Source organism: Purpureocillium takamizusanense, chromosome 3 (genome assembly GCF_022605165.1).
Source record: "Purpureocillium takamizusanense chromosome 3, complete sequence".
In the NCBI taxonomy this organism is placed as follows: domain Eukaryota; kingdom Fungi; phylum Ascomycota; class Sordariomycetes; order Hypocreales; family Ophiocordycipitaceae; genus Purpureocillium; species Purpureocillium takamizusanense.
The window spans coordinates 467,913-1,280,850 of record NC_063070.1 but is presented as its reverse complement, the minus strand read 5'-3'; the positions used below and the strand labels follow the sequence as shown (position 1 = coordinate 1,280,850).

The window sequence follows — 812,938 nt, the reverse complement described above, 5'->3', positions numbered from 1 at the left end:
CGGCGAGCGACGGGTGGCACCAAGAACAGCGGATGGACGAGACAGGACGAGACGACGGGAGGAGCTGGAGACCTGGCGGGACCGGGTTCCTGCTGGCCGGGGTTTCGTTTTCAAGGAAAAGGAACCTAACGAGCGAGACCCCTGGCGGGCGGGCGGGCGGGCGGGCGATGGTTTGCAACGGCTCTCCTGCTAGGGGCGTTTGTGCTGTTGCTTGTGTTGGTGGTGGTGCTTGCTGGCGTCGCTCGTGGATGGGATGGGCTGGGCTGGTGGGAGCGGCGCGCATCAAACTGGGAAGCTGCGTGCGCGTGGTTTTATCCATGCGCGCGGTCTGGATCCCATGGGGCCACGAAGCGAGATGCCTCTCTGGCCCTTTGAGATAAAGTACCTGCTCTTTCCTCGTTTCCCTCGCACCGCACCGCACCGCACCGCCTGCACGCCTGGACTGGGTCCCAGCGTCTCCAGCTCCCGTCTTCAGGCTCCATCGCTGGCTTCCCGGCCCTCACTGGCCCAAAGGCGGCGCCTGCCCTGCCCTGCCCCTCGGGGTGCTTAAGTTCATGCTAATTCCCCTCGCATTCGCGGTGTCGCTCCAGTAGCTCAGCTCCAGTGTCTGATGGACGACACGGGACGGCACAGGATAGGACAGGGAAGGTGCGAGTGGGCGGGCAAAGTGGACAGCAAAGTGGGCGGGCAGGAGGCGAGCGTGGGCGAGCGCAACGGCCACGCAGTCGCCAGGAAAGAGCAGATCAGACCAGCCAGCCAGCCAGCCAGCCAGCCAGCCAGCCAGCAAGCGGGTGCTAGGTGCGACTGGGCCAAGGCGACACGCGTACACCAGTCGACGGTGCGTGCGCCGCGACTCGACCCTCCTGGCTCCACGATTCAGGGGCTTGACCGAGGCGGGCGGCCAACAAACGAAATCCCGTCGGGTTCCTGGAACAGAAAATCTCCTTTGCGCACCCGCAGGTCAAGCCACACACTCACACACACGCACACCACCCACCACCAGACGGGCGGGCGGGCATCCCAGCATGCGCCAACAAACGAACCACTGTGGGGTCGCATCCGCCGCTGTCAAAGGGGGCGACAGACAGATCAACGATACGGGCGCCTCATGCGGACGCTGGAAACCCACAGTATGCCCGCTTTGAGGACGCCACGCGCTCGCAATGGCACGCAAGGTACGAAGTACGTCGAATGGATGCGCGTTGCGCGGCGGGCGGGCGCAGTCGCTCGACGCTTGGCGCGCAGAAAAAACAGGGCATGGACGTCGATGCAGCAAGAGGCGCCGCGGGACGGGGTGCGAAGGAGCGGGCTGATGCTGGAAAAGGGCACAGCGCGCTGCGTGCGTGCGTGCCACCCGCGAACGGGATGAGATGGCGGGATGCTCTTTTGCAATTGAAATGAAAGCTGCCTTGCCTGCGCCGAGAGAGGTCTGGCCAGCAACGCCTGGAACCTCGCGTGGCGGCCCGTCCAACGGCTACATATCCATCTGCAGCCGAAACCATCGAACAGACCGCGCGGCGGGGGGCCCACGGGACCCTGCATCTGCGCTTCCCCAGAATGGCCCAATTAATGGCGCAAAATGTCATTCTGGATTTGCGCGTTGCACTGGCGAGTCGTGCGGCCAGCCATGCCAACGCCAATCCTGGGATGGCTAGGCCCCCATGGCCCCCCAGGCACGCGGCCCTTTTTTCGCTCAGCCACGATTCTGGAAAATCAGCGGATCCGCCCACTCGCACCTCGCAGCGTCCCTTCCCTCCTTGCACATTAGCATCTTGTCCCGCAGGCCTCGTCGACCCAATCAATCAGCCACCTGGTCAGCGGCGGCGGGCGGCCTCTGTGCGTGTCTCTCCTTTCCGTCCCTTGTCCGACTGCCGGGGCGGTGTCTGTGGGAGAGTGGCAGATGATGCCGTCAGAATCAATGCGTACCGCGACGGAGACGTGCAAGACATCAGCTGTCGTGCGCGGGCATGGGCATGGCTGTCGCGGGGGCGAGCAATCCCCTCACGTCTGCAAGGCACCAACAAAAACGACCAGTTTCGTCAACCTTTTCGTCTGCAGCGCCAAGAGCGCACACGTGCGGCGTGGATGGCGGGCGGCGCCCTGGCCCGCAAATGAAGACTCTCGTGTCCCGTAAACAGGGAAGTGCGCAGGAATGACTTGATGCGGCGTCGCGCATCGTGCAGTCCAGACCCCCACACAGACAGATGGCTCGACCACGGGCAGGCAGCGTTTTGCCACTCTCCTCGGTGAATTGGACGATTGCTTGACAGGGCACGATTGCGCGCGGTTGACTCCGGGGAACAGGAGATGCACGGCATCATGGCCAGATCCTTCCAACCCCTCCCTGCTCATGTGCCCGCCCCGGCCTCGGGCCCGTGTCCCAATTCAAGCCACCGCCCCTTGATGGCTGTGCTGGAGCACCTACCTCTACCGGTATACGGAGTACGTACCACGGCCGGAGAGAGCCGCCCCTTTCGGCGTCTCCGCTCGATAAGGTACTCACCTTGTCGCCCCACGAATTCTGGGCGCGCTGGGCTGAGGGTTGGGTCGCGGCCACCGTCAACAGACAGCGGGCAAGTTTACTCAAAGCGTTGATGCTTGACACTCGCGTCGTCGGCACGAAACACGAAACACGCAGGCGCGGCAATCGTTGCAGGTGGCCAAGATACGAGGCCCACCTCATCATCATCATTGTGTTCGTTCATGTGCTGCGCTGCGCTACAGGTTCAACTTGACAGAATACACCCCGCGCTCGATGCTGTTCACCACGACGTGGCCGCTCTTGAAATAGGGATAGACGGACCAGGCCCCGTTAAACGTCACCTCGCCGCCCTTGTCGTCGTCCTCGGGCCGCACGTCGAAAAAGGCAATCTCCTTGAACTGGGCGCCCGTGTCGTCCTCGGCAATGGACGTGACGTTGACCACGCGCAGGCCGGAGCCGTAGTTGCTCTGGTACGAGATGCCGTCGATGACGTACTGGTTGTGGTCGATGGACTTGACGGGGCTCTTGTACACGCCGGTGAAGACGGGGTTGCGCAGGTCCGACGCGTCGACAATGTAGGTGGCCGTGTGGCCGTCGGCGGCTGGGCCCGAGCCCTTTTCCTCGTCGAGCTCGTCGTCGAGCAGCAGGTAGCGCATGTCCTTGGTCGCCAGCCACCCCTGGTGCGTGTAGGTCGCGCCGTTGTACGTGGTGCGCGACAGCTGCACCGGCTGCGCGCGCCGCGTCACGTCCACCACGGTCAGGCTGTCCTCATTATAGCAGTAGCAGATCTCGCGGCCCTGAAAGTCCCTCTGCGGGCCGCGGTAGACGACGCACTGCGCGTCGTGGACGTAGCCGTCCTGCGCCACGCACCCGTTGTCCTGCGGCCGCCGCGGGTTCGACACGTCAATCATCCACAGCCCGCCCCGGCACTTTTCGTTGCGCGCCGTCCCCACGGCGAAGATGGTGTCCGTCTCCTCGTTGGCCACGATGTTGTGGCTGCTGCCGAACCCGCTGAAGTGCGCCGCCAGGTCGCTGCGCGTGCTGTAGCTCGGCGGGTTCTTGGGGTCCGCCTTGAGCAGCTTGCTGAGGTCGAAGATTTGCAGCCCGTGGTCCGGCGCCTCGGACCCGATGTAGGCGTGGTTCTTGATCACCTTGATGTCGCGCCACGTCGACGCCTCCGTCTGCGTCGGCAGGCGGCCCACGTACTGCAGGCTCCCGTCCTTGAGCACCTCGACAAACGCCGTCCCGTCGGCCTGGCCCACGATGGCGAACTCGCGGCCGTTGGGGGCGGTCCAGCCTGAATATCACGGTCAGCGTGTCTCCCCTACCCCCGACGCCCTTACCGCACAAGACAGAAAGCGCTCACCCCAGATGTCGTTGCCGCGGCGCGAACGGCTCTGCAGGTCCTGGTGACGCAGGAAGCCCTTGAGGTCGACCTTGTTGCACGAGTACTCGCCCGCCTTGCCGCCGGCGCACGACGTGGCGCCCTGCAGCGTGTACTTGTCCTTGGCAAAGACGCCCGCCTGCTCGTCCTTGGCGAGCTGGTCGAGCTTCTTCTGCTTGAGCACCTCCATCGAGACGGCGTTGGGGGCGTTGTACGCCTTGAGCTCGGCCGGCCCGAAGGCGGCCTTGGCCCGGGGCGCCTTGACGCCACCGTCGCCTCCGGGCCGGGCCATGGCGGCGCCGGCCAACGCCGTAACGAGCAGCGATGCAACGGGGGCCTTCATCTTGTCTCGCGGGCGTGAGGAGAGGTTTGTCTGGATGGATGGTGGTGCAACGTCTGCCACCTCGTGAGCTCACTCGGCGTCTATCCCGCCATGGCCTCCTCTTTATACCCGTCGGCGACAAGCCAGAGCCAGCCAGGCCTTGGCAGACGGCGCCGTGTTGACAAAAGGACACCAGTCGGCGCACCTGGACAGGCCATGAAGCAGAGTCGCTTGCATGCTTTGGGTAGGTCGATAAGCATCGTGGAGAGCGCCGGCACGTCCGCAAGGTCGCATCCCAGCCGGGGCGGTGCACAAGAGGCCTGGGCGAGCGATCCCGGTGTTGGCTAGGAAGGGCATGATCGGCGTGTCTGTTTGCTCGAGTCCAGGCATGGCGAGGGCTCTCGCAGGGTGACATTCGACGGCTGCTTCCCACACTACGTCACGGAGGACACAGTCCGATGCCTCGGCGGCCGTCGTGATGCCGTGCGAGTCTAGCTTGCCGAAAGGCTCGGTGACAAGAAACACTGCGATGAGTTCATGGCGAAAGCGCCGTGACGATGACGGCTCGCAAGCGGAAAGCGAGTTCGTCGGCGCCGCCGGGCACTGAGGATACTACTTCGCCAGGGACTGAATCCAGCCGTCTGGTACAAAGCACCGTCCGTCCCCGACGCGGCGCAGCATCGCGATAGAGCGTGGGCCAAAGACGCGGTGCCAACCCCAACGGCGCCCCGGTCTGACGTGCTCCGTCGTCGTCTGCACATCACCGCGGAGTCAGTGACCGGACCGTTGCAAACATTGGTACGTGCGTAGTCGTGGAGGACTTACTGCGTATCGTGCCAGTCCGCAATGTCTTGACGCCTTCCTCTTCCCGCTAGGCGTCCCCGCACTGGGCGGGACTTGCGAGGAGCCACCCGGCAACCTTAAGAGTAAGCTTGCAAATCAGAGACAAGGGAGAGGAAGGGAGAGAGGACGCTCGGACAAGCGTCCGGCACAGACTGGACTACCAAGACTACCTAGGTAGGTAGGTAGGTCGTGCGGCTCACGCTCCCTGTCTAGAGTCAGACGAGCCTATCGAGGTCAATCGCAGATTGAGCCCCGGCACTCAGTCCCACACACGCTGGGGTTCCCCGCCCGGGGGGGGGGGCCGGGGTCATCCATCCACGAACGGCCCCAAACACGGCAACACGGGGAAACGTGAGTGCGGCTTTTGTGCGTAGCCTTTCTAGCGCGGCACGACATTCTTGGCACGATGGTCAAGCTTACCGCAATGCCACCGTCTGGAGCAGCAATTGAGAAAAGTTGGCCGGCCGGCCGGCCGCGCAGTGCGCTTGGATGGATGAGGCTGTGGCCTCGAGCAGCCCGTCGGGGGAACTTTTTGAACGCGGGTACGTGTCCCGACGTCGGAAATGATGGCGAGGGGGGGACCGAAATTCGGTGCCCGTGACCAGATGCTGCGGCTTGCGGCCGGCAATGAAACGCCATGTGCCGTGTCGTGCCCATGCCGGGTGCCGCCGCACGAGTCGTGTTGTCGTGAAGGTATGATTCTGCTTATCAGCGAGGCTTGCAACGGTCCCAAACCGAGTCGCGTTTTCGTCGAGCTGCAGGCGATGCTGTGCTCGACTGTGCTTGAGGACGCAGTGTGTTGTCTTTGTGCGTGTCAATGTCGAGGGCGCACAACCTCGGCAGGGGTATGAGCGCGATGCGACACGGGTCCGGGAAAGGCAATGGCGTCAACACTTGAGCTGTGTGGTGCTTTGCCAGGTTATCGCTGGTGTGGTCGCGACCGCGGCCCTTACACATTCAGCGTCCGTCTACATCAACACCGCCAGCTGCCATGTGTCACCACAGTCAGGATCGGCCAGCTATTGCAGATCAGCAGATCACTACCTGTCATTGGCACATCACGTCATGAGCCGCGGCGACTCAAATCAAGACTCATCCGCCAGTTCGCTACAAACGTCGCACTCAGTACACATACACAAAATTGGGGTTCTCCTTGTCGGTAATGTCCCGAAAGGCCGTCGCGTTGAGCTCGTCGGCCAGCAGCTCGCCGCGCTCGCGCATCTCCTCGCGCCGGCGCTCCTTGAGGCGGTTCTCGCGGATAAAGGCGAGGCGAAAGACGAAGAAGAGGGCCAGCTCGACGCAGTTGGCCACGAGCAGCGACCCGATGCCCAGCTTGTACGACGGGGCCTGGTCGGCCTTGTAGAAAAAGGGCCCCGCGATGTTGCCGATGCAGGCGCCGAACCAAATCATGCCCGAGACGATCATCTTCTTGGACTGGCCGCCCGTGTTGGACGTGATGAGCGAGAGGGAGATGACGAAGGAGGCCTGGTACGATCCGGTGAGGTAGCTGGTGAAGTTAGCCGCGGTCCTGACAATGATGCACCAGACGACGTGCCAGTACGCGAGGGTGGCGCGGCAAGCGGCGGTGAGGGGCAGTGGGAATCACATACAAGCAGATGAGCCGCCCGACGTACGCATCGGCCGGGGCGAGCAGGAAGCCCAGCGCGCCGGCAATGGTCGGCAGCATAAACATGGCGCACACCAGGGTCCTGCAGTTGCTGGGCATGAACGCGTTGGCCACGGCGCCGAGGCCGATCCAGATGACGACGAGGACGCCCTGCGGGATGCCCAGCAGGGCCGTCTCGAAGGTGTCGAAGCCGAGCCCCTTGATGACGAGGGTGGAGAAGTTGGAGATGCCGCCGTTGGGGATGTTGGCGACGAAGCCCAGCAGCGTAAACAGCCACGTCTTGTAGTCGAGGTAGGCCTCGCGGATCTGGCCCCAGTCGATGCGGCGCTGCTCGATGCCCGTCTGGTTGCGCCGCATGCGCGCAATCATGAGCAGCCGGTCGTCGCGCGAGAAGCCCCAGATGGTGCGCGGCGAGTTGGGCAGGAAGAGGCAGAGCACGATGCCCCAGAAGGCGCAGACGGCGCCGACGACGATGAACTCGTAGCGCCACGAGGCGAGGCTGCCCTTGATGTGCCCGATGGCGTATCCTGGGGGTGCGTCAGTGCCTTTCTTTCATTCTCGGTGGTGTAGCGACGCTGCCTGTCTGCATCGCGACCCAGCATCCGCACATCGCACATCAAAGAGTACGGCATAGTGCTATTCGTGATAATCAAAAGGCCACCCACCGAGCAGGCCGCCGCCCGCGACGCCGATGCCGTTCCACGCATACCACGCCGAGATGCGCGACGGCTGCTCCTCGCGCGTGTAGTACATGGAGGTGATGAGCATAAACGCCGGGTCGGCAATGGCCTCGAAGGCGCCCGACAGCACGCGCAGGGCCAGCAGGCCGGCGAAGCTGCCCACGGCGGCCTGGCACATGAGCAGGGCGCCCCACATGAAGATGTTGACGGCCAGGTAGTAGGCGGGCGGGCTGCGCTGCATGAGCAGGTTGGACGGGATGGCCCAGACGAGCCAGCCAAAGTAAAAGGCGCTCGAGAGCCACGAGTACTGCTCGCCCTGCAGGCCCAGGCTGTCCTTGAGGCCGAAGATGGCCGCGTACGAGAGCGTCGTCTTGTCGACGTACTGGAGGCGTGTCGTGTCAGTCGACGGGCATGCTGGCGGCACGACGATGCGAGGTCAACCAAGGGCGAGACGGAAACGCACGTAGAAAAAGTAGCAAATGCCCAGCAGTGGCAGGATGCGGCAGTCGAGCCGGCGCACCAGGCGCTTCTCCTCGGCCCGGTCGATGGCCTCGTCGCTGGGATACTTGGCCAGCGCCTCGGCGTACAGCTCCGGGTCGGGGTGCCGGATGGCGTCGACCATGGCCCCCTTGACATGCCCGTCCACCTCGACATGCTCGGCGTCGGCGTCGGCGTCGGCGTCGGCGTCGAACCCCTTGGCGGGGCCAGGCTCTGGCGGGCCTGCCATGGTGGATCGCCGAGTGCTGGAGATCTAGTGGGAGACGGTCGGAAGCTGTGCTTTATTCGAATTCCCTGTACCGCTCGGGGAGACTATCGAGTGTACTGAGACGGGGCGCAAGGGAGACGAGGGAGAATCATAGGCCACACGGCGTAAACAGCCGGCCTGGATCAACACTCGTCACTTAAGTAAATGGATGGCCGCCCTCCGGGCCGGTTTGACAGGTGGTCGGCGGACAGAAGACCGGTGGGGAAGTCTGCTTCCCCGCGATCTGCGCCTCGGGTCTGGGGTACGAAGCAGGGCGCCGATGTCGTCGCATCAACGTATTGTGTCACCAGCTGGCCGAGGGCGTCAGTGGAGGGCGCGCTCGCGACCCAGCCTCCCCCGGCGGGACACGCCCCAAGTGGTGGAAATTCGCCCGTCGGCCCTCGATCCGGCTGGCTTCGCGCCAAATCGCCGTGGGGGGAGGCCATCCATCATCTTCGTGTTTGGGTTCGGGTTGGCGGTCATGGCCGTCGCGTGGCGGCGTGGGCTGGCAATGCCGGGATATGTCCATCAGCCACGGCGGAGGGACGAATGCGGGGGTCGCGCCGTGGCAGATTCGGGTAATGAAAGCAAATGCCGTCGGGGGACTCGCGTCGCGTATTACGGGGGGTGCCTGGCCTTTATTGCGTGGCAGTGGAAAAGCTACGGGCCGCAGCCAAACGACCCTCGGTCGACGACCGCAGAAGTAGTACAAAGTACAGTATACGAAGGATTCATACAAGTGCCCTGTGTCATCTACCCTAGCCCCTCTCAAATGTCACGTCTGGGAACCGCGGGCTCGGCCCCTCGAGCAGGCCCTCGTCCTCGCCCAGAAGCGTAAAGGCGACAAAGTCGAGCAGGTACCCCTTGAGCACCTCCATGACGCGCGCGCCCGTCGCCTTGCCGAGAAAGGGCAGCAGCGCCTCGTTGTTCCGCAGCCCGGCAATGTCGCCCACGAGCGACATGTCCCAGAAGCTGTTGTGCACCGTGTCGCGCACGTTGAGCAGCTTGGAGAAGACGCGCGGGTGCTGCGCGTCCATGGCCTTGAAGAAGCCGGTCCAGCCCGGCGTCATGGTGGCGTTGTGGCCCTCGGCGCCGACGACGAGGATGGCGCGCGGCACGCCCGTCGCCGTGACGGGCCCCCAGAACTCGCCGTCGATGTTGACGCCGCTCGCCAGGCGCGGCTCCCGCACGAGGGCGTGGGCGGCGGTCGCGCCCCCAAACGAGTGGCCGAGGTACGTCGTCTTGCGGATGCCGAGCCGGTCCAGGACAAAGGCCAGGTCCCGCGTGCGCGCGTCGAGGCCCTTGACGAGGTTGGCCGTGTCGTTGAAGTCGCGGCCCACGCGCCCGCCAAAGACGATGTCGCCGTTGGGGAACTGCACCACGTCCGTCTCGTACGGGTGGTCCATGACGATGACCTCGTAGCCCCTGCTGGCGAGGTGCTGCGCCGTCGCCGAGTAGAAGAGGCGCGTCGTGTTGACGCCCGACCCGAGGAGGATCCTGGGGAACCTGTTGCTGCTGCTGCCGCTGCCGCCGCCGCTGCCGGCGCCACCCTTGTCGCACTTGTCGCAGCACAGCTCGAGCTCGAGCGTGGAGAGTATGTTCTTGGGCCAGCCCACGCCGCCGAGGTAGGCGTTGATGATTTCGTCCTCGATGGCCGCCACGGCCGCCGGCATGTAGGGCACGCGGCACGTCTTGCGGCAGCGGGGCGCGGGCGTGAAGCGCGAGATCATGATGCGCCGCGCGTGCGTCGAGTTCCACGGATCGACGCGGCTCTTGTCGACGAGCTCCGACGACTCCCACCGGACCTTGTATCCGTCGGGCGGGACGAAGACGGTGGCCGCCACGGCCGCCGCCGGGAGCAGCGAGGCCGCGATAAGACGATTGGCCTTCATGACGGGCAGCCGAGCGTGACAACAGTCGGTATGTCCGCTTCATCCCCCAGGACGGACAGCGGCCCGCCCTTTTTAACCATGATTCAAGCTTAAATGCCCCTCGTCGGGGTCCCGGAGAGATGTACGGTTGCTGGTCTGATGCTCGGGGGATAAGCAGGCGTCAGACCTTCCGGATCGGGCCAGCGCCGACGTCAAGAGTTCCTCCTGCTTGACGGGTCGTTGAAGACGTTGCTGCAACTCTGCGGAGCTGCTGGTCTTTGTTCTGTCTTGGCGGCTTATGAGTGACGGACGCCGATCAGGGTTCGCTGGGTGCGCTACCCGCTCGGGGGACCTCGACTCTCAACTCGGAGTACTCACCCCGCCGATTGAGCTGCGGCTGGCGACGACGCGACGACGATGTTCATCAATTTGGTAGCGAGACAGCAAGACGGGTCTTGGCATGTCGCCTGTCCCTTGGGTCATTGGCCATCCCGGCGCCTCCAAGGAGGTCGTGCGGCCACGCCAACGCAGGCACGGGTCGGGGTTGCAGTCGTCCGTGCTCGTCCGGACACGTGGAGTCGTCGCCAATCGAGTGACCATGTCTGCATGTTACTGTGGGCGAGGCTTGCACGAAAACGGCGTCATTCTCCCAGCAGCCTCGGAGGCCCGGCAGAGTGGACGGGGGGGACGAGGTGGTGGCAGCAACAAAGGCATTGACGCAGCGATCCGTGTTAGCTAAGCACCCTCCACAGGCTTGATGCTGCCGTCGCATTCGGGCCCTCTGCCGACATCTTTGCGCCGGCAGTACCAGGCGTGCACGGCGTGTAATGGGGCTCCGCCGTCGCCAGCGCAGTGCAGCCCTCCACTGGCGGGTGCTGCGAGGAGGCGGCGGGACGGACCCTGAGTGCCCTGAGCTCCAGAGCCCAGGCGCCCCAAGCTCCCCCGCGGAATTTCCAACGTGCCCGTGCTGCAGCCGCCCGTGCCCAGACGCTGGAGGCCCGACGGACGACGGCGGGGGCCCCCAGAGCTTCCCCACGGCTCCCGCCCCGAGGGCCTCTCCCCCGCCATCTCGAGCGGCCGCGCATGACGACGGCGATGCCACCAGGTCCTGGACGCGGTCGGCAGCCGATGTGCCGTGGCTCTGGAGCTCGACGCGACGGGGCGCACCCGCAAGCGCGGCACGGATCCTCCACGAAACTTATAACGACGCTCGCCGACCAACGAGCTGTGGACAACGAGCCGGCGTCTGCCTCTTCTGGTTGATCCGACTAGTGCGTCAGGTTGCTCCTCCATCGTGCCCGCACCTCGCTCCGTCGAGTCCGCCGTGTCCTATTCAGGTATATCTCACATCAAGACCATAGCCCGCTCGACCGTCCAGACGACACCGACACCGACACCGACACCGACGCCCCCGCCACCGACGACAACGTCGCGACCTTGGCCGCAATGGCTTCCTCCAACACCGCCCACGAGGCCCTCCAGCCCATCCACCCGTCCATGGCCGGCAAGCTGGACCCCGTCTTCGAGAAGCTCTACAACGACAACGTCGCCAACACGCCGCTCAAGCCCATCGACCTCGCGTTCCTCCGGTCCAAGTACTCGGTGCTGTACAGCTACGGCACGGGCCCGGCGCCCGAGGTCGGCCGCGTCTACGACGACCGCATCGAGACGGCCGACGGCGTGACCCTCGACGTGCGCGTCTACGAGCCCGCCTCGCCGGGGCCCTGGCCCGTCCACCTCGACTTCCACGGCGGCGGCTGGGGCCTCGGCGACCTCGACACCGAGGCGCACATCTGCCGGCACATCTGCGCCAAGGCCAACGTGGTGGTCATCGACGTGGCCTACCGCCTCGTGCCCGAGGTGCCGTTCCCCGCGGGCATCACCGACAGCTTCGCCGCGCTGCGCCACGTCCACGAGCACGGCGCGGCCCGCTTCAACGTCCGCCCGGACAGCATCTCGCTCGGCGGCGTGTCGGCGGGCGGCTGCATCGCCCTGGCCCTCGCGCACCTGGCGCGCGACCACCGGCCCGCGCCCATCCCGCTGCGGCTCGTCGCCGTCGGCACGCCCGTCGTCGACGACCTCGCCCAGTACGCCTCGGCCGCCGACTCGCCGTTCCCCTCGATGCAGGAGAACGAGTTCGCCCCGACGCTCAACTGGGGCCGCCTCGCCTGGTTCGACAAGCTCAAGTGGTCGTCGCTGCCCGCCGACCCGGCCGAGCGCGAGGCCTGGCGCGCCAACGAGGTCGGCTGGTTCGCCAACCTGCTGCGCGCGCCGCGCTTCGACGGGCTCGCCCGCACCGTCATCTACACGGCCGGCGCGGACCCCCTGCGCGACGAGGGCGAGCGCTACGCCCAGCTGCTCGTCGCCGCCGGCGTCGAGGTCGCCCTGCGCCGCTTCCCCGGCGTGCCGCACCCCTTTATGCACATGGACAAGGACCTGTGGCAGGCGCGCGAGTTTATCGACAAGACGGCCCGCGAGATTCGGCTGGCGCATTGGGAGTAGGGACACGACCGGCTGGTTGGGGGGGGCGGGGGGAGGAGGGGGAGGAGGAGGAAGAGGACAGGCGCAAGACCTGTACTGTACATGTTCAAGCGGGTTCGCCTGCGAATGAACACTGCGAATGAAACAACGCGTCACAAAGACCTCTGATCCCGTCACCCGCGTTCCATGTCGTGTCCTCTCCGCCGCTGCCACGACTGGTGGCCGCGCCCAGGTGGGAGCCGAACGCGACCCTGACGATGACACGCAGCCCGAAAGCGAGGCTCATATCCGACGACGTTGGACGAACCACAGACAGACATGCCACACGTAACATGGCGAGTATCAAGTTATTCATATCCAAGACACGGGTGTCTGATTCACCTCAGCCCTTGCCTCCCGTCCGAGGGAGCACGGGCTCAACCTCGCGCTCCAGACGGTGCCAGCGGTCATCGAGTCCATGCCGCCCCGACAAGGCGATGCTCACGTCACCTCTCGTCACCCGCGATCCCTGACAATGTCCGCGAGCCCCGCCGACCCACGTTTCCGGTTTACTACCCTTGTTGCCATGCCATGCCATGCCATGCCATGCCATGCCTGCCGTGGCTTTGCTCCGGCGGCCGCCCCCAGCTGGCAAGGCCCGCGAGCGATCAGCCAGACGCGCCTCTTGCCGTCTCACAGCGAGACACAGGTAATACGGCACGCCTCCGGCTTGCACACGCGCGCCCGTGGCGGGCAGATAGACGGGCAGACAAGCCACTGGATCCTTCAGTGCCCGACCGGCGCCGCCAGCAGATCTCGCGCGGGGTTTTCCTTCATCCTGGGTCGGTGTGTGTGAGTGTCTTTGACGCCACCAGGGCCCAGCAATGACGCCTCGTCTTGCCGTTGTCGACGAACAAACAGCTTCTGTTGCCGCTGCAGATGCATCCTCCCCCCCCCCTGCACCATGTGGAGCAGCGCGGCCAGGTGGTGGTGGATGCTCGTCGACCCGCCTACACGGCCAACCACATGGCCGGCCGTGTCTCTGCCGGGTGGTGCCCGCCCTCCATCATGCCTCTTGAGCGCAGACGAGCGCTGGACGACGGCATGGACGGATGGCATGATGAGGGGAGCTTGTCGGGCGTGGTTCCAGGGGTCGAACCACGCAAGGGGGCGGGCGGCCGGTTGCTTTTTGCTGCCCCCCAGATGCGGCAAGCAAACGCCATCATCCAAGGCGGGCGCCGCGCGCTCCAGTCGACTGCCGCCATCTTTCGTTCGGGCTCGCCGTGATACCGGGTGATGTTGCCTCCATGCATGCATGCGTGTGGATGGCCCGGCCCACGCAACATCAAGGGCGATGGATGGTGAGTTAGTAATCGTGCTGCTTGGTGCTTCATGCGAGCGCCCAGCACGGCACGCACCCACGCCTGGCTGGGCTGGATAATATTATTAGCGTTTGTGTGTGTGTGTGTGTGTGCCTCTGCGACGTGTTGGCAGATTGGTATTAGGTGAGGTGCCTCTTTCGGGCTGGCGCGCGTGGTCGGACAAGGGACGGCGCAGGCAAGGACAAGGATGCGCAGGTGGCACGAGGAATTGGCGGACTGGCGACCAGCCCCCATCATGCGCAGCCGGCCACGGGCGGAACACGCAAGACGCAGGCACGTTCGCTTCGATCTTGAACGCTGCGCGCTGCAAAGGGGCGAGCCCGGTCCCCGTCCGTCATGCCGTCCAGGCCGCCGCGAGCCCTCTCGTTGGGCCGATGACGGTGCGACCTCGCGTGGTTCCCGCCGCGGCGTGCCAGCCGAATCGTGAGGCACCGATCGTCGACAGATGCGTCCCACGTGTGGTATTTGGCTTCGAGCCATTTGCGTCTGTACGAGTCGAGCGCTCACGTCTCAATTTCTCCATCGGGGCAGGGCAGTACAAGGGGGGTAGTGGTCGGCGCGCACGGACGGACGCCTTGTGTGGCGGCGGGCTGCCGATGCTTGTGGTCTGTCGTTTGCTGCAGCCACTTGTTGTTGGCGTGTGCCGTTCATCGACGACAGGAAAGAAACGGAGCCACTTTTTTTCTTCTTCTTCTTTAATCTCTTATGCCGAGCAGCGACGCCATGACGTCTCTCGCAGCAGTGCTCGACGTGGACGCGGACAGCCAGCCCCCGGCCCGTGGCTGCGGCACCGCCAAACTGGCAGAGTGAAGCCCGGGCTCGACGGCCCTGCGCCGGGGCGTGGTCTCGACAGCCCGACCGGGTCTCTCGTCCGTCTCTGGAACTGTCGCGACACTACGTAGCGAGGGATCGCGATGATGGAGGGCGTGGGATCTCGTGGCATGGCAGCGGCAGTTGGCGCCTGCGTTTGGCATCCATTGCTCGAGACGAACACGCACACTGGACAAGGTTCCTCCCGTGCGGTGCGGTGCGGTGTGGTGTGGTGGTGAGCTTGTTCGTCAAGGGTTCCGTGCCATGCGTTGTCCAGGCAGGGCAGGGCAGGGCAGCCATCCATGCATCCATCCATCCGGGAGGGATCAGGCCTCCCGCCCGCTGGCCAGGGGCCAATCTCTGCTCTGGCTCGCACCACCACCTGGGCACAGGCGGCCACCCTACCAAGAATAGACGCCGGGTCGACGAACGGACATCCGCAGCTGCCCAGGTGAGTGGGTGCGTCTGTGTGTCCGTTACCTGCAGCCTTCCCCGAGGCACGAGTCGTCGACACGGAGCAATCCATGCCCCGCGGCGTGACCCTGCGACAAGAATCCCGTCCCACGCAGGGAGGCGCGACAGCACGCTGCCGTGGGCGCCACGGTGCTACCTGGGCGCGCGCGCAAGGCAAGGTTGCTGCCCCGTAGGAGATACTGATGGGCAGGGCCACTGCTGCGCTCGCACCAGATTGCCGTCGTGCGAGCGTACGTGCGTGCTGGGCCGTTTAGCCGCCGGCGTGCAGAGACGTGACGCTTCAAGGTTTCGTGCCATCCATCGACCCAAGCTTGCCTGGCTGGGCTGTCCACTGCCCTCATGCGGACGTGGAGAGGCCAAGCCGCATGCCAAGGTACGGGTACATTGGAGGGAGGGGCCCCATTGCACCCACCTCCCGAGTCCACTGGTGAGATGCAGCGAGTGGGCAGTCCCGATCGCTCCAGTAGGCGGGGGGCTGAGCTCCTGTCGCCTCGGGCGCGGCAGTCAGTGCGGCGGCGGTGTCTTGCTGCTGGGCACGCATCCGACAGTGCCTCATGGACGACTGCGGAGCGGGATACAGTACTACTTAGGTACTAACGTAAGATAGGTACGAAGTACGTGTGCGCGCCCAGACTGGAGGACCGGCCGAGCTCGAGCACCCGACGAACCTCGACTCTTGGCTGCGCAGGTGCCCAGCCAGATAGACCAGCATCCCAGGCCATGGCCCGGCGACGCCCTCCCCAACCCCCAGCGATCCGCGATCCCTCCCTCCCTCCAGCCACGACATGGATGCCCGCCATCCTGTTCCGATACCTGGAGCCTCGAGGGGGGTCGGGAAGGGGTGGGCGCGCCACCGTCGACCAATCGCCGCCCGCCACTGGCCGCGCCTGCATGTACCGCTACCGGGATCTCGACGCCCCGCCCTCCCCTGGGCTGCACTCCCCCGGGCCAAGAGCCCCCCCCTCTCTCCCTTTTCTCCAGCTGCGCTGTCGGGTGCGTGCTGTTTGGCGGGCTGTCCTTCGCCGAAGATTCCTAGCCGACAGGTGATGCCTTGCCTAGCAAGCGTTCCACGGTTCCCCGAAAGGCCCCCAAAACCACCGGGACCGCCGTCCACTCTCACTCCCGCCGCCGGTTCGTTTGTGCCATCGAGCGTCGTCCATTGTCGGAGGCAGGCGCGCAGCGTTACCACGACACAACACCAACACCAAGACGACACGACACGACGACACCATTTAGTCAGCGTCTTCGCCCTCGAGCCACCGAGCACGCCGCACCCTACCCAGCAGTCGGCTTTGCGTCCTCGATCGCCGACGGCAGCGGCAGCGGCGCCGCACGTCCCCCCCCGCCGCGGCGACCGGACCGACGCACATCAGAGGTGCGTGTCGACGACCAACAGACCCGACCAACACGCTCGGCGCCGCCACCCGTCGTCGTCCGAGACGAGCCACCACCGACGGGCAGGGTCGAGATTCCCTCGATCTGCAAGGACCACGTACGGCAACTACGTGCAGGCCCGTATCTGCTACGTGCACGAGCTCATCGCCAGCACCGCGCTGCCCCAGCAGACAGACCGCCCGCCCTTAACACGCACGCACGCACGCACGCACGCACGCACCACGAGAACCAGCCAAGCCAGCCCGGCAGCACCGCCAAATGGGCTCCGACAGCCGCCCCGTCTGCCATCGCTGCGCCCAGATCAAGCAGGCCTGCGATGGCAGCTTGCCCTGCGCCCGCTGCGTCCGCCTGAGCCTGCCGTGCCGCCCGCGCAACTCGGTCGGCGCCGGCGGCGACGGCCTCGAGCCGCACGACGCCGACGTGCCCAAGGCGCGCATCCGCCGCGTCCAGACAGGATGCCTCATGTGCAAGCGCCGCAAGAAGAAGTGCGACGAGATCAAGCCGCGCTGCGGGGACTGCCGTCGCTTATGCCTGGATTGCGCGTGGCCGCCCGAGCGGCACAGTAGAAGCAAGGTCGCCGCCGCCGCCGCCGCCGCCGCCGTTGCCGCCCCGTCGAAATCGACATCGTCGTCGTCGTCCTCGGCAAGCTCGACGACGGCGGCCGCCGCGTCCCAGCACAACGGCATCGATGCGGCGATCCCGCCCTCTGCGGCCGCCGACGGCCCCTTGATGGAGATGCCGATCCGAAACAGCCCCAGCCCCGTCTCTACGCCTGCGAGCGGGCGGCACGGGAGCTACGACAGCAGCAGTCACGGCAGCAGCCACGGCAGCCACGCGAGCAGCCACGGCAGCAGCCATCCCAGCCAAGGGAGCTTCAGCCAGCCGGAGCAGACGCCGCCCGGCATGGCCATCTCGGCGGCGGCGGCGGCAGCAGCAGCAGCAGCCATGCCGATGCCCGTTGCGACGACGGCGGCCGGCATGATCAACGGCCTGGCGCTCGACATGAGCCCCCCCGGCGGCGGCGGCAAGGTCTCGTGGGACGTGGGCAACTCGTCGCCGCACGGCTGGATCGAGGCCTTTACGCCCGTCAGCAACGGCAGCCCGGCCGAGGAGTCGTTTGACTCGACGCCCATGTCGTCGCTGTCCGTGTACGTGCCGCAGCTCCTGCCGCAGCTGAGCGCGCCCCAGGACAAGGCCCTGCTCAACCACTACTCGACGATTGTGTCGTCGATACTGTCGCGGCGGGCGTCGAGCACCAACCCGTACAACAACTACCTGCTGCCCATGGCGCAGAGCAACGACCTCGTGCTGCACTGCATCCTCGCGCTGTCGGCGAACCACTGGCGCAAGCTGCAGCCCGGCATGGGCGACCGCGGCCTCCTCCACAAGAGCAAGGCCACGCAGGCGCTCGCCCGCCTGCTGCCCGACGTGGACCGCACCAGCGCCGACATCGCGCTGGTGAGCAGCCTACTGCTGTGCATGACGGAGCTCTTCGACGGCACCAGCGAGGGCTGGAAGCTGCACCTCAAGGGCGCCAAGCGCCTGCTCATGACGCTGCGCGAGCAGCAGGGCGACATGATGACGGGCCACTACAAGTTCCTGCTGCGGCTGGCCCGCTTCCTCGACTCGGCCGCCACCACGTCCACCTGCCGCCCGCCCCTCATCGGCGAGGAGGAGGCCGAGGCGGCCGCCCTCGACCGCATGACGGCCATGCCCGACGAGGAGGACTCGGCCGTCTACGGCATCCCCAAGGAGCTGTTCCACCTCGTCGACCGCGTCAACACCCTGGCCGACCTGCGGAGCACGCGCGTCGACCGCGCCTCCGAGGCCGCCTTCCGCGAGCGCGCCAAGGAGATCGAGGGCCGCATCAACCACTGGTCCTACGAGTACGGCGGCATGTCGCGCGCCGTGTGGTCGCTGACGCCCGCCAACGACGACGTCCTCCACGCCACCATGGCCTTTGAGTACGCCATCCGCCTGCGCCTGCACCAGATCGTCGAGGGCTACGACCTCGGCGACCCCAAGGTCGGCCAGTTCGTCGACGGCATCCTCGAGTGCGTCCAGAAGATCCGCTACGGCAGCCCGCTCGAGACGTGCCTGCTCTACCCGCTCGTCATGGCCGGCGGCTCATGCTGGAAGCTCGAGCACCGCGTCGTCATCCAGGACCGCCTGCTCGTCATGGAGCGCACGTGCGGCTTCGGCTACATCTACAACGCGAGGGACCTGGTCGAGCGCGTCTGGACCAAGCGCGACCAGGTCGAGGGCACGGGCGCCATTGTCAACTGGGCGCGCATCCGCTACTATGAGATGAACGGCCTCGTGGTATTCTGAACACGGTGGTACCTGAAGACAAACGTGGTGTGGTATCTTGCAATGCTCACTTCGAGCCGCCAACCGTCCGTGCTACCCCTCCAGCTTCCTCGCGAGTTCCGCGACGTGCGCGTGCATGTCGTAGCCGCACACCTCCTCAATGGTCAGCTTGCCCGGCCGGTCGTTGGCGCTGCTCCAGCCGATGCGCTCCGTCAGGTCCGTCCGCGCGCGCCTGCTGCTCTCCTGCAGGCGGGTCGCGCGCGGCTTGCGCTCCTCCTCGTACAGGCGCAGCCTCTGCGCCACCGACAGGGCCGCGTACCGCGGCGAGAAGAGGATGCCCAGGGCGCCGGCGTCCTCGATGGCCATGCACGCGCCCTGGGACTGGTCGGGCATCATGGGGTGCGCGGCGTCGCCCAGCAGGCAGCACCGGCCCTTGACCCAGTACGGGTACGGGTCGTGGTTGTACAGCCGCCACATCTTGATGTCCTCGGCGTTGCGGAAGAGCGTCTTGAGGCGCTCGTCGAGCCCCGGGAACGTGCTGGCGAGGGTCTCGCCCGTGGTCGAAATGCTCCACCCGTCCTCGCGGATGTCGTTTTTGTCCGCCGGGTAGAAGCAGTAGCAGCTGACGACGTCGTGGTCCGAGCAGGCGCTCATGACGATCTTGTCGATGCCGTCGCCGCCCCAAAACTCGATGGCGCTGCGCTCGCAAAACTCCTGCAGGCCCAGCTCGCGCAGCTTGTCGGCGCTGATGATGCACCGGTAGCAGCACGACGTGGAGCGCGAGACGTTGGGCACGACGCCGAGCCGCTCGCGCATCTGGCTGCGGATGCCGTCGGCGCAGACGACGACGTCGTGCGTCGCCTCGGCGCCGTTTTCAAACGAGATGCGGCCCTCGGCGGGGTCCAGGCCGGTGGCCTTGTGCCAGACCTTGAGGGTGGCGGGGACGCCGCCGCCCTCGTCCGACGTGGCGACGCGCTTGAGGTGCTGGTGGAGGTCGATGCGGTGGAAGTTGTTGTAGTCGGTGCCGAAGCGCTCGCGGTAGTCGCCCAGGGGGTAGACGCCGAAGACGTCGCCGGTGGACCACTCGTGGCGGATGAGGTCGCGCAGGACGACGGGCCTGGCCTTGGCGACGTCGACGCCCCATTCCTCGAGGAAGCGGGAGCCGTTGGAGGCGCACGACAGCGAGGCGCCGACCTCGCCGCCAAAGTCGTAGCGCTCGTAGATGGTGACGCGGTGGCCGGCGCGGCGGAGGGCGATGGCGGCGGAGAGGCCGCCCAGGCCAGAGCCGACGACGGCCATGTCCAGGGGGGCCTGGGGGTCGACGATGCCAGGCATGGTGCGGTGTGTTGTGGTATGGGGGTATATCTTTGTCTCTGTCTCCTTGTTGCAGCGATCGAGCGCGGGTTCTCTCTTCTTATGCGTCTTGGGGGGCATTGGGCGGAACGGGTCAAAAGAAGAGACTTTTATTTCATCTCGACGTCGGATCGTTTGATGCCTGCGGTGCTGCGTGCCTGCGTGCCTGGCTGTGATGCGCTACTCCCGTCTGCTGCGATGCGATGCGATGCGATGGCTCCGCCGAGAGCGTCGGCGGCGGATCCCAGGACCAACAGCCGACGCCGTCGACTGACTGTAAGCGGCGGCAGGAAGGGCAGTGGCGGAGGACCAGCCCGCTAACACGGAGGAGGCGTAGGTATGCGCCCACGGCTCGTTGGGGGGTGATGCCGTTGGTCCTATGCCTATGCCTTGCCTTTTCGCGCGGGGTTGCGAGGCGCCCGGGATTCTCCAAGTCGATGGGGGTGCTGGCGTTTCGGGGGTAAGGGGACTAGATTCCTGATCGTGCGGGGGGGAGACTGTCGTGGAGGAACTTAGATATGGGGAGCGCGCGCTTCGTCGCTTAGGAAAAGGACCGCGGAGGGGGGGTAGGAGAGGAGGCGCGGGGCCAAGATATGGCACGTATACTGTAGTGCGGTGTAAGCCGGCCGGATGATGGGATGGCTGGGCTGGGCGGGTAATAAGCTCACGGGATGGGATGGGATGGGGGTGGTGCCAGGTGGAGGAGGGGCAGATAGATGGGCTGCGAGTTTGAAGTGGAGGCGGCGAGGGGGACGGGACGAAGAGAGGGAAAAGGCACATGGCAGCGCTGCACGTTGATGATGTACGTACTGAATATGCTTCGTACTAACGTATAGATAGGGTTCAGGTTTCCAGCATCGGAGCGGTACGGCGTGTCAGAGCGAGTATGACGACAGCTGGCCGCCCGCGGGGTCACTCAGCCCTGGAAGCAGCACTGTCGCATGTTGATCGCTCACCATGCAGGTGGGTGGTGGTGGTTGCGAACCGTCCGGCTGGGATCCGCGGCGCGCGGCGGCGGCTGTCGGGAACCGAACCGGGTTGCTGGACGCCCAACAAGCGAGTGCCGTGATTTGCGACGGCGACATTATCACCGCCGACCGACGACGATTCGGATGGATGGGACGGCAAGACATACGCACGCACGCATGCATGTTGCACGACGAGGGGCACATTGGGAAGCGAATGAATGCAGTTTGGGCGTAAAGTGTCACGGCCGCCCGTCAAGGTTCGCTCCAGGGCGATTCCAGCGTGGTGAGGGCAGGGAGCCCGACGTCCTCTGCCCTGCTCTGCTTGAGCTGGTGGTGCTGCACCCTCTGGAACGAACGATGCGTGAGGACGGGAGGCCTGGAGATGCGCGGGCGGGACGCTGGAGTGCTGCGCCGGGCTGACTTACACGGCGGGCGGCGCACAGTGAATTCAGTGCACCGCCTGCCGTCGATCCAGGCCCCCGAAACGCGGGGACGGCTGGCTGCGCGTGTCAAACAAACCAACCCACATCAACACGGGCAGCCGCTCGATCGCGGAGAAGCAGGCTGCCACGCGGCGTGGCCGCCACGAGGAGCCCGTCCGACTGCTGCTGCCCCGAATACTGCACCTATCTGCCGTCCGCGGGCTGCATCCGATTCCATTCTTCCATTCGCGACGGCCCCCCGGCCCGCGCGGATCGTGGAGTCGTCGCTGAGCTTCGTGCGATGGCCTGGTTGGGGACAGGCGCGCATGGGGAGTCGACAAGCAAAGACAGCGACGAATACCATCCGGGCGGTCTATCCGGGCGATGCGTGCTTGCGTGCCTCGCGTCTCGAGATGGCGCAGCGTGACGGTGGCGCCGGCGCGGACCGAGAGGGCTCCACGGCAGAAGCGTTGGACGGCGTTGCGACGCGCCCCCTATCGTTGGCCCGGCGGCGACACCCTCCCTTGACACCTCCGCAGCGGCGAGTGTCTTGTCTGGTGCACCAGACGAACCCTGGCTCCAGTGCCGTCGAGCTCAAGCTCAAGCTCCAGCTTCCCCCAGATATCGGCGCGGAGGCTCCGCCCGCGGACCGTTTCCCCAGATACGTCGGTACGTCCACCCCGGGCACGATACGGGGGACTTCCCTGGACATGGATGCCGGTTGTGCGGCAGAGGCAGCTGCGGCGCCAGAGAGACAATAACCGTGCGGTCCGTCGAGCGTGAGTGCTCGTGCTGTGCGACGCTCATACGGGGTGATGAATGTTGGGGGGAAGCGTCACGTACCGGGTGGCTAAATCGACTAGCAGGCAGGCTTGTCATCGCCGCTCGCAAACCAGACGCCTCTTTTTGCCGATGACTGAGGCAGTACGGCGCAACGGTGAGGCGCTAGCCGTCGTCGGGACTACAACTCCTGAGACTGCTGGCTCTTGGCTGCGGTTGGCAGGGAACCTGGCGACGACACATATATCTGTCGTTGGGAGCCAGACGACGCTCTGAGTGCATATGCGCAACAGCAACGGCATCCTGGCAGCCGCTTCGGAGACCTTGTAGCATCTTCTCAGGGCGGGCGCCCCTCGACTATTTGTACCTTGGCACCACGCGTCCATTTGTCTGCCCGGCCTTCCTCCACCTCGATAGATGAAGACGACGCTCTGTCGTTGAGCGCGTCACCCTGAGAACTTGAGACGTTTGCGCCGGCGCAGACGCTCCGGCCAAGTAGCCAGCGTGCCCAAACCCGGCCTCGAGGACCGATGCCCTCGGACACCATGTTGGAAAAGAGCAACCAAGACGACGGCCACGTGGTAGTGGCGTCGACGACGACGACGACGACGGGCGCGTTGGGTGCCATCGGCGGCACGCGCAAGGACAGCAGCAACGGCAGCGCCAGCCACGACGACGGCGGCGGCGGCGATGATGTCCAGAGACACCAAGACAGAGAGGCGCGGCTGCGCGCGATCCGGCGCAAGATTGACTGGGCCATCATGCCGCTCATGTTCCTGTGCTACTTCTTGCAGTTCCTCGACAAGGTGCTCGTCAACTACGCCAACATCATGGGCATGTCGGAGAGCCTGCACTTCCGGGGCGACGACTTCTCGTGGATGGCGACGGCCTTCTTCATCGGCTACGCCGTGGCCGAGCTGCCGCAGGGGTTCCTGATCCAGCGGTTCCCCGTGGCCCGGGTGCTGGGCGTCAACGTGGTGCTCTGGGGCGTCACCATCTGCTGCACCGCGGCGACGCAGAGCTTCCCCGGGGCGGCGGCCGTGCGCACCCTGCTGGGCATGTTCGAGGCCGTCATCACGCCCGCCCTCATCATGATCACGTCGCAGTGGTACACGCGCCGGCAGGCGACGCCGCGCACCGGCGTGTGGTACTGCGGGCTGGGCGTCGGGCAGGTCGTGGGCGGCTTCATCTCGTGGGCGGCGCAGACGGGCAGCAGGCGGCATGCCTCGTCGTCCTCGACGCTCGAGGGCTGGCGCGTCATGTTCCTCGCCGTGGGTGTCTTCAACCTGCTCGTCGGCGTCGCGGTGCTGCTGCGCATGCCGTCGGGCGTGCGGGCGGCGCGCTTCCTCGCCGACGCGGACAAGGCGCTGCACGAGGAGGCGCTGGCGCGCGACCACGGCGGCGGCGATGGCGACGGCAACGGGCCCAAGGTGTTTGTCGCGTCGGGCATCGTCGAGGCGCTGCGCGACGTGCAGGTGTGGCTGCTGTGCCTGGCCACGGTCCTCATCGTCATCCCCTCGGGCATCATCACCACCTTTTCCGCGACGCTCATCCGCGGCTTCGGCTACCCGCCCGACGTGGCCGCCCTGCTCAACATGCCGTCGGGCGTCGTCTCGGTGCTCGCCACCCTGCTCGGCACCTTTGCCATCCTCTACGACCTGCCCCGCTGGCTGGCCATGTGCCTGCTGCTGGTCCCGACCATGGTCGGCGCCGGGCTCATCTCCTTTTACGCCGAGCGCTCCCAGGCCGGCGCCCTCGCCGGCATCTACCTCATCAACTTTGCCGTCGCGCCCCTCGCCCTCGTCTACGCCCTCGTCGGCGCCAACACCCGCGGCTACACCAAAAAGGTCACCACCAACGCCGCCGTCGCCGTCTCCTTTTCCGTCGCCAACATCATCGGGCCCCAGACCTTTCGCGCCGCCGACGCCCCCGGCTACCTGCCCGCCAAGATCACCGTCTTTGCCGTCTGCGGCGGCTCCATTGTCGTCGCCGTCCTGCTGCGCCTGCTCTACGGCTGGCGCAACAAGCGGACCGCTGCCGGCGGCGGGGGGCTCGACGCCGTGGACCAGAGCCAGAACCAGAACCAGACGGACAGGGCGAGCCCGGCGTTTTATTACGTGTACTGAGTGAGCGAATCTACTGCTGTTGCTGGTGCTGCAGGGCACGCCGGGGAGTGTAGCGTGTACTCGAGACCACATAGGATTGTACATGTAAGCGTGCCTGTCGAGCTGCAGACTGCAAGTGAGCAAATCGCCTGCCAGGCGACCCATTGTGCGCCCACATGATATCACGTCGTTGGCAATAGGCATCACGTCGTTGGAGGCTTCCCACCCGCACTAAACGTGGGGGAACGTACCGTATTGTCGCACAACGGACGACGTCCGTCAGTCTCAGACCCCGACAAGTCGACCACGCACGCAGACACCGCAATGACATCACAAATGGCGTCGGAGAGGACTGACAAGCCAATGCTGCTTAGCACTCGACAATGCCATGTCCGTTGCGTCGCCTCCTGCACGGCGCTGTGCGCCCTCTTTCAGAGGGGTGGCCGGGCGATCATCCCCGCAGACTTACACGGACGTGCCCAGACAAGAAGACCCTGGCCAGAGCGGCCTCGCTTGCTTGGCAGGGAGGGATCAGGGTACTGTACGTAGTGGGCTCAGGTGGAATCAATGACCGGGAAGAGTGTGGATGGCCGTAGGCACTAGAGCCGCCGGGCCACAAAGATAGATGTTAAACATTAAAATGAAATGCATAGTACGTTGGCTACGTCGGGGGTAGTGGATGGTGGCGGCGATGCTTTGCGACGGAGCACGCTGGCGCCCCGTTGGACGAACCGCCGCGCTGCACGGGAACAGAGCGGGCCTGCCGTCCGACATAGGTAGACTTGCCAGCGCTTTCTTTTGCGCGCGCTGGGCGTCTGTCTTGGCGCACCGACAACGCCGACGTTTGCGATCCGCCAGCGCGCCATCAACGAGCCAAGCGGGCTGCCGTCCGAACAAATACCTCCGCGGTCACCTATGATGCGATGCTACACCCACTGTAGATACCTCATGCCCAGTGATCTTTTGCAGGGCATGCCGTCGTTCCAGAGGCGGTCTATGTGCGCGATCGACAGCGGGGCCACTGCCGGCCGGCCAGCCAGTTCAGGCATGCAGGCAGGCCCCGTCTGTCGTCTCAGATCCGGTCCGCGGGACTCGGCCGAGGCATGGAGGCGATGCGCGGTTCCGACGCAAGCGCTCGTCGCATCGAGGCGGTCGCGCAGCAGCAGCAGCAGCAGCAGCAGCAGCAGCGCCGCAGACTCATCAAGCCGGCCACGCACGCCAGCGCGGACAGATGCACCAGCGGCAACCGGCATGATCTGATACCGGGGCCTCCCCGGCTGGTACGTGTCTCAGAGCATGCGGAGGGCAGCTCTTGGACCGCCGCTGCGTACATGTATTTCTTCCTACTCGTACGGCACGACGTGTGAGCGTTTCGAGGTGCTGGGCGCAAGACCACCGCGGGGTTCTCGATCCCGTCCTAAAGCCCGCTGCCGATGAGGGTCTCGGACGGGCATCGACGCTGTGTCGTCGCTCCGTCCGTCTCTTTGTCTCGTGAACCCGTGTGCGACGCGCCCACCCTCCGCCACGCGAGACGTCTGTCGGCCTCCATTGGACAATGCATGCTGCGGCGGCACCCAGACACCAGATGGGGCTGAGACATTGGCGATCGGCTGTCACCTGTCATGGGCCGCGCATCTGGATATCGGGACCTTGAAACGACGACACGACACCCTGACGGCCGCCGCAGACCCTACAGTGCATGAGTGCCTACAGTACAGGTACCCTACCTTAGTAATACGTACCTACGAAGGTAGCGGGAGGCGGAGGCACACATCCCAGGCGATGCCCAGTGGTGGCCCCCGCGCTCCACCGCAAGCAAGCCCACGGCAGGATGCCTGTCCGGGCAGCCCCCCGCGCCCCGATTCGCCTGCTGATGCCGTCCAGCTGGGTCGCCAATAATAACAGAGATGGGTGGACTGGCGGCGGCTCTCGGGGGCGATCGAGCTGGCGCCCAGCGATTGGCAGCGTCGCAAAAAAAAAAGAGAGAGAGAGATTCATGCCCCCAGGGTCCCTAACCTAGTACTAACCTAAGCGATGGGGGTCTCGGCGAGCTGCCAGGACGACCCTCGTTGCGTTCGCTGCGCCGGATTCATGCGTGCGTTTGCGCTGCCGCGAGCGTGTCTCCACGGAGACGACATTGCATCGCCATGCCACGGAACGTCTAGCAGTGTTCAGTTCGGCGGTCTCCGCGCACACGCATAGGGTAGCCCGTCGCGTCGCGGGGTCCGGTGGGAGGGGGAGCATGGAGAATCGAATTGCGACGCAGAGCCTCCCGTCCCGTCCACAAGCTCAGCCCCCCCCACAACGGGCAGAGTGGCGCCGCTAACCACCTACACTGTAGGCGACGTGCTGCACTTTCGCACTTTGCACGCACTGAATAACCTAAGCCCCGTCCGTCTCCGATCCGACGCGGCGCATCGACGCTTGCCAGCCAGCCCGCCGGCCAGGCCAGGCCAGGCCCCGTAGACCGGGAACCCTGGATCACGGGCCCCGGCTGCACCAAAAAGATTGGAAAATGCCCACCGGGAGGAATCGTGTCCGCAGCGTCGCACCGCGTTGCGTCTTCTTGCGTCGCCCGCCCGCGGTTCCGATTTGCCTGTCGACTCGCACCCGCGTCCACTACCTTGGCCATGGCATGCCGGGCTGGCTGGCACCTGAGCCTCCCCCGTGCCGTGGGCGCTGCTCGGAATGGAAGCGTGGACCCCCCACGCCGCCCTACACGAATTGGTGCATAGGGCAGTACAGTAGGCCGCCCCAGACGCAGCCGCCACACACTGCGGTGCGGCGGCGGCCGACTGCTTCGAGAAGCCTTGCGCGACCTGCTGCCCACGGCACACGCACACGCACACGACAAAAACGACACGAGGGGGCACGAGCACGGAAGAGGGGAAGCCCGGCCATCGCGTCCTCAGCCCCTTTTGCGACGGCTGCAGTCGGCCGTTGGCCGTCGTCGAAGCACACGGGGCACGCACGGCGCTCTCGGGGCACTGACGGGGAAAGGGCAGGTCAAGAGAGACGGACGGACGGACCATGTTCGGATTGGATGCGATGCGATGCGATGCGATGCCATGATGCCGCTGTGATGTGTGTGGCCGGAGACTCGACGGCCGCCGCCGCTCTGGGAAGTCGCCTGCGCTCGCTGGCGGACGGGCCGCGCGATGCCTGGCGGGTCGGGTCTATCTTGGGAAGTATAGGTGGTGCTGGTGGACGTGGACGGCCCGCGGGCTGCCCCAGCGGGCGGCGCGAGACGGCGGCGGCGCGGATGCCCATTAGTTGGCATAATGGACCGCTCTACGACGACAAACGAACGAGGCGAGCAGCCCACCCGACGGGGCCTGCTCCCCGGCTCGTTGCAAAGTTCCCCTTGTCTTGCCCGTCCGGTCGACTAGTCGCAAATCGCAATGGGCTCCCTGGGGTGGGTGTCTATGCGATCAAGCTCTCCCCCGGGGAGTGAGTAGTGTAGTAGATGCCGCCCGCGGATGAGAGAATCCGGGCGGCCAGGCAGGCAGACGCATTTGCGCCGGGCTCGCCTCGCGCTCCGTGTGCCCCCTTTTTCAACGGCCGCCGCCCTCCTCCGCGCGTCCTGTCCGATCGAGTCTCCTCATCCTGTCCTACTTCCGGCCGGCTGGGTGCAATACAGGACATCTGAAGCGGCGCATCGTGTGAGACGCCTTGGGGATCCTGGCCGCAGGGAACTCGTACAAAGGCACGCCAACCCGCCACGTGTGACCGACGACACACACACACACACAGACGGAGGAAACACACAGCCGACCGACCAACTACTCACCATGCCGTCCAAGATTGCATCGCCCATCGAGCCGCCGGCCACGGTCGTCGTCACCGGCGCCAACGGCTTCATCGCGCAGCACTGCGTCGCCGCCCTCCTCGCCGCCGGCTACCGCGTCGTCGGCACCGTCCGGTCCGCCTCCAAGGGCCGCGCCGTCGCCGAGACGCACGGCGCGCACCCCAACCTGTCCACGGTGGTCGTCGAGGACATCACCTCGGCGCAGAGCTACCTCGCGGCCCTGGGCTCGCTCTCGCCGAGCGCCGTCCTGCACCTGGCCGCGCCCTTCCACTACAACGCCACCGACTTTGAGCACGACCTCATGGTGCCCTCGGTGCGCGGCGCCACGGCCGTCCTCGAGGCCGCCGCCCAGATCAAGAGCGTGGCCCGCGTCGTCCACACCAACAGCTTCGCCTGCATCTACGACGCCGCCGCGGGGCCCTCGCCGGGCAGGACGTACACGGCGCGCGACTGGAGCCCCCTGACGTACGAGGACGGCGTGCGGGCGGCCAACGCGCCCACGGCGTACCGGGCCAGCAAGACGGCGGCCGAGAAGGCGGCGTGGCGCTTCGTCGACGAGGACCGCCCGGGCTTCGACCTCGTCAGCCTGTGCCCCGGCATGGTGTTCGGGGCCTTCCTGCCCGGCGCGCGCCCGCGCTCCATCGACGGGCTCAACACGAGCAACCTCCTCGTGTGGGCCGCCGTGTCGCCCGGCAGGGACGCGCCCGTGCCGCCGACCAAGGCGCCCGTGTGGGTCGACGTCCGCGACGTGGCCGACGCGCACGTCCGGGCCCTGCGGGTGCCCGAGGCCGGCGGCGCGCGCTTCCTGCTGGGCCAGGGCGTCTACTGCAACCAGGAGCTGGCCGACGTCGGCCGCCGCGTCGCCACCAAGTTTGCCGACCGCATCCCCGTGGGCGAGCCCGGCCGCCGCGAGAGCCACACGCACTTTGGCGTCGACGCCAGCGACACGGAGCGCGTCCTCGGCATCCGCTGGCGGGGGCTGGACGACTGCCTGGGCGAGCTGCTGCCGCAGCTGTTTGAGATGGAGCGGAGCCAGCAGCAGGCGTGAGCCATCGGGACCGCGTCCCATGTACATACATACTTGCCTATCCCCACCGCGTGGCCGGCAGCGGGTGCATCTGTAACTTTGTAGCGATAATGACTTTATGATCGGACCGTGGTGGCGAAACCGATGGCGGTGAAGGCGGCTGATGCCGGGTGTCACGGCAACTGCAATGAAGCGGCGGCGACGTGATGAATGACCAAGGAGCGAGTGAGGGTGCGTGTGAAGGTGAGAGGAGTGCGTGCGTGGCTGGTTGTGAGCCCGAGAGATTGGACGTGACATGCGCATGAGACAGGAGCTGAAGAGCCACCGCCCCCGTTGGTGGACCGTTGACAGCCGCATCTGTCAAACTCGGCGTCCCGATCGGAGGAGGGCCCAAAGAGTCTCAGAGTAGGGGCCGTGCGTGCACTGTGGCCGCGCCGTGTTCGCCCCGCACCCGCCGCGCGCGCCGCACAGTGCCAACCCCGTCCACGTCTTGCGTGCGCGCGCGAATCCTTCTTCCCAAACCTTGGCCGACCCCGAATGCGACCCTGGCGGTACGCAGCCAACAAAGCGAAGAGGGCAGCTGTCAAGGACCCCCCCCCCCCTTTCCCCCCTCTCCGCATCTGTCGCCGGTCACGAGTCTCCAGGACCAAAAAGGGCCCAGGGTCCGTCCCCTCCGCCGCCGGCCGCCGCCCACACCCAAGCTACGGGGGCCAGACTGTGCCCTCGACTCGTCGTCGCCTAAACGGCAGAGAACCCGCAGCAGCAGCGTCCCGCCCTCTTGGCCCTGGATGAATGCGTGAATGACCGGGCAGCATCCCTGGACCGGACCGGCAGACTGAGCTCGATCGACAGGACGATACCATGGACACGGGCGGCGCAGCGGCACCGCCGCCGGGGCGGTCGACGACTGCCGCGGCAACGGCGGGCCCGCGGGTCGCCGGCATCGCCATCACCAACGACGGCACCGAGAGCGGCGCGACCAACGTCAACGGCCACGGCACCGGCGCGGGTGCCGGCGCGGCGGCGGGCCACCACTCGGCCGTCTCGCCCGTCGCCTCGTCCAAGCCCAAGCAGCGGCGCGTCACCCAGGCCTGCGACTACTGCCACCAGCGCAGCATCCGCTGCCGGCCCTCGGGCGACGGCGTCTCGTGCGCCAACTGCCGCGACTTTGAGCAGCCCTGCACCTATCACCGGAAGCCTCGCCGGCGGGGCGTCCAGCCTCGATCGTCGACGGCGTCCTCGAGCGGCCCCGGCGGCGGCCCGGCGCGTGGAGGCGGAGGCGGAGGAGGCGGAGGAGGAATGGGAGGCTCAGGAGGAGGCGGCCCCGACGAGCCGATCCCCCGTCCCGCCTCCGGGCCGACGCCGCCCTCGACGACGCCCAACTCGGTCGGCTCCGCGGCGGGCGGCGGCTCGCGTCCCGTCTCGGTCCCCTACCGCGGGCCCAACCACCACGCGGCCGCGGCGGCCTTTGCCCGTCCGCAGCAGCACGACGTCTGGGAGGCGCCGCGCATCGCCTCCCAGGCCGTCATCGTCGACCTCGTCGAGCTCTACTTTGAGCTCGTCTACCCCATCTTCTGCTTCTTCCACCAGCCCTCGTTCACGCGGCGCATCTCCCGCGCCGACTACCTCACCAGCCGCCCGCTCTTCGCCAACACCATGGCCGTCTGCGCCCTCGTCAGCAGCCGCATCCGCGACGGCTCCGTCACCAACCCGCGCTGGGACCTCGACTCGCTGCGCGACCCGCCCCCGGACGTCTTCTACGCCGAGGCCAAGCGCCAGCTCATCGACATCAGCCCGGACTCGAGCCTCAACGTCCTGCGCGCCCACGCCATCCTCGCCATCACCGCCATCCAGAACAGCCGCATACGGGACATGCACCAGCACCTCGGCACCTACCACACCCTCGTCGCCATGGACGCCCTGCACGACGAGTCCAACTGGCCGGCCGGCATCGGCGTCATCGAAAAGGAGGAGCGGAGGCGGCTGGTGCGTACTCTGATCCGTGCTCTTCCCCAACATGAGTGCTAACCGCGGTCCAGTTTTGGTCCATCTACACGCTCGACATCTACACGTCGGTCGTGTGGGGAGGCATCATCCGGTCGCGCGAGCAGCTGTCCAACGTGGCGTACCCGATGGAGGTCGACGACGAGCTCATCGAGGACGGCAGCGTGCCCGACGCCGACCACAGCCCCAACTCGGTCAGCTCCACGTCGACGCGCCGGGCCCTGACGGTGCGTTCCGACTGCTGGCTGTCCGGGTGGAACTTCATCACGGACCTCTACCGGGTGCTGGAGCACGCCCTGACGCGCTTCCGGTACCACAGCAACCGCTCGCGGCGCCAGTCGTTTCTGCACGAGATCTTCGAGGACAAGTCGACGAGCGTGACCGAGGCGTCGGTCCGCGACAGCGTCCTGCAAATGTACCTCAACCTGCCGGCGTGCTTCAAGGAGACGCCGCAGCTCACGTACAATGTCAAAAAGGACCTCTTCGGGTACCAGGCCGCCAACATCACCGGCAGCCTGCAGCTGGTGCGCATGGTGCTGTTCGCGGCCGGCGGGGCCAGCATCGGCGAGCGGTGCCAGATCGTCAGGGAGGTGGTCGACGCCTTCGTCTCCGTGCCCGTCAGCTACCTCGTCGCCATCAGCACACCGCTGCTGCACCACCTCGGCGGCATCGGCGCCTTCCTGGGGTCCGTCTTCGAGGAGCCGCTCAGCGAGGCCGACTACAGCCAGGTGCGCGACATCATGCTGTCGCTGGCGCAGCTGCTCGAGAGCCTCGAGGCGGTCCACCACTCGGCCAGCGCGAGCGAGCGGCTGCGCTCCCAGGTCGCGCGCATCGACGAGTTTATGGTCTCGCAGCGCCAGGCCGCCGCCGCCAACGCCGCCGCCAACGCCTCCGCCGCCGGCCCCGTGGCCATGCCGCCCAACCGCCGGCCGCTGGCCCCGCCCCAGGCCGTGGCCGCGGGCTCGTACCCGCACATGGGCGGGCCCGAAATGGCCGACGGCTGGTCCTTTCAGGTGCCTGCGGAGATGCTGGGCGAGCTGAACTGGAGTTTTGAGTTTGGGCAGACGTGGAACGCGCAGGTCTAGGGGGGTTGCCCGGCGTGGTTTGCGTGACGTGGTTTGCCTGACGTGTGGTTTGGACGGCGCGGTCTTTTTAACGGTTGGTCACGGGTTGGACGGGGTTGGACGGTAAACGAAGCAATGTTTCATCCTTGGTCCACGGTTGTACAAGGTTTAAAAAAAAGGAAAGCACTTTTTATGCTTGGTTACATTACAGGGTTCGGACGGTAAAAGAAGCACTCTTTCAAGTTGATCACGGGGTCGGACGTTGAAACAGAGCACTCTTTTTCCATTCAACAGGCAACGGCGGGATGTACGTAACGGATACCCTGCTCATGAGTGAACGAGCTCCTCGTCGACGTGTCCCCCCCGCTTGCCCACGCTCTCGTTGGAGGCGGTGCTGCCCGTGGCGTGGGCGCGGCCGTCGACCTCGTCGAGCAGGCGGCGGGCGGCGACGGCGACGTTCCCGCCGGCCTCGTCGATGCGGCGGCGGTACTCGGCCATGTTCTTGCCGACGAGGGGGCTGTCGCTGGTGAAGAGCAGCGAGACCTCCTCGAGGGAGCGACCGGCGACCTCGGGGTAGAAGAGCCAGATGATGGGGAGGACGACGAAGTTGACGGCGCCGAAGAAGAGGTAGGTGCCGTAGCCGAGCCTGTCGAGCATGATGGGGATGAGGAACTGCGTCATGCCGCAGCCCGTGGCCCAGCCGAAGATGGTGAAGCTGTAGCCCTTGGCGCGGATCTCCTGCGGCCAGATTTCGGTGCCGTAGATCCACACGGGGATGATGTTGAACATGGTGAAGAACCTGAGAGTCTGTCAGTACGACATTGCATGATGTTGTGCGTCACGGGCTGTTCGGACGCACCATGTGTAGATGAAGACAAACGAGGCGGCGGCGGTGCCGAGGCGCGACGACTTGTCCGGGTCCGTGGCGGCGGCGTCCTCGCTCGTCTTGATGAGGGCGGCGACGAGGAAGAGGCAGACGGCCTGGATGATGAAGGAGGTGAGGAGGCTCTTGACGCGGCCCATGCGGTCGATGACGAGGGCGGCGGCGGCGGTGCCGGGGACGCCGACGGTGTTGACGAGGCCCGACAGCCAGAGCGACTTGAAGGCGTCGAAGCCGGCGAGCTTGAAGAGCACGCCGGCCCAGCCGACGATGGCGAGGATGCCGGACCACTGCTGGATCCACTGCAGCGCGAAGCCCATGAGGGCGCGCCGGCCCAGGTGCAGCTTGCCCGAGTAGCGGCCGCCGAGCGTGATGTTGACGAGGTTGTTGCGGCGCTGGTGCGTGGCCTCGACCATGGCGTCGATCTCGTCCACCTCGCGCTTGACGAGCGGGTCCTCGGGCGACACGTCGCCGCGGAGCTTGCACAGGATGTCGATGGCGTCGCCGCGGCGGCCGTTGGCGATGAGCCAGCTGGTGCCGTCAGATGTGTTCGCATGACGGTGACCACGTGAGGTGCGCATGAATTGCGCGTGGGGAGGGGAGGGAGACTCACCGTGGCGACTCGGGCAGAAACGGAATGGCGGCGTCGACAATGAGCAGCGGAATGACCATCCAGCCGAGGGGGAAGCGCCAGCGAAACTCGAAGCCCGTGTCGCGGATGCCAAAGTTGATCCAGTACGAGATGACGATGCCGAGGTAGTTTGCGACGAAGACGAGCGAGAAGCTGGAGCCGCGGTCGTGGGAGCGCGACAGCTCGCTGACCCAGGGCAGGATGATGGCGTTCATGAAGCCGATGCCGATGCCGGCGATGACGCGCGCGCAGATGAACATGTTGGCGTTTTGGCTCGCGGCCTGGAGGGCGGCGCCGAGGATGCCGAAGAGGGTGCCGATGAGGGTGCCGCGCTTGCGGCCGATTTTGTCGCCGACCCAGCCTGAGGCGGATGAGCACGAGGAAACCGAGCGTGGGAACCATTAGAGCGGAGGGAAGAATACTCACCGCCGACAAAGCACGCCCACATGGCGCCAAAGTAGTAGGCAGCGGCGAGGCCGCCCTGCTTGGTCGAGTCGGTGACGACGTCGTCGTGGCCTATGCCGGCCATGGCGATGAAGCCGGGCGTGGCGCTGACGGTGCCGTAGACGCCCTGGTTGTAGCCTGCGCGGCGTGAGCATCGGCCGCGTCAACGGTCTGGGTCTGGGGAACGCGCCGTCGACGTACCCTCAAAGATGAGCGCCGTGGCGGCGACGAGGTTGATGATGAAGAGCAGCGCCCTGCCGGGCAGGTGCCGCCAGATGGTGAGGCCGGCCATGGCGGCGGACGACGGACGATGCGGACGATGCGGACGATGCGATGAGGAGGTACAGAGATGGACGGATGAGGAGGAGGAGGCGGAGGAGGAGAGCGGCGGGAGACGGCCGCGGCAGAGGTAGATGGACGGACGGACGACGGTCGCACCGCTGGGGCAAAACACGAGGCGAGGCGACGCCAGATAGAACGGCTCTCGAAGCGAGGAAACCCCCAAGGCAACGCCAGTAATAAATCACGTTGCGACCCTGACCTGCGTTAGCTGCCGGGCGGCCCAATGGACGCGGCCGTTGCAACAAGGTAGTGGAGCGGGAAATGCACTTGGGCAGAGGCAGCGGGAACGGCACGAACGATGAGATGGGCCTGCGCGGCCGGAAGTGCGCCGAGCAGCGGCTGCAGGGTCTTGTGTGTGTGTCTCTTTTTTTTTCTCTCTCGCGTTCGTCTTGCCGGTCGTTTGCACACGGCGGAGGGGAGGCGGCCGTGCACACAGCTATATACCACACATACATACAACATTCTTTTTTTTTTTGTATAGCATGGATGCTTACAAACTACGTACAAGATTCATTGCACGTCTGCGCAGGCCAGGGCATGGCGGCAATGGCATGGCATGTGTGGAATGGGTACGGCAGACACGGCATGGCCTGGCAGGGCTGGCTGGCTGGCCGAGGCCATGTTTGGAACCAACGCTCCGCTCCCTCCCCGCTGCCCGTGGGGAACGGCGACGAACTCTGGCGCAGCGAGGCCGGACCGGCTGCGCGTGCGGTGGGCAGCGGTGGGCTGCGGTGGGCAGCGCCGGGGCATTGTCGCTCGCTCGAAGGGTGCGCGCTGGAGGCGACCTCGGCGGGTGAGGAGGGATGAGGAACGGGAGATTCCGCGGAGGAGGGACAGGGAGCGGCGTGTCGTGTGTTGTTGGGCCTGGGGGCTGCCGCATGAGGACGTCGTTGTTTGTCTTGTTGGTCTGTCTGTCTCTGTCTGTCTGTCAGTCAGTTGACGGGCGGGACCACCTCTGCCCGCCTGTCTGTCATGTCTGCAGGAGCAGGGCAGGCAGGCAGCCAGTCATCCGGTGCAGGAGCGGGAACGGGAGCAGACCCGTGTGGGCGGCGCGAACTGGCCCGGGCACGGCTCACGCATGATGATGGGTCAGAGATCATGGATCATGCAAGTGTGAAATGTGGGACGTGCAGGGCAGGCAGCGCAGGCAGGGCAGGCAGCGCAGGGCAGACACAGCAGGGGTCGCGGGGCGGTGGATCTCGCATCATCTGCCAGCATCGACCCTAGCCCAGGCCATGGGTTGGGCGCTGGGGTACCACAGGCGGGGCAGCGCAACGGCCAACGTTGGCCCTGCAGCCCACAGTGGTGTTTTCCAGCTGGAGGGGCAGAGGCTGATGCACAGAGCAGAATTGCCTGCAGAAACGTTCAGTGGCGCCCAGCGTGCGCTCCGTGCGTGCGCTGTGGCACGCCGGTGGGCCAGCTGCTGGGCGCCGCGGTCCACTGGCGCTGGGCATTGGCTGGGCACTGGCTGGGCACTGGCTGGGCGCTGGCTGGGCACACCGACACCAGATGCGTGCGCTGCAAATCCAAGACGTCTGTTGGTGGCGCCCGTCGTCGTTGGTGGCACCCGCTGTTGGTCGTCGGCCCCCAACCTTGAAGACGGGATGTGGACTGCCGCTGGATCCCATCCCGGCATGGTTGCAGCTGGCAGCATGCATGCCGCGTGTGTGTGTGGCACATCGTCCCCGGCCGATGGATTGACGTGTCTGGGGCACCGCTGCCGTGCCGCATCCCGTGGGGGGGACGCGGCGATCCCGCATGGCGATTGAACGCATGGCGACAGATCACTGGTGGCAGTCCGTCCTCTCACCGCAGCAAATCGGCCTCGCTGCTGAGCGGCCAAGTGCCCGAGACTTGGGGGCGGCTAAAGGGGTTCAGTTGTGCGGCGCGCAATGGCACCGCTTATGCGTTTTCCCGACCGGCCGCTTACACGACGTGTCCGCAGAGCGCTCCAGCCTACAGCCTATACTAGGCTACTGGCAGCGCAATGAGCGCCGTACAGCGCCGTGCACGCAGCTAGCCGGCTGCTGTGCATGCCTCGCCAGCGGTCGCTGGCTCTGTGTCTGGGCAGTGGCAGTGGCGAGCACGCTCCCGTGACCTGCCCGAGCGCAGTACTGCGTTCGCCGTGCCACTCAGGCGTTTAGGCGTTGATGCCCAAGCTGCTTCGTCTTGTCCTCCCATTGCCAGCCGGACCGAAACTACCGGTCTTTGTGGCGACGATGCTCAACCACGAAACGCATTTGGGTTTTTTCCTTTGCGACGGCAAGAAAAAAGGACGCTGGCCGCAGAGAACAGCCGCGGGCCCTCCACAGGAATTGATTGATCACGCGGGCGATCCCAATGGCTCTGGATTGAGTCGCCCTTGGCCCCTTGTCTCGCCCTTATATCTGACGCCAGGCTCGTAGCTCGCTCCTTTCGCTCCTTCCTGGCGCGAGCACCTCGGCGGAAAACACCACACAGGATTCTGGCCTCTCCGCCTTTGTACAAATCTTGCCTCTCGTCACCTCCTTGACCGCGCGAGCACCAATCCCCTCCCACCTCGCGCGTGAGCAACCGCCCTGCAGCGACGACGCCCTCGCCGCCATGGGCTCCATCGACCACGACCCAGCGGCCGCGGCGGCGCAGGCACCCCCTGACGGCGACTCCGGCGGCGGCGCGGCGCTCGACCTCACGGTGCTCGGCCTCAACTCGGGCACCTCCATGGACGGCATCGACTGCGCGCTGTGCCGGTTCCGGCAGGCGTCGCCCGAGGCGCCGATGCACTTTGAGCTGCTCGCGTACGACGAGGTGCCGCTCGAGCAGACCATCAAGCGGCGCGTCATGAAGATGATCTTGCACAACTCGACGACGCCCGAGGAGCTGTCCGAGGTCAACGTGCTGCTGGGCCACACGTTTGCCGATGCCGTCGACGCCTTCTGCGCCAAGCACGGCGTCGACCGCGCGTCCATCGACGCCATCGGCTCCCACGGCCAGACCATCTGGCTGCTCAGCCTGCCCGAGCCCGGCCAGGTGCGCTCCGCCCTGACCATGGCCGAGGGCTGCTTCATCGCCGCCCGCACCGGCATCACCACCGTCACCGACTTCCGCGTCTCGGACCAGGCCGCCGGCCGCCAGGGCGCGCCCCTCATCGCCTTCTTCGACTCCCTCGTCCTGCACCACCCCACCCGCCTGCGCGCCTGCCAGAACATTGGCGGCATCGCCAACGTCTGCTTCATCCCCCCCGACGGGCCCGACGGCGCCCTCAGCGACGCCTTTTTCGACTTTGACACGGGGCCCGGCAACGTCTTCATCGACGCCGCCGTCCGCCACTTCACCGGCGGCGAGCGCGAGTTCGACCGCGACGGCGCCATGGGCCGCGCCGGCACCGTCGACCAGGCCATGGTCGACGAGTTCCTCGCCACCCACCCCTACTTCGCCCGCGACCCCCCCAAGACGACGGGCCGCGAGGTCTTCCGCGACACCGTGGCCCACGAGCTCATCGCCCGCGGCGAGCAGCGCGGCCTGTCGCCCGACGACGTCGTCGCCACCATCACCCGCATCACCGCCCAGGCCATCGTCGAGCACTACCGCCGCTACATGCCCACGCAGTACGGCCCGCTCGCCGAGATCTTCATGTGCGGCGGCGGCGCCAAGAACCCAAACATCACCGACTACCTGGCGCGCGCCTTTCCCGACGCGCGCATCGTCATGCTCGACGAGGCCGGCGTGCCCGCCGACGCCAAGGAGGCCATCACGTTCGCCTGGCAGGGCATGGAGGCCATTGTCGGCCGCAGCATCCCCGTGCCCGACCGCGTCGAGACGCGCCGCGGCTACGTGCTCGGCAAGGTGAGCCCGGGCCGCAACTACCGCCGCGTCATGCGCAAGGGCATGGACTTTGGCGCCGGCCGCGACCACCTCGAGCCGGTGCGCGAGCTGGTCAACCACGTCAACGGCAAGGTCTTTGAGGGCAAGGCGTGAGGCCTTTTTCCATTCTCCACCAGCCTTTTTTCCTTTCATTTGCTTCTCCACAGCCCGGGCCTGCATGTACGATGCATACGAGACATGAGCATCTCGAGTACTCTAATGATAGCGTTGCGCCGTCGTGCGTATCAATCAAGACTGTGATGTGAGCACCGAGACTGATGTTGAGTAGAACCAAGACTGGATTGTGTAGAACCAAGACTGTGATGTTGTTGTCCTGCGCATCATGCATGCGTGACCTGCAAGCGAATGCGGTCGGCGCACGTGGCCGTCCCTTGGCATCGACCTGGGGGAGCCTCACGCGCAGGCCGGGTACGAGAGCCGCGGCTTGTACCGCCTAGGCTTGGTCGGTCCCGCTGCGGCTGCGGTTCAGAGGGCGTCGTGATCCATGCAGAACAAACGACACGCGGCAGGCAGCTCTGCAACGCAATCCTCTGCGGATGGGATGCTGCCGTGCCATAAAGAGCGCGGCCGGTGCTCGGCTTCGGATTCTCGACGGCACGGCTCGAGGCTGGAGAGTGAAGACTGCGAGAGCCAGGGCAACAACAGCAGCGCGCAATCGCATTCATTAGACAGCCAAGCGCCCTCGCATCTACGTCGTCTTGCCTCGGCATGGACGAGAAGCATCAGCCCCCGCGACGGCCCGCTCGGCCCCCATGGCCCGCTCGACTGGCGGCGAGGAGGCTCGTCCAGGCCGGCGCCGTCGCCCTCGCCGTCTGCTGGCTCGCGTTCCACCTCGTCTCGGGCGTCGTGCCGCAATGCCTCGCGAAGCGGCACGACGGCGGCGGCGACGGCGGCCTGCTGCTCTCGTACCCGGGCGAGCGCATCAAGTGGCGGCCGTGCGGGACGGTGCGCGGGCGCGGCCTCGAGTGCAGCGCCATCGACGTGCCCATGGACCAGTTCAACAGCAGCAACAACGAGGGCGGCAAGAGCTTCCACATCCCGCTGGTGCGGCTGCGCGGGCGCAACAACGCGACGCGCAACCTCGTCATGAACCCGGGGGGGCCCGGCGGGTCCGGGTTCGCGCTCATGTACGGGGACGGGCCGGAGCTCAGCGCGCTCGTCGACGAGCGCTTCCACATCCTGTCGTTTGACCCGCGGGGGGTCAACTCGTCGCGCCCGCTCGCCAGCTGCTACCCGGACCAGGCGACGCGCGAGGCCATGGCCAACCCCAACGACGGCGACGACGCGGCGCGCGAGAGCCCCCGGCGCTACGCCTGGACGACAAACTACGTGCGCGCGTGCGCCGACGCCATGGGCGAGCACGGCCGCTACGTCAACACGCCGCAGACGGCCGCCGACATGAACTCGATCCTCGACGCCGTGGGCCAGCGCGACATGGTCTACTGGGGGCTGAGCTACGGCAGCCTGCTGGGGCAGACGTACGCGCAGCTGTTCCCCGAGCGGTGCGCGCGCGTCATCGTCGACGGCGTGGCCGATTTGTTTGAGTGGTACGAGGCGCCGCTGCTGCTGGCCGACTTTACCGACTCGCAGCGCGTGCTCGACGGCTTCTTTGACGAGTGCGTCAAGGCGGGCGCCCGGTGCGCGCTGTCGCCGCTGGCCGGCGGTAGCGGCGGGGGCTCCGGGTCCGGGTCCGGGTCCGGGTCCGGGTCCGGGTCCGGGTCCAACCCCCACTCCGGGTTCGAATCCGGGCCTGCCCCCGCAGCCGTCGCGCTCCGGGCCAAGGTCATGGCCTTCCTCGAGCGCCTCAGGACCGACCCCCTCCCCGTCTACGTCAACGCCTCCACGTACGGCGTGCTCGACCACAAGGCCATGTGGCTGTCGGGCGTGTGGCGGCACATGTACGCGCCGAGCGGGTGGGCGCAGCTGGCGGACCGGCTCGCGGCCATGATGACGTCGCCGACGACGCCGGCCGACAACGCGACCGAGGCGTTCCTCGCCTACGGGCGCGGCGAGCCGCCGGCGTTCCGGCCCGTGGGCGAGGCCACCGACCTGGTCGAGCTCAACGACGGGCGCGTCGGGCCCGCGCACTTTGGCGCCGTGCGCGGGCGCGAGGCCCTCAACGCCGTACTGCTGCCCTTTTACGCGACGCACGCCTTTGCCGTCTCGCACAACCGCATCAACCACGCGCGCCAGCAGTGGCCGCTGCCGCGCACGCACGCCTTCCGCCCGCAACGCCGCACCCGCATCCGCACCGCCCACCCGCTGCTCGTGCTGTCCACCACGTACGACCCCGTCTGCCCGCTGCGCTCCGCCCGGGTCGCGCGCGACGCCTTTGACGGCGCCCGCCTCGTCGAGGTCCGCGCCTACGGCCACTGCTCGCTGGCCATGCCGTCGCGCTGCGCCGTGAACCACGTGCGCGCGTACCTCTTCGACGGCACGCTGCCCGCCGAGGACGTGCGCTGCGACCCCGACGGACGGTACTTTGAGCGGCCCGAGGAGGTGGTGGCCGGGGGGGTTCATGCGAGGAGAGGCGGCGGCGGCGGCGGCGGGGAGGCGGATGTGCGAGCGGCGCAGCTGGCGCTCGCGAGGAGCTCGACGTGGGCTCGCTGGCGGTGGTGATAAACCCCGATGCGGGGCGCGCTGAAGAATCCATAGACGGAGGTGTCTATCGTCGGCTTCGGCATTTCTGCAGGTCGAGATGGTATGGCACCATGATGCATGGCGACGGGCGCGTATCCATGACGTGTTCCGGGCTGCCGCTCTAAACAGACACACGGGGACGGACAGGAAGGAATGAAGCGAGGGCGTAGTATGACTATTGGATAACTATATCCCGATTACCAAGATTAGTCTTCCAACTCTATACAAGCACGCACTCTCTTAGTCATAGGCATGCTTTGCGTCGCGGATAAACTTGGGTGTCGACATCTAAACACTAGGCCAGTAAGTTAGCTCGCAAGGTTCCCCGTCAAGACCGGTAGAAAACTCCCGCACCATTTCCGAACCGTACGCCGTCACGTACACGGCTCTCACGGGTACTCAGGTAAGAGTGCAGTCAGTCTTGGTCAATTGATCTAAACGCAAGGTCTTGTTCATTCAACCCTGAAGCTTGCAGGTCCGAGCTTCTGAGTCGCCTGCGCAGCAGCACCAGACCTTGTACCCCGCCACACGGGAAAGTTACGTGCAGTCTCATTGCCGCCTTGACATGACACTTGCGACCGTGACATTTTGGTTATATCATACTGCGACGCATCTAGCATCATATGGCTCAACACTTTCGATCGTAGATTTAGAGTAGCTTAATAAGGAATACAGCTATTATACAGCATTCCTTGCGCTCGAGAGCTTTGGGAATGGGCTTTCGGGGTCAGTTCCCTCGGACCGGACCGGGTATATCACTCAGTTCCTATGGTCAAGGCTAGCCATAAAAGGGGACCGTCTCCCCCGTTATATCATACAACGAACCTAGGGATAAATACTGTTTGCAAACTCGAATACACGAGCATCCATCAGACGTAAGATACTACAGCTCCAAGTCGGCAGGGGAGCCTCGAAGCTGATTGATTTTGCACAGGCACATCACTCACCGAATCAATGGCCAAAGTCGTCACTGCTCTCGCTCTTTTCGCCTTGGCTGTATCGGCTTCACCACAAGACCCCCACCCACGTCCTCCGGGGCTGTGTGCGTCTAAACTCTGCAATCATTGTCGGGACCTTTGCAGCCAGGGTAGTTCCCATTGCATAGAAGGATGCTACGAAAAGTTCACCAATACAGCCTGCATTGACGCCCAATATGCGGCTCACGATATTACACAGTGTGACGCCAGATCTACCAACGACAAAGCCAGAAAGCTTTGTCGTGATTGTCGTAACTGCGTACAGAATTCCTGTATCTGCTGGCGCGACAAGTGTTACGAGGAATGCTTGCATTATAGCTAATTCGGTTCCGGTTCCGGATTGATTGGCAGTGCTTTTCGACGATGGGATGGGGGAAAGGATTCTAGATATCTGCCGGGAGAAAAGTTTTGCAATAAATTTTTTCTTCTTCACATATTCGGAATGAGTATTGTCCGGACGAGACAGGAATGTTTTGGCCGCACAAACGATGCTCTCATCTTGAAACTAGAATGGAACCACAGTTTCAACGCGGCTGCTGCGCTCAATGGCAGGGCTCAATCTGCTCGAGAGACATGGGTCCGCACGATGCCATGACATGGAACCCACCCATCGTTATAGTGACGAAGATGCTCGCAGAGCAGTGCCGGTGAATAAATCAGATGATGGGGGAAAATGGAGAGCTGCAGTGCTGATGATGCCTTTCGTGTCTCGCGTCGGGCCCTTGTCCCGTCTTACGCGGCGACTCGCCGACTGAGTCAACAGGCGCTGCGCAGCAGGCAGGCAGGCAGGCAGACGGTGCAACGCTGGACTATTTAACCTTGCGGTGCTGCCAGAGCGCTGGGCAAGACGTAAACGCAAATCGCCCACATCCCGGGGTCGGGTCCTCACCATGTCCGACCAGCTGCGCGTCTCCGACGCCGACGCGGCGCGGCTGCTCGCATCGCTCCCCGTGTCGCAGCCCGCGCGCGCGCGCCGCAGCACCGAGGGCAGCGAGCACATCGTCTGGTTCGTCAACGACGACATGGTTCTGCGCGTCCCGGTGGTACACGACGGCGACGACGACGACGACGACGACGGACTGGAGGCGCTGCGTCGGGAAAAGGCGCTGCTCGACGTGCTGCGCGCCGAGGCCGAAGCAGCGCACGCGCCCCCCCAAGTGCGGGACGCCATCCCGGAGATTCTTGCCCTCGGCACCTCCATCACGACGACGGCGACGCATCAGGGCAGCGGCGGGCAGAGGCGGTGGGCGTACGCGCTGTGTCGCAGGGCGGCGGGCGTGTCGGTGGAGGAGGCGCCGCCGGGCGCGGTCACGGCGGAGACGGAGCGCGGGCTCGCGGCGCTGCTGGCCGTGCTGGGGCGCCGGCCGGTGCGGGACGCGGCGGAGCGGCTCGGGTACCCGCCCGCGGACGAGCGGCGCGACCGCGAGCTCACGGGCACCGCGGCGCAGGCGTGGCGCAGGCTGCGGGACAGGAACCAGCTCGGCGCGCTCGCCGGCGTCGACTTTGAGGGGTACCTCGCGGCGGCGGATGCGGACATGGAACCGCCCGCGGGAATGTCATTGTCGGGGGATACGGAGGGAGTGGAGGAGGAGGAGGAGGAGGAGGAGGTGCTGTCGCACGCAGACCTCAAGGGCGAGCACATCTTCATCGACGCCGCCACGGGCCGGCTCGGCGGCGTCATCGACTGGAGCGACGCGCGCGCGGCGGCGCACCCGGGGACCGACGTCGGCGGGCTGGCCATCTCCCTCGGGGCGGCGGCGGCGGCGCGGGTCGGCGCCGGGGCGGGGCGCAACCCGGCGGCCGTGCGGAGGGGGCTGCGGGTCGCGCGGTGCGAGGCCGTGGAGCGGCTGGACGCGGTGCTCAACGCGGGGGACGACTCGCCCGAGGGGCTGGTGCGGCGGCAGCTGGCCCGGGCGCTGGAGGGGGTGGGCCCGCTGGAGCTAGATGCCGCGGGGGTGGGCCGGCTCGGAGGTGGTGTCTGAAGCCACCCGACGGGAGGTAGTCAGACGCTGAGGATGATGCCCGTACACTTCGTACTCGCAGCAGGTACCAACGCAGATCAGCACGGCCGAGTGCCTATGACGAGGCTGACCGCGTGTCCGTGGCGGCGATTGAAAATCAGCGATGCTGGTGAGCGTATGATGCATTCCGCTCAATTGGTAATCAGCCACGGCCGGAGCTTACAAGTCCGCTAAAGCCGGTGGTGCCTCCGGGGGTCTTCCACTGGAAGACGTCCACAGGTGGCCCAGCGCCTCAACTGCCGCGTTCACTCAGAGGCCTGTCTCGATGACTTCATGGCCTCGCTGCCAACGCGCCTCATCCAACCTCACCTGCCCGATCACATCCATAAAGCCAGGCTGCTCATTGTAATCCTGCCAGTGAGCTCGACGACCACGACATCTCCCCTCCCCGCGATCCATCATGGCCACCCTCGCAAAGACAATCGTCGCCACCGGCGTCTCCTCTGGACTGGTAGCCCCCCCCCCCCGCCTTTCAAATGCTTCACCACCAACTCAGCACCGAGCTAACCGGCTCCCCAGGGCTTCGAGGCCGTCAAGCAGCTCCTCGAGCAGGCCCAGCCGTACCGCATCGTCCTCGGCGCGCGCGACACCGCCGCCACCGCCGCCGCCTTTGACCGCCTCGTCTTTGACCGCGCCGCCAACCCCCTCACCGTGCTGCCCCTCGACCTCGCCGACCTGCGCGCCGTCCGCGCCTTTGCCGGCCGCGCGCTCGAGAGCGTCGACGCCATCGACTGCCTCTTGCTCAACGCGGGCGTGAGCAAGGGCGCCGAGGGGCCCGGCCCGCACGGCTCGCGCTGGTGCGAGGCCGCCGTCGTCAACCACTTTTGTGCGCCGCCGCCGCCCACCCGCCCGCCCGGCTTCCGCCTCTGATGAGCTGTGCTGACGCTTCAAAGCCCAACACTACCTCGTGCACCTCCTGCGGGAGAAGCTCGTGGCGTCGCGCGCGCGCATCGTCGTCGTCTCCTCGGGCGCCGTCCGCAACGTCCCCGATCCAAGTAAGCGGCACCTGAACTCGCCCGGATCATTGCAGTGGGCAGCGCGCTGACACCCCCAGGCAAGCTGGAGCAGGACCTCGCCGCCGGGTCGGGCGCGCACTTCCGCGCCATCTACTCGGAGAGCAAGTTTGCGCAGCTGCTCGGCGCGCACTGGTGGCGCCGCCAGCTCGAGGGCCGGTGCCGCGTCGTCGCCGTCTCGCCCGGCCTCATCCCCGGCACGGGCCTCGGGCGCTCCACCGGCCTCAAGCCGTCCATGGACATGCCCGACGCCAAGACGGTCCCCGAAGGTATGTCCCCTCATGCGTCCCGCGGGCCCGGCTTGCGTGATGAACTTGGTGTGCTGACGACGGACAGGCGCGGCGAGCATCCTGGCGGCGCTCACGCGAGACGACTTCCCCGAGGACCCGGAGCGCATCTTCCTGACGAGCTGGGGCGAGTGGTGGAGCAAGGACGTGTACGGCAACAGCCTGGACAGGGCGCTGCAGGACAAGTGGTGCCCGAGCAGGGAGGAGCTGGAGAAGGAGGCGGGCATTTCTTCCTAGACCGGGGATGACAGTATACAGTGGGTGGGCGTACAAGAGTGGTCTCGTGTCACAAAGCACATTACGCATATCACGAGAGTCACATGGCAGCTCCGCTAGGGTGCCCCCTCGATGCAAGAACAACGCCTTTGGACGGGCCCCGTCATCAGAAAGTAGCAACCTCGTTTCTGTCAAAAGATGGCAACGCCGTTGGGCGGACTGGCCACTCCTCCCGGAACCTCGTGACGTGTCAGCAAGCGCCGCCACTGCATGCTCGCGGCAGAAACTTACATTCAGCGGCACGCTGCTAAAGAAGAAGGTGTACCGCCTCCGCCTGGCGCACTCTTCGCTCAGCCGCTCGAGGTCAAACAGCTCGCCGATGGGCATGCCCCAGCCCGCCAGCAGCCACTCGTGCAGCCGGTGCTCGGGGTCCTGGCACGGCCACGCCTCCATGGCCGGCTGGTCGCCGGCGACGGCCGCGAACGACTCGTCCCAGAGCCAGCGCAGCGTCGCCTCGGACGACTCGACGCCCACGGCCGGCGGCACCTCGTGCGCCGCGAGGGCCCGCCGCGCGGCGTCGTCGAGCGCCCGGTACGCGCGGTTCCAGCCCGTGCGCAGGAACAGGATGTCGCCGGGCCGGAACGCCGCGACGCCCTGGCTGGCGGCCACCTGCCGCAGCGTCGACACGGGGATCGAGACGGTCGAGAAGGGCTCGATGGCGATGCCCCGCGCGTCGGCCCACGCCGCGTAGTCGAGCAGGACGCCGCGGCCCACGATGCCGCCCTTGTCCACCCACGCTGGGCGCGCCAGACGTCAGTCGGCCGCGTCGCGACCAGAGAAGGGATGGGGAAGGAAGCGACGCGAGGTGAGAAGACGCACCGTGGATGCCATTGACCGTCGTGGTGCTCAGCTCGCGCTGCGTCGCGCCGTTGAAGAACAGGCGCTCGCGCTGGAAGCCAAAGTGGCGGAAGCCGTCCCACTGGGAGCTGCTCTGCGTGTTGAGGGTGAGCTCGTCGTCGTTGACGCAGCGCGGCGCCTTCTCCACGAGGGCGTGCGCCAGCGGCCGCCGGCCGAAGCACGGCGGCGCCATGCTGTCGAGCGGCCAGTCGGTGGGCACGCGCGTCCCGTCGACGATCTCGGCCGCCGCCGCGCGCGTCGTCTCGGGCGTCAGCAGGTTGAGCATGCCGCACTCGTCGCCGGCGCCGAAGAGGCCCCAGGCGTTGCCGCGCGGGCCGTCGCGGCGGAGCGGGAGGGCGTCGAACGGCGGTCTGGCCATGCTGCGCGTCTTGATGAGGGGAAGCTGCTGAGCAGTGAGCACTAGGCCGACGTCGATGGTCCAAGACCCCGCTGGCAGCAACGGGCTGCAGTCTAGTTACTGTCTATCCACGTCGCTCATCACCGATGATGTAAACATCTGCTCAGCTGTACGTTGTATCGAAGTGACAGCTCTGCGTCTGCGCACCGCCGACGGCAAGTCTGTACCAAGCTAGGGCATCTCAATACAGCTAAAATACCGTAGACTGACGCTCGGGGATACGGCCTGGCCGTGAAGCATCAGCATCACGCCGTACCGAATCAGTTGCTTCAATCGAATTATTGTATATACGGGCACGTATAATCCGACCACGGTAGACGGACATGCCACGCTCAGAGGCAGGGCCGGCAGCACCTCTGGCCCACGCACCACCAAGGTCCAGATATGCAAGTCGAGCACCAACGTGAAGGACACACCGGCAACCTCGTGCACTGGGAGCAAGTCGTCGTGACGACGATTCTGGTGGCTGCATGGAGCTTAGGTGCTGGAGGAGGTGGCCCGCAGCACCGTCAGCGTGACGGTATCCGAAACGGATCGACACTGTGCCCCCGCACGCTGTCGCGGCTTCGCTACTCCAGTCAGCATTATGTGATGTGCGATAAGCAGCAGTGACTCGAGCTCTGACACGACCCGTTCGATCACGGAGTTGTTGTCGATGCATCGACGCAGCTAAACGCAGGATTCGTCGCGAGGTGCCAGCTGCGAGACTGAGAAATTGAAAAATCCTGATGGTGAAAAACAGAGAGTATCTGCCACGCGGGGGGTGGCTGTCGGATGCGCGGCCGTGAATGCCGTCGCCCACGCCACCACGCGCGACGGTGCGACGCCAGGCGCGGAAGCAGGGTGTGGTCAGCGTCGGATGATTCGGATCTGACCTGCAGTGCAGGCACCGGCGACGCACCCGCGGGGCAGCATCTGGGCGGGTTGCTGGCGACGTTGGCGTGCGGGGAAGCGACCTCTGCGCTGCAGCAACGCCCACGGGCGGGGGACCGCTGACATGGAATTCAGGCGCCAGGCGGGGCAGCCGGGGGGTGGGCGGAAACGCGGGGAAGCGCTGAAGCAGCACGCCATGGAGGTTGAAACTCGACCGTCACGGCAGCTCGTTCGTGCTGTGTAATCCGCTGTCCTGGGCCCGGGTGCAACGCGACAGCCCTGCCCGCAGCTGCAGCTGGCCTGGAGGGATTATTAGGCGACGGGGCCCCTCCCGTCCTGGGCGGCAATCGTAACCTGGTCAATGCTCAGGGCAGAACCCGACCCGACCCATGCCACCACGCCCGCCTGTTCACGGCTCACCTCGCCTCACTCGCGCCCCTGCTGCCGTCCTTCCCCTTGTCCATTGCGCCGCCCACCGCGGGTAGCAAGCAGTCGCCCGTCGCTACTGTCGCCGTTGCCCGTCGCCACTGTTGCCGTTGCCCCCCCACGCCCCCGCCCACGGCCATGCCGCGCCCTCGCCTGCTCCCCAGCCAGCGCCGCCGCACCGCCGAGGCCTGCAACTTTTGCCGCGAGGCCAAGAAGAAGTGCAGCGGCTCCGTCCCCTGCGCGCACTGCCTGCGCCGCGGCATCGCCGGCCAGTGCGTCATCTCGTTCCGGCCCCGCGGTTCGCGCCCGCCGCCGCCGGTGCCATCATCGCGTCGCACGTCGACGACCGCCGCCGGCGCCGTAGCTCGGCCCGCTGCCGCTGCCGCTGCCGCGCTCTCCCGGCCGAGCCTCGCTATCCCCTCCACCCCCGCCCCGGTCTCCGTTTCGGCCCCGGTCCCGGTCCCAGGCCCACCGCCGGCGGTCCCATCCACGGTCTCGGCCTCGACTGCGGTCCGGCGCCTGGATGCGCCCTCACCGCTCGTGTCGTCCAGCCCCGCGACGAGGACAGCCGCCGCGCGAGGCTGCGACGCGTTGCAGCTGCCGCCGTCGCCCGCGTCGGGATCCCGCCCGGGTGTCTCCGCGGCCGGTGATGCGCGCGTCGTCCCGACGGAGCAGGGCCGTCCCGCGACCGCATCCATCGCCGCCAACCCCCACTCCCGCATGCTGCTGAACCTGCGAGGCGAGCGAGGTGCGCGCCCTTCCTTGCCCTTGTTCCTCCGTCCCAGCGGCTGCGTGCTGACATGGATCCAGTCTACTTTGGCGGCGCGGCCTCCCTCTCCTTCCTACAGGTCGTCCGGGGCATGGTGGCCGACCAGATCGGGCCCTCGCAGTTCTCCCACAATGCCCAGAGCGAAACCATGCTCGAAAAAGAGTCCCCGAGCTCCAGCATGAGCCTGCCGGCGCCGTCGACCGTGGCCGAGCTCGACCCGGCGTCCAAGCTCGAGTTTTCCCGCTGCTACCGCGCCGTGGTCCGTCTCCCGCCGTCTTTTCCCCCTTGGCCATGGCACGAGCGCTGACTCTCTTTTGCCACCAGACCGAGGGCTTCATCGACGTGTTTGCGCCCGGGGAGCTCGAGGAGGCCTTTGCGGCTTCAGACGGCCGAGGCGCCGCCGCCGGCAGCCCGCAGCGACGGGCGGCGCTGGACCTCGTCGTCGCCATCGGCGCGCAGGTCCAGTCGGCGGCCACGGCGCGCGACGTCGGGCCCCAGTACTTTCGCCGGGCGCAGCGCCTCGCCTTTGAGGGCATGCTCGAGGACCCAGACGTCGACATGGTGCGCTGCTTCCTGCTCATGGCGTACTACCTGCTGGGCGAGTGCCGCCGCAACGCCGCCTTCATGTACCTGGGCATCGCGACGCGGGCCGGCGTGGCCCTGGGCCTGCACAGCCGCGAGTCGTATGCCGGCATGGACAATGCGAGGGACAATCTCAGGTATGGCTCACGGGCGTGGTGTGGTCTCCCCCCCCTCCTGACGCTCACGCGTGTGCAGGATGCGCGTCTGGCTCAGCCTCCGCATCGTCGACATGCTCGCCAACGCCATCCTCGGGCGGCCGGCGGCCACGGCGGGCCTCCCCTCGGACATTGTGGCCATCATCGACGCGCAGCAGGGCGACGACGACATGCGGCGCCTCGTCGCGTCGCACCGCATCGTGTGCATCATCAACGGCATCGTCGACACCCTCTACGACAAGAAGGAGCTGTCGACGCCCGTCGTCGAGCAGTTCCTCGAGGAGATTGAGGCGTGGGCGCGGACCATACCGGAGTGCGTCCGCCGCACGTCTCTCCGCCGCGGCGACGCGGAACCCCCGGGGTCCGGCGGCGGCAGCGGTGGCGGTCACGGAGGAGGCGCCATCGGCAGCGTCCACGTCTCGTGCCTGTACTACTTTGCCGTCACGCTGGCCACGCGCCCGATCCTCATCTCGACCCTCACGGCGCCGCCCTCGAGCGGCGGGCTGGCGCAGTCCAACCTGGCGTCTGCGTGCCTCGACGCGGCCGTCTTTCTGAGCCAGACGTGCGTCGAGGCGCGCCAGGCCAACCTGCTGTACGGCAACATGTGCATCATGAAGTAGTCCCCCTCTCCCCGCTCCCCAACTCTCTTCCACCCTGACAACGACGTTTGCACCGCAGCCCTCGCTAATGATGAAATAGGGCGCTCGTCTTCGCGGCCGGCCTGGTGCTCGGCTTCGAAATCTTCGCCAAGCGGTCCGTCGACTACGACATCGAGTCGGCGTTTGGCGGCGCGCGCGACGTGCTCGACCTGTTGGCGACGCAGAGCCCGCAGGCGGCGCACTACCACGAGATCCTGACGCTGCTGGCCAACGCCATTGCCAAGCAGCGCGAGACGATTGCCTCCAAGGGGCGCAGCCGCTACGTGTCACGGCTGTTTGTGCTGGACGGCGGGGACGCGGGGGGAGAGGCGGCGGATGGCGGCGGCGTCGGCGGTGAGGGAGGGGTCGAATGGGTGCCGGCAGACTGCGCCCCCGGGCTGGTGGACGAGGGCTTGAGCTGGATGAGCGGGAGCCGCACGCCGGGGGAGGGCGACGAGGTGTTTCTGGGCTGGGACAGCCTGGAGATTTCGCAGTGGGACAGCTTTCCGTTTATTTCGTAGCGGGCTGCCACTGTAGCTCTGCTGCTCATCGGCGGCAGCTGGCTGTACTCGAAGTTGCCAGTCACCGGCGGTGTACTGATAAGTATTTACAGCGCACGCTGTAGCGAGGCGTTGGGGATGCCCTGGGCACGCGCACGCGCACTAAAGTGTCACTCTAGGGCTTGGATTGGGACAGAGTCACAGCACCATGAATTCATACGCCATCTTCTTGTTGTTGACTTGATGTCGACTTGAGGCTTGCGCACGCTGCATCCCAGGCCATGTCCGGACCCCTGTGCACACACTTAATTCCCAACGATACGATGCGCAGCAGTCGTAGGCCGGCACAGTGTCTGTCGTCTGCCGGGCGTTGCCCCGCGTCCCCAATTCGGACCTCCACGCGGATGTCGGATCCTATCCTCGAGTCTGCTCCCGAAGTCCCGACGCGCATCTCTGCCAGCTTCCGCCCACGCTCCAGCCCCGACGACACGATCCTTTTGGCCGCATAGCTTCGGTTCTCCAATGCCACTCTCCAGATCCAGCCATCCATCTGGGGGGCGGAGCCGACGTCACTGGCGTGGCGGGAACGTAGCCGCCGTCGGCTAGTGCACCCCGGCTCGGTCTGGAGGGCATCGACGAGATGCGCAACGGACAGCGCGCCGCGTGACACGGATGGGTGTGAAGGCTCGCGGTGAGGCGATGCCGTCGTGGCTATATAGAAGGTTTGCGGGACGCAGCGGCAGGTCCAGGCGGCCGGACACGCATTTATGCCCCATGCGTTGACGACTCGCCGACAAGACAAACGAGCACATCACCCACCCGTCTCCAACGCATTCGTCACGGCACGCACAACACACAGCCAGGCAGAAGAAGCATGGGCTCCAACGAAACACCCGGCTGGCGGCGCCTCAGCGTGGGCGTCGTGGGCGGCGGCATCGGCGGGCTGGCGGCGGCCATCGCGCTGCGGCGGGCGGGCCACGAGGTGACCGTGTACGAGAGGTCCGACTTTGCGGGCGAGGTGGGCGCGTCGGTGTCGTGCGCGGCCAACGGCACGCGGTGGCTGCACGAGTGGTCGGTGGACGTGGCCCGGGGCGACCCCGTGGTGCTGCGCAAGCTCATCAACCGCGACTGGAAGACGGGCGAGCCGGTGAGCGTGTACGACCTGGGCGACTACGAGGAGCGCTGGGGGCACGTCTACAACATGTTTCACCGCCAGGACATGCACCGGATGCTCAAGGAGTGCGCGCTGGGGGAGGAGGGGGAGGGGACGCCGGCGCGGCTGGTGGTGAAGCACAAGGTGTGTTTGCGATGCCCTCACTGAAGCACTCACGATGCCCTCACCACCAAGCGCGGTGGTTGGCGTTTTTGAACCACCCTAACTCCCACACCATCGCTCGAGGATGAGACACGCTGACACGGCAGCAGTGCCAGAGCATCGACGTCGAGGCCGGCGTCGTCTCCTTCGCCAACGGCGCCACGGCGCAGCACGACGTCATCGTCGGCGCCGACGGCATCGGGTCCGTCGTGCGCGGCGAGCTGGGCATCCGGCCGGCCAAGCGGCCCGCCGAGCAGAGCTGCCTGCACACCAACGTGACGACCGAGGAGGCGGTGCGGGCGGGGCTCGTCGACTACTCGCGCGACGCGGCGCTCGAGTACTGGGGCGGGCAGGAGGGCAAGTGGGACAAGATTGTGCTCTCGCCGTGCAACGACGGCCGCCTGCTGTCCTACTACTGCTTCTTCCCGCGCGCCGTGGGCGACTACGCCACGCAGGCGTGGGCCGGCGCCGAGGACCGCCCCGTCGAGGAGCTGCTGGCGCCGTACCCGGAGCTCGACGAGCGCGTGCGCGCCCACCTCGCCATCGGCAAGGAGATTCGCCCCTGGCGCCTGTGGCTGCACGACCCGTACCCGTACCTGGGCCGCGGCCGCGTGTGCCTGCTCGGCGACGCGGGCCACCCCATGATGCCGCACCAGAGCCAGGGCGCCTGCATGGCCATCGAGGACGCCGCCGCCCTCGGCATCCTGCTGGGCCGCGAGCGCTTCCGCGGCGACGTCGCCGAGGTCCTGGCCGTCTACGACGAGGTGCGCCTGCCGCGGGTGACGCGGGTGCAGGCCGCCGCGGCCAAGGCGGCGTACAACATAAACGAGCGCATCGGTAGGCCTCTGTCTCTCTCGTGATCCGCCGCTGTGACCTGGGCTGACTGGCTGACTCGTGTCGTTGTCTTGTCTGGCAGGCTTCTCCGTCAACAAGGACACCCCGACGTACAAGGTCGAGGACCCCAAGAAGATCCTGACCATTGAAGAGATGAACGCGTGAGTACCCCCGGCGCACGACGTGGGTGGCCCGCTCGCTGACTGACACACGCAGGTACGACATGTTCAAGGACGTCGACGAGCGGCTCGCGGCGCGGCGCGGCGTCGCCTTTACGGAAAAGTACGTCAGGGGGCTGCCGATGGGGCTGAAGCTGCCGAGCGGCATCACGGTGGGGGAGTCGGAGTAGGAGTGGACGGCGGCAGTGGCAGTGGCAGTGGCAGTAGCCTTTGAATGTTATCATGTCGAGGAGGCAAATGTCCGTGAGCGTGTACTATTGGCTTGCGGAAACATATTTAGGATGGTGGTCGGTAGGGCGTGTAAGCTTGGCAGATGTAGTGCACAGCAAGAGCCGTTATTCAGTCTCATCATTCTCGGCCAATAGCTGCAAACAGAACCAATTCGTTACATTCTCGGCGTACGTTGTAAAGGCTCAACGGTTCACAAGTTCTCACGTCTGCATCCGGCCGTCGAATCCAAATACATGTTGTCCGTCCCAGCCAAACACGCTCCAAAGACACACACTCACTCACTCACTCCGCCTTGGCCAGATTTATGTTGTACTCGAGCTCCAGCGACGCCCGCTCGTCGCCCGCGCGCGGCTCGAACCGCACCCGCAGGTCGTCCTTGACGGCGAAGACGGAGTCGTTGGCCAGGTACTTGCAGTCCTCGTCGAAGATTTGCGTCACCAGCGAGCGGTAGCCGTCGGCCACGACCATGAAGTGGATGTGCGCCGGCCGGAACACGTGCCGGTCCATGAGGCCGAGCAGCTTGCCGGCGGGGCCGTCCTGGGGGACCTACGCAGGCAGCACGCGTGAGCTTTCAGTTCCCGTTGTCTCCTGCTGTTACTCGTCACATCTGACCATCAGGAATCAAGCTTACCGGGTAGGGCGTCGGGCGCAGGCAGTACAGCGAGTACGCGCCCTGGGCGTCCGTCTTGAAGACGCCGCGCAGGTTGTGCTCGACCTGCTCGTCGTCTTGCTGCTCGTAGAGGCCTGGCGGGGGCGCGTCAGACTAATCACAAGCACAACATCCGGCACGCATCGATATGTGAAGAGGGCTTCTCAGAGAGTCAATGCTCACGCACCGTTGGTCGACGCCTGCCACACCTCGACGGTCGCGTCGGCCAGCGGCGCGCCCGTCGCCACGTCGGCGACCCTGCCGTGCATGAAGACGACCTGCGCGTCGGCGGGCGTGTCGAAGCTGATGGAGCTGCCGTTTTCGCGGAGCGGCGTGTCGTGCCGCCAAAAGGGGCCCAGGATGGCCGACGCCGTGAGGCCCTTTGTGCTCTTGGTCGCGGCGCTAAAGGTGATGTGGTCGACGAGGCTGTCCGCGGTGACATGGTCAGCATGCGCGTTCGCTCCTCCGTCTGCTGCATCCCACGCCTCGAGGAACCAAGGGGCCAAGGACTCACGACTCGAGGCCAATCACGTCGCACAGCAGCTGCCCCTCGTTGCGCTTCTCGTTGCTCATCTGCCCGGCCGCGTTGATGAGCTGCACGCCCGCCATCCACTCGTCCGTCGTGAGCTGCACCTCGCGCGCAAAGTCGTGCACGTGCCGGATGAGCGCCGACATGACCTCGCGCAGCCGCGGCGACGTCGCCGGGCCCATGGCCTCGACCACGGTGCGCGTGAACTCGGCGCCCATGCCGTCGTCGTCGTCGCCGCCCTGTCCGTTGGGCTGCTGCTGCAGCTGCGTTGCAGAGGTCATGGCGGGCTGGGGTGGATGTATCGCTAGGTTTACGCAGAGACTGTATCGCCGTTTGTCACGAGAGGTGCGCTGGTGGTGTATCGTCGACGGGGGCTTATACACGTAGGCGAGCGTGAGAGACTGTACCAAGGGGAGCCGTCAGGCTGGGCTTTGCGCGACACGCAGGTGACCAATATATCCGCAGCCATTGATAAGCGAGCGCCTCCAGCCCGCACAACGCAGGCAGCCCAACGCGCGCGACGTCAAGTACCAAGCTCGCTGGACCGAGCTGTCGAATGGCCTGACTCTCCTGGGCTCCCCGTGCGTGCGTCCGTATCCCCGCTGCGACCCCGCGGAAGAGCCCCGACGGCCGCCCCTAGCCCGTCGCTTCGGAACTGGGAAGCTCCCGTCTGGGCAACCCCCGGGACGCCTGGGTGCGCCGCCTGTGACCTCCATCACCCCGCGCGGGGGCTTCGCGCTTGCGGGGGGCACACAGTGGGTGTAAGACTTGGGTAGAGAGGGGGCGTCGGATAATGCACCAGCGTCCGTATCCGACGCCCGCCGCCCTCCCACCCCGTCATCCCGCGCGGGGTGCCCAGCTCGAATGCCGGCGGCCGGCAGTTCGGCGACATCCCACATCGGTGTCTGTGACCAACAATCAGCTAATGCTGACCGTCGAAGCTCAGACCGCGCGGCGTGGGCCCCGCGTCACCAACGTCCCGCCGGCCTAGCCTCACGCGACTTATACGTCTGCAGAATGTTTAGCCGTCGACGGGTTGTTGCACGACGACCAACATGCTGCGGTTGGAGAGCCAGAGCCGGCAAGCAATGATGATGTTGGGTGGGCCAAACACCGATCCATGATATTCTCGCCCAGCAGCGGAAATCCAACGAGCCGTGGCATGATGTCTGATCAGATGCACTTGTTCAGGGTCACCCGCAGCTCATATTCAGGGGCAGCGTGTACGGATACACTGCATTGTTCTCGAGTCTCGGTATACCGCGGGTAGATTCTTTGTCACGCTTCAGGCCATCTCCGAGCCGCCGTCTATAGGCCCCTTCAGGCCTCCAGTCTTCAGCGGTCCAGGCCTCTGCAAGCCTTCAGGCGTCAGGCTCCGGCTTCCGGTAGTCGTCGCCGCCCGCAAAGTCCCACGACGCCTCGTCGGTGCCGTTGGGCCGGCTCGCGCGCGCAAAGGAAATGTCCACGCCCTCCATCTGCACCACCGGCAGCACCGCCGACACCTCGGCGCCGTAGCCCGCGGCGTGCCACCGGTCCAGGTACCGCGGGTCGTCCACGAGGCCCGGGTGCAGGCGGCGCATCTGGCGCAGCGCCGTGCCCGAGATGCGGTCCACGCTGTGCGCGTGCCGCAGCGCCAGGAAGGCCTCGCCCGCCTCGTCGCGCAGGCGCGCCCGCACCGCCTCGGGCAGCAGGCCGGCCTTGAAGAGCAGCAGGTCGTAGTGCAGCAGCGACGCCTTGCCGTGCCACGAGCCCCCGCGCGTCGCCCGGTGGTGCAGCCCCGTCAGCGCCGCGATGGCCCCCATGCACCCCGTGCCGTAGTCGGAGATGGGGAACGGCGGCACCACCGGCTCGTCGAGGCCCATGAACCGGCCCTGCTCCCACGCGATGCCGCTCACCTGCGTCGTCGTCGTCAGTAAAGAAATGTCATACCATCGCAAAGGGGCACATACGCAGTCGGCAATCTGCTGCCACCCCGGCCGCCCCGCCCACTCGCCCTCGTAGCCGAAGCAGTTCTCGTTGACGTACACGACGCCCCGGCCCCGGCGCGCCGCCCGCTCCGCCAGCGCCCGCGGCCCGTAGCCGAGCCTCTCCAGCGCGCCCGGCCGGTAGCCGTCGACGACCACGTCCGCCTCGTCCAGCAGCCCCTCAAACACCCGCCGCCCCTCGGGCGTCTTGAGGTCGACGTCGGCCGCCCGCTTCCCCATGTTGCCGTCGACCTGGAAGAAGGGCACGTCGCTGAGGTTGGGGCTCGTGACCTTGAGCACGTCGGCCCCGTACTCGCCCAGGATGCGCGCCACCACGGGGCCCGCGATGATGCGGCACAGCTCGAGCACCCGGACCCCCGACAGGATGCGCCCGTCGCCCCGGTCCGGCAGCCCGCACGGCGGCGTCGTGGCCTCGAGCGGCTCGACGGTCCACGGCGGCAGCTCCCAGTTGACCTTGCCCTGCGCTTGTCAGACAGATTCCACAACTCATCGTTTTGGGGGAAGCGTACGTGAGGCGTGCGCAAAAAGTCCTCGTGCTTGTACGCCTTGACGCCGGCCTGGCGGTGCTCGGCGTTGAGCGCCTCGAGCTCGTCGACCGTCAGCTTCTGCACCGCCGGCTCGATGACGCCCACAATGTCCTCGTGCGTCTGGAGGTCCGGACGGTGCGGCGCGAGCCCAATCATGCGCAGCGTCGTCGACGCCTCGAGCGAGCCGTGGATGTGGTAGTACTCGCCCTCGTCCGCCGTCGCGTACAGGTTGGCCGCCATGCGGCGATACGGGTCCGACTGCGCCTGCAGCAGGTCCGTATCTGACGAGAGCGTGTCAGTCGGATGCTCACACAGCTTCCTCACCCAAGCGATGGGACTGACTCACCCTTGAGCAGCGACCGCACCTCCTTGTCCAGCTTGCCGAGGCCGCCGACGCGCGCGAGGTACGCCTGGAACAAAAACGCCGTCGTCCTCTCCTGGTCGACGGTGATGCGGCGGCGCGCCTCGCCCCCGCCGCTCTTGACGTCGGCCAGCAGCGACGCGACGCAGCCCTCGACGGCCTTGAGCGCGGCGGCCGTCTCCGTCTCCTTGAAGGGGATGAAAAAGTACGGCTGGTCGCGCGCCCCGGTGAAGACGACGTCGGCCCTCTTGGCCCGCGTGCCGGCCGGGAGCGACAGGGGGTCCACGAGCGACAGGACGAGGTCGAAGATGCGAGACGTCTCCGCGATGGAGCTGTACGGCTGCGTCGGCGTCATGGCATTCACTCTTGCTGTAAATCTACGCTCTGTAGTGAAAGCGTCCGATGCAGCTGGGAGGTTGGGCTGGCCGCTGGACAACTTGACAGTAGTGGACGGGAGGGACCATCTAGGGGGCGTCGGTGCCTGAGCGCCGCGCGGGTGAGACCGGGCGCTGGACGGATCCGCGGGCAGCGGCACGTAGGGCGCTAGGTAGATGCCTGCAATCCACCTGTGGACACCCGCCCGGGCGGCCTGCACAGCGCGATCCGCCAGCATGAATCCGAGGCTTCAAAGAGCCCACTGTGCAGCGGGGGCTCCACCCCCGGCTGCCACGGTCTCGCCGACACCGATGCCCTGCACTGTCCGCCACGAACGGTCGCTTACATGACTGACCCGGACGCTCCAACGGTCTCCTCACTTGACGATACCCAGATACTTTGCCAGGCAGCCTCTCGTACGCCTTGCAGGACGGTTGAACACCTCGGCATCAACCTCCGCAGCCATGCCGTCCCTCCGCGTGCAAGACCAAGACCTCTTCTACACCTGGCATGCCGCCGGCGACCCCGTCCTGCTCTTCATCCACGGCCTCGGCTCCTCCAACTCCTTTTACGCCCCCATCATCCCGTCGCTCGTCCAACAGGGCATCTCATGCCTGGCCTTTGACACGCCGGGTGAGTCCCTGTCGCTTCCTTCCCTACGGCCTCTGCATAGATGGCTGACCGGCTCGCAGGCAGCGCCCTGTCGCCCTACCGCGGCCAGGACAGCGACCCGGCCATGCTCTGCGGGGCCGCCAGCGCCCTCCTCACCGCACTGAAGATTGACGCCCGGCGCGTCGTGGCCGTGGGTCACTCCATGGGCGCCATCGTCGCCAGCGAGCTCGCCCGCAGCCTCGACGTCGCGGGCGCCGTCCTGGTCGGCCCCGTCAACCCCAACGAGGCGCTGGTCGGGGTCTTTGAGGCCCGCGTCAAGCTGGTCGACGCAGGTAGGTCCAGGTCCGATGCCGAGTCGTCTCCCCTGCTGATCCGGCCAAGAGGGCATGGAGGGCGTCGCTGCCGTGGTGCCGTTTGCCGCCACGGGCCCCAGGGCCACGCCGACGCAGCAGGCTTTTATCCGGACGCTCCTCCTCGCGCAGTCGCCCGAGGGATACAAGTCGCTGTGCCGTACGATACAAAGGGCGACCCGGCCGCGGTACGAGGACATCAAGTGCCCGTTGCTCATCATCGCAGGGTCGCACGACAAGACGAGCCCGATGGGCGGGTCCGAGCACATCTTGCAGAGGTGAGTCGAACACGCCCTGTCCCAGGGTGGTGCTGACAGCGACAACAGCTGGGGCGTCGACGCGGGCCGGAAGCGCCTCGAGGTGCTCCAGGGCGTGGGGCATTGGCATTGCATAGAGGCCGCGGACGGGGTGCTGGCGCTGGTGAGCGGCTTCGTGGCCGAGGTCACGCCCACGAGTTGATGTGCGGTGACGGAGCCATGACGAATGCTTGAATCTACTAGGTACTCTATAGCGCTACAAGATGCTCCGTGTGCAGGCGAGGCCGCAGTGTTACTTGTTGGCCGCCGCAATCGCTCCCGTGTCCTACGTGTGTTAGTGTTTGGGAGCACTGATGAACGGAAACACTGGTAAATGGAGGGGACGCACCAGGTACACTTGATAGTACTTCATCCTCCACCTGCCGTCGGCGGACTTCTCCAGCTCGGCCCGGGCGGCCCAGTCGACGTCGACGCCGGCGCCGTTCTTGAGCCCCAGCGCGACGGAGCCGTAGATCATGAACTCGTCGGCCCCGGCGAACGGAAACACCTTGAAGACGGTGTGCCTGCGCGACGAGACGACGGTCCACATGCCCTTGCGCACGGCCAGGATTTCTATGTCGGCGCACCGGCAGTGGTCAGCATATAGCAGCGTACGAAGCATCGTCTCGGCTCATACCGTCCCGTCCTCGCGCCCTCTTGGAGGCCATGATGAACGTGGCGTCCTCGGTGAGCATGTCGACATAGCGGTCGTGCTCGCCCGGCACGTCGGAGACGGCGTAAAAGTCCTGCAGGAACTGGACGATGCCGGGGTCGACGGACGCGCCGGCCGGGTACTCTGCCTTGTAGGAATGCGACATGCTGGGCGTGCGTGAGCTTGTCGTCGGGAGGATTGTCAATGGCTGTGCCGCGAAGTTTAATTCGGGAGCCCTGGGTGCCGGGTAGGCAGCTTGGACGGAACTTACACGACGGGAACTCTGTGCTCGGGATGCGGGCGGCTGTCCGGATGTTGACGGTTGACAAGTACGGAGTGTCATCCAGCCGCCGTCGCTCTGGGCACGCTCGGTCGCTCGTGTGCGACGGAACGCCCTGCTGATACTGGTAGTGGACAGCAGGGACGGCTGGCGACGGCGCTACCCATCTACAGTGCCGGCCTTTGCAGCATCAACTGTGTTTCCCTGCCGGATGGCCACCACTGGACCCCGCACTACGGAGCGGATACTGTGCTGAGCAAGTAGCCCGACCAGCTCCAGGTGCGCGGCTCCGTCTCCCCGTCGAGCATCATGCTGCAGCTCGTCAGCAACGCTGGCCAGACAAAGGCCGCGTGCCAGCGCGCCCGATATAAAGCTCATCCGCGGATGCCTGGGCAGACTCATCCAGATTCAGTGAACCCCACATCTCTATCCATCTGAGTGAGTGACGGCCTCACACGCGTAGCTCGCCCTGCACGTTCACCCCTACAGTCGGCCTGCGTTCATCCCTCTCACGCCGTCGTCCCGAGTGACCTCTTACTGCTCAGGTCCCATCCAACCGCCACCATGCTGGGCAAAGTCGCGCTGGAAGAGGCCTTTGCCTTGCCTCGCATGCACGACAAGACGCGCTGGTGGGCGTCGCTCTTCGCCGTCGACCCGGACAAGCACGCCGCCGAGATCAGCGACCTCGTCGGCCAGCGCATCAAGTACATGGACGAGCACGGCGTCGGGTACACGGTGCTGTCGTACACGGCGCCCGGCGTGCAGGACGTCTGGGACCCCGAGGCGGCGCAGAGCCTGGCCGTCGAGGTCAACGACTACGTGGCTGGCGAGATCAAGGCGCACCCGGACCGCCTCGGCGCGTTTGCGTATGCTCTGTCTTTACCCTCCGCTTCACGAGGGCCTCGCTGACAGCTCCGCAGCACCCTCTCCATGCACGACCCCGAGCAGGCCGCCGCCGAGCTGAGGCGGTGCGTCACGCAGTACGGCTTCAAGGGCGCGCTGGTCAACGACACGCAGCGCGCGGGCGCCGAGGGCGACGACATGATCTTCTACGACGGGCCCGAGTGGGACGTCTTCTGGGCGGCCGTGACGGAGCTCGACGTGCCCTTTTACCTGCACCCGCGCAACCCGACGGGCACGGTGCACGAGCGCCTCTGGGCCAAGCGCAGCTGGCTCATCGGCCCGCCGCTGAGCTTCGCGCACGGCGTCAGCCTGCACGTCCTCGGCATGGTGACCAACGGCGTCTTCGACCGCCACCCGCGCCTGCAGGTCGTCCTGGGCCACCTGGGCGAGCACATCCCCTTTGACATGTGGCGCATCAACCACTGGTTCGAGGACGTCAAGAAGCCCCTCGGCCTGGCCTGCCAGCGCACCATCCGCGAGTACTTTCGCGACAACATCTGGATCACCACCAGCGGCCACTTTTCCACCACGACGCTGCAGTTTTGCATGGCCGAGGTCGGCGCCGACCGCATTCTGTTTTCCATCGACTACCCCTTTGAGAACTTTGCCGACGCCTGCGTCTGGTACGACGGCGTCCCCCTGAACCTCGACGACAAGCTCAAGATGGGCCGCGAGAACGCAAAGAGGCTGCTCAAGCTGCCGGCGTTCAAGGACAGCGAGGCCCGGATAGCGTAGCCGTTTGCCGGGGTGGTCGTGCAGCAAGGTATTATGATTATGTAGAGCCAATCTGAGCTGTCCACAGTCCTACACGGTACAAAGTATATACTATCCAATCGTGTCTATCCGCACGTAGTTTGTTAAACACACAACGCCCATGCCACCGTCAACGTGCTCGTGCGCACCTCTCTCCCTCTGTCTGAAAAAAAAAATAACCAAAAAAGGCGTCTACGGCGGACGCGACTCGTTACGTGCCACTACTTTTCCACATCCGACGAGCTGGTCGAGGGGTGCATTGTCGCCTCGGAGCCAAAGAACAAGCCCGGATGGCCGATGCACAGGGCAAACACGGCAATGACAATGAGCCTATCGACGGTCAGCAAGCAAGCAAGCGCACGCAGGGTCAACGGCATGCTCACACTCCCTCGAGCCCGATAAACAGGCCCTCGTCCGTAATCAGGTCCGAGTTCTGGTAGCCCTTGCTCAGCTCGTAGCAGCGGTAGATGGACCGCGCGAGGATCAAGACGATGGCGACGCTCAGGCCGCCAAAGAAGAGGCGAAGCCTCGTGCCCAGGGGCGGCGTGGCCGCGTCGCGCGTGTAGCGGAACATGTAGTCGGCAAAGAGCAGCGAGAAGATGGCGAGCACGGCGACCTGCAGGGCGAGCCCGGCCATGGCAACGTTGACGCCCGTGTCGCTCGACCCGGAGCTCGTCGTGGACAGGGCGCCGCCCGCGGCCTGCAGCGCGAGGCACACCATGTCGGTGGGGATGAAGATCCAGTAGAAGAGCTGGGGCCTGAAGCGGGAGAGCCGCGGCGCGAGGTGCTCGATGCTGGGGAAGGGGAGAGGAGTCAGCTTGCTCGCTGGCATCGGGGGGATAAAGAACCCACGTCTTGGATAGGGTGACGTAGATGGACGCCGTGTAAAAGACGGGCCCTGTCGTGATGAGGACAATCTGCATGAGGAAGCCGCCAAAGTCAAACGGATTGTTGTAGAGGAGGATGCGGCCGACGTAGCCAATGATCTCCGTCAGGCACCCGAGGATGATGCCGGCCATGAACCCCCAGCTCCGCCACCTGACGCCGAGGAAGATGTGGACGGCGGCGGCGAGGGCGAAGAGGGCGAGGAAGACAATGTTGGCCGGCAGGGAGGGGCGGTACTGGTAGACGCTCCACTCGACCGGGCAGAGGGCGAGGGTGCAGTTGGCATCGGGGCCAAAGGCGATGAGGCCGTTGGGGAGCGCGGGCGGCGCCATGACGGTCACTGTGTGTATGTACCTGTTGTGGGCGGCGTGTACTTCGTAGCTGCAGTCGCGATCGCGTCGAAATGGCCTTGGGTCAATGCCTTGGGTCAACGGATTTGGTCAATGCTTTGGGTCAATGTCCTTGGGTCGAGAGAGCTGCCGCTATATCATCAAGGCGATGCTGTCACGACTTTATACGGCGCAGCCCACGACGGGAGCACCAGAGCTAGCATCGCGGCGTCGCCCAGGTCCAACGGCCAACGTCGACCTCGAAAGGCCATCCCAATCCCGGACATCATATCGGCGCTGCGCCTCCACAGGGCTGACGGGCGAAAAAGGACGATTTTGCTCGCTCTCGCATTCCGGGACGCGGTGGCAGTGGTCGTGGACGTTTCCATGACGCCAACGATGCCCGATGGGGATGGCTGCGGCAGGTCGAGCGAGGGCTCCGCCCGCCGTCCGACGGCATCGCTTTCGCTTGACATTTTCAAAGGGGCAACGCGTTCGAGGTGAGACGGAATGCGAGTGCGAGGTCCGCGTGGCGGCGAATCACCGGGGGCCGATTGCCGGCGCGACAGCACAAGCGCAACGGCCCTGGCGTCAGCGCGAGCGGGCACTAGCAGGACGGGGACACGCTTGGCCTAGCACCATAACGAGCTGGCAGTTGGTGCAGTGGAGCGAGCCCCCCTGCTCCGACCTGAATAGACATATTGCTGATGCTTAACGTTGCCTGTCGGGGTAGCTGCCATGACGCCACGATTCGGCACCAGGCTGCGATTCGAGAGGCGTTGGCGGTCATGGACACCGTTGGGGCCATGGGCGAGATCCATGGATGGCCAAACCGAGATGACTTTGTCACGTCGCGGCGGGACTGGCACATTAGCTCGACCCGGACTCGCCGTTGGGAGCGTGGTCGGTTTCCGAGGGCATTGACCAGCTCTCAACGTGCCCTGTTCACCGCGACCAGGGCGCTGAAACGGACGCAGAGCCGGCCTGCAAGAAAACCTGGAACGTGAGAGGTGGCTCCCTTACGATTACCAGGCAACCAGGTACCCCGTAGGCAACGTGCCCTATGTCGACATTCGGAGATGGTTTTGGCCTCGTGCGCACTCGGGTACGCCACCACCACGCTTGAGAGAGCCGCTCGCGGGCGTCCTGGGCGTCAGCCTCCATACATTGTGACAACGACCTGCTCGGTGTGGCCTCGGATGTGACGAGTGGGCATGCCCTGTTCCGTGTGGATGCAGTCAAGGCCAGGCTGTCTCACCTGGCACCCATTATGGCCAGCGGGTCCAGTGCTGTCGCAGCCCCTGTCAGGGACCGAGATGACTGAGGGGCGGCGCACGTGGCTCGCCCAGCCAACGTCACCGCCTCAAACGCGTCGCCGCCAGCGTGTTTGACCACATTCATCCGCCTCGCCATGCCAGCCCGCCACCCGCCATGTAAGCTCTCCCTGCCTGCCCACGGGGCGTGCCTCATCAGACTGACCCCCGCAGGATCGATCCCTCGATTCGGGTGCGGCGCGCCATCCACGCCGGCGACGCGCTGCTCGTCGGGCGCATCCTCAAGTCCAACCCGTCGGTCCTCCACAACCCCGACACGTCGCTCATGGGCCTCGCCAACTCCAACCTGCACCTCGCCGCGTCGCTCGGCCACCGCGACGTCTGCGAGGTGCTCCTCCGCGCCGGCCACGAGCGGCCCTGCCCCGCGCTCAACGACAACCACCAGACGGCGCTCATGCTCGCCGCCGCCGCCGGCCACACCGACGTGGTCCACCTGCTGTGCGAGCGCGACCCCGCCAGCATCCTGCGCCGCGACGCCCGCGGCCGCGACGCCGTCATGGAGGCCAGCGCCGGCGGCCACGACACCATCCTGCAGCTGCTGCTCACCTACGTCCCCGGCGGGCCCCTCGACGCCGTCCGCCGCGCCGACAACGAGGGCAACACCGCCCTGCACTTTGCCAGCGCCAGCGGCAACCTCATGGGCCTGCGCACCCTGCTGGCCGCCGGCGCCGACGTCGACCGCCGCAACCTCTGGAACTGGACCCCCGCCGCCTACAGCGCCACCGTCCAGGCCGAGGTCTACCTCAAGGGGCTCGTCGGCGAGGTGGAGAGGCGGCACCAGCTCAGGAAGGAGGCCGACGCCACCAAGAAGGCCGGCCTCGTGCGCGTCGTGCCCGACGACAGCGACGACGACTGACGAGCGTCTGCACTAGATTCTAGCAAACATGATTCAAGCCTCTATTCCTCGTCAGTTGGCGCACGTGATGAGATGTCCACCGCCACCCAACGCACCTGATCGCCCATCCTCGTCACTCTTCTTGTGCCGTCGATGCGTTGGGCTGGCTCGCTTCCATGACACCACTCCCCGTGGCGTGTTGGCGCCATTTACAAGACGAGAGGCCGGTCATGTCACGCTGGGCCCCCGCCGGTCGTGTGGCGGGCTCGTCTCAACCCGGTGCGTGGCGGTGATGGATCAGACCAATCTGTCCAAGGGTCACACGCTCACCTCCCGATTGTCCGATGTGCTGCCTCGTGATGGCCGTCGGCGGTGAACGTATGCCTGCGGTCGGCTCACGCACGTCCTTGGGACTAAACGGCGACGCATCTCCAACACGCCATGGACCGTCGCCGCCGTCTGGCCTGGCCCGGCCATGCAAATCGTCTCTCCGACCGACACGGCGCGTCGCCCTACCCGCTCCTCTTCCCCCGCAGCTTGCATCCTCGAGCTGCCACATCGTCTGCCGCCTCGCAGTTCTCCATGCCTCCCCTGCCTCCCGTTCACACCAGAACGATCGAGGTTGGACAAGACTTCCTGCCCGCCCCGGCCACGCGCCTCGTCGTCACGCAGTACCTGGAGACGAGCCAGGACCCGCTCTACTGGGCTCTGATTGTCGTGGGGGCCTTTTTCGACGACGAGGACCGGATCGTCTGGAGCAGCGAGGTGTTCGTCGGCCACCTCGACGTCCAGCTCGAGTCCGACGATTCCAGCGAGGGCAGCGAGGAAGCCTCCTGGACAACGGAGCAGTTTGTGCGCACGCCGAGCCCCGCGCCCTCCCTGCGTCTTGAGCGTGACGCGCGCGATATCGGTGGCGAGGCTGCGTCCATCACGTCAGGTGTGTGTGTCCTCGTCAGTCATCCGGGCGGCCTGCATCACCGTCCCGCTGTCCAACGTCAGGCTTGAGTCACGGTGCTGACTATAAGAAGCCGGGCTCTCTGGGACGCCGCCCATTGCTCAACCTCGCTTTCCCCAAGCTTCCCACGGCCCAGCATCGTTCCAACCCGCAGAGATTCCACCGACGCCCCTCTTCTGGCCGGCTCCCGTCCGGTACATTGAGCCCCCGACGTCGTGGGATCCGACACGCCAGGGACCCGTCCCCGGCCACTGGCAGGCGTCCTACGACTACGCTGCCGACCGCTGGGTGCACACCTGGCAGCCGTTTCCGCTTGATTCCTCGACCGACCGTGCCCCTGGCAGGCGTTTTCTTTAGTCCTCAATTCGACCCGAGTGCACCTGGCAGCCGTCTCCTTAGCCCGACATGACCGGCGGCTGGAACCCGCTCACGGGCCGCGACGCCGCCCCCGCCGGCAGCGGCACCGGCGCCGCCCGGCCCCCCCTCGCCCCGTACGGCGCCCCGATGCCCGCCCAGGGCGAGCCCTACATCTTCCACTCGGGCGGCCCCGGCTTCCCCGGTATGATGCCTTTGTACAACCAGTGGGCGAACATGGCTTACGGCTTTTGCCACCTAGGCGGCGGCGGTGCCGCTGTGGCGCCTCCGGGCGTATATCCGGCGCCGGGCATGTACGGCGCGCAGCCGGCGCCGGCCCCCCCATTCCCGCTGCCCTGGGCGCAGCAGCCCAACGGCGCCGGCAGCCTGCACCCGCGACAGGCGCAGCCGTGGCCGCGCGTCGACCCGGCCATGCCGGCGTCCCAGATGACCAACTCGACGGGCGGCGTGGGCTGCGAGCCCGGCTACAACTACTTCTTCCCCGCCGAGCACACAAAGGCCCACGTCTTCAAGTCGGCGACGCCCCCGTGGCAGCTGCCGGCCAACACGCAGATCCCCTTCATGGCGACGCACATCCCGTGCAACACCACCTTTACCGACCTGATGCAGGGCTTTGGCTGCACGAACCCATCGGCCAAGAAGAACCGCGTCTTCGAGATTGTCGGCGGCGGCGGCGGCAAGTGGTACAAGGGCATGGAGATCAACGGCGGCGACAAGGGCGCCATGAAGAAGACGATTGGCGAGGTGGGCTGGGACTCGACGCGGAGCGGCCGCGCGGGCGAGAAGCCGGTGGTGTGCCTGTGGTTTTGCAAGGACTAGCATGGGCATCTGATTGCAAGGAAGTGGTATGCATTTGATTGCAAGGAAGCATGGCGCGCCTCGTTTGGAGGACTGAGCATGGTGTGCATTTGCATTGGAGGAAGCATGGCGTTCCTCGTTTGGAGGACTGGGCATGCTGGGGTCGATTTGCTATCGTCGGAGACGTGATAATCAATCGTTTGCTTTGCAGTTTCCTCGTGCTCGGGCCCGCTCGCATCGCACATTACACGCCGGGCGCGCAAGGCCGATGCCGGGCAGTCCGCGGCGACGGCTTGCATGAGGGATCAAGAGCATCGTCGTTGACTGCGCCAGGCAGGCAGCCGCCATTGGGCCTGCGTCCAAGAGCGGGCGGATTGGTCATGATATATACATCCCGCCAGTGAGCAGCCTGGCCCGCGACGACGCTCAGCGCAGCCTCATCGGACGCTTGGACACGCCGCGCTGCCCCAAGAGCAGTGCGCACCCAGGAGGCAAGGTTCTAGAACAAACGGAGTCGCCTGGCCAGTCCGCCTCGTCGGGTGGCTATGCTGCGGTGCACGGGCGTGGCCTCTTCAGCGACGCCCGCAGAGGCTCCCGCCGACCAACGTCGGTTGCACGACATGCCTCAGGAAGCGAGGTGAGGATCGCGTGACTCTTGCATCTCGGCCGTGATGATGTCATCGCACTGCTGTCGTGAGCGAAGACGCTGTCGGTTAAGGGGATGCTGCGGCTGCAGACATGGCGGAGCGGCCAGCTGGCGACAGCCTGCAGCATCCAGAGATTGCTAAGTCTGCATCTTGCAGCCACGTGCGACACAGTGGCAATCGTGGTCGCAGCGCGAGCTAGGCTACCACCGCGGTGTCCCGTACAGCCGGCTTAGGCACTGTCGACAGTCAATGCGCCATTTCCCTATTTTACGGGCATTTTCCACCTCTTGTCACTGTGCGTGATATGCACCCGCGCGACACGGCACCGACGTGCCGAATGCCGGAGCGGCAGGTGCGACCTCCATCGCGAGCACGTGCCGTCTTCATCCAGGCATCAGGAAGGCACGGACAGGCTGGCCTTGCTCCACCGCCTCGCTCGTCCAGCTTCGTGTCCTCTTCGTCCACGATGCACCCCCCTCGCGCTCTGTCGAAATTGCATCCCACGGTTTCTCGACAAAAGGTCGCCGCCTGTCGTCTCACAACCGCGAACCGACAAACGCTGACGGAGCAGCCGCATCGGCACGTCTGCCTAAATTTCGCAGCGGCAGCATCGCCCAAGTGCCGGTGACAGCGGCAGGTACGCATCTGCAGGCCCACCTGGTTGCGTGACGCATGCACTGACAGGGGCAGGTCCATGTGAGCATGACGCAGCACGTTTCGCAGTTGCAGAGCAGGCAACAAGATAGCCGGGCTGCGCAGCCGAAGCAGCCGTGGGCTGACCTCGCAGAGAGCAGAGTGAAGCGTCGGGCAGCGGCGCTCGGCCGATACGCGTCCAGGTCGGAGCAACAGACGTGCATTTGCGCGAAAGGTTGGTGTCCGCATGCGTGCGTCTGGACAAGCTCATCGCTCGTCAATGACGGGCTCGGTGGCTTGGCAGCGTGGGCGCACCGCGGTGAGCCACTCTAGCAGCAGACGTCGGGGCAAGCCGAACCAGCCTGCCAGGGCGGGCCGACCACGAGCGACACTCGTGTACCATGTCTCACTCTCGCCGCGCCCATTCGTCCGAGCCCGTCCCCCCCGCACGCAGCTCGGTGAGACAATTGCGCACCAGTTCAGAGACTCTTGGCACGTGGGCAATCTGGAGAAGTTGGCGTCGCCGGTTGTGTCGCTGGGCTATTCTCCAGCCGGATCCGTCAGCGGGTAGGTCCGGCGCCAGCCACGCAACAATCGCCAGCAGCTTCGCTAACGGTTTGCGGACACGGTTGGGTCGCACAACAACGCTTTGAGTTGTTGCGTGCGAAAGCAGCATCGGTGAGCCATTGTCCGTTTGCTAGGTGGCAGCCTAGCTGCGGATAAGCGATCCCCCGGCAGTTCACCGCTCGTATCGCAGATCGGCCCGAAGCCGGATGCTTATGACAGCACTATATCCTGCTGAGCGGCTCGGGCAGACACAGACACTCGGTATGCGAACCAATGCTCTCACGGCAAGCAGGGCAGGGCAGGGCAGGGCAGGGTGAGTGGGTGGGTGACCCACGGATGCGGGCCCACATGCAGCATCCTGGCAGACTGGAATTGCCGCTTTCGTTGGCCACCTGCTCGCTCACTGGCCACCTTGCGCCGTGGCGTTTGGGGCCGTGCCGGGGTGTGGGGTCCGGGGACTGGGGAGTGCGACTCCGTTTGGCTCCAATCCGCTCAGGCTCGCGACCAAGGCATCCGCTACGCATCCGGACGAAAGCTCGCATCGGCTGAATTTTTGCGGCCGTGATCCCACCCAGGGCGACACGACCAGCGCGAGGGGTCCCGCGCTGGCCCTTCCTTTGCGTGCATTGTTGGCCGCCGTTCTGGGCGTGGTGCGGCGACGGGTTCGGGGGTAGATTCACGGCTCGGCCTCACACATATAGTCACACTCGGTCCTCTGTCCACCTGGAAGCTCGCCTTCTCTCGCTCCGACTCTTTGGCCTGACTCTCGTTGTCTCCCACCCGCCGTCTTTGACATTTCACCTCAATCACTTTGGCACTCACAGTGGGCACCCACTTTGGCACATCGCGAAACGCAGACGGCTGCCGACGCAGCAGTTCCCACCATGCCCGATATTTCGTGAGTCGGAAGCGACCCGGCGTCGGATCGCGCTAACCCTTCACAGCCGCGCCCACGGCCACCATGGCGACGCGCACGAGGAAAAGGGCGTCGGCCACACCGAGCAGATTGAGTCCAAGACGGAGCTCGAGGCCAGGTACGTGGGCGCAACGCTTTAACCAAGGACCACGGCTGACGTGCCCAGGGTCCGCAACCCGCTCGCGGGCATCCCCCGCGACCAGCTGATGCGCGACGTCGACGCGTTTGCCGTCGCCAACAACCTCCAGGAGCACATCCAGGTCCTCCGCAAGGGCGCGCTCGTCGCGCAGAACCCCAACGAGGTCGAGTCCATTGACGGCCCCGAGCGGCTGACCAGCGAGGAGCTCGCGTGCCTCGAGAGGGAGAGGACGCACAAGTGGCACATGCCCAGGCGCCTCTTCCTCACCATCGCCACCTGCTCCATCGGCGCCGCCTGCCAGGGCTGGGACCAGACCGGCAGCAACGGCGCGACCATTTTCTTCCCCGCCGCGTACGGCCTTGACGAGGCCAAGAGCGACCGCGACGCCATCATCGTCGGCCTCCTCAACGCCGGCCCGTACATTGGCAGCGCGTGAGTGACACCCTGGGAGTGTGCGCTTTCGTGCGTTCAGGTGCTGACCGGATAGTCTTATCGGCTGCTGGCTGGCGGACCCCCTCAACAACCGTCTCGGCCGCCGCGGCGCCATCTTCTTTGCCGGCAACTTTCTCATCTGGCCCGTCATCGGCTCCGCCTTCTGCCGTACCTGGCCCCAGCAAATGGTCTGCCGTCTCCTCATGGGTGTGGGCATGGGCGCCAAGGCCTCGACCGTGCCCATCTACGCCGCCGAGAACGCGCCCGCGGCCATTCGCGGCGCTCTGGTCATGTCGTGGCGTACGTGTTCCCCTGACCCGTCCGCCGGCTTGTCGCTGACCGTTGGCAGAAATGTGGACGGCCTTTGGCATCATGATGGGCACCGCCTTCAACCTGGCCGTCTACGCCGTCCCCCACATCAACTGGCGCCTCATGCTGGGCGCGCCGTTCCTGCCGGCCGTGCCCCTGCTGTCGCTCATCTTCTTCTGCCCCGAGTCGCCCCGCTGGTACATGAAAAAGGGCCGCTACTTTGACGCGTGGCAGTCGATGATGGTCCTGCGCCACCACCCGATCCAGGTCGCCCGCGACATCTACTACATCAGCGCCCAGCTCGAGCTCGAGAAGCAAATCGTCGGCCGCACCAACTACGCCACGCGCTTCGGCCAGCTCTTCACCATTCCGCGCGTGCGCCGCGCCAACCTGGCCGCCTTCACCGTCATGATTGCGCAGCAGATGTGCGGCATCAACATCATTGCCTTTTACTCGACGAGCATCTTTACGCAGTCGGGCCTCGACGCGCGCAAGGCCATGATAGGCTCCTTTGGCTTTGGCGTCGTCAACTGGCTCTTTGCCTTTCCTGCGTTTTGGACCATTGACACGGTAGGTCGCCCGACGCTGGTGTGCGCGCGCGGTTGCAGGCGCTGACACGCAACAGTTTGGCCGACGCAGCCTCCTCCTCTTTACGTTTCCGCAAATGTTCTGGACCCTCCTCGCGGCGGGCCTCTGCACGCTGCTTCCGGCGGGCACCAAGGAGCACCCCAACGAGGTCCGGACGGGCCTCGTGTGCCTCTTTGTCTACCTGTTTGGCGGTGAGTCCCGACGCATCCCCAGTCGCGTGCGTTCCGAGTTCTGACCCTCGCAGCCTTCTACTCCCCCGGCGAAGGACCGGTCCCCTACACCTACAGCGCCGAGGTGTACCCCCTGTCTCACCGCGAGACGGGCATGGGCTTTGCCGTCGCCAACTGCTTGTTTTGGGTAAGAGGCGAGAGACGCCCTGATTGATGCACACGCTGACGGACACCACCCCAGGCCGCCGTTCTCGGAACCACGTTCCCCTTTTTGCTGCGGCAGCTCCAGACCGTCGGCGCGTTTGGCCTCTACGCCGGCTTCAACCTCGTCGCCTTTGTCATGATCCTCTTCTTCGTGCCCGAGACCATGCAGCGCACCCTCGAGGAGCTCGACTGGGTCTTTGCCGTGCCGGTCCGCAAGTTCGCCGCCTACCAGATCACCGACACCATCCCCTGGTTCTTCAAGCGCTACGTCTTCTTCCAGCGCAACGCCGTGCTGCGCCCGCTGTACGACTTTGAGAAGAAGGCCGCCGCGAATACGTCCTCGGACAGCGACACCGGCGTCAAGCGTCGCCGCTGAGGCACACGCGTCGGCTGGCATCGTCCGGGGTTCAGGGCGTTGGGATCGAGGCATCAGCATGGCGTTGCCGATTGATAGCAAGGTAGACTGGCTGACTGGGTGCATAGTTCTAGGTGCATGGTTCTGGAGTGCCACGCTGTGATTGTGGCGTTGCATGTCACTATTCAGTCGTGGAATGGATTGCGTTTCGTGCTATGCTCGTTGCATGTCACTGTTCAGTCATGGAACGGATTGCGTTTCGTGCTATGACATCGTGCCTTTAACGTGCAACAACTTTTTATCCCGTGACATCGCCTACAAGACATGTGCAATCACCGCCCTCACACACTGAGCGTGCTTATACGCAAGCTACCTTCCTGAATCTGGGGTGCAGCCTCAGAGCCGGTTATAGCGACAGCGCCTGCATGCCACGATGTGGCACTGTCGGCATTCGTAGATGTAGTCCGGTAGGTGATGATGGCACTCATCGCAGGCAAAGGCACCGTTGCGACGAAACCACCGGCCATGGGCGCATTCGTGATTGACACGTAGGTTCGCTGCGGCAGCATTCACCACTTCGACTCGACGCGCCGCTCCGAGAGCATGGTTGCGGACATCGCGGTCGACAATCTCTGCGGCTCTTCGGTAGAGGCGCTGCTCATCCCACTGCGCACACACGCAGGTCTTCCACTCCTCGCCACAGAGATAACAGAACTCTGCGCCGCAAAGGCAAGCTACAAGACGAGTCTCAGTAATAAAACCGTCCATAGAAGGGACGAGAAGAGGTACTGACTCATGTGGTTACAGCCATGGTCGAGTTCCACTAGGCGGCGGCAAGACTTGCACTGCTGCCAGCCATTCTCCTTGGCGACTCGAAGGAGCTCCTGCGTGGACGTATCCTCGGGGCAATCGCTATTCTCATGCGCGGGCCCCTTGCAGATGGCGCACGTCCTCGCGCCGCATTCGCCACACGTTGCCGAGCCGCCCCGGACCGACTGTGGGGGCAAGAAGGCCGAGCACTTGGGGCGGTGGCAGTATACCCTGTTCGGGGTCGAGAACTCGACCTCCTTGGCCCGGAAAATGGTGACAGTCTCGGTCGAGAGATGGTCGATGTGCTCGTCGACCGGGATGGGCTGTTTGCAGCATCGGGGAGGGAACAGTGTCTCGTCGACCGACGCGCCCAGGAACAGCTCGTTGAGGCACCGGCGGCAGTATAGGTGCGAACATGGGGCCTTTGCCGTGACTGAGGGCGCGTACGTGTCGTAGCAGCCAGTGCACGTCTCCCTCGCCGTGTCCTGCGCGTCTGGGTCGAACGCCGGACGCCGGGTAGCAGCCCAGCTCGAAGACGACTCGCCGCCGGTGCTTGCGTCATTGCTCTCAGAAAACGCGTTGAAGCCCTCGAGTTTCTTTAAGAGCTCGGCGTCTAGACCGTCGAGCTCGTCGTTGTCGTTGGCAGCGCCGGCAGCTGTCGCACGCACACCAGCTGATGCGGTGCTGCCCCGGCGACTGAGCGAGTGGGCCATGGCGCGGTCGGTCGTCGCCTGCTGCTCTTCAGTCGTGCAGGCCTGGATGGCGGGAGCGTCGGAGAAGACAGCCCGGGCGATGCTGATGCACATCTGGCGGTCGCCGTGCTCGATGATGGCGATTTCCAGGTTCTCCTTCGCCAGGCCGAGCGCCACGTCCGTGTCCGAAACCTCGCCTTCGCGTTGCTTGCCCTTTTTCTTTTCATCTAGGGCCACGAGGTCCTCCATCTGCAGCTGGAGAATGAGCTGGAGGCTCGCGTCGTCGATCTGGTCGGCACTTTGTCTGTGCTCGACACTCTCATTCTGCTCCTTGTCCACAATTTGCTCGATACCCTCGGCCTGTTCATCTTCTTCTTCGGTCTGCTCGGTCTGCTCGACATCCTCAATCTGCCCCTTGACCACAATTTGCTCAATGCTCGCGGCCTGCTCGTCTTCTCCGGTCTGCTCAATGTCGGTGTGCTCATTGGTTCGCTCCTCATCGCGCGTTTGCTCGCCAGCCGTTTGTTCGACCTTGGTCTTATTGGTGCCCTCGGTCTGCTCGCCGTCCACTGTTCCAGGGGGCTGCTCATCCATGTCAGTCATCACAACGCCCTGCTCCGCTTCACGGAGCACGCCAGAATTGAAGGGGCTCATGATGCAGCAGATGTCGCGACAGCACGTGGGGTGGCGCTCGATGGTGAGCGTAGAGGGAAAACAAGTGCATAACGCTGAATAGGGACGAGGCGGGCAGCCGACAACAATCCGTCGAGGGGACATGCACAGGTGGCCGTCTTGAGCACAGGCACGAACGACTCCACCCGCTCCGTGGCAAAGCACAGAGGCAGTCGATCGCTGAATGGAGAGGTCATCATGCCGTAATCATTCTGCAGCGCTCGGCGCTCCGTGGGTATCATACTATCTACAGCCCGTCGCCCTTCCTCTTGGCCTTGGCCACCGCCGCGTGGCGCTTCGCGTGGTACTTGACGTCGTCCGGGTACAGCGGGTTCCACACCGTGTCGCACACCTTGCACTCTGCAAAGGCCGCCTGCGCCGAGATGTTGAGCGTCGTCTGCACCGTCGGCGGCCGGGCCCTGGCGCCAACCTTGGCCGCGACGTCCTCCGGCCGGGCCTGGTTGACGAGGTTCTCGCCCCCGTCGTGCAGCGGGCCTCTGCCCGGGCTGTGCTCGTCGGCGCCGTCCGCTGTCCTGCCGCGTCCGTCGCCGTGTCCGTCACCACTGCTATCGATTGCTGGCGGGCGCGCTTCTGCATCGACGGCGTCACTCAGCGGCGAGGACGTGGCCCGGATCCGGAGCAGCCGTGTCCTCCTCTTTGGTCTGGCCTGCGCGGGTTCTGCATCTGCGCTTTCCGCCCGTTGCCTCGGCGGCGACGCTTCCTGGGGTCGAGGCACCGGCTTGAAGTAGTTTAGGATCGACGGGGCCCTCCTCGCGGCCACCTCCTTGTGCGGCCTGGAGTCATTGCCGGCGGAGCTTTCTGGCGTTTCCGCCGGTGACTCCGATGCCTTTGTTTCCGGTTCCTTGTCCTCAGTCCGCGCCCGCTTGGTCGGTGGCTCGCCGCGCGGCTCAGGCGTCGCGGTCGACCGCTTGCCGTAGGTCCGCAACGGCCTGTCCCGCTTGCGCGACAGGTGGTGCGCCATCCCCGGGGGCTTCGTTCTGCGACGCGTGAGCGAGCTGTCGTCACCTCGGCGCGGCACACCTACATGGCGTATTCTGGCGATGCGCTGATCATTATGCCGTTGGTCGCGGGCGGAGGGGCGAGGGTGGAAATGTGTCCATGGGCGCACGGCAAAGCAGCTGCGCAGGCGACGGGTCTGGTGCGCGTTGGCGAATGCTGCGATGGAGACGGCAATCGTCGACGTGCGGTGTGCGGTGTGGTGCGGCGTCGTGGTGGTCGAGGTTCACCCCACGTCGGGCGACGCGACGCGACGCGGCTGGGCACTTTGACGCGAGGTCACATGTCTCCACCACGAACGCTAGCGGGGCCAGTGAGCACTGGTCCAAATCAGACAGACTGCGCATGCTCCAAAACGGCTGACCAGTTCAGGCAATCTTCTAGGCAAGCCACATTGACACGTTCATTCGTCGGTCTCGACGCGATGCTCGGCCGGCGCTCGCAAACGGGCTGACAGCGGATGGCGGGCGCCTCGAGATGCTGCTAAATTCTCACCCGGCCTCGACGACCCCGACATCCCAGGACCAAGGTGCGGCTGGCAACCCTGGTCAGGCTGGCATCGACACCATGCAGCCAGGCCCCCGCGCAGATGAATGCCTCGTCACCGCCGCCTGCGACCTCGGCAGACTCAACTCCAGCATCGCGTTGAGACGGTGCGGTGACCGATAGCGCGACCATCACACCATGGAGTCTGCGCTCCCCGTCGACGGGGCCTCGCCCTCCATGCCTGGCGCGTCCCCTCGCATCTCGACGCTCCTCGCCGCGACCGTCCTCGGCGCCGGCCTCGCCGTGTGGCTCCTCGGCTGGCTCCTCACGCCCGCGCTCGACCCGCGCGAGCCGCCGCTCATCAAGCCCGGCATCCCCTTGGTCGGGCACATCATCAACCTCATCCGGCTGCAGGGCGAGTTCCACACGGCGCTGCGCCGGACCAGCCCCGACGTGCCGCTCGCGACGGTGCCCATGCTCAACGGCAAGCTGTACGCCATCTTCGACCCGGACCTGATCCAGGCCACGCTGCGCCAGCGCGCCGCCAGCTTCGAGCCCTTTGTCGTCGGCTTCGCGCAAAAGTCGTTTGGCCTGTCCGACGCCACCTTTGCCAAGATCACCGACCAGCCGCAGCTCGTGCCCGACTTTACCGACGCCATCCACCGCAGCTTCCACCCCAAGGCGCTGGCGCAGATGAACCTGCACTTTTTGCGCGCCGTCTCGACAAGGCTGGACGCTGTCGTCGACGCAGCCGCCGTCGACGCCCTCAACGCCGGCTGCGAGCGCAGGGCTGCCGACGGGGCCCTCGAGGTGGGCAACCTGTTCCTCTGGTGCAGGGACGTCATGAGCATGGCGACGACCCGGGCGCTGTACGGCGACAGCGACCCCTTTAGCGCGGACCCGTCCCTGATCCAGGCCATCTGGTGAGTGTCCGACAGCCTTGCTGGTGCCCGCCTGCTGGCGCCGCGCTGACTCCACGACGCAGGACCTTTGAGACGGCCGTCCCGCTGTTCCTGCTGTCGCTGTTCCCGTCCATCACGATGCCCAGGGGCCACCGGGCGCGCGAGGTGCTGCAGCGGACCATGGGGGCCTACTACGAGGCGGAGCGCGACGCCCGCGACCCGACCACCTCGGCGCTGACGGCCAACCGCGCCGCCACGCTGCGCCGCTACGGCTTCGCCGCCCACGAGATTGCCAAGCTCGAGTGCATCCTGCCCGTCGTCGCGACCACCAACGCCGTGCCCACCTTTTTCTGGATGCTCGTCTTTGTCCTCGCCCGGCCGGAGCTGGCCGCGCGGCTCCGCGCCGAGGTCGCCGCCGCCGCCTCGTTGGGCCCCGACACACCCGCCCCCGCGACCGTCACGCTCGACATTGCCGGCTTCGACCGGCAGCTGCCCCTCATGGTCAGCTGCTACCGCGAGACGATGCGCGTCATCAATCACTCGGTCAGCATGCGGCGCGCCATGTCCGACATGTCGCTCACCGCCGCCGACGGCAGGACGTACCTCTTGAAGGAGGGCGTCGACATCCAGATGTCGGCGGGCGTCACGCACGGCGAGCGCGGCATCTGGGGCGACAACGCGGCCGACTTTGACCCGGAGCGCTTCCTCGTCCTCCCCGGCGCCGGCCCGGCCCGCACCTCCGACGCGGAGCGCAGGAAGAAGACGGCCTACTTTCCCTTTGGCGGCGGCCGCCACCTGTGTCCGGGGCGCAACCTCGCCTTTTGCGAGATCCTCGGCTTCGCGGCCATGGTGCTGCTGCGCTTCGAGGTGGAGCCCGTCGGCATGGGGTTCGCGGCGCTGCGCATGGACGGCGCGAAGCTGTCGGCGCCGTCGTGCAAGCCCGTCGGCGGCGGCGAGGGCCTGGGCGCGCGGATCCGGGCGAGGAGGGGGTGGGAGGGCACGCGGTTTGCGTTCAAGTGCTAGCGGGGGGGGGGGGCACGAGGTCTGCTTTCGAGTGCTGGCGGCGGGGGTCAGCGGGAGGGCCTACGAGGTTTGCTTTCGAGTGCTGGCGGTGAGGGCACGCGGTTTTCTTCCAGAAGCCAAGACGGTGACCAGGCTGGAATCGCTGCGTGGTATTGCTATGTATCCGACCGGGCCGGCGCTCGTCTCCGCACGCCGTCGGCGTCGTCTCCCTTGCCGTCTATGCGCAGCGGCTCCTCGTCCTTTGCCACGACCCACGTCTGCACCACCTCCTTGACCTCGCGGACGGCCTTTTGCCTCGTCTTGGCCTGCCCCATCCGCCACACGTAGCCCTGGTAGACGCCGACCTCGGCGACGGCGACGACGATGCTGCCGCCGAGCGTCAGGAAGATGCGCGCCGGCAGGCTCCACCAGCGCGCCGTGACCCAGAGCGTGGCCGCGACGCCGAGGATGCTGGCGAGGAAGTTGACGATGAGCATCACCTGCCGGTGCACCTCGCTGTACGTGACGTCGTCGTCGCCCAGGTCCGCGGCGCGGGCCACGCGGTTGGCCTCGGCAAAGCTGCTCGCGGCGTGCGGGAAGCGCTGGTCGAACGTCTCGTGCCGCGGCGGCGGGTTGACCATGCGCTCGTACGCGCGGGCCGCCTCGTCGCGGCGGAGACGCGCCATGAGGGCCTTGTATTCGTCGGACTGACTGGTCAGCCTCGATACGGGAGCACGAGGGAGCGAGCGGGGAGAGAGAACGAAGCAGGCGAGAGAACGAAGCAGGCGAGAGAACGAAGCAGGCGAGAGAACGAAGCAGGCGAGAGAACGAAGCAGGCGAGAGAACGAAGCAGGCGAGAGAACGAAGCAGGCGAGAGAACGAAGCAGGCGAGAGAACGAAGCAGGCGAGAGAACGAAGCAGGCGAGAGAACGAAGCAGGCGAGAGGCATACCGGTTCGGGCTTGGGCGGCGGAGGGGGCACGTAGACGCGGGCGCCTAGGAGGAGTTGTTCGAGGCTCGACGACGGCCGCCGCCGCCAGAGGTCGACGATCTGGCCGTGGGAGATGGGCTTGCCGACAGCAGGGTTCGCGAGGGAGGGCTCGCCTGCGTCTGCGGGCTCTGCAGGGTGATGCTCGGCGCCCGCTTCGAGCTTGTGCAGGCCGTCGACGATGGACGGCGTCATTGTGAGGAGCACCATGGCGTGCGCGTTCGTAGACTGGATCGGAGGTGTGAATGACAGTCGGGTCAGGCAATGCAATCCGGTCGAGGTCGCTGATGGCTGCCTTGCCGGAGTCGACGCAGGCGGCTTCACGCGCCCGGTGGTTGAGGTGGTCTCGTAGGCAGACCGCAGGTCACAGCCCACGCGGCTCGCATCCCCGGGCCTCCAGCTGTTGGTGCAGCTCGTCTGCAGAGGAGACAGGCAGGGCTCAGTGGCGAAACCTGCCGGCCTGAGGCTGCCGCGGCCAATCAGCGTTCGCGTCCAGCCCGGCGAAGCTCCCTAGCTGTCGGCACGCCTAGTGGACTGCAGTGGATCACCCAATCCGTGCTGCCGCTTTTTGACGCTTCCCGTGCTGCGGGTCGAAAAGTTCGGCATCGATCATCTCCAAGAACACAAATCACCCCGTCGCCAATTGAGCCACGTCAACGGCCACGGCTCCTCAACATCGCGCACGACCATTCTCCAGGCCAGGCGCTCCCATCCTCGACACCCCTCGCTCGCCCTCGCGCGTCGCGAGGTCTGCCGCCCGCCATGCCGCTCCGTCCGGGAGCCACGGCACTCTGCGACGCCTCCCGAAGAATCACTACGACAGCGACGACGACGCCGGCATGCGTGCTGTGTCGACGGCCGGGCGCCGGCACGACCCGCCGCGCGGCCATGCACACCTCGCAACGACGTGACTCGGCGTGGGCGGCGGCCGTCCAGGTCGCGTCCAACGTGGTGGGCAACGTGGTCAAGAAGGCGGCCAAGGACGGCATGTCGGTCGACCCGCTGCGCGCCGTGGCCAAGGAGATGCAGTTCCTCACGGGCAACATCCGCAAGCTGCTGGGCTCCGGGCACCCGTCGCTGGACCGCGTCGCCAAGTACTACACGCAGGCCGAGGGCAAGCACGTGCGGCCGCTCATCGTGCTGCTCATGAGCCGGGCCACGCACCTCTGCCCCAAGGACCCGCGGCCCGCCGAGCAGGGCGCGAGGGTCCCCATCGACTCGTCGATATCCCCCGCGCAGATCCTCGCCGACGTCAACCCGTCGGCGACGCAGCAGCCCCTGACGGCGCGGGAGCCCGAGATGACGCCCGAGGACGCCCGCCTCGACATCCTGCCGAGCCAGCGGCGGCTGGCGGAGATTACGGAGCTGATCCACACGGCCTCGCTGCTGCACGACGACGTGATTGACCACTCGGTGTCGCGGCGCGGCTCGCCGTCGGCCAACCTCGAGTTCGGCAACAAGATGGCGGTGCTGGCGGGCGACTTCCTCCTCGGGCGGGCGTCGGTGGCGCTGGCGCGGCTGCGGCACGTCGAGGTCGTGGAGCTGCTGGCGACGGTCATTGCCAACCTGGTCGAGGGCGAGTTCATGCAGCTCAAGAACACGGAGCGCGACGAGCGCTGCCCGCGCTACTCGGAGGAGACGCTCAGCTACTACCTGCAGAAGACGTACCTCAAGACGGCCAGCCTCATCTCCAAGTCGTGCCGCGCCGCCGCCCTGCTCGGCCACGCCGACGCCACCACCGTCGACGCCGCCTACGCCTACGGCCGCAACCTCGGGCTGGCCTTCCAGCTCGTCGACGACATGCTCGACTACACGCGCACCGGCAAGGACCTCGGCAAGCCCGCCGGCGCCGACCTCGAGCTGGGGCTCGCCACGGCCCCGCTGCTGTTTGCCTGGAGGCAGAACCCGGAGCTGGGCGCGCTCGTCGGCCGCAAGTTTGAGCGCGACGGCGACGTCGAAAAGGTACGTCACTCTGCGTCTCCCCGGCGTGTCTTGTCGACGGCCCTGTGCTAACGGACGTCAGGCGCGCGAGCTGGTGCTCCGGAGCGACGGCATCGAGCAGACGCGGGCCCTCGCGCACGACTACTCGGAGCGCGCCATCGCCGCGATCGCTGCCTTTCCCGACAGCGAGGCCAAGGACGGCCTGGTGGAGATGGCGCAGAAGACGATTCAGCGACAAAAGTGAAGAGCAGCCGCGGGGCACGTGTATGATTATGTACTTGACGGACAAGGCTGCGGGGGTCCGGGCATCCTGATTTAGGCACATAGAGGCGCACGGTTCTTGCGTGGGTGTACATTCAGCTCAGTGGGTTTGGTGGCTGCCGAGGGTGACGGTCCGCCGTACGGCAACGGACAGAGGGCATATGGAATGTAGACATGTACAAAATAACAAAGATGCAGTACCAATCCATGCGCCCCCTCATGCACTTGAATTCACGATCCTCGGGACGATGAGACGCTGTACAGTCAGAGCTGGCGGCATTACCCTAGACGCGGCGGGTTGGTGGAATTTCCGTCGCCGCCCGCGCTCTTCTCAGCGTCTTCGGCCAGGTCCGACAGCGGGCAGCGAGCCGTGCCCCGCTGGGGTGCTGGCCCCGCTGGGGTCGGGTGCCTGAGCCCCGCCATCGACCACCATCAGCGTGCTGGACGTGCGGGCGACGCGCGAGGGCCCGGCGCGTGGGGCGCTGCGTCCATGGATCAAATTGATGTCGCAATGGGCCCTGGATGGAGCGTAGGACCTGGCCGGCTGCGTGCCTGCGCCTGTGCCTGCGGGCGGGAGGCTGCACGGGGTCGGGCCCGCGTGCAACTCGCACCAGCCCCTGGGCCTCCGCCCGCAGGTCCCCCGAGCCGTGGGTGTTTGCCCCCGAAGGGGCGGGGCGATGCAGGCCCGGCGCCGGCCGACAACGACCTGCCCAGCGGCAAAACGCCATCTCGGCAGTCCTCGCGGTGAGGTGCTCGCTCGCCTGCTGGCACACCTTGGCCCGTTGCCGAGCGCCATCCCGTCCCGCCCGTTGGTATTTAGACGTCGCCCTCCGTTGGCGTCCAGCGCACCGTTCGTCACCTGCATCTCGCCGTGCCTCACGCAGCCCGCCCCTCCCCTCTGCCACGCCGTCCGCCCACCATGGCACTCACCGGCGTCAATGGCATCGACGGCATCGACGACGCCGCCCACCCCCTCGCCGTGCTCGTCTCGTCGCGCGCCGTCCTCACCCTGCCCGACGGCTCGCTCGTCGTCTCGCCCGCCACCGTGGCCGTGTCCCCCGCGACGGGCAAGATCGTGTCCGTGACGCCCGAGGTGCTCCCCGCGAGCCGCTTCCCCGCGGGCACCGCCTACGCGGACCACTCGCCGCGGCTGCTGCTGCCGGGCCTCGTCGACGCGCACGTCCACCTCAACGAGCCGGGCCGCACCGAGTGGGAGGGCTTCTGGACGGGCACGCGCGCGGCGGCCAGCGGCGGCGTCACCACCGTCGTCGACATGCCCCTCAACGCCATCCCCCCGACCACCACCGTCGCCAACCTGCGCGAGAAGCTGCGCGCCAGCCGCGGCCAGTGCTGGGTCGACGTCGGCTTCTACGGCGGCGTCATCCCGGGCAACGCCGACGACCTGCGGCCCCTGGTCGACGCCGGCGTGCGCGGCTTCAAGGGCTTCCTGATTGAGTCTGGGGTATGTACACAAGCTGCGTGAGCCGACGACGTGCTGGGGCGATGACAGCGCGCTGACGAGACAGGTCGACGAGTTCCCCGCCGTGTCGCCCAAGGACGTGGCCCTCGCCATGGAGGCGCTCAAGGACAGCGCCACGACGCTCATGTTTCACGCGGAAATGGTGCCCGCCGAGACCGGCGCCAGCAGCAGCAGCAGCAGCACCACCACCACCACCACCACCGCAGACCAGACCGCGTACCAGACGTTCCTCGACTCGCGGCCGCCCTCGTACGAGACCACGGCCGTCGAGCAGATCCTGGCGCTGGCGCACCTCGCGCCCTCGCTGCCGCTGCACATTGTGCACCTGTCGGCGACGCAGTGCATCCCGCTGCTGCGGGCGGCGCGCGCGCGCGGCGTCAACATCACCGCCGAGACGTGCTTCCACTACCTGGGGCTGTCGGCCGAGGAGATTGCCCGCGGCGACACGCGCCACAAGTGCTGCCCGCCCATCCGCGAGGGCCGCAACCGCGACGGCCTGTGGGACGAGCTCGTCGCCAAGGACTCGTGCATCCGCACCGTCGTGTCGGACCACTCGCCCTGCACGCCCGAGCTGAAGCTGCTGCCGGAGCATCTCGATTCGACGCGCAAAGACGCCGACCTGACCAACGGCACCGCCCCGCCGCCGCAGCAGAACGGAGGCAAGGGCGGCGACTTCATGGCCGCGTGGGGCGGCATCTCGTCCGTCGGCCTGGGCCTGCCGATCCTGCACACGGCGTCGCGGGAGCGCATCGAGGCGGCGGGCGGCGACGAGGGCCGCGCGCCGTCGCTCACGGACATTGTGCGGCTGTGCTGCCAGGCGACGGCGGAGCAGGTCGGGCTGGCGCACCGCAAGGGCGCGCTGCGGGCGGGCATGGACGCCGACGTGTGCGTCTTCGACGACGCCGAGGCGTGGACGTTTTCGCAGGGCGACATGCGCTGGAAGAACCGCTGCTCGCCGTGGGAGGGGCGCCGCTTCGTCGGCCGCGTGCGCGAGACGTGGCTGCGCGGCCGCAAGGTCTTTGAGCTGGGGGCGGGGCGCGACGGGTTCGTCGCCGACGCGCCCTTTGGCGAGAGCATCACGGAGCGGAGGACGTGAGTGCGGGTTGGTCGCCGACACGCCGTTTGGCAAGGGCATCACGGAGCGGAAGGCGTGAGCGCCGCGGGGCATAGAGTAGACGGCATAGACGTTACGCAATGCATAGCCATCATTTCCATCATGATTCCATCTTCGTGATGCGACGTGCCCTCACTGACCCAACCAGCCAGCATGTCGGCCTAAACATCCAGTTGAGTGGTGCATCGAATTTGGACTGGGGGAGGGACATGGCCCATATAGTGTGTAATAAAGCGCTTCGGAGTATCTGCGGCCATAGATTAGCTGGGAGATCGTCAGACTGAAGTTAAACTTCAATCCTACGGATGCCTATCTGAAGGTCGTGTGTTCGAGTCACACTGGCCGCATTTTTTTGCCTTTTTTTTTTCTGCCCGTGTCGCGCCGCTGCCCCGCCTTGCCTCGTCCATTGACCGTCCTTGTGTTTTTTCCCTTGTCAGTTCAACCCCACCACCCCGCCAGCCCGCTTCGCGCCGCATACTTTTCGGCGACGGCCCTCTTTTTGCCCTGCAACGTACGCCCCTCGCTCTGACAGACAACGGGACCGACGGCAGAGGCGGCGCCCTTATGGGCATCGTTAGGTCGCTCCTCGGGACATCTGCGGCCATAGATTAGCTGGGAGATCGTCAGACTGAAGCCAAACCTCAATCCTACGGATGCCTATCTGAAGGTCGTGTGTTCGAGTCACACTGGCCGCAATTTTTTTGCAGCCTGCCACTGCATGGGTCACTGCAGCATGGATCATTGTGTACCTTTTTGCCGAGGTTGCACTGTCTTTGCTTCGTTCGTCGTCGTCCGTGTGCTATGGCTGGCCTGCGGGTGCTGGGTTGAATCGTCTTGAGGGCATCGATGCCGCAGACAGCACAAGTCGGGACGGACACTTTGGTTGGCCGTGCTTGCTACAAAGTACAAAGTGACGTGCTACATTTGGTGACAATCTTGCATGCTACGAAATCAACGCCAGCACTCAATGAGTCAACGCAGGCACTCCAGGTACAGTGGGAATGTATCAGCCAGTTCAAGTCCATTACAGTGTATTACTCTAAATGTACACTACTCCTCCAGCTTGCTCTCCGGAACCTGGTGCGTGGCCTGGACCTCCTCCTCGACGGTGGTGCTCTTGGTGACGGTCCAGACGGTGGGCAGGACGACAATGAGCGAGCCGATGCACAGCCCCCAGTTCATGCCGAGCTGCGACATGGGGCTCACCTTGAGGGCGTTGATGCGCCAGGCCATGGCGCCGCCGGCGGCCTGCAGGCTCTTGTAGGCGCCGACGAGGACGGCGGCGCGGCCGGCGCTGTTGGACTCGGTGCCGATGAGCCAGTAGGCGAAGCCCTGCCAGAGGGCGTCGTAGGCGCCGTAGAAGATGTAGAGGAAGATGGGCCCCGTGGACAGGCCGCCCTCCTTGTAGTCAATGTCCTGCTTGTGGCCCTGGGCGTGGCGCACGTCCTGCCACTTCTGGAACTGGTAGCCGCCGCCCCAGATGACCATGCCGGTGACGAAGACGGTGGCCCAGCCCAGGCGGGCGCGGTTGGGGCGCGACAGCCACGGCACGTCGAGGATGAGGCCGATGAGCAGCCCGCCGAGCATCTGGGCCAGCCAGTACAGCGCGCCGTTGAGCGAGCGCGTGCGGATGTTGAACGTCTCGCCGTTGACGTTGTTCTGCTGGTACGAGTAGAAGACGTTGGCCGAGAAGAAGAGGGGCAGCATGCAGGCGACGCGCCACTTGCAGACGGTGCGCACGGCCGTCATGGCGGCGCCCTTGATGGTGTGCTTCTCCGTCTCGACGGCGCGGTGCAGCTGCGCCAGGCGGATGCGCGACGGGTTGCAGATGAAGACGCCGAGGCACCAGCCGAAGAGCATCACCACCATGAGCGCAACGTAGGTGGAGCTCGACACGGTGCCCGACTTGGAGTCGTAGTTGAGCCCAAACGACGCCAGCGACCCGATGCCGCCGCCCAGGTTGAAGATGACCCAGAAGACGGCGATGGCGCGGCCCTTTTGCGACTCGGACACGTACGTCGTCATGATGGCGCCCTGCACGATCCAGATAAACGACGCGCCCACGCCCAGGATGGCGCCCGACGCGATGACAAAGGCGCCGTTGCCGTTGTGGTTGAAGCTGAGCAGCGACCCCGAGTACAGCGCGTACGTCCACCCGCCGATGAGGAAGCAGATGCGCGGGCCGACCCACGAGAAGATGGGGCCCACGATGAAGAGCGCCGTCGCCGCCGTCGTCGACAGCAGCGCCACCGTCGCGTTGGCCGCCACCGTCGAGTCGACCTGGCCGGAGCCGCCGAGCCCGGTGAGGGCGTTGTACATCTGCGTCGGTCAGCGTCTTCCATTCTAATCTGAGGCATCCCTGCGAGGAACCGGGGGACCTACGCCAGGCAGGCAGAAGCAGATGAAGCTGATGAGCAGAATCTGCGTCCACGGGTGCGCGTAGAAGCGCACCAGCTTCGACGAGCTCTGCTCCACGGCCTCGTCGGCGCCCGTCTCGCGGTGGGCATCGGCGGCGGCGTCGACGTGCATGTCGTCTCCCGCGTGCGCAGCGACGGGCTTGTCGCCCGAGGCCGCGGCCGCGAGTTCATGCGTTTCCTGAGCCATTGTGCTTGCGTCCGTCCTGGCTGTCTCGACGCGGGGGAGGGAAGTGGTCGGGTGAGAGACGGCGGGCAGAGGCTGCAGAAAAGTCTAAAAGGAAACCCGGAGCCCCGGACTGGAGAAGGGGAGACGCGGAGAAGAGGCCGGGGCGGGCGGTTGATATACCAGAAACCTGGTCCCGAGCGACCGGGCGGGCAACCACAACAGACGATACCAAGCCAGCAGGCTAAATGCTGGCAGGCAATCGACGAGGCTGGCCCCCTTGTTGCAACGGGTCGTCGTCGTCGAGGTCGTCGCATCCTCGGCCGCAGAGAGCCGGGGTGGTCGAGGTGGTGTGGGCGTCCACACCCGGCGCATGCGAGCGCGGGAGGCACGCGCGCACACGCCAAACGAAACCAGACCTTGGCTGCGGAATCGAAGAATGGAAGCATTGGGGCACTTGCCACGTTACATGGTGGCGGCCGGCCACTCCACCTCGTGTGTGAAGAGGTGGCAGACGGACTGGGTCTGCCCGGCTGCGATGTGGAGGATGGACGGATGAGGTGGAGGAACTGGCGCTACAGGCTGATGGCAGCGGCGATTTCGTCGGGGCCCCAGGGCATGCAACATGGATCTCTCCACTGCCCACGCGCCACGGCGGCGTGATCTCAGCGGCCTTTGGCTGTTGCAGTGGCCTGAGAGCCCCAGCCTGGGGCTTGACTCGCGGCAGCCGGCTGGGGCGCTGGTGGCTGAAGCCGCTGGGCGGGCCTCCAGGCTCCGTTGGTACCGCACCGCACAACACCAATCGGTGGTGGTGCCAGGACGCTGCAGGCCAAGCCCGCCGCAATCTCTGTATGCCGGCGCTGGCTGCTTGGCACGGGGCTGCAGCGCAGTGTCTCGCCCATGCCGCCTGATGTCATGTGCTCTCACTATGATTGTATCAACGATGAAACCTCTTGCACAGCACCTGCAAAGCCAACATTGAAATCGAGCGCGAGTTGGCCGACAAGTGCAGGCTGCTGCCGCCCACATGGCTCCCCGGGATAAAGAGCCCCGGGCCTCTGTGCCTAAAAGTAGAGGCTCCAGGCCAGGGCTCCCCACAGCGAGGCGGCGAAAAGATGACACCCGCTGGAGACGCGGAGGCTGATTACCGTCCCCCTCTCGGGCCACGGGCGAATGGGCCCCGTTGGGCGCACACAATTGATGGAATTCTGCACCGTTTCGGGACGCCGGCGCTGAAGACGCTGAAGCGAGACGTCAGGCTGGCCGGCAACTTTGGTGAAAGCAGCCACATGGCGCGCTGGCTGCGTTAGCGCGGTGTAGTGGCTGCAGGTCGCTGCCAAGGGTCCCCGACGACACTCGACGCCGCGGAGCCGATGCGGCATCGGAGTGCATCGTCCGTCTGATCCCTGGCCGCGACGATGCGGATGCCCAGGCCGTCGAGCGCCGGCCTGTCTACTTGAAGAACGCACACGCACAGCTCGCGCGCCGGTCGAGAGCTTGATTGATTTGGTTTGAATCCGGAACCGCAGGTGCCAATTTCGCCGCCGCAAGACACGCCTGGGGGTATCCGCCGTCGACGGGACACTACAGGCAGTCGACGACCGGTCAGACTGACCCGAATAGGTACGAAGTACGAAGTACGCTTCCTACTGTACGCATCGTTCGCATCTCCGCCCCGGCCATGTCGCCCTCGCAGCCCGTCGTCCAGCTCGCCGGCCTCCAGACCGAGACGAGGAACCCGCGCACCACGGCCATCGACACCGTCTCGACGCTCGAGCTGTGCCGCATCCTCCAGCGTGAGGACGCGCGCGTGCCCGCGGCCGTCGAGCCCTGCGTCCCCGCCATCGCCGCCGCCATCGACGTGCTGACGGACCGCGTGCGCCGCGGCGGCAGGGTGTTTTACATTGGCGCCGGCACCAGCGGGAGGTGAGCTCTGCCCTCGTCCGTCGTGACTGCCCTGCATCCCTTGCCCTTGGCTCTCGTCTCTCCGTTCTGCCCAGTGCGGCATGCACGCCGAGGGGCTGCATTGCATGGCAGTAGAGCCGTGGCTGACACCACCACCTCCTCCTCCAGGCTAGGGGTCCTGGACGCGTCGGAAATCCCGCCCACCTACTCGGCACCAGCCGACAGGTTCATCGCCCTCATCGCGGGCGGCGACTACGCGCTCCGCAACGCCAAGGAGGGTGCCGAGGACAGCCGATCTGGTGCCGAGGAGGACCTCCGCCCGTACGGCTTCGACCCGGCCGTCGACTCGCTCATCGGCGTCGCCTCGTCCGGCCGCACGCCCTACGTCCTCGGCGGCCTCGAGCACGTGCGCCGCATCGGCGGTGCCACCGTCGCCGTCGTCTGCGTCCGGCCGTCGGCCGTCGAGGACGAGGGCAACGCCGACCATGTCATTGCCGCCGTCACCGGGCCCGAGTCGGTCACCGGCAGCACCCGCATGAAGGCCGGCACCGCCACCAAGCTGGTCCTCAACATGATGAGCACCGGCATCATGATTAAGCTGGGCAAGACCTATGGCAATTTGGTAAGCCGAGGTCGTTCCAGGGTGGTGGCCCCCAATCGGGCAGACCGAGATGCGCCACGGCTGACAATCTTGGTTGCGCCCAGATGATCGACCTCAAGGCCACCAACATCAAGCTAAGGCAGCGCGCCAAGAACATGCTCCGGCTCATTGGCGGCGCCGCGTGCACGCAGACCGATGAGGAGCTCGACGCCGTGCTGGCCGCCTGCCACGGCAGCGTCAAGCTCGCCGCCGTCACCATCGTGCTGGGCGTGTCCGTCGCCGACGCCGAGGCGCGCCTGGAGCGCAGCAACGGCGTGCTGGCCCGCGTGTTTGAGGAGGCGCAGAGGCAGGCCGTCGAGGAGGCGCACCGCGACGAGGGCCTCGTCCTGTGCGTCGACGCCGGCGGCTCCAGCTGCCGGGCCGTCATCATGGGGCCGGACGGGACGGCCGCGTGCGGCGCCGCAGGCCCGTGCAACGTGTACGTGATGCCCGCGTCGGACGATGGGAAGATCCACTGCTGACTGACACATGCAGCTCCACTATCGGTATCGACGCGGCCATGGCGGTCATGGCCACGGCCATCCAGGAGGCGACGGACAAGTGCGAGGCCACGCGCGGGCGGCAGTTCCAGGCCGTGAGCTTCGCCGCCGCCTGGGTCGGCATGGCGGGCTACGAGCGCCCGGCGCTGTCGCCGCTCATCGACGCGGCGTTGGCGGAGCTGCTCAGGCTGCGCGTCGGCGAGGGCCTCCGGGTCACGGCCGACATCGACCTGCTGCCCGCGGCCGTCGCCGAGGACCCGAGCCTCGACGCGGCCGTCGTGGTCGTCGCCGGCACGGGCTCCGTGGCCATGAGCTACGCGCGGGCGTCCGACGGCGGGGGCTTCGTCCGGTGCGGGCGCGCCGGCGGGTGGGGCCCCCTGCTGGGCGACGACGGCGGCGGCTACGGCCTGGGGCGCGAGGCTCTGCGGCGGGCGCTGCACCAGGCGGACCTGCGGCCGGCACACGGTGCTGCAGGGGGCAGCGACGCGCCGCTCTCGCCGCTGGCCGGCGCCGTGTCGGCGCACTTTGACGCGCAGCACCCCCGGGACCTGCTCAGCGCTGTGCTGATGCCGCACCAGCCGTCGGGCCCCGACGACACCGCCGCAGCGCAGGGCGCGACCAAGCGCATCGCGTCGGCGGCGCGCGTGGTGCTGGACCTGGCGCGGGCGGGCGACGCCGAGGCGCGGGCCGTTGTCGAGGCCGGCACGGCGAGCCTCGCGGAGCTGGTGGCGGCGCTGGTGGACGGACAGGCGCAGGCGCACGAGGGGCGGCGGTGCGGCCTCGTGCTCGCGGGCGGGCTGCTGCAGGACGACGACTACAGAGGCCGCCTGGTGGACGCGCTGGCCGGGCGGCATTTCGCGCGCGTCGAGACTGTCGGGCAGCCGGCGGTGGACGGCGCGCGGTGCCTGCAGCGGGAGCTGCGGCGGTAACAGACGCGCACGCATGCTACGAAGTACACTATAGATTTAGACAGGAGCGCCACCGTTGGACCTCGAAAACACACATTTTCGAACCGAGCCCATGCCCGGCCTGTCGCACCACTTGGAACGTACAAAGCGCACGAGGTGTCTCGTTTGTTCGTGGACAACATCCAGCATGACACCCGCGGAGATGCACGCCGCCCTGCAGCCAATCGTCTCACCGCGCATCTGGTCGGCACAGGACTCGTATGAGCGAGGCAGAACGGGCGTCCTGCTGCCGCCAAGGTGAGGTAAGGGCAGCATCGATCGCCTGACGACTCGCACCAGCGGCTGTAACGTTTTCATCGGCCCAGGCGGGTGGGTTTCAGACACGAGCGTCACCAGTCCAGTCCAGCCCAGCCCAGCCCAGCCCAGCGCTGGTGTCTGGCGCTGGCGCAGGTTGGCGCGGCACTGGCCCCGGCTTGGCTGCCGCATGACGTGCATACTTTTCTGCCCTCGTCGTCTGCTGGGGCACAGTCACGCCCACGCCCAGGTTGACCGAGGTGACCGTAATCAAGTCGGCCGTGTCATATTTTCCCCTGATTTGTGTTTTTTTTTTCTTCTTTCTTTGCGTATGGGGCGGGTGCCCCAGACGAGTCTAGCCCCAGGTCCGGCCCCAAGCCTGTTCGACCAGACACGGGCGGCTGTGGTTGCCCTAGCGCGGGTTCTCGCCAGCGCCCACACTCCACCGCCGACCCGTCATCCCACGCTCCGGCGGGGCCTGCAGTGCCGTGGCCCAGCGAACGGCAGCCGCAAATGCGCGGCCCCCACGCGCGAGCGACCAGCCTACCGAACATGTCGAGCACCCTCAGGATGTGATAAGCGGGCTTGGCCCTGCGGCGGGCGGGCAATGGATGCTACGGCGGAGAACTTGTGCCTCTGGGGCGCGACGAGGAGAATTTACGCGGTGGCGAGGTTCCGCTCCCCCGGTTTCCCACAGAGTTTCCCACAGACAGCCGCTTTGCTTGGAGAACCAAGGCGAGGCGGAGGCGGAGGCGGAGGTCCCCAACGTGCGGTGGGCATGGAGGCCTGGGGCCTGCCCCGTGTCGCGGTGCTGGGCAGCCAGCCGGGACAAGACGCCCGGGCTGCGAAGTACGGCCGCGATGCAACGACCACCATGCCGTGACAACGTCATACGCACAAAGGGAACGGTAGAAGAAGAGCCGGTGCCGCTAGTCTGGGCGCTCTGCCGTGACGTGCACTGCCGTCAGTACGTAATGGCGGCCATCCGCCAAGAGCAGAGGTTGGTTGACCCTGCACGTGAAATCGACTGGCGGGCGCTGCACTGGTGCGCGTTGGGGCTTCTAGAACGTCATGTGCCGGCGGCTCTGCACCTCCATGCCGTGGTGCACAGAGCACGCACCGCGTCGGCTCGACCTCACTTCAACATGCCCGCAGCAGCCATCACCCAAGTTCCGATGCCCCGCCACCTCGGTCTCGTCCACTGCCGCACGCAGCATCGAGGGGGCTTCATGTCTCGCAGCATGACAAACGGGCATCGACATTGGTCGCCAGGCGATGGGGACAGCGCTGGATTGGTCGGTCGCCGCGTGCAGCGCGGACGCGCCATGGATGACTGCACCGCTGGCAGCTCAGCTCAAGGGCCTTCTTTCGAGCCCGACAAATCACCGCATCCCCTCCATCTCATCCGTTCAGGCTTGGCCAACACAATGGGGGCTCCTCGCGGCCTCCTCATCCTCGGTGGCGGCCAACGGCTACAGGGTCGCCGTCACGTCGCGCTCGCCGTGGCCGCAGAGCGATGTCGGCGCCGGCCTGCACATCCTGTCGGACCCGTGCCCTGTGCCGTCCATGTTGCAGAGGGCGCTCGGAACGCCCAGCGTGGTCGTGTACAACGGTAGCACTCCAGCAACTCCAGTGATGCTTTTGACCCAGGTGAGCCGCTCCAACAGCACGACGTAGCTGCCGCGGGGTATCGGTGAGTGCGCTGGCGTGGCGTTGCGCGTGCAGCTGGCCTGTGCTGTGCTGGTCCCCGCGCTGCTTCCACTACGCCGACGAGCGGCAGCGGACGGGTTCCCGTGTACCAGCACGTTAGCGGCCGGCGCACGCCGAGTTTACACGCGGCTTGCCGAGGCGGGGACGGCGTTCCGTGGGACGCGACGTTTGTCGGCGGCAAGGGATGTCGATTCTCAGTGAGCGTGTTTGAACGTCTTTCATGGACATGTGGTTCTCAATGGAGGCTTCCCGGCTGTCAGCGTTGATATGTGTTGGTGCTGTCGTGCAGCTGCAGGCGCCTCAGGCTGCGGTGTCGCGCGCCGGCAGTGCCAAGCCCCGCCGTCAGGCCTGTACGGCTACGTCCGCGCGCCTAGTAACCAACCTCAGGCCTGCCCGCGCAGCGGCCCCTTTCCCCTGGATGAAAATGTGAAATTTCCCATCCCACGATCTCGCAGTTCTGTGAGCCAGCCTCGCGTCGCCGAGGCATCATCAGCGAGCCCCCATCACCAAGGCATCACCAAGGCATCACCAAGGCATAGCAAGACATCGCCCAGGCTCATCATCGCAATGGACGCCCCCGCCATGGCCAGCCACCCCTTCTACCCGCTCGGCGCGCCCGTCAAAAACTACGTCGCCAACACCATCGGCCCCGTCACGCTCGTCGCCATCTTCGCGGCCGCGTGCGGCGCCCTCTTCGTGCCCACGGCCCTCGTCGCCGCGCGCGTGCGCCCCGGCCTGCCCCTGACGGAGCTGCTCATTGCCTTCTGGTTTGTGCTGTGCGGCTGCATCCACCTCTTCTTCGAGGGTACGTCCATCTTGTCACACCCAGGTTCCCGTAGACTAATGACCCCAGGCTACTTTGCGTACAACTTCCTCGACATGGCCAGCCGGACGGACCTCTTCGGCCAGCTGTGGAAGGAGTACTCGCTCTCCGACTCGCGCTACATGACGCAGGACCCCTTCGTCGTGTGCATGGAGACCGTCACCGCCGTCTTCTGGGGCCCGCTGTCCTTTTTCTGCGCCTACGCCGTCCTCACGCGCAGCCCCCTCCGCCACCCCGTGCAGCTCGTCGTCAGCCTGGGCCAGCTGTACGGCGACGTCCTCTACTACTGCATCTGCTGGTTCAACGAGCTGCTCAACGGCCTCGCCTACTCGCGCCCCGAGCGCTTCTACTACTGGGCCTACTTTGTGCTCTGCAACGCCTTTTGGATCGTCATCCCGTTGCTCCTCATGGCCCAGAGCGTGCGCGAGTCGGCGGCGGCGTTTGCCCGCGGCCACGGCCTGGCCAACGGCGCGGTCAAGAAGGCCCAGTAGGGGAGATTATACTGCAGCATAGCGTACTACATAGAAGAATGAATGAGACTGCGGTGATGAACCAGCAATTGAGTTTTGACCTGCCAGCCCATCACCCACAATGTGGATGAGCGTTGAGCAGCGCCCTACCCTATGGCCGATGCCAACACGCGAACGCAGCATTGCAGCTCAGTCGTCAAAGGCATACCGTGGCACAGCTCGAAGCACGCAGTGACACATTATTCTTCAATCGCTGTCGTGTACATGTCCTTATGGAGATCTCGGCCGTTGTTTCCGTGCATTACCGTGACACGGCGTCCAGCTGTCAATCCATATCCATCACCCAAATGAGGGACGTGGAACGCCTGCACCTTGCCCGCTGCCGCGACAGTGCACCCGGCCACCTGTCAACGAGCCTCACAGCGTCACCACATTGACGACACGCAGCAAAACAATCACGGGAAAGAAAATTACAAAAAGAAAAAAAGACAAAAAAATAGGTAGCTTCTCTTTGATTGAGCGTGTCATCCTTAGTGCAGGGGCCATGCTAATCTTCTCTGTCTGTGTACGGGTCAGGATTCGAACTCGCGCGGTGTCCGGCGAGCGGTGTGCTTACATCGTTTCAAATTGACCAAATGCCCGAAGGCAAATAATTTGAGCGAAATTGTAGTCTATATACCTATGCTCGTGTTAGTCATCGACACCAACCCCACCATCGACATGAGCCCCACTGATCATGTCCGCGCTGGGGATTCACTGTGTACTTGATGCGGCTACAGCGTGAGCGTGCACGACACGGACATGCCACACGCCGCCGTTTTGGCAGCAGAAAGATGACTTCATTCAAAGTCTACTGTGCATCCGCGCTGAATTGGGATTCACTTTGTCCTTGATCCGGCTACAGCGGGAGCGTGCACGACACGATAGCATCGATGCCATACGCCGCCATTTTAGCAGTGGAATTGGCAGTAGAAAGACTTTATCCCAGCTTATGTACACCCCAACGCCGTGCTGTGCGCTCACTCCAGGCCCTCGATCCCCTTCCTGATGCCGTCAATCACGCCGCTCCACGGGCCGCCGCCCTTGACCCGGCTCACGTCCGCAAACCGGTCGCACGCAATCATGCGCATCAGCAGCGTGTCCTTGGCCCGGCGCAGGTTCCGGCCCTCGCCCCGGGTCAGGTACTCCTCGAACCACGCCTCCTCGGTCGCGTCAAACGGCATCAGGGCCAGTTGCGTCACGTGGGCCGCCTTGTCGCCCTTGCCGGCGTCGAGCACGCCGCCCATCCACCGCCGGAACAGCTGCTCGCGCGTGTGCCCCGGGTGCGTGCGCGAGAAGAGCAGCGCCTCGGTCGCGTCTGTCCGCACCATGGCGTCGAAGAGCAGCTCCAGCGCCTCCGACGTCTTGAGGATCGGTCGCACCGTGTGGTAGTACGCCAGCGCCAGGCTGTAGTCGTTTGCCTCGGCGTGGCGGACGAGGGCGACCACGATGTCGTCGGCAAAGTCGGGCGTCAGCGACGGGTGCGCCACGTATTCCAGCGCGCGCTGCTCCCCCCGGTCCGACGTCAGCTCGTCTCCTGCTCCGCGGGCGGCGGCGGCGGCGGGCGTACCTGGTAGTCTTGCCGGTCCATGTACCACAGGCCCTTCATAAAGACCTGGTACGTGCCGGGCATGCCCGTGCCCATGGCAAACGCCTCGGACACGGCGTCGCGGCCGCTCGCGCCGTCAAAGTCGAGCAGGATGTAGTACAGCAGCGACTGCTTGTGGTGCATCGACATGCCGGCGTCGCAGATTTGCTGGTGCACCTGCCGCAGGGCGCTCTCGGACTTGGGAGGGTACGTTTTGGCTGCGTCGAGTCAGAGGGGCGCGACCACGTCAAACGTCGGGCGCACCTTTGGCGATGCCGAGCGCCTTCATGACGCGGTCGATGAAGAGCGTCCCATCGAGGCTCTTGCGACGGTCGTCGATCTCGTGCTGCAGCCTGCGGTCGTACGGAATCTGCAGGTCCGCCGGGAAGACGTCCTGGAACCGGGTGTAGTCGAGCATGGCGCAGATGAGCTTGACGGTTCGAGATTGGGTCACGGTACGAAGTCCGAGGTACAAAGTACAAAGTACAGGTGTCGCGCTGTCACGTGGGCGGGCGCTACGCAGCGGGGCTTGTTTACACACGACGGTTTGGGGCATTTCCAAACACCAACGCCCCGGCGACGCGAGCGCAGGCAATCAACGCGCATCTCGCAGCGCAGCCATCGTGCGCAGCCGTCATTTGCACTCTCCGACCACACCCATCACTGCACTCATTCGAGAATCGACCGTACACACCATCGCACTCATCCCATCAACTGCCGCCATGTCGGCGACACCCCCGCGGCCCTCGCGACGCGCCGCGTCGAGGCGCACCGCCATTGTCGACTCGGACGACTCGGACGACCTCGCCAACACCACCAAGACGCCGCTCGACGACGAGGAGGACTTTACCCCAGAGCCCAGCAAGAGCCCGAGGCGGCAGACGAGGAGTCGGCGCTCCATCGCTCCCGCCGCGGCACCGCGCCCGCGCGGACGGCCAATGAAGACATCCATGCCGGCTCCTGCTGCGGCTCCGGCTGCGGCCGCGGCCACGGAACCCAGCGAGGTTTGGGATGCGGACCAGACACAGCTGCAGCAGGGCGACCCCGAAAAGAAGCCCCCCCCGCGCAAGCGCCAGAGCACGGCGTCTCGGGCGTCGACGGCGACGACGCTCGACGTGCCGCCGACGCCCAAGGCCCCCGCGTCGCCCGACGTCACGATGCACGGCTCGCCCCTGGCCGACATCACCGCCTCCAGCGTCAACACGCAGAACCCCGACGACACCATCAGGCCGCTCAAGTCGGACGTCGCGGACAAGCCGCCGGACGTGATGGACAAGCCGCTGGACATTGTGCTCAAGCAGCGGACAATCACGATCCCGATGGTCGAGGACACGACGCCCAAGTCGCGCATCGTGCTCACGTACCTGATCCTCAACAACTTCAAGAGCTACGCCGGCCGCCAAGAGGTCGGCCCGTTCCACGCGTCCTTTTCGTCCGTCGTCGGGCCCAACGGCTCCGGCAAGTCCAACGTCATCGACTCGCTGCTGTTTGTGTTTGGCTTCCGCGCGAGCAAGATGCGGCAGGGCAAGATTTCCGCGCTCATCCACAACTCGGCGCAGCACCCGAACCTCGAGTTTTGCGAGGTCGAAGTGCACTTTCAAGAAGTGATTGACCTGGTACGTCCTGCATCTGCCCTGTCATGCATCTCCTGTCATGCATCACCTGTCATGCATCTGCCGTGTCCGTGCATCGTGCTAACTGGCGCAGCCCGGCGGCGGCCACGAGGTCGTCCCCGACTCGGCGCTCGTCATATCCCGCAAGGCGTTCCGCAACAACTCGAGCAAGTACTACATCAACGCCAAGGAGTCCAACTTCACGACGGTCACGACGCTGCTGCGCGAGCGCGGCGTGGACCTGGACCACAAGCGGTTCCTGATCCTGCAGGGCGAGGTGGAGTCGATTGCGCAGATGAAGGCCAAGGCCGGCAACGAGCACGAGGACGGGCTGCTCGAGTACCTCGAGGACATTATTGGCACGTCCAAGTACAAGACGCCGATCGAGGAGGCGGCGGCCGAGGTGGAGACGCTCAACGACGTGTGCGTGGAAAAGAGCGGCCGCGTGCAGCACGTGGAAAAGGAAAAGCACAGCCTCGAGGACAAAAAGGAAAAGGCGCTGGCGTACGTGCGCGACGAGAACGAGCTGGCCATGAAGCAGTCGGCGCTGTACCAGCTCTTCATCCACGAGTGCAGCGGCAACGTGGCCGTGACGCAGGAGGCCATCAACCAGATGCAGGCGCAGCTCGACGAGGAGCTCGAGAAGCACCACGGCAGCGAGCAGGTCATCCGGGACCTCGAGGCGCAGTACGCCAAGGGCAGCAAGGAGTTTGAGGCCCGGGACAAGCAGACGCAGGCGCTCGTCAAGGACATGGCCAAGTTTGAGCAGGAGCGCGTCAAGTTTGACGAGAAGCGCAAGTTCCTCGACGACAAGCGCGGCAAGCTGGAGAGGACGATTGGCAACGCCGAGGGCGCGACGGCCGACGCCGACGAGACGGTCGAGGCGTGCACCCGCGACATGGAGACGCGCGCGCGGCAGGTGGCGGAGCTCGAGGAGCAGGTCCGCGCCGAGGAGGCCGAGCTGGCCCGGATCCGCGACGGCCTCAAGGGCAAGACGCAGGCCTTTTCCGACCAGATCGCGGCCAAGCAGCGCTCGCTCGAGCCGTGGGTCGAGAAGATCAACCAGAAGCAGTCGGCCATTGCCGTCGCCGAGAGCGAGACGGGCATCCTCCGCGAAAAGGCAAACGCCGGCGCCGTCGCGCTCGAGGAGCTGCGGGCCAAGGTCGCCGCCATCGAGCAGGCCAAGGCCGCCAAGGCCAAGGAGCTCAAGGCGTGCGAGGCCGAGAGGCAGGCGCTCGTCGACGAGGCCGCCAAGATGGACGAGGAGCTGGCCGTGCTCGCCGGGCAGGAGCCCAAGTTCCGGTCCAAAATCTCAAACGCCCGGCAAAAGGCCGACGAGGCGCGCTCGAGCCTCGCCAGCACGCAGACGCGCGGCAACGTCCTGACGGCCCTCATGCGCATGCGCGAGTCGGGCCGCATCGACGGCTTCCACGGCCGCCTCGGCAACCTCGGCACCATCGACCCCAAGTACGACGTGGCCGTGTCGACGGCCTGCGCCGCCCTCGACAACTTTGTCACCGAGACGGTCGACGCCGGCCAGCAGTGCATCGAGTACCTGCGCAAGAACAACCTCGGCCGCGGCAACTTTATCTGCCTCGACAAGCTGCGCGCGCGCGACCTGGCGCCGATACAGACGCCCGAGGACGCGCCGCGCCTGTTCGACCTGGTCACGGCCGCCGACAAGTTCCGCCCGGCGTTTTACCACGCCATGCAGGACACGCTCGTCGCCGCGGACCTGGCGCAGGCGAACCGCATCGCCTACGGCGCCCGGCGGTGGCGCGTCGTCACCCTCGCCGGCGAGCTCATCGACAAGTCGGGCACCATGTCGGGCGGCGGCACCACCGTGAAAAAGGGCCTCATGTCGGCCAAGCTCGTCGCCGACACCACCAAGGAGCACGTGGCCAAGCTCGAGGAGGACCGCGACACGTGGGAGGCCAAGTTCCAGGAGTTCCAAGAGTACCAGCGCGAGTGCGAGGGCAAGCTCAAGGAGCTCAGGGTCCAGATCCCCCAGCTCGAGACCAAGATGCAGAAGCTGAGCCTCGAGATGGAGAGCGCCGCGCGCAACCAGGCCGACGTCGAGCGGCGCATCGGCGAGGTCAGCAAGGCGCACCAGCCCTCGGCGTCGGACGACCGCCGCCTCTCGGCGCTGCAGGAGGAGATTGCCAGGCTCAACGCCGAGATTGACGACATCCGCGGCGAGACGGCCAGCGTCGAGGAGGAGATCCAGCGCCTGCAGGACAAGATCATGGAGGCCGGCGGCGAGCGGCTGCGGGCGCAGCGGTCCAAGGTGGACGCGCTCAAGGAGGAGATTTCGACGCACAACGAGGAGGTGTCCAACGCCGAGGTGCGGAGGGCCAAGGCGGAGAAGCAAAAGGTCAAGCTCGCCAAGGACCTGGCCAAGGCCGCAAAGGAGCGCGACGCGGCCGCCCGCGACCTCGAGCGCCTCGAGGACGACATTAGCAACCAGGGCGAAAAGGCCGAGGCGCTGCAGGCGCGCGTGCGCGAGGCCGAGGAGGGGCTCGCGGCCAAGAAAAAGGAGCTCGTCGCGTTCAAGAAGGAGCTCGACGACAAGGCGGCGGAGCTCAACGAGAGCCGCGCCGTCGAGATTGAGATGCGCAACAAGCTCGAGGAGAACCAAAAGGCGCTGGCCGAGAACACGAAGCGGCTGCGCTACTGGGACGACAAGCTGTCGAAGCTGGTCCTGCAGAACGTCCAAGACTTGGGGGGGAAGCCGACGGAGCCGAAGCGGAAGACGACGGAGACGAAGCGGGAGACGCCGAGCGACGAGGACGCGGAGGACGCGGAGGACGCGGAGGACGTAGAGGAAGACGTGGAAATGGCCGACGCGTCGGATGGGCCGCAGGGGGAGGTAGAGGGCGAGGCAGAGGAAGAGGCAGAGGGCGAGGCAGGTGACGAGGCAGACGGCGACGCCCCCCAGGAACTCCCCAGGTACACGCCCGACGAGCTCGCCGACATGAGCAAGGAGGCGCTCAAGGGCGAGATTGCGGCGCTCGAGGAAAAGACGCAAAACGTCAGCGTGGACCTGGGCGTGCTGGCCGAGTACCGGCGCCGGGTCGAGGAGCACGCGGCGCGGTCGTCGGACCTGCAGTCGGCCATTGCGCAGCGCGACGCGGCCAAGAAGCGGTGCGACGACCTGCGGCGGCTGCGGCTCGAGGGCTTCATGGACGGCTTCAGCGCCATCTCGCTGCGCCTCAAGGAAATGTACCAGATGATCACCATGGGCGGCAACGCCGAGCTCGAGCTCGTCGACAGCCTCGACCCCTTTAGCGAGGGCATCCTCTTCAGCGTCATGCCGCCCAAGAAGAGCTGGAAGAACATTGGCAACCTGTCGGGCGGCGAGAAGACGCTGAGCAGCCTCGCGCTCGTCTTTGCCCTGCACCACTACAAGCCGACGCCGCTGTACGTCATGGACGAGATTGACGCGGCCCTCGACTTTCGAAACGTGAGTCCGCGCCCCATTGTCTGTCGCTCTTGATGTGCGTGCGCCCCCGCTGACAAGCCCAGGTCTCGATTGTCGCCAACTACATCAAGGAGCGCACCAAAAACGCCCAGTTCATCGTCATCTCGCTCCGCAACAACATGTTTGAGCTCGCCGCGCGCCTCGTCGGCGTCTACAAGGTCAACCACATGACCAAGAGCGTCACCATGGAGAACCGCGACTTTATCGAGCGCCCCCGCCCGCCGCCGCGCCAACCGGGCCCCGGGCAGACGACGACGTTGGCGCTGAGGTGATGCGTTACGCGGGATGATAATGAACATGTATAAATGACGTGCGTTTGAGCATCGACGTGTCTAGCTAGGCCAAGGAAAGGGTTGTACACCGCCGCGTCGTCCACAGCCGTGAGGCCTACACGGGCAGCTGGAGCGCCTCCACGACCGCGCCGGACTCGTTGACAATCTCGGCACTGTGCTCGTTAGCGACGTCGTCGTTCGGTGTCAGGGGAGCGAGCCCCGCACGTACTGCTCAAAGTCGTGCACGAATCTCGTGCGCGACGTGTAGCGCGACTTGGTGTCAAAGTCGCGGCGCGCCGTCTCCAGGTCGTCGTAGGCGATCCACCACAGGCCGTTGCCCTTGTCCTCGATGCCCTTCATGGCGTGATGGCCGTGCCACCAGATGTCCTGCATGAGGTGCCGGATGTAGTTGGGGTCCCCGGCGTGGCGGTCGGCAAACTCTTTTTTGACCTGGACGGCGATGTAATACTTGGGCATGGCGATGGATGGAAGGGTGTTTCTGTACTGAGCAGCGACATGAGATACAAGGGCGGGAGCAGTCGAATGAGTCCAAGGGCCGATGGGGCCAGCTTGTTTATACCTGTCGGCGCGGCGTCGCCTGTGCATCGTTTTCGTCGCCGATTGTTGCGTGATTGCCGGGCGTGCCATCTGGCGTTCAGTTTGCATGCCGTAATGCTTGGTGCGTCCTCGACGCCGGGCCAGAGGGCGCCGCGCGTGCACGGCGATGCTCTGCACAGGCGTTGAAGGACGGAGTCGCCGAACTGAGCCTGTGCGCGACGCCCGATGAAGCGGTGCCGTCGGGTGCGTCGCGCTCTACTGTCGGCTGCGTGCAAGGCGGAGCAGCGTCGATTACGAAATGGCACGGCCGGCGTGCGCACGGCAAGAACATAGCAACATGCATCACACAATCACAACACAGCGTGGCAGACCAAGTCCCTGAATGATTCGTCATGATTGTTCATGTCTATCCCTGCGAGACCCCAACTCCATCCCCCTAGGCCTTGGCCACCGTGGGCGTAATCTTCTTGCCGTCCTTGTTGTAGCGGACGCGGGGCGGGGGCGCGCGGTTGCGGCGGCCGACGCGCGAGCGGACACTGCATCCCGGTCAGCACACGGTCCTGGGGACGTACCGCTTCGACGATCGAGATTGTGGCATGGGGGCGTCCATGGCACGACCAAGGCTCATCTGAAGCACATGCGCCGGGGGCGCAGTTGTCGCGGGGGACAACGTACCGGACAATCTTGCCGTGGATGGCGCAAGAGACGCAGTACTGCAGCTTCAGGTACATCTTGGGGACGGTGTACTCCGAGAAGACGGAGGCATCCGAGATGTCACCTGGGCGGTGGTCAGCAGGGTCGGCATCGACAGACAGAAGGGGGACGTACGAATGGCAGCAGACTCGACCATGTTGCGGATGGTGAAGCGCTTGATGGCCTTGTCCTTGGGCGTGCATCGCGAGCAGTTGCTGCAGCGGATGGGCTTGACGTGGCCGCGGCCCTTCTTGTTGCGGCCGCTGGGACATGTCAGCGCTGGTGCACGCGGGTTGCGGGATCGGGCACGTACTTGTTCTTTCTCTTCTTGACCATTTTGGCGGTGTCTGTTGCGTTGTCGATGCGAGGCACGTCGGGGGAAAAAAGGTCGAGGGGCTGCGACGATTGACGCTGAAAAAGAGGCAGCGTGTGGAGGCCGGCGGAGCGCGCTCGTTGGCTCGCGGGCGCCCCACGGCACGCGAATTTCGACAGGGCAGGGCCGACGCGGAACCCTAGGTCACGTGGACCCGCCCGAGAGAAGGCGAAATTTCTAGGCCGCCCGCCACCAAGGCCGAAGCCTCTCTCACCACCCGCAACATCTGAGGATTGCTTAGGACGGCAATAGTCTATTGTCGAGGTATGTCTGAAGATGCGATTTTTCCACGACGTCGTCTGCCATGACCTCGTCTGCCATGACCCGGCGCCGTTGCCTTGATTCTAACACCGCGCAGGCAAGATGCAGATTTTCGTAAAGACCCTCACGGGCAAGACCATCACCCTCGAGGTGGAGTCGTCCGATACCATCGACAACGTCAAGTCCAAGATCCAGGACAAGGAGGGCATCCCCCCGGACCAGCAGCGCCTCATCTTCGCCGGCAAGCAGCTCGAGGATGGCCGCACCCTGAGCGACTACAACATCCAGAAGGAGAGCACCCTCCACCTGGTGCTGCGCCTGCGCGGCGGCGGCAAGAAGCGCAAGAAGAAGGTCTACACCACGCCCAAGAAGATCAAGCACAAGCGCAAGAAGACCAAGCTGGCCGTCCTCAAGTACTACAAGGTCGACAAGGACGGCAACATTGAGCGCCTGCGCCGCGAGTGCCCGAGCGATACCGTGAGCCCGTCCCGATGCCCTGAAATTTCACAAGCTGACGTTGTCCAGTGCGGCGCCGGTGTCTTCATGGCCTCGATGCCCGACCGCCAGTACTGCGGCCGGTGCCACCTCACCTACGTCTTTGACAAGCAATAAGCTGGAGGACGGATGGGAGTTGGGTCTTGGGTGGCGTTGTAGCATAGGCAATGCAAGGATGCTGGGCCATTTTGATGAATGTGACTATCTGCACGTCTGCCGTGTGATTGCACGATTTGGTGAACGCCAGTGAAGTGATGCAGATTGATGCAGTGTCTGAATGTACACGCGCCCATGCCAAAGTATGCCAAACCCAAGCAGCGCAAACCCACGCACGTTTGCATGCGTCGGCACGATGCCGTAGACACGTGGGACTGAAGTGAGCAGATTCATGCAGTATCGGAACGTACACGTGCCCATGACATGACGCAGCCAGACCAGCTCCAGACCCGGTCAGCGCAGACCCAGGCATGTTTGCATGGACACTACGGGGACAGTGAAATGGTGCAGACTGACGCAGTGTCTGAATGTACACGCGCCCATTGCCAAATTATGCCAAACCCAAGCAGCGCAGACCCAGGCACGTTTGCATGCGTCACGATACCGTAGAGACGCGGACAGTGATGCAGATTGATGCGGTATCTGAATGTACACGTGATGCCATGGCTGGCCCAAAACATGCCATAACGCCAGCCAGACCAACTCCAAACCCAATCAGCGCAGACCCAAGCACGTTTGCAGGCGCGTCGCCGTGACCTCGGCCTACTCGTCCGCGGCCTTGGACTTGCGCTTCTTCTTTTCGGACTTGACGGGCGACGCCGCCTCTTCGCGCTTGCGCTTCTTGTCCTTCTTGTCTTTCTTGTCCTTCTTGTCCTTCTTGTCCTTGCCCTTGCTCTCGGCGGCCGGCTCGGCGTCGGCGTCGAGGGCGTCGGCCATGTCCTCGTCCTGGCCGAGCGACGCCATGGTGGCCTTCTGCGAGGGGTTAGCGGCGTGTCAACGAGGAAAAGAGCGTGATGCGAGGAGCATACCATGACGTCTGCGTTCTTGAGCGGCTTCTTGCCGGTGGCGTAAAACTCGAGGCGGTCGTTGACCTGCTCCTTAAAGGCCTCGCCGAAGCGGGTCGAGGGCTCCATGGAAAAGTTGTCGATGCGGCAGGCCATGCTGCACTTGTTGGCGACGTAGCGCGAGATGCGGCCCTTGTCGCGGGGCGAGGCCTTGCCGATGAAGCTGCTGTGGTAGATGATGCCGTACTTGGGGGTGTTGCTCTTGCTCTTGAGGGCGCGGAAGAGGGCCTTTTCGGCGCCCATGATCTGCAGGGTCGAGGCGGGGGCCTTGGCCAGGTTGTTGAGCGAGCCGGCCTGCGAGATGAGGCGGGCGCCGACGGTGGTGCCGATGAGGGCCTGCAGGTTGGGCGCGACGCTGCTCATCTTTTGCTGCAGGTAGGCCGACGTCTGGCCGCGGGCGTCGGCCTGGCGCACCACGTTGCGCGTCAGGCCGAGCATGATTTGCATGTCCTCGTCGGACACGTCGGTGCCCATGGACACCTTGGCCGCGTCGATGATGGCCTGCGCCTTGTTGCCGTCCTCGCCGCCCACAATGGCCGCCAGGTCGTGCAGCCGCTCGTCCGTCAGCGTCTTCTTGTTGCCAATCGCCAGCACCAGCTTGGCGTACGTCAGGTTGTCCGACACAATCTTGACCAGCTCGGGGAAGTGCCAGCCGTACCACTCGCGCACCCGCATCAGGAACTGGTTGAGGCTCTTGTCCTGCGTGTCGATGATGGCGCTCGCCTGGATGATGTGGTTGTCGTTGCGCGTCGCGCTGAACTTGACCTTGGCCCGCGAGTACGCGTGCGCCATGCCCAGGCACGCCTTCTCAATGTCCCCCGCGTTGAGGCCCTCGATGAGCTTCTCCGCGTGCAGCCGGATCCCCCGCATCACGTCCGCCACCACCTGGTTCGTGTCGCCCGTCTCGCACTCGAGCCCCGGGAACTCGCCCTTGATGGCCCCCGCCAGGTTGCGGTCCGTCACCCCCAGCACCACCTTGCTCTTCTTGCCGCTCGTCTTGGGCAGGTTGAGCTCCAGCACCGACCTGAGGAAGTCGGTGCACATGCCCTCGGACACCTCGTTGATGTTGTGGATCGCGTCCGCGTGGCCACTGCCTGGTCAGCCGTCATCTCCTCGGGGCAGCCGTCCATTCCACTTACTCAAACGGCGTAAAGTTGACCAGCTTGAGCATCTTGCCGAACCGCGCCAGGTCCGTCGCGGCCTCCTGCACCTCCTTCAACTTGAGGCCGACCGCGTCCGCCTGGTGCACCACCTTGAAGACGGCATAGCCGACGGGGGCCTCGAAGAGGGCGTAGTCGATGTGCGACATGGTGCCTGAGCAGGTATGTCGGTCGGGCGTGTCGGTCGAGTGCTCGAGGCTCAATTCGCATTCGCTCGAGATTCCTCTGGCTCGAAATTTCGCCTGCTGAATTTTTTTGCGGGCTCTGCGTGCAGCCATTGGAGTCACGTGGGGTCCACTGAATCATTGCACGACTAGACTGTGCAGCGTACTTTTGTGCACCAATTGCCAAATCAGGCATTCCCAGTGCCATTCGGCCCTCAATGGAAAGGTTGTAGTTACTTTGTGCTCGCAAGTTAGCACTCAACCCCCCTCAGGTTGTCGTACTTGCTGTCCGGGTACGTGATGCAATTGTCCCGCCGCTGCAGCCCCCCCAGGCACTGCACCGCCGTGCCGATGAGGCTCTCGTCCGCCTTGTCCGCGCTGCTCTCCCACCACATGGCCCCGCCGAGCCCCCGCTGCTTGATGAAGTCGGCCTTGGCCCGCGTCGCCCGCGGCGTGTCGTAGCTGACGAGCGTCCGCCCGCCGTAGCAGTAGCTCGCCGCCGCCGCCTCGTCGTAGGCCTCGCTCGCCCCCTCGAGCGGCAGCGCCTTGTAGTCGTAGACGCCGCGCTCCCACGTGCCGTCGCCGACCCCCTGGTACGGCCGCCCCGGCCCGTCCGTGTCCTCAAACGCCCGCCCGTACAGCGGCATGCCGAGCACAATCTTGTCCGCCGCGACGCCCCGCCCCGTGTAGAAGTCGACGGCCGCCGCGGTCGAAAAGGGCGTGCACCCCGGGTTGCCCGCGTCCGCGTACAGGTTCGCCTGGTGCCCGCTCACCTGGTCCCACGAGCCCGCGTAGTCGTACGCCATGAGGTTCCAGAAGTCGAGGTGCCGGTCCATGCCCGGCACGTCGAGGCGCTCGTAGTTTTGCGGGCCCGCGGGGCACGCCACCGTCAGCTCGAAGCGCGCATCGCCGCCCAGCCGCTGCGCGTACGCGTCGAGCTCCCCGCGGACGGCGGCCAGCAGCTCGACAAAGTCGCGCGCCTCGTCGGCGTTCTGCGGGTACTCCCAGTCAATGTCGAGCCCGTCGAAGCCGAGGTCCTTGAGCAGCGCGACGCTCGAGCTGGCAAACGCGGCGCGGCCCTCGGCGCGGCCCGCGGGGCCCTTGAAGTTGGCGCTGTACGTCCAGCCGCCGATGGACAGCAGCACCTTGAGGTTGCGGTTGCGCCGCTTGAGCAGGTTCAGCTGCTTGAGGCACCCGTACAGGTTGGTGCCGGGGTCGTTCCACGAGTCGCCCTCCCAGTGGATGTCGGTGTCGGCCCACGTGTCGGTGAGGAACCTGCACCGTCAGCGACTCGTCGTCGGGTCGTGGGGGGCCGTACGGGCCGTACACTTCGCCGCTCTCGCGCACATTGGCAAACGCGTAGAGCACATGCGTCAGGTTCTCGACGGGCAGGTCCTGCGGGCGGTGCTTGCGAGCGTAGATGGCCCTGCCGGTCAGCCGACGTCGAGTGTCTGGACAGGTGCTTTACCAGTTGACAAAGTAGGCAACCGATCGGAAGCCTTCACCCATTGTCACAGATTGATGCGTCCGACGTGCTTGATGCTATAGGAGGTCGCTAGACGCTGCGTGGTTGACGTGGGAGATGAGGGGCAGGTCAACAAGCTGCGTCGTCGAGAGGCGGTGCAGCTAGACGCGGGGTGCTGCTGCGCTGGCCGTGCGCGGACTTCGACATCTGCCCTGTAGTCACTAGTAATTTACAGTCTACTTGTGCTGCGTCTGCAGCGCCTACGTCTGCCGCCGTCTGCGCCTTGGTGGACGTCGAGCAGTTCTACTGCACACACGTGCTCAATACACAAACACAAAGTCTTCATTCTCCAGGTCCGTCGCGTCCGCAAACGCCTTGGCCCCCTTGGGCCCGCCCATGCGCTCCGCGTCCGCGGCCGTCTCGAGGCTCGGGTCCGCCACGTCGGCGCTCTTGCCCAGCGCCACCCGCCGGCGGCCGTGCGCGCGGTTGAGCCGCCGCAGGTGCAGCGACGTGAGGCCGACCAGGGCCACGACGGCGGCGAAGAGGGCCAGGTTGGCGCGGATGCCGCGCGAGTACGCCGGCGCCTCGTCGGGCGTGAAGAGCAGCGGGCCGACAATGTTGCCCGCCGACGAGCCGATGAAGACGAGCGCCGACGTCGTCTTGCGCTTGGTGTCGCCGGCCGTGTTCTGGGCCGACCACGAGTATATCAGGGGCGCTGGGCCGTCAGCAGAGACAAGGCAGGCAGGCAGGCGACGGGACGGCTCACTGATCCCGGTAAACGTCGACAGGCAAAAGTAGCCCGCCAGCAGGACGCCGCGGTGCGCCGCGTCGTGGGGGTAGCGCAGCAGTACGGCCAGCCCGACCATCGGCGGCACGCACAGCAGCGCGATGACGGGCCCCTTGCGCTTCCACCTCATGGCCACGTACGCGCTCGCGGAGACGGCGACGACGTGCGACACGCCGACGGGCACGTTGAAGAGCATGGTGCGGAAGGGGTCCGACACAAACGACTGGATGATGAGCGGGCCAAACGTCGAGATGCCGTTGGACGGCACCGAGATGCAAAAGACGGTGGCGAACCACAGCCACGTCTTGGCGTCGCGCAGCGCCTCGACAAAGTGCGCGCGCCGCCATTCCCGCGACATGACGCCCATCTGGTTGTCGCGCAGGCGTTCGATCGCGAGCACCTTGTCGTCGTCGCTGAGGAACCGCGCCTCGGTCGGCGAGTCGGGCATCCACAGGAACATGGCCCCGGCGACGGCGACGGTGACGACGCCGAAGAAGAGGAAGATGATCTGCTGGTCAGCCAGAGACAGGGGATTGCAGGCAGAGGAGGACGCACCTGGTACGGCCGCATGTGCGACTCGATGCTCGCGAGCCCGTACGTCAAGAGGCTGCCGACCTGGGCCCGTCAGCACTGCCCGCCGCTCGGTGCGACGCACTCACGACCCAGGTAAGCCCGTTCATGCAGTACCACGAGCCGATCCGCAGCGTCTGCTCCCTGCTCGAGTCAGTGTGCCGTCCGTAGCAGAAGGGGGGGCAGACGGGTACCTCCTCCTCCACCACATCTGCGTAATGGCCACGAAGCTCGGCCCGACGCTCGCCTCGAAGGCGCCGAGCAGGAAGCGCGCGGCCATGAGCTGGCCAAAGTCGCGCGCCCACGCCATGCCCGCCAGCGTGAGCCCCCACAGCAGCACCATGGCGCTCGTGAACTTGCCGATGGGCAGCTTGACGAGGGCGAGCGCGATGGGCAGCTGCATGGCCAGCTGCGCCACCGACACGATGCTGCCGAGCCACGAGAACTGGTCGCCCACGAGGTGCGTGTCGTCGATGAGGCCAAAGATGGACGCGTACGACAGCGTCGCCTTGTCGAGCGCCTGGAGGAAGTAGACGGACAGCATGAGCGGCAGCAGCGCCACGTCGATGCGCCGGAGGATGCGCGCGTCGTCGGCCGCCGACACGGTGACGCGCTCGTCCGGCGAGCGGCCCAGCCTGATGAGCATCAGCGCCGCCGCATCGCGCCTGTCTCGCCCGTCGTGCCCGCCGTCCGTAGGCCTGCCGTGTCTGTCGCACTGCATGTCGTGTGGTGTGTGGTGCGGCCCGTCAGGGTCCTGGGCAGCCTGGGCAGCCTGGGAAGCGTCCTGTTCAGCATCCTGGGCAGCGTCCTGGGGCAGCAGTCGGTACGACGCGCCCGTCGAAAACAGGTTCCGGAGCGCCATGCCCGCGCCTGACAGTGTGGTGACGAGTCTCGACATTGAAGGTTTGACGCTGCGTTGCGTTGCGGCAGACGTGCAGACATGCGGGGTGCTGGCAGGTTACACTCGGCAGCGTCCTCGGCAGCGTCCGCGGATCGCCCTCGGGTGTAACTCGTCGCAGTCAGATCCGGGGCATCACGCAGTTGCATGCCACCTTGAAGCTTGAGCTTGAGCGTGAGCTTTTGAGGCGATGGCACGCTGCCCGATGCTCGGACATGAAGCGTCGACCCAGCTCTGCAATTGGTGGACCCGCTGGTACAAGTACGCCGCTGTGGCTGCGACTCCGCCCTGACTTTGCATCTCCGGCCCGTCCCTCAGCCACAACACCACAATGTCCAGGCACGTCGCGTTCGACAATGCGTTTTTGGCTCCGTGCCGTCCTTGCTCAGCGACTGCCCAGCGTCCGAAAGGCCGGCCCGCCACGTGGCCGCAAACGCAATCTGCGACGGCGTCAGTCACGTCACGCACGTGGGCGTCAACCGCGCACGATCTGATCTGGTGTCTGACTCGGCCGACGGGTCGGCTCGCCTGAGACGGGCACTCAGTTGGCGGTCAGTACCTGGCCATGCGTTGCCGTCTGGATCGACGCTAACTCGGCGGTCGGCAGGCGTCCCGGCAGGCGTCCCGGCAGGCGTCCCGGCACGGCGCCGAACCGACATTCCTTGCTCCATGGGCAGCTGGCCCGTCTGGAGTCCTTGACATCGTCTGCGGTCCTCACGAGTGCCGTCACCGCATCACGGCCATGTCAGCTCGGTATGGCATTGGTCCGTCGTGGCGTCGCACAATGTCCGCCGCAGCTGCGTGTCCTCGCCGTCCTCACCGAGCAGAGATCTGACAGCCGCTGCTTGACCTCTGCGTTCACCAACCCGAGCCTGCGTTGAGCGGCCAGTCACAGACGACGGCCGTCCCGGCCCTGCCCCCGTTGGCCGTGACGGGCTGTTGGTCAGACTCTGTTGGTCAGCGCCACGCTGCATTTGCCGAGCCCGTCACGACCTCATCGCCGTCGAGCGTGCGACGGACACGCGGCATCTCGACGCCGGCCGCGTCGGCGATAGAGTCGCTGCGGCCGACCAGCACAATGCCATGCGGGCTATTGACAGCATCATTGACTTGCATGCGTTGGTCCCGGTTGCACCGCGCACTTGTCTCGCTACACAACGCGACCAACACCGGGCCAACACACGGACCAGCCCGATTCTGCACGCACGCATCCGCTTGTCTGACAATGATGCTTGGACCCTGCGTGGAGTGCCCCGGGGCTGGACGTCGCCGGGGCTGGACGCCGCCGGACAATGCGTCGCACGGCATCGTATCGGCGCCATCGCCGCGACACGGCGCACAAGACTCGATCGGACCGCGTCGGTTGCGTGTGCGACCATGCCCGCGATTGTCTGTGCTTTCTGCGCTCCCGCCGCATCGGTGCGACCACGCCGTGGTTGGTGCTGATTATGCGCTCCCACTGCATCAGCCCTCGCAGATCTGAAGCGCACCCGCACGCCGAGATCCATTGTCCTAATGCCCGCAGAGCAATGACTGGCGGGCGGCCCCGTGGCTGCCAGGCTGCGGGCCGCCAGCTCCATCGCAACCCGCGACGCGGCACATCATCGTGGGGGCCACCAGTCTGGTCGGCGACTCACGCCTGGCGAGCGATGCGGGCCGTGTATCTGTGGCACACATGTGCGATATATACCCCTCGCGGGCATCGCGTCCCTCCGGGCGTCTGCCCTCCAACGCCGACGACATGGCCGTGACCGCCCTGGCCTGCCTCTGCGTGCTGGCATCGGCCCTCGTCGCCCTCGCCGTCTACCGCGCCGCCCTCCCGAGGCCCCTGCCCGGCATCCCGTACAATGCCGCGGCGGCCCGGCGCGTCCTGGGCGACCTCGGGGCCATGCGCTCCGCCCGATACCGCCGCCAGTGGATCTGGAGCCAGCCGCGCGAGCACGGCGCGCCCCTGTCGCAGGCCTTTCTGTTCCCCTTTCGCCGGCCGGCCGTCATCGTGTCCGACTACCGCACCGCCGTCGACATTTGCGCCCGCCGCGCCCGCGAGTTCGACCGCGGCTCCCGCAACCGCGAGTGCGTCGGCCTCACCGCGCCCGCCTTTCACTTCACCATGGAGTCGCGCGACCCGCGCTTCCGCCTGCACCGCGAGATTCTGCGCGACCTCATGTCGCCGTGGTTCCTGCAAGAGGTATGCCGTGTCGCGCCTTGGCCGCTGGCTGCCGGCCGCTGACGTCCACAGGTCGCCGCCCCCCGCGTCTACGAAAAGGCCGCCCTGCTCGTCGAGCTGTGGCGGACCAAGCGCCACAAGGCCGCCGGCCGCCCCTTTGCCGCCGGCCGCGACCTGCACCTCGCCACCCTCGACATGATCTCGAGCGTCGCCTTTGGCATGGAGGAGTCCAGGTCGTCGCTCAGGGCCGAGCTCGCCGCCGCCCGCCGCTCCGCCCCGGCCGACGCGGAGCCCGCCCGCTTCCCCCCCGCCCCCGAGGACCCCGAGGCCGAGGCCCTCCTCGACATCCCCGACATGATTGCCGTCGCCCAGGCCAGCCCGTTTCCCGCCCTCGCCCAGCGCCTGGCCCTGCTCAAGCCCAGGCACGCCCGCGCCCACTGGCACCGCCGCCGGCTCCTCAGGCGCCAGACGGAGCGCTGCCTCGACACCCTCGCCGCCGACAAGCACGTCCCCGACTGCGCCCTCCACCAGCTGCTCTGGCGCGAGAAGATGGCCGCCCGCCGGGCAGGACGCCCTCCGGATTTCTACTCTCCAGCCATCCGCGACGAGGCAAGTCTCGTGCACCAAACTACCCCTGCACTGACCCAGCTGATCGGCCCTCGTGCGTGTCTTGCTGACCGGCCCAGGTCCTCGGATACCTCCTCGCCGGCCACGACACCACCGCCGCCGTCCTCGCCTGGTGGATCAAGCACATGACGCGCCACCAGCACGTCCAGGCCCGCCTCCGCCGCGCCCTGCGAGACGCCCACCCCGCCGCCCGCCGCGACCGCCGCCCCCCGACCCTCGCCGAGCTCTCCTCCGCCCCCGTCCCCTACCTCGACGCCGTCCTCGAGGAGACGCTGCGCTGCGCTTCCGTCGCCACCCTCATCGTCCGCACCGCCACCTGCGACACCCACATCCACGGCTACCCCATCCCCCGCGGCACCGACGTCGTCATCCCCCTCACCGGCCCCTCCCTCACCGAGCCCGCCCTCGGATCCGCCCTCGACGCCGCCCCCGCCGCCTCCTGGCCCGACCACGACATCGAGCTCTACCTCCCCGACCGCTGGCTGCGCCCCGACGGCTCCTTTGACCCCCACGCCGGCCCGACCCTCGCCTTTTCCGTCGGCCCCAGGCGCTGCTTTGGCAAGAAGCAGGCTCTCCTCCAGTTGAAGACGACCGCCGCCCTGCTGCTGTGGGAGTTTTGCTTCCTGCCCCTGGACCCCGCCCTCGACGGCTGGGACATTCACGAGAGGCTCGTCAATCTGCCAAAGTGCTGCTTCGTCAAGCTCGCCCACGACTCTTTGTTCGACGGCGAGGCGCCCTTGGACGGTGGCGGCGGGAGCGTGTCATGGTAGTCTAGTCGTTGCATCACATCCTTCAAGTGCATCTCACGTCGCGTCTGTGTCTGTCCCCGCTGCCGTCGCCCGTGTCCGCTGTGCCCCGTGTCCGCTATGTCCGTCATGCCCCTCATGCCCCCTGCGGCCCCATGTCCTCTGTGTCCTTCGTTCCCCCGTTCCCCTCGTGTCTCCCGTGTCTCCCGTGCCCCCCGTGCCCCCCGTGCCCCTAGTGTCCCCTGTTGCCCCCCTCTCTGACGTTGCTGTTGTTGCTGTCGTTCATTTTTGCCGGTCGTTCATTGGACGTTTACTTTGATCAGTTTTGCGCCCCTGACGGATACAGTCGACATGCTAAGTGCCAATTCATCTATTTGCAGGCTGTGAACATATAGCGGAAAGGATGGTCTATCGTAAGTCATGCTACTGCGGCTACCTGTGCCTCCATCTTTGCCTCTGCCTCCGTCTTTGCCCGTGCACCCTCCCGCAGCTCCGCCTGCCGGTTAAGGTAACTCAGGTACGTCTGCCAGCCCACGGCGACGCAGCCCGAGAAGATGGCGCGGAACTCGAATGGCAGCCACGTAAACGCGATAGCCATGGTCGCCGGCCACACCTTGAACGAGTTGACGAGGCTCGGCGGCAGCGTATCGCGCAGCCTCTGGCCCGTCGCCGCCAGGTCCTCGCCCGACAGCAGCGCCTGCGCCCCGAAAAAGTATGTGTTGAACGTTGGCGCGAACACGGCCTGGTTCACGAGCACCTTGGTCGCAATGGATCCCGCTCGCGACGTGTAGTTGAAGTTGCGCGACAGGAACACGAACCTAGGACGTCAGCCGCAGTCGGCACATGAATCGGGGAACCTACCATTTGAAGTGCGGAATGGCAGCAACAAGCCCGATTAGAACTGTCCGTCCCGTCCGTACCGGATCATGCTCGCGCCCGCCGATGCGCTGCGCGCTCAGGTCTGCAATGAGGTAGATAAAGAAGGCGCCGATGAGCTGCGTCGTGTAGGGTCGCCTCCGCTGCGAGTTGGCATACCCATCGACGGCGCGCGTGATGAGTCCGAGGCGCCGCCAGAGGGGTGTCGTAGAGGCACCCTTGACGGTACTCGCAGTGGCCGTCGTGGGGGCCGAGGGATCAGCCGGCGTGGGTTTCGGGGCGGCAGCAGGCGGGGCCGACGTCTTGGCTGACGATGCCGACGATGCCGACGACGATTGCATCCGCAACTGCGGCGTCCGCGGGCGCAGCGCCATCCGACCGCGGGCGGCGCCGACCAGGCGAAGCGACAGCGGCGACATGGCGAGGTTGTTCTCTGCCGCTACGATGATTGTGCGTCGTCACGGACCAAACGGTCACAGGTCGTCGGGCGTTGAAAAGTGGGATGTGTCAGACCGCGCCAATGGCGTCTCCGTCATTCGGCGTTGGATCGGACGTCCGGCTCCTTGTCTCAATGTCCAAGTGGAGAACCACGACTCCACATCACTTGATGTCTCGAATGCGGCGTTGTATTGCCGTTTCCCCACTGGCCGACGACGGACGCGCGTTAGTTCCATTCCACTGCCAAGACGAAGCTTATTGCAACGTCCGTCAGGCCTGACTCGCGGGCGAGAACGACTGGCACGAAACGTTCATGTCTGTAGGACGAGTGGGACAAGTATAACGAGTTGGGAGCGTATCATTTGATTTTCTACCCTTCCAAAATGAATCCGGTCCTCACTTCACCCTTCCAAAAATGAATTCGGTCCTTCCTTCTCCCCACCATCCGGATTCGCCCACGATGCGTCCCATCCCTCTACCCTGATTCAGGTGCGGTTGTTATTCTCCGAGGCGTCTGCGCAAGCTTTGCCAATGCGCCGCAGGGAAAAACCGACGGATGCCGTGCGCCAAGCAACCGCGAGGGTCCTCGTCAAGGGGTCGACAGGAAGTATGGCGCGCTCGCCAAAGCGGTAGAACCTGTCTATAATGGCCCGCTTCATGTTGTTCGAATCGATGTCGCTGATCCATTTGATGGTGAAGTCCCTAGTCCAGGGAAGAAACTCGGGCGCCGGCAGGGGCCCAGAGGCCTGGGCATCGTATCTGGCGACGGTCCGGGTCCAGCGTTCGTCGACATCGAGTGGCGGCATGCGTCCGCGGCCCAGGACGACGAGGTTATACTGGGCCTCCGGGCTCAAGGCCAGGTAGTCAGGACAGTTCCCCATGGGGTGAATTTCATTGCACACAGCACAGCCGTGGATGAAGCCCGTCTGCTTGTCTGCCTTCATGCAAAGACGGAGTGGATGGGTGGTCTCGTGGCAGAATGCGCACTTCTCGTGACTCTGGTTGTTCATGTTGTTGTTCATGTTGTGCGTACTTGAAGTAAAGCTGAATGCTGGCTTGCTTGAAGAAGGCGAGAGACAGAGACACGGGGAGGAGTGTGTGTGTGTGTGCACGAGTGGGTGTAGTGCAGAGAAAATGGGAGTTGAGCCTGGAGGCATTCGAGGTCAATTTATAGTTAAAATTTGCAGCCTCACGTGCAGGTTAGTCAGCGGCACCCAGAGAGACTGTCGACCTGTGAATGAATCGGTAGTGCTATAGCGTCCTCGGACAGTTAGTAGGGCACCTGCCAGCTGCAGACAGCTGCTGGCTACAGCGGTGAGCGCAACGCTCTCTGGGCGCTTATAGACCGGGATTCCGCCGTTTTACGTAGACCACTCAAAAGAGCTCCTGGCAGACGAACCCCTTTACAATAAGGTGAGTGCTTAACGGGTCTGCTCGTCGGGGGTGTTGAGCGCAAGGGCAGCTGAAGTTTGACACTGCAACGCTTCGCATGACGCCATAGCGTGACGCTACCCTGATCAAGAACTCGCCAGTGTCAATGGTCGGCTATCCTCTGTCGTGCTTCGAACAGTCTCGCGCTTCACCCCGGATCATAAAGACCAAATGGGTTGTGATACATCTTCTGCCATCGGCTTCCGTCAACATGTCGATTTAGACACGAGACATGCCTCCTCGGCGCTGCCGAATCATGGATGCAGTCTTGGAGCTCCACATGCCGAAGAAGGCAATTTCATTCCGGGAACGCACTAACTAGTGGGCGGGCTGGATCAAGCAGGCGGTGGGGCTTAACATCCCAGATGGCCGGCTCATTTACTAGTCTCTCGCTCCGCCGCCAATATATAAACACAACTGCAACACGAGCAACGAGACGCAAAACGCACGACCAAGATATGATTAAAGTGACTAGTAATATACAGCACGGCCCAATAGTCAGGCCGCAAACTGCCCCCAGTCGCCCCAGTTCAGGGGCAGGCCAATGTCGAGATTTGCCTCGAGGGCGTCCTCGACGGCATCGAGATCGAAGCTGGGGTCGATGTGGCCAAAGACGTCCTGGCCGGAGACGGCGTCGATGAGGGAAAAGTCGACGGAGTTGTCCATGGCGAGGGCCGAGTTCATGGCGAGGGTAGGGGGCGTGGGGTCGTCGGGGGGGCGGGCGGGGGGCGGGCTGGCGTCGCGGGCGAGGGTGGTGGCGGCGCGCTCCATCTCCTTGAGGACGCGCTCGCCGAGGCCCGCGACGACGCGGGCGCTCCAGAAGTGGGTGCCGAAGCGGCGGAGGAGCTCGCAGTTGCGGCGAAAGGCGTTCATGGCGCGGGCGCGGAACATGGGGAGGCGGCTGTGGCGCATCTTGCGGTACTCGACGCTGAGGGCGAGGGAGACGGCGTAGGGGACAAAGGGGACGGAGGAGAGGTGGTCGCGGGGGACGGCGCAGGCGATGCGCTCGGCGGCGAGGGAGCGGCGGGCGTTGGCGGAGGGGGGCGGGAGGGTGGAGGCGGCGGGGACGGTGCCGGGGCGGGGGAGGCGGCAGGAGAGGATGATGACGGCGTGGTAAAAGGTTTCGATGGTGGCTGGAGGTCAGGGGAAGGTCAGCGGGTCGAGATGAAGCGTGGAGGAGGAGGGAGGGGAGGCAGAGATGGGTCGAGATGGGTCGAGATGGGAGCGGGAGGAGGAGGGAGGGGAGGCAGAGATGGGTCGAGATAAAGCGGGAGGAGGGGAGGCAGAGATGGGGGCGGCTACCGATGAGGGGCGAGGGCACGGCGAGGGCGTCGGCGTGGACAATCATGGCCTCGAGGACGGGCAGGTCAATGTAGGAAATCTTTTCGAGGCCGGCCTCGGCGCTGGGGCCGGGGCGGTAGAGCTCGACGACCTGGTCGAGCCACTGGACGACAGATAGAAAAAGGCGGAAGCAGGGGGGCCGCTTGCGGATGCAGGCGTCGAGGTCCGCGCCAATGTCGCGCTCGTGGATGAGGCAGGGGCGGGCGTAGACGGCGGCGTTGAGGCGGTCGAGGGCCCAGACGGCGCAAAAGAGGTTGTTGAGGTCGTCGCAGTTGGGGGCGTCGTAGCGCAGGAGGTGGAGGCCGAGGGTCTGGATGTGGTGGATGGCGCGGCCGCCGAGCTGGGCGGGCAGGTCGGCCTCCTCGGGGCAGGTGGGCTGGGTGAAGAGGGAGAGCATGACGAGGGCCTGGATGTGGAGGACGCGGTCGGTGATGATGCTGGTCTCGAGGATGGCGCGGACGGCCGACGAGAGGGCCTGGGAGAAGTCGTGGGGCGAGAGGAGGGCGGCGCCGCGGTTCTGGAGGCGCAGGTGGGGGGCCATGTCGGGGTCGGCGCCGGCGGCGAGGCAGACGAGCTGGCGCAGGACGACGTGGCACGGGTTGAGGAAGCGGCCGTTGAGGACGGCCTCGGGGACCACGGGGAAGATGGGGTGGATCTTTTGCGCAAAGACGTCGCGGAAGCGCCAGAAGGCGTCGTCGGGCGGCAGCGCCGACAGGCAGTGCTCGCGCACAAACGGCAGCAGGAAGCGGTCCATGACGGCGGGCGGGCGCGCCGTGATGAACTGCGACGGCTGGCCCGAGGCGGCCGAGAGCCAGATGCCGACGTCGCCCTTTTGGGGGGCCGTGGTGGTGGTGGCCTCGAGGAACATGCCCTCGGGGTTGAGGTCGCCGACGAAGCGATGCGTGGGCTTGGGGGGTGGTTCGGGCCCGTCCAAGGGCGTGATGTCGGATACTGGTCTGTCGCCAAAGGGGTGCGAGGCGTCGGACGCCGGCCCGTCGCCCAGGGGACGCGTGTCAGACGCATCTTTGGAGGCGTCGGCGCGCCGCGGCGTCGACGTGGAGGAAGCATTCGCCCTGCTCGGTCAGCGGGGAGCTGGGTTGGCAGCATCGCTCACGGGTCGACTCACAGCGGCGGAGCGTCGTCGTCGGCCTCGGGCTCCCCCTCGGCGTGGATGCAGCGCCTCTGCGACGGTCAGCTCGAGTCTCGGGGCGGCGCACAGGACTTGCCTTTTTGCGGCGGCACGACGCGCACGCCTGCTGCACCTGCTTGCGCTTGACGGGCAGGCCGCCGCGCGCGGGATCCGACGCCACAAACTTGACCTTGCGGGCGGACATTAGGACATGGTGGTGTCGTGGCGATGTATCGTGAGTGGTGGGTGATGTCGTGGGTCGTGATGCGGTGGTGATGTGAGCCGTGATGAGGTGTGCGGTGAGCCGTGATTGAGTGATGAATGCCAAGGTCGTGACCGGTTTTCGCCGTGAGTGATGAATGAGTCAAGGTCGATCGGTGGTGATGCGCGCCGCGAGTGATGAATGCCAAGGTCGTGATCGGTTTCGCCGCGAGTGATGAATGAGCTACGGTCGTGATGCGGTGGCGTCAGCTCGTGGAAGCAAGCCGACTGCCGTTTCCGTCTGCGGACGGTCTTGACCTGGATGAGTCATCCGATCCACCGCCCAGCCCACGACTGGCGATGCCCTCACTTGCACGTCTCCATGCCGTCGCAGGAGGCCGCGGTGCCCTTTCCTCCATTGGCGCGCAAATGGCCGCAAATGGCCGGAAATGGCCGGACGGTAATAAATTCACTAGCATGCCGTCCCATTGTCAGACGAACGGCAGTGACCACATGGCGCGGCTCGGACCACGCGGACAAAGGGCGTCGAGGCGTCGAGGTGTCGAGTGCACTTCCTGCGCTCGCAAGCATCACCCCATGCATCGCCTCCATGTACGAAGCAGAGGACGCGAGCGTTGCCGCGCTGAGACGGGCCGTCTGCGACGCCATCGTGTGCGGCGCCCTCAACACGCCAGTCTCGAAGCCGTCGAAGCAGGCCCTTTCGCAGCAATCAGGGCGGCTCCCCAATCCTCTTCCGCTTTACAACCCCCCTCAACGCAAGCCGCTTTCGAAACGCAATCCACTTCCATGCAAGCCACTGCCGTTGTACGCGCCCACTCCACGGCCGCCCCCCTCGGCCCTCTCGCAGCCGCGGTCCGTCTGGGAGGCCGACGGCTCGGACGAGTCGACCAACGGGCCGCGTGGCTGCGCGCGGCGGCTCAAGAGCAAGCTGCTGCTGGGCTGTCTCGCCGCGGCCGTGCTGGTCATTGCCGGCGCCGTCGTCGGGGCGGTCCTCGGGCTCCGGGCCACGCGCAAGACGGCACGGGCGCGCGACACGGGGGCGCTCGCGCACGCGGCGTCGCAGCTCGGCGCGTGGAGCCAGACGGCCGCCGACGGGACGCTCGACCATGCCGTGGCGTTCCAGGACACGACGGGGGCCCTCGTCGTCGTCGAGTGCCACGGGAACGTCTCGGAGGCCTTTGCGCTCGCCAGCCGGGTGCCGCGCCTGCCGAGCCCGCTGCTGGGCACGCCGATCCGGATCCAGCCGTTTGGCGAGGCGCCGGACCTGCACGTGTTTTACCTCGACGAGCGGCGGCTCATACAGCACGTCGTGCGCGCGGGCGACGGGCGCGGCGCGTGGATCCTCGACGACGCCTTTTCGACCGACGGCCCCGGCGACGGCGCGCAGGCGTACGTGGCGGACGGCCGGGCGCTCGCCGTCATGACGACGCCGGCCGAGGCGCACGAGCAGCACCCGGCCATGGCGGTGCTGTACTGGGACGAGCAAAAGAACAACACGCTGGGGCTGCTGCGACGCGAGGCGCCCTTTGACCAGACGAGGTGGACGTTTCAGCGGGTGCAGCTGGAGAACGGCGCAAAGAGCATGGGCTCGCCCGGACTGCTGGCGGGCCTGGCGCTGGGGACGTATGAGGAGATGGCGGCCAACGCCTCGACGTACGTGAGCGCGGGCAACGCGGTGGTGGCGACGATCCGGATCCTGTGGGACGCGGACGGCGTGGCGCTCGAAACCTGCGTCCCGTCGGGCACGCCGTACGCGCAGCAGTGCTGGAGCCGGGCGGTTACATATTCGGGTACGGAATCTCGCTGCCTCCCATCACCCATCGCCCATCACCCACCGCTGACGCTGACCTGACGCTGACCTGACCCGCAGACGAACACCTGCGGGACCGGGTGCGCGACGCGCCCAAGCCGCTGCAGATGGCGGAGCTGGTGCTCGACAACGAGCCGGACCGGCGCGCGTCGGTGACGGGGTTCCTCGGCGGCGGGCGGTACTGGGAGGCATACTGGCGGGACGACAACTGCACGGCGGCCATGGATCTGCACCTGGCCGACGGGCTGGGGGACCTGGCGGGCTTCGCCTTTATGCAGTCGCGCATCGTGTTGGCGCTGCGCAACGGCACGCTGGTGCAGCTGCGGCGGTGCCCGTGGTGGACGGGCGCGTGCGGGGACGAGGTGTTTACGGTGATGGGCGCGATGAACACGTCGCTGATGTCATGACGGTGCGGCGTGCGGCGTGCGGCGTGGTGAGGGCGTGGCGTTGTGGACGTAGTCTACATGTGCTGCCTGTTGGTGTTGACGCGATATCGACGAAAGACGTCGGCACTGTGACTCGGTCACACAGGCTCTCACGAGGTCGTGCCGCGGGATCTGGCAAACGTTAGCAGCAATGATGAGCAACGTAACGCGGGCAGCGCATGTATAAATCCACAGGCAGAGCTACAACCTCGAGACGTCAGATACTCCAAACGTACTCTGTAAGCGCACTCCGTGAACATCGTAAACGCACATGAACGCACACGAACGCGCTCGCACCCTGCCGTGGACAGCCGAGATGCCCAAGCCCGGCATGCCCGCCGCCCCGGACCCGCGCGTGTCCGAGTGCGTCAACCACTACTACTTTGCGGACCAGCAGCCGCGGTGGTACCAGCGCCGGCGCTGCTTCTGGACGGCCGTCGCGGCGGCGGCGTTTGTGGTGGTGGCCGCGGCCGTGGTGCTGGGCGTGGTGCTGAGCCGCGACGGGCATGTGAGGCAGTCGAGTGCGGCGCCGTTGCCGTCGTCGTCGGCGGCGGCGGCGGAGACGAGTCTGTCGATACACACGCCGGCCTCGAGCCAGGATCTGGGCGCGCTTCTGTCCTCGCTCCTCGAGACGCATAGTGCGCCGTCAAGCTCGGGATCCAGCACAATCTCCACGTCTGCCATCACATCCACCACATCCATCAACACCTCATCGACCAGCACCTCCACATCGACAACCTCCACGTCTACCTCCACGTCTACCTCCACGTCTACTTCCACCTCCACACCCACGCCGACGTACCCCCCCTCCGGCACATCCAAGGTGGCCGCCGCGTTCGCCGGCAACCGCCGCGTCGTCCTCTGGCAGGACGACCAGGGCGGGCTCGTCGTCACCGAGTGGCACGCCGGCGGCCGGTCGCAGTACCGCCTCGCCGACACGCTGGGCGCCTCGCCCCCGCCCCGGCACGGCACGCCCCTCGCCGCGGCGGCCAGCAACGAGGGCGTCGTGCACGTCGTCTACTTTGACGCCCACGGCGCCGTGGCGCACGTCTTCGAGGCCGCGCCGGGCCAGTGGACGGCGGGCTCGTCGGCGGCCGTCACCGCGTCCGCCGGCTCCCCGCTGTCGGCCGCCTGGCACGGCGGGGAGCAGGGCGCCGCGTCGCTGGTCGTCGCGTACGTCACGGCCGAGGGCAGCGTCCGGCTCGCGCTGGCGGGCGACCCCGACGACGGCGACGCCAGGTGGGAGACGTTTGCCGCGGCGCCCCTCGCCCGCGCCGTGACGGGGCAGACGGCGTCGACGTGCCTGGCCGTGGCGGGCGACTGGAGGTCCAACGCGTCGACCATCTACCTGGCGCTCGAGGACGACGGGGGGCGCCTGGGGTACGAGTGCGTGACGGGGGAGAGGTCGCAGGCCAAGCTGCGGTGCGCGCAGACGGAAAGAGGTGAGGACTCAGGACTCAGGACTCAGGACACTGAGGAGTTTCAAGGACGTGCATATGCAGTGCTGACTACCCTAGACACCGCACATACCGCGCAGTCGCCGCGACAAATCAGCCTGGTCCGGTTCGACGACGGCTACATGCTGCTCACGCTGGACGCAGACGGCATCCTCGAGAGACGCATCGGGTCGGGAAGCGGACAGGGGCGGATCCGCGGCGGGTTCCAGGCCATGGGGGCGACGGATGAGGGGTACGTGTTTGCGGCGGGCAAGGACAACGTGTACGCATTCAAGCGCGGCCCGGCGGGCTGGATCGCGCAGGGGAAGCTGGTAGGGGTTGAGCATCTATAAACACCTGGACTGTCCAGCAATGTGACTGTTACGTTGAAGCATCCGTCGGCCGCTGCCATATGACAGATTGTGCAATGTCAATGCGGAACCAGGCCGTTCAGTGTAACATGCGTCTGCCTCACGATGTAGAGGCAGTGGCTGCGGCGTCGCGTTTGCCTAGCGCTCCGCAAGGCATTCGTTTCGCCGAGCAGTGGCTAATTCTCCTGACGCGAGGGCACGCTCAATCACCATTGCAGCCAGCCGCCGTTGCTGTAATGTGCGACGGTCCAGATCATGTCGGCATTGGCGCTGAGCCGCAAAAAGCAACAAACGCAAAGCAGGCGGCGAGACCATCCCATCGAATCATGCATCCCTGCGGGCTTGTGCGTCGACAGTCAACAGTGACACCGTGAATCGTCCCCGCCGATTCACTGCGCCGCATTCACGGCTCGGCCCACTCGACCCGCACAGCGGTTGGCTGCGCCGAGCGGACACGGGCCGCGGGCCGGCCGCTATACCCGGCTAGGCAATAAGTAAACAAGGACCGACCGGGGTCTGCCTCACGACGCTGCACGACGCGCCGGCCGCGACGTCGCCTGTTTACCTCGCTCGTACGTACGCACACGTCGACCTGTTTGCGACCTGCAGCTGTTTGCGGCTGCTCTGCTTCGACCTCGCACCACAAGGACACCTTAACATGGCCGACCTCGACGTGCCGATTGCGCTGCGGCGGCCGCGTCGCAGCATCAAGACGGAGCCCGCCGCTGCGCCTGCGCTTACACCCGCACCCAAGACGCCCAGGCGCAGGGTGCGCTTCTCCGACCCGGGACCGCTGGGCGAGGCATCGGGCGCGCCGTCCGGCCTCACGCCGTTTATCCGCCGCACTTCACTCACCACACCGAAACGCCGTTCATCCACCACATCGCGCGGCGGCGGCACGCAAGCACCCCCGCTGCACCAGACGGCCGACGGCCGCGTCGAGCGCCGCATCCGCCGCGGCAACCTGCGCGACCTGCTCAACAAGCTGGAGCAGCAGAAGCGGCACGACGAGCGGCGCGTGCGGGCGCACGTGGACCGCCTGCGCGCCGAGGTGGCGGCCCGCGACCGCGAAATCTACGAGCTGCAGAACGCGACCGTCGTCATCGACACGGAGCGCATCTGGGGGCTGGAGCGACAGATTGACGACCTCCGGGACGAGCTGCGCAGGCGGGAGGCGGTCACGCCGCCGGGTGCGGTGACGCCCGACCGCGCGCGCCGCGACTGGACCCCGGGCGACGACCCGTTTTCCGACGACTTGACGGATGCCATGGACGACGACCACTTTGGCGACGCGACCATGGCGCAGTTTGTGGCGAGCACGCCGTCGAGGGCGCGGTCTTCGTTTCCGACGCCGCCGGCCACGAGCCCCAACGTGCCGACGCCGTGCGCGCGTGGCAAGTCGCTCCGGTCCCGCACGCCGCAGGGCTCACCGGGCTTTGCGTACGTCGGCGTGGAGACCGGCGTGCAGGCTTGCCTCCCTGACCCCGCCAGGCAGCAGCTCGACGAGGAGCTCGCGTCGCTCAACCTCGAAGTGTCCAAGCTGACGGCGACGCTCGACTCGTACCGCGGCCTCTACGCGCGCGTCTCCGGGCACGTCGCGTCGGCCATGACGCCCACGCCCGAGGACGCCGCGGGACCACCCCTCGAGGCGCTGGAGCAGCGGGTGCAGCGCCTCGCGCGGGCCATGTCGGACCGCACGGCGGCGCTCGCGCAGCTCAGCGCGGGCATCAACGAGCTCGGGTTCCCCGGGTCCGACGCGGGGGAGATGGTGGCGGCGCTGGCGTCGGGGCTCCGGGCGGCGCGGCTGGAGCTCGAGTACCTGACGCCGGGGGAGATTGCGCTGCCGCTGACGTCGCGCGGGGCCGAGGTGCTGGACCTGCTGCTGACGCGGCTGCGGGCGCTGGCGGCGCGGGCGCGCGAGGACGAGGCCTCCATCGACGAGTACCACGAGATCGAGCAGTCGCTGCGCAAGCAGCTGGACGCGCGCGTGTCGGCCATGGACGGGCTCAGGGCGGGCATGGAGGCGGCGGAGCGGGCCGTCGAGGAGCAGCGGGAGCGCGTCCGGGAGCTCGAGGTGGGCAACGAGCGGCTCAAGGGCGCCGTGGACGGGTACGCGCGCGACATGGCGGAGCTGGAGCGGCTGGTGGAGCGCGTCGAGGGCGAGGCGCGGGACGCGGCGGCGGCGCACGACGAGGCGCTGTCGACGAGCCGGGCGGACGCGGCGGCGCTGGAGCAGCGGCTCGAGGAGGCGGCGCGGCAGACGGCGGGCCTGCGGCGGGAGCTGAGCGACGTGCAGGACGCCACGACGCGGCACGTCGTCGCGCTGAACCGGCGGCACGGCGCGGCGCTGGCGCTGCGGGACGCGCGGGTGCTGGAGCTGCGCGGCGAGGTGGACCGCGTCAACGAGGCGCTGCGGGCGGCGCACGAGACGATGCGCGCGCGGCGGCTCGAGGAGCGGGCGGGCATGGAGGCCCGGATGGCGGAGGAGCGGACGGGCATGGAGTCGCGCATGGCGGAGGAGCGGGCGCGGGCCAAGGAGGCCATGGACGCCATGCGGGCGGAGCTGCGGCGCGTGCTGGAGATGAGCCAGGCGTTTGTCGTGGGCCAGGACGCAGGCCAGGACGGAGGCGAGGTCGCGGGCCCGGACAAGCCCGTCGTCGTCGCGCGGCCGGGGACATTCTTCGCGGGCAAGCTGGCGCGGCGGTCGAGCACGCGGCTTAAGGGGCGCGACAGCGGCATGGGGCTGTTGGAGGAGGACGAGGACGCTTAATTTCATTTGTAGTAGCTTGCCAAGGATTGTTGAGATGTCTACGTACGAGTGACCCGGGCTGTGCATGGCCTCGATGCGCAACCGACAAAGGCGCGGTGGTTGCCTGAGACGTCAGACTGGACTGCCAACTGCTGAGCAAGGCTCACGGGCTGACAGAAGACGACTGTCCGCTGTGACCTGCACCTCACTGTAAAGACGAGTCCGACTGTGACCTCCCCCACGCGTAGAAGCGCCAGCGCGCCTCGTATTCCTCGTCCAGCTCCGTCCCCATGACCGCCGCCCTCGCCAGCTCCGGGGGCACCGCGCCGCACCGCAGCAGCGTGTCGTTGAGGTCGCGCTCGGCCATCCCCCCCTCGAGGGCCTCGCGGCGCAGCGCGTGCAGCTGCAGCGCGCCCACCAGGTAGCCGCACTGGTACAGCGGCGGGTAGTCGCCGTTGAGCCAGCGGCGGACCTCGCCCTCGGCCGTCGCGCGCTCGTGGCCGACCCACGAGACCAGGCGGTCGACGCACTCCTGCGGCTGCACGTCGCCGAGGTGGAAGCCCAGCGACAGCACGATGCGCGCGCACCGGTGCATGCGCCAAAACAGCGTCCCGATGCGGTCCTCGGGCGACGTGAAGAAATCGCCGCGCTCCCACAGCACCAGCTCCCAGTACGTGGCCCAGCCCTCGACGAAAAAGGGCGTCTGGAACAGCTGGCGGTGGCTGCGGTGCCGCGCGGCCATGAAGAGCTGCAGGCGGTGGCCCGGGATCAGCTCGTGAAAGGCCGTCGCCTTGGAAAAGTGGCGGTTGTTGCCGCGCATCACCATCTGCTTGAGCCCGTAGCCCATGTCGGCCGTCGGGTACGACACGATGATGGCGGGCCCGCCGAGGAAGAAGGGGTTGACGCGCTGCGCCGTGGGGCTCATCATGAACATGCGGATCGTCTCCTCGGCCACGGGCGGCACCGTGACGAGGTCGTGCGCGCGCACGTAGTCGGCGGCCTCGCGCGCGAGCTTCCGCACCAGCTGCGTCTGCCCGCCGGGGGGCGCCGACCGCGTCTTGACGTGCTCGTCCATGGCGCGCTTCCAGTCGTCGCCGAAGCCGAGCTCGCGCGCCGCGCGCCGCATCTCGGCCTCGCACCAGGCAAAGTGCTCGCGGGCGATGCGCACCAGCTCCTCGGGCGAGTACGCCAGCACCTCGGCCTCGAGCTCGCGCAGCAGCGCCGCGCGGCCGATGGGCTCGCCGATGATGTCGCCGGTGCCGTCGTCGCGCAGGCCCGCGAGCGCCGTCTCGACCAGCGGCAGGTAGTCGGCGAGGGCGGCGTCGGCGGCGCGCCAGGGCGTCGCGCACCACCAGTCGAAGAGGGGGTCGTAGGACGCGTAGAAGCCGTGGAGCTCCTCGAGGTGGCCGCGGAGCTCGCGAATCACCTTGGACGCCCGGTACGCGTCCGTCTTGCTGACGCGGACCTCGTGGGCGCGCACCCGCTTCGCCACGGCCGCCACCGACGCCGCGATGCCGTCGAGCTGCCGGGCCGTCGTTTCGGCGTCCATGGGCTCGACGTGCTCCCTGCGCTCGCAGAGGGCGACGACGGCGTCGGCAAACGGGAGCAGCACCCGGAAGCCGTCGAGCGCCTCCCGCGCCGCGCGCAGCTGCCGGGCGCCGCGCTGCAGGTGCTTCTTGAGCAGGATGTAGTCGACGCGCTCCTGCTGGTCGAGGGCGCCAAACTCGACGGCCGCCAGCGACGCGAGCTCGTCGGCGTAGAAGCGCTGCAGGCGCGCGTGCCTCGACGGGGCCACCGAGACGCGGTAAAAGTCGTCGAGGTCGCCCAGGTCGGCCCGCACCCTGCGGATGCGGTCCGCGAGGCCGCCGTGCGGTTTGGAGAGCGCCACCCAGTCGTCCATGATGGTCAATGATGGTGTTTATGCGGCGTCGTGAGGGGTTGACGAGGCGTAAGACGTGTAAGCTGGCCCGGGTACGGTATCCGGGCGGCAGAATGCCGTTGCGCTACTGCACATCATTACCCGATCGGCCTGACGCAGCGCCTCGACCTTGCACGAGTGATGGCCACATCGATGCCAAAGTGCAAACTTCTCGTGGCGGCTTGGACGCTCCAAGGCATGCGTTGCTCGCCACGTACAAATGGATTCCAATGTCGTTGGCCCACGACCTGCCTGATCAAGCAGCTCGCGCCTACAAGCAATTCCCGTATAAGCCGCCTGTCGCGCGTCGCTCACTCATCGCACTCGCATCCAGCTTCCTGCTTGCGAGCCATGCGTTGCGCGACCTGCGTCTGGCCGGAGGCGTCGTGAGTAAGCCAGATGGCAAGTGCCGATGGCGTGAACACCTGAAGCTCCTGCTGCATTTGACAGCACGCCGTGCGAATTGGCGGCATAAAGAGCGGCGCCCGTCCAGCCTGAGCGGCACAGTGCCACAGCTCTCGCTGGTGTTACATTGTGATATACGTCCAACCCGATTGTCCACGGTTTTGTCCACCTGCAACGTCCGCCATGAGGACTCTTGCTCTGCTCGCTGCGCTGGCCGGCGTCAACGCTGCCCCGGGTTCCGGCCCCGGCTCCGGCCCCGGCTCCGGCTCCGGCGCCGTCATCCGCACAACGCACAACCCCACCCACGTGCCCGACGGCCCGCGGGCGCTCGCCAGGGCCTACCTCAAGTACGGGCAGCCGCTCCCGGAGCCGCTCGCGGCGGCGCTCGGCGCGCTGGACAAGCGGGACACCGGCGGGACCGGGACCGGGACCGTGGTCGCGACGCCCGTCAAGTACGACGTCGAGTACGTGGCCGAGGTGCTCATCGGCACGCCGCCGCAGAGGGTCGTCATGAACATCGACACGGGCTCGAGCGACTTTTGGGTGTTTAGCTCCGAGACGCCGCCCGAGATCCTCCACGGCCAGGCCATCTACAGCCCGGAAAAGAGCCGCTCCGCCGAGCGACTGGTCGGGGCCAACTGGTCGGTGACGTACAGCGACCACACGACGTCGTGGGGCAACGTCTGGATCGACACGGTCAGCGTCGGCGGGCTGCGCGTCGCGGGCCAGGCGGTGGAGACGGCGCTCAACGCCAGCGACGTCTTCACGTCGGACCCGGCGTCGGGGCTGCTCGGGCTGGGCTTCAGCGACCACAACTCGGTCAGGCCCAAGCCGCAGCTCACGTTCATGGACACGGCCAGGCCGCACCTGCGCGAGCCGCTCTTCACGGCCAACCTCAACTACCACGCGAGTGAGTGTTCCGTTGCACGTCTCGTCTCGCGCTCCGCGGCGGCTGACACGCGCAGACGGCACGTACCGGTTCGGCAAGATTGCCAAGTGCGAGCACAAGGGCCCCGTCACGTACACGCCCGTCGTCGACACCAGCCGCGGGTGGTGGGTGTTCAACTCGTCGGGGTACGCCGTGGGCGACGGGCCGTTCAACCACACGACGACGACGGCCGTCGCCGACACGGGCACCACGCTGCTGCTGGTGCCGGTGGCGCAGGTGCACGCCTACTACGGCCGCGTCCCGGGCGCCGAGTTCAGGTGGGGTCCGTTTGGATACGTCTTTGACTGCAACCTGACGCTGCCCGACTGGACGTACGGCATCGAAGGCGCCACGATTACCATCCCGGGCAGGTTCCTCAACTATGCAAACTGGAACGGCACGCACTGCTACGGGGGGATCCAGAACAGCTTCTCGACGTGGTCCATCTTTGGCGACGTGGCCCTCAAGGCGGCGCTGGTGGTGTTTGACCTGGGCAACCAGCAGATCGGGTGGGCGTCCAAGTAGGGTGCAGTGCTGTGCAGTGCCGTGTTGCTGTTGGAATCGTTCTACTGTTCCGCCGCTGTCCTGTTGCCGCCGTTGCTGCGTTGACATCGTTCTACTGTTTCATTCTGTCGCTGTGCCAGTCTGTCTTCGTCTGTCTTCGTCTGTCTCCGTCGCCTGTCTCCGTCTGCGTCATACCACACCACCCGCGTCAATACAATCAAGTCTCCGCTGCTCGACACCCATTGTGACGCGTCTGCCCTGGAGGACACTGCATGAGGTCTCGTGACGCATAGGTTGTGGCGGCGCATCAGCAGCCAGCAGCGTAGCCAAGACTTGCACGGTGAAGCACCGGACCCGGTGGCGACAGGCTCAGAGCCGTCAAGGATGGTCGAGGCAAGCGATTCGAGCTGAGGCTGAGTGTGCCAACCTGCCAACGTGGCGTGGAGCAAGGCGGGGCCGTGCTGGGTGGGTCGCATGTTCCCGATTAGGAAAAACGATTGCAGGCGCATGTGGCTGACGACCGTGTGCGTGCCGGTCATGACGAGATGCCGCCGTGTCTGTCTATTTATTAGAAACGGCCCCGAATGAAGCAGCATGTGGGAAGCAGCATGTAGTCGTACCCAATCTACTCTCACATCTAGTGTCATCAGCGCACCAACGTCAACCGCGTTGCCCCGCAAACGAAATCTCAGCATCGATGGGCGTCCCGATGGCGCCGCCGCCCAGCATCCAGGCCCGGTTCGAGGGCGTCTTTCACCAGCACTGCGAGGGGAAGCCGTACCTGACGGCCATCGAGGCGGCCGCCGTGTTTATGCAGGCGGGCCAGCAGACCGGCCTGACCAAGGCGGACCTGTCGAGCATCTGGGAGCAGGCCGACGCGGACCGGGACGGGCGCTTCACCATGGGCGAGTTTGTGCACGCCATGTGGCTGATGGAGCTCCAGGGGGCGAGCCCGTGCCCGCCGTACCAAGCATCGCCTCAGGCCTCGGCCCCTGTTTCGCCATTCCTTCCTCGGGCGTTTCCTCCGCGGGCCGCCCTCCCGCCCTTTCTTCCACAGACGTTTCCCCCGCAGCCTCCGCAGGCAGCGCCGATGAAAATGAGCAAGGCCATGATCTGCGCAGGCTGCGAGGCGGGCATCCTCCCCGACGACATCATCTTCCACTGCGCCGAGTGCAGCAAGCCGCAGGGCCTCGGGTACTGCGAGCGGTGCGTCTCGGGCGGCGCCCGCTGTCCGCACGGGCTCGGGCGCGTCAAGCTCGAGGAGCACGAGCTGCCGATCCGCGACAAGGACGGCAGCTGGCTGATGGGGGTCAAGTGCATCAAGTGCAAGACCAAGATGCGGAAAAAGGACCTGTGCTTCAAGTGCAGCCACTGCTGGGACCCCGACTTTTGCCCGAGCTGCTGGCGGGACAAGGACAAGCGGTGCAAGCACGCGGCCCGGGGCAAGGTCAAGATGTGCAGGGTAGGGCGCAAGGACGATGGGATCGAGGACATGATTGACGGCGTGGTGTCTGTGCTGGGGGGGTAGCAGCGGTGCCTGAGCGAATGCACGTTTTTTTTTCCTGGTGCGCGTGGCCTCATCCGTGGGCCCCAGTCAAAGGTCGTGATACCGGCATCCGCCCGGCCGCGTGCGTCACCTCGGCGGCTTGTTCCCCGGCAGGTCTGTCGGCCGGCCGAGGAACTGGTTCTTGAGCTCCTGCCAAAAGTGTCGCAGAAACGTGTGGTGGCGGCCGGTCGAGGCGGGGTCGGCCGTGGCCTCGCCCGGGGCGAGCGGCTCGTGGGGGTTGCGGCCGTGGCGGCGCTCGTGGATGGTGCGGTGGATGCGGCCGACGGCGCGGTGGAAGCCGGGCTGGCGGAGGATCTGTACGCGTGAGCGGCGTGCACCTATCGTGACGCCGGATCATGGAGGGCCTACCACGGCGATGATTCTGTCCTGCGGGCGGTCAGCGTGCGACGATGGGCGGTGGAGGGCAGTCACGTGCCTCAAAGGCCTGGATGACGCGGAGAGCCCACCAGTGAGGGGCCATGATGCGGCGATGGTGATGATGATGCCGTGGAGTGCGGGTTGAGGATGGTGGAGGATGGAGGAGGATGGAGGGTGGGTCTGGAGATGAACCACGCGACACTGACAGCTGGTGTTGAGGCCCACAGTGTGTGCCCACAGTGGTTGTTTATTCTACGTACTTGGGAAATTCTGGCGACACTGCCACTGCACATGCACATCAACACCAGCCGGATCGGCCCATTCGTCCTGAGACGGCAGATTCATGAATATTTCCATCTAGCTCTTCGCTCGCGACCCCACCCCGTGCATCATCTACCGCGACACGTGCTTGCCAACAAAGGCCACCAGGTAGTCCGTCTTGCCCAGGGGCACGCCCTCCTTGCGCAGGATGCCGTAGGCCGTCGTCAGGTGGAAGAAGATGTTGGGCAGGGCGTAGCCGTTGACGTAGGCGGAGCAGGCCATGGGGGCCGACTTGCCGGGGCCGAGGCCGATGGTGACGACCTCGGCGGCGCGGGCGTTGACGGTGGCCTGGTCGGCCTTGGCCACGATGGCCTCGACCTGGGCGATGCGGGCGTGGAAGTCGGCAAACGTCTTGAGGTTGTTTTCGAGCACCGCGGGCTCCTCGCCCGACAGGCGCGCGCACATCTTGGACGCCGTGTCGGTCATCATGTACACCTGAAAGGCCAGCGGCAGCATGTCCGGGTAGAGGCGCGCCTCGGGCAGGCTGTCGGCGGCGGCGTGGGCCTCGCCCTTTTTGAGGACCGAGGTGAGGGAGGCGAGGGCGTCGCGGGCGAGGACGACGGAGGCGTCGTAGAGGGAGTAGGACATGGTGGGCGGGCGGATGTGATGTCGTGCTTGCTGCTAACTGGACTGGGAAGGGAATGTTGCTCTGGATGTTCGAGGAAGGGCTGCGGACGAGGGTATACCTATAGGGGTCGAGGGGCGCCGGCTATATAGGGGTCGTCGTATCCTGCCATCGTACCCCGTCCCATCGTCAAGTCCGCCCGCCAGTCCGTCCGCCCGCCCGCCCGCCCGTCCGTCACGCCGTGGGGCCGCATCTCCTCCACTTGGTCCAGCGCGGCCCGACATGGGACACATCTCCCACGTCAGTGTTTACTAATGAGTTTGGCGACGAGACACTTGACGCAGCGGGCAGGCGGGCTACGGGATTAGCGCGCCGTCTACCACGTCCGACCCACGACGACGACAGGCATCCGCGGGGCTTCAGTGGATCAGATGGCCGGCGGCGGCTGATTAATTGCATGGAATCGCGAGGGAATGCGACGGCGTGGGCTGCGTCTGCGTGGCAGGGGCGCACCAGCCGGGTCGTGTCCGTGGCATTGCGTCGACGACGAATGCGAGCGTGCGGGCGGCAGGGCGACAGGGCGGATGGTCGGTGTGTGGCGGCACGTCACGTCGTGATTAGAAAATGATGGACGCGGGCCGTAGGCGTGGGTGCGTGGTGGCGGCTGGCGGGTGAGGGCGGCGGATGCGTTGCGCCGACTGTACGGGATACAGCGACTGGTTTGGCGGAAACGGTCGCATTGTGTGTGGCGGAGACGGTCAAGATTGGAAACGGGATTCGCAACGTGTTGTGTGGCTGGTCCGGTGTCAACTGTCAACCACCACCACACCACCACCATCGTGAGGTGAACCCTGCTCGGCCCGTCGGGCTGTCGACCGCCCGCGACCCACCGCTTGACGTCGAGCGGGGGTGAAGTGTGCCTCAAGGAGTCAAGAACCCACCACGTTCTTCACGCTGCACGCTGCACGCACGATCAACGCCGCGACGCGGGCCACGTCGAAGCTGCGACGATCTCGCTCGGACGCAGGCGCGCAATCTCCGTGGATGCGCTGAGCGTGCGCTTACAAATGATTGCAGATGGCAGACGGCAGCGTGGGCGCGTCTCAGATTGCATGGGCCGCGAGTCGTCCGTGGACATGGGACGGACGCACCCAATGCACGCGAGGCAGACAGGATGTGACGCAGGGCATCGAACACGACAGAGGAATTGAATGTGGCAGAGGGCTCGATGCGACGTAAGAAATGAATGGCCCTCAGGGTACAGCATACAGCATCGACACGGCGCGCGGGCCCATGACCAGCGACAATGCCTGGCGCGATGCCTGCTTGCCTGCCTGCCTGCCAACCGGCCAAAAAAAAAAAAAAAAAAAAAAAACCATGAGACCAGCCAGACCAGAGCCGCTGAGCTCACGCAAACCCCAGCATGGCATTCGCCCGCGCCACCGCCTCCCGCTCGCCGGCCTGCGTGCCCGCGCCCGCGCCCGCGCCCGCGCCCGCGCCCGCGTCTGTGCCCTCGCCCTCGCCCGCCTCCAGCCTCTCCAGCCCAAACGCCTGCCGCCCCCCCGCGCCGGCCCACCCCCGCAGCGCCGCCTCGGACGGCCGGCCCGCGTGCCGGCTCTCGCCCTCGCCGCCGGGAAAGTCGGGCGCCGGGGTCCCCGCCCGGAACGCCGCCCGCTGCCGCGCCACGTACGCCGCGTTGGCCTCGGTCGTCGGGCACACGGGGATGTACAGCACGCTCGAGTCGGACGCGCCGGCGTGCACGCGGTCCACGGCGTGGATGGCTGCGGGCGGTCGGTCAGCGAATGCATGGAGTCGCCCACGACAGAAGGCGAGGACTGTGGGAAGAGACAGAGACTCACTGTCGCAGTGCCAGGCGACGAAATCGCCCGGCCGAATCTCGGGCACGTGCACCATGGTCCGCCCCAGCTCCAGGTGCGGATGCAGCGCCTCGCTGAGCTCCTGGCCGTGCCCCGGGGACGCGCCCTGCAGGTCGCTCGTCATGTCCTCGTCGCCGGCCAGCACCCAGTTGTCCTCGTCGAGCAGCGCCGCGCCCGTCCTCGCCGGGTCCACGGCGCGGAAGAAGGGCCGCAGCAGCACGTACGCCGTCGCCAGGTGCATCAGCGGGTTCACCAGCAGCGTGCCCTCGCCCGGCGCCGCGCGGCTCATGCTCAGCCAGCCCTGCCAGGCGCGGAAGACGGAGCACGCGCCCAGCCCGTCGTATAGATTGCTCGCCGCCGCCACGCGCCCGCCCGCCTCCCACGGGTCGTGCGCCTCCCAGTCGCCCGCCAGCACCCGCTCGTACACGCCGCCCAGCCCGTACCCGCGCGGCTCCCACCGCTCGACGCTGCCGCCGTCCATGTGCGGGCCCAGCGCGAACCGGCCGTCCCCGGGCTGCCGGATCCGCAGCCGGTCCGCGTACGTGAGCGGGTGCGCGAGCGAGACCGGCGCAGACGCAGACGCAGCGTGCCACAGCGACGTCATGAGGTGCCGCTGCACGCGCAGCAGCGACGGGTGCGCGCGCGCCTTGAGCTGCGGGGCGGACCAGTACAGCTCAAAGACCTGCGGGTCGTCGGGCGGGAACGCTTCGCCGTCGGTTGTCAGTCAACACCATCACTTCACATGAGAGTCGCATCAGTGCAAAGCATATCGAGGAGACGTGCACTCACCCCGGGTGTGCGGGTTCGCCGCCACGTACGCCTCCACCTCGTCCTTGTACGCGCGCGCCTCGGCCTCGGGAATCACACCCCGCACCACCACGGCGCCGCGCTTCCGTATCTCGTCCCGGAGCCGCGCGCACCCGCCCTCGAGGTCCGCGAGCTCGACCTGCGGGATCACGGCCGACCCCCGCGCCGCGACCACGTCGTTTTCCGCGCGCAGCCGCCCCAGCAGCCGCCTCCATCCCGCCGCCACCGCCGCCTCCCTGCCGCGCACGAGGTCGCGCTTGAGCAGGCGGAACCGGTCCGGCAGCGGCTCGCGCGGGGCCCCGGACAGCGAGACGAAGGCGTCGGAGATGTCGCCCTCCTTTTTGTCTTTGGGGGGGCTCTCTTTGGCGGAGGCGGAGGCCACGCTCGCCGACCGGGTGAGCGCGGGCACCACGCTCATGGCCACGCGAGGGGGCAACATCCTGGCCGCGTCCGGTCGCATCAGCATCGTCATCTACGCACAGATGGCAAACAGATTGTAAGACGGCAAGACTGAATGCCCTCGCGGAGATGGACAAACGAGGGGGCGGGCGGGCGCCGCTCCGGACATATCTAATATAGCCGGCCTGGGTAGCCCTCGCTGTCGTGTAAGTGCACGGGGCTTCCGCTTCGGGAACTCCGCAGACGACGGGACACCCTCGACGGGCCACTGGCAATGGACCACGGCACACCATCGCAACTGGCTCACGGTCTTGGCTCGTAGCGTCGCGCCGCGTTTGTACCACGTACTTGTTACCGTAGACACTGTGCCGTCTCGTCTTGCTTGTCTGCCCACATCTCATCCCGTCGTCTTGCTCCCGTCCCCCGCACATCTCATCCCGTCGCCTTGCTCCCCGCCACATCCACTCCCCGCTGCCGTCACCGTAGCCGCTGGATACGTCGAGCACGAGATCGACGCGCTGAACCGCCCCGTCGTCGGCGTCGGGCCACCCCAATGTCACCTTGGAAATACTGCCTCCGTGACGAGCACATTGCGCGGCTCTGCGAAGCCTACGGCGAGGGCATTGATAACTGCGGCCAGCATGGGGACGCTTCATACGTAGATAAACCACAGCAAGTAATGTACAGTGACAGCAAGAGATCCCATGCCCCGTCCGCAACACCAAGCAACTGAACCAGACCACCCAGACCCATGATGGCAAAGCAACCGTAGACGTCCACCACGTCCACCACCTCCCCTATTCCTCGCTGCGCCGCATGCGATCCCGCAGGTCGCGGTTCTCCAGCTCCAGCCCCCCCAGCCGCTGGCGCGCCGCCTGACGATCCTGGTTGCGCCCCTCGCGCTCCATCTTGAGCTTGTACTCCATGTCGCGCAGCCGGAACAGCCAGCGGTTGTCGTTGTTGTTGTTGTTGCCGCTGCCGGCCCCACCCTCGGCGTCCCCGGCGAGCGCCACGTCCATGGCCCCGTAGGTGGTCGACGGGGCCGCCGGGCGCGGGATGCCGCTCGCCGTCGAGCCCGCAGACCTACTGCTCCGCTCCTGGCGCGACGACCGGCTCCTGTCGCGGTCGTTGGGCCCGCGCGGCACGGCCGGCGACGGGGAGCCGCCACCGCTGCCACCGCTGCCGCCCGCGTAGGCCAGGGCGCCGTCGGCGTGCGAGGCGCGGCTGCGGACGTCGTGGGCGGTGCGCAGCGTGGCGTTTTCGACCTTGAGCTGGCGGTAGGCGTCCTCGAGGCGCTGCATGCGGCCCTGCACGTCGTGGGCGAGGGGTCCCGCGGCGATCGAGTTGCGCACCATGGCCTCGAGGCGGTCGAGCTTCTTGACGCGCACGTCGAGGTTGTTCTCGAGGGCCTGGTACTCGCGGTGCAGGTCGCGCTCGACGGCGCGGATCTTGGCCTGCAGCGACGCAAACATGGCCTCGACGGCCTTGACGGCGGCGAGCAGGTTCTTGGAGAAGCCGGGCAGGCGGCTGGCGATGACCTCGACCGAGGGCACGACCTGGCGGTCGACGAGGGCGTTGTTGTTGAGCCACTCGCGGCCGCAGAGGGCGCTGAGGTGCTGCCACAGGGCCAGCAGCAGCTCGTTGCGCTCGCGCAGCTGGTCGCGGGCCGTCTGCTCGAGCTGGGCGAGGCGGCGGCGGTCCTGGCCGCGGGTGGTCTCGAGCTCGGCGATGCGCACGTCCTGGGTGCTGGCCGTCTGCGTCAGGTGGCTGTGCGTCTTCTGGAACGTGTCGAACTGCGACTTGGTGTTGCGGTGGGCGACGCGCTCCTTGTCGAGCAGCTCGGCGACGCGGCGGCTCTCGAGCGCGTGCGACTCGAGCAGGGCGTCGCGCTGCTTGATGAGGCGGTCCTTTTCGTTGACGGCGGCCCGGGAGCCGTCGAGCTCGCGCACCGTGTTCTCGAGCTCGCGCTGCATCTTGGCGATGGACTGGGGGGAGCGCCTGCTGTCAGTAAACGTGCCTCGGGGGATCAGTCTGCGGAGGAGCGGGCGCAGCCGTACCTTGAGGAGCGACGACCGGGTGCCGTTGAGGTCGCCCAGCGCCTCCCGGAGGTTGTTCTCCAGCTCAATCAGCCTCTCCTTCCACTCGGTGGCCTCGACCTCGCGCGACGACAGGCTCTTGCGCAGCCGGCGCACCTCGTCCTTGGCCGCCGACGCCTCGCGGTTGAGCTCGTTGACGATCTGCTGCACCTCCTCCTTTTCGCGGCCGGCCACCACCTCGCGCTGCACGCGCTCCTGCTGCAGGCGGCCGTCGAGCTCGCGGGCGCGCTCGCGCTCGTCGCGCAGCCCTTGTTCGGTGTGCGCCAGCGCCGCCTCGACGTCGCCGATGCGGATCTTGTCCGCCTCCTGCTCCTCGCGCAGAAACGCCACCTCGCCCTGCGACGACTCGAGCTGCACCGCGAGCCGCTGGTTCTTGTCGTTGGCCTCGATGAGCTTGCGCTCCAGCTCCTCGAGCTCCCGGTTGGACGCCTCGAGCTCCTCCTCGAGCTGCGCCACCCGCCGCATCTTGTCGTCCTGGTCGTCCTCGAGCCCGACGAGGGCCTCGCTCATCTTGCGCATCTCTTCCTGCAAGGCGTCAAAGTTTTCGGTCCGGTCCCTCAGGTCGGCCTGCAGCCGCTCCACGTCCTCGTTGCGCTGGTCCGCCTCGGCCTCGAGCGCGTCGATCTCGTCCTGCGCCTCGCGGCGGAGCGCCTCGAACTCGCCCTCCATGTCGCCCTGCTCGCGCAGCGCCTCGTCGCGCTCGGCCTGGATCGCCACCAGGTCGCCGACGGCCGTCTCGAGGTCCTCCTGCAGCGTCAGCGCCGTCTCCTCGGCCCGCCGCTTGTCCTCGACGGCCGTCTCGAAGTCGTGCATGCACGCCTCGAGCTCGCGCTGCAGCTCCTGGTTCTGCAGCTTGGCCTCGCTGAGCCGGTCGCGCGCCTCGGCCAGCCTGTTCTCGAGCTCCTCCCGCTCCGCCTCGTCGTCCTCGGCCAGCGTCTGCCGGGTCCTGGCGCTGCCCCGCGAGCCGGGCCGCTCGGGTCCTCCGGCGCGCGACGCGGACCGCTCGAGGATGCTGTCGACGGTCGACGCCGCGACGCCCCCGCCGACACCCCCGCCGATCCCGACGCCCCCGCCCGCCGCCCGCCGCTGCGCCATCTTGAGCTCCTCAATCTCCGAGTACAGGCGGTCCTTTTCGCGGTTCCGCGACACCAGCATCGACGTCTGGGCGCCGACCTCGCGGCGCAGCTCGGCGTTTTCGTGGCGCAGCTGCTCGCTCTCCCGGCGCAGGTCCTCGACGAGCGTCGTGGCCGCGCTCAGGCCGGCGTGCGACTCCTCGACGTCGCCCGACAGGCCCGACACGGGGCGGGACGGCGACGCGTTGGGGTCCCTGTGCTTCTTGGTGATGTTGTAGATGTTGGTCGTGTGGTGCATCGGCGCGACGCCCTGGCCCCCGGTCGCGGTCGCTGCCGCCGCCGACAGCTCGCGCTTGAGCCGAAACACGTCGTCGCGCAGCCTGGCGTTGTCCTCGTCGGCCTGCTCCCGGCGCGCCGTCTCCTGCTCCAGCAGGTCCTTCCAGACGTCGGCCTCCTCCTGGCGCCCGAGGCTCTCGCCCGCGCGGTCGCCCATGGTCTTGACCAGGTCGGCCATCTTGCGCTTTTCGTTTTCGCGGTGCACGCCCTCGTTGCGCAGCCGCTCAATCTCGGACGCGTACTCCTCGACGCGCTCCCGCAGGTACAGCAGCTCCACCTCGCGCTCCTGGGCCTCGTCGTCGTCCATCCGCGGCGCGTGCTGCTGGTCCGCCGAGTCGGCGCCGCTGCGCGCCGTGCCGGGGCGGGCGTTGTCGTCGTCCTCCCTGGCCTGGCGCTCCAGCTCCTTGACCCGCTTCCGCAGCATCTTGTTGTCGCGCTGCAGCACAGCGTAGTTGGTCTTGAGGTTGACGTTTTCCGAAATCATCTCCTTGATGCCCTCCTCGGACAGCTTGTCGAGGCGGTCGCTGAGGAACATGACCTTGAGCTTGAGGTCAAAGTTCTCCTTGGACAGGCGCTCGATGGTGCTGCTCTGCTCCTTGAGCGTCAGGTTCTTGCCCGGGCGCCCGGCCGCGGTGGTCCCGATGCTCGCCGTCAGGGCTGATGGCCGCCGCGGCGTCTGGAGCCCGTTCTTGGACTTGTATTCCTTGGCCAGCGACGGCGGCACGTGCACGTTCCTGACGTGCTGCGCGATGACGGTGTCGGTCGGCGCGGCGGCGGCGTCGAGGCGCTCCCTCGACGGCTTGGGCGTGCTCATCGGGTCCGTGCCGTCGCGGCGCCTCTGCGGCGGGCTGTCGATTTCCGCGAGCGGCTCGAGCTGGTGGCCGGGGGACGCGTCGTAGTCGTCGGCGCCCACGCCCGAGGCGACGCTGCCGAAGCTGATGGCCCGGGGGAGCCCGACGCTCGGCCCGCGCGGCATGCCCGAGGCCGGCACCGCGCCGCCCGAGTGCAGGGCGTAGTCGAGGCCGTGGCCGACGGTCGCCTCGCTGCCGTCGTGGGACTCGGGGTTGGTGACAAACGACGACGTCGACGAGCGCTGGCTGCCGAAGCGGCTGCGGAGGTATCGCGGGCGCTTGCCGACGCGCAGCGAGTTGCCCGGCGTGCTGCCCGCGTCTAGTCTTTCGGAGACGGACTGCGACGTGGAGGCGGCGGCGGCGTCCTCGTCGGCGATGCTGTCCTCGCCAGGACCGTAGATGCTGTCTCCCCGAGCGTTGATGCTGTCCCCCCCGGGATTCGTCGCCATGCTGACGGCGCGGGAAATGGTCCTCGCGGCGGCCGCGGCGGTCGGCGACGAGTCGAGCGTCTCGAGGTTGGATGTGGTGTTGCTGACGGCCGTGGCGTCGTCGTCGTTGTCGTCGTCGCGCTGCGGCAGGGGGCGAGCCGCGGCCTTGTCGGGCGAGTCAAACACGTACGAGTCGTCGACGCCGCCCTCGCCGTTGGTCGAGCCCGTGGCGATGGGCGACAGCGTGGGCAGGAAGCTCGACTCGACGTCTTGCAGGTGCCGGCGGACGGCCTCTTCGGTCATGGTCTCGTCGGGGGCGCGCGTCTGGTCGACGGCCGTCGTCTCGATGAGGCTGCTCTCGGGACGGCCTGGCGATGCGGCCTGGGGTGGTGGAGGGGCGATTGTTGGTAGAGGGTGAGGATCGAGAAGGGAATCGTCTGCGGCGTCGGCGCCGTCGTGGGGCGCGGCATCGTGCAATTCGTGCTCGGTGTCGTGCGGCTCAGTGTCCGTCGCAGAACCGTCCTCGACGCGCATCGCCGTCGAGGGCCGTGATTGATCGAGGCTCGGCTGGTGGCCGCTGCGAGTCTCATCGTGGGCCATGGCGCATCTTGCCCACGACAGTCGACGCGGCACGTCAGGGCAGGGTGCTCGGGGACGCGTTTCGTCGTCGCTGGAACTCGGCTGCCGTGATGGGGACGCGTCGGTTGTCGGTAGAGAGGGCAGCGCGTGCGATCGGAATTGTTGTGCGGATGCAGGTTCTCGGAGCGCCTCGGATTATGAAAGGCGTGGGTTGAGGTCGAGCATGCACTGGAACAGACGCCGTGGCAAGGGGCAGCGTGATGCACGAACGGACCCGACCCGATCTGGCTGAAGCTGCCAGCTGCCCGTTTGGCGCAGGCCCCGCGCTCACAGCTGCCTGGTGCAGGGGCCAGCGACCGGGAGCCCTGGAGGAATCCACCCGACAGCCCTAGAGTGGAGTGCCAGGCCTCGGCGCGGCCCCTGCAGCCATGCAGTGGGCGGGCAAGGGGGCGGCAGGGTTGCCCGGGCAGCACCTCGCAGCGCGCCAGACGCGCCAGGTGCCAGGCGCCAGACGCGCAGCCTGGAAATCAATTGACGGAGCCTGTTCTGAGCCGCCACCGGTGAGCAGGGTCTGCTAGGGAGCGCTCGACCGTCAATGCAAGCACGGCGACCAGCGTGTCAACGCCTGCGAGGGGGCGTCAACATGCAGCGCACGGTGCCGCCTACCGTCGCACGAGCCGCTTCTACGACACCACCAGGGTCACCACCCGTTGTTCACTGTCAAGCATCTCACTGCCAAGCATCATTCCGAGCATCATGTCGAGCATCGTACCAGCATCATGTCGCGCATTCACCGTGATGCACCGTTGACTCATGAATCTGTTAGAAATTGAACTGACGTGGTATCTATCCGGGCGTTCCCGACCCGACTCCGCATTCCTCCCATGACGTCGCCTAGTTGGAGATTTTGGGGTCGACCTTGTTTCTGCACGCTGTCAGTCCCGGCACGCGCATACTGGGCTGTACACCTGCGCCAGCGACGCGATGCAATGGCACTCACCCGGTGGCCTTTTCGTAGGCGCTGCGGCCGCCGTCGGTAATCTTCTCCTGCTGCTCGCGGCTGAGGCTGTGGCCGGTCTTGGAGGCGCCAAACGCGAACGCTACCGTGTGTCAGCCATGGACGCAAGCACGGGGGGGCACGAGCATGCTGGGCAGTGGACGACGTGAAATGTTACAGGAGGCGTCACGTACCCTTGTCGACGTAGTCTTCCTTTTGGCCGTCGCCGCCCTGGGCCTGGGCCTGCTGGTCCTTGTTCGAGGAGGAGCCCTTGATGCCCTCGGCGGCCTTTTTGACGAAATCCATGGCGATGTAGGTGTAGTGGATGTCTTGATTCTTGATTGGAGTGATGCGGCTGGTCGATCGTTTGGCGGCGGCAGATCACCGATGGGAGACGGACGGACGGTTTATATACCCGTCGCCGTCGCCCGCCACGGTTCCCCTCTTCCTCGACTTGAGCTTCCGCAACGGGTTGACCATGGCATCATGCACGCCAGCCAACGAACGTGCAAAGACCCGTTCCCAGCGACGAGCTTGTGCTACCCCTCCCCCACCGGCCAGCGCCCAAATCGGCGACGCCGCCTCCACCGCGCGCGGCCATCATCGTCTGTCCAAGCTGAAGGAAGCACCGCGCTACGTCATGCAGCCAGGCACTCGCTGTGCGTCGATGCGCCGCCTCCACAGGCTCATTGGCTTTTGCGGGCGCGAAGCTTATCGGTCGGCCGCGCATCGCCGACCCGCCGCAGGTTGGCGCGAGCCTGCCGATATTCCCGGGCGATTCGACGAGACCCAGTTGTATGAGCTCACAGGGAGCCATGTTGCATCACCGATCGACGCGAGATCAACCTGGCGCTGCGCCGTCCACCTGCCTGCGTTGCGTTTGCTGCCAGCCCTGACGCATGCACCGTGAGGGAGCTGGACGGCATCGAGCAGCACCAAGCCGAGTCAACGACAAGACCTCACTCAAGCCCCTCACCCATGACCCCTCATCGCAAGAGAAGCTACTAGCCTACCTAGTAGCCTCATCGCAAGAGGGGCTGGCTTGGCCTCGTCAGGGACGCAGCCGAGCGCCAAACTCAACTGGCCTGCCCAGCTGAACCACCGCCCACCTGCCAACGCCAGCGTGCCTGGTTGGGCGCCGCGGCTGCACTAACACGGCCAGCCCGCGGTGTTGGCCCAGCCCACCGGAGCTCCAGTCGCCGCAGCGCACGACGGCGCCAGCAGCTGGTGCGAGCTCCACGGCGACAATCAGACGCACCCTGGACAGACGGTGAGGCCTCCACGCTTTGCGTGCGAGGGCGCTCATGGCCGTTGCGCTCGTATGATGGACAGCCAATGTCCAGATCTATGTGCTCAATTCAAATGCCAACGCTGCTCGCGTACAATACAGTTGAAGCGCTCGCTGTCCTGTAGACCAGGTGCCCCCAAACGCCGCATATGCCCCAGCCGAACTCGTCGCCTCCCACGTCGCGCACATGGTCGGTGATGCCACATCCAAAAGGGAAACAAAGAAAAAGTATACAGGCAGCGGGAAAATATCTCGGAGTGCCGTGCGCGATTTCGCATCAGCTCGGTGCGGTCCAGGCAGCCGCTGCGACCTTGCCGAGCCAACGGCGATGACCACGGCCTAGACGAAGATGGCCTGCCAACGGCACCCAGGAAGACTCGAAAACCAATGTAATGGCCGACCCAGACACGCACCGGGGTAAAGACCAACGCGACAATCGACCCAAACACGCACCGCAGTCAAAGACGATGCATCACGAGTTGACAAAGACCTGGTACGCCATGATCATGACCCAGACGAGGAATATCGAGCCCGTCAGCGCCATGGCAAACACCAGATGCCACGACTGGCCTGGACGGCGTCAGCACCGCATCCGACACGCACACGCGCACCGACTCACATATGTTGCGCTGCTGCATCCACGCCAGCGTCTCGATGCTCAGGCCGCGCGGGTCCTGGTTAAACACCTGCAGGTTGCAGTTGCTCTGCACGGAGCCGTTGGGCCCCCAGAGCTGCATCGACACCACGACGAGGCCGACGAGCCACATGACGAAGAGCATAAACGCCCCGATCATGACAATGGCCGGCAGCAGGCGCCGGTTGGCGATGAGCCAAAAGATGCCCGCGATGAAGAGGATGGCGAGGCCGCCGACGGTGATGTAGTAGGGAAAGTACCTGCGGAAGTTAGTTGAGTGTCTCGTTCCGGCGTCTGACTGAGCGTGTCTACCATGGCACGGGCAGCTCCAGCTGCACCTGCATCTGGATAAACGTGGAGAAGACGCCGACGATGCTCGCCGACGCCAGCAGCATGACAAAGATCCAAAAGTTGAGCTGCCACGGCGGCCAGCTGTACGTGCGGATGTGGCTGACGACGCGGCGGTTGTAGCCGACGGAGCTGCCGCTGAGGTACGACGAGACGGCCATTGTGCCCGGTCCTGGCCGCTGCTGGGCCGCGGGCGCTGCTCAGGCGGGTGGCGGTTGTTGTCGTCGTTGCGATTCTGTCGTCGGCCGTCGGTCGTCGGTCGTCAGTCGTTGGTCGTCGATCGTCAGTCGTAAACAGTGTGTCTCGACCTGCGTCGGCAGCTTCTTTGTCGTTCGTTGCTCTTCAGTGCAGACAGACGCACGTCTTGCGCGTGCCTCGTCAGTCGCCTGCCTCGTCAGTCGCGTCGACAACGCCCCGCCTCCGTGATCGTGACGGCGCCAAAGCGTCGCAGGCGGAGAGTCCAAGGTTTTAAAGCAGACGACCCGAGGGCGCCCGTGCGATTGGCCCGCGCTGCGGGAGCAGGGGTTCAATGGGAGGTTTCGAACAGACAGAGACCCGACGGCTCGCGCCCGGCAACGCAAGTGCCCAATGCACGGGTCGCTGTGCTTGCGACAGTGTGCGTGCTCGCCGGTGCAGCGTCGCGGCGCGGCCAGCCAGCACGTCGGGCGGAGAGCGGATCGTGGCGCGCGTGGGGCCGCGGGCGGGCTGGCCGGCGCGGGATTGGACGGCGGCGATGGCACTGCACCAGACGCTGCGCTGCACGGGGTGGCTGGCTGCTGGGCCGCACCTCAGGCAGATGAGCGCCCAAGGTCGGGTGCCGTCTCACGCCCAAGGCCCCACTGCTGGTGCGCTGTCCGTCTCCCCGGTGGAACCACCAGCTGCCAGACGGGCAGGCCAGGCACCGTACCCAAATGCCAAAACACCTCCGACGAATGGGATCCGGTCCCAGCGGTACATTGTCCGGCGGCGAGGCTTCGTCTGGCGTCGCTGGTCATTGCCGTGCCCCGTCGTCGGTTGCAGCACGATGGGCGCGCGAACCGCCTGCGCTGGCCGCGTGGCCCAGCCTCGGGTGCGGGAGCCAACACGCCAGGTTGGGCCGCCGTCGCGCGTCAGGTGCTTGCCTGCTGTGGCCGTCCGTCCCCGTGGAGACGGGACGCAGCGGGACGCAGCGGCTCACGCTGAGATGGGGCGGCTCCGTGTCTCGCCTCGAATGTCGAGGCCATGTGCACGATTCGGCAGGTCGGTTTTCGTGCTGGTGCCGGGATGCAGCTGCGGGCGCGCCGCCGAGCTCCAGCCACCTACAGTGTACCTAGGCACTACCGCCTCCCGTGGGCCGCTGACCGGCCCGGCCGACAGATTGCACTAGCTTCCGCCGCCAGGCTAGCCAGGTACCGCAGTGGAGGGCATCGTCAGATTCCGTCGTCCTCCGCTTACCTCAGTCTCATCAGCCTCATCAGTCTCGTCACCATATATATCAAGACTCTTGCACGACGCGCAACGGTCCATCAGTCAGCGGAAATGAACTATATGCTTGCCACGAAGACGCCCGAGCCGTCCGGCGGCCACGAGAATGGCAGTCTTTGGAGAGCCGCCGCTATTTAACGCGGTCCATGGCGCCCGTGGCCGGCATCGAGACATCGCTCGACATCGCAGTCTATCCCAACTACTACTTCAACCGCGTCCAAGCCTCCCGACGACACCATGAGACCCTGCGTGGCGATCCTGGCGGCGTGCAGCATGGTGCTGGCAGTCTCGGCCGTCGAGACCATGCCCACCGTGGCAGAGGACGTCTTCCCCATGGAGGAGACCTCGGCCGTCGAGACAATGCCCACCATGACAGAGGACGACGACGTCCCCGTGGAGGAGACCTCGGCCGTCGAGACCATGCCCACCGCGACAGAGGACGAAGACGTCCCCACCGAGGCGACCCCGATGCCGACGCCCACCGACAGCATCTTGGACAAGCGCAAGGGGTCGGCAATCGCGAGGAGGTGACGAGTGCGGAGGAAACTTTCTCGCCAAGACGAACTCGGGCCACAACTGGTGCGTCCTAACCTCCCCGACCCGGGCGACACGTACAGAGAGTTTTTGTGTGCTGACCCTGCAACAGCCGCAAGAGAAAGTCGGGCCACTGCTGTGCCACGGCGAGCGACGGCGGCATCGATGCCCGCAATGCCGGCGAGAGGTGCGGTTACTGCTCCAGCGGATATTGCAGTCACCGGAATGGGCCTTGAACTGTCACCCAAGGCCGCCGTGCACTTTTTTCCATTCTTTCTGCATCTTGACCTATCAACTAGGTATTATAGACAAATCATGAAGCCTCGCGAGTTGCCCTAGCAAACTGTCCGATGCCCGCAAAGTTGAAGAGCTTGTCTCACACACGCATGTCCATTCACCTGCGATGCTCGCACCCTGATCCAATATACAGCATAGCGTACCCGCCCAAGTCCCAGTCAGTGAGTCGTGCGGCCTGGCTACGAAGCCCCGTGGTGAGACGGGACCGACTGCCGCCCTTGGTGCTGGGCCGTGCGGTGCCGCGCCCCACTCGGAGCCGGCCCGCTGACGGTGCACCAACGTTGGCGCTGGGGCTCCGCATGCTCCGCATCGTCCGACAGCCCCCGGTCGTGCCGAGCGCTCCGTCGATCGCCAAGTCGGGTGTCAATTCCTTTGAACGCGTCCAACGGCGAACCCGCGGAACTTCCACGTGACGGCTCCGGGGCTGTGCTGCGTCCGTCGACGGGGACGCGGGCGAGGCCGGCCCACTACAACTCTGGCAGGGTTCCAGCCTGTCCAACAGCTGTTGTGCACAAGAGCGGGGCCATCAGCGGCCGTGTGCACAGGCCAGCCTGCATCGTGCAGCGTCCTCACCGCATGTTCAATACCGGCTTCATCAAGCGTAAAGACAATTCTAGGATATCTGAGCTGCACTGCCATGCCATGACATTCTATTCCGACCAATCACGCCGCTCGACCCCGATCCGCGTCAACCCCCAGCCCACTACAAGCCTACAACAGCGTGTCGCCGAGGGCGCACCGCACCAGCGAGCAGCCGGCGCGGACCGTCTCCTGGGCGCCGGCCTCGGTGGCGGCCAGGGCCGGGTTCACCTCGACCAGGTCGATGGCGACCAGCTGGCCCGTCTGGTGGACGCACTCGCAAATGTAGTCGCCCTCGCGCAGCGTCAGGCCGCCGCGGACGGGGGTGCCGGTGCTGGGCGCCCACATGGGGTCGAGGGCGTCGACGTCAAACGACAGGTGGACGGGCGTGTCGCTGCCAATGTGGGCGAGGGCCATTTCCATGACGCGGCCGATGCCGTGCCTGGACGCAATCGTTAGCCAGGTGAAAGGTCTCGCATAATCGGCACCAGCTTACCGGTCGACGTCAAACATGGAAAAAGCCTTGATGCCGTTCTCGCGCAGGATGCGCTTCTCGGCGGCGTCGACGTCGCGCAGGCCAATGTAGACGAGCTTCTTGACGCTCAGGCGCATGTCGTCGGTGATCCAGCCAAAGTACTCCTCCTTGTCGTCGCGGGCCAGCCCCGTGGCAAAGGCCAGCGGCATGCCGTGGATGTTGCCGCTGTCGCTGTCCTCGGGGCGGTTGATGTCGGCGTGGGCGTCGACCCAGATGACGGCGATCTCGCGGTTGAGGCGCTCGCGGATGGCCTTGGCCGAGCCGGCAATGGTGCCGATGGCCACGCTGTGGTCGCCGCCCAGCGTCAGCACCAGCCGGCCCTCGCGCGCGTGCTCGTACACCTGCGTCTGCAGCTTGCGGTTGACGGCCGACACGTTGAGCGGGTTCTTCATGCCGCGGTAGTCGGGGTCCTGCTCGGGCGCCAGGTCCTTGTACACGTTGACCTGCGTGTCGCCGTGGATCTTGTACCCGAGCTCGTTGCTGATTTCGCCCAGGAGGCCCGACTCGATGAGCGCCGCGGGGCCGGCGTCGACACCGGCCTTGGGCTGTGGTGCATCGTCAGCATTGCTCTTTGCAGCTTCGTGGGCAAGGAGGGCCGACGGAGGGATGGAGGGGCACGTCAGAGGCAGGGGCCAGCAGCTGCAGGGGGGTGATCGGCGCGGCGTCCGCCACGGCGTCGCGGCTTGCTCACCTGACCTCCGGAGAAGCCCACGGCGACGATGCCGAGCTCGTCCGGCCTGGCGAGGAACTTGCTCTCGACGGCGCTGGTGTTCATGGCGGCGGATGCGGGTTGTGCGATGGGGGACGAGGTGTGTTTTCGAGTTTTTCTCCTGCTCAGGTTGCGCGACCGTCGGCGTTTTCGACAGCGGGATGACGCAGGGCCCTTGGGTTCTGGAAGACGGATGCCGAGGGACGCTAGCAGAGGCCACGGACAGCCTATCACGCTCGGTGGGGTGGGGTGGTACAGGCGGTAGAAACTGGCACGGCGCGACGACCGAAAACTCAAGGTGTGCGGATGGGAGCGAGGGCGAGGTCTGGGCGGGCAGGTATATATAATCACGGCGGCGGGAAATGCAAGAGCGGGGAGGCCCGTCAAGAAACAGCGAACAGGACGACGACAAGCAAAATGACTCGGGAGGGCGACGGCGGCTCCCCCATCGCCAGAGCGAGCACGAGACTTGGGGGGGGGGGGCCTCGGGTTCGTGGGAACGAGACGCCCTGGCAACATGCCTGGTACGAAGGGGGCACGGCAGGGCGGGCTATACTCCTAAGTGCAGGTACGGGAGAAGATCGTGGCTAGTGCCAAGGCGTTGCAAAGCGCGCAAAACAGACGCACCGCGCCGGAGAGGGGGGGAGAGTGGAGGAGGGGAGCTCGGAGGCCCGTATGACCGAATTTTTGGTTTTTTTTTCTCCCCGGAGTGTCACTTAACGGTCGCTTTCTCTCCGGAGTGTCACTTAACGGCAAGGCCTCGGCCGCCGCATTCCACGTTTGCAGTCCACCTGAACCCCCCACCGCGCCAACGAGAGCCGCCGCCGGGCCCGCGGGGCGCTGCGAGGGGCAAGGGGGGGCGTTCGCAGTCCACCTCGCTTGAGCTCACAGGCATCTCACGTATGCCCATATGGCTGCGCGGGCGTGGGCGCTCGTGGTGGTGTTGCTGCTGACGGCGGGCAGGGCAGGGAGGAAGCACTGCAGGATTCGTCTCGTGAACAGCCATGGCGCGCAGCCGAGGTGGTACATGACGACGGCGATGATGCTGTCGTGCATGCGTTTCGTCCGCCCAGCGCCGGCGTCTGCCACGGTGCGGCCAGGTCACGGCTCCCCTCCCGACGTGCGCAGGGCCTACGTTAGTTAGGCGTTTGCCCTTCCGGGGTAGCATCCATGGCCCGACAGACGCGGCCGGGGGCTGGATCAGCGACACGCCCGCAGCGCCGAGACGGACGGGCCTGGGGTGCGAACGCAGCATACTGCCGTTCACCGTGGCCCTCGTCAGCGTTGGCGTTCCATTAGGTACCTGTATTTACCTGCCAAGGTTCCTGCCTGTACCTCCTGAAGCGATGCCCCAGGCCGCAGCCCGCCGTCCTGATGTCCTGGACTCCGGACAGGGCAGCTCCAACACACAGACACCCCCGGATGGAATCGCCTTCAGGGGAACGAGCAGCGCCAAAGCCCCTGGCCGTCGCCCGTCGCGACGCAGCGCCCGTACCCTCGTCATCGCGCCCGGCGGCTGCACCCCCGAAAGCCGGCGCTACCCACCGCACCACCCGGCATCCGGCCAAGCCCAGCCATGCTGTGGCGGCCCTCTTTCGGGGACTGTTAGGTAATGGTGCAGTGGCGCGGCCTCCACGGTACGGTACCTACAGTGGTGTACCTCCACTACCTGAATTGAGTTGCAGCGAGACGAACCCTTTGACTCGGCAGTGCAGGCGGTTGTCCCACAGTGGGCACCGTTGGCACGGCTGGAGGTTCATGCCGCCGCTCGTTGCGCGTCGCTCGTCCACGGATCATGTCAAGAGGCCCGGCGCATCCTCACCGAGACGTAGAATCGCATCGTAAATTCTTCCAAGCCTTCGGCGGACACGGCAGAGCCTCGAAGCCAAGCATCGGCAAGAATACTAAGTGAATAAGGCAAGCTTCTTCAAGCCAGGCCAGCACCACCCCCCGCACCGTAACGCTGCACGCACACGTCCAGATGCAACACCGCAAGCCGGGCTCCGAAACGCCCGGTTTCTGTCACCGGACGCTGCGTCGCCACCGTCCCTCGCTGACACATACATACATCCCGCCGCCCATCGACTTGGTACAATTTGCGTAAAAACTACAACCTCCCAGCCTGCTCTCCAAGCCGGGGGCGCAACATCGGCCACGCCCCTCGTGACGTTGCCCGTGTCACGTCGCGCGCGCACGACGGCCCTCGACGCACGTTCGCAGCACCGACGCGGGGCCTCTCGGAGCCGAAGAGCGCCAGTCGACGGGCGGGTTGTACTTTACTGTACGTACGCGGCGCTGCTTGGTCGCATGGACGCTCTTGGGGCGGGCCCTGTGGATCGAGACCAAGGGCTGTTCGTCTGTGGTGTGGAGCTCCGATGAGAGGACCAGGATCTGATAAGACGAATTGAAGCGCCGGCACTGTTCGTAGTGCCTGGCAACAGGCATCTTCCTGGCTGCTCTGCTCATCGAGACGGCAGTATCACTCAGCATGCACCCCGTCAAGCACAGCCAACAGCGGTGCACAACGAAACCCGGCCATCACGCAGCAGCAGGAGCTCGTTCGCACGCACGCACAAAGCAACGTTCTATGTCGACCGGTCTATCGCGATGCAAAGCAGGCAAGCAGGATGTCGTCCCACGCGTCCGTCGCAGCACGGCGCATGGCCTCCCTCCCCGCAGCCATCCAAAAGAGAACAAGAAAAGAAAACTATGTGCAACGTCGAACAAAAAAGCAGTGGTCTATCAGGTATCGTAACGAAAGAGACTGCTGCCCCCTCGCACCGTGCCGGCGTGTCTATGCGGTGCCGCCGGAAACGCTTTTCATGCTCGTGTCGTGGTCATTGTCGCTCTCACACCGCTCATCGATGCTCCTTCATGCTCATGTCGTGATCATCATGGCTCTCGCCAACCCGTCCAGCTCCCTCGTCCTTCCGATGCAGTCATGTCATTGGCGTGCATTCGTCCATCGTCATCGTCGTCCTCGCCTCATCTCGGACGACTCGCTCAGCTCGACTCAACCTCCATAATCTCCATGGTATAGTACGGCAGCTCCCGCGCCAGCGAGTTGACCGTCACGTACTCGTCCTCGCTCGAGTCGGGCTCGTCGAGCTCGTCGATGCGCGGCTCGGGCGGGTCCTGGAACAGCAGGCTCCCGCGGTGCAGCCGCTTGCGCATGCGCCGCGCGCTGGAGCCCACGTCGTTTGCGTCGTCGAGCGCGCCCTCGCCGTCGTTGTCCGAGTCGTCGCCGCTCAGCTCGCTGTGCGTCCGCTTGCCGAAGCTGCTCGACATGCTCACGCGCCGGAACCGCCGCAGCTCCTGCCGCCGCTGGTAAAAGGCCTCTTCGTCGTCCTCGGGCGCGCTGGCCTCCTCCTCCTCCTCCTCCTCCTCCTCCTCCTCCTCCTCCTCCTCCTCCTCCTCCTCCTCCTCCTCCTCCTCGTCCGACGCCTCGTTGCTGCAGTGCAGGTTGCGCAGGTTGTGCATCATGCCCCTGTCGAGGTCCTTGTGGCGGGACCGCGACCGGCTGCGGCTCGACTCGACCTCGGTCGGGCGCAGCACGTCGAGCCCCTCGCAGCCGCTGTCCATGGGGTCAATGTCCTCGATGGTGAAGTCGCACTCGACCGTGATGCGCGAGACGTGCACCGTCCCGCGGGCGTGCGCATCGGTGGCCGAGCTTGACGAGGCCGACGCCGAGTGCGAGTGCGCCCTGCCGCCCGACCGCCGCCGCGCCGGCTCGTCCGAGTCGTCGCCGTCGGCATCGTCCGCATCCGAGCCGTCCGGGGACGCGGCATCGGCGTCGACGGGCATGCCCCGCTCAGCCAACCCCACGACCGAGTCCCCGTCCCCATCCTCATCCTCATCCTCGTCCGACGTCGACGACGAGGCCGACGACCGGGGGCTCAGCTGCGGCGGGCCGACCCTGGGCCGGTAGCTAAACTGGTGGCCGTTGCCGACGGGCTTGATGTTGGGGTCCTGGGCCAGCGGCCGCGAGAAGCGGTAAAAGGCGGCCTGCTGGAGCGGGCTCTTGCGGGCCAGCCCTGGCGACGCCATGGGCGTGTCGGGCGGCGACGTCGGGTCGGCGGCGGCGGCAGCGGCGGCGTGAGGGCGGTGACCGTCCCGGCCCAGCTGGAGGTCCGCCGGCGTGGACGGACCGCGCCGGCCTGGGCCGCTTTTGAGTTTGGCCATGACGGCCGGTCGAGTCGCCAATGGACGGACGCTACAGGGAGGGTTTCGAGAAACGGCTAGGGCGACTCGCCGTAAACGTATGTGTACTTTGTACTTTGTATGTATGTGTCTGTCTGTCTGCGTACGTGCGTGTGCGTGCGTGCAAGTGGAGTCAGAGCGCTCCCCTTGCCGGTGCTCGACTCGTCGTCACCCGTCTCTGCCCGGCAGACTGGCCAGGGCCGAGGACCAAGGGGACGAGTCGCAAGAAACGTATTGGAGTCCGACGCTCAGCAGCAGGCAGGTCTGTCTGCAAGCAATCGGCGGTGATCCTATCAGGGATGAAGCCGCCTGCAGCTGTGGGGTCAAGAGCAGGGCGAGCAAAAAAAAGAGCACCGATGCGGTGCGGGGGAATTGGGCTGGATGGGTGGATGGATGGATGGACGGACGGAAGCGTGGTCTGTCTGCTGGTGGTGTGTGCTGGCACAATGCAGACGGACGCGGCAGGGCATCGGGCGATGCGACGCACGCCGGGCCTTTTGGTCGATCTTCCCGGGTCGTCAACCAGACCAGAGAGGACAAGGACACGGAGAGGTGATGAGCCGCGCTGCTGCTGCGGGCTGCCAGCGGAAAAGGGGGCGTTCGTTGGAGGCGGTCAGGGAGTCAGGACCCAAAGGAGGAACCTCCAGCAAGGAGAAGAGGATATTCTGCCGGCGTGGGGGGTCATGATAGACTGCGCGGAGCGGTGCTGTGGAAACGCGGCCGTGATCGCCAGCGACTTTGTTGCCGTGCCGTGCCGTGACGTGCCGTGACGTGCCGTGTTGTATCGTGTTGTATCGTGGAACGTCTGGTCCGTTGGGAGGCGCTGGTCGTGACGGGCCCGAGACGTCGCGACGAGAGTCTCTCGCGGAGGGGAGAGAGTGTGTAGGAAAGAGAGAGAGAGAGGGAGGCGAGAGGAGCGCCGGCGATGGGAGGGCGAGGTGGTGGGAGACGGCGGCTGACTTGCAGACCCGGGGGTGGAGGGGGATGGCAGGCAATATGCGAGAATAGACAGACGGACGGTGGTTTGTCAGAGATCTGCGGCCCGCGGCGCTGCGCTCCGGGCAGGTTCGCTGGACGGCTGGTGTGCGTCGCCGTGGGCTGGGCGCTCGGGCAGGGAAGAAGAAAGGGTGGTGATGATGGTGATGATGATGATGACGACGGGGGGGGGCGCGGATCCGGTGCCCTGGCCTGCGTTGCGTTGCGATGCGTGCGGCGGCGGCGGCGGCGGGACGGCGCGCGCGTTGTGGTAATATAATCAGGTCAAGGGAACAACGGTCAATGCTGAGACGTCGATGCGTCGAGCGGCCTCAACGGTGCGGCAGCGGCGAGCAGGGGAATCGCGGCCAGCAACAATGCGACTCGGCCTCGGGCGTCTAGACTGTTTCAGACGGTCTGCCGGATCGCTCAATGCGCAGACGCACGCACGCACGCACGCACGCACGTCCGAGACGGGGGGGGCTCGCCGTCAGCAGGCACAAAGAAGCAAGCCAGCGAGCGAGCGTGCGGAGGGAGGCCCAGGCCTGCAACAGCCGAGGCAGCAGCAGTCAGTGGACGGCGGCGGTGCCTCAGTGCTGTCGAGCGTGCTTGGGTCGTGGGGATGGGTTGTGGCGCTGCTCTGCCCCGTGTACGTTGTGGCTCGGGATATGGCACAGCGATGCAGCAACAAGCAACGTACAGAACGTAGGGGGAAAGCGTGTGGTGGTGATGCCCAGAATCCAGATCGACCGACCGACGGATCGCACTGCTGGGCCGGAAGGGTGGATGGTGGTGTGCTCGGCTGTCCGTCAGACAAATACGTACGTAGCTGCAACAACGGCGTCGCTCCGGGCAGGCAAATGGCGTAGCGGGGATTTGATGCATCCATCCGTCCATCATCCTTTGAGCGCGGCGGCCTCTGCGGCACCTCCGTCTTATACCTCTCCGGCCGCCACGCACAGCGATAAGCCCAGGACAGTAACCACCATCAGTCACCCGTCGCGCTGCCACCCACGGCCGCCGCCACCAACGACCCAAGGTTAGTACGCCTCTACGCCCCAGTCCAAGGGCACGCCATGGGCAGGGACCCAGCTCTCGCAACGACGGCACTCCCTGCGGGCGTCTGATGTGCTCCGCTCCGTCCATGTTGGGCATCAACGCTCCGGCCCGGCCCACGAGCCTCCATGCAGTGCCCCCAACCCGCCCTCAGAGCCGGCCCCGTCCGCCAGTCACGACGCGCTGCGAGCAAGAGTCATCCGCAATCTGCGCCCGGAAAAATTTTCGACGTCGTGTCGTTGCTGCTCAGACGCGCGAGCTGGGGAATGTGCGTATGGATGGACACTGCGACGGGCTCGACGCGTCGTGGTGTCTATGCCATGCCGTCTCCAGTCGTCCATCGGCACTGCAGCCACAACGGCCCTGACGCTGCATGTGCCAACCCGACGACGCGGTCCTTGCTGCTAGCTCAGTTTGCCCATTTGTAAGAACAAGGGCAGCAACACGTGTCAGCCAGTGGCTGCGGCTAGAGGTCATGTCTGCGCTGTTTCGAGCTGGATGCCCAAGTGCTTCATGCCTTGAAACGCACCCTCGACAGCAAGTGCTGTACAGGATACAAAGTACAGTCTAGGCGACGGGCCGTCCACGACCAGCAGGCGTGCCGCGCAACGGGCCTCGCAGCAGACGGGCCGCTTGTGCGAGGTCGATGGGGACGACGGCAGGGTCGAGCCGCCTCCATCGCGGACCCCTGGGATGCACATCAAACGTGGCTCAGCCGTCCAGATGCCGTGCATGCCAGCCAGATGTGTCATGTGTCATGCAGCGGCTCGGCTTCGATTTGTCTTCTAGACGCGGGGCGGCGGCCGAGGCTGTCCGTCTCTGGCACCGCGACCGAGGGGATGGCCGTGTCCACAAGCACTCTGCGCCGGCAGACGGTTCATCCCGCGTGGTGAAGCGGCTGCGTGGAGGAGCTGCGACTCCACGCCTCGTCCATCGGACCGCAACAGCCGCCCTGACTGAAAGTATATACAGCAAATTGCGCAATGGCCTAAATAATATGCAGCAAACTGCGCAATGACCTATCCGACCATCGAGCGTCACCAGGCCACGCGTCCTGGGAAGACAGGATGAACCCAGCATAGGGTAAGGTGAGCCGGTGAGGAAGCTGTCAATGCATTGTTGTATGTTAGTCATCAAGTAATGCCACCAGGCGGTGTGGGGAACCACCAGTGCCGTAGATTTTCCGTGCCCGTGCGCGGACCCGCCCGTCGACGGCGGAGTCAACGACGTCGACGAACCCGTCCGCGCCGTCAACACCAGGACGCCAACACCATCACGCAGCCGCTCCTTCCCATCTCGCGCGACAGACTGCGCATCGCATCTCATACCAATACCGCCCAGTCAGAGCTCGCCCGTCTGTCCTCGATCTCATTCCTCGACCCTCGGCCCGCCGCCCGCCCGCCCGCCCGGGCTCAACGCGCGTCATGAATCCCGCCCAGGGCCAGCAGGGCCAGCCGGGCCAGGCAGCCCAGCCGGGCCAGTCCGGGGCGGCTCCGCAGCCGCAGCAGCGGCCTCCCATGTACCAGCCGCAGCAGATCCGCAACCTGCCCATGCTGAGCGAGGACGAGAAGAACAAGTACGAGGCCGGCCTCCGCGGGCTGTGGAACAAGGCCAACAGCTCGCCGGCCGGGAGCAACGACCAGAACGCCGCCAGGATGAAGATCATCGAGTTCTCCCGGATGCTCATCACCAAGATCCAGCAGCGCCGCAGCCAGATCCAGCAGCACCAGCAACAACACGTCGCCCAGCAGCCGGGCCAGCAGCAACAACAGCAGCCGGCCCAGACACCGGTCCGGCCGCCGTCGGCGCCGCAGCCGCCGCAAAAACGTCCCCAGCCGCCGCAGACGCAGCCAGCCCAGCCGGCACAGACACCGGCGCAGACGCAGGCGCAAGCGCAGGCACAAGCCCAGCAGCAGCAGCAGCAGCAGCAACAACAACAACAAAACAAGGAGCAGGCGAGTGCCGGCGCGCCCCAGGGCGAAGGCTCCGCGGCCGCAGCCCCGACGCCCGCGCAGACCGCCACCGCTGCCGCCGCCACCGCTCCCCCCGCGCAGCGGCTCAAGTTCCCCGACCACATCATGCAGCACATGAACCGGCTCAACATCCGGCCGCCGCCGAGCATGGCGGGCAAGACGCCGGCCGAGGTCGCCAAGTGGACCGAGGACATGAGGGACCGCTATGGACGGGCCCTGTGGACCATGGAAAACGGCAAGACCAAGATCGCGTCCATCGAGAAGCACATCAAGGACAGAGCCGCCGCGGGCAACCCGCTCAAGGAGGACGAGGCGCGCCAGCTGCAGCAGCGCAAGGAGCAGCAGGCCAAGCTGTACACGGACGCGCACAAGTGGGTGGAAACGTTCAGGAAGACCCAGGAGAGCCTCCAGCCAAACACCCAAGGAGGCCAGAGCGGCGCCGCGGGAGCTGCTGCCGCGGGTCCCGCCGCCGCCGCCGCGCAGCAGGCCACGCCGGTTCCGGCTCCGACCAGGCCGCAGCCGCCGAACCAGGGCGGCGCGGCGACGCCCGCAAAGGCGGCGCTCGAGGCGGCCAAGCATCAGCAGCAGATGGCCGCGGCGAGTCGGGCCTCCCCGGCCAACGGAGCCCTCGCGCCGGCCCAGGCACAGGGGCAGCCCCGACCTACGCCCCCAAACGCCGCCGCCGCCGCCGCTGCCCAGCAGCCCACGCAGGCGCCGCCGCCCACGCAGGCTCAACCGCAGGCTCAACCGCAGGCGCAAAAGACGGAGCAGGCGCACCCGCCGCCGGTCAACACGGCCCTCGCATCGACCATGGCCGCGCAGGCGCAGGCGCAGGCGCAGCAGGCGCAGACGCAAGCGCAGACGCCCGGGTCGCAGGCACAGGGCGCCGCGCGGGTGCAGACGCCGCAGTCGTCGACGCCCGCCACGGCCGCCGGGCCAACGCGCGCACTCAGTCACTCGGCCGCCATGTCACTCGCGAACCAGAGAGCCGCCGGAAGCACCCCGGGCAGCGCACCCGTTCAGCAGCAGCAGCCTGGCGTCGGCACCCCAACGTCGGCGACGGGACCTATGAATGCCAGCGCCGTGCAGCAGCAGCAGCAGCAGGGTCACCCCCACGCACACCCGACACAGCAGACAGGCATCCAAGCAAAGATGCCCATCTCCAAGCAGCTCCCGGAAAAGGCCACGGCCGTGCCGCAGGGCGTGACGCTGGGAGGCGGCGTCAGCGCCGGCCGACCGACCATGTCGCAGGGCACGGGCACGCTCGGCGGCGTTATGAACCAGCCGCCCGTGGCCCGCATCCCGGCCTACAACCACGACGCCGAGGGCGACCACGTGCTCAGCAAGAAGAAGCTCGACGAGCTCGTCCGGCAGGTGTGCGGCGGCACGGGCGAGGGCCAGGAGGGCAACCTCTTGTCGCCCGACGTGGAAGAGGTATGTCGCGTTTTGACGATTTCCTGGCAGCTGGCTGACCCCTTGGCAGAACATCCTCAACATGGCCGACTCGTTTGTGGACAACGTGCTGCACTCGGCGTGCCGCAACGCCAAGGAGCGCGGCTCCAAGGTGCTCGAGATTCGCGACATCCAGCTGATCCTGGAGCGCACGTACAACATCCGCGTCCCGGGCTACTCGTCGGACGAGCTGCGGACGGTGCGCAAGGTGCAGCCGTCGCCGGGCTGGATCGCCAAGATGAGCGCCGTGCAGGCGGCCAAGGTGATGCCGGGCAAGGGGGAGCTCTGAGCACGACGTGCGTGGACGGTTTGCGACTGGGGCTGGACACTGGCGTTTTGGAGCGGGACGGCTGGACTGGGCTACGGCTCTACTTTACGAGGGCGATGGCGTTGACCGTTTAGATTGCAGAGGCGATCAGGAGTCCGAAGCTGATTTTGGCATGCCCCGTCTGGCCATGCGATGCGGGTGATGTTGTCTCACGTGAATCAAGGCGTAGCCACTGCTGTAGTTGCAGTCAGGCCTCGTGACGGGGCGCGCACCTGACGATGCCTGACGGCCGCGGGCTGGCGATTGGCGGGCTCCGCTCCCATGCTCACCACGCTCGACGTCGCGGGATGCAGTGGATGATAAAGCGCAGGCGTGCCCGGTGAAAGACGTCAATGTTTGCCAGGCACCCGAGCAACCCAGAGCCCCAAACTGGAGCCCTTGCAACCGCAGCTGTCGCGCAGTGGAGGCTCACTCCAGGGCTTCCAGGTTTGCACCAGGCCCAACAGCCTAAACGTGGTGTCGCCAGGGCTGTCCACGCTGTCCAGGGTGCTGTCAGCGCAGTGGAGGCATTGTCTGCTGTGAACAGCGTGCTGCAGGATGTGCTGGGGCAGGCAGGCAACAGGGTCGACAACGTCACTCTGTCGTGGGCCCACCCTCGCCTCGCCCAGCGGCCGGCCACTGGCTGAGCCCGCGTCGCCGCCCACGTCGCCTCCCGGGGCTCCGTTGGGACGCGGTACGTGGCAGGTACCTGGGCGCGCGGGCAGCCCGAGGCGCGGCGCCAGGTACCTCGCCCGTGCAGCGGCGTGCAGGCTGCTGGTGCTGGCCCGTGCTCCGCGACGCCAAGGTGCATCCGGTTCTCGTCCTGAGCTCGAACCTTCCCTGCACCTCTTCCTCGCAGCATCGCCATCGCCATCACCACCACCGCCATCGCCATCACCGCCAGGCCATCACCACCACCACCACCCCGAGACGCATCATCCGCGACGCCACGACGACGCACCGCCGCGGCTCCCGTCACCGAGCCCTCGCCGCACCCGGCACCCGCCGTCCCCATCCTGCCGAGCGGGCTGCCCCTGGAGCGAGCGGGCCACGCAGCACCAGCACGAGCAAGAGCACCAGCACCAGCACGGGGACACACGCGCGACCGGATCGCACCATTGCCACGGTAGCCTCCCCTGCCATCACCATCCCCATCATTCGCAGCCTCATCACCCATCACCACCCCCATCGCCTCCGCACCAGGGACCCTCTGCCGTCGTCCACCCGGCCGCCGCCATGCCCGGCAAAACGCCCCAGAGCAACGGCAACGAGCCCGTCGAAAACGGCGTCAGGAACAACGGAGATGTCGAGATGAAGGACGCCAAGAACAAGGGCAAGAAGGGCGCCAAGGACGCCACCGCCGACGACGAGATGACGGTGGTCGTGCCGCCGTCCAAGGCGGCCAAGCAGCCGCACAAGCCCCAGGACGGCGACGGCGACGTGTCCATGGGCGACGACGCGGCCGACGGCGGCGAGGTCAAGGCCGACCCGGCGCTGCAGACGGTCACAGGTACGTGCCCTTCTCTTCTTTCCCTTGCCCCCATTCGGACATGTCCTCGGTGCAGGCGAGACGCTGACGCGCCCCAGACATCAAGAGCAACTTTGCCCTGCTAGACCGCGCCGTGGCCCTCTTCGACGCCAGGTTTTCGCTGCGGGCCCTGCGGTCCATCTCCGTCATCCGCAAGCGGCTGACGCCCGACATCATCGGCCAGGCCATTGTCGACACGTTCCCCGCCACCGTCACGTCCGGCAACATTGCCAAGAACCTGCTGGTGGCCGTTGGGCGCGAGGGCATGCCGCTGGGCCGCCAGGCGGGCGGGCCCGAGATGGAGGTGGACGGGGGCGAGGGCAAGGTCAGCGCCGCCGCCAAGAACGGCTCCAAGAAGGAGGCCAAGGACATCATCCCCGAGATCGACATCTTCCTCGGCATCCTGGTGCAGGTGTACCTGTTCGACGGCAAGGAGTACGCCAAGGGCGCCGAGTTCTCGCGGTACCTGTCGGAGCGGATCCAGGCGCTCAACCGCCGCACGCTGGACTCGCTGTCGGCCAAGGTGTACTTTTACTACTCGCTCTTCTGCGAGCACATGGCGCCGCAGCCGCCGTCGCCCGAGTCGCCGATTGTGGAGCTGCGGCCGACGCTGCTGGCGGCGCTGCGGACGGCGGTGCTGCGCAAGGACATTGACACGCAGGCGTCGGTGATTGTGCTGCTGCTGCGCAGCTACCTGCTGACGTCGCACATTGGGCAGGCGGACCTGCTGGTGTCGCACACGCAGTTCCCGGAGAACGCCGTCAACAACCAGGTGGCGCGGTTCCTGTACTACCTGGGGCGCATCCGGGCGATCCAGCTGCGCTACACGGAGGCGCACGAGCACCTGACGGCGGCGACGCGCAAGGCGCCGTCGAGCGGGTGCGCCGTGGGCTTCTCGCAGACGGCGACCAAGCTGCTCATGGTGGTGGAGCTGCTCATGGGCGACATCCCCGACCGCGCCACGTTCCGGCTGCCGTCGCTCGAGGACGCGCTGCACCCCTACCTGCTGCTGGTGCAGGCGGTCCGCGTCGGCAACCTCGAGGACTTTGAGACGGCCATTGCCGACCACGCCGACACGTTCCGCCGCGACGGCACCTACTCGCTCATCCTGCGCCTGCGCCAAAACGTCATCAAGACGGGCATCCGCATGATGTCGCTGTCCTACTCGCGCATCTCGCTGCGCGACATTTGCATCCGCCTCCACCTCGGCAGCGAGGAGTCGGCCGAGTACATTGTCGCCAAGGCCATTAGGGATGGCGTCATCGAGGCCACCCTCGACCGCGAGCGCGGCTTCATGAAGAGCAAGGAGGTCGGCGACGTCTACGCCACCCGCGAGCCCGGCGAGGCCTTTCACGACCGCATCCGCGCCTGCCTCGCGCTGCACGACGAGAGCGTCAAGGTGAGTTTCCCCCCCAGACGCTGTTTACACGTACGCCCGGTGCTGACGACCCAGGCCATGCGCTTCCCGATGAACCAGCACCGCCTCGAGCTCAAGAACGCGCAGGAGGCGCGCGAGCGCGAGCGCGAAATGGCAAAGGAGATCCAGGAGGGCGACCTGGACGAGGACGACCTCGGGGGCGACTTTGAGGGCATGTAGGTCTAGTCTGTACTATCCGCTACGTTTCCATGGACGGCATTGGACGCCTCGTGGGCACTTGTGTATACATGCCACCGGTGCGGCCAGGCGCTCGCGTGGGCGGCTGGGAGAGGTGCTATAGAGGTCGTGCGGCGGCGTAATGGGCTGCCGTTGTGTATTAGATACTGGCGGGAACGGATGCACTTTCTTTACTGCGTTTGAGTCTGACCGTGAGATGCCATGAGCGTGACGAGAAATCTGGATCAGCCCTGTCAAGACGAGCGCTGGATGTTTGCTGGCCAGGTGGCATCTGCTGGGCGTGCAGGGCTGCGACGCGGGCGAGTGAGTCAGCCGGCCGTCGTGTCGTGGGCGCCCTTGGATCCGGTCCCTGCATTTCCTCTGCAGTCCAGTCAACTTGCACAGCACCTACGCCGCACGCCACTCCACAGCACGCCCGCGCGAGCCGCATCGTGCCGGGATGCATCGACCGCGCTGCCGCAGGGCGCCTGCCTGCTTGAGTCACAGCGCGTGTGCGCCTCGTGGGGTTGCTCCTCATGTCCAGCCCTGAGCCTGCCCGTCTCCCGGGCTGGGCCGTGCCGACGACAGCAAAGCAAGTGCCGTGCGCGCCCTTTGCCCTGCAGCTTGTCCATGTTGCGTGCGGCTGCGTGTGCTAATCTGGCTGGGCTGGGCTGGTGATCAGCTGGGCCTGTGACTGTGCCTGGACGCCGTATGCGCAGGGAAGAGTATAAGAAGCGTGGGAGGGTATGGGACTGACAGACGGAACGAGCAGACTACACGTTGACCAGAGACGCGGGTTCGAGGACATGACACGGCACCATTCACTTTCAAATACGACGTAACGACATCTCACCGTCTGCCTCATGTCAGACACGCAGTCAGACACGCTCGAGGCCACCCGGCTCGCCGGCCTCGTCCGCCGTGCCCTCGCCGCCCTCGACAGCGCCCTCCCCGGCTTCGACCCGTCGCGGCCGCTGACCGCCGACGAGATGCTCGCGCTGCCCCTGGCCACGCACCGCGTCGACGACGAGCTGCACGGCCTCCCCCGACGGCGGTCCCCCCGCGCCGCCCTCGCGCAGCTCATCGCACCGCTGCTCTACCCGGTCCACGACGGCTCCCTCGCGGCTCTCATCCGCTACGAGGCCGACCGCGTGCGCGTCCGCGGCTGGGTCGTCGTCCAGCGCAAGTTTGACCTCTTGCGGGCCACCCGGCGCAACGGCCGCCACGCCCTGGGCCTGTCGGGCGGCGCGGGGCCCGGCGTGCGGGCGCCCGTGTGGTCGAGCCGCGTCGTCGACCAGGGCCCCTGGGACGAGCAGAGGATGCCCGTGTCCCGCGCCGGCGTCCCCGCGGTGCCCATGCCCGTCCGGGTCGCGCGAGAGGAGCACCTGGCGCCGTTCTTTGCTCACCTGCGCGGCCAGGGCACGCACGTGCTCGAGGACGACGAGGCCGACGGCAGCGGCGGGACGGCGCTCGACGGCGGCAAGGGGGAGCCGTACTACGGCGTGCCGGGCGCCGAGTTTGCGCGCGGCGTCGTGTACGCGGACGGGCGGATGGACCTGTGCAAAATGGTGGTCGGGCCGGACCACATCGGGCGGCTCATGGACAGCCTCCGCGGCAACGCCTTTGTGCGGCACTTTCTGCTCGGCAACAACATCGTCGGCCCGGCGGGGGCGCGCGCCATCGCCGCCTTCATCGAGGAGCTGCCGCGGCGCATGGAGACGTGGTACCTCGCGGGCAACTGCATCGACGGCGCGGGCTTCACGGCCCTCGTCGACGCCATGACGCGGTCCCCGGCCGTCACCAACGTATGGCTCAAGCGCAACCCGCTGGGCGCGCACGCCGCCGACGATGTGTTCCGGCTCGTCACGCAGACGCCCAACCTGCGCACGCTGGACCTGGACCAGACGGAGCTGGGCGACGCGGGCGTGGCGCGCCTCTTTGCCCGCCTGGCCGCGCACCCGGGGCCGCCGCTGCCCCTGCGCAACCTGTACCTCAACGGCAACGGCATCGCCGCCGACGGGGCGCGCGCCCTGGCCGGGTTCCTCGCCAGCCCGTGCTGCCCCCTCTCGTCGCTGTACCTATCGTGCAACCCGCTCGGCGACGCGGGCGTCGAGGCCCTCGCGGCGGCGCTGCCCGCGGCAAGGCACCTGACACGCCTGCTCCTGCAGTCGGTCGGCGTTGGCACGCGGGGGGCCGTGGCGCTCTGCCGCGCCGTGACGGCGTGCCCCGGACTCCGGACCCTCGACCTCGGCCAGGCGTACGCGACCGAGGACCTGGCGCAGGCGTACAACTACATCGACGACGGCGCCGTGCCCGCCATCAGGGCCATGCTCATCACGGGCGCCGGGCTCGAGTACTTTAGCCTCGGCCACTGCGCCGTCTCGCACGCTGCCCTCGACGAGCTGTCATGCGCCATCGCCGCGTGCCCGTCCCCGCTGCTCTACTACGCCGCGTCCTCCGTCCTGCCCCGTCCACGCCGCCCCGATGCCGTCTTCGTGCCCGCACGCGACACCCCGCTGCCGCACCCGGACGCCCCGCCGCGCGCCGCCGTCGACGCCGAGAAGCGGCTGCGCGCGCGCCTCGAGGCCAATGTTCGCGCGCGCTTTGCCGACCCGGGCATGACGTACACGCGCTTCCTTGCCGAGGAGAGGCGCTGGCTCGTCAGCGACAGGGACGACGTGCGCAAAATCGACAGCGTGTACCGCAACCGCGAGGCGGCCGCGGCGCGCAGGGGGGCCGGAGCGCTGGCCAAGCGGTGGGACGAGGGGGATGATACCCTCCAGAGGGTGGGGGAGCTGGGCGTCGTGCCAGTGTTGCGGACCGCGATCGCTGCGTAAACGGCGGCTTGATTTCAGTTGCGTGCAGGGCTCGAAGCGAGTTGCCGTCTTGATGTTTGCAAGCACAATGCCATTTCGTATCTGACTAAATGCATCCACCGTCCGCGTTCGTGACCACCACATTGTCCTTTCTGCGCTGCGCCCGCTCGACTATCGTACAGCTGCGCCCGACGAGGCGAATCCGTCTTGGCCAGCGGCGGCCAACGTCTTCCGGAGTCGAGCGCCTGGCTGACAGCTGGCGATCTTCGGCACCCGAGACCCGCTGCTGGAGGAATGGCCCGCGCTGTGGGATGCCCGTTTGGGACATGCGGTCCGAGGTGCGGAACTAGATGGGGCCGGGCCGGTACCGACGTCGAGGCTCGGTGCTCCGCTGCCGTGGGCGAGATGGACGGCCCCAAAGACGGTGATATACTCGCACCTCGCGCTGGCCTACATGAATCTGTCGAGCTCGGCTCGTCCAAGTGGCTGGAGCACATCCGCGGCGTCTCGACTCTTGTGAGTGCGGCGGTCCTTGAGTGTGTGCTGACACCCTAGACCCATGCGCTCAGCCGCGTGCCTTTCAGAGCCCCTCGGCCAACACGATTCCGTCCTGTAACAGACCCTTCATGTACGTCGTCTGGGATGCAGAGCTGTGCGTAGGCGCGATGCGTTGTGGTGCAATGCCTGTTTGAATGACAGTCGCGATGCGGCGTCGGTCAGTCAACAACAGTCAACACCACCGCCGCCTCACGTGACCGCCGCCCTCGTGCGCTCCTCTGGCCGCCCGTGTGCATTACATTACGGCGCGTTCCTGCCGAGATGCTTCCAGTGGCAAACCGCTCTCCGACACCAACAGCTGAAGCCAGCCCTCTGCCTCTCCCCGACGAGCCCACGCGCGCATGCGCCACGTCCCCCGGCGACAGGCTCGGCTTCCGTGCACCCAACAGCACAGCGCAGCGCAGCGCAGCACGGCACGGCAGGGTGGCGCATCCATGTCCTCGGCGAGGCCCCGTCCACTGCTCCGGCGGCCCAGCCCAGCGCCCGTCGGACAGACGCCCGCGACGGCAAAAGCAACCTGACCCGAACCGAGCCGACGACGGCCCCTCCCCGTTGCCCTCCTCTCAAGAGAGCCATGGCGCCGAAGCGCAAACGAGCGACGGATCCAGCGCCCGGGGCCGCCGGCGCAACGCGTCGTGCGACGCGTCAAACGCCCGTCGTGCCCCCGCTGCCCGCGCCCGCCGCAGCGCCCGCCAGTGCGAGGGCGGCTCCAGCTCCAGCTCCCGCAGGGGGGGCCTCGGGGGCTCCAGCGGCACCGCAACCGCAACCACGTCCACCACATCCACCACCAAAACCACAACCACCACAACCACCACCACAACCAATGGCGCCTGCACCGCCCGCGGCCCACGAAACACCTGTCCCGATCCCCACGCCGCTGGCCGTCGAGCACAAGGCCGCCGCACCGAGACGCGCCATCCGCGGACGCGTCCAGCAGCATCAGCATCAGCAGCAGCAGCAGCAGCCGCCCAGCGACAGGCCGTCGACGCAGGCACACGAAACCCCCGTGCCGGTGCCGTTTCCAGCAGCCGCCGTCGCCATCACCGCGAGCCCGGCTGCTTCGAAAACGCGCATCCCGCCGCCGACGCGCCCGCTCGCCCCCGCTGCCACCCCTCGAGACAACATGATTGCGTCCGCGAGCGCCGCGAGCGCCGCCATCAAGGACGCCGTCCGGCCGTCGGACCTCGTGGCGCCCGAAATCACATACCACGTCCCGCAGCCGCACCAGCCCGGCCGCCTGCAGTCGTCGCTCGTCCGCCCTCACGGCCCCTCGGCCGCCCTGCCGCCGCCGCCGCCGCGCCTCGACAGGCCGCCGCCACCCGTCGTGACGCCGGTCCCGCCGCCCAAGCCGCCGACGCTGCCCGTCTCGGACCGGGGCCCCCCGCGGGCGGACCGCAACATCGATAAGGTCGTGTTGGGGAACCTCTGCTTCCGGACCTGGTACCCCAGCTACTACGGCAAGGAGGTGCTCGGCGACGCGTCGGGCAACGCCTCCAAGGGCGTCGGCAGCAAGGACAAGGACGTTGCCGGCGCCAAGGACCAGGTGGCGCCCGGTGGCAAGACGTCGTCGTCGTCGTCCAAGAAGGAAAAGGACCAGCAGCCCATGCTGGAGCGACTCTACGTCTGCCCAAGCTGCTTCAAGTACGCCCGCGAGCTGGTGGCCTGGCGGGGTCACGTCCGCCTGTGCGAGCGACGCGGCCACGTGCCCGGCGAAAAGGTCTACGTCCACCCCAAGGGCCGTCGGCGGATCCTCGTCGCCCACGACGGCAAGACGCCGGGGCCGGGCCCAAAGCGGAGGCGCGGCGACGGGGGCGTACGCTACGTCGAGGAGATTGTGCAGGACGAGGGCGAATGGAGCATATGGGAGGTGGACGGCGAAAAGGACGGGGTGCGTCTTCCGATGCGACTGCCGTGAAAGTGTACTGACTGACGCGCCGCAGCTCTTTTGCCAGAACCTGTCGCTCTTCGCCAAGCTCTTTCTCGACAACAAGTCCGTCTTCTTTGACGTGACGGGCTTCAACTACTTTCTGCTCGTGTACACGCCGCCGGCCAAGCCCACGCCGCCGCCCGGGACGGAGCCCGCGCCGAGGGCCCCCCCGCAGGTGACGGGCTTCTTCTCCAAGGAAAAGATGTCGTGGGACAACAACAACCTGGCCTGCATCCTGGTGTTCCCGCCGTGGCAGCGCAAGGGCCTGGGGGCGCTGCTGATGGGCGCGTCGTACGAGATCTCGCGGCGCGAGGGCATCCTGGGCGGGCCCGAGAAGCCCATCTCGGACCTGGGCCGCAAGGGGTACCGGCGGTTCTGGTCCGGCGAGGTGGCCCGGTGGCTGCTGGGCCTCGACGTGGGTGGCCAGCACGAGACGCTCGTCGACGTCGACGACGTGAGCCGCGGCACGTGGATCTCGCCCGAGGACTGCCTCGCGGTGCTGCGCGACATGGGCGTCGTCGAGGACGCGGGCGTGGGGCCCGGCAAGGCGGACGCGACGGAGCCCGAGGCGCGGCACGGCAGCGACGACGACGGGGACGCGGGCGGTGGCGGCAGGGCACCGCTGGAGTCGGCGGCGGCGGCCAGGAGCGACGAGGCCAGGCCGGCGGTGCCGCGCGTGCGCCTCGACAAGGAGGCGGTGCGGCGGTTCGTGGCGACGCACCGCATCAGCCTCGAGCGGACGTGCGACCCGGACGGCTTCGTCGCGGGCTACGCCATCAAGGCGCGGGGGGTGGCGGCGGACGCGGACGCGGACGGGGGGGCCGAGGCGTGAGCCTGATCTGACGCCCTCTACGATGGAAACGACATGATACCCGGATTGCTACAGTGTTTTGTTTGACAGCGCGGCCTGCTTGTCTGTATTTTGCACGCGCTGCCGTGCTTAGGTAGTGATTTGATGTCATGGCATGTGGCTAGGTGATGCCGCCGAGGACCTGCATGGCTCTCGTCACGGGGCCGCTCAAGTTTGTGATGCTATCCGCGGCAGATGGCAGACGCCGACCTCGGGCCATGGCGGGTGCACCGAGGCGGGACGCCGGGAGCTCGCCCAAACAGGCAATCAGCTTGGTGCCTCAGTCCGCCACTCGACTTGAGCTTCTGCTGCACTGCACCCCCTTTGCAGTGGTACGTACCTGTACTCCCAAGTTTGCTGCCTGGCGCGCCCGAGCTGCTGGTCTCTGCGCGGACACCCCTGCGGATACCTACAGCACCGTAGCACCCGGCCCGGCTTTCACACAGGGCAGCATGGGCGGACGCCCGGGAAATTCTCGTCCCAGACACGGACAGCTTGGAATTGGCACCGCACCCCTGCGCTGCTGGCGGGAAGAAGCCTTCTGGCGCTTCCACCGCCGGCCCCCCCCCCCCCCCCTGCCGCCGCGAGCGCCGCTGGGCCGCATGCCGCCGCCGCCTGCATTCCAACTTCCCTGCAGCCACAGCGGCCGGCACCCGGGATGGTGCAGCAGCGCGTGCTGTTGGCCCGGCTCGGTGGCGCAGGTGGTGTGCTGCAGCGCACCTCAGTCCCGAGGTGCCGGGTGTCAGAGTGCCGCCGCAGCCTCAAGGCTGAGGCAACGTCGCTGCATCCGGCCTGCGACCGCGGCAGAGCAATTCGCGATTGCGCCGCGCCGGCAGGTTACGCGCATCCAGGTGATGCCCGTCGGCTACGGTGTACCGCACCGCACGATATCGCACGTCTGCGCCGCCGTGACCGCGGACACGTCGCCGCCGCCCGCCCGCCCGAGCAGCGCGGCCTGCGTCATTTACGACAAATCGTCGACAGCAGCATTCAAGGGTCATTAAAAAATTTTCGCTGCCGTCGACCGCGAGCTGCGCACCCTGTCGCACCGCTGGGCCCACTCATAGCCTCGCAACCTCGATCCGCCCTGCCATTGGCAGATTGGGTGGCTTGCGCTGATGACGCCAGGGTGTTAAAAAAAGGCCTGTCTCGCCTGCCTGCCTCTGCCGTGCAACGCACCGGCCACGGGCGCCGGGAGACGCCCGTGCCCTCTCCGATGTGCGTCGCCTATACCCGAGGGGCGGCCCTTGGTCGGGTCTTGGCCTGCCGTGCGTCGCGTCACCGCGAGGCCGGACAAACGTTGCGATGCTGTGAAGAGGTTGCAAGATGCCGTCAAGATGCTGTCAAGATGCTGCAAAGCTGCTGCAAAGTCGCTGTGAAGATGCTGCCAAGATGCTGCAGAGCTGCTGTACCATGCCGTTGGGCGGACGCAGCGCAGGGTGCTGAACCGCAGCCTCCGGGGCACGGTGTCGGTAGCACGGCTTGCGGCCACGCTCGGCGCCTTGGCCTAGAGGCGGACAACGGACAAAGACAACTGACAAAGACAGCGGACAAAGACAACGGACATCGGGGCGACCTCCTCTTATAGCCGTCGCAGCCTTTCCTCGTGCCACAGGCTCTTCCTCCAGCCAGCAGACACGTCCCATTGTTTTCGTCTCGTCCGCTGCTCGCTCGCCCGCGTCCGTCGACCCCTTTCGCCGCGGCCAGAGTCCTCGCGCACTCGAGCTCACGTCCTGCCCATCCATGCCCATGCCCGAGCCCACCGGCATCCACCCACGTGTCAGGGCGTAGGCACTCGCAGTCTCACTTGCGCGGCGCCATTGGCGCTCGTCGTCCTCGTGCCCGTCGTGAGCCGCCAAGTGGGGCGCGCACCCTGGTCCGGCCTCGACGACCGTGGAGCCTCACAGCCTGTTCCGGCAATCTGCGCTGCGAACCTTATCAGTCGATATCGCTGGGTTTTCTTCATGCCTCAGACAACAACACCAAACCTCCGGCCCCCGTGCCCGCCCCATGAGCTGGCTCCCGGGGCACCAGACAGACTCCAAGAATCGTAGACCCGTAGCCGGAGGAATTCGTCGTCCAGGATACCGTCGTTTTTGCAATATGACTCTGTGCCGTCGTCGCCGTTGCCTCGCTGGCGCAACGCTCGCCGCCACCGCCCGTTTTTTCGCAACCATGATTCATGGCCCGCCCACCCACCAAAGCACGCAAGCAACCGTGTAAACGCCTCAGGCAGTCCAACGGTCAACCTGGCGTATTCCTTTGTCCGCAGCCCCAACCATGGCCCTCCCCCCCCAGCCCACCCGAGTCCCCCCGACGGGTTACCAGCCCGTGCGAGTCTCTGTCCACGCCCGGATTCGCACCCGCCGTCCCGTACGTAGCCCGTCGCCGCCTCGCCTGGCCTCGCGTGAAAAATCTCTCGCCCTCGATATCCACCTCCTGTGCGTGCTTCATCCTCGTCGTTGCCCCGGCTGGCCACTCCTCGAACCCCCTGACCCCATCTCCGAGTGGAACCCTCTTCTCGTTTCCTCCCCCCCCCCCCTTCTCCCCAGATCCAGTCTCCTCCCTCTTCCCTTTTCTTCCCACAGCTCTGCTCTTCCCATCCCACACTCCCAGTTCCTCTTCACCCTCTGCTTCAAACCTTGCGAGTCGACCACAACACTCTCCCCTCACACAACCGTCACAATGGCCGCCACCCGTGTCTTCGCCTCCCGTCTGGCCACCCAGATGGCCACCAAGGCTGCTCGCCCTGCCATCCGAGCCCCCGTCGCTGCCGCCTCCAAGCGCACCATCTCTGGTAAGAAAAAAAACTTTTTCCCCACGGCCCGGCTCCGGGCTTGCTCGACGACGACGACCACGGCGAGCCATTGAAGGGCCAATTGGTCGGATCGACGGCTGATGACGACTCCTCCAGGCTCTGCCAGCCCTCTCCAGACCCTCAAGCGCCAGCAGGCCGCCACCCTGCTCCAGGCCACCACCCGGAATGCCTTCCAGGTCCAGCGCCGCGCCTACTCTTCCGAGATCGCCCAGGCCATGGTCGAGGTCTCCAAGAACATCGGCATGGGCTCTGCTGCCATCGGCCTGACGGGTGCCGGTATCGGTATCGGTCTCGTCTTCGCCGCCCTGCTGCACGCCGTCGCCCGCAACCCTGCCCTCCGCGGCCAGCTCTTCTCGTACGCCATTCTGGGCTTTGCCTTCGTCGAGGCCATTGGTCTCTTCGACCTCATGGTTGCCCTCATGGCCAAGTTTGTAAGTCGCCTCGGCCGGTGCATCCGCGTGATGCTCCAAGACGCGCATCGGGGGGCTAACTTCGCATCGCAGACCTAAATTGTTGTTTTCTTCTCCATTCATCACTGGGGCAAGGCCTTGCCGCGTGACGGGGCTGTACTATCGAGGGGAATGCTGGGCGGGTGCCTCGCGCGGCGTCTTGGCGGCTTGCCACCGAGGACTCACCTGCCGGCACGCGTGGGACGGAGGGGGACTGCATCATAGACGGCATAGAAACGGGAGCGGCGTCCAAAAGTGACGTCGCGGAGACGATCTGGGCGAGCTCGGGCGTCGTCCTCAAAAACGACTTGTAAAATAAAAAGCCTCATTCATCTCGATCCTCGGACCATGAAGAGACTTTTTCTCCTTTGTACCCAATACATCAATCACAATGCCAGCTTGACGTGGTGACAATGACCCGGTATCGAGCTATGGAACGCGGTAGCGACCACGCATCACTTGCAGGTGCCCGGCATTGCGGCGTGAAGCACCGCTCGTCCGTAAGACCCGGGCAAGCTGGCCATTTGCCTGGAATTGCGGACCTGCTCTGCTTAGCCGAGGGCACCCGAGCGTCGACGAGCCGCCGCCAGAGGCATCGACACCACATGACCAAGCCCTGGTGAGGTGCCTGCAAATCCAGGCAGTCGGATCGTTGCCCTGGTGCGCACCCGGACGACACGGCTCCACACGGTGCCAAAGTGTGCCCGATGGTCGTGGGGCCGCGCCGCGAGCTCGCTCGAAACCACGCCCGGCGGCAGGTGCTGGCTACCGTTTGGGGGTGGACCTGTTCGGGACGCGGAGGAGGCCAGGGCGCCACGGTCTGGGCAACAAGTATAAGTGCCCGGCCGGGCCCTCGAGTTCAGGGCGTCGCGCAGCCAGGCAGACAGGCTGCCGTCTGCTCTCAGCACGCCGTTGAAGCAACCGCCGCTCCGTGATGCATGCACTCCGGGGGGCGTTGTATCGCCGAGGTCTCCGACGGGCATCGGGCGAGCCGAGTGCCCTGGGTGACCCGTTTCGTCCATGTACAGACATCTGGACGACGTTTCTGGGTTCCTGACCGATGCTCAACAGCAATGCCGCGAGACGCGTCGCCGGCGGTCCATCAGTGCGTACGACGGGACGAGACGGCGGCCAGTCCATACACGTCAAGCGAGTGCTTGCATGTCGCCTGTGGCCATCCGGGCCTGCGCACCGCATGGGGGGTCCTCGGCTGGAGCATGCCGGCACCCACGACCGCCACCGCCGACCGCGTCATCGCTCATCGCGCATCCGTCATCGAGGAAGCTGCAACCAGAGTCAGCGTGATGCAAACCAGGCAGCAAGGTCCTCGCACTCCGGCCCACACTCGGGGTCGACGACGATGCCCAAACGACATGACGATGCATCACCACCCTCGCGCGACATTGGGCCTGCGCGGCGGCGGCCTCGGTCTCGCCGTCGCAAGACAAGCACCGAGCAGTCAAAAAGGAGGAAATGAGATGAGGAGAGGAGAGGAGATGCCGTGTTGGCACAACGGACGGCCTGCTCGCTCTTTCCCCTCACGGCTTCCCCTCACGCAGGGTCATGTGACCTCGCGTGCTGGGACAAAGGCCGCCAACATACGAAGTATAAGCGGACGAACGGGCCGTGCAACGTCGACTCCGCAACAGGGACGTGTGCACGACGGGCGTGGAGCGACGAGCTGCAGGAATCGAGCCATGCCGCGGCAGTGCGACGACGCGGCGCGCGAGACGCGGTCCAGGTGGTGGTGTCGAGGCGCCGCCGCGCAGCCAGCGCCACGGCCGTAAACTCTGTGGTGACGCTACGAACGAGAGCAGACGCCAGGCACGGGGCGTGTGGCTCGCACTCACTCGGACGCACCGTGTACTGCATTCGTGCTTGAATGAGCGCCGCCTCCGCAGCGCGCTTGAACATTTGACATACACCAAGTAGCCAACTCATAAAGTACAAAAGTAGCGACCCGCCAGTCGGCCAGCCTTTCAGCCCGTAGACACCCTTGGATCCGGAATCTTCTTTCTCTAATAATCAAAATCAAGCCAATGTGCCCACACCGGGTTTTCCTCAGCAATCCGTATTGGTTCCGCCTCGTCCGTCGGCACCGGCATCCGCGGCCGCGAACAATCCGCGAGCGCACGCCGAGCCGTCGCAGCTTCAACAAAGCAGCCTCCGCCGCTTGCCAGGCACTACGGCCGTAGCTGCCGTTAGTCGCAACGTCACTCGATACATTGGCCAGGCTGGTTGGTGTCGCCACGTACCGGCTTGCAGGCTTGACATTTCCTTTTCGTCCGATAGGGGATGACGTCCCAGCCCAAGTCTTCAAAGTATGTAACCGCGACCAAGCTATATGTGCACCAACCAAATGGATATTTGCGGTCATTCTTGGGCAAGAAACAGACCTTGAGGATATGCTTCTATTACTATGAACGTTTTTGAGTTGTAAGGCGAGGCACCTACCCCAGGTATGTCTCGATGAAACCGGTTCCTAACTCGCTCCGCCTCCTTCCTGGTATCGTAATACACGTGGTCATTGACGGCCGGCATTGCAGCTCGAATAGGGTCTGGCAGTGAGGTCCGGCAGTGAGAGATGCGTGTTGCAGGCCGGAGCTCCGTGAGCTTCTGGGACGTTGGCCTCTTATACCCCGACAGCGCAAGCTCGGGCCGCCGTCACCAAACCGCTTAGCAAACATATTACGAGTACAGAGCTCTAAATGACAGTTTGGCGTTACGTATGCATCAAGTCAGTCCTCGTGCACGCCAGGGCGCTGAGCGCGACAAGGGACGCACCGTGATATTCTTCTAATAAAGTGCTACTATGGTTGGGACCCACACAGAGGTCGCATGGGGTGGCTTCCTCGAAAGCCCTCCACAGCATGTACAGTATACGATTAGCCTAGCCTAGCCTCTCCATCATCATCACATCATTGCACACACAGACGAGCTGTTTGATCTGTGCTATGAGCCCTGTGTCACGTCTCTCTCGCTTTCTCTCGATGCACGCAAGACCTCACAACCATATTGGCCTGAAGGAGCTAGCAAATAGGAGATTCAGTTGATTACCCCCCCCCCCCCAAAAGAAACAGCCTGCCCAGAATAGACCTTTCGAAACTCATATTCCTCAAGGCGGAAAAGGGTTTGCGCCAGGGACCCTTACTCTAGTTGTCCGATAGAGTTCTTCCATTCCCTCTTTACTCGTCGGCTCCGGCAGCTTCGGCAGCGTACAATCCGCGGGTTCCTGAGAAGCCAGTCGACTTAAAAGTTTGCAGCCTCCGCCGTCTTTAGGGCACTACGACCGTGGCTGCCGTTAGTCTCAACGTCATGCCCAGGCTGGCAGTCGTTAATGTCGCCACGTACCGGAAAGATGGAATGACACGGTCTGAACGTCCAGCTGAACTCTACGCTCACCTGGCCGTTGCTACCTCGTTGACGAGGCTTAACCAACATGAACCTGCACAGGCCGAAAGGATTCTCCTCTATATCCCCCTCAAAATAGGAACAGATCTTCCGGATATCAGGACTTCTGTTGGTAGATATAACGCTTTAGTTTTGAAAGAGAGGTGCTTACTCCGGGTGTATGCTTGCGAAAGTGGGCTATGGCTTCTCGCGCCTCCTCTATAGTTTGGTAATGAACAACGAAAACGTCGTTCTTTGTGGTTCTCGGCATTGTAGCTCGACTAGGGTCTAGCAGTGAGGTCCGATTGTGAAACGTGTGTTGATTGTTCTGTGAGCATCCAGGCTGCTCGTTGGCCTTTTATACCTCGACAGCGGAAGCTCGGGCCTCCGTCGTCACCAAAGCACACTTGGCAAACAGACTACGAATACAGAGCTCTAGAGGGCAGCCTGGCGTCACGTATGCATCGAGTCCTCGTGCACCCCCACGCCGGGCCGCTGAGCGCCGCGTGGGCCGGAGAGGCCGTGTTTCAGCTCGACGGCCCGTAGCGTTGCTACGCCGTCGCCGGGCGAGCGTTGGTGCCGAGACGGCTCCAGCCCGCCCGGTGGTGGTGGTGCCTGACGAGGAACACCCCGCGCAACGCACGGCAGCGGGCTGCGAGTCGAGAGCGCCCGAGGTAGGTCGCCGGGCTCGACTGCTGGCGTCATCGGGCGGGAGACCAAGAAAAGGCCCAAGGCGTGGCCGGCATTAATGTGGCGTTGTTGACGACCCTTGATAAGTACCCCTGCAACGGCACACAGTCCCTTTCGACAGCAGTCATCGCCGCCGGCCTTACTCTACCACTACACGTATTGGAGCCGCAGGAAACAAAAAAAAGAAAAAAAAAGAAAACCGATGCACAGCCCTTTTACTCCGCAGCGCTACTTCTTGAACGTGGCGCTCCTCTCGCCGCGCACGGGCGGTGCCCTGCGTGCCCCCTTGAGGGCGTCGTCCCCGGTCTTGGCGTACGGGTCAAACACCTTCTTGGGCTCGCGCGACGGCGTGCTTGCGCCGTCCTGCTTCGCGTGCAGGACCGACCGCGCCTGGCTGTAGTCAAAGGGCTCCTCGTCGGCCTGCGCTGGCCCGCCGCCCTGCTCTCTCTGCTGTCTCTCCTGTCGCCTCTGCGCCTTTCGCGCCTCGCGCTCCGCCCGTCTCGTGGCGTGCGATTTCTTGCGAGACCCGGGCGCCTCCTCGTCTTCGATGCTGATGACGACGTCCGCTTCCTCCGCGGGCGCCGCCGGCTGCTCCGCCTCGTCGTCGACGGCCGCCGACTTGCGCTTCCTCCCCTTTTTGAGCGTGAACTCTTCTTGGTCAACGTCCTCGTCCATGGCGTCCGCGGCGGCCGTCGCGGCCTCTATCGGGACGGCGGCGGCTGCAGCCTCCACGACGGCTTCGTCTGGTGCGTCCTGCACGAAGCGCTGCCACGGAAACGGGACGTGGCCCTCGTCTTGCTGCGGCGCACGCCTGCTCTCCCACAGGGTGCTGATGGGCATGCTCCCAAACAGCTGCGACTGCGGCAGGCTCCGAACGGCCACCTGCACGTCCGGGCCGGGCATCTGGGTCGCCGCGACGGCCGCCTTGGGAGCGGAGCCGCCGCCGCCGGGCTCCTGCGGATGCGCGCCCGCCGTGTAGAAGCCGAGGGCCGTGGGGCCGCCCCTGGCCTTGGCCTCCTGCATCAGCTCCCAAATCTCCTTGAACCGGGGCCTCGCCAGCGGCGCCGTGACCGGGAGCAGGCTGTGCAGGGCCTTGAGGTCCGGCGGGTTGACGCGGGCGATGCCGACGAGGTTGTTGGTGCCCAGCACGAAGTTGGGGCTCTCGTCCTCCTGGCGCGCCAGCGTGTCCCGCCACTTCCACAGGGCGCGGAACATGGCAAACTGCTCGCCGTCGAGGCCGAGGTGCGATTGCTTGAGCAAGAAGTTGAACCAGCCCCGGGGCCCGAGCCCGGTGCCCTCGTCGTAGTCGGGGTTCTCGTGCCGCGACAGGGCCAGGTCGCGGGAGCGCTGCAGCGCCCTGGCGATGAGGTCCGTCTCGGGGTGCCTGCGGTCGGACGTGGCGACGAGCTCGTTTCGCAGCCGGTCGAATATGTACAAGAGGTAGTGCGTGTCGGACCGAGCGTAGTACATCATTTCGTCGGGGATCGGCCTGGGGGGGGGGAGCAGCAGTGTCAGCAGGCGCGTCTGGGTGCGAGGGCGAGGGCGAGAGAGAGGACGGCGTACCGTATTCGCCAGTCGGCGAGCTGGTACTGCTTGTCGGCGTCAAAGTCGACAAACTTGGACAGCAGAAACGCCAGGCTCTTGCCGGGGTACGCAAGCAGGTCGCACGCGAAAAAGGTGTCAAACAGGCCGTTGACGTAGAGGCCGAGATCGCGCTGCAGCCAGACCATGTCCATGTAGGCGCCGTGGAAGACCTGCACAGCCGGGTCAGCAGGGCGTGCACGCGAGTGGGCGCGGGTGGCCATCGCACGTACCTTGACGATGCTGGGGTCGGCAAAGACCTCGTTCAGGACCTCGAGCTTGCGGCGCCACGGCTGCAGCGTGTCGACGATCCAGTCCTGCTCCCGGGTGCTGATTTGCATCAGGCAGACCAGTCCGGTGTACGTGCGGAAGTCGTGGTGCTCCAGGTCGACGGCAATCTCCTCTGCCCCCTTGAGCGCCTCCAGCATGTCCAGGACGCCTTGGTACGTGTCGACCCACGTCGCCGTCGTCGACTCGGCGGGCTGGGGCGGGATGGGGTCCTGCCTCGTGAACACGCGGTCGGGATACGTCATTTGCTTAATCTCGGACTCGTACGGGTGCTTGTACCTGCAGACAGCGTCAACGGATGTTGGGCCGGAGAAGGAGGGGGGTTCGACGAACTGGGGCGTGCCGTTTTCGTTCGGGGCGAGCACCAGGCTCTCGCCCAGGGGGACCGCCGCGTGAGGCTTGCTGGTGAGGATGGGCTTCCAGGGGCCCGTGGGGAAGTTGTCGGGCTTGTCCTCGAAGAGGAGCTGTGGCTTGGAGACGTTGGCGTTGCGGACGACCTTGGTGGTCGGCTTGGCCCTCTTTGCGCCCGGAGCCTGCGGCATGGGTTAGCAAGCGAGCGCCGGGCTCGGGCGACGGGCGACGCCGCGGTGTGGTGCGGCGCAGGGCGGCGCAGAGACGTACCGGGTCGGAGCCGGCGGGCGGCTCCTTTCGCTTGACCAGGCCGGTGTACTCGTCGAGGGCCGTGTCGGCCTTTTCCAGGGCCGAGTCGACGACGTCGACCAGGGACTGCCACTTCAGGTCAATGTCCTCGACATCCTCGAGGGCGGGGGGCTTGACGCCGCACGCCTTGCCGGCGGCCGCGAGCAGGCGCGTGGACAGGGCGAGGACGCGGGCGGTGCTCTCGTCGAGCTGCTCGGCGACGTCTGGGTCGACGGCGCGCTGGAAGCCCAGGTCCTCGGCGGCGATGCGGTTGACCGTCTTGACGGCGGACACGAGGGACTTTTGGATGCCGTCCTGCAGGGACTTGAAGTCCTGTGGTGTCTCCATCGGGCGGTCCATCGGGCGGTCGCGAGGGCAGGGCGCCGGGTGTTGTGGGCAGCAGATTCGATGCGGCGCCGATGCGAGGCGAGACGGGGAGGCAGAAATTTGGGCTTTGAGCGTCGCGGGCTTATCGATAAGAGTGTGAGCGCTGCCGCGCCGGTGGGGCCCGGGTGGCCGTGGCGTTTCCAGTTTGGAACCGACCCGTCTGCGCAGGCACAGTATACCCTGAGCTCGGGGCCTGGGACTCGTGCAACGCCAATTTGGCAGCTTGGCTGTCGCCCCGGGCTCAGTCACACAAGTGCTCCGAGTGCGTTGTTCGCGCAAGCGAGGCCGTTGGCTGGTGCCCCGGCGCATGGCGGGCATCAGGCATCCCCCAGCGGGCCCAGGGCCGGCAGGCCAGGCGGCGGGCGGTTTGGTCCGGCGCGGGCAGCCCCAGACGCCTCCGGCACATGCGCCGTCCATTGGCCCTGCGTGCGATTGCTCCGACGCATGACGCGGTTGTTGCGACACGACGATGCAACGGGCAGGGGATCGAACCCAGGTACGGAGGCGAGCCTGACGTTGCCCTGACGGTGGCGTCGAGCGCCGTCTGCTGAGGCGCGACACTGCCACGTTCCCGGTTCGCAGGATTGACGCACTGGATGGCTGGGCAAAGAACAGTGGAGTGCCTGCCAGCCTGAAAGTACAGGGCTCGCCGCCTGACGTCGGTGCCCCTCGCTGCCCCTCCGCACTCAGCCAACGTACGTTGCTATTACGCCGATCTGCGCTCGACCTCATCTGCGCTCGACCTCGCCGCCCATTCCTCCCAGCTTGCGTAGCTCCATTTGCTACATACCTACCTAGTACTTCGTACGCCCTGTCTGCTTCTCGAGCGAAGCGCACGGCTCTGGTGGAGACGTGCCGTCAAACTCAAGCTGTCCGCTAGCAACGCCTCCGATCCATACCCAGGCAGCGTGACGTCGACTCGCCCCACGCAGCTCCTCCAGCTCGCGGCCGACTCGCCTCGAGCGTCACCATCACCTCCTCTGCCGGCCTGCATGCTCGCCGACCGGACACCACGGACATCACCCGGAACAGACACAGAGGCCCTGCCGCCCCCGTGACCGCCGCCGCCGCCGCCATCATGCCCGCGGCCGTCGACAACGCGCAGGCCCCGCCGGGCCGCCTGCTGCTGCTCTCCAACCGGCTGCCCATCACCATCAAGCGCGACGACGACGGCAGCTACACCTTGTCCATGTCCTCGGGCGGGCTCGTCACGGGCCTCAGCGGCCTGAGCAAGACGACGAGCTTCCAGTGGTACGGCTGGCCGGGGCTCGAGGTGCCGGAGAACGAGGTCGACCACATGAAGAAGCGCCTCAAGGACGAGTACGGCGCGCACCCCGTCTTCATCGACGACGAGCTGGCGGACCGCCACTACAACGGGTTTTCGAGTGCGTCGGCTCCTTTTGCATTGTGCTCCGCTTGCTTGACGGCTGACGTCCTTTGGCAGACTCGATCCTCTGGCCGCTCTTCCACTACCACCCGGGCGAAATCACGTTTGACGAGTCGGCGTGGATCGCGTACCAAGAGGTCAACCGGCTCTTCGCCAAGACGGTCATCAAGGACGTGCAGGACGGCGACCTCATCTGGGTGCACGACTACCACCTGATGCTGCTGCCGCAGATGCTGCGCGAGGAGATTGGCGACGCCAAGAAGAACGTCAAGATCGGCTTCTTCCTGCACACGCCGTTCCCCAGCAGCGAAATCTACCGCATCCTGCCCGTGCGCCGCGAGCTGCTCGCGGGCCTGCTCGACTGCGACCTGATTGGGTTCCACACCTTCGACTACGCGCGCCACTTTCTGAGCAGCTGCTCGCGCATCCTCGGGTGCTCGACCACGCCCAACGGCGTCGACTGGAACGGCCGCTTCGTCACCATCGGCGCGTTCCCCATCGGCATCGACCCGGACAAGTTTGTCGAGGGGCTCAAGAAGCCCAAGGTGCAGGAGCGCATCGCCGCGCTCAGCCGCAAGTTTGAGGGCGTCAAGCTCATCGTCGGCGTGGACCGGCTCGACTACATCAAGGGCGTGCCGCAGAAGCTGCACGCGCTCGAGGTGTTTCTGACGGAGCACCCCGAGTGGATCGGCAAGATTGTGCTGGTGCAGGTGGCGGTGCCGTCGCGGCAGGACGTCGAGGAGTACCAGAACCTGCGGGCCGTGGTCAACGAGCTCGTCGGGCGCATCAACGGCCGCTTCGGCACCATCGAGTTCATGCCCATCCACTTCCTGCACCAGTCGGTCAGCTTCGACGAGCTCACGGCCCTCTACGCCGTGTCCGACGTGTGCCTCGTGTCGTCGACGCGCGACGGCATGAACCTCGTCTCGTACGAGTACATTGCCACGCAGCAGCACAACCACGGCGTCATGATCCTCAGCGAGTTCACCGGCGCCGCCCAGTCCCTCAACGGCAGCCTCATCGTCAACCCCTGGAACACCGAGGAGCTCGCCAACGCCATCCACGACGCCGTCACCATGAGCCCCGAGCAGCGCGCCGCAAACTACCGCAAGCTCCAGCGCTACGTCTTCAAGTACACGAGCGCCTGGTGGGGCGCCAGCTTCGTCAGCGAGATGGTCCGCCTCAGCGCCGACACCGCCAAGCCCAAGACGCTGCGCAACGTCTCGGGCGCCCTCGTCGGCGCCGCCCACCGGGTCCAGCAGGCCGCCGACGCCGTCGCCAAGGCCGTCGCGGGGGATGCCGAGGGCGAGGGCGAGGGCGAGGGTGGCGAGTCTGCGGCCAAGTGACCCGCTGCCGACCTCTGCGGCGGCGTTGGCGGCGACGGGAAGGACGGGTTCAGTCGTTTCAATATTGGGCGTCTGCGGCCGTCCTTGGGCACTTGAGGATTTACTGGCCCTGCGGCGTCTGGGAGCGCGTCATGTACTTATTCGGGTTTCACCAAAAACGAAGTTTACCTAGGACCAGGTGCCCGTGTCGTGATCATATCCCATGCGGCGTCTGGGAGCGCGTCATGTAGTTCTTGTGTTCACCAAAAACAAAGTGTACCTACGAGCCATGCCCGTGTCTTGATCATGTCCCAGTGTTATTATCACATCTACATAGACTAGCTAAGCCGGATTCGCAGCCGAGAATGGACAAACATCGCATGCAGTGGCAGACCAGGCGGAGACATCGGGGGGGTTGTGGGGGTTGCGGTCTGCTGCAACAGAAAGGAGGCATCTCAAATGCGTAAGAGAAAGGGCGAGGCGACCCGCCCGCGGCAGAAACACGGTGGCGGCGAGCTAGTACGGCGAGTCCACAATGTCGTCCTTGCCGAGCTTGTAGCGGCCGCTGTCGAGGGTGCCGATGCGCGCCGAGCTCCTCCGGCCGCCGCCGCCGCCGCCGCTCAGACGCACGTCGCCAATGATGCTCTCGCGCGTGGGCCGCCGCAGGCTCTGCTTGGCCACCATGTTGACCTCGTTGGGCAGGGCGACGATGACGTTCTTGTCGGAGCCAAACTTGAAGTCGTCGGCCTTGACCTCCTCGACGTAGCGCTTGATCTTGTACGCGCCCTTGACGCCGCGCAGCACGCGCTTCAGGTTCCACTCGATAATGTACGGGCCCGTGGCGGTGATGATGCTCGTCTCCTCGGCGCCGGCGCCCGTGTTGAACTTTGCGGGCGTAAAGGAAATGGGCTTGCCCGTCTCGTGGTAGAACTGCGCCACGTGCTCGGGCGTGAGGGCGAGGCGCTTGGGCTGCGGCTTGGCGTCGGCGGCGAAGGGCTTCTCGAAGCCCAGCTTGCCCTCGTTCTTGCCGCCGCGCTGCTGCGCGTCGACGAGCAGCAGGTAGTTCTTGGTGGTGCCGAGGATCCAGCGGCCGTCGGCCGACACGTCCATGCCGGTGATGGGGTCGCCGAGCGCCGGCAGCTGCGCCTTGGCCCGGATGCCGAGGCGGTCGAAGAGCCGGATGTCGCCCTTGTTGCTGGCGACGGCGATGTAGCCCTTTTCCGTCGTCGCCAGCGCCGAAAAGTCGTTTTTGGACGCGTACTGCTTCATGTCGGCGTCGACGAGCTTGTTGCCGGCCAGCCGCGGGTCCACGCGGTACAGCGCGTTGTGCGACACGCCCAGGAACGTCTGCTCGCCCGTCATCTGCGCAAACTTGTTCTCGGGCGCAAAGTTGACGACGGGCACGTCGTCGTGCACGTTCCACTCGTCCACCACCTTGCCGTACTCGAGGTCCATGCGGTACAGCTTGTTGGGGTCGACGCTGTTCTGGATGATCATGTCGCGGTCCTCGCTGTGCAGCATCACCTTTTTCGGGCTCATGAGCTTGCCCTTGGGCGTCATGACCTTGGAGATGTTGGTCGAGAACTTGAGCCGGTTGTCGGGCGTGTGCGAGAAGACGCCAATCTTGGACCCGCGCACCACAAACGACCGGTCGTGCTTGTACCCGACGGCCAGCTGCGAGTTGACCTCGCCGTCCCGCCTGTCCTCGTCGGCCTCTTCGTCCTTGGAGTCGTACTCTTCGCTGCGGATGCCCTCGTCCTCGTCCTCGTCGGCCTCTTCCTCCTCCTCCTCCTCCTCCTCCTCTTCCTCAATGGGCGGCGCGTCCTCCATGTTGAGGTCGCCAAACGAGTCGAGCACGTACTCGCGCTCCTTTTCCTGAATCTTGGCCCACTTGGTCTCGTTGAGCCGCTCCCAGATGGCCTGCATGACCGCCTCCTGGAACCGCTCCAGCGTCGGCTGGTCCTTGAACCGGAGCAGCCACGACCGCGCCGACCCGTCGCTGCCAAAGTGGTTGAAGACGAACGAGAGGTACTCGAAGTCGAAGACGGGGTTGAACTCGGCGACGACGGGGGTGCCCAGCCACGACTTTTCGCTGCCGTCAATCTGCAGCCAGTACTCCCACTTGCCGACCTCGGACACGGTCGCCACGACGGACTCGTCCATCATGACAAAGTGGCCGGGCTGCGGGTCGAAGAGGTGCAGCTCCGCGGTGACGGCGGCGTACATTTCGATGGGCTTGGGCGGCGCCTGCGGGCTGGCGGGTGCCGGCGTTGCCGCCGTGGCCGCAGGCTTCTCGGGCGTGACGGGGTCGGCGGCGGCGGCGGCGGCGGCGGCGTCGATGCGCTTCGCCGACGCGTTGGCGGGCGTCCGCTGCTTGTACATGTCGTCGACCGACTCGATGGACCGGGCGAGGGTCGGGCTGTGGATGGGGCTCGCGGGCGGGATGGGGTTCTCCTGGTGAAACTCAAACTGCTCAAAGTCGTCGTCGGCGGCCGTGGCGTGGGGCTTGCGGTACTTGCGCTCGTACTGGCACTCCTGGGCGGCGCGCACAAACTGCCGGACCTGCGCCTCGGAGACCTGCGCGTCGCAGACAAACTCGTAGACGTCGCCCGTGTCGCCGCTCAGGTCCCGCCAGGCCAGCACCTTTTCCTCGCCCTCGCGGAACTCGGCGCGGAGGCGCAGCTCCTCGCCCAGCAGAAACGTCTTTTCGTCGCGCTCGGCGGCGAGGGCGTCGAGCTCGGCGTCGTCGCCCTCCTCCTCGGCCAGCAGCTCGGCCTCGCCCTCCTCGAAGACGCGCTGCACGACGAGCTGGTAGTGGAAGTCTTGGTTGGTGCGGCGGATGCGGATGGCCGCGTCCTTGAAGATGAGCTCCGAGTAGCCCTTGGGCGAGAGCGGGCGGACCAGGTACAGCTGGCCCTGGGGGAGCTCGATGAGCGACTCTTGGGCGCTGGAGCCGAAGATGAGCTTGCCGACTGTGGTTGTTAGCCGTCGATCGGGCGGGCGATGCTCGACGTGCAAATGCAACGTGCAAGGTGCAGCGTGCGAGACTGCGACTGGCGGTAGTGCAGGGAACAAGGGCGGCTCACCATTGCGCAGGACAAACATGGTCGCAGCGGCGGGCACACGTGTCGTGCCAGGCAAACTCGCGGGACCCCTCACTCGCGGCAGTCAGCTGCTGGTGTCAACAAGGCTCGGTCGGCCGGGCGCCGCAGCAGTCGGTGTCGACGAGGGCTCCGCGCTGGCAACGACGGCAGCGGTTGGTGAGGGACGACGAAGCAGCAGCAGCAGCGACGGCTGTGGACAGGTGGTGTTTGTTGCATGCAAGAGGCAGGCGAAAGTACAAGGCTGCCCCTCTCAACGCGGCAGATGCGTCATACGCAGTCACGCAGCGGCCGGTGGGAAGCAAACAAGAAAGTTGGAGGGCGGCGTCTGCCTGTGAAGCGAAGTGGGTGGAGGGGCAGATTGTGGTGGGTGGGATGGCGTTGGGACTTTGCCACAGTGGCGGTGCGCTCTAGTCGCCACGGGTGTCGCAACTCCACTCACTTCACTCACTCGTCACTCTCACTCGGTCATTCACTTGGCCATTCATTCATATTCAACCGCAGCCACTCACTCATCTTCGCTTTCACTCACTCGCGCTCACTCACTCGTCCACTGGCACTGACTGGCCGGACCGTCCACAGCTTCACTCCTTCGCTCACCTGTCACCTTCGTTACAGCTTCGCAGCCCTCTGCCTGCGAATCTCGCCCACCAGCTCCACGACGCCCGCCGCGTACCCGTACGACGACTGGTATCCGAACCCGCCGTGCCCGTAGTTGTGCACCACCGTCGTCGCCCCGTCCAGCGCCTCCCTCTCGAGCCGCACGCCGCCCCTGCGCGCCGGCCGCAGCCCGACGGCGTGGCGTATGACGCTCAGCCCGGCCACCCCCCTTCCGCCCGCCATCCCCGGCCGGGCCCTCACCGCGCGGGCCATGATGCGCGACGCCACGTTGGGGTCCGGCTCCGTGTCCCAGTTGCCGACGTCGTACGTGCCGCCCAGCACGGTGCCGCCGCCTCCCGCGCGCTGCATCACGTACAGCTCCTCGCCCGGGCCGTCGCTGGAGCCCGAGCACAGCACCATGGGCGTCGTCTCGTTGCGCACGAGGACCGTCTGCCCGCGCACCGGGTAGAGGGCCGGGTCGCGCACGCCGCCCAGCTTGTGCGAGCCCAGGCCCGTCGCGTTGACAATGACGGACGCGGGCCGCCCCGTGTGGCCGAGCGCCTTGGCCTCTACAATGTCCGCGAGGATGCCGCGCTTCACCACGACGCCGTTGCGGAGGAGCTGCCCCACGAGCCACGGCAGGTACACGGCCGTGTTGATGCAGACGCCCGTATACTCGGACGCCGAGTCGTAGCCGTCCAGCACGTCGGCCGGCGGGAGGTCGCGGTAGTCGTCAAACAGGCCGCGGTACCACGGCGCGCTGCTAAAGGTCTGCGCCGGGAACCCCGCGTCCGTGGCCAGGTCGCGGCTCCGACGGTGGATCTGACACTCTTCAGCCGTGTAGGCGGAGGTGTTGCGGACAGCGACGTGACGGTGGCGACGTGCTCTGGAAGTGAATGCCGGCCTCGGGCACCTCTTGGGCGAGGCGCTTCAGCTCGTGCCACGTCTCCGACTCCCATCGTTTGCCGGCCTCGTCGGCCATGCTAGGCAGCTGGTGAGGACGCTTTCGCACTCGCCACGGCCACAGGGGGAACGCTCACGGGACGATGTTGGCCCCCGCAAACGGCGACGCGTACTCGCCGTGGTAGTCGCCCGGCATGTGCTTTGCCACCACCGTGATGCTGTAGCCCTTGTTCTTGGACAGCAAGAGAGCCGACGTGAGGCCCGAGACACCGGCTCTGTTCCCGTCAGTCTGCTCTGTTGCAGGGGGGTAAACTCACCCGACGACGACGACGACGACGGTATCCGCCATGTCTGCGCGTGCAAGACACCGATCGAGCTGCGAGCCGTAGCACGGGCGTGATATAGAGTGGCGATGTGCAAATGGTCAAGACAAATGGTCAAGACGCTACGCTTGGATCACACTGAACTGGTTGGGCTCACGAGCCGTGCTTGACCAGCGCGGCAGCGGGGTATTCAAACCAGTCACGACTGAACAAAGCGGCCATCTGCTACACAAACACTGTAAGCGCATGCATCCGTCGCCCGATCGGTGCCGCGGCGTGTAAGTGACGGCCGCCCAAACGGGAAGGCCTCCCCGATTCCCACCGCCGCCGTGCTGGCCAAACTCGTCGAGTACAACCTGTCGAGTATATCACGGCGCCTGGTGCCCAAACCTTGAAGGCGCGTCGAGTGTTCCTCAACCACACCCGAAATGAGATCGCGGCGCACCATCTCGCTCGTGTGCTGCCACGCAGAGGGCGAGGCCGGCGACGTCGTCATCGGCGGCGTCCTCGACGTGCCCGCGGCGACGATGCACGAGAAGCTCGTCAAGTTCATGGCCCGGCACGACGGGCTGCGCCGGCTGCTGCTCCACGAGCCGCGGGGCCGGCTGGAGTCGAGCGCCATGATCGTGCTGCCGCCGTGCGACCCGCGCGCCGACGCGGGCTTCCTCATCATGGCCCCCGGCGACTGGGTGCCCATGTCCGGGTCCAACGCCATCTGCACGACGACGGTGCTGCTCGAGACGGGCATGGTGCCCATGACGGAGCCCTCGACGACCGTCAGGCTGGACACGGCGGCGGGCCTCGTCACCGCCACGGCCGAGTGCGCCGACGGGGCGTGCCGGTCCGTCTCGCTCGACAACGTGCCCGCGTTCGTGCACGCGCTGGACTTGGAGGTGGCCGTGCCGGGCGTCGGGCGCGTCCTCGTCGACGTGGCCTACGGCGGGCAGTGGTACGCCGTGGCCGAGGCCGAGGCGCTGGGCGTCGACGTCGCGCCGGCCTGCGGGAACCGCCTCGTCGAGCTCGGCGCGCTGGTCAGGGCGGCGGTGCTCGACCTCTGCACGCCCACGCACCCCGAGAACCCGGCCATCCGAGGCATCCACAACGTCATCATCACCGCGCCCCTCGAGGCGGGCCCCGACGGGCGGCTGTCCGTCAAGCACGCCGTCGTCGTCACCCCCGGCAGGCTGGATCGGAGCCCGTGCGGGACCGGGAGCTCGGCGCGGCTGGCGATTCTGCATGCGAGGAAGCGGATTGGGGTGGATCAGCCGGTCGAGTTTCGGAGCGTCATTGAGACGCGGTTCCTGGGACGGGTCAGGGCGACGCTCACGGTGGGGGGGCTTGCGGCCGTCGTTCCCAGCATCAAAGGCAGGGCGTGGATCACGGGCGAGAAGCAGATATACGTCGACCCTGACGATCCATTCCAGGAAGGCTTTCAGCTGTAGTTTTCAGACGTAGTACGTAGTCAAGTTTCACCTCAGCGGCAGCCCTTGCGGCCGTTGTCTCATTGCATCAGTGTGACGCCAATCTCCTGCTCAGACACGCGCAGGTCTCCCTAGGAATGTGGTGCTTTGGTGAAGCGGTGAGGCGGCGACAGGCACATCTCGACGTCCCCTGCAGCGAGACGGGCAGGTTTCCGCGCCGCGAGAGCCCGCCGGCGTGGGCGAATGAATCATGTAGATGAGGGGCCATTGGCTGCGCCGGCGCCCAGTCCGTGTCAGGTCTCGCCCGGAGGCAAGTGACGACGATCGTCGGGTGTGTCTGTGCGCTCGCAACGACCGACTGCAGGAGAATCCGGGGAAGCCACCCCAACGGCCGACTGCGTAATGTTCATCAATGCTACGCCAGCCGAGCTTCTGATCCAAGCTCTTCCACCCATCCTTCTCCTCGGTCAAACGCCCCCATGGAAAGCAAGCTCAAGCCGTCGTCTGCTCACGTCCAGACCCCCGACGTGAGCGCCGGCGAGGTGGACGACGCGCGACACGATGCCGTGTTTGGGAAACTCAAGCAAGACGGCCCCAACTTCCGCAACGTACGTCTCCCGGGCGGCAGCCCTCCGTGACAGCAGCTCACAGACGACAAACTCTAGGTCGGCTGGCTCGGCACGGCGTGCTTGATGATGAAGGCCCAGATCGGGCTGGGCGTCTTGTCGTTCCCGTCCGTGTTCGACACCCTCGGCATGATCCCGGGCGTGGTCCTGCTCTGCACCGTCGCCGGCATCACCACGTGGTCAGACTACATGGTCGGCGTCTTCAAGCTCCGGCACCGCCACGTCTACGGCGTCGACGATGCCGGCCAGCTCATGTTTGGGCGCGTCGGGCGGGAGCTGTTTGCCGTCGCCTTCATGGGCCGTACGTATTCCGCATCGCCGTCGGGGCGTCGTCTGCTCACCGTGGCTAGAGTACGTCATGACGGCCGGGTCGGCCATGCTGAGCATCTCGATCTGTCTCAACGCGCTGTCCGACCACGGCGCGTGCACGGCCGTCTTCGTCGCCGTCGCCTTCATCATGGTGTTTGTGCTCTCCAGCATCCGCACCCTCGGACGCATGACCTGGCTTGCCATAGCCGGTGTCGTGGCCATCATCATCGCCGGTGCGCACTCCGTGGCCCCCCCCTGCCGTGGCCGTCGCTGACACGCCCAGTGCTCACCGTGACAATCGCGACGGGCGTCCAGGACCGCCCTCCGACGGCCCCTCGCGACGGCCCCTGGCAGTCCGACTACAAGCTGTTTGGGAGCCCGACCTTTGCGCAGGCCAGCTCGGCCGTGTCGACGCTCATCTTTGCCTACGCCGGCACGGGCGCCTTCTTCCCCATCGTGTCCGAGATGCGGGATCCGCGCCTGTATCCGCGGGCCCTGGCGCTCTGCCAGACCGTCATCACCGTCGTCTTCTTGATTGTGGGCATCGTGGTGTACTACAATTGCGGGTCGTACGTTGCCTCGCCTGCGCTCGGGTCCGCGGGCACCACCATCAAAAAGGTCTCGTACGGCATCGCCCTGCCGGGGCTGCTCGTCAGCGGCATCCTCCTCGCCCACGTGAGTCGCCCGTCTCGATGGACGTATCGAGCTGATCGCTGCAGGTATCAAACAAGTACGTCTTTGTGCGGATCCTGCGCGGGTCGGACCACCTCACGTCCAACACGCTTACGCACTGGGCGACGTGGCTGGGCTGCAGCTTCGGCGTCTGCATCGTGGCGTACATGCTCGCCAGCGCCATACCCGTCTTCAACGGCATCGTGTCGCTGGCCGGGGCGCTGTTCGGCACCCTCCTGTCGTTCCAGCCCATGGGGTGCATGTGGCTCTACGACAACTGGAGCGGCGGCAAGGGCAAGGCGAGCCCGGGCTGGCGCTGGCGGCTGATGGTGTGCTGGAGCCTGTTTGTCATTGCCTCGGGCACGTTCCTCATGGTGGCGGGCACGTACGGCAGCATCGTGGGCATCGTCGATTCGTACAGGGCCAAGGGCGGGACGTCTGCGTGGTCGTGCGCGGACAACTCCAACTCGAGCTGACCTGGTCTGGTGGCCGGGGCTGGGGGGGTGTTCGTGATAGAAGAATGAAGGAGCAGCATTCGTCTGGCGATGGCTAGCTCACATGGTGACACTGTGCAGCCAATTTGATTGTGATTTTGTGTTAGTCAGCCCTGGTGGCTTTTCATTTCACCGCCCCGCCCAGCTTCCTCTACCATCGTCGCTTCGTCTCCGAATGGAATTCAGCACTCTCTTTGAATCCTCTGCAGACCCCGCGTGAGCTTGTTCGTCTTGAGACCATGGTCCTGAGTCCTGAGTCCGGCCCGCGACGCCGCCATACTAACTTACTCCACAGACGAAAGGCGTCGTTGGCGATGGGTCCGGGGATGCGGGGAAGTCTCCATTTCCCCAGACAGACAGGGGTCGTCGACATGGATGGATGCTGCAGATTGACAGGGATCGTGGCCGAGCCGTCGGGGAAACTTGCCTTGAACGGCGTCGGCCCCTGTCTGTCGGCCGTTGATCCGGGCACTCTGAGTCGAACACCGAGACGGCTCGACTGGAGACGTGCCGCCCGCTTCGGAGGCCATTCGCATATCCTGCGCCAACGACAGCCTCTGAACCAAGACGACGATTGATCCCGGCAAGCACATTGCCCAGCTGCGGAATAGCTTCAGCAACGTCATTTCGGTCCGCCCATGAAGCCTGCAGCATCCGCGCGAGACCAGCCGCGGTCGAGGACCTTTACCGGCTGCGGGACCTGCCGGAACCGCCACCTCAAGTGCGACGAGGCGAAGCCGACCTGCTCGACCTGCCGCCGCCTCGACCTGCCCTGCCGGGGATATGCCCCGCGGCTGCTGTGGATCGCCTCGCCGGCGTCGAGCGCGGATCCCGAGGGCGGCGCGTTCCGATACCCCCTCTTCACCGAGGCGCACAGGTCCTCGATGAGCGCCGACATGGTGCGGAGCCTCGGGCGACGGGCGGCCGGAGAGATTCTGCTCGACCTCGACGCCGAGTCCGTGTCCGGCGACGGGCTGCACGCGGTCGGCCCCTTTGGTGTTTTCAAGGCGTGCGAGGGCACGGGACAGCGCCCGGACAGCCCGTCGAGCGATGGCGAGGACCCGTCGAGCGATGGCCGCGAGGAACACGTCTCTCTCGACCTCCCACGGGACGATGCTCTATCGCCGCCGGCCGACGTGTTTGCAGACCTCGACCAGCCGTCGCTCTTTGGTGCTGAACTTGCGGGATCTGAAGAGTGGATGGGCCTGGGCCTGCCGTGGGACGAAAGCCTCTCCGAAGGCTTTGACGTGCCGCCGTCGCCGAGCGTGATCGAGGCGCTCGTGACGCACAAGCCGACTCTCTCTCGGCAACCCGCCACCGTTCACGGCTCGCCTGGCTTCCGCTCCGTCGTCGACGTCTTCCCCCTGAATCGTGCTCCGAGCAGCGGCACGTCGCTACCGCAGCATGCCGCCGCCCTGCTCCGCCACCTCAAGGCCCGTGTGCTGAATGACACGGCCTCGGCCGCGCGCGGCATGTCCCCGTGGAAGCTGCTGCTGCTGCCCTGTGCGCTCGAGACGTTTGCCGAGGTCCAGCTCTGGGACTCGACGACGCAGGCCCGCCGCAGCGTCCTCTCGGTCCTCTTGGCAAAGAGCGCGTTCCATCTCGGCGAGTCGGCGGCGCACGACGAGTCGGCCGCCTCGTTCTGGCTCCGCGTCGGCGCCGACCACCAGCGCGACGCGCAGAGGCACCTCGGGGCTGCCCTGCAGACGGAGCCGGGGACCTCCCAGTACACCGAGACGCTCATGGCAATCTTGGGCGTCGCTGTCATCTCCGTACGTGCAACGTCGGGTCACCCAGGCGCCAGCTGACCAGCCCGCAGGTGCATCGTCACGGCCCGCGCGTCGTCAAGAGGCTGCTGCTGGAGGCGGAGCGCCTCATTCGCGCCCGGGGGCTGCCCGCCACCAAGACCTTTGCGCATCGCGTCCTGCACCACCTGTACACGCATCTGCGAATCATCATGGAGAGCACCAGCATCGTGCCCTCGGAAGGGCAACGAGAGAGGCACGCGTCCCGGCTCGCGGGAGCGGCGGCGGGCCAGTTCCGCGTCGACGCGCAGCAACTCGGCAAGCTGGACGCCACGCATCCGAAGCCCGACGACGTCGGCTACAATGACATCCACCTGGACGTGTCGGGCGTATGGCGGGCCACGCTGTACCCGGACATCTTTGGCGTGCCCGAGGCGCTCATGACGCTCCTGTCGCAGACCATCAGCTTCGTCAACGAGAGGCCCCGCTTGCACGCCGCCAGCCTGCGCGACGCGACCGTGTCTGCGGCCGTGGCCCGGCACGTCAAGACGCTGGAGCGAGATATTTGGTCGTGGAACCTACAACGAACGAGCGCGCCCTTTGGGCCCGTGCCGCCGTGTCTGCCGGGAGAGGCCGACGCTCCGCGCAGGCAGCACGTGGAGTCGATGGTCCTCTCGATGCACCAGGCCCTCATCATCTTCTTCTACCGCCGCGTCCACAACCTCAGCGCCATGGTCGTGCAGGACCAGGTCAGGAAGGCCCTCGAGCTCGCGCAGCCGTGCCTGGAGATGCCGTGGGTCGACGCCGACTTTTCCGTCACCATCGGCTGGTCGACGTTTATCGCGGCCTCGGAGGCGGCCACCCCCGACCTGCAGGCGATGGGGCTGCGGTGCCTCGAGGCCGTCGACGACAGCGGCATGTTTGTCGACGGCAGGAAGCCGAGCGCGGTGGCGCAGGCCGTCTGGGAGCACAGGCGCAGGACGTGCGACTATGCGTACGGATGGCCCGACGTGATGCAGATGGAGCCATGACCGCATAGCAGATTGAACCGTGACCGCGATGGAAGATCGAGCCGTGACCGCATGGCAGATCGAGCCGTGGACCGCAGTTGGCGTGCGTCTACTCATGTTTCCGCATCGTGAGTTGACCCACGATATGATAAACATGTCGGGCGGCCTCAGGGAACGGCGCAGTCGAACTGGTTCGTCGCGCATGGCCACCAAACACACTGCAGGTAGAGCGAGCAACGTGGGCATGCGTCATGACCATCACAGGCATGCAGTTGGCGAGGCAGAGCTACACTGTATTACGCCCGGGTCGTGCCCAGTATAGGCCTGCCATGCTCAGTCTGGACTACGCTCCCCCGCTCCGTCTGTGCCCACGCCCGCGGCCGCGAGGGCTGCGGCGAGCCTCCGTCGCGCGTCGCCCCCCGTCATGGCAAAGGGCTTGCGCACGCCGCCCGTCTTCCAGCCCCGCAGCTCCATGGCCGTCTTGACGGCGGCCGCGTAGTTTCCCGACTCGAGCAGCTTGCATATGGGAAAGATCTTCTTCCACACCTCGCGCCCCTCGCGCAGGTCGCCGCGGACGGCCACGGCGTCCCACAGCTGCACGCACAGCTCGGGGACGATGTTGGCGGCGCCCCAAACGGAGCCCTTGGCGCCGGCGGCGAGGCCGTAAAAGGTCAGCGTGTCCCAGCCGTTGAAGACGGTGATTCTGGACGCAAGCTCGTCGCTCAGGATCATGTCCGTCAGGGCGGCGGCGTTGCCGGACGTGTCCTTGAGGTAGCGCACGCCGACGTCGCCGAGCGAGGCCATCTCAGCGGGCGTGAGGGCCAGCCCCGTGGCCGAGGGGATGTTGTAGTAGACGATGGGCAGGCCGGACGCCCTGTGGACCTCGGCGAGGTGCTCCTTGAGCTCCGCCAGGGTCGGGGCGTCGTAGAAAGGAGGCACCACCAGGAGCGAGTCGGCGCCCGCCCGCGCAGCGTGCTCGGCGAGCTCGACCGTCTTGGCCGTGGATAGGTCGCCGACGCCGGCCATGACGCCCACGCGGCCCCTGGCAGACTTGACGACGGCCTCGACGAGCCGCTTGCGCTCCTCGGTGGTGAGCGCCGTGAACTCGCCGGTGCTGCCGCCGGGCACCAGGCCGTGGATGCCGGCGTCGACGAGGCGGTTGATGTGCTCGTCGAGGGCGTCAAAGTCGATGGGCCCCTGGTCGTGCGTAAAGGGGGTGACGAGAGCGGCGTAGACGCCCTTGATCTCGTGCGCCATGGTGCGATGTGACCGGGGGGCAGAGGTGGATGGGCACAATGGAGAGCGTGAGGTGGTGAGCCGCGGCGTTGGTGCGGCGTATCGGGTGCTTATGAGCGTGTGCCCCCAGCGAGCGCGGTTTCGTCCCGATTCGCTTCGTGTGCGTTCGGCTGGTGTCGCCGAGGCCTTCCATGCACATTGTCAAGGAGATCCGTCTCCACCAGAAGCACATGATACAAACAGATGCTCGGGAGGGTCCTCTAGCAAGTGCTGCCGACGACGCCAAGCGACCCCGCGTCGTGTTGGTGGCATGCTCGCGGATACCTTCCTCGGCTGCGACCCGGCGTCGCACACGGGCCGCCCCACCGCGGGTTTACCTGCCGCGTCGGCTTCCGGAAGTACGTTGGGGGTCCGCCTCGCTGCAACGCTCCGGCCCGTCCCAATGCGGTTGGCCGGTCTGAGGCGTCATTGCTGTACGAACGGCATCAGTTGGAACCGCCAACAGGCATGCCCCATCGACCCCGCAACGTCAGGTACAGCTAGCCAGCAAGTTCAGGATGATGATTCTACACGGCCAAAGAGCCTTCAGAGAGTGGAATTTAGAAATGATTGTTACCAAGATGAGCCACCATCATTTCATTCCCGGTCCAGCCCCTGGCCCCATTGCTCATGTCGGTATGGTTCACTGATCCTCGTTGGCCGGGGGGTCTCGCGAGTTGAGACATTCCTCCAGGCTCGAGCAGCGTGCGTTGGTGCCATCGTAAAATCTGTTGCGCCCCGTATCTCCTCGGCATCCATCTCACGGAGCGAGCCCGTGGACCCACAGCCCCGACCCGGGCCGGGTGACCCACCGACCCCGGCGACCCTCGACTCCTCGTCGGCGTCCAGACAGTGGCTTTCCTTGGCCATCGAGACGCGAGAGCACGGGGCGCGGACGGACTTGGGCCTGGTGCCATGGACAGACGCTGGCCCTGCTGTCGTGGACTTGGAGTAGAAGAGCGCTCGATCAGCACATTTGGTCTGTCCGTGATCACCATGCCCGTCGGCGGCGACAGCACACCGACGCGGTTCGTGCGATTTGGATATTCGTTCAGTCTGCGGGTATAAGTCGATTTGCTCGAGCATTCAAGCACATACGACCATAGCCACAAGAATATTCGGGATCCCGTCCGCTCTCCCATAGACAAGCTTGTGAGCGGCAGATTAGTAGTTGGGTCGGTGACGACCAGCGAACACCGGCTGTTGTATGTTTTTTTGTTTTTGCTCTTGATATCCGTTTTGCGGCTCTTAGGCCGATTTGTCTGGTGTGTCAAGCACATACGACCATACCTACCAGAAAGCACGGGATCCCGTCCGCTCTCCCATAGTTAAGCTGGTAAGGGGCAGATTAGTAGTTGGGTCGGTGACGACCAGCGAACACCGGCTGTTGTATGTAATTTTTTGCCGTTTTGCTCTTCTTCTTTTTGACGTCTACGGCGTTGAAGTCGTGATTTTGCGATTGTGGTTGCGGATGCGCCAATCTGTTATGCGGCCGGTTATGCGGCCAGGTGCGGTGCGTGCGTGCGTGCAGGGGTAGGGGCAGGGACAGGGTCACCACGGCATCAAATCACTTATCACTTATGCCGACCGGCTTGGACCAACAGGTGAGCTCAACGAGCACCGTACTTGAAACGACGCGTCCCGTCCTTGTTGACGTCTGCCGCGCGTAGCTCCAAGGACGTGACGATGCAGCCGCGGTTGAGGTGTTTGGTGTACCAAGATTGCACCGGTGGCCTCATGCGATGACCCCAGGGACGTCCAGTGTCGTACGAGACAGGACGTTGCATCGCGGTATGCACATCACGCCGCCGGGAGATACGCCATCGGACCGACACGCCATGTCGAGGTATCCGCACTAGGCGTCGATCTGCCGAGTCCGTCTTGCCGTCTGTGGTTTGGAGTGCTTGATGATGACATCGTCAGTGACGCAGCCCAACCGCCATCTCCGCCCACGGCAACGCATGAGCTCACGACTGCACGTACCGGTCGTACCGTATTTTCCACATAGTATCCGGCCATGCGCGTGATCTGGCTTTCATACCTACCTACCATAACAACGTGGCCGGCCAAGCAACCGAGGGCCAGCGCTCGACGTCACGCGCTGCGCATCCGGAGCCACCGGGGACGAGACCGCGGCAGGGTGGCACCAGGCGCGCGCCGCGCAATGTGATGGACGCTGGAATCGCCGCCGCAACCCATCTAGCGGGCATCAGGCCACCGCGGCCTTGGCTGCTGCGTTGTCGTTGGCTGGGCGCATGACATGCGTGAGCCAGAGGGCGCGAGCAGGCCCGTCGCGGGATGACGGCCTATGCGAGGACGGGTTATGCGAGGACGGGTTATGCGAGGACGGGTTATGCGAGGACGGGTTGTGCGCGGCAACTGATCCTCGACCCGGGCGTTTTGCTAGAAACTTGCTAATTGTGGCTCATGCTCTTCCCTTTGGTGGTTTTGATATTCAATTGGCTATACCAACACGAAGACAGAAAGGGTACATGCCAGGCCAGCCCTGACTCCAACCCTAAGCAGTATAAAACCTATCCCTGAAGCCTAAAACCTAAAGTGCTAGATGTGGATTTATGCAGCGTTTTGCATCTTAGCAACTGTTATAGAGTACGTGGTAAAAACGGGCCACGAGTCCACGTCGTGAGTGCCACACTTTGGGGACCTTTTATTGAAACGTGGGGGTCGAGGGAATAAGTCCCGTTATGGGCAGGTCATGAGCCTCGGATAACGCTTTGTGATGGACTTGCAGCGGTGTAGAGACTCGCCAAGGTGAGCCGGAAACCGCCTCCAAGCTCGCATCATGTGTCCGATGGCGATGCCAGCGCCTAGCAGCAGACAGTTTCACATGCCCGACGACAAGGCCGCTCTACTTGGCCAAAGCTACGTGCATGCAGCTTCAAGACTCTCCTTGGCCAAAGCTACGTGCATCACCTTCATCTGCCCGACGAGAAATTCTCCTTGGCCAAAAGCATGCGACACGACAGGGGCGCAAACCCGACCAGTATAAGAAGCCAGCAGCGGCAGCACGACGACAGCAGCACACAAACCACCGCATCCGAGACATCACAGCATCATCACAGCACCACAGTCAACCCAAACATCGCCAGATTCACACAGCTCGTCAAGATGAAGACGTTTGCCGCTGCCGTTGCGTCCCTCTGCGCCCTCATGAGCTTTGCCGCCGCGGATGCCAACGAAACGGCGCTCCCGTTCCACAAGATCACCAACGACAAGTTGCTCGCGCTCAAGGGCAAGGGCGCCATCTACTGCCGAGCGGCAAGTGTCCCGTCGTCGTCGTGTCGTGTCGTCGTTGGGAGACGCGCAGATGGTGCGTCATATCAGCCAGCTGACAGAAGAGACAGCCCCAGGCCCCCGACACGGCTTACACCATCTGCGCCAGGCTTCCAGGCTCTCCGGTAAGTGTCCTTCGGCTTTCCTGTCGCTTGCTTCTGGATGGCTTCATGTGCTGACATGCGCAATAGGACAACGTATGGACTTGACACCGCTTCGTTCCTCCTGCTATAAGATCTGACCCCGCGGACGCAGAATCTCTTCGAGGTGGCCACCTGGTGCGGCGCGGACTTGAAGGGCGTACGTCTGATAGTTTCCCATGCCCCCTTTTGCTATGCCGTGCCCGCTGACTCGATGCGTTCGTTGGGTGCAGTGCGACGATTGCTACGAGGCCGACGACGAGGACGCCACGAGCAAGATGGTGAGTGCCCCCATTCCTCCGGATATACGTGCGTTGGCCGTTGCTGTTGCTGTCGTCGTCGTCGTCGAGTCCAGTCTGACATACCGCAGCGCGAGTACATCTGCCACATCATCCCTAAGACGAAGCAGTAAGTCGGCTTGCCAGGCCGGCGTCTTCGGCCATAAGGCAGCACGACGCCGGGGACCGGTCGGGACGGGATCCCGAGGATATACATGCAGACGGCAAGGTCGGGCACCAGGCTGCCTCTAGCGCCATAAGACAAGACATGCCGGCTATAATAGCCGCTAGCATCGCCCGCAACGGGTTTTTCGCAGAGAATAAGACCTCTTTTCCCCACTAGCCGTAACGTAATGGTAATAGCGGACGTCCGTTATAAACCGAGTGGAAGCCGTGTGCCTTTACTGCAATTGTAAATTTACAGTCAAGGGTTTCTATTCGCACATGGTCTACTAACTAATGGCCGAGTATTATGCAAATAGTAATTTTGCATTTTGCATTTTGCAAACATTGCAGAGTCTAACCTGTCAAATCGCTGGCTCGAAACATGGCATGCACATCACTCGTCACAGCTCGTCCTGCGCGTCGGTCTTCTCGCCCTCCGCCTCGGGCCGCCGCTTGCCTGCCACGTCGTCGGCGATGAGGCGCGCCACGTTCATGCCCATGAGCGCGCTCGTCTCCATGGTCGAGATGAAGCTCTCGACGCCCGAGGTGTAGTACAGGCCGCGCCCGACGACGGGGTCCTGGAACGTCACCCGCGGCAGCTCGACGGGGTACGAGTGGAACCAGTGCGGGCGGAACCACGAGATGGCCTCGACGGCGGCCTCGGACGACGGCCCGACGAACGTGTCGGGGACCCGGGCGCCGAGGATGCTCGACAGGAACGCGGGCGTCACGGCCGAGGCGGAAAAGATTTTGTAGACGTACTCGCGCCGGCGCGTCTTGGGGTTGACGACGCGGCGGAGGGTGCTGATGGAGTAGAAGCCCGTCCTGCCGACGCCGTCCGGGCCCTGCCCCGCGTCCTCGCCCGGCGCGAGCGTCGTGTAGACGTTGCTGGGCGCCCTGCTGCCGGGCTTGAGCTTGAAGTGCTCGGCGCGCAGCTTGAACGGCGACGCGAACAGCGTCACGTGGAGCTTCATGTAGGGAATCTCGTCGATGCGGTGCTTGAGGACGCCCTTGGCCGCATCAATGCTGCTAAACTGCCAGGGCGAGGCGATGATGACGTTGTCAAACGCCGTGGGCAGCTCCCGCGCCTCGGCCGACGGCTCGCCCGTGTCCCTGGTGGAAACGACGTACTTTTGGGCGTCGTCGTCGTCGCCGCCGCCCTTGGCAAAGGCGATGGAGGCGACCGTCGCGTTGCGGAGCACGGCGGCGCCGCTGGCGAGCACCATCTTGTCAAAGATGCGCCAGTTGCCGCCCGCCACGGACATGGCGCCCTCGGCGGCAAACGAGACCATGGCCTCGAGGCCGTGGATGTGCGCTAGGTTCGAGGCGTAGTTGACGCGGGTCGCCGCCTGCATGATGTTGGAGGCGAAGCCGCCCCCGACCTGCCCGCCGTCCGTCAGCTTCTCGTTCCTGGTCTACTGCTGTAAAGGGGACCGACATTCTTCTCGGCCAGAAACTGCTCGCCCGTCACGGCCGTCACCTTGTGCAGGCCGAGCTCAAAGGCCCGCTGCGTCAGCGAGCGGAACGGAAAGTGCGGCTCCTCGTAGAGGCGCAGGAACGTGGCGACGACGTCGTTGACGAGCCGGACGGCGCGGTAGGGCGCCAGGCCGTAGCGCCACCACATGCGCGCCGCGTCCCACCACCACGACGAGCCCGCCGCCGACTGCCAGACGATGTCGTCGCCGTCCCAGATGGCGGTGATGTCGTCGGGCTCGTCGTCGCGCAGGCTGCTCCGCGGCAGGCCGAAGCGCTCGGTGGCGTTGTAGAGGATGTGGTTGACGGCGACGAAGATGGACGCGCCCTGCTCGACGGGCAGGGCCGGGTCGTCGTAGATGTTGACGGTGACGGAGCGGCCGCCGACGTGCTCCGTCTTCTCCAGGATGGTGATGTTGACGGGCACGCCCTCGAGCGCGGCGTACCGCTGCAGGTGGTAGGCGGCCGAGGCCCCCGCGGCGCCGGCGCCTGCGTTTGTTGCCCGCGTGGCAAGGCGTCAGCCGTGGTCATTGTCTGCGGGCATTGTGCTCACCGATGATGGCGACATTGTTCACGCGGTCCGCGCGGCTCCCAACAGCCGGCTGGTGCGTGGCGGCCGCTGCCAAGGCAGCCACCCCCGCGAAACCCGCGCAGGACAAGCGCATCGTGCTGAAGCTTGGTGAAGCTGCGTTAGGCCGTGGGGATAGTGTCTGGCAGTGGTGATGTCGCGTTCAGGTCGTGGCGATGCCGCGTCTGGCAGTGGTGATGCTGTTCGGCCTGCGGATGCGGTGGGATGACGGAATGGAGGCGATGAAGCGTGCCAGGCCGGGCCTCGTACTTACGTATTCGATGCTGGCGAGCAGGCAGCTCCCGCAGCGTACAGGGAGCCTGGGGCCCCCGGCGCGAGGATCACAGGGAGCTCGGGTTGCAGCCAGGGCCCGTCTCAGGCGGGCTCCACTGCCAGGCCTACCTACCCACCCACCCCCCCCGGCAGTCGGTGCTCAGCGCTAGAGGGCGGCACTGGTATCTCGGGACATCACGTGACGAAAGCGCAATGTCTGCAATTACGTCGTGTGTTCAATCAACGACACCACCAGTTCTGCAGCAGCAGTGCGACATGACATCTGGCATGACATCTGGCACACCAGGCCGCGGATGCCAACCGTAGTATTCCGCACCGCGCGCGTAGCTGGATGGTTCATTCATCCAGCCCTGCAAGCCAGATGATACTTTACTGTAATCTGGTGGAGCAGCCCGAAATAGCGTCGGCTTCCCGCCTGGGACCCACAACCCGCAGCTCGTGTAAGTTAACCCCGGCACATCATCATAAAGCGGCTCGCAACTAGACCCGGTGTCAGCGTTTCCAGCGACGTGCAGCGGGACATGGAGATGCGTACAGACTCATCCGCGACGACGGGATCAAGACGCTGCAACCGAGGACACACTCAGCGCAGCCCGCGTCTCATCTATTTGGGGACCAAGGATGATGCCAGCGGCACGGGCCGTCTGCTGCCACGGGCGAGCCTCCGCCGTCGAGGTTACGTGAAGAATAGAGTGGCGCGGGCTACAGAATGAAGGCTCGGGTCGCGGCACGGCCACTGAGGGCTGGAATCCTGCCGCTCGATGCTGCATCGTTGCTGCCGCACGGTTGCACTGGCAGCTGGTCCGCGCGCTGCGGCATAGCAGATTCGAGCGGACTCTTCCTTGCCGACGCTACATATAGACGTTTCTCGTGCTTCGCCCCAGCGCCTCGCCCCGGCGTCGGCTGTCGCAGCATGCGTGATGGTAGATGGCATTGTGCTCCAGTGGAGTTGCCGTCGCGGCTACGCTGAGCGACACCGCAGGATCGTGACATGACAGAACGCACACCCTCTGCGTTTCAAATTGACATGGCGCTCGAGAGCGTCACCGACACATGCGGCGTCATGGCGCATCATCATGGGCCTGTGCTCTCAGCCCGGACTTGTCGAGTCTTAATCGTTACAACCATCCAGGCAAGGCCGGGGCGGCGGGGCTGCCACTAGACCCAACGGTCTTCCCGCTCCGTCCAGTGTCCAGCGCTCAGGACTTGAGCATAGCTAGAGCTTGCGTTCATGAAGACTGCATTCATAAAGAGGAACAGATTCGACTTCTAGTATCCGAAATCACCCGGGGTCTCATTGCGTGCTCTCGTCTATTACTGACTCTACTACATATGTAATCGTTATATTTTAGAGCTCTAGCGTACGTCCGGCAGAGCGCGCTATACCGGCACAGTCTGGCGTAAAGCATTCCTCATTTATATGTTTAAGGTGTCTAAAGCAGTCGATAGTAGCTGCTTGTCGATTTCCATCTTTCCCGGCTTCTTATATCGATCCGTGATGCGGCAAGCTTAGCAGGCTGTAAACTCGAGACGTCTGCGGCGAGACGTTTCGTTGTGCGAATAGCATTCCTTACTGTAAACCGTGACCCCTTTCCATAGAACGCCTTATTTCATACCACCATAACAGCCCTGACTACGTCACCCCACACATCACGCTTGCACGGCATCACATTTCAACATGTTAAGCCTAGGGTTTCATTCAACTGCACGCTAATCTCAACCGCTGCTGCCGGCTCATCCAAGATGCCTTTTCTCGGCGCGACGGGCGGCGGCGGCTGCCATCATGCCGCGCTGCCCCGGCCTGTACAAACTCAAAATGGAAAAGCATTTGGGTATCTCTCGGGCCATTCAGCCCCATACAACATAATAAAACAGTTCTCCAAACCGCACAAATGCCAGACGGGCGGTAGAGGATACATGGTAAGAGCTGAGGGGATACAGGGGATAAGTGTAACCCAACGGGAAATAGTTGAAAAGTTATTGGACGAGGTGGAGCTAGCTGCTCTCGTCGCTGCTGTAGCCGCTCTCCACGCCGGCCGTGGCGGCCGAGCTGCCGCCGGTCCGGGCGAGGGCCTCGCTGGCGCTCTTGCTCCGGCCGCGCACCGACGGCGGGGCGACCTCGGCGCTGCTCAGCGACTGCTGCCTGGGCTCCTTGCGGACCATGTCCAGCGGCCGCGCCTGCATGTCGACGTCGTACATGCGCTGCGTCTCGGGCTCGTCGTCGTCGGGGTCCTCGCCGTCCTCGTCGCCGCTGCTCAGGTCCACGCCGTCGGGATACCCGTCCGAGTGGTGCGGGTTCGCGCGGCGGCTCATCAGCTCCTCCGACGACTCCAGCTCCGAGCCGTCGGCCTCCGACTCGAGGTCGTCATCGGTGTCGCTCGAGCCGTCGGAGCTAAAGGGGGGGAAGAAGATGGCGGGCGGTGGGAGCGGGACCGGGGGCAGACGCTTGATGCGGCCCGAGACGTAGTCGATCTCGACCGTCGGCTCACTGGGCGGCTTCGTCGTGGCCATCATGGGGCCCGGCGACGACGTGGACATGGTGGCGAGCCGGCAGATGATGCCCTCGGTCGCCTCGTCCGTCCTCGCGCGGACGAGAGGGGGGCGCGTCAGCTGCTTGACGTCCTTGGGCCGCTGCGTGGTGACCAACACCATGAAGTGGTCCTCGGGCACGACGCCGCCCAGGCCGCAGGGCTCCAGGGGGACCATCTCCATGTACTGCTGGTCGCCCGACCACGTGGGCTCGAGCTCGACGTCGGTCATGTCGTTACCCGAGTCGCCGCTGAGGCCGGGGGGCTCGCCCTCGCTGTCAATGTCCATCTTGGCGTCGTCGTCGTCGTCGTCGTCGCGACCGCGACCCAGCTGCTTCCGTAGCCCGTCGGACAAAGGCCTGTAGTGGAGCGACGAGCCCGAGTAGGACCTCTGCAGCGAGGGGCGCGCGCGGTCGGACTCGGCGTCGTCGTCGTCGTCGTCGCGGGCCTGGCCGCTGGACAGCATGTAGGTGGTGGGCGAGACGTCGCCGGGGTCGCCGGACAGGTCGGTGCAAAAGGGCGCGCCGCTGTAGTAGATGATGGCGCCGTCGTGGCGGCGCTTCCTGCGGCCGGTGGTGCCGGAGCCGCTCAGGCCCCAGCGCGACTCGCCGAGGTTGCTGTCCTCGACGGGCCCAAACGAGGACAGGGTGTCGTCGGGCGAGGTGCCGCCGTTGGGCGACTCCTGCTGGGCGAACATGGGCTTGTAGTGGAACGTGTCAGAGGAGCCGGACGCGTGCAGCTCGGGCTTGTGGAAGTGGTTGTTCTTGCTCGAGTGGCCCGAGTGGTAGCCCTCGCCGGTCGAGTGGCCCGTCTTCTGCCGCTTGCGCGACGAGGACACGTGCTTCCTCGACACGTCGGAGCCGCCGTCGGAATCGTCGGGGCTGCGCTGCGAGTTGTCGCCGGAGCTGTCGCTGGAGAACTTGGTGCCCTCGCTGCCGCCGCGCCAGCGGATCTTGCGGCCGTCGGGCGACAGCTGGAACTTGGTGCTGATGCCGGACACGGCGGAGCGCACGAAGCCCGGCGTCACGTTGATCATGTGCAGCTGCGCCAGGCTGCACAGCAGGTTCAGGTACACCCAGCCCTCGGCGTCGGCGTGCACGTCGGGCGTGAACTGCGGCTCCTCGGCGAGCAGCTCCGGGGGCACCAGGCCGAGGTGCCGGATGTACTCCATGTTCTCCGAGGGCACCTGCACGCGGTCGGGGTCGAGGTCCTTGGGATGCGTCGGCCGCTGCTCCGGGGGCGGCGGCATGTTGGTCGGCGAGATGTTGGCGCCGGAGCTGCCGGCGGCGGTGGTCGTGGTGGTGCCGCCGTTGCCGCCCGACTCGGTCTGGTCGCCGTTGGAGTTGGACGCGGAGCCGTTGTCGCCGCGGGACCTGCTCTTCTTGCCGCCGGCCCCGTGGCCCGCCGGCGGGTGTGGCTGGTCCGCGGGATGGATCCGCGCCTCGCGCGAGGGCTCGACCGTGGCCAGGCTCGGCGGCTGGTGCGACAGCTGCGTGTTTTGCGCGCGGTCCCCGGTGACGACGGGGGCGAGGCCGGGGTTGTTGGCCACGTCCGCGGCAGCGGCAGGGGCGGCGGCGCCTCGCGGCTTGTTCGCCGCGTGCCGCCCGCCCATCTTGCCCGTAAAGAGCTGCTCGAGCCGCCGGACGACCAGCTTCTTCCTCTCCTTGACCGTCATGGCCATGTGGCGCGGGTACAGGCCCTCGGGGATGTCCTTGAGGTAGTTTTCGACCTTTTGCTCCGACGTCTTGGCGCGCGAGTTGTTGGGCGGGCGGCTCAGCGACGTGCCCGACGAGTTGGCGCCCGTCGACATGGACGCGTACGCCGAGTCGGCCGGGCGCGCGTTGGAGCCCGACGACGACGACGCGTGCTTGGAGGCGGAGCCGGAGCCCGCGTAGGCGTGGTCGCCGCGATTGTCGCCGCGGTTGCCGCCGCCGCCGCTGCCGCTGTTGCGCTTCGACGACTTCTTGCGCTGCGACGACGAGGCGTCGGGCGACTGCTCCAGGCCGGCGGTGAAGTCGCGCAGCGTGGCCTCGAGCTCGCGCCGCTTCCGCTTGGGCAGGCCGTGGATCTTGATCTCGAACAGCTTCTCCTTGCGCAGCATGTCGGGGCCCATCTGCTTGTACCGCTTGAGCTCGTCCTTGAGCTTCTGGATCTCGACGGTCAGGTCGTCGATGACGCTGCGGTACTCGTCGGCGCTGCTGCTCTGGGCGCCCGTGAGCCTGGGCGGCGCGGCGAGGTACTGCTGGTGGCGGTATACCTTTTCCTCGTTGGACGAGTCGGACTCTTTTTGGAAAAAGGGCGGATCGACTGCGCGTGTCAGCTGGCTGCCCTGGCCCGAGGAAGTAGGATAGCCTGGGGCACATACCATCCATGGTGTTGTTGTCAAACGTCGCCGTCGGGTTCTCGTTGGACTGGTCGAACCACTTCTTGGGGTCGCTCTGGCCCGTCTCGTGGCTCTCGCCCGACGAGTTGCGTCGCGGCGACGACGTGGTCTGGCTGGTCACGGCCGGGCCGGAGCCGGGGCTCGCGCGGAGGGAGGCATCGCGGGCCAGGCGGTGGTGCCGCAGGGTCACCGAGTTGGCGGGGGAGGCGCGGCGCGGGAGGGGGTGGCCGGTGGGCGAGGCTGGAGGGGGTTGCGTGCCGTGTGACTTGTTTGCGGTCGATTGCATCGTCGTCGTGTCATGGGCGTGTTGCTGAGGGTGGGCTATAGGAGCATGTTTCGTCGCCGTCGTGGTCGTGGTCGTGGTCGTGGTCGAGGGACTTGTGGTGGTGGACGGAGCCAGCGTGGTGGTTGTGCCGGGGGTGGTGCCGAGTGTATATTCAGCCGCGGGAGCGTGACGTAGCCCGCTGGGCCCTGCTGGGGCAGCCGTTTTGGCAACCTCTTACAAGAATATTAGCCGGGTGCTCGGGGGGCCGTCAACAGGCCACACGGCGGTGGAGGATATGCGAGTAAGGGATTGGTGCGCGGACGGGGTTCCACGCGCCGTGATTGGCCGGCCGCGACCATCTTCGATCGATGGCGGCCCTAATTGGCGTATGACGAGCAGAGCGGGGGGGAGGGCTGTCACTCACCAGGAACGCCTCGCTGCTGAGGGGCTGCTTCTTTGAGTTTCTGCCGCAGGGCCTCTGGCGATCGAGGTCTGGCCCTGGGATCTAGCCGCGGGAAGGGGTCTCGGATGGTACGACTCTGTCTTGATTCGACGGGGTCGGGGGGGCTTGGTGATGATCCTGCTGCCGCTGATGCTTTGGCTGGTGATGATGGAGATGCCGGCGATGGGCCAGGTGAATGCGAGATGGCCGTCGACGTCTGTTTTCTCGCGACGAGCCAGTCAACGCCGGGTGCAATGCCGCAAGGTTGCTGTTGTCTCGGTGGCTGCCTGTCGGTCGAGAGCCAGATGACGGACGCGCAGCGTCTTGGGCAATGTGTGACGCGTTCGTTCTGACGGCCCTTGATCAAGTCTCGGCGGCGATGAACGTCGCAATCCACGTCAGGCGTGAGATCTGGGCGTGCGAACGTGCGGGAGCGTCAAAGCGAGGGCGTAGCGAGAGGCGTCTGGGTCAAACTGGCAAAACGGCGGCCGACGCGGGCTTTCCGAAAGTGACGCGAATTGACCTGCACGGCAATGACAGTCAGAGTCGTGGTTCCAATCGACGCGCGACGAAACGGGCTCGATGAGATGGACGGCCACCACTTGCACCCGTTGGCGGCGAGCGAACGCCCGAGCGACTGCAGCCACGGCAGCACCAGCACCGGCACCACGCAGGCTGGCGTATGCCCGACGATTGCAGCGCTCACCAGACGCCAGCGACGGCGACGATCGCGGCAGGGACGTGAGGGGGGTATGAGGGGACGCCGCGGCGTGCAGGCGAGACGAGGCGCGCGCGGGTTGGTGTTGTACTCACGATGATCGCTAGCCGGTGGCAGCAGTAGGAGGACACTGGGGGCGCAAGGATCGTCTGCGCAAGATGGGGAAAATACAAGGCCACGGGCAGACGATTCAACAAGCCGAATTCTTTGAAATGGGAAATTGTGCTCGGGAGGCAAGATGGCGAGAAACCGGAAGAGGGCAGGGCAGGCTTTGCGGAGGGCGGAGGAGGAGCAGGAGGAGTCTGTCGTCCGTGGTGGGCTGGGCTGGGCCGGAGACAAAACTGGGCACGCCCGCCGTCAAATCACTGACAGCGACCGATGCCCCGAAGCAGGCATCGTGAGACCGCTGGGCAGGCGGCCGGCGTGGGTAAGTTGGTAGCTTGGTACATGCTGCTGCGGTGCGGCGCCGTGCTGGGCGCGTGGTCGTGGCGACGGCGGCGGCGGCGGTGGTGGGCGGGTGCTGGAGCCCACCATCGATGGGGGGGCCAGGGCCGCCAGATCCTGCGCTCATTGCCCCGATGTCCACGCCCTATGGGGGCGCGGCGCGATCACCAGTCATCGGGGGGCCAGGCTGCACGCCCAGAGCCAGAGCCAAGGCTGGGCAGATCCAGGGTCCAACAGCAGCGGCGCGGCGCAGTGCATCCATTCACCTCAGCTGCTGCTGCTGCTGCTGGCCACCCCTCCCAGCGACACAGAGGGGCGTGTCTCTACGAGGGCAGTCATCAGCATCCCCACATCTGCGAATGCCCTCACTTTTTTCGCCCGGCGGCCAGTGGCAAAAAAAAAAACAAAAAAAAAACTTGACAGCGCGCCTCTTGCCCCTTTTCCATCCCCGACGCAGCCGCGTTTGCGCTGCGGATCAGGCACCGCGGCGCCTGGCATCCTGGATGCCTGGGTGAGCAGGGCGAGTCCGGGGTCACGTTGGGGGATTCTAGAATGACGATCGGACGGACGGACAAGACGTTGCATCGTCTCCGCGTCCCTGACAAATGCCACGGTTTCGAGGCCACCGGCGATTTGACTTGTCGTGCTCGCGATGCATGAACACGACACCACGGCTTGTTTGCTTCCTGGGTGCAGCCAAACCGCCCTCACCGAGCGCTCTGGATGTCCAGCTACGCTATGCAGTTCGTACTGGCCGCGAACCGGCGTATTCGGCGCACACCCCACGACCATCATATCGTCGTCGTCCGTCGTCGCCGGGTTGCACAGAACCTGAGCGGACTGACGACGACAACCAGGCCCAGGGACCGCGGGTGGGTGGCCCCCTGCGTCTCCCCGTGATCTGGCTTTTGGCTGGTCATCGAGGCGGGTGCTCCAGCGCGAGTCTTGCACTGGGAAGGCTGGAGGGTACAGGGGCGGAAACCCCTGGGGCCAGCCAGCCATCGCTGTGGACGGCGGCGGCAGCAGCAGCACCACGGCAGCAATGCAGGCAGTGAGTGCGCCAGCACCGTCCGTTCGTTCCTCCAAGCCCGTATTATGACTCTGGTGTCTCGTCGGCCGCGGTGATGCCTCGATCGATGTGCACCCGCGCACCGATGCGGCCGTCCGTTCTCACCTTATCACAAACACGCATCGGCTCCCGTTGGCGCTTCACGCATAGTGCTTCGCTCCCTACGACACCACAATCGACCACCCGCCCGCCGCCGCCGCCGCCGCCGCCCTCCCCCAGCCATCATCAGGTGAGGGTGCCCGGCCCATGTCGGCTGCGCTGCTGTTGCAAGGTTTCCCTCGACATGAATGGCCTGAGCTCGACTCCGGCAGGTGGCCTCCATTCCACAGCCTTTCCTCCCCCATCCCCCTTGTGCGACCCCCTCCCCCTGGGTGTCAGCGAACAAGACACCAAACGAGCTCACGGTTGCCAGCGCCGCAGGGCTGCCGCGGCGGCGGTCTAGACCAGCCCAGGCCACGGGACCGACCACACCCACCTGAGGAGATACGAAGGGGAGGGGGCGGTCCGGACGGGCACCGTGCCGCGCTCCTCGTCACGCTTCTTGCCGCCTGGCAGTTGTGTGAATCTCGTCGCTCATCAGCCGAGGGCACCACCCACAAACATTCTTGTCGTGCCGTTGTCAGCGACGACTGCGTTCGACGCCCCCAGCCGCGATGGAGTCCCCGACGTCATTTAGCAGACAAAACAGTGGACTCGCTCCGTGCGCTGCATCCATGGCTGCATGTGCTGTAGAGGATTAGCCAGCCAGTCATGGAACCCCGGCCCCCCCTTGCAGCGCCCACAAACGCTGCGAGACATGCCACACCACTCACACACACACACACACACTCAGTGACCCCCCCGTTATGTACATAATAGTGCAGCTCGTCGACCTCCCACCCTCACGCACGCTCGCGTCCTCGCTCTCTCTCTCTCTCTTTCCGTCTCGAGACTCGACTCCCCCTCTCCGCACGCCGGCGATCCCTGCCCTGGTCGGGCACCCGCTGACGTAGCCCGAGGCAGTCAGGGTCCCGTATCTCAGAGGGTCCCGAGCCCCCCCTCCCGTGACGCAAGCGGGCCTGAAGATATTCAGGGTCCTCGCCTTCGATTCGATTCGATTGCGCGTGTGGCCGTCCGTCAGCGATGCTCTCTCTGCGGAAAGCCGAGCCGGTGACGCAGGCGGTCAGCCAGAGCGGGACACCACAGAGGAGAGAGGCTGGGCGCCGCGACGCCGCCGTGTCATGGCCCGGCGCGGGCCCACACGCCCCGCCCCGGTCTGTGGATCCTGCCGCCTGCACCTCACTGCTCAGTCCCGGGCCTCCGATGCCGCGGCGACCACCAAGCGTGCTGGCTGCCTGCCTGTCCTTTGGAGACGTCGTCGACCAGCTCCAGCCCCACCACCGCGTCCCCGTCCCACGACGTGCGTGTTGGAGCAGGGCAACACCCCGTCAGGGCAGATGGAGGTGGCAAAAGTGTGGGGGGACTCGGCTCCCGAGATGGTGGCTGGCACAATGAATCAAGAATCCTACAAAGTATATACTGTAGATGTACAATCAATCTTGCATCTCCCCTCCCGCGCTCCGGCGCGATGCCGACGCCACAGGGGTCCCCCCTCGAGGCACGGCCCGCCGTGATTGGGCGCGCGCCGCGAACGCGTGCGAGATAACCTTTTGCCTCGATCGCGGAGGCACGCAGCCGTAGCCCGGATCATGGGAGCCGCTCGCCGTGCTCGTGTGCGTGTGTTCCACCAGAGCGAAGGGAAGGCGCCAGAGATCACGCCTCTGCCGGCGCGATGGGCGATCCGGGCGCTTCGTGCCGGCTCGGGGGGGGGCAGATCTGTCTTTGCCATCCGACCTTGCTTTTCCCCTTTTGTTTCGTTTCCGTCCATCTTGCCCATCAGGATTAGGTAGTGAAGAGAAGGGATTGCCATGTTTCCTGGCTTGCCGCTCTCTGGGACACGCCCCTCCCTCCCCTTGGCCAGACTCCCTTTGGATCTGGTTCTGCCACCCCAGACACATCTCGGCAGACTCACCCTGGGCAGCTGAACCGGGTGCCTGACTACCTGTCGCGGAGCTCGCAGCTGCACGTAGGACCCTGAAGCGTCGATCACGACGCCCCCCGACCCTAGACGGCATCGTGAGCCCGTCTGCAAGCCCCGGGGCCCGGCCTGCAGCATGAGCCTCTGGTCAGCGGCCACTACTGCCGTCTTATTCATACCTGTTGCCCCCACCCCTTGGGTGCCATCTCTTGCAGCTTCCGGTCGCAAACCAATGACCCCCCTCTCTCCGACTGTCGCGTGCCTCCTTTACCCCCGGCCTGCGTAGGCGTCTGCGCAGCGGGTCCCAGCGGACATGCTGGTCCTGGGCTCCGGCGGCTCCAACCGTGTACTACGCAAGGTGGGAGTACGGCTCGGTACCTGTCCTGGCATATCTGCTGGATGTGTAGCCCCAGAGGGTTTGCGATTCCAGCGAGACACATCGCGACTGACATGTCCTATCCGCATGTGATTCCATCAGCTCCTTGGCGTGACATGACGGCTCGCAGCCGGAACAATATACGGTGCTGCTACCACGGGCCGCACACGAGCTACTAGGTAATACAGTCTGAAGAACGCTGCTGAGCCATAGTGTATTCTGCCTGTATATCTGCTTTTGTATCGCGCACTGCGTTTGCCGTCTATCAACCCATGTCATCAACCCTTGTCACCGCGAACCGCATTCTATCCCTACATCCTCAACTCCTCGACACCGTGCAACCCTCGCATCTCCGGTCGTCGTCGTCGTCGTCGTCATCATCATCATCATCAACATCCCTACTCGGCACTCCTCTTGAGGTCCTTGGCCAGCAGCGATTCGCCCGTCATCTCCTCGGGCTGCGGCAGGCCCATGGCGGCGAGGACCGTCGGGGCCACGTCGCCCAGGACGCCGCCCGTCTTGCGGAGGCTCCAGCCGTCGGGCGCGTTGGCCATGAGGAGCGGCACCTTGTTGGTGGTGTGGCTGGTCTTGGGGTTGCCGTCGGCAAACTTCATCTCCTCGGCGTTGCCGTGGTCGGCCGTGACGAAGAGGATGTAGCCGTCCTTCTTGCAGCCCTCGAGCACCTTGCCAATGGCCTTGTCCGTGGCCTCGCAGCCGACGACGGCGGCCTCGTAGACGCCCGTGTGGCCGACCATGTCGGGGGGCGCAAAGTTGTTCATGACAAAGGGGAACTTTTGCTCGGCCATGCGCTTGCACACCTGGTCGGCGACGCCGTCGGCCGACATCTCGGGCGCCTTGTCGTAGGTGGCGACCGACTTGTTGGAGGGCACGAGGTCCTGGTCCTGGTCGCGCGTCTCCAGCGGAAACACCTTTTCGACGCCGCCGTTGAAGAAGAAGGTGACGTGGGCGTACTTTTCCGTCTCGGCAATGTGCACCTGCTCGACGCTCTGCTTGCCGAGCCACTCGGCCAGCACGTTGTCCATGCGCTGCGGCTCAAACGCCACCTCGAACGGGTAGTCGGTCTTGTACATGGTCATGGTGACGAGCTTGCTGATCTTGGGGTACTGGAAGTCGGGCAGCACCGAGCGGTCCACGTCGCCGAGGAGCTGCGTGATTTGGCGCACGCGGTCCGAGCGGTAGTTGAAGAAGAAGACGGTGTCGTCGTCTGGGGGGGGGGGTCAGCGCCTGTCGCTGTAATCACAAAGAATGAGACGTGTCAAGCGGACATACCCTTGATGCGGGACTCGTCGCCGCCGACAATGATGGGCGTCAGGAACTCGTCCTTGTCCTTGCTGCCGCCGCGCTCGTATCGCTCGCGGACGGTGGCGACGGGGTCCTCGCTCGCCTCGCCGTCGCCGTGGCACAGGCCCTTGAGGGCAATCTCGACGCGCTCCCAGCGCTTGTCGCGGTCCATGGCGTAGTAGCGGCCGACGACGGTGGCGATTTGGCCGACGCCAATCTCGGCCAGGTTCTCGACGAGCTCCTGCATGTAGTCGGCGCCCGACTTGGGGTCGGTGTCCCGGCCGTCGCCGAAGAAGTGGATGAAGACCTTGGGCACCTTGTACTCCTTGGCGGCCTTGAGCAGCGCGTACAGGTGCGTCTGCTTGGAGTGCTGCGTCGGGTCAGCATCGTGAACCGGCCGCCGGGAGGCCCAGAAGGGCCCTGCGGAGACTACTCACCACGCCGCCGTGGGAGACGAGGCCGCAGAGGTGCAGGCGGCCGTTGCCGGCGGCGGCGCCCTCAAACGTCTTCTTGATGACGGGGTTGCCGGTGAGCTCGCCCTTCTTGATGGTCTGGTCGATGCGGACCACGTCCTGCCAGACGACGCGGCCGGCGCCAATGTTGAGGTGGCCGACCTCGGAGTTGCCCATCAGGCCCTCGGGCAGGCCGACGGCGAGGGACGAGGCCTCGAGCTCCGTGTAGCCGTCGGCGTCGGCGTACAGCCCGTCCATGACGGGCGTCTTGGCGTTGGTGATGGCGTCGCCATCCTTGGGGCTCTGCTCCGAGGGGATGCCCCAGCCATCAATGACGACTGTGCGAGCGCAGGACCAAGAGGATTAGCCATCCGAGCTCCAGGTAGACCAGGACAAAGCAGACGACGAGCATGTAGTCGGGGCGGCGCCGGGCCGCCGACGACGCCACCGCCGGGCCGCCCCCGTGCCCCGTCTCCGTCCCCACCTTCGGGTGCTGCAGCGCCGTCACCTCCTGATCTCGCCTCCTCCCGGGCACGCGGCGTTGCGACGGCGACGATGACGGCGACGGTGACGGCGTGGAAGGGGTCGCGGGCTGGTGCGCGTCGCGGGATACGGCGCCCCCTTGGCGGGGCCACGGTTGGGGCGACAATGACGACGAGGAGGAGCACGAGGAGGGGCACACGGAAGAGGAAGCAGACGTACTGAGGCAGACCTTGTGCTCGGTCTTGGACATGGTCGACGGGCGGTGGACGCTTCGAGAGCGACGGTAAGAGACGGGATTGAAGTGATTTGCCAATTGGCCTGTGTGAGATGAGGGAAGAGGGAGGACAGAGGGAGACGACGAGCGAAGTAAAAAGACCTGCCTGCGCTATTTGGGGAACGGAGCTGCAACGGAGCAGAAACAGGAGGTGGTGGGGTGTTTTTTTTCTCCCGCCCGCATACGGGCCGATGTCATGGCTGCAGGTGCCGATAGCCCGTCGTTTGGGGGCAGCCCACTGACTAATCGCCCACTGATATGGTCGGGTGCTAAAGGAAATGGAACGCGGTACGCCTCAGCGCGCCTCACTACCGGCAGTGGCAGTGGCAGCTCCGCTCTCGCAGCTTCCAAGGCTGCCCTGTCCACTCCAGCCCGTCGACCTCCAGCTCGCACGCGCCGACCGTCCTGAACAGTTCCAATTGCGCCCACGACCGCCGCGGCACATCTCGCGCACACAACCACACAGTCAAGCACGCATGCTCGCTCGCTTGCACCATGGCCGCCCAGCCCTCATCGCGGCACGCCCTCGCCCTCCCCGCCACGCTCTCGCCCGACGACCTCGACACCCTCTCCGAGCTGTCCACCGTCCTCGCCAAGGTCCGCGCCGGCATCCAGTCCGCCTCGGGGCTCACCGGCACGGGCACCACCCCGGGGGCGGCGAACCACCAAAACAGCAACAATAACAACAACGCCGGCAGCGGAGGAGCCAGCGGTGCTGCAGCTTCTTCTTCCAATACTGGTGGTGCGGGCAGCGGTAGCAGCGGCGGCGGCAGCAACGGCGCCCAGCAGCTCTCCTTCAAGGACGTGCCCGGCGCGACCGACGGCATCAAGCACAAGCTGCAGCACGCGCGGGCGCAGATCCGCGCGCTGCCCGACATGGACCGGTCCGTCGACGACCAGCGGCGCGAGATTGAAGAGCTCGAGGCGCGCATCGAGCGGCAGCGCGGGCTGCTGGAGCGGCTGCGCGAGAGGGGCGTGCGGTTTGGCAAGGGGGACGAGGGCGCGGGCGGCGACGACGTCAAGATGGACATGTGAGGTGACGGGCGTGCACTGGGCATGCATCGGGCATGCATCGGGCATGAATTGGGGCACGCATCGCGAGCACGGAGCGTCGCGGAGGAAACGGATGGCATCATTTTCTTTTTTGGCACGGCGTTGGGGCGTTGGGGCATATTCATCAGACGGCACGCTTGTAACGGCACGCTTGTAACGTGTAACACAGCTTCGTACGGACACTGATACACGAGTCTCCCTTGCTACCTCCGCGGGATGCCAACCTTGCGCAGCGTCTCCGCGACGCTCGCCCCTGGCTGTCCCGGCACCACGCGCGTCCAGACGTCGTCGGGCAGCACCTGGTGCTGCGACAGCGTCGTCCAGTTGGGGCTGTGGCCGGCCTTGAGCCACTTGAAGTCGTCGACCTGGTCCCACTGGTTCTCGACGGCCGCGTCGGCCTCGGTCATCTGCCCGCGCGTCAGTCTCTGCACTCTCACGGCTCGGGAACAACAAGGCGCGCACGCACGTAGCAGCTCGGCAGCGGCGCAAAGCGCATGCCCGTGCAGTCCTCGATGATGGGGTGGCTGCCGCAATGCAGGTACACGTCGACGTGCCTGCACTCGTGGATGCGCACCTGGCGCGCCGCCACCACCAGGATGCTGTCGGTGACGCCCGTGATGTGCACCGGCCCGCTGACCCGGCCGGCGACGACGAGGCTGTTGCTGATGTCGCGGAGCGCGAGCCCCGGGAACGGCCGGCCCTGGCTCGTCGGGACCGACATGTCGACGATGCAGTCCCTGAGGTCCGTCAGGCTGCCCGACGACGTCGCGCGCGCCGCCGACTCGGGCAGGATGATGTGCAGGCCCGCCTGGTTCGCGATGCCAATGTTCTTGGCCATGGAGAAGCTGGGCTTGCGGATGCCCGACGCCGGGCCCGGCTGCGACGACAGCTCGCGGTTGTAGTCCTTGAGGCTGGTGCTGGTGCTGGTGCTGGTGCTGGTGCTGCTGGCCGGCAGGTCGCTGACCTTGTCGTCGTTGTCGTCAGCCACCCCCGCGTTGAAGGGCTCGGGATGGGCCGCGTGCGGGTTGCGCGAGAAGCTGCCCGGATTCAGGCGGGGATCGTTTTCGGGCGCGCCCATGTCGACGTGCCTGGCGCCCGCGGCCGAGCGCTTGAACTGGAAGCGAGCCTTGGGCGTGACCTTGGCGATGGTCTCGCGGAGGCTGTCCTGCAGGCTCTTGACTGTCTGGGGTCAAGGCCACCACCGCGTTAGACTGTACGATGCGATGGAGGAGGAGGGACGGTCAGTCGGTTCGCATCCTGGACAGACAAACCTCGGCATACTGCCTCCTGTCGTACGACGGCGTCTCATCCGCAGCGTCGGCCACCTCGTTCTGCAGCTTGGCGATGCCGGCGAGGACATGGTCGATGGCCTCCTGGCGCTCGCCCGGGATCGCGCCCACAGACTCGAGCTGATCGATCTGGTCCTGTAGGACTGAACAAGGAGAGAGGGCACGCGCATGTCAGCCGTCTGTCGTGCAAACGCATGGCTCGTCGTCGTCGTCCAAACTCACCCGCGACGCTGTCCTGAAAGTGCCGGTAGAAGCGCTGCTTGGGATCCATGGCGGGGCGGCCCGCGGGCACAGGCGTCCGATGCTGGGTTCGACGATGCCGGCCCGTCGTCGACTGGCACGAGACAGCAGCTGCCGGGTTATGGCGATGCTGTTGTAGCGGCGGGAGCAAGCTGTCGGGCCGAGCTGTGAAGGGTGTCGCGCGCACGACTGTCGCAAACGTTGTTGGGTCGTCGGTCGAGTGAGCAGCGCCGAGCGACAAACAAGACTGGACTGTCAAGGTCGAATGTCAAGGTGCATGCAGGTCTCATGATGAGGCGACGGCGAGCTTGGGATAAGTGGCCCGTCTCCCCACACAGCTCTGGGCAGCTACAGCACCGACTCACACCACCACTTCACTTCACCCGGGCGCTGAATGACCGCCATCAATCGCAGACCAGAGAGGGGCTGACCCCACACAAGGTCCCGCCACACCACCTGCACTGCTGCGACCTCACGCTTCGCCGACGTCATCGGGCATGCACCACCAGAGCCAGTCGTGGTGCCACGCAGATGCACAACATCGCTGCGCGCTGTGTCTACATTATTTTGCTACTCGCTACTCGGTACAAGGGTATATGACAGCTCTCAGTGGTACGACCTCGTCCGCCCGGCCGCGCCCCTCCGTCCGTTGGGCAGCGGCGGGATGGCGGGCAGCGGGAATGCCTTCTTTTGCGGCAGCTCCACGTTGAGCGCCCGCCACATCTCCCACACCGTCGCCCTCCGCGCGGGCAGCATGCTGTACTGCAGGCTGTACAGGTTCTTGCGGTTGATGGGCGGCACGAACTGGCCCGTGAGCAGGCACAGCAGCACCCGCGGCGACAGGTAGTGCTTGCGTATGCGGTGGGCCATCTGCGAGTACTGGTGGAACATGGCCCCGAAGCTCAGCGGGATGGACTGGGCCGGCGTTAGCAATGACACCGATTTGCTCCCTGCGGCGACAACCTACCTTGAGGTAAATGACAGACGTCGGCGGCGGCGGCAGCGGTGGCTCGTTGGACTCGTCGGCGTCGACGGCCGCCCGCGCGCAGTCGTGGGTGTCGCGTAGTTCGAAGCGGATGCCGCCCGGCAGCCGCCTCGGGTCTTTGATCCGCAGCATCAGCGCGAACAGCGGAAAGTGGTTCAGGCACGACAGCATCGTGTCGAAGCCGGCCTTCATGGAGATGATGATCATCCGGGCAATGGCAAAGTTGAGGTAAAAGACGCCGACCGTGGGCAGCAGAAAGAAGAGCAGGGTGAAGAGGATGGTGCCGACGAGCAGCTGGTCCAGGTCGTAGTCGCACGAGTCGATGCGGTTGCGCAGGACGTTGTGCTTCTTGCCGCGGAACAGGTGGAACAGCGACTGCAGGATCGTGAGCTGCCAGTGGTAGATGCGCGCCGAGGCCAGGTAGAACGAGTAGATGTGCACCGTCAGCACCGACAGCAGGTCGGAGAAGACGGCAATGGGCATGCTGGCGCCGGCGAATGACGAAAAGCCTATGAACCACACAAGCCGCGGCAGCAGCGGGCTCAGCATGTCGATGCAGCCTGCGCAGTCAGCGTCTCAAAGCCCTTCCTAAGTTCACGCGAAGCCGGGCACTCACTCGACCAGTAGTCAATGACCCACAGGAACAGGTCCCCCAGAAACGCCGCCAGCTCGCCGTTGAGCTTGAGGCCGGCGGGCCATCCCATCAGCCACTCGATGCTGCTCCGCAGCGCCTCGACCGTGTACTCGCGCAGCAGGTCCCCTATGCGCGCCGCGACCCAGTCCGCGTGCTCGATGATGTACGACCCGAGCGCCATGCCGATGATGACGTCGTTGGCCACCAGCCACAGGCTGTTGTAGAAGCGAATGTAGTCTGGGTGGCTCGTCGTCACGCTGGCCCAGTTCATCTTGCGCTGCCGCAGCGTCGAGTACTGCATGGGCCAGTAGCAAAACTGCTGCAGCCGAATCTCAATCTGCTGCGCCGTCGCCGAGATGTCCTTGAGCGCGGCGCCGCCCGGCTTGGGCCGAAACTCGAACATGACGAGCAGCACCTCGGCCACCATGCGATGGCCGAGCAAAAAGACGCAGAAGCCGCGGCGGATGGTGGGAAAGAGGTAGACGGTGAAGAAGGCCCACAGCTGCCGCAGGACGTAGTTGCGCATCGTCGTGGCCGACTCGACGACGCGCTCTGAGACGCTCTGGGTCCGCCGGGGCCGCGGGCCGAGCCGCCCGACGTTCTTTTGCAGCGTGCGGTCCACCTCCCACGACCAGTTGACCTGGTTGACAATCTTGGGAAGCGCCCGGTCGCGCGCCGACGGGGCCCGGTGGGTGATGGTGTGCTGCTTGAGCTTCTCGACGAGCCTGCGCCGCGTCTCCTTGGCCTCGCGCTCCTGCTTCTCCATCTCGCCCTCGGGCCCGTCGACGGGCGGGTCCTCGAGCCGGGAGCTCTTGTCCCCGAGCGCCAGCGCGATGGGGTCGAGGGAGATGTACTGCATGCGCCGCGGCTCGGGCCGGTCGTAGAGGATGAGCTGGATGCTCGACGCCCGCGCGCAGTCAATCGTCGGCCGCCTCGACGACGCCGTCATGGCCGCGCAGACCCACGAGGCATCGACCTCGTCCGCCTTGGCCCTGTTGGACACGCCCAGGACGTGCATCGACGAGTGGCCGCACGTGTCGAAGATGCGGTTGGGGCTATGGGGACAGCTGCGGAAAAAGGTGCCCAGCTTGAGGTGAAACTCGACGTCGCGGGCCTGGTCTGTCAGACGGCGCTGCGCACGCACAATGTCAAGGTAAGAAGGGGGGGACGTACATCCACATCCTCGAGGATGGCGACGACGAGCACGTCGAGCGTCGAGTTCCTCCATCCCACCACCACGCCAGGCCGATCGGAGCTGCAGGCGTCCGTCGGCCAAAACACTCTCATCAAGCCATCATGTTCTACCATGACAAGCGACTGTTATGGGGAGGGCGCTCGAGCGCTCAAAAGGAGCCGCGCCGTCGGAGCTGCTCTCGCGCCGAGAGGCCGAATCCGGGCGCGCGGGGGTGCTGCCGAGGCTCAGCGACGAACAAGGTCGAGGGGGCCGGGCTCGGGATGCTCACCAGATGGGTCTCCTTGCGCGCGAGAAACACGACGGGGAGGAATATGGTGAGAAACAGAGCGGTCAAGCCGACGACGCCCCTGGCAACGCGAATCTATCATTGTCTGGCGTTATCAACTGTCGCGATCGAGGGGGGGCCGGCCGCACCGGGGACGCATGCATACCACTACTCCGTATTCCGCCGCAAAGATGGCGAGCTCGTACAGGCGGGTGACGAGGTCCCAGCGGGCGGTGATGTAGCCAGCTACAAAGATGCCGAGCGTCAGGATGGAGAACGGATGCATAGATTGTTATGCTCGGTAACGCATGCCGTCGACGGCGTATCTGATGCCAAGTCGCTTGCGTCGGGGGATGCCTGGGAGCGAGGATGGGCGAACAGCCTCGGGCAGACTTTCAGCGGTCGCCACGGGATCGCGCGCTGGTCGGGCCTGCTTGCGGGGAGCTGTCGGACGGCGCGTCGTTGAGGGCGGGTGCGAGGCGAGGGGGACGCTGGCAGCCGACAGTCGATCGAGGCCAAACGGAGGCTACGACCGGCGAGGCTGAGGATCAATGGCGGCGCGCGGAAGCGGCTCGGAACGTTGGGGCAATCGGGCCCCTGGTCTCGAGGGATCGTGGAAGCTGGAGCTTGGTGTCTCCACCCGTCCGCCAGGGCGACGAGCGACGACGAGCCACCAAGCCAAGGGGGGCGATTGTGGGTGTGGCGCTGGGCGTCCAGATCACGTGGCGCAGTCGACACCTCAGTCCTCGGCGCTGTTGCGACTCGACGGCGTCCCGATCCCGACGATGGCATGCAGCGTGGGCGTCAAACACGGCAAGCAGTCGCAGCATGCACTCAAGGCAGCTCCCGTGGACGCAGTTCCTATGCAAGGTATATTCAGGCAATGCTGCAAGTGGCGATCTACAGCGTACAGTATATATCGTGTCCCCAACGCCGAACCATGAACCGCAACCGCTCAACCCATTTACTCTGCGCCGCTGTCAGCTGCTGCGGGACAAATCACCCGTCGCGGAGGCGGGACTCACTTTTCGGCGTCGTGAGCCTCGCGTCGTTTTCCTTGTTGTCCTCGCGGGCCTCGTCGAGGAGCTTGTCGATGCCCCTGTCCTTGAGCGCAACCTGCCCTGCGGTCAGCGTCTCCATATCCCGGCGGCAACATGGGCTGGCTCTGCCGTACAGCGAGGCACTTTTGGTAGTCCTTGAACAGGCCGGCGCACTCCTTGTTGTCCTTTTCGGCGCCGCGGAGGTACTCTGGGTCTGTGAGAATCTGGACGGCGCGGTGGCGAGGGGGCGACTCACTCTCGCTGTACCACTTCAAGAAGCACGTATCGTAGCGCCTGGGGATGGTCAGCGGATGGCCACGGGCGCGGAGGGGGGGGGGGGGGGGGGGAACGTGCTCCTTGACCTCGTTGCACTCTGGGGCCAGTGACGCCGACATGATGACGGCCGCGGGTGACGCTGGCGATGTGTTGGTGATGGCAGGCTGTTGCGGGCGGTGGGATTGTAGGTACGTTAGAGTGCCGACGTCAGTTGCGCTGCCGCTGAAAACAGTGGGCCGCGGGCTCCACGGCGGGCGGGCGGGCGGGCGGGCGGGCGGCTCGTTTGTTACACGGCACGGAGTCGACTGCAATCGCGGCGCATCGAGATGAACAGGAGTGCTTGACTCGCAGGCTTTGAATCTTGGCCCGCGTGCTTGTCCTCTATGTGACGTTCTTCGACCAAAGCACTTGCCGGCCTCTTGCCGAGCGTCCACTGTTGCACGGTACGTCAAGTTACAGCACTGTAGTGTACCCACCTACAGGTATCGCTGCAGCCCGACCAGCACCCGCCGCCAGACTGTAGCGTCTACAATGGCCGTCGCATCCGGCAGACGCCGCCGCCTTGATTGGCCGCAGCCCGGCACCGACATGGATCCACCCGCTCGCAGCTGCGGGCATGGGTCTGCCTGCGACTCCAGCTTCATCGCAGCGCGTCACGACGCGGTCAGCTACCCGACGCACCGTGATACGCCTCGCAGCAGCACCCGCCCGGACCCCAGGCGCTGCCGTCCCGTCGATCGCACTGCCGCAATGGCGCCCCCGCCCAAGGAAGAACTCGAGAAAGCGCTCGTCGCCGGCACGCACCGCGTCTTCACCGCGGACCCAGATGCGACCACGGTCAACAAGGTCCGCCACCACGTCGAGGAGCAGCTCGGCCTCGGGGAGGGCTTCTTTGCCAGCGACGAGTGGAAGCAACGGAGCAAGGCGCTCATCAAGGAATGCGTTGTGCGGACCCCTCCCCCTGCCCACCGCGGAATTGATGCTCACCAAGCGAACAGGGCAAGCTGCTTGATGGGTGGGTGCCGGAGACGGACAAGGACAAGGAGCCAAGCAAGCCAAAGAATGGCGCCAAGCGACAGTCGCAGGCGCCCCGGGAACACGACAACAAGCGCCAGAGACGCGCCTCGCAACCGAAGCCGGCCGAGGGCGGCCACGAGAGGGACCACGACGAGCCAAAGCATGCGCCCAAGCCTGCGCCGCGGCGCAAAGCCAAAGCCGCCGCGTCGGACGAGGATGACGACCTGAGCAGTCCGCCGGAAGAAGAGAGCGAGAGCAAGGACCATGCCGGGCGCGACAAGGAAGCCTCGGGGCGAAGCAGCGCCAACGCGGCCGCGCCAAAGGACGAGTCGGACGACGCCGAGTCGTCCATCAACGTCGAGGAAGCCAAGCCCTCCGTAGCTGAGGAGGAGGAATACTCAGACGTGATTGACGAGCGGCCGCGGCCGCCGAAACGCAAAAAAAAGGACCACAAAGAGGCGCCGCCGCGGCCCAGAGCGGCGACGAAAAAGTCTGCCGCCGCCAAGGCATCGTCGCCCGACGACCCCGACGACGCGGAAATCAAGAAGCTCCAAGGACAGCTGGTCAAGTGCGGGGTGCGCAAGCTCTGGCACAACGAGCTCAAAAAGTACGGCGACGACGCGCGCGCCAAGATCCGGCACCTCAAGCGGATGCTCGCCGACTTGGGCATGGACGGGCGCTTCTCCGAGGCCAAGGCGCGGGAGATTCGGGAGACGCGGGAGCTCATGGCCGAGGCCGAGGCGGCGCAGGAGATGAACCGGCTGTGGGGCATGGGCGGCGGCGGGCGGGCGAGCCGGAGCAAGAGCAAGTCGACCAAGCTGGAGGAGACGCCAGAGAGCGACGGCGGTGGCGGGGGCGGCGGAGACGGGGGCGACGAAGAGGATGACGAAGAGGACGACGATGAGCGGGACACGTTTGCTGCGAGGAGACGGCGGGCGCAGGCGGACCTGGCGTTTTTGGGCGACGACAGCGACTCCGACTGACGCGACGGCGACGAGGACAACGACGACGAGCGGGACACATTTGCTGCGAGGAGACGGCGGGCGCAGGCGGACCTGGCGTTTTGGGCAATGGCAGCGACTCCGGCTAATGCGACGGACGCGGGTGGGCGTCGAGGTGCCGTCAATGCACGGTGTACGGATGCTGGCGATATCTGGCGAGGCGTTGGACGGGGCACCATGGAAGTTGGAGTCGGTGAAGCTGCAGCTTAATACAGTCTCGACATGTGCTGCATATGACCTCTACCCACCCGGCCGGCGAGCCTCGCGGCGAAATGTCGATGCGCGCCGCATGCCGCATACTGCATGCTGCATCTGCATTCGAAATGATCCTATCCTATTTTCCTGACCGCACGACAGTCATCCAGCGGTCACTCCACCCACGCCCGGTACACGATCCTGGCGCCGTACGTCTCGCCCTTCTTCAGCACCGTCATGCCGCGCCACTCGGGCACGTTGACGGCGTTGACGAAGCGGCCCGGCTCGCAGCAAAAGGCGCTCCGCGGGCCGCGGGCGGGCGCGCCGTCGACGGCCGGCACGTCGGTGAAGTCGCCCGTGTAGAACTGGAACGAGGGCTCGGTGCTGAGGACCTCGAGGTGGATGCCCGTCCCGGGGTGGTGCGCCGCGAGGTTGAGGGCGAGGGGGCGGGCGCGCGTGTCGATGGGCACGGCCGCCGGGTCGGTCCCCGGCAGGGCGAAGCAGTAGTCGAACCGGGGCTCCGTGGCGCCGAGGGCAAACGGCGCGGTGGTGTCGACGGACGGGTACGGGACGGGCGCGCCGGTGGGGATGGAGGTGGCGTCGACGGGGAGGTGGTCGCGCGCGCCGAGCGTGACGACGGTGCCGTCAATGGTCGCCGCGCCCTCGCCGCCGGTGCCTGAGAGGTTAAAGTAGGAGTGGTTGGTCATGTTGACGACGGTCTCCTCAGCGCCGCCAACAAGGCGGGCCTCGTACTCGATGCCCAGCACCGTAGCCGTCTTGCCCTCCACCACCTGCGTGCCCGCCGTGTACGTCACGGTCGCCTCCACATCGCCGGGGAAGCCCTCGTCGCCGTCGTCGCTCCGCAGCGAAAAGACGACGGTCTCGCCGCCCTCGACGCCCTCGACGCCGGGGACGCGCCGCACGCCGACGGGCACGGGGCCGTCCCACACGCGCTTGCCCCAGCCGACGACGCCGCCGTGCAGGCAGTTGGGGCCGTTGTTGGCGGCGAGGGCGCGCGGGCGGCCGTCGAGGTCGTCGATGCGCGCGCCGCGGATGCGGTTGGCGACGCGCCCGATGGTCTCGCCAAAGTAGGGCGTGTTGTGCCGCGCGTACTGCTCCTGCGTGGGGAAGCCCTGCACGATGTCGACGCCGTTGACCTTGAAGGACTGGATGATGGCCCCGAGGGGGAGGAGCTGGACGGGGGCGTCGTCGCTCATTGTAGATGGATGTGCCTCAATGCCGACTCTGCTCTGTCAATACCAACCAACGCTGCGATTTCAGTCGTTTCCGGACGGTGGTGCATCTTTTGCCACGTCGTGAGCCGACATCGTCGAGGTGCGCTGGCGGGGTATTTAATGCACGTCACTGCACCCAAGCTCCATCCCTGCTGGTGAGATCGGACTCCTTTATTAGCCTGTTGTCGGTGGACGTCGCAGCTGCACGTCCCCGTCGTCTGGTGGCGGACCTGGCATTGGAGCGCTTGCGTGTCGAGAGGGGAACGTGGGGACGAAATCAGGCGCCGGTGTGGCGGCTTCAGAGAAATGCACAAACCGTGCCGGACGCACAGTCGATTGCAGCTCACGACCATCGGTTGCTGCACGCATGGCGCAACGCACGGAGCGCACTAACATGCGGTGCAATCGACGTGCGGTGCAATTGAAGTGTCGGCGGCAACGGCTGGGCAGCTATGCGAGTTATACTGTAATGTTAAAATTCATACTGTAACTTTACTGACTTTTTATTTACTACCGGGTAAGGCAAGAAATAGCGGAAACAGACTAAATATACTTATACTATAGCGCGATATATATCCGGAGTAGCTTTATTATTTAAAATTAAAAAGTAAAGTTTAATATATAAGAGAGCTATCTATAATATAATCGAAGCCGTCTATAGCCTGTGTGCGAGTGACTGCGTCTTGCCGGATGGTGTACGTGTATAGTAGTGACTTATACGGCGACGACGGCAATACCGACTAGATCCCTTCTTACCTGCCTACTTCCCGTGTCGTGTCCAGCTTGAAACTGGCCCCCGACTGCCCTCCCAATCTTGGCAGCGCTGTCACTGCGTGACTCATGTCCCGAATCGCATTCACGGAGCCGTAATGTCGGTCCGCCGCGTTTCGACAGCACTTATAACACGTCTGACATGTAGCCAGCAGCTCATTGACTACCTACCATCGTGACCAAATGCCACTTTGCACAAGCACGCCGCCCATGCCCACCCGACTCCCGTTGGAGCTTCTGCTTAAGATCGCAGGCTACCTCGGCTAGCATGACCTCAACAGCCTAGGACGGACGAGCCGCCGGCTCTGCGCACTCCTGGAGCCATGCCGATACCGCAGGGCGCGCGACAGACGCATCGGCTTTCACAGGAGCCTCCTGCACTGGGCGGCGCTCAACCACCAGCCGAACACGGCCAGAACGGCCATCGCGTCGGGGGCCGACGTGAATCCGAGGGACCACCGCGAGTCCACGCCCCTGCACATGGCTGCCGAGAGCAACTGCCTGGCCGTCGCGGAGGTGCTCATCGACGCGGGCAGGGCCGACATGGAGGCGGTCAACGTGGACGGCTTCACGCCGCCGCAGCTCGCCGTGGTCGTGGACGCCGTCCCCTTTGCCAGGCTGCTGATCGAGCGCGGGGCGAACACGGACGTCAAGTTCCTGAGACGGTGCAACCTGGCATCCCTGGCCGTCACCTTCTCCAGCTTGGGCTGCATCAAGTTCCTCGTCGAAGCCGCGAGGGTCGAGCCTAGGGTGCAGAGGCTGCTGGTCAGGCCTTTGCTGTTACTGTTCGCCATTGAAAGGGGCGAGACGGCCATTGCCAACTATCTGCTGCTGGCTGGGGCCGCGACCTACGAGTCTGTCCTCGAGAGGATGCCGCAGCTGCCTCACCGGCGACAGCAAGTCCTCGTGGCCTTTCTGCTCCGCTACTTCGACGCCACGTGCATTGGACCGGCGGGGCCTGGCGATGCGCTACATGTACGCGGTAGAGTTGCTGGGATGTAAACGGACGAGTCACGGGTTGACGAAGACGCTCAACGAGCATAACGAAGTTTAAACAGGTGTAGCACAGCTGGGGCAGCGGGTTTAGAAACGTGGAAAGATGGCAACGGCTGTATTAAGCGCAAGCGCATGTTTCTAGCGAGATGGTTTATGCCTGCAATATCACAATATCCTACAAGCATTCTTTCTATACGCTATAAACTATATCACGCCGCCATCTTACAGCTTGGCTAATTTAACTTTAAGATCGCCTGCGATAATAATCTCTTATATATTAACCGGCTGTTTCTTAATGTTTTTATTTATATCTCGCTAGATGTCATCTAGGTATATAAATACTCGGGGTAAATAGTCCATGCTAAGGATATCGACAAGTAGTAGACAGTCTCGCCGCCGGGCTTCTTAGGATACTCTAGGAGTATATCGGTAGAAATAGTATTAATGATTAATAATTATAGCGGCTGTCTCGCTCCTCTTAAAGAGCGTCTCGAGCTGCTACACCGCGCTAAACAGTTCCGTCTTAGCGATTCGGCCGGGCCCGTACTATATCTAGTCGACGCCGGGCCAGTAACGACGTTATAGAGAGCACGGACGGATATAACATCGGGCTCGCTAGGTCCACCTTATATACGACCCTAACATACCTCGCCGAGCTATAGTGTTTTATACGTATAGTATATACTTACGCCGATATACTTAATATAAGTATAGAAAGTACGCCCGTTAGCCTCTGCTCTAGTATCGGGTTTAGAGTCCATGTCTGATACTCCTGAGCAGCGTATAGATCTGGGCTACAGTAAATGTCTGTCTACTCGTGACTCGCCCCTCTGTGTGAGAGCGTCTCTGCCTCGACTGAATTTTAAAGCAGGTGCGTCTGGCAGCATCTGTAACCGCGTCACCGTTGGGAGGCCTCCGCTCGCTCTGTGATTTCGGAAGCCGGCTAGAGCTCCCCGGATACTGCACATCTGTCAGTGAGGCGAGCGACAGATGGGGGCTGGAAGATTCTGGCGAGAAAATAAACCGACCCGTACCGGCCACTCCGCCGGCTGCAGGGGCCCCGGTCGGTGTTAGTCGCCTCGCTCTATCATGCCGCCCGCCCTGCGGTTAGTCACGGTGCTAGAGAATACGACTTTATGTTGGTCGCGAGTCCTCGTTCTGCACAAATAACGTAACTGAAATTACTTCTGCCCCCCTGGAGAGCTCGTATAGCGTGGGTGCAAATCACTGAGAGCGCCAACAAGGGCTGGCAGCCGTGACACCGGCAGGGGCAGCTGATGGTAAAGCGGCCTTGGTAAAGCGGCCATGGGCTCAAAGCTCAGCCTGGCATCCGGATGGACTCTGCTGTTGGATCCCCGCGTTTGCGTCACTTGTCTTGGAGCGGACACGGCCCGGTGCCGGGAGCAGCCGTGTCTGGCGGCCGCTCGCTCGCCGCTTGCTTAGGGGTCAAGCCAAGCCGACGGCGAGAAAGGGGCGCCGATGTTGTCGACGACAGGGGATGAAGCAGAGATTGACGACGAGAAACGAGACATTCCAGGTCAGGTCGGCTGCGTTAGATATTCCTCCGTTGGTGCAAGAATCTTCATCAATGATGTTCCCGCGCCCGTTACGCTGTTACTATACATCGTCAATGTCTGGTGGAATAAGCAGACATCACACGCATATAACATCGGGACAGTATATTGCATGCAGCTCGTCTACGCTATGTCATCGATATCCGTAAACGCCTCAACAACCAGACTGTAAACGAGAACCTCGTCCGCGGGCGCCCCTGTCGACCTGTAGCGCTGCGCTGCGAGGCGGGCACATCTCTGTATCCTCTTCTTGAGGGTCGCGAACGTCTCGGGGACCCCGTGGAACTGCAGAAAAGGGGGTGCCTGCTCGTCCGGAATGCCCGGCCCCTCCACCCTGAAGGAGATGCCCTCGGTGCCAGTCCCGTCAAGGTCAACCTTTGTCTTTGCTATAATCTCCGCCGTGAGCTGAGATAGCGTCAGCTCCTCAAAGGCGCAGCCGGGTAGCCACACAACCTCGCCAACGGTGCGTCTCTTGACGATGTATTCCCATTCGTATCCCGTTTGGGCAGCAGGATGCCCTGCAGTCTTGTGTTGGCGAGAGTCGGCAGCGGGTTTCGGGGGGACGCTCTGCTGCTCGGCCTGGGCACTTGACTGTGACGCCGTTGCATCTTTGGGTCGACCCGGGGTCGAACCAACTGAGACGTCCTCGGCCGGGGTCGCCATGGCTGCGCGAGGCGTAGGCGGCGGCGGCGGAGCTTGTGCGGCAGCTGGTCTTTGCGATGGTAGGGGTGATGGTGCACTCTTGACGGGCCCCTGCTGCCAAGGAGGCTCCGTCTGCGCCCGTACACGCCTCGTGGCCGACGGTATAGCAGCCGGAGGGGGCATTCTCTCCGCGTCGGGTGCCGTGTCTTGCTGCGACGGTGTGTTACACATCTCAGGGCCAGCCCGCGGCGCCTGCGCCTTCTCTTGACTTGGCATAGGATGCGGCTCGTGTGGCGCTTGGCCTTGCGGGCTTGTCAGCTTCGATGGTTGCACCGCAGCGACCTGCTCGGTGACTGCAGGGATGGAGGCAGACGACGTCCCGGGGTCGGCGAGGGCTGTGGACGGTGCCAGGGGCCGTTGATGCTTTTCGTGCCGTGCGTTCTTTCCCTGATGTGCGTTCTTTCCGTGCTGTGCCGTCTCTGCCCCCGTGCCACGAGCAGCGTCATCAGATGGCAAGACCTTTGGTGGCTCAAGATCCTTGTCCGCTCCAGTCTCGGTGTCGTGGCGTCTCGGTGACGTGCGCTCGGGGGCACTCTGTCGGTGTGCGCTCCGGACCTGGTCACCGCTAGCAAGTTCCGCACGGGACTCGCAAGGGCTGGCGACAGACTTGTCGCCAGACTGTTCTTGACGTGTAGGGGGCGAAGCGCCGGTGGCAACCGCGGGGGCGTCGACGTTCTTTGCTGCACGATCCGTGTCGGCATGGCGGTGCGGAGTTGGTTGGAACTGGAGCGTGCTATACGCACACTTGCCCGACGGTTCCCGCCCGTGTCGCCCAGGGCTTGTCGTGGTCGGCGTCAGGGGTCTCGCTTCTTCAGGGACAGGTCTCGCGGCGTCTGTCGGCTGCGAGCGTTGCGGTGCCTCGGGGGCCTTGGGCCTGGCACGCGCCGGGTCGAGCTCGGCACGGCCTCCGTTGCCTCGACGCGGTGTACAATGAGACCCCTGGCCCGTCTTCTTCTTCTTTCGGGGAGGCTCTTCGTCGGACGCCTCATAGGCGCCTTCTGTCGGGTAGTACTCGCTCCCGCCGTCCGTGTCATCTCGGTGAGCTTCATCTGCACCCCCAGAAGCAGACGCAGAAGGTGTGCGAGGCAGTCCGGGCGAGGACTGGTCCCCGGGACTGGGACGGTGAGCGGCCGCATCTGAGCGTCCCTATGCACAATCAGCCATCCGTGACAGCGGTCGAGGGTTTTGACCACGGAGCACGTACATGTTCAGCATCTCCCGACGGCGTTGTAACCCGCGAGCCCTCGTGGGAACTCTCCGGTCCGTCATCTATGGGCGTCAGCAGTCGCCCAAGGCAAAGAGGCCGTATTCCTACCTGACTCCGACCCGATATAGTCGTATATGCGTGAATCGACACTGGAGGTCGACGGCTTGTTGTCCTCCCCCCCGTCCGCACGTGGTGGGTGAGCCATGCCCGCAATGTCCGACGTCACCGGGCCGGCCCGTCGTCTCCCACGCCTTCTTGGCAAGACCGAATAGTCCCCGCGGGCGTGGCTCTTCTTCATATCGTAGTAGTGCTTCCAGTAGTTCCTCGCGTAGATGAGCTGATGGAGCATGCCCGCGATGCTGGAGGGCGCGCACGTGGTCAGCACGATACGCACACAGAACATGGTGCAAGTGTCTTTCCCTACCGACTGCGCTCCCTCGGCGCTTGCACTCTTGCGGGCCAGAACCGCTCTCCATGTTCTTCGAGGAACGCCGCCGTCGACTCTCTGAGGCCCTCTTGGTGGAACTCGTCGCGCCAGTCGTTGAGTTTGCTGCAGGGGCATCCTTTGAACACGAATGATTCTCTAAACGACTTGACTTGGTCGTTGAAGAGCACGTCGGCACCCTTGGGGAATCCAAGGCTCTTTTTCAGCTTGCCGATGTTGGGAGCCCGGGGAAGCCTCGGAGGGACCGCGTAGAGCAGAGTCTCTGGCATGCTGGTTCAGTGTTGGCAGGAACCGTTGGTCTCTAGAACCGCAACGACCAGACACTGAGGGCATGGAGTCGAGTGATGGAGGGAGTCACTGCTGCACCGGAACGGCCGAGGAGCAGCACAGCACAGCACAGCGCAGTAAAGCAAGGCAGACGCAGTAAAGAGGAAACCAAGGCTGACGAAAGCCAGTGCAACTCATGTCTGCTGCGGATGCCTGTGCGGATGCCGGTCATACGAGCTGGCACTTGACGACATGGGGCAAAAATCCCGTGCCGCCCTGACCGGTGCGGTTCTGCGTGCATAGCCCCCAAATCACGTCGAGACATTTTCCAGTCTCCGCGGGATGTCATGACTCGTTGAACCCCCTGTTTACTTGTTTTCTTTTATCTTTTCATTTGCTACGTAAGGCCCGTGCTTAGGTAGTAGGTCTGCTCTGTATAGTTACTGGATATAACTTCTATAGTATTCCATCTAGTCTACCTTAGGATACCAGACCTAACAGAATATCGAGACCGGTCAGTTTCAGGAGGTCTAAGCTTCAGGACTGCTTATACCAAGTACTGACGGAAGAAATCCGATTGGTAACCAGGAACTATTAATGAGGGGCATAATCCCAAATGTGCAGGTTTGGGCGTTTTGCGGAAGAGAACCGGACAGTTTCCGAACACATCAGGCTGCCTCTACGCATATATAGACAGAGCGTGTATTAAATAGACATTTCGACTGCCTCACATGACGTTTCTCGTCAGAGCGTATGGCACCGATCCCTCGGGCTTCCCACACTATGTCTCGTGCTGACGGAGTGTATGACTTGGAGGCACAGTTGGGATTCGGTGTCGGCACGGCACAGCACTTTACCAGGCTACTCAGAGGCTTCATAACGCTCTTCACCACACGGCAGACGAGGATACCGGGACGCGGGCTGAATGACTGGAACTCGGACGACCACCAGCAGGGTCTAACCGAGGCGGCAACAGCGTTTCTCGAGGATCATGGACGGCAGCTGTGGCCCGACGAACATGAACCGGTGGCGGCAGACGCCACGCGGAGACTTCACCACACGAGGGATCACGACCGGTAAGTGCGGCATGTTTTGTGTCCCCTGCTCCGCTCCGGGTTTGTTACTGCGTTGACTGAGCGTTCTGTTTCCAGGATCGTCGTGTTGCTTCGCCACATCATCTTCAAGAAGAACAAGTACTGGCACAAGAACCACATGAACAGGACGGGGCGAGGAAGCACAACGTCGTCGGGCAGCCCAGCCCAGCCCTCGACCCGCGAGCCCGAGCCCGAGCCCGAGCCCGAGCCGGCCACGACATGGACGTTTCCTAGCCCTGAAGCCCCTGCATCCCGTCCGCCCCTTGAGGGCTCGGGGTCGAGAGCTCCCGAGACTCACACCTCCAGCCGCTTCGACTCACGAGCATTCGCCTTGTCTGCCGAAGGAAGCGGTGGGCCGCGGGTCCCCTACGCTTCGATGCGGGCTGACTCCGTGGTGACAGACGGCGGCTCACGGGGTGCGGGCGAGGGCCCCGGGGGCGCAACACCAATGTCATATGCGAGGAGGGGTGGCCAAAGTCCGCGTAGGTCCGCCCGCAAATCCAGGCCCCCTTATCGCGGGGACCAGGCGGACGAGGAGTTTGTTGAGCGCCTCATCGCTTCAGATCTCCCCGAGGAGCCACCAACCCCAGCCCCCAGACGTCGGAAGCGCAGGCGTGATGGAGGCAGCGGCAGGTATACCCATAGAGCCAAGAGACAGGCACGAGCCCATGTGGACAGCACCAGCGCCGGTGAAGCTGCCTCTGCTCTACCCCCTCGGCGGTCCCTTGCAGAAGCGGTGGGCCAAGCATCAGCGACTCGGCCAGCCAGTACTGATGGCTTGCACGAAGCCGGCCGGGTGACACGCGAGGCCCGAGTCGTCACCCTCAGGCTTCCAACGTCCTATCCATCCGTCGCGGCGGCATACCAGACTGGCATAGCTACGGGCGCAACCCAGCCGCCACGAGGACAGCCCACCGTCGCGCGGCCCAGTACCGAAGAAGCTTCAGGGTTTCGCACGGAGCTGGCACCATCCTCCGTTGGCTCGGGTAGAGATGCGCAAGGCGGCTCCGAGGGCATGGAGTATGGGCTTAGCCCCCGCTTTGACAGAATGATGGAGGAATTCGTCAATGACTTCTCGGCACAGTCCAAGACTCCATCCTTGGCTGGCGGTGTCCACGACAGGGAGACAGAAGGCCCCTCGATACGGCCCAGCACTCATGGAGACGAGACGGTGCAGAGAGACGTGCAGACCGAGCAGGTCGAAGAGACGCGTACGCTGCCGGACCAGGAGCGTCGCAGTGTCGGCGAGAGATCACCCACGCTCGAGCAAGAAGACGACAGGGCAGAGGTGCCACAGCCAGCCGCAGACCCGTCGCTTCCAGCAGGGTCCTCGGATGCTGCCGGCATGGGCCCTCCTCCCGTTCCCAGTTGGCCGGTAGACGACGAGGTGTCGTCGTCGTCATCGCGTGGACGTGGGTTCCGGGCCCAGACTGCGCCTCCCTGGCTGTACAGACCGGGCCAACAGACCTCGGCTCACCCTTCGCCGCCACCGTCACCGACACGCGAGACTCCATCGACGTCTTCACCGACACCTTCTGGAGGATCCGGCACGGCAAGTGCGGTGGCGATGGAGCCGGCGCCGCCTGTTGAGACTACATGTAGCAATGCTTCGCCGACGCAACCCGCAGCCGCCGCCACGCATGTGCATCAACCAGGCACAGGCCTCGAGGAGGGGCCTACATTGGCGTTCGATGACACGGTCCGTGCCCCCGGCGACGCCCCCGAGGAGCCGTATATATATCAGCTCAGAAACCACACTCACACGGCGATGTGGTTCCCCGGTCGCCGCTTTGAAGAGCTGAAGCTGTCGGATTTCAACGAGGGCATCGCGGAGCTCACGGGACTTGATTTCAACAACAGCGGCGCGAAGGGCGTTTCCATCACCATGAAGGCTCCGGGCGGGGAGGAGATATGCCACTGGATACGGTATGGAGGGGATAGGGAGATGGAGAATTTTAGAAAGACTTTCCGGGAATTCATGATCCTCGTCACCGGGTCTCGAAGGGACGGGGGTCACGGGGCGGCATCGACCAACACGGAGGTGTTCAGGCTGACCATTGAGCCGCTTACAGAAGAGGTCAAGAAGACGATGAAACGGCAGCACCAGAGGTGGGTGCACGAGGGTGGTGCGGTGCCGTCTTGAAGACCTGCTGGTAGTTGCATATGAGCTCTGGGACAACACATGCAGGCGGCTTCGGTGAGGGGTGGAACGACATGTGAAAAACGGCGATGAGATTCAGAGTCATGATACCTGTTTTGAAATACGTATAATCATTCTTTACTGCGGAGTACTCGATTCCTAGTTCTATTACGTGCTGTGTTATTTCTAATTTATAGCAAATGTATTGCGAATGTACGGCTTCCCAGGAAGCCGGTAAGCAGGTCTCCACTAAGTGTTTATCTAGCTCACTACAGTGAATGACCCAACCACTCCACGGGCTGCTTACGCATCTGGCTGACTGTAGCAGCGGGGCCAGTCGATGCTGTAAGCACACTATAAGCAGCAAGACGCCTGGACGACTTCAATTGAGAACATCAAGTTCATCTCACATTCACCAGCACATGCTGCGCGCGACACGGCATATGCGGCGAGGCGCATAAGGCGCGCCATGGCCGATTCTAGAGGCCCAGCGCATTGGCAACGTGGAACAGTTCGTCGGGGGAGCTGTTGGCACGTCTTGCAGGTCCGGCGGCGAGTAGGTGGTTTGGCTGCTGTTACAGTATTTGCAACGCGACGGTGGACTTGTAGCGACGAAAGAATTCTGCTCCCGATATAGTGTCTGTTCCGTTGCAAGTGGAACGTGACCTGGGCTTCCACGTGGTGTCGGTCACCACTAATGCGCTTGGCTGCGAGACTCGGCCCTTGCCGTCTCCAAAGTTGCAACGCCTCTCACACACCACCCTTCTTAACACCACGCCCGCCGCGAGCCGCACGCGCAATGCGACTCCGCTTCCTCCTGCAATAGCAAGCTACCTGCGGCTCGCTCCCTTGGCTGTCGGCCACCTGGCAGTCTCGCTGCCAAACGTTCCGAAAACGACACGGCATCGCATTCCGTCCTCGCCGATACCCACAAAGTACAGTACACCTACCCCGATACGAAACGTCAGCCAGCGAGGTCGCACGCCGAGCTCCAGTGGCTGCAGCTGCCCCAGCTCGGCTCTTCAGCGGGCCACCGCACCGCTCAAAGCCACCCGACACACGGCCAGCCCGCCCGCAACGGCCGCCACCACGGATCCCGATCCCTCTCGAGGCCACGCACCGCAACCATGGCCGAGCCGTCGCCCAAGGCCACGCCGAAGCGGAAGCGCGGCCAGGAGCTGCCCATCACGCCCATCAAGTTCTCCTTTGACCCAGCCAAGACGCAGCCGGCCGAGGATGGCGACAGCAGCCCGGCCTCGCGGGTCGCCCACAGGTTCCGCGGCCTAGCGCTCGGAGGCGCTGGTGGGGGCGGGGTCGTTGACGACGACGACGATAACGACAAGGACAACGACGGACCCCCCGGCGACAACAGCCACCGGGACGGCAGCGACGGAGACGACGACGATGCCGCCATGACAGCCAAGAGCAAGCGCAGGCGGCCCGACGAGGACATGGCGGGTGTCGCCGAGGCGGAGACGACGTCTAGCAAGCCGCCGTCATCCCAGAGCACCCCAACGTCGGCAGCCTCGTCCCAGAATGCCCAAGCGTCAGCATCCTCGCCCCAGACGGCCGCCTGTTTGAACCCTTCCGCGGCTCGCGCGTCGTCGCCTCGGCCCGACGTCGCCTTTGCGTCCACCGAGGCCCCCGACCGTCCCCTGCAGCTGCCCGTCGTCGACGACCACCCCAAGCCCCCGGGCAGACGCCGCGCCGGCACCCCGCCGCTCCGGCTGAAGAGGTCGCCGTCCGCCAAGGGCAAGGCCGCGAGCGCCGCCGCCGACGAGCCGTCCGTCGTGGACCCAGTGCGCGCCGCCCTCACGTGGCACGAGGACGAAATCACAATCTACGACCCAGACGACGAGGACGACGACGGGACCGGCATCAACGGCGTCGGGTTCAAGCCCACGCCGGCGCTGGCGCAGGTCCGCGCCATGAAGCGCCGCCAGCAGATGGCCGAGTACCGCAGACGCGAGGAGAGCGAGGCGCGGGCCCGGCGGAGCCAACGACGACGAGGCACCACTCCCACGCCAACGTCGGGCAGCGGCGGCGGCGTGGTCAAGAAGAAGTCGCCGACGCGACGGGTCCGGTTCATCGACGTCGAGAGCCAAAAGATTGCCGTGACGACCATCTAAGGACGCGACGGGGCTGGGCACGGGCATGAACATTACGATGAATGATAACAACACATGATTTGCAGGCAGGCGTTTGGGCGGCCGGTTGCTCGACGGACGGACGGACGGGCTTGCTGGGCTTTGGCTTCTGGCGTTGCGCGCTGGACATGGGCATGGGCATGGACATGGATTCGATTTCCGGAAAATCCAAGAGTAATCCTCATAGCGCCGCTCCATGAATACATGAATACATGATGCAATTTCATTCCCGCACCCTTCATGAATACATGAATACATGATGGAATCTCGTTCTCGCACCGCTCCATGAATACACGATGGAATCCCATTCCTGCCTCGCGTGCATGTCTTTTTAGGCATGTCTTTTTACATGATCGTACACGGCACCGGAATCCTACCAAAACCTGTACCATGGCTTCGGCGCGGCCTTGGCCTCTTCTGTCCTCTGCTTCTCCCGTCTCTCCTCGGCCAGCTTGCGCGCCTGCTCTCTCCTGTTCTCGGAGACAATCTCAATGTGCCTCTTCATCTGTATCTTCTCGACGCGCCGCTGATACTGGCAGTACTCGTACGACAGGGTGCTGCCGAGGACGAATATCCCCACGGCCCAGTTGGCGGCCTTGATTGCGTTTCCTGTGGGCGTGTCAGAAAACTGTAGCAGCAGCCGCTGGGCGGCGGGGTGTGCGCGCGGGCCGACGGACCTTGGAGCACAAACTTGAGCCCTCCGACGCCGGCGCCCGAGGCGATGCCCGTGAGGAAGCCGTTTCTCGCGCACGGCGTGCTGGCCACGGTGGCGAAGTCCTCTGTCTTGATCGTGGCGACGGCGTCTGACAGCGTCGGCCGGCTCTGGGGGCTCGGCGTCCCGGACCCGTCCTGGCCCTGCGCGTCCTTGTGCTCTATCGGCTTCGACCACACGTGCAGGGTCTTCTGGTCCGGGCCGGGTGTCGTCGGCTCGCGGGGGGTGTCTGGCGCCATGGCCGACTGGCTACCTCTGCGGCGGCGCAGCGTGTGGCATGCAAGGCGCCGGGGGGCGAGTGAGACGAGGTCTGCGTCCCGAGTGCGCGGGGTCGGGCGCGGGAACGGGCTCGGGGGGCGTTTTGGAACGGTTGGGAGGTTTTGGAGGAAGCCCGGCGATGACGCCGAAATGTTCGGCGGCGGCCCACAGCCGTCGGTCGGTGGCTTGTGCAGGGCAGGCCGGACGCGGGCCCGCTGTGGCTGAGGCGGGCCCACCAGAATCCATTAAACTGCCAGTCGCGGGGCGGAAAAGATGCGTGTCGTAGCGCGGTGGACGCGTCGAAGCGCGTCTCCCTTGAGCCACAGACTGCGTTTGAGACACCCTCATCGCCAAGAGCATCCTGGCGCCGTACCACAACCTGGCGTCTGCGGCATCGATTGTAGGTTCATCTACACCCAGCGTCTGCGAATCCATTGCAGGTTCATCTACACCCAGCGTCTGCGGCATCCAACCCAATCCACAACACCCATGACGCCCGCCACACACCAAGGAGCCACCGTCACATAGCTCGAGCTCCGCCATGCCCAACACAAGCCTCCGGCGGCCGCAAAAGGGCTTCCGCCGCGGCGGCAAGGCGGCATACCATGGCGGACGGGGCGGACGGACCTTTGCGGCCTCGTCGCGGGCCGAGGGCACGTCTGCCGACGAGAAGTGGGAGCGCACGCGGCTGGCGCACACCATCGACGAGAACATGGGCTTCGGCCGGTACGAGAGCGGCAAGAAAAAGGAGGGCTGGCTCGTCAACGTGCAGTCGACGGCCATCGAGGACGAGAGGATACCCGGCGGGCGGGCGGCGCTCGACTGCTACTTTATCGAGCTCGACGGGTCGACGTTCAAGGCGACGGTCGAGTACGATCCGTATTTCCTCATCGCCGTCAAGAGGGGCCACGAGTCCGAGGTCGAGGAGTGGATCAAGCGCGTGCCCGGCGGCGGCGGCCTCGTCAAGGGCGTCCGGCGCATCGAAAAGGACGACCTGAAGCTGCCGAACCACCTGCTCGGCCACCGCCGGACGTTTCTCGAGCTCAAGTTTGCCAACGTCGGCGACCTCATGGCGGCGAGGCGGGACATAATGCCCGTCGCGGAGAAGAACAAGAAGAACATGAATGCCATGGACGCCTACGCCGAGGTGGTGTCGTATGTGCCCATGGCCACCCGTCCTGCAGCTCGCTCCTCGACTGACCCGTGACAGAGCCAGCGGCAACTTTGATCTCTTCGACGACGACCTGCGCGACAACGACCGGGCCAACGGCTCGTTTGCGGACGCGAGCGACTACATTGTCGACATTCGCGAATACGATGTGCCGTACCACGTGCGAGTCATGATCGACTTGGGTGAGTCGGACCCGGCTATCTGTCCCCGACGTCTGCCGGGTTGGCCAGCTGACCGTTGCAGACATACGAGTGGGAAAATGGTACTTTGTCGAGGCCAAGCACGGCGTGACCAAGGTGTGGCTCAACGAGGAGCGCTCGCTGCCCGCGGACCCGGTGGTGCTGGCGTTTGACATTGAGACGACCAAGCTGCCGCTCAAGTTCCCCGACGCGGCGATTGACCAGATCATGATGATTTCGTACATGATTGACGGCCAGGGGTTCCTCATCACCAACCGCGAAATCATCTCCGAGGACATTGGCGACTTTGACTACACGCCCAAGCCCGAGTACCCGGGGCCATTCATGATCTTCAACGAGCCCAACGAAAAGGCCCTCATCGAGCGCTTCTTCCTGCACGTCAAGGAGGCGCGGCCGACGGTGATTGCCACGTACAACGGCGACTTCTTCGACTGGCCGTTTGTGGAGGCGCGGGCGAGCGTCAACGGCATCGACATGTACCAGGAGATTGGGTGGAAAAAGGACGGCGAGGACCAGTTCAAGTGCAGCTACGGCGTGCACATGGACTGCTTCCACTGGGTCAACCGCGACTCGTATCTGCCGCAGGGCTCGCGCGGCCTCAAGGCCGTCACCGTCGCCAAGCTGGGCTACGACCCGGACGAGCTGGACCCGGAGCTGATGACGCCGTACGCGAGCGAGCGCCCGCAGACGCTGGCCGAGTACTCGGTGTCGGACGCCGTCGCGACCTACTACCTGTACATGAAGTACGTGCACCCCTTTATCTTCTCGCTGTGCACCATCCTGCCGCTGGGCGGCGACGACACGCTGAGAAAGGGCACGGGCACGCTGTGCGAGATGCTCCTCATGGTGCAGGCCTACCAAAAGGAGATTGTGCTGCCCAACAAGCACCAGTCGCCCAAGGAGGCCTTCTGGGACGGGCACCTGCTCGACTCGGAGACGTACGTGGGCGGCCACGTCGAGAGCATCGAGGCGGGCGTGTTCCGCTCCGACATCCCCGTCGACTTCGCCGTGGACCCGGGCGCCGTCGACGAGCTGCTGCGCGACCTCGACTCGGCGCTGCGCTTCGTCATCACGGTCGAGGAGAAGAAGAGCCTCGACGAGGTGGAAAACTACGACGAGGTCCGGCGGCAAATCGTCGACGCGCTGGCCAAGCTCAAGGAGGTGCCGAACCGCCACGAGCGGCCGCTCATCTACCACCTGGACGTGGCGTCCATGTACCCCAACATCATGACGACGAACCGGCTGCAGCCGGACTCGATGATCTCCGAGTCGGACTGCGCGGCCTGCGACTTCAACCGGCCCGGCAAGACGTGCGACCGGCGGATGCCCTGGGCGTGGCGCGGCGAGTACATGCCGGCCAAGCGCGACGAGTACAACATGATCCGCAACGCGCTCGAGAACGAGCGGTTCCCGGGCAAGACGCCGCAGGCGCCGATGCGGACGTTCCAGGACCTGGGCGCCGACGAGCAGGCCGGCCTCGTGCGCAAGCGCCTGCAGCTGTTTTCGCAAAAGGTGTACCACAAGATCCACGACTCGACGACGATTGTGCGCGAGGCCATCATCTGCCAGCGCGAGAACCCCTTCTACATCAACACGGTGCGCGACTTCCGCGACCGCCGCTACGACTACAAGGGCAAGGCCAAGGTGTGGAAGGGCAAGACGGAGGCGCTCAAGTCGTCGGGCGCCTCGGCGGGCGACGTGGACGCGGCCAAGAAGATGATTATCCTGTACGACTCGCTGCAGCTGGCGCACAAGGTCATCCTCAACTCGTTTTACGGCTACGTCATGCGCAAGGGCTCGCGCTGGTACTCGATGGAGATGGCCGGCGTGACGTGCCTGACGGGCGCCACCATCATCCAGATGGCGCGCCAGCTCGTCGAGCGCCTCGGCCGCCCGCTCGAGCTCGACACGGACGGCATCTGGTGCATGCTGCCGGCCACGTTCCCCGAGAACTTTGCCTTTCGGCTCAAGAACGGCAAGAAGCTCAACATCTCGTACCCGTGCGTGATGCTGAACCACCTGGTGCACGACCGGTTCACCAACCACCAGTACCAGACGCTCGCGGACCCCAAGACGTTCCGGTACGAGACGCACAGCGACAACTCCATCTTCTTCGAGGTCGACGGGCCGTACCGGGCCATGATCCTGCCGACGTCCAAGGAGGAGGACAAGAACCTCAAGAAGCGCTACGCCGTCTTCAACGACGACGGCAGCCTCGCGGAGCTCAAGGGCTTCGAGGTCAAGCGACGCGGCGAGCTCAAGCTCATCAAGATCTTCCAGCAGCAAATCTTCAAGTTCTTCCTCGAGGGCGAGGACCTGGCGCAGTGCTACGCGGCCGTCGCCAAGGTGGCGAACCGGTGGCTCGACGTGCTGCACAGCAAGGGGTCCACGCTCGCCGACGAGGAGCTCATGGAGCTCATCTCGGAGAACCGCAGCATGTCCAAGACGCTCGAGGAGTACGGCAGCCAAAAGTCGACGAGCATCACGACGGCGCGGCGCCTGGCCGACTTCCTCGGCGAGCAAATGGTCAAGGACAAGGGGCTCAACTGCAAGTTCATCATCTGCTCGCGGCCGCGCAGCGCGCCCGTCACGGAGCGCGCCGTCCCCGTGGCCATCTTCTCCGCCGACGAGACGGTCAAGCGGACGTACCTGAGGAAGTGGCTCAAGGAGGAGCCCGCCGACACGGACCCGCGGGCCCTGCTCGACTGGGACTACTACCTCGAGCGCCTGGGCTCCGTCATCCAGAAGCTCATCACCATCCCGGCGGCCCTGCAAAAGGTCCGCAACCCGGTGCCGCGCGTGCCGCACCCCGACTGGCTGCAGCGGCGCATCAACATCAAGGACGACAAGATGAAGCAGAAGAAGCTCACGGACCTGTTTAGCAAGGAGCCGCTGGGGGAGATTACCAACCTGAGTGGGACGCGCGTGGAGGACATGGAGGACTTTGGGGACAGGCTGCTGAAGCCGAGGACGGTGAGCGCGGCGATTGCGTCCTCGCAGGCAGCGACGGCGGCCACGGCGGCCACGGCGCAGAAGCGCAAGTCTCCCGAACCGGCCGAGGGCGCGGACCCCCTGGCGGCGGCGCTGCCCAAGGAGATGCCCGGGCCGTCGGACGACTACCCGGCCTTTCTGCAGTACCAGAAGAAAAAGTGGAAGCTGCAGAAGCAGGCGCGGATTCGCCGGCGGCAGCTGTTTGGCGAGCGCAAAGGCGTCGTCGGCGGCAGCGGCGGCAACAGCAACATCGAGCAGACGTTCCGCAAGCAGGCCCATCTGACGTTCATGAGCACGTGGCAGCTGCTTCACCTCAAGGCGACGGACAGCCCCGGCATCGTCACGGCGCACATGCTCATCGACGGCAAGATCCACACCGTCAAGATCAAGGTGCCCCGGCAGGTGTTTCTCAACCTCAAGAGCAAGGAGCTGCCCGACATTGAGATTGACGGCTGCCACGTCGAGCAGGTCAACCACACGCTGCCCAACGGGCACCCGTCGAGCCACCTCTTCAAGCTGACGGTGCCCGAGGACGTCTACTTTAGCCAGGCGGACAAGTTCTCGCTGCTCTTCAACCACCCGAGCGTCGAGGGCGTGTACGAGAAGCAGGTGCCGCTCAACGTCCGGGCCGTGCTGCAGCTGGGCAACCTGTGCACCATCGACGAGGAGCAGCAGGGCGTCCTCGGCCGCGGCCTGGAGACGGGCTTCGACCTGGGTGGCCTCCGGCGCCCGCTCAAGCCGCGGACGTACCTGGAGTCGTCGCCGCTGGCGTACATTTACATGTCGCACATCACCGCCGGCGAGCGGCAGGTCTTTGGCATCTTCTCCACGACCAGCGACCAGGCGCACGTGGTGATCCTGCAGAAGAGCAGAGACTCGGGGCAGGACCTGCCCAACGTGACGCGACTGTACGCCGAGATGCTGGCGGCGCGGGCGCGGGAGGCGGCCGGCACCAACTGGCAGGACTGCTTCACGTACCAGGAGCGGGTGACGTTTCGGATCACGCAGGTGACGACGCGGCGCAAGGCCCACCTCGAGATCGGCGACATCGTCAAGAAGATGCGCAAGGACGAGGCCGCCGCCCGGCCGCAGATGATGGTGATCCAGTCGCCGCAGCGCAACCTCCTCGTGCACGACGTGCCGGTCCTGGGCGAGTTCCCGGTGCTGCCGCTCAAGTACGACGCCTCGGACAGCTCGCTGCCGCCGCTGGGATGGCAGTCGGTGGTGGCGCGCCGCCTGGTCGGGCACTACCTGGGGCTCGGGTCGTGGATCCTGCACCTGACGGCGCTCGCGCGGCACGGCGACGTGCCCCTGTGCAACCTGGAGCGCGAGGACCCGCGCTTCCTCATCGACATCGCCTACGCGCGGCGGCTGCAGGCCAACGGGGTGGTGCTGTGGTGGTCGGCGGGCGCGCGTCCCGACCACGCGGGCTACGAGAACGACGACGTCGTCGGCCCCCTCCTGGACGCGGTCAAGATGCCCAGCGTTAACAACCCCGGCACCTACTCGTCCGTGTGCATCGACCTGGACGTGCGCAACCTGGCCATCAACACGGTGCTGACGTCGTCGCTCATCAACGAGCTCGAGGGCGCCGACGCCGTCTCCCTCAACCCGACGGCGGACGGCTCCGAGGCCCTGGCGTCGGACAACGCCTTTTCCAACGCGGGCGTGCTGGTGCTGCGGGAGATGGTCAAGGCGTGGTGGGCAGAGGCGTGCAAGGGCAGCACCATGGCCGACGTGCTGGTGCAGCACCTGGTGCGCTGGGTCGAGAGCCCCGACTCCTTCATGTACGACCGCGCGCTGCACCACTACGTGCAGATGATGTCGCGCAAGGCGTTCCAGCAGCTCATGGCCGACTTCCGCCGCGTCGGCTCGCAGGTCGTCTTCGCCAGCGCCAACCGCCTGATCCTGCAGACGACCAAGGCCGAGGTCGGCAACGCCTTTGCCTACAGCCAGTACGTCATCAAGTCCATCAAGAGCAAGCCGCTGTTCCACTTCATCGACCTCGAGATCACCGAGTACTGGGACTACCTGGTGTGGTACGACGAGTTCAACTACGGCGGCAAGGCGTGCCAGGAGGTGGTCGAGGCCGAGGAGCAGCGCCTCGAGACCGTCATGCACTGGCAGATGGCCACGTTTCTGCCCGCGCGCCTGCAGCCCGTCTTCCAGGAGTGGGTGATTGAGTTTATCCAGCTCATGCACTCGCTCAAGCGGCCGGCGCCGGGGGCGGATCCGAACTCGACGCCGCGCCTCACGCAGCTGCCGGCGGACAAGCTCGGCGACGGAGAGGGGCAGCAGCAGCACATCATCCTGGGCAAGGCATTCGAGAAGCCGCTCAAAAAGGCCATCGTGGGCCTCGTCAACCAGCAGAAGCGCGAGCTCCTGCACCCGGAGCTGGCCGAGGACTACTCGTTCCCCACGCTGCCGGGCTCGCACCTGCAGCACCGCGGCGGGCCGGTGCTGGAGCTGGTCAAGTCGCTCATGCAGGTGCTGTCGCTCGACAAGAACATCACGCTCGAGGCGCGGCTGCTGCGCAAGGAGCTGCTGGCGCTGTTTGAGGTGCGCGAGTTCTCCCGCGACGGCACCTTTGCCAACCCGTCGGAGAGCCTGCGGCTGGCGCAGGTGTCGTGCGACAGCTGCACCATGGCGCGGGACCTGGACCTGTGCCGGGACGAAGACCTGCTGCGGGGGGGCGGCCGCGAGCCCGACGCGCAGGCGTGGCGGTGCGCGCTGTGCGGGAGCGAGTACGACCGCGTCGCCGTCGAGGAGCGCCTCGTGGCCATGGTGCAGGCGTGGCTCGTCGAGTGGGCGACGCAGGACCTCAAGTGCGCGCGCTGCGGCGCCCTGCGCGTCAACGACCTCATGGAGCACTGCACCTGCAGCGGCGAGTGGACCGAGGTGGTGGCCCGCGACGACGTGACGCGCCGCCTGGCCGTCATGAGGCGCGTGGCCCGGTACTACCAGCTGCGCATGCTGGGGGACGTCGTCGACGGCGTGTACGCGGGGCTGTGAGTCCTTTGACGAGTTGCTAGTTGCTGGAGTTTGGAGTCACGGAGGTTTGCTGACATTGGGCCTGTTGCATTATGTCTTGACTGGGAAGGGCTGAGACGTGTATATGAACGAATCACGCATGTTGATACTGCATCGCCGTTGTGTCTTGCTGTAATGGTGTATAAAGTACAGTATGATGGAAACATGATCCTGCCGAAGCGAGGTGGTGTCTGCGGCGGTGACATATCCTGCCGAGACAAACGGGCCGTGATGCTCTTTACGCGGAAACGATTAATGTTAGACTGTAGACCGCAATATTATATCTGTCCAAGTACTAACGTATGTTGAATACTGTACCTCAAGGACAGCGGCTGAGAGCAAGCAATATCCAGTCGCCTGTCCTCTGCTGCTACTGCGTCGAGGCTTGTTTACTTCTTCCTCTTCTTCTTTTTATTCTTCTCCCTCGTCCGACATAGGAGGCAGCGAATCAATCTTTTCTGTAAACTCTTTCGTTATAGCGTCGTCCTAGCGACTGGAGTTAAATTAACCTCATCCACCTCTAATATTATTTCTCGAGACTTAGTAAAAATAAATACGCGGAGTAATTAACTATAAAACTGCTAGATTTTAAACAGGGAAAAAAAAACTAGACGGACGGCTAATTAGCACGCTGCTTTTTCTGACTTATATAGATTGCAGTTATAATTCTAGCATATAGGATATTGACTCTATATGTTAATAAGCCTAAGCTCTAGTCCGAGTAGACTCCGCTAAAACACGAATGAAATAAAACTCAAGCAATAAAAAGTATAGGTTTTAGCAGTAGCGTACCTGGTTATAGGCGCCGTCTTTTTAGTCACTTGGAGCAGACTAGGTGGGAGCGCTCAGAGAAATCCACGCTTGGAGCATAACAACACAGACCTAACAGATATCATGCAATAAGCACGTTTACTTCTCAAGGCGCATCCCGCGTCAAAACTCCGTGCATGGCATACGCAACCGCAAAAGAGAGCAGAGAGCGCCATCATTTCGACACTCCCTCTTTCTACGGTCGGCGCACAACCAGACAGCATCCGCAACCCTTGTCCCCGCCCGTCCCGAATGTGCAGCTTTGGGGGCCGGGTGAGCACGAGCGCGCTTGGGGGCCGGAAAGCGACCCGGCTGCCGGGTTTGCCGCAGCCAGCACCGCATGCACAGTGGGAAGAGAGGAAACCAAGCATTGTCAGCCCTGGCCGGGTCGTCCTAGTCAGCCCGCCGACCCCGTTGGTTCGCCATGGGAGGCCGCGCGAGGCAACCCGCCCAGCGGCTGGGCTGCATAACCCCCCCGGTCCTGCGTGGAGTTGCCTCGTTTTATTGTTCATATGGCCGTCTCTCCGGAATGACTGAGGGGTAGAGTGCGTGTCCAGTCTGGTAAAGACGGTGGCTGCTGGTAGCGACCCTTCGGTTGCCTTTTTCTCTTTGCCTCTCTAACCGCCACTGAGCTTGTTGCTGTTGCTGTTGCTGTTGAGACGTTGGGGCCGACACCGCCGTTGCAGCCGTTGCAGCCTGTTGGGACGTTGTACGCATCGATCGACACACTGTCTCTACCCCCCTCGAGCCTCGAGTCCAACCCGGTTGCATCAGCTGTTCATTGCCCTCGAGTACGCCTCAGACACGCCTCAGAGTACGTCAGAGTACGCTCCAGAGTACGCCCAGAGCACGACGTGGCCATGTCGCGGCCGGACCTGCTCCAGCCGCCAGAGCTGCACGTCGTCCGTCCCACGCCCTCGCCGACGCCCTCGCCGCGCGCCTCGCCGGTGCCCGGCTACCGCCCGCCGTCGAGCGGCCGCAGCGCCGCGAGCAGCCGTCGCTCCACCGTCTCGTCGCAGGTCCCGCTGCTGGCCGACGACTGCCTCAAGCCGCCCGCCAACTCGCCGTACCCGAACAGCAGCGCGTCACCCGTCTCGCCGGCGGGCACGTACGGCGCCTCCGCGGGCGCCTCGCCCGTGTCCTTTATCCAGTTGACCCCCGACCCGTGCCCGAGCCTGGGCCTGCCCGGCTTCGCCGTCGTCGACGACGCCGGCAGCTTCTACGGCCATGATGTTGCCGCCTCGCACCCGTTCCCGCCGTACGTCGACGTCAAGTATGACATCGGCGACAGCTTCGACTTCGCCCTGCCCGGGTACTGCGACATACCGCCGCCGCACCCCGCGTGGAAGACGGGCCCCTGGACCCCCGATGCGGAATGCTCATCCTCGCCAGACGACGTGAAGCCGCTCCGGGTCGACCGTCCCCCGCGAATGCGCGCCGTGCGGCGACGTTACAAGGCCTTGAGCAGCCCCAGCGTCGACGCACCCTCGTCCTCCGGCTCGACCATGTCGTCCGTGGAGACGGACCACAGCGCCACCGTCACGTCCGTGAGAGAAATGTCACGCTGCGCGAGCCCGCTGTCCATCGACGACAAGAGGATGGCGGCCCCGGACGATGCCCTCATGTGCCTTGGCCCGCAGTGCCTCCGGTCCTTTGCGTCCCAGACCGACCTCACGGAGCATGTCAGGGAGAAGCACGTCCACGACTGCTACTGGCAGGGCTGCCGCACCCCGAGCCATGCCTCTCGCGACGCCCTGGCCTGGCACGTCAAGGAGCAGCACCTGCTCGTTTGTCCTGTGCCGGGCTGCGCCGAGGCCGAGTTTGGCGACGTTCGCATGGTGCGGTCGCACGTCGTCGTGGCGCATCCACGATCCGGCAAGGGCGACGTCAGAGACTGGCAGCTCCCGAAGCCAAACCAGAACCCCGCCGAAGCCATGGCCCGATCCGCGTCCGATGGGAGCAACAAGTCGACGACACCTCTCCCCGGCCCGAAAGAGGTGGCCCTCAAGGACGAACTGCGGGCCGTCGCCCTCGCCAAGCGCAAGTGTCACGACCAGCTCCGCTACATCGTTGAGAAAAAGCTCAAGAGGAGCCACGCGGGGACGCCTCGAAACGCCGACTCGCCAACCGACATGGTCCGCGCCCGCGCATCCAGAATCATTGACAATGCGTCGTTCCCGCTCGTCTTTGAGCATGCAATCCTGCCGTTCCTCGCCGAGTTTCTGCCCAGATGGACTGGTCCGCGGCACGTTGTGAGTGTGGCCAGGGGCCGTAAGGCGCATACCAGGCGCCTGTGCATCATGACGCCCGGCAAACTCTCACGCGCTCGCAAGTACATCATCGCCGCCCACGTCTTCGACCTGCTGCCCGAACAGTTCAAGTACCACGTGTCGTACGTCTTTACCGTCGGCAAGATTGTCCGCTCCAGGAGGTGGCCCAGGGGCCTCGCGCCGACTCACAGGGACGACGTGTGCTCGCCCAAGAACCCCTTCCACTTCGCCCATCCGTGCATGGGCGACAGCATCGGCATACGCGGGAGCGGCGACGTCCTCGACAGCACGGCGACTCTCGGGCCCTGCATCCACTTTGGCGAAGCGTACTTTTGGCTGGCCAACTTTCATCCGTTTATGGAGGCGTACCACGACTTTGTCGATGTCGTGGTCCAACACCCGTCTCCCGAGGACCGGGCCCTGTGCACCAGGGAGAGCCACGATGCCCTGGACGCCGTCGGCGATTTCTCGCTCGGCCGCATCCGCGCCACGTCGGGCATCGACCTCAAGACGACACGCGTCTCGCACGACCCGTACTGGGACGACTGTCTGGTGGACCGCCCCCTCGTCATGACGGACTGGGCCTTGATCTCGGCCGCCAAGCCACCCCGCGGGGCCAACATGCTGCGTCACTTCCCCTCGGACACGCAGCCGTCTGCGCAGGAGCCGCTGGTCAACGCGACGTCGGCAGACGGCGGGCCGGGGGGCGTCGTCCCCGGCAGCGTGGTCGTCTCCAGCGGCCGGACGTCTGGCTACCAGCACGGCTTGATAGGTGAATGTCCGGCGTACGTCAGCCCCGAGTACTACGGCACGGGCAAGCTCACGCGAGAGTGGTACATCGAGGAGCCGTCCGGAGACAACGAGGACGAGTGGATCCGCTCCGGCATTGGCGTCGAGGGCGACAGCGGGGGCGTCATCGTCGACGCTGACACCAACAGCCTCGTCGGTCAGCTCTGGGGCCGGAACGAGTATTGGGGCAAGGGCCCGCGTCATACGTATTTCACGCCGATGGCGGACATCTTCGACGACGTCCAGGAAAAGTGTGGGCTGGGCAGCCGGCCGCAGCTCCCGCGGCACCTCGACGAGGCCGACCGGTACGCCGTGTACCCCTCGTGCCGACAGTGCTACGACCTGCGGGCGTACCTGGACACGCGCAGGAGCTCGAGGGCCTCGTTCCAGAGCGTGGTCATGTGCGTGGCCGAGGGGGATGCGGATCTGACGTCTGTTGAGGCCGAGGAGCTAGCTACGCCGCGCGAGTACCGCGGCACCGGCGTCGAGGAGATCGGGGCATCGTTCCGCAACATCGCGTCCATCATGTCCCCGCCCGAGGCGCGCCCCGGGCCGAGCACCCCCTTCATCGCCAGCGACATCAGGAGCCCATACCCCCAGTCCATAGACCTCGAGGATGGCTTGGACGTCGGCGCGGGCGACTCCAAGAAACGCTCCGGCCCCATGCCGGGCCCCTTTCCGCCTACCGTAGCAGCAGGGGCAGATTCCTCGAAACGGCGCAAGACGGGGTGACCGCGGCTCGCTCCTCAGCCAGGGAACCCGCCGCGGGCCATCTTCTTGGCTCGGGCATCCCTGCGGTTGTGGTTGGCCCGCGCTCCCTTGTGTGCCTCCTTGTTCCTCCTCGCTGCCTCCGTCTCCCGCTCGCCGGTGGGGCCCGCGACGCTCCCTCCTCTGCCCCCGCCACGGCCACGGCCACGGCCCCGACCGCCGCCCCGCCCTCCTCCCCTGGCCCCTCTTCCTCCCCGGCCCGCGCCGGCGTCGGCATCGCTGTCCTCGGTTCCGGACCCCGCCGGACTGCTCCTCCACGCCGTGCGCTCCAGCTGCGCCTGCTGCCCGCTAAAGGCGTACTTGAGCTCCAGCCGCTTCTTCTGCTGGGCATTCCTCGTCAGCATCAGCGCCCAGCCCTCAATCGCCTCGTCGGCCATGTCCGTGGCCTGGCGCAGGCCCGCGCGTGCGGCGCCCCTCCTCGTGGCGGCATCCCTGTCAAACACCTTGGGGTCCGTCTGGTACGCCCGGAATAGCGTTTCCTCGTTGCGGTCATTCACGCTCTCCTCTTCCTGGTTCGTCGAGTCAACGGTGCCGCCAACGTCGGCGGCGTCATACGTGTCGTCGCGCTCGTCGTCATCCGAGTCGAACGTCGCCAGCGCAGACAGGATGGCGGCCTTGTTTGGCGCGGTGGATCTATCCTTTAAGACATCGTCGGCTGTCTTGCCCGGCTTCTTGCCGAATGATATCTGAGACACGTCTGCGGCCAGGCGATCGAACTCATCGTCATCAAAAACGTTGCGTCTGGTTGGTACCAGCGGTGGTGTCGGGCGCGGGGCCATGTCGGGGACCGGCGCCTCCTGGTGGGCAAATCTAGGATATGTTAGTATAGTCACGGTAGGAATAATGAATGGAAAAACGCACAGCGGCTCGCTTCGATCCGCAGTGGCTAGATGCGGCGGCAACGTCTCGCTGAGCAGGTTCGCAACCACCTGCTCCACATCGTCGTGATACTCGTCCAGGCACTTTGACACGAAGCCCGCGCCGAGATCGGGAAACAGGTCTTGGACCTGCGTAATCTGGCTCATGCGGTGGATGTGCATTTCCGCATGCGCATCGTCGTGCGTGGCCTTGCCCTTGCCCTTGTCCAGCCGTCTCTTGGCGAGGCGCTTCGGGCGAACCATGGCGCCCTTCTTGAACGGCTCCAGCGCCGTGATGCGTTTCTTGAGCGAGTCGGAGGCGGCGCTCGAGTCCTGCGCCCTCCGCATGAGGACCTTGAGCAGCGGCGTCGCCGTGACGAGTTCGGCGACCAGGGAGTCGTTGACGTTGAGGGGGCCCAGCTTGTGAGCGTCCGCCGCGCTCTTGAGCGAGAAGAGCTCGTCGCTCAGCATGGCCCATTTGGGTGGCTCCGCCTCTGTCAGCCCGACGAGGCATAGGTATGTGGTTGTGACGATGACCTTGCGCAGCGGCGGGTTCATCACCTTGAAGCAGGTGACGAGGCCGTCGAAAAAGTCCGATCCGGCGAGGAAGAGTGCGCAGGCATGGGGCGACGCATGCAGAAGCGGGTTGACCGTGCTGAGATGTGACTCGACCAGCTTCAGGTCTCCCTTGATGCCCGAGTCCAGGTGGAGGATGAGGAGCTTCTTGAGCGCGGCAAGCGACGCCTCGGCGGGCGCGGCGTGGCGGGCAAAGACGTTGGCGACGAGGGGCGCCACTCGTTTCCTCTGGTACAGCTTGGCCAGCCCGCAGAGGAAGCTGTACTGTAGCAATTGGTGTGGGGGCGGCTCCAAGGTGAGCAGGCGGCTCGTGAGTTGAAAGACGAGTCGGGACAGCTGCGTCGACGTCGGGCTGGGCGGGGACGTGGCCGTTTCAATGACATATGTCGCCGCGAAAGCCGCAACAGACTCATCGGAGGCTGCTGACCGAAACTCATCGTCCGGAAGCGCAAGATACGCCTGACAGAGCAGCGTCCACGTCTCGAGGAGCGTCTCCCATTCTTGGGGGCTCAGGCGTTGCTGCCACGACGCCTTGGGATACGGCGCCAGCGGGGGTAAGCTGGGCATCGCGGCGCTGAAGGGAACGGCGGGGTGAGATGTGCTGCTGAGGCGCCGCGAAAGGTGGTTTGGGAGTTGAATCGTCAAGGATAACTCGCCATTCTTTTGATCGTCGAGTGACGGGAGTGGTGGTCGCCCTCAGCAGCTGGTCTATATCATCGCCGGATGATTCACACCAAAGAGGCGGAGGCTCATCCCGCCAAGGCAGTCATCAGTGAGGGCCCGCCAGTGGTGGAGGTACGTACCTTGCAGGCTGACCGCGCTGCCCGACCCACGAGCCCGCGAAGCCAATCAGCGTGCCTCGTTACGGCCGGGCCGCCATAAGCGGCTAGCGCGCACAAAAGCCCTACGCAGCGAAAACACCCCGCCAAAAAGTTCGCGCAGACTTCGCACGCTCCTCTTGCATCCCGTCAACCGTCAAATCGCGCCTTCATCACTTTGCCGAAACGTCGCTGTTTCCCCGCGTTCGAGTCGTGAAGGACAACCCCCCAACCATTTTCAAAATGTCGTACCAGAAGCCCGAGAAGGATCACGGCGAGGCCCCCGTACGTACCCTCCAGCATCGCGCGCCGCTCCCCCGGCCCAGTCGGGGCAGCCGTTGCCAAAGACAAGGACTGACAACCGCAACAGAAGGCCCACAAGATCCGCATCACCCTGTCCTCGCGCAAGGTCAACATCCTCGAGAAGGTCTGCTCCGAGATCATCGAGCGCGCCAAGAGCAAGGACCTGCGCGTCAAGGGCCCCGTCCGCCTGCCCACCCAGACCCTCAAGATCACCACCCGCAAGACCCCTTGCGGTGAGGGCTCCAAGACCTGGGACTGCTACGAGATGCGCATCCACAAGCGTCTCATCGAGTGCGTTGCCCCGTCGGTGTCCCCTCCCGGTTCGAAGAGTGCTAACCGGTCGTTGCAGCCTCAACGCCCCCACCGAGGTCGTCAAGCAGATCATTGTCAACATCGACGCCGGTGTCGAGGTCGAGGTTACCATTGCTGCTTAAGCGGTGGTGACTGCGGACGCCGCGGCCGGGCGCAAGCTGGCCGCGGAAGGGTGGAGGCCTGGACCAGACAGTCAATACAACTGGTTACGCTTCTGAAGGAGAGCCGTCGCTGAGTAATGTGCCATCACCGTCGTCTTGCCGTAGTTTGCCACGGAGCATGTTGGTCCGGGGCCGTCCCGGCAGCCATTGGAGCGGGTCATCGGACGCAGCCAACGGAGGAGGCTGCGGGGGGTTCGGACCTCGGGCCCGACTACCCTGTCGATTGGCTCGCCGCCGGCCCCGTCCTCCGTAACGGCGCTTGCCAAAGCATGCGGCCATTGTGGTCGCTGCATTTTGTAGATGGGCGATGGAATTGCCCTTTCCGCGAATTCCGCAAGACGATCATGCCGACCAACCCAGAGCCGCGGACGTTGGGCGTTGTGCAACTTGGGCCAGGACCAGGCTCATGATCTGCAGACCGAAGCCCCTGCTAGAACGCACAACAGGTTGACATTGTTTCACGCGAGATGTCAGGCACATCCGGCATGCGTCCTGCCTCGGTACAGAGGACGAGCTATCTTGGACAAGAGCCAATGCCAAAGCCTGTTCATACGACCGTGAGGTGCACCACGAGCCGACGCATGGGCAGCGGATATGAGGCCGTATCTGTGCTACGTTCCGCAATCGTACAGTACTTCGTATACTGTACTTCGTATTGTTGCCATCTCTCTGGCGGACAGAGAGATGCGAGTTTTCTCGGCGACGTCGGAGCCCGTGCTCGTCCCGCTTCGCTACAATGAACGCCGAAGGCTGTGTTTCAGAACAACGACTTGCTAATCCTATATAAAGAGCCGCCAACAACCAACCCACTCGAATCTCTGTTCCACTTCGGGCAGTCGGCGAACTCAGGTCGTCACCAACACATGGGGGCCAACAGCTCAGTCTACATGCAGCGCATCGGATGAGTACGACGACCTCAGCCCATGCCTCAGCAAAGGGAGAGAGCCCGGACGAGCAAAGGCAGTGCGTGCGCCCGGTCACAACGCGCTGCTTCGTCCCGGGCGGGCTGACAGGGGTATGTATAGTTGACCATTGATGGTGGGACGGTCACAGGTCACAGCCCTGGAGGACTTTGGAGGAGACCCGCCCGCCGACGTGTGGGGAAGGCAAAGTTGGAGAAAAAGCGGCAGTCGACGGGTGATGCCCCGAGACCTTCTCCACAAATTGGCTCCGGCCCCTCAGCGGAACGGAGGCGGAAACATTCCAACGGCGGCTAAGGACGGACGAGGGAGGGAGAAGGGGCATTTGGCTGTTTGTTGTTGGTGTCACGCGCGGGTGTGCGTACGTGCGTGCGTGCGGAAGGCAGGGAAATAGGCTGATATGGTGGGCAGGCAGTCAGCGTTACGAGGTTACAGGGCGAGACAGGAGGAAGCGCCGGAGCGAACGAACGAGAAAAGAGGCGAGAACGAGAACAAGACGGGCGGTGGACGGGCGGCGTTTGGCCCCCAGGTTGCAAAAGCACCAACACCTGCCTGCTAAGCCCAGGGACATGGGCGACGAGGGAGAGAGGGGAGGGAGGGAGGTTGGTGGCATTGCAGTGCAGGTCGCTGACGTGCGCATGAAACGCGCCGGGCATGGCGGCACGAACGCATGGCGTGGCGGCGGCGGCAGTGGCCGAAAGAGGCAGCCACAGGTTGCTCGGGTTCACGGCAGAATCGGCGACGGCGGTGCGGCTGGTCCTGCGTCGACGGGACGTACGAAGCAGAGCTCGACACCCCATGTGAACCGCTCCCTTTGCTCCCAGGTCCTTGGTGCTCTTGGCTTCGTTTCCAATAGATGCCCGCTGGAGGCTGGCTAGTAAGGTAGCGGGCGTTCCCGATCTCAGCGCTGAAAACTCAGGTACGTAGGTGCCTCTGCTGCAACCCCCCTCAGGCTCCAGGTTGCAGCGCTGCTGCCCCGCCCCGTGTCTGCTGTTCCAGCGCTGCCCGCGGGCGGGTCCACCAGCTCCGGGGGGTCCGGAGCCCCGCACAGGAATTGTCCGCCCTGGAGCGCAGCCGAGCGGGCTCCATCCGGGGGAGCTAAGAGAGCAAAGGGGCAGCGACAGGGAGAGAGAAAAAAGACCGCCTAGCAGGCGGCACGACTCAGCGAGCACAAAACAAAAAAAAAATGGGAACGGACTCGAGCCCGCCAAAGAAGCCGCCGAGCCTAACCGTCCGCGGTTCGTGGCTAACACGGCCCTTTGCTCAGTAGACGTCATGTGCCGCGTCCAGCCGACGTATCACCAATCGGCGTGCTCTCACTCGTTGGGCAGGTCTCGCTTGATTACACACAGACACGCCCGCACGCCTGGGGGAGGGGCGCAGCTATGAGCTGTGTGCCGTGTTCTGCGGGTTTTGGCCTCTGTACTTGCAAGGTAGCTCCAGCGCAGCGCAAAGTGAGGTACTGGGGGAGGGGCGTGCTGCTACTACTACAGCACTGCTGCTGCTGCTGCTGGCGGTCGGCACTCGGGCGCCGGGCGGGCGACGGTGCGTGTCCCAAGTGCGAAAGTGCGTGCGTGCGTACGTGTGCGGCGGCGGCGGCGGCGGCACACGGACAGGACCGGATTTGGCGTTCTTAATGTGCCTGTGCTCCCGCGAGCTGTGCCCTCGCATTTCCCTCTTCTCTCCCATACCCCTTCGCCCTCGCTGCTTCGTGCTCCCCCCTCCCTCGCCTTCTCCCATTCGCATTGACCGGCAGCCGAGAGCGAGCGTCTCGTCACGATGGAGCTCGATTTGCAGCACCTGTGGGTGTACCTGGGGCTGCTGGTGGGCGGCGGCGTCGTCTACGTGAGTTTTCTTTTGCCCTTCCCTTGGGACTGACTCCCTATTGCCGCGATGTGCCTGTGGCCGTGGTGACGGCGTTGAGGCGTCGTCGTGGTGGTGGTGGTGGTGGTGCTGCTGCTGCTGCTGCTGCTGCTGGTGACGATGGCGATGGCGACAACTTCAAACCTACTCAAGCTAACCACCACCCGCAGGTCGCTGGCCTCGTCGTCTACCGAATCTTCTTCCACCCGCTCGCCAAGTACCCGGGCCCCCTCCTGGCCAAGGTCACGGATGCGTACCAGCTCTACCACGCCTACAAGGGCGACCGGCACCTCGAGTTCTGGCGCATGCACCAGCGCTACGGCAAGGTGGTGCGCTTCGGCCCCAACTCGCTGTCCTTCAACTCGAGCCAGGCGCTCAAGGAGATTTACGGCTTCCGGTCCAACGTGCGCAAGGCCGAGTTCTACAACGCCTTTGTGCACCCGGCCGCCAACACGCACAACACGCGCGACAAGGAGGTGCACGCCCGCAAGCGCCGCGTCCTGTCGCACGCCTTTTCCGACAGCGCCATGAAGGAGATGCAGCGCTACATCCTGGGCAACGTGCGCACCTTTTGCGAGCAGCTCGGCCTCGTCGACGGCGGCGCCGTGGCCGAGAACAAGGGCTGGACCAAGCCGCGCGACATGAGCCACTGGTGCAACTACCTGGCCATGGACATTCTCGGCGACCTGAGCTTCGGCAAGGCCTTTCACATGCTGGAGAAGCCCGACAACCGCTTCGCCCTGGAGCTGGTCGAGGCGGCCACCACGCGCCACCTGATTGTGCGTCCATGAGTCCCCCTTTCCGCGAGTCGAGTGAAAAGGAGCAGAGAGCTGACCCGTGCGTGACAGTGCGGCACCATGCCCGTCGTCGACCGGCTCAAAATCGACAAGTTCCTCTTCCCCAAGCTCGCCGCCGGCCGCGCCCGCTACATGGCCTACAGCAAGGGCCAGCTGACGGAGCGCACCAAGCTCGGCGAGGAGACGGACCGCCGCGACTTCTTCTACTACCTGCTCAAGGCCCGCGACCCCGAGACGGGCCAGGGCTTCAGCACCCCGGAGCTCTGGGGCGAGTCGAACCTGTTGTGAGTCTCTCCTTCCCTCCTCTATATCTCGTCATGTGAATCGTGGCTCACGTGTGCTTGGCCAGAATCATCGCCGGCTCCGACACCACGTCCACGGCCATGGCGGCGACGCTCTTCTACCTGGTGCGCAACGCGCGCGCGCTCGAGCGGGCGACCAAGGAGATCCGCGGCAAGTTCAGCGACGTCGAGGAGATTGTGCACGGCGCGACGCTCGGCGGCTGCAGCTACCTGCGCGCTTGCATCGACGAGGCGATGCGCATGTCGCCGTCGGTGGGCGGCATCCTCCCGCGCGAGGTGCTGCCCGGCGGCATCACCATCGAGGGCCAGACGCTGCCCCCCGGCACCGTGGTCGGCACGCCGCACTACACCATCCACCACAACGACGACTACTACCCGACGCCGTACAGCTACACGCCCGAGCGGTGGATGGCGGGCGAGGCCAACCCGGTGACGGGCCGCGCGACGACCGAGGACGACGTGGCGCGCGCCCAGAGCGCCTTTTGCCCCTTTAGCGTCGGCCCGCGCGGCTGCATCGGCAAGGGCCTCGCCTACGTCGAGATGACCACGACGCTGGCCCGCACCCTGTACCTGTACGACCTGCGCAAGGCCGTCGGCGTCGCGGACCCGGGCGAGGGCCGGCCGGACCTCGAGTGGGGACGGCACCGCGTCGACGAGTTCCAGCTGGTCGACACCTTTACCAGCGCCAAGAAGGGGCCCATGATTGAGTTTCGCCCCGCGCAAAAGGCCTGATTACGTGCTGTGATATGGGGATGACTGTGTGACGGGGTGTGGTGTGACTCTGGCGTGGGAGACAGACGGCTCCGCGGCCGCCGGCTGGGATGATAATGCAGGACATTAGGCTAGGGGCACGTGGATCAAAGAGGCAGACTCACGATGGCATGACGGACGACCGGTCTCTGAGGAGAGGTGTGTATGGATGGTACAAGGGCGGGAAACGGAATATCACCACCATCAAAATAAGGAAGCCGAGACAGTGACACGCACGCATGCTGACATGCCATGCGCCTGGGTTTCACCCAGCAAAGCGTTGCGCTGGCCATGTCTGAGTCTGCGTTTCGACGCAGGCGTGTACGTAGCGTATAGATGTGCAGCCTGGACTGCAGATTTTGTTGGATCACTCCCGGGTGTAAAGACGCAAATTTCCGTCGCATTATCCTATTCATCGACGTCTCTTGTCGTCGCCGTCAGCCATGCAGCGATCGGCCGCTAGAGACGCTCGGCGGTTGATCTGCCGCGATGCCGACGCCGCCTCTGGCCCAACCGGCATCCCGGCATGCAAGCCACCAAAATGCGGGGTTGCTCCGTCGCCTCACCTCGACCAACTTCGTACTCCAGACATGCTCAGAGCAGTGACACACCGAGCTCGCTCAACCTCCGCCTCCACGGCCCATCGAGTCTCGGCACAGCTCGCAACCATGGTCGGCCCGCCTGCCTCCTTTTAATGCCGTCTCATCGCAGCGACGCCAGCCAAGGCCAGCAGCCGCGCAAGGCGAGGCGGACTGCCAATGCGTACGTACGGCCCTTGCCCCCCCGCTCACCAACCTCTCCATGTTCCCCTTCGACCCGACTGACTCTCGCTGCGTCGCAAAAGATGCATCGCCTGCCGCCAGAGCAAAATCAAGTGCTCCGGCGCGGAGCCGTGCGGCAACTGCCAGCGCCGTCTCGTGAGGTGCCGCTTCGAGGAGGGCTGCAACCGCGTCACCGTGTCCGAGAGGTGCGCCGCGCATCGCCCTGTTCTACCCTCGCACCTTCAGCTTGACCAATAGAACAGTGCTGACACTTAGGCAGATACCTGCTTGAGCTGCGCAAGCAGGCCGGGCATCAGCAGCCCAAGCGTCCGTACGATGTCGCGTTCGGCTACCCCAGTGAGGCTGAAGGTAACATGGCAGGTCCTCGCCACGCAACGTCGACGCTGACCCTCGAGCAGCCGGGTCGGCGAGTCCGCAGTCAGAAGAGCTGCCGCCGCTGCGCACGGTAGACGACGGCCGCAGCATCTGGACAAGTCCGTTTTCAAGGCCCTCGACGACAATCAAGAGCACGTACAAGAACAAGGCCAACTGGGGTGTGCTCGCTCTGCCCATATGATGCATGACACAAAGTACAGTTAGTCACTGACACGCGTTCAGTCTGGCTGGCTCCGTCGTCGCCGTGGTCCTTCACCGCGCGGCTGACGCTCCTCATGACGGAGAAGCTCAACCTGGCGTACAGCGCGCCGGACTTCTTTGGCGAGGACGTCTACCCGCTGCAATGGAGCCCGGCCACGGCCTCGGCCACGCCCGACATTGGCGGGCTGCCGTCCATCGACCACGCCCTCTACCTCTTCGAGACGGTCAAGTTCCACCTCGGCCAAAACTATCGCTTCTTTGACCAGGACGCCTTCGTCAAGCACATGCGCGAGTTTTACTCTGGCAGCCCCGTCAGAAAGGCGGCCGAGTCGCGCCTGTGGTTTGTGCAGTTTCTGCTGGTGCTGGCCTTTGGCAAGGCCTTCCTGTCGCGGTCCAACGCGAGGGACCCGCCGGGGTCCAAGTATTTCGTCCGCGCCATGTCGCTGATGCCCGAGATCACGTCCCTGTGGAAGGACAGCATCATGGCGATTGAGGTGCTGGCCCTGGCCGGCTTGTACCTGTACTCGATCGACCAGAGGGAGTCGGCGCACGTCTACGTACGTTGCCCGAGGCCGCCTCTTGCCGTCTGTCCAAGCTGACGCAGTTTGCAGGTCGGTCAGGCGATACGCATCGCGCAGCTGGAGGGGCTGCACACGCAGCTGCCCGAGGACGAGCTCGGCGTCGACATTGTCATGCGGTGCCGCAATCTGTGGTGGACGCTGTACGTCATGGACAGGCACTTTTCGTCGTCGCTGGGCCTGCCCATGTCGACGCAGGACAGCGACATTACGGCGCTGGTCAACACGCCCGGGACCTCGTCGCAGCAGGGCTCGCTCCTCGGGCTCCAGGTGAGGCTGTCGCGGCTGCTCTCTTTCATCATCAGGAGTACGTTGCCCCCTCAGTCGCATCGTCATGGCCTCGCTGACTCGTCGCAAGCCATCTACAAGACGGAGCAGACGCAGCTGGGGGAGTTTCTCGAGGCGACCCGGTCCATCCTGCACAGCATGGTGGCGCATGCCCGAGAGATGGAACGGACGACGTATATCAATTTCCAGAGCTCGGTGGACGCCATCTCCAAAGAGGCACGCCACATCACGCTGCTGTACCACCAGGTGGGTTGCACACGCTTGCGAGCGACGGGCGTTGGCTGACAGTGCAGTGCGTGATTGTCGCCACGAGGCCGCTGCTCTTGTCGGTGCTCAAGGAGCGCCTGGAAAAGATTGACCGTGGCGAAGAGGACTGGCGGAGCTTCATCGAGACTACGCAGCCGCTGATATCCACGGGCATCAAGTCGGCCGTGATGACGCTCCAGATACTGTCCACGGACGACGGTCTTTTGGGTATGTGCGAAACGAGATGCGACTCGGAGTGGCGGGCGCTGACAGGCGTTGAAGAGCTCTTCCTGCCGTTTGACCTAGAGTTTGCCTACGCGGCAGCGGTGCATCTGGCCATGGCCAACGCGCTGTTCCCGAACCTCGACGACGGGCCGACGTCGAGCCAGGAGGCGCACGCGATCCTCGACGAGATGGTCTTCAAGGGCAACCGGGTGGCGGCGATGCGCAAGTCGGAGCTCGCGCACCTCGAGACGCTCTTTGGCGAGCTGGCCAAGCGGGCCGAGCGGCGCGGCCTGCAGACGCTGACGCTTTCCTCGCTGCAGGCGGGCTCAGACGCGGGGCCCGACGTGGACGGCAGCACGAGCCACGACAACGACGTCGCCGCCGCCGCCGCCGAGGACGACTCGCGAGACGGATACCACGCTCACTCGGACCGCACGGCGGTCTCGACGGCGGGCGCAGAAGGGCAGTCGCTGGCGCCGCAGCTGGCGCCCGAGGCCGTGAGCAACGAGTACCTGGGCAACATTGGCATCTCGTCGTACGAGTTTCTGTCGATTGTGGACCAGATGGGCGACCCGGAGGGCTGCTACGACGCGTTGGACCTCGCGCAGTAGATGCGGTAATTCATTCACACGACGGTATGATGTCCGATGGGCTGCAGTCCGTGGCGTGCAAACGTGGGACACGGGCATGGTGAGGCTTCGGCAGGAGGTTGAGGGCATGTTTGACACGGGCCACGGGGGTTGACTCTTCCAGTCTTGGCCACAGGGCAGCGGTGGTTCCATATATGGGCGCACTTGATATGGATCATGCAGTACTATACAATACCGTGCTGTGTCAGCACATCGAGGCGCTATTTCCGTGCCTTGTAACATTTCAAGTTGAGGCAAACGCCCTGATCACAGCATCGTCAACCGGCGATGGATATTTTGTGCCCTCTGCTATGCTGCGGCCACAACCCGGGCTGGCACTGTTAGTCACGTCCCACTGTGGGTGGCCTTTACCCAGAATCTTTTGGTTTTATTCAAGGGGCATAGAGCGTTGCGAGAAATCCTCCTCAGCAGGTCCTCGGATTAAGACACGGAAGCTCACAAGAGCACCTGCTCTTATCCCTACAGGGCGGCCAGGGCACATCATACTGTATATAGCCTTCCCTGGTGCAGCGAAAGTGGTACGGGGCGCCCCTGCATTTGTTGGCGAGGTCGTTGTCGCCGCACACAAAGACGGGCAGAGCGGCAGCCAGCGGCGCGTTGGTCTCCCCTCCTCTTCCTCGGATCGTACCTGTAGACGGTGGCACAGCTGTCGATACCAAGTCGCCGGCCGTCAAGCAGAGTAGAAGAGCTGTATGGCCGTGAGCTATGATGGTGCACGGCCGACGGGGGTCATGTACAGATATGACACAAGTCGATTGATTACCTTTGGTGGAAGACGCTTTCATGATTTCGATTGATAGTTTTTTGAGTTTGGCTATACTGAGAATGTCGAGACTGGACGAGAGGGAGATTGCTTTGCTACATCTGTGGAAAGGGTCATGCTAGCGGCGAGATACGCTCTGTATAATAAAAGGAGTCAGGACGTCCGGGTGAAGTTACTACATACAAACTTCAATGCCCGGTCGGCTACAGTCCACGCAATTTTCCAGACTGGGGCCTGCGGTCAGCGTCTCGCTGCGACGCAGTCAATAGTACCAAGCACGCAAGCACGCATCGATTCATGTTTTGAGGACATGATCAACGCTGACCAACTGCATGAATGCAATGCGAAACGGCTCGACGCCAGCATGTATATAGGCCAACTGCATGTACGCGGAGCCAATTGCGTGGCATGGCAGGCCGCTTCCCATGCCACCATGGCCAATGTCAATCTTGGCCCCGCCGCTAGCTCTCCAGTTGCAAGGAGGAGCGGTGGTTGTGGCAATGGGTTCTGTCATGCTGTATGCTCACCATGTTGTCCGCCGCGTAGTTGAGCAGACATGCGCCGCTCGCGGGGTGGACGCGGCGATGGATGCCTGCGCCGGTTGATGGTCGTGGCAGCCTCTTATTCACGTCACGGATCATTAGGCGCTCAGAGAATTCGCTAGAGTATCACGCGTGTAGAAAACAAGACCAGTCCCCACGATACGGCTTCTGACACTGGGGCCATCATCGCAAGCCCGTCTCCCCATCAGACATGGGACCACTCAAGTCACCAGAGCTCAGTTCATCATCTATTTCAACACCACCTCGGGCTGCGGATCGGCCTCGCTGTCCCACGGAAACCCATTCTTCCACATGAGCGCCTCCCTCGACTTCTCCGTCGACATGACCACGACGCAGGAATACTCGCTCGCGTTCAAGCTGACGACGCGGTAGAGACCCCGCGCAACGTGCTTGGCCACCTGCATGATGGCGTGATGGACGTGCTCGTTGGTGCCGGTGCGGAGCATGTTGAAGTCGGAGGCGCCGTCGACGTTGACGTAGATGACGTCCACCTTGCTGATGTCGACGTGACCGGACGTCGGGACGGGACCGGGCCATGTGGCAGGGTTGGTCGACGGGTCGACGGTGTAGTTGATTTGAGGTCGGTCAGACATGGTGATGCAGTTCTGATATTGACAGTAGTAGGTATGCCTGCCCAAAACCGCAGCTCATAAAAGGGCTTGAGGTCCTCGGCTGAGTCGTTGCCGATGGTGCAATATTCACGTTTGAATTTGATGGGATGAATGATGTGCCGGAAGAAAGATGGCGTCTTCAATGTTGCGGGCAAAAGCCCCAAGACCAGACGTTTCCAGTCTGCTTACGGTACATATATAAGTCGCCACTATACACGAATCGATTGCGTACGCGCGCGGGGTCGGGCAGCCAACAGTGGTTCGCCCAGATGGCATGCCTCACCTAAATACATCAACATATAGGCAGTACTGACACCTGCCTTTTCGGGCGAGTCGTGCTATTTACGCGGCGCGGGGGACTCTATTCGCGAATACCCAGGAACGAGTTGAGACTCCAGTCCTCAGTTCCCTATACGCTTCGGCTGTTCTAGGAGTAAGACTTTCTAGTTCCCAAGTACTAGGCAGCCAACGTATAGGGGCCAAGATAGGATGGCATTACGCGACTATAGGGGGAGGTTGTAATATAATCAGCAGGCGGATGCGCTACCTGCAATATGCATCACAGTACAAGACCTATATTAAATGCACGCGACGGCCATGTTCCCAGGATCCAGCTGGGCCGACACCAGACATCCGACCGACCCTACAAGCGGCTACGGCGTCGTGTCGTGTCCATATGACCTTTGCGTATGGTGTAAGTTTGCCAGCCGTCAACTACTAACGTTAGTACTGCACACCGCGTTCCTGTCAGGAACTGTCGACGACCTAGCTGGCCGTCGTGGAGCTGTGCGAATCGTGTAAGCCATTTCGGATGTCGAAGCCGAGATGCGTGCGCACGCGGGGGGCTGGAACCACCCGTTCGACGCCACCAGACGCCGCCGCCGCCGCCGCCACGGCATGTGTTCCCGACAGAGGGGCAGCACGGGCAGCAGCTCGGACGCGGTCAGTGCTACACACTCCAGTCGGGCTCGACGGCTGCTGCTGCTGCTGCTGCTGCTGCTGCTGTGTCTCAGCTCTGCGAACCCCAGCTGACTACAGACTTGAGTCAGCTGAATGAAGCACACATCATCGTTATCACGCCCCTTTCGACGGACGTTGAGCTCCGGCAAGGCGGGACGTTGGGCTGGCTGGGGCAGGGCGTCGGATGTGCTTCGGGGGGGTACCGAGTGTCGTGCAGGTGGTGGTGGTGGTTGATGGTAGTTGGAGGCTGGTGGTGTTGATAGCATGCCGGCTATGGTTGGCATCTCGACTGGATCCTCGATAAGGGGAAAGTCAACGGCGCAGTATCTCAAGGCAGCTCATGGACGGCATATGGCACAGGGCCAACGGGTCAACGCAGTAGACTGTCAGTGCACATTGTGAACCCACCATCCATTACGCTCATCTACAGCAGCTACCCTTCATGTTGCTAGAGAGCCCATCATGTCACATCATGGCATCATCGTCATCGTCATCGTCACCACCACCGCCCTCACTCGTCAACCATCTCCGCCAGCATCGCCTCGAGGTAGCCCATCTGCTCTACCAGCCAGGCCCGCGCGCCGGGCACGTCAAACGGCCTCGCCGCGCGCTCCCGCAGGCGCTCGGCGCGCAGCCTCGCGCGGACGCGCTCCTCGAGCGCCTCGAGGCGGTACTCGGTGTACTGCGCGTACAGGTCCGACCGGTGGCTGATGGCGCGCACGCCCGTCAGCACCGTCTCGTCGCGCGCGTGCGGGCTGCGCGGCCGGAAGCACGTCACCATGGCGATGCGCTCGCGCCCGCCCAGCGCCTTGAGCGCCTGGTGCTCGATGTACCGGCCCTGCAGCACCACTGCGGTGCCCTGGGAAGTGTGAGATTAGCCTCTGAAGATGTGTCGTCGGGTACGGACGTGGCAGGGTTTCATCTTGTCTCCATGTGTATATAAGTGGTGACGGATGGATAGAGCTGGTGGTGATGAAGCTGAGACCGTGACGTCGACAAGCCAGAAAACAGACCCGTGACAGACAAAAGAAGACAACTCACCATGGCCGGCCCGCGCACCTTGAGAACCTCGCCCGACGCCGTCCGCAGCGCCGTCTCCCCGCCCACCATGTCGCTGCAGTCCGAGAGCATCACCACGCACACAAACGGGAAGCTGTCGTAGTGCCACGCCACGGCCGACAGCCCGTCGCCCAGCGGGTCCCCCCCCTTCTCGTTCTGCCCATCGGCGCAGCTCCGCTCCACGGACATGGGCTGCTGATGCTGCTCCTCGTCGTCGGCTGAAATGTTGACCGTGGCGATCTCGTAGTCTATCGACGGCACCAGGTCCACGCCCGCGACCTGGGAGATGCTGGCGACGAGCTCGGGCGACTTCCACGCCGAGTAGACAAACGGGGCGCGCCTATCACGGATCAGACTCTTTTCTGTTCATCGTCATCGCCAGAGTGTGGACCAGTGTAGACGTACGCAGGCCCCATGCCCCGAATCATATTCTTGTTAAACGTCGACGCAAACTGGCACTCCCGCAGCACCTCATCACTAAAAATCTCAGCGCGCATCTGCCGCACCGCCTCGTGTGTAAAGAGCGGAAACGGGTCCGACACGGCGTTGGGCGAGATGCCGTGGCCCTCGAGCCCAATCTCCCTCATGGTGACGACGCGGGCTGGCGGCTGGAAGGCGAGGTGCCGCCGCGCGTCAAAGGCTTCACGCGGCGTCCGCCGAGCCTCGTCGTTGAGGTACTGCGGGAGCGGGTTCGTGGGCCGCGTCGCCGTCCTGGTCGTCGGGCCGACGACGTGCGGCGCCTTGGGGGCGGTGGTGGCGGCGGCCTGCCCGTTGACGACTAGGCCGGGCATGGTGCTTGCTCTTGTCGAGGAGGCTGCCTGGATATCACAGAAGGTTGTCGTGAGAGGATGGAGTAAGTCAAGGGCGAGTGCGGCACGACGAGCCTGCCATCCGCCCGTCTTCATCGTCGTCAAGGCGTGCCATGGCATATTTTATAAGTCGTCTCCCCCCTTTCCTCTTCCCCCTCCTCCCCTCCCCCTCTCTCCGCCTCCCACCAACAGCTTCACCAACGGAAGTCAAAACTGCCGAGCGTGGCTGGCCCATGCTCCTCCGTGCCGGAGCTCCCCCCATGCCATAGCTGTCCTCCCCTCCCTTGGGCGAACGGGCCATATGCTTCGCGTGTCGAGTGTGGACTGCATCGGGTTAACTCCATGTCTGTCCGACGCGCACATACCATGCCCTACCGGCACGGCACTGTATCATATCGTACTGTGCTGTGCTGCAGAGTGTTGTTGTGTTCAGCCATGACACCGCGCGTCGTCGGGCTCCCGTGGCAATGCTTATCGTGGTGGTGGTGGTGGTGGTGGTGGTGGTGGTCACACGTATGCCATGTAGTTGCTCGGGTTCTCTCCCTCGGGATATCCGATCCCTGCTCCCTCCCTCCCTCGGCGGCGACAAATGCCGGCGCCACACCGCGGGGGAGCAGATGGCGGGGCCGTTGCCCGACGGCAGACAGACCCTCGCTCTTGATAAGTCTGACACCTGGCCTTCGTCTCCGTATCTGGCAGGCCCGGGACACGCGCCGCATGCTTCCCCGGCGGCACGGGGAGGTCGTTACAGATCCGTCGTGGATAGGGGCACGTGGTGCGCTGTCCGCCACGTGTAATGCGTCTCAGCTGCGGTGCCGGCGAGAGCATCCATTTCTTGACAGAAGCGGCAGCAGCAGTACCATCATCCCGTTACTTTGTGTGGTGGTCGTCGTCCCGTCGTGTCCGAGGCCGGGGCACTTACACCGGCTTCGGAGGGCCCGGACCGCGATACCGAAGCCACCGCATGACCCCGACAAGGGCGGTCGCGGAGCAGACTAAACTGTACCGTACAGTTCAGCACTGTGCCGCGCGTGTCTCCATGGTCCGCGATGCTTCATGTTTAGGCCCCCGATAAGGACCACTTTGTTCGGTGGTGCTCGGCCCCGGCCACCCGTGGGGTGGGCGAAGCATGAATCCATCACGGCCGCCCCAAGCCTCCGGCAGCCCTCCCGCCGCCAAATTCCTACCCTAGCCCAGGGGAGACGGTCACGAATATCATGCGGGCTTAACATCGGGTCACGTAGTCGACGACCCCACCATACTGTTTCGTCTCTTTCAAACATTCAAGTTGCTGTTGTCGTGCTTGACCGTCGCAACACGGCAAGAAAGACAGGCCAGGCCGGCGTTCATGATGCTCGACGGCTACATCGCACGGCTCAGATCCGTCTGCAGTGCCGACTTGCTCAAGGCTGTGGTATTCGCCGCGGCAGCTCTATCACTGCTGCTCGCATATTCAAAGGTATCATCAGATCCGGGTTGTGGGCGTCGTTGCCCTGGGATCTACTCTTCTGACGCGGATTCAACTCGCAGACGCGGAGATGGAAGCGCGCTTCGACGGCAACGCCACGGGCACCAGCTCACACGACGAGCGACAAGGCGGCCTTGATCGAGCCGCTGGACCGGTTTGAGTGGCAGTCGGCGGACCGGCGGACGATGCGCGTCTTTCGGCCCATCTACAACATCTCCATGGGTAAGCAGCAGCAGCAGCAAGCACACACGAGAGAGCCCAAGGGACGACCCTGAACTGACCTGACTGACGCCACGCAGGGATCAAGGCCGACACCCCCTCGGAGCTCATCACCATGGACAAGGGCTACCTCGACCGCGTCGAGCACCGGCGACAGCTCCTGCGCGACTTCCCCAACACGGTCCTGGGCTACGTGCCGGGCAGCGGAGAGGCCCCCGTGCGGGAGCTCTACCGCTACCTCCTCGCCGCGTACCTCCCTGTGCGCTTCCCGGCCATGTTCCGCCTCCACGACGACGGCGCCCTCTTCGAGAACCTCGTCACCGGCAGGACCTCCCCGGCCGAGCCCCCCGCCGACACCCAAGACGCGCTGCGCACGCTCGGCGAGACGGTCGAGGAGGAGCTCTTCCTGCTGCGGCCCACGCCCGAGGGCCACCGCCTCGTCGCGTACGCGTGCTGCTTCCCGTCGAGCTTCGACCCGGCGGAGAAGTTGGGCAAGCTGCTGAGGGACATTCATGCGACGGTGCCGGGGTACGACAAGATTGGGCCGAGCATGGAGCGGTACTTTGCGAAGCTCGCGGTGGGGAGGCCGGTGAAGAGGGCCAACGTGAGGGGTCCTGTTCTTTCTTCCCGTCCCCGTGACGATTTCTTTCTGACGTTTCTCCATGGTTGGCGGCGCTGACGGCTGGACTTTTGAGCAGTGGTCCGTACAGACTCATGCAGAGCTGTTTGCCTGCCGAGCGAATCCCCGCGTGAAAGAGCACGAGGACGCGCCCGAGCAAGAGGTCGATATGGACAAGGTGCGTTTCTTCCCCACTGCCGATGCCAGTTCTCTCCGAGATGCGTACGCGCATGAATCAACGCCCTCGCCCGCTAACGGATGCGACCCTTTAGACCTTTCTGCGCTCCGAGCTGCAGACGCTGACCCGTCTGCCCGAGACGCAGGCCATCCTCTTCAGCTTCAAGACGTACCTGTACGGCGTCACCGAGGTCAAGGCCGAGGGCCGGGGCGCCGAGTTTGCCGACGCCATCGCCGGGCTGCGCCAGGGAAACGTGCCCGACATGTGGGACTACAAGGGGGCGCCGCGATGGGCGGCGGCGGTGTGCAGCTACCTGCGGTCGTGAGACTAGAAATCCAACAGTCGCCGTACTGTGATTGATGGGTTGTGCCTTGGCGTGAGGAGACAAATGGTCTTTGTCCGTCTGCAATGGTGCGTCAACGTCGGCGAGCGTCATGACGCATCAACACCATGTCACCAACGCCAGGCCGTGTAAGTGACCGGAGTCAAGAGCTGACAACACAGCTCCGACCATTGCCAGTACAGTAACTACCGTAGTACATCACAATTCCGTACACTTTACATGCCTACTTCGTACACATGGCAGTGAGAATCTCGATGTGGCTCGTCACGTCCACACGCACGCCCCCTTATTGTCCAGCACGCGTCAGGGCCACAATCCCGAACGCCGACGTCTCAAATGGGTGTGTGCGGGCGTCGTGGTGTGTGGGGTGCGTGCGTGCGTGTGGGACAAGTCGGCTTGGGCTCCCGTAGTCTCCCATCCCCCATGGTCCCATCGCGGGGGGTTGGCCACTAGACCAAATACGGGATCCGTATCGTGGCCAACAGCATGTGGCTGCCCTCTCACTCCATCTCTCTCCGGTGGTTGACTAGATTAGGCGGCTGGAGGGAGAAGGCCGTGGCTTCCACGAGACAGCGGTCATGTGCTCGACCGGCAAGTGGCACAGGGATGATCAGGGAACACTTCTTCATGTCTCGTAGCATGGGAGCCAGGAGGCGACCCCGGCGGCCGGAGGGAGGTCCGCGATCGGGGAGCAACGACACTTGCAGATAGTAGCCCGGGGCTATCGTACGTGTTCGGTGTGAATGGGTGTTGTCGTCGGCCATGCCATATCGTGACTGCGGGGAACCAACTCCTCGTGGTCCGATTAGAGTTGACCGGGCCAGTCAGGGCGGGCTGGAGGCTCAAGCCCTCCCCCTCCCCCTCTATCAACGTCGTGTACGATGCTCGGGGCTGTTGCAAGCCTAGTCCAAGCATCCTGCGTGGTGTACGCTCTTCGTCCTTTCATGTCCGCGTCTCGCCACGGCTAAACCACACTCACTGTGCTCAACGTCATTGCAATGTCTCTTGATACCCAGCATGGCCCGTTCTTTCAGTCCATTGCGTCCCTGCCTTTGACGCTTCGCTTCGGCAGCGTCCTCCTGCTCTTTGGCATCATCGTGCAGTGTCTGAGGGCCGCATACAAGAGGTTCGGGCCTGATCAGGATGCGGCCAGGGGAAAGCGCCCAGAGACGGGGCATGAGCATTCACAGACGTTTCCTCCTTCGCAGCGCCGGCTGCTCGCTCGCGTCGACCCGCGGTTCCCCCCAGACAAGAACGACATCGACCCGTCGAAGCTGGCCAAGTCGGTGCTCGCAATGGACGAAGACTATCGGCGTGCGGACCCCAACAGCTTCGTCTTCAGCGGCTTCCGGGTCGGCGAGGTGCTGCGCCTGGGAGACTTTCCCAACTACGCAGAGCTGTCAGGGGTTCCTCTGCCAGAGCCTCTCGAGGACTTTGGCATCAACGCCACTCTGCCCAGGCCATACAGGCCGTTCAGGTGGCCTTACCACCAGACAATGGGTGAGCCGGTTCCCCGCCCTTGAGAAGCCCGCAACGGGGACTGACTGCGCTGCCAGCAATCTCGAGAATGGAGCACGACTATTGGATCGAGCTCGAGAGCACGTACCTGGAGATGGTCCAGCGGCGGCTCGACATCTTTGCCGAGTACGGCAAGGGCGTGTTGCAGGCCCTCCCCGGCTCTGAGCTCGCCTGCAAGGAGCTCATGGAGATGGCGATCCAGTTCCTCTGCGCGAGATATCCGCGCCAGTTTTCGCTCGAGGGCAACAGGACGTTTGTCAACGGCATCCGCGGCAAGAGGTTCGACCTCGACGGCACCGACCCGCTCATGTTCCTGCTCGAGAACGTGCCCGAAGACTTTGCCCTCATGCTGCGCGACCCGGAGACGGGCAGCTACCGGTTCCGCGCGGGCGTCATCTGCGCGTCCACGGGCTGGAGTCTGGGGTCCAAGATCGGTCTCGGGCTGCCGGGCATCCACGGCCCGGTGCCGGACTACAAGGAGAAGATGGCGATGAGCATGGATCGGTGAGTCCTCGTGCCGACCGGCGCGCTCCCATAACCAACGGATCCCCCGCCCGCCCGCCCCCCTCCCCCCTTCCATCCCCGGGGCTGGACTGACTCGAGGCCACGCGACAGCTTCTTCACCAAGATGCCGACGGACAAGCCGGTGCAGCGCGGGGCGTGGGGGTTCGAGGTCGGACAGCACGTCCACGTGCCCCCAGGCCACCCCGAGCTGAGCCGCGACGTGGCCGGCGACCCGTCGGTGCGGCCCGAGGACATCTTCTTCCGCGTCGACTGGCAGACGCTGCGCCGGCTGCCGCTGTCGGGGGCCGTCGCCTTCAACTTCAAGCTCTTCTTCTACCCGCTGGCGGAGCTCCGCGACGAGCCGTACGTGCCGTCGCTGGCGCTCAAGGTGGTGAGCGACAGCAAGAGCAACCTGCTGCGGTACAAGAAGACGCTGGCACTGGCGCCCATGCTGAACCCGCTGCTGGAAGAGTACGAGCGCCATCAGGTCGCGACGGGCATGGTGGAGGCGGGCTGGGAGCCCCGGACGCTCGAGGAGAACCCCTTCTTCCCGGGCTGGCAGGGGAAGTGGACGCGCCAGCAGGCGCAGCTGAAGCAGTAAAATGTGACGATGGTTTTTTGTCCTTGGTGATGATGCATTATTAATGAATGGATCAAGGGACGCCTTGGCAGCCCATGCATGACGTGAGCCGAAGTGGCCCTGGCGCGGCACGCTCGGATGACGCCCACGTGTTGTCGGAGAGGGGACGGCAATCCTTCCGAGGTGACACGGCCGCAGGGCTTTCCAAGGTCAGGAAAATGCCACGATCGAGTTGTTTCATCGTTGTCATCATCCTCAGGACACTGATCCAAGCAAGGAGACATCACCAGCGGCCCATCTTCACTCGTCTAGCGTCTTGGGGCTCCAGTGGGTCTCGTAGCACATCACTGCCGAAAACGCGCTACCAGGTACCTAACGATTGGGAGTACCATATTCGAGCTCGCGTAGGCACTGCACTGCCGGAGCTCAGGGCACCAGGGCAGCCAGAGCACCCGTGGACAGGGGCTGCCCGGCCGCTGGAGGGCACCCGACCTCAACTGAAGCACAGCGCAGCGCAGCACAGCACAGCACAGCACGCCAGCAGCCCCAAGGCGGGTTCGAGGCTGCACGAGGCTGAGCCGAGCCCTGGAGGTACCCAGAATTTGATGGACGCCGCAAAGGTCTAGCAATGGTCGTTTTCGCGTTCCATCCTCACCTTCGATCCCGCTTCTCGACCTCAACCTCGCCCCCTCCCCCTCGCGCCCTCGACCGTCCATTGCCGCCTTTCCTCCTTCGCTTCCGCCGCCGCGACCGGAGCACTACCATCGGCCGCCCCATTGTCGCGTCCGCCGCCGCGCCGACCTCGTTCTTCTCCCGACATGACGTGACCGCGGCCGCCGCCCTCATCCAGACACCCAGCGTCGCAGCAAGGACCAGGACCTTTGCCGCGCCCGTCCTCGGGAGGAGGCCGCTGCCGCCGCTGCCTGTCATGGCCCTCTGCAGGTTTTACCAGCAGGGCAATTGCAAGTATAGCAGTACGTGGTCCCCCACCGTCCATCCGCTGCGCGCCGGCGCCTTCTGTCTTGCCGGCCGCGGCGGAGCAGACAGAGCCTTGACTTGAACGCGAACAGAGACTGACTCTGAGCTCCCATTCACAGATAACTGCCGATTCGAGCACCCAAAGCCCCAGAATCAGAACCGCTTCGGCGCCCTAGGCGGGGGAGCCGCTGGCGGGACCCAGAATGCCCCAGGTAAGCAACACTCTCGTGTCGTCCGCGGCGAAGAGAAAAGAAGCTGACCCCGGCGGCCAGCCAAGTACAGCGTCTCAAGCGACACCATCGAAAAGGACCTAACACTCGAGAAGCCCCAATGGATCTTGTCCGCCTACGGCCCCGGAAGGGATGCCCCCGACCAGCTCTTTGGGGGATACCCGCGCGAGCAGAGCTTCGAGGAGCTGCGGCTGCATTACCTGGCGGGCAAGGCATCGGGCAACGAACAGCAGGCGGTATGTGTTCCCAGGCAGCGTTCCATTGAAACGAGTCGTACGGACTAACCCTGGCGCAGCTCAACGAGGCTCAGCAGCTCTATCAGAATGCGCAGCAGCAGATCGACACTGCCCTCCGAGACGTCGAGGGCGCCGCGCGCTTCATCGTTGAACGAGAGTCGCAGCACCCAAACCGACACGACGTCTGCCGCGAAGGCACGCAGGGCGCTCCGTTCGGGGAGTTTGAGGTGGCGAAGCGGGCGAGGCAGACGGGTGCCGCCCCGGCGCAGGCGAACCCCTTTTCCACCGGAGCCGGCAACGCCCCGTCGGCCTTTGGCGCGCCTTCGCAGCCCGCGGCCGGTGCTTTCGGCCAGCCTTCAGCTCTGGGTCAGAAGCCCAACCCATTCGGAACTCCCGCGTTTGGCCAGCCCGCTCAGCCGGCGTCTGCGTTTGGGCAACCGTCCCAGCCAGCGGCCGCCTTTGGCCAGCCCTCACAGCCCTCATCCTCGTCGTCACCATTCGGACAGGCAGCGCAGGGAGGAGGCCCGCCCCCCTTCGGCCAGGCCGCTCAACCTGCCTCTGCCTTTGGCCAACCGACAACCCTCGGCGCAAAACCCAACCCCTTCGGGACCCCAGCCTTCGGCCAGCCCGCGCAACCCAGCACCCAAGGCAGCGCTTTTGGACAGGCCGGACAGCTCGGCCAGAAGCCAAACCCTTTCGGGTCCAATGCCAACACCAACGCGGCGCCGGCCGCCAGCCCCTTTGCGAACATGGGCGCTGGTGCGGGCGACAATGCTGCGACGACGAGTCCTTTTGGCGCGCAGGGCTCCGGTCCTGCCAATGCGGCGCCGAATCCCTTCTCGTCTGCGGCGCCAACCCAGAACACGACGAGTCCCTTTGCCCAGGCGGGCGGCCAAGCCGGGGCCAGTCCCTTTGGTCAGGCGGCTACGCCGGCGGCGAATCCATTCGGAGGCACACATCAGCAGCAACAGCAGCAGCAGCAGCCTCCAGCCGCCAACAATCCGTTCGGGCAACCCTCGCAGCCTCAGATGAACGGAACCCTGGGACAGGCAGCCAGCAACCCCTTTGGACAGAACGCGCCGCAAAACACGCAAGCCGCACCGAATCCCTTTGGTCAGCAGCAGCCCGCGGCATCGCGGCCCAACCCCTTTGGCGCGGCCCCTCAGCAGGAACAGCGGCCCGCCGCCGCAGCCGCCTCCGCTGGCAACCCGTACCCGCCGGGCAGCACGAGGCAGCACCCGCCCATCGAGAGCTACACCGCCCGGGGCATGGACGGCAGCCTGTCGGCGTTCAAGGGCAAGCCCGTCTCGTACAAGGGCGGCGAGCCGGGCCTCCGCGCCTTTGACGGCACGTGGACGCGAATCTGGTTCCCCAACGGCCCGCCCGGCTACTACAAGGACACGGAGCTGCCACCCGAGGCGTACGACCAGACGGCCCGGGCGCAGTGGGAGGCATTTGTCCGGAACGGCGGGGCGTTTGAGGGCGGCGTCATGCCGGAGCTGCCCCCGCCGAGGGAGTGCACGCAGTGGGACTTTTAGCCAGCACGGTCAGGAAATGACCATATCCTTTCACGGTCTCGCCAGGCCTGGCGGGAGGGACGTATACTAGAACGCGTGCAGGGGCACGTTGTTTAGGGCGGCAACGGCGACGACGGTGGGGGCATTAGACGGCGTTGAGGGGGTTGTTTGCATCGCAGGGAGACGGCACCTTTTAGCAAAAGACTGCCTCGGAAAAGGAAGGGGGAAGGGAGGCTGCGTTTTGTCGTTTTTGGACATTTGTTACGAGCTGGCCACGGGAAAGCCGGCCTACGCAAGATTATATACCATCCCGTCACATAGGTTGTCTGGACCGAATTCACTACTGTCTGATCAAGACCGCGCGCCAAGTGACTTGATGCACAGGAATTCGGTGTGCGTCCGGGTGCAGGTTTGGTTTACCTGCGTTGACGTATCGTACACATTTATTACTACTATGCTAGGTCGTCTGTATGTCCCCTCTCACGCGTCACGGGATACATCACACAACATAGTGTATACCCCCCCCCCCCGGCGCGGACAGTGCTTCTTGCCTAGTTAAAGTACCGCGGCTCGTCAAAGACGTGGTAGCGGTGGTCGCGGACGCCGTTGCCGCGGAACATGGCGGGGAACCTCCAGCCGGCGGGCACCTCGTGCTCCTGGGCGCGGCGGTCGCGCTCGTCGGCGGGGCGGGCCTCGAGCTGGGCGGCCTCGGCGGCGGAGCGGGGGACGACAAACTTGCCGACCTGCAGCTCCGTGTCGGTGATGGTGCTGCGGCTGACGCGGGCGTAGCCGACGCGGCGGAGGCCCTTGTAGAGGATGTACTCGCACCAGCGGTCCCAGTCGGTGCGGTCGACGTCGTGCATGCCCGACGTAGCGCTCACGTACGTGTTGTAGTTGCCCTCGAGCGGCTTGGTCACGAGGTAGCTGAGGAGGACGGCCGGGCGGGGCGTCGAGCCCATGAGCCGGGCCAGGTACTCGGACTGCAGGCGGCGGTCCTCGGGGTCCTCCTCCTGGCCCGAGTGGAAGACGAAGACGTCGACGAGCTCGCCGTACACGTCGAGCGTCGCGTGGATGGCCGGCGCCAGCTCGCCCACGGGGCTGGGCAGCAGGTGGTGCCTGGACTCGACGATGGGGAACTTGGACAGCAGCGCGGCGCCCCACGTGTGCTTGTTGGGGCCCGGCCCGTAGTCGACGTACATGCCCAGGTCCTCGGCGAGGAACTGCGTCGTGTCCCGGTTGCCCATGATGATGCGCTGCAGGTCCGACTCGAGGAGGCCCACCACGTCGAGCTCCATCTCCTTGATCAGGTCGCGCATGCGGTACTCGGACGACCACATGTCGTTGTCGAGCGAGAAGTGGATGGTCCAGATGCCCGCCGTCAGCACGCGGTCCTCGCCGTGGTACGGCTTGTAGTCGTTGGTCGGGAACCGCCTAAACGCCGCGCACAGGAAGAGCACGTTGACGACGAGCGTCGACACGGCAAAGTACTTGCGGTGCTGCGAGGGGGACGACCGCCGCGGCTTCTGCTGCTGCTGGCGCTTCGGCGGCTGCGACGCGTTGTAGTTGAAGACGCCGGCGCCGAGCAGGCCCATGGTGACGTACATGATCCAGTCCGTGTGCTCGCGCACGAGCGGGCCGCCGGGGACGAAGGCGTACGCAACGACCCAGACGTGGAAGAGGACCAGGAAGATGTAGATGCCGAATCCGAGGCCAAACGTCGTCGCCGGGCTCTTCTTGCACGCCGTCGAGATCAACGGCACGGCCACGGCCATCAGGTAGAAGGCGAGGGCGAGGCCGCCATAGTACCCGGTCCAGTGGCTGAAGAAGGTGAGCAGCATGGCGCCCGCGGTGCCCATGGCGTAGTGCGTCCAGCTGCCGGCCAGGGAGGGCTTCGAGATGCCGGCGAACAGGCCCAGGGACATGGCCGCCAGGGTGCACCAGCCGTGGGTGGAAAAGTAGGGTCCCCGGATGGGGAATCCTTCCCAGACCCAGAGGATCATGGTGCTGGTGTCGGAGAGGAGCGAGTGGAGGCCAAAGAACAAGCCGCCGACACCAAAGGCCGCCAGCAGAGCGGACCCTCCCAGCTTGCCATCCGGAGCGGAACCGCTGGTGAGCGGTGCCTTGCGGGTGAAGCGCAGCGCGGCGAAGAGGCCGAGGACAAGGCCCGTCGCGTTGCAGCCGCCGTTGGCACCGTGCATGATGGGCCAGATGGGGTTGTTGGTCTGCCACGCAAACTTGGCCGTCGACGAAAGGATCAGGCCCACCATCAGGCCCAGCAGCTTCGACTCGAAGCGCGTCTCGTGCATCGACTCGGCGTACAGCGTGCCCACCCAGCCCAACGTGGCTAGGGCCACGCCGAATCCAACCGTGAAGAGGCGGTAGACTGGGTCAATCACCAGGTACGCCGCGACGCCCGCCAGCGACAGGACGTGGATGACGCGCAGATTACTGATGATGACGGGGCGAAGGGGCCCCGCCAGGAGCACCGGCGAGATCGAAACCAAGACAAAGGCCTCGTAGCCGGAAATGCCCATGTGCCAGAGGGGAAAGACTGGGTGGTGTTAGCAGCGGACCACGAACAGCCAGCGTTTGTTTGCACTTACACCAGACGAGCAGGCCCAGGCTGGTCAACATGGACCAGAATACAAACTGCAGTCGGTCAGATTCGTCGTTGTGCAGAGCAAGCGTGCACATCTCTTACGCCGTGATAGACATCCGCGGCAGTGTCGAGCGCCTCTATCCAGGTGAAGCGCAACGAAAAGACGCCGGCAGTGACCTTGTCCTGTCTGCGAGTCGGTCAGCGGCGCACGGGCGATGCTCCCGGGGAGGGGGCGACTCACTCCTTTTCCAGCACGGCAGACGGGACCGAGGAGAGGTTCTCACTATAACCATCTTAGACAACGGCTCACGTTTCAAGGATCAAGTCTATTTGGGAGTGACTGCACGCCAAGCCAGCACTACCTTATCTCGGAAGCCATTGGACGTACCCCTTGCTGGTTCCCTTGACATCCTTGACCAGAACCTCAAATGTTGAAAAGTCAAGAGCCGTGACCGCATCAAACCCAACATCAAGGATGATCAACGCCCACTCGAAAAAGGCATACGTCGTGTAGGCTGTCTCGGTCAGCCCGTGCTCCAGATCAGGCGCCCGTGAGGGGGCAACTCACCGCCAGCAACGCGGTGGACCTTGTGCTGAATGAAAAAGTAAATCAGGGGCACCAGGGTCCCGAAGAAGGCGCCAGCAAGATACTTGCGGTACTTGATGGCGGTCGGGTTCGCCGGGCTCAGGGCGATGCACCCCGTCGTCCACGGCAGGGTCGCGACGATGTAGGAGATCATGAGAATGTCGTGCCAGTCGTGGTCGTCGGTCGACGTGATGTAGGTCCAGCCGCCGCACGTCAGGGTGCGCAGAAGCCCCATGGACGCGACGAAGCCGGGGAGCTTGGAGCCGGGCCTCCGCGTGAGGAGATACCAGAGGCCGACGAGGGCAAAGCGAGGGCCTGGGGTAGCTGTTAGCACGCATCTCGTTGGCGCAAGCCGGTGGTCGTACCAGAGGTGATGGCGATGAAGATCATGAAGAAGGATCGCTCCGGGTATCGATCGCCAATCGTCGCGGAGACGGACGGGAACCACTCGTCAGGGTAGCCGTAGAACTCATTCTGGACAATCTTGCGGTAGTGCAACGCGACGCCGATGATGAGCGCGCTGAGAAAGGCCGCTGCGGCATCAATCAGCACCAGCGAGCCAGCTCCACGTCGCCGCGGCGGCGGCGGCGGCGAGACTTACTGTACGCGACGGCCGTGTGCGCCCAGCTCACCCACTGGCCGCCGAAGCTCAGGACGACGCCGCCGTCCTTGTCCTTGTATTTCGATCCCATGGCGGCAGGCAAGGAGAAACGAACGTGAGTGAAGAAGGGAAGGTCAGGGTGCCACCATCCGGAAGATCCGAGGGGACGGCTCGGGGGTGGAGGACAAGTGGAGGGTGAGGAAGTGGAGGCACAGTCTTGGAGTCGTGGAATTGGTAAGATTCGGGCCAGCAACGCCTCGGGCCAGTCCAGTGAGACTCGGCGCGTGCTGCAAGCCATCCATCCATCCCCTGACCAGCGCGCGCTGCGCCTGTGCCCCTGCCCAAGGCTGGCCCACCTCGCGGCAGCGTGCCGAGACTCAATTGCTACCTAGTAGTAGCGGACCCCTGGAGCTGCCCGTCTCAATTGGAGGGCGCAGACGCTGTCAGCGGCTTACGAGCTTCCCTCGTCTCCACGCTGGAGGCTCCGGCCAGTCACAGCGCCACGCCCGAGCAAGGCTGAGCCTGGAAAGCAGCCCCGCTAAAATTTCCAGCAGCCTTGCGAAAACTTCCAGCGCCCGGGATGAAGAGTCGCCGCTGCGTCTCGCCTGACCCCGACTCCCCGCGCGCAACGCAGTCGATCTCTTTTCCCCCCTCACGCCGCGCACATCCAACACCATGGCAGGCGTCGCCGAAAAGGCGAGGTTCTACCTCGAGCGGTCCGTCCCGCAACTGCGCGAATGGGAAGACAAGGGCGTCTTCTCCAAGGTACGAACAGCTTTGCTCCCCCCCTCCCCTCGCCGGCCTGGCCGCAGGCAGCTAGCTGACTGGGCGTCGCAGGACGAGATTCGCAACATTGTCCAGAAGCGCAACGACTACGAGCACAGGGTCCTCTCGCCCGGCAACAAGCCCGCTGAATGGTCCTCGTACGCCAAGTGGGAGCAGTCGCTCGAGGCGCTCAAGTCGAAGCGCTGCAAGCGGCTCAAGATCCGGCACCTCAACTCGGCGCACGCCGGGCAGGGCCGCGTCCTCGCCATCTACGAGCGGTCGGTCAACAGACACCCCGCCAGCGGCGAGCTGTGGCGCGAGTACCTGGCCTACACGGCCGGCGTCAAGGCAACGAAGCGGTGGCGCAAGACCATGACCAACGCCCTCCGCATGAACCCGACCGACCCTGAGCTGTGGGTCATGGCCGGCCGGCGCGCCGCCCGCAACGGAGACATGGCCTCGTCGCGCGGCTTCTTCATGCGCGGCTGCCGCTTCTGCAACAAGGAGTGCGGGTTGTGGATGGAGTATGCCCGGTCTGAGATGGAGTGGCTGGCCAAGGTCGACAAGCGCAAGGCCAAGCCAGGCAAAGCCGCCAAAGATCCGCTGCGGCCGGATCGAACTGACGCCGATGACGAGCTACGGATCGAAGACAGCGACGCCGAGGACGACGACGACGATGGCGACAACGAGCTGCCCGTGCCGTCGCGCGCCCAGGCCAAGGCCATCAACGAGCAGGAATCGGCGCAGCTCAGGTCGAATCCGGCCATGGACGGGGCGATACCAATCGCCATCTTCGACATATCGCGGAAGCAGCCCTTCTTCAAGGCCGACGTCGCCGAGGCATTCTATGTCATGCTCGGGGCCTTCCGCAGCGTCTCGGTGCAGCCCAAGGTGGCTCAGCATGTGCTGCACGTCATAGAAGAGCAGTTCCCCGAGGACCCCGCCACCTGCAGCTGCTACATCAGACAGCCCATCCTGGGTCTGAGCCCGCATACGGCAGACTTTGCCGCGAACCTACGGACGGTGCTGGGCCGGTTGACGGAGAAGCTCGAGTCCACGACTGATCGGGCGAGACTCGCACAAAAGACGATTGCGTGGATGGATGAGTACCTGGCGCTGGACGGGCTCGACGACAGCATACGGGCTGTGCTGAAACTTTCGAGGGAAAGGGTGGCGGGTGATGTACTGTAGATGCTCAGATGAATACTCGGGGTCTATGCGGACCGTTGTGCCACACTGCGACTGGTATGGCGAGATAAACCGCGGTGCCTTTCTTAGCCGCAGCTCACTGCAAGCGCTGGCGTCATTCGCAGGGCTTTGGTAAAGCCGCTACTTCGTGCAGCAACAACGAGTACGTTGCGTAAAGACGAAACCCAACAGCGCTAGGAATGTCAATAGCAGCAAAAACGAGTTCCTAACACAGCGACCTGCCTCATGAGGCAATGCACCTGCTTGTGCTTGCTTTTGCAGGGCGACAGCATCTGGGCTCCAGGCTCCAGGCCATACAGGGTAAGTAACGACAAAGTGCAGTGTGAAGCGTAGGTGCATGTCACGCTTTGCGCTTTGGTGTTGGCCGCCAAAGGATGAATGAGGGACCCCACACCACCCAGGTTGACATGCGGGGGCGCAATGCTTAATCGGGATATTCTCGAGCCAGCAGGCCAGGGCGCTCCCGAAAGCTGCAGCACACCATTGTGAAGAAAAAGGACGAGGTGCGAAGCGGGCGGCGTGAACGGTGCGACCTCCCGGCCCAAACGCAGGATAAGACGTCCGTCCAACGACATCCCCGAAAGATCTGGCTGCGCCGCGCCCTGCATGATGCATGAAGCCAGAATCCGTCCAGGTGAAAACGAGCAGGAAGACGATGTGCGTGTGATTTCCTGCGGCTGGGCATGTGCGTGCGGAGAGCCGAGCACATTGTAATACCTCGACACCTCGGATAGGGCAGGCTACCATGTACCTCCGACGCTGCGGACAGAGCGCGCGCAAAAGAGTCTGGCCGTTTACGAAGCTGCCTTTTAGCAGGGGCCCTCCCTCCCTGGCAGCGGGATAAATGCATCAATCATGCCAATTCATCTCGGCAGCTGGGTTGGACTTTTGGTGTGCAAGACTACTATCAACATGGGGCCAGCATACAAGCCTCGTTAGTGCAGCCGTGGGGACGCCGAGTTATCTCAGACATTGATTGCCTTCTCGACGACGGCCTCCGAGCTCCTGCCGGGGGGAATCAAGCGGCATTCGATCAAAAAACCAAGTCACCAGCGAAGAGAAAAGAACGTGGTCGAGTATTTGGCAGAGTCAAGACGGTTCTTGGCCCTGCCCTGTCCTGGGGAGCGAAACCGCGGGGGCCCGTCCTGGGGCCGTGAAACAGATCTGCAGCTGCTACGGCTGTCTGCTGCAGCACCGGCCGACCCGGGTTGATTGAGCCCTCGTTTGCAACTGCATCTTCCGTGCAGCCTGTCTCGCCGACGGCGAGTCATTTGACGGTTCCGTCGCCGAGAGGTCAGCGCGTCTGCGGCATCGAGGCGGGCTGACACGCCGCAGAGTCGGAGGAGGCCACGCTGGTGGTGGGAGCGAGGGGTTTGACGAGGGCTAATAACAAAATGTCGCCACCCCAAGACGCCTCGATGTGGGGTGAGGGATGCAGAGATGCCTACACGCAGGGCCGGGAGCACATTGAGTCGAGCAGGCTGTTTCGGGTGCGCGGGACACTTGGGCTTGGGCGCTGCCTGGGATTGACAGGAAGGAAGACAGACAGACGGACTGATTGACGGATAGATGGCCGGGCAATCAGGAGGAGGGGGGGGGGACGCCTCGTCCGTGCCGGGAGAGGGAGGCCTTGTTGTGTGTCTAGCGTTTGCCGGACATGGAACAGCACCACCACGACTACCAGCACCACGATAACAACGAAAGACGGCTGCCACCCAACCGCACGCAGCCTGCCGACGGCCGCCGTGCTCGTGGCAGATGGGCCGTACGCTGGCGAGCATGGTGACTCCGTCTCGTCTTCCGTTGGCTTTCGCGGAATTGCCCATCTGTCGGTCCGTCTGGGGGGGTTGCCTGGGCGGCCCGGCGCGTGAGGTGTGGTCTGGGCTGTGCGGACGGATCGAGGGACGAGTGAGTGTGCGAGGCCCACGCGCGGGTGGGCAGGGGCGGGGGACCCGACGCCGCGACGCTGCCCGCCGCAGCGCAGCGCAGCCTGCCCGCGTGCGAGTGGGAAGAAGAAAAGGATGACGACGGGAGGAGGGATTTGCGGGAAAAAGCCTCCTTTGCAGACGGCCAAGGGATCGGACGATATGCGTCTTCGATGATGGCCTCGTCGACGCGATGTTTTCGTCTGGCCGACGTAGGTAGACGTGGGTGGTGAAGGTTTTTCCCGTCTCTCGCCAGGTCTCTCTTAGGCACTGGGTTCACTGCCGACCACTGGGTGCGGGCTGGGTGACGGGAGGGCTGGGCGCTGGCCAGTGAACCTACAGGGAGCGTGGACCGCACTGGAAATGGCTGGGCAGTGCGGGCACACAGCGCACACACAGCGCGGGCAGCTCAGCCCAGCCCAGCCCAGGCCACGCCATGGAGGGCCGGCCAGGCCAGGCCCGGCCAGGCCACGTACCCGACGTACCTTGCGTAAGGTACCTGGCAAGGCAGTCGTCCGCTGGCTCGCTCGCTCACATAACTGACCCCCCTTCCCCCGACCTTTGTCTTCGCGACCGCTCTCGCTCCTCCCGTTTCCAAACACCCTTTTTTCCCCTCTGCTTCCCTCGCGGTCTCCTCCCCATTTCTACGTTTTCCGGCTCCTTCTGCGTTGGTTTCTGCGGCGTTGTGCTGTCCCGCGCCGCGCTCGTCCGTCCGCCGGGTCTACCTCGCACTTACATCCATGGCCGCCAGCCCGCCGCCGACACAGCGCGCCCTGCTGTTAGTGGCCGCTATGGCGGCCGTGTCCCTCCAGTGGACGGCGCCCGCGCTCGCTGGCTGCCGAATGGAAGACGGATGAGCGCCAGTCGCCGGCAGGTTCGCAAAACCAAGAGGAAAAAAAACGCACCGGCAAAAACCGACAGTCTCAATCGCGACGACGGACTCTTTCGGCCAGGGAGAAATGACTCCCCTCCACCCCCAACCCCAACGGGGGCAGCGGAAGGCTTGACGGACGGACAGCCAGACAGCACGGGTTTGGCCACGCGGGCGTGCGTGACAGGGGTTGCTCGACCGCCCGGCATACCCTTGTGGAGAGCGGCATCAAACGGCGTCACCAGGCGACCCCAGGATCCATCTACGGCGGATATGCTTCCAGCCACTTCGCAAGCACGACGCTGTCGAGGGTCCTCCCCCCCCCCGGCCTGCCAGTCATCATTGACGACAGGGACGTCCGCAAGCTCAGCCCGGGCCACAACCTTTGCGCCATGGCAGGCGGCGCTTCAGCAGCGATGGCACGGAAACACAAGGAAGAAAAAAACAACAACAACCAAAACATTTGCGGCCATTCTCGCCTGCCCGCCCACCCCACCCCATCCCATCCCATCCCATCCGATTCATCGCGCCATCGCTCCGAGACGATCTGCCGCCGCAAATGCGGATGAGGGTGGGTGGTCCTGGCCGTCCACCCGCCTGGGCTTGTGGTGGCATGCCGCCCCATTCGCCGTGTGCCTGTGGTGGGGCTGCCGTGGAGCGCCATCCTGTTGCCCATGCAGGCGGGAGGACGTGTCAGGCCGACACCCAAATCTTGTTCGATGAAAGGGATGGATGGATGGATGGATGGAGGGAAATCAGGAAAGCGACGAGGCGGCGTCTGGTGCGATGCGGGCATCCGGCCATTGCCTCGTCGGCGAGCTTCCACGACGTGCCTCGGACGCCCCGTACCTGCTTGGAGCGACGGCCGGGCGGGATGCGGTGCTGCGACTCCGCCCTGGCGAACGGGGCTCGTGTCGAGGACGAAATCGGGCGCGACGATTGCCTTGGGCCTGGGGTTGCAACACCTCCGAATCACGACGAGGCCGTCGGGGCGATGACGAGACTGCAGTAAGTCGAGCCGGTCAGTGCGGTACTGTCGACCTCCCCGCCCTTGGCCGTTTGTCGCCGTCCGAGATCTGCAATCGTCACCACGTCGCACGGGCTGGCATTTTGCACGCCGGGCGGGCGTCACATGAAGCCAGCCCATGGTCGACATCATCTTTTTCGGCCAGGTGGTGGTCACAACGCGCCGAGCTCTGTGTCGTGTCCAAACCTGGCCGGATATGCGTCGAACGGGTCTGTGTGCGCCCGACCCCGACGTATGTGAACGACGCCGCTTCTCTGTTCAAAGGATCAACGAGTCTAAGCGACGACGAAGCAAACGACGACGACGATGCGATGGCCTCATGATTCGCTCACATTCCGCCAAAAGATACCGCCGACGCTATTACTTCGAAGCAGATGCTGGCCGGGCCACCGAACGGCGGTCAGCACCGGTCTCACCATTCGACAGCACCATCCGGCAAAGACGACGCAACTCGGCGCTGCGGCATCCTCGTGCCGTCCAAGGGACATGCGTCATTGTCCAACATGCGGCGTTCTCGCTCCGTCAAGGCCGCGCTGTTGCTGGCGGGCGACAAGCTGCTCAGTGGCTGCTGTCGCGGCTCAGCCCAGTGGCTTGGAGGTGTGAGAAGGACGGTCGCGACGAGCCGTCCTGACGCGCATGGCCAGGTCTCGTTAGGCGGATGGTAGTCATGGTGCTAACTCTGCTAGGCTTTCGCTGTTGTGGGAGGCACCCTCCTAACGCGAGTCCCTCTGCCACTATCTGGCCCCTATTCGCCTCGCTGATTGGACGCGGCACGGGTCGCCAAGCGGAGCTATTCTCGGAGGTAAGCCGAAACAGGCTTAGTGCATCGCATGGGGCGCATTTCAGGAGCATCGCACGCGGCGTGGCCTTGGGTAAGACCACCCGCCAGGCTGGCGTCGCCATTCCCTCCCTCCGCCTCGCTTCCACGCACCGCAACTCGCCCGCAGCCGAACCGCACCCCGTTGCCGGTACCCCCTGGCCGCAGAACCGAGAGTTATTTCTTGCTCAGGCGTCACGAGGCGACCCGCGACCCCCATCCGTTGTGGCTCTCCAACGTCTTGGGCATTGTTGCGGCTGGCGAGGTGGCCTGGACGCTGCCGGCCCGGTACGTACGAAAATTTTCTCCCTCCACGCCATCCCGCCCGCCCGCCCGCCCGCCGTTGCTTCAGCGCGCCTGCGGGTTTTCGCGCCGCACCGCCCTGTCCAGTTGGCATCACGGCCTGGCCGCTTCCGACTCCACCCCCTGCCCGAGCCTCCCTCGCTCGCCTGCCCGCCGGCTTGCTTGTGAGCGCGCCTGGCGGACCAGCTGGCCGTCCATGACTGGTGTCGCGAGTCCTCACAAGTCCTGCCTACCTACCTTGCCTCGACGCGGCTCACCTGTCCCGGAACCGCACCGTCTCGCACCGGCCCTGACGCTGCCGTTCCGCACGGTACGTCGCTGTCTCTGTCTTTTGCTCGTCTTCGCATGTACCTACCTCCGTCCTGCCTTGCCTAGGTGCTTGGCTTGCCCTCTGCCTATTGTCTACTCTGTCTGCCCGTCTCGCCGCTCCACCACCCCAGCCCCAGCCTGCTCGCCCGCCCACCTGCCCTACCTGTCCGAGGTGCCTGTCGCCCCTGTGTGAGGTGCCTGTGCACTCAGTGGTGCACTACAGCCGCCGGGCCCAGTGGCTCGCCCACCGTCCGGCCCCCCCGTTCTGGGTTCTGGGTCGACCCCCCCAGCCGCGTACTGCTGCTCCCAGCGACACCGCGCGCGCTGGCGGCAGTGGCCCCTCCCTCGCCGACGTTGCCTCCACCCCCGCCCCCCCCCCCCCCTTGTGCTGCTGGGCCCAGCACCTTTCGTCCCGGCCCAGGCCTGCGCCGGCTCCCTCGTCGCCCGCCTGGTCGCCCGTTTTCCCACCCAGACCACCCAGCACACACCCAAACGCACACACTCCTCCACCAACCCGCGACGCGACTCGGCTCTCTCTCTTGTCGTTCTGTCCATCCATCACCACCACTTCGCGCCGTGTCACGGCCCCATCATCCTTCCATCCCTGCGCCCTTCAATGGGACGTCGGCTCTTTGACTGCCGCTTGCTGACCCTCCGTCGCGCACAGCCTGCTGGCTCGTCGCCATGAGCGCCTGGATGAACGACGCCGCCCCCAACCACAATGGCAACAACGGCTTCCCGCACGTCAACGACCCAAACGCCGCGGGTGCCATGATGGATCCGTCCGCCTTCATGGCCAACCAGGCCCAATTCAACCCTAACCAATTCGCGAACCAGCAGCAGATGGCGGCGATGCAAAACGGTCCGATGCGCCACGCCTCCCCGACCGGCGCCTACCCGGGCCAAGCTCAGCAGCCGCAGGGCCAGCCGAACCCGAATCACGTTTATCAATCAAACTCGGTCATTCCATCCAAGCGACCCCGACCGCGCGAAGACAGCATCACGGGCTCTCCCCGGCAGAACCCTGGGATGCAGCCGCCGTCGCGTTCCGAAACGCCTCAGCAGCAGACCTTTCCTGGCTTCCAGGCCGGCGTCTCCATGGCGCCGCAGCAGACTGCGGGACAGTTTCCTCACCTCCAACCCAACGGCTCCGCGAACGCGAGCCCTTCGCCCATCATGGGAAACCAAATGCGACCGGGCAATGTGCCCCAGCGCGTAGCGACCGCGTCTCCCCACCCGTTCTCGCCCGGCGCCCAGCAGTTTCCCGGCGGCGGTGGCGGCGGCGGCGGCTCTCAGGCGTCGCCCATACCCTCGGAGCATGGCACTCCGCAGCCGAACGCGTACATGCAGAACATGCCGCCGGGTTACAATCCTGCCTTTGCGCCGTCGCCGTCGAACGCGCGTCCGTCGCCCAACCCCAACGTGATGCCCGCCGAAATGATGGTGCAGATGGGCCAGCAGGTTGGCCCGCACATGGCCCAGCAGATGGGTCGGCCGATGCCCCAGATGCCCCAGCATATGGGCCAAATGACCCCCCAGATGTATCAGCAGATGCAGCAGCAGATGCAGCATCAGCAACATCAGCAACACCCGCAACACCCGCAACATCAGCAACAACAACAACAACAACAGCAGCAGCAGCAGCAGCAGCAGCAGCAGCACCCTCAACACGGCCAGCAACCACAGCAGGGCCAGGTGCCACCGCAACATCGGCCGCCAAACATGTCGGAGCAGCAGAAGATGGCCGCGTATCAAATGCGCCTTCAGCAGCAGCTCCAGGGCAATATGCAGATGCAGGCGCAGATGCAGGCACAAAACATGGGTCGAGGAATGATGCCGAAGCAGCAGCAGCAACAGCAGCAGCCGATGCAGGGCGTGCCTAATGGCCAGGCGCCTCAGGGCGGCATGCGACAGCAGCCTCGGCCCATGGCCAACATCAACCCCGAGCACTTCATGAAGAACCTGACCACGTTGATGAGTGCCAAGGGCCTGCCGCTCGACACGAACCCGATTGTCGCTGATCGGCCCGTCAACCTCGTCATGCTGTTCCAGGTCGTCCAGTCCAAGGGCGGCTTCAAGAACGTGACGGCGGCGAACGGCTGGGTTCATATCGCACATGCGATCGGGCTGCCGGCGCAGATCCCGACCGTTGCCCCGACGTTGAAACAGGTCTACGAGAGGAATCTGTCAAAGTTTGAGGAAGTGTGGGTGGCACAGCAGAAGCAGCGGATGATGCAGCAGCAAAACGTCGGCATGGCGAAACCAGGCACGCCGCAGAAGCAGCAGATGCAACCCGGCCAGCAGCAGATGAGCCCCGGTCCGATGCAGCCCGGTCAACAACCGCCTCCAGCACAGGCACAGACGCCAGTCAAGCCGGGACAGCCTCCCGTCAATGGTTTCTCCACGCCTCAGGCGCAGCAGCAGCAGCCGCCACCGAATGCTCCCGGCCACAACCGGAATAGCCTGTCGCACGCCTCTGCCCAAAACGACTTCGCGATGCAGTCCCCTGCTCACCAGCGGCCGGGCAGCATGTCCATGGGCCCGGGCGACGCGCGACATCCTGTTCCCATGACGGCAACGGCCGCCGATCCGACCATGCCGCGACTACCGCCCAAGTCTGACGAGTACAGCCCCTGCGCGCGGGAGCTATCAACATACGGCGGTGTCGACCTGCATGCCGCGAGCTCGCTCGGGGCTGAACTGGAGAGGTGGGAGCCCTCGGTGCCCTCGGTCAACGACCTCGGCAACATCGACATCCACGCCCTGACCAGGAGCCTCCAGAGCGGCATACACGGCGAAGTGCGCTTGGCTCTCGACACGCTCGCCACGGTGTCGGCGTCGCCAGGACAGATGCACTTCATGCAGCTGCGGTACTGCGAGGACCTAGTCGATGCCCTGGTTGACTGCGCGGAAGAGCAGCTGGACCTGCTGGCTGAGCACACGGTCGAGGTCTGCGACGAGATCCTGCTCACCCCGTACGAGGAAGTGGTCAGAGCTTGCAGGGTGGAGCGGTGGGCAGTCAGAGACGTCCCGGTGTTTGGTTCGACCGACTACCAGTTGGACCGCGCCGTGGACAGGCTCATCTGCATCACCACCATCCTGCGCAACGTCTCCTTCCCGGGCGAACAAAACGACAACCACAACTTCCTCGCGGACGAATCGGTCATCAAGATGCTCTGCGTCGTCATTCGGTATCTCGGCACCCGCACCATGCTGCTTCGCACGCACAGCAACACCCTGGACTTTATGAAGGACGTAGTCGTCTTGCTCTCCAACATTGGCGGCTCGACAGAGATACCCGGGCGGGAACAGGCGCTCTGCCTGCTCCAGTTCCTGCTCTCGTTTGCACCGTCGCCCGGCCCTACCACGACCAGCAAGGGCCTCCACTTCCCGGCTTACGAACCGAGCCTCCACTCCTACGCCCCTCACGCCGTCGATGCGCTCGCGAAGCTGCTGGCGCGCGATGAGCCGAACCGGGGCTACTACAAGCAGCTCTTCTCGACAGACGCCAACAATGCCGGGGCGTACGAGCTGCTGACCCGAACGTTTGCCCTGGCCATCTCGCCGTTGCCCGACAAGACCAAGGAGCACACCCGGAACCCCGTCCTTCCCTCGCTCATCGAGACCCGCAAGCCGTTCCTGATGCAGGGGTTGCTGTCCGCAGAGATCCTGGCCTCCTTGGCGCCCGGCTCCGAGGCTGGCGTCGCGCGGAGCTGGCTCATGTCGGAGAATCAGCTGGCTCAGAACATCTACCGGCTGGTGCAGGACCTCGGCATGCTGTACGAAAAGCCGCCGCCGCCGCCGCCACCAGCCGCAAGGGGTGCGAGCCGCGCTGCGCCTCCCAGAAAAGACCCCGAGCTCGTGTACATCGTCGTCGTCGCGGTCGCCCTGCTCAGAAGACTAGTGGAGAAGGCGCGGGACCCTCAGAACCGCTCGTCGCCTGTCCCGAGCGACCTGTTGCCGGAGTCGCAGTTGCTCATGAACGCCTTGACGATGCAGGCTCCGGAGTGGACCAAGGAGGGCATGCTCCCGCAGCTGACGGCCATCTACAACATGTAACATCAAGGGGGGGCTCGGCGGGGAAAAATGATTAGGCGTCTATTGATAGTTTCCTGGAGCGGTATATTGTCTTGGATACGGCGATCGAGGCGACTGCGAAAGCGCGGAGTGGGTGCCACCGGGCGCATCCGGCTGTTTCCAACTTGGGTTTTGGCACATCAGACGACGGCGCACAGTTAGAGTTGCATGGAAATTCCAGCTCGTTTGTATTGGAGATGGGACACGGTGGGGGGTCCCCGTGGCGCACTCAAGCAGGTGTAAATAGGTGCAGGAATGTGAGATATACTGATACCACGAGTAATGGTGAGAGCTCCTGCTTCACGTCCCTCTCCTTGCACAATGCCCGCTTGATTGTTGTCGTCAACATGATTCACGCTGTACTATACACGCATGCCTCGCAGGCACTGCAAATTGTACAATGGCGGTCGCTTCAGACGGCCCTGTCCGTGCCTCAAAATCCCTGCTCTAGCAGCCACGCCCGCGTCTTATCAAAGTGGACGCCCTTGAGAGGCGCGTTAGCAACGTGATTGCGCAGCGAAGCATACGAGAGTCTCACCTTCAATTCTATGTGTTGTGTTGTAGGATTGATTCGGATTTCCCCCTTGGGGATCTGCAGTGCCGCCACCATGTCGTCGAGCAGCTTCCTCCGGTTGCCGTCCACCTTCTTTATCAGCACGACGTGTCGCGTGCCACCCGACATTGTGCGCTTATAGAGAGGGAGCTGGGCGGATGGCGTTCGCCTGACAATGTAGGGAAGAGTCGCGAGTTCCGCTGGTGACTTAGACGGTGGGGGGACGGGGGGCTGGCTGTGTGTTCGGCTTGGCCTGGCTGCGGCCTGTGCCGGCGCGGCGGCTTGTGTGGTCGCGGATGAGAGGAGCCGGGAGGAGATCGGCTGGATGCGCTGGGGGCAGGTGGTGCGGAGGGCAATCGCGTGCCCTCGCAAGGCGACGCGCGGGAGGAATTGGTGCATCATGCCGTCCCGTGTGGTTGCTGGTGGTTATGCGTCGCAAAGTTGCAAGCGCAGATAGCTCTGGCCGGCCCGGTCTTGTCTCTGTGTATTTGTGCGGAAGCCGCCGGAAAAAAGAATAAGACAAGCAGTATTTCGACCGGTCCAAAGGCCGACGTATTTCATCGGTACAGTGGCTGCAGAAAATCGTCTTCAACCTTGCACGTCCGCGTCGCGAGCTCTTCGCCGTCGGCAGCGCATCTGGAGGAGCTTCCTCAGAAAAACCAAAGATCACATGACCGCCCGCCGTGCCTGGTGCCGGCAAATCCCCGGCGCGTCGCCAAACCCCCCACACCACTTTGTGGCATTGGCGAAATTCACCAAAAATCTGCCCCTCCATTCGCAACGGTACGGTTTTGCAGCGTCCTTTGCACCTCTGCGACGACGAGCGAACCACCCTCCTCGGCACGCACCCCCCGTTCGACTCGGCGAGACCACGCGCATCCCATCGAATCCCGTCGATACCTCTCCAGCCTCAAACACCCATCATGGAGGATGTTCTCAAGGCCGTGTCGGCCGATGGCTCGTCAATCATGCCCCTGCTGGCGCCGCACCTCAGCCGTCACCTGCTGTTCCCGCTGATCCAGTTCGAGGGCGACAAGGCGGAGGAAAAGGGCGAGGACGAAAAGGCAAAGAAGATTGTGTCGGGCAAGATCAAGCTGCTCGAGGACACCAACATGACCGACTACGTCGCGACCCTGTACTGCGACCTCCACGGCGTTGCCGACCCGCCGGCCGAGTACACCAAGAAGCGGCAAGAGGTGCTCGCGCAGCTGGAAAAGTACGAGCAGGCGACGGCCAAGATTGCCGATCTCCTGACGCAGGACGAGGTCGTCAACGGGCTCCGGAGCGACAAGGTTGCCAACTTGGAGTTCTTGAAGAACCAGCATGGGGTAAGTGTGGGGACGCGCCGAAAGGACGCGCCAAGGGGTTGTTGAGCCGCCCTCCCGAGTGAGTGAGTGCTGACGGGAACCGCGACGACAGGTCACCATGGAAATGGTCAACGCGCTGTACGACTTTGGGCAGTTCCAGTTCCGATGCGGGCAGTACGGCCCGGCCGCCGACATGCTGTACCAGTTCCGTGTCCTGTCGACCGACAACGACAAGGTCTCGGCCTCGACGTGGGGCAAGCTCGCGTCCGAGATCCTGTCGACCAACTGGGAGTCGGCCGTGGACGAGCTCAAGAACGTCAGGGAGGGCATCGACACCAAGCTCTTCAACAACCCGCGCGCGCAGCTCGACCACCGGACCATGCTCATCCACTGGTCGCTCTTCCCCCTGTTCAACTGGGACGGCGCCCGCGAGCCCATCCTGGACATGTTCTTCTCCGCCGCCTACATCAACACCATCCAGACCTCGTGCCCCTGGGTCCTGCGGTACCTGATCGCCGCCGTCATCACCGGCCGCACGCGTGCCCGCAACAGCTCCATCCAGCAGAAGCAGCTCAAGGACGTGGTCCGCTACGTCCGCCAGGAGGCGTACGAGTACGTCGACCCCATCACGCAGTTCATCCACGCGCTGTACATCGCCCACGACTTTGACGCCGCCCGCGACGCCCTCCGCGAGGCCGAGGAGGTCTGCCGCAGCGACTTCTTCCTCGCGTCCTCGGCCGACGCCTTTGTCTCGGCCGCCCGTCACCTCATCTGCGAGAGCTACTGCAAGATCTTTAGCCGCATGAATATCCGCGACCTGAGCGGCAAGCTCGGCCTGAACCCCGACGAGGGCGAGAAGTGGATCGTCAACCTGATCCGCGAGACGAGGCTGGACGCCAAGATCGACAGCAAGGACGGCACCGTCATCATGAACCACCCGCCCAACAACGTCTACCAGCAGGTCATTGAGAAGACCAAGGGCGGCTTCTTCAGGACACAGGTCCTCAACGCCGCCGTGTCCAAGTAAGGCTGCCCTCGTCAGCCAGCCGCTGCGAGGACACGACGATATGACGCGCCCCCCGCGGGTGCCGCCCGTGGCCTGATGGAGGCTCAGCGGCTGCCGTTGTGGGGAGGATGATATGACTCTCGCCCGCCCGCTCTTCTCTGGAGCGGACGGGCTGCAGAGCGTCGCCGGCGACTTCCGGTGTGTCGCTAAAAGCGAAGCGCCTTGCTAGACGGAACGAGATACAAGACTTTTGTCGTTGGGTTGTCGAACACCCCGAGACGGGTGATAGAAAAACACGCCGTCTGACCAGGGGCTAGATATCTGGTGGATGCCACTGTCATGCCTCGCCCCTCTCCCCCCTTCCCTCCTCCCCTCCCGTCCCTGTTTTTTGGGTCTCTGGTGATGCGGTTTGCATTGCATGGCGTTATTTAAAGTCTCTGTTTCGGAAGGAAATCCGGGAGGGGAGGAGCTTGGTCTGCGTTGCGTTGCGTTGCGTTGGGTGGGGAGGCAGGTAGGCGGGGGGAAGAAAAAGGTTAGGTGTAGGGGGGAGACGGGGGCATAGACGTCGCGGAATACGTATTTCTGCTGCCTCCTGGCGTTTGTGGAGGTAGCGGATGAATCGATGATCTCATTAAGATGATTCCCTACCTTGTTCCTTAAAACACGCTGAAGTGAAATAAGCCTTTGGCGAGTGCGGTGCTTGAGGGTCACCGGCGGCGAAACGAAACGAAGCTATGAATGATTATCGCGCATGAGCACGGGTCTTTTCCGTGGTATATCTATGTCTTGCCTCGTAACTTTACATCATGATTGTCTGGTATTTTCCACAGACCACACGGCCATCATCCCCCATGCACACAACATCACCTCCCTCCCTTTACCCCGGCAATTCGGCCCTGACGGGAGACGTAGACGTACTACTCTGCATCCTCCTGCGCCGCCAGCCACACCTTGCCCTTGAGGGCATCGATGGCGCTGTCCCGCATCCACCAGACATCCTCACCCGCTCGCGGCGTTGGGGGCGTGTCGGGGGGCGACGAACTGCCCCCGGGCGGCGGCGGCGGCCTTATGGTAGACTGGCTGTCGGCGGTGTCAAAGGATTGCGAATGAGCCGCGTCCTGTGATGTTGGCGGCGGCGGCGGCGACGGCGGCTGTTGGGACTTCAAGAGGCGATCGCGGGTGGCGCCCCATTCGAAGAGGAGCCTCGCGCCTTCGAGGCGCTCCCTGTCGCCGCCGTCGGCGATGCCGCGCTCGAGCTCCAGCCGAGCGTCCAGCGCGGAGCCAACCTCGGCCGGGCGTTTGGTGGCTTCGAGGAGGGACGCCTTCTCGGCGTGCGTCACGTCCTGCAGCGGCTCCAGGCTGAAGAGCCACTCGAACGGATTTTCGCCCCTGCTGTCCTTGCCCAGCTCGCGTAGGGTGGACGAGAACTCGCCCTCGCGAGGGGGCCGACGCTGGAGGTACAGACTCTGCGTCTCGGTAAAGGCGCGCTTGACATCCTCGTTGGAAAAGTCAAGTTGGACGTCCCAGTACTGGGGTCCGCAGGAGGTCGACAGACAGGCGATTTCATCGAGTGGCGGTAGCAGGCAAGGCGTCGTCTTTTGCAGCAATGGCTCGCACGAGGAGCCGTCCTTCATCTTGATCTGCACCGACACGGACACGGGCTGTCCCGTGATGCTGTCCTTGGCGACGAGGCAGCGCTGCTCTGCCGCCAGCACCCAAAAGTACCGGAACGCTTGGAGGTGAGCGCGGTTGTCCATGACGGTCGTGGGAAAGACGGGGTAAAAGGCGATGAGAAGGGCTGCGATTGCCTTGTTGCTGGAGCCAAAGGTGGCCGTTCCGCACCCGAGGAACAGGGAGCCGATAGCAAGATGAGCCGCTAGATGCGAGCCGTATGGCGTGTCGGGATCGTCTCGCCCATGCAGTGCGCGTAGTCGGCGAAGAACTGGCACATCGCCGGTGCCCGCCATGACTATCGAACAGGACAGCGCAACAATGTCCTGACACATGCGGGCATTGGACCGCGCGAGTTCCTCATCATAACGCGGCGCGGCGTCGGGATGGTCGCGAGGCGTAGCGGGTATCCTCGAGATGCGCATGAACTGGTCAAGGTAGTGCAGCAGGAGGTCCCGCACCTTGGTCGACGCACTGCCCGAAAAGCGCAGAGCAATCGAAAGGCACAGGCCCGTCAGGATGCTGTAAAAAGACAGGTCGATGGACCGCAGCTTCGAGATGCCCATGAGCTTGTGCCGTGGACGGTACGCGGTGGGCAGGCTGTTGTGAATCCAGGCAAACGTCGGCTCAACCTTGGACCACAGGATGAGATTCTTGGTCACGGTCCGCAGCAGCAGGATGTCTGGGCGGATGTAGTCGAACTGGAGGACGGAATCGGGCACGTCAATCTTGCGAGCCACTATCTGGTCCTCCGACTTCATGAAGATGAGAGCAATCGCCATGACGGCACCGGCGGCGGCCCGGTCGAGGATGTGAACAATGTCGACGTTCTTTGTCGCGGTGGCATGCGCGACCAGTATTTCGGTCAGTCTCATGTCGTGCAGCCCCTTGAGATCGTTGCCCCTGCCCAGGTTGATGAGGCCCAGCGCAAAGCCTGCGGCCAGGCGGTAGCACTCGCTCCGCAGCGGCTCCTCCTCGTCCTCGTCGTCGACGTGCTCGATCTCGGATAGCATGATTTCGCTCATGCGTCGGTGCTGGCTGTTGCAGTACAGCAGCCCGATGCCCATGATGCCCGACGTCTGCGTGAGGGGCGAAAGATTGAGCTCCGCCGCGCCGCGGGGAAGCATGCGCGTGGCGTGCACGGAGAGCAGACGTGTGATGAGAGAGTCCATGGTCCCCATGTACGAAGCCGCGAGGCCCAGGAGCAGCCCGATCGAGGTCATGGTGTGCTTGGGCGTCAGGTACTTGAAGGCAACCCACTTGGCGACGCCCTTGAGATGCCCGTTGAGACCGAGGGCCAGCAGGAAGCCTGCGTGGCGGTTGCTCAGCTCCTGACCCGGCTTGTTGTACAGGATCCACGACGTGTCGATGCCCTTGGCCTGCGGAGAAATGGCCAGTCCCGCCGAGACGCCCTGGTGGAAGAAGCCCCAGCAGACCTTTTCTTCGGTGAACAAGGCCTTGTCGACGCCGACGGTGACGTTGGCCGGCTTGACAACGCAGTTGAGATTGAAGCCACCAATGTGGAACTTTTGCGTGATGAGCGGGTATCGCAGGCTAAAGTAGAGCAACGCACGCCCGGCCGGAATCGCCAGCGTGCCCGTAGCGATCCGTGAGACGAGCTCCTTTTGCTTCTCAAGGTACTCGCTTTCGGGCCAGCTTGGGTTCGGATCCAGGCGCACGACCCTCGCCTTGTGCGTCGCCAGCAGGTCCTGGGCCTCGTTGAGACGACGATCTTCCTTGAACAGTGCCCGGATGACGGCCTGGCGTTCGGTGCCTCCGCCTTCCTCGTATCCCAGGGTGTTCATCTCCTCCACGCTGCGGCAAAGGAGCCGAAAGTCTCGAGAAGCCACATGTGTGGGGGCCTATTCGGAAGGTCAGTGCTGTTCTTCATCGACGTGCGGATCGTCCTTACCAGGATGCTCGATGTCGCCAGGCGCGGCCGCTTGTCCGCAGCTAGGATAAGGCTGATGTCGCTGCGATTGATCAGTTCGAGAAGCTCATGCGACCATTGCGAGGGCGGATGCGGCTGGCAGAGGGATATGGCGTCCAGGAGAGGCGCCAGGACGGCCTCTGGCAGGGTTTCCAAGACGAGCTTTGTGATCCCGCAGTCTCGCATCGCCTCCACCATTTGTATGGCGGTCGACTTTGGCTTGATGACTTTGAAGAAACGCTTCAGCATGAGAGTACGAGGGGTAATCAGATCCCACCTCCGGTCCTCCAGCTTTTCCGTCTCGGAAAGACGCGAGCTGGCAAAGTAGATGTCGGCAGGCGTCAGGCACGGCTTCCCACGCAATCCAACAAGCCGCGACTGGATCCAGCCGAGCACGTCTGGCATGACGGGAGGCTGTGGAATGGGAGATTTGAGACTAAGCTCTGCTGAGGGTCAGAGGGGATGTATTACGAGGGGTGCGGGCGTGGGTGGACCTACCAGCATCGTGCCGCGAATCGACATCCTCCTGGATGCCCAGCTCATACATGGACCAGAACCCGTGCCACTTGAGCCATCTCGCAATCTGACACAGCAATACTCTCAGGTCCGCTCTCCCGGGCGAAATGTACTCTGGCGTGGTTACGTCCAGCTTCTGTTCCTCGAGAAGAAGGTGCAGCGCCATGAAGATGTCCACGGCAACCTTGCGGCGTGCATCCGTGTTGCGACCAAGCGCGGTAGGCAGGTATCCAGAAGCACCGAGAGCTGCCTCGCCCAGCTGCGAAGCCATGTACTCCCTCGCCAAGGCAATGTGCTTCGAGACAAACCTGGGGCTTTCGCTCTGGAGGGACAGTGACGTGGGCTCTTCGTCCTCGTCGAGCGCCCACTGCCACCCCTTGTTCAGCATCCAGACTGGACAGCCAAGCGCATTGGTGGTTTCAGACATTTCCATCGCCCGCCAGTCCTCGGATTCCTTTATGGATCCGAACGAGCCCGAAGGCGGCCTTTTCCGGCGCACTGGCAGGCGTGCTGCAGGCGCCGGCTTGACGTCTGATCTGCCTAGGTTGAGGAACGACGCAAAGAGCAGGATGGTGAATGCGGACCACTCCACGTTGACGACAGATTCGTCCTGAGAGCCCAACCACTGCATGGCGTGTAGCCACCCGGCATGGACTCGCCCGCCTAGTGAGTCCGGTAGCACGCTCCTGCAGATCTCCAAGGCCCTTCGGACTTGGGGGCAGTGAGGCTGCAGCTGGATCTTGAGTTGGTGTAGGCGGCCGTTCGCGTCCGCGACGTCAACGACGCCGTTCTTACGCGGAAAGCGAATACCGGTCACGCCACCATTGCTTAGATCAATGACCTCTGACTTTCTGTGCTTGACATCTCGATCAGGCGCCCGGCCCCGGTATTGCAAGTCTCTCGTGTCGTCCACGAAGAGCAGCGACAGGGAGACCTTGGTCAGCTCTATCCACGGCGCCTGGGTGCTCAGCTCGTGGCGCCCATCCATGGCTTCGGAAAGGACCAGGATGACCGACAGGTCGCCATCGACAAGCTTGGACGAGTCCACCACGTTTTGGACTTTCCACTGCTCACGCGGGACAATGGACGTGGCTGCCTGGCCGAACTTGTCCTGCACCTTGACATGCAGCGTGATCAGTTGCAGCCGTCTCTCAAACGAGTCTTGAATAGCGATGAGCAGCTGGGTGCGCTGCTGGTCGTCAATGGCAAATGCCGGGGCTGTGAGAATAAAGACCTTGGACTGGTCACGGGCCGGCCTCGTCGAAGTTGAGTATCGGAGGTGGGTGTTGTCCAGCGATATTGTGTGGATTCGGGTGAAGAGGATCTCGCGCTGCAGACCGTCGAAATCGTGGTCGTCCAGTGCCATGTTGTGCAGACCCTCGCCGAGCCCGGCATCGATGGGTGCCTCGAGCAGGCTCCCGAGACTCGGGCGCACCGGATGATGAAAGCTGGAGCTTGAGCGCCCGTGCTCGTGCCGTTTGGAAACCCCGACGTTGGGCGCGAGCGGCTGGTCGGCAAAGACGGATCGCTCGTGAGATGCCGACAGATCTGCTCGTGCGAGCATCGAGCTCAGCCGGCGAGAGCTCCGCCGGGCCACCCCAGGGCCTTCCGCATCTTGCTGCTCGAGTGACGATACCAGGTCAAGCGGCTTCTCGACCTTGTCACTCTTCCGCTGTCGCTTTCCTGGTAGCGGCACACCAAAGCTTTCTCGGAAATTTTGCTGGACTGGAGTCGACGCGCCGCTCGCGAAGCCGGGCTGCATAGAGCTTCGGCGGCGATTGCCTTGCTTCCTGGCCGTTTTGCTGTGACCGATGAAGTGGTCCTCGTGCCGAAGATACGTCATGCGCCATACGCTGTACGAGCTGGTTTCCCGGTTGATGGAGACGCCGAGGACGACGGGGTCGCGTAGCTTCTTGGCCGACGCCACAGGCAGGTCAATCTGCTCTATGTGCAGTATCTCTTCCGCCGGATCTAGGAACGCGGGCTTCCCCGCAGTGGTCCGTCTCGTTCGAGGACCCTGAGATTCGGCCTCTGCGACCACCAGGCCAATCTCCGCCAGGGGATCGGTCAACGATAGGAGCCGCGGCCAGTGTGACTCCGGTTGCTCCATAGGAGCGTCCCACATGTTCTCCAGCGTCGAACGTAGACTGAGGTGGAGGGCCTTTGGATTGCCAAGCCCCTCGACGGAAAAGGTCGTCCGCTGCGAGCTGTCGAATGCCGTCATCTGCGACGACACAAAGGAGCTCGGCGGCGCTCGGGGAAACTTGAGAGAGACCGGGGCCGTGCTTTCGGCCTTTGCCCTTCGCTGTATGACGACGCCTACCGGCCCGGCAACGGCGGACTCGACCTCGAACGGCATGTGGACGATGTGACTGGTGCCGGACAGGAAGAAGATGTGAGCCTGCGTCTTGAGGAAGACGACCAGAGCCTTTTCGAGAGCGGGCGGAGCGTGTTGTGCTTTCTTGGTCGCATCGTGTTCGGTCTTGTCCGCTTCGGACGAGGGAAAGTAGGCGAGGAGAGCCTGCGTGACGGGTTCCTTTTCGAGGTTAAAGTTGAAGGCCTTGCGGAAGATGCGCCCCCGACACCAGACGACCGAGGTTTGCGTCGTCAGCAACTCGTCCTCGTTGTCGTCATCGCCCACCGTGACGTCCCAGACGTAGGACGACGCCGGCGCGTCCGCGGGGATCAGGTTTTCCTGGACCGCATGGTGGAGGCCGGCCGGCTTGTGCAGCCCCAGGGACTTGACCGTCGCCATTGCGTGGGCGGCGCCATGGGCCGGTGGTGTTATCGATGACGGCCTGCTCAGTTCGTACTTGGCACCAATGTTGTGGGAGACGGCGACGAGCCACTTGTGGAATCGCTAACCGGTCGTGGCGGCGAGAGGGGCGGAGGCCTAGACGACTGGCAGCACCAAAGTCGCGTGTCGACGCGCCTGTGTTAGCGGACGTTGGGAGTTGCTCGTAGCCCAGAAGCTGGAAATACCTACTAGTAGTGGCGGCAGTGGAGGAGGTGCGCTGTGGTGGGGTTGCAGGTGGTTGCTTCTTTCGGAATAGGGTGTGCCCAGCGACCTAAGCTCCCCTCAGCTTAGCACGGGCCGCCCGTGACGTACTGGGCCGGAGCTGCGCTGCAAGGTACGGCCGGCCGGGCGACTAACAGCGCTTGCTGCCTTCAGGTTCCCGCCAGATGAAGCCGGGCTTCCTCCACCCTTTGCATCCTCAACCCGCGCGGCTCGACGACGACGACGACCGCCCGGCGGCCCGCAAGCTATCCATGCGTTGTGAAGACGACCGCACCGCCGTATCTTGAGTCTACTTGCATGCCGAGGGCCCCGCATTGCCCCAGCATGAGCTCGAGCGGCTGCCGCAATGACGGACCAGCCGCCCCAGCCGAGGCAAGACGACGATGCGCAGCGAGGCAGCAGCAACGGTCACCATGAGGCGCGCAAGGCAGAGGATCCGGCCGCCAGGTCGTCGACGGAGATAAAAAAGGACGAGGCAACCACCCGTATGCGTCGCAAGTCGAATTCGCAGTCCTCGGACGAGGACGAGGGCGAGGACATAAGCAATGAGGAAGAGGACGACGACGAGGATGATGACGATGGCATGGAGCAAGAGGATGATGACGAGGAAGAAGAAGAGGAAGAGGAGGAGGAGGAGCCGCGGCTCAAGTACGCGCCGCTCACCCAGCATCTGCGGCCCGTGTACCGCAACGGCGATGCGACAAGCGCCTTTCTCGTCGCAGGCGACAAAATGGTAGCCAGACCACACCTAGATGTCGCCCACGTCATGCTAACCGCCCCCTGACCAGATCATCGGCACGCACAACGGCAACATTGTGAGTTGGACGCTCACGTTTGACCGGCCCAGCTAACAGCCATGCAGCACGTCCTCCAGCTGCCCATCTTTCAGCCGCTTCGGGTCTACCACGCGCACTCGGCCTCGGTCACCAGCATATCCATCTCTCCATACCCGCCGCCGCTGTCCAGCGACAAGACCGAGTCCGCCCCCCGACCGCCCGCCCCTCAAGGACGACCCCCTTCGCGGCAATCGGATGCGACAGCGTCCCCGGCTGCGGCGTCGCGTCGACCAAAGGAACCCGCGCCGCTGCCACGGATTCCATCCAATGACATATACGTGGCCACCTCGTCGATGGATGGCAATGTCTGCATTCAGTCTCTATTGGACCTCAAGGACGTCCAGCTACGCAACTTTGCCCGGCCGGTCCAAGCCGTGGCGCTCTCTCCCGACTACAAGACGGACCGTACCTATCTCTCCGGAGGCCTGGCGGGCCAGCTCATTCTCACCGTCGGCGGGGGACCTGGCCGGAGCACGTCGACGACCACGGGCACCGCTGCGGCCACGGCGTCTGGCTGGCTCGGCAGCATGGGACTCAGCAGCAACAGCGGCAAAGACACGGTTCTTCATTCGGGCGAAGGAACCGTCAGCTGCATCAAGTGGTCCCTCTCAGGCAAATACGTTACTTGGCTGACGGAGCACGGCATCAAAATCATGCGGTCCAAGTCTCATCTGGAGAGCGCAGACTCGGACCATGCGTGGAAACGCATCGGCCACTTGGACCGACCCCAGACGGCCGAGTGGGAGACGATGGCCGGTGTTTGGCGCGGCCGTGTGGAGTGGATAGATGAAAAGGCCGTTGAGACGGACGAGACTACTCAGCTTCATCAATCTGACGCTGCCAACAGGCTACGCACGCAGGCCGCCAACGGCAACAAGAGCATAGAGCGTCTTCTCGTCGGCTGGGGCAGCTCCATCTGGTTTATCCATGTCCATCCAGGGGGCCTGGGGACTGGTAAGCACGCCGGCGAGAGGACCGCAGGACGAGCTGAGATTGCCAAAATGTGAGGGCTCTGCAGATGAGGGACGGCATTGAATTTCTGCTGACACTGCTACAGTCTCCGAATGGATTGCATCATTTCCGGAATTTCCTTATATACCCACAGTCTATTGCTTGTGCTTGCATTTTGCAAACCGGACGAGCAGGATGAGGATGACGAGCATTCGCACTCGCCCGCTCGTGGCCACAAGGCGAAGTCGTCGGTCGGATCGACAGGCAGCGGGCCTTCTGGTGGGATTCGCCGACGGCAGAACAACCTGCCACCGGAGCTGCGCTTAATCGATCTCAATTCGCAGGCAGAGGTGGACAGGAACAGCCTCAGCATCAGTCGCTTCGAACGACTCTCGGCCGCCGACTACCACCTAGGGGTGCTGCCAGCGCATACCGCCGCGTCGGCCAATGCCTCGCGAGGCGCCTTGGAGGCACTCGCCGGGTTTGGCTCGGAGGTATGGAACGCGGCCATCAACCCGAGGTCGCTCTTCAGTTCCGGCGCAAGCGTACGAAGCAGGGACAGTGGTGAAGATGGCGCCTCCGGAACGAAGACGGTAAGCACCGGCGGGATCGTTCGACCCATTACCGACACAGTTCCGTCGGTCCATCCAAACCTCGCAAAACCCGGTGCGAAAATCTTCGTCCACAGCCCGTACGAATGCATCCTCGGGACCAAGAGAGACCTGGCGGACCACTTGTCGTGGCTGGTGGAGCATAAGCATTATCCGCGGGCGTGGGAGCTCCTCGACGAGAACCCAGACATCCTGACGACACCTTTGGAGAAGCCGGGGGACGCGGCACCGCCCACACCATCGAAGCGGCGCATCGGGACCGACGACTTTTTCGACGACGACTCTGTCGCGGATTCCAACCAGAGAAACGTATGGTCCACCACCGAAAAGGAGAAACGAAGGATAGGGGAGCTCTGGATCCAGGAGCTCGTCGAAGAGGGCGACTGGGCAGAAGCGGGACGGGTGTGCGGCAGAGTCCTCACGACACCCGACCGCTGGGAGAAATGGGTGTGGACGTTTGCCGGCGCCAAGAAGTTTGACGACATTATCAACTCGATCCCCTGCGAGCCCATGCACCCGCCGCTGCCGTCGACGATATACGAAGTGCTGTTGGGCCATTACATGCAGAGTGACAAGCCAAGGTTTAGGGAGCTGCTCGACCGTTGGACGACCGAGCTATTCGACGTCAACACGGTCAGCACGACGCTTGAGAATCAGCTCAAGTACCGTGATGTTCGCGAAGACAGCGTCGAAGACGGCGAAAAGGGCCGAGACTGGCGCATCGTCACGGAGAGCCTGGCGCGGCTTTACGAGGCCAGCGGGCGGAACCGCGATGCTCTGCGATGCTATATCAAGCTGCACGATGCCGACTCGGCGTTTCGCCTCATTCGAGAAGGCCACCTCGCCGAGGCGGTCGCGGACGACATCCCGAGCTTCATTGGCCTGAGGGTCTCGCCGGAGCGCGTGGACCGCATGTCCGAGCAGGAGCTCGTGGACGCCACGTCGGAGGCGGTCACGCTGCTGGTGGACGAGGCACAGCACGGGCTCGTGCGCCCAGAGGTGGTGGTGGAGCAGCTGCAAGCGAAGCACATGGATCGGTACCTGTACTTTTACCTCAAGGGGCTGTGGCGAGGCGAGGGCATCAAGGAGCACAGCGGCGAGAACATGGACCGGCTGGTCCTGGACAGCCAGTCCTTGGTGGACGGCTTTGCCGACCTGGCGGTGCATCTCTTTGCCACGTACGAGCGGGCGCTGCTGATGGGGTTCCTGAAGACGTCGACATCGTACACATTCGAAAAGGTAAGGCTCTTGCGACGTGGCGTGCGACCAAGGCGTGGCGTGCTAACCCGACATGTCCCAGGCCGTACACGAGTGCGAGGCGTTTGAGTACTACGACGAATTGGTGTATCTGTATTCCAAGACGGGTCAGATGAAGCGAGCCCTGTTCCTCATCATCGACCGGCTCAACAACGTGCAGAAAGCCATCGAGTTCGCCAAGGAACAGGACGACCCGGATCTGTGGGAGGACCTGCTGAGGTACAGCATGGACAAGCCGAGCTTCATCCGCGCCCTCCTCGAGCAAGTAGGCACCGCCATCAACCCCATCACGCTGGTGCGGCGCATACCCGAGGGGCTTGAGATTAAGGGTCTCAGGGAGGGTCTGACACACATGATGAAGGAGCACGAGCTCCAGCACAGCATCAGCTCCGGAGCCGCGCGAATACTGAGGAGCGAGCTTGCGTCTGCCCAGAACGAACTTCGCGCGGGGCAGCGGCGGGGCATCAAGTTTGAGGTTGTGCTGCCCGATCCCAAGGTGCTAGACGGCAAGGCGGCCGCCAGTGCGGGCGGAGGCTCGGGGCAGCAAGGTGCCGACGAGGGCAAAGCGCAACCCGACGCCCAAGCGCCGCAGCCCGGACGCTGCGCAAGCTGCCACGAGCTGTTTACCGAGTATGAGATGGAGACGTTGCTGGGCTTTGCCTGTGGCCACGGGTTCCACGTGAGCCACCTGCTGGAGATGCTTCACAAGGGCAAGAGGAAGCCGGACGTGGACCTAGGCCCGGACGAGGGGGAGAGGAGCCGATACGCGATCGGGATGAAGGTGATGAGGGCACGGCTGCTCAAGGATAAGGTGCAGGGCGGCTGCCCCATCTGCCACGACAAGGCGGCGTAGACGTCGGCGGGCGAGGCACGTACGTACATACACGGCATGACGACGACGGCGTTGCGTGGCAGAGAGCGTGTGCTTGTTCAACCTCTTCATCAGCTTTGCGTGCGGTGCGAATTAGATACCACGATACAATCACCAAGGGCGTGGCGCGACGGACTGCATTTTGAATCATTACCATTTCGTGTATTGCGTGCCGAAGACGGCACCTAGCTACAAAGGGGTATTAAAACGCCGATGCCTTGGCGCTCTCATGCAAGATGCCGCGATGCAAATCATGTACGGGTGTTTCTTCGTGATGCCTTCCTCCATCCGATCCCATGCCTGACGAAAGAGAGAGAAAGTCCCCAGCCATTCCGTCGTCCACAAACGATGAGCCCCGAGTGTCCATTAAAAGCCCATCATCGCCGAACGAGAAGAGACTGGTGGTTCTAGACCACAAAGACCATGGCTACAACCGCGGCGCCGATGACGCCCTTGGCGAGACCAACGGCGTTGCTAGCAGCACCGCCAGTCGGGGTGGGCGGCACGCCGGAGCCAGAAGCAGTGCCGGAAGCGCCGCCAGACGACTGCGTGGCCTCGGCACCGGTCGACGACTGGACGACGCCCGAGCCCGAGCCCGAGCCCGAGCCCGAGGCCGAGGAGAGCGTGCGGCTGCCGGCGAGGGCCGAGGAGTCGGCGGCGGGAGCGGCGGGGGTCTGGGTCACGACGACGGGACTGCCGCCGGCGTTGGTGGTGGTGAAGACGGTGGGCGAGGCGGGCTTGGCCGAGGCGCTGTCGACGCCGCCGCCGTTGCCGCCGTTGCCACCGCCAGCGGCGCTGCTGCCGGAGCCGGAACCGGGGGCGGCGGGACCGCCGGTCGACATGGAGACTTGACAGTTGGTGGAGTGGACGATGGTGCACATGTTGAGGGAGTAGACGAGCGAGCCTGATGTCCGAAAGTCAGAGACCGTGAAACCAGTGTGAGAGGCGGAGACATGGAGAGAGAGAGAGAGAGAGAGAAAGAGAGAGTGTGTGTGAAAGAGGAAGTGGGGCTTACCGCCGATGGTGACGGATCCGAGCTCCTGGGGAGCAGCAGTCTCGGTGGCCTGGGCGTTCGCTGTAGAATTCACATGATTAGGCACTGCGTTCACGACGAAGGCATCTCGAAGACCTTTGCCGGGGGGGGGGGGGGGATCCGCACAGTAAGGAGCGTTGGCGGCGCCCAAGACGCCGGCGGCGAGCATGGTGACGAGCACCATGACGCAGTTGACCATGGCCATCTTAGCCGCAAACATGTCGTCTCAGTCTCGGTGTGGTGGTGTCTTGACACGAGTCGATTCAATTAAACGAGTTGTTCGTATCCTCTCAGACTGGAGAGAGGCGTCGGGTGACAGAAGGGCAAACGAACGTTGGCCTGCGACACAGAGATTTTGATTGTCAGAAACGAAAATGGCACATTGATGGGCGAGACAGAAGGGGAAAGAGGGAGAGAAAATAAGACAGGGAGATGTGATGATGATGATGCAACACAGCACAGCCGTCTTTTTCTCAAGATTGAAAACGAAACACAATCAAAGCCCCAACATGAAGGGGAGAAAAAAAAAGCCGTGTTCCCGACCTCGGGTTAAGAACCCAAGTCAAAAGGGAGAGAGAAGGGAGGCGAGTCCCTTGGTGGTGGTGGGTGGGTTTCGCGAGGGATGGCGTTGCAGGAACGCGATACCGCAGAATCTGCGATACTTCGTTCCAGAAACACGGTAGCAGGCTGCAAAAATAGACGGCTTGATGGAATGACGAAATCGAACATACCTGTTTGATGGACGCGAGCGCGTGTATTGGCGTTGTGGAGAGTTTAAGTGTGTGTGTGCTTAGGAGCGTGGTGGTGCGTAGAAAGGGAGGAGGACGAGGGAGTGAGTGAGGGAGGGAAGAGGAAAAAGTTGGGCAAGCTGGCGCGCGATGACAGAAAACTAAATACGTGGGCGGCGGACACTGAGTCACTGAGAAAAAGAGAGAGGTGCCTTGGTATTGCGTGGCCTGAGGAAGAGAGAGAGGGTTGTGCGCGGCTGCTGAACAGACGAGCGTGTTGCTGGGGGAGGACGAGCGGCGGCGGTGGTCCTGTGTGCCGTGAATCATTCATTCGGTTGCCCGGGCGGGACAATACGTGAAGCGGTTCCACCGTGCGCAGCAGGATTTATCCTCAGTCTGTTGGGTCAACTGGGTGGTGGCTGTGTTGCCCATGTCGTGATGTAATTACTCCTCTCGTCATGTGGTCTTGGTGGACGATGGGACGGAAGGGGTTGATGCGGTGACATGGCGGTTGAGTGTCAGCGCCACCAGCAGACCAGGTTCACCGGTGGTAGAGTAACTAGTTAGTTAAAAAACAGGACAGATTTGGACCGCCAAGCAAGGGAGAAGCCGTTGTCCCCGTTTTGACCAGAGGGAGTCGTTTCGATAGTTATAGGATTCCACGGGAGCAATAAGGTTTTAGCATTGACCAACCCCCGCGCGAACGCCAAGGGAAGAGAAGAGGGGGGCCTTTTTGAATGCATTATACTACTAACGTACTACGCATGTGCATTTATAGGTGGCCTCGAGATCCGCCCGTTGACAGGGCAGCGGCATTGTGCGCATGGTGCTATTTGTGTATGTGGGTTCGCGATCACCCATGGCCAGCTGAGCCCGAGTCCTTTCAGGTCCTGAGGATCCACGGGTCAAAACGCTTTCGCGGAGAGGATGTCATCAGAGAGGGATGACATGACAGGGTGGGTGTTTTTACCCTGTCTATGCAGGAATTCCATGCGTGGCAGTGTCTCGTGTCGACGCATTGATAGACTCATCGACAGGCAGAGAGGGCCGTGGCTCCCATCATCCGCAATGCGGCCAGGAGGAGCAGACAAGGGAGGGAAACGTGGCAAACCTTGTGTAACTCTTGGTGGTACGTCGTCCTCGAGGGCGTGCTAGCCTCAGGACGCCAGGCATCGGACTGTCGAGGCGCCGCCTTCGTGTTCACGATATGTACTTGTACATGGCATCGTCCAACGCAGGCAGCCGAACGACCCACGAGTCGTGCATCACAGCCCTCGTCGCCCGACCGCGTCCTCACGTGTCGTCTGCACCACCGTGGGATTTCGCTTGCGGTGGTGTTGCTTGCGGCTCCCTGCGATACCAGACATGTGCTCTGCGTGACGCGAGGTTGAGCGTCGTGCTGTCTCGGCTGCTGTCCCGCCCGACGTCGAGTGGTTGGGAGGACTGGCTACAGTATAACGCTCCTCAAAGCCAAGTACAACGGTGGACATGCGCGGCCTTGTTCGCGCAACGAATCGAGGCGGGAAAAATGTGCCCAGTCTCTCCATCTTCAATTGGAGGAGCGCTGGCCGCGTTGCTCATATTGTGGGTGGGCTTCTTATTATCAAACGCAGCAACATGAAGTCGGGATGACCAGGAGGGCGTTCTACATGTAGGTTCCATGTATGTGGCAGTCGCATCCTCGCCGGCCACGCCAAAAAAAAAAGAGGAGAGAAACAGTCCGTCTCGCTCTTCTACCGGCCCATCCATTCCTCTAAAGACTGCCCCCGTCAACATCTCTGTGAGTCGTGCGTGTGGTTGTCTGGTGCAACGCGAGCTTGATCAATTGAAAGATGCCTACGATTGCCCATGAGCCTGGAGCGTGAGGATCAAGTCCCGTGTTAATGTGCGTGGTCCGGTACATGTTTGCCAGTCGTCCGTCTGATGTGCGACTGTCTATGTGGTGTTTGAGGTTACGTCTTTTCTTCAAACCGCGCAATCCCGCAAAACCCACGACGAGACTCTGCCCGAAACTATATGTAAGGTCTCACGCTCGTGTCATGTAGTTGGTCCAGCGTTTATATCAACTTTCCATGACAGCATTGACGACGCGGGTCTATTGGTGAATGTTGACTCTGCTTGATACGGAGAAACCCTTGATTTCAATTCATTGTCTAGATTGATTGGACAAGAAAAAAAAAACGAAAACAAAAGCAAAGTAACATGGAGCACTAAACGAATGACCGTAATGAGCGCTGCAACAAACTCGTTCCAACATGATGTTCTCTAAATCAACACATGCAGCTTCAACACCTCCGACCCGGCCCGTACGTCGCCAAGGTACATGTTTGGTAGGACGACGTGGCCCCATCAAAGTAGCAGACCAAAACGGTGGCTACATTGGCGACGGCGACGCTGTCGGCCTTGCCGATGCCATGTTCAGTGGCGTCAACGTACTTTCGAAGTTTATGAGCTTATTAATGATTGGCTGCATAGTCCTTCGGCCCGATGTATGATAGATACTCGATTCTTTCGAGCCGAACGTGCCAACGCTAATGTCTTTAACGTGGAGAGCATTGACGCTCTTTTCTGAGTTAGATTTAGCACTATAGCTAGGTAAAACACCACAGGGACGAAGAGTGGTAATAGTATTACCCCATATTAGGGCCTGCTCGAGTTCCTTGAGCAAGTCAATCGCCTTGGTCCTCTTCGGACCGGGCCGTGCTAAGAGTGGTTGCAAGCCAACGGCCCGCCATGGTCCAAGTATATTATATGGCGCTGGGGCGCTCCCGATAAGTAGCGTGAAGAAGCCGAAGGCTTCCCTATACCCCTCAAAGGCTTCGCGGCGCGTCGGATGGAGGTTGGAGATCTCTAAGTACTCCCCAAAGAGGCATATACATTCCTCGGTCAGGGCCTTGATCTCGTCTGTGGCAGCAGTAGGTTGAGGTTGGGACGTAGGTTGAGGTCGGCGCGTAGGTTGAGGGCGGCGCCTAGGCATTTTAAGAGAGGGACAGGGAGAAAACAGGAAAGGATTGCGAGGGTGAATCAGGCCGAGAGACAAGAAGCGTAACGGAGACTGGAGCACACTTGGATTCAAGGTACGACAGTTATGTGTGAGCATGGCTGGAGGAAACGACGGATATATAGCAAGTGGCAAAGAGGGGCGAGCCCATCAAGGGCTCTCATGTGCACGCTCAACTCAAATCAAGGGCAACAAACGACATGAGCGATTATAGTCGAGTTCTGAGACACACGCACCGACGGGCGCCACTATGCTGTGCTTGAAACCAGACTAAACTCCCCCATCTGCTGGTGCTCTCGGCCCGATCAAATGGTCATATCGCCAGCTGCATTGTCGTTACATCACGCTGCTGGCCGGCGGGTGCGTCGAGCACTGAAACTCGGGTGTCATGTTGGTCCCAGCCGTCAACATGGAAACAGTCGAGTATTCCATTGATGTTCTGCGCCTCAATATCAATCCAACAGGCTTTCCCCCTTCCCCGTCGAATGAGGTCCGGACCGGACTACCGGACTACATACAGTGCGTTGATTTTCGACATGACGGCATCTACGTTGACGTCAATAGGCAGCCGCCCAGCCGCCTAACGCTCGTATTGACCCCTCAGCTCGCCGTGTGGTCTGCGGGTTTAGCATAGAATCTATGTAGTCGCCGGCCATTAAGTCAAGCTGATATGCGCTACTTCATGTTAGCATTGAAATATAAACCGCGTCTATATCTAGTCCTCGAGCGCGCCGTGCCTCTTAGTAAGCATATACATAACATAGGGGAATGCACGGTACATGTAGGGATGCCTTGCACACCGAGCCTTGAGGAACGAAGTCCTTAGCGGTCTTGACATCAGTATGGGTCTCTGGCCATTAAGCTAGCTTAGGGACCGGCAGCAGCTCCGGCCTCTGGCCTTGAGAGAAGGGAAAGGAGGAAACGGTAGTTTATCTTTACGTAGTAATCATAATAATAGGAAAAACGCCAGTGGATTGTGAGATGAAGATGAGAACTAGACTAATAGGAATAAAGCTTCAATTAGAAAATACTCTCTTAACTACCTCAAGAATGCAAAAACCGGGCTATAGAAATCCTTTCGGAACTCCGTTCCTCAAGGAATTCTCTAAATTAACCTGAGGAAGAGCTATAAGGACATGAGGAAGAGACTGTAAGGACATGAGGAAGAGAACATAAGGAAACAATCCGCGCTGACTCCAGTCCCGGTCATCAAAGAGCTTCAACACGCCCGGCCCGGCCCGTACGTTGCCAAGGTACATGTTTAGTAGGACGGCGTGGCCCCATCAAAGTACATAGCAGACCAAACGGTCGCTACATGTACCTTTGCATTGACGCCGCCAATTTTCTTATAAGCAACTGATCGAGAATCGACCCAGCCGCATAACCGGACTTGGGTTGTAAATTATCCACAATTTGGTCAAGACGGTCTTGGGCTGATGTATCCGGGTGGTGAGGATGGCTGCCGGTGGGAGTGGCCACCGCCTGAACACCATCATCCAGGCAGGCGATTTCTAAGTTAGAGTCAGCAACATGGACAGGTCTGGTAAAATACCACAAGGATAGAGAGTAAATAGTGAATATTACCCGAAGATAGGAACTCCTCGAGTTGCGTAAGTAAAGCAATCACATTACTCCTATGCGGACCGGGCTGTGCTAACTTGGGGTGCACTCGCCCCACCGGCCACTTCACCCCTACATCTACCCCTGGAAGGGCCCCTGCATAAATCGCCCATATGATAAAAGATTTCTCTTTCTTAAGAGTATGTTCGCGGCGACTCTCCCCGAGGTTAGGTAGCGTTGCGTAGCGCTGAAAGAGGTCTTTGCATCTTGTTGCCCGAGTTATGATCTCGTCTTCATGTTGATTGCCAGGTTGAGGCTGGGTCCCAGACATCTTGAGAGAGGGAGAGGGAGGAAGCAGGAAAGGATTGCAAGGGCGGATCAGGCCGAGAGACAAGAAGCGTATTAGAGAGCACGCTATGAGTCAGGTACGACGGTTGTCGAGGGTGGAGGAAACGACGAAATATATAGCAGACGGCAAAGAGGGATGAGCGTTATTATGTGCTCAACTCACATCAAGGGCAGCAACATGACCCGTGTGGTTGGGTTCTGACACACGCACCGACGGACGCGACTGCGCTGTGCCTGGAACCCCCCATCTGCTCTCGGTCCGATCAAATGGTCACATCGCCAACTGCATTGATGTCTCGCCGCTAGCCGGCGGGTGCGTTGAGCACTGAAACTCGGTTCATGTTGGTCCGTCAAATAGCCGAGTATACTCCATTGATGTTCTGCGCCCGACCGACGAGGCCCTCCCCCGGGCAATGCTAGGCAGCCGCCGCGCGTTCTCGTGCATTGACCCCTCGCCGTCTACGAGTTGAGCATGGACTCTATGTAGTCGGGCGGACCATTAGGTCGAGGTGATTGTCGCTACTTAGCATTGAAACATAAACCGCGTCTATATCTAGTCCTCAAGCGCGCCATGACTCTTAGTAAGTATGTATATGATATTCTCTAAGCTAAAGGAAGGGACTATATATCAATGTAAGGATACAATTCGCCCTGACTCCAGTCCCTATCATCAAAGAGCTTCAACACGCCCGGCCCGGCCTTTACGTCTCCAAGGTACATGTTTAGTAGTTTATTGGGGCGAGAAAGACACCAAACCACGGAGTGCATCTCCTTCGTCGTTCTCTTCTTCCATCTCTGCTTAACGCGTCGTAACGTAAGGATTCCTAAATCTAAAGTCCTTCTATAGTCAAGAGGTCCGTTATAAGCTGATTAAATGGTCTCTAACGTCGAATGCTCGTATTTACGCTCCTCGGCAAAACTATACGGCTTTTCGCGCTTAGGCAAGATACTTATATTATTAAGGCATGCTTATATCTGAAGCATTAAGAAGGGGGCAAAAGAGTGAGTATGGTCGGCTATGACTAAAGAGGCGTGACGTCCTCGTTCCTCTAGGGTGGTCTCTCTCCTTTTATAGCTATCCTTATAGTCTTATCCTTGCTGTCTCTTTTACCCCTAGCCATTCCTTTAGCCGTTTTTCACCTGGGCTACCTCCTACCGCAGTCATCTTCCGCGCCTTCTCTCACCAACACAGTAGGAAGACGTGGCCTATCGAAGCAGCAGACTAAACAGTCGCTATATTGGCGACGGCGACGCCGTCGGCCTTGACGACGCCGTCAGCCGTAACTCCTGCATTCGCCTCGACTCCATCGATGCGACCAACTGTGGTAGCAACCTAGTGTGTGTTTCTATAAGTTCTGTAATAATTGGCTCAATAAGGGCTTGGCCTGATGAATGAATGTGGGCAGGATATTTGCCGGTCGGCGGAATGTTCACCCCCTTAACACTAATATCCTGCCGGTGGAGAAGCCAGCAGGAGACTTCTAATTTTGGAGTCAGCACCATGCCCACAGGGACGGGAGTAAGTAGTAGTATTACCCGTATGTAGGGACGCCTCGAGTTCCGTGAGTAACTCAATCGTATGAGTCCTCATCCGGCCAGGCTGTGCCAAGTCTGGGTGCATGACACCCTCCGGCCATATTCCCGCTAATTCCTCCGTTGGAAGGGCCCCTGCAACCGTCGCCCAGGCGACTAGGCCTCTCTCGTACGCCAAAAAGTGTAAGCGGCGACTCGGGTGGAGGTTGGGCTGCGCTACGTAGCGAGCAAAGAGAGCTCTGCATCTAGCTACCCGGCTTTTGATCTCGTCTTCATGTTGGCCACCAGATCGAGGCCCGGGCCGAGACATTATAAGAGGGAGAGAGAGAGAGACGGGAAACAGGAAATAGTTTCTAGGGTGAATCAGGCCGAGAGACAAAAAAGCGTATTGGAAAGCACTCTTGGAGTCAGGTACGACGGTTGTGTGAGCGTGGAGGGAACGACGAAATATGTAGCAAGCGGCACAGAGGAGTGATATGGAGCGTTATTACGTACTCGGGTCAACTGGTGCTGTGCTTGCACCCCCATCTGCTCTCGGTGCGATCAAATGCTCACATCGCTATCTGCATTAACGTCACGCCGCTGGCCGGTGGGTGCGTCGAGCACTGAAGCTCGTGTGTCATATTAGTCCGTCACTATCGAAACAGTCGAGTAATTGATTGATGTTCTGCGCCCGCCAGTCCGATAAACTCCCTCCATGTCCCTCACCGTCAATGAGGTCGATCTAGACCAGTGCGTTGATTTCCGACATCATATAATCTAGGCAGCCGCTGCACGTTCTCATTGACCCCTCGCCGTCTACGACTTGAGCATGGACTCCAGCTGGGGGACCAACAAGTTAAGGTGATGTGTGCTGCTTAGCATTGGAGCAGAAACCGCGTCAATGCGTGTCCCCGAGCGCGCCGTGCCTCCCAGTGACATAATGTATCGAACATTGAACACCCGTGGACTTGAGTCGAACATGAACTGCTCTGAACATGAAGATCGGGCCCAGTCTGTTCATGTTTCTGGCCCGCCTTAAGTATACTACATATACCTCTCTGTGTCAGGTTGAAACGCATAATGACTACTTGTTTACGTTGGTCAGAAAGCGGAGGAGGGACGGGGCCTCTGCCTCACGCCCCATCAATGTCCAGTTGCGATAAGACCAAGTGTCAAGAGTCCTACATATCATAATCTCAACGTAACAGAATCTATGGCCTGACATGCGTCGCTCTCTGGAAAAATCAGTGCTCGACGATTTCGACTAACCAATCACTCGAAGCACGGTCTCTCTCGTTACCAACGGCTACATGCATATATTGCACGCCCGACTGGACTGGTCTGATCTGGTGGCCCCCCGATCTCCTTGTCGACACGACTGCATCTTCGTCTTCACCCCTCGCCGCCCTTTCTTTTCCTGTTTCCCTACCCTGTTCAGAAGCCCGACTCTATTGCCCAGCGCCAGTCACCGACGTCCAGCCTCCCCCTCCAAGCTTGGCGACGATGCGGGTCGCTGGCCTCATCGCGTTGGCACTTGTTGCGCAACACGCGGCCGCCCTTGATGCCGAGTTTGTGGAAAAGCACGGCACCATCTCAAAGCATCGGGGTCGTCCTGCCCCCAAGAAGAATAAAAATGCGGCGAAAGCTCAGGCGAGGAGGCACAACGTAAGGAGGAACGGAAAGGTGTGTGTGGCTGAGCCAGTGCTACATATCTCAATGACGACGCCTGGCCTTTTGCTCCCGAAACCAGGCGGTCGCTGATTGCGAATCTGCATACTCTCTATACAGTGCGACCCGGCCACTAACCAGTGCGAGACCGTCGCCTGGTACCTTAGTGAGGAGACGGACCGGGACGGCTACTGGAAGTATGATTCGAAAACGACCCATCACAATTGCTTTCCGAGAGATGTAAGTTTTGCAGATTGTCTGGATCCAGTCCACCACGTCAACTCTTTGTTTGTTTTTTCGAGTCATCTTCTAACCATGGTTCGTCTACCCACATCAATTGCAGTGTCCTGAGGATCCCGAGGACCAACTTTGCGTGGTCGATGCCAATACTTGTGCACAGGATGTCATTGGGTATGCGATAAGGTCTGAGTGCTAGAGCGCGACTGGAGTATTCCCGTCCCGTCAACAAGGATAGACCGTCCCGTGTTTGGCAGTCGTGTCTGAAGGAGAGCCTTGGTTCAATCAACGAATGCAGTTTGCAAATCATGAGGAGCCTCCGCCCGAGATTGGTGCCATGCCAGGCCTCACGCTTAGCCAGTCCAGTCGAGTCGTTGTGTGAACTTGAACACATTGAGGCAGACTCTACGTGGTCTATCGGTCAATTTCGCTCCTCTGGAACACTGAACCCCTTGACTTGTACTACTTTAACCTCGGCCGAAGGAATTGATTGCCCAAGAGAGAAAAACACAAAAAAAAGAAGAAAGGAAACATACTTGTTCAACGAAGCGTCATCACGCCGGCCGGTACATTGATGATGTCAGACGTCGTAACTCGTACATTGATGTCTGGTTGAACGACGCGGCCCAGATGATCGACGACATGACCGACGCCATGAACGACGTAATCGATCAAATCAGGTGGCCCTTGGTAGGTTCATGCACATGCGCGTGTCCATTCATCGCGATTGACGTGCGTGATTCATTTCGTCGGCCATCCTATCCAACCCTTCACGGATCGGCTGAAAAGCATACTGGCCCTGTGGGAGTTCCACCCCTGCCGGAATCCAATGTCGATCGAGGGGCAGGCTGGCAAGCCTGGGGTGAAACATGTTGATTTCTGAGTCATGTTGGAGTCAGCCCTATCATCAATGTGCCGAGTATAACCACCAGCGACCGCTGAGACGGAGTAGGTAGGGGGCAGAATTACATACCCAGGCGTAGAACAGCCTCGAGCCTGAACAGCAACCACTGCGCTTCGACCCTCCTCGGGCCGCCGCATGCCACGAGTGGGTTCAAGGTGCTCCGTGGGAGCACTGCATGTACAGGGATCCCGGCCCAAAACCTCCAGTTGCAGAAGGATCCCACATATTGCGCAGCGGCTTGACGGCGTGTGTCATGGAGATCAGGCAAGGCCATGTATTCCACAAAGAGTTCCCAGCAGAGTGTTGCCCGGAAAACGATGTCGTCTTCATCTTCGTCACGTCGGAACATGAACATGTTGGGGTAGTCGCGGGGGGGAGAAGAGAGGGAAACTGGAAAGGCGAAAAGCTGCTTGTGTTTTATTGTACGTGCAGGTCGAGAGGCAAAAAGTGAAAGGAACACACCAGAAGAAAAGTCCCTGTTGGTGGTGTCAAGGGATTGAAAACGACGAATATATAGTGAGCGGGCAAAAGCAGTAGAGAGCCGTTCATGTTCTTCCTAAAGGGGCAACCATCAAAATGTAGCTGCGTGCACGTGGACTCATCTCTCGCCCCGTGGTCATTAGAATGTATCAGGTCACGCCGCTGGCTGGCAGGAGCGTGCACCTAAAACTCTTGTTGGTCTCGACTGTTCAACAGTGTTATTCGATTGATCAATGTCGCTCCTGCGTTCATGTTGACGCTAAGCCCAGCCGTCAACCGAGCTCCCATATCAAATTACGCTGACAATGTTTCAATATCACCTATATAGGCAGCCGTCGTTACGCCCGTCGGGTACACAAAGGGAAAAAGATTAATAAAAAAAATCAAGTCCGCCCGTTTCGCGCCGCTGCGAGCTCCGACGTTAGCTCCTCGCGCAACGCGCCGCTCTGCAGGATGTCCAGCCCAGTCGCCGCCATGACCTTTGCGAACTCGAGAGCAATCGCAAACGAGGCTCTCGTCCCCGCCGTCGCGGCAAACTTGCGGTGGTGCGGGCCGATGGAAGGGTCCTCTACGTCGAGGAGGAAGATTGGATGGATGCTTGGAATCTCGTAACTGACGTTTCCTGGGTGTGTCAAGAAGTTGTCAGTCTTGTGTGTGTCTATACAGTCTTATCAATGCATTGATGTTGGAATGGAGGCTTATTGACTTGCCCTGGTCGGTCGAGGCTCCGCTTCCGGTGGGCGCCTTTGCCATGTACGTGCGGCCCTGCATGGCGGCGTTCTTCGCAAAGGCGCTCTCGATGAGGCCGCTGCATTGGAGATCTTTGTAATGATGGTCCCTGTGGTCATGTTAACATCAGCTCTTTCTTCTCATGTGTCCGAGGCAAGGCCGCTTCCGCAAAGTAAGGCGACGACGTACCATCTCAAGTCCACGGTACAGCCCGTAGCATCTGCGGCCCCTTGGCTGCACGACGCGATCCGCGGACGCGTTGCCTCCAAGTCGGCGTTTGTCGAGGCGCGGATCAGAATCCTCATCTCCGTCCTGTGAGGGATGACATTGGCGCGATCGCCGCCGTGGGTTATCACCGCATGCACCCTCTGCTCCGGGGACATTTGCTGCCTCAGCATCGAGATGTTGTTGTAAGCGCCAACGGCTGCGTCGAGGGCGTTCTTGCCCAGCCAAGGCGCGTTGCCGGCGTGGGCGTTGACGCCGTTGAACGTGACCGTGACCCCGACGACCGCCATGAACGGCACGTGTACGACCCCGTCGACGGGAGCGAGGAGGGGCCCGGGGTGTCCCATGAGACAGGCGTCGACGCCTCGGTACGCTCCGGCGCTCAGCAGGGCGACCTTGCCGCCGCCCTCCTCCTCCCCCGGGGTGCCGAGGAGCCGCACCCGGCCGCTGATGTTGTTCGCCTTGAGGGCATCTGCGGTAGCCAGGAACGCCGCGATGGACGACGTGGCGATGAGGTTGTGTCCGCAGGCGCGGCCGATGCCCGGCAGGGCATCGTACTCGGCGTTGTACACCACGACACCGCCATCGGAGCCGGCTTCGACCTCGAATGCCGTCCATGTCTTGAGGCCGTGGGCGTGGCGGGTGACGCTGTAGCCGAGGGATTCAAGCAGTCCGCAGACTGTGTCGTGTGCGTGCGTTTCCTTAAACGCCAGCTCTGGGTGGCTGTGAATCTGCTCTCTCACGTTAGCCTTTATGTTGAGTTGTGTCGTGTTGATTTGGGATGAGAACACTGTAAGTACCAACGGACCTCTTGGTTTACCCTCCATAGCTCCTCCGTGTGCTTGGCCACGATTTCGGCCTGCTGCGTGGCAATTGTTTCCTGTGTCGAGGTCATTATGTTGTCAACTTCACGGGCAATGGCCGAGCTGTTTCGTTGTCTTGTTCTCAACTCTCAGTTGACCCATGTGCTCTCTTGCTCAAACTGCGAACCAGATGGCTTGTATTTGAACAGTCCATCAGGGGACTTACACGGGATGAGTTGCCCCAGCGGCTCCAGAATTCCGATACAATAACCCCTACCCAAAGGTTGGCAGAGGTGGAGACGCTATGCTGTTGTCCACATGCAAGTTTCTAGCGTTGGCGCTGCAGCCAATTGTGAGGCCAACGTCGCTACGATCAAGCCAATGGAAGCATAAGAAGCGGCCTTGGTCCGGAGACCCTTTTTATTATCCGTCCTGTCCATCCATTCCCCTCCCCTCTCTTTGTTGTCCTGCAACTGGGAGCTCGAGGGGGTTGACAACACGACGAAGGGACTGGACCTGTGGGGAAGCACACACTCGACGGCAAGAACAAAAACCATGTGTCATACGATACCAGCAGGCTCGCCGTCGTCTGATAACCGGCCGGATGAAAGCTCCATGTCGACTCCATTGACAGTTTCGCCGCTTTCGGAGCCCCTGTCCGATGCTTGCTCCGAGGCCAAGAGGACGCGGACGCGGTCCAAGACAGGTTCGTATCGCCACACTGTACATGTATTTTCCATTTCTGCCCGCCGTCTCATGATGATACACAAGGTTGCTCGACCTGTCGGACGCGCAAAGTCAAATGCGACGAGGCGCGGCCCGTCTGCAACCGGTGTCATGGCGCACGGTTGCCATGTGAGTGGTTCGCCGTGGCTCGACGTCATCAGCCACGCAGACAAGCACCCAAAAGAAGCCCGAGCGATGGCGATGCCCCCGCGGTGTCTCATCGCCTCTTACTGCCGAGGGATCGCGGGGCCCCGGCAGCTCCGGCCCCCCAGCTCGCTAGTACTACTAGCAGCAGCAGCATCCCTGATCTGAGGCTGCTCTGCTCCACGGGGGGGGGGGCTCCTCTCGTCCAAGGACCTCGAGTATCTTGCCTTCTTCCCCCACACGCTGCTGATCCGGGTGCTGGGCAAGTCGTGGAGATGGTCCTCGCTGCACTATCGTCGTGGCCGCGTGGCATCGAGCTCCCCCGCCGCCATGGGCATGATCCTGGCCATCTCGGCGAGCGAGCTCGAGACGATGCGCCGCGCACAGCAGCTGAAGCCGAGGCCCCCGGCGCGTGATGGTGGTGCCCTGCCTCGGCACGACGGCGTTGCGTACTACCGCCGGGCGCTCGAGGACTTTGGGGCCATGCTGCGCGGGCTCGACTATCGGTCGGCCCAGTGCCTCAACGAGGCGCTGGCCACATTCTTCCTCATGGTCGTGTACGAGCAGCAGTTTGGCCGGCACACGTCCGGGATGGAGGCGCACCTGCGAGGGCTGTATGCGTTCCTGGCGACGCTGTTTGCGACAAAGGGGGACTCGTCGTGGGCGGCACGGGTTCCGCTGCTCGGCCAGCAGCTGCTTCTCTTTACCATGTTGGTGGAACCCCCTTTTGATATCACGGCACTGCATCCAGGCGGCGTTGGTTCTCTTTCTGACCACGATGGAGCCAGGTACATCAACTTGAACCTCAGCGTGCCCGACTCCCTGCCCAGGCTGTGGCGCGAGGCCGGGCACAAGACGTCGTGCGTCGCGGTCATGGACCAGCTGTTCCACAACACCAGGGACGCGCTGCGCAACATGTGGACGCCGGGGTATCCCACCGAGGAGCTAGTCGACGACATTTCCGTGTCCCGACCGCTGCAGTTCTATCACGAGTGCTGCGTACTAAAGACAAAGCTGCTTCTTGCTCAGCACGACCAGTCTGCTGGCGCGGGGGACGAGGCTGCTTGGCAGCGTGAGCTAGATCAGATCGGCAGAGTAGGTCCCCTCCCCCCCCTCCCACTCCCTCTCCCTCTGAACCAATTTAGCGCCCTGAAGCCTATCCATGTGGCTGACCACGCGGTCCCGTTTGTCAGCGCTTCCAAGACCTCCTAGCGGTGGGCCGGCGGCCGGACGTCGACATGCGCGAGCACGAGCTCCAGGCGATACAGTTTGCCGTGGCCGAATACCGCAGCTTGGCCGTGTACACCCACCGCCTGTTCTGCTCGTCGAGGAGGAGCCACTCGTGCCGGGACACATGCTGCCGGCGCGAGCTCCTCGCCGAGACGCTGACGACGCTGCGCCGGGTCATACGCGACGACAGGGAGATGGCCGTGCGGGTGCAGTGGCCTCTGCTCGTGTTGCGGCGGTACATGGAGTCGGAGGCGCATCAGCTGCTGAGAGGAGAGAACATCGACCAGGTGCTGGGCTCGCGAGGCCTGTTCCACCACCTGGGTCCCCTTTGGGATTCACGCGTTGCATGAATTGGACGGACGTGCATGAAGAGTCAAGACTCAAAACTCTCAGTTTCAACCTCGGTCTCAACTCTCAACCTGGCCCCGCCGCTTCGTGAGTGGCAACATGGCGTGGTAACCCCTCATCACCTCTTGCTGAAGATTCCCTGGCGATGCTCATGAGGCAGGCCGAGGCTTGGCAGCGAGGTTAACGCGGGGGAACGAAGCCATGTGAACTCTGGGCACTAGCGATGCTCCATCTGGCATTTTGCGGGGGGTTGCGTTGTTAGCTTCACTTTTAACTCTGTAACCATCCGGGCCGGCCGGGGATGGCTGGATGCATGTGGGATGGCTTGCCGAGACAGCCAATCATGCACGTCGATTTGCCGGCAGAGCCAATCATGGGTTTCTCGCAGAAGGAGGCGAGTCCGGAGTTCGGGGTCGACCCGTCGATGGACAAGGGTTGATCGTGGGGGGGGGCCTTGGACCGTGCGATATGTTGTAGAGTCTCAATCTAAGTGTGGTGTTGTGGGTTGCTGCAACTCCAACGGTGGTTCCAAACCTAGTATACGCACGTTCCCCTCGATCGGCGGTGTCTCTGCATTGACTGACGTGGGAAAATGATATATAAGACGGCCCCATGTCTTGACGTGACCAAAGTCGTACGTAGTTGATGTACAGTGACCTAGTCAATGAACGCCTCAGCCAACGTTCACGATGCATATAGAGAAGCCCCCAAGCACCACCGCGGAGCACCACCAGCACGCCGATGAATCCACCTTGCACGGCGCCGATGACAAGCCAGATGGGGCGGGGGGTTCGTCGCGCGACGGCGATGTCGCGCTTCAGCTCGTGGACACGCTCATCGCCGGCGGCTTCACCGAGGCGGAGCAGCGGCAGACGCTCCGGCGCATCGACTGCGTCCTCATGCCCATCATGTTCGTGACCAACGCGCTGCAGTTCATGGACAAGGCCTGCCTGACGGGGGCCGCGATGTTTGGCGTCCTCACGGACCTGCACCTGATTACACTGTGCGCATCCCCTGAGTCAAACATGCTGTGACGTCTCCTTGGGGGGGGGAAGGGTTGCTTATACTGATTTCCGGCCTAGCGGTTATAAGGGAGGCAAGGTCGTCGTCGACTCGTCCAGGTATTCCTACGTGTCCCTCATCTTCTACTGGGGATACCTTCTCGGGCGTAAGTGACGTCCAAAACATGAACATGAAACACACTCACTCCGCCACCGTGATGGTCTAACGAGGCATTCATCGCAGTCCTCCCCGGCGTCTATCTGAGTCAAAAGTTCCCCCTCGGAAAATACGCCTCCATCATTGTCAGTATCCGCCCACCACTGGCTTCTGTAGCCGGCCCGGCAACGTTGGGAAGCTGACCCTCCGCACACAGGCAGTCCTATGGGGCGGCGTCACCGTCTGCACCGTCGCCGTGCACTCCTACCAAGGCCTGCTCGTGCAGCGCTTCTTCCTCGGGGTCACCGAGGCGGGCATGGCACCCGCCTTTTCTCTCATCACCGTCATGTGGTACAAGCGCCGCGAGCAGCCCCTGAGATACGCGATATGGTATTCGGCCACGGGCATGGGCGTGCTCATCGGCACGCTCCTCCTGTACGCCATCGGGCAGATCAAGGGCCCCCTGGCCGCCTGGAGATACCAATTCATGATCATCGGATGCATCACCGCCGTCTGGGGCATCCTGCTCTGGTTCGTCCTCCCCGACAGTCCGCTCACCGCGCGCTTCCTCTCCCAGAGGCTCAAGATCGTGGCCGTCGAGAGGCTGCGCTACGAGCAGATTGGCATCGAGAACAAGACCATCAAGCGCGAGCAGGTCCGCGAGGCGTTTACCGACCCCAAGACGTACCTCTACATGGTCATGGTCTTTGCCGTCAGCCTGACCAACGGGGCCACGTCTGGGTTCGGCTCCATCATTGTCCAGTCGTTTGGCGTAAGAGCTCTCCCCTTCTGTGCTGTCGTCGTCGTCGTCGTCGTCGTCATCTTCCGAGCTGCTCACTAACTCTTGGACGTATAGTATCCCCCTCTCAAGACCGTGCTCCTCCTCGGCGGAGCCGGCGCCACGCTCTTCGTGTCCCTCATCGTGTGCGGCACAGGCGCCGTGTACATCCACCACAGCCGGTCCGTCTTCGGCATGGTCAGCTGCCTCCCCGTCATCGCCGGCGCCGTCATGGTGTGGAAGTCGGACTGGAGCACCAAGACCACGCCCCTCTGGGGCTTCTACCTGAGCTCCATCTTTGCGACGACCCTGGTCATGGTCCTCACGCTCATGGCGGCCAACACGGCCGGCCACACCAAAAAGGCCGTCACCTCCGGCCTCGTCTGGGCGGCCTTTTGCGCCTCCAACGGCATAGCTCCGTTGACCGTGCGCACCCAGGAGCAGGACGACCATTACCCGACGGCTTGGGCCATTATCCTCTCCATGATGTCGCTGACGTTTGTGCTCATGGCTTTCCTCCGCTTCTACCTGCTTCGTCTGAACAAGAAGAAGGACCAGGTGAAGCTCGTGAACCACGAAGAGGCCGCGCGGACTGCGTTTATGGACATGACGGACCGCGAGAACGAAAACTTTCGGTACGAGGCTTGATGAATGCGTGGAGATGTCAAACTTCAACAGTCAATGGGAACACGAAACCCACAGGCGGGGAGCGGCCGTTTTAGCGTGTATATAAGCAATTGACACTGCAAAATGTGCAACATGCGGTGTCGGTGCTCGTATCGAAACTTGTGAACCGTATATGTAGTCGCAGTATGAAGAATCATGCCAACTCTGCTAAACAGCGACACCCAGGCTTGCTGATGTGCTCCCCTTTTCATGTCCATCAAACACTCTTCTTACATCTAGCAGCCCCCGAGTCATGCACCGCCACGACTGTCGCCCAAAAAAGAAGCCGCCACCTCCACGGAACAGGGATTGCGGCTCTAGCACATTGGGCCATCTCTTGCAGATTGTGTTTGCGTGCGTGGCGCCAAGACGATCGCCGCATCACCGCTTCATCAACGTGAGGCCGCCAAGCTACGCGCTGCGTACACCAGACGGAACTGCGCGGCAGCTCCTTGACTCGGACATGTCCATCACACACTGTCGTTTTGTTCCAAGGATCTTGGCGTCGGAGCACGGGGTTTGCGTTTTGTTCATCTACTACACAAGTTTGCCGTACGTCTGGTCGTATTGTCGCGTTCATCTTCTATAAATGAAAGACGCACCCTTGCGTATTTCTCCAGCCCTCGGCGACCCCTAAAACGCGCGTCATACGACTTGACGAGACATTCTCGCGTTTTGCAAAACCGCTTCCACAGAAAGCCATGAAGCCATCCGCCGCCGCCGTCCTCGCCGCCATCTTGGCCCCCATGGTGGCTGCCCAGTCACGCAGCGACATACCCAAGTGCGCCCTACCGTGCATTGACGCGTCCATCAAGAAGAACACCAAGTGCGCCACGGATGACTTTGCTTGCATCTGCCGGAGTGTCGACGCCATCCGGCGCGACTCTGACAATGTAGGATGCGTCCTCAGGGAATGCGGCCAGAGTGTCGCGCTGAGTACGTGCCCGAGGCTCCGTTGACTCCCCAATGTGCAAGCGCTTCGCAACATTGAAGCAGTGACTAACACGTACTGCAGACGAGGTCATTCCCGCTACGCAGAGGCTTTGCTCGCAAAGCGGAAGCGGCGGCGGAACGAGCAGCCCTTCTGGTACGCGGGGGACCGCTTCGCCTTCCGCGACTGCCACGGCGGGAGCTGCCAGCCTTGGATTTCATGTTGTCAGCGGGCCCATCGTGGTGGCTCTCGGGGCACTCGTACTCTGAGCTATTAGGTCGCAGAGGGATGGCGCCACTTGTACATGTAGGCAAGCAGAATAGCAGCACATACAATCGATTTGGGTCCCATCGTACTGCTGCGAGTCTTCATGTTGGGCCTCGCAAGTGCCTATCTGGGCATCTATGGCCGAAAGAACGAAATCGAGCAGGCCTCTCAGGTCATGTTTTCTTATTCAATTCCACAAGACTGTATCAGATATTCAGAAAAGAGAAAAAAAGAAGGAAAACAATGCTTGACCGCGACGTCAATCAACGCAATGATGCAAGCGACGAAGAGAAAAAACGATCGCCGTGGTCAGCGACAAAAGAGAAGGTTCCGAAGAACCGAACACTGGACGAACGGGGAATCGAACCCCGGACCTCTCCCAGATGTGGCGCTTCATTAGGAATGAAGATGCTAAGGGAGAATTATACCACTAAACCATCCGCCCTGTGATTGTTGAAACGTGTTGCGTTATTTTTCTTTATTCGCTGTGTCAAGCAAGTCTGGCTCCACAACCTCGCCTCCACCAACCACGTCCCACTTGACGCTCTCAAATCTTCCACTCACTCGCCCAAAACGGGGATGGGAACGTTTGGATTCAAAGGAGAAGAGAAACGAAGGCTTCTTAGGATAAGCTGTCACCAGCCTCGTTGGCGTTAGAGTCATGCTCCCCAGGACCTTCAGGCTCCTCCATATCGTCACCATTCTCGTCCCCATCGGCGCCATCGGCACCATCGGCACTGGTCATGCTGTTCGCGCCTCTTTCCACAGCTGTTGAGATTGAAGCCTCAGAAGGTGCGATTGTCTCATCAACGTTTTTCCCGGCTAGGATCTGGTACTCTCTGTCCTCTCTCTCCAATTACGCAATGGCATTGTCTTCCAATACTTGCAGCTCCTTGCGCTGTGCGGCTAAACCCTTGAGCGTGTCCTCGAACCTCGAGCGAAAAAACTGTCTGTTTCTTTGCAGCCCCTCAGTAGCGGCTTGTATCTCGCGCCGAAGCTTGTTTATCGATGTCATGTTCCCGAATCAGGTCTGCGACGTCTTCCTGTTTGTTGTGCTTCTTGCATGTGACGAGTTTGCGTATGGCCCTGTTCTGGCGACTCTCGGCATTCTGTCCCATGCAAAAATAATTTTCAGGGCCAGATACACTACTCTTTCGTCCGGAGGCTGGTCTCTGCTCACCATGACGGCTTTTCATGAACGACACTCCGAGAGGTGGGCCTCGCATATCTCCCTGGCACCTTCCGTTCCATGTGCGTAGTTGCCGCCGTTGGCCAACGCGCATATTTGAAGAAAAAAGCAAACGTGGAAGGAACGTATATGCGGCCAGCACTACTCTTTGAATTCACAAGGAAGGCACACTCGCATAACAATGTCGGTGAGCCATATCGGGCAATATAGCATGTGTCAAAAGCCGTCGGGCGGCGGCAGCAGTGGCATGACTTTACAGTATACGTACTTGTAATAATACAGACAGTAAAACTCGAGAGCGGCACGGGACGAGGCACCTGGAACACACCTCGACATTGAAACCGGCAGAGCCCTGGCCCTTATTCCGTTTGTCCTCAACTTCCGTCCGATACCATGTCCAATCCCAAGCAAACACTCACGAGGGTTGGCCTGAGGCCCTCCGAAGGTGCACTGGAACTCGAGTCAAAACACCATCTGCCTCTATCAAATCTCGCATCTGTCATTCTGTCGAGGTTTGACGGTGGTCAATACCAACAGCGACGCACACCAACTGACATCGACAACTGGCTCAGCCGCACATCTTCCTTCTTCATCTTGGCTCCCCTAGCCCTTCATATTCGCATTTGATCGACGTTCTCTGAGGTTTAGCCGGACCAAGGCGCTTTGCTGAATCCTCTTTGACAGCACCTACCAACGAACTCAGGAAATTCGATACGCCATGTCGTGATGGCACCTGTATCGCGCATCACAAGGTCCATGCTGCAAAGCATCGTCCATCATGTTTTCCTTCCGCCAAAGCTGCCCTCCGGCGAAGACGACGGCTGCTGGGTGCCGGCTTTGATCGAACTGATACTGTCGGCCCTGAGCACGTTCCGGGATCATCGAACCGACACGGATGATTTTGATTGCATAAAGGCGGCAATTGGTAGCATACGCAACTTCCAGGAGACTCGGACGGAGACGGGTGAAATCTTGGAGCCGGCTTTAGAAAAGTGTTTACATGAAGCGGCTCAAGCCCTCAAAGGTAAGCACAGCATCATTCCCTTGCGTCGACACAGGTCTAATCAGTGTCCAGTCGCAGGTGTGACTATTCCCGTACACGTTGTCGCCCAAAACGCGGGTGTGATTATTCGATCAACTTCGTCTGGTATTCGTTTCGAGGTTTTTGAACTATCACCTCCAAACGAGGCTGTCTACAGCACGTCCGGCCGGCTGCGGAGATACTTTCCAGAAGATGTGGTCACCGTTCCTCAAGATGTGTTCAATCGCGGAGACTTTCAGAAAACCATGGCCACCACGTTGACGACAATGAGCCGTGAGATCGTCAGCGAGATGCAGCCCCGGATAACCAAAGCAAACGCCAGGCAGGTGGAGGAGCGAGACACGGCCGAGCCCTTCATCGTCAAGAGCCTGCTGGTAGCCATCCTAATCAGTCTTGGCGGCTCACAAGACGAGGCCTCCTCGGGCTTTTGGAAAAATACCCGGGAAGAAGTCATGTGGAGCGATGGCAATAAGCTGCCATGGCGCCGCTCTCCGGTCTGGCTGCTTCTCAGGGTTGTTCTGCAGCAGGCTCTCTCTCCGGCCCAAGACCCCGGATGCCATGGCCTATACAAACGATTCATGATCTTCTTCATGTCACGAGTCCTGGAGCGATGTCTCGATTCGGCGATGCAGTCCGACGAGCTCGCTGTCATCAACGCCAAGATCGGCCGACGCCTGCTGAAGCTCGACACCCAGAAAGAGCCCTGGCTGGTCGCCGTGGCCGTGGCGGTTGGACGCGCGAACGAGACTCTCCATCAGCGCTGGCGAGACACGATTTTACGGAATAAAAAAGTCCTCGACATTCCCAAATTTGACCTGCCAAGGACGATTTCGGATCTCACCTCCCAGATTCCCCCGCTGGATGACTATCTAGAGAGCATCGCGACCAGAGCATCCAGAGCTGCAACAACATTTGTTCCTCCGTCTCCAGACATGTGGTCACTAAGGGGGGACACGCTCCCCCGTCTCTCTCGCTTCAGTGAGGTACAATCGGGACCGTACGCCCTGTACAACATAGCTTCTTTCGAAGATTGGGTCGAAGCACACCTCGACTCTTGGCTTGCCAAGCATGGAGGCCACAGCAGCACCAGCGCTGATCTCCGTGACACAATCGAGGCATACCATGCCGTGGCTTTGGACGCATACAAGGGACGCCCAGAGGCCCTTTCACGAATGTTTTTGACCATCGTGGAGCTCTGGGTTGCATGCGACAAGGCTGCTATCAAGCTCTGCCCTTTAATCAAGGACTACGAACCCGAGATCCCCTTTCAGCCATTCGGATCGCTCTTACTGAAGCTGGCTCGCGACATGAAGAGGCTGTTAGCAGCGGAAAGGTATCTATACGAGCGAAAGCGACGTGCGACATTCCGTCGCTCCATTCTGTTCGACCATGGTGGATGTGATGACTTTGGTGTCCGGTTCTTCTCTTCGTCACCAAGTCACCAAGACCTACTGCGACGGATTGAGGAAGCCGCCCAGAACGCGAGAGAAGCCAAGTGTGAAGAGTTGCAGCGCCTCCAGGCCAAATATAAGCAGATGATGGACGACGTCAGGCGCTCAGCCTGCACATATCGGGCCACCACCGACACGCTTGGTGATGAGCGACTTGTTCACGACCGGTTTTGCTCCAGGTGTGTTCTCGAACGGGAGGCCAGGGCATTGAAGATACGGGCACACGAGTGGCCTTTGCCTCGTGAGAAATCGTTGGCCCAAGCCGTGGTATTTGAGCTTAGGGTCCCACGGTCGTTGGGCGCGTGGAGGGACTGCACACTCTTCGTGTTGCAGACGGTTTTGCAGTTTGAATCTTGCGACCAGACGCCGGAATATACCTGCCGGCTGCAAAATTACAGCGAGTTGAGGCAACATTTCCAGCCACATTCATCAAGCGTCATGGTGAAACTGTTTTCCGAGGCAAAACCTCACGCAAACACTCACCGCAAGCAACAATTTGTCCGCACCGCCGACGAGAGTAACGTCTGCCTAGACACGGGCCCAAGGTGGATGTTGCTGAACGGTTCGACTGGAAGATCTTTATCACGGCCCAAGCCGTCGCGGTACATCTCCGACGTCTGCACGATACAGCTGCGTGGCCCGTCTCGGTCCCTGCAATGCTTCCTGTCGAGACCGTGGGACAACCCCGATGGAGCCTTGCCCAATCGTGTCATCTCTGCCCAGAACACATGCCCTTTGCACCTGACGATCGACGAGTTCAAAGCTCTAGCCACACTGCCCCAGGGGAGACTCATTGTGTGGCTCAACATCTTGACGCAGTTGGCCATGCCCTCTATCGATCTTAACAAAGTTGAGACCCTGGCGTACGTGTGGCAAGTCATTGAGCAGTGCGGGCCGGTGTCCGCCACCTGGAGAAGAGCGACACATGGACGGCTTGGAGACGCGCAATTTGTTCGCCAATGCCTTGCCAACTTGAACAACTCCCTGAAAAGAATCAAGGAAAGCTGGGAATCGCGCCTCGGTCTCGCCACGCTGACTCTACTGGCCGCTCGGCTGTTGTCACTCGGCTGCAGCAGCCTGTCTGGCGGGTTCCTGGACTTCCTCGCCCGAAGCCGCGAAGTGGGCTGCGGATGGCAACGTACGCTGCGACAAAAAGCTATCACCTCTCAGGACTCTAAGACGCGCCTCGATCTATTTCAGCGGACTCACGAAGCTGCCCTCGTCTGCATGCTATCGTTTGATGTTGAGGAGGAGTACCTGGTATCACTCTTGCGCAACCCGGATACAGCGCGATACTATTGGGAAAGCCTCATCACTTTACGCGAGACCAAGTTTACCGTCGATGACAACAACCTGGCCCAGTTTCATCTCGGCTTCCGGTGTCAATATCTGGTCTGGCGATGTCACCGGCTCACACAAATCGCCGTCCCTATGGAGAGCAGCGCCACAGGGTTTGATCGAGCCATCAGAGCGTCTTGGAACAATTTCCAACGTGCGAGAGAATGTCCATGGCGAACCGTCAATACTGTCTGGATTGACACCCAAGCTGCGGACATTGACGGAAGTGACGCAAAGGTTTGTGTTCATCTCAATTTGGTGACAGGCGAGTTACTGGTCAATGGGTCGCCCAGAGGTCGACTTCCCGCCGAGTATGAACGCCACGCAATGTACACGGAGCTCTTTGGTCACGCCGCGTTCGAGGCGATGCCGAGCGTAAACCCAAAAATGTCGTTCACAGCCAGCAAGTTGTTTCACGGGTTTGAGCTCCATTTCAGAATGGCTGAAACGGGAAGTGACCTCATCGTTCATGCTGTCAAGGATGGACAAGCGTGGGAGCTGGTACCACGACGAATCTTTCGCGGGAGTCTTCCTTCGCAGCTCGTGGACGGGTTTTTCCACTGGTATGACGTCGCCAATTCAAGCATTTCACTATGGCCTCATGGTCACCTTTGGGACGAGCATGAATCGAGCTGGACAATGTTGCGCACCGACTCTAAATGGAGGGTTCGTGACAACGCCAATGTCCGGCTGGTTTTCCCCGACAGCGGCACGGGCAGAGTGCTGGCAAATATTCTGGAACCGATCGAGAAGAGTTGGGGCCTGACCATTCTGTTCAATGAGCAGTCCGAGGTCCTGAATGTTCATGTTCCACGATTGAACCTAGATTTCTCTGTGGCTCCCCAGTCCGATAGCATTCAGTCGCGCCAATATCACGGAATGCGCATCGACCGGAACCAAGGCATCGACGCGCTTATTGGGCTTGAGAGCAAACTCGTACTCTGTCGCACCGATGGGCCCCTGCACTCACGCTTAGTTCTGATCCCGGACGGCAGACCGAGCATGTCCTTGGCCACACTCGACGACAAGATACAGTCACACCCAGTGGTCACCATCGGCTGCGACACCACGTCTGTCCAGTCGTACTACTTGGACCAACATCTTGGAGCGCTCCGGGGAAACGGCAGCCTCAAATCGCTGCTTTTCATTGCGGAACTTCACGCCCTGACATCTGGCTTCCTTCCGGACCCCTTCACCGGCACCATGGGAACTTCTCAGGCTTTGAGCATCCTGAGCTCCGCCGGGGTGGCGTCTTTGGACATCGGAAAAGCGGAAGCTGCGCTCCTAGAGCGAATCGCTCGCCTCTCCCCGTCGCGCTCTTTCTATCCCGAGCATGCGCGCCTGATGCACGTTGCAGCCTGGAACAATGTGATGTCTCCTATCGCCCAGGCGGAAGAATTCGCAATAACGTGCCAGAAGCTTTATGATGATGCCAAAGTAATGCAATGTTTTCAGCAAACCCCAGTTCCTAAAGCGGATCTTAGGAGGGGAGACGACGACCTCGTGCTGAGAAGCTGCTCCCGCTCTTTATTCGTCCGGGGACAGAAAAGGGACGGGATGCATACTCTTCCGGATCGCAATTACGAAAGGAAACCGCAAGAGCCACAAAAGATGCACCAGAGAATGCGGCGTGCCATTCGCTTTGGATCCGCAATGCGTCGAGGTCGCGGCGTCCTGCTTCCAAATGGGTCACCTTACACAGAAACAGCCTTCTACAAGTTTCTTACGCTCCGCTCTGAGCCTACGCTCGGAGCTCAACCACTGCCAACAGCCGAGATTCAATATCGCGCGGGTTTGCTCGAACCACGCTCATCCTTTATTCCGCCATTGTGGTGCAGCCTCCACCACATGCTGGCGAAAACTCAGCATGGGTGCGGATCAACCCAGCTGACGTGTTGGCTTACCACGCTTGCCTTTGCCAGAGATGCGGATTCGTCGTGCCTTCAAGCTCTACTGGCATTCGCTGCGCTCCCTGCAATGCGTCATGTTAATATTCCATCGGAACGGTCCTACTCTCTCGCGAAAGGCTACAAATACCAAGCTGCCCTAATCAACGAATCCATCAGGCAGGCAGAGCGAGGTTTCATGTCCAGTGCAGAAGCAACCGCTGCCCCCGAACCTTCCGAAAGCAAGCAAGCCGCTGTACGTCGGCATCGCAAAAAATACGAAGCAAGAGTAAAGAGGGAAGCGAACGAAGCAGAGGCGTCCATTCAGCATCAGTGGCCCTGCGAGACGCCAGAAACGACGGCTATCAACACGACCTCCTTCCGAGTGGCGGACGCCAACACCGCCATAATTCGGCATACCCAAGCATGGTTCCACAACTTGAGCTTCTTTCAATATCTTGGCTGTGTGTGCAGGATACTCAACGAAGCCGACGTCATTGAAGTGGATGTTTCGCTTCAGAGCCCGAGTCGGGCATCTCTCGCGCCTCCTGCGGCTTGCTTTCACATCGACCTACCAAGCATTATGGAGAGTGTGGCTCCATGTCCCATCCCATTGTCCGAGGATGTTTTGTTCGACCGCGAACCCCCAACCTCCGTGGCGCGGGAGGCCTCACAGAACGGTGGACTTGAGCGACTCAGCAAATGTCTAAGGGCCAAGGCAACTTATCGACACGAAATGCAGTATCTTGACCGGCTCGATGAGAGCGTCTCATGCCTGCAGACCCGCAACATGAGCATGGAGCAGAAAGTCATTTACGACAACCTGGACAGTTCAAAACTCGAGGACCTTGTTGAGCTGCATCGCAAGCGATGTGCAGATCTCCTGCGCCAGCTTCGTGCCACCTTACTCCTGGGCAACCAAAGCCCGTCTCCCAAAACACAAGCGCATACGTCCTGGGAGGTGGCTGCTCAGACTCAAGTCTGGCCTGATTTATCGAGGAGAGGCCTGTTAGCGTTATTGGGCCGGCTGCACTGGCGAGCGATACCCGCCGAGTGGAAGACGGCGATCGTTTCACTTGGTGCAAACATCTGCGACCTGCAAGCAGTCGAGCGTCTTTATACGGCAAAGAACAACAGACTGGACTTTGACAAGGAGCTCACCGGGCTCCAACCGCGAGGCTGGGACCCCGAAGAGTATCCTGACTCGTTGCTTCTCGAGATCGAAGGGAACATCAGAATTCGGAGAACCCAAGCGGGAATCGCAGCAGCTATGCGAGAACCACCACGAGGCCGTAGTGCCGTCATGCAACTCAACATGGGGGAGGGAAAATCCTCCGTCATTGTGCCTATCATCGCCGCAGCCCTTGCCAATGGCTCACAGCTCGTTAGGGTCGTCGTTGCAAAACCGCAGTCACGCCAGATGCTGGATGTCTTGGTGTCCAAACTCGGGGGCCTCATGAACAGGCGCATATATCGGATGCCATTCTCCCGGTCCGTCAAGCTTGACGTGCTGCAGGTACATGCTCTCACCAAGATGTATCAGCGTTGCGTATCCGACGGTGGTGTCATGGTCGTGCAGCCCGAGCATGTGCTGTCATTTCAACTCCTCGCCGTGGAGACGGCAATTCGGGGAGAAAAAGGTTTGGCCAGAACGTTGTGGCATCTGCTCAAATTGCTCAACCTTGGAGCACGAGACATTGTCGACGAGAGCGACGAGAACTTCTCAACAAAATTTGAGCTCGTCTACACCATCGGCGACCAACGCACGGTCGAACACGGCCCAGAGCGATGGGCGGTCATTCAGCTGGTTCTGGGCATCATCGTCAAGTACGCGCGTCGGGCCAAGGCTGAGTCTGCGCAAGGACTGGAGTTTGATGAGGAATCGCGAGCTTCCTTCCCGCTTACACGATTCCTCAGCAGCGCAGCTGGTGATGGCATCCTTCTCCGGAGCGTTGCCGAAATCTGCGAACTAGGCTTCCAGAACTTTCCAATTGCACGACAGAGCGAGGACATGAGATCCAGGATCCAAGACTACATCATGAATCCCAACCCCCCAGTCAAGACTACTACGGAAGTGGAAAGCGGTCCATTTTGGACGCGATTCAAGAACAACGTCCTTTTTCTCCGCGGGCTCTTCGCTGGAGGGATCCTGAGATTTGTATTCGGCCAAAAGCGATGGCGTGTCAACTACGGGCTTGATCCGGCACGGAAGCCCAGCACAAGACTGGCGGTTCCCTACCGTGCCAAAGACAGTCCGAGCCTTCGCTCCGAGTTCAGCCACCCGGATGTCGTCGTCTGCCTGACTTGCCTGTCGTACTATTACGGCGGCTTGGGCGACGAAGACCTGACCATGTCCCTGGATCTTCTCCTCCGATCAGACCAGGTGGACTTGGAGTACAAGGCATGGGTCGCGACTAGTGACGGCCTTCGTGAGTCGTTCCATCACCCCAGGAGCATCAATCTTCGCGACCGGGAGCAGTGCTTCAGGGATGTATTCCCTTCCTTCAGGCGCTCAAAAGGTGCCGTCGATTACTTTCTCTCCCATTTCGTTTTCCCGCTGGAGATGAAAGAATTCCCTCACAAACTGTCGGCCAGCGGCTGGGACCTCGCGACTCCTCGACAGCAGCCCCTGACCGGCTTCAGTGGGACCAACGATTCCCAGCATGTCCTCCCCACGCCGATCGTACAACTCGAACTACCCAGCCAAAAGCATACCAACGCTTTGGTTCTGGAGCACCTTTTACGTCCGGAAAATTCCGTGGCGTCTCTGTGCGAAGAAGGCCTACCGGGCATCTGCAGAGGGCAAGCACTGTTGCAGCTCATAGTGAAGATGAGCCCCGAGGTTCGGGTCGTCTTAGACGTTGGTGCTCTGGTGCTCGACATGACAAACGAGCAGTTTGCGCACGAATGGTTGAAGGCTACGGATGGCCGCGACGACATTGAAGCCGTCGTCTACTGCAATAACGATGACCATATTTGTGTCTTGGATCGCCGTGGGCAGGTGGAGCTGCTGGCCGTCTCGCCGTTTGGGGGACGCTTGGGTCGCTGCGTCGTCTTCCTCGACGAGGCGCACACAAGGGGAATCGACCTCCGCCTACCCTCTGACTACCGAGCTGCGGTCACTCTAGGTGCGGACCTGACAAAGGACCGTCTTATTCAAGGTTAGTCGCTGATGCCTGCGCGTCTTTGAACCTTGTTGACTGACTGGTAACAGCCTGCATGCGCATGCGCAAACTTGGCTTCGGCCAATCCGTCGTGTTCTGTGTACCGGAAGAGATCGAGACCAAGATGAGGGACATGGCCGCCGCCGCCGCCAAAGACGGACCGATCACCGTGGGAAACGTACTGGAATGGGCCATCCAAGGCACCTGGGCCGACACCAGCCGGTCAATACCCTTATGGGCGACTCAAGGCAAAACCTTTGCGCGAAACAAAAGTCTCTGGGAGACTATTGAGCGCGAGGATGGGGGGCTCCTGGTTCATGGTGACACGGCGAAGGATTTCCTGGAGGACGAGGCTCAGAGTCTTGAAGTACGGTATCGCCCAAATCACGCGGACCGTAGCCGCATATCAGAAGCCACCGAGGCCCCCACCGACCAAGCCATTCTCGACCAAGTCGTACAAAGATGCGAGCTTTACGGAGAAACGGAGATTTCCTCGAGCAGACTGCAGGAGGAGCAGGAGCGCGAGCTCGCGCCAGAGATTGAACAGGAGCGACAACTCGAACGGCCTCGTCCTGCTAACCCCGCAAAGCATGCTGTCCATAACGCCGTGCGCAAGTTCGTCCAGACCGGTATTATCGATGAAGGAACAAGAGACGAGGCCTTTGCATTGGCTTTTGATGTCTTCAGGCGAACAAGTGCATCGGCGCACCTAGATCTCGACCACTTCCCTCAAGCACTGCTGGTCACCAAAGACTTTGAGAGAACCGTCATTCCAACACCAGCTGCCGGATTCTGCATGGACAGCTACGTCCGGCCCGTGCAATGGGTTCTCAGCGACCGCAAGACGACCTTTGTCATTCTCAGCCCATTCGAGGCCAACGAGCTGATGACGGAGATTGGGGCGTCGAAAGCAGTGACGCTGCACCTTTTCGCCCCACGGACGAACCAGGTACTCAGACCACTCGACAACTTGGATTTGTACACGATACCGTCCGCCCCCGTGCCCTTTCACCCAATCCCGGTGCGTATCAGGATTGAACTCATGCTGTTTTCCGGACAACACTACTTCGACTCCTACGACCAGTATGTGAGTGTCTGCGACTTTTTGTGCTTGGCACACGAGGCAACGTCCGGGGGGCGGCGGGTCGGACCAGACGGGTTCATCGAGCCAGAGGATCACCCTCCAGGTCGCGACGCGTCTAGCATATTCAGGGAAAGTCCCGTTCGGTTCTTGAAGGTATTGATGACGCAGGTCCTGCGATCGGGTCGGGATATAGAGAAGACCCATTTGGGCAGGCTGTTGGAAGGAGTGCTTCTCACCAGCCAAGACCTTGATTCGTAGAGGTCAATGGTCAAGGGGCCGCGGGAAGCCAATGTTGAATACAAGTCAGTGTTTGGATTAATGAGCGCGTTTAGCTTTGCCCCTTCCCGCCTGGTGTTTGCTTGCCACCTTGCAATTTGTAATCTTGGGCTCCGTGATATTGCGATCGCGACCCGACGCCGTCCACAGAGGGAGGTGTCTGTGGCAAAGTTGGGCGTCAGGCTTCAGTGGTGGAGTTGTGAGTTGATTAAAGGATACGGTTTAATACAGCCCAGAACGGTCTAAATAACATGCCCCTTGACCTGCTTCGTGTCCCGAACGTCGGTGTTCCTCCAGATGGCCACTGCAGCAAAACCCACAACCCAGATAGCCGTGCCGGCAGTCAACATCATTGCCTGTGCATCAGAGTAGGCACGTTGAATCGCAATCCGGGCGGGTGTTCCAACAGGGTAGCTGAGCTGGACCTCGAGCATGCCGACAATGCTGAGAAGGTTCGCCTGCTCTTCTACCGGCAGGTATTCGACAAGCTTGGCCGGGAAGACGGACTGCCAGATTGCACCGGCAACCGTTGCACCTATTGCGCCGCCGATAGACGAGAACATGGACAGAATGGCCATGACGGCAGCAATGTGCTGATGAGTCACGGCGGACATGGCCGCAATTTGGGGGGTGATCATAATGACCCCTGACGCGAAAGAGAGGAAGATCTGGCACATGATGATGTAGCCGATGCTCATGTCTGAATGACGAAAGTAAATCATGAGGCCCATGAAGAGGACATAGATTGGTATAGCTCCAAGCGTGACGGTCTTGTAACGCCCGGTATATCGTATAGCGACGCCAGTAGCGATGGCAGATAGGCTGCCGCCGAGGCCGTAGATCTGCACAACGTAACTGGCCTCGGTGACGGTCAGGTCATTGACAACCTGGAGAAAGGAGCTAAAGAGGCTGAACCAGCAGAAGTAGCTGATGAAGAGAACGGTTCCGAGGATGCACGCGCCGACCATGTTGCGATCGACTAGCAGAGAGAAAGGGATAAACGTGACAGGCGCAAAAAATTGTTCCCACAGGGCGAACGCGATAATGAGGGCGATGCCAAGGACCAGGAGAGAGATGATGAGCGGGGACTTCCAACCCAGGGGCTGTAGCGTATAGAGGTTGAACGGTAAGAGGAACAGAGCAAGGCCGGCGGACAGCAGAAGGAGGCCGACGGCGTCAAACTCGCGGGCGTAGTAGAGGACTGTTTCTCCAATGCCCTTGGAGCTCTTTTCGGCCCTGACGATGCCCTGCTCCTTGGCCTTGCGGTAGTTCCACATGAGGAGGACAAACAGGGGGGAGCATAGGACGGGGACAATGATTGACAGGGTTCCAAAGCACCACTGCCAGCCAGGGCCTTTGAGGAAAGCTTCCGAGATGGGACCCCCCAGCCACGTAGTGATGATGTTCGGCGAGGCTGTCAACGCCGTCATCAGCCCACGGTTGCGCAGGCCAGTCGTATCCGCGACCAAGATGTTGACGCTGTAGAGAAGGGCGTTGTTGCCGACCTGCCAGAACACCTGTGCGGCGGCGTACATTTCCACTTTCGTCGTCGCCGCCATCATGACAAGCCCGATCGTCGTGATGAAGAGGCTGAGCGCGTAACCTTGCGGGCGTCCGGAGATGTCGAGGATCTTGGCGACGGTAAGATTACACACCCCGCCGAAGACGCTGCTGAGGATGGTAACCGTCGGCGTCAGAGAATGAGACTGAAAGGCCGATGTCACGAAGGGAATGAGTGCGTTGGAGGAGGCCTGCGTCATGAGCATGACAAAGTAGACGATCCAGATGAGGATGTAGGCGGCTATCAGAGAGGCAAGGGACCAGACGGTAGCGATGGCTTCGACTCTTTGGACGCCGGGTTGGACTTGGATGTCGTCCGGAGATCCGAGCTCGCTTGTCAGGTCGTGGACTGCTTTTTCCTGGTCCTTCTCGACGTCTCCGCCGGGCGGCCCTGGTGCCGCTGTGTGCTGGACCGGGTCCATGATGCGGTGAGGAGCTTGAACCTGGGCAAGAGAGAAGACACCAAGGCGAAACTCGGAGTTGGGAGCGAAAAGAACATGAAGGTATGGGATGGATGCATGTGAAGGGACAAAGGTGACTGGAAATCGGCCAGGTCATGGTACCGAGACATCTTTGGACTCTTGAAGCCTTTTGTGTCGTGTATCTGACTATCTGACTAGAGAGCAACGAGGGACTGAGCAAGTAATCAGGTAATCAACTTGCTCGACAACGCCTGCGCCCACCCCACCACACCCCTGCAGGACCGGCGTTCCCCAGAAAGATCCTAGCAAGCCAAATTAGTTGTTCTTGCGACATTTTACTGTCATCTCATGGGTGGGACCTGGGATCCGGTGAGATATCGACGAAACTGGATGTCAAGATCAAGTCGCTCACTCATAAACAGTAGCTGGCAGCAACTAGTAGTTATATGGTCTCATCACGTGCAGCGTTCACTCCATGAGATAGACCGAGATAGTTTCTTTGCCCGATTTAGAGGGCATCTTTCGCCCGGTCATAAGCGAGCTCCGCATTCGTGTCGTGCGACACTGGATTTGATGCTGGGATGGGCTTAGAGACTGGAAGCGGATTCTGGGCTATCTTTACATTGTCAAGTAATGGCAATCTCACGTTGAATCAATGGGTTCCGATCCCCGATCCACCCAATAATTACCCTTGAATGTCCGATATCAATGACAAGTGGCACCGTCTGATGCAGCGAAGAGCACAAGTGGAAACGGAATTGGCGGCACTAGTAGCAAAGCGGAAGCAGCCGCGAGAGGGGACGTCAAAACAGAGGACAGGGCCTAGAACAGCACGCGACTGAGAAGGAACAAGGAGCAAAGGAGGGAGAGCTCGGGCTAATGGGGACGCCGAGAGGGAGGCACTCACACGAAGGGCCTTCCGGAGGCGGAATGGGGGAAAGGGCAGCAGCGGCGAGGCGCAGAGGAGGCAAGACACGAACTTCGTCCTCTCAGAATGCTCCTCTTGGAACTTTGACCTCGAGCCATTGATCACAACCAATGGTGCGCACGGAAAAGAGAGCTTGAAGAAAGTGTGACGGTCTCGACTGAGTGTGTTGAAAACTAGCTGAGGAACTGCAACGAGTATCCCAACAGTGGAGAAGGAAGGAAGAAATGACGCCAAACCCAGGAAAGGGACGAGAGCGCCTGATTGAGCGAGCTCCATGTTCGTGGACTTCATGTTTGGTCGAGACCCGAGAGCCACCGTCGAGACCCACACGAGCCAAGCTAGTTATATATAGCATACGCGCAGGTATGATCCATGCCACCGAGTTCGTGATCCAATTCAATCGCAAATGTCATTACTATTGAATCAATGACTAGAGCTCACTATGGGCATACTCGTCTTTCGGAAAGCGGGCAAGTCCTCCGTTCGCCTCCCCACTGTTCCAAGCTGCAAATGGGCAAAGGAACCGCTCTTGATCGGGGTCGATGTAACCGCTGTCGTAGACCATCTGAGGATCTTGGTTGCTAGTATGGTCGTTTGCATTTCGGGGTATGGGCTCCCACTCCTTCGGGCTGGGACCTTTGTACCGAGGGCCGAGCTGACCGTTGGCCAACTGCGCGCGAATAAAGTTCTTTGCCTCGCTATAAATCGTCGCATACGTTGGCATGCCCCGTTTGCGGCGTACGTGGTTCTTGATGCAGGTTGTTATACCAATTATCCACGGGTCCATGCCCTTCAACGCTTTGACGTTAAACTGGGTCTCATGACAGCCAGCGAGGAGGATCCCTGGCGTCTTTCTGTGTGTGTCGAGCATTCCGCCGCCCATGCAAGATGATGTCAGGATCGTGAGATTGGCTCCCTTGGCAAGATTCTATTGAAATCTTTGATCAGCAATTCGTCTTCCAAGATGGGTGCTCGACCAGTCGAAATGTACTTCACGGATGGCTTGTCCCAACCAGTCGTCTGAGAGTATTGCCTTCCGAGTGCCATCATCGTTTTCTGCAAGAACCCAACCCTCGTCGTTGTCATCCACTTCTCCAGAGTTTTCAGCATCGGGAAAGGTAGTCCCGTGCGCGTCTATATAGACGAATCGAACGTCGCCAGGGCGTGCGCTTTTGCAGAGCTCGGTGAATCGTGCCTTGAAATTCGCCACCGTCGGAGGTTCCTGCCACAACGTGGCCTTTCTAGGCCCATTAGGCGGGTCTATGTCAAAGTAAGAGATTTGGATGTCCTTGTCGGCGAAGCCCAGGTGCTTGAGTAGCATATCTTTGATCTTGAATATGCCGGTATCCATGCCCGTGTTGAAGCGCACGATCAAAGCCTTATCCATGTAAGCAGCAGATAGGAAGCACAGTAGATGGGGCTTTTGTACCTTCTTGATACCAAGATCCCTGCTGTCAGTCTGCCAAAGCTGATGCTGCCCGGTTGGTGCGGCTACCCCAGATGGATCCGTCATACTAAGCCATACCTCTGGTGTGCCGAGTCGAAAGTCGTACTTGTAATAACCATCGTCAAACTTACCGCTTATGCTATTGCCGATGCCGGGAACGACGTCTCTCATGGTACCCTTGACGACGTGTTTGACTTTTGGATTCCCCGAGCCGTCCTTGGTCCACTGATGGCTCAGGATAATCGGCTCGCCGTTGCCTATCTCACCAGGCACAATAAGACTGGCCATCTCATTGACGCTAAATTCGGACCAGGCGATCTTTCCCGTGAAAACCTGCGCTGATGGAATTCGGCTGAGGTCCGCGTACTCCAGAGAGAGCCTGGCTTTTGACGTGGTTCCTTTGGGATCCGACATCGTGAGAGTAATAAAAGCAAAATCGGATGAAATTGTTGCCTCAAAGCTGTAGTAGGTGGCGAATCGTATAACGTAGTCGCTGGTTGCCTTGGATACGGTGGTAATCAAGGCATGCTCTATGTGGTTCTTCTTCACAACGTCCTGACCATCGATTGTCCACTGCCAGTAAAGGGAAACGGGATCCAGGAGGGCAACACCCGAATGAAAGACGAGCGTTATACATTCATTCTGTGCGTACTTCTGCCAGTCAAGCTTTCCGACGTAGACGTACATTGTCACAAGAGGCTTTCAACGAGAATTCTAGTATGCCTGCGGTAGTTTGGAAGGAGTAATGGTAGGAAAAGTGGTTTCGTTAGTAATTTCAATCACCGACTTGATATGAAGGGACTTGAGCTCGGAGAGCCGATCCCTTATATGTGTTTGGAACAAACTGGTACTTTACCAGTATCGCCGGAGCTGCCTCAGCACGAGCAGTGTTCGTGCTGGCGTGTAATAGCCGATAAATCCCGACATCACCCGATCGTGTTGCAAGGCCATCTTCCGTGCAGCAGCCGTACAGTGACTGTCCTCATGGGAAGTTTGAGTCGTGTGTCTAAGCGCCGTTACATGTAGGTATCTGGATGGCTGGCACCGTCCGCCGCGACGTTCACGGTGACCATGACTCGCTTCAGAGCCTCGAGCTATTGCGTCGATCACTTCGGATTGAAGACAGGGAGGCAATGAGAAGGTTCCGGTAACTCTTCGCGTCAAGGATCAGGGCTGGTGCTGCTGCAGATATTAGCACAATATTACAGTACCTATGTACTGTAAAACTGCAGCACGGCTACTTCCAAGCAAGCGTCTGCATAGTTGGTGCTTGCATAGTTGGTCAAATGTGTACCGCATTGCAACAGAGTCTGCCAACTTATCCTTAGCAGTGCTCCGTGAGGTGCAAGGGCGGTCTCGGCTTTTCAGTGCTGTTCTTGAAAGTGTGGCAATATAAAGCGTTGCCTGGTTTCTCACGTCACCCAACCTTTCACTCCTTTATAAAGATGCAATGATGTTCCAGGCCAGAGTGTCTCACAAGGGTGCGGGCTAAAGACCGCCAAGGTATGCAACGGAGAAATTCGGTCCAATGGACTTTGTTGTTATTGGCGAACTTGGGGGGCATACCATGATTTCGGTATAATACACAGGTTATTTTTGTCCGAAACGCTTTGATGCGTAAGTCACACGTATCATGCATGTCGGCGGCGGGTGATTAGGCAGTTTGGCTTGATTGGGACACAGAACAGAGGGTGGGGTGTGGCGGCTTGATATTTGGTTCGACTTGACTCGTGATCATCCTGCGTACATCCCTGGGGCAGTCTCTGATCTTTCTATCCTGAGGAAACTTGGTGCGAAAGCTGCACGTGTGCAAGACGTCGCTTCCAGTCCTGGACCCCTAGCGGTCCCCCAATGACTAGTCTATATATGTGCTCACAATCCTGGTACATGTAATGGACAGTGACGTGGCGGGCAGTGTCGTAAGACGAGGCGTTTTTCATCCTTCTCGTCGTTGATGTCTTCTTGTCGATACGGACCCCACGCTGTGTCGCGCCTCGCGCGTCAAGCGGCCCCAAAACCTTCGTTTCGTTCCGATGAATGTTAAGACCGAGTACAGGGTTTGTTAGACCCGCGATTGGGCTCATGAAGGCAGTTGTGCATCTTCTGTCATCAAGGCTGAAGTTATCATTAGTACCTTTCTGAATCTCTTGATGATTCGTAGGATTGTACAGTTTTCCTTGCCGTGACGCTGATGTTATGCATGAAATGGCGGTGTGTCTATATGTCAGATTCACGATGCAGCGCTCGAATCACGGGGGGATATGTCTATAATGACCATGAGGCACAACTACTTTCTGCTACGTATATATCCTATCCTGTAAAATAAAACTCCCTAGTTAGTCCAGTAGCATATAGGTATACTTGATTGTTGCAGTCTTCGAAAGGGCGCCCGAATACGAATGTCTCTGGCCCACTTGGAGAGCCAGGGGGCCGGAGGACGCGCGGCGGCCGAGAACAAAGCACGGTTGGTTACGGGCTTAAAATTCGTAGCCACATCCACATCGACATAGATTAAAGTCGATGTGGAGGGGTACAGCGTTTCTGCGTGCAAGTCATGTACAAGAACTGGAGGGCATAGGACCGAAGATGGTGTGATGCGATACCTCACCGCTGACTTTCCAGCGTAAGTGGGCAGAACACAGCCAAGGCTCATGTCCCACGGGCGATCAGGCCAGGATCACAATCGTCGGCAGGGCTATAAACGTCACTCGGAAGCATAAAACAAGCCAAATGTTCCGCAACGTGCTCACAATGTCGCAATGTTTTCTAACGCTTGGTCTATAATACAGTTCCCGACCATATCTAACCACACCAACGGGCCAAGGCAGGCCCCCACCAGACTGCACCCGGCAACATGAAGACACGTCATGCCCATGACTGCTCACCGTTTAGTTGCCGAGGTTGGCCATGAGGTTCGGTGATCCGCGTAGGGGTCCCTTGACAACATTCTGGCCCGCATTCTTGAGCAGATGCTCAGAAACGGCTTTGGCGCCCTGGACGCCGTTCACGGACATGGCATACAAAGCCATACCGGTGACATGAGGACAGGCCATCGAGGTACCGGAGTCAAGCCTACTCTCGGAGTCACCGACGTTGCTGGCCGACATAATATTATCGCCGGGGGCAAAGAGATCCAGAACCTGGCCGTAGTTGGAACCCTGACCGCGAGGCCAGTTGGTAACAACCTCCCAGTTGCTGTCGACGGCTCCAACAGTGACGGCGTTCGGCGCAGAGGCTGGGGAGACGTCGGACGCGTCTACCTTATCGTTGCCGGCTGCGACGATGCTTAATACACCCTGGTTAAAGGCCGTCTCGATGGCATCGTTCCAAGCCTGCGACTTGGGACCGCCGAGGGATAGGTTGATGGCGGCCTTATTCTGGCGGCCTTTTGATGTGATATCGTTGACGGCCCAGTCGAAACCAGCTATCATGATAGAAGTAGAGGCAGATTTTCCCTGGAAGACCTTGACGCCGATGAGTGACGTCTTCTTGGCCACGCCAAAGGTCACGCCGCCAACAGTGCCAGCAACATGAGTGCCGTGGCCGACCGTGTCCGACTCGTCCCCTGGATAGCCGGTCCAGCCAGTTGAGGCGCGGCCCTGGAATTCTTGATGCGTGGTCCGGATGCCACTATCGACAATGTAGGCGAAGGTGCCCTCGCCAGCCGCTTCGTCGTACACGTACTTGGTAGCGCCCGGCTCACGGTGGGAAATAGCCGCCAGACCCCATGGTGGCTCGTTCTGCGTGGTGAGCGTCCGCTCCACCAAGGGGTCCTCGAGGTACCAGATCTGGTCCTGCTCAACATAAGCAACCTGCGAGGTTCTAACGTCAGTCTCGCTCGCTATTCAGCGCAACACAATACTGGAAGTGTACCTCGGCGCTATTGTTGATTTTGGTAATAGTATCTTGATCGAAGTGGCCGCAGTAGCCACGGAACGCCTGGCTGTTATACTCGCGTTGAATGCCAGGGAAGATGTCCCTTCCCGCGCTGCGAGCATGGATGCTGCTCACCCACTGTAGGTGGGAGTCGGCGGTGGCGTTCTTCTTGAGCTTAATGATGTAACTCCCATCGATGACCCTAGATGAAGTGGCACGATCGACGGGCGTGGCGGAAGACAGCGGGGCGATAGCTATCGCGGTGGCGATGACGGCCTTGAGAAACATGATGACGAAAAGAAGTTGATAGTCAAGTGTGTGAGTTGTAATTGAGTTGCAGAATTATTGTGAGCTTCATCACGGATGACTACGGTATTTAAGCCTTCTGGCCAAGTCGTCACGACGCGTGGAAGTTGTCCACAGCCTCACCTTCGGTCATGTATTTGGACGATCATTACATGTAACGGCCGCAACTTTGACACCGCTCCGGAGTCGCTGCCCCGAATAGACAAGTCTGTAAATCAAGCTTAGATTAACAAGGCTGGAGGCCTTGAAGATCCCGTATGCGCAGAGGCTGTGTGACCTCAATGCTAAAGCCATCCAAGTGCATAACTTCTAGGCAGCTCTAGGACTCAGGCCCAAATGACCGTAGACTCTAAACTGTTTTAGTGGCGTGGCAATTTATAAGATATTGAAGGACCGACGGACGAGACCAGGACCGGCCTTGAACGAGGTCGATCTTCAGTAGCTCTATCAAGTGCAAGCCTGGTTAGTAGGACGTACCGAAGAACCGCTCCCTGTCATGTCTGGACCTGCGAGGGGGCGCGATGCCGCGTCGCATAGTTCAACTTCATATTACGTTGAAATTGAGCTGTTACAAAATGTCGGGCAAATATGAGGTTCTATGTTGGCATCGCCCAATCCATGGCTCGAATCTCGACATCCACACTCCCCCTTTTCAAAGGTTGCTGCCCTATCCTCACGGTATCTCCTATGTCGCCTGGACCCGGCCTCATGGATGTTCTCAGCCGACCATAAGGCTACTCAACGCCACAGCCTCGTCACCGAACCACGCCATGACGCGGCGATGGCCCAAGCACAAGCGGATGCTGAGGCTGCCTACAGACTCGTGCGCCTTGATCCCTGCAACGATTACCTCTTGAGTCAGTCTTGTTATAACCCATAGCATTGTGCCTGATTATGATGAGGTTTGGCTATAACAGGTTATCCCGACCCGATGTAGTCCGTGGTACAAGTTTCAGGTTGGTGGCCGTTCTCGAAAGGGACGCAGTATATGAGAGCATTGTGGGATATCACGGGTGCTACCGAAAGGAGCAGCCGCTAGGTATACAGCCTCACCATGGGAAATCATCAGGGCTTAGGGAGGGATGTAGAGCCAGTACCAATAAGATGTGATTCTCGGCTAGTAAACGTCTGGTGCCTGTATGTCATCCCATGCTGCATGCAACGTCAGAAAGACCCTTGTGCCTGCCGTTTCTGAAGGCATCATACAGCCACGCTCGAGCGTAAGGATTGACCTGGGAATATTGGGCTCGAGCTCGGCCTACTTGAACAAACTGGTTGTGGCCGGCCGTAGGGGCATTCTGCACGAAGACCCGCTGCAGCAGTGCCTTCAAGCGGTTTCGGATGAGCCTAGGATCAGGCAATATCACGAGAAGGCCACATTTGATTCCAGCTTTTTATATAGCGGTATGCATTCTTTTCAAGGCCATGCATCAGACCATGCGCATATGGCCCTGGCACCGCCGTCCCTGACACCCCTTTTCTCGTTATTGTCTGCTATACCTAAGCTTGACTTGACCATCTTTGGACACTCTATTTACGTGCACGTTAGGCCACGGCGACTGGATACATGACAGCGACCGCCAAGCAGCTCTCGAAGGCATGACGAAATGTTGCCTGCAAATGTATTGCTCTTGATAGGTTATGTTGGAGCACGCTAGTTGGCCAAGTTCGCTGGTACCGGCACGCCTGTGTGTGATGGGTCTTAGGCTAGCTGAGAGTTATATGGTTTTGATCAACGCCATGTTATCGTCAATCAAGGTCGAAACGGCGAAGCTTTGGGATATGTGGCGGTTTGCCCGGCGGTGAACTAGCCTAACACTCGGATGTCCTCCTTTCGGCGGCGCGGCTGACTGCTGTCGCCCTTGTGACGCAGGGCTGTCTGTTGCTGAGCAGCGCTAACATGGTCCCTCCTGGTCCTTGTCAGATTGCTTGGTCCAGCCAATGTCTTCGATGCGGAGTAATATTATTTATCGGATAATTCACATGGCATCTCGGGCTAATCCAACTCAAGCGTACGCTAGCGCGGACTAGACACAATGTTAAACCGCGCATCACTTGTCACTTATGTTTGGTCCATTGCCTGGCACTCGATCCAAGTCTAAAATTAGGAGAGACTCTTTGCTACGATGCCCGTGTCAGCTCGGCCGGGCACGTAAGAGGCGGTGAAAAGGGAGGCCGTGCGAGGCCGTGCGGGCCGGGAAACTCAAACAACAACTCTTCTCATCATGTTACTCGCAAGAGGCAATATCGCCGAACCTTGCGGACAGCCGGCCTAGACCCCATGGCATTGTGGCGCATGTGAGGGAGATTACTAGCCTCATGCGACGAAGTGATTATTAGGCGTTGAGTCAAGGCCTACATGTAGGAGACTGCTACTACAGTACATTGACGATGATGGCAAACGTAGACTTCCCATCGAGTCCCTCGTTACATGTAGGTCTGCGGCTCTCTCCTCCTCAACTCATGGCTCACTGCCTCTGATGCAGGATCGCCAGCCGAGTTTAGTGCAAGCAGCTTAGGAACCACCGCATTAGACGTACCGCAGGAGCTCGCCTAGGAAATGCTACAACCGTAGATCCGTCACGGTAATCCACTCGGAGGCCTGCCGGGACTCACTGTGGGAAAACATCAGACCAGACCACAACTCATCAACGCTATGTCGAAGAAAATCCTAGCGTCTGATATGCACCTCCGCCACGACACGATGCCCCCACCCCCGCCATAAATATGTCCCAGCACCTCCTCCAGCTCGAGCTGCTCCTGAGCAGCAACGGAACCTCCACCTCGGACAAGCTGCAAAAGAACCGCATGGGCTCTTTGGATGACCCAGACCGCCTCGTGAGCATCTCCATGGAGCGGCATATCATAAAGTCGCGCGTCTGGGCCCATCTCGATACCTTCCAAGAAGCAGACAGTGCCCAAAGCTCAGCGGAGTCGCTCCATACCGGATCACGAATGGAAATGGGCCTATGCGGGCTATCGTCTCTCGCACGACCACACCGATGACGAATGGCGGGCAGTCACCGCCAACTTCATGTTGAGGCAGACATGTCGAACTAGGCCGCGGACCTCACGGGCCTCAACGAGAAAAGGCAGCTCTCCAAGGTTGAGCGGCAAGACGCGAGGGACTAGACATCCCGGGAGGCGATGTCTCTACTGCTAGAAAGCACGTTGCTTCCATAATGCATTTCCTGTCACGTACGCTCAGGCTAACGGCTTCCAGGCTGTTCCAATCTCTGAGAGGTTCCGACGCTGCCAAACACGCCCGTGACGACATTCTGCTGGCGGCAAACAAGGCCGTTATTGACTCCTCCCTTGATCCCATGCCCGACAAAGCAGGGTGTGTAGTCGCCATTGGTGTTGCAATATTGCAGACGCAGACGCAGCATCCGGTAGACCTGTGATTGCTGGCCATGAACGACAAGCGCCAGGTCTATCAGGGCCCGCTGCCTTGGGCTATTGGATGATGGCCTCTGGAGGCGTGTATTTAATAGTAAATCTATCGGCTCTTGTATGATTACGTATCGGCGCCCAATTCGCCCGCACCCGTCAAAACTCCGTTGCTCCATGTAATAGCGCAGCGCCTATAATGTAACGATTTCCAATGAATCCCGAAAAATTCACGAGCGCATGCTGTTCGCCGTGCAAGAGATCCACTCCGGCAGCATGTAATGTCAGGAGCACCCGCTCAAGGTTCTTCACGACTTGTCCACGCCGGCCGCTCCAGTCGTTTGATGTGGCCTGCAAAACCTTGACCCTAACCCCAAGTCTCTAACTTGGAGGCGCATTCCTCCGGCTAACGAAAGTCCCCAACTCGGGCTAGCTGGAGGCATCGCGCTTCCTTCTGACAGAGAACTTATAATGGATAGTTGTAAGTGGATTGTCGTTTGGAATTGGGAGCGGAGCGTCGCTGGAACTGGGGCCGTGGACCGCATCGACGGGCAGCGGGACCACGTTGTCGTTGAAGGTGGTGCTGGGCGCCTCAGGCGGCGGCGACGGGAGAGCGACGGCGAGAGCCGCAAGAAACGCCGGGAAAAGAAAAGCGGTTTGCATGGTGGCAGTTGTGGTGGAGTGAATAGCAAAGTGTAACGAGAGTGTGGTCGCGAATTAAGCGAGTATATGTAAATGAGTGAAGATTTAGCCAGTTTCCTCCAACAAAGCAGTCCAAAGTCCAAAGTCTAAAGTGAGGTTCCAGCCATGTATTTACGTCAGAAATTTCATCTAGGTGACTGGAGCCGGGTTGGCAAGCCGTTGGCTTGACTTGGGAGACTGCATCAACCCCAAAGTCAAACGTCGCTGCATTCAAGCACAGACGGAGGACCGTGATCCTGATACCTGAAACGTACTGGTTTTCCGACACGAGCCGTCACGTACTTTCCCACTAAGCCCAATCATATTCCCCTGACGTAGGTGTTGTCGTCGCGAGACCGCCGCGTGGGGTTCGGATGCAGGCCGTCAGCTTGAGCCGCGTGACGGTCGGTGCGGGCGCAGCGGCCATCTGTGGTGAGTGCAGCGGCACAGACGGATCTGGTGAGGCAAGGCGATGTGTTTGCAAGGAGAAAAACCTGTCACCGTGTCTATTGGTAAGATTCGGGCTTGTTATGCTGTTTGAAGCGTCTCGCTTGGAGCACTTGAATTAACCGTTACAAGCCCAAGTAACACGACGATCTTGGCCGTCAGTTCGTGTCCTCTGGCTCAAGTCTCATGCAGCTCGTTGAGCCGCATATCTGTCTTAATCTGTGCTCCGTGCATGTTCGGCCCCTATAATAACGCAGAATCGCAACGCCGGACTGCACGAGTCAGGTTTCATTTCTTTACCCCATGCAGGAGTGGCGCCATGAGCTCTAGGATATTATTTATAAATGAAAGCACATGCATCAATGTTCACCGCAGCTCCTTTTGACCTCTAATGATACGCGCGTGCTGGTACATGCAGGCGGTGGCCGAGTGGCTGAAGATGCGTGATGATGAGGTCGGAGGAGTATGCCATGCTCTACTCAGTCTCATCAACACGTCTTGATGATGAATTGACGCAGGTGTTTCGTCAGTTGGCTAGCCTAGCCGGGGTAGGGATGGCAGCCCGTGCGGCGACGCTATCCTACAAAGGCAGCAATGTAGTTAACACAAGACAGACCACGTCGAATTGGTTCGAACAAGCGATGCAGTCAGCCGGATCTGTGATCCATTTAGTTTGCGTCTCTGAGAAACATAGACGCCAGTGACTTGCCAGTGTGAACGTGGAGCACAGCCGAGTCCAGTATACCCACGTTGGTCGGCACGGAAAGGATAGAATCCCTCCCGCATACTGTCCAGCCCCTGCTTTTGACTCAACCGGCCACGTGACTAGACTGACGCTTCCTTTTCATGAGAGGCGGCGCTGATGTTGCGTCAATTGAGCAAAAGTGTACCGGCACGCTAGTGCCCAAGTTATCATGCCTTTTATGTTGCAACAGCTGACTGGGCCATCCCAGTTGAACACATGCACTTTCTGGTGCTCCACTCCCCATCACCATGTCCCGAAAAATCGCACTGAACAATACATTACGCTCGCTGGAGTCAGCCGCTGAGGACGAGAGTAATCTACTACTTTCCGTGCGACACCAAGCTGCCGCCGAGATCCTGCGCGATCGGCGGTGGGACCAGAGGGAGCTGATCGAAGCCGTGGTCCGTCATCACCTTGGCCTACGCGCAGACGATGTCTGCATCGTCCTTCCTACAGACACGTGGATACGGGGTGGTTTCAATCTTTGCATTCTCGTTGACGTGGATTCTCGCGACCTAAGTGGACGTCTTGTGTTTCGATGTCCTATGCCTCATAAGCTTGCTGAAGAGCAGTACCCTGGAACGGTTGATGAGAAAGTCGGTTGCGAAGTAGCCGCATATACGTGGATGCAGGAATACTGCACTGATATCGGGATTCCAAGGCTGCATGGTTTCGGTCTCAATGATGGCAGCCGCGTTCGTCCTCCATGCTACTATGCTTCGTTGCTTCATTGAAGGAGACTGACCTTGCTCAGTTCACCCATATCAGCAAGCAATCCCCCTACGTTAGAGTCTACCATACCTTGCAGCGGTGGATCCATCGATTCATTCGGCTTCCCTTGCTGTCCAACTATCGCCGCGACGCATCTGGACCTGCCATTGGTACCGCTTACATGCTCTTGGAATACATCGGTCCCGAGACTGGGCAGATGCTGTCACGCACTTGGACATTACATATGAGCGATTTCGATCGAAGAGCTCGCTTGTTCCGGGGCTCTCGCTATGCGGTACTCATTTTCTACATGACCCTCATGCCGTTCGCGACGAGGACGATGCCCGCGAACGAATGGCAATTGGGACACTGCTACGAACCGACATGCACTACTTCATGTCAGCAGATACACAGAACGGGCCATACCTCCTACAGCTAACGGATCTCCATCAAAGAAATGTATTCGTAGACGACGACTGGAACGTCACGTGCTTGATCGACCTGGAGTGGATTTCTGCTCTTCCTGTCGAGATGGTATCGGTACCGTACTGGATCACAACCTGCAGCATCGATGGTATCATTGACGATGAGTACGACACCTTTGACAAGGCACGACGGGCGTTTCTGGCCATCATGGACGAGGAGGCCGCAAATATCCCCGCACAACAACAACACAATGTCAAGATCACGAGCGCAATGCGATGTGCTTGGGAATCGAAAGGGGTGTGGTTCTGGGCATGTCTGCGCTCCATCAATGCCTGGCTATTTGTGTTTGAAGACCACATTCTTCCAAAGTTTTCCACCGACAGAGGGTTAATTGCCGATGTAAGGCAAGTCTCGACGTTTTGGCAAGAAAACATAAAGGTAGACACAATTGTGGAGGCCAAGGTGGATGACGAAGAACGGTATCAGGCGGAGTTCCGGTCTCTTTTTGATAGCGAGAAAGCTTGAGGGGACTTTAATGTTGTTGTGGAGAGGTCGCGCCTCAGGTGCCTCGAGGACTGCCATCGCAAATCTGCCTCCGCTCCCCCTGGTCTTCCGGCGTTGTGGGGGCGTCGGATCCGACGTAACGGAGGTGGTGGAGCCCCCGACCCGACCGGAGCTTCACAATACAAGGCAAGCTCCTACCTATGGCGTCAACAAAACCAGACCGCTATAGTGCTAAACGTGAGTAGTGTGAGCCAGCCGAAGACGAGCCGGGGACTGGACGAGCTATATTCATGTTCTTACGTTGGTGTATTGAGCCGTCCAGCCGATGCCGCTCAGTCCGTAACTCAAAGGCCAGCCCCTCGCCCCCCCTTCCAGTCTCTGGTAAGTCTGGTCATGGTCTGTCAAAGACCCACAAATCTCGCCAAAAGTTGCCGATACCAGAGACCTCAGCTCTTGCGGAGTCCGGACGGCGATCGCCGCGGAGGATGCTTGCGTTGTCATCCACCAGACCGCCGTCAACGGTCTCTTCAACCGGCCGGCCCACGAATGGCAACTTCTGCCGAGAGCGCATATCCCGCCAGATGCCGTTTTGACTAAAAGACAATTCATTGATTTGCCACGACCAAACGACACCGCCGTCGTCCTGCTGAGCAATGAAGCCGACCCGGAGCTGCGGGACATGTCGAGGTGCGGCCACAGCCCGCCTTTAGCCGTTTCGAGCTCGACTCACGAATGAGTTTAGATCGCAGGGTTCTCTGCGACAGGACCGTCCCCGTCTGTCAACGATGTGTCCAGTCGCGCCGTAGATGCGCGGGCTACGGCCTGCAGCTGTCCTGGCCGGGCAGCAAGAGGCGGACGCGCAGCAAGCCCGAGTCCGCTCCATGGCGCGGCGGTGCTTCAGGACCGCTCGCCCGGGTCCAGTGGCTGCACACTTCGTTTGCCGACTTGGCGATGCACTATCACCTCGCTGATGCCGGCCCATATGGCACGTACCGGGTGCATATGCAGGCGTTCCATGACTTTGGGCTGATTTAACGACAGGTGCCAAAGTACGGTGGAAGTCGAGCTTCGTCCACGCGGTCCCGCTGCCAACTGCGAGCCGTGCGTTGTGGACGCCTTTTAAGCTTGATGACGAGCAAACGACGTTGTTCCAGTATTGTGAGCCGTGATGGTTCCCCTCCGCGCGGAAGAAGCAATAGTGTTTACTTACGTGTCGATAGTTGAGGCAGTGACCTCCCGTTCGCTTCCAACTTTCGGCTACGAGCCAGGTGTCCTTTGCAGTGTCATCATGCCAATGGCCATGTCTGACAATTCGCCTTCGTCAACAGCCGTTCTGCTGTCCTTGCTTGCGCTGGCCGCCCTGGATCGCGATGGGCTTCAACGCAGGTCGATCAGTCTAAAACTCCAGGCGCTGAGTGCCCTGAGGGTTTCCGTTCTGAGCCCTAGCAGCACCATGGACCTCGTGAGGCACGTGGCCGCCGGCATGCTGCTATGCTCTTACGAGGTGAGAGATGACGCAAGGCTCTGTTTGTGTTGTGTCGTATGACATCACTGATTTGTATGCGTAGATTCATAGCAAGACGCGGGCTTCTGGCCACTGGCTGTGGTACCTCTGCGGTGCCCAGACTATCATCAAAGCGGGCCGCCTCGATCGCCCGAATCGGGACGGCAGTGTCACTCTTCTCCTGGGATGGACGCAATACTACACGACCATGGCGCGATTCAGCCTGCGCCACTGGGTGCGCAGCGAGACCAGGGAATTCGCATTTGCTAGAGATGTTGGCTACCACGATACCATGCCCCCAGTCTGCAAAACATTGCCGGTATGTGTGGCCATCCATCACCGAATTTAGACATTGATTGAGACTAAGAGACATTAGGTCGGGGATCTAGAGGACACACCGCACAAGTTACTCGATTTGCTTGGAAGGGCAATTGATACGGTCGTAGAGCCGACGAAGCCGCACCATCACTCCCAAGGCTACCGACAGGACGTGGAGCTTCTTGGATCGGCCCTCACGAGCGGCCGATTTGCGGACAGCAGCGGGAAAGCCGACGACATGGAACTATTCAGGCTGGCCATCTTGGTATATCTGCACCGTGCCGCGGAGCCCATCTTGGGTCATCCAGAGAAGCTCGCGGACTGTATCGCCCGTGCGTTCGAGGCCTTGGCTCACATAGACGGATACCGGTATCCATTTGCTTTGCTTATCTTCGGACACGAGGCGCGGACCGATGAGCAGAGGATGACAGTCCTAAGACTCATCGGAAAGACGCGGGAGACGTCTCCAGCGGACTCCCTGGCAAGCGTCGGAAGGATTGTTCGGTTCTTGTGGGTGCACGATGACCTCATGGACGGGGGACAAGACTATCTCGGCAAGCTAAGTGCTGCCATCAGCTCTGCTTCAGCTTTGCCGTTTCTTGTCTAAGGAGCTGTGTGCGGATGGCACGGAGCAAGTATTGGCGAAAAAAACATAGGCTGTCAGGGACACTGCGGCGCGCAGTTACTGGGATTTTACATGTATGATCATGACCTAATGCGGCGTCGTGCCGCTCCAGTTGTGGCATACACGAAGCAGGACCCGGCTACATGTGTTTAGAGCCGTCACGAGCTCGTCCGGGCCTGTCAGCAGTGCGCCAGGTTGCTTTATTCTTGAACGTCCCTAGCGCTTCCTGGATTTGGCTAGCGAAAGAATCGTGGCGTCCCACCTGCGTGGGCTAAGACATGTAGTTGGGAGTGCCGCTAGCTACTTCGTAGTAGATCTAAGCTCGCCAAAAGTTGCCCTCGGCAATACGGCACACCCAGCATCGCAAGCAGACTCACGACACAAAACTCTCTATGAGCCCATTATTAATATGTATATTACAAATTCACCCGCTTGCCCTTTATGCTCGTGCCGCTGGCTGTTAAAATGCTGCCAATAAATATTGCGCGATAGCCTCACTGCTCTGCGTGTCAACATCCACCGCTTATCCTTCATCGCAACTGCAAAGTAGTTTCACGATGGCTACTTACCTCGTCACGGGAGCCAACCGCGGACTCGGGGTAGGTCTGGTATTCAATGCCACGCACACACACTAATATTGATTATGATGCACAGCTGGAGTTTGTTCGCCAGTTTTCCAACGAACTTGGAAACACGGTCGTGGCATTGGTGCGAAACAAGGCCGCCAGCGAGAAGGCCGAGCCAGAACACCTCACCAAGCCCAACGTTCACGTGTTGGAGGCGGACCTTGCCAGCTTTGCGTCGCTGCAGGTATGTGCGTCCCTGCGTGTATGTTTATTAGGCGTCAATGGCGCAGCTCGCTCATCTTGCCCTCCTTCGGCGTGACAGAGAGCGGCGGACGAGACCAAGCGCATCACCAACAACAAGCTCGACTACATGATTGCGAATGCCGCATTTCTATCGGAGTGGTCTGCCTACGATGACATGGAGACGCTGTACGATCTGCCCAGCCTGCTCATCGGGCATTCAGTAGCGGAAGCCTGATGGATATATACTGACACCTTGAAAGCGGTCAAGACCCCGAGGCACTCGAAAAAGACCTCCTGCAGTCATTCCAGATCAACGTCGCGGGCAACATCCACCTCTTCAACGCTTTCCTCCCACTCATCCGCAACGGGCACGCCAAAAAGGTCGTTTCCATCTCGACCGGCATGGCGGACATTGACCTCATAGCCGGGTACGACATCGCCATGGCCGGCCCGTACAGCATCAGCAAGGCAGCACTCAACGCCGCCGTGGCAAAGTACAGCGCGCAGTGCAAGCAGGAGGGCATTCTCTTCATGTCCATCAGCCCAGGGCTGGTGGAAACCGGCCAGGCTGCCCACGGTCAGTGTGACTTTGCCTTGGGGACGTGAGTAGACGGCAGTGGAGCAGAGCAATGGGTGACTGACACGGTGCTCCGAAAACACTAGCTACGGACGAGCAACTCGAGAAAGTGGCTGTCATGGGACGGAAATTTGCGACGTACGCGCCGCACTTTACGGGGCCCATCTCGCCGGCGGAGTCGGTCGCCTCGATTAACCGGGTTATTGTGAGTTCTAGCATCGAGGGGGGGAGTGGAGGTTCGTTTGTGTCGCATCTGGGAACGCGGCAGTGGCTGTAGCGGCATCGCAGCATCGCGGCATCGCAGCATCGCATGTATCGTGGGCATCATGGGTCGCCATAGTAACTGACGCCGTCGAGACATTTGGCATTTGCCTCTTTCGCCGGCCTTGGCATCAACCACGGTGGCTAAATGGAGGGTGGACGGTGTCCAGGTAGCTTCTTTCTTTCAGAAATGAGAACGATGGATTTCGCCCAGTCAACCTTGTCGAAGGGCAGCCGCATACACAAATGGGACACGATCGGTAACCCGGGGCATTAGTGTAACCTGATCGACTCGGCAGCTTTTTAGCGACTTAAGTGACTTAGAGAATTAAGCCATAACAGCGCGCTATCGCGGGCGTTATATTATAACAATATAGGTTTAATTAAAGTTTAATTCTTAATAAAGACATCAGCATGCGTTATAGCGCATTAGTCTCGTTCTATGCCTATATATTAATAATAATAATAATAATATTTATTTAACTAGCGTAGTATTAGGTTAGGGTATAGACCTAGAAAAATATAAAATACTTTATATTAAGAGTTCTCTCCCTTTATAAATAGTATTTCTCTATATATTTACCTATATATGATGCCTCTATTATTGCCGTTTGTTACCACGTACTTCGTAGCATATATACACAGAATAGGGGTCGGGCCCCGGCTCAACCACTATTCCGGGCGCGGCTAGACCCCCTCGTCTCAATTGAATCCATGCACCAGCGCGGCATCGTTCGTGGACCATCGCAATCCGACCAGACAACAGCAGGAAAATAGCGACATGGCTAGAGGCTTGCACCGTTGCCGCGTCGCTGTCGACGGGTCCTTGAAGCAGCATCTCTGTTAATGACTTTCCCGCACAGCTCCCCAAAGAGCCTTCGTCCTCTCATTCCCTGATGGGACAAGCCGTAACGATTCTCGCTTCGTATGTGGCGGCCGGGCGCAATGGACATTGCACGCGACATAGCGGTTCGTCAAGTTCATGCCGGCGACGGCGACGGCGCCGACATCGTCTTCGACTTCAACGGTTAGCGAATGGACGTTTCGATTTTCCCTTCTCTCTCAAGATCCGATCAGGAGCACCAATCTATCGAGGATCGCCTAATTGACCTCCTAAGCCATGCCGCTTCATCAGACGATGATGACGAATTCGAAGACATCATCGATGAAGTGCTTGAGACAATTCTCAGTGTAGGGCCACATATCTTGAGCGAAGCTGCACCGACGCCCTCGACCGACGGCATCGATTTACACTCTCTTATCTTCATGTTCCCGCCAACTCACGTGTTCAGATTAGCAACAGTGGATGGAAACGCCACTATTACGCGAATTAATCCCGTAGAAAAGTATACGTCATCCTTCCTTGACCGCAACGAAGATGACTGTTTTGAAGAGGACTCCCATATTGATGATACCCTCCCGGTGCATTCGACCAGGAGAATAGTGGTCCAGGACCTATATGTGCAAGGCGCAGGTTACACCGCCGCCTTGGTCCAAGTTGACAGCACAAAATGGTTCTGCAAGGTCCACATAGGCGCCACCAGGTTTATGGAATCCAGTGTTGGCCGAGAACTTGCATCCTTGCAGACCATTCGAAGCATCTGGCCGCCAGCCCTCAGCAACCAGATTCGTGTTCCTCAGCTTATGGGCTACGTACGAGAACATAACACCGGCCGCATTGCCGGGTTCCTCGGGCAATGGGTGCCTGGAGAACATCTCAGGGGCTGCGACATCGCAAACTTATCGAGGGAAAGGAGGCTGAAATGGGCATCGCAAGTCTGTGAGGCAGTCGGACTGCTGCATTCGAACGCGCTCATCTGGGGCGATGGGAAAGCAAGTAATGTCATTATCGATGAAGAAGACGATTCTTGGCTGATTGACTTTGGTGGTGGCTTTACCGAGGGCTGGATAGATGCAGACTAGGAAAACTCTGTGGAGGGAGACGAGCAAGCAGTGAGAAGCATCCTTGCCTTCTTAGGTCTGGCTGGGTTAGGCAAATAGCGATTCTTGCGACTCATTTGAACCACGAGATCAGTCCCGATCTAATGCTTGGCACCGGCCAATACACGATGGATGGGCGTGTCCAGCGGGTTAGAGGGCTGGGCCAATTGATCGAACATTTTCACGGTAGCAGCGTTGGCGACATGAATGGCCTCGCAATACAATCGGGCATGAGAAGATGCCCTTTTTTTTCTCTTTGACTGCGGCCCCCGCCCGTGGTATTGACGGCGGCATTTCAATATTGAGTCCTGTCGCGACAACTCATGCAACCAGAGGCACATATTTGCTGCGTTGGGTTGGCTGTCAACTAGGTCAATACTTTTGGAGCCCCATACTTCGTCGTCGGGCACCGTTCGGAATATTTGCTGGGTTGACATGCAGTGTTGGGCCGGAGCCGAACCCTCGGAGACGACGGGGCGGGTGACTGAGACATTGTGGTGCAGCAACATTGTCGTCACCAACATGGCCTTGAAAAACTTCCAAAGTGTTCCTGCTGCAGATGATGACGTCGCATCAACCTCTGGCAGGCTGCATCAACAGCACATGAACACCACGGCATGTGACCGAGCCGCCCTGGACAGACATCGACGACCGCCTCATCGGCCAAAAATTCTATGTTAGTCTCTGCATATACCGTACTACCATGGTTGCATTTTCTTCAATGCTAGCCGAGGCCCCCTTGTCCATGTAGGGCAGACGCACAACCCCACCGCTTCCTCGATCAGTCGGTGGCGATCTCGCTGCTACATGCTCCTAATTTGTATGTACGTATTGACGCTACTAACTACGCACTACGTACACTACCTCCATTACCTACTGCTGCAAGGGTCGTCGTCGGCATTGCGTTTGGCGGAGATCGATCTCTTTCGTCGGTCCGTCAGCACTTCAAAGCTTGGCGCGCCCGCAGGCGGACCACCACCATTTCTGCTTCTTCGCCTGCCTTCCTCTTTTTTTTCTTTCCCTGTCCTCTTTTCTCCCCCTCTTCACCCACCCTCCCCTCCTCCCCGCTTCTGTGCCCTTGCTCGTCAGGCACCGCCTGGCTGTTCGTTTGTTTGTGCGTTTGTTGGTGGGGGTTTGCCCGTGCTGTCGAACTCTTCGTAGCATTCGAAGCGGCGAGAAGTAAAGGGGACGGACGAATACGGACCATCATCGTCTGCTGCCCCGCCTGACGAGAATGCATCGACGCCGCAGCTCGTTGTTGACCTTGCCGCCCCCGAAGCCATCCCCGACCCCTCGCTGTGCTGCCCCGCCGCACCGGCCGCTGCTCTTCCGGCCGCCCGTGTTGTCGCCGCCGCCGCCGCCGCCGCCGCCGCCGCCACCCAGCAGTCGGGGCTTACCGCCGACGCACGGCCGCGCATTGTGAGGCCGGTTCCCCGCCCTCGGCCGGGATGATCATGTCCGTCAGCGGCAGCGGCAGCGGCAACAGCATCGGCAGCATCTTTCTGGCTTGGGCGGCTCTCAGCGGTACCCTCGCTGCGGCGGCAGCCGGGTCTTCCTCGTCTGCCTTCACGTCCACCTCCTCGGCGCCGCCGCCGGCCCTCACCGTCAGCTTCCTCTCGCCCGAGATCGGCGGCGCGTCGCGCTTCTACCCGTTCCACGACCTGGAGCTCCTCGCCAGCGGGGAGGACACGACGCTGTCCAAGGCGCGGCTTATCCAGACGGGGCTCGACGGCGACCAAAACGTGCTGCTCTTCCCGACGGGCTGCCAGGTGGACGTCGACGACCCGGGCAACGACGCCGTCGACTGCACGCGCGCGTGCCGCAACGCCTCGTCCCTCTTCAGCTCGCTCGATACCTTTTACAACTGTGCCGCCCTCGCAAGCGTCGCCTACTGGAGCCGGTCAGGCAACGGCAGCAGCAGCAGCGGCAGCAGCAGCAGCGCCGGCGGCGGCGGCAATGGCGACCACCACCGCGCCCGCTTCTACATCCCCGCGCAGGCCGAGCGCAACGCCAGCGTCCTCATGGGCCCCGGGGGCTCGCTCGCCGCCTTTGACGAGCGGCCGGTGCTCTCGGCCTTTGTCACCTGCGCCCAGGCCGCGTGCGGCGAGGACGGCATCCGCACGCCCTGCAACGACTCGATCAAGGCCCTGACGCAGCAGTCGCCTCCGGGCGACGTCTTTGACGCCATCAACACCTTTTGCCCGGACATTGCCGCCGAGATCAACCCGGACATTTTTGGGCCCGGTGTACGTCGAAACCCACAAGCCCTGCTGCCTCTACCCCTGAGCAGTGAACAGGAGACAAAGACGTCGTGTGCTTGCTGACAAGGGGTCCGACTCCCGAGCAGGTCCTCATCTCGTACGTCCTGCAGGTCTGCTTCTCCAGCCTCCTGTACCTCGCGACCCGGTTCTTCACCATGTACGTCTCCTTTTCGGAGCGCGGCCGGCTCAAGGAGGAGGAGCAGCGGCGGCAGCTCGAGGACGACCAACGGCAACGGCAAGAACAGCAGCAGCAGCAGCAGTCGCAGAAGCAGCAGCAGGGCCAAAGCCAGAGCCTAGCGGCGGCGGGCCCGACTTCGTCGTCGTCGCTGCGGCTCCAGAGGCGGCTCACGCGCATCGAGAGGGTCATCTGGCGCGACTCGTCGGCGCTGTCGCGGACCAGCATCGCCATCGCGACGACGCTCGTCGAGTTCCAGGAGGCGCAGTGCTGGTTCGTCTTCGCCATCCAGATCGCGTCCATCCTGGCCATTGTCGTCAACTCGCAGGAGGGCACTTTTTGGGGCGAGATCATGGTCAACGCCGCCGTTGCCTTCCACGTCAGCCAGAACGGCGTCCTGCCCATGTTCCTCGTGCAGATCTGCCTGCACCACGAGGGCGTCCGCAACTGGCACACCTTTCTCGGCTTCGTCGTCGAGTACCTGCTCGCCATCGTCGCCACCACCCAAAAGGTCTACTTCCGCGACGCCTTCGCCCTCTTCCGCAGCGAGTCCCGCATCGACGCCTGCGGCGGGAACCCCAGCCCCCGCAGCTACTGCGCCGCCATGCACGGCGTCGACGGCATCAACCTCGGCTTCTTCCCGCGCCCGCGCCTCTACAAGATGGTCTTCCTCGTCCTCGACACCTTTGCCATGGTCGTCCTCGTCGTCGACCAGATGAGCTGGACCCTGCGCACCCACCGCTGGACAAGCCACCTCCGCATCGGCCGCTACCGCGTCGGCCGCGGGCCCGCCGGCCGCTACAAGGTCGCCTGGCTACGAGCCAAGCGCTGGGTCTGGCTCCTCCTCGAGCTGGCCTACCTCATCATCAACATCCTCTACATGATCTCCCTCATCAAGGTGTTCAACACGGACAGCTTCGAGGCGAGCAAGTGGTCCTATGGCCAGATTATCGCCATGACGGTCTGGGGGCCCGTCATCGTAAAGCTCTTTGACCTGGTTGTGTGTACGTTCACACAGACTCACTGTCCCTCCCCATGCCACTCCTCTGTGTTGCTGATCAAAAGACAGCCGGCCCGCCCAAGAACGGCACGAGCCTCAACTCGGGCCCCCCGCGCCTGCGCATCGACAACGTCATCAACCGCCGCCTCGGCACGTCGGCCGACGAGGAGCTCGAGGCGACCGGCTACGTGCCAGGTCTCGGCAGAAAGATCCCTGGGCCGCCGCCCGAGCTGGACCTCAGCCAGGCCCGCAGCCGCACGCGAGACACGGGGGATATGACCGACGACGGGCTAAGCACGGGGGTCAAGAGCGTGTAGACCGGCGGGCAAACGGACGGGACGGCAGCAAACATTCTTGGATCACGACACTCATGATGTTATGTCTTACGAAACGATGAAACGAATGACTGCACATGTAGATGCATATAGATGGAAATGCGCAAGTTGAATCTACAAGGGGCATTTGCTTATGCTGGAAACAAGGAACAAAAAGAGTAGAGCGTGTGTCGTGCATCGCGTCATGTGTCATCGGTGAGCCTCCTCGTGCTGCGCGTCCGACTCGTCGAACCTGCTGGGCACGTAGTCGTACGATACGTTCTCCCTTTCGCGGAGGAACGTGTCGACGCGCTCGTCCTTTGACCGCCCCGCCGCGGCCATGCTCTCCTTCATCATCTGCCGCCCAATGGCCGCGTTGCGCTCCTGCGTGAATTCGACAAACTGCGCGCCCGACGCCTCGGCGCGGTTCGCCTGCGCCATGGCGCCGACCATGCACATGATGACGACGAGCGTCGCGAACAGCCCGTTGCTCATGTACAGGGGCTCGCGTCGGTGGCCCTGGCGGGCCTCGTGCCAGCGCTCCCAGTCCTCCCAGGTGGCGTTGTTGGCGGCGTTGCCAGGCTGGTGCCGCCAGGCGCGGTCGGCGTCGCGCAGGGTCGGGGCCGCGTCGGGGGTGGTGGTCCAGCCGATGCCGTGGATGTCGTAGAGGCGGCGCTTGGTCGGGTCGCTGAGGAGGAGGTTAGCAGCGACGACGAGGCGGTAGCGCTCGAGGCGGGTGGCGCTGGAGAGGCTGCTGCTGCCCTCCTCCGCCGCCGCGCACGCCGACGACGTGCCGCGGTGGTGGTTGTGATGATGGTTGTCATGGTGGTGGTGGTGATCGTGGGTGTCGGGGTGGTACAGCTTGACGAGCTGGTAGAAGCGTCGCTTCGTGTACGGCGAGGAACGGGGAATGTCGAAGATCTCGTAGGGCGTGGGGTTCGGGGAGCGCGGCCAGGCAGGTGGGATGTCATGGTCCGCTGCGCCATTTTGCGTCGCGTACGACCTCCTCAGACACCTCACGCCGGGCCATGAAGAGGTTGGAGGTCGCAGCGTCGTGGACACGTGGTGGCGCCGGCGCTGTGTGCGGCCGGTCGTCGGTGTCGCGGTCCATGTCGCCGACGTCGAGATCGATGACGATGTAGCGGCTAGCGAGGGAGCCGCCGCGCACGTGGTGACGCACAGCGCGGCGGCAGAGGAGCTGGATTTCAACATGATGCGGGTGGTGAGATTGACGGCGGGTGCCTGGCGTTGAGGGGACAATCACATGGTTGTCGATATGGGTGGGGGGGAAGATGTCGCGTGTGTGTGCAGGCGAGTGCGTGAGTGAGATGAGGCTGACTGGAGATGACGGGAGACGTTGGAGTGGACAATGGGCGTGCGGCGCTGCGGGGCGGCGAGTTCGGCTGTGTGGGCGGCGCGGAACAAGAGCGGGGCGCTCGGGTCCGAGGTGGATGGCGTCGGATGGACGCAGCGGCGGGCTGTGGGGCGGCTCACGGCCTCTGTCGCCTCCCTCACCACTACCTGCCAGGTGAGGACCCGGCCTCTACTGTAGGCTCTGCAGTGGGTGCTTTGGGGGCTCGCTCAAGCCAGTGCAGTGCAGGCAGTGGACTGCCGCGGCCGGGGGCTCACCAGCACCCGACGATGCTGGATCCATCTCTGAATCGCCCGTGCCCTGGCGTGCAGTGAGCTACTTATGGTCAGCCCTGTCGCCGACGCTTCAGGGAGTATCTCGTCCTCATCGCCACCATCAACAGCTGCCATGCTGAACAGCGAGAACCTCCTCGCATACCGGCACTGGACCCCGCCACTCGCGTGCGCTTTGACATTCCGCCGGCCGTTCCCCGTGTCGGCTGGGAGGAATGCGGTCGGGGCCCGGCTGCCGGCACACACCTGGGATGGATGGTGGTGCCGCTTCAGGTCTGGGCTCGAGAAGCGCCACGTTGGAAACTTGGTCCTACTGACCCTCTACTTTGGGGAAACCTGTGTAGAGAAACTGTCTCGAGAGGGGACATTTTATTCGCGAGTCTTGTTGCCTGGGGATTTCCGCACGGGACACCACTGAGATTCAGGTGCCAGCGCTGGCGCCGTTGCCTGGCCGCCTCCCGTGTGCGAGACGAACAGAAGGGAAGGAGCAACATCTATATCCAGTCAAGGAAGGAACACACAAAGGGAGGCATCATGCCCGCGTCCCGTGATCTGAATTTTTTTCGTCCGTCCGTCTCGGCCGGATCATGTCGCTCGCTTCGCGCAAACCTCCACCACGATCCTGATTCTTGTCTGCGACATGTGTTGAGCGTCTCGATCCCTTGCCTCGATCTGCCAACAAAAACTCTCCCGCGCGGCTTCCACGCTTTTCAAAGCCTGCATGTCTCGTGCCGTCTCGCGCAGTGGGGTTGCACAAATTGGCCTGTCTCATCCGCCCGCCCGTCTCGGACACCTGCTGCGCCGCCCACGTTTGCGCGCACGACCTCAGCCGACGAGCGTGACGAGGATGGACGAGCGGCCACCGCAACGACAACGGCAATGGCAACACATACACTGTCGCCCAGCAGCAGCGGCGCCATGGGGCCCTAGACCGCGCAGCGTAGCAGACAGAGCCTCCATCCCCCGCACGTATGGGGGGTGGGGGGTGGCAAGTCTCCAAAGTCCCGTCCGACTAGAATCCGCCCGTCGACATTATCATCAACACATCATGCCGACTCGCTGCACGTTGTCGAATGGCGGGGTCCGCCCCCCGCGTCATTGGCGTGCGCCGTTGACGCCGGCACTTGATGCAAAAAAACCGGGGAGCTTGCCAGAGCTGTTCCCGGCAGTGGCTTGTGCCAGAAACGACATGCAAAGCTTCGTGGGTGGCATCGGGGGCATCACTGCATCGAATCACGAAGCTACGCACGCTGCCACCCGCACGCCCCCGTCCCTCCATGCACATCCGCCGGACCCCTCGGAGTCACACACCTTCCCCCCGCAATCATGACATGGTCCCAACTTGGCTTTTGTGTGCCGTCTGCCCACACCAAGTGCGGTGGCCAAGTAGCGTCGCCCGAGTGCTACACTGCGGCAAGGGAGACCAGAAAGCCAATGGCCCGTCTGGGCAACGGGGTGACAAGTCACTGGCTCTCATCGCTTTGAAGGGACCGACGGGAGGGGAGGACTTGTTGATGCCCGCTCGAGCGGCGCTGTTTTCCGGGCCCTCACGTATAAGAGACGCTCGCCTCGTCTCGTCTCTGGCTCCCGGTGCCCACCCAGGCTCTGGCACCCGTCCCCTCGTCGCACAACATTCCTCTCTGCGAGCCCTCCGTGTATCATCTCGGCCAACACACCACCTACTGCTCCAGCCCCGCAAACCAAGTAGTTAGAAATGGCTTCAACCACGGTTCCTGCCGCCACGACAGACCAACAGGCCTACCAAAACGGCCATGCGCCCCAGGAACATGACCATGCCAGCCACCACGCCCCTGGTGTTCGGCCTCGACAGGCGACCGTGTCGCAGGTATACGACCCGCAGTTCTTCAGCATTGCCAATCCTGGTCCCCTCGGCCTCATCAGCTTCGCCTTGACCACCTTTGTCCTCGGCTTATACCAATGCGGTGCAGGGTGAGTGAAGCCCCACGGCCCTCCTTGACAGTCGTGCGTGCTACTAACGGAGATCATCTAGTCTCCCCGGCTCGAATCCCTTTGGCAGCGTCGGCCCCGACCAGGCCGTTTTTGGCCTTGCCATCTTCTTTGGCGGCGCTGCCCAGTCCATCGCCGGCATCATGCAGTTCCGTGTCGGCAACACCTTTGGCACCACCGTCCACTGCTCTTACGGCGCCTTTTGGCTCGCCTTTGCCATGTTCCTCGTGCCCTCGCTCGGCATCAAGGATGCCTACGCCGGCAACGAGCGCGCCTACACGTTTGCGCTCGGAATCTTTCTTATTCTGTGGTGCTTCCTGACGCTCATCTTCTTCATCGCGGCGCTGCGCACCAACATTGCCATCCTCGTCGTGCTCGGCTTCCTTACCCTGTCCTTTTTCTTCCTCAGCATCGCCCAGTTCATTGCCACCTCGCACCCCACCAACGCCGTGCGCGTGAACCGCGCCGGGGGAGCGTTTGCCGTCTTCAGCGCGCTGGCGGCCTTTTACGCGGGCAGCTCGGGCCTCATGACGCCGGCCACGACCTGGGTTCGCTTCCCGCTCGGCGAGTTTGACCACAAGCCCGCGGCGGTGTCGGCGAACGACAAGGCGGCGCACCAGGCATAGGTCGCGTCTGGAACATGTGGAGGAAATGATCTTGCGGATGATGATTTTGGACGGTGGACGTCACTGAGGCAGCGGAGTTGCCGCTCACTTGATACCCAACTTGCTGCTTTGTCGACACTTGCGACTACTGGGCGCGTGCGTAATGGGAGGTGGCGCGGAATGGGCCTGATAGGTCACTGCATGCGTCGAAGAGAGTAGCTTAATAGCAACGCGAAGGGAATAGGACCCATCAATAATATTTGAATGTAATACATTGCTCCATACTCCTTTGAATGCGTACTTTAACATGCGACGATGAGTTATTCATACAGCCAGCTGGGCCGTCAAACACGCGCCTCTAATCCGCCGGCATCATCCTCCTCCAATGCACTTCATCACAGCTTCCGCTTCACCTCCTCGGCGGCGCCCCTGGCCTTGCCGGCCGCCTCGTGCGCGGCGCCCTTGGCCTGGCCCTTGATCTCCTGCGCCTCACCCTTGGCCTGGCCGGCGAGCTCCTCGGCCTTGCCCTTGGCCTGGTCCTTGGTCATGTTTTGCGCAGCGTCCTTTGCCTTGGCTGCATGGGTAGGTAGGTCAGCGAAACGTGAAATCTCTTTTTATCTTCTTTTTCCTTCGTTGCAAAAAACGCGCGGAGCTTGCTGCCAAAGGAGGGGACACGACTAAACACACACACACAATGTTGGAGAGGGGGAACAGAGGGGGGAGAGAAAGGTAAGTAGTTAAAAAAAACACGTACCGGCAGCGTCCAGCCCGGGGACGAGAATGTTGTCGCTCACAGCGCGGTCGGCCTTTTTGAGACCCTCCTTGGCGGCCTCGGTGGGCGTTTTGCTCGCGGGCGAGGTGGTGGAGAAGAGGGCGGCCGCTCGCGGCGTCGTGATCGTCGTCGTCGTTCTTGACGTGGTGGTGACGACGGCCGCGACGCGCGAGGCGGCGGGCGTGGCGAGGCGGAGGACGCGCTCGGTGAGGAAGGACATTGTTGCGAAGATAGGAAGAAAGAAGGGACGGTGGATAGTTTCTTTTTCGACTGGGATGGGTGAGCGTTGATTGTATTGCGTGGTGGTCGACCGGTGTATTGTGTGGTGGACTGTAGTGTAGTGAAGTGTAGCGGTGATGGTGTTTGCCTTCTTTATCACGGATGATGATGCCGTTTAAATTGGGAGGGAGGGCAGAGCCGCAACAGGTAAACCAGCTCGACGGACGAACCCCAAAGCTTGCCGGTTTTATCTGCACGGGAGAGGGAGCCGGCGGGGGTTGGGCAGCACCTCCCACCCGCCGCGCTGTAGTACGTTAGCTAGTGTCATGAAAGTGAGAGGTGTAAGTGAGGTGACGCTACTGCGACCTCATGATGTCATGCCCACGACATGGGGATTGGGTGGGTGGCGGCGCCGGGGAGAATGCTCCTAGCCCCCGGGCATCCCTCAAAACGCAGGGCAAGTAAGTTAGTGAGGGGCCCCCGCGGGCGCGCGGGCGTTAACGACGACGACGCAGACGCATTACACGCCGCCCGTTTATTTCTCCAAGGTAAGGTAATAAATGGTATGACGACGATGACGCCGGCACCCCGATCGGGGTCCCTGGCGGGGCAATCGAGATCGAAAGCCCTACAAACCACCTAAAGCCGACAGGCGCTAGCTTTCATCATCATCCATAATCTTCCCCCTGCTACTCTACTTCGCCTTGTGCTTCGGCTCGTGCGTGAACATACATGGTTGAGGCTCGGATGTGCGGCGGCGCGGTGTCGGGCGCCTACTAGTATAGGACGTGACGGTTTCATTCAAGCAATGTCGATTCGTGAATCAACTTAGCTTACCTAGCAGGCCGGATGGCTGCGACTCGTCAACTCTCCAAGTGGGAATGAATGCATGCGTGTGAGGAGGTCTGGCTGGGTGGCCGAGGATGGCCGACCGTACCCGCCTGCAACGTATTTGGGTCCAGATACCAAGTGTATAAAGGGCAGTTCAGTAGGTAGGTAGGTAGTAGCAGAGAGTACTACGCTATATGCCCCTTTTCACAGGCAAAGGTACTAATCAATAGCATCGCAGAGGGACGTCGCAAGAAATGCAACCACAGCAAGTAATCAAAATCACCCAGCCGTCGCTCTGCCAATTCTCTCTCGCGCAAGCCCGTGACCTTATTAATGGTACCGCTACACCTCAGCACCATAGTCAGAGCGAGCGAAAAAAAGGAAAGGAAACTCGATTCTTTACTCATTGCCTAGGTATCTACGCACATAACCTAATACGGCGAAGCATACAGCCGTCCATGGACATGCTGACATTGCAAAATTGTGTTGTGTGGAAAGGGAGCCAGCTCTCTGGTTCTGCTTATATCCGTCCGTCCGCGTCCATGGGGCGCGTTTCTACTTGCCTAAATAGGCAATCGCAGGAGGGGGCGAGCCGCCTCGCTCGGGCCATGGCCTGAGCAACGACCAAGCACCCCCCCGCCGGTTGAGGAATGACGGGATGGGCGACCGCGGCGCACAGCCATGAATACAGGCTGGATGCAAAGCAAGCACAGGACGCGGACGGAGGTCCTTGGTCAACCCCCATTGCTCAGAGTGGCTTGGATAGTATCAATGCTGAGAACATCCCAGTGCCCGCGTGGTGCGCTCGCTCTATGAGAAAAGAAGGAACAATATTCGTACAGACAGACACCTTGCATCCATCGACGACTAGAGACATGTACAGAGGCCAGTCGCAAACGGCACGCTACATGATAACAAATAATGTACAAGACGGCACCTCCCATCTACGCCTGTGAGCAAGCGCGCGCAGTCGGAGGAGACGTGGCCCGCCACGACCCTGACAGGACGCCCTTGGGCCTCCTTGGCCTAAGGCTTGCGGTGCCCGACTTCCCAACAGGCAGCCGCGCGCAGGAGAGATTCACGCCCGATCGCCCGCCCTGCTTTCATCCAACGCATGCCCCTAGGAGGCGCAAAAGCAACAACATTCATGTCGCAAGACACGCCCTATGTTGCACGCAGTCGCGCCACGCGAGCCCTCATGGCACTCTCGGCCGTCGCCGGGTCGATGCGCTCCGTCGGCCCGAGGCGCATCATCTTGCCCACCAGCCACATCAGCTTGCCCTCGGGGAAGCGCTTGTAGTCGACAAACTCCCGCAGCACCTTGTCCTCCCCCGCGATGGCTTCCTCCACGAGAGCAGCGTACTCGTCCTGCGATATCTCCTTGAACCAGAGGTCGTTGGCGTCGATCGCCTCGAGAACGCCGCCCTCCAGGTCGCCGAGATAGATGGCCAAAAGCAGCTCCTTGGCCACCTTGCCCGTGATGTGCTTGCAGTAGAGGTGGTAGAGCAGCTGCGACAGCGCCGCGCCCGGGACCTGCGCGCACTCGCCGTCCGCCGTGAAAGAAAGCTCCCCGGACGCCAGCGGCCCCGCCTTGTACGTCGTCAGGCGGCCCAGCTCGTGGATGATCCAGTTCCCGGCGAGCGTCGAGTAGCTCTTGAAGTCGGGCATCGTGCCTGCGGCGAACTCGGCCGCAATCATCTTCTGGATGCTGTCCAAGACCTTGTAGTAATACTGGACGCGAGCTCCGTTGTCCAGCGTGATGAGGGACAGGGCATCCTTTGCCGTCAGGCCAAAGTCGTCAATGAGCTTGTCGAGCTCCGTGTCGGGCAAGACGGCCAATGACTTTCGCAGCTGTTGCACGAGGTCATCGCCGAGTACTAGCGGGCCAATGTCTGGGTCCGGCATGTAGCGATAGTCGACCTCGCCCTCCTTGCCACGGAGCCGCCGCGTCTCCTTGGAGCCCAGCGTCCAGCCTCGTGTCTCGCCTACGACGACACCGCCGGCCTCGATTTCGCGGATCTGGCGGTCCCTTTCGGCAATGATGGCATCCTCCACGGCCTTGATGGTGCTTAGATTCTTGATCTCGGTCCTCGTCCCCAGCCGTTTCGTTAGGTCGTCCGTCCGTCGCACCGAGACATTGACGTCGGCGCGGAGTCCACCCGTCTCCATGCCTGAGACGCAGGCGTCCACCGTGTTGAGCAGAAGTTGAATCTTGCGGACAAGGACGGCGGCCGTGCGCGGATGATGCATGTGCGGCTCCGTAATGACTTCAATCAGAGGCACGCCGACGCGGTTAAAGTCAAGCCACGACACATTCCCCGCCTGTGCCAACGTCTTCGCCGTGTCTTGCTCCAGCTGGACCTGCTTGATGCCAACGATGACGCTCTCGCCATCCTCTGGCGCGATGCCGTCTCTCGCATACAAAGTCATGTGTCCATTCTTGGCAAGCGGTTCGTAGTATTGGGTGATTTGATAGCCAGAGGGTTGGTCCCACCAAAAGTAGTGCTTCCTGTCGAACCGGCTGACCCGCTGGATTTCACAGTTCAAGGCGAGGGCCGCTCGGAGGGCAGGGGGCAAGACGTCTTTCTGTACCAGTGGTTGGCTGCCGGGCATCGCCACGTCAAAGAGGGCGACATGGCTGTTGGGCTCATCGTTGAATGAGGTGGTGGCGGGCGAGAAGAGCTTGCGCGACGTGTTGAGCTGGGCATGGATTTCGATGCCGACGGTGAGTTCCCAGCCGTCGACGGTCTGTGAGCCGCTCTTGGACTTGTTCTTGCCCTGCTTCTTGGCCAGCTTGGCCTCTTCTTTCAATTGCTTGCGGAAAGGCACAGCTGGAGTTTGCGAGCCCGGGTGGGCGCTGCTGGCGGCGGCGTGGAGGGCTCGAGCTGCACCAGCCCTTGGTCGAGGATGCCCGACCGGGGTAGGCCGTACCAGGGCGAATCGAGCTCCGAGGCACCCTCGATGCGACAGGCGTCCGTCGAGCAGGTATTTGCTCAGGGCTACCACCGATATGCGGGCCATCTTTGCTTGGGACACACGCGACGCAGGGGCGCGCAGGCGACTGCATGCACGAATAGGACCGACCCGAACAGTTTCGTCGTTTCGAGTTGATAATCGCTCTCACGGGGCGGCGGCGGCGGCGGCGGCACTGGCTCGGCTGCGAATGAGGGCTTGGCCTATGCCAGAGTCTAGTCGCGTGAAGATCTCCTATGTCTGTGATGCGATGCGCGTTGAAATATGGAGTGGTTGCTTCGGGCACTCTACCCGAACTTGTAGGAGGAGAGAGGGCAATGTGCTTATCGCAGCTTGGCATTTGAAGATCACAGTGCCATCATGTCGCCGGGCGAAAAGAAAAACCCCTGGGGAGGGACGGTCAGCCTCACTGGTTGATATTGCAGCTTCACGGGGCCTCGGAAAAGATCAAGGGTCTCGCGAGGTCAAGGTGCCGCGACTCGCGGAAACCGGTTTGGCGCGCCGGCCCGCCAAAAACCCCGAGACCAGCTAGGCACACCCTCAGCGCCCGCGCCCGCCCCAGGGTAATTACGAAGTAGGCAGGTGCCCTTTTGCCTTTAAGGCAAGCGCAGTTCGCGGATCACCGTCCCTCCACCAGCGCAAAACACCACCGCCGCGATGCATCACCTCGCACACGCATGCCTCACCCATGGACCTCGGCGGCCTTCGCTCCGAACACCACACGACCGCGGCAAGAAAGAAAGGACCCTGGACGCAGGATGCGCGCTGCACACCCCTTCGCGCCCGCTGTTGGACTCGACTTGGTCGCCCATGCCGTCATGCCGCCACGCGCGTCGGGCACCAACGTCAACCTACCACGTCGCTCGCCCGTGCCACTCGTCCGTCATCAGCCTGTTTCGACGGCATGCAGCTCGCCGCAGCCCCCAGCGTCACCCTTCGCAGGCCATCAGGCGCGCGTAGCCAATGGGGCCTGGCGCGGACGTGGCATGCATCATGTATCAGAGACGCCTGTGACGCCTGTGACGCCTGTGCTCGGGTCTGACAACGAATCTCGGGTGCCTGCCTGCCTGACTTTTTGTGATGATGATGCCTGTTCTGGCTTGTGCCACTTCGTACTCTCTTGACGCCTGTAGCTCGCTCGCATGCATGTAGGCGACAGGCAACAGCAGTCTGTCTGCCTCACTCCGCTATATTCGTACGTATAGTACAACCATGTCGCAGGGTAAGTCTACGTCTCGCGTCTGAGCTCTTGTCCGAACCGCCACGTTCTCCTGCCTCGGCATTTGCGCGCATTGCAAAGGGCGCACGCTGTTCGTGGTCGACATGTCAAGCAACGTCGACCAGGCTGGGCCAGACGCTGTGCCATTGCCAGCGGAAGGGAGGCAAACCCCCGAGCAGTCCCCAGCACCGGATGAGCACGTTACCCACACGGAGGCAAACACAAGTGAAGTCGACACCGCCGCGCCCGAGGGCGCTGGAGCTGCAGCCGATACGCATCCAGATGAGGAGGCACCGGCCAGCCAGGACGAGAATCCTGGAGCAGGAGGCGTCCCCATATCGCCCAGTTTGTCTCCATGGCCGCCGTCTGGCGAGCGAGACCCGGCCCAGGGGTCGGCTGTCGAGGACGTTCCCGAGGAGAGTGACGGCTTGACAGGTCAGGCCGATCCATCGTCTTCGCCGCCTACATCGTCCTGGGTATCGACCCTCACGCCAACGACGTCACAAGGCGGCAGACGACCAGCCAAAGGCGGTGCCGCCAACTCGGCACCAATCAAGCATACAACGAACGGCCGCGGCGACATTCCGAGCTTCAGACGCAGGGACGACGAGCAGAGCGCCATCTTCCATGCTCCTCGCCCGCGCCGACGACCGAGTGCGCTCGACTACCTCGTTGCCGACTCGCCGACGGGCATACCGAGGGCGGCTCTCGAGACCAAGTATCGCAGACTCGAGATGTTGGCACATGACACGCCGGCATCAACCAAGAGCGCCCCCGCGCCGTCTGTCTTTCACGGACGCAGTGAAAGCCTGCCACCGGCAGACCCGCCTTTGCAGGACTATGGACAGACTTTCTCGCCTCACGGAGAGCCTCCAACACCCCCAGGAGTGTATCGCCAGCCCGTGCAGGGACTCCCTCCCGTGTTCGGGTCGCCAACCATGACGCACGGAACGACCGCCATGCCAGATGGCCCGCTGCAGCATGCACGGCCCAACATGCTCCAGCCAAGTTACAGCAGCGAAAAGACTCCCATGAGCGGCTACGAGCTCCTTGCGGCCAAGCTTGTCGGGGGCCTCGGCGGGCCGCCGGTGACGCCCATTTACCGCCGGTTCGAGGCGCTCAACCACCGGCTGTTGCTGTACCTGCAAGCCGACCTGACCGATCTCGAGGCCGAGCTGCGCTCCCTCGACAGAAAGGATACCGTGGACCGCGGGTGCGGGCTCATCCCCGCGTCGCGCCGACACGAGCGCTGGTCCAACACGGCTGTGTCGCAGCAGAGGACGGAGATTCTTGGCCAGATTGGGTACAAGCTGAGCCAGTATAGTAAGTGGCAGCCCCTTGCCGAGATCTCGGTTGGCTAGTTTGCTGATAAGCGGTTTGTCAAGACAAGCTCATCACGTCTTTCCGGCGCGTGCAGGACCTTCCCGGCGCTACGCTGGACGAGGCGCAGAGCTACAGATCCTGGCTGAGCCGCAGCAGGCTGATTGTCGAGGACGAGACCAAGTTTCTCGACCTCGGCGAGGACCTCGTGTGCTTGACACGAGACGGCGATGCCGGGGACGAGTGCGCGCCAAACGACGGCGTGACGCCCATGCCTCGAACGGCGGACGAGGTCGCCTTTCCGCCCGCCGCCGAGCGCAAGCCTCCCGTGTCCGACACGGGCAGCTTCGTCTGCGACGCCAAGAGCGATCGGGAACCTCTGCAGGAGGTGATACGATCAAGCGTGACGCAGCTCGTGCTGTCCATGTTCGTGGCGCTCTTCGTGCCCATCGCCACCTTCACCGTGATACCCACGTTCGCCGGGCGCGTCGTCGTCGTGGCCCTGACGGGGACGACGGTCGCGACGGTGGCAGGGCAGTCGGTGGCGCCGCTGCTGGACGTAGCGGTGTCGGACTGGGTGCTTTGTGGCGGCATCTATTGCGGTGCCATGATGCTGGCAGCGGCGGCGTTGGGATGAGGACGACGAGCTTGTTGGAGGCTGATGTGTCGTGTATCACGGATCTAGTGTAGGACTGTGTCTAAGCGGATGCTGCCGTATGTTTCGGTTTCACGCGCTGTCGAGCCATCTTATAAAATCAGTTGCGTATGTGCGATTATAACATGACGCCGTACCTTACCATTCTACGATACTCGGCTTCCCCTCCTGGTAACAGACAGCTCGCTATGCGGCCGCCTTCTCAAGTGCCTATCCGGCCAAGTGTAAAACGTAGGACATACCGCATTCGTCCAACACGTTGCCCGCAACGAGTTCGCAACGACAAACAGCATCCACCGCCCAGTAGACATTCATAGCCAGCAGCAGAGCGCATCACCAACCCACCACACACACCGTCACGCCCGCCACGAAACCCATCACCCTCACCACCCCCGGCCTCCTCCCCCCCGCCGCCGCCGCACCCTCCACCCTCCTCCCCACCTCATCGTCAAACTCGCCGACGACGTTCCCGCGCGGCCAGTACTCACAAACGAGAAACCACCCCTTCTCGCCGCACAGCCTGCGCCCGCACCCCACGGCCGTCGTGTTCCTCCACACCAGCTGCGTGAAGTGTCCCGTCGCCTCGCCGAACCCCTGCTCGCCAAAGTCGTACCTCTCGCGCTCGTCGCCCCACGCCGCGACGCTCGCCGTCGCGTTGGGGTACCCCATGGCGAGGTTCTCGCCGTACGGCCCCCCCGAGTGCGCAAACTGGCGACAGCCACCATCGCCGCTGGATGAGTCTGCGTCTGATGATGCCGATGAAGAGGATGAAGAAGAAGAAGAAGAAGATAGGTAGTCGGAGGCAAAGTCTGCGAGGGTGTCGTTCCACGAGACGGCGCTGGCGTTGTGCTGCGCGCGGTAAACGTTTGTGCTGTTGAGGATGGCCGAGGTGAAGAGGTGCGTCGTCTTGAACTGCGGCTCGTCGGAGGGGATGGCGGGCGCGGCGGTGACGGTGATGGTCTTGGCCGCGGAGGAGCCGACGAGGGGGAGCAGGGTAACGGCGTGGACAACCGAAAACTGCATCTTGTACACCTTGTACGTCTTGTTTAGTTTGCTGCTGGGGGTTGCCGCGATCAAGCACTTGACGCCGGGTCGTGAGTTATTATCACAACGCTTCACGAAACAGCATGCAAAGCCATCGCGAGCGGGACGCGCGAGGAAGTCTTGTCCAATATTCCACGTCTTTTCCAGGACAAGCAAAGAATTGCGTTCGAACAAGAAGGAATCATGGCATTTCACAGCCAGTGAGTGACCGACGGCCTGCTTTGGCCCCTTGGCCCTTGGACAACACGCATGTCGTTGACAGTCGTCCAGGCGCGCACGCAGTCAACAAAGCAGGATTCATTGCCATGCATAGGCGCTTATACAAATGACGTATGTGGTGCCATGCCCTATCGCGGGCGGAAGCGCGCGCAGGGGGGGAGTCAGGGTCAATAGGCGTTTCGCATGGAGGGCAGGGGCATCGCGACAGTGGCTGCCAGGCAGAGCAAGGTAAAGCAGCGGGCGTCTGCTGCGTTGCTACGTCGTCGATAGATGGGCGCTTTTCTGAAGGTAGCATTATTTCTTCTTCGTTACCTATAGTACTTTGAAGCCCAATGTCGTGCTGCAAGAGTTGAATGCTAACGCTTTCCCAATCGAGCTCAATATGATGCAAGAATTGAAATGCGAATGCTTTCCCAATCGGGAAATCGCTGCAAAAGAAAAAGAATGGAGACCAAAACCCGGGGTGGACCGACTTAAGCCGAGATGGCCCCCCCGGACGTCACTCTTGCGCATCAATTGAGCCGAGCGCTGCTGCTCCGGCGCCAACAACACCGAACCGACAACGACGACCGTCCTGCGCCGTCCTCTACACGCACATCCGGCGCAAACCTCCCCCAACCTAACTTTTGTCTTTCAACCCTCCATCACCTAATCCTCCTCACGAACAAATCCTTCCATCACCTGTCCGCCCACCCACACACATCATGGCCGCCGCCGCGTCCCCCCGCGCCGCGCTCCTCCTCCTCTCCCCCTCCCGCTCCCGCGCCGCCGCCACGCGCTCCCTCTTCCTCCTCCGCCGCTCCTACTCCGCCTCTACTTCCTCCTCCTCCTCCACGGAGCCGCTCATCCGCGTCACCAACCTCCCCGCCGCCGGCTCCGGCCACATCCGCGTCCTCGAGCTCAACCGCCCCTCGGCCCGCAACGCCATCTCCAAGGCCCTGCTCGCCTCCCTGCGCGCCGAGGTTGACGACATCCATGCCCAGTACGACGCCGCCTCCGGGCGCGAACTGAAACACGGCGGCGGTGACGCGCAGCAGTTGGGTCCCACGCGCGCCCTCGTCCTCGCCAGCGCCGTCGACAATTGCTTCTGCGCTGGCGCGGACCTCAAGGAGCGCCGGGGCTTTACGCCGCAAGAGTGAGTTGCCAACAGACAAACAAACACCACCAGTCCCCAATCCCAAGTTATCGCCTCCTTTCTCTCTCTCTAGTGTCCCTTCTCCCATCTCGACTTGCCATGAGACTTCGCGCGACTCCATCGTAGGTACTGACAAAAACACCCGCAGGACCGCCGACTTCCTCACCAACCTCAACGCCACCTTCACCTCCCTCGCCGACCTCCCCGTCCCCTCCATCTCCGCCATCTCCTCCCTCGCCCTCGGCGGCGGCCTCGAGCTCGCCCTCGCCACGCACTTCCGCGTCCTCACCTCCAACGCCACCGTCGGCCTCCCCGAGACCCGCCTCGCCATCCTCCCCGGCGCCGGCGGCACCTACCGCCTCCCCGCCGTCGTAGGCCTCGCCCGCGCCCGCGACCTCGTCCTCACCGGCCGCCGCGTCGCCGCCCCAGAGGCCTACTTCATCGGCATCGCGGACCGCCTCGTCGAGGTTGTGCCCCCCGAGGACGAGCGGGACGCCGCCGGGGCCGCGGCCCCCGACGCGGGTGCCAAGATCCTCCAGGTCGCGCGCAGGGCCGCTCTGTCCGAGGCCGTGCGCCTCGCCCAGGAGATTTGCGAGGGCGGGCCCGTCGCCGTCAGGGCTGCCCTGCAGGCCGTCGCGTGGGCGCGCCCCGAGAAGGAGGCCGAGATGTACCAGCGCGTTGTCGACACCGAGGACCGGAACGAGGCCCTCAAGGCCTTCCAGGAGAAGCGGAAGCCCGTCTTCAAGGGTAGGTAGACACACGAGGAGGTAGAACAATAAACATAATGGCATGAGATCACGGGCCCCCATTCGCATCAGAGGTTCAAGGCGTGGGATCGTAATAACAGGCCGTCTACTTGCAAACCTCTACTCGGCTGACTCTAAACGCCGACTCGCCTCATCGTATCCGTGCATGCTGTCCGTGTTTAACGCCCAACGAGCCCGCTCGCTCAAAAGTCCCTGATGCGATACCAAACGCGCATGCGTGCAAACGCTCTCCGCCGCAACCCTCCGGTTGCGACCCCGTAAACCGCCCCGACTCCCTATGCAACGACTCGTCTTTACTCGATCCTGTACTTTGGCGACGTCGGACGCTCAATCTCGCCGTCTTCTTGCTCAAGCGCCTTTTCCGCGCCGTTAATGTCCACATCGCCGTCTCTGTCGGTGGCCGCCAGCCCGGACTGAGGTGTGTCTTCCTCGACCGATGTGGGCGTCTGCACGTGTCGTTTGGGCACGTCGACGTATTCTTCCTTGTCTTGGTCGCGGACGTAGCAGAGGTAGTAGGGCTCGCCGCTCGTGCTCAGCTTATGCAGCACGTCGGCCGTGTCCCTGTTTTCCTGGACAGACTCGTCATTGTAGAACCGCCACACACGCTCCTCAAAGTCGCAGATCCACACCCAGTAGTGTCCGGACATGAGCTGGCCCCGATGACAGATGACGGCATGCAGGCGATACGGAATGCTTCGCATGCTGTCCAGCCTCTTGGCCAACATCTTTTCAAGGTGTGCCAGCTCCGACTCCATCATCTGCCGCAAGGCGCCGTCTGTTGCTCGGGCGTCGAATGGAGCGACCTGCTCTTTCTGGGCCGTTGCTGCAGGCGGCTCGGTACTGTGGGCGTTGGTGGGCGACACGAGGAGGAAGCCATCCTCGACCGGGCCGTCAAAGTCCCACGTCTCCTCGGGTTTGGCGACGTGCACGTCCTCCTTGATGTTCTCTTTCTCTGATACGGCATCTCCTTTCACCGCATCTTCTCCGTTGACAATGCTGTTTAGAAAGTTTAGGTATGTCGGGTTGGCATCAATACCCTCGATTTGCGTCCTCAAATCCGCGATGCGATCCGTGATGGCCCAGTCCTCAACCCTACGCCGAAACGTGGGCGAGTCGTGCGGTGCATCCATGTAGCGATCCAGATAGAGGGTTTCGGGAATCACGACGGGGTTCCCGTTTTTTCTACCCGTCGACTGCGTTCGTTGTATCAGCACGTGCAGCACAGGCGGCAGCGTCTTGATGGCGGTATATCGTGACAGCTTGCTCTCCTCAAGGATCTGCTGGTCAAAGTTGCGGCCCAGGGCATCGTACAACGAACACGGGCCGTCGGGGGCCGGGAAAGCGGTGATGGATCGGTCGAAGCTAATTTCGTGCTGGTAAGACTTGTCGTCAAACTTCTTGGTATAGTTGACCGTGGTGACGAAAAATGTCTCCATAATCTTCTCCAGCTGGATGCCCGTCTTTGCATCTATCGAGCTGGGTCGGATGGCTGCTTGAAGCCGGTTGATGATGCTGCCCATGACCTCCTCAACGTCCTGCTGGTCGGTGCCGGATGATCGCGACTGATGCTCCAAGGCGTTGAGAACCTTTTGATCGACCGTCTCGGGCTCGCTGGCATCGACCATGACGATGTCGCTGTTTGGAGCAGGAGTATCGCCATCCTGTTGCGAAACTTGACGTGGCTGCTCCTCGGCCTGTTCGCTGTCGTCGACCATATGAACGTCCTCACTCACTGTAACCGCGACGGTATCACCAGCATGCCTGCTTTCCTCGGCGGCGGCTACCGGCTGCACCCTCTCAAAGGAACGGTCTGATCGGGCATCTTCTTGATCGACCAACGTTCGTGAACTCGAGATGCTAGCCGTTTCCGTCGCGTCTGGCACGGCCTTGACCGTGCAAGTGACCATGTCGACATCAGATGCCTTGCTGGCGGGAGCAGCCGGCGAGGGGCGAGCGGGGAGAGGTGGCGGCTGAGTTCCAACCTCTGTCTTCGTGGTAGATTTGTCGCTGTGCAGCAAGGTGTGCGTCGACAGGAGCACCGCGTTGGCAAGGCGTTGAGACGGCCGCGTGGCAGCCTGGTCCGAGGATTGTAGATTCTGGAATAAAGTGGCGAGCTCCTGCGCGACTAGAACATGTAAGCAATCGAAGCACGACCGAGCTCTCTGCAACTCACAAGCTTGGGCGACGACTGCCTCCCCGCGGTCCATCTGCATCTTGTTTCCGCCAAGCAGACGAGACTTGATGCTCTCATCCGTCAGGTCAAGCCGTAACTGGTCGTAGTTGAGCACCACATCCCGTATGGGCTTGACGGTAAAGAGGTATTGCAAAAGACTGTTGAGGTAGCAAGTGTTTCCAATGTTGTGGAGGCCGACAGGCAGGGACAGGTCGGCGGGCTCTTTCGACGAGCCGCCGTAGTTCATGATGCCGCTCGAGTTGCGCATTTCCAGGACTGCCTGTTTCAAGGTCGGAGAGTTGGTATGGTCTGCAACCGCCTCCAGGGCGTCGAGCAATACCTCCTTCTCCTCTGAACTCTTGCTGTCTTCCAGCTGCGAGCGGGGTCAGCGTGAGCAAGGTGGATTCGGGGGGAAGGGGACTCCTTACCTTTTTCTTGGCCGCTTCAGCAGCTGTCTGCCACGGTACGTCCGAGGTGCCCAAGCCCAGGATCGCCCGGGCGGTGTCGAGCGACATTTTTGCGTCAGACTCCATAAGCAATGACGCTTGGTACATGTCGTCGTTGGACGCGCGTGCGATGATCATCAACATGGATCGCGCGTTGACAGCCTCTGCGGGGTCTTTGGCAAGTTTCTGCCGGAAAGCTTCGATGATGGAGTCGGCCGAGTAGTTGTTCGGCGGCTGCAGGCCGAGGAATTCGAGCGCTTGCGTAAGTACGCCGTCCTCGTCGCTCGTGCCCTGTCGCTGCAGCTGGCTCTCGAACACAGACGACTGAGTCATGGCGTAGTCTGAGAGCATCTCGTCACCCGTGTCGTTGGCCACCGCCGTCAGGCCATCCACCAGAGCGCGGCGGCGGCTGGATAACAGCTCCCACTGGCGCTTGTAGGCGTTGACAATCACCTCGCGGGACTGGCCCGGCAGGATGCCCAGCAGCCTGTAACGATCCAAGTTGACCAAGGCGCTGCCCTGGACGTTGGGTACCTCGGCGCACTGAAGGTCCTGGTGCAGCACAGGCGCGCAGTACGTCGGCTTCTCAGCAGCCTGTCCCGCCTTATGAATGAGGCACTGCACCTCGGCTCTGACGTCCTCCAGGTACGCGCGGTACGTGCCGATTTCCGTCGTCCCAGAAGGTCCGCCTGACGGTGCCGGCGCTATGGGCGTGAACGAGCCTTCGTCCATCCCGTCGCGCTCTACCACCTGCTCCGTGAACTCCAGGTGTCGGAAAATGGAGAAGCAGCGGGGTCCAAAAAGCACTGCGAATCTCTTATTGCGCTTCGAAATGCTTCTGACATCCTCTGGAGTCGACTCGAGTAGGTTCTTGAGGTACGTGTTAAGATTCAACGGTGCCTGGGTCGCCCACTCGTCTGTAGCGCCCTCGTAACGGCTTGGTTCATGCTCTTTCGCCACCCTTAGCTGCTCACGGACAGCGCCGCGATCCATCAAGAGTTTCAACCACCATGTGCCCATGCGAGGCATCGAGATCTCCAGCGTCATCTGGAAGGTGCACGGCGGAGCTGAGCACACAAAGTACTCGCGCGCAAGGAGGGGTTGGTACTTGTTGTGATCGCTCGTGACCTCGACGTCCGAGGAAGAGCCAGCCCACGTGAGATGGTGCCAGGGGAAGTCGTTATCTCGCAGAGGCCATCGTGACTGGGAGCTGTGGCACAGTGAGTCGACGTGGGCAATGTCCCAAACCATCTTGAAGACGAAATGGAAATGGCAATCTAGGCAGATGGCCGACAAGACTCGCGTCGACGATGTAGCGAAGCTCTGGTTTCCGTTTATGACGAGCTTGTGGGGGTGATCCCACGCATAGGGGGTCTCCAAACCGGCACTTCTAGCTCTATTGAAAAGGTCGCAGAAGGTAAAGTCGTTGTTGGTGAGCTCGTATACCCAACGGCTCGGGTGGCAGCCTGCATCGAAGCCGTCAGTACGGACCGCGATTCCGTGGTTTGTCGAGGGATCAAAACGTACCGCCAACTTCCTTGCCGGGGGTGAGGCGAGACTTCATCGGCGTCATGTTATGTTGAACGAACTCGGTCTGCGCGGTGCCGGGCAGGGCGGCGTAGGAGCCCGTGTCCTGGTCCTGCCCCCGCAAATCATATCGAGCAGTCATGTTGGAGGCCAGCGGTGAGCAGCCGCGGTTCTGCTCGCTGTGTTAGCCGCGCAAGGCTGATGCCTGCGTCCCAGCGCTGGCCAGTTGAAGCCTAGGGCCTTGACGGAAGAGCAGGCGACGCTGCGTCAGCTCGCGGGCCGCTCAACAATGTTCCCGTTTGATGCGGCCGAAGGAAAGACGTCTTTAGGGTATTTCGTTTCGTGTGTTCGATGCTCGGTCTAGCCGATGACGGGATGCTCGAGTGTCGACAGCGGTCACAAAGTCGTATGGAGGGAAACGCGCATGCCAAGTTCCAACGGTCCAGTAACAGCTGCTGGTGTGTTTGTCGTTTCGCCGTCTATTTGCATGCTCAGGTCGCGGGCGGCGGGGTGTAAGGCGATTGCGTAAGAGAGGCTGCCGCGGCGAGGTCGAGGGCGTGGATGTTGTCGTCGTGTGCTTTCGGTGGCGATGTTGCCTCGAGGGTGACGCAGCCTCGTCAGAGCTTCGCCATCTGTGCCGAGTCAGCGTCTGGGGAGCTACCTTGCAGTTGGTACCCTGTTTGCCTGGGGTCCTGCCAGCTGCTGGCAACCTAGGCAGGTCCACCCCACTCAACTGTATTACCGTCCGGCGCTAAGGCGTGGCCACCGATGGGCCGACGGTGCCACCACTGACACAACGCCTGCTGCACAGGTCATCTAAGCAGGGCGCCTTGTGTGCTGTGCTTGCTTTGTTACAGTGGCTTGGGCGCCGGGCCCCGCTGCGCGCCCAGGCTGACTCAGCCATCTTCCGCCTGTAAATCAATGGAGTTATTACTTGGCCGCGACCTATGGAACTGGTCAAGGCACTGTCTATATAATTTTGATTTCATCTGGTATTTTCTCATGGTCACATTGCCCCCCTGGGCGTATTGCATTGAAAGCATGGCGCGGGCATCCTCCTTCGCGCGTTTTGCGCCTACGTTTTCAGTCAACCTCATGGGCTGGCATGCCCACGATTGACCGTCCTTTGTCAACGAACAATGACGCGCAGAGGTCAAGTTCGTCGCTTTTGACGCTCGTATGATTTTGCTTGCCATCCGACGCAGGGACGCTTATGCTGAAAATCGGCGAAATATGAGCAACCGAAATGGAACAGACCCTCGGGGGCATCAGCGGGACATCCGATGATGGGCGGCTCGGACACCGAGATCATCACCCCGCTTCCTCTCCGCGTATCCAGGCCTAGCCAAGAGACGTTTCAACTTGCATCTGCATCCACCCCACCATTCAACGCCTCCAAGGTCCGGTTGATAATACTGCATAAATTATCAGGATGTGTGCTCTCGAGGACAGGAGACGTCTTCGTATAGGTGTCGATGTCGGCGGCACCAACACGGACGGCGTCATTCTCGATCCAGAGGCATCGTCGTCTCCGGACAAGGGCATCCTCGCATGGCACAAGGCCCCGACGACCGCGAATCCCAGCGTCGGCATCAACAATGCCATCATGGCCATGTTTGAGTCGGCTGACATCAAGCCGGAGCACGTCGCCAGCGTGACCATCGGCACGACGCACTTTGTCAACGCCGTCGTCGAGAGGGACGCGTCCCGCCTGTCTCCCGTAGCCGTCATACGCCTCTGCGGTCCGTTTTCCAAGCATGCGCCTCCGTGTGTGGACTGGCCAGACGATATGAGGAATCTGATCTTGGCCCATTCCGCTCTGCTCAAGGGTGGCTTGGAGGTAGATGGCACGCTCATCTCAGACATTGACGAGACGGAGATCAAGACAGAATGTGCCACGATTCGAGAAAAGGGTATCCGGAGCATCGTTGTGAACGGCGTCTTTAGCCCTATTGATACGATTGAGCGTCAGGAGGAGCGGGCGGCGGACATCATCAGAGCCGAGCTCCCCGGCTGTGACGTGGTCTGCTCCAAGGACATCGCGAACCTCGGCTTCCTTGAGCGCGAGAATGCATCAATCCTCAACGCCTCCATTCTCTCTTTTGCGAGAAAGACCATCAAGTCCTTCCAGGAACCGGTCAAAAGTCTGGGCTTGGATTGCCCTGTATTCGTGACGCAAAATGATGGAACGGTGCTTTCGGGAGAGACGGCCGCACGTCTTCCCATTCGGACCTTCTCGAGCGGCCCGACAAACAGCATGAGGGGTGCGGCATTCTTGGCCCGGGGCGAGCTGTCCGAAGCCATCATGGTGGTGGATATCGGCGGCACAACGACGGACGTCGGCCTCCTCCAGGCCAATGGGTTCCCACGGCAACAGGCTGCGTACAGCGAGCTTGCGGGCATTCGTATGAACTTTTCATGTCCCGACGTCAAGAGCATCGGCCTGGGCGGAGGTTCTATCGTCAGAACTGACAATGGCCTCGCCGTCGGACCGGACAGCGTGGGCTATAAGCTGCCCGAGGATGCACTCGTGTTTGGAGGAAAGATCCTCACTGCTACGGACTGTACCGTCCTCTCCGACCCCAGCTTGGATATTGGAAACGCGAAGCTCGTGCAAGGGGCTCTGCCGCAGGACCAGCTCAGCGTGTTCAGGGATACTGTCCGAGCCAAGCTCGAAAAGATCATCGACAGGATGAAGACGTCGCCAGGAAACGTGCCTGTGCTCCTGGTTGGAGGGGGTGCTATCATTGCTCCAGACGAGCTCACCGGCGCCAGCAGAGTACTAAAGCCTAGATGGTCCCAGGTCGCCAACGCCATTGGGGCCGCCATTGCCAGGGTCAGCGCCGTTGTCGACATTGTCAAGTCTACGGAGAATAAGTCTACGAGCGAGCTGCTCGAGGAAATAAGCCAGCAAGCTATAGAAAAGACCATTGCCGCTGGCGCATTGCCGTCCTCGGTCGAGGTTGTTGAGCAGGATACACTTCCGTTACAGGTAAGCCGACGAGGAAACCAGCACATGCCGAGAGAGTCCTGACACGGTGAAAAGTATATCGCCCACAAGACTAGATTTATAGTTCGCGCAGCCGGTGATTTCGATCTGTCACAGACCGGGATTGTCGCTGCGCCGTCAGACGGCCCGTCCTATGACGCCCAGGACATGAACGAATATGGCAGACAGTCAAGAAATCGACAACCGAAACAGAGCACAAGACCAGGTACAGAAATAGACATTGCAGCATACAGGCCCAAAGTCACGGACCGTGTGTGGTACATATCCGAAACTGACCTCGATTGGATCACCATCGGTTGCTACATCCTCGGCACTGGAGGAGGCGGATCGCCTTATTCTCACATGGTGCGGCTTCGGTCTGACCTTCGCAGAGGCGCTATTGTCCGCGTCGTGAACCCTCACGATTTGAAGGACGATGACCAAGTCGGATGTGGCGGCGGCGTCGGCAGCCCAACGGTAGGTATAGAAAAGCTCGCCGCGGACGAGCTGATGGAGGCACAGACGGAGCTATACAAGATTTGCAATCGCCCGGCAACGCACATAATTGCCATCGAAATAGGCGGCGGCAACGGCCTCCAGGGCATGCAACTTGGGGCGAGCAACTACATGAATGTCCCGGCCGTCGACGGAGACTGGATGGGGCGCGCATACCCGACCAAGTGGCAGACCACGCCCGTCGTGTTCAACGAGCGAAGCCCAATTTGGTCCCCGATTGCCATGTCCGATGGCAACGGCAACGTGGTGTTGATGCCAAAGGCCAGCTCCGACCTGCAGGTAGAGCGAATCCTGCGCGCCGCACTCAGCCAGATGGGCTCGCACACAGGCTGCGCCGAGTCTCCCGTTTCGGGAGCAGAGACGAAACGATGGGTTGTCGAGCACACGATATCGCAGGCGTGGAGGATCGGCCGCGGCGTCGCCCGCGCACGCAAGGAAAACCGCGTCGACAACGTGGCGGAGACGATTATCGAGGAGTGCGGCGGCAAGAGCGCAGGCAAGGTTCTCTGGAAGGGCAAGATTGTCGGCATCGAGCGTCGGCTTAGAGGCGGCTACGTCTACGGCGAGTGCGTCATCGAGGGCGCCAACGTCCGCGACGAAGGCGACGTCGTGCCTGACAATAACCAGGCGGCCGAGACTGCGTTTCGAGGCACCATCAAGATCCCGTTCAAGAACGAGAACATCGCCGCACTCCGGGTACGCGACGACGGGGCGGAGGAGAGGCAAGAAGATGTGCTGGCCATCGTGCCGGACCTCATCACCGTCATCGACGCCCAGAGTGGCGAGGCTATCGGGACTCCAGAATATCGCTACGGGCTGTTTGTCATCGTGCTCGGGCTGGCTGCGAGCGACAAATGGACCGGCAGCGAACGAGGCATCAAGATAGGGGGGCCGCAGGGCTTTGGCTTCGACCATCTTACCTATACCCCGTTAGGGAAGTTTGTTAAGCCGCAGAGCGTGATCGATGAGTTTGATCGAGGGCCAGGAGCGGTCTGATGGTTGGAAACACCCACCACGCTGCAGCATTCAGGACCAAGAACACGAGTCTGTTGCTGCGGCTAGAGGCGCACGCTGCAGCTCTCCTCGTCCGGGCAACGATGATTCACAGCACTCGCGTCATGACTTGACTCCATCTGCACGCGCGAACACTATTGTCGCTCCTCACTTTTCCTTATCTTCATAGCAGCGTTTGCGTTTCGTATCTTGATTTCACAACTGCAAAATCACGCATTGAGAACCGCCCGGACCCCGACTTGTTCCCACAACGATCTCGACACAGCACCCGTCACGGTAGCTTCTGGCTTCCGCTTCTACGGTTCAATCCACACTCGGTCGCACATTCTCTGCCATACTCTCGTTTCCGTAAAGTAATCGCCATGACCATGTCTCGGCACCCAATACGCAGCAGGCCCCCGCCGTCGCCGCTCATCACCGTCCCCGCCGAAGTCAAGCTGCTCATCATGTCCGACCTGACGCCGAAAGAACTGGGCTCGGTTTGCCTCGTCCATTCATCCTGGCGCGAGATCTCCCAGTACGAGATGTTCAATAAAGACATAGCGAGCGATGCACCGTCCGCGATACTCTGGGCCGCGCTCGGTGGCCAGGACGACCCGACCGGACGCTACGAGATGCAGTGCTCGGTGCTCCGGCGGTTCATGGAGCAGGGCCAAGAGCCGTACCACAGCGATGCCGAAAGGAATGCGTTTGCAAAACAAAAGGTGAATGCCAGGTACTACAATGTGGACGGGTCGTTTGCCACGGCCCTGCATTTCGCCGCGGCCAAAGGGCGGCTGCCGGTAGTGATGAGGCTGTTGCGATACCATGCAAGCCTCGATGCCATGAGCATTGGAATCCACGCATTCCGAAGCAGGGGTATCAGAATCACGGACGCGGTGCAGTATGCCGGCGATGAGGCCCGCCGCCTTGGAAGCAGGGTGTTCGGTGCGATCCGGGGCGCACAATGGCTACCGCTCATGGCGCCGCTCTTGCTCAAGCACTACGACGTGGTCGAAGCCCTCGTCCACTGCAAGGCGCCGGCGATCCTCAGCCATCCACCTATTACCGTCTTCCATGTTATATCGGCCTTGTCGTCCGAGGAATTCAACGCCGAGAGCGTCAAGCCAGTCACGAAAGTCAGAGGGAGGCGCAAAGCGCCAGTCAGTAACCAAGAACAGGCCTTCACGACTCCCATGAAGCTGCATCTCCGCCTCTTCAAAGCGTATCCGAACCATCTGGAAATCGGGCTGGGCACAAATTACTGGACGCCCCTCCACATCGCAATCCAGCGGGACAATGAGGCGGGGTTCAACCAGCTCCTGGACCACGGGGCCAACGTAAACGCCGCGACGATCCTGGGGTGCACGCCGCTGCATGAGGCCATAAGGCGACGTTGTCAGTCCTTCATGCCGAACACGCGAATCCCAAAGCGCTCCTATATCACCCATCTCCTCGAGGCCGGCGCGGATCCCAACGCCGTCTCACGCGCAGGGCACGCCGACACGCCCCTCATGTGCACGCTGCGCGTCGACCATTACTCCTGGGACAACCGCCACATCAAGGACGTGGAGGCGGTCATGGAGATGCTGATCAAGCATGGCGCGCGCATCAACGACCGCGGATTTTCAGGCAGGACCATCATCCACCGCCTGGACGAGAAGATTAGCAGCTCGATGCTGAGTCCGATACCCAGCTTTGACTCGTCGTCCGAGAGGCTTCTCGCCTTCCTCGTCAACCTGGGCGGGGACGTCAACGAGCGGACCTACACCAGCAGCACGATCCTAAGCGATCTAGTGTTGCGCACTTACGGCACCAGCCTTCACACGACACAGATCTGGCCATCCATCAAGGGCTACTTCAAGACCCTCCTCGAGCTGGGCGCCCGCGTGCCCCCCAACGATGCCGAGAACGTCTTCCAGGCCTGGCTCGACTACCAGCCCCTGCGCACCGTCGACATCGACGTATTCGCCCAGTGCGGCGAGTTCCTCTCCCAGGACTTCATCGACGCGACGTACCTGCGCATCGTGCAGCGGGCCGACACCAAGCTGTGGTACGCCATAAGCGGACGCCTCCGTCCCCCTACCAACGCGTCCGTCCTCGTCGCCACCATCTTCCAGCAGGAGGAACAGCAGGGCACCCACCCCCTCTGGCACCCCATCCGCGACACCCTATCCTTTGACCCGGCGTACGTGACCGAGGAGACCCGCGAGACGTACCTCCACCTGCTCGTCCGCAAGCTCAGGTGCGGCGGCTACACGCGCCCGTCGCTCGCTCTCAAGGACGCGCGCCTCTTCGCCGAGCGCGGCGTGCCCCTCTCGGCGCGCGACTCGGACGGCAAGACGGTCGTGCAGCGCCTCCGCGACGAGGGGCTCGACTTCCACAAGGACCTGCGCCTGTACCTCATGGACGAGAGGGACAGGCAAAATGGCGAGTACTAAGTTGACTTATCAAACTTGTAATTAACCAGGGGGGTAAATTGAAGTGCCTGCCTGCGCCTGCGCCTGCGCCCTGTTTGCTGCGCTCGCAGATTAGAAAAGGGGCAGGACAGGGCCGGGATGGGCTTGTCGTTTGCTGCGCGCCCGCGCCCCATGCATCAGAAAGAGCTCGGCTGGCTGTCTGGCTGTCTGGCTCGGGGCCTATCGATGTTTACAGCGAGGTGGCGTGATCCAAGGAAAGCTTTCCGTCACATGCTCCAGATTGGCTGGAAATGGAGAGCAGGTCTAGTATTCATTGACAGAGAGAGAATGGGGAATGGGAGAGGGGCATAGTGTAACACCGTCGGTCATGAGGACAGGGACAGCGGGCAAAAAGCAGGGGCGTATCGTGAGGGATAAATAACCTTGACGTGAGGGAGGGAGTGTGGCTTCACGCGGGAGCTCCTTACTACAAAAGAAGGAAGAGATATCTAAAGCATTCCTTTATGCGAACTTTACATGTTCCATGACCCTACTTCGGCCCTGCTGCGTCAATGCTTGAAACAGTGTATGCGGAAGCACGTCGCCCAAAACTCCGTGCCTCAAAGAGTCCCACCGGCGGAGAAACCCTCGCAAAAAAACAACGCTGGCAAAAGAACCATACATCCACCTCCTTCCGGCAGAGACATGGGGGCATGGGAACAACGAGACGAGACAAGACGAGGCGAGACAAAGCGGGGCAGGCAGTGCCTCACATGACGGAGCAGCTCCCAAAGTTGAACCCGTACCCCTCCTGGCACTGCTCCAGGTACCCGGCCTCCTCGGCCGAGCCTTCGGGGACGTTGTGCTTCCTAACCACGCCGCGCACGTTGAGCGTGTGCTCGCCCTCCGGGTGCCACCAGCGCAGCCACTGCAGCAGCGGGCCCTCGTCCTCGTCGGCGCTGAGCTCCCACTTGCCCGCCGAGACGGTCACCTCGGCCTGGTCCTTGGGGAAGTGGAATTCGGGCAGGAACACCACCGTCGGCGCGTCGTTGTCGGCGGGCTTGGCGGCCTTAACTTTGAGGCTGTAGGTGCACTTGCGCAGGTCAAAGCCCGTGGCGAGGACGTCGCCGGAGACGACCGTGGGGGTGGGCCGGATGAATGCCTCGGCGGCGCGGTAACCGGGAGCGTTGGTCAGCTCGGGGTCCTTGAGCGAGGGCGTGGAGCTGATGGATGGATTGGTGAGCGTCCGCTGGAGATTGCCTGGGGTGACGGCCTCATCGTCGCCGCCGCCTTCCCTATTCATGGCGGAGAGCTTCAAGAGGCTCGTGGCCGACTGGTTTGGCAGGGAGGTCTTGGGGAGGAACGACAGCGGCGGGAGCTTATCGTCGAGGGACAAGATGGACAGGTCTTCGCCGTTCCACTGGTCGCCGCGCTCGTGGTCGTTGTTGGTGTTGTACACCCACAGGCAGTGTCCTTCTATTTGCGAGCCCTCGACGCCAAAGTAGTTGGCATCGAGTGCCGCCGACTGACTCGTGTAGTCGCCCGTCTTGTATGCCTTCTTGTCATCCATGTCGTACGGGATGCCAAACTCGGTCAGTATGCAGGGGTGTTTGCCGGTCCGGTCGATGCCTTCCTGTCGCAGCGTGGCCAGCTGGTCCTTGAGACAATTGCGAATGGCAGTCTCGCCAATTTTGATGGCAAAGGCAGGATGCAGGTACTTTCCCCGGAGCACACCAACAACGTCGACGTTCCATGTGCTGTTCCAATGCTTCGTCATGAGAGTGATGCCGTCGTAAAAGTGCGGCGTAAACGCCATCAGCGGCTCGTCATCTGCGGTGCCCTTGATCTGAGGCGGCAGCTCCAGCGTCGGGTACTGCAAGAGCATGATGCAATCCTTGTGGTGCTTGCGACACGTGTCGCGGTACCTCCTGTAAAAGTCCATAAAGTACGTGTTGTTGAACTCGGGGTAGTCGATGGCCTTTCCGGTTTGCGGGTTCTTTTGAAAATAGTCCTTTCTCAGCAACGTATCCGTCTCGGGATCCCATACACCGTGCTGCGCCCATACGCACTCGCCGAGCCTCCAGGCGGGGTCACGCTTCCAGCCGTACTTGGAGTCGTCGTAGCCCTCGGGAAGCCATGCAATCTCGCCGTGGGGGTCGATGAGCGTGGTGCCCGTCTTGTACGGGCCCAAGCCGCCCATTTCCCAAGTGTCGATCTCGCAGGCCCTGCCCATGCCGGTGAGGAACGTCTGCCACATGGTGGGGCATGTGCCCTTCTTCAGCGGGTGTTCCTTGGGGATGACGCTCAGGTCGACATAGCCGATCATGCCGCGGTTCGGCTCGTTCATGCTCTCCCACCCCATGACGACAGTGCCCTCGAGGTCGCCGGCCTCGTGTATGCGCTTGGCGAGCTGGCCGCATGCGTCGACGAAGTGGCTCTGGAGGTAGTCCTGGATGTTGACGCCGTCGATGACGCAATTGGGCGCAAAGTCCTTGCCGGCAAAGAACATTGTGAACATGGTACCGGCGGCGAGGCGGAAGTAGTTTGTAGACCAAATCATCTTGGGGAACGTGTCGGGGTCGGGATACGTGTTCTGGACAAGGGCGGCCTCGGTGGCGGCAAAGCTCTGGGGGTTCATGCCGCAGGCGTAGATGGTCCACATGGGGGCGCCGGAGCCGCCGGTGAAGCGCGACCAGACGTCCTGGTGCGGATCCATGAAGACGTAGAAGCCGTACGACTTTGCGACGCGCAGGACGTCGATGGTGTGCTGGATCCACGCCTCGTCGTAGATGCCAGGGCCCGCCGCCTCGATGGCCTCCCAGGTGAAGACGTAGCGGATGGTGTTGAAGCCGTAGCGGCGCAGCCTGGCAAAGTGCGTGGGCGCATCGTCTTTGGAAAACGGCCGCTTATGAAAGGTGACGTTGTCGCCGTCGAAGAAGTCGTCGCCGACGTGCGAGGGCTGGTCGGGCTCGCTGGGCAGCTTGGCGTCGCCGGCGACGTTGATGCCACGCAGGACGACCTGGCGGCCGTGGCTGTCGCGGAACTGGCCGTCCTCGATGGTCAGGCGGAAGGACGCCATGATGTTCGTCTGTGGGCCGGCCCAGCGACGTGGCAGCGGGGGAAAGGGGGCCGGAGGTGTCGAGGGTGATGGACACGCCGTAGCTCTGGAGTTGGAGTTGGAGGTTGAAGGTTGGATGTTGGAGGTTGGAGGTTGAGGGGCGGTCGTCGTCTAAATTGGCGGTGGGAGCTTTGGCGAACCCCTGGTAACTCGAATGGGCACTGCAGGCGGCTCCAGCCCGTTAATTAGTGGTGACGTAGGGGCGGGCGGGTTCCCTTCCAAGGTGTATCTCCAATGACGCAGTGGGCAACAACAGGTAGGAGCCGCCACTGAAAGAGAACAACGACAGAAGCGCCGTCCAGCGTTCCAGTCTACTAAGGCTCTCTGCTCCCCAATCTGGATGAATGATGATGCTTTCCATCCATCCTCTACCCACCCTTTTATACTTACCCAGGTGACACCGCTCGCCCCGTTACCCGCTTACACTGGCCGCCGCGCCAGCCAGCGACAGCACACACGTCTCGGACTCGGGTTGCTGCTACCGCAAATCACGGGGACCTCATGCAGCCATCCATTCATCATCGTCCACCGATCACCTGGGGTAGGTAGGATTGATCAAAAGCCTCGCTGCGCTGTGCCTCCCCCCCACGGCACGCAGGCTGAGTCGGAGTTGGTGTGCGTGTAGGAGCCCACCAGACTCCACCTCGCCCTTTTCGCCCAGAAAGGAAGCATCATGCGTCGCGGCGCGCGGGATTGGCCGCCTAGACGTTGGACCGCACTTTCGATCTACGATGCGCGTGCATGGCAAGGATATATACGTCTCAGGTTTACGTAGTACAAAGAAGGGGCTCGACCCCATCAATCCACCGATTACGACTTATGCCCCCCATCAACCTCAACCTCTGCTATCCCATCTCCGTCCCCGTCCCCCGCCGTCGTCGCTCTCCCTTCACTTCACTGTTCCTTGCGATACTCGCACTTCAAATCGTTTTCGTAAGCCGCGCCGGGGCTGTCCGACGACGCGTTGTTGGCCGCATCCTCGTTCTGGTAGCTGGGCGGGTGGCTTCCGAGCGGCGAGTCCAACTTGGCCAGCGCGGGCCTGCTGTCTCCAATCTCCACGGCGTTGGGGTTCCGTCCGAACAGCCCCCCGACGTCTACGGTCGACGCGGGCGTGATGGGGCTCATGGCGAAGGCAATGTGCGAGGGGCCGCCCTCGCTCCAGGGCGACTGCGCGACCGAGTAGGACCGCACCGTCTCCACGCCGTCCAGCTCGTCCATGATGCGCGACCGCGTATCGCCCTCGCCCGCGTATGAGCCCCAGATCAGGTCCTTGTATAGCTGCGGCCGCTTCGTCTTGTTGCGCAGCAGCACCTTGCCCAGGAACCACGGCAGGATCTCCGTCACCTGGAAGCGCATAAAGTCCCGCTTCGACACCGCAAAGATGTGGTCCAGGTCTTCCAGGCTGCGCCGCTTCGTCTCCTCCACCAGCAGGAACACGAGCACCAGTGCCAGGACGTTGAGCGCGGCGAACAGCCCCAGGGAGCCTGCCTGGCCGATGGCAGAGTTGACGCTGTCGCCCTGTCAGTCTGACGCGAACCCCCTTACCCTCTAACGCTGGTGAGGATGGATGGGTGAGGTGCTCACCTTGGGAAGAACAAGGAGAGAATAGCTGCAAAGAAGAAATTGATGGAAATGGCCCACGAGGTTCCCTGCCATCGTCAGCGACGTTCCATCCATCTCATTCGAAGCAAAGCCACCTACCGCTTCTCGATGCGATAGTGGGAAGCTCTCCGAGGCCAGCGTAAACGGAATGGGACCTAGACCCGGCGAGTACGCCATGGCAAACACTATCCTGTCAGCACCGCATCCTGGGCACCGGCCCAAGGTCTATCAACCCACAGAATAAGAAGAGAGCAGTGATTCCAACGCGCAGCTTCTCGTCCGCAATAAACCCGGCCAGTCCGGCCCCGAGCATGGTTATGGCCATGCACGGCAGCGTCATCAATAGCCACTTCCTTCGGCCGAGCGTATCGATACTCTTAATCGCAGGGAGCGCAAAAAGCCAGTTGATCGCGCCTTGGACATCTCAGTCAGCTATTTGTGCGGCATTGGCACGGCATCGCGTCTACTGACCAAATCCAAGGCTGTACGCCATCTCAATCAGGATGGACTGTTTGCCGACACGGCTGAACAGAGTGCCTGCTACCTGTCAGCGATCGAGGTGCTTGCCTTTTTCAACTGGGCTGCAACGAACCAGAGTAGAATGCGCACACGTTGACTATCAGTCGTTAGCTTGTCTGCGGTCTGCGAGTCTTGCATGGGCCTGCCGTTCTGCTCACCTCCACAGAGCTGCTGTGCCAGATTGACCGTTCCCGTCGAAATCACCGCATTGTACAACCGGCGCTGCTGGAAAAGCTGCTTGTACTGCGTGAAAAAGTCTCGGATCACCCAGAAGAAGCCCGGTGACAGCGCGGCGTTGTCGTCCAAATCGCCGAAGCCGACGTTCTCGAGGTCGAGCGCCTTATGCACGACATACAGGTCGCGCAGCGCTTGCAGCTGCAGCAGAATGTCAGTGCCCAATGCTCGCGGTCACATCAAAGGCACAGACGCAGGTTCATCTCGGGGCCCACCTCTGTGTTTCGGACGCGCTGCAGGATGCGGTATGCCTTCTCGACGTTGTAGTTGGGCCCTCGCATGAGGTGGTAGCGGGGTGACTCGGGGCAGACCCAGACGGCCATGATGAAGAGGGCTAGGCTGGGCACCATGGGCGCCCCGTTAATAAGGCCAAAGACGATGCGAGGGCTCGATGCGGTTGTGAAGATCATGTTGAAGCCGAAGCTCGTCATGATGCCGAATGCGACCCTACGCGATCCGAACATCGTCAGCTTCGTGTAAGCCATCGCCGGTCGTCACACATATCTGGTACTCACCAGAGCTGCCACGCGAGGATCGCAGAGCCACGCCAGAAGCCGACAGCAGTCTCCGAGGCCAGAATCGGGGTGCTCACAGCCTTGATACCCATCCCTATGCCGGTCAGTGGCTGAAGCACTTCCAACAAGCAGCCCTTTTCGCCAGTGTTGTCTCACCAAGCCCGTTGATGATGCGCACGCACATCAAGTCGATCCACGTCCTCGCAAACACGGCTCCAATCGAGCTACAGAAGATCAGGGCCGCCGCGATGCTGATCCCACCTCTCCTGCCGAACCAGTAATTTATGGGCAGGGATAGGGGACAGCCGACGAGGGCAGCGACAAACCATGGAGATGCACTCGCTGCCCCGAGGCGCCAGTCATCAGATTCGCTACGGTTGTCGGCCTCGGTCGTCGTGAGCCCCCACTCGTTGTCATACAACGCGGCGCCGTTCCATGAAGACTGCACAAAGCCTATATATATATGATGGTTCCGCTCGGTCAGAATCGGGTCTGTTCGATGTGATGCCGCTTCAACGCAATAACACAAAAACCTACCCTGCAACAATGCTGCCAGAGAAACCGTAGCAATGACGGTCCACATTCCTCGTTCGCTAAAGGTGACGTCTCGTTCTCGTCGTAGCGCAGTCTTCTCCTCGTCGGTGAGGATGACGGGGAGCCTGTTGCGTGTGTCGAAGCCCGGCCGTCGCGCGATTTCGTCGTACATGCGTATGTCCTTGGCCACCCTCGCGGCCCGCAAGATCTGCTCGTAGGGAACCATCGGCAGCTTCCTCTCGGCGAATTCCTTGACATCCTCTTCCAGCTCCTGGTCCGTCATGTACGCTGCGCGCCGTGTCAGTATAACGGATCAAACCACCCTCCCGCGCCGTACGCGCCGTCTCTGGACAAAGAAAGCTCGCCATACCCAGTGGGTTCTCGATGACGGCGCCATCGTTGGTCTTTCTGGTCTGGACCTGGGCGGCGAGCCGATCCTGGAACCTGCGCTGCATGGCTGGCATGATGGGCTGGCTCTACGGTCGCGCAGAGTGAGGAGACATAAGCGGCCGTCGCACGACATGAACACCACAACGGGGCCAGCGACGAGAGGGACAAAGGGGGGGCACGGGTTTTGAGGCGCGACAACAGGTCTGTGTATATTTCTCCACAAGCATGGGGTTGGCAGCAGTGTTATAGCCTCTCTCCGCAGGAAACGTTACTGCACGCATGCTGCGTATACAGTATGGCTGGCGAGGCAGGTCACCCCCCCAAGGAGCCTTTGTGGATTCGAGCCAACATCAGCACGGGACTCTTTCAACGCCACCGCCCTCGACGAGGCGGCTTGGTTGGACCGCTTCCATCCCATGGATAGATGCCATCTTGCCTGGGAAGCCAAAGAAAGTGGCTACCTGGGCAAGGCAGTCGCCAAGTGCTGCCAACGTCAGCCGGGCGCCGGGCGATTCCTGCGATGCAGCCGGCCATACATGCACACTTGTCGAACTCGAGGATAGGAGGCGACGCCCGGAGACGGTGACCAGCCGAGCCGCACGACGTTGCACAGCAGGCGGGCAATATGTCGCACATGGGAGCACGACACGAATACGGTAGGTAGCCAACTGTGTACGCATGTAGTTATGGTTACGATGATCCCAAGTTGGACGCGACAGGCGCCATGGTGTTGGGCGGTGGTTCGTCGTAGGCCGGGGAGCCGTGGAGGGCTTTCAAGCCACACCAGCAACACGCCATGCCCGGAACTCATTGGCGCTTGCCGCCAATCCCTGTGTTATTGTCGTGAGGAACCAACAAAGTTGGGCCGATATTCATTCGCCTTTGAACTGCCGGCGAGGACCATCGACGGAAGCAGCCGGCCGCCAAGTCCACCGGGCGTAAGCGGCCGTCTGGGGAAGAAAGGGGGCGGGCGGGCGGGCGGCCAGCATGACGACGAGTGCAGCGCCATGCAGCTGATAGCCTTGTCGGTATTGAACCCGTGCAGGCCAGGCCAGCCCAACCCAACCGTCGGCGCGCTGCAGAGCTGACAGCTGCGTAACCGGCCAAGGGTGCTTCATCACGCCCCAGGGAGCTTGCAGCTGAGACCAGACGGTAGGCCTGACCGAAGGCGCTGTCCGGTGCGGACAATGCGATGCGGTGGACTATTGAGTCATTGACGAGCAGCCAGCGTCGCTTTGTTGGTCCGTGTGGCGACGCCCGCCACGAGGCATGCAGGCCGTGGCGACGAAAGCCGAGCGCCAGCGATGCGTGTGGCGCTGGCAACGCCCACGCCTCCACGGCGTGTCTGCGGTCGTGGGCGTGCGTGGCTGTTGGCTTTCCGATGATCCTCGTGGCCGCGGTCCGTCGAGTCTGGAAGCCCGGCCGTCCCGTCGTCGAGCTGCCAAGTATCCTTCAGCGCCTTGTCGATCTCCGCTGCAGAACGAACCATCATATGACCGGGACAATCAGTCCATCAACCGAGCTGCCCAGGGCCGTCAAAGGGTGCCCCAATGCTGTGGCCCGCATCGAGGGCAAACATTGTTGGCGGCGCAAGGGGGGAGAGGGAGGGGATCAAGCCCGATGAGTGCGAGCTATCGAGGAGGCGCCCATCTTGGACGCGGCGGCAAGCTGAAAAGACAGTCGACGACGAAGATTGATCGAGAACAACGAGAGGCGCGAGCGGGCGTCTGTTGTCTGGTACCAACGTATGTATGTAAATACTGCGATGCCGAGAGCACATCACTAGACCCCGTTGTCGGTATACCGCGATCGGCATTTATTGGGATGGATGGGGAAAATTGGAGGGGATTTCCAGGGAGATGGGAGCCCCCGCCCAACCACGTTTGCTCCCCACTGCACTGCTGCTTATTACCGAGCTAGTGGCAGGCCAAGGCCCATGAGGAAGGAGCTGCTTTGGTGCGCAACCTCAGTGCAACCCTCCGTCCGGCCAATCCTCGGCTCAAGCCCCCCACCTGGGATGGCGCTGTGGATGGAGCGAGCCCTGGAAGTCGCTGCAGTGTGTTGGTGAGATGAGCCCCAGCGCTCCTTCGCGGTCATTGGTGCATGACGCTGGAGGCTTCAACGACGTAACACAGCCCGTCAGTGACGCAGCAAACTTTCGCCCGCTACTGTATCGCGAGACTCTCAAGCCCAACGCCAAACCAACCAGGTCCTGTCTCGGTATTGGCCATGACAGCGACCTTGACAGCTCCACGAACCCTCGCAACTCCCATTCACCTGCCTGTCGGATTGGTTGCCTCCACCTGAGCCCGGGCCCTCGCTCTATCCGTTGAGCAGTCATGTCGGGGTCCAAGGCGCTGCTCAAGTCCATCAACGATGCGATTCGGCAGCAAAACTTTGACGATGCCATCGAGCAGGCCCAGGGCTACCTGAAAAAGGACCCCAAAAACTACCAGGCGTGCGTGACTTGCCCCCCTTTCTCCCATGTCGGTTGACGGAACTGACCCGGCTGACCGCGCCCAGGCTCATCTTTCTGGCCTTTGCCTTGGACAAGACAAACCGGCTTGACGAGGCCGAGACAGTCTACCAGAATGCCACCGCCCTGCGTCCACAGGACGCGCAGGCCTACCAGGGCCTCATCAAAATCTATGAGAAGCAAGGCGCCAAGAAGCTGCCCGAGTATCAGCGGGCCGTCGTCAGCCTGGCCCACGTGTTTCGCGATGCCGACGACATGTTTAAGTGCCAAGATGTCGTTGACAAGTTTGTCGACTTTGCTAGGGCGCAGGGCGACAAGCTTCAGTATGCCGATGCCTTGTGGATCCAGCTCCCGGACAGCCCCCTCTACCAGGTACTTGAAGGGCGCTTTCCACATCCCGCAAGGACCTATGAAACCATTGCCCTCATCCTTGAAGAGTTTGAAAAGAAGCGCATCAACACGCTCATTGGGGAACGACGGACGCGTCTAGGTGCCACATTGACCGATGTCACCGTCGAGGTCAAGCGGGAGGTATTTTCGCTCAGCAAGCTGGAGCACATCTATCGACAGTTGATCAACTGGACCAGCGATGATGATGTGAGGAGAACGTACGAGGAAAAGCTCCTCCAGCACTGCCATGACCGCCTGCTGGTCGCCCCCGCCGCTGGAAAAGCGGACGAGCAGGCCAAAGTACGTGGCCTCGCAAGCGACATGGTCATCATCAAGCACCCCTTCAAGCTGGCGTGGGACATTGCCATCAACTGGCAAGACCACAAAGACATCAAGGACTGGGATGTCAACGTCTTGCGAGAGTACTGCGGCTTCTTTCCCGACAGCGATCTTTACAAGGTCATCACGGGCTACCTGACGAGCGCCATATCGCCGTTCCCCGCACCCGCCGAGACAGAGAAGAAGGCCGCGTCAATGGCCGGGTCAGATGACAGCGAAGATGACGATGAGGACGGCGGTGTTCCCACGTCATTCGTCCCGCTGACAGACGACGATCGCCTCATCATGATCACCGAGGGCATCACAGGCACCGAGTCCACCTTTGCGTATCGTTTAGTCGGCCATTACTTTCTTCACCTTGGCGAGTACGAGAGCACGGTCGAGCTCATGCGCAAGGCCCAGCAGTTCGCTGCCAAGGAGCGCACAAGAACAGGCCTCTCCTTTCGCAACACTTGTGACGCGTACTCGCTTTCCCTGGGCACAGCGCTGGTCTACTACCAGTCGCCTAGGCATCACCAAGAAGCCAAAGCCCTATTTGACAAGGTGCTTGAGCATGACGAGACTTCGACGCCGGCCATGATCGGCGTGGGGCTCATCTTTGAGGAAGAGGAGGAGTACGATGAGGCCGTTGACTACCTAACTCGTGCGCTCGGGCGCGACCCCTCGAATATCCGCGTCAGGTCTGAGGCGGCCTGGGTCAAGGCCTTGAAAGGGGACTGGCAGACCGCCAAGGCCGAGCTCTTGGACTGCGTCCAGCAGCTGGAGCAAAAGAAAGCCGACGACAAGGATTTGCTCGCTGACACTCAATACCGTATCGGCTCCTGCATTTGGAACCTGGACTCGAGTCGGCAGGCGAGAAAACAGCGAAAGGGCGATAGTGCATATGCATACTGGCTGGCCGCTCTCAACAGTAACCTCAACCACGCTCCGACATACACCAGCCTTGGCATATTCTACAACGACTACGCCAAAGATCGGAAGAGAGCGCGTCGGTGCTTCCAGAAGGCGCTCGAGCTGTCGTCGGCAGAGGTTGTCGCCGCGGAGCGATTGGCCCGGTCGTTTGCAGAAGACGGCGACTGGGATCGGGTAGAGCTTGTTGCCCAGCGCGTGGTAGACTCGGGCAAGGTCAAACCACCGCCTGGGTCGAAGAGGAAGGGAATCAGCTGGCCGTTTGCCGCGCTAGGCGTGGCCGAGCTCAACAAGCAGGACGTTCACAAAGCGATTGTGTCGTTTCAGGCCGCACTCAGGCTCTCGCCTGGAGACTACCATTCGTGGGTCGGCTTGGGCGAGAGTTACCACAGCTCCGGGCGATACATTGCCGCCACAAAGGCCATAATGAATGCACAGAGCCTGGAGACGGAGAGCACCGTCGACATATCCGGCGACACGTGGTTCACCAAGTACATGCTCGCCAATATCAAGCGAGAACTGGGCGACTATGACGAGTCAATTGCCCTATATCAAGCCGTGCTACAGACTCATGCTGGAGAAGAGGGAGTCATCATTGCGCTAATGCAGACTCTCGTGGACAACGCTCTGGCATGTGTGGAAAAGGGTTTGTTTGGAAAGGCTGTCCAGCTTGCCATGGACACCATCGACTTTGCAGCCACCACGAGTGGGAGTGTGCGAGACACATTCAACTTTTGGAAGAGCCTTGCGGACGCTTGCTCCGTGTTCTCGTCTGTTCAGAGTCGTGCTGCTGATTTTCCATCCCAGGCCACCAAGGGGCTTTTGGAGAGCGGGAATCAACAAGCTTTTGACACGCTCAGTGCAGTGGACAAGGTTGCAACAGACGTCGTCTATGCCCCCAGCACCAACGGAGATGGAGACGTCATGGGCGGCAGCATTACACGGTGCCTTCACGCAACCATTCTGTGCCACAAGCTGGCCATTCACGTTTCCTCAGGCGACATCCATGCGCAAGCCGTCGCACACTACAACTTGGGCTGGGCCGAGTTTCGCGCGCACTCATGCTTGCCGGTCCCGCAGCGGAAGAAGTCGGGCAACTACGTCAGGGCCGCGGTGAGGGCGTTCAAGCGAGCCATCGAGCTGGAGAGTGGCAATTCCGAGTTTTGGAACGCGCTTGGAGTGGTGACAAGCGACATCAACCCGCCCGTTGCGCAACACGCGTTCGTCAGGAGCCTGCACTTGAACGAGCGCAGCCCGGTGGCTTGGACCAATCTGGGGGTCTTGGCCTTGCTGTCTGGTGACATGAGGGTGGCAAACGAGGCATTCACTCGAGCACAGTCGGCAGACCCGGACTACGCACACGCCTGGCTGGGACAGGGATTCGTTGCGCTGCTTGTCGGCAACGCAAAGGAGGCCCGGGGACTCTTCACACATGCCATGGAGATTTCCGAGGCCTCGTCAGTTCCCACACGGCGGCACTACTCGGCATCTACCTTCGACCACATCCTCACGGCTCCGCCTAACATGACTGTGGCTTCTCTCATACAGCCGCTATTTGCACTAAATCAGTTGCAAAGCCTGCGCCCTCAAGACATGGCATTTGGCCATTTGTCAACCATGCTCCAGGAGCGGACGAGGGAGCATGCCCCTGCAGTGCAGACGCTGGAAAAGATTTGCGACCTTATCGAGGCTGACTATGAGGCCACCGAGTCTGCGGACAGTCTTGCGCGGTTCACATTAGCAAAGACCGACTTGGCGAGGGCGTACCTCGCCGCCGGGTCGTACGGCCAAGCCGTGGAGTGCGGCGACATGGCTCTCGGCCTGAGCGGTGACGAGAGCGAGAGCGAGTTGACGGGCGAGCAACGGAAGAAGGCTAGGTTATCAGCGCACCTGACCGTCGGTTTAGGGCAATACTACTTGGAGCAGTACGACGAGGCGCAAAAGTGCTTCGAGGCCGCGCTGGGAGAGTCGGACAACAGCCCTGACGCGACGTGTCTTCTTGCCCAGGTTCTTTGGGCGCAAGGCTCGGAGGAGTCGCGGGATAAGGCCCGCTCAGCCCTGTTCGAAGTGATTGAGAGGCGGCCGGATCATGTCCAGAGTGTTGTTCTGCTTGGCGTCATCGCGCTGCTAGACCAGGACGAAGATAGCCTGGAAGCTGTCGTGGAGGAACTCCAGAAGCTTCGTACCAACGAACGCGTCACGACGACGGAACAGTCGCACATTGGCGAGGTGCTCCGGGCCATTGCCGGCCTGGGTGACGGCCGCACAGAGCAGGACATGTTGACGCAGATCCAGCAGGACGTGATGCTGTATCCGCATCTCCCGCACGGGTGGTCGTCCCTCGCGGAAACGACGGGCGATCCGTACGCGTCCCAGATGGCCCTCGAGGTGGCCGTCAGGGGCATACCGCCGCGGGGCGTGCTGGAGGCTCAGGACCTTGCCAGCGCCTATGCCGGCACGGGCAAGGCCGCGGACGCGCAGAGAGCTACCATGCTTGCGCCATGGGAGAAACCTGGATGGGTGGCCCTAGAGGTGGCCACGGCAGGCATGTAGACGGGCATTTGCAGAGGTGTTGTTGGCATTCAGGGGGAGGGGCATGGTTGAGAATATGCATCCAGTATCATGGTCATGGCTGGGGGTATCTTGATAGAACTGCAAAAGTACATCGACGCGCTGTCGACGGAGAAACAGAAACGTATGCACATATGCACGTATGCATGACATGATGCATCAGCGCGGCCCGTCGCCGCCGCCCACCGCCTCCTTCAACCTCGCCAGACGGCCCTGCAGCCACGCCTCGTGCCACGCCTCGACCCTGCCGCCCAGAACCGTGCACGTCTCGGGCGTGAGCAACACGCTGCCGCGCGAAATCACGGTGCCCGCCCGCAGAACCATCTTCTCCCCGATGCCCGTCCTGCCCACGGCGATGCGGTCCACGCGCCGCAGCTCCACGGCGTAGATGCGGTTGCCCTGGTGGTCTTGCAGCACGAGGCGGTGCGTCGCGTTCGGTCCCGCGGGGACTGCGGCTGTTGCTGTTGGAATACCACTTCCCGCAGCACCTCTGGCCTGTGAGGTGGTGGTGGTGGTAGTGGTGCTCGTCGTTGTCTGCGTCTGCGTCTGCGTCTGGCTCGCGTCGGTGGTCCCATCATCGTCGTCGGCGGGCACCACGCGCACGACCTGCCTCCCGCGGGTGCGCTCGCCCCTGGCCACGGCCTCGAGCTCCTCGACCTGCTCCCAGCGGCTGGCGCTGAGGTTCTCGACGTCGAGGACCTGGACGTGGACGTCGCGCTGGATCCTGATTTCCTTTGCCGCCGCTGCTGCTGATGCTACCGGTGCGTTATTGTTGTTTGTGATGGCGCTGTTTCTGTTGGCGTGATTATTGTTGTTGTTGCTAGAGGACGAGGAGGATGATGACGACGAGGCGGTGGTGGTGGAGGGCAGCGCGGCGAGCATCGCGCGGTCGACAGAGGTGCTGGTGGTGAGGTCGCAGGCGAGGAGGCGGGCCTTTGCGGTGGCGAGCAGGGAAGGGAGCGGTGGAGGGGGGGAGCGCGTGGCGAGGAGGGAGGTGAGGAAGGTTGTGGAGGGAGGGGGGAAGGACTGCGCGAGGAGGGAGGCGCGGAACTGGGCGGTGAGGTCCATGATGATGGACGCTCGGGAAAGGAGGGGGGGTGGCTATGTGGATGGGACGGTGAGTTGGTGCGTGGGTTGTTGAGCAGTAGTAAGTTGTACGTGGGTGAGTGAGTAGGTCAGTGTGCGAGTGACGGCTGCGTGAGGCTATCACGACGTGCAGCAGTTGTCGTCGGGTGCGTCCTGCTGGCTGCCTGTCTGGACACGGCTGGCTCGACTAGGTGCGACTCGCTGGCTTTCTTTTCGAGATTTGGCATAGATGTGCGATTGTGTAGTGCGCCGCCTCTTCTCACTCGGCGCGCCAGGAGCCCGTGGGGTAGACGTGTCGAACAGTTTGGACTTTGACGTGACGTAGGACGTTGAAGTTGTCGTGAAAGTGTGGCGCTCCCTCCATTCATGCTCCATCAGTTCCGGTCGATGTAGTGGTGGTAGCACCCGTCTAGAATATTTCCAGGCCCGGCTTAGTGCATCCATGGATCTAAAGGTTACCTAGGAGGTTGGAACCTGGGAAGTCCGCCAGTGGCCTGTCGCAGCCCCTGGAGCTCCCCGCAATAACTCTCACCTCAGCTCCAGCGCTACCTACCTAACCTCCAGCACAGCACAGGTGACATCCGTCCATCCATCCACGTCAACCTCATCGCTCAAGGCGAGACGCACATCCAGGCCCGCCTCCGGCCCCTCGGGCACAACCCCCCGAAGCCATGTCGACCATCGCCTCACCGCGCGAATCCTCCGTCGCCCCCCTCCGCCGCCTCCCCTCCTCCGGCACGCCCACCTCCTCGGGCCGGCCATCTCTCGAAGCCGCCCGCTCCGCCGTCACCTCGCCCGTCAACAACGCCAACCCAACAGCATCATCGGCCGCCGCCACCGGTACCGCAGCAGCGGCATCATCATCATCATCCGCGGCCGCCGCCAAGCGCTCCAATCGCGCCGCCCTCCGCGAGTACTACAACCTCCGCGCTGCTGCTGCCGCCGCTGCCGCCACCGCGGGTGCGACGACGACGCCGACGCTACCGCGCATCGAGGTCCCCGACTCGGAGGTGCCAGCCAGTGACCTCGACGCCGCCGACTTCAACGCCGACGAGTACGTCGACAAGGTGGTCGCGGAGAGCGGGCTCGAGGACCTGCTGCGGCTGTACGCGCAGGTGGTGGGCGAGGTGCGCGCGCTGGACGCGGAGAAGAAGGCGCTCGTCTACGACAACTACAGCAAGCTCATCACGGCGACGGAGACGATACGAAAAGTACAATCTTCCCCCTCCTAGCATGGCAAAAGCTCATGTGTGTGGGATAAGCTAAGCTGACGGGAATACAGATGCGTGCCAACATGGATCCCCTGAACCCAATGGCCTCGACGCTCGACCCGGCCATTGCCCAAATCTACAGCCAGGCCTCGTCCATACGAGAGGCCGCGCGCGCCTCGGTGCCGGCGCCCGACACGGAGCAGGGCCAGAGGAGGGAGGCCGAGGCGCGCCGGAGACGTACCAAGGAGCTCGCGGCCGAGGCGCTGGCCGTGCCCCCGCGTTTGCGGGCCCTGGCGAAGGAGGGCAAGATGGAGGAGGCGAGGCGACAGTGGGAGCTGCCGCGGAAGCTGCTGGTGTCGTGGAAAGAGCAGGGCGTCGGGGGCGATAATGTGCAGGCGCTCATCGACGAGGGTGACGCCATCGTGAGGCCAACGAGAGAGCCGCCGTCGGCCAGGACATCCACGGCCAGCCGATAGGAAACGAGGGAAGCCACGACAATCAAGGCCTGTTCGCAACTCTCTACTTTACAGCAACGCCGTTCAACGCCGCGCTCCTCGACACGTCTTAGGACAACTCGCTGACATCCAAAATCCTAAATGGGTCCTTGTCATTGTGACTCAGCACCACCTGCGCCTCGGGCACTGTCCTCCGCAACTCTGTCTCGAGCTGCGGTCGCAAGACCTCGTTGAGGTAGCCTCGCTCCGAGTTGCTGTGGAACACCTGCACCAACGTTCTGCCCTGCTGGATCGCCCGGAGCGCCGAGTGGTGGCTCGTCTCGCCCGTCACGAGCAGGTCCACGTCGGCGCTTTTCAGCACGTCGTATCCGCTGCCCGCGCACACGCCGAAGCTCCGTACCTCGGTGGTCTTGACATCAGCGCCAACGGGGCTCGCGATCATGATGTGCCGCAGGCCGCCCAGCTTTTCGGCTAGGCGCTTCAGAATCTCTGCCAAGGGCACGGGCTTCTTCGGGTCGAAGCGGCCGATGGCTCCGTACCCCGCCGGTGAGTGCGACTCGGGAGCCGCGGCGCAAGGGATGGCCACGGAACGGTCACTCTGGTGCGGGCCCGAGACGATGTCGGCGAGCCACGTGTTGAGGCCCTTGGGCGCCGCGTCGATGGCTGTGTGGGGACAATAGACGGCGATGCCGGCCTGGACGAGGCGCAGGAGGGTGGTCTGCTGCGGATCCTTGTGGGTGATGGACTTGAGGCCGGAGAAGATGAAGGGGTCTGGGTCTGTCAGAATGAATCACACATTTACATGAGAGAAAAGTGAGTCGGCGACGCACGATAGCTGACTATGACGGCAACGCCTTGCTCAATGGCATCCATGGCAACTTGGTACGTGAGGTCATTGGTGACGAGAACCTTGGTGCTCGAGTTTGCACCGTCGGCGCTGCCAACGAGCAGGCCGACGTTGTCCCACGAGCGATCCGCGAGCTCCTCGGGATACCTGTAGAATCCGCTGCGTCAGACGCTGCTCCCCAGTGTTGTTTTATCCTAAACCAGAGCTCTCGATGGTCTCACGAGTGACGGCGAAGAGGGGCGTACTTACAGCCTCTTCATGGCGTCGACGACGCGCTGCGTGAACCGCGACGGCTGGACCTGCCACGCGCCCCAGGCGCCGCCCGATTCCGCGTCACTGGCCATGATGCTGGAGCTGCTGCTGCTGCTGCTGCCGTCGTCGCCGTCTGCGGGCTGATGCCGTCCTTGCCGCTGGGGTGAGCTCGTGCGAAAGGCCCGCTGCTGCTGTGCGCGGATGAGCGACGCGGCGGAGGAGTTTGGACGAGCGACGACGAGCTGGGCCGCGTGGTGATGCCGGGAGGCGAGCACGCGGCGCGGCAAAGGTGCGTAGGGACGGAGAGGCGGGATGCGGCGGAGGAGGAGGCCAATGGACCTCATGTCAGGGCGGACGGCTCTCCAAAATCACGGGCGCGAAGGGAAAGCTTGAACTCTGTGCACAAAGAGGAGCGTGGCGGTGGAATGAGCGGCTCCGTACGAGCGATGGAGGTGAGGTTGAAGCTTTAGTAGGCTGTCGATATGGGCAAGTGAAATTGTAGGACGAGTATGGAGCTGAGGTGGAGCTTGTTGCGCTTCACTAAGTTGCTGCTCTCTCTCTCCCCACAGTGAGCTCATACCGTGTCCTGTCGCACTGGGCTGTGGTATTAGTTACTAGAGTCTAGTGGTAACAAAAGGCAGCTTCTCTCCTCCACTTCCCTCGTACAAACTAAGTTACAGTATATTAATTCTTGACGCTATTCTGTTCGCCAACACAGCTAACCCGAGACCCTGCGCCAGACGGCGTGCAGGAAAGACAAACACACACACACACACACACACACACACACACACACACACACACACACACACACACACACACACACAAACAAAAAGCACCCGTCAACAGACAGAATCTTGCGAAGCAATTGCCATCCGTAGCAGCATCATCATCATCATCATCATTCCGAAGCCCCTACTTCCAAGCTAGCAACTCACATAAACTGTCCAGTCCGGCCATCCCCACCCGCCGACCCCCCTCACCCGCCTCGGTAACTTGATGATGGCGATGGATGGTGATGGTGATGATGTCGATGATGATGCCCACCGCACCCCGTTGCCCTAGCCCCCACGCGCAGAGACGCGCAGGGACAAGCCTCATCAACCTCTTCAGCTGCAATGAGCAAACATTTCGTTGTTCCACCTGTAGCATCCGGCGCCATCTGCCAGGCACTTTGTTTTAACCCGCGGTACTTCTGTCAGCATCTACACGTCGTAGGGATATGTTTCCATCTTGCATGGGACAGTAGTGGTAGCCTCGTGATATGTATGACTCTATATGCACGAAGTATAGAGGGAGGGCTACAGGTAGGCGAGATGCCTCTGGGCCACGTACCGGACTTTCGTCGCTGCACCATGCATATCTCCATTGAAAAGTGTCGTAGTTTTCTTTTCCATCTCTTGAGGGCACCCACGTCAAGACCTGGAATCTGCATTGGGTACCGCAGCAGAAGCCATAGGTACGGAATCGTGGGCGCCATTCGCTTGCCTCAGCTTTCTTAGGGGTATCCTGATTCTTCTCCTCGTCTTCTTTCTTACTGCCACCAGCAGAGGCGGCAGCCAGGGAGGCTAGACAGGCCCTGGGTCGGACCGGAGTTGTTGGCCGGGGAAGAGCAAATTACGTCAAACAACTTACTTTGCTGCCGAGCGTGCCCTGCCTGGTAAGGTGCTGAAACAGACGCGTGCTGCCTGTGTGGCTTTTGCGTCGCGAGAATCCATCATGTAAGGATGGACAAAACGATTGATGACCCTGATGTCGGTGGCTCCGCCCTCCGGGACGGCTGTTGGCTAACGGTCTTTACATAATGTCACGTTTTCCTGGACTTGAGGCCGCGTATCGGTAACGCCCAAGGGGTATACGCGCGCTGTCACTAATAAACTTTCAATGGCCACAGCGGGAGACTTGACTACTAACATTAGTAGGCAGCCTGTCCGGCATTATGTTGGCTTGACGCCGAGAAAAACGCTGACGCACCTGCTTGGCAGGAGACATAGGTAGGACCTGGGTTTGTCGGGCCGTTTCAGTTCTTTTTTTCTTCTTTGCAAGCTGCAGGAGGAACTGGACTATCTATACTCTGGCAGCCGCGTAAGGTAGGGACCGACGTGGCGGATATTGACCCGTCCTCCCCTCCGCGTGCCGTGCACTGTCTGGACGTTCCACACTGATGACGCCGCAGTTGAGTCCAGCACAGTACGAGCTACGTATAGTTGGTCAGGTTAGTAGTTCGTGGTCCTTCCCCACCCCACTGTCGTGTCCCTTCTTTCCCCCGCCCCCACCATGGGATTCCCGTCCCGTCTTATCAATCAATCATCAATCCATCCCACCACCCACCACCATCACGCACTCGCCGTCGCCGCTATCCCAACGCCAAAATCCCATTCTCAGCGCGCGTGCAAAAGAGAGGGACAGAGATATCCTTCGCCCGCCCCTCGTGTCGCCTCCTCCGTCCCTCCTCTCTCCCGTCCCTCCGGCCATGGCGCAAATCACAGACGACACCCTGCGCGCGGCCATCACGGAGCGCCTCAAGGCCGAGCACGTCGAGGTGACGGACATGTCTGGTACGTCAAGCAATCGAAAGGAGAGAGAAACAGAAGAAAGAGAAGAAAAAAAAAGGAGAAATTGTAGAAAAGGGAGTCACCTCGCTGACAACTGGCGCAACAAACAACAGGCGGCTGCGGCCAAGCCTTCACCACGCTCATCGTCTCCCCCCAGTTCCAGGGCCTCACGTCGCTCAAGCGCCACCGCCTCGTCAACGCCGCCCTCAAGGACGAGATCGCCGCCATCCACGCCTGGACCGCCCGCTGCCAGACACCCGACGAGTGGCGGCGCGACAGGGCAAAGGCCGACGCCGCCAAGGAGGAGGGAACGACGACGACGACGACGACGGGGCCCTCGCTCGCCGGCACCGTGGGCGGCCACGTCGAGGGCACAACGCAGTGACGCGGACGTGCTGTGCCGTATGCGGGTGTGTATATACGACAAAGGGAGAGAGAGAGAGAGAATGGGCGCCGCAGGGAGCAGCGAGCGGACTATATATAGCACTGGACAAGCTCGCTGGTGACAAGAACCCCCGTGCAATGGATAGATGGTCGTGGGCGCACAGCGATCCGGCAATAGGCTGTGCTGGAACATGCTGGAGCGGGACGGGGCCGGCGGCCCGAATCGATACGATACCACAAGGCGCAGAGATGCTACGAGCGCCATACTTTCGACACATGAACAAGGAAGACTTCATTATACTTGCACCGCCACTGGCGCCTTGTTCCATGTCCCTTCAATCACTCCGTTGCAGCGGACACTTGCGTGTCCATTTAGGCCAACGCTACGCCAACAGTTTCAAGCGCCGAGGACTCCGTGTCTCTACAGCAAACCCAACAAATCGTCGCTGTCCTTTTTCGGGCCCTGCCCCTCGCCGCCCTGCGCGTTGTGCAGCTGCATTGCCGCGGGCAGCGGCTGGTGTGACGGCTCGCCTCCAAAGTTCATGCCCTCGAACCCGCTCATCAAGTCGTTCAACCCACCACCACCTCCTCCTCCACTCGGCGCGGGCGTCCCGTTGCTGCTGCTGTTGCTGGCGGCCGGCGCGTCAAACATGCTCATCATATCGGCCATGCCACCCGAAGGTGCGCCGCCAGCGGGACTGGCCATGCGATCCGGGGTTGCCGTGGCGCTTTGCTGTTCATGCGACGCCGGGGCCGCGCCGTCGAAGTCGATGTCGAGGAGGTTCTCGATGTTGCTCTGCGACGCACCGCTGCCAGTGCCATTGGCTGCAGCAGCAGCCGCCACAGAGGCCGCAATCGGATTGTCGGCAAGGTTCTGGCGCTGCTCTTGGATGGCTGCCCGCTGAATCTCGTCCGCGCCGAAGCGGCCCTTGCCGACAAACGATTCGGGAGGCTTGTGGTAGACCGACGCCAGCGTGGACAGCTCGGTCAGAAGCTGCTCGAGCAGTGCCGGCGGCAGACTGGTCATGGTTGTAGAGATGGTGGGCTTTTGTGAGAGGATAATGCTCTACCGGCAGGTCAATATAAGCTAGACTTGAGACTGAGGGGCCAGACTTGCCTTGGCAACGTCCAGGTCGCCAGAAAGCAACCGCCAATATACGTAAGCCCTGTCACGGATATCGGGGTTGTCGTTTTCGGCCGTTGCCGCCTGCAGCACCTTTTGGACGAGGCCCTGCGTGTTCGCGGGCTTCTTCAGGAACAACTTGACGACGGCTGTAAGGATTTGTAGTTGAGTCTGTTCACGTCAGCAGCGCCCTCCGAAGCGGATAGCCGTTCATAACGCACCTGGGTAAACTCCTCCATAAAGCCTTCCACAAAGCCTTCCAGGATCTGGTCGGCGTTGCTAATCTTCTCGGCGTACTCGCCGACGATCCAGATCAAGGCGCCACGGGCTTCGGGCTCGTCCAGGTCCTCAATGTGCTGGCAGAGCGTTGGAATGACACCCTCGTACCCTGGGTATTTTCGCAGGATGTCCTTGATGACGACCACGCATTCCTGGACAACGTAGTTGACCTTTGTAGAAATGAGATCCTCCAGGGCCTGCACACACTTTGCGCTGGCGCTTTCGATCTTGATGGCCACCTGGCCGATGGCCTTGACGGCCCTCCGGACAAAGTCCATATCGACTTCCAGCGCGTACTCCTTGAGCTCAGCCAGTAGCTGCTCGTAGTTTTTCTCGTTTGCTATCCTGACCATGATTTCAAGCTTCTGCAGCTTGACGTAGGGCGGGTCGTTGTACTTGCAAAAGAAAACTCGAAGCTCTTTGCTGAGGATGTCGGGTTTGGCCTGGAGCAGGAGATCAATGTTTCGCAGCGCGACGTACTGCACCTCGGGGGCGGAAGCAACCAGCGTCACTGGACAAGCGTCAGTATGAGGCGCATTATGTCCTGAAGAAATACTAACCTAGCGGCGGAGCCATCTTCTTGAGGTATGATCGCACCAACTCCGGGTTGACAGCCTTCATGTGGGTAAAGACGACCTTGATCGCAGCCAGGACGACGCTCGGGTTGACGTGCTGGAACTGAGGCGTGACTCGCTCGCAAATGTGCTCCGACTCCTTGGCGTCGCCGGACTGGTAGTCCGCCAATGTGCTGAGGATCGTGATCCTGCCCCATTCCGTGCATTCGTTGAGAGCCATGAGAAGCTTCTTGAGCGTCGCGGGAGTGATGACGAGGGCTCTCGTCTCGGGTGCGGTCTCGCTGATTTCCGCCAGGGCCTGCACCGAGTTTGCGACGACCATGGGGTTGGGGTCTCCAATCATCTCTTGCAACGTCTCCAGAAATCCGTTCTCGATGCACATGGAAGGGTTGAGGTCGAAGAGTTTGGCGACGCAAATGGCGGCCGTCTTGCGCACGTACGGCGACTCGTCCCGCAGCGTCTTCCGTAACGGTTCTTCCATGTAGTCCACCATCTTGTCCACACGGATGCAGCCCATGGTGCGGATGGCCAGTGCTCTTATCAGCGGGTTCGGGTCTTCCGAGTCTTGTACAAACGTATTGACGGCGAGGATACACAGATCGGGATGTGATTTGGCGTAGTTCCTGCCATGCGTCAGCCATAGATACTCCGCGGCCCCTCCCGAGGGACCTTGCGACCGCGGTGCTCGTCCTGCGTGCATGCATGCATTGCTTGTGAACAGACGGGGTAACTAGCAGGGGGGCTCACATTAGGTAGAGGTAGACGAGCTTCTTCTGGTCAAGGTCGGCCGTGGCAATGTTCTTGAGCACGTCGGGGAACAGTGCCGAGACGTCCTTGCCCAGAGTCATGGCCATGATGGTCTTTTGGATCGACTCCTTGCGCTCGTATGCGTACTGCGAGACCAGGCCGGCTCGTAGCTCAAAGGTCTCGCCCTTGCGCGGCGCGGCAAAGGCGCCGCGGATGCGGTTTACCGCCATGGTCGTCGGGCCCAAGGGGGATGGAGGGGCAGCAGGTGCTCTGACGGCGGCGGCGTAGGGGCCCAGGAGTCTACGACTCGGCTGGGCAGATTGAGATGTCGTCGACGCAGTCGCTGTCCCGGGTATGCGTCGGAGCGCCCGTGGCGGGGGAGTTGAAGCGGCGTGTCTCTGCTGAATGGGGTCCGGGTGATGCGATGCTCGTCGCCAGATATGCCAAGAGCTCGCGCGAGATGGCCAGGGGAACGCTTTGGTGGTGAATCGTTAGTGCCATCACCACTGAACCGGACGAAACCCCCGGGGGCGGCAGCCAGTCAGGTGACTGCTCCACCGAGCTCCATAAGCTCCTCCGTACTTGACGCTGTGGATCCACAGCGTCAGGGAGCACGCACCAGTCTCCAGCTTCATGCCGGGACGGACCAGCCATCGTTGCAGTGCAGTGCAGTTCTCGATGATTCCCTGACTGTGCTTAGCTGAGACTCACGGCCGATTGTCGGTCTGTCAGACGCCAAAATGGTATGCAGCGCTTCGTGCCATTTTTTTTCTTATTGTTACGCGCTAAAACCTGCCTTACCAGGCCAACTTTCCCAACCTCAGGAGGCTCTTCATCGAGTCCAGGACCGACGACGAGGAGAGAGAGGTATCCAGAAAGGCCGTAGGTCTCTATCTCACGTCCAAAAAGGTCCCTCGCTTACCATTTTTAGTTCTACAACGCCGTCCTCTTCATGGGATCCGTGGCCGTAGTCAGCTTGATAGCTCAGAAACTCAATGCAGGCAAATGAGATGACGGCTGATGATCTCGAGTCCTCGACCAGATGGGGTCATGTTTGTTCATTGATTCATATGTCCCGTGAGGGCAAGTGCGACAGCCCAAGCAGCAGTGTACTGCCCCGTTGCCTCACACCTCGTCTTCCTCTTCCTCACCAGCTGCCTTGGTATCTCGCTCGCTTACAGCCTTTGCCTCCTGCTTTCTCCAAAGCCCAGCCAGGAACTCGTTGGTGCTGGCCTCTTCAATGCCCTTGTCCTCTCTCTTCTTCAAAAACCGTGGAAATCGCAGGCTCAGCCCTCTCTCGTCGCTCACCAGGCCAATCGCCGCCGTATACGTCGGACTGAGAGTAATATCTGCAAATGCCATCTCCCAGACCTCTTGCGGCTCAAACCACACATCGGGACTTGGACCGCTGTACTCTATGAAACTTGGCTTCTGGAACCGAACGTTCTTCGGCTCGCCGCTCTCATCGCCGTTGTCGTAAAACAGCTTGTTCGCTTTGTAAAATGCGTCGGTGAAGCCAGACATGCACTTGCACACCGCCTCAAACATTCCCGTCTCCTCGTTGCGCACCGCAAGCAGCATCGGCGACCACCACTTGGCCTTGCGGCCCTGCCCATGCCAGCCGGCTACAGGGATCAAGTCCAGGGTATCAAAGCTCGAGTTGTAGTCCTTCTTGACCTTGAGCCATGAGTCCAGTCGCTTGTCCGGCTCGTACGTGGCCAAGAGCGGTTTCCTCCGAGACTTGGGTTTCCCCTCTTCGCCATCCGCGGCCGCGGCGTTCTTCGCCTTCTGCTTCGATTTTGACTTGGACTTTGGGGTCGAGAGTTTCTCGGACGCTTCAAGACCTTGGGGTTGCTCTGATGCGCTGTCGATGTATGGTACGTCGGTCAAATTGTCCATGATCTTGACCATGATCCCTTCGCACTTGCTCTCAGTGGCGGACTTGAAAAAGTCCAGAACGGCTTCAGAGTCTCCGGACGTTGCGTCAAGGCTCTTGACCCAGGTGAAGTGGTGGGGGACCTCTGTAAAGAGCGATCGCAGAAGCTCCCGTCGCTCTCGAAACGGTCGGTCCAGAAGCGGCTGCCCATTCAGGTACATCAGATCAAACGAAAAGAGGCAGACGTCGACGGTGATGCTCCCAATTTCCACATCCTTCCTCGCGCGGTTCGTCAGTGCCTGGAAGTTCTTGAGCTCTCCCGTAGCCCGGTCGACGGCCACAACCTCCCCCTCCATGATGAAGCTGCCCACCCCCTCCCCGCGGATCTTGGGTACCAGCTCCACAAGATCGGGGTACTTGTCCGTCATGAGTTCCAGATGCCGCGAGAAGATGGACACTTTGCCTTTTTCATCGCAGTGTACTTGCGCTCTTTGGCCGTCGTACTTGAACTCGCAGGCAAAGTCCCGTCCTTGTAGCTTGGTCAACATCTCTGACAGATCACGGGTGATGCTGCCCAGCATAGGTCGCAATGGGATGTGCAAAGTCAAGCCGCAACGGACCAATAGCTCTTCCGTAACGCCAATCTCGAGAAGCACCGGTATCAGGTCATTGTAGTTAGGCCGTCTTGCAAAGCATGCCTTGACGATCTCTTCAGCTTTGCCCCATACTTCAGCCAACTCCTCCTTCTTAAGTGTGGATAAGTCAGGCACCGACTTCAGGGCAAAGTCTGCCTCTAGAGGGCGGGACAACAAGAAGGCTCGAGAGAGGGCAATGAGCATGGTCGTCTTGACGGCGCCTATCCTGAGCTGTAAGAGTGTCAGCCCATGTCCCACATATACGCTCGAGCACTACTGACATGCTGGCAAAGGGTTCGCACGATGAAGCGACTCTCTTCGCCTCCCCGGGCATCTTGCAGTAGTCGATCGACGATACGCTGCTTTGCTTCGTTGCTGCCCTGACCTTGACTGGTGGCAATCTTGACCAGCGATTGGTAAACGCCCTTGATGGTCAAGGGCTTGGGCTTTCGAAGGGTGAAGCTTTGTTTCTTCTTTGCCTCAAACGCGACATCACCAGCATCTCCATACTTGTCGTAGATGGCCTTGAGCGATCGGTTGTCCAGGCCGCAGACGTTTCTTAGGGCTTTCGATATCGCCGATCCGCCTAATCCCAACTCAAGGGAAATGTAGGACGGCGATATCGAGTTGGTGGCGAGCCAGACCTGGGGCGCGTTAGGCCCATCCCAATACGACTTGCATTCGACTTACAGCAGGGAGAAGGCTTGATGGATCTCCTTCAATCAAAACCCGCAAGCAGTTGACCAGGGTGTCCACGATCTTTATGCGACTTGTTGTCGCGCTAACAAGGACAAAACACCTGGTGAGCAGTCCGTATGAGGCGTTCCCTCCATCTGCTGCCCAGTGTTGCCGGAGCTGAGTCACATATTGTGACGGGTCAAAGACAAGGGGCGATTCATCGAGTGGGATTGAAGATGTTACGGCGTCTTCGGCTGTGCCAGTCGATTGGAGCGTGAGGGTTTTCCCAGGCTGCTCCGGTGCGCCGTTCGACACCCCAGCCAGATTCGACACGTCCTTTTTGGGTGACGACGTCAGGGCTTCGGTATTTTGTTCATACTGCTCAGTGATTCCCGAAACCTCTTTATCTCTTTCGGTCTTTTCAGTCCCGCCATCTTCAGCTGGCCCATTGGAAGCTTCGAGGTCGTACTCGGCTTGCAGTCTCCGTGCTAGCTCCTCGTCTGAGAGCTTGCTAGAGCCATCGCCAGAGACTTGAGTCTCCGCGGGTGCTGACACAGAAGTTTCAACCTGCCTTTGCTTGGAGAAAAAGTACTCCAGGCCTTTTGGCTGGGCTGCCGCGGTCTTGCTGCTATTGTTGAGCTTCCGCTTCTTCGCCGGGCTGGACATGGTTCAACACCGGCAGTCCGAGGAATGGCAAGGCCGCTGATCCAATGATCAAGCTAAGACTAAAAGTCGAAATTCATGAGAGGCCTTCAGAAGACCCCTGAAGCACCCATACTATTCGTGAACGACGGGACCGAAAGTGCGCCACAGATATGTCCTCCGCACCGCTGTGAGACGCGGCTCTATGACGATGTAAACGCGGGAGCACGTGACCTGGCCGGTGCCACTCACCGTCTCCCGGTACGGAAGAATGGCTAGCCCCGGACCGCGCTATGCCCCTCCGGGACGCGCACAAGCGACACCACACAATCGTGAAAACTTGCCGCAACCCCACCATCGGCAACTTCACCTCGACATCCCACGCGCCCCCGCCCCCCTTTCGGACCCTCTACTCGGCATATTCGTGCCCTCCGGAACCGACAAGATGAACGGCGAAGACCCGCCCGAGCGGCCCGAGTACATCACCAACATCATCAATGGCCTCGAGCGCTACAATCCCGAGGCGGTGGGCTCCCTCGAGGGGTACCTGACGGAGCAATGCGAACAGAAGACGTGCGACATGAACGCCAACCGGACGCTGTTGAAGCTGTGAGTGGCCTCGAGCGCCTCGCGTGTGTGGGATTTATATATGCTTTTAGCGATTTGTGTGATGATCAGATGTCAACGTTTCCTATTACCTGACTCTCTTCATGAAGTCATCTCTCTTCATCTGTCTGACACAGGCCCCCATGCCACTTTATTGCCTCGTTCATGCCCTGTCAGCTGAGGGATCGCCGTTGACTGACACTGCAGCGCCCACACAGGTACCAGCTGAACCCCGACCGGACAAAGGACGAGGTCGTCACCAACATCCTCGTCAAGGCCATGACGCTCTTCCCCTCGACACAGTTCTCCCTCGCGCTGCACCTCATCAACCCGTCCGCGGCGGCCACCGGCGAGCTGCACGAGGCCCTGACCAAGCTGCGCGCGCTCAACTCACAGCTCGAGGGCGCGCAGTACGCGCAGTTCTGGGCCACGGTGGACGGCGACGACCTGTGCGCCGACCTCATCGCCGACATCTCGGGCTTCGAGGACATGATCCGACACCGCATCGCGCAGCTCGTCTCGCAGGCCTTCCGCGAGATCAAGCTCACGCACCTCGAGTCGTGGCTCGGCCTCGGCGAGGACGCCACCAAGAAGTTCGTCATGGAGGTCTGCGGCTGGGGCGTCGACGGCGACGGCAACGTCAAGATCCCCTCGAACCCGGACAACGAGGCCAAGAAGGCCGAGATTCGTGAGGACGTCAACGTCGACCAGTTTGCGAGGGTGATTCGGCGGTCCTGGGAGGAGACTGTATGAGCGGAGTGGTTGCAGCGGCGCGGGGGCCGGAAGAACGACCGACGCGGCAACGGGCGGGGCAAGAAGCAAGCGCCTTTGTTTACGACGGCAAAATGGTTATGTCTCATGGGATGTGGAAAAGGAAACCTATTGCCTATCAAGCATGATGGCGTGAACGTGGCTTGCCAGGGAACTAGCATCCAGTGTACTGGCGTTATATAGGAACATGTCGTTGAAACCACGCACAAGCGACGCCGAGATCTAGACGCCGCGTTAAACGCAATATCTTGAAGATCGTCATGGCTCAGAGACTAATCACCGCCATTTGTCTATTCTGCACCGAGTCTCAGTTTCACTTTTGCTTCGTCAACTCCTCCCACTGCACGCCCACCCACTCCTCGAGGTACCCCGCCTCGCCCTTTTCCGTCTGTCGCGGCACGCAGTCCCTCTCACACACGCCCACGATGATGGTCCCCCACTCCATGCCCTCGAGGCTCAGGTCATCCGCCTCGAGCTCGGCGATGGCATTGGGCGTCAGCTGCACCTCGAACGTCCTCCTGGCGCCGCAGTTGGCGCACCCGGGGATGCCAGCGCCACCACCGCCACCGCCGCCGAGGATCCTCCGTCCCACGGCGTCCGTCTTCGAGTACAGCAGCGGCGCGCCGCCAAACTCGTACCGGATGACCTGGTCCGGGTTCTGCGCGAGGCGGTCCGCAAACTTCTGGAAGGTGGCGTCCATGGTGGACTCGAAGGCCTCGCGGTCGAGGATGGAGGGCTCGGGCGCGTCGGCATCCTCGACGCGCACGTTGGCGGGGGCCTGCTCGGGCGTGGGGTCGAGCGTCTCGTAGTCGGCGTCCGACAGGAAGAGCGTCGGGTAGGGCTTCGGGTGGGATGGGGAGGGGGAGGAGGAGGCTTCGGGCCAGGGCTCGGCTGGGGGAGGGGGCTGCGGCGGCGGTGGGGCGTCGAGGGAGAGGGTTTCGGCAAAGGTCTTGGAGAGGGATGAGGTAGCTTGCTGCTGCTGCTGCTGTTGTTGCTGCTGCTGTTCTTCTTGTTGATGTTCTGACGGCGCGGCGGGGGCCTTGCTCGGCTGCGAGGCAAAGGGGTTGTTGGCAGAGGGAGCGGCGGCTGCGCTGAACGGATTCGACGACCCGGACGCACCGAACGGGTTCGCGCCGGAGGGGAAGGGATTCCCCGCGCCGGCGCCTCCACCAAAAGTCTTTGCGCCGAAGAGCGCCTCACCCAGTCCAGGGCCGTCATTCTTCTTCTTCGCCTTGGCCTCCTCTTCCTTTCTCGCCTGCTCTTCAGCTTGCGCCGCGGCGGCAGCAGCAGCAGCAGCCTCGTCCTCCCAAACCCTCACGCCTCGGACAACCCTGACGCTGCCATCCTTGCGCCTGCAGGACCCGCGCCTGCACGCAAACACGTACAGCCTCCGCTCGTGGCCGGGGAAGCGCTCTGGGAGTTCGCCGTTGAGCTGCAGGAGCAGCACCATGAGGTCCTGGCACGCCTTGCACCGCGCGTACGCCGCCGTCGGGGGCTTCTCGGCGTCGAGCCAGTCCTAGACGGATTGGAGTTTCAGCATTTACGCACAAGAGAGCGGAGATGGAGTGCGACCACAAAAGGGACAGGCAAAGAGCCCGGGCAACATTGGGTAAAGAGGCCGGAAATGCGCCTGCAACAAAGGTACCAGCAAAGAAAAGAGAGATAGAGCGGTTGTTTGTTTGCGTACCGGAAGCCCGCCCAGCTTGCTTATTGTGTCTTCGTCGGCATCTTTGGAGGCATACCCCAGGAGGACGTTTGTCTCGGTGTAGTCGCCCTCCGTGGAGTCGGAGTCGTAGTCCATGACCATGTTGGCGACGGCCCTGGGCGCGAGTTGAAGATGATGCTTGTGATTGATGGTGGGGTCAAGATTTTTTTTGGGCAGAAAGATGGCGGCCAGAACTTCAACGCGGGGCTTAGCGCGTCAACCCGCCAAGCGACCACCGCAGGGTGCAAGGTATAGGTACTGGTTATTCATCTCGTTACCTCTCCGCGCAATGTTGCATACACATGTTCAAAACAAGTCACTTATTCACACATATTAAACCGGACTTTTGGTTCTAATGTAAATCTATGCAACATTTACCCTTTACATGTGATCGTCAGGTCCGTCCATGCCCGGCCCAGGCCCGCCTTGCCTACCCATCTGCCGCGCCTTGAGCAGCTCGTCGCACAGCAACAGGTTGGACGCGATGCCCGCGCTGGACGCGATCGAGTTTCGCAGCACACGGAACGAGTCGAACACGCCCTCCAGCTCGGGATCCATCGGCTCGCCCGTCTCCAGGTTCAAGCCAACAATGTCGCCCTCGGCGTGCTCGTCCTGCATCGCCGCAACTATCGACGCGGGTTAGCTTGGGGTCAGTGTTGTCGGATGAGTGGCACTTACGAGCGTCTTGAACATCGTGTCCGGCGTTGGCAGCCAGGGTCTTGGGAATGACGAGAAGAGCGTCGGCAAACGCTTCGACACCCCACTTGGCCTTGCCCTTGACCGTCTTGGAAAAGGCATCGCTCTTGAGGTGAGCGGCGCAGGCGACCTGGAACGCTCCGGCGCCTGGGACGACGCTCTTGTCCACAATCATGTTGTACACGCTCCTCAGGCCGTCCCGGACGGCATCCGTGACCTGTGCAATGGTGTGCTGGTTGGGGCCCTTGATCAGGAGCGTTACCGACTTGGGGTCCTTGACTTCCTCCACGAACGTGTACTTCTCCTCGCCCAGGGTCTGCTCGTAGACGAGACCAGCCCAGCCGAGAGCGTCAGCCGTGAGGTCGTCGACGCTGTTCTGGGCGATGCCACCGCAAATCAGCTGCAGCCGCTCCATGTTTCTCCGCTTGGCGCGGCGGAGCGCCAGGATGCCGTTCTTAGCAAACACGTCGAGTGACAAGGGATCGATGCCCTTCTGGTTGATGACGACAAAGTTCTTCTTGCCGTCGGTGCCGCACAGCTCCTTCTTCAGCTCCACAATCTTCTTGAGCTTGGCGTCGATGAAGCGGCGCTCGCTCTCGACGAGCTTGTCGCGCTGCTCGGCGCTCGAGTAGAAGAAGCCCGAGTTGATCTCCGTCTTCTCGTACTCGAGGCTGACGTTGAGGGTCAGGATGTAGCAGTTCTCGAGGCGCTTCGGCATGTCTGGGTGTCGGGCGCCGTGGTCCAGGGCCAGGCCACGGATCAGCTGCGTGTCGGACGCGGTGCGGTGTTGCATCTTCATGATCTCCACCATGTGCAGGTCGGGCTTGGCCGGCGCCTGGTAGATGGAGAGGACGGCGTCGACAATGTCGGGCGTCAGCTTGGCGGCGAGGCTGGCATTGAGCTTGGTGGCCAGGGACGTCCGGGCGACGTTGAGGAGCAGCTCGCGGTCCACCTCCTTGGGCAGCTTGAACGAGTCGAGGAACTTGAGTGCCTCGACCTTGGCGATCTCGAAGCCGTCGGTGATGATGCGCGGGTGCAGGCCCTCCGAGATGTACCGGTCGGCCTGCTTCAGCAGCTCACCGACGAGCAGCACCACCGACGTGGTGCCATCGCCGCAGATGTCGTCTTGAGCGGTCGCGGCGCGAGCAATCATGACGGCCGTCGGGTTCTGGATCTGCATCTCGCGCAGCAGCACGTTTCCATCCTTGGTGAGCTTGATCTGTCGAGGTGGTCAGTCGAGGGTGCGCCCCCTGAGGGGTAGCTTCGAGGGGGCCTGTACCTGTCCGGCACCGTCCACCAGCCTGGGTGCCCGTCAGCGACTGATCACGAACGGAGAATATGTCTGAGTGCTCACATCTTGATGGTGCCCAGCGGGCCGAGGTTGGACCTGAGGACATCCTGCAAGCCCACACCAGCGTTGATGTTGACCTTGAGAGCTTCGCCCCTCCTCTGCAATACAGGTCAGCACCCAGCGACGGCCAGGGGTGGGTTATAAAACTAGGGCTGCGTACTCGGGACTCGGCCTTGGGGTTGAGGAGCTGCGCGGCCGACATGGTGACGATGGTTGGCTCGCGGAGGGGGGGGGGACGTGTTGCGGTGGTTCAGCGTTGGTTCGCTGAGGTTCGTGTGAATTCGCAAGCTTGGGTCCGTGACGGCGACCCGCACGAGCGATGGTGGGCTGCGCTGGCGCCTCGGGGGCACTTTTTTCTGCCTCGCGCGCACAGGGCGGTGTGGTGCGGGCCGGGGGTCGGTGTGTCGGTGAGGGACCAATCAGCGGCCACGTTACGCCGCTGTAACACGAAGCCTCACCAGGGCACTCTGTACGAAGTACATCGTATACTTCAGATCCGCGCAGCTATAATCGGGTCCGGAGAGGTTAATGCTTTTCCAGGCAAGAATGGCCATTCAATTTCTAGTATAACACTACTTATACATCAAAGGCAACACCATGGTCATCAAAGAAGCAGCACGGATGACAACGGCTGTAAGTCCTGTCCTTGCCATGTCTAGCCCAGCAGCAGGGATAACGACCAAGTTCGTTTTCTCTACATGCAGGCAGTTACAGTACCCTACCATACAGATCTCATTATACAGCATGTGCTGTCCATTAGCCACTCAACTCTTTGCACTCCATACGATGCTTCTTCCAGTCCTTCTTCTGGCACTCGGCTGAGCAGTACTTGGCGTCCTGGCACCGCATGCACTTTTTCAAAGCGCCACCGTCTCTGCCCTCGGTCCTACCACAGCTGCGACAGCGCTCCTTCTCGGCCGTTGGGGCCGTCGCTGCGCCCATCGCCGCCGCGTCCACGATATCCTCCACAAACGGCACGCAAAATGTCGGGCTGATTGCGACCCGTACCGCATTGGGGGCAGCAGTGTCCCAGTCCGGCAGCGAGAGGAAGCCATCTGGTAACTTGCCGTTGCCGCACGAGCAGAGAAATTTCTCGGCCGGTTTGACGCTGAGAGGCACTGTTGCTCCGGCCTTTTTATATTCGCAGCTCGGCAAATGGACCCAGGTCCGGCACCTCTCGACGAGCGACGGAAGAACTCTCTTCCACAGGACCAGTTCTGCGTCGTTGACGGTAATCGTGCCACATTCCAAGGTTCTGAGGAGCAGAAGAAAGTCGTCCATCTTGCCCGATGTAATCATCTCTGTTGTGAAGGGTATGACAGCGGCGTCCAGCACAACCGAGGCCGTGTCGCCGTCCAATCGCATCGCGGACACGAAGATCAGCATGTGTATGCCACCTCTCTCGGGATGGTTTATGGCAAACATGCCAGTCTGGTCACCCTGGAGACCCGACGCCAGCATGAACATGGTGAAGACGGACTCCTTGAAGTTGACCCGCGGGTTCTCGGAAATGCCGCTCTTTCCAAACGTCAACTCGCGGAGACGCTTTTCTCGAGCAGAGAAATGCATCGACGTTAACGTAGTAAGCCATCCCATTTCCTCTTTCTCGTTCACATCCAGGATTGGCAGCCCGTCCAGGTTGATATGGGGCGTGTTCAATGCCACGGGCAATCTTGACGCGGACAGCAGTGTCGGGAAGATGAAGCCTGCCAGGATATCCGCATCGACGGGGTTTGCCAGAGGCGCAATCACTTCCAAGTAACCCGACGTGCGAGCGACGCGACTCCTGCACCCTTCCCTCACAACTGGCACAGGGAATCGCAGGGGGCAGACCAGATCTGAGTCTCCAAATACTGCACGGATCACGAAGGGGTCATCCTGTAACAGCTCGATATGGATCTTGTCTCGTAAGAGACTTTTCCCCTTGGCGGACGTGATGTCAACATGGCCGGTGATGGTGGAAATCCGTGATTCGGATGCGGGAATCTCTGCAATCATCTTGACCGTGTGATGCTCGGGCTCTTCTTCCGTGAGCACCAACGGCTTGACGCCAGCGCCCGTCACCCGATCTGATTCTTGGTTAGGCATGAACCTCGAGATAAAGACTCTATTCGAGTCTCCAAGGGTCGTGTCAAAGACCGACATGGACAAGCCTAGTTTGGGGCCGTAAAGTCCCACAGCCTGGCCCGATGGCCGGATAGCAAGACCGATGTCCGCTGTTGTTGGCTCCACTTGAAGTACTGCCGTTGGCACCATGAAAGAAGCAATCAACGGCGAGGAGCCTGCGAACCCAAGATCATCCTGCTCAACGATAAGGGGAGAGTCCTCGCTCATGGAGCTGGTCGTGACGCTCCCAAAGGTGATATGGACGTCAGCGTACATGTTGTGCCACTGATTGGCGGATGCAGGTCCAGCTCGTAGTGAGGCGACGAGCGTAGGCGACGCCATCTTGTCCTCTGGAGGCAGGTCGAACAGCCTCGTGAATGCCTGCCTGGGCACCACCAGTGTGACGGCAACGGCAAGTGGGATGTTCTTCCACCCACGTAGGGGGCCCGTGCTTGGCAGAGTGCTGGCTTCGTTGAGCAGCCAGGATTCGGTACTGACACCTTGGATGTACATCTGCACACCCAACTCTTGCATATAATTGCTTGACATGCTGAGGGTGCGGTCCTGGGCGATGGTGTCGAGCAGCGTAGAACACACCGCGGACCAGTCCGTCTTGACGCGATGCATCACCACTTTCAGCAGGGCGGCAAAGCTCCCACGATGGACACTGGGATAGACTGCGTTTCTCGTGTTCGCGTTCTTGTGGACACCCGCATACTCCTCGACATTAAACATGTCCAGGTAAATATGAAAAAGCAGCCTCGAGAGAGTCTTTGCCTCCATGTGCAGCGGACCGCGGCCATGCGTCTGGCCAGAGAACTGATCATCTCGCTTCCACGAAAGCCGGCTGTGAAGCTGGGTTTCGCCTCGATCCCTCTGGGACGGTTCAGTCATGAGTCCGAGAAAGACCTCGTCCACGTGCGACTCGCACTTGGCGTTTGTCCAATACTGAACAGGGCTGATACCCAGCAGCAGAGACATTGTAGGTGCGTGCCCACCAAGGATGCCGGTCAAGGCCTCCTTTAGAGACTTGTGCTTGCTCAGCATGAGCTCGGTATTGAGCGTTGCCCATGGCGTGGCTTTCAGCAAAGGTGCGGTGGAAACCAGGAGGTTGAGTGGCCCAACATGGTCGGATAGGTTAGAAGTATCGATCACGTCAAAGATCGTCGGGCCGTCGCCGGTAGCTCCGTATACGCTGTCATCAAGTCGGAGCCGCTTGAGATCCCACTGTCGTCGATACCAGTTTGCCAAGGGCTGCCCGGATGCAGCCACGTTTTGGAGAGTGTGGCAGAAGGCGTAGACCTCTGCCACCACAAATCTAAACACGACGCCGTGTTCCACCATCAAACGTAGAGCAGACAACCATTCGCGGAATTGGGCCTTTGCTGCCGCTGCCGCCTTGAATGCGGTGTATGTGGCCTCAGGTCTTAGCGGCGAGCCTGCGGCCAGTGGCGCATAGGCCGTGGCAAGATGGTATCCCAGGGCAGGGTCCGTTCCGTAGTGGAGTATCTCCGTGTCCGAGAGCAGTCCGGCAAACATTGGGTTCGGGATGTCTACACCGTCGGATCTCGGCGTCACCGTGCCATCTCTGGCGTACTGCATGCTCGCCCGGGAGATGCTGTCCACGGCCTTGAGCGATAAGGGAGCTGCAGAGCGGAGGCCCGTAATGCTATGGCCACCAGCCCCTACAACTTGATCGCGGATGCCCTTTGTGGCCTGCAAGCACTTGACAAACGCCTTGCGATGGGCGACTCCATGGCGAGCCTCCGAGGCCGCGAGGACGCGATGGCAGACGCGCCGGACGTCATCGAGCGTGTCCTTGTCGCAGAACCGCAAAATGCGGTGGTAAGGACCCTTCTTCCACGTATCGAGAGACTCGAGGAGCGGAGTGAGTTTTTGCGTCTGTTGGAGCACGAGCTCCGAAGTGGCGTCGTCCAGGAAGAGGTGGTAGTAAATGTCCCAAAGCGAGTCATCCGTGGCCTTTTCGTTTCGATCCACAACAAATGTCAAGAAGATGATGTTTCTCCCTGGCAACGGTCAGCTTGTCCGCTATGCCACGTCATGAAGTTGGCGTACCAATGACTTTCTCGTCAAAATCGCAGCACGTAAAGTCGAGCTTCCGAGGGGCTTCGCAGAGCGTCAGAATGAAATTCGAAATCGTCCATCAGCAGCGCTCATTCGCCATACCAAGGCCTTTCTCAACATAGGCAGTGTACAGGATGTTCCTGAGGTCGCCGCAGCCGAGAGTCAAGATGTCCGCGTCTTCGCCGTGAGGAATGCTACGGGCAAGGTTGGTGGCCGGCGTGTTGCCCACGGCGTACAGCCATCTGAACCGGTTGGCGATTGTCGGCGTGAGCATGGCGGCGACCGAGCAGCACGTCAAACTTGCGGTTCTGGTGCGGTCATGCCGAGTCCGGATCCGGGTCTTTGTCGCGTTGGTGATATTCGTTGTGGTGAGTCGGGGCCTGAAGTTGGGGCGGGAGGGCAAGTGAGACAGTGGAGGGCAGTTGCTGAGGGGCAGCAGTCAGTGCGCTACTACCTTATGGCGCCTTGCAAACCCCATCAGCGGTTTGCACCATCGTCAAGGCACAAACAAAGCAAGGCGCCGACAACTCGACACATTCACCGCCACAAAAGCAATGCAGTGGAACGGCACGTCAGAGGTTCGTCTCCACCCAAGGTCGATTCATATTCTAGATACCAAAGCAATATCAACTCCGCGCGGCGCAAGGATCCGGCGGCGACGGCCAGCCCCCATCCGTGGTGGCGCGCCGTCAATCTGCCAGCCCTCCTTTCGCCCGCGCCTTGGCTCCAGAAATCATAAACCCGTGCGCCCTCGGGTCGAAACAAAAACCATTTCCCAGTTTGTCTACCCTTTGCTTATTTTCCCGTATCCTATAGTACAGAAAGGTCGAATCATGGAGCGCCATCCCCCATTGCCGGCGTCAAGTATCCGCATGGTCGTCATTACATTTTCCCGGGGGAGACCGAAGGAGAAGAAGTAAAGAAAAGACATCAGACGTTGCAGGGTGTCCGGCCTCGAGCCGGACTCGAATCCGAAAAGCGTTGTTGGCCGAAAACAAAGAGACGTGAGGAAGGTGAATAGCGTGACAGGAAAGAGGGCCGGGGGTGCGGAGCGACGGCAGCCCGCGATACACGAGACGTAACATCATGCTGAGAGTACATACAGGGGACATATATGACGGGAGGAAAGCGCAGAAAGTCGCGACGGGACTGACCTCATGAGCTGCCAAAGAACATGTCTTCGTTGCTGAACATGCCGACATTGTCAAAGTCGTCATCGAACTTGCCCATCATCAGCATGTCAGCCCCGCGGTCGAGCTGGACGAGGCCCTCGTCGTTGGCGAACTGGAGCAGCAGGTCGTCGTCGTGGTCGCTGATACCAATGGTCAGGGACTCAGCCATGGCGGCCGTTGTGCAGGGAGCCGACATGACAGCCAGGTCGCAGGCGTCGGTGCTCGCGCTCGTGTTGGGGTCCACATCGAAGAAATGCGCGGGCGGCGGAGGCGACGACGACTGCGACAGGTCCGGTGGCGTCGTGTACAGACTCGCAACGCTCCGGGCGGGCGTGGCTGGCTTCGACAATGTCCTCTCCATGATGGCGTCGGGCGACACGTACGAGTGGACGCTCTCGGCCTCGGGCGACATGGCCATGTCAGCCATGTCGACCGACGAGGAAATAGGGGGCGCCGCCGCCGCATGCATGAGCGGCATGGGCGCCGACGATGATGCCGACAGGCCGCGGGCCATGTCGGCCAGATCCACATCGTCGAGCATGTTGTACTCGGGCGAGTTGGGCGCCGAGCTGTCCGAGTAGCCCGACGCCGACGACACGGAGCTGACCGACATGTTCTTCTTGCGCTGACGGGCCGCCTTGTCGAGGCGCGTCTCCATGTCGGGGCGATTGTTCTTCCTCGGCCTGCCGCGCTTCACCACCTTGCGCACGATGCCGTCAAAGGCGCCGATGCACATGCCGCGCTGGCGGTGCCTCGTCAAAGCATCGTGCCGCGCGAAGCTGTTGCCGCAGTCGCATGGGTAAGGTTTAATGCCCGTGTGGATCTTGGCGTGCCGCTTGAGGTCGTGCTGACGCACGAAGCACTTCTTGCACGTCGGACACTGGTACTGCCGGTCGTTGAGGTGCGTCTGCACGTGCGACTTGATGTTCTCCTTGCGACCAAACTTCTTGCCGCAGTCGTCGAACAGGCACGTCCACTTGCCGTCTGTCGTCTCCGGGCTGCGGATGTACTGCGAAATCTCCTCCATCGTCACCCCCGTCTCCGTCTTGGTCTCCTCGATGTTGATGCTAGCGATGCTGGCCGCGCTCGTGATGCTGGCGATGGACTCGGTGCGGCGATGCGGCGACTTGCGCCGCGACGGCGACCCCGATGTTGACGCCTCCTCCTCGTGTGTGAGGTGCTGGAAGCCAGGCGTCTCGTCGAAGCTGCTCATGTAGTGGCCCATGTCGGCCGGCGTCGAGTGATGCGATGCGTCTGACGCGCCCGAGTGCATCGACTCGGGCTCCTCGTACTGCACCTGCTCGAAGCCTCCGTCCATCTTGGCAAACTCGTTCCTCAGCGAGCTCATGGCCATGAAGCTGGCGTCCTGCATTGGCATGCCGGCAAACGTCTTGCTGGCGGGCAGCGCGCCCGACCTTGGCGGGCTGGGCACTGCCGGGGAGCGTCTCTCTGCTTGTTGTCGCATTTCCTGGAAGATGTCTTGCGTCCGCTGGCTTGATTGCGCACGGCGCGGCTTGATGGTCTCCTCCATTGACTCATCGTAGTCGTCGCTGAATCGGTCGGGCCTCGACTCCTGCTTGACGAGGCGGTCATGTGGCGTCTCCATGGGGGTAGGGGGAAACTGGTCTGAACTGGCTTCAGCATCGCGTAAACTAGGCGCACCATCGCCGAACTTACGTTGTCCATTCTGGTTCGGCGGCGTCATTGGCCTCTGCAACTCCTCCATGCTCAGGTTCTCAAACTTGGTCACGCGGTCCACGATGCCGTTGCTGATGCGCCGCGAACCTCTCCGGGAGGCTCCATCCGATGACCAGCCTTGCGCGGAGGGGCTGTCGGGGAAATGCATGAATGTGGGCGTGGAGAGGGCGCTGTCGTTGGTGTACAGGTCAAACTCCTTGCCGTCAGTCATGTTGCTGTTGAAGCTCTCCTGGTTTTTCTGCAACATGAGGTTCAGCTGAGCATCGTAGGCGCTGAACGGACCGGCACCCCCGTCGAAGCAGGATGCCGGGTCGAACCTGTGAGATTGAGGGGTATCATGGGGAGAGATGAGGTAGTTTTCACTGTCAGACGACGCCAGTGCGGAGGCGTAGTGCTGTTGTGATGAGAGCTGTTGTTGTTGTTGTTGTTGTTGTTGTTGTTGCTGCTGCTGCTGCTGCTGCTGCAGTTGTGTGCCCGGGCGTGCTTGTGTGCGTTGCTGCTGCGCTTCTCGCAAAACATGATGCTGCGAGGTCTGTGCTAGTCCTGTGTTGTTAGTGCTTACCTTGTAGTCCTGCTGGTGGTGTTGTCGTCGGGTGTCCAGGCTGAGGCCGCGGCGATGGTGGTGATGGCCGGCGGCCGGCCGTTGGCTGCTGGGGCTGGGCAGGGCTGGCATCTTCACGCCCTCAAAGGCAGAGGGGGTCGAGTTCTGGCGGCGGTGTTGCCTCTGCCGGGCGTGAAGCCTATTTGTCGGGTGGGACAGCATTTCTTCTGTCGCGAGGGGAGTCCGGAAAGGGTGGGAGGGCCTAAGTTGTCGTCGGTTGTCGTTGTCAAAAGGGAACCGTTCTTGGTCCGAAACTGTCGTGCAACGTCGTCAGTTCTCGCGAGCTCAAGCGTCTTGCCGCCGCATGGTCCTGGCTGCACACGCGCGCGGCTTTCCGTCGATTGGGTTCCGGCCGGCCGAGCACAGCAGCAGAAGCAGAAGCGGCAGTGGCAGGAAGACTGGACTCACCTCACGCAGCGCAAGCACAGAGCGCCGGGCTAGGGTGTTGTTGCGGTCGTGCTCAGTCGGGGGCGACTTTGACGACCACTAGTTATACTGATGTATATATGATGAGATGAAGAGGTGGGTGTAAGCGGTGATGTGTAAAGGGGTTCTCGCCGCCTTTGTTTGTACGGTAGTTTATGTGTGTATGTGTGTGTGATCCCCTCCGTCGAAGACGGGAGCGTAGAGGCGCAGATGGAAAAAAATCAGTTCGTTCTCTCTGCGATGCGATAAAGAGACTGGACGGAGGATTTAGGATGAGTGGATGCGAGACGCACGCATGGGCGGTCGGGATGTGACAGGGCATCTCAAGGTGGTCATGGAATTGGTGGTTGTTGTCGCCGTTGCCAGGGCAACCTCCGATGCGCCGACCAGGGAGGCCCAGGCTGGGCCAACAGCCCTCTCTCATCACGTCACCACGGTGCCCGCGGCTGAGCACGCTGAGACACGGCGCGAAACCTTGCTCAGGCTCATTTGCGGATCGCGAGGGGCGCTTGGCCGGCCATTCACCGGTCGCCATGGCGGGAGACTCGAAATCTCGTGATGCGTGTGCGCGGCGTCTTGGGCTGCGGCTCCTGGCGACGCCTGGTCCCGGTGGCTTGGGGTTTGTTGTTGCTCTGAGCCTACCTTGTGAGATACCTATTGAGCTTCTGCCAGTTATCGCTGGTGACCTTTCGAGCAAGCGAATCATGCGGATGCCGCCTACCATGAAGCATCTGAAAATGCCCGGCTTCATTCATAGCCCCGGCTGTTTGACGCAGGGTCGACGCTAGAGCCGCTGGTCCGGCATCCCTCGAAAAAAGGCCCACGACTTCACTGCACGAACTGATGAGTGTAAGACCGGCTCCTCCCTTTAGTCGCGATGCCTGTCTATCCTTGGAACAATGCCTTGTTGTTGATGCCCTCGAGTCGGTAAAGCGCCGAAGCTCGTGTAAAGTATAAGACCCGATCCAAGGGGCCCCAGGTACAGATGATCCACACAAAGTAAACAACTTAAACAACTGCCCGCCTCCCTCTCCTCGTATCGGATGCATGAGCAGAAGTGGCTTGAAGGCCCAATTATCAGGGTGCGGCTGCATCGGCGGCGCCGCGCTGGAGATGAAAGGAACCTTTGCTGCAGCTTGAGAGATCGAAAACATGCATTGCCATGTCTGATCGAGGAGAAACTCCAAGTGCAGGGTAGCCGACCGGCAACGAAACGGGGAACTGGAACAGCCGCCCGCCGGTCCGTGTGGGCAATCTCGTCAACGATGCGATGAAGAAAGACGGTTCGTTCACGGGGGACAGGGTACGTAGCAGCGCGTCTGCACGAACATCTCGATCGAGGAGCGTGGATCTTGCCTAGCGCGGCATATACTCGGGAGCGGCGAATGGGACGTTGCAGCTCCGCAAGGACCGTCTCGTGATGCATTCCGGGGTGGGTTGTCTGAGGAGTGAGAACACGCCATGCTTGCTGACAAGTTCGGCACACCGACCGACGGACCTCGCTCACACGACGACACACAAGGTTGTCGCTGCCGATACGTACTTCATGCGTACGTACTTCGTAAATAGTAGTGTCAACGGCCCGTGGCCAACAGTCGGCGGCGTGGAATGAAGTCGCGGCAAAAGAAGCGGGCGCGCGAGATGCTGATTGATGGGGAGCCACAGGCACCAGTCACCTCGACAACGTGGTCGCGCGTCGGAACAACAGGCCGTTCGTTGGCTGTGAGTCGTGACGAAATGCACCCTAAAGCGGACAAGCAGAGTCGGGCTCCGTCCCCGCGGCCGCCAGCCTCCAGGTGACCGCCGCTGCTGCCTGGGCTCCCGTCGTCCCCTGGGCCGCCCAGGCGCCGCCCGCCGACCCGCCAAAGATGCCCCGAGCACCTCAGCTGCCCAGGTGGTTCCCACCAGACAGCGCTGAGGTCGGGTCCACCCGACACCGCCTTCAGTGGGCAGGGCAGCTCAGCAGCCAGGGGCTATAACGCGCAGCCTAGGTGGTCTGGCCTCCGCTGTGGCTCTGCTGGTCAGCGCCGAAGCCTCGCTGGAACGCCACCTACTACAGCACTTGAGGAGCCAACCTGGAACCCAGGCACCGTCATCCGCAACCTCCCGCACGGCTGCCCCTCGGACCAGAATCCGACCCTGGTCAACAGCCGGGGCCTCGTGGACACGATAATTTGCGGAAGCGAAGCCAAATCTTTCCATTCACCTCCAACCCCGAATTCTGCGAGAGTCTCTTGGGTTGCCTCCTCGGAAGCACCTCTCCCCTCCTGCCCGGTGGCACTGGCTGCTTGCACCCGCTTGCTCCATCCTGCTGCACGTCCCGTGCGCCGAAACTCAGACGCGACTCGTTTCCTGCGCGTCGCACCGATTGACTTTGACACCCGCAAGCTTCCCTCAACGGCCGCCCGTCGTTGAAAACACCGCCCGTCATGTCTGGCACAATGAGGGGGACGCCCAACCGTAACCAGAACCGGGGGGCGATTCCATTTGCCAACAGCCCTGCTGGCGGCTCGAACATCCCTCGCCCCGTTTTGGACAGCCAGCCGAGTGAGACGAGCTCCTCGGTCAGCGCGAGTCGGCAGAAGCAGTCCAAGCGCGATGAGGTACGAGATGCCATCCCATGCCTCTCCGAGTCCGAGAAAGAAGACTGACCGCAGGCGTCCATCTAGGCCATTCGCAGAAAGATGGAGAACGACCTCTCCAAGAAGAAGCACCTTACGAACCGCGCCCGCCATACCCGCAAGGCGCCCCCTGGCACTGTCCTGGCCCTTAAGCCGAGTCCAGCCCTGCAGATCAAGCCCGCGACGACCGTCTCCGAGGCCGCCCAGCTCATGGCCGCGAAGCGAGAGGACTGTGTCCTCGTCACCGACGACGATGAGAGAATTGCTGGCATCTTCACGGCCAAGGACCTCGCCTTCCGTGTCGTCGGCGCCGGCCAGAAAGCTGCCAACGTGACCATTGCCGAGATCATGACCAAGAATCCGCTGTGCGCCCGAACCGACACCAGTGCCACTGACGCTTTGGACCTCATGGTCCGCAAGGGCTTCCGCCACCTCCCCGTCATGGACGAGAACCAGGACATTTCCGGCGTTCTCGACATTACCAAGTGCTTCTACGACGCCATGGAGAAGCTCGAGCGCGCGTACTCGTCGTCGAGGAAGCTTTACGATGCGCTCGAGGGCGTTCACTCGGAGCTGGGCTCCACTCAGCCCCAGCAGATCATCCAGTACGTCGAGGCTCTCCGCAGCAAGATGTCTGGGCCTACCCTCGAGTCTGTCCTGAACGGCGTCCCTCCCACGACCGTCAGCGTTCGCACGTCGGTCAAGGAGGCGGCGGCTTTGATGAAGGAGAACCACACCACAGCCGTCCTCGTCCAGGATCAGGGCGCCATCACGGGCATCTTCACAAGCAAGGATGTTGTGCTGCGGGTTATCGCCCCTGGTCTGGATCCTGCCAATTGCAGTGTTGTGCGTGTCATGACGCCGCATCCCGACTTTGCGCCGATGGACATGACCATCCAGGCAGCCTTGCGCAAGATGCACGGTAAGAAGCCCTTCTACTAAATGTAGTTGTTTACCTCTGGCTGACTGGTGCTGCAGATGGGCACTATCTCAACCTCCCGGTTATGAACGACGGCGGTGAAATCGTGGGCATGGTCGACGTGCTCAAGCTGACGTATGCGACTCTGGAGCAGATCAACACCATGTCCAGTGGCGACGGAGAGGGTCCTGCTTGGAACAAGTTTTGGCTTTCGATTGACCAGGAGACCGAGTCTATGATGTCTGGCGACGGCAGCCAGAGCCATCACCATACGAACCTCGGCTCGCGCGTCATGTCACCCGACGTCACGCGCGACCGCCTCGGCGACAGCGTTGCCCCTGGTGACTCTGCCTCCCACGCCGGTGTAGAGTCTCCCCCACGATCGATTGCGCCGGAGACGCCCGAGGTCATCAGCCCAGCGGAGACCCCGTTCCCGTTCAAGTTCAAGGCGCCGTCCGGCCGTGTTCATCGCCTGCAAGTCACGGCGGCGCAGGGCATGGAGGCGTTCGTCGTGGCCGTTGCCGCCAAGCTTGGCAACGAGGTGGACGGGATCGGTGGGGTCCCTGTTGTCGAGGATGGCAAGATGGGCGGCGCCGGGTTTGCCCTCAGCTACATGGATGACGAGGGTGATACTGTCTCCATCACGACCGACAATGATCTGCTCGAGGCCATTGTGCTCGCTCGTCAGCGCCATCGCGAAAAGGTCGACTTGTTCGTGCACGATCCTGAGAAGCCGCCCGTTGCTCCCGCGCCTGTGCCCGAGCCCGTGGCGCTCCCCACTCCGCCTACCTCTACGGTCCCTGGCCTGCGCGAGCGCCGGAGAGCTCGCGACGACGAGGACGAGGAAGACGAGGATGAGGAGGAAGAGGAGCTGTCTACTGGCCGTCGCACGCGGAGGTCACGGACCTCTCATGCGCAAGAACAGCTCATTGCTGGCGTTCCCAACGACTTGCTGCTCCCTGGCGCCATTGTTACCCTGGCCGTGGTCATTGTTGGCGTCTTCACCATTGCAAGAGCAACCAGCCGATAAGCAGGCCGCTGGACCCGCTGTAGCTCGTGTAATGACATTACGAAGTCTGCTGTAGGCGATTGTAAATATAGTATGCTGTCTTGATAGATTCTCGTTTGTCATTCATGCCAATTTATTTCTACTTCGGCCGTCTTGACGTGCAAGAAGTGCAATGCAATGGGATGCCCGATTCGAGACGTCGATAGTGCAAAGTCCATATTTATTGTGCAGTAGGACGCGCGGGCGGTGGTGGACTGCGGGTCGGAAAAACGCCTGGTCCGTGGTGGTCAAGCACCAGGCCGCCGGGTGACCTGGTGCTCCGTCCGACCTGATCTAAAATTTGGAGACCGGCCGACCAGCGACAACGGGCTGCCGCAAGCTGGCATTGAACGCCGCAATGATAATCGGAAGTGTCGCTGTGCGGCATGGTAGGTTCTTTACTTTCGCGCAATGTATTCGGTCGGTTGCTTATTCTTCCTTAGGCCGCCGTGCCCTGACACCGACTGTCACGCGATGCGCTCTCCGACAGCTCTCTACCGATGTCAAGACCGACAACAGCGCCACTCCCGCCGCCCTGGCCTGGTCGATGCCGCAGTCCACCGCAGACCAGCCTAAGCCGTTGAGATCATCGAAGAAGAAGAAGCAAAGGGCTGTGCAGGAGGTCATTATGAGTCTGGGCGCCGACTCGTCCCGCGAGCACCGGGAGGCGGCGTGGACGACGCCTCATCAGATCGGCTCCGAGCTCATGACGCCGGCGCAGCAATTTGCCGAGTTTCAACGCATCCAGAAAAATACGCGCAGTCTGGGCTCGCAAATCGAGCGGCGATACGCCCCGACGCAGCTCATGAGCAACCCGCCGGCGCCCGAGGATGTGACCCTGGAGCTGCTCATGGCGTCGCAGACGCACATGGGGCACAACACGTCGCTGTGGAACCCGGCCAACTCGCGGTACATCTATGGTGTGCGCCAGGGCATCCACATCATCTCGCTGGAGACGACAGCGGCGCATCTGCGGCGGGCGGCTCGCGTGGTCGAGGAGGTCGCGTACCGAGGCGGCGTTATCCTCTTTGTCGGCACGCGAAAGGGTCAGATGGAGATCGTGACCAAGGCGGCTGCGATGGCCGGCGCGTGCCACCTGTTTACTAAGTGGACGCCCGGCGCCATCACGAACCGCGACGTCATTCTCGCATCGCACAGCACCAAGGTCGTGGACCACCTGGACGGCGAGCTCGACGGGTTCGACATGTACATGGCCACGGCGAGACCGCTGCTGCCGGACTTGGTGGTGTGCCTGAACCCACTCGAGAACTACACGTTGCTGTACGAGTGTGGTCTCAAGAACATTCCCACGATTGGCGTCATCGACACCAACGCTGACCCGTCGTGGGTTACGTATACCATTCCTGCCAACGATGACAGGTGAGCCAGAAGAATACCTCGTTGGAAGAACCACTTGGCGCTGACAGCTTTCATAGTCTACGAAGCATGGCCGTCGTTGCTGGAGTCCTCGGCAGGGCTGGAGAAAAGGGCCAGAAGAGGAGGCAGGCCGATGCTGCCCAAGGCAGTGTCTCGTGGCACACGCCACCTGAGCTGTCGCGTCACATGATGAGGGAGGCGAGGGCGGCGGTGCAGAAGCAAAAGGAGGTCATGGGTCGGCTACAGTCCGGTATCCAGGGGTTCACGGAGGAAGAGCAAAACATACTGCGATCGCAGTATGGAGCGGTCGAGCTGGAAGTAAGCGAGGACGACATGGTGCAGATGATGGGCAAGGCGGTGGACGCGACGCCAGCTGAACCCGAAACCGACTTGGGCCTGGACCCGATTGAACATGAACTGGAGGACGAAATCGCGCAGATGATGGGCGAGATCGATGCGGTGGAGGACGCGGCGCCAGCTGATACCGAACTCGACATGGGCCTGGACCAGATTGAACGTGAACTGGAAGGCGTTCGGTTGAAGACGGCCGACATCGAGACGGCAGTAAAGGGGGACGAGGAATAGTGGTGGAGATTGGGGGAACCACGGATGTACAAATAGCAGATATAGTCTAGAGCGAACAACTGTACCATTTTACAGGATAAATTACGGCATTGAACAAGGTTCCATTGATAGAGGACATGTGGTGGTAGACGAACCATTGAAAAGAGCCTGTTGCCTGAATCAATAAATAACATGAATTGGATGGAGGACGTGGTTTGGCGCACCGGCTGATCGGAACGGATAAATGCCCTCGCCGACCAGCCCCAGACGGGGTTGGGTTGGGTTGGGGGCGGGCGGCAGGCGTTGGCTGGCCGGTCGCGCCAGATCAACAGGGCGGCCCGACAGGCCGGGCTGGAAACTTCGCCCTGCTGCGAATTTCCCCTCACCACGCACAACACCTCACGACCGAACATTTCAGCACAGCAGGCCCCCCGGAGCACACGCACCACCCCCGCCGCCCGCCCGTTCTTTTAGCACGCATATAGCGAGCCAGCGCAAGTGGATGCCCGTCGTTGTCTGGCTTCGGCTTTTTAGTCGGCGAGCCCGGGCTCGTGCCGCCGGCAGGTGCAGCAGGCCTGGCCCCTCTCGGGCGGCCGCAACCGTGGCCCGTGGCCGCTGTGGGACACTGGACCATCAAGGGCTCGGTCAGGGTACGTGGACTTTGTTCTTACTCGGCCCGTCTCCTCGCGGCATTGCGCTGCAGTGTGTGTTTTTATGCTTTGCATACCAGAGACGGGAGGATTTGGGCTTTGCCCAGCCTCAATTCCTGCATGGTGATGACGGCTCATGATGCTGGTCACGCGTGGGAGCGGTTGCCGGGGCATGTGCAGGGTCAGGGGCTGACAGATATGAATAACAGAAAGCTCGACGGGACCGTCGCTCGCCTGATCTGACGCCTGGTGTCGCGCAGGGCAACTTGACCTGAGCGCGGGCGTTACGGCCCGGAGTCGTCGGCCGAGATGCCCGCCGTTATGGAGGACCCGAGCGGCCCCACCCTCTACCGGGTCTCGGGCCAGGCGCCATTCCCGGACCCCGGGGACCCGGGGCTGCCACCAGACATTGTCCCGCGGCAGGTCACGCTGCGGGATCGCCAGACGGTCGCGACCATTGTGCCCTTTGCATCGCGGCACCGTGTCCCGCCCTCGCTGCTGGCGTACCTGAGCGACCAGCTCAACCGCGAGATCGACGGCGGCGACACCTACCCCATGACGGAGCCCCTCGCGGCCGACGCCTTCGCCGACTACTGGTTCCAGACGTTCGGGGCCGTCATGCTGCTGGGGAGCATCGACTCTGCTGAAGAGGTGGTGGAGGGCCGCGACTGGGCGGCTGAGTGCCTGGGCAGCTTCTTCATCAAGCCCAACTATCCGGGCCGCAGCAGCCACGTCTGCAACGGCAGCTTCATCGTCACCGACGGGTCGCGTAACCGCGGCGTGGGCCGCCTCATGGGCGAGGCGTACATAGACTGGGCGCCGCGGCTGGGCTACACCTACAGCGTCTTCAACCTCGTGTACGAGACCAACGTCGCGTCGTGCCGCATCTGGGACGCGCTGGGTTTCAAGCGCATCGGCCGGGTCAAGGCGTGCGGCAGCCTACGCAGCCACCCCGACCGGCTCATCGACGCCATCATCTACGGCCGCGACCTACCCCAGGGCGGCCTCGGCAACGGGAGCGGCGGCGGCGGCGGCAACGGCAATGGCGACGAGCTCATCAGCGAAGAGCGCTTCGACAAGATCCGCTACTACCTCAAGACGGGCAAGTACCCCAACGGGGCGGACCGCGCCGAGAAGAGCCGCCTGCGCAGCGCGGCCACGCACTACAAGCTGCTGGCCGGGGACAAGCTGATGCTCAAGGACAAGGAGGTCATCTCGGACCCGGTGCGGCAGTACGAGATTGCGCGCGGCGTGCACGCGCTGCACCACGGCGGCATCAACAAGACGACGGCGACCATTGCCGAGCGCTACCACTGGAGCAGGATCAAGGAGACGGTCAGCGACGTGATCCGCGCCTGCAGCGAGTGCAAGGAGCTGGGCAAGTCTTCTGCTGTTGGCCCCGGCGGCGGTGGCGGCAACAACACCAACAACAACGGAGGCGGCCTGTCCGCGAGCGGGAGCAGGAGGGCGGGGAGCGGCAGCAGCGCGGCCACGACGCCGGTTGCGACGACGACGGCGGCGACGGTAACGGATGCCACAACCACGGCCACGACTCCGACCCTCGTGGATGGCGCTCCGGGCGGCAGCACCTTGACAGACGCCCATCACCACCACATGGCCCACGACCACCACGACCACCAAGGTCAGCAGCCCCTGGACGCGGCCGAGAGGGTCCTCGCGCTGCAGCAGAATCAGAGCCACCACCACAACAGCCACAACCACGGCCTCATGTCTGCCTTCTCGCCGCCCAGTCCAACAGCCGGTCCCAGCAGCGCCTACGCCAACCCAAGCGACATCTCCGTCCTGCCCTCGCACGCGACCTCCGACCAAGCGCTGCACCACGCGCATCACCACCACCACCACCACCATCACAACCCTCACCACCATCATCACAGCCCTCATCACCACCACAACCCCATGCTGCAGGACCAGCCGACGGGCCATCACCATGCCTCCTCCCCCGACGTATACCAGCCCATCGACCCGCAGATCATCAACCACCATCACCACCACCACGACCCCCTCCATCATCATACCAACCCCCTCCACCATCACCATAGCGTCGGCGGCGGCGGCGAGTCTCATACTGACGACGGTTCCGCGCCCGCCCACACGCACGCCGACGCCCACCCCACGCCCGACGACAGCCCCTTTGACCACTACCACCAGCACGCCGACTTCCAAGCCCTCCTCAACGCGACCGAGGACGACGACGATGACGTGCACGTGGGCGTGGGCGTGGAGGACGTTGTTACCGGCGGCGGCATCGTCGTCGTCCCCGGCCAGACGGACGCGGACGCCGACCCCTCGTCTGTCGATCGCGACCTCGATATGCTCATCGAGCAGGACGACGACGTAGACGTAGACGTGGACGTGGACGTGGGCGTAGATGTCGACGTCGGTGTGGGAGTCGTCGTTGACGATGCTGCGCACCTCCCCAGCGAAGCAGCACCAGCGTCAGCACCACCGGGCGAGCCATCCCACACACAAGGCATCGTCGGAGGCGGCGGAGGAGAAGAAGACGCGGACATGCCCGATGGCCTAGACGATGACATGGTCAGCGGCGGCGATGACGGTGTCGATGTGGACGTGGATGTGGACGTGGACGTTGATGGCCACGGGGACGGCCTCCATGGCGGGAGGAGAGGCGGCGAGGCGGCAGCGGCAGATAGGGGACTGTACGACGTCAACTTCGACGGCGCGGGAGGGTAACTGACGGCCACTGACATGAGGACCAAACGTAATGTTTCTTCGTCTTTAGGTGGCTAGCCCGGCGGCTTTCTTGTTTCGTTTTGTTCTTGTATTCCCCATCACGGAGAGCTTGGCGCATTTGATTACAGGACAGAGCGGTCTGACACATCAAGAGGGGGATGGGATGCCTCAGCGGCGTCTGAAACTACGCATGCATGCTTTCCACAATCCGCGTCCTAGCCGAGTCGGTCTCGGGGTGGCAATCATTGCCAGAGACGGGCCGGCAGGACAGTTGAAACAGAGGGAGCGACTCGTGTCCAGTCTAGAAGTGGTCGTCTTGTTTTTCTCCCCCTTCTCTTCTTCTCATATCTAAGGTATCATACAGATCCATTCCCGTATTAAAGAAGAAGAAAATGTAAAAAACCAGACCATTTCAACCACTCCGGTCCTTTTTCCTTTTTGCTTCCGGGCCCGCTTTACCTGCGCGGCATGCCTCGTCCCCGGCCGCGGACCGCTCTCTGCGCCGCGCCGGGAGGCAGCTGCCCGGGTGCCTGGGGCTTGGCGCTCTCCTCGTTGCGAATGGTCTCATCGACGCCGAGGATCAAGCAGCTGGCCTCGGTGGCTGCCTGAAGGGCGTTGACCTTGATGAGAGCGGGCTCCCAAACGAAGCGCTCCATCATGTCGGCGACGCCCTCGTGCCTAAAGTCGACGCCAGCCCAGGTGCTGCCCTTGCGGTGCTCGACGCGCAGCTTGTTGAGAATGTCGGTGGCGTCGAAGCCGGCGTTGTCGCACAGCTGGCGGGGAATGACCTCGAGGGCCTTGGCGAAGGACTTGATGATGGCCTGCTGCTTGTGGGTGATTTTATTGTCCGCAAAGCGGTGCAGGTAAGCCGAGACCTCCATCTCGACAGCGCCGCCGCCGCCGACGATGAGGTGGTTCTTGATGGCCCGCTTGACAATCATGATGGCGTCGTGCAGCGAGCGCTCCACCTCGGCTATGAACTGCTCGGCGCCACCGCGCAGCACCAGTGTGCACGTCTTGGCCTCGGGGCACTCCTCGAAGAAGTTGAAGCGCTCACCGCCAATCTGCCGCTCCTCAAAGGTGCCGCACGTGCCGAGGTGCTCGGGGAGGATGTCGGAACACGTCGACTGAATGGTGGCGCCGGTGGCCTGCACCACGCGCTCCATGTCCTCGGACGCGACGCGACCGGCGCAGAAGACGTCGCGGTCGGCAAAGTACTGCGTCGCCAGGTCGCCGATGGGCAGCTTGCTCAGCACCACCTTGGCGCCCGTCTTGGAGATGGCCTCGAGCTTCTTGAAAATGATTTGCCACTCCGCGTCGACGATGGCCTGGTACTCGGATACCTGCTCGACGCGCACCTCGGCGTTGTCCTTTTCGGCCTTGAGCTCGAGCTCGACGTTGAGGCAGACAATCTTGGGCTTCTTGAACGACTTGGGCTGTTGCTCGAAGCCGGCATAGGAGAACGTCTTCTTGAAGGCGACGCCGTTGACGTAGCGCGACTCGGTGAGGGAACCGCCGGGAATCTTCTTGATACCGATGAGCTTCTCGTTGAGGTCGTCTTGGTCGAGTGACAGGACGGCGTCGACAACCACTGCAGGCGGGGGTCAGCATCGGGCACGGCAGCCAAGGCTTGCTTTGCTTCAAGGGGACGCACTCTTTGTGAAGAATTCGGTGTTTCGCTTAATCAGCTTGCTCGTCATGGCGGTGGCGGCCAGCTTGGATAGGGTCTCGCGGCGGTTGCCCTCGTTGGTGCTGATGGCAATCTCCTTGATCTTGTTGACGGCCATTTGGGAGGCTTTCCGCAGGCCCTTGATGATGATCTGGGGGCTGACACCCTGCTCGACGTGGTCCTTGACCTCCTTGAGGATCTCGCCGGCGAGGACGACGACCGAGGTGGTTCCGTCGCCTACCTCGGCGTCTTGGGATCGCGCGATGTCGACGAGGATGCGGGCGGCGGGGTGGACAATGTCGAGGAGCTGCCTTGGGGTTAGCACTTGGGCCTTGCTTTGCCTTGACTACCTGAGTCGCTGCAGCACGGGGGTGAGCGGGAGGGGCTCGAACCTTCATGACGGTGGCACCGTCGTTGGTAATGGTCTGCTTGCCATTCTCGTCCACCATCAGCAGGTCGCCGCCATAGGGGCCCAGCGTGGGCTTTATCGTGGCCTGGACCGCCAGGCAGGCGTTGATGTTGGAGATGATCTGGCCCTTGCCCTGGGAGGTGTCGGTCCCTGGCGGGCGTCAGTATGCGTGCGTGGCTCAAGCAGCTTCGCTTCGCGATGCTCAGGGGGTGCGCGCGGGCGGTGGGGTAGCTCGCTTACCTTCCTTGAGGACGATGATGGTGGGCGTCTGCCCGCCGAACGACATGATGGGCGGGTTCTGCGTGCTGCTGCCGTGACGCGTCGGCGAGATGCTGTATGTGGGCGGGGAAGGGGGAGGAGGGAGACGACGACGACGAGGGCCGGGGGCGTGCGAGGGCGGGTTGAAAGGGTGGTGGTGATGGGCGTGTGTCGCAGTGTTGGTGTCGTCGGAGCTCCAGCGTCCAGGCAGTTCGAGGGCCAAAAAATGTTGCAGCCTCTGGCTCTGCCCGGCGGCGTGCACGGACCAATCACTGTGTGGGCGGGAGCACACGAGTACGTACCTTTCTATACTGTGCTTGATGAGCCTGTCTGCCCCTCCATTTGATTCGAAGCTGCCCCACCATGTCTTCAACCGACGTCCATTCTTCATTTTCATCCGTGGGAGGGCATCGTTTTGTCCGTCATCAGGGTCAACCTCCGTCCTGTTCCCTAGGTACCTATCCTAACGGCAATGGCAAAGTATGATTACATATAGCAAACAAAGACGGCATCGCGACATGTGGCATCAGGGTTTGCGGTGCTCACGGATCCTGCACTCGGACACTCACAACGAAGCATAGAACGGATCACGTCGCTCTCAATCCAGTCTTGACGCTCTCTCAACGCCGTGCTAAAGATAAAAGAAAACAAAAGGGGTCAAGGAAACGAAACCAAAAACGCTTGCCAGAGTCCGCCGCGAACGCCATCCCTGTCTATTCCACCGAAGCTTGCCAAGTAGTCGGCGCAGGCGGCCCTTGTGCAATATACACTGCACTCAATAACACCTCCAGCTGGACTTTGAGCGTCATGAGCTTGTACCACTCCTCATCCGCCTCAGTGAAGGTCGGATCCTCGGCCTGCCCCTTTATCTGACAAAGCACCATTGTCGGTCGCCTCATGACAATACTAATGACGGCGCTGATACGCGCGTCCACCTTCCGCTCAGTGACGCCTCCGCCGATGTCGCTCCCCCCGGTGTCCCGCTGACAGACGGCTCTCAGATGGCCGAGCAACACCGCCACGTTCCTGCCCTCTGTGAAGAACGGGAGTGCTGCATCTCTGTAGTTCGAGCGCTTCGCGAGGTGCTCGTCCAGGACCTTGACTAGGGGGCTGACGTGCCGTGGCTCGCTGTGGCATTCGTCGGGAAGAAAACTGTCCAGCTCCTTGCCTATCGGCTGGGGCTGGTCCAGCATCCGCTGGAACTCGGGCAGAAGACGCCGGAACTCTGGCAGCGTAATCTCGGGCGTGGGTGGGGTGGCCATTGTTCGGGCGACGGGCCTGTCTGTTTCGCGAGCGGCCGGGGTCCCTGAGCGAGGCTGTCAGCGGGTTGTGCTCCCAGTCGATCCCGAGATGTTGGTGTATACCCTCGGTGAACTCGAGTGACAGTGGCTCGGGGATGTTGGGACAAGAGGGGGCCTGCTCGTCGGTCATGGCGCTGTCCGGGGACTCTTGTTCCCCCGGCTGGTATTGCTGGGTCCACCGTTCCTGCCTCCTCTCTGTGATAGTCGCTTGATGATGGCGGTTGCCTTGTTGGCCATGGCGATGGTTGGTCGGGTGACTGCCGATTGCTGTTGCTTCAGGGCGTCTGTTCGGATGTTGTGAGGGCATGCCCTCTGCGAAGTTCTGGCGGCGACGGCCCTGACTCTGTTGGGTATGATCGTCCTCAGTGTCGCCATCATAGCCCTGGTCAGAGACCTGATCATGGCATTGACCCTGGAAATCGGCCTGGCCAGGGCCAAAGTTGTCGGCCTGGTCATCAGCCTGATCATTGGTCTCACCAGAGTACATGTCGTTGGCCTGGGCATCGCTCTGCTCAGAGTACATGTTGTCGGCCTGACCATAGGCTTGAACACTGTCGGCCTGGTCAGAGTCCATATTGTCAGTCTGATCATAACCCTGGTCGTCGGTCTGATCGTAACCCTGGTCGTCGGTCTCGCCATAACTCTGGTCGTTGATCTCGCTATAACTCTGGTCGTTGGTCTGGCTATAACTCGGGTCGCCATTCTGATCATAACCCCGGTCGTCGATCTGATCAAAGCCCTGGTGGTCGTCGGTCTGATCATAGTCATAGGCCGGGTCATCGTTCTGAACGTAGTCAAAGGCCTGTTCATGGCATGGGGCCTGGCCATAGTCTTGGTCGCGCCCACGGTCATGATCGTCGTCGTAGGATGTCGTAACCAAGGTGTCCGGGTCATAATTCCCATAGCACTCCGACCCCGTCTCCTCTGCGATGCCCCGGCAAGGACGGCCATACTCATCGTACCCGTCGTCATGATAGCCAGGGCGATTGACGGTCGTCGCCGCACGACGGCTCCCATGGGGTTGCAAAGGCGGGGGGATGCACGATTCGACTGCCAGGTGAGAGTTACCAGGACACCGCTGGCCGTGACCATAGCCTCCTCCCAGCTCCTCCGCGTTGGTCCTTGCAGAGCGCCGCGTTAGATACGAGTGTCCGCTCTCTACGACGCCCGAGCGGGCACGATGGCGGTTCTCGTTGTAGTGACGGTCGTCTTCGTAAGCGGTGGGACCATCCGTTGCCGCAGGCCCCGACCAAGCATCCCGCCGGCGGCTCGATTCGTGTCCGCGACGCGACGACCGTTTAGCGGGATAGCGCACGAAGACGATCTCATCACGATAGCTCCTCTTCTTGCGGCGCCCGAAAACCATTGTGTCTGATGGTGGGTATCGATTGGGATGAAAACGTCTGTCTCCTGAGAGAGGATCTGAGGCCTAGCAATGATGGTATTGAAGGTCTTGATGGAGGGGGAGAAATACTGGTGGGCAAGGGAGAGAGTTGGGAAGATGAAAAAGGTCGAATAATGAAGGCGTCGGGGGAGCGTAGTTATATACATTGGGCTCAAAGAATCAGAGGTCTCATTGTGTAGATCATGTTCAAGAGTTGGCGGCAATGGCTATGCTATTTGCTCTTCCGGATGAGTGGCTCGTCTTCATGTCCTTTGGCTGAACGGCGTCGTGTGTTCTGTTTCGGCGCTCTTTGGTACTCTGCACGACGCACAGACTGCTCGGGGTGCCTTTTGATAGACTTTGATATGCTTCTTGCCGTACTGGGGGGACGGAAGAAGAGTGAACGCGACGAGCCACCCACTACAACAAGCCATGGCAACTCGCACGTTTCGCTGAAACTGTGCCTGCACAAGGACATGCCGAGCCGTTCATTGATCAACGAGACGAGAGGACGACTAATGCCGCGGCACAGTGTGTACGAGGCCTGGACGTTCAGAAGCAGGTGGTCCATGTCCCGCAGAGCAGCCAGTCCTTTGACGTTGAGACTTGTAAAGCGACAGCGCGTCGAACGAAAACGCAGTGCACGGAGAGTCACCTTCCAAGACCCCCTCTCACTGTGCGCGCATGGTACACTGTACAATAGATGTTCACTCAACGTACTACACCTCAATGCCATGAATCCACCTCGACGAGAGTGTAGCCCCGTCCATCATCCTTGGGCGCGTTGCCAGGCACACCGCACCGCGCCGCTTCCACACCTGGGTATCTTGCCCCGTGCGCCCTAGCCTCTTCTCCTTTGAGTCTTCAACGTCGCGCCTACCTAACTACCTACGCCTTGGGCGCGGGGGCATCCGGCGGCTGGGCCTTGCCCCGTCCCGGCGCGCCCTCAAACTTGGCCTGCCAGCGTTCCTCCTGCTTGAACATGGCGACGCACTGCAGCGCGCTGGGGTTGCCGTAGTCGGGGTCAGCGCCGCCTTGCAGCAGAGCCTGCGAAGAAGCCATAGGCTCTCTCTCTCAGCAAACCGTTTCTCTCACACTCTCTCTCGCGACGCGAACGACAGGCAGCATCAGAGCACCCGCGGGGGGGCGGGGAGCCGATGATGATGGTGGGCGGAGGAGCCCTCTGTGATTGACTTACCTCGATAACTTCGTCTTCCTTCTTGAAGACGGCGCCGGCCAAGGGGCTCTGGCCGCGGTCGTTGAGGCGGTTCGGGTCCGCGCCGTGCTGGACGAGGAGGCGGACGAGGGCCGCGTGGCCGTGGTAGGCGGCAAGCATGAGCTGCACGGAGAGTGAAGAAGCAAGGTAAGCAATTTGATCTCTTCACTCTTACCCGGTACGAAGTAGGTAAAGAAGGGGGGAGGATGAGAGGCCAGGCGGGCGATATCGTACCAGGGTGTCGCCCTTGTCGTTGGTCATGTTGGGCGGCAGGCCGGCGGGCAGGGCCTGCTGGAAGATGGGCATGTCGCCGGTGCGCGCCGAGTCGAACATGCGGGCGGCGAGGGCGATGGCCTCGGGGGAGAGGGAGCTGCTGGTGCTGGTGCTGCCGGGGCCGTCCATGGCGGGCGTGGGGTGGTGATGGTGTCTGGAGGGTGAGAGAGTGACGGTGATGTATGTGTGAGATGCTTGGGCGTCGACGTCAGAAACGAACGGGTGGGAATCGGGATGTCATTCTCCATGCGGTTTGTGGTTGTGGATTCCAGCATGCGGGCTGGTGTGGGGGTGGAGCAGGCCGGCACGACGGCAGCGTACAGAGGTAGTTGGTGAATGAGTGAGTGAGTGAGAGAGTGAGTTTCGTAATAATAGAGTAATGAGAGCGAAAGCCGTGAATACCTACCGTCAATGCGACGGAGAACAGTTTGAGTATTGCTTATTAGACATTGAGCAGCGTCGAGCACGGCGACCAAAAAATTGTCAAATTAAATTCTTGCGTCCCCAAACTCGGAAGACGAAAGGTCGGAGGCGAGATGTAACGCCATGCAGCATGCCCATGTGAAGTTCGCCCTCCGCTGGTCACGAACTCACGAGATGGCAGTTGCACGAGGGGCAATGGCGGCCCTGCAGGCAGGACACCCTTGTTGGATGCAGAGATGAGCCATCCATGGTGGCTATAGTATGCGCATTCTAATCTCATGGTGAATACGTTGTACACGACGCGGGAGCCGGCCGCGTCCGTCTTTTGCCATCGTTGCCCCCCATTGTTTCCTGCCCATAATCGTCGTCGTCGTCGTCGTCGTCGTCGTCGTCATCATCATCATCCTCCCACTCCCATGTCCATAGAGGCCTGCCCCCAAGCCCATCGCCTCAATCTACCCGATTCTGTCGCCGTCTCACCCCGAACGGTCAAGCACTGGAAACGAACAGTTGCCTCTACAACTACAGACATAAAAAATACAGGAGAAGGAGTATCAGAGTAGAGTAGGCATCCTCAGCGCACGCACCGTCAATAGTCGGCCGGCCCGTCCTGGCCGCCCGCGCCGCCGCCGCCGCCGCCGCCTCCTCCGGACCCAGAGCCGGGCCCGGATGCTCCCCCGGCGCCTGTCCCCGGCAACGAGGGCACCGTGGGCGGATCCGGCATCTGGGGCGTCTCGGGCCTGTGCGCGTGGTAGTAGTCCATCTGGTGCAATCGTTACCGCGACGATGTCGTCAACTATTTTTACGGCTGACTGCTTGCAGGTGCCGTAGTGCGAGTGGTGGTAGTAGTAGTAAGTAGTCTTGCGGTGTCTCAGATGCTTCCGCTAACAGAGCCCGGCTAGGAGCTGCCTGGGCCGGAGACACGGCAGGGGAGGGTTTGCTAGCTTCGGTGCCGCTGCGGGTCGCTTTTTTCGTCTCGTATGCGAACCTGGACGGGTGGTGGGACTAGTATTTCATCCGTGTGTATGTGTGTGTATATGTGTGTGTGTGTGTGTTTGTTCCGGGTGCCTTGCCGGGACATGGAGAACAAGAAAACGAAGAATGGCAGACAACAGGAAAAACAAAGAAGGCTGCTGTTAGTTGTCAGACAGGGGCCGCCCCGCCTTGGGGCGAGAGAGCTTGAGAGTGCTTGAGAGGGGAGGGAGGGGTGGAAGATTTGTGGTGGCACTGCCCGGGCGCCCACCCGCCGAGTCTCGTCACTTTGACGTCAGATGGAGAGACCAGCCAGAGCAGACAGCACAGCAGTGACAGCACCCTCGGGAGCAACTGCTCTGTGAGGCACATCATCCCACCCGTCGGGACGGAGCGCGTGGATTTGGTCGGGCCTGGACGCGAATTTTGCATCACATCGCATCACACTTGCATTGGTTGTTGTGTCTTTTCGCCTCCCCCTTGGGCCCTTTTGGACGAATTCAGCCCGAGGAGGGGGAGAAAGAGCTGATGAGAAGCTGCCACGAGCAAGCGGGCACCGGCGCATCCCTGGTAAAGGTACAAGTACAGTATACAGGTACAGGTATTGGTCTAGGCCGACGGCTCGGGGATGCATGCAGGCTGCCCACTCGACTCGACTGACTGACGGACGGACGGACAGACAATCAGGACTGGACAAGATACGTTCCGAGATAGATGCCATCACAAACAGTGGTTAGACAATAGCTGCCAGAAGGAAAAAGACCACCCCACATACCAAGTTTCTACCAAGCCCGTTCCGGTCCGCGCCAAGCTCGCACGCGCCCGGGGGCTCGGGGCTGCCCATCATCATCATCATTCATCAATTCACCACCCGGCCTACCCGACTGCCGTGCAGGCCAAGCAACAATGATTAACTTTGGAGGTTTGCCCGCCCGGTCAGCAGCTGCAGGAGGTGGCACCATGGTGGTCAATAGGTGGCGCCCAAATATGGGCCGACTTGACCTGCGTTGGGGTTGGTCCCGTCACTAGCAGCACCTCGCAACGGGTGACCGGCCGGCGAGCATCTGTTAGCCGTTACCTCGCCGTTGGCGCGTCCCGCCCTGCACCCGGCAGGTCGCTCCCGATCTAAGACGGTCGAAGTCGACGACGTCAACCACTGGTGGTTCCACCACCACCGCCACCACTAACTAACGTTACCTTACCACTCCTGACACGCCCTCAAATCAATCTTCTTTTTTTTATCCTTGGATGCTTTCGACGCCGCCGGGCTGCTGCTGCTGCGAGCAATTGCCCGTGGCCTGATCCGCCAATGCTAGCACGCAGTACAGTACAGCCTACGAAGTACATTGTACCCCATGCTTCCATGCCAAGGGGGAGGAGGAGGCCCGATTGCCCCCGGGCGGCAGCCACACCCGGCAGCTTCCCGCCGCGAAGCTCCATCTCATGTCGACGCCCGTGGATCATGCATGATCCCGAGTCTTCCGCGTCCACACACCTCCCTTCCTTGCCGTCCATCTTTCCACTCTCTGTCTGCCTCTCGTTCTACTTATCCATCCGCCCAATTATGCCACGGCCTGCCAATGGCTCCAATCCACACAAGCTCTCGCTCGCACACCCCTCCCTCCCCTTGGAGGGGTTGGCTGCATGCATTCGGCTGAGTGTAAGTGACGTGTTGAGTGCGAGGAGCTGGTCCACGACTTCGCCCCGGCCTTGAAATAAGCTTCGACGGAAGGCCGTGGGCCGAATCGGCGATGCTGCGACTCTCCTGCTATATATCGTGCCGTTGCGAGTGCAACCTCGCCTCGCCCGCCTCGCCCGCCTCGTCCCCTCTCGTCCCCTTTCTCTCGTCCCCGTCTTCTTGCCTTGCAGCATCGCATTAATCTCTGTCCCACCCCCTTCATCTCGAGGCCTCTCCACCTTCACTGTAGCATCACCAGATCCTCGCTTTGCCTCGTCCAGGTTCCTATAGCTCGAGACGACACGAGACGACAAGATGAGCGGCGACGACGACAAGTCTCTCTCGGCCTTTGGCCCGGCCCGCTCGACCATCAAGGGCAACCCCCTCTCCAAGGAGGAGATCGAGGTCTACAATGACTTCTTCCACGCCAGCTGCTACCTCGCCCTGGGCATGATCTACCTCAAGGAGAACCCGCTGCTGCGAGAGCCCCTCAAGAAGGAGCACCTCAAGGCCCGCCTGCTGGGCCACTTTGGCTCCGCCCCCGGCCAGATCTTCACTTATATGCACATGAACCGGCTCATCAAAAAGTACGACATCGATGCCTTTTACGTGTCCGGCCCGGGCCACGGCGCGCCTGCCGTCCTCGCCCAGTCCTACCTCGAGGGCGTCTACTCCGAGGTCTACCCCGACAAGTCGCTCGACGTCGAGGGCATGCAGCGCTTCTTCAAGTGGTTCTCCTTCCCTGGGGGCATCGGCTCGCACGCGACGCCCGAGACGCCCGGGTCCATCCACGAGGGCGGCGAGCTCGGCTACTCCATCTCGCACGCCTTTGGCGCCGTCTACGACCACCCGGAGCTCATCGCCCTCACCTCGGTGGGCGACGGCGAGGCCGAGACGGGCCCCCTGGCCACGGCGTGGCACAGCACAAAGTTCCTCAACCCCATCACCGACGGCGCCGTGCTGCCCGTCATCAACCTCAACGGCTACAAGATCAACAACCCGACCATCCTCGCCCGCATCACCCACGACGAGATCCGCGACCTCTTCGTCGGCTACGGCTGGGAGCCGCTCTTCGTCGAGGGCGACGACCTCGACACCATGCACCAGGCCATGGCCGCCACCATGGAGTACGCCGTCGGCAAGATCCGCAAGTACCAGAGGGACGCCCGCGAGAGCGGCAGGGCCACGCCGCGCCCACGCTGGCCCATGATCGTCCTGCGCTCGCCCAAGGGCTGGAGCGCCCCGCGCAAGGTCGACGGCGAGTACCTCGAGGGCTTCTGGCGCGCCCACCAGGTGCCCATCACGAGCGCCGCCTCCAACCCGGACCACCTCAAGACGCTCGAGAAGTGGATGCGCAGCTACGGCCCGGACCGCCTCTTCGACAAGGACGGCGCGCCCCAGCGGGCGCTGCGGGAGCTCACGCCCAAGGGCAACCGCCGCATGAGCGCCAACCCCGTGGCCAACGGCGGCGTCGTCAGGAAGCCGCTCAAGATGCCCGACTTCCGCGACTACGCCATCGCCTTCGACCGCCCGGCCACGCACATGAGCAGCAGCATGAAGAACATGGCGCTGTTCCTGCGCGACGTCATGGCCAAGAACCCGACCAACTTTCGCCTCTTCGGCCCGGACGAGACCGAGTCCAACAAGCTCGGCGCCGTCTACGAGGTGACCAAGAAGGTCTGGATGGGCGAGTACTTTGACGAGGACAAGGACGGCGGCAACCTCGCGCCCGCCGGCCGCGTCATGGAGATGCTGTCGGAGCACACGGTCGAGGGCTGGCTCGAGGGCTACATCCTGAGCGGCCGCCACGGCCTGCTCAACAGCTACGAGCCCTTCATCCACGTCATCGACTCCATGGTCGGCCAGCACTGCAAGTGGATCGAAAAGTCGCTCGAGGTCGGGTGGCGCGACAAGGTGGCGTCGCTTAACATCCTCCTCACGTCGGTGGTCTGGCGGCAGGACCACAACGGCTTCTCGCACCAGGACCCGGGCTTCCTCGACATCGTGGCCAACAAGAGCCCCGAGGTGGTGCGCGTCTACCTGCCGCCCGACGGCAACTGCCTGCTGTCCGTCATGGACCACTGCCTCAAGTCGGTCAACTACGTCAACGTCATCGTCTCGGACAAGCAGGACCACCTGCAGTACCTGACCATGGAGGAGGCCGTCGCCCACTGCACAAAGGGCATCAGCATGTGGCCCAAGTTCAGCACCGACGCGGGCGAGAACCCCGACGTGGTCATGGCGTCGTGCGGCGACATCAGCACCCACGAGACGCTGGCGGCCATCGACCTGCTGCTGCGGCACTTCCCCGACCTCAGGATCCGCTACGTCAACGTCGTCGACCTCTTCGTGCTCATCCACCCGTCGGAGCACCCGCACGGCCTCTCGGATCGCGAATGGGTCAGCCTCTTCACCGAAGACACCCCCATCGTCTTCAACTTCCACAGCTACCCCTGGATGGTCCACCGCCTGACCTACAAGCGGCCCGGCAGCTCCAACGTCCACGTCCGCGGCTACACGGAAAAGGGCAACATCGACACCCCCCTCGAGCTCGCCATCCGCAACCGCACCGACCGCTTCAGCCTCGCCATCGACGCCATCGACCGCATGTCCCACCTGCGCAACCGCGGCGCCACCGCCCGCCAGGCCTTCCTCGACGAGCAGATCAAGGCCGCCAACGACGCCTTTGAGACGGGCGTCGACCCGGAATACCTGTCCAAGTGGACGTGGCCCCGCAACGGCCTGTGGCAAAAGGCCGCCGAGAAGCTGCCTCTGCGGTCGTAGATGAAGGGATACCTGGTAGCTGTAGTTGCTGTATTGGGAGTGGCATATTCTTGGGTGTATTTAGTGAATTAATGTCGATTACTACAAACAAAGTACCTAGGGGGGGCCGTCCGAGGCTCCAGTCAGCTGAAAAGGCGCCGCGCCGTGTCTCGCACTAAACCATCGTGATTCGTTTACGCACTTCAAGTTCCCAACGTCTCAACTACACACGCGTCCTCTCAGCAGGCACCCGCGTTCGCAACACCAAGAAAAAATAAAATAAAAATCCTGAAGCAACTAGATGCTGCCATGCTTCCACCATCAAAGCATCCGCGTTGACAAGCGCTCCGCGACACTCTTCGAACCCTAGCGGCGAGCGAGAGACGATTGCGCCGCCAGGGTCAGTCACTGTCTGTCATGTCACGGCAAGCGCCGCCCGCGCCGGGAACCAGACGACGGACTGTCGTGCGGCCTCCCGAGGCGCGCAGCACGCATGACACAGTCACCGCCGTTGACGGCAGGGTCTTCTCCCGTCCGTGTGCGCACCTGGGCCTGCAGTCGCCGTGCTGCTGCGTGCTGTGCCGGCACGACATTCTGCGCGGCGAGATGGCCGCTGCCGGTACGCTTCATGTTCTCCCTTGGGGGCTCAGTGGCTTAGATGGAGGGGAATCCAGAAATCAGTATCGTGTCGTACATAAGCTAACGAATCCGGTCGTCGCCGCGCCGAAACACGACGATAGTTCTTGGCCACGGAGAAGATCGGCGCCTCGCGGGCTACACGCTGGGCTTCCGGCTCCCGGCCCTGGACTGCAGGTTCGCGCACCAGACCGTCTACGAGCGCCGGCGCACGAGCCTATGGCGGCTGTGCCGCGGGTGTGTCGGCGCGGGTAACGACGACGACGCCTGCTTCTTCTTCTATCACGTGGACTGCTTCCATGCGATTGAGAGGCATCGCGGGAGGCGGCTGGGTCTGGAGGACTTGCTGGCGCTGGGCATGTGGACGCGGGGCGTGCCGCGGAGTATCATGGCCGTGAGCGCCTCGCCGTCCCGAGCGTTCGTGCGCCTTGGGGTTGACGATGCCATCGATACAGACGTCGTCTGGCTCAAAAGGCTGCGGGCTTTCCCCCAAGAGCTCTTGGACCAGATATACGGCATGTGTCACGAGTCGTGTCTCTGGCGCTACTTCTCCGCGCTGGGTAGGTTCCCGCTCATGGAGCCGCTCCTGGACCGGGATAGGGAGGCAACGTTGCTGTCGCTCGGGGAGCTGGGCTCGTGGAATCGCTGGGATGGCATGACAACATCCCCGTCAAAGGCCTCAGAGCTTCTCGTACGACTGTGTCTGGATGAGCTTGGAGTCGTGTCCGTGGAGCGCGTGTCCGCCGACGACGACGACACGGCGAGTCCACAGCACGGGGGCACCGGATATATTGTCGAGCGTGTCGACACCATGAAAGGCTATACATGTGCGGTCAAGGTACTTACTACTGTTCCTCCGTGCGTATTCGGACGAGTACTTATTCCTAAAACAGGGCCCCTTTATGAGGCTCATACCGTCAGACGGGAGCGCACCCCTAAACACGCGCATAAAGATATGGGACAGCCCGCACCCCCCGCCGGCTCAACACATTACGTGGTTCTCAGAGCGCTTCAGCACTCCTCGAGTCCGCTGCGTCAGCCTCCACGGGCTCCGCGGCCTGACAGTCTTTTGCTCCCAGGGCGCCGTCTATGCCATCCACCCTCACTACACCTGGGGCATAAGTGCCGCTCCCGCGCCCTCGCAGGCGAACTTGCATCCGTCTGAGCGCAAGAAGCTCACTGCGCTGTTTCTGCCTCTGAGTGACAACGAGAGTATTGCCGAGGTCTGGGTCCGAGACTGTACCTGCGCCGCCACGAGCGTGTGTCGGAAAACAACACATAACGAGGCCCTGGCTGTATGCGTCCCCCCCCCCGGTCTCCGTCTCATCCTGCTTCAGGCAAAAGCCGGCCAACAAAGGCGCTGTGTGCGCGCTGACACATGATGCAAAGATTATCACGAGCACAGGCAGGTTCCAGCTCTTTGGACGGTACATCAGCCCGCGCTCTGCGGTCGGCAATCCGCACAGGGGCCTCCGGTGGAAGCAGATCGGCGACGCCACGACGACGCACCTGCTCTACACCGACACCAGGTTCCAATCATCACCGCCGCGCGCGGATCTCGGTGCCGCTTCTGCGATGGGGCAAGCCCAAGGCTCGTGGAAGAAGAAGCAGCAGCAGCAGCAGCCGTCGACCACCCCGCTGCCCCCCGCCGCCCTCGTCAAGTGCCGCGGCTGGGCCATTGCCGCGCACTTTGGCTACATGTCGGTGGCGTCGCTGCGCGGCGTCAACCAGCTAAAGCTCTTGCACATGAGGGCATCGACGACGCCTTACGTGCAGAATAATAATAGGCCGTGCCGGGGGATGGTGCTGGGCTACGAAGACGGGTCACTGGCTGCGCTGGGGGACTGCTCGGAGGAGAGGGGAACGGGGGATGTGGAGGGGGATATCTACCACGACCCTCTCGCGCTGTACCACAGGATCGACAAGGCCGGGGGTTACGAGGTTGTGCGGTCTTGGTCGCTGACGGATAGCAAGGAGCCGGATTTGGACTACGAGTACGAGTGGGACGAGATTCCCATGGAGGGCGAGCTGTATTGGTGGTTTGACGACCATCGGACGCTTTATATCCGCCATCAGCCCTGAGGGACGCGTACATACCCAATGAGACGTTTACACTGGAGTGTATTCTGAGACTACTCGGTGCCTTTCTCGGCAGATCAATACGCACGTGTATAGTGAGTTCGTACTATTGAAGCAAGGTCTATGCTATGTACCTAGCGTCCTGGACCTGGACCAGGGAAGCCAAGGTTCTCCGCGCATGATGCCTGGTTTTCCGCCTGACTAATAGTCATGGTAGAGTACGATTATGCAGGGTATTGTACTTCATATATGAAATCTATTTACGTTTGTAAGTCACGAGAATCTTCTATCGGTCCAGTGACCTGGCGCGCGCCCGTCGTGCTTGTTCGCACAGCGGCCCCGACATGAGTCGATGACGAGCTGCACCTCGAATCTTTCTGGCTGGTGATGTCTGCCTCTCTGGGACTGAACAGGAAAAGTTGATGAATCAGGTCAGTGCGCTTGGGGTGCGTGACCGAGGCATTATCGGGGAAAGGGGGGGCTGGTACGTGCCATGCCAAGTCGTTACGTCGATGGATCAAGTTACATGTAATCTCTTGGGGGAAGATTATCATCGAGTGAATCTCGTGGTCCCATAGCCTGTATAGACTCCGTCTAGCTACATGTGTTCAAACTGTCCATTGTGCGGGCATGATCTAGCTTTGAGAGGCGGGCGACAGAACGTCACGCCTTCGAAGACGCACGAGGTAATAATCGCTCACCCCATGCTGAAACCCAACTCCCGCAGCCCCGACCATTCGCAGGGGTGCCGCCTGGCACTGTGTATCCATGCTATATTTCGAACCTGGACCCAGCGCGAACGCATACGGCAGTAGGCGTCCTGGGCCCTCGGAGACCAGAATGTCCAGACCGAGGCTTTACGCGTAATTTGCGACCAAACGTCGCTCTGCCATCGATAATTGTAGAGTACTATGGTCGGCGGCTCCCGCTGTTCTATTTATCCTCTGGGCCTGTTTCGCGAAACATCTTGAATCGATCGAACTCGTGCACAAAACTCCAGTGTCGTCGATACGACCAAGATATCGAACAGTGTTTCGCCAGCATTGAACCAACGTCCTCGACCCCCAGCAAAGCACACAGCGAGCCAAGGTGCAGCCATCATTCGCACCGCCTGTCCTTGGTGCCGTGGTCATCGCTCTCGGTCGAAGCCACTTCCAGTTGCACCCCTTGTCAACCCTCCGTGAAAATGGTGGCGAAGCTCGTCCTTGCGCTCGCCACTCTTTGGAGCGTCGTGACCCCCGGCCTGGCCTCGGTCGTCGGGAACGGGGTCCCTCACACTCACGGATCGGCTCCAAGACCAGGCGAGCCTTACACCGTGTACACAGGCGTAAGTGCACGACCTCGACGATGAACACTGTCTCTCACGGCTGGGACGCAGCACAGCGTGCTGGTGGGGGGGGGCGAGAGAGAGTGTGGCACAGGTCAATGTACTGACACCCTGAGGAACTCGCCCACGCGCAGATGTGCGAGCCGTGTTACAAAATGTGTGTCCTAGACAGCAAGGAGCGCTATCAAAAAGGTGTCTTGATCGAAACAGCCGCGCTGCACGACAGGTTGATCAGACACTGCAGCAAGGAAGAGATCAATGGAGTCAGAATGTTCGAGGTAAGTCACCACCAACATGGTCCGCCTGCCGTCTTGAATCCGCCCGCGCTATGTTTCATAGTTGGGGTCGATGTCGACGTCAATGGCTGGCGGTCGGTCGATTTTTCGGTGGTGGTGATGCTTACTCGTGGCTTTTTCTGCAGTGCATGGACTCGAGAAACGCGTGTCGTTGGTTTGAGTGGGAGGAAACGGCCCTATGTTCGTGAGCCTATTGCGCCGTGCAGGCTGTTATGTTAGCCTTTGTCCCCGAGCCTGGAATCTGCTCCGGGGAGCCTGAGGCAATGGAAAGGGACGATGGGGGAGGAGGGTTGGGGACATCGTGGCTTACCCCACGGATGATGAAGGTGCATCGTGAGACATAGAGACCAATCTATGAATTGTTGCCCCATTCAGGTCATGTTGTCAGACACCGTCTACTCTTATAGATAGTTACACGAAGCAGAGTTCTGGGAGCCCACCCTCGTGTGTATTTCCAAACCTGTATAAACGCAGAAGCACATCATCCCATCCTGGCGTCTCTCGAAGCATACACGACTTCTCAGCTTTTGCCCTCAGGCTCCCGCAGCATGTGGTGCTCGACAATGTCCCCAAACTCGGACCGCTCCACCGTCGCGAAGCCGTTCTTGTCGTACAGCGGCTTCCCCTCCGACGAGGCGTTGACGTAGGCCGCCCAGCCGTCGCGGTCGGCGCGCTCCAGCCCGTAGCGCAGCAGCGCGGTGCCGACGCCGCGGCGCTGATGCTCGCGCGGCACCACGAGCATGGAGAGGAACCAGGCGTCCCGGCCCGAGGTGGCCTGCATGAGCGCGTCGTAGTTGGCCTGGAACACGCGCGCCGCGAGCGTTGCGTCGCCGCCGGCCGGGTACATGTCGGGCGTAAAGACCATGCGCGGCTCAGGAGCTGCCGGTGGCGGCGGAGGCGGCGATGAGTCCCGGGCCGGGGCCGGGGCCGGGGCCGGGGCGGTACTCGGGGTGGGTCGCCGAACCCACCGGGCGAAGCCGGCAACAGGCGGCGGAGGAGCGTCGGCGTCGGCTACTGTGCCCGCAGGCGGTGCGGAGCGTAGAGGATGTGCTGGTGAGATGTCGCGCTCGGCAATGATCATGTGCGACGCCGGGTCCGCGAGGTTCTTGTCCACCCAGCGCACGAGCGACTCACGCGACGCCGGATCCGAGGTCGGAAAGCAGCGCTGATGGAAGAGGCTGTCCCGGAAGGCATCGAGCATGGCGGCAACAACGGCGGGGGCGTCGCTGGCGAGCGCTGGGCGTAGCCGAATAGCTAGAGCGGTCATGTTGTTAGTGGTGGTGGTCTCGTCAGGTGGTCACATGTAGGCCGGTACGCTATGGCGTCGCTCGGGGAAGGTGTCTCATGCAGTCAATCTGGACAAATTGGTATGACTTATATCATTCTCGTGCTGAGAAGACAAGAATCGGGGACGTAAATGGTGAGTCAAGCGCGGGCCGTAAGCAGCACGCGCCCTGGGTCGACGTTGCGCCGACTCGTGGCTCCTCTCGGCAAAACAATGCCGAGTTTGTTGGCAGCCAAACAATGTCTCGTTTCGCCTTAACTGTGAAAGGGCAGAATTGGCGCGAACCAGCCACCGGTGGCGTCGAATGCCCCATCGGAGATGTCGTTTTCAATGCTAAACGGACTCTTTGCTCCAAGCCTAAGATGACGCAGAACGAGTGAAGTCGCCTTAAAAGTTGGGTATTATGTGTATATACGTACAGGTATATTCTATGCATTACATTTTTCTTCCGTTGGCCGGGCATCATGGGTCATCATGTACCCACGTATATATATGAACGCAAGTCCAGCTCCAACGGCAGCGTCGTTCAACCTTTCCACGAGCGCCGCATCTCAATCCTTCATTAGAGACCTACACCTTGACCAGCCTCAGGCCGGCCTGCGCGAACCGCGCGCCAAGCAAGACAATCGACCCGGCCAGCATGGAGAAGCCGCAAAACAGCTGCAGGCCCAGATAGCTGCCGTGCTGCGCCTGGACGATGGCGCCGGCGATGGGGCTGCCCGTCAGGGCGCCAAAGGACTGGATGGCGAAGGCGGTGCCGACGCGGGTGCCGATCTCGCGAATGTCGGAGATTTGGGCGATGCACGTCGGGCCCAGCGAGATGAAGCCGCCCGACGAGAAGCCGAAGATGACCATGAAGACGAGGATGCCCGCCGTGTTCGTGACGGGCGTCCACACGGCCAGGCAGAAGAGCGCCGAGACGAAGGTGATGATGACCATGACGTTGTAGCGGCCCAGCTTGTCGGCGACGATGCCGGGGATGATGCGCCCAAAGATGCTGCCACACGACATGGGTCAGTGAAAATCCGCCTAGGGAGGGAGCTAGGAGTGCCGCTACAACGTACCTCACGGCGTTGAGAATGGGCAGCAGGTAGGGAATCAGGCTCGGCGACGTGCCCGCCGCCTCGGCCTGCAGCAGGACGTAGTTGAAGGGCAGGAACATGCCCCACATGAAGAGGAAGAAGCCGATGATGGTGACGAGCAGGCGCACGTCCCTCAGGTTGTTGACGTACTCGACCAACTTGAACGGGCGCGGCGTCGGCGCAAGGCGCGGCTTGACCGTCAGACAGGCAAGGACGAGCAAGCCGAGGAACATGAAGGCCACGGCGCGCATCGCCCAGGGGAAGCCGACGCGCTCGATGAGCTTGGTCATCATGATGGGGAGGACGACGCCCCCGACCGACGAGCCCGAGACCATGACGCCGAACGCGGCCGAGCGGTTGCGGGAGAACCAGCTGACGAGCGAGGACATGCACGAGGTGAAGACGGCGCTGGAGCCGAGGGAGGCGACGACGGCCTGCGCGAGGAAGAAGTGGTAGTACTCGCGCGACAGCGACACCATCATGAGGCCGAAGACGTAGGCCGCGGTGCCGCCCCAGAGAAGCCACCGCGGGCCGTAGTTGTCGAAGAGACGCCCGAAGACGGTCCCGCTGAAGATCATGGTCCACACCTGCACCGACAGGATCCAGCTGACCGTCGAGCTCGAGTACTGCCGCAGCGGGCCGTGGACGTAGTACTGCTCGAAGACGCCCACGCAGTTGATGAGCCCGAACGTGCAGAAGAGCGCGCACCACCCACCCAGCACCACCAGCCACGCCTCGACCCCGCCGTCCGGGAAGTCGCCCGGTCCGGGGGGGCCGCCGCCGGCCGGAGCTGGAGCCGGTAGTGGTGGGTCCTGCCCGGGCTTGGCATCGCCGGACCGCACCGCCGCGCCGGCCGGGTGCTTTTCGGAGGAGCTGTAGCCGTCGTCGTCATCCCCAACAGCGGCGACGGGGCCGCGCTCAAGGTCCCGCTCCGAGCCGGGATTCAAGGTCGAGGCGTCGGCCGTGGCCTTGTAGCTCTGCGAGGGGCTGTGGGAAGGCGGCCGGTATTGGTTCTTCTCGTCGGCGCCTGCTACCAAAGGCGTGGGTGCCTTTTCGTGCACGGTTGACGAGGAGACGGAGTGTGTTGAGCTAGGCATCGTCGGTTACTGCTCGCTCCTACCCGCCCGCAGGTTTTGTCTAGAAATAGAGAGTCTAGGTTGGAGGAGAGGCGACCCGAAGCCGGTATGCCGGACGAGGGCACAAGAGTTCAAGGTCGCAACCAGTGCTTTGTGTCGTATTCTGCGTCTCAAGTTCTGTCACCATGCGTCGAACACGGGATATTCGCGAATTCGTTCAGCAGGGTGACTGGACAGTGAATATAGACGCCAGGGGTGGCACCTTGCGTAGTTTCCCAGGAGACAGATATTGCAATTCGTGCCGGCAGGTCCCCAGGTCCAGTAAACACCTTAAACTCTGGTACAATACCTAGGGTCGATGATGGAGATGCTAGGCCGTAGGCTTCGATTTTGTCAGAGCAAGGTAGAGCAACGCCGTATAGCAGAGCATGGCACATCAAGTGGAGGGGCCGCGATGTATTTATCTTGTCGGGCTCGTTTTCGATACCAAAGGCCCAAAACCACCACCAGCAGGGGGGGGGGGGGCGTGAACAAAGTCCCTTGAGTCGTCCGGGCAGATCGTCAACCCACTAGCTTCCGACTATTTCACTGTTCTTACACCGGAGCCATCCGCGTTTCGCGCCAGGCATCATGCGGTGTGAAAGCAAGCAGGCGTCCAGATTGACAGACGGGCACGCTGGCAGAAGAGAAAAGAGAACAACCCAAAAAAAAAAAAAAAATACCCCCCATCCCACGCATCCCACATTCGCACACCCTCTCGCGGCACGAAGCGCCGGCCATTACCGCACAACGTCACAAGGACTGGAGGGGGGGCCCGCGCTTTGGGCGGCTTGGAGCTTCGGTCTCCGACTCCAGCTTCGGGGCCGCGCGAAGCAGGAGGGAGGAGGAGGAGGATGAGCCATTCTCCCACACCCACCCCGGCCCTGGGCCCCCCGGCAAGGCTAGGTACAGTAACTAGGTTGCTCGGACGCCTGGCGCGACGCGGCGCGGGCAGGCAAGCGGGGGGATCCCCCATCTCAAAATGGAAAGGGAGGCGTGCTTCATCAACGTTGCTGGCTCTCGCGCGGCGTCGCGCAGCATGTGCTTTTTTGGGACGGAGTCAGAGAGAGGTGGGGGGAGGGGGGGAAGGACGACTTCGGGCTTTGCGTCTTCGGGTTGTCGGATTTAACTGGGGAAAGGAAGACATCGCCAAACAAACCCCAGACGTCAAAATGCAGTGCCGCAACCCAACAACGACAACAAATATCTTCAGCGGGATCGCGACGCGGCAAGGTTCCTCCTCCCTGCCCATCATCAATCAACTGGGTAGTTAGTGCGTGCATGCATGCATCCAACTACATACATACGTACATCCAACAAGCCAACCCGATAGGGCCGGGCCGTTCGTCCGAATGAGCATGCTCGTGAACAAGATAAAAAAAATTATGTACCTGCACCCTGCGATTATTTCGGCTTTCTCGCGCCCCCGACTTGTTCCTACTGCGTCTACCACCCATGACTTTTCACTCTCAAAGCTAGCATGTATTGCTGAATCTCGTCACTACGTATTCGCACTTTGTACCAAGTAGACACTCGGCCCAAGCCGGCGCTGGTTTTCCAAGACAACCAAACTCCCCAGTGACCGCCTTCCGCAGCGCAGCGCAGCCCAGCTCCATGAAGCTCACTCAGGCATGGCGTGGCCGGCCCATCACGAACGAAATACTCAAAGGTACGCATACGCATCCCCTTGCCCTGCCCTGCCAGGTCTCAGCTAGCTAGCTAGCTGGTACGTACCCTCCATCTACGGAGTAGTACGAACGTAGCCGCCACCCTCGCGTCTACGACTTTTGCGCGAGCCACGAACCTCCCCTCCCCCCCCCCCCATGCATCAATGGCCCCACCCCCCCATGTCGTCCCCAGTGACAACGACAAGCAAGCTTCTGCGAAGGCGCGAAGACGCGAGCCACCACGTGTGAAAGCGTGCCCAGCAGATTCAAAGACCAGGAGGAGGGGGAGGGGGGTTGCGGGGAGCACAAACGGTTTAGTAAGGTGTCAGCGGTCGTAAAGTCCGTGCAGCTCGCTTCCACGACACACTGCTGACTGAATTTTTGATACTGCCGTCTCGCCGCCTGGCGTACAGCCTCCCGACACGGCATGACGCCTCGCCGGTAGATGCAGAAGCGAGATGATGATGAACGATCGGACGCACATGTTCACGTGTTGAGGATGCACGCGCCGCGCACCCGACCTGGTCAGCACGAGTGACGGAGCAGCCAACGGAGACCGATGTAGGCTGATCGGGCCAAGTGGCGCGCCAGTGCTTGTCCCTTCGGATCCGAATTTCTAGTTGCTGCTATACTGTACAAATCGGCGTGTGTCTTTGCTTCTCTACTCAGACGGGCAATTCATCACCGCTCGTCTTCGGTCTTTTGCCGCCCCACGCGCGCCGGTTGTCGCAGCGCGGCTGGCTCTCGCCCACAGCCGCCGTGCCCACAAAACATTGAAGTTGTAGGTACTACTCTCATGTCTCATGCCGCGCCGCTGGCAACGAACTCGGTCACCGCACAAATTCCTTGAGGTCCTTGACGTCCTCAAACGTCACCTTGCCGTCGCGCCGCACCGACGCCACGTGGATTGCGGTCGCCGACTGCTCCGTCGTAGTCGGCGTCGACGCCGCCGCGCCGTCGGAAATCTCCTTCGTCTTGTCCTTGCCTTGCAGCTCCAGAGCCTGCGGCAAAACACCCGCGGGCGCGTCGGCAATCTCATTGACCTGCTCGCTCGACAGCACGTCAGCAACGCGCACGCCACGGCTCGACATCAACAGCGTGGCTGGGCCCTTGAACTGCAGAAAGAGCCGGTCGCCCCAGATGGTGCGACGCGCCGTCGTGCGCAGTCTGAAGAGCGTGCGCGCCACAAACTTGTACGTGTCCGTTTTGCGCATGTTCTTAATGAAGGTGGACTCGGGAATCCATGACGTGAGCGACGGCACCTGGAGTCGCAGGCTCGAGCTCTTGAACCGGAATGGTTGCGGCGCGTTCCGCGACACCGCATACGCAACCACACTGCCCGGATGGGCAACGAATTCCTCGCCCTCCGCCAGCGTCAGCTGGTAGATTTGGCCCGGCGCAGACAACGCCGCCAATCCGCGTCCCGTCAAGTGTGTGCTGCCCCAATGCGCCACGGAGAGGCTGCGCTGGATCCTTGAGGAAAGAGAAAGGGTATGTCCCGTCCACGCAAGCAGTGCGTTTCGCTGCGATACCATCCAGTCCGTCGTTCCGTCGAGGTGCAGCACCGTAAATGTCGTCGTCGGCGACTTGGTCGAGATGAGCGCTGTTATGGGCGTCGTGGCAGAGATGCGCTGATACAAAAAGGGAACGCCGAACAAGGCGCGCGTGACGGGGTTGAGTAGTGAGAGCGTCGATTGCGCCTGGTATAACAATCAGCCTTGTTTTCGACCCTATTGCAGGTAGTCATCAGGTCGTACATTATCAGGCTTTCCCGCCATGGCCACGAGTGTGCCCCGCCTGGTGTAGAGCTTTTGAGATGCCGAGAGCGTGACCGAGAGCATCGAGTACGGCGCGCCGAGAACTTCAAACCGCGCGTCTAATCCCAATTGGTCGTCAGCGTCACCGGCCTTGCGTTTCCGCATGCGGGCGTTCCCTTGTACGCACCTGCCATGTCTCTGGCCGCCTCAACGGGAGCTCCAAAGGCATCCCCGCCGACCAGGGGGCTGTCGGTGCTCGGCGCGGCGCTGATCTGAATGGCCCTGCACTGCCGGCACACAAATGTCGTCGGATGCCGGAGGCGGACGCGCCGGGCGGTGCCCAGCAGCGGCGAGGGACCTCGCATCGTGGGTGTGGGTGACGTGACGGTCGGTGGTGAGGTTGCTCGGTTTCCGGAGTCGAGCTTCTGACGTCGCAGTGGCTCAAAAAGACGGGCAGGGCAGCCTTGAAAGGGCGATGCGGGCCGTCCGTCCGGCGGCTTTTTCCGGTCCCGAGTCGGGAAGCAGTGGAGGTCCCCCCGTCCAGAGCCCTGTGCCCAGCACCCAAGCCACTGAAGGGCGGCGGCGCGTGGCGCCATCTCCGCTGTACTACCAAGCATGTCCCCGTTGCTGGGCCGACGCCAGCAAGTCTCCAGCACTGTTGTGAACATGCGCCACACAGCCCGTTCCAGCACGGAACCCGTTGCAAATCCACGATCCTGGTCCATAGGTAAGCTTTAGTGCCAACCGCCAAACCTACCAACCTTGCAATTGACTTCCTTGTCGCCCGCAGAGCACAGATGCATCCCTAGCATCGCCTTAATCCCTTCAGGTCGCGTTCGAGCAGGCGGGGTATCTCGTTTCCTTTGTGCGTCGCGTGCGTTCGATTCCTTGGTTCGCCCTTCTCTGGTTTCCGTTCGCTGCCAGTTGCAGCAATGTCGGTTCGCGTCGTCGCGAGGATACGTCCGCTCCTGGAAAAGGAGCTCGACAAGGACGTGATTGTGCGTGCCGATGGCGTGGAGCCTGGCAAGCACAGCACAGTCGTCAAGATCCCGAACCCGAAGAACGAGGCCGAGGAGTTTTCCTTTGCCTTCAACGGCGTCTACGATCAGGCCACGTCCCAGGAGGCCCTGTTCACCGCCGAAGGTAGCCCGGCTCCGTTCCATGGTACAGCTCTGTCGAGCTTCTTCCCGAGGCTAATCACGCGTCGCTCAGTTCAACCGCTTCTGAAGCCGCTGTTCCAGGGCTACGATGTCACCATATTCGCGTACGGCGTCACCGGCACCGGCAAGACGCACACGATGCGCGGCGGCCTGAAGCTAGCGGACCGAGGGGTGATACCCCGGCTGCTAAGCGGCGTCTTCCGCCGGGGCAAGAAGATCATGAAGGATACCGAGGGCGACACGACGGTCCGCGTCACCCTGTCGTACTACGAGATCTACAACGACAAGGTGTACGACCTCCTCGAGCCCCCCGAGAAGCGAACGCCGTCGGGACTACCCCTGCGCGCCGAGGCCAACGGCAGGACCGTCGTCGCCGGCCTGTCGGAGCGAGCATGCGGGGACCTCAAGGACTTCGAAAAGATGTACATTGAGGCGAACAACAACCGCGTCACGGCCGCGACCAAGCTCAACGCACACAGCAGCCGCAGCCACGCCATCCTACGCGTCAAGCTCACCCAGACGACGGGCGCGACGGTGCGCGAGAGCACCGCGTCCGCCATCGATCTGGCGGGCTCCGAAGACAACCGCCGCACTGACAATGATAAGGAGAGGCTGGTCGAGTCGGCTGCCATCAACAAGAGCCTCTTTGTCCTCAGCCAGTGCATCGATGCCATTGGGAGGGGCGACAAGCGCATACCCTACCGCGAGTCCAAGATGACGCGCATCCTCTCGCTCGGCCAGAACAAGGGCATCACCGTCATGATCCTAAACCTAGCGCCACTGCGCAGCTACCACCTGGACACCCTGAGCAGCCTCAACGTCAGCTCCCGGGCGAAGCGCATCGAGGTGCGCGAGATTGAGAACGAGGTCGTGTTCAAGCAAGTTCCTAGGACGAACTCGGGCTCCGGCACGACCACGGCACGGCAACCTCTGCGGCCCCTCGCGAATGCGCACAACGTGCACAGCGGCAACGTTGCTGCCAAGGCTGCTGCTGTCGACTCGTCAAAGCCCGTCAAGGCGTTCAGCGTGTACACGGACAAGGTGAAGCCGTCGGCCATAGCGCGGCCCACGGTCGCCACGAGCCTCGTGCCGCGTCGAAGCTCGCACAAGCGCCCGTCTGACCACGAGGTCGTTGCGCGGCCGACCAAGATTGCCAAGCCGGCAGGCGAAGAATCGGTCACAGTGTCCGCCGCGCAGATCGAAGCCATGGTCGAGAAGAAGGTCAGCGAGATCCTGGCGGCGAGGACGGCCGCCGAAAAAGCCAACGCGCCGCCACCCGCCCCCGTCCAGGCCGACCTCAGCGACGCCGTGCAAAGACGCCTCGACGCTCTCGAAAGGCGCATCGAGAGCGAGGACTGGCGCGAGGACTCCAAGTCGGACGGCCTGCGCTACCTATTGGCGGCCAGGCAGCACAAGGAGAGGGGCGAGGAGGCGGCCGCGCTCAAGGCGTACGAGATGGCGCTCCCGTACTTTCCCGGCCAGGCCAAGCTGCTGGGCAAGATTGAGCGCCTTCGAGTCCGCCTGGGAGTATCAGGCGCCCCGGCGCTCGACCACCGAAGCCCGCCCAATTCGGCGAAGAAGAGGCAGAGACGCCGCGTTCTCGCCGACGACGATGGCGACTACCACGACGCCGACGCTGACGTCGAGGAGGGGGCCCTCACAGGCGCGGCCAAGAGCAAGCCACGCAGGAGTCGGGTCGCGTCGTCCAAGCCCGCCATGTATCACGACGACGAGCACTCGGGGCCCCCGTCGCCGCGCACGTCGCAGCTGCTGGAGGTGGTCAACTCGCGCGACCTGACGCAGATACGAGGCCTCGTCGGCTTCGGGGCCAAGAGGGCGCGCGACTTGGTCGACTACCTGGAGCTGGCGGCCATGGAGGACGAGGCGGGCGCGCGCATCGAAAGCCTGACGCAGCTGCGGGCTCTTCCCGGCATGGGCGGACGGACCGTAGAGCGGGCCTACGAGGGCCTCATGATGGCGTAGAAGCATTCATGTCTTTGATGTTTGTCTTTGCATCGCATCGCATGATAGACCCGGCATGGGAAGGGGAGAAACTGCATGAGGCGGATGGGGAGGAGGAGGAGGTGCATATCTTTTTGTTTTCTTCTGGCTCTTGGGTGGTGCCGATGCGGGAGCGGAGAGTGAGGCGTCTTGGGCGTTCTGGAGGTGTCGCAGCGCCGAGGTCCACGGCGCGCGGCGGCATGCTCGTTTTTTTTCTTCATCCCGGCTGTAAGCTTCAAGGTAGGGCATGACGCTGTTTCGTGCACCGTCGACACGGGTGGGTGGGGAGGTTTGGGTTTGGGGGTTGCGCGTTGGATTCTTTGTCGTATCGTTGTTCCATACCCTGTTGAGACTTGACTTTTCCCGTCCTGCGTCCGCTCTGTGAAATACGGCGAAATGTATGCTCTCACTCGAACGTCGCGTTAGATGCATACTTTTCGTCTTTTTCCAGATTAGTAGTACTTCGTACCTTTTACCTTTACGTGGCATTGTCATAGCCTTGCGTGCATCGTCAGGCCGGGTCGGTCACTGCATGCAATTGGTACTTACCCGGGACGCAGTGGTCGATATCTGGCTCAGACATTTTACAGAGTATAGTACCTACTGAACAGTACTTCGTACGCATGCGCAAAGTGCGTACATATTATGAAGCACACTCCGCATTTCTTTACTACCGAAGGTGGTGTTAGCAGGCACGTGGACAGGCTACCTCTGTAAGTACCAAGGTAATGAGGCCTGAAACGTCTTTCATCACGCCCCCTCGAGCGCAAAAAAGGCAGAGAAGGAGAAAGAGAGCCGCACGACGCCCATCAGAAATCATCAGGGACGCGCTCACGCATACAAGTTCATGCCTACGCTTCCCAACGTACTTCGTGCTAAAATACTTATTTATTACCAATTTACCTCCCATCTTACCATCCTAGCTTGTGGTGCCTTGCCATCCTACACGTACAAATACATACCTACTGATGTAGTTATACCAGTTCCCTATCCCGTGCATTATCAACTAGGATCCTCCCCTCCCCCCAAAACATCCCCAGTCACAGCTTCAGGCCCGCCGCCTCCTCCACTCCATCCGCTCCCTCCCTCCACGTCCACGTCCACGTCCAACAACGTCACCATACAACAACAACAAGGACAGACGCACTCACGCGGTAGTAGTAATAGTTCCGCCTTTTTCCTCCTGCCGCTGCACGAAAAGTATCATGGCAATAAAACAAAATTACAAAAACAAAAGAAGCGAAAAAATAATAATTCTAAATTTCAGCTGCGCGCCGGGGGTCGTGCGCATAATACCTATCTACAGTATGCGCGCACGCGCGTGGGGGTGGGTGGGACAGGGCAGTTAACAATAAGCGGGCTGGCTGGCTGGCTGGTGGTATGTATGTTGGTCAGCGACCTACAACTCACTGTACTAGAGTGGGACAGGATGGTGGTGGTGGGAGGAGCAGGAGCAGGAGCAGCAGCGGGAGGACGGAAGACAGACGGATGAAGACGGAGGAGGAATGGAATGGAGGGGAGGGGAGGGGACCTAGGGGAGGGGCAACGGCAGGCGAGACATGGCATGCGTCCATCCGTTCGAACGGCGGGGAAATGCAAAACACTGCTACACAGAAAAAGACGGAGCCCAAAAAAGGAAAAACGGCCGGATTTAAACTTGATATGCAAAGGGACCAAGTTCACCCATACGTACGCAGGCAACCCGAGGGGCAAGCAAGCCAGCTCCAACGCCAGACAGATAAACCAATGTGCTGTGCTCGATGCCAGGCAGACTCGCCGGCCTAATAAATGACTGATGACAGCAGTCACAGTGCACAGCATGTGCACAGCAGGACAAATTGCGTTCCTACCGCACGCAGGTACTCCGTGCTACATGACACAAAGCGAACGGGGACCCCACGTTACACGAGACGTTAGCCGTCAAGGACCTTGTCGGCCATGCATTGCATCCTATATGTACAGTGCTCCTGCGCCTCATGCCGTGCTCCGCCAGCATAGACGGTAGCGTCTCGGCAGGCCGGCCGAGGCGTTCAGTTCAGGCCCTCCTCCCGCCTTGCGCCTCCTCCACGTTCCCTCGCTCGGATCGCGGGCTGCGCTACTTCCCCAAAAGCTCTGCTGCGGCGGTCCCAAAGCAAGGGCCGGCCCAAAGCAGAACGTCATGTCGTCCCTCGTGAGCATGTCCAAATGCCTATGCCGAACCCCGTCCCCATTGTCCAGAGCAGGAAGGGTGACGACGATTGCACCAGAGAGAGACCAAAACACCCCCAAGTAAAAATTGAACCCCGCATTAAAAGGAAAGCGAATGGCAATGTTCGTAAAAGAAGGACTCCGAATCGTTATGTACGCGGTCGGGCAAAAAAAGAAGGGAAAGAGAAAAGTCATGACGCCGACGACATCTGTTTTAGTTTGTAGGCCCGGGCTTAGCTCGCCGGGGGCTGCCGGACCGTTGTCGCGATGCAGTTGTTGTTGTTGCCCAGCGAGGGGGTGGATTTTGTTCGCCGTTCTGTATCCTCTGGGTGCAACCTGTCCGTCTATCTGATCATGCTGGTGCGACGCTCCACAACCTTTGGCCTGTCCTTGTTGCCGCCGCCAAAGGCGCCGCCGAAGCTGGGAATGGAGCTGAACCGGTTTAGTCGCTTGCGCTCGGCGGTAGGGATCTCGGTGGTGACAGTCGTGGTGGTGGCAGCCATCTGGGCCGTGTGCTTGGCGGCGGAGACGGCAATGGCCCTCTCGCCGTGCAGGGCGTCAACGCGGGTAGCGCTCGAGTCGGTCGAGGAGCCGGTGCTGTTGGGCGTCTGGTAGATGTACTCGCCGTCGACGTAGATGGCGTTGGAGACGAAGGTGGAGCGGCGATGACGGCGGCGCGTGTAGCGCTGCTCAAGGCGGAAGAGCTCCAGCTTGGCCTGGATACGGTCGATGATGCTTTGGCCCATGGCGGCGGAGTAGCAGCTTCTTGTCGTGCGCGGTGGACGGCGTGGTCGTGGGCGAAGCTGGACGGCGAAGCAAGTGAGCGGCCGATGGCGACAAGGGATGGACCGATAGTAAATCGATGGAGGTACTGCTTCCGTAATTTTTTTTCTTCGACGGCCTGAGACTGGTATTGAAAAGGGTGGCCACAACGGCGGCGGTCGAATTGGAGCGGTGATTGTGTCTGCGTCGGGGCTGGTTCGAGGATACGGGATGAGTGATGAGGGGACAAGACGCAGGCAAGGAAGATAGTTGGGCGGGATGGCTAGCCGGCTGGCGGTTAAAAACGAAAGTATTTGGCAAGGTTGACTGAAAGTCGCCGGGAATTTCGCCTCGATGCCGAAAATGGGGGGACGACGCTTTGGAGGGGCGAGTAAAAGGAGTGACGGGCGCCGTGACGGTTTGGGGGTTGAGGGGGTTGGAAAAGGAGGAAAGGGTTCGATAACGCACCCGCTGGGAGAGTGAGGAACCCTAGTAGTAGTACTGCAACGAAGGTAGGGGAGGAAGAGGAGCGGGGAGGAGCGGCAGCGGCAGCGGCAGCAACACCACCGGGACCAGCATCAGCAGCAACAGCGAGCAGCAAGCAGCATTGGCAGGATAGTGGTGGAGATGGGAGGTGGAGGTGGAGTTGGAGGTTGAGGCCAGGGCCATTGGATCACTGATGCTTGCAGCGAAATGGAGGATGGAAGCCACCGCCACCAGCATCACCACGGACCAGCCAGCCAGCCCGCTGGAGCCGTCCGGGCATCACCCATCCAATGCATGACAGCCCGACAGGGGGCCCAGCAGACAGGGGGGAGGGGACAGGGGGGAGCAGGGGGGCGGAGAGAATGGATGGATGGGGAGGGGAGGGCTTCCACGAACTGCTCACAGGCGGCGGCGGCCCGGCATCCTGGCCACACCTGCCAGTGGCCAGCCACGAAATGGATGCTGTGGCAGGTTGCTTCAAATGGCTCCATGGGATGGTACGCTGTCGGCGGGGGACGACGAGGTTCTCCAGGTAAGGTACTGAACGTCCCTGCTTGCCCGGCGGGCCCCTGTGCTGTGATGTGCTTTTGCTTTCAAACTGTTACCTTACTGCCCATGGAGGCGCTGTGCCTGATCAACAGGCACCGCTGCCACCGTTGGTTCGGGTGGGCGGGGTGCCCCAAGTCGCGTGGGAGTAGCGGCCGCGGCAGGCGCTAACGGACAAGGGGCGAGGATTAGGAGGCACCTTAGGGTTTTCTGCATTGGCATCACCACCACCACCACCACCACCACCACCACCCTCACCCACCTCTTCAGGGGGTCCGAAACACCTCAATGACCAAGCATGCAGCGTCGAGGCGCCGGGGACGTGAGAAGCAACAACAGTCTTGCTGCAGAGGCAGCGTTATTCTGGGGGCCAGCGGGAAGCATCCCTCCCGGTCGGCAAGACCTTTGTTGGCTGTGTTGTCGCCCTGTTCGTCCGTCGTCGATTCGGTTCATGAGGCCGGCGCCGCGCGCTGACTCGGGGCAGAGGAGAGCGATCCAGCAGCATCCATGCTATGCCCGGGCCAGGGGTTGCTTGCTGCTGCTGTTGTAGGTGTCCAACCAACCTGCAGTCCCCATCATCCCATTCGATCCATCCATCCATCGACCGACCGTCCATCCGTCCGTCCATCCATGTTCCTCCACCCACCTTGCCACCTGCCACTTCTTTGCAAAGGACCCAGGCCCGGCGAGACGCGCGTGGGTGTCGCGTGCATTGGGGCGTGCATTGGCGCACACACGCAGCCACTCCATCAACGGGCCTGGAACGCCCCCCCCGACGACGACGAACGGGTGGAAAAAATGGAAAAGAAGCGGGCGAAGAATCTTTGACGGGGAACTGCACACTGTCTGTCCCTTCCAACACACCTTGTCCGCGGTTGCAGGGCAGAAGCAGCGACAGCAGCAGCGGCATGAATCCTCATCTGCGGCGCCTCAAATAAATCTCGACAGCAAGCAAAACAGTCTGTGCGCCGCGTCAGAACTGCAACCAACGACCGTCCTAACTTGCCTGTCACAGAGACGTCCGTCAATTGTCCTGCGCGTGCGTCCGTCTGTCCCGTGAACGTACAGTACAGTATCCGTATATTGCTTTTCCCCCCCTTCTCTTGCATCGTGTTCCCGGGTGCTTCCGCCTCGCCGGATCTGCGCTGCAGCCAGCACGCCACCATCTACCGCAGAGAAGAAAAACGAGACACCATCGCCACTCGATGAGCAGCAGCGGCTCGGCGAGAAAAGAAGGAATACGAAGCGCCGTGCTGCTGGTGTGGAGCAGGCCGTGGAGGCGCAGGCGCTCGACTGGCAGCGGCCACCTGCGAAATATACATAACTACTGTATGCGGTCAGTTCGGTTGGGGGCGGGCCGCCCGCATTCTTCGAACGCAGGAGGCGGCGGCCAAGGAAGCGGCGAGCATTCTTCTGTCGTCCAATCCATCCCATCTCACCTCATCAGCCCGTCCATTCGTCGTCGATCGATCGTCGTCGTCGGTTCTGCTGTTGGCCGCCCTGGCACAAAGTGTAGTGATTGTTTTGCGTCGGGCCAATTTCACGACCGCCTCAAATGGAGACCAAGGGTACGTCTGTACCTGCAGCACAGCACGCACGCAAACCGGCCAAGGCGCGCGCGTCGTCGTGCAATCATCCCCGAGCTCCTGATTCAAGCTCCTCACTCTGCGCGACCAACAATCGACGATTCCGTCAGAACCCCTCGCTGGCAACCAGCCATTTCTGGGCAGACGCCGACGATTCCACGGCTCCAATTCAACCACCCAGCCCACTCAGTTACTAACGTTACTAGCCGTAATGCACAGATGGCAAAACGACGGCGCGAATGCCCCCCTGCATCGTCACCCGGCTGGCTTGCTGCGCCTTGAACCGACTGCACAACAACCCACGAGCAGACCCAGCCGAGAGGAGACCCATCGAGGTGCTTCAATTCCAGGCACCGGCCCTCCCCGCGGTTAAAATTCATACGTACATCCGTTCGAGCCCCAGCACCGCGCGGATAAACCACGTGGAAGAGCGGCAAAACCCACCCACTCACGCATCTGCTGCAGCATCACCATTGTCTTCACGCCTTACACCCTCTCTTCCTTTTTTCCCCCGCAATGCCATGACAAAAGGTCGTGTAAGCCAGGCAATCCACTGCCTACTAGATACTTGAGACGCTGCCCTACGGAATCGTGTCCTCTTAATGCCCATAAATACGAAGTAGACTGCCCCCAGAAAGGCTGCCGCCTCCCGCACCCTCAATGCAGCCACTCGCCCCCACGTTGGCGGACAAATCGATTTTCGAGACAAGATGTCACATTCTTTCATTGGGCGCACACACCTCACGCTCGCAGAGAATATGGCCATGTTCTGTTCTGGCACGGGACCTACCCATGGCTCCATGATGATAACACACAAGGTTGACGAAAACATGAGTGCCTCGAATGACATGTTACGCCTTACGGGCGGCTGCATGCCTTATGCTCAGAACTTTTTAGTGTTCTCGGATCCGAATGTATCACTGACAGGGCACCATGGACTCACTTTGCCATTGGTCATGGGGTCCAACAGCCCGTCGTGTAGAGCCCCATCTCACGCAACACTATCCTCCACAAGGTGACCTGATGACCACAACGCCTGCACTGTTAGGTCTTATGCTACGGCAACTTGGCGAGGTGTGCAAAATGTTGTCATGTTTCCTCATGCCAAGGCTTAAACCACCTGTGATTGGGATTGCCCATGTTGTCGTTGCCGTCGACGAGGACACGGCCACTCGCCATTGATCAGCTCGCCAGAGATTAAAAGGGGACTATCCTGGCCTTCACCCAAGCAGTTTGCAGCCTTGCTCACGGTCAAACACTTGCCATGGCCATGAGTTGGCTCTGAAGGTTTCTCCGAGACCTCTATCTCAATAGCATCTGCTCTATCGTCAGTATGAAGACCATCTACACCCAGCTCCTGGCTATCCCTACCTTCGGCACCGCAGCCTCCCTCTGCCCGCCGCCGACAAGGTGGCTATCATCAAAACATTGCGACAAACTCGGCGTCACGGAAGACGCCAACATGACACTCCCCTCATATGTCGACTCCCGCAGGCTTCGTCCATGTGTAGAGCACCCACTGTTGCAGACGCAAGAAGGCCCAATTCGCCATTCGGGTACAGTAACACCCACGCGCCTCATGGCTGTAGCCCTGCCAAATCATGTACCACAGTCGGTGTGTGCGATCCATTCGCTAATGCAGCGCCAGTCTATTGAGGAGCGAACTTGAAAAACATACATATAATTTTGGTGACAAGTTCTGTTATATACCGCCAACGTCGAAATATGTAAGAGATCTCAGCGAGGTCGCGCACTGCTCCATGGCGAGATCACGGCCGGTGGCTCCTTGACGCTGGTCCTTGTCCCAAGACGTTTCGTAAAGCCTCGACTTGGCAGCTTCTGTGCCACGTATATGTGCGATGGTATTGCTTTCAAGAGCACATTGGACCCAAAACACATGCTCAGCTGGAGACAGGCGCTCTGTCGAGCTTAAAGTGACCGGGCTGCAGGGTCTGGAAAACGGCCTTGGGGTCGTACTGCCTGGCAATGTCGCGGAGCTTGTTGACATTGTCCGCGCCATAGCCGGCAATGACGTTTTGGAACCTGCTCCCGTAGTTCATGTAGATGTAGTCGCTCTGCACGCCGAGCGCCGTCGCCTCGGCGGCGATGCGGTCCATGACCTTGCGGGCAAAGGCGTAGATGGCCTCGTCGTCGGCCGCGTTCTTCCACCAGCACGCAATCTGGATCAGGTACAGCGGCCCGTCGCGGTGGTCGAGGCCCAGCGCGTTGCCGCCGTTCCTGCTCATCTTCTGCATCTGCCCGACGGTGATGCCCTGGAAGATGAGCACGGGGCCGGCCCCCTCGATGTTGGCGACCGCCGGCCGCTCCTGGTAGTAGATGTCGCGGGCGACGCGGGCGATCCTGGCGTCCGCCTTGACCGTCATGCACCAGTACACCTCGCGGAGGCCGTACGGGTTCGTCGACTGCTGCGCCTCCGAGTACTCGCTCACGTTGCGGCTCTTGGTGGTGTCGGCGATGGGCGTCATGGCCTTGAAGTCGTTGAAGATGGTGGCGTTGGCGGCGCCGTCGGGCTTCGCGTAGTACAGCTCCGTCGCGGCCAGCTTGAGCCCGTACTTGAGGATCCAGGCGACCCAGATGCCGGCGTTGGGGTCCGACGGCGAGTTGGCGATGACACCGGCGAAGGCGTCGACCACACCCTCAAAGTTGGACTCGAGATAGGTCCTGGTCCCGCCCCACATCTGTCCCTTGGGGAGGGGAATCGTCTCGAACGTGAAGGACGTCACGATGCCAAAGTTGTTGCCGCCGCCCCTGAGCGCCCAGTACAGCTTCGGGAACGCCGTGGGGGTCGCGTGGACGACGCGTCCCGAAGCAGTGACGACCTAGAGAACAGTTCAGTCGGCTAATTAAAGCTCAAAGCGGTCGAACCATGTCCAAGCAACGGCCGAATCTGGGTACGCACCTCGTAAGAAACAACATTGTCGCATGCCCAACCGTAAATGTTTGAGAAGTAGGAAATGCCACCTTGAGTTTAACACGTTAGCCAGCCCAGGAACTTTGGTCTCGAAACATCATGATGCGCCACAAGTATCTTTTATACAAAGACGTCCCGCTTACCCCCGAGCGTCAGGCCACCAGTGCCCACGCGTGCGACGCGGCCACCGGTGACGGTGAGGTCTTGCGGATCCAGCACCTTGTACACGTCCACCCAGTTGTTCCCGGGCTGGATCTTGACCGTCTTCCTGTCCCGCGACACGGTGACGTCCTTGAAGTTCTCAAACGACACGGTGATGCCGCCCTCGACGCTCGACGCGCCGGCAAAGGCAGCGTGGCCGCCGCTCTTGAACGCAAACGGACACTGCGTCAGGCGGGAGAGGAGCACCAGCACGGAAACGTCGGCGACCTTGGCCGGCTTGAAGATGCAGAGCGGGTCGACCTCGGACTGGATCGACGACCAGTAGGCACTCGTGAAGGCACCGTATCCCGTCGTATTTTGGGCGTAGACGGCGTTGTCGCCGTACAGGGCGGAGAGCGACTTGCACTACAACATGTAAAAGGCGACAATAACGTCAGTCAGCAACATGTAATGCCGACACACTGCGTACGTGAAAACTTTTGACATGTCCATGCTTGCAACGTATCGACTGCCTGCTCTCACTCGAGGTGCCAAAACGACTCTTTGGGGGTTGCCACGGGTGGCGGCTGGGGGAAAGCAAACGAGTTACTACTACTCACAGCCGCGGTGCAAGGGGCGGAAACGTCACGCCCACCAAGTCCTGAGAGCCCAGGGAGTTTGGAGACGTCGACGCCGAGCTTCAGCAGCTCACTGGTGACATTGAAGTCGGCAGGCTCAAAGTCCTCCGCGGCGGCGGTGCCGCACAGGCCCCCGAGGGCGAAAGCGGAAAGCAGCAAGCCGGCGATCATGGCGAAAGAGTCAAGACGCGATTCCAAGTTCCAGGTGTGTGGTACTTGGTGGCGGACACCAGACGCAGGACGAAACCCAACCAAGAGCCGTAACACAGTAAGAAAAAAAAATCCCTTATCAATGCTACGGAAGACAAATAAATTCCTCGATGAGCAAACAAAGGAGGGAGCGATGTGCCTCAGGCACATGCAATGGCCAGAAAAATGATTGTGGCAATTCGCTTCGGCCTCGCTTCAATCGAAGAGGGCATTCCCGGATTTATGATCGACAATCTGACATATGACTCTCCTGGCTAAGACCCCTGAGATTGAAGACGAGGCGCCCGCACCAGCTGTGTGAATGAGTGTGTTAGTAACTAAGCTAGTCAGATCTACTAGTCTCTTTGTCTTGCCCGACGCGGCACGGAATTTGCGGCTAGCCCGTGCGTACACCGTTGGCAGAAGACATGCTTTGTTCATCAGGCACATCAGCGAGCTGGACAAGCTCGCCCGGGTTGGTACAGGTTCAGTTGCGCGGAAACCATTCAGAAGGAGCGCAAACGTCACTAGCGAGCCCCGAGAGGGGGGCGCATGCGCATGGCCCGCGTACCCCAGTAGCTCAATACCCGGGTTTCTGGGATTCTGGACGTGGCGGCTCATTCAGTTCGCCACGACCAGTGCTCTGCGCTGGACCGATCGTGCCTGAACAAGACAGCTCGACGCCCTGGCTTCTTCAACAACTGACGTCCTTCACAGCGCGAAGTCTCTTTACTGAAGCCATCCACTCTAGAACCTACCTGTCACCTCGCTCAGGAACGGAAAAAAAAACGCGCAGACACGACTGAACAATATCGGATATCAAGACCAACGACGCCAGTCGCTTGACTGGCTCTCACGTTGGTGGAAAAATTGCTCTTCTTACAAAGCAACATCAAGTCCGCAGCTCTGTCAGCTCTTCCGCTGCGCACTCCGCCTTTATGCTCCCACACGTCAATTGTTCTGTAACAGCAACGTACGTGGCGTCGCTGAGAATGTCGTTGCCGCGCCTCCCAGGGGCCTCTTGTGCCGCCCTCGTGCACGGTCGCGACAAATGCCCCATGGGGTAGGTAAGGTAATTGATTGGCCCAGTCCGTTGGGAGGTCAGCTTTTCTCTTTGTCTGCTTCACACATCCTTGATATGAGAATATACTCGTAACATTCGTTGGCAACGGCTAACTACTGGAAGCCAACTAACTGACTGACCTGGCTTGCCTGCCTACCATGTAGTTGGTTGCCAATGGAAGGCTTCCACCAACCATCAAGTACACTACTATTCAAGCCGAGCAACAGAAAGTACATACTGCACTGCATTAGTGCTCTTTAGTACTTGCTCAATACACGGCGCTGGTTCCTGGAAATTTCCCCTCGCTCGCCTGCTTATATCAGTTCTCATTGCCACAAGGCTGCCACCAACATGAACCCGTCAGATCCAGTCCAGGCCGGACTCTCCGAAACCCCTGTTGACGCTCGGTTCAATCAATGACGTACGCACCCGCCTTCCCGGTTCTTGTATTCGAGGTGGGCTGGCTGCATCTGCCCATGGACAGTCGGGATGCTCGGGCCGTCATCCATGCCGCCCCTTCCTGTTGGCAATTGAACCGCAGCGTGCCTGCTGGGCCAGTCTTTGGAATACCGCACCAACGAGAACCCGCCACTGCAGTTGGTCTTACACAAAAAAGAATAATATCGCTGACTTTACTGTACGCCATTGACTTACAGTACGGGCCAAGGCCAAAAGCTGCTATTAACTGCGAGCTCTGCTCTATTGTCGTCGACCAGACTTCTTGTGCGCGGGCCGCATCTGTACCACCACCCTGCTTCAACCTCTCCCTCCATGTCGCTAAGCGGATCCGCACGCATATGTATCTCGTACGGTGTACACTGTACATGTTCGCCTATCGCGATACCCCAAATGTACGACACTACACTGCTGGCTGCCAAGGAAACTCGGATCAGTGTCAAAACCACCAGGGTGCACGATGGGGGTGCCGCACATCAGGCACTTACGCCCAGGTCCCGCACCTTGATGACCGACCATCGCTTCTTGTGTGTGTGTGTTTCCCAATGTCGGCTCACGGTCATGTCCGCCCATCAGCCAAAGGCGTTGTTGGTGTCAGGACCAACACGCCACGATTCTTGGTGACATGCACCGCCGTGAGGGATGCAAAGCTTGTCTTGCTTGTTTTGCGCTGGAACGGATGAAGCCGCACTCGACTAACCTCCGGCTCAGATCGATTAGAAAATGCAGTCTTGTCACTACAGCGCAACATCGTCCTTTACAATTGAGCAACGGGCCAGTGCGAAATGGTGCACAAAGTACATGGTCATGGTTGATCCGAACTCGTTCCTTCTCCTATGAAAATCACATCCGGTGTATATAAACCGTGCCTGCTAAATACTGCTAATGCTGACCAGAGTATCAAACGTTTGCTATCCTGCCCGCGTGGCCGCTCTCCGTGACCACAACTTCCTGCCCGTCCCATGCGTATCGCCAAAATGGGTATCAATCAACTGTCAAGCTCAACAACGGCTCATGTTTTCTAGCCAGTCCCCCCAGCCGCTCTATGCCCATTTCCCGAGTAGACTCATCAGCGCCATGCCGGCGACGAGGGCAACGCCAGCGAGGCCGACCGTCAGGAGGTTCGCGTCGGCGAGCTCGGGCCTCTTGCCGTGAGCGCCTGTCATCCAGTCAGCGGCCCACATCTCGACGAGGCCGACCCAGACGAGGATGCCGGCGGAGAGAGCGTCGAGGGTGCCGATGGCAAGCAGGGTAGAGCGGTCGTTGCCGTTGAACTTGTGCAGGACGCCGATGCCAATGGCCATGCCGATCGGGGTGATGAACGCGAAGAGGGAGGCGAGGCCGAGCTTTTTCTTCATGGAGAGACCCGCCGGAGCAGTGGCGCCCTCGGGAGCCGGGGAAAGGCGCATCGTGTCCGCCGTGGGGGAGTTGGCTGACTTGTCGGTGTCCCGGGCCGCAGTCCCGTTATTAAAGACGCCGTGGCCGTGTGTGACGCTGGTGTCTGTCGAGGTGCCAATCGTGGCGATGCGAGATCCTAGAGCAAGACCCTCGAATATTTGGTGGAAGAGGATAACGACGAAGAGGGTGAGGAAGAAGGAATCGCCAGCAACCACGAGTGTGAGGCCGATAACTAGAGGACGCAAGTCAGCACAACATGTAGCTCATGAAAGGGCACGCAGTCGAGGTGCTTACGAAGAGAGTGGAAGAGAATGCCGGCTTCCATAACGAGGATGGAGACCACCTCGTTTGAAAGCATGGCGCGGGCGCGCTCCTCGAAAGAGAGTGACGCAGCGCGGCGCGTCTTGGCGAGCACGATTCGGTGACCGATGAATTCGACAACGAAGGAGAGGAAAATGCCGGCCATGACAATGGCAGACGTCACGCCCTCGTACCCCAAGTCGCCGATGCACTTGTTACCGAACATGAGGGACGCATGGGTGTAGAGCTGCCAACAAGGTCAGCATACAACAGGGCCAAAGGGGCAGGGCATCGGAAAGTCTTTACGTGGACAAAAGCGGTAGAGATGATGATGCCAGTGCCGAATTGCTTCAGGACCGTAAAGGTAACGTTGAGCTTGTTCGGAAGCAGCTTCGTGAGGAGGATGGGACCAAAGACACCTATCGCGGAAGCCGTCAGTTACGGCGACGATATAGCTCGCTAAGCATCAGCGAAAGGCGGGAGAGGGCATACCAAGAGCGCTCGTGGCGAGGATCACAAACAAGAGACCGACTCGGAGAGGCACGTTGTAGTCTCGCGCCACCTTGCCGCATTGGGCTCCGCTACCGCCGCTCTCGCTTTCGCCCTCGCCGACGCAGTGCCTGTGAAGCATGTCATCAGCCTTTGCTTCGCGATGGTGCCTCGTGTGGGGGTGACGTGGGGCCACACGCTGTGAGTACCCAAAGGGTGTCGCGAGGTAGGGAAGGGGCGCTTACTCGACACCTGCGTGGAAGTGGCAGTGCTTGTTTCCTGAAGAGCCGCTACCGCTGTCGTGGTCGTGATCGTGGTCGTGGTTACCGCCTTCCGTGCCTTCATCTGTTTGGGGGTCCACCTCGACGTCGTCGCCGTTGGGAGCTACACAGTACCTGAGTAGTCGTTCGCGTCAGCCTGCATCCCAGCACCCAGCACTATACTTGGACTCTGCAAATTAGTACCAACTCACATTTCGGCGCCATGGCTGTGGCAGTCTGTGAACTGGGCAGGAATGTCGGTCGTCTGAGTGGGCGTCGTCTTGACCTGAAACTCTGTCGTTCCGGCCATGCAGAACCTGCCGTTGCTAGTCAGTCGCCGATCAGGACCGCCGTCAGAGGCACCACGCACATTTGTGATCCATGAAAATGGCAGCTGGAGATGGCGGTGACTTGGGGGGCACTGCTCGCTGTTGTGGACGGCGCGGCTGTCTGTCGCGGGAAGACGCCACTACGTGAGGCGACAGCCACGCCGACAAAAGCGAGGCTCACCGTGTATAGTCTGGCATGCATGATGATGGTTGTCGTACAGTACTCAGCTCAACGACACCAACGGATGGATAGTTGACACGTTGGCCACACGGATACTAAGTTAATGTCTGTGTGCGGCGGTACGGAGTGCCGTGATAGCCGTCGTGTTGCAGCGCCAGCGCTTAAAATAAGCTTAAATCAGACTCTGGCGGCGTTCGTCGGTCTGTGCAGCTCGGCTTGCGACTTGGCCCCACGGTCTAGCGTTTCTCTCTTGGCCAAAGGAAGAAATGTCGAGCAGGACAACAGGCAGTATCCGGGCAGACGGAGGACGAGTTGTTGACAATGTCAAGAAGGGACACGGGCATGTCCGTTCCTGGCACCGCACACTATATTATAGTCTCACCCGTCGCCCACGGACCGGAGGACCGCCTCCTTCGCACAATTTTCAGGCGCCCGCCACGGCGACCCCTCTCCATGTTGACGGTCTAAAGACTGGGCCCAGAGGTGAGGGCGCTGCGCAGAGTCGGTCTTGGCGAACGGTCAGCATCGCCGTGGGAGAACCCGGATGGCCATGCGTTGATGTGGGCTTCAACCTTGATGGGCGCCCGGCCCCACGATGGGCGCATGCAGCCAAGGGCGCGACGCCCTCTTTCGCACAAAGTACGTACCAAATAGTTAATCGGGTACTAACTTGCTTGCGCTGCCCTCGCGTCTAGCCGTGTATTGCATGTACATGCGAAGGGGATGCGCGAGGAGAGGCATTTCCAACTCCCTGCCCGAGGGGGCTGCACCGTAGATCGTCCTGTGCTCTCGAACGTGCGGCCACCGTCTCTCAGGGTTCATATCAAGAGAATGAATGGTCGCACGCCGAGGCTGCGCTTCGTCCGGTCTGGCCATTCCGCCGAGTAAAAAGGTCTTCCATGGAAGAGCAGCGATTCGCCTCGTTGGTCGCTTCGGGCGGATCCTCGCGCGGTGCTGCCGATCTGTGCATACTCGAGCACTCTGCTACTACTTTCGTACATCGAAGTAAGCATGAAACAGGGTTGCACGGCATATGCATGAGCGTTTGCCGTCATCCCACGAGCGCCTTCGCCTACGCACACATCCACACCGGCGAGGCGAAGAGCTGAGGAGCGGGTGGCGTCCACGGGACGAGCCGGCCCAAGAACCAGCAGCGTGGCGAACGCAGCAGGTGACTTTGCTACCGGTCGAGGAAAGACGGCGCGGCTCCAAGCCCCTGATTCGGAACGCATGAACCGGTCCAGCAGGGTGTCGGGGATTTTCTCACGCATGTCTATTGCCGCAAATACTGTTGGTTCGCTTGCTGGGTCGAGCACTCGGGTCACATCCGACTGCTTCGTCCCCCCTGCTCACAACGGCCCGCGACGCACGGCTCGACGTCCAAGCTCGTCTGCATGCCCTTGTCGAGGACAAAATCCACTATGGCCTCCAGGTCATAGGGCCGAAAGGGGCCTTTCATCGTCTTAGATGTCCGTCAAAAGGTCCTTGCTGAGAAGCTGCTGCCGCTGACACTCCGGCTGTGGGACGGAGCAGCGTCCACTGCGACGCTGTACGGGCCTCACAATCACGAGGCGGCGAATCTGCAACATTGACCAGACGGCAACCGGGATGTGGCGGCGTTGGGTGCCGGTGCCGCTCTGAGATATTGGTGATGACGGTACCCGGCGCGTCAGAGTCGTTTCTTTGACACACTTGGTCGATGCCATTGGCTAGGGGATCCCCAGACCAGCAAGAATTGATGCGACTTCTGCCCGTGTTGTGTGCTGCGTGCTGTGCACAATAGCAAACAGTCTGGCTCTGGTGGCATGATTCGCAAACAAGGCCGGCTTCTTTATCCCGAAATCGACTGTTGCCTGATCGGCTCCACGCCGACCACATTCGTTTCGGGCGGCCGGGATGGAAATGGTAGGCCAGAGACTCACGTAGCGACTGACCTCAGCGGCCATCCACACCGGTTGCGCGACGTGAGGATTGAGCGGGCCTTTGAGTGAAGTTCGATATCAATGCCAATGATGGTCTCGAAGTGGTCAATAGGACGCGGCAGTGGAGGGACTTTACGACGGAGGTAGGAGACGAAGCCGCTGTGTGCCCCCAACTGCAGCCTTCCGCAGCGCTCATTTCAGCCACTGACCTCAGTGTGCCTGGGGCCTGAGCCACAGCTCTGGGCACGTGCTGCTAGTGGGACTGCAATCCTGTGAGACTCGACGCGGCAGTTTCGTGGCGTCACTTTAATTGATTGACCGCTAAAAACGCGTGGCGAAGGCTTGGTCGCGTCTCCCCAGCTTCACCTTCCGTTGCCACCGCACGTTGCGCAACAGCCAACATCTCTCGAGATTGATTGCCAGCGCAGCTCTCAATCACACTCGACACAATGGCATCGCGACCAGAGCTCAAGGTATGCGCGAGCTGCATCCGTCATTACCCTGCACAGCTGACGTTCGTCTGGCGCAGCTCGACGACGAGGGCGGCTTCATCCGCTTCTTCAAGTCGCTCCCCGCCGTTGGCGGCGACGACACCATCCGCATCTTCGACCGAGGCGACTGGTACACATCCCACGGCCAGGATGCCATGTTCATTGCCAAAACTGTAGGCCGTCTTCCACAGATTGGGACCGTATTGAAATAGCAGCAAGCCTGACTGTCGCGTAGGTCTACAAGACAACCTCCGTCGTTCGGCAGCTCGGCCGCAACGACCACACCGGCCTCCCCTCCGTCACAATGACCATCACCGTTTTCCGACAGTTCCTGCGCGAAGCTTTGTTTAAGCTTGGCAAGCGCATCGAGATCTGGGAGAGCGCTAGCGGACGCATGAACTGGAAGTGCGTGAAGCAGGCCTCGCCGGGAAACCTTCAGGATGTCGAGGACGATCTCGGCGGCCAGATTGATTCCGCTCCCATGATCATGGCCGTCAAGATCTCGGCCAAGGCATCCGAGGCGCGCAATGTTGGTGTTTGCTTCGCCGACGCCAGCGTTCGAGAGCTTGGCGTCAGCGAGTTTCTCGACAACGACCTCTACTCCAACTTCGAGTCTCTCCTCATTCAGCTTGGCGTCCGCGAGTGCATCATCCAGCTCGATAAAGGAGAAAAAGAGAAGGATCCTGAACTGGCCAAGCTGAGGCAAATCATCGACAACTGTGGCGTAGCCATTGCCGAGCGACCTGCTGGAGACTTTGGCACCAGAGACATTGAACAAGACCTGGCCCGGCTGCTTAAAGATGAAAAATCGGCAACCCTTCTTCCGCAGACAGACTTGAAGCTCGCCATGGGCTCTGCCGCGTCCCTCATCAAATACCTTGGGGCTTTGCAGGATCCCTCCAACTTTGGTCAATACCAGCTGTATCAGCACGATCTAGCCCATTTCATGAAGCTCGACGCCGCGGCCCTCAAGGCTCTGAATCTCATGCCCGGCCCTCGCGACGGCTCCAAGACGATGAGCATCTTTGGCGTGTTGAACCACTGCAAGACCCCTGTCGGCAGTCGATTGCTCGCCCAGTGGCTCAAGCAACCGCTCATGAGCAAGCAGGAGATAGAAAAGAGACAACAGCTTGTCGAGGCCTTCTTCAACGACACCGAGCTGCGTCAGACCATGCAGGAGGAGCACCTGCGCTCCGTCCCCGACCTTTATCGTCTGTCCAAGCGCTTTCAGCGGGGCAAGGCGAACCTTGAAGACGTCGTGCGGGCCTACCAGGTGGTCATCCGCCTGCCCGGCTTCATCGGCACTTTTGAAGGGGTCATGGACGAGGCGTACCGGGACCCCTTGGATGAGGCCTACACATCAAAGCTACGCGACCTCTCGGACAGCCTCGGCAAGCTGCAGGACATGGTCGAGCAGACAGTCGACCTCGATGCCCTCGACCGGCACGAGTACATCATCAAATCCGAGTACGATCAGAGCCTGCGAATCATCCGGCGTAAGCTCGACAAGCTCGACCGCGATATCAGAGAAGAGTTCCACGAGGCTGCGAATGATTTGCGCCAGGAGGCGGACAAGAAGATCTTCCTCGAGACGAATCACAAAGTCCACGGCGTCTGCATGCGGCTGACAAGGCAGGAGGCCGGCTGCATCAGGAACAAGTCCAAGTACCAGGAATGCTCAACGCAAAAGAACGGCGTCTACTTCACGACCAAGACGATGCAAGGCTACCGCCGCGAGTACGACCAGCTATCGCAAAACTACAACCGCACCCAGAGCAGCCTGGTCAACGAGGTCGTTCAAGTGGCGTCATCTTACTGCCCCGTTTTAGAGAGGCTAGCGGGCGTCCTGGCGCACCTCGATGTTATTGTCTCTTTGGCGCATTGCTCTGTCCATGCACCCGAGGCCTACGTCCGTCCCAAGATTCACCCTCGTGGCGAGGGCCAGACCAAGCTGATCGGGGCTCGACATCCGTGCATGGAGCTTCAAGACGACGTCCAGTTCATTACAAACGACGTGGATCTGACGCGGGACCGTTCCTCGTTCCTCATCATCACAGGTCCCAACATGGGCGGCAAGTCGACGTACATTAGGCAAGCCGGTGTAATTGCGCTCATGGCCCAGGTCGGCTGCTTTGTCCCCTGCCAGGAAGCCGAGCTCACCATTTTCGACTCCATTCTCGCCCGTGTTGGCGCCAGCGACTCTCAGCTCAAGGGCGTGTCGACATTCATGGCCGAGATGCTGGAGACGGCAAACATTCTCAAGTCAGCCACGGCCGAGTCGCTCATCATCATCGACGAGCTGGGGCGTGGAACATCGACATATGACGGCTTCGGCCTGGCGTGGGCCATCTCAGAGCACATTGTCAAGGAAATCGGCTGCTTCGCCATGTTCGCCACGCACTTCCACGAGCTCACCGCCCTGGCCGACCAATATCCCCAGGTCCGCAACCTGCACGTCACGGCGCACATTGGCGGCGTCGGCGGCGGCGGCGGCGATGCCAATGCCAATGCGAAGCGCGAGGTGACGCTGCTGTACAAGGTCGAGCCGGGCATCTGCGACCAGAGCTTCGGCATCCACGTCGCCGAGCTGGTGCGCTTCCCGGACAAGGTGGTGCGCATGGCCAAGCGCAAGGCCGACGAGCTCGAGGACTTCACCACCAAGCACGAGGACGCGGCGCTGCGCTACAGCAAGGAGGACGTCGAGGAGGGCAGCGCCATGCTCAAGCAGCTGCTCGTCCAGTGGAAGGACCAGGTCCGCGCCACCAGCAACATGACCAAGGAGGAGCAAGTGGCCAAGCTCAAGGAGCTGGTGGCCGCGGACGCGAAGCTGCAGGCGAACCCCTTTTTCCAGTCGGTCAAGGCGCTGTGAGAGGGGGGCCGGGGGGGCTAGGCATCGAAAAGGTTTCTTTCATCAGAGGGTCTGGACCAAGTGTTGGGATGTATACTGGATTGTAAGCGGGCGTTTCTTGCCATTCCACAGGCATTATTCATCGATCAAACTAGCAACCTGCCATATTCAAGCTTTCCCTACCACGGACCGGCTGCTTATATAGCACGCAAGTTTCGCGCAGAGTAAAACCACGTGTGAGGACCGGTGTTCAAGCAAAGAAACTCCATTCTCTAGTGGTGGCATGCCGCTCCCCTCGACCCCCGGGAAGGGCTTGGTGATTGTAGTAATATGTACACGCATCCGACTCGGTATAAATCGGACAGCTTTCCCCCTCCCATCGCAGCCTTTCCAGCTTCATTGGCTGCCCTCGACGGTGGCGCTGACCGGGTCGACCTCGAATCCGTACTTTTCCTTGACGAGCTCCCTCCTCCGCTCTTCGTAGCCGGGGGCACGGATGCCTGTTTATAAACACGTTAGTTCGCCACCTCGCTGCCACATAGGAAACAAGCAATAGACAAGGAGGAATAGGGTGTGTGGCCGACGCACCTCGTCCCTCGCCGACCTCGGAAATCGTCTGCTCAATGGGCACCCGCGTTGTCCGTCGGATCGTCTCCTTGCGCGCAAACTCGTCGTCCTCCTTCTTAAAGCTGTCGATGCGGCCGCCGAACAGGTGCAGGACGCCCTGGACGCTACCGAGGAAGGCACCGAGGCCAACGACGACGGGCATGCGGCGCGCTGGAAAGGAGCGTCAGCCTTGATAAACGCGCGGCGGCGTACGGGCGGGAAGCAGGGGTGGGGGGCGGTGTTCTAGAGGGGGATTGGCGCGTGAAAACATACAGGGCAGGCCGAGGACAGCACCGCCCATGAAGCCACCAAAGGCCGCGGCCCAGGCGTCGTCCTTTTCGCGCAGGTTCATCATCGTCCGGGAGAAGAAGGCGTAGGCACCGGGGCCGGCAGCTGGGACGACATGTTAGCACAGGTTTCCACTGCATCCATCCTCCGACATAGACTCGGCGAGGCGCGCGCTGGGGGGGAGCACGCCGGGGAACCACCCGCGTCCCCCCAATTGGGTGCACTGTTCCTCGTCGAGATCAAGTTGGAGTGAAGGTTGGGGTGTGTCGCCGCACCGCAGATGCCGATGATGGGGGCTCCCCGAGTAAAGACGCTCAGGGCGCCGACGTTGCGCTTCGCCATGGCGTTCCGGATGGCGGCGAGGAAGAAGCCGCTGCCGAGGCCGACGAGCGCCGTCTTGGCCGTCTCGTCGAGGACATCGTGGGGCTTGTACGGCAGCTCGGGCTCCAGGAGCGCCTTGGGGCTGATGGTCGCTTCGCGTTCCATGGCGTCGCGGGAGGAGAAGTAGGGACGGTCGTTGATGGGAGGGAGGAAGGGCGGGCGGAGAGGAGAGAGCTGTTTTGTGATGCCCGTACGCTCGAGCGGCCGTCGGTCGTGGAGTCTCTCAATTCGAAGCTGCGAGTGGCCGGCCCGCCGCAGACGTGAGGACGGCCCTTCACGTGACTAAGCTCCAATTGGGGCCTGTGGATTGGCTGCGTGCCTGGGGCTCCACCTTGAACCTCGAGTGGCACTAACAATTAATTTCTGGCGCAGCTGCGAGGTGCGTCAATCCTCGAGCCTTGACTGACATCTCATCGTCACTTACATACACCCAATTCAGCGTTTTCGTCGTGGCTTTGCCCCAAAAGCTCTTTATAAGCTACTGGGTGTCTCTTTGATAATTCCGGGCCCCAATTTGCGCCCCAAGAAGCCAATTCTCTCTCTCTTCTCACAATTTCAGACCCCAGTCCTCGGGCTCTTCTGAGACTGAGCCATCGGGAACGTTCACCACCGCCGACTCCTTGCTTCACCGGCACTCATTTAGCGGGCAGTGGCAGTTTATAGAGCTCATACGGGCGCATCAACATGAGCTCCGGGGAGGGAGCCGACTTGGTTGCGCAGGCTGCTCCAAGTGAGCCTGAGCCGCCGCAAGCTAAGGGTACACCCTCAAACACTACCACGGCGCAAGCAACACATCACGCACCCACAGGTGAAGCTGCAAGTACTGTCGAAGACGCGCCATCTGTCTCCTCCGCCACCGCCGCCACCGCACCTCCCGTCACGGAGCCCGCCGCCGCCGCCACCCCTCCCATGTCCAAAAACGCCCTCAAGCGCCTCCGCCGCGCGCAAGAGTGGGAGGACGGCAAGGACGACCGCCGCAAGCGCCGCAAGGAGAAGCGGCAGACGCGGCGCGAGCGGCAGCGCGAGGAGCGCGCGGCCCTCGTCGCGCAGGGCGTGGACCCCAGGTCGCTGGCGCCGCCGCCGCGGCCGCCACCGACGCTCGTGCCCGTGGCGCTCATCGTCGACTGCGACTTCGAGCGCTACATGACGGACAAGGAGCGCGTGTCGCTGTCCAGCCAGGTGACGCGCTGCTACGCCGACAACCGCGCCGCGCGGTACCGCTCGCACCTCTGGCTCGCGGGCTGGGGCGGCGCCATCGAGCGCCGCTTCAACGACGTGCTCGGCCGCCAGCAGGACCACTGGAAGGGCGTGGGCTTCGCGGCGGGCGACTTCCTCGCCTGCGCGGAGCTGGCGCGCGAGAAGATGCGGGGGAGCGAAGGAGGAGGCGAGATGATCCCCGCGCTGCAGCGCAGCCTCGACGAGCCCGTGTCGTGGGACGTGGCCGAGCGCGAGCCCTTCCCGCTACCAGACGAGCCCGCCCTGCCGCCCCTAGACGAGCGCTACCGCGACGTCGTGTACCTGACGTCCGAGTCGCCCTACACGCTGCAGCGCCTGGAGCCGCACACGAGCTACGTCATCGGCGGGCTCGTGGACAAGAACCGCGAGAAGGGGCTGTGCTACCGGCGGGCGCGCGAGCGGGGGATCCGCACGGCGCGCCTGCCCATCGGCGAGTTCATGGTGCTCAAGAGCCGCCAGATCCTCGCCACCAACCACGTCGTCGAGATCATGCTCAAGTGGCTCGAGTGTGAGGACTGGGGCGAGGCGTTCATGGCGGTGATTCCGAAGCGCAAGGGCGGGAAGCTCATCGGCGAGGGGGAGGGGGGGGAGGGCGGTGAAGAGGGCGCGGAGGAGCGTGTTGAGGGCGGCGACGACGAAGACGGAGAAGCGGGCCATGATGGAAAGGAAGAAGAGGTGGGCGGCGAAGCGGCGGAATCTGCAGAGGTGGCCAACGCGGAAGTAATCACTGGCGTAGGAGCGGAGGGAGCAACACAGGACACTCAATGACGACCCGTCGTGATAGACTACCATACGCCAGCCGGGATATCCTTTCCAGAGCGCGACGAACCAAAAAAATCATCCATGTACACATCATGTGCGGCACCTACTCCGAGGGCCCCGCGAGGGAGGAAAGTCCTCTGCCCGTTCGACGCTCTAAAACTCCATCGATTCGTCATCTCGTTCCCTCTTGACGCGCGTGTCCTTTTCGTCCTTGAGGATGCCTGCGACAAAGGTCCTAAAGTAATCCACGTACGGCCTCAGGCTCGTCTTCTCCCAGTCCGCCAGCGCCTTGCCCTTGTCGTCTCCCTCGCCGTCGCCGTCGTCCCTCCAGGCATCAATCTCGGCGAGCAGGCCCTGCACCGTGGGCACGCCAAGGGGGTCAAACGCCTCGAGGTGGCGCGTGTCGATGGGCACGCAGACGCGGCCGGTGCCGGGGTGCACGACAAAGGGGCTCTTGAGCAAGTGGTTGAGCTTCTTGCTGACCTCAATGTCGAGGCGCGGGTACGTGTACTCGAGGACAATGTCCTGCTTGGCTTCGAGGAGGGCCTTGGCGTCGAGGTGCTTGCTCGCGCCCGTCTTGGCCAAGGCGTCGATGTCGGCCCATTTGGACGTGGACGCACGTCCCGGGGCCGCGTCCCATTTGCGCCGCAGGGAGTCGTTGAGCGTCTTGTCCGGTAGCAGCTGAAGCAGCTTTTCGGCGCGCTCGGCCGTGCCCCAGGGGTCCTGGCCCTCAAGGACATCGTCCTGGAAGTGTGACTTGAGAATGTCTAGACTGCGGCTACAATTCGGTCAGCATCACAATCTCCGGAGGCAGTCGGAAGAGCGCGGTACTTACGAGAGATGCGGGTGCAGCGGCCGCCGCACATTCACCTTCTTGCCGCCCTGCGCGCCACCTTTTACAACTTCGAGGTAGCCTGCAATGGCCCTTCTCTTTTGGTCGTCCAAGCTGCGGACCTTTTTGTCGCAGACCCAGGCGTGGGCACCTCGACGACCCGAGTACACCCACATGATGTGCTTGAAGCCAAGATCATCGCGCAGGGAGGCGTCGATGACCTTGATGGCCATGGTCATGAAGGTCCAGCACTTGTTGCAGATGTTGGCCTTGTCGCAGCAGGTACGGATATCGTCGTAGTCTGTCAAGTCGATATCGAAGCAGAGCTCCTTGGCGAGGGGCTTAAAAGCGGACGAGTTGCGGAGCGTCTTGCGGTCGCGCGGGTTGGTGGTGTAGACGGGGCCGATTTCGAAACGCGAGGGCATGAGGCGGAGGACGTCTTTGCGCAGACTAGCCGTGGGCACACATTAGCAAAAGATGGTCCTGGAAGCGTGCCGCCTTGAGGACTCGGGCGCGTACAGGTCTGCCGTGGCAAAGGACTGGTATCGCAGATAGGCGTCGTTCTGCAGGGTAAAGGCAAACTCTCGGTTGCCAAAGTCGTTTGTGGGCGTGGGGCTGTGGTTGAGCCATTGGAACAGCTGCCGCCAGGGGAAGAGTCGCTGGTAGAAGCTGCGCATGACCTCGGGGTCGGATGCCTTGAGCGAGGCGACGTCTCTGCAGGGTTCAGTGTGGTGTTAATTACTGTTGAACGGCTTCTCGCGGAGAGTGAGTGCATGCGCGGGGGGGTCGAGGATGACGAACACTGGGGATGCGGGCGCCCTCGCGGGCGGGCTCGAGGGTTGCTCCTTGACGGGGGCGGAGCTGGGAAACTCGTCGTCGTCGGAATCGTCGTCGAACATGTTTTCCAGCGGAACCTCCTTCTTAACGGGTTGGGGCGCGGCATCGGCGGCGTCGGACGGCTGCATGTCGACGTCGCCGTCGCCGTCGGCAACCGGGGCGCTGCTGGGGATGCCCGCATCGTCCATGGGCTCGTCCTTGACCGCGCCCTGGGGCGAGCCGGGCCCTCCTCCCTCGACCGAGTGCGGCATGGCTGTATCGGAGTCGATGAGTTGGGTTTACGCAGTCTGAATGGCAGACGACGCTCTATCGACGGAGTGACTGGATGGCTGAATTGGTGGTGGTGTGCGGCGCCGGCGTTGCGGTCGGGTGTGTGGTGGGTTGAGGGCGACGAGATTGACGCGTCGGGCGAGGGTGAGACGCGTCTTGCGGCGGGCGAGCGTGTAAAGCCGTTTCCAGTGTGCGGCCCATGTGGGGGCCAGAGTGCACCCAAGTTCCAACAGGGCTCTCCGCAAGTGGCACGCAGAGTTGGTGGGTGCCTGCTGAACAATGGAGGGGAGATGGGGAGCTCCACGGGCGGTTCCTCCGCTGCACAGACTGCCTGAGGTGGGCTCCATGGGTCTTGCTGGAGGTGGTGCGCTGCGCTGCGCTGCCTGGTCGTTGCCCTCCAGTGCCTACCTAGTACCTGTACCAACCTTGAAGGTGCTAATGGATGGAGGTCGACCGCCTGTGCTGCAAACACCCATTGAAAGCGCTCCCCCAAAAAGCTCGAACGAACTTACATCTCCCGAGTCAGCAGCTTCCATGCCGTGGGTTGAACCTCGTCCCACCTCGCCATCAGCCAGCCCCCATCCGTACAAAGTACAGTATACGTACTCGAATGCAGATGGCAGCGGCAGCTCGTCTCGTCGCCGCCGATGGTCTCAGCGTTGCAGGTCAGCCAACGGGAAAGCGTCCAACTGCGTGTCGGACCTCGGGCCAAAACTCGAGACATGCATCGCCCGCCGTCGCCGTTGCAGCTATCCGTCCGGTGCAGGCAGGCACCCTTGCTACAAGTTATCTGTAGTCAAAACGTCGTACCCACGGCACAGCGTGTCGACAAGCCGCTGACCATGATGCTTGTCTTAGCATAGCACATGCAACGGGCCATAATCGCCCCCTCTCTCCCTTTCCGCTGCTGGACTCGGTCGGCCGCTCTGCCGTGATGACGGGTGATGATGAGACGCGCAAGGAGCAAGCAATGCCTGTCTGTCGCTCTCTGCCAGCATGAAGACCAAGGACCCTGCGAGTGCTGGCATCCTACCTACTCATGGATCTCCCTCTCAGCTGGTGACACTGGCAAGCACACCGCTACAAGAACGAAGAAGCAGCAGCTCAGCACCTCATGCAGCCAGACAATGTAATGAGTCGTTGACGCACAACCGTTACACGCACGTAGTCCCGCACCGTTCCGCATCACACAAAGGACATGTCCCCATCCATTCCCGCCCCTCCCGGCGGAAGACCCTGCGAAGCGGGAGAGGGACATGTCCGTTATGGCCGGCCTTACATGCGGCGTGCCGTATTACGTAGATTCTAAGCGGGAAGCTATCTACAAAGTACCTAATCTTTCACACCGCCCTCTTCCTCGCACGATGCCAAGGCCCGGCGCACGGGCCCAGCGTTCAATTGTGGTTGTCGTCGTCAATGGTGAGTTCTCCTCCTCCTTCTCCTGCTTCTCCTCCCTCCCCCGTGGTGGCTGCTTGCACCTTGGCTTCCCGATTCGAGACCATTCCCCTTCCCCCCCGGGTTCGGAAATCCCGGAAATGCCTTTCTGCCGTGAGCCGCAGCCGGGGAGGTCCGCGCGCTTGTCCAGATACCATGAGATGGGCAAGCAGGGCATGCTGCAGGGCCGTTGGCAGGCAGCGATTGAAGGGCGGCAGGGCGGACCAACTGGCCTGGACCAGGCTCGGCCAGGCTGGGCTCATGTTGCTCCGGTCTTGAGGCTGGCCTGATGTCGGTCTCGCCCCTGAGGCTGGGGCGCAAGGCTGGAGGGGGGTGGGCCTGGACTAGCCTGGGCTGGGCTGGGCCGGGCCGGGCCCTATGTATGTATGCCTCTCTGTCTTCTTGTTGGAATCGATCGGATGAGAGGAGGGGACGAGCAATCCCCTTCACCCCCGGGACTGGTGGTGTTCCAGATGCGGCAATCCTAATACTGCTTCCGGGTTGTGCCCGAGAAGCGAGCGAGCGAGCGAGGACACACCCGGAGGCACAGGAGGCACGGAAGAACCTAGGTCACAAAGTACGGAGTACAGTATACTTGGAGGGGGTTATAACAGAGCAGACAAGGCGTGCATGTGCTGCAACATCTTGTGCTTCATTCATGCCTTACACCTACGTCCTACCCAGCTAGGTACAATGCCTGGAAACGCAAGCAAATAAGCCAACGACGGACGGCATGTAGAGTATGGGCGGGTTTACACGCAGCCGTAGCGTCCAGCTCGTACTCGCTTGCACGTTTTTTCGATGAGCACAAACGTCGTGGCACCACGCGAGTCTCGCCCTTGTCCGCCAGCCAGCCAGCCAGCCAGCCAGCCAACAACGCCCGCACGTTGCATCATCGTCCATCCGGCCCGTCTTGCAATCCACTTGCCCCCAAGGCTTCCCAGTACGTAGTACATACTCATCTTACACGGCGGTAGTACCTGTCTGGCCCTGCCCTGCATACCTACGTCTGATAAGTACTTAGGTAGACGACGACGACTACTTCGTACGTATAATATACTTGCCACCTGCGGCACGCCCCATCATCCGGTGCAGGGACCCGCTTCAGCGGCATCCCGTCCGTCCCCCAACGTCCTGTCAAGGCAACCCAGGCCAGCCAGGAGACAAAGTTCGTGTGGTAGCCGTAACTCGCTTTTCGTAACTGCCGAGAGACATGCAGGCACACACACACACTCACACACACATACGCACATTCACATCAGTACGCCGTGGCTGCCGCCGTCTCATGTACGTATGCATAGCCCCCATACATATGAATACTATACTTCACACCTACCTACCTACCAACTTTGGCTGCGTGCGACTTCATGTCTGCCTGCCTCACCGCAAAAGAGCCCGCCCGTTCTGACACACACACAAAACCAACGACGCCGCCATCGCAGGCGGGCATCATGTTCGGTAAGGAAGGGGAGGGAGGTCGGGCCTGCGCAACGCCACCCCCGCGCGCATGCGCTCAACATGTACAGTACTGTCCCGTCGGCCGACCCTTTCCATATCTTCACGTAACATCTTCTCAGCCGGAGGCCTGGGTACCTACTACTCAGGTGGGTATGTATGTACATACCATGTAGTACGACCACCCCACGTATATATTCGGGAGGCCCCAGCGCTTTGTTGCTCTGCCGCGGGCGCGCAGCATATGAGTCGACTCATTCGCTCGGCCGGCCCAAGAGAGAGCCAAGGCCAAGGACGGCGGCCCCCAGTTTGTTGGCAGCTGCCCGCGTCTTGCTTGCTGCCTGCCTGCCTGCCTGCTTGCCTGCTTGCTTGCCTGCTTGCTTGCCCGGCGCCAAGGGGGGTTTCGCGGCTCTCTCGCCCCCCCCACGAATTCAGAACGCGACCTCCTCCGGATATAATACAGCGGGCGTCCTGTCCGTTTGGCCGTCCAGGCATTCATTGCATTGCTCCCTCTGCCGTCCCCATCCTGGTCACATGAAGCCCTTCATCACCTACTTTACTCCTTCATACGTACGTCTCCATTCACTTTATTCGATACTCATACATACTCCAAGCATCACGAACGGTTTCACATTTCCCTCCCATCAAGCGCATCCTTGCCCGCATATCCCGTAGGGACAGACAATCATCCATCATCCCACAACTTTCCCGCCCAATATACAGTACACGACGCCTTGTCCTACGTACCTGCGTACTTACCTACTACTACCCGTTAAACCCCCCCTTCCCCCACCTCTCTCCCCACCACCACGTTCGGCCGCACGGCGAAGCTCCGATGCTCCAGAACCCCCCGCCCGAAAAGCCCGGTCGAGACCTCAATGGACCTCAGCCCGGGGCCGGGGTCCGGGCCCCAGGAGGCGCGCGCCACGTCAAAAGGGCACTCCCGCAACCCCAACCGCTGTTATTGCCGGGACCACCAAAGAAAGACGGCCTTGCCTCTTATATGCGCCGTTTTCCCGCCCTCCGACACGGCCCTGTGCTCGACTGCGTCGTCTCGTCCGGCCGCGTCGCCGCCGGCTCAGTCCACGAAGCTCTTGCATTCACCCATCTTCACGTATGCACACTCTCGACGCCCGTCGAAGGCCCGCCCCCCCTCGTCGTCACGGGTAGTCACATCTTCTTACTGCGCTTTTCTGCTTTGAAGATTGCGTGCCTCCGTAAAGGCCCGTACAGTCTGACCGCCTGACCCTTTAGCCTTGATCGCAATGCGCCAGCCTCCAATTTCTCGCTCCGCTCGTTGGTAACGGCGCCCGACTATTATCCAAAAACCTCCCCCATCGCCCGTTGTGCGATTCGACCCTCGAATGGGAACAGGGCATTACCACCTGCCCTGATACCTTCCGCCTCGAAGAAGCCGCTTCCTTCTGTGGAAATCCTGGCTGGCTAGTACCGAAGCCGATTTCCGGGAACCAGCTGCGCGCTTCCCTCACGCAGCCCATGGCCGCCCTGCATCGCAGGAGCGCGTCCCTCCCGAGAAGAAACCGTCGCCAACAAGCCGCCACCGGCCGCGGCTTGCCGCTCGTCGCTCGCTCGATCCGTCCGTCGACCGATATCGCACGCCCTTTGCCCGTCCTGGCCCGCTCTCACTCAGCCATAGTTTCCTTGATTCAGCCGCTGTCGCTTTTCGGGCGGGCTGTCATGGTCCGACATGCGCCCTGACGTCGAGTCCATGGCCGTACCGTAGCCATGACGGCCCATACCGTACTGATTTCCACCGTTCATGAAGCCGCCCCATTGGTCTGTGCCACCTTGTGCCATGTGACCCGGGGACCAGCCCGAGCCCGAAGCCCCGGGCGGGGGCGGCGTCGATGTCTCGAACTTCATCGAGTTACCCATAAAGGGGACTCCACCCATCATATACCCCGATCCGTCTGTCTCGTTCTGTGGCGGCGGCGGGTTCTTCAGCAGATGGGCCATGTGAGTCTTGATCGACTTGAGCATGCCTTCCTTGGTGAAAGGTTTGGCCAGCACACCATTCATGCCTAACCACCATTAGCACTCCAGCTCTTCGGTCGCGAGGCAACAACGTTTACTTACCGTGCTCGAAATAGCTGTTGACCTCGTCGGGTCTGATGTTGGAGGTCATGGCGATGATCGGTGTGGACGGACAATGTTGACGAATGTACATTGTCGCCGAAACACCATCAAGTCGAGGCATGATGATATCCATGAACATCATGTCGAAATGGTCGCGCCCAACTGTGCTGACTCTGTTGAAAGCATCCGCGCCGTTTTGCTACGATGACATCAGCGCCAGCCGTCATGAGACGCACTGGGCGGAGGGGGGGGGCCACAACATACCGCGTGCTCGACCTCGCATCCCATCGATTTGAGGAACTTGATTCCTATCTTGGCGCAAGTCGAATCATCCTCCACCAGGAACACCAATGGCTTCTTCGGCCCCCACAGGGACGTGGACTTGTCAGCGGCAGGCGCGGGCGCAGTCGCAGGTGCTGCCGGTGCCGGTGCCGTGGCTTGCGCCGAGGTCGTCGGCGGCTCGGAGACGCCCATGGATGCGCCTTCGTTCGGCATGGCGTATGGGATCTTGTGGATGTGATCGGACGAGAACGGGTCAATTCCAACCGTCTGGCCCACCGGATAAACGGGATACCGGCTCAGGTCGGTCATTGGATCGTGCATCATCGGCATCGACACGGGCGTGATGATGGTGGCCGAGTCCGTGGGAGACCCGTACATGCCTTGAAGGCGCTCCAACTCCCGGTCGGCAACAGAATCCGTCGTCACACTAGAGAGCAGCTCGCGGGCGCGGCGAAGCTCCGGAACCGAGTCGTCCACGTCCGCCGTACCGTTCGAGCCGATCTGTTGGTTGACAAGTGTCCGGTTGCGGCTGTCGTTGTACGGTGAGAGGTAGTTCAGGAGCTCATACTGTGCCTGTTTCTGAGCGTTGAGCATCTTTTGTAGGGTCAGCACCTCGTTGACGAGCAATCTGTTAGTCTGCGACACGTCGGCGTATAACTCCTGAAGTTGCTGGACTTGTTGCTGCGTGGCTGTGAGTTGCTCCGAAATAACGCTCACGTGCTGGCTGGTGGTAAAATCCTCGGCAGCGGGCTGTTTTCTGGGCGCGGGCGCCTTGCGACGTATGTTGTCGAGGCCATCCTTACTATCAGCCCTAAAATAGGGATGTTTGAACTCAAGGATCTAGGTGGCATATACGTCAGTTGGCGCGACCCAAGAACGCGGCTGCAGCAGCGCCGAGCCGATGGGGGCGAGCATACATTGCCATTGGGATTCGAGGATTCGCTATCAGTCGATGGCTTGACTTTATGAAAGTCGTATTTGTTCAGTTGTCGAATGAAACTCGACATGTTACTGTGCTTGAAGTGCTTTGGCAAGATCGATCTTGTGAACTTTTCGCCCTGGATGCAAGTCAGCACGACACGCGACGTTCGCCTTGAATGGTGTTGATGCCGTACCTCTACCACGACGAAACTGTCGCCGTCTTTTCCCCACCTCGCGACATCTTGATGCGACGGATCCTCGAGCATCCTATTCAAGACGCGTTAGTCGTCGCAATTCAGGTCGGCAGCCATCGCGTAGCATTACCGAAACAATTTGCGAACCTGGCCGCACGGTTAGCTACCTCGCGCCCCTGACAGAAGCGGCAGGCCGCACAAGTGAAGAGGGGACTTACAAATTCGCTCGCATTGTTGCCCCCGCCTGGGGCGGCGGCCAGTTCTGTCCCCGACATGATGTCTCGAGGGCTGTTGTCGCCGCCGCGCGCGGGCAACGGGAGGGGTCGATGTTCGGGCTCGAGACCGGTTCAGCCAAGGTCTGCCTGGCGAACTAGCAACGGGCAAAACCCCAGCGGTGACTGCCTCGCGGGGCCGGCGGCGTGTCCAATGGCGCCGGGTAAGCGTACGTAGGTTCTGTTTCTCGGACGGAAGGCAGCGAATGGCAGCGTCGAGTGGGCTCGTACAGACAGCGGGAATCTGGCGAGGGAAGCGGACACAGATCGGTGCTGCAGATTTTGTCGTCGACAGTGGCACAGATGGAGTGATCGAGGCTCGCGTTGACGACGGCGTCGATGGCGCAAACAATTGAGGCGGGAGCGATCGGGTTGGAGAGACGGTCTGACTTGCAAGTTCTGGGTTGGACGGCTGGGCGGATGGTGGATGAATGGATGGATGGGAAGACAAGGCAAGGCAAGGCAAGGTATGGAACGCCAGCCGGGGGGTGGACCGGGGTGGGAGCGAGCGATCAGGTGAATGACGGCGAGCGTGCACTCCTGGGCCAGGGGAGGGGGAGTGCTGGCGGGGATGGAAGAGTGGAGGGCAGGCCCGGGTGGGCATGGATGGACGGGAGCCTTGCTGGGCTGGGTTCAGTGGAGTTGAGGGCCGAGGGAGGACCTCGTGTAGCGCTGGGGACTGCCTCACTGGCTAAATGCCTATGCCTGGCCTGCCCACTGCTCCAGCTCTAACTCTGGAGTCTGCACTCCGCGTCCGCGTCCATGCAAGGTTGGCTCGATCGCGGCGCCGTGCCGCCCTCTGTCCTTTTGCCATAGCCGGTGTCGCCGTGTACGTATGTGGAAGTTTCTTCATATCCTGTGTCTGCTGATTTCCCTCTTTTGGAGCGTCCGCCACTCTGCCGAACCTGGCCGCTGCTACCCTCGGGGCCAGACGGGCAGACGTGGGCACAACCAGCGCTCTGCCTCGAGTGTCTCTCAGACGGTCGTCCACGCCCCCAGAGAAACACTTTTCGTGCCAAGGGATTCCCGTTGGAAGAAAAGGGGCCTCAGGCGTCAGGCAGCAGGGCGGCGAGAGAGCTGGTAGCGCCCCGTCACGATCTGCTTCTCCAAAAAAACTCACGCGCGTCGCACCGTCGTCCGCAGGCACGGCATAGGTCCCCCCGACTCTTTATGATGAGGCCACCACCACCACCACCCACTTTCTTGTCATGGTGTGCAGTAGGTAGATCACGGCTCGCTGGCGCAAGGTCATAGGCGGCTGCTGGCGGCGCATTAGTGACTTGGGCCGGCCAACTGCGGGGCTCTCAGTGAGCAGGTGCTCACCAACCCCGTACCTACCTACCTTATGTTACTAGTTCAGCAGGTCGTGGTCGATGGGACGGGGGGCCACCTGGACGTTAGTACCGACAACTGGAGTGCCACAATGCCTCGCAAAATCGGGGAGCGGGCGGGCCCTGCAGCGGAAGCACGGCGGGGCGGACAATTGATTGACTTAAGCTACGAAGTAAGGTAAGAACCTACCAGCGGATACGGTGCAAGGTCACTGGGCAATCCGCGGTCGCTGCCATGGTACGAAGGGGGCCGGCCTCTCGCCTCAGTGGGCACGTCGCCCATGCCTTGCTTCATTCAGCAATTTTCCCGGGCCGTGTGGCGCATTCCGCTGCGCACAGTGGGGCTCCGGGCTAAGGTAGGGCGACTGGTGAGTACCTTAGCTGGGGTTGCTGGCTTGGCCCTACCTAGTGGCCGCGCTGCAGCGGTAGCAAGCACTAACGCACCACCAAGAAAGAAGAACGCTGGTTGGGGAGCGGCCCCTGACGATGCCCGCCGTGCTTGGAGCCAGTGACGTCCTGTCCACCTCACTTATTAGCACTCTCACGCACAAACGCACGCTGATCCGCCCTGAGATTCTTGGCCGTCGCGCTGGTACCTCCATCGAGGTACGTACCCCCGCTGTAAAAGGACCATAATAAGCTCGAACGAGTTGCGATGCGCGGGGTTCTGGCCCGGCCCTCCAACACGCCAACCGCGGCGCCCCACGAACCGATGGACGGCTTCCTGCATACATCGGATCTGATGTGGACGCAACCTTCTTTGTCGCCGTTGATGAGCGGCCAGGACGCTCCATCGCGCCTCGGCCGCCTGCCCACCTCCCGTTGTTCTGGTCGTCGTCCCACGGGGCGTCGAATGGCGTGCAAGAAATCGCGTCCAAGAGAGACCGGCCCCCATCCAACGAAGCCGCAGCTGGGCGCCACCTGAGCCAATGTCATCCGACGCCCGCCTCCGATGGTGCCCTACTGCAGCCGATGCCCCTGCCTCGACGCCGGATGTGCCGTCCGTCTATATGGAGACGGCCTCCTTTGGTGCGCGACGGGTGGCCTCGATTTGCGTGGGCGGGCATTGCTTCTTCGAAGCGACCAATGACCCTTGTCGCGGGATCCTGTCCAGCTGAGCAGTCGCAGCCCAGGTCGCTCGGACGGCGGATAGGCTGCATCCCAAACCGCTAATAACGATAGTCCGTTGGGAAGGCATCGACAAGAGCAATTGTCAAGTGCTGGCAGCATCGTCGGCGGAATCCCCAGATCTTCCTCTGTTCCCGATGAGATGCCCACGCGGCGATCTTCGACTTGGTCCAGGTCAAATCTAAGAGAAAGGGCGGGAAAGTTTTCACGGCTCCAAGCCACGGCCCGCTGGGCGCTCAGGGGGCTTTTCGGAACTCATCGGATCGCATGCCACATTCCGCACCCTTGATAGGGCAGGTGCCTTTCACTCTACGCAATCCGGTTTCTCGGTCTCGCAACGATGCTCAGGGAGGAGCAAGGCGTGTTGGTCCCCGTGTGCAGCCGAGTTGCGGGACCGGACCGAGCAGTCCTGTCAAGCCAAGACTTCTGCATCATCCGCCCATGGATGAAGTCCCATACCTTTGGCAGAGGCACACCTGCCTGGATCTGGTCGGGGCATGCCAACTGCCGACCAGACCCTTGGCGAGGCTGATACACCCTGCCACCAACAGCAGCACCAGAGCGTGGACAGTGGCACGCATTAGGTCTGAGTGCCTCTCATTTGTCGAGCCCGGATTGCAGGTGTTTGTGGCATCTGCAAGGACGCCATGCCACACGGATGGGGGCCGCGAATCGGACGACGATTCTCGTGAGGAACGTGGCGAGTGAGACCTCTGCAGGTGAGTGGTAAGACGACTGAGAAAAGACAGGGAGGAATGCATGGCACTCAAGCGCTCCATGGCGGTCGCCTGCGCAAGTGAGCCAACGGATCTAACCGTAAAGGGGGTCGCTGAAAGAGATACTAAGGGCCAAGCCACCGCTGGCTGTCAGAAAGACGGAGTGTCTCTCAGCCTCACGGGAGATGGCAGTGGCCCTGTCGTGGCATACATACTTATGTGCTTCCACCACATATGATATTAAACGCTGTCGCTCTTTTCTTCTTGGCACAGCTAGCCACGCGGCTCAGAGGAACCCTCTGAAATTTGCAAAGGGCCGACCCATGGATAAATGGACACGGACATCCCACGACTCCACGCCGCTTTACGTGTGTTGATATGGTGATGAAGCGACAGGCTTTCAAGCGGTCGCCATCCTCTTCGGAACAATCAACTAGACACTGTGCATGCCGCGCTGCACTATACGACTACTTCTTCAGCGACGTCCCGGACGGAATGCGCTCGAGCCGAAACATGGACGCCCCAGAAAACACGCACGCCAGTCCGATGTTTTCGAAAGCCCAGTCCGCCTACGTCCAGTTTTCTAATTTTAACAACAAAAGGGACCAAACCGTCTGAAAGCGTCTGGAGGCTGTCAAGATTCTCCGGGAACAAACTCCCTCAACGAGTTAACAGGCGCTTGATGGCCTGCTCGAACGGGCTTGGGCTTGGCAGCCGTCGCCATCGATCCTCATTTTACCGCGGCAGCCGGACGCTAGATGATCTGCGCTTCTTTCGTACATTCGTACAGCATAAACTTGCTAGCCAATGATTATTACCAATGGAGGTTCATGGATCGTCAGCAATGCAATACTTTAGTCGCTCGCAGCCCAAGCGAACTGGGCGCCGAGCCAACCAAATACCCGGATCGTGTCTGCAGCCCTTGAAACTATCTGGTTTTGTAGAAAATCCACGCAAGCTATTCAATGCCCAGATGGTCGTTTCCGTCCCGGGCTATGTGTAGCCTGCATCAACTCCAAATAGCCACTTGCTTTTGGCCGGCCACTTCTGAAGGAGGGTCATTTATTGATGCAAGTTCGGGACCGCATGACTCCGCATGGAATATCGCACTTAAAGGGTGCGGACGTGACCGAGCGGGACTTGGTTCAAAAGCTTCATTGGCCCGTCTGGCTTTGCAATGTGACCAGGTGCATACCTCTATTCAATGTCGTATCCGTCGTCGTCATCGAAGAGCGGGAGGGTACGAAGTATAGGGTAGCCAAATACCACTCGACGGGCGAGACACCGATCGGTGAGCCTCGGTGAGAAATTTAGACTTGAGTCACCTTTAGCTTTCGGGCTCAGGGCCCGTGTCCCACCTCTATCTGCCCTTTTTGCACCAACAAAGCACCTCGACGCACCGTTCTTCCCGCGCCTGACGAAATGTCGCACAAGGGGAAGAACAGCGCTGGCTCGTCCAAGGGCAGGAAACCCACCAAGGTTGGCGGCGGCGAGAGCAAGACCGAGGAGGTTCTGCAGGCTGTGGTAGGTGTCATGGCGGGGCATCGTCACCAAGCTCGGCCTTCACCTTGCTGACCGCGCGCGCGACAGGTCCTCGCCGACTCGTTCCAAGATCGATTCAAGCCCTTTACCGTCGAGAAGCCAAGAGTATGCAATCGCTCGTCTCATGCCTCCACGCCGCTTCGACCCTGTTTTGCTGACTCGCCCCGATTCCGCAGTGTCTTCTGCCCCTCGCCAACACGCCCCTCATCGATTACACGCTCGAGTTTCTGGCCATGAATGGCGTTGACGAGGTGTACATCTACTGCGGTGCCCACACGGATCAGGTCGAAGATTACATCAACCGGTCTCGCTGGTCGCCGTCCTCGCGATCGTGTCCCTTTTCGGTCGTGCAGTTCGTTAGGGTGTCCGATGCGCGGTCCGTCGGCGACGTCCTGCGCGACATGGACAAGCGTTCCCTTGTAGACGGCGACTTTATCCTTGTGCATGGAGACCTCGTGTCAAACATCATTCTGGATCGTGCCCTCGCGGCGCACCGAAAGCGGAGGGAGGCCAGCGCCGCCAACATCATGACGACGGTCCTCCGCAGCGGCGGCCCCGGCGAACACCGGACCAAGACCAACGGCATCACGCCAATCTTCGTCGTCGACACCAAGACGCAGCGGCTGTTGCATTACGACGAGATGAACCCACTACAGAGCGACCATTACCTGGCCCTGGACCCCGCAATCGCCGACGAGCTGTCCACCGAGTTCGAGGTGCGGTCAGATCTGATCGACGCGCAGGTCGACATCTGCACGCCCGAGGTGCTGGCCTTGTGGTCCGAAAGCTTTGATTACGAGCTGCCGCGAAGAAACTTCCTGCACGGAGTTCTGAAAGACTGGGAGCTGAACGGCAAGATGATCTACGCCGAGATCCTGGAGGACGGCTACGCGGCCCGGGCCAGCAACCTCCAGCAGTACGACGCCATCAGCCGCGACGTTCTCGGCCGGTGGGCGGCTCCGTTTATCCCGGAAGACAATCTGGTGCCCAGGCAGACCTACCAGCGACACGCCAATGGCCTCGTGATGGAGGAGAGCGTGTCGCACGCGCACGACACCCGCCTGACCGACACCATCATTGGACGGGACACGACCATTGGATCCGGGAGCAGTATCTCACATAGCGTCATTGGCAAGGGCTGCAAGATTGGCGCGGACGTGGTGATCAAGAACTCGTACATCTGGGACAATGCCATAATCGAGGACGGCGCCAGGATATCATCGTCCATCCTGGCAGACTCCGTGTCCATCGGCAAGAAGTGCAACATCCCCAGCGGATCCCTCATCTCCCACAGGGTGCGGATAAGCGACGGCACCTCACTCGACAAGACTGCCGTGCTTTCCACAATCACTGCCGATGGGGCGGCCGTCGCAAAGGACACGAATCTCCTCGGCCCGGACACCAACGCCGCCCCCTTCTTCGACCCAGAAGACGACGACCTGGACGAGGAGGACCCAGCTCGCCTTCAAAAGTCTCTGATCTACTCGCTCGCCGAGTTCAACCTCTCCACATCCTCCATCTCGACGCTGTCGTCGGCCGTGCTCACCGATGACGAGGACGACCCCAACTTCCTGGGCGCCTCCGCCGCCGCCGGGTCGTCGCGCTCGCGCCTGTCGTCGTTTGCCTCGGACGACTCAGGCGGGAGGCTCTCGTTCCACGCCGACGCCGTGCACGGGCTCGTCGACGCGCTGCGCGCCGACTCGGGCGACTTTGACTCGGCCAAGCTCGAGTTCATGGGCCTGCGCCTCGCCAACGACGCCTCCGACGCCATGATGCGCAAGGCCGTCGCCACGGCGTTTGCCCGCCGCGCCGCCGAGCTGCTCGCCCCGGAGCACGGCGGCCTCGAGCCCAGCAAGGCTGCCGAGCGCGCCCTCACCGCCCGCCCCGGCGCCGCAAAGTTCGTCGCCGAGGTCGGCGTCGGTGGCGGCGGCGAGTTCGAGCAAGTAGAGTTTGCTCTCGCCCTCCAGCGCGCCCTGCAGAGCTACAACGTCAAGAGTGGTGGCAGCAGTGCGGATCAGGGAAGCAGCAGCAGCAGCAGCAGCAGCATCAGCAGGACGGGCACGCTCCTCGCGGCGCTCCTCCAGCAGCTCTACTCGCTCGACATCCTCGAGGAGGAGGGCATCCTCGGCTGGTGGGAGGACGAGCGGGCCGTCGACGGCGAGGGCATGGCCGCGCTCAAGGACAAGTGCAAGGTGCTGGTCGAGTGGCTGGAGAACGCCGAGGAAGAGGACGAGGACGACAGCGACGAGGAGGAGGAGAGCGACAACGAGTAAGTAGCAGTCGACCTCGAGCGTACGTAGACACATAATGGTCCAGCAAGCAGCAAGCTGGACGACAACAATGCAAAACAAATAAAGGTCAAACTTGACCGTGCCGAGACGCAACAATGTGATGCAGTTTACGTTGGTACTTTGTATGGTATCTACACAGACGTATTTGCCGCCCTGGGCTGCCCCAATGAATGCACTCATTATCCCTGCCGGGATGCGCCTTGTCCGCGTCCTTTGCTGTCCCTGCCGTGCAAGGTCACTACATCCGCCTTTCAAAGGCACCACGCATGTTCGATTGCAGCCCCCCAAATTGTTCAAACCCATACACTGGAGCAGCCCGAAAAAAAAAAGAGCAGCCCCCTCCCCCCTTTCCCAACTCCATAGCGCCATACGCTCCCCTCAAGCATTTGCATTTGCTGTACATCAGTAAACGGCGTCAGAGCCTGCAGCGTCGACCAAGAATCACTCTTCCTAGTAGTAATTCTGCAGATCGGCGGCATTTCCGGCCTGTCCGCCCGAGGCGGCAGCCTGCTGCGCGGCGACGTAGCCGCGCGGACCCGTCGGAACGTTGCTCAGCGGTGGGTAGGCATCGTCATAATCAACCTGAGGACCGTAGCCGCCTTGATCGTTCTTGGGTTCGACGTCGTCGAGCGACCGGTAGTTGTGGAAGCCGCCTCGACCACGTCCACCTCTGCCGCCCCCTCTAGGGTTGTTTCGATTGCCGCGGTTAGGGGCACCGCCTCTGCCGCGGCCGCCTCCCCGACCCGTGTGATAGCCTCTGGACTCGTTGCGGCCGCCGTATTGGCCGTGCGTGTGGCGCGGAGCCCAGTCGTCGTCGCCGGCATGCTTGCGCTTCGGGGCCTTGTTGGCAAACAGACTCTCGTACTCATCCTCCTTGGGATCGTCACGTTCGACCCGGAGGATAATCTTCTCCCCAACAGTACTCTCGAAGACGAAGGAGCTGTTGGCCGGAATCGGGTCCCACTTGGTGATTCGGCCGGCATCCATCGGTCTCGCGCCCTTTCGGAGTGCCAGGACAACGAGCGGCACGGGGTTGTCAGTGTGGTAGACAGCGGTGGCTGGGACCGGGCGAACCCGGGCGGCCCAGAGACTGTTGTCGAGACACGCAGTCCCCGTCACCTCCCACAACATCTTGCTGCCCATGCCACCGACTTTCTCGAGGATACTCGCCGGACACGGACGCGGGCAGATGAGAATGCTGTTCCCGAGATGCCTCAGGTCCTGAACGCCGGGAGGGTACTGAACGACATCCTCAAGTTTCTTGGCATCTTCAGGGTTGATCATGTAGCTCGTGAAGAAGACAGTCTTTTTGATGCGCAAGCGCTTGTGTCGCAAGTCATTGGGCTTCTTGGCCAGCGCTTGGTTGTGGAGATTGATCATGTTTTGCACTTCGGCCACCTCGATGACGGGGTCCAACGTCGTCGACTGGTCAGCGACCTGAATGACCTCGGAATCGATCTCGCCACGGGTGCGTGAATAGCCCTGGCGCCTGTTGAACTCGGCGAAGAACTCGCGGAAGCCTTTTGTGTGCTTTGGGCGGTCCTCGTAGACCTTGATGACGCTCGCGTGCTTGTACGTCTCCATGAGCGCATTCAGAAACAGCTGCTTGAAATGCATGGTGCTCTGGAACTTTTGGTTCGTGGGGCTGACCTGCGGCTTCAGGCCGACGATGTCGAAGTCGAGGCCCTTGGCCGCCACCATTCTCTTGACGAGCTCGGCGAAGCCGCTCTCGGAGCGGCCCGTCAGCAAGACGCACAGCGCATCGGGCTGCTTTATGGTGAGCCTGACCAGGTCCACAACGGTTTCGTTCCACCATCCTTGCCACGCGCGCGGCTCTTCTATCTCGAGGCCTTGGCCAGTGGCGGCGAGGATTTTGTTGTCGTGCCACCATCCGCCGTTGACGAAGACGTCCTGGCTCGCGAGGGTCCCTAGGGTCTGGCCGTTCCAGATGGCAGGGTTTGGCAGCGGCGTCTTGAACACTAAAGAGCAGACGTTGCGTCAGCTTTGTCCGGACAATCTTGCACAGGGGACAGGGCAAGGAGGAACGCACAGGTGTTGTCAAAGTCGTAGACGTGCAGAGCCTTGATCTTGTCCACCGCTGTTTATCATCGCGTCGGGTAAGCGCTGTGCCACAGCAGCGGGGTGTGGCACGATTGCACTCACGCGGCAGCTGCTTGGAGATGCTGGACCAGCGGCCCAAGGCCGTGATGGTGAACTGGGAGGCGTTGGCGGCGCCATGGTACGCGCTGTACGCCGATGCCATGGCGCTCGGGGAGAGGGGGGAGCGGAGGCGTCGGGTAGCGAGCATGCAGGTGGGAGACTGCAGCGGCGGCGCGGTGCGGGTTTGAGAAGGTCGGAGCGGCGACGGCGATGATGTCGATGTCAATGTCGACGTCGCAGTAGGGCGGCGGATGAAGTTTGAGCTTGGGCGGCTGCAAGGATTGTGTTGGAGCCAATAGTGGCGGGTGCCAGCACCGTTGGCGGCAGGAGGGGCTCTAGCTGCTGGCGCTGCTGGTACCTCTAGGCGCGATGTGTTTTTTAGGGGCAGCACTGGGGCTAGTCGCAGGCGCCGGGGGTGGCGGGGCAGCGGCAGGTCGCGCCCGCAAGGCTCCAGCTCCAGCAGGGCCTGAACGGCAGCACTGGGGGGCTCGACGGCTGTTGAACAGAACCTGACCCGCTCAACCGCTCGAGGAGCTGCTGCCGATGCTCTTCTTGGATGCTGCCGGGCGGAATAGTTGGCAAAGGTGAGGCGGAGAGCACACGCGACGTCAAGCCCGCGACGAGGGACACCGGAGACGAGGAAGCCCATGGCGCGCGACTCCCGTCCATGGAGCTCCCCGCTTCTGAGGGCAGTCCAGGTGTCACGTCAGGTTGCCTCTCGATGGAGGCGTCGCTTCAGCTTAAATAGTACGAACTTCGGTGGGCTTTGAACCACCACCGCCGCCGCCGCCTCCACCATTTGCGTCCAACAGCAGCAACTGACATACATACTACGACCGCGGCCGTGCCTAGGTTTGAGACTATTGCATGCCCTCGCTCGCATGTGAGCGCCACAACGGCTCGCTTGTGTCTGCGCCTTCTCCGATCGACGTTATTCTTGCCCGCAAGGAGACCAGCAAACAAATGGCATCCTCCTCCGCCTCCTCTGGCGCTGCTGCCGCCGTGCGCTTCGTCGCCAGCGCCGGCAACAACAAGTCGATCCCCCGCATCGGCTCTCTGTACCTGCAGCTGCGCGTCAAGCCCGGGACCAGCAGGCAGCGCGAGGGCATCTCGTCCGTCACCGGCGACCGCATTGAGCTCTGCGTCGCCGCCCCGGCCCGAGATGGCGCCGCCAACGAGGCCGTCGTGCGGCTGCTCGGCGACGCCATCCGTCTGCCCAAGACGCGACTGCTCCTGGTCCAGGGGGCCAAATGCAGGGACAAGACGGTTGTGGTGCGCGACGTCGCCGAAGACGGGGCCGGCGCGTATGCGGCGACGGTGCTTGACTTGTTGCGAAAGGCAAGTCGAAACCCTTAGCTTGGGGCCTACCTTGAAGTGCTGCGAAGTAGACTGCACGTTAAGTTTGTTCATCCGCCTGCCCGCCCACGCGCCGTCGAGATGGCACAACGCTCCCACCTCCCACGAAGTATCTAGCGCGCAGTCCGGCGTCAGTCAGCGCTGCCGGGTGACTCAGTACGCCGACGGTCCCTATAAAGGCGATTGAAATTGCCCTTCATTCAAACAAGAGGCGCTCCTCCAAACCACATCCCAGGTATCTACGACACGCCCCGCTGGCGCCAGACACGCACTGGAATCGCAGCAGCGCCATGGCAAAGCCGCGCCACAGAATCCAGGCCCTCGTCCTCGACGACGTGCCCGCCGTGGCCCGGCTGTGCGCCGATGCCTTCGAGACGGACCGGCAGACCGAGATGAAGGCGCTCGGCAAGGAGCCCTTTGACATGAACGAGTACACCCTCGAGAGCCTGCCCGGCCTGCTCAAGAACCCGCGCATCGTCGTCCTCAAGGTCATCGACGAGGACACGGGCGACATCATGGGCTACTGCACCTGGGGGTTCCGCGGCTTCCTACCGGACGAAATGCCCGTCGTCGAGGGCCGCCGATCGCAGCCGCCGCAGCCGCCGCCGCAAGCCAGCGCTCCCGCACCGGCAGCCAAAAGCGGCGATAACGACAACGACAACGACGACGGCCAGCAGCAGCCGCCGCCGCAGCAAGAGGGCAAGGCGGCACAGCCCGAGACGGACCCCATCAAGCGGCTCGAGGCTCTCACGAGCGCCGACATGGACGCCTGGATGGAGGAGGTCATGCCCGAAGGCACGCGCTGCACCTTCGTCGTCGGCCTGTCGGTGTCGCCCGGCTACCAGGGCCGCGGCGTCGGCTCGGCCCTCCTGGGCTGGGGCACCGCCTTCTGCGACCAAAAGGGCGTCTTCGCTTGGGTGCATTCGTCGGAGCCGGCGTGGAAAATGTACGAGAAGTCGGGCTTCCGCGTGATCCGGTCCCTCGACGTGGACTTGGACGAGTACGCGCCCGTGCCGCCGCCCGGCGAGGGGCCCGACGCGAAATGGGGGCACTACGTGTTTCGGTACATGAAGTATTTTCCCAAAGAGTTGAATGTACAATCATGAGTAGCGGCCTCAGGCTCTCTCCCATATCTACAGTCGCTGTGGTGCCCACAAAACTACGCAGCCGTGGCACACTTCATGTTGTTTCCGGCCCCGTCTGGTCAAAGTGGTCAAGGGCCCAGCTCACCCCGTGGTAAAGCGACGCTTTCATTGTTCCTCGCGCATATGTATGTGTCAACGCGCCCCTTCTGGCCTGCCGGCCCGCGATACTCGTTGCGATACTTGGCGAGACTGTTCCAACCATCTCTAAAAGAAGGCCGTTATGGGGGCATCCTTTCCTAAAGAGTAAAAATATCAGTCCTAATGAACCGAGGTTCCTACCTAACCTCATGAGCAGCGCTTGCTTCTTATTAGTCTCGACTGCGTACGACTGGCTAAGTTCAAAACCCCAAGCGAGCAGCCGCAGACCGGGGTCTGTTCACGACCGCCCCGCTAGGGCTCCATTCCCACAGCTTCGGCCTCATATCCCACATTTGATCGCGTCCCACCTCAACAATCGCACGAGATGCCTTCTTGGCTCAGTGGTAGAGCGTGTCACTAGTAATGACAAGGTCATAGGTTCGACTCCTGTAGAAGGCATTGTGGTCTCAGATCATCGCCATGATTTTCTTCTTTTTGCCGTTCATGGCGATGTTGCAGTGGGGAGGGCCGTCGTGGGTGGGAATGAGAAGCCGCAGTGGGGATTATTCGAGTAATTTTGTTGATACCCTACCTAATAACCGCGAGGAAACGCGGGCCTGGACAATGGCACAGATAGTGCTAGAACGTGGGAAACCAAGCAGAGGCGACAGTATCTTGCTAGCGGGGCGTTGGGGCATTCCCTTGAAGCGACTTCACACATTCTTTCGGACCGGGCCTCGGGGGGCGGAGCACAGGACGCTGCCGGCCCGGGCCGCCGCCGGGCTCGGGCGCTGACTAAGGGTCCGGAATCGCGCACGCGGCCGGGTCGTCCGGTTGCCTGTTCGGGCAGCCCGGTGAAAATGTTTGAGACGATCACTCTGCCCTTGTCGTTGCAACGCAGATGGACGAGTCCCCTGATTGACGCAGGATGGCACCGTACTTTGTACCGACCCTTTGGTCACCATGTTTTTTATTCATTTCATGTTTCCAATCCCTGCAGGGCTCAGACCTGTTCCACCGTCAAAAGTCCATATCCAGCGACAGGCACTATGTACATTTTATATTTGCGTGTGCGGCAGCATAGTATGACTCGGACCAGACATTGCGCAAAGATGTCACGATGATTATGTGCAATAGTCCGTCCCGTACTTGGACTTGCCTTGCACGACGTCAATAAAATTGGATGCGAAAATCTCCTCCATTCTTTGCGACGGGTGCAGCTCGTCATACCTGCGTACATGTCTTTATCAGCCGCTCTGCTCTGTTCGGGGTCTACAAACACATATCTACACACGAAAACTAGAGAGAGAGAGAGGGAGAGAGAGAAAGCAAAAGAGAAAAAGAACGAGATGCAACCAGCAGGGGGGCGAGGTATCGTTTACGTACCACATAAAGCTGGTCCGTGGGTTCTGCGAGTATACGCAGTCGTTTACGCAGTTGCGATACGCGCCGTCAATGTCCGCCGGCGCGTCCAGGTACTTGTCTGGATCCGCGCGGACGTCGAGCCACAGCTGGTGCACGTTGAAGATGGACAGCGTCGCGTCCTGCCAGCGGCCGCCGTCGTTGTTGTGCTGGTACTTGTCGGCGCCGGACCTGAACGCCTCGTTGACGTGCTTGATGGAGCCGGCCAGCCTGTCGAGGTACGCCTTGACGTCGTAGGCCGACGGGTCGGCCCAGTAGCGGTCGTTGCCGTGGCCGTAGCCCGCGGGCCTGGCGTACATGGGCGCCGTCTCGAGGGGCAGCTCCGTCATGAGGACGAAGCGGCGGCCGCCCGTCTCGTAGATGCGGTCGAAGACGTCCCACACGCAGTCGACGAAGGAGTCGAGCGTCTGCCCCGCGTTCTCCCGGTCGCCCAGGAAGCCGTCGATGCCGAGGTCGTTGGTCCCGATCCACAGCGCGTAGACGGTGTTGTCGTCGCGCCGGTCCGGGTACAGCTTGTCGTACTGCAGGCCCTGGTCGAAGGCGGAGAGCTCGTAGTCCCGGACGCTGGGGAACGGCGCGTCGATCTCGTTGAGCCGCCGCGGGACGAGCGCGTCGGCGCACATGGCCCCCGCGACGGCGTAGTCGTAGTATCTCGCCCCCGTGCGGTTGGCGACGAGGCGGCCCCAGGCATACCCGCCGCTCCACGTGTGGTCGCTCGCGGGCAGCATCGAGTCGGTGGGGGGCAGCTTGTGGTTTGCCTTCATGTACGTGAGGCGGGCCTCGTCGGTGTAGCTGTCCCCGAACGTGACCAGGTTTTCAATTGCGAAGGAGGCCGGCAGGGCGGCTGTCCTCTGCAACGGGATGGAAGCGGCCAAGGCCGCCGCCGGGGCAAGCAGCAGCGCCAACGATGCGAGAACCATTGCGTGTGGCTTTCTGTCGCGAAGAAGGAGACGATGCAAACCGACAGAGCAGCCCAGACGAAGCCTTCACAAAGGTGCAGCAGGGCGTTCTCCCGTTATAAGCTGTATGAGCAGTGCTGCGGCCCGTGTCTAGCTCGACGACGGGGGCCCGACTTGCAGCTCTATGTGCGCTTTATACGAGATGGAGGCGGCGAACCGGATGCTCAGATGCCACGACAGTAACAATACGATACCCGTCCATGCATACAGTACACCATGATGCACCGGCGCACGCTTAGTCGGCATCTAAGGAGGGAGAAGAAAATAAAAATACAATAGAATAAGCGAATGGCCCTCCCCCCTCGGAGTTATGCGTCACAAGACATGACGGTCTAGTTCGCCTTCCGTTCATGCGAGCGACTCCGCAGGGGACACCGCCAGACAGCATGGCGCCGGCGGGGGAGGGGAGGGCGCCGAGATGCTCGTTTCCTTTCTCCGACGCCTCGGCCGCGCCTCGACTTTTCCATGGTTGAACAAAGGCCGGCGACTGGCACGCGTGTAAGACTATACGACACGACCGCCCGCGCTACCGCGCCTATCTGAGGCCGGCAAAACGGCCTCGATGAGCAGGAGCGGGTACGCTCAGACTGACAAGTCGAGCCGGAGCGGGGGGATGCATGTTGTGGTGGTGGTGGTGGTGGTGTGCCTCGTCACATGGACGGGGGCGGGCTGTAAGCGGGCGAATGCGAAGAAGAAGCCAGCCAGCCCGTCAGACAGATTGGCGGTCGCTCTAGACGCATTGTACGTACGTCGTACCGAGTCATAGCTGTAAGGGAGGGCGCAGAGAGAGAGTGTGTGTGTGAGAGATAGAGAGAGAGAGGGAGAGAAAAAGAGTAAAAGCCGGCGGTGGTGTATCGGCACTAAGCCAACGCAGATCTGCGGGGGCAACACACGTTTGGGCCGGGACTGGACGCGGCCCGTGCATGATGAAGTGCCGGGTTATCCACCCGTTCGTGCTCGTTATGTGAGACCTGGCGAAACTCTCGCTGATGCCGTGCAATTGCCCAGGTTTATTTTATACGCGGCGCGGTGTTGGTGAAAAATGGATCCAGATCCAGGATTCCAGCTTCTACTTCGTACCCGTTGCTGTCCTCAACGCGTGAGAGCGGCCCATGCATGCGCACTCAGGGGGTCCACAATGCGCGAGGCAACCCCAAGCGGACGCAAAGTCAAAGAGAGACAGAGAGGGCGAGACCGCGAGAGAGAGAGAGAGCGAGGAAGGCGCTTCGTCCCCCCCGCATTCTTGCTGTCAGTCATCATCCGTGTTCCAGACCCCTTCTCTCAAACCTAGGCCCGTTCGCCGCCATCCTTCTGTTGTTGGACGGGCAAACAATCGTCTTGAGACGGTTCGAAAAAAAAAAAGGGAAAAAAGCCAGACGCCAGGACCTGATGTTTGTCTCGGCGAGATACCAAAACCGATTCCTGGCGGCCGCCGACTCATCGGTCTGCAAGGACCATGGCCTCCGCGTCGGTCGTCGGGCCGGTACGGAAACTGCAACTGTGGCGACACTCCAACTGCGAGTCTAATTCGAGCGGCAATGCTCCGGTCATTAATTAAGCCTCGTGTTGGACGGATGGGCGGAGGGCGGCGGGCGGCCTGTGCTGTGGGGGGAGGACGGGGCGGAAGAGAGGGGGGGGGGGGGGGGGGAGGGGAAGGCGGGGGGACAGCATCATTATCCCCGATGAGGCCGCTGCTAGTAGCAAATAAGATGGGTATTGTTACGCACCGTCTTCCCGGTCAAAGGCGTTGTCGTCCTCGTCGGCGGCCTTCTGCATGACGGCCTTGGAGGCCGTGAAGAAGACGCTCAAGAGCTGGCCCAGGGCGATGACAAAGGGCATGAACTGGCCGGGGCTGTTGAGCGAGTGCACGCCCTGGATGTCGTTCCACCGGAGCGACACCTCGACGTAGACGATGGCGCTGACGTTGACGAAGACGTCGAGCGAGGCCGTCTGCGGGTTCCACGCGTCTCGTTGCCCGTTGCTGTTGTCGTCGTCCGTCTTCTCCGACGGCGATGACGAAGACGACGGCCCGTTTCCCTGCTGCTGCTGCCGCCGCGCGAAGAAGAACAGAAAGACGGATCGGCATACGCTGACAATCACGACTGAGAGGGGCGGACCAAGACGCCGGCTCGGGTCAGCTGCCCGTGCATCGATGCAAGGTCTCGACGAGGTTCATGCGCCGCCCGAATGACTCGCCCACAGAGGGTGGAAGAAGAAGAAGAACAAGTACAGTAACCGCAGGAGTAAGTAGGACTCACCTCCGCCGTACATGACAATGGTAATCCCCGTGCCCACGGCCGCGAGCACCGAACCCACCTTGTTAAAGGTGCGGAACCAGTTCCAGATGCTCACCTTGGCGAAGAAGAAGGCCTTGTCGTCCGGGCACGACCGCGGGAGGAGGTCCATGCCGTGCCACCAGAACCAGCCGAACAGCACCGTCAGGCCGACGAGCTCGGCCATCCAGATGAGCATGACCGTCTTGCTCTTGGCCGGCGACACCCTGCAGACCTGCATCTGGAGCAGCAGCAGCGTCAGCACGGGGAACACCTCGACGGGCTGCAGCGGCCGGTCCAAGAGGTTGTTGTTGTTCGCGTCGTGCTGCCCGCTGACGGTCGCGTTGAGCAGCCGCACCAGCACAATGGCCGCCGACATGACAAAGACAATGGTGCCCTGGCCGATGTGGTCCTCGACCGAGGGGTACATGTCGCTGAGCACGCCCGACAGCTGCACCGTCAGCATCTGGATGTAGATGCCGATCCGGATGCCCAGCCCGTAGAGGTCCGCGTTGCCCTCGACGGGGCACGTGAGGTTGGCGACCGTCTCGTTGAACATGATGGCGGCCCAGGAGTGCGTCTTTGTTCCTGTCGTGGGTTGGAGAATGGCGGACCGGGTGCTGGATCTCGTCTTGAAAGAAAGTGTGGTCCCACGAACTCAGGGACGGGGAGGGAGCGGAGAGTGAGAGCGAGGCGTGCCCTCTTGTGGACAGGACAGGCCTCTTTTGCGGCGGTGCACAGCGGACGTACACACAGCAAATGCCTGCCGCCGCTGGTTATCATACGATAGAACATAAAGTCCGAATCTGGGCTGCCATAGTGGTTTTGAACGATCCGGCCCGCACCGCCGCCGCGGCTCTTGTCGATGGCCCGAGTGCCGGCGGGAAGGCCGAATCCGCCCCGATATCATCACATACACCAGTGACCACCATCGTGGCTGTGGTAGTCGCCTCGCCAAAGGAAAAAGCTCCAGGGGGCCATGGCACAGCCGCCCGGGGAGCCAGCCAGCGGTTCTGAAGAAAAGCAGCCATTGGATGGCGCCCCCCTCCCCCCCCCCTCCCGGAGCTGAAAGCTGATGTGCGGCTCAGCCCAGCCCGGGCAACCGGACAGCAGGGGATCGTCAGAGGCTCTCACCACTGTCTAGCACTCAATCGATAGTTTGGTTCCGGGTTGTGGTCTGGGCTGCCATGGACCTTGCCCTCTCACCTCCAGTTGGTTCCGCGATGGTGTTGCAGAACAGCGACTATTGTCGCGCATCGCGCGCCCATCCATGGATGGATGCTCTGCAGTCTGCACGCAAAACACGGTGAGAGCGGCCTGCGAGGGAGGCTCCTGTTGAGTTGCGCGCGCCCTGCGCCACGATCGGCTCCAGACGGGCGCTCCCGCAGCCTTCCCCATTCCCGCCCGGAACCTTATTATTTACCCTTCTCCTGGTGCTAAAACGCCCACCCGTTGTTGACCTGTAGTGAAGCGGCCCAGCGTCGTGACACACACCGGGCCGCAACCGACGTTGAAACGACCTCTCAAAACAGGGACGGAGAAATCATACGCGTAGTATACTATACGCTCCTCCGCTTCATCACGTCTCCGTCCTCTTTTCTGTTTCCCCCGCCATCCGCCAAAATCAAATCAAGCCGCTGTTCAGCAATCAGCATGGTCGTCCCTCCCGAGTGCGCCTTCGACGGCAACACCGACTTATACGGCCTCGGCGTGCGGCTCGGCGTCTACGGGCAATGGATCGCCACGCTCATCACCACCGTCCTCGACCCCGACAACGAGGCCGCCTTTCGCCTCCTCAACCTCATCGTCCAGGCCTCCATCTTTCTCGGCCTCTGCACCGAGTCCTCCCGCCCCGTCACAGCCTCCCCCGTCGCCGCCGGGTCCGTCATCACCCAGTTCCTGCTGTGCGGCTCCCTGTCGAGCGTCACCGGCGACGGCATCAGCCACTTCGGCCACGCGTCCGGCATCCTGCGCACCCTCTTCTACACGGCCTTTTCGGCGTACGGCGTCTGGTTCTGGTTCGTCGGCGTCGACGCCATGGAGAGCTGCGCCGGCCGGTCCGTCGCCTTCTTCGGGCCCTCGTCCGTGACCGGGTGGTTCCGCTCGCTCGGCAAGGCCCTCTCCGTCATGGGGCTCGTCGGGTGCCTCGGCCTCGCGGCCTTTAGCATACACGCCGCTAGACGCCGGTTCCGTAGCGGCTTCCGGCAGGGCTTCGCGCGCCAGGGCAAGTGGTATCCGCAGGTGGAGTTGTCGCTCGTGGCAGCTTCCATGGGACTCATCGCGCTGTCCATCACCGTCGTTGAGTACCTGATTACGCAAAACAGGGTCGGCGCCGTCGGTGCCGACAGGATCGACAGCGTTGCCCAGCTCATCCCGTTTCTGGCCGGCGCCGTCGCTTGCTTCCTGTCGCTCTGGAAGGTGATGACAAAAGGGCTGCTTTTCAAGAGACGATGCTGGTTGCTGTTTGGGTGGCATTTGTGACGAGGCTATACTGTACATATAGCGCAGAAAACAACAAAACGCTTCTTTCGCCGTGCCATGAAACTCTGAAAAAGGCATATTCCCCAACTTTCATGCGCTCTCGAACAATCCGACGCATATGTGCCTCGACCCCATGATTTTGTTTTGCATCAACTAAAAAGGTCAACCGTCAATCGCTGGCCCGGCTTCGTTCAAGGTGGCGCCTGCGTTCTCCTCGTTGCGCAACTTCGCCGTCGCCTTCTTCTTCTTCGCTCGTTGCTTTCTCTTGCCTGATTTCTTTGACGGGCCTATTTTAGCAGGATCGCCTCCTCCGTCTACATAAGCAACAGGAGGAGGAGTCGCCCAACGCGAAGCGGACAAGTCAGAAATGTGCATGTCCGAAACAGCCGGGGCAAGAGTCGTGTCGTTGTCTTCCGGCGGCACTGCAGTCCGTCAAGTCAACAAAGGGGACCCTCTACACGCAGGCGGGCAGCGTGTCAGGTGCTTGCTAGGTACTCACCACTTTCAGAGGCCGGCGTCGCAGCCACCGCAGATCCCGTGGTAGGCCCTGGTGATGATGCCTTGCGCGGCTGCTTCTTGTACGTCGAAGCGTCAGATTGCTGGACGGCGAGGTCCGAGGCGAGATTCACCTCGTCCGCCCATTCCCGCGTCGTCCTCTCCTGGATGGGGGGCGACGCGCCCTTGGCTTGGTTGCAGTACACAAAGTTCTCCGCGATGCTGCTCAGCAGCATCTTGCTCACCGTGAGAGGCTGCCCGATCTCCTCGAGGGCATCCGCCGCGCCGGCCATGGTCAGGCCGTCGTGGAACGCCTCCATCTGCGAGCGCAGGTACTCGGGGAACCACTCGTCCTCGGGGGGCACGGCCGGGTACCCCTCCTCTATGGCATCGACCATGCGCGGGATGGTGATCTTGCCGCCCAGCCACTTGATCTCGTTCTTGGCGAGGTCTCGCAGCGACTTCATGTCGTGCTGCCGGCAGACGGCGTAGACGCGCAGAGCCGTGGTGAAGTCCTGGGCCGTGGACTCGTCCGGCGACACGCCCTCGGCCTTGAGGCAGTCGTAGCTCCCCGTGACGAGGTAGTGCACGAGCACATGGCCGACGTGGTGGGAAATGTGCTTGAGGTTCAGCTCGGGGGACTTGCGGGAGCGGGACGCTTGTTGTTGGTCCTCGTCTGTCAATTTCTTCACGAGCCACGGCTCTTTTGCTAGAAATTGCTCATGAATCCTCAACGTCGTGCCATCGAAAGCAAGGCTGATCACGCGGCTCGCATACGGCCTTGAGCGAGGTAAGAAACGTCGATCAGCAGTTACCATCATGATGCTCGGCAGCTTGCAGGACAAAACTCACGACGGAGGCAGCGTCGCCGCCGCGCCGGCTCCTTGCGGCTTCATTGCGAACGAAAAGACGAATGAATACACGAAAAAGGCTGACAGCAGTAAATCAGTTTTTTTCGAATCAAAATGTCGCCTTCAGGAACAATTCGGAGCAAGTTGAGCCTCAAGCACTGATCGAGCACAGCGCAGAGTTTGGACACCCCTGTAAAGAGTCTTATTCTCGCGTCTCTCCAGCCGCGCGCGCGCCCCCAAAAGAGTGGGGGCTTTTTAGATGAAATGGGTGCCTGTCCTGTCAACGGGCATTTGAGCGTGTGCGTGCGTGCTTGCTTGCTGCTGCCTGTGGAATATGTTGGTGTGTACTACGTCAAGACGATGCGCAAGGGAAGGAGAGAGTCTGCAGAACTCGCCTGCCAGAGTCTCGGAGCACAATGACGATTGACCTCCCAGCCGGTGACCGATCAAAAGCTGCCTCACGAGAGCACCAACTAATGAGTGGCTTACATCGCGTCGGTAATGTTTGTGGTTAATTGTTAGAGACGTCGCTCAACTGCTGGGGGAGCTGAGCCATTAGCAAGCTCACGTCTTTTTGCACACAACTGTCTGGTCCCAAGTACGGAAGCACGGCACGCAGATGCCTTTTCCACCCGTAAGTGCCCCCATCGGTAAGTTAATTGAATGGCCAGTAAAGCTGGGGTCAGTCTTTGCTGAAGACAAAAAGACAAATGCACTTCCCCATCTACAATGACAACATCCAACAACTGGCGCCGACGGCGAACAATGTAGTCCGACTGCCCCGACGCACGCCCGCTTTCCAGGAATGGCATCGCAGGCTCTGGTCTCATATCGTAGACCGCACGCCACTCGCGACGGAGGCGGGCGACAAAAAAAAAGGATGAATGCCGCCCGAACCCCTAGCCCCCGCGGCATGCCCACGCGGGAGTACCCGAGATTCCCTTAGCCGCTCAGCAGCAGCACATTACGCCTTCGGCAAGGGCAGATGCAACTCAAGGGCATTGCGCAGTTCAGTCGATGAGGTCTGACGGGACTCCTCGAATCAACTGCGGGACCAGCCCCAGAGCTTCAGCCCCCCAGTCTCGAGTCATGGCCACGCTCATACTATACAATAGAGGGCAGCAAGACGACCAAATGCACCCATGGTGCTTCAGCTACTCTCTCCATTGAGAGCGTCGAGGAAGGGGTGGGAATCAGCGCCGGGTTGAGGGGTCGACGTATCACACCGGACACCCCAACTCCTGCAAGTTAGAGGTTGGGACCCTGAATTCGCATGAAGCTTCGGCCAGAGCTGCCGAGGCTTGCCTTTAGGTCCTCCTCTGGCCCTCAGGTACTCCTCGCTTGACTACTGTGACGCGATGGACTTGCGGTGATTCCTTGACCCATGGAACGCCCAACCCAGGCACCGGGCGCGCCGTCTCATTGGCCTCGCCTGCGGCAATACGATACGTGAGAGAGGGGATGTCTGGCTTCTGCTGCAGCCTCCCCTCCCCTGGCAGGCCTATTTCCTGGGCGTGCTCATATGAACTGACGCGTATATATATCTTGGAGCCCCCCTCCCCAGAGTTGAGGTCAGCCAGACCCCTTCATCGACTCGAATATATCCACCTTCTGACACACATCGCAATGGGCTGGTTCGACAGTACGCCAAGCTGCCAACCCTACCCTCCCAAGACCTGACGGACTGACGGACTGACACGGGAACCCCAGACGACTCCGATCAGGCGCAGGCCTACGACCAGGTCGTCAACCGACCCCACGAGGCCAAGTGGTCGCACGAACTCATCGGCGGCGCCGCTGCCTTTGAGGCGGCCAAGGCATACGAAGATCACGTCGCTCGCAACGGTCAGTCCTCCTTTTCAAGCCCGGTGTCCAGCATCCATGCCCCCGAACAACACCTCAAAGAAAGCTACTGGTTGCTGACGAGAAGACTTCTTTCGACCAGGCCACCCCGACGAGCACGCCACGGCCAAGGAGATCCTCGCGGGCGTCATCGGCGCCTTTGTCGATCGTGAGGTCGAGACCAAGGGCCTCGACTTCATTGACCGCGAGGAGGCCAAGCGCCACGCCCAGCGGCAGGCCGAAGAGCAGCTGTCCCAGGAGGGTCGTTGGTGAAGGAATGGGGCGTGAATGAGGACTCTCCCGATGCTAGGATCGCTAGAAAAGCTTCATAGAAGGGCAAAATTGACGACTCCCGTCTTGTCCGTCACTGTTGCGTCGCGTCGCGACGCTGATGAGGCGTGCGTCATGTGTGAATGCGGTCCGGTGTCTGCAAGCCACCAGACATCATCCCCTGCACTCGCACACGCGTTTCTGCGTCTCTCGACAAGGCGCTGCTGCTCCATTGCGTGCGTCAGTCCCCGGTCCACCACAAGATCGACCCCCCCTCCCCCCCCCTATCCTGTTGCTGGCAGCTGAGGGTGACACCCAGCGCTGGAAGCACGAGAAATGGAGAGAATGGAGGGGCAGCTTTTCACGACCACATCACGACAGAGAGAGACGACGACCGGTCGTTGGCTGAGCCCGGAAGTTGGATGCCGATTTAGTGTGTCAGAGATGGACCCAGTTCCTGGCAGCTGTTGCCGTGTAGCCGATCCCCGCCCCCCGAGGGGAGGGGTGTGCGTGCGGTAAATAGGCAAGGGGAAAGCAAGCAAGCTCCCAAAGGGTCAAAGTCCGTCCACGCTGGCGTGCACTGCCACCTTTGAAGGTTGTGCTGCTGGTCCTGTAGAGCGACCTTAGGTGCCCGTGCGAAGTCTGGACCTGACGTTGACCGTGATGACGCGAATCGACTGGCGAGTGTATATTTTGTACTGGGAGGGGGGCTGCATAGACTGGAGTGGCAGTTGTCTTGTCAAGTTGAGTACAGCAGCGAGGACATGGAGCTGAGCTCCCAAGCGCCCGAGCACCGATCTGGTGTCTGATCTCTTGTGTGCTCTTATATCTAGTCTCGCCGTGCTCATGTTGCGTGCCATAAAATTAGAGCGCTTACAACCACAACTCTAGCCGTTCCTTCCATCAGATACCCCCATCCTCATCCTGCGGAGATCCTTTCTTTGACCTCGTAAACGCGCCCGTCCACCGCTTTCGCTTCGAAGCTGGCTGTCGACTCGTCGTAATAATATAAGGCACTTCTTCCCGACGTCGACCCTCACCAGCCAGCGTCCACCATCAACCCCCGCCTAGCAGCACCTGATGGATTCGACGCGACAAAAGTCCAGAACAAGCCCGCAGACGTTCTCGCGGTGTGGACCCTAGACAGATAGAGATTAGAGATAATTACCTTTCAGCTCAGCTCCTCGCGACGCCTTGGGCTACTAGACGACGGGGTCAGGCCCCGTTGGTTGATGACTTACATCTCCCTCACCACCACCACCGCCGCCCCGAAGCTTTGGACTCGCCTCCATCGGTTGAGCGGGGAGCTGGATGGGTTAATAACGTGGGCCTTTGTTAGCTGATGTGCGCTGCACTGGGCCTTCCGCTGCGCTGCCGTGGCTCAAACCGTTCCCCCCCCCCCGCCGCCGCCGCCGCCAGAATCTATCACCCCGCCCGGGGCGGCGGGGCGGACGCGCGACGCTGCGAGAACCATGACGTACCGGCTCCTGAGTTATGTGGGAATCGGATACGCTCCGGGCGTCCGCCGCCGCCACCGCCGGCGTGTCACCGGACGGGGGTTGCGACAGCGCGGGCATTTGATGATGCTGAAAGACTGGGAGACGGGCGCACGTCAAGTACGCGAAAATTGTCAAATCGCAAGAGAGAGAGAGATAGAGGTGAAAAGGCGGCCGTCACGGGAAGAGTAAGACGATACGTACGAAATAGATGATCAAGCTACAAATCCAGTGCCTCGGCGAACGTGGCTGTGCGTGCGACATCATCCCGGCTCAGCCGGCGCCATCGGGCTCTGGTCGCACGCACAGCCACCCAGAGGGTTTGTTGAATGAGGGAAGATCGGCAATTGCCTGATTGAGCGAGCAGATCTCAATGTGAAATATCGTGGTTGCGTGTGAAGATTGTTCTAGAAAGTTCAATTTTCATCTCTCCCTGCCATGCACACACGTACCCTTTGCATATCCTTATTGATCAATTAATATTCCATCTGTAAAGGCCGAGGAGAGCCTCAATGATTAAACTGGCCGCATCGTGAGCTCTCGCTGCCTCTGTGACAGAGTGCGGACTTGAAGATGGGAACTTAATGTCGTTCTCTTGTGTACTTTTCGAGACAAGTTGACATGCAACAATGAATAATTCGCATATGTATCATTACCAGTGTGACGCCTTCATACGCCCTCTATCACCCCCAGACGCCCTCTATCATTAGGCAATTCACTACATTACACCCGAGGGATGTCTGTCGTACACCGATACCCGTCACATCAAGCCCTCGCCTCCTCGCACTTCTTCTTCACGTCCGCGTTCAGCGTGTTCATCGCCCTCACAATGGGATACAGCTCCCTCCTGCCCCGCGAGATGGAGCACACGAGCGACGAGAACCTGTCCAGCGCCTCCATGTCGTGGGCGTGGTCATGGTGGTGGTCATGGTGGTGGTGGCGGTGGTTGTGCGCCCGCGACGACGACGACGGCGCGTCCAGCTCGGCCCGCAGCACCTCGCGGTACAGGCACGCCGCGGGAATGTACGCGCCGTACGCGCCGAGCACCGCCGACAGCGTCTCCGGGTTCGAGTACGTGGCCAGGATGTGGTTCGCGACGCGGATGATGTGCCGCGCCGCCACCAGCACCACCGGGTGCGACGGCAGGTCGGCGTCGCGGCCGATGGTGGTGGTGGTGGAATCGGTGCCCAGGACGTCGACCTTGCGGAGCATGAAGATGATGCACGTGTATCCGGTGATGAGGCAGTCGGCGACGACCCACGTGTCGTCCTCCTTCTCCGAGGTCGAGGTAGAAAAGTCGTGCTGCGAAAGTTGTCAGTTTTCTTGTTGGTCCTCGGGGCGACAAGTCGCCAGCCAGTCACTGGATATGTCTCATCATCGTCATCATACATACCGCTTGCCAATCAACATACAACTGCTCAATCTCCTCGCACAAGCTCTCCGTCTCCCGGCGCAGCTCACTTTTCGTCCGCCGCGCCGTGTCGTCGATGAGTGCGAAAAAGCGCATCAGTATCATGGTGATGCGCGACAAGATGAGGAAGGCGATGGCCTGGAAGCCTTCCGGCGGGGCCTGCGAGTTGTCCAGCCACGGCAAGTTGACGTTCCACGCGTCGTTGGTGATGACGGGCGGTTTGTCCATGAGGAGGCGGATGTACAGGTCGACCTGGATGAGCTGCCAGAACCCCCTGCGGTCGTCGTCCGACCGTCCGCTGTCGTTGATGCCCGCGTAGTCGCCGCCGTCGAGGTTGTGCAGGTTCAGCGCCCGGGCAAACTCGCTCGCGAGCTGGTGCATCTTCCAAGCGAGGTCATAGTCGAAGCACTCGGCGGCTACGCGTGTCTGGCGGCAGGGTAAGCCTCGCTTCAAGAAGAGGGTGATGGGCCAAGCCCGCTCGTGGGGGTTGACGACGATATAAAACGCACCATGAGGATACCGGCAACAAAGTCCGTCGCCGATCCCGTAGCCTCCCTCTTCCAGTGTGGAAGAGCCCGAAGGGCCCCCAGAAAGCAGGACTTGGGGTAGTCGAACCCCCATGTCTGATCTGTGCTGCTGACGTTGAGTGTCGCTCCGTGGAAGAGAATGGCGTAGTACAGCACTTGGATCGAGAAGTCGAGGTGAACATGCGGCAGGTCTAGTATGTCGGGGATCAGTTCAATCAGCCGTCGGTTGACAAGGCTCAGAAACATGTCGGTTGCCATGTGCGTGAAATAGTCTATCGAGGGACCGTGCTGTTAGCGGCCCATTCATCAATGGCCGCGAGGACCAGACAAAACATAAAGGCGAGGTGGGCAAACAAACTCTCTATCCATGCTTTGGCGAGGTTCCTAGGAATCTCAACCTTGTCGGTGATGACCGACCGAGCATAGTCCTCGAGTTTCAGCTTTTGGACTTGGTCAATGGCATGCTTGAGCGTCGCCGTGGAATCAACCTCGGACGGCTGCAGGCCGGCGCCGCCATGCGGAGACACGGACACGGACACGGACACGGGCGACAGCTCCGTGAGAGCACCACCACCACCACCACTCGGATAAGGCGTCGCGAGCGCCGGCGAAGACGACGCCGACGGACGAAACACGGCGTGATGAGCAGCGTCTCTGACGGTATACGGCGGCGAGATGAGGCTCTGCTGCTCAAGCCGGTGGAGCCGGTCAAGGATGGTGTTGAGTGCCGGCGTCGATTCATCGCCCGCGGGGTGAGACCTGCAGTCGCGCCACCACCACCATAAGCTTTTACGCGATCGTCGGAAGGGCGGAAGAGGGCGACAGACAGGGTCGGAAACATGAAGCGAGTTCCGGCCTCGGACGGACAAAACTTACGTGGGGTGATGGTGCTCCGGAGGGGGCCGTTGGGGCCGCCGCTTGGCCCGCTCGGGGAATACGCACTCGGCATCGTGAGTGATGCAGCGTTCGCATCGAGGCAGGACGCGGTTGCAGCGGACCTGCAGAGATGACAGCGGTGTGACCAAGATGAATTAGCCTTGCCGAGCCGAAACACCGGGCATGCATGCATACGCGAGACAGGGGTTTGTTTTGTCTGGACACATCAGAGATATATAGTACCTTGCGTTCTTTACACCGGGTGCACTATACATACCATCCATCTCGTTGTCAGCAGGGGTTGAATGAAGGTCGTGACGACGACGCCAGCTTCGGACAAGGCGGTCAGATACGGACGGACTTACTGAAAGACGATGCAGCTGCACAGCTTCCGCCATGGCAGTCGAGAACTCGCCGTCTCTTCCCCAACGCTGGAGCTGTTATGAAGTCCTCCCCTTTTGGGCAATTCGTATTGAAGCGTTGGTTGGAAACCTAGGAACGACGCTATACGTTAAGTGTGATGCTCTTTTGCGCACATCAGCTCACTCCGTCGTCAGGCCAGAAAGTCCGAGATGTCGGACGTTCGGGAGGATCAGTGTCCGCTCTTTAGAGGCCAGGGCAAAAAAAAAAAATTACAGAGACAGACAACTGGCCCCCGCCAAGACCATAGTCGCACTTGAACGCTGGTTCGGAGGCCGCGGACTCTTTGTCGTCGCGACATGGGCGCGTACGTACGAGTATGACGACGGGGCTGGGGGAGGCGCAGCTGCTTGCAGAATGGCCTAGAGTCAAAATGCCGAGACCAACAAATGGACTGCCCACTCCTCCCCGCCGGTGCCTGCGGTGATTGAGGCGAAAGGCGGGCATCTGGGGCTGGTCTGCTGTGGAGCCTCATCAACCGTCTGACCACGAGATCCCCCAGAACCAAAAAAACAAAAAAGCCCGAAAGGCCGAAAGACCGAAGGGCTCTCACTCACGCCAGGGTAAGGGTTGCGTCTCTCTAGCTGTGCTCCAGCAGCTCGGACAAGGCCGGAATCGCCAAGACTCCACTGCCCGAAACTCAATCGGACCCCCAGGCACGGCATTATCACGACAGGGTCACTCCATTGCTCTCACACGAAAAAGGCTCTTCTAGCGCCGGCTGTTTGTCACAATGTTGCATGTAATGAATAAAACGTACGTACTTGCTTACATCGTCGTGGCTTGGCGCAACGTTGGCATGCCATCAATGTCGTTGTGCGACTTTTAACTTTAAAACGACCACCGCCGCCTTTTACGTATACTTGACCAGCTTGTCATTCAAGATCGCTGGACAACAACTCCCGACTTGACCAAAGCATGCTGGCTATATAAACATTTTTGCCATTTTGAATACACATGCAACGAACAAGCACCAACGCGGGGGCCACGGGGCTCGGGGGTGGCTGGACGGCCCCCCTGGACCTCGGACGCTTCTTGCCGGCCTCAGAGGCCACCGACACGGATGAGTACATGTCCGAGGACCCTGCGGAGCGGGAGGAGCGCATCAACGAGGACGTTCACCAGCTTGCCCGTCGGCTCACATCACAATCCCATGGCGCCGCCGTCGGCGCCCTCTTCCCCGTCCCCGCCGACGGCCCCTTAAACCCCGAGAGCCCAGACTTCAACGCGAGAAAGTGGGCAAGGGCCTTTTACAACCTCAGGAAGGACGCCCTGGAGGGGAATCCGCCCAAAACGACGGGCGTCGCCTTCAAGAACCTCAGCGCGTACGGGTTCGGCACCGAGACCGACTTCCAAAAGAGCGTCGGCAACATCTTCCTCGAGGCCGGCACCATTCTCAAAAGGTTGATCCGCGGCAACACCCGGCGCATAGACATCCTGAGAGACCTCGAAGGCGTGGTCAACGACGGAGAGATGGTCGCCGTCCTCGGCCCTCCCGGCTCCGGCTGCTCGACCTTTCTCAAGACGATTGCCGGAGAGACCCATGGCTTCCACATCTCCGACGACGCGACCGTCAACTACCAGGGCATCCACCCCAAGCAGATGAAGTCTGCCTTCCGCGGCGAGGCCATCTACGCCGCCGAGGTCGACGAGCACTTTCCCTATCTCACCGTCGGCGACACCCTCGCGTTTGCCGCCTGGGCCCGCTGTCCCAAGACCATCCCGGACGGCGTCACGCAGAGGGAGTACATTGAGCACGTGCGCGACGTCACCATGAACATCCTGGGGATATCGCACACCAAGAACACGCGCGTCGGCAACGACTTTGTCCGCGGCGTGAGCGGCGGCGAGAGGAAGCGCGTCACCATCGCCGAGGCGGCGCTCAGCTACTCGCCCCTCCAGTGCTGGGACAACAGCACGCGAGGTCTGGATAGTGCCAACGCCATCGAGTTCTGCAAGACGCTGCGGACACAGGCCGACGTGATGGGCACCACGTCTTTTGTTGCCATCTATCAAGCGCCCCAAGCCGCCTATGACGTGCGTAACATGAAGCCTCCCCGCCCCCTCTTTCTAAACGCCACCCCAGACAAAGGTCGCTAATAATTATTCCCATACATGTAGCTCTTCGACAAAGTCTTGGTTCTTTACCAAGGAAGGCAAATCTTCTTTGGCAAAGCCGCAGACGCCAGGGCCTACTTCGAGGACCTCGGCTTCGAGTGCCCCGAGCAGCAGACAACTGCGGATTTCTTGACCTCCATGACCAGCTCCGCAGAGCGCGTCATCCGACCCGGCTGGGAGGGAAGGACGCCTCGATCTCCCGACGAGTTCGCGAGGGCCTGGAAGGACAGCAAGTCGCGGGCGCGCATCCTTTCCGAATGCGACGACTACGCCGCCGCCCACCCGTTCAACAGCGGGGATCTCCACGACTTCTCTGCGACCCGGGCCATGGTCAAGTCCCCCTCGCAGCGCCTCAAGTCGCCATACACCCTCTCCTATCTCAAGCAGCTCAAGATCAACATGTGGCGAGGCCTCGTCATGTTGAAGACGGACCCGAGCATGACCTTGACCATGCTCATCACCAACTTCTTCGAGGCTCTCATCATCAGCAGCATCTTCTACAACCTCCCCGCCAACACGAGCAGCTTCGACAAGCGCGGCCTGCTCATCTTCTTCATCATTCTCATGAACGCATTCAGTAGCATACTCGAGATCCTAACCCTCTACTCGAAGCGAAAGATTGTCGAGAAACACAGCCGCTACGCCCTCTACCACCCCAGCGCAGAGGCACTGGCCTCCATCATCGTCGATTTGCCTTATAAAATCACCAACGCTATCCTCATGAACACGACCCTGTATTTCATGTGCAACTTGCGCAGAGAGCCAGGGCCGTTCTTCTTTTTCCTCCTCTTCAGCTTCACCACGACCCTCACCATGTCCATGTTCTTCCGTCTTATCGGATCTACTACAAAGTCCATCGCTCAGGCACTGGCGCCTGCATCCATCATGTTGCTCGGTCTGGTGCTCTACACGGGCTTCACGATCCCAGTGCAGTACATGCGTGGCTGGATTGGTTGGTGTCGATGGGCAAATCCAATCTACTACAGCCTCGAGTCCGCAACGCTCAATGAGTTCGTCGGTCGCGACTTTCCTTGTTCGAGCTTTGTGCCACAGGGGCCGGGATACGACGACGCTCCTCTCAGTTCTCGTGCGTGCTCGGTTCAGGGCGCCGTCCCCGGTCAGCAGACCGTCTCCGGTGCGGCCTATCTCGCTGCGGCATTCCAGTATGACAACTCGCATCGATGGCGCAACTACGGCATACTCCTCGCTTTCTTGGTTGGCTACCTGGCTCTTCACCTGCTCGCCACGGAGTATATTGCCTCTGAGAGATCCAAGGGCGAGGTTCTAGTCTTCAGCCACAGGGCAATGAAGCGCCGCCCGAGACAAGCTGCGACCGGAGAAAAGACTGACATGGAGAACGGCACGGCAGCCAGCGTCTACCAGGGCGCTGTTTCAACCGATGAAGAAGTGGCAAACGTCGAGAAACAGACTTCCATCTTTCACTGGAAGAACGTGTGCTATGACGTCAAGATCAAGGGCCACCCTCGACGGATTCTTGACCATGTGGATGGTTGGGTCAAACCGGGCACACTGACGGCTCTTATGGTAAGCCGAAACATACCCTCACCAAACTTATTAGAACAGGCTGCTAACAATTCATATCAGGGAGCCTCGGGAGCTGGCAAGACGACCCTCCTGGATGTCCTCGCAAGCCGCGTCACCATGGGCGTGGTGACGGGAGAGATGCTCGTAGACGGAAAGCTACGAGACGAGTCTTTCCAGAGAAAGACGGGATACGTCCAGCAGCAAGATCTCCACCTAGAGACGTCGACTGTACGAGAGGCACTCACCTTCAGCGCGCTGCTTCGCCAACCCCCAAAGTACACCCGTCAGGAGAAGATTGACTACGTGGACACTGTGATCAGCCTGTTGAACATGGAGGAATACGCCGAAGCAATCATCGGCGTACCAGGCGAGGGCCTCAACGTCGAGCAGCGAAAGCGTCTGACCATTGGCGTCGAGCTTGCCGCGCGGCCGCAGCTGCTGCTCTTCCTCGACGAGCCGACCTCGGGTCTCGACAGCCAGACATCCTGGTCTATCCTCGACCTCTTGGAGAAGCTGACCAACAACGGGCAAGCAATTCTCTGCACGATCCACCAGCCCTCCGCCATGCTCTTCCAACGCTTCAACCGCCTTCTCCTGCTTTCCAAGGGCCGCACGATTTACTTTGGCGACGTCGGCAAAAACTCCCATATTCTCGTCGACTACTTCACCCGCAACGGCGCATCGCCGCTTCCGCAGGGCGCAAACCCGGCCGAGCACATGCTCGAGGTCATTGGAGCCGCTCCCGGTGCGCACACTGACATTGACTGGCCCGAGGTCTGGCAAAATAGCCCCGAACGGAGCAGCGTGCAAGCGGAGCTGGAGAGGCTGGCGTCCTCGCAGAAACCGACAACCGCGGGCGAGGAGGAGCCATCCACCTACGGCGAGTTTGCGGCATCGCGCAAGGAGCAATTTCTGCAGGTCACCATCAGGGTGTTCCAGCAATACTGGCGAAGCCCGTCTTACATTTATTCCAAGGCCCTACTCGCAATCGGCTCGGTATGTATACACTCATAGTCGTCGCGTGACAACTTTGACGCTGACTGCGATATCACAGACGCTCTTCATTGGACTGTCGTTCATCAACGGCGGAAATACGCAGCGAGGCCTTCGGAATCAGATGTTTGGCGTATACATCCTCCTCAGCATTTTCCCCCAGCTGGTCAACCAGATCATGCCACTCTTCGTATCGCAGCGTACCATGTACGAGGCGCGCGAGAGACCCTCCAAAGCATACTCGTGGAAGGCCTTTTTACTTGCCAACATTGTCGTCGAGATTGTTTGGAACTCTGTACGTACCCTTGATTGACTCTCACCAATTTTCCTCTCACTCGCTAACATCAATGGCGTCATCAGCTCATGGGTGTCTTCTGCTTCGTTTGCTGGTACTTTCCCATCGGGCTCTACCGAAACGCGGAGTGGACTGATCAGGTCGACTCTCGGGGCATCACCATGTTTCTGCAGATCTGGATCTTCTTCATCTTCACCAGCACCTTTGCAAACATGATCATCGCGGCAATCCAAACTGCAGAAGTAGCGGGAGGCATCGTCAACTTGTTGATGATCATGATGTTTGCGTTTTGCGGGTACGTACGCCTGCAACCCTTTGAGAAAAAAAAGAAACATGTCTGACAGGCTTCTAGTGTTCTTGCAGGACCAAAGGACCTCCCCGGGTTCTGGATCTTCATGTACCGGGTCAACCCATTCACCTATATACTGGAAGCTTTTCTCGGAACAAGCCTTGCAAACGCTCCTATGTACTGCGAGAACAACGAATACATCCCCTTCGATGCCCCCAACGGCCTTACATGCGGCGACTACATGTCCGGCTTCATCTCTGCGGCGGGTGGCTCCCTGAGAGATTCGAACGCCTCCTCCTGCGAATATTGCGCCATGACCAACACCAACGAGTTTTTGGCCAGCATCAACATCTCTTGGAGCCATAGGTGGAGGAATTTCGGCTTCATATGGGTCTATTGTGCTTTTAACATAGCGGCAGCGGTCCTGCTTTACTGGCTCTTCCGGGTGCCCAAGGGAAAGAAGTCGAAGAATCTGTAGCGAGATCAATCATAGAATAGACATGGGCCTGAGCCCTCGGACATGGATAATTGTTTTGTTTAGAGATAGAACCAATAGATGAGCGCTTGAACAGATGTTCAAGTGCAGGAAGTAGGGTAAAGGTATTTCACACGATAATACTGACAGCAACAGATTTGTACTCCCATCTGTTAAACACGCAATCGAATTGCTCAGTGATATGGGGATATTATGTCCCGCACATGGTACGTCTTTGGCTCTCAGTAATCTTTGACTACTCGACATGTGCGCCTTGAATTGTATATTGTATGAGGGTTTACCAGGCTTGACGCTCTTGTCGTCTATTGCGCTCTTCTAAGTCTTCCCCGAAGCTCATGCCTTGATGCGTACATGTAGTGAACGTTCTATGTCTATGTCTATATAAAGTATACGCCCATCTCTAGTTGCTTTTCCAAATGTCTTATCAAACATGGTACAAGCCTCTAGGCCAAGAAGTCGTCGCGTTCATGCGAGTTTGACAGCTACGCGCAGAATCCGCCGTCCACTCCGATGACCGAACCCGTCATGTAAGGAGACTCCAGGATGTAGCTCACAGTTCGAGCGATATCCTCGGGATCTCCCATGCGCTTCTCAGGGAACATGGCAGCGATGCTCTCCTCGTCGTACTTGCCCGCCTTGATCGCGTCGTTGAGGATCTTTGTCTTAATAGCACCCGGAGCAATGGCGTTGACTGTAATACCCTTGGTGGCATACTCGATTGCGGCTGTTTCAGTCATTCCAATGACCTATGCCGGCAATGATCAGCTCACTGCAACGGTTTGAGCGCATGTATAAGAATGAAAAGGCCTTACTGCATGCTTAGTGGCGACATATGACCCCTGGTAGAGGATTCCGCGCCGCCCGGCAATGGAAGCCAAGTTGATGATGCGCCCGAAGCCTCGGGATTCCATATGCCTCAGCTGGTGCTGCATCGACCAAAAGACGCCCATGACATTGAGCTCCAGCATTTGGCGGAAGTTCTCCGTCTTCAGATCAGCAAACAAAGCAGCATCATTGGAGATGCCAGCATTGTTGACCGCGGCATCGAGGCGGCCCCAGGCTGCAATGGCCTTTTCGTGAAGCTCCTTGACAGACTCTTCGTCTGCCACATCGCCATGGATGTAGATGGCCTCTCCACCCGCGGCTGTAATCTCCCGGGCTTGCTGTCGAGCTGTTAATCGTCATTTCTTCGGAGATCTTTGGTGATTGAACAACTGCGTACCATCTCGCCGTCCTCATCGCGGCGCCCTGAAAGGATTACACGCCATCCTTGCCGACCCAGCATGCGTGCCGTCTCCAAACCAATGCCGGAAGTGGCACCGGTAATAAGAATGACTTTCTTGCCAGACTCCTCCATGTTTTTTGTATTCGTTGAGCAAAAGTCCGGTCAAGTGGCTGTCAAAAGTCTTTAACCCTAGAAAAAGTATGCTGGCGAAAAGTGACAATGTGAAAGGGGTGATGTCGTTTTGCGAATCTACTTTGAGCTTTGAAGATACTGGTGCGTCGTGTTGTGCAGAAAGAATCCCGACATTGGCATGTCGCGTGCTTTTATCATACTTTCGCGGTCCCCCATTGTGTATGTTCTCAATTCGTGGGTTAATTCGTATGACGCAATTAGTCGAGTTCACATGATGCTCTGTCCGCGCTACGATGCTGTAGCTCAAGTCCTAAGCCCGAGTGTTGGCAGCTTCATGCATTGCAGAACGGTTTCTTCTTGTTCCAAGCTGCGATTGCGGCTGAAGCGGTTGCGGAGATCCATGCAGGTTCCTGGATGTAAGAAAAGCCTCCGACCCGAGACCATGGGGCTTAGTCCTTTCTGGGACGCAGCCAAGCAGGTGTGTGGAATCCGCCCATGCCCTGAGATGCTGACTTGGTGCGGAGTTGCCAGCCGCTGGGGTTAATAAGCCTTGCCGGCCGGCACCGTCAAGTGCTTGTGGCGCTTATGTCCGGGGCAATCACATCGTGTCACTGGCAGACGAGGCCTTTAGAAAGTAAGTAGGTAGACTGGCACCGTTCTTGAAAAGAGAACAGCGCAAGCAAGTACCTAGTAATTCTCTAAAAAAAAAAATAAAAAAAATTTCCCAATGGTGTCGTTGGGATAGCTGGCTAGGGCCGCTTCCACCGCTTTTGCACGTCGGCCAGCTATGGCGCTGACCGTCGAATCGCTGTAGTCTGGCAGCCTTGCGCTACTTTCACTTCGCGTAAATAACGTGGCGTCGGTCTGGGTTTGGCAAGGGAGTTGTCGTCAGCAGAACCGCTGTTAGCTGGTTCAGTCAAGGAAGCTGCCGCCTCGAAGGGCACCGCAGGGGTTCCATAGGCAAAAAAGAAATGGGTTCCTGCAACCATGGCCAGTAAAAATAGACATGCTGCCGCTTCGCTGACCATGGGCCCATGCTTACCGCCAAACGGGGCAAGGGTCGCAGCGGCACACCATCAAGCTCCCTCAGCAAAAGCAGACGGGCCATAAGGGCTATACACGATTTTCAAAGCCAAAACTTTAGCCACGACATTTCTTGAAGGCAATTTGGGTTGAGCAACCTGAGAAAAAAAAGTATTGGGAGCTTACTTAGATGGCGGTCAAGAATATGTAAGAAGCAGCACGTCCCGAGCTGGGAACATAAGGATCGCGCACAACCCTGCGGCCGGCATGCACCTTCGCTCCTTCCGGAATCAACATGCATGATCGATATGTTCTCTTTCCCATGTCGTCACCAGACATTCTCAGTCGCTCCCGACACAGAGAAGATACGTGCTTAGCCCCCTCGCTAATCGCAATAAATGCTGTCGGTCCGGATGCGAGACTCAAAGCCTTGTTCTACACGTAGTTCTCAATAGGAGGCGGGGAGGCGAATTGAAACATGGAAGTCCAGAATGATCAGTTAATATGTAGCAGCACGGCTAGGCAGGGTCTCTGATTGTGCGTTCCTGTGGTTCAGAGCTTGAACAGGATACGAAAGGACTCAACCATCGCAGCCCTAGTGATTTAGAACGATTAATCAAGGCCCTTCAGTTGTTCAGGCTTCAAAACCACGCAAGACACCACAAACAACTGACTTTGAGTAACTCGTTACAGTAGCGTACCATCATCAGTTATAAAGTCTTTGAGATGAGCTTTTGTATGAGTCTAAATCTTCATAAGTCAGACACTGCAGCCATTCAATCACACCGAGGGAGGCGGCGGCAGATGTGGAGGACTTCAGTTGTCAAATAAGAATGATTGAGGGGCTTTCTTCGTGTTGGTTAGCAGCTGCTCAGAGGAATTAGGCCCTTGAATCCCAGTTCGCTTGTTTCACTAGGTGGGCTGGTTGTTGCTGCCTGGAGCATTTTAGCACCAGGAGAGACATGATGCGTGTGTGGCGCGGCGATCCATTGCTTGACCGCCAATATTATCGGAGGATTGAACTTTGCATTAGCTAGCTTCTATAACTGGGCTCAGTCGATGTCAAGGCCTCACTAGGACCTGGTTTGAAGCATTCTTAGGACACCGCCTTTTCCGAGAACAGACTCACCCTGGTCCTTGAGCGACCACAGCAAAGCGAGGACACGTCCATCATGCAAACTTCAGCGGCTTCTTAAGCACTTTCTTGTTTGCCTTATGACTGGATCCCTGAAACAACCTGATATCATCGAGATCGAAGAGGCCTTTTAGACAAGGCGTAGGTGTTCCTGAGAGAGCTCGCAACGTGGCGGCAAAGTTCCTCGTCAATTAGTTATTGAACTTCAACTATCATTAAATCACTGGAGATACTAACCAGATTGCGTCATGGTCGTTGATAGCAAGAACGAGCAAAGATGCTGCTTGGTAGAAGTCAGATCAACACACGACAATACTAGTTCGCAACCTGAAGCTTGTTCATAAAGTAGCCCTTACCGTCTGTAGATTACTTGCACTGCTTTTTGGAACAGCCGAAGACCTAAGCAAACGCTGGACATAAGTCACATCATGGGCGACCCCAGAGCGGTCGCCAATATATTTCACCCAAAAGAGCGATATCTGATCTTCGCATTGCTTCAAAGCGCCAGCGCATTTGGATTACTATTGATTATCACGCAAGATAACAAGACCTGACAGTCATGAGTTGCGGGTGTTTGAGGTAGAACCCTCCAGGCTTGTAAGCTCGACGTCGCCCAGCTTGAACCCTTGCTGAAGCGATCGAAAGAGCCACCTGAAGGCTGGTACCGAGACAGACAGCAAAGAGAAAGTCAGAGCTGCTTCGGTGATTATTATGCTAGCCGTACTTTGTCTTGGCTTGTCGATGTCTGATGATAGGTAGTGGAGGCGGCCAACGATGAGCGGAATAAGCCTGGAGGCGGTTCATGTCAATACAGAATCCTTGCATTTGAGCACACGTTTGGAGCTGTGAGTGGGAGGCATGGACCTACAAGAGACGTAGTGAAAAGGTAGCGACACTTAAGACACGGTGTCTCATCCGCATTTGGAGACGCACGACAAGTCTGACTGCTAGCGACCATTGACACACATCGAGTGCCAAGCCAGACGCCTCCACCCCAAGCCAACATCGATACTATTGCCTGTCAGCCTGCAGCCAACACATTTCCATAGACTTGTGAGCCCTACCATGTTTTCAGTCTCGCTGCGCTGGTGCCATTCGAACCTGGTACTATCCCTCACGGCAATTACAAGGAGTGATATCGTTGCCCAGATGGTCACTACAAAAACAAAATATTGTGTGGCCCAGAATCGGCTCGGGTAAGAGAGGTGTGCCACAAAGATTGACAAGGAGGCTCGACAAAGCCCGCTTGACAAAACATATAGCACCTGGCTCGCGTAGAGTAACTATAGCATGTTTTCATTAGGAGGTCGTTCGCTCGAATCAGTTGAGCTCGCTGTAGTCTCACCTTCCCTATCGTGGTGTGATCTTGCATGGACTTCTCCCTCTCGGGGATGGGATATCCAAGCGCCACAGCACGAAAAATGAGAACGTTCTGTGCCAAGATACTGGCCTTGGCTTATGGTCAGCGCGCTGCGTTTGGTTGAGAAACTGCCACTTACCGCCGCAATATAGACGATATAATCGTCTAAGCCTAAACGTCCACTCTTATACTTGCTCCAAGTGCGGATCACGATGGAAAGGAACATCCAGGCGAGAAGAATACCCATCACAGATACTATCCAACAAGTCGCGTCCTCTTCCATCGTGAGAAGGGATGCAGTGAGGACCCGAAATCAGTGTGCAGCGAAAACGTACGGATGAATAACAAAAGTTGATAATACATTTATTGAACAAAGTGGTGAAATCAGAAATGCGACCCTCGAGACGCCAAATTAGTCGAGGGAAGAAACGTGGGGCGAGAATGATCTTAAATCCGGAGGCTCACTTGCCCAGGGGAAAGTGGCTGCACACAGCATTTTTATCGCGTCTTGCCTGCCTCCCTGCCTGACCTACATGATCAGCAACGTGATTGAAGTGCTGGGCAGCACGGGTGGTATTTTAGAGTTAGAGCATCGTGATAGTGTTGCGTTGCAGGGTTGCATCCTGACATGTAATTTGTCATTGAGAGTGCCGAAGTCGAGCATCCAACGCAGCACAGGTCGAAGAGGTTAGATCACACCGTGTGTGAGACAGGGGCGAAGCACAAGTGCTAGGAAACGTCCCATTGAGACGTCCTGAGATCTGCCGAGGCTTGTCGTCGAAGCGGAAGCTGGAAATGTTGGTTGTTGCCTACCGTTGATTTTCGGCACGCAGCCAACAGAGCTTCCAATTCCGTCAGTCTCAAAACGTGAGTGAGACACGCGTGAAATCCTAGGACAACGCCGTGTCCGAATTCGCCACAGACACGCCGCGGCCTAGGAAACATGAACTCAATTTTGTGACAATTCTCAACATGGGCAGCCACGAACATTTTTAAACCATCTCGCAAGAGGTTCTATAGTAGGCAAGCTTGGATCTTTAACTTTAGTCGAGCCAGAATGTATCCCAAATTTGAGATGCGTCATAAAGTCGCGTTCTGTGGCGTTCCTCATCATATCCCATACTCGATTTGTTGCATGTGGTGTAAATCTTGACTAACCTTCTCGTGCGTATCTTACTATTTGCGGCTAGATTACTGTGAGCATCCGGTCGGCTGGGCATCGGACCCTGCTCGGGCTTGACCAACAGTCACAGCTAACGGGTTGTGCCGCACGGCTTTGGGAAGGCGCTAGTGTTGCGCCGCCGGCCACACAGTGAGACTGCTGCTGGGGAGCCGGACTTAAGGATTGGGGGAATCCAAGTCTCCGTCTACACAATGTGGTCTGGCGGAAACCGCTTCCCCTGGTTGACCAAAGCACTGATCTTCGACAACATCGGGATATCTCCCCAAAATCACTACCACAATGGCTAGCGAATGAAGCCTCCTGAAGCAAGGGCGTCAAAAAGTAAAGATCTGCGGGCGTTCGGTCATGCCTTGTCACTTCGAAAACCCTTGCAGCCCATCGTGATTTCAATAACAGAGCAGCAGCGCAAAAAGAACACATCAACGTAATCTTACTACCATCACGAAGTATAAATAATCTTGTATGGCAGGCAAGACTCAGGAAGGAAAGGGCGGAAAACAAATAAAGCCAGTCTCTCAGCGTTATCACGCGACTTGACGTTATCCGCGGATGATTGCTGTGAATAGGTAGAGCTGTCAAGCAGATGAGGCAATGGCGCTGATTTCGCGTCAGCACTGGCCGTTCACCTGCTTGTGCAAGAAAATTGTCTTATGGTGGTTATGTCCGTCTTGAGGCTGGGCGTCGGTGCCGCGCCCAAAGAGGGCTGTCGTCAAGTTCAAGAAAGCTGATTCGTCGAAGTCTCACACGGGATCATCGACAAGTGCCGACTTCCCCACTCATCTCCGCAATCGACGAAGCGGAATAATATTTCGGCAAGCGCCCCCTTGACAACATGAAAGCTACCGCTTCAAAAGAAGCTAACCCTTGTACTCGTCCGTGAGGCACCGCACTATAAATGCTCAGAAGAGCTAGGCATCTGGGAAGTGTTACTTGATGATCCGCACATTGATACCATCAGATTCGGAGAAAGGGTGGGCGGACGGCATAAGCCGCGATCCCGTTCGCCCTGGTCGTTGGCCCGTCATCGCGGTGTTGGTCGAAACGAATCGTCCACGGAAGCAGCCAGTGGCTTGGGCTAGCGACCGGCGTTGGGCATTCCGATCGCCGACTGTAGTCACACAAGCGGAGGATCCAGTCCGCTGCTTGCTGGGCATCTTGCTCAGCTCCTCCGGTCCCGCAGAGGTCTCCTCACCCCAGCCGCCATCAGCGTCCTTGTGACAGCCAAACAAGCCCTGAGGCCGTGAATTACAGGCCGCATTATTGCTACAAGCTGAACTTTCACCCCCGGCCGCAAAGAATCCAGCGTTGCGATTGTGACAAAGCAAACGAAACCCATGTCGGTCCTGCGCGGGTACCGTGAGGCGGCTCATTCTACAATACTGTACCCTCGTGAGACTGAAAGCCCAGCACGTCTGCATTTCCATTTACACGGCGATTGCGTGAGGCGATCGATGTGAGGGAAAGGTGGCAGACAAAAGATTGGAAAGAATCCTGTAGTTTACGGGATGGGAACACGGATGGGGCCTTTCCTTCTTTCATGAGACTGTATGTTGCGCAGGGAGTTTTCTGACAGTGCGAGGAGCATAGTGGTTGAACCTGGCACAGTACAAGTGTTACACAGGACGCTCCACAGTCTCATTTGTTTTGGTGCCAGCCTTCGCACGTCGTACATGATCACGCATGAGGATAGACAGCGCCCTCGAAATGGAATGGCGCTGTCGCACCGGGGACTGTGCCTTGGGCAGGGGCAGGCAACAGCGCGGAGGATGGATGTAATGACGCATGCTTTGAGCTCGACCCGTCGCAGAGGTTGGCCCTCCTGGATGCTCGAATAAAAGCAGAAAACGCCCACACATCCTTGTCTATGTGTGGCTTTGCGTGGTACTGTCTGTATGCCCAAACGCCATCGCACCACACTTCAATGCCATCACGATGGAGACTTTCGATATCGCACCCAATACTGCTTCGAAACAGGACGTCAGCGTCGATTACCATGCCGAGATCAGAGGTCTATCAGAAGGACAAGCGAACGGAACCGCCAGCGATCATCATGATATGCAGCGCATGGGACGCAAGCAAGAGCTTGTCAGACATTTTCGGCTGACCTCTGTGGCTTCGTTTGTTGCAAACGTAGTCACACTTTGGGAAATCAACATGCTCGCCATCAATCCAGCACTTTTAAACGGAGGCCTCCCGGTCCTTATATACTCGTCTTTCTGGAACTTCGTTGGCTTCACTCCAATCTATCTCAGCATGGCGGAAATGGCCAGCATGTGCCCAATTGCCGGAGCTCAGTATCATTGGGTCAGCGAATTCTCTCCCATGCGCTTTCAAAAGATACTAAGCTACGTGACGGGGTAAGTTGATATTCGATGAGCACTGGCTTACCAGATGATTTCTGACTCTTGCAGTTGGACGTCGACATTGGCCTGGCAGTCAGGCTACGCGGGAGCCGTACTCCTCAATGCCACGCTGATACAGGCAATAATCTCCATCAATTACCCGACGTACACGTCACCTCCGTGGCAGGCATCAATAATGGCCGCTGCGATCTCCTGCGTGGGGCTCCTCGTTAATATCCTCGGTCCCAAGCTTTTGCCGCGCTGGCAGACTGAAGCTCTCACACTTCAACTTTTCATCTATTTCGCGGTTGTTATTCCGATCTGGGTCAATGGCCCTCGAGCGACTTCGGAGCAGGTCTGGGTATTGTTCGAAAATCGGGGAGGATGGCCTAGCATGCCCTTGGCTTTGATGGTAGGGCAAACATGTACAAGAATCTTTGGCGCCGACTCTGTAAGTTTTTTTTTTTTTTCATTTCGCACGAGGAATTTTACACTAACGGTCTCTGCCCAGGCAGCAAATATGTCCGAGGAGGTCAGGGCCGCTTCTGTTTCTATACCAAAAGCTATCATCGCCATATTCGTCGCTGGCTTCTGCCTCACGCAACCATTATTCATTACGTTATGCTACCATATGCCAAACCTCGACGAAGCTCTTGGCGACCCTACTACAATTCCAGCCATTCACGTACTACGGAACTCGATGCCTAAAACGTGGCTGACAGTTCTATTGAGTTTCATGGCTTTCTCGCTAATGAGCTCAACGACAACATGCTTGACAACTACTAGTCGAGATCTCTTTGCATTTTCTCGGGATAATGGGTTGCCTATGTCCAAGTGGATATCGAAAGTCCATAGTACGCGTCGCATTCCCCAGAATGCCTGCATTCTTACTGCCTCTATCAGTATCTTGCTGGCCATGATCTATATCGGTAGCCCGGTCGCATACTACGCCATTAACTCGCTTAATGCAGTTGCGTTACTGCAGTGTTATGGGCTAAGCATTGGTTGTTTGCTGTGGCGAAGGATTTGGCATCCAACCACTTTGCCACCTAGCCGTTTCTCGCTCGGGAGGTTCGCAATTCCAATCAATGCTGCAGGCGTCGGGTACGCTACGTGGAGCTTTTTCTGGGCATTCTGGCCTCTGACTAGACCGGTGACCCTCGCAAATTTCAACTGGTCATCCGTCATGTTTACTTCGGTGCTTACCATTGCACTCATATTTTTTACTATTTCAGGTCGGCGAGTGTACACAGGACCCGTGGCACTGGTGGATGGGCGCAAAAGCTGTTGAAGGGGCTACTAATAGCAGAGCATTTCATATGGCGGCTCACCAAGATCTTTACAAGATTCATCAAGTGTATGCGACACGCACACTGAAGTAGGCAAACATAGAGCGAAGGAAAGATGCTGTACGAGACAACTATCGCTATTCCCAGTACAACACTGTGCGTTAAACGATGGCAAAATCAGCTCTCGATACTTGCACATGGTGAGAGCTTCGGCCATCGGGGCTGAATAATTAGCCGTCTAGCTCCGCTCTGGAGTCGGGCTCCAATTGGTGACAGAATGTCTATGCTTGTGCTCATGAATTGTTCTGACGAATGACCTTCTGACGTGATGCTTCGGATACCTCAGCTCCCGGTGTACATTCTAGGCTCCAGATGTCGCAGCTGGCGAGACAAACGGGTCGGGCGTATTTACCGTTATCTCCGACGTGCGGCTGAGGAGAAAGTTGTATGGCTGTGCGAGCTCATTCCAAGGGTTGGCGCTCGTGCCACCTTGAACGAAGCAGGTACGTAACTTAGTTACTCTTCCTCCAAAGAGAAGCGGTCGCGGTGGCCCCATCGGCTCACGCGGAAAAAGGCGCGCATGTCTCATCCTCGAGCAAGGGGCGCGACGCAAGGCACAACCGAGCAAGCGCTCACGCTCGAGGAGCTGGGGGATAACTAATCTTGGTGACCAATGTCTTTGCTAGTGACTGAAAGGTGCCAAATGCAGACAGATGACAATCGAGGGTGGTGACGGCTCGGGCCTGGCGGGAGAAAGCGCGTGGGGAGAAAGCTGGCGGCGTGGGGCGTTAATAACTGGATCTGGGCCCTACCTTCCCTTTTGGGCCGTCGCCTGTCCAGCCATTGGAGAGCTTGTTAAGCCGTGCAGCTTCACTTGCCCGGACTGCACCCAGACCAGCCCTTGATCGAGATGAGTGCACGATCTCGAGGTCGCGATCCCGAGACTAGCGTTCCCGAGACTGGCGAAGCGCCGACGAAACGGATGATTGCACGTGTCAGGGCATACATATCCGGAAAAAGGTTGTTTGGTTGCAGCTTTCGTTGCTCTCCCACGGTTCGGTATGGTCGCCCCCTTCAGCACGCACTATATTCGTAATCAGCATGGGGCATCGTCGGCAATGGGGGTATGATAACTGTCCTGACGGCAATTAGAGGCTTTGGAAGTAGCTACGGAGTAGGATTGACGGTGGAGGAATGCGAACCCAGCTTATAAGCGGAAAATGCTCTCCCAGTGCTCCGTAGTGATCATTCTCACGGCACATGAAAGACCAGTAAGGAAGTGAACCGCAGAACCCCGAGATACTCTAGCCTCCTGACCTACTCAACTCAAAATCTTCCGGCTCGTCGTTACAGTGAGATCGTGCTCACGATGGCGTTCCTGTCGCCAGCCTGCTGACGGAAGGCATTTCTTTTTTATGAAAAAAAAAATAAAAAAAATACTGCGTCCTGCCATCTTCAACAGCATCAACAAGCCATCGCATCAACGCTGCCCTCTTCTGGCTAGTGCTCCAGCCGTCATGCCCGATCAACCCCTCGTAGACTTGGTCGTCCTCTATACCCCTTCTCCATGTCCCTTCGTCGCCACCTCCCTCGACGCCACCGATGCGGAATACCGTCCAGTCGAGGTCCCCCGCCTGCTTTTCAAATACACGTCCGATGCCTCGCGAAGTACGCCAGCCAGAATAAGCCACCACGAGCAGCAGCGCGACGAAGAGCCAGCAAATTGCCGAGAAGCTATCGCTTGCTTGCGCGTATGATAACGTGCTCATGATGAGAATGCGGCGCATACCATGCGCCCGCATTATCTCGAACAGAGGCTCGTAAAAGGCGACGTATACTGTTGGCTCTATGTGACGCAGTGTGTTGCGTCCGAGAAAGGCAATTACGGCGTTGCTCTCCGAGACTGCAGTCTCTAGAGCATCTCTATCGGACAATTCACTCTTTAGTGCCTAGGACAGCTCTAAGTGTCAACATCTGCGATGACTTGACGATCATTCATTGTCCGTTTGTGTATCGTAGCGTAGAGGCGCATACCTGCCTTCAGAAGCGGATTGGACAATATTGAACCTGTTCGGTATCTTGCTAGGCTCCCTCGTGAATGTCACCACGGCATCCTTGCGCCAGAGGAGTTCCCTCAGAAGGCATATACCGCCAGGTCCTGTACCTCCCAGGACTAAGACTGAAGATCCGTCTATCGTGTGCTGTATCGCGCAGATCAGAACCGAATCAGCAGTCCTGGGTCGACATGAGATATCGTGACACACCTCAGCGTCGCATACGCCAAGGCGCGGGGGGGTGTGACCTCGACATCAAGATTTAGAACCAAAAAGCCGTCGAATATAATAACTCAGAGCTGTGCTGTGCAATGGCGCCGAAACTCTGCAGAGCCCAGAGCGATGTCGTTTGATAGCTCGTATTCTATGGGCCTGCTGTCCACCGTGAGCGGATGCGGTGTGGTTGTAGTAGGCTTGACAGTAGTTGTTGTTGTTGCTAAAAGGTGATTGGCAAGGCTCGCATATGTTGTTCCATGTACGTGACAGTGTAAGCCCAGCCGAAACGTAGATTTCGAGTCTCGCTACATTTCCAGTCATACCGCATATCTGCTGCCTCTCATACACAGACATGTTACTACGCAGCACTTTACCAGTCGCTGATTCTGCGTTCTCGACTGCCCGTATTGTTCGAAATTCTTTGTTGTGGTTATTACATGAGCAATTTCACGACCGTAGTTTGTCCGGATTGCCTTGTTCAGTGTCCGGGGGCGTAGGGCTTACCTTCAAAGACTTGTGACGCTACGTTGTCCCGTCCACATCTGTCTGCGCAAAGTTTCACTTGTCCAAGTCCAAAACCTCACGAAAACATTCTGCTACTGCCGCTTTCGTAGACGCAGGTCTGTCACGTCGACGTTGGCGAGTTGAGATCATGGGTTATAAGTTCTATCATGACCCCCCGAGACAACTTGGCCCACACGGTGAGAAAGTCAGTCGTGTGCCAGCAAATCGGATGCTCACAATGCGTTTGCCGCAGCTGAATGCAATTTTTAGATCGGACGATTATGCACTGTTTTACCTGTGGATCTCGTACCTGTCGCATGAGCTCGTTGATGAGTGGCGCATGGAGCATGTGCAGGAACGCACGCCTGCCTTCACCCCCCTTGACTCCGAGATAATCTGGAATCCCCGTCAGGATCTACAGCCCACTCAACGGTCGCGTTTGAAAGTTATTGATGATCGACGAGGCGGAATTGGTGGGGATGTGGGGGTTCATTGTATATTGTCGTCTGGTCGGGCGGCGATACAGATCCGCCGAGCTACTGGGTAGCAACGTACTTCGGGTCACCACAAGAAGGTCGACCATCGTGACCATCGAGAATATTCTAGAACACAGTCTGTTAATAGAGTCCTTTGTTCTTATTGCTGAAAACGCTGGGACGTATGATGTTCAGAGAAGATGATACTGTCCCTGTTAGTCAATAAACACCTTTGTTGATATAAAATCTTTGAGGCAAGCGGGCTGGGTCGACGAGTCGGACCGCTGATGCTTAATTGGCCACACTGTTTGGATGGGATTGGGGTAAAGATTGGGCACCCAGTGGCAGACCGGCGGCGACCATGCATTAGAGTCGCCGGCGCGAGCTCAAAACATAGGGACCCTCGCGTGTCCTGCCGCGGATAGAGAGGAACCTATGAGGTCTAGTCGAGGCCCTCATCCGAAAGGGAGTTAAGACGGGTTGATTTGATGTGTCAGGCAGGAATCCAACATGACGCATGTTCAGCTGAAGCCGTGCTCATGTATATTTACTAGTAGGTAATCTGGGGCTGTCTCTTCAATTGCCTCAATCCATGGAATGCAACGGGGTCGGACGACGTGGCAGTACAGGCTGTAAGATCTATCGCCAAGGCATCGGGTGCGTGAAGTAGAGTAAAGCCGGCGCTGTTCTGCCTAGGTTCTTGTCTCATTGAAATCGTGGAGAGCTGCGTTGCCGGGCATGACCAGGTAGCTGGCTGCTCCGCAGAGTCTGACAGCCGCACGAGGGCTCAAGCAGCGATTGTGCCTCGATGCTGCTGCACCACGGCCTCGACGTCGAGAAGTTTAACGAGCTTTTTGGGGTCATTGATCCGTGCAAAGCTGTGGTGCTAGCTACCATATACTAACGTTCTGTGATTGTGGCCGGGAGCGCTGAGGTGGCGTGATGGGCAGAATGGTGGCCTTGGAATCGCGGAGAGGGGAGTCGGTTGGTCAATCCTCAGCGACTCCTGTTAGGCAGTTGCTACCGACAGAGTCAGTGCGTCTGTCAGTTGGTTGTACAGGGATCTAGGTAAGTATAGGTACCTGTAAAGTGCTAGAGGTAGGCACTAATCTAGGTACCTACCTAATATTATCCTTACAAAAGGCAACGGTGACCGAGGGAGCTGCCGAAACAAGCCCCTCGCACCTTCTCAAAGGTACGCACACACATATCATGTCATTACCTTCCTCGCGACACCAGGCCGCCTGCCGGTGATACGTATTAGGGCCGACTTCTCGTGCAAAAGTCGAGCCGCCCGTGAAGCCAGCTCCCAACTTCTTGCGGCAATTGCCTGCAAGACTTACTCAACTCCACGGCTCCAGCTGAAAAGAAAAAAACCCCCCGCAAGGCTCGCGAAACACGGACGGCTCGGCGTCAACCCCAAAGCTTCCTTCGCCCGTCAGCGAGCGTCTAGTTGGTGTCTCACCGCCTTTGCCCAGCCAGCGGCGGCCACGCGTTCCGACCACGGCATTGCAGGGTCTTGGAGGCAGGTGACTCGCCGCGCATGGAACCGCTAGATGCATCAAGGGCGCGGCGCTCTGATGCGCAGCACGACATGCACATGACGCGTTGTCGTGCAGCAGATCGGCACATCTGCAAGCCGCTCAGAGGCGCGAGATGCTGACAGGCGAGCTGGGCAGGGCAAGTACTAACTGAACAGCGGTGTCACGCGTTACTCATACGCGTCTTCTTTTGCTGCCAACGGCATGCTGCATCCGACGCCGGGCATATACAATGTTTGCAACACGGCAGGCCGTGCGTGGCTCACCACCACAGTCGACTCGGGACCGACGGCTCGACGGATGGAATCCGCGCCACCCGCAGCCCTCCCCCCACTCTCTGCTCCCGGTTCAACTACAGCAGGCAGACATGGCAGACAGCCCACGTCCAATGGGTGCGCGGCCATGGGCAGCATGCGCATGTCGGCTCTGGGATGCGTGAGTCCCCGCCCGCCCTAGCGAATCCCATGGTCGACACATGGGTATTTCCCCTCTCCCTCTGACACTCGCGCATTGGCAGCCGTGCCTGATTCGGCCCGCCAGTGCGTTGGCTGCTGCTACGTACCTACTGACACCCGGGACAGTGCTCCGTCCGGCGGGCCGTGGTCAGTCGTGCCACGGGGGTTGTTGTGTCGTTTCAGTACTAGTACTACCGTTACGTACTGTACTGCCGCTGTTGCTCCCGCTGCCGATGGCTTGTCTTGTCGTTCGAACTTCGCACACACCACTGCGCGATCCCTGCAAATGTCTCACACGCACGGCCCTCAAATCCCCAGTGCTGCCCGGCTCATATCCGGTGAGCCACACATTGACTCACAAGCCACAAGAAATGCACGCATTTTGCGCAAAGTACCTCTGGAACAGCGCGGGAACGCGCAAGCACTCGCCACACTTCAAACGCTGATCGGATCCCAGTGGACCGCTATCCGCACCCCCTCCCTGCGTGTGGCCTCTGGGCGCTCACAAGTGCGCGCTGGTGCTCCGGAGGCCCATTTGGGACCATGAGGTTTACGCCGCCGCCGCCGCTGCTCTTGCTGTGGCTGGTGGCTGGTGACTGGTGACTGCCAGATCTGCCTGCATCTGCCTGCCGGGGCGTGTGCTCGCAGTTCGGCCAACGCTGAAGGGGACACGTCCAGCCCCAGCCTGGAAACGGCTCCCCCGGTCAAAAAAAGCTCTTGAGACCCGAACCGAGCCTGTGCATCCAAGCCACAGGTGGCGAGTGGAGGGTAATGGACACGACACGACGACCGCCATGAGCAAATGGGGGGTTGTCTCGGGCGAACCGCCGGCAGATGAAAGGACTGAGGGCATCCAGTCTTTGCTGTCCATGTACGCCGCTGGTTACCGCCCGAACAGACTCGCGCCGACTCTAAACCCCGAGCGGCACCGTCCAGTGAGCTACGTGAGGAAATAGGACGATGGCACGGCACTGGGCGGCGGTGATCTCCCGTCAGACGCTGAGGCCAACGTCGTGAGTCCCCCCTCCCTTCTTGACTCTACCATGCTGCGCCGTGCCGTACGCAGTAAGCACTGCATATTCGTACATAGGTACGAAATACGTGGGAGGAGAGTCGGCGCCTATACTACGCAGCAAAGTCTCCGGGTTGCCTAGTAACTTGAGTAGCAATATCCTAGGTGTCCGGCTCATCTCCGCCTTCCAGCGCTAGGTAGCAATGCCGCCCAATCCACCAAGCGTATGCCTCGCTCCAAACACGCTGCGCTGCTGCGCGCCGCTTCGTTCGTTCCCTTCGTTTCCGCTACGGTTGTGGCACGACAGAAGTGCATGGCACCCACGACAACAAATTTCCCGCTTTGGACGTTTCGAAACCCGCGCTCCACCCCAGCAGGACGGCAAGCCACAACCCTCAAATCAAACTCTGACTCAGCTCCATAATCCCAGAGCCACAAACATCCACACACGCCATCCCACTCGCTCCCACGAGGCGCCCCGAGGGACGGACCAGGATACCAGGGTTCGCCGCGCCCGCGTCCCGCATGGCACCGGGGCGAGTCTCCACAACGCGCAGAACAGAACCCCCTGTCCCCAGCCCATCGACTGGTCCGATTTCAGCGCCTGGGCTGCCACGCTGTCGGGCCGGGGGTCAGGGGGGTGGGGAGGAAGGCGGGCTTGGGGGGGCCACTTCTCTGGTACGCCGCCGTGTGTGTGCTGTGCGTTTTGCTCTTGGCCGCTCGTGATGCGCTTTTCTCTTCCTCATCACCCCCGTCTCATCTGGTGTCTTCTGGCGACTCCACCTCACCTCTAAATCCCCACCCCGAAATCCATGACTATCTCGATCCAGCTCGCACTGCGTCGACGCCTGGCCGCCATGACCAAAGTTGCGACTACTCTACTACTACTGACTTAGTTTGGCAAGCCATCGATCGAGCCTACGTACGTACGTGTTTCTCAACTTTCCCCCTCCCCCTCATCCCCTCTCTCCGGAAAGCCGGTGCCGAGCGCATGATTGTCCATGATTTAGATTTTCCCTTGGTCCGCCCACCCCTCCTCCTCCTCCTCCTCTTCCTCCTCGCCACTCCCATGGTCAAACCGCGATGCGCGCGTGCATGTACACACTTTTGCCGTACCATCACATTTGCTGTTCCAGGCCCAATCGCTCCAGTCACGCCCCTCTAGTACGTAGTGTCCCCCATCCCCAGCATCGTCCCATAGTACTTACTACTAGGTACGTACGTAGGTAGCAAGCTCCCACTCCTTACTCAAGTTAGTAACTAACTTAGTAGGTCCCATCCTACTACTTTCAATGCTCAACCTTCGGCTCTCCATGTGCCGTGAAGCGCTTCAATGGCTCCTCCTCCTCCTCCCCCAAATGGCCCCAATGGGTCGACAGTGACCTCTTGTCCCTCCCTCCTAGCTACATCCCGACCTGCCTGCCTACCCTGGCTCCCTAGCTCCAGCAGCATCCGAAAATGCGCGGGCGGGCCGTTGGGGATTGGGCTGCCCGGGGGGGGTGACAGTCTCTTCGTAAAGTGACCCTCCAATGGCGCGCCAAGCAAAACCGGTTGGACGGAGGCTTGGCCGTGGCCGCCATTTTTCTGTCCCCGCTACCTACCCTTGGTGTAAAACATGAATAATTCCGCAATGGGTTGCTGCCATCGAGCAAGCCTCTACCCGGAAAACCTTCAATGTCCGGGCGTGCCGATGCCGATGGCCTTGTCTTCCTCGGGTTGCGACTGGCAGACGCGCCCTCGATGAAATTGCCCCCGTCACATCGCCTTATTTTTCTAGTGATGCTCATGTTCTTCATTGCTCAAACCGTGGTTGCTTGCAAAGTGGGCCCTCGCAACTATATCGTGTAGATTATCAACGTCACATTTCACCTCGTGCGCGACGAAAACCTGGCCGTCGTCTCCAAAGAGACAAGTTTAGCTCTTGAGAGCATTTTCAGGCTTTCATATGTGTGTGTGTGTGTGTTTGTGTGTGTGTATGTATGTAAACGTAACTTACACGTCCCTAGCCGCCGCCCGACTCGCGGGCTGCCAATCCACTCAGCCTCGCAACACAAATATACACACAGAAACAACTGGGGATACCAATTAGTTACACTGCAACGCCAAATGGCGGGCGTCTCGCGCCCCCAAGACCTCTGCAGCTAAGACACCCCTGGATATTTCCTATTCTCTCCCCAATTGTTGCCTTGCCGATGAAATAAGTAAAGAGCCAGCATTGGTATCTTTGAATGAAAAGCAAAAAAAAAAACCAGTCGGTACCCAACGCCAGGGTATCCTTCCCTCGTGCATGTATACGGTAGCATCGGCGACATCCTATCCGTCGCCAGACAGAACGATACCAGCCACTTCCCTCATCTGGCTCCTCTCCTCGGGCATGGAGCTTGTACGATTCTCTCGGCCGTGAATTCGTGTCGTCGGATTAAATCAAAATTTGAGTCGAAGAACAAGCCCACCAGTGCTTGTGGAATTCGCATCACCCTCTCCGACCAGTCCGTCAACAGACATTTCCCATTCACGCTTTGGGGGAGCTTGTTGGTTCATGGTTTCCACGTCGAGCCTCATGTCCTGTCCCTCCTTAAGCTCGCGGACCACGTCATCATCGACTTCCACTTCCAGGCCATCCTGGATGACGTGTAGCGTCCGAACGATTTTCGACGCGTCCAGGCCCCATTTGTTGGCTATGCGGCCGTTAAATTCTTCCAGTGTGCGCTTCATGAGGTAGATGGCCCTATGATAGGCCGGTTCCATCGGTGTCTCCCGGAGGATATAAAAGCATGCTACTGGCTTCTCGCCTCGCTCTGTCGGAGGTCGATATGTCGTATCGACCCCCAATGCTTCAATCCATCCGCTCAAGGTCCCATCGTCGTCTGTCTTCGCAATCTTGTGTGGCTGTTCGGGCCCCTTGCGCAAAACTTCTCCGGTGGTGGCCGAATCCATGTTTTGCCAGACCCCACCGGGTCCTAATGCCGAAGCTTGTGATGCAAGAGATAAGGAGCTCGGCGACGGTGAGACCATTGAGCCCGTGACAGAACTCTGTGTGCTTCGGGGCTGCCAGTTGGACCCGTCTTTTGCTCCGTCGGTCCTGTTCGGTGGTGACATGTCGCCGGGGAGTGCCACTGGATGCATGTCTGGGTCGTCCAGCTCGTCGCCTCGGAGATAAAGGACGCTAACCGGTCGAGTGCTTGTAAACATATCTTGAAGAGTTTGCAACTTGAAATGTAAGTCCTCTTCCATGGTCATGCGCGCCCCACCACCCCCAGCCGAGCTCGCAGAGGACATGGACCATGTTCTCTTGTGCTTGGGAACCTTTCCGGGACGTTGAGGATCAGCCCCTTTAGCCGGCCCACTATGTCTCTTTCTCTTGCCAAAGTCCTTCATGCCACTCTCGAGCTGAGAAAGCTGCTGCTTCAACTTGTCGATTGACTTCTTCACGTGCGCAACGTCGTTTGACAGCTTTCTCTCGGCTCCATGATCGCGGAAAAGCTTGACTTTGCAGAAACAAATCTCGGGGGAGGTTTCGGGAGCGGGACTGGGGGAGACGAGAGTAGTTTTGGCGCAAAGCCTAACTGGAATCCCCTTGACGCCCTTGGAGTGGCTGAAGTCGGTCGAGAGGAAATTGAATCGTACAGCAATATTAGCCTCGGGAGCCCCGTTGATGCCAGGGGTCCAAGTGACCGAGAAACCGTCGAAGGAGGATGTTTCGAGCTCGATGCGAGTTCTCTTGTCGTCTCCATCAGCGGGCTGGCCCGCTTCAACAAATTCAACGGCTTGAAGCTTGCCGCCTCTTTGGTGAGCCTCATTTGTGCCACGTCCCTCTTTCCACAACCCCCAGCACACACTTGGTTTCTGCCGCTGTTCCTCATCCTCGAAGGATATGCGCACAAACGTACGGTACTTGGTGCCAGGTTGAACAGGGATGGTGCCGCTCGTATCCGCGATGGATAGCGAATACGCCTGCCCCTTATTCAAATATGTCACCGGTATCTCGTCTGCATGTTTAACCATGGCGGTAGGCGCGTTCAAGGTAGAGTGGAAACGAAATTTCTCGGCTGAGGCTGGTAGCGGCTGGCCCATAGGAACCGTCGAAAACTTCTGCGGGTTGACTACCGTCGCCATAGACTGCATCCTACTGTCAGAAGGGTCAGATTTAGGAGAAGCATCCTGTTCCATCGTCTCGTAGCCCGTATCCTGATGGACGAAGGACGAAGGGGCGAAGCCTGGTTGTGGCGGAGGTGCCTGGATGAACGGATTAAAGTGGTGGAACTGATGTGGCTGGAGATTTTGGAAGCCCGACATGTCCATAGTAGTGACACCAGACTGGAGGCCGTCTCCCGATGTCGGCATGGATAAGGGTGTCCCGAGGCCTTGAGCCATGACTAGCGTTGGGGTGTGCAGGTCACCAGCTTGAGGATGGAACAAGGTGTTGTTGCCCCCGGGGGTTGGCGTGTAGTAGCCCGGAGGCGCGTTGGCGAAGGAGTTGAAGGCGTACGAAATTGGGTCAAGCAGCGACGGCGTAAATCGCCACGGCTCGTGGGAGGCACGTGGTGTCGGGTCTTGATCCCTGAAGGGCTCATGGTCAACATTTTGGGCAGCGCTATGGCGTTTGTCAGTCAAGAACTGCCCTGGCGTACAGTGATTGCGATCCGCTAGGCGTGTCGGACAAAGCGTCCCGCAAAGACACTTTGTAAACGATCCAAAAGCGCTGTCCACGTACCTGTCGACGTGATCTGGAGCGGTGATGAGTATGGGCTGGTCCGCTACGCTCGTTTGGGAGATACTCGGCGCAGGGGCCTCAGTGCTAACAGGGCCAACCTGAGGGAACTGCTGTCGGAAGTCGGCCAGGAGGCCATCAGCTGGCTTCTGTGAGCTTGTCCTACAGCGAGAAGGAGAGTCAGCAGGCGGAAAGGAGCGAGAGACGGAACAGGGACGTTGCGGCGACACTGCAGTGAATGTACTGGGCTCGGCTCAGAGCTGCACTTATACACTGGCAGACGGGAGGGCGCTCAGGCCGTTCCTTACCGTTGACGAAACATGGTAGCACCAGACGAGGGCGAGGCCGTCGAGACGGCAGGTCTGTTCGGGTCTTGCAAGCGGTTGGCGAACCCGTCGCCGTCACGTGTAGGTCTCAGTGCAGAGGCGGAAGTGCTGCTTCTGCAGTCGCGATGACTTGTTTAGGCGGTGTCGAAGAGTCCCATGGACAAGGCCGTGGTTGGCAGGAGGCAGGCGGGCGCAAGAGTTTGGGGCGGTCCACGGCAGTTACGAGGGAAATCAGGAAGAAGAAAAGGCCAGCAACAGTCGAGACGACGGAAGGAAGAAACGAGCGACGGTTGTTGATGAAAGGAGGAAGCTAGAGGAAGGTAGAAAAGAAGCTGAGGCTTGGCGGTGGGAGAGGATGTCGGAGGTCGAGCAAGTGGGGGCTGCTTGTAAGGTTGAAGCGAAGGACAGACGGACCAGGGCGGGTGGACGGGGGTGGGCGATGGTGCCGATTTGAAGGTTGCACCAGGAGGCCTGGGTCTCCAGTGGACCTGGACCTGGTGGCTCGCCGTGGCTCGGGTGCTAGGTATGGTATGGTCGATTCGATGCGACGAGCGGGAGCCCAGGGTAAGGGATCAGACGAGGCCCGGGGGGGTGTGAACGCGTCGAGCCGCGGCGGAAAATGTCGAGGGTGAGAGAGAGGGCGTCCGTCGCGATGGCTTGCGGCTGGTCGTATCGCACACGACACAATGCGCTGTAATCGACCTCTTGGGCCCTGGGCGAGGTAAGGCAGGCAGGCAGGCAGGCTGGTTAAGATGCCTTAGGTATGGTGAGGCTAGGTAGGTAGTGAATAAGTAGTGTCGAGGGCTGAATCTGGGCAACGGCACGCCGCACTGCACGACTAATCTGGCGGCCGGACAGGTCGTCGTAGCTGCAGCCAGGCACTCAGCACCCACTCGCGGACAGCTCACGGTCTGCAGGTCAAAACGAAGGCGTCTTGGTCCGCAGATGTTTTGTCGAGGCTGGGGCGTAGAGAGCTTTACGCAAGGCCGGGGTGAGCAGGGCTCTATCCACGTCGCTTCTTTGCTGTACTCCAAGGGCTGGGAATCGGGGGGCGGCGAGCGCACCAAGGTAGGCAGTACTATAGGGCGTGACCTACAAGGGCCAAGAGCGGAGCGGGCGCTGTGGGGAGTGGGGAGAAGGATGGCCGACGACGACGGGACGGCTCTTAAAAAGGCAACGAACGATTGCTAAGGAGCGACGACTGTGGCGAAGAGGCGTGTCGTGGGGAGCCGGGGTGCGGCACACGCTCAACCTCTGAAAAGCGCACCGAACCGTAATTCAACAGTGGGTATGTACATAGGTAGGTGCCTTGAGGGAGGCCGGGATGAAGACCAAGCGCCGTGCACGTCTTTGCAGTGCAAGCGGCGTCCGGACGTTGCGCCCGGTGGCTTGAAGGGCATGGGATGGGATGGGATGGGATGGGCTGGGCTGGGCAGAGGGGCGGCAACGGATGTGTGTGGACGATGGAGTTGAGGGTGGTGGAGGTCATCTACCAACAATACATGCGATGAGAGAGAGAGAGAGCTGCCAGTGGCACGCAGACGTCTATGCCTTTGCCTTCGTGCATCCATCTGGCACCATGCGAAAGACCACAGTCGCCGCCGAAAAGGGCAAAAGTAAATAAGCCAGGGGATGGGGGATGCTGCCCGTGTGAATTATCATTACCCTCAGGTACCACCTTATGCTGCAAATTATGAGGACAGCCCGGTGGAGAGCATGAGGAGGCAGAGGTCAGCAGTAGCCCGGAGGTACTCCGCTGCGAAGCGACTAAATAGGGTTGGCCTGGGCTTGGGAGGATTCGGCGTCTTGCCGCCCCTCCAACAAGTCCCCAAGGTAAGGAAGGCAGGCAAGGTACAAATGCTAAGGTACTACTAAGGTAGGTAGGTAGCTCCGTACCTGCCTCGCCCTTGCTTGAGACGAAGACTTCTGGCAAGGCCACGCGAGTACTTGTTCGACGTAAAATGAACAGTCTGCGGCCGTCTTGGGACCAGGGGGGGTGTGGCGGTTGGCGAGTCCAGCGCGCGCGATAGAGAAGGAACGACGAGGAGCCCAGCGAGACCGACTTTTGGCGCCGTCTGCTAGGGAATTGCCTGCCTTTGGCTGCTTGGGCAGGGCAGGTACGATGGGGAAGACTTGCCGTCAATTGAGGTATGTACAATGCCAGCGCGGGTACATCGGGACAATGACAGCACATACCTCCTGATGTCCACGTCGTTCCTTGTGTTTTTTTCTCTGGCATCGCAGCGCCCGCGCCGACTCAGCCCCCTCATTTATCTGTCTAGCCACTCAGTGCGTGCTCGGCGAACTGGTTCTTTGTCCAGGGCAAGGCAGGTATACTGTAGATACCTTAGTACTAAGCTTAACAGCCGCCAATGCCTGGGCGATTCACATACAAGCCCTTTTTTTTTTTGTAGGGGTAGGTAGTAGTAAGTATGACGCGATCCAGGGGCTCCTGCTGTCCAACGATTCCACCGCAGCAGCTGCACGCTTCAGCGCACACCATAACCACCGTCCTCAAGATTCAGAATTAGAGGTACGAAGTACGAAGTACCTGCGGAGTGCAGACTCCAGTCAGAGCGGTGCCTCACTAAACAGGTACTTGCTAACTTGTACTCGTGCTCGTACGAGGCCCCTCTGCCTCGCCTCGCTTCGTCTCGCCTCAGCAAGTGCACCACGACCTTCCCCTTGCAACTCCCAACTCATCACACGCGCGCGCTCAGCGTCCACTTCCGCAGGCCATGGCCGAGCCGGACGTTGCTCGCACCTGCGGCCTGAATGGGGCAGGCAGGCGCAATGCCCAGCGACTTGCAGCGAGGGCTGGCATGGAAGATGGAGCCCGGGAGGGCCAGGACGCTCTCGAACACAACCCCTGTCGGCGCTAGCACGTCGTCCGCCAAGGGGGGGGGGGGGCAAAACGCCCATAGCTTAATTTAATTGTTAGTGCGCGACACGAGACGCATCTGGCCTTGACACTGAGGTGGCCGAGGTGGGCACCCCGCCAGAGATGGTGCCACGAGAGCCACTGAATTGGGAGCCACGGGGCGTGTCTCCTTACCCGGGGCGTTTGAGCCAGTGAATGAGAATGGGGGTGCTATGCCCACCCCGCCATCTCGCCCGACAGGGCACCAGAGTGAACTTTTTTTTTGGTGGTCGATACCTCACGTTGGTACCTACCTCCTTCGTACGGCGCCCAGCTGCGACAAGGGTCGCGGAAGACAGTGGCGACACTTGCGCTGGATACCAGGAGACGTCGACGTCTTCTCGTCGCCCGAGAGGAACTGTGTGTGGATGGGACAATCTCTGCCCTACCTGCAGTGTTCGGGAGTGCAATACGAGCTCCCCATGGCCGGCCTCTCACGGGTTTCCATCGGACATCTGCCGCAGAGCCACGACCTACCCCTGTTGTACGTCGACGCGACAAGTACATCTCCGGGCATCTTCCCTGTCAATTAGAAAAGTACTAGGCAGTGTAGGCATGCAGGTAGATACGCATACCTACAAGCCATAAGCTCTTCGCAGGTCGTCTAATGAATGAGGTTAGATGTGCGTCTATCGTACAAGCCGTGCCACTGTGGCTGGTGCCTCCCCCCTCCCCCTCCCCCGGTGCACGTCGTTCATCCTAGCTTGCACGCGAGAGAGCCAATCCGCCGCCGCCACCAACCACCATCCACACCCGCCATCCACACCCGCCACCACTTCCATCACTTCTACCACCACCAAAGCAGCATCAGAGCATGTCCGTCGCCGACAGCTGGCAACCACACAATTCTTCCGGCAACTATGTCGGCGACTCTACTCACAGCAGACCTTTTTGAGGTGCGCCAGAGCTGATGCCGCCCAGTGCCCGCCTAGATGAACCCTCAGCTGTCAAGCCTCTCGTTTCCTTGTCTCGACTGACGCGTTGCCAGACCAGGCCCCTCGACGTGACCAACGCCTCGTCAGCTTGCTCGTCCGTCCATACGACAGGTCTGGTGCCTTCTCTCAAATGCATGCCCAAAAGCAGAGCTCTCGCCACAGTCGCAGAGATCCATGGCCCGGGGCTCATGTACGACAATGCACGGTGACACGAGCGAACCATCGCCCATCCGTCTGTTACGTCGCCTGCAGCCACGGACCGAAGAGGCGTCGGTGACACCCAAGCCCATGTGGGCGGCGTGCCACTGACCGGCCCGTCTCATCCACCAAAACAGCCTGGCTCGCTGAGCGGCGGCGACAAAGTCTTTGCTAACTTTTTTTTTATCTCTCTAACCGGTGCAGATGGCCCAAATCGCAACGTCCCTTTGACATCATATTGACCTGGGTACGCGGCGTGCTCCTGCAGTGCGAATTGATCGCGCCCGCCAAACACGATGCGCAGCCATTGAGTTGGTTGGAACAACTGACTCCGTGTGGCTGTGCTGGTGGACTTTCTGTCCAAGTCCAGCATTAGTGGCGCGGTCCCTGGCCTCGATGGGCGCCGTTGCACGACCTCTGACACGCTATTGGAGTCCAACGACAAGCGCAACGTTCGTCGCTTCCCACTCGTCACTGTCCGTGTTTGCGGATCTGCACCGTCGGCGCACATTGTTTTGCACAACCCTTTGGGTCCAGCCTTGTCGATCTCCGGGCTGTGCGTCCGGCCAGTCCGATGAGCAGCCCGCAACATCTGCCGTCGGCTATGGGCGCGCCAGATGTCAAGATTGCTTTGTCGCTGGGTTTCGTCCTCCGCGCCGCCGTGCCGTACGAAGTACAGATGCGCGTCTAATGCGGGCCAGGCCGACCGAGACGGGCTGCTGGCTCATTGACGATAAAACACGGCTGACGACGGCCCGTGGTGGACATGGACATCGGCTGGTCCTGACGAGCTTACCACGGGCACTACAGAGTCGCTACCAACAAGCATAACATCTACCACAGGACGGTGCCCGTGCAATGCTTTTAGTGGTCGGTTACTACTGCTGCACGTACGGTCCGGGAAGTGACGATTCGACCATGTTGCCGCTGCACATCAGCCGGCGCCACGAGTCGCAAGGCCACAGCACAGCGGTGAAGGGCGAATGATGTTGGTCTGGGGTGACTACTGTGACAGTGGTGAGGACTGGGGTTGACGCCCCTCACAGTCGTCCTTGTTGTCAGTGAGTGGTCCGAGGACATACAGCATACACGACAACACCACCTGACGACCAGGAGCTGGCTGGTGGCCGGTGTGGCTCAGCGCCTGCTGTCCGAGATTTCTCCCCACCTTCGAAGTGTGGCAAATTGGTGACGAAAGCCACACCTGATCGACATATTTGCGACTCTTCCCGGCAAGGTCGCGTCAACCCACATGAGCCCCTCTGATGATCTTTTGCGTGTCGCAGCGCTTCCATCCACTCGATGGACCTGTCCAGACCCTCTAGTGTGGCTAGTGACGTGGCGGTTCGCCTCCACGGCCGTCGTCGTGGCTTTTCCGCCTTTCCTCCCCTCCCAGGCGGCCGTGTCTTGGCTTGGTCCCGCGATTCCGCCGCCGCCTCCGCCGCCTCCGTGACTCCGCCGCCGTGACTCTCCCCTCCCCTGTCTCCTAGCGAGAGCAGCAGCAGCAGCAGCAGCAGCAGCAGCAGCAGCAGCAGCAATTCATCAGGGGCGCAAAGGGCAGTCCGACAGAGACGCATACGTGGTACCGAGGCCAGCACCGTGAGCAGCCTGTCCAGCTGCGCTCGGGCAACGTGCCATCGCTCTCACATGCCGCCGCGATAGCATTGGCACTCCCCTGCCGACGCCGGTGTAATCTCCGCGCCTCATGCCACCACGCCCCCGGGATGTGGCAAGTTAGGCCGCCCAACGCCCGATTCGGACGAGGTCGCCGTGGCACCACGCACGGGTGCTGGGCGGTCGCGGCCTGCCAATCCAACCTCATGGTGGGAGGAGGGACAGCTTCGACCGCGTCTTGCTCAAAGGACAGAAGGGCGAGCGAGACAGAAATAGCATGCCCCATTCACTCACTGTATGCACCAGGCAACCAGGCTGTCGTATCTCGGCTCGTGGGTTTCGGCATGACGAGATGGGCACGCGGAACCTTGCGGCGTCAAGAAAAGTCACTCACCATTGCCCGTTTAATGTCGGGAGACGAATCGAGCGAACGGGCAGAGCCAGCCGGACCGTACAATTCGATCCGGCCAAGGTATCCGCCATCGTCACGGTCAATCATCTCGATCTAGGTGACAGCCAACGGTTCCAGCCCACTGCCAAGAGGGGCAGTCTCCGTCTTAGGCTGTACTCTGGAGCTTCCTGGAGATTACTCGTTTGGGCGACTTCGCAGTCAGGCTGGGTTGGGGTTCATTTCTGCTGTCCGGCGCGAGTGAAGGCGGCTTGTCACGCCTCTCGTCGCTGCACGAGAGAGCCGCCTGTGTCTGACAGCCTGTCATGACTTGCATCGCGCTTCGGGAAGGCTGAAACGCTCCACATCCCAGCAAGTCGCCAACGTGACCCGCAGGTGCCGCCGTCCCCGCGCCACCTCTGAGGCAATAGCTTCATCGAGATGCAGCCCTAGCCGTATCTTTCGCGGTCTTCGGCACGCCCAGCGAGAAGACGCTCGATGCGCGCTTCCTTAGTTCGCGACGGGCAAATTCAACCGGGCAACGTGCTTGAGTCGGACGGCCACAGGATGGGCCCTGGTGACATGCCGTCCGACGGGTCAGCGACACGAACCTCGACTGCGCCTCTGCTGGTTATCTGTCAAAGCCCTCTGCCCGTTGTGGGTGTACTTGTACTTCAGCGTTCCACAACACATGCGGGAGCGGTTCCACGTCACAACGCGGTCTGTTGCGGGAAGTCAATCGGAACCGGCGCTCGTTCCCGGCGGGGAGCCGAACGCATTGTTCCATCGAGTTCAGCATCCTGTCAACAAAATCTCCAGGGAGCGGTGGACCGCTTCCTTTACCAGAATGATAAGCAGAAGGGAAACACATCAAGAGAGTGATTTGCTGCCAGTGACAAGCTGACAATTCCCCGTCAAGTGCATCCCTCGGCCTCGTTTCTGGGGTACGAGCCCTGCGAGTTGACGCGATGATCCGTCATGGGTGAATGGTGGAAGTCACCGAGCGGCGGCGCGCGACTAGGTGCGCCTTCGTTCAGCGTGTTTCGGGCCATGCCAGCGGACAAAGCGCACTCAGTCCGTCCTGCATTACCACTTCTTTTGGCGCGCGTGTGCTGTGGGCGTCCAGCAGCCACGGCATTTGCGGCATCTCAACGCGACGGCGCGCATGCAACACTGTTTCGCGCAGAGCCGGTCGACATGCAGGCAGCCAGGGTCGTTCCGTGAGCCGCGCCCCGGTAACTTGAGTATGATGGTCCGTAGACATGAGGGACCTCCCAGACCGCCTTCACTTACCGTAGCTCGGGTGGTTTTCGCTTATCATGCATCAACACCTAGCGTCTGCACGTACTTCGTACATACGACACACTCTTGTCTCACCGAAGCAAGCCGCGGCCACTACTACATCTTGCAGTCGGGAGCTGACGGCGGTGAGATCGTGGTGTGCAGACGCCAAAGAAAAGGAAGCAGAGGCGTAAACAAGAGCAACCAGGTGTAAGACGTGTGGCACGGGACTCGTAGCGTGCGTTGCTGACCATAGGAGGCACGTTGCCGTGCTCTGCCCACGGGACCGACACCACATCTGCGGTGGCGTTTCTCTCCGATGTCGACGTGCGTCGATTCATCTAGGCCCGTTGCTTTGGTGCCGTGACGGCCATCATCATGCCCTCCGCGCCCTTGACAGCCCACCCGCAAGGCTGCAACTCTTCAGCGGTGTCCGACAGCGTGTCCCCCCATGAAATAGACATGCTACTATCGAGCAGGACGTTCCCGCTGTCTATCACCAGACGGGCCTTTGCTTCGATCACACCCTTCCATGTTTCTCTCTTCTATCCTAAAGTAGCAAGTCTTGGGACTGTAAATCTCGCCCAGAAAGGGTGGTGCATGCCGTTTCGTACAGTCTTTAGAAGCACCAAACACTCTACTAGCAGCCATCTGCGACTAGTGTCCGTCAAACAGAAGGCATCCGAGCCAACACGCATTCACAGCGGCATTATGGCGCACACAGTTCATGCTTGCGCGGATAGATGAGGCTTCCGTCACTGCCAACGTTTCTGCCGAGCTCCGAGAAACCGCTGCCAATTGTATATATGGAAAGGGCACACACCGAGATCTACAACTCTTCTAGCCCCAAGCGAAGAGACGCGTCGAAAGATTGGCGTCGGTGCTGGGGGGCCTGTTCAAGTTTGTGAACGGGCAGCCGGGTCGGCAGATCATTTCGCGACGACGGGGCCGCGGAGAATGACTAGCTAGGCTGGTCGGAGCTGATCATTTCGATGCTGCCTCTGCCCGTGCCGCTGTGCCTCCACCTCGCGTTTGACAGCGCGCACTGCATGATATTCGCATGCCTTTCAAAGCACGTCAACCGACGTGAAGGCTCTTGAGAGTGCGTCCGGCCCCCGTTTTCGAATCGACCGGCCAGTCTCGGCATGCGTGACTGACCCAGCAGGGCTGACCTTCTCTGGCGGTATCGTTGGCATCTGCTTCTTCGTGGACACGCCGTTGGGCTGCGTCTGCTCGGGTGCGTCGATGCCTGTCGCTTGTTTACGACGAACGGGATTCCGCTTTGGCCCCGGTGAGGATAGCTCTGCTGCCCTGGTATTAAACTCTATGTTAGTAAAGAGGTGGTTGACGAAAGCAAGACGCTCGGCTACATGCGCACAGGACTCGTCCAGCTTGAGTGTATGTACCATGGAGGGCTCTTATACGCACAGGTCACGAATCTTACCCGTCGCCGCCGAAAGCCTTGCTCAGCGGCGTCCTTGTGGAAAAAAGGGTGGCCTTGTCACTGAGTACGTATGCGCGCTTCCTATGTAACACGCCGAGTCCGGCCGGGCCTGTCTGCGTCGGCCCCCTTTCCTCTTGTAAAGCACAAAGCCTTTGAAACGAAAAGTCGATTTCGGTTAAGATAAGTACCTAAGCTTGCGGAGAGAGTCCTACATAACGAAAAATGGTCATCGCGGTCTCACTGTGGTCATTGACCTTGCCCATTCATTGCTCAATGTCGGGGCCACGAACTTGGCCGATGCTGAGCGCGATGCGCATGGCTCTCTCATTTTCTCGTTTCCCCCCTCTCGAAAAAGGCTTCCACGCCATATAGCTTGTAGCTTTCCTCCAAACAGCTGTATGGAAGCCACGAGGGACTTCCCCTTGTGCTCAGTTGCGTCCTGTGCAGACTTACCCTACACCATTGCGACCTCCACAAACGATACTGACCCCAGCAGTCTCACAGGCTGTAGAGAAAGCGATAGTCGACCCACGCTGGTCCTTCTTTCAAGGGGCATGTATGCTTTCGTATGGATGGAAACAGCAGGATAGCCATCCTGTCTCATCTGTTCTGTCAAACCGTCATCGCATCCGGAAGGCCGGCAGCACAAGCAGGCAGTGACCTCACACATTCGAACCCCGCCTCGGCTTTCCAGCGTGGACGGCGCATCGCAGCACGACTGAATTACATATCAATTGGACCCAATGCACCCATTGGCTCTTGATTAAACGGGCTCGGAATGCTCTACGCCGAGTCCCGTGTCAACACAACACCTCCGTGCAACCCAGAACCCGTGGCCGGTGCCGGTGCCGGTGCCAGATCCGAATTCCCCGGGAGGTGGGGTTCAAGGCCCACATCCGAGCCCGGACCTCCGCTCCGCGCCTCAAATGAAAATGTAAATGAGGCTCGCCTTGTCCGACCCCGCTTACGAGTCATCAGCGGGTCTCTCTCGTGGGGGCGCGCGTGGCAGCGGGGCGAAAATCGATATTTTCTTCCTTTCTTTTTCTTTATTTTTTCTTTGCGCCCTCTGGCGACGTCGCTAGTCTCTCGGAAGCAGAGATTGCGTTTGCGCATGGATCAGCATTGCGAAAAGACGGCATCAACTTCGTAAGCGCCTTCTGCAAAAGAGTATATCGGCCAGGGTGACCCCCTCGTTTCCTGGGTCAGGCATTGGTCGCATTAGTACTTTTATTATTAACCTGAAGCCTCGGCACAGGGGCTGCGCAGCCCCGCCCAAGTGCCTGCGGCTCGCTCGCCCCCGCTTCACATCGTTGAGGCCGTGGCCGGACGTGAGGGCAGACCCAATCGTACCTATTTCGTACGTAAGTATGTAGGTGTCGAAGGCCCATCGACCGCGGACTGTGTGCACTTGCCGGTGTAAAATCCGCCAGCAGCATTTCGGGCAAATGAGGCCCAGGCCAATCCACCTGAGCCCGAATCATTTGTCCGCCTCCCCGTGAAGACTGGCTTGCTATTGTAACAGAAACCGCAACTGGCCAAGTGAGGAGACAAATAAATCTCCTTGTAATTACTCACAATGTAGCCGTATGCCCCCGGGTACGACGCCCGTCCTCTTGTCCGCGGACATGGAGCCACTCGGACCAACCCTTGCGGCTCAGGCTCCGTGTCGGCAGCCAACATGGATCGCTCTCCACCTGGTGCTGGTGCCGCGCTATGTCCGGTTTCGAGCCGACGCCGGTTACGGGGCCCAAGATGCTAGATTATCGGGAGGGGGCGCCTTGGACCTCGCAAGGGGTCATTAATCAGCTGTTCCCTTGGTTCTTTCCCTCGTCGGTCGGCCTTGTGCCTTGCTGCCTCGTTCTCAGTCTCGTAGATTGTGCCCCCAGCTCACCACTTCAGTCGCCCGACTGTCCTGCATCGCGATCGATTCATCTCACCCGGAAGAGTCGTCCCATTGGCCCGATGCAGACCCGACTTCGTCCTCGACATGCCTCCAGACCCTGAGAAAGCACTCTCTCCGACCAGCTCTGGGGGTGAGACGTACGCCTCGTCTTCCGATGGCGACTCGGTTCACTTCGAGGCCATCAGAACCCGTACTAATCACAGCCGTCGGTCCGTCGACACCCAGCGCCTCGACAATGAGGACTTGTACGAGACACTTGGCCGCGCCCTGACGCCTGATGTCGCGACCGAGGCGGAACGCCAAGCACGGGAACCCATCACCTACACCAAGACGGGCACCAGCGTCGTCAGCACCGGCAGCGCAGCTTCTCGCCCCCCCGAGTTCGAGGTCATCTTCGAGGAGAATGACGCGGAAAACCCAAAGTACTGGCCGCTGTGGTATAGGTGTTGGACCATTTTCGTGGTGTCGTTTGCGACTTGGGTTGCGACCATGTACAGCACCAGCTATACGTCCTCCACACCTGGCTTGATCGCCGAATTCGGTACCAGCACGACCATTGTGACCCTGGGCATGACGACGTATCTGCTAGGTCTGGCGGCGGGCAGTTTAGTCGTTGCGCCTTTGAGTGAGCTGTATGGCCGTCAGCCGGTGTACCTGATCTGCTTGAGCCTTTGGGCAATCCTCATCATTCCCTGCGGCGTCGCGCAGTCGTTGACCACCATCATTGTGACGCGCTTCTTCGGGTATGTACTACCTTGTGCGAAAGCTCCGAGGGACTCGATGCACTGACCAGGACATCAGCGCCTTCTTCGGTGCCGTCATGATCTCCAACGCTCCTGGCAGCGTTGTCGACGTGTCCAACCCGGACTATCTTGCGCGGAGCATGTCGCTTTTCGGTGTAGCGCCTCTCAACGGGCCGGTGACTGGCCCAATTATCGGTGGTTTCGTCTTCCAGTATTTGGGATGGAGGTGGGCCAACTGGATCGTCCTCATCATGGCCGGTCTGACCATTGCGCTCATGTTGACGCTCAAGGAGACATATGCACCGGCTATTCTGAAGCGCAAAGCGGCACGAATGCGTAAGGAGATGGACGACCCCAGATATTGGTGTCAGTATGACCAGCGTGTCTCGACAGTGCACTTGCTCAAGGTCAACCTGAGCCGGCCCTTCGTCTTGTTCGCCAACGAACCGATCCTGTGGTGCATGAATGCCTGGATCTCCATCGTGTACGGCATTCTGTACCTCTGCTTTGTGGCATACCCTATCGTCTTCTCCGAGCATCGTGGCTGGGGGCCGGGCACGTCCGGGCTGGCCTTTATTGGAATCGGTATCGGTACTTTGACGGCCATCGTGGCGGAGCCGCTTCTGCGACGGCTCATCAACTCGCAGCCGCGCGACCCGGATACGGGCAAGGTCCAGCCCGAGGCGCAGGCGCTCGTCATGGCCATTGGTGCGGTATCGGCGAGTGTCGGGCAGCTCGGCTTCTCGTGGACTTGCCTTCCCACTAGCATCCACTGGTCGGGTCCCATCGCCTTTGGCATCCCCTTCGGCTTCGGTAACACACTTAGCTTTATATACGGCTCCAACTATCTTGCCGGGGCGTACGGCATCTACGCTGCCAGTGCCCTAGCTGGCAACGCTGTCATCCGAAGCGTCTTTGGTGGCACGCTACCATTAGCAGGGCCGCAGATGTACGAGAAGTTGACACCACAGTGGGCGGGGACGCTCCTTGGTCTTCTCGAAGTCATCACCATTCCCATCCCCTTCATGTTTTGGAAATACGGAGGAAGGATTCGAGCAAAGAGTAAGGTGATTCAGCAACTGCGCGAAGATCAGGAGAGACTAGATGCCAAGAGGGCACGGGGCCTGGCCAAGCTAGAGAAACGACGCGCAAGATTGGCCGCGTTGCACTCACAAGCAGAGGAAGGAGATGATAATGGGTGCGAGGAGCAGGCAGTTGGGGTCGGGTGCAAGCCAGACAAGAATAAGGGAGCGGAAACATCTGTCATAACGACTGAGCCGGCGACGTAAACTGATGGATATAATGACATGAGAATTCCGGACAGTAATACCGTATCACGTGTTATTTCGCTTGTACTAAGCAAAAGGGCAAGACAGAACTATTCATAGAAAAGAGAAGATGCAGGGAACTCATTGTGCCATCTGTATTTCCACTGCGAGCAGGTGCGAGTTGAGCAAATTATGGCGACCAACTGTGTCATGGCATGGCTTGGGAGAGTCGAGGCGGCAAAAGATGAGGGGTAATAATAAAAAAAGGGAGTAAGAAAGCTCATCAGCTGGGGAAAGAACCAGACAAGAGCGTAACATCGGAACAAAAAGAATTGCGAAAAGAAGCAAAAATTTGATGCCAATCGAAGAATGGAACTATAGGAAAAGCCCGATGCGGGGGTCGAACCCGCAACCTTGAGATTTCGTGTACTCTTGAGTAAGAGTCTCACGCTCTACCGATTGAGCTAACCGGGCACCGAATCCTGGTGCTGGATTGTTGAAAGGGGCAGCGCTATTTTTACCTATACGGAGTAAACTTAAGGCAGCGAGAGGAGCGTCCTTGAGCCGCTTGCTGTGCCCCCGGCCCACTTGAGCATTGGACTTTTCCACCCTGGGCTTTCGCTCTCGGCTCTCGTCTCGTCCTGGTCAACGTGGGCTGCGGGCCGGGTGGTGGATGCAGCAGCTTGTCATTGCGACGGAGGCGCCCCTTCAAATTTGTCTGGCTGCTGACTCGCCTGTTGCCGGGCATTGCTCTTCTCGGCGATCAGCGGCAGTGGACGCAAAAGACGTAGCAGGATGGACCCGGCTTGTGATTGAAGCCAGCGATTGCGACGGCGAGCAGCCAAATGCACGCCTTGCAAAACGTGGGATGATAGGTAAGGAGTCAGAATCATTTTCGACTCGTCCCAGATCAAGGAAGTGGCCAAGGCCAGGTCCCGATGGCTGCCCAAGGCAGGTGCGACAGCAACCACCTTCCCAACCTTGTGTACTGTACGAAGTAAGTCACTTTGTGCTACACCAGAAGAACCTCGCCCCTCCCGCGGCGAGCTTCTCCTCCCTCTACTACTCCGTACTGAGCAAGACAGTTTCGTCACCTGTGACCAACCCGCTGCGCCTCCGTGGCTGTCTCGTTCCACAGTCTCACCCGCTCACTGTGCGCTTGCAAGTTATACAAGGTTACAGGCATCCAGGGCCGTCCCGTTGCTCACTTCACACTTCGGGAGTCGCATTCGAGCACCACCGCCAAATCACGTCCTCTGCCGACGACGATCCCACGCCAGGAAGCGCTGTCACGAAGCGTAGGGACGTCGCCAGGGAAAGGAGATCGACAATCAGCTCGCACGTTAGCACGCGCTAAAATCCGTCGCTGCTGACACTGCTAGAGAGAGACTCAGCCGCCAGGCCCCTCCCGTCCAATTGCACGGCACCCGGCAGTGGCAGGGCTGAAACCTTGGGCGGACATTCCGCGCGAAACACAGGCGGGACCTGGCGCGCCATGGATAAATAATAATACTGAGCGATGCCGTGCTCGGCTCTGCGACCATGCCAGTGGTCATCGTTACCCTCTCGTCTCTCCCGCACCTCCGTTCAGAGCAGTCGCCAAGATGGAGGCGTCTGGCCACAAGCAAGGATGTGAGCTCGTAGGCGAAAGCATGCCTGACATTGCCGGCATTGGAGTGAGTCTACCGAGAGCATTCGCGCCCCTCACTCTTGACTTACTTACGCCGCCGTGTAGATCATTGTCGGCTTCGTCGGACAAGCCTTGCTCTCCCTGCTCCTCGCCGGCTGGGTTTTCCTCCTCTCCAAGCAGGGAAACCTCGACCTGCACCATCAGGAAGGCACCATAGAGCATAAAATCGAGCGCAAGCGCCTGAAAGCCGTCTCCGAGATTCTCATGGTCGGCAACGACATTCAGATGCTGCTTGGCATCTCTTATATGATCAACACGTTTGTGTACGGTGACAGCCTTGATGTGTATCACTTGCATCTCGTGTTCGACGTTGTTAGCTTTGTCGGGTGCGCCTCTACTTCGCCCGATGTCTCCAATCGTGTACTGACCAGTAGCCTTCAGTGTCTCTAACGCGGCAGCCATGGTCTGTTGGACATTCTGCGCCTTCAAGCTCGACGGCATGGGCACCAAGCAGGGCAAACCTCGGCCGCTCAAGTCCTACTTGTCAACGCGTCACCGCGGCACGTACCTCTTTGCCGTCATGTTCCTCGCTTTGACGATACTGCTGTGCATCCGTCTCGACGACTGGGCACCGGACAAGGAACCTGGGCAGTGCTACCATGCGCAGCTCATTACCGCCGCCGACGCCCACCACCCCGTCGCCGATAAGACGTATGTTGCCGTCACCGCGATATGGATGCTCGTTTCCATGGCCAGCGCCGTTGTCTTCAACGCCCGCCGACGGCGCTGGGTCCTCGTCACCGCGTTCCTGCAGTTCCCCGTGCACCTGTACATGGCTATCGCCCTCCGATCCGCCAACCAGGGCTACCTGAAGGGCGAGTCGCCCAACGAGAACAGCTGGGACTTTGGGCAGACGACGGCTGTTGTCCTCCTCGGGCTCGCCGTCACCGAATTGTTCCGCAAGGGGCGCGAGTACCTCGTATTTGAGCGCCATCTCCTCAAAAACGGGCTGTCAGGACAGAATTCGCATGTTTCCAAGGCGCGCTCGCAAGAGGCAGGCGACAGGGACCCAGAGGATGCCAGAGGCAGCTCCCAGCTACAAGGCGAGCATGAACGGCAGAATTTGCCCCGCGAAAGATCAATATCACGATGACGAGGCCCTGACATGTCTGTCCCGAAGAGCTCATATAGCTGTCATGATGGCGTGTACCCAAGTACAAATGTCCTTACGAAGAAGAGACTGTCCAGGCTGGCCAACGTAATTAGGGGTTTGGAACAAGGCGACCGTGGACGTTGTATCTGAAAAATAATGGAGCGCAAGTCAGGATAGCACAGTCAAATCTCTTCAAGTTATTCGATTCTCAGTGTTGCCGCCCCGTCAAGGGAACGGGTGCGCCTCGTCACCAACTTTTGTCATAGACCAGACAAATCTTTTGGTTTTTAACTCTGCCCATGCCTGGGGCTGAGCGCTATACCTAACTCTACCGCTCGGCAATCTCGACGCTGCCGGTTTTAGTCCTTTTCGTTACACGATGTGCCCCCACGCTCCGTCCCGGCACTCGGATTCAATTTGATGTCCAAGAAGCCACAGGAGCGTGCACCGTCATGATGTTGGTGTGTCGTAGTAGTGATAATGATGGCCAGGGGCGATGGCGACCTGACCTCTGCTCATGTGATATGCAGCAAGATATAGAGACCGCATGCTGCCCCGGGCCTCCCAAGTCCTAATGACCGCCATGTTGCTTGCAAACACATATTGACGGTAAGGGCTTCTTCACTCCCTCCCTCACGTCCCTTCACTCCCTCTCCAACACCTCCAGCTCCTTCAGCACCGTCGACTTGGTCTGAATCTTCTTTAGCTGCGTATCCTCCAGCTTCTCGCCGCCCGCGAGGCGCATCTCAAGGTCCTCAATGGCGCGAATCTTCTTCTGGAGGCTCCGAACCTTTTTGGCGTTGGGGTTTTGCGAGGCGTCGGCACCTGCGGCGTTGGCGCCCTGAGCTGCAGGCGGCGGGGTCGCGTTGCCTTGGGCCTGAAACCCAGAATTTCCACGAGGACCTTGCTGTGTGTTGCTGCGGCTGCGGTTGCCGTTGTTTCTGGACCGACTACGGAGGTCGCGCCCGTTGCCATTAGCCGCGCCGCGCCGCTCCGGGCTACGGCCCTCGGCCCCGGACCCGGGACCGCGCTCGTGAGGAGGAGGGGCGAGGCTAGCACCGCCGTTGGGTTCCGCCTCAGGCTTGCCCTCCTGATTGCCCTTCTTGCCTCGCTTCTTCTTGTTTCGCTTGGACGCGCCATCATTATCGACAGGCTCAGCTCCAGGAACGCTTCTCCCCTGCGCGGACCCCTCAACCGGCTCCGCGCCCGGCACTGTTCGGCGAGGCCGGCCAAAGCCGTTGGGACCGACATTTTGCGTCCCGTTGCTCACGACGTGGGCAGCGCCGCCCTCATCCTCTCGCTTGAAGTGCAGAGGCGTGGCGAGACCACGAGCACCAGGGGGCCGGTAAGCGCCAGCGGGCTTGCTGGGGGTCTTGACCGTTCCGAGGTATGCCGTGGCCGACTCGTGGGGAGTGGGCACAGGCGTGAGCGGGTCCCCACCGGCCACGTTCTCAGGGGCGGCGGGTCGCCAGACGACATTGTACAACTCGACCATATCCTCGTTGTACATGATGGTACCACCGACATGCCACAGCTTCACACCATTGTCCACGCGAAGGCGGGGCGAGGTGGTCGCGGTCATGATATAACGGCTGTCAGGGCTCCACTCACACACGCTGGGATTGCCACTCTCAATCGTACAGACTTTGCGGTAGTCCTTTTCCAAGTCGTACACGTCAATTTGCCCAGCCAAGTTACCGAAGCCGGCGACAAGAACAAAGCGGCTGCTGGGCGAGAAGGTGATGGTGTTGCGCGGGCTGAGCGGGAACGAATGCTTGGCGACGGCACGGTCGTTGAAGATGGTCGCCTTGGCCGGCATGTAACCGTACACGACGCCAAACTCGCGAGAGTTGGGTGACCAGGAGACGTCGTGGATAGGCCCTTCCTTATCGAGCGTCACGCGAGCGTCGAAGGCGCCGTTGGTGCTGAGCAGATAGAGAGTCGTTTCTCCGTAATAGCTTTTGCCAGACCTGTCGACGTCGGTCTGGGCCAGCACCAAGATGCCGGAGCCACGCTTGTTCCATTTAAGCTGAACCTTGTCCCCCTTGAAGAACGTCTTCTGGGAAATGGGATTCTGGAACAAGGGGACATTATAAACCTTCACAACAGCCGGTTGGCCCTGCGGCGGGTTGTTAGCATCGTGATGGTAGCGTCACAGGGCGCTGGTGGACGTAGAGAGGCGTTACCTTGCGCTCAGGCACAAAGACGGCCACAGCATGGTTCTGGGTCCCGGGCGCGAGGGCAAAGTTTGCGGCTCCCTCGACGCGGAGCTTGTTCCAGACGGTGACGAGGTCGTGGCTCTCGTAGAACTGCACCTCGTTGGTGACGAGGCGGGCGCAGTACCTTTCGTCGGCGGTGTACTGGAGGTTCCAGCCCCCCTGCTGCTTCTGAACGAAGCGGCCGATTGGCTGCTTGTCAGAAGCCGCAACGCCCTCCTCCACCGTGCGCCAGACCTTCAGATTCTTGGTGGCATCGCCAGCTTCGTCCTTGGCGGGCCGCTCCCAGGTGATGACAAATGTGCCCAGAGGGGAGAAGCCGAGTTCATAGACGTTGACAATGGGGAGATTCAAGACCTGATGGCCGGTGGAGGTGTCGACAACGGTCACCGACTCGGGCGAGGCCCAACCGAAGAAGCGGCCGCAGGGCGAGTACGCGCTGCACCGCAGGTTTCCCTCGGGCTTGGTGAACCCAGCGAGGGGTGTGTAGACCGGAGCGGCGTCGAAGACGCCAATGGTCTTCTGGGTCCGGTAAGCGAACTGCAGCGGAGATGCCATGGCTAGTCAAAGTCACAGAATCTCGGTAGGTGGGTTTGCGTTGCAGTTGGCCTGGGTGGCTCGAAGGAATAGGGGAGATGATGGCAATGCTCTTGTAATGTCGTGGACGCGTGTTCTCCGGGTCTCGGTCTATCCGCACGCGCGACGGTCGGACAGGCACGCGTCGAGGCGGCAGTGCAGCGAGGAAGAGCGCACGGGACAAACAGGACGGCCCTGAGTATCGAGCGGTTGTCGACGTGACACTCGGCGCGAGGGCTGGAGCGTCGAGTGAGTGCCTCTCGCGGGTGAGGCGAGATGATGATGCGGCGCCAAACGAGAGCCCCGAAACTCTTTCTCTTGGGCTGACTGCGAGACCGTGATGAGCAGTCTCTGAACGCAGTGGCTTCCGATGAATCAGGCTGCGACGTGTGGAGACAACGACGGTTGACGACACGCGCGCGCAAACAAGGGGAAGAGAAAGGCGGCGGGAGAGGAACAAGCTGCAGAGCAAAGAGGGGCGAGGGGAAGCGGCGGCGAGCACCCAGGAGGGGGAAGGGGGGGAATTGGCGGCTTCGGCGGCGATGCCGTTGTGCGTTGTCGGGCTGGGATGAAGAAGAGAGACGGGAAGGGGAGGAGAGGAAGGGCGGCAGAGGGATTGAAAAGTCGGGGCGGATCCCGGTGGTGCATGGTTTTTTTTCTGCCAGGCCAATACCAGCCCAGTCCAGTTTCGGGCGCTGGCCTTTTTCCCCCCCCAACTCGCTTGCTACCTGGAAAGTACCTTGTTGCATGTGCCGCCTGCACGCCCGCCCGTTCTACGTAGCGTGTACCTTGACACAACCGGAGGCTCAGGGCCACCTTCACCGCCCGCCTCCAGTCAGTTCCAGCGCCTCGATCGCCTGAGAGAGTTCCTGTGCAATCCAATATACGTTCCAGGTTGCTTCGTTGGCTACGGGTCCGCCAAATCGATCAGCAACAGCCGTCCCAGACGGATGGATGGACGGACGACCGACCGTTTGGTGGCTGCAGGACAACACCTAGCCACAGCGACGAGGGCTACCTAGAGAGGGAGGCTCCAGCACCAGGTTCGTTCATTGATGCCGGTGTGGCTTGCGGTGGAGTCGAGGCAAGCTTCGTCACCCCTTGCCTTGTTGGAACCGACTCTGGCATGCACCTGCAGAGTATGTACTTCGTACGTGTGCATCTTGGCGCCCACCGATGCGCGCTCGGGCGGCAATCCAACCCCGGAAGGTAGTAGCAACTTGGATGGATGCCGCCAATACAAGCGACTGCTGCGCGTCGGCATCTCGACCCTTCATGTCACTTCCCGAGCTGAGAGAGGCTGGTGCAGATCGCGCGTCCATCTAGGCACATGGCGGCTACCGCGACAAGTCCAGGAGTGCAAAATATATGTGCCCCGTTGCGCCCGACCGGCTGGTTGCCTAGCTTCTCAGCCCAAGGACCCTGCTGGTCCACCATGGATGGACAAAGACCGTTTAGCCTTTGCTTCGCCCGAATATAACAAGACGCATTAGCTGTTAGATCAGCTGCTCGGTTGTATGTGTCACCAGCACAGATATTTTAGTACTTTACTGGCTGCCTCTCAAGGCTCTTCTCCAGAATTGAGAGCCTCGAGCCACCCGTGGGCTCGGCCCCAGACACGGCTCGACTGGTCTTTGATGCAGTGGCTCACCGTCCCTTGTGCGTCTCTTTCCAACCCCCCTTTTCAAACAACCATAATGCCTCCGTTGCATATGCTCGGCTACCACGGTGGCCCCCTTCGCCCGACGCCGCCTCCATTAAGCTCTCCAATACGCGACCCTTCTTGACCGCGACCCAGACCCCCGTTGCAATGGGGTCATCTTCTGTCTTGCCCCATTCGCCCCTCCCGAGCCGGTATAGTATCCTGCCCAAGGTGTGATAGGCCATGCACCGCTGGGCCGGGACTGCGCTTCTCGCTAGGCGGGCCAATTCCGCGATCGTGTACCCGGCTGCCTCTGGAGCCTCACCATGGTGATGCAGGCCTTTTGTAGACGGTATTGACCGGCTGACTCGGGGCGACAAAAATCGTCCTCTGAAGTCAAACCTCAACGCAGATACGCCGATCTCGGGATGCGGGTAGTACGGCGACTCCTTGTCTGCCTGACTGTCTTTAGTTGGTACCGGCGCCATCCACGCCAGCTTGCTCGGGTCCGAGGGAAGGCTCGGAAAGTATTTCTCGTGAAGAGTTTGTAAGAAATTGGGATCGGACGGATCGAGATCGGGTACGTTGGGAACCGGAAAGTGTGTCGAGCTAGGCTGATCGGTGATGGGAAACAAGTCAGATGGTATTTGCGCCGGCGCCTGATCCTCGTCGTAATCTGGCGCAATCTTCTTGGATGAGCGCGCCGACGAGCTTGTGAACGTTGTCTCGGGAGGAGCTGACGTCGCCGCAGGTTTCGACGGAGTTTCGATCTGGATTTTCGAAGGTGGTGACAGAGCTCGTTGCGGTTGGGGAGGAACAGGATCAAAAGGTGATGAGGCATTCTGGTCGTCGATATTGGCGCGCTGTAGAAGGCGCTGGATGAGTGCAGGATTAAGGCCGGTTATGATGTCCTCCTGGGCTTGGGCGATTTCCTGGGGCGACATGCTCGAAAGCCTCTGCTGGTTTTCCTGATCGATCCGCCTCCGTTCTGCCTCCTCGAACGCTTGCTTCTGAGTCAAAGTCTGGTCCGAGGCCCCGTGAGGGACGGCGCTAGGGCCGGGTCCCGGGCTGCGCTCATCGGCGGGCTGGGCGCCGGCTTTTGGCGGTTTGGACGTTGACGGCTTCCATCGTCGCCTGTGCTGCGGGAAGCCGGTGGGCGATGGCTTGGGAGCCGGGAACTCGACTGGTTTCCTCGACTCGGAGTCACGTTCAATGATGTCGCCGATGAGAAGCGTCGGATCCATGCTGCAAGCTTGTTGACGAGCCTGGAGGGGGCGTTGGCGGTCGGGCAAGGTTGAGGTTGGGAAGTCTGCAGTGACGACGGCTGACAAAGACGAGCGTTTCATTCTGCCCGTGGGCGGGGTGGCGGCGGCGGCGAGCTGTCGGGCTGGCGGCCCCACTCTATTTAGTGGCGACGATGCTCAGCTGGGACTGGCGGCAGGAGCCGGAGCCCACGTGAGACGGAGACATGGTGAGTCGTTTTGTTTCTAAGATATGGGAGGGGTCAAACATCATGACAATACGTAATTACTTCTATTGAGCGAGGCTTAAAACTGATGCAGAGCGCGACGACAGATACATGCGCAAGGACAAGCGGTGGTGCATAGTGATGCGGCGGTCGGTTGTCGGGAGCCATCGATCGGCGCTTACAGTATATCTACACCCACTGCCCAGAAGGTACCTCGGGCTGGGCGGTTCGCCGGTTCGTCCCATGTACCTGCTATCAATAGTGCAATCAAGCACCGACCCAATGCTGACAAGCCACCCAGGAGAAGAGGGGGGTCGCAGCTTGCCATCCCGATCGGAATACTGCGTGCGCACTGTCTTTCTTGTAGTTCTCAGTTGCACAGATGGAGGGCAATACACGGTTCGGAAGGCCGGAAATTTTACGGGCGCGACCGCAATGCCGCAGCGAGCGTTTTCAATACAAGCAAGGTTGCGATGGGGCGGGAGGGGTTGAGGGTTGATGGATGGTGTGCACCGCCACACCTGCATTAGCGCCGATCTGAGTCTTCACCTTGCTTCCAGAAAAGCCCCGGCCGGGGCCCCGGCTGCCACTCGTCTGCGGCGCATCAAGGTACGTATTGCCGAGAACGGGACACGAGCGAATTGCGGCAGCACGGAAAGGGGGGGACTTGCGAAGAATTGGCTAATGAATCAAGCATAGACGGCGGAAATCACGACTGATTTTATTTGGGAGCATGTCGGGCGGCCGCAAAAGTTTGCAGGTGCCGCAGGCCCTACGTCGGTCGGTCGGTCGGTACCTGAGCAGGATTGCATTCGTCCGTGGATGCACGGGTTGCGTCTCAGATCCGGCGGTTCATGCGGTGGCTGCATCCGCGGGCACAGGGCTCGTGAATCGCACCGCGGGCAGAACGCTGTGCTACCGAGAGAACGATAACGACTCGCATGCGAGGGGAGCGCCATGGATGCTGAGGGCGGTCGCGCGCACGCGCACACAGCGCCCGGCGCAGGGGAATGGATCGCGCAGCCGGGCGAACAGCAACGGGCGGGCTCTGCATGCTGCAAGCACCCTGCGGTAGAGAAGTACTAAGTTACTATGTATACTCTTCACGTGACAGTCTTGTCTCGGCGCCGACGAGAAATCAGGCTTACCGGACTGCCAACTCAGGTATATCTTGGTTGATAGTAGAGCGACAGTACCAACCTGTAACCTAAGATACATAGGTAGTGCATTGTATAAGTTACCAAAGGATTTGCATGTGTGCTATCAAAAGCTGCCGTGCGAGCGACCAGCTTTGCCATCCAACTGTAACTGTAATGCAGTAGCTCTCTACCTACAGTACTAGGATCTTTATATGTGTGTATGGATGCCTTGTTCCAAAGAGCACTGTGCGTCACATGGTGGTGGTGGTGACCTTTGCAAATGGCTTGATGGACGCGGTGACTGGGGACCCCAAAAAAAGAGACAGACAGGGATTCCGGGCGGGACCCGCTGGAGCGCAGGTGGCCAACCCCCTTGTTCGATAGGGCTCAAGGCAAAAGCGGAGGCTCTGGTTGGTGGGCGGGCCAGCCAGAGACACACCCGCGCAGCCTCTGCGGCGGCATGTGCGGTGCGGGTACCGGGTGTGTGTGTGTGATTGCGCGCGTGTGTGTGTGAAAGACCGCGCCGCGCCCGCGTGCAGGCGGGTGTGGGTGGGTGTGGGTGACGGGTTGGGGTGTTAGGTTGGAGGGGTGGGCGTTTTGGGCCCGTGGGAGGGCGGTGCCTGGCTCGAGCTTTTTTCGCATCCATCACTCCATCTTGCATAGCAGGTAGGTACGCCGTTTGTTGCCTGTCGCTTTGTGCAGCGCAGCTTATTACCTGCACTGAGCTTACCTGCAGTGCAGGTAGGTAGCACTGGCCAACGTGACCAAGACCCCACGACCGCGAGCGCCGACGTACTGGAGCAGCGGCAAGATACAGTACACGCACCCCCTGTAAATGCACCCTGTGACCCGCGGCGACGTGCTGTTCGGCATGAAAGCTGCAGTGGTACAAGGCATGATATGACTGCTCGAAGAGACGAGGCAACCTGATCTTGAAGGTGATGATGTACGAAGTACTCCCTACGGACTACGACTGAAGGTAATAATTCACCACCGAAACCCCACTGGAAGGGGGAGGGGGGGGCAGCGGTGCGCCCCCCCTCCCTCTCCCCCAATCCCCGTGTACCAATTCGAGTCGCTGATACCTTGCCTGCCTTCCATTACCTGCTTGTCGATATATCCATGTCCCCTTTCTTTGGAGTTTTGGCTTATGCCGGTCGCCGCCCCCGTGAAAGGCGAGGGCGCGGTCGCTTTGATTCATGACCCCTCCTGTGCCCCCATTCTGATCCCCCCCGTCTTTTCGGGTGTCCGCCGCCCTCCCCCCTTCTCGCTACTGGTGCTGCTTTCGAGGTCATCCGTGCCCCCCCGTTCCCTTTGACTCGCTCGTTTGTCTGGCGGTCGGTCTCTCTCGTCTCGTCCGGTCCGTCTGTTGCATGCCGCCTGATCCAAGCCAGGCCCTTCCTTTGCCCCCCTTCGTCTTGAGTCGCCTTGCCTGGCTGGCCTCGCCTCGCCTTGCCTTGCCTTGCCTTGCCTTGCTTTGCCGCGCTGGTGCCCTTGGGCTCGGGCTTGCTTGCCTGCGTGCCCCGTTTTTTCCCTTCCCATTTCCCCTTTGCAGAGAGAAGAAGAAATGTTGTTGTCCGTCTTGCCCAAGAGCTGTAGCCATCCCCATCCCCCAGAGTCACAAATTCCCGCCCCATCCATCCTCGTCGGTCGGTCCCCCTTCTCCTCCCACCCGCCTCCCAAAACCCTCTCCTCTTCACCTTCTTGCAACAACCATCACGCCCAAATCCGCCCGCGGCCACGACTTGCTGCATCGATTTCACATTGTCGCGGCCCCTGCGGCATCGCCAAAGCACATTCATCTTGTGCGCCCGTTGCCGCTGCACCCGCCGCTGCCTCCAGATCAGCTGCAGCGCCACGCGACGAGCCTTCGCACCCCGTGCAAGCGACGCGACCGCTGCGGCGAACGTCGCCCGACGGCTCTCCCGCAGCGACAGAGTAGTTCGTGAGGCTATTCGCGACGAGCTGACACCGGCCCCACACGCTGGCCCCTTCTGGCCACTCACGTCACACACTTGCGCGCCAACCCCGATACGGCCAGCAATTCCCACGTCCCGCCTCTGCGCGGCAATAATCCATTTCCAGGTCCCATTTGATCTCCAACGAAACCAAGCCGCACGCTGCAGCGCCCACCACACGCCCCGCGCCCCTTTGGAAGAGCCGCGAACCCGCTGTACCCCGTACCTACAGCACTGCGCGGCACCGCGCTGCACCAGCACAGCAGTTGAGGTACCTGTAGTACCTACAGCAGAACAAGTACAGCACGCCACACGGTCACCTACAGCAACCGCAGCCGAGTAATTGCCATTGCAGTCAATCCGCCCGTCGTCTCTTCAACCCTCTCCTCGGCCACGCACGCTCGCCTTTGCCTCCGCCATCCGATACCAGACGGACACCGAGGCTTGATTCACTTACTATCGCGACGCGGCAATCACTCTACCCCCTCATCTTTGGCCGTGCAGACCCTTTCAATAGTCGTTTGGCCGCAGGAAATTGCCCGTGGTCTCCCATTGGCCGCACCACAAACCATCATTGCATGGTGCCGGACACGACGTACGAGTAACATTCGAAACAAACGTGGAGCCTCCCTGCACCTGCACCTGCACAGCACGCGTGCGCAACGAACCGAGCCCCAACACAACGACACCAAAGCGTCTGCCCGCCGACACCCTCCACCAGAGAGTCCCCTCGTCGTCTTCTCACTGCGAAGACGGAGGGAGAGAGGGTTGAGCTAGCTTCGGGGCCAGCCAAACATGGCTGATGCTGGCGACACGTCACGATACGAATCGTCAGCTGGGGATCTTTCGTCGCCTCCTTCAGGCTCCCTATCCGAACCCGGCTCCCCGCCGCGTTCCAAATCAGCGCTCAACATGGAGCGTGGAGAGATTGTCGTTGGCGACGACTCGCGCCAGTCAGCGTCGTCGTCGTCGGCGCAACCGCCTGCCCAGCGCCAAATTACCTTCCAACAGTACCAGCAGCCCTCGGGCTCCAGCAGCACCACCAGCGGCCGACAGCCGGCCCCGAAACGCTACGAGCTCATCGACGGTCAGTGGGTTCAGCTCACGGCCGCCGGCGTCCCGCGGAAGAAGCCTGGACGCAAGCCGGGCTCCGTCGTGAAGCCCAAGACGGCCGGCGATGGCACCGACCAGCCCAAAGTTCGCAAGCCCCGGAAGCCTCGAGATCCCAACGCCCCGCCAGTCCAGCGCAAGCGCAAGACGGCTCCTACTTCGGATGTCGACACCGATGGCGACTCGTCTCGGCTCGTCGCCGTCTCCCCGCCCACGTCAGGCACCACAATACATGCCTCGTCTCAGCATCATGGTCAGCATCAGCAACAATCTACTGAACATCGCTATTCCCCCAAGATGCCCAAGCGCGAGGGTTATCCCAGTTCGATGCAGAGCATCCTTAATGCCGACCCGCCTGCCAATACAGCGACCACCAGCACCGTCCCCGTCCGTAGCAGCGGCCTCAGCTATGACCCCATTCGTGGCAACTACGATCCGGTGCGCGAGACAATCACTTCGCATAACACGAACACGCACCCGTCTGCCTCAGGCTCTCCGCGTGGACCCACCCAACTTGCCCACCGGTCACCCTCTATCGCGAGCATGCTGGAGCCTCAAGCTCCAGCCATGACCTCGCCTAGTCAGTCGCATCAGGGCTTCCAGTCGAGTGCGGCGCAGTCCCGACTGCACGGCCACGAGTCCGGATCGATGCCTCCCTCGCCCTCGTATAGGCCTACGTCGACACCCACCCCTGCTTCGCGCCAGGGGCCGTCCGAGACGAAGCGAGATGCCCCGGCTCGACCGGCGCCTGTCTCCCGCCCCGTTGTGAACCAAGCCAACTTCACTACCATTTCCAATGGCCCAGTGCGCAAAGCTGACAAGACCCAAACGGGAGTCTCGACCCCGAAGACGGACAACTTGGACGATTTGGCGCAAGATAGCGAGGGACGGTCGATACTCGATTTTGGCAAGGCCAAGCCTGGCGAGGAATTCGAGGCCCCAAGTATCGTGCTTCATATCCCCATTAAGACTGGTGAGACGAACAAGTACGTCAATTTCATGCGTATGGCCGAGGACCGCTACGGTTGGGACGCCCTGCATCCTCGACTTGCTGCCAACCGAGATCGAAAGGCGCGCATCGCCGCCGCCGCCGCGTCGCTGGAGAAGGCCGAGTCGGGGCGTGAATCGGGTGACGAGATGTCGGTTGATCTTTCTGATGGAGAGGCTAGCAACCCGGAAAATGGCGGCACGAGTGGACCTGATGCGCAGGCGAAACCTAAGAAGAAGCGAAATTTCAAGGAGGACCAGTATGACGTCGACGACGATTTTGTGGACGACTCGGAGCTCCTCTGGGAGGCCCAGGCTGCTGCGAGCAGGGATGGCTTCTTCGTCTACTCGGGCCCCTTGGTCCCTGAGGTAGAAAAGCCTCCGGCAGGGTATGTATTGTTTCAATCCTGGGGCGTGTACTCTTACACTAACATGCGCAAAAGACACGACGGACCTCCTAAGCGTGGTCGCGGTAGCCGCGGCGGTCGTGGTAGCCGAGGAGGCTCAACGAGAGGCGGCGGCACTGGCCGCGGGGGTGGCCCTGGTTCTCGCGGCGGCTCCATTACTCGAAAACCACGAATCACCAAATCCGAGAAGCTCCAGCGTGAGAAGGAGAAGGCGGAGCGTGAGACCATGGCGCAGCTGTCGAAGACCCCTACCAACGGTTACGTGTTGCAGCCGACAACTCCGTCCTTCACAGTCAGCGAACTTGGTGCTTAGGAAGACACGCACCGCCCTCTCTATCCCGAACTTCAGGACCTGCGTCCTGTTGTCGCAGCATGGGGGAGGAGCAATATCGCGAGCCCACCAATGAAGCGCAACCGCCACGGTTCCCGTGCCTCAGCCAGTGTTTTTTAGGCTGTCCCACGGGGCTATTATGTTCTATGTTGATCTTATCATGCACTTTTCACCACGGTCACAGGCCGAAGCATACGCATGGCATGGCCTTTGTTAGGTTTCACACGGTCCAAGCGGGATGGCCCTAACATCAAGAGTCCCGACCATCTTTGGTGCTTTCCTCTGTTGAGAAATAAGCACAGCGAAGGTCTCACATAGCCATGGGGACTTGGCTCTCTGCTGTCTGGGCGTGTGCACACAACGACTGCTCAGATGCGGCAGGGTGGGTGTTTCCAATCATGGCGTTTGGTTGTTATTTTTTTTCTTCCCTATTTTCTTGTTCCTTGTTCCCTCGCATGGGTCTTATTGTTTTGTTCCTGGCATGGTGTACAGGACTGGGAGAAACGGTTCGTCGGGCGAATGATTCGGGAAGGACACGCGGAACGGAAGGGGCGGGGACGGTTTGTGCTTGGGTCAGAACGGTGCAAAGATATCCTCGGGTACTAGAAGTCGTCGCGAGTTGTTGTTGCTGCTGTCGGAAGCAGGCGGGCGCGCAAGGTGGGCAAAGGAAGCGCGGGCCCGACTTGCTCAGGACGCCATTGTTTTTCTTGTTTTTGGCATTCGGGCCACCCCGGGTTGGGCGGCCGACTGGGCGGTGAAAGAAGGGAGAACGGGGGCCGGGCTGGCTATAGACTGCCGTTGTGAACGCCTGAAGCGTATACATGCGTAATTCGGGGGGGCCGCGATGAACAACGTGTACGAGTCAAGGTTCCCCTCACGTAGCGAACCCGCAGAAAAATGATGCCTCTGAACGAAACCAAGTGTTGGTCCAATTCCTCCTTCTGTCTCACCGAGAACGTCAAAATGCCGTCCAAGTAGCCGTGTTACTCGGTTTGACTTCCAACGTCCCGATCCCCGCATCAACACCATCATCATTGGCTGCCTGTCTGCTTGTCTCTTTCTCTACCTACAACCACGTTTTCCCCCCTCCCAAGCCATACACCAAAAAAAAAAAAAAAAGACAAATGCAATGCGTCTCTACATGGGAAGCACATATGCCGCTTCGTCCCGCCCGGCTAGTAGCCTGCGAGCCAGTATTGGGGAAGGGGAGGGGGAGCGGAGAAGAAACTGAGGCGAGAAGACGGCCATCCCATCCATCCATCCTTCCTCTCTATCGGGCCGGCCGCCTTGCTTGCACCCATCGTTTCGTCAACGCCTCGTGAGAAAGGAAAAAAGAAGACTCAATCGACTGCTCTGTAATCGTCGCTTCAAAGGCAACTCCCACAAGACATAAATTGGATGGCTTTCCCTCGCCTCCTGTCTCACACACGCAAATATGCCCCGACATAGGCACACCCAGTCATGCTCACACCCGCAAGTAGAAAGTACGTTGGCCATCTTTCATTCACCTCTTTCCTCATGCGATGCTAAACTCGGGAATTTCGCCCATCTCGCTCTTCTGCTCGGCGCCGACCTTGTACGCAGCGCGCCATCTGAGCTTCACTGACTCGACCTTTTGCGCGCGATTGCCCGAGTGCCACACGTCCACCTCCTGCGTGACGCCGCGGCTCTGCTTGGGTGCGAGCTCCCGACCGGATTGGGGCTTGAGCTGCAGCTCGTATCCCTGCGAGTCATGCGTTAGTCAAACGGGGCAAGCATGGCGTGTGGAAGAATCGGGGACTCACCTTCGTGACGGCTAGTTGGAAGTGCAGCTCAGAGATGGGTTGAGCCGTGTTATTCGTGAAGGCAAAGAGAATGTTGATGGAGTTGCTGGCTCCAGCTCGCTTGGCCAAGAATTCTGTCTTAAGGTTGCTGTCGCTAACGACAGACTTGTGCTCTCTCGGCTTCAACGGGGCCTCAGGTGGCAATGACGACGTAAAGTTCCATTCGTCGTCATCGTTTGACACGGTTGGTTTCGGCGGCGGCGGCGTGTTGGAGGCGGCGAGTGAAGCAAACGGGTCCATGGCCGGTACGGGCGCCGGCGGCTTCGGTTGCTGCTGAGCAGCAGGCTGCGGCGTCGTTGACTGAGAGGCAAGAGGGGTCGAGAAGGAGGCGAACTGCGAGAATGGCGGTGTCTGGTTGGTCAGGTTGCCCTTTGCGCTGCTGTCTTCAGTCATGGAGGAGAGCAGGGCCGGGCCTGGGATATCTGAACGTCTAGCGTCAGCGGATGATCTGAAGGGCATCAAAGGTTGAGGACAGCTCACTTTGGTTGGCGCCAAATCCGAGGGCAATAGTTCCGCCCTGCCCGTACGTGCTGGACTCGCCGCCAATGTCGAGGCCCAAAAGGTCGTTCTCCAGTCCACCGGCTTGAGATGTGCTTTGCGAGGCGCCATTGCTTCCATTGGTTCCCGCGGCTTCGGCATCGAAATCTATCAGCGACAGCTCGTTGGCCGCGGCACCTACGGAGGCGGTTTGCGACGGCGCAGGACCCCCAGCTGCTACCTTGGCGGCACCTTCCATGTCTCCCTTCTTCATCAGCTTGTATCGCTCAACGGTGCGGTGTATGCTGTCGTTGATTTCGAATAGCTTCGCCACAGCCTCGTGGTCCTCCGACTCCTCCTCACACATCTTTTGGATCTTGGGGTGCGCGCTCTGCAGTGCCGAGGCGAGCTCGCTGAATACGTCGCCGTCAGTCATCTTGTCGCCCGGCTTGAAGGCCTCGAGGCGCTCCTCGAGTAACCGGGCCTTGGCCTGGATCTTCCCAATTTCCTCGGCAGCCTTGGCGCGGTAATCCGTTTTGGATCGGGTGTCGTAGCCGGCCATGATCTTCATGAGGCGGTTGGCTTCGCGAAGGTCTTCCGGGGCGCCGCGCCGGATGAGCTCCTGGAGCTTGGCTGAGTGGGCCTCCTTCTCCTCCTCTTCCATCTCCTCGGCGGACTTGAGGTTCTGTTGGAGTGTCAGCGCAACATCAACCCCGCGGGCCGCAGGAACACCATCTCACATCACTAGGATTCAGCACAGCGGCATCTTCACGCCGAACCTCGGGGAACATGTAGCCCTTGTAGCTCAGTAGTCGGTGCATGTCGCGAATAAAGCCCAAGTCCTCTTTGTAGCGGCTCGTGTCGCAAATGGTGACGCGCCATTCCTCGATGGCCTCGAGGATCTTTGCCTGGACGCGAGTGGCCCGGATCGGAGGCCGCTCGGGAAACCTGCGGACGAGCTCATTGAGGAACTCTTTGGTGCTGATCTGTAGGTGGAAAGGATATCCGCAGTTTTTGACGCAATTGTCGAGTAGATGGAGGGCGAGGAGAGCCACGTTGGGGTTCCGATGGTTGATGTAGCCGACAATGGCGGTGGCAGCCTCGCGCGGGGCGCTCCCCTTCTTGCTGTTTATCAGGTCGCATATCTCAAGATTAAGGGCGAGATTGGGCTCGTAGTTGTCGGGGCTGCACGCGCTCGAGATGTAGCGCTGGAGCTGCGAAGGCGCGCGGCCAAACTCGGTCCAGCGGTCGCGGGCAGCCGCGCGAGCAGATGCGGCCTCCATGGCGGGTCAGGACGAAGGCGGCTTGGTCTGGGCGGCGGCGGCGCGATGACTCGAGGCAGGTATAGGGATATAAAGTAGGGACTGAGGGCGGGCGTTGGGGGCCCGATGAAGGGGCTATCGAGGAGGGAGGTTCGGGATGGGGCGGCGGCAGAGGAACAGGTGGTCAGCGGGGAAACGTCACGAGCTAGGAGACCCTCATGGTCGCCCGCAGGAGCTGGAGCCGGTAGAGAAAGGACCGTGGAAGAATGTGACGGGGGCAATGGACGAGCTCAGCGCGATGCTGATGGAGGTTTGGGGGGTGGTCGTTTGGGGTGATGGATGGCGGCCAGGAGAGGGACACCTCAGCCAAGTCAGATCAACAACCTGTCAGGCAGACGGATGGCTTGACGAACCAGAAGAACCAAAGGGAAGTGAGGAGCAGCAGCAGCAGCAACAGCAACACCAGCAGCAACTAGTTGGGTGGAGGCAGCCGAGTGGGGTGGGGTGGGGTTGGGGATTTTTCGACGCCACGGCTGCTTCCAGCAGGCCAGCGCGCTGAACCGCCTCCCTAGGTGGAGTGCGGGCAGGCAGACACAGCTGCCACACGCCCGGCAGAGTGCTGGAGACACCTGTGGCGCGGCCGGGCTGTTGCTGCTGTAAGCGGCGACGTCAGGGCAGCGGAAGTGATTTGATGGACCCCGCCACTGATGGAGGGGAGGCAACATCGGATGGATGGAAATAAATTTGCGACTGCAACCATCAACCACCACCACTCTCACGACAGTCACGACCATCCGCCGCGCCGTTGCACACGCTTTCCGTCTACCTCCTCATTTAAAAGCAGAAACGGGCAGCCTGTTCCACTCAGCTCAGATCACAGGCGCAAGACATGGTCCGGCACAAAAAAGACTTTGCCGGGCGTGGCAAGAAGTCCGGATATCGCGGCGGCGGTGCCAGCAGAGGGCCTCCCCGCCAACATCAACACCAACACGACGACGACAACGACAACCATGCCTCCTCCTCCTCCTCCTCCTCCCAACCGGTCTTCAAGGCCGCCTGCTGGGATCTCGGCCACTGCGACCCCAAGCGCTGCTCCGGCAAGAAGCTCATGAAGCTGGGCCTCATGCGCGACCTGCACCTGGGCCAGCGCCACAACGGCGTCATCATCACGCCCAACGGCAAGCAGGTCGTCTCGCCCGCCGACCGCGACCTCATGGACCAGTACGGCGCCGCCGTCGTCGAGTGCTCGTGGGCCCGCACCGGCGAGATCCAGTGGAGCAAGGTCGGCGGCAAGTGCGAGCGCCTGCTGCCCTACCTCGTCGCCGCCAACACGGTCAACTACGGCAAGCCCTGGCGCCTCAACTGCGTCGAAGCCCTCGCCGCTGCCTTCTGCATCTGCGGCCATACGGACTGGGCCGAGCAGATCCTCGCGCCCTTCTCCTACGGCAGGTCCTTCCTCGACATTAACGCCAGCGTCCTGAGGCGCTACGCCGCCTGCGCCGACGCCGCCGAGGTCAAAAAGACGGAGGCGGAGTGGATGGAACGCCTGGAGAAGGAGTACACCGAGAGCAGGGAGCAGGGCGCCGGTGACGACATGTGGACGAGCGGGAATACCAACCACATGCCGCAGCTGTCATCATCTGACGACGGCGAGGATGATGACGATGATGATGATGATGATGATGATGAAGAAGGCGATGACGACCAGGATGCCCGCTCCAACGCCAGCGTAGACGGCATATACCTAGGCAAGCGGCCTCTCGATCCAAAACCGGGAGAGGCTCCAGCCGCGCAGAACGAGGAGAGCCAAAGGCCTAGGGACCCCTTCGACATCTCCGACGACAGCGACGATGAAGCCGCCATGGCCGAGATCCGCCGCAAGGTCCTCGCCTCCAAGACTTTTTCCAACCCCAACCCCGACCGCGACGAGCTCCGTGACCCCGAGGCGGGCGATGGCCGCGACAGGAAGCCGGCGACGATACCGCGCCCCCAGCAGCGGCACCAGTACAAGGCCGACCTCGAGATCCGGCCCGACTCGGACAACAGCGATCACAGCGACGGGAGCGGCCTCGGCGGCGGGGATGGCCATGACGACGATGGTGGCGACGACGATGATGACGACGAGTTTGACCACATCATCGAGGCTACGCCCGTGACGGACAAAATTGGGCTGGCCAAGCTGGAAAAGGAGCGGAGGCAGGCGACCACCACCAGCAGGACGTACTCGTCCAACGTGGTGTCTGCGCCGAACAGGTGGTAGCAGCGCACCCACAAAATGCCAACAACGCGAACATGCAGCCGCTAGCCGCTCCACGGCGGTCAGCCTCGTACAATTTCACACTCTCACCACGGGCTGAAGGGAACGTTCCCGTAGCCCACGCTCCTAAGTGGTGTTGATACTGTTGTACATGACCCAGTCTATCCCGCCCCTGCGGCGACCCTGCAAGCGCTCCGCTCAAGTCTTGTGCGTGTATGATACATGATGTTCATAGTGTACAGCATCTATGTCCTCTACCCGTCTCTTACAGTGTCCGCTTCTCCCGGACTTCCTCGTACGTCTGGATCTGGTCGTCGACCTGGAAGTCGTCAAAGCCCTCGACACCAATGCCGCACTCGGTGCCCTTGCCCATCTCCATGACGTCCTTTTGGACGTGCCTGAGCGTGTCAATCAGACCTGCGGATGTGTGAACATAGAAGGATTAGCGCACAAAGCTCTGACTCGCTGCGCCTTGGAGCGCGCCTGACATTGAAAGAAGAAAAGGGGGGGGGACGCACCGTCAAATACAACCTCGCCTTTGCGAAGCACCTTGACGCGCGACGACTTCTTGATGGCGCCGTTTCGTACTTTGCAACCGGCAATGTTCCTAAAGGTCCGCTTCTTCGTGTTGATGGAGAAGATCTGTATAATGCTCGCCTCGCCGCTGACGCGATACGTGACCGTATCCGGCAGCAGGTTCGAGAGCGTTGCCTTGATGTCGTCGACGATGTGGTAGATGACCGTGCGGTTCAGGATCTGGACCTTGGCCTCCTCGGCGCGCTGCTTGATGTGCGGGAGGATCGGCACGTTGAAGTTAACAATGACGCTGTTGGACGCGGCCGCGTGGTCGATGTCGTATTCGGAGATCTGGCCGGCCGACGACCGGAGGATCTTGGGGCGCACCTCATTGTTACCGAGCTCGAGGACGCTGCCGCACACTGCCTCGACCGAGCCCGCCACGTCGGCCTTGACGGTAAAGTTTTGGTACAGGATTCCCGGCTCTTTGGGCTCGGTCTGTTCATCCGCCGCCGCGCCGTCTGCGTTCGCGGAAGCTTCCTTGGCCGCCTCGGCAGCCGCCTTGTCGCGCTGCCGCTGCTCCTGTTCGGCGAGCTGTTTGGAGCTCTCTAGGCGCTCTGCCATCTCCAGACGATACTCGACCGCTGTTTTGGCCTTCCCCTCATCCGGCGCCTGGAGCACTTGCTCCCCGGCAACGGGGAGTTCGCGCCACCCAAGAATCTCGACTGGCGTCCCGGGAGGCGCCTCCGACAGCTCGGCCCCGGCCTCGTTCCGCAGCAGGCGGATCTTAGCCCAAGTCTTGCCGGCCACAATGAGATCGCCCAGCCTCAGAGTGCCTCGCTTGACGAGGACAGTCGCCGTCCTACCATCCTTCTTGACGCTTGACTCCAGAATCCAGCCCTCCGCCATCCCATCAGTCTCGGCGCGCACATCGAGGACCTCGGACAGCGTGATGATATTCTCCTCAAGGTCGTTCATGCCCTGACCGGTCTTGCCGCTGACACACACGACCTGCACGTCGCCTCCGAAATCTTCAATCTGGACGCCGTGGCGGGCAAGATCCGCCTTGACCTGGTCGACGCGAGCATCCTCCTTGTCAACTTTATTGATGGCAACGATAATGGGGACCTTGGCGGCAGTGGCGTGCTTCAGGGCCTCCAGCGTCTGCGGCATGACGCTGTCGTCGGCAGCGACCACCAGCACGACAATGTCGGTGACACTGGCCCCGCGCTGCCGCATGGAGAGGAATGCCGCATGGCCAGGCGTGTCCAAGAAGGTGATGGCCTTGCCTGATGACATCTTGACGACGAATGCGCCGATGTGCTGCGTGATTCCGCCGTGCTCCTGCGCCGCAATGGAGGACTTCCTCAACCAGTCCAGCAGCGTCGTCTTGCCGTGGTCAACGTGGCCCATGATGGTCACGACCGGAGGACGGCCGGGTAGTGCTGCGACGTCTTCTGGAGGCGGCCGCGGCCGCAGGTCTCGTTGGGAGCCGGTATCTACGGTCGGCTCGAAGCCGTACTCCATGGCAATCAGGGCCGCCGTCTCGCCCGTCATGATGGTATCCGACGTAACGTTCTCGAATCCCATGTCCTCCATGTCCTTCATGAATCTGTTAGACCACAGTTCCATGGCCCGAGCCAGTTGGTTAAAACTGATGTACTCGGGCAGAAAGATGGGCCCGGGTGTTGCCGGCTCTTCTTCCCGGCGATCTTGCTTGAAAGGCTCCCTCTCAGCTCGGCGCTGCTTTCTCCGCTCCCAGCGATCAATGGCCTCGTCGTCCCAGTCGTCGTCATCGTCCTTGCGCATATCACGTCGCGCCCTCTTTGGTTTCTTGGACTCTCGGGCCCCTGCCTGACTCTCGTCCCCCAATTCAAACCTCGATTTGCGACGCTCCTTTTCTGGCCGTCGCCGTGCCGGGGCTTGATGACTGGCCGCCTTTACCGGCGCGTTCCCATGGCTCAGCTTGGGGTCGGTGACATCCCGTGCCGTTGTAGTTGCCCTGCCATTGGAGCGCTTCGTCGTCTCTTCTGCAACGGCGGCACTCCGCTTATCCTTGAAACTGGCAACGCGAGACTCCAGTTCACCCCAAAAATCTTGATCTGCCGCGGTGTCTGCTGGCGTTGGCTGTTCACCTGATTGCCCGGTGGCGCCCGCCCGCGATCTGTGACGCGGTACGGCTATGGACCGTCTAGACCGAGTAATCTCACTCCATACCGTAGAATCGTTCCCGTGCGACTGCCCCTGTGCCGGCGTCTGGGCTTTGCGGTTGCTGAATGCCCCCCAGGCTTTATGTTTTTGACCCGTGCCCGAATTCGGTGCCTCTTGTACGGCGGCTTTGAGGCTGGAGGAGAGATCGTCGCTGGCAGGCGAGTCGCCGACTGGCGTCGCGGAGGTAGCTGAGGGTTGGGCGCTGTCTGCGGTCCATGGTGCTGCGGATCTAGACTTGGTGGTCGACGGAGGTAGGGGCTCGCGGCTAGCGTTGAAGACATCTGCAAGCACAGAGCGAGATTTCTTTGCCTGAGCCTCATCCAGCCCACGCCAGCTCCCTCCCCGTCCGGATTGCGCGGTTTGCGGCCTCGCACTCGGCGTCCCCGAGGGGCTCTCACCGGACGTGTCTCCTGACGTCGCGGTGCGTTGTCGCGCTTGCCTCTCGTGGGGCAGAAGACCATCGATGGACGAGGTCCGGTTAGCGAAAGAGCCGAAAGAGCCTGCGGGTTTGCCTCCCAACGCCCCGGGGAAGGCCCCTGGTTTCGGGGTTCCATCGCCTTGGGCATCATCGCGGCGCAACGTGGTCGTCGAGAAGTGTCGCGGAGAGAGAGATTCTAGCTGTGGCAAACGGCTGGGCCGTGGTCGAGCCGCGAATGCCGCCGCCTCGCGATGTGTCGTTTGCCGTATCGACGCTGAGAGCTGTTGCCGACATGACGCGCAGACGAATGTCCGGCCGCGTGCCTGCTGAGCCGATTTGTTAGCGAATGGCGCTCCTGACGGTGACATGCACTTTTCGAGGCACGTACCTGTAGTACACGGGCCTTCAACATCACCGCGAATCGTGTCGCAAAGGCTTCCAAGAAGTCTCTGTCGACATTGCGCGATGCTCTGCGTGAAGGGCATCGGCAGCAGTGCAAGTCAACGACGTGTGGGGGCTTTTTTTTTCTGGAGACTAAGGTGGTCGTCTCCGCTATGCTGGTCGCTGAGGCGGGCTGTTGGTCAGCGGGAGTGGGGCCAGGAGCTTCGGCCTGTGGCACGGGCATCTCAGGCACTGAACGGACCACCGAGACGGCGGGCATCAGGCCCGGGCGGCCCGCTCCATCCTAGTCCACTGGGACACAGGGTCGGGTGCTGGCAGACAATAAAATCGAGCACAGCGCCGCAGTCTAGATGTAGATACGCATAGTCACTCTCAACCAAAACGACAAGGTTGCAGGCATGCTGTGTTGCTAGATAAGACCATAATAGTATGATCTTCTTCTTGCGCTTGCACAGATATTGAGTCAAAACGCGCAAGGCGTTGTGCTCAGTTCTTCGTGCCGGCTCCCACTGCATGCCCGACAGCCCCTCTGTAGGTATTTTGTCGGGTCGCCCGGAGCTTCCACCCGCACAGGGGGCCCTGATGAACCAAAATTCATCCCTCAACCCATGACATCTCGCGACAACCACCACCACCACCACCCGTCAGGACGAACCTCGCGGCCATGGCTCCCACAAAACGAAACGTCAGGTCAAAACCCGTGAGCTCTTCCTCGTCAAATGGATCGCCACCCGTGCCCTTCAAGCGGCCGCCCGAGGTCCTCGAGTCCTTCGCCAGCGCTCTCAACGAGAAGCATGTCTACGTGACGCACATCGACTCCAGGCCGGCGGCCTTCAAGCGCAAGATCTTCCTCGTCCCGGTGGCCATGAATCTCTGCGTCTCACTGCTCTTCGCGTGGCGCATGTACGCCATCCTCCCCTGGTACTGGCAGCTCGTCGTCTCGGCCTTTGGCTACCAGAGCGACGCCACGTTCCCGGCCTCGCAATCGACCTGGGGTCAGCTAGCGTGGGAGATTGCGAGGCGCGGCGTCACCATGTTCATTGACTTTATGCTCTTTGTCTTCGTCTGGCCCTGGCCTGTTGAGTTCACCGCCGGCCAGCGTCACGGCAACCCGGTGCTCTGGCGGCGCACCGTGGGCTTCCGCGACCAGGAGATTTACGTACGCCGTAGCCGCGACTGGGACCGCCTGCTACGCGACATCTTCAAGGACGCCGACTCGCGCAAAATCCTGACGGCGTACATCCAGCAGGCCACGTCGCCGCTGCTGCAGGAGCAGAAGACGGGCTACCTGCTCATGAACAGCCAATGGGACCTCGATTGGGAGGCCATGGTCTACGCACACCAGCTCGTCGACACCAAGGCCATCGCCCTCGAGGCCTTCAAGAACGTGGTCCTGGTGCACCACAAGGACTACGGATGGCTGTGCTACGACCTCAAGGCGGGCTCCGCCGTCGAAGAAGACGACAAGAGGCGCCAGGTCTTTGCCTTCAGGGACGCGCTCACGGGCCTGGGCAAGGAGGACCTGTTCTACCGCTGGGTGGAGATTGTGCAGTTTGAGGCCACGCAGCCCGGCGGCTTCGGCCCGGAGAAGCAGGAGGAGGCGGCCAAGAAGATTCGCAACATGTTTGAGAAGGAAAACATTAACTTTGACGAGCTCTGGAAGGAGTCAGTCGGGGGTTAGAAGGGCCAGACAACAGATGGAGGTCGCGGCTGTATCCTGTCGAATATAGAGAGAGATGTACGATTTGAGGCCCGAAAGGGGATAGATAGATGGATGCGTTGTGCTTCGGCTCACGACGCAACGCATCGCATAGCGATACACGTCACATTGAAATCACACCTTGACAAATCATCTTCTCGCATTGAGCGCCATCACCTCGCTTTATTATGCTTGCATTTGCTGCTGTTGAACGCCGCTTAGTCATGGTGCGATGGTGACGGCCAAGGTTGTCCCGCTGTCCGCTACGGTTCCCGGGAGGCTCACGGGTCACGATGCCCTTTTGCCCACTCACTCTGTCGTTGACTGCCAATGACAGCCCAGGCAGTCGGCGTGCTGGTGGTCTGCAGAGACACTTGAATGAGCTGGTGGCACGCGCCGTCTGTGTGGCCACGCGACCACCCTGCAGCTCCCCAGGCGCCGGCTTGCACGCCCAGATGCGGTCAACGAATTCCTTTCTCCAGGCACCTACTCCGTACAGTAAGTACACCTTGCTTCTTGCCAAGGTGGTTTCTACCAGGCACGTGCGTCAACGTCGGCGGATGCCGCGATGGGCGTGACACACGCGCTATCGTAGTGGGTGTCGTCAGGCTTTTGGCATCTTGTTGCGATCCTTTGCATCGCCGCCAGGACCACCCGGTCCGCCGAGCGAAGGGCTCAACGTTGCCCATCGTCGGGACTGCAGTGTTTGGCGGTACCGACGCATTGAACACTGGATTCATGCATGAAAGGCGCACCAAAAAGCCATCATGCACGTTCGTTCCGGCAGTTACGCTTCAGTCTGGTAGGGACTTGCCTGCGTGGTGGCTACAGGGCACAGTACCAGAGAGTACTACCAGAGGTATCTAGTACTACCTAGGTAGTTTTCAGTCGCCCCTGATGAATGTCCGAGGCCCCACAGGCGCGCCTACCTACCTTACAGGTAACGTTAAGGTACGAAGTAGCGGGACACCTCCAACTGTCTACCTACTAAGGCACTAAGTTACTAGACACCCACTGTACAAACCTTGTGTTTGCCTTGCACAGGGCGTCCATTGGCATGGAGTTCAGCGACGCCAGCGAAGCTCCCTAAAAATGGAAGAGGCGGCACCAGCATGGGCACCGGACGTGTGTCTTCGCCGCGAGGAGTCGCGGTTGGGTATATTAGACGGGCAAGCTTTGATACGGGGTAACTACTAACTAAAACCCATAGTGCTACTATGTAGTAGGTAAGTACTACCTTGCCTGCTACCTTAGTACCAAGGTATTGGCTTTGCAACAGGTCATACCTAGGTACGGCAACCTACTAAGGTAAGGTTAGTACTGTAAATACCGTCCTGTAATGCCGCCACAGGAGAGCTGGTGGGAAATCCTGCAAATTGCGCTGCACTAAGTTCCCGTCAGCCCTGCCTGGGGCGCAACGGGGGACCCTCAATCTCTCCTTGGCCAGGGCCGAGTGGATCTCCCGCGAATTTCCCACGACACCCAGACGGGACCCAACAACCAGCCTTCTGGTTGATCGTGGCTCCGGCTTTTGTGCATCATCATCCTCGTCTCGCCCGACAGCGACAGCGGCAATTCCTCACTGAAACGGCCCGCCGCCATCTCGACCCGCCCGCTGCCCTGCGCGCCGCCGCTGCCGCTGCAGCATCGTCTCCTCCCGCCCCGCGTCCGTCGCCCCCTCGAGCCGTCGGCGCTCGCCTCACGCCCCTCCCCCCCTTGTTCGCTTCGACTCCCTCCATCTTTGCCCGACGCTGTCACGCGCGGCGCGACACCACCGAACCCCATCCGACCCGGCGCGGGCAAATACACCACACACTTCCACCGCCCAACCGAGCATCGCCCTCATTCTCGACATGTCCTCGTCGGGACTGACGCGGCGCCGCGGCGCCGGTGGAGGAGGCGCCCTGGGCAACGCCGACGGCGAGGGCAGCCATGCCGCCTCCCGATCCAATTCTACCAACAACGTCCGGGACAGCGCCCCCGAGACGAGCTACGAGAACAGTGAAAACGGTCACAAGATTGCCTTCGACCCGCGAGACATTAGCGAGAGCGCCGAGAGGAGCAAACAGCCCAAACTGACCATGATGGAGGAGGTGCTGCTCCTCGGCCTTAAGGACAAGCAGGTAAGCACGCGCACGCCGCTCAACCTCAGCATCTGTCCGCCTAACGCCGTTGCTGCGTTGGATGCGGCTTCTCTCGGGTGTCCACGCCTGCGACATACAAGCTAATCCAACACACGTGACAGGGATACCTTTCTTTCTGGAACGACAACATCTCGTACGCCCTCCGCGGGTGCATTGTGCTGGAGCTGGCCTTCCGTGGCCGCATCAGCATGGAGAAGGATCCCTCCAGGCGGCGATTTCCCCCGGCGGATCGCAACATCGAAGTTATAGACGATACCTTAACCGGCGAGGTTCTGCTCGACGAGGCCCTGAAGATGATGAAGCAGAGCGAAAAGATGAGCGTTAGTTCCTGGATCGACCTGATGAGCGGTCAGTTCCCTTCTCCTCGCTCCACCCAGCGTTCCAACTGCGGTGAATGATGGTAGCGGCCCCCGAGGCCAGGAAAAGGCTGACGCGGAATCCGAACAGGCGAGACGTGGAATCTGATGAAGATTGGATACCAGCTGAAGCAGGTCCGCGAGCGCCTCGCCAAGGGTCTCGTCGACAAGGGCATCTTGCGCACCGAGAAGCGCAACTTCCTCCTCTTCGACATGGCCACCCACCCCGTTGCTGATGGAGGTGCGAAGGAGGAGATTCGCCGTCGCGTGCGAAACGTCCTAACCCAGCGAACCGTCGTCCTCAACAGCAGCCAGTTCCTGCCCGAGTCGCTAGAGTTCCGTTACCTGCGCACTGTCTCCATGGTCTGCGCTGCCTACGCCGCCAACGTTCTAGAGAACGCGCTGTCTTCGCTCGGCCACGAGGCCAGGGAGCGTGCCTTTGCCCAAACCGATGAGCTCCTGGCCGACTACAGCCAGTGGCCCTTCGGCAAGAAGGCTACCGGCAACGGCATCGGCGCCAACCTGCCCCAAGTAATCGGAGAGGTATGCCGTGGCATCGCAACTTTAGCACGGACGAGCCGCTAACGACTATCACAGGAGGTGAGCAAGGCCAAGGACAAGGAGCTCCAACTCGAAGTTGTGGCGGCCTGCCTGAGCGTTTTTACCCGCCTCGACTCCCTGCTATAAGAATTCTTTCGCCAGAACACCGCGACAGTCGGCGCGCAACACGGCTTATCAATGTACGAAATGACTCCCAGCAGAAAAAAAGAGAGAATCACATCGTCGGCAGTCGTCAAGCCGGCACAACACTTCACAACTGCCAGTCGACCGATGGATGACCCAATTGTCCCACCACTTTTCCCCCGTGACGTGGCACTCCACCACCAAACGTACCAAACATTGTCGCACTGGGAACCAGACCATTCTTTCTTTTATACACACGCCGGCGGTTCGGAGGGAGATCTGGAAAATACGGCAGGCTTGCAGTTTACCGGCGTAGGAGGCGGCGGGCGAGCGATGGAGGGAAAGAAGCGAAGGATGCAGAGAAGGGATCAGGCGAGGGATAGGGGGAAAGCGAAGAGGTCACTCTACCTTTTTATTTGACTGACTTTGGCGCGCATGATGTCCTCGCCTGGTTAGCTTGTTGTCCTCTCTCTCACGCACGCACACGCACGCACGCACTCTAAAAGGGGGAACTGGGCCAGTAACTGGTTGTGCTCGTGGCAGGAGAGTGGACAGGGGAAGACAAAGGGGATGGATGGAGGTGTCTATTGCCACACGGAGAGTGTTAGGGGCCAGGAAGGACGATACTTTTAGATGCAACGTTTTTATGTTTTCCTGCTATCCTACGCGCGCGCGCGAGGGGAAACCCCGGGCTGTTCTCCCCGTCTCCGTCTCCGTCTCCGCCACCGCCACCGCCTTCTTCCTCCTTGTGCTACCCGACCGAGCCGACATAGTAGACGATGATGTCTCGGGAGATTTTCGTCGCCGGGCGGTTGAGACGGCGGGGGGATTGCCATCTCGCGTTGTGTGGACGGACAGCGACAAGACTGCTCACCTGCGAACGACAAGGACAATGATACTCGGTGCATATATGTCTGTCTATCCATCACGAATCGCCAGACTTTGTCGCAACAGTACCTGCTTGCTCGATTGGTCTCTAAACGCTCACTCCGTTCATCTTGTACTACAGCGTGCTGCCGCTAAGCTTTCACCCGTTTTCGTTGTCAACGGCCTAGACGCCGCCGCAACCTGGATGAGCCAGAGCCAAACCCCCTTTCCACCCCCCTTTTTACATGAGAATCGAACAATGCATCATCCCTACCCTCCAACGCCAGCGCCAATGTTCCATCCCAGCAAATGTGCGATATAATGCCTCTGTGTGAATGTGCCAACAGCAGAGGAAGAAGAACGACGATTCATGGTAGCCCGGGCGATGACCACAAGGCTGCCTTGCCTACCCCTTGATTTACCCCCAAGTTTACTTCCTGCGCCCAGCGACGCCGAGACTGCCCTCGAAGCCCGGCCGGCCGACCTTCTTCTTCTTGGCGCCTCCCTTCTTCTTGCCGGCCTTGCCCATGAGCTTCTCGTCGCGGCGCTTCTGGAGGTTCTCCTCGCGCTTCTTTTGCCGCTCCTTCTGGGCTTGGCCGACACCCCTCGCGCGCTCTTTCCAGGCCTTCTCGCTCTTCTTCTTGGCTGTTTCCTTGCGCTTCACCGCCTTCTTCAGCATGGCCTCGTCGTCGCGTATCTTCTCGCCCTCGATGCGGCGACGCGCCGTCAGCCAGGCCTCCTTCTCTGCGATCTCACCACGTTTCTCGCTGTCGAGCTCCTGCATGCGCTTCTTCTGGTTCTGCACCTTGAGCAGTGCCGTCTTGGGGTCTGACGGGCCCTTCTTCTTTCCTTGGTTCAGGACGTAGCTAAGGTCGTGCGACATCTGCGAGCCGTCACCGAACGCCACTCGTCCGAATGAGAAACTGCCGTTCTCGTCCAGCTCGACGGCAGGGCTCATGACCCCGGGGGAGTTGGATGCAAGGGCCTCCTCGCGCTTCCGATCCTCCTCCAGCTTTGCCTGCTGCCTCAGCTCCTTCTTATGCGCCTTGCGCTGCGCCTGCTTCGCCCGCCTCGATTCGATGAGCTCCTGTCGAGTGCGTATGGGCTTTCCATCGGGGCCGTCGGCTTTCCTGGCTGCTCGCAGGGCCGCAATCTTCGCAGCGAGCCGGGCTTTTAGCGCCGTAGTGTCGGCTGGGATCTTGATCTGCTTCGGCTTTTCGGAAGGAGGAACGGTGGAGGAAATTGAGGTCGTGGTGCTGGCCGGGCCGTTGAGAGACTCCTCGGGCTCGCCCATGTCGAACATTGGCGACTGGTGATCGGATTCCGGTGTCGACTCTTCGTCCTCGTGATTCTTGGGCTTCTGCTCCATCGTCATGTCCAGTGACAGGGCTGGCGCATCTGGCTTTGGCGTTTCGTCGATACCCGTCTCGTCGACTTGTTGAGACGCATCAAGTCGGGGTTCTGACGGCGTCGCATCAATATTGGTCTTCTTGCCCTTTTGTTTTCTGCTGCTGGCGGGTGTGCCATTGGTGTCCTTTGAAGCAGCCGGTTCTTTCTTTGCGGGCGTAGGCGGCTCGTCTGCGCGGTTCGCTTTCTGTTCGGCTTTTCTCTCGGCCTTCTTTTCCTTCTTGGCCGCCTTCTTCTGCTCTTTCTTGGAGAGCTTGATCGCCAGTTCACTAGATTCCGCAGCATCCTCATGCTCTTCGGTGTCGAGCTTTTGCTTCTTATTGCTCTCCTCGGCCTTCCTCTTCAGACCTTCGCCCGGCTTCTCGGCCTCGACCCCCCCAGGGACGTCAAACGATTCGTCGGCATTAGCGTCTTCGTTTTCGTCGTTTTGCTGCTCCTGCTCCATTTCGCGAAGCTTTCTCTTGTTCTTGGCGCGTTCATCCATGACCTCCTTGGCGTTGCGGTTGAGCTCACTGTCGGGATCCAGCTTGCCTCTCCGGGCGGCGGCGGCCTCTTGCTTCGTCTGCTTCTTCCGCTGCCATTGGTCCTATTTCCCGCACAAGTTAGAAAATTGATCGCATGGGCTTTTAATTTCCCGATAGCCCAACAACAAAGCCTGAAGCAAGTCCGTGTGGCTGGGAGGCCTATGCTCTGAGACTGAAGAGCAAGGGAAGCGGGTAAGGACATACGCTGTTGTCTTCTCCGTAATACATCTTGGCCGGTATCAGGCTGAGGAGGCCATCAAAGGCCTTTGCGTGATCGCGAAGGCGATCCTGGAGGACGAGGTCAGAACTCTAGCCGTGAAAGCAAGCGCCCGTTTCGCAGCGGGGTACGACTGTGTGCACGACGAACCTGCAGCGAGGCCTCGGCCATGTCTGAAGGGTCACAGCTTTCGCGCTGCCCGCTTTCCTGGGAGATTCGTCCGTGAAGTGAGTCGTAGGGCAGGCCGTGAGGCGGAGCGGGGGAGAAGCGAGCTGGAGCTGAGTTGGAGCGTTGGTGATGGCGAAAGGCGGTCGGTGAACGGACGATTGGCGCCGGTTTTTTTTTTCTCTGGCCTCGGGGGATTTTTTTTCGCAGCACCCTGGCTTTCTGCTGGCGATGACAAAATGTGGGGGTGCACGGCTGCCCGTTCTGGACGGCTCCAGCGTGCCGCATCGACCAGCCACTGCCAGCCCGGCCCTGGCAAATAAACGGTCAGCGTCTTCCGGCCGCCTGCGAGGGTACCTTCAGGTCCATTGAAAGCACTGCATGGATCCATCTCGCGTACCTACCTAGGCACTCCTGGGTTGTTCAGCAGCACGCGCACTTCTCTGCAGCAACTCGCGCCGCCTTGCATGCTGGGCAAATGTACAATGTAGATGACATGTACGAAGTACGAGTTACATGCAACTCTATGACTTATCTTGATGGGCCAGTTGCTATACAACCGCCAATACACCTGCTTGCTGTTGTCGCAAATGCAATGGTTGCGGCTCAAGCTGCAATCGCGGCTCGAATATCCAAAAGCAGGACCGCAACAACTACGCGCCTCTACTGCGGCGTCCTTATTTCTTCTTGCTAGACTTCTTGGGCCCGGCCGCAGCCTCGCGCTTCTTAGCCTCCTTGGCCTCAATCTCAGCCCGGCGGGTCTTTTCCTGTTCCTCCTTCTCTTCCTTTTCCGCCTGCGCGTCGAGTTTCGTCAGTAACGCCACCTTGTCTATGCGTGCAAGTGCGCGGAAGTGAGTGCGAGGGGTGAGAGCTCATCTTACCTGTCTTCGGGCAGCCTCCGCTGCTCGCTGCTCGCGAATCACCTTCAGTCTGGCCAGGTCGGCCTTGGCCTCGTCCGTCTTGCCCGCGGCGTGCAGCCGCATGTACTTCTCCTTCGCCTCGGCGGCCGCGAGGGCCTCCCGCTCGCGCCGACTCGCCGGAGCCTTCATGTCCTGCACGCCCTTGGTGATGTCGTCGACGCCGTCGCCGTCGCCGTCGCCGCTGCTGGGGGCCTTGGTCATGTTACGCGACGCCTTGGAGTGGTTCGGGTTCGCGGGCATATCGTCGTCGCTCTCCTCGTCGTCGTCGTCGCTCGAGGGCATGTCGCCCACCTCGACGTTGCGGGCGCGCTGCTTGGCAAGGGCGGCCTCCTTGCGCGCCTTCTTCTGGGCTTTTCGGTCTTCGCGGTTGGCTTCGGCGGCCGCGGCGGCCGCGGCGTTGGAGGGGCCGACATCGTCCTCGCTCTCCTCCTCCTCGGAAGACTCTTCCTCAGAGTCGTCCTCGTCGTCCTCTTCCCGCTTCTGGGAGTCGGCACTCCACATGCTCACCTGGTTGCCATCAGCGTCGACGGGCTGGAGGCCACGCGAGTAGTGCTTGCCACCTTGAGGTGCGTCTGTCAGCCAACACACTCTTGTAATGTCATATCGCTGGAGGGGAGGTTGTGGCTCGCGTACCTCCACGAGATGGCTTGTTGAACTTGCCACCGCGGCGGGCAGCCGTTGTGCTGGGACCACCGGCCATGTTTGAGGACAGAAAGTAAACAGACTGGGCATCCAAGAGTGTGCAAGAGAAGACCCAAGTGAGCAATGCCACCTGCTAGTACCCAACTGTGGGAAGGCAAAGATGTCTTGGGAGTCTGGAGATTGGGCGTGGAAAGAAGGAAATGTCTGGCCGTGGGCGAGGCGGGGTAGCGGGGTAGTACTGCCAAATGGCCAGCGAGCGGCCTGGACAGGCAGATCGGCAAAGTTGTCGCTACTCAGGCCACTGCACGGACAAAGGTGGCCAACGGGTCGGTCGGTGGTTTGCAACAGACAGCGGGGTCTAAATCGCCCGCGAGGCACTCACGAAAAAAGGTAATGTCGAAGACTGATGGATCAATACGAATACTACTCAGTGATTCATGGGTCAGACCGACAAAGAGAGGGGAGGGGGGCAACGGTGAGTCAGGCACGGGATTGACGTCGCTTCTGCGCTCCCTCACACGACCTGTGGCGGCAGCCGGGTTGGATTTCAGGGTCAGTCTCTTGGCCATGCATACCTTATTACGCACGGAGCGGTCATCAGGTGGGGAACGGATGCAAGGCCAGGCCTTGAGCACCAACGGCCCAAGCGGTCCTCATTCACCGCTCCATTATTAGGCCTCCATTGATGTCAATAGCGCACGATGCCCTTGCTACCTGCCTTGTGCTTCTCCTGCCCTCTCGCAAGCGCGGGAGTGACAGGACGCGAGGTGAATGGCGGAGGAGGCGCCCAGAGGCCGCCGCCCTGTTTTCGGGTTGCAATTCCCACCCAGGCAAACCTACAGCGGGAACAGCCGCCCACAGTTGCCTCCTCGGACCAGTGGCAGCCTCGCAAATGCAAACCACCGCCCAGCGCCTCAAATCCCTAGGTACGTACCCAGCGCCGCCATGGAACTTGTGGGAGGCTGGCTGGGGTGGGTGGGTGTTTTCTTTCAGTGGAGAGCGTCAGGGTCACCTCGCCACGGACCAAGGCGCATCATTGTTCCGCCCACAAGCGCCAGGTCGCCTTTTAATCTCGCGGCGCGTCAAGCCTACTTTGGCTTTTTCTCTTCTTTTCCTTCTTCAACCTACTAGAAAATACATTAATCCTTCAAATTCACTCTGGCTTTCCACTTTGCTTCAATGGATGCCTCGGAGGGGAAACTGGAGGAGAGAAGGAATTTGCCGTCGATCTTACCATCTGCGCTGCTCGCATCTCGGTGCCCGTGGCCTAGATAAAATTTTGTCCGGCGGCACATGCCCCCAACCCGCTCCCGTCCGTGATGTCCCGTCGTACTGGCCTCTTGCCTGGCGAGAGTACCAAGTACCCATAGCACTCCCATGTCCACGGTGGTCCATTCACGGAAGCTTACGACGGACCTCGTCGTCTCCGTCTCGTTGGTGGCGTTGGCAAGGAACTTGCCCTCGTAATGTCTTCAGCTCTGGCTACAGGCCCTTCGCTTACTTTGTCTGCAACCCCCGCTGCTGTGTGCCGAGCTGTTTGAGTCAGAGATGCGACCTTCCTTTCTCGGGTTGCGGATGCAGCTTGCGTCACGGTGCTATGAGCTTCTTCATATGCGCGTCAAAGTGCGTCCTTGCTCCCGGACAAGCCTGACATCCGATACTTGGCATAAGCCCCTGTTTGCGCTGCTTCGAGATGGCCGTCCGATGTTGCAAGGTCTACGCATCTACGAAGTCCTGACCATCGAGTGGCTGACTGACGATGCTACCGGTGAACTGAAAGAGCTTCGAAAGATGGGTTTAGTGATGAAAAGGATGCTCCCTGCCTCCAATTCAATCTATCTGTTGGGTATCACAATTTCAGTCCACTGTAGCCGCTGTGCCGAAACCCCAGACAACCAAGTCCCTGACCAGATCCATTCTATCCCAAAAAAGGGCATCGACGGTTCAAGAGCCACTTAAATCGAGTCATGGCATGCGTCCCGTCCCCGTTCCCGGCCACGATGAGCCGAATAATCTTTCCAGAAGATGCCCGTCCGTTCGGACTCCACAAGAGCTCCCAGGGGTGGCATTCAGGAAGGCAGCAGTCGGGCTTGTGAGCTGGCTTTCTGGCATCCGTTGTGGCTGGTAGACGACGGTGTCTCCTCGCTTTGATACAACAAAGCTACAGGCAGTGAGCCTACAATAATTGAAGCTGTAATAGAGCTGCTTGAACAGCCGAAACGGATATGAGGAGACGTTCGACCGCAATAGTTCGAAGTCGACGTCCGAGGCAATGTCTATGTCGAGAGTGACTCCAAGACGTCGTCCAGTCTTTGTCTCTTCTGCCGTCGCAAATTTGGCTCTAAGCGCTCGTGCTCCATTTTGTCTGTCTGGTCGCATTGCGCGACGTGAATTTTGGCATCTCGCGGTCCGTATATCACGCTTGGCCTCGTAAACGTTTGCCGTGTCGTAGAGAAGAGACCCCGACTAACATACGATGGCTTTGAAGCGATGCCTCCTCGTCCACTATGCCCGAGAAACAGGCAAGCCATGGGCTTGGACGGTAGGACAAAGGGGCCCACGACTGCCTGCAGATCTGGGCAAACGTCCCGCCCCTTCAGATCCCTATCTTGGCCTAGCTGTCCGATGAGTGAATAGAGCCAGAAGGCCCAGGGCTCAAAAGCCACATCATGGCAGGATCTCGAGTCCCTGGAAGCGGCGTCCGGGTCCCAGACTGGTGTACCAACTTTGGCTGCGTCGGTGAGATAGTCGAGAAGGGCGGGCGCTTGCCGATCGGGCACGAACTTGACCACGCAGAGCGAGTCGCTACACAGAGAAACAAGGTCGGAGTCGACACTGCGGGCTAGTTCGCGCAGTTTGACGTTGCGTGTGTCCTCGATTGGCGCGAGCAGCATGAGGTATCGTAGCAGAGCGTCTTCCATCCCAGACGCTGGCTGGGCCAAATCCCAGCCTTGCATATGTGCTTGCTCGTCCGGACTCGGCCAGTCTTCCCTTGACCCCAGTATGTCGTACATGGCGAGGGCAGGGAACTTGGACACGAGTCGAAGTGACTTTTGTGTGATGCCGTGATCACCCCAAATGCGAAGGATCCGTAGCAACGGGAATGGATCGTCCATCTCGGTCCAGCCACGGATAAGTCGGTCGTTCACCTGTGAGAAGACAGCGCAGACTTCATCGGCAGGTTGGATAAGCTCTAGAACGCCGAGGTTTTTGATACTGGTGAGGCAGAGCAGCTCATTGGTACTGAACTCGCAGCCGCCGGCAATAACGAGGTGAGTGATGAAGTCGGTGGTGAGAGATGTCAGCGGCTGCGTGTAGCAGCCAAGGCCCTCTACTGGTCTGCAGATGTGCTGTCTGAATCTGTAAAGACCGAGGGTCCTCTCATCGTCTTCCCGCAACAAGAGTTTGCAAAACAGCTTCCATGCGTGCAGGCAAACCCCCCTGAGAGGTGTTAGGGCACTGTCAGCAGGTCTTGAATATCTGAATGAGGAGCAACGTACCTCGCCTCAAGAAAGCGCCAAATGTGCCACTGCAGGCGGTCAGGTATGCCCTCAAGGTGCTCTGCGGTGATGTCTCCGATGTTATTGGCGATGACGTTGATGGCGGTGTCGAGGAGCGACCGCGGCCCCCGGGAGCCTCGTGGTGTGAAGAGAGGATACGGTCGTCGCCGAGACCAGTCGAGGCCGTCAACGCTAGGCGATATTGCATGCCGCGGCAGGGTCCATTCTTTGAAGACTTGGCCGTTCGACTGGTCAAACATGGCTGCCCAAGTCGGCGACGGCACCAGGGCTTGGTGGCGATCAAGGAAGTGGCGGAACGACCCAGTCCGGCCACAGTTGCCTGCTTTCCCTTGGCTAATTGCACTCTCGGTCGCTTCCACGGCACAGCACAGAAGCAGCAGTCATGAGGATGTCACGAGGGATCCGATGTTGATGAGAAATACAGTAGGCGGCTTGGAAGACGGCTGCAAGGGTTGTAGGCCGCAGCTCCGGGCGTGGTGGGCTGTGCGGATTGGCAGGAACCAAGGTCGGGTCCGTCCGCAGCGCTACTTCCGTTTCGAACCCAACTTTTATTATGAGGGCACGGCAGTGGGCAGGCAGTTCACGTCAGCAGCGCTGCTTCATCAACACCACGCAGAAGCAGCCAGCGCCGCATCACACCTCGCCCACGGGTCCGTCACGGCACCACTTGGCAGCTTTTTCTGCGTATAGTGAATCCATCATTCATTGCTTTCATGATGTGGAAAATATATTGGTAATTCCAGCCATTCGGCGACACCTCGCGTGCCGTTCGCAACAGGGCTGGCATGCCGGTAGAAACGCCTGTGACGTATCGACATTGGACATCAACGGGACTCGAAAGCCAGACAGCCCAAAAAGTCCGGTAACAGTCTGGCCTTTTCTCTTTTTGGCCACTTTCATGAAACGCGCAGTCACGCCCAACTCCCTTACCAAATTCAGATATTCTACAGCATCGGCTTCAGGTCCTTGGCCACGGCAAATGGCGCCTCCGTCTTGCTCTTGATCTCGTCGACCGTCACACCGTCGGCAATCTCAACAAGGGTAAGTCCGTGGGCAAAGTCGACGTCAAAAACGCCCTTTTCATCGGTTAGTCGTGGTCGGCCGTCTGAGCACGGCAACGCGGGCAGACTTACCAGCTCGGTGATGATCCTCGACACGCAGGCTCGACCCGTCAGAGGGAACGCGCACTGCCTAACGATCTTTGGGTTGCCCTTCTTGTCCGTGTGCTCCATTGTCACTACTACCTTGGTCTTGGACGGGTTGCTCACGAGGTCCATGGCTCCACCGAAGCCCTTGACCTTGCCGGGCAGCATCCAGTTGGCCAAGTCGCCGGTTCCGCTGACTTGCATGGCACCGAGAATGGTGAGGTTGATGCGGCCGCTGCGGATCATGCCGAAGCTCTCTTCACTGCCAAAGATGGCGGCGCCGGGATTGAGCGTTACCGTCTCCTTGCCAGCATTGATCAGGTCGGCATCCTCCTCGCCCTTCTTGGGGTACGGGCCGAGGCCGAGTATGCCGTTCTCGGACTGCAGCTGCACCTCGACATCGGCGCCGACAAAGCCAGGCGCCAGCATAGGCATGCCGATGCCGAGATTCGCGTACATGCCGTTCTTGAACTCCTTGGCGGCACGCTTGACTATGCGCTCGCGCTTGGCAGCCGTGTCGCCGGTACCCAGCGCCGCCTTGGCGTCGGCATCCGTCTCGTCCTTGGCCCACGTGTACTTCTCAATCTGCTTGTCGGCGGTGCTCTTGATGACGCGCTTGACGTAGATGCCAGGCAGGTGAACGGCCTCGGGGGGTATCTCGCCCGGCTCAACGATGTGCTCGGCCTCAACGATGGTCATCTTGGCATTGCGCCCCATGGCGCCGTTGAAATTGTTGGCAGCCAGGCGGAACTGGCAGTTGCCGAGCTTGTCGGCCTTGTAGGCCTTGACGAAGGCGTAGTCGCCGGCGATGCTGTGTTCCAACAGGTAAGACTTGCCGTCAAAGACCTTGACGTCCTTGGGGTACGAGTAGACTTCGGGCGTGCCATCGGCCTTGTTCTTGAGGGGCAGGTCGCCGGTTTGGACGACGGTGCCAAAGGCCGCGGGCGTGTAGAAGGCCGGGACGCCCTTGCCGCCAGCGGCGCAGCGCTCGGCGAGCGTGCCCTGGGGCGTCAGCTCGAGCTCCACCTCGCCCGTCAGGTACATGGTCTCGAAGGTCTTATTCTCGCCGATGTAGCTGGCAATCATCTTCTTGACCTGCTTTGTCTTGAGCAGCTTGCCCAGACCCGAGTTGTCGGTGCCAGCGTTGTTGGAGACGGCGGTAAGGCCCTTGATGTCGGGTTTCTCGAGCACCTCGTCGATGAGAGTATCGGGGACACCGCAGAGGCCGAAGCCGCCGCACAGCAGGGTCGTGTTGGGCTTCATGTCCTTGAGGGCCTCGGCGGCAGAGGGGTAGACCTTGTTGATCTCAGCCCGTCGCACAGAGGCTGAGAAGGACCTGGAGAAGGCGGCCGAGGGCTGGCGGGTCGCGGGTCGCGTCAGTATCAGAGTTCCCCACCGCAGGGACGAGGAGTGGGATACTCACGTTGGTGCCATGTCGGGCAAAGGCCCGCAGGGTTCGCATTCGCAGGGCTGTGGAGGGCATCGTCGGAATCGGGATCGTGGTGGAGGGAGGCAGTGGCGGTCGTGCCGTAGACGTTCAAGCGACCCACTGCAAGAGTGCTTGTCGCTGGATGTGTGCTCCAACGACCACCTAGGAGGCTGGAATATCGAAATCAAGGGACGCGCACGCAGGCGGAAGCTGAAGCAAACGTTGGTACAATTTACGGCAAAGCAGAGGGCTCCCCGCGTACAGGGCCGCGAGCTCCCAGGCAGGGCGGCTTTATAAGTGACGGAAGTTTAAACCGCGGGAGGCCGAAGCCGACGGGCGGCAGGCCTGGCAACGCCGCTACGCCCTTGTCGGATGCGTGTGTCGGCTAAGGGGACCAACGCCTATACCAAGCTGGGGGCGGGCAAGTTCCGCCCGTTGGCTTCAGGCACCCAGCCCTGGATCTTCCCCGTTATGAGCGCGTGCCGCTGCCCGCCAGGCCCTGCACCGGGGCGCTCGCTGGCAACCCGCATTGGCGCTCTCCAGGCTGTTAGTTGCTACGTTGTACAGTGGAGGCCCTGAAAGCAGCGGGGGTGCGTTCCCCCGCAAATCCATCCAGGATGGAACGGGCGCCTCCGCTGGCCTGCAGGCTGCTGCTGCTTCTGCTTCGAAGTTCGGAGCACCACTTGCCCCTCCATCTCTCCACCGGGTGGCCGGCCCTCCACCAACACTGGATCCATTGACTTGGTTGATACCTTGGATGCTTGGGTACAAAGGTAGGCTGCTGTACCACTTGTAAGGTCTGTACCACTTCAAAAGGTCTGTACGAAGTACGTATAGTACCCAATGCCCAACGGTTACAGCACACTATCACGAATTTGGTAGATATTTCGCAGTACAAAGAGCGAGGGGGGAGGGGGCGCCGCTGTGCTCCGTTCTCAAGGCGCGCATCGGATCCGATCACCCGCGGCTCTCGATGCGCAGGCGTCGGAGTCGGACCTCCGTCGCTTTCGCGCCACGCACCACTCGGCAGCACGCCAGGTTGTTGATGAGGCTGGTCAACATCAGCCCGGTCAATTGGACTACTATGCATGACTGACGGTACCGTACGACGAGGCGCACGGCCATGCCCGTTCATTGAGGGGGTAAATTGTCTTCCGGATGTGCGATTATCGGAGCCCCTTTGTTTTGCACATCTTCTGCAGTCAAACCTGCTCCGTGTAATCCTCGTAACTAAGACCTAAGAAGCAGTCCCGCGCGGCTCGTCGCAAATACCGCCTTGTGGAATAAAGATTACAATTATTGGACACACGACCCAAGCCATCCTCGTGCAGCGCTTCGAGCTCGCTCATCCATATCTTTTCTCCCGATGCTAGTCGCCGCACGTTGCTCGCACCATTAGCCCGCGGCAAAATCCTTACCCGGCCATCATTAGGTGTGTCGATGTCCTCGTTTAGCAGGCCTCCACACCACGAAACGATCATGAGGGTGCACATATAGTTCCACTTCAATGAAAACTTGTACAGTAATCTGCTCCATAGGTAATTGACTGTAGAGAGGTCATTTGGTACCAGGGCGACCAGAGCCTCGGGCAACGAAGTAATGTATAGGGTAGCTCACTTGAAGTGACCGGGGCTTTCAGCAAGCGCGCCACCGAGTCACACCGCACACCGGCTTATCGGCTTATCGCCCCGCTGTGTCCAAATGCCTGGCAAAAAAATTCCAGAGCCTCGACCGCACGCGAGCTCTTGGTGTGAGAAGCACGCACATCGCTCTGTCTGGTATCGTGACGGCGCAACTCCAAATCGCCAGCGCCATGGAGTCCAGCTCGAAACGCCGCAAGATAGAGCACGCCGGCTCTGGTCTGCGACACGATGCCATAATCGACTTCGAAGCTCGGAGCTCGGCGCAAGTGTCGACCGCGAGCACCTTCATCCTCCAGACGGACGAGCTCCTGAACGAGGTGAAGTTGAACTACGGCAAGGCCTTCGGCGACGCCAATGGCCATCTATTCAAGATCAAAGAGATTGTGGAGTCCATCGAACCTCACGACGCCCTTCCAGTCAGTCGCTGGCACGCACTTCCGACCTCAACTTGTTCGCTGATGTGTTTTAGATCACCGAAGCCACGGCCGCCTTCGAGAAGAAGCATCGCATCATCGTTCCCTATCCAACCCCCAAGCCGGCAACAGACTCTCCCTACAAAGTAGCGTACGCGAAGCCCTCGCAGTGCAATGTCGTCGGAAGCTACGTTTCAAAGACCATGGTCAAGTCGCAATCTTCAGCCTCGATCGACATGGTGGTCCAGATGCCCAAATCGCTGTTCCAGGACAAGGACTTTATGAACATGCGATACTTCTACCGACGAGCCTACTATATTGCGTACATCGCTGCGCACGTGCGCCAGCAATATTCTGCCGACTCAATGGGCCTGGCCTTCGAATATTTGAATGAGAACCCGCTATTACCCGTGCTCCTCCTCCGTCCCCTGCCCACCGACGCCAAGGGGGGTGGGACTGCTCAGGACGACAAGTCCGCCAAGAAGGGCCACAAGACGTCGATGGAATACAGCGTCAGGCTGATTCCCTGTGCGCCCGATGGGATGTTCCCATGGAACAAGCTGACGCCTGCTTCGTCCTGCAACCGAGCCGCAGGGGGAGAGGAGCAGAAAGCTAGCAGCACTAGTACACCGTTCTACAACTCCACGATCAATGCCGAGAGGACCTTCATTCAGTACCTGCGTGTTCTCGAGGACTGCAAGACGAAATGTCCGGCCTTCACCGATGCTTGCGTCTTGGGTAGGATCTGGTTGCAGCAACGGGGCTTCGGCGGAGAAATCTCCAAGGGCGGCTTCGGAAACTTTGAGTGGTCCACCATGATCGCACTGTTGCTACAGATGGGTGGGAAGAAGGGGCAAGCCGCACTCTCAAATTCTCTGAGCAGCACCGAGCTTTTCAAGGCGGCGATCCAGTTCCTCTCTACTACCGACTTTACGAAGAAGCCCTTTGCGTTTGGCGCATCCAAGATTGACACAAAAGCTATTCGAGACGTCGGACCAGTCATTTTTGACCCGGTCAGGGAGTTGAACATACTGTTCAAGATGACGCCCTGGTCGGCTGGCCTCCTGCAGCTCTACGCCAAGTCAACTGCAGATTTGCTTGCTGATGACGCTGTGGACAAGTTCGATCCCACCTTCATCATGAAGGCGGATGTGGCGCCAGAGGTCTTCGATACCTGTTTTAGAATCGCCAGCCTCGACGTGGCCGAAAAGTTTACTGGTTCCGCTGATCGGAGCAGGGCGTCATGGAAGTTCAGCTTGGAAGCCCACAAGGTCTTGAAACGAGCATATGGAGACCGCGTGCAGCTGGTACATATCCTTCAGCCTCCCGTCGCGTCTTGGTCTTTAAGCCGCGGTGCCCCTACCGAGAGCTCCGAGGTCCTCGTTGGCGTCATATTCCAGCCCGCGAACATGTCTCGCCAGATGGAATATGGCCCTTCGGCCGAGGAGCAACAGGAGGCGGCAGTATTCCGCCAGTTCTGGGGAGAGAAGGCCGAGCTGAGACGTTTCAAGGACGGTAGTATCTTGGAATGCGTGGAATGGAGCAGCAAGCTGCCGGGCCAAATTTGCGAAGAGATTGCTCGGTATGCTCTCAAACGGCATCTCAAGATCATGAAAGATGAGCTCGTGGCCTGTGATAGTGGCCTCTCATCCGTCATTGGTCTGTCCCATCTCGACAAAGAGGCGTTTGATGCTTCGAGACGGGCATTTACCACATTTGAGCGCGACATCCGCAATCTTGAGGAGCTCCCGCTTCAGATCAGACAGTTGTCGCCGATCTCGCCGATCGCGAGGTATTCGTCTGTGGCCCCCCCCATGATGGGGTTCCACAAGGGTTTCATTGAGCCCATGGATGTCAATCTTTACTTTGAGGCTTCCAGCAAGTGGCCAGAGAACCTCACCGCTATTCAGGAAGCCAAGATTGAGTTTCTTCTCGACATTGACAGACGTCTCACCACAGCACACGAAAACATCACGACGTACCTTGGCCGCGAGAACAGAGAGGTTGGCATTGAAGGCTTGGCCTATCTGGATGCCATCTACGACTCCGGAGCGACCTTTCGACTGCGGATACACTGCGATCTGGAGGAGACGCTCCTGGAGAGGCAGGTCGACAATAAGACGCTCGATGTTCGCGCCCGCGAAGACGCCGTTGAAGCTTTGCAAAAGTCTCACTGGCTATACGACACCCTGCCGCTGCACACACAGACGGTTGCCACATTTTGCACGAGGCTGCACCCGCTCTCCCAGACGATCCGGCTGGTCAAGCACTGGTTTGGCTCTCACAAATTCACCGGCCACATTAGCGAGGAGCTCATGGAGCTCATCGTGCTTCACGTCTTCCTGCAACCGTACCCCTGGGTTGTGCCCTCCTCGCCGAGCACCGGCTTCCTGCGCACCCTGTTCTTCTTGTCCCGCTGGGACTGGCGCGACGAGCCGCTGATTGTCGACTCCGCCGAGACGCTCACCAACGACGATCGCCTGTCCATCCGCAGAGAGCTCGAGTCGTGGAGGAAGCGCGACCCGCATATGAACAAGCTGGTCTTGTGCGTGGCGACGTCAAGCGACCAGTCCGGCCTGGCCTACACCCGCGACGGCCCGTCCAAGCTCATCGCCTCGCGCATGACTCGCCTCGCCAAGGCCGCGTGCAAGCTCGTTCGCGAGCGGCCCCTCGGCTTCGACCCGGCGGCCCTGTTCGAGACGTCCCTACGCGACTACGACGTTCTCCTGCGTCTCTCCCCCAAGGCCGTCAGGGCCATCGTCGGCGACGCTGCCTCCGACTCTGGCGCCAAGAAGAACTCGCACTTCAAGAACCTCGACGAGCGAACTGGCAAGATGCCCCTGCCCGTGCGCGCCCACCCCATCGACGTGCTCGCCGAGGAGCTCCAGCGCGTGTACGCTGACACGCTCGTCTTCTTCCGCGGCGGCGGCGGCGACGATGATGACTACGCCCTCGCTGCTATCTGGAACCCCAGGCTCCAGCAGCGGCAAAAGTTCAGGGCCGGCCTGCCGTACAACTTTCGGGTCGCGAGCGCAGATGGCGAGGACGGCGCGGACGTGGTCGAGGTCAATCAGGAGGCAGTGCTGTTGGAGATTGCGCGGGCGGGCGGCAGCATGATCAAGAAGATCGAGGTCGTCGAGGGATAAGACGGGAGCCGCTCCATGGGCAACGAAGTGGGACTTTGATACCTCATGACCACCGGCCTCTCCTAAAAGGTCAAAAACATCTCACAGGTGCAATGTTCAGACATATAGAGCGGTTGTATATAGCCCACGGGCGGCTCGCATCAATCGATACCATTCACGAGAACATTTCATCTAAACTGCGTGAAACATGGAAGCAAGGGCAGAAATCCTCGTTACAACATCGTTCTGCAGACCACCCTGATTGACCCCTACTCAAAAAACGCCGTGCCGTGCCATGGTATAGATGCATATGTACAAGACCTCTTTCGGGTCAGTCACCCATCCCATCTCATCCCGCAGCAGCTCGCCGGCTGCCCTGCCTTTCCGTCTCGTAGCGCTAGATGCCTAAATGTCGACGGCTCTACAGTCGAGCATCTCTTTTCTCCACCTGCTGTGTTGAGAAGGAACAGAACTTGTCCTTGATCGCCACCACCTCGTACGTGCCCTCCTGGCTGGCCTTGACGACCTTGCTGCGCTCGTACGAGACGTCGTGTCGCGTCTCGAGAACGACGCTGCGTTGGCCCTTTCTGGCGTTGGTACTCCTCGTGTAGGTAAATTCGAAGGGTGGCGTGCCCCAGAACTCGAACAAGATATTCACCTCGTTGCCTTCGTGAATGTCCACGCGAGCCACCTTTCCGCGGCTGATTTGGACGCTGGGCAGCGGATGGATCGTCTTGCGCAGGTTGACTGCAGCGCGACACTCGCTGGCCTTGTCGGAGATGCTCGTGATGGTAAAGACGCCCGCCTTCTCCGCGATGCGTCGGAAGTTGGTCGTTTGAGACTTGGCGTTCCAACGACCATTGAATTCGTATGCGATGTCAAACGGCGGTGTCCCCGAGAGGGTGTACGCAATACGTTCACCGACGCAAAAGTCCTCCCTCGATTCGAGCGCATAAATTGACGGTGCGTCGTATAGCTGGATCTGGATCGATGGAGCGCCAATTTCGTACTTCTGTTGGCAGCCTCGGGCGTCCCGAACCCTTCGAATGCGAAGTTGCTGGGTGCCGAGACGGAGATGCTCTCGCGGGATCGGCATGCGGTACGAATTGGAGTTGATGGACGAGACACGATACGTCTCAGGCGGAGATCCGGCCTGGTGCTTGATTTCGACCTCGATGTAAAACGGCGCAACACCGGTGAGCGTGATGGGAATCTTATCTTCCTGCTCTTGCTCCTGCACGCAGTATTTGAAGGACTGGCCGGGCTTGGTGAAAGATGCAGATGGCTTGGCATTGACCCGCTGCTCAACGATGAGCTCGTTGAAACTCTTGTCGTTGTTGTAGAGGTTGTCCGCCAGGCCGAAGAACCGGTACTTGTATAAGCCTGCCTTGCTTGTGTCCATGGAGATGCCCGCCTTGGGTAGTGCAGCGTCGAACCTTTTCTGGAGCGTTGCGCTGGATCCTGAGACAGACTTGTGGATAACTTCATACTCGACATGGTAAGGGGGAGAACCTTGCGATTGGTCAGCATCTTTCCTTTGCAACTGACTTGAACTGCTTACCTTGAAGCTGCACCTCGAAGCCATCTATGTCACCTTCACAGACCTCCTGCTTGACAAAGACATCTCTTGATCCGGAGGTACTCTCGGTCTGAACGAGGGACATTTGGGGGCGAGGGAACCAGTCGACCTTGAACTTCGAGGCGGCCTCGTCAACAATGCCGGGACATTGCTTGTCCCTGACATTGACAATTTCGTAAATGCCTCGGGACTTGACCATCAGGTAGTCGTTGGCACCCGTGGCCGTCTTCGTGAGGACCTGCCCGCTCTCGTTGAGATTGCGGTATGAAATGATCCAGGGAGCTTCACCCTGAAGTCGCAGCGGCAGCCGAAGCGGAGTGTCGGACTCGACTGCCATGATGCTGTTCTTCTGCTCAACAAGCCCGAAGCCACCCCGCGGCCGTTGCCTGCGGACCGAAAGCTTGAGCTGATCTTGCAAGAACGTACGACAACCCCGCTGGTCTTGAACACTGCTTAGGGCAAGTATGTACTCGCCACCCTTGTTCAGGCTGGAGGTCTTGATCCTGTAGCGTCTGTCGTGAATGTCGTTGGCGCGCTCGGCCTTGCGCTTGCCGTCGTGAACCATTTCCCATTCGAGATTGAACGGCGGGTCCCCGTGAAGCTCAACATCAACCTCAACCTGAGAGTCCAGGCAAGCGCTGATTTCCTTGTCCCGGCTCGCAATTAGCGCCGAGGCGGCAGGCTTGACAACCTGTTCCAGAACCTTGTCGGGCCCGTCGAGTGGCAACCCGGTATACACGGCGTCGTCGATGGACTTGAACACGTACTTGTGGCGACCCGCCGTCTTTGGCACCAGTTCGAGTTGGCTTCTGAGGCCGTTGACGCGATGAACCTGCTTTTCGTTCCGACCATCTGTGATGATCTCATATTTGACTGCGAACGGCGGCGTGCCAACCAGATCGAGGTCGACCCGGAGACCGATCGAGTTCCCAGCGCACTTGTCGGGGATATCTTCCGTCTTGATGGAGAGATGAGGCTCAAGTGGGTTCAAGAGGAGGCAGGAAGAGGGCTCCGCCACTTCGCCCTCGCATGAGCCGCTGGTGACGGAATCAAGGGTATACAGGCCGGGTTCGGACACGACGGGTTTGTCGCGAGAGCTCTTGGCCGAGTGCTCTCCTAGGGAAACTTGCTCGCCGTGATCTCCATTGTTGGTGAGAGAATCGATTGGAGAAAACTTCCAGGTAACCTTGTACGACGTGTCCGTAACGGCCCCTGAGACGCCAAAGTTGACAGGCAGCTTCGCAGGCTTGCCCTTTGCAACCTTGATGGGGTTTCTAAGGTCGCAGTTTGCGAGGCGAACCTTGGGCCGCTCCATGACCGCGAATCGCTGGGTCAGCCCCCGAGAAACTGCATGATCGGCTTCAGCCCCTGGTTCCGCGTATTTGACAATGTTGCCGAAAGCGTCGTGAACTTCTTCCACCGAGTACTCCCACTCTCCTGCCGTGGTCATGGACTCGTTAAGCCCAACAGTGACCTTGGAGGGACGGACCCAAGAGAAGTCGTCCTCGTTGCTAATAATGGCATCTGATGTGCCCTGGAGGAGGGGCGAGATGAAGCCGTCCGGCTGCAGACTCTGGAAATGAAATCCGTCGTTTTTGCCGTTGATCGTTCGGCGGTAGACAATCTTGAGCGGCGGCGTGCCAAACACGTCAAGGGACAGGTCGGACAAGTCGCGGATGCACCGCTGCGTCGAGTCGGCGGTCTTGATCCGGGCTTGGGGACAGGGGACAACATAAGTGTCTTTGTTTGTTCTCTGAACCTCGAGCTTGTAATCGTCGAGGACCTTTGCGAGTCGATAGACGCCGGGCTTCTTGACCTGGAATTGCCAGTTGAAGCCGGCCGAGTTGGGATCCCCCATCTGATCGCGGATCGACTTGGCGACCTTGTTGACCTCACGACTGGGCACCTTGATTGTCTCCTGCTTGTTGGTCTCGAGGTCGATGCGGATTAGTTCGATCTCGGCGGGGACGCTAGAGTTGAAGTAGATGGGCAAGGCAACGCCGCCCTTGGACTTGGGTCCCAAGCAGTAGGGAATATGCTCGGGGTTGAGGACGGCGGAGCCTTCGGGGAGGATGTTGATGATTTGCTTGCCCATGATGAGAGAGTGGTTATTGAGGATGTTGGCGACCTTGACATTGTGTTCGGATATGGAGAGTTCGCGGTCGTAGAGAATCTTGACGAGCCCGACGAGCCATGACTGCCAGGGGAGCTGATTGAAGGTAAGCACGGGGCGCTGATGGTATGGAGCAGGGGAAGACGGCATACGGGAATATTGAACATGAGCATGTAGTTGAGGACGAGGTGCGACATGAAGACGCCGGTGACGAGGGCCTGGGAGAGCTCGAGCCAGGGTATACGGAGCTCGGGCAGGCCATAGAGAAAGGCGAAGTCGATGAAGATCCATTTTAGGAAGAGCCACCACGAGGAGTCGCCATCCTCGACGACCTGCAGCCAGTCGTAGAGCTTCCAAGCCCACAAGAGCACGTAGACGCCGAATGCGTAGAGGCGCTGCTGGGGCGCGTCGAGGAAGGTGAGAGGGATGACGGGCCGGCTGGTGGCATTGTGCGTCGACTGGTTCTCGGGCGCTAGGGGCAGGGTCGGCGACTTGGTGGTTGAGCCGGCGTTGGACGAGGCAACGGAGCCCACGGTCGAGGGAGTCTGCTGCTGCAGGTTTTGACGGCGCGCAGCGGTGGCCGGGGTCGCTGGGAAGCCAGACCGCAGGCGAGGCGTTGAAGTCATCGCATTCCGTGTCTATTGCGAAGCGCTGCGTGTAGCGGGCATTAGGGTGCGGTGCGCCAGCACGGTGCGGTCAGGTGGTGGTGGTGGTGGTGGTGGTGGTAGTAGACGTGTTGATGATGGACATCAAGTTTGGAGGTAGTAGAGCTCGCGTTTGGCGAGCGTGTGGTGGTGGTGGTGGGTTGGGAGGGCCCAAGGTTGTTTGGCATGGAAAACGCGACTCCAAACTTTTTGGCGCTTGCTGCTGCTCCCTCTGCTACTAAGGTTCCATTTGCTACCGGGACAGCGCGTGACGGGGCCTGGTTGCTCGTCTGGCCGCCTCCTAGTCTAGGCCGCAGCCGCGAGCTCTAGGGCCACTCCTTTTGCTGTTTGTGCTGTACGAAGCAGGAGGCGGGCTGATTGGAACTGCTTGTGATTGGGCGACAGGGTCTTGCGCTGCTGGGAGCCCACGGGTGCAGGGGGCCACAATGGGCAGGCCTGCCGCTGAGCACGGGTTACATCAACAGCTTTTATTAGTCATCGGCAAGGCGGTCGGTCTGGACAGGCAAGCAATCCGATATTCAGCCAGACCCTGCCATCTGCCCACCGTGCGGCCACTGCGTTGGCGTCGCATCAGTTGAGGCTGGGGGGCTCTGCTGTCTCTTGCAGGGCCAGGCTCTCGGTACATCGGCCCACCTGCCTGTCATTACCTTGGACAGCCCTATTAGGGAATAAACATGCCTGCGTTAGTAACTAGCACACACACCCAGCCAATGGATGGAACCACGCATGGGCCACCTTTTTGTCTTTGTTAGACCGCAGCCGCAAGCCTACCTCACTGGACGGACATATGCAAACGAGTGACAGCGGCCATCGTCACCTGCCTCCCTACGGCGAACAGAACACTTTTGTTGTTAAGCTCCGACTCGCAGCAAACAGCACATCCCTGTAAAGAGCTCCTTCCAATGTGCTGGAACTGCTAGGTAGGTAGATGCCAGCTGTTCTTGGGCTGGACCGGCTCTGCTGTTCGGTATCGTCGTCTTATCAGGCCCCGGATGATGGCACTGCTGCTCTACGCAACGCTCTTGCCTCTCTGACCGACGCCTGCCCTCCCCAACAGGTACGCCCATCTGCTCATCTATAGGGCCGTTTTGCGGCCTTTCCCTGCGCACATTTGCTCGCGTGCAATGCCATTGTCCTCCATAAGAATGCTCGCTGCCCAGCGGCGCCGGCGCCGGGCCCATGGCTCAACGCCGGAGCGACAACAAGGCCGTAATGCTTATTATACCTTATGAGTTGCCATTGTGCCTCGCCTTTGGTCTATCCTACTATTGTTCTTCGGCCGGCGTATATAATAGCTGTCGTGGCCCCCTTCCCTTTTCCGTCTCAAGCTTTCCTCCTTCAGACTCGTTTCTGCACAGGCTCCTCAACGGATTAGGACTATATCACCAGCTCTCTCAACTTCCTGTTCACCACCATCTTGTCTATGCAGATTCGTACTCTGTCTCTACAGATTCGTTCTTTGTCTCTGCGAATTTGTTCAAATTTCCCAACGCCACCTCTTGTCTCTACATATTCGCCCTCTGCACCTGCTCTCAGCGGAATCAAATCTCATCACCGATTCTGAAAACACAAAACCTCTTCTATCATTTAAACGGCTGTTCCAGTCGTCAAAACAAAAAGTCAAGATGAAGCCTGTTCCAAACGCTGACTCCGGCGGAAGTACCGACACCTACAGCACCACTATTAACTTTTGGGAGACGCCCGAGGCTGTCCAACACGTCGGCAACAGAGCGGCGGTGAAGGTCCTGGAGAAGATTGCCGACCTGGTCGCGGACGAGATTGTCGCGACGATCTCTCCTCAGTACATCACCGACGTTGCAGCAACAGTGAAGGAGTCGCTTGCGCTGCAGTTTGCCAGCTCAGGCGCAGACGGAGGAGGCTCCGAGGTAGGGGAAGATCTTGATGCAGAGGAGGGCCTCGAGACAGACGAGAGCTCCGACGCAGAAGAGAAAGTCTCTCATGTAGAGGAAAGCCCCGAAGCAGACAAAAGTTTCAAATCGGAGAAAAGTTTCGACGCAGACGAAAATCTTGACGTAGAAGAGACGTTGGAAGCAGACGCAAGCTTCGACGCGGACGAAACCTTGGAAGCAGATAGAACCTTCGGAGACGAAGCCTTCCAACCAGACCAATACACCTCCCCCGCTACGCCGCCGGACAGCTCTCCGAACAGAGCACCACTCGGCCGCAAGCGCGAGAATCCCGGCCGCTGCTGCGACGACGAGCCAACCTTGCCCAACAACAAGGCCAAAGCCATGGGCAAGGCCGAGGTCCGCCGCAACCCCAAGCGTAAACCCACGGAGACGGAGCCCAGCCGGGAGCCGGTGCTGCCCGAGAAGCCCCTCGAGGAGGCCCTGCGCCCCTTGACCGACGAGGAGAAGGCAGAATGGAAAGGATGGGCCGAAGTCGAGTCAGAGCCGGTAAGTCCTTGTTGGCTGCCTTCTAATGCAACCATCAGACATCAGACACAAATGCCATCATATCAATTCTTCCTGACACTACCCGCCCAGGCCATGTTCAACGCGATCCTTGGCAAGCTGGGAGTTCAAGATGTTCGGGCCAGAGAACTCTTTAGCTGCGACCACTGGGGTCTGCACGACTTGCCGTGAGTTTTCTAGCAGCCATCCTCCCCATTCCCTCCCCTTTCCCCATCTTCCGTTCTGACCGGTCATGACCCTCCAGAAAGCCCGTTCTTGGAATGGTATTCCTATTCCAGTATGCGCCTCACCTGGAGGATGACGAGGACGACGACGGCGACCCAGAGCTTGACAACGTCTGGTTTGCCAACCAGGTATGTTTCGCATCTCATCCCCAATAATCTAGCCCTTGCGGAATGACTGATCAACTGACCGAATTCACCACCTTGCAGACCACCAGCAACTCGTGCGCGTCCGTCGCTCTTCTCAACATCGTCATGAACGCCGACAACGTCGACTTCGGCCCCGAGCTCCGAGAGTTCAAGGCGTCCACCGAGGGACTCGACTCTGCCCATCGCGGCCATCGGATAGGATCCAATGGCTTCATCAGAGCGGCCCACAACTCCTTCGCCCGCCGCATGGACCAGCTCAACGCCGACCTGTACCTCGCCAATGAAGCGGCCGCGGCCAAGCCCAGGGTGTACAAGAAGCGCGCCACCAGAGCCACCAAGCAGCAGCAGCATGCATTGGCTGAGCAGGTAGACTATGGCTACCACTTCATAGCATACGTGTATGCCGCCGGATTCGTCTGGGAGCTGGATGGAATGCGAAGCAAGCCGCGCAAAGTCGGTACGTTAACGCCCAAACCCCTTCCATCCCACCCTGCCGCCCCCCCCCCTTTTTCTCTTTCGTGGCAGCCGCATATCTTACCATGTCGATCCAGGACCCTGTGATGAACCGAGCATCTGGACTTTTGTCGCCGGCCCCCGCATCCAAGAGCGCATCCAGCAGTACGGCACGGGGCAAAACGCCTTCAGCCTGCTCGCCATCTGCCAGCAGCCGGAGAAGGACCTCAGGGCCAGCATGGCGTCCACGCTGGCGGAGATGAACTCGGTCCGCGCCGTCATGGACGGCAACAAGGCGTTCGCCGAGCGCGCCGCGAAAGTGGACGAGGCAAACGGCTTCGCCGCCGAGATAAACCTCTCCGAATTTCAACTGTCACAACGGGACATCGACAACGCCGCCGTGTCGGGCTCTTTCAAGGCCCAGTTGTCGGAGCCGAATGCCGACGTCGACATCACCACAAAGGTGTACGAGAGCCTTGTGGGTAAGCTGAGCACCACCATGTTCAGTTATCGCCAGGAGAACGCGGCACGCCAGGAGGAGGCGCAGATTGTAGAGCGCCACACCAGAGACTACTCCCAAGGAATGCACTTGTGGCTGTCCAAGCTTGCTGAGAAGGGGGTCCTGGAGCAGCTGGCTGAGGAGTCAAGAAAGTAGCACAGCGGCGTTGATTGTTACCCGAAGCTACATGGCAGCTTGGGAAGGGACCAGGGCAGTGTGTACTACGCAGTTGGAGAGAAAACAGGGCATCAATGGGAGGCAAGGGCGTGCTACATTGCCAGATACGCTCCCACGACGCTGATGAATAGAGATGCAACTCCCCGAGGGCGGGATCCACGCCTTGTTTTTCAATGCCGAACAGACAGCCGCTCGAATCTACACACATGCCAAGTCCCGCGTTGCCTTGCCGGCCCTCCCACTTGCCACGCCCCTTAAAGGGAAAGCGAGTCGCATATGTCTGGTTGCCTACCAGTTCCTCCCTCTTGTTGAGTCCAACGCCAACCATGCTTCTTGCTGTATGTTCCCACCTATATCGAGAGGGCGTGCGGGTATGTATCATTGCCAGCCCCCCCTGTCGTTCACGGTCATTAGTCGTGGTGATACTACTCCTTGATGTTCGACACAAAAGTACACGTCGCTCGGTCGAATCTCTTGAAGAACTTTCCCGCAAGGGGGAACATGTCGTCGTCAATCTGACTTGCGTCGTGTATGAGTTCAATATTATGGGCGGCAACCACGTGGGGCTCCGACCCAGTGCTTGGACTGCCAGGGCCACGCAGGCGTCAATATGGGCATCACGTCGCAGGTGGCATGCCAATACTCACAAGCACATGAAATAAAACTGATTGGGTGGCCGCACGGGGATCGCCGACGGCTCATTGCCGTGCTCGTCGTCGGGCTCGGCCACGGCCCTGGAATGCGCTACCGACAAGTGTCGAGTGCCTTGATCAGCCCATTCGGTGATGACGCCAACCCAGCCATATCTTCGGTGTCGAAAGACCTGGCCAATCTTGAACGGGATCGACTGGTTGGCAGAAAGGGTCCCTCTCACGGCGTGAGGCTTAAGGTCGTCCTGGTCGCGCACGCGCTGCAGCTCCATCCACGGATCGCTCATGCCGCGGTTAGCAGGGCGCGCAAAGCCGCCGCGTCGCTGTGCTACACCGTTGTACATTGGCAATAAATACTCTTCCACCAGCCATGCGTCCTCTGGCCAGGAGCCGGCAAATCTGCGCAGAAAGTTTGCGAGGCGATCATCCCATTCAAATGTGTTGGGTGTGGAGAGCAGCAGCTGAGCCCACATGGACGCGTAGAGTGCCGCCTCCATGTTCATCGAGCTGTTTCCCCTGAGCAACTGGATCAGCTGGGGTGGCACATCGTCCTGCAGCTCAAGCATCCTGGCAAACGTGGCATTGACGTTTTGAGACGTCCTTTGGACCACGGCTATTGTCGAGACAGGGGCTAAGAGAGCGTCGGCGCTCGTTTGCCAGCCAACATGCGCCAACAAAGCCTGCAGAGCTGCGGCTGGTACCTCCTCGTCGAACCCGTATGGGTCGAGAAACATGCGTTCGCGGGGGGTGTCCTCTCCCTCCTGTTGCGCGCCATCCAGTGTCTGTCCCGGTGGGGCGGATACGATGGCATGGGCGTGGCTGGGAAAGGCACAACATTGGGCAGTTAACCCAAGACGAGCGGCAAGACAGCAGAATATGGCGCTTGAGATGATGGGAATGGAATCATGGTCTTCGTGACGGAGGGCCTGGCCGATCAAGAGGTTGCGCAGGTTCCGGTAGTTTCGCTCAGGGTCGTGCAATCCTGTGAGGCCGTTGGCGCGCAACCATCGGTTCAGCGCAAGTGCCTTTTGGCGGGTGGTGAGCTGATCGAGGTCTGGCTGGCTGGCGCGGAACTGAGCAGCCCTACTGTCGAGCATCTGAGAGATCTAGTCGCAAGGAGTCAGCACCACATCCCCAGCGACGCCGCCAATGGGGGAGAAAGGAGAGAGGTACGTCATCAAGGTCACCGAACTGATCGTGTAACACGAACATGTCGAATGCGCCGAGGGCTCGCTCGAGCCGCACGCCGGCAATGTGGGCGTCGAGCGAATCACGATCGAGCCGAAGTCTGTGCCACTCCTCAATGGCTATGCCCCTGTGAATGCTGTCAAGGAGAGCATTGCTGTAATACCTGGGCACATGTCAGCTGCCGCAGGAATTTCTGGAGCGAGGGCTGTTCGCTTTTGGGACGTAACTTTACCTCCTAGCCAGGTAGTCGTCGGTTGAGTCGTCGATGCGGCATTGCCTCAGGAGGTAGTCCTTGGCGTCGTAGCCGAGACGTGCCACGGCTTCGAAGCGCTTTAAGCGGCCGGATTTTGCGGCGATGATCTCCCCGAGCAGCCTCGCGACGACGCATTCCTGGCGTGCTCGCAGAAGGAAGAGACGCTTCCAGTCCACCTCGGCCACCCTCAGTCGCAGCTTGCGGGCCAGGGCATGGCGGGGGTGCCAGTACCTAAAGGAGCCGGCGCAGTGACTTCTCCAGAGAAGTGGCTCGTTGGCGAGGCTGTGGAGGCGGCGGTCGAGGAGCTGGACGCTCCGGAGGTTGTCGACGGGGGAGACGTAGTAGAGAAGGTGCTGGATGATCTCGTCCGGGACCCTGTCCAGAGACATTGCCGCCACCCATGTGACTTGGGGCAAGGACGTGCTGGCGCAGGACGGGCCTGGGTCTTTGGCCGGAGGACGGGATGTGTGATGGGAGGCGTCAATGGACGGACGAGAGGGGCGACGCGGACCCGGACGAGCCACGGCAGGACACAGCGCAGCGCCGGCGGGCGGCGGGCGACGGCGACGGCGACGGTGACGGCGACGGGCGACGAGGGTGGGACGCACGCGGAGCTGGCGGCGGCGGCGGCGGCGGCGGCGGCGACGGACAGGCAAACTCAGGCCGGGCCACGGGGCCTTGTTATGCGAGGAGAGGCGGCGGCGGCGGTCGCCCGGGGTGAAGGCCAGATAAGATCAGATGCGGCGACCCGATCGCGGACCTGCATGATGAGACGAGGCAAGGTGAGGCAAGGCGAGGCGGGACGGGACGAGAGCTGAATGAAGGAGATTGATCGGGAAGATGGATGGATGGCTAACGATGGTCCAGTCGGTCTGCTAGGTTGCCAGCCTGCCTTGCCTCAGTACCTCCCTACCTTCCCATTGCCCGCCTGCTTGCTTGCCTGCTTTTGCACGGCTGCCAGCGCTGCTGGGCTGGGCTGGCCTGCCTTGTCGCCTCGACTCGCCATGCCTTGCCCTCCACTGCCTTAGGTATCGTTCGGTCCCCTGGGACGAGGCGCGGGACGCTTCCCTTGATCCATCCATAGGCGCTGGCCCAGTGGATGGAGTGCCGCCAGCCCGCCAATCCGCCCGCTGTGCACCACCCCAGGGCCCCTGCCGCCGCCCGCTGTGATTGGGGGCACCAGCCCGTGCCCCAGCTGTCCGCGCAAGCCACCGCCCACTCAAGCCACTGGACCGGGCCTCACCCACTCACTCACTACAAGGTGAGGTGAGTGAGTTGATGGCTGCCGTCGATGCAGCCCCGCTCCACTCCCGCTGCGTAATTGCCTGTGTGAGGTGCTGCTGTGATTTCCATCCAGATCCAGCCCAGCCTAGCCCAGGTCAGGTCACCCTTGCCACCTCACCTCGCCTTAGGGCCCCCCGCGGTTGCGTGCAGCCCATTGGCTGCCACCAGCCGCTCTGACGCTAGTCCCAATGTGGAAACCAAGTAAACATTGACAAAGTGCTTCTGCTCTGCCGCCAGACGCGCCTGCCTGCCTGTTTAATGGAATTGAACTCCCAACCTCGTTGCGATCTGCGTCTTGTCATCAATTTCACATTTGTCCTTCTCTCTGCCTCTGTTGCCGCGTTGCTGCTGCCACGCGCATGCTGCGACAACAGTTCTCATTCTGGCCCGACGCGCTTTTTCCGCTCCCCTCCTATGCCGCCGACGTGCGGCATTGCCGACCGACCGGTAATCACACCTGCGAGCGACACAAGTAACCGACACGCACCCACGAACGTCGCGATCGAAAACATCATCATTACCACCACCACTACCCGCCCGCAAGACCCCGCCACGCACTCGCTCTTCCTTTTCGTCTCCGACTATTAATATACCAGCGCGTCTGGCTCGCGCTCTCCACAGCCGGCATCGTCGCGTCCGTCGCCATGGGTCAACCAGGCTTCGGCGGCGCGCTCGACACCCCGCGAACCAACATTGGCGACGCGACCTATCTCAGCCGCGCCCCCGACTTCGCCGACATCTCACAGGAAGCTTCCTTTCAATCGCCCGGCAAAGACGGCAACCTGCTACAGCAGCTCCGCAATGGCCGATCTAACGGTGTAAACCTCAGGACCCCGCGACAGAAAGGCCCACTCGCCGATCGACGAAATCTGCCCGCCTCTGTAGGCGGCGCCGAGTTCACGCCTCTTCTCAAGTCGGCCACGAGAAACAGCACAAGAAGGCATGGCAAAGAGAATGGTGCCCTGGTCCCGAACACGCCTGCGCTCGATAGGATTGACGAGGACGACATGACTCCCGTTCCACGCATTGACACTTCCGTGTACCTCAGCTCCCGCAACCAGTCCTACCTGGACCACACGCTACCTCAGGTCGACAGCAGTAGTGTTGCGTCGACTCCGATGGCTCTGCAACCACGCCGCGGTGGCGACAAAGGCCCCTTGCAAGACGGCAACCAGTTGTCTCTGCGCGAACAGGAGAACGTCATCGATAGGATAGAAAAGGAGAATTTTGGCCTCAAGCTCAAGATTCATTTCCTCGAAGATGCTCTGCGCAAGGCAGGACCCGGCTTTAGCGAGGCCGCGCTCAAGGAAAACACGGAGCTGAAGGTGGACAAGGTCACGATGCAGAGAGAATTGCACCGCTACAAAAAACACTTGACCACCGCTGAGCGCGACCTCGAGACATATCGACAGCAAATGACGGAGCTTCAGGAAAGATCCAAGAGGAAGCATGTCGACGAGAACCAGCGCGCCGAACTGGAGCAGCTTCAGAAGGCACTTGAAGAGCGAGAAGCAGACATCGACGTCCTTCAGTGCCAACTGGACCAAAGTCAGCATGGCCAGGATGAGATGGAGAAACTCAGAGACAACATCGAGGACCTGGAGGCTGATGTGCGTGAAAAGGATCGGCTACTCACTGAAAGAGATGACGAGCTTGAAGAGCTCAAGGAGAAGCTCGAGGAGGCCGAAGACAAAGCACAGGATGCCGAACGCAAAGCGATGGAGGCCGAGGGGGCGGAACGGCATAACGAAGAACTGGACGAAGCCAAGGAGATGATTCAGGAGCTGGGGACCAACATACGCCGGCTGGAAGAGCAGTTGGATGGCATGAGGGAGAAAATGGATGAGGCTACCGAAGAGAGAGCACGAGCGGAGCAAGACCTGGAAGAACTCCAGGAAGAAATGGCAAACAAGTCTGTCGTTACCAAGGGATTGTCCCGGCAGATCGAGGAAAAGGTTGCCAGACTCCAGGAGGAGTTGGACAAGTCGGGAAAAGACTATTCTGCACTTGAGAAGCAACTCGCCCGATCAAATGAGGAAAACGCAGAGCTCAGAGCTACGGTCAGTGACCTTCATCAACAGCGGAAGGCTTTCAATCACGGCAGAGAGTCCGAGGCGACACGGATTCAAGAGCTCGAAGCCGAACTTTTAACGGTGGCCGACGAGAGGGACTTGCTGCAGTCTCGTTACGACACAATTGTTGATCGGTGTACCTCTCTTGAGCAGGACGTTGAACGACTGGAAGAGGAAGTCGCAGATCTGGAGAAGAGTCTGTCTCAAGAACGAGAGCTGGCGCACGAGACCGAAAAAGACCTGCGAAGCCAGTACCAGGACGAGATCGAGCGGCTCAACGATGAGGTCTCAGATCTGCAGGCTGAGGTTCGGGAGAAGGACAACCTATATGATAATGACTGCGAGAAATGGGAGAATGAAAAGCAAACTTTGGAGGCCGAGCGCGAGCGGATCGAGGAGAGAGCGGCTGGCCTCCAAAGGACTATCGACCGGTTACGGGAAGCTGAAGGCGACCTGTCGAGTAAGGAGTCGAAGCTCAAGGACGCTATCGAAAGCGAGACAGAACGCCACAAGAGCGAAGAGGCTGTTCTAACAAAGCAGATCGATGACCTCCAGGGCGCCTTGGAAACCCGCCAAACACTGCTAACAACATTGCGTAATGAGCTTTCGGCAGTCCGCGACGAGCTCCGCCAGACACAAATCAACTATCAAACACAGGTGAACAAAGCTGTCGCTCTGGAGGATGAGGTGGAGCTCTTGCGGATAAAGTCGCCCGCGAAAACATCTCCACAGCTGGAGGCTGCTCAGCGCGATTGCGAACGGCTCCGCGCCCAGCTAGAAGAGGTCCAGGCCACCGAGCGCTCTACAGATGCGTCGGCCCGGCTGAAGTGGCAGCTGTCTGACGCTACGTCTCAGCTGGAGAAGGTTACTAAAGACAAACATGCCCTCCAAGAGCAGCTGGCAACCCTCAACACCGAATTGCGCTCGGCCAGGACATCACTCGCTGAAGCCCGCGCAGAGCGTGACGAGCTTGACGACCAACTTCGACAAACGAATTCTCACGACCACGATACCCTGCAGATTGATCAGGAGCGGTTGGATCTGCGGACTGCAAAGACGAAGCTTGACAGCGAGGTCCGACGTCTGAAAGATGAGAACAAGTCACTCGCTGAGCAGCGCGCTGCTGTTGAAAAGACCCTGGACGACGAGATTGAGAAGGCAGCTGCGGAGGAGGACCGACTCGGCCAGGAAATCCTGGAGCTTCAGGCCAAACTCCGGCAGTCGTCGTCGTCTGGGAGCCAGGAAGTTGTGGCGTCCCGACGGACCATTCGCGAGCTTCAGCGACAAATCGCCGATTACGAGGGACAGCTAGCCAGCGCCAGAGTTTCCGATCATAACAGCAGCGGAGGAGACCTTTCGATGGTTCGGAAAGACCTGTATGCGTCGCGTCAGAAAGAGCTCGAGTTTTCCCAACGAGAAGCTGCGCATCGGGATGTCGTCAAGGGCCTCAAGCGACAAATTGCCGATTTGGAAAGTCAGATGCATGATCACGAGCTGACTCGGTTGGGACGATCGCCGGTGCCTTCGCCCACGAAATCTGACGGGTCGCTACACGGCAGTACCGAAGTAACAACGGCGCGGGCTATGCAGGACTTGCGTGAACAGCTTAGCGATCTCGAGGACCAAAAGATTGTGCTCGAAGAAGTATTAGAAGACGCCAGGCAGCAAGCGGAGGAGACATCCGAGCATTACGAGAAAGCCATGCAGCGGTTGAAGCTCAAACTCGACAAGGCATGTCGGGAACGGGATGCTGCAGCCGTCGCGTCGCAGGCTGCCGGCGGCAAGCAAAGCAGGCACCTGCGTAAGACTCAGGCAGAGGTCGAGAACCTGGAGCATGACGTCTGCCAGCAGCAAGAGCTTATTGACGGTCTCGTCGCCTCGGAAGCGTGCCTGCGGCGCAAGCTGGAGCGCGCCCGCAGCGAACGAGCCGCGTACAGGATGACGGCCGAAAAGCTGCAGAGGGATATTCAGCGGCTTAAGGGAACGACGACAGGGCCTTTGGCCAAGGACCAGCGCGCTCTCGTCAAGCACCGCGGCACGGACGAGGCTTTGGACACGGTCGTCCGCGCCGCTGAGAGCGCCGAGGAGCGCCACAAGAAGGAGCTTCGCGGCGTGGTGATGCAGATGGAGTGGATGCAGGCTCGGTGGGAGCGCGAGGCGCTGCTACGCTCCGATGCGGCTTACGCGAAGAGGTTCCTACAGCTGCAGCTTGATGTGGCAAATGCCTGGTATGTATTCGACCTCTGCACCCTCACTTCTCCTCCGCCTACGGCGAGGCACAAGCAATCCGCTAACGTCGATGCCACAGCAACAAAGCGCAGCTCCGCGAGCTCGAGCACATCCGCACCAACCTCCTGCACAGCCGCAAGCCCCTCGCCCTCCCCGGACCAGGCCGTGCCGGGTCGCCGACGTCGCCCAAGCCGACGTCGATACGCCCGTTCCTCGTCGCCGCGCGCTTCATCGCGCGCATGCGCATCTCTGCCCGTGGCTGGGCTGAGCAGGAGGCTGTTTGGCGCAGGCTCGTCGCCGCGACAGAGGAACAGCGCCGCGTCAAGCGCTCCCGGCAGTTCAAGGTGGTTCGTGTGGTGGAGGAGAAGAGCTGAGGAGGATGGGGAGGGGGCGTACGCGACGCCATGGCGCCATTGCTTGCAAGTCCGCGTTCAATGTGGGTTGTTGTTGTCGTCCGAGCGAGGACGGCATGTCGAATCATGGCTTCTTCGTGGTTTTGTACTTTCGCTTGCGTGGCATCAAGATTGATGGAAACGCGGGAGGGCTTTCAGACGGGCATAAGGCACAGGCGTTTGGGGACCGGGACAAGGGGGGGATGTTTTACGGCTTCACGATTGTCGTTTGGAGCGCAGCTTTGCAAGGAAGCGACCAGGAACGTGTTAAAACCAAACGCTTTTATGTTCCACAACGCGTTTCGCCTGATACCCCAATTTCGTATGACACATTCGCATACGATTCGTCCGAGTCCCCCTTCATGAATACGCATTGTAGTGTTACCGGGATGCCATTACGCAGCTCCCATCAAGCTTTCGAAACGTATGCAACGACGCCATATTCTCATTATGACCTTCCAGTGGCCGCATGAGCACCATTCAACCCTATCTCCTAGCCGTGATCCACAAGCTGCTACGTCCAGCTCCGGGATATCCAACACCTTACTCCACGTCATATACGCCAACCCGTGTAAGAAAATTACATCTCGATGGGAGACGTATCGCCGGCGTCCACTACGTCACTGTGCTAAATACGTACGTGCCCATAGCTACCGATGCTACTGCTCAGCGAGCTTGTGGCTCACATTACGAATAGCAGGTTCGTATCTAATCCAGGGTTAGAAAAACATTTCGACGAGGACGACACTGTGGCCGACGTTCGGTCCAGACTTACTGAGAGGATGGCTGCAAGATAGCTGCGGCTTCTGAGTGTATTTGGTGGCCAGCTCGTCGCGAATGCTGTTGAGTAGCTGGACGTAGCTTTGCTGAGGGTTCTTCTTCAAAGCGGTAACGAATGCCCAGGACATGGCACCAGTGGCTTGCGAGGCAATAGTAGCATCGGCACTGTAACATTTGGTCAGCACAATCCATGCACAGTTGAGGGTTCGTGGCAATGGCGGTGAGGGGTAGGTAGAGAGCAGCATTGCTCCTAAAACGCAAGGTGTCCCAACGTAACCCGTCGCCTTGAGTGCCAAGCTACAACTGAGAAGTTGTACTTGACACCCAAGGCGCACCAACTAAGTACAAAGAAGGGATAAAGAAGGGGGCATAGACGTCATGATTCAACCAGGCCCAGCCTGTGGGCCGCCTCTCAGTCCAGTATGGACCCGGCGCACTTGCACCAATCGCCGTGAACGTCTTGCGCCGCGGTAGAGACACAATTCCACGACTCATAACCAGACAGGCAACATGTACCCCTGAAGCGATGCAGCTTGTTGTGATATGATTTGCTGTGCAGGAAAACAAGGATAGTATGGGGAGCGGTAGACGTACGATGTTTGATCGTCCTTGCTGCCAGAAAGCATGATGACATCGGCGGGGGATGTCTTAGTTGCCAGAGCACGACTGTGGGCCTCTTCGCCGCTGGTTGCCTTCTTGAAGAAGCTCATGATGTTGTTGGCGACGCCGCCAAGATCGCCCTGGCTGTAAGAAGAAATAACGCCAAGCAGCCCCTGGCCTGCTTCTTTGGCGAGGTTGGGCTCTTTGAGGATACCTTGTGTCGAGTAAATGTATGGGAGATCCAGGGCGGTACCCGAGTGGCAGGAATCAAAGATGGCTGTCAGTCTCACGCCCCCTTGCAAGGGCCGTACCATGATCCTATGCATCTCGTCATCGGTGATGTGTCCGGTTTGCCGGAAATCCACAGGGTAAATGACTTCATCGTAGCCGTCTGGTTCATCGCCATCCAGGTCTTTAGTCTGCCCGCCGTGCCCTGATATTCACGGTCAGCAGTGCGTATAAATAAGGGCCCGCGTTGGGAGACGGTACCGGAGTAGTGGAAGAATAGGGAATCGTTCGGCCGGGCATCTTTGACCAGCCAATGCATAGCGCGCAAAATGTTTTGCTTGGTAGGTTGACTCATGGGGTTCTGTTGATCGTCGGTCAAGATGACCATGTCCTCCCGCTTATAGCCAAAATGCTCAACGAGATATGCAGTCATATTCCGCACATCGTTGATGCAGCCTCGAAGCTGGCCGCGCTGGCCAAAGTAGTTGATGCCAATCAACAGCGCTTTCCTGCGACCTGTGCAGTTGGAATAGCGGAACGCGTAGCCCTGCGGCGCGCCGTGGCCGAAGTGCTGGGGTTCGGCGGGGGGTGGTGGCGGTCCAACCAGTCGCCCTTGCGGATACGGACTATGTTGCGGGGCAGGCATGCCTGAGGAGCAGCAAATCAGCACACCTCGGACTGGACATATCTTTTCCAACGATGTATCTCACCGGAGGTCGGCCTGGAGTTGAAACTGGGCTGCGGAGGCGGTGGGTGGCTGAACGGGGCATGCCCGCTGTACTGCTGCTGAGGAGATTGCTAAAGTTGGGCGTGTCAGCTATACAGGGCTGCCGGTAGAGTCACATGCAGAGCTGCAATCTGGGCTGGCTCCTTCCTGGGACGGATCAGTCATACCTGATATGTGTAGTGTTGCTGAGGAGGATGTTGGTGATAGTTGTAGGTGGGCTGAGGAGATGTATGGCCTTGGGCGGGATAACCGTTGTAACCCTGCTGGGGCGGCTGTCTGGATATGAGAGATGGCAGTTAGATGTTGTTCGTCACCATGGCATGGCATGGCAAGGTACTGCTCTTGGGTCGGGAAGGTCGAGCTCACTGGTAGTAGTTGCCCTGATACTGCTGGTGCTGCTGTTGCTGCTGCGGGGGCGCGTAACCTCCACTTCCGCCACCACCGCCGCCATAGCCAGGGTAGGCTGACATGTCAGGCTCGGTCGGTTGAAAAACCGATGTTGACGTTGTTCAAGGCCCGTCGTGGCAAGCCAGTCCACCGGATGGCGGGACGAATGAGACGCGACGAAGACGTAGACGCGTGGGCTCGTAGACAAGTACCTCGTTGCGAGTGGGCACGTCCGGGACAGCGGGCAGGCGCACTTGACCTGTCTGGGCCAGTGGGAACGATACGGCGCGGTGAAGAGATACTTTATAGAGGCGTCGCGAACCGGAGGCCTGTGTGGAAGTGTTGATGATGTCGACTGTTGATGAAGGCCCGAGCTCGGCTAGGAAGGGACAGCAGCCTCAAGCGCGGTTGATGCAGGTGGAGCAAATGTTGCAAGTGCAAGAGCGCTTGCGACAGACAATGAGACGACCAACCCGTCCAGCCCAGTCCAGCCCAGCCTTATTAGGCTTCGGGATGCCACGCGCGAAAGCGGTCAGCCGGAGCTATCGGGGAGGGCTTGCTGGCAAGAGAAAGCCGAGATGGACGGAACACCCTTGCACCAAAGCAGGGGAGGGGGGTGTGGGTAAAGTGACGTCTGCAGGGCGCCAGGCGACGGGGAAGGCGAGAAGACGGCCGCTCCAGGAACTCATGCGTGGGTGCGATGCTGCGATATGCCCCGGAGGGTGTGTGTGTTGCGTCGTGGTGGTGGTGGTGGTGGAGGAAGCGGTTCGGAGGCAGCGAGGGGAGGAGGAGAAGATTTGCTGTGGTGTGCTGCAGCTCTGGAATTGGGCCGTTGAGATGGAGGGGGAGCGCGACCCAGATGTGGTAAGGGTCGGGTAATGACGAAGGCTGGCGCGAGGGGTCGTGGCTTCCATTCTGGATCGGGCGGGCTGGCGGTCCCGCCTTGGGGGGAGGGGGGGGGGGCGTGGGGCGCTTGACCGAGCGTCGGGGCCCTCCTGTGTTGTGCTGTGCTGAGCCTCTGGCGCCTGGGGCGTGCTGGGCGTGCGGATGAGGTGATGGAAGTTTGGTGCTTCCAGTAGAGGTTGTTCGCTGGCCGTATTGCTGGCGAGGTTGGGTTCTGGCAGTACCAAGGTAGTAACGTTAGTACCTGGTGTGGTGCTGCTCCTGCTGCTGGTGCCCTGGGTTGGGATATGGGATGGAAGAGTGTGCCGCCGGTGCAGGGGTCCGGCCGTCTAGGTCGGGGGGGTTCAATATCATGTCTCACCCGATGCACCTCGATTCTTGCGGGCGGGAGCAGCAACACAGACAGGCAAGCCTGTCCGGCCGGTTGGAGGGGAGGGGTGTGCCATGCAAGCATAGAAGAAAGGCCAGCCCGCGATCGATGCGCCGTTGAACAAATGCTGCCAATTCGGGACGCCTTTGCGTATGCTCTCATGTACAAGCAATGGAGAGCAAGCGACCAGAACAAGTAAAAACGCGAGAGTAGAAGAAAGAAGATTTACTAGAGGCTGCCGCCGCGCGAGGATAGTTGCGTTGCGTTGCACGCACTGCACGGCCGGCCGGTTTACTCTGGCATGTTGTAGTGAGCGCCAAATACCGACAAGGCCGTCCAGCCTCTGCAGCCAGAAGGTAGATACGTAGGTACTTACTTTCCCATACCCAAACAGTGTACCTAAAACACAAACACACACACACCTTTCCTGACCTCCGGTCAAGTCAGTCAGGCATCGGGCACCGTGCAGTCAGTCACGCGGCAGTGGCAGGATGCCCGCGTTGTCTCTGCTTCCCCAGCTCCTCCGGCATGTGACGCATTTCGACATTCGCAAGGTAGGCGTCATTACAGCCACCCGCTCGGCCCCCCCCTCGCGTACATTATTGCAGCTGCAAGTGTTCGCAATGGCCTCACTCTCCTTCTTTGCTACTAGTAGTTGCTAGCCAAGACTTATTTTTATCCATCTTAACGGTCGCGCGTCCCATCGCAAGGCATTGCGCCTCCGTCGTCGAGCTGGACGCCATGGCTTCCCGTCCGCTCGCTAACGCATGCACGATGCTGCACGCATCGGCTCTCAGTCCGATCGTCTGGTGTCTCTAAGCCACAGTAGGGGACCAGGCCCCGTGCCAACGAATGTGTATGGAGAGGCTCCGGGGTCCCGAGGCCACGACCAGAGATAGGCCAGAGACGAATCGGTGCCAGTTTCTGCGTGGCTTGGGTTCCATGGATGCCATGCTTCCGCGAGCTGGGCGTCCGTGGATTGGGGATCCATCTGTGCCCTCTGTAGGGACCTAGCTGGTTCCATTAGTACTAAGGCTGCCGAGGATCCGCCACAGTGGGCGCTCCCCGCCAGCGCGTTCAGGTTGACAGGGGCCTTGGCCGGGCACCCCGAGCGCGCCGTGTCGTGGCGGTGCGCAGCCACCCGCCCCCAAGGTTTGGCCTGCGCCTCAGGGCTCTCTCCCTTCACTCTCTTTCACGTCTCTCTCCACCCTTTCGACCTCTGCCGTCATTGTCGTCGAGTACCTACGTAGTATGATCCCGTCACCTTGCATCCGCATGGGGACCCAGCCGGTCGTGCCCGCCCGGCGCGGCCACGAGGCATGCATGTCAGTCGCGGAACGGACGAGCACCGCTTTGTCTTTGTCTCGACGGTGGAGCGCAACGGAGAGACCTGCATGCATGCAGCAGCAGCAGCGGCCCTGAAGAGTTTTCTTGCCATGCCATGCCCGTGGCCCAACCTCGAGGAGCACGCGATATGCGGGCGAAATACACTCTACACTCTACGTGCGTACATACATCATGTCACGTCACATCGTCATTGCCGTCGGCCGAGCCCTCCCTGTCTCGGTAGACATGGAGCGGAGATGACCCCGCGTCGCGCAGACTCCGCTGCTCGCGCTGTGTGACCTCCAGAGGACGTACGTGTAGCGTAGGTACACGCATCGACCGAGGTTGACCTGACCTCGACGCTCACACAAACTGTTGTCTCTGCAACGAATACCGCTGCTGGTGCCATCGACAGCGGGTGAAGTCGTAGAGCGGCGGCACAACATCCATGCCTCTGCCGCCGTTGCAGCTCGGCTGTTTGTCCGTCTGTCTTTTAGTAGGTACGCATTAGTACTACTGGCAGGCACTAACCTTATTTACCAGAGGTACTAACGTACGCACGACAGGTACTAGCCTTGCCGACATGCTTGCCTTTAGTAGTTAGTACTTCGTACGTACAGTACGTACGCAGGCTGGCGTGCATCCAGAAAGGTGTCTGACACAGCGCCAGGCCCTGCCCAGCGCAAACTGAACCAGTTCGTCGGTCGAGTCGTTGGCCCGAGGCGAGGCGCGCTACTTGCCGAGAAAAGACGTTGACGGCCGCGAGACTAGCGCGTCCAACACACGCCCGCCTCCATTGCCAGCCAAACCAAACCAAAACCTGACAACACTCACTTTCCACTGCCACCACTCATGCAAGCCCAATTGCTTTCTGCTGCTGGGAAAGGGCAGGGCGGCAAGGCCGAAGCTGAAAGTCTCCACAGCGGCCAAGCCAATCGTCATGCACTGCGGTCCACGCGCCCCCAGGAACCCCCTGATGAACGACCATCGCCAGACCGTGGCACAGCAGCGTAGTACCGATCCGTGCCTTTGCCGCTCTTGGCAACGGGGGGCGCCGGCAAGGCTTCAGCTATGACGATGTTGGTGCCGATGCTGGCTACACGGCGGCAGCCTCGTCGACGATTCGGGCCCGACTTCTTGTTGGGGGAATTTCGGCCGGCAGAATTATTGGCCAGCCGCATGCTCACGACGTATATTTCCGTAGGAGGCGCGAGCAGTGCCACGCTTGGTACAATAGACGTGACCGTCTATCGCACGCCGCGCTCCGTCGGCGGCGCCTCGGTGGTGATGGCGGTGGCGGCGTCTGGCAACATATACTTTGTAGACATGTCTCGAAGGGGGGGGAATAAGCAAGGAAAGGCAGAGAGGTTCGTGAACGTCGAGCACATGGAAAAAGTAAGTGGATCAATTGCCCTTGCTACGGAGTGCCCGGCGTCAGGTCCTTCTCGAATATCTTGTAGTCGGCCGGCCCAGTCAGAAGCGGCGCCAACGCCGGGTATTCGTCCTGGAAGCTGCCTAACTTGACGATGCGATAGCCCATGCGCAGATACCAAGCTTGCATTCGCGTCTTGAGAGCGTGCTCGAAAGTGGTTGGCACGAGCAACTCAAGCTGCATCTTGGTGCAACCGATGCGGCGGCAGTGGCCCTCGGCGAAGCGCACCAGGTCTCGCCCCAGCCCACCCCCGCGATACGTCTCGTCCAGGGCCAGCATGCCGAAGTCGCCGAGCGTGGGCGACAATGTCTTGACGTAGACGCACCCAATGACGTCTCCAGCCCCGGCCGAAGGTGAAGCGCCATGATGATTGAGCCGCGCGAGGACGAGGTGTTGGTCCTGGATAAACTGCGCAATCTCGGCGCTGCTGGTCCTGTGGTAGCCGTCGTGGAAGATGCCGGCCTCGGCGTCGAAGTAGACCTTGTTTACGAGGGCCGCCACGCGCGCGGTCAAGTCGACGTCCCGGGAGGCCGGCGGCGGCGCGAAGCCTATGGTGATGTCGTCGGGCTTGGGCGCCGCGGTGTGAGGGGTGGTGGAACGGTCCGGCGTGAGCGTCGAGTCGGGCACTGTCACCTCGGACACGAGTCTGTCGACGTCTGGCGGCATGGTTGGCAGGGAGGGCAACAAGGCGTGTTGCGTCCTCCGTTGTCGATGCGCTTCGCAGCAGAATGCAGTGGCACATTCTTGAATAGCGTCAGCAATGTCTTGCGCTTGTCGTCGCGCGCCCTTTTGCTATTATCTAATACTGCGACGTTTGAGCCCCTACCCGGTAAAGGCCGCTTACGGCGTAAGGCTTTGCCTTTATGCCTAGGTTAGTAGCTTTTACACGCCCGCCTTGTTAGACTACTACCTTTGTCACTACGTTTCGCTCGCTCGCCGTTTCCCACGCGCGCCGCGATAATCAGCATCGCGACTGAGGCACCTCCGACGACGACGTCGGACGCGGACGAGCTGTCGCCGCCGTCGCCGCCGGCCGCTACCCCAGAACCCTGAGAGGGACTGTTGCATGCGTATTGATCGCAACGGCACGCAGGCACACGATGATAATCTACAGTATACCGACTGCCCACCCTTGTGGTGCATGAGTCCGTACCGTACATGGATGGATGCGTTGCACGCCCGCGTACACCGCAAAAAAGTACTTGGCAAGAGTACTTCGTACTGGGTAGGTAACACGGCACGCCCGCAAAACGACCTTACCTACGTGGCATCACCCTGCAGCGTGTGCATTAGGCGCGGGCGCGGCACAAGGTTTTTTTTCTTTCTCTTGGGTGCTTTCTTCTTTCTTTTCCGAAGCCATCCTGCGCCGCTGCTGGGTGCCTCGGCTTGCTCAATTTCTCCTGCCGATTGACTGGCCTTGCATTGACACAGCATCTCGTACTTCGTAGCATAGCATAGCATAGCATTGCGTCGCGTCGCGTCGCATTGCATCGCATCGTATCAAATTGCATCTCGTCGCATCTCGTCGTCGCATCAACGGGCCCGACGAGTGTCGTCGTCGAGAGCTGCGCTGGGGGCCGGTGGAAGGTTGGGGCAAGGCTGGTTGGCAGGCTGGGCTGGTGCATCCTATCTCGGGGCCGCCACACATCGAAAATTGCCCACACTTTCCATCCTCCTCGTGTAGTCGCACGGCAGGGCAGCTGGCAGGCGGTTCGCTCGCACCTGCCACCCATTAGTTAGGTACTTACCTACCTCGGGGTATCGCACGCCTCGCCTCGCGCCTGCGCCTCAGGCCGCAAACCTTCCAAATCGCACTTCTCCATCGCAGGCTCTCGACCCTCTACGTATTCTCCACCATCAACCCCGCCACATGACACCGTCGATATTTCTTTCGGCATACGCTGCACTTGCTAGGCTCGCCACCGCCCAGTAATATTGTCACGTTGCTCGAGACGTCGCCGCCCGAGGTAGGCAGGTAGTCTCACTTCAACGGAACCCGCCATGTCCGGGCACGAGCCCAGCACTGCTGTCCGCCCGTCGCACACCCTGGGCCCGCTCGCAACAACCATGCACACGGAACCGGAGCAAGGCCCGCTTGCCTTCTCGCAAGACTACGAGCAGCGCCTACGCCAGCTGGTCCATAGCCCAGATCAGTTGGCCAAGGCGGGCTACGTAGTTCACCAGCTCTCGCCACAGGAGCTGGCAAAGAAGAAGCGCTGCGTGTCCTGCTCCAAGGGTAACGGTGCTATCCCCACTTCCTCATGTCTCAGTCTTGACTGATGTTGGTCTCGCGGCAGTTCTCAAAGGCCGGGACAGGTTGCAGGCCACAAGACAGGTTGCCTCGTTTGCTGGCCGTGATGGTCCAGTGGCCCAGCATGCGAAGAATGGCGCAAAGAATTTCAGCACGCACGCCTCAGCTCGCCGCTCTGACACTCATTACGACAGCAGCAAGAACGCGACCAGCCAAGATGCGTTGCCAGAGGAGGACAAAATGACGAGCGCCCGCTGCACGTTCCATCCTGGCAAGGTCGCTTACAGGGTAACGCGTCCATAACGTCGCCTGCTCTTGATAGTCTCTATGGGATAGCTGACTCGGCCCATGGTAGAAATGGACTTGCTGTAACCAGGCCATCATGGCGAAACCCTGCACTAGCCATGAGAACCACACGCCACGTGCCTACCGTGGCGGCGAGCTGGAGGAGAACTGGGAGTTCTTCGCTACCCCTGCAGCTTCACGTGCTACACGCCCGGCGACTGCCGTCGTCATTGACTGCGAGATGGGCAATGCGGCCTCGGGTGAGTCGGAACTGATACGCGTCTCGGTCATCGACTTCTTCACTCGTGAAGTGCTCCTCGACAAGCTCGTGTCGCCGAACGTCCCGATGGCCCATTATAACACGCGCTACTCTGGCATCACTCGGCAAATGATGGAAAACGCCCGCCGGCGCCGCACCTGTCTTGACGGTCGTCAAGCGGCCAGAGAGGCGATATGGCGATTTGTCGACCCAAAGACTATTGTAGTTGGCCATGGCGCCCAGTCGGACTTGACTTCCCTGCGCTGGATTCACACGGTGATAATAGACACATTGATGGTCGAAATGAAAAGGCGGCGGATGGAACGAGAGATGGCAGAGGCCACCAAGGCAATGCAGGCAACGCAAGTCAACCATGGTGAGCGCGATAGTGAAGATGGTGGCGTTTCTCTTGAGGCAAGCAATGACAACGAAGGGAAGACGGCGCCGCAAGCTGAAGGAGGGCTTTCGCTCAAGGCCTTGACCCTTGATCGGCTTAACAGAATCATCCAGGTAAAGGGCCAAGGTCATGATAGCGTCGAGGATGCCATTGCGACCAGAGACTTGCTGTGCTGGCAAGTTTCGCATTATACCCAGTTGGCGGACTGAGTTCGGCCAGGAGACATGGGGGGTAGGCTGAGAGAAGATGCGAACATATGGAGGCAGGACATGGCTAAAACCGATGCACGGTCGCCTACTTGCTCGTTCGGCGATCGACGGATATTGGGTCTCAAGGACGGTCTCCGATGTAGATCCGCGACGGCAACCTTGGTGGGCGGACTGGGGCCTCTGGCGCGCAGCTCGCGAGCCGGCGCATAGTGTGATCGCACGAGGCAATGCGGCAACGGGCGTTCCGGCATCGATAGATTGAGAAGACGGGCACACTTGCTGTCGGTGGCAGAGGCGTAGCGAAGGTCGTGCCTTGACGCAGCTAGTCAGAGCAGGGAGTCCGAGATGCGCGCTGGCGATGGCGTAGCGAAACTATTTCCCCAAGCGCCCGTGGCTTTCGTTTATCGTGCCAGATCAGACCGTGGTTCGCCTGTGCAACCCCGGGTGCCTGCCCCTCTTGATGCGACGAGGCCCGCGCAACGAGGCATCGCCTTGTCTTGGGGGTGCGGCTGACCATCGGATGGGGTGCTTTGCATGGCATGTGCGACTTATGTAGGCTGGCGAGGTACTTGGGTATATATGCAGCTCCGCCGGGCTTGCACCCTGACATCTGATAGTAAGGACTCGAACCATCTCTTTCCGGTCGCAGTCACATCAGCCTTCTGCCCTCCCGGCATCTTTGTTGCCTGCCGCGCGGTGATTCAGGACACACACCTCCGTTTTCGCGCTTAGTATATACCTTTTTACCTACAAACAGAGGAACAGCAGCCTTGCACGGCGCATCGCCATCACCACCACCACCACCACCACCACATCATCATCATTATCACCATCAATCATGTCGATGCCCGCCACGGTGGCAGTCGTTGGCCTCGGTGAGCAACACCAACAGCGGGCGGCGGTTCCCCCTGCCGTCACAGCCCCCCCCCGTGTCTCATCATGGTTCGCGTAAATCTGATCCCCCAAGCGCGGGATCACACACAGGAGCGCTGGGTCTCGTCACGCTCAAGAATCTGGCCGAGAAGGGCCTCGACGCGACGGGCTTCGAACGGGCTCATGTCGTGGGCGGGTTGTGGAACTTTAAGGGCGAGGGCGATGAGACGACGGTGCTCGAGAGTGAGACGGCCCTTGCTCTTCTTTTTTTCCCGGTCTTTCTCTCTCTCTGCCTTGTTCTTTGCGCGTGGCAATGGCAGCAGAAACCCCGTTGTCTGTGCGGAAGAAGAAGAAGAACGGGCGGCTTACAACGTACCAGGCACCGTGTCGAACATCTCCAAGGAGCGCGTAAGTGACGAACGACGAGGGTCATCATTATCTTCCCAGCAGCGCGGGCGCGGGTGCGGGTGCGGCTTTGCGTAGTATTCATTGGGGAAATGGACCTCATTCATATCTGATCTGATAAGCCGCGGGAGACTGACGCAACGACGTCTACGCAGGGTTGCTTTACCGACTTTCCCTTTTCCAAAGGCGAGTACCCCCCCCCCCCCTTTTCCTGCTTCCCCCAGCTCCGCTCGTACGGCAGTTCGTCGCCTTTCTTTTTGTATCTCTCTCTCCCTCTTTCTCTTCTGTGGTGACGAGCAACGACGACAGGCGACGGCGATGTGGACAAAGACAAATACGGTGATCTTGACGAGATGGCTTCGTTGACAGAAGACTGACTAACTAACATGCGTCGCGGCACGTTCACGGACACGAGGAGACAGGCACGCCCACGCATCCCGAAGCACGCCACGTTCAGCAGTACCTGTGGGACTACGCGGCGCACTTTGGCCTCGGCCCGCGCATGCGCCTGGGAACCGAGGTCCTGGCCGTTGAGCGCGACGAGGCGTCCGGGAAGTGGAGGGTCGAGACGGCGACGGCGACGGGAGGAGGAGGATGCGCCGCTGCGAGCGGTGTCAAGACTACTAGTAAGGAGACGACGACGGAGGAGTGGTGGTTCGACAAGGTCGTATTCGCCACGGGCATCAACAAGATGCCCGTCATGCCGTACGTCGAGGGCATGGAGCATTTCGAAGGCGAGGTGCTGCACAGTAGTGGTTATAAGAGGCGAGTTTCTTAAATCACACCCACCCCCCCTTTTCATCAGTCTCTCACCTCCTCCTCCTCGTCTTCCCTTCCTTTCCAGATATTCACATTCTCCCCCTCTTCCATTACGTTTACCCCCCGTATGCCCCCTTTGCCCGTCCGTCCCTTCCCCCATGTACCCCTGTGTGTGTATCTATCTGCGTCTGCACTCTATGTGGTGCTCGCAACGTGAGTGAAGACTTACTGACTTTCGTCCGCCTCGCCTCCTCGCGCGCGGCTGGGCACGGCGACGGAACTTCAGACCCGCCTCGTTCCAGGGCAAGACGGTCCTCATCGTCGGCTTCTCCAACTCCGCCGTCGACACGGCCACTACGCTCGCCGGCCACGCCAAGCATGTCTACGTCGCGCGCCGCCACGATGCCTTTATCGTGAGTGCCTTTTGACGAGCGCCTCCGTCTGCTCCCCCTTCCCACCTTGTTGAGTTTTCCCCTTCCGCAAAAAGGGGCCGTTGGCTGAACTGAACCCTTCCCTCTGCGCGTGTAGCTCCCGCGAGTCGTCGACGGTAAGCCCCTCGACCACGGCTTCAACCACCGCAAGGCGCTCGTCCTGCGCGCCGCCAAGGCTTTTCTGCCCGTCGCCGCCTCCGACGCCATGATGCGTCGCTCCCTCACCGCCATCCACCTCAGGGGCTTGCCCAACAAGGACGACGGCATCGACACAGACTCGCAACGACCTCGGATTCCGAGCGCCGTCGCCCTCGACCTCGCCAACGCGCCGCTGCCCACCCGCGCCCCGCCCCTCGTCTCCGACTCCATCTTCCACGAGGTCCTCGCCGGTCGTGCCAGCCTGGTCCGCGCCCTTCGACAAGTCGAGGGACCCCGCGCCGTGCTCCTGGCCGACGGCCGACGCATCGACGACCTCGACGCCATCGTCTTCTGCACCGGCTACCAGGCCGACTACGCCCTCGCCGGCGAGCACGACCCGACGCGCGAGCAGCCAGCGGGCTGGGCCGCCGCCGCGGGTTCCAACGGCCGCCGCCTGCCCCGCCTCTACCGCAACCTCTTCTCGCTCGACCTGCCGCACAGCCTGGCCTTCATGGGCTGCATCGCCTTCACCAACCCGGCCTTCCTGGTCTACGACCTGGCGTCCATGGCCCTGGCCAGGGTCTGGGCCGGCGAGGCCGCCCTGCCCCCCCGCGCCGTCATGGCCGCCAGCGTGGACGCCCAGCAGGCCCGTCTCGTGCGCCTCGCCCAGGACGGCGCCGGGTCCGTCATCCCCGGCTGGATCGACGGCGACGAGTGGACCGCGTGGGCCGACGAGGTCGCTGGCACGGGCGTGCTGCCGCGCCTCGGCTACGGCCCCGCGGGCTGGTCCTTTTGGCTGCGCGATAGACGCCTGTGCGGCCTCCTCATGGATGGCATATCCAGTCCACACATGTACAGGTTGTTCGAGACGGGCAAGAGGAGGGCTTGGGAAGGGGCTAGAGAGGAGATATTTCGCATCAACGGAAAGTCGCCGTAATATTGACAAGGTGGCCCCAGAATTAGGCGCAATGGTTGCTCTTATGGCTCGAATATCTTGAACGATCATGGCTTGCAACGCGGGAAATCACCCTATAGATTTTTTTCGAGGGTGCCTGAGCATCTGCAGCCGCTATTGTACGCCAATGTAGCACTGTCTCGAACTCCCGTGTCCTGTGCCTACGCACACCCGTCTGCCTCAAGAGGTGGCATGCGAGCCTTTACAGACTACGGTTCGTGATCGACACGGGTACCTTGTAGATGGGACAATAAAATCTCGTAAATAGGTATTGCTCCACGGAGTGAGTGCTTTGATAGTCTACTTCACATGCGCAGGGATAACCAAACGCCACGTCGACATCATTATTTCCATTTCGTCATGTTCTGAGCATGTGATATAGCACGATGTCGACGATAAGTCCCGTCCCAGCTCACCCACTACCATAACCCCAGCTGTGAAGCACCGTATCGTACTTAGAATCTGCAAAATGGTTTTACAACGCCTGACCCACGGTCATACCGGGAGAGGTAACCTCGGGCTGCTGTACTCCTGGCCGGCGTGTCCTGGCTCTCGGGGGTGGAGGTGGCGGCATATCTGCGAGCGTCGGGCTGTCGGCACTTCTGCGTCCCGGCTCGATGCCCACGGTGCCGGCATCATACATGTCGCTGGCGCTCACTCCGCTCGTGTATTGTGACGACGGCGGGCTTTCATGGGGCGTCTGCGTACTGTACAAGGAGCTGGCGGCTGTGTAGCGTGGCATCTGTGCTACCGCCGTTGCTGATGGCATTATGCCACCCTGCAGCTCCAGATCGAACGGGTCAGACCGAAACTTGTTGCGCCGTTCGGAAAACGACTCCGCGCTCTGGGTAGACCCTCGATGTGTGGAGTGTGGACGAGATGTTGGGGGAGGGGGAGGGGGATGCTGGGAGCCCCCCGCTGCAGCGTTGAGCGAACGACCGCCTGCGCGCGGTGGGATTGTGGGTGCATATGTAACTGATCCTTTCCTGCTCTTGCTTCGACGATGCACCGACGGCCCCAGAATCGCAGCAGAGTCAGAAAACGGGTTGTCTGACGGTCCCGCCTGAGGAGGCTGCGTTGATGCGTAGGCCTGCGTTGCAGCGGCCTCGTGGGCATCAGAAAACGGATCAAAGCTTGCGGAGCCTTGGAGGTCGAAGTCCAGATTGGCACCGACATCTAGATGGTTGTTTGTTGTCATCAGCCGGTCGTTGCCCTCCCCCGGCAGTGTTTGGGCACTCGAATTGTTGACAGGACGTGCCGGCCACGGCCACGAATCCGGGCCCGCGAACAGGCCCAACATCGAATGGCGGCCTTCGGGCTGGAAGTTTTGAGCTGGCGCGCGCGCCGCCGCAGTGAGCGACTGGCCAGGTTGTGGCAACCGCGCGGCTGGTGATCCGAAGCCCCGACCTCGCGCCGCCGTCTTCTCTCTGGCGTCCCGATAGGGGTGGTCGGCTATCTGTACGTTCTCACTTTGCCTACGCTTCTTAGCTGCCCTCTTCCGCCATGCCCATATCAGGAGAGCAACGAGTACTAGAGCCGCGAAGCCACCGACGGATATGCCAATGATGCTAGGTTTTGACAGTCCTCCGGATGAAGAGGTGGAATTGTTGGCAGGAGGTACTATGCCTGAGTCGCCGCCTCTATGGTTGCCGGTCCCTCCAGGACGGTCGCCTGATGGGTTGTTATTGTCGTGGGGTCGATTATCGGAGAAAGGATCTACTGTTGTAGAGGGGCCAGGACTGACCCTGCCCGTCGAAATTGGTGCTGCCGCTCCGTCAGCTGCGCTTCCTGAAGTTGAAGAAGGACCGCTCGAGGTCTGCAATGTTGTCGGTGTTTGTGTTGAGCTGCTCGAGGGAACGGCGGCAGGCGCTCCAGCTTCTGTGGTGGAAAGGGCTGGATTTTGCGCAGGAGGTTCAGGTTGTGTGCCAAGGTCAGTTCCTTGGGTGGGCCGGGGTTGTGTCGATACGGCTGGGGACGACTCGTTCGTGGGGCGCCGCGAAGGCCTTTGCGTCTGGGTTTCTGGCTGTGGCTGCGAGGGTTGATTCCTTTGCGTGGCCTCAATGTCAGGGAGCCGGCTCGGCTGCTGTATCGGTGGCTCTGGAGAAGGGGCCGATTGTCCGTTGTCGCTAACGGTGGCAGTCTGTCTAGGGGGAGGAGGCCCGGGTTCTGGCTTAGGCGGCTCGGGCAACGCTGATGTAGGCGACATAGGTGGTGAGTCGGGGGTTTCTGGTTCCTCCGTTTCTGCTGGTTCTTGAGATGGTGATTGAGTGCTCTTCGCGCTCGATGTTGAAACGGACGTGTCGACTCGGCTAGTAACAGTTGTTGACGACGGCTGCCCCTGAGTGGAGGGGGTCGATCCCCCCATGGTGTGAGACAAACTCGGTGTGGTCGATGATGCCGACGAATGGGTCGCCGCTTCCGTGACAGAGGTCGTTGCCGAGTTTGAGGCACTGCTTGTCGAGTTGCTCACGGAGAAATTGCCCGTTGGGGTCTCGGATAGTGCCTTTGATAGAGGGGTGATTGATGCATTCGTAGGCAGAGGACGCGGGATCCCCTCAACAGCAACAGGCTCCGTCACCAGTGAATGTACCGGCGGAGAAGACAATGCATCTCCGGCAGCAACATGCGTCGTTGCCGATACCTTCTGAGATGGTGAAAGTGGTATGTCTGCGGAGGCGTGAGTAACCGGGGTTGACGCGTTGGCAGGAGGTGTCTTATTTGCGGTATGGTTCGACGTTGTCGTTGCTGTGCTTGATGTTTGCCGTAGCATACCTTCTTCGAAGCCAGCATAAGGTCCGGATGGTGCATTCCCAGGAAGTGATTTCACATCTGAGTTTCCGGGTGCTTTTCCCGGCTTCCCTCCTTGGGGGTTCGCAGATTCCCTCTCAGGTGCACTCGTTGGTAGTTGGGCTGCTCCATATTCAATGCGAACAGTATTGATGGTTGGTGTTTTCACTGGAGCCTTAACAGAGGTATTGCTGGGAGTATTGGCTGGTAGCCCATGCGTTGCATCTAGAAGGCCGGTAGGAGACACAGCGGGCAAGTTGGCGGGTGTATTCGCTGATGGCCTAAGAGTCCCATCGTTACTTGCAGTAGACGTGGTGGGCGGCGGCACTGCAGGTGCCCTGGCGGGTGTGTTAATAGATGAGTTCGAGGGCCGCGTTGGTGCCTCATCTCTCTGAGGTGCTTCCACAGACCTGTTCGACGGTGATTGAGCTGTCTCCTCCCCGTTGAGAGACGTCTTGGTTGGGGATTCCATATGTCGCGCGGTTCCATTCGACGGCGCATTCGCTGGTCTTCTCTCTGGCGCTGTCTGCGGTTCAGCTGCCGGCCTGTTCGCAGGACTGTCCGCCGGAATATTCGCAGGAGTGTTCACCAGCTCAGTTGCTGGTGCATGCGCCGGCGCATTGACCGACGTTTTCGGGGGCGCATTGCTCGGATCTTTCTGGGGCGCATTCGCTTGCCGTCCGGACTTCCCATCCTCGGCGACAATGGGCATCGTGCCCGGTACCTTCGCGCAGTCCGCCGGCTTTGTGCCTCTACCAGGGACGGGCGGTGCAGGAGGGCCTGCGTCGAGCTGCCGGTCCACGACTGGAGGTAGCGCGTTTCTTGTTGTGACCAGCTTGAATGGCGCAGAGCTTGGGGCTTTTGAAGAAGTGTCTGAAGATGTTGACAGGGTGGGCGCTGGGGCCGGGGCCGTGGCTTTGAAGAGAGCGGGCATGGACGTCGGGCTTGACGAGGACGTGCGCGGTCCGGCATGGATCGAAGAAGACGTTGGGTTGTCGTGTGAAGACCAAGCCATCACAGAGAGGAGTGCCTCGCGGCCATCCAGTGGCGAATAAATTCCCAGCTACAAGACCAGAGCGAGCAACCAAGTGGCGGCTCAGTCAGATTGAGTGAGGCACCCTTAACCTCGTTCAAGTCATAAAGATGTCAGGATATGGACCACTGAACCAACAAACATTTGTTGGTTGGTCAAAAGTGAGAAATCATGAGGGTTGCCAGCATCCTCGAACGGCAAGGCTGCCTCTGACAGAGCACGTCGAAACGAGGGTTCCGTGAAACCGTCGGCAGAGGAACATAGCCTTCAAAGCCAAGACGTGTGCGCCGGGTGGCAAGGCGTGCGTGGATCCGAGCGAAACGCGGACTCGGAGGCCCAGACTTTGTAACTCACGGAGTTGACAACGTGAGTGTCGTAGCGGATGCCGGGTGAGGGTGATGGAACAGGGGTCGTCACACCCCTGAAATGTGACACATCTGAGGCAACGGTTGGTACAAACTACGAAGTACCAACAACGTTGTTGCAGCATGTACGGAGTACAGTAGTACTGCAATGCGGTGCGCAGCGCGGTATGGCGAGGAGGCATAGCCCTGTTGTAGAGCCCGAGGGGGCAACGGACCGTGAGCGCGTGGCTCCAAAGAAGGCTTTGTGTGAGTGAGGTGCCCCTTGCGCTCATCCTCCGTGCGATCTTATCGCTTGGTGTGTTGCAGGCTGCGCGCGACGCCAGGGCCCCGTTTCAAACCACGGTCCCCTCAAGTGACGAGTCGACGGTGAAGATAAAGACATGCGCGCCGAAAAGATTATGCTCCCGGTTGAGCAGCCGGGTGCTGGACGGGCGCAGCACTCTTTGCTACCCTTGGGCAGTTGACGGTGGCTGACGATATCGTCCTCGTCGGGGGTCAAAGCTTCCTGCCGATGCGTGCCAAGGTTACACATACACAGCCTTGGTTGGGTTTGCGTTCGCTGCGTGTGGGATGCCGCGACCTCCCTCGAGTCTATCTATCGAAAGCATGCGGGGCCGTGCTGTGAATCATTCGTCATGTGAGCCTGGAAGTGACGACGCTCCATCAAGCGCTCAACAAGAGGTGTCGGCCAGTTGCGGGCTGGCACCGGGGGGGGGGCCATAACTTAGTTGGCGTCCTCGGCGACCGCCTGAGCGCATTAAGCGAACCACGGGCGAGAGTTTCAAATGGAGGAGGCCGTGTTTCGAAACATGATGGGGCGGGTGCCGCTGAAACAGCCGGTACGCTAGGTTGAAGACTTGCGTCGCAGTTGATCTGCCACGGGAGAAGTGGAGGGAGGGGGCAGAAAGTTTCCAATGTGATGCACCGGCGACGTTGTCCGCGCGCGAACCGAGGCACCTCTGAGGGTGCTTTTCGCGCAGGTGCAGGTGCAGGCGCAGGCGGAAGCAACGACGACGGTGATGGCGATGCCGATGGCGCGGGGCTTGATGGTTTTAAGACGGACGCCAGCGAGACGAGGCGGGGGGTCAAAACGCTCATCAGTGATCAAGGACAGAACGGTGGTGTCGCGCAGGTGCAATTCGGGCAGGCGCGGCATTGAACGTACCTTCTTCACTGACCTGTCAGACCACCGGGCAGGCAAAAGGCGTGCCATTTCTCCTGGGCCTGTTAGCGATAAAAAGCAACTCAAGGGGTACGCGGCTTGGAGGGCAGAGGTTGGCTGGAGAGCACCGCGGTGGGGTTCAAACGTGGCAGGAGCGACTGATGAAAGACGTGCACTCGGCCCCGTGCTTTGTTCCCTACATGAACTAGGAAGGTACGGGCCGGGATGCCATCAATCCATTGCTTTCCTGTTGGTGAGCAGCACCACTTCTTGGTACGGATTACTGAGGTACCGCAGGCACTTGATACCCCATGTAGTTCGACGTGGGCAAATTTTCATACGGAAGTGCTACTGTTCCTAAGTATTTAGCATCTGAGACAATGGCGGATGCAGTGCGGTACGTTCCACAACGAAAGAAGAGGCTGCACGGAGGACACGACGGAATCCAGTGCGTTGTTAAAAAGGCTCCGCTGCAAGGCGCTGCGCCGTCGAATCTGGTGCCGTCGGCTGTCTGACAGTCAAGCTACCCGACGCCACGGTCCCCGATGCTGCTTCTCTCTCAACGTGCCAGACAAGCCAGAGCTTCCTGGTTGCTGCCGGCCGTCCTGCGTCATCAGGGGTATCTGGTGCAGCTTGTGCGCCCATCCCATTGTGACCCTCTGCTGCACCCACTTCTGCCGCCACTACCGGGCCCAACAGGTTCGAAGCGCGAACGAGACCCCAGTTGGTACTTCGTACATTGCCCATGCTTTGCCTTAGCTCATGTACCCACACCCGTCCCGCGCCTCTCGCGTGCAGCAAGCCCGCCCGAGTGCCGTTGTCGCTGCTTTGCCTAAGCGCCGCCTCCTTTCCTCCTCCGCTCGTCCAGCAGCCAGAGTGCTAGACGCCGGTCGGGCCCCGTGCTCTGCTCTTGTGCTCTCGACAGCCAGCGTTCGGTACCCCAGCAGCTTTGCGCACGCCACCCGACCTCGATCTCGACGGCAACACCCCAAGTCTTGCCCTTGCCTGCCCTGCCCTGCCCTGCCCTGCCCTGCCCTGCCGTCGGAGCTCCGCCCGCAACCCCCGCTCCCGGCTGCTCGGCGCGCCGGTCCACGTCTATCAACAAGTCCGTCGACGTCGGTCACACGGAGCCATTGACGGCTGTGTTGACTGACCGCCTTCGAGGCCTTCACCTCTGGTTCCCCAACATCGGCCCTGCGTTCAGGATCCGCCGCCACGCCTTCGCCTTCCAGAGCTGGAGTGAAATCCGTAGGCTTGGCTGCTCGTGCTGCCTTGTCTCGGCTGTATCTTCGTCCTCGTCGAAAGCACACTGATGCTGCCATCGCCCTCCCAGGTCCCCGAACTCGTTGCCTCGCTGATCGACAGGGCTACTCACTCTGTGTCTTCTTCGCCCTCGCATAGTAGAGCACGTGCCTCTTGCTGCTCTCCTCTCCCCTCCTCTCCTCACCTACCTACCCTACCTCGCCCTTAGTCCGTCATGTTTGGGTCTTTCCCCACCTTGGGTATGTCTATGCGAAGCTTTTTCCTCTTGTACAAAGTACCGACCGCTACATCAAACTCATAAGCCTCATCCGTTTCCTTTCCTGTATATGCTAGACCCCTTACCATGTCTCACTTGCCTGGTTCCTTGCCAACTTCCGTCACTGGATGTTTCTGTTCTCCACGCCGCCCAGTCACCTACTCTTGAGTCCTTGTGTATTGCCATTTCGGCTGCTGCTCTCCCTTGACCGCTCCGCTAATCAGCCGCGTCCGGCAGCCAACCTGCCACCCCAGGCCAACAAGGTTGATCCGAAAGACATACCACCACCCACCCCGATCAACATCCCGCGCTATCAACCTTTCGCCCAGGATGATCAGCCGCTGGACCCTTCCTTGGCTCTCCCCAATTTGCTCAAGCAGACTGGTCGATCCACAGCCGTCTTGGGCCCCGTCGGCTTCTCCGCAATTGGACTCGATCTGAAGCCAGATGCTCCAGTCCAGGACATAGTCCCCGATTCTTCCTTCGTCCCCGACTTTCGTCGATGGGACACGCTCACTGCAGATGAGTCTCGTGAAGAGAACCAAGCCAGCCGGTGGCCATTAAGAATGGGAACTCAATCCCCCGGCTGCCAAGTCTATCTGGAACGCAAGAAAGAGCTCTCCAACAGCAACACGGATGCATTTCGGACTGTGAGGCGGATCTCGCCGCCAAAGGGAAGACAACAGGCCCGTTTGGGGAATGCATATGAGTTCTTCCGCTGTCTCGAGCTGTTGACGGTGTATTGGGATGACCCAACGAGCCCTCCTGACCTCCCTCCGTCACCAGAGATGTCAGCCGCTGAGGCAGCGGCCGCCAACGTGGCTCACGAGTCGCCGGCTGATGGTTCCAATGAAGCTGAAACGCCTGCTGTTACTCGCACATCGTCCGGTCAGTCCATGCCGCCCGAGTTTCGTCAGACTCTCATCACGGCATTCATCAAATTGGTTGCCTACGACTTTGGCTGCAACGTCTCCATGTCTCGAGTTGAGCCTCGCCTCCATCTCAACTCATCCCCAGGACCCCAGACGCGAAAGTCATACACACCGTGCCACTGCCATTTCGTCTTCCAGAGCCCAAGGACCCGCGAATCCGCACGCGCTGGCATAGTTTACGGCCCCGTGGCAGCCGTGAGCATTCGGCCAACAGTCAACTTTACCATACCGGACGTCGAGACGGCCCAGTCGCTGGACCTCGCCCGAGAAATCACGGCGGCGCTCATCGCGGCGCAGCACCGGGCACGCGAGGGCCGGACAGAGGAGCGTTTCGGGCAGGGCCAATGGTGGACTTCGAAACCACGTTGGGGTGGGGGTTCCGGCGGCCCCATCGGCCGTGAAGTCGACAAAGATGCGGTTCAAGGAGACAAGGACGCCCGCCCAAATGATGGCGACGGCACCTCGGCGCCACTCAGCAAGAGACCACGCAAGAACATGTCCATCTACGACAACTACCGCATGGTGCGACCACCGTCATCCGCGTGGGACCGCAAAGCCAAGTACGAAGCAATTGGCAAAGCTCACGGAACTGACTACGATGACATATTCGTGATTAGCTCTCTCTTCCATCACATTTCCATCCTGCGTGTCCGGGTGCCGCTTAGGCTGCTCGAAGTCCTGGACGGCTCGCCCGAGCTGGACGCGTCAAAACGGAGCTGGGGAAAGGTCCAGGCGTGGAGGAGCGCTTGGTACGACTTATTCGACACGGACCAAAGGGTAGCGGCAATGCAGTTGGTATGGGCAGTCATGTCATACCAGATGAGACAGGAAACCACAGAGCAGGATGTAACAATGGCCAGTGCCTGAATATCCGACCGAAAGCCTCGCTGCGCGGACCGACAGGTGTCGAAGGTGGCGAACAACAGGACAGGTGACGTAGCTGGACGAGCCGAACGGGCTCTCTGCAAATGCAAGCAAGTGGCTGGAAGAGCTATGCTTCCGCTGAGGGGTATGAAACACCGTACATACGGAGGAAAGGGTATATCATGAGGCTACAGGTGGTGGTCATGTACGGCATGGGGGGGGACATTTATGCGGGCGCTGGCACGACTGCAAGAAGGGAAGAGATGAGCGACACCCAGAACGATGGATGCAAAATAGATGTGTGCACGAAGAGGCGGGGCTCGTGCAGCACTGGATGTCATTTCCCCCCCAAATTTCATACATAGACACATGGGGAAAACCTAACGAACCCGGCTCCCAATTGAATACTTTATATGGCACAAAACTTTGCTGGATGTTCTGGTTTTGAGCGTACTCGGACCGGCAATGAACATGTTGCTGCAGCAGAATTCGTTGTCGCAGGGTAGAAGGACGCATCCAGCCAGTGACCACTATGCGACGCAAGGGTTATTTATAGCTACGCAAATTCTAGCTGTGTACATCTCTGTACGTATCCGCTACGTAACTCGTGCGCTGTACGTTCTAGAAGTGCTCGAAGACTAGTTCTAAGTTACTAAGATACTTCGTAGAACTGGGCATGATGGGGCGGAACGCACAGGCCGACCAGCTTATAACTGTCCTCGAAGACAGACAGACAAAAAAAAAGGACGTTCTATGCTGCGCCGCGCCGTGCTGTGCCGTGCTGCGCTGCATTGATCCCAATTGATTACCTTAGGACTTCGAGGTGCTATGTACTACGACTGACCACGCGCAACGACTTCCCGCGTGTCGCTCCCCCCTCTTCCCCTCCCCCCCCGTTAAAGCCCGAAATGACATCATGTGCATACATACATACAGTACTTCGTACGTACGGGCTCTACCTCTACTACAGGCGCGGCGGCATGGACAACGTGCTTTGATACGTACTGCTGCGACCGGAGGACAGAGCGGTCCGACCGTACGTACCGCCTCATGCAAGCTGAGAAGCCGCCCCCCCCCCACTCCGGAGGCCAAAGGAGTGGGTCTGGTGCCGCTGCTGATTGGCCGTTGTTGCGGCAGCCCGGACTGGAACGCGACTAGCACGCGTCACCCCGCCAGAGACGCGTAAATGGGAAGGGCACTCAACGCGTCCGCCGGCGCATCCATCCTCGCAAGCCACCAAAAAAAAAAGACACTGCCAACCAACCCTGTCTGATCTCATCACTTTAGTGGCGCCACGATCCGCACTTGACAAACAGTGAAGAAAAAACCCGTGTTGACAAGGCAGTTGGACCATTGCGGTGAATTGGCTAGCTTCATATCGGCATGGAGATGAGAAAAGTATCAACGTGACTCAACATGAATTCGGTTGCTAAAGGATCCTTTCCTAGCTAGTCTCCGCTATCCTCCCCCCGTCCTTCCTTTCCAGCCACCTCGGTGTCCCCGAACAATGCCGTCTTTGGTCCCCGCGCAGCATTCTCATCGCGCGCTAGAATTCCACCCATTGCCAGCGCCTGATTCCATGGCTCTCCAACTGCTCATCGTACAACAGTATAACCTTGTGATAATCAAAAACAGATATTGTGCGCATCATACTTGAGTGATACGGCCAATCCGTGTCACCGCTCTCGTAGGATCCCAATGCCCCGATATCCTACCCACAGCTTGAGCATGTCGAAATAAGAGAATAGTGCAGCGGATGCGTGGTGCAGTATGTGCGGTCGTGGTATCATGTACATAGGAAATGTAGCGCCGCTGGTGGTGCTGAGGTGGAGTGATAATGTGGTATGGCTTTACTGCGCTGTGACGACATCATGGCAGCGGTTGATCCTCGAATGTCAGGCGTCTTCTTGCAACACTGAGCGGGGTGCGAGCGATGGCACGTCCTGGGGTTCTCCATTGCTTCTGTGCTGGACTCGGCGAGATATTGACAAAGTCGGCAAAGTCGAAACCCTGTCCGGGTGTGTTGGGGAACAAGTTGCCTCCGCCTGGGGTGGTCATCATGGACGAGGGGAGATCCAGCTTGCTGGTCTTTGGGGGCGGCGTGGAGAGGCCCTCCATGCGTCCCCTGTTTGTCTTGACCGCCGGGGACGGCGACGCGGCCAGATACAGCAAAAGGTCAGCACCTTCCTCGCCCGTCTTGCCCTGATTTCCGCCATCCAGGTGGTCCTTGCTGCGTTTGCTCGCAACGCTCCGAGGCTGCATCGGCGGTGTGCGAGGGGGCGAGGACCGGAGGTTATTGACACTGAACGAGTGTGCAGGAAGATCATCGTCATCGTCGGATGGTACGGCAAAGTTGGGCGATCGTAGTGCATCGGTCATGCGGCGTTGTTGGAAAAAGGACACGTCGGGGCCGGCAGATGTGGTGAAGTGCGGGAGCCTGCGCGGCTTGATGGGCGAGGACTGGGCTAGCTGATGGTTGTCCTTCCAAGTGGCGTGGCCAGAGAAAGACTTGTGCGCCGTCGGCGATGCACGATATCGTTTGCTAGGGCTAGACGTGTTGTGCTCGAACGACGCAAAGTAGGTGCGCTTGCGGTGGCCGGTGCTCCCGTTGCTCGAGCCAACGGCATCGGAAAAGAGCGGCGCCTTGAGCGGCGAGCTCATGAGTGTTCTCGTGGGATATGGGAGATCGGATGCGCTCGATGAGGAGTCGGAGAGGATGTCGCCGTCACACAGGCGCTTCCGTCTCATTTCCTCCTCTAGCTTCGGCTCGATCGAGTCGAGCGTGAGGTCTTCCCAGCCATGCTTTGTCTTGAACTGGGCCAGTGCGAGGCGATTTTGCAGTCGACGGGCAATCTGCAAAGAAGAGGGTAAGCTTCCAAAGTCCTAGCGGGCACTCAGAGCCAAAGGCCACAGGCAGAGTGAACATGATGGCCTTTGCAGCATCCCTTGACGCACCTTGCTGACCTCTGCACGCTTGAGCACGCAGTCTACCACCTCCTCCGGCTGCTTCTTCCACGGTGAAGACATGGCTGCTGGGAGAGGGGAGAAATTGGAAGTGGGAACAGTACGACGGCAACTCATGCAACGGTTGGGGTTGCTTCCCAGATCGATCACAGCTGTCGTTGATGCTGTCGTTGTGGAGGGAAGAGAACTTGCTGGATGTGGAGGCCAGCGAGAACTGCGAGGGATGGCAAGGGAGGGATGAGTGGGAGGAGCAGCCCGGCGAGGTGTGGTGCACAGCGAGCCCGTGCAGAGCTGACCCAGTGATGGCTGCCACAGGCAGTTAGACGGGTGGGTGAGACGGGTCTAGTGGATGGAGCCAGGGGCCGGGAGAAAAAAAAAGCCAGCCCAGCCCGGCGGCTACAGCCAAAAACGAGGTGTAAGCTGCTGGCGGGAAGGGACAGCCAGCCGCGCAGTGCGTTACAGTCGCTGAAGCTGCAGGCGCTTGGCCCGTGAATTAGGTTGGATGGAAGCCAGGCCAGTGGACGGGCACTCCAGCCTCTGCTACTAAGTTACTGGACGGTGTGAGCATGCACACGCATGACCTCGGGTGCTGTGCTAATGGCCAATTATGCCTTGATCTGTTTCCCTGTTGATGAGGCGCACTGTTTGGCTGCAAGCCTGCAGATAGCTTCGCCGATATGGAGCAGATGCTCTCGCTTGGTCCGAGGGCAGGCTGGCTGGCGGAGGCCAGTGGGTTAGTAAGTCAGGTAAAGGCAGGTAGCCAGTGGCAGGATAGGCAATGGATGAGGTGGGCTCCTCCGCCGACGAGGTTCAGGCAAGTAAAGGCAGGACGAGGTTGAAAAATTACCTACTCGAGCGCCGCCGCCGCGGTTCCCAGGCAGGCGGGCGAGCCATTGGGGGGCAGCCGGCGGAACTTTAGAGGACGACGAGGTCTGTGGGACCCCGAACGCTCTCCCACGTTCGTCCCTGTCCGCTGCACGAAAGGCGCTCCCATCAGCCAGCCTCGGCCGCACTGGTCGTGCCGCGCAGGGGACCCAGGCCTCACGATGATTTGATCTCGCAGTAGTATCTATCCGCCTAACTTGGGCTAGGCGTCGGTCGGCCAGGGACGGAAGGCATTGCAGAGAGATATCGGGTCGCAGAATAGCCTTTGAGGGGGTCGGCAGGGAGACTCGCCGCATTCCTCGGCATTCGCCCATGGTATGTACCATTGCACCACGCACGGGTCGATGGGAACTCGCAGGGCAACGGAACGGCAACCGTAGAGATCCACACGACCTGTCCCAAGCATCCAAGCACGAAAAGGGCGAGTGAATCGGGCAGGCTTCTTTGGAGCTTTCGAGGTGCCCAGGTAGGCTGCATAGTGCTGACAATATTGCGTGCTTCTCTGGGCCCCCGAGGGAACAGCGTAATAAGCCTCGTCCCCCAGATGACATGGTGTTCTGGCGCCCCCCGGATTTCAGCCCTGCCTGTGCCCCAGCTGGAGAGTCGTGGCGGCGCTGGACCTGCATCCTGCGCGTCGGCTGGACAAATCAAGTGCTCTCACTAGGCAGGGTTGGTATGAATCAGGAATAAGGAGCTTCGTCAAACACCATCTACGTCACGGTCATGTGGGAACGAGAGGCAGGAGCAGCTATCCCTGATGGCATAAAGTCGGTCCGAGCGCACCAGCCGGCCTGGTAAGGGCAACGCACAGCTTGGGCAACTTGGCCAGATGGCGTTGCAGTCGAAGCGCGCGTGTGCTTCTCGAATCCTCCCAAGGCGTTGCCCCCCCTGCGTTCTTCCGCAGAGCAGGGTTCAAAAGCAAGGCCATCGAAAGCATGGCGAATCAAGAGAGTTGAGCAGGCAATGGAGTGCGTTACGCTTCTTATAAAGCGATTCGAGCGCCGGCGCAATTAATGGCGAGTTAAATGTACGACTCAGTCCGGTTAGATCCAGGGTACCGCCGATGCTTGTAAGTTCAATATATCCGCCACCTCGCCTCTACCCCCGGTCCGTAGTCATGCCAGAAGCCTTGCAAGTCCAATGAAGGGCACCGGGCATAGGGAATTGGGTTATGGGTTCAATATCCATCCCACCCGCCTCCACGAACGCCAAGGCGGCCGATCTATTGAGCCTCCGATGGGACTCCAGGAGAACCACAGGACTGTCGCGGGAGCCCGTACCTATGGGCCGGAAGGCTTTGAGCTGTCCTGTGTGGCTCCCGAGGTTCCGTCCGCCCCGTGGCGCCTATGAGCCTGGGGCATCAGCTAACCTCCCCCGCATCAAAGCATCTTGGCATTTCAAGAGGGCTACGGAGGATGCATCGACAAAGGGAGGTAGCAAGTCGCACTCAGCCTGGACTGGTTGGACTGTGGCTACAGACTTTGACGGTGCCTGGCAGGACGGACGTCGCCGCAGGCAGCGGCACAAAGCTCCTAGAATCCTCCACTTTGCCCAGGGAACCCAACAGGGAGGTTACGGAGAGTGGGTGTAGTGCTGGTCCGTTGTAGGGACGATGGCGTGAGATACGGGGCACAGGTGCATATTATCCGGCCGGCACGAAAGAATGGCGATCGAGATCGGGAAAGCCTAGTGACGGTTCGATTCCTTGAGTCGTGGAGAATGGCCAATTTGGTGTCTCCATTCCTCACCCGATTCCCGCGCAGACACACGACCCACGACAATGCTTCTCGGCCAGCAGCGTTGGTTGGTTTGCCGATGCCGATCTAGGGTCCGTCTGTGAACCACGTACGCATAAGTCAATGGTGAGCTCCAATGGATTGATCGCTGGCCTCTTTGTTTAAAGTCACTATGCCACCAAAGTAAAAGCCGAGCAAGACTGAATGAAGCACTGCACTCTGGCGCGGGAATGTGAGAGATGGCGAGCGGTTTTGAGGAGTTGCAACTCCGCACCCGACCCGAGATTGAGTGGCGCCAACGATGGGCGGCAACGCGGCAGATGGACCTTCGTGTTGCTGCATGCGGCGGCAGGTTGGACGGCCGGAAGGCCCAGTGGTGGAGGCCATGGAGGCGATCCTGCACAAGGTGCGCCCGTCTGTGTCTGCTGACCCACCGCTCGTAACGGGAGAGGGCACGAAACGTCAGTCAATCAAGCATCGCCATGTAGACGCAGTACTGTACTGGCACCTGTGGTAAGATGATTCGTACATACGAAGTAGCCCTTTGGTAGCCGTAAGCAGAAACGACGCGCACCATCAGCGGAACGGCGAAGCGTCGTTGGGCGGCGGCAGTGCTGTCTGTGGAAGCAGGCCAACACCAACCACCGCCTATCATCCGCCACTCAGCAACTCGCTTTGATGTCCATCATGTGCCTACACGAGGGTTGGCACCGCCGGATTACACATTGGGAGCGAAAATAGCACGCTGGTTCCCGAGGGGGCGACAACGGTGACGACGACGACAACGTGACCTGGCCAGTGCTGCAATTGCATGTGCACGAGGAAGCAATCGAGCGCGGTGCACCGCACAGCCCGTCAGGTCCTGGTCTGGTCTGGCGCGCTCAGGCTGCAAACGTCACCTGGTTGCATGCCCGTGTCTGCGCAGCGGTGCGTGAGGAGGGTGGGTGTCCTTGATGTCGCCGTCCGTCCCTAGACGTACTGTACTTCGTATGTACGTACCTACATTCTGGTCAATCAGCACCTCCCCACGGCCTCTGCTGGAATTTAGTGGGCGGTTGATGCCCGGGTGACAGGCGCAAATGTCCGCTCCCTGGCGAACTGTGCACATCTCGTGGCCCTCACCACCCACCACTGACCGGTGAATGAGCCGCGGCGACGAGCCCACTGACGAGTCCAAACGTGTGATTTAGGAAGCCGTCGGATTGCGACGAGGCCGAAGGGCCAGCGAGGGGGAACCCCAGCGTCCATTGGAGAGGACTATTTGAACGGAGGGCGGGATCAAGCAGGTAATTAACTAATAAGCATCATCTCGATGCATGCATGGGATTGTCTGTCTGAGCTGCAACAGATACCCGTTTGCGACATGCATTTTCTTCGCCAAAGGCGGGCCCCGCTCAACCCGACAAAGGAGCTGGGAAGCCCCCCAAGCCCCCTTTGCTGGGCCACGACGAAGTGGCCCCCCCACCACCTTCAGTCCGACGACGAGAGGTTGGAGAGCACCACCACCGCCTCTGCCACAGACAGAGTCGCGCGGGCGACGTCATATATGGATCCAGCCGCTGCGCCGTAGCTGCCCGCAAGCGACCGCTGGGCCAGCTGCCAGGATCTGCTGCGGGCTGGGCGGGCATGGATCATGTTGCACCTTGGAACTTGCCACGCTAGCAGCGGCTCCAACCCCGGGAACGCCGTTTCGGAGGTTCCAGCTGCCCAGCGCTAGCACGGTTGCCGGGGGCGGTGCCTGCGTCTGGGGTCAGCCTGCGGCTCGAATATTGAAAGCAGGCGGGCAAGGCAGGGCCGTTCCATGACGAATACGCCGTGCGCCCGCCGTTAGAACGAACGGATGGACCGACGGACGGACTGACGCCCAAGTCGCTGTGGTGCGCGAGCGCGATATCCTGCAACGATGCTCGACATGATGACGAGGCGAGTCATGTTCGGAGGTGGTCTTGTCCTAGATAGGTACCTACTACTATGTGTGAAATACGGGATTGAGGTGGCATCAATCTCAGCCCGCAACCGAGCCTGCCGTGGTCGGACAGGTGCAGAATCGCAACGTTCCCAGGCGCCATCGTCACCCTCCAGGCAATGCACGTTTACCTTGTGCGCCCGCACCGATCTTGTTACTGATAAGGTACCTCGGTGGAGTACTAATCTATTAGGTATCTCATCAGCTCACCGGAAATCGCTAGATATCACCTCTCGAATTGAAACGCCGCGCGACGAGCGGCGCTTGGTGAGGGACTAATTACGATTCATGAGGGAGCAGGACCGGCCCGACAGCCCACCATCACTTAGTAGCTCGCCCGGGATGGCACTGCTGGTAGCTTGTGCACCGTCAACGTCGGTCATCGTGTCGGGTCAATCAAGATTAGTAGAAGCCGTCCAGCAGCAGCCTCTTCACACCACGATTGCTACCTACCTAGTAGTACTGTACTACCTTAGTAGGTACCTCTCCCTACAGATGCCGTAGGTATACCTTGGCACTTGGTAAGTGCCTTTGCCTGCGCCTACGCCTACCGTACATGGTACACAGTACCTAAGCCGACTGATCGTCCAGTGCCCACACCCCCACCAGCAGCAGTTCTCCGTGCCTTCCAGGGAGTTTGAAGACGTCGCCCGACCAGGAATTCCAGCTGGTGAAGATTGGCAACCTGTTCCACTAAGCGAACCCATGCCGTACTTTCCTCGTAGCTCGGGCAGGTCCCCCACTGTTGCCGAGCCATCTTTGTGCCGTGATGACGCCCGGCCCCGCCTAAGCCTGCCGTCCCAGCACTGTCCGGTGGCAGTTGCGCCTGCTAAAGTGCACGCAATCGGCCGCCCGCCCGCACACGTACAACTAACTGAATGACCCATGAAACCGCCAACTGACTGCCCAAGCTCTAAGACCAGGGTGGGTAGCAGCTCGCCTTGACCTTGCTTCACGCTCGTATTCTCAGTTTCCCCAACACCCCCCCGACACCGCCGCTCTTCTTCTCCTTCCCTCCACGATCGTTACTGTCCTCTCTCGTTTGCTCCTCACCTTGGGTTGTGTCCCCGTCGCAGGAGCGCGCCTCTGATGCCCGAATGTTAGTTCGCATCCCCGTCCGGGCCCCTCCCGCACACTCGCCCCTCCGCTGACGACAACAACAAAACAGCCTAACTCTCCCCTGCGACCGCAAACGGCACCCGCCTCGCTGGCCTTTGACAACCCGTCGGCGAGCCTGCCAACGCCACGGCCATTTTCTTCCCTTCCATTCGCAATAACCTCAAATTTCAGGCCTCTTACAATAGGGCACTGAGGTCGCCAACCGACACTCGTTCCCCGTAATATCATCCCCGGACGCCAGTCAACAAGCGGCCACGGCACCGGGCAGCCGCGCCGCCACGGCATTCGCGACGCCAGCTCCCTCGAAGTCAGCAACGCCGGCCATGGCTCCGAGCTTTCTGAGTCTCAGGGAGCTTCGCCGCCGCTCCAAAGCCAGCTTCCGCACCGACAACTCTACCGATGGATCCAGCGATGGCGTCGTGAGCCAGCAGACGTCGCCCTCGAGCGGCTCCGTCACCCCTCCGTCCATTGCGCAGCAGTCGGATCCCTCTCTTGATCTTTTGGTCAAGAATAACAGCCCCAACCCACAGCTACAGCCGCAGCAACCGCCGTTGACCCGTCCCATGCTTGTGCCTGGTGCCAATGGAAGCCGATACAGCGTTTCGGGCATGTCTGGCCTCGGGTCGCCCTCCATCAATGGCAAGAACAGCATACCACTATCAAAGTATGCCCCGCGGGTGCATAATGTAGCGGAAAACTCGTGGGTATGGCTTCCTTATGCCTGAGGATACAACGTTCACCGCTCGTGCCCCTAGGAGTAGGACAAGAAGGTTGACATTGCTCCAGGTGTATCAAAAGACGCTCCTGATATACGGTACAATTGGAGAGCCAGACTCGCCGCCGATCAATGGCAATGTTGTCGTCAGCCGGTATGACGACGCGTTCCCGCCTATTAGCTGGCCCGTATGCGAGTCGAATTTCAAGGCTCTAATTTACCTCCAACCCGGTCCAAACAAGTTTCGTCTTGACTTCTCAAGCCCCAAGCTGGTCAACAGCTCGTCCTCGAACCCCATCCACGCCTCCTACATTACCTTGCATATGCTTCCGACAATGAACGCACCGCCGCTGCAACTAGCAATTCTTTTGGGCAAGGACTCGCCGGCAACTTTCGATGCTGCCCCAGCAAGGGCGGAACGGGAGGGCAACGGTCTAGAGACTGCCATAAGGAAGTTTCGCATGGCAGCATATCTGTGGCAGGCCTTCACTGCCGAGCAGATGTGGCGCCACCGATTGGGCCGGCGAGCGTTCCGGTTTGAGGAGGAGTGGACGCTGGGATCCTCCAACTACCGCGACAGGGAGCACGGCATCATGCGATCCGAGGCGCGCGTTCACGTCATCCGCTCTGACAAGACGGTAGCCGAGTTGCGGGACTTGAACAGGGCACAGCAAAACTCCAAGGCCACCGATAAGGATGCCCTCTTCGGCATCGCCGCCGATGCCGTCAAAAACTACTTCAACCCGCTTCCTGGACAGAAGCACTACGTCTCCGTCTTGCTGCTCGACTCGCACTGGGACGCGGACGCGCAGACCATCACGGGTCATGCCGCCCTCGGCGGCAATTCGGGAGACTTACAGCTCGCGATTTTTGGCTCGCATTGCCTGCAGAGTTACCCGACCAGCTTCGAAGAGGTGGTGCCCGCATTCACCGACTGCACGCCAACTGACACCAATTACGTTGCCAACGATTGCAACGATGCGGGAAGCTCGTGGGAAGCCGCCAACATCGGCATTGGCGCGCACCTGCACGAGACGGGCCATTTATTCGGCTGTCCGCATCAGGAATCTGGCATCATGCTCCGAGATTATGTTGTTTTCAACAGGACGTTTGTTCCGCGCGAGGCGTACTCGACAAGGACCAAGTCGAAGGGTGGCCTTGCCCTGCAAGAGGATGAGTGCGGCTGGCATCGCCTGGACGTACTCCGATTTCGCGCTCACCCGGCCTTCCGCCTGCCAAGCGATCCGCCCACGAATCCAGACGAGAGTGTGCAAGCGTTTGCAACAGAGGGTGGCGGCATTCTGGCCACGGCAGCAACAGGCATCACCTTTGTGGAACTGTTTGCTGAGGGGGAGGATGTCTGTCACGCGTGGATCGAGTTCCCAACAGACAGCTCACCGATTCAGCGGCAAGTCTCGCTTCATGAGCAGGACTTGAAGGCAAGACTACCGGAAGCCAAGCGAAAAGGGCGCCTTAGCATATCGATCAAGTCTCACGGCGGTGGTTCACTGACGATAGACGACGTCCAGGCCTTTACGAGTAAAAAGGCCTTCGTCAAGCTTGGAAATGGGAAGCTGGCTTCCAGGAGCCTCAAGCTGGGCCAGTCTAAGATGGAAGGCAGTAAGGAAGGTGAAGTGATCTTTACAAGCGCCATCAAGCAGGAAAGGGTCATGTCTCGAGTTATCGTCTACCACGGCTCAGCCCTTGACGGCCTGGAGTTTATTTACGATGACGACTCGAGGCAGCTCTTTGGAAATCGTGGCGGAAAGGAGGGCGGCGATGTTGTCGATTTCGGTAAGGGCGTGCATCGGTGCCATTCAGACGAAGCGTCACGGGCTAACTAACTGATTGGTAATAGACCTTCGGCGTGGTGAATACCTGAGCGGCTTCATCGTCCGAGCGGGCTTCTGGGTCGACGGCATACAAATTTTGACGAGCCTTGGACGAAAGTCAGTCATGTTTGGCAATGCTCATGGTGGTTCTGCGTAAGTTTCGGGCAATCTCCATCAGGTGACTGAGGTCACTTGGCTGACGGCTCACAGCCACACCTTGATACCCCCCCGTGGATATTCCATATGTGGCGTTTCCGGCTCATGCGGGCCGTGGGTGGACGGCTTCTCCGCCCTGATTAAACGCTGAGACGAAGCACTCACGGCACAACGAGCCGTCTTTTTTGTGTGACTTAATTCAGCCTCCACCATGGCACGCGCATCATGAGTAAGTGCGAGAGGCGGATGTACAATACCGCAACCGATCACGGATAAGAATCAATTGGAGCCTGCGAGGGAAGCAGTCCCCGACGACGGACAACGACATGATGGCCTCGGCATTCGAGCAAGGAATGTGGGTGGGAGATAAATGCATAGTCAGAAAGGGAGAGTCTTGTTCACTTGGCACAACGCTCAATCATCAGGAAATGCGCAGTCCCGGCTGCAACACAGGTTTATATCATGTCATGGACAGGGTAATCATGAAGGCATCAGCTCGGCTTGGACTCTTGATCAGCATACATTGTCGCACAAAACGCGGCCCGGATCGTGTCCTGGAGTTTGGGCCTGGGAGCCTAGCCGCGTAGCGTGGCGAAAGCTATAATGCAAATACTACGACAACACACGACGATGCATGTGACGTTGCTGCGAGTGTCGTGTGGTGGTGGTGGTGGTGGCGGCGGCGGCGTCACGCGACACGCAGGCGGCGGAAATAGTCGGCTGGACAGCTTGACTTTACTGTCCTTTGTACAAGCAGTGTCGGAGTAACTTACTACCACGATGAGCCCCGAGCTTGGGATGACTATTGAGCATGCGTCAAGCAGTGTCTATCAATTGCTGCAGCCACTGCTGGCCACGACGCCGTCGATTCTGTTCTGGTAAACAAAACGGTCAGTCAGCTGGACGGCAAGTTGTCAGTTGTAACTTGTCGTCCAGCCATTTTCGCCTCAGACGTGCCTCTCACGTGATCACACCCCTCCACACAACCCTTCCGCCACAGGCCCAACGGGCAGGCGCGCAATGGCTCTGCTGAATCGATCCCTGTTTTGGCGAACGATGACTTCATCCCCACACGTTGAGGCTGCTGCGACTTAATGCACAGTCCACCAACGTTGAGAGACCTCGCACAACCTCCACCGCCAGGGACCGTCTCACTCCTACCGCTCGCGCTCGCTTCTCCTCCCCACCACGACAGCGGCCTCATACTTTCAATTCTGTCGAACGCGCCATCCCTGCATTGACGACGTCCTTTTGTGTCACCTCCCTCCCCAACGCGACTCCTGTCCACCTCTGCCCAAATACCGCATTTACGCTGCAGCCCTTGTCCCTATTGCCTTTACCCCCATCGCGTCCCCGACCCAGCATACAGAACAACAAGGACCAATGTCGAAGAGAAGCGGCGCTATGGTGACGAGCTCCAACGGCGGCGTTGGCAAGGATGTCGGCGGCGGCGGCGGCAACCAGCCTGGTACGGTTTTCCACCCTTCCTCGTCTCCTGTCCGTTACTGCGCAGCGCTGCGTTCTTGGCTCCGCAGCGCGTCTAGACTCTAGGGTTTCTTTGCTAACAAGCGCCTGGGGGGGGGGGGGGAATTGCATCAGCTATCGACAAGCAAAAGACGCTCTTGTCCGCCGATGTGGGACATTTTTCCCTCGTCCGGGCGATGCACCTCGCGGATCTCATCACGCTCATGAACGGTACGTCCACGCAAGGATGGAACTTGCTCTCTTTCCCCTCCCCTCTCTGCAGACTCAAAATCCCGAGAGTGATGACGACTCACTGACGACCTCCTCGCGGCTAGGCTTCTGCGGCGTCATGTCCATCTTCTCGTCCCTGCGATACTGCCTTGGCGACCCGACCGCCCTCGACAACGTGTGGTTGGCCCTCATATTCCTGCCCTTTGGCCTCTTCTTCGACTTCTTCGACGGGCGTGTCGCGCGGTGGAGGCATAAGAGCAGCCTCATGGGCCAGGAGCTTGACTCCCTGGCCGACCTGGTACGGCTGCCAACCCCCCCAACCCCCACTGTGAAAGAAGCAACAAACAACAAATCCTCTCATCACGGTGACGTCGCAGTGCGCTGACACAGAAGCTCATCTTGCAGATCTCCTTTGGCGTCGCCCCGGCCATGGTGGCCTTTACAATCGGCATGCGCTCCGTCCTCGACACCGTGGGCCTCACCTTCTTCGTTCTCTGCGGCCTCACCCGTCTGGCGCGGTTCAACGTGACCGTCTCGGTCCTCCCCAAGGACGCGTCGGGCAAGATGGCCTACTTCGAGGGCACCCCGATCCCCACGTCGCTCGCCGTCGATGCCGTCATGGCGTACTGGGTCCACAACCGCTGGATCCTCGAGGACCTGCCCCTCGGCTCCTGGTTCCAGGGCGGCGCGCTCGAGTTCCACCCAGTCGTGCTCATCTTCATGGTTCACGGCTGCCTCATGACCAGCCGTACCATTCGCATACCCAAGCCCTAATTGGCCACGGCGTGGACGTGGTGCATTGCGGCGCGGCGCTTTGGCGGCAAGCTTAGACGTGGCGTGTGAAAGGCACAAAACTGGTGAGGCGGGCGCGGGCTGGCGGCGGTGAGTCGGCGGCTTGGCGAATTCGCCGTCGGCGCGCTCTCAGGCGCAGTCGAGTCGACGGGCTGAGTGGATGTAGATATTGGTGGAGAGGGCAGAGCGCCACCCGCTTGGAACTGGTACTCGAAATGGCTGTGGGTGTCATTCTATAAGCATCCCCTGTGATGGCAGGATGGCGCAGCTTGGTCGTCGACGGCGGGCATCCCCAATCTCTCCGTAGCTACAGATGATACACGATACCCCTTCATAGCTTGTTCAGCGCACTCTCCGTTGACATAACTCCCTTGGGAGTGCATCCTCTTAGCTCAGGTGTCGGTGACGAACCATGTATATGATTTGACTATAGGACTGACTGTATGCAAGGCACCTCCTCGCACGCTCCCCCGAAACGTCCCTTGCCCACCTCATCGTCCGGCCAAAGCCGAACAGTTTTGTTTCTTACTACCAGGTATCTCTCGAAAGTTCCCGCATAAGCCTACCTCACTGCCCCGGGGAAGACTTGTGCCCCCCTTTCCCCTACTTATATACTAAAACTAGGAACAGCAAGGAAACCATGAATCAAACACAGAACGACGGACCGTACAAGAAGGAACATTGTGCTACTCGTACACAAGGGGAAAACGTCAAGGGACTCGGCAAGTGACGTGGTCAGGCCAGATCAGCGACAGGGTAGTAAAGCAAGCACGAAAATCATACAAGCGGTGTTCGGTGACCGTCAAAACAAAGTGTCGACGGCCCAGCCTCGAGGGAAATGCTGCGCGGCTCAAGGTGAGGTAACCCCGCTCCCCTTAGGATATTGTCCGGGCATCGGAAGGTTTGAAATAGTTGCTAAGCTCTCAGTCCTGACCTCTCCGGGGCGGTTCAAGCTCGCTTTGGCGTTGTCCGTCAGCGGCGCCGAGGGAAGCGACTTGAGGTCGGCCGCCTCCGCCTCCGGCACAGACTGTAGCGCCAGCTCGTGTTGCGTCTCGGACCTTGGAATGCTTCCCGCCGTCATGCCGACGACCTGGTCGTTCTCGCTGGCGATTCCGCCGTTGACGTGGTTGGCACCGTTGACTTGTGTCGACTCAAGTTTCTTGGCGCTTCCATTCTGGTGTTGATCGAGCGCATCTGCGTGAACGCCGCTCGTCTCCAGCTCTCGGTCATTCTGCAGCTGCTCATAATGGGTGCCGGACGCGATAATGGGCGCCGCGAAGTACCCATCGTGATGCGCTGAGTGAGGTTGTTGTGCTGGCGAGCTGGTGTAGGGATTCACACCGTCATGGTGTCCCACCTGGCAGGCGATGACCGCTTGCGACGGCATCTGTTCCATAGGGGTCTGCTCCGTGCCACCGTAGCCCATGTGGTCGTCTGGCCCGTGGTCATGGTGCCCCGCTGCGTACGCCGCCATGGGAAGAGCCCCTGCAGCTGCAATGGCTTGACCGTCCGAAGGGAACTCATGTCGGCCTGAGCTCACACTAGATGGCGATTGAGGCGCCTGTAAGCCTCGCTGTGCGTTGACTTGTATATCTGATGGGAACCGCCCACCTGGTTGAGGTCGTCGGGACGCCGAGTCAGGTCGGGGTTCCGGGTTGACATCCTCGTGAGTGGCTGAGAACGGCTCGTCATCGTCCTCGTCGACGATACCATCGCTGCTGACGGAGCGGCGCGACGATCGGCTAAGGCTTCGAGAATGCGTGCGAACGAACTGGGAGCGCTCCTCCGGCGTCTTCTCTGTCAAAGCCTTAATGTCCTCGTACCAGGCCATCATCGTGTCATGGCTCTCGGCGCGGAAAACCCAGGTGTGACCTCGGTGCATGGTGCCCGTCTGGCGACCCTTTAGGATGAACTTGTTTGAAGATCCTCCCTCCGAAGAGTGCGAGCCAAGCTTCTGCTCCGGCAGGTACAAGGACATGACCGGGGCTTGCGCCTTGTCGGCGGACTTGAATTCGTGCAGGTGCGTCGTCGACAGAACATACCTAGTTCTTGTTAGCTCAGTGAATTGGGGTGGTGCAGTATAAACACGCAATGTGGCCATGGATATGCGACGCGGCGAGGGCATCATGCGCTTACCATCCCGCGGTGTAGCTCTTGAGATATTTGCTCTTGCGTTCCAGCAAGCCGGCTCGAATCTCCTGTGCAGCCACGTGGTCCTGGCCTGGATAGTGAATTTGATCGGCCGTGCGCATGGGAATGGTCGGGTCGACAATCTGATTGTCGTGCGTCACGAAGTGTATCCACTCCTGATCCTTGGGCATGGAGATGGGCCCGTCGCGCAGCTCCTCGACAACAGCATAGGCGTTGTCGGCTTCGCGCTTCAAGATGCCAGCATAGGCGTTGTATGCCTTTTGAATTTCGCCGACAACAATAGACTCGAGCTCACGTCCGGAACCCTCAAGGTTGAGATAAGCCTGAAGCGGAGATGAAAGTCAGAAACCACCACGAACGACCAAAACAACGGGAAAACTCAAGACTCACCTGGTGGAGGTAGTTTTCTTCGTCAATCTGCCGTTCGACCTGGTGATCCACGGCCAGGCGCAGCAAATAAGGGTCCTGCTTGCCCGTCGTAGATGACGCATCGACGTCATTTTTGTCGAGGACGTCGGCGAGGGAACTGACGGCTTTACGGGTGTGGTCCATCTCCTTGTCCACTGAGTTCTTGAAGTCACCCGAAAGGTGCTTGATCTCTTTGATTTTTTGCTGAAGATCGCTCCTGAGGCCGGTGAGGGCCAAAATGACGTCCTCCTCAATGTCCCTGGCCTTGTTGGCCTCTTGTATCGCAGCTTTGTTATAGTTGCGGAGGAACTGGAGCGCATCATCGATGCCAGCGGACTTGAGAAAGCTAGGAGGTGTGGAGATGTTGTTGGCGACATTAGCGAGCTTAACGAGGTTCTTGGAACGGTGTTCATAGTGCGATTGGATCTCGCGGAAATAGGCGATGAGATCCTTGAGAACCTTGCGCCAGGCTGTGCGCGTCGGCTGTTAGCTTAGACACATCGAGGACGCAGCAGTGCGGGGTGAGCGACGAAGGCCACGCCTCATTCAGGATACTTACTCTGGAAGCGGTTGACGAGAATGTCGGTAGGGTTGCCCGAGGTCGGGACGGGGCAATAGAAGGCGCTCGAAGCGTCGTCTGGCTCCGAAGAAGAGTGGAGGGCAAGGCTCCTGACGCTGCCGGCCCTGTTGCTACGGCGGCTGCTGCTCCGTCGCAAACTGCTGTTGCGACGCATGGAGCTCTTCTTCTTGAGGGTGTTGTTTCGGATGGGCAGCTGCTGGTCGTCGCCAGCGGAGAAGCTGCGGACCGAATTGGCGCGCTCCATTGCGGCGACGTCGTTGATGCGCCTGCTGACCGGGCCGTCGATGATGGAGCTGCCTCGCCGGCTTGCGTCCCACTCCTCGGTGAACCTACCTCGGCCAGCGGCGCCTGAGAGCGAGGGCGAAGGCGAAGCGCTGGAAGCCCGGGCAGTGGCGGCAGTGACGGCGGCTGCTGCTGCTGCTGCTGGCTGCGACTGCGGAGGGCTCGGGTTCGCGTGAGAGTACGAGGCGTAAGGGCTGTTTGAGTGGTGATAATGGCGACGGCGTTGCTGTTCAATGACGAGTGAGCTCCGGTGAGATTCGGGCCCGTTGCTATGATGCGACAGCGACGACACCAGGGACGGTGGACGGCGATCCATGACGGCGGCGCCGGCAGGTAATAAATGCAGGGCACTGGCCGCCACGGCCCTGCTCAGGTCGGCAATCTAGGGGGGGTAGGAAGGGTGGATGGATGGGGATTGGGATCAGACGGTCGCAGCGCAGTGACGATGGAGGGTGGTACGTTCGGCGAAGCGTGTGTTGGGCGCAGAGGAGGGCGGGTGGAGGCATCAACCATGTACCTTGTCGTCGTCGTCGTCGTCGTCGTTGTCGAGTTACTGTATGGTGCTCGAGTGACAGCGCTGGGTTGCGCTGCGGGGCCTCACGACTTGCCGCCAACGGCCTGGGGCTTCGTCCACTGTGCCTACAGTATACCTTAGTACCAACTGTAGGTAGGTACCTCACAAACAGGCAAGCGGCCTGTGATGGCAAGGATCTAGCAAGTGCGTTGTAACCGCACGAGCTGGAGAAACAGCGCCACCACGGCGTCGTGCCGGGCGAATGGGGGCTCTAAATTGCTCAACAAGGTTTCGGGCCTGACGGAGAGGTGACTGATGACCTGCGATAATAAACTGGGGATGGGCGGCGATGGATGGATGGGGGTGGTGGGTGGACGGACGGCCTTGGATCGAGAGCGGAGCGGCGCGAGAGAGAGAGAGGGAGGGAGGGAGGGAAGGAGGCAAGGGGAGAGCTGGATGGAGAGATGGACAACAGTTGCCGGAGTGGACAGACAGCCCGGCTGAGATGGCACCGGTGAGACGACGGCAGCCGGACGGGGGATGCGGCTGTCGTTGACGACGACAGTGACGATGACGCAGGTATTGTGGCTCCGTTCAATGCGTGGCACGCACACGGGAGATGAGGGTGATTGCGCTTGTGGAAGGCGAGGCAGCCAGACAGTTCCTTACCAGGCTTGGCACGACACAGCAGCACCTCACAGCTGGGAGCGGAGCCACGGAGGGGGAAGGTACCTTAGTAGTAGGTTAGTTAGTACTACCTGGTAATAATGGTGGAGGCAACTGGAACTTACAGCGCCTGCGGCCATGGAGGCGCGGGCTGCGGCCCCTCTACCTCTGCATCAACCCATGACTGGTGTTAGTGGAGGCCGCTGGCTCCTGGTTGACGCAATCGCTCGGGTTCCATCATTGGCACGGGCCTTGGCTGCAACAACATCTCCAGCACATCACCTTTTCTTGCTCGCTCTTCTGCGCGACAGCACGGTACTGTCCCGCGGGTGGGTTGTTAGACGATAGTACCGTGCCGGGCGCAGCGCCGCCGGTCCAGCCAAGCAAGTGGGTGCTTCCGCTAACCTGTAACTTTGGTGCCACTGGAGTGCGGGAGGGAGCTTTCCATCCTAGCCCCCTGGTAGTTTCTCCGTCACAGCAAGTCCTCGTCGCCGCAAGACACCGACGACGACGACGACGACGACGGGAGGGGGGGCGAATGAGGTGAGAAAGACTGACGGCGGGCTCGTGATCACTAAACGGACCCTGCCGGACGGCGGCCTCACCTCGTTAGTAGGCGGCGAAACACATAGCACTTCAGGAAAGCAGCCAAGGCAGCGATGCACGTCGCTTCCTCCTCCTAGTCACGCTATCTCGGCTCCAATGGGCGCCGAGGGTGATTCGACTCTCGCGTTTTACCATGGCAAGAGTTGTGTGCCAAAATGCTTCTACCACCCACTGGGGCTCGTTCAGACAAATACGTAGGTAGGTTATACGTTGCTCCGTAGGTAAAACCCGCGGACAGCTCGTTGGACGGCCTGCAAGGCTTGTCTGTGGGGAGGAGCTTGAAGTTGTTGGTGGCCGGCCGCTCATTGCAACGGGCTGATATCATACGTCGCCGCGCAAGGCACCATTTCATCAACTCGCCAACAAGCTCGTCGCCGGCTTACTTAGTGCCATGTTTGCCTGCGGCGGGCAAAATGCGTGACGGGAAGCCGCACCGGCTGGTTACCTGCCCGCAAACTTCCGCAAGCCCAAGAGTCTTCTTCTCCTTCTCCCTTCCCTTCCTCTCCCGTGAGGTGAATCGCACGCATGGGCATCTTGTACATCACCTGTATGGTTGTTGAGTCCACCGCAAATGCAATGCCAACTTATTACTGCTTTCAAGAGCGCCGCCCTCGTCGTGCCAAGCAAGGCGAGCGATGCGCCGTCGCCGACCGCGCCGAATCGCCGTTGGACCCATGACGTCAAGCGCCAAGCGCCAATCTCTTGGGGCTCAGCCACCCCGCGTCCCAAGCCCCCCCCCCCACCTTCCTCCTCCTCCTCCTCCCCTCCCTTTCTCCCCATCCAGGATGCCAGGTTGGCCCCAGAGAAAAAGAGCAATGCCAATTGGGACCCGACACTGGACCGGCTAGATGCCCCGGCCGCCGGGATGATCGAGAGCCGGCGCCACGGGACAGCAATGCACAAGCGGCACGCACCTAGGCCCTCTCATCAACCACCATGCCATGCCACCCTGCCCTGTGCGCGCGCAGGCCCAGGTGGTTCGCAGCAGGGGCAGGCACGGGATGAATAGCCAGCCGGCCGGCCCTCGGGAGGTTGCTCGCTCGCCCGCTCGGTGTCGGCAACTGCCAGTCGTCCATCCATCGTCATCGTGCAGGTAGATGGCAACGCGCCGCCCAGAAACGTCGTCTCCCGTCTCGCCTCGTCTCGTCATCACGTCCGGTGCCGTGGTGCCGACCCCACTCAACAGCGTCGGCTCATTTGAACGCGCACACAGCTTGTAAGTGCGGCTTCGTTCGTCCATTCGTCTCAGCAAAAAACAAACAATAAGTACAGGATGCGGGCTAGGTGTTCGCAACGGCATTGGCAGCCCGTGGCTCGGCTGTCTCCCGCTTCACAGAGCGAGCTACCCCCATCCATGTGCGCGAAACTGGCGACGTTCACGCGCGCATGACACACCCAGCGCCCGCGGCAAATTAATTCAGCTCGCCACGACACGGCACACACGTCATTCATCTCCTTCGCTGGTCATCGAGAAACGACCCGGCCGGCCGCCAAGGCCCCGGCCGCCCAACTTTGTAAATTTGTCTTTGACCCGGCAACTGCCGGCCGTCAGACCACTCCACCAACATCCAGCGCCGGATCTGGGTCCAACCCTACCTCCGGGGCAACTATATCGACTTATCGGCGAGCATCGAGCAGAGCCTATCCAATTCAATATCGTGATCCAAATCTTCATGTCAAGGTTATGGCTTTCCAATTGCATTGCAAGAATACCGATGAGACTGTCGTTGCAGTATATGACTTCCACCTCATGCCCCAAACTCCATAGCGCCAAACTTGCAAATGCCCTGCAACAGCCGCTCTGTACATGTTACCGCTCTTCCCATGCCTTCATTCGGCAAGCTACCTTATGCACCAGTGTAAATGACACGAAAGACCCGTCAGACTGTCTACTCAATGCTCAAGGAAGCCCAAAGTCTCCTCATCGAACCAGCCATAGTAAGCCGCAAAACGAACTACAATTCGTGTCGTAACCGTGTCATTCTGGTATAGTAGGCTCGGCCGGTGGCGGTTCTGACGTCGATTTTAGCCTGCCGGCACGGCGCGGCGGCGGCGCTTTCGGCGGTATCTTCTTGCCGCTGCCGTTGACTTGGATTTGCGGTATTTGCACAAAGGGCGTTCCGTGTTTATGTTTCGGCACTGCGGGAAGAGGCTTCTTTGTTTTGACCGCCTTGATGATATCCTCATGGGAGCGCGCTTCCGTCGCAGCGCCAGGACCCGTTCCCAGGGCGTGCCGACTCGGTGTCTGTACGCCTGGCCGCTCCCTCACACCGGCGACATCGCCAACGCTGACGCTACTGGCGTACTGCGATGGTGACAAGCTAATGCCGAGATACTTGGGAGTCTCCTCGCTCTGTGGTGGTGTCGCCCGTTCCTCCATCGACTCCTCGAGCCACTTTACCTTTGTGACTCTGTCGACTAGACGCAGCGTCGTTTCGTCGGTAGGCGCAAAATGCGCGTTCTGCGACCCCCGCAGAATCTTCAGCACACGCACAATCTCCTCGCTCTTGTAGTGTGGTGGTTGGTTGAGTTGTGTGTGCGCGAGGAGGGGATACATGACGCGAAGATACGTGTGTCTGAGAGAGATCTTCTCGTCCGGCAAATCCATGAGGTTCCGAATGATCACGTCTAGAAGGACGCGCAGGTCGTTCGTGTAGAAGTATTCATAAGTGGCCTTGGTCGTGAAAAGGAGGTAGAGGAGTTTCAAAATTAGCAGCTGCAACGAAGTCTCCGTCTCGCGGTTTAGGAGGAGAATAATATTCTCTCCAAATGTGCGAAACTGCGGGCCGTGTAGGCTTAAGCACTTGACGATACGGTTCGTGAGGGGCACCTGCGCACCCGTCGGGTCGGTGACGGCGTCCGTGGACGCCAGCATATATTGCTCGTTAAGGACAAGCTGGCGCGTGTCTTGGGTCAGAATGGTGGGGTCAGGAGGGGGGTACGGCATACCACGTACCAGGACTCGAATGGTTGGATAATGATATGGATCTTGGACATCGTCGGACACGCCCTCGATTATGCGAAATAGATAGTGAATAAAGGCGTCGTCAACGAGCATCAGGTCGTCCAGCTTGAGGCGCTCGACGCGAGACATTTCGTACATGAGCTGCAACAAGAGGCGGTGGAGACGAGGGTCCTTGTCATCCTGCCCGGATATTATGAGCTCCAAAAGTCGCGGGAAGCAGTCTTCGGAGATCATTCGGGGAAAGGTAGATTCGTCAAGTCGCCCGTCGAGGAACAGTAGGGAAGCAATGGCGTGCAGGGGCGCGGGCTCGTCCTCCTGCAGAAGACTGTGGATGATCTGTGTGCGGACGTAGTCGTTGTTTTGCTTGAAGAGCGGGCTCTCCAACAGGGAGTGGGCGCAGACGAGCACGTCATCTTGCGAGTCGCTGTCACGATCGCGAAACCTGGATGTGACGTCCAGCCATGTCCGGAGGGCATTGTCGATGGTCTCGTACGTGCTGTCGCACTCGGTCGACACGCATTCGTTGAGCTCTGTCACATCATCAGCTTCCGGAACTCGCAGCCTCTAGGGTCTGCACTGCGCACCGCTCCAGAGCCGCTCCTCGCCGACCGGGGAGGTCGACGCCTCATCGAAGTCGGCCATGGCTGCCCGGGTCGTCGTCCAGCACTGGCGACGACTGCATCGGGATCACAGGAGATGAAGCGATCAAGGGCGGACGGATGTTGCGGGGGCCGACCGAGAGAGCGGTCTGGCGGCTGACGACGCGAAACGGTGACGTTTAGATTGCGCGACGAGGAGATGGGATGGTGGCTATTTGACGATGTCTGCTGTTGCTGCTGCTACGAGACGGGAGCGGTGCTGGTGGGGTAATGGAACTATTCTAGGTCGAGCGATGCTGGCCACTGGCCCACTGCCTGCCAGCCCGCCCGCCCGCCTGGAGCATCAGGCCGTTTAGGCCGCCGCTGATGGAAGCCATAATAATCGAGTCGCCAACACGCCGTACGAAGTAGGCGGCATACGAGGTGTGTCCATCGCGGCCCTCGCGGCGTGGCCTCATCCCCTCTTATTATCATATCATACGTATACTGTACATGCATTGTTAACCGTAGTCTCGTTTCTCGACGCCTTTCCACTCGCGGCTCTTCAGCACGTCGTCCCACGGGAGGCCAGACCGTACCCATCCAATTCTTCGTACAGACATCACTCACCAGCCCGGCCTCTCTGGCCCCCTCCAACTCCAAGGCTTGGATGCTTCTATCGGTGGTCTGTCCGGCCAACACACCTTGGGTATTGTATCGGCTATGAAACACACAAGACAGCCGCCGCCACCGCTCAAACGCCAAACGCCCAAAAAGATCAGATCTCCCCACCGTCGACACTGCCACCAGGGGCCTCGGGTGAGCGAAGTCATGGCCTTTCCCCCTCTTCATAAATATTCACTTTGTCGGCGTACTCACGAATGTTGCTCACGACGTAGTCAGTGATCGTGTCCCCTTTGCCCGCAGCTACCCTCAGGACGAGCTCGTTGAGATTCTGTCTCCCGAGAATGTCGACATGGTCGGCCGTGTTGGGCCCTCCTCTTGGGTTGAAACGCTCCGGTTCATGGGGCATCTCCACGACCGTGATCCGGGACCCGCCAGGGTTGTACCGCTTCATCTTCCAGCCACGATTGCACATGTACCCGGTACTCAGGAGGTTCACCGTGCCGTCCCCTTCGCCCATCACCACACCGTGGTCGACTTCGCCCTCAATGAGCCCGGTATCAATGGTAATGTTCAAATTCGTCGTAAGCGGTTGGTCGGGCGCGCGGTAGTAATACGCCCGCTCCGTCGGTTTCCCAACGCCGTAGAAACAGTATATCTTGAGGCTCGGCGCGTTGGGGAGGCTGGTTTCCAGCGGGTTGATCCACTTGCGCGGGTCATCACGGTTTGCCTTGACTTCAGCAGCCGTGTGCGCTACACCGTGCGAGTAACTCCCCTTGACATGGTCCTGGTACCAGTCTTCCGTTGTATTGAAGAGGTACGCCAAGGAGTCGTCAACGGTCAAATTTCTCTCAGGCGTCGTCCAGTTGGCAGCGACTTTGAAGTTCAGCAGGGACCCGTACGAGAAGGACTGCCCTTCTTGGTCGTCCGGAGCCCCGCCCTTGTCGCCCCAAACGGCATTGCCGCCGATGGGGAGCATCGACGAGATCCCGGGCATTGCGCGGAATATCTCGGCTCGCTCCTCCTTGCTCAAAAATTTCTCGAGCCCATAGATGGCAAACGCGTTCAGCTGCGCCGTATCTCGCATCTCGCCCGACAGGACTGCCGTCAGGCCCTTGACGGCACCGAGCAAGCAGCCGCTGATATTGATCCACGAGTCTACGTGGCGCTCGACCCAGTCGCTGCCACCGCGGCCGCCCTTTTCGGACTGCACCCAGTTGAAGAAGTAGAAGATGACCTGGCTGCCCATGCTGTGGGACGCAAGGACAACCTTGCGGCCCTCGAAAGCCACGGCAGTCTCAATGTAGGACTTGAGACGGGTAAAGTACTGGTCGCGGACTTCGAGGTTGGGGTACGACAGACGCCAGTCGTAGGCAGCGGTGAAGGAGTTTGTAGGATCGTAGCCGATGGTGGCCAGGTTCTCAAAGATCTTGTTCCAGATCCAGTAGCCCGTAATGAAGAAGTCGGTGGCATCAAAGCCCTGGGCGGCGCGCAGCTTGACCAAGGGCGGATCGAGGCCTGTGCGCTTGTCGAGCATGATGTGCTTCTTCCACACCTCCTTATCGAGCACCAATGCCCTCATCATGGTCCAGCTACCCCACAGACGCTTGCGAAAGTATTGCCTCGAGATGTTGGCGGTGCCCCAAGACTCGAGTCCCGTGGAGATGACGCCGGGGACCATGATCATGGGATGATGCGCATCTAGGCCTTCTGCACGAGCCTTGAGCCCGACGGAGAAGGAATCGTACGAGTCGGTGACCTCGCGCTCGCCCTGGACGAGGTCGCGCACATCCCGGACCAAGCCAGCGGGGAGGACGTCGAACAAGCCGTCCATGGACAGGTCGCCGAACTCGGGAAAGTCGATTAGGTCGTTTGTTTTGGCGAAGAAGCCGGCGGCCACGAGGCCAAAGAGACTGCCGAGCAAAAAGATGAAGGTGTTGCGGCGCTTCCGGGTCTTGGGGGGCCGCTCGACGACATGCACGTGAGGTGCCGGCTGGACAGCCGGACTGTCCTCGCGCAACTCGGCGCCATCGTCGTCGATGACCTTGGTCTCATGCGGGATGCGGCGACGCAAAGTGGTGGCCATTGCGCGGCACGAGTACAAGACCACGTCGAGCAGGCGCGCGTAGGATGGGAAAAGCTGGGTGAGGCAGTGCGGATGCAGAGGTCGGGAAGCGATACGGTCCGCTTCCCGGGCGCTGGATTGGTGGACGCGCGAGGTCAAGGGATGCTGTTGCGGCACCGAGGTGGTTGGTGGTTTGTTCCAAGTTTTGGCGGGGCAAGGGGGCGTTGCAGCTCGCCACAGCTTGCTGCAAAGGTGGTCGTCGCAGGGCTGAAGGAATGAGGAACCAAATGTGACCGAACTGGGAAGGACCACCTCATGTGGGTGGGAGAAATCACGGCGAAGTAGGCCTGGAGACGGAAACCCTCTACAACGCGCTCGCGGCTGATGCAAAAACTGGACGGCAACAAGTACTACTAAATAGTATACGACTTGGGTAAGGTGACTTGCACTGCACGCAACGACGATGACATTCAGTCAATCAGTTACAGGGGTACCCTTTCAGGTGCCGAACCGACGCGATCAAGTACATAAAAAAAAAAGCTAAGTTGAGAGCAATTCGTACGCCAAGATTTGAACCCTTTCTCCAAACTATCAATTCGCTGCCTGCTCCCTTTTTTATTATGTTTCTTTTTGTCCCCTTTGTCAGTGCAGCTGTTGTCGTGCATCAAACGCAGGGCAGGTCTCAGGAGCTTAGGCACATGCATAAGGTGCTAAGGTACCTTCTCAAGCCTCCTCTGTACCTACCTGAGGCACAGTATACTGAGGTGAGGTTCAACAGGTTCCATCGGAGGCAGAAATGGTTCCGCTCCGCTGCCCCTCTGCCTACCCCTCCATCCATCGACTCTCCCCTCCATGCTCACAAACGCATCCACAGACTACGTCCGTCCAATACCAACTTCACTCCAAACGGCAGCCCGCCGCCCGGCCGCCACGGCATTGGATCAGCATTGCGGTAAGACCCCCAAGTATTGACTACTAAGGGAGGGGCATGCGGGGACCAGGCTGTGTCGTCGGCCAGCCCTGCCCAGTCAACCAGTCATCTTCGCCAACCCGTCCAGACCGTCCCGAAGCTCCCAGGCGCTCCAACCCGCCTTGTTACCCACGTGCGATTCGGGTAGCAACGCGGGACTGAAACCAGGCAACAACGCCTGCTTCATACCAAGGCTGTTGGCGACCCCGGAGGACCATCGCAGGCGCCTCCGGCACAAGCTCTGCTGCGTGACCACCCTGCCGACCCGGAGCTTGCTTGACCATACCTCAAGTCACCAACTCCCACGTGAGGGGCCACTGCCGAAACCGGCGTCTCATCAACTGTCGTCAGCCGCATCTCACTTGTCTGATATTCGGACCTGGCCCGCCGCGTACAGCTCACCTCGTCTTGCTTCCAGCATTATCTTCATTCCTCATCCACGCCGCGCGGTGCCCTCCCAGATTGGCGCACGACCAGGCACCATGGTCCAGCCCCCCGGGCTGGAGTATGTCCAGTACCAGCACGGATTGGAGTCTCAATACCTCCTGGCCATCAGGTCACTCATATCCAAAGATCTCAGCGAACCGTACAGCATCTATGTATACCGCTACTTTCTTTGCCAATGGGCACACCTCTGCTTCATGGTCAGTCCCACTCTCATGGACTTTCACATTCATGCGCTGACATCGCCTCTTCATTCCACTCAGGCTCTAAACCCTGCCGACTCTTCGCTCATCGGAGTCATTGTCTGCAAGCTCGAGGTTCACTCCTCGCACTCTCCGCCAACCCGTCGCGGCTACATCGCCATGCTCGCGGTATCGTCGCCCTTTCGCGGCCATGGTGTCGCAACTGCCTTGGTAAAACGAGCAATAGAAGCCATGGTCAGCCGGAATGCCGATGAGATCGTGCTCGAGACAGAGGAGACAAACATCCCAGCCATGAGGCTATATGAGCGGCTAGGCTTCATAAGATCCAAGAAATTGCATCGGTACTACCTCAACGGCAACAGCGCCTACCGACTCGTCCTCCCGCTTCGAGCTGTAGACTCGGGCGGCACTCCCAACTTTTACGGGGACGACGTTACCTGATGGCTGGTAGAGCCGAATGGTTACTTTCAGCATATGCCGCGCGAGTAGGCCCCTACACGAAATAGACGGAGCATAGCAAGCAGCGTAAGGTCGGTGGCGTTGGATAGCGGAGCGAGAATCGCCTTGTATTTCAATCAAACACTCATATTGTGAGCCTCAATCTTGTTCAGTTCCTTTCTTCACGTTGTCCGTCCCGGAGGTCACCTCATACACCAGCGCGCTCTGCTCTAGAACACGTCTCTGGAGCTATATATTGATGCGCCCAGACCCCATGGGTTGCCATGAGCGATGCCAACGTACGTGTAAATATCTGATGCCGTCAGTCAGCTAGCAAGACGTCCCCGCACCTGCAGCACGTCGTTATGACTCACCGGGCTTGTAGTACAGCACGCGTCCTTTTGATTCGACCAATCTCAGCTCCCGCAGCCGTTTAAGGACTCGGCCGACATCAGCCTTGTCATGAAAGTCGGCCGTGTAGACGCAAATCAGGCGCTCCTTCCTCTCGTCCCCAGAAGCCGGTCGCGGGGCAACTTTGGCAGCAATGCCGAGCTCATTGTTGGCCGTGGCGTTGGCAAGCATGGCCCAGGTCTCGTTTACCTCTGCAGGTGGGCAGAACAATAGCCACTGCAACATGGCAAGATACGACAGTCAGCCAGCGAGGCCTTAGCCACGGTAGAGTAGCGAACAAACAAGCCTGACTCACCTTGCCTGTGCGAACCTTGCCCGCGTGTGCCAAGTGCAATATGTCTAAGCCAGCTTTCTTGCGCTGCTTATACATCTCTTGCCGGATAAAAGATTCCGACTTGCCTGCCTCTTGCAGCATCCGGTGCACGTCTTCCAGTATTCCGAGTCTCTCCATGCCGCCCTGGACGACCCACTGGACCTTGCTTCCTTCCTCCGTCGGTGCCTCATCTTCGTTCCCTTTGATAAGGCCGCTGTCGCCGTTGCGTTTCTCCTCTCTGGGTATGTACGGGTTGCATATGAAAATCCACGGGACCTGCCCGCTCTGTTCTGTAGTCAAAGGCGGGAGACGAGCAAGAAAGTCGTCAACCGTTTCTGTCAACTGCCAGGCGTACGGCACCCCAGCATAGGGGTTGTGAAAACGAGAAGGTTCCTCAGCGAAGTTTGTCTGCTGCGGCGGGCGGGCTGTGCTGGCATTTTGGTTGCGAAACCCTTCGCTGGGGTCGAACTCTGCCACGCGGCGTTGGAGACTCTGGGTGGTGTCCTCGTCACCTGGGGGGTCGAATCAGCGTGGTCCATCTACAAGTCTGAGTTCGACGTCATTAAATCGCAGAATACCGTAAAAGTCTGAGTCGTCTAAATCCATAGGGTCCCAGGTGTCTGTGCAGTAGGGAACTGAAGCCATGGTTGTAGTCGCCAAGTGAAGGGCTATGGGACAGTGCCTATGGCGATGGCAAAATCGGACGCTCGCTGCTGAGGTCAGTCAGCACGAGCAAACAAACACAGGTCCGCGACACTTGCCCTTCGCCACAAATAGAACCTCTTATTGCAAGCCGGTCCGTCTGGGCTGCTTCACGATGAGGTCGGTAGTAGTTGTTTGCCTGCTAAGAGTGGAGCTCTCTCAAGAATCTTAGATCGATGAGCTGGGAAACTGTGATGTCGAAACAAAAAGCTTTCCAAACGTCTTCACTAGGAAATCGCAGCCTCGTGAAGGTGTTACAAAGAGGGGAAGGACGCGCTGAATGGAATCCTGCAGTCGATTGGATGGCCGTCCAAGCTGAGGGCGAACGGATGCTCACTGCGGCAGTCAGAGAGAGACTGGCCTTCGCCCGGCCGGTCTGTCCAAGGTTGTTGACAGGTCCTGCTGCTAGCTCCCGCTGCTACTGAGCCTTTTCTCGATCCCAAGTGCGACCCCTGGTTACAGTCAATTTGCAGTGCAGTGCATGCAGCGAGGAATACGGTATGCAGTGGTACAACCGGGCAGTCGCTGAAGAGGGGTCCCCGCTGGCCTTGAGGTACTTTTCCATACTTACTACTGGGTAAGGTACCTTACCTTATTACAGGTACCGGGCGAGGTCCCGCCCTGATGGAGGCAAGCTCAGCAGTGTCAGCGCCCCCAGCTGAGACGCCCGACGGCCCCGTCTTCAGTGGGTCATCTGCTGGGAAGACATCCCATCTCATCGACCACTTCCAGCTGTTCCGTTCCAATCTGTACCTACCAGCATGCAGCAACGCCTGCCCATGAACGCTCGAGTAGCAGGACCGCTGGTCACGTTGACGAATCGCTCACATGGATTCCATGTTACCAATAAAATCCAAGGCAACGCGGATTCTTGATCTGCCCCCGAGCTGCATGCTCTTCAGTCCTGCCTATCCAGACTTCTTCGTTGTCGGCACCTACAATCTGCAAAAGGACGACGCATCATCAGGCCACCCAGATGAAGGTCAACATGCAGAAGGCTTGAAGAAGCCTCAAAGTCGTCATGGCAGCCTTGTCGTGTTCCGGCTAGAAGGCGGTGAAATGTTTGTCAATGTTTGCCTCATGGGATCCATGTTGCTGACATTGATCAGCATGAAGTTACAAACAACACTGCAGCCGTCTGCTTTGCTAGATATACGGTTCCATCCCGACACGGTCGGGCACCAAGATATCTTGGCCGCGGTGTCAAGCACAGGTACACTGGCCATATTCAGGTTCGACCCGGCCAGAGACGCACAAGAGCCCCTGCAGCATGTGGCAACGAGCCGATGCGCCGACCTTGACGACGGCACTCTCTTCTTACAATGCGCATGGCATCCCAGTCTGACCAATGCTATCGCCGTCACAACATCATCCGGCCTTGCTAGACTCTTGTACCTGGATTGCGATTGGAAGATCAAGGGCCAGACCGACTTGGACATACCCAACTCTCTCGAGGCCTGGTCGATAGCGTTCTCCCCAACAGCTGGCCAGGGTCGGCAAGCCGTCACCGCATACTGCGGCGGGGATGACTCCATGCTGCGGTACACCTCATACGCTTTGGGGGATGAAGGCCGGCCTCAAGGCTATGAGGCCTTGTTTCCTCCAGTAACAATAAAGGGTCAACATGACGCCGGGGTCACGGCAATCCTACCGCTGCCGATTTTCACAGAGGACGGCGGCCGGGTCGTCGTTACCGGGAGCTACGATGACAGCATGCGTGTTTTCTCCATCCACGATCTTGATGCATCGTACGGCATGAAGAGAGCACACCTCTTGATGGAGACGAATGTCGGTGGCGGAGTCTGGCGTCTGAATCTGGTGGACATCAAGCCGTCGCGGACGATACGTGTATTGGCCTCTTGCATGCACGCGGGTGCCCGGCTGTTGGAGATAACAAGTGACTGCTCGAGCTGGGGCTGCAGGGTCCTTGCGCGGTTTGAGGAACACGAGAGCATGAACTACGCGTCGCATTTCGTCCCCTTGCCAGGGAGCAAGGATGGGCTGCGCTGCGTCTCGACGAGCTTTTATGACAAGCTTCTTTGCTTGTGGGAGTATCATGGTGGGATCATCTCAGAAGATGCACCGCCTCTCCCGTAGTGAGTAAATCTCGCTCGGCCACGAGTGCTGTATGCTGCCCAAATATTATCTAGTGTGTCACTTTGAAGCACAATAAGAGCATAAATAGGCTGCCAGCGAGGCGTGTGCCGAGGGCGAACCATTCTGTTTTGTTAGGATGCGCGGATACGCTGGCATGCAATAGCCTCTGCCGTTTTGCAGACTTTCGGGTCAAACACAACGTCTCTTCACACGAGCTGCTTGCGCGATGAGCGTTTTGTAGGTATTGATGTATCCTGTGCACGCTGCTTCACGTGGCTTCTCTTATAGCAGGCGAGGTGCCTACCTAATAATAAAGCTTCGGTGTCGGGCGTTGGCCACATGCTGTTGTTCGGAACACAGTCCCTTTTATTAGACTGGCCGGCCGCCTTGCCTCGGTGCGGTCATGGAACGCCCTGGCTTAATTAGGTACCCAGGTAGCCTGCAGACGGTGAGTGGAACAAACAGCTGGCGCCTCCTTCAAGGTCCCGCGGCAATGAGTGGAGGCTTCTGCAAAGTCACTAAAGAAATGTCGATGGCAGCTGGAGGCCGCATCCACATCAGCAGCTGCCGGCTGGCGGGTGCCTCGCCCAGGCCCCACCTCCACCGAACCGCCCACCACTCACCGGATCACCACCACCAGCTAAAGTTATCCACCACAGAACAGACCCCAGCTGCCTCTTCCCTCGCCGCGCGACCTCCAGCTTGCCCACGCCGTCTTTCGCTACCGGAGTCTTCGCCATATTTGTCCCCTCTGTTTAAATCCGTCTTCCCTCGCACGAATAACCTGTCTTCATCTCTTTCTAGGCAGCTTTTCGACAACTGGGCCCGCTCTAATTTCTGCGACGGCGGCGTCTCGCGATCGACTCGGCATTCGCGTGCACGCTCACTCCCTATCTCTCAACGAGTCCACTGCTTCGATCGCCAGACGACTCCCGACTGCTGCGATACACCTCCGACTCCGACGAGTCTCGTTAAATCTCGCTCTACAGGCCCTACATCTTTGCCAATTACAGCGGGAGCATTGGGCCAGCGTCCGAAGGGCAAGCCTAAAGGGTCCTTAACACCAACCGCTCGGCACGCGCCGCTTCCACCGCAGACGTCATGTCTGCCAACGGCGGCGTCTTGGCCCCCGGCGGCGATCAGACCAACGGCAGCGGCGCGGACACCTTGGCTAAGATACACGGCGCCCTCGAAGTTGTCCACAGCCCCTACTCCGCCAACGACGCCCGCCGAGAAGCGCAGTCGTTCCTCGAGGAAGTCAAAGATCTCCCCGAGGCGCCTCTCCAGGGATACAGGCTTGCTGCAGACAGGTCGCAATCGCCAGTGGTCCGTCACTACGCCCTTTCTCTACTTGAGCACGCAATACGGTACAGGTGGTCTACATATAGCGAGGAGCAAGCGACGGCCCTTCGGAACTGGGTTCTTGAGCTCAGTCAGGCCATTTCAAGAGAAGATCCGACGTATCTCCGCAACAAGACGGCTCAATTATGGGTCGAAGTGGCCAAGCGGTGCTGGGGTGCCAGCTGGATGGACATGGATGCCATGCTCGTTCACCTGTGGCAGGTCCCAGACTCGGCCGTCCATAAAGAGCTCGTCATGTTCATCCTCGAAACACTCTCCGACGAGGTCTTCTCTGGCGACGATCCGGTAGTGGCGATGCGAGAAGGAGTCCTTAGCAAGGCTTGTGTCGAGGTCTTCACGCCGACAGCCGTCTTGGTGGAGGCATTTCCGAACCGACAGCCTGGTCCCGACGTACGCCATGGGCATGAGGGATGGCTCAGTCGCATCACGGAATTTCTTAGCTACTGCATCAACTCCGCATCGAAGGACAACAGTGAAGTCACCCATTGTACTCTCAGAGCTTTTTCCGTCCTGTTGTCCCTCATGCCCTGGGCGATTCCAAGGGCAGTCTCCGCCGCACAATGCGTCAAGGTCATAACGGCGGGCTTGGCCTCACCGCATGTTGAGGTTCAAAAGGCAGGTGGCGCATCTATGCGGTGAGAACACGATGCATGTTTGCTGACACAAATGTTCACTAGGCCGCATTGGATGCCTTACATGCTCTCTACGGTCGGACAAACTTCACCGACGAGGAGTTCCAGCAGCTCGTGGCCCCCATGTACACCCACGCCTCCGTCGCCTTATGCAGAGGCTTATTTGAGTGGGCAACCGTTGACGCTGAAGATATTGATGACGACAAGTACCAGATTTCGAAAAAGCTTTCAGAGGTACATTTCCAGTTCGTAACCAATACATGGGATGCGTCTAATGCTCATTTTAGATGCTATCGTCAGTCGGCGAGTATTTTGAGCGCAAGTTTGCAAAGCTGCCATCCGACGCTGCGCAGTCCGATTTCCTTGCTCTGCTTGTTCTCGTCGTCCAAAGTCAAAGTCTCATGGTTTCTATTCCCATACTCGTGACTTGGACCAGGATCCTGAGTCATAGGGCTCTAGGCCACAGTGACCTGGTTACGCCGCTGATCGGGCCGCTGCTTGAACTTTGCAGCTCGCGACTTGTACGATACGAGAATTTACCGGAGGATTCCACAGACGCAACTTATCTCTTTCTCATGGAGGACACCGACACTATGCCAGAACGGCACGCTTTCCTGGGCAACTATCGTCGATATAGCTGTCAGATTGTGGAGCTGATCGTTCAGCTCCGGCTTGAGGAGGCCATTTCCCACATACTATCCAGCACAGAGTACTTCCTTCAGCATCTGTACGACGGTCAACCGACCTTTAGCAGTACGCTATTGCAACCTTCTGGACTAAGTTTCGTTCTGGTGCTGATGAAAGCAGAGCAAACCTACTCCAAACATTCCATGCCCGCACTTCGTGTTGACTCGCAATTCACGCTGGTCGAAGCGGCGCTGAAGGGTTATGTCAAGTGGAAGAGATATCATGCCAAGGACGAGGTAAGCGGCAGCAGGCGATGCAGTGTTCAATAGGCTGATCCAGTCTATGCAGGTGCAAAGAGCTGCTGATGTGGACGCCATCTTGGCGTCCTGGTGCGACAAGCTCCTCCCGCTGAACTTTGAGGTAAGGGAGCCCTTCGAGTGCCACTGGGTGATGATAACATGCTAAACTCGAGGTGCTATCCAGGACCCCTTAATTCGCAAGAGAAAGCTTCAGTTGCTTGTCTACTTCTCCACCACTGCCCTGAACAAAAATACCGACGTCATGCTCAAGGTCCTCGAGCACATTCTTGTGACTTGGCCTAACCTGGAGCCCGAATTCCGAGCCTTCAACGACGCGGTTAAAGACCTTCAAGGGGAGAGTATGATAGAACTGCAACGTCTGGCAGCAGAGATGCCTGACCACCTACTTGTAAGGTCTTTCCTGCCTATGCATCCACTTGCATCGACTCTAACATGACTGTTCCTCCAAGAATGTATACGAGCAGATTGAGGCTCGCGTGAACGAGATGATGTCGTCAGGAGCCTTGGACGAGAAGCGATCACTTGCATACAAAAGCTTCCTCTTCCTCATCGTGTGGGTACCCCTTCATCCAAAACATGAACTGGCTAGAATGCTGACGTCTTCAGGCATCGCGCTCGTGGGATTGAGATAACGGCAAAGATTAACAAGTTGTCCGAGTTCGTCGAGCCGGTCAAAGCGCAGTGGCGGACCGAGAATATCAGAGCATCGCTCAGCTCCTACTCCAGCTTCTGCGAGTTTCTCGGTCTGGACAAGGCCCAGAAATACCTTGTGAGCCGCAAGGCACATGAAATCAAGGATTGGGGCTCCGCAGAGCTCGATGCGGAAGGCCTGGCACTCCAAAACGAACTAGAGGAGAGACTCAAGGTAAACACAGTCGAATGCATAGACGTATGCTTCAACTCGCTAACAGCGCCATCAAGGCTTTGCCGTTGCGGCCAACAAAATCGTTCCTGGCGTTTTCAGTAGAGAGACTGGACAAGTCGTCTACAGCGTTTCAAACCTCGTACGCACTGTGGCGGGACGGCTACTCGAACATCCTTGCCGACCTGCTCGAGTATCTGAGGTACGCAATGCCGCCATGTGACAAAACTGCTGGCTCTGGCCCTTGATTATATGCTGACATCCCGAGGCAGATTTGCTCATGCGACGCACAACCCGGACAACTGGTTGCTTCTGCCTCACGAAATGCGGCCTTCCGTGCACAAAATCTTGAGTGACCGTTTCTGGCAGGCTGGCATATCTGACGGCAGCAAAGATGATTTCTATGCCCGCGTTATAGATAAGAAGAACACTGTCGAGGGCCTGGCATCGACCATTCGAGGCTCAGTGCGGTTCGTTAGAGAGACTGCCTATGCCATCATATACTGCATGAGCCGGTTGGATCTTCAGTTCTACTCAGTCGAGGGACTGTCCGGGCCTCTCTCCAGTGCTTTGTTTGCCGACTCCATTTGGCTCTCAACACATCAGCAGACGAACCTGCTGAACTTGGTTCGATATCTTGTGGATGATTGTCCCGTGGACCATCGGGAACAGTTTCTACCACAGCTGATCTCGGCTTGCTTTCGCCAAATGGACTCCAAGATCAACGGCGAGTGGGAGAAGATGGAGCAACAGCAGAGCACTAGCGTTGATGGAGAGGCAGGGTTGAAGGAAGAGATGAAGACGGAGAGCATTTTGCGTCAGGTCACGTATACGGCCGTGATGATGGTGGCGGATTTCCTCGACCCCACAAAATCAAGTACGACAGCGGTTTCCCATGTTTACATTCGTTTGTTGCTGACCGCCTACGACTAGATTCCTCGACGATGGCGTCTCGGACCCGGAATGACGATAATGAGGACGAAGCAAAGGGCCGGTTTCCGTCCTTGCGGAAGTTTTGCCTCTCACGCCAGGAAATTGTCGAGCCGCTGCTCGTGTTCTGCACTCACGGTGTACGCATGAGAGATACTCGGTGCTGTGGCATGATTCTGCGGCTCTTCATCTCGCTGGTGCCGGAGTTCCACGTCACGCAGGGACAGGAGCAAGCACGCGGCGGCCAAGAGTCGCGGATGGCGGGGAACTCGTCGCCCGTGCCGCCGGACCTAGCATCGGTGATTCGGGAGTACATCTCTTCAGACGTCCTGAAAGCATGCGTTACGTCGTTTCACGAGCCGTACTTTGTGGAGGTACAGAAGGAGCTGGCATCGCTGATTGCCACCATCGTCGTCCACTACGGGCAGTCGACGGCAACGCCTCGCAACGTGCTCCTGTCGCTGCCAAATGTCAATCCGGCAGAGCTGGACCGTCTGAACGAGTACATGGCAAGACCTGGGTCGCATACGCGACAGCAGCGGGCCGTTGTGATGGAATTACTCAAAGACCTCAAGGGAGTAAGCGTGTCCGAGATGGGGAAGCTGGCCAAGAGCGCAGGGTTCGGGGGCACGCCGCGGGGCAAGCGGCACAACCGAAGCAAGATGGCTCAGGGCTTCATGAACGAAGGGCCAGCAGCGGAATCGGGAGCGACGCGGGGGAGCGGGATGGCGGGAGGACGCAGAGGCACGCCCGACGCGCTCGAAGGGGTGTCAAACCTGTTTGAGGGCTAGGGGCCCTCATTCCGTCGCTAGTACCGGGAGATGCGCTGACGCCTCCGTTCCCCTGAGTCGCTCGCTTTGACATCTGGGGGGAAGGGCTGTCGAATGGCCGCGGCTCGGGGCGCCGTGGTGGTGTTCATGGCCGCCATGTGGCAGCCGAGACGTCGTGCATCACCCCATGGGGACGGCTGACACGCGCGCCGACTGGGGAAAGGCGCAGCAGGGCATGTCTCTGGACCCCGGGACGGGACGAGTGGGAACGAGTGTACCGGCAAGATAGAGGAGGGACAGGCACGAGTATGCCCAGGGCGTTTTGGGTGGACGAGTGCTTGGGCACGTGTCTTTGCTATGTTTGCTGTGCAGTACAGTACGGTACGCGACGTAGAAATGCGTACGAGACGACGAGCAGTCCGTGTGGTATACATTGGTGACGACGACGATGATGATGATGATGATGATGATGAACAACGGGGTACAAAGTACATCCACTAACCGTTACTGACTGAAGTGACAAGCGACGGAGACGCGGGGCGACTCCACCTCTCCTGTCCCCTCGGGAGTTGTCAGGTGTGAGAGCGTCTTCAAGTGACGGCGCCACCGTCGTCAACACAGCATGGGGGAGCAACGAGCAACAGGCATGACCTCGGCCCCAGGGATCCCCGGATCCCCCCCCCCCCCCCCAAGGTATTCCCTCAGGGGTTCCACCCACGAGGGATAGACAACAGTACCTACCTAGGCGTCTGAAGTGCGTACAATTACATACACACATGATGAGGTGGGTCGAGACATGGTGCCTCCTCGACAACACACCCACCCGCGGACGAGCGGAAACGTGCGTGCGTATCATGGCAGATGAGGAAACGCCCGGGTTCGCGATCGGCCGAAAGTTAGGGGGGGGCGGACTGGGGTGGAAAGGGTTGAAGGGGGTCAGGGTCAGGGTTGGGGTTAGAGTGTGGTGGTGGTGGCGGTTGTTGGTGGTGGTAGTAGTGGTGGCGCTTTTTGAGACATCTTCGTTTTTGTCATTCATTCAAGAGTCTTTCTTTGGTCTGTTTCCGGGGATGGGATGGGGGGGGTGATTGCGCGATGAGGCGTCTGGGGTACATGTGAACATGAGGTACTACACGGCATGGGCAATGTACGTACAGTCGGTACGTGGATACCTACCTAGGTATAGTATGTGAAGAGTAGGTAGTACTAACGTGGAAATCAAATCAACAGGTACTACTAGCCTTAGCTTCACCTGCAGAGCACACGATTGCTCATACATAAATACAAAGTACGTACACTGTTAGCAGAAAAGTGAGGCGGGCGTGCGTGCGTGCCTTCTGGAAGTATGTTCGGAACCAACACGCATGGTTTCTGCATTGGTGGTGGTGATGCCCCCCCCTCCCTGTCGTCGCTCACTCGCTCGCCGCGTTTCCGTCACCGGCAGCTCTGGAAGATGATGAGGCGGCGCCCCCCGCAAACTGATACTTGGGGTTGCGGTGGCGTTTATCCCGGTTTGGAGACGACGACGATTTGATGCGTGCAAAGGACTTTACGCACGTGCCGAGGCATGTCCTGTCACACGCAAAGGGGGGGGCGGGCACGACGACTCTCGTGCATACCTCTTATGTTACGTGTATCTTGGGCTTGGGGGATGCACATATGTACTAGGTCGCTCATCATACATCAGTAGGTTAGTACAAGTAACTACAGTACGTGGGGAAAGCATCCTGCATGCATGCGCGCAGGGAGCTAGGGAGGTACGTAGTGTGTATGTATGTACGTATATATGTATGTACTAACGTACTACTACCGGGCTGCAAGGCAAAGGGACCGCGGAGCACTGCTGGGACAGGGCAAGGTAGGATGCGATTGATGATTCGGCAACGCTGCCGGAACGGATACCGCTTCTGGGTATATTCGGCGGATACGCGGCGGCGGCGGCGGCGGCGGCGGCGGACACGATACGGACAACAACGACGACGACGACGACGACGACGACTTCGACGCTGTGTGGACGGAGAAAAGAGAAGACGGCGGCGGCGGCGTGGCGGCCGCCGCATGGCATGGGTGGGCGGATTTCCGTAAACTGCCACCCGGTTCGGAGGTATTACTAGTGACTACGTATCAACAAAGTGAGGCGCCCAACTGCACGGTTTCGAACTAACTTAGTTTATTAGATGTCATCCATCCCGGCGCGGCATTTGGGTCCTTGGGCAGCCAGCCATCCATGCTATTACATACTAGTACTAATGAAATCCATCATCATCATCATCATCACCACCATCGAGCGCAAGCATGGCACACGCCATCTTACTAACTAAGCGGCCGAGACATGTCCCGCCGCTCATCTGCGCTGGGCGCCTGTTTTGAAACCCTAGCCCAGCCAGGCCACGAAATCGCGTGGAACAAAACAGCTGGCAGCGGGTCGCTGCGCGAACGTCAAAGCGCGCGCGCCCCCAGTCGCCGCGCGACTGCGAACCACGTATTATTACTACTGCGGACTACTATTAACTTCTCAACAACTATTTCCGCTGGGCACCACGCTCGCCCACCAGCAAGTGGCGCGACGAAGCCAAGCCCCGACCGATAGATTCCATCGCGTCGGTCGCCGCCCGTCCACCCGTGCTGCCTGCCTGCCTGCCGGCTGACCAGCAAATAACATGTAAGTTGTACCGAGTGGATGCACTGCTAGGCTAGGTATTCGTGCTCATGAACCAACATGGGCTTCGCCGGTCGCCCAAGACAGGGTCTCTCGCGCTGCGCCTGCCCTGGCCATCACAGACGCGGAGCTCAAGGCGAAGCGGCGGCTGTGGTAGCGTTCCAACCTAATAAGGTCCTTGTCGTTTATTAGTGCATGCGGAGCAATGATCAGACCGCAGTACGTACGTTGGTACTCGTGGGTGGGTGGTTGGGTGATTTGCTGCCGAAACGAGACTCCAGACAACCCCCGTCCACATGCCGCCAAGACGGCTCTTCTCACGGCTGGATGAGGGGATTTGGAGATGGCGCGGCGATGGCACAAACGGTTCATCGCCGGGCAGCAACAAGCAACTGGACTGCCAGGGATGGCAATGGTACATACTACTAGTGAGTAAGTAGTACATGGCAGTTGAGCACGCAGCAGTGCAAAGCCGCCCTGGTACCTGTTGCGTCGGCCTGCTCTAGATAGCCGGGATCATGCTTGGTGTTAGTGATGCTGGTGTTTCGACTGTCGTCTGGCAGCGCCACGCGTAAATACCCTTGGTACATTAGTAGATGCACCGTCAATACGTAAAAGTAGGTAGGTAGTTATGGGCACGCAGAGTCTTCGCTACGTGTGTCGGCGATGAGCGACTGCGTTCATGGCCGGTCGCAATGGCGAATCGGAATGGGACCTCGACAACTGCTCGGCGGCCGGCCGGATGGAGGGGGCCACGCATGGTTGCTTCTTCCATCAGCCCGCACGTTCAGCTGGGCGCTTCGCTTGCGCGCCCCGGATGCATCGGCGCGAAACACGCGCCGATGCGACGACACAAAGGAAGCGAGCGGGCGGGAGGGCGGCAGATTGTCAGGGGATTGCGGTCAGAGAGATTCGACGGCGCCACAAGGGTGTCGTACCCGTTCCAGCCTCAGGGGCCTGCCTTTTGTGCGAGGCACATTCGTCCGCTGAAAGAGGGGGGGGGGGGGCTCGGCAGTTGCATGGCCCCAAGACTGTGCGGAGCGACGGCGGCGCGTGGCACGATGTGGTGCGGATGGCTGTCTGCCTTCCGATAGAGGCACCGGTTGCATCGCGTGTGGGTGATGAACATGGGGCAATCTCAGTCGGAACAGATGGAGTTTCCTCGCGGCGGGAGTGGGTTGGCCGAATGACGGCTGGCTGGTCCCCGGGTTGCCAGGATGGGCGTCGATCGTCGGCAGGGGGACGGGGGTCGCTATCAAGTTTCGTGTCTGCGGCATCAGCCAAGCCTCTCTCGCTCTCTTCGCGTCAAACAACTTGTACATACAGTTCGTGGTCGGGATGGATGCGAGGATGGTTTGGGGCAAAGGGGCATGAGGGGCTTCAGCAAGGACTCGAGGAGGGTTTTCAACAACAACAAGAAGGAAGGCATCGGCAGGACTGGGCGATAGTACCTTCCTTACGTATCAGTGGCGTCCCGCCAAGTAAATCACACAAGGCAGACTATAAATAAGCCACGGCACTGCACACATCCAAGGTGAATGAATGTATACCTACTACCTTAGGTACCTTGGCGAGGTAGTAGTCGCAACATGCACAGCACCGTGGCTCACTTGCAGACGGCGATACGCGCCAACCGCCCTGCTGTACGCAGGTTAACATATGGAGCCGGCTCATCAGATGGGCAAAGAGGACTAACTGCCTGGTTGGTCGATCCACACCGACCGGCAAGGACCAGCGCCGCTGTCAATGCGACGCAACGCGTGTCGAAACAGGGGATCTTGGGTGTGCATGGATGATGGCCTCACGGTACTTTGGGATGGTGGTGCCCGTGCTGTGCGTCTGCCCGGTCTGGCGGGCGGCATGGCGTGTGGGCTCGGCGCCGGCCGGTGCTGGCGCGCACGACGAACCGAGTCTTTTAGACGAGGGACTGACTGCTGAGGTTGCTGGGTTAGATTATTAGTCACTTCGAAGCCGCCACCAGCCCAGCCCAGCCAGCCAGAGACGAGAGAGGCTGTGATGGAACCTTGCGGGGCGCACATGGGGATTGATGGCCCCAGCTAACCTCGGGCCTACTACCGGTCGGTACGTAGTAACTACGTAGTAACTCATTAGTACCTTGTCCTTGTCTACTAGTTAATTGCCAGCGAGTTTGTCAGGAACGCGCTCGACAACGGCACGGCAGCGCCGCCGCCCGGCTTCCGGGAACTGGCGGTGCGCCACAACGGGGCGCTTGGATCTGCCTCTGCAAAGAGAAATGTCCGACGCAAACGAACGACAAACCAACTGTGTCCAACCGGCGATGATCATTTTCTCGGCCGGATCGCGGCCTGCGCGCCATCGCGGTCGCTCTGAAGTTGGGTGCTTTGCCTTTGCCTTGGCCAGCATCTATCGGCACGTCCAAGGTTGCAGTTGCAGCGGCAACAGGAGCACTCGGACTCGTAACCAGCTGGCCTTGGCTAGGATTCGGTTTCCTTCCTTCACTTATTAAACCTGGAAAACTATTCGCACGTGCACAGCTCCTCCACATTCCACCTGACGCACGCCCACCCTCACCTCAGCTCAGCTCATGCTTTACCTTGGCTACCTACGCACGTCGTGCGGACGTGCTTGTAGTGTATATAGCTCCTGCTGCTGCTGCTGCTGCTGCTGCTGCGGCTGTGCCACTACCAAGTCTCGTGGGCACGCGGCGCTAGTCTGCTTTGGGCATCGTACAACTGTGCTCCGTCGCTAGATTGCCAACTCGGACAAGAACGTGGACGGCGAGGTGCAGGTTCGAGGCCACACGATAGTGCCGTCGCGGGGGAAGCGGGGAGGGGGAGGAGGCAACCTAGCTTGAGACTCGCTGGCATAACCCCCCTTTTGGAGACGACACAAGGCACCGAGGTCGGTCAGGCTGCATTCGGTGCATGTCTTGACGATCGTTGACCTGACGTCCTCGTCACGGCGCAGCGGCATTGCGTCGGCGGCGAGCTGAGTCCACTCACGCACCCTCTCCCTCTCCGTCTCTCCTTCTCCGTGTCCAGACCGGCCGTGGCGTGTGTGTTACACTTGTTGTAGCTTGCCCTGTGAGGGATGAGGTGGGCTGCAGCAAGCAAGCGACAGGCATGGAGCGGAGCCCAGCCCTGGAGAAAATGGTGGAGTGGATGCAGACAGCCCGCTGCAGCCTACCTACCTACCTACCTAGTACCTAACCCGCGCCCACTGTACCGTACCCGGATCCACCCCACCGGGGCAACTACCTACCTTACTGACCTCCTAACCCCTCCATCCCTCCCACGCGGACCCAAACTCAAAACCTTGCCCAGGCTCTTGTCCACCTCTCTCCACTCGCCCGCGCTCGTGCGTCGCGCGTCCTGTTTGGCTCCTGCTTGGACGAATTAGTACAGTATTACAGCATGTCCGCACAGACGTGGTGGCCCGCGCACGACCTGGTGTCGATGTGGGCAGCAGCTTCCTTGTCACCGGCGGCAGCTCTCGGGGGCTGGAGTCCTCGGCAGTGGAGGTCAGTGACAGACTCAGCTCCATTAGTACCTTAGGTACATACCTTACGGGGCCGCTTCACTTATACTTCGGTTTCTCTCTCTTCATACGCAAGCCAGATCCAGGCTGCCGGGAGTGGAAACCCGAGTGCGCGTGTTGGTCGATTGCTTCGGGAAAGAGGTCCCCGAACAGAATTATCTTTCAGTGTGCAAAGTAAAGCATCCAAATGCCAAACCTACCTTGCCAGTAAGTGCGGACTACAGTGCCGCGGACGGCCATGGGGTTGCGGCCTCCGCGACATGACACTGTGGAGTGCCCGTCGTCTTGCAGCAATACAGGTTGGGATGGAGGGGACTGAGGAAGAGACAGACGGGGTGGAGGCCAGGAGCACGAAATGGCCGGCGTGTCATGGAAGGTTAGCAGAGGCAAGTAGCCAGCCAACGTCGCTCAACGATGCGCACTGCTTGCAGCATTCATTCCATATATCCATATACCTTGAGTACCTGCCGGAGCGTGTTCCCATTCACGTTACCTCATGTACCAGGTGACGGGCACTTGCAGCGCCGCAATAGTCCCCGTCTCAGTGAGGTGGGCAACCCGCCCGGCTCCAGGGGCGTGTGGGCACTGGAGGCGGGCACGCAGACACCCGACCTCAGTGACAGCCCAGCCCAGCCCAGCCCAGCCCAGCCAGGCGCAGCCCAGGCAAGGCAGCTGGGAGGCCCCGTCGGCAAAGTCAACCGCCAGGTCCCCCCGACTCCGTTCCAGGCCGACGCCCTCGCCTCTCAGTGGTCCGTCGACAGCTGTTGCAACGGGCCCGGAGGCGTCCTATGGAATACCTCACTGGTTACTAGGAGTAGCCAAGTAACTTAGTACTTACAGATACAGACGCTCCCCATGCGCTGCCGCCGCGTCTGCCACCAAAGTGCCGCCGTCTCATGTCTCGTCTGGACTGTGCTGTATACCGTACCTACCGTACCCATCGACCTCGTCCTGTCTGCTTGCTCGTCCTCGCCATCACGCATTGCTTTGCGCCTCTCGCTGCCTCGCGCTCCTCCACACAGGGACACTGATTGCCCTTGTCACCCGACAGCTCGTCGACTCGTGGCGCAGGATCCTGCAACGAAACCGGCGTCAACTCTCACTCGCAACTCATCAAGCAAAGCCACCATCACCTTTACCACCACCTACATACATCGTCCAATCCGTTCTCGCCTTCCCTCCCTTCCTGCGCCGCCAGCCATCATCCTTCAGACTCTGACCTTGGCATCGTCTCATGCACACGTCTCGACTCCTCGTTCCCGCGGTCCAACACTCAAAACCCACATCTTTGTTCCTGCAGCCCGTACGGTAGCACCGCCGACGTTTAAGTGGCCGCATGTCCAGCACGCCTTGACGCGGCACCACCGTGAGCACCCCCTTCATCGATATTCCCGTCCCGTGGCATAGGGATCAAAATCCATCTCGCCGCTGCTTCCGTCTTCATTGTTGCCCTCTTCGTCGTCACTTGTACCCCGAACCCGGTCGCGTAGCTATCACAGGAAGCAGTCCACTGCCAGTCTCAGTTGCGCTGCCGTGCCCTTGTTTAGCGCACGCGCCTTCGGTGCGACAGAAGCCGCCCTTTTCACCTCGCCGGCATCGTCGCCGGTTGCTGTCACCGACCCGGAGACGGCATTGGGCCCCGGTTACGCTCGTCTCATCCTGCTCGTTTACCGAGGCTGACACGCCTTCCCTTGAAATCCAGAAGTCGGCGGCCTGCTACTCTCGATACGCGTCCCGCCAACCGCCTGCGTGCAGCCACCACCATCTTGGGCGACGTCACACATCCTCAGCTTTCCGCACCCGGTCCAAGCATCTGTCGTCCTTGCTCGATTTCATTTGGAGTCATAGCGCCTGTCTCTAGCCCTTTGGCTCTCATAGCATTACAGGTTATTAGTCCCAAGCATCAATACCCTCACCTCGTACCCGCTTTGGGCCATTTCTTCACCTTGAGTCCCTGCCACCATGGTGTACTGCGGCAAACCCTCCCGGGGCTGTCAGATGTGCAGAACCCGCAGGATAAAGGTAAGATAGCCCTCCTCGACTTTGGAAACACCTGCTCACTTTTCTCTACCCAGTGCGATGAAACCAAGCCCACCTGTAACCAGTGTGCCAAGAGCCGAAGGATATGTCCCGGCTACAAGGACGAGTTCGACTTGGTCTTCCGAAACGAGACGCAGGCGACGGAGAGGAGGGCGAGAAAGGCCAACAAGAAGGCCCTCGAGCAAAAGTACGGCAAGGACGGCGAGTCGAGCGAAAGCTCCGCGTCCTCTTCTTCTCCAGCTTCCTCCACCGACACCTGGATCATTCCTGCATCGCCACAAGTGCCTCTTGAGGACCAAGCAGCCTGTCACTTCGTCTCAAACTATGTACTTGTGCCTCCCCAAGGGAGCGTCAGGGGCTACATGGAGTTTCTCATCCCTTTGATGAAGCTAGGAAACGTGCCCCCGCACTTCAGATATGCCTTTGATGCCTGTGCCTTGGCCTCTCTCAACAACCGCGTCGGTACGGGGAACGATTTCGAAAAGGAAGCACTGGGAAAATACACAAAGGCTCTATCGGCCACATTCGCCGCCATTCAGAATCCAGAAGTAGCCAGGCAAGACACGACACTGGCATCGGTGCTGCTGTTAGGCTTGTTCGAGAACATCACGGCCAGACAGTTGGGTATGCTCGCCTGGGGATCGCACATTGAAGGCGCGATCCAGCTCGCGAGGGCCAGGGGCCGCAAGCAACTGCGGACCAAGGTTGGCTTGGCGATGTTCATCGCGGTGCGAACCCAAATGGTCAGTAACGTCCCCTCCCTGTCGTGGGCCGACCTCGCTAACCACTTCAACCCGAAATAGATTATCCACAGTCTTTCCACTTCCAAGAGCCCCGTCATGGGTGCAGATTGGTGGATGAACGACACTGTTCGAGACGAGCATGCATCTGACTGCCAGCGGCTGAACATCGTCATCGGAGAGCTTCGGGCGGAGACCAACCGACTGCTAACGACGCCTACCCGATCTCCCGACCACGTCGAGAAAGTGATGGACATGATCAAGCGGTGTCAGGCTCATGATTTGGCATGCGCGAACTGGTCAAAGAATCTCCCGGACCATTTTCAGGCGAAGACGGTCGCCTGGGAAGATAATGTCCCTTACGGCGACTACACAAAAGCCGAGGTGTACCCAGGGCGCGTCGATGCGTACCAAGACCTGTGGGTGTGCAGCGTATGGAACATGATGCGATGCTCTCGCCTTGTTTTGGCATCAATAATAGTTCGGTGCGCGGCTTGGATCTCGTCTCCTGTGGACTATCGGACGACACCTGAGTACGCCACAGCCGCTCGCACGTGCGTCGACACCATCACCGACATCATCGCGTCCGTACCGTATCAGCTTGGCTGGTTCTCAAAGCGAAAAGATCTTCTCGAGCGGGCCAATTTCTCGTCGGGCTTTGGATGCGGCGAGGAGGACGCGCAGAAGGGGCTGGGCGGCTACTTCATGACCTGGCCGCTAGCTCTCATCCATGGGCAGGACTACATCACGGACTCCCAGCGAGCGTGGGTGCAGGGCCGCCTCGAATACATTGGGAACCAGTTGGGCGTTCGATATGCGCACATGCTCACCCAGGTAAGGAAGACATCTAGATACTCTTTGTCGCTCGCTGCGATGCAAACTGACGCGTATTCCCAGCTTAACGTCCGGGTCCCATCTATGCTCATTCGTCGAGACGGACTGGTAGCCAACCCCTTCCCGCAGGCGCATGACTTCCAAAAGCTGCTTTCGGGCAGGCTCTCACCCGCGGCAGCGGGGGCTGGGGCGAATGATCCCCTGCATCAGCGCGAGGCGATGCAGCGGGAGACGATACAGCGTCAGACCGCCGAGCTGGTGAGCAAGGCAATGGGCACGTCGGGCAAGATCGACGAGTGGACGGCAAAGACATGGCTGCAGCTACAGAACTTCACGACAACAACGATTTGAGAAGCATGGGAGGCGTGTGAGGAGGATCATCAATCCGTTTGGTTTCGATTTGCGATCTTCAGGCAGGCGAGCTTTCCATACCCCCGGTTTGGCATGGCGAGTGGTGTGTGTGAACTACGTATACTAGTTTCTTCGGACTGCAGGCTCGCTGCGTACACAGTCGTTTGTGTGCCCGCGGACTGGGTTGCGAACTGGGTTTGGCGTCTCTTGTTGGGTCTCTACTCTTGGGTGATATGCTACAACGCTCATCGTACGTGAATGTCTACTGAGGAGAAAATCGCAACATGAACCATGGTGGAGTGGCTCTCGGTGAATGTTGCAATATCGCGGCGCCATACATGGTAAGCCTGCCACCTGTTTGACAATGAAACGCACGAGGCATACTGGCAGCACCACCAACGCACCGCACTAATAACTAAGGCTCTTCGCCTCCTCGGCTCGTCACTTTTTTCTTCTATGTACATGAAGTGACAGAGCATGACCGCACGAATGACAGGCCTTGCATCCCCTGCAGAGGCCCGCCGCTTAGAGCCTCAAACGAGGTTTCAGCTTTCGACGCCCCGATCACGTCCCATCGCGCAGCCGCCTGCGACGCGACGCGAATGGGGAACGTGTGACGGTAACGGTCTCCCAAAACACTAATGTTGTCATCATTCGTTATATCACGCCGCAGCGGCAGCGCGACTCGTGCTTTGCAGTGGCATGAGCAGGTGCGATCCGCGGCGATCGTCATGAGGGCATTGAGGGGTGGGGGGGTTTGCCGGTCGCGTGTCGCAAAACATGGCACCGCCGCCCACAGCCACCATCGCCGTCGCCGCCTACGCTACCTGCGCTAGAAGCGGGCTCGCCTCATTTCTTCCTCTTCTTGCTGGACGAAAGTATCAGACCTCATGTCTTCGTAGCCGCAGGCGCAGCAGCGGTCCCGTATCATAGAGGGAAAGATGGCAGGGCAAGAAAGCAAGACTTACAGCTCCTCGTCCTTGGGCGCGTTGCCGAGGTTCCAGGCCTTGACGACCCAGCTCTGGGTTGCGTCGACGTACTTTTCGTTCTGGACCTGCTTGACGCCGACGCGCACGCCGTCTTTGGTGAAGACGACGTTCTTCTTGCCCATGCGCTCCGACGCCGTGTCGCGGATCTTGGTGGCGGAGATGTAGACCTGGTAGACGACCCAGGCGATGGCGGACAGGACGGCGATGGCGATGATGAGGGGGATGATTTGCCTGCGTGTCGCGATGAGGGGAGAATATCAGCCCATGTATGCTCTGCGCCTCCGGGTGTTGCGCGGAGGGCGGGCGAAGAAGCATGCTCTTCTTGCACCGCATTTCGCCCGTGTGTCGTGTGCGCGCGCGCGCGGTGAGGATGGAGGAGGAAAGGCATTTGGCGGCTTACCAAACGGCAGACTTGGAACCACGCGCCATTGCTGCGTAGAAGTGTGATGTCGTGGAGGCGATGCGGACGCGCGACGGAAGACGATGGCTCGTCGCCAGGGACACTATTATATATGTAGGTTTGCGAGCGAGGGTGCAGAAGGTCGCGGATAGCCGTGTTACGAAGTAGGCGGGGTTACGTATGCAGGAGTGGTGTTCGGCGCATGAGGCTGCTGCTATAGATGCAGGACGAGCAAAACAGAAAGACGTCGCGATGCAGCGGAAAGGAACATGAGGAGAAGGGGGGGGGAAAGGAGGCAGAGAATGATGGCCGAGCGACGACCCAAGTTCGGCGCGCCCGTGGGGACCCCCTTCCCCCCTCCGTCCCAGGGGTTTTTTTGGTGAAGGCGGCGGTGCTTGTTGCTTGCGTTTTCGCAACGGTGGAGAGGCAGCACAGCTGGCCCGGAGCCCATGTGGGATCGATTTTCAGCTTCCAATGGCGCGCAGCAGCGGCCTTTGCATAATAGGTGCATGCAGGTGGGCACCAAACAGTGGGAGGGAGCCCGGCTTGCTCCTCATGGGACGGGCAGTAATGAGCACACCTGCCGCCCAATTTTTACTTTCGACGTACATGCCATGGCTTGCATGGCTGGTAATGGAATGTACGTAGTTTTTCATGGTCCAAGAAGATGGCTGAGGCCCAGGTCAAGGGGCTCCAGCAGGTCCTTTGTCCCCATCGACAGTGCGTGCCCCCCCCCCCGGCATGGCTGGGGGTGGACATCACCGGGTGCCGATGCTGGCAAGCCTACGTAGTGGTCCTGCGTCGTCGCGTCTCCGGGTCCGATCTGGGGTAAGGCGAACGGCGTCTCGGTGCGACTCACTCACTCTCCCAGCTTGGTTGCGCACATGTGTCAGACGCTCGGCTGTAACTCTTCTAGGTGAGATGCTGTACGAAATACATGTCGCGGCCCATCACTATCGCTCAGTATCGGAGGTGGGAGAAGCACCCGATGGCTCGGCTCGACGGTACCATCACCAAGGACATGCATACCTATGAAGCATAGTGATGGTCTTTAATAGACATGCAGCTCTATGCATCCAATGTCTAGTGTGTTGGAATATTGTTCAAGTCCTGCGAGCTGGTGCGTCCACCTCGCGGAGCAACTCATGCTCACTACCTAGTGACATATGTCAAGCGCAACCATCTGGCAAGTCATGCATGCCGTTGCACACCGTTGTTGTATCCTGTCCTTGGCAGCCTGGTCGACTCGCACAGCCTCGTAGAGGAAAAACAGAAGCCGGCAAAGTCACTCGGTAGTCTGCCGCAAAGTTGGCAACCTCCGTAAAGACACGATGCAAGCTGTGGCGGCCTACCCTAGAGCCGCCGTGTGGAGATGACCTACGTTAGTACTTCGTAGGCCTAGTTGTCAACGTAGGTTGGTCTGGAAAAGGACACACAAGCAAGACTGGGCCGTGCGGATTAGCCACCCAGCAGCCTCTCCACAGCTCAACGAACTAACCACCTAGGGGGGCCAGCCAGCTTCGCACCACCACACGTCAACTCCTGCTCACCTGCTCCTCTCCTCCTCCCTCCTCTTCGCCAACCTCAACGCTCTGCGTCAATCCCAGGACCAGCACGCCACGCGTCCTCCCTCCCTCCCTCCGTCAGAGGCCGCCGACTTCTGGCTCCGAACCGACCTCCTGGCCAGCGCCTGCAGTCGCTGCAGAGCTGTTCCTGACCGCTGTCCACCGCCGCCGCCCACAAATCGTCCCCGACAACCCTCGTCTCCGCGGTTGCGCCGCCGCCTCGTGTCATGTCGGCTTCCCCCAACGATGGCTACGCCCAGGTCCCGGGCCAGCAGATGCAGCCCGAGCAGCCTGCATCAGTCGGCAGCCCGCCTCCCGACGCCGCCCAGGCCCACGCCGCTGGCAAGAAGAAGAAGCGAGGCTACGCCGCCGGCGCCTTCGACGTGGGCTCCGGCGCGAATGCTGCCGTCGGCGGCCAGGCCCAAGGCGGAGCGCCGCAATATGGAATCCCCCCCGGTCAGCAGCAGCCTGTCGGCTACGGCGGTTACCCCCAACCCGATGCTCAGCAGGCCACGCCCCCGGGATACCAGTATCCCCAAGGCTACGGAGCTCCCCAGCCCGGCGTTCAACCCCAGCAGGGAGGATATGGCGGTTATCAGGCTCCCGATCAAGGGTACCCGGCTCCTGTCGCCGCCGGTCAGCCCGGCGCTCCGGGCGTCGCTGGCATCACGCAAGGAATGGGCGGCATGCAGCTGGGCGGCCAGCCCCAACAGCAGCAACCCGTGGCGCCCGCGCCGGCCGCTCAGCCCGCCCGAGCAGGACCTCTCAACCATCTGTATCCCACCGACTTGATGAACCAACCCTTCTCCGTCTCGGAGCTTGAGCTGCCTCCTCCGCCAATTGTCCTCCCCCCAAACGTAGGTTGCCCTGTCCGGCTTTTCGTGATGGCGCGGCACAAGATAACCTGCTGACCCGTATACCCCACAGACGAGCGTGACGCCGTCGCCAGATGCCAATTGCCCTCCCCGATACGTTCGCTCGACGCTCAACGCCGTACCGACTACCAATTCGCTGCTCAAGAAATCCAAGCTCCCATTTGCGCTCGTTATTCAGCCGTATGGCGCGCTCCATGACGACGAGGACCCTATTCCTATTGTTCAGGACCAGGTCATTTCGCGTTGCCGCCGCTGCCGCACCTACATCAACCCCTTTGTCACATTCCTCGACCACGGCCACCGGTGGAGGTGCAACATGTGCAACCTCAGCAATGACGTCCCGCAGGCCTTCGACTGGGATGCGGCCGCGCAGCAAACTGTCGATCGATGGCAGCGCCACGAGCTCAATCACTCCGTCGTCGAGTTCGTTGCCCCTCAGGAATATATGGTCCGGCCACCCCAGCCTCTGGTCTACCTGTTCCTGTTTGATGTGAGCTATGCCGCCGTTTCCAACGGTCTACTGGCCACGAGTGCTCGTACGATCCTCGACAGCCTCAACCGGATACCCAACGCGGACAGGCGCACGCGTCTCGGGTTCCTGGCCGTCGATACCAGCCTGCACTACTTCTCGATCCCCAAGGACGATGACGAGAATGCTGAGACCAATATGCTCGTCGTCAGTGACCTGGAGGAGCCCTTCCTCCCCGTCCCGCACGACCTTTTGGTGCCGTTGACGGAGAGCCGCCAAAGTATCGAAAAGTTCCTGCAGAAGCTTCCCGATATGTTCCAGAACAACCAGAGCAACGGTTCCTGCATGGGCTCGGCCCTGCGTGCCGGACACAAGCTCATCTCCGCCCTGGGTGGTAAGATCGTCGTCCTCACCGCGTCCCTGCCGAATGTGGGTGCCGGAAAGCTCGATATGAGGGAGGATAAGAAGCTGCTGGGAACCTCCAAGGAGGGAGGCCTCCTGCAGACCGGCAACAGCTTCTATAAGAGCTTTGCCGTTGAATGCTCCAAGAACCAGGTGTCGATCGACATGTTCTTGTTCTCGTCTCAGTACCAAGATGTGGCCTCTCTGAGCAACCTGCCAAGATACACTGGCGGCCAGACCTGGTTCTACCCCGGCTGGCACGCATCTCGCCCAGAGGACGCTCTCAAGTTCGCCTCGGAGTTCAGCGATTATCTTTCCTCGGAAATTGGCCTGGAGGCTGTGCTTCGCGTGCGGGCTACGACAGGCTTGCGCATGAACACATTTTACGGCAACTTCTTCAATCGCAGTTCCGATCTGTGCGCGTTCCCGGCATTCCCGCGGGATCAGTGCTACGTCGTTGAGGTCGCCATCGACGAGAATATTACCAAGAACTTTGTCTGCCTGCAGGCCGCTGTCCTTCACACAACATGCAACGGCGAGCGACGGATCAGGGTCCTCACGCTGGCGCTCCCGACCACGACGAACCTGTCCGATGTCTATGCGTCGGCAGACCAGTGCGCTATCACCACGTACTTCAGCCACAAGGCTGTCGAGAGGACACTTGGCAGCGGCCTCGAGGCTGCCCGGGACGCCCTCCAGGCGAAGCTCACCGAGCTCCTGCAGACATTCAAGAAGGAGCTTGCGGGTGGCAGCATGGGAGGCGGTGGTCTCCAGTTCCCGGCCAACCTGCGTGGCCTGCCCGTCTTGTTTCTGGGATTGATCAAGAATGTGGGCTTGCGGAAGTCGACGCAGATCCCTTCGGATATCCGCTCTGCTGCTTTGTGCCTCCTGTCAACGTTGCCTGTCCCACTTCTGATGCGGTACATTTACCCGCGTCTGTATTCGTTGCATGACATGCCCGACAACGCAGGCATGCCTGACGAGGAGACGGGACAGATTGTTCTGCCGCCGGCCCTAAACTTGACGTCGGAGCGACTCGTGTCGTACGGCCTGTATCTCATCGATGACGGACAGACACAGTTCCTCTGGGTCGGTCGCGATGCGGTGCCTCAGCTCATCGCCGACGTGTTCGGCGTCGAGGATCGCTCGCAGGTGCACGTCGGCAAGGGCAGGGTGCCGGAGCTGGACAGCGACTTTAATGAGAGGGTGAGGGCCGTTGTGCAGAAGAGCAAGGACCATAGGTCCCTTGGTGTGGGAAGCATCACCGTGCCACATCTCTACATTGTGCGGGAAGACGGCGAACCCAGCCTGAAGCTGTGGGCGCAGACGCTTCTTGTGGAGGACCGGGCGGACCAAGGTGTCAGCGCAGCGCAGTGGCTGGGCGTGTTGAGAGAAAAGGTGAGTTGACCCCCCCCCGGGGTCCTAGTGGTAGAAAGTTCGGTAGCTGACGGTGGACATGACAGGTGGTGCAGTGATGAGTGACAAAAAGGAGCACTCGTTATCTTCCTTGCATAGACGGACGGGGAGAGGAGTTGTGCATTGGCGACGTGTACGGAGGCGGCTCTGCGCCAATCAGGCGGGAAAATGAAACGACCATCGGGATATCTTAGCTCAGCAATTGCTAATAATTCACTCTTGGAAACGGTGCTGCCATGCGCCAGGTCCCCCTGTGGAAGGGGAGACGTGTGGACACGCCGCGTCGGGAGGATGGCCGGGCTGTGCGTCACGATACGGGCCATGGGTCGGTGCGGCTCCCCACGAGATGCGATGCGATGCGATGCGATGCTGCAAGGCACAGCCGAGTGTTCCCGACAAGGGGTGGGATGAGCTTTGGAGCTCTATTTTTGGACCCTGGTCCGACATGCGATACAAGGCACAGTGCTCAGTTCCTGCGTGTCATTCACTGCTGCGTGCGTGCAACCTGGCGGCGGTTCAAGCCCCTGTTGCTCGCGCCTTGGCCTTTTGGAGTTGAATTCTCGCGCGCCTGAGTTGAGATTGACCTATTTGTGCACCAGCGGAGGGGAGCGAGTTAGTAGCACGTACAAAGTACGTTACTACCTTACGTACTTGGCACTGCCACCGGTCGTTCGTGGTGAAGTAGAGAGAGGTAGACAACAACGGCACCAACCGGCATGACGTCCCTCGGTGCTTTGTCTGAAGGTTGGCCTGGGTCACGCAACCGGGCCTTTTTGTGCAGGCGTGAAACGCGCGCTCAGGTACGCCGCGGTTTCGCGGGCTGGGCCGCCGCAGGTCCCAGCCGGTCTCGTCATGCATTCCATCCTCCTTGACGCGTGGCGAGGGCCAATGGGCAGATGGGGCCTGGCGCGCCGCCGCATCGAGCCCGGTTGCTTCCTGCGAGGCGGCGGCTCTCTCGTGAAGCCCCTCTCGTGGTCCGTCCGGGGAGACTGGCTGGTTTGAAAGGTCACCACCACTGGTCCATTGACGAGCGAGCCATCGGCGAGTCCCGGCGCCGTCTTCACGCTTGTTTCTGAGGCTCCACCTCCAAAGTCATTGGGCGAGCTGGGGGGTAACTGACTACTTCTCTCGTAAGGTCGCATTGCTGCTGCATGGCGCAGTTCCTCGATGATAGCAACGGTTGGTGGGATGCGGCGGCGCAAATATATGGGGTCGGCGACTGTGGCATTGCTACCTCGAACTACTAGCTCAGGTACGGCGGCGGCGACGACGACGACTTGGACGCCATGCAAGGGAGTGGCGGCAGATGGTTTAGTTAGCCAGGGGCAGCCAGCCAGCCAAAGGGGTGGTGCCGGCGCGACGTGAAACTCTGGCGGCTAACCTGAGGTGAGATGGTGAGGGATGTTTGGCCCATCGACGCCCATGGGCCCCCCGGGCACCTTACAATGCTTACCTAGGCAGACTCTACGTGGGCACACGTGTATTGGAAGGTTTCCTTCGCTGGGTGCCTCGCCAGTACGCATAGACTACTACTGGGTCGAGCTTCGTAGACACGCCGGAGCTCCCAGCCTGTCGCGGCCAAGTGGGGAACAGCGATGCTATCTGAGGGGCAAGCAGGGAGAGGAGGATGCTGCAAATTGTGTTGCGCAACACTTTCGTAACTAACAGCAATGCGAATCAACCGTTTGTGTTGGCGCGCACCATATCACCGGCTTTCCTCCTATTCAGTCGCTCGCCGCAAACATCCATCCATCCATCCATCCATCCATTCATTCATCCGTACCTTTTGCGTAGAAACGTGCCAACGCGGGCTAGTACCTTAAATCCTCGGACGAAACGAAAGACCAGTACAGGCCAAGCAAGCACACCACCGCCGGACGTCTTTCTTCTCGGCAACACTGCGAGGACTTGGTGGACCGGCGCAAGTCCTGCCCCCTTCCGTACATTGCACATCTTGCGTGCGTCCTAACTTCTCATGGCGGCTCATGTCGCTTGACTCGGCGCAGCGGGTCCCAGTTATTAGAACAGCAAGGTGAGTGAGTCGGCGATGTCGGCCGAGTAACTTGTCAAGGCTTCGTTCCCATGCTCTCTACCTAGGCGACGAACTTGCAAGAGAATGAGAGATGGGTTGTTCTCCTGGTCAGAGCACAAAGAAACTGCAGGTCCCCCGCGCAGCTGCTGGCTGGGCTACGTTACCTACCTGCTTCATTAGCAACTCGGGCCAACGACCGGCCACCACCACCTTAAGCCGTCCTCCATTCAATTCCAATTCAACTCAGCTGAGCACCCGTCTGGCAGCCAAAGTCCAGGCCACCTGGCCAGGGAGTGGATGGTGAGGGGCGGGACGGGCCTCTTGGGAGGGGGGACCACCCTGAAAGCGCTGGCCACTGAGGTGACGAGGCTCGGCGCTGGGAGCCCAGTCGTCGAAGCCCCGGCCCCCAGCACAGGCCCAGTACGGGCAGGCCGGCGGCCACTGAGGTGGACGGGCGCGCTCTCGTCAGTCCCGTCGGCTGGCGAGGGGCACTCGGACCCCTCATTTCCAGACCCGCCAGTGCCTGATCCCCCCTCCGGCCATGGAGGTGGAGGTGGTACCAGTGATGGATGGGATTGCTACCTTAGTAGGTACCTACTAGGTAGGTGTTGCCCCTCCCCCGATGGATCGCCTAGCTCAGGTCAGGGCTCGCTGCAACACCAAGCCTGGCGCCACCCGGAACCTCACACGAGGAACCTTGAAGCTTGCAGGCTCCTGCGCCAGCATATGATGTTCTGTCCAGTAGGTACCCAAGGTACTTCGTAGGTGCTGCCCCTTTCCTTTCCCGTCTGCTCGCGTTTTTTTATATGCATCTTCTGCACCTGCATCCGCTTCTTCTGCCTCTGCATTCGCGCGCCACCCGTCTTTGACTTGCTTGATCCCTCAGCGACGTCACATGCCGGAGCGAGCCCCGCCTGCCGTACCGCTTCCAACCCCAGCCCCATCCCTCCCATCCCCTCCCATCCATCCAGCAAGCCAGCGTTGCGTCTTGCGGCACTAACTCAGTGCTTGCCTGCTGCGCCCACGCTTTGTCCCAGGCGTCCGTCCTCCCGTCCCATTGACCTCGCTGGGCTATTTGACTGAGCCGGACCCCGCCTCGCCTCTGCCGACCGCCGCCGCCCGCCATCTGCTTGCGCGAAACCAGGTTCGAATCGACAGCAACCTGCTTCCATCGCGGCGCGTCGACACCACTCGGCACCTCGCCTGCCTGCCTGCTGCTCCTCCTTGCCGCCCGCTGCCCTCGAATCTGAGACGTGCCGACTCTAACAAGGGCTCCTTCGGCCGACTGCCTGTGGCCCCCCCCCGTAAATCCACCTACGCGCCGCAGCTTGTGTCTCTCAACCACCAGGCACGACGAGGTCCGAGCGGGGCATCAGGCCAAGCGTCACCGCTGTCACCTCGCTGAACCGTCCGTCTCCTTTCCGCCCACCACGAGGCTCGGCTGTCGATATTCTCAAGACGCTTTGCGCGCTTCATCCGTCGTTCGTCTGGATTGCGCCAGATCTCGTGCGCCCTCGAATCGTCGCGCCTGGCTCGCACCATCACGCACTGTCCCTGTATCTTGATCCAGACCTGCCCCCGCGCGGCTAGCCGTTCATCTCCTGCTGCGCGAAATCCCCCCTCATTCACCGTCAACGCGACAGATTCCAAAGACTTACATCGCCACGAGTCCGGCTTTTGAAAGACTGCTCCGACCGACTCTTAATACTGCCTGCTTCCTGCTGCTGGGCAGCGTAATCACAAAGCAGCTGGACTTGCACGACACTTGGCAATTCATTTTGGCTCACATCCAACCAACAACGCCGGCCTCAAGCACCAACAGTCAGCCATGTCTCGTTCGAACGCCCCGAGCGGCGGCGCCGCGTCTCGTAAAATTTCCTTCAATGTGAGCGAACAGTACGATATTCAGGACGTTGTCGGCGAGGGCGCCTATGGTGTAGTTTGGTAAGCTGGAGACCCCCCCCCCCCCCGTGGCTCGCCTTGTGCCTTGAATATCGCTAATGAGACCCGCGCCGACTACAGCTCCGCGATTCACAAGCCATCGGGCCAGAAAGTGGCAATCAAGAAGATCACTCCATTCGACCACTCCATGTTTTGTCTCCGGACCTTGCGAGAAATGAAACTCCTTCGTTACTTCAACCACGAGAACATCATTTCCATTCTCGACATCCAAAAGCCACGAGGCTATGATTCGTTCAACGAGGTTTACCTCATCCAGGTACGTGATACCCCCAGCCAAATGTCTCTCTGGGGAGCCCAGTCGCTATTGCCATGCTGACGACCCAACAGGAGCTGATGGAGACGGACATGCACCGCGTCATCCGCACCCAAGATTTATCCGACGATCATTGTCAGTACTTTATTTACCAGACGCTGCGGGCTTTGAAGGCCATGCACTCGGCCAACGTGCTGCACCGCGATCTCAAGCCTTCGAACCTGCTGCTCAACGCCAATTGTGACCTCAAGGTGTGCGACTTTGGCCTCGCCCGCTCGGCCGCGTCACAGGAGGACAACTCTGGCTTCATGACCGAATATGTTGCGACCAGGTGGTACCGCGCACCGGAGATCATGTTGACTTTCAAGGAATACACCAAGGCTATCGATGTCTGGTCGGTGGGCTGCATCCTCGCCGAGATGCTTAGCGGGAAACCGCTGTTCCCGGGCAAAGACTGTGAGTGCCTCTACGGCCAGTCAGCGAGCAACGCGTGCGGGACGAGTTGCGGATGACTTACTGACTGCGATGCAGACCACCATCAGCTCACGCTCATCTTGGACGTTCTGGGTACGCCCACCATGGAGGACTACTACGGCATCAAGTCCCGCCGGGCCCGCGAGTACATTCGGTCGCTACCCTTCAAGAAGAAGGTGCCATTCCGAACGCTATTCCCCAAGACGTCCGACCTAGCGCTCGATCTCCTGGAGAAACTCCTGGCGTTCAACCCCGTGAAGCGCATCACCGTGGAGGAGGCTCTCAAACACCCGTACCTGGAGCCGTACCATGACCCCGAAGACGAGCCTACGGCGCCGCCAATTCCAGAGGAGTTCTTTGACTTTGACAAGCACAAGGATAACCTGAGCAAAGAACAGCTGAAGCAACTCATCTACGAGGAGATAATGCGGTAAGGGCTTCCAAGAGATGGGCTAAAGGATGGGAATAGGCCGAAGCATGCGACGCTGTGTGCGGACGACTCCTACGACCCAGGGCAGGCGTCAAGCCGCCACAAGAATGCTCTGAAATAGACCGACGGTTGCTTGCGAGCAAGTCGCTTGTGTCAGGATATAAAGGACATGGTGGAATTGAAATGATGAAAACGCAGCCTTGCTCAGCCCTGGCGGAAGCCAGGCTGGCCACGATAACGTACGTAACTTGTGTGCTTGCAGCGGCGGAAGGCGAGAGGTATTGATGGGAGAGCGGATGAATATGCGGGCTACATCTCACATCTCCTCCCTTTCTCTTTATCAGTTCATCCCTTGGTTATCTTGTCTGGTCTTGTCGCACATCTCGCGTGCCTTGGACCGTTTACGCTATTGCTTGTCGTGAGTGACTGTTGTGTAGACGGCATTGGCGCATCACCGCCGGAGGCTGCGATAGATGTGTCGTGGCGGCGACCCAGCCGGCCACACCCTGCGTGCTGACGGAGTGCAACGGCGCGCGGAGGCTTGCAACGGCTAGCCTGTGCCGTTCTCCATGCTATCGTCTGCGCCACCCGGCGCCAATCGACGGCGAGAATGCTAGGGAGACGCACGGAATCGTGTGCAAACCAAGGGCAACTGCCAGCCCAGCTTTGGACGGGAAACATCCAGTTTGACCGAGTGAATACGACAGATAGGTAAGTTGATACCTCTTGTAGGCCGGCTTGTCGGCACTCGTGACCGACAAACGGTTTCCGCAACCCAACGCCGTCCTCCGGCCCGGGACGCGGCTGTGGGAAGGTTGTTCGGCTTTTGGGTACAGCAAGACAGCTGGTGTGCGATGGTGGCGGCGGATGCGGCCTGGCAGTGGGCCAGCGATCCACAAACAAGGCTACCTACCTGGGATATCCGCGACCCCCCCGGGCTGCATCGACGTCAACCCAGCGGCAAAGACCACCTCAGCCAAAAGTACAAACAGGTGGCACTGAACCGAGCTGCCACCCCGGGTACATACTTTGTCTTGCTCCCTTGCTGGCCCACGCCAGGCCATCGCCTCCGACCTCTAGAAAATCTACTGGCTTCCCTACACGTCTACGCCTCTCTTCCCATCGCCGGCCCCGTCAACTTTTACAGCGAGCGAGCCCTCTTGCAAATACCGTGTACGCCGCCTCGGTGCCGAAACCTGGCCCTCGCGCTGGCTACGAGCTACCTCTCCTGGGCCTGCCGTTCGCTTCCTACCTTAGGTAGCCAGGCTGCCACGCCGCCGAAGCCCCCCATGAGCGATTCACCCTCTCCGCCGGCGCCACCTCATCCTCCCTCCCTGTCGTCCAACAAGCCAGCCGACGAGGCAGTCCCGACGTCCGGGCCTTCGTCCGCCGCCAGGACCCCGGCCATCCTCCACTCGTCCGCGACTTTCCCCATTCCTGAGCACGACAGCATCACGACGTCGCCCGCGCCCTCGTCGCCCTCCTCCTCGTCGTACCTGGGCAGCATGTGGACGGGCCTGATACGCCGCTTCTCCTCCGAGGACGGCCAATTCGGCAGCCAGGTCGATGGTTCCCTTCACCACTCTCACCACAGCCAGGCGGAGCAGCACCACCACTACAAGGACGGCGTGAACGGCGTCTTCCAGCCTGCGGTGCGGCGAGCCACCCCGTTTCGCCCCCCGCCTCTCGAGCCACTCGTTCTGCACGGCTACCGCGACAGCACGCCAACCTCCGCTCGGCTATTGACAAACGCCGTAGCCGAGGAGATACGAGCCATGGTACCGGAACGGCTGCGCATCGTGGAAGACTGGCATCTCGTCTACAGCCTCGAGCAGGACGGCGCTAGCCTGGCGACACTCTATCAGAAGTGTAGGCAGTACGAGCGGCGGAGGGTTGGGTTCGTCCTCGTCGTCAAGGACCAAGAAGGAGGGGTAAGTGCATCCGATGCGCTGTGCCATTGTACGCGCAGGACTGACTAGAGGTTTTGTCTTTAGGCCTTCGGCGCGTACCTCTCCGAGTACCCCCACCCGGCGCCATCATACTTTGGCAACGGCGAGTGCTTCCTTTGGCGGGCTTCGACCCTTGCTTCCTTGCCACCACCTCCCTCGGCGGACACGACCAACCTCACCCGGCACACGACCCTGGCCCCGCCCCCCAGGCCGGAATCCGCAGCCGGAAGCGGCGCTTCGACACCCAGCGAGTCGATACGCTTCAAGGCGTTCCCATACAGCGGCCTCAACGACTGCTACATCAACTGTGAGGCGGGCTACCTCAGCGTAGGCTCGGGCGGCGGCCACTACGGCTTATGGCTCGACGACTCGCTGGATATCGGCCACAGCTCCCAGTGTGAGACATTTGGCAATGAGCCACTCAGCGATGCTGGCGAAAAGTTTGGAGTATTGGGCGTCGAGCTATGGGTTCTGGGAGCTTGAAGTGCCCGATATTGTCGGGCCTGGCTCGAGGCTATTGGACTCGACGCCGCCGACTCTCAAGCCTCTTGGGAAGCTTTGAATGATACGATCCTTGACCGTGGCTTGTGGATTTGATTTCCGGCGTCACGGCAACGGCAAAATCGCGTTTAAATCATTTGGTAAACGCAAGCCATATTGGCATCAGTGGCTTGCGGCCGTGGCTGCGCGTCGGGGAATTCGAGGAACATGGCATCCGCGCAGATGTGATGCCGAGCTAATTTCCACTCCTCTCACTCCAAGTAACAGTGGGCAACAGAAACAAAAGAAACGACGTCATCATGTCTAGGAGCAGTCAACCGGCAGACTGCTGCCTTCTTGATTCAAACTCTACTATTCCCTGGAGCACACCCTCTGGAGACGGGGTTTCGGCGCAGACATGCGGCTCAAAGCCGAACGATTCAATGAGATGTGTCCTAGTCGTCGGACCAATGGTCGCAATGTAGGTGCCCGTGTCTTCTCGGACGTGCCTAGCCTTGCCGGTTGCCTCGTCGAGCATGCCGAGGCATCGGAGCATGCTGTCGCATCCCGTCGGAGAGAAGACGACGACCCATCTCGACGGCGCGTCGTGTGTGGCGCTCAGCATGCGAGCAAAATCTTCCGGGAACGACTCCATGACCCCGGTCCCATATACAACTTCCTCATCGACACGTATTCTGTCGGCGGCTGGGAGGGATGGGTCCATGAGAGTTCGGGCTATGATGTCGCGACGTTGTTCTCCGACGAGGAACAGCAGAGGGGGGCGCGTCGGACGGTCGCGATACCATTCACCGTAATGCTGCATCATGAAATGGGCTAGAGCTTCGCCATTGCCCGTGTGTTCGCCGAATATTTGCAGGCGGGGCTCTTGTACGACGGCTCTCAGGGCGCGGGTCGTGGCCGGGCCAACGCTGTATATGGGAACATCCTGCAGATGTGGCCAGCTGGAATCTCTACCTGCAAAATTCAAGAACAGTCCGTTAGCACGTAGAATGAAAGATGATGGGGGTGAGTTTGAGTCGTCAATGCAAGCACGCACCTCTCCCATCCTGAACCACCTGCGCAAAGGCCTCAACAGCCCGCTGCGACGTGAAGATGAGTCCGCCGTAGTCGCATCCAGGAGAAGACCCTATACTCCTTCGCTCGAGCAGGCCTTGGAGTCTGCCGGTGCCGTTGTCGTCGAAGCGATGCAGCAACACGGGCACGAAGTGCGGCTCGAAGGCAAGGTCGTGTGTTGCCCCGCGGTGCGCCGTCGACAAGAGCTCCTGGTAGGAGTCGCCGGGTGTGGACTTGGTCTTGAGAAGTAGCACGGGGATCGTCCGATGACTGCCCGTGTCGGAGGACTGCATGGTGGCTCGAAGGGCAAGTAAGTCCGGGCGAGTGCCGAGGTGCAGTCGCTCACTCTGGTGGTTGTCGCTGTGTGCCGTTGACGCGGGGCGGAGCTTCGTCGCACCAACAGGCATGGGCGTTAGCACGGCACAGTACCGCCTATCGATAAGGTGCCGCTGGTGCATTGTGCATGCAGTCTAGCGAGCAAGCGCGGCTCTTCACTGACTTTCGTCTGACAAATGGCTGCTCGTCTTTCTTTTCTCACATCACATCTTGCATCGCATCGCATCGCATCGCATCGCATCGCATAGGCGTTCCTTGTTCATCGGCGCTTCACTTCTCCTCTATTTGGCGCCGACACACGTACCTTTCGAAAAGCTGTCTGGACACGCGCGGTGAACCGGAACTCGCGCGCCGACTTCCCGCGGGCGGCCGCGGTGGCGTTGGAGATGGCGGACGATACGAAGGAGGCCGATGCGCCTACGGCGGCGGCGGGCTTAGCCGCCGAACAGTCCAGAAAGTATGCTCCGGGAGTCGTGCTCGGCAAGGATGGCAAGCCGTAAGTACATTCTTATTGCCCCCGGAGCCGCCGCCGCTGCCCCTTGCGTCGGCACTTGCTGGATAGCACGCCGAGGCTGATACACCGAGGCTATGCGTTACAGATGTCGGAGTTGCACGTCCTTCACCGCTTGGACGGCGCAGGCCAAGGCATGGGCCAAGCATGATGAGAACAGTAGCAGCAGCGGGGGCAGCAACACGGCAGCGGCGACCGCTCCCACAACGAGGCCGGCCAGGCCAACAGCAGCAGGGGCAGGCGCAGGATCAGCGGCGTCAGCCCCGTCCGGCCCGCCGGCCGACTGTCCTCCGGACGTCGAGGTGCTCGGGCGCAGCTCGTGGACGTTGCTACACTCCATCGCAGCGACGTACCCGGAGAGGCCGTCGCGTGGGCAGCAGTCGGACCTGCTGAGCTTTGTCAAGCTCTTCTCGAAGCTGTACCCGTGCTGGGTCTGCGCCGAGGACTTTCAGACGTATATGGGCCGTGAGGCGCCGCGCGTGGGCAGCCGTGGCGAGTTTGGCATGTGGCTGTGCGGCGCGCACAACGAGGTCAACCGCAAGCTCAGCAAGCCCGAGTTTGACTGCTCCAAGTGGGAGGAGCGGTGGCGCACGGGCTGGAAGGACGGGAGCTGCGACTGACGAGGCTGGCCTCTTTCGTTGGTGTTGTCAGGTACGCCGAGGCGGCGGCGGCGGCGGCGGCGGTGTGCGCCTGTGCCTGTTGCCATTTCCTGGGTCCCCGGCCGTAGGCTATCAAGCCTGACGATAAGTGACGGCCCGGCATGAGTGGATAGGGAGTGGCGTCTGGCTGCCGGCTCTTTTGGCTCATGGGTAGGTATTTCACGTGCCGGAGCGAGTGGGGGGAGAGGCGGACGGATATCGGAACCATCTCCTGTCAATGACATTTACGGTCGAAACCTGGATTTTTTTTTTCTATGCCCATTCTCCTCCTGTTGCTATCGAACTAGCTAGCTACTCTGAAGGGAGGAGCTATATGGCAAGGTACGCATGTATGAATATGTACGATGAGTGGCACATGGATGGACAAGGAATATAGAATAAGAACAGATTAAACGTACAAAAGTATTCCCTCAGTCAAGGTTGTTCGCCGAAGGGCCGGGGAAGGGCCGGGCGAGGGCCGGGCGAGGTTCGGCGACGACGGCGCTGGGCAACATGAATTGGAAGATAAGAGGAGGCTTGTTCATTGACCCAGACCCGAGAGACACACCGGCGCCGGGCCCCGCCACGGCGGGCACATCACCCCATCGCGCATTGCGCAAAGAGGACGCGGCGAGAAATGGACGAGTCGAATCCAGTCAAGTCGAGTCGAGTCGAGTCGAGTGAGTCGTCTCGTCACCTCATGCATGCGTGGAGCGTGGAGCGTGGCGGCCCGGGTTGGCCCGTAACGTGATCAGTCCACCACGCGCTGTAACAGCGTTCAAGCCGGCTGATCCGGGGCCACCGGGCGGGGCGGGGGCGCCTGACGAGGTGCCAAGTGCCAAGTGCCTTCCCTTCCTTGCCCGCGCAGCGCACCTCAGGGCGGGCTCCTCGGCCACAGGGGGTGGGTCCGCCCGAGCCGGATGCGCCCCCACCCGTCCGTCAAGCGGCTTTCTTTGCCCACTCAGCACTGCATCCCATCAATTACATCACTGGCGCGGAACGTTAATCGGGGGGGGGGGGGCTCTCCCTCACCGACCGACGGACCGATCGATAGATGCGAGAGGAGTAGGCCGACGAGGAGAGGAGGATGGATGCCAGAGCTACTGGAGCTGCTGGAGCCGGAGCTGGTGCTGGCGGTGGTGCCGGTGGTGTGGGTTGCCTGCCGGCCCTGTATACCTACCTACTGCTTTGCACGTATTTTACCGTTAGCTATCCCTCGCAACTTTTGGCGGACGTATACACACCTCCATCGATCGTCCCTCATCATCATCATCCTCCTCCTCCTCCTCATCGTCCGAACTGCAACGGCCCGGGCGCGCACTTGCTGTCGTGAGCTTCAGCTTCTTCCCAGCTGCCAACCGGACAAAGTACTTGTTCGTTATAGCATCGAGCAGCTCGTCGTCAAACCCTCAATCAACCTCCTCCAAACACCATAAACAAAAGACGCCTCCTTCTCACCATGACGGATCTGCGCGTGCAGGGCCTCCGGCAGCCCGTCGCCGTCGCCGAGTACGTCTTTCGCCGCCTGCACCAGGTCGGCGTCCGCTCCGTCCACGGCGTGCCCGGCGACTACAACCTCGTCGCCCTCGACTACCTGCCGGGCTGCGACCTGCGGTGGGTGGGCAGCGTCAACGAGCTCAATGCCGGTACGTCAGCGTCGTCGTCATCGTGAATCTCTCCTCCCCTTCTTTTCCTGCTTCTCGTGCGATTCGCGTGGTGTGTGGTTCTCCTCCTTACGTCTCCATCTCTACCAAGCCTACGCCGCCGACGGCTATGCCCGCGTCAACAACCGCATGGCCGCCCTCGTCACCACCTTTGGCGTCGGTGAGCTTTCGGCCATCAACGGCTTGGCTGGCGCCTTCTCCGAGCACATCCCCGTCGTTCACATCGTCGGCTGCCCCTCCACCATCTCCCAGCGCAACGGCATGCTCCTGCACCACACCCTCGGTAACGGTGACTTCAACGTCTTCGCCAACATGAGCGCCAACATATCGTGCAACGTCGCCCGCCTCACCAACCCCTCCGATATCGCCGCCCAAATCGACCAGGCCCTGCGCGAGTGTTGGGTTCACTCCCGCCCTGTCTACGTCATGCTGCCCACCGACATGATCGAGGCCAAGGTCGAGGGCGAGAGGCTTCAGACCCCCCTCGACCTGACTGAGCCTGCCAACGAGCCCGAGCGTGAAGACTATGTCGTCGACGTCGTCCTCAAGTATCTCCACGCTGCCGAGCGCCCCGTCATCCTCGTCGACGCCTGCGCCATCCGCCACCGCGTCCTCGAGGAGGTGCACGACCTCATCGAGAAGACGAACCTTCCCGTCTTCGTCACCCCCATGGGCAAGGGTGCCGTCAATGAGCAGCACCCCAACTACGGTGGCGTCTACGCCGGAGAGGGCTCCAAGCCTGAGGTCAAGAAAACGCTCGAGGCATCGGACCTCATTCTTAGTATTGGCGCGCTCAAGGTAAGCCGCACCCTGCAACCGCTCATCCCCGGGCTCCGACGCTTGTTCTCCACAGAAATACCTTTCATTGCCCCCTACTGCAGGCTGGCTGACCATTTCTCATTCCCAGAGCGACTTCAATACGGCCGGCTTCTCCTATCGGACGTCGCAGATGCAGACAATCGACTTCCACAGCGACCACTGCATCGTCCGGTACTCGACGTACCCGGGAGTTCGCATGAAGGGCGTCCTACGCAAAGTCATCGACCGCCTCGACGTGAAGCAGCTCTCCGTGCAGCCGTCGCCCAAGGTGGACAATGAGGTTCGCAAGAATGTCGACAAGACCGATGTCATCTCGCAGGCGTGGCTCTGGCCTCGGGTCGGCGAGTTCCTCGCTGAGAACGACATTGTGGTCACGGAGACTGGCACCGCCAACTTCGGCATCTGGGATACCAAGTTCCCCAAGGGCGTTACAGCGCTCAGCCAGGTCCTTTGGGGCAGCATCGGCTGGTCCGTCGGAGCCTGCCAGGGCGCCGCCCTTGCCGCGCAGGACATGGGTGCCAAGCGCCGGACCGTCCTCTTCGTGGGTGACGGCTCCTTCCAACTCACGGCCCAGGAGCTGAGCACCATGGTCCGTCACGGGCTAAAACCCTTCCTGTACGTGCCTGTGTGACTAGACCTGCTCACCACACGCATTCATAACTGACTTGACAACCTCGCAGTTTCATCCTCTGCAACGAGGGATACACCATCGAGCGTTTCATCCACGGCATGGAGGCCGGGTACAATGATATTCAGCCCTGGGACCACCAGGCCCTCGTTGACGTCTTTGGCGGGGCCAAGACGTCCAAGAAGTATGCCGTCCGGACAAAGGACGAGCTGAACAAGCTGCTCACCGACGCCGAGTTCAACGCAGGCAAGTGCCTGCAGCTCATCGAGGTGCACATGCCCAAGGAAGATGCCCCGCGGGCGCTGATCATGACGGCTGAGGCGAGCGCAAGAAATAACGCGAAGACGGCGTAAGGTATTAGTGGCTTGTTCATTGGGATCCTCGGAATGATAGAACGGGCGGGTTGGATGGCGCAAATGCATGGTGTTTATTGTTCTTCGAGCAGAGTAATGAGGGGCAGAATAGAAACACGACAGGGAGGCAAGCGGGGTCTCGAAAAGTAAACCGGGAGACTAACAGCATGAGCTTATTCTAAAGGAGGCAGGCATAGAAGTGAATGACATTGACATTTGATCGCGTGAGGCATATACGTAGTCCAAACCGCCTAGACATAAAGTAACGTCCTGCCCTACAATATCGCAGCTACCCTAAATAAAAAGTCGCAATAGGGATATATGAATTATATTTATATTAAGCATTAACCCTTCAAGTAGGTCACTGAGCTACTACTGACGCCGATGCCTAATATAAGAAAGTCCCGGTTCGCCTGTTACGGAGCCTATCGGCGTTCACCAACGTCAATAATAAAGGTGCGCGGCCTGGCGCTGCCAACCTGACCGAGCCCTGTCCTCCCGTTGTTCAGGCAAGCCTCCTTGAAGCGATCCGACTTGGTGAAGGCGTCCAAAGGGTCATAAACGTTTCCCTCCTTGACACCCACCACTCGAACGTTCTCCCTTTTCGCATTTTGCAAGCACTTGAGGCCGGAGGCTGGCTCATTAATAGCCAATTCGCAGAGCTTATCAAGGCATTGATTGCTGACGCCAAGCCCGGGCTTCGGTCGCCCGCTGCCGTCGGATACGCGCAGTTCGAATGGCAGGCCTATCATTTTGACGGAGTTGGTGGCAGCACCAAAAGCGCCATCACCATGATTCTGGTTGAACTCGATGAAGTCGTAATGAGCCAGCGTATTGGGGTCGTTGTCGTCGGCATAGTTTGGACCGACTATGGAATCCATGTCGGTTGCCGGGTTGTGCACGACGGAGAATAAGAGCTTTCTGTCCGAAAAGTATACGCGGCCCCCTTCAAGACGCGGAACAGAAACACAAACCCCCTGCGTATTTGCAGGTACGCGGATTGCCGGCGTGTCGTCGATAGGACGGGGCGTGCTGGATTTCTTAGAGCTGGGCGTCACCACGATGCCGTCTGCTCCGACGAGTACAGCATGACCACTGCTGTCTCTACCCTCGATGTAAGCGTAGAAATCCTTGTTCTTGTTGTTTCTGAGCTTGAAGGCCATGATCTGCGCGGCCGCAGTGTTGTCGCGTACAGAGAGTTTGCTTTTAAGCACGTTGACGGTGGTGTCGGGGCCAACATAAGTACCGTTGACTGTGTTGTCGGCGGTCACAATCACTTCTTCGACGGGTTTGGGTTGGCCGATGACTGTAGAATTGCCATCTGCATCTCTGGCCGCACTCGCAGAGGAGGCGGCCCAGAGTAGAGCAAGGGCGGAGTTGATGAAGAGCATGGCGTGTGGGCACTTGCGATTGAAACGAGAGACAGGTGCTTTTCCGAGCGAGGCAAACGAGGGTGAATAGGGACGGAAAACAGGTACTCGGTGCTTGACATCTCCTACGGCGAAAGGACGGAAGTAATCTTCTGAACTTATATATGCGTCGCTTGGGAGCCCCGTGGTCAGCAGGCAAGGCTCACGCGGCGCCGCGGCACGACAGTTGGGTCCATACCCATGTCGTCGTATGATAGAAGATGAGCTGCATGAACAAGGTTCGAACACTACCGTACTATTGATGGACCATCGTATGAGACGACGTGCATGAACTTTATGCGCAGGCTGGGGCATCCCTATAAAACGTGATGGGACAAGCGTCGGCGGCATATCCGTGTGCAGGCAAGCCTTGCTCCCAAAAAGGATACTGATTGATAAGGCATCTACATACTCGTATACTTTACTGGTTGCGTCCAGCCCAGTGTTCAACCCTACGACCGGGCAGCTACTTGCTTCTGCATATCCTATCCCCGAGCTCTGCCAATAGCTCGTGGCAGCCAATACAATGTCCATGCTTTACTGGCTTGGCCACCGGCCTATTGCGTTGATGCCGTTAGTTCCCATGCTCAAATCGAGTTATTGCGGTATTCGGAGTCATCTCCGGCCGCCGGGTTCCGGATGATTCGGGCATTGATTGATTGATGAATGCGACCTTTGCTGGTCGGTCCGGTATATGGCTAGCTAACCAAAGGCCTCATGCGTGATGCGCTTCTCCACGCGTGCATGCATGGAGGAAGGGCTTGGCGTGGGCCATTTCATGCGATGAAGTAACGCAGGCGTGAGAACCGCACCTTCGCTGCCCTCTCATTGGCATCGCGTCTCCTATAGTTTGCAAGGAACAAAAATTCAGGTAATGTCTGCATGACATGACATGTAGTCGCGTTGGGACTGTGGATATAAATAGGAGTACGTAGTAATATTGAAGTTACTTCGTATTCACAAAGGAAGGAAACTCTCGCCGCAAAGGTGTCCCAACTTTTTTCTGGGTCCGCACCCCACTCCCAGACCGCGCCAGCCATTTCTAGTGTGCGCAAGCATGAATAGCTAATAAGAAGCTTTCAGAATTATAATAGTTACGCTAATTTATATAGTAGCTAAGTAAAGGCACGATAAATATAAAAGCTAAAGAAGAGTATATTTTAGTTAGCTATTTAAATTATAAGATATAAGCTTAAAAATCTAAGCTTATATAGTACTTATAGAATAAGCTTTAATAGTATATTAATAGGAGAAGGCATAGAGGAAGGAGTAGAAGAAGGAGTAAAAGAGGGAAGATAGCCTAAGGAAGACGAAAAATAGCTAAAGGAACGGCTAGGAGTAAAAAGGGGCTATAAGGATAAGACTATAAGGATAACTATAAAGGGGGGAAGCTTTCTTAGTTAAAAGGAGTATACTATGCCTCCTTAGTTATAGCCGATAATACTTACTCTTTTTACCTTATTTTTAATACTTTAGATATAAGTATGCCTTAATAATATAAGTACTTTACTTAAGGCATAGATTACTATATAGTTTTATAACTAAGTATAAATATAAGTATCTAACGTTAAAGACTATTTAATTAGCCTATAACTAACCTTTTAGCTATAAAGATAGCTTAGAATTCGGTATCCTTATATAGTAATATATCGGGTAGAGATAAGAAGAAATAAAAAATAAATAGGATTATATCCTATAGGTTTAATATCTTTCTCGCCTTAATATAATAGCCTCTTATATAAGGGTATTATATATTTTAACCTTATAGCTTTAATGCCCTATTATATAAATTCTTTATTAATATAAGTCTTAATATTATTAAAGATTAATAAATATTAAAGAGAGGTAATTTATAAATATTATTTAAAATATAAAAATTTCTTTAAATTAATAAAAAAAGACATTATTATATCTTTTAATGCTTATTATATTACTTTTAATATAGGTTTAAATATACTTAAAGCCCGATTAATCTAGTTAATTTTTCCTTTATTTTTAAGGTCTTTAAGTATATTTTATATTATAGCTTTATTTATAGCCTTTAATTAGATTATTATAAAAATTTAGGTTTATTTAATTAAAAATAATAATAAAGAAGTTTTAAGAAAGCATTATTAATTAGCTTAGTCGGGCGCGTTAGGAAATTGAGGTGCGACCTTAGGGTAGCCACGGTATTATAGGGCAGGACGTTACTTCGTACCTCATGGCCGCAAAAATATTACATTTTGGTGGAACGGTGGAGACGACATTTATGAGCTTGCATGTTTACCAGCGTCGCGGCTCCCTCATCGCAATCGACGTGCAAGCAACACCCAATCACTCTATAGGCTTCGTGATCATACCCAGGAGACTCGCTGTAGCGATGGGTGGGAAGCGGAAGCAACTACCTGGCGGTGCCGATGGCGGCCGCACTTCGTACAAGCGAAGCAAAGTAGGCCACACACCCATCGTCGGGTGAACGTCGTCTCAACCCAGCCGCGAGACAGCATGCTACCACTCGGAGACGATCATTGGCTGACGAAGTATAATGTCCAGGGCGGCAATTCGGGCAGGTGGAAAACGCCGCATCAGAACGCCAAGATGGCCGAAAAGGTTGACGGGGGCGTCGCGCTGGATGTGGGAGATGAGGGCATCTGGGTCACGTTCGCCCGGGGCATGAGGGCCAAGGCAATGCGGGAGTTCAAGCAGCTTTGTGAAGAGGTGAGAACAACCCTCCTCCCTCTCTTCCCTTTCCCCATCGGTTCCTCAAGAATGGCTTCCGCCACATGGCTATTCTCCCGACAGGGCTGACCAGGCGGTGGCGCCCAGTACGGCGAGACGCTGTACGACATAAAGCCGCAGAGCGCGGCAGAAGTGGACGAGGAGGAGGACGCTGAGGAGGACATCGAGGCATCCATCAAGAGAGAGCTCGACGCAATCAAGGGCGATGACAGCAAAAAGCCCAAGGTGCGACAAATCTTCTCGCCCGTGTCGTCGGGTATTGAGTGCCTCTTCTTCATGAAGACGATGGCGCCGATAAAGCCAGGCGAGTTCGTGCTCAAGATCTGCCGGGATGCCAGAGACTGTCCAGACCCAAGGCAACGAAAGGTCAAATACATCAACCGTCTCACGCCCGTGTTCAACACAGATAAGGCGACAGAAAAGGGCATCATCAGGGTAGCAAGGTCGGTCTTGTCGCCGTTCTTCACCCTCATTCCAGAGGAAGGGGTGGAAGCAGCGGAAGCGCCCCAAGCTGTGAGCAATGGGCAGGCTTGCACGGTAGGTCCCCTTTCCCTCCCTGATGGGCACCGTGTTGTGCGGTGACTAAAATTGACCCGGCAAAAGTACGCTATTCGGCATAACGTTCGAAATCATGTCACGTTCAAGTCAGACGAGGTCATCAAGAGCATCGCGGGCCTTGTCGATGTGCGGCACAAAGTCAATCTTGGGAACCCGGACAAGGTCATCTTGGTAGAGATTTTCCAGGTATGTTGGCGGTGCTTAGGGTGACCGGCCGGTTGGCTGACTGAGATGGCCAGCTCTTCTGCGGTATATCGGTCGTGGACGGGAAGGAGTGGGAGGCTCTCAAACGCTACAACATGAACGCACTCTATGGCATGACGGCCGACGAGAAGGCTGCCTCGGGAGGGCCGACTGGGGATACGACGACAGAGCCTCCGCAGACATCGTCGTAAAGGCCGACCGCCATTTTGGCGGAGCCGTCGTCATACGTACCAGGCGGCTGCAAAGAGCAGTTCTTGGCCAAATTCACTTTGCATCAGAATAAGCAGGCGGGAACCGGACCAGTCATGGCCAAGCGCGGCAGTAAGATACGAAACAGCAAAGTCTCCGATGATGTGACGTATGCATATGTCGGCGCCACAGTGGCACAAGCAAGACCAGGGAGAGTTGCTGCTCGTCACGACAGCGAGCGCCCGATGACGACTTTGGCGAAAACAAAACAGGGTCCGGCCTGGTACGGGAGGTGGAAGAGCGGCAGTGTGCGACACACTGGGAGTAGGAATAGGGGGTTCAGGCAGTGGCGGTGAGAGCCTTGGATCTTGCTCCGATTTCGAAAACAGGCGCAGCTTGGCAGGGTGGAACGATAGACACGGGGCGCAGCGAAGCGCTCTCGTGTCGTGGACGATGTGTCGCGTCCAGGTACGTATGTGAGGATGGATGGAGTAGGGCAAGCAAGGCAAGGCAAGGCAAGGCAAGGCAAGGCAAGGCAAGGCACGGCACGGCACGGTACGGCACGGCACGACGCATACCGACTGCCGGGGCCGCGACGTCGCTGGTAGACCATTGGATGGGCATGGGCTGAGATGCTCTGCTGGCAGACTCGACTTTGGAGGAACGGGCAGCTGTGCGTAGGATGCCTTGCGCTCAATGAGCCACGCAATGACTGGAGAGAAAGGAACCGCCGCTATGCACAGTCATTGCGCCTTCAGCGTCGTCGTCTCGGATGGCCGACTACCTTGGACGCAGCTACAATATAGACACAACTCGATTGCTCGAGCTGATGATGCTTGGTGCCGCTCCATACTTGTTCCTTATTGGCATGTGCAAGGCAAGGTGAGGTTAGCCGGGCGGTGAGCGTAGTAGTAAGACGGGGAACAAAAGAGCAGCAGGAGCAGGATGGAATTAGCCGTCGTCTTCTTGGTCCCAGGAGACTCTTCACTGCTCGTCCTCCTCTTCTTCTCACGGCGGCGACGCCCCTCGCTGGCCCATCCTCGGCCCCCAACCTCCTGTGGCAGTACGAAGCGCAGTGGCCGTGCGCTGGCAGTATTTCGTACTCGTAAACTCGCAGTAACTGTAGTACGTAAGGTACTTCGTACTTGGTAGTCAGAATGGACTCACTCGGCCGGCCGTGGGGGGGGTGAACCCCAATCTTTTCTTTCCCTTCCTCCCTTGTTCCATTTCATTCATTCATTCTCCATGATGGTCGTTGTTTCCCAAGTCAGAAGAAGCGGGGGCTCCACCGGTTTGCATTGCAGGAGGACGCGGAATGCAGCCGCCGCATGCTCGCTTATGGAGGCCAATCACGACCGAGCCCAAGCAACGCCTCAATCTTAACGACGATGACGACGAGCGAGTAAAAGTGCCGCCGGCCGAAACGAAAAGGCAAGTCCCCGAAAAGAGGAGGCAAGGTAAGGCAAGGTAGGAAGGAAGGGGCATACGTACCACTTGCTGGACGACGACCTTTACCTTCCTGGCAGGACTATTCTGTACCTGTATGTTGTATGTTAGAGGTACAGTACTTACTGTACCGGACGGACTTTTGAATGAATGCAGACAACACGTCTCAGAGCCTCCGCCCCTCTCCTTTCTTTGCGTCATGCTCGCCCTCCTGAGACTCTGACCAGCCGAGAATCGACTCGGCCGATCCCCAACTTCGTACTCTTTTCCTTTCTCTCACTTCCTGGCCAAGAGGTGGTGGCCTGTGTCCCGTCAGACCCCCCACGACAAGGCAAGGTATCGGGGTTGCCGGCCGGCGAGGGCATGGCAGCACCACTGTTGCTTTTCTGCCTGCTCATCTGCTTGCGTGTACGCACCAAGCATGTACGCACGTCTCATCTGCTCGTCGTTGGCTACCCTGTGGCCTGCTTTCCTTGCTGCTTGAGTGTTGATCACCTCCGTCGCCGCCGCCGCCGCCATGACACGCCTGGTTGCCGTGCCTCTGTCCCCTTGGCCACCCCCAGCATCAGCCCTCGCCTATCTCGACGAACCGCATGGCGGTGTGCAAATAAAAAGGAGGGGTGGGGGGGGGGGGGCTTGCCCACGATGAGACGCCGGCCGCGGAGCGAGCGAGGAGACCGGTCAGCTTTGCACTGGCGCCATGGCTCTGTATTAAAAGTACGACTACTATCGAGAAGGGGTCAGGTCAGGTCAGGTCAGGCATGGCCAGCTGACACATTGTCCGGCGACTGCTCGATACGACTAAGTAGCTCTGCCCAACCTGTGACGGGATCCGGGATGCAGCTCCGCGAACATGTCAAGCCCATGCAAACGGCCATCGGAACTAATGCCAATGCCGTGCCATGTTATGCCATGCCATGCCATGCCATGTAACGAAATGTGTACGTGCGGTGCTGCTGTGAAGCATCAACCGTTATCACCAAGACGCCGGGGCCTCGACATGCGCCGCTGACATGTCGCTGCCGTCGCGCCCGCCGCCCTTGTTTCTCGTTGCGTTGCTTGATCTGCATGCATGGTCTAAGCTTCCTCTCAGCCCTGCCACGGCTCCAACATCTCCCACACCCACGCCTACACCCACAGAGCAGGACAGGCATGACGAAACTCGCTTGCCACGGCCCAATTGCCAGCATGGCCCGACTTGGCCAGCGCGCCGGGACGAGGTGACAGATCAGTCAAGAGGCGTCTAGTAAGTAGGCCCACCTCACCTTAGTACTATCCTGATTCCTCCTCACCTTTATGAGCCCGCCCCCACAGGTAAAATGTACTTTGCGCGAGCAGAGCAAGACATGTGTACATTCTTAGGTGCTATTGTGCCTGTGCCTGTGCCTGTGCCTGTGCCTGGCCTGGCTTGGCTTGATATCACCTTGCGCGCCCACTTTGCGATATTTCCTTCTCTGAGTTGGACAGTCGGGATGCTGGCCCAGCACCATGTTAGTAGTCTGTCGCTAAATTATAAGGCGCCTGTGATCTCTTGGCGTGCTCCGAAGACCTGGCTGTTGCGGGCCGAAGCCAGCCTCACGAGACACCGCCCCGTAGGTTTTTTGACGTGTAAGCCACATGAAGCAGACTCACCCCCTCCTCCCAGGGCGTGCCTCCGTCATCATCGTCATCGTCGCCGCCGTCATTGTCAAGCCAGCAAAAAGGGCGCACACTCGCTTCTGCTCCTCCTCACCGGCACGCATGCAGGCACGCCTGCTTCCCTCCACCGAGCGGGCGCCATCTCGATCATGTCGCCGCGTGAGCTGGCCTTGTTTCGCCCTCCGGTCAAGTAGTACGGACACACCCCTCTCCTGCGACGGCGTTTGCCCGCTATCTGGGGGCAGGTCTTCGCCTCTCCCGCTCCTCGTCGGCTCGCCGGTTTCGTTGCCGGCTCAGCGCCGCCGAGCCAGCCAGCCTTCTTCGTCCGCCTCTTCTTCGTCGTTGCTCGCTTGGCTCCTCCGACCATCGACCGGGGCCATCCTGCTCATAGATAACGCGGCCCAGCAGCGGCAAATACCCGCTCGCGAGCATTGCTCGCCACGCGTCTCATCCTGCAACCAGAGGCGGAAGAGGGGGGGGGGACCCTTGGCCGGGCCGGCGCTGCTGAGCATCCACCCCAAGGCCACCCCTCGCCCTTCTGCACCGCCTTCTGTCGCCTCCCTGGCAGCGTCGGGTTTCCAACCCCTTGGCAGCCTATGCGGGCTGCTGGCAGATAGCAAGGAAGCGTTCGTGACAAGTCGCCCGCTCTCGCTGGCCGTCGTTTCCGGTCGAGGTACAGCACCATCCAAGTTCCGTCGTCAACATCCTGCCCAACCGACCAACGCCACCCTTGTAGTGGCCCAGACGACACCTTACCAGGACCACAATCTCCGTGGCACTTTGTTCAGACGGCTCTTCCCGACCCTGTGAAGAGGCGGTAAGCTCCCTTGATACCGCTGTCTGGCCACGCATCTGGCCGTGGCCGTACTACTACTTATAGTTGAACGTGACCAACGCTTTCGGGCTCGTCCCGCCTCCTCCATGACGCTCCATCGTCTGTATATTATTCATCTTCGAAGAACGCGATTCTCTAGTGTCATAGGAGCAGCTCGCTTGTCTATCTCTCAAGGTTCGTTGCTCAAGCAGGCCTCGGCCACCGGCCTTCTTCAGCTATGGTGGACTGTTTGGGCCCTTCAGCTGCCCTTCTCCAACTCGAGAGCCGCCGCCGCAACGTCGCACACCGCGCGCTTCTGTTGGCATCCACCGCCAGTGCCGCCATGCCGATAGACGGGCAGCCGCCGCTGATCGAAGGCGTCCGAAACCTTCTCGTCTCCGTGATCCCCGAAGCAGCGCCCAAAGGCCTCGACCTCGTCCCAGCCATAGGGCCCCACCTGAATTACCACGCGGAAGCCGCACTTGATGGAGCCGATTTGACGCTGTCCTTTTCTCTCCGGGCGTCGAGGCTCTTGCGCTCTGAGCGTTCTGCCATGAGGTCAGAGGTTGCCCTCTTACAATGGCTGGCCAAACCTGGCGAGGGCCTCCTGTCCCCGTCACTCGCCAGCAGATCGGGCCAGTTGAAGCAAGACGGGGTTTATTGTAGCCACTGCGGCGGACATCATCAGACATGCGATGGCGCCACAGGCACGCTGCTGCCCTTCCTACCTCGGCTGATCAAGTATGGGACTGCAAGAGACATTGGCCAGGGCGAATACACCATCACAAGGCCGGCTCCGGGTACGAGTAGAGCGGCGCTGGCGGCGCCACCCTACGCCGCCCAGGAAGACGACCTCGATCTCCAGACTGGGCGCCTGCTGCGATGCATATCATCTCAAGTCTCCCCCAATGGCAAGTTCGGCACCGCATTCGCCGTTTTGTCGCCCCAATCAGGCGGCGATGATAGCGTTGGCCACATGGGAGAGAGGCCGTCGACGCCAGATCGAGATGCGCGCTACGAGACATGGTCCGACGCATTCATTTCTCTCCTGGAGTCGGCTCTTCGCGATGCCGAGGACTTCAAGGTCGCCATTCGATACGAGGCAATCAGGGACCACGTGAGTCGATTCAAGCATTTCCTAGATGCCGTATCGGTGCCGCGTTTGGTTGTAGTCGATGCCGGTGAAGAACACCATACCCTTGTCTCTGCGCTTGGAAGCAAAGCGCACGCTGCCGATTGGCAGTGCGACATGCATGGACCCGATGAGCCTTTGCTCACAGCCAGGCACCCGACGGATTCCATGGCAGAGACGAACGGTGAAGCGGCCACTGGTTCCGACACCGCAGCCAGCCAACCTAGGGTCGGCCAAAGGAGGGCGTCTGTGCCATTGATGGTGACAGGCATCCGAGGGCTGGGAAACAGCGTCTTCGGGGACCCCCTATTCGCTTCAGTTCTTAGCAGGAATGACGCTGCAAAAATTCGTTTTGGTTTCATGCCCGCAATGGCTGACCGACTCGATGATGCAGCCGCGTGCACTCACCACAGCAACCTTTTAGAGGATGCAGGGCACGCCGAAGTCCGTCGCCTTCTCTACGAATGCCACCATGCGGTCATTGCCATAGTGAGGGAGTACTGCCGGAGGCAGAGTGATAGTGATGATAGGGAAATGCCTGCCAGGAAGAGGCTGACTCAGGCTCTTCGGAGGCTTGATAGCATGGACGATGCGGGAGTCGTATGGTGTCACCATTCTGATGACGATGTCTATCCGGTCAAGCGGCGGAGATCGGACAACCATGGGAGTGGCGACGGGTGAAACGTGAATAGGCCGGGGTGAAGACGTCGCAGAGCCAAAGGGAACAGCGGCCCAGACAAACGGCACGCAGCATGAAGTGGAAGCGAGCATGTTCGTCCTGGAATCTCGTTCAAGTCCTAAGCGTCGTCGTCTTCGTCCCGGGGAAGTTGCAGGCCCATCAAACCCAGAATATTGCCGGTTGGTCCGGATGCTCCAGCCTGACTTTTGAAGCTCTCCAGCAGATTTCGTGCCAGATTGTAGTCCACATCGACCTCTCCATCGCTGCCCTCGCTCGCTTCCTGGTCGGGATCCTGGCTGTCGCCGCCGCCGACGCCTTTGCCTCTGCCGCCAGAAGTGATGCGTTTTTCGGCATTGCTGTCCAGTCTTAGCGCCCCGTGTCCCCTGAGCTCGGCCTCCATCTGCGACGACAGCTCTTCAATGCCGAGGTCGCTTTCGCGAGCACCTGCCATCGAGCCAGGAGGAAGCTGACTCGCTGATGTTGAGGACTTGGCTGTATTGGCGGCCGGCTGAGGATCATGAACGGGCATTCCCATCATTTCCCGCATGATGTTCGAAAATGCATCCTCATCAAAACCAACTTCCTTGTCTTCAAACTCACTGTCCTCATCACTGAGCTCGTTTTCATCGTCGTCTTCTTCCTTGTCGTCCAAGTCATCGACCTCTGCGCCATCCAACCCAGCGCGCTCGTCATTCAGAAAAGCCTCGAACCGCGAAACAATCTTTCTCAGATCCGCCTTGGTCTGAGCACTGCCAAACCCCGTGCCTCCAGCCCCTGATTTTGCATCTTGCCGCTGGCCGCTTAGTTCGCGGTCAAAATCATCGTAGTTAATATCCATCCAGGAGTCATCATCGTCCCTTTCGTTGCCGTGCCACGAATTTATTTCCGGGTCTGCGGGTAGCGTGGAGTCGCCATCCTCGTCAAGATCGTCGAGGATGAGCCCCACCTCGCGGACAATGCGACTGTTGTTCTTTGCCGCATCGCGAGCGAGAATCTCAAAGCCACAGGTAAGCTTCATGCCCATGTCTAGCCTGGCTATACTCTTGTCGTTGCCCGACACGGCTCTAACGGCATCTTGCCAACCAGGTGGGGGCTCGAAACGCTGCGATTTGAGTTGCGCGAAGAGAACTCTGCTGAACCTCGCGCTGAACGTGACCATGTCCTCTGGTTTGAAGCGCCGGCTTGCCGTAGCTGTGATGATCGACTGCATGTCAATGGCGTCGCGGAGATAGAAGGCTTCCACGGCGGGCGCGATCGATCTTGGTATTTCGTGGAGGATGTAAGCAACCTTGCGCGGGACGGTAACCATGGAATGATGAACGGATTCGGAAATCTGCGTTGGGTATCTTTCCAGTCGATAGAACGCCTCGGCCTCGATAAAAGCAGAATGTACCAGGGAATCGGCCTGGCTGGTGATGTAGTCAACGGCTGCGGAGAGAGAAAGTCTAGAAGATGACGAGCCACTGCGTCTGTCTTCATCCGGGATAATCATGAGATTTGATTTGTGTATCCACACCCGATTTTGGTCCGTTTCTGGGCTGAGCCACTGTGGCAATACGTTGGCAGCCTCAATCAGAAGGAACTCGCCGTCAGTGTCGGCGGCTCGAACCCATAGGCTTGGGTGAAGCTTGGTCAGCTCTCGCAGGATATAGACTACTAGCCATTCATCTTCGACGGCATCGCCATATTCTGTGAGCCCGTGAAGGTAGCGCAAACCTTGATCACATGTTAGTCCGGGTGAAGCTGTCTTCATATGAAGGGGTGCGCTTGTGATAACGCACCATCCGCTACCTTGAGCTCAAGATTAAAGTCATCGCGCTGCCAAATATAGTCCGCAGTTAAGGTCTGGGCGAGGCCGAGGGCACTCTTGCGTAAAGACTCCAGAGCGTTCAGGGTTCTGCGTGCGTCTACCTGTTCTTCGAGTAGGAACAGGCAGTATTCGACCGAATTGTCAGGCAGATGGCATTGTGGCTTATCACTGCCAGATTTCTCATCACCGCTGTCAGGTACGGCGTGTTCAGTCCCGTCTGCCATCTCCAATCCTGGGACGGCTAAGAACGATAGGTGACACAGGTGCGAATGGTAGACTGCAGTGATGGCCTTTCAATGACTCGAGAAGCATGCAGTCTCGAAGGATTGGGTTCCAACCACAGTTCGGATGGGTGAGCAGGTAGAGGCGGATAGGTGAGGTGAAGTTACAATCCCAAGCTCCAGACTGGCCAAAAAGCGTCCGTTGTAGTTAGTTACTGCACTTCGTGCACAGCAGACAGAAGGGGCCCCACTATATCCGCCAGCCGTGAACAAGGCACAAAGGTGCCTATAATCTAGGTACCTGGGCAAGTTGGGGCACCACCCCCCTTACTAAGAGTGTATAAGGTACCTCGTACCTGTACGACGGATACTAGCGGGGCAGGCCTCATCAACGCGCGCGCCGACTACCCTCTCCGCGACGCGTCCCTCCGTGTCTTGAACCTGCATCACGGCACTTGCAGCAGATTGCCCATAAAACACTAACCGAACCCCGCACCATTCTCGATGACACGATTTCTGGCCAGATATAGGGCTCTACCGACCGGCGCGTTACAATCACATTAATACGTACGTGAAGCCATCGGTGCGGCTCGTGCTGTCGCCCGGGGGCAGCTGCCGTTGCCTCCGCGACAATGGCACCCATGAAACGAACTCGTCGTATTGCGGCGGATGACGATACCGAAGGCGTCGATGAAACGGGTCCGGCGCGCACATCTCTCGTCCGTGATGTACAGTCGGTAAGTGTTGCTTTGGTCACCGGGAAAGCTCTGTCTGACTAGGAACGCACACAGCGCAAGCGGGCTCGACTGTCCCTGGAGGAACCGACACGGGGGGTCTCTTCGATACCAGAGGGCGACGATGTGTCAAGCTCCGAGGATCAGGACGATGATGCCTCCGATGTCGGAAACGCGCCGCCCCAAACTCAGTACGAAATGATGCGAGATGCCGGTTTCCGACATTTGCAAAATCTCGAACAAGATGACTGGCAAGCGACACAGAAGCTCAAAAAACGCCCAGCCAATGTCGGCGAGAACATGGTAGCGGAAAGTGGAATCATCGAGAGCATCACTTGTTGCAACTTCATGTGCCATGTCCGCCTACACGTCGAGCTTGGACCCTTGATCAATTTCATTGTTGGTGAAAATGGAAGCGGAAAGAGCGCTGTCCTGACGGCCTTAACCCTTTGCCTTGGTGGTAAGGCGAGCGATACCAACAGAGGCGGAAGCTTAAAGTCCTTTGTGAAAGAGGGCGAAGAGCAAGGCAGTCTCACCGTCAGGATCAAGAATGCTGGCACCGACGCCTATCAACACGATATTTACGGCGACACCATCATCGTCGAACGCCACTTCTCAAGGTCCGGCAGCAGTGGCTTCAAGATCAAAGGCCAAAACAACCGAATCATCTCGACCAAGAAACAGGAGGTGGACGAAATCTCTGAGTGGTATGGCCTGCAAATGGGCAATCCTCTGACGGTACTTTCTCAAGATAATGCACGCCAATTCCTAAACTCTGCCACTCCCGCGCAAAAGTACAAGTACTTTGTGTCCGGAGTCCAGCTTGAGCAGCTCGACAATGACTATAGGATGTCCCAAGATACACTAGACAAGACGCTGATCCTCCGAGACGACCTCAATGAGAAGATAGAATACGTCAGGAAGGAGATGGAGGACGCGCAGCGCCTAGCCGAAACGGTGGAGAAGAACAATACCCTTCGTGAGAAGGCGAGATTGTACCGGACACAGCTTGTTTGGTCTCAGGTTGTAGAACAGGAACAGGAACTGCAGCGCCGCGCCAGAGACATAGAGACCCACGAGCATCGGATACATCAGGCCGAAGCCGACTGCGAACAGATGACCAAGGCCCTCCATGAAATCGAAGGGAAGCTGGAGCGAGCGAAAGCAGACCGTGAGGCCCTCAACGACGAGCAGGGAGCGTTTGAAGAGAGGACAGCTACGGCCGAGTCCGCCTTTCATGCAGCAAAAAAAGAATTGACTGAGCTTCATCGAGAGGAAAGAGACGCTTATGGACGCCTCAAGACGGCAAAGGCCGAAATCGAAGCCTGCGAAGCTAAGATTCGGGAGGAGGAGCAGCGTCTGGATGAATCCACTGGCTCTGCTCGTGTCCAGAAGGAGACGGAGCTGGCCCGAGAGTTGGCCCAGGAAACGAACCTGAAGGACCTGAGACTGGGGAGCAATGATCAATTGCCCGTCTTGAGGAGCAAGCTTGCCGGGGCTGAGCAGGTCCTAAAGAAGCAACAACAGCTTCGCGAGGCTAAGAAACGAGACATCTTGACCGCAGAGTCCGGGGTACGGGAACTTGAGAGGAGCACCGGCTCCGTCTACGACGGTTACGACCGGGACATTACCAATCTCGTCAAAGCTATCGAGTCCGACCCGGGCTTTGATAACAAGCCTCTTGGGCCTCTAGGCGCGCACATCAAACTTCTCAAGCCGGAGTGGTCAGGGGTTCTTGAGAAGACTCTCGGTGATGGCTTGAACGCTTTTGTCGTCAGGAGCAAGCGTGACCAGAGCCGCCTTTCAAGCATAATCCGGCAGATGGGCATGAGGAAACCGCCCCCTATTTACATTGCCTACGGCGGCCACATCGACACGACAGGACAAGAGCCGGACCTTGAGTTCGACACAATCTTACGGGTCCTTGAGTTCGACGACCAGTTGATACGTTCGCAACTGGTGATCAACAACCAAATCGAGAAAATCATACTGGTCAAGGAGCGGCTGGAGGCCGAGCGCATAATGATCGATCAGGGTCCACCCCGGAATGTATCAGCCTGTATTTGTTTCCACGACGGGAAGGGTAAGCGCGGTCAAGGCCTACGGATCACAAATCGATCGGGCACAACAGGGACGAGCCCAGTAGTGCCAAGCGGGTTGCGACCGCGAATGCAGTCAGACTCGGCTCGCCAACTTGCGCTGCAGCAGGAGAACTTGAGGCAGCTTGGACTTGAATTTGTGGAATTGAAGAACGAGGAAAGAGCAGCGCAGCATGCAGTTGAACGATGCAAGTCAGAGCTTGAGTCCCTCCGGAGCCGGCAGACCTCACTCGACAACGAGCTTCGCCGAACACAAGCAGATATTGAGCGTATACAGTCGGAGCTGGATGCATTCGAAGGCGCTGATGACCGGCTAGTCCTCCTGCGGACCCAACTGGAGACGAAAAGGAAAGAAGAGTCACAGCTTGGGAATCAATATGGCAACATGAGATTGGCCAAACGAGACCTCAATACCAAAGCCGAGGAGGCCAAGCGACTTCTAGACAAGGAGAGAGATGAGGGAAGGACGTTCCACAACAAAATTAGCAGGGCGGACGAAAAGATTCAGGCCCACGACTCCATGAGACGCATTGCCGTCTCGAGAAAAAATGATGCCTTTGAACGGCTTGACATTGAAAAGTCCGAGCTTCGGCGCGCAGTGGAGAAGCGTGAGGAGAAGGACGAGGAGGTTCAAGATTTCATCCGTCAGGCCGAGACTGTTGCGCCCGGCCGTGTCCATATTCCCGAGGGAGAAGACTACAAGAGTATCGAGAAGAAGTATGAGAAGATTGGAGAGCAGTTGGCGCAAAGGGAGGCTCGATTGGGCGCAACCGACCAACAAATCTACGACCGTGCGCGAGAGTCCAAGACAAGATACGACGACGTTATGAAGCAAACAAGCGATGTCGACGAAACCATTGCGGCACTCAAACGAGCTATTGAGCGTCGATTGTATCTGTGGCGACAATTCCAGAGACAAATCAGCGCTCGAATCAGGATTCAGTTCAACTACCTCTTGAGTGAGCGTGGCTTTCGAGGGAAGATTGACTTGGATCATCTAGCAAGGAAGGTGATCATCCATATCGAACCGGATGAGACCAAGAAAAGCTCTGCAGGCCGGAATACAAAGACGTTGTCTGGCGGCGAGAAATCCTTCTCGTCCATCTGCATGCTCCTCTCAGTGTGGGAGGCGATCGGCTCGCCTATCCGATGTTTGGATGAGTTTGATGTGTTCATGGACAATGTCAATCGAGCCATCAGCACCAACATGCTGGTAAGTGCAGAAGCCATTTCAAGAAATAGGGTGTGTCTGAACGCTAATGACTTGACCACGCCAGGTGGACGCGGCTCGACGGTCTGTCTCGAGGCAATACATCCTGATTACGCCGAATGCCATAGAAGGGCGAGCGAGGCTTGACAAGGATGTGAAGATCATTCGGTAAGATGTCTCAAGGGAAGGGGTCCAAGATACAGGTGCTGACAGACTTGTCCCAGGTTGACCGATCCTCGGCAACGAACGTTGACGTAAAAGCACAGCGTAGAGCACGTCTGAAAACCGACTAGGGAAGGTAGTTCAGTACTTCGTGCCAGACAATGCAGTGAGTACCGGGAGATTACTTCGACAGCACAAGCGGCGCCGTTGTATGTCAGAGTCCATGGCTCATGGGCAGTTAAACGCGGCCAGAGCGCCGATGAAGGAGTCAATATGGCGGTTTCGAAGTATTGTACAAATCGTACACATGGCGCGACAATGAATCGGCCCTAGGAGAAGCTTAACTTGATTCATATGCCAACACCCTTGCTGCGTAAAACATTGACGCCCGCCGACAAGGTGAAGCCGGCCCATTGGCCAAGCGCACCCATGGCACCGCCGACGGTCTTGATCTCGTCCAATCGTCTGTCGAGGAATTGGCGAGTTTCAGAGAAGGATGGTGACTTGTCGTTTGTCATGAAGAGTTCAGTAGCACTATATATCATGGAGAGCGATGCTCGCTTGCTGTACCACGAAGGATCCACCGACTTGTCTCCGGACAGGAACCAGATTTCGTCCGAAAGGAGGGCAAGTTCCTTGAGAGCAGCCGGAGCGCAGCTAGGTTGAGCCATGATTGCAAGAGCCTGGAAAACCGTAGGTGCATTGTCAGCAAGACCGTCGTGGTAGCAACTGCGGGATATGGGGGGGGGGGCTTGAGAACGAACTTCTTGCCATCGATGGATGACGTCCTTGTTTGCCATGAGACGAGCCCAAGTCAAGGCGGCAACCTTTGCGCCTGCGCCCGAGGCAGCCGACCTTTGCGTCTCAAACAGTCGCTGAGCCTGCGCGGCCAGAGCCTGCCGCTGCAGGACAAGATGATAGAGGACTAGGCTGAATGCGCCATCCGGGAGCACACTGGGGCTAATGTCGAGAAGGCCTGCATCGCGGGCGCCGAGGCCGAGGGCCCGTTGGGAAAAGCCGTGTTCGGGAATGTGACGGTAGGCGGCGGCGAGGATGGAGTTTTCAACGGCGCCGAACGCGCCTTGGGTCGGAGGGTGGTCGTAGGAGTGAAACGGTCGGTGTCGGGCGCAGGTCTTGGCTATTTGTGCTGGGTGGGCAGCCGAGGAGGCAAGCCGCGCGACGGCAGCGCGGCTGCTCATGGCGAGACGCGGTTATCGTGGAAGTCCAGCGGCGGTCGTGACGTGGTCGGCTTGCGGATGTGGTCTATTTCCTGGTCTTGCTTGGCGGCAAGGGGCGGAACTGGAGCTCGCGACGACGACCTACCCACCCACACGTGCATGAGGTTTTCCACGGCCCCTGCTTTGGCTTGCCCAGCTAGTGCCGGGTGGAAGAGTCGACGGGGCGGCTGCCGACTGGTGTGGGGCCATTCAGGACCCGCAAGAGCGATCGAACCCAGCGGCGCGCGCGGTGACTGAAAGTGATGCAGCGTTACGCAGCGCTAAGAACTCTGTGCTTCGTAGGTGTCATTATGTCGGTACTGAGGGATGGAAGTTGGCCAGATGGCCGGGGATACTGCCCTCTTCGCAACATCGTTCCGCCCCATGCCTCGCAGTGCTAACAAAGGCGCCTATAACATAGGTACCTACCTACCAAGTACCTAGTAGGTAGGCAGATAGGCAGGTGCAGCAGGTGTATAAAGTACTGATCTAGTTGGTGAGCCAGCAGCCCGCCGTTGGTGCCTTCAAATGCTTTGGTCGACAGAAGGCGGCTCGCTCGCCAGACAGATGCTCCGTGTCGAGGAGAGCCTCCTGCCAGTTATTGCGGGGCGGTCGAGTCATACGTCGACGGCAGACTCTGGGAGTGATTGTTCTCCACGGGAGCCGTGCTTCCACATGTACGTGATCCGCCCCGCAAGAGGCCGTTCCACCAAATCTGCGGTGTACCTTGATGGCGAGGACGCCAAGGACGCCATCAAAGGTACCCAGGGACGTAGGTAGTACTAAATAAACACAGCAAGTGCTTTTGTACCTAGCAACGAATTACTAACCTACTACTCCGTACAGGTACTAGGTAAGTATGGTTTCCAAGCAAGATGCCGTACCGTATTCTGTCGGCAAGCAAGTCAAGCAAAAGGCATTGCTGCCCCTGCTGCGTCGGTCACATCCCCGCAGGACAAGCCGTCGTCCGCCGAGGGTATGCGGTCGAAACCAGCCTGCGCCCGTCGACGGTACAGACGTACATGTCTGCACAAACGCGTCGCGGCCATTGAGCAGTTTGCGGCCGACACGAGGAGCGACCCGCACCTCGGTGCGCCATCTCAGCCGCTTTCGGCGGCTTGCAGTTGAGAGCCCATGCGTTGAGCAGCGTCGATTGGCAACAGGCGCACCCAACATCTAGCTGCCGGGAGCTGTTGAGCACCACCACCATTTGCCCCATTGAAGCGCCTGCATGGTCGGCGCTCGTTTTCCACGACTTCCACGGACCTAACCAACCAAACGCGGTAGCCCCCGTCGGTCGTTACGAGGTGCGCCGGCTGCCTGCATGCCGGAAGCGCGGCGCAGCGCACAGTCCTTGCCCGGGGTGGCTCTGCTCTCGCTCACGACGGGCTCGCGAGCAGCAGCCCGAGCCCTCCGCCGCCATCGACGCCGACGGCGCTCTCACGGCACTCCCCAGGGCATGGAGGCTTGACTGGTAGGATAGGTACCTCTAGAGTACCTCAAGTGCTATCGACGGACGTTCGAAGAGGCGGGGAGGGCGGGCAGTGACACGCCCAGGCTGTGTGCCATGTGCAAAAACTTGTTGCTGTTGGGTTCCACTTGGGACTCGGCCGGCCGGGGGGTGTGATGAGCAAGAAGCAGCTGCAGAAGCTGGCTGATGAGCCGCCTTGGAGTCGCTGTATCGCACTGTGCAACCTCTTCTCGGTGCCAGCTCTCTTGGACATGCAAACTGGGGACGCCCCTAACAAGTACCAGGCGAATCAGTTGGGGGACGCGAACACACATGCACCGCGCCTAGGTACGCATCAAGTCTGATACTAGCATCAAAGACGCCGATTACTGTGCCATGATTTACGGGGCCGACCGTCAAGTCGGCGGATCACCACCCATCTCGACGCCGTGTCGGTGCCATGCACGGCGTGCATATTGCATTCGAGTCAGTATGAGCGTATGGTGTCCTGTCGTGTCAACACGATTAGACGCCAATATTGGACACCTTTGTTACAGCACTGAGGCACTCGAGACGCCCACAAGCCACGAACCTGGCTTCAAACCCTATTGCCAGCTGTCCCGACACCGAGTGCGCCCGGGGCGAGAACATCGAAGACGGGCGCGCTACTTTAAAAGTACCGTCGTTACCAGGTACTACTATACCTTAATAGGCGAAGTACCAACGCAGTTTGTAGGTGCCAAGGTAGGTAGGTGACCATGACTGACTGTCTTCAGTTGACTGAACCCAACACCGTCCCGTTCTTTTGGTAATGCCCAGATAGCAAGTTGTCCACGCCCGTAGGAACCCGCAGTAACTACCTTTCGTCTACCTGGGCGATGTGACAGATACCTGGACCTTGGCAGCCATTGCTCATTGGCCGCCATCACGGAAGCTGTCGTCCAATTGCAGCCCGCCGTCAGGGTTCCTCTCACCTTGCTAAGGTGCTCACCTGTCGCGCAGTCGAACGCCAGTCACAGTCACCTTTGGACGCCTTCCCAGGATGTTGCGCCCAGCGCCCAGCTCATTGCCAGAAGATCTGTTCTTCTCGGATCCTCCATCGAAAGCCTTGCTAATGAGGGCGTGATCGTCCCCTGGCTGAGCAGGGATATGGTGGGCGTTACCGGCCAGCTTGCGCTTTATACGACTACCACTAAATCATATACGAGTGTAGGCATATGGTGTCAGATTGTGTCGGCTGCGGCACTTATGACGCAGGGAGCTGCTAACTTTATACCCAGGTAATCTCTGAACGCTGTTAACTTTTACGTCGTGAGGCGGTACCTAGGCCTGCCGGACAGGGTTCTTGGCACGAGAAGATACGATGGCGCGGCCCGCAAGTCTCGTTCGGTGCCTGTCTTGCTTGGCTCCTTCCCTGACAGTGTTTCGACTGTCTCTTCTCACCTAACGTCGCTAAGTCGCCTTACGCAGAGCCTCCATTAGAGGGTCCAACTTTAATGTATATTAGCGAGGGTTTTTATGAGAGCGCGTCATCTAGCAGGGGCAATTACTATAAGTACCTTAGTACCTTAGTACTATAAGTGGTGAAAGCGCTGACGACGTAAAGTAGAAGTAGCTCCTGACTTTAAGTACCCACAGAGGTACTAGGTAGGGAGTGATATCTACCTAGTACCTTTATATCTCGTATAGAGTAGTGGTCGGGTACTACTAGACCCTTTGATAAGATTAATATAGGTAGGTACCTAGGTAGGTAAGACGGTTTATAGGGCAGACAGCCCTGGAGCAGTTCGTAATGGACGTTGCCTGCTCTTTCTACCTTAGTACTTTTAAGGTATTGCGTACCTGGGTACGGAGTACCTACCTAGTAGTAGTAGGTATGGTACCTGAGTACCTTGGTAGAGCATGTCATGCGACCAGCGTGCTCGGTACCTCGTCCGTGTTGAGTTCGCGTGCAGCAAGCGCAACGGCCTTTGACGTACTAAGTAGGTAGAGCTCCAAATCCTCCTCCCCTCCCCTCCTCTCGTTCCCTTCCAGGTTCTTCCAGGTCTCCCTGCCGCACACGCCCCGCACCCCCTTCGGAGTACAGCTTCTCGGCTACCATCCCTGATCGCGAACGAGCGCTGTAAGATCCGTTCCCATTGCTCCTCACTTGGAGGCTGCGCCTCGTCTCGCTCCGACCGACTTGAGAGCGCCGACTGCGTCGCCCGACGACTCACCGACCGACGTACTGACCTACCCAGAGCACATCGTGCCTTTCCCCGGATTCCCACACCGTGTTCGCGCCGCGCCCGCTGGAGACACTGGGAAGCGTCCCCTCCAGCCCTCGCCCAGGTGCTCGCTCTGCTAGCACCGCGCAGCTCAATCGACGGCGACTTCTCTCGCGACCGACCGACGGCCCTGCCTTGTGTCGATTCGTTTGCCATTGCTCGTCGCCCACAGACGGGCACATAGTGACCATGGGTATGTCCCTTCTCTCCGCTCTGCCGCCTTGGCCGCATCCTGTCTCTTGTTTCCTTGCGACTCCGGCATTCCATACACGCCCCCCGCCCAATTGCTGCCATCAGCCCTCCCTGTCTTGTCGCTTCCTTTGTTGCCCGACCACATCCCTCCACACCCGCCCGAGTTGAGGCTGGGGAGCACTGAGCCGCAGCCCTTGGCATCCATTGCTCTCTGCTTCGCTCGTGGCACGGTGCAGTGGCTGGCCATGGACTCTTCCACTCTTGATGAGGGTCGGTGACAGCGTGCCCATTCATGGATGGGATGCTGCACTGGTGCGCGAGGTGGAGGCACAACGACAAAACAGCTGCCTCTGCGCCTCCCTCGTCGCCCGCATGTTCGGTCGTTGCCGCTTCCACTCGGCGTGTTACCCAGTGAGCATGCCACATGTTGCCCCATTCCTCCCAGGCGACAAGCACAGTTGCCAGTCGCACCCAGCCAGGAGCAAGCGCCTGGCTGCTCCTCGCGTCGCCCTTCCTCATGCCATGCACCACTACGCTGCACTCTGCACACTGCAGTGCACTGCAGCGCACCACGCCGCACTGCACTACACTACCAGACGCCAGCTCGCCCCCCCCCAAATCCCTTCCCACCTGCATGTCTCCTACCACCACGCACCACGCATCGCCGCACCTCACTGTGTCCCCCTTCGATGCACCCCCACCTCTACCTCCAAGGTACCTGCCTGCCTGACTTCCTCATCTGCTGGTAAGGTCAGGTAACCTGAAGGGTTAGTAGGCTCTTATTTCAAACCACAAGGCCCTCCTCCCTCCTCCCCGCTCGTCGCCCTCTCTTTCCGCCCTTTCCCCCAGCTTTCCTCGCATCGTTGCCTTCCCAGGTGTCGTCTCTGGCACCCTATTTCGCATCGGCTCTAACGCGCTTCGCAGCTGACTCTGGTGATACCTACCGGCCTGTAAGTTGTTCATTCGTCCTCAACGTCGTTTTCCCCTTCACTACGTGAGCCACCGCCCTTGCCGGATCCTTCCGCCTGCGTCCCGGTTTGCAGCGTAGCAGAACTCTCGTCAGCTTTCGCCCCGGCTTGATACGCCTACAGACCGCATCTCGGGCCGCTTGGAACATACCGCGCAAAAATTTCGCTCGTCTTTGTCTTCCGTCTGTTCCAGGCTACCGAGCTCATGCGCAACTGGTTGGAGTCCTGGGCTGGCTGGTCGCTGACGCAGGAGTGGAGCCAGACTCGGCCTGCTCCACTATCGGCCTGGTTGATCTGTGATTCCCACGTCCAACGTTGGACTGCGTGTTTTCCAGCCTGCGACTGCCACGAGCCCACCCGACAATCTTCCACCACCACCTTTCCACCATCGGAACGCAGCCACAACCGGGCCTGCAGCTGTCTTTTTGTGTTTCGCTATCACAGCTTGCCAGGCCAGCTGACATGTCGCAGCGCGAGAGGTCCAGATCCCCCCGTCGACGCTCGAGGAGTCCCGGAAGGCAGCCCCGTCGTCGCTCCTACTCGCCTCGCAGCAGATCAAACAGCCGAGACGACTATCGCCGCAACCGCGATCGCTCGCCCATGACCGGAACGGCCGCGCCTGGTGGAGGATCCAGTACAGGCTTCAGCGGTCAGGCACCACACCGGTCGTACGAAGAACGAGCCGCCGCGCGCGAGCAGATGATGAACAACATTCGCGAGACTTCGCAGCAGGACCGTCGCGTCTATGTCGGCAACCTATCTTATGATGTCAAGTGGCATCACCTCAAGGATTTCATGAGGCAGGGTATGAATCATACAATGGCATAGATCGAGGGCTTGGCTAACTAATAATTGTGCTCTAGCTGGAGAGGTGCTCTTCGCGGACGTGTTACTGCTCCCTAATGGGATGTCTAAGGTAAGTACTTAGAGATCCAGGCCACAAACCCCCCGGGACGATGGATACCCAGCGTTGCCGGCGCTGATTGGGTTGTTAAACTAACGTGTTGCGTTGTTCCCCATCTTCACAGGGCTGCGGGTATGTTCATGATCCCCATTACTTTCAAGTTAGTATGTATGGCCAGAGGCTGACAATGCCACCCAGAATTGTCGAATACGCCACTCGAGAGCAGGCCCAGCAAGCAGTTGCTCAGCTCAGCAACCAAAACCTAATGGGCCGGCTTGTTTACGTCCGAGAGGTAAAGCGCACCTCATCCTTCTCAACTCCCGTTATTAAGACGTCACAGGACCGCGAGGCTGAGCCTCGATTCATCGGCGCCACAGGCGGGAATCGCGGTGGATTCGGAGGCGGTATGTCAGGCGGTTTCAACGCCGGCTACGGCGGCGGTGGCGCGCCTGGAGGCGGCGGTCGCCAGCTTTATGTGGCCAATGTGAGTACACTCGCGAGAACAATTTTGTTGGTATAGGTGGAATGGCATAAATGCTAACGTCAAGTGCGACAGCTTCCTTTCAACGTGGGATGGCAAGACCTGAAGGACCTCTTTCGACAAGCCGGTAAGACACTCCCCTCCCCGCCACAGTAAGCGGCGTTTACTCATTGCCTGCAGCTCGGATTGGCGGCGTGATTCGTGCCGATGTTCACGTCGGCCCAGATGGCCGGCCTAAGGGCTCGGGCATCGTTGTGTTTGAGAGTCCTGACGACGCTCGGAACGCGATTCAGCAATTCAATGGCTACGACTGGCAAGGCCGTATGCTTGAGGTCCGGGAGGACCGTTTCGCTGCCGCAGGTGGAATGGGCTTCCCTGGACGTGGTGGATATGGTGGCGGCATGCGTGGAGGCTTTGGCGGCGGCGGCGGCTTCGGTCGCGGAGGTTTCGGAGGTGGCCGCGGAGGCTTCGCATTTGGAGGCCGAGGCGGTTTTACTGGTGGTGGCGGCAGTTTCGATGCTCCAGCTGCTGCCTCGGTTCCTCCGAATCCATTCACTGACCATGCTACCGCTGGCACTGAGAGGAGCGAGACCATCTACGTTCGAAACGTAAGTGTCACTTTGCAATGTGCACATGGCGGTGCTAATACTGACTACACAAATGCAGCTTCCTTGGTCTACCAGTAACGACGACCTGGTCGAGCTCTTCACGACTATTGGCAAGGTGGAGCAAGCTGAGATCCAGTACGAGCCCAGCGGCCGGTCTCGCGGCAGCGGCGTTGTCCGTTTTGACACCGCCGATACCGCCGATACTGCCATCGCTAAGTTCCAAGGCTACCAGTACGGTGGCCGTCCCCTGAACTTGAGCTTCGTCAAGTACTTGAACCAAGGCCCCAGCGACAGCATGGAGACGGATGCTCATGCTGGTCTCACCCAAGATCAGATTATGTAAGGGCCTTCGATCGCGCATCGTCAAAGCGGCTGGAGAGCACTGAACACAATATTGTGTTTGGCGAGCCGGTTGGTTGCTCTCCATCGCAGCTTCTTTTTTCGTTTTGTCAAGTTCTTTTCGCGGTCGAAAATTCCCAGGGTTCTAGGTGGATTGGTTTTTGACGCCCAATGAGGCCACCCCTTCCGGCTTTGCCGAAACCACTGTACCCAAGGCAGGTAGCTGGACTTGGAGGATGGGTGGCTTTGCGTTTCGTCCGTGAGAGACGGATAGTTCTTGTCCAGACGCCGCGCAAATACGGGTGTCGCGGGCCGCTGTTTGACGAGGACAGGCAATGGCTGTTGTTCGCCGGGACAAAGAAGGAGGGAGGAGAGGGCAAGGTTCTACCTAGAATGTATGAGGATAAAGCAAACGATGGTGTCAGGTTGCCGGATGGCTTAGGGTTCAGTTGCGGATGACAAGCGTAGGATGTTGGAGAGGCTGGCGGGCAAGCGTGGCTGGTGACGGCTCTTCGCTGGTAGGACGCCATGACTAGGCCTGACGACGATGTCGTGCTTTCCGACGGGGACCGGAGAGGGAACCGCAGCACAAGACGACCCATCCGCCCACAGCACTTGGAATGGAGGTGTCCACAAGCGAGTGGCATCCGGGCAGAAGCCTGCGAGGAGAGTAGAGGTATGGTGTGGCGGTTTGGCTTGTCGACCTCGACGCACGAGGAATCTCTTTGGCGACGACCGATTACCGACCACTACTACTTCGGCTCCGCACTCGCGAACGCTTTGATACCGAAGGTAAGTTCCCTCCCTTGAGTCTTCCGCGTATTTTCGAAACACCGCCTGCCCGCTGTAGACCATGATTTGTTCTTGAGGTGATGAGTGCTCTACGACCCGCGCCTTCTCGTCCTCTTGCGCATGGACGTCGCGGAGCTAGTACTGCTGAGGGATGTTGGTTCCGCCTAACATACAGGAATCTCGGTCATTGAGCCTGTGTTGTAGGTCTCCGCGCCTGAGGTACGATGATAGCCCCTACTGACCAAACACGGAACTTGCGAGCCGGCTTCCGCCGTATTGAAGGCCGTAGTCGGAGACTTGATTGCACTCGAACGGCCGAGCTGAGCCATCTGTAATTCACCGATCATGCTAAAATTAGATCTTTTACTGAACTACCATGGAAACGCGCAAAAGCCCAGAGCATTCCCACGCTCTGTGTGCACAGCGTTTTGGCCTCGCATGTCAGTCTTGATGCGACTGTGCTCGGAGTAAATTCCCGCGTTTGCATATCTCGATCCCATCAATTTGTACACATTGATCCTTTTTCTCTCGTAATCGCGGTATGCCCCCTAACTGCCGGTGTCGTTGGACCAGCGACTCCACGGGCTTCACGTCGCAGCTCGACACGCTTACGTGGCGAGACAGTAGAACGGTGCCAATCAAGCTATCCTTAACTTTTTCCCCCCTGTTTATCCCGCCTCTGCTGCCTTCATTTATCCAATCTCTATGCTTGATTCTGCCAGCTGTACATGTTAAGGTCGTTCTTTATACATTGCTCATATGCTCTTGTTAAGTGAGTTTTGCCACATTAACACAGGTACCAAGGCGAGAGCGCAAGCTCACGGATGGGTCTGAGATAAAAAGACACGCATATGGAACTAGGTCGCATGTCAAAATCCTCTCATGTGTCAAATTTAAGATGAGGCCTTCTTCTTTCTAGCCTTGGCTTTCTTCTTACTCCGATCCCTCGGTTTCAACGCTGTCATTCCCGCCTTGCAAACCTCAGCATACCGAGTGTAAAAGCCGTCCAGTTCATGGGGTTCAACAATAGTACTCAGTTTAACCTTGCCACTCTTCGCCTTCCCAGACTTGCCGTTTGAAGCCCGGACGATGACCGGCGTGGGCTGGCTCAGAGAGAGATCAGGGAAGGGCCGATCCCGTGTTGGGGGCGGGACGTCTTGGCCATGGGAGACTGTAGAGCAGGATAGTGAGCCTCCTCTCCTCGGCCAAGAGACGCACGAACGAATGCGATATTTGAGGTAAGGAGGCGCTGCAACTGAACTAATTGTTGAACTTACGACGCTTCTGGGTCAGGTAAACGGCGCCATGGTCGCTCCCTTTCCGATGATTGAGCAGTTTCTCGAGTCCGACGAAGAACTTTGATGGCGAGATGTCGTGTCAGTCATTCTGTTCTGTTCAATAAGAAGAACATGATCCCCACCTCGTCCTGGCTGAGATGTTGTGACGCCATCGCTCAGATGATTATGATGATCGTGAAAGGTGAAGGGGCAGGCGGGTGTGTGACGAGGGTAACAACACGCCGCGGAAGAGATGCGTAGACCCAGAGCAGACGACCTGCCAGTTGTTCGCGGCTCTTTCAATGGCTTTTCCTCGTCTCAAGCCCGCGAGGCCGGCACTGTCGAGTAGTGAAAGCGGCCACGAGGTCTGGCAATGCTGAACGGTGTGATGCGCTAGAGGAGGCCGACCACTAGATCAGAGGAGTGGAAGGTGCGCACGAATTAATTACCTCCCTGATTACCTACTGTACAGGTACGTAGTATACGTGGGGTTGGTCGTGCGAAGTACTTCGTCCAATTGGTCGGTCGCCAGCCCCGCCACTGGTGGAAGCTGTGACTTTGAACGCGCGACGAAGGCAAAAAGTTTTGGCGCGCCTCTGCCCCGACATGAAATTCGCCGAGGAGCATCATTGCAACGAAGCCTAGTCTGCTCGTCGCATGCCGCCATGATCGCCTCGGACCGTCTCGTTAGGATATCGCACGGTCCTCGCCCAAGTCCAGAAACTTTTGCGGGGTTTGATACACGAGTATCCCAGAATCTCTTCTCAGCCGGCAGCAACAAAGCGCCATCGTTATCCCCAGCCAGCTCACTGCGTCTTAAAGACATCTAGGGGCGACTCTTATTCCCAGTCTCACAATGCCGGCTCATTCCGTACCAGAGCTTCAACAGAAGCTCTTTAGACGCATGGGCCTTGATGCTCCAACGCCGGGCTCCAGCCTTAAGGCGTATGCCGGCAGGAGGACTACGAAGCCAGTCTCGCGCAGGGACGAACGCAAGGCACAGCGAGCGCAGAAAAGGTCGCAACGGTACTCCCAACAAGATACGTCGAGCCGGCTCAACCGATCTGTGGCCCCTCGGCCTGCAGCGGTGATGTACCCCACGGATCCCGTAAGGCCAAAACGGGAACAACCGGTGCCCCCGGTCAACAAAGAAGATGACGACAAATACGCCCTCTCTAACGAAAGCGACTTGGAAGAGCAAGCGGAAAACGATGACCATCATCACGCAACCAGTGGACGACAAATAAGCCCCTCGCCGGAACCCCGGGTAATGACAGCTGGCGGTGCAAGTCTGACTGCTTCCGTTCGGGAAAAGCTGTCACAGGATGATGCCGAAATCGAAGACTTCGAGAGAAAACTCGGAATTAAAAAGAACCGGAAGTCCCTCCCCAAAGCATTCACGGATGATGGACTGGACGAGCTTCTTGGTGATTTCACGACAAATGCAACCGAAAGCGAGGATGAGGGGAGGAAGCGGAAAAGAAACTATGACGACTGGCTGTCTTCTAAAAGGAGGAAAGCAATCTCTCAACCTGCTGTCACCATTGGAAGTGATTCAGAGCAGTTTTCAGACCATGAATTGGTCTCTGAGGGAAGTGACGACCATGATGATTTTGGAGACGCCATTGGTCTGTCCGAGACGACATTGCGGCAGAACAAACGAGATGTTTCCGATGAGCCATTTCGGGGGTTCGGATCTGACGCCGATGATGCAACAGAGCCGGTGGCACGGAAAAGAGAAAACCCTTACGTTGCCCCGACGACAGGCACCAAGGTCACCAAGTACGTGCCGCCATCGATGAGGAACGCATCCGCATCGGAAGACGAAGTCAAGGACCGGCTACGAAAGCAAGTTCAAGGGCAGATCAACAGGCTCACAGACAGTAACATCCTGCCCATCGTCGATGCAATCGAAAGCCTCTATCAGCGAAACGCGCGGGGCGACGTGACCGAGATCCTAACAGACGCAATGCTGGCCCAAATATGCAAACCTGAGGCTCTTCCGGACCAGTTTCTCGTGCTAATAGGTGGACTTTGTGCCGCAATGTACAAGATCGTGGGATCCAGCTTTGGCTCGCATCTCATTCGCCGGATCGTCAACGATTTTAGAAGCCAGTTCGAGAGAGCCGACAGAGAAAATAGCGAAGAGTCGAGCATACGGAAAGAGGCTTCCAACATCATTACATTCCTCACCCAGCTTTACGTCTTCGAAGTCGTCAGCTGTAGGATTTTGTTCGACTACTTGGAACGGTTCCTCGGGGATCTGTCCGAGATCAACGTTGAGTTGCTTCTTAGGGTCTGCCGTATGGCAGGCCGACTCCTACGGCGAGATGACCCGCAGGCCTTGAAGCACGTCTCCAGCACGCTGAGCAAGGCTGTCTCCAGAATTGGCTATGCCCATGTGTCGGCCAGGACAAAGTTTATGATTGAAACCATCAACGACCTCAAGAACAGCAAGTCCAAGGCCAAGGGAACCGATTCAGGCATCGTGTCCGAACATGTGCTGCGCATACGAAAACGCCTGGGCGAACTCAAATCGCGGTCGCGCCGCCTTGATGGCTTGGCTCCCATGGGCATGAGCCTAAAAGATGTCGAGGGATCCGACACTCAAGGGAAATGGTGGCTTGTCGGCGCCAGCGTGCCCACCTACGTTGGTGTCGCCGAAAGAGCAGGGAACGTTGCACGCGGTCGTGGAGACACCGGCAACCATGTGCCTGACGATGAGGAAGACATGGATTTCGTCTTGCCCGACTACCCCAAGAAGGCGCGCGCGCAAGGCCTCAGCACAGCGTCTCAAATCGCCATATTCACGGCAGTTTTGTCGGCAAACAGCCACGAAGACGGTTACCAGCAATTCGTCAATCTGAAGCTGAAGCGAGACGAGCAGCTTGAGATCGCACGAGTTCTCGTGCAGTGTGTTGGCAGCGAGGCACGATACAATGAATACTACGCACTGGTGGGAGGGCTAGCCTGTCAGAACAGCAGAGTCCGATTTGCACTACAAGACCGGCTTTGGAAGATTTTCCGCGGCCTTGGAGAATCTCTTTTTGGCGAGGACGGCGTCGAAGAGGATACGGCAGACAGCGAGAGGATGAAGGACGAGCGGCGAGCTGCCAATGTCGCCCAGTTCTACGCGTCGCTAGTGGCTGATGGATCGTTGAGTATCAGCGTGCTTAAGCCCCTTGAGCTTCCCGAGGTGAATCGCTGGACGAGTGCATTCGTGGAGGGATTTTTGGTGGCTTTGCTGCGGCGCTGCACAGGCAAAGACCACAAAGAAGAAGCCACTGTGCTTCGGGTGTTCGGTCCAGCGCGAGAAACTCCAACACTGGCCGTAGGGATACATTGGTTTCTCAGAAAGCGAGTTCGGCAATCCAAGCTGATTGGTGTCAAAGACAGCAAGAAGCTGCAACGCGTAAGGCAAAGGGCACAAGCGGTAGTGCAGGCAATGGATATCGGGGAATAGGTAGCCTTCGTATGGGCCGCTGCGTTGATAGCATCAATAGCTTTGTTGCTTTCGATTCGTTCAGGCCTTGCCACCCAAAGTGAGATCTCTGATCATTGTCATGTCGCCCTTGTATTGAGCCGAAATCAAATCTTACAGCACGGCAGTGGCAGCGGGCCGGTCCGGATCGGTCTTCCGGCGCCGGATAGGGTCGCTGAGAGGGAAAGAACGGGCGCGGGTACGGTCGCCTCAAAGCGGATTACCTCGGGTTTGGACCGCCTGGAAGACGGCCGGTGAGGCATTATTTTGAAGGGCTAACAAACGCTGCGGTAAGTGGTCCCTTGTCCTGATAGGGTTTCGCTCCCGAGACGAATGCAAAGAGGACCAGAAGCTGGGGCACCTTGTCTGGTTCTGCTCCTGACGGGCCTGAGCCTGGGTTTCGCAGTGAGCAAAACAACTTGGGACAAGCAAGGTTACAGCAAACGTGCATTTATATTCCGTTCCTACCGAATAAAGACGGTGTTCCTCCTCGTTCCAGTGATGATAAGATTAATGCCCAACGACGTCCATCCACTCTCAACTACGTAGCAGCGTCGGCCGGAGGAACAAGCAGCATCGCCGTAAATAGTCATCGCATCAGTCACGAGGAGAATGCCGCACGTTCGCGGGACACGCATGCTGTCTGTCGTCTGGTCAAGTCGCGGGTCGGTCGCCGCCGCTGAAACTTGGCCGCGCAGTTTTAGGTACTAACTTAGGCAACGCTGGCAGGGGCCATGGCGGCTTGACGGCGTGGACTTGTGAACAGGGGGGCAAAGTTTGAAAAGAACAGATTATTATCAAAGTACAGATACGAACAATAAAGGTACTCTAGGGGACCAAGCGAGCAATACTTTCCCCAATATAGTACGTAAAAGTGGCTAGATGAATGGGTTAGGCCATGTTGGTACTACTGATAAGGTACCCATTCTGAGCCCCGTTCCCAGTATTTGCGAGGGTGGCGTTCCTGCTTACCTGAGCTGTCCACTACGAGTAGCTTCGCACCTGCTGCTGAACCATACCGGGGCGTCGCCACCCCGTGGCCAGTTCCGGGTCTTCCCTGCCCGACACCGCTGCCGGCCGCTGGAGCTCCCCGACGACGACCGCGTGCTTGCTCCCAAGTTATTCAACCCTCCATTTTCCAACCACTTTGCGCCCCAACGCTTCCGACGTTCTCTCCACCTCCTCTGTCACCCGCGTGGCACCCATTGATCCCCCACGAGCGCGATTCCCGGTGTTTCAAGATGCTCGCCAGCCGTTCAATAGCCCGCAATGCGGTGCGGCCGACGACATGGAAAACTTCGTCGTATGTGCAGACCCCAACCTTTTGGTCGCTCAACCTGGTCAGCGACCAACGCAGGCGACTCGTCCACCGCGTCAAGAGCGATCGGGCTCGGCCTTCGTTCACGTCCACTTGCTGACTTGCTTTCACCGTCTACAGCATGCCCTCTGCTGTGGCCTCGTCAACTCTCTTGCGCTGGACTCGCGGCTTTGCCTCTGCGTCAGGTTCGTTCGCGCCGTCTCCGCCCTATACCTGCGATCCGTCACGGCAACCCATAACACTAACACACGCCTTCAACACGCAGAGGAGAAGGATCTGGTCATCATCGGAGGCGGCGTCGCTGGTTACGTCGCCGCTATTAAGGCTGGCCAGGAGGGCATGAAGGTAAGTAGCTGTTGTCGCCACCGGGAGAGGCTTCCGACCCGTCTTCAAAGTGCCAAGTACTATGCTGACCATTAATGTCTCTCCGTTTGTGCAGGTGGCTTGTATCGAGAAGCGCGGCACGCTCGGCGGCACTTGCCTGAATGTTGGCTGTATCCCCTCGAAGTCTCTCCTCAACAACTCCCACTTGTACCATCAAATCCTTCACGACACCAAGAATCGTGGAATCGAGGTCGGAGACGTTAAGCTGAATCTCGCCAACTTCATGAAGGCCAAAGAGGCTTCCGTCACGGGCCTCACGAAGGGTGTTGAGTTTCTCCTCAAGAAGAACGGTGTCGAGTACATCAAAGGCGAGGGCTCCTTTGTCAACGAGAACGACATCAAAGTGACACTCAATGACGGAGGCGAGACGACGGTTCGTGGCAAGAATATTCTGATTGCAACTGGTTCCGAGGCCACCCCCTTTCCTGGCCTGGAGATTGATGAGAAGCGGGTCATTACTAGCACCGGCGCTATTGCGCTGGAAAAGATCCCGGAGACCATGGTCGTCATCGGCGGTGGCATTATCGGTCTCGAGATGGCCTCAGTTTGGTCGCGCCTGGGAACCAAGGTGACGGTTGTCGAGTTCCTCGGCCAGATTGGAGGTCCTGGCATGGACACAGAGATCGCCAAGTCCACCCAGAAGCTCTTGAAGAAGCAGGGCTTGGACTTTAAGCTCAACACCAAGGTCATCAGCGGAGATAAGACTGGCGACAAGGTCAAACTTGAGGTAGACGCTGCCAAGGGCGGTAAGCCTGAAACGGTAAGCACGAATGCGCCCACGCCTGTTGTCGGCCCTCGATGGTCGCATCTTACTGGTTCGCTGACAGAAATCGTGCTCGCAGCTCGACGCCGATGTCGTCCTTGTTGCCATCGGGCGACGCCCCTACACCGGAGGCCTTGGCCTCGAGAACATCGGCATGGAGCTGGATGAGCGTGGCCGCGTCATCATCGACTCCGAATACCGCACCAAGATCCCTCACATCCGCTGCGTCGGCGATGCCACTTTTGGCCCCATGCTTGCCCACAAGGCTGAAGAGGAGGCTGTGGCAGTGGTCGAGTACATCAAGAAGGGCTTCGGCCATGTCAACTATGGCTGCATTCCTTCTGTCATGTACACTTACCCCGAGGTGGCGTGGGTCGGTCAGAGCGAGCAGGACCTCAGGAACCAGAAGATCCCTTACAGAGTGGGAACGTTCCCGTTCAGCGCCAACTCGCGCGCCAAGACTAACCTGGACACGGACGGCTTCGTCAAGATGCTGGCGGATCCCGAGACGGATCGACTGCTTGGTGTACACATCATCGGACCCAACGCTGGTGAGATGATTGCTGAGGGTACGCTGGCTCTCGAGTACGGCGCTTCCACGGAAGATATCGCGCGGACGTGCCACGCTCACCCGACTTTGGCTGAGGCGTTTAAGGAGGCGGCCATGGCGACCAATGCCAAGGCCATCCACTTCTAGGCGAAGGTGTGGACAGGTGTATTACGAGCACTCTGCGGCGTGGTCAGACGTTCTTCTACCTGGGTCTGCTCGAGTGCTAAATACTTAGATGCGGGGGGATCAGGAGGTGGAGGGATTTGCCGAGCCGGAACCCTAAAAACCAGCAGGAGCAAGACGGAGATGGACATGACAAGTGGATCGCAAGACGTTCGTCAGGGGTCAGCCTCAATGGCTGTGTAGAATAAATAAATCACATTTATGGCATTGGGTCGCAACATGCTGGTGAACTGTTCCTTTTTGCCTTGGTATCAAGGTCACCTGGCCGTCGTACGCGACTGTTTGCATGTGGGTGAAGGTCACGGCGCCCAAAGGCGTACATGCAGCATTGACTTACTGGGATGCGTAGCGAGTTTGACAGTTGGTGTCCCCGAAAACTGTAAGCGAGAGCGCATACGATGGTGATGTGGCAAATACAGGCATTTGGCAGCAGCTCCGTGAACACTGAACGCGAACGATGTACCTTGACGAAGCTCGATTGCCCCGGGGGCCGTTGTCGAATAGGTTGATGTGGGGCACGCGAGGGGGCGCTGGTCCAGGGGCTTGATCCTCGGAGAGCCCTTCCATACCTGCCGCGTCGTACGTACCACATGCCACGCACGTTCTTTGTTCCCCCTGTTCCGCGTTCCATCCGCAGAGCAGAATTGACGGAGCCTCGGGAGGCAACTGATGTCCGACCTACCCCTTGGTGCATGGTTCTCCCCGCCTTTAATTCCCCTGCAGAACTATTATTTGAACCCCGAGCTCACTTCGAGACGCCTTGAACACTGCACCGCGTTTCGACCACCCCCGCAGTAACAGTCACGCCGTTCCAGCCTCAGAGCTGGTTTGCCCGGTGGCTAGCTTCCATTTCCCCTCGCCTCGTCCTGGGATATTCAGACGCGGGTCAATCAGAGCTACGGGCCGTGTGACAGCCTCGCCTCGACCTTTGACGCCGCGGATCCTGTGGCGCCTTCGTTTTGTTTCCCGTGACAGGCGCCTCTGCCGAATCCTACTTGCCACCAACATGGCGCTCCCACACCAAACGAGCGGTCCTCGGGACTATCCGACCATGCGGCGCGACGAGGTCGAGGCTCTGATTGCAGCCGGCCGCAAGATAGTCGTCTTCGATGGCCATATACTCAAAGTGGACGCGTGGCTTCCGTACCATCCTGGTGGCGACAAGGCAATCCTACATATGGTGGGGAGGGATGCCACGGCTGAAATTGAAGCGTATGGCAGCAACATCTTCCAATATGGATCGCTAGATACCTTGCTGACGATGATCTTGCTCCCTCTAGTCTTCACTCTGATGATGCCAAGGAGCGCATGACCCGGTACCGCATTGGGCGGGTTGAAGGGACTTGGAAGAACTTCCTGGCCCCGATACAGGGAGGTGTCTTCCGAGCTCAGCCCTCAGCGCACGCTGTCAACGTCGATATAACCGATGAGTGTGAGGACCAAGCCCTGAATAGTTGCAAGGAGCACGAATCAAGCACTCAGGGCTCCCGATCCCCTTCCCCAGTCTTCGATGTCGATAGCCAATCACTTCGGCATCGCGCAACAAGTCGCTCCCGTCGACCCTCTTCCGCTTCATCTCATTCCGAGGCCGAGAGCGAAATGGACGGCATGTCGTACCTGGACTCAATTACCCGAGAACATATCACTCTCGACCTCGACAAGTACCCTGCTCCGGAGCCCCAAACGCAGGCCAGAATTTTGGCCAAGTACAGAGAGCTACACCAGAAAATCGTTGATGTTGGGCTATACAAGTGCGACAATATGGCGTATGCTTTTGATTGTTGCCGCTATGTCGGATTCTTCTTGACCATGCTCGTCTGCCTGCGATATGGTCAGTACGCCCTTGGCGGATTGTTCCTTGGCTTAACGTGGTGGCAGCTTGTCTTTGCTGCACACGACGCTGGTCACATGGCCATCACGCACAAGTATCACACCGACAGCCTCATCGCCATCTTCATAGCAGACTTCATTGGCGGTTTGTCGATGGGCTGGTGGAAAAGAAATCACAATGTCCATCACATCATGACCAACGCACCTGAGCACGACCCCGACATCGAGCACATGCCCCTCTTTGCGGTGTCGCACCGTCTTCTGGGCAACCTGCGATCGACATATTACGATAGGGTCATGAAGTACGATGCCGTGGCCAAGGTCCTCTTGCGCTTTCAGTCTTGGACATATTACCCGCTTTTGGCGCTGGGGAGGTTCAATCTTTACGCCCTCTCGTGGGATTACTTGCTCGCCAACAGAGGCCCCAAGAAAGGGCCAGGCGCGTGGCACCGTTGGGTCGAGCTGGTCGGGCAGGTTTTCTTCTGGACATGGTTCGGCTATGGCATATTGTACAAGTGCATCCCGGACAACTGGTCTCGCTTCGTCTTCGTCATGGTCAGCCACATCGCGTCCTCGCCTCTGCATATTCAGATTGTCCTTTCTCACTTTGCCATGAGCACTGCAGACCTCGGCCCGGACGAGTCGTTTGCTCAGAGGATGCTGCGAACGACGATGGACGTGGACTGTCCGGAGTGGGTTGACTTTGTCCACGGCGGGTTGCAGTTCCAGGCGATTCACCATCTGTTCCCCCGGATGCCACGCCACAATCTCCGAAAGGCCCAGAAGCTGGTACAAGAATTTTGCAATGATATGGGCATCCCCTACGCCCTATACGGCTTCGCAGACGGAAACAAGCAGGTCATCGGCCGTCTTTCGGAAGTATCGCGGCAAGCGGCCATCCTAGCCAAGTGTCAGCGAGCCGTCGCGCAAAGCGGTGACCTCTCAGGCCACCACCACGCCCATCACCATTAGACCGAAGTGTTCCCGCGACCATACGCTTACCCGGCATGCAGTCGGGCGGCTCCGTGCGAGGCACCTGAGCGATACTGGGCGCTAGTGAGCAAACATATCGACTTGGCTGCAGGAAAGCATTCGATAGTAGATCAGCCGCTTTACACGATGAATGACACACACACATACACACACATATATATATATATAAGCTTGGAGTTACGCGCAAAACGCGCTGTGTTTTATTATAAAGAAGGTCTTAAGCAAGAAGATTGCAAACGCGTTTCGTCCTACAAGTCGGCCTTGCCGTTATATCAGATGCACTAGGCAAGGCATTTATAGTCGATAGCAGTTAGTGGGTGTGTCGTCTATATGCTCTAGGTCTTAGGAAAGAAGGATAGTAAGAATGGCGGCCTATAATATATTACTCCGTATATATATATATATATATATATATACGCAAGTATTTATTTTTATTTTCTATTCTCTAAAAGAGGGGGATATTTAGTAAGCGCGTATAGATGCCCTCGCGGGAGCTTTAAAAACGTTATAATATTAGGGTCTTTAAGGAGCTACTTTATATATATATAATATAGACAATAGATATATATATCTTTATCCCTATTAGATAGAAGCTATTATTAATTAATAAATAAGAGCGGTTTTTAATTAATTATTATATCTTAAGTAAGTAGATTATAAATAATAAAGCTATTTTAGAAATAGTAATATTATTTTTAAAGAAAGAATACTTATATTATTAAAGTATTTTACTTTTTTTATTTTTTTGTTTTTTATTAATCTTATATTATATAGCTTATTATATTTAAATATTATTTATTAATAAAGTTAATATTAAACTATTTTATGAAAGAAAGATATATAATAGCTATTTTAATATATTATAGCTAATGCCTTTTAAAGCTACTTATAAAGTCACCTATAATATTACTTATAATACTACCTATAATACTATTAAATAGCTCCTTTATAAGCTCTTTTAAAAAGACTATTATTAGCGCTACTGCTATTATTCTTAATAATAATACTAATAAATAAAATATTAAAAGATAGCTAATAATATAATTACTTAAGGTTAATTATTACTATTTTAAGTAATAAAATAACTATAATAATCTAAAATTATCTTTAGAATAAAGTAAAGATTATTAATGCTAGGCTAGGTTAGGCGCGTTAGAAAATTAAGACGGGACCTTGCTAGGTGCCTGGTCTTATAGGGCGGGACGTTAGTAGGTACCTAGGTACTGTTCGACCAGCTCGAAGCTACTAGCTGGTAACTGAGCAAAGCTCTGGCTATTCCGTCATGAGCCATGAAATCCGCATTCCACTTTAATCATGGCTTCCTCCACCACCGAAATCGACAAGCTCGCCCGCGGTCGCATATAACTTCCCGTCCTTCTGCCCATCCGCCGGTTCCGCATAGGTGTCACGCATACGCCAGCCAACGACCGAGTCGAGCATACTTGCAGTTATTTGATCCTTGCCGTCCGTCATTCGGCAGCGCTTGTTGGCGGAGCACACGCGTCTGGGGAGCCAGCTGGCCTGCTCTGCCGTACTGAGCGACGAGGAGCATGTTCCAGTAGCCAAGATGGACGCCAACATCCAGCGAGCCCTAAATGACAAGCTGTACGACAAGCGCAAGGTTGGCGCGCTCGAGTGAGTCTAGCACCTGGCCTCTTTCGTCTCCTCTCGTTGCTTCTTGTTAGTCCTGGCGAGTGTGATATGAGTGAGGGGGTGGCCGAGATGAGCTAGGCTAATATGACGGCACTGCAAGGCTCGAGAGGGTTATCCGAGATCTCGTCGCGACCAAGGACTTCCAACGCGTATACGACATTCTCGAGCAGCTTTGCAATGACTACGCTTATGCAGTCCATCAACCGCATGCCCGCAACGGCGGTTTGATCGGCCTTGCTGCCGCCGCCATCGCCCTTGGACCCGTAAGCTGTCGCTGCCGCCCCTATCCCACCTGAGGCACCAGTGTCGCGCAAGTGGTGGTTCGTGTTATGAGGCTGTGGTTGCGGTCCTCGCTCGTTTTGAAACGCTGTTCCCCACGTGCTGTTGTCTAACCTCGCCACTGACCTCTTTCCCGCAGGAGCTGCCGCGCTATCTAGCCAGGATCGTGCCTCCGGTCTTGGCCTGCTTCACGGACCAAGATGCCCGGGTTCGCTACTACGCCTGCGAGGCCATGTACAACATCGCCAAGGTCGCCAAGGGGGAGATCCTCGTATATTTTAATAACATATTCGATCAGCTCTGCCGCGTACGTGAACCCCCCTAAATAACGACTTCGCTTATGTCCTCTGTGAACCTGCTGACACTCACGACCCCCGTTTCTGAATCTGAAGCTTGGTGCCGATTCGGAGCTCTCGGTGAAAAACGGGGCTGAACTTCTAGATCGTCTCATCAAAGACATAGTTTCCGAGTCGGCTGCGTCGTACGTCTCGGTGTTAGAAGCACCACCGGATCTCGGTGATGACGACAAGGCAGGCCCAGACGATCCGCGCACGCAACTACCAACTGCCTTCTCACTGTCCCGGTTCATTCCACTTCTGAAGGAGCGTATTTGGGTCGTCAATCCCTTCACACGCCAGTTCCTCGTTGGCTGGATAACTTTACTGGATTCTATTCCCGACTTGGAGTTGGTTACTTATCTACCCGACTTCCTCGGCGGGCTTTTGAAGTTCCTTGGCGATCAGAACTCGGACGTCCGGACTGCAACGCAGGCGTGCCTTGACAAGTTCCTCAATGAAATCCAGCGCATTGCTCGTGTCAAGAAAGGGATCGCCGACAGTCGGAAATCCAGGGAAGGCGGCAAGAGAAAACGACAAGATTCGATTGATACGGACAGCTTCCACCCTGACCTGGAAGAAGGCGACGAGGTCGATTCAGATCCCGTCGATGATAACGATGACGAGAGCGCGGTCGAGGATTGGATACCCGGACAGGATGTGGAGATCAATTACAAGGAGGTTCTAGAGATATTGACGTCAACGCTGGACTCACCACTAGGTTCGTTTCCAGACGCCTGTCCTGGTTTGAAAACCCTTCGAACCAGCGCCTATTGCTAACGTTGCACATGCAATTGTAGAAGAGGATTGTCTCCTAGAATCACTACGTTGGATTGTTGAGTTTTTAGACATTTATCCTGAGGAGGTCCTTCCCTTCACACCCAAGATACTGGCACATATGCTCCCGGCCATGGCCAGCAGCAAGGACACTATACACCAGGCCGCGACCCGCGTTAATAACCGCCTCATGGAATACGTCGTTTCATTGTCTGACGAGTCGGGAATTGGGGCCTATAACGGAGCCGCACCGCACTTTCAATCGGCATCAAGACTTGCCCTGCCTACCGACAGACTGGACGACTCTCACAGTAATCGAGTTTCCCTGGCAAGTTCACGCGATCAGGACGTCCAAAGCCCCACACCTGGTCAGGGCAGATCACTTTCGTCGCCCGCGGGCGGCTTCGTTTCGTACTCGCAGAGTGACCTGGACTATGCTGCGGCTGTGAACTCACTAACACTGCTGTTTCTGAACGACCATGAGGCAACCCGTGTGGCGGCATTAACCTGGCTTATTATGCTTCACAGAAAGGCCCCACGCAAGGTGCTTGCCTTTAACGATGGAACCTTTCCCGCGCTCCTCAAAACCCTATCCGACCCATCTGACGCTGTCGTCAAGAAGGATCTCCAGTTACTCTCACAAATTTCACGGAATAGCGAAGATGACTACTTTGCTAACTTCATGGTGAATTTGTTGCAACTATTCTCGACGGACCGGAAGCTGTTAGAAACTAGGGGCAACCTAATCATCCGCCAACTGTGCACGAGCCTCAGCCCCGAGCGGATATACCGCACACTCGCGGACTGCATAGAAAAAGAGGAAGATGTCGAATTTGCCAGTATCATGGTTCAGAATCTTAACAACAACCTTATCACAGCACCACAGCTTGGTGAGGTACGGAAGAGACTGCGCAATCTCGAAACTAAGGATGGGCAGACGCTATTTGTCGCGTTGTTCAGATCTTGGTGCTACAATGCCGTCGCCACGTTCTCCTTGTGCTTGCTCGCCCAAGCATACGAGCAAGCATATCATCTCCTCCAGATCTTGTGAGTGCAGGAATTTCGATATCTGGCAAGTATGTCACGAGCATTGACGGCAAACAGTGGCGAACTGGACATGACTGTCGACCTATTGATCCAAGTCGACAAGCTGGTGCAGCTAATTGAGTCACCTGTCTTCACATGTGCGTGCGTCCCTTTCTTTATCTAGCAAGCGGCCTAGTGTGTACTAACATGTACGGTCTGCAAAGACTTGAGGCTCCAGCTGCTGGAGCCCGAAAAGTATCCATACCTGTACAAGTGCATGTATGGCATCCTTATGCTGCTACCGCAATCATCCGCTTTCGCCGCGTTGAAGAATAGGCTCAATAGTGTGAGCTCCATCGGCTATTTGCATGTGGCGCCACGAAGGTAAGCCTCCGAGCATTGGTGTCCAATGTCTTTGACCTTGAAGGCCATCTTCCCATGCCCTGTTGCAACGGCTGACTCGATTGGCTCTAAAAGCGCATCAACTTCTACAAGCAGCTCCAACTATGATCGTCCAAACCGACTCAAGGGTCGTGATGATGGCAGCATCCGCTGGGTGGAGCTTCTAGAAAAGTTTCGTAGCGTCCAAGAGAGGGCAAGAAGGGTGCAGCGACACACTCTGGAAGGCGAGGAAGCGCCGGTGCCAGGGTTTGGTGACCTGCGCGTAGGCGAGGTGTCCCTCGAGGCGAAGGGGAAAGAGGGTCGGGGCACGGGTCCGGGGGTTGCGCCCCCAATGCCTCAGAAAGATGTTGCGCCAGTGTTGCCGGCACAGCCAGCAAAGAAGTCTGGCCTAGGACGACAGTTTGGGAGGCTTGGCGGTGCAGTATCTGGCAAGAACAGGCGAAATCAGTAGCTGGCAGCGGACAACGGCGGCTCGGCAATGAGTCGCGAATAGCAAACGGTGGGCTGGTTGGCGTTTGTTCAGAAGGGTACTACTGTACGTCTAGGGAGGAACGTACCTCAACAGACCATTCATTTACGGGCGGTTCAAATGACTGTCTCGGTCCATGAGACCCTCGAAAGCAGCATCGCGATGTGAAGTGATGGTTCGCAGGTGACGTCGAAGCGCGTCCACCTCGCTCCTTGCCATATCAGGGTCGCTGGGTAAGCCGACGAAGGCCGACATCTGCTGCTCAAGCTCTCTCCTCCGTTTGAGCAGCTCGAGGAGGCGGCGCTCCTGTTCGGCGACGTCTTCGACAGAAGGTTGGGGCGGGGATGAAGTGTCGGCGGCAGGGGCACGGTCGGCGTGCTCTGGCGGCAGGGTCGAGGAGGCTACCTTGATATTGCGCTGTAGTTCAAGATTCCGCTTAGCCATGTCCGAAGCAGGTAGGTAAGACTGATCCTGCAGGCTGTGCAAGAGAATAGCTGCCTCTTCGGCCACCCGTTCAGCATGGTGGCGGAAGGAGTCGACGCGCGCGGCCATCTGCTCTGTATCGAACAGGGATGCTTGCAAGGCGACTACAGGTCGCGTGAGGCCCTGGGGATCTGCCTTGAAGTCTTTCGCCGAGACAGACAGCCGCGCTAGGGATGTAAGGGCATGAGCACCTTCCTTTGGCATCCCATCCTCAACAGCCGCGAGCATATGCGCCTTGAGCGATTGCTGAGGCGGCTGACAGTGAATGCGCAGCTCATCGAGGGAGGCGTTGTCAACTCGAGCGAGCAACAGGCGCTCCTCATCGGCGGTCTCGTTGTAGGCGGACAGGCTCAGCAACGCTTTAAGCGTATGGGTGTTGCGCTCAAACGACGGCGGGGGCCGACCGGCAGGAAGCTTGGACGCGAGCCAAGAGTCGACGTAGGCCCAGTCGCGGGCCGCGGATGCGGCGATGCGCGCAACAGAGGGCGAGAAGATGGCGGCTCCGGGCGCATCCTCATGTTGTTGGGCGCATCGACGAGGGCGATGATGAGCCATTACGAGGAGCTGCCGGCAATCTGAGAGACGAAAATGAGTTCACGACTTGGCTAAGTTGGTGTCGGGACTACTTAGAGCCCAGCGAGAGACTCGAGGGAGATTCCGACGCATGCAAGGTTCTAGACGTGAGAAGGTTACTCGCTGCTCAACGGCACTGGACTTAGGTCTGTCAACGTCGTCGGCGGACCGGGTGCCCAAGCATCACGCAGTGCCCAATGTGCTTGAGAAGACGAAACTTTTTATGCTAAAACATGCGCTTTATCTAGCATATATACAAGCACCTACCTACCTACTACCTACCTAAGTACGTTCCTAAATAAGGCGGCTTGCGTTACGCAAGGTCTATAATACTTACTTACCTATTAAGGAGTTATTTCTCGACCCTCGTACTATAATAAAAATTATATATTATTAGAAATATAATTAATAACTTAATATAAGCTTTAATAACTTAGAGTAAAATAATAATATTAGAAAAATATAATGTTTTTTAAGATTTATTAAGCTTTATTAATATACTTTATTATAATAGATATATTATAATGCTCTAATTAAGATATTAAGATATATTCTAATATATTAGTCTTATTTTCTATTTACTTAAACTAGTAAATATAATATAAGAGTAAATATAAGCTTAAAAAGATAAAATATTAATTTAGTTTATTTTTTATTTAAATAGCTAATATTATTTTAAGTTAAAAAGAAAGTAATAATAAATAATATAATTATATAATTATATAAAAGTTAAGATATTATTAATAATAAGATAAGAGCTATTTATAAGCTAGGTTAATACTATAAAAACACTCGCTTTTTATTAAATTACAAATATAGTTTTTAAGTTACGCGTATAGTAATTTAAGAGGCCCGAATCTACTTGGTATATGGGATCGGTATTACGTATAGTGGGGGTTATACCCCTGCTGCCCCCTTGACCAAAAGGACAGCGTGGGCACTTGTCTCGACAGGGGGTCCACTTAAACTTCCCTGCATCCTGCACTCATTAACGACGTCGTGTTCTGTTCATCGCTTCAAGGCCACGGTCAACAGCGACACCTCGTGTACTGTCTCCTTACATGCTCCTCCATTCATTCCCTCTCCGACCGATGCGTCACTGAACTCTCCAACTACACCTCTTCCTTCAAACCCTACGTTAGTGCAACCCCTAACGCGCAAAGCCTGGCACGCTCGCCAACCAGCATCACTTAGCTGGTCCGCCCCGGCAAGCCTTCACCTCGCAGCTCCTCTCGACTGCTAAGTCAACCATACAAAGCTTCGCGACTCCATTTCCTCAATAGACCAATTTTTGGGGATACCGATCGATTCAAACGGCAGCATGCGCCTCTGCTTGTCTGGCCTCGCCGCTGTGACGGTGCTGGCCTCTGCCGGCCAAGCAGTCTCGCCCCATGACATCCCGGCCGACTTGCCCGTATCCGCGCTCCTGACGTCGGCGCAGACCCATCTGGCCAAGGGGGAGACGAGCGATGCCCTCGTGTACTATGACGCCGCCGTTGCCAGGGATCCCAACAACTACCTTACCCTGTTCAAGCGCGCAACTACTTATCTGTCGCTCGGTCGCTCCAGCCAAGCGACCGACGACTTTCACAGGGTCCTTGCCCTCAAACCTGGCTTTCAAGGTGCTTACATACAGTTGGGGAGAATCAAGGCCAAAGTCGCCGACTGGTCTGCCGCCAGGGCCGAGTACGTTGCTGCCAGCAAAACGCCGGACTCGCCCGAGCTCACGGAGCTTGCCGAGGCCGAAGGCGCAGCAGCTCTCGCCGCGAGCGCGCTCGAGGCTCAGCAATGGGACGAATGTGTGAACCAGGCTGGTGTTGCGATTCTGGTTGCGTCCAGGGCCCCTTCTCTGCGTGAGCTTCGCGCTAGGTGTCGATTCGAGCGAAGCGAGGTCGAAGAGGGCATGGGAGATCTCCAACATGTCCTGCATCTGCGACCTGGTGACACCAGCCCTCACCTTCTTATCTCGGCAACAACATTTTACGGCCTCGGAGACTTCGATCATGGGCTCGCCCAGGTCAGAAAGTGCTTGCACTCGGACCCAGACTCTAAGGTGTGCAAAAAGCTCCACAGGCAGCAGAAAGCCGTCCAGAAATCCTATAGCAAAGCGGAGGCGCAGCTCAGCAGGGGTCAAACAACCACGGCCGGTCGCACTCTTGTCGGTACAGCGGAAGAGCCTGGCCTGGTTTCGATCATTCGTGAACAAGTCGAAGATCTCCGGAAGGATGGGAGGATCCCCCCGAAGGTGCGCGCACGCTTGTATGAAATGGCAGTGGAAATGACCTGCCAGGCTTATTCAGAAGTAAGTGCCTTCTACCGTTCAGAGTGTGTGTTGCTTGTTCAACATAGCAACACGGAGTCCGTTTCTGTCCACACACTGTCGTACAACGCAGCAACTGACGCCTAGTTTATCGCAGTCAAATCATAAGGATGCCGCCAAGTATTGCGAGGAAGCTCTCGAGCTGGACGCCGACTCGTTCTGGGGTCTCATACACAAGGGCAAAATCTTACTCAAGAAGGAGGAGTTCGAGGCCGCAATCCGGACTCTCGAGAAGGCGGCCGAGGTTCGACCAGACAAGCAGGACAAGGTCAATCCCATCCTTAATAAGGCCCAAATTGCTTTGAAACGGAGCAAATCCAAAGACTATTACAAGGTCCTCGGTGTTGCCAACGACGCCGACGACAAGCAGATCAAGGCAGCGTATCGGAAAGCGTCAAAACAGTTTCACCCGGACAAGGCCGCGAAACAAGGCGTTAGTAAGGAAGAGGCGGAGAAGAAGATGGCCTCCATCAACGAGGCTTATGAGGTGCTGAGCAATCCCGAGCTTCGGGCTCGATTTGACAGAGGAGACGATCCGAACTCGCAAGAAACGGGTAGTCCCTTTCAGGGAAATCCCTTCGGAGGCGGGCATCCTTTCATGTTCCATCAGCAAGGCGGACCTCAGGCCAACTTCAAATTCCATTTTGGCGGTGGAGGCGGTGGGCCTTTCGGCTTTTGAGACCATCCTCCAGGATATATCCGGGGCACTTGCACTTCCTTTGACTTTCGTCTGTCTAGAGCAGCGTTTTTTTCTTCTTTCCCTATCGAGCATCCTCCCTTTGGACGATAACATCCAGCCAATAGAGCCGGCCACTGGACACTTGTGAAGGGCTGCAGTGACCATGTGTGTCAGGCCATTCCGTGCATGGACCGCCCCCTCCCTCTCAAAAATTAAGACCGTAAAATCTTGTGGCGGGCATGAACATGCAAAGGGCGACATCGATTAGGTCGCGATCAGTGTACATATATGACCTATCCAAGCATAGGATTTGTCGCGCCGCCGCTTATATGTGAAAACGACAATTTTCCATGGGATCATCCACGCCTAGTGATCCGCAGACAACCTGTCGCAGCCATTGCAATCCCAATCACCTCGTAATCCGGCCTCAACCGGCCAACAGTCTATATACATGACCAGTGCCGAAAAGACGACCTTGTCCCCCGAGACCACAAAACCCCTTCGCCAGGTGGTGTTTATCAGAACGGTTAAATGTCGATATGTAACACATTTGATAAAAGGTAGGTAAATCCCCCCCCCGGCTTGCCTATTCAATCTAGGTCGCTGCGCAGATTCGGATTGGCAAACTGATTGCTGGCTCAACCCTGGCCCTGTCATCGACCGCCGGCAACGCTCATCCAGTAACTCACAATGTGTCATTGCGCTTGATGAAGTACGCCCTGAATAGGAAGGGGTCAGTCAAAGGGTGCTCGGATTTGTTCGCCACCTTATGCAGCAGCTTCACATACTTTGAGAACTCATAGGCTGACCAGCAGATGGCCGTGCTGGGCATAGTTGTGACGACTCGAGGACGAACCCCCTTAAAAAAGCCGCGGAAGCCCTCCCGCCGGTAAAGAAGCTGGCAACCGCCGAGAAAGCTGTTGATATTTCGGACCTGGGGGTCCGAAGAGGTCCCCTTGGTCTGTAGTATTGTCTTAATCACGTCCATTGGCGTCGTGAGGCCGGCGGCGAAACCTCCGGCGACAGCTCCAGCCAGACAGTGAGTCAAGGGGTCGTAGTCTTTCTGCGGGTTCATAGCAGTCGAGATAGATTCATAGGCCAAGAACTGGAGTGCGGTGAAAGGTACGGTCATGGAAAGCGTGGTCGGATATGAGATATAGAAGGCGCCGATGCCCTCGTTCCTGTAGACATACTTGGCGCAGTCGACCATTGACCGGTACATCTTGCTTGAATTCTGGATCTGCATGCGCTGCTTGATGACTGATAATTGTTTTGATTAGTCTTCGCTCGCCACGAGTATGGCAATTCACTCTAACAAATGTGCTACATACCATCGAAAGGATTCATGAAGGCATCGCTGGCAATGGTTGCGGCAGCTCCGCTAGTAGCTTTTGTAGCAGGTGATCGTTAGCTCGAGGGGTTCACCTTCTAGCATACACCTCTCAACAAGGACAGCTACAGGACCTACCAGCGGCCAAAGGATGGTGCACTCCAGCCTGGTTGCCTCCCATGGCGTGCTTGACAGCCTCGTAAGTAGCAAAGTAGACAGCGTGAGCTGGGCCTGCAGTTGTTGAGATCAGAAATTGAGGCGGGAGATAAGAAGGGGATTCGCGGTCGCTTACCAGCTCCAACGATGACGCTGGACATGCCACGCCACAAGCTGAAGAAGCCCTCGCCTGATGCTATTTGATAGGTACTGCGGAGAACGCCTGTGTATGCCGTCGTGGTGTTGGGATTGAGAACTTGCATTCGGGTCTTACAGGGACATCTGGTCAGCAAGAAGCACACCAGAGCGAACGTGGGCAGAAGACCATTAATGGCAAGTGGAAGAGCCAAGAGTTTCAGGACACGAGGCGGTGACGGTACCTTTATGGCATCGATGGGATACATGGCTGTATGTTCCTAACAACCAAGTCAGTCAGACCGCGGCGAAGAGAAAGAACGCCATGTGTCCAATCCCAGTTGAGCCCACCACTGCTCAAGAAAGATTAAGCCTGAGAGAGCATGCATGAGAGACATACGGCAATGCCAGCGAATGCACCCGCTGCCATGTTCTGGAGCAGGGAGAAATTTGGGGGCAGCGATTCATAGCTGCCAGACGAGTCTGTCAGAGCGAGGCAATTGTATGTGGCCGTAAGTAGGGTCGTGATGCTCACTCATAGTCCTCGACTGGCTCGGCACTTGGCTGGGCCATTTCGGCCACAGCTTCAGAAGCTCTGCCGAAGGCCTTGGGTTCGAGAGCAGCCAGGTTGACTGCGAAAGCGGCTCAAGCCACGTAGGTTCGTGAGGTTTATCTACTTCGAGAGGGGGCCGGGGGCGCTGTTTGCAGCCGTGGACGCGTGGAAGGCGCAGGGGGCAGTAATGCGGCAAGGAAAGCTGTCGGCGTGGACAACACCTGTGGCGAGGCCAGGTACGAGTCGAAAGGGAAGATCGATCTGTCCGCCCAGAGACGTTGGTTGCAATTTGTCGATCCTAGTGGGTGTCGATGGGAGAAAGCCTGGCTGTCGAGGGCGGGGATTGGCAGTCTTGCCGGTGCGGTGCAGTACGGTGCAGTACGGTGCGGTGCGGTGCGGTGCGGTGCGGTGCGAAGGAAGGCGCTGGATGCTGCACCTCGGCGAAGTCGATGATGTCTGCTGGGATGGCAGACAAAAAATTTCCCGTCGCGGTGCTCCTGCTCCGTTCACGGCCTCGGAGTCCGGCCGGCGCCAAAGAGCGTAGCATACCGTGTGAAGCCGAACCTCGTTTGCACTGTGTATGTGACTTGGCGGCGGTCATGGCGCCGCGGGGCCCGCGCACAGTGTCCAGAGAGCCCTGGAGGCGCATGTGCCGAGCGGCTCCCTCCCCCCCATTGGGGCGCTGAGACGGTGGCTCTATGTACCTGTCGTCCACCCCAGATACAAGCCACTATTTACTTCAGTAGGTACGAAAGGTGGATGTGACACATTTAAATATACCTAGGACATGTGCAGTGGATATGACCGTCAACGGCGGGAGAGCGTGGGCAACACCCGCCGACAGCGAACGGCGGACTCTCTGTGGTACCTAACGATGTGGTTGCAGCACGCATTGGTTTGCGCCACTTCGTCCACTCTTGAGGCGGGCGGCCCCTGGTCAGAAAGGACGCCAAGGGCTTAAATTCACGCTCGCCATCGTATCGTATCACCGACCAGCCGACACCAGCTCGGAGTCTGTTCGGCCCTCCCTACGATCCATCCGCACATATGGCGTGCCTCAGGAGAGAAGAGTGCCTCATCTGCCGCCCCAGGTCCTGATGGCCTTGCTTCAGCTCGGTTCTGCTCTGCGTTCACGCCGTTCCTGAGAGCCCGGCAAGCGACTCGAATGCCGCCGTGCAGCCAACTTTCCAACTTTAGCCGCATAGCGCGATACATAAGGTACAGTTTCGTCATGGTGCACGTCATCAGACAACGCCTCCTCGCCGATTGTGCTGCGTCTGCCGTAGTTGATATAGGAGACCTAGGACTCCCTCATCAGGCTCTTCGGCGTTCGTCGCGCTGTTTTCCCGGCTCAGTCTGTTGCCAGGCGACGTCTCCCATGCCGATTCGCCGAGAATTCCATCACCCTCATAAGAGTCATCCGCCCTCCCCGGTCTAGAGCCTGCCTCTCCATCCTCCAGAGTCTCTTCGATGATTTGGCTGTCCATTCGGTAACCCTGCCGGGAGGTCCTAGGCCGATGTTGGCTCCTCGCGCCAAATCCGGGCTGGTGATGGGGGTCCAGAAGTACGGATGCCATCGGCGACGGTTGTGCCAAGCCCTTTCCCAAGCGCGACGTATGTGACGTGCCCGCTCCTGATCCAGGTCCTGCTCCGCCCGCTTTGCTCCGTGCGCGGCTGGATTCCACTGGGCGGTTCGGCGATGATCCTTGCATATCGGCGGCAAGTGTAGGCGAGTTGAGGCTGGGGAAAGCAGGCGGAGGGTGGAACTGCTGGCGCATACCTGGCGGCATGTGCCCTGGGATACCCGTCTTCGGGTTAACAACATAATTATCGAGAAATCCATAGTATGAGGCGGCCATCTTGCCGTGCTTGGTGGAGTAGTAGTCCTCTCGCACGTCCTGTCCAAGGCCTTGCTGGCAAGTGTTCCCAACTCCTTTCTTGAAGTCAAAGACTGCGAACGAGCACACGTACCCCAGTCCGTCCACGTGGATGGTAAACTCCCGGAAGAAGTCGACGATTTGTTCGCTACATTTCGGGAGCGAGAAGAGTAGCAGCATGGGTGTTGTGATGATGCCCATCAATTCCTCCAGGAATATCACAACCTTCATCTTGTACAGTTCAGAGAATTCTTGCTTGACCTCGAAGCTGTGGAGGCGGCCCCGCCAGTGGTCAGGCGTGTAGTGCGTGTACTCGATGACGTTGCGCAGAGCGTACTCGGGGTTGAAAACGCTCGTCTCCTCTGAGACCATGCCTCTGGTCAGAGCCCAGATACCACCAAATACTCCCAAATAGAAGAGCACTGTTCGATCCTTCGTTATCTCGAAGCCGAGAAACAGTTCTGAGTCGAGGACAGTGCAAACGGCCAAAACTGCCATTATGGCCCCAGACATAAATGCGATACTTCTGGCAATCTCCTCCGTCATGCGCTTTGGGAATTGATCAATGTACCGCGTCGCGAATGGAAACGACATGTGGAGTCTCTCGTAGAATATATGGGGCAACTCATTGAACTCTCTGAACTTCCATTCAGCGAGAGCAGTGTACTTCCGCGCGGTTGCCAGCTTTGGATCTTTTTGGTACTCCTGCCAATCAAGTAAGCTTCATCCTCAGGCGAGGGTGGCATCGCCGGGTCCAGAAGATTTGGCCACCGAGGGACATAGCAACTCACATGATAATACGTGAAGAAATATACTATCACCACGTATGCAAGCATGACCGGCGCGAATATGAGGTTAAGAAAACCAGCAAAGTAAAGTCTTTGCTTTAGCTTCTCACTGAGGAGACCCCTCCGATCGGCTCGAAGAAAGTCCTGACGCACCTGGCCACGCTCGTTGAAAGCCATGTCCATGATACCGTAATGTAGATACCACTCCATCGTCTTCGAAAAGAGCTGCCTTCCTCGTAAGAAAGGCAATGGGAGCGAGAATTTCAGTATGTCCTTGTTTATCATCGCGATGAGGTAGTTGTCCTTGCGCATCAATCGGTTCGCTATGTCATGAGCGTCAAGTCTCTCCTTGGACTGGCTCCCGATAAAACGACGCAGATTCGAGGGCATGTTAGTGGCCGTCTTGGGGTTCTGGTCTCGGAGGGTCATTAACCTGGCTACCACGTCTTGCCAGGAAACTGTTTGCATGTCCGGTTCGGGAATTTCGAGAAGGTATACGTAGAAATCGCGTACATAGATGAGTCGTCGAATCTCAAAAAAATATTGTACTGCTTTCCAAATAAAAAAGAAGGAGTACAGCCAGATGCCGAAATTCCACACGCCGGACATATTGCGAGTGCACTGCGGAACCACGACTTGACTCAGTGATTTGCTGTGAGGAACCTTTCTGTAGTCGACGCATTGGCTGAGGAACGTCAGCAGCACTGCAACAAATAATGTCTCCCTGGTTAGAGTTAGCATATGGTACTATATCATAGCCTTTCTGGGGGGCTCATTCGGGACTAACAAAAGCCATAAAGCGTTCGCACAGAGAATGCACAGTAATCCGCCGCCTTCGTAGTAGTCGTACACGTCCCTCATGAAGCTGTCGAGGTTTGACGTGTTGACCCATCGCCACAACGCCTTTTCCCGCCTGCCACCAGTGAATGCACCAAATCCAGTACTTCTTGGCTGAGCTGGCACTCGGCGGTAGCTATCGTCTCGGTGTAGACGCTGCTGTGCAGTCGAAGCACCCCAGAGTATCTGCGACCGCCCGCTAGGATTCGCTATATGTAGGTTTGGTGTCGGCGATGGACGGCCAGAACGCTCGCCGCCCGGTCTTCGGGTCGTTGCCGCTTCAGTAGGCTCAAGCAAAAGGGATTCCGGTACATCGTTATCGGGATCTTCTTCATGCGGAAGCCAACGTGCCGCGTTGCCGCTCCGGATGGGATGTTCCCTCGTTGCGTTGCCAAGACGGTCTGTTCCGTACACAGCAGCGCTGTCGGCAGTCATGCGGCCGTCGCCAGGGTCTAGCCCATCCGTCTCAAGATCGGGAAACTGTTGTTGACGGTTCTCTTCGTCGATATTCAGGCCCTTGCCTTCTTCTAAGTCGCGGCTGCCGTCACCAATACCATCATCATGAGCTCGCAGCTCTTCGTAGAAGGACCGAGCCACTCCAGAGGGCGGAGCGAGGTGACCGAATAGATTGGGCGCCATGTCGAGTCCGTTTGTCAGTCGCGTTTGTCAGTCGGAGGTCGTGCCAGCGGCGCTATCCCGAGCACCTCGTTTGCTAGGTTTGTTCTGGGGCGTGGGTCTATTGTCGCAGATAATGAATGCTCTACACGTCTCTGACGCGAACACGATGGCTAAGTTACGGTCAGCGGTACGGAGGCACCTTCAGTCGCTTCCTGCGCCCACGCGAACATGCCTCTCAGTAAGGATGGCCATCTGGTGTGGAGAATGAGCACCGGGCGAGAATAGTCAGGCCAATGGTCGAGCCATAGAGCCCATCGGTGCGCCAAGATGCAGGCCAGAGCTCAGTTCTCTACCAGGGTGTTGTTGAGAAGGGGTATTTTAATAGTCAGGGGTCGTTGTCGTCCTGGGTCTCTGGGCTGTCTGAGGCCCGGCGGCAGCAGTTTGCTGTACGAACAGGTGAGGAGCCAGGCCAGCGAAGTACAAGTATGAGGCCAGTAGTGAAGTCCACGTGCCGAAGGTCGAGGCGCCAGCATTAGCAAATGACGACAACAGATGACTGAAGCTTAGAGTCAGGCGCGCCAGGACCCACAAGTCGGGGGGTGCCTAGGTTAGTAGTGGGAGCGGGGCCTAGCACCCAGGCCAACTGGGCCACTTTCAGGCACGGAAAGGGTTGCTGCCGCAGGCATAGCGCTAAGTACGGACGGAGACTAGGGGATAGGCATCCCTTAAATTTAGCTACTAAGATATAATTCATATTATAAAATTATAAATATAAATATATCGGCCCCTTATAGCCCGGTACTTGTTATATATAAATAATATTAAAATATATTAATTATATTATATATTTAAAATATTTAAAATAAGATATTATTAAAAAAAAGTTATATCTTAAAATAATATTAAGTAACTCTATATATTACAAAATAATACTATAGATATGATATTATACTAACAGGAAATGGTCAAAAGGGTCAGTTATATAGAAATAAACTGCCCCACTATTATACCTAAGAATTTCTGAGCGGCCTTGAACATTGACATCCTGCCAACCACAAAGTCACCCGTATCTTCATTGTCACAGCAAGCCGCACGAGACTTTCAGCTGACCCCAAGGTATGCTTCGCAGATCCCGGCTGTTCTTGGATCAATAAGGTACTTTGATTGCCTACCCACCGGCACCTCATGGTAGCTGTCTGCCACTCCCTCTCTAGGGCAAACCGCGGTGGCCAGCAAATCAACCAACCGTGTTTCCTGCATTTTCCTTTCGCCCGGTATCTCGGTGCGGCAGCCCCTGTTGGCGGATAGCATCTCAAGCTTGCATCCGGGGCCCGTACTTCATCTTATAGCCCTTCTCAGCGCAGGACAGGGCTCACACAAGCACGGCAACCGGCCATCCAGCCAAGAGGCACTCGTCAGACCATGGCTCTCGATCCATACTCGTCCTCAGAGGGGGGGTTGACTCACGGTCCCTGCGACCCCAAGACTCACTCGCCTTCATCACACTCCACGTTTCAAGCATCCAGGGGAAACAACCCCCTCGCGGCCAAGCTGTCAGCCATCTTGTCTACTTCGTATTCCGACGCGGAATTCCGCGAGGCGCTGGCTCTACTCGACAAACGCGGCGCTGGCAACGATGCCAGAACGAGGCGCCATATTCGACTAGATGTGCATAAGGAGGTCATTTCTAGTAACAGCCTAATAGTAGACGAGTTCGGGCGAGTGGCCGATGTAGGTGCATTCCCCAAAGACTAAAGCCCTAGATGCGTTTGCTCTGACAGACCACGCAGCAACTGCGTCAAGTACGGACAATCCTTGGGGAAATGAACGCCGAGTATGACAAAATGAATAATGAGATTCTTGCTGCTCACGAGGAGACCTCTTCCGCAATACTGGACTCCGCGGCGCTGCTCGAGCAGCGGATGCAGGTAGAGACAAAGCAGCGGGTTCTTGACACATTCAAGGACCACTTCTTGATGTCGGATGACGAGGTCGCCTCATTGACGTCAACTGCCGAGCCAATAGACGACAAGTTCTTTGATACCCTTTCAAAAGCAAAATGTATCAATCAGAATTGCGAGATCTTGCTCGGCTTTGAACGACAGACACTCGGCTCCGACTTAATGGAACAGTCTTCCCAAGACATCAATTTCGGCTTCCAAAAGCTGTACAAATGGGTACAGCGGGAGTTCAAGACCCTGAATATGGAGAATCCTCAGCTTAACACATTCATCAGGCGAGCACTTCGCGTTCTGGCTGGACGACCATCTCTGTTCCAAAATTGCTTGAATTCCTTTGCCGAGGCCCGAGATCGCAACTTGTCGGATTCCTTTCACCTCGCCTTAACTGGCGCCAATGCTTCCGGAGCGGGGGAGTCATCTATAAAGCCCATCGATCTGACAGCGCACGACCCCCTTCGCTACGTTGGCGACATGCTTGCTTGGGTTCATTCTGCCACCGTGAGTGAGCGCGAGGCTCTCGAAGTTTTGTTTGTTGCAGAAGGGGATGAACTCGCCGAGGGGTTTAGGTCTGGGCGAGACGCGGAAATATGGCGTCTCGTGATGGAAGATGACGACGAGTCTCGTGAAGACTTCAACGCTCTCAAGGCCTTGGGAGATTTGGTCGATCGGAACGTTGCCGGTGCAGCGAGAGCACTTCGACAACGCGTCGAGCAAGTCATTCGATCCAATGAGGAGACCATCTCGGCCTATAAGTTGGCCATGCTGATCAAATTCTACCGGATCACATTTCACAGGCTTCTAGGGCCCAATGCCAGCCTCGTTGAATGTGCTGTCAGCCTTGAGGAAGAAGCACTGCGACAGTTCCGCGCGCTGGTCAGAGACCACATCGCTGCCCTGCAGCGGGAGTTCCACCACGCGCCACCCGACCTTGGGCCACCGTCGTTTCTTTCCGACGCGCTGAGACAGCTGGGTACAATCATGGAGACGTACGAATCCTCTCTCTCTACCGCGGAAGATCGCGAGAGTGATTTCGAGGGTGTCTTAGCTGAAGCGTTTGAGCCTTTCCTGGCTGGATGTGACAATATGGCACGGCTACTGCAGGCACCGGCGAACGCGATATTTATAATAAACTGCAGGCTTGCAGCAGTCAAGTGCCTCGAGACATTTGCCTTCACCCAGCAGCGCGCAAGTCGCCTGCAGCAGAGCATAAAGGGCACGTCAGAAGACCTGGTTGTCAACCAGCATCAGTTTTTCTGCATCAGCTCCGGGCTTGGACCTTTACTAGGCAGCGCCGGTGAGGCATGTTCTGAGAGCGATACGAAGCATCTGACCAGAGATGCCCTTCTAAGGGCTAGTGAGCAACTGGATGAATTCCTGCCATCAGCAATGATGGATGCCATGGAGCGACTGAAGCGACTGCAAGATACGGCTCTTGCTCGACACGCCACAGAGGAGGCTGCGAGTCGTTTCTGTAGGGATTTCAATGATTTGGAGCAAAAAATTGAGAACATGGACGAGCGCGAGGCCTCGCAAGGAGCGAATGAACCTGGTTTTAGATCAGTGTTCCCTCGCACAACAGCTGAGATGCGGGTATTGCTGTCTTGAGCAGAACCCAGCATGAGAATCTATTTGCCAGCAACGTACTTCGTACGATGTGCGTTATTTAACCGGCCCGCGCGTCTCACTAATAAACCTATTTTGGGCTTAGGTGCGAATAACGTACTACGAGAGCTATTAGCAATTTAAACAGACCTTAATTTATATACTTACCTCAGTCCTATACTAAAAGAGTCTAATTTACTACTATAATAATAGCTAGATAAATAGCTAAGCATATTGTATTAGAGGGAGAAGGCGTAGAAGAAGGAGTGGAAGAAGGAGTGGAAGAGGCAAGATAGCCCAAGGAAGACAAAAACGGCCAAAGGAACGGCTAGGGGTAAAAAGGGGGCTATAAGGATAAGACTATAAGGATAACTATAAAGGGGGGAAACTTTCCTAGTTAGAGAGGGCTGTCACGCCTCCTCAGTCATAGCCGACAATACTCACTCCTTTTGCCCTATTTTAGTGCTTTAGATATAAGCATGCTTTAGTGATATGAGTACCTTACTCGGGCGCGGATTACCGTATAGTTTTTGTAACCGAGCATAAATATGGGCATTCGACGTTAAAGACTATTTGATCGGCCTACGACTGACCTTTCGGCTATAGAGGCAGCTTAGAATTCGGTATCCTTACGCGGTAACGCGTCGGGCAGAGATAGGAAGGAGGAAAGGACGAAGGGGATTACGTCCCGTAGGTTTAGTATCTTTCTCGCCCTAATATAATATCTTATAGTCTTTTTTAGAGCTAGCTAGTTATAAAGAGTAATATAATTTATAAGTATTATTTTTATTAGCTCTTATAGCTTAGTAGTTAAAGCTTTATAACCTCCTTTAAGGGGTTATCGGTTTAAATCTGGCTAGGGGCGCTTACCTCTCTCTCGTTTTTTTATAATATTTAAGGTACCTTATAGAAAACGGCTTAAGATAGGCCGATAACCCGTAATCTATGCGTTATATAGACTAGCTCCTATTAGGGAGCAGATAAGGCTAGAGTAGACTATCTAGCCTATTATAAAAACTAATAAGATTAGCGCTTTTATATACGCTATATAATAATTGCGATATAGGTATTACGAAATATATAACCTTTAAGAGACTAGCCCTTTATTTAGATCTAGGAATATATAAAGCTAAATAATATATATAACCTTTTAATATCGGTTATAAGTCTCTTAGTTATATTTCGGAAATAATTCTAGTCCTTATCGCGACTTAGAAATTATCGGAAATAATCTATTACTTAAGGGTTTTATCTTATATTAAAAAGGTTCCCTTAAGAATCCTCTACCCTATCGCTCCTATATAGTTAAAACAATAGCTTAGAATAGGTAATTAAATAAATAAATAAATATTATTTTCGTTAATTATTTCTATATTATTCTTTTTTTAGCTAAACTTATATTAATTAATATTATTATTATAAATTATTATTATTATTATTATTCCTCTTTTTTAAGAGGCTCTTAATAAAGTTTTTTTTATTATATTTTAATATTTTAATATAAGATCTTAGCTATTAAGAACTAGTAGCTATATAACTACTATATATAGGGGATATCCCTATATAGCTTACTTATATCTTATTATTTAAGCTCTTTAAGCTTTAGTCTTAGTCTATAGCAATAAGCGTAGCCTAATAGCTAATATAGCTATTATCTCTATTATTTAACTAAACTAACTATATTATTACTATTATAATTAGCTTAAATATAAATTAATAGTAATAAATTCTTAAATATATATTTTAAATATTTTAAGCTTATTTTAATATATTTATTTAAGCTTTAAATAAATAAGTATATTATTTCTATAGCTATTTAGTAATATTCTTACTAAAGAACTATATAAAATAAAATATTAAGATTTTATCCTATAAAAGTAAATAGCTTTAATATTTAATTTATATTTATCTTATATTCTTAAAATTATAAAGATATAAATTTATATCCTTTTATAATAAAGTACTACTATTAGTATTTATATAGCTATTAACTTTTTCATGAGCTAATTTTATATTATATAGCCTATAAAATATATCGGTCGCCTATATCACCCGCATCTAAGCTGGCCCTATAGGCACTTCGGTCGGGCGGCCCTCTACTAGCTCGCTATTCCAGTCGCGTCAGTATCAGTGCGCGGGCATGTGGGCGTCGACGTCAGAGCACCGCCGGCTTCGCCAAGACTCGCGCGCCACAGCCGCTCGACCCCAGTTGCCCTCTTCCTCGTCTTCGTCCCCGTCCTCGGCCAGAGAAACTACGACAACATATGACCGCACGTTCGGCTATGATCCTGCACTGAAGGCCATGTTGCGCAACAAGGCCTTCACCGTCCTTCAGAAGACGTACGACGACAGCTATCTCAGCTGTTCGACTGCCGTCTACTATGAAAGCCAGGTTTGTACCAGCCTGCCTGTCATCAGCGCCAACCCCGACTGACGTTTTATTGAATCGCAGGGCGATGAGATGGAGGCAATGCGTCACTGGAGGACTGCGCTCGAGCAGATCTACGAGCACCGTGCCAAGGCAACGCCAGGGTATGGCCCACAGACGGACACGGAGAAGGCCCTGGTCGACGCCCTCCGTCAATTGGAGCTGCAATGCAAAGAGAGGCTTGACCTTCTCGAGGCTCTCCGAGCGTCGCGGAGCGAGGGGGCATCTCCGTCTCCCGGTGCCAGGCTTTCCAAGACGCCTCCCGAGCCATCTCGTCCCACCGACCGCGCCAAGGGCTCCATCGGGCAAGGCACCATACCTGCTGTAACCTACTCGGAGCTCTCGCGCCCCTCAGTCCCCAACAGACCCTCACTGCCTGCTCGAACGACGTCAGAGGCCGGCCTCGATGCAAGCGTTGGTGCTCGCCTAGGCCCCTCCTCGTCATTCAGCGATTTGCACAGAACCAACTCGCCGAAGCTGCCTCCGCGCCCAGACAAATCAGTCCGCTCGCCCAGTCCGGAAAAGCACACCATGAGGACGACATTGCGGTCAGGCAGGTTGGGTGAAAAGCCCCAAAGGACGCCTCGCATATCACCAAAGCCCGTCGCTGAGGGCCCAAGTAAAGCTGCTACACTGGCGTGGACTGCCCTTGGCTCGAAGGATCGGGCCTTCAAACCGCCACCAGGTGATGGTGTCACTACCGGTCAATTCCCTGCTCCACGCATATCTTCCGACAGCCTTGCTCGACCTGGACAGTCTCAGAGTTTCCAGTGGGACAGCCACTCTCGTCGGCTGGTTACACCGCGGGACTCGGACCAATTATCCAACGGATCCCAATCCATGAGTACGCATAGATATTCTGACGAATGTTCTCACGCTCGTCCATCATTGCTTTCTGTTAGCGCAGCATCTAGTGCTTTGGGCTCATCGGTTCAGGAACCCCATCCTATGGATCAACAATCATCGGGCCGTCCAGGCCCTTCCAAGCACCCCGTAACGACGATTTCGCCCAGGACATCGCAAAGGCGCCACAAGTCTAGTAGCTCCGGGGGGCCGGAAGACTCGGGGGAGTCAGACAAGAAGGATGCATCAGACACAAGAATGCGTGGCAAAGATATCGCGAGGCGACCAGTCAAAACGTCACAGTCTCACAAGATCAACGAAGGTTATGTACGACGACGTCAGCAACCGAAGAATCGGCATACATCTACTTCTAGTACGTCCGGTGACGAGCTGGATGTCACAGCCAGAAAAGCTAGGGCAGCGGAATGCAACGTGGTTACGGCCCAAGTGGCTCCCCGCGATCCCTCGTCAGATAGGGAATTTGGAGAGGAGAGTCCCACTGACACAGCCTGGAAGAGAAAGAAAACCGCGGTTCTGAAGAATTTGCCGCCGGGCATCGATGAGACGGCGGCAAAACAAATTTTGAACGACATCATCGTGCACGGCGATGAAGTTCATTGGGGAGACATTGCCGGTTTAGAAATTGCGAAGAATGCGCTGCGAGAAACCGTGGTTTACCCTTTCCTGAGGCCCGATCTGTTCATGGGGCTTCGTGAGCCGGCACGTGGGATGCTACTCTTCGGGCCGCCTGGTACCGGAAAGACGATGCTGGCGCGTGCAGTGGCCACAGAGTCTAAGTCAACATTTTTCTCTATATCTGCAAGCAGCCTAACAAGCAAGTACCTGGGAGAATCCGAGAAACTTGTCCGAGCCCTTTTTGGTCTCGCACGGGCTCTTGCCCCTAGCATCATCTTCGTCGACGAGATTGACTCGCTGCTATCACAGCGGTCGGGATCTGGCGAACATGAAGCCACGAGGCGCATTAAGACGGAATTTCTTATCCAATGGAGCGACCTCCAGCGAGCCGCTGCCGGACGAGAGACGACTGAGAGAGATAAACAGCGTGGTGATGCCAACAGAGTTCTGGTATTAGCCGCAACAAATCTGCCTTGGGCCATTGATGAAGCTGCAAGAAGGCGATTCGTCCGGCGGCAGTACATTCCGCTTCCGGAGCCTCATACGCGGGAGACACAGCTTCGTACTTTACTCGGCCAACAGAAGCACAGCCTGTCATCCGCCGACACTCAAGAGCTGGTGCAATTGACAGAAGGTGAAGCTTTAATGTCTCTTGCGTTTGGGGGTGAAGTAGTGACTTTGACTGACGACCAACAGGCTTCTCCGGGTCTGACATCACGGCTCTTGCCAAGGACGCAGCCATGGGTCCGCTCCGATCACTCGGAGAAGCCCTTCTGCATATGACAATGGACCAGATCAGACCAATAATGCTGGACGACTTCAAGGCAAGCCTCGGGACGATCCGTCCTAGCGTTGGCAAGGCCGGGCTGAAAGAGTATGAGGATTGGGCTAAGGAGTTTGGAGAAAGAGGGGGCTAGGCCGAAGCAAACCTCAGAGAGCGTGGACCTTGTCACTATTGTGCCTTTGCGGTTTCACGGGTATCGGCGATATATATATAGCGTCTGGCAGTGGAGGGCCACTTAGCTGTGCCTCGTTACTCAGCAGGAAGAACTTCGATGAGGCGCATACTTCTGCTCCCAGAGTAAATGATTGACACGCGTCGGTAATTTTCGAAACAAATATCGCTTGTGGCTACTGCAAGCGGTCGGCCGTGCCTCTCTGCTGTGATTATGATGTGGCTTGCTTTAGGTTCGTCTACCGTGGCTGAGCTGTTCTCCCGATTGATATTACAATTTCTGCTGTGCATGTCCAGACCGTCCACCCTTTTGCGAAACTCTTTCTTCTCTCCTGGAATCTTCCTTGGTCGTCCTTCTCGCAGCTCTTCGTTCGTCTTTGTCTGCCTTCCTGGCTTCGCGATCGGCTATACGCTCTTCCAAAGTCGGTACCGGTGGGCGTTGGTCAATGGAAGAGCCAAATGGAGCAATGATGTGCTTAACGACATGTCTCTTGTTCTTGGAGGTCGGCCATCCTGGGGCGATGGAGACGACGTCGCCGGTCCTGAGGGACGAGTTTGGGTCGTGCACAAGATAGTTTTTTGGATCGGCGAACCACTAAAGTATCGCATGATTTTGTCAGCGCCTCCTAGCCAAGGAAAAGGTGGTGGTGGTGTCGGACTATGAACTTGCCTTGTTGACAACTTTATTCCACTTCTGGCCACCCACTCGCACCTTGACAGTCTTTTGCATCAGGCCGGCGGATACCACAACGCCATGGAGCTCATGCGTTATCCGGCGCGCAGTCTTGGCTACTTGAGACGCCATTTAGTCCAGTCTAGCGTTCTGACAGCTCGAGGCAAGAGGAGGACACCAGGACCACAGATGGGTGGAATCGTGACTGGTAGTCCAAGCCGGTCCAGAATCAATCAGCTGCTCATTCGTCTCATGACTTTGCGACTCAAGTACGTCAGCCTGCTCGTCCTGGACGCGGCCGTTCTCCGTTTGTTTGAGAGCCACGAGACCGTCGCAATGGTGTGTGCTATCCGGAATTCGCGCTTGCAGTCAATTGCGAAGTTTGGAGCGGAACGCTGTGGCGCATTCGATGTTCTGCCGGGAGGGTGTTCACCGCCTGATTACGTAATCATAAAGTTGTCTCGTAAATACGTCTGGCCTCGTGCTCCGTACGTAATACCGGGCCAAGGGTGTGGAAACCGGGAAGACTTTGCCATGTGCGGGCGTGATAACCTCCTGCGCAAGGACCCTTTTTAACAACCCAGCTCCTCAAGTCAATCGCTCCGTCGCTTGCTCTCGGGCAGAAGACAAACCATCATCTCCAGCTTCTGGCGACTTGCGTTGTCTAAAGGTAGGTTGCCCCAAACCCTCCTCTTGCCCGCCGGAGCCAGTATTGTTGACGCAGGAGCCTCTTCAGTAGACTCTCCGAAACCCCTCATTCCATATCACTCTTGGCAGGCGGTCGAGTTCGCGAACCAATCGCAATTCGTTCTGACAATGTCATCTCCGGATCGTCGTGCTGGAGTAAAGCGGCCGAGTAAGACATAGCAAAAACTTCGTTCCTGAGCTACCTCAACCGTGGTTTGCCATGGCTTCCGCTGACCGATGGGCCCTTAATCCCCTATGCAGGGACGCAATCGCTTCCTCCCCCGGCTCTTCCTCAACTCGTAGCGGAGCAGAATACTCCCATCCCGCCCGCGGACAAAGATTCACAGCGTCTTATCGTCGTGCTCTCCAATGCCAGCCTCGAGACGTACAAGGCTTCGCATGGAAGCGCGAGTCGCACAGGCGTTCACCGCGAGGACAAATATTCGCTCCTCAACAGCGATGAACACATCGGGGTGATGCGCAAGATGAATAGGGATATTAGTGACGCACGCCCCGACATCACCCATCAGGTGCCGGCCTTCTTCCGGTGCAAGTGTTCGACAAGTCGCGGCAATACTGACCGATACGCAGTGTCTGTTGACCCTTCTGGACTCGCCCATCAACAAAGCCGGCAAGCTTCAGATATATATTCACACGGCCAAGGGTGTCCTCATCGAAGTGTCGCCGTCGGTTCGCATCCCGCGCACGTTCAAGCGTTTCGCCGGTCTCATGGTGCAGCTGCTCCATCGCTTGTCCATCCGATCCACCAACTCCAACGAAAAGCTGCTTCGTGTGATCCAGAACCCCATTACTGACCACCTCCCCGCAAACTGCCGCAAGGTAACCTTGAGCTTCGACGCACCTCTGGTTCGTGTACGTGAATACGTCGAGACCGTCGGAACAAAGGAGAGCATCTGCGTCTTTGTGGGGGCCATGGCCAAGGGCGCTGATAACTTCGCGGATTCTATGGTTGACGAAAAGATATCCATCAGCAACTATTCTCTCTCAGCCAGTGTTGCATGCAGCAAGTTCTGCCACGCGGCAGAGGATGTCTGGGACATTCTCTAAGGCTTGTCAAATAGCCCGGAATGGGCTCGGAGATTGGCAGTCCGGGAGCGGGGGAACAAATGAGGGCCAAGGCGAAAGTCTGGACCGCCTCGCTGAGCAGTGATACAACATCGCCGCTAAACGAGACGTTCCGGCAAAGACTTGGGTCGCCTGAGCTTGGCGCTGTCACTTGTTTTGACAACCAAAACTCGGGGCGGTCAACCGACAGGTCCAAGACACTTTCAATGTCTTGAATATGCCGTTTTATTGGCCGGCCGAAAGCCGCGGCTACGGGCGGAGAGCTTCGGCATACGCCGAGGGCGTTTTGCGACCTTGCCAAGTGTTCTTCCCACCTCTTTGCGCATGAGCGGTGCGACTCGGAGCCCGACAGCGAACGCAGCAGCCGTTTTCACGCTACGAGCGTATGGCCAGGCGTGATAACGGCCTCTGGACCAAACTTTGAAAGGCTCTACCAAGGTGGCGAAGCGAAGGCAGCGAGGCGGCAGACTGTGAGGAAGCTCTCGGTGTAGATACAGGAATGGCTTCGTCAAATTGAGCAAATTTGTGTGTTGAGCTACGTACCATTCAAATTACTTTGCGTGTGCACTTCAGTAAGAGCCCGCAGAGAGAGGAGTCTTGTACAAGCACGAGACGAAAGCCATAATAGGGGGAGAGGAGGCGTCGAAACAGTTCTTTACTTTTCCCCGCTTGAGCAAAGCACTGTACCCTTCTGAGGCCGCATGGACTCTCTCACCCTCAATTGCGAGCAGATCCCAGACCACAAGTGCAGCAAACATCTGCCTGCCAACGTGTCAACTGAGGGTAGCATGTACTTTATACGCCCGCTGGACAACAGTGCGTCGTACCTGGGCCAGCAAGCGCTTCCCAGTTGGATGTTGGGGCACCAAGGCGTGACAATCTGCGGGCTCCCAAAGTCAGGCCTCGATTGCGTGCCCTTGGCTGCCTAAGCCACGTCTGGCAGCCAGTCGTACGGTGTGGTGGTGGAGGCGTAAAAGTGATGCGCGCAAGAGGCGGTGGGAGGCGTGCGGCGGGGTTTCTCGTTAACATTCTCAGGGCGGTCGGTCCTGCATGATTTGGGCCAGCTGGTCAACGTGCCGGCCACCCATCCATCCAGCCATCCGACCGCCTCGATCAACCCTTGTGACAGCTGCTGCGGGAAACCCCATCATGCTGTGCCGCCCGCGGGTCCTTTCAGAGCCCGCCGCCTGTTCATGTCTCCATTCGGGCCAGTAAAGGTGAGCATGCAGGCTTCGCGGGTCAATGACTACGACGTTAGCGGTACGTACTTTGTAGGTATAACTGAACTAACTTGTCAGCGCAGCTCGTCCCCTCCTGCTTGTCTCATCTAGGCTGCCGCACGGGATCGTTGCCTTCACCGGCCAGTACTCGGAAGGACAGCGACGCAACAACAGCTCGCATGGGACGTGCGTCGCCCATTCTCTCTGTCTCTCGTACGCCGTGCGTAGGACAAGGCATTACTAACGGGTTACTATTGCAAGGGAGACAGATCGAGCTTCAAGCACTGCGGCGGCGGCTTACTTCGTCCACACAAACGATGCTGCCTTTTGTCGAGGTTTCGCACCTTGCACCCTCGTCATCCTTCTTCGCGGCTGTACTCCAGCCCTTGGGCATCAACTTCCTCGACGCTTCTTCTGGTTCGAGTACCGTCATCTTCGGAATAGACGAGCGCCCGGTGCTGCAGCTCCGCCAGTCCCCTTCAGTCCGCTGCAAGCTGTCCTCTCTCGTCTTCGCTGCACCGTCTCGGCAGGCAGTGGCTTCCTTCCTCGAATCTGCACTGAGAGCCAATCCCGAGCCGTCACTTCCAAAGGAGCCAACATTTATGACTGAAAGCGGCGTCTCTAGAGTCATTGTCACCGATCTAGACGGAAACATCATGGAGGCAGTATATCCTAATCCTCGGCCGCACAGTGCCGTGCAGTATAGTGGCACGGCTGTCCGCAGGACACAATCAACAACGAGTGAAGTCGGGAGGATCTTGGATTGGAACTTCGACATAGCGTCGTCCGATGCCTTGCCGTCCGAAACAAGACCTCACCAGAAACGATCCTCGACGCTGCCAAGCATCGCCACTCACAGACCCCCGTTGCGTCAGCCAGCGTGTGCGGCGCCAACTCCCAAGACTGCTACAGTCGCGCACGACCCATCTCTCATCAACACATCGACTCTTGTTGGAGCTCTACTTGGTGTGGCTGCAGGCGCCGCGCTGACCTATGGAATCGTGTCGAGGGATAAGGATCGCAACGCGCACCATGAAACCGAAGCCCCCCGTAGTCTCCCAAGAAGGGCTACCTTTCCCGACCGGCCGACCCTCATGAAGTCAACAATGGCTGTTAGCTATCCAAGCGTGTCCGAAGCTACTCCGAAGCCAACCGTGCCATGCCCCAAGGAAACCCTACAGGCTTACGATGCGGGGCCCAGACAGCTTCTGCTGCAGGAACACGACATTGCATCATTTGGCCAGCATTCAGCTCGTGGCGGCCATGAGCCAGTGGCACCGCGGAGCATTGCAGCCGCCGGAGGGGTTGGCAGTAATCGCGACGGCGCTTGTGGTGACGGTAATACTTCTGCTACGAAACAACAGGGTCGCGAGGATGGCGCCTGCAGTCGACTCTCCACGCGTCATGGTCACCACGGCGCTCCCAGTACAAGAAGCATCAGTGGAGCGCCGCCTAGACGTGCTTCCACGACCGGGGTTGAGCAAGGCAGGCCAAGCCATGCGCACCCTCCCTCAAATTTTGACGTTAAACCGCGGAAGACACTCTTATGCCAGCCAGTGGCGTGGGAACCCGACCGATCCAGCGACATCTCGGCCCGGTCACGCCGCGTGGAACCGTCACAGGGCCGGGCACCATCAACCTCTCGATTGTCGAGGTCAGGACGTGATTCGGTGTACCGTGGTAGCTCCTTGAGAAGCCAGGCGCCGACGTACTCTTCAGGCAGGGCGGTCCCTCTGCCGGAGAGTCAAGCCGCCAGCTTCACTTCCGCTCGGGAAGTTCCGCTTCCCGAGAGCAATTTGGGAGCAACCAGCGTGAACTGGAACGACGACATGGCCAGCATTGCGCCCAGCGACAGCATCAGCTGCGTGGGCTCAAGGGTCAGTCAACGAAGTCGTAGGCTTCAACGCCCATGAAGGCGGCAGCTTCATACAAGCAACGGAGGGGGCTCGCGACTTTTTTGTGACGGCAACACGTCCCTACTCAAGTTGGCAAATAGAATATATTGCTTGACAGGTTCGATGCGCATATTCGCAAGGGACGGTATGATTGCGCATCGATCAAGTGATGATCTCGTCGGAGAAGACTTACGAGTTTTACCAGCTGACAACGGGTTTTACGGGTCTACCCATGCCCTAGCCCCTGCGTGATAACTCGGGGTAGGGTAACGCTGCCTGCCCTTGCACCTACCAGCGAGAAGTTGCCCGTTCTTGTAACCAGCCCTTGTACTTTAGGGTCACTGGTATGACGAGTGAGGAGTCGTTGAAGAGGGTGTGTGTCCTGGCGCGACGCGAGGCAAAGGAACGATAACCACCTTTAGCTTACGGTCGCGTGCGGAAGAAACGGGCGTAAAGTTCAAGACGATGCGGGAGCGGAGGGCAGCGAGGTTTTCCTCTGTTATATATATCGGCATAATATGAATACGCTTTCATCTGGCCGAGAAGCGGTTCCGATAGTTGCTGGTAGTATTCGTATATGGCTTAACAGACGTCGGTGGCAGGACGTATCGCAGGGGTAACGTAGGAGGAAGTAGGTGGGTTACGCACGTTAGTAAGGTACATACCAACCTACGACTAGGTACTAGGTACCTACTATAGAGGTACTAAGGTTAGTAGGGAGCCTTTAGCGGCCTGCTGGGCCCGTCTGGCGGATGACTCAGTGGGGGGGGGGGGCTTTCTGGTTTCAAGTCCGATAGTCGGCCTTACAGACAAGTCTGGAACCACGTGCTAAGTAGTAATTGAGACTGGGCCACAACACGGTATTTCTTGTCACCAACAAGGGCTGATTGTCTTCTTGACTTTGAGCGTGTAAGGTATCATACCCCAAGGTATGTGACGTGTGCCAACATTAGAAAAAACTGCCTGAGCTGACACTGGTCCCTCAGCTTTCTGCCATTCCAAAGCCATTCTTTGCTTCGAGAGCGCTGTTTTGGTTGAGCCATGCCTTCTTTCGCACTGGGCGAGTCGATTCCGCCAGATACTGCTCATGCAAGTCTGCTCTCAGAGACTCCCTGCTTACTGCAGCTTCTAACGGATGCATGCAGGCAGTGAGCGTCTCATTGCCAACATGGCAGTCAAACGTGGGCTACGAGGAGGGTGAGGACTGGGTTGTCGGCCGTATGACGACGGGCTATCCTCGGTACCCTTCATTCATCACCTACCCGCCAGCCTCGACTGCTAACATTCGTCAGCTTTTTCATCCACAAGAGCATACAGGCCCTTGCCGATGATATTTCTGCTACCTATGGCCAGCCTGACCAGTGCGCGATGTTGTTCCCCACGGCCCGAACCGCCACTCGCTGCCTCGGCTTCATCAAGGAGCGCGTCAAAGCTGACTTGGTCCCTGCTCTTGACGTGGTCCACCTCGCCCTCGATGCCTCCAAGGATGTCTCCCCTTTGCTAAAGAGACTCTACCCTACCATCTCCGCAGTTCTGTGTCCCAAGGAAGCCTTCCCTTTTGCCAAACAATACTGGCAGCACACCGGCGACGGTGCTTCAAGCCGCAGAGCCGAATTCTGCCATGGTCTTTTCAGGAATCATCTGCTCCTCGCCACAGCAAACAACAAGACCGTACAGGAGTCTCACACCCGCCCGTTCCGTGGTCCGCGACGCTACCAGCGGAGGGCATCCATTGATGCCGTTGGCAGTCCAACACCGGGCAAGCCGCTGACGCCGGATAACGCCCACGAGCCGCAAGAGAGCACCCAGTTCCTGGAGGAGCGATTCGGGAGAAACCTTGATTTAGGTCTCGTTGAACGCGCCAAATCGGCTATCCGGCGCCGCATCGCAGGTTCGCTCTGTCACGAGATCGATCTGCACAGCGGCTCTCTTCCGGCCCCTTCGCCGAACACGCGAGGTCTACAGAGCCTCGCCGAGCATGACGTTTACCTTTTCCCTGCCGGCATGAACGCCATTTTCAACGCCCATCAGGCCTTGCTGTCTGCCAGGGGCCAGCTCAAGAGCATCAATTTCGGGTTTCCGTACGTCGATACACTGAAAATTCTTCAAAAGTTTGGCCCCGGATGTGTCTTCTATGGCAACGCGTCATCAAAGGACCTTGACGAGCTCGAAATCCTCCTCCGTTCCGGCCATCGCTTTCTTGGGCTCTTCTGCGAGTTTCCGGGCAATCCGCTGCTTACTTGCCCTGACTTGGATCGCATCCGGAGACTGGCCGATGAGTACGACTTTGCCGTTGTTGTCGATGAGACGATCGGAACATTTGCCAACATCGACGTTCTTTCGGTTTCCGACATTGTGGTCAGCAGCCTGACCAAAATTTTCTCCGGCGATTCGAATGTCATGGGCGGAAGTGCCATCCTGAATCCTGAGAGCAAGTACTACCTCGCCCTGAAGCAAGCCTTGGACTGTGACGTCTTCGAGGACACTTATTGGCCCGAGGATGTCATATTCATGGAGAGAAATAGTCGCGACTTTGCGAGGCGAGTTGACCGGATCAACGTCAATGCAGAGGCTATTTGCAAAACCCTACGCAGTAGCCCGTTGGTCAAAAGCCTATATTATCCCAAATGGAACCCTTCAAGGGAAAACTACGACGCCAGGCGCCTGCCTAACGGTGGCTACGGTGGTTTAGTATCCGTTGTATTCACAGACAAGGAGAAGGCGAAGATCTTTTACGATGCGATGGAGATCGCAAAGGGCCCAAGTCTAGGGACCAACTTCACACTCTGCTCGCCGTACGTCCTGCTCGCGCACTATCAGGAGTTGCCATGGGCTGCACAGTACGGAGTGGATCCAAGCCTCATTCGTGTAAGTGTCGGGCTGGAGGAAACTGATCATCTACAAGCCACCTTCAAAAGGGCTCTTCTCGCGGCCGAGGCGGCATAGGGGGCGTTGGCTATCAGTGATATAATCCGCACGTCTGCAGCATGGTCAATTTTTGCAACGCGCGCGATGCTTGAGGCCATTGCTTCAGGAAGCGTTCTCAAATCAAGTCGCGGCGAGATCGAACGACCTGATCCGTCGACCCTCTTCAGTCCCTAGCAGACACGTAGGCCGTTGCGAATCGCTATTGTGACTCATAGGCTACGTGATAGCGGTACTGGTTTGTCCTTTGATACAGCGCCACATGAATATGGCATCAATTGATCGTGGATTGGATTTTCCTTGTCAGGTGACGCCCTGGCTAGTCGACACTCACATAATCATGCACTCCTGGTGCGTGTATCCTGGCCCGTAATCCTCGATGCCCCGCTCAATCTCGTTGGCACGTTGCTTCTCTTTGACTTCCTTCGAAAAATACTTCTTCATGTATTTCTCTAGCTTATGGTCGAGGTTATCTGCGCAGTCGGCGATTGATTAGCATTACTGAATGACAGTGCTCTTGCGTCAACCTCGAGGGCAACGGACCTGCCGAAGCATTCATGACAACGTCAGCGCGACACAACGGACAGTGTCGTTCTTGGCGTCGCTGAATCTTGACGATACAACGTATGCAAAACACGTGCTGGCAATCCAGCCGAACTGGCCTGTATGCTACCGAGAAGCACACAGGGCACAAGAAATCGTTGAGCTGAGGCACGACAGAGACTAGCTCCAAAGACATCTGGGCGCATACGTCTTTGGCAATATCAGACGCTAGCACTCCTTCCGCCTGTATAGCATTGGGGAAGGTTTGCGAGACACCCAGCGATGTTCGCTTATCAAATTCTGAGGTAGAGATCGCTGTGAGTTGTAATGGCTTGGGAAAAGGGGTTGGGCCTCCGACGTACTCTTCAGGATCTTGAAGACGGCGAGCCTGTTCAGCTCCTGAAATTGTAGGTTTTTCAGCAGGCTGACGTTGAGGCTCAAAAATCTTGAGAATGCGGCTCGACTTTCGCGAAGCTTAAAGTCTGTTGCGAGGTGGCGCTTGTCCACTTCGCCCTGAAACCATTGCAGCTGCCGGAGAGCACTCTGACTTGGTCTAGACCCGTGGTCGCGTTCATGGGTGGCGAAGAAAACCTCAGCGTCGAGATAGAGCTCGAATATGCGCCGCCAGCGAGCCATATCGGTTTTGGAAAAGCGGTTGGGCTGAGATACTTGAGCGACTTCGGCACTAAGTGCGACAATTTCTGCGGTCATCTTCCTTCTCTCCTCCGTCTGCAGAGCCTCAAGGTTGCTTACGTCGCTTTGCAAAATATCGAAGAATTCGCTGTCGAAGACCAAGGGAACTTCTATCGTCTCGTAGGATGTGGGGCTGTTGGATGGTTCAACGGTCGCAGGCTTGGCCGAGGCCTTGATCTGGGGTTGTCCTTCGCCATTGCGCACGGCCACTTCTTGCTCCAGCCGGTGCTGTTGCTGTGAGCGATCGAGAGGGAGCTCGGCAGCGATGCGCTCAAAAAAGCGACGCGAGGTCGGAGTCAGAGACGCATCAACGGCGACACCATCCTGCATGTGAACGTAGACGGTGAGTTTGGGTCGGACAACATTGGAATCGGTGGCGACTGTGGCAGAGGAAACGCATGTCAGCTTGCACTAAAGACGGGTATGAGTTGCACGAGCTTCCTTCAGTCGGCTCCATACCCTTTAGTCGGTACTCAAGGGCAACCGGCGACACCGTGTTCGGATCGAGAAGGGTGCGCAAAGTGTCAGGGTCAAGGCCGAGGTCTTGCAATTCCCGCTGCACCTTCTTGAGACATTTCTTGAGCTGGCTATACGGGATTGCCTGGTTGACCCAGTGGGCGGGAAAGCCTACGAAGAGATTGCCTGTCAGGGCTTCCGTCGCCGAGGACGGGTGGCGCGAGGAAGGAGGGTCCCGGACACAACTCACCTTGACTGGCGAGAGTCTGCTTGAAGTCATGCGCAAACTTCATAGTAGCTGGCGGTGGCCCGTCATGGCAGGGCCAGGATTACTGCCGTTTGGTCGTGGTGCATAGCAGTGGGCTGGATGATTGAGCGCGCATGTTTGACAGTTAGCGACGCTAGATGTATGTGAGGGCGTGCCTGACCCCAACGACAGAGAGAGAGAGAGAGAGAGAGAGGTTGGGAGGAGGGTTGGGGAACGGTTCGATTTGGTCAGTGCGAAAGCAGGGTCTAGGAGTTGTTGCGCCGCAGGGACGAAGTACTTCGTACACAGACCGTTGCAGTACCTAAAAGGCACCTGGAGGTACGGTAGGTACTAAGGTACTAGGATACCTAGTACCTAGGTTGGCAGGTACTACCGAATGAAGCTGCGGGGGGCTCCTGTGCTTTGGCGCGACAGCTTTGTCTTGCAGACTCCACTTTGTTGCAAAGAAGAGCCTGCCTGTCCTTGCTTGGCCGCTCCATGACTCGAGCGGCGAGTGCAGGCTTTTAGTACTGAGGTAGTACACGTACACTAGTAGCAGGCATATCCTGCCCTACCACCAAAGGCAAGGCACCTTAGAGGTACTACTGAGCCTGGGAGCCTCAAGGCACCTGTGGCTAGAGGTGGTGGTTGCCTACCAGATTTAGTGCTGCTCGCGCCAGCTCAATCCCTCGTCTCTTACTTCACAAGCCCTCACCATTATCTTCACGCCTCCCTCGCCGCGTTTGGCGGCAAGACGCCTGCATAAAGAGGCCAGAAAGGCGCGGTAAACCGAGCTTCAAGTCAACGAGTACAAGGTGGCGAGGGCTAGAAAGGCGCCCTTCATTCGTACTTCATCGATAGCCTCTCATCAAACCGGAATCGAGGTGCCGTCTCAGGACATCCGCTCGATATGGGCGCGTCCCAGTCCTCTTCTCAGCAGGGAGCAAACGCCGCCACAGCTAAGATATGCTACTATGAGCTTCTCGGCGTGGATCGCGAAGCGAGCGACAATGAGTAAGATGAGATTTCATTGCTATCACAGGCCCATCCAGTCGTCATGTCGCTGATGTGTTGTTGCCGTCTCACAGTATCAAAAGGGCGTATCGCCGAAAGGCGCTCGACCTTCACCCAGACCGCAACTTGAACGATGTAGAAGCGGCGACAAAGAAATTCGCTGAGGTGCAGTCCGCGTACGAGGTCCTCTCCGACCCTCAGGAGAGGGCTTGGTATGACTCTCACCGAGACGCCATCTTGAGTGGCCACGACGACCTCACTGATGGTGCTGCGCCAACGACATTCCGCAATGTCCGCCTGACAACGACCGACGAGATCCTCAGTCTCATGCGGAGATTCAATTCTACAGTGTCCTTCAGTGATGAGCCGACGGGCTTCTTCGGCATCGTGCGCGAGACATTTGAGCACCTCGCCCTCGAAGAAGAGACAGCGGCCGAGTTTGAGGGCCTGAACATCCCCGACTATCCGACTTTCGGCTCCTCTGACGATGACTATGATCAGGTTGTAAAAGTTTTCTATGTCTCCTGGTCCAGCTTCTCTACGAAGAAGACGTTTTCTTGGAAAGATAGACATCGCCTGTCGGATGCCCCTGACAGGCGAACACGTCGACTCATGGAAAAGGAGAACAAGAAAAGCCGCGAGGACGCCATACGCGAGTTCAACGATGCCGTCAAATTTCTTGTTGGGTTTGTCCGGAAACGCGATCCTCGCTACTTGCCCAATGTGCAGACTGAGGCAGAGCGCCAGAAGGCATTACGAGATGCGGCGGTGGCCCAGGCGGCTCGGTCCCGAGCCGCGAACCAAGAGCGGATGGCCGACTACAATGTCCCAGACTGGGCGGGACCACGCTGTGATGCCGCAGAAAACCACGTCTTCTCGGAATCATCTGGCGAGGATTCTGAGGTCCAACTTCTTGAGTGTATTGTTTGCAACAAGACTTTCAAGAGCGTTCAACAGCTGGCGGCCCACGAGCGTAGCAAAAAGCATATCAAGGCAATGCAACAACTGCGGCGCCAAATGGAAAAGGAGGGTGCCGATCTGGATCTAACTCCTGACACCTCTCATGACCCTGGGCGAGATGGGAGTCGCAGCACCGCCGCCTCAAAAATAAGAGAACAAGGAGAAAACGGCAAGGACATCGATGAATCTGCGATCGACAGCCACGTCAAACTCCATGATAAGGACGCTTCAACAACCTTGGCATCGTCTGAGAGCTCGTCGTTGCCGCCATCCGGTGACGAAGACTATGCGCCTAGGGTCATTGTCGAAGAGCGACTTGCGCCGACTGTTGGGGGAGGGGGGGATTCCACCCGCTCGACGCTGGATATCAACGACGACATAGTGAACTCGACCCATCACATGTCGCTCACCGAGGACGCGATTGGCCAAGTCAAAGTTGGCAAGGCCAAGGCGAAAAGGGCAAGGAAAGCAGCAGCCCGCTCCGGGGGCGCAGCTACTGAGGTAAGACCCATCAGCCTACTGCTCTCAACCACCACTCATCCTGCAAACAGCACCAATGTTCCGTCTGTCGGGGTCATTTCGAGTCCAGGACAAAGCTTTTCAGACATATCCGAGACCAGGGCCATGCTGCACCAGGGTCGCACGGCACAGACTCCTCCAGCAAGGTAAGGGGGAAGAAGGGAACGTAGAGCGATACCAATTTTCAGCTGGCTAGTAATACCCCGGGTAGTTGACTAGGCGAACAATTCAAGTCGCCCTGGTATCTGGAACAACCGCGAATGCAAAATTAGGCCAACACGGCCAGCACCCGACACCAGACGCCGATACACGTATGCACGTGTAGGAAGACAGCTCTACACTGTGGAAATCGTTCCGTCATCCTCTTCATCACTGAATGGCTCCACTTCATCGATCGCGGCTCTCCTCTGGCCGAGCGGGGCCTGCGTTACCGGGTCGCAATCCGCAACCTGGATGATGGCTTTCCCCTGGACGTGCTTTACGCACCGTCTCCAGTCCGACCAATCCTCTTCGCTCCGAATAAGAAAGCCGATCAGCATGCTGGGGTCGACTTCCCGAATGTGAATTCTGCGCAATCGAGTGGTGTGGCACGACTCAATTTCGTCACCGGTATATTGGTTGGTATCGGCGTGATATGGTAGGGCCGGCCGTGTGTGGTGGGGATCCAAGTAGAACAGATACTGGCCTTGAGCGCCTACGAAGTAGTGAGAGGACGATGGTCGACCGCTGCATGGCTAGTGTGTCAGGAGTGAACCGGAAAAAGAGGTACGCTCAAATCACTTACCCAGCGATGCCAACGGACTGGGGCATTTGAAGGGACGCGATAAGCGCCTCCCAGTATACTGGTGTTATTTTGTCGATCCCGAGGCGAGTCCCCACGAGAATGAGCGTCGGGTGAAATCCACCACCATCCGGCTTTGCAATCTTCATGAAGCTATTCTCGTAAACGTCGGGGCCGTCGCCAGTTGAGTACACCCGAAGACTTGTGTCGTTTGTATTTACCAGAGCCCTGGATCAGGCATGTCAATATTATGACTCCACGCCATTAAGACGAGACAGAACGCCACGCACTGTATGCACCGCGCTGTCGCAGATGGACCAAACCACTCTCCTGGATACTTGCCACACGCAATAGCGCCGTGGTCAACGAAACGATGTATGGAATACGGTGCACGCGGGTCATCAGCAAAGAGGCTGACTATGAGGCGTTCTTCGTGCAAATATTCCCCCCGACGCCAATCTGTAGTCGACAGTCAGAGAGTCTGTCCGGATGCCGCTAGTGTCGGGATAACTGGGCATTCTTCGTCGGCCTCGGGTGCAACATACCTCTCCCGAGCCGTATAATGGACAGTGTGTTGGCCAAGAGCCCCTGACCGGACCTGATCATGCAGCCCCATCCACTATCTGAAGAGAAGCCGTCATGCTCGCTAAGTTGGCTCATAATACGCACAGAAAATGATAACGATGATGTCGCTTTGGGATCTGTGGACCTCTGTATCGGGGCGAATTCGGACCTGTACGTCATCCAGAATCTGGAACCGAAGTCTTCGAGAAAGCCTTGAGGCCAGCCGCCGCTACCATCACAGGTCGACTCCTCGTATGCGAGTGAAGACAAAAGGCTGGCCGATGATGACGCGGGAGGTGTGTCCGATGCTATAGCAGATAAATCGGAAATGAGAGCCTTCGGCGCCTGCGGAGATAGCAGGTGCGAGCCCATTCGAGGGCTCGAGTGGGCAGTGTCATTTCCGTCGTGGTCTTTGTTTTCGTTCTCGTCGTGGCCTTTGGCAGGACCAGCGACGGACTTATCAGACAACCTATAAGACCGCCCGAGACACCATGCCGGCTGATCTGCGACGACGTCGTTGACCGGCTCTGGGTCCCAGAACATCTGTACGATACGTCGATAGCGGCCAAGTCCAGCGCCGGCAATAGCGGACTCCATGGCTAGATCCTAATGGGCGGTTCTCACCGCCCGAGCCCGGCAAGCTGACAGTACAGTATCGATGTTGAAGGCACTTTCGTAATGAAGCCAAGGGGATTTGGGCGACGGCGACCAGCTTGGCACGGAAACGTCGGTTTCCTTTCGCAAGCACGATGTTCACTCAGACCGCGTCGTCGCACTGGAGACACTGATGTCAGTGGTCCCGATGCCGCCTGAGGTCCGGACTTCTGTCTTGTCTACGCCTTGGGTTGTCGGAGCGCTGCTTGCAGAGGCTCGGTTGTCGATGCTGGTGTACGCTGAGGTAACGGATGATGACGCCTCGCGTGGCAGGCTCGGCTCGGAGGTGTTGACGGCGGGGGCGGGGGGGGAGGGTGGGCAAGAGGCAAGGCAGTTTCCTTCCACCCCAGGCTCCTGTGACTGCGGTCGGATACCTGTTAGGTGAGCCGCGTGACGCAAGTGCTTGTAAATGATCGCTTTTCAATCGAGGTAGGTGCCTTAGTAGGTACCTACAAGGCCGGGGGAGGTGGGGCGGACAGCTAAGGTACCTAAGGTACTAGGTAGGTACCCTCGCTGCCTCCAGTAATGATAACAGTACCTAGCACATACCAACTGGGTAGCAAAAAGCGCGGAAGGTGCTACCTAGGTAACAGGCTACGGCACCTATCTAGGTACCTGTACCTACTACTAGTAGATATCTAGTACAGGTAATAAGGTAGAGAAGGTACCTTGCTGAGGTACCGTCATTAGGCACTTGCTGGATGTGAGGTACTAAGGTAGGTCAGTACGTAGTACGTACTAGGTACGTACAGACTACGTAACCCGTATTCTCGACAGACAGCCTCTCATGTCCTTGTCGATAATAGTGACGAACCCAATCGGTTCTTTTCATGCCCATGCTCATAACCACTAAACAACAGACTTGATCAATACGTCGACCTTTGACGGCCATAGCTGCGCACAACACGAATCGGTGGCGACCCCGACAACTCAAGAAGCCCGCCAAAAGTGGTCAAGGCACGTTAGTAACCAAACGTTTTTTTTGGGACTGTGCGCAGGCACGCAGGCGTTTCCTCTCTCACACATCAGGGCATCATTGGGTAGGTTTCTTTGCCGACGCCCGTGGTTTATCCTGTAGCTCCTGCCATGCCGCGAAACTTTCGCGGCTCGAGCAACACGCCGCGTGCACGGCAAGGAGGACTATCGCAGGGAGGCTTGCGAGGGCGTGGTCGTCGGGCAGATGCCACCTTGTCGCGTGTGACCACGCCGGCTCCAGCCCAGTCCAGCGGGTCAGGCCTCGACCACATGCGTATAGTCGGCAAACCAGCATACGCGACAGCCACGTTCACTCTGGCCGAGGAAGCCAGACAGACGTCGCAGCATGACCATTCCACCTGGAGCAGTAACTCGAGACTTCGCAGCCAGCCTGTGCTGTTTCGCAGTGCTGGGATGACCGAGCCGCTAAAAGCCGATGACCCGGATCCCCAGGACAGCGACCCAGCCAGCAGCGACGTCCATCCACGCAGTGAGCAACCTGACTTACCCGTGGACGTTGGTGTAGAGGAGGCTACCATGATGGGCCCAGATGAGCTAGAGCGGGCCATCAAGGGATGCGACAACGAAGCAGACGCAACCGTGGATGCCCTTTTCTTCTATGACCTGGACGGCGAGAGGTTGGCAGCGGAAAGCAGCAAGCTGGCCATCCCTATACCGGAAAGACACCGATCACCCAGCAGCAGCTCTGGTGACGAAGTCATATTGTTCCGCGGCCGTGCTGGAACACGTCCACGTCAAACTGCCCTCCCGCCGTCGCTTTCGCGAACTTCCATGGAGCAACAATCATCCGCTGCCGATGTGCACACACCAGAGGCGGACGTTGCCCTCATGCAAGATGACAAGCATCACATACAAATACCACTAACCCATCGAAAACGTCGAAACACGAAGTCTGGCAGGCGGGGAGACCGTCGGCCTGGGCATGGAAGTGAAGAAGACGCACTGCTTGCCGACTACATTGCCAACATGCGAGAGAGTGGCGAGATTGATGAGGCACTACACGATCACGGGCACAACAACCGTGACCTTGGCGGCACGAACAGCGACACCAGTGATCACAGCGAGCAAAACAAGGCACAGAGACGCAGTAACAGGCGCAGTGTGGTCACATCCAACGCTAAAGTGGTACAGGAAGAGTCCACAAGTGACGGGTTTCGACATGACCTTGCTGGGTCTGCGGAGAGCGGAATCGAACACAGCGACGCTGAGGTGGATGACGTAACCCTGGCAAAACTGATCGCGGGTCAAAGCATAAGCTCCGACTCCGACATCGACGACGCTGTTGGGAGCCCATCAGGGGGCGACTCGTCCTCGTCATCACCAGACGAGAGCGCTACAGTTGCGCAAGCAAGGGCGTCGGAGTTCGACTGTATGGATTGGGAGCGCCCGAGCCTACGGCCTAGAAGGAGCAAAAAGTCTCGCGCTCCTGTAGCCTTTGACGTCTCTGACTCGGATCTGGAGCAACAGTTACAGGTAGCCTGGAAAAATGACCGACTCAGGAAGAAACAGCGAAAACAGCAACGCGAAGAGCTACGGGCGCTTGGAATGCTTGGTCAGAACCCGCAGCCGGGGGACCTGAGGCTCAAATACCCGATCGGAATGACCATACAAGATGTTGGTGCAGAGTTCAGGGTGTTCCTCAGAGGCACTGACGAAAGGTGAGCACGCGTCAATATGGTAGATTCGCAGGCAAAATTAACCGCAAGAAAGTCAAACTTTTCCGCCGATGGACCTCCATGCACGAAAAATTATTCATGAACTGGCCAATCAGTTCAAAATCAACTCGAAGTCCACGGGTAAAGCAGATCAGCGCCGGACCACGCTCTACCGCACCGTGCGAACTCTATCATACAACGAAAGCAAATTCGACCAAGCCCTTTCTCGTATCCACAGGCGTTACTTGCCGCGACTGGATATCAAGGGGAAGAGGAAGCCGGGGAACCTCCCTGCGACAAGAGGAAACGGCCATGCTGCGACGAGCTACCGTGATGGTGAAGTTGTAGGAGCTGCCGCACCGGAGCTGAGCACAAGCAATCGAGGGCGAGCGATGTTAGAGAAGATGGGATGGAGCAGTGGAACTGCTCTGGGTGCAACACACAATAAGGGCATTCTTCAGCCGGTGACGCAGACCATGAAGCGAACAAAAGCCGGTCTGGGATAGCTGGCATCCAGTAAAGCGCCCAAGGGGCTTCAAGCCAAACTTGTAACACCGGCACCCATAAGCCCCAGATAACATAAAAAGCACAGTCTTCGCGCCACATTTGGACGCGAAACAGGTACAAATGCAAAAAGGCAAGAAACAAATGATCATGTGCACGAATTCATTGCCTCGAGACCCTATTCTCGATGTGTATTGTACAACCGCAAAACCCCGTTGACCGTTTGAAGACATTGCCCCCATAAAGCAAAACCATCCGTAACGCATTAAGAAATCCCAAGACAAGGCGACTTTGGTGTGAACGCCCTGAGACTTCCGATCATGACACCCTGATGCCACGCAAAAAGACAAGAAAGCATTAGACCATCGAAAAAAGTACCCGTGCTTATTTCGTGGACGAAGAGTACTTGGTGACGGCCTTGGTGCCCTCAGAGACGGCGTGCTTGGCAAGTTCACCGGGGAGGATGAGGCGGACCGAGGTCTGAATTTCCCGAGAAGAGATGGTGGACTTCTTGTTGTAGGCGGCCAACTTGGAGGCTTCAGTGGCGACACGCTCGAAGATGTCTGAGGTGAGACGTCAGCGCGCGTGCAGGCAAGAGGAATGTGGTGTCGAGACAACGACCACAATGGACAGGGATGGCAAAGACCTACCGTTGACGAACGAGTTCAGGATAGACATGGCACGGTTGGAAATACCAGTGTCGGGGTGGACCTGCTTGAGGACTGCAATGCATGCGTTGTCAGTAAAAGCGCTATTTGCGTGTGCGGGCGCGGCAGACGCGTGAATATAGAACAGAAGCCGGTGCGCGTACCCTTGTAGATGTAAGAGCTGTAGGTCTCTTTGCGAGTCTTGGAGCGCTTCTTCTTGTCGCCCGATGAGGCAGTCTTCTTGCCGGCATCCTTCTTCTCGGGAGCCTTGGAGGCAGTAGAAGCCGGGGCCTTGGAGGCGGGCTTCTTGTCGGCGGCCTTGGGGGGCATCTTGACGGTTTATGGGTTGGCTGAGAAACAGAAAAGGATATCTGTACGCGTGCGGCTGGGGATGAAATCTGCGTGCTTGGGAAGAGCAGCGGGTCAGGTAGTCAGCGGGTGGTGGATGGAAGTTGATGGCGGAGGAAGAAGGGTTGGGGGGTGGGCTGGGTTTTTGTAGCTGACGCGCCGCGACCGCAGTGGGTTACTGATTGAGGTGCAGCGTCGAGACGGGCGTCTGGGGGGGGGGGGGGCCTCAGTGGTGGTTGGCGCTGAATGGCGGTGTTTTTTCTACCATTTCTAGCCAATCTGGCCAGTGCCAGTAGTGGCCTGGAGGTGGGGGATCTGGGCACTAGGTACGTACCTGGGTACGTACTTGGCGCGTGTTCCATGCGCGTGTGAGACGCTGGACCAGGCAAGCAGTGAGTGGCGGGGCGATGGAAACGGGTGAGTGGAGCGCGTCGTGAGAGCAACGCGCAACAAGGAATTGTGAGGCGCGCTTGACCAGGCCAAAAAGAGCGGCTCTGCGGAGAACATAACACGCGCGTAAGTAGTACGTACTACGACCTGGTGCCACTGGTGCTGCCATTGCACAGGTACTCATCCCATGCTCACACGCACAATGGTACACGTACATACAGCGCAGTACGTACCTTATTCATAGAAGCTGATGTATGCAGGTCTGCACGAAGAAGTGGGCTGCGGTCAGCGAGCGCTTTTTTGCCGCTCACTTATACTACAGGTAGTAACGTTGGTATGATATGAGGAGAGACGAGAGGCGATACTTGGACACCCGCAGGCTAGCTAACATTGAGGTCATGTCACTCTTGTTTGTTTTCGATGAACCGTTTGATATGAACCGATGGACACGTTTTCAATTCAAGGACGGCGCGTTGTGGTTGCCCACGACCACTACCTCGCACTCAAGCCACTGTCCGTCCTGTGATACAACAAAGAAGCCCGAGCTGGCGGCAAACGCGTCTGCCGCTAGGTCACCAGAACTCTGACCGGAACATACGTGCAGATTCGAGTACTAGAGCCTAGATGCCATGTAGTTAGTGGTATCATGCTGCTCCTTGCGGGGGTAGAGCTGTCTTGTCTGTCCAGTGTGCGTATTTAGAGCGTCCCGTGCGCTTTAGTGCCGCTTCACGTCACGCCCGCCATCCCTCTAGAGCCGGATGGGCACTCGAGGCTGGGAGTCCTTCATGGGCACAGGGTGTGTGATTTCTGCCTTCGTAGCGCAGCAAGGGCAACAGGCACAATCTAGGTATCTGGTACGCAATGCTCCCGCCAAGCGTGTGGAGGAGGTGCACCCAATGGTGAGGGGAGGCGACCTGTGTTTTTGTGTTTTTGTGTACCTCGATTTTTGATTGGCCAGAATACACCTTGGTACTGAAGAGAGCAACCCCCCGCGCCGGCTGCGCCAGGGAGCTCGTCTATAGCACTGTCGCACGTCATGCGGCTTGGGCAGATCCCAAGACAATGAACGAGGTACGGAGTACAGTGTACTTCGGTACTCGGACCCTCGTTTCAGAGCCCTTACGAAGTGCTAAGGTACCTTAATGAGCTGACTCAGCGACCAGAAATCATCAAAGGCAAAGGATTACCAAATTACCTCTCGATAGGCCTGGCAAGTACTAACCTCCTTGTAGTATCTGGGTCAGTACCTAGGTACCTAGGTACTGAGGGGAAGGGCTACCATAACATTGTACTGGGTTGCGTGGCCTGTCAGGTACCACAAGCTGCTGTCAACGTTTTCCTGCGCATGCCTTGAGGTACGTGGGCAAGCCAGGCACGAAATGGTCGTGTTGAAAAACACAGGCTTGGGGCGCGCATGTCAACGCCAGACGAACAAAGGACAAACGAGACGAGCACATTGTAGGTGCGCGCACGTATGTGCACGTAGTCTTGCAGCGGACGTACCGGAGATGAACAGCCGCTCCCGCCTTCGACTCATGCAAGAGACCGCCCGTCTGCCTAATGCAGCGCATGCCTGGCGATGGTGCTACAGAGGGGATTCGTGACAACCACGGCACGGAACAGTCGCAGGGCGGCAGCCCAGCAGTGGCATGCTGCTCCCTGCCCGCATGCCCACGCATCCACGTTGGAGCTGGACTGCCCGTTTCCTCCAGGCGCGCCTGCAGCCTTGGACCCACTGGCGCGCCTGCCAGCAGTACCTTCTACCTGCTCAGTCTCGTGGGTATGTTTTCCCCCCTGCCTTCCCCTGGATGTTGAGAACGCGAGTCCGCCCATTTCCCATAACAGGACTAGCGCGCTAGCAGCCCCCGAGCGGGTGATCCAGCGTCACGTCTCCAACGCGCCAAAAAGTACTTAACCTCTGAGCCCCCCTCCATGTCCCCTTCGCTCTCCCATTTTGAATTCCCCAATTGTCACCACTGCCATCCACCTGCATCTTTGTCGCCCTGTCATCCGGCCGTACTCTCGTACCCATTTCGAACGTTCAAGTTTTCCCAACCCAAAATCACAACATCAAAATGACCGGCGGCGGCAAGTCTGGCGGCAAGGCCTCTGGCTCCAAGAACGCGCAATCGTAAGTCATCTCGCATCGTCTGCTTGCACGATCATCCCTTTCGTTCAGGTCGTGTACTGATCAAACTTCTCAGCCGTTCGTCCAAGGCTGGTCTCGCGTTCCCCGTTGGTCGTGTCCATCGTCTTCTGCGAAAGGGCAACTATGCTCAGCGTGTCGGTGCCGGTGCTCCCGTCTACCTGGCTGCTGTTCTCGAGTATCTCGCTGCCGAAATCCTTGAGCTCGCTGGCAACGCCGCCCGTGACAACAAGAAGACTCGTATCATTCCCCGTCATCTCCAGCTGGCCATCCGAAACGATGAGGAGTTGAACAAGCTGCTTGGTCACGTCACTATTGCCCAGGGTGGTGTCCTTCCCAACATTCACCAAAGTCAGTATCCGACTTCCTACATGGCGGGTGCCGGTTCGTTTGCTAATACCACGCTGCAGACCTGCTGCCCAAGAAGACCGGCAAGAGTGGCAAGGGTCCGAGCCAAGAGCTATAAACGGCTGCGTGTTTTGTTTTTAACTTGCGACGGTTGATTGCTTTCGGTGCTTACGACATGGGGTCACGGTTCAGGGTTCACGGCTACTTTGGTCTCTATTTTTTTTTACGCGTCTGGGTTGTACTATAATCCCCCACGGCAATGGTCATCATGAATGAGAAACAATTTCAAAACTTGAGTCTCCCATTTCGTATGATTGCATCTATCGGCCAATTCGTCGCGTCTCCTAGCTTGACGCACGAAATGAAGCGGCCGTGCATATCTCTGCGCGTCCGGTGGGCGGTCTCCATGTATGCCCAGCCCACGTTCATCTCAACTTTGTGTTGCAAAGGTTGGAAGGTACCTCCGACTCGATGGTCCCAGTCAAAGCTACGTATGCCATAAGTGCACCCTGGTTGAATTGCGGTCCTCGGTTTTATGTACAGGACTCCGTCTTCCTATCTCAGAAATTTCTCCGCGTAGCTGACGCATTGTCCTGTCAATGTCTATTGATGGGGTTGGGGGGGGCTAGCGGTTCGCGAATGGATGCTTTAGCGACAGGCTATGGTTGAGGAGGCGTCGGTTGACTTACGTTCCAGAATCGGCGATGGGAGGTTGCGTTCGTATTTGGAGCCTTGTTTGAAGTTAGCGTGTACACTCCTTACTGTCATTCGACGGGCACTCCAATTTGGACATGCCTCCCGGAGCCGTTGGCGGAACGTAGGGGTCTGGATGTTTCCAGCTGTCAAGCAGCTTTTCTGTCTCGGACAATAACGCCTGCGGCACACATCATGTCAGCAGCCTTCCGTGACTGGGATCGCTCGTTTCTATCGTGCTTGGCTGATTGTCGCACCCTTTGTTGCCTGGGATCGGCCACGTGGCGGTTTGCCTCGAACAGTGACCGTATATACAACGCTTGGCCACGCCAGAGCTGGCGCTGGACGGCCCAGTCCAGTGCCAGTCTCAGCGACCGACGGTACAGGGACCTGTCACGCGTTCATTAGCGTCTGGTAACTGGCTCTGTTACGTGTAGCTGAGACTTACAGTGCCGCTCGCCGAGAAGACATCGTTGCTGCCGTTTGTATCAGGGTCGACAATTCGATTTCCGTCCGCCGTACTGGTGGGTGGAGCTTTCGATGCGCGGCCTGGCAGCTTTTCCCCTTTCCGATATCTGATTGGGGTATTTAAAGCTCTTCTTAGTGGTTCCGTGCCGCACCGCTGCAAGTTGATCGATTATCACGACGGACTTTCCTGCCAGTGTCAATTGATGCGGGCTCCTCGCCGCAGTTCGTGGTTGTGTTTGGAGGACTTGGGATTGGCCGGGGGCTCTTGGTGCCTTGTGGCCTGGCTCGACCCGCTTCGCCTGGTCCCGCCTTTGGCAGGTACGTACCCCCAGCGTCATACTACGCGAGTACTTCGTACGTAGGTATCTTCATCACATTAGTTACAGGCCGGCCAGGTTTAGCCAAGGAGATCAAGTAGTCGCTTCGAGCGACTCAATCGTAGCCAGCCCTGCGTGTGACGTACTTGTATGCATCTAGAGACGACATACTGGTATGAGTTTTTTACTTTTTGCGATGGTGCCGACTGCCACCAATTGAGGTATTTGATACTGTTGCTTCGGCAATAGCAAGGTTGCGAATTTGTCGATGATTCCTGGTGTGAATGATGCCCAGCGTCTGCGGGGTAGCATTGGTCCCAGGAGATTATAATACTGAGAGTCCTCGTGGCTGGCATCTGCCGTGGGCGGTCATTACGCAGAAGACGATTAGAAACGAGGAACTGGGTTGAACCGGCGGAAATATACGAAGTACTTCGTAATCGCATGTTGTATAGGGTGGGCGAGAGAAGGGCACAGCAGACCGAGAAACGCTCACCGAGAAGCCGGGCAACCAAAAAGTGGTGGCCAATTAGAACCACGACAAGGTCCCGAGCTCCGGCTAAGCTGGTTACTCAAGTTTCCACCTGCCTAAAATTTTCTCAACGAGAGGAGGTACTGCAAAGTACTTATTTAGTCACAATCCGCGTGAGAGAGACAAGAGGATACTTACTTGCTCCTGCCAGCAGAAAGCCAGGGAGAGCTTGGCAGGCACTTGGCCTGGAGTCTGATGCACCTTACCCTCCTGGAATCCACGGCTCCTACGACAAGACTCCTTTCTGTCACATTACTAGACACACCAACAGCCACAGCCGAGAACGCCGACACTGAACAAGCCTGTCACGCACGCGCAGCCCGCCATGTTGTCCAGAAGGATAGCTGTTGTCTCCCGCATGGTGTTGCTGCGTCCAACGCAGCATCAGCCTCGCAGGAGCCCGCTAGTTGCGCTTCCCGCGATGATGCAGGCCGTCCGCGGTTACGCAGACAAGGTTGTCAAGGTGCCGCAGATGGCCGAGTCAATATCGGAAGGAACATTAAAACAATTCTCCAAAGGAATTGGCGAATATGTGGAACAAGACGAGGAGATCGCTACAATCGAAACTGACAAGGTACGATGAGTTGAGCTGTCTTGCATGGAGTGCAGGCGGTCATCCTTCCCGCGCTGACAGCGTCGGAATGCAAATAGATCGACGTCGCAGTCAATGCACCAGAGGCTGGAACCATCAAGGAATTTCTTGTCAGCGAGGAGGACACCGTTACGGTTGGGCAGGACCTGATCCGTCTTGAGCTCGGTGGCTCGCCAATCGCTGGAGGCTCGAAGCCAGAATCGTCCACGCAGAGCGGCGGGAAAGAGGAGGCCCAAAAGGATCCATCGCGTGACGAGAAGAAAGCGGAATCGGGCAAGCCCCAGGTGCCAGAAACAAAGCAATCAGAACAGCCGCCGCCCATCAAGTCCGAGGCATCAAAACAAGCGACGAACGAGGCTCAACCCGCCCAACATCCGGCCACCCCCAGCTCACCAGCCACCGCCGGTGGTCGCGAGGAGCGTCGGGTAAGCGTCACCATCCATGGACTGAAGGTCGACTGGCTGACAATACTCGCTGCTCTAGATCAAGATGAACCGGATGCGCCTGCGCATAGCTGAGCGCCTTAAGCAATCCCAGAACACCGCCGCCTCGCTGACAACATTCAATGAGGTCGACATGTCTAACATCATGGACTTCCGGAAACTGTACAAGGATGAAGTGTTGAAGAAAACGGGGATCAAGCTTGGGTTCATGAGCGCCTTCTCCAAGGCCGCCGTCCTCGCCATGAGGGATATACCCGCGGTCAACGCATCCATCGAGGGTCCCAACGGTGGCGACACTATCGTGTACCGCGACTACGTCGACATCAGCGTCGCGGTCGCCACCGAAAAGGGTCTTGTTACACCTGTGGTCCGCAATGTGGAGTCGATGGACATGGTCGAGATCGAGAAGGCCATTGCCGACATGGGAAAAAAGGTGCGCAGAAACCTTGGGCCAATGAGTCTCGATATATACTGATCACTGAACACAGGCGCGCGACGGCAAGCTGACCATCGAGGATATGGCAGGCGGCACATTCACAATCAGCAATGGCGGTGTCTTCGGTTCTCTGATGGGCACGCCGATTATCAATCTCCCACAGAGCGCCGTTCTTGGACTCCACGCCATTAAAGACCGCCCCATTGCTATTAATGGCAAGATTGAAATCCGTCCTATGATGTACCTTGCATTAACATATGACCACCGCCTACTAGATGGCAGGGAAGCGGTGCAGTTCCTCGTTAAGATTAAGGAGTATATCGAAGATCCTCGTCGGATGCTTTTATAGATGCTTTAGTAATATAGAGTAGATATTTTTATTTATTTATAAGTATTACTATTTTATATTTCTTTAATTTTATATATCCTAAGACTTATTAAGCTAGGCTAATAATATTATATTATTTTATATTAAGTTATAATAAGTAAAGAAGCTATAATAAGCTTATATATAATATATAACTAACCCTATTATAAGCTAGTTAATAATAGATAATATATAAAATAATATTATAATATAAAATAAAATAGAAAATATTATTTATTTATTATTATTAATTAAGCTTAAGTAAATTATTTAAGGCTAAAAAATTAAATATATTAAAAAACCTTATAAGGATAAAAAACTAAAGTAATACTATTTATATAAATAGAAAAGTCTAGCTATATAGATAGTTTACTTTTTATTTTATTTTTAGCTAATCGTATATTATATAGCTCTTACCCCTATATAAATAAGGTATATAAGCGCGGGCCGCTTATAGTAACCTATTATAGCTTATATAATAAATACTATATAGTAGTACGATAGGTAATATTATAGCTATACCTTTTATATAATAAAGTACTATAATAGAACGTATATATATAAGCCTAAGTAAAGAATTAGGGTATATATATAACGCCCCCGAACTATAGGGTATTAAAGCCCGTCTAGTTAGTAAACTAAAAGCTTAAACCTATAAGCTTTAATCTTATAATATTATTACCCTTATACTTATTTAACTATATTATTGCTTTTCTTACTTAACTATTAAACTAATATTTAGCGAGTAAGCTATTATAATTCTTAAAGCTTCCTTTTAGTTACCTAAAAAGTAGCGATAATATCGATAAAAAGCTAATAAGCCGCTAGTATTATATATAGCGCGACGTAATAAATAGACCTATCTATAAGGAGTACTATAAGTATATCCGATATAACCCTTATTACCTTAATGCCTACCTTAAAGGAATAAATATAAGTAATATAAGCTTATATTAAATAACTTAAAGAGTTAAAGGCCTTATAAAATAAAGAAAGGGAATTACGATATTCTTTAAGTAAAGTAAGGAAATATAGCGTAATATTATTAAGATATAAGTAAAGTATTTCTAAATTATTTAATTATAACGCTAAAGTTAAAATTATTAATATCTTAAAACTAAGCTACTTTATTAACTTATAACGCTAATAAAACTAGCTAAAAGATATAAAGTAGGCTTTTATAAGTATACTTAAGAAATATAGATAAGATAAGAAATAAATTATATTTACTTTAGACTATATATATTAAGAAGGATAAATAAAATAAGATTATTTCCTTAATAACTAAAAGGAAGAATAAAGAGCTTAATTAAAGACGATTTAAGAAAAGTTTAAAGACTAAACTTATATATTACTTTAAGACTTAATTAATTATAAGGCTATACTTATAGCTTTATACTAAAGGGTAACGTAATAAAAATAGTAATCCTTAATTAAGTTTAATATCTACCTTAACTTAATAGAGAAATACTTTAAATATATTAATAAAACGGACTATATATTTACCTTCTTTAAGAAGCTATACTTAAAGCTTTAAAGATAGATTAATTTATAGACTTTAATTAAGAATAAAATATATAAAGAGGTAATATAGATTACTTAATAAGTATAGGATTTTATAGATTATTATATAAAAAAAAAAAGAGGTACTTATAAATAATGCCTATTATATACTTCAGTTTTAATAGTAATTTAAGGTAAGGAGACCTTAATAAAATAATTAAGTTATATCCTTTATTATCTTAATAATAGGGCTTAATATTATATTAGTATAGTCTATACTTAAGGCTATAAAGCTATAGTATTTTAATTATAGGAGTAAAGATTACTTTTTTTAGGCTTATTTAAAGCCCTAAAGGAATATAGATTATATTATATAGTAAGGAAACTATAAGCGGTTAAAATAAGTATTTATACTTTAGTCTTTATTCCTTAAGAATAAGTAATATAATACCTTATTATATTAATAATAGTTAATAGCTAAATTAAGGTCTAAATATATATAAGATTTAATATTTATTTTAAAATAGACTTAATTAATATTAAATTTATATAGTAATATTAATTATAAGAAATTAAAGGGAATTCCTTAACTTTATTTATATTAAGAAGACTATATATTCCTTAATATAGAGTTTAGGAAATACCTCTTATTATAGAAGATAATAAGGGATAAAGCTAAGGGTTTCTTTACTATTATATCGCTATCGATTAAGACTTAAAGGTAAAGGGATACCCTATCCTTTTAGGTATACCTATATTAATAAAATAGTAGATCTTCTTTACTTTAATAAATTAGAAATAATAATTTAAATATTAATAAATTAATATTAGAATTTTAAAATTAAGGAAGTTTACTTAAAAGTATCGAAATAAAGCGAAAGTATATATAATAATAAAGGATAATAATTTAATACTACTTTAAGACTTAAAGAGAAATTAATAGTAAATTAAAAGTAAATAAGTAATAACTTATCCCTTAAATTAATAAAATATAAAGATATCTTCGATATTATTTACGCTAATATTTTACTACTTTATAAATTAATTAATTATATTATCGATCTTATACTTAATAGAATACCTCTTTATAGACCCCTTTATTTACTTTTATAAGCTAAGCTATAAAAGCTATAGAATTATATCTAAGAGAATTAAGCTAATAAATAAATCTAACCTTTAAAGAGCTTAATAGGTATATTAATCCTCTTTATATTAAAGAAAGATAGTAAATTACGATTATATATAGATTATTAAGGACTTAATAGTATCTTAGTAAAGAATTACTATATATTACCCCTTATTTCTAAGATTATAGATTATTATAAAGGGGCTTATTATTTCTCGAAGATCGATATTAAGGATATATATTATTATATTTATATTTAAGAAGGCAATAAATAAAAGACTACCTTTTATACTTATTATAGTTATTTTAAATACTTAATAATATTATTTAGACTTATAAATATATTAACTACTTTCTAAAATTATATTTATAAAGTATTATAAAGGCTAGTTAATATTATTTATATAATATATTTAAATAATATCTTTATTTTCTCGAAAATATAAAAAGAATATATTTAATACCTTTAATAAATCCTAATATATATATATAAAGCTAAATTATATATTAACTTAAATAAGTATACCTTTTATTAATAATCTATTAAGTTTCTTAAGTTTATTTTATTAATTAAGGGTATTTTAATAAATCCTCGCTAAGTAGCCGCTATTATAGAATAATAAAAGCCTAAGACTTTTTAAGAGATTTAAGTCTTTTTAAGATTTTATAATTTTTATCGATAGTTTATTAAGTAATATTCTTAAATTATATCGCTATTAAATATATTACTTAAGGGTAGTAAGGATAGTAAAAAGCCTAAAAAGGTAGACTTAAATACTAATAAAAAGGTAGTATTTTATAAGTTATAAAATACCTTTTAAAAAGTACCTTTATTATAATATTTCGATTTAAATAGGCTAATATATATAAAGACTAATATATCGAACTTTATAATAGCTAGGATTTTATCCTAGCTTAATAATAAGGGACGTTAGTACTTTATTGCCTTTTAGTCTTATAAATTTATCGACTAGAAAGTAAATTATAGGACTTTAAATAAAGAGTTATTTACTATTATTAAATCGTTTAAATATTAGCGATACTATACCGAAGGAATAGCGACTTTAATAAAGGTATTATTAGATTATTAAAATTTATAGACCTTTATAAAATAGATAAAGTTAAATAAAAGGTAGGTATACTAATATATATAACTAGCTTTATTTAACTTTATTATTAAATATTAATTAGGTAAAAATAACTTAGTAAATAGGCTATTAAGGAGGCTAAATTATAAAGGTAAAGCGCTTTAGAATATTAATCTATTACTAGACTTTTAGAGGAGGATAGTAATAGTTTAAGAAGTTACTATAAATATAATATATTAAGAGGAAAAGGGGCTATAGCTCTTAACCTTTAAGTAAAACCGGCGGTTTAATATAGAATTAAAGGTAAACCTATAAAGCTTAAGCTTTTAGGTAAGGAATAAAATAGGGTAGAACCTAGCCCTTACTTATACTTAAGTAAAGTAAGCTATATCTATAGAAATAAAGATCTTAGATAATATAGACTTAAGGGTATTAATAAAGTAGGCTTAAGACCGCAATAAGAAAACTTAATAGCGAATTACTCTTATATCCCTTAGGTAAAGTATAGTTAAGGACCGAGTTTAAAAAGTAAGGGATAATAAATTAATATAATATAATAGATATATTTTTATATTAATAGAATTAACCTTATATTAAGAACTCCTTAAAGTCTATTATAACGATCGCTTAGCTAAATACTTTAAAGTAATATATATAGGTAAGTTACTATATATTAGTAATATATTATATAACTATATACTATAGATAAAATATCCCGACGGGTATTTAATAAATATCCGACGGATATTTATATAAGAGACTAGGCGATAATAGGTATAGTCCTAATTACTATATAGAGACTAGACCTGACTAGCCTTATTAAGGTTCTAGCTATAACGCCACGCTAAATTCAGCTATAGGTCTAAACTTAAGACTAAAGCCACGCTAAATTCAGCTATATTCAGCTATATTCAGCTATAACGCCAAGCTGAAAAATAGTATTAGACCGACGGATAGATAATCAGACCGAAGGCCGAGTCTATTTTATTATATATAGGGCTATTGCCTCCTAGTCTAGATGAGATAGAAGATTAAGTAATTTAATACCTTTACTATCTTAACTACCTATTTTATCTCTTTATTACTATTACCCCTTTTGTCTCTATATATCCCTATTTCCTTATTATCTTTACCTTCCTCTGCCTTTATCCCTCTTTCTTATAGCCTTATTAAGGTTCTATAAGGGGCTTAGCTTAATAAGAGCCTAAGGTATAGCCTTAAGCGTAATAACGCTATATATAGCTAGGACCCTATACTAACCTAAGCCTATAATTAATTACGTAAGGCTATACGTAATAAGCGCCGCGTATATAGGGGCTACCTAGTATATAACCTTAATTTCCCTTCTTTATAGTATATTAAATATTAATAAACCGACCGGCTCTTATTATATAGCGCTAGCTCTATTATAATATATATTATTAATAATAAAAAACTAAGTAATAAAAATAAACTTAGCGATAGCCTATAGGCTCTTAATAAAATAATAAGTATAATAATAAGTATAATAGTAAATATAATAATAAGTATAATAATAAGCGCTTTAATAAATAAAACTTAAATACTTAAAGGTATAGCTATAATCTATACTTAATTAAATAGCCTTTAGCGAAATAGCGCTTAAGCCTAAAAAGTAAAAGCTAGTTAAATAGCTAATATAAGATAGTAAGATAAAATTTTTTTATTTTTTTATATTAATTAAAAAGTAAATATAAGATTAATAAAGTAAAAGGCCTTAATAAAGAAAGTAAAGCTATTTAATATTAGCTCTTTAATACGCTATTTATTTAATTATAGCTTTATATAAAGGGATTTTAGACTTAAAGGGGACTTAAAGGTAAAAAAGAATTATAGGCCTTTTTCGATTATATTAAATACTTCTTTAATAATAAATAAATAAATGAAAGAGCGCTTAATAAGCTATAAGGCCTATACTAAAGAGATAAATAGCCTTTTAATACCTTTTTCTTTAACTTTAAGAATACCTTTATAAATATAAGTAGATTTACCTAAATAAAAGATACTTAAATCTTAATGCTATAAAATATTATATCTAATATTATAAAGGAATAGCTTATTACAGTATAGATATTAAATACCTTTTATAAATATATTTAATATCTTTAAGAAATTACTTAAAACTTTAAAAAGACCTTATACTTTAAAGAATTATAAAAGAAAGGTCGGGCTTAATATAAATACTAATTTATTTACTTAAAAGTAAAATAAATAGACTACCCTTTAATAGTCTTAACTATTAATTATAAAGGCGATATTATAATATTAATTACTTACTTTAAAAGGTATAAAATTAACTTAAATAAAAAAGGCCTTTAAGAAAACTTAATAAAAAAAGGTAATAAGCCTTATTAAATTAAATAAGCTATTAAAGATAAAAGGGAAAGAAAGAAAAATAAAGGGCTATACCTCTATTATAAAGGGAGTAACTACTTTATAGCGTATTACCTTTATACCTTAGCGAAATAACTTATAGTATTAAACTTAATTAAGCTATATTATATAGTCTTTATTAAGCCTTAGCTTAAAAGTAAGGGTAATAAAGAAAGTAAAAGTAAAGAAATAGCGCTTATATAAAGAAAAGTACTACCTTAAAGTAAAGCTATATTTTAGGGCCTATAGTAATATAAATAGAGAAAATAAAGCTTAAAGGATATTTAAAGATAACTTTATTAATAATAATAATATTAATTAATAAAAGTCTTTTTTATTTTATATTTATCGATAAAGGATATAAATATTATATAGCTATAAATAAAGAAATAGCTTAAGACCTTAAGGTCTTAATAAAGAAGATCCCTTTTTATAAAGTAAGGGGTATATTAAATATTATAAATAAGGTAGTTATTAAAGGGCTAATATAGTTAATTATAGATATAAAAGGCTATTTATAGCCTATTTATATTTATATAATACCTTAATTAAAGTTCCCTTTTATCTTAAGGAAACCTTAAATATAATATATAAAGTCTTATTTAATTTTATATAAAAGTAAGCTTTAATATAGCCTATTATAAATATAAGTATAGTATTATTAAGGGCCGCCCCTTAATAATTTATTCTTAAGGGATATAAAAAATACTTATTATATTATAATATTAACCTTTATAAGATATATATAATAAATTAAAAAGTAAAAAAGTAGCGATATAGCTAAAATAGCTATCTTTAAAAAAGGAACTTTAAGTAATTATCTTACTATACTTTTATAACTTATTTTTATTTTTTAAGAAATAAAAAATAAATAAGCTTAACCCCTATAAGCTTAATATAGATTATTAAATCCCCTTTAAAATAAGCCTAAATAGTAAAAACTTACCTATACTTTATAGAGCGCTATATAATATATTATATAAAGAGGTATTAATATTATAGAAGACCCTTAATAACCGTTTCGATAAAGGGTTTATTAAAGTTAATAGCTTAAAAGTAATAATATTAATCCTTTTTATATAAAAGCTAAAGGGTAGGCTTTAATTTTATTATAATTATTATACCTTTAATACTATTATAAAAGTAAATTATTATTTAATCCTTTTTATTAATAATACCCTTTATAACTTAATAAGTATATATTAATTTATTAAACTTAATATAATATAAGTATTCTATAAAGTATAAATAATAATAAAAAAAGAGTAAAAAACTACTTTTTATATAAGATATAGTCTTTTTAAGTAAATAATTACTTTATTTAGCCTTAGCGATACCTTAATAACTTTTTAATATTATATTAATAATATATTATAAGACTTTTTAAACGATTTTTACTTTACTTATATAAATAATATCCTTATTTATATAAGTAATACCCTTAAGGAATACTATATAAAAGTATAGTAAATACTTAAGCGGCTTTAAGATTATAGCCTATATCTTAACTTAAATAAATATTAATTTAAGGTTAAGACTATTAAATACTTAAGTTTCGTTATTTATATAAGTAAGGGCATTAAAGTAAACCTTATAAAAATAAAAGTAATTATTAAATAATTAGCCTTAATAATATAAAAAAGGGTATAAAGCTTATTAAAGTTTATTAATTATTATTAAGTCTTTATACTTAAGTTCTTAAATATAATAGCGCTATTTATAGCCTTAATAAAAAAGTAAGTTTTATTTATATAAAAATAAGAATATTAAATAATATTTAAAGCCCTTAAAGAGCTCTTTATAAAAGCTTTAATCTTTTTATAATAAAACCTTAATTTATTTACTTTCTTAAAAATAAACTATAATAAGATTACCTTAAAGGGAATACTTTAATAAGATATAAATAGCTAATAGAAGTTAATAGCTTTTATTTATAAAAACTATCCTTTATTAAATAAAATTACTTTATTTATAATAAAGAAATATTAATAATTATTTATTACTTAAAGTAATAATTAATAAAGCTTTATAATTAATAAAGCTTTATAATTATAAAAGCTTTATAATTATAAAAGCTTTATAGTATTTATAAATTATAAGAACTTAAAATACTTTATAACTTATTAGCGCTTATTAAAGTAATAAATATATTAAATAAGGCTATTTTTAAGGTTTAATTTTTTATTAAAATATAAATTAAATAAGCTAGCTATAATATTTAATATACTTTTTTATAAAGACTAAAATTAAAAGACTTAAAGAGACTATAACGTTAAAGACTTATAATTTATCCCTTAAAGCGCCTTATATATATATATATATAAGCGCTACTTTAATTATATCGATAACTTTATTCTTTAACCCTTAGCTAAGCTCTTTATATTAATAAGAGATAAAGCGAGATATAATATATTAAAGCGCCCTTTATATAATTAAAAGTAATATTTATACTTTTAACTTAAAGCTTAGCCTTAAGGTATAGATTATAAAGTATAGCCTTAATATAATAAAGAACCTTTACTATAAGGACTGCCTTTAAGTATTTAAGGCCCTTTAAGTAATAAATATAGAAGTAAGGTCTATTCTTAAAGGAATAGACTTATAAAATAAACTTAAGGATTAGCTAATATAATAAGTATATAATTCCCCCTTTTTTAAATACCTTAATAAAAAGGATATAATAGCTATATTACTATAAGAGTTTTATTAGCCCTTAATATAATAATATATTAAAAAGTTTCTTTATAACTATAATACTTATAGTTATATAAAGATATAAAGGGAATATAAAAAGGCCTATTATAGCCCTTATTTATATTTAATTAATTCTATAGATAGATATAAATAGACTTTATTATAGACCTCCCCTTAATAAATAAATATTACTTTTTATAGGTTATTTAAGATAAGCTTAATAAAGAAATTATATTAAAGCTAATAGCTATTATAAATACTATTATATATATAAAGTACTTCCTTTAATATTACTTTTATTAATATAGCTAGCTTATTATTATTATAAATAATTAAAGAATAAACTAAATAAATAGCTTTTAGTAATACCTTTATAAGCTAGTAAATATTAAATAATAGCTTAATATAATATATTACCCTTAAATAAATAAAGGTATTAAAAGATTAATTAAAAAGTATAGGTATACTTTAAGGCTTATATTAATTATAATTAAGATAATTAAGATTAATAATTACTTATAACTTAATTTATACTTAATAGCTAAATAAGTACCTTAATTAATATATCCCCTTTCTTTATACTTTATAGCTATTACTCTTAATTTATTATAAATAGCCCCCTTTCCTTTATAAAAAAGATAGGCTAAAATACTATATTAAAAGATAAAATATAAGCCTTTATAATAAAGCTTAAATAAGTTATAAAGCTTTATAACTCTATAATAGCTATTACCTTACTTAAATAAAAGTAATATATTAATTATATATATAGCTCTATAAATAGGTATAAAGTAAAGGATAAAGTCTAATTAAACCTTTATAATTATACCTCTATAAGATTAAAGAAAAAGCTTAATTAATTATATTTAAAATATATAATTAATAAAGTAATAAGCTTATATATAATTAAGCTAATAGGCCTACCCTTAAATATATATAACTATTTCTATATAGATTAATTATAGTATATAAGTAATAACTTTATATTTACTTAAGCTATTTTAAATAATTAGCTTATATTAATATAAATAAGTAATAATATATTTTATAAAGTAAAAGAGATCTTTATAATTTATTAAAAGCCTTATAATTAAAGAATTAAAGAAAAAGCTTTAATTAAATAAAGTTAATATCTTAAGTTAATATAAGAGCTATTTAAAGAGGTAAAGTATATTAAAGCTTATAAATATTTTATAAGATAAGCTAATAAAGAATATTAAAAAGAAATATTAATATTAACTTTACTCCCCTTAAAAAGGGGGGGCTACTTTATAGGGTATAATTATTGCTTTTTTATCTTCTTTTTCTTTTTCTTTTTCTTTATCCTCCTCTTTAATAATAGTAATAATAATAATAGTAATAAAGGGAGCTTTAATAAAGGCAATAATAATAATCTTAATTACTATAAGGTAGTCTTTAATAGTACCTACCTTAGCGAATAGCTAAGTATTATTACTTAAGGTCGTAACTAAGGTAATAAAGGTAAGGGTAAAGGTAAGGGTATTAAGATTATTAGTATTACTTTTATAAAGGGGGTTAATAATTATATCGTTAATAATATATAAAGATAAAGGGGGGACTTACTTAAGTATAAGGCCTATATACTTTAGTTCTTAAAGGTATTAAATCGCTATATAAATAATATTTAATACTTTCTTTACTTTAGCCTTAATAATAATAATAATAATAATAATAATAAGTCCCTTTACCCCCTCTTTCTTTATTATTATACTTTACCCTATAGGGTATAGGGGTATATTAATTTAAGCTAATATTTAAGGAGTTTTACTATTAATAAAGGAAGAAAAGTCTAAGGGTAAAGGTATTCTATATTTTTCTAGGCCCGCGCCCCGCCCCTAGACCGCACTAGCTATTTTTAGTATATAGGTATAAGATAAGATAGGCGCGCTATAATATATACCGATATCTTAATTAAATTATATTATTATAATGCTTACCTATATTAACGCGCTAATAAGGCTTAATTTACTTAAAAAATATATTTCTATTATTTCCCTATAATATTATTATATTTAGATAGATATTCTTCCGCTTTAAGTTAGGCGCTATTAATGCTATATTTATACTTACCGTTATTATTACCCGCTAATTATACCTATAACTTTATCTACCTTAATAGGGCTTAATTTACTTAAAAATAGTATTTTCGCTATTTTCCCTTAATATTATAATATTAGGGCTATATTATTCTATATTAGGCTAAGTATAAATATAAGCGCTATTGCTTATAATACTATCGGTCGGCCTTAAGTAATATTATTATTATACTATTAATAATAGGTAATTTATAATATTATTATAACCGCTATTTAAGACCTACTATAAGGCTATTATAATACTATCTTTAGCGTTATATAAGGCTTATTATAAAGCTACTATAATACTTTATTATTACTTTCTTCTTTAAAGTAAGATTAATTATATTTTATACTTAAGTTTAATAAGTAAATACTTTAGCTAGCTATTTAATTAGGCTATTAATATAGGCTATTATAGTAAGCCTATAAGGCTATTTATAATATTAACTATAAAGCTTAATATTATTATATATTATTAGCCTTAGTAATATTATTATTAATATTATTAATATTATCGTTATTATTAAATTAAAGGTAATATAGAACTTTAAGCTTTTTATTAGCTATATTAAGGCGCGGTCGGCTATAGGTATTTTTAATAATAGTTAAGTTATAGATCTTAAGGTAGCTATTTTAAAGGTTTTAATAATAATTAATTAATAAATAGTCTTAAAGTAAGATATAAAGTAAAGAAATTAATAATATAAAAAGTATAAATTAAGGGCTTTTTAAGCTATTAATAAAGGGCAATTTAATTACGCTATAGCTATAACTTTTCTATAAGGTATTTAAAGATTATATAACTATAAGGTAGCCTATATTAATATTAAAAGTTACCTATATAGGCTTATAATAGTATTAGCTTTTATTAATTAAGTATTATAGTAATAATAAAGTAATATTATATAATAAAAAGGTTAATAATTAAATATATAAGTTAATAATTTAATTTACTTAATTAAGTCTATTAAGTATATTAAAGTCGCTATTTATAAAGCTATTTAATAGCCTTTTAAATATAAACCTAAGCTTTATTCTTAAGTATTAATTTTAAGCCTTTATAAAGGTAATAAAGGTCTAATATATTAATTATAAAATAAGACTTAACGTCTATATAGGTAGTCTTAATAAGACTATTAACCCTTTAATTAAAGTTATAATATTAATTAATATAATATTTAGCTTATTATTAATATTAAGGTATATATTTATCTTAGATATATTAAAGGGTCTATTTTTAATAACTAAAGGAGTTAATAAGAGACTTTTAAGTATCCTTAAAGAGATTATAATTAGCGGTATAGATAATAACTTAAAAGGCTTTATATATATTATTATAAGTATTATCTTAAATATCTAATAGGCTCAAGACGCCTTTTTTTACTTTTTATTATATATAGTCGCGATCTTTAAGGTTAAGATTAAACTTTAGCTTAATAACCTAAATATTAATAAGCTAGCCGCTATTATTATTATTATCGCTATTATTATTATTATCGCTATTATTATTATTATTATTACCTTCTTTATCCTTTTAATAAGTATTAATTTTAGCCTTAATATTAATTAAGATATAATATATATATAGCTATTATTATATATTAAGAAAGACCTTTATAAAGGCTATATAAAGAGTTTATTCTTTATCTATAATTATAACTTTTAACGCTAATATTATAAGGCTTTTATAAAGCTTATTAAGTTACTTAATAAGCTATTAAAAATAATATTCTTTTTTATCGTTAATAAGGCTAAAAGTAAAGTTAATAATACTTTTATAATCTATAATACCTATAACTTAAAAAAAGGTATTTTAAAGTAGTTAGTCTTATATATATTATTAAGATTAAAGACTTTTAAGAACTTTTTTTATATTTTATAATATTAAAAATAGGTCTAAAAGAAAGCTTTAAGGCAACCTTTATTATTAAGTAATTTACTAATCTTAATCTCTCTTACTTATTTAAGCTCTTTAATAAATATTTATATAACTATAAAGCTATTAAGGCATTCTTTCTTAATAGCTTAATAATTATTATAAATACCTTTCTTTTAAAAGAAGCTATAGCTTAAGTTAATATTATAGATAACGTTTATTATCTCTTAGGCTTATATATTATATTTAGCTATAAGCTCCCTTTCTTTATTTCGTTAAGTTATTATATAATAATAGAAAATAATATATATAAATAGATTAAGAGATTAACTATAATTATATTAACCTTTAGTTACTTTATATACTTATTTTTAACTAAAAGACTTAATAATTAAGGTAATAACTTTAATAAGGTAATTAAGCTTTTAAGTTATTAATTTTTATATACCTATACTTTAAGACGCTTACTTAAGGCTATAAGTATAGCGAAAGATAATATATATAGGTTAAGAGATATTATTAATCTCTCGCTAGTTAGTAAAAAAAGCCTTAATAATATAAGCGCTATTTTTATAGTAGAAGTTAGTTAAGAAATTAAAGAATTCTTAAAAGGTATCGAAAAGTAGGAATAGCAATAGAAAGGGTATTAATATAGTAATAAAGCTATTATCTATATCTATATTAAAATATCGTTAGCTAGCTCGTTAACGTTATAGCTAATAAGGAACTTACTATTAGCGATATTAGCGGCGGGCTCGTTAGCGGTAAGCTAGGCTATATTAAGTATAAGACTAAGGTCTATACCTATAGTAGACTAGTCTATAAGAGAGTAAATTAAAGGTATAATATAAGGGTAATAACTATAATATAAGGGTAAAGCTACGATATAAAGGTAAAGTTACGATATAAAGTAAAGGCTATAATATATATATTATATTAAGGCAGGAATAAAACGTAGGCAGCTATAAGGGTGGCCCTACGCTAGCCTAGGCTATAAACCTTATTTAGGTATAGCGGGCTATGCGATATATAATTGGCTAAAAATTTTAAGAGATATAGAATACCTTTACCCCTAGACTTTTCTTCCTTTACTAATAGTAAAACTCTTTATAATTTATTTATTAATAAATTTATAAGACTAAAAAGTAATAAAGTATTAATATCCTTTATTATTAAGCTAAAATAAAATCTTAGCTATTATAAAGTTTAATATATTAGTCTTTATATATATTAGCCTATTTAAATTAAAATATTATAATAAAGGTATTTTTTAAAAAGTATCTTATAACTTATAGAATACTACCCTTTTATTAATATTTAAGTTTACTTTTTTAAGCTTTTTATTATCTTTATTACCCTTAAGTAATATACTTAATAGCGATATAATTTAAGAGTATTACTTAATAAATTATTAATAAAAATTATAAAATCTTAAAAAGACTTAAATTTTTTAAAAGCCTTAAGCTTTTATTATTTAATAATAATAGCTATTTAATAAAGATTTATTAAAATACCCTTAATTAATAAAATAAACTTAAAAAACTTAATAAATTATTAATAAAAGGTATATTTATTTAAGTTAATATAGAATTTAACTTTATATATATATATTAAGATTTATTAAAGGTATTAAATATATTCTTTTTTTATTTTTAAGAAAATAAAGATATTATTTAAATATATAATATAAATAATATTAATTAGCCTTTATAATACTTTATAGATATAATTTTAAAAAGTAGCTAATATATTTATAAGTCTAAAGAGTATTATTAAGTACTTAAAGTAATTATAATAAATATAAAAGGTAGTCTTTTATTTATTACTTTCTTAAATATAAATATAATAATATATATCTTTAATATCGATCTTTAAAAAATAATAAGCCCCTTTATAATAGTTTATAATCTTAAAAATAAGGGGTAATATATAGTAATTTTTAATTAAAACTCTATTAAGTCCTTAATAATCTATATATAATTATAATTTACTATCTTTTTTTGATATAAAGAGGATTAATATATTTATTTATTAAGCTCTTTAAAGGTTAAATTTATTTATTAGTTTAATTCTCTTAAATATAGTCTTATAGCTTTTATAGCTTAATTTATAAAAGTAAATAAAGGGGTCTATAAAGAGGTATTTTATTATATATAAAGTTAATAATATAATTAATTAATTTATAAAATAGTAAAATATTAATATAAATAATATTAAAGATATCTTTATATTTTATTAATTTAAGGGGTAAATTATTATTTATTTATTTTTAATTCGCTATTAATTTTTCTTTTAAGTCTTAAAATAATATTAAATTATTATCCTTTATTATTATATATACCTTTACTCTATTTTAATACTTTTAAGTAAACTTCTTTAATTTTAAAATTCTAATATTAATTTATTAATATTTAAATTATTATCTTTAATTTATTAAGGTAAAGAAAATCCGCTATTTTATTAATATAGGTATATCTAAAAAAAAATAAAGTATCCCTTTACCTTTAAGTCTTAATTAATAGCGATATAATAATAAAGAAACCCTTAACTTTATCCTTTACTATCTTTTATAATAAAAATTATTTTTTAAACTCTATATTAAAGGATATATAATCTTTTTAATATAAATAAGGTTAAAAAATTCTTTTTAACTTTTTATAATTAATATTATTATATAAACTTAATATTAATTAAGTCTACCTTAAAATAAATATTAAATCTTATATTTATTTAGACTTTAATTTAATTATTAACCGCTATTAATATAATAAAGTATTATATCGCTTATTCTTAAGAAATAAAGACTAAAGTATAAATATTTATTTTAGCCGCTTATAGTTTCCTTATTATATAATATAATATATATTCCTTTAAGGCTTTAAATAAGCCTATAAGAAATAGTCTTTACTTTTATAATTTAAATATTATAATTTTATAGCCTTAAATATAAACTATATTAATATAATATTAAGCTTTATTATTAAAGTAATAAAGAGTATAACTTAATTACTTTATTAAAGTCTTTTTAATTTAAATTATTATTAAAACTTAAATAAATAATAAATATTATTTATAAATACTTCTTTCCTTTTTATATAATAATTTATAAAATCCTATACTTATTAAGTAATTTATATTACCTCTTTATATATTTTATTTTTAATTAAGGTTTATAAATTAATCTATCTTTAAAGCTTTAAGTATAGCTTCTTAAAGAAAGTAAATATATAGTCTATTTCGCTAGTATATTTAAAGTATTTCTTTATTAAGTTAAAGTAAATATTAAACTTAATTAAGGATTCTTATTCTCGCTATACCGCCCTTTAATATAAAGCTATAAATATAGCCTTATAGTTAGCTAAGTCTTAAAGTAATATATAAATTTAGTCTTTAAATTCTTTTTAAGTTATCTTTAATTAAGCTCTTTATTCCTCTTTTTAATTATTAAAGAAATAATCTTATTTTACTTATCTTTCTTAATATATATAATTTAAAATAAATATAATTTATTTTTTATCTTATCTATATTTCTTAAGTATACTTATAAAAGCCTACTTTATATTTCTTAATTAATCTTATTAATATTATAGGTTAATAAAGTAGCCTAATTCTAGGATATTAATAATTTTAATTTCGGTATTATAATTAAATAATTTAAAAGTACTTTATTTATATCTTAGTAATATTACGTTATATTTCCCCGCTCCTCTTAGGGAATATTATAATTCCCTTTCCTTATCTTATAAGGCCTTTAACTCTTTAAGCTATTTAATATAAGCTTATATTACTTATATTTATTCCTTTAAGGTAGGTATTAAGGTAATAAGGGTATAAGAAATAGGGATAAAGGTAGAGGAAGGTAAAGATAATAAGGAAATAGGGATATATAGAGATAAAAGGGGTAATAGTAATAAAGAGATAAAATAAGTAATTAAGATAGTAAAGGTATTAAATTGCTTTTTCTTCTCTCTTATCTAGACTAGGAGGCAATAGCCTTATATATAATAAAATAGACTTAGCCTTCGGTCTAATTATCTATCTATTGGTCTAATACTATTTTTTAGCTTAACGTTATAGCTAAATATAGCTAAATATAGCTAAATTTAGCGTAGCTTTAGTCTTAAGTTTAGACCTATAGCTAAATTTAGTATAGCGTTATAGCTAGAACCTTAATAAGGCTAGTCGGGTCTAGTCTCTATATAGTAATTAGGACTATACCTATTATCGCTTAGTCTCTTATATAAATATCCGTCGGATATTTATTAAATACCCGTCGGGATATTTTATCTATAGTATATAGTTATATAATATATAGTTATATTATATAGTTATATAGACTAATAATACCTATATATTAATATAGCTTAATTTACTTTAAAACCGTATTTCTATAATATCCTTATAATATTATTATATTTAAATAAATATTCTTTTATTTTAAATCTCTTTATTAGGCTTAATTAAGCGCTATTATTATTATACTTATATTTATTATTACTTATTAATTATAGTTATATTTATACCCGCGCTTATAACTTTATTTAGCCCTTTATTAATAAGGCTTTAAAATATATTTTATTATTTCCTTTTAATATTATAATATTAAAGACTTATTTTTCTAGGCCGGGCTAAGTACTTATATATATTAAGTACTATCGCTATTATTATTACTATCGCTTATAATATTAATATACCTTAAGTAACTATACTATTATTATAGGCATTATTAATACTATCTTTATTATCGCTTATTACTTACCGTAAGGCTATAATATAAGTATTTAATATATTATAGGAAGTATTAGCGATAATATTAAATTTAAGCTTATAGGCGGGCTATAATAGACTTTATTATAGTTATATATAAGGTAAGCTAGCTTAGGCTATAAATAGTAGTTAAGTATAATAGGCTATATAATATAGGATTAATTAGAAAAATATTAAGGTAGAGATAGCTTTATAATTAAAGAAAACCGGCTTTATAAATAGTAGTATTTATTAAAAAAAAATAGTTTAATTAATATATATATTATTTAAAATAATATAATAATTATTATTAAATAAGTTTTTATTCCCTTTTTTTAATATTATAATATTAATAAAAAAAAAGCTATTAATTATATTAATTATTAAATAGTTATACCTTTATTATTAAGTTATAAAGTATATAGCTAAGGCTACTTTATTTATATTAATAATTACTTTATATTTATTAATTATATAAATAAGCTATTTATAAAGTTATATATATAAGTAAATAAGTATAATATTTAAAGTAAATAATATAATCTCTTTTAATACTTATTTACTATTATTATAGTTATTTTTTTATTAATATTTAGTAATTAATAGACTTTATAGTAATTTAATATTATTAAAGTAAAGTAAAAGCTTTATATATATATTAAAGTATAGGTATTTAATTACTTTATTATTTTATTTATTTATTATTAATAAAGCCTAAATAGACTATTTAGGGCTAAAAAGTAAATTTACTAGAAACCTTATATAAGGTAAAAAACTAATATAATTTATTTTAGCTAATAAATAAGCTCGTAAAAAAATAAGGCTCGGTCTAATTATTAATTAAAGAGATATTATGTATCTATATAATATATTAGTAAAGGAAGGTATAGACGATAATAAGGGCCCGGACTAAAAATAGCTAAAGGAACGGCTAGGGGTAATAAAGATTAGACTATATAATAGTTATAAAAGAGAGCGGACCGCCCTAAAGGAATAGAGAATAGTATACCTCTTTAATTATAGCCGATAATACTTACTTTTTTACCCTTATTTTTTTTATATTTTAGATATAAGTATACTTTAGTAATTTATATTAGTCTTTATAGGCTATAATTATAAAGGAAGGTAATATAAGTCGGCTAAGAAATATTATTAATCTCGCGCTTTATATAAGTGCCTACCTTAATAAAAGAAGTATTATTATCGCGATAGAAGTTAATTAAATAAGTAAAGAGATTATTAAAGGTATTAAATTAATTTAATAATAATAAGTCTAAGATTAGGTTAATAATAGCTTTATCGCCTAAGGTATTAGTATTAGCGTAAGTATTAGCGTTAGCGCTTATGCCTATATAGGCTATATAATTATTAAAGTATTACCTAAGGCTATAAGAAACTCGCTAAGATTAAGAAGAAGATATTAAAGATTTATATCTCTTACCTTAAAGCCACGATATAAATATATAATAATATCTTATAGTAGGCATTAATAATAGTATTAAAATACTATAGGTAGGCGAGCTATATATAGGCTAGGTATATAGGTAAGCTACCTATATAGCTAACGTATTTATTATATATATTAACCCGGCCTATATATAATATTTATATATATAAGGATATATAAGCTTTAATTAATTAAAAAAAATCTTAATAAAGATATCTTTATAACTAATAGAAGTAATCTTTATAAATAATAGTACTCTCTTTATAATACTTTATACTTTACTTAATAAACTTAAGATTCTTATTTATTAAAGTAAATAGAGGTAATTTAATTAAAATAAAATAATTAAGTTTAAAAGCTAATATAAAAAATTTATTAACTTAAAGGAATAAAGAAATTAAATATAATTTATTATATTAAAGGTATTATTAATATTAAAATAAAGTATTATAATAAACCTTTTTTATTTAAATTATATAGATTTAGTTAATAAAAGAATATAGTATTATTTTAATAAAATATCTTAATTAATTATTATATTAAATAAAAAGAAATAAGCTTATAATCTTTATATTATAAATATAATTTATTATTAATTTTTAAGGACTTTATTAATTTATTATTATAAAGAGATTAAGCTATTTTTAATATTAATTAAATCTAAACTTAATAATAAAAAGAAAATAATAATAAATATATTTACTTTTATTTTAAAATAAGTCTAATAGCTATTAAAGGTAATAATTATAAAGATAAAGTTTAATATAATTTTTTTAGCTCTTTAAATAAGCTTATTATATAATCTTTTAAATACCTTATAAATTATTAAATAAATTATAAAGTAAAATACCTTTAAGTATTAAAAAATAACTTCTTATTATAAAAAAGGCTTACTTTAAATATATCTTTAATATTTTTAAGTCTATATTAATTTAAGCCCTTTATATAAAGTCTTTCGTCCCTTTACTTAACTTTTAGCTTAACCTTTAATTTAGTTATTTTTTTAAAGGCTTAAAGGTAAATAAATACTTAAGGTATATTAAAGTATACTTAATAAAGCTTAATAAATAGCTATTAAGATATAGCTATAATAATATAAATAAATCTTACTTTACCCTTAAAGCTTTATTTTTATATAATAGATATAAATTATATTAATAATATAAGTAAGGTATACCTTTAATAAAGTATTCTTAAATAATTAAATAATATATTATTAAGTTAAAATTAATAAGATATTAATATAGTAATTAATATTTTTATAGATACTTTATTAATAAAATATATTAGCCTTTAAGCTTACTTACTTTAATATAATATCTTAAATATATTAATATTAAAATATATTAGTCTATATAACTATATAATATAACTATATAATATAACTATATAATATAACTATATATTATATAACTATATACTATAGATAAAATATCCCGACGGGTATTTAATAAATATCC

General features: G+C 59.5%; 263 protein-coding genes and 7 non-coding genes across 296 annotated transcripts; 141 read left to right on the top strand and 129 right to left on the bottom strand.

Moving 5' to 3' along the window:
• Nucleotides 1-2,672: 2,672 nt before the first annotated feature.
• JDV02_003937 (uncharacterized protein) lies at nt 2,673-5,493 on the bottom strand. Its single transcript, XM_047985109.1, has 4 exons — nt 5,452-5,493; nt 5,014-5,236; nt 3,849-4,941; nt 2,673-3,779 (listed from the first exon to the last, which is right to left on the bottom strand). The coding sequence occupies exons 3-4, from the start codon at nt 4,207-4,209 to the stop codon at nt 2,719-2,721; spliced, it is 1,422 nt and encodes a 473-aa protein (XP_047841086.1). The 5' UTR covers nt 4,210-4,941; nt 5,014-5,236; nt 5,452-5,493; the 3' UTR covers nt 2,673-2,718.
• Nucleotides 5,494-6,153: 660 nt separating this feature from the next.
• Nucleotides 6,154-8,065, bottom strand: JDV02_003936 (uncharacterized protein; the record flags this gene model as incomplete). The annotated part of the gene is made up of 4 exons (XM_047985108.1): nt 6,154-6,538; nt 6,642-7,185; nt 7,324-7,720; nt 7,802-8,065. The coding sequence occupies 4 exons, from the start codon at nt 8,063-8,065 to the stop codon at nt 6,154-6,156; spliced, it is 1,590 nt and encodes a 529-aa protein (XP_047841085.1).
• A 776-nt stretch (nt 8,066-8,841) lies between these two features.
• Nucleotides 8,842-9,975, bottom strand: JDV02_003935 (uncharacterized protein; the record flags this gene model as incomplete). Its single annotated transcript, XM_047985107.1, has 1 exon — nt 8,842-9,975. The coding sequence occupies one exon, from the start codon at nt 9,973-9,975 to the stop codon at nt 8,842-8,844; it is 1,134 nt and encodes a 377-aa protein (XP_047841084.1).
• Nucleotides 9,976-10,907: 932 nt separating this feature from the next.
• JDV02_003934 (uncharacterized protein) lies at nt 10,908-12,478 on the top strand. The gene is made up of 2 exons (XM_047985106.1): nt 10,908-11,225; nt 11,316-12,478. Exon 2 carries the CDS (start codon nt 11,401-11,403, stop codon nt 12,454-12,456), a length of 1,056 nt encoding a protein of 351 aa, XP_047841083.1. The 5' UTR covers nt 10,908-11,225; nt 11,316-11,400; the 3' UTR covers nt 12,457-12,478.
• A 722-nt stretch (nt 12,479-13,200) lies between these two features.
• On the bottom strand, nt 13,201-13,731 carry JDV02_003933 (uncharacterized protein; the record flags this gene model as incomplete). Its single annotated transcript, XM_047985105.1, has 1 exon — nt 13,201-13,731. The coding sequence occupies one exon, from the start codon at nt 13,729-13,731 to the stop codon at nt 13,201-13,203; it is 531 nt and encodes a 176-aa protein (XP_047841082.1).
• Nucleotides 13,732-16,092: 2,361 nt separating this feature from the next.
• JDV02_003932 (uncharacterized protein) lies at nt 16,093-20,582 on the top strand. The gene has a single exon (XM_047985104.1). The coding sequence runs from the start codon at nt 16,734-16,736 to the stop codon at nt 18,804-18,806; it is 2,073 nt and encodes a 690-aa protein (XP_047841081.1). The 5' UTR covers nt 16,093-16,733; the 3' UTR covers nt 18,807-20,582.
• JDV02_003931 (Salicylate 1-monooxygenase) lies at nt 18,879-20,873 on the bottom strand (the record flags this gene model as incomplete). Its single annotated transcript, XM_047985103.1, has 1 exon — nt 18,879-20,873. Exon 1 carries the CDS (start codon nt 20,217-20,219, stop codon nt 18,879-18,881), a length of 1,341 nt encoding a protein of 446 aa, XP_047841080.1. The 5' UTR covers nt 20,220-20,873.
• A 1,068-nt stretch (nt 20,874-21,941) lies between these two features.
• Nucleotides 21,942-22,289, top strand: JDV02_003930 (uncharacterized protein; the record flags this gene model as incomplete). Its single annotated transcript, XM_047985102.1, has 1 exon — nt 21,942-22,289. One exon carries the CDS (start codon nt 21,942-21,944, stop codon nt 22,287-22,289), a length of 348 nt encoding a protein of 115 aa, XP_047841079.1.
• Nucleotides 22,290-22,838: 549 nt separating this feature from the next.
• On the top strand, nt 22,839-24,434 carry JDV02_003929 (uncharacterized protein; the record flags this gene model as incomplete). Its single annotated transcript, XM_047985101.1, has 1 exon — nt 22,839-24,434. One exon carries the CDS (start codon nt 22,839-22,841, stop codon nt 24,432-24,434), a length of 1,596 nt encoding a protein of 531 aa, XP_047841078.1.
• Nucleotides 24,435-28,015: 3,581 nt separating this feature from the next.
• JDV02_003928 (uncharacterized protein) lies at nt 28,016-29,373 on the top strand. Its single transcript, XM_047985100.1, has one exon. The coding sequence runs from the start codon at nt 28,205-28,207 to the stop codon at nt 29,267-29,269; it is 1,065 nt and encodes a 354-aa protein (XP_047841077.1). The 5' UTR covers nt 28,016-28,204; the 3' UTR covers nt 29,270-29,373.
• Nucleotides 29,374-29,956: 583 nt separating this feature from the next.
• On the top strand, nt 29,957-32,621 carry JDV02_003927 (uncharacterized protein). The gene is made up of 2 exons (XM_047985099.1): nt 29,957-31,234; nt 31,288-32,621. Exons 1-2 carry the CDS (start codon nt 30,110-30,112, stop codon nt 32,335-32,337), a joined length of 2,175 nt encoding a protein of 724 aa, XP_047841076.1. The 5' UTR covers nt 29,957-30,109; the 3' UTR covers nt 32,338-32,621.
• On the bottom strand, nt 32,438-34,989 carry JDV02_003926 (uncharacterized protein). The gene is made up of 6 exons (XM_047985098.1): nt 34,911-34,989; nt 34,473-34,807; nt 34,254-34,409; nt 33,810-34,188; nt 33,176-33,727; nt 32,438-33,115 (listed from the first exon to the last, which is right to left on the bottom strand). Exons 2-6 carry the CDS (start codon nt 34,561-34,563, stop codon nt 32,644-32,646), a joined length of 1,650 nt encoding a protein of 549 aa, XP_047841075.1. The 5' UTR covers nt 34,564-34,807; nt 34,911-34,989; the 3' UTR covers nt 32,438-32,643.
• A 1,834-nt stretch (nt 34,990-36,823) lies between these two features.
• On the top strand, nt 36,824-38,778 carry JDV02_003925 (uncharacterized protein). The gene has a single exon (XM_047985097.1). It carries the CDS (start codon nt 37,197-37,199, stop codon nt 38,568-38,570), a length of 1,374 nt encoding a protein of 457 aa, XP_047841074.1. The 5' UTR covers nt 36,824-37,196; the 3' UTR covers nt 38,571-38,778.
• Nucleotides 38,779-38,970: 192 nt separating this feature from the next.
• Nucleotides 38,971-41,396, top strand: JDV02_003924 (uncharacterized protein). The gene has a single exon (XM_047985096.1). The coding sequence runs from the start codon at nt 39,186-39,188 to the stop codon at nt 41,094-41,096; it is 1,911 nt and encodes a 636-aa protein (XP_047841073.1). The 5' UTR covers nt 38,971-39,185; the 3' UTR covers nt 41,097-41,396.
• A 1,573-nt stretch (nt 41,397-42,969) lies between these two features.
• JDV02_003923 (uncharacterized protein) lies at nt 42,970-44,076 on the top strand (the record flags this gene model as incomplete). Its single annotated transcript, XM_047985095.1, has 1 exon — nt 42,970-44,076. The coding sequence occupies exon 1, from the start codon at nt 42,985-42,987 to the stop codon at nt 44,074-44,076; it is 1,092 nt and encodes a 363-aa protein (XP_047841072.1). The 5' UTR covers nt 42,970-42,984.
• A 262-nt stretch (nt 44,077-44,338) lies between these two features.
• JDV02_003922 (uncharacterized protein) lies at nt 44,339-46,133 on the top strand. The gene is made up of 5 exons (XM_047985094.1): nt 44,339-44,566; nt 44,635-44,941; nt 45,009-45,110; nt 45,170-45,397; nt 45,465-46,133. Exons 1-5 carry the CDS (start codon nt 44,516-44,518, stop codon nt 45,650-45,652), a joined length of 876 nt encoding a protein of 291 aa, XP_047841071.1. The 5' UTR covers nt 44,339-44,515; the 3' UTR covers nt 45,653-46,133.
• JDV02_003921 (uncharacterized protein) lies at nt 45,812-46,911 on the bottom strand. The gene is made up of 3 exons (XM_047985093.1): nt 46,511-46,911; nt 45,923-46,428; nt 45,812-45,870 (listed from the first exon to the last, which is right to left on the bottom strand). Exons 1-3 carry the CDS (start codon nt 46,905-46,907, stop codon nt 45,823-45,825), a joined length of 951 nt encoding a protein of 316 aa, XP_047841070.1. The 5' UTR covers nt 46,908-46,911; the 3' UTR covers nt 45,812-45,822.
• Nucleotides 46,912-48,192: 1,281 nt separating this feature from the next.
• JDV02_003920 (uncharacterized protein) lies at nt 48,193-51,112 on the top strand. Its single transcript, XM_047985092.1, has 5 exons — nt 48,193-48,993; nt 49,056-49,273; nt 49,339-49,733; nt 49,792-50,367; nt 50,451-51,112. Exons 1-5 carry the CDS (start codon nt 48,384-48,386, stop codon nt 50,908-50,910), a joined length of 2,259 nt encoding a protein of 752 aa, XP_047841069.1. The 5' UTR covers nt 48,193-48,383; the 3' UTR covers nt 50,911-51,112.
• Nucleotides 51,113-51,345: 233 nt separating this feature from the next.
• Nucleotides 51,346-53,422, top strand: JDV02_003919 (Salicylate 1-monooxygenase). Its single transcript, XM_047985091.1, has 4 exons — nt 51,346-52,186; nt 52,315-53,041; nt 53,121-53,199; nt 53,255-53,422. The coding sequence occupies exons 1-4, from the start codon at nt 51,764-51,766 to the stop codon at nt 53,385-53,387; spliced, it is 1,362 nt and encodes a 453-aa protein (XP_047841068.1). The 5' UTR covers nt 51,346-51,763; the 3' UTR covers nt 53,388-53,422.
• Nucleotides 53,423-53,730: 308 nt separating this feature from the next.
• On the bottom strand, nt 53,731-54,907 carry JDV02_003918 (Catechol 1,2-dioxygenase; the record flags this gene model as incomplete). Its single annotated transcript, XM_047985090.1, has 4 exons — nt 53,731-53,994; nt 54,080-54,192; nt 54,285-54,523; nt 54,612-54,907. 4 exons carry the CDS (start codon nt 54,905-54,907, stop codon nt 53,731-53,733), a joined length of 912 nt encoding a protein of 303 aa, XP_047841067.1.
• Nucleotides 54,908-55,987: 1,080 nt separating this feature from the next.
• JDV02_003917 (uncharacterized protein) lies at nt 55,988-57,854 on the bottom strand (the record flags this gene model as incomplete). The annotated part of the gene is made up of 4 exons (XM_047985089.1): nt 55,988-56,521; nt 56,576-57,070; nt 57,121-57,419; nt 57,485-57,854. 4 exons carry the CDS (start codon nt 57,852-57,854, stop codon nt 55,988-55,990), a joined length of 1,698 nt encoding a protein of 565 aa, XP_047841066.1.
• Nucleotides 57,855-58,231: 377 nt separating this feature from the next.
• JDV02_003916 (uncharacterized protein) lies at nt 58,232-59,478 on the top strand. Its single transcript, XM_047985088.1, has 4 exons — nt 58,232-58,507; nt 58,567-58,818; nt 58,868-59,114; nt 59,163-59,478. The coding sequence occupies exons 1-4, from the start codon at nt 58,339-58,341 to the stop codon at nt 59,293-59,295; spliced, it is 801 nt and encodes a 266-aa protein (XP_047841065.1). The 5' UTR covers nt 58,232-58,338; the 3' UTR covers nt 59,296-59,478.
• JDV02_003915 (uncharacterized protein) lies at nt 59,312-60,128 on the bottom strand. Its single transcript, XM_047985087.1, has 3 exons — nt 59,770-60,128; nt 59,482-59,705; nt 59,312-59,418 (listed from the first exon to the last, which is right to left on the bottom strand). Exons 1-3 carry the CDS (start codon nt 60,125-60,127, stop codon nt 59,386-59,388), a joined length of 615 nt encoding a protein of 204 aa, XP_047841064.1. The 5' UTR covers nt 60,128; the 3' UTR covers nt 59,312-59,385.
• Nucleotides 60,129-60,561: 433 nt separating this feature from the next.
• On the top strand, nt 60,562-61,807 carry JDV02_003914 (o-pyrocatechuate decarboxylase). Its single transcript, XM_047985086.1, has 2 exons — nt 60,562-60,930; nt 60,985-61,807. Exons 1-2 carry the CDS (start codon nt 60,629-60,631, stop codon nt 61,700-61,702), a joined length of 1,020 nt encoding a protein of 339 aa, XP_047841063.1. The 5' UTR covers nt 60,562-60,628; the 3' UTR covers nt 61,703-61,807.
• A 134-nt stretch (nt 61,808-61,941) lies between these two features.
• On the bottom strand, nt 61,942-62,937 carry JDV02_003913 (uncharacterized protein; the record flags this gene model as incomplete). Its single annotated transcript, XM_047985085.1, has 3 exons — nt 61,942-62,050; nt 62,104-62,514; nt 62,573-62,937. 3 exons carry the CDS (start codon nt 62,935-62,937, stop codon nt 61,942-61,944), a joined length of 885 nt encoding a protein of 294 aa, XP_047841062.1.
• Nucleotides 62,938-64,204: 1,267 nt separating this feature from the next.
• Nucleotides 64,205-65,124, top strand: JDV02_003912 (uncharacterized protein; the record flags this gene model as incomplete). Its single annotated transcript, XM_047985084.1, has 2 exons — nt 64,205-64,215; nt 64,422-65,124. 2 exons carry the CDS (start codon nt 64,205-64,207, stop codon nt 65,122-65,124), a joined length of 714 nt encoding a protein of 237 aa, XP_047841061.1.
• A 561-nt stretch (nt 65,125-65,685) lies between these two features.
• On the top strand, nt 65,686-66,415 carry JDV02_003911 (uncharacterized protein; the record flags this gene model as incomplete). The annotated part of the gene is made up of 2 exons (XM_047985083.1): nt 65,686-66,040; nt 66,132-66,415. The coding sequence occupies 2 exons, from the start codon at nt 65,686-65,688 to the stop codon at nt 66,413-66,415; spliced, it is 639 nt and encodes a 212-aa protein (XP_047841060.1).
• Nucleotides 66,416-66,463: 48 nt separating this feature from the next.
• Nucleotides 66,464-67,252, top strand: JDV02_003910 (uncharacterized protein; the record flags this gene model as incomplete). The annotated part of the gene is made up of 1 exon (XM_047985082.1): nt 66,464-67,252. One exon carries the CDS (start codon nt 66,464-66,466, stop codon nt 67,250-67,252), a length of 789 nt encoding a protein of 262 aa, XP_047841059.1.
• Nucleotides 67,253-69,671: 2,419 nt separating this feature from the next.
• Nucleotides 69,672-72,248, top strand: JDV02_003909 (uncharacterized protein). Its single transcript, XM_047985081.1, has 8 exons — nt 69,672-69,976; nt 70,023-70,112; nt 70,161-70,565; nt 70,621-70,865; nt 70,915-71,444; nt 71,500-71,653; nt 71,707-71,819; nt 71,874-72,248. Exons 1-8 carry the CDS (start codon nt 69,963-69,965, stop codon nt 72,210-72,212), a joined length of 1,890 nt encoding a protein of 629 aa, XP_047841058.1. The 5' UTR covers nt 69,672-69,962; the 3' UTR covers nt 72,213-72,248.
• A 677-nt stretch (nt 72,249-72,925) lies between these two features.
• On the bottom strand, nt 72,926-74,347 carry JDV02_003908 (uncharacterized protein; the record flags this gene model as incomplete). Its single annotated transcript, XM_047985080.1, has 1 exon — nt 72,926-74,347. The coding sequence occupies one exon, from the start codon at nt 74,345-74,347 to the stop codon at nt 72,926-72,928; it is 1,422 nt and encodes a 473-aa protein (XP_047841057.1).
• Nucleotides 74,348-74,612: 265 nt separating this feature from the next.
• JDV02_003907 (uncharacterized protein) lies at nt 74,613-75,439 on the bottom strand (the record flags this gene model as incomplete). The annotated part of the gene is made up of 2 exons (XM_047985079.1): nt 74,613-75,363; nt 75,411-75,439. 2 exons carry the CDS (start codon nt 75,437-75,439, stop codon nt 74,613-74,615), a joined length of 780 nt encoding a protein of 259 aa, XP_047841056.1.
• A 299-nt stretch (nt 75,440-75,738) lies between these two features.
• JDV02_003906 (uncharacterized protein) lies at nt 75,739-77,793 on the top strand (the record flags this gene model as incomplete). Its single annotated transcript, XM_047985078.1, has 2 exons — nt 75,739-76,791; nt 76,854-77,793. Exons 1-2 carry the CDS (start codon nt 76,067-76,069, stop codon nt 77,791-77,793), a joined length of 1,665 nt encoding a protein of 554 aa, XP_047841055.1. The 5' UTR covers nt 75,739-76,066.
• Nucleotides 77,794-77,948: 155 nt separating this feature from the next.
• JDV02_003905 (uncharacterized protein) lies at nt 77,949-78,969 on the bottom strand (the record flags this gene model as incomplete). Its single annotated transcript, XM_047985077.1, has 2 exons — nt 77,949-78,479; nt 78,724-78,969. 2 exons carry the CDS (start codon nt 78,967-78,969, stop codon nt 77,949-77,951), a joined length of 777 nt encoding a protein of 258 aa, XP_047841054.1.
• Nucleotides 78,970-79,557: 588 nt separating this feature from the next.
• On the top strand, nt 79,558-81,165 carry COQ1 (coq1 putative hexaprenyl diphosphate synthase). The gene is made up of 2 exons (XM_047985076.1): nt 79,558-80,721; nt 80,783-81,165. The coding sequence occupies exons 1-2, from the start codon at nt 79,648-79,650 to the stop codon at nt 80,942-80,944; spliced, it is 1,236 nt and encodes a 411-aa protein (XP_047841053.1). The 5' UTR covers nt 79,558-79,647; the 3' UTR covers nt 80,945-81,165.
• Nucleotides 81,166-81,819: 654 nt separating this feature from the next.
• Nucleotides 81,820-83,735, top strand: DAL1 (Allantoinase). Its single transcript, XM_047985075.1, has 2 exons — nt 81,820-82,423; nt 82,488-83,735. Exons 1-2 carry the CDS (start codon nt 81,881-81,883, stop codon nt 83,535-83,537), a joined length of 1,593 nt encoding a protein of 530 aa, XP_047841052.1. The 5' UTR covers nt 81,820-81,880; the 3' UTR covers nt 83,538-83,735.
• Nucleotides 83,736-83,804: 69 nt separating this feature from the next.
• On the top strand, nt 83,805-83,902 carry JDV02_003902. Its single transcript has one exon. It is a non-coding gene; the product is annotated as a tRNA-Phe (tRNA).
• A 250-nt stretch (nt 83,903-84,152) lies between these two features.
• JDV02_003901 lies at nt 84,153-84,250 on the top strand. Its single transcript has one exon. It is a non-coding gene; the product is annotated as a tRNA-Phe (tRNA).
• A 313-nt stretch (nt 84,251-84,563) lies between these two features.
• Nucleotides 84,564-86,681, bottom strand: JDV02_003900 (uncharacterized protein). The gene is made up of 2 exons (XM_047985074.1): nt 85,938-86,681; nt 84,564-85,874 (listed from the first exon to the last, which is right to left on the bottom strand). Exons 1-2 carry the CDS (start codon nt 86,157-86,159, stop codon nt 84,606-84,608), a joined length of 1,491 nt encoding a protein of 496 aa, XP_047841051.1. The 5' UTR covers nt 86,160-86,681; the 3' UTR covers nt 84,564-84,605.
• A 549-nt stretch (nt 86,682-87,230) lies between these two features.
• On the top strand, nt 87,231-90,241 carry JDV02_003899 (N-acetylmuramic acid 6-phosphate etherase). The gene is made up of 4 exons (XM_047985073.1): nt 87,231-88,061; nt 88,209-88,662; nt 88,746-89,119; nt 89,176-90,241. Exons 1-4 carry the CDS (start codon nt 87,817-87,819, stop codon nt 90,107-90,109), a joined length of 2,007 nt encoding a protein of 668 aa, XP_047841050.1. The 5' UTR covers nt 87,231-87,816; the 3' UTR covers nt 90,110-90,241.
• A 1,470-nt stretch (nt 90,242-91,711) lies between these two features.
• Nucleotides 91,712-92,059, top strand: JDV02_003898 (uncharacterized protein; the record flags this gene model as incomplete). Its single annotated transcript, XM_047985072.1, has 1 exon — nt 91,712-92,059. One exon carries the CDS (start codon nt 91,712-91,714, stop codon nt 92,057-92,059), a length of 348 nt encoding a protein of 115 aa, XP_047841049.1.
• A 545-nt stretch (nt 92,060-92,604) lies between these two features.
• On the top strand, nt 92,605-93,468 carry JDV02_003897 (Cholestenol Delta-isomerase). The gene is made up of 2 exons (XM_047985071.1): nt 92,605-92,897; nt 92,946-93,468. The coding sequence occupies exons 1-2, from the start codon at nt 92,660-92,662 to the stop codon at nt 93,404-93,406; spliced, it is 699 nt and encodes a 232-aa protein (XP_047841048.1). The 5' UTR covers nt 92,605-92,659; the 3' UTR covers nt 93,407-93,468.
• Nucleotides 93,469-94,281: 813 nt separating this feature from the next.
• Nucleotides 94,282-95,454, bottom strand: JDV02_003896 (uncharacterized protein). Its single transcript, XM_047985070.1, has 3 exons — nt 95,277-95,454; nt 94,995-95,230; nt 94,282-94,929 (listed from the first exon to the last, which is right to left on the bottom strand). The coding sequence occupies exons 1-3, from the start codon at nt 95,428-95,430 to the stop codon at nt 94,405-94,407; spliced, it is 915 nt and encodes a 304-aa protein (XP_047841047.1). The 5' UTR covers nt 95,431-95,454; the 3' UTR covers nt 94,282-94,404.
• A 5,039-nt stretch (nt 95,455-100,493) lies between these two features.
• Nucleotides 100,494-100,855, bottom strand: JDV02_003895 (uncharacterized protein; the record flags this gene model as incomplete). The annotated part of the gene is made up of 2 exons (XM_047985069.1): nt 100,494-100,551; nt 100,608-100,855. The coding sequence occupies 2 exons, from the start codon at nt 100,853-100,855 to the stop codon at nt 100,494-100,496; spliced, it is 306 nt and encodes a 101-aa protein (XP_047841046.1).
• A 456-nt stretch (nt 100,856-101,311) lies between these two features.
• RPS26A (40S ribosomal protein S26) lies at nt 101,312-102,062 on the bottom strand. The gene is made up of 4 exons (XM_047985068.1): nt 101,943-102,062; nt 101,765-101,892; nt 101,612-101,714; nt 101,312-101,472 (listed from the first exon to the last, which is right to left on the bottom strand). The coding sequence occupies exons 1-4, from the start codon at nt 101,963-101,965 to the stop codon at nt 101,373-101,375; spliced, it is 354 nt and encodes a 117-aa protein (XP_047841045.1). The 5' UTR covers nt 101,966-102,062; the 3' UTR covers nt 101,312-101,372.
• Nucleotides 102,063-102,219: 157 nt separating this feature from the next.
• ubi3 (ubiquitin-40S ribosomal protein S27a) lies at nt 102,220-102,965 on the top strand. 2 transcript variants are annotated; one of them, XM_047992587.1, is made up of 3 exons: nt 102,220-102,266; nt 102,361-102,740; nt 102,789-102,965. In XM_047992587.1, exons 2-3 carry the CDS (start codon nt 102,366-102,368, stop codon nt 102,873-102,875), a joined length of 462 nt encoding a protein of 153 aa, XP_047841043.1. In that variant the 5' UTR covers nt 102,220-102,266; nt 102,361-102,365; the 3' UTR covers nt 102,876-102,965. The 2 variants fall into 2 exon arrangements, with proteins under 2 accessions (XP_047841043.1, XP_047841044.1); XM_047992588.1 differs by lacking the exon at nt 102,220-102,266 and having other exon boundaries at nt 102,290-102,965.
• Nucleotides 102,966-103,517: 552 nt separating this feature from the next.
• nop56 (Nucleolar protein 56) lies at nt 103,518-105,128 on the bottom strand (the record flags this gene model as incomplete). The annotated part of the gene is made up of 3 exons (XM_047985067.1): nt 103,518-103,727; nt 103,784-104,909; nt 104,959-105,128. The coding sequence occupies 3 exons, from the start codon at nt 105,126-105,128 to the stop codon at nt 103,518-103,520; spliced, it is 1,506 nt and encodes a 501-aa protein (XP_047841042.1).
• Nucleotides 105,129-105,394: 266 nt separating this feature from the next.
• CHT4_1 (Chitinase) lies at nt 105,395-106,652 on the bottom strand (the record flags this gene model as incomplete). Its single annotated transcript, XM_047985066.1, has 3 exons — nt 105,395-106,418; nt 106,471-106,569; nt 106,612-106,652. The coding sequence occupies 3 exons, from the start codon at nt 106,650-106,652 to the stop codon at nt 105,395-105,397; spliced, it is 1,164 nt and encodes a 387-aa protein (XP_047841041.1).
• A 276-nt stretch (nt 106,653-106,928) lies between these two features.
• JDV02_003891 (uncharacterized protein) lies at nt 106,929-108,863 on the bottom strand (the record flags this gene model as incomplete). Its single annotated transcript, XM_047985065.1, has 5 exons — nt 106,929-107,323; nt 107,375-107,903; nt 107,951-108,010; nt 108,055-108,109; nt 108,160-108,863. 5 exons carry the CDS (start codon nt 108,861-108,863, stop codon nt 106,929-106,931), a joined length of 1,743 nt encoding a protein of 580 aa, XP_047841040.1.
• A 534-nt stretch (nt 108,864-109,397) lies between these two features.
• JDV02_003890 (uncharacterized protein) lies at nt 109,398-112,537 on the top strand. Its single transcript, XM_047985064.1, has 4 exons — nt 109,398-109,414; nt 109,483-111,051; nt 111,103-111,639; nt 111,717-112,537. Exons 2-4 carry the CDS (start codon nt 110,539-110,541, stop codon nt 112,425-112,427), a joined length of 1,761 nt encoding a protein of 586 aa, XP_047841039.1. The 5' UTR covers nt 109,398-109,414; nt 109,483-110,538; the 3' UTR covers nt 112,428-112,537.
• A 224-nt stretch (nt 112,538-112,761) lies between these two features.
• JDV02_003889 (uncharacterized protein) lies at nt 112,762-113,780 on the bottom strand. The gene is made up of 2 exons (XM_047985063.1): nt 113,265-113,780; nt 112,762-113,221 (listed from the first exon to the last, which is right to left on the bottom strand). The coding sequence occupies exons 1-2, from the start codon at nt 113,696-113,698 to the stop codon at nt 112,822-112,824; spliced, it is 834 nt and encodes a 277-aa protein (XP_047841038.1). The 5' UTR covers nt 113,699-113,780; the 3' UTR covers nt 112,762-112,821.
• Nucleotides 113,781-114,101: 321 nt separating this feature from the next.
• Nucleotides 114,102-114,837, bottom strand: JDV02_003888 (uncharacterized protein). Its single transcript, XM_047985062.1, has one exon. It carries the CDS (start codon nt 114,737-114,739, stop codon nt 114,203-114,205), a length of 537 nt encoding a protein of 178 aa, XP_047841037.1. The 5' UTR covers nt 114,740-114,837; the 3' UTR covers nt 114,102-114,202.
• A 756-nt stretch (nt 114,838-115,593) lies between these two features.
• JDV02_003887 (uncharacterized protein) lies at nt 115,594-118,121 on the bottom strand. 2 transcript variants are annotated; one of them, XM_047985060.1, is made up of 4 exons: nt 117,716-118,121; nt 117,616-117,671; nt 116,451-117,562; nt 115,594-116,281 (listed from the first exon to the last, which is right to left on the bottom strand). In XM_047985060.1, exons 1-4 carry the CDS (start codon nt 117,821-117,823, stop codon nt 115,647-115,649), a joined length of 1,911 nt encoding a protein of 636 aa, XP_047841035.1. In that variant the 5' UTR covers nt 117,824-118,121; the 3' UTR covers nt 115,594-115,646. The 2 variants fall into 2 exon arrangements, with proteins under 2 accessions (XP_047841035.1, XP_047841036.1); XM_047985061.1 differs by having other exon boundaries at nt 117,616-118,121.
• A 308-nt stretch (nt 118,122-118,429) lies between these two features.
• JDV02_003886 (uncharacterized protein) lies at nt 118,430-120,276 on the top strand (the record flags this gene model as incomplete). The annotated part of the gene is made up of 2 exons (XM_047985059.1): nt 118,430-119,630; nt 119,711-120,276. The coding sequence occupies 2 exons, from the start codon at nt 118,430-118,432 to the stop codon at nt 120,055-120,057; spliced, it is 1,548 nt and encodes a 515-aa protein (XP_047841034.1). The 3' UTR covers nt 120,058-120,276.
• Nucleotides 120,277-120,391: 115 nt separating this feature from the next.
• JDV02_003885 (uncharacterized protein) lies at nt 120,392-121,864 on the top strand (the record flags this gene model as incomplete). The annotated part of the gene is made up of 1 exon (XM_047985058.1): nt 120,392-121,864. The coding sequence occupies one exon, from the start codon at nt 120,392-120,394 to the stop codon at nt 121,862-121,864; it is 1,473 nt and encodes a 490-aa protein (XP_047841033.1).
• Nucleotides 121,865-122,251: 387 nt separating this feature from the next.
• Nucleotides 122,252-124,743, top strand: JDV02_003884 (uncharacterized protein). The gene has a single exon (XM_047985057.1). It carries the CDS (start codon nt 122,541-122,543, stop codon nt 124,650-124,652), a length of 2,112 nt encoding a protein of 703 aa, XP_047841032.1. The 5' UTR covers nt 122,252-122,540; the 3' UTR covers nt 124,653-124,743.
• Nucleotides 124,744-124,836: 93 nt separating this feature from the next.
• JDV02_003883 (uncharacterized protein) lies at nt 124,837-126,531 on the bottom strand (the record flags this gene model as incomplete). Its single annotated transcript, XM_047985056.1, has 1 exon — nt 124,837-126,531. One exon carries the CDS (start codon nt 126,529-126,531, stop codon nt 124,837-124,839), a length of 1,695 nt encoding a protein of 564 aa, XP_047841031.1.
• A 606-nt stretch (nt 126,532-127,137) lies between these two features.
• On the top strand, nt 127,138-128,407 carry JDV02_003882 (uncharacterized protein; the record flags this gene model as incomplete). The annotated part of the gene is made up of 2 exons (XM_047985055.1): nt 127,138-127,864; nt 127,920-128,407. The coding sequence occupies 2 exons, from the start codon at nt 127,138-127,140 to the stop codon at nt 128,405-128,407; spliced, it is 1,215 nt and encodes a 404-aa protein (XP_047841030.1).
• Nucleotides 128,408-129,083: 676 nt separating this feature from the next.
• On the top strand, nt 129,084-129,914 carry JDV02_003881 (uncharacterized protein; the record flags this gene model as incomplete). The annotated part of the gene is made up of 1 exon (XM_047985054.1): nt 129,084-129,914. The coding sequence occupies one exon, from the start codon at nt 129,084-129,086 to the stop codon at nt 129,912-129,914; it is 831 nt and encodes a 276-aa protein (XP_047841029.1).
• Nucleotides 129,915-130,019: 105 nt separating this feature from the next.
• JDV02_003880 (uncharacterized protein) lies at nt 130,020-130,413 on the bottom strand (the record flags this gene model as incomplete). The annotated part of the gene is made up of 3 exons (XM_047985053.1): nt 130,020-130,247; nt 130,302-130,319; nt 130,369-130,413. 3 exons carry the CDS (start codon nt 130,411-130,413, stop codon nt 130,020-130,022), a joined length of 291 nt encoding a protein of 96 aa, XP_047841028.1.
• A 153-nt stretch (nt 130,414-130,566) lies between these two features.
• JDV02_003879 (uncharacterized protein) lies at nt 130,567-131,333 on the bottom strand. The gene has a single exon (XM_047985052.1). The coding sequence runs from the start codon at nt 131,217-131,219 to the stop codon at nt 130,704-130,706; it is 516 nt and encodes a 171-aa protein (XP_047841027.1). The 5' UTR covers nt 131,220-131,333; the 3' UTR covers nt 130,567-130,703.
• Nucleotides 131,334-132,117: 784 nt separating this feature from the next.
• JDV02_003878 (uncharacterized protein) lies at nt 132,118-134,319 on the bottom strand (the record flags this gene model as incomplete). The annotated part of the gene is made up of 4 exons (XM_047985051.1): nt 132,118-132,157; nt 132,608-132,977; nt 133,056-133,778; nt 133,863-134,319. The coding sequence occupies 4 exons, from the start codon at nt 134,317-134,319 to the stop codon at nt 132,118-132,120; spliced, it is 1,590 nt and encodes a 529-aa protein (XP_047841026.1).
• A 757-nt stretch (nt 134,320-135,076) lies between these two features.
• On the bottom strand, nt 135,077-139,663 carry JDV02_003877 (uncharacterized protein; the record flags this gene model as incomplete). Its single annotated transcript, XM_047985050.1, has 2 exons — nt 135,077-136,264; nt 136,337-139,663. The coding sequence occupies 2 exons, from the start codon at nt 139,661-139,663 to the stop codon at nt 135,077-135,079; spliced, it is 4,515 nt and encodes a 1,504-aa protein (XP_047841025.1).
• An 873-nt stretch (nt 139,664-140,536) lies between these two features.
• On the bottom strand, nt 140,537-140,945 carry JDV02_003876 (uncharacterized protein; the record flags this gene model as incomplete). Its single annotated transcript, XM_047985049.1, has 3 exons — nt 140,537-140,567; nt 140,643-140,742; nt 140,834-140,945. 3 exons carry the CDS (start codon nt 140,943-140,945, stop codon nt 140,537-140,539), a joined length of 243 nt encoding a protein of 80 aa, XP_047841024.1.
• A 1,428-nt stretch (nt 140,946-142,373) lies between these two features.
• Nucleotides 142,374-143,600, bottom strand: JDV02_003875 (uncharacterized protein). Of its 2 annotated transcripts, XM_047985047.1 has the most exons (3): nt 142,874-143,600; nt 142,547-142,821; nt 142,374-142,497 (listed from the first exon to the last, which is right to left on the bottom strand). In XM_047985047.1, exons 1-3 carry the CDS (start codon nt 143,068-143,070, stop codon nt 142,400-142,402), a joined length of 570 nt encoding a protein of 189 aa, XP_047841022.1. In that variant the 5' UTR covers nt 143,071-143,600; the 3' UTR covers nt 142,374-142,399. The 2 variants fall into 2 exon arrangements, with proteins under 2 accessions (XP_047841022.1, XP_047841023.1); XM_047985048.1 differs by having other exon boundaries at nt 142,374-142,821.
• Nucleotides 143,601-144,610: 1,010 nt separating this feature from the next.
• On the top strand, nt 144,611-144,904 carry JDV02_003874 (uncharacterized protein; the record flags this gene model as incomplete). Its single annotated transcript, XM_047985046.1, has 1 exon — nt 144,611-144,904. The coding sequence occupies one exon, from the start codon at nt 144,611-144,613 to the stop codon at nt 144,902-144,904; it is 294 nt and encodes a 97-aa protein (XP_047841021.1).
• Nucleotides 144,905-145,804: 900 nt separating this feature from the next.
• CAR1 (Arginase) lies at nt 145,805-147,584 on the bottom strand. Its single transcript, XM_047985045.1, has 3 exons — nt 147,010-147,584; nt 146,280-146,863; nt 145,805-146,225 (listed from the first exon to the last, which is right to left on the bottom strand). Exons 1-3 carry the CDS (start codon nt 147,544-147,546, stop codon nt 145,916-145,918), a joined length of 1,431 nt encoding a protein of 476 aa, XP_047841020.1. The 5' UTR covers nt 147,547-147,584; the 3' UTR covers nt 145,805-145,915.
• Nucleotides 147,585-150,030: 2,446 nt separating this feature from the next.
• On the bottom strand, nt 150,031-151,209 carry JDV02_003872 (uncharacterized protein; the record flags this gene model as incomplete). Its single annotated transcript, XM_047985044.1, has 1 exon — nt 150,031-151,209. One exon carries the CDS (start codon nt 151,207-151,209, stop codon nt 150,031-150,033), a length of 1,179 nt encoding a protein of 392 aa, XP_047841019.1.
• A 3,280-nt stretch (nt 151,210-154,489) lies between these two features.
• TAF12 (Transcription initiation factor TFIID subunit 12) lies at nt 154,490-157,146 on the top strand. The gene is made up of 2 exons (XM_047985043.1): nt 154,490-156,665; nt 156,715-157,146. Exons 1-2 carry the CDS (start codon nt 154,683-154,685, stop codon nt 156,970-156,972), a joined length of 2,241 nt encoding a protein of 746 aa, XP_047841018.1. The 5' UTR covers nt 154,490-154,682; the 3' UTR covers nt 156,973-157,146.
• A 523-nt stretch (nt 157,147-157,669) lies between these two features.
• Nucleotides 157,670-160,323, top strand: RPN3 (26S proteasome non-ATPase regulatory subunit). The gene is made up of 3 exons (XM_047985042.1): nt 157,670-158,500; nt 158,578-159,917; nt 159,972-160,323. Exons 1-3 carry the CDS (start codon nt 158,227-158,229, stop codon nt 160,113-160,115), a joined length of 1,758 nt encoding a protein of 585 aa, XP_047841017.1. The 5' UTR covers nt 157,670-158,226; the 3' UTR covers nt 160,116-160,323.
• Nucleotides 160,324-160,514: 191 nt separating this feature from the next.
• JDV02_003869 (uncharacterized protein) lies at nt 160,515-162,964 on the top strand. Its single transcript, XM_047985041.1, has one exon. The coding sequence runs from the start codon at nt 160,976-160,978 to the stop codon at nt 162,947-162,949; it is 1,974 nt and encodes a 657-aa protein (XP_047841016.1). The 5' UTR covers nt 160,515-160,975; the 3' UTR covers nt 162,950-162,964.
• A 786-nt stretch (nt 162,965-163,750) lies between these two features.
• SAS2 (Histone acetyltransferase) lies at nt 163,751-166,382 on the top strand. Its single transcript, XM_047985040.1, has 2 exons — nt 163,751-165,374; nt 165,427-166,382. The coding sequence occupies exons 1-2, from the start codon at nt 164,061-164,063 to the stop codon at nt 166,243-166,245; spliced, it is 2,133 nt and encodes a 710-aa protein (XP_047841015.1). The 5' UTR covers nt 163,751-164,060; the 3' UTR covers nt 166,246-166,382.
• A 2,511-nt stretch (nt 166,383-168,893) lies between these two features.
• JDV02_003867 (uncharacterized protein) lies at nt 168,894-169,938 on the top strand. Its single transcript, XM_047985039.1, has 3 exons — nt 168,894-169,060; nt 169,178-169,512; nt 169,585-169,938. The coding sequence occupies exons 1-3, from the start codon at nt 168,949-168,951 to the stop codon at nt 169,588-169,590; spliced, it is 453 nt and encodes a 150-aa protein (XP_047841014.1). The 5' UTR covers nt 168,894-168,948; the 3' UTR covers nt 169,591-169,938.
• Nucleotides 169,939-172,755: 2,817 nt separating this feature from the next.
• Nucleotides 172,756-177,055, bottom strand: RRP6 (exosome nuclease subunit). The gene is made up of 7 exons (XM_047985038.1): nt 176,101-177,055; nt 175,813-176,012; nt 175,425-175,758; nt 175,174-175,364; nt 173,093-175,099; nt 172,882-173,028; nt 172,756-172,813 (listed from the first exon to the last, which is right to left on the bottom strand). Exons 1-5 carry the CDS (start codon nt 176,920-176,922, stop codon nt 173,839-173,841), a joined length of 2,808 nt encoding a protein of 935 aa, XP_047841013.1. The 5' UTR covers nt 176,923-177,055; the 3' UTR covers nt 172,756-172,813; nt 172,882-173,028; nt 173,093-173,838.
• TPS1 (Trehalose-6-P synthase/phosphatase complex synthase subunit) lies at nt 176,741-179,531 on the top strand. Of its 2 annotated transcripts, XM_047985036.1 has the most exons (2): nt 176,741-177,890; nt 177,950-179,531. In XM_047985036.1, exons 1-2 carry the CDS (start codon nt 177,584-177,586, stop codon nt 179,236-179,238), a joined length of 1,596 nt encoding a protein of 531 aa, XP_047841011.1. In that variant the 5' UTR covers nt 176,741-177,583; the 3' UTR covers nt 179,239-179,531. The 2 variants fall into 2 exon arrangements, with proteins under 2 accessions (XP_047841011.1, XP_047841012.1); XM_047985037.1 differs by having other exon boundaries at nt 177,868-179,531.
• A 184-nt stretch (nt 179,532-179,715) lies between these two features.
• On the bottom strand, nt 179,716-182,636 carry vid27 (tRNA (guanine(9)-N(1))-methyltransferase). The gene is made up of 2 exons (XM_047985035.1): nt 182,304-182,636; nt 179,716-182,189 (listed from the first exon to the last, which is right to left on the bottom strand). Exons 1-2 carry the CDS (start codon nt 182,320-182,322, stop codon nt 179,734-179,736), a joined length of 2,475 nt encoding a protein of 824 aa, XP_047841010.1. The 5' UTR covers nt 182,323-182,636; the 3' UTR covers nt 179,716-179,733.
• Nucleotides 182,637-182,930: 294 nt separating this feature from the next.
• Nucleotides 182,931-184,170, bottom strand: DAO1_2 (D-amino acid oxidase; the record flags this gene model as incomplete). The annotated part of the gene is made up of 4 exons (XM_047985034.1): nt 182,931-183,740; nt 183,832-183,901; nt 183,959-184,096; nt 184,139-184,170. 4 exons carry the CDS (start codon nt 184,168-184,170, stop codon nt 182,931-182,933), a joined length of 1,050 nt encoding a protein of 349 aa, XP_047841009.1.
• A 402-nt stretch (nt 184,171-184,572) lies between these two features.
• JDV02_003862 (uncharacterized protein) lies at nt 184,573-185,586 on the top strand (the record flags this gene model as incomplete). The annotated part of the gene is made up of 1 exon (XM_047985033.1): nt 184,573-185,586. One exon carries the CDS (start codon nt 184,573-184,575, stop codon nt 185,584-185,586), a length of 1,014 nt encoding a protein of 337 aa, XP_047841008.1.
• A 458-nt stretch (nt 185,587-186,044) lies between these two features.
• On the top strand, nt 186,045-187,648 carry JDV02_003861 (uncharacterized protein; the record flags this gene model as incomplete). The annotated part of the gene is made up of 5 exons (XM_047985032.1): nt 186,045-186,173; nt 186,231-186,492; nt 186,542-186,733; nt 186,784-187,175; nt 187,220-187,648. 5 exons carry the CDS (start codon nt 186,045-186,047, stop codon nt 187,646-187,648), a joined length of 1,404 nt encoding a protein of 467 aa, XP_047841007.1.
• A 656-nt stretch (nt 187,649-188,304) lies between these two features.
• JDV02_003860 (uncharacterized protein) lies at nt 188,305-190,442 on the top strand (the record flags this gene model as incomplete). Its single annotated transcript, XM_047985031.1, has 2 exons — nt 188,305-189,438; nt 189,486-190,442. The coding sequence occupies 2 exons, from the start codon at nt 188,305-188,307 to the stop codon at nt 190,440-190,442; spliced, it is 2,091 nt and encodes a 696-aa protein (XP_047841006.1).
• A 257-nt stretch (nt 190,443-190,699) lies between these two features.
• JDV02_003859 (uncharacterized protein) lies at nt 190,700-191,913 on the bottom strand. Its single transcript, XM_047985030.1, has one exon. The coding sequence runs from the start codon at nt 191,676-191,678 to the stop codon at nt 190,755-190,757; it is 924 nt and encodes a 307-aa protein (XP_047841005.1). The 5' UTR covers nt 191,679-191,913; the 3' UTR covers nt 190,700-190,754.
• Nucleotides 191,914-192,792: 879 nt separating this feature from the next.
• On the top strand, nt 192,793-192,908 carry JDV02_010891. The gene has a single exon (XR_007157341.1). It is a non-coding gene; the product is annotated as a 5S ribosomal RNA (ribosomal RNA).
• A 68-nt stretch (nt 192,909-192,976) lies between these two features.
• Nucleotides 192,977-193,092, top strand: JDV02_010892. Its single transcript, XR_007157342.1, has one exon. It is a non-coding gene; the product is annotated as a 5S ribosomal RNA (ribosomal RNA).
• A 1,577-nt stretch (nt 193,093-194,669) lies between these two features.
• JDV02_003858 (uncharacterized protein) lies at nt 194,670-195,715 on the top strand (the record flags this gene model as incomplete). Its single annotated transcript, XM_047985029.1, has 5 exons — nt 194,670-194,975; nt 195,062-195,115; nt 195,182-195,290; nt 195,364-195,411; nt 195,501-195,715. The coding sequence occupies 3 exons, from the start codon at nt 194,670-194,672 to the stop codon at nt 195,197-195,199; spliced, it is 378 nt and encodes a 125-aa protein (XP_047841004.1). The 3' UTR covers nt 195,200-195,290; nt 195,364-195,411; nt 195,501-195,715.
• A 163-nt stretch (nt 195,716-195,878) lies between these two features.
• Nucleotides 195,879-197,927, bottom strand: JDV02_003857 (uncharacterized protein). Of its 2 annotated transcripts, XM_047985027.1 has the most exons (3): nt 197,600-197,927; nt 197,012-197,535; nt 195,879-196,955 (listed from the first exon to the last, which is right to left on the bottom strand). In XM_047985027.1, exons 1-3 carry the CDS (start codon nt 197,709-197,711, stop codon nt 195,975-195,977), a joined length of 1,617 nt encoding a protein of 538 aa, XP_047841002.1. In that variant the 5' UTR covers nt 197,712-197,927; the 3' UTR covers nt 195,879-195,974. The 2 variants fall into 2 exon arrangements, with proteins under 2 accessions (XP_047841002.1, XP_047841003.1); XM_047985028.1 differs by having other exon boundaries at nt 197,012-197,927.
• Nucleotides 197,928-199,902: 1,975 nt separating this feature from the next.
• Nucleotides 199,903-204,670, bottom strand: JDV02_003856 (uncharacterized protein). Its single transcript, XM_047985026.1, has 2 exons — nt 202,802-204,670; nt 199,903-202,743 (listed from the first exon to the last, which is right to left on the bottom strand). Exons 1-2 carry the CDS (start codon nt 203,103-203,105, stop codon nt 199,904-199,906), a joined length of 3,144 nt encoding a protein of 1,047 aa, XP_047841001.1. The 5' UTR covers nt 203,106-204,670; the 3' UTR covers nt 199,903.
• Nucleotides 204,671-208,346: 3,676 nt separating this feature from the next.
• Nucleotides 208,347-211,091, bottom strand: JDV02_003855 (Phosphoglycerate mutase (2,3-diphosphoglycerate-independent)). Of its 2 annotated transcripts, XM_047985025.1 has the most exons (4): nt 210,607-211,091; nt 209,890-210,242; nt 209,441-209,822; nt 208,347-209,375 (listed from the first exon to the last, which is right to left on the bottom strand). In XM_047985025.1, exons 1-4 carry the CDS (start codon nt 210,635-210,637, stop codon nt 208,549-208,551), a joined length of 1,593 nt encoding a protein of 530 aa, XP_047841000.1. In that variant the 5' UTR covers nt 210,638-211,091; the 3' UTR covers nt 208,347-208,548. The 2 variants fall into 2 exon arrangements, with proteins under 2 accessions (XP_047841000.1, XP_047840999.1); XM_047985024.1 differs by having other exon boundaries at nt 209,890-211,091.
• JDV02_003854 (uncharacterized protein) lies at nt 210,965-211,913 on the top strand. The gene has a single exon (XM_047985023.1). It carries the CDS (start codon nt 211,157-211,159, stop codon nt 211,694-211,696), a length of 540 nt encoding a protein of 179 aa, XP_047840998.1. The 5' UTR covers nt 210,965-211,156; the 3' UTR covers nt 211,697-211,913.
• Nucleotides 211,845-213,501, bottom strand: JDV02_003853 (uncharacterized protein). Of its 3 annotated transcripts, XM_047985020.1 has the most exons (4): nt 213,226-213,501; nt 212,986-213,146; nt 212,181-212,897; nt 211,845-212,121 (listed from the first exon to the last, which is right to left on the bottom strand). In XM_047985020.1, exons 1-4 carry the CDS (start codon nt 213,272-213,274, stop codon nt 211,918-211,920), a joined length of 1,131 nt encoding a protein of 376 aa, XP_047840995.1. In that variant the 5' UTR covers nt 213,275-213,501; the 3' UTR covers nt 211,845-211,917. The 3 variants fall into 3 exon arrangements, with proteins under 3 accessions (XP_047840995.1, XP_047840996.1, XP_047840997.1); XM_047985021.1 differs by having other exon boundaries at nt 212,181-212,893; nt 212,986-213,489; XM_047985022.1 differs by having other exon boundaries at nt 211,845-212,897; nt 212,986-213,501.
• Nucleotides 213,502-213,849: 348 nt separating this feature from the next.
• Nucleotides 213,850-216,170, bottom strand: gpi1_3 (pig-Q; the record flags this gene model as incomplete). The annotated part of the gene is made up of 4 exons (XM_047985019.1): nt 213,850-214,158; nt 214,211-214,788; nt 214,845-215,976; nt 216,036-216,170. The coding sequence occupies 4 exons, from the start codon at nt 216,168-216,170 to the stop codon at nt 213,850-213,852; spliced, it is 2,154 nt and encodes a 717-aa protein (XP_047840994.1).
• Nucleotides 216,171-216,205: 35 nt separating this feature from the next.
• On the bottom strand, nt 216,206-216,608 carry gpi1_2 (pig-Q; the record flags this gene model as incomplete). The annotated part of the gene is made up of 2 exons (XM_047985018.1): nt 216,206-216,418; nt 216,489-216,608. The coding sequence occupies 2 exons, from the start codon at nt 216,606-216,608 to the stop codon at nt 216,206-216,208; spliced, it is 333 nt and encodes a 110-aa protein (XP_047840993.1).
• A 567-nt stretch (nt 216,609-217,175) lies between these two features.
• gpi1_1 (pig-Q) lies at nt 217,176-217,936 on the bottom strand. Its single transcript, XM_047985017.1, has 5 exons — nt 217,717-217,936; nt 217,619-217,656; nt 217,497-217,570; nt 217,348-217,438; nt 217,176-217,291 (listed from the first exon to the last, which is right to left on the bottom strand). Exons 1-5 carry the CDS (start codon nt 217,755-217,757, stop codon nt 217,287-217,289), a joined length of 249 nt encoding a protein of 82 aa, XP_047840992.1. The 5' UTR covers nt 217,758-217,936; the 3' UTR covers nt 217,176-217,286.
• Nucleotides 217,937-218,214: 278 nt separating this feature from the next.
• Nucleotides 218,215-221,600, top strand: JDV02_003849 (uncharacterized protein). Its single transcript, XM_047985016.1, has 2 exons — nt 218,215-218,583; nt 218,637-221,600. Exons 1-2 carry the CDS (start codon nt 218,227-218,229, stop codon nt 219,636-219,638), a joined length of 1,359 nt encoding a protein of 452 aa, XP_047840990.1. The 5' UTR covers nt 218,215-218,226; the 3' UTR covers nt 219,639-221,600.
• On the bottom strand, nt 219,710-221,186 carry JDV02_003848 (Aldose 1-epimerase). Its single transcript, XM_047985015.1, has one exon. It carries the CDS (start codon nt 221,066-221,068, stop codon nt 220,025-220,027), a length of 1,044 nt encoding a protein of 347 aa, XP_047840991.1. The 5' UTR covers nt 221,069-221,186; the 3' UTR covers nt 219,710-220,024.
• Nucleotides 221,601-222,337: 737 nt separating the features above from the next.
• On the top strand, nt 222,338-222,859 carry ank2 (ankyrin repeat; the record flags this gene model as incomplete). The annotated part of the gene is made up of 1 exon (XM_047985014.1): nt 222,338-222,859. The coding sequence occupies one exon, from the start codon at nt 222,338-222,340 to the stop codon at nt 222,857-222,859; it is 522 nt and encodes a 173-aa protein (XP_047840989.1).
• A 1,691-nt stretch (nt 222,860-224,550) lies between these two features.
• On the bottom strand, nt 224,551-227,078 carry JDV02_003846 (uncharacterized protein; the record flags this gene model as incomplete). Its single annotated transcript, XM_047985013.1, has 4 exons — nt 226,761-227,078; nt 226,445-226,695; nt 226,334-226,398; nt 224,551-226,275 (listed from the first exon to the last, which is right to left on the bottom strand). The coding sequence occupies exons 1-4, from the start codon at nt 227,048-227,050 to the stop codon at nt 224,551-224,553; spliced, it is 2,331 nt and encodes a 776-aa protein (XP_047840988.1). The 5' UTR covers nt 227,051-227,078.
• Nucleotides 227,079-227,790: 712 nt separating this feature from the next.
• JDV02_003845 (uncharacterized protein) lies at nt 227,791-230,431 on the top strand. Of its 2 annotated transcripts, XM_047985011.1 has the most exons (2): nt 227,791-228,124; nt 228,200-230,431. In XM_047985011.1, the coding sequence occupies exons 1-2, from the start codon at nt 227,802-227,804 to the stop codon at nt 230,283-230,285; spliced, it is 2,409 nt and encodes an 802-aa protein (XP_047840986.1). In that variant the 5' UTR covers nt 227,791-227,801; the 3' UTR covers nt 230,286-230,431. The 2 variants fall into 2 exon arrangements, with proteins under 2 accessions (XP_047840986.1, XP_047840987.1); XM_047985012.1 differs by having other exon boundaries at nt 227,791-230,431.
• A 485-nt stretch (nt 230,432-230,916) lies between these two features.
• On the top strand, nt 230,917-232,662 carry JDV02_003844 (uncharacterized protein). The gene has a single exon (XM_047985010.1). It carries the CDS (start codon nt 231,410-231,412, stop codon nt 232,409-232,411), a length of 1,002 nt encoding a protein of 333 aa, XP_047840985.1. The 5' UTR covers nt 230,917-231,409; the 3' UTR covers nt 232,412-232,662.
• Nucleotides 232,567-233,525, bottom strand: JDV02_003843 (uncharacterized protein). The gene is made up of 2 exons (XM_047985009.1): nt 233,107-233,525; nt 232,567-233,038 (listed from the first exon to the last, which is right to left on the bottom strand). The coding sequence occupies exons 1-2, from the start codon at nt 233,378-233,380 to the stop codon at nt 232,803-232,805; spliced, it is 510 nt and encodes a 169-aa protein (XP_047840984.1). The 5' UTR covers nt 233,381-233,525; the 3' UTR covers nt 232,567-232,802.
• A 211-nt stretch (nt 233,526-233,736) lies between these two features.
• Nucleotides 233,737-241,065, top strand: POL2 (DNA-directed DNA polymerase). Its single transcript, XM_047985008.1, has 3 exons — nt 233,737-234,554; nt 234,610-234,752; nt 234,814-241,065. The coding sequence occupies exons 1-3, from the start codon at nt 233,941-233,943 to the stop codon at nt 240,771-240,773; spliced, it is 6,717 nt and encodes a 2,238-aa protein (XP_047840983.1). The 5' UTR covers nt 233,737-233,940; the 3' UTR covers nt 240,774-241,065.
• Nucleotides 241,066-242,437: 1,372 nt separating this feature from the next.
• On the top strand, nt 242,438-245,596 carry JDV02_003841 (uncharacterized protein). The gene has a single exon (XM_047985007.1). It carries the CDS (start codon nt 242,462-242,464, stop codon nt 245,390-245,392), a length of 2,931 nt encoding a protein of 976 aa, XP_047840982.1. The 5' UTR covers nt 242,438-242,461; the 3' UTR covers nt 245,393-245,596.
• On the bottom strand, nt 245,407-247,428 carry JDV02_003840 (uncharacterized protein; the record flags this gene model as incomplete). The annotated part of the gene is made up of 2 exons (XM_047985006.1): nt 245,407-246,238; nt 246,290-247,428. 2 exons carry the CDS (start codon nt 247,426-247,428, stop codon nt 245,407-245,409), a joined length of 1,971 nt encoding a protein of 656 aa, XP_047840981.1.
• A 406-nt stretch (nt 247,429-247,834) lies between these two features.
• RPS20 (40S ribosomal protein S20) lies at nt 247,835-248,506 on the top strand. Its single transcript, XM_047985005.1, has 3 exons — nt 247,835-247,964; nt 248,050-248,273; nt 248,332-248,506. Exons 1-3 carry the CDS (start codon nt 247,923-247,925, stop codon nt 248,414-248,416), a joined length of 351 nt encoding a protein of 116 aa, XP_047840980.1. The 5' UTR covers nt 247,835-247,922; the 3' UTR covers nt 248,417-248,506.
• A 2,533-nt stretch (nt 248,507-251,039) lies between these two features.
• JDV02_003838 (uncharacterized protein) lies at nt 251,040-253,329 on the top strand. Its single transcript, XM_047985004.1, has 4 exons — nt 251,040-251,220; nt 251,409-252,017; nt 252,087-252,319; nt 252,385-253,329. Exons 1-4 carry the CDS (start codon nt 251,155-251,157, stop codon nt 253,067-253,069), a joined length of 1,593 nt encoding a protein of 530 aa, XP_047840979.1. The 5' UTR covers nt 251,040-251,154; the 3' UTR covers nt 253,070-253,329.
• A 193-nt stretch (nt 253,330-253,522) lies between these two features.
• On the top strand, nt 253,523-256,667 carry JDV02_003837 (uncharacterized protein). Its single transcript, XM_047985003.1, has 9 exons — nt 253,523-253,849; nt 253,932-254,054; nt 254,129-254,217; nt 254,268-254,402; nt 254,467-255,002; nt 255,057-255,330; nt 255,382-255,557; nt 255,605-255,785; nt 255,840-256,667. The coding sequence occupies exons 1-9, from the start codon at nt 253,614-253,616 to the stop codon at nt 256,391-256,393; spliced, it is 2,304 nt and encodes a 767-aa protein (XP_047840978.1). The 5' UTR covers nt 253,523-253,613; the 3' UTR covers nt 256,394-256,667.
• Nucleotides 256,668-257,938: 1,271 nt separating this feature from the next.
• Nucleotides 257,939-258,508, bottom strand: JDV02_003836 (uncharacterized protein). Its single transcript, XM_047985002.1, has one exon. The coding sequence runs from the start codon at nt 258,349-258,351 to the stop codon at nt 257,986-257,988; it is 366 nt and encodes a 121-aa protein (XP_047840977.1). The 5' UTR covers nt 258,352-258,508; the 3' UTR covers nt 257,939-257,985.
• A 1,332-nt stretch (nt 258,509-259,840) lies between these two features.
• Nucleotides 259,841-261,179, bottom strand: JDV02_003835 (uncharacterized protein; the record flags this gene model as incomplete). The annotated part of the gene is made up of 3 exons (XM_047985001.1): nt 259,841-260,188; nt 260,371-260,728; nt 260,794-261,179. The coding sequence occupies 3 exons, from the start codon at nt 261,177-261,179 to the stop codon at nt 259,841-259,843; spliced, it is 1,092 nt and encodes a 363-aa protein (XP_047840976.1).
• Nucleotides 261,180-262,263: 1,084 nt separating this feature from the next.
• JDV02_003834 (uncharacterized protein) lies at nt 262,264-264,151 on the top strand. The gene is made up of 5 exons (XM_047985000.1): nt 262,264-262,656; nt 262,728-262,887; nt 262,965-263,488; nt 263,583-263,681; nt 263,776-264,151. The coding sequence occupies exons 1-5, from the start codon at nt 262,546-262,548 to the stop codon at nt 264,004-264,006; spliced, it is 1,125 nt and encodes a 374-aa protein (XP_047840975.1). The 5' UTR covers nt 262,264-262,545; the 3' UTR covers nt 264,007-264,151.
• An 871-nt stretch (nt 264,152-265,022) lies between these two features.
• JDV02_003833 (uncharacterized protein) lies at nt 265,023-266,647 on the top strand (the record flags this gene model as incomplete). Its single annotated transcript, XM_047984999.1, has 3 exons — nt 265,023-265,524; nt 265,581-266,046; nt 266,158-266,647. The coding sequence occupies 3 exons, from the start codon at nt 265,023-265,025 to the stop codon at nt 266,645-266,647; spliced, it is 1,458 nt and encodes a 485-aa protein (XP_047840974.1).
• A 209-nt stretch (nt 266,648-266,856) lies between these two features.
• On the top strand, nt 266,857-269,936 carry JDV02_003832 (uncharacterized protein). The gene is made up of 4 exons (XM_047984998.1): nt 266,857-267,600; nt 267,724-267,816; nt 267,877-268,070; nt 268,130-269,936. Exons 1-4 carry the CDS (start codon nt 267,255-267,257, stop codon nt 269,606-269,608), a joined length of 2,112 nt encoding a protein of 703 aa, XP_047840973.1. The 5' UTR covers nt 266,857-267,254; the 3' UTR covers nt 269,609-269,936.
• A 169-nt stretch (nt 269,937-270,105) lies between these two features.
• Nucleotides 270,106-273,582, bottom strand: CWH43. The gene is made up of 8 exons (XM_047984997.1): nt 273,374-273,582; nt 273,138-273,305; nt 272,755-273,087; nt 272,575-272,701; nt 272,428-272,469; nt 272,289-272,373; nt 272,191-272,236; nt 270,106-272,138 (listed from the first exon to the last, which is right to left on the bottom strand). Exons 1-8 carry the CDS (start codon nt 273,462-273,464, stop codon nt 270,139-270,141), a joined length of 2,892 nt encoding a protein of 963 aa, XP_047840972.1. The 5' UTR covers nt 273,465-273,582; the 3' UTR covers nt 270,106-270,138.
• A 406-nt stretch (nt 273,583-273,988) lies between these two features.
• On the top strand, nt 273,989-275,429 carry UTP6 (U3 snoRNP protein). The gene is made up of 2 exons (XM_047984996.1): nt 273,989-274,138; nt 274,211-275,429. Exons 1-2 carry the CDS (start codon nt 274,049-274,051, stop codon nt 275,327-275,329), a joined length of 1,209 nt encoding a protein of 402 aa, XP_047840971.1. The 5' UTR covers nt 273,989-274,048; the 3' UTR covers nt 275,330-275,429.
• Nucleotides 275,430-278,875: 3,446 nt separating this feature from the next.
• Nucleotides 278,876-279,493, top strand: JDV02_003829 (uncharacterized protein; the record flags this gene model as incomplete). The annotated part of the gene is made up of 1 exon (XM_047984995.1): nt 278,876-279,493. The coding sequence occupies one exon, from the start codon at nt 278,876-278,878 to the stop codon at nt 279,491-279,493; it is 618 nt and encodes a 205-aa protein (XP_047840970.1).
• Nucleotides 279,494-280,328: 835 nt separating this feature from the next.
• Nucleotides 280,329-285,087, top strand: JDV02_003828 (uncharacterized protein). Its single transcript, XM_047984994.1, has one exon. The coding sequence runs from the start codon at nt 281,284-281,286 to the stop codon at nt 284,656-284,658; it is 3,375 nt and encodes a 1,124-aa protein (XP_047840969.1). The 5' UTR covers nt 280,329-281,283; the 3' UTR covers nt 284,659-285,087.
• Nucleotides 284,854-285,844, bottom strand: img2 (mitochondrial large ribosomal subunit L49). The gene is made up of 2 exons (XM_047984993.1): nt 285,215-285,844; nt 284,854-285,160 (listed from the first exon to the last, which is right to left on the bottom strand). Exons 1-2 carry the CDS (start codon nt 285,629-285,631, stop codon nt 285,110-285,112), a joined length of 468 nt encoding a protein of 155 aa, XP_047840968.1. The 5' UTR covers nt 285,632-285,844; the 3' UTR covers nt 284,854-285,109.
• Nucleotides 285,845-285,995: 151 nt separating this feature from the next.
• INT6 (eukaryotic translation initiation factor 3 subunit E) lies at nt 285,996-288,049 on the top strand. The gene is made up of 2 exons (XM_047984992.1): nt 285,996-286,557; nt 286,649-288,049. Exons 1-2 carry the CDS (start codon nt 286,153-286,155, stop codon nt 287,561-287,563), a joined length of 1,320 nt encoding a protein of 439 aa, XP_047840967.1. The 5' UTR covers nt 285,996-286,152; the 3' UTR covers nt 287,564-288,049.
• Nucleotides 288,050-288,277: 228 nt separating this feature from the next.
• Nucleotides 288,278-294,618, bottom strand: APC1 (Anaphase-promoting complex subunit 1). Its single transcript, XM_047984991.1, has 3 exons — nt 291,642-294,618; nt 291,126-291,586; nt 288,278-291,075 (listed from the first exon to the last, which is right to left on the bottom strand). The coding sequence occupies exons 1-3, from the start codon at nt 294,412-294,414 to the stop codon at nt 288,460-288,462; spliced, it is 5,850 nt and encodes a 1,949-aa protein (XP_047840966.1). The 5' UTR covers nt 294,415-294,618; the 3' UTR covers nt 288,278-288,459.
• Nucleotides 294,619-294,838: 220 nt separating this feature from the next.
• VPS41 (Vacuolar protein sorting-associated protein 41) lies at nt 294,839-299,417 on the top strand. Of its 2 annotated transcripts, XM_047984989.1 has the most exons (5): nt 294,839-295,411; nt 295,467-295,493; nt 295,541-296,517; nt 296,572-298,315; nt 298,377-299,417. In XM_047984989.1, exons 1-5 carry the CDS (start codon nt 295,025-295,027, stop codon nt 299,184-299,186), a joined length of 3,945 nt encoding a protein of 1,314 aa, XP_047840964.1. In that variant the 5' UTR covers nt 294,839-295,024; the 3' UTR covers nt 299,187-299,417. The 2 variants fall into 2 exon arrangements, with proteins under 2 accessions (XP_047840964.1, XP_047840965.1); XM_047984990.1 differs by having other exon boundaries at nt 294,839-295,493.
• A 194-nt stretch (nt 299,418-299,611) lies between these two features.
• JDV02_003823 (uncharacterized protein) lies at nt 299,612-300,457 on the bottom strand (the record flags this gene model as incomplete). Its single annotated transcript, XM_047984988.1, has 3 exons — nt 299,612-300,108; nt 300,220-300,279; nt 300,364-300,457. The coding sequence occupies 3 exons, from the start codon at nt 300,455-300,457 to the stop codon at nt 299,612-299,614; spliced, it is 651 nt and encodes a 216-aa protein (XP_047840963.1).
• Nucleotides 300,458-311,061: 10,604 nt separating this feature from the next.
• On the bottom strand, nt 311,062-312,527 carry JDV02_003822 (uncharacterized protein; the record flags this gene model as incomplete). The annotated part of the gene is made up of 4 exons (XM_047984987.1): nt 311,062-311,290; nt 311,385-311,516; nt 311,597-312,363; nt 312,441-312,527. 4 exons carry the CDS (start codon nt 312,525-312,527, stop codon nt 311,062-311,064), a joined length of 1,215 nt encoding a protein of 404 aa, XP_047840962.1.
• A 1,108-nt stretch (nt 312,528-313,635) lies between these two features.
• Nucleotides 313,636-315,289, top strand: JDV02_003821 (uncharacterized protein; the record flags this gene model as incomplete). The annotated part of the gene is made up of 3 exons (XM_047984986.1): nt 313,636-314,015; nt 314,094-314,400; nt 314,499-315,289. The coding sequence occupies 3 exons, from the start codon at nt 313,636-313,638 to the stop codon at nt 314,883-314,885; spliced, it is 1,074 nt and encodes a 357-aa protein (XP_047840961.1). The 3' UTR covers nt 314,886-315,289.
• Nucleotides 315,290-315,529: 240 nt separating this feature from the next.
• JDV02_003820 (uncharacterized protein) lies at nt 315,530-317,548 on the top strand. Its single transcript, XM_047984985.1, has 5 exons — nt 315,530-315,886; nt 315,966-316,051; nt 316,129-316,187; nt 316,259-316,813; nt 316,898-317,548. Exons 1-5 carry the CDS (start codon nt 315,573-315,575, stop codon nt 317,465-317,467), a joined length of 1,584 nt encoding a protein of 527 aa, XP_047840960.1. The 5' UTR covers nt 315,530-315,572; the 3' UTR covers nt 317,468-317,548.
• A 543-nt stretch (nt 317,549-318,091) lies between these two features.
• JDV02_003819 (uncharacterized protein) lies at nt 318,092-318,744 on the top strand. Its single transcript, XM_047984984.1, has 2 exons — nt 318,092-318,421; nt 318,501-318,744. Exons 1-2 carry the CDS (start codon nt 318,187-318,189, stop codon nt 318,683-318,685), a joined length of 420 nt encoding a protein of 139 aa, XP_047840959.1. The 5' UTR covers nt 318,092-318,186; the 3' UTR covers nt 318,686-318,744.
• Nucleotides 318,745-319,029: 285 nt separating this feature from the next.
• On the bottom strand, nt 319,030-319,128 carry JDV02_003818. Its single transcript has one exon. It is a non-coding gene; the product is annotated as a tRNA-Ala (tRNA).
• Nucleotides 319,129-320,628: 1,500 nt separating this feature from the next.
• JDV02_003817 (uncharacterized protein) lies at nt 320,629-325,075 on the top strand (the record flags this gene model as incomplete). Its single annotated transcript, XM_047984983.1, has 3 exons — nt 320,629-320,896; nt 320,948-324,948; nt 325,061-325,075. The coding sequence occupies 3 exons, from the start codon at nt 320,629-320,631 to the stop codon at nt 325,073-325,075; spliced, it is 4,284 nt and encodes a 1,427-aa protein (XP_047840958.1).
• Nucleotides 325,076-326,325: 1,250 nt separating this feature from the next.
• JDV02_003816 (uncharacterized protein) lies at nt 326,326-330,095 on the top strand (the record flags this gene model as incomplete). The annotated part of the gene is made up of 2 exons (XM_047984982.1): nt 326,326-328,750; nt 328,804-330,095. 2 exons carry the CDS (start codon nt 326,326-326,328, stop codon nt 330,093-330,095), a joined length of 3,717 nt encoding a protein of 1,238 aa, XP_047840957.1.
• Nucleotides 329,325-332,245, bottom strand: JDV02_003815 (uncharacterized protein). Its single transcript, XM_047984981.1, has one exon. It carries the CDS (start codon nt 332,093-332,095, stop codon nt 330,356-330,358), a length of 1,740 nt encoding a protein of 579 aa, XP_047840956.1. The 5' UTR covers nt 332,096-332,245; the 3' UTR covers nt 329,325-330,355.
• Nucleotides 332,246-333,315: 1,070 nt separating this feature from the next.
• On the bottom strand, nt 333,316-335,157 carry JDV02_003814 (uncharacterized protein; the record flags this gene model as incomplete). Its single annotated transcript, XM_047984980.1, has 3 exons — nt 333,316-333,951; nt 334,015-334,401; nt 334,453-335,157. The coding sequence occupies 3 exons, from the start codon at nt 335,155-335,157 to the stop codon at nt 333,454-333,456; spliced, it is 1,590 nt and encodes a 529-aa protein (XP_047840955.1). The 3' UTR covers nt 333,316-333,453.
• Nucleotides 335,158-337,358: 2,201 nt separating this feature from the next.
• On the bottom strand, nt 337,359-338,634 carry JDV02_003813 (Oryzin; the record flags this gene model as incomplete). Its single annotated transcript, XM_047984979.1, has 2 exons — nt 337,359-338,282; nt 338,344-338,634. The coding sequence occupies 2 exons, from the start codon at nt 338,632-338,634 to the stop codon at nt 337,359-337,361; spliced, it is 1,215 nt and encodes a 404-aa protein (XP_047840954.1).
• A 6,376-nt stretch (nt 338,635-345,010) lies between these two features.
• Nucleotides 345,011-345,577, top strand: JDV02_003812 (uncharacterized protein; the record flags this gene model as incomplete). The annotated part of the gene is made up of 1 exon (XM_047984978.1): nt 345,011-345,577. One exon carries the CDS (start codon nt 345,011-345,013, stop codon nt 345,575-345,577), a length of 567 nt encoding a protein of 188 aa, XP_047840953.1.
• Nucleotides 345,578-346,057: 480 nt separating this feature from the next.
• JDV02_003811 (uncharacterized protein) lies at nt 346,058-348,140 on the top strand. 2 transcript variants are annotated; one of them, XM_047984977.1, is made up of 6 exons: nt 346,058-346,243; nt 346,299-346,541; nt 346,598-346,714; nt 346,777-347,060; nt 347,125-347,379; nt 347,437-348,140. In XM_047984977.1, the coding sequence occupies exons 1-6, from the start codon at nt 346,210-346,212 to the stop codon at nt 347,983-347,985; spliced, it is 1,482 nt and encodes a 493-aa protein (XP_047840952.1). In that variant the 5' UTR covers nt 346,058-346,209; the 3' UTR covers nt 347,986-348,140. The 2 variants fall into 2 exon arrangements, with proteins under 2 accessions (XP_047840952.1, XP_047840951.1); XM_047984976.1 differs by having other exon boundaries at nt 346,058-346,541.
• A 420-nt stretch (nt 348,141-348,560) lies between these two features.
• On the top strand, nt 348,561-349,666 carry JDV02_003810 (uncharacterized protein; the record flags this gene model as incomplete). The annotated part of the gene is made up of 5 exons (XM_047984975.1): nt 348,561-348,602; nt 348,658-348,813; nt 348,892-348,998; nt 349,073-349,389; nt 349,476-349,666. 5 exons carry the CDS (start codon nt 348,561-348,563, stop codon nt 349,664-349,666), a joined length of 813 nt encoding a protein of 270 aa, XP_047840950.1.
• A 734-nt stretch (nt 349,667-350,400) lies between these two features.
• Nucleotides 350,401-351,778, top strand: JDV02_003809 (uncharacterized protein). Its single transcript, XM_047984974.1, has one exon. It carries the CDS (start codon nt 350,686-350,688, stop codon nt 351,571-351,573), a length of 888 nt encoding a protein of 295 aa, XP_047840949.1. The 5' UTR covers nt 350,401-350,685; the 3' UTR covers nt 351,574-351,778.
• An 865-nt stretch (nt 351,779-352,643) lies between these two features.
• Nucleotides 352,644-355,510, top strand: JDV02_003808 (uncharacterized protein). The gene is made up of 3 exons (XM_047984973.1): nt 352,644-353,837; nt 353,939-355,031; nt 355,097-355,510. Exons 1-3 carry the CDS (start codon nt 353,040-353,042, stop codon nt 355,342-355,344), a joined length of 2,139 nt encoding a protein of 712 aa, XP_047840948.1. The 5' UTR covers nt 352,644-353,039; the 3' UTR covers nt 355,345-355,510.
• Nucleotides 355,464-356,693, bottom strand: JID1 (J domain-containing protein 1). Its single transcript, XM_047984972.1, has one exon. The coding sequence runs from the start codon at nt 356,551-356,553 to the stop codon at nt 355,552-355,554; it is 1,002 nt and encodes a 333-aa protein (XP_047840947.1). The 5' UTR covers nt 356,554-356,693; the 3' UTR covers nt 355,464-355,551.
• Nucleotides 356,694-358,531: 1,838 nt separating this feature from the next.
• JDV02_003806 (uncharacterized protein) lies at nt 358,532-359,808 on the top strand. Its single transcript, XM_047984971.1, has 2 exons — nt 358,532-358,935; nt 358,997-359,808. Exons 1-2 carry the CDS (start codon nt 358,700-358,702, stop codon nt 359,577-359,579), a joined length of 819 nt encoding a protein of 272 aa, XP_047840946.1. The 5' UTR covers nt 358,532-358,699; the 3' UTR covers nt 359,580-359,808.
• On the bottom strand, nt 359,805-360,882 carry JDV02_003805 (uncharacterized protein). The gene is made up of 2 exons (XM_047984970.1): nt 360,313-360,882; nt 359,805-360,132 (listed from the first exon to the last, which is right to left on the bottom strand). Exons 1-2 carry the CDS (start codon nt 360,548-360,550, stop codon nt 359,954-359,956), a joined length of 417 nt encoding a protein of 138 aa, XP_047840945.1. The 5' UTR covers nt 360,551-360,882; the 3' UTR covers nt 359,805-359,953.
• A 1,279-nt stretch (nt 360,883-362,161) lies between these two features.
• On the bottom strand, nt 362,162-364,828 carry JDV02_003804 (uncharacterized protein). Its single transcript, XM_047984969.1, has one exon. The coding sequence runs from the start codon at nt 364,399-364,401 to the stop codon at nt 362,545-362,547; it is 1,857 nt and encodes a 618-aa protein (XP_047840944.1). The 5' UTR covers nt 364,402-364,828; the 3' UTR covers nt 362,162-362,544.
• Nucleotides 364,829-364,995: 167 nt separating this feature from the next.
• On the top strand, nt 364,996-367,666 carry JDV02_003803 (uncharacterized protein). Its single transcript, XM_047984968.1, has 2 exons — nt 364,996-366,895; nt 366,958-367,666. Exons 1-2 carry the CDS (start codon nt 365,677-365,679, stop codon nt 367,527-367,529), a joined length of 1,791 nt encoding a protein of 596 aa, XP_047840943.1. The 5' UTR covers nt 364,996-365,676; the 3' UTR covers nt 367,530-367,666.
• JDV02_003802 (uncharacterized protein) lies at nt 367,641-368,727 on the bottom strand. Its single transcript, XM_047984967.1, has one exon. The coding sequence runs from the start codon at nt 368,568-368,570 to the stop codon at nt 367,881-367,883; it is 690 nt and encodes a 229-aa protein (XP_047840942.1). The 5' UTR covers nt 368,571-368,727; the 3' UTR covers nt 367,641-367,880.
• Nucleotides 368,728-369,336: 609 nt separating this feature from the next.
• JDV02_003801 (Methylglutaconyl-CoA hydratase) lies at nt 369,337-370,927 on the top strand. The gene is made up of 2 exons (XM_047984966.1): nt 369,337-369,945; nt 370,094-370,927. Exons 1-2 carry the CDS (start codon nt 369,515-369,517, stop codon nt 370,698-370,700), a joined length of 1,038 nt encoding a protein of 345 aa, XP_047840941.1. The 5' UTR covers nt 369,337-369,514; the 3' UTR covers nt 370,701-370,927.
• On the bottom strand, nt 370,750-375,500 carry UBP2 (Ubiquitinyl hydrolase 1). Its single transcript, XM_047984965.1, has 3 exons — nt 374,859-375,500; nt 373,314-374,797; nt 370,750-373,258 (listed from the first exon to the last, which is right to left on the bottom strand). Exons 1-3 carry the CDS (start codon nt 374,998-375,000, stop codon nt 371,006-371,008), a joined length of 3,879 nt encoding a protein of 1,292 aa, XP_047840940.1. The 5' UTR covers nt 375,001-375,500; the 3' UTR covers nt 370,750-371,005.
• A 790-nt stretch (nt 375,501-376,290) lies between these two features.
• On the top strand, nt 376,291-379,359 carry JDV02_003799 (uncharacterized protein; the record flags this gene model as incomplete). The annotated part of the gene is made up of 2 exons (XM_047984964.1): nt 376,291-377,850; nt 377,905-379,359. The coding sequence occupies 2 exons, from the start codon at nt 376,291-376,293 to the stop codon at nt 379,357-379,359; spliced, it is 3,015 nt and encodes a 1,004-aa protein (XP_047840939.1).
• Nucleotides 379,360-379,739: 380 nt separating this feature from the next.
• JDV02_003798 (uncharacterized protein) lies at nt 379,740-381,797 on the top strand (the record flags this gene model as incomplete). The annotated part of the gene is made up of 1 exon (XM_047984963.1): nt 379,740-381,797. The coding sequence occupies one exon, from the start codon at nt 379,740-379,742 to the stop codon at nt 381,795-381,797; it is 2,058 nt and encodes a 685-aa protein (XP_047840938.1).
• A 355-nt stretch (nt 381,798-382,152) lies between these two features.
• Nucleotides 382,153-385,198, bottom strand: JDV02_003797 (uncharacterized protein). The gene has a single exon (XM_047984962.1). It carries the CDS (start codon nt 384,832-384,834, stop codon nt 382,525-382,527), a length of 2,310 nt encoding a protein of 769 aa, XP_047840937.1. The 5' UTR covers nt 384,835-385,198; the 3' UTR covers nt 382,153-382,524.
• Nucleotides 385,199-385,767: 569 nt separating this feature from the next.
• On the bottom strand, nt 385,768-386,652 carry JDV02_003796 (uncharacterized protein; the record flags this gene model as incomplete). The annotated part of the gene is made up of 3 exons (XM_047984961.1): nt 385,768-386,383; nt 386,458-386,522; nt 386,575-386,652. 3 exons carry the CDS (start codon nt 386,650-386,652, stop codon nt 385,768-385,770), a joined length of 759 nt encoding a protein of 252 aa, XP_047840936.1.
• A 286-nt stretch (nt 386,653-386,938) lies between these two features.
• JDV02_003795 (uncharacterized protein) lies at nt 386,939-388,741 on the bottom strand (the record flags this gene model as incomplete). Its single annotated transcript, XM_047984960.1, has 8 exons — nt 386,939-387,012; nt 387,068-387,091; nt 387,153-387,369; nt 387,444-387,675; nt 387,744-387,837; nt 387,900-388,196; nt 388,281-388,565; nt 388,648-388,741. 8 exons carry the CDS (start codon nt 388,739-388,741, stop codon nt 386,939-386,941), a joined length of 1,317 nt encoding a protein of 438 aa, XP_047840935.1.
• A 2,030-nt stretch (nt 388,742-390,771) lies between these two features.
• On the top strand, nt 390,772-395,500 carry SKI3 (Superkiller protein 3). The gene is made up of 2 exons (XM_047984959.1): nt 390,772-391,125; nt 391,191-395,500. Exons 1-2 carry the CDS (start codon nt 391,007-391,009, stop codon nt 395,332-395,334), a joined length of 4,263 nt encoding a protein of 1,420 aa, XP_047840934.1. The 5' UTR covers nt 390,772-391,006; the 3' UTR covers nt 395,335-395,500.
• On the bottom strand, nt 395,397-396,754 carry JDV02_003793 (uncharacterized protein). The gene has a single exon (XM_047984958.1). It carries the CDS (start codon nt 396,418-396,420, stop codon nt 395,512-395,514), a length of 909 nt encoding a protein of 302 aa, XP_047840933.1. The 5' UTR covers nt 396,421-396,754; the 3' UTR covers nt 395,397-395,511.
• Nucleotides 396,755-397,059: 305 nt separating this feature from the next.
• JDV02_003792 (uncharacterized protein) lies at nt 397,060-399,437 on the top strand. Its single transcript, XM_047984957.1, has 2 exons — nt 397,060-397,649; nt 397,721-399,437. The coding sequence occupies exons 1-2, from the start codon at nt 397,110-397,112 to the stop codon at nt 398,123-398,125; spliced, it is 945 nt and encodes a 314-aa protein (XP_047840932.1). The 5' UTR covers nt 397,060-397,109; the 3' UTR covers nt 398,126-399,437.
• JDV02_003791 (uncharacterized protein) lies at nt 397,894-399,701 on the bottom strand. The gene is made up of 3 exons (XM_047984956.1): nt 399,201-399,701; nt 398,935-399,098; nt 397,894-398,875 (listed from the first exon to the last, which is right to left on the bottom strand). The coding sequence occupies exons 1-3, from the start codon at nt 399,545-399,547 to the stop codon at nt 398,214-398,216; spliced, it is 1,173 nt and encodes a 390-aa protein (XP_047840931.1). The 5' UTR covers nt 399,548-399,701; the 3' UTR covers nt 397,894-398,213.
• A 1,781-nt stretch (nt 399,702-401,482) lies between these two features.
• Nucleotides 401,483-402,721, top strand: JDV02_003790 (uncharacterized protein). The gene is made up of 2 exons (XM_047984955.1): nt 401,483-401,761; nt 401,872-402,721. The coding sequence occupies exons 1-2, from the start codon at nt 401,677-401,679 to the stop codon at nt 402,141-402,143; spliced, it is 357 nt and encodes a 118-aa protein (XP_047840930.1). The 5' UTR covers nt 401,483-401,676; the 3' UTR covers nt 402,144-402,721.
• APL2 (beta-adaptin) lies at nt 402,433-405,335 on the bottom strand. Its single transcript, XM_047984954.1, has 5 exons — nt 404,867-405,335; nt 404,105-404,742; nt 403,487-404,055; nt 403,260-403,436; nt 402,433-403,208 (listed from the first exon to the last, which is right to left on the bottom strand). Exons 1-5 carry the CDS (start codon nt 405,094-405,096, stop codon nt 402,564-402,566), a joined length of 2,259 nt encoding a protein of 752 aa, XP_047840929.1. The 5' UTR covers nt 405,097-405,335; the 3' UTR covers nt 402,433-402,563.
• Nucleotides 405,336-405,482: 147 nt separating this feature from the next.
• Nucleotides 405,483-405,974, top strand: JDV02_003788 (uncharacterized protein). The gene is made up of 3 exons (XM_047984953.1): nt 405,483-405,609; nt 405,671-405,748; nt 405,798-405,974. Exons 1-3 carry the CDS (start codon nt 405,607-405,609, stop codon nt 405,873-405,875), a joined length of 159 nt encoding a protein of 52 aa, XP_047840928.1. The 5' UTR covers nt 405,483-405,606; the 3' UTR covers nt 405,876-405,974.
• Nucleotides 405,975-405,991: 17 nt separating this feature from the next.
• Nucleotides 405,992-408,872, bottom strand: JDV02_003787 (uncharacterized protein; the record flags this gene model as incomplete). Its single annotated transcript, XM_047984952.1, has 3 exons — nt 408,068-408,872; nt 407,659-408,021; nt 405,992-407,608 (listed from the first exon to the last, which is right to left on the bottom strand). The coding sequence occupies exons 1-3, from the start codon at nt 408,719-408,721 to the stop codon at nt 405,992-405,994; spliced, it is 2,634 nt and encodes an 877-aa protein (XP_047840927.1). The 5' UTR covers nt 408,722-408,872.
• A 200-nt stretch (nt 408,873-409,072) lies between these two features.
• Nucleotides 409,073-410,367, top strand: JDV02_003786 (uncharacterized protein). The gene is made up of 2 exons (XM_047984951.1): nt 409,073-409,306; nt 409,522-410,367. The coding sequence occupies exons 1-2, from the start codon at nt 409,143-409,145 to the stop codon at nt 410,054-410,056; spliced, it is 699 nt and encodes a 232-aa protein (XP_047840926.1). The 5' UTR covers nt 409,073-409,142; the 3' UTR covers nt 410,057-410,367.
• JDV02_003785 (uncharacterized protein) lies at nt 410,275-411,920 on the bottom strand. 2 transcript variants are annotated; one of them, XM_047984949.1, is made up of 2 exons: nt 411,762-411,920; nt 410,275-411,590 (listed from the first exon to the last, which is right to left on the bottom strand). In XM_047984949.1, the coding sequence occupies exons 1-2, from the start codon at nt 411,879-411,881 to the stop codon at nt 410,388-410,390; spliced, it is 1,323 nt and encodes a 440-aa protein (XP_047840924.1). In that variant the 5' UTR covers nt 411,882-411,920; the 3' UTR covers nt 410,275-410,387. The 2 variants fall into 2 exon arrangements, with proteins under 2 accessions (XP_047840924.1, XP_047840925.1); XM_047984950.1 differs by having other exon boundaries at nt 410,275-411,920.
• Nucleotides 411,921-412,104: 184 nt separating this feature from the next.
• On the bottom strand, nt 412,105-414,125 carry CCT6 (T-complex protein 1 subunit zeta). The gene is made up of 5 exons (XM_047984948.1): nt 413,987-414,125; nt 413,830-413,924; nt 413,755-413,776; nt 412,458-413,694; nt 412,105-412,405 (listed from the first exon to the last, which is right to left on the bottom strand). Exons 1-5 carry the CDS (start codon nt 414,026-414,028, stop codon nt 412,161-412,163), a joined length of 1,641 nt encoding a protein of 546 aa, XP_047840923.1. The 5' UTR covers nt 414,029-414,125; the 3' UTR covers nt 412,105-412,160.
• Nucleotides 414,126-414,454: 329 nt separating this feature from the next.
• Nucleotides 414,455-418,493, bottom strand: JDV02_003783 (uncharacterized protein). 2 transcript variants are annotated; one of them, XM_047984946.1, is made up of 3 exons: nt 418,120-418,493; nt 418,009-418,059; nt 414,455-417,959 (listed from the first exon to the last, which is right to left on the bottom strand). In XM_047984946.1, the coding sequence occupies exons 1-3, from the start codon at nt 418,289-418,291 to the stop codon at nt 414,583-414,585; spliced, it is 3,600 nt and encodes a 1,199-aa protein (XP_047840921.1). In that variant the 5' UTR covers nt 418,292-418,493; the 3' UTR covers nt 414,455-414,582. The 2 variants fall into 2 exon arrangements, with proteins under 2 accessions (XP_047840921.1, XP_047840922.1); XM_047984947.1 differs by having other exon boundaries at nt 418,009-418,493.
• Nucleotides 418,494-418,598: 105 nt separating this feature from the next.
• Nucleotides 418,599-423,597, bottom strand: ACE2 (Metallothionein expression activator). Its single transcript, XM_047984945.1, has 3 exons — nt 421,897-423,597; nt 420,867-421,742; nt 418,599-420,815 (listed from the first exon to the last, which is right to left on the bottom strand). Exons 2-3 carry the CDS (start codon nt 421,648-421,650, stop codon nt 419,173-419,175), a joined length of 2,427 nt encoding a protein of 808 aa, XP_047840920.1. The 5' UTR covers nt 421,651-421,742; nt 421,897-423,597; the 3' UTR covers nt 418,599-419,172.
• Nucleotides 423,598-423,740: 143 nt separating this feature from the next.
• On the top strand, nt 423,741-426,612 carry JDV02_003781 (uncharacterized protein). The gene is made up of 3 exons (XM_047984944.1): nt 423,741-424,517; nt 424,584-425,457; nt 425,514-426,612. The coding sequence occupies exons 1-3, from the start codon at nt 424,344-424,346 to the stop codon at nt 426,482-426,484; spliced, it is 2,019 nt and encodes a 672-aa protein (XP_047840919.1). The 5' UTR covers nt 423,741-424,343; the 3' UTR covers nt 426,485-426,612.
• A 207-nt stretch (nt 426,613-426,819) lies between these two features.
• On the top strand, nt 426,820-428,551 carry JDV02_003780 (uncharacterized protein). The gene is made up of 3 exons (XM_047984943.1): nt 426,820-426,891; nt 426,946-427,882; nt 427,939-428,551. Exons 1-3 carry the CDS (start codon nt 426,861-426,863, stop codon nt 428,462-428,464), a joined length of 1,494 nt encoding a protein of 497 aa, XP_047840918.1. The 5' UTR covers nt 426,820-426,860; the 3' UTR covers nt 428,465-428,551.
• A 280-nt stretch (nt 428,552-428,831) lies between these two features.
• On the top strand, nt 428,832-432,194 carry SPT10_2 (Protein spt10). Its single transcript, XM_047984942.1, has 2 exons — nt 428,832-429,093; nt 429,303-432,194. Exon 2 carries the CDS (start codon nt 429,403-429,405, stop codon nt 431,803-431,805), a length of 2,403 nt encoding a protein of 800 aa, XP_047840917.1. The 5' UTR covers nt 428,832-429,093; nt 429,303-429,402; the 3' UTR covers nt 431,806-432,194.
• CCT7 (T-complex protein 1 subunit eta) lies at nt 431,901-434,360 on the bottom strand. Its single transcript, XM_047984941.1, has 4 exons — nt 434,124-434,360; nt 433,867-434,033; nt 433,460-433,781; nt 431,901-433,396 (listed from the first exon to the last, which is right to left on the bottom strand). The coding sequence occupies exons 1-4, from the start codon at nt 434,167-434,169 to the stop codon at nt 432,261-432,263; spliced, it is 1,671 nt and encodes a 556-aa protein (XP_047840916.1). The 5' UTR covers nt 434,170-434,360; the 3' UTR covers nt 431,901-432,260.
• Nucleotides 434,361-434,854: 494 nt separating this feature from the next.
• Nucleotides 434,855-436,808, bottom strand: JDV02_003777 (uncharacterized protein; the record flags this gene model as incomplete). Its single annotated transcript, XM_047984940.1, has 2 exons — nt 434,855-435,447; nt 435,506-436,808. 2 exons carry the CDS (start codon nt 436,806-436,808, stop codon nt 434,855-434,857), a joined length of 1,896 nt encoding a protein of 631 aa, XP_047840915.1.
• A 560-nt stretch (nt 436,809-437,368) lies between these two features.
• Nucleotides 437,369-438,620, bottom strand: JDV02_003776 (uncharacterized protein). The gene is made up of 3 exons (XM_047984939.1): nt 438,277-438,620; nt 438,025-438,165; nt 437,369-437,873 (listed from the first exon to the last, which is right to left on the bottom strand). Exons 1-3 carry the CDS (start codon nt 438,442-438,444, stop codon nt 437,715-437,717), a joined length of 468 nt encoding a protein of 155 aa, XP_047840914.1. The 5' UTR covers nt 438,445-438,620; the 3' UTR covers nt 437,369-437,714.
• Nucleotides 438,621-439,852: 1,232 nt separating this feature from the next.
• Nucleotides 439,853-445,626, top strand: JDV02_003775 (uncharacterized protein). The gene is made up of 2 exons (XM_047984938.1): nt 439,853-444,770; nt 444,826-445,626. Exon 1 carries the CDS (start codon nt 441,704-441,706, stop codon nt 444,170-444,172), a length of 2,469 nt encoding a protein of 822 aa, XP_047840913.1. The 5' UTR covers nt 439,853-441,703; the 3' UTR covers nt 444,173-444,770; nt 444,826-445,626.
• Nucleotides 444,281-446,966, top strand: JDV02_003774 (uncharacterized protein). Its single transcript, XM_047984937.1, has 3 exons — nt 444,281-445,625; nt 445,681-446,082; nt 446,177-446,966. The coding sequence occupies exons 1-3, from the start codon at nt 445,146-445,148 to the stop codon at nt 446,867-446,869; spliced, it is 1,575 nt and encodes a 524-aa protein (XP_047840912.1). The 5' UTR covers nt 444,281-445,145; the 3' UTR covers nt 446,870-446,966.
• A 1,870-nt stretch (nt 446,967-448,836) lies between these two features.
• On the bottom strand, nt 448,837-449,749 carry JDV02_003773 (uncharacterized protein). Its single transcript, XM_047984936.1, has one exon. The coding sequence runs from the start codon at nt 449,688-449,690 to the stop codon at nt 449,010-449,012; it is 681 nt and encodes a 226-aa protein (XP_047840911.1). The 5' UTR covers nt 449,691-449,749; the 3' UTR covers nt 448,837-449,009.
• Nucleotides 449,750-450,344: 595 nt separating this feature from the next.
• JDV02_003772 (uncharacterized protein) lies at nt 450,345-451,953 on the bottom strand (the record flags this gene model as incomplete). Its single annotated transcript, XM_047984935.1, has 2 exons — nt 450,345-450,771; nt 450,839-451,953. The coding sequence occupies 2 exons, from the start codon at nt 451,951-451,953 to the stop codon at nt 450,345-450,347; spliced, it is 1,542 nt and encodes a 513-aa protein (XP_047840910.1).
• Nucleotides 451,954-453,957: 2,004 nt separating this feature from the next.
• On the bottom strand, nt 453,958-455,853 carry AIM24 (Altered inheritance of mitochondria protein 24, mitochondrial). The gene is made up of 3 exons (XM_047984934.1): nt 455,583-455,853; nt 455,396-455,514; nt 453,958-455,338 (listed from the first exon to the last, which is right to left on the bottom strand). Exons 1-3 carry the CDS (start codon nt 455,758-455,760, stop codon nt 454,469-454,471), a joined length of 1,167 nt encoding a protein of 388 aa, XP_047840909.1. The 5' UTR covers nt 455,761-455,853; the 3' UTR covers nt 453,958-454,468.
• Nucleotides 455,854-456,120: 267 nt separating this feature from the next.
• On the top strand, nt 456,121-458,840 carry JDV02_003770 (uncharacterized protein). The gene has a single exon (XM_047984933.1). It carries the CDS (start codon nt 456,328-456,330, stop codon nt 458,536-458,538), a length of 2,211 nt encoding a protein of 736 aa, XP_047840908.1. The 5' UTR covers nt 456,121-456,327; the 3' UTR covers nt 458,539-458,840.
• A 2,247-nt stretch (nt 458,841-461,087) lies between these two features.
• JDV02_003769 (uncharacterized protein) lies at nt 461,088-461,489 on the bottom strand (the record flags this gene model as incomplete). Its single annotated transcript, XM_047984932.1, has 1 exon — nt 461,088-461,489. The coding sequence occupies one exon, from the start codon at nt 461,487-461,489 to the stop codon at nt 461,088-461,090; it is 402 nt and encodes a 133-aa protein (XP_047840907.1).
• Nucleotides 461,490-465,754: 4,265 nt separating this feature from the next.
• Nucleotides 465,755-468,005, bottom strand: JDV02_003768 (uncharacterized protein; the record flags this gene model as incomplete). Its single annotated transcript, XM_047984931.1, has 4 exons — nt 465,755-466,963; nt 467,044-467,105; nt 467,199-467,622; nt 467,817-468,005. The coding sequence occupies 4 exons, from the start codon at nt 468,003-468,005 to the stop codon at nt 466,025-466,027; spliced, it is 1,614 nt and encodes a 537-aa protein (XP_047840906.1). The 3' UTR covers nt 465,755-466,024.
• Nucleotides 468,006-470,299: 2,294 nt separating this feature from the next.
• ZRT1 (high-affinity Zn(2+) transporter zrt1) lies at nt 470,300-474,492 on the bottom strand. The gene is made up of 8 exons (XM_047984930.1): nt 473,147-474,492; nt 472,360-473,006; nt 472,202-472,306; nt 471,975-472,124; nt 471,733-471,860; nt 471,547-471,659; nt 471,235-471,487; nt 470,300-471,172 (listed from the first exon to the last, which is right to left on the bottom strand). The coding sequence occupies exons 2-8, from the start codon at nt 472,518-472,520 to the stop codon at nt 470,586-470,588; spliced, it is 1,497 nt and encodes a 498-aa protein (XP_047840905.1). The 5' UTR covers nt 472,521-473,006; nt 473,147-474,492; the 3' UTR covers nt 470,300-470,585.
• msh2 lies at nt 474,452-478,020 on the top strand. The gene is made up of 3 exons (XM_047984929.1): nt 474,452-474,894; nt 474,951-475,085; nt 475,148-478,020. The coding sequence occupies exons 1-3, from the start codon at nt 474,871-474,873 to the stop codon at nt 477,779-477,781; spliced, it is 2,793 nt and encodes a 930-aa protein (XP_047840904.1). The 5' UTR covers nt 474,452-474,870; the 3' UTR covers nt 477,782-478,020.
• Nucleotides 477,868-479,246, bottom strand: JDV02_003765 (uncharacterized protein). The gene is made up of 4 exons (XM_047984928.1): nt 478,930-479,246; nt 478,640-478,759; nt 478,349-478,537; nt 477,868-478,260 (listed from the first exon to the last, which is right to left on the bottom strand). The coding sequence occupies exons 1-4, from the start codon at nt 479,138-479,140 to the stop codon at nt 478,157-478,159; spliced, it is 624 nt and encodes a 207-aa protein (XP_047840903.1). The 5' UTR covers nt 479,141-479,246; the 3' UTR covers nt 477,868-478,156.
• Nucleotides 479,247-479,420: 174 nt separating this feature from the next.
• TRM10 (tRNA (guanine(9)-N(1))-methyltransferase) lies at nt 479,421-481,117 on the top strand. The gene has a single exon (XM_047984927.1). It carries the CDS (start codon nt 479,720-479,722, stop codon nt 481,037-481,039), a length of 1,320 nt encoding a protein of 439 aa, XP_047840902.1. The 5' UTR covers nt 479,421-479,719; the 3' UTR covers nt 481,040-481,117.
• On the bottom strand, nt 480,922-483,146 carry PRI1 (p48 polypeptide of DNA primase). The gene is made up of 4 exons (XM_047984926.1): nt 482,667-483,146; nt 482,385-482,579; nt 481,869-482,315; nt 480,922-481,811 (listed from the first exon to the last, which is right to left on the bottom strand). Exons 1-4 carry the CDS (start codon nt 482,951-482,953, stop codon nt 481,187-481,189), a joined length of 1,554 nt encoding a protein of 517 aa, XP_047840901.1. The 5' UTR covers nt 482,954-483,146; the 3' UTR covers nt 480,922-481,186.
• A 1,006-nt stretch (nt 483,147-484,152) lies between these two features.
• Nucleotides 484,153-484,770, bottom strand: JDV02_003762 (uncharacterized protein). The gene has a single exon (XM_047984925.1). It carries the CDS (start codon nt 484,667-484,669, stop codon nt 484,367-484,369), a length of 303 nt encoding a protein of 100 aa, XP_047840900.1. The 5' UTR covers nt 484,670-484,770; the 3' UTR covers nt 484,153-484,366.
• A 2,260-nt stretch (nt 484,771-487,030) lies between these two features.
• SKN7_3 (kinase-regulated stress-responsive transcription factor skn7) lies at nt 487,031-490,103 on the bottom strand. The gene is made up of 7 exons (XM_047984924.1): nt 489,574-490,103; nt 489,486-489,502; nt 489,356-489,428; nt 489,158-489,298; nt 488,223-489,080; nt 487,959-488,157; nt 487,031-487,903 (listed from the first exon to the last, which is right to left on the bottom strand). Exons 1-7 carry the CDS (start codon nt 489,628-489,630, stop codon nt 487,509-487,511), a joined length of 1,740 nt encoding a protein of 579 aa, XP_047840899.1. The 5' UTR covers nt 489,631-490,103; the 3' UTR covers nt 487,031-487,508.
• Nucleotides 490,104-494,078: 3,975 nt separating this feature from the next.
• Nucleotides 494,079-496,711, top strand: GCD6 (translation initiation factor eIF-2B epsilon subunit, GEF). Its single transcript, XM_047984923.1, has 3 exons — nt 494,079-494,326; nt 494,393-494,449; nt 494,521-496,711. The coding sequence occupies exons 1-3, from the start codon at nt 494,225-494,227 to the stop codon at nt 496,615-496,617; spliced, it is 2,256 nt and encodes a 751-aa protein (XP_047840898.1). The 5' UTR covers nt 494,079-494,224; the 3' UTR covers nt 496,618-496,711.
• Nucleotides 496,712-496,735: 24 nt separating this feature from the next.
• Nucleotides 496,736-499,494, bottom strand: JDV02_003759 (uncharacterized protein). Its single transcript, XM_047984922.1, has 3 exons — nt 498,799-499,494; nt 498,686-498,733; nt 496,736-498,614 (listed from the first exon to the last, which is right to left on the bottom strand). The coding sequence occupies exons 1-3, from the start codon at nt 499,442-499,444 to the stop codon at nt 497,086-497,088; spliced, it is 2,223 nt and encodes a 740-aa protein (XP_047840897.1). The 5' UTR covers nt 499,445-499,494; the 3' UTR covers nt 496,736-497,085.
• A 168-nt stretch (nt 499,495-499,662) lies between these two features.
• Nucleotides 499,663-500,151, top strand: JDV02_003758 (uncharacterized protein; the record flags this gene model as incomplete). Its single annotated transcript, XM_047984921.1, has 1 exon — nt 499,663-500,151. The coding sequence occupies one exon, from the start codon at nt 499,663-499,665 to the stop codon at nt 500,149-500,151; it is 489 nt and encodes a 162-aa protein (XP_047840896.1).
• Nucleotides 500,152-500,441: 290 nt separating this feature from the next.
• Nucleotides 500,442-501,257, top strand: JDV02_003757 (uncharacterized protein; the record flags this gene model as incomplete). The annotated part of the gene is made up of 1 exon (XM_047984920.1): nt 500,442-501,257. One exon carries the CDS (start codon nt 500,442-500,444, stop codon nt 501,255-501,257), a length of 816 nt encoding a protein of 271 aa, XP_047840895.1.
• A 504-nt stretch (nt 501,258-501,761) lies between these two features.
• Nucleotides 501,762-501,833, top strand: JDV02_003756. The gene has a single exon. It is a non-coding gene; the product is annotated as a tRNA-Thr (tRNA).
• A 665-nt stretch (nt 501,834-502,498) lies between these two features.
• JDV02_003755 (uncharacterized protein) lies at nt 502,499-503,716 on the bottom strand (the record flags this gene model as incomplete). The annotated part of the gene is made up of 2 exons (XM_047984919.1): nt 502,499-502,604; nt 502,761-503,716. 2 exons carry the CDS (start codon nt 503,714-503,716, stop codon nt 502,499-502,501), a joined length of 1,062 nt encoding a protein of 353 aa, XP_047840894.1.
• Nucleotides 503,717-505,399: 1,683 nt separating this feature from the next.
• JDV02_003754 (uncharacterized protein) lies at nt 505,400-506,711 on the bottom strand. The gene is made up of 2 exons (XM_047984918.1): nt 506,014-506,711; nt 505,400-505,857 (listed from the first exon to the last, which is right to left on the bottom strand). Exons 1-2 carry the CDS (start codon nt 506,585-506,587, stop codon nt 505,475-505,477), a joined length of 957 nt encoding a protein of 318 aa, XP_047840893.1. The 5' UTR covers nt 506,588-506,711; the 3' UTR covers nt 505,400-505,474.
• Nucleotides 506,712-507,219: 508 nt separating this feature from the next.
• Nucleotides 507,220-508,673, top strand: JDV02_003753 (uncharacterized protein). The gene has a single exon (XM_047984917.1). The coding sequence runs from the start codon at nt 507,682-507,684 to the stop codon at nt 508,507-508,509; it is 828 nt and encodes a 275-aa protein (XP_047840892.1). The 5' UTR covers nt 507,220-507,681; the 3' UTR covers nt 508,510-508,673.
• JDV02_003752 (uncharacterized protein) lies at nt 508,480-509,960 on the bottom strand. The gene is made up of 3 exons (XM_047984916.1): nt 509,857-509,960; nt 509,009-509,784; nt 508,480-508,931 (listed from the first exon to the last, which is right to left on the bottom strand). The coding sequence occupies exons 1-3, from the start codon at nt 509,898-509,900 to the stop codon at nt 508,672-508,674; spliced, it is 1,080 nt and encodes a 359-aa protein (XP_047840891.1). The 5' UTR covers nt 509,901-509,960; the 3' UTR covers nt 508,480-508,671.
• A 1,521-nt stretch (nt 509,961-511,481) lies between these two features.
• JDV02_003751 (uncharacterized protein) lies at nt 511,482-511,970 on the top strand (the record flags this gene model as incomplete). Its single annotated transcript, XM_047984915.1, has 3 exons — nt 511,482-511,497; nt 511,566-511,700; nt 511,801-511,970. The coding sequence occupies 3 exons, from the start codon at nt 511,482-511,484 to the stop codon at nt 511,968-511,970; spliced, it is 321 nt and encodes a 106-aa protein (XP_047840890.1).
• A 1,957-nt stretch (nt 511,971-513,927) lies between these two features.
• On the bottom strand, nt 513,928-516,716 carry JDV02_003750 (uncharacterized protein). Its single transcript, XM_047984914.1, has 8 exons — nt 516,643-516,716; nt 516,521-516,544; nt 516,278-516,399; nt 515,760-516,160; nt 515,384-515,673; nt 514,857-515,300; nt 514,151-514,765; nt 513,928-514,130 (listed from the first exon to the last, which is right to left on the bottom strand). The coding sequence occupies exons 1-7, from the start codon at nt 516,673-516,675 to the stop codon at nt 514,229-514,231; spliced, it is 1,851 nt and encodes a 616-aa protein (XP_047840889.1). The 5' UTR covers nt 516,676-516,716; the 3' UTR covers nt 513,928-514,130; nt 514,151-514,228.
• Nucleotides 516,717-517,420: 704 nt separating this feature from the next.
• Nucleotides 517,421-522,500, top strand: CDR1_1 (Multidrug resistance protein). Of its 2 annotated transcripts, none has more exons than XM_047984912.1 (5): nt 517,421-518,734; nt 518,819-520,360; nt 520,421-521,356; nt 521,415-521,648; nt 521,714-522,500. In XM_047984912.1, the coding sequence occupies exons 1-5, from the start codon at nt 517,655-517,657 to the stop codon at nt 521,987-521,989; spliced, it is 4,068 nt and encodes a 1,355-aa protein (XP_047840887.1). In that variant the 5' UTR covers nt 517,421-517,654; the 3' UTR covers nt 521,990-522,500. The 2 variants fall into 2 exon arrangements, with proteins under 2 accessions (XP_047840887.1, XP_047840888.1); XM_047984913.1 differs by having other exon boundaries at nt 518,819-521,356; nt 521,714-521,943; nt 522,001-522,500.
• A 415-nt stretch (nt 522,501-522,915) lies between these two features.
• Nucleotides 522,916-523,790, bottom strand: JDV02_003748 (uncharacterized protein; the record flags this gene model as incomplete). Its single annotated transcript, XM_047984911.1, has 3 exons — nt 522,916-523,179; nt 523,246-523,596; nt 523,656-523,790. 3 exons carry the CDS (start codon nt 523,788-523,790, stop codon nt 522,916-522,918), a joined length of 750 nt encoding a protein of 249 aa, XP_047840886.1.
• A 16,534-nt stretch (nt 523,791-540,324) lies between these two features.
• Nucleotides 540,325-544,592, bottom strand: JDV02_003747 (uncharacterized protein). Its single transcript, XM_047984910.1, has 3 exons — nt 543,400-544,592; nt 543,095-543,253; nt 540,325-542,974 (listed from the first exon to the last, which is right to left on the bottom strand). Exons 1-3 carry the CDS (start codon nt 543,411-543,413, stop codon nt 540,805-540,807), a joined length of 2,343 nt encoding a protein of 780 aa, XP_047840885.1. The 5' UTR covers nt 543,414-544,592; the 3' UTR covers nt 540,325-540,804.
• A 9,440-nt stretch (nt 544,593-554,032) lies between these two features.
• On the top strand, nt 554,033-556,248 carry JDV02_003746 (uncharacterized protein). The gene is made up of 2 exons (XM_047984909.1): nt 554,033-554,843; nt 554,902-556,248. Exons 1-2 carry the CDS (start codon nt 554,185-554,187, stop codon nt 556,130-556,132), a joined length of 1,890 nt encoding a protein of 629 aa, XP_047840884.1. The 5' UTR covers nt 554,033-554,184; the 3' UTR covers nt 556,133-556,248.
• A 248-nt stretch (nt 556,249-556,496) lies between these two features.
• Nucleotides 556,497-556,585, bottom strand: JDV02_003745. Its single transcript has one exon. It is a non-coding gene; the product is annotated as a tRNA-Lys (tRNA).
• Nucleotides 556,586-556,993: 408 nt separating this feature from the next.
• JDV02_003744 (uncharacterized protein) lies at nt 556,994-559,086 on the top strand. The gene is made up of 4 exons (XM_047984908.1): nt 556,994-557,108; nt 557,197-557,787; nt 557,847-558,127; nt 558,183-559,086. Exons 2-4 carry the CDS (start codon nt 557,716-557,718, stop codon nt 558,892-558,894), a joined length of 1,065 nt encoding a protein of 354 aa, XP_047840883.1. The 5' UTR covers nt 556,994-557,108; nt 557,197-557,715; the 3' UTR covers nt 558,895-559,086.
• Nucleotides 559,085-562,270, bottom strand: JDV02_003743 (uncharacterized protein). The gene is made up of 2 exons (XM_047984907.1): nt 561,081-562,270; nt 559,085-561,013 (listed from the first exon to the last, which is right to left on the bottom strand). Exons 1-2 carry the CDS (start codon nt 561,666-561,668, stop codon nt 559,538-559,540), a joined length of 2,064 nt encoding a protein of 687 aa, XP_047840882.1. The 5' UTR covers nt 561,669-562,270; the 3' UTR covers nt 559,085-559,537.
• A 702-nt stretch (nt 562,271-562,972) lies between these two features.
• Nucleotides 562,973-564,615, bottom strand: JDV02_003742 (uncharacterized protein). The gene has a single exon (XM_047984906.1). The coding sequence runs from the start codon at nt 564,570-564,572 to the stop codon at nt 563,334-563,336; it is 1,239 nt and encodes a 412-aa protein (XP_047840881.1). The 5' UTR covers nt 564,573-564,615; the 3' UTR covers nt 562,973-563,333.
• A 2,837-nt stretch (nt 564,616-567,452) lies between these two features.
• HPC2 (HIR complex subunit) lies at nt 567,453-571,655 on the top strand. The gene is made up of 2 exons (XM_047984905.1): nt 567,453-570,379; nt 570,434-571,655. The coding sequence occupies exons 1-2, from the start codon at nt 568,689-568,691 to the stop codon at nt 570,708-570,710; spliced, it is 1,968 nt and encodes a 655-aa protein (XP_047840880.1). The 5' UTR covers nt 567,453-568,688; the 3' UTR covers nt 570,711-571,655.
• On the bottom strand, nt 571,655-574,697 carry GGA2 (ARF-binding protein). Its single transcript, XM_047984904.1, has 4 exons — nt 573,769-574,697; nt 573,032-573,713; nt 572,513-572,973; nt 571,655-572,451 (listed from the first exon to the last, which is right to left on the bottom strand). Exons 1-4 carry the CDS (start codon nt 574,309-574,311, stop codon nt 572,245-572,247), a joined length of 1,893 nt encoding a protein of 630 aa, XP_047840879.1. The 5' UTR covers nt 574,312-574,697; the 3' UTR covers nt 571,655-572,244.
• Nucleotides 574,698-575,046: 349 nt separating this feature from the next.
• TSR3 (ribosome biogenesis protein tsr3) lies at nt 575,047-576,823 on the top strand. The gene has a single exon (XM_047984903.1). The coding sequence runs from the start codon at nt 575,180-575,182 to the stop codon at nt 576,548-576,550; it is 1,371 nt and encodes a 456-aa protein (XP_047840878.1). The 5' UTR covers nt 575,047-575,179; the 3' UTR covers nt 576,551-576,823.
• On the bottom strand, nt 576,813-578,872 carry IFM1 (translation initiation factor IF-2; the record flags this gene model as incomplete). Its single annotated transcript, XM_047984902.1, has 2 exons — nt 576,813-576,964; nt 577,066-578,872. The coding sequence occupies 2 exons, from the start codon at nt 578,870-578,872 to the stop codon at nt 576,813-576,815; spliced, it is 1,959 nt and encodes a 652-aa protein (XP_047840877.1).
• Nucleotides 578,873-579,839: 967 nt separating this feature from the next.
• Nucleotides 579,840-580,177, bottom strand: JDV02_003737 (uncharacterized protein; the record flags this gene model as incomplete). The annotated part of the gene is made up of 2 exons (XM_047984901.1): nt 579,840-580,018; nt 580,081-580,177. 2 exons carry the CDS (start codon nt 580,175-580,177, stop codon nt 579,840-579,842), a joined length of 276 nt encoding a protein of 91 aa, XP_047840876.1.
• A 516-nt stretch (nt 580,178-580,693) lies between these two features.
• On the top strand, nt 580,694-581,934 carry JDV02_003736 (uncharacterized protein). The gene has a single exon (XM_047984900.1). It carries the CDS (start codon nt 580,759-580,761, stop codon nt 581,773-581,775), a length of 1,017 nt encoding a protein of 338 aa, XP_047840875.1. The 5' UTR covers nt 580,694-580,758; the 3' UTR covers nt 581,776-581,934.
• Nucleotides 581,935-583,646: 1,712 nt separating this feature from the next.
• Nucleotides 583,647-584,980, top strand: VPS74 (Vacuolar protein sorting-associated protein 74; the record flags this gene model as incomplete). The annotated part of the gene is made up of 4 exons (XM_047984899.1): nt 583,647-583,916; nt 584,039-584,285; nt 584,385-584,836; nt 584,891-584,980. The coding sequence occupies 4 exons, from the start codon at nt 583,647-583,649 to the stop codon at nt 584,978-584,980; spliced, it is 1,059 nt and encodes a 352-aa protein (XP_047840874.1).
• A 51-nt stretch (nt 584,981-585,031) lies between these two features.
• Nucleotides 585,032-585,397, top strand: JDV02_003734 (uncharacterized protein; the record flags this gene model as incomplete). The annotated part of the gene is made up of 1 exon (XM_047984898.1): nt 585,032-585,397. The coding sequence occupies one exon, from the start codon at nt 585,032-585,034 to the stop codon at nt 585,395-585,397; it is 366 nt and encodes a 121-aa protein (XP_047840873.1).
• A 684-nt stretch (nt 585,398-586,081) lies between these two features.
• Nucleotides 586,082-588,317, bottom strand: JDV02_003733 (uncharacterized protein). The gene is made up of 3 exons (XM_047984897.1): nt 588,143-588,317; nt 587,980-588,063; nt 586,082-587,837 (listed from the first exon to the last, which is right to left on the bottom strand). The coding sequence occupies exons 1-3, from the start codon at nt 588,161-588,163 to the stop codon at nt 586,275-586,277; spliced, it is 1,668 nt and encodes a 555-aa protein (XP_047840872.1). The 5' UTR covers nt 588,164-588,317; the 3' UTR covers nt 586,082-586,274.
• Nucleotides 588,318-588,565: 248 nt separating this feature from the next.
• JDV02_003732 (uncharacterized protein) lies at nt 588,566-590,252 on the bottom strand. Its single transcript, XM_047984896.1, has 3 exons — nt 589,711-590,252; nt 589,039-589,637; nt 588,566-588,951 (listed from the first exon to the last, which is right to left on the bottom strand). Exons 1-3 carry the CDS (start codon nt 589,775-589,777, stop codon nt 588,835-588,837), a joined length of 783 nt encoding a protein of 260 aa, XP_047840871.1. The 5' UTR covers nt 589,778-590,252; the 3' UTR covers nt 588,566-588,834.
• A 1,282-nt stretch (nt 590,253-591,534) lies between these two features.
• Nucleotides 591,535-593,721, bottom strand: JDV02_003731 (uncharacterized protein). The gene is made up of 2 exons (XM_047984895.1): nt 593,220-593,721; nt 591,535-593,160 (listed from the first exon to the last, which is right to left on the bottom strand). The coding sequence occupies exons 1-2, from the start codon at nt 593,477-593,479 to the stop codon at nt 591,996-591,998; spliced, it is 1,425 nt and encodes a 474-aa protein (XP_047840870.1). The 5' UTR covers nt 593,480-593,721; the 3' UTR covers nt 591,535-591,995.
• Nucleotides 593,722-593,934: 213 nt separating this feature from the next.
• On the bottom strand, nt 593,935-596,070 carry JDV02_003730 (3-oxoacid CoA-transferase). The gene is made up of 3 exons (XM_047984894.1): nt 595,809-596,070; nt 594,374-595,741; nt 593,935-594,316 (listed from the first exon to the last, which is right to left on the bottom strand). The coding sequence occupies exons 1-3, from the start codon at nt 595,866-595,868 to the stop codon at nt 594,185-594,187; spliced, it is 1,560 nt and encodes a 519-aa protein (XP_047840869.1). The 5' UTR covers nt 595,869-596,070; the 3' UTR covers nt 593,935-594,184.
• A 1,511-nt stretch (nt 596,071-597,581) lies between these two features.
• On the top strand, nt 597,582-601,177 carry UTP22 (U3 snoRNP protein). The gene is made up of 2 exons (XM_047984893.1): nt 597,582-597,873; nt 597,927-601,177. The coding sequence occupies exons 1-2, from the start codon at nt 597,628-597,630 to the stop codon at nt 601,014-601,016; spliced, it is 3,336 nt and encodes a 1,111-aa protein (XP_047840868.1). The 5' UTR covers nt 597,582-597,627; the 3' UTR covers nt 601,017-601,177.
• Nucleotides 601,129-605,474, bottom strand: JDV02_003728 (uncharacterized protein). The gene is made up of 3 exons (XM_047984892.1): nt 604,840-605,474; nt 602,557-604,783; nt 601,129-602,507 (listed from the first exon to the last, which is right to left on the bottom strand). Exons 1-3 carry the CDS (start codon nt 605,311-605,313, stop codon nt 601,417-601,419), a joined length of 3,792 nt encoding a protein of 1,263 aa, XP_047840867.1. The 5' UTR covers nt 605,314-605,474; the 3' UTR covers nt 601,129-601,416.
• Nucleotides 605,475-606,076: 602 nt separating this feature from the next.
• JDV02_003727 (Ubiquitinyl hydrolase 1) lies at nt 606,077-609,506 on the top strand. Its single transcript, XM_047984891.1, has 5 exons — nt 606,077-607,769; nt 607,860-607,954; nt 608,032-608,140; nt 608,219-608,615; nt 608,710-609,506. The coding sequence occupies exons 1-5, from the start codon at nt 606,978-606,980 to the stop codon at nt 609,264-609,266; spliced, it is 1,950 nt and encodes a 649-aa protein (XP_047840866.1). The 5' UTR covers nt 606,077-606,977; the 3' UTR covers nt 609,267-609,506.
• Nucleotides 609,379-612,495, bottom strand: JDV02_003726 (uncharacterized protein). 2 transcript variants are annotated; one of them, XM_047984889.1, is made up of 4 exons: nt 611,358-612,495; nt 611,111-611,288; nt 609,935-611,043; nt 609,379-609,872 (listed from the first exon to the last, which is right to left on the bottom strand). In XM_047984889.1, the coding sequence occupies exons 1-4, from the start codon at nt 611,765-611,767 to the stop codon at nt 609,713-609,715; spliced, it is 1,857 nt and encodes a 618-aa protein (XP_047840864.1). In that variant the 5' UTR covers nt 611,768-612,495; the 3' UTR covers nt 609,379-609,712. The 2 variants fall into 2 exon arrangements, with proteins under 2 accessions (XP_047840864.1, XP_047840865.1); XM_047984890.1 differs by having other exon boundaries at nt 609,379-611,043; nt 611,358-611,956.
• A 429-nt stretch (nt 612,496-612,924) lies between these two features.
• On the top strand, nt 612,925-617,666 carry JDV02_003725 (uncharacterized protein). The gene is made up of 2 exons (XM_047984888.1): nt 612,925-616,962; nt 617,043-617,666. Exons 1-2 carry the CDS (start codon nt 613,307-613,309, stop codon nt 617,335-617,337), a joined length of 3,951 nt encoding a protein of 1,316 aa, XP_047840863.1. The 5' UTR covers nt 612,925-613,306; the 3' UTR covers nt 617,338-617,666.
• A 371-nt stretch (nt 617,667-618,037) lies between these two features.
• MCA1_3 (Ca(2+)-dependent cysteine protease) lies at nt 618,038-620,160 on the bottom strand (the record flags this gene model as incomplete). Its single annotated transcript, XM_047984887.1, has 7 exons — nt 618,038-618,063; nt 618,131-618,300; nt 618,730-619,168; nt 619,225-619,611; nt 619,674-619,761; nt 619,858-619,966; nt 620,057-620,160. The coding sequence occupies 7 exons, from the start codon at nt 620,158-620,160 to the stop codon at nt 618,038-618,040; spliced, it is 1,323 nt and encodes a 440-aa protein (XP_047840862.1).
• Nucleotides 620,161-624,093: 3,933 nt separating this feature from the next.
• On the bottom strand, nt 624,094-624,774 carry JDV02_003723 (uncharacterized protein; the record flags this gene model as incomplete). The annotated part of the gene is made up of 1 exon (XM_047984886.1): nt 624,094-624,774. One exon carries the CDS (start codon nt 624,772-624,774, stop codon nt 624,094-624,096), a length of 681 nt encoding a protein of 226 aa, XP_047840861.1.
• A 1,335-nt stretch (nt 624,775-626,109) lies between these two features.
• JDV02_003722 (uncharacterized protein) lies at nt 626,110-626,388 on the top strand (the record flags this gene model as incomplete). Its single annotated transcript, XM_047984885.1, has 1 exon — nt 626,110-626,388. The coding sequence occupies one exon, from the start codon at nt 626,110-626,112 to the stop codon at nt 626,386-626,388; it is 279 nt and encodes a 92-aa protein (XP_047840860.1).
• A 353-nt stretch (nt 626,389-626,741) lies between these two features.
• JDV02_003721 (uncharacterized protein) lies at nt 626,742-627,509 on the top strand (the record flags this gene model as incomplete). The annotated part of the gene is made up of 1 exon (XM_047984884.1): nt 626,742-627,509. One exon carries the CDS (start codon nt 626,742-626,744, stop codon nt 627,507-627,509), a length of 768 nt encoding a protein of 255 aa, XP_047840859.1.
• A 506-nt stretch (nt 627,510-628,015) lies between these two features.
• On the top strand, nt 628,016-631,360 carry JDV02_003720 (Flavin-containing monooxygenase). 2 transcript variants are annotated; one of them, XM_047984882.1, is made up of 7 exons: nt 628,016-628,384; nt 628,494-628,625; nt 628,762-628,790; nt 628,943-628,973; nt 629,210-629,552; nt 629,833-629,959; nt 630,075-631,360. In XM_047984882.1, the coding sequence occupies exons 1-7, from the start codon at nt 628,348-628,350 to the stop codon at nt 631,050-631,052; spliced, it is 1,677 nt and encodes a 558-aa protein (XP_047840857.1). In that variant the 5' UTR covers nt 628,016-628,347; the 3' UTR covers nt 631,053-631,360. The 2 variants fall into 2 exon arrangements, with proteins under 2 accessions (XP_047840857.1, XP_047840858.1); XM_047984883.1 differs by lacking the exons at nt 628,016-628,384; nt 628,494-628,625; nt 628,762-628,790; nt 628,943-628,973 and having other exon boundaries at nt 628,987-629,552.
• A 4,739-nt stretch (nt 631,361-636,099) lies between these two features.
• On the bottom strand, nt 636,100-636,468 carry JDV02_003719 (uncharacterized protein; the record flags this gene model as incomplete). The annotated part of the gene is made up of 1 exon (XM_047984881.1): nt 636,100-636,468. One exon carries the CDS (start codon nt 636,466-636,468, stop codon nt 636,100-636,102), a length of 369 nt encoding a protein of 122 aa, XP_047840856.1.
• Nucleotides 636,469-637,177: 709 nt separating this feature from the next.
• Nucleotides 637,178-640,156, top strand: JDV02_003718 (uncharacterized protein). Of its 2 annotated transcripts, XM_047984879.1 has the most exons (2): nt 637,290-637,919; nt 638,174-640,151. In XM_047984879.1, the coding sequence occupies exons 1-2, from the start codon at nt 637,895-637,897 to the stop codon at nt 639,733-639,735; spliced, it is 1,587 nt and encodes a 528-aa protein (XP_047840854.1). In that variant the 5' UTR covers nt 637,290-637,894; the 3' UTR covers nt 639,736-640,151. The 2 variants fall into 2 exon arrangements, with proteins under 2 accessions (XP_047840855.1, XP_047840854.1); XM_047984880.1 differs by having other exon boundaries at nt 637,178-640,156.
• Nucleotides 640,157-641,601: 1,445 nt separating this feature from the next.
• Nucleotides 641,602-642,813, bottom strand: JDV02_003717 (uncharacterized protein; the record flags this gene model as incomplete). Its single annotated transcript, XM_047984878.1, has 2 exons — nt 641,602-642,585; nt 642,688-642,813. The coding sequence occupies 2 exons, from the start codon at nt 642,811-642,813 to the stop codon at nt 641,602-641,604; spliced, it is 1,110 nt and encodes a 369-aa protein (XP_047840853.1).
• Nucleotides 642,814-648,725: 5,912 nt separating this feature from the next.
• Nucleotides 648,726-651,256, top strand: JDV02_003716 (uncharacterized protein; the record flags this gene model as incomplete). The annotated part of the gene is made up of 4 exons (XM_047984877.1): nt 648,726-649,106; nt 649,189-650,911; nt 650,976-651,102; nt 651,160-651,256. 4 exons carry the CDS (start codon nt 648,726-648,728, stop codon nt 651,254-651,256), a joined length of 2,328 nt encoding a protein of 775 aa, XP_047840852.1.
• A 1,232-nt stretch (nt 651,257-652,488) lies between these two features.
• Nucleotides 652,489-653,574, top strand: CHO1 (CDP-diacylglycerol--serine O-phosphatidyltransferase; the record flags this gene model as incomplete). Its single annotated transcript, XM_047984876.1, has 4 exons — nt 652,489-652,573; nt 652,705-652,800; nt 652,905-653,098; nt 653,206-653,574. 4 exons carry the CDS (start codon nt 652,489-652,491, stop codon nt 653,572-653,574), a joined length of 744 nt encoding a protein of 247 aa, XP_047840851.1.
• A 592-nt stretch (nt 653,575-654,166) lies between these two features.
• On the bottom strand, nt 654,167-658,201 carry SLM2 (phosphatidylinositol 4,5-bisphosphate-binding protein). Of its 2 annotated transcripts, XM_047984875.1 has the most exons (5): nt 656,711-658,201; nt 656,134-656,621; nt 655,729-656,066; nt 655,204-655,634; nt 654,167-655,133 (listed from the first exon to the last, which is right to left on the bottom strand). In XM_047984875.1, exons 1-5 carry the CDS (start codon nt 657,327-657,329, stop codon nt 655,129-655,131), a joined length of 1,881 nt encoding a protein of 626 aa, XP_047840850.1. In that variant the 5' UTR covers nt 657,330-658,201; the 3' UTR covers nt 654,167-655,128. The 2 variants fall into 2 exon arrangements, with proteins under 2 accessions (XP_047840850.1, XP_047840849.1); XM_047984874.1 differs by having other exon boundaries at nt 654,167-655,634.
• Nucleotides 658,202-660,395: 2,194 nt separating this feature from the next.
• LDB17 (pre-rRNA processing) lies at nt 660,396-662,600 on the bottom strand. The gene is made up of 3 exons (XM_047984873.1): nt 662,349-662,600; nt 661,756-662,294; nt 660,396-661,695 (listed from the first exon to the last, which is right to left on the bottom strand). The coding sequence occupies exons 1-3, from the start codon at nt 662,404-662,406 to the stop codon at nt 660,778-660,780; spliced, it is 1,515 nt and encodes a 504-aa protein (XP_047840848.1). The 5' UTR covers nt 662,407-662,600; the 3' UTR covers nt 660,396-660,777.
• A 518-nt stretch (nt 662,601-663,118) lies between these two features.
• LRO1 (Phospholipid:diacylglycerol acyltransferase) lies at nt 663,119-665,426 on the bottom strand. The gene has a single exon (XM_047984872.1). The coding sequence runs from the start codon at nt 665,050-665,052 to the stop codon at nt 663,172-663,174; it is 1,881 nt and encodes a 626-aa protein (XP_047840847.1). The 5' UTR covers nt 665,053-665,426; the 3' UTR covers nt 663,119-663,171.
• A 483-nt stretch (nt 665,427-665,909) lies between these two features.
• Nucleotides 665,910-667,247, top strand: naa30 (N-terminal methionine N(alpha)-acetyltransferase NatC). The gene is made up of 2 exons (XM_047984871.1): nt 665,910-666,645; nt 666,709-667,247. The coding sequence occupies exons 1-2, from the start codon at nt 666,484-666,486 to the stop codon at nt 667,087-667,089; spliced, it is 543 nt and encodes a 180-aa protein (XP_047840846.1). The 5' UTR covers nt 665,910-666,483; the 3' UTR covers nt 667,090-667,247.
• On the bottom strand, nt 667,195-668,904 carry JDV02_003710 (uncharacterized protein). Its single transcript, XM_047984870.1, has 6 exons — nt 668,850-668,904; nt 668,572-668,800; nt 668,389-668,520; nt 667,793-668,322; nt 667,461-667,713; nt 667,195-667,399 (listed from the first exon to the last, which is right to left on the bottom strand). Exons 3-6 carry the CDS (start codon nt 668,453-668,455, stop codon nt 667,317-667,319), a joined length of 933 nt encoding a protein of 310 aa, XP_047840845.1. The 5' UTR covers nt 668,456-668,520; nt 668,572-668,800; nt 668,850-668,904; the 3' UTR covers nt 667,195-667,316.
• A 346-nt stretch (nt 668,905-669,250) lies between these two features.
• Nucleotides 669,251-670,887, top strand: JDV02_003709 (Methylated diphthine methylhydrolase). The gene has a single exon (XM_047984869.1). The coding sequence runs from the start codon at nt 669,341-669,343 to the stop codon at nt 670,607-670,609; it is 1,269 nt and encodes a 422-aa protein (XP_047840844.1). The 5' UTR covers nt 669,251-669,340; the 3' UTR covers nt 670,610-670,887.
• Nucleotides 670,888-671,278: 391 nt separating this feature from the next.
• MSN5 (karyopherin) lies at nt 671,279-676,530 on the top strand. The gene is made up of 11 exons (XM_047984868.1): nt 671,279-672,586; nt 672,649-672,837; nt 672,891-673,356; nt 673,411-673,526; nt 673,579-673,650; nt 673,714-673,938; nt 674,000-674,103; nt 674,157-674,415; nt 674,472-674,614; nt 674,685-675,289; nt 675,346-676,530. The coding sequence occupies exons 1-11, from the start codon at nt 671,711-671,713 to the stop codon at nt 676,131-676,133; spliced, it is 3,843 nt and encodes a 1,280-aa protein (XP_047840843.1). The 5' UTR covers nt 671,279-671,710; the 3' UTR covers nt 676,134-676,530.
• A 6,594-nt stretch (nt 676,531-683,124) lies between these two features.
• JDV02_003707 (uncharacterized protein) lies at nt 683,125-686,492 on the top strand. The gene is made up of 4 exons (XM_047984867.1): nt 683,125-684,309; nt 684,363-685,070; nt 685,131-685,901; nt 685,965-686,492. Exons 1-4 carry the CDS (start codon nt 684,250-684,252, stop codon nt 686,250-686,252), a joined length of 1,827 nt encoding a protein of 608 aa, XP_047840842.1. The 5' UTR covers nt 683,125-684,249; the 3' UTR covers nt 686,253-686,492.
• JDV02_003706 (uncharacterized protein) lies at nt 686,465-687,893 on the bottom strand. Its single transcript, XM_047984866.1, has 3 exons — nt 687,642-687,893; nt 687,221-687,472; nt 686,465-687,120 (listed from the first exon to the last, which is right to left on the bottom strand). The coding sequence occupies exons 1-3, from the start codon at nt 687,668-687,670 to the stop codon at nt 687,102-687,104; spliced, it is 300 nt and encodes a 99-aa protein (XP_047840841.1). The 5' UTR covers nt 687,671-687,893; the 3' UTR covers nt 686,465-687,101.
• A 1,261-nt stretch (nt 687,894-689,154) lies between these two features.
• On the top strand, nt 689,155-693,073 carry SEC24 (COPII subunit). The gene is made up of 3 exons (XM_047984865.1): nt 689,155-690,063; nt 690,134-692,350; nt 692,416-693,073. The coding sequence occupies exons 1-3, from the start codon at nt 689,434-689,436 to the stop codon at nt 692,425-692,427; spliced, it is 2,859 nt and encodes a 952-aa protein (XP_047840840.1). The 5' UTR covers nt 689,155-689,433; the 3' UTR covers nt 692,428-693,073.
• Nucleotides 693,074-696,228: 3,155 nt separating this feature from the next.
• On the top strand, nt 696,229-697,523 carry tmk1 (Mitogen-activated protein kinase; the record flags this gene model as incomplete). The annotated part of the gene is made up of 4 exons (XM_047984864.1): nt 696,229-696,344; nt 696,423-696,618; nt 696,690-697,071; nt 697,147-697,523. The coding sequence occupies 4 exons, from the start codon at nt 696,229-696,231 to the stop codon at nt 697,521-697,523; spliced, it is 1,071 nt and encodes a 356-aa protein (XP_047840839.1).
• An 889-nt stretch (nt 697,524-698,412) lies between these two features.
• OXR1 (oxidation resistance protein 1) lies at nt 698,413-701,021 on the top strand. Its single transcript, XM_047984863.1, has 2 exons — nt 698,413-699,450; nt 699,514-701,021. The coding sequence occupies exons 1-2, from the start codon at nt 698,809-698,811 to the stop codon at nt 699,949-699,951; spliced, it is 1,080 nt and encodes a 359-aa protein (XP_047840838.1). The 5' UTR covers nt 698,413-698,808; the 3' UTR covers nt 699,952-701,021.
• On the bottom strand, nt 700,131-701,744 carry HEM4 (Uroporphyrinogen-III synthase). The gene is made up of 2 exons (XM_047984862.1): nt 701,006-701,744; nt 700,131-700,923 (listed from the first exon to the last, which is right to left on the bottom strand). The coding sequence occupies exons 1-2, from the start codon at nt 701,478-701,480 to the stop codon at nt 700,283-700,285; spliced, it is 1,116 nt and encodes a 371-aa protein (XP_047840837.1). The 5' UTR covers nt 701,481-701,744; the 3' UTR covers nt 700,131-700,282.
• ERV1 (Thiol oxidase) lies at nt 701,571-702,978 on the top strand. Its single transcript, XM_047984861.1, has 2 exons — nt 701,571-701,854; nt 701,958-702,978. Exons 1-2 carry the CDS (start codon nt 701,745-701,747, stop codon nt 702,487-702,489), a joined length of 642 nt encoding a protein of 213 aa, XP_047840836.1. The 5' UTR covers nt 701,571-701,744; the 3' UTR covers nt 702,490-702,978.
• A 108-nt stretch (nt 702,979-703,086) lies between these two features.
• Nucleotides 703,087-706,281, top strand: JDV02_003700 (Pyruvate decarboxylase). 2 transcript variants are annotated; one of them, XM_047984859.1, is made up of 4 exons: nt 703,087-704,153; nt 704,263-704,969; nt 705,079-705,605; nt 705,671-706,281. In XM_047984859.1, exons 1-4 carry the CDS (start codon nt 703,967-703,969, stop codon nt 705,969-705,971), a joined length of 1,722 nt encoding a protein of 573 aa, XP_047840834.1. In that variant the 5' UTR covers nt 703,087-703,966; the 3' UTR covers nt 705,972-706,281. The 2 variants fall into 2 exon arrangements, with proteins under 2 accessions (XP_047840834.1, XP_047840835.1); XM_047984860.1 differs by having other exon boundaries at nt 703,087-704,969.
• JDV02_003699 (uncharacterized protein) lies at nt 706,180-707,543 on the bottom strand. The gene has a single exon (XM_047984858.1). It carries the CDS (start codon nt 707,360-707,362, stop codon nt 706,397-706,399), a length of 966 nt encoding a protein of 321 aa, XP_047840833.1. The 5' UTR covers nt 707,363-707,543; the 3' UTR covers nt 706,180-706,396.
• Nucleotides 707,544-709,649: 2,106 nt separating this feature from the next.
• Nucleotides 709,650-711,861, top strand: JDV02_003698 (uncharacterized protein). Of its 2 annotated transcripts, XM_047984856.1 has the most exons (5): nt 709,650-709,811; nt 709,916-710,080; nt 710,189-710,638; nt 710,705-710,845; nt 710,899-711,861. In XM_047984856.1, exons 1-5 carry the CDS (start codon nt 709,743-709,745, stop codon nt 711,052-711,054), a joined length of 981 nt encoding a protein of 326 aa, XP_047840831.1. In that variant the 5' UTR covers nt 709,650-709,742; the 3' UTR covers nt 711,055-711,861. The 2 variants fall into 2 exon arrangements, with proteins under 2 accessions (XP_047840831.1, XP_047840832.1); XM_047984857.1 differs by having other exon boundaries at nt 709,650-710,080.
• A 2,668-nt stretch (nt 711,862-714,529) lies between these two features.
• Nucleotides 714,530-716,905, top strand: JDV02_003697 (uncharacterized protein). The gene has a single exon (XM_047984855.1). It carries the CDS (start codon nt 715,189-715,191, stop codon nt 716,761-716,763), a length of 1,575 nt encoding a protein of 524 aa, XP_047840830.1. The 5' UTR covers nt 714,530-715,188; the 3' UTR covers nt 716,764-716,905.
• On the bottom strand, nt 716,880-718,795 carry JDV02_003696 (uncharacterized protein; the record flags this gene model as incomplete). Its single annotated transcript, XM_047984854.1, has 2 exons — nt 716,880-718,477; nt 718,543-718,795. The coding sequence occupies 2 exons, from the start codon at nt 718,793-718,795 to the stop codon at nt 716,880-716,882; spliced, it is 1,851 nt and encodes a 616-aa protein (XP_047840829.1).
• A 423-nt stretch (nt 718,796-719,218) lies between these two features.
• On the top strand, nt 719,219-723,356 carry smc6 (RNA helicase). The gene is made up of 4 exons (XM_047984853.1): nt 719,219-719,529; nt 719,584-722,838; nt 722,903-723,003; nt 723,060-723,356. Exons 1-4 carry the CDS (start codon nt 719,425-719,427, stop codon nt 723,091-723,093), a joined length of 3,495 nt encoding a protein of 1,164 aa, XP_047840828.1. The 5' UTR covers nt 719,219-719,424; the 3' UTR covers nt 723,094-723,356.
• On the bottom strand, nt 723,348-724,196 carry COQ9 (Ubiquinone biosynthesis protein coq9, mitochondrial; the record flags this gene model as incomplete). The annotated part of the gene is made up of 2 exons (XM_047984852.1): nt 723,348-723,680; nt 723,762-724,196. The coding sequence occupies 2 exons, from the start codon at nt 724,194-724,196 to the stop codon at nt 723,348-723,350; spliced, it is 768 nt and encodes a 255-aa protein (XP_047840827.1).
• Nucleotides 724,197-728,759: 4,563 nt separating this feature from the next.
• Nucleotides 728,760-732,652, top strand: GBP2 (g-strand binding protein). Of its 2 annotated transcripts, XM_047984850.1 has the most exons (9): nt 728,760-729,073; nt 729,563-729,896; nt 729,955-730,007; nt 730,120-730,127; nt 730,194-730,287; nt 730,336-730,479; nt 730,552-730,603; nt 730,657-731,084; nt 731,143-732,652. In XM_047984850.1, exons 2-9 carry the CDS (start codon nt 729,692-729,694, stop codon nt 731,425-731,427), a joined length of 1,269 nt encoding a protein of 422 aa, XP_047840825.1. In that variant the 5' UTR covers nt 728,760-729,073; nt 729,563-729,691; the 3' UTR covers nt 731,428-732,652. The 2 variants fall into 2 exon arrangements, with proteins under 2 accessions (XP_047840825.1, XP_047840826.1); XM_047984851.1 differs by having other exon boundaries at nt 728,760-729,896.
• Nucleotides 732,653-732,887: 235 nt separating this feature from the next.
• On the bottom strand, nt 732,888-733,916 carry JDV02_003692 (uncharacterized protein). Its single transcript, XM_047984849.1, has 3 exons — nt 733,636-733,916; nt 733,493-733,571; nt 732,888-733,386 (listed from the first exon to the last, which is right to left on the bottom strand). Exons 1-3 carry the CDS (start codon nt 733,663-733,665, stop codon nt 733,109-733,111), a joined length of 387 nt encoding a protein of 128 aa, XP_047840824.1. The 5' UTR covers nt 733,666-733,916; the 3' UTR covers nt 732,888-733,108.
• Nucleotides 733,917-734,099: 183 nt separating this feature from the next.
• Nucleotides 734,100-736,987, top strand: SGD1 (suppressor of glycerol defect). Its single transcript, XM_047984848.1, has one exon. The coding sequence runs from the start codon at nt 734,349-734,351 to the stop codon at nt 736,953-736,955; it is 2,607 nt and encodes an 868-aa protein (XP_047840823.1). The 5' UTR covers nt 734,100-734,348; the 3' UTR covers nt 736,956-736,987.
• Nucleotides 736,988-738,025: 1,038 nt separating this feature from the next.
• Nucleotides 738,026-740,378, top strand: LPD1 (Dihydrolipoyl dehydrogenase). The gene is made up of 5 exons (XM_047984847.1): nt 738,026-738,276; nt 738,412-738,476; nt 738,557-738,636; nt 738,731-739,435; nt 739,518-740,378. Exons 1-5 carry the CDS (start codon nt 738,215-738,217, stop codon nt 740,133-740,135), a joined length of 1,530 nt encoding a protein of 509 aa, XP_047840822.1. The 5' UTR covers nt 738,026-738,214; the 3' UTR covers nt 740,136-740,378.
• Nucleotides 740,379-740,795: 417 nt separating this feature from the next.
• On the top strand, nt 740,796-743,554 carry JDV02_003689 (Sphingolipid 8-(E)-desaturase). Its single transcript, XM_047984846.1, has 2 exons — nt 740,796-741,383; nt 741,452-743,554. Exons 1-2 carry the CDS (start codon nt 741,178-741,180, stop codon nt 742,971-742,973), a joined length of 1,728 nt encoding a protein of 575 aa, XP_047840821.1. The 5' UTR covers nt 740,796-741,177; the 3' UTR covers nt 742,974-743,554.
• A 755-nt stretch (nt 743,555-744,309) lies between these two features.
• JDV02_003688 (uncharacterized protein) lies at nt 744,310-748,076 on the top strand. 4 transcript variants are annotated; one of them, XM_047984843.1, is made up of 8 exons: nt 744,310-744,629; nt 744,748-744,910; nt 745,066-745,233; nt 745,319-745,982; nt 746,062-747,085; nt 747,143-747,222; nt 747,289-747,448; nt 747,542-748,076. In XM_047984843.1, exons 1-8 carry the CDS (start codon nt 744,562-744,564, stop codon nt 747,915-747,917), a joined length of 2,703 nt encoding a protein of 900 aa, XP_047840818.1. In that variant the 5' UTR covers nt 744,310-744,561; the 3' UTR covers nt 747,918-748,076. The 4 variants fall into 4 exon arrangements, with proteins under 4 accessions (XP_047840818.1, XP_047840820.1, XP_047840817.1 ...); XM_047984845.1 differs by having other exon boundaries at nt 746,062-747,222; XM_047984842.1 differs by having other exon boundaries at nt 744,748-745,233.
• On the bottom strand, nt 747,215-749,194 carry JDV02_003687 (uncharacterized protein). Its single transcript, XM_047984841.1, has 2 exons — nt 748,024-749,194; nt 747,215-747,891 (listed from the first exon to the last, which is right to left on the bottom strand). Exon 1 carries the CDS (start codon nt 748,971-748,973, stop codon nt 748,041-748,043), a length of 933 nt encoding a protein of 310 aa, XP_047840816.1. The 5' UTR covers nt 748,974-749,194; the 3' UTR covers nt 747,215-747,891; nt 748,024-748,040.
• Nucleotides 749,195-749,981: 787 nt separating this feature from the next.
• On the top strand, nt 749,982-752,294 carry JDV02_003686 (uncharacterized protein). The gene is made up of 2 exons (XM_047984840.1): nt 749,982-751,293; nt 751,409-752,294. The coding sequence occupies exons 1-2, from the start codon at nt 750,313-750,315 to the stop codon at nt 751,988-751,990; spliced, it is 1,563 nt and encodes a 520-aa protein (XP_047840815.1). The 5' UTR covers nt 749,982-750,312; the 3' UTR covers nt 751,991-752,294.
• A 279-nt stretch (nt 752,295-752,573) lies between these two features.
• Nucleotides 752,574-754,648, bottom strand: MRS4 (Fe(2+) transporter). Its single transcript, XM_047984839.1, has 8 exons — nt 754,147-754,648; nt 754,012-754,081; nt 753,857-753,892; nt 753,613-753,745; nt 753,459-753,551; nt 753,322-753,378; nt 752,779-753,250; nt 752,574-752,709 (listed from the first exon to the last, which is right to left on the bottom strand). The coding sequence occupies exons 1-8, from the start codon at nt 754,182-754,184 to the stop codon at nt 752,676-752,678; spliced, it is 933 nt and encodes a 310-aa protein (XP_047840814.1). The 5' UTR covers nt 754,185-754,648; the 3' UTR covers nt 752,574-752,675.
• Nucleotides 754,649-754,889: 241 nt separating this feature from the next.
• On the bottom strand, nt 754,890-758,808 carry ATG9 (autophagy protein atg9). Of its 2 annotated transcripts, XM_047984837.1 has the most exons (3): nt 757,617-758,808; nt 756,833-757,553; nt 754,890-756,746 (listed from the first exon to the last, which is right to left on the bottom strand). In XM_047984837.1, the coding sequence occupies exons 1-3, from the start codon at nt 758,303-758,305 to the stop codon at nt 755,409-755,411; spliced, it is 2,748 nt and encodes a 915-aa protein (XP_047840812.1). In that variant the 5' UTR covers nt 758,306-758,808; the 3' UTR covers nt 754,890-755,408. The 2 variants fall into 2 exon arrangements, with proteins under 2 accessions (XP_047840812.1, XP_047840813.1); XM_047984838.1 differs by having other exon boundaries at nt 756,833-758,808.
• A 534-nt stretch (nt 758,809-759,342) lies between these two features.
• Nucleotides 759,343-762,016, top strand: COG6 (Golgi transport complex subunit 6). The gene is made up of 2 exons (XM_047984836.1): nt 759,343-760,015; nt 760,075-762,016. The coding sequence occupies exons 1-2, from the start codon at nt 759,707-759,709 to the stop codon at nt 761,848-761,850; spliced, it is 2,085 nt and encodes a 694-aa protein (XP_047840811.1). The 5' UTR covers nt 759,343-759,706; the 3' UTR covers nt 761,851-762,016.
• Nucleotides 762,017-763,968: 1,952 nt separating this feature from the next.
• Nucleotides 763,969-766,883, top strand: JDV02_003682 (uncharacterized protein). 2 transcript variants are annotated; one of them, XM_047984834.1, is made up of 3 exons: nt 763,969-764,239; nt 764,300-766,388; nt 766,451-766,848. In XM_047984834.1, the coding sequence occupies exons 1-3, from the start codon at nt 763,988-763,990 to the stop codon at nt 766,669-766,671; spliced, it is 2,562 nt and encodes an 853-aa protein (XP_047840809.1). In that variant the 5' UTR covers nt 763,969-763,987; the 3' UTR covers nt 766,672-766,848. The 2 variants fall into 2 exon arrangements, with proteins under 2 accessions (XP_047840809.1, XP_047840810.1); XM_047984835.1 differs by having other exon boundaries at nt 764,300-766,883.
• A 97-nt stretch (nt 766,884-766,980) lies between these two features.
• On the bottom strand, nt 766,981-767,514 carry JDV02_003681 (uncharacterized protein; the record flags this gene model as incomplete). Its single annotated transcript, XM_047984833.1, has 2 exons — nt 766,981-767,304; nt 767,380-767,514. 2 exons carry the CDS (start codon nt 767,512-767,514, stop codon nt 766,981-766,983), a joined length of 459 nt encoding a protein of 152 aa, XP_047840808.1.
• Nucleotides 767,515-768,198: 684 nt separating this feature from the next.
• On the top strand, nt 768,199-769,137 carry NEP1 (rRNA small subunit pseudouridine methyltransferase Nep1; the record flags this gene model as incomplete). Its single annotated transcript, XM_047984832.1, has 3 exons — nt 768,199-768,238; nt 768,331-768,599; nt 768,661-769,137. 3 exons carry the CDS (start codon nt 768,199-768,201, stop codon nt 769,135-769,137), a joined length of 786 nt encoding a protein of 261 aa, XP_047840807.1.
• Nucleotides 769,138-773,118: 3,981 nt separating this feature from the next.
• Nucleotides 773,119-775,676, top strand: STR2 (Cystathionine gamma-synthase). The gene is made up of 3 exons (XM_047984831.1): nt 773,119-773,199; nt 773,257-773,359; nt 773,416-775,676. The coding sequence occupies exon 3, from the start codon at nt 773,639-773,641 to the stop codon at nt 775,214-775,216; it is 1,578 nt and encodes a 525-aa protein (XP_047840806.1). The 5' UTR covers nt 773,119-773,199; nt 773,257-773,359; nt 773,416-773,638; the 3' UTR covers nt 775,217-775,676.
• On the bottom strand, nt 775,207-777,348 carry JDV02_003678 (RING-type E3 ubiquitin transferase). Its single transcript, XM_047984830.1, has 5 exons — nt 777,138-777,348; nt 776,891-777,058; nt 776,101-776,811; nt 775,739-776,038; nt 775,207-775,668 (listed from the first exon to the last, which is right to left on the bottom strand). Exons 1-5 carry the CDS (start codon nt 777,178-777,180, stop codon nt 775,526-775,528), a joined length of 1,365 nt encoding a protein of 454 aa, XP_047840805.1. The 5' UTR covers nt 777,181-777,348; the 3' UTR covers nt 775,207-775,525.
• Nucleotides 777,349-777,566: 218 nt separating this feature from the next.
• On the top strand, nt 777,567-780,440 carry JDV02_003677 (uncharacterized protein). The gene is made up of 3 exons (XM_047984829.1): nt 777,567-778,148; nt 778,223-779,609; nt 779,660-780,440. Exons 1-3 carry the CDS (start codon nt 778,045-778,047, stop codon nt 779,795-779,797), a joined length of 1,629 nt encoding a protein of 542 aa, XP_047840804.1. The 5' UTR covers nt 777,567-778,044; the 3' UTR covers nt 779,798-780,440.
• ATG4 (Cysteine protease atg4) lies at nt 779,052-781,945 on the bottom strand. The gene is made up of 4 exons (XM_047984828.1): nt 780,954-781,945; nt 780,699-780,867; nt 780,412-780,636; nt 779,052-780,353 (listed from the first exon to the last, which is right to left on the bottom strand). Exons 1-4 carry the CDS (start codon nt 781,567-781,569, stop codon nt 779,963-779,965), a joined length of 1,401 nt encoding a protein of 466 aa, XP_047840803.1. The 5' UTR covers nt 781,570-781,945; the 3' UTR covers nt 779,052-779,962.
• Nucleotides 781,946-782,440: 495 nt separating this feature from the next.
• On the top strand, nt 782,441-784,916 carry SQS1 (squalene synthetase-like protein). Its single transcript, XM_047984827.1, has 2 exons — nt 782,441-784,280; nt 784,333-784,916. Exons 1-2 carry the CDS (start codon nt 782,713-782,715, stop codon nt 784,781-784,783), a joined length of 2,019 nt encoding a protein of 672 aa, XP_047840802.1. The 5' UTR covers nt 782,441-782,712; the 3' UTR covers nt 784,784-784,916.
• On the bottom strand, nt 784,888-785,964 carry HTB1 (histone H2B). The gene is made up of 3 exons (XM_047984826.1): nt 785,593-785,964; nt 785,432-785,503; nt 784,888-785,344 (listed from the first exon to the last, which is right to left on the bottom strand). The coding sequence occupies exons 1-3, from the start codon at nt 785,756-785,758 to the stop codon at nt 785,166-785,168; spliced, it is 417 nt and encodes a 138-aa protein (XP_047840801.1). The 5' UTR covers nt 785,759-785,964; the 3' UTR covers nt 784,888-785,165.
• A 2,092-nt stretch (nt 785,965-788,056) lies between these two features.
• HTA1 (histone H2A) lies at nt 788,057-789,018 on the top strand. The gene is made up of 3 exons (XM_047984825.1): nt 788,057-788,297; nt 788,371-788,663; nt 788,723-789,018. The coding sequence occupies exons 1-3, from the start codon at nt 788,242-788,244 to the stop codon at nt 788,776-788,778; spliced, it is 405 nt and encodes a 134-aa protein (XP_047840800.1). The 5' UTR covers nt 788,057-788,241; the 3' UTR covers nt 788,779-789,018.
• A 238-nt stretch (nt 789,019-789,256) lies between these two features.
• On the bottom strand, nt 789,257-789,824 carry JDV02_003672 (uncharacterized protein; the record flags this gene model as incomplete). Its single annotated transcript, XM_047984824.1, has 5 exons — nt 789,257-789,285; nt 789,350-789,391; nt 789,456-789,534; nt 789,611-789,743; nt 789,802-789,824. 5 exons carry the CDS (start codon nt 789,822-789,824, stop codon nt 789,257-789,259), a joined length of 306 nt encoding a protein of 101 aa, XP_047840799.1.
• A 904-nt stretch (nt 789,825-790,728) lies between these two features.
• On the top strand, nt 790,729-792,589 carry KGD2 (Dihydrolipoyllysine-residue succinyltransferase). The gene is made up of 4 exons (XM_047984823.1): nt 790,729-791,244; nt 791,322-791,687; nt 791,746-792,138; nt 792,194-792,589. The coding sequence occupies exons 1-4, from the start codon at nt 790,996-790,998 to the stop codon at nt 792,488-792,490; spliced, it is 1,305 nt and encodes a 434-aa protein (XP_047840798.1). The 5' UTR covers nt 790,729-790,995; the 3' UTR covers nt 792,491-792,589.
• The last annotated feature ends 20,349 nt before the right edge of the window (nt 792,590-812,938 follow it).

Coding starts and splice junctions, on each gene's coding strand:
- JDV02_003937 (XM_047985109.1), bottom strand. CDS start 4,209: ATGAAGGCCCCCGTTGCATCGCTGCTCGTTACGGCGTTGGCCGGCGCC. Junction 3,780..3,848: donor CCGCGGCAACGACATCTGGG/GTGAGCGCTTTC, acceptor CGTGATATTCAG/GCTGGACCGCCCCCAACGGC.
- JDV02_003934 (XM_047985106.1), top strand. CDS start 11,401: ATGGCTTCCTCCAACACCGCCCACGAGGCCCTCCAGCCCATCCACCCG.
- JDV02_003932 (XM_047985104.1), top strand. CDS start 16,734: ATGGGCTCCGACAGCCGCCCCGTCTGCCATCGCTGCGCCCAGATCAAG.
- JDV02_003928 (XM_047985100.1), top strand. CDS start 28,205: ATGCCGTCCAAGATTGCATCGCCCATCGAGCCGCCGGCCACGGTCGTC.
- JDV02_003927 (XM_047985099.1), top strand. CDS start 30,110: ATGGACACGGGCGGCGCAGCGGCACCGCCGCCGGGGCGGTCGACGACT. Junction 31,235..31,287: donor AGGAGGAGCGGAGGCGGCTG/GTGCGTACTCTG, acceptor ACCGCGGTCCAG/TTTTGGTCCATCTACACGCT.
- JDV02_003926 (XM_047985098.1), bottom strand. CDS start 34,563: ATGGCCGGCCTCACCATCTGGCGGCACCTGCCCGGCAGGGCGCTGCTC. Junction 33,728..33,809: donor TTTCTGCCCGAGTCGCCACG/GTGAGTCTCCCT, acceptor TGACGGCACCAG/CTGGCTCATCGCCAACGGCC. Junction 33,116..33,175: donor TTTGTCTTCATCTACACATG/GTGCGTCCGAAC, acceptor ACAGACTCTCAG/GTTCTTCACCATGTTCAACA.
- JDV02_003925 (XM_047985097.1), top strand. CDS start 37,197: ATGGGCTCCATCGACCACGACCCAGCGGCCGCGGCGGCGCAGGCACCC.
- JDV02_003924 (XM_047985096.1), top strand. CDS start 39,186: ATGGACGAGAAGCATCAGCCCCCGCGACGGCCCGCTCGGCCCCCATGG.
- JDV02_003922 (XM_047985094.1), top strand. CDS start 44,516: ATGGCCACCCTCGCAAAGACAATCGTCGCCACCGGCGTCTCCTCTGGA. Junction 45,111..45,169: donor CCGCAACGTCCCCGATCCAA/GTAAGCGGCACC, acceptor TGACACCCCCAG/GCAAGCTGGAGCAGGACCTC. Junction 45,398..45,464: donor CGCCAAGACGGTCCCCGAAG/GTATGTCCCCTC, acceptor GACGACGGACAG/GCGCGGCGAGCATCCTGGCG.
- JDV02_003921 (XM_047985093.1), bottom strand. CDS start 46,907: ATGGCCAGACCGCCGTTCGACGCCCTCCCGCTCCGCCGCGACGGCCCG. Junction 46,429..46,510: donor GACGGTCAATGGCATCCACG/GTGCGTCTTCTC, acceptor TGGCGCGCCCAG/CGTGGGTGGACAAGGGCGGC. Junction 45,871..45,922: donor TTAGCAGCGTGCCGCTGAAT/GTAAGTTTCTGC, acceptor ACACGTCACGAG/GTTCCGGGAGGAGTGGCCAG.
- JDV02_003920 (XM_047985092.1), top strand. CDS start 48,384: ATGCCGCGCCCTCGCCTGCTCCCCAGCCAGCGCCGCCGCACCGCCGAG. Junction 49,274..49,338: donor CCCGCTGCTACCGCGCCGTG/GTCCGTCTCCCG, acceptor TTTTGCCACCAG/ACCGAGGGCTTCATCGACGT. Junction 49,734..49,791: donor AATGCGAGGGACAATCTCAG/GTATGGCTCACG, acceptor ACGCGTGTGCAG/GATGCGCGTCTGGCTCAGCC.
- JDV02_003919 (XM_047985091.1), top strand. CDS start 51,764: ATGGGCTCCAACGAAACACCCGGCTGGCGGCGCCTCAGCGTGGGCGTC. Junction 52,187..52,314: donor GGCTGGTGGTGAAGCACAAG/GTGTGTTTGCGA, acceptor ACACGGCAGCAG/TGCCAGAGCATCGACGTCGA. Junction 53,042..53,120: donor CAACATAAACGAGCGCATCG/GTAGGCCTCTGT, acceptor CTTGTCTGGCAG/GCTTCTCCGTCAACAAGGAC.
- JDV02_003916 (XM_047985088.1), top strand. CDS start 58,339: ATGCCGTCCCTCCGCGTGCAAGACCAAGACCTCTTCTACACCTGGCAT. Junction 58,508..58,566: donor CCTGGCCTTTGACACGCCGG/GTGAGTCCCTGT, acceptor ACCGGCTCGCAG/GCAGCGCCCTGTCGCCCTAC. Junction 59,115..59,162: donor TCCGAGCACATCTTGCAGAG/GTGAGTCGAACA, acceptor CAGCGACAACAG/CTGGGGCGTCGACGCGGGCC.
- JDV02_003915 (XM_047985087.1), bottom strand. CDS start 60,127: ATGACACTCCGTACTTGTCAACCGTCAACATCCGGACAGCCGCCCGCA. Junction 59,706..59,769: donor GAGGGCGCGAGGACGGGACG/GTATGAGCCGAG, acceptor GCGCCGACATAG/AAATCCTGGCCGTGCGCAAG. Junction 59,419..59,481: donor AGTACTATCAAGTGTACCTG/GTGCGTCCCCTC, acceptor TAACACACGTAG/GACACGGGAGCGATTGCGGC.
- JDV02_003914 (XM_047985086.1), top strand. CDS start 60,629: ATGCTGGGCAAAGTCGCGCTGGAAGAGGCCTTTGCCTTGCCTCGCATG. Junction 60,931..60,984: donor GACCGCCTCGGCGCGTTTGC/GTATGCTCTGTC, acceptor ACAGCTCCGCAG/CACCCTCTCCATGCACGACC.
- JDV02_003909 (XM_047985081.1), top strand. Junction 70,113..70,160: donor AAGACGGAGCTCGAGGCCAG/GTACGTGGGCGC, acceptor TGACGTGCCCAG/GGTCCGCAACCCGCTCGCGG. Junction 70,566..70,620: donor GGCCCGTACATTGGCAGCGC/GTGAGTGACACC, acceptor CTGACCGGATAG/TCTTATCGGCTGCTGGCTGG.
- COQ1 (XM_047985076.1), top strand. CDS start 79,648: ATGCACACCTCGCAACGACGTGACTCGGCGTGGGCGGCGGCCGTCCAG. Junction 80,722..80,782: donor GCGACGGCGACGTCGAAAAG/GTACGTCACTCT, acceptor AACGGACGTCAG/GCGCGCGAGCTGGTGCTCCG.
- DAL1 (XM_047985075.1), top strand. CDS start 81,881: ATGGCACTCACCGGCGTCAATGGCATCGACGGCATCGACGACGCCGCC. Junction 82,424..82,487: donor GCTTCCTGATTGAGTCTGGG/GTATGTACACAA, acceptor CTGACGAGACAG/GTCGACGAGTTCCCCGCCGT.
- JDV02_003900 (XM_047985074.1), bottom strand. CDS start 86,159: ATGGCTCAGGAAACGCATGAACTCGCGGCCGCGGCCTCGGGCGACAAG. Junction 85,875..85,937: donor TCTGCTTCTGCCTGCCTGGC/GTAGGTCCCCCG, acceptor TGACCGACGCAG/ATGTACAACGCCCTCACCGG.
- JDV02_003899 (XM_047985073.1), top strand. CDS start 87,817: ATGTCGCCCTCGCAGCCCGTCGTCCAGCTCGCCGGCCTCCAGACCGAG. Junction 88,663..88,745: donor GCAAGACCTATGGCAATTTG/GTAAGCCGAGGT, acceptor GGTTGCGCCCAG/ATGATCGACCTCAAGGCCAC. Junction 89,120..89,175: donor GCCGCAGGCCCGTGCAACGT/GTACGTGATGCC, acceptor TGACACATGCAG/CTCCACTATCGGTATCGACG.
- JDV02_003897 (XM_047985071.1), top strand. CDS start 92,660: ATGGACGCCCCCGCCATGGCCAGCCACCCCTTCTACCCGCTCGGCGCG. Junction 92,898..92,945: donor CATCCACCTCTTCTTCGAGG/GTACGTCCATCT, acceptor TAATGACCCCAG/GCTACTTTGCGTACAACTTC.
- JDV02_003896 (XM_047985070.1), bottom strand. CDS start 95,430: ATGCTCGACTACACCCGGTTCCAGGACGTCTTCCCGGCGGACCTGCAG. Junction 95,231..95,276: donor GGCGCTCGGCATCGCCAAAG/GTGCGCCCGACG, acceptor GACTCGACGCAG/CCAAAACGTACCCTCCCAAG. Junction 94,930..94,994: donor TGGACCGGCAAGACTACCAG/GTACGCCCGCCG, acceptor CGGGGGGAGCAG/CGCGCGCTGGAATACGTGGC.
- RPS26A (XM_047985068.1), bottom strand. CDS start 101,965: ATGGTCAAGAAGAGAAAGAACAA. Junction 101,893..101,942: donor GTCAAGAAGAGAAAGAACAA/GTACGTGCCCGA, acceptor GACATGTCCCAG/CGGCCGCAACAAGAAGGGCC. Junction 101,473..101,611: donor ATCCACGGCAAGATTGTCCG/GTACGTTGTCCC, acceptor ACCGGGATGCAG/TGTCCGCTCGCGCGTCGGCC.
- ubi3 (XM_047992588.1), top strand. CDS start 102,366: ATGCAGATTTTCGTAAAGACCCTCACGGGCAAGACCATCACCCTCGAG.
- JDV02_003890 (XM_047985064.1), top strand. CDS start 110,539: ATGTGCGATATATACCCCTCGCGGGCATCGCGTCCCTCCGGGCGTCTG. Junction 111,052..111,102: donor CGCCGTGGTTCCTGCAAGAG/GTATGCCGTGTC, acceptor TGACGTCCACAG/GTCGCCGCCCCCCGCGTCTA. Junction 111,640..111,716: donor CTCCAGCCATCCGCGACGAG/GCAAGTCTCGTG, acceptor TGACCGGCCCAG/GTCCTCGGATACCTCCTCGC.
- JDV02_003889 (XM_047985063.1), bottom strand. CDS start 113,698: ATGTCGCCGCTGTCGCTTCGCCTGGTCGGCGCCGCCCGCGGTCGGATG. Junction 113,222..113,264: donor GCCATTCCGCACTTCAAATG/GTAGGTTCCCCG, acceptor CTGACGTCCTAG/GTTCGTGTTCCTGTCGCGCA.
- JDV02_003888 (XM_047985062.1), bottom strand. CDS start 114,739: ATGAACAACAACATGAACAACCAGAGTCACGAGAAGTGCGCATTCTGC.
- JDV02_003887 (XM_047985060.1), bottom strand. CDS start 117,823: ATGTCCGCCCGCAAGGTCAAGTTTGTGGCGTCGGATCCCGCGCGCGGC. Junction 117,672..117,715: donor CGTCGTGCCGCCGCAAAAAG/GCAAGTCCTGTG, acceptor TGACCGTCGCAG/AGGCGCTGCATCCACGCCGA. Junction 116,282..116,450: donor CGTGCCCTCGCCCCTCATCG/GTAGCCGCCCCC, acceptor CCTGACCTCCAG/CCACCATCGAAACCTTTTAC.
- JDV02_003884 (XM_047985057.1), top strand. CDS start 122,541: ATGGCCGACCTCGACGTGCCGATTGCGCTGCGGCGGCCGCGTCGCAGC.
- JDV02_003879 (XM_047985052.1), bottom strand. CDS start 131,219: ATGTCCTACTCCCTCTACGACGCCTCCGTCGTCCTCGCCCGCGACGCC.
- JDV02_003875 (XM_047985048.1), bottom strand. CDS start 143,070: ATGGCCGTCTCGTCGTACCTCAGCGGCAGCTCCGTCGGCTACAACCGC. Junction 142,822..142,873: donor CTGGAGCTGCCCGTGCCATG/GTAGACACGCTC, acceptor TAACTTCCGCAG/GTACTTTCCCTACTACATCA.
- CAR1 (XM_047985045.1), bottom strand. CDS start 147,546: ATGTTGCCAGGGCGTCTCGTTCCCACGAACCCGAGGCCCCCCCCCCCC. Junction 146,864..147,009: donor TGGGCTTCTCCGGAGGTCAG/GTGAGCAAGCCG, acceptor GATGCACCACAG/CCCAAGGCCGGTGTCGACGC. Junction 146,226..146,279: donor TCCATGTTTGACGTCGACCG/GTAAGCTGGTGC, acceptor GATTGCGTCCAG/GCACGGCATCGGCCGCGTCA.
- TAF12 (XM_047985043.1), top strand. CDS start 154,683: ATGAATCCCGCCCAGGGCCAGCAGGGCCAGCCGGGCCAGGCAGCCCAG. Junction 156,666..156,714: donor TGTCGCCCGACGTGGAAGAG/GTATGTCGCGTT, acceptor ACCCCTTGGCAG/AACATCCTCAACATGGCCGA.
- RPN3 (XM_047985042.1), top strand. CDS start 158,227: ATGCCCGGCAAAACGCCCCAGAGCAACGGCAACGAGCCCGTCGAAAAC. Junction 158,501..158,577: donor GGCGCTGCAGACGGTCACAG/GTACGTGCCCTT, acceptor GACGCGCCCCAG/ACATCAAGAGCAACTTTGCC. Junction 159,918..159,971: donor TGCACGACGAGAGCGTCAAG/GTGAGTTTCCCC, acceptor CTGACGACCCAG/GCCATGCGCTTCCCGATGAA.
- JDV02_003869 (XM_047985041.1), top strand. CDS start 160,976: ATGTCAGACACGCAGTCAGACACGCTCGAGGCCACCCGGCTCGCCGGC.
- SAS2 (XM_047985040.1), top strand. CDS start 164,061: ATGGCGCCGAAGCGCAAACGAGCGACGGATCCAGCGCCCGGGGCCGCC. Junction 165,375..165,426: donor TGGACGGCGAAAAGGACGGG/GTGCGTCTTCCG, acceptor GACGCGCCGCAG/CTCTTTTGCCAGAACCTGTC.
- JDV02_003867 (XM_047985039.1), top strand. CDS start 168,949: ATGGCCGCCACCCGTGTCTTCGCCTCCCGTCTGGCCACCCAGATGGCC. Junction 169,061..169,177: donor CTCCAAGCGCACCATCTCTG/GTAAGAAAAAAA, acceptor CGACTCCTCCAG/GCTCTGCCAGCCCTCTCCAG.
- RRP6 (XM_047985038.1), bottom strand. CDS start 176,922: ATGGACGGCGCATGTGCCGGAGGCGTCTGGGGCTGCCCGCGCCGGACC. Junction 176,013..176,100: donor CGCCCGCCGGCTCCGACCCG/GTACGTCTCTGC, acceptor CCCATGCCGCAG/GCTCCGGGCGCAAAGAGGGC. Junction 175,759..175,812: donor AACGAAAACGGCACGCCCCA/GTTCGTCGAACC, acceptor CGCTGTCTGCAG/GTACAAGCACCCGTACGAGT.
- TPS1 (XM_047985036.1), top strand. CDS start 177,584: ATGCCCGCGGCCGTCGACAACGCGCAGGCCCCGCCGGGCCGCCTGCTG. Junction 177,891..177,949: donor CCACTACAACGGGTTTTCGA/GTGCGTCGGCTC, acceptor GTCCTTTGGCAG/ACTCGATCCTCTGGCCGCTC.
- JDV02_003859 (XM_047985030.1), bottom strand. CDS start 191,678: ATGGCGCACGAGATCAAGGGCGTCTACGCCGCTCTCGTCACCCCCTTT.
- JDV02_003857 (XM_047985027.1), bottom strand. CDS start 197,711: ATGCGCTTGTCCTGCGCGGGTTTCGCGGGGGTGGCTGCCTTGGCAGCG. Junction 197,536..197,599: donor GAACAATGTCGCCATCATCG/GTGAGCACAATG, acceptor CAACAAACGCAG/GCGCCGGCGCCGCGGGGGCC. Junction 196,956..197,011: donor AGTTTCTGGCCGAGAAGAAT/GTCGGTCCCCTT, acceptor GACGGCGGGCAG/GTCGGGGGCGGCTTCGCCTC.
- JDV02_003856 (XM_047985026.1), bottom strand. CDS start 203,105: ATGCAATCGACCGCAAACAAGTCACACGGCACGCAACCCCCTCCAGCC. Junction 202,744..202,801: donor TGACAACAACACCATGGATG/GTATGTGCCCCA, acceptor TGACACGCGCAG/TCGATCCGCCCTTTTTCCAA.
- JDV02_003855 (XM_047985025.1), bottom strand. CDS start 210,637: ATGTCCAAGACCGAGCACAAGGTCTGCCTCA. Junction 209,823..209,889: donor TCGTCTCCCACGGCGGCGTG/GTGAGTAGTCTC, acceptor GACCCGACGCAG/CACTCCAAGCAGACGCACCT. Junction 209,376..209,440: donor CGACGAGTCCCGCATCAAGG/GTATGTCCGCTT, acceptor CCCCCCCCCCAG/ACGACGACACCGTCTTCTTC.
- JDV02_003854 (XM_047985023.1), top strand. CDS start 211,157: ATGGCCGCCCAGCCCTCATCGCGGCACGCCCTCGCCCTCCCCGCCACG.
- JDV02_003853 (XM_047985020.1), bottom strand. CDS start 213,274: ATGGATCCCAAGCAGCGCTTCTACCGGCACTTTCAGGACAGCGTCGCG. Junction 212,898..212,985: donor ACAGGAGGCAGTATGCCGAG/GTTTGTCTGTCC, acceptor CCTTGACCCCAG/ACAGTCAAGAGCCTGCAGGA. Junction 212,122..212,180: donor CGCCGCTGCCGAGCTGCTAC/GTGCGTGCGCGC, acceptor ACGCGCGGGCAG/ATGACCGAGGCCGACGCGGC.
- gpi1_1 (XM_047985017.1), bottom strand. CDS start 217,757: ATGTCGGCGTCACTGGCCCCAGAGTGCAACGAGGTCAAGGA. Junction 217,657..217,716: donor GAGTGCAACGAGGTCAAGGA/GCACGTTCCCCC, acceptor GACCATCCCCAG/GCGCTACGATACGTGCTTCT. Junction 217,571..217,618: donor CTTGAAGTGGTACAGCGAGA/GTGAGTCGCCCC, acceptor TCACAGACCCAG/AGTACCTCCGCGGCGCCGAA.
- JDV02_003849 (XM_047985016.1), top strand. CDS start 218,227: ATGGATCCACCCGCTCGCAGCTGCGGGCATGGGTCTGCCTGCGACTCC. Junction 218,584..218,636: donor CGCTCATCAAGGAATGCGTT/GTGCGGACCCCT, acceptor CCAAGCGAACAG/GGCAAGCTGCTTGATGGGTG.
- JDV02_003848 (XM_047985015.1), bottom strand. CDS start 221,068: ATGAGCGACGACGCCCCCGTCCAGCTCCTCCCCCTCGGGGCCATCATC.
- JDV02_003845 (XM_047985011.1), top strand. CDS start 227,802: ATGGCACCGATCCCTCGGGCTTCCCACACTATGTCTCGTGCTGACGGA. Junction 228,125..228,199: donor CACACGAGGGATCACGACCG/GTAAGTGCGGCA, acceptor TTCTGTTTCCAG/GATCGTCGTGTTGCTTCGCC.
- JDV02_003844 (XM_047985010.1), top strand. CDS start 231,410: ATGGCCGAGCCGTCGCCCAAGGCCACGCCGAAGCGGAAGCGCGGCCAG.
- JDV02_003843 (XM_047985009.1), bottom strand. CDS start 233,380: ATGGCGCCAGACACCCCCCGCGAGCCGACGACACCCGGCCCGGACCAG. Junction 233,039..233,106: donor GCTCAAGTTTGTGCTCCAAG/GTCCGTCGGCCC, acceptor ACACGCCCACAG/GAAACGCAATCAAGGCCGCC.
- POL2 (XM_047985008.1), top strand. CDS start 233,941: ATGCCCAACACAAGCCTCCGGCGGCCGCAAAAGGGCTTCCGCCGCGGC. Junction 234,555..234,609: donor GCCTACGCCGAGGTGGTGTC/GTATGTGCCCAT, acceptor GACCCGTGACAG/AGCCAGCGGCAACTTTGATC. Junction 234,753..234,813: donor GCGAGTCATGATCGACTTGG/GTGAGTCGGACC, acceptor TGACCGTTGCAG/ACATACGAGTGGGAAAATGG.
- JDV02_003841 (XM_047985007.1), top strand. CDS start 242,462: ATGTCGCGGCCGGACCTGCTCCAGCCGCCAGAGCTGCACGTCGTCCGT.
- RPS20 (XM_047985005.1), top strand. CDS start 247,923: ATGTCGTACCAGAAGCCCGAGAAGGATCACGGCGAGGCCCCC. Junction 247,965..248,049: donor AGGATCACGGCGAGGCCCCC/GTACGTACCCTC, acceptor CAACCGCAACAG/AAGGCCCACAAGATCCGCAT. Junction 248,274..248,331: donor ATCCACAAGCGTCTCATCGA/GTGCGTTGCCCC, acceptor CGGTCGTTGCAG/CCTCAACGCCCCCACCGAGG.
- JDV02_003838 (XM_047985004.1), top strand. CDS start 251,155: ATGGAGCTCGATTTGCAGCACCTGTGGGTGTACCTGGGGCTGCTGGTG. Junction 251,221..251,408: donor TGGGCGGCGGCGTCGTCTAC/GTGAGTTTTCTT, acceptor CACCACCCGCAG/GTCGCTGGCCTCGTCGTCTA. Junction 252,320..252,384: donor TGGGGCGAGTCGAACCTGTT/GTGAGTCTCTCC, acceptor GTGCTTGGCCAG/AATCATCGCCGGCTCCGACA.
- JDV02_003837 (XM_047985003.1), top strand. CDS start 253,614: ATGCAAGCCACCAAAATGCGGGGTTGCTCCGTCGCCTCACCTCGACCA. Junction 253,850..253,931: donor GCGAGGCGGACTGCCAATGC/GTACGTACGGCC, acceptor GCGTCGCAAAAG/ATGCATCGCCTGCCGCCAGA. Junction 254,055..254,128: donor CGCGTCACCGTGTCCGAGAG/GTGCGCCGCGCA, acceptor ACACTTAGGCAG/ATACCTGCTTGAGCTGCGCA.
- JDV02_003836 (XM_047985002.1), bottom strand. CDS start 258,351: ATGTCTGACCGACCTCAAATCAACTACACCGTCGACCCGTCGACCAAC.
- JDV02_003834 (XM_047985000.1), top strand. CDS start 262,546: ATGATGCTCGACGGCTACATCGCACGGCTCAGATCCGTCTGCAGTGCC. Junction 263,489..263,582: donor GGCCGGTGAAGAGGGCCAAC/GTGAGGGGTCCT, acceptor ACTTTTGAGCAG/TGGTCCGTACAGACTCATGC. Junction 263,682..263,775: donor AAGAGGTCGATATGGACAAG/GTGCGTTTCTTC, acceptor GCGACCCTTTAG/ACCTTTCTGCGCTCCGAGCT.
- JDV02_003832 (XM_047984998.1), top strand. CDS start 267,255: ATGGTCGTTTTCGCGTTCCATCCTCACCTTCGATCCCGCTTCTCGACC. Junction 267,601..267,723: donor GGGCAATTGCAAGTATAGCA/GTACGTGGTCCC, acceptor TCCCATTCACAG/ATAACTGCCGATTCGAGCAC. Junction 268,071..268,129: donor CGGGCAACGAACAGCAGGCG/GTATGTGTTCCC, acceptor ACCCTGGCGCAG/CTCAACGAGGCTCAGCAGCT.
- CWH43 (XM_047984997.1), bottom strand. CDS start 273,464: ATGGGATCGAAATACAAGGACAAGGACGGCGGCGTCGTCCTGAGCTTC. Junction 273,088..273,137: donor CTTCATCGCCATCACCTCTG/GTACGACCACCG, acceptor CAGCTACCCCAG/GCCCTCGCTTTGCCCTCGTC. Junction 272,470..272,574: donor GTCAAGGGAACCAGCAAGGG/GTACGTCCAATG, acceptor AGATGGTTATAG/TGAGAACCTCTCCTCGGTCC.
- UTP6 (XM_047984996.1), top strand. CDS start 274,049: ATGGCAGGCGTCGCCGAAAAGGCGAGGTTCTACCTCGAGCGGTCCGTC. Junction 274,139..274,210: donor ACAAGGGCGTCTTCTCCAAG/GTACGAACAGCT, acceptor TGGGCGTCGCAG/GACGAGATTCGCAACATTGT.
- JDV02_003828 (XM_047984994.1), top strand. CDS start 281,284: ATGAGCGCCTGGATGAACGACGCCGCCCCCAACCACAATGGCAACAAC.
- img2 (XM_047984993.1), bottom strand. CDS start 285,631: ATGATGCACCAATTCCTCCCGCGCGTCGCCTTGCGAGGGCACGCGATT. Junction 285,161..285,214: donor CACAACACATAGAATTGAAG/GTGAGACTCTCG, acceptor GCGCCTCTCAAG/GGCGTCCACTTTGATAAGAC.
- INT6 (XM_047984992.1), top strand. CDS start 286,153: ATGGAGGATGTTCTCAAGGCCGTGTCGGCCGATGGCTCGTCAATCATG. Junction 286,558..286,648: donor TCTTGAAGAACCAGCATGGG/GTAAGTGTGGGG, acceptor CCGCGACGACAG/GTCACCATGGAAATGGTCAA.
- APC1 (XM_047984991.1), bottom strand. CDS start 294,414: ATGGCGACGGTCAAGTCCCTGGGGCTGCACAAGCCGGCCGGCCTCCAC. Junction 291,587..291,641: donor CGATTCGCGGCACGATGCTG/GTAGGTCCACCC, acceptor GACCCTCAGCAG/AGCTTAGTCTCAAATCTCCC. Junction 291,076..291,125: donor TGGCGACATCGAGCATCCTG/GTAAGGACGATC, acceptor CCTTCCGAATAG/GCCCCCACACATGTGGCTTC.
- VPS41 (XM_047984989.1), top strand. CDS start 295,025: ATGACGGACCAGCCGCCCCAGCCGAGGCAAGACGACGATGCGCAGCGA. Junction 295,412..295,466: donor TCGTCGCAGGCGACAAAATG/GTAGCCAGACCA, acceptor CCCCCTGACCAG/ATCATCGGCACGCACAACGG. Junction 295,494..295,540: donor GCACGCACAACGGCAACATT/GTGAGTTGGACG, acceptor ACAGCCATGCAG/CACGTCCTCCAGCTGCCCAT.
- JDV02_003820 (XM_047984985.1), top strand. CDS start 315,573: ATGCATATAGAGAAGCCCCCAAGCACCACCGCGGAGCACCACCAGCAC. Junction 316,188..316,258: donor GAAAATACGCCTCCATCATT/GTCAGTATCCGC, acceptor CTCCGCACACAG/GCAGTCCTATGGGGCGGCGT. Junction 316,814..316,897: donor TCATTGTCCAGTCGTTTGGC/GTAAGAGCTCTC, acceptor TTGGACGTATAG/TATCCCCCTCTCAAGACCGT.
- JDV02_003819 (XM_047984984.1), top strand. CDS start 318,187: ATGAAGCCATCCGCCGCCGCCGTCCTCGCCGCCATCTTGGCCCCCATG. Junction 318,422..318,500: donor CGGCCAGAGTGTCGCGCTGA/GTACGTGCCCGA, acceptor CACGTACTGCAG/ACGAGGTCATTCCCGCTACG.
- JDV02_003815 (XM_047984981.1), bottom strand. CDS start 332,095: ATGGACCCGGTCCAGCACACAGCGGCACCAGGGCCGCCCGGCGGAGAC.
- JDV02_003811 (XM_047984977.1), top strand. CDS start 346,210: ATGAAGCCGACCCGGAGCTGCGGGACATGTCGAG. Junction 346,244..346,298: donor GAGCTGCGGGACATGTCGAG/GTGCGGCCACAG, acceptor GAATGAGTTTAG/ATCGCAGGGTTCTCTGCGAC. Junction 346,542..346,597: donor CGCTGATGCCGGCCCATATG/GCACGTACCGGG, acceptor ATTTAACGACAG/GTGCCAAAGTACGGTGGAAG.
- JDV02_003809 (XM_047984974.1), top strand. CDS start 350,686: ATGGACGTTTCGATTTTCCCTTCTCTCTCAAGATCCGATCAGGAGCAC.
- JDV02_003808 (XM_047984973.1), top strand. CDS start 353,040: ATGATCATGTCCGTCAGCGGCAGCGGCAGCGGCAACAGCATCGGCAGC. Junction 353,838..353,938: donor CGGACATTTTTGGGCCCGGT/GTACGTCGAAAC, acceptor ACTCCCGAGCAG/GTCCTCATCTCGTACGTCCT. Junction 355,032..355,096: donor GCTCTTTGACCTGGTTGTGT/GTACGTTCACAC, acceptor ATCAAAAGACAG/CCGGCCCGCCCAAGAACGGC.
- JID1 (XM_047984972.1), bottom strand. CDS start 356,553: ATGTTGAAATCCAGCTCCTCTGCCGCCGCGCTGTGCGTCACCACGTGC.
- JDV02_003806 (XM_047984971.1), top strand. CDS start 358,700: ATGGCTTCAACCACGGTTCCTGCCGCCACGACAGACCAACAGGCCTAC. Junction 358,936..358,996: donor TTATACCAATGCGGTGCAGG/GTGAGTGAAGCC, acceptor GAGATCATCTAG/TCTCCCCGGCTCGAATCCCT.
- JDV02_003805 (XM_047984970.1), bottom strand. CDS start 360,550: ATGTCCTTCCTCACCGAGCGCGTCCTCCGCCTCGCCACGCCCGCCGCC. Junction 360,133..360,312: donor CCCCGGGCTGGACGCTGCCG/GTACGTGTTTTT, acceptor CTACCCATGCAG/CCAAGGCAAAGGACGCTGCG.
- JDV02_003804 (XM_047984969.1), bottom strand. CDS start 364,401: ATGGCCCGCATATCGGTGGTAGCCCTGAGCAAATACCTGCTCGACGGA.
- JDV02_003803 (XM_047984968.1), top strand. CDS start 365,677: ATGTCAAGCAACGTCGACCAGGCTGGGCCAGACGCTGTGCCATTGCCA. Junction 366,896..366,957: donor GTACAAGCTGAGCCAGTATA/GTAAGTGGCAGC, acceptor CGGTTTGTCAAG/ACAAGCTCATCACGTCTTTC.
- JDV02_003802 (XM_047984967.1), bottom strand. CDS start 368,570: ATGCAGTTTTCGGTTGTCCACGCCGTTACCCTGCTCCCCCTCGTCGGC.
- JDV02_003801 (XM_047984966.1), top strand. CDS start 369,515: ATGGCCGCCGCCGCGTCCCCCCGCGCCGCGCTCCTCCTCCTCTCCCCC. Junction 369,946..370,093: donor CGGGGCTTTACGCCGCAAGA/GTGAGTTGCCAA, acceptor AAACACCCGCAG/GACCGCCGACTTCCTCACCA.
- UBP2 (XM_047984965.1), bottom strand. CDS start 375,000: ATGACTGCTCGATATGATTTGCGGGGGCAGGACCAGGACACGGGCTCC. Junction 374,798..374,858: donor CCCCGGCAAGGAAGTTGGCG/GTACGTTTTGAT, acceptor GCTTCGATGCAG/GCTGCCACCCGAGCCGTTGG. Junction 373,259..373,313: donor CTGAAGCGGCCAAGAAAAAG/GTAAGGAGTCCC, acceptor CCCCGCTCGCAG/CTGGAAGACAGCAAGAGTTC.
- JDV02_003797 (XM_047984962.1), bottom strand. CDS start 384,834: ATGGCGTCCTTCCGCCTGACCATCGAGGACGGCCAGTTCCGCGACAGC.
- SKI3 (XM_047984959.1), top strand. CDS start 391,007: ATGTCGGGGTCCAAGGCGCTGCTCAAGTCCATCAACGATGCGATTCGG. Junction 391,126..391,190: donor GACCCCAAAAACTACCAGGC/GTGCGTGACTTG, acceptor GACCGCGCCCAG/GCTCATCTTTCTGGCCTTTG.
- JDV02_003793 (XM_047984958.1), bottom strand. CDS start 396,420: ATGGACCTCACCGCCCAGTTCCGCGCCTCCCTCCTCGCGCAGTCCTTC.
- JDV02_003792 (XM_047984957.1), top strand. CDS start 397,110: ATGTCGACCATCGCCTCACCGCGCGAATCCTCCGTCGCCCCCCTCCGC. Junction 397,650..397,720: donor CGACGGAGACGATACGAAAA/GTACAATCTTCC, acceptor ACGGGAATACAG/ATGCGTGCCAACATGGATCC.
- JDV02_003791 (XM_047984956.1), bottom strand. CDS start 399,547: ATGAGGTCCATTGGCCTCCTCCTCCGCCGCATCCCGCCTCTCCGTCCC. Junction 399,099..399,200: donor GTCGACGCCATGAAGAGGCT/GTAAGTACGCCC, acceptor CGGATTCTACAG/GTATCCCGAGGAGCTCGCGG. Junction 398,876..398,934: donor TGCCGTCATAGTCAGCTATC/GTGCGTCGCCGA, acceptor TGACAGACCCAG/ACCCCTTCATCTTCTCCGGC.
- JDV02_003790 (XM_047984955.1), top strand. CDS start 401,677: ATGGCGCAAATCACAGACGACACCCTGCGCGCGGCCATCACGGAGCGC. Junction 401,762..401,871: donor CGAGGTGACGGACATGTCTG/GTACGTCAAGCA, acceptor AACAAACAACAG/GCGGCTGCGGCCAAGCCTTC.
- APL2 (XM_047984954.1), bottom strand. CDS start 405,096: ATGGCGGTAAACCGCATCCGCGGCGCCTTTGCCGCGCCGCGCAAGGGC. Junction 403,437..403,486: donor TTATGGAGGAGTTTACCCAG/GTGCGTTATGAA, acceptor TGACGTGAACAG/ACTCAACTACAAATCCTTAC. Junction 403,209..403,259: donor GCGACCTGGACGTTGCCAAG/GCAAGTCTGGCC, acceptor ACCTGCCGGTAG/AGCATTATCCTCTCACAAAA.
- JDV02_003788 (XM_047984953.1), top strand. Junction 405,749..405,797: donor GAGAGGTATCCAGAAAGGCC/GTAGGTCTCTAT, acceptor TACCATTTTTAG/TTCTACAACGCCGTCCTCTT.
- JDV02_003786 (XM_047984951.1), top strand. CDS start 409,143: ATGAACGGCGAAGACCCGCCCGAGCGGCCCGAGTACATCACCAACATC. Junction 409,307..409,521: donor AACCGGACGCTGTTGAAGCT/GTGAGTGGCCTC, acceptor GCGCCCACACAG/GTACCAGCTGAACCCCGACC.
- JDV02_003785 (XM_047984949.1), bottom strand. CDS start 411,881: ATGGTCATGGACTACGACTCCGACTCCACGGAGGGCGACTACACCGAG. Junction 411,591..411,761: donor GCAAGCTGGGCGGGCTTCCG/GTACGCAAACAA, acceptor CAATCCGTCTAG/GACTGGCTCGACGCCGAGAA.
- CCT6 (XM_047984948.1), bottom strand. CDS start 414,028: ATGTCGGCCGCGCAGCTCCTCAACCCCAAGGCCGAGTCCCGA. Junction 413,925..413,986: donor ACCCCAAGGCCGAGTCCCGA/GTACGCAGCCCT, acceptor CCTGTATTGCAG/AGGAGGGGCGAAGCTCTCAA. Junction 412,406..412,457: donor ACACGATGTTCAAGACGCTC/GTAAGTGCCACT, acceptor CCGCGTCGATAG/TTGCGGCGATGCAGGACGAG.
- JDV02_003783 (XM_047984946.1), bottom strand. CDS start 418,291: ATGCTCACGCCGACAATCGCCAACCGGTTCAGATGGCTGTACGCCGTG. Junction 418,060..418,119: donor CTATGTTGAGAAAGGCCTTG/GTATGGCGAATG, acceptor CGCTCTGCGAAG/CCCCTCGGAAGCTCGACTTT. Junction 417,960..418,008: donor TTTTGACGAGAAAGTCATTG/GTACGCCAACTT, acceptor GACCGTTGCCAG/GGAGAAACATCATCTTCTTG.
- ACE2 (XM_047984945.1), bottom strand. CDS start 421,650: ATGCTGTCCCACCCGACAAATAGGCTTCACGCCCGGCAGAGGCAACAC. Junction 420,816..420,866: donor GCCGAACCAGAATGGACAAC/GTAAGTTCGGCG, acceptor AAGCCAGTTCAG/ACCAGTTTCCCCCTACCCCC.
- JDV02_003781 (XM_047984944.1), top strand. CDS start 424,344: ATGTCTGGCACAATGAGGGGGACGCCCAACCGTAACCAGAACCGGGGG. Junction 424,518..424,583: donor AGCAGTCCAAGCGCGATGAG/GTACGAGATGCC, acceptor GCGTCCATCTAG/GCCATTCGCAGAAAGATGGA. Junction 425,458..425,513: donor AGCCTTGCGCAAGATGCACG/GTAAGAAGCCCT, acceptor CTGGTGCTGCAG/ATGGGCACTATCTCAACCTC.
- JDV02_003780 (XM_047984943.1), top strand. CDS start 426,861: ATGATAATCGGAAGTGTCGCTGTGCGGCATG. Junction 426,892..426,945: donor AAGTGTCGCTGTGCGGCATG/GTAGGTTCTTTA, acceptor ATTCTTCCTTAG/GCCGCCGTGCCCTGACACCG. Junction 427,883..427,938: donor ATTCCTGCCAACGATGACAG/GTGAGCCAGAAG, acceptor CAGCTTTCATAG/TCTACGAAGCATGGCCGTCG.
- SPT10_2 (XM_047984942.1), top strand. CDS start 429,403: ATGCCCGCCGTTATGGAGGACCCGAGCGGCCCCACCCTCTACCGGGTC.
- CCT7 (XM_047984941.1), bottom strand. CDS start 434,169: ATGTCGTTCGGCGGGCAGACGCCCACCATCATCGTCCTCAAGGAAG. Junction 434,034..434,123: donor CATCATCGTCCTCAAGGAAG/GTAAGCGAGCTA, acceptor GACGCCCGCCAG/GGACCGACACCTCCCAGGGC. Junction 433,782..433,866: donor ACGGTGCCACCGTCATGAAG/GTTCGAGCCCCT, acceptor ACCCCAAGGCAG/CTCCTCGACATTGTCCACCC.
- JDV02_003776 (XM_047984939.1), bottom strand. CDS start 438,444: ATGGACGGCCCCGGCAGCACCAGCACCAGCAGCTCCCTCTCCCCCGAG. Junction 438,166..438,276: donor ACGACAAGGGCGACACCCTG/GTACGATATCGC, acceptor CTCTCCGTGCAG/CTCATGCTTGCCGCCTACCA. Junction 437,874..438,024: donor AGGAAGACGAAGTTATCGAG/GTAAGTCAATCA, acceptor GCTTCTTCGCAG/GCTCTGCTGCAAGGCGGCGC.
- JDV02_003775 (XM_047984938.1), top strand. CDS start 441,704: ATGAGCGGCGACGACGACAAGTCTCTCTCGGCCTTTGGCCCGGCCCGC.
- JDV02_003774 (XM_047984937.1), top strand. CDS start 445,146: ATGTGGACGCGGGGCGTGCCGCGGAGTATCATGGCCGTGAGCGCCTCG. Junction 445,626..445,680: donor GCTATACATGTGCGGTCAAG/GTACTTACTACT, acceptor TTCCTAAAACAG/GGCCCCTTTATGAGGCTCAT. Junction 446,083..446,176: donor CACATAACGAGGCCCTGGCT/GTATGCGTCCCC, acceptor CATGATGCAAAG/ATTATCACGAGCACAGGCAG.
- JDV02_003773 (XM_047984936.1), bottom strand. CDS start 449,690: ATGCTCGATGCCTTCCGGGACAGCCTCTTCCATCAGCGCTGCTTTCCG.
- AIM24 (XM_047984934.1), bottom strand. CDS start 455,760: ATGCGAGGTCCCTCGCCGCTGCTGGGCACCGCCCGGCGCGTCCGCCTC. Junction 455,515..455,582: donor GGCGGCCAGAGACATGGCAG/GTGCGTACAAGG, acceptor AATTGGGATTAG/ACGCGCGGTTTGAAGTTCTC. Junction 455,339..455,395: donor TGGCGGGAAAGCCTGATAAT/GTACGACCTGAT, acceptor TTGTTATACCAG/GCGCAATCGACGCTCTCACT.
- JDV02_003770 (XM_047984933.1), top strand. CDS start 456,328: ATGTCGGTTCGCGTCGTCGCGAGGATACGTCCGCTCCTGGAAAAGGAG.
- ZRT1 (XM_047984930.1), bottom strand. CDS start 472,520: ATGCATGCCAGACTATACACGGTGAGCCTCGCTTTTGTCGGCGTGGCT. Junction 472,125..472,201: donor CACAGCCATGGCGCCGAAAT/GTGAGTTGGTAC, acceptor ACGACTACTCAG/GTACTGTGTAGCTCCCAACG. Junction 471,488..471,546: donor TCTCTACCGCTTTTGTCCAC/GTAAAGACTTTC, acceptor CCTTGTTGGCAG/CTCTACACCCATGCGTCCCT.
- msh2 (XM_047984929.1), top strand. CDS start 474,871: ATGGCATCGCGACCAGAGCTCAAG. Junction 474,895..474,950: donor CATCGCGACCAGAGCTCAAG/GTATGCGCGAGC, acceptor CGTCTGGCGCAG/CTCGACGACGAGGGCGGCTT. Junction 475,086..475,147: donor CCATGTTCATTGCCAAAACT/GTAGGCCGTCTT, acceptor ACTGTCGCGTAG/GTCTACAAGACAACCTCCGT.
- JDV02_003765 (XM_047984928.1), bottom strand. CDS start 479,140: ATGGAACGCGAAGCGACCATCAGCCCCAAGGCGCTCCTGGAGCCCGAG. Junction 478,760..478,929: donor CCCCATCATCGGCATCTGCG/GTGCGGCGACAC, acceptor ATGTCGTCCCAG/CTGCCGGCCCCGGTGCCTAC. Junction 478,538..478,639: donor TGCTGTCCTCGGCCTGCCCT/GTATGTTTTCAC, acceptor GCTCCTTTCCAG/CGCGCCGCATGCCCGTCGTC.
- TRM10 (XM_047984927.1), top strand. CDS start 479,720: ATGAGCTCCGGGGAGGGAGCCGACTTGGTTGCGCAGGCTGCTCCAAGT.
- PRI1 (XM_047984926.1), bottom strand. CDS start 482,953: ATGCCGCACTCGGTCGAGGGAGGAGGGCCCGGCTCGCCCCAGGGCGCG. Junction 482,316..482,384: donor TCCTTTGCCACGGCAGACCT/GTACGCGCCCGA, acceptor GCCCACGGCTAG/TCTGCGCAAAGACGTCCTCC. Junction 481,812..481,868: donor CCGCTGCACCCGCATCTCTC/GTAAGTACCGCG, acceptor ACCGAATTGTAG/CCGCAGTCTAGACATTCTCA.
- JDV02_003762 (XM_047984925.1), bottom strand. CDS start 484,669: ATGAGCCCAGCCTGGCCGAGCCTGGTCCAGGCCAGTTGGTCCGCCCTG.
- SKN7_3 (XM_047984924.1), bottom strand. CDS start 489,630: ATGTCGGGGACAGAACTGGCCGCCGCCCCAGGCGGGGGCAACAATGCG. Junction 489,299..489,355: donor ACAGTTTCGTCGTGGTAGAG/GTACGGCATCAA, acceptor ACTTGCATCCAG/GGCGAAAAGTTCACAAGATC. Junction 488,158..488,222: donor GATGCGAGGTCGAGCACGCG/GTATGTTGTGGC, acceptor ATGTCATCGTAG/CAAAACGGCGCGGATGCTTT.
- GCD6 (XM_047984923.1), top strand. CDS start 494,225: ATGTCGCACAAGGGGAAGAACAGCGCTGGCTCGTCCAAGGGCAGGAAA. Junction 494,327..494,392: donor AGGAGGTTCTGCAGGCTGTG/GTAGGTGTCATG, acceptor CGCGCGCGACAG/GTCCTCGCCGACTCGTTCCA. Junction 494,450..494,520: donor TTACCGTCGAGAAGCCAAGA/GTATGCAATCGC, acceptor CCGATTCCGCAG/TGTCTTCTGCCCCTCGCCAA.
- JDV02_003759 (XM_047984922.1), bottom strand. CDS start 499,444: ATGGGCTTCCTCGTCTCCGGTGTCCCTCGTCGCGGGCTTGACGTCGCG. Junction 498,734..498,798: donor CATCTCCAAGCAGCTGCCGC/GTGAGTGCAATC, acceptor GATGATAAACAG/CGGTGGACAAGATCAAGGCT. Junction 498,615..498,685: donor CTACGACTTTGACAACACCT/GTGCGTTCCTCC, acceptor TCTGCTCTTTAG/TGTTCAAGACGCCGCTGCCA.
- JDV02_003754 (XM_047984918.1), bottom strand. CDS start 506,587: ATGTTCAACGAGACGGTCGCCAACCTCACGTGCCCCGTCGAGGGCAAC. Junction 505,858..506,013: donor CATTGTCATGTACGGCGGAG/GTGAGTCCTACT, acceptor CGCCCCTCTCAG/TCGTGATTGTCAGCGTATGC.
- JDV02_003753 (XM_047984917.1), top strand. CDS start 507,682: ATGGTCGTCCCTCCCGAGTGCGCCTTCGACGGCAACACCGACTTATAC.
- JDV02_003752 (XM_047984916.1), bottom strand. CDS start 509,900: ATGAAGCCGCAAGGAGCCGGCGCGGCGGCGACGCTGCCTCCGTC. Junction 509,785..509,856: donor GCGGCGACGCTGCCTCCGTC/GTGAGTTTTGTC, acceptor ACCTCGCTCAAG/GCCGTATGCGAGCCGCGTGA. Junction 508,932..509,008: donor GACGCCGGCCTCTGAAAGTG/GTGAGTACCTAG, acceptor GACGGACTGCAG/TGCCGCCGGAAGACAACGAC.
- JDV02_003750 (XM_047984914.1), bottom strand. CDS start 516,675: ATGGCGGAAGCTGTGCAGCTGCATCGTCTTTCA. Junction 516,161..516,277: donor CCGGAGCACCATCACCCCAC/GTAAGTTTTGTC, acceptor GCGCGACTGCAG/GTCTCACCCCGCGGGCGATG. Junction 514,766..514,856: donor TGTATGTTGATTGGCAAGCG/GTATGTATGATG, acceptor CAACTTTCGCAG/CACGACTTTTCTACCTCGAC.
- CDR1_1 (XM_047984913.1), top strand. CDS start 517,655: ATGCAACGAACAAGCACCAACGCGGGGGCCACGGGGCTCGGGGGTGGC. Junction 521,357..521,414: donor CCCTACTCGCAATCGGCTCG/GTATGTATACAC, acceptor GCGATATCACAG/ACGCTCTTCATTGGACTGTC. Junction 521,944..522,000: donor ATGATGTTTGCGTTTTGCGG/GTACGTACGCCT, acceptor ACAGGCTTCTAG/TGTTCTTGCAGGACCAAAGG.
- JDV02_003747 (XM_047984910.1), bottom strand. Junction 542,975..543,094: donor GCTCCAGATCACGTCGACAG/GTACGTGGACAG, acceptor CAAACGCCATAG/CGCTGCCCAAAATGTTGACC.
- JDV02_003746 (XM_047984909.1), top strand. CDS start 554,185: ATGCCTCCAGACCCTGAGAAAGCACTCTCTCCGACCAGCTCTGGGGGT. Junction 554,844..554,901: donor ATTGTGACGCGCTTCTTCGG/GTATGTACTACC, acceptor CCAGGACATCAG/CGCCTTCTTCGGTGCCGTCA.
- JDV02_003744 (XM_047984908.1), top strand. CDS start 557,716: ATGGAGGCGTCTGGCCACAAGCAAGGATGTGAGCTCGTAGGCGAAAGC. Junction 557,788..557,846: donor CTGACATTGCCGGCATTGGA/GTGAGTCTACCG, acceptor GCCGCCGTGTAG/ATCATTGTCGGCTTCGTCGG. Junction 558,128..558,182: donor GACGTTGTTAGCTTTGTCGG/GTGCGCCTCTAC, acceptor AGTAGCCTTCAG/TGTCTCTAACGCGGCAGCCA.
- JDV02_003743 (XM_047984907.1), bottom strand. CDS start 561,668: ATGGCATCTCCGCTGCAGTTCGCTTACCGGACCCAGAAGACCATTGGC. Junction 561,014..561,080: donor TCTTTGTGCCTGAGCGCAAG/GTAACGCCTCTC, acceptor AACCCGCCGCAG/GGCCAACCGGCTGTTGTGAA.
- JDV02_003742 (XM_047984906.1), bottom strand. CDS start 564,572: ATGGATCCGACGCTTCTCATCGGCGACATCATTGAACGTGACTCCGAG.
- HPC2 (XM_047984905.1), top strand. CDS start 568,689: ATGGCTGATGCTGGCGACACGTCACGATACGAATCGTCAGCTGGGGAT. Junction 570,380..570,433: donor GTAGAAAAGCCTCCGGCAGG/GTATGTATTGTT, acceptor CATGCGCAAAAG/ACACGACGGACCTCCTAAGC.
- GGA2 (XM_047984904.1), bottom strand. CDS start 574,311: ATGGAGGCCGCATCTGCTCGCGCGGCTGCCCGCGACCGCTGGACCGAG. Junction 572,974..573,031: donor CGGATTTGGCGCCAACCAAA/GTGAGCTGTCCT, acceptor CTAGACGTTCAG/ATATCCCAGGCCCGGCCCTG. Junction 572,452..572,512: donor TCCAACTAGCCGTCACGAAG/GTGAGTCCCCGA, acceptor CATGACTCGCAG/GGATACGAGCTGCAGCTCAA.
- TSR3 (XM_047984903.1), top strand. CDS start 575,180: ATGGTCCGGCACAAAAAAGACTTTGCCGGGCGTGGCAAGAAGTCCGGA.
- JDV02_003736 (XM_047984900.1), top strand. CDS start 580,759: ATGGCTCCCACAAAACGAAACGTCAGGTCAAAACCCGTGAGCTCTTCC.
- JDV02_003733 (XM_047984897.1), bottom strand. CDS start 588,163: ATGGCCGAGGCCTCGCTGCAG. Junction 588,064..588,142: donor TGGCCGAGGCCTCGCTGCAG/GTTCGTCGTGCA, acceptor CTCGTCCTCCAG/GATCGCCTTCGCGATCACGC. Junction 587,838..587,979: donor ATTACGGAGAAGACAACAGC/GTATGTCCTTAC, acceptor TGCGGGAAATAG/GACCAATGGCAGCGGAAGAA.
- JDV02_003732 (XM_047984896.1), bottom strand. CDS start 589,777: ATGGCCGGTGGTCCCAGCACAACGGCTGCCCGCCGCGGTGGCAAGTTC. Junction 589,638..589,710: donor CAACAAGCCATCTCGTGGAG/GTACGCGAGCCA, acceptor ACGCACCTCAAG/GTGGCAAGCACTACTCGCGT. Junction 588,952..589,038: donor CGGAGGCTGCCCGAAGACAG/GTAAGATGAGCT, acceptor CTCGACGCGCAG/GCGGAAAAGGAAGAGAAGGA.
- JDV02_003731 (XM_047984895.1), bottom strand. CDS start 593,479: ATGTTTGACCAGTCGAACGGCCAAGTCTTCAAAGAATGGACCCTGCCG. Junction 593,161..593,219: donor TGGCGCTTTCTTGAGGCGAG/GTACGTTGCTCC, acceptor AACACCTCTCAG/GGGGGTTTGCCTGCACGCAT.
- JDV02_003730 (XM_047984894.1), bottom strand. CDS start 595,868: ATGCCCTCCACAGCCCTGCGAATGCGAACCCTGCGGGCCTTTGCCCGA. Junction 595,742..595,808: donor TTGCCCGACATGGCACCAAC/GTGAGTATCCCA, acceptor GCGACCCGCCAG/CCCTCGGCCGCCTTCTCCAG. Junction 594,317..594,373: donor CGAGGATCATCACCGAGCTG/GTAAGTCTGCCC, acceptor ACCGATGAAAAG/GGCGTTTTTGACGTCGACTT.
- UTP22 (XM_047984893.1), top strand. CDS start 597,628: ATGGAGTCCAGCTCGAAACGCCGCAAGATAGAGCACGCCGGCTCTGGT. Junction 597,874..597,926: donor AACCTCACGACGCCCTTCCA/GTCAGTCGCTGG, acceptor GATGTGTTTTAG/ATCACCGAAGCCACGGCCGC.
- JDV02_003728 (XM_047984892.1), bottom strand. CDS start 605,313: ATGACTTCAACGCCTCGCCTGCGGTCTGGCTTCCCAGCGACCCCGGCC. Junction 604,784..604,839: donor TGCTCATGTTCAATATTCCC/GTATGCCGTCTT, acceptor ACCTTCAATCAG/CTCCCCTGGCAGTCATGGCT. Junction 602,508..602,556: donor CTTCGAGGTGCAGCTTCAAG/GTAAGCAGTTCA, acceptor ACCAATCGCAAG/GTTCTCCCCCTTACCATGTC.
- JDV02_003727 (XM_047984891.1), top strand. CDS start 606,978: ATGAAGCCTGTTCCAAACGCTGACTCCGGCGGAAGTACCGACACCTAC. Junction 607,955..608,031: donor TGGGGTCTGCACGACTTGCC/GTGAGTTTTCTA, acceptor ATGACCCTCCAG/AAAGCCCGTTCTTGGAATGG. Junction 608,616..608,709: donor AAGCAAGCCGCGCAAAGTCG/GTACGTTAACGC, acceptor ATGTCGATCCAG/GACCCTGTGATGAACCGAGC.
- JDV02_003726 (XM_047984889.1), bottom strand. CDS start 611,767: ATGTCTCTGGACAGGGTCCCGGACGAGATCATCCAGCACCTTCTCTAC. Junction 611,044..611,110: donor AGTTCGGTGACCTTGATGAC/GTACCTCTCTCC, acceptor CCTTGCGACTAG/ATCTCTCAGATGCTCGACAG. Junction 609,873..609,934: donor CAGTTTTATTTCATGTGCTT/GTGAGTATTGGC, acceptor TGGCCCTGGCAG/TCCAAGCACTGGGTCGGAGC.
- JDV02_003725 (XM_047984888.1), top strand. CDS start 613,307: ATGGGTCAACCAGGCTTCGGCGGCGCGCTCGACACCCCGCGAACCAAC. Junction 616,963..617,042: donor CTTGATGTGGCAAATGCCTG/GTATGTATTCGA, acceptor TCGATGCCACAG/CAACAAAGCGCAGCTCCGCG.
- JDV02_003720 (XM_047984882.1), top strand. CDS start 628,348: ATGTCGATGCCCGCCACGGTGGCAGTCGTTGGCCTCG. Junction 628,791..628,942: donor CGAACATCTCCAAGGAGCGC/GTAAGTGACGAA, acceptor ACGTCTACGCAG/GGTTGCTTTACCGACTTTCC. Junction 629,960..630,074: donor GCCGCCACGATGCCTTTATC/GTGAGTGCCTTT, acceptor CTGCGCGTGTAG/CTCCCGCGAGTCGTCGACGG.
- JDV02_003718 (XM_047984880.1), top strand. CDS start 638,065: ATGTTTCTGTTCTCCACGCCGCCCAGTCACCTACTCTTGAGTCCTTGT.
- SLM2 (XM_047984874.1), bottom strand. CDS start 657,329: ATGGATCGCCGTCCACCGTCCCTGGTGTCGTCGCTGTCGCATCATAGC. Junction 656,622..656,710: donor TCTCGTCAACCGCTTCCAGA/GTAAGTATCCTG, acceptor CGACGCGCACAG/CCTGGCGCAAGGTTCTCAAG. Junction 655,635..655,728: donor AAGAGCTACACCGCGGGATG/GTAAGCGCATGA, acceptor AACAAGAACTAG/GTATGTTCTGTCGACGACGC.
- LDB17 (XM_047984873.1), bottom strand. CDS start 662,406: ATGGCCGACTTCGATGAGGCGTCGACCTCCCCGGTCGGCGAGGAGCGG. Junction 662,295..662,348: donor CGAGGAGCGGCTCTGGAGCG/GTGCGCAGTGCA, acceptor ATGATGTGACAG/AGCTCAACGAATGCGTGTCG. Junction 661,696..661,755: donor ATCCAACCATTCGAGTCCTG/GTACGTGGTATG, acceptor GACACGCGCCAG/CTTGTCCTTAACGAGCAATA.
- LRO1 (XM_047984872.1), bottom strand. CDS start 665,052: ATGGCCACCACTTTGCGTCGCCGCATCCCGCATGAGACCAAGGTCATC.
- naa30 (XM_047984871.1), top strand. CDS start 666,484: ATGGTCCAGCCCCCCGGGCTGGAGTATGTCCAGTACCAGCACGGATTG. Junction 666,646..666,708: donor GGGCACACCTCTGCTTCATG/GTCAGTCCCACT, acceptor CATTCCACTCAG/GCTCTAAACCCTGCCGACTC.
- JDV02_003710 (XM_047984870.1), bottom strand. CDS start 668,455: ATGGCTTCAGTTCCCTACTGCACAGACACCTGGGACCCTATGGATTTA. Junction 668,323..668,388: donor AGACGACTCAGACTTTTACG/GTATTCTGCGAT, acceptor TCGACCCCCCAG/GTGACGAGGACACCACCCAG. Junction 667,714..667,792: donor GCAAGGTTCGCACAGGCAAG/GTGAGTCAGGCT, acceptor GCCATGTTGCAG/TGGCTATTGTTCTGCCCACC.
- JDV02_003709 (XM_047984869.1), top strand. CDS start 669,341: ATGGATTCCATGTTACCAATAAAATCCAAGGCAACGCGGATTCTTGAT.
- MSN5 (XM_047984868.1), top strand. CDS start 671,711: ATGTCTGCCAACGGCGGCGTCTTGGCCCCCGGCGGCGATCAGACCAAC. Junction 673,357..673,410: donor CGGTCAACCGACCTTTAGCA/GTACGCTATTGC, acceptor TGATGAAAGCAG/AGCAAACCTACTCCAAACAT. Junction 674,104..674,156: donor AGCTTCCTCTTCCTCATCGT/GTGGGTACCCCT, acceptor TGACGTCTTCAG/GCATCGCGCTCGTGGGATTG.
- JDV02_003707 (XM_047984867.1), top strand. CDS start 684,250: ATGGTGTACTGCGGCAAACCCTCCCGGGGCTGTCAGATGTGCAGAACC. Junction 684,310..684,362: donor GCAGAACCCGCAGGATAAAG/GTAAGATAGCCC, acceptor TTCTCTACCCAG/TGCGATGAAACCAAGCCCAC. Junction 685,902..685,964: donor ATGCGCACATGCTCACCCAG/GTAAGGAAGACA, acceptor GCGTATTCCCAG/CTTAACGTCCGGGTCCCATC.
- JDV02_003706 (XM_047984866.1), bottom strand. CDS start 687,670: ATGGCGCGTGGTTCCAAGTCTGCCGTTTG. Junction 687,473..687,641: donor GGTTCCAAGTCTGCCGTTTG/GTAAGCCGCCAA, acceptor CGCGACACGCAG/GCAAATCATCCCCCTCATCA.
- SEC24 (XM_047984865.1), top strand. CDS start 689,434: ATGTCGGCTTCCCCCAACGATGGCTACGCCCAGGTCCCGGGCCAGCAG. Junction 690,064..690,133: donor CAATTGTCCTCCCCCCAAAC/GTAGGTTGCCCT, acceptor TATACCCCACAG/ACGAGCGTGACGCCGTCGCC.
- OXR1 (XM_047984863.1), top strand. CDS start 698,809: ATGAGCGATTCACCCTCTCCGCCGGCGCCACCTCATCCTCCCTCCCTG. Junction 699,451..699,513: donor TCAAGGACCAAGAAGGAGGG/GTAAGTGCATCC, acceptor TTTTGTCTTTAG/GCCTTCGGCGCGTACCTCTC.
- HEM4 (XM_047984862.1), bottom strand. CDS start 701,480: ATGCACCAGCGGCACCTTATCGATAGGCGGTACTGTGCCGTGCTAACG. Junction 700,924..701,005: donor GGTGGTTCAGGATGGGAGAG/GTGCGTGCTTGC, acceptor TGAATTTTGCAG/GTAGAGATTCCAGCTGGCCA.
- ERV1 (XM_047984861.1), top strand. CDS start 701,745: ATGGCGGACGATACGAAGGAGGCCGATGCGCCTACGGCGGCGGCGGGC. Junction 701,855..701,957: donor CTCGGCAAGGATGGCAAGCC/GTAAGTACATTC, acceptor TATGCGTTACAG/ATGTCGGAGTTGCACGTCCT.
- JDV02_003700 (XM_047984859.1), top strand. CDS start 703,967: ATGACGGATCTGCGCGTGCAGGGCCTCCGGCAGCCCGTCGCCGTCGCC. Junction 704,970..705,078: donor TTAGTATTGGCGCGCTCAAG/GTAAGCCGCACC, acceptor TCTCATTCCCAG/AGCGACTTCAATACGGCCGG. Junction 705,606..705,670: donor CACGGGCTAAAACCCTTCCT/GTACGTGCCTGT, acceptor ACAACCTCGCAG/TTTCATCCTCTGCAACGAGG.
- JDV02_003699 (XM_047984858.1), bottom strand. CDS start 707,362: ATGCTCTTCATCAACTCCGCCCTTGCTCTACTCTGGGCCGCCTCCTCT.
- JDV02_003698 (XM_047984856.1), top strand. CDS start 709,743: ATGGGTGGGAAGCGGAAGCAACTACCTGGCGGTGCCGATGGCGGCCGC. Junction 710,081..710,188: donor TCAAGCAGCTTTGTGAAGAG/GTGAGAACAACC, acceptor GGTGGCGCCCAG/TACGGCGAGACGCTGTACGA. Junction 710,639..710,704: donor GCAATGGGCAGGCTTGCACG/GTAGGTCCCCTT, acceptor ACCCGGCAAAAG/TACGCTATTCGGCATAACGT.
- JDV02_003697 (XM_047984855.1), top strand. CDS start 715,189: ATGGTGGACTGTTTGGGCCCTTCAGCTGCCCTTCTCCAACTCGAGAGC.
- smc6 (XM_047984853.1), top strand. CDS start 719,425: ATGGCACCCATGAAACGAACTCGTCGTATTGCGGCGGATGACGATACC. Junction 719,530..719,583: donor TCGTCCGTGATGTACAGTCG/GTAAGTGTTGCT, acceptor GAACGCACACAG/CGCAAGCGGGCTCGACTGTC. Junction 723,004..723,059: donor AAGGATGTGAAGATCATTCG/GTAAGATGTCTC, acceptor GACTTGTCCCAG/GTTGACCGATCCTCGGCAAC.
- GBP2 (XM_047984851.1), top strand. CDS start 729,554: ATGTCGCAGCGCGAGAGGTCCAGATCCCCCCGTCGACGCTCGAGGAGT. Junction 730,480..730,551: donor GCCAGCTTTATGTGGCCAAT/GTGAGTACACTC, acceptor CAAGTGCGACAG/CTTCCTTTCAACGTGGGATG. Junction 730,604..730,656: donor GGACCTCTTTCGACAAGCCG/GTAAGACACTCC, acceptor CATTGCCTGCAG/CTCGGATTGGCGGCGTGATT.
- JDV02_003692 (XM_047984849.1), bottom strand. CDS start 733,665: ATGGCGTCACAACATCTCAGCCAGGACGAG. Junction 733,572..733,635: donor AACATCTCAGCCAGGACGAG/GTGGGGATCATG, acceptor TCGCCATCAAAG/TTCTTCGTCGGACTCGAGAA. Junction 733,387..733,492: donor TTACCTGACCCAGAAGCGTC/GTAAGTTCAACA, acceptor CCTGCTCTACAG/TCTCCCATGGCCAAGACGTC.
- SGD1 (XM_047984848.1), top strand. CDS start 734,349: ATGCCGGCTCATTCCGTACCAGAGCTTCAACAGAAGCTCTTTAGACGC.
- LPD1 (XM_047984847.1), top strand. CDS start 738,215: ATGCTCGCCAGCCGTTCAATAGCCCGCAATGCGGTGCGGCCGACGACA. Junction 738,277..738,411: donor ACGACATGGAAAACTTCGTC/GTATGTGCAGAC, acceptor CACCGTCTACAG/CATGCCCTCTGCTGTGGCCT. Junction 738,637..738,730: donor CTGGCCAGGAGGGCATGAAG/GTAAGTAGCTGT, acceptor CCGTTTGTGCAG/GTGGCTTGTATCGAGAAGCG.
- JDV02_003689 (XM_047984846.1), top strand. CDS start 741,178: ATGGCGCTCCCACACCAAACGAGCGGTCCTCGGGACTATCCGACCATG. Junction 741,384..741,451: donor GCCACGGCTGAAATTGAAGC/GTATGGCAGCAA, acceptor TGCTCCCTCTAG/TCTTCACTCTGATGATGCCA.
- JDV02_003688 (XM_047984843.1), top strand. CDS start 744,562: ATGGACGCCAACATCCAGCGAGCCCTAAATGACAAGCTGTACGACAAG. Junction 744,630..744,747: donor CGCAAGGTTGGCGCGCTCGA/GTGAGTCTAGCA, acceptor CGGCACTGCAAG/GCTCGAGAGGGTTATCCGAG. Junction 747,086..747,142: donor TATCATCTCCTCCAGATCTT/GTGAGTGCAGGA, acceptor GACGGCAAACAG/TGGCGAACTGGACATGACTG.
- JDV02_003687 (XM_047984841.1), bottom strand. CDS start 748,973: ATGGCTCATCATCGCCCTCGTCGATGCGCCCAACAACATGAGGATGCG.
- JDV02_003686 (XM_047984840.1), top strand. CDS start 750,313: ATGCGCCTCTGCTTGTCTGGCCTCGCCGCTGTGACGGTGCTGGCCTCT. Junction 751,294..751,408: donor CCTGCCAGGCTTATTCAGAA/GTAAGTGCCTTC, acceptor AGTTTATCGCAG/TCAAATCATAAGGATGCCGC.
- MRS4 (XM_047984839.1), bottom strand. CDS start 754,184: ATGGCCCAGCCAAGTGCCGAGCCAGTCGAGGACTATGA. Junction 754,082..754,146: donor GAGCCAGTCGAGGACTATGA/GTGAGCATCACG, acceptor CTCGTCTGGCAG/CTATGAATCGCTGCCCCCAA. Junction 753,379..753,458: donor GCACCATCCTTTGGCCGCTG/GTAGGTCCTGTA, acceptor CTGCTACAAAAG/CTACTAGCGGAGCTGCCGCA.
- ATG9 (XM_047984837.1), bottom strand. CDS start 758,305: ATGGCGCCCAATCTATTCGGTCACCTCGCTCCGCCCTCTGGAGTGGCT. Junction 757,554..757,616: donor GCGAACGCTTTATGGCTTTT/GTTAGTCCCGAA, acceptor AACTCTAACCAG/GGAGACATTATTTGTTGCAG. Junction 756,747..756,832: donor ATTTCTTCACGTATTATCAT/GTGAGTTGCTAT, acceptor CTTGATTGGCAG/GAGTACCAAAAAGATCCAAA.
- COG6 (XM_047984836.1), top strand. CDS start 759,707: ATGGCTCTCGATCCATACTCGTCCTCAGAGGGGGGGTTGACTCACGGT. Junction 760,016..760,074: donor AGTTCGGGCGAGTGGCCGAT/GTAGGTGCATTC, acceptor CAGACCACGCAG/CAACTGCGTCAAGTACGGAC.
- JDV02_003682 (XM_047984834.1), top strand. CDS start 763,988: ATGTGGGCGTCGACGTCAGAGCACCGCCGGCTTCGCCAAGACTCGCGC. Junction 764,240..764,299: donor CCGTCTACTATGAAAGCCAG/GTTTGTACCAGC, acceptor ATTGAATCGCAG/GGCGATGAGATGGAGGCAAT. Junction 766,389..766,450: donor GCTGGTGCAATTGACAGAAG/GTGAAGCTTTAA, acceptor GACGACCAACAG/GCTTCTCCGGGTCTGACATC.
- STR2 (XM_047984831.1), top strand. CDS start 773,639: ATGTTGTTCCCCACGGCCCGAACCGCCACTCGCTGCCTCGGCTTCATC.
- JDV02_003678 (XM_047984830.1), bottom strand. CDS start 777,180: ATGAAGTTTGCGCATGACTTCAAGCAGACTCTCGCCAGTCAAG. Junction 777,059..777,137: donor GCAGACTCTCGCCAGTCAAG/GTGAGTTGTGTC, acceptor ATCTCTTCGTAG/GCTTTCCCGCCCACTGGGTC. Junction 775,669..775,738: donor TGTCATGAATGCTTCGGCAG/GTCCGTTGCCCT, acceptor CCGACTGCGCAG/ATAACCTCGACCATAAGCTA.
- JDV02_003677 (XM_047984829.1), top strand. CDS start 778,045: ATGGGCGCGTCCCAGTCCTCTTCTCAGCAGGGAGCAAACGCCGCCACA. Junction 778,149..778,222: donor CGCGAAGCGAGCGACAATGA/GTAAGATGAGAT, acceptor GCCGTCTCACAG/TATCAAAAGGGCGTATCGCC. Junction 779,610..779,659: donor CCGGGGGCGCAGCTACTGAG/GTAAGACCCATC, acceptor TCCTGCAAACAG/CACCAATGTTCCGTCTGTCG.
- ATG4 (XM_047984828.1), bottom strand. CDS start 781,569: ATGGAGTCCGCTATTGCCGGCGCTGGACTTGGCCGCTATCGACGTATC. Junction 780,637..780,698: donor GCGACAGCGCGGTGCATACA/GTGCGTGGCGTT, acceptor TGCCTGATCCAG/GGCTCTGGTAAATACAAACG. Junction 780,354..780,411: donor CAGTCCGTTGGCATCGCTGG/GTAAGTGATTTG, acceptor CTAGCCATGCAG/CGGTCGACCATCGTCCTCTC.
- SQS1 (XM_047984827.1), top strand. CDS start 782,713: ATGCCGCGAAACTTTCGCGGCTCGAGCAACACGCCGCGTGCACGGCAA. Junction 784,281..784,332: donor CTCAGAGGCACTGACGAAAG/GTGAGCACGCGT, acceptor ACCGCAAGAAAG/TCAAACTTTTCCGCCGATGG.
- HTB1 (XM_047984826.1), bottom strand. CDS start 785,758: ATGCCCCCCAAGGCCGCCGACAAGAAGCCCGCCTCCAAGGCCCCGGCT. Junction 785,504..785,592: donor CAGCTCTTACATCTACAAGG/GTACGCGCACCG, acceptor CATGCATTGCAG/TCCTCAAGCAGGTCCACCCC. Junction 785,345..785,431: donor CCTGAACTCGTTCGTCAACG/GTAGGTCTTTGC, acceptor GTCTCACCTCAG/ACATCTTCGAGCGTGTCGCC.
- HTA1 (XM_047984825.1), top strand. CDS start 788,242: ATGACCGGCGGCGGCAAGTCTGGCGGCAAGGCCTCTGGCTCCAAGAAC. Junction 788,298..788,370: donor GGCTCCAAGAACGCGCAATC/GTAAGTCATCTC, acceptor CAAACTTCTCAG/CCGTTCGTCCAAGGCTGGTC. Junction 788,664..788,722: donor CCTTCCCAACATTCACCAAA/GTCAGTATCCGA, acceptor ACCACGCTGCAG/ACCTGCTGCCCAAGAAGACC.
- KGD2 (XM_047984823.1), top strand. CDS start 790,996: ATGTTGTCCAGAAGGATAGCTGTTGTCTCCCGCATGGTGTTGCTGCGT. Junction 791,245..791,321: donor CTACAATCGAAACTGACAAG/GTACGATGAGTT, acceptor GAATGCAAATAG/ATCGACGTCGCAGTCAATGC. Junction 792,139..792,193: donor TTGCCGACATGGGAAAAAAG/GTGCGCAGAAAC, acceptor CACTGAACACAG/GCGCGCGACGGCAAGCTGAC.